This window comes from Ambystoma mexicanum, chromosome 2q (assembly GCF_040938575.1).
Source record: "Ambystoma mexicanum isolate Mex_15411 chromosome 2q, UKY_AmexF1_1, whole genome shotgun sequence".
Classification (NCBI taxonomy): Eukaryota; Metazoa; Chordata; class Amphibia; order Caudata; family Ambystomatidae; genus Ambystoma; species Ambystoma mexicanum.
The window spans coordinates 1,265,862,606-1,266,786,979 of NC_090924.1; the positions used below are offsets into that span (position 1 = coordinate 1,265,862,606).

Sequence of the window (924,374 nt, forward strand, 5' to 3'; positions counted from 1 at the left end):
CAAAGAGGGCGTGTTCAACATACAGTGTGGTAGAGCAACCCATAGTAATAGAGGATTATTTTTCTACTGTGAATGCTGCAGCAGCCAGGTGTTGTTCACATGGGAAGTGTCCCATCATTACTGGGTCTAAGTGCCCGCTGTAAAATGCTAGAGGTTTGTGTCCCATGCTTATTTTTTGTGTTAGTATTGCTTTCATTACTACACCATCACAATCTGAGAAGATATAAATCTCCTTTTCATAGTTGGGAGTACCCAGAACCGGTGCCATTGAAATGACCTCTTTCAGTTAATTAAATCCATCGGTCACCTCCCTTGTCAACCCCAAATTTTTCACCCCTCTTTGTGCTTCCCTGAGAGCCGCCAGTAGGGGTCCTATGTATGTGCTGTAGTCAAAAACCCATGCTCTGTAGCAGTTGCACAGGCCAAGAAATTGTTGCAATTCTCTGATCATTTGTGGCTGAGGTGTATTCTTTATTGCTTGTGCCCTTTGTGGTGCGATGTTCCTCCCTTTCTGTGATATAATCTGTCCTATGTATAGGACCTGCTCCTGGCAGTATTGCAGTTTTACCTTGTCAACCTTATACCCTTTCTCAGCCAGCACTGTGAGCATTTTCACTGAGTCCTTCCTGCATTCTTCCTCGGTGGTGCAGCAGATGAGAATATCATCTACATACTGCAATACCATGCTTTCAAGTTGAACATTCCCCAGGTCCATCTGTATAACCCTGTTAAAGATGGATGGTGACTCGCAGTATCCCTTAGGTAAACTAGCGTGTTTCCATTTCGTATTGCAGTATGTGAAACTTGTCAGGTCTTGTGAGTCAGGGTGCAGAGGTATTGAAAATAACTCATTCTTGAGGTCGATCACGGTGAACCGTGATGCCTCTGCTGGTATTCCACACAATATTGTAGCGGGCTTAGTTGCTATCGGGTACTCTGCCTCTACAATGTGGTTAAGTGGTCTTAAATCTTGTATGAAACGCCAAGATCCTCCCTTAGCCTTGCGCACGGGGTACACCGCAGTGTTGCTTGGTGAATCTGATGGTACCAATATACCTCTATCCACTAGGTCACTTATTGTCTCATAGATCCCTTCATCAGCTTCTTTTGACAATGGGTATTGCTTCACCCTGGGCAGTATCGCTCCCTTTTTTAGTTTTATTTTCACCCCGCCAATACTTTTTATTGCTGACCTATGTGGAAAATGAAAACAATGCATGTCTGTGAGTGTGCACGGTCCTCTAAGCCATAGTACTGAGCGTGTTCTTCATGTGGGTTGGTGCGTGTCTGATCTAGGTGCATGGCAGTATGCGTGCTTCTGTTCGTCGTGGCTATTCTAAACAGTAGAGAACATGCACACCATGTGTTTAAATCTTTTATGGGGTAAAGACAAAGTTTTAACACAAGGAGCTTGTCAGGCTCACTGGTAATAAATGCAAGTAAGGGGTGCGGGGGAGAAAAGAAAGACTGTGGTATCAAAAGTCAGAGAAAGTTAACTGAAAAAGGTGGCAAGCTCATGGAACATGAGTTCTCCCGTCCACTGCACACCTATTGGTACTGGTAATAGTCACCAGTCAAAAAAGTAAAGTATTTCTCTTTAGTAAATCGCAGTCAGTGGTAGCTGATATTGTTAGTTGTCACTTATAAACCTTCATTCATATAATCATTCCAGAGAGCCTATTAGGATAACATTTAAGAAGACATACTCATAACTGTTTTTCATAATAGTTGTATTAGTTTCATACAAATATTTTATGCCTATATGGTAATATCTGGTGCACAATACATTATTCGAAAATTCAGAATTCAAAAGTTCAACAAAACTACACAATTCTAAGTTCAGAAATTAAAAAATTCACAAAGAATCAATGTATGCATTTTTAAAAAGAAGATAAAAGGAGAGCTCAACGCGTTTCGATAGATAAACTATCTTGTTCAGGAGCAAAATAATTTAAGTCTCTTAATCAATTAATCAATATGGAGCTTAAAGTTCGTATGTGGAGTGATCTTCAGGAATTCTCCATTCAGCAACTTAATGCTAGTATTTGACCTCGCAAATCATGTACATTCTCCTTGTGGAATGATAGTTACCCAGATGTCCTAAACAGAATCCTGCAATTAATACAGATAACATAGTGTTGTATGGGTGGTTCTAATGGTAGCAAATCTGGTAATAATATTGTGTGAATGCATCAACTGTGCTTAGGCTGTATACCTGCAGCTTATTAGAGTAGTATCCAGAGTGGATCAGTAGATGCTTCGGAAATTTGCATAGACACGGTCTGTGCAGGTTTTCACCCTTTGACGTCTAAACGGGATCCTGCAATATAGGAAATGGCTTTCAATCTCTAGTGGTGCTGTCGGACCATGAGAGGCGTCACTCTCTAGTGTGTTCTGTGTTATCAAATTCGAGATCAAACTACTGTTTTCAAAATACCATTTTGAAATGGCTCACCTTACGTGCTCATGCTGCTCAATTTCTATGTAGGATGCCGTTTTCATCCGGCTGTATTGAGGTCGTGGAGAGTTGTTGCTTGTGATCTATTGAAAATGAGAATCTCTCAGTAACAAGATACCCTAAGTGTAGTGGGATGATCTAGCAGTTCACGCGGTGTAAGAGATAGTTGGAGGAACTCACCTCCGTATGTGTTCCAAGACACATGATTCCGGCGTTGCCACCGTGGTCGTGTATGTTGAAAAGCAGGTTGCTGTCAAGAACCGAGGTCCACATAGATTAGAATACCTCTGTCCCCAAGTACCAGTCAGAGAGAGTATAAACAACTCGCTAACTGATTATTGGTGCCACAGGTGGCCGGAACAGAGAAACACCAGATCCCCAAGTGGCTGCAAGGAAAAACACAAGGTTAGGTATGCAATAGATACAGGGGTCTCCCAAAGCGTACAGTGATACAGGCACAAGAGCCCCTACCCGTGGGAATGACCAATGATAATTGATGACCTAAGTGTTCCCCCTGAAAGGTGTCGTAGGATGTCAGAAAGGAGACGGGAGGGTATGGGATATGTTCAGAGTCCACCTTTGTTGAATGATTGCGAGATGGCCAGAGTTCAACGAAGTACTTGGATAATCCAAAGTCCTTAAATGCCAGAGCTAAAGGGTAAGAGAAACACCAGTCCAGTTGAGGAGAATCCAAGGTAGTAGCAGTTCCGGTAATCAGTCCAAAGACCACACCAAATCCAAAAAGGGCAAAACCAAGTGTAGTCCAAAAGCCAGAAAACGAGGTCCAAAATCCAAGAAGCAAACAGGAAAGCACGGAGCACTGAGGTAGCCAAACACCATAGAAAAACAGCTGAGAAGCTACGAGTATCCGGAAGCGGCGTCTTTTATTCTAGCGTTTCCTGGTCACGTGACTGCCCTTTGTTGTACAGGCATCACGTGAACGTTGCTGCCATCCAGGCAGAGGATGCGAGTCACGTGAGTGGTAGGGAAACAGGGCGGCGCTCCAGCGCGTTCCTAGCCGCCATGGCAATCTCCATCACAGGCGGGGCCAGCAGCACCAGTGGTGCCTTCGCGCGTGGAGCTCTGCAAGCCTCGGGACAAGACAGAACCAGAGTGCACCCGCAGCCCGCACTGCCGCGGGAACGGACCCCCCACATGCTGCGGTGCAGTTGGCAGGTGAGTAACTTGATGCGTGACAGTTGCTAGGAGATCGCTGCCTAGTGAGCGGCGTGTCGGCTATGGACACGTGTTCACGTTGATAGCAAAGGTTTATGGGAGTTGAAGTGCATATGCGGTGTGACTTACATTCTTATGTATTGTCAATGATCTGAAGTCCACCTAGTATTAAAGACTTTAATGCAGACGTGTCTGCAAATGTGTGTACTGAAAATATAGCAAAAGTGGTCGCTCGTGATAGTCACCAGTTCTGATAACTAACATTGCATACTGCAGTGGTGGCCATGATAATGGAAATCAATGTGACATGTTTGACGTGAAAATAGCTACTATTTGGAATTCTAATTGTGGTGACATAACCATCATTTCACAAGGAGAATATACATGATTTGAGAGGTCAAATACTAGCATTAAGTTGCTGAATGGAGAATTCCTGAAGATCACTCCACATACGAACTTTAAGCTCCTTATTGATTAAGAGGCTAAAGTTATATTGCTCCTGAAGTACATAGTTTATCTATCGAAACGCGTTGAGCTCTCCTTATATCTTCTTTTTTAAAAATGCATATGTTGATTCTTTGTGATTTTTTTAATTTCTGAACTTAGAATTGTGTAGTTTTGTTGAACCTTTGAATTTTGAATTTCGAATTACGTATTGTGCACCAGATTTTACCATATAGGAACAAAATATTTGTATGAAATGAATACAACTATTATTAAAAACTGTTATGAGTATGACTTCTTAAATGTTATCCTAATAGGCTCTCTGGAATGATTATATGAACGAAGGTTTATAAGTGACAACTAATGATATCAGCTACCACTGATTGCAATTTACTAAAGAGAAATACTTTATTTTTTGACTGGTGACCATTACCAGTACCAATAGGTGTGCAGGGGACGGGAGAACTCATGTTCCATGAGTTTTCCACCTTTTTCAGTTAGCTTTCTCTGACTTTTGATACCAGAGTCTTTCTTTTCTCCCCCGCACCCTCTACTTGGATTTACTACCAGTGAGCCTCACAAGCTCCTAGTGTTAAAACTTTGTCTTGACCCCATAAAAGATTTAAGCACATGATGTGCATGTTCTCTACTGTTTAGAATAGTTTGTTTGTCCCATTAGGTTGGTGGGTTATCATCTTGAGACAAGAACCCTACACACACAATGGGGGTCATTACGAGGTTGGAGGTAACCATGGCACTATTAGCGCCATGGCTGCCTCCAAAACCTCACCGACTACGCCCTGGTGAATGGAGATATTACCGCCCCATTCCAAGGTTGGCGGGGGCGGTAATTCCCAGGGCTCAATGGGAATGGGGAAGGCGCTAATAACGGTACCGTTATTCGCACCAAAGTCCCTTTGCGGGTCCCGTCCTTAACGCCTGGTAAAACCAGGTGTTAAGGGAGGACCCGCAAAGGGAACTCATAATAGGGCGGTAAGGGATTACCGGTACCAGTGCCCTTACCGGTAATCCCTTACCGCCCGGGTCGTAATGAGGCCCAATGTCCTTTTCGAAAATTCATGCTCTTACTACTAAACATGCCAAAACACTAGCCTTTACTGAGGAAGAAGCAACCCGCATTCTGGGACTCATAAAGAACACAGGCAAATTTACAACAACCCCAGGTAACCCAGACAGAATCATTAACAACTTAGAAAAACTCATCAGAAAAGAAATTTCCTAGAAATGACATGTGTCAACACTAACGGAGTATTACAAGTCACAAAGGATCCCAAGAGGATTGAGGATCTACTTGAGACCTACATTATGCAGAGAAAACAATGGCTTTGTAGCCAAATGGGAACGCATTCTCAACAAATGTTCATTAGATCTTATCTTCTTAACCATTGAAGAATTGGCATCATCCTTATCTAAACCTGACTCTGAAATCACAGAATTGAAAGAGGAACTAGAACATCTAACATCGGCAGAAGAACTCAAGAAAACACCAGCTTTAACTAACACCAAACTAGACACTTCTTATAAATGTGACATTGAGCAAAGGAAAATTAGGAAATTCCAATGAGATACCCTAGATTATTCCAGAGACATAGTATATTCCTGGCAGGAATTCTATCATCAGAATTAACCACAACCACAATCCGGGAAAGAATACCCGCCAACGAAACCCCCAAGGAGGGATAGCAGAAGCACAGAGCCATCAAGTAACACATCAACTAAAGAGAGGGAACTAGTTTCAGCAGTACCATCAGTTTCAGGTATTATCACAGCAAAATTAAGCTCTCAACAACACCAGTCCCCCCTCCTCCTTTTTTAGACAACACAGGGTCCGAAGAGGGAATAAGAAACCTTTGCAGCAAAAAGAAAACTCAGACCTGATTATCAACATATCTAGCAAGAATTTCTCTAAACACCAACTAGATCTGTTAAGCCTAGTCTTATCCTTTGTACCGACAAATAACATTAATTTATTCAATGAAGAAGTACATTTGGAAAAACTCATCAGGAAAATGAAGAGAGACGTTTTGTTCGACACATTACCTCCGCAACAGGAGAGATCTGCAACATCTGACACACTTGAAATGAAAAATAAAAGCAATTTCAACCCGAGTGTGAAGAACTCAGCTTTAGATCTTTTTGACACCAAAATGCGCAGAGAAATTCACAGGCACATGACATCAAAACCTACGGAAACCTCAGCATAGGCTACTTAAACAACTATCTGAAGATAGATCGATTGCGATCAAACTGGCGGATAAAGGGGGAGCTACAGTGATCATGGATGCAACAAAATACTAGGAGGGTTGCCTAAGACTCCTACAAGATCAGGATACCTAGATAATCCTGCAAGAGGATCCTACAAACACCATACAACTGATTATTGAAGACGTAATCAACAAAACAGAAACAGAAGGTTGGATTACTGAAAAGATGAAAGATTTCCTGATTGCCAAATTTCCAATCACACCAGTATTCTATGGTCTACCCAAAGTACACATAAACCTCAATAATCCACCTTTCAGACCCATTGTCGCAGCCACAGAAAGTCTATTTGACCCACTGTCAATATATTTAGACAAATTACTACAACCCATCCAGAACATATCCACGTATCTCAGAGACACAACTCACTTTCTGAACACTGTAAACAGTCTACAAGAAATAGAACAACATTGGACATTATTCACTTTGGATGTACAATCATTATACACCTCGATACCCCACGAAGAAGGTCTGGAAGCACTGGAATGGCTATTACTCAAGCAAGAATATTTTCCATCAAACAAAGTATTTGCAATAGAATTAGCTAAAATTATATTATACAATAACTTCTTCAGGTTCCAAGGCCAGTACTACTTACAAACCTTGGCCACATCCTTCGGCTCAGCGATGACTCCAGCATATGCCAACACATTCATGTTTTACTTTGAATCAACATATATTTTGCACAACCCCACATGTTCACCCAAATTAGCCATGTGGAAAAGATACGTAGACGATATCTTTGGAATTTGGAAGGAACCACCATCAGAAATAGATGCATTCCTAACATATTTGAACAATTGCAATCCCAAGATTAAATTTACCCTAGAAATAGGCACACCAGATGTGAACTTTCCTCATGTCAAAGTGATCCCAAAGAACAATCGACTAGAGAGCACCATTTTCAGGCAATCCACAGATGTTAATAACAGCTTATTCTACACCGGTCACCACCCTTAACATCTTAAAAACAACCTTCCGCTGAGTCAACTATTGAGGATTAGACGGATTGCGTCTGAAGAAGAATCATATAAAAAAGCAGAGGAGGATCAAATTAAACATTTCCAAGCAAGAGGCTTCCCAGAATAGACCCTACTTCGAGCAGTTACGAAGGTCAGAGCAAAAACAAGAGCAGATCTATTACAACCAGGCAATAAGGCCCAGAAAGATGAATTTCCTCTAATCTACTCAACACAATTCCACGACAAAGCTCTCAAATTAGAAGAATTGTCATGAAAAACTAGAAAATCACTAGATTAGACTCACAACTGTGTAGACTATTCCCTAATCAACCATTGATGGCATACAGTAGAGGCCGCAATTTGAGAGATGTATTAGTGAAAGCCGAAAAAATAGAAAACCAAACGTTTTCTTTCAAAACCCATGAAAGGCACATTCCCATGCCTAAACTGTTGCCATTGCAACAACGCACAGAAGGGGAAACTAATCAGACATCCATACACGGGACAAAAAATTGCATTCCATGACTATGCAACTTGCGACAGCAAATGGGCAATTTATTCACTGATCTACCCATGTGGACTATACTATGTAGGTCAAACCACGAGGAGAGTCAAATACAGGATCTCTGAACATAAATCAAACATCCGAACAAATAACGAAAAATCTCTGGTTTCTAGACATTTTATGACAAAACGTCATACAATCTCACAATTAAGATTCATAATTTTGGAATTGGTATCCAGACCAGCACGAGGTGGCAACTTGCAACAAATCCTATCTCGTAGAGAAATGTTTTGGATTCATAAGCTGGAATCCCTTGAACCATGAGGGATGAATGAGGAATTCTCATTAAATGTGTTCTTGTAAAGGCAACATATCGCCTTATGATTGGACTATTGTGCTCCACACTAAAACCAATTATCACCAATCATGAAAAGATGACCCGTTGGTGGTCACTGGATTATCATTCCCAATACACAATAGGTATCACTCAACTGAAAAGATCTATACTCACCATACCTATACACTGAAACATGATTTTTTCGCATTAACCACAAGTTGATACATAGAGCCTACAATAAGGGAGAGTGTTTTCCAATTGAGGAGACTGGCTCTCCATTCTGCCCAAGCTATCTGCACTTATCTGTTAATACTGTGATGAATTAACCATATGACACAAATGGGTTGCAAATATGGATATGGTTTCACGTTTTGTATGAAAATGACAAAACGACCAGAATCAAAGCTATCTGTACTTTGTTGTTAATACTGTGATGATTTAACCATATGACACAAATTGGTTACAATTATAGATATGATTTTATGTTTCGTATGAAAATGACAAAACTGCCAGAATCAAGATTGTGGAATGATGGTCACCACTATATCACGTAATGTTGACAACGGCTACTATGAGCGATTTCTCTTATCTCCAATGACACATTATTGAAGACCAGTCTGCATGACATTCCTTATCTCGCCACAATGAGGATTCCAAATAGTAGCTATTTTTCACATCACACATGTCACGTTGATTTCCATTTTCATGGCCACCACTGCAGTACGCAATGTTAGTCATCAGAATTGGTTACCATCACGAGTGACCACTTTTACTATATTTTCAGTACACACATTTGCAGACACTTCTGCATTAAAGTCTTTAATACTAGGAGGACTTCAGATCATTGATAATTCATAAGAATGTAAGTCACACCACATATGCGCTTCAACTCCCATAAACCTTTGCTATCAACGTGAACATGTGTCCATAGACGACATGCCGCTCACTAGGTGGCGGTCTCCTAGCAACCTGCTTTTCAACACACGACTGTGGTGGCAACGCCGGAATCGTGTGTCTTGGAACAGGTACAAAGGTGAGTTCCTCCAACTTTCTCTTACACCGCGTGAACTGCTAGATCATCCCGCTATGCTTAGGGTAACTTGTTACTGAGAGATTGTCATTTTCACTAGATCACGAGCGACAACTCTCCACGGCCTCAATAAAGCCGGATGAAAACAGCATCCTACATAGAAATTGAGCAGCATGAGCATGTAAGGTGAGCCATTTCAAAATGGTATTTTGAAAACGGTAGTTTGATCTCGAATTTGATAACACAGAACACACTAGAGAGTGAAGCCTCTCCTGGTCAGACAGTACCTCTAGAGAATGAAAGCCATTTTCTATATTGCAGGATCCCGTCTAGACATCAAAGGGTGAAAAAACGCGCAGACTGCATCTATGCAACTTTCCGAAGCATCTACTGATCCACTCTGGATACTACTCTAATAAGCTGCAGGTATCCAGCCTAAGCACAGTTGACCATTAGAACCACCCATATAACACTACGTTATCTGTATTAATTGCAGGATTCTGTTTAGGACATCTGGGTAACCATCATTCCACAAGGAGAATATACATGATTTGACAGGTCAAATACTAGCATTAAGTTGCTGAATGGAGAAATCCTGAAGATCACTCCACATATGAACTTAAAGCTCCTTATTGATTAAGTGACTTAAGTTACATTGCTCCTGAAGAAGATAGTTTATCTATCAAAACGCGTTGAGCTCTCCTTTTATCTTCTTTTTAAAAAATACTTATGTTGATTCTTTGTAAATTTTTGAATTTCTGAACTTAGAATTGTGTAGTTTTGTTGAACTTTTGACATCGTGGCTATGTCGTCATGTCATCTCTAATGATTGCAGTATAGGTTTGTGACGTTTAGTCAAGCTGGTCCATATGATCGGACTCGGCTCCATCTTGTTTCCCACCTCGTGCTCTGGATGGGATGCGGACCGCTTGTGGAGGTGAGGCGTGGCCATGGTGGATATTGACATCCGGGTGGTGGGTAGAGGTGCGAGCTCATCCCGTTGAGGGTACTTGGGTCGTGACGTCATCGGCCATAGTTTGTATGTGGGTCGGGGGAAGGGACCGTCCCATTTTTCCCCTTCACGTTACTGTGCACTCGAGTGCAACATGACGCTCACCGCTGCCTGGACCTGTTTACATCCCTTTGGAAACCAGGCGTTCTCCTGCATACTCACCTCCAGGAAACCGGTGCTTTATCGCTTCATCTGCAGACTCATCTCCTCACATCCAGTGATCTTGATCCCGACACCGCAGCACCGCATTCATACAAGCGCCCCTGCCAGAAGCAGCAGGACGGAGTGCTCACCAAAACTAATCAACAGGTGAGCTTTCCAGGGACAGTGCATCCCACGGGTCCCACGGTTTGGGAGCAGGGGTCTGGAAGGGGATCAGGTGCACAAGCTGGCATACTCACGGCCCCTATTCTCCACCCAGGAGCAGTCCCGAGCAGCATCACGTATTACCACCAGTCACCACATAAGCGCAGAGGGCGAAGTTGGAACCCAGCAACCTCACCCCTGGGAGGGTTGCAACCGTGCCCCAACGCCTCCGCAGAGACCAGGTGAGCGTAACAGAACGCGAAGCTTCTTCGAATCTCTGCCTGGGCGTTATGGAAACTTCTGAAACGGACCAGATGGACCAATTACTGGGAGAGTTACGGGCTGAAGTTCATGCCTCAAGACAGGAAACCAATGTCCTAAGGAAGGGATCTAATTGTGAACCCGGGAGCGGACAGATGAACTAGCAAGGCAAATGCTCCAGGCACAGGCAGCCCAGATCCCACTGCCGGGGTATGCCCCTCCTGACGCGCCTCCACAGCCCACCCCAGTACAGGTGGTTCTTCCAGGGGGCGTTCCCCTGGCCCCACCAGAACGCTTCACAGATGATCCATTTTTATGAATCTGTCATAATCTCTGCTTCCAAAAGATCAGGACTTGCCCGACTCCCTTGGAAGCAGACCCATAACCCCGGTTCCGAGTGCCAGCCAGTCCCAATTGGGACCTTTTGGACCCTGTCCTGGCGCCAGTGGCACCAGGCTCATAAAGATGCCCAGTCCCAGCGCTGGAAGCGCCGGGCTCATAATGCTTGGGTGGACTTACCTGCAGCAGACCATGCTGCTTACTTACCTGCCAGTTGAACCCCTGATCCTCTTCTGTTTGGGACTACTTTTCCTGTTGGGTGGGGCAGGAGTCACTCCCTAGGTTCAGAACACTGGAACTCTTCTGGAAAGCAGGAACTCTTTTCTTACCTAGGCGTGGCTGTGGAAGGAGACACCTAAGCACTACAGGAGGCTATTTAAACCACACCCGATGGATGAATCTTGCTTTGCGTTATTCTGCATTCTCTGCAGCAGAACACTCATCGTGTCTTCTGCTTCTGATCCTGGGCCTAAGGGAACAAAGGCTTACCATCCTGGAATCCAGTCTTCAGCAGCACCTGTAAAGACAAAGAAAGAACAGGTTAGCACTACGGTCTTCAGTGGCAGCGCATCTCTTACCTGGTCCATCGGCTGTCACCAACGCCTCGCGCTGCATTCCGGCATCTGAAAGACAAAGGCTTACCTACTCTTCGCATGCTCCGGAGGTCTTTGCACTGCATTCCGGCATCTGAAAGACAAAAGCTTACCAGCTCTTCGCACGCTCCGGAGGCCTTCGCGCTGCATCCCGCATCTGAAAGACAAAAGAAGGTGCGTTTAAAGACATTGGGCAACTTTATTACTCACGTGCCATTACTCCTTCCCACGCCGAATCCAGTGGGTATTCCAGCACCCTTCAGCTTCTCTAAAGCTCCGAACTTGTACCTGCAAGATAAAAGGGACAGTTAGTGCGCATCGTGAAGCAGGCTACAAGCGCTTACTTACGTGCTTCCAGGCGCTTCTATTCCTCACGTGGGTTCGATCCTCAACTCTCATCAGCCCGCCATCCGCCATCGCCGGAACCCTGCAAAACAAGAGATATCATTACAAAAGACTTTTAAGACATTTGAAGTGCCCAGAACTTACCGTTCGTGCAGTTAACGACGGACAGCAGTCCTCTGAGGTCAAGAGGCCTGCACCCTTATCCAGTGAAGAAACTGGTTACGGCACCCTGCCCCGAGGCAGATGGAGAGCTCGGCGTTCACTTACCTAAGGTGAGGGCGTTAACCTTTCGGGTTCTACAGGAGAAGAGAAAGGGAAGAGGAGAGAGGCACCCAATAAACCCAGTTCATTAATCCCATATTTTCTATCTGCAGACATCTTACTCTTCGAGTCAGACATACAGTGCACAGAGGTCCAGCCCAAAGAGCCAACCGTGTGTTACACATCACCTTTGAAGATACAGCATTCACCCAGTCAAGACCGGCGCCTCTGCGGGAATCAGGTGAGCGTTACAGAACGCAAAGCCTACCGCAAAACTCCCACCCAGGCGCTATGGAAATCTCGGATACCGACCAGCTAGCCCAGTTACTTGGGGAACTAAGAGCAGAAGTGCATGCAGCCCGTCAGGAAACGAATGCTCTAAGAAGGGAACTGATTATTTCCAAGGAGCGAACAGACGATCTCGCTAGACAATTGCTACAGTCACAAGCCGGACAAACTCCGTTACCCGCATCAGGGGCAAATCTTCCTTCAACATCCTCTACGAACCCAGTGCAGATCAACCTACCTGGTAATGTACCTCTGGCTCCGCCCGAACGATTTTCTGGTGACCCAAAGAGGTTTGCAGTATTTATTAATCAGTGCCGGTTGCACTTCTTATGCCGGCCAGCAGCCTTTCCAACTGATCAAGCTAAGGTAGCTTTCGTGCTTTCGTACCTTAGTGGCAATGCGGCAGACTGGTCGATCCCTCTAGTTAATCAAGATGATCCGGTTCTCCGTGATTTTCAAGCTTTTCAGCTCAGTATGGAAAACCTGTTTGCAAGACATTCACAGTGGCAGGCCTTGGACAATGAGCTCCTTTCATTGCGACAGGGTAATCAAGACCTTTTGGCTTATATTGCGTCTTTCAACAGACTGATAGTGGAAACTCGATGGCCTGAGGACAAAAGGATTACGCTGTTTTATAGAGGTCTACGTGGAGAGCTCAAAGATGTGTTAGCCCAAGTAGTGAATCCCCCGCAAGACTGTTCGGACTATATTGACTTAGTCGTTCAAATTGACCACAGACTGCAGAACAGGAAGGCCGATCGTTCCAAGTTTGATGCTCGAGTATTTTCCAAACCACCAACTCCTACCAAAGGAGTAGACTCCGGGGAACCCATGCAAATATGGGGCCTGAAAGGACCACTAACACAAAAGGAGCGGGAAAGGAGAAAACAGCTGCAATTATGCCTCTATTGCGGAAACTCGGGGCACTTTCTTCGAGACTGTCCGGTGAAACCAGCCAAGAAGGCAGTAGGAGCTGCAGTTACCAGGGTCACAAACTCTGAGCAGGGAAACGACCTCGCCCGACAAGAATAGAGGTCCTCTTGCCGAGCGTTAAAACCAGTTCCGTGACCTCGCAATTCGTGATACCTATGGTCCTCATTAGCCCTGAACATCCGGATCGATTACATGCGATTGAAGCTTACGTCGACAGCGGTGCCATCGGCAATTATGTGGATCATGAAATGGTTTTGAGGATGAATCTGACTCTTTGTCCAAAGGCTGTAAAGGACGTCATTACTACGGTGGATGGTACGGAGATAGCCTCCGGACCAGTAACGCATACCACCCAAGAAGTGACGCTAGTAAGTCAAGATGGACACCATGAGAAGATCGTGTTCGATGTGATCAAGGCCCCTCAGTTCCAGATTATTCTAGGAATTCCTTGTTTAGAGAAGCACAATCCTCAGATCGATTGGTGAGCAAGAACGGTTCAGTTTCCAGAATGTGTCTCTACTTGTCACCCTCGACCTGGTGTTGCACTGGCAGCAATTTCCTCGGATGCTCCCCAGTTACCTCCTGAATACCTAGAATTCCAAGATGTTTTCCGGAAGGATCAGGCTAACTCTCTACCTCCTCATAGGTCTTATGACTGCCAGATAGACCTGATACCTGGATCTACTCCTCCTTGTAGTAGAATTTATGCCCTCACCGAGCCTGAGAATCTTCACCTCCGACAATACCTGGATCAATACCTAGCAAATGGGTTTATTCGTCCTTCCAAGTCCCCTGCTTCCTCAGCTTTGTTCTTCGTTCCAAAAAAAGAAGGGGACCTTAGAACCTGTATAGATTATCGCGCCCTGAACCAGATCACCGTTAAGAATAGATATCCGTTACCTTTGATCCCTGAACTCCTGGACCAAGTCAGAAAAGCATGCATATATACAAAGCTGGATCTTAGAGGAGCCTACCACTTGGTACGAGTAAAAGAGGGCGATGAATGGAAGACGGCCTTCCGCACCAAGTATGGGCTATTTGAATATCAGGTCATGCCCTTCGGACTTTGCAATGCCCCGGCCGCCTTTCAATATTTTATGAACGATGTCCTCAGAGAGCTCATAGATGTGTGTGTTGTTGTTTACATTGACGACATCCTCGTTTATTCTTCATCGGAAACTGAACATCGGAAACATGTGAAAATGGTCCTCGAGAGATTGCGTCAACACAAACTTTTCGCTAAGTTGGAAAAATGCGTTTTCAACGTGACTGAAGTTGAATTCTTGGGATTCATATTATCACCTAGCGGAGTGCGTATGGATTCAAAGAAGGTCGATGCAATTCTCAAATGGCCATCGCCATCCTCCGTAAAAGGTGTTCAAAGCATGTTAGGCTTCGCTAACTTTTACCGCAGGTTTATCCCCGAATTCTCTCGAATAGTCCAGCCCATCACCACCTTGTTAAAGAAAAACAAACGTTTTGAATGGTCTACCGAGGCGGAACAAGCTTTCCAGAATTTGAAGACTAGATTTATCTCTGCACCGATCTTAAAACATCCTCGCCCAGAACTCCCCTACATCGTTGAAACTGATGCTTCGAGCCTTGCCATGGGGGCAGTTCTATCACAAAAGGACCCAGTAACCAATCAGTTGCATCCCGTGGCATTTTGGTCCCGCAAATTCTCGCCTCCTGAAATCAATTACACTATTACTGATAAGGAACTTCTAGCTATCAAGTCCGCCTTTAAGGCTTGGCGGCATTATCTTCTGGGCGCCCGACACACCGTTACTGTGATTACAGATCACCGAAACCTGCAATATTTGAAAACCGCAAAAGCTCAATCCTCTAGGCAACTCCGTTGGGCACTATTCTTTGCCGAGTTTGACTTCATAATTACCTATCGACCTGGTACAAAAAACGGTAAAGCTGATGCCCTTTCTCGGATGGGAGTGGAAGAACATTTAATCAATCCTAAACCTGTACCTATCATTCCAGAACAAAGAATTCTAGGTGTAATTGCCACACAATCCATAGAGGAAGTTAAGGATAAAGCCAGGCTACTGGTAACTCCAGCAGACATACAGAATTGGCATCTGCAGGGAAAGGACTTTACGGTGAAGGACAACCTATTATATTTCCAAGAACGGTTATACCTGCCCAGCACAGATTTACAGAAAAAGGTAATCTCTTGTTATCACGATTCTTTAATGGAAGGACATCCCGGTATGACCAATACCTCGGAAAAGATCAAGCGCTACTTCTGGTGGCCGTCTTGGAAAAAAGATATCGGAGACTTTATAATGTCCTGTGGAGTATGCGCCCAAAACAAGAGTCAAAAGGAAAAACCAGCCGGCCTCTTACGCCCTATTGACATCCCGCCTCGCCCTTGGCATACGCTTTCTATGGACTTCATCACCGATCTACCTCCATGCTCCGGATACAATACGATCCTAGTAATCGTGGACCTATTCTCCAAGATGGCGCATTTCATTCCACTCAAAGGCTTACCAACAGCAGCAACTCTGGCCCGAGAATTTCTCGAAAACATCGTCCGACTGCACGGTTTTCCTTCAGTTCTGATTTCGGATCGAGGTAGTCAATTTATTTCTCATTTTTGGCGAAGTTGCTGTCGGTCGGCTCAAATTGATGTGAGACTTTCGACCAGCCACCACCCTCAAACCGACGGACAAACCGAGAGGACCAATCAAACTCTGGAACAGTATTTGCGCTGCATGCTACAACAAACTGAAAAAACTTGGAAAGATATCCTTTGGATAGCCGAATATGCCTACAATAACTCTGTCCACTCGGGAACTGGGAAGACCCCGTTTTTTCTTTTATACGGTAGTCACCCTCGAACCTCGGAGTTGGATCCACTCCAAGATCTTGGAACACCAGCAGTAGACCACCTGCATTCTACAATCACCCAAGCCTTTAAGGAAGCCGTTTCTCACCTTCAAAGGGCTAAAGAACAATACAAGAAAGGAGCAGACCAACATCGGAAGGAAGCCCCCCAATATCAAGTAGGAGATCAAGTCTGGTTATCCACCAAATATCTACCTCTAAAAGGACCACGCACATTCAACCCAAGATACCTTGGTCCCTATTCCATCACTACCATTGTAAATCCAGTAGCGGTCAAGTTGGACTTGCCCCCTCACATGAAGATACATCCGGTCTTCCACGTCTCTCTATTAAAACCCGTGCAACCTCAAACCCGACTAACTACATCTCCAAAACCTATTCTAGTTGATGGAGAACTCGAGTTTGAAGTCAAAAGCATCCTAGATTCCAAGATCTCCAAATCTAAACTATTTTACCTGATTGACTGGAAAGGCTACGGTCCCCAAGAAAGATCCTGGGAACCTGCAGAATATGTCCACGCGCCTCGTCTAATCAAAAGATTTCATCGAACATTTCCTAACAAGCCCAAACCCCCGGAGAAGCCCGGTTTGGGAGGGGCCTTGAGGGGGGGTGCTGTCATGATCTCTGCTTCCAAAAGATCAGGAATTGCCCGACTCCCTTGGAAGCAGACCCATAACCCCGGTTCCGAGTGCCAGCCAGTCCCAATTGGGACCTTTTGGACCCTGTCCTGACGCCAGTGGCACCAGGCTCATAAAGATGCCCAGTCCCAGCGCTGGAAGCGCCGGGCTCATAATGCTTGGGTGGACTTACCTGCAGCAGACCATGCTGCTTACTTACCTGCCAGTTGAACCCCTGATCCTCTTCTGTTTGGGACTACTTTTCCTGTTGGGTGGGGCAGGAGCCACTCCCTAGGTTCAGAACACTGGAACTCTTCTGGAAAGCAGGAACTCCTTTCTTACCTAGGCGTGGCTGTGGAAGGAGAGACCTAAGCACTACAGGAGGCTATTTAAACCACACCCGATGGATGAATCTTGCTTTGTGTTATTCTGCATTCTCTGCAGCAGAACGCTCATCGTGTCTTCTGCTTCTGATTCTGGGCCTAAGGGAACAAAGGCTTACCATCCTGGAATCCAGTCTTCAGCAGCACCTGTAAAGACAAAGAAAGAACAGGTTAGCACTACGGTCTTCAGTGGCAGCGCATCTCTTACCTGGTCCATCGGCTGTCACCAACGCCTCGCGCTGCATTCCGGCATCTGAAAGACAAAGGCTTACCTACTCTTCGCATGCTCCGGAGGTCTTCGCACGCATTCCGGCATCTGAAAGACAAAAGCTTACCAGCTCTTCGCACGCTCCGGAGGCCTTCGGCGCTGCATCCCGCATCTGAAAGACAAAAGAAGGTGCGTTTAAAGACATTGGGCAACTTTATTACTCACGTGCCAGTACTCCTTCCCACGCCGAATCCAGTGGGTATTCCAGCACCCTTCAGCTTCTCTAAAGCTCCGAACTTGTACCTGCAAGATAAAAGGGACAGTTAGTGCGCATCGTGAAGCAGGCTACAAGCGCTTACTTACGTGCTTCCAGGCGCTTCTATTCCTCACGCGGGTTCGATCCTCAACTCTCATCAGCCCGCCATCGCCGGAACCCTGCAAAACAAGAGATATCATTACAAAAGACTTTTAAGACATTTGAAGTGCCCAGAACTTACCGTTCGTGCAGTTAACGACGGACAGCAGTCCTCTGAGGTCAAGAGGCCTGCACCCTTATCCAGTGAAGAAACTGGTTACGGCACCCTGCCCCGAGGCAGATGGAGACCTCGGCATTCACTTACCTAAGGTGAGGGCGTTAACCTTTGGGGTTCTACAGGAGAAGAGAAAGGGAAGAGGAGAGAGGCACCCAATAAACCCATTTCATTAATCCCATATTTTCTATCTGCAGACATCTTACTCTTCGAGTCAGACATACAGTGCACAGAGGTCCAGCCCAAAGAGCCAACCATGTGTTACACATCACCTTTGAAGATACGGCATTCACCCAGTCAAGACCGGCGCCTCTGCGGGAATCAGGTGAGCGTTACAGAATCAATGTTGCCTACATTTCTTGTGCAGACCTGGGGCATTCCCCAATGATCTAGCGAGAGTGGCATTTGTACTCTCATATTTGGGAGGTAGTGCAGCGGACTTGTCAATAACCTTGGTAAACCAGGATGATCCTTTGCTTCGATATTTCTGAGGTTTCCAGTGTGAAATGGAGAAACTATTTGCACGGCATACTCAAGGGCGGGCTCTGGACAATGAACTGTTATCACTACGACAGGGTAATCAAGACCTACTAACATATATCGCTTCCGTCCATCGTCTAATAGCAAAAACTAACTGGCCGCAGGAGAAAAGAACTACACTCTTTTACCGAGGCTTGCAAGGGGAACTTTAGGACGTATTAGCCCAAGTAGTAAATCCCCCAGAGAGATGTGCTGAATACATCAACCTGACAGTGCAGCTCGATCACAGATTGCAGGATCGGAAGATGGATCGGGCTAAGGCCGAGAGGTGGTCGGTCTACGTGCGACCCCATGAGAATCAAACCAAATCACACGATCAGTCCGAGCCAATGCAAATTGGAGGCCTGCGGAGCCCACTCACCAAGTCAGAAAGTTTGTTTGTACTGTGGTAAGGCAGGTCACTATCTCCGAGAATGCCCGGTGAAACCACCCAGGAAAGCAGTTGGAGCAACTGACAAAGGTGAAGACGAAGAACAGGACTCTGGAAACTCCAACGCCCGGCAAGCGTAGGTGTCCACTTGTCGAGCGGTGAAAAGGAACCTATACAGACCTCAAATTTATTCATCCCTGTGCTCCTGACAAACCACAAGCAACTGACGAAAATACATGCCTTGGAGGCATACATTAAAAGTGGGGCTGTGGGAAATTACATCGACCAAGATCTGGCTACCCGGATAGGACTTCCTCTCTGACAGAAGCAGGTTTCAGAAAACATCACAGGAGTTGATGGATCTCAGCTATCATCTGGCCCAGTGACGCATTACACCGAGAAGGTCACGCTTCTGTGTCAGAACGGTCACCAAGAGGATATCACCTTCGATCTCATTGGCGCTCCTCGGTTCCAGGTGATATCGGGAGTGCCCTGGCTGGAAACCCACAATCCCAGGATTGACTTGCGTAAACGAGTTCTGACCTTTCCCCAAGACTGCACCAACACATGTTATAGCAAGGGATTCTCATTAAAAGGTTTTACCAACCCAGGTTCGTCGAAGAAAGAGACCATACTGGGCCTCACCAGTTCACCACCACCTGAATACCTGGATTACCAAGATGTCTTTCAAAAAGAGCAAGCTAACACCCTACATCCACACAGACCGCATGACTGCCAAATTGATCTGGTACTTGGAGCTCAAGTTGCCTGCAGCCTGATTTACGCCCTAACAGAACAGGAAAACTAGCATCTAAAAACCTACCTCGATTAGTATCTGGCAAATGGCTTTATTCGTCCGTCCAAGTCCCCTGCATCCTCGCCCCTCTTTTTTGCGCCTAAAAAGGAGGGAGACCGGAGAACTTGCATTGACTACAGAGCACTTAACCAGATCACAGTAAAAAAATTGTACCCGTTACCGCTTATCCCCGAGCTCTTGGATCAAGTCAAAAATGCTCAGATATATACAAAACTAGATTCACGAGAGGCCTACCATCTAGTAAGAGTCAAAAAAGGAGACGAGTGGAAGACGGCCTTTCGCACAAAATATGGCCTTTATGAATATCAGGTTATGCCCTTTGGACTATGTAAAGCCCTGGCAGCGTTCCAATTTTTCATGAATGATGTGCTCCGTGAACTGTTGGACGTCTGTGCTCGTGTCTATATTGATGACATTCTTATCTATCCAACCACCAAGAAGGACCACGTTAACCATGTCCGGGCAGTTTTGGAGAAACTGCGGCAAAACCGGCTATATGCCAAATTGGAGAAATGCTTCTTTCATGTGACAGAGGTAGAATTCCTCAGCTTTATTCTCACATCACAGGACATATGCATGGAAACGCGCAAGGTAGACACTATCCTTAACTGGCCCTCACCGACATCCATAAAGGGAGTACAGAGTGCGCTCAGGTTCGCCAACTTTTATCGCCGGTTCATTCCCGGGTTCTACCAGATTTTCCACCCAATCACCTCTTTACTACGGAAAAATAAACAATTTAATTGGTCCGGAGAGGCAGAGAAAGCCTTCCAGAAGCTAAAACAAGCATTTACCACAGCACCATTTCTACGGCATCCTCGACCAGAACTACCATACGTTTTCGAAACTGATGCTTCCAACATAGCAATGGGAGCAGCCCTGTCGCAACGAGACCCCGAAACAGGTCAGTTGCATCCCGTGGCATTCTGGTCTCGCAGGTTTTCAGTCCCTGAATTAAATTATGCAATCACTGATAAAGAACTGCTAGCAATTAAGGCAGCATTCAAAGCCTGGAGACATAATCTTCTTGGAGCTAGACATACAGTCACCATCTACAATATCTGAAGACCGCTAAAGCGCAATCATCATGCCAACTCCGCTGGGCTCTCTTCTTTGTGCAATACGACTTTGTCATCACCTATAGACCCAGAGTACGCAATGGAAAAGTGGACACCCTGTCTCCTATGAGTGAGGGAGAAGAGGCATTCACTACACCAGACCCTGTAGCCATCATCCCTGAAGGATGAATCCAAGGCATGATTGCCACAGCAACCACTATAGTCAACTATAGTCAACTTAAAATCTGACCTGCAACACTTGATGACTCCACCAGCGCAACAGGAATGGGTAGGGAAGGGAGACTGGTATACGATCATGGACAACCTACCATACTACCAAGGACGATTGTACATCCCAGATAAGAAATTACTGAATCAAATCATCACAAACTCCCATGATTCTTTAGTAGAAGGGCATCCGGGAATAGCCAAAACCCAAGCTAAAATAAAGAAAAATTACTGGTGGCCAACTTTGCGAAAGGACATTGTCCAGTTCATCGCAACCTGTGGCACCTGTGCACAACACAAGTGCCAAAAACAAAGTCCTGCAGGTCTGCTATGTCCTTTAGAAGTACCTCCAGCACCTTGGCATACGCTATCAATGGATTTTATTACAGACCTTCCCTCCTGTAATGGATACAATACCATCTTAGTCGTCGTAGATCTGTTTTCCAAAATGGCCCACTTTATTCCCCTGAAAGGTCTCCCAACTGCTTCTACTCTGGCTACCGTGTTTTTGGAACAGATTGTCCGGCTACACGGGTTCCCATCAATATTGATATCAGACCGAGGAACTCAGTTTGTCTCTGCATTCTGGAAAAGGTGTTGTAAAATTGCCAAAATCGACCTCCGGTTTTCTACAAGCCATCACCCCCGAACTGACGGCAAGACCGAATGGACTAACCAGACCCTCGAGCAATACATAAGGTGTATGCTGGTATGCTGCAACAAACCGAGGATACATAGAAGGACATACTTTGGTTAGCAGAATGCGTATATACCAACTACATTCACACCAGTACAGGACAAAGCCCATTCTACATAGTGTACAGTCGACATCCACGGATATCCCTTTTCGCCCATTCGAATCATTAGAAATGCCCGCTGTAACGACCTTACACAAAATCATCACCCAGGTTTTTAAGGAAGCAGCAGACCATCTTGCCAGAGACAAAGAGAAACAGAAGAAGTTTGTGGATCGACACCGAAGGGAAGCTCCCAACTACCAAGTCGGAGCCAAGGTTTGGTTAGCATCCAAAAACATCCCCTGAAAGGACCACGGGTGTTCCATCTCAGATATCTGGGACGCTACACTATCAAGGCTGTGATCAACCATGCGGCCATGAAATTAGAATTCCCAGCCCACATGCGGATCCACCCGGTGTTTCATGTCTCCCTCCTAAAACCATTGAGACCAGGTATGTGGATCGATACACCACCGGATCCCGAAATAGTTGAAGGAGAACCAGAATACGAAGTTTAAAGGATCCTAGACTCTAAAATGGTTCGGTCCAGGTTATACTACCTTATAGACTGGAAAGGTTATGGACCCCAAGATCGGACCTGGGAACCCAGTGAGCATGTCCACGCTCCACGATTAATCAGGCAGTTCCACCGCAATAACCCCACTAAACCAGGGCCAGGGGGAACCACCCATGAGAGGGGCCTTGATGGGGAGTGCTGTCATAGCCACAGGCCCCAGAACACAAAAACCACACCATCTAGTGATGGGGGCAATGGGTCACTTGACTCACTTATGTCCCTTTGGGACCTATAAACGCAGCGGCCCTGGCTGGACTCAGAGATGTGAGAAGGAACACTTTATTTCAGTGCAGGAGTGCTTTTACTATATTTCAGTGCAGGAGTGCTTTTATTTTACAAGCACTTTCCAGGAGCTAAAAGCCTTTATTCCAGAGACTAACTCATCGGGTGTGGCTCCCTAGGCCTGGTCTTCATGTGCTGACTCATCGGGTGTGGCAGGGTGTGGCAAGCAGGCTGATCCTGGTGGGTGTGGCTTCAGAAGCTCAGCTATATGAGCTGCTCCATCCTTAAGGCCGGTGCTTCCCGTTACTGTGCACTCGCGTGCAACATGACGCTCACCACTGCTTGGACCAGTTTACTTACCTTTGGAAACCAGGCGTTCTCCTGCATACTCACCTCCAGTAAATCGGTGCTTCTTCGCTTCATCTTCAGACTCATCTCCTGACATCCAGTGATCTTGATCCTGATGCCGCAGCACCGCACTCCGCATCCACAAACTCGGACCCTGTGAAGAAGAAGAAAGACAAGGTTAGAACATCTGTCCTAGGGCCGCGCCGCATTTGAACCATGCGTGCCCCCTAGTTAACAATTTACCAGCTACTGTTTCGCTGTAGCTTTGTTCCTCATTCTCTCCATCTGGCGCCTCGAGCTCCGCAGCGTCTGCTGGGCCGGCAACATCACCTGCAAGGGAAGAAAGCAAAAGGTCAAACATCAAAAGTGGAACAGACAGCAATACCAGACAGCAAACTTTACAATACAACAAAAACAGACAAGGAAAGACAAAGGCAAACAGGAACACTTACCTGAAGTATAGTGTCCTGGGAGGATAGCTTAACGGCAACGTGCACGCCTTGGAAACAAGACGACACGAAGCAACACAGGTTCGATCCCCGGGTCCGCACTTAAACAACGTTTAAGTGCGTTATAAATATTTATTTATTTATTTAAATTTATAAAGCGCACAAACAGCCCAAGGGCATTGAGGCGCTGTTACTTGTTAGAGCTTAGTTACAGAAATACAGGAGTGGTGGCAGACGTTGGTACATTATAAATACTACAGACATAGGGCCTCATTACACGGATGGCGGTGGACCAAGGTGCTGTTAGCACCTTGGTCCATGCCGGTAAAATACCGGCACCGCCTTGGTGGAAAGGGGAATTACCGCCCTATTCCAAGGTTGGTGGGGCGGTAATTCCCCCTTCCCCCATTGCCCTTCCCCATTCCCATTTTTGCCCCATAGGGCATAATGGGAATGGGGAACGTGCTAATTACGGCACCGCAAATTGCGGTACCTTAATTAGCTCCCTGGTCCCTTTGCGGGTTGGTTTTTAACGCCTGCAAAAAGCAGGCGTTAAATTCCTCAACCCGCAAAGGGACCTCGTAGTAAGGCGGTAAGGGTTTACTGGTACCGGTAAAATACCGGTACCAGTAAACCCTTACCGCCTACCGGGTAATGAGGCCCATAGTTCAATACTTACGCAACTAAGACAAAAAAAAACCAATTACGCAACTGAAAAAACAAACAATTCCTGTAACAGTGCCTCGATGCCCGCGGGCTGTGTAAGCGCTTTAAAATTGCAAAATGTTTTTTAAAAAAGAAATAGTGGCTTAGTCGCAGCAGGACTGGACTACCACATGCAAGGGACCAGTGAAGGAACTCGGTCCAGATCATACAAGCGCCCCTGCCAAGAGCAGCAGGACAGAGTGCTCGCCAAAACTAATCAACAGGTGAGCTTTCATTGGACAGCGCAACACACGGGTAACACAGTTTGGGGGGAGGGGTCTGGGAGGGGATCAGGCGCACAAGCTGGCATACTCACGCCCCCTATTCTCCACGCAGGAGCAGTCTCGAGCAGCATCACCTATTATCACCAGTCACCACATAAGCGCAGAGGGCGAAGTCGGACTCGAGCGACCTCACCCCCGGGAGGGCTGCAACCGTGCCCCAATGCCTCCGCAGAGACCAGGTGAGCGTAACAACCGGGGAGAGCTGTTATGCCTGCTCTTTAATCCCATACGCCATGAGTACCTCTAGAACATTCATAGCAACTGAAATACCAGCAGCAAGAGCACAGTGCCTGATGTATCTCGAGATGGTGCAAACGCAAGAAGATTCCAAGGGAAGACTGCAACATTGAGATAGATGTCCAAGGGAACATTCCCATATGAAGATAATTACATAAAGACATTAGACATGATGAAAAATTACTGGCAGCTAGTTGAGGGATTGCAGTACATAAATGACAGACCTGAGAAAGGAGAAACAAAGACTATCACACTGAAGGAGTTACCCTGTCCCTGGACAAGAGTGAAGGGGATAGATGTTACGCTCACCTGGTATCCACAGGGGCGCCACACGATACTGGATGGAGGTTTAAGCGCTATCCCGGACCCCTCTCTGCTTGGTTATGTGGCAGACGTTGGGTAGCGCCTGTACCAGGAGAATGGAGGATTAAGATACTTGTTATGTGATGGGTGGACTCCCCCCCACCTCTGGTCAAAATCCCCTCCCTTGGGGTTATTGCTCACCTTAGGTTTTTGTGCGTTAAACTCTCTGTCCTGCGTCTCTGTGCAGGGGCGCGTGGTCGGTGTGGGCCTTCCCTGGTCTTAGTGGCTTCACTTGTCCGTGTGCCCTTATGTCGGGTCCAGACCGGCTGTGGCTCCGACTCCGCTTGCTGTCTTCCAGGTGAGTTATTATGTCTTTTCTGTCTTTATTCTGTCTCTTTCTTTCCCTCCGTTTTCTCTGTCTTCTCGGCGTCTTGCTCCACTACGCTGTTCCCTAACAATGTCTCTTTTTGTTTTCACAGGGATGGTTGCGATCTCGGAGTTGCTGCGCTGATGGCGAAGACCACGGTGAGTTATTGATGCGCGGAGCGCTGCGCTGTTTATTGGTGTTAATTGCTAACCTGTGTTCTCTTCCCTTATTTGTACAGGTTGCGGTGATGTTCCAGAGTGATGAGCGATCGATGCCCTGCTTGCCCAGGTAAGTGCTTTGTTAATGCTGACCTTGTTCCTTCTCCCTAGCAGCTTGCGGTGAAACCCAGAGATGGGCGAGGTAAGAGAAGTGCAGGGTGCTGCCAGGACTCGCTGTTTGCCCAGGTAAGAATTGTTATTAATGCTGTCCTTGTTTCTTTACCTTTGCAGGTTACAGCAAACTCTGGAGATGGGCGAGGTAAGATAAGCGCCGGACGGATTCAAGACCGGTTACTTCACAGGTAAGTGTTCTTGCTCGCTAATGCTGTTCTTGTTCTTCCAGGTTATTAATGGAATCCAGATCTAGGGCTTCAGGATCGCGCCTCCGGGGAAGCAGATGAGCAAGAGCTGGACACGGTGAGCGTTACGCTGCAGGAGTGCAGAATAACACAAAGCATGTTCTGCTATTTGGGTGTGGTTCAAATAGCCCAGGTAAAGTAGTTCCAGGCCAAGTAGTTCCAGGCCCAGCCACACCCAAAACACTAGACCGCATGGCTTGGTTCTAAAGAACTGAGCTGTGTAATAGGCCTCCATGTTGGATTAAGGTCCAAAACTGGTATTGCTTTATTCCTGATAATGAGCCTGGCGCCGAAGCTGCCAGGACTGACTCCATGTATGTTTCTGATTGAGTTTTAATGCCCTTGGGGACAGTGTGAAGGGCTTTAGCCCCACTACTGCCAGGGGGCTGTTATACCTGAGGGGGTCAGGGGCATGGATTGTGACAATAAATTGGATGCTGGGAAAGAACACAGATATCAGCGTATGGACGAGTGTACACTAATGATGGGTGGCAAGATGGAGTTGTGGGAAGTAAGGCACTGACACTAGCACAGTCGGCAGTGATCAAAGTGCAGGAAGAAAATGACAAGTGCCAAAAGGTATGGGATGCAAGAGGAAAGTTGCTGACATGGGTAGAGAAGGCAGCTGGACCGATGCCAATAATTCCCCTGAAGATTCCAGCTCTGTGCTATCAGAACAATGGCGATGTTGAAGATGGCAAGACCGTCGGCTGCAAGACAATTGAACAACTCGAAGCAATGAGAGCAGGAACGGCAGTGCTGATGGATCACTACTGGGTGTGTGGATCAAAGGCATATGAGAACCTGCCACCTGAGTGGGGAGGAGTATGCTCGTTGATACGCACCAACTTGCCCAAGAAAGATGTGAAGCTTGATGAGTTCCCAAAGATGGACAACAAAAAAAGAAGGAAGAGATCGGTCAAGGTGGCACCAACAGCTCAGATAGAGAAGGTAGAGAAGCAGGACAGTTTGAGCAGAGTGAAAAGAGGAGGGAATTACTTGTCACAGGCATCATTTGGCACAGATGCATGTGAAAATGGAAGATGAAGCACGAGGAACAGGGAAGGACAAGAGCTGGCTAGCGTATCAATGGTTATGGATGCCATTACAAGTCTACCCCACAATGGAAGAGGAGCCCCAGCCTGCAAATAAAGAGACCTCAATTGACAGTATCGATTAAAGCACCAAGAAGCCAAGACACAGACGTTGTTAGAGACACCACGACTCTTTTGTTAGACATGAAGCACACGTGCCATCCGCACATCGGGACACAAACACACACTCAAATACACGAAGAACATGAGCGTACAGTTCTATAGATAGAGGATAGATACATATACATATTGTCATTGCTTTATTATTTTGTCATTAGCTAAATGCAGCAACGCAGAAACCGCAAGAAGCAAGAGATCCTGATTAAAGCTTGCAGATGCTTATATGCAAAAACCTTATGGTACTGCAGGAGTACCTATGGAACCTGACAGAACCAAGTGTGACTAACATATGGAGAATATAGAATAGCATGGACACTGTAGGCACTGCATAATGGTTTAGGAAAATTAAAACAGGCCACAAGCCTTGCAGCAAGATCTGAGCTGAGTTGAATTCAGGCTGGACAAGAGCTAACGTGTGAGACATGACTCGCTGCCAAGGCCACCAGATACGAATGACATTCCATTCCCTGAATGGAGGTTGAGGCTCTGTCCGGAGCAAGTCTTCCATTTCCATACCAGCCATGAGTGGAGGATGGGGCGACTGTGAGGAATTCTACCATCCATACAGGGAGTGTGCGCTGGCCTGGGCTTTTTAAAAATGTTGTAATGAAAATGCATGATGGAAGATCAAACTCAGAAAATGTGTGGAGCTAATCCCCACACATTTTCCTATGCTCACCGCACGACAAGCCCACAGATCTGTGTACTCTGGGGGGGACACAGCCTACAGGTGCAGTGCTCCCTGTCACATTTAGTTGGAATGTGACAGCCAGGAGTACATGGAAGCATCCCGAGGTGGAGGGCAACAACTTCCTCCTGCCATTGCCAGTCTAATTAAATATCAACGGCTCCATGGATATACCCTATCCTTGGTCTGCCTGCTGGTGGCAGCGCATACTGATGAGAGTTAATTGAAGACGGACTGAGGGAGGCCTGGTCGCAGGACTCACAACGGGGACAGGAAACCCAATACCCTTTTGATAAGCATCTGTGTCAATTTGAAGTCAGCTCCCCCCTTAGTTTGAAGGGCAGTGAATGTCATGTCTGGGACAACTGTTTACAGTGGTCATCCCCGCAGGGGGACCCCATTAAGGAAGGTACAAGTCTGTGATTTGATGGAGACAGAATGTCTGTTTTTGCCATAACTTCAAGGGAGACCTGCGCATTGATCAGAAGCCACAGAGAACTCACTTAAGCAGAGAGACACTTTGATCCACAACAGACAGGAAGATGGGTGGTACTTAGTAGTACATGTTGTCACCCCTTTACCTTTCCTGTTGCAAAGCACTCTGTTTATGACCTCACGCATAACAGAAGATTGTTGTTGGGGGCCCAGGATTGGTTCAGTAAGGTAGGCTTAGCCTGCACCAATCACTGGGGCTCATTTGGCTTTAAAATAGGGTTGAGCTCTTCTTTTGGAATATCATCTGACAACTTTGAAAGGAGTAAGAAGAAGGACTCATTTGGACCCTGGCTGAAGGTACAGTCTGACTGAAGGTCCAGGGAAGCAACATCCCTCCCCTAAACATCTCCCAGAGTACAGACAGGGATACCGAACTCAGAGGACCCGTCCAGTAGCTCCAGAACCGGTACACAGCCAGCTCACAGCGTGTCCTGCTAGGATCTGCCAGCAAGCTTCCTAGGTGGGAAGTGCCAGAGAGTCTCTGACCAAAGGATAAGGCTGTTGCCTGCAAACACTCTCCTCAGCTTTGGGCGGTCCACCTTAAAGGAAGACACAATCCCTGCGAAGAAGCTAGGATGAGCGTCATGACAAGCATCAACCAGCCTCCATCTTTTAAGGACTTTTTCGAGGCAGTCGAGCCCCTTGAGTTGCAACCAGCTGCACCGCTGACTATTGTCACACCTGTAAAGACTGGATAGGGGTATCTGTACTCCTGCCCTCTATATGGCAGAGTAGAAGCACAGAGCACCCCAGCCAAGATTCCCTATATTGTAGAATAGATGAGCAACCAAGGCTTAAGCTCTCAGGAGGTGATGCGGGCTGGTTTTTAAGTACAGTGTAGTCCCCAAGCCCCCACAAAGGAATGTCCACACACTATTTTATGTACTAAGACAGTTCTTTATATAAAAATAAGGTTCAAGATATATACATCAATTAATAACACACTTTGTACTGGCAAGTCTAACATGGCAAATATATACAATGTCTATGTGGTACCACACTTAGCTAGTGATTCCTTTCAAATGCATCTACTGCTGACAGTTATAATGGCATACAAATCATGCAGCAATGTGTAACAGCATAGATTTATTTATTTATTTTATTTATTGTATATGCATATAAAGCACCGAAAGGCGGCAGGCATCAGGGCGCATACACGTAAAACATGCAACTAGGACAGGACTGGAAAAACTGAGTTATTGTCACGACCCACACTCTGAAGACCCCCTGTCCAACCTATGGGCCAGGGAGAGTCTTGATTCCTGCCCCCACTAAACCCAAGAAATTGCAGCATAGGCCTTCTTGGGGCTAGTCCTGGCGCCAGGCTCATGTTTGAATATGGACTTGTGGTTGGGAACTACTTTTCATTAATGCCAGTCATGTGGAGGCATCCTCATAACCTGGCTCCTTGAAACCAGGCTTGCAGTGTAGTGTTTTGGGTGTGGTACCATGGGGACTATTTTACCTGGACTTCTTTCTTGAAGCTATTTAAACCACACCCGAAAAGTCTGACACGCTTTGCGTTCGTTTGCATTACTGCAACGTAACGCTCAACATGTTCAGCTTCAGCCACGAACCTCGTAAGGACAGCACCTGCAAAGGAAAGGAGAAGACATTGTGAGAAAAAGGCAGCAGCTTACCTGAACTTCATTGCCAGCGGTCCGCAGCTCTTCCGACCATCATCCTGGAATCAGCGCTCCCCCAGATCGACGGACCTGTAAAAGAGAAGAAACAAGGCATTAGACATTGTACAATTAACGAACTGTGCCGAAAGGCTTACCTCGCCGGCCACTCCTCAATCAGCATCACGACGGAAATCCTATACTCCGGCCGAGTACCGCGACCTGTGGAGAGGAAAAGATAACAGGTTAGCAAAGGCAAGGCATCTTAAGCGCAGCACATAGCGTCTACTAACCGCATCAAGGCGCTCCAAAAACGCCCATACTTACCGGCGAAACACAGATTCCGCCTTGCGACATATTGGACTTCCGCATACCTAGGAAGAAAAAGACATTGTTTAAAAGGCATGCAAGAACAGCAATATTCACAGCAATAAGACCTACCTGAAAGACTCAACACGGGCTGGCATCAGTGAAGCAACTCGATCGCCATTCCCTACCAAGCTCAATGCGCCCCTGCCAAGACAGCAGGGCGGGGAACCCGCCAACATCTAAAACAAGGCAAAACTCTTCCGCTGGTCGCATCTGGGCATCGCAAGGGGCGACATCTGAACCTCAACTGCTGGGTGGTGCCCCAGTGGAACCAGGTGAGTGTAACAGAATGCAAAGCCTCCAAAACTAAATCCACTTGGGCGCCATGGAAACCTCAGAATTAGACCAATTGGCCGAACTAATAGGAGAACTGCGCGCCGAGGTTCATTCTGCCCGTCAGGAGACTAATGCTCTCAGAAGAGATTTAATAGCGACTAAGGAGCGCACTGAAGACATTAGCAGACAATACTTGCAATCACAAGCGGGCCAGACCCCCCCTACCGGGAAACAACCCAATGATGCAGAATCCTACCCCGCCATCCACTTCTTCTACTCCGGTGCAAGTCGTTCTACCAGGAACAGTTCCTTTGGCCCCACTGGAGCGATTTACGGGTGATCCACGGGAATACACCACATTCATGAATCAATGACGCCTTCACTTTCTTTGCAGGCATGGAGCATTTCCAAACGACCAGGCTCGGGTGGCCTTTGTCTTGTCATACCTGAGCGGTAGCGCAGCAGACTGGTCAGTTCCATTGGTGACACATGATGATCCTCTGCTACATGACTTTGGGGGATTTCAGAGGGAAATGGAGAAACATTTTGCTGGTCATACCCAAGAGCAAGTAGTGGACAATGAACTCCTTTCCCTCCGACAGGGAAATCAGGACCTGTTAACGTACATTGCTACTTTCAACAGATTGGTCGCTGAAGCTAGGTGGCCTGAAATCAAAAGAACCAGGTTGTTTCTTCAGGGTTTACGAGGCGAATTAAAAGATGTTCTAACTCAAGTAGTGGACCCTCCTCGAGACTGTTCGGAGTTCATAAATTTGGTTGTACAATTAGACCACCGGCTGCAAGACCGAAAAGCAGATTGCTCCAAAATGGATCCACGGGCGGTGTATGTTCAGTCTAGAGACAATGTAACTCATGCACAAGAAAACCCTGCTGAGCTCATGCAGCTTGGAGGAGTGCGACCCCCATTAACAAAACAAGGGCGAGATAAAAGAAGGCAACAACAACTGTGTCTGTATTGTGGAAAATCTGGGCACTTCTTGAAGGACTGCCCGGTGAAACCCCCTAGGAAGGTCGTTGGGGCCACGGAAAAAGACCAAGAGAAAGAACATCAATCGGAAAACTACCCAGCTCGGCAAACGTAGAGGTCAGTTTGTCGAGTGAGGGAAAGGAGCCACCGACCTCACACTTTGCAATACCAGTGATCTTGATCAATAACCAACGGTCGTCCAGAATGCATGCCATAGAAGCTTACATTGACAGTGGGGCAGTCTGGAATTATATTGATCAAGATCTGGCTGCAGAGATAGGACTTATGTTCCAAGCCGATTACAGATAAGGTGACTACAGTGGATGGGACTGAAATCGCTTCCGGACCCTTAACCCAATGCACAGCTGAGATAACAATGCTGTGCCAGGACGGGCTTTGGGAACTCATTTCATTCAACCTCACAAGGCACCTCAATTTCAGCTTACACTAGGGATTCCATGGTTAGTCGCTCATAATCCTTCGATTAACTGGCGAGTCAGGAAATTAACCTTCCCCAGTGACTGCTCTCCAGCCTGTTACTATCAAGAACAGAAGACTGCTTTCAGTAATTCTACGACTCCCGGAACCACGACATCTATCTTAGGTGTAACCAGTACCTTACCTGAGGAATACTACGATTTCCAGGATGTATTCCAGAAGGACCAAGCCAATACCCTGCCGTCCCACAGGCCCTACGACTGTCAAATCGACCTTGTTCCTGGTGCCCAAGTTCCCTGTGGGAGGATCTATGCTCTGACTGAACCTGAAAATCTTCACCTGAAGTCCTATCTAGACCAGTACCTCGCAAATGGATTTATCCGTCCATCCAAGTCCCCAGCAGCCAGTCCTTTGTTCTTCGTGCCGAAAAAAGAAGGGGACTTAAGGACCTGTATTGATTACCGCGCATTAAACCAGATCATGGTGAAGAACTGTTACCCTTTGCCACTGATTCTGGAAATGCTGGACCAGGTCAAGGATGCTCAAATTTACACCAAATTGGATCTTCGGGGAGCGTATCACCTGGTTCGGGTCAGAAGCGGCGACAAATGGAAAACCGCTTTCCGTACTAAATATGGGTTATTCGAATATCAAGTCATGCCCTTTGGGTTATGCAACGCACCGGCAGCATTCCAATACTTCATGAATGACGTCTTGAGAGAGTTAATTGATGTCTGAGCTCTAGTGTACAAAGATGATATCCTGGTGTACTCAACTTCTAAACAAGGCCATATCAAGCACGTCCGTTCAGCCCTCGCCAAGCTTCGCATCGTTTATTTGCCACGCTGGAAAAGTGCTTTTTTCATATAACCGAAGTGGAGTTCCTAGGCTTCATCCTTACTCCCGGAGGCATCAGGATGGACCTGCACAAGGTCGATGCCGTTCTGAAATGGCATCACTGACGTCAATAAAGGGAGTACAAAGTATGTTAGGCTTTGCGAAATGTTATCGTCGGTTCATACCAGACTTCTCCCAAATCCTACACCCAACCACCATGTTGTTACAAAAAAATAACAAGAAAATCACCTGGACCGAAGACGCAGAAAAAGCCTTTCAGGAACTAAAGAAAAGATTCACCTCAGCACCGATCTTACGACATCCACGTCCTGACTTCCCATATATCGTAGAGACGGACGCTTCCAGTATAGCAATGGGAGCTGTCCTCTCACAAAGAGATCCCGAAACTGGCCAGCTACATCCAATGGCCTTCTGGTCAAAGAAGTTTTCACCTCCATAAATTAACTACGCCATCACGACAAAGAACTCTTGGCAATCAAATCCTCCTTCAAAGCCTGGCGACACTACCTTCTGGGAGCCAGACACACCATTACAGTTATTACTGACCACCGATACCGCAGTATCTTAAAACAGCAAAGGCCCAATCTTCACACCAGCTGCGATGGGCTCTCTTCTTAGCTGAATACGATTTTGTCATAACTTTTCGACCAGGCGTCAAGAATGGAAAGGCTGACGCACTTTCTCATACTGGAACTGATGACTTGGTTTTTACAGCCCCATATCCAGTCCCCATCATACCTGAAGACAAACTTTTAGGCCTGACCACAGCCTTAACACACATGGAGCTGAAAAAGGAAATTCAACAAATCATGAATCCGGATGCCCTCCTTGCATGGCAAGCGCAAGGAGAACAATATTCCATTCAAGACCGCTTACCCCTTTTTAAGGGCCGCCCATGCATACCCACCAAGGACCTACAACAGCAAGTCATTCAGGTTACCACGATTCCCTAATCGAAGGGCACCCTGGAATCACCAAGACCTTAGCCAAGGTAAAACAGAACTTTTGGTGGCCTACCTGGCGGAGAGATATAATCCAATACATACAATCTTGTGGAGTCTGCGCACAAAACAAATCGCAAAAACATAAACCATCTGGTCTTTTGAGACCTTTGGACATTCCTCCAGCGCCATCGCACACCCTTTCCCTCGACTTCATCACGGATCTGCCTACCAGTCAAGGGTTTAACACCATTCTTGTAGTCGTAGACCTATTCTCGAAGATGGCCCACTTTGTTCCATTCAAAGGCCTTCCAGATGCATCCACTCTAGCCAAGGTATTTCTGGACAATATTGTTAAATTACACGGATTCCCATCAGTCCTGATCTCTGATCGAGGTAGTCAGTTCATTTCCAACTTTTGGAGAAAGTGTTGTGCAATGGTGCAAATTGACGTCCGGTTATCCACTAGCCACCACCCCCAAACAGACGGTCAGACCGAAAGGGCCAACCAGACCCTTGAGCAATACTTACGGTGTATGTTGCATCACGAGCTGAGAGACTGGAAGGACTTACTATGGATAGCTGAGTACGCATATAACAACTCCTTACATTCCAGTACTGGGCAAACACCTTTTTATACCTTATATGGTAGACACCCGCGTACCTCAGAATTGGATCTCCCAGCCAAATTGGTAATGCCTGCAGTTAAAACCCTTCACACCAGCATCACTCAGGCTTTCAAAAAGGCCAGAGAACATCTGATTCACGCCAAAGCCAAGCAAAAACAATTTGCCGACCAACACAGGATGAAGGCCCCCGATTATCAAGTAGGAGACAAGGTTTGGCTAGCCACCAAGTTTATACTTATCAAAGGAACCCGGACCTTTCAACCCAGGTATTTGGGACCCTACACCATCAAGACGATTATCAGTCCAGCGGCCGTCAAGTTAGATTTCCCATCCAATCTACACATCCATCCGGTATTTCATGTGTCTCTTTTAAAACCAATGCAACCTGGTACACGGATTGAAGCAGCACCGAAACCCATTCTTGTCGACGGAGAACTTGAATTCGAAGTTAAAGGCATACTGGATTCTAAGTACTCAAGGAGGAGACTATACTATCTAATAGATTGGAAAGGTTTTGGACCCCAAGACAGATCCTGGGAAAACTGTGAAAATGTTCACGCACCGCGTCTGATCAAAAGCTACCATCGAAACTTCCCAACTAAGCCTGGGCCCGGACAGAAGGAACACCTTGAGAGGGGCTTTGGGGGGGAGTGCTGTCACGACCCACACTCTGAAGACCCCCTGGCCAACCTATGGGCCAGGGAGAGTCTTGATTCCTGCCCCCACTAAACCCAAGACATTGCAGCATGGGCCTTCTTGGCGCCAGTCTCATGTTTGAATATGGACTTGTGCTTGGGAACTACTTTTCATTAATGCCAGTCATGTGGAGGCAGCCTCATAACTTGGCTCCTTGAACCAGGCTTGCAGTGTAGTGTTTGTGGGTGTGGTACCATGGGGACTATTTTACCTGGACTTCTTTCTTGAAGCTATTTAAACCACACCCGAATAGACTGACACGCTTCGCGTTAGTTTACATTACTGCAACGTAACGCTCACCGTGTTCAGCTTAAGCCACGAACCTCGTAAGGACAGCACCTGCAAAGGAAAGGAGAAGACATCATAAGAAAAAGGCAGCAGCTTACCTGAACTTCATTTCCAGCAGTCCGCAGCTCTTCCGACCATCATCCTGGAACCAGCGCTCCCCGGATCGACTGACCTGTAAAAGAGAAGAAACAAGGCATTAGACATTGTACAATTAACAAACTGTGCCGAAAGGCTTACCTCGACGGCCGTTCCTCAATCAGCATCACGACGGAAATCCCATACTCCGCCCGAGTACCGCGACCTGTGGAGAGGAAAAGATAACAGGTTAGCAAAGGCAAGGCATCTTAAGCGCAGCACATAGCACCTACTCATTGCATCAAGGCGCTCCAAAAACACCCATACTTACCGGCAAAACACAGATTCCGCCTTGCCACATATTGGACTTCTGCGTACCTAGGAAGAAAAAGACATTGTTTAAAAGGCATACAAGAACAGCAATATCCACAGCAATAAGACCTACCTGAAAGACTCAACACGGGCTGGCATCAGTGAAGCAACTCAATCGCCATTGCCTACCAAGCTCAATGCGCCCCTGCCAAGACAGGAGGACGGAGAACCCGCCAACATCTAAAACAAGGCAAAACTCTTCCGCTGGTCGCATCTGGGCATCGCAAGGAGGGACATCTGAACCCCAACTGCTGGGTGGCACCCCTGTGGAACCAGGTGAGCGTAACAGTTATCAGAGTCTCCAACATTCAGAGAAATGTTTATTTGAACAGATGGGTTTTGAGGTGCTCCCTAAAGGTTCTATAATTTGATTCAAGGCGGAGAGAAGAAGGTAGCTTGTTCTAGTGCTGGGCTGCCCGCACTGGAAAGGCTCTACCAGCGCCCATCGCTCGACTGAACGAGGGCACCTGTATCGTGCCATGAGCTTCGGACCTCAGTGACCATGTTGGTGTGTATCTTACAATCCCTTTCTTGAGGTAAACTGGTGCCAGGTCATGCAAGCACCTATGCACTAGCATCAGGGTTTGAAGAGAATCCTGTCTTCTATCCTGAGCCAATGCAGTGCTCTCCTTCCTTCAGATCCGTGAACTCTTTTATTCATCCCTTTAATGACGGGTACCACGTTGTTAGCCATAATCTGACATCTCTCTAAGCCTTTTTTAGAAGCCCCAAGCAACAGTGAGTTGCCGTAGTCCAAACGGGACAAGATGATAGCCCTAGCAATGGTGGCAGCTTTCTTCTCGCTTAGGAGGGAACAGATGGCTCTCAGAAGACGTAGGTAGTATGAGTTGTTTTTCTGTACATAGTTCACCTGGGCCTCTTCCCCCAAGGACGCCTCCATCATCATCCCAAGGGATTTAACCTGAGCAGCCACTTTGATGCATGCGTCGTTGATGAGGAAGGACTCGTATTCTACTCCTAACTTGGCTCTTGCTTGACGAGTGCCAAAAATCATCAGCTTAGTCTTATTACTATTTAGGCACATCCAGTTGCCCGTAATCCACTTTTCTATAATGCCATATATTGCCGAGATCTTGGCATTGTCTAGTAGGTAATCTCCCTCCAGCGCTAGCTAGATCATAGGAAGGAAGACAGGTTGGGTGAAACAATGGCAGAATGGTTCTCTAAGACACAGTTCTGAGTGAGGATCCCCCACCTGGGCAACTTGTAATAAAGAATATTAACAAGCCCAGTCCATAAATGTCTAATCAGTCTTGTTTCCTGGTCATGAAGTTCAACCACCCCAATGTAACTGGGATAGAAGAGTTTCTTCGATGATTCATCGACGATAGCCTCAAGAGTGACCTCCCTTTAAAGCAGGAGCCACTGGGCTTCGAGATTACTCGAACAAAAGTGAACACTTGTGTCAAGACTGCAGCTTCAACCTTTGCTCTGCTTTGTGATGATCGATCGTGGAAGACCTGTGAAAAGGAGTCGTGCAGTCCACCTCGGTACAAAGAGTTTGGTGCTGCAGCGGTTACGGAAATCCTCTGAACCCCGGTCAATGCCAATGGACTTTGATGGCCACGATGTCCTGTTGCTTCACTTCAGGATTCTCGGTGCCAGTCGACAGCCATTCGGGACTGGCTTCCAGGGTACCTCGATGAAGATCAGCTTTTGCACGATGGTCCCTCATAGCTCGGGAAGGGGTTTCCTAACCAGGTCCTCTCTCGGATCAGTCCTCGAAAAACTCAACAGCCTTTAGATTTCGTCGAAGGAAAGCAGCAGCAATTCTTCTTCTTCCAGCTGGGTTCCAAGGATAAGCAGCTTCAAGTTTCAACTTCGGCTTCAGAACAAATTGGGAAGTGAGAGGTCCCTAGATATACACATCTGTCCCTCATTCATTGTGACTTAGCCAGGCTCAGTCAGCCAATCACAGAGAAGGGCATTCATGCAGGCAGGCGGCCAATCAGACTCACAGGCATTCAGTCTATTCACTTTCACTTAGACACCCATAACAAGGAATGTGGATTGGGGCAAGCACTCAGCCTTTCAGCACACTGCATTCATGTCAGTTTCAGGCAGGGCTGTCTCATGTATTGTGTCACACACAAAGAAACTAGACACCCATAACGTAGAATGCATATTGGTCACACACTCTATTCACCTATTTACCAAGGGTGTACCCATAACATACAGTCACTGAAAAGACTCCAGCCAGTCTGGCCTGGGCTTCCCCACAATACCATATATGGTTCTTCCACCCATCAGGCAGTCGGGGGATGGGACAGAGTCAGGGCTTCTTGGGATTTTGGGAAAACAAGGTAACAGGCAATAGAAAGCAAGAGGCCCCAGGGGCCATCTTGTCTCCTATCAGGAATCGACTGATTCCTATTGCAGGACCTGGGTCTCCCAAAATGGAGGACACTCAGAGCACCTGTCAAATTCCACATGGAGCTTCCACCAGCCCATATCCTTCTCTGTGGGCCACACAGGGGTGCCCAGAAACATACACTAGGGGTACAGGGTTGTAGCCCCACCCATTGGTGACATAAGGGTATCCCAAGGGTCTCTGTACACCACAACCAAGAAGAGGAAGAGCTGCACTGCCAGGAGTCCCAATTGGACACCTGTGCAGAAAGGAACACAGAACACACATGATACAGGAGTACAGGACAAGAACATGGAGGTCCTGATGTTAGGGTAGTTTCTGGGGCCAGCAGAGCCGTACCAAGGGTCTGGGGACTCCGAGCTCATGGAAGGCCCTAACTCCTTCCCTTGTCTCAAAAAGGTTGAGGTCCACACAAGGAGCAAAGAGTTACTGTGGTTTATTATGTAAAACACACAGGGGTCATATGCACGGATGACATCCAGGCACATCTCGCTGCATTCTGGATCGCAGGCCATTTTTGTAGAACTGTCATGTTTTTCTCTGCGTCACTAGGTGGGCTCCTTCCCCCAAACCTAATGCCACTCCGGATTGGCCCCTGAGTGGTAGTTTCAGTATAGTAACCTATAGTGGGAAAATATTAGTGGACACGGCTGTGTCAGGTGGTGTTCTTGGATCGTCCCTGAAAATTGCTACTCTAAAAATGTTACATTGAGAGAGCTCCGTGATTGGTCAGTAGCCCCCGCCATCTGCCCCGAAACCCCAGTTTCCTGATTGGTCAAGCTGTGGGTCCCCAAGCCTGGGACAGACTCTGTTCTCAGCCCGCAAGACACCTGTTCTCACTACATGTATACTATGTGTCAGTAAGGTGCAACTATGTGTCTGTGTATTACAATAGTGTTTAGAAGACAAATGCCATGAAAGTGTTCCATTTCCATTGTACAAGGTGTCTGCAGAGTAGCGAATATGCTGCGAACCGCTGTCTGGCCGTGGGACTGCTGCTCGTTCCCATCCTCCGAGTCTCGTCATAGTGTCAGTACCGCCAGGTCACGTACTGGGGGACCATGTTTGAGGGCTTGATTGTTTTGAAGTTAGCTTGTAGTTTGCAGTGAATATTCTTTGCTGTAGCCAGAGTCACCTTGGCTCTGTGTGTGGAATGTCATTCGTAACATGGTGGCCTTGGCAGTCGTTGCTCCTGCCAGGGCTTGTTCTCCTTACCTAGCATCTTGCGGCTTGAGATTTCTCTGAGACAACCACGGCCTACTGTATTTTCCTAAGGCCTGTTCTGGCTTCTATAATGGAGTTCCCTTAGCCCCCTTGGTTAGTATGAGTTTTATGGCTGGTCAGGTCCCTCGAGTGCTCCTGTCCTTCCATCGGGTTCATTGCATGTAAGCATTTGGAAGCATATACACAATTTCTTCTTTGATTCTTGCATTTCTGCGTTGCTATTGTGAGCCTACTGACAAAATAATAAACGTGCTGAGTGTGTATATGTCACCGTCCTCTATCTTATAGAGCTGTACACATGTTCTTCATGTAGATTGGTGTGTGAGTGTCCCAATTTTGCGGATTGCTTGTGTGCTTCCTGTCTAACACAGCTATGTCATTGTGATGTTGCTAACGACTTGCGGCATGGCGTTTTTAGTGCTTTAGTCAAGTCTGTCCATGTGGTTGTTTCCAGCCCTGTCCTATGTCTCTTCGTCCACTCTAGGCAGAGTTTGTGTTACGGCAGGATTCTATGGTCGGCTGATGGGGTACCTTTCGCAATAGTTGTCCATGGCGGGAGTGGTAGGGATTGGTACGAGTTCATAGGATCGGCGACCATATTGTTGTTGGTGCTTCTTCTGGTTTTGGGGTCGCCTGGGCCTGAAGGTCTGTTTGGATTTTCCCTCTTCAGTCCCCTTTCTGGTCGACTTGTCGACCACAACATCATGATTTCTCCTGTCGTCCATCAAACGCCATACTTTAGTTATTCCAGCCAAGTGTCCGTAGTGGTTGACATGATCTTCAAACGACCAATACATATAGACACAACCACCTCCAGGTTTGCAGTAAATCCACTTCCCTACGTACTTAATTGGATTGCGCTGGTTCTCTAATTTCATTGTAGGTGGATACATATCTGATTCCGTTATCTGTTGTCTTAGCCTTTCTCTTATCACTTCGTCATGTGTGGGTCATTGTCCATGGCCATTAGTAACTTAATTCCCACTACCTCTTCGGTAGTCGATTTACATTTTGCCAGGCATAGCTTTATGCTAAATAGAGATGCAACACCCATAATTAGTCCTCCAGCTAATACCTTTAAGCCATCAGATAGCCAGGACGGCATCCAGGACCAGATGTACGAAAACCAGCTCCCGTCTTTCTTCGTACCCTTTGATTCTTCCATTTTAACGTGCATTTGTGCCAACTGTGCCACTGCTTCAGAAAAAGTCCCATTGTCCTCATCGTTTGCTGGTATAAACGTGCAGCCGGAACTCCCTATTTGGGTGCCACTCCTCCTTCATAGCCGTGAGGAGATCCAGGATGTACCTATTCTGTAGTGCCGCCAGTCGTATCGCTCTGAGCTCTTCTTTTAATGCATTAAATCCATTCACAGTTGAATTTATGGTCACCATCAGCTCCCAGCGTGTTATTTGAAGCCACATTTTGTTGGCATAAGTTTGAAATCCGGGATGTATCAGGTCTGAGAAAAACATAGCAGTCCTGCTAAATGATATGTACGCTAGTTGCACCTCGTCAAGCACCACCTCCGACCGTCCCCAAAGGTAGTTTCCTCATTTTACTCTCCTGGGTGTCTTCTTTCTGTTTGTGGCATTATATTTGGGGTCTTGTTTTGATAGCAGCAACCTTTTTGTTCCTACTGTTGCCTTCGTCCATTTTGGGGAAGTTTTCCATGTTCACATGCTTCTTGGGTACCACCAACGAGGGTATGTTGACATGTGTCAAGGAGCATATTCCTCCCCAGTTTGGTGGGAGTTTGCCATATGCTTTAGAACCACAGGCCCAATAGCGATCTATCAGCACTGCCGTTCCTGTCCCCATTTGCGGAATCTTCTCTATTCTTTTGCACCCTTCATTTTGTCCCACTTCATCATTGCCATCATGTTGATAGCATAAGGCAGGTGTTGTTAGCGGAATTATTGAGAGTGGCCCATCTTCTTTGCCCACCCAAGTTAGCGAGCTCACACTTTTGGTCCATTTAGGCACTGGTCATTTTCTTTGTGGACCTTGTTTACAGCAGCTTTTGTTAATGTCAATGCTTTACTCCCTACCACTCCATCCTCCCATCCATCCTTGGTGTATACCTTTCTATACACCAACACCTGCGGTCGTTCCCAGCAGCCGGGTTTTCGGCCTATATCCTTCTCTCCCCATTTGCATGGTAAGTACTCCAATGTGACCTGCTTTGTTGCTCCTTGCTCTGTACCGTCAGTGACGTAGCATAGAGCTTCTGCATGTTGCCAATAATTGTCCATCACTGGTAAGGTCTTAATGAAATTATGTTCAGAGGGAAAGGTTGCCTTGGACCTCCATCTTAGTGTTGCAGTCTTTCCTTGGAATCTTCCCCGTGTTTGGAACATTGCGAGGTACAGGCAACATTGCGCTGTTGCAACTGGTACTTCTGTTGTCACGAATGTCCTGGAGGCACTCATGGCATATGGGATTAATGAGCAGACATAGCAGCTATCCCCTGTGGTATCCTTACCAATGTTTGACATGTGCTTATACCACATGTTTTTTGTTATGTGTGCGGTACCAGTGAGGTAAGTGTCTACTCTATTTACATCTGTGCCCACGCTGGGCTTACCTCTCCGTACCTTATCAGCACCATTATCTGTACCACCTGACACAGTTGTCCTTGCTGTTTGGGTTGGGGAGATGTTAGTATTGGGTGCAGCGGAGACATGCAAAGCCAATTACAACTGCCAGAGGGCAGTAGCTAAGAGACCCGTCGATAATAATAACCACTCAGCTGGTATAACAATTTTTATTAATCTAACCATTTTTCACCCCTAACTTATGCCGCTGTTGCGGCTGATGAGTGATAAAGTTGCCCGCCAGAAAAACGTAACAAAAAGCGTTATTATGTTTGTATGTAAGTAGTTTTAAGCTCTCTGCACTAAATAGTCATTCAATGCCCATGCACAATTTCTTCCCAATTTTTCCATATGGATCGATGTCTAAGTGTGGGTTGGATAGGGTGAAGTTGCGGGTATGTTTGTGCTAGGTACTCAAGGAATGCGTAATAGTAAATTCGAGGTGGCCTTGGTCTAGTATCTTTGACCCTTTGTATAGTGTGGATATTTTGATGAGACAATGTTTCAGGGTGGTCGGTAGATGGCGCACCTATAGTATTCTTTAATCACTATACCCTACACTACCTATGCATCAACAATTACAGTTGCAACAGCCTGCATGTGCACATAAAAAGAATGTTAAGACAGTGTTAACACAGTGCATTCGCTAGTGAGATTGTGCGTGCGGTATGGTCAGATCTAGTTTAGCATTTGGATAACTTTCACTAGAGTTAATGGGGCAATGGAGAGATGTTGTACAAATGCAATACTCGTTGTTTCTTGATAGTGAGGACAATTTTCGTCTTATTGATCAATTTGTAGCAGAATTGCAGTGGGGATGTCAGGGGCTTGTGAGCGTCTTACAATTGGGTGGCCAGCGCGTTCTTGTTCACTTGTGTTTAAGCAATCATCAGGGTCTGCGGTGTTTGGAATTGGGCACTGCAACTGTCTGGGGCGTTGTTTCTTTCTGTAGGGCTTGGTATCATGGGCCTGGTACCACACTGACCGACCTTCGAGCTTGATGGCCCTTTTTGTGATGGCCTGCACCATGTGGGGAGTGGTAAATCAGGGTGCATTCCAGTGCCTTGAAAAATGTTTAAGGAGCACCTGGTCTCCTACTTTAATGGGTAGTTCCTTTGTTGGTTCTTGGATGCTGTCGCTCTCTTATGCGTTGTCCTCCGACCTCCCTTGTGTCCGTTGAATCTGTCGAGAAATAAAAGAGGCACTAGAAACAAGTGAATTCACGTATTCAAACATTTCAGTACCAAAAGTCTCTGAAGCCGCCTCGCAATACTTTACGGCCCTTGTGGGCGAGGCTAGTGGGAGGCACATGCGGCGTCCTGTCACCACCTTATGGGGTGTGAGATGGTGATCGGAGCTGGGTTTATTTCATAATTCAAATAAGGCCAGGGTAGGCAGTGTAGCGAGTTACTTTTAGTATTTTGTTGGGTTTTGGCTATGCTTTCCTTCAATAGTCTATTGAGACGTTCGCTCACACCATTTGCTTGTGGATGGTATGCACACTCAAAGTTGTGTTTAATCCCTAACAGGACAGTTATGTACTGGAACATTTCATTGGCGAAGTGGGGGCTGTTGTCAGACTGTAGGACCTCACAGACGCCCCATCTTGGGAATACTTCTCAGACCAGGAATTTAGCTGCTCTAAGTGCATCGGCATGAGAACATCGTCCCGCTTCTATCCACCTTGAGAAAGGGCAGACCACCACTATCATATATCGGTAGCCTTGACATACATTGATCATATCCAGATAGTCAATGTGGAGGTGCAGAAATGGACCTTCAGGATGGGGTATTGCTCCTGTGATTACTCTTAGGGTGTGTCCAGCAATGAATTGTTGGCATGTCAAGCAATTACTGATAAAATTGGAAACATGTGCATTTAAGTCTGGGCAGAACCATGATTCTCCAATGCATGTTGCAATGACCTCTTGAACACCCTCTTTTTACCCAGAGTAATTTTTCACCCATATGTGCTGCGGCCTGTAATTCCATAATTTGAGTTTCTGGTAGGTGGTTGTACCCTTCTTTCATTACCATTAGTCTCACCCCTCCCCTCTCTTTTTGTTTTTCTGGCAGGTCCCACATTTCTCCAAAGTATGATGCATACATTGCGTGATAGTCTGCTGCCTCATTCCCTTTTGATATTGGGTCATCTCCATTAGGGTGAGCTAAGCACTTTACTAATGCTAGTTCCGCTGGGTATATGACGGTCTTAATTCTCCCAAAAGGAGAGCATGTTGCACAGGGGTCCCATCCGCCCTCCTGAGCCCCCTTCTCAACCATCTTGCTAGCCCAGAGTGTATTGTTGAAGTGACGTAGGCGCTGTCGGAGTAGATAGTAACCCTTTTCCCTTCACATTCTCTGAGCACTAGTATCAGGGCCACTAATTCTGCTGCCTGTGCTGAGTATTGTGGGGGTAGTCGAACACTCCTAACTACCTTGCTTGTCCAGTCCTCCCTCCCTCAGCATGACCACTGCTGCACCTGTTCTCCTGATACCCTTGCCTTGATCAATTGTTGAAGACCCATCAATGTACATTACCTCTCCCCCTTCAAGAGCGGCTTCCTCTACTTTGCGTGTTTCCATGTAGATCTCAACAGCATGTGTGCATTCATGCCCATATTCTCCCTCCTTGTACTCTTCTGCCAGAAATTGTGCTGGGTTCACGTTCTTGCACCTTACTATTTTCAATTCAGGCTGAGATAATATGATCTGGTACCCTGTTGCTCTTTGTGTTGTCAGTGTGCTTTTTGGCTTGTGCAGGATCGTAAAGAGGGCATGTTCCACATAAAGTGTTGTGGAGCACCCCACAGTTATTGTTGACGCCTTTTCTACAGCGAACGCTGCAGCAGCCAAATGCTGTTCACATGGAACATGCCCTAGCATTACTGGATCCAACTGTCCGCTGTAATACGCAATTGGCTTGTGGCCCATGCTTGTTTTTTGTGTAAGTACTGCTTTCATGACCACCCCATCAGAGTGTGAAAACAGGAAGAATTATTTTTTGTATTCTGGTGTTCCTAGAATGGGAGCTGTGGAAATTGCTTTGTTGAGCTTGCTAAATGCCTCAGGCATTTCCCTTGTCCAACACAACTGTTTGCTGTTCCTCTGTGCTTCTTTTAACGCTGTGAGGAGAAGACAAGTATAGGTGCTATAATCGAAGACCCATGCCCTGCAAAAGCAGCATAATCCAAGGAATCATTGCAGTTCCTTTACTGTTTTCGGCTGGGGTGTTTGAAGTATTGTTTGTGCCCTGTTAGGCGCTATGTGTCTGCTATTTTGAGAAATCAGCTGGCCAATGTACAGTACTTCCTTTTGGCAGTACTGTAGCTTAGCTTTGTTTACTTTGGATCCATTTTCCACCAGTACAATCAGCATGTGTACTGAGTCTTTCCTGCATTCTTCCACAGTGGTACTGAAGATAAGGACATCACTTACATACTGTAATACTGTACTTTCTGTTTGTACATTGCCCAAGTCCATCTGTATTATTCTGTTGAAAATGGAGGGTGATTCACGGTAACCTTGTGGTAGTCTAGTGCGTTTCCATTTCCTGTTGCGGTACATGACGCTTGTCAAGTATTGTGAGTCTGGGTGCAAGGGTATTGAGAAAAACACATTTTTACAGTTCAATAAATGTGAACCATGTAGCCTCGGCTGGAATGCCACATAGGATTGTGGCAGGGTTAGCTGCCAGTGGGTGTTCTGCTTCTACAATATGGTTAAGAGGGTGTATGTCTTATATAAAATGCCATGACCCCCATTTGCCTTGCGAACGGGGTACACTGCAGTGTTGCATGGAGACTCTGATGGTACCAAGATACCCCTGTCGATAAGGTCACTGATTGTCTCATAGATGCCTTCATCTGCTTCTTTGGTCAGGGGGTATTGTCGAACCCTCAGTAGGATAGCTCCTGGTTTCAGTTTTATCTGCACTCCTCCTATGCTTTTTATGCAACCTACGTCATATGGACTGGTGGTCCATAGCGTGTCAGGTACCTTTGCTAGAACCTCTTCGAAAAAGGGAGGTGGAGCTTCCAAGACCAGTGCCATTTTCTGCACACCTCTGTATGTTATACGTAGCCAGAAATACACATTCATTCCCAACATCATCTCACTCTCTCCTTTTGCTTATGAGAACAGTTCTTCATCGGACACTTGTGTTAGCTGGCATCATTCTGATAGTGCTATTATGGCCCTCCATGCCTTTCCGTTGTCATCCAGTGTGTGTACAGCAACCCAATGTTCTCTTGCTACAATCCCCTCTAAGTCAATTGATACAAATGCTCCCTCCTTTTCATCAGCTGGTGTCTCTGGCCTGAAGAGGTACTCCCTGGTCTTCTCCATACCTTCCCTACAATTCTGGACAGCCATGCAAGAGCCATGTCTGTCCCGTACTGGAAAATCTCTGGGTCAACAGGCTCTCCCCTCTGCACACTTTACCCACAGTATGCCTGAAGCATTTGCCCAGCTGTGAGCATGTGAATGCCTGGTGTGGAGCAAACTATGCCTTTGTCTGTAAATGAGATGGTCATGTTGAGCCTACTCATTATGTCACATCCCAATATGTTTAAAGGTGCCTGCTTAGAGTAAAGTAGAGATAGAGACAAGTCGTGATCTCCTATAGACAAGGAGATGTTGTCAGTAAAAGGAACCACTTCTCGAGCCCCAGTGAATCCTTGAGTGTTCATGGCGTGGCCTAATAATGTGTATTTCCCCTCCCGTATACATGTCCTAGTCGCCCTAGTGTCAACCAGAAAGGAAAAGGTTTTGTCACCTATAGTCACCCATATGCAAGGTTTCTCCGCAGGATTAGGTGTGACTGACAGGATGGGACACAGCAAGTTTGTCTGTGGGCTGTCCTATTGTGGGTACAATGATTGTCCAGTTCTAGTGTAAGGGTTAGATCCTACTAGGGTTACCCCACCCATCCTTGGTACTGATGCCATTACGTTCATGGGTTGTGGGGAGTCATCCTGTAATTGCGTCAACTGTTGTACTGGTTGTACGTGTTGGGACCATGGTGCTGCCATTTGTTGTGTTTGTTGAGGGTGCGCTTGTGGTGCTTGTATTTGTTGTGTTACTGTCATGATGCCTACCCCCAGGCATCCGGACCAAGCCCATCAGCCCCGGGAGCAGGCATCTAGACATTTAGTAAAACCTCAGCAGCCCTGGCTAGGGGCTATCTGGGTTCAGTCCTGGCACCTTAGGTGCCAGGCTCATAGTAGAAATCAGTCCTGGCGCCTAAAGCGCCAGGCTCATAGTCATTACTTACCTCAGGCAGACCATGCTGCAAATGACTCCAATCCAACATGAAGCCTGAAAGGGACTATTTTTCTACAGGGACTATTTTTTACTCAGGTGTGGTTCTAGGGACTTCTTACTTGGGACTACTTTTGAGGCTATTTAAACCATGCCCGACCAGCAACACACGCTTCGCGTTATTCTGCATCCAGCAGCGTAACGCTCACCGTGCCTGCAGCCTGCATCCAGTCTTCTGCCACGCCCGCCTCGAATCCGGAGCTCCTAAAACAAAGAGGAAAGAAAGGGACAAGGTTAGAAAACGAACTTATTTCTATTCCACACCTGATTCTGGATCCATCTCGTCTCCGGACCTGTAAAGAACATCATTTCTGCATGCGCCGCACCTCCAGCTGCAGCGCCGCGCCATACTCACCAGTCTTCACAGCATCCTTCGGGTCGGCGCTGCCTCCATCATTTCTTCGCCGAACTTCGGCACCTAGGAGACAAAAGAAAACCACAAGGTAAGCCGAGGGAACCAACAAATATCATTCTTACCACCATAGACTTACCTGATTTACCACCGGAGGCATCCTTTTGTGACTCTCCATATTTTCACGTGCCGCATCTGTAAAGAGAGACAAAACAACACGTTTTCCACGTGCAACATTTACCGGACAGCGCTGGGTAATACAGACTCTTACCTGAGCACCACCAGCTGCCACAAGAGCATCTTTTCACAAGCCAGCTGCAAGACAAGAAAGGAAGGGGGGAACAAGAGTGAACATCGGACATATTGAATTCTATGAACTTAATACTTACTGGTCCTCACCAGGAACCTCAGAGTCAATACTCTCCGGAACTCTCCCGAGCCTTCAAACCAGTGAAGTAACTGGAATCGACGCGCCCATGCAAATCCACGCAGGATGGAGAGCTCATCTTTCAAGAATATAAGGTGAGATTGCTGTGAGGGCATTTCGGAGGTGATTAGTTGGGGAGGACTGTGGGGGTGCCATCACTTGAATCCACAAGTGGCTAAATCCATCTCTCCACTTGCAGGAGAATATTTCTACGGGTTAAGCAGACAAGATTAGGAGGGCAGATCCAGTCAGTCATCGCTACACTACGCATCACGTGGGTGGAGACCGCAGCTGTCCGGGTCCGACCGACGCCCCTGTGGGAGCCAGGTGAGCTTAACAGTTACTGGAATTGTCTATTGTTGCATCTGGGGTTGGTGTATATTTTGTTGTGGCACATTTTGTGGCTATCCTGTCTATTGGATGTCTTGCATGTAATATCCGTTCTGCCCACCCTGGGAGCTGTGTTGCCCTTGTTCACCCCACCCTGGTTACATCCCTCTACTTCTGCATGTGCGGGAAATATGCCCTAGTTTCCCGCAGGACCAGCATTGCGATGGCTCTCGTGCTTGCCATGGGAATCCTACTTCTCCCTCCCCCTGTCCCTGTGGGTATCCTCTGAATCCCCCCTCCCTGGATGGTGTGATTGTGGTCCAAAACTCCACCCTCTCTGGAACCCCGACCTTCCTCTATAATTATTTTGGTAACCGCCCATTCCCAAGTACCCTCCTCCCAGTTGTGGTGTGAATTGCTGCATAGTATTGTGCTGCAGCTGCAGTTGGAATTGGGGTTGGGTTTGTGGTACTTCTGTCTGTGTTTGCGGGGCTGGGTTAGTTATAAGCACGCTTTCTAGGGCATATTTAGACAGTTTCTTTTTAACTAGTTTTGCTTCATCTGCTTTTCTATCTTCTGCCTTTTGCTTCATCTGTTCTTGCCATAGTCTGCAATAGGAGACTATTTTGAGTTGACACTGACAAGTGGGACATGTCCGGCAGTGGGACTCCACTTCTACTCCCATCCAGAGACAGTAGAAATGTGCAGACAACCTTTGATTAGTCTTCTTGGTACCAAGATGACCAGCTAAGGGCACTTCATGCGCCAACTGCAATAGGAAGGGTCTGTAAACCTTGGGTACCTCCAACCTCTTGAGGGCACCAGGTCCAGGCTTAGTGGGTTAATTACACGGAGCTCACCCTCCCAATAAATCTTGAACGACCTAGCACTTCACTTTGTGCCTTTGCCTGAGCCTGTTTTCTTAGACCCTCGAGAGAGTGGCACTCTCTCTCACCCTTACAGAAAGTCGCCCCTAGAGGGTCCCCCTTCAGCCAGCAGGCATTGAAGGTCAGGGTGATCCTCTGGGTTGAGCACCTCTCCCGCAGGAGGGTCTTCTGGCTCTTCTCCCTCAGCAGCTGAGTCTCTGGTTACCACTGGACTGAGCCTGTCCGGAGCCTGGATCCCATTGGTTGCTGCTGAAACAGCAGAAAGAGAAGAAGTCCCCCCTCACATAGGTCGTCCTCGTGCTCTTCCTTCTCATCTTGGGTTTCCCCCTTGGTGTGGGGAACTGACTAGTAGTCAACCCTCGATTGACCTGAGACCTAATGACTGCAGCAGCAGTCAGAGTTAGTCCATCTAAGATCAACCCCACCTCTACTAGATCCTTCCCCAACAGGATGTGGGCAGGTACATTGTCCTGAACCAGGATAGGAATCTTTGCTGTCTTGCCCGCAATCGTGATGGTGACTAGGGCGACAGAAGATAATTTGGGAGGACCACCAGCTAACCTAGTAGTTCTCAGAGGAACACCTACATAGTCCTCTGGCATGAGCAGGGTCCTGTCCACCACTGTCTTACTTACCCCAGTGTCTCACAAACCAGTAGAAGGCTGGCCATTCAGGCGGACACTTCTAAAATATCTGTGTGTTTTCTGTGGGATATTAACCAGTTCTTCTGCGTACTGGTTCCAGGCCCCAAGGGACACTAGTGATATCTCTGCAGGAGCACCAAATGTGATTCCTGTAGAGGAGGGCAGGACAGTGGCCTCCACCTCAGGCATGAAGCAAGGGTAGGTCAGGCTGACAGCCTGGCCTCCAAGTGCCTTACCTTTACACTTGCGGTCACCCTTCTTGTGGTTCAGAGCCCCACAGTCCCAACAAGTGCCAGGAATGTGAGGTACCACACTGGGTCCACTGGGAGCCTCCTTTACAGCAGGAGAACTGCTACACTTGCTCCCACCCCCATGAGATTAATCCCCACTAGATGTTTGGGTTTTAGGAGAGGGAGGTTTAGGTTTACTCAAATGTGATTGCTTATCGGACTCCTCAGACTTCTGAGAGGTCCCTTTATCTTTTTCCTTGTCCTTCCCACTGGGCTCTGTAGGGGATACCTGGTCAGCTTAAAGGTATCCAAACTGTTCTGGTCAGCAATTTACCAATACAGCTCTGGTGAACAGGCTTCAGAAAAATGGTCAAAAAACAAAGGGTGGGCCAATTCAACAAAGGTTTTCACCTAGTATCCATTAATCCACCCCATCATGTTCATGTATGCAGGACTCACCCAGTCAACCCAAGACACATTCTCTCTCTTTTTATATTCCCTGAACCTTTTAAGGTGTTGGGTAGGTGTCTTGACAAGCTTGGTAATCAAAACAGTTTTCATGCACTCATACTACCCCTTTCTTCCACACTCGGTTTTCGAATACAGTCATAACCAGTGTGAGGGACTAGGCTTAACAAACACTTAGCCCAATCCTGTCGGTCCACATCATTGATTTCACAAGCCATCTCAAATGCTTCCAACCATTGGAGAATATCTGAACTCTCCACATACACATTCACCAAATCTTTCATAAATTTGGTGGCATGAGACCTGACACCCCCAACTGGTCTAGCTGAAGTCTCCACCTTAGCTTTCTCTAGCTGGAGTCTTTGATGTTCAGTGTCTCTATCCTCGAGTGCTAAATTTTGTGCCAGCTCCTCTTTCTTCAACTCTGCTTCCGTTTCCAACTTTTTGTATTGAAAGGCTAACTGTTCCCTTTGTAGCTCCAATAAAGGTTCAATCTTCAGGGCCTCCCCCTGAAGAGCAGTGCAGGGTTTAGAAACAGAGGCGGTCGGAGAGGTGCCAATCCCAGAAACAGATTCAGTAATAACCCCAGGGGTAGGGTCCTCAGTGGTTCCATCCTCCCCTTGCTCAAGAGCATCACAATCAGTCTGGTAGTCCACCTGGACTAACTCTCTGGCTTCACAAGCACTCTGGAGAGCCTCGAAGCTCATCCAGATCAATTTGCCATTTGCAATAAATGTCCTTGCTTGTAATGTAGTTATCCTAGTATACACAACAAAAACCTCAAATTAACAAAGTGTGGTTATTTTGTAGGTGGCAAGGTTACATGCTGATTCTTAAAACCATTAGCAGCCCATCGCTGCCACCAGTGTAAAGACTGGAGGGGGGTATCTGTACTCTTGCCCTTTATATGGCAGAGTAGAAGCACAGAGCACCCCAGCAAGAATCTATGTATGGTAGAATGGATGAGCAAGCAAGGCTTAAGCTCTCAGGAGGTGATATGGGCTGCTTCTTAAGTACAGTAAAGTCCCCAAGCCCCCACAAAGGAATATCAACACATTGTGTTCAAACGGCAAGGAGCCAGCTGCAGACAAAAACAGAATAAATCCTTATAATTGCAGACCGGAGAGGTCGATTTTGTGGTCCACAACCATGTGATGCTGTCGAGCTAGACAATGGGTATCCACCCGTGGTGGGAAGATGAACAGTTCTCAGCAACCCAGGCGAGAAGAGAACCAAGATTACATTAACAATGTTGCAACGTGGAGCACACTCATACATTGGGACACATAGTCATTTCTCATCACCTTGAACAGGTGTGCAGAGGGCTGAGAACCGAACTGGGTCCCAGGCCGGGGGAGACCAGTTCTATCCAATCAGGGGACAGAAACCCAGGGGTGGATGGCAGAGGGCAAGGGCCAATGGTAAGTCTGCAACCCTGCAACAATGTAATAGGTAGTTCCTTGGGGACCTGGCAGGTCAGCCACCTGACATGGAAGGTCCAGTAGAGTTAGACGTATACGGACCCTCTATAGGGTCTACCATTACGAGCACCCAATAGAAGTGAGTGATAGGTTTTTGGGGAGTGCCCAGGTGATGACGCAATCTTGTATCAAAACGGGGAGATGCATCTTGGGGAATTGGAGCTTCTGAAGAACTGTGATTGTCCTGTATGATCCCTGCCGGTTTGTGTAATAAACAGCAGTACTTACTTTCCCTTGGCTGAGTCCTCTGTTCATTCTGGGGAAAGGGTTGTTGGGCCCTTGGGAGCTGAACGGGTAAGCTTGTAGCAATCCCTGAGCCGCTGGCATACTGTGTCGCCTCCAACAGTGCTAGAACTGTCTGTTGTAATCATAATAAAGTCGATATTTTCATACAACCTTGACTGGACAGTCCCTTTTATCATTGGGTAATAATTGTATTTTCGCTGTGTTGCAACTAACCAACGAGCCACAACCTTACGGAGATAGCCTGCCGTTCTGTCCACGTTACCAAGATTGGACAAGGAGGTTTATAATTTACTTGTGTTTCCAATCTGTTTGGATCCCTTCTGATGTACTAGAGTAGTGGGGCGGAATGATGGTTTAGAAACAGATATTCATCCCTGGACCACTGGTGCCCCGGAAGTTGATTTGTCACAGCGACGCAGCATAGCATGTGGTGAGTGGGGGCGGGCAGGGTACAGAAAGGGAGCTGGCAGACAAGGAGAGCAGGGAGCTGGAGAGAGATGGCTGGGGAATGTCTCCACTGTTTGGGTTGCTCAGAACCTAGGCTTGGGTTGTAAGTTTCATATCGGTTTGGAGCAGTCTGATTGGTGGACACACTCATCTAGGATGCTAATTTGGTTTTAAACCTGAAGATGGAAGAGTCTACTGTAATGTTTAAATTGTAGAACTAGGAAGCCATGCTTAGCATCCCACATTATGTGACCCGAAGTGAATCACTTTATCTGACTTGATCCCTTTTCCTCATATCTACCAAAACTGGGATCACCAAGCAGTGAATCAATTCATTATGTTCTACGAGAAAGTCTCACTTATATATTGTATGACCATAGTAGTACTCCACTTATAACTTTAGCCATATATATAGTGCACACTGTTAGATGAACTGCCTTTGCTCACTCAAGGCAGCATCTCTTTGAGTCATGTTTCGCTCACAAACAAATGTAAACAAATGATATATTAGAATGGCTAGTGACAAATATGTTCTAAATGGTTCAGGAGTAAGAACCGCCAGGGTCTGTAAAGGGGATGCCTGTCACGACGCGTACTAGCATACACAGTCAAGAAAATTAAACTTAGAATTACCTTATTTTTTGGAAGATTTGGAGCCATAACTTGAATTTCCTTCTTCGATTTCACTTTATCATGTTCTAAATGTATGTATATTTACAAATGGACAGGTAGGCTACTCTTTGGTATCAGATGGCAATGTTTTTATACAGGCATCCCTAAGCTGCCCATACAGGGAGGGCCATTTGTTTTTACTCTGCTCAGAAATGTCACTCCAGCACTTGGTATCTGAAGTATTGAAATAGGTCAGGCCATTAGATTTCTCATCCTTCATTAACACATGTACTCATGTTAGGGTGGTGAAAAATGAAAATTTCAAAATGCAGTACGAGGGGATTGGGAGTGCATGTAAAGAACAGCATGCACTCTGTACTGTGCCTCTCAGTTTCAGGGACTGGGCCATCATGCATCATTGTTAAATGGGCACCGTTTCACATGCAGCCCCCAGGGGCCACCGTCATCCTTCAGTCAGCAGGGGCCACAGCCATCGAAATGCAACGCTAACAATCTGCTGCAGTGCTGCTCTGCATCCGGGTATATGCGGAAAGGCTGGCAATGACCTTCTGGGCAACAATGTTTGCATAGTCATGTGCTGCCCACCAAGAGAGAGTTTTTTTTTTTTTGTACTGTCTGTTAGAGTTGTATATGCCCCGTGGACCTCCTAGTAACAGGGCCCCCGTAAATGAAGAGAAGACACGTCTTACTGTTACGGGCTCCCGGCAACTGAAGCGCACGGACTCCTCTTTATTATCTGCGCATGCGCGACCCTCGTGGCTTGCTCATGGGGTATACACAACTCCGTAACATTGTCGTGAGTAAACATTTTAAAAACAAAATAATCAGCAAGAAACATGATTTGTATGAAATAGTCTTTTCAGAAAGCCCAATATTTGCATCAACTGCCCGTAAATATCATATCGCAAGCACTTCCATGAATCGGGCCCCAAGTGTACAAACACACAAAGTTGTGCCTTTGCTATTGCACACTGTTTGGGACCCTTCTGCTTTTTCCTGTGAGCCTCCACTGAATACGATCCCGGGACACGCCACTGCGTGGCAGCTGTGGGGGTGTACTGTGCTCGGTACCTGTACCTGCTGCTGTCTGTGTGCCAGCCTGTGCGAGCCGTGCCTTTGTTCGATGGGAATGCCTCAGGGCGTCTATGTGTGTATGCTCTCTCCTGACTTTGGCATGTGACTGCCCACGCGCCTACGGTTCGGTGCGTTGTTATGCAGTGTGTGTGTGTGTGTGAGGGAGAGAGAGAGAGTGGCGTAGTACATTAACCTGATAAAAAGTATCCCTTGAGCGCACACGTGATGGTTTGCACACAAACCGTGTGGGCCAATGCACGCATCTCCCCCCAAACTCCTTCCTTGCAGAAAACTTTCCTTTCCCTTCCAGGATTCCCTAGAATGAAACAAAGTGACAATTGATCCCGCAGGCCCCGCCCCCTGGAGACCCGAACTTCTCATTGGCTAGCCGCCTCTCCGTTGGCCCGCCCACGAACCATTTCCTTGTCAGTTAAACTTTTCGTGTTACTCTGTGTCTTTTGACTCATTTCATCTGCCGGAGCTCGGCGAGGATTTTTCCCACCCCGCCCCCTCGTCACATGAAATTGGATCTATGGTGGAGGCTGCGGGATGAGGACCCCAGTGCCCCGGTGACTTGCTGCCAGCCATGGAGCCTCCCCAGGGGGGAGCTGACGCTGCCAGCTTGGACGCCCGCCCCCAGGAGGCTGCCAGCGGGGACCCCCACCCTCAGGGGGCCACGGATCCGGAGAGGGGGGAGAACAGGCCGGTGTCCTTCCAGTGCATCCATGTGCAGCTGCAGGGAGGGGCGCCCTGGGGGTTCACCCTGAAGGGCGGACTGGAGCACGGGGAGCCCCTGATCGTGTCCAAGGTAAGATGCGAGCGCCGAACACCAGTGCCCTTTCCCTCGGGGTGAACGGGTGCAATAGTTACCCTTTTGCAGTCAAAAGCGGGATCAACATGTGTGTATTTTTGAATAAGACTGCTAATTAGTGTCTGGTGACTGAAGCGCTTTCACTGGGGAAAGAGTTTCAAAAAACGCAAATAAAACACTTCTCCCTGTATCGGCACACTGGTTTGCACAGAGCCCAAGACCCGCCTCTGTGGGTTTACCGGGGTACTGTGCGCTGCGCTGCCATTCACAGAACATTGCAATTTGCTCTGCTAATGTTGCTGTCCGCGGATTCCACCCCCTGCAGTGAGCAGGGGGGGGGTGCAGGGCTGCTGAGCTGACCGCTCCTGGTTTCCACTGTGGAAACCCTGCAGAGCTGCCGTGGTTTGCGTGGGGGGCTTCTATCCCTGCTCTCTTCAGAAATGCACGGAGCAAGACTTGACTCAGCCGGGGTCTTTCCCAGCCCGTGTCATGGGCTCCAGAGTGAAAAGACCCGGGTTCAGTAGCATGGGACGGCCCGCACATCTGGGGGCGGGGGTTTGGGGGGAGAAAGCCAGCTTGCTGCAGGCTTTGTCTGGTCCTGGACCCTGGGGGGGGGTGGGGGGTGAACTGCATTTCTAGGTTCAGGGAAGGAAGGAGAAACACATGATCCTTCCTTCGTCCGGGCGGGGGCTGGGTGGGTGTGTTGTTTCTAAAGTGCAGGCTGCCCGGCGACGTCACGGGTACATGTGGAGCTGCCTATTGTGCGATGCGGGCAAATCCATTTTGGAATGCAAGCGGGGTGTTTTTGTTGTTCACAACTTCAGCAAGTTTCCCCAAACCCTCCAATCCCGAGTGGGGAGGGGAGGGGTGCTATGCCAGCAGCTTGATGTTGTTTTGGAGGTGGGTCCTCGAGGTAACGTTGAGCCGCGAGTGTAAACCAGTTTCACCATTAACCCAGTGCTAATCTACTCGCACACCTTCCAAGTGTCCTTCTTAGTGAAAAGGGGCTCGTTTTGGGAAGTTGCATTGTGCCACCCGTCCCACATGGTACGTGACGCCGGCAAGCAGGTATGGATGTTGTGCACACAGCACTATGCATTCTGGGACACGCCGTGTCGCTTTTCCCCAAGGGCACTGTCATCCCACCAGTCCCAGCGTGCGGATGGGCTGCTGTTGGTTAACATGTCTGGCTGACTGTAGTGTTGTAGGGCCCAGCAGAGCTGCCAACTGAACACATGCCGGGCCCCGGGAGTGCCCTCTTCACCGAGTCCTGGCGCTGGAGCTAATGGTACTCTGCATCGTATATAAAAGTAAAACTACATGTCCCAGCAAGCAAAGTCATGTTGGCCATAATCTCGAGTGTAGTTGGTGATCCCGGCACGAGGCCTGATGGCAGCAGTGAAACAAAAATAACATGTCACCTGCATGAATTGACATGCGTTTTTGAAGCCCCACTATGTTTACATAATGCATTTGCAGAGTTTACACATTTCCGGTGACCATGCGCGAGAAGGCCATTGGGACATCTTTTTGCGTGGAAAACTGGGACTTCTGATTTTTTCCTAAATTTCAAATGTTGACGGGAAACCTCCAAGCTCCACAATCCACAGGGGGTAAACATGACTGCCGGCCACAGCAAGCGAAGAGCTCTGCTTTTGCAGCTCCCTGAATGTGTCCAATGGCGCTAGTGATTACCTCACATAGTCCTGTGTGATTTTTTTTTTTTTTTTCCCTTTTACTTTGCATGTTGGTAGTGGAAGTCTTGGTTCTGTAATCTACACCAGGAATGGGTCGTCTTGACACACCTACTCTTTCACCATGGAATAGTGAGTCTTGTTCTCACTTCCAAATCTCCTCCCAATGTCAAGTTGTCTTGCCACCCACTTCCTCCAACTCAACCAATTGAAAACGGAATACCTTCTCATCTGCACCAACTCAAACTCACCCACCGACAATCCACACATCCCTCTCAACACCTATCCTTTAAACACCACATGTCGGCCATCACCAAAACATGCAACCTACAACTACACCTCCTGTGCAAGATGAGACCCACCCTTGCCCATGACCACTTCTACACCGCAGTGCAGGCACCCGGCCTCTCAAAGCTGGACAGCAGCAATGCTATCCTGATGGGATGCCCCAGGAGCACTAACTAGCAGACGAGACTCATCCTGCGCCTACCCAAGCACTCTAACACCACCCCCAGCTCTCTCCCAACTCCACCTGCTCACCAGATCCCAGAAAATAGATTTAAAAATACTGGACCATGTATAGAGCCACGCACCTCAAAACCCCATCCTTCCTTCACTGAACTGAAACTCATCACCCCCAGAAACACCAGACAATCCAACCAAAATCCCTGATGCATTTCACTCTGCTAACTAACCTGCATTCACCCAGTGGTCGCCTGCCGGAGCCTGGTATGTCCTACCATTCCTCATCTGCAATGCACCCTCCATCATCCCCTTCTGAAAAAGCCTAAAAAATGCCTATTGTCTCCATGGCTAATCCAGCTAGACCACCTCCCCAACCATCCTCTGTACAGGGGGCCAGGAGGGCGGAATGTAAAGTTGCAAGTTACTAGCAAGCCATAAAAAGTCACTTGCTAGCCCAATTCTATAGACGGACAAAGCACACCATTCCTTAATCACCAAGCGTCCATTATCACTAGCCAATGGCTAGTAGCAAGTGCAGATTTTGAGCCTTGCTCTGCCTATCTTGATCTTCCTGTCATGAAAATTATTGTACCTTCTTTTTCACCTCCTCCACCCAAGACCCTCTCAGTAGGGCCAGTGCTGGACAAAAAAATTAGATAAATTAAAATGGTCTGAATTAGCTACTTAGACCTGGCATGAGAACCAGTGCTATGTCTGGTATTTATAAAGTGTGAACCTAGCTAGGAAGCTCCAGAGCCCTTGCTAGGGGGGGGTGCTATGGGGGCTATACCCCCTGGTCTTTTGGTTTTAGCCCCGGATAGAATCTCAGGAGCTACAACCAAAAGGCTAGCTAGCCCTCAGTCCCGACAGTTCTGACATTAGCTTAGTCCCGGGTCTTTTCCGGACCTAGCAACACCCCTGCCCTGTACATAGTATGCACTGATTATTTATATAGGAAGCTGGGTAGGGCTGCGAGGCAGGCTGGGGGAGGAGGGGGCTAGATGTGAAAGGGACCTTGCAGGCTGGATGTACCCAGATCAGGACAGAAGCACAGGGGTGCTACCGAAACCCATCTGGGGAGATTACAGAAGCCCACCGCCTCAAGTCAGGATGGAGAAGCCACTAACAATTTCCCCCTCTGCATACATCTCTCAAACTCCAAACCAAACAGAACCACAAACCTACAGCACAACAAACTGCACAAACTTCACAGCACTGCGACAACAAAACAAAACACACTTAGACTTGCACAACAGTACACGACTACCGGCCGCAAACACCCCAGGCCCAGCCAACGGACCCACCGGGCTGGAGCCACCAACAGCACATCACTACTCTCTTGCACTTTTCCAGCTCCTTCCCACTAACCCCCCCTCCCTTCCTCTTTCAGAGCCGCCAGAGCACCAGGGGACCACTTTGGTGGTGATACTGCGTGGTACAAATGCCCTTTAACATTAACAGATAAACAGGCCTTAAAATGTCTTGTCCTGGTGGAATTGTGGGTACAGGGGAGGCTAGGCTGAAAGGTGGGTCATCGGGGCACCTTCTGAGCTGACCTGGGACTGCTCAGCGCTTGGGTCAGAGGATGCCCAGTTCCGTGCGTTTTCTCATGGTACATCTGACTGTCGCGATTTTCTGCTTTGAGACATTATAGCTTTTAAATGCCAATTACAAAGCAGGATCTCAATTTGCTGTCGCATAATATCGGAGCGTTTTGATTTTTCTTAGTGGCTGTGTTTTGAGTCTCGGAAATTGATTTAGTAAGATAAGATTTTATCCCTGCACCATTCCATTCTTGAGAGGTGTCTTCTCGTCCATCTTAGGTAATGGTTCAATCCGTGACCGAGTCCCAGAATGCAATGTAGAAACCAGGCCTGGACTAGCTTTGCCAGAATGGAATGTTTGAAATGATTTTGTTTGTAGCAGTTTATGAAGCATGTTGCAAAATATACTTACTGCATAGGGGTGCCACCCCTCTTTGCCCCCCACCCCTTTCGGGGTCTAAGACATCATGCAATGGTTACACATACCCTAAGGACAACTGGTGTATATTTGGAAACACAAGATCACATTTCTTAGTCATACAACAATTAAAGTCATATCTTCTTAGACTTCTAAGGTCGCCCATTGGTTTGTTGGGCTTGTCGTGATCTTCTAGTTCCGGGGGACACTTGTCACTTCCGGTTTGTAGAGTAGCGGAGGTCCGCTTCTGATTATAAACTGTCAAGCAGTAATTCTTCCGGACTACTGAATCTCGTTGACGGGGTGTCTGAACTGTCTGTAAAGGGCTCGGTGCCCGTCGTCCGAATTTGGCACTAGAGTGGCTGCAAGGAGAGAATGAGCCAACCAGCCCCTTTGCCTTATAACTACTCCCCGGAGCCCAGCCGGATGTGGCTGGGACCAGGGACGTCCCTTCCTTTCCAAGTTAGGATGCAAGGTGTGGGTACCCTCTGGGCGGGGGGTGGCCAGAAAGGCGGCTCGCTATGCAGGCTGTCCGTCTAGCGCTCCCGTGAGGGGCCTGGGCAGCCCCTGAACTTTCAACTGGACACTTGTATGGTCGGTGTAGCCCAACCAGTCCTGTTTGTATTCTTTGCATTCTGCTAGTTGTAGTTTTGCTTTGACCACTTACAAATGCAGGACTGCAATGCAAAGAGACAACAAGGCCTGGATGGCTCATCCACCCCTGATGTAGGCCTAGTTGAGTATTTAAGGGCTCTGCTGTTTAATTCAAGGAGAAACATTGATTGAAATGAAATCATTCCTTAAGTGCTGTCTAGTGGAATGTGTGATGCTTGAATGAAAAATCGATGCAGGCCCGTTGCATCCTTGAAGTTGCCCGTGTTCTATTCAATGGATTGCACCACCTGGCCTTCAGAAATCCCCAGAAGACCTATATTTTTAAGGCTGTGCTGCTCCTATATCGTTTGTTTTTGGCTGTAATGATCCACCTGAGGCATGAATGCTGCCTTCCTCCTTTACCGCCCGGATTGGTCTGGGACAAAAAGGAAGACCTGGGCAAGGTGTCCTTATTCGCGTTTCCTGGTTGCACATAGAGGTGTATTGCAGAGAAAGTGTGTAGCAAATATGCACGTTAAAGCGGGGAGTGAAATACCTGGGAGCGAGTGGCTCCTGCGTGCCGCTTGGAGAGCCTACCACCCAGAGCTACTTGTGGCTCCATGACTGCGGTGCCTTGGAAATCTGCACATGTGACCTTTGTTCAGTGTTTGCCTTCAGAACTTGCATACCTCTCCATTTCGATCACCTTGCCAATTTTGATTTCTTTTGTGAGTGGTGCGTAACTAAGCGAACAGTGTGTGTATTTTTTGGGGACTAACTTGAAGTCTGGCGCTGATCCTAGGCAGACCACATTACCTTTGCCCATTATTTTACTTTGTTTTCGCCTGCATAATTATAAGAACTCACATGAGTGTGCCGTGTTGTACTCGCGCTTCCCAAGATGCAGAAAGACAGAGCAGTTGCTGCCACGTGGGTGTAGACATTCTGACGCCACACTCAAAGCCAGCTTGGCTCTGTAAATTCACCCATGCACACATTACGTGATAAGCTACGCAAGAGAGGCACGCGTGGTCACTCCCCCTGCACAGATCAGCCCACGCCGAGTGCTCTTTCCCAGCAGCGCAGAAATAGACCCATGCGTGGCCTCGTGACTTTCTGGTGTGATTGATCAGTTTGCTGCGTGCATGAGGATCAATTTGCAGGGATCCGATGTGTTCCTTGGCGCGCTGGCTCTGCCCCGAACCGCTGTGCGCAAGTTGTGCCAATTGCAGACTTTTTGTGTAGAATAACATTTTTCTATTCGTCAACTTGAGGTCCTATATCATTTATTCAAAAAATGTGTTCCCTTGTGACTTTGCTGTACTTGAGGGGAAAAGGTGACTGTTACACGGTGTGCGTGTCTTTACAGTGGAATAAGCCAAGCCATGCCAGCTGATCAGCCACACACCCACACCACTGGGCTGCCCAGTGGCCTTCTCTGGTAGTTCACTTCACAGTTCAGAGCCACTGAGCCATGGTTTGTGCATGCACCTTTTCTCCAGAAAATGATTTGTTTCACAGGGCAACGCTAGTTTATTAATGTCTTTATTAACCCAATACCTACAACTTTCAAGGGCTCAGCCAACCACGTGTGTGCTTCACCCTCATTGGTGAAAATCTGTGTGATCTGGGCTGATATCCATGCGATTGGCTCCATCTGCATATTTACAAAACGCCATCAGTGTCATGGTGGGTTTAAAAATGCATGATAAAACCCTTCCATCTGACATGTGACGGAAGGGTAGTAGGCCATTTCAGCTAACATACGCAGACATGCCTCAGCGCCCTCCGGAGTGGGCCATGGAAGTTCGCCTCCACTACAGTCCCCTTTTAGCTCCTGCTCATTAACTCTTTCTTTTCTATTCAAGCACTTTGGACTAGTAACACACATCTATAAACCATCCAATTGGCCTGCAAACTTCGCCGGCCACGCAGAGTTTGGCTACCTTTCCGGGCACTGTATTAATGCCTCGTAGGCCACTTTGAGTCCTCCAGTACCCCTTTCAGGAATCTTCGCACCTCCAGATAAAACCATGGGCAACATGTCTCCAACGTCGTAGGGTTGGCAGAAATTGAATGTCATTATCCTAGAGACTACTGAAAGTCTATCACTGCGCTTGGAACTAGTATTCTTGGTAAATGGACATATATTCAGATAATGTTATTTTTGCATGTATGCATGAGTTTTGTCTGGCTCATGTTATTTGGTAAAATAATCTTAATTACAAAAAAACATGCATCTCATGGTCCGAATTCAAGCCGGACTCTGTTGTTCTATTTTGCGCAATTTGAGTTGTAAGTTTTAACCCCCCACCCCTCTTTCCTTTCTTACCTTTCATTAGACCCAAGAAACGTATATCTTGAATGTTGTCCATTTGGTGTGTTTTGCCAATGAATGGCCAGTGGTGTTTTGGGTTCAGTATTCCTCAGACTCAGATGCTCTCGAATACGTATACGCAGCTGCCTGATGGTGCTGCCAACATATTGTTTACCACAAACACGTTTGATAATGTAGACAACGTAATATGTTTTACAATTGATATGATCCTCAATGATGATTTCATTGCCCAACCGATCTTTAAAGATTTGACATTTGTCTAAAGCGTAATTGCATTGATTGCAGTGTCCACATTTGTAAAAGCCACCGCCCCTTGGGAGCCAATTCTGTGTTTCTGTTAATGATAAATTCAGAAATGAAGGACACAGTTTGTTTCTGTGTGTAGGCGCTTTGGTGAAAGTACGTTTAGGCTTGTCCATGAGAAAAGGTGTAAAGTCCTTATCTAAGTGGACAATGTTCCAATGTTTGGCTGCCATTTGGTATAACACAGCACTATCTCTGGATTATTGAGTTATAATGGCAATAGGTTGCATTTGTGCCCTGCATATACAATTAAGAAAGCATTGAATTTAGTGAATTCATAGTAGATCCGTTGCATTCCATGCTGATTAACCTATAGCCATGTTCTTCGAATACACATTAGCCTTTTGCATTTCTTTTTATAATATATTTAATATATATTAGCAGACTCTCACGTTGCAGCAGCATTACATAAGTGCGAGCACGACAATTACTGACGTGTCATGTTTACTTTGTGACGTCACGCGCTACCGTGCGTGTGACGTCATTGCGTGACACGTCACTGCTTAGCGCGGCCTGGCCGCATTTCACTTGCTTTACGGCGACGCGGCCTTTGCAAGTAATACTATTGATGAAAAGGGACATCCAGGGATTTTTCCCAATCACAGGTAAGCGCGAACTTTGCAGACAATCTATTTTTACTAACCTAGCAATGGTCATTAAAAAGTACGTTTATCTGCATTCAACGGCGCAGGGATTTGACCCACTGATTACTTTCCAAACAAAGAAGATACCCAATTTGATGACAGTTGAAAGGCTATGCACTGTGCATCACTACACTACCTATTATATTTTGTTTATAATTGTCAAGATAAATCTCACATTTACAATTACATCCACAGGCCTTAAAAAGAACAAGTGCACTTAGATGGTAAGCACTTGTATTCATTCTAAATTACCATTTTCACATCACCACCTGGTGAATCACGTGCATGGTCAATGCTTGCTGTGCACTATATATCTCTTGACACATGGACTAATAAAATACGGACTCCAAATGGGTGGTCATCGGTGCTGGACCCATGCTATCCTCAATTGCACACTAATGTACCCTGACTTCAGTCTAGGCAAGCTTGCCCATGTAAGAAAATGTTATACCAGTAATTTATGTCATCTTTGACAGTGAATATGAACTGAAATTGTTTTCTTCTAATTCCTTCCATGAACACTTGCTTAACCAAAACTCCCATTTACCGGTCTGGTATGGTATTTATTATTTCATTTTACAGTTCATCATTGGTTGTATTTTCTTTTGGTACCAACTAACTCTACAATATGATGATAATATTGTCAAATGTGTTTATTTTGTGACTTATTGAACAATTTTCGTTGATTTAATAGCCTTGAGAACGACCACCTTGGTCGAAACATGTCGGCTATTGTTATAATACAAAGAAGAGATTTTCTTGATCTAATGCGTGGACTACATTCTTATCAGCATTAAGCTTACAATTGCAAAAATAACATTATCTGAATATATGTCCATTTACCAAGAATACTAGTTTCAAGAGCAGTGATAGTCTTTCTGTAGTTCTCAAGAAAATTTCATTGCACTGTGAACCCTTGGGTGGAGGGTTCTCCTTTTGAAGAACTCCTGCTGCTGGTTGTGTATTTTTCACTCGCACACTTTGTGCGCTGTTCACCAACCTATAAGTTAGTTTACAATCTCAATTCCACTCGAACGGAAATTGAATGTCATGGGGAAAGGTGTTTTGTTCGCTTGACACCAGCCACTCGCAGAAGCTGCTTTTGATTCCCCAGACCATCTACCACAGAAACCTTTAACTCTTGGTTTAGCAATGTACATTGAGGAGCATTGCGGCACCGCTAGAAGAAAGTTGTGGATCATATATATATATATGCTGGATAACATGTTCTGTTGCTTCTCATGTGGCGGTAAGGTTTGCAGCGCAATATGAGTTGGCTCCTTGCTCCGCAGGTATAGCTTTCCCCTTACTTGGAGATGCCTGACACCTAGGAGCCTTCAGCTCCTGGCCATCATCGTCGGCATCGGTTGCTGAGCCACAAGATGCCTGGCCGCCAGTGCCTTCCTAATTTCTGTGGAAGGGGTGTTGGATGTAACTTTGCATCCTGGCTGATCGCGATCCGGGAGACCATTCATTCAAAAACGGAGGTTCTGATTATCACAAGGGGACTCCCGTGAGTTGCCAATTTCGACCAACCCAATCCCCAAAATGACGTGCATAGGTTATGGCGCTTGCTTCCATGCCCAACTGGGAGTCACCAGATGAGTTTGACATGGCTATCTCCCATCTCTCCAGGTTTTGATAAACTAGGCTTGGGGCAGGTCCAATCGGAAGTGGGAAGAGCGGTGGGACAGCCTACTTTGATGTCACTCCCATGTCTACAGAAGAGTCATGAAAACCATTTGTAGATTGTTCAAGTGCTGACTCCTACACAGCCCATACCATGTGTGAGCAGGCTATGTGGACCCCTTTTTTATTTTTCTTTTGAAAATTGTGGGACCTCCTTCGAATTTAAAATGGGGTTGGGTCAGGGAAACGTACAAGTTCCAGAATAAAATCAGGACTGACATCTACTCTGCGTTAAACGGGAACACTTGCACGCTCTTCCACACCGCTGTATAATCCAGCCTGGGACTTTGTAAATACTGTGACTTGTATGCAGTAACAGTGCCCTCCATTTGCACATTTAGGCCAGGATGTTCTGCTTTCCTGGATTGGCGCGCTCCGTGTCATATTTTACACATTCCATGTTGCCTGACCTCAACCATACTTGGTAGCACGAAGACTAAAACATGACAATGGGGAGAGGAGACTGGCTTCTCCCGGCCGCCCTGCCATAAACCCCAAAAGGTGATGGCGTGAAAGCTTTGAATCCATCATCATTGCTGAGAATTCCTCTGCTTAGCTATCCCTCGTATTGTGTTAAGCCAGCCTGGGGCACCCTTTTGTAATGGCACACTCGTATGCTAATCACACTTTGCTTTGCCACATCATCACACTTACATTAATTCAAGTTGCATTCAACAAGTTTCATGCTACGGGAAGCACAGAATACTAAAGTGCACCGGGTGCCACCGTCTTATCCCCTTTCCTGGGACATCCGGCCAATGTGATGATCCAATAGTACTAATTGTTCGCACTTCAATGAATGGATGCATTATTGAACTATTTTGTTTGATTATAAAAACATTTTATAATCATTGAAATTCATGATAATGAACTGAACCCAAGGAGTTCCAAAGTCACAAATGAAGATATCGCCACTTCAATCGCCTTTGATTGCTTCTGTGGGAAGCCCTGAATTCTGAGGGTGGATTCTGAGCACACCCGGGGTCTCATTAGGCAACCTTGATACCCATGTCCCATCGGGGGTGGCTTGTGGCCCGCTGCAGAGGGAATGCTACAGAGGGGTTTCGGTGGGATAGATATAGATCCTTTTTGGGACTGGTTTGTGGGATTGACTTGGTAGGTTAGAAGCAGGGAGCTGTGACCTCCCCTGTGGGATTGGGTGGGTATGAAGGAAGCATGGAGCTGTGACACCCCCCCCCCCGGTGGGATTGGGTAGGTAGGTAGCTAGGTGGGTGGGTAGGATGGAAACATGGAGCTGTGACCCCTCCCCCCCCCAGTGGGATTAGGTGGTTAGGATGGAAACATGGAGGTGTGACCCCAGCGGGATTAGGTGGGTAGGATGGAAGCATGGAGGTGGGATTGGTTGGGTAGGATGGAAGCATGGAGCTGTGACCCCCCCCCTCCCCCAGTGGGTTTGGGTAGGTAGGTAGGTGGGTGGGTGGGTGGGTGGGTAGGATGGAATCATGGAGCTGTGATCTCAGTGGGATTAGGTGGGTAGGATGGAAACATGGAGGTGTGACCCCAGTGGGATTAGGTGGGTAGGATGGAATCCTGGAGCTGTGACCCCAGTGGGATTGGGTGGGTAGGATGATAGCATTGTGTTGTGACCCCCCCCCCCCCCTGTGGGATTGGGTGGGTAGGATGGTAGAATGGAACAACTCCTTACGGAGTTCGGGGTGGAGGGGTGTGGGGGCAGAGCGCCAAGGGGGGTTCGGATGGACAAAAGACTATGACCCTCCAAGATTTGTTTTTCTTGTGTTTTTGTGTTCAGTTTTTTTTTTTTCTTGCACTCCATTGTATTGCTCAGAAGAAACCCAAAGTAAGTGTTAAGCTTCAACAAAAGGTGAAGTAAACTGAAATCTGTTCAGTGACACAAGTTCTGGAACTGTTAAAATGTTTTTTTTTTAAGTAGAGTAACTATTCACTGTAAACAATAGCGTCCTTATCTACCGCTCTTTTCTCTATGATAAAGCACTTATTTGGAGATGTGACAGGGTCTGCAGATCCCTTTCCTTGCCTTGGGCCAGTCTGCCAAACAGGCTCGGTCTGCATGCCCACACCCGGCCATGCATTATAGGAAGCCGAGAGGTTTCACACAGGGGACCCCTGAAACCCGACCGCTCTTCCTGGCGTGTGCCCTTCTATCGCTCCCCACGGACCGCTGAGAGTGGCAGCGCTCAACCAGTTGCAATCCTTTCACTACGCGGGCGTGTGCGTGTGCGTGTCCCCGTCCCCTCTACTGAGTAAAGGCTTGGCCAACTGTGTGGGTAGTGAGTGGGATATTCGGGGCCGGCCTTTGCTCAGACAGCGCACCGGGCAAAATAATGTTTGCCCCCTTCACCCCGCGACCTCCACGGAAAAAAAAGTATCTTCGCACCTGTTATCTCTCTAAGCAACACTTATTAGCAACATGTCAAGCCACGGGCTGCCTGCCTTTTCCTCCCTGTGCTGCATTCATGAAAAAAAATGCTCAAGTCAGAAACAAATCTGCAAACATGTTCACAAAGTATGAGCAAGTGAAATATTTGGGTGAAATGTAATGTATTTTATAAAATGATTCTTTGCAGGGGCATGGAGAGAACTTGGTATATAATATAACTGCGAAGCTTTGTCTAGTGGAGAGGCGTGTTCAAGGATAAAACCAGATGTGTCTAATGAACGCAGTGTGCATTGTGTATTGCACACCATTCTTTTGTGCATTAAGAGGGTGCCCATTTGAATAGGTTACCCGATTGCCAGGCATGTGCACGTGGGTAGCACATGCCCCCCATTCCTCTGATGCCGCTTTGCTGGCTCATGCTGGTCCTCTGGCACCGCGCTTGTATACTTTTAAGTTGATCGTTTTCAATTCGCTTCTTTCTACTGTGTTCAGTTGCTGGCAGATGGTTGTCTGTACAGCTCTCGAATATGGGTGAATTCGATTATTAAAACCTACGCTCCCACCCTCTGGAACATGCTCCCACCCAACATCAAAGAGGATCCCTCCAACCAGGCCTCTCGCAAAAACATCAAAACATTACTGTTCAACGAATATGCCTAAAAACCGGCTCGCCTGTTTGTCTAAGAATAACTGTTATCCGCGACCATCTTCTGGGCACCACGTGCCTCATATGCACTGATTGTAACATAACTACTAGCGCTGTGATATCTCCGGGGTCCTGGGCGCTATTGAAATAAATAAATAAATATGTCACAACTTTATCCGGTGGAAAGCATTTCTTGTGTGTCAGTAAGAAATGTCACTAGCATGAGCTACTCGGAGCTGACGTGGAGATACTTGCAATATTCCATGCTGACCAGACGCTGGTGCCATGTTTATTTTACTTCAAGTCTAGGTGTCCCGTTGGAAATTCTACTTTGCTGATTCCAATTAATTTCCAATTGATCAATTTGCTGGCATGGAGTTTTGTACATTTCCTGAACTGATATGAACGAATTTTCAGTGGCGGTTTTTGTCCCACCCTATGCGCTACACCGCACGTCATCTGCAGTCGAAGGCATGCAAGCTCCACACCACTACTCCTTGCCAGGTTCCCTCTCGCACTTCTTTTCACCCCCTCTCTCCATCACTCCTCAGAGCCCCCTATTTATGCATTCTTCAGGACTCTTTGTAATGGCTGTACCAAAGATTTGCCAATCATTGTTTAGTTTTTATGTAGTACTTTTTAATCTTAAGGTGCTCCTGTGTTATACACTCCCAATGTCTACACTTAAGCGGACTGAGAAATAGAGAGAGACCGTGAGTGATATGCCATTTACAACATGACACAAAGATGAACTGTGAACAAAACCAAAAAAGCCACATAGGAATGGTCCTGTCACTCAAACCTACCTAGCCTCCCGCCCAGATAAGTATTGTGCATTGGGTAGAAGTCTTTTGAACCTGGCGTCAGGATACAACCTATTCTGATTGATTTGTTTGGCTTTTGGCATCCAATCCCAAGGAAATTGCCCCACTTATCAAACATGGTTGTCTATCATGTGTAACTTTTCTGTAAAAACTGTGGCTCTCAAGTGTACCCGACATGAAGTATGGCTCACTTTTTTAAAGCTCTCCAGTGAACCCAACATGCAGCAAGATGTAGAAGCATGGCTCACTTAGCTCTCAAGTGAACCCAACATGCAGCAAGATCTAGAAGCATGGCTCACTTTCAGAGCTCTCAAGTGAACCCAACATGCAGCAAGATCTAGAAGCATGGCTCACTTTCAGAGTTCTCAAGTGAACCCAACATGCAGCAAGATGTAGAAGCACGGCTCACTTTCAGAGCTCTCCAGTGAACCCAACATGCAGCAAGATGTAGAAGCATGGCTCACTTAGCTCTCAAGTGAACCCAACATGCAGCAAGATCTAGAAGCATGGCTCACTTTCAGAGCTCTCAAGTGAACCCAACATGCAGCAAGATCTAGAAGCATGGCTCACTTTCAGAGTTCTCAAGTGAACCCAACATGCAGCAAGATGTAGAAGCACGGCTCACTTTCAGAGCTCTCCAGTGAACCCAACATGCAGCAAGATGTAGAAGCATGGCTCACTTAGCTCTCAAGTGAACCCAACATGCAGCAAGATGTAGAAGCATGGCTCACTTTCAGAGCTCTCCAGTGAACCCAACATGCAGCAAGATGTAGAAGCATGGCTCACTTTCAGAGCTCTCAAGTGAACCCAACATGCAGCAAGATGTAGAAGCATGGCTCACTTTCAGAGCTCTCCAGTGAACCCAACATGCAGCAAGATGTAGAAGCATGGCTCACTTAGCTCTCAAGTGAACCCAACATGCAGCAAGATCTAGAAGCATGGCTCACTTTCAGAGCTCTCCAGTGAACCCAACATGCAGCAAGATGTAGAAGCATGGCTCACTTTCAGAGCTCTCCAGTGAACCCAACATGCAGCAAGATGTAGAAGCATGGCTCACTTTCAGAGCTCTCCAGTGAACCCAACATGCAGCAAGATGTAGAAGCATGGCTCACTTTCAGAGCTCTCCAGTGAACCCAACATGCAGCAAGATGTAGAAGCATGGCTCACTTTCAGAGCTCTCCAGTGAACCCAACATGCAGCAAGATGTAGAAGCATGGCTCACTTTCAGAGCTCTCCAGTGAACCCAACATGCAGCAAGATCAGATCTAGAAGTATGGGTCACTTTTAGAGGAGAATTTGCCACAAAAGAAGATGCAGATCTTCAAAAGGCAATGCAGTAAAACAGGTTGGCTAGAACATTAGATATGCATCTAATTGTAAGCATGGAAAAAGCTGTCCATTATGATTTCATGAGTCAAAGTTGATTAAACAATGCATACTTCCAGATATCAATAAGGATGATGATGATGGACTACTTGCATTTGAAAAAGGGACCTCTCCTGCAATGACCTACTCACAGGTTAGCTCCACACCACTTTAGCATCACTCCATCCATTGAATCTCGCTCACAAGGTGAGAAATGCTGAGCCAAAGTGCCCAGAAGCACTAAAAACGTCAACGCATGCGGGGAGTAGGTGGCACCATTGGACTTGGTGCACTGCCTGTTGCTGCTGCTGCAGAGGCTGGACTGAAGTGACCGCTTGCGCTTTCCATGGCAAGCACAGAATGTGCTGTGAACAGGTACGACTTCACTTGTACCCCCTTGGTGTGGGTGTCTGGGCGGCTGCTCAGATCGACCATGCATTAAGCTGCCACTGGGGGGATAGTCAGTGACTACCTAATTCATGTAGGTGCATGAACCAGCTGAGCCACAGATGAATATTTCAAGTTGCAAACTACTAGCCTGGCATACAAAGTCGCTCCACCACTCAATTCTCTACATGCAGACTTCACCCATTTCTTACACGCCAAGAGTCCGTTCTTGCTACCTAATGGCGGAGGGCACATTTGAAGCCTGCGCCGGAGCCATCGGGCACACGGACCACTGGTCAGCCAGTGGTGACTGTATGTACAGACATCCAGCACTTAATCAGGAACACACACCTAGGGACCCGCCACATTTGTGCCCACCAGAAAGCCCCTGTGCATTGTTGGGGGTATTGCCATTTCACTTGTGAAAGCATTTACCTGGTAGGGTACTGATTTACTAACCATGGAAGGAGGCCGCTGCTAGCTCACAAGTGGAAACTGAGGGTGCACTTGTCCCGATGCAGAGGGCGAAGCGAGCGGGAACTAATGGTCACAGAGTTCCCATACTTCTTGTATGGTTGATACTGCCACTCCCCTTTACACCTATTGTGGCAGTACGGTTTGCCATTAATGCATCCCTCTTTGACTGGTTAGATTGGTTCCAAGCTATGCGTTTCACGCGAGCGCATGCTGAGCAGTAAAACGATATGCAAGGATAAGTGGAGTCCTGGTTCCCAGTTCCTGTTTTGGTGGGGAGATGTAGGAAGAGATTTGCATTTTGGGGCGGCCCATTGTTTTTGCAAATTTCACCCACCAAGCCATTTACCTGATCTGACTCCCATCCCCCAAAATACGTAGTCAAGTGTCTTGATGCGCGCTCCACAATACTTTAGCAAGAGTTGGTCTCTTGCCCCACTCCCCCATCACCTGCACACATGCTGAGGTCATGGTTTAACCGCTTGCAGTTTCATTGAATGGGGCTTCTGGGAAATGTTCAGAGGGTAGAATGTGCTCAGGGACACCACGGATCTCTGCACGAGATGCTGACATGAAACCTCAATGCAATGTTGCCATAAAAGGACAGGCTCCAATCTGATTAGTAGGCGTCTTACTTCTATACGTCGCTTCCTCACCATGATTTCCCCATTGTGCCCAAGGTCCTATTGGACTCGACATCCGCTTCGAAAAGTTATACATTTGACCACAGCAAATGTTTCTGCTTTCATGCACTTTGAATACATGCACTTCTGCAAAAAAGATAGTGCTCAGACGACAACAATATGGGGACCGATCTCTGCTTTCACTTAGCGTTCCACAAATCAACATGGCGTCATGAAGCTCCATCAAACCTGGCCTAAGCTAGAGTGTAAGGCGACTGAAATGCTTCAAAGTTGCTATTGATCAAATGAGGACTTTAGTTGAAAATCCTGGTGGTGTCAAGAGAGCTGTATGTGCTGGGACTGGATTGCGACAATAGACACAATGCAGGGACATAAAGTTCACAGCTCTTTCTCAGTCCTAGATAAACCTGTGGGGGTGTTGCCTTCAGGACGATAATTCAGGGGCAACGCGCTTGCCTTGGAAACAAGACGACGCGCAGCAACGCAGGTTTGTTCCCCAGGTTTGCACTTAGAAACCTCTGGGTATCAAGCGTGTTATAAATAACCAATTATAATTACATATTTGAAAACATTCCCAGACCCATGGAGAAGGAATGTTTTTTAGAGATTTCATCTAAATGTAATACCCACATGTGAAATTTTGGCAAATAGATTTAAAGGCCACAGACCAAAAGAAGAATGGTCTCTCTGTAAGGAAGAGCTTGTTCAAACATTACGACGCATATTGATGCAGTGACATACGAATTGAGAGTTCAGCACCTTGATCGATTTGTACATAAGCGTGAATGTTGAATAAGATTTTTGGCCGAGATTGTCCTTGGGTCATGAAATTTTTAAGTGTGGAAGTTTTGAAATTACTAAATGTTTTAGTTTTGTTTATCTGAAAACCTGACTTGATTGTGCATTGTGATCCGTGAGCCCAGCCTCAGTTTATACCGTGCACATAGCTGTGTAGTGCCTAGTGGGCATGCTTTGCTATACCACAGAGCAGGAGAAATCCCCAGTGTTGTGCTTTCCTTGTTGGTATGGTGTGGACTGACATGAACCCAGATTGGTCTGTAGTCGTAGCAGTCAGCGGCCAAATCACTTTGCTCAGCTTTTTGCTGAAACACCATGCATGCCGGTATTGAATTTGGACTAATGACTTCGAAGGAGGCATCAAAGTGCTTACTTACCAGAAAAGAACACAAACTATCAGAGCTGAAGCAGAACAGCAAGGTCTTCAGCTTATGTCAAAGTTCCATATCACCCCAAATAGCTTGGAGTGGAGGGGGAGGGAGGGCGGGAGCTTATTCCATAATTTAGGAGCAAGAAAACTAAAAGATGTTCTGCCTACTACAAGCAAATTGGCCGAAGATGATCTTTACTGCCTGCCTGGGATATAATGAGTCAGACGGTCGTGGATAAAAGCTGGTCCATTGTGATGAAGAGACTCAAGAAATATGGGCCTGTCTATGCAGATGGAACAGAAGACGGCCCGCCACATTCTGAATAAGCTGAAGTTTGAAGATCTTTTTCTTAGGCAGCTCTAGGTATACAGTGTTAGTAGTAATCTAGGCAGCTTCAGGTGAAGGCATCCATCAGTTGAATCCACGCCAAGAAGCTGAAATAACTGAGGAACTGTCTCAAAGATTTGAGCTGGAAAAAGCAGCCAGTGATCACTTTATTACTCTGGGTTGAAGAAGTAAGCACAATCGTATCAGCCCCAAGTGTGGAACAGAAGAAACGCAAGCAGGGCAGCCACCCAATGAGGAGGGCTACAAGCGAAGCCGACGATCTGTTTCTCCAGAATTGTGTGAGTAAGTAACCCCAAAACATGAGACTGTTGATTACAGAACATGACTTAATTTTGTGTTTGAGTTCAGTAACCGTTGTTTAACAACATCCAAGACCCCGCTTGTTTAATGCAGGACTTTCTTTCATCGGGTCTGGTTCAATAACGTCCAAATGAAGAACAAGTTGGGTGTCATCAGCATACATATAAAAACACACCCCGGCCGCAGAAATGAGATCCGCCAAAGGTTTCATCTATACATTTTTAAAAGAAGCAGACTCTATGATCACCAGTGATTTAATATTAAATAAATAAACCAGCGGTGTCTTTAACATTGCACCAAAAAGTGGTGCGTTTAAAATGAATGGGGAAAATCCCATAGAGAATATTCTGGTGAAATATTTTGCGTGGTAACCACTGCCACCAGCCAGAAACTCGTCGAGGGGGGACAAGACAGTGCCCCCTCAAAAAGACCCAGGAGCAATCGAATTACCCCTTACCAGTACTTCCACAATATGATGGTTTGTACTGGTTCTGTTCACAATTTTGGGCTAGTGACTTTACATGCCCTGGGAGACAGTAGTCAGTCCCAGGGTATGGAGTCTGTTTGGGGGTCACTGTGACACCCCTGTGGTACTGCACCGAGGGTGCTGTGTACCACACATACAGAAAAACAGATGATACCCTATGGAGTAAAAAAAAACCTATAGCCCATAAGCACATAACAAGTCAAAGACATACCTCAAATCATGCCTAAGAGTGGGAGTAAAAGAGTCTCACTCTTAGCAGGAGAAAAAAACAAACCCCAAAAATCCAGCAAAGCTGCTGGGGGACTCACTAGGTTTGGGAAATTAGCCTTATAAGAGAATTCTCCCTAACACCCCCCTTGGTAAAACTGGATATATGGCTCTTGCTTGCATCTCCATGGTTCCGACGGTCACTGTCTCCTGCTTGGTAAGACTAGATATATTGCTCTTGCTTGCATCTCCATGGTTTCCCCAGTCAATGTCTCCTGCTTGGTAAGACTGGGTATATTGCTCTTGCTTGCATCTCCATGGTTCTGACAGTCACTGTCTCCTGCTTTGTAAGACTAGATATATTGCTCTTGCTTGCCTCTCCATGGTTTCGCAGGCACTGTCCCCCCCCACCCCCCCCCTTATAATAAAAGAATCACCCAAGCCCGCTCTAACACTAAGGAACTGTTTAAGATACTTAAGGAACTGGAGTCCCCTATCGCTCCTCTCAATAAGTGTACCCCTGACACTGATTGGTGTACAAACATCCAAAATGCTTTACTAGACAAAATCACCACTCTCCAAACTAAAATCAAAGCAAAAAAAAACTACCTCTCAAGTTCAACGAGCACCACCCTGAATTATAAAATACAAGCACTCAAACACAACTTCAAACCATTCAGCTTCTCTCCCCTCTCCATCAAGGAAGTAGAAATCATTATATCTAAACTAAAACCTTCCAATTGCCAAGGTGATGCATGCCCCGCTGTCATCATTAAGGAAGCCGCACCCAAGCTCGCCCCATTTATTACCTCCTTCATAAATGCCTCCTTTGAATCAAGCACCGTACCTGACAACCTTAAGGATGCCTGGGTCATACCATTAATTAAAAAAGCCCATCTTGACCCCAGCAACCCTTCAAACTACAGGCCCATCACCACTGTGCCTTTCCTGCTTAAAATCCTTGACCGCGCAGCCTATCTCCAAATCCAGGAGTATCTCGAACGCAACAATCTACTAGGGCTGAGACAATCTGGTTTCCGTCCCAGGCATGGCACTGAGACAGCTTTACTGGACCTGAAAACCCAAATCGAGGACCTGAAAGACAAGGGCAAATTGGCACTCCTGCTCCTCCTTGATCTCTCAGCTGCCTTCGACCTGGTTGACCACCAAATTCTCTGTCATCATCTCAAAATCGCCGCCCACTTCTCGGAAGCAGCCACTTCTTGGATCAGTTCATTCCTTGCCAACAGAACCATGAGGGTCTTCTCTCCACTAGCAGCGGCTGACCCCTCCCACGTCCCCTGTGGAGTCCCACAAGGATCCTGTGTATCTCCCACCCTTTACAATGTGTTTACTAAACCACTCTTTGATATCCTTGATTATCTGGGTGTCTCCTACACTAATTATGCGGATGACACCCAGATACTCATCCCTATCACTGGTGATTTTGTAACCGATTCAAAATCTCTTAATACGGTCTACTCCGTCATCCAGGCCTGGATGGCCAATCATGGGCTCTGCCTTAACGACGAAAAAACAGAGTTAATCATCCTGGGCTCCCAAACTAATCTCGCGAAACTTGACGCCAACTACAATTCCTTCACTATTGACGGGATTGACATCAAAGTGGCCAATGTCACCAAAACTCTAGGAATCTACCTTGATTCTACCCTGTCCCTCACACGACAAACCAATGCAGTTGTCTCTGCATCGTCCTACACCTGCAAATTGATTACAGCCTGTAGGCCATTCCTGACTCCAGACAATTGTCTGACCCTCGCGAGAACCCTCATCTTATCCAAAATAGACTATTGCAATGCCCTATACCTTGGGACGAGCCAAAGAAATCTGGACAAACTACAGGTCACACAAAACAACGCCATTAGGGCAGCATTCAACATACCTAGACGGAATCATATAGCCACTATCAGACGCAACATCCAGTGGTCACCTATCTTGCACCGCATATCACTCAAATCACTTGTGCTCACACACAAGGCACAGAACAATGCAGCTCCAGCCTACTTAATATCACGTTTCTCGCATCACACAGCCACCAGACCCTTGAGAGCTGCCCAGGCGCACACTTTGGACATCCCCAGCTTCAAATTACGCTCGGCAGGAGGGTCAAGTTTTCCGGTCCTTGCTGCCAAGCTCTGGAACTCACTCCCCAATGCACTAAGGAACATTCCGCTTTGCCACTTATTCAAAACCAAAGCTAAACTTTGGTTACGGGAACAAGACATCCTGTAAATTTGTAACTGCTCACAGCGCGTACCCTTCTACTGTAACCTTGGGTACTGCTACTTTGTTGTTATTATCTATGTCATTTTCACCCGTTATGTTATACTGTATCATTGTCATTTTCACCGTTCATGTTATACTGTATCACTACCTATGTAACTGTTAACCTCTTCTCCTGGAACCTGTAACTTCTCCTCTGCAACTTGTAACTGCCTACTAAACATGCGCCCGCAAGCCTCCGGGCAAGGTGCGCAATACAAATAAATAAATATAAATACAAATACATGGTAAAACTGGATATATGGCTCTTGCTTGCATCTCCATGGTTTCCCAGGCACTGTCTCCCACCTTGGTAAGACTGGATATATTGCTCTTGCTTGCCTCTCCATGGTTTCCCAGGCACTGTCTCCCCCCCGCCCCTTGGTAAGACTGGATATATTGCTCTTGCTTGCATCTCCATGGTTCTGACAGTCACGGTCTCCTGCTTGGTAAGACTAGATATATTGCTCTTGCTTGCCTCTCCATGGTTTCCCCACTCACTGTCTCCTGCTTGGTAAGACTGGATATATTGCTCTTGCTTGCCTCCCCATGGTTTCCCAGGCACTGTCTCCCCCCTTGGTAAGACTGGCTATATTGCTCTTGCTTGCCTCTTGTATGGCTTCCCCAGTCACTGTCTCTCCCAATCACCTGTGGGCTTCTCTCTCTCTTGTCTATAGGCTGTACTGGTCTTCTCTGGTGTAGTCGAGGAGGCAATATGTATGGGTGATCCTGCCTGGATGCCACCTTATTCCCCCTGAAGGAACCGGAGCACAAGGGGGCTCTCAGAGCAGCGTCCTCAAGAAGAGGAAAAAGCCATGGACTCAAAAAAACCTTCTGATGTTTTCGCATGGAGATGGCTGACTCTGCAAGTCCTTCCAAAATATCAGTGCAGATCTTCTCAGTGAGCAGGGGAGACGGGATCCAGAGGACCGGAGCAGCGAGAAAGTACTGTGTTGGGCAGCAAAGCAGAAAAGACTTTGTAGCATAGTCGTCGGGTGTTGCAAAGGGTTTCCACTATCTTGGAAGACTAGACCATTCACAGTCCTTTCAGCGTGGCATAACGGCACAGAAAGCAGTCCACATGCTTGTCTCCAACGCTGCCATACCGACCACCGGGGCACATTCGTGACACCGCTTTGGTGTATGACTGGGTATGTTGCTCTTGCTTGCCTCTTGTCTGTCTTCGTGTGGTCACTGTTATAGGGCACAACGAAGTCCTTTTTTTTTGGTATGATGGTGGTAGAAATGTTAGGCTGGAAGCTGCTAGCCAGGCATAAAGTCCCTCTCACTGTGGCATGAATGCCAGTTCTCCAAATGCACACAATTTCTTAATCGCCAACAGGGTCGGACTGGGGCATCAAATTGGCTTGGGCAGCAATGAAAGTGTCCCACAGTTGCAAATGGTAATTCTTTCCTTTGTGACAGACAGTTTGAATAGTACGCAAGGGAGAGTGTTTAGATAAAATGTGATTCAAATTCTGCATTTTAAAGCATATCTATTATTCAGCAACACTGGTCAAAACTAGCTGCATAGTGAAGTAACTCATCAAACTGGCCCACACTGGGCAAAACAAAGTGGCCCCCCTTTGGACCGCGCCTGAGTGCAATCTGTACCATTTCCCTGATCTATTGGCTTCAGTTTCCATTGCTCTGTCTTTGAGCAGCGCCTTGTGCTGTCCTTTTGACCGGTATCCTCCCTAATTACCGACTATAATACTGTGCATATATGCTTACTGCAAAAAACTGCAGTTACGAAAATACTGTATACCCAATACTGTGCCAAGCAAGTCTGGGGGTTGCCTGGGTGTCCCCTGCTTCCCTATGCCGGCAACAAACCGCGATGGGGCTCTGGTGTGCCACTTCCGTACAACAGTTTATAGAAATCTTCTTTTTCCGTATTTTTTTTTTTTTTTTAAAGTGCCGGGAGAATAGCTCAGCGGCAACGTGCTCGCTTTGGAAGCAAGACACGAAGCAATATAGGTTCGATCCCCAGGTCTGCGCTTTTAGAAACCCCTGGGTATTAAGTGCATTATAAATAACCTATCAAATCAAAGTGTCCAAAAAATAGAGACCCTCGCGAGAGTTCATATCCAGCGGAGAGATGAGGAACATCGTCCACAGATGGACATGCACGTGGAAGAAGGCATGCAGGCCGACCCATACCTTTAGAGGTACGGGGGGCAAAAGTCTGAGGGGGGTCATCCGATGTCACAAATACATTGCCAATGGTGTTAGATCCAACTCTGCGATTGCTGCTCGCTACAGTTTTTGATACTCAGGGTGTTCTCATTCAGTATTTTCGGCAGTGCAGTGATCACATAGATCCCTTTACTTGAAATTGATTCCGTATCCAGAAGCCCCCACCCTTTTAATAGAGCTAACCCCTTCCTATACCACAGGTACCGATTTGAAGCCAAGGGACCCGACACATGTTTGAGCGGACATACCACGTCGTGGTTCGACTATCTGTCTTAATGGAGCTTCATAAAGAGGCCACGCGCTTCCTCTGAGCCTGTAACGATATACTGGATACCCCGAAGGTTAGCCTCGTAGCATCATTGCCAGGAGTGGCGGTTGGCAGACTTGTCACCCTTAGTAGGAAAATATTGTGTGGAACCTACAGGCCGCTACTAGCTTATACCCCAAATTTCGCTGCCATACAGTATTGAGGCCTGGGTTTTGCTCTCGAGCACTTTAGAGCACATATCACGCCGCCAGCCCCCAAACTGTTGGGAGAATCGGCCCCCAAACTGTTGGGAGAATCGTGCGAGCCCTGCTCAGCGCACTTAGCCACATTCATTCTATGTGGGAGCCACCTACCGTTGCTTGAGAAAACCATGTCCCGGTAGTTAAATTGGTGAACTGACTCCCAAGTTTTTTTTTTAATTCCCATACACCTAGCTATATATTGACTTTTACCGAACACCGCGATCTTCGACTTGTGCGTCTTCCGTTTCAGCAGGTGCTTGGTCAAAAATTGCTCGGTAAACCCCAACTTTTTTGTAACTCGCCTGGAGTCGGCGCCATATGGACCATGTCAGCCGCATAAAGAAGAATCTTTAAATTCACCATGTGCGGGAGGAGTCCGAACTAAAAAGCGTGAATAGTAAAGGGGCCGGCTCGGGCCCTGTTTGCAACCTCTGTTTGCAACCTCTGTTTGCAAAGTCGTTAGTATATGCCTTGTGGTTAGTACAACGAGACCGCTCCCCCCCCCCACCCCAGCACCACCACCACCATATCTGCATAGAAGAGCTGGATTAAAAGTAAGCGATTCAACAGTACCTTTTTAACCTGTCTAAGCTTGTGCCATAAGGTTCCACAATTGACTGAATCATACACCTTGGGATGGTGCAGGAAGGCGGCGTGCGCCATGGCATGGTGCAGGAAGGCGGCGTGCGCCATGGCATGGTGTAGGAAGGCGGCGTGCGCCATGGCATGGTGTAGGAAGGCGGCGTGCGCCTTGGGATGGTGCAGGAAGGCGGCGTGCGCCATGGCATGGTGCAGGAAGGCGGCGTGCGCCATGGCATGGTGCAGGAAGGCGGCGTGCGCCATGGCATGGTGCAGGAAGGCGGCGTGCACCTTGGAAAGTACCAGGAAGGCGGCGTGCGCCAATGGATGGTGCAGGAAGGCGGCGTGCGCCATGGCATGGTGCAGGAAGGCCGCGTGCGCCTTGGGATGGTGCAGGAAGGCCGCGTGCGCCTTGGGATGGTGCAGGAAGGCGGCGTGCACCTTGGCATGGTGCAGGAAGGCGGCGTGCGCCATGGCATGGTGCAGGAAGGCGGCGTGCACCTTGGAAAGTACCAGGAAGGCCATCTGACAAGCCCTCGCCCTCGTATGTTTTTCTACTATAGTATTAAACAGAACGCCCTGGTCTATTGTGGAAACCTGTCTGAAGCCAGCCTGGGTGGGCAAGTACAGCGATGGCTTAACTGCGTGTACGCATGTTTCATCCTATTAGCAAACCTTGCTGCTGTGGACGGAAAGCCAACGGCGAAAATGCCAATTCTCTCTTTGCACGTGCAAGGGGATCTGCAATGGAAGTTCCCATAGGGCGCACCTCTTTCAGGCCCATCGGAGTGGCGATTTGGGGCGATGTCCAGTCATGTCGGGAAGAAATCCCGTATCCATAAACCTCACCTGAAACTCAGCAGTTGGACTAGTTAAATCCTTGATCGAACCCCGTCCCCCACAGAGTTTGGCTCCCGGGCCATCGCCCTTTGCCCCCATGTTCTCAAGACGCGTGCGTGCCCCTGGGGGTTTGTTTTTCTGGAGAATGCCAGATGCTTGCGGGGCTGGCCAGTCAGCTCGCTGACCTCTTGCCCGTGTGTCGCGTTGCAGTGTGTTGCATTTAAATGCTCTGTATCTGATTCGCCCCACACCTGAGCAATTCCTTGCGAGTCGCGCATGCGTGACTGCTAGCAGGGGTGGGGCCTACTTTCCCAGGTGGAAACGGTGTATTTTTAGATCACATTTTACAGAAGGAATTCTACAATAAAAACCTAAAGAATGTGTATGTTGACTTGGATATGGCAGGAACGGGCCCCTCTCCTTCTATGCCACCTTTGTTTTCTGGGGACTGTCCCTCAGAGGTAAACGGAACACAGCACTGCAGGCGGAACCCGGAAACTGTTACACATCCCGTGCATTTAACTTGCAGGTCTTGCACATGGCTGAAGCAGGGTTTCATCTCCGGCCGCCTTGGCAATCCGTGCAGCCTCAGCTGTAAGGTGAGCAGTGCAGTCATCTGTGGGGGCAACATGTAGTGCCGCCCCCGTTGTTACACAAGTAAGGGGAACGGTTCCCCCTGCACTAGGCGCCTATGCCCGCAGTAGCTCCTGAAGACTGGGGTTTTAGGTAGCACAAGCCTTCGCTGGGAGTGAGGTGGTGTGGGGCCGGCCTGCTGTCGTCCCTCGGTTCGATATAATCGCACAACTGCCCCACAGACACATCAATGCCCCATGGCTATCTTCCAGCCCAAGCCTGGCAGGAGCTCGGCCTGAAGCTGCGGAATGCATGCTATCGCGTTCGGCTACTTAATAAGACGAGTGTGGCTGTACAGCGGTGTCAATAGGGCGTAAACGGACCCCTTACATGTAGGTCCCGAAAATGTATCGCGGCCAGTGTTGGCTCTGAGCTCTCTAGTAACCTATGTGGAAGCGCCGTGCCCTTTGACCTTACAGAAGTGCATGCCTCGTCTTGCACAATTCTGTGGTCGTTTATTCCGCCCGCCCCTCCCTCCGCTTATCTTCGAAGGCCGAGGGAGTCTCTGCCGGAAAAGAGAAGGTCGCGACCTCTTAGTTTAGGATGAAGATGCGGTATGGCTTATGTACAAATGAGTCTTGGACAAGCCAGGAAGTGATGGCGGTGTAGGATGTGACGCATCTGCTACTTCCATGTCAGAATCCGGGAAAATAACAGAAACCGTTAGAGACCACATGTTTGTATAGTGTTTTGTTTTTTTTTTTTTTTTTTTTTTTTTTTATATAAAGGTGATTAGGGAGTTCATATCTTAAATGTCACCCTTTCGTATGTGGGGTAACACACCGTGCATACATTGAACTACATCAGTGATTGTGTATGTATCTGGGCACATGCATGGTCACAGGGATGTGGCAGTTTTAGCTGTTTTCAATATCCAAAACCCTACTGCTTAGTGCACGCAAAGCACACTAGCATGCAGGCAACAGTGCACGCAAAGCACACTAGCATGCAGGCAACAGTGCACGCAGGGCACACTAGCATGCAGGCAACAGTGCACGCAGGGCACACTAGCATGCAGGCAACAGTGCACGCAGGTAACGGGGCACACTAGCATGCCAGCAACAGTGCACGCAGGGCACACTAGCATGCAGGCAACAGTGCACGCAGGGCACACTAGCATGCAGGCAACAGTGCACGCAGGGCACACTAGCATGCAGGCAACAGTGCACGCAGGGCACACTAGCATGCAGGCAACAGTGCACGCAAAGCACACTAGCATGCAGGCAACAGTGCACGCAGGTAACAGGGCACACTAGCATGCCAGCAACAGTGCACGCAGGGCACACTAGCATGCAGGCAACAGTGCACGCAGGGCACACTAGCATGCAGGCAACAGTGCACGCAGGGCACACTAGCATGCAGGCAACAGTGCACGCAAAGCACACTAGCATGCAGGCAACAGTGCACGCAGGTAACAGGGCACACTAGCATGTAGGCAACAGTGCACGCAGGGCACACTAGCATGCAGGCAACAGTGCACGCAAAGCACACTAGCATGCAGGCAACAGTGCACGCAGGTAACAGGGCACACTAGCATGCCAGCAACAGTGCACGCAGGGCACACTAGCATGCAGGCAACAGTGCACGCAAAGCACACTAGCATGCAGGCAACAGTGCACGCAGGTAACAGGGCACACTAGCATGCAGGCAACAGTGCACGCAGGGCACACTAGCATGCAGGCAACAGTGCACGCAGGGCACACTAGCATGCAGGCAACAGTGCACGCAGGGCACACTAGCATGCAGGCAACAGTGCACGCAGGTAACAGGGCACACTAGCATGCCAGCAACAGTGCACGCAGGGCACACTAGCATGCAGGCAACAGTGCACGCAAAGCACACTAGCATGCAGGCAACAGTGCACGCAGGTAACAGGGCACACTAGCATGCAGGCAACAGTGCACGCAGGGCACACTAGCATGCAGGCAACAGTGCACGCAGGTAACAGGGCACACTAGCATGCCAGCAACAGTGCACGCAGGGCACACTAGCATGCAGGCAACAGTGCACGCAAAGCACACTAGCATGCAGGCAACAGTGCACGCAGGTAACAGGGCACACTAGCATGCAGGCAACAGTGCACGCAGGGCACACTAGCATGCAGGCAACAGTGCACGCAGGGCACACTAGCATGCAGGCAACAGTGCACGCAAAGCACACTAGCATGCAGGCAACAGTGCACGCAGGTAACAGGGCACACTAGCATGTAGGCAACAGTGCACGCAGGGCACACTAGCATGCAGGCAACAGTGCACGCAGGGCACACTAGCATGCAGGCAACAGTGCACGCAAAGCACACTAGCATGCAGGCAACAGTGCACGCAAAGCACACTAGCATGCAGGCAACAGTGCACGCAGGTAACAGGGCACACTAGCATGCCAGCAACAGTGCACGCAGGGCACACTAGCATGCCGGCAACAGTGCACGCAGGGCACACTAGCATGCAGGCAACAGTGCACGCAGGGCACACTAGCATGCAGGCAACAGTGCACGCAAAGCACACTAGCATGCAGGCAACAGGGCACGCAGGCAACAGGGCACACTAGCATGCCGGCAACAGTGCACGCAGGGCACACTAGCATACCGGCAACAGTGCACGCAAAGCACACTAGCATGCAGGCAATAGCAGGTAACATTGCGCACATTAACATGCAAGCAACAGTTTACGCAAAGCACTCTAACATGCAGGCCACATTATTATTATCTGGCACAGCTGATCTCATAGCAACCTCTGCACCGCTCCTCTTAACCCACACACAACCCTAGCAGTTTCCCAGCCGCCACGCAGACCTGGGCGGTGCCAATGCCTGGCTTAAGGCCTCCCACTTTCAGGCAGACGGCAGCACTCCGCTGGGACCCCACCGTCCTCCCCGACAAGGGCCTGCAACACTGCTCAGGTTGGAAGCTGGAGCATGTCCATTTGCAGTCCTTCACGTGGCGGCAGCGAAGAGGGCACGAGGACGCACGCCTGCCCGTTGGCCCTATGATGACACCAAAGGCTTCCCTGCTGAGCTTGGCTTTTCGCAGGTCCATTGATCTAGCGCTGCTTTGTGACAGAAATCCCCTCTGAACTGGGGTGAAAGACGCATCTATGGGCCAAAGGGAAGGTGCACTAGCTATTCAGCTTCCGGGGGGGGGGGGGGGCTGGGGGGTTGGGGGGGTGCAAGGGGGGAATTGGAGGAAGGAGGTAGGGGGTGAAGGGCGACAGCCACATGTGTTAATGGCCTTGCTCACGACTAGCTTTCAGAATGGTCATCCAGGCCCCCCCTCTCCCAATAAGGCAGGCTCAGCCCCTGCCTGAAGAAGGCAAAAACCATGGGATAAAGACCCACCCGATGCAAAGCCTTGAAGTGATTAACACACACAAATTCAAGTGCACGGCCCTTCTGCAGCCTTATGTCCTGGGAGATCTCCCAAGAATCAATGGACCCAAAGAGGCTGCAGGTGTGCAAAGTCTCACAGGAGGAATGATATGATATGGTATGGTATGGCATGGTAATGTTTATTTATAACGCGCCTATACACAGGCAGTGTTTCAAAGCGCTCTAAGAGGGTGGGAACACTGGGGAAAAACAAGAGGCGCTCGGAGCCCATGAAATCCTGAGGCGATAACGGTATGCACAGGCAGAGTAAGTCTATATGATACATTTAACAGTTGCGATACAGAAAATAGGCCTGACGGCGATTCTGTCGTTTTACCAAGTGCACATTAAGGGGTGAAGATGGGGGACAACAGACAGACAGAGATGCGTTCAGATCGTGTAAGACGGACGGACGGGGGGGGGGGGTGCAAGGGCCCCCAGTCGGTAGAGACTGGGATAAGTGCAGAGACAGAAGCTCTCTTGGATTTATTCACACGTGCAGTGAGAGGGGTGGGGTGCAGGGCCCTGAGTAAGTGCAGAGAGTACTGGTGGGGGTGCCAAGGACTTATGAGGCTCTGAGGTACACCAAGCGGCCAGTCCGTAAACTGTATGCAAGAGGAGGGAGAGATGGAAAGAGCAGAGCCCTAGGTTAGCAGGGTAGGGGGAGAGAGAGAAGGGAGGCGTACTTGAGCAAATCCAATCAAAAGTGCACGCTCCTTGATGAAGCTGCATCGTGCCTATGCCTTTACAGTGTAACCTCAGACGCAGACTTTCAGCCGTCATTCTCACCATGAAAACGGTCTACTACAAGACCATGATAGCAGAAGGCTCCATTAGCAGAAGCACAGTCTTTAAAACTGCTGCCAAGTACTGCTTCTGCTCACTTGCAGAACCAACAATACAGCACTCTGTCTATAAATGCAACACTTAGTCAGCGCTTAAGCAACAACTTATATGGCTAAGGCTCCATATTGTCAGCGCCAAACCGATCACACCTCCTAGAAGATTCGCTTGCTTGCTGCCCTGAGAAACGAGCTCCTTGCCCTTAAGTTCTCCTCTGATGAAGGAAGGCACCGTGGCCTTCTAGCCCTTGCTTTAAGACTTCTTCGAACAAGCAGCGGCGCTCGTTGTACGTATTTTAATGAGGCCCCTTTCCTTGTTTGCATGTTTAAATGTTTGAGAGGGAGGTCCCCCATCCCTACCCCCAAACACAAACCCTGTATATATATATTTAGAAACAAATCGTCCATTAATGCCATAGAGAAACATGTGCAATTAATATGCAAACTAGGAAAGTTAACTTGTTAAAAACACGTTTTAGTACTAGTTGATGTTTAATTTGCTCAAGGCCTCTTTCCAGTCCAACAGTGGGGAAATCGGTCCTCTTGAGTAAGCCAGTGAAGAAGCCTCGGGCGAGCGAAACATTGACTAGGCCTACTAGTCTCCTGCCCTGTCCTGGACAGATAACTGAGAACACAGTCACCACCCAACTCGTTGGAAGAAACCCAACCTCCTCCTACACATCTGCGATGGAGCAAGCTGCAGCATCGAGACAGGTGAAATCTCTCTAGTTGATAATGCCATCCACTTCTGGATAATGGTGACCTGTCTCCTTTTCACGCTGTCGCTTTGACAGTCGACCATCAAGCCTTGTTTCACATCCTGTCGGCTCACATGAGATTGGACAACAGTCCCCCATACTCCTCACCAACTGACACTCTCATCCCAATAGACACGTGCAGATGTCAGAAACATGGAGTGACGTGCGGAGTACTACACAGATCGATTGTCTCAACTCTCCTCTTCCAGATGTACATTGAGCAAAGGTTGAATGACACCTATATATATATATATATATATATATATATATATATATATATCGTCTCGGCAAACAATGTCCACCAATTCAAAACAAGGCCCTCCTTTTATTTAAGCCTGGTTGTCAAGAGACTATCTAAACCTGAACCCCACCTAAAAGACCAACTTCACCTGTCTTTATCACCAATATGATAACATATATGATATAGCATTTATAACGCGCCTGCACACAAGTGTTTCTAGGCGCGATAAAGGCAAGGAGGGGGAAGCAAAAATGAGGACAAAACAACGACCTTACTAGACCGCTTGTCATTCAGATCGCGCAAGAGTAGGGATAGGGAAGTAATTGTAATGGCTTATTTATAACGCGCTTAATAACCAGAGGTTTCTAAGCGCGGACCTGGGGACCGAACCTTTGTTGCTCTGCGTTGTCTTGCTTCCAAGAGTAGTGTGTTGTGCCTGGGCTATCCTCCCATAGGGAAGTGGGAGGGGAGAAGTGCCAATGATGGGAAGAGGATAATGAATTGCAGGAACAATAGCTCAAGACCAATCCAGAACTGGATCTCTGATATGAAGTTTGGATTTGCATCCCAGTTCTTAAAACGCAAAATCAGTTGGCTTTTCCCTAAAGAACCACGTTCGAGAATGGACCTAGAAAGCCTGGTAGATACATCGCCTACCGCTTAGACTTTGGCTTCCGAAGATTGTCCAAGCAATAGTCCTGTCACTCTTCTTTCTGGAGTCCCTGATACTGCCATGAGCCTCTAAAGGGCACTGTGCATACTGCTGCCAGACTTGTCATGGGACAGAAAGTACAACCAGCAAGATGAGGCCCCTGCACTGGTTGCTTCTCCAATCCCGCAGGATAAATCCCCCACCTCCCATCCACCACTCGCAATTAGATAATGCACCCTCAAACTGTCGTATGGGGGTTCCAGATTTTAGGTCCCGTTATGAACGTGGTCGCTCTTGATTATTGAAAATGACAGAGATGTAGTGACAAAGTTGATAGAGGTGTTGGTAGAAGCTTTACAGTTATTGAATATACCAGTAGTGTCCAAGGATCAAGCAGAACACCTACCTATGCATCTGGGAGAGATTTTTTATATAAGGTTTGGATTATGACTTAAAGTTGCAAGCCCTGCCCAAAAATGTTGCTGATTCTAAATTGATCACACTGTGTAACATGTACAAAGTTTGACACCGTAAGTCTTTTCATTTCTTTCAAAAGTTGATCAGTCGTTGGAAAGAAATTAAAAGACATACTCTTGCATATTAGAACCTGGGGGCAATAATATTGTGAAGGCCAGTTAATGTGGGTGGGGGGGGGTTGATGTGTTCTGTGATGGGCTGAATCTGGATAGGAACTTTTTCGTAATTTATGGGAAACTCTCAGCCAGAGGAACTGGCCTAGGCTTCTGAAGAGCCCCACTGCGTGCATTGATGACCCCCATTCTTGCGCCAGATGAAGATGGTTAACGTATCGTGCAACTGTATGAAGCTTGTACCTCTAAAGGCGTCACAAATATGCATGCAGTACTCAGTACTTGGGAGGAAGACTTGCCCAGTCCATTGGATGACCCTGAATTGCGAAAGGGAATGTGTGGATGTCAAACAAGTGTCCCGTTTAAAGTTATACATTATGAATGTTTGCAACTGGCATATATTTCACCGGCTCTATTACAGTAATGCACGGGTTGATGCTAGTTGCCCAAGATGTAAAGATCACAGTGCTACTTTGGGAATGTCCTCGGGCCCAATTGTTTTTGGAGGGGAGTGATTGGGGCACTGAGGAAATGATCTGGCTGGACATTGAATGCGACCAGAAATTGATTTATGCTGGGCCTTCTACCAATTACAAAGAAAACCCATCTAATTAGAAAAGGCCTGCTTTTGGGCCTCACCCTGGCTAAGAGACAGATTGCAATGAAAAGGAAACTGGGATAGGCCCGTTTGGTCTATAGACCTGGTTAAATGGACAACCTCTGCTACATCCGGGGTTCTGGTCTCTTCAGAGTCTGATCAGGTCTATTCTATATGGGGGGCACATATTTAGATGTTGTTGACATCGCCTGAGTGGATGGGTCCCTGAAGTGGATTAGTTGTATTGTATTGTTTATTTGATAATGCGCACAAAACCCAGGGGTAGCCGGGCGCAGCAGTCATAAGAATACTTGAGCTTAGGTTGCATACATGGAGTACATGCAGGGAATGCAGTACATGAAGAAATTACAGAGCCGGTATACAGAATGCATTAGGTACAGGATAAGTGAAGTACAGGTTACTAGTTTAGTATAGTCTAATGTCAGGTAACAGAGGTAGCAGGCGGTTAAAAATTCTAATAGGTCCTGGCCTAGCGCAATTGTAGGTCGTCATTGGTCCAAAGCCAACTTTTCACTTTGCATCTAAATCTGGTGTAGGGTAGGTTGGCTCTCAGTGCGGTGGGCAGTGCATTCCAGGCGTGAGCAGCTCTAACCGGGAAGCTTGCCCCACCAGCTTTGGATAGTCTGAATCTGGGTGTTTCAAGCAGAAAGTGGTTAGAAACTCTAGTGTGTTGAGTGGAGGATTTTCTTGTCAGTCTGGCCGAGATATATGGGGGCGCATTGTTATTCAGTCCTTTGTGGGTGAGGGATAGTGTCTTAAGAAGAACTCTATCACTGATTTTTAACCAATGCTGGCCTTTTCTGATGTTAGAGATGTGGGCTCTATGGGGTATGTCCAGAGCTGCTCTAAGAGCGTTGTTCTGAAGTATTTGCATTTTGTTTATGACAGTTTTGCTAGCACCTGCATAGAGGGCGTTACAATAGTCCAGTTTCGACATTACTAAGGCATTGGCTAGGGTGATGGAATTAGATTTGGAAAGGTAGGGTCACACTGGGGTCACAATCGTTGGTCACACTGCATTTTACATAATAAAATGATGCAGATTTTGTGGAAGATGTTTGCTGGGCAACTGAAGGTTTCCATGACTGTGCCCTCTCACCTCTACATTTCAGGAAGGGGCTCAAACCCCTGCTCTTCAGAGAATGGTTCCTCCATAATGCCTAGTACGCACACACACCCTCCACCCGACCTGAGACTGGGTGATTTCCCCCCCCCTCTCCTAGTTACTTGTAGATCCTTTGCTGTCTCATTGCCTGCCCACCCACTCCCCCACTGATAGCTTCCCGCTCCCTTGTATCCCTGCTTCTCTCACCATGTCCTTCCACGACTTGTCAAGCGCACTGTTGCTTCGCGATGCTAGGACCTACCTCACTGAAATATTCTATAATAATACATTCATATTTATATTGTAAATATTGGTACAAAAAGACATCAAGGGCATTGGAACGTATTATGGGACAATGCTTAGTGTTTCAATTCCAGCTATACTGTTTTTTTTTTTTTTTTTATATATACTTGAGTGATATGAGTATGTTAAGTAATTATCTGATGATGGGTGTTGATATCTGATTGCGCTGCTAATACTGACATTGCAAAAGAAAAGCTAGCAGGATGGTCCAGATTCACTGTGTAACCTACAATACCACCCTGATCAACACCTCCTGACCTGCGTGGGCGAAACCCTATTAATATTTGGGGCTCGCTCAAGAAGTTCTAACATCGCCGGACCTGGAACCAAAAAGTGATATTAAAACCAGTAACCAGTCATCTCAAGCTATTCAACTAGAATGTGGAGGAACATCCTAACTGAGTACTGGATGGTCCCACCAGCCCTACAGATGAGGGGTGTATCTGCCAGTATTACTCCCTAAAAAGAAGCAAATGCTCCCAACAAAAAAAAAGGAAACCGACAAATAAGGTCCCACTCCACCTGTTTTCACTCACACATCTCCATGGATATTTTGTGGAACAGCGGTACACATCGTACCCCAGAAAGTCTACCGCTGCCTGATCTTTAGAGGTCAAATAGATCTTTTGCTATGCAAGGATATTGCAGTTATTACAAAAACATATCTGTATTACAGTTGGAACATTTTTATTCACTTCTAAAATACTCCCATTAGGGGTGGGTTTACTTTTTTACTCCCTAAAAATCATGTTACTCCCAACTGAAAAAAACAAAATGGGGAGCAAAATACCCCTGCTTCAAAATCTTATCTGGAGCACTGAGTCCCACGTCTGCGGCAGGCAGTTCTCCACAAGGACACCTGACTGGTCCTCTTAGGAGCCAACCAGCTGCGGTGTGCATGTACTCTCACTGCACAATCTTGAATGTTCCCCCTTCCCTCGCCATCCGTGTGCAAGAACTTGAATAGTCATCCCTTCCTTCTTTTACAGTGCTCCCCTGTTCTTTAGTCAGGTTCACGCTCGATAATGACCACATGCTGACATCCCAAAAAAGTGCTAAACAATCACAGACCTGTTTTGTATTTTATGCTCCTCAATATGATGTCTTGGAGTAGCCTCTCCTAGAGCTCATCTCCTCAAGGTAGGGACCCCACAACCTCAATCATGTTTATGTATTCTGCTAAAGTCTGAACGCGTCAAAAGCGTATGCAGCATGCACCGCAACACGCACCGTTTTTTGGAGTGTGATGCCATTGAGACAAAACTACTGGAGGGTTCAAAATTGCAGGGAGCTATTTAACTCCTGCTTGTATCCCAGAAGAGCCGGGTTAACTTGACACAAACAACTACCAGGAGCTACCTTTTGGCTCCCCAGGCCAACTGATGCCAAAAAGCACACCTATGTGAATTGAATACTGTGCGTTTGGGACAATCTATGGATATGCATTAGGACACATATATACAGCATTTAAAGAAGACGAAGTCATAAATAATGCACAACATTATTTTTCCATTTTATGTGGAAGTTAGATTTGCAGAGCGCTGTGAACTAGCTGCTCATTCCCCGCTGGTAGCCCCTGGTCACAGGTTGATGCTGGATACTAAGGAGCTGCTTTTAGCTCCTGCTTATCCAATCTTAATTTCAACAGCCGTACTCCATGAACCAATATCCACGTTCAGTGAAAACCCGGAGATGGAAAGCCTTGATAAAGGGTGCAGACTGTGCTCACCTAGTCCCTGCTTCTCTCTGCGATCGCCGACACTTCAGATCCCTCTTGACATCCGAACGTTTGTGTGAATCCAACGGAAGAAATGGTCTGATCTATACAGTGAAGTAATTGTCCGTTATTTCTGAGACCTGCACCACCTCCCTAAATCCATTGGTTTGAATGGCCATTGAACAAGAACTCTATGCTGAAAAGTTCACTGGCGGCTATTGGCATGGAGTATTCATTGATACATTTACGTAATCTGTTCACGCCGGTTCCACCACTGCTCCGAACCCATTGTAAATTGCCTGCTTGTTCCTTGACTTCTTGTTCATTGCTCTCGAGTGAAGTTTGCACTATAAAAAAAACCACACAAACAAATGCCTGGATGCATCGGGGTGGGTAATCTAACCAGTAGCAGGGAACAACATTTTGAAGAGCAGGAGTTAAAAGCAGCTCCGAGAGGAATTCCATAGCATGCCGCAAAGACAACTACCATATAAGATGCATTGTGCTTCATGTGAACCATTATGCTATAGAGTTCTTCTATAGGTGCCCAAATGCTCATTTGTATGCATTCCCAAACAGAGGTAATGTCATGTAGGTATGTTTGTATGACACCAGATGGCCTGGGGAGCCCAATGTATCTCCTGGTACCTGTTGGTGTCACGCCAACTAGGCTCTTCTTGGCTATAACCAGGACCTAAAGACCTCCCAGCAATTTTGAACCCTGGAGTTGAAACCAATCCCTTTGTCTGCTTGTAACTCTTCTTGACCACTTCCATAATATTGGTTAGTACTCGCAATTTGCACCCATTTTTGAGGATGACTGGGCACGGCTGCCTTTGTGGTGGCCCGCCGATCGTGGAGATTAACTGGAGTCCAGGGCGATGCTGCGGGTGGGTCCACAGATCCATTTCATTTTGAAGGTGTCTGCTAACTGAAATCTTTGGTTGTGACCTGCATCGATGAGGACTTGGTGGAGACCCATGGGCATTTTGGCCGCCACTGACCGACACAGCAATTGGTCACCAATTCCAAAGGCTACCAATAAGGTTGGGATTCGAGCGGCAGATTTAGAGACGACGCACTCCGTAGCCCTGTGCCGAACCACAGATGTGTCCATTCGTCCCCTCTCTGAGCAGATCTGGAATCCCCACGTTGCCTCTTGGTAGGAGCATTCGTACACTCTAAACCCGTCTACCTTCTATACGTGTATCTGGGATCTTAGCCCTGCCGCGCTGGCCTGGATCCGTTCCCAGGCCAGGTTGCTGGAGAAGATCCGGAGTACAATTCCCAGGAATTGCGCTCTTTGACCCTAGGTTTCAGCTGCCTTCTGTGGGAAGGCCCACCTTCAGCACATTATGGCTTCTGTTATGTAATCTGCTACTTCAGGACCCCAGTTTAGCGTAGCACCATTGGCATCTTGGAGAACCATTCAACACACATCCGTTTAGGTCTGCCAGCCAACGAAATTGTTTCCTGCCCCCCTTTAGACTGGCTCATCCTCTCCTGAACAGCACCTGCACAGTGCACTATATGCCTGTTCTTCATTCCTGCAGGCATGTATGCATGCAGTCTGCTTTCCTATCGCTCAAGCCATGTACACATGCATTAACTGACCCTTCAGCCCACACGTGTAGCAATGCCTTGACTGGGATGAGCTCTGCTCAAGGAGTTTACACAGCTCAAGGTAAGCAACGACGGCGACTTCAGGCTCTTCTCGGAGAGGGGTGAGCTGCGTCATTGTGCCACTGTTTACCCAGCTAATCCGCAACTATACAATGGTTTCTGGCTTCCTGCCCCAGGGAGAACGTAGGCTGCTGCGCTCCTGGTGCCAGTGTGCGGACCCTTGGACCCTGGAGGTGGCTGTGGTTCCACACGATACGGGACGATCTATGACTGTAAAATATGAAAGGCCGCGCACCTGGTCTATGCAGTTACTGCACGCCTCAAGGTGGTTCCCCCAAATGTGTGCTTTAAAAAAAAATAAGAAACAAATGTAGCTGTTTGACATACACCTCCCTGTTTCTAAGCACTGAGCTGTTACTATTAGCCGTGTCAATGGTAAACAATGTCTCCCTTTGACGGATGAAGGGGTAAATAGGCCCTTGTCGGATGGGGTTTGAACTTACTCCAAGCATGCCTCCCCAAGTCAGCAGGTTTATATATTTATTTATTTTAAATATGAGGATTTTGTAGAAAAAATGACAAAACAGCAAAGATTATATTTATTTGGATTTGTAAAGCACACTAACTGCCCAAGGGCATCGAGGCGCTGTTCCAAGAAATCTTCTTAGTTACATTCAGGTCAGTTGCTCGTGGTTACAGAGGGCTTACAGGAAAAAGAATCCTGGGTAGAAAAAGTTGATGGTTCAATGAGCGCACCCATAATAACATGCTCTCGGGAAGGATCATTCGGTCTACCCAGAGTGATGGTGCCTGTGAGCTTGTTAGATGTACAGCATCTTTTTTAGTGCTTTCCTGATGGCTAGATGCGACTCATTACTCCTCATTACTCCTCATGTGCGGCGGCAGTGAGTTCCAGTGCGTCGCTGCCAGGACTGGGAAACTGGAACCTGCGGCCCGCTTTCTTTGAGTTTTAGGAATGGAGATACTGTTAGTGTAGGCAGATCTTGTGGGTCTGGCTGAAGTGGGCTTGACAATTCTTTGTGCAAGGTATAGCAGTGCCAGTTTGTGGATGCATTTGTGTGCCAATGCAAGGGTTTTAAAGACAATCCTTACTTTAATGGGGAGCCAGTGCACCTTCTTCCTGGTTTCAGAGATATGTTCTCTCTTGAAAATACCAGTGGCAGCCTTCAAGGCATTATTCTGGACCGTTTAAAGTTTAGTAATTTTTTTGAGGATGTCCCTATAAAGAGGGCATTGCAGTAGTCCTGCCGAGATCCGATAATTGCTCTTGCAATCGTGAGACAGTTCTGTACCGACAGGAAGGGTCTGGCTGCATTGAGCAGCTTGGAATGGTAGGCTGAGGTCGACGCAATGGCTTTGACAAGCCTGTTCATAGAGAGGTCAGAGTCAAGGTAGACCCCTAGGGTCTTAACAACGTGCGAGACAGCTATAGGTATCTTGTCAATGGTGAAGGAGCTGCATTGTTGGTATAGTTTCCTAAGGGTTGAGGGAGAGCCAACTAGCAGAAATTCAGTTTTAATTTTTTTACCATTCAGGCATAACCAGTTTTCTGCCATCCAAGTTTGGATAGTGGAGTAAATGGATTTAAGGGTAACTGTCGGTCTCATTGTCGCCTGTCAGGGGGATAATGACCTGTGTATCATCAGAATAATTGGTGTATGTGATGCCCAGGGCGTCCAAAATGGGGAATAATGGCCTTATAAACAGGATATAGGGGGTAGGCGAAATGCATGACACCTGAGGGACTCAACATTTAATGTTGCTTGGATGTGCACAGGCTTAGCCTGAAAAGACCTTCATAACCCTTCTTTGGAGGAATGAGGCGATCCAAGCAATGGCCTTGGGGGAGAAGTTGGCAGCGGAGGAAAGATGGTGGCAAAGGGTATTATGATCCACCAGGTCAAATGCTGCAGATAAATCAAGGAGCAGGAGGAGAGCGGGTTTGCCCACATCTCTAAAATGATCCATTAGATTTTTTTTAATCTAGGAGTGCTGTTTCGGTACAGTGTCCAGGACGGAATCCCGACTGTCGGAGGCCGAGCAGGTTATTTGCCTCAAGGAATTTCGGGACCTGCAGATAGGCTGCTTTGTCAAGAACTTTGAGTAGGAACGGGACCGCGGCGGTGGGTCTATAGTTCCCTGGGACTGTGGGGTCAAGAGATGGTTTCTTGAGGAGGGGCAAACCCAAGCTTACTTGAGGCCAGTAGGGACATGGCCTGACTGGAAGGGGGCATTAATGAATGCTGTGAGAAACAGGGTCAGGGCACAGTCTTTAGTAAGAGGCGGGCAGACCTCCCCCTTGCAGAAGGAGGGTTTGATGGACTTGAGGAGTGTGCCGGCTTCCAGTTCATTCATTTCTCTGAAAGCGACGGTAGGAGAGTCACCAGCCGTCCTACTTTGCGATTCAGAGATTTGGTGACTGAGTGCACGTTGATTTGCTAGGATTTTGTCTTGCAGGGTGTTGCGTTTATCTAGCATGGCAGATTACAGGGAAAAGATCTTATTGCACCATTCTTCATTTTTTGGAAGGGTAGGTGGGGTCGGGGGAGTGGGTGTTTCTAACTCCTGGGAAATTGCAAATATTTCTCTAGTCCCCGATTTGATATTTGCTATCCTTGTATTAAACGAGGAGGCTTTTGATTTGACAATGGCTTATATATTATTTAGAAATTGTTAGAAAGGCTAGTTTGGAGGAGTCATTGGGGTCTGCTTTCCATCAAGAAAGTGCTGTCCTCTTTCTGGTGCGGAGGTCAAGAAGCTCTTTGGAAAACCAAGCACTGGAGTGCTTGGAGCGCTTAGACTTCGGTTGGGTGAGTGGGGCGATGGCATCAACTGCTAGAGTGATAGTTTTGAAAGCATTTGTGAGGATTTCTGGGTCACTCGAGAAGGGGGCCAGGAGGGCCGGCACTTGGAGGAAGGGGGTGAGCTTCCCTTTAGTGAGCAGACGAGTGGTTCTCGTGAGTGCTGGAGGGGAGAGGAGTCTATGTCTGGCCTGGTCCCTTTATGGTGAGAAGATCCAATTATATAGCTTAATGGTCAGACCAGGGAATAGGGGAGATCTCTTTCACCCTAAGGGAATGATTATGATGGGCTACCCAGTCAAGGGTATGGCCTTTGGCATGAGGGGGTTCTGTGATGGCCTGTATGAACCCCAAGGTGGACAAGGCTTTATTCATGGAGGCTGCCTGCGAGTTATTGGGGTAATTAAGACCCAGGTTGAGATCCTGCAGGAGAATGGTTTGGGAGGATTGCTTCAGGTTGTGTGACAGGAAGTGGATGAGGGCCTCTTGGAACTCAGACATTGGGCCTTGTGGTCGATATACAATATGGAGGGCAAAGATATGATACGTTATTTATAACGCGCTTAATACCCAGATGTTTCTAAGCACGGACCCGGGGATATAACCTGTGGTGCTCTGTGTCGTCTTGCTTCCAAGGCAAGCACGTTGCCCCTGAGCTATCCTCCCGAGACAAATGAAGATGAATTCCGCAAGGTGAAGTTAGTATTTGAGTAGAAAAGTGCAGTAGGCAGCGTATGAAACTGCTTGTTCCCCCTCCTCTGCCAGGGATCCACCAGTACCCTGCTATGCTGAGTGTGTAGGGAGAAGAGCAAAGGCCCGTCTCCTGAGCAGGGATGTCCAGAAAACCAAGCCTAGAGAGGTCCTATTTCCACATATCTAACAACTGTTTCTACTTTTTGGACCATTATCTTTTTTTAAAATGTTTATTAAGAAACCCACATCCACCTATTAGGTCTTTGCTAACCCCCCCTCCCCCCAACCAACAAAACAAAAAATCCCACACCAGCCTTCTATTTGGTACTGCATTGTCCTGAAAGCTAAGAAAATTAACTTTGACTTATGATGGAAACCATTTGGTTAACATTTGCTTACTGTCGCTTGATCTTATTTTAAACAAAACCATACACCTCATCCGGCTCGCACACCACTCCCCAATGCTTCTTAAAAGGGTACTGGCAATGCAAACAGTTTTGGCTTTTTACAGGGAAACCGGTGTGTGTTCGCGTGTGTTTATTATTGTATTTATTGAGCGGGGACCTAGATTCGAGAATGACAGTGGATTGAGCTAGTACTTCATCATGCATCTACAATATGTTTATGGCCCCGTTCTTTGCGCACCTGGAACAGGAAGGGGTTCTATTCTCCAACTACGCCGATGACATCGAGTGATATTGCTCTCACAGGCTCCCATGCTCAAGACGAATCTTAATTGAACAGAATATTCACCATCATAGAGCACTGGATGAACCAGAATGATTTAACATTAAATAGATGAAAAACAGAGCTCATGATTGTGGGCTCAGAAGCCACACGGGCTAAGTTGGATCCTGCATACAAGTATTTTCATCTCCTGGACGTGACTATAACACCCCTACCTAAAGTCAAAATCCTTGGTGTCACGCTTGACCAGTTGCTTAACGTGAAATTTCACGCGAGGAGCACGGTCTCAGCAGCGATCTATTCTAGCTCACCTCAGACCATACATCTCGCAAGCAAATGCTGAATCCATTGCACGTGCAATAATGGTCTTCTTGCAGGAGTCAGTAAGGCAGTCGTTAACCGACTACAAGTGGCCCAAAATGGCGCAGTCAGAGTTGTCATTGGACTTACCCACTGTGCCCATGTTACAGAGACTAGACGTTCTCTACACTGGCTCCCAGTGGAAGCAAGTATTACTCTTTGGCTTTTAGTCATCACGTTCAAACGTAGACTGAGGACTATGTCTTCCTACCGGCAAGATCACATTAGGGAGAAATCGAATTGTAGAAATCTGAGGTCGAGCAACCGGAGTTGCCTCTTCTTGCCGAGATGTAAAACTAGGAAGGGTGCCTTTTTTAGTGTTGCTCCACTGACATGGAACTCTCTGCCATCGACAATGCGAGGTTACTCCTCTTTCCCCCTGTTTAAGAAAGAGCTTAAAACCTTGTTGTTCCACTTAGGAGGCCTTTTTGGTCTCCTGCTGTATCGCCTATTGCTCACTGTACCCCCTTTACAGCCCGGTCCTGTTATTTGTTTGTTGGTTTCTTGTCTGCGCCCGCACGCCTACGGGTTTATGGATGCGCACTACAAATAAACTAAAGTAAAGTGTGTGAGTGTGCAAGCATCAGTCCGATGTCTGCCAATTGAGCCGGCATTATTAAATTGAAACGAAAGTAGTACTTTGCCACATTCTTTGAGTTTGTTCGGTTATTTGATCTGAGATCTTTATTGGTAATCCCATCTAGCACAAGATACGCCTCAAGGTGCTACAGCACTATTCTATTATAATCTTCGCGTTTAGCCTTCTTTTGATGCAGCGCCTTCTCTCTGGCAGATGGAATGGCATATTCCATCCAGCCAGCCAGTCTTCACATGCCGCCTTCCTTACACTTTTACAACACTTCAGCATCTGTGTTGATTTTTTATTTTTTTTGTTTTTTTATACAATAAAAGCTCTAAATGACCACATTGCTTTGACCAGTTTCAGATGGCTTTGTTGGAAGATCAATCCACACACGTGAAGAGCGATCTTGGAAATGGCGGATCCAATGCCATATCAACTCTTTGTAGATGCTCGTCCCAGAATGGTTTAACCTTCTTACAATTCCACAACGGGTGGAAAAAAAGACCCTGTTTCTACCTTGCAGTACCAACATTCCGCAGATAAGTTTAGTAGCCTAGATCCTATTCCGAAACAAATGCAGCCAATCTGCTTCTCTCTGTATAAAGCGGGGTTATACATGCCATTATAACTAATGAAAAAATAACTGATAAAAAAGAATGAATTCCAAAATAACGAATTTCTTTTTCATTGTTTTTTGGGGGAAGCCCCCCTATTTTATTTTTTTAAAGAACACTTTTCCCTCACCCCCAAAACCACTATTCCCTCTCACAACCCCATTTTTAGTTTTTTCCAGAATTAGTTATTTTAGTATGTCTTTTTTTTTTTATTTTTTCCATTCGTTGTTTTGTATTTGATAGAATCGCTGCATACCATAAAGCAGAGGTTCTAAGGGTAAGAAGTAAGGCATATCCTATCCCAGTCCCGTTGTATGAATTTCCTTATAAAGCACCATTTCCCATTCATCGTGACCCTGCATTACAGTCTTACTATTTATCGAGGGCGCCCGCAACCTATATTTGATACAGATGCTGGCTCCTTGGTCCCAAGAGGAAGCTCCTGTTTACGGGATGAGGTAGAATACCCTGCAGCTGCTGTTAAGTTGCCTTCCTAAGCAAATCCAGCATGCTTTGCTTTCCAAACCCATAGCGTTAAGAGACCATGCAAATAGCAGTGTTGCACGGTATAAAACCCAACAAAAAACATGACTGATGTAGCCATACACAGGAGCCTCTGTTCTGCTTCAAGATGCGTGTGCCATTGTGCGCACACTACAAACTGAAGCATTGCACCTTGACGGTAGAGGGTATGTGCATGAGGAGAAATTCCAGGGGGGACTGTGAGAGAGAAGGAGGGGTTGTGTCCCAGAAGCCAGCTTTAAATGGGATGAGTAATTAAAGAGGGAGGGAGTTGAGAGGTAGCAGGGATTTTTGTGAAGAATGAAAAGGCAAAGGTGGGCGCATTGCATTGCTAGCATTCATTTGCGGGACCCTCCTCTACATTTGTTTATTATTCTGCGGCACAAACCCTGCAGGTAGTCTGTTCACCTATCATTGTAAATGTGGGCTGCCTGCATGGATCAGCATTGCAGATTAAGAAACAAAAGGAGCGATGAATGTAGTAAAATGAATGCTACCAATGTGCCTTACTTTCCTACTGACCTCTACAAAAAGAAACCAACACCTCGTGTCCCTCCATTGTACAAAGTCACTGGGAGAGGCGGGCCCATTGCTACCATTTATCTTTCTGCACCCGCATCATTGTCTTAATTTTCAGTGCTAACCCTACAGGCAGCCCTTTCACTGCACACACAGTTAAAGGGCTGCTTTCAGTGGTCGACACCAGTGTGGCAAGCCCCGCCTCTGGGGTAATTTGTGGACACTGCTGGGGCTTTGTCCTGGCTAGCCCTGGCCCACTTAATGTCCTGCAAGAATCCCTTGGTAAAGGTCTAGCGGGGAATGCGGATACTGTGGTTGATATTGAGGCAAACGCTTGCTTCCATTTTTATTCATCGAATTTGCAGACAACAAAAGTTATAAATAATGCCAGCGGTTAAGTCTTAAAAATTTAGGTGGGGGGGGGGGTGGGACTCGTCAACAAACGCAATGGGATGTGAAGGTGCCCGAAATTAGCATATCAAGGTTAAATATGCAAATTTCATTACATTGGCTTTCTTTGCATGAGCACCCACATTGCACAGGACGAATGGCATTCGCCTTCCATTAAATCAACACACACACAACCAAGAGAGGATATTTTCTTCTAATAGTGTTTTTGAAAATGTTTTGAGCTGCTAAAGAACCAATACAAATGTTTTTTCCCTGGAACATGCAGTACCGAAATGGGACATTTCACCTTTAGTTCATAGTTCATGGGGCCATATAGTGCAGTGGGGAAGTGTCCAGGACCTCCGAGGTCCGCTTTAATTAACAAATTCAAAGAGGACATCAAATGTTTATTATTTTAGCTGGGGGGGGGCTATGTCCACCCTCTGACGAAAGTGGGCTGTTTCCGTCCACCCGCGTGTACCCTCGACTGGAGCTCTCAACACTCTATGCAAACGAGTTGAACAATACGCAGCAGAAGGATGGCATGAACGAGTGCAGCTTCAACTTAAAATCAATGGTTTGGGTCCTTTTTTTTCATTTGTTAACCTACCTACTGTTGATGTTTGGAAAGCGCGATCGTGGGCCTTGGGTGAACCTTGCTGCTCCTTCACCCGCCATCTTGGCCCCCCTGTTTCTAAAGGCCCCCCTGCAGCCGAGCGACGTAGCCCCTTCCCGCCAGAGCGCATCGGGACAACTTAACAGCGCGCTGGGGCCCTGTCCTCCATTTAACAGTTGGGTAAACTTCCACTGCAGGATCACGCTTATTAAAAGGGAAAGGAAAGAGTACAAATTGCCCCGGGCCGGCGGTTCGCCGTGAAGCCAGATGTGAACTCCTGTGTGAGAGGATGACCCCACGGAGGGGACGGCCCGGGGCGCGCCTTTGATGGCGGAGATCAAGGATCGGAGCGAGCAGTCGAGCATTCCGCAAAGCGGGGCTGCGCCTGCCTGCGATGCCACAGGAGTAAAGGGCGGCGTAGCGCCATCGCTGCGAAGTGGGGGAAATGGGTGCTAGACATTCAGAGCCCAAATGCTCGACCGAATGCCTCTATCGCAATATTGAAGGGCCACGCTAGCTGGGAAGCAAAAGGGCTCTGTGCATACGGGGGGCGAGGGCGGGACACGCTGGGGGATGGATGCAGCGACTGCCCTACGTTATATGTCCGCCCACAGCATGGGCTTGAACAGTTCCAAAACATAACTCTTGCTCTTTGGCTCAGCACAAAGGGCCCTGTGGGCCTGGCGCGCTACAAATAAATAAAATGCAAATACACAAGCCAGAGCTAAGCTTGATCCTAAATATTGTGACTTTAGTATTGAGGGCAGTAGCCTTCCAGTTCTGGACAAAGTGAAGACCCTTATGCCCTGATTCACAGAAGCATTTTATAATGGCACAGTCCCATCAGAAAACACTCTGCGAGTCGGGCGCTACGCGTCTTTTTTGAGTCTTCTCTGGCAGACGCTTCTGATGCACATGCTGATGGTATTGTCCAAAACTAGCCTCAGGCTCTTCAGACAAATTAAACCTTTTCGTCTCTAAAAATGGTGAAACCCTGGCCAGAGCTATAATGGAATCGACTACCCTCCTGAGCGGTGCCAGTGAAGACTGCATTCATTCAGGTGGTGCCGAATGAAGCCGTCCGGAGCGTAAGCAACGTTCCTAGTGGAGATCATATCTGTAACTTCAGGAAAGAGATGCGCTACCAGTGATTTCTAGAATACAATTCAAGATAAATACTCTCACTCATAAGTGCCTCCATGGGGCAGCTCCTTCCTACCTTAAACAAAGAAGAGTCTTGCGCTCTAGTAATACGGATTGGTATGATTTGACTGTGGCGTAATTGTTTGCGGTAGATTTGACCATAGTCAATTTCACTGTCAACCCAATTTTGCCACAGGCAAAATCATACCAACAAATCGCCACCTCCCCCCAATACATCCCTACTTACCTTTCACTGTCTGCTTTACATCTGACCCAACGGCGTCTGTTCTGACCCTGCAACGCGTGTTGGAACTGACGCTGCAGGGTCCCTTGCTCTGTTTTCTTTTTTTAAAGTCCCCTGCTTCCAATGTCCAAGAAGCAGGGGAAACCCCCGCAACCTCTGTTGCACTTGTTTGCTATAATGTAACCGTATGGCCATTTCACCAAATTTTTGGTTGTACGATCATTTCGTACAGCCTAATCTTGGTCAAATGGGCCATATGGTCCAAAGAATTCAGTCAAATTGGCCAATACCAATAATACCAGGCACTTGGTATGCCTTAGAGATAAGCAAGCGAGGGGGTAATAGTCGATCTCTCCTGGAATACCATACCCACTGACATGCAGCAAGAAAGGGACCTGTTCTCCTTTCGGAAACGTTCAAAAATTCGTTTCTTTGAATATGTCTGGAGTCACTGTTCTGTTCTTAATGTGTCCTTCCGCGTTTCTATGCGACCTGATGCCGGCTGGCTTTGCCGCGTGATAAATATAGCTTAGTTACCAATGTCCAAATGACAATCTACCATATTTAACGTTGTAGGTTTACATTTTCTTCTACCTTCTTATGCTATTTACCCTGCCCGCACCCCGTCCATGGTACTACTTAACTGGGTAGAGCTGCTTGTTCCCCCATATCTAATACCACCGTACTTTTAAGGGGCGTTAACTAAATCGACCCTTCCCCTCCCAAAAAGGCTGCTGTTGATGCACCCATCCCAAGGACCCCGCCTGCCCATCATGATTTTCTATTTATTAAGAATCCTTGCTTATTTGACATTGACTTGGTAATAAAAGCAGCATATTTTGTGTACGTTTTTATTGGTCGCAGACTGTTTCCGTGCATGCTTTGCCTGGCCCACTGTATAGGATCGCTTGTGGTTCCGTTGAACAAATGTATTGAATTTTTTTTATAGCTCGGACTGAAAGCGCTTTCAGAACACTGATGCTCTTTGAAAAAGTTCCAGCAAAGCTGCTGCCTGCACTGCTCCCGCTGCTCTAGTGCGTTTCTGCCCCGGCTCCCCAGCGTGTTCTCCCTTACTGCAGGAATCGCGCTTCACCACAAACATTTAAACAAATTCTTGAGCTGGGATCCGGTTGCCGAGGTTTGCTCCCCATAAGTAACAGATCGGTCTTTGCTTTCCTGCACCCGCTTCCATTTGTGCCCCCAACACATTGCGACCTTTGTCCCCATCGCGTCCACCCCCGCCCCACGTATCCTCGCCATTTTCGTGGTATAGCAAGCAGGGTGTACAAGGGTCCTTTGTGATGTTGCGCGAGAGTAGACGGGCTGAATAGAGCACGTTTGGAAGGAGTATATGTATGCGCGGGGTGTTCAAATCGACACCTTTAATACAAGTAAAGTTGCATTGTCCTTTAAATCTCGTTCGCTGATACTGGGTTAATATTAAGGCCCTTTCCTTAATGGAGGACTTTGTTCGATTTCCTTTTTGTGCTGTACTCCCACATACTGAGAAAAGGGGGTTTGGGGGGGTTCTCATCGTCTCATTTCTCTGTCCTTGACACATGTAGTTCGGCTCTACTTCTTTTATCCGTTTCTCTAGCCCAGGCGGCAACCGTTGCTTTTCCAGATATTTTGGACTACAACTTCCATCAACCCTAGCCAGGATAGTGGATAGACAATGGTGAGGGATCATGGGAGGTGTGGTTTCTAACCATGCCCTCCCCTTCTAATTTCACCTATGCTTGTCTTGCTAGTCTCTGCTGTATGGATTCTAGAAGTGAACCGGTTCCCTATGTTGCATCTGTTAGGAAGTGGCTCTGTCCGAGTTGCAGTGTTCGAGTTGCAGTACCATCCCCAGTAGGCTTCGGAGATGGGCAGTCGTTCTCTGAGACTGGCATCAATCGGTCAACTGTCATTGGCAGAGAACCATTTAGGCTAGGGTTGTCCATCTCGAGGCCTGGAAACCTGACGGGTTTTCAGGATGTCCCTCATTAATATTCACAAGCAAACGTTTGCATGCATTTAGAATCATTCTATGCAAATTCATCTCATGAATATTAATGAGGCGTATGCTTCAACTCTAACATGGATCCGGCCCTCGAGGCTTGGATTTGGACAACCCTGATTTAGGCAATCCAGCACCCCATATCCCTATATGCAAGCATACTCTACTTCGAGACTGCCACCTTTCTGATGGCAGCCTTCCACAGAGGGTGCAACACATGCTGGAGAAGTCCAGGCACTGCGCTAGGTCCGGCCTGCGCAAACTCTTGGCTTTTGCCCTTGAAGTGCTGTGGAGCAACCCTATTTCCTACATTTCAACAGCTCTTTTTAGTTTTGCCTGATTTGTTAACGCCACCACCAGTTGTCAACAGTTGACTTGACGAAGTACCACATTCAAATAATTCCTTGCTGTGTATATCCTTCAGTATGCAAAGCACTGCGTAGTGAAAAGCTACTTACAGCACAGACCGTTTGTGCATGTTCAGCATGCCCTTAGTGTCAATTGGATGCGCGGGAGAGGGGTGCACTGCCTACAAGAAGGCATTTATTCCCTTCTGATTCCTGTTTCCAAAACCAGCTCTTCGCATGACCTTTCAGTGGATGCCCAGAACACGCCTGCCAGTGGCTGGTTCATTGAACGCCCAGAACACGCCTGCCAGTGGCTGCTTCATTGAACGCCCAGAACACGCCTGCCAGTGGCTGGTTGAATTGGTCACCTAGAATTCCCACCAGTGTGCTTGGAGATCTTGAGGATGGGGTCCTCGTTCTCCAGTTTGACGTAATCCTGGGACAGAACAATCGAACTCCTGCATTTGGGTTCTCACTTGCTATCCTTATGCTGTTGATTAAGCCCTGCTCCCTGTTTTCGGGTGCTGCTGCGAGATTGGTGGTTGATCATCCAAATCTCACCGGACTGGTGTTGACTTCATTTAAAGATTCCACCTCTGGCAATCTTGGCAAAGATGCTCCAGGTTGCTCGACCCTGGAATGCCCATTTCCTTCCAGGAGAGTAGGGTTAACTTCTAATGGTTGGCAGTATTTGGATGCTTCCAGTACTGTAAAGGCTCCAGATCTGCTTTAGCCCCTCTAGGTGAAGCGGGCAGCGCTACACATGGCGTGCATCTTCGATGAGGAGCTGTTGCTCGGCACGAGTTCGATACAACTCTGGCTGACTCGTGCCTTCATGTTTCTGACTTCATAAATTGAGTACCACAAATGTGTGTAATGAGGATGGTAATTGGTAACACCGTTTAACAAGCGCTCTGAAGCTGGAGTTTGGAGTATGCAGCACTATAAAATAAAGGACAGTAATATTTTCACCCATAGCGCAACACCTGGTATGACTCCGACATAGCCTCTCTGAAATGCAAATGCAGAGTTGCTGATCAGAAGTGGTGGGCATCAGGAACATGCTCTGACAGACGGGCCTGCCGCCTGCTCCAAAGGAATACAGAATCTCAATCCGCTCAGAGGAGAGGGCCCAGATCCAAGCCTGCATCTCTGTGGCCACTAACAACACAGACAAACTGTTTAAAATTTGCAAGGAACTCACCAATCCTACTTAGCTTCTCCCATGCCATCCCTGACCCTCTGTACCTCACTGGCTTCCCACTTAACCAAAACTTATGACATCCTGTTCTCACTCTTCTCTGCTTGCCCCCCACCATCCCTCTGCCAGCTGTCAGGCCTACCTTTGCCCCCCTCTCAGCTTCCCTTCCACTCTACTCTTTCTCGCAAATAGCACTGGATGAGGTCTCTAGACAAGTTCTCGCTATGAAAGTCTCCTCCAAACAGGTGCTCTTCTGCTCCTCCAGAACTATCGAGGACAACATTGCCTCCCTTGTACCAGCCTTGGGCAATTTCTGTAATCACTCCTTTGCCACTGGACCCTTCCCGCTATCCCTCAACGACTCCCTTGTGCATCCTCTCCTCAAAAAGCCCTCTGCCGAGTCCTCCTGCCCAGCTACTACCGCCCTATCTCCATATCCCCCTTCCTGAGCAAACTCCCGGAGAAGTTGGTCCTCTCCCAACTGATCCAACATACTGAGTCCGTTGGTTGTCTCCACGACCACCCGTCTGGCTTCAGAGCAGCCAGAGGCATGGAAACTGCTCTACTGAACACCCTTGAAGACTTGCTCTCAAATCTCGATTCAACTCTCCATCTGTTCTTATCCTTCTGGATCATTCCTCTGCATTTGACATGGTCGATCATGCCACCCTGACAAATCGGCTACTTGACACCCATGGCATCACGGGCCTGGCACTGGACTGGCTGACCTCATTCCTCTCCGACCTTCCCAGGTTCAACTGGGACCTTTTCTCTACCTATCACACTCTCCACCTGCAGTGTCCCTCAAGGCTCCATCTTCTTGCCTCTACCTTGCCCTCTGGCCCACCTGATCTCCTCCTTCTCTCCTCACTTGCAGTGTTATGCAGATGACACACAGCTCTCCTTCAAGCTTCCCGCTACTGCCTCCTCTTCCTCCTCTCTCAACATTGACTGTCTGACTGCTATTCAGGCATGGTATGCTGCCAATTATCTCTGCCTTAATGCATGTAAGACTGAGATCCTTTGGATTGGGACCCCAGCTCCCTCCTACCCTCTGGCCGCCCTCTATGGGTCCTCTCCCCCACCCTTTTGTGAGGCAAACAGTCTTGGTGTCATCTTTGACTCCTCTACTTCTCTTCTCACATCACTGACCTTGCCAAGAAGTCCCACTATCGGCTGCACCTCCTCAGAGGCGTTCTCTTTCCTCACCTTCCCCAGAAACTCAATGTCTTCAATCTTCCTTTATCCTCCCTTCGACCCCTTCAACTAATCCAGAATAGGACTTCAAAATGTATCCTTGGCCTCAAGCCCAGGGACTGCATCTCGCCAGCCCTAAAATTTCTCCACTGGCTCCCGGTTTCTGCTAGGGTCAAGTTCAAAACCCTCTGCATCATCCACAAGGCTTTCTGGGACCTGGGACCCCGCTACATCCAACTCTTTCTCTCCCTTAGTACCTCGCTGCCAGAGCCCTTCAGTCTGCTAACTCCAACTCTCTGCAGATCAGAGACTTCTATAAGCAGAGAGTACGGGGTAGATCTCTTCCGCAGGAGCCTCTCTCTGGAATGGTCTCCCTGCCCCTCTCAGGCTTGAGCCAGATCACCGTAAGTTCCGGAAGCTGCTCAAGACCCTCCTTTTCGTATTCCTTCCCTCTCCCCCTTGCTCTAACACCCTCGTCTGCCGTAGTTACTGGCTGCTTGGTTCCCTCTGAGTTGTACAGGGCACCAGGCCACCCTCCTCACACCCAGCATGTGGACACCCCCGCCCCCCTCCCTGCAATCCCTGGCACTTGCCCTCCTGGCCTGGCCTCCCCTCAGCACTTGCCTAGCCCCTTTGGCCCTCTCTGCCCCCCACCCTTGCCACCTTTTCACCCTACGTGTACGTGCCTCCCTCCCTTGTACTTTTTGTTACTGCACTTGCATGACAAGGCTTATAGTAGGACCATTGTTATCTTTCTCCATTGTGTACCCCACCCTTTTTTGTCTTGTGGCGCCTTGAAACACTATTTGTTGTATAGGAGCCTCACAAATATAGAAAAAATAAAATGGTATGAATTTGCTGATTGCCATCCTTATGATGGCCTGTACATGGAACGTTGTTTTTTTACTTCTACAATGTATCATTTGTGCGTCACAATCTGCTCCAGTTAGCCATTTCAGATTGCATTCGCAAATCACAATGCTCTGTTTTTTAAAAAGCCTGAATTAAGCATCTACAGTTCATTTACATCAAATTATCAACCAGTTCAACGGAGCAGCGTTGACCAATCCAGGGTGGTTCTAATTAATGTCCACGTCATTAGCAGTTTAGAGCCGAGTCCTAGCATAGAATTGCTTGCACACGCTTGTACCCTAGCCCTGTGAAGGATGCTGCGGGTCACTGTTAGTCTGGGCTGCACATAAGAATTTTCTTTCTTTTAGAAAAATATTTCTGTACGTTATTTTCTTAGAAAAAGAAATCCCTGTGTTTAATCATCTATTTTCTTGTGCCAAAACGAACAGCTTGTTTTCAGGACTTTGTGGCAGTCGTCCCAGGCCCGCGAGGTATGTGCATGTTGTGGGCTCGTGTCTTGGACCTTGCAGTGTCCTTCCGGTAATGAACATCTCATATAAAAATATGGCCAGAGGGCTGCACATGTCTGCTTCGCATTGAAAGTGCATCTCCGTTTCTATAGAGCCTTGACTGCACTCGCAGAGTGCCTGCGATGCAAGTGGAGCATGTTTGTAAATCTCGCCTGCGGTGCTCTTGCCTCTAATAGAAGCCTCAAGGGTCTGCAGCGTGTTGTATGAACGTGTCATGTGACCTATTTACGCTCCTTCCACCGCATTCGCTCTCCCCAGTGAGTCGATCCTCGGTGTTACTGCCAAAAGCAGAAATGGCTGACAACTTGTTTTGGACTGAAAGGCACCCTCCTTCCACCCCCAACATTGAGTGTCCCATCCCTGGGCTGTGCTCCAGATAAGTTCAACCCCCTGTTTGGCCATGCTAGGGCCAATATCCAAAGACCGTGTCCTGGCCACTGTGCCTCTTGCTCTCTGGTTACCGTAAGCATCGACCCTGCATGAGTTTGCTTACCGCAATGTGCACTAGCTGGCTATTGTCCTCCCTTCATGCTTGTGCAAATCCTCATCCTTGTAGCCATCCTCTACATACCCTTCGAAAGCGGCTGCATGTAATCCAAACCCCCACACCCCGCCCTGCTCCTCTCCACCTCCCCTCTCCATGGCATTCTAGTTCAGGGGTCTACAACCAGTGGCTCTCCAAATCTTTTGGACTACGGCTACCATGATCGCTTACTATTGACTGTGCTGGTTCGGGTGGGATGGAGTTGTAGTCCAAAATATCTGTAGAGTCAAAGGTTGCAAACCCCTGCAACTAGTCGCTCGACCTACAGTTGCTCCACTCCCATCTTACTCGCATGCTCCCCTCAATGCTCACCCCCCCCCCTACTTCCTCCACCTCCTCATATTCTCTGTGCTTAATTCTGGGGCTGTAATAACCAATCTCTCCAACAAATCTTCCTTTCTCGCTGACCACTTTGCCTCTTACCAAGATTGCTTTCCACGACACTGACACTCCTGCCACCTTGCACACTGACTACATTTTTTCACTCCTCTCCGCTTTCTAAAAATGGCTGCAGGATTGACTGCCATGATCTGCCATCTTGCCTCCCTCTGACTTTTTGTTCAGACAAATTGCTGTTCAAATGTGCACATCAACCCGTCTTGTTTCCATCCTCCAACATTTGCAGGGCACCCTGAGCCTCGTCCTGGTGATCTTCACCTCCTGCAATCTCTACCCATGAAGTTCCAGTTCAATCTGTGGGGGTTCGTCAACCCCTCCTTACCCCTCCCGTGACACTGGGCAACAAATTCCTCCCTCTCTGCTTTCTCTCTGATTCTGCTCTGGTTACCCTGCACAATGGGCTGACCCTCAATCGTGGAATCTTGCCCAATCCTCTAAGCACTCAATGATTCTGCCCCCCACCCCCTCCCACTTTGTCTCATCACTATTGGACAACTCTTCTACATTTCAAGGTCTCTATTCTTCCGCCACTCCTCTTCCTTCCTTCCTAGCATCGGACAACAATTCAAACCGGACTCAATCTATCTGACTTGTGCCCCTCCCACGCCCCAATCTAGATTCTGTCAAGTATTCCCTTCACAATCTCTTTCCAACGCCATAGAAATGGGATTTCTGGAGTTCAATTTGACGCTGCTATCTCACATTGACTGTCAATATACCAATTTCTTCTTTAAACCCTCTCCTCCATGCCTTCAAACATGGATAACCCCAGGCATCCAGCAGGGCAAGATAACTGTGTCCTATCATTGCTAAATCAAATGACCTCTCTCAAAACCAGTTTATAATATGGATGTATGTAGGTTTCAGTATTATTCCTTGTGAGGCACTCTTCGCTTTCAAAGGGGTCTTAAAGCTGTGAGTTTTTGTATGTGTAATGGTTGTATTTATTTTTGCTGTAAAACATATAATTGATGTTTACTATGATCTATTGCGATGTATGACCAAAAGTGGCATATATTGAGAATTGAAAACTGCAAAACACTTGTAAGGTAAAAAAGCAGATGCGTGTTTCGCACTAACATTTCTTCAAGGCCATCGGGTGTTTGTCCCTTACAAAGTTTTTTTCGTGCATACAACAAACTTGATGCATGCATTCAGCTGCAATTGTTCCACAACTTTTTGTCTATTCTGTATAGAATCTATTTGCGCCTTGAAACACTTGTGTATAGGCGCGTTATAAATGCCATATCATATCATCGGTGGGAAGCTCATGCGTTAACCAGTAGAGTTTCTTGTGGTTGGAAGTTTTATTCAATTTGTCTATAATAATAGCCAATACTTGGAGAGGCGATACACATTTCTGCAGGCAGCTGGGCAGCAATTTGTAATGTATTGGCCTTGAAGAAGTGTGCCAGCATGAAATGCGGGTCAGCTTTGTACCTTTCGTTTGTACTGCAATGTTATCTGGAATTCTCAATGTATGTGAATTTGGATCGTGCATCCGTATGTATCATGGAGAACATTTTAAGAAAGCTTTGTATCAAACATAACTACTAATAGAAGATCAAGTTCGAAATTGCCGGGAGCTCGGAGCTATTTAGCTCCTGGTTATATCCAACGGTATCCTGGGTAGCTAGAAACCAATAGCAACCAGGAGCTACTTTTGAGTCCCCAGGAAAGTGGTGTTATATAAACCTAACAATGTGATGATATTAACTGTGTGGGTTTAAGAATCTGTATATAAGAGAAGTAAGGACAGACCCAAGGGACATTTAAAGCTTATTGGATAATGTGTTTATAGACGCAAAATTGGAGTTTGCACCGTGGGTAACATACTAGCTCCTGGTTCCCCAGAGGTAGCTATTGCCTAACCAGTGATGACTGATACCCAGGAGCTGCTTTTTGCTCCTGGTAATTCAATCCTAATTTCGATCTTTGATGGATGCTCAAACATCCTAGCACTAAATTATCTTTCAAAGCCAAGTGTCTGATAAGAAGGAATAGTAAAACAAAAATAAATCATTTTTGTGTAGTGGTGGCGCAATGGAATTACATGTTGGCTATGATTTTTCTCTTGGGGAAGGCAGTGCCAAATTTTAATATCCATTGGATATAAAGTTGTGGAGAGATGCGTGTAGAGGGGATATTGCCTCTGTCCTAGGGTTGTTTCTTTATACAACCGTGTGGCTTAGCCTGTGCTGCCTTTGTAAATGTCACTCTGCTTCCCCCATTTCCCTCCATTCTCCCACTATTGCTCCAGACTCTGCCAAGTCAAAGCCCAACTATTACAGCGCTCTCGCCGCCTCTCGCTCTCAACCTGCTTTCTCTTCCATTTCTTTCCCCTTCCCTTATCTAGCTTGCTACCCACTACCCCGGATGAGCTGCCACTAATCCGGCTCGGGAGGATATATCTCGGGGCCAACGTGGTCGCCTTGGAAGCAAGACGACACGGAACAACACGGGTTCGATCCCCGGGTCCGCGCTTAGAAACCTCTGGGTATTAAGCGCGTTATAAATAACCTCTCAAATCATATCCTTGCATCTCTCCAACCTTCCTATGCGCCTGCTGACCCTATTGTGCCACAAATGGTCAAAAGGGCTGACACTACCTTCTCAGCCTGTTTCAAGATGGCTACCAGCTTGTTAATTTAAAGAAACACTGCAGCAATGACAATCCACATAACTGGCTACCTACTGATAACTCTCCTTCCTCATTATTCCAGAGGTTGCAGACAGGCCATTTTCAGCAGCATCGCTGATTACCCGAAGGCCGTTCCACTCAGTGGGCCCTGACCCCCCCCCCCCCCAGTCCCCCAATACCGCCACCCCAATCTGGCTCCATGTAGACTTGCTCGGCCCCATCGAACTCCCTCGCAATGCCTCTTTACTGCCATCTGACACCTATCCTCTCCCTCCTTGATCTCTCTAGCACCTCCATCACAGTTGATTATCTCTCCTTTTATACTCGCATCTTGGATTTTGGAGCTCCCTCCTCGCATGTTTGCGCACCTACCTTGATGATCACTCTGCGAGGGTCTGTCTTGTTGTCCCCTACTCATCATGTTCTACGTTTCCTCTTGGCAGACTGATGGACTTCCCATATCAATCTGGTGATGACTCTCCCATCTGCTCCTTCTTAGCGCCTGAGCTGTCAAGCTGCCAAGAACTGCTTATCTGCTCTTCATTTCCTAATACGGAAGCCATCTTTCGCCCGGTTTCCCATGACACACCATTTCTCCTTTCCTACATCCCATGTAATGCACCCAGCAATGCCGCCAGCCATCCGTTGGTCAGTCAAAATATCGAAAAAAAATCTCGAATAACAATAAGGTCGAAGAAAAAAAGACCGAAAAAAAAGTGAATTTCTCTGTTTTTAATTATATATTTATTTTGGGGTCCGGGATTAAAAAAAAATGGTAAAAAAACAAAATAAATTAGCAGAGCAGAGATAGCAGTAGGATATAGGCTGTAGGGTACGTTATACTTACTCAGCCCTTTATAATTCTTAGGACACATTAAAAATAAGTACAAAAAATAATTTGCAATACCAACATTCAAGCTCCTTAGACGGGAAGCATTTGTTAATATTGTAATTGATGGAACCGTTCATGCAGGGTTGACTGGGAACCAAAAGTGGCCCTGGAAATCATTTTCAAAGGGGGCTCCATGTTAGACATTTTCAGAAAGTCCAACCCTTTCCCTGTAGGAAAATTTGGAAATAAAATAAGTTGCCATTCAAAAGCGGCCCCGGATGCAGAGGCCCACCGGGAAATCTACAGAGTACCCTGTCGGCCAGCCGACCCCTGCGTGCATGTGGGGGGTGGGAAGGGGTTCAACACAACATGAAATTTGAAATTCTTTAATGTGATATAGTATGAAAATAAATTCAAACTTTACACATATATTAATATACATAAGAAAAAAATCATACATATATATGAAATCATTCACATAATATCAACACATCAAAGATCACTATACATAACCTCTAAATCAAAATGCAAGTCAAGTAGAATAAGGAAAAATAAGGAAAAATAATAATAGTCTAAATAAAAAGAAATAAATGTGGTCACTAATGACCTTCATATTATTAATTTCATATTTTTTTTTTTTTTAAAACGACTTTGGCGGGTTTGAAAATATCCTCAAGTCACTACGTAAAAATCAATGTTAAAGTTCATTCAAGTTTCCACTTCATGTTCTATCTGTTGCCAGACATTATACAGGGCTATGAATAAATGCATGTTCGATGTGTTGGTACAGTACTGCCAAAACCTAAATTTGGGTATATAAAGCAGATCATGCACAAATTCACCCAAAAATTGGACAATAATCTTCTTGAGTGCACTACATTGCGTTAGTACATGTCTAGCGGTCTCTAGACACACAGGAGATTTGCATATTCGGCACGTTCGCTCAGCTGAAGGTATATTTTCTCTTGCTCCTATTTTAGATAAGGTAGGCAGTTGTTCCAGTCTGAATAGAATAATGAAACGGCGGTGTTTTCTAGTTGGACAAAGGAAAAGATAGTCCTGTGGTTTCATGAACTTATATACTCTATAGTTCACAAAATGGTAAGATTTAAGGGAGTCTAGATGGGCAAAGTTCTCTAGCCAATCCCAAAGGTCCACCTTTTTCCCCAGTGCATTTAGCATTTCTTTAGTCACATTTCTCCCTCTGTGCGTCCAGCCAATTTCATTTAGAAATTTTCCCATATCTTATACAGAGATGAGGTAGTGAGTTTTTTACTTAGTTCCTGGTGTAGAGCCTTTAGTAGGGGATTTGGGAAGCCACTTGTCATTTTAAGGTAGAACCCAGTTCTTTTTTTCAACACCATAGCCTTGAGTGATGGAAGGCCCAACTCTAGTCTTATCAGGGCCATTGGCACCCCCGGGGGAAGCCCCAGCATACGCCGCCAGAACTTTCCTTCTAGTACTTGTAACCACGCCAAATTTACTGTCAGCAATGATTCCAGGCCATAAATGACCATGGGGGCAATAACTTGCAAATAGAGGTGACGTGTTCCCCATAGAGTGAAGCCCCCTTGTTTGTTGGTGAAAGATGCAATAAGTGCAATCACTTGGAGGGCCCTGATGTTCCGGCCCTGTTTACAGAGCGCATAGTCTCCTAGGGGCTCTATTTCTACTCCCAGATAGCGGTAGGAAGGGGCATACAGAATTGTCTGTTCATGTATTCTTAGATTCACACGGGTAACTCTTTTCTTAGTGAATCTTAATACATTGGTCTTCTGCAGATTGATGGTCAGGCCATTGCTCTTAGCATATTCCCAAAGGACATGTGCAGAACGCCTGAGCCCACCAATGGTGTTATCAAGGACCACCAGATCGTCTGCATACGCCAGGACTACACACGTCACCTCACCTAGTTTTGGTGGACAATTATTAACCTGTGCAAGTGTCCCCGGGATGTCGTGTACATACAAATTATAGATGAGAGGGGCTGTGACACAACCCTGCTTCACCCCTCTATTTTGGGTCACATTTTGGGCCGCCTGCCCCTCCTGATTAAGTCGGATGCTTACCGATGTGTCTCGATGGAATAGTCTGAGATAATATAACAGACCTGTGGGGCAGCCCAGTGCTTCCAATTTGTTCCAAAGCCTAGCTCTAGGGATTGAGTCAAATGCGGCCTTAAAATCTATGAACAATGCGTACATTGGGGGCTGATTCTTACTAAGTGCTCTCGTACGCAGAACGTCCATTACAAAAAGGTTATGAGAGGTCGAGAAATCTCTCCTGAAACCGCATTGGAATCTGCTGAGTATTTGCTTGTCTTCCACCCACTTTTGCATTTCGCTTAGTAGAAGGGAGGCAAACAATTTCCCAGACACATCCAGCATGGATAGCAATCTATAGTTACTTGGATCTGTACGGTTGCCTTTTTTATATACCGGGATCAAAATAGCCTTTTGCCAAGATCGAGGGATTTCCCCCAATGCAAATACCTTGTTGAAGAGTACAGAGAATAACTCTGCCCAGAAGAACGGGTTACTTTTTACCACCACATTCGCTAGCCCGTTAGGTCCGGGGGCTCTGGAAGATTTGAGAGTAGCAATTTTGTTGAGTATTGCCCCAGGTGAGACATCAAAGGGTTGAATGATTGGAGGTTTCCCCATAGGCCGACTTACCGACCCCTCTTCTTCCATATTGCGATTAAGGAGAAATTGCTCCCATGCTTTCTTACTTATTGGATTGGCAACTGAGCCCTTGTCCTTAGTTCTATTTTCATTTAAAAGTGCCCAGATGCTTCGGGAGTTTCTAGAGCAAATTGTTTCAATGAGTCGCCGATAGCATCCATTCCTCTCTGTTGACTTGATGCTTTTCACCTCAGACCTGTATCGATTTTTGATTGATCTTAATTTATGTTGGTATAAGATTTCAGAGAGATTCTGACTTTTTAGGCTACGTATCAATCTTCTCAGTCTTCTCTTGGCATCTCTAATTTTCCCGTTATATGGGGGAGGCTCATTTCCTTCTTTCATAACATATCCCTTTTTGGTTGCTGCGTGATGGCCTGAGAAACCAGATATCCACTCTTCTATTTCATTAGCAGACATATCCAGAAAATCCCATCCACTCTCTTCTGTATCCCACTTTAACGCTTCTGATGCCGCTTTGACATTCTTCTCAGACCAAATAATTCTATTTCCTGCACCGTTGGTTGCAGTACTTCCGATATTTAGCTTGGGAGTGTCAGGAATCGGAGTCCTAAATAAACATAATACTGCCGCATGATCACTCCAGCTGTTGGGCTTTACCCACATATCAGCCACTCTAGTCTGCATCAGGGGGCACATAAATATATAGTCCAAAGTACTCCGAGATGATCCTTTGGACCACGTGTGCTTACCCGGTCTGTCACCCGTGGTGCGGCCGTTAATCATAGCAAGGTCCCAGGCATCAAATAATTGCAACCACCCTAGGCCTTCCTTTTCTCTCTTTCCCTGGGTCATCCTGCATCTAGCGCTGAGGTCTGGATTAGTGGAAATAGTAGTTTCATCTTCCATATGACAATTGAAATCCCCCACTATTACCACTGCAGCATTATTTGGTCCCATTGTCCAGGAGGTCAGTAGGTCCACTATGGCCTCTTGCAGTTCGTCTCTTACACCTGCGCCGGGGGGGATTATATAGGTTGATAAGCAAGAGCTTACCACTTCTCTAATCTTGAGGGTACGCTACCTCTACGGCCAACAATTGGTCCTCCGCTCGGCATTGAATTTTGCGTGACAGCATGTAGTTTGCAATCCCCGTAAGTAGGCCGCCAAACGGGCGTCCTTTGCTTCCCCGATGTGCCGGTGATTGGTATATAACATAACCATCCAAAAACAGGGGTTCCCGGGCCCAGGTCTCTTGTAGGCATATAAAGCTATGCTGGAATAAAAGATCTGCCGAGCCCTCTGCCCTGAGTAGATGGGAGAAGCCTCTACAATTCCAGGATATTAAAGATGGGCTTCAATGCTTGTGCACCAACTGCGAAAGTGTCTCCAGTAGAGACTTGATTGCTTGTTGTACCTCAGCCAAAAGTGGGTTTTCCCCTACCACCCGGCTGGGGTCATTTTCCAGATTCGGAATTATATCTGTAACTTCAGGAATTGCTGTAGGATCTTTCTCCTGCAGATCCACATCAATAGCGATGTCCACTGCTTTCAGCTCTTCCTCATGTTCTCTAAGTAGTTGGGCGGTATTCAGAAACACGCAGTGTAGAGCAGAGACATTAGGATTAGGGCCCGATAGTGGCTCAACGAATAGAAAATCCTCTGATTTTAGTACTCGGAGTTGGGGGATATGATATAGCCTAGTCAGTAGCTCCGATCGTGCCAGCCAGGAGTGGTTATCCCTTGGGTATAGGTTCTTTATAAGGCAGATGCGATTCGTGTGGTTAGTCTGGATATCCTTCGTTTTCTCTGACAATATAGGTTCCATTGTTTCTCTTGATGACCGTCTCTCGTATGAGGTATCGTGCTGGGTGATTATGCTTGCTTCACACTCTATTTCAGAGATCTCCCCAGTGGTGATATCGAGGTTCTCCTCATTTTGCTTCTCTTTGGGATTCAGCCAATCTACCAGAGGGCCTTTTTTCTCTGCCATCCGGATCGCCGCCCTCCTCATCCTTTTCCGGGCTTTTTTTGGATCGAGTTTCCATCGCCTGGCCACTTCTCCCTGAAAGAGGCAGAGAGCTTGTTGTAGGGGATTTATTTTTGAGAGCCTTTTTTGCCAGTCTCCGTTGTTTCCGTGTGAGGGGGCCCCGTGGGCTAAAATTCTGCTCCCGATCTATTTCCTCGATGGGAACCTCTTCGATCGAGATATTAGTCTCCCGTTCCTCCTGTGCCACTCTTTCCTCACTCTCATCTGCCATATCTTCCATCTCCTTGGCAATTTGAAGGGCTTCTGCTAACTTTTCTTCTGCATCCTCTTTTGGTAAATTCTTCAATTCCAATGCTAGCGAAATGGCATTGGAATTCATCTGGATGCGACCCGTCATCATTAGCAGTATTTTTAGAGCAAATTGGAGGGCACCCATGGACGTTTGCAGCTCAGCTAGTTGAGTAGAACCATATACAGATCCCCTATCCCCCATTGTCTCATTGTCTGGCTCATCCTCCATTGAGGCCATTGCAAGATTCGGGGAAATTGATAGTCGCTCGCGGAGTCCTATCGCGTTATCCTCCCCCTACTATAGGATTCCCACTGTTATCTTTCAGGTTCGGTGAGCCACTAGGGATAGTCTGTGGGGTATAGGGTTGCATTTCTCTTTGTATTGTCAAGCACAGGTCCAAAAGGGAGTTATTATCAATGTCGTCATAATAAGAAGAATTGATAGAATGACTAACCCTAGGCACTTGCGCCCGCCCCTCATTCTGCACAAGCTCTTCATCAATATTAGTGGAGTTTATCTCAGGCGGCGGGTTCACCGGAAAAAATTCAGTGATGGCACCTTGTGCTACCGGGAGTTCATGTTTGGCGTTCTTCCTTCGTTTGACCCCTTTTTTATTGTGCTCCTTGGGCTCTTTCTGAGCTTGTGTCTTATTATTTCTTAGATTATATATAGAGTGTGGAGCTCTCTTCCCCCGCTGCATCACTATTATTCTGGCACCTTAATGTGATTGGGGAATTCGTGGGGTCTGCCAGTTACAAAGCACTGCACAGCTTGTTACAAATAAACAGCTCACTCGTGACCTTCCCTTTGTCAAATCGAGACTCACATCTGTGCACCAGGAAGCCACAGAACTTTAATGTGGTCTCCACAGTCTTAAAACTGCTCCGCTTTAATCACACAGACTGCTCGCTCAATTGGCTCCCCTTGCAAAGACACACAAAGGCACACAAGTCTATACCCAGCAAGCCCTGTTCAGAGACCACGTCTTCTACCAGACCCAGTGACCCCTTCACTTACTTGCACCCCCGTAGGCCGCTGGGCTTGATGTTGCCCAAGGCAGCCCCTCTGTTGCACTGTCTCCGGAGCTGTGGGCTGCCTCCTCACACTCGGGTCTCCACTCCCAGTGCGGTGTGCTGTGTGCCGTGCGCTCGCGTCCCCTCTCCGCGTCCTCCCCGCGGGCCCCTTGTCCCGACACAGCCGGCACCGCAGGGAAGAGTCCAGGGGAGGGAAGAGTCCGCACAGTTACAAAAAATAGTCCGCCGTATTCACGGACCGCTCTCGTCTCTCTCGTCGTGCTCGCCTCGCCTCGTTTACTTGAGGAAAGGACCTGCACGTTTAGCTCACGGCTCACGCTCGTGTCAAGCCGCACCTCGTCTCTCGTCTCGTCACTGAGGCCGCTTCCGACACATGAGCACAAGCAATTAAGAATGTTAACCTTTTAGAACTACCCTTCAGAGTCCAACTAAAATCCAACGCATCCGTGCCTTTTCAACCATTGTAGATCTGAGCCAACATTATATGTGTTGGTTTTATATACAGTGCATGATGTTAAGTGGAGCAATGCTTTGTATGCAAGTAGTTGCATTTATGTATATGAACTTTTTGCACTTTATTAATGGAATAAAAAACGAATCAATTCTGATCACTTTGGTTTTCTGTTGAAAGTATACGCAAGAAAACACTGGCCGAGCCACTGGACCTCTCTGGCACGCACCCATGGCCTCTATTAGAGGAGGGATAAGACATGATTTAAAGATATAAGGCTTAGCCATACACTGAATTAGTGTGGGGTTCATTTGATATCCCTGCCAGTGTATGGAATTGCAGGAGCCCTCTTACCAGGGTGGTGACTTGGGTACCTGCTTTCTCTGCCCGATCATTGGCGATGCCAAATCCTCATTCTGGAGCAGAGTTGATTTAGCATTTTTTTTGCTTTTTGGCGATTCCTAGTCCTGGAAGAATCGCTGAGCAAATGATTCATGTAACCGTTACAAACTGAAGGGTCGCGCCAGAGGGACCAGTTTACGTAAAACTAAATTTGCCTCACTTTCACATGTCCATGTTACGATGCAAATGGCAATGAATTTTTAAAAGGGGCATGCCCGATTCGACCTTTTTCATTGACTAATGTCTTAGACAAATGTGCGGTTTTGGGGAGTCACGCTCCCCTTCTGAAAAGACTTTGCCTCTTGGCACCTGATTAGCTGTCAGTCATTTGTATTTCTATCATTTTCTCACTCCCGCCATGACCTCTGCTTCTTGGATGGAGAGCTGGTGGAGTGGTATTGGGCTGGTGTGGCGTGGTGCTGGGCCAGGATCTAGCAGATGGCACGTACACTAGCACGCTGGATAACCCAGTGTGGTTCTGTGGAAATGATATGGACTCAAAACCTCTCTCATTCCTTTACTCTAGCACTAGTTACACCCCTTACCCGGTTTTAAATGCACAACATTTCTAGCCACGACACACCTCTACTATATCGCTCAATTTTCTGCTCGCTACTTTCCAGCAGACTATGCAAGCAATATTTATGATATGACCAGTAACTTGCATGTTGTTTTAACCACCCCAACAAAGTAGGGTAGGAAGAAATATGGGACGGAAACTTCTCTTTTGGAGCTGAAATCTAAATTAATGGGGGGGGAATGGATAGAAGTGGTCTGTCCTCGATTGATCTCTTTAGATCAATCAGCGGCATTTGATTTAGTTGAGCACTCAATCCTTATTCCAAGACTACAGGAGGTGGCTAACCTCTCTGAATGAGCAGCTATGTGGATTGCCTCTTTCCTAGAGCACAGAACAAGTAGAGTTTGCTCAGCTACTGCTGAAGCTAGCCCACTTTCTGTTCTTTATGGGGTCCCTCAAGGGGCAAGCTTGTCCCCATGTCTGTACAATTTGTTCATGGCCCCATTCTTCTTTATGCTATAGGAAGAGGGGGTCGTGTTCTCCAATTATGCAGACGACACCCAATGTGTCATTAACTTAATGGGACACCACAAAAGGTATGAGGCGGAGGTTTAATAGAGTATTCGCCCTAATTGAAAAATGGATGCTGGATAATTTCCGAGCTCTAAATCGCAGTAAAACAGAGCTGCTGATAGTCGGCAGTTCCAGGGCAATTAACAATTTAATTCAAGCCTACAGCACATTCAAACTGGGTGATGCCATCATCACACCCTTACCGAAAACTAAAATATTAGGAGTAATACTGGACTCGACATTAAGCATGAAAGCTCATTTTTCATCAGTGGTGGCGGGGGTAGTCTATTGAATTAGATTATTGGCTCATCTGAGGCCTATGATCTAGCAGGAAAGCGCTGAGACAGTAGCTAGAGCAGTAATAGGTGCTAAGTTGGACTATTGTTGCAGCCTCCTGCTGGGCATTAACCAATGAGAACTGCACAGACTGCAGGTTGCTCAGAATTGGGTGGTCAGAGTAGTACTCAGACTTCCTAGGCACAGTCACGTAACTGTGGCCAGACGCTCATTACCCTGGCTCCCTATCGAAGCCAGGATTAACTTTAGAGTGCTGGTTATAGTCTTTAAATGCCGGGTCCAAATAATGCCTGTGTACTTACAACAGCATATAACTCCAAAGAGTAATCCAAGATCTTTGAGATCTGATTCCTTAAACCAGATCACACAGCCAAGATGGAAGACATCAAAGGCGGAAAAGGGAGCATTTAAAGTGAAGGTCCCCTCCCTGGGGAACAATCTTCCCATAAATTTGAGGAGCCACTCCTCCCTTCTATCTTTTAAGGAGGAACTGAAGACCTTTCTGTTTGCCTGACTCACTAAAAAATATGGACTGTTCCAATAGCGCTGTTTCATACTACTGGGGATCGCGAAAAAACTTCCGTAAAGCCTTAGGATCTCTCTTTCTTCAAGGATGTCTCCTTTGTGTTTGTTTGTTTCTGTTGTCTGCGCCTTTATGCCCAAGGGTCAATAGTGCGCATAACAAATGTAATGTAATGTATGACCTTTCCCCTGTGGTTGAAGATCTTTGGCCAATCGGGCCTGCATCCTTGCAGTGACCAGTGGATCAGGTTGCTCTGTATGGGTCGCTGCATGAGCCGGGGAGGTCCAGTTACCAGAAATGGCTTGTGAAAGAGCCACGCCCCTTATCCTGGGTTGTGATGAAGGATGGTCCCCATCTAGGGATAAGCAGGGGCTTACCGCTTGACTCGCCCTTCGACTCAGCATGAGCACCCAGCCACCATTCATTGCCGCCTCTTCCCCCAACTCCCCACCCCAAAGAGGAGTTGACACCATATAAACCAGTGGGGTTGCCTGCAAACTGACTTTTTCCTTGTCGTTTGATTAAAAAAAAAAAAAAAAACACAAAGGTGTGTTCTCTGAGTTGGATCAGGTGCATTGGATACGAGTATGGTTTGGATCCGACTCGTGTCCTGGTTCAGACTTTGTATACAATTAAACTAGTTCTGTTTATTGTACATTCCTGAACAGAGTCTGCAGAGTTGCACCTGTGCCAGAATAAGTTCATTTTTTCCAGTTCCATGCAAACTTCCAAAGTCTCTGCTTTCACGGAGAAATACATATGTCACAAATCGTGCTGATGTGAAACTTTGTTGGCCTCCAGATGTTTTTGACCTTGCCTTGTAGCGCTTGTTGGACTGACCCATCTGCATTAGAATTTGTTGACTTCTTGCATTCCCATCCAAGGGAGGAAGCCAAATTGGGCAGACTGGGAGTTCGGCCTCTTGTGCGGGAGTGAGCACATGTGGATATGCAGGGGCTGGACCGTAAGGAGTGTTCCTCTTGGATTTAGCTCCATTGCCTTTTGTTCCTGGTCCAGTTCCAAGTAATCACGTTGGATCATGAATTCTGCACGACTAATGGACATCTGGTCCCAACGCTGTGAGAAAATGTCCGTCTGGCCTCTTAACATCTAAGTCCCACTGAACCCTGAACCTTCCAGACCGGAAACGAGGTTTCTGGCTTTCTAAATGTTCAAATGGATCTCTCCAATGGTTGTAGTGGTGGGTTCGTATTGAGGCTATAATGTAATCCTCCCTTCCCTTTATGTGATTTGATTATTGGATTACTTATTTTTCATTTTTAGATTGGTATATCCAAAATGTTATTTATATTTCATTAACGGTGTTTTCCACATGATTGGAATTCAATGGAAATATTATGATTTAATATCTGTCAATCAATTTGGTATGATGCATTGGTTTGATCCGACGTTCATGTTTTGTATTGTCTTGAAAAAGACCTCAATGTTCGAAACACGTGTTGGCAAAATAGAAGCACTATTGTTTCCACTGAGTGACTCCAATGCAAAATTAAATTGCACAATTGTTACCTTAAGCCCATTGATTTTGGCACACCCATGGATTTCTGTAATTACACGCCATGCAGGGGTTAGCCTAGCTGTGCCATTCTCTGCGGCTGTCAAGCACGACTTAAGGAGAGTTTCTTTCTAAATTCTTCAGCCAGAGCGCCCTCCTGACCTAGTTACCCTCACACTCGCCTCCGTTATATAATGTAATCCAGGCCGTGGTCTAATGGCCTCCTGAACATCCCTCTCGGTTTCTAGTTACATTTCCAAATCTGATCTTCAGCTTGCGCATCACACATCACGTGACCCAAACCAGAGCATTTCTCCCGCAGCATTCTTTCTCGGCCAGGTCTCGCGTCTTGTCGCCGTGTACTGATGGTGGGCTAAGGCGTGGGCCTTTATGCTACAGCCTGGGGTAGTGGGCTAAGCGCAGATCCGTTGAGGGGCTGGCAGTGGTCTAGTTGCAGATGTGTTCATAGCCAATGGTCTCCGAAGTGGTGCTCCCTGTGTGCTCAACCATGGACTGGTGGTGGTGGGCCGCTAGCCCCTCTCGTTCTTCTTCTCTGCATCGTATACTTTGCGCAAGGATGATAAAAACAACCAATTACATTTTGCAATTAAAAGGACATTGATGCATAGTTTCCCGTTTCATTTTCCTCTTAGCTGCTTATTGCTGAATTTGTGTCGCTGAATATTGTGTCCCTTTGTCTTAGCTTGGGAGAGAAAAGGATATATTTGGGGGTGGGGGGCATTAGGCAGTGTAAAGGACATGTTTGGGGTGGGGTGCGGGTAGATGTTATGTCGGTATTAGATATGAGTGTCGGGGGGAGGTTGTGACATATGTGGTCAGTGGTCTGCCCTGTTTAACAAAAGAGAACCGACATTCCAGCCGTAAACAAAAAAACACAATATTTGGCGTTGCACTAAAGTGCCCTGGAACCCGTGGCTGGTTGAGGAGCGATGATTCCGATTTTCTGGCTTTCTACTCTCATCTACAGTTTAATGGGTCTACACTCCTTTAGGAGCGCCTCTTCAGGGCTCGGCGTGTGGTATGACTAACCGATTGCATTGATTGGGTATGGCACACCTCCCTGTGCGTCAAAACTGCTTTTGGACCATATCAATTTTTATATCCATAGTCTGTGTATCATTTATGATATTCAGTTTCGCTTCCTGTGGTGTTATTTTTTGTTTTCTTTCCAATTTGTTTGACTGTGCGAGTCCGCACCACTGCTTGTGCATGCCATTGTGTTTTTTGTGTACTTCTGCATGCTCTGCAACTCTGTGTTGCTACTGTGTCACAAAGCTTTGCCATGTTTGTTAAGTGAAGGAAAAGAATTGGAATGCTTTGTAAACCTTCTAAGACATGCTTACGGCAAGAAAGCTAATTCCCTTTGAGAGGCTTACTTCGAGTAACTTGCACCAGGCTTCCCGGAAGCAATCTGGTAAACCTCCATATCGGCAACGTCACTTCCTGCTATACTCTATTGCCTTGCTTTTACGCAGTTATCGTGTTGGTTCGCCTGAAATCGGTGCTTACATATTCTAGGCACTCTTCTATGGACCTTGATTTCCAGTGTGCGTTGAGACACAGCCGTTCTTTTGTGATCCTGGATTCCTATCGTGTGTATTTTTTTGTCTTTTTAAAAGAAAAATGTTTTAAACAAAGCATTCCTTATGCATGTCTGCTAGGCTATTTGTATGAAGTCCGGGCTTAAGTCGAGAGAACACATGGGTGGACGCCGTCCTACCTGTTTTATTTTAAATGAGTTAAAACAATTTTGATAAAGAGCCGTGTCCGGGATCCGAACCCAGGCTGTGGTTCAGAAACAAGAAACGTAAGCCTTGAGACCACAATAATCTCTTCGCTGATGATCATATAGCACCCCTATTCACTCTCTGCTCTACAGGATACTTTTTATTTTTTCTTTTTTTTTATTATTTTGTTTACAACTCGAGCCCCGAATAACGTTGCAGAGTTCAAATTATGTTATTCAAACTATTAACTACAAAAGGCAATCTTTTGTTTTTTCTTCTCATAAAATAATTATTATATTAAGGCAAACTACCATTCTAAACAAAAAAACTCAATTCATAGCATAGTGGGGGGAGGGGGGGAAGGCTACAAAACTATCAAACTGCTGCATTGCCACATGTAGGCAGTGATCACGTCTTCCCTTCTCAGGTACAAGACGTTGAGATATCCAAACTTCTCGTCTGCTGGTGTAGCACCATTTCCAACTCTTCCGTGTTGCTAAGCCCTGTAGTGACCATCTTATGTGAGTGTTGGGAAGAATTAGGAGCTGGGGGGGTGGGGGGTCTTAAACGCAAGAGGATACAAAGCAAGTCACCCAGTGTGGGCACTACAGGCTGAGGAGGATGGCGGCCATGGCAGCCCCAACTTCACAGGAAAGAGCGAAGGTTGAGTGATCCCTCTTGTGATGAAAGGTCCTGGTGAGCGAGTCTTGAGGACGATGTGGTTGTCCGTAGGTTAGAACGAGGAGAAAGCCCCATCTCGCTTTTGAAACCACCAATCTAATTGAACAGCGCCGTTCCCTTTCCATGGCCTGAGTGGAGACCGGCTTGGGCAGCAGCATGCACCTACAAGTGGCATTCGGCTTGGTGAATGGGTGTTTCCCACAGAATCGTTGCTGTTCACAAAAGATTGGATTTTAAGTAACAGCTGTCTGTTTTTGCAATATCGCTTAACGTGAGGCCCTGTTTTATCCTGCCTGCCATCTCATTACTGAGGGCAGAGTTGGAGAGTGCTGCAATTGGAAAGCGGAGCTGGGCAGTGACTTGAGATTCCTCAGAGGTAAGAAATTCATGTCCTCCAGAAATGGATTGGGGTGTTTCCTTTGGGTACTCCACACCCAACAAGGTATTGTTATGCTATAGGTATTGTTATGCTATGCAGGATACGATCAAGGACCGCTTGTTTTTCTATGTTTTTGGTTATTTTATTAACAGCAAGACTGACACTTGAGTAATATGTTGGAAGCAGGTGGTCGTTTAAAAGCTCTTGCCAACCTGGAGGATTCAGACTTTAGTATTAGTTTGGAGAGAAGTGGAGCCTGTCTGTGCTTTTTGACATATATGGCATCCCAGCATGATTCATGAGCCTGCGTAACTCTGTCGGACATGGTATATGAACACTACAGGGGACAGGGGTAATGCTGCAGATTGCAACTTTTCTCATTTCTCCTTTAAAGAAAATGTGGGGCTCTCTGAAAGAAGTGGTGGAAGGAAATAAGTACTTTGATACTGTGAGTTTAACTTTTGGGCTAGTCCCGCTTGTTGGAATAGGACTTCTTTTATTTTTTTATGGGATTTTGCCTCTCGATTGATTGACGGGATGAGTTTGCCTTAAGGACAGTCCATATATTATATCCAGCAACTAATATCAGTGTGTGTGGGGGGGGGGGGTTGCAACCTAATTAGCAAAGGCACCAACAGCGGATTTGCTGGGTCTCTGAACTCTGCAATGTGATTAGACATGGATCCTGGATCAAAGAGGAAGGGGCAGCCCAGGATAGCTGTAATGTGGAGCAATCTGATCTCTGTGGCCAGTGTCCTAGCTAGAGTGTGTTTTTAATATATTTTGGACTTTTCCAGGATATGAAAGCTTTAACCTTACCAGAATTGTAGACTTTAGTATTTTTCTTTCTCTTTCCTTTCGTGCCTGTCACTACGTAACTACGTACTGCCAGTAAGGTGAGCCAATTCCCTGCAACTACCCCAGGCATATGTTATTCCCCGCTCCCTTTTTTAAAAAAATCTCAAGAATGCATATGATGGCTTTATTTGTATTTATTGCGTGTTATAGTTAAAATGTATCTCACCCTTCACACTATACATTTAGTTTTTAAATATGAAGGATACAGTGGAGAAATACAGTGTGAATTCCATACACGGTGCTCAATAAAGCATGATAAAACATGAATTTAAGGTAAGGCAAACCGAAAGAAGGATTGACCAGTTTCAAGACTATTGTAATAAAATTGTTTGCTGCAATAACCAGAGATGTCCAGAAATTCTTAGTGTATGAAAACGAAAGGACGGCGGCCAAGTGCTCAAAAGCTTGACTCTTAGTTCATGCAAATGTACACATATTCAATGAACCAGTGTTTCAAATGTTCCATGGTGTGAGGACAGGGACATAGTCTGCACATTTGCAGTTCGTTCTGGTACCAATTATTTTATATGTCTTGTGCATATTCAATCTTTTGTCTACACATCTAGATCGCCATCTACTTGGGTATGGAGTAACAGAATTCCTCTTCTCCATTAGGGCCATATGGGAAAATGACCTAGTAGTGCACACAGAATCCGCTGTAGGGCACCGTCTGCGTCCCACGGGAGCATACTTATCCTCAGTGGATTCCCAATGAACTCCTCCCTAGTCATGCCCAACTCAAATAAGATGATTTCTTTATAGACCTCAGGTTCCGTAACTTCCGGTTGTCGGGGGGAAATTCTGCCGGGGTCGGCCGGGCCGTCCGCGGACCTCCAGGCAGGGAGGCCCCAACTCCTCCCGTGTATATCCCAGATGAGATGAGATAGAGTATGAGACGCACACAAGGAGCAAGGTGACTCTGCTGTTTATTAGACAAAACGGCAGGGATGGGTCAAGGAGCGTACGCGTTCGTCCTGACACACACAATCGTGGGGCTCGCAGGCCCTTTTTACTGTATTATGACGCGCTACTTGCGTCACTTCAGAAAGTTAACAAAAAACCTATCGCCACTCTTAATTGGGTGTTCGAGTGGTAGGGTTAGTATAGCACACATATAGAGAATGATATTAGTGGACAAGGTGTAGTCAGGTGGTATATCTGGGTTGTCCCTACAATTGGATACATGAGAATTGTTACATGAAGACTCCTGAGGATTGGCTAAATTTGCTGGCGTCAGTGATAAGAGCCCCATGTTCTGATTGGTGCGCCCGTGAGCTTCCCAGCCTGGGACCACCGTCGTTCCCAGCTCTCGGTGTACCTGTAAGTTGCAACAATGTTTCACTATGGGTACATGCAGACAATGTAAGGACTTATTCATAGCTGGACGGGGGACCGCTCCCACTGTTGCAGACGTCCATTGAGCCTTTCAAGTGTATCTGCCAGTGTCTCGTAGCGAGGGATCCAGACGCCTCTGTTCTCCTGGGTTTGGCATCTCGTCAGGTTCGGCTTGGTCATGTGGGGAGGGACCGTGAAAGAGGCAGAATTCTGCACAATTAATATTGTTTTTCTACTGCGCGTCTGGTTTACTTTGTCGGTGTGACTTTAACGTTGGTGCGCGGAGTACGAGGTTGCAACATCGTGCCTTTGATGATTTGCTCTTGGAATGTGGGTTTGCAACATTGCGACCTTGGCTGGTTGCTTCGCCGAGCTCATTCTGCAGGATCAGCAACTGACTCTTGCCTTGTTAATGTCCACGGGAGCTCTTGTTTGAGGCCTACTTGGGCCTGGTGCATAAGTTGTCCGTTTGGTGCACAGGTGCTTTAGGTTATAGGAGCATATCATTTCATGACCAGTATTGTGTCTTCATTATACTTCTCATGGCGGTAACTGGTTTCAAGAGAAGCGTGAGCAAGCTAGTAGAAGAGTTCATGACGCGTCTTGCGTTTCTGCATTCTGAAAGCCTATGTAAAAATAATAAAGATGCACGTCCGTGAATATGCCTGTCGCCTACGTCATAGCACGGAGTATATTCTTCGTGTAGGTTGGTGTGGGAATGTCCAGTGTGTACATTTGTACAGATGTGCTTCCCGTTGTCTAGGTCGTCATGGCATCTCTAACGACGTGTAGATTTTAGTCTAGTTGATCCGTGCCGCAGGTGTCGGCATGGCCAGTGCAGGCTGCTGGGCAGGCAGATGGACACATCCGTATGTTCCTGTACCAGGGTATCTGGTCGTCTGGTAAATGGACAAACTCTTCTCGTGGCGGGTGTCTGGGTCGTGACCCTCTAGGCCAAGTGCGAGAGGCGAAGGACGGGAGCCTGGTCTTCCATTCTCCCACTTCAGTCCCCCCTCTGGTCGACTTGTCGACCACAAACATATCCTTCTCGTTATCTCCTCTTACTCGCCATATCTTAGTTATTCCTCCGAGATGTCCATAATGGTTTACATGATCTTCAAAGGACCAATACATATATTCACAGGTACCTCCAGGAGTACAGTATACCCATCTTCCTATGTAGCTCCTGGGGTTTCTTGGGTTCTCGATCTTCACTGATGGTGGGTCTAGATGGTTGGTGATTATTTGGGTGGCAGCTTCTCCCTCTCCTGTATTATTACACCTGTATGCTGGCCGTCGTCTGCTGGCATCAAGGGGTGCATTCCCACCATTTCCAGCAACTCGTCAGTAGTGCGTGCCTTCCGTGCCTTCCAAAATCTAATTATGATCAGGGTAGCTCCAGCCAATATAGTACAGCCCACTATTATTTTCAGTCCATCTGACAGCCAGGATGGCATCCATGACCATAATAGTGAAAACCAGCTCTTATCCTTGTTCACACCGTTGCTTTCATCCATCATTTTGGAGTGCATCTGGGCCAATTGCGAAACTGCTTCTGTCAGTGTACCATTGTCAGCATCATTGGCAGGTATGAACGTGCAGCATGACTGTCCTATCTTTGCACAAACTCCTCCTTCCATTGCTGTGAGAAGGTCCAATACATATCTGTTCTGGAGTGCTACCATCCTTACAGCTCGCAGCTCCTCTTTTATTGCGTTGAACCCATTTACTGTAGAATTGATGGTCATCATTAGTTCCCATCTAGTTATTTGGAGCCATTTTGCGTTTGCGTAATCCTGTAGTCCCGGGTGTATTATTGAGGAGAAGAACATTGCTGCTCTGCTAAATAGTCTGTGTTCTGGCGGTATGTGCCGTTTCCGACCTTCCCCACAGGTAATTTCCTGTCGGCGGCTCTCCTTGTCTTTTTCTTCTATTTAGGACTGTGTCATTGCTGTTGGTCCTGTTCCCTTGCTCCTCCTGAAGTGGTGCAGATCTCTTTCTTCTCTTATCCCCTTCATCCATTCTAGGAAATTTCGCCACATTGACGTGCTTCTTAGGTACCCCTAGTGATGGTACATTGACGTGTACCATTGTGCACACACCATTCCACAGGGGAGGCAGTGTATGGTATGCCTTTTCTCCACAGGCCCAATAATGGTCCATTATTACTGCTGTTCCCGCTCCCCCCTCAGGTAACTCCGTCACACTTGCACAATTGGTGTTATATCCTACGTCCACCTCTCCTTTATGCTGGTAGCATACCTCGGGCGCAGTCAACGGTAGTATCGTTATTGGGTCTTCATCTTCTTCTACCCACGTGAGCATTGGTACATACTTGATCCACGTCGTCCAACATCGGTGATTGTGTGTCTCGATGGTTGAGATAGTTTCTTTTGTTACCATGTTGCTGCCAATCACTCCTATCTCCCAGCTGTTGTCCAGATACACCTTTCCTGTTATCGTCAGTAGCGGCCTCTCCCAGCATCCTTGTTTACCCGGAACTTCAGTGGCGTACCAATCACATGGTAGATACTGCAGTGTTACTTTCTGTGTTTCTCCTTTTGCAGGGCCACTTGTTATATATTTGAATGCTTCAGCATGTAAACTGGTCTTGTGATAACTCAAGTAGGTCTTGAGGAAGTTGTTTTCATATGGGTATGAGTCTCGTGTTTTCCATGTCATGTGCACTACAGTTCCTTGGAATCTTCCTTTCGTCTGGAACAGTGCCAAGTATATTATGCACTGCGCTATCTTCTCATTTATTTCTGTGGCAACAAATGTTCGTGAAGCACTCATGGCGTATGGTATTAATGAGCAGACGTAGCAGCTATCCTCAGTTGTCTGCTTACCAATGCGGGTCATGTGTTGGTACCATATGTTGTTTGTGACGTGTGCTGAATCTTGTACATAATTATCAATACCTTTATTGTCTGAGTATGTGCTGCGTTTAACTCTATTTTGCTTGGGTGCAATGTTACTACTACCACCTGACGTAACACCTGTTGCAGCAAGGAACGGGGGTATATTAGGTTTGGGTGCAGCAATAAAATTGATAGCACAGCTGTACTGCCAGACAGAGGCAGCCAAAAATCCGGTGATCATCAAAATCCCTATTATTTTTATTACAACTGCTAATCTCACCGGCATTTTTGCTCTTACCTTGCTGCAGTCCTGGCAGCGTATTCTTGCGACGTTAAAGTTGCCCGCCTAAAAATTCTCAGAAATGCTCGTTTTTAGATGTTAGTTTTGTTTTATTTAAGCTCTCCCTATCAAATAGTCATTCAGTGCCCAGGCGAAGAGCTGCTCCCACGCTACTCTAAGTGATCGGTCTCTTAGGACCGGCAAGTATGGGCGGAGGTGGGGCATGTAATATTCTATGGCCAGGAGGAAGGCTGTGTAGTAGACACGTACCCTTCTTCTTTTTAGGTATGTTGGCCTTTTTATTTCGTATACAAATTGGTGTGACAATTCTTCTGGGTAATTATCGTCTGGGAGTACCATCTACGCCTGGACAGTGGACTTGTTAATTAGCTCTCTACTTAACAATACAATAATACGCAGTTCCTGTATGTGCGAGAGAAAAAAGAGAACATTCACGTGTTTACATGTGTATTTGTGCGGCCAGTGGCTTTCAGTTTAAGTTACAACTGTCCTTGGGAGTCAATGGGCGGGGGGGGGGGTTTTGCGCTCAGATGGCGGAAGTATTTTTACTCTTTGAACGTGTGACCATGGGGTGGGCAGTGTAGGGATCACCCCTTTCTTCGTCAGTTGTCTCTGGGGTAGCTGGGTAGTGACACGGTAAGGGAACAATTGGGTCGTTGTCTGTGGTAGAACTTCCTTCCGCTGTCGGGGATGTTGTTGCTGTTCTTCCAATGGACCTGTCGTTGGCGCTGGGGCGGGTCTGCAGTTTGTATATCTTTACATCATGTAGGTGGTTCCAGGCACGCTTGTCCTTTAGTTTTACTGCTCTTGGTGATACGTCTTCTACCAGATGTGGGCCGGTGAACCTTTTGTCGTTCCACTTCCTATTGAAATTGCAAAGTAGCACGTGGTCACCTTTGGCAAGTTTGCACAAGTTCTCTTTTTCTAATTCTGTACTGGCGCCTTCTTCTTTATTTCTGGTGGACCCGCCCCGCGCGCCCCTTTCGTGGTCAGTGAATGCCCTTGACGTTGGCGTTAGGGGAAGGCGCATTTGACGTCCAGTAACCACCTCGTGTGGGGTGAGGTGGTGGTCGGACCCTGGCCTGTTCCTTAGTTCGAATAGGGCTAACGGAAGGCAATACAACCAACTTTTCTTTGTTGTTTGTTGTATCTTTGCAATTGCCTCCTTCAATAAGCCATTCAGGCGTTCACATACACCGTTAGCCTGTGGGTGATATGCACATGCAAATTTGTGCTTTATGCTCAGCAGGGCTGTGATATGTTGGAACATTTCGTTTGCGAAATGCGGGCCATTGTCTGATCTTAACACCTCGCACACTCCCCACCTGGGGAAGACCTCCCTTACTAGGAATTTGGCTGCTCTAAATGCATCTGGGTGTGAACAGGGCCCTGCTTCAATCCACCTAGAAAATGGGCATACTACTACAATCATATACCTATTACCTTGACATATGTTGATCATATCAACATAGTCAATGTGAAGGTGCCGAAAAGGTCCTTCTGGCCGGGGTATGGTACCTCTTATCACTTTTAGGGTATGACCGGCCGTAAACTGTTGGCATGTGAGACAATTGCTGATAAAATTTGACACATGAGAATTTAACTCGGGACAGAACCAATCTTCTCTAATTCGTGCTGCAATTATTTCCTTGCCTGTATGGGCTGGGTGATGTAATTGGCTCAGGGCGGTATTTAAAAGTGCCAACGGTATTACAACTTTCCCAGTACCACCCTGGCGCCATAGTGCGTCGGTTGGTGACATTGTACATCCTCTTTTTACCCATATTTCCTTTTCGGCCATTGGTGCAGCCGCTTGTAATTCCATAATCTGTGTGGCTGGGAGATGGGTGTACCCTTCTCTTATTAACATCTCCCTAGCCATTCCCCTCCCTCTCCCTCTCTTTGACTCTGTGGGGTTCCATATCTCACCAAAGTATGCAGCATATTTCGCATGTGCGTCTGCTGCTGCATTCCCTTTTGAGACGTGGTCTTCACCATTGGTGTGTGCGGTGCATTTTACTAGGGCTAGCTCTTGGGGGTCGTTTATTACTTCAATTAATTCAGCCAACAAGAGGGCATGTTGCACTGAGTGCCATCAGCTCTCCTAAACCCTCTTCTTCTCCATTTTGATAGCCCTGAGTGGACAGTGGATGTAACATATGCACTGTCGGAATATATTGTTACACGTTTGTTAAAACTTTCCTTTAATGCCAATATTAGTGCAACTAGTTCTGCGGCTTGAGCAGAGTAATGCTGTGGTAACTGTACACACTTCATAGCCACACACACACACCGGCGCCTCCATCATTTTTACCACTGCTGCCCCAGTCCTCCGTATCCCATCTCCTTGATCAATAGTTGATGACCCATCAATAAACAAAAGCTCACCTCCCTCTAGTGCATTTTCTTCAACTTTTCTAGTGCATGAATATATTTCATTTAGTTGGGTGCAGTCGTGGGCGTAATCTCCCTCCTCAATTATTTCTGCTAGGAATCTTGCAGGGTTAACAGTGCTACATCTAACAATCGCTAGTTCAGCCCTAGACAAAAGGATCTCATAACCTGATGCCCTTTGTGTCGTTAGTGTGGACTTGGGTTTATTCAATATTGCAAATAGTGCATGTTCCACAAACAGTGTAGTTGGACACCCCATGGTTATTGCTGATGCTTTTTCTACTGCAAAAGCAGCTGCAGCGAGACCTTGTTCGCAAGGGAAGTGGCCTAACATCACGGGGTCTAAGTGACCGCTGTAAAATGCTACTGGTTTATAGCCCATGCTTGTTTTTTGGGCCAATACTGCTTTCATTACTGCTGAGTCGCAATGTGAAAATATAAAAAAGCGTTGCTCATAGTCTGGGGATGCCAGTACTGGAGCTGTTGATATCGCGTCCTTCAATTCGTCAAATGCCTCCCTCATTTCCATAGTCCACCCCAACTTTTTCTCCCCTTTATTTGCTTCCTTCAAACCCTCAAGCAGGGGTCCTATGTATGAACTGTAATCAAATACCCATGCTCTACAGTAGTTGCACAGCCCCAGAAATTGCTGCAGTTCTCTCACAGTCTGTGGCATGGGAGTGCTTGGGATGGCCTGTGCTCTTTGTGGTGCAATCTTTCTTCCATGTTGGGATATCAGTTGGCCAATGTAAAGTACCTGTTCCTGACAGTATTGTATTTTTTCCATGTCTACCTTGTACCCCTTTTCAGCCAATATAGTCAACATTTTTAAGGAGTCCTCTCTGCATTTACTTTCGTTTATACTGCAAATTATTATGTCATCCACATACTGTAACACTGTGCTTTCCACCTCAACGTTACCCAAATCCATCTGTATTACTCTATTGAAAATTGAGGGTGATTCACAATACCCCTGTGGTAACCTGGTATGTTTCCATTTTGTATTTCGGTAAGTGAAACTTGTCAAATCTTGTGAGTCGGGGTGTAATGGTATTGAGAAAAATGCATTTTTAAGGTCTATTACTGTAAATCGTGATGCTTCTGCTGGAATGCCACACAATATTGTGGCCGGGTTTGCTGTTACTGGATATTCTGCTTCTACTATGTTGTTCAAGGGCCTGAGGTCCTGTATGAAGCGCCAAGACCCCCCTTTAGCCTTGCGCACTGGGTACACAGCCGTGTTACATGGTGATTCTGAGGGGACCAATATGCCATTGTTTATAAGGGCCGTTATAGTTTCATATATGCCCTCATCTGCCTCTTTTGACAGTGGGTACTGCTTTACTCTTGGTAGTATGCACCTTTTTTCAATTTTATCCGTACACCCCCTATGCTTTTTATGCATCCTACGTCATAAGGGCTAATGGTCCATAATGATTTGGGCACCTTTGACATATCCTCCTTAAAGAAAGGGACTGGGGTGCATGCAGGTGCCTCAAGTGCCATCGCAATTTTCTGCGCTATTTGTTTGTGAGCCACTCTTAGCCATATTTCTACACTCATCATGAACACCATTTCCCCCTCCTCCTTTTCTTCTGAGAACAGCTCCTCATCTGACACCTGGGTCAACCTACATCCTTCTGCTAGTGCTATCACTGCCCTCCATGCTCTTCCTTCTTTGTCTTGGGCGTGCACAGCAATATAATCAGCTGTTGCAATAATGCTCTCAATGTCCATTACAAACACCTTTCCTTCTTGTTCATTAACAGGTGTTTCTGGTCGGAACAGATAAGCTGCTGGCCTCCTCCATATTTTCCCTTCTATCCCTGGCATCCATGCAAATGCCATGTCTGTTCCATACTGGAATAGCTCGCCATCTACTGGTTCCGCCCTAATCGCTGTCTGTCCGCAGTATGCTTGCATAATCTGTCGTGCTGCTAGCATGTTAATCCCTGGAGTAGAGCAAATTATACCATCCTCTGTAAAGGAGATCGTCATATTTAACCTATTCGTTATGTCCCTCCCCAGTATATTTACTGGTGAGGCACTATAATACAAAAGTGGAACTGACAGATCATAATCTCCGATAGATAAGGGAACGTTATCAGTAAAAGGAACCAACCCTTTAGCCCCAGAAAATCCTTGGGTGTTCATGGCTTCGCCTGACATCTTAAATTTACCTTCCCTTATGCAAGACCGGGTTGCCCCGGTGTCAACAAGGAATGATAATTTTTTGTCACCTATCGTTACTTCTATGCGTGGCTCCTCCGCACTATTAGGTGTTACTGACAGGATGGGACACACCAAGGCCATCTGTGGGCTGCCCTATTGGGGGTACAATGATTGGCCATTCCCTGTGTAAGGGTTGTGTCCCAAGACCGTCACCCTACCCAATTGCGTTTGTTCAGTTTGGGGTTGTTGTGTTAGCGCTACTTGTTGTTGTGGCAGTGGCTGATGTTGTGTTATTTGTTGTTGTGGCAGTGAATATGTTTGTGGCTGTTGTTGCGTTATTTGTTGTTGTTGTATGCCCTGCTGTTCTTGTGATGGCCTAGGTTGTGCCTGTTCATTCCATGCTGGTGTTCCTGGCCTGACCCTACACGTACGTGACGTGTCCTAGTAATCCACAACTCCAACACACGGGTGGTTCCCTGCTCTGCCATGGGAAGCTCCCTGTGTTGTCCTGGTATACCGGTTGCCCTGTGGGGTAGGAATTTCCAAGTCCCCCCACCTGTTGTTGGGTATTATATCCGTATCCTCTCCCTCTCATAAATCCTCCTCTCCCCCTGTTATAACTATAATACCCAGCTCCTTGCATTGGGTACCCTCCTCCCATGTTTGGTGCGTGTAATTGCAGTGGCGGCACTTGCTGTATTATACTTTGTGGAGGTGCTATTTGAGCTGGATCTTGTGCAGCCACTACTTGTGTGGGGCTTTGGGCCATTGGTGTGGGCGTAGTTATTAGTGCCCCTTCCATTGTGTATTTAGTAAGTTTTTTCTGTACTAGTTTGGCCTCTTCTATTTTCCTGTCCTCTTCCTTTTGTTTCATTTTTCCTTGCCATATCCTGCAGTGATGTACTATAGTCAGCTGTATTTCTGGCCATGGTTTTGCTTCCATTCCCACTACTTTCTTTAGTTGTTTCTGAACTCCTTCTGGGAGCCCTTGTACTAGTATATGATAAAATATGGCTGGTGTTTTATCCCATTGTTCTCTAGTTTCCATGCGCCACTTCTCTTGAATATCCTGGATATAATCAACAGGATCCTCATTCTCACGCATCTTACGTGAAGTAATTGCTCCTATGTCTGATGTGTCTGGGTACTGTACTCTCAGTGCCTGCCATAGCGCATGTCTGCAGTTTGCAAATGGCGCCCCATCATGGCGATGTGTTCGTTATTGTTACCCCATGGAATCCCGCTCTCTTCCAAATGTCGTCCGCTCTATCCCCTAATATTGATATTAACAGGCCCTTCACATCTCCTACTGCTAGTTTCTGTCCTGCGGTGTGTTTTTCCATTTCATATATCCATTTACCCGCACCTCCACTTAGTGATGGGAGCCTACATTTTATATTTTCTTTATCCGTGTGCTTCCAAGGTACATACTGCGGTCTAACCCCTCCTCTCTCCAACAGTGGCATTAAGTTGTGTCTTGTGTCACCCTTTACGTTCCATAATATTGAGTCCTCACACCCCTCCTCTTCCCCCGTTTCCTTTACCACTTCAAATTCGTCCTTACTACCCCTGCTCCTACCTCCCTCTCCGTCCTTTCCCCTTTTTTCGTCATTTCCTGTGTTTAATATGGGTATGTTTATTTGTCTGTCTTGCCTGCGGCTAGGGAGGTCTCTAAGCTGACATGCATAGGGAGTCAATTCGTCCATGAAGGGCGCAAGCTTTATTGTGCGCAGCGAGCGTGTGGCGGTTGAGCATGTAGGGTGCGATGGGGGAGGGCGTGATGGAGATGGCGATGGTGTGGCTTCATGGGTTTGTTTTTCCACTAGTTGTTGCACCCTCTCCTCACTTCGTTCCAGCTCCTCCCTTCTCTTACTGATCCATGGCGAGTCTGTTTGTTCTAGTGAGGTACAGCTTATCTAAGCTTTCCCTTTCACTCTTTCTTCCTCCCCTCTCTACTCCTTCTTCCTCCTCACTGCAAAAATCAGTCATAAATGGTATCCCCCACTCTGCCTTTTTCCCTTTTACTGTTACTGTTTCTAAGTCTATTCGCTCCATTTCTCCTCTTCCTTTGTTACCAACTGCTCCCCCTGGTGTCGATGTTGTTGCTACTTCTCTACTTCTATATACATCCCCCCATTTTTCACTCTCCCTATTTCTCCCTTCTCTTTCCCCTTCACTCCTCTCCTCCATCTCCCTACTATTTTCCTCCCTTTTCCTTTTTAGTTCCTCCATCACTTCGTTGCTCATCTGTTCCAATATTCTTTCATCCTCTTTCTCCCTTTCCCATTTCACCCTTTCTCTTTCTATTGCTTTCCCCTCTTCATATTTCTTAGCTGCCTCTGATAGTACCCTCCTCCTCCATATTTCCATTTCCCTTTCTTTATCTTCTTCTTCCTTCTTTTTTTCTCTCAACACTACTCTTGACACCCTGTCTGCTGCTGCTTTTACCCTTTCAGCTTCTATCCTTTGCTCCTCATTTCGTTCCCTTAATTTGTCCAATTCGTCTTTACCCTCTTTCCTTTTCCTCACTCTCTTTTTCCTCCTTCTCAAGCTGTTTTATTAATTCATTCTGCTCATCCCTTAGCTTTGCCAATTTTTCCTCCAAAATCTCTTCTCTTTGTCGTAATAGCTCCTCCCCCTTCATCTCACTCTCCCTTGTACTATCCTCGTCTGTTCTCTTTACTGCCTCCCTCTCTTCTCCCGTTAGTGAACCCCGTAATTTTAATAATATCTGTGCAGCTACCCACTCATCATGTCCTATCTCTACAATCTGCTCTTCTCCAATCCTCCCCTCCCCCACTGGCATCTTCCTATGAGCCACATATGGTGGAGGGCTGTATGCCGGGTTCGAGTATCCTTCAGCCGCCCTTAACTGTCCTTCTACTTCTCTTAAAGGGTACAACCCTTCTCCCTCTGTTTTCACTCCCGGTGTTATGGGTATCTCGTTGCTCGGTTCCTTTTTTATGTTGTCTAATTTATCAATCTTTTCTCCTCCCTCTCCTTCATTCCCCGTATTCTTTGTCCTTTCACACCCCTTTTCCCCATCCGTTCCTTCTTTCTTAATCTCCTTTTCTTCCGGTGTTTCCCCCATAGTGAACATTCCATTTGGTCCTGGTCGGGACCCCTGGAACATCCTCCATAAGTTAAACACCTCCACATGGCTCGCCAACTTCTTCCCCTTGTATGTATTGTGCAGATGGTTTAGCAGTGAATGTTGGGCATATGGATCGAAACTACCATTAGGCGGCCATGGTGTTAACATTTTGTTATCCGTCCCCTGGGTCCACTCTATGCTGTACTTAATTAATTTCTCCCTATGGGGTGGCAGTGTGGTGCATATGTGTTGTAGTGGGGTAGTGAGGGTGTTCCCCCACCCTCCCGACCCTGTCCCGTATGACATAGTGGTGCCCCACTTGTTACTCTTCCCTTCACTATCAATTTACAATTTACAACCTTATATTGTTTACCTGGCCCCGTAAGTGTGGGGACTTACGACAATCCTTTGACAAATTATGCAATAATAATAATAAAAAAATAATAAAAAAAATAAATAAATAATAAAACACAAATATATATGTATGTATGATTTTATATTGTATATTCCTTCCCCTACGGCCCCCTGCGGCCGAGGCGCACGCAGCCCCCTGTGGCTGCGTACCCCTTACTACGATCTTATACAGTCGTCCTGATTCCTCGTTCTCCTCCCCTTTTGACACTTGCCGTGGCCGGCGTTCTCCGTGCGCAGCCACGCCCCTCTCCCCTTCTCCTCTTCCGATCCACTCGTTTATCGTTTATCTCCGTATCCGCTCCCTTATCATGTTTCTCTTCCCCACCACTCTCAAACCCAAGGTTCCTTGTGCTCGCGATATCCTATTAAATCCCTACTGGTGACGTCACCGATGTCTTGACGCTACTGGTACATTCTCATTATCAGTTTCAAAATACACTTGCAATCTATCCCCGCTAACCCTACAGCTGTCTTCCTGTCTCTCCTGGAACAAGGTAATCACATCAATAATATAATCGGACTGCGCACGCTACGTCGCCTCGCGTGTGATACGCCCCTCAACAGGAGGGCTTAACCAGCCAATTATCTTCCGTATTGGGCAACTATGCAACTAGCTACCGCCTACAGGGAAACGTCATCTACCTATCGAGTTTCTTGCTCGAACAATAGGGAACCTCGTCATCTACCTATCGAGTTTCTTGCTCGAACAATAGGGAACCTCATCTACTCATTGATCAATAAATGTCAAATCGTAGGAAACCACACACACCCACCCCTACACGTTAGTCGCGATTTAGGCCAATCAGTGTCTACGAGCGGCCACACGTGATGTTTTCGTGCTCCGCCCCCCTCTTTCGCGTGACGTAGCCGACTGCTCTCGCACTCGTCTCGTCACCATTCATTCCATTAGCAACACTCAGTTGTTAAACCTTCGCCGCGCATCTGTACAATACCTCCCTCCTCCCTTATTTACTTCCTCCCCCTCCCTCACAATTTCGCATTGCTCGTTGTGCGTGTCATGCTCACCAAGTTCTCTCGATGCAGGGCCGCTCGACTGCGTGCACCCCTCCAAGCGGCTCGCCACCTCCCCTCGTCTGGACCACGTCTGGACACTCGCCAACCGCGGGCGGGATACTTCTCAACCGGCTCCCGAGGGCCAATATCCGGATTGCGCTGTCCGGTCTTCTCGCAGCTCCGCGATGGTCCTGTAGTCCTCAGAAGGGGGCAACGGCAGAGGGGGCCGCGCCGCCGGGCCTCCTCGCAACGGGAGTGCCTGGAAAAAGTAAAAATAAAAAGTCGATCTTAAACAGATCTCAGCAGTGCCTCCAACTTGTCGGGGGGAAATTCTGCCGGGGTCGGCCGGGCCGTCCGCGGACCTCCAGGCAGGGAGGCCCCAACTCCTCCCGTGTATATCCCAGATGAGATGAGATAGAGTATGAGACGCACACAAGGAGCAAGGTGACTCTGCTGTTTATTAGACAAAACGGCAGGGATGGGTCAAGGAGCGTACGCGTTCGTCCTGACACACACACAATCGTGGGGCTCGCAGGCCCTTTTTACTGTATTATGACGCGCTACTTGCGTCACTTCAGAAAGTTAACAAAAAACCTATCGCCACTCTTAATTGGGTGTTCGAGTGGTAGGGTTAGTATAGCACACATATAGAGAATGATATTAGTGGACAAGGTGTAGTCAGGTGGTATATCTGGGTTGTCCCTACAATTAGATACATGAGAATTGTTACATGAAGACTCCTGAGGATTGGCTAAATTTGCTGGCGTCAGTGATAAGAGCCCCATGTTCTGATTGGTGCGCCCGTGAGCTTCCCAGCCTGGGACCACCGTCGTTCCCAGCTCTCGGTGTACCTGTAAGTTGCAACAATGTTTCACTATGGGTACATGCAGACAATGTGAGGACTTATTCATAGCTGGACGGGGGACCGCTCCCACTGTTGCAGACGTCCATTGAGCCTTTCAAGTGTATCTTCCAGTGTCTCGTAGCGAGGGATCCAGACGCCTCTGTTCTCCTGGGTTTGGCATCTCGTCAGGTTCGGCTTGGTCACGTGGGGAGGGACCGTGAAAGAGGCAGAATTCTGCACAATTAATATTGTTTTTCTACTGCGCGTCTGGTTTACTTTGTCGGTGTGACTTTAACGTTGGTGCGCGGAGTACGAGGTTGCAACATCGTGCCTTTGATGATTTGCTCTTGGAATGTGGGTTTGCAACATTGCGACCTTGGCTGGTTGCTTCGCCGAGCTCATTCTGCAGGATCAGCAACTGACTCTTGCCTTGTTAATGTCCACGGGAGCTCTTGTTTGAGGCCTACTTGGGCCTGGTGCATAAGTTGTCCGTTTGGTGCACAGGTGCTTTAGGTTATAGGAGCATATAATTTCATGACCAGTATTGTGTCTTCATTATACTTCTCATGGCGGTAACTGGTTTCAAGAGAAGCGTGAGCAAGCTAGTAGAAGAGTTCATGACGCGTCTTGCGTTTCTGCATTCTGAAAGCCTATGTAAAAATAATAAAGATGCACGTCCGTGAATATGCCTGTCGCCTACGTCATAGCACTGAGTATATTCTTCGTGTAGGTTGGTGTGGGAATGTCCAGTGTGTACATTTGTACAGATGTGCTTCCCGTTGTCTAGGTCGTCATGGCATCTCTAACGACGTGTAGATTTTAGTCTAGTTGATCCGTGCCGCAGGTGTCGGCATGGCCAGTGCGGGCTGCTGGGCAGGCAGATGGACACATCCGTATGTTCCTGTACCAGGGTATCTGGTCGTCTGGTAAATGGACAAACTCTTCTCGTGGCGGGTGTCTGGGTCGTGACCCTCTAGGCCAAGCGCGAGAGGCGAAGGACGGGAGCCTGGTCTTCCATTCTCCCACTTCACGGTACAACCCTCTGGCTAGTTCTCAAAAGCTTTATTCTGGCATTGGGGTGTTGGTGGGCTTTTGTTAATAATGGAGCAAGAGAGCTCCTTAAGCATTGCTATAAAGCTTGATTTTTCTTTACAGCATTCTGCCTAAGTGCTCAGTGCCCCCCACCCCCCGGCCAACATTGCGCCAGGACAATGCCCACTGCAAGGTTCCAAGCACCTTCCTCAAGCTTACACTAATGTTTCTAAAGTATTTTTGTAATTTTGCCATATTTTAACAGCATTAAACCCCTGGGCGGAAGCTGTTGTAACGGCTGTTACCAGCCTGTCCCTTCATTGCGCAGCCTCTAGTTTACCTCTGGCCCATAACTTGGGTGGGGGCGATAGCACCCGTTACAGCCCTCCTGCCTTTCACTATAATGCCTCAGAAGTCATATTGTGACTGATGATTCTCTGGCCTTGAAAAATCTCCAGTGCCCTATGCTGAAAAGATTGCTGCTTGGGAACCTGGGTTGGTGGGGGGGGGCGTGCAGGAGGGAAGACAGTGCACAATTTAGGCATAGAGATTTGTTTGCACCTGATCACTGTTTCGACAGATTGGCGCCAGTTCTTGCTTCCTTCGCATGCATATCTTGAGTAGTCTCCCTTTTAGAAATAGGAAATGCCTCGGATCTTGGCTGTCTTGCCTTTTCTTATCAAGTGCATTCAGATTTTTACCAGCCTTTCGTTACCTTTGCTCTGTTGACCCTTAGTTCTGTAATCCAACCATTTCAAAGGAATAGTGGCACTGTCTTCTGTCCTTGACCACCCCCGCCCCCCCACCCATTCCACAACATGGAATTCAGTTCCCCTAAGTATCAGACCAATAATTAAACATCTGACCTTGAAGGTTGTATAGAATTGGATCTTTCTAGTTTCATTGTTGACCCCTCCAGGACTGGTTGTGCGAGTGATTTTATAAACCTCCCGAAATGTAAACATGTGGTCCATGTGGGTAGAGTAGATGTTCTATTGGTGGTATATTCTGTCCAGTGTTGGGGTTTAGCTTGTTTCTCTATGCACACGTTGACCCTAGTTTTCCTCTGTCGCTAGAAGGACTCCCGCCCTCCCACTAACCAGTGCGCGTTACTGAATCTTGTTTACGTGCAAGATCTTGCACCCTAGCTCTGAGCGTGGCAGCGGACGAGTATATTTTTCTTATTCACCACAGTAATTAACTCCACTCGGTGTTCCTCCATTCGCTTGTTTTTCATACCCGTGTGGGGCACACTTGTGCAGAAGTTGACCTTGTGCCGGCATGCTTACATTTAGAAGCGACCAATGAATGCAAACATGTGTTGGCCATCACCGGCCACGAGGACGGTTCTTGTGCAATTATTGGGGGCTGGCGGGGCAGGGGATTTCACATTCTCAAATGCATATCTATGGGCCAATCTTGGAGCAATTATTTCCAGGAATTCCAATTACTGTTTCTACAGATATTAGGCTGATCCGGCAATAATTGTCTACTCCCAACCAACGCACACCTTGGGTCCCTCACAATGCCTCTCCTTTTCCATAAAGTAAGCTTTCTTTGGTCACCTTGGGATCTCTGAACTTGGGCAAGAGAAAATCGATGTGTTTGGCTAAAATGGCAGCACAGACAGCATGTGTAGAGTGCCTCATGGCGTCCATCTTCGTCTGGTCAGTATCACTTAGTGGTGGCGGTATTGTTATTTCTGGTTGTGGGAGAGTAAGGTTCCTAGACGCTTATTGCAGACATGCCAGGCTCACCTTGTACACCGACCTATTACTAGAAGTAGTTTACCAATATGAACTGCAGGGACCTTTTTGACCAGCATATGTATTCATTCTAAAGCTCCATGCAGCCAGTGAGCTCTTGGACTAAGATACTTTCCTAGGATTGGGGCAGCTACTGTGACCTTGCTGCAGAGTCCGGCATCCCACCACCGCTAGGACAACGTGAAGGGAGACCTTGCAGTCCTCAGGAGTACTCTGTGGCGCTGACCGGGGGCAGTGGTATTCGAGTCTGGAGGGGTGCGGCCAGTTAAGCCTCATCGTTTGTATCAGTGACGTACGCTTTACCGACATTTGACGGATTTGAGGCGGAGCTGGCCAGGCCTGTTGGGGGTCACTCACTTACAGGCTTTGGGGAAGAGTGAAGGAGTGGGACACGTGTGCAGAAGGAGAATGCGTTAACTCGTTTGACCAGATATAACTGCATGTCTGAATATTTCCTTCTGCGTATATGTGTGCAAATGCCGCTAAAACAAAGAGGGCGACATTAAATGTTTTTCAGGAAGTGGCGTTTAATAATCAATCACATTTTCAAATCTGCTGAAAAAAATAGGCCTGAAAAATACTATATCAGACTTGGGGGAAAATGTTCCTGTGGAGGGATGTGTGCAAGTGAGGACAGGACACTGCTTACGTTACTCCTTCGGGCCTTGTTCCCTCCTCCCCCAGGCCCCACCTACGGCTGGTTTGCTGCCTCACCCAAGCTAGGGCACCACCTTTCCCTTACCTCCCTCGTTCTTGCCTTTCCCTGCATTGGGTGACCACTCTCATTCCGTTTTCCTCTTTCTCTGCTGGATTGACGGCCAGTGCGGTTTCCACCACCATGCGCATCGCAGAAATCGCTCACATTTTTAACCTATTTGGACCAGTGCCCTTAATCTGCCTTAAAAAAAATTGGCTGCATTGATCGAAGTTTGTTATGGAATTGTTAAAAGCTTTGGTAGCAATTACTAAATTGTAACTTTTTCTCCCAGGTGGGATTACATGAATTCACTGAAAAGGCTATTACGTTTTACAATTGTTTTGCTAAATTTAATAGTTTAAAAAAAACACATCTGCGCTTGTAAATGTGGTATAAAATATTAACCCCTCAAGTGCAAAGGACGAGTATGCTCGTCCTATTTGCACAGACTTGCAGAGAGTTCAGTTTACTGAATTTATCATTGAATGGGATCTTGAATTATCTAATTATATATTTTATTTTTACTCCATTAAAACATTAAGGGGGTAATTCATGGATTATTTGCGCCAAAAAAAATCGGGATTTGTGCGCCATTCTGCCCGCAAATCCCCATTTGTTAAACAGGGATTTGCGGGCAGAATGGCGCATAACTCCCGTTTTTTTTTCGGCGCAAATAATCAATCAATTACCCCCTTAATTTTCACTTTGTAATATTTTTGTTAGACACATTTAAATGTTATGAGTATTTTGGGATATTCTCATAATAGCCCCTAGCTATACGTGTGGTGAAATGCCCACTGCTCTGCAGGAATACAGGGATGAGTAGTGACTAAAGCACCTACCCAGCCCCACACTACCACTAAACCACCAGTTCCCCAATCGTAAAGGTGAAACGGGCATAGTACAATGGGTAGAACTCCTTTGCCTCTTTTGGTAACATGGGCCGAGGGCAAGGAGGGGTGTGAGCTGGTACAGAAGCAGCACAAAATAAAACAATGTCCACCCAAGGTTCTATTAAAAATAGTATCTAAACTAACAGAAATGCACACAACTAATAAACACTACTGGCCCAACCATGTATGGGAAAACTCAGGGAAAGCAGACTTCAAAAGCAATTGGCAGTCTGGGTTTGCAGACCCGGGTGCTCGGGCAAAGATTTCAGAAAAATGTCTGTTTTGGATGTCTTTCAAAAGGTAAAGGAGGTGGGGCTTACAACAAGGTCTTTTTTCGGGCAGTCCAGGGGGGATAGTGCCTCTTCAAATACTTTCTATGTTCCTGTCTTTGGAGCTCAGCAGTGTCGAGCCAGGCTTCTAGGCACTGTACTGCATTAGAGCCAGCATTGAGACGTTCAAGTCCTGCTTTCCCAATAGTGAGTCCGCGTGGAGCTGGTTCAAGGAGAGCATTTCTGGTAGATGGAGTTGTCATTCCAGATGTGGAAAGTCAGTTCCTTCGGAGGAGTCGAGCCAGTGATCCGGTTGAGGTTCTCGGTTTCAGTGGGTTGAGTCGTGTGTGGTTACGGCGATGGGATGTTATGTAAATGTATGTGAAAAACCTATCGCAACAATTCAGATTTTTTTTTTATACTCATACTGCAGAATACACTTGAGACTTCTGCTCTAATGCTATCTGCTTATTTACAAATATATCAGGACACCTCACTTTGTTTTCTTGCTGTCCTGTTAGGAGAAGCTTTATGGAATAAATTAGCATCAAAAAAAGTATTTTCTCTTGACAATATTCTGTACACATGTACAAAGTAATATATTTGTCATTCTCACCCCATAGGGTTCTTTAGACTACATCACTAGTATGAACCAACCACCAGTGATTGTTTTTTTTTTTTTGTTGTAATTTTATTTTTATAACGCCACAAATATTTAGCTGTAAACAGTAACATACAAAATCAATAGTATGTTCCAACTTTGACTGGCGGCTACCCCTTTTGTGATATACCATTATTCCTACAAAGCCATTTATTTTCGGGGTGGAAACAAATGGGGAACGGTCCCTAGTTGACTAAGCAATCAAACTGCAGAATCGATTTAAGCATTTACTAAGCCTTACCGAGGTATATATTGTGTACAAAAAATTATATTAGATGATGTTTGAATTTGAAAAACTTTTTAGAAACTGTTTAATAAATGTGAATGACCAATGAGTGAACTTTATAAGCAGCTTATAGAATATATGAGCTGCTTGTAGGAGAGAAATGCTTCTCGCTGCTGGGGAACCTTTATTTGGACATTCTTACTGCCCGGTAAGGCCTTAGAAAATGTAAATGGTTTATGTCTGGGTGTTCTCCTTACCTTTTTCGGGAGGGCACCATGGAGGAATTCATTTGATGTAGAGGCATAGTTGTGTGGAAGAACTGCTCCCGGGTCCCAAATGCAGCGTTTTCTGCTGTCCATGCGCGGTGCAGAGATCTGGTGCAACCTCCTCTCATGGCCTTTAGTGGGCCAAAGATGGCGATTCCTACATGTGCCATGATATGCTGTGGAAGCAGGAATAGACACAGGGCCTTGGAGAGATGTCATGCTCGGCTTGTTATTGTGGAAAGAGTGGGCTGTGGAAACTACAGGCAAAGGGCATTGGAGAGATGTCATGCTCAGCTTGTTAGTGTGAAAAGAGTGGGCTTTGGAAACTTACTTTTTCTTTTCAAGACTTCTGCTGCAGATCCTCTTTTGTTGAGTATGGCTGCAGCTGGTGTGGATTGAGATTGTGTATGTATGTCACAGTTTTAGAGGTGGAAGTGCCTTTCCATGAGGCCAGGGAGGCAAGGCCGCCTCACAATGATTCTCCTAGGGGTGGTACTCAGTGGGAGGATCTCCTGGGGAGGTAGGACCCAGTTGAGACTAGTGACCATTTCGGGAGACCACGGTACCCCTTTGACCCTCCCACATTACCTCAAACCCCCTCCAATTTCACTCTTACCTCATGCACCCAGGTGCTTTTGAAGTATATGTCAAGTAAGGACTACTGGGACAAGAAAGAGGCAGGAGTAATGAAACGAGTAATGAAACTCACTGACACGAATGAAGGCACACGCTCTAGTCATTTGAATGATCCAGTTGGTTAGCTGTCGTTCAAAAGCAGAGAGAGAAGCACATGATGGTGTCTTTGTTTTTTGGCTCCGCATGGACCAAGAGCCCGTCAAGGGACACGCAGATCAGCAGAGCGGAGAAGTGCATCCACAGAAGGTCTGTGACACAGTAGGCAGACCTGAGTAGAGAGAAGATGCTTGCTGATGGCCGAGGGTGCTGGAATGCAAAAGAACCACCCCTGAACTGCAGAGGAGACGCACAGAAGACTGTGAATGGTCTCAGTGAGCCAGAAAGGCTGCCAAAGCACAACCAGAGGGTGATGGCCAAGACTCTGCAGGTACTAACAACCAGAGGGTGATGGCCAAGACTCTGCAGGTACTAGGGTGGCCAGTCCCAGGGTTGGGAGACCTAGAGAGCGCATGAGACCAAAAGCAAAGCACAGAAGGGATCTTCAGCATTGCAGAGTGAGCAGGTGAAAGGGTCTGGGGCCCAGATTAGGAAAGCATATCCCAAACAGCAACTGGGACACATACAAACTTTGCATATACAAGTGCTACTTACAGACCTTGGGCGGAGAGTAAACCAAGGCTGCCTGTTGAAGAGAAATCGGATAAAGAGAACTATACGAATAACCAAGTGATTGGGGGAGGGGGAATCTGGGGACCCAGGTTGGGGAAATACAGCCTGAACAGTAGTAAAGTGGAATAGGAAGCTTGCATGTACAAGGGATACTCTGAGACTTTGGCAGGAGAGTAAATCAAGGCTGTGGGTAGAAGTGAACTGCGAAAACAAGAATGTTGAGTACCCTTCTTGGCAGAGAGTGGAACAAGAAGCGGGGTAATGAGAACAGGGTCTGGGATTTATGGAAATTGAAAGAAAGACCCTCCGCACAGCTTTGGAGAGAACCAGGCTATTCTTCATCATCCTTGTACCTGGGAGCCAGGCCTGCTCCCAAAGATCCTGAGACCCTCAAGACGGCTTGGAAAAGATGCCCAGGCCACCCTTCCTTGTTGCACTCCCTGGAAGTCGGGCTTTCTAAATAAAGATAAGGACTTAGTTTGACCATTAAAGATACAGAACCAAATTTGGATAAAGCAGAAAGACTGTGGGGGAAGGGAATTGGCCCTTGTGTCTTGTGGAACTTTTACTTGATTTTCAAGACCTTTTTGGATCTTTCTGTTTTGAACTGCAAAGCTGGGTACAGGGTAAGAGACCTTTCCCTTTTCACCTTATATGCAGTTTAGCGTGTGAGGGTAGGTTAGGATTTGGACCCAGGATGGTAAACTTTAATTTGGACATTCTGACAGTTTGATTAGCTCGTTTTGAGGTAGGGAATCCCCTCCTATTAAGTTGGGATTTCCTCCACTCCCCGACCCTACCCCTGTTTTTTTATATTAATAAGTCTTTGCCAATCAACATGCCAACTTTGTGTCCGACACTTACTCCTACACCATCACAATATACGTATTTATTGTTTGCTTGTTATATACACACAGAACATGTACACATAGTTGCACTCTAGAAAAAGACCTAGGCACAAAGCCTTTGAGTATTTCACACGCTATGCCACTGGTTACTCACATTTTTGAAAAGTAATATTCAAAATAAGTATTTGGTACTGCTGTGTACATCAAAACTCTTTCACAAACACCCACAATTTGTTGATTTTAAAGGTTGTGGCACTGCCTTTCTGCACCTTCATGCATTAGGTTTACTCTAGGCATTGGTTCGCCTTATCTACACTGTACAACCAGGGATTATGGAGGGCAAATTAGTAAAATCAGTATATCACAAACTTATAGATGTTAGTAACCTGTTGCATTATGTGAGTTTCCATCCAAGAGCTACGAACCAGAGTTTGCCATATAGTCCACTTCTGACACTTAAGAGAATTATTACACATCCAGAGGTCTTCAGTGCGGAATGCATTGAGCTTCAGAGTAGATTTGCTAGAAGGCGTTCTGCATGAAGCCGTATGAAGAGCAGATCTGGTCAAGAGTGAGGACTTAAGACCTAGTCATAAGGACACACACATCCATATTCTAAACCGAGTTTTCAAACTGCCTGCATTCTTAAGAAGAATTGTAAAATCTTGCACCATGACCCTCACCTGCTACAAATATTTCCAAAGCCACCTATGATGGCGTACAAACGTGGGAGTAGTTTGGTACGGAACGAGCTGAAAAGCCTCAGAGATAGGCAGATGGTTCTTGGTACACGCAAAAAAGGGGACTTTTCCTTGCCTTGCTTGTGGTAATTGTAACAATGTCATAAAATGCCACACTGGCCAAATAATTGCTCTACGTGACTATACCACATGCACAACATCAAGAGTCATCTATAGCATTAAATGTCCATGTGATCTATTGTACGTCGGCCAGACATCCAGGCCAGCTCAAGAGAGGTGGATCGAGCACAAATCAAACATCCAGACCGATAATATCAGATCTCTGGTTGCGTGACATTTCTCTGAAACACAACATACTGTTTCGCAAGTCAAGTTCATGATTCTGGAGGTTGTCAAACCATTGAGTAGAGGAGGAGATTTTACCCACACGCCTTATACAACGTGAAATTGGGTACACCTGTTCGACACGTTACATCCGAAAGGTATGAATGAAGAGTTCAGCCTACAATGTTTCATTTGAAAATGATAAGCACCATGAGAGGGGTACAGTTACAAAATTATTTGTACGTTTGGGCTAACGGTTCTGATGGATATTAAATACGTTTCAGGGAATTGGGGCTATTTGTGAACTATATGTGGATTGTATGACCTGTTGCAACCAGACAGCTTACTCAGTAAAATGGGTAGTTATTACCATGGGAATGGCTACGTCATGATTCGGATGATAACGTGGTCACATTGGATGTTGTGAACCATCTGTGGTGTCAAAACTCTTTCTATCCCTTACTCATGCATTTGGAATGAATTACGCTTTAGATAGAATTTGTGTAAATATTGTGAGGAATCGGTGATGATTCCAACCAGAAACCTGCCCTGGGACCCTCCTCATGTGGCTAGGGGAAAGGCAGATGCTTCCTGATCATGACCATGGGGGTGGTGTACTGTGAGAGTATCACATGGAGGGGAAACGGACTAGGAAGACTGTTTAACGTTCCCTGTAATCCCACACTTCTGATGATGGCTTGCCAAACTGCAGAAGTTGAAAGAAATGACTTTACTAATGAGGACTACAAGTCCCATAATCCCAGAAGTACTGGGACAAGGAAGACGGTTGAACAGGCATGCTGTAGCTGTAGTTCGGTAATGAAGCCTAACCGCCCACACTTGAAGGAACCTGGGAGGCATAAAAGGCCCCCTCAGGTGCAGGAAATTGAAAGGAGTGGAAGGCACTGGAACTGTGACTATAATGCGAGCTTTAGCAGTAGTACCGGAAGGAAGAAGGCACGAAACTAGCAAACCAAGCAAAAGTGGGAGAACAAGAGGGCTGCTAGAATGTGGAGACAGCGGATTTCACCTGCTTGTTCAGAGAGCAGCTTGTTCCCCCAAACTCTGAAGTGCAGAGGCTGCGCAGCGGAAGGTGTGCAGGAGAGCTGTCTTTTACCATGTGGGCCTGATTGCTGAGCTGCGAATGTGGCGACTGAAGCAAGAAGCAATTGTCAAGCTGTGGGTCTCTGGAGTAAGAGGAGCTCCCAAAACGTGTGGCCAGACCGGAGACACCTTTTCAGGAGAAGGGTGTGGGTCCCCAGCAAGCCAGAAGCAGTAGAAGTTGTGACAGAAGTCGGGAACGCAGTACAACACGCAGAGCAAGTATCTAAGAAGCAGTTCAGTGAAGCACAGCATTCTAACACATTGTGCAAGCATTGCCAGCAACAGTATCCAGGGCCCTGTTAACTTGCGTAAGACTTTAAGCAAGTAGAATTTGTTGTGTCTAAAATACCCTGCACAATGGAAACTTGGCACTTGCGTATAACGTGAAAGGTCTTTTTTTTTGCGTGAGGAGCTCATGTTACTAAAATCCATTCTTGTATTATTCAAAGACTGTTACTGCTTGAAGGAGTGATTGTGTGTCCCTAATTTGAGAGGGAACGCTGCTAAAACAATTACTGAATACCTACCCTTGACAATACAAGAGTTACTATCTTTAACTTGTGACAACTACATCAGAGAATGGTCGTGTGTGCTTAGTTGTGATTCCCAAAGGAGGCCTGAACTCTCCTTTACTTTCACATGGGAATACAATTTGTATACCAATCTTTAAACCTTGATAACTATATCAAGAAGTGTTCACGTTTGCCCAATTCTGATTTTTCAAAGAAAGACTGAATTCTATTCTTTAACCTAACACGGCATACGTTTCATTTAAAGAAGTTAGTGTATAACAGTTGAAGTAAACGAGCCTTACCCAAGCCAAGAGTCTCCGCATGTTCACACTGAAACCAACCTTTCGCAGAGTAAAGAAACAATCTAACTGTACTGTGAAGTTGATAACCGTTTATTGGTCTAAGATACAAGTATTGCCTGACGCTAAGAGAGTGGCACCAAAGCTTCTGGGTAATTCTTTCGGGTGATAATTGGAAGAAAGGTGAAGGTAAAGTTGAGAAAGGGCAAACTCTTTGTAAAGACTATTTAGAAGTTGACACAACCTGTAGTGTGAGAGACTGTGGAAGACGGAGAGAACACGGACGTTGTTTAGGGGTCACCTAGAGTTTATTTTTAAATTGAGGCTCCTGGGCTGTGGCCAGCAGTATGTGGCTATTTGTTTCTGGAGTGTATGGTTTTCTGATATAACTGGTAAGATTGCTCAGTGGGTTGAGTGCTCGCTGCTGCAATGTGTGTGGGATCTGCAGGTTGCAGCTTCGATTCTCGACAAGGTCAACTCAGCCCTTCATCCTGCTGAGGTTGATAAATGAGTACCGACACAGGTTGGGTGATAATGTGTGTATATTTGTTCTTATATTTTTTATTTTATTGAAACTTCAGTCTGGCAATCTCAACTAGACATAAAGCCCAACTTTTGTTACAAAAAAAGACTTCACATCTAGAGAACATCAACGGAATTGATATATCAATTATCACATACGACATAAATATCCACATTGCTCTCAAAGGAAAATAGAAACAAAACCAGAAGAAGCCAAAGAAACGAAAGAAATAGATCAGACAAAAAGGGCCATTAGGCTGACTTCACTGTCTTTGGTTGCTAATGACCACTTTCTTCAAAATGGAGTCTAAAATGTTTACCAGCGCACAGGTTAGATTTATGTTGTGCCCTGCGATCACACGTCCCCTCCACTTTGCCATATCACTATCCTGGGGAGTGTACGACCAAAGATGACTTGATCGCTGGGTACTCAACCCCGGGCACACTGTGACCAGATGATGTAGCGACTCAATGTCGCTCGAATAGTGTTGGCAGATGTTGTCCGATATGTCTTTGTACTTGCGTTGCCACATCATTTCTTTAGAGTGCATTGCATTTAGACGAAACCTCAAGAATTGCTCACGATAGTAGCATGAGGGACACTTTAACAAGTATCTACATGGTTTATTCAATCTGTGGAAACACGTTTCAGCTTTCAGTGTCAATTTCAATTTGTCACGTTGTTCAGAGTTGCTAATCCAGGACCAGGCTTTGAATTTCTTTTTGACCAGCTGGGGGCAGTTGATCAAGTCTTCGAACTTTATATCGGCCTGTAGCAAGTGAATTGCCAGGGTTGACTTCCACTGAGCTAGCAGATTATTGCAACTTTCTTCGGGTTTAGTGGCAAAGATTTTATATGCTGGGATTGCAGGTGATACGCACATTTTACACCAGGCAATTAGAGATTTCCAAATTACAACTGAATGTGAAGAGTTCAGTGATAGTTCATAGCGAATCGCTGTTACCGAGACGTAGGTTGGTAGTCTCAGAACGCGCCTCCAAAATTTTGCTTTGAGTTTATGCCACAATTGTGCATCCAAGTTCCATCCAGCTTCGGCTCTGAAAGTAATCGCTGGTACTACTTTTTGCAAGTAGAATATGATGACTGGTGATAAGCTGAATTTCCTGTACTCGATGTTAATCTTTGCGCCTTGAATTCCAAACTGTCATGCGGGCGGCTAAGTCCAACCTCCAATGATGCTTGTTTAGGGAATTATTGAACATGACTCCAAGATAACGAATGGAGTTTACTGGAGTCAAAGTTTCATTGTCGATTCTCCAATTAAAGGCTTTGTCTTTCTGGGTTCCTAGGGGTCAGATTGTCATTATTTTTTTTTTTTCGACATTCAATTCCAGATCATTGGATTTTAGATATTCATGAAGTTTCCCCAGTAGCCGTTGTAGGCCAATTGGTGTACGATCAATCAAAACAAGATCGTCCGCATATATTATGCACTTGATTTGAGTGGTGTTGAATTTGGGGGAAAAACAATGAACCTTGTCCAAATGCTCCGGCACATCTGAAATAAAGAGCTTAAATAGCTCCGCCGCCATAGGGCATCCTTGTTTAAAGCCTAATGGGTTAGAATCTTGTTCGTCAAATTATCCTGGTTATTTATACAAGCCTGAATCGATGTGCCGGTATGGAGTGCTGGCACCGGTTCCAATATAGATAGCGGGCAGTTCCAGTTCATCAGTTTCTGCCAAAGCAAGCCACTGTTAATTTTGTCAAAGGGTATATTTGTTCTAAATAGCGCTTGAGCGTAAGTGCTATATAATACATAATTATCTACTTGCATTCACAGTAATTTGGTAATATGGGCCTATGTGCGCTGATATTTACAATACATATGGTGATCCATTCTTGTTTGAAATGTAAATCACTTTACAGTGATATCGTGACCATATTTTTTGCAGTGTACATGGGAACAACGCTATGTGATGCCACTTCATGTTTTGTCAAGGTTGTGTTCCATCGCTTCCCGTGGGGTCACTTTGGGGTGGGGTCAAATGATATCACTTCCGGGGATGTCACCAGAGGTCAAGGGTCATTTGAGGTCAAATCCGCTACCCCAGGCATTTTTGTGAAATGACATCCCAGAGAGAGAAGTGAGTCTCGAAGGCAAACCCAGGTTGTCATGTTGTCATGTTGTTGTGGCAGACAAGAAAAGCAAAGAGGCTGCCCCTTTGGAAGAGGGTAATTCAAAGGAAGAGTGCCCGGTCGACTTATTGAAGTATATCTTGTCGAAGCCGGTCTAAAAATTCAAATCACTGAATCTGTGATGGTATAACTGGTTGTCAGTGGATGCAATATTGTATTAGTCCAACAAATAAAGATGAGTACTGTGAGACAAGGGTGACTATTCTCACAGTGGTTGAAGTAGAAATGAAGTTGTTGAAGAATCAGCGCTAAGATGTCATCCTGACAAATACACCATTGTGAAGCCCAAAACTGTAACCAAGAGAATACTAACTGTTGACCAAGAACTGTGGCAAGTCTTCTTGAGGCAGGTGACAAGCATCGTGGCTGGGGTTGCCATTGGTGCTATTTGGAGAAAGTGGATATTTCATCAAGAAGAGGAGATTTGCTAGTGGAACTTTGGTTAACAAACCTTTACATTGACTTTGAAAGAACTGATTTGAGACATTTCTGTCTTTGGTTGAACACTAACAGTATTGACCTTGAATCCTGGGAAGGGAAATCACCCAGGACAGTGGGAGTTTATTCAGAGACTGTGAATCTTGTTAATGTGATGTTACATTGCCATATATCTTCTTTGTGTGTTTGTTGCTTAGTGCGAGGGCAGTTATCCTGTGTTAGTGTTTCCCCTTAGCTTTGGTTAGGCAGGGAAATCCTCAGCAGAGTAGGGACAGTCAGGCATTTTTCATAATTTCTTTAAGAACAAAATGGCATATGATAACCAATCATCAAACAGTTGTCCGCCTTGCATTAGTGACCCCTCACAATATGCTCATTGGAACATGGTTGAAATATTGTAACATGACTCTTTTGAAAAACCGCTGCTCCTTTCCCTTAGGCGATAAACCAACTGTTCAGATTGTACCTCAGGAACAAGATTATGCATGGATGATGCGATTTATAATATATATATGAATGGGTACATGATCATTGCGGAAAAATATGATTGAACAGAACTTCTATAGATATGTACCTGCGAAGGAGCATATTCAACGTTAAATGAGATCTTTTTATGCACATTATATGTTTTTGAAATTATTACTTTGTGATTTTTGGTCCTTTTTAATTTTTAATTATCTTGTACACTTTGTAAAGTAATGTGTTTCGGCTTTTCGGAAATACTTTAATGGATTACGACGCACGCTGTCAGTTGGTGTGTTTAATTTTCGGGGGATTGGTTATAATAAAGTTTTGTAGCTTACAGCAAATGTGGATGATGTAACGTAAGGTTGTTTGAATTGGTTGTATAATTTCTGATTAGGAACGTTCAGGTGTTGCAGTACTCTAAAAATGGGCGCTTTGGATGGATACAAACATCTCGGGTTTGATTACTGGAGTGCAGAGGGACAGCTGACCATATGCGTGGCGTGTCACATGATTAATGATGATACTACACATAGAACTTTGTGAAAGAGGCTTGGTAGTCAAACGGGCATAGGAGGACTCCACTGAATAGTCGCGGTGAGCATTTTTTCTAGCGGAACGAGATTGAAACGCTCAAGTTATACATGCAAGCATTGAAGCAGTAACGCCGGAAGGATTATTATGATCTATATATATTTGGCTTCTCAGATTGGGTGTGCAAACTTGGATTGGTCCTGATTGGCGCCTTTGCATTGTTAACACGAGTGATAAACACAGCCAGGCGGACGTGATGTCCTATCTAAACCTGTATAAGTCGGTAGATACTGCAAAGATGGCTGGCTTAATGGAAGTGCTTGCATGTACTTCTGGGGAGGCCTTGAAGATATGTTTAACGTCACATGCTCATGAATATTCCCCGTCGTCGGGCTGGGAATCCTCAGTAAAGAAAAAATCAGTTTCAGTTTCGTTTCTGATCTCTTTCTACTAGTAACCGATCACTGGTTTCTGGGTCATACTGCCCCAACCAATGACTGCCCTCTGCCTAAGCCCCTCCTCTGGCAGCCATCTTCAGATTTTTACCACACATTCAAGTGTTGGGAGTCCTCGTGCTGTAGCTCTCGAGCTTTTATTGCATTTTTCAAAGAGTTTACTCTTATTTTTTCAGTCAATTCGAGCGTCCAGCTCCTCCGATTCTTCTTCTGATCAACCGGGACCCGTTTCGGAAATTTCTATGCCCCTCAAGGGCGGATTATCATCGAATATACCTCTTGGAGGATTACGGAAGACCTTTGAGGCCTACCCCGAATCGGACATGGCCCAGGACAAAGGGGATTCGACGCCTACTGGATCCAAACTGTTTAGGAACTGCCCAGGATGTGGACTGCAGAACGTCTTTAAGGAGGACGAGCACTCCCGGTGCCTCTACTGCCTACACACACGTGGAGTGGGACTGTGCGTTCTGCAAAAACATGTCTGGCCGGACCAAGAAGGACCGTTGTAAATGACTCACTGACTGGCTGGAGGCGAAGAGCCCAGCAGCAGGTGAGAAGAAGGCTGAACGGTCTTCTAAGACCTTTTGAGGGCGCTCCGGTGACGGGGGCCCAACAAAAGGCAAAGCACTGCAAGTCCGTGGGCACCGGGAACACCGTTGTTTCGGGCTCCTCGGCGCCATTATCCACAAGCCAAAGCTGGGGGGGGGGTCGGAGAACCCGGGTAAGCTTTGGGAGAAGTCCTGGTCGATCCCGACAGAGAAAGCCAAGGGGGGGGCAAGGCAGTGACCCTCCCCCTAAGGTGAAGGCCTCAGACGCGCCCAAGGTCGTGAAGGCCATTGATTCACCCGGCGAAGGCCTCGATTGAAGGAGTCGTGGTGGCCCTGGCGGAGGCTACCCCAGTGGGGATGACTTCCGGGCCTAGAGTTTCCCTGAAGGAAACCTCTTTTCAGCCTATCGAGGACCCCCGTGAAACCCCTGGATGAGAAAGAGGAGGGGGGCACGGTAGCCCTAACGGACACAGATACCACCCCTGAGGATGAGCTGGCTGGCGTCAAAGCTATCCTGGACAAGAAGTCCGAGGAGGTCAGGACCTATGGGAAGGATCCCGACGAGGCGGACATAAAGAGCAACGGTGGAGCCGATGAGGAGCCAACGCCCCAGCCATTGCAACCGAGGCCTACGCCACAGGACAACTCGGGAGCAATCTTGATGGCTTTGCAGACCCTGTGTACGGCGATAAGGACGAGGTTGCCCTCCCGCCCTCCCCCCTCCCCAGCAGACGATCCAGCGGCGCCTGGACCGTTGGGGATCCCACCGAGCAAGCGGAGGCGAGTCCATCCTCCCCCTCCCCTCCTCCTTTCCATCCTTCACTCCCATACCCTCCTCCGAGGGGCAAGACGGAGACTGGAACAGAGACGACGACGGGGACTGACGACAGTGGTGACGGTGGTGACGATGGACTGGGTCTCCCGCCTGGACGACCACCCCAACAGCCCCCGGTTGAAATTGACTCCTTTCACGCCATGATCGCCAGGGCTTCTGAGCTTTTCCAGATGTGCCCCGACGAACAAAAGAAAGAGGGATTTCTTTACCAACGACGGGAAGCAAAGAGGAAAACCATACTCTGTGCCGCTGTTGGACGACATATGGGACTTTCCCTTCTGAAGAACCCTTCAACGGCCCCTGCGAAGAGGGACCGGTACGAGAAGAAGTACCGGGTCCCGGATTCCGCTCCTATGTGCCTCAGGGCGCAACCAACCCCGGATTCCGTAGTCTCTGCGGCAGCCAAGAAGAAAGAGGCAGGGGCGACAGCGTCAGCCTCCACTTCACTGCCGGACAGCGAGGGGAAAGAAGCTAGACGCCATGGGACGTCGAGTCATCTCGTCGGCAGCGACTAGCATTAAGGCGGCCTACGCCCTCGCGATCAAGGCCCGCTATGATAGGGAGCTGTGGTTCAAGATCGCCCCTATCCTGGACTTCCTCCCGGACAACAAGAGGGCATAGGCCTTGGAAATCCTGCAAGAAGACAAGGTGGCGTGATCCGACGTCCCATCACTGTAGCTACGGACATCGGCGATACTGGTTTTCGTCAGATGGGCAACAGCGTCTGCCTGCGCCGGCGTGGTTGGCTCAGGGCCACCGATTTACATCAGGATGTGCAGACCAGGGTACTGGACATGCCCTTTGGCGGAAACAACCTGTTCGGTAAGGCGGTGGATGAGTCACTACAGGCCATCAAACGGACACCGAGACGGCCCGTGCCCTAGGCACTCTTCATCAACGACGGCCGTCCTTTCGGACCTCCAGAGGCAAATCTCAAGGTTTGGCGGCAGTTCATCGTCGTACCGCCAAGCTGCCCGTTCCTCGTTGCAGGAATCTTACAGAGGCCGCAGCAAGGCCGGTGGATACCGTCGTCGCCAAGGAGCCCAGGGTGGCAAGGCCTCATCGAAACAGGACTGAACAGGCCGTGACGTCGGGCCCCCACCTAAGCACCCCAGTGGGAGTCCATCTCCACCGACTGTTGGGTGCTGGATGCCCAGGCCCACGGGCACACTCTGGAGTTCCAAAGAAGGTGCCCCCATTTCCCACCTGTGGCCAGGAAAGAAAACCATGTTCCACAGCTGCTTCTGGAGGTACGAGCCATGATGAGAAAGGGCGCGATAGAACTCGCCCCAAAGAGGCTACGGGGCTCTGGTATACTCGCGGTACTTCCTCGTCCGAAAGAAGACTGGCGGCCCATCCTGGACCTTCGGGCCTCAACAAATACATCAAGGCTCAGAAGTTCGGGATGGTTACCCTTCAGCACGTGCTGGGACAGCTGGAGGAAGGTGACTTCCTATGGTTGCTGGACTTGGGAGGATGCTTACTTTCACATCCACATAATAAAGGACATCGAAAGTTCCTACGTTTCGTGTTCCAAGGGCGGCACTACCAGTTCAATGCCCTGCCCTTCGGGTTGAAGTCGGCGCCAAGGGTCTTTACCAAGTCCCTGGCACTGGTGGCGGCACGGCTGCTCCTGCGTGGGGATCCACCGATGCCATTATCTGGACGATTGGCTCATCCGAGCAAAGTCAAGAGAACTTGCCGTCGTCCACACAGCGAAGACCGTCCGCCTGCTCACGCAACTAGGATTCTTGATCAACTTTGCGAAGTCCCACTTGGTACCGTCGCAGAACACCCATTCCTGGGAGCCAGACTCGACACAGTGGCGCGGTTGGACTCAGCGTCGGAGGAAAGGACAAGGGTCTTCCTGGGCAAGGTACAACAGCTGTTGACCATGGAAGTGGCCAGGAAAAGGGCCATCAAGTCCCTGCCCAGCATGATGTCATCATGCATCTACCTCGTGCGTGTGTGCAGGTTGCGGATGCGGCCACTGGGAGTTCCTCGACGCCCATTGGATGCAAGCGGCGGGAAGCTTCGAAGACCAGATCCAACTCAACGAGACTTTCCGTGATGCGATCCGGTGGTGGGGCACCCGCGCGCATCTCGTGGCGGGCATAGACTTCAGACCCCAGCGCATCAGGAAACTGTGACGACGGACGCCACCCTGGAGGGATGGGGAGCGCACACCAGAGATCTCCACGCAAGAGGCCTTTGGCTCCCAGAGCAGAGGAGACGTCCCTGCACATCAACGTCCTGGAGCTCGGGGCCATGTTCCTTCCATCCCTCAAGGGCCAAGTGGTGTGGATCTTCACCAACAACACTACCACCATGTTCTAGATCTGAAAGCAGGGGGGCACCAGATCCCCATCCCCATCCAAGGAAGCACGCCAGAGGTTCGCCAGCAGGTTTCCCCAGCCAGGGAGCATGGGCGATTAATTCTCCTTCCCCTGGGATGGCCTGTTCCTGTATACATTCCCACCGTTGTCGTTGCTTCTGCGACTCATCAGTCAACTCAAGACGGTCCTGGTACAGGATGATCCTCGTTGCACCGGCGTGGCGAGGCAGTTCCCGGACCTTCTGGACTTGTCAGCGTCCCCCCCCCAGTCAAACGGCCAATGGACGCGGATCTTCTCGCCTGGGAAGGAGGCGCCACCCTACATCACGACCTAGGATCGCTGAACGGCCCTGCAGCACTAGAGTTCAGAGGCTACGATATCCTGGCGGACTGCAAGGAGGTCCTTGCAAAGGCCAGGGCGTCCTCGACTCTTAAGTGCTATGGACATAAATGGAAGAGATTCTCTGTCTGGTGTCGTGCACAGATGAACCCCCTACGGCTGTCGCTGGCCATGGCGGGGCTGGCACATGCCTCCATCAAGATCCATCTGGCGGCTATCTCCCGCTACACCAGAACTCCAGGGCGGTCGTCGCTGTGGTCTCACCGCCTGGTGAAGGAGTTCATGAAACGACTGTTCTGCTCGTTCCCGCCGGTGAAGGCTCCGGCCCCGCCATGGGAGCTTAATGTGGTGCTGACCAGGCTCATGGGTCCCCCATTCGAGCCCTTGCATTCGGCACCGCTGAAGTTCCTATTGTGGAAGACCGCGTTTCTTGTGGCCATCACCTTCGCACGACGAGTGGGAGAGATCCAGGCTCTCTCCTGTAAACCTCCAGACCTGACATTCCACAAGACGACGGTAGTGCTGAGGACACACCCCTCCTTCATGCCCAAGATGCCGTCGGACTTCCATCTCAATGAGCCCTTGGTGTTACTTATTTTTTTCCCATCGCCTTTGTCGCCGGCTGAGAGGACTTTGAACTCACTGGATGTAGCTAGAGCGCTGAAGTTCTACGTGGACCGCACAAAGAGTTTCTAGAAGACATCACAGCTGTTTGTGAACTTTGGCCCCATGAACCAAGGGAAGGCCCTCTCGAAGGCTTCCATTTCCAGATGGCTCTCCGGCTGCATCATGCACTGTCACCGGTTGGCAAACTGGCCGTCCGAGAGCCCATTCAAGCAGAGCGATCGCTGCTACTACAGCGTTCCTGTCTGGTGTACCCCTGCTGGACATCTGCAGGGCTACTACGTGGAGGTTGACTCACACCTTCACAAGATTCTACTGTGTCGACCGGGATTCCAGGGCAGAGTCCAGAGTCGGCCAGGCAGTGCTGCGCAGCCTGTTCGCTTGAAGGTGAGCATGGTGAGGAGGTAAGAGATGCTTAATGTTGAGCCTTGCCACCTCCCGTGGTTGTGCATGTGTGTACTGCTATGTATTCTTGTATTCATGAGCATGTGAATCCATGCCAGACCCCAAGCTGGAGAAGGAGCAAGTTACTTAGCTGTAACTGTTGTTCTCCAGCATGGGTCTGGCATGGGTTCACATACGAACCCTCCCTCCAACCCCTCTGCGGCTCTTCTCTTGGTCCTAATGCCACTTTACGTGCTACCAAATCTGAAGATGGCTGCCAGAGGAGGGCCTTGGGTAGAGGGCAGTCATTGGCTGGGGGCAGTGTGACCCAGAGACCGTGATTGGTTACTAGTAGAAAGACAAAATCAGTTTCGTTTCTGAACTTTCTTTACCGAGGATTCCCAGCCTGACGACAGGGAATATTCATGAGCATGTGAATCCATGCCAGACCCATGCTGGAGAACAACAGTTACAGGTAAGTAAATTGTTCCTTGTCTCCACATAACGGGGTCAGGTATGTTTGGTTGCTTTTACTATTTTTGTTATTCACTGGTTTGTGGTTATTTTTGGCAACACAGAGTGAGACCAATGAGTTGATTTTGTGAGGACATTGTGTCCGGCTCTACTATAACTGGATATGCTAGGTTGTTTGTGGTACATTAAAACACTGTTGGTGGTGGAGGTTTTTCTATATATATTTTTGTGCACTTGTGGTTGGGACCATTGTCACTAAGTGGCAGGCTATTTTTGGCCATTATTTGGTTGTAGGGGGATCATTTTTTTTTCTTTTTTTAATTTTCGTTTAAGCAGTATATTCAGGGCTGATCTTTGAGCCGGCTCTCGCCAGACATGAGATCCGGCACCAGATGTGTAGCCGGATCTTGGATCTGGCCAGAGTCAGCCGCCCGAACCCCTGCTCTGCGCTGGAAGAAAAATAAATAAATAAAAAGCGGAAATAAAGCGCCCGCGAGCAAAATGTAACTTCCTCTGGTGACCCCAATGCAAGAAGTCTCAAGAGGAAGTTAGTCCTCAGCCACGACCCGGTCCTCAGCCACGACCTGGTTTATTTATGCAATGTTTGTCGGATACCTGGCTGTATCCGACAAATATTGTATAATTGAATACCTCTATTAACATCACACATGATGCAGCCACCCAACTGCTTTCAGAGGGGAGCTGCAGGAGCTGTGCCGTGTGTGATTTAAGTAAAAGAAAACGTTGCTTATGGCGAACAGAAATCACCCTGTTTGAATAGTACCAAAGGGGGAGTTTTTCTGTATAAAATGGGAGGCAAATTGTGCATTTTAAAGAATATTTACTCAGCAACAATGGTCAAAACTATTATCCGCATAGTGCAGTAACTCATCACCAGTGCCATGGAAGTGGTTTAAAGTGGAATTAATTTATAGTTTGAAAAAGAAGCAGCATGAAAGAAATTGCGTGGTTTAAAGCTATTATTTTGGACATTTCCTTTGATCGGAGGTCAGCTGCCAGCTCCGCCCCCCCTTAACCCTGCCTCCTGGGGCACTGCCCCCGATCCCAACTCCGTCCCTTGTGGGAACCCCCACCAATTTTTTTTCCATTTTCACCACTGAATATATTGAATAGTATGCAGAACGTTGCTATTGTTCGTTTTAATTGACTTATTTGTTCATGCTTAAAGCTGTGCTCCTGAAGAAGGGGAGAGTGTCACTGAAACATGTTGAGCGACTGGACTGCCTTTTTGAATAATAAAGAAGATTCATCAAGGCCAAAGGAACTGTATTTTTGTTCCGGAATAGGATTGCCAATATATGCATAAGTGCTTTTTAGAGAACTGTTGGCTGGTGTCCAGTTAAAGTACCGAATACAAAAGGAGTGAATGCCGAAGGGTCGACTCAATTTGACCTAAAACAAAAGGGTCGACATTTTTATTTTATTTTTTTCCTTTTTTTGGGGGTTCCGTTTTGGGAAAAAAGTGGTTTTTACCACAAAAAATGGGGGTTGGGGGTGACCCCCCCCTCCCCCCCAAAAAAAGGAAAAAAAACATTCGACTCTTCGTTTTCGGTCCTTTTGATTCGACCCTTTTGTCATTCGATCCTATGCATTCTAAACTTTGACCTAGAGCCCTGTTAGCTGTATTATCAGAATTAAGGTGGGCAGGGGATGGGAGTGTCCATAGATTACACACCATTTGTTGCACCTTCCCTGGTTAAGACCAGGGCTAAGACATGAAGGGTATGAAAGGTGAGTGTTGTGCTTCTCCATTAGAATGTCAACTGAACGTCCATCTGGAGCCTTCCTTTTTTAGTTATGGCTATTAGGTGTTGCTTGCGAAAACTATAAGCCACAACTATTGCATTTGAGTACAAATAGAGATGGAGGGACAAACAGCTTGTAGGTGTTTGGTTATTTGCCCACCCAGATTGCCCATGCCCATTGCCATGCTAATCCCTACGCCCATTCCAACCCAGTTCCTGCCCTACCCCGCCTAGAACACCTCTTCATGAGAACTCTTTGAGCTTGATTTAATTAAGCCTTGCCATCAAACTTTGCACTATAAGTGCATGCCAGTGTTTTTTCAAAGCAGTCTTCTGAGAGTTAATGACTTCATTTGAGTTGTGTACCCACTGCTGGTGTAATAAATGTCTTGCCATGTTTGCCTTCACCCACTCTGCGTGTCCTTCACTGAAGTGCTGTTAAAAACGAGCATTGGTAACGCCAACATTTTTTAGCTTGTTTGCTTGTGCACATGTATTAGGCATGTCAGGCCCTGCTATTAGATGCCCAGGTACTGCTACCATCAATGGCCAGTTAATACCACTATGGCTGTGCCTGGCAAGTGCCTTTCCCATATCTACACAAAAACCTAAACTGTTTGCATTGCCAATGCTCGTTTAAGAGTAAAACTCCAATCGTCCTGTGTGGCTCCAACAGCCTCCTGCCATCAGTGTAGCATTTATCCAGGCCTGGCTTTTTAGCCAACTGCACTTGCATGCTGGGACTTTTTTTTTTCTTCTTCAATAAATGTATGAGCCTCCTCTATATTGCCTCATTCAAATGATGGTGGCTGTAAAGTCGGAACTGGCTGAGGAAGAATCCGATGTCATGGGTTAGAGTTTTCTACGAGGAGATTGGTTTTCTTACAAACAAGGTGCATGCAGCGACTACTGGCCCAACTGGAGCAGAAATGCATCTCATTGGCTTGACGTCGCACCACTTGGAGCACAGCCTGGAAAGGCCAGAGACCAAATCTTCTTCTTTTTTTACAAAACCAGTGTTTGCTCTAGAAGCAGAATTGGGAATGCTTGGCCGCCCACTAGCAAGTGGCATGCGTGAGGCTTGCCAAGGTCTGCCGGCCGTCTGGGGGACCCCCACATGAAAGGAGTGTCACTAGACAAGGCCTAGTTTGTACTGGATCTCAAAAATAACTGAAAGTACACATTACAAATGGGATTGCTGGACGCAGCAACCAAGGAACACCTCCCTGTCGTTTTGAAAATGTTATTTATTTATTTCCAATACTTATGGTTTTGGATATTGGATGGTGCTGTGAGCATTGTATATAAGCGGAAACTATTTGAATGCAAAGTGAAGATGGAAGAGGGGTGTGAAGAGGGGCACCAATGAGGCCGTTCATGACCATGGTAACTCCTGTAGCAATTACCACTCACTGCTTGTCCCTCCATAAGAAACACACACACGCACACGCACACGCACACACCCCCCCCCCCCGTACTCTGAGCAGTTTCTAGCCAACTTGGTGCGCAGGGAATAATTCTAGAATGCAGCAACCTCACTGGCACAAGTTACTCCCACACCACAACGCTGTGTCATGTGGCAAAAACGTTCCTCATTATCAATAAATCAGTGCTAAACAAATGTAGCTGGTTTAACTACATTGTAATTTACAGAAGAACTCTAACGTGAAAACACAGCTGTTGCTGCGCAAGCAAATGGTTCTTCTGCCACCTGCTCTTAAGGAAGGCCTTGCCTGAATGCAGTTTCAAACGGTCCGTACTGGCAGACAGTGGTGTGACTAGCCTGCCAGGGTATGAGGCCCACTAAACACTGGCCCCGTTTTGCAGGCGTTCTGTTCGAACCACCTCACTTGTATTTCGCAGGGGGGAACGCTAGACTAACCATATTAATTATTTTCTGATAGGTTATCATTCCAAGGCGGACAGTCTGGTACACTCCTATTGTACTCTTTCAGAATACTCTAATGAGAGAGGGAAAGGGGACAAATGGCACCAAGAGTGTTCCTGTCTGCTTTGCATTAAATCGGAGGATTTCAGGAATATAAAAATGACCAGAGAGCTCTATATTTGTGAAAGATTCTCCAACACGTTGATTGTAGTTGTAATATATTCAGATCTATTCATGCCCCACCGGTCTGCTACACTTCCTCTTTCCAACTGTTCATAACATAACTCTCAACCTTCCAGAGTCCACATTCTCCCTACACATTCTGTATTCCATACCTCACCCTCTGCAATGCTTGCATATAAGATGCTACAATGTTATAAACGAGTCTGTAATGAAAGGGTTGTATGTGTGAGTCAGTAAATACATCACTGACACATGGCTTGGTGCTCACATCACTGTTCACAACGCTCACATTGAAATGTTTGTAAGCATGAACCATATATACTAATTTGGACATTTTACATTTTTGGATGTGAGGATAAAAATAGCTGCAACATCATCCGCTCCAATGGGATATGAGGGCTAGTTTGCATCTTGTTTCTGGAGAATTTTAAATGAGGATAGACTGGGTCTCAGTCTGAGTATGCCTGGTCCCCGATTCAGAAACATATTCAGGGAATTATATCTTTAGACTGGAACGGAGACCCTGCAAGAGACACCCAAGAAAGAGGGGGAAAAATGTGCAGAAAGGATTGTATTTCTTGCAAACGTCAACCTGACCAATACAAATCTGATGAAGCATTTTAAACAAAACCGGCTTCTGATACGTGGTATAATATCCACAGTTCCTCAGCCACTACAACCTCACCATTGCACAGGCCACTGGGGTTATTTCTAAAAAAAGAGCAGCCCCATGCTTTATCTAACAGAGCTGTCATTAGCATCTCGTATTGGTGCAGGTCTCCAGCTAGTGAAAATAATGGCGTGCCAATGTAGAAAGGATGTTTGGCCTAGTGGATGTATAATTTGAGGCAACTTTTTTGATTGCTTTATGTGTTTAAGTGTGGGAATAGTGTGGCACACTCGTTAGAGCTACATACACCAACAATTCCAGTGTGCTATTGTATGGACGTGGGACACATCGGACAAAAACAGTCATATGTGCTGTTACGTAGAGAAACCTTAACAAAGGTTGTATACTAATTTACCTTTGCACAATTGACCTCGGGAGAATTGACCCAATTTAAACGGTCAATTAGGACACATACGTGGGTGGGAACCCTGAAACCCCTCCCCCATCCAAAACCCTCCCACCCAATCCCCTTCTATTATTTATAATCCAAATTCAACCCAATACATATATAAAATAGGTCAATTGTGCAAAAGGTCAATTGTAAAAGGTCAATTTGGGTAATACTGTAACAAACTGGGTGGTGACTTGGGCAGTGCACAAATCAATACTGCACACATAATCACTGCATTGATTTGCCACGGATTACTTACTACTTGTGCAAGAAAATGACTGTTAACCTTCGCAGGCACCATATGTAACTGAAAAGTATACACAACATTCTGCTGTGTCAAGTAAAGACATGAAAATAAAGAACATAGTTTGAAACTTTTTCTGTACGGCACATTAATTCTCTTGAAATAATGTGTAGATTTGGTTACAGAAGAGTGTAAAAACTTGGAGTCTATAGGATAAACCCAGAGACTAGGCAGGTCTGTGAAATGGTGCAATGCAACACCTTACAGTACCATGCACCTCCATCTAAAGGTGCACTTGTGGTGCAATTCCCTACCAATGCACAAAACCAGCAATAAGCTTCACCATCGGCCCGGGGCGTTGCTAAGGGGGCTATAGCCCCTGATCTTTTGGTTGTAGCCACGGATAGAATCTCAGGAGCTACAGCCAAAAGACTAGCTAGCCCCGAGTCCCAACAGTTCCGACATCAGCGTAGCCCCGGGTCTTTTCCAGACCAAGCAACTCCCCTGCGGCCTCGGCCAAACGGACATAAGCCATCCTTCGAGGTTTGGGAAACTGACCACTCTTTGGGACTTACTGTACGGTGTATCGTAGCTATTTCATCGCTGCTTGTGTATTGTATGAGCTTTGCAGGACGTGTTAGAGTGGCTGAAAATGCACGCCGAAGAGTGTTGCTTCTAATTCATCAGGTGACCACACCTGCCTACATTCCCAAAAGCAAAACCCGGGGAATGACGTCACTGATGCCCCGCCCACTTCCCCAATACCCTGCCCACCTGAATTGACCACTTTAAAAAACAAAACACGGCTGAGAGACACTCGGACGCGCAGACAAAATAAAAAGAGCAGTCTTTCTTTTATGTTTATTTTTTCGTGTGCTCGGGTGTCACTCTTCACATCTTTGCAGGAGATGCTGCTAACTGGGCAGACGCTTAGTTTCCGCCACACCTCGATTTGATTGGCCACAAACGGTGTGTTTGTAGTCCATCCCATTTAGGCGTGGGTGGATTTCCTTGGATTGCGCCCCGAGACTCCATGCTCTTCCCCAAGACCCAGAGATGAGCGTAAAAACCCAGAGTCTCTTGGCTAAACCCGGAGACTAGGTAGGTATGCAGGTGACCTCTTTCCCAGTCGTGGGAAAGAGGTCACCCTATACAAATAATTCATATAAAATGTGCTCCGTCCAAATTCTACGTGAGAAGGGAACGTGCACTACAGTACCCGGAATCCAGTATTTTGTGGATGGCATGCGAGAACAGTATAGCAGTGTGCCGGTGAGGCGAGTCCCAAATGTACTCCAATGCTGAATGTTCTCCGGGTGACCTTTTTGTGGCAGTATAGCCAGAGGACTAGCCTTTATTGGCCACTCTGTGGACTATACACATTATAAATAATACACGTGGCAAAATTACAACTATTTGGAATGTTGGCCACTATAACTTGAGTTGGCAAAAGCGTGCACGATTAAAAAATGCAGCCTAGGAATGTATCCTCTGGGACTGGTCATGTCAAAGCATCTGAAACACACCGGACCTCTCTTCACCCTCCCCCAGCCCCACTATGCTACGCCACTTTTCACCACCTTGTACACATCTGACACCCAATGTTGCCGCATAAGGACCTCCGTGATAGGCCGCACTTCACCTGACCCATCATTTCAACAGTTCTACTTTAGAATATATCCGCTCACAGTAAAATCATTAATGGCAGGTAAACCACGAGCACACCTAGCGTGGCAGAAGCACAGGCCCCCTGGGGGACAGAGGGACCCGGTTACGGCCTCGGAGACCTCTTCTTCAAAGACCAGAATTTCTAAAACTGTGACGCACATTTTCCAAGAGCATCCGGCGGCGGGGCGCAAAAGGCTGCAGAGTACAGAAAGTACAAGACCCCCCAAAAGAGCACGGGTTTACTGGGCGGCCTACCACGACTCGGGGCCTAATCTCCCGAGACTGTAAACGGACCTCATGCGAGAAAACCGGGAGCTCCCCGTACTCGATTTAAAAGGATCTTTCAGAAACATAGGAAGGGGGTGGGGGAGGGGCTGGAGGGCTCCATGTACCACCCAGCTTTGGCAATCATTGGCTATTCAAAGGTGCCAATAAAGCATGGCTTTGTGTTGCTGGATTACGGCCAGTTAACCCTTTCAGTGTGTTTAGGCTTTAAACCATATGCGGCCAAAATGAGAGGTTGTGTGCCCCTAAACCCCAACGAAATGCGGGCGAATTTTCAAAAACCGACTAAAGCCTTTTGAGTGCCTCAAGTCCTTAATTCCTGCACCCCTCCAACGCTCACACCCCCCACCGAGCATTCAGTCTGTCTGTGCGTAGTGCACTGGGTAAAGGAGCAGGGGGTCCCAAAATATGGTGCATCGGCGAAACCTCTGCCTCGCCAGGCCCCCGGGAAACCAAATACTTAACAAATCGGCTGAAAAACAACAACCGGGGAAGTTTATCATCTGGAACCGCTCTCCTGAACCCAATAGCCCGCGCGCTCGCCTTTAGCCCTGCAGGGGGCCACGCTGCACAAAGGACAGTTAATGATTGACCGGGGCAGCCACCATGACTCGAGGCCCCGCCTACACACTCCAAGACCAGCAGAGCCCTGTACTCACCTAGGAATGTTAGCCACTGTCCAATCAGATCGCACAGCCTTGAAACACCTTCCTCACAATGGTGCGTTAGTGAGCTCGAGGTGAAGGAGTATTTGTTTATTTAAGTGCAGGGCACCATTTAAAACAGAAAGGCCTTGAAGGTAGGCAGTAACTGAGAGCGCACGCTGTCCTAGGGTGAAGGTACCTTGTTATGTAGGAGCGTTGTTTGATTGAGTTGGGAGTACCAGTGATGCTGGAAATGCATCGGGGGGGACAGGGCCTCCGTATCCTTGTCCTTTACTGCTTTTTATCGTGTGTTCTGTCATGTTTTCCGCACAGGAGTTCATGTGTGACTCCTGGCGGTGCAGTTCTCTTTCTTTTGGTTTGGTGAACGGCCCGTGGGATACCCTTATGGCACCCATGGGTGGGGGTACAACCATGTGCACCTAGTGTATGTTTTTGGGCACCTGTGGGTGGCCCGCAGAGCAGGGTATGGGCTGGTGGCAGCTCCATGCTTAATGTGAAAGGTGCGCGGCGTATCCTCCATTTTGGGATACACCGGCCCTGCCATTGGGATCCGTTGATTCCTGATGGAAAAAAAGATGGCCCTTGTGGCCTCTTGCTTTCTATTCCCCAATACCTTGTTTTCCCAAAGTCCTGGGAAGCCCTGACTCTGTCCATTCCCCCTGACTGGCTGTTGGGTGGAAACGCTGTATATGGTGTTGTTGTGAAGGCCAGGCCCGGCCAGACTAGCTGGAGCCTTCCCGGTGATGTATGTTGTGGGTACCTCCTGTGGGTGGGACCTGGGTGAATAGAGTGTGTGACGAATATGCATTCTGTGTTGTGGGTGTCTAGTATCTGGTGGTTGACACAATGACTGAGACAACCCTGCCCGAAACCGGTATGAATGCAGCTTGGAGTGTTGAATGGCTCGGTACTTGTCCCAATACACATAACTTGTTGTGAGTGTCTGGAGAGAAGTGAATGGCCTGAATACCTCATGTGCCTGATTGGCTGCCTGCCTGCATGAATGCCCGTAGTCGTGATTGGATGCTTGAGTGTGACCCAGCGGAATGAATGGGAGATCAATAGTATATCTGGGGACCTCTCAATGCTAGGAATCGTGTTCAGAAGCTGAAGTCCACTACGACGAGTAACTGGAGTAACTGACGCTTGACCTTGAAACCCCCGCTGGACGAGAAGGAGTGCTGTGGCTCTCCCTCGCAATCTGAAGGCTGCTGTGTTTCCAAGGACTGACCCAGAGAGGACCTGGTAAGGCGCCCTCTTCCCGAGCTACGAGGGACTATCGTGCACAGCTGATCTTTGCCAACGCTCCCTGGTAGACAGACCTTCGACAGGCTGCCGACCCGATACGGGGACTGCTGCGGACCTCCAAGGAGAAGCACCCGGACTGTTGTCCGCCACTGTCGCCGACCGCCGTCGCCGACCGGAGCCGCCGTGCTCCCGTTTGCCTAAGAACTTTAATTGATCATCGGACGCTCTCGTCTGCATCGTCATCCGCTTGTCTCCCGCTGGAGAAGGCCCGACCGTCGACGCGCCGAGGAGCATCCACCGGTGGGTTGCCCGCCACCTAAAGACCGCAGAGACACCGACGACTCGACACTCTTGCTGGGCCACTGTTCTTCATCAATCTCTTTGCGGTCCAGAACTATCGTCACCAAGGTGCCCCGCACGCCTCTTCCTTGCAGGACGCCAACGCTCTGTCGTCGATGATCACCGCTAGGAACGAAGCTGCCACTTCCCTGCCGTAGTTCACCCTGTTCACTGTCGGACGTTCGACGACCCGTGACTCCTGCCTTAAAGGGAGGGCAAGCAAGAAGGGCCATCGATTCCCCGACGCCGAACGCCAAGTTCCCCGACACCTCTCGACGATCCGTGGCTCCCGCCTGAAAGGGAGGCACTCAAGAAGGATCGGTCGACGCATCGTTGGAGAACTCTACTCCACCAGGTACATTGGGGGGGTAAAACCTTAATAGGAAGAAGTGAGACTATTGAACATATGGACTGGGCTTGTGCGATATATCTTTCTTTACAGGTTGCCCTGGTGGGGTGGATCTCCACACAGAACTGTGTCTAGGGTACGGGGCCAGTGTTCTGCCTACTGTTTCAACCATCTTACGTTCCTGCCTATCTCTCTGTTGGTTTCCTCGTTATTAATCTGTGTGACATTTTAACCGTACAGTTGATGCACTTTAATGAGATTTGATAACATTGGTGGTACCACTTTTAGAATTGTATATATTTATCATTATTGACTTCCGAGTACAAAGTGCGTTATTGTGATCGTGTACATACCTTTGAATATTAATTATATAAAGCCTGGTTTCAGTAATACAGTGTGTTGACATTCCTTTGTAGGGGTTCGGGGACTACACTGTACTTAAGAACCAGCCCGCATCACCTCCTGAGAAGCTAGGCCTTGATTGCTCGTCCATTGCTACCATATAGAGAATCTTGGCTGGGGTCTGCTGTGCCTCTCCTCTACCATATAGAGAGCGGAAGTACAGACGCCCCCTACCAGTCTTTACAGTACCGCTTGGTGAAAGGGTAGGATCGAGAACATGCACCAGGGAATGGTAGGCATAAGAATGTTTATGAGGCCAGTATTTACACGTTTACAGATGATGGTGTATCCTCTCATCCCCAGCTCAGGCCCTCAACTGACACTCACAGAACATTCACTCACAATCCACACAACATTCTCCTGATCCGCATTCATGCATCAACATTCTGACAGTAAGCACTCCAGGCCAGTGACATCACAGGACAAGACTACATTACAACAGGTCCCACGGGCGAAACGCACTAGAGGTTGGTACAGCTTAATTTGGATGGGTTCAGCACACCCCCACCAGAGGCACTCATTCCAGCTGCCTGCAAAGGTCAGGGGAACTACAAGCACCATCCAGAGTTGATCTGCAGGCTGATCATGTGACGCCTGACCCCAAATCAGTCATCTTTGAATGGTCTTTCCAGACTCAGAAGGGGCTTGAACTGGGAAGTACTTCTGGGTTAGTCTGGGGAATTTAAGCGATCTCTTTAGGACGTCTGCTCGTCTGGGCATCCAGAGTAAAGGGTTGACAGAACTAATGGTTTTTGATATCATTTTTCTTTTTTTTAATTCTTTGTTGCCTGTTTGCCCATGATCACCACATAAAATGCCTCTTACACAGCACACAAACAAGATTCTAATTAAACCACAAAACACCACAAAAGCAACTAAATGCATACACCTGCATTCTTCTCAAATGCCTCTTCACCTGCTAACATTCATGAAATCACAAGCACCCCCCTAGATATACTCTACCTTATAAACAGAAAACATGGCTCAAACCCTACCACGCACCTATTATCCCAGACATGCTTCCCCTGAACTATTGCATCCACCACAGACTGCCCACAAAACAAGGCGGTGGCATCGCCATGATATATTGTCACTCACACTTAGCAGCCCCACACACTCCCTATATACTTTTGAGAACTTTGAAACACTCCATCACTCGCTCCCCTCCATCACATCCATACACCACCTTTCTCCACCTCATTTACCACCCCAACGCACAATCCCAACTTTCACACCGACCTGGACTGACTTCACAACTAACAACCACAGTTCCCCCATCTTCAATATCTTCCTTGGCAACTTCAACCCTGGTAGTCCGATCCAGACGGCAACCCCTTCCATACCATATATCTGGGTGTCATCGTCGGACCACTTTGCTATCACCTTCACATTCATTCTACCGGACAAGACCTACCAAACATCCTCCTAGACACCGCCTTAGCACAACTCGTACCAGCCCCCCACCTCCACGCACATCCCTCTGCTCTTTTAATTACACCGCTATCAACACATAGGCACTCCACAAAATAGCTCCCCCTTCGAATCACAAAAACCTTTCAGCCACCACCATATAAACCATGATTTAACAGCTCTCTCTCGATCAAGCAGGAAACCAGATACCTAGAAAGAGCTTGGCAATAGAATCCATGCCCCTGCACCAGAACACCACTCAAACTCTGCCACAACAAACACAACACAGCCATATGTAATGCCAAAATCAACCATTACCGCCAAGAACTCCAATATATCACCAATCATACACATAAACTATTTAATATTATTAAATGCCTCTCCAAACCATCTTCCACGCCCCCATCCCCTGCAATATGCAACTCCCTCATGATCTACTTCAAAATACATATCAGGCAAACCCTCCCCTCTGCTCTCCCGCACTTCTCTCCCCTTCCCCACCCCCCACTCCCAAATATTCCAACATTTGGGAAAGCTTCTACCCCGTCAACGGACACCCTCCTCACCCTTGATTCCGAAACAAAAACCTGCACACTTCCTGGATGAAGCACGCCCACCTCAAGCTGCATCCATTTGCATCACCACCCTCGCTCCGCACTGGCTTAATATCGCTCAGGTCTCTCACATGGTACTTTACTATCTCAAAACTGTACAAATCTCATCCCACCTCAAATGTCTTGACCGCAAACACCCCGAAAATTCCTGCCTGTGATGCTGGAAAGGCTTTGGAGGGACAGGGCCTCGATTTATATTATTTAATTGAGGAGAAACCTTTAAATTAGAATCCATCTAATTATCCCATTTGCCTGCAAATATATGCAGGGGGAGGCCGCCCACAGCCTCACCCTCCTACTCCCCCCGCCACCACTTTAATTATTAACCATACGAACTCCCCCCACATATATTTGCCGCCACATTTTTGTAATAAATTTGATGCATTCAACGAATTCTCCTGCAGAAAAACTTACCTATCGCCAGGGCCTCCACATCCGTGTCTCTACTTCCCTGTATGTGTTTTTCTGTGTGTTTTTTCTGCCACTGCTGTCCAGACTGGACCTCTGGCAGTGCAGCTCTTAATTTCTATTATTGGTGTGCAAGACCCATGGGTTACTCCTGTAGCACCCATGGGTAGGGTTACTCCTTGGGACTCCTAGTGTGTGTTTTTGGGCACCCTTGTGTTGCCCACCTTGGAGGGTATGGGGCTGGTGGCCGCTACATGCTAACTTTGCAGTGGCTTTGGGTCTTCCCCATTTTGGATACCCAGGCCCTGCTATAATAGTCAATGGATTCCTGAACAAAGGCAAGATGGCCACTGAAAGCCATAGGGCTGTCTGTCTTTCCCTCTTGTTTCTCAAAGTCATGAAAAAACTTGGCTCTGCATTGGATGTTGGGTGGGAGGGAAATGTAGGGCTCCGGGGTTGCCCCTGCTAGACTAGTAAAAATCTTCCCAGGCACTTCTTGTTTTTGGTACACACCAGGGGTGGAACCTGAATGAATGAAAAGGGGAGTCAATTCACATTCTGTGTTTGGGTGTCTGGTTTTGGTTGTGTCACAATGCCTTTGGTCTGCCTGATCCAACTCTGTCTGAAACTGGAGTGAATGCAGTGTGTGCTCTGAAACGCGGGGGAGTTGCCCCTAATACACATCCACTGTTTTGAGTATCTGGATTTGGGTGAATGGCCTGAATGCCTGTGACCCTGATTAGTTGCTGCATGATGAATGCCCTAGTGTGTGATTGACTGAGTCTAGCTCAGCCCGAGTGAATGGGGGGATTTGTGTAGAACGGAAGACCCCTCACTTACCTCTGTGCCAGAAGCCCAAGTCAGAAGCCAGAAGTCAGACGTTTTTCTGGAGGCGGATCCTGAATACAGCTGGAGGAAGAAGGCTGCTGCTGCAACTCTTCACCAAATCCAAAGGCTGCTGTGCTGATTCAAAGACTGATCAAGAGAGGACCTGGACAGGGGACCTCTTTCTGTAGCTATGAGGGGACATCGTGTAACTGCTGTTCTTCATCCGAAGTGTCATTTTCCTATACTCAACCCACGACATGCTCATAGACCTGTGTACTCTGGGTGAACACAGCCTACAGGCGCAGTCCCCCGTCATATTTAGTTGGGATCAGACCGGTGGAGTTCACGATGCATCTCATAAGGGGGAGGGTCAAACTTTCCTCCTGCCATGGCCAGCCTAATTAACAAATGCGTGTGTTACAGTAGTCATCCCCACAGGGGGACCCCTTTTAGAAGGTACAAGTATGTGGATTGACGGTGCCAGAATGTCTGGTCCCGCCACAGCTTCAAGGCAGACCTGCCCCAGTAATGCAGAACCACAGAGGGCTCCATTGACCAGAGAGACCCTTTGATCCACAACAGACCGAACGAAGGGTGCGACTTAGTATTACATGTTTCCACACCTTTACCTTTTGTGTTGCAAAGCACTCTCATTATGAGCTCATGCATTCAGGAGATTGTTGGTGGGGACCGACGATTGGTTCATTAAAGTAGGCTTAGCCTACACCCATCACTGTGGCCCATTTGGATTTAAAAGGGGGCAGAGCCCCATTTTTGGCTGATCATCTGAAGACTTTGAAAGGAGTAAGGAGAAGAACTCGGCATTGGACCTTTGCTTAATATTACCTAAGGAGCACCACACACTGTGGGTAATAATAAGCAGCGCTCAGATACCTGAGGGTTCGTAGCACTATATAAATGCCAAATTATTATTAAATTATTATAAGGTACACTTTGCCTTACATCTTCTTCCAGTAAAGGTAGACCAGGACCTCCATAGGGAACTAAGATCCCTCCCCTAAACATCTCACAGGGACCAGAGGCAGATACTGAATCCAGGGAACTCCATCAGCTCCAGAACCGGTACCCAGCCAGAACACAGCATGCCCTTCTAGGCTCTCTAGCAGGCTTACTAGGTGGGACGTGCCAGAGAGTCTCTGAACCAGACCAAGGACAAGGCAGCTGCCTTCAACACTCCTTAGCGTTGAGCCATTCGCCTTTAAGGACGACACAAGCTCAGTGAAGAAGCTAGGAGAAGTGCATCAACTAGCATCTACTCGCGTCCACCTTAAAGGCCATTTTTGAGCCAGTCAAGCCCCTCGAGCTGCAACCGACTGCGCCGCGGTCTGTTACACCACAGTCGCTAAAGCCGCCCAAGACACTTCGACCAGTGCCTCAGAAATGGCAACCAGCACAAGACAATGATTCCTGACCCGGGCCGCCTTGTAGACCAGCCATAAGGGGTCCGTCCAGCCACCTGATACCCGCAGCTGTCTCCCATCTTGAACTCTGTCACAGAGCTGCAAAGCGCCCTGAAACCAACTCGACCCTGTAGAGCACCAAGATCTCATACAGCACAAGGTACAATGTGGTTCTGTCCCCCTGGGTCTTCTTCAACGGCCCCTAGTGGCATTTTACAACCCATTGCTCCCTTTGTGTTGAAACCAAGTATCCTTGAACTATCACAATTATTTACTATACCGACTACCCTCCTGTCAGTACCCAGAGTACCTCAATTTTCCTTCTTTGAAACTGTCTGTCTCTGCATTCCTTTACAGGGTGGGTTGTATTTTGTAGTGCGCCAGAACTGTCTGTTGTGATAATAATAAAATAGATCTTTTTATACAACCTTGACTGGACAGTCCCTTTTATCATTTGGTAATAATTGTATTTTCGCTGTGTTGCAACTTACTAACGATCCACAACCATGCGTAGATAAACCTGCCGTTTGTCCGCGTTACCAAAATTACTCATAAGAGCCCTTTAAGATGAGGTAGCAATACTCGGAGGCGGATGGGGATGGAGAAGTTACTCAAACATCAATAATCAAAACGACTCAGGAAGTTTGGCAAAGTGCATTTCTGTTTTAATATCCATTGTCTAAAACCGGCACTACAACAGGCATCTTCCGACAACGCACAGCTCGAAACATTTAATAAAAAACAGTTCTTTTATAACACAAATTTGTCACTGCTGATGTCATACTACGTGGCAAACGACAAAACTTATGAGTACCTTTGGTTGGCTCTCAGTGAACATCTACGTATACGTTCTATATAGCCACTGGTTATGATTGGGTACCAGTCAGGTGGGCATCAAATCCCACCACCAATAACTCATCATTGTCGTCACTAAATACACAACGATTAATTGGTTCTGCAAACTTTAGGGCTCTTCATTACAAGGCCCACTATGATTGGTTTGGCACCCTTGTACCCCTCCTAAACTATTCCACATGCTAGCAGCATGCTGGCTACCATCCCAGGTGCATGGACGCTTGGCGTGATCATGCTTCCCCTCCAGTTAACCCACTATCCATCAAAATTCACTATCCAACAACACTCCTTCAGTTTGTCAGACAATTAGGCTTTTGAACTTGGACTTGTAACTGACTTTGTTTGGGAAATAAAGTGAGTATGGCTTCACTCTGTCTTCTGGTTCCGGTACAGCTTGACCCAAGCTATTTCGATCTCACTAGTGTGACTACAAGACCACTCTTTTGCAGCATTTAATCCTATTAAATGATGAACTGTAGAAACCTTTTAGTGTTTTTTTTCATGCTGCTTCAGACAGAAGCGTGTTCGCTTCTCGCATTCATTCTATCCTTCTTGACAGGCATCAGTTTCACTGTGGCCTTATTTCTTTGGTTCTGGGCCAGCCCCATATTCTCTGAAACTTGCTTTGCCATCTGTAATTTCCAACTGCGCCACTCATTTGAAAGTATTTTTCTTGTTCATGAAGTTTCAGGCCTGCTAAAGTGTGTTGTGGAACATCCAGGTTATATGCATTCCTATGTATATACATTGGCGCATCACCGCAATCTAATTCACTACGTAGCCAGCCTCATGAACACTTTTCCCTACTTGTGTTTCAGCAACTTTACATGTGGAAACTGATTTACATATTTTTTCGGAATTTCTGTAGCATGAGTATCTTCATCTAGAGCCCAAATGTTGCTCATCTGTACCATCTGTTCTTCAATTCTTAGAGAATACTGTTACGTTCCTTCTCACCATCCAGCCTCTAGATACGCCAACTCCTATTTCATGTGACGTCATCGGGCTCCTTCCTTTGATCAAATGCACATTTCTTCCGGTACTTCATCCAACAGAATACTATGCCTCTGTGCTTTTAGGTAGGGTTTTCTCAAAGGATATCTTGTCTCGAAGGTTCTCTGTGGTATTGGTATACTGACTGGGACTGCACATGTCGTCATCTCTGGTTCCCAACACATAGGCAGCATAGGGGCGGAGCTTGGAGTGAGGACGTCTGACTTTACCTCTACACTTCGGTGAGACACGGCATCCCTCATTTCCCTTTCACCATGAGTCCACAGTCCCCCAATTCTTTATAGGCTATTGTCAATCCCTTCCCTATTATTCCACTAATCCATTCCCCAATAGACCCCATTAGCTTCTGGGACAAGTAAGCGGCCAACTAGAGAAATAAATCGTCTCTTTATTGACATACACACATACAAACACCAGTTATGTACTGGGATGAGAAGGAGGCAAGCAAGAGCAATGCAGAATTTCCAAGTCAGCAATGAGTGGTCTAGTCCTTTTCAGACCAATCAACCTGACGGGAAGTTTGAAAGCAGCAAGAACTGTGAAAATGGAGTTCGCTGTGGAAGCAGATCTACGGACTGCTGGAGGAGCGCAGACCTCTCCTGGAAGGTGGCGTGGCAGACTGAGTGCTTGTGAGCGCCAGTACGATGCAGAGTGAATGCAGTGGGAAGAAAGACTGAAAGAAGCTGGGGTCCTGCAGCGAACTACGGGATGGGAACCGGCGTGACCAGGTGACGCTTCGGAGTGAGCCCCGAGCTGTGAGAGACACATCGGTGGCAGGAGCAAACCCACAGAGAAGCGCTGTGGAGACAGTGAGCGGCCACACTCGTGGTGGCTGTAAGCCTTGCTGGAATGTTGTAAGCACTGACCGGTGAGTGAACCTAGAAAGGTGGACACCGGGGCAGCTGGCGACCCTGTAACTTGTGAGCACCTTTGAATACCGATCTGTATGAAAAGCATGTATTATTGAATACTGAACTGAATGAAAGCAGTTTTGAGGGAATCCTACGCTGTAAAGGAACTGTGTATCTTGAGAGAACAATTATTGGCAAGAGCCATAGGAATATATGAAAGTGCAACAAGTGAATGGGGGCATAGCAAGCAATGATAGAACATCATGAGGGGGGCTAGCTCTGGGGGCAACGCGTTTGTCTTGGAAGCAAGACAACGCAGTGCATAACAGGTTTGAATACCGATCCCACGCTTAGAAACCAATCTCTGGTATTAAGCATGTTATAAAAGAACAATTCTAATTTTAATGAGGATGTGAAATGAGAATAAGCCAAACACCATATAGAGCTGAAACAGTGGCAAGGTGCATACGAGGAAGAGGTATACCGGGTGTGACAGTTGCGTGACAACTGTGTCTAGACCAAGGACACCTACCTATGAAAAAGCCTCTTGGAATACCCTCAAAGAAGCTTGTAATTGAATGCAAAGAAAATGTTATGTGAACTTAAATTAAGGAACTGTACTTTGTGAACATGGTAAAAGATGACCAAACCAGAAGAGCTGGAAAGTATTAAAGATTTGTGGTCTGGAAAAGTTGAAAGACTTGAAAGCTTGGGGAAGGGAACCCCTTTACCAACCAAGAGCTGGAAGAAGCTCTTAACTTTTATTTGTATAATTCTCATTTGGACGCTGACATCCCTACACATTGTATGCAAAAAGATGTTAGGGCAAGCATAGGTTTTGGACACACAGACTTTTACTTTGGACTTCCTTATGCAGACTATGCTTGGTTTATTTAGGTAGGGAAATCCCACCTTAGGGTAGGGCAATCTAAGCCTTTTGCAACCTTTTATCTGTTTAATAAAATGTTCTAGCCCAAAAAAAAAACTAACCTATTTAAACCCAACATAACTTTGTTGTTCTTTTTGAAAACCTGGCCAAATGCTCCAACCACTAGGTTGCCAGGACTATACTGCACTGATGATATTCAAGAAGGGTCAAACCAGGTAAGTAGGTGTCCTAACAGCCTTGCAAAATGTCTGTCTTGGGTTGATTTAGCGTTGTATAAAATAGCACTGCCCTCTTAAACTAAGACAATTTCCTGGAGAAAAGATTTGCATGTGGGCTAACTTGCATACCCGAAATGCCTTGCTGTTGTGGCTCAGAACTGGAGGTGAACTTCCAGTGATGGCAGATGAGATCACAAATGTCATTGATGACATCACTGATGACTTCACATATTAAAATTATTTTGATGAACAGTCCCTACGAGGGGTAGTGTTTATAATGTTGGTAACAAGATGTCAGGGGTAATTGGGAGATCTATCATAAACTACTTAATGTATTAAAAAATGTTCTCATCTAAAGAAAACATTATTTTGAATGGATTGTGTCCTCCAACGTATTCCACATCTTTGACATGTAATGTCCACAAAATATTGTACTACTTTGGTACATGCTGCAGCCATTGCCTAGGTGTATGTATGAATTGGTTCCTGTATTAACAACACCACTCGAATGAACAAGTTACTTACCAACTGGTAACGTTCTTTCGACTGTATGTTCCTCCAACGTATTCCACATCTTTGACATGTAATGTCCACAGCTGTGCACTTTGGACAGATTTTCAGCAGAGGGCGTCCTGTGTCGATGATGTCGGGTCACTGTCCCTCGAAGGCCTCCGTCGAGGGCAACGTCACCGGATGTTATAAATGGGACACACGGCGCCCATAGCCTCAGTCTGTTTTGTCCGCGAACGTGTTGCTTCAGGAAACTCAGCGCTCCTTGTGTGTTCATCGTACAATGTCTTTCTCTTCGACTCCGCGGTCTGGCTTCAAGACCTGCCGAGACTGCAAGTCGAAAATGTGGATCACTGCCCCGCATTGCATTTGTTTTTGGTGCTTGGGTGAGTCTCACGACACCGACGACTGCTCGAAATTCCAGTCGCTGACTGCCAAGGCCTTGCGAGAGCAGAAGGGTAAGCTCCAGGTAGGTAGGGGCTCTAAGCCTGCTAAGTCCCGTAAATCATCCAAGGGGGTGTCCAACGATGACTCGAGGGGTGACTCTCCGCGTCGGGATGAGGCTCGGGATCTCGGTCCCGGAGTGGTTCCCACCATTCGTCTTCCTCGTCCTGGCACTCTATGAAGCACCGTCACCGGTCGCCTTCCCTGTCCTCTTCGGAAGATGGTGCCTCGAGGAAAGTGGCATGCCCAACGAAGTCCTCGACTCCGGAGGAATGGGCTGCTTTTAAGGAGCAGATGTTGGAGATATTTCAATCGCAGGGCACGGTTCCGGTCGCGCCTTATAACGAAGCGGCACGGAACGGTCTCGTGCCGCAGCTCGCACGCCTTCAGGCTCGGGTCCGTGACGCGACTCGCATCGGGAGCCTTTAGGTCCCGTTTGGACAAGGTTTCGGAAGGTTGCAAGAGACATGCCTCTAGGTCTTGGTCCTCGTCCCCAGCGACACCGCAGCAACCTACTAAGGGCTCGATGTCGACTCAGTCGGCACCGTGTCCGTCCGACTCGGACGTCGGCGCTTTACCATCGTATCGGCCCACAGCGCCGTCGGCACCAGTGTCGATGTCGGCGTTGAAGCCTTCGGCCTTTCAACTCCTTTGGGTGTTTTTGCCCGTAATTTGCCTTTGGAGTACCCAGATATCGTGATCCTCTAAGGAAGGCTGATGGGAAGTCTGTGGCCTGTGTTGGACTCCAGGCCCTCTTCTGTCCCCAGGCCAGTGTTTCAGCCCCCTCTGGACGACATTTATGAAGAGGATGAAAGGTCTGATTTTGAGGACCCTGGTGCTCTTGATGTGGCTCCAGTTTTTTCTGGTGACAGTCAATTGGAGGAGTTGAGGCAAACCCTCCATGATGCCAGTGGGTTGGACACTTCTCCAGAAGTGGAATTTGGTAGGCCTGAGCCGGGGGATCATGCTGAGTCTTCATACAGGCGGCTCATGGTTAGGGTCTCGGAGTATCTGGACTGATCCAGTCCTCCTGAAGACTTTGTACAGGATGATCTAACGGACATCTTAGATCAAGGTCCGTCCTCTGACCCGGTGTTACCAATTCATCTCACCTTACAGAAAAGGGTGGCAGCTGCTTGGCAGTCCCCGGACTCTCGTCCGTCTGTGACTAAATCTTTGATTAAAAAAATAACACCCTTTCATTAGCGACCCCAGCTATTTATCTACTTACCCCAGAGAGTTTGGGGGTTCAGGTGGCTACGGCCACCTCGAGGCAGGCGGCGTACTCTACCATCCCTCCAGATAGGGACGACAAGCGCTTCCACGGTTGGGCCCACGGCTACTGTCTTCCCTTCATTCAGCAGCCTCACGACAATTCACCGGGGAAACTCTCTTTGAAGCTTCTGGATCGGCTCCTTGCGCAGGAAATCTTGACCCTGCTGGAGAAAGGCGCTATAGAACTGGTGCATGTAGCGGAGAGGAACAAGGGATGGTATTCCCCTTATTTTTTGATCCCAAAGAAAGACTGGGGATGAGACCCATCATGGTCTTGTGTTGGTTGAACAAACTTCTCAGGAAGGACAAGGTCAAGATGGTTACTCTTTCTCAAGTCCTCCAGGTCCTTCAACTTCAGGATTGGTTGGTGTCTCTAGACCTACAGGATGCTTGTTTTCATGTGCCGATACATCCCACGCACAGAAAGTACCTAAGGTTTGCTGCTGGTGACTCTCACTTTGTTTCGGGTCCTGCCATTTGGATTGACCTCCGCCCGAGGGTCTTGACCAAGCTAATGGTGGTGGTGGCAACGTACCTCAGGCGTGGGGGGGGGGGGGGAAATTCACCTCTGCCCCTACCTGGACGACTGGCTGATCCAGGCACGCTCTTCCGAGCAAGCATTGGATCACCTCGGTCTCACCTGCTGCACCCTCCACAGGTTGGGCTTCTCCCTGAATTACAAGAAGTCGCATCTTCCCTTCCCAACAGCTCCAGTACATCGGGGCTGTGTTAGACACATCCTTGGGGAAGTGTTTGCCTCCCAATGTAAGGGGTCATCACATTGTGCAGATGGTGGAAAAGTTTCAACATGCCAAGAGTCTCCCGGCTTTCGTATTCTTAAGGTTGCTCGGCCTCATGGCATCCTGCATTTTTCTGGTACCAGAGGCCAGGCTGTGGATGAGATCCCTGCAGTGGGTCCTCAAGATGCAGTGGTCACAGTTATTAGGGAAGATGTCGGATCCACTCTGTCTCCCAGGATCTTCTGTGGTGGGCCAACAAAGGGAACCTGATGAAGGGAGAGCCGTTTTGGCAACCATGGCCAGAGGTGACTGTAGTGATGGATGCTTCCCTCACAGGAAGGGGTGCTCATGCCAACGACTTGACCGCCAGCGGTCATTGGTCTCCGTCGGAGTCCAAACTCCACATCAATCTGTTAGAGCTTAGGGCCATCAGGCTAGCCCTGAAGGCCTTCCTGCGTCTGTGCGGCAGAGAAGTGTCCTGATCATGACAGACAACACAGTGGCCATGCATTACCTCAACAGAAAAGGGGGGTAGGGTCAATCCCGTTGTGCAGAGAGGCAATGCAGCTCTGGTTCTGGGCCATCCAGCAGGGAATTTCAATCCTGGCAGTTCATCTGGCCGGAGACGAAAATGCAGCGGCGGACGCTCTGAGGAGGCAGAGCATGACCTCTCACCACTGGGAGTTGGCTCAGGAAGTCCTTCTGGAGATCTTCGCCCCTTTGGGGAAACCAGCAAGTGGATCTCTTTGCCACCAGTGTCAACAGGAAGTGCGAGAGGTTCTGCTCACGGGAATTTCCTACGAGAGGAGCCTTGGGAGACACGTTCGTGGTGGATTGGTCATCCCACTGCTGTACGCATTTCCTTCAGTCCCTGTCATTCCTCAAGTGTTGTGGAGGTTATGGAGGTTTGGTTCCCACATGATCCTCATTGCTTCGGATTGGGCCAGGAGAGCGTGGTACCCAGACCTTCTAGAAATGTCCATCTGCCCTCCATGCCTTCTTCCCTACTTACGAGGGGGGTGGACAATCGGGTTCTCCACCCAATGGTCAAGACTCTCAACCTTCACGCTTGGTATCTGAAAGGTTGAGGTATAAGGATTGGGACCTCCCGGATGACATGATGGAGGTGTTGCTTTTGGCCAGGTGGCCTACAACAAAATCCCTGTACCGCTGCCATTGGCGTAAGTTCTACGACTAGTGCAGAGGTCACAATGTTGATCCTTTCAGTGCTCCATTCCTATGGTTTTGTCTTTCTTACTTTCTTTGGCCCACAGGGGCCTTCAAGTGGGTACCATTAAGGGTTACCTGGCGGCGCTGTCTATCTTTAAGCGCTCGTCTGAAGAATATTCTTTAAGATTCCTTTGATTTCTCAATTCCTTAAAGGACTGACTGTGTTCCCGCCGTCTCCTTTCCAGGTGCTGGTTTGGGATTTACATTTGGTTTTGAATGCACTCCTGTCCTTTGAGGTTGTTGTCCTTCAAGACTGTGTTCTTGGTTGCGGTTTCTTCCGCTCGCAGAGTGAGTGAATTGCAGGCACTTTCATCTAAGCCACCCTTTACTGCATTTCACAAGGACCGGGTTGTACTGCGGGTACGTCCTTCCTTTCTACCTAAGGTAGCATCTGAATTTCATTTGAGTCAGAAGGTGGTTCTTCCATCTTTCTACCCTCCTCCTCCTCATCCTGGTAAGGAAGAGGAGCGACTCATCAGTTGGATCCTAGGAGAGCACTGAGCTTTTACATTTCTAGGATGTCCAGGGTCAGAGTGGACGATCAACTCTTTGTAGGATATGCTGGACACCGATTGGGTCAGGATGTTACCAAACAGACCTTGTCTAGGTAGATTTTCCTCACCATTATGGAGTGTTACCGATTGGCGGGTAAGGACCCTCCTCCTCCTGAAGGGCTGCGAGCTCATTCCACTTGTGGTGTGGCTACTTCCACCGCTCTACAGCGGGGTGTTCCTATTGGGAATAATTGTGATGCTGCTACATGGGCTCCGCTCCACACCTTTGTTAAACATTACTCCCTGGATACGATGCATGGTCGGGATATGGCCTTTGGGAAGCCGGTTCTTTATTCTGCAATCTGATTGGGTACTCTAAATTCTTTCCCTCCTCCATTTACTGGTACTGCTTTGGGAGTCTGTCAAAGATGTGGAATACGTTGGAGGACACAATCCATTCGAAGAACAAGTTACTTACCAACTGGTAACATTCTTTCGACTGGATGTTCCTCCAACGTATTCCACATCGCCCTCCCAGCCTGCCCCTCAGGAGAATTTCCTATACGATTTGCAGCTTCTGTTTCCTCAAGGCTATGTGCAGTCAAACAGGCATGAGACTGGTGCCACATGTTCTGAGGGAAAAAACTTAAACTGAGGCTACGGGCGCTGTGTGCCCTATTTATAACATCCGGTGACGTCGCCCCTCGACGGAGGCCTTCGAGGAACATAGACCCGACGTCATCAACGCAGGACGCCCTCTGCTGAAAAAGTTTCCGAAGTGCACAGCTGTGGACATTACATGTCAAAGATGTGGAATACGTTGGAGGAACAGCCAGTCGTAAGAAAGTTACCAGTTGATAAGTAACTTGTTCATTCGAGTGGTGTTGTTAATACAGGAACCAATTCATACATACACCTAGGCAATGGCTGCAGCATGTACCAAAGAAGTACAATATTTTTTATCTGGTAATTTCCGATAGTAAAATAATAAATGCTACCTTATCAAAGTTTTGCGTAATGTTAAACATGCACTAAATAGCGAACAATTTCAAACTTATGACACGGTTGTGTTAGTACAGAAAATACATATAAAAACCCAGCATGCATACAAATTGAAGCCACATACAGGGAAACTGAAGTAAGAGAGAAAGAAACCACACCACTAAAAAAATTACCATAACATTAGACTTGATTATCAAGTGCACAAATTGTGTGTTTGAGGCCTGCTTATTACCCCATGCGTGTGCACTCTGGGGTCAAATAAAACTATATGGAAAGTACTCCAAGAAGATATAAGAAGATGAATGTGTGTGTGTGTATACATAATATATATCCTTTTACATTTTTTTTAAATTCTCATTTTCAGTAAATGGAAAAACTAGCCTAGATATGTTGTTGAACAAAAACAAGTGGCCCAGATATGTGATGTCATCAATGACATTTGATATGTCATCTTTCATGTACTGGGTGTTTGTCTTAGCAGTCCACGGTGGTGGCGCGAGTTATGGTTGCTTGGTTTACCATAACTCGAGAATTTCTGGGGGTTTTCGGTTTTACTTGTAATCATAATGTCCCTTTTAACAAAGTTTGTACTTGAATTTGATAAGTTTTTATTAGTGCAACTTAACCAGAATGTTCCTTTTTAACAATGTTTTTTCAGTGAATTTCATGGGTGTTTACCAGTGCACCCTAATTTTCTGCAACTTACTAATATCATACTTACCCCAATATAGCAACATTTCTGTCCAATTTAGAAAGTTTCACCTTTAAACTTTGCCATTCCCTACGTTCCAGCATAATTTTTAATACTGCTATACACTTTCACCAACTTTTTCCATTGTTTTTGTGTTTGCAGCCATTCACGAACATCTGACATCACTGCAGACTTTCCGGACAGTGACACGTGACTACACGCACCCCCTTCATTAGCTCTCCCCCGGTCCCCCCTGCTGGGTTCCCGTCCAACCACTGACTGTTACTTTCCCGGGGAGACATTTCAATCAAGGAAATATCTAAAAGGGGTCGTAAGCCTCTCGCTCCTTTATCATACCTAGGTCCACTGGTTTCCGCCAATGGCGCCTTTCAATATTCCATTTCATGTGAGGGCTTTCCAGTTGGTTAACTATGCTGGCGTGGTGAGGGTGCTGCCCTGCGACCCCCATGCAGCTGTGTATAATGTTATTGAGCATGTGCACTCCAATGGGTGCTCTGCACATCGAATCGTGCTGGTGTTGTAATACTCTGGTTTGCTGTTTCTGAGCTGGTGGATCCAGGGCAAGCGACCCATCCTCTTATTCGCTCTTCTGTTCGTTGTTTACACTGATGCGGGTTGCGTAGCATCTTGTTTCTGTCAGGATGCTGTGCGGTCTGTTCTGTATCTCAGCTTTGTCTCTTTGGTTGCCCACTGGCTGTCTTGTTAAGGCTGCAGATATTGAAGATTCTTTGAGATGGAGAGCCACTGGCTACAATGGTGCTGTGCATGCCTAGGATGATAAGGGTACCTTTTTTTTTTAAGCATGAAGTCGCTGGGACTGTGGCTCTCCCAACTTGCACACCCTGCCTCTCTGGTAGGCCTGCTCTGGTAGGCCCTGAATCCCGATTGAGAGGGTCCCTGTCTTTTCCTGACTGGGACAGATCTCTGGAAGTTGTTGGTCAAAACATCTGAATGGTGACAAGTCTGCACTAGATAAACCGGATATTATAGGTTATTTATAACATGCTTAATACCCAGAGGTTTCTAAGCGCGGACCCGGGAATCGAACCTTTAGTGCTCCATGTCGTCTCGCTTGCAAGGTGAGTACACTGCCCCTGAGCTATCCTCCTGAGACCCTATATGACATACAAGAAGCACAGCACCACCAGAAATGTCAAGTGTGAGGGACCGTACTCAGCTGATGCAATTGATCAGTGTTGCAGTGTTGGATTGCCCTCTGCTGTCCAAATGGTAATGTGTGCCCTTCCAATTCAACAACAGCTATCATTTTAACAAACAGAATGAGCATGGTTCTACGTGGTCACCTTCACCCTTCTACTATTGGAATCATTTCAAGTTACTTCTTTCCACCCCCACTTCTCTTCACACAGGGCATGGAGGTTCCAGTGTGAATGAACAGTTATTTACTGGCTTAATGTTTCAGTCTCTAAACACTGAAATGCTGTATGACGAATGCCTCCACAAGATCTAAAACTGAAAGTATGTGCTGTAATTCTGCTTCTGAGCAATCTTATGCCATCACGGGGACTCTGCAATGGGACAAGATTGACCATTAAGCATCTACAAAAATACATTATAGAGGCCTGTGTAATCGATGGAACTTAGATACTGTTCTTATAACGCACATACCTCTCATTCCATCTGATACAAATATGCCTTTCAAATTCATAATCAGACAGTTATCTATACGTTTAGCCTTTTCAGTTACCATTAATAACTCACAGGAACCTACGCCCCCTTCCTGGAAGCAATCGGTGGTAATTCCTATATTTAAGAAGGGGGACAGAAGTGACCCTATGAATTAGACTGATATTGACCTTTACGATATGCTAGAACGGCGTATGTTATGCCTGGTACGGTTAGTGACTACATATTCAACTATGGGCAAAGTGTCTGACCTTGAAACATGGAATGCTGGGTTTGGATCCCGTCTATGGAGAAGTGACCAAAAAATGTTGATTCTTGGCTAAACATTTATCTCCCTGGGCCTCAAATTGTAAAAAAAAAAGAAATTCCCACATACGCAGTACTGTTCTGTGTACAGCACTTGGGGCCTCATTACAGATAGGGCAGTAAATACCCTTCCTGCCTCTCAGTCCTGTGGCATTACCATGGGATTACAAGTGGTGGGTGGCATGGCGATGTAATTCCCTGTTTTTGTAGTCCATAGGACTCCTTGGGGATTTTTAGTGGGTGTTCAGGTGGATTTCTGAACGCGGACCTGGAGGGGTAGAGGTTCAGAAGGCCAGCCTAGTTTCTTGGAACAGGGTAACCTCTGGACAAGCCAGATCAATCAGGGTAGCGATGGCGGCGGTCAAGACTAAGTCTCAAGAGGGGTGAGGGTGACTGAAAGACCTCAATGAGCACACAAAGCAAGGACAATTACAAATTACTCCAGACAGGTGTTCTATGAAAAATCTAGACACATTTGTAACATCGACCATAGCAAAGAATCACAATAATACTAACGTAAACCAACACATCACAATCAATACAATATATATACAAGGGCCTAAGGAGTTAGGAGCATGTAATATGTAGACCACCTAGATGGGGAGGAAAACAGGCAGTGCAAATAATTAGTCCCAGTTCGACATCAGAATTTCACCTAACTAGGAGGAAGTCCGAGCCCTACGAAGAGAGGAGCCTTATGCTCAAGAGTACATGCACGCGCTTGTGCCAATGGACAAAAATAGGGTCTCTTCAAGGGTTTCTGACTGTTCAGGAAGGTGGATGAAGCAATGAAGAACAGGTCCCCCACTACTCGAGCAAGACCTCCACTTGCGGGCGGAGGCAGGGTGAGAGTGCGAGACAGATCTGCTATTTCGCAACAGCGGTGGAAGAGAAGTGGGTTCCTGCGCTAGGGGCCACCGGTTGGGGTATGGACTACTCACCGGTCCCCGACGCAGGCAGACCCAGACTTCGCCAGTTCAGTTCACGTTGCTGGCAGGTTCAGATGCGATGATCAGGACGTCTCGACACCGTGTAGTTTCCGAGGTAGCAGGATGCAGGGGCGAGGGTGTCCCAGATGCAGTGAACATGCACAGGTTGTTACCACAGCGGGGCAACACGGCAACCGTGTTTACTCTTGTCCGGGTGCACTCATCTCACTTCAGACCTAGGAATGCCAAGTGTACGATATTCGGTGCGAGAGTGCCGTGGACACAGAGCTAGCAGTAGGCCAAGTTTCGAGGGCTTGCCCGAAACGGCAGCAGTGACATAGCAAACGTCCTGTGTAAGCTGGTCAGCCCACTGGTTGGCCCAGGGACACTTCCGAAGAGGCTTATTTGCAGGGTTTGATGAAGGTGCCGGGAATAGTTGATCCCACTATTCCAATGGGTCGAAGCGCCTTTGCAGACCTTCTAGGACGATCAGTTGCAGAGGGGTCTCACAGGACGACAGCGGTTCAGGTTGCCAAACCTTCAGCGGGTCACCAGCGGTTCCTTGACTCGGCTTCTTGTTGCAGGATACTTGGCTCCTTATCCCTCATTCGGTGTGAACTCAGGAGATCGACATGGTAGTGGGGTTTTCAGCCTCCTCTTATCCAAAGTTTCCTTCACGCCAAAACAGAGAGGACCCAATGGGAGATCTGCTCACAAACACTCACACCATACGTGGACCTATCACGGACCACGGTGGGCCCAGACATTCAGGACACTTCAGACTCTCTGGCACCCAGGATGTGTATTGGGAACAGACATCCCAGCCCACATCCTGGAGGCATACACACAAGGCATGCAGAAGCCTGTGAAAGCTTTGGGTTTCGCGGGAAAGTGCATGACCAAATAAGGACTGACCCGGGTCGGCTGGGGAAGGTGAAGGGGCAAGATGGACAAAGGAAAAGGACAAAGAACCTCGTGGAATGGCCATTTTGGAGCCAGGCCACTTATTTGTGCCAAACGCGGGAAGCGCGGATAACATGGCGAAAAAGGGTTCAACACACAAAAGAAACGATAGTTGCCACCAGTCCTGTCCGTGGCACACTTGCATAGTTCATAATAAGTCCATGGAGAGTTTCTAGGGCCTTTGAAATGACGAGAGACCCAGGAGCGCGGTAAAGTAAGTTACAGTACACAAAGCTGCAACATGAGGAAAGGACTAAGTGAAACGAAGTCTCCAGTTTCCCCGTAGAAATTGAGCGAAAGCCCGGAGGAGTGCGGTGGAAGGCTGCGCTTCTCTGGCAAAGTCTAGATCAGGGTGTAAAACAGCAGCAAAAAGTTTGGGGGTTGACACATGGAGGGAAAATTACATACAATCATGAAATCTTTCCTAACAGTGGGTTTACCACGAGTGGTAATACCAGGCAGCCGATCCACAGAGTACTGGAGGCACAGTGGAGGACCTGCCACTAGCTGTTTGCTGGAGATAAATTCTCTACTTTACCTCCCCATCGGAATTTGGGTGATGCAGTAATGTTTCAGTAACGGAATGAGAGTCACTTTCCGGTCGTTTCTACCAGGCAGCCACACTAATGAGTGCAAGATGCCCCGGGTATAATTAATGGTCTCTGCAAAAGCGCTTGATTGCTCTTTGGCGCTATGGTGTTGCTATTTCAAGTGGCAATTAAAAAATAGACCAAAACACAAACCATGTTGGACACCTAGCCCCGCCCTCTTAGAGTACCCGAAGCACTAAAGAGACCTGCCAAGAGCACAATATGGCTAAGCCGAAAGCCAGCAACGTAGCCCATGAGCAACTGAAGCCAGGTCTCTGCAGAGGAGTGATGGAAGTGCCACGCGAATTTATTCTTCTTTTTTAATGAGTTCTTTATTGATTTGCTGCTTCCATTAAACCCGGGGGTTGGGGGTGGGGGTGTGAGAGTCTGTCTGAGGGCGAGCGGTAAGTGCTTGTCTGGACGCTGGTCGGCACACTCACGGGCTGGCAGTTAATGGAGTTAGTCATTATACCCGGGGCTCGGGCCTTGCATGCCAGATCCCTGGGTCACGCTCTCCTTGTCAGAGTCTAAGAATGCGGCCGGTGGGGGCTCGGGGCAGGGGCTAATTGAGAACAGCGTGCTATCGGAGATACCGGCCCAAGGACGGCGGCGGGGGCTACTGGCTTGCTTAGAGTTGAGTTTCGGAAACCTCCGACCCACAACCCCACCACTACCGATACCGATCCCTCTCTAAGAAGGCCCGGGAAGCTGGCAATCTGATTGGTGGTCGCTCCCGCGCTCGTTGGCTGTTCCTTTCAGGGGGTCCTGGTGATGAGTGACCTATTTATAATAAATAGTCCAGGAGTCTGAAATCGTGGGCCTTCCAGATGTCTGGACTAAAACTCCCGCCAGTCCTAACCAGCATACTTTGCGGTGAGGGATCGTGGGAGCTATAGTCACACACATTGAGGAGGCTTCAAGTAGCAGTCATCTGTTAAGCTCCATTGAAAGGTAAATGCTTAGTCCTTTATAGAGCGTGTTGGACTCTCAGGACTGAGTCGCACAGTCTTTCACTGTGGCCTATGCTGGCCAGGGCTGATGAGTTGGAGTCTGAAACCTCTGGAAAGCCAAAGTTTGCAGACCATTGGGAGATGTGGTTGAATTTCTACCTTGCGACTGTTTCTAAATGGTGGTTCGGGACTTGACGAAATGTGTGATTATCTGCAAATCCCTTTGCGCCCCTCTCCCCCAGTGCCTTACTTACATTGTAAAAAGCAACTAAGAAAACAAATGTACTTCATACTCCTTATGTAAGAAAAGCAGCCAGATGCCCTTGGGTTGGGCGCTTTTTGGGTTACAAATGGGAAAATAAATCAATGATTACATGTTATGTGCAAAGAAGCTGTTCACTTTGCTCACTGGTCGTGTTCCGATTGCACTTCTTTCTCCCACAGCTCGGTGCACCCCACTTTCTGTATTTTATGCTCCTCTGTGCCCCTGATGGTCGAGGATATCTCTGCTGCAATGCACGTTCTTCAGAAAGGGAGTTTGGGTCACGCTTTATCAAGCGCATAAGAAAAGCCTCATTTTCGAGTGCCTGCAGGCGCTCCCAAATGTGCTGCTTGACTGGTGTGCCAGTGGAGCGCCTGGCTACCTTCACCTTGCTTAAGGTTGGGGGCAGAATATGGGGTAGAAAAGAAGGGGGAGTGGTGCACGAGGTCTCGCCCTCGCCCTGTGTTGACGAAGAGAATGCTAAGATAAGTGAGAGACTGTAGAGTCTAAGGTATTGAGAAGTGCAAGGGTCAAAGTGAATGTATAGTGGAGTGAATGCAGGCAAAGTAAAGTCCTACATCCAAGCGCGTGCCACAGAAAAAATGTTCTGCATGCAGTATACACATTAGTCCCGGGAGGACAGCTCAGCGGCAACGGGCTCGCCTTGGAAATAAGACGGCACTAAGCAACACAGGTTCGATCCCGGGTCTGCGCTTGGAAACCTCTGGGTATTTAAGCGCGTTATAAATACGCAACTAAGAAAAAAACAAACAATTACGCAACTAAAAACCAAACACAATCCTGTAACAGGGCCTCGGTGCCCGTGGCCTGTGTGAGTGCTTTAAAATGCGAAAAAAAAACATTCCTGACATGACTGACTGTTATTCTTATTTGGCCGTTTTTTAATCAAAAACCATTAAATTGGGTAATATCAGCACCTACTGTGGCAAGAAGCGAGCCAGCGTTGGTATTCCCCAAAGTCCAGGAACAGCACAGGCTTCTCGAATGAAACCGTGCCTGCCATCGAATGCCTCATTTTCATCTACAAGGGTGTTCTTTATTTTTTAATGTATTTCGGACTGCACCCATCAGCACAGCAGCAAAGCTAATTCTCATTTACCCTGTCTCCCCCCCCCAACCCCCCCTCGCGGATCGAACCCCCCACTCGCCTTGCCCCCCTTTTCAGATCTGCCAGAGCGTCTGGAGACCACGCAAACAGCAGCAGCTCGCGGCATAAATACTCCTTGCATAGCCGCGCTGTCCTTTCTCGCAGACCAACCCTGCCCACTTTGCTGTTGACTTCGGATCTGTAAAGGTCTTTAAAACCATCCATTTGCTTAAAGCTCCCCAGGCTTACGCTTTTCCCCATTTGCCGCAGATGAGACCCAGAAGGCCGAGCCACAGAACATCACCCGCTTCAACACATGTTTCCAATTATTGGTGCTAATAGAATGCAGTCAGTGACACCCCATCCGTGCTTTATCCTGTGGAGCGGTAGGTGGTTCAATCGCTTACTGCCCCCTTAAACAGTACAAGGAATACTCTTGAGGATATGCTGGACGACCAAATGGCGGCATCCGCTGTCGAAGCAATAATCCCTGCCGATATTCCATTTAGTGCAGGAAATGGGCCGGAACAAGACGGAGCGCCGAAACGGCAAAACCCATCTTGCCGAGCATCGCTCTGTTCCCCGAGACCCAAGGGCTAGCACATAGCTACCACCCGGATCTGTTCTAAAGCTGCATTATCACACACATTGCACGCACGAGTAACCCATTCTTCAACAGTCTTTTAGAAGACATGCACTTGATCCCGCATACAGAAACTGCCAGAGCCTCACTTACAGCGTATATGCTGTCCACGCTGGTATATGTCCTGCAATTTACAGACCTCTCTGGGAACTGTGACCAATCAAAACAGGAGAGTCCAACTTCCATTATTCACTGAAGGGGTTTCTTACTGAATCACCATAAGGCGTTTAACGTACACAATTATGGGCATTCTGAAGTTCCCATAATGCTCTTTGCTGTCATGCAAATCGCCAGGATCGGGTTCTATGAAGAGCTACTGTTTTGCACAACCTGACCGGCCCTCCTTCACACTGCCCCGCCCCGCCAAAGAGGCGACAGCCCCCCGCCCCCAGTATATTTTTCCCATTTCCAGCACAGACTCCCACCATAGCCTCTGCCTACATGGTGGCGGCGGGGTTTGACTGAGGGTGCCAGCGTGTTCATGCAAGTGGCCAGGACATGAGGTGGGGACCTATCGTAGTGTGAGCGGTCTGATTTTCTTACGCCACGTGGAACTCGGTCATAGTTTTGCTTTTGATGTATTCAAGACTACATGTCTCAGAAGGTAAAGAAAAACACCAGGACTGCATGATTTCATGCGCATGTATTTCTCGGTAATGCGCACTGTGCAGCAACAATTGTGTTTCAAGGCGCATCAAGACAGGGCTGCGATAAGGATGAGGAAAAAGGTATAAACCAAAACCTTCTTGAAAGGCATTGAAGCATTGGGAACGTGCAAGTGCTATAGGATGAGAGCGGGGGAGGAGGGGGAAGTGCAGGAAGGGAGTAGGGGGGAGAGTAAAATGTTCTGACTAGGTCGGGAGACGATTTGGAATGGGCAAGTGCTGATGATGAAAAAAGGGGGGAAAAGGGAAGTGCAGGAGGGGAGAGGGTAACAAGTTAAAAAGTGCAAGGACAAGTAGGTAAATTGCATTTAGGAAAACCAGACATGCGATGATGGCAATTGGGTATGAATGCTTGCTGCCTGGAAAAGCCACGCCTCCTGAAATGAGGGGCTACATCGGGCATGCAGACATGCCGTGGTGAAAAAAAAAACAGGCAAGAATGACTGCAGCCTGGAAAAGCCTTGCCCCGTGTAATGAGGGTATGCAGGTGAGTAAGTAAAGCAATAATGGAAAGCCTAACCCTGTGATGCCGAGGGCTACGTCGCATATCACTTCAAGTCCAACAAAGCAAACCGAGCGTACAAATTAGATGCAAGTATGTAAAAAGCAATGCACATGGCATGGGCCAAAGAGACCTCATTTAAATGGCTATGGGCAGCCACTTTGCATTTCCTACCACAAATATACACTAATTAGGATCCTTTGGGGGCAAAGAACACTGTGTGTGGAGAATAGCTGTTGCTCCCATCTGTAAGTCTCCCACTTGCCAATGCCTTTGTCAAAGATTGACACCCCATTTCCCCTCTCTCTTTGCTTCTTATGTCCTTTCCTGGATGTCTGGGGTGTTTTTGGGTAGTATCCAGTGCTTTAAGTGGACCAGGGCCAGCACGGGACATTATCCTGCCACGGCTGCAACCGCAACAGGACATTAGCCCGCCGCCATGATAAAGACAGGCAGCTGTGACTAACTGAAGGGCCAGCCACAGCATTGTGTGTCCTGCATCATGCACAACGCTGTAGCTGGCATTTCTGTCAGTCACAGCTGCAGGAAACGTGCCAGTCGCAGTGTCCACAAGCAAACTGTTACTTCCCCTCGTGAACCCTAATGAGGGCTCACGAGAGGAAGTTAGTGCCAGGCAGCCAATCTGGTCTGCAGTGCACAGATCACCGATCCGAGGCAGCTTTGTCCGTCAGCGAGGCTCAGTGATCTAATCTGATCTGCTCTGTGCACTGCAGAGCAGATCAGATCTGGCATTTGTAGTCTCTAAAGGTGGGGAGTCACAATTGTACAGACCTGGTTTATTTATATATACATTGTTTGTCGGATACATCGTGTATGTTGCAACCTTGTTGGTATATTGGCGTGGCTTTTCAAGGCAGCAAGCATTCATACACAATTGTCGTCATCGCATGTCTGGTTTTCCTAAATGCAGTTTACCTACTTGTCCTTGCACTTTTTAACTCTTCCCCTCCTGCACTCCCCCCCCCCCCACCCTTTTTTCATCATCAGCACTTGCCCGTTCCAAATCGTCTCACGACCTAGTCAGAACGTTTTACTCTTCCCCCCCCCCCCTTCCTGCACACTAAGTGAGCCCCACTTCCAAGGTTCTACATGGTTGCTCTCGCTGGACCACCTGAACACCTACGATAGAGCATTTTTGGAGTTTTTTGCAGGTGTATCTGACAAACAGTGCATAAATAAATGGGTTGTGCGCTTAACGGGAACAGTTCTTGGGTCACAAGGCCTCGTCTGCATACACGACCCGGTGTATTTGTTTATGCATTGTCTATACACAGACCAATTTATTTATGCATTGTGTGCCGGGTACACAGGCCGATGGATCTATTTAGTTTGTACCAAGCAGACTATGTTGCGATATGCACTTACTTATGTAGGCCAGACCATTTTTACATGTTCGTCTTTAGGCCACGCCCATCTGGTTTTAGGCCACGTCCATCGCGTCTTAGGCCACGTCCATCATGCAAGCCATGCCCTTAAATAAGCCACCCCCTCAATTTCTTACCCCACTTAAAGCACTGTCCATATCTCTTTGCATGCTGGGAATTGTGGATCTGTGCTTTTAACACTGAAAATGTAGCCTCGTGATAATGTCATGAGCTGGAGTGGGGTGGGGTAAATGGGGGGCATGGCAGCTTGCTGGGCAGATCGCTTCCACGAGGTCCTGTCGCTTGCACTGCCAGTACCGAGACTCTAAGTGGGTGCCTCTACACACTGGAACTGTTCCCCTTGAAGCTACATCTGGAGTCGGGTTGCTCTCCGCGAATCGGCTTTCTAATCAGCCCCTTATTAACTTCGGCGCTGGCCCTGATGAGCTGCCCCCACTCCTCCTCTCCTCCCCTCCTCCTCTCCTCCCTCCGGCTACGCACATTCGCGGCTGCTCGGGGCACTCACTGGAATGCGAGTTTTTTTTTTATTTTTTATTTTTATTTCTCTGGAACCGATAACATTACTTGGTGGTTGAAAGGGCCAGTGAATACTGTTTATTTATTTTGATTTATAAAAAGAACTTTACAATGTGCTATGTCTCGTAGGATTGACTTTTCGTGTTTCAAAACAATTATTTATTCTCCTTTCCGTGTTTGAATTTGTGGAGACATTTTTTATGAAGTATTTTGCGTGTCTGTGGGATTCGCGGGAAGTCTGGGTATTGAGTTCAGAGTGTCCATTCACATTGTTTATAGTTAGTTCTGTGGGTTGAGTTGTTGCAGAGAACAGCTGTGTTACTTCAAGTCATGATGTATAATCACTACTGGGCGCTGCTCAGCCTTTCATCACCCAAGGTCAATACATGAGAACCATTGAGATGGATTATGTTTGAATGCATGGAGTCATTTAACTGCACACCCCAAGGGGAACATTAGCCAAGATAAAGCATATTGGGGCAAAAGGATCTACACCAGGCAATTTGGACTCTGATTGTCCTAAATCATCTATTGTAAAGTAGGCCGGTTAATTCAGACGCACTCTCTGGTTATCGCGCAGAAATAAGACCAGCTCCATAACAATAGTGCACATGAACTCGAAAAGGTTAAACCTGTTCAGCTGCGGCTACATTGTATGGAGTAATGCGGAATGCACACCTTTTTTAAATCACAGCAAGCAATATAATTCAGCAGATTAGTGCACTTTTACCAAATTCGCATTGTCATTCCATATACAGATTGCAAAATGGATAAAATTTGTGCTAGGCGCAATTCACAACTTTAGTTAGGCATGGGTGCAAGTTGAGCTGCACTTTCCCTGATTGTCGGATGTCATCTAAATTGGCAAAGCAAGAGGGGATGGCCTGCAGATAGCTGGCACACCCCTTCTCTAAAGAAGGACCCGCCGTCCCAGCCTTCCCCTGTGCATGGCGTGATCCGGCGAAAGAGGGAGCACTTGAGAGGGCCTCCGGGGACTAGCGCCAGGGATAATCACATTTTACTTCATTCATTTGGTCTATCCCACTCCCCGGCCTTTGTTACCAGCAACATTCACTTTCTCACACGTCCTAATCTTGGACTAGGCCACCTTCCGGAATGGGCTTGGAAGCCTTTTCAGAAACTTGCCTGCGGTTCCACAAATGGACACGGCAGGAATTTTAAGCCTATGTAAGTGTCTGGATTACTCCAGCACTCAGACGCCCCTCAAACACCTAACATTAGTTGATGTCTAACCTATTGTTCTTCCCCAACTGGCTTGAAATCCAACACATCCCTGTGTTTTATCGCTGCAGAAGATAGGCTACTATTGATGGACTAACACACAGCCACCCTAATACATAGCACCCCTGTGACAAAGCAACTTCCGGGGCACCAGTGGTCCATGGATGAATATCCATTTCTAAACCATCAATCAGCCCCACACCGCTAGTACACCAGAAAGGATCCGAACAGATTGGAAACGCACGCAAATCATAAACCTCTGTGTCCAGTTTTGGTAACGTGTACCTGTGCCTGTCCTATCCCAACTAAATCTGAACAGGGGGCGGGGAGGACGGTGCCTGTAGGCTGTGTCCACCCAGAGTTCACAGCTCTTAAGCGTATGTCATGCGGTGAGCATAGGAAAATGTGTGCGGATTAGCCCCACACATTTTTCGGAGGTTGATCTACCATCATTCATCTTGATATAAAACGTTTCTAAAAAAAAACAGGCGAGTGCACACTCACCGTGCAGATGGTCAAATTCCTCAAAACCCCTGTGCCTGACTTTCCCAACCCTTTCCTCTGCATATGCAAACTCCCACACTGCTTCCCCTTCCTCCTTATATCGATTTTAATCTCCTTTCCAGCAGATTGCCTGGCTTCCCCAAGCGTTGGCACGAAAAGCCATGGACGTAGACGCTTTGCTGATTCACCACCGTAGTAGTATCGCAGTACATAAGCCTGGTGACATACCCTAACATAACTATCCAGTAGTGTGACCGCTGCACCCAAGTGGAGCCACAGAAGAGGAGTCCTCAATCCACCTGTCCGGTAGGATCCAGTACATACCAAAGCATCTCGCATGCACCAGATATGCAGAAGTCCTTCTGAGCTGATGTTCTATCTATATGCATTTTTCTATAGCGCCACTAACCCCTGGGCCTCACGGCGCGTTGTTAGGTTGATTTATACCGCGTACTGCCATCACCCCAGGGCAGTCTCTAGGCGCTCACGTGGCTCTGCAAGAGAAGAGGGCCGGGCGTGTAAGTGAGGATAGGATAGGTGCAGAACCAGGAGAAACTGGCGTCAGTTGTGCTCACAGGCAGGTCCTCCCACAGTATGGACCACCTCATCTGTGAGTCGGGGGAACTGTGTTCGACGTGCTGGTTGCATGCTGCAGTACTCCTTACATACATTAGTCTGCAAATACCCGAATTACAAAACGGCCCTTTTGTCTACTCATTCACAGGCAAACCTGGGAGTTAACTAAATTATCTTGGTGCCAGAGTTCATTGAAAGGGGGAGGGACTGACTTCGCCCTGCAGCCCGCGCACATCGTGACACCTAAAATTAAAAAGAAGGGAACATTTAAGACTACATTGGACAGCCTCTTTATACAATCCAAATGTATTGGCGGTTTAACAATTGTTACCAACGTTTTGAAATGCCCCCGTGGCACGCCATTTTACTGAGTCTTCGTGCAGGCTCCATGGCAGCCTTCAGCTGAACAACTTAGGATGGCGTCTCGCAGATAGCTGCTGTAAGGAAGCCATGCAGGAAAACGTTTGTGCCAAACGGCTCTCCTCCTTCCCTTTATTTGCCCTCTCTAGCCCAACTGTTTCCCATCTCATTACACAGCACACCCTAGCCACATAGTGGTCCTACGTCAAGCGCAGTACCCAATGTTCATTCCCAGCTACATGCGTGCATTTCAGAGACTAGTTATGTTTTGCAGAAATAGCCACCCACTATGAAGCATTTCCCCTGTGCCCACGGCACACTCGCCCCCTTCCCCCCCCAGCGCTTGTTCTTCTTCTTGCTGATAGATTTTTATCCATCAGCTGTGAGTTTTGGATATCGAGGCTTGAGCCTCATTACTCCATCTTCTCGGATTGGGTATGTAGTCGTGGGTTTGTGTTCTTCTTGGTCTGTGTGGTCTTGTCACAGTAGGGCTGGTTTCACAGGGTCTTCGCAGTGATGGGCCGCGGGTAGCACACACCCTTTCACTCGAATGCTTAATCTACGCCCCTGCTCTTGCACCAGTTCCGTCTGGAAACCCCGTTATGGCACCATCTCGTGCCTCAGCGTGCCACCTCTGACCTATCTTAACTTTGCTATTTTGTCCAGGGAGCTTTCCGGAGGTGTGGGGGCGCTTGTAGTGTGTGTTTGGGGGAGGGGTTCGTAGGGGGTAGGGTCGAGGTGAATTGAAGGTTTCTATGACGAAGCGGAGTCCACTCTAGTGGCTCCGAGGGACACCTGGGCCCATTGAGCTATTTGAACTTGTAATTTGAAGCCTCCATTGTTCACCTGTTGCCACCAGAGTTTCGATTTACACTCCCTTTATAAATGTATTACAGAAGTACAAACTGTCTTTTTAAGAAGGGTGTTAGTGCAAAGTCCCCGGCTCAGACCAAAGGTTCGCAACTGCTCTGAGAAGCTTCACATTTGTGTGTGTGAATGCCAAGCTTGCTGCAGCGTAATAATTTGATTAACAAGCACACCTGAATCTTCCAAGATGGCCTTGCTACCACATCATGTGCTGACAAGAAGCGAACCTGACGCTTTCTAGATGTGCAAGGCACTTTGGTTCTTACAGGTGTTATTGGGCAGGGCTGGTTACTGGTGAGGCCTGCCCTCGCTGCATAGAACAAAACAGACAGTATTGCTCGTCACAGAGGTCCCCGTGCTCACTGCCCACGTGACACGGGCGGCCTCCTTTTTATTTCCTTTGCCTCGTGACCTAACACGTCACGAGGCGCTTAAAGGGGCACACACCACACTCATCCTTTTTCATAACGAAACAACACAAACAACATCTAGGTTTCAATCTACAACAGGTGGAACTAGTCTGTAACGCTGAACATCTTTGGTAAAATGGTAAAACATTAATACGCAACAGGGGACGCGTCCGTCTCCAGGGACGTTCACCTCAAAGTTTTTCAGGTGGTCATGCATCCTGCGGCATTCTCTCACAGGGTAGTGTCTTCCGCCCTCTAGACTGGCTCTGCTCAAAAGCAGTGCCTCCTCCTTGATCTGTGAGGCCGTCTTCATCATCGCTGGACAGTGGTTCCCCTATCTTGGATTCCTTGCTCTCGAGACCTGGCCATCGTTGGGAGTCTGTTCTCCTTGGACTCGTTGTGTCATCACTCCACTCTCCAGTCGTCCTAACCATCCATCTGATGAAACTGGAGTTTCTTGTTAGTCCTGGCTCTGCCATCTGATTCTGTGACAATTGTCCCTTTTTGTCTTCACTACCTCCAGCAGGGTAGGCTCGGTTGTCTGGAGTGTACCAGTACTTTGTCCCCTACTTCCAGAGGTTGATCCCGTAATCCCCTTCTGATGTTTTTTCTCCCTATTGCTCTCCTCCTTCCTTCGAGCACAACTTTACGACTATGGAATAAGTGATCCGGCAACAGCCCCCTTGGGCATCGCTGGAAGAGTACTTCTGCAGGCAGTACACCTGTCGAGCAGTGTAGAGTGGTGCGATTCTGTGGTACAAGGCTAGCTGTTCGCGCTCATCCTGTCCGTGTGCAGTGCAGAACACATTATTGAGGGTCCTCCTCATCCTCTCTGCTTCACCATTTGCTCTGGGCCATACTGGGGTTACTTTCCGGTGTTTCACACTAAGGCTCTGGAGATAATCAGAGAATTCCCCCGCTTTGGAATGGTGGGCCATTATCCGTGCGAACCCACGGGTGGCGTTCGCCTGCTCTAAAACGGGTACTACCTCTTCAAGCGAGGTGGACTCTGACCTCCACATCAGGGTACCTTGACCATTGGTCTACAAGGACTATGAAGTGGGTGTCCTGGCAGGTAGACGCAAAGTCCATGTGTAATGTCCCCCAGGGGATGTTGCTCCGGTCTGTTGAGGCAGACTGCCTGACACCGCACACAGGCGCGGACAAACTCCTCCACCTTGTCCTCGAGACCTAGAAACCAGACTTTCATCCGGAGGCTAGCCTTGGTTTTGGCCACTCCTTGATGTCGTTTGTGTGTCCGCTCCAACTCGCGTGGCACTAGACTGGTGGGGACGACCATTTTCGACCCCCCTGAGGATCAGGCTGTTGTTCACAAATGTCAGTTCTGATCGCACACACCACCTTTTGCTTAAGCTCCCTCCTTGCAGCCCATGTGCGTCTTTTTAACTTCTCCAGAACTCATTTCCATTCCCCTCGGGTCCCTGCTGATTGCAACAGCCATAAGAATTTGTCATTTGCTGATGCTTCCTGTACCTCTTCAAGGGACATCGAGGCGTCGCCGCCGATATCAAGACATGCCAAAATTCCTTTGTCTCCTTTCCTGTGTTGTCTGCTTCCGGTTCCCTCACCTCTATGCGGTGCCGAGAAAGGTAGTCAGTAGTGTTTGCATTGCCTGGGCTGTACACCAGCTCAAGTTCATATTCTAGCAAGGCAAGTAGCCACCGCTCAATCCAACCAGGAGCCCTGGAGGACGAACCAACCATGATTGGGAGAAGAGGTTTGTGGTCTGTCATCACTGTCACTGTTTTGCTGTATACATAAAGGTGGAAGTGCCTGCAGCCCCAGAGTACGGCTAAGGCCTTGTGCTCTATCTGCGGGTATCTCTGTACCATAGCAGAGAGAGCCCTGCTCGCAAACGCAACAGGGAGTTTACGTATGAATCTCCCGCAGTACGTGATCATACCAAGAAAACTACGAATCTCTGAAGCATTGGAGGGTGGTCCTGCCTCCTGTATGTTCTTCACTTTTGCGGGACCCAGAGAGATTCTGCTTTCCTGAAACACAAATCCTAAGAATTCAGTTCTCTTTTTTAGGTATGCACGTTCGTCTTCATGTAGCGCGAGTCCCAATTGCTGGATGTGATGTAGGACGTTCCCTAGCCTCTCTAAATGTTCCTGCTCCGTGCTGGAATAGACCATGATGTCATCACTTGCATTTCTTGCTACCTTTAGCCCTGCCAATAGACTGCGGATAATGTTCTGAAACACCTCTGCAGCTGAAAAGATGCCAACGTTGAGGCACTTTATCTATGCAGTCCACGGTGTGTGATGAAAATGGTAATGTATCGGGAGTCTGTTTCAGTTTGCTGGGAATTGCGATCAGTGAAAACCATTGGATCAGTCCTTCTACCTCCTCTATGATGTCCATGTTGACTAAGTTCTCAAGATCGTTCTCGACTAATGACCTTAGATGGAACGGGACTCGCCAGTGATTCAACGCTGTCGGTTGTACCTTTGAGTGAATGTGAAGGCGGACTGGATCTCCTGTGAACTTTGCAATGCCATTGAACACCTTTGCATGTCGAGTCAGTAGTGATCGAATGTCCTGTACGTACACTCCAAAGGCAAAGTTCACAATGTGCAAAGCCTCTGCATCCTAGCAGTGTGACCTTGCCAACCTTGGTGACAAAAAAACCTTGCTTTAATGGTGGTGTCCTCATGTCGAACAGGTGCTAAAAAGACACCCTTCAGGGGCAGTGGCATCTTCTATTTATAATAACGAACTGTTTGATCCCTCAACCTTCGACCCTGCTGACTTTGACATTGATCCCAACTGGGACATACGTACCAAACTGAAAAACAAATCCAGGTTCAATCCTCAATTTTCTGTGGGGGGCTGCATCGAGGCATTCCATTACCTTTGTGTCAGTAATCTTCGTAAACTACGTAAGAAACCCTTTAACCATAAACAGAATTTGACCAACTCCCAACATTCGACCCTAAGCGAACTACAGAATCTGTCCAACATTGTGATAAAACCGTCCGACAAAGGCTCTAATATTGTCATCCAGGACATGGAATGCTATGTAGCTGAAGCCAATCGTCAGCTGCGAGACCGGTGCTGCTATGCCAGGCTACAGAAAAATCCTTTTGGAAAAATACTGTCAGAGCTCGCTTTATGCACCAAGTGGGCCGATAAAGGCCTCATTGAGGATGAGGTGGCTAAGTTTCTTGTCCCTGCCAGCCATGCCATCCCTACAATATACTTCCTGCCTAAGACACAAGTCTCTGACTCACCCGCCAGGCAGGCCCATTGTCACTTTGTGTGGTTCCCTTTTAGAACATATGGCCCAGCTCATTGATGAGACTCTGTTCCCTTTGGTTTCGGTTTTACCTTCATATCTACGGGATACCAAGGACTTTCTAAGTCATATTACTGACAAACCTTGGGAGGAGGGACTAATGTTGGCAACCCTCGATGTTGTTTCTCTCTATACTTCTATTGATCACACAATTGGGTTGACAGCTTACAAATATTTTTTGGACACTCGATCTCTGAATTTTCTAGGGCACAGTGGTATGATTTTGGATATGCTTTTGTTATGTTAAACCAACAATGTTTTTCTGTTTGAGGGCTCCTTTTATCATCAGGTCAGAGGTACTGCTATGGGCAGAACCTTTGCTCCGTCATATGCCAATTTGACCATGGGGTGGTTGGAGGCTACTTTTCTGTCTGATTTACTTTCATCTAGTTTTCCTACAACATTTATTGGTGGCGTTACATTGACAATGTTTTTATAATTTGGAAAGGAAATGAAAGTGAGTGGTGATCTTTTGTGGACAGTATTAACAACAATGCTGTGAATCTGAGATTTACTGAATGTCACAGCTCCACTGAGATTGTATATTTGGATGTCAATGTGAAGCTTGACAACATAGGCATTCATACATCCCTTTACAAAAAACCCACTAATATAGGTCTCCCCCTGCATGCCACTAGCTGTCATTTGCCATCCTGTAAGAACAGCATCCCTTATGGTGACTTTATTTGCTTTCGGCGCAACTGTACTGACATTCTGGAATTTGACCGATGTTGCAGTTTGGCTGCCGCTGGCTTTTTACAACGGGGCTATCGGAAAAAAGATCATAGAAATGGCTTTTGTTAAAGCAAGTGCACTTTTGGGGGAAAAACTATTGCATGGTCCTACCAGCAAGAAAAATAAGGACCATGATGATCCCCCGCCTTATTGTCGCATTCAATAATGCATCACACGATGTTCGGAAGATTATCATGAGACACTGGCGCATTCTCATGCTTGACAAAGATCTTGGGCCAATACTGCCTAATTGCCCTATATTGACCTACAAACAAGCTCCTTCGCTAAAGGACAGACTGGTTTCAAGCTATCGATCTCCTGCTCAAAAATACTCTACCATGGCCAACTGGCTACCAGGTTTACCAAAAGGCTTCACTAAGTGCCAAAAATGCAAGGCCTGTCCACATGCTATGGCTTGTAAATCATTTTTCTCCAGCATGGGGTCTGGCATGGATTCACATGCTCATGAATATTCCCCGTCGTCAGGCTGGGATTCCTCGGTAAAGAAAAAATCAGTATCAGTTTCGTTTCTGATGTGTCTCTCCTAGTAGTAACCAATCACTGATCTCTGCGTCATACTGACCACAGCCAATGACTGCCCTCTACCTAAGCCCCGCCTCTGGCAGCCATCTTCAGATTTTTACCGCACGTTCAAGTGTTGGGAGTCCTCGTGCTTAGCTCTTGAGCTTTTACTGCGTGTTTTGCGCTTTTTCAGGTGAATTTTCACATTTTTTCGGTTAATCGAGCTTCAAGCTCCACCGTTTCTACTCCCGTTAACGGCTACCCGTTGCAGGATTTTCCTACGCCCCTCAAGGGTTAAGATTTCGTCGAATCAACTTCTTGGAGGATTCCAGAAGATTCGCGGCCTACTTGGAGATGGCCCAGGATGCGAGTTCGTCGCCTGGACCCAAGCTGTTTCGCAGCTGCCCTGGATGCGGGCTGCAGAATGTGTTTAAGGAAGACGAACATTCGCGATGCCTCTACTGTCTTCATGGGGACAAGACGCATGTAGAGAAGGACTGCCAGTTCTGCAAGAACTTGTCGGAGCGGACCATGAGGGACCGTCGATCCCGTCTCGCAAGCTGGTTGGAGAAGGGCTCGACGGGTGAGAAGAAAGGGTCCGAGCGGGCTTCGAAGTCCTGTGCGGGTGCCCCGGCGACGGGGGCCCAACACCAGGCCAAGCGCTGCGAGTCCGCTGGCTCCGGGAGCGCCGAAAGGTCGGGCTCTTCGGTCGCCAGGCAGGGCGCACCTTCCCCGGCACCGTCAACCACGAGCCAACGCTCCGGTTCGGGGAAGAGAAAGTCCGAGACCCCGGGTAAGCTTCGGGAGAAGCCCCGTCCGATCTCGGGAGAGGGGGAGCGAGTCGTCGCCCCTCCCCCGAAGGAGAAGGCCCGGGACGCACCTAAGGTGGTGAAGGCCCCTACCCAGCAGGCGAAGGCCTCTATTGAGGCTATCGCGGCGACTCTTGCCAAGCCGGCAGAGACACCGCCAGCAGAGGCTGCCTCCGGGACTAGAGTTTCCCTGCCGCCAAGGAGGGAATCCTCTTTTCAGCCCATCGTCATGGCTGCCATGATGGAAGAAGCGAGGGGGGGCACGGTGCCCTCCTCGAGCTCGGAGTCAGCCTCGGAGGAGGAACTGACCGAGGCCGTGAGGAACCTCGAAGTCCAATTCGAGAAGGTTCGATCCCGTCGGGAAGATCCTCGGGAGATAACCGAGGAAGACGATGATGGTGAGGAAGAGCGGCCTTCCCTTCCGGCGCAGCCGGATCCTTGGCCTCAGGATGGCTCGGCGGCCATTTTGTCTGCCATCCAGTCCTTATGCTCTTATATAAGGACGAGATTCCCACGGCCCAGGCCGGAGGACCCGCAACCTGGCCCGTCGGGAAGTCCTCAGAGCAAACGACGGAGGACCCAACCCTCTCCTCCGCTCGCTCCCGTAAGGCCTACAGTTCCCTCCTCATCCTCCCACGAGTCGGGAGATGACGGTGCGTTGGGCTCGACGACGGGTTCTGAGGGCGACGAAGGAACGGATCTTCCGTCTCCCGTCGCATGGGCCTCGCCGCCCGACGAGATTGGCTCATTCCACGCCATGATCGCCAGGGTGTCCGAATTGTTCCAGCTCTGCCCTGAGGAGCAGAAAAAGGAAGGTTTCCTCTATCAGCGCCGGGAGGCCAAGAGGAAGACTGTCATCGTGGTGCCCCTAATCGATGACATCTGGGAGGAGGGCCTGTCGGTTCTCAAAAACCCCTCCACAGCACCAGCCAAATGGGACCGGTACGAGAAGAAGTACCGGGTCCCCGAAACCGCTCCCCTGTGCCTCAGGGCCCAGCCAACGCCAGACTTGGTCGTCTCGGCGGCGGCAAAGAAGAAATCGGCGGGTTCAGGAGCCTCGACGTCGAATTCCCCGCCAGACGGCGAGGGAAAGAAGTTGGACGCTATGGGGCGGCGGGTCATTTCGTCGGCGGCGACGATGAACAAAGCGGCCAACGCCCTGACGATCGTGGCCCGTTACGACAGGGAGCTCTGGTTTAAGCTGGCCCCCATATTGCACTTCCTGCCGGACGACAAGAGGTCCTAGGCCCTGGAAATATTACAAGAGGGCGAGGTGGTGTCGGACCACGCCATAACAGTGGCAACCGATATTGCCGATACCGGGTTCCGCCAGCTGGGCAACAGTGTTTGCTTACGACGACGGGGTTGGCTCCGGGCGACCCACTTCCGTCAGGACGTCCAGATCAGGGTGTTGGACATGCCGTTCGACGGCAGACACCTGTTCGGGAAGGCGGTGGATGAGTCCCTCCAAGCCATAAAAACGGACACGGAGACGGCCCGCGCCCTAGGAGCCCTTCAGCAACGACGGCCCTTTCGGAGCTCCGGAGGCAGACAGGGTGCCTCCAAGGGATCCAGCGGTGGCTCGCCGTTCTACCGCCAGGCGGCACGCTACTCGTCTCAGGAGGCCTACAGGGGTCGCGGCAAGCAGGGAGCGCCTCGCCGCCGTCGGCAAGGTGGCCAGGGCGGCAAGGCCACCACCTCCAAGCAGGACTGAACCGGCTGTGGTCTCGGGCCCCCACCGAAGCACCCCGGTGGGAGGCCGGATGACGAATTTCGTCGGCGTGTGGAAGTCTATCTCCACCGACCGTTGGGTGCTGGATACCCTGGCAAGAGGACACTCTATCGAATTCCTGAAGAAGTGCCCTCACGTTCCACCTGTGGCCAGGAAGGAAAATCACGTCCCGCAACTGCTGTTGGAAGTGCGGGCGATGCTCAGGAAAGGCGCCATCGAGCTTGTCCCGAAGAGGCTCCGGGGTGTACTCAAGGTATTTCCTCGTCAGGAAGAAGACGGGCGGCTGGCGCCCCATCCTGGACCTTCGTCGTTTGAACAAATACATCAGATCACAAAAGTTCAGGATGGTCACCCTCCAACACGTACTGGGACAGCTGGAGGAAGGCGACTTTCTATCGTTGTTGGACCTGGAGGATGCATACTTCCACGTTCCCATCCTCAAAAGTCACCGAAAGTTCCTCAGGTTCGTCGTCCAGGGACGCCACTACCAATTCAGAGCACTGCCGTTCGGATTGAAGTCGGCCCCCAGGGTCTTTACCAAGTGCCTAGCACCAGTGGCGGCGCGGCTGCGCCTACAGGGGATTCACGTCTACCCCTAACTGGACGACTGGCTTGTCCGTGCAAGGATGAGGGAACTCTCCGTCGAACACACTGCAAGGACCGTCCAGCTACTCACAAACCTGGGATTCGCCATAAACTACCCGAAGTCCCACCTGGTGCCGTCGCATGTGGCCCTGTTTCTTGGAGCGAAGCTCTATATAGTGAGGCGCCTGGCGGCCCCGTCGGAAGAACGGACAAAGACCATTCTAGGCAAAGTGCAGCACCTGCTAGCCACGGACGTGGCCAGGGTGAGGTCCATCAAGTCCCTCTTGGGGATGATGTCCTCTTGCATCTACCTGGTGCGCCTCTGCAGACTACGGATGTGCCCTCTTCAAGAATTTCTCGACGCCCGTTGGATACAGAGACGACGGGCACCTTCGAAGACGGGGTCCCCCTCAACGAGGTGTTCCGGCGGGCGATTCAGTGGTGGGGCGTTCGAGCGCACCTCACGGCGGGCAAGGACTTTCAGACGCCGGCGTACCAGGAGACGGTGACGACGGACACCTCCCTGGAAGGTTGGGGCGCCCACACCAGAGATCTCCACGCAAGAGGCCTCTGGCTCCCGGAGGAAAGGCTCCTGCACATCAACGTCCTGGAACTCCGAGCCGTGTTCTGGGCTCTCAAATCGTTCCTCCCGTCGCTCAAGGGCAGGGTGGTGCGGATCTTCACGGACAACACCACGACAATGTTTTACATACCGAAGCAGGGAGGCACCAGATCCCCAGCCCTATCCAAGGAGGCACAGGATCTGTGGCACTGGGCGGTCGCCCAGGGGATGTTCCTGGTTCCCTCCACCTGGCAGGAGAAAGCAACACCATCGCCGACTCGCTCAGCAGGGAGCTGCGCGCGTGTCACGAGTGGGAACTGCGCCAGGATAAGGTGGATCAACTCTTCTGACGATGGGGCACACCCCAAATCGACCTGTTCGCAACAGCGACGAACTCGAAGTGCAAGAGGTTCGCCAGCAGGTTTCCCCAGCCGAGAAGCATGGGCAATGCGTTCTCGTTCCCCTGGGACTGCCTATACCTGTATGCGTTCCCTCCGTTGCCGTTTCTGCTTCGACTCATCAGCCAGCTCAAGAGGTCCCAGTGCAGGATGATCCTCGTCGCACCGGCGTGGCCGAGGCAGATCTGGTTCCCGGACCTTCTGGACTTGTCAACGTCCCCTCCCATCAAGCTGTCGGCGGACGCGGACCTTCTCTCCAGAGAAGGGGGCGCCAACTTCCACCACGACCCGGCGTCGCTGAACCTGCAGGCTTGGCTCCTGCAGCGCTAGAGTTTGGAGGCTACGATATACCGGCCGATTGCAGAGAGGTTCTTGCAAAGGCCAGGGTGTCCTCGACTCTCAAATGCTACGGTCATAAGTGGAAGAGGTTCTCTATCTGGTGCCGAGCACAGAATATCAACCCCCTACGGATTACGGCCCCTCAAGTGCTGCCGTACATGCTATCGCTGGCAAAGGCTGGGCTAGCCCATGCCTCCATTAAGATTAATCTGGCGGCGATCTCCAGATATACCAGAACCACAGGACGGACGTCCCTGTGGTCCCATCGACTGGTAAAAGAGTTTATGAAAGGACTGTGCCGGTCGTTCCCGCTGGTGAAGGCCCCGGCCCCGGCGTGGGAACTTAACGTGGTGCTGACCAGGCTCCTGGGGCCCCCATTTGAGCCGATGCACTCCGCACCTATGAGGTTTGTGTCGTGGAAGACTGTGTTCCTGGTGGCCATTACCTCCGCACAACGAATGGGAAAGATCCAGGCCCTATCCTGCATAGCACCGTACTTGACTTTCCATGCCTCTAGGGTGGTGCTTAGGATGCACCCCTCCTTTATGCCCAAGGTGCCGTCGGACTTCCATCTTAACGAGCCCTTGGTGTTACCTGTTTTCTTCCCGTCTCCTTCGTCGCCGACCGAGAGGACTTTGCACTCGCTAGATGTGGCTAGAGCGCTGACGTTCTACGTGGACCGCACGAAGAGTTTCCGGAGGACATCACAGCTGTTTGTGAACTTTGGACCTGTGAATCAAGGGAAGGCTCTCTCGAAGTCTTCTATTTCCAGATGGCTCTCCGGCTGCATCATGCACTGTAACCGGTTGGCTAACCGACCGCTGCCAGGCCGTCCGAGAACCTAATCGACCAGAGCGATCGCTGCTACTACGGCGTTCTTATCTGGTGTGCCCCTGCTGGACATCTGCAGGGCTGCTACGTGTAGGTCGACGCACACCTTCACGAGATTCTATTGCGTCGATCGGGATTCCAGGGAGGAGTCCAGGGTCAGCCAAGCAGTGCTGCGCAACCTGTTCGCTTAAGATCAGTGATTGGTTACTACTAGGAAAGACAGATCAGAAACGAAACTGTTACTGATTTTTTCTTTACCGAGGATTCCCAGCCTGACGACGGGGAATATTCATGAGCATGTGAATCCATGCCAGACCCATGCTGGAGAACAACAGTTACAGGTAAGTAACTTGTTCCATACATGCTATTACAAGCACTGAATTTAGGATAAAACATTTTATCAACTGCGAGACACCCCTTTTGTAGTGTATGTCCTTGCATGTCCCTGCCGGAAACGGTATGTAGGGTCCACCACATGTATATTGAAGCTCAGAATTCTGCAGCATCTTAGAGTTATTAAGAACTTTGACCCTACGTACACAATGGCTAAACATTTCAGGCAGGAGCATGACAGTAATGTTCACCTTCTTACGTTTTTTGCTGTGGTCCATGTCCCGACTCACTTGAGAGGAGGTGACCGAACTTTGAAATTGAGACAACTGGAAACCGGGTTCATTTTAGATTTTGATACAAAAACCCCAATGGTCACAACGTAGATGAGGAGCTGCATACATTTATGGGAATCTGATAACTGTTTCTCTTGCCTCATTTATTCTTCTTCTTGTATGTTTGATCCTTGATTCTGGCTACCCGTAGTAATGTTTTTAATACTGCTTCTCTCAGGTACCAATAAGATACGCTGCCCTGGCCTGGTAATGCCCTATCTATTTTAATTTTATCTGTGTTACTCCACCAGATTTATTTTTCTGATGTATTAGGGGAACGCAACTTTATGACTATGAGATGATGTTTATTTTAAATCCATCTTTTCTATATTCTTTCTATAGATATTGCCTTCTTCTCTCTATTCATTGCCCTCTCTCCTTATCTGTCATTTTTTAAGACTCGGTACTGTCTGGATTTCCTGTTTTCATATATTTGCTTTTGAATGTGCGGGCACGCTAACAAAAAAACAAATGATTTATTTTTATTTTTTATTAGACCTTAGGATGTATAGTGCTTTTACTTGCACCCTAGCCTGTAGCAAAAAGTACTTTAATATGGAATTTTATGATAGGAAGACATCGGAATATACATGCACTTGCACTTTATGGCCACTGATCTCTTTGACTATTGCTGCTATGTCGATATGTTTACACAAAAATGCTCTTGCACTTTGATAAGTGGGGCAACCCATAGCTACAACAGATTGTCCATTATTGCATTCTGACTTTATGGTTCTTCTCTGAAACATGCTTTAAATTGATGGTTGCATTTTCTGACAATGATGCATTTACCTCTAATAATCAATAGAGGCTCTATATTTCTAGTGCCACTCTATATATGAATCTTCTTGATTGCACACTGCTGCTATGTATTGTTTACATAGAAATGCACGTGCACTTTATCCTGTAGCTTCTGGCTGTGCTTAGTTTGAAAATTATGCATTCGTTTTTTAAATAGATAGATATTTCTATGTCAGGATTTGCATTCGTAATCCTCAATTTCTTTTTATCATGGGATTTCTATTTTTTCTATTATGTTTACCTTTTATGTGGTGACATTTTAACCATGTTTCATGAATTGTTGTACTGTATAATTTATTATACTGCCGAACCTAATTTACTCTATTATTGGCATATATGCAACTTTACTCCAGTACAATATGGCCGCCCTGGTTTCACGGCATAGCGGCTGATTCATGCAGATAGGCAAAAATGGAAGAGGGACAACACTGCAATATGTATTGTGATTTATTTTTTTTTGTTTTGTTTTTTTTTCTCCGGTCCCCTAACGTGACCAAGCACTCAGGGATGCGCGACACACGTCGTCCAAGACCCTTCCTTGGCGTCCTGCTTTGTTTGCTGTGTGTGTTTTTGCCTTATTTTTACCTTTTATTAAACTCGTTTCTTCACTTTGATTCGAGTTTGTTTTTCTTTTGGGATTGCCAGCACCTCATGTTTGGAGTGCGTTTTTCTTCCTCTGCTGTGTTCCAATGTGCTGTAATGTTCGTCCGCCATGACGCTTTCGGACGCTCTAGTGTCAACCAACAGGGATCTGGAAGTTGCAGATGTGGACTATAGATTTTGGTTGCGTCACTTTGAGGCCTTCAACTCGGACATGCTGGAGATGAAGAACACAGCTTGGTCTGTCTCCTCATCTACAAACTGTACTTCGTCCAAAGGTGGCTGCTCAATTGATGCAAGCTTCCGCGTTTGTTTCGGATACGGCTGTCTTGAGTCCTGCTTGTCCTCGCAAGTGGGTCATTGGTTCAGGTGTACACAGCAGACTCTGGCAAAGTGGTTTGATATCCTGCATCTACCATAGGTGTGACCTTTTGTTTGGCATTCGTTGGAGTGAGGCAGGTCATAGCCACAGTTGGGACACAGGGTTATCTAATTTCCTCGCCCTTCTCTCTTGTTCCCTGGGAGACGTTTGATCTGCAGAACTGCTGTCGACCTATGCACAGGCTTCTTCCAGCTTGAGCGATTTCATGGCGGCACATATCTTATCCGCCTTGACATCTGCTAATTCGTGGGAGCACCCAAGTTCTAGAATGCGGACTAGGTTTATACCTGGTTCACTCAGTATTTGTCATCTTAATTTGACAGATACGCCAAAAGATATTTCAAGGATGCTTATCATCTGTTCCTCATCTGGCCATGCCCATGTCTTAGCCACCCGCTGCAGTGATGAGCATCAGGGGATGCCCCTTTTTATTCTGCAGGTCATTCCTCGTTTGGGATCTTACGTAGTCCAGATTAGCCATGGGTGCAAAGTACTCTTGGAATGCCGCCCTGGCTGCATTGAACGTCCTGTCTGCAGGCCATAGAGTCTCGAAAATATTGCAAACGGCAGGACCTACCGACTAGAGCATGACTGACTTTTTCGTGTCATCGTTGTCTTCCTCTGACGCTGCCCGGAACATCTTTTGACGTTTCACCCAGGCGGTCCATCTGGGGCCGAGAGGGCTCCAGATATATCGAACTCTTGCAAGGTCCATGTATGGGCATTGCGCCCAGGCACCCACAGGGGCATGTCCGGCATCATCTCCTATTTGAATGGCCAATCGGGGCTTCATTATGAACAGAAGACCCAGTGGCTAACACGGATGTGGCTTCTGCTAGATTTTGGCTGGTTACTGGAGCCAGTCACTTCAGACACAAACGGGCCTTGGGAACAAGGCACACAAGCACTCCCATCAGGAGCTGACAACCCATGTATGGACACCATGTTGTGGGGTGTCCCCACTCGGTGGTATTGCGTGGACTCTTGTGTAGAGCTGATCATGTCCATAATTGAAGAAGGGGCGCAGAGGCACTCTGTGGGGGAGCTGCAACCCTATCTTACTCAGGGAACTGTGGTTGTCACCTTCTTTGAGTCTGCATGTTTTTCTTTTTTTTCTTCTCCTCCCACACGCACCGAGTCTAGCGACCCGTGTGGGAGAACAAGGTGTGTGTGGACTAGTCGTTGCACCGCAGGTGTCCCTGAGCAGTGGGCGTCAGGAGCCTGGTAGGGCTGAGCCTGAGTGTTCTGTTGCTGCGCAGCCAATGCTGAGCTCTAATTGAGGAGCTCCAATGACGTACGGCGCACACATAGGACGAGAACGACACTGAGTATTGCTCGTCAGAGGTCCCTGTGCTCACTGCCCATGTAACACGTGCACCCTCCCTTTTATTTCATTTGCCTCGTGACCTAACACGTCACGAGGCACTTAAAGGGGCGCACACCACAACTGGTTTTTATTTTTTCCCATTACTGTTGTCTTGGAACGTCTTCTATTCCCAACTCTTGGAATCCCATGTTGCCTTGCGCTAGGACTGAAAACTACGTTCTGACTTTGCAAATGTCGTGTGAGTCGAGGAAAGCCTCGGCCCGCTTGTCCCCCATTGACCTCTTGGACACCTCACCTAGAGCACCTTTTGTTTCTGCAGAGCATTATCACACTATCTTTACAAGGGTGGTTGAATCTGTTGGGCTGTACAACAGACCATCCCTCGCATCTCTCCTTTTCCTGCTATCTGTGATCTGTAAATAACGAGCACTGGTTGTGAAACTGTACCTGGCGTATAATGGGTTTACCCGGGCATGGGTAAATGTCAGTTTGCTTTGGTAAGTGATGGGCCATGCATGGGCAGATGAGGACCTAAACCATGGCTCATGCCAGCGATCCAACAGCTGAAGACCGCCGTGCACCTTCATAAAAGGGTGCCACGTGTTAAAAATTGCAGCAAAAAGGCTGTGGTTTTTCCCCCGCCATCCATGTAAAGAATGCTGGGACACCCCCTGCAGCCCCCTCTCCCCTTAAAAGGTATAATGGGGTACACATTTACCAGGTCAAACCACTGCATTTTTGCCATTGTTTTATTACTGCATACCCATACAAGGACACTCTGCTGGCTCTCACCACTGGTTGTGCCACTGCAAAATCTTCCTACTCTGTTGATCTAGTACCCCACCTCTGCACACACCCTTACAAGTTGTTCATACCCCTTCAGGTCGTGCTTGTCCACCCACCCCACACTTTGCTCTAGTTCCTCCTCCCTCTCTGCTGATAACTTTGCCTCCTAGTTCTCTTGTAGATGAGGGGGGGGGGTGCATCTGCGGTCTGAATTCTATGCATACTCTGTCCTGCAGCCTATGGGGCTGGTAAGCGGGGGTTTCTATTGTGTTCTTTGTTTTTCTAGCTGAAAGAATTGCACTGTGGCTTACTTTTTCTGTGTGCTGATTTTGTTGTGTGGCCACCACCTGATGAAGTCTATGGGACTACAACCTACCACATCAGCATAATATTTTTGGTTAGTCTGATAGAAAATATCAAAACTATAATTGCCATAATACTAGACAACCTGACCACCATTCTATCCATCCCAACCCTCCCTCCTTCTCCTTAATCCCCACTCTCTTCTTTGTCCCCATCTTCTCCCACTTACCATGTTGAACTGATCCCCCAGCTCAGCTCGTCTATATCCGTGCCCTCTGAACCCTCAGGGCTTGCTGCCATTGTCTGCTTTTACAACTTTTCAAGCTCCCTGTGTCAGGTGGCTCCTTCCCATCCTTCAGCTTCTCGTAAAACGTCCTTGGCAGTGACACCTAGACCTTCTGCCCCCACCACACCCTCTTCCCTCCTAACATGTTGGAATGCATCGCTAGCTGCCCCTGCCATTGGTCACTGGATGACACTATAATGCAAAACTCCTCCAAGATGCAAGTCCTCTATCTCCTGGTCTCCAAAGCCAAACCCACTGTCCCTAACCCTTTTGCCTTTTTTCCATACTTCTTCACTCCATCCCCCAGGGCTCACAAACCTCCTTTTTGACTGTGAATTTTCAACTACAATAAGGATGTGTCTTCTAAACATCGGTAGGACTTGCCAAAACCTCACCCACACTTTTGCCAATACTCTACTCGGTTACATGCAATTATATTTTAATTCGTTATTATTTCATTAGTTAGAACGCATCAAAAACGACAAATTCCAAAATAACGAACTTCTTTTTAGTTGTTTTTGGGCAAGTTCCCTGCCCAAATCCCCCCTTTTTAGATAATACTTTCCCCCCAACCCCAAAACCACTATTCCCTCTAGCAACCTCATTTTTAGTTTTTCCAGAATTCGTTATTTTGATATTAGTTGTTCTTTCATTCGTTATTTCATCATTCATTTTTTAGTATTCGATATATCATTGTATATCACTCTACTCTCCATCCTCCATCCTGGTAAACCTGACTGCTACTCCAGCAGTGGGTAGTGGCAAGTGGGAAAGCCGGTGTGTTGCCAATGGTTGGGGTCTCCACCCCCCTCCCCCTACATTTCACGTGCCTTAATGAGGAAAACCACTATGCCACATGCACCGTCTACAACCTACTTGGATCCTCTCACAGCTTCATCACCACGCTGAGTGGCTCCCGATGCACAAACGCTCCCTTTTCATGTTTCTGGTCTTTAAATGAACTCATGGCTTAACCCCACACGACCTAGCAGTTTGCATCGCCCTCTACCTTCCCACTCAGACCATCTGCTTTTTTTCCTCGTCCAGCCTTGTGCTGCCCCCTGCTTCTGCTCCTCCCTCCTAGCACCTCTCCCCTGTAATGATCTGCCCCTGGCGTCAACGTCATTAAATGAGTGCACAATTTAAGACCAGGCTGAAGTGCCATCTGCTAGCCAATGAAATGGCATCCTGTACCTCTGTTACTCCCCCACCACCCTGCCTGCTCTACCCTAAATGTTAGCCTGTTGTATACATGTACATTTTACTTAAGTAAATGTGGACTCCGGGCCAAAAATATATTGTCTATTACATGTTTCTTACAGTGACCAAGTTTCCCTTTTCCTTACATAACACATTGCCCCTCTATTACTTGAACCAACTTCCAATATAATAAAAGATTTCCAGTTTTATGGTGTTTATTTCAGCCTGTATTTATCTATACCTTTTTTTCGTCATTCCATCTGTTTTTATCCTCCAATCCTGTGTAATAAATATGACAGTTAATATTTTTCTATGTACACTGAATCGAAAAATGTAGTGCCTGGATACTGCAAGGGTGTCGAAGAAAGAAGCGGACACAAAGGTGGCATGGTGGTTGGCAAAGACTTTTATTTTTATCAGAAGAAACCGTCATGCATATCTTCTAAGAGGGGTTTACCTGCCTCAAGCTAATACTAAAAATGGGCTGTCAAAATGTCAGTCGAAATCAAGCTCCAGCGTCCTGTGTCAAAACCTATCCCTTACATTGCAACTAAAGAATAAGTCAACAGAAAAGTTCCTTTTCCAGGAGAATGACTCCCTTCTCCTGGTAGTTGCGTAAATGTTCTTTGGTAAGAAGCAGGCCAGGGGGAATAACTCCCTTCCGCTGGCTTGTGGTTCCAACAAACCTTTATATTCGTCAACTTTTGGAACCAGTAGATGGACTCCCTTCTCCGGGGAGTGGTTCACTCCCTCCAATATAGTTCAGACCAATGCCGGGGGGGGGATTTCCCTTCCACTGGTGTCTTGATCAAAAGTCTTTCAGTTTCCCTCAACTTTCAGAACCGGGAGAATGACTGCCTTCTCTTGGTGTTGGCAAAGTCCCATGTTCTTCTCTGGGTTCAGTTCACTGTTCCCTGCCACTGCCACAAGGATGTGTTTCTCAGATGCTCAGTATACTTGGCTTAGGTTCCCAGACCTTTCTCTGGTGGTCAGTAGACTTGCTGCTGCCACTGCAATGAGGAATTACTCCTCCATTGCTCAATATACTTGTGTTGAAGCACCTGACCCTTCTCTGGTGGTCAGTGGGCTTCTTTCAACGACTGCAATGAGGAACTTCTCATCTGTTGCTCAATAGACCTGTTTTCCGGGTCCCACACCCTTCTCACGTAGTCAGTGGGCTTGTTGCGACTATGGCGACGGAAGTTCTCCTCTGACGCGTCCTTCCCAGTAGTTTAACTGTTACTACGGAGAGCCTCTCAAGCCTGCCTCTCTTCCACCTCCTTGTCCTCTCTGGGTCTCTCATACCACCCGTTAGCTTTGTTGGGACTTTGGTCCTCCACCAGGGCTTCCTGGGACTGGGGCGCATCACTTTGGCTATTCTGGCTGCTTTTCTCTGCCTCCGCAACAGCACAGCAGCTCCGCACTAGCCTGGACTGCTCGGCTTCTTCTTCCGGAATCATGTTTGGGTCTGCTCCAGCTGGACCCACGGAGAACTCCGTCAGCTGGTGCCCTCTTCTCTCCTGCTTCTCCGGTTAGCCAACAGGGTTTGAAACTCCCACCCACACCTGCTGACAATTCCATTTGGGCGTCACAATCTTCAGTCCTAATTCTCTTCTTATACAATGTTGCCAATCATACCCTGGTGGATTGTCAAAGTCCTTTGTTGTTGATGGACTGGTTATATGTGTTAATATCCCCGCAAAAATATTGTGATACAAAAATATCGCCATATTTTTGTGGCTATATTGACCCCTGGACCTTGCGGGGGACACCCCCCGCATTATTTTAAAATGTGTGTGGAACACCCCCGCAATATCCCCCCAAAAATATCGCCTATGGCGAGACAAAAGGCAATATGTACGCCAATATTTTTGGTGGGGATATTTTGTGTGGATACCGATGGATTGATATTCATGTATCCTCTGGACCACCTCTTACAAGTACTAGCACAGTGAGTAATCTTCATGTCTTCTGTGCTTTTCTTTGTCCTGGTGCATTCTGTCGTGATGGTTTCTCCTACACTACAGAAATAAATGGACCTACTTTCAAGAAAGTTGTTTGGCATGAGGGTGGGGGTTAGGTGTGGTTGGGGTGTGACATTGGCCAATGGGCCATACCATAGGTGATCATCATAATCCGCAGAGGGCGAGCCCCGGCCCTCCCTCATTATACCACCCCTAGGGGAACTATTGGGTAGAGGCCACACCTCCCTAGACTCATGGAAAAGGGCTCCCCCATGGGGAGAAGTGACGATACCTGAAATGGGACAGTCAGGGGAATTGGTCGCTACATGTCAAGCCGCAATTCATTTTCATCTTCAAACAAATGGTCTGCTATTGCTGCTGATTTGAGCAATATCTAAGCAGCCGTTTAAACAACTTTCGAGGGAAATGTCTTTTATTGGTTTGTATCTCTGTTGGGTTGCCATGAACGGCCAGTGGTCTGAAAGGCATGACTGTCAACTTGGAGAGGTAAGCGAGATCTGCATTGCCAATATGCATTTTATTTCTATTTTCAACCAACAAATCCATGAAGTGAAACCGTGATTTCCATCTATCGTTATCTGTAAACATCAATAAAAAATAGATAACAAGGGGCTTGGTCAACTACTTCTTTCTTTCCCCTTGCTCTGTACAAGTGTCTGGACAACCAAGCATATCTATACAAATGAAAATAATTGAACTTTTATAGCACAATAATATCTTAAAAGGCATGAAATAGTACTTGTCGTTGAAGGGCCTTCTCTCAATTGGATTACATTTGTGCATGGCCTCTACCCAGTTTAAACTTTCTATTTGCCGTACGTACACTCTGATGTGGTGTTCCCCCGGGGGTCAGCCCTCATTTTACTAACTTTTACATTACCCAGTGGTCGATTTATTGTTTAATAAAGTTGTTCCAGCTCTCTGCTACCCTGCTGTTAAGAATACCTAAACTACAAAAATATTTCCCCCAAGTACCTAAACTGAAATAACCTTTCCCCAATCCGCTGCTCTAGGCTGGAAACCCATCCCTGCGAGGCAAGGATAGTGCATATCCAAAGGGAGACCTGACCAAAATGATATTCCAGCTTTCACCACTCGCACTCTACCTTTCAAAGCACTAACCGACCCACGCCGTTGACCGATCTAACTTAATGCTTCGCACTGGCTCAAAGCACCTCCTCCAATTCTCCCAAAAAGCTGCTCCCTTTCATGAGCTATACATTGAACGGGTTCAAGCGCTGGGCCTTCTCCAGACTCCTTCGCTGCAATGGCAACCTGCTGAGGTATTCCCAAGAATATGTCTGGCAAGTGCAGTTTGTCCAGAATAGAGCATCACAAAGGCTACTCCACCTCAAATGCCAGGACCTCACCACTCCAGAATTAAGAACGCTCCAGTGCTTACCCCTTGACGAAACAATGAAACTGTCAAACCTCTGCCTCACGAAAAAGGCATTCTGGAAAAGTGCCCCATCCACCCACCACGCCTGGAATTCTGCGATTCCTACTGGCCAGAAACCTACAACCTAAACTGCTGACCAAATCCGGGCCGCTCCTCTGCTACAATGTATCCCGTAAGGGGGAGTACTAGCTGTGAGGCAGTGTTGCTATTTTGCCGCAATGTTCGGGTATTGCTACGTGATATCCGTCAAGTTTGACTCCCACCAGTCTACAGCCTGGCATGGTGGGCGATAATATTGGCGCTCTTTGCCAGTTTCCCAATTCTTGCACATTGGCTGGTTTGTATGTTTAATTTTCAAATTTGAGCTTTTGTATTAGAAAATGTGTGCCAACACTGGTTTTACTATGTGTTTCTTTATGGTATTTATTGATGCTGTTTTGCTCCAGTACGCTTGTGTGGTGGCGACGATGTACACGTGTGGTGTGTGTTTTTCATTTGGCTCTTCTATCCAATTGTCTAAGGCTTCTGTTACGTGTACATGTGTCTGCTGCTTTTGTGGCTACAATGGGAAAGCGCACCATTGTTAAGCTACCCATTATTCCAGCAAATTGTTTAAATGAACAATAAGCCCCGAGCTGGGTGCGAGGGTGGGGGCATTACTGTCTCAGGTAAATACCCTGGGGCCCATAGTTACAGGCACGAGTGAAGTGAGGGCCTTAATAAAGGCCCTGGGGCATTACCTGACGCGGTAATGTCCCCGCAGCGAGGGGCTTATTGCTATTAGTACTGCGGCCCATTGGACTGGGGTACTAATAGTGTCTTTATTCAGTTGAGAGACACTCCGGTGTTCAGCAACCAAAAAATTGAAGAAAAAAAATGGCTGCCATGGAACGAGATACAAGTCCGTTCTCTCTTCCCATGCTGGCCATTGAAAAGAATAAAACGAGTAAACCAAGAAAATGGTTGCCATGGAAATGGAGAAGGGACTACAAGTAGTTCCTTTTCCATGGCGGCCACTCGCAGAAGGAACACAGAGGGATGTGGCGGCAACCGAAGCATTATCGGGCTGGTAAGGACTCGGCGAGAGACAATCTGATTGTCCCTCGCCGGATACTAATATGACTTACACAACCAAGAGGACCCTACCCGTTTCAGAGACCAGTTAAACATGATCCACTGAAATGCTTTAACACAATCTGACCGCCCCTTACCCAGCTCGCCATACCCCCAACTACTAAACTCTGAGCACTCTATACCATTACCGCATATCTAAATTTAGATTCTCCTTCCGACCCCCCACAGCACGTGTCACATAATCTGGCACTAAGACTCTGGGATATGACTTGTGTCTTTCTGTGAATGGGCCCCATGCCCTTCCGCCCTGCACTTCGCACGCTCCTTTCCTTCTTTGTATCGCTTCCATCCACTTCCTAAGAGGGACCTGAAACCTTGCTGGTACTGTACACATTAAATCTGAACAGACCTGAATATGTGGCTCACCTAAAATGTGAGACCAATGTATTCATGAGTGCTGTAAAGGGACAAAGTTGGCATGTGGCCATATGAAGCCACTCTGAATGTAAAATGGCATTTCTTACTTTTACAAATGTGTAACTGGGCATTGTGACAGATGGCCTTAAGAGCACCAACTCCCAGTTATGGTTCACAGGTTTTTATGGAATTGTTAGGCAGGACACTAGGCCCCTCCCATCTCTTGTCTAGACAAAGTGTTTTCCTTCCTTGCACATGTGTCCTTATTGTGAGGAACTCCTGGTGACAACAAGTAAGACGGACACAATTGATCACAGTGCAAGGGTGTTTATTGAACAGTGAATGCTGTATGCAGGTTGGAAATACGCCTAATATAAACCTAAATCTAAGATGGGAGCAAGCGTCAACCATCAAATGAAAAATAAGGCAGTCCTAGTGACGTTGTGTCAAAATAAAAGGGCCTATGCTAAGAAACCTATTGCAAAACCTCACAACTAATACAAATAAAGGGGTGTGGGATAGTTTTCAAGAAAAGAAACAAGTGTTCTCAAATATGTCGGGATGCAGTAGACTTGGATTCGCTTCACCACGTTTTGGACACTGGGTACGATGGGAGCTTGGAGCACAGCACAGTCTCTGGCTTCTCCAGCACGACACAATGGTTCTAATGGCCGCTCTTAGGACACACTCACGCTTTTCTGCTGTCAGGGCCGTCGATGGCCAAGTGTCATTTCACTTTAAAGTCTCTTGCCTTCGAGGACCTGATGTGTTTAAATAACAAAACAAAAGTTCCTTTAACAAATGAAAAGTTTGTTTCCAATGTTCGTTGGGTGATGGATCATCCCTGGGTCCGCCTCTTCTGGGCACTGACCCTTCTTGTATCGTATTCCACAAATCATAATGTCTTTTTAAACCGTTCCAAACACACTTTCTTGGGACTATAGACGTTGCCCCTCTTGGGGTTTGCTTCCCTAGTTTCTTCTCGCTACAGGCTTCACTTCCCTTTCTTTCACTTAGTTTGTAGATCAGTCTTTTGGTTGTACAGGGATTTTGCTTGACCCTCAGTATGACCACTTTGTCCTATTCCGCTGGCTCTCGCACGGCCTGCTGGTAGCTGTAGTTTCTCACATATGGGGCTTGACCAAAGTCTCCTGACTTGGCACTCACGTGGTGCCGGTTTCCCCCCTTTTTACCCATGTTACAATTCTTTCACCATTCATAGAACTTGGTTCAAACGTGCAACTCTGCAATTCTCACTCACCACAGCCCGGTTCTTATCGGTTTCACTTTCGACTCACCGGCTGTGATGAACTGCTTGGCTTTTCGTCATTGGAGTCCGGGCCGGTACCACGGTCGCAGGAGCTTCCCTCGCTCCTGCTTATCGGCATATGATTGCCCCGTGTGCCCCGTGTACCGTTGACATCTGCTGCAAGACACTGACGCTATTTGCGGTTTTAGGCTCTCTTCCACAAAGGGTCCGTGGGCCTGGGACGAAAAGGGCATGGTCACTCTTGCTTCCCTCTCGATTCCTGCCGCCTTTCTCCTTCGTTTTAACTGCCGCGCCTCGATAGCTGTGCCATTGTGCTGCCTGCCGTGCTCGTGCTGTGCTCTCTGGCTCCACCTTTTATCCCTGTGAGGAAGGGAAAGGGCTGTCTGGTGTGTGCGATTCTCATCAGTTGCCTGACCCTTGTTTTGGGACATGTCAGGTAAACGGTTCGTGTGTTAATCCGTTGTCCTTTGTGTTGTGTGAAAGTGTTCGTGTTGAAAAAGGGGGTGAGGGTTGTGGTTTAGAATGTCCTATGTGATGGGAGGGGAAAATGTGTCAAAGGGGATACCGTGTCTCACCTGTCGGTGTTCCACTCCCTGAGGAATCCCATGCAGGTGATCTTCCATCACTAGTCCACCCCCAGGAACTGGATCCAATAGTTATGGCTGTGTCCTGGCCGCCTGTGTGATTTCCCCAGGGACTAGCGGGTGAGACGCCTTCAGATTTCTCATTGTTCTCTAGCTTAATATCTAGAGATTTTTTTACCCCTCACCCCCCCACTATGCATTTTCTGGTTGGCTATCATTGAAGGCCTAAAGGCAACAGCCTTATATATCAAAGCACCCTATGGGATTTTCTAAGCTGTGCCTGCATGTATCTGTATGTAGTGGGTATTTATAATGCGCCTATACAGCAAAAGGTGTTTCAAGGCGTTAAGAAGGTTGCTACTTCTAAAGGTATTTTTGGAGCGTGCCTTTATAAATCTCACCCCCCCCCCACTTTGTCTTCTTCCTCTCACGCCCTCCTGTTCCTTCCTCTCTCTTACAGATCTTCTTCTTTCCTCCCTTCTCTCGAAGACCTCTCACACTCTTCTTTCCTCGTGCTTCTTCCTCAGATGTCTCTCTCCTATCGCTTTCGCCTCTCACTCTCCGCTCTGTCCCTTGCCAACTCTCTCCTATCACTCTCCACTGTACACTACTAGTACTACGACTCTCCCCAATCTTCTACTCCGTCACCCACCTTTTCACTCTCACATTCCCACCAGCCAATACCTCATAATTTCCCTAAATCGCCTCCACATTCTAGTCCACTGTCCACTCTCCTGCTGGTCTCTTGGTATGACGCCTCCTCCTCGGACCTCACTTGAACAACCCACAACTCCCTGTTTCATTCCACTCCTCATATCCCCCCCCTCTTTCTTCCATTGGCCTTCTAGACTTTTTCCCGCCTGGGAGGTGTTAAACAATCAATACATGTTTATGAATGGGGTTGGAGGAGCTAAGCCCTGCCCCTTTTCCATGCAGGACCGCCATGTTGCAACAATGGCAGCTCGCATTGTGGAGTTGTCCCAGACTGTGTTAGGTTGGCAGGGTTGCAATGAAATCCATAGTAGGTTAGTAATGGATGTGTGAAAGCCGCTTAGCAGCATGTCCATGTTGCGTTGTCTGAGTCAAGTCTGGCACAGCTGTTAACGTACCGTGTGTTTCGTTGCTGGGAAGCAGTTGGCAGCGACTCTAGCGGGTGCACAGGCTCTCCGTCCCTTAAAATGCGAATTCTCGCTTACTGTCTGTCCCAGCCATGCGATGACTAGAAGCATCGAACATAAGGTTCTGGTGGATTGTTGTCCTGCGAACCGTTTGTCCGGACTTCAACTGCCTTATTAATTGAAAAAGAGAGACACTGGCCAGCATAGGTATGAAGATGTATAGGGTGATCAAAAGTGGTACTGTCAAACACACAGGCACTTGGTGAGGGGATAAGAACTGCTGCCCTCCAAACTGTCCCCTTTCCTCTCTGGGTTGGGAATGGCTCTAGGTGCCACCCTGCATGGCCTTCAGCCTGGACTGATTGTGGACCTTGTCACAGTCTGATGTGTTGTAGCTATATCTGAGCGAAGATATATATAGGATAGGATGAGTGTTTCTTGGTGTATTTGGCTATAATGGCTGTATCCAGGTATAGGAGACTGTTAATAGGGTATGAGCTGTTTACCTTGAAAAATGCGGATGTGCTTGGCCTATAATGGCTGCACCCACGGATAGGCTGCCTGTAATTGCATATGCTTGGCTGCACCAGGCATTCCATATCCGTAAACCATGCATGAAGGGGGGCCATTTGTAATATTCCTGAGCTCCAGAAGGAGAGCAAGGTCACTGGGTTTCCAAAAAAGAACAAGTGCCCTCTAGGCCTTTGTATGCACAGCCAGAGTACCATGGGTGCTGCGTTGCTTATTAATGCTCTGCTCATACTAATCCATACATATAAAGGCCTGGTTCCACATACCCGTCTGTTTCAATAACACAAATAATAATAATAATAAGGAATGGGTTTCCTGCTAGTGCTTGGGCCTAGTTTCTTCAAGGCTCCTTCGGTGGTTAATGACTATCTCATTACCCAGCTAGAGGCGTTAGCTGCTGGGCTGGGCACTCGGCGCCCCTTAAAGTCCAGAAGCTTAACCTTGTTCAGCAACCAAAAGTTGAATAAAATGGCGCCCTCTTCATGGGCCCTGAACCATAAAGGGGGCAGACAAGCCTGTCAAAACGGTATCCGTTCAGCGCCAATCTAAAAGCACTGCTTGTTTTTTGTGAGTTTTTTTTTATTTTATTTTTTTAAAAGAGGGAACAGAGCCTATCGGGACAGGGCAGGCTGGGCTAAAAGGGGGTATCTCGATCCAAGGATAGAAATGCATACAATATGGATGTGACTGTCACTGCCATAATGTTATCATCTGGCCATATGGTGGTAACAGCTATAAAGTGGTGCGAGTGCCTATGCGTCTGATAATGTTGCCTGGCAACGCCCTGTCTGATCCTTCTACATAAGGACAGTTTACATTGTAGATGTCTGTTTTAGACAGCACTTTAGTGCAAGAAACTGATGCAAGAAAGCACCTATTGATTACAAATAAAGTATTTTAAGAGCTTTTTTACACCGGAAACTCATTTACTCTAGCCATTATCTCACACGGATGCCTAGTAAAATAACACTGGCAGTCCCTACGCAGTGCAACGTTTGTTTATCTTGTGATGGATGTAGGCCAAATAGTCACCCTGACTGGCCATGGGGATCGAAATGCATGGGTGGCTAATTGAACAACCAATAAACCCATAGTCTGTATGTCCTGTCTCACATCCTGCATCTATTACAATACAAAACAATATTTCTGGCTTACACATAACAGCAAGAACTAACGGAAGGATGTAAGACTGATTCAATAATAAACTTGGGCATTTCACAGGCCACCCTTCCATACCACTGTGTTTAAATCCACCTTTGTTCTGCCACTAATGTGAGCCCCGCCGAAAATGCAAGATCACAAGGCTCAGCATTATGGTGGCCCTTCTTCCAGTGCAGAGAAGACGGTCAAGCAGTTAACCTACAATGTTGCCATTTGGTGGCCCAAATCCCTAATTTGCCAATTGATGGTGCCCTTCTGTAATGGCACAGCCGTGCTAGTGAATAATGCCATTGAAGGCTGCACAGGGCATTGGCGATGGCAAGATAAATGACCAGTCTTGCATCCATGTAAAGGTGTTTGACCAGGGTCTGTGGTATTCATCCCCAAAGCAACATTCACACCAAGAACAATTGAAAGATGAAGCTCGTGCTTTTTGTAACTCCCTCCCAAAAGTTGTATTTTGCGATCCATTAGACCTATTTCTAGTCATGGGATGACAATCCTGATGGCGGTTCTACTGCAACCAGAAAAGATAATTCGGTCACAGTGGATTATTATAGAATGCATGTGTAAACCATAGTAGTCGCTCTTGTATTGATCAAAGCACTGTTGATTAGAGAAGATTTTAATTACAAAGCATCCTGGCTGTTTTGTAAAAAATCGTGCACAGCTGGCAGTGTTTATGAATCTGCCTGGTGAAGCGCCACTCCACGTGGTCGAGTACATACTTACTGTTTCACATTTTCACCGACAAATACTGGGCACCCTTAAAATCCCATGAATTCAGTATTACTTGTTGTAAGGGCAAGTGACGACAGACTCTGATTCCCAATAAGCTGTCTATTGTTCAACCATTATCTCCTCACCATAATATTTTTAAGTAGTGACCGGTAAAAATGAATAATCTTGTAATTTAATTTTCAAATGTACATTAAAAGTCTATGATCTGTCAACAGAGCACACAATTCTTGGTTATAGCCACGTGGCAGGGTTTATTCTACACATTTCACTGGAATGGCAAAGCAGTTTTTAAATTGGACTTTGTACTAGAGTCAATAAATAACAAAGCCCACCCCACTTTTTTTTTATTTAAGTCTGCTGGTTAGTTTTGTGATGGTGGCAGATGTATTTGGGTATTGATTCTGCTTGCGGAAGAAAACCAGTTCTGAGGCTGTGTGACTCCTTCAACACCTTCAAAGTGAGAACTTTAACAAACACAAATTCTATAGTCAAGCCAGTCTTTTCTGTTTTTGTCAAGGCCAATTTGTAGCGCGATTAGCCTGCACCATCAGCAGTTCAAACCTGTTGCTGCCAGCCCAGGTTTTCATTGTGAGCAAACCGTGCATGTGCCTCCATGCCATTGATGCTGAAAGGACCATGCTTTGGAAAACCTCCAAATCCCCGTGAGTGCTTTGTTGTGCACTGTCTTCACAATGGCCGCACGAGGTGGTAATCCGTGATCCAGCGACTTTTTCATTCTCATCTCTTCCTCGCTCAGCGTAGGATGTCCACATACATGATAGTGTATGTTCTCCACTATCCATCAAACAAACATTCGCGTGGGCAAAGTGATTGCCCGTTTGTCAACTGAACTTTCCCAGTTTCTAGAACTCCGCCCGAGATGTTGACTTATGGACTGTGAGTGTTTCGGTATTTCTTCGCAGCCCTTTTCTTTCCCCCTGCATCATTTACTTTCTTGGCAACATACTTTGGCACATGTCAAAAGTCAAATGAATGGCTGATACTGTGGGAACTTCTCTCGCATGACTTTGGCAGCGTCCACACGTCTGCCTGTGGTTATTACACGAACCATGCTTCTCCATGGCAACAGAGGATGTACGTTCAGTCACCTGATCGCTACAGAGCCAACAATGTTTTTAGTTTCCAGGTTCTAGAGGTGATATGAGCAATACTTCGTGCTAAATCCCAGACTATGCCTTCCATCACGTGCAAGCGAAATCATTTTGCCAATATAAGCATAGTCCAGGGATACCTGCTCTTGATTGCACGCAGCACGCAGTGCAGAGAATAAGCAAGTAATGTCACCGGTATTTATAGTAGGAGGTCCTAAAAAGGAAACGCAGTCCAAGAAATGTAGAAGCTGGAGATTTTTGTGAATGTGGAAGCACTGTGTGAAAGTGTGCAAAAACGAAGTACATTTCCTGCTGGATCTTTCGCAAGCTTTGGTGGAGCGGCCTATGAAAGGCTGCACTGTTACTCCCCACAGTTTCCTTGAATGGCCACCTTTATCCCGACTACTTGTCTTTTAAAAGGTATTACAGGTTCGCCACAACTATTAGTAGAGGCCAATGCGTTGCATTTCAGCATCTTTATAATGTCAAGCAAACCGCAGTCAAATGCAATGCATTTTAGTTCCCTCAAAAGCCCCTCCTTTGCCAATTCACTTTTGTTGTTTTTAAACGTGTTATTTATTTCTTCCTCACTTTAAATGCTGTAGTTCAGGTCTTTGTCCATGTCATCAGCTCTGTCTAAAGTTGCTTCAGTGGCTTCTGAACGAGGATAGATCGGGGGGGGGGGGCTGTGATTCCAGCAGTACTCGGCCTCTCCCCTCATCCAGCTGTACAAGACATGAACTGCAACCATAACAGATGGCACAAAATAAAGAAAAGGCACGACGACCAACAAGGAGGTACAATTCTAGCTTCGTATAAATGATCACCGTAATAACACTATCATGACACCTGGTATACCTGCTCTCCTTTGGTTGTGTCGGATGGTGGTGGCATAAGAGTCAACATTACGTCCGCCTCCATCAGGACAAGAAAAGTGAAAAAAGGGCACACTATTGACTCGGGGGGGAAAAGGCATGTTGCTATACATTCAAATAGTCGGAGCATCAATGGACACTGCTGACAAGCTCTCTTCCACCAAGTATCCCAACACCTTTGCATGTAAATGCACAGAGCAAAGACTCCCCACAAACCAGTTATCTTTGGGTGTAGTTGTACGTTCCAGACAGAAGTCTCCTTCATGGAAACCTTCTTTAGTACTAGAAATGAACGGATAAGTGAACGCAAGTAAACGAATAAAAAACAGTATATTCGTTTGGTGTTCTACATTCCACTAGATGCACAGAGAGAGGGCATAGGCTAGTGACGGGATTACTTCCACTTCTCGCCTTGGGATACCCATCCCCGTTAAAACAATGACTGTAGAAAAATGTATATACCTGCGCCTCCTTGTCGTGTCATTTGTCCCTGTTACAAAGGCTAGTATGACGATTTCCGCCTACTGGATACAAATTGAACAGAGAAGTTGCAAACAACAAACATTTCCATAAGGAAAGGACATGGAGGTGTACATGGATGGATGTTGAGATACTCCACGGACATACATTGTTGTCATGCATGATGGTGCCAGTAAATCCCAAAGGTAAAGCCCACACAAAGCAAAATGCATACCTAGTTGACATACCTACGCACCGCGGACCGTGTCTGAGGAACCAGATAATCCAGCAGACGTCATGGTATCATTCTTACTACCAAACAAGAACGCCGATACCTTATAATTTGGCAACACACTATCATGACGCAAGAACTTCTAGCCTGTGGTGCACTTTGCCACACAACACCATTTGCTTATCACTAGAGCAACAGTCATTGTGATACAAATGTCTAGCGACAGGTGTTGTAGATTAACAAAAATCCAGTAACAGAACGGACACTCAAGGAAATGAGAAACGTGTGAAAGGATGTTATAGAAGTCGATCAAAGGAGATGTTCAAATTCAATGAACATGGTCCCAAAAAGTTGAAGACTGATATTGACGACATTGTTACTCCCAGTTCTATCCATGCACAGCACACACAAAGATGCACGGTGCCATACCTGCGTGTCAAGCATTGTTTGCGAGGATGCTGTGACGGATAGACTTCCTACTCATCCCCTCTTTCGACAAAGTACACGTTTTTCAACTGACCCATTTTGAGGGTGGGGAAGAATTTCAACGCTGCACACAATCACAGTGCAGTTGTATCCAATTGACACCACTCAATTTCAAAGCAATGCAAAAAGTAATCGAGTACCAGTCAGGCATACCTGTGTATGGAGAAAATAATCAATGGATGGCAAGACACTGATGATTGTTGTCTTGGATTATAAATGGAGACCAGGAAGATCAGCCATGCATGCAAGAAAATGTTGCCATAAGACCAAATATTGCAGTCTCCATGTTGTATGCAATGTGTGTTCCTATTCTGATGGGCAATCGAAGACTAGGATTGATCAAGTGTCAGCATGCTGACTGATGTGTAATTGTGAGATGGCATACCTGACCACCAAGTGACGAGTTGGTCGGCTCTGTGAAAGTACTAGATGGTGCAGTTTGCCCCTGTGGACAATATATACAATGGGTCGAGGCGGAGTGAATGGTAGGACACCAGCAACAGCATAGCAAACCCACAGACAATTAACAATGATGTGTGCTGTTATTTGAATAACCTTGCATTCAGCGACACAAAACACAATGCAAGAAACACAGTACAATACCTGGAGGATCAAGTGAAGTGTCTGTCGTTTTGGAACTGGAGGAAGCATAATGGATTGACGACATTGATCTACTTTACACTCCCTTCACCATGTGCACCCTGATGAATGGTGTCGGACTCAGTCCGGGATGGCCCTTTGTAAATGGAGAAGACTGGTATCTATCACTGCAGCAAAATGCTTGCTGCACACATGGTAATGATTGCCCCTCACATCTGTCAAGACATCATGGCTATCAACGTTGCCCTGTGGGAGGAAATACGCTCGGATGAAGGGACCCGGGGGGTGGCTATACGATGAGAACCTACCCTGTGGGGGTGGACCGGAAGCTGATGCAGGTTATAGGGAGGACAGGGGATACAGAGTCTCCACGAGAAGGGCTGTGGGGCTGTGGGGTGGTGGGGGACCTGTTTGAGGGAGGGAAGCTGTTGACGTTCTCAGACTAGTGTGTGAAGTTTGAACTACCGAAGGGACTATTCTTGGCATATGGGGCAGTAGTTGGGAGATTAGCGGAATTATGGGATGGGATGGGATGCCAGTGGAACCAGAAACAAGCCAGCTACTACAGGTACGGCTAGAGCAAACTGGGTGGGGTGGGGGGAGGCAAGCGTTTCACGCATTTACAAGGTCCTACAGGAGGGGGAAGCATCGACAAGGGCCGTCAATAACATCATGGCAGGGGGATGCCTGTAGATGAGCAATTGCCGAACTGGAGATATTGCGGGTGGCAAAGGCTGACGCGGAGGAAGACGGGGTAACGGCAGACTGGGGACAGCTGCTAAACGATTTGGTTATACCCAACGACCTGAAACCACCATGAGGTATGGGGAAAGGGGAGGCAATACGAGAGGGGTGAGGGGTGAGGGGCGAGGAGGGGCTTGGAGGGGACCTTCAGGGGGATATTGGTATACAGTGACCCCTAATTACAGGGAATGGGGGAGGCTGACGAGAGGAAGAGGGGGAGGTGAAGGTTGAGAGGTTTTACGAGACTCGGTCGAGAAATGGGGAATTGGGGAGGTGGGGAGGAGACTGTGTTGGGATTGTTATCCGCGTCTCATTTTTACCAAATACAAATAAGGAGTGTTTAAAAAAATAATAATAACTTTGCCCTGTGGAAATCCAGTTGAGCAACCATTGCCGTAGCACAATGTGGAACACCGGACCGGGTATCTTCACATGAGTAAATGTTGGGACATCCTGTCTAAATGCAACAAAGCATCTTTTCTGAGAAATGAAGTACTGAAATAAAAAAGTGTGTTTAAAGTACACAATGTCTTAGCATAAAAGTTAATTACATAACAAAGTTCGAGCATTACGAAGAATATTGAAAAAGAAAATTGAGAAATAAAATCGTCATTATTTTTGAGGAATGATCAAAAAGAATTGTTTGGATACATTTTAGCTAAAAAGGATGAAGAGGAGGAAAGTTGGCAGCATGACTATCAACCGAACAAGATAAAAGGCCTGAAATACCTGTATTGCAACAATGCTAGGAGAGCTATCACAAAGTAGTAGATGTTGATTTTTTTATTCTTTAATTCTAAAGTGGAGAAATAGTACGTTTTAAAATCCCAGTCAACTATATACGTGAGGATCTGAGGGTGTGTATTTGAATTGTTGGCGAGTACAGGATGGGCTGTCTGTCCTTTGAATATTTTTAATGTGAATACTATGCATTTTACATAACGGACAATGTTTTTGATAAGAAAAAGATGGCTGTCAAATGTGAACATTGTGGTATGCCCGTTTGAAGAGGTTGAAAGACAGTCCATGTTCTTCAATTCATTCAAACAGTCACAGGACATATGCAACGACGGGATCAGGTGATGTGGGTAGATGGCAACTCCTACATGGCGAGGGCTGGAAAGAGAGGGGCATCCCATGGAAAGGATTTGGCACAACCCCAGGATTGAATGGTAGGCTGACCAATTCTTGCTACAGGAATGACTAGAGCCCAAATCACATACTGCCTGAAATACCACTCCACACCAGGTCTGCTAGGACAACCTCACAAAGCTCAGCAGGGGAAACCTGTTTGGGTCCATGATTGTTTCATTGCGAACAATTGATGCCATAGTTGGTAATACATAAATAATACTGCCAAAGGTACTGCCCAGATACAACTGGCATGGGACAGTATCCCCTAAGGCAGTGGAGAAATTGAGGCAAAAGATAAACCAAGTGATGGAAAGATCACGCACGCTTCTCCCCACAGAGGCATGGGTAAATCCATTTGGAAATGCTGGGGGTACACTTCTCAGAGGTCTGTTTAGAACTATTCTAGGTGAACATGTTTTGGGTCTTGGAACTACACAACTGGACATGGAGCTGAATGGATGCGAGCCAGTGGGGGCATAAACCCCCATTTGTGGCAGGGCAGTTTCACGAGTGACTAGCCTGACCAGAAAATAAATATTAGCCAATTACAGGAGTCAAAATTAGGATTGGATGAACAGAGGCTAAAAGCAGCTCCTGGGTATGCAGCATTAACTGGTGACCAGGAGCTGCCACATGGGGGGACCGAGGAGCCAGTACATGGCATAACGCAAATCTAAATTCCACATAAGATGCAAACAAATCCTTGTCCATTATTCATGACTCTTTAATCTTTAAATGTCATATAGATGCGCCCTAATGTTTATTGATATATTTTGCCAAATGCACAGAGGTAAATTCACATAGGTGTGTCCGGCATCAGTTGGTCTGAGTGTGGGGTGCATTTAAAGGCCCCAAATCGAAGTTGCTTTCACATGAATAGCAGCCATTTAAATACTGCAACCAAAAACGACCTGGCTTTTTCTTTTGTTGTTCATGTAAAGTAAAAGAACCATGGAGAAAGGGGCTGAACTAGCATCATCAATGGACAAGCAGCATTTTAATTCACAAAAGAAAGAGGAATCAAAGAATATTGTGACATGGAAAACAGGATTTTTAAACATTGGAAGAAAAAACGGCCTGCACATGTGTTTGCAAATAAAAACGGCTTTGAAAAGTCAGTATGGAAAAAGATATTGCTGCTTTCAGAAAAATGTCAGGAAAGCAGAAGGGGATGTGTGGGTTGACCAAGCAATGTATATTATGGTTCCCCCACAGAACTCCAATGACAGTTGAGGAGACACTTCAGGAAAAACCTGTTCTGGTTGGGTTCAGAAACTTCACAAAGAAAAGCCCCACTCCAGCTGGATGTCGCAACTCCCATTTAATAACAATGCAATACAATTTGAGGCTGTTAAAGTTGTCAAAATTCACTATTCTGAAGACCTGCGGGCAGGAAAGCAGGGTCTTCAAGAGAATGCCACACTTGGCTGAAGCATGACTAAAAGGTGTGAATCCTTGTTGCACCCACTTCAAAGATCCTACACTAACTTCCAAGAGACTCCTACAAATCTCTGGTCACAGGCTGACCCTGGGGAACGGCTGGAGGGGGATGAAACAGCCACCCCATTTGCTGACAGAAATACTCATAATTAATTTAAGACGATTTCATTTTAGGCATTTTGCGCAGCAACCATACTGAGGATTACGTTTTTATGCCATTCTTCATGTAATTTCCAGATGGTTTTGGGAGCATCTACCTGTGATTCTGGGAACTGTAATGGCCAGTTAGACTAGGTTTCTGGCTGATATGAACATATAAAAAATGTGAGTGAGTGAAAAGGTGGAGCATGACATTGGGAATATGCTTGATAACTTATATATTCATAACTGTTGTACATTTTATGAAAACGACAAAAATGTGACACATGACCATGCTACATCGTACATATTTGGTGGTCGGCTTATCTAATTCCCCATGATCCGCTAAAACAGAATATATGGTTTGTATGACAGTTGCTAGTACAATTATGAAGCTGTGATACATAGCTAATTTTACCAAAAAGCTGCAAAGAGAACAAAGGATGATGACAAATAGAAAAAAAAACAGATTGTGCTCCCAACCCCTAAACCAATCCTGACTGGGGGCGGATAGAGAGAGGGTAACTATCAAATCCTAGTGGCAGGGATTATTGCAGGGTACCTCCTATAGATTGTAAAATTAGTGATGTCATTTCTGCTATGTAACGGGGACTGTACTAGGACTTGGGACACACAAAAACCGGGGAGACAGGAAAAGGAGGACAGAGAGAAGGCTGCTGAAACTTGCCATCTTTGAGAGTGCAGTGGCCAGACTCCCTGCCCTATCCTTTCAGAGTGTCCTGAGATGTAGCTGGCTTTCCTGAAACTTAAACAAAGGCTTGCTATGGAAGTAGCAGTAACTCCAGCCCTAGATTGCCTAATCCCTTCATTTTTGTAGCAGTGCATCCAATATTTCCCTATTGAAAACCCCAATTGCCAGTGTAGTTCAGCCATCTCCCCATAGAAGAATCTCTTGTTTGTCTGTGTATGTTAGCATATCCCCATTGAAAAACCACTCATTTGTGTGTGTAAATCCTTAGTATTTTTGTAAGTAAATCAGTTAATTTCCCCCATTAAATTTCACAGGATTGGGATTGGTGGAGTTCGAAACCAACAATCTTTTCCCCAGTGTTTTTGTTAATTGTTATAGTCATTAAAGTGTTGGCCAAACGAATCAATCCCCTTGTGAGATGAAAAATGAATTTGTTCCTGTGTTTAAATTATGCCCCGCCAAGTGAATTTTCATTTGCCGGTGTCATTACTCGTTGCATCCATCAGCCTGAACCAAAACTGATTTTTAGTTTTGTGAGCTAAACCCCTTTCCCAGAGCCCATCTGTCAGTATAAGCCTCAGTGTAAATTAATTTCCATTTGCCACTGTATTTTCCCTTTGAATTTGCTTTCTCCCAAAAAATGATTTTCCTGCTTCATTTCTATTTTCCCTGGTGTGCTGATTAGTATACTCTAAAAGGTTGCCTGTCTCCTAAGTGTAAGCAGTATGAATTGTATTCTCTTCTGTCACCTAGCAGTTGTGAGAAATAATAAAAGCCCCATTCTTCCGTTTTGCTCCAAAATTAGATTTTCCCTTGCTTTGCTGGTTTTCCACATTACGGTGGTGGGCTTCACCCCAAAACCGATACCCCACCCCACCCCCTCCTTATTTTCCTACTCCTTGCCACTGCCTGCCATTCAAAGGAACCAAGTCCAATTGATGTTTGGGCGTGAGAGTTGCAGGGGTGTGTGCGCGCTTAACTGTAGGTGCTATCACTTTGTGTGTAATTGTTATTTTCCTGTTTGGTCATTAAAACAAAAGCGAGAGAAACTGTCTATTCCTGGTCGCTCTATATAGGATACTGCATCTGTTTTGCCACAATTTTGGTGGCTGTTGTATTTCGATGATCCTCCTTTACATTGAATAATACATTAATAAAATATCTTATTAATACACACCGACCTGGTTCCTAGTCCATTGTGACATGGGTGCTGGTGGAGGTTGGGTGCGAGACGGGTTGGAGGCCTACGCAAAAGGAATCCATAGTATACTAAAAATTAAAGTGGTTTTATTGTGCGCCACATTCATTGTAGGGGAAGGAGTTCCCTGGCTGGTGTGTGCTGTGTAATAAACCGTGACCGAGGAGCCAAATGTTGCTCCTGGTAGCTGGTGGTGGCAAGCTAACCAGGCTCTTATAGGCTACAAGCAGCTCAATAGCTCCCAGCTCCCCTCCAATTTCAAACCCTGCAATTATGAAAGTGGGGTACACCCCATCCTTTTACGAGAACTCTCGGTATGCCGTGCTAAAGACCACCACTCCTTCGGGAGAGCCATGCATACCGGCACGTTTTTAATCCCAGGCCATGAGTTATCCGTGCGCAGCCATTCCGGCAGGCAATTGGAGTTGTAGTCTGGGCAAAAAGCAATGAATATGAAGGGGTTGAGGGAGACGAGCCTGCACTGAAACGTAATTTCCTTTTCTTATTACATTTCTGTACACGTAATAAACCTTCAGCTTTTTAAGTTCCAAACAAACTACATTGTGGACGGTCTCGTTATTCACGCAAGCATCGCTGCATATGGATACATGTAACGCGCTAATGTGGCCCAGGGCCACGGTAGTTTTTCATAACGGGACTGATTAGGGCCCGTTCCTTGTACGCCCTCTGTTTGGAGAGGCGTCGTTTCTGGTGCTACCCTCAAGTGGCCGAAGCAGGCGAGACTTCTCAAGAAAAGCCTGCTTTGTCCAGTGAATCAAGGATTCCTACGGGAAGGATTTATTGGCATTTTGGCTCCAGGAATTACCCGCGGGCTTGGTTTATTTTTAATTGGCCATAAATTTTTTTTTAAAAAAAGGTGGGGCCTTGTAGCACCGTTGCACAGCACCAGCATGGTGTGAAGTGTTTAGTGGCCATTTAATGACATTTTCTTTGTAAAGCTCAGGACAGTGTTAGAACATCAACTACAGGACGCTGGCGCATGCGCGCGCATGCGTGCACTGATTCAGACTTGCCCCGTTTCCTCAACGTTTCCTCAGAGCTCTCAAGTTCTCATGCCAGCTGTGCGGAACTAATTTAGGCCTGGATGTATTTTTTATTCTCTTGTCTTGTTGGCATTTAATGTCACGTCTATGTGCCTATGCTTGATGCAGTTCCACCCTATTGATATTTGGCACGTGTATATATAACTAGAGCTGGGGGAGCCAGGGATTTCATGGATAGGGCCGAGCCTGGAGTCAGGCCTTGCTCTAGGAGCACACCACGATCCGAGGCCATGAAATCCCTGGCTCCCTCAGAAAAAGGGGTGCTTATTTTTTTCCCTATATGTGCGCAGAAAAATTGGAAAGAAATGGTCAACAATGAAAAATATAAATGCGCCCCTGGTGCCCTCTCTGCACCCGAGCCGCCATTAGGGTCTTATTTTTTTTTTTTTTATATATGGGCATTTTTTACCATTTTTGCCTGCGTGGCACAGGCAAAATGGAAAGAAATGCCCATTTCTTTTTTTTGCACTGGGCAGCCATGGTGGAGCCTGTGGCAGGCCCGTGGCTTCCGGGGGTACTAGCTGAAAGGATGGTCGGGCTGGAGCCCGTGCCGGCCCTCACACCACCCACCCCTATATATAACCATCCGGCCCAGCTGAAGATATGTGGTGATCCAGTTCAACATGATGGTTAGTGGGCCCTTTGTTTAGAGCGGAAACGTCTGAGGCACCTGTTGGCTACAGACCTTATAAGTGAGTCGAAGAAATGCAGCCGGGGAACGATAACTGCTGATTATCAAGGTACGGCTAGCCAGCAGAGAGCTGAAACACTAAATGCACCTATAAAAGCTATACATCCTCCTTCGTCAGCCAGTGGATGATGTGGAGGAACCCGTTTTTAAAAGCAACGATAACCCAAGGGAAGTGATGGCCAGAAGGGATCCAGAAATCGGAGCTTGTAAGATGAACACTGCTAGTGTTGGCACATTTTAAGCCCTAGAACGAAAGTAACAAAGAAGGGAATATATTGCTGTGTTATTAGTCAGCTGACTGGCAACATGTGGGAAGTTGTGGCCTCCTTCACTCCCACCCGAGGGCCCTTCTAGCTGAGAAGGTTGAAAGGCCATGATGCCGTCCCTGATAACCATTCACTTTATTTGACATGAAGGACTCCTTAGGTGCTAGTACTACCTGATCTAGGGAAATCCATCTTAATGACTTTGAAAGAATGGAAGACTGTGTCGAAACGCACATCACTCGCAGGTTGTGCACAAATGAATCCAGTAGTCTCTCGACCCATTCCTTGGAGAGACCTACCCCCTTTGAACCGTTTTTCTGTCCTTTGCGGTGAGGGGACATTTTTGCCCTGCAGAAATGAGACCAAAAGCCCTGCCTCCACATAGCATAGGCAGATTACTGGCCACTTGAGCGTGTTGTAATCTCAATCGAGGACTCGGCTAAAATTTTGAAGAGGAATTATTTGACTATTTTTCGAAGTTGGGAGTAAAATTATGTCTTATGCTTGAAAAAAGTATTTCCCTTTCTCAACGGGTTATTTAGGCAAATAAAAAAATGTGAATGTTCAAAGAGGGCCACCCTTTTTGTAATTCATTCTACTTTGTACCTAGTAATTCATTCAAATTAAAACATTCATTTATACCAGCAAATTCAATTTGAGATTAATCCATAATAATATTTGAGCTCCTTCCCATGGCGCTGCTCTGCCGATGCCAGTGATCTGTTCTTTTTCTTGGTAATATTTGTGCTCCCTGTTTTATTTTGTTGGGAGTAATCGTGGCTGGTACGCCGCTTATCTGTACGACTCTGTATATTGATTTCATACCAAGTAGTTCTGAGTACCTGCATCCCCAGCAAGCATGGAGTAAACCACGCCCTCAAGCGATGCACAACCTGTCATGTGGAAAACTAACATTGGCAAACCCGGAAGCTTTTGGCTTTATGCCAAGTGCAGCCTCAAAGGCCCAAGAAATGTGTTAAGCCAGACCGCAATAAAGCTCTGTTACAATTGGCAACAATCATTCTCTATTTTCTTTCCATTTGTGTTTATAGAGCACTGTCTGCCACCTTATGGCACCCCGATGCTAAACTAAAGTGAGGCGATGCTTGTATTGGGAACTAAGGAAAGTGCATTAAGTCATATAGCCTAACCGAGAAAGAGCCATGTTTAAAATTTTCCGGACCTACAGTAATAATGGTTTTTTATAAGCTGGTCCGATAGCACAGTGAGTAGAGCGCTCGCTTTGACATATGTGCAGAGCCTGCTAATGCAGGCTTGAAACCCGGCAGGGCAAACTCAGCCTTTCATCCTTCTGAGGTTGATCAATGAGCACCACACACCGTGGGTAATAAGATGCCTGAGGGTTCGTAGCGCTATATAAATGCTAAATTATTATTATTATTATATCACACGCTTAATACCGGAGACCAGTTTCTAAGTGCAAGACCGGGATTCGAACCTGTGTTGCTATGCGTTGTCTTGCTTCCAATACAAACGCGGTGTCCCCCTGATCCATGCCTGTCCTCCGTAAGTGAGCAGTTTGCCAGATGTTTGCCACCTGGCAAACATTTGCATAACCGTTTACCATTTTAACACTAATCTGATAGGGAACATACCAAGTTAGGCATTCATGTAAAATAGGTTTGGGTTCCACAGTCGTCTTGATGGACTAAGCATAATGCTCCATTATGCTGAAACCTCCTTGCACAAGCTGCAAATGAAGCCGTGGAAAGACAGGGATAGATGGACATGTGGTCCCAGCTTGCAGAGCAGCCTGGCTGCCAGATTATTCATGCTCTGGACTCTATGCATAGTCTCGGGAGGTTTCATTGCCGTAACCCCACCGTGATTACAGAAGACGGTTTGCAATCATCATTTGGGCACTATCTGCAAGTATTTTGTTACTCTCTGAACAAGTTTTAGTTGGAAGAACCTAGGTTGGACAATTTCTGATGAGTTGTTAATGCGTTTTGAACCATTTTGACAGAGTACATGTGTGGGTATCGTCATAGGAACATGCAAAAACTGAACTTGTGGTTCTCCACTTTTTGGCGAGACCATAGAAGGGCCTCCACCCTCTTGCTGTTAATCATGTGACGTTAGGTTGCCTAAATAAATATCTGCTAAATTCTCGCCTCGTTCTCTAGCCTTAACATGATTTGAGTACCCAACTGCATGAAAGATGGGTAAACCAAAGCATTCCACCAGTTTTCCAAGCGGGAAGACCTACCTACAAGTTGAATAATCGTGGTCTCTCGCAGATCAGCTGCGGCTGCTGTGATGCTGAGCAGCCCAGTGCCATGGGTAGTGAGCATCCTGTAATGTGGGTTAACGCCCAGTCCAACACTGCTCTGGTACCCTGTGTCCTAGTCGGCTGAGGGGCAGGGGGTGGCCCACCATATCAAATATGGCCGACGGATCCAGCAGCACCAAAGCCCCTGTGCCACTGTTGGCTAATCTCCGTAGCTCATCAAGAACCCCAACTCGGGGTGATGGAAGCCTACTTGCTGCTCAAGCAAGAGGTGGTGTTCTTCTGCAACGCCTTGCTTCTGGGATACAACTCTGCACAATAGTTCAGAAATTGTGTGGCGGTTTCACAGTTTTTTTACTTCTAAAAAAAAAAAAATGAAGAAAGGAATAACAACGGCTTTATTAAATTCAGCTGGGATATGCCCTGTGCTAGTGTTGCATTTGGAACGCCGGAAGTGTCCGAGATCAGGACTGAGCAGAGGGCTCCCTAATACCAGCAAAGCGTCTGGCTCACGAGGACCCATATCCTCATGTGACCTAGACGAGTGTCCGGAGTTTGCATTCTGCCAACAGAAGGAGCAGTTGTGAAACCACACTTCGAGAGATGTTTTGGGGAAAATAATGTGTAGTGAATTGGACTGATCCTGGAATAAGGTTCCCGTTTACCCTCAGTTATGCAGCTCATCACTATATAGAAAGTATCTTTCATTGGTTTTACCGCTTGATTTTTCTCTATGCATATAAAAATGTTTTTTTAATTATTTTTTTTATATGCCATTTTTTTCCAATTTAGTGATGCATACTTGCCATACTTTATATTGGCCATGTCCTTCAACTGTTGAGTTTTAGCATTTTTTTGTCTTTAATCTCCTTTTTAAAAAGATTTTTGTGGTCTATTTTTTTTTTTCTTCTCATGGGGGCGGTGGGAATCTTATCACTGTACCTGTTGGAAGGCATTCATTAATTCTAGTTCATGCCACATGAACTTCTACCATTTTAAAGTAATAGCGCCTAAGAAAAAGGGCCAGCTATTGCTGTCACAGGTACTAATCTCCAGAGACGGCTACCATGTTCCCACTGTCCCCAGAGGTGGCCAGCTTGCCTGTATAGATCTACGATGTTCCCACTGTCCCCAGAGGTGGCCAGATTGCCTGTATAGATCTACGATGTTTCCAGTGTCCCCAGAGGTGGCCAGCTCGCCTGTATAGATCTACGATGTTCCCACTGTCCCCAGAGGTGGCCAGCTCGCCTGTATAGATCTACGATGTTCCCACTGTCCCCAGAGGTGGCCAGCACGCCTGTATAGATCTACGATGTTCCCACTGTCCCCAGAGGTGGCCAGCTCGCCTGTATAGATCTCTATTGAACGTTTTGCTGCTTAGTTGACTGACCACCCTTCTATGCAAGGTTTAGAAAGTTCACCTTGGGTTTGGTTAAATATCTTGGGGAGGAGGCGGAAGGGGAGAGGTGTGTGTGCGTGTGCGTGCGTGTGTGTGTGTGCGCTCGTTCGCTCTCGGTGGCCTGAGAAGCAGGGCTTGAAGGTTTTCTAGGGAATTTCTGGTGGCCAGAGGCTTAGGGCTATCAAACCATGTCTTAACGTCTCTAAATATTTGGATTTGGTCATTATATTAACTTTTATCAGTGATCATTAATATGTATTAACTATACTTTAAGCAATCCGGAAGCGGGTGTGTACGTGCCAGTAGTGTGTGGTCTGCTGGGTGACCTTCCCACTAAAGAAAAATGCAGAACAATAAAAGCTTTCAAATGGAAGGCTCTGGGGAGAAGCATCCCAAGCCCTTCTAAGTGTTATTCTGCAAACTCTCGCGCTGCTAATTATTGTTTATTTGAGAAGAAAGAGTCCTCATCACCTGAGCGGATTTGTATTGTGATCCGACATTTTAATGTCACCCTGCGAAGAACAAAAATCATCTTCTCAATTGTTTATAATCTTTCCTTATTGTTGGACCGCATCAGCGATCTTGTCCCATATCGGTTATGAACCTATGGTTGGTCTTGTATTTCTAATGTGGTGGGTGGGGCATGATCCAAATATCGGCCTCGGATCAACTACCCCTCTGCCCCCTTTATGGACCAATGTAAGCTCATCCTCTGAACTCAAGATGGAGACCACCCGGGTCACAGCACTGGCCCACGCTGCAATGCGGTGCAGAGGCTGAGCCAAGGCCAGACACTGCCCAGGCCAGGGAATAAATCTGGCCATTGACCTTTTTTGATATTTCACTCATTGCATCCTGATGGGAAGTTGTGTTGGCATCGGGATTGGGCAAACCTGGAAACCGTGCTTTGATGGTGAACCTGCAACACCCCACCCTTATGGGCCAGCCAGACCCACAACCTCCTTGGGACCTGGTACTTTTACAGGAGTTATTTTCGTGTCTTGGCTTTGCAGTTAGTTCTGGCGCCTTGAATCCCTTTTGCTCCAGCGTTCCTGTTACATCATATGGAAAACTGTATATATTTTCCAAGCGGCTGTCTGTGTTTTGGTCATATTGTTGCTACCGGCTGATGGCAACACTTTAAACCAAGCCTGGTTGTGGGCCAGCTTCTTACTCCGCAGTGGCATTGCCGCCCTGGATCTGCTGTCAACACATCCTTCCAGAAACCTATTCGATTTGCAGTATATTTAAGCTCATGAATTTCTATGAAGCGCTATTTGATGGCCCATTTTAATTGCGTGATTGCCTTGCACAGACTGATAATGCCTTGTCTCTTTCTCCATATTTCATATCACAGCTTCAAATGTACCTTTTTGTATGGCAACTATTCAAAGTATTCATTCCTCTCCTTTCGCACTTTGTTCAAAGGTTGAAACGTTTACTTTTGGTGCCCGGTTGGCAATAGTTTTAAAGTTCTCTTGGTGTCTGCTGACTATGAAGGATCATCGGTTTACCAGCGTCCACTGATCCGGTCTCCCCCTTCGTGATTATTGATCAGGCTGGGTGTGACGAATCAACTTCCTGGACACCAGAGGTCCAGGGATGATATCGGTTTCCAAACCATCAACCGGCCCCACACCTCTAGTAAACCAGAAGGGATCCAAAAGGTTTGTGAACACAAGCAAAGGATAAACCTCAATGTCCAATGTTGGTAACGTGGACAGAACGGCAGGCTTATTTCCTCATGGTCGTGGATCGTTGGTTAGTTGCAAGACAGCGAAAATACAATTATTATCCAATGATAAAAGGGACTGTCCAGTCAAGGTTGTCTAAATATCTAGTTTATTATTATCACAACAGACAGTTCTAGCACACTACGAAATAAACCCCACCCTGTAAGGGAATGCACGGAACGGAGATTTTAAAAGAAGGAAAAGGGATTCACTCTGGAAACTGAGGTAGTCGATATAGTAAATAATCACAACAGTTCAGGGATACTTGGTTTCAACACAAAAGGAGCAATGGGTTGTAAAATGTCACTACGGGGCTTCAGAGAAGGACCAGAAGTACCAAACCGCAATGTTTCACTCACTGGTCGGTCTTACGGCTCCCTGCGAGAATCTTGGGCGCCACAGGTTTCCTTCTCTGAGGGTGGTCCCTTGTGTGTCTCCCAGTGGTTTTCTGTGGCTTGCGCACACCCAGCAGTGCTTCCTCAGTGAAGCCGGACTCGCATGACCGTTTCACTCGGTTCCACCACCTCCTTCTTACGACTTGCCACCGGCCTCCAATGTCCTGTACCTTCGCTTCCCGCTGCATACGCCTTGCACTTTTCCGGCACCCAGCAGCTGACTTCATGACTTTTGGGCCTGCAGCTTTTAAAGCACCCACCTCCATTCTTGTACCAAAAAGGACTAGACTGCTATTAAAGTAGTAGTCCTGTTTTACTCTTGTCCTCCTCCTCGTCCCAGTACTTGACTGTGGTTGATTAATGTTCGCTTTCACAAAATAAGGATGTTCTGTTCTGGGTCTTCTCTTCTTCGTCCCAGTAGCATACTGGTGGGTTTTGGGGAATGGTTTCAGGTAAACACAGGGAAAGGACTGGCAGAAGCCTATAAAGGCTTGGGGAGATGTAGGGTTTATTGTGGAAGGGAAATGGGAGGGGGATACCATGTCTCACCTTAGGACGTCCACTCCCCAAGTCTCCTCCACCCAGGTTATCCTCCCTCGCATATCCCCCCGCAGGGTCCCAATCCAAAAGCGATGGTCTTTCTCTGGTTACCTGAGATGAGGGTACTGGGGGGGGGGGAAAGAATGGAGGACGAACACAGGTTCCGCATAAGTCTTTGGTGAGTTAATTGCGCTGGCCATGGCAGGTGGAAGGTTTGGCCTTCCCATTTCTGGGGATGCATCATGCACTCCACTGTCAGATCCCAACTAAATATGACAGGGGGGGACTGCGCTTGAAGGCTGTATCCACCCGGAGTACACAGGTCTAAGCGTATGCCGTGCGGTGAGTATAGGAAAATGTGTGCGGACTAGCCCCTCACATTTTTCCCGAGGTTGATCTAACATCAGTCAATTTCATTTAAAATTTCAAAAAAGCCCAGGTGAGTGCACACCCACCGTGCAGATGGCCGAATTCCTCATACTTGGAAACTGAGGGTCTTCCTTGCGGCAGTAACCAGCAGCTTTGTCTGAGGTCAGTCAGTGTTACCTCTCTCCTATAGACTTTGACCTAGCTGTTTTACAGTAACTTATGTTTTGTGTGCCTAGAAGTTGCAGAGGTCACTTCAGAGCGCACAGATCACAGGGCATCTTTCGAAACTTCGGAGTCTACTCCTATCCCAACATAGGCACTGCTGCTATGCAGTACTCGTATAAGTCATGGACCAAGACCAAAACCATGTCACACGTTACCCACCTCTTCCATCTGAAACAGGAGTCTGTGACCTTTCACCAGCAACGACATTGGAACCTATCAATCTTAGCTGAAAGGGACCTCAAGCCTTAGGGGAGGGGGTTCCAGCAACTGCCCCCCAATTTGCCAGTCAGCAGTCTTACACAGAAATATATTCCTTTCTATATTACATTAATTCTGGGGATATAAATGTGCGCTTTGCAGCACTCTCCTTACCAGCTGTGTTTCTTGAGCCCTTCTAGCCGTCCCTTCCCTCTGGATATACAGAAGTGTTATCACCTCGTTGCCTTTTAACACCGATCCCTGAACATAAGCCACTTTCTGACAAAGAAAGATGTATAGCTTTTTAGTGGGCATCCCTGATGACTGGACGTTTCCTGACGTGGCTGTTAACCCTGGCTGTATTTCTTTGTTATAATATATTATTTACTCCATGGATGCCTCTGATTGTTTTCCGCTCCAAGCAAGAGCCCCCACCCTTCCCCCCACAACAGTCATGTTGAAATGGACCCACACATCTTCAGCCAGGCCTGCTTCATTAACTTTCCACATTTGTTCAACTACAACTTCCATCAGCCCTAGGTGGCATCGTCAATAGTGTGGGTTTATAGAATTCGTAGTCCAAAAGGTTGCAGACCTCTCGTTCTCAGGACGCTAGGGTGTAGTTCCCCCTGCATGGGTGTATGTGCTGTGTGCAGACGGCCCTTCTGAGGGCTGATTGCCCTCAAGTAAGCCGGAAATGCTAGACCCGTGATTGGCAGTGCAGCTGTGGTTTGAGAGATGACTGAAAAAGAGCTCTTGTGCCAGGACGTGTTGCGGTCACTATGCGCACTTTTCGCGCGCACCAATGTTCTGGACATGTCTACTAAGGCCGACAGCTCCATCTTAATATTCCGACGCTTGGCTCGTATTATTTGAGACCCGATTTCTCTCGCCCCCTCTCAGCCTGGAATCTGCGTCCATGCTGCCCAGCTATTTCTGTCGGCTTTGTTCTGGTGTTTTCCGCAGTTGCTCCGACGTGCCGCGCTGCTGGCATGCTTCCTGGGCCCAGGGGCTGCCAGCCGCACAGAGGCTGCCTTGTGTGGCTTCTTACACACGCGCTGGCCCCGGGCCTGCGTCTGGCAATTTGGGGATCTCCGCAACAGGCCGGCCCTTTAAGTCCAACCCGCGGAGGATAATCGCGCACTGTCTGAGGAGGCCGGCGCTGCTGCGCGCAGTCTCTCTCCGGGCGGGCTGGGGCGCAGAGGGCCCGCGAGGACGCATGGCGAAGCGCGGGGCCTCCGCCGCCGGGGCTCCTGTCCCGCGGAAGGACTTTCCAGCTCTGTCCCTGGGAGGGACCCCGCACGCCCTTCCTGCGCCGTGGAAGAGCTTGAAGTCGCTGCTGAAAAGGGGGCATCTTTGAGGGACTGGGAAAGAGGAAGGGGTAAGGAATTTAGTAGAACGATTTCATTACAGAGGACGCGCTCCCGAATTGTATTGCTTGTGGTACGGGTTGCTCGGCTGGCTAATGCGCACGCTGCAAAGATCCGATTGTGACTGCGAGGGTTGAACTCTGCAGCAACGATGGAATGCGTGACATTGAACTAGGCCACATGGAGTAATAACTGGTGCACGTCAGAATAACGTGCATCAGTGATGGCCAGTTTGACACTAATTATATCCATGGCCGAGTGGTGATCAATCGGCCACCTTTGCCCTTTGCCAATCCATGCGTGGGTTATTGCGAAACAGAAACTTTCGTGCACTTACAATATTGCCCAACACTGGTGTCTTGTGGTGGCGATTCCAGGGTGGCCGGCTTTACCTTACAGTCTTGGCTCACATTGCCCTCACTAGGTACCGAGATGGATGACTTGTATACCTTTTATTCAAAAGGTTCGTTTATTCCCTGGAGTGCTAAAATCCGCTCTTGCACCCCCCCCCCCACCCTCCCAGCCCTTTCCCAGACGCTCTCAGGCGGTGCACTGCTAAACCAGCCCCTATTTCGGCCGCATTTGGCCCATCATTCGAAGGCACTTTCTTCTGATCGCGCAAGTCGGTCACCCTGTGGTCTGCATTGGTTTCACTAGAAGGTTTGTGATTGGAGACCTTTCCCCATCCTTGTAATCACACTTCATAGTATAGCGCCTTGTGCTCGATTGTTCCCACTTTTCTATCTAAAACCTTCAATAATAGCCGTTTTATAGCCCAACGAATGGGGAGGGCATTGGCAAGTAATTTCCCGAGCAGGGCTATATTTTCAGCACCCTTGCCCCTCTGCTCGCTCTTTTTTGTTGTTGTTGTTTTATTTGCCCTTCTGCTCCCATTCCATGCCCCCCTTTCCGTGTACTCCAGTTACCCAGCTAACTACAGCCCTTGACTTGTGCTGCCCCACAGAGCTTGCTTTAAAAATTTGCTAGTGCACATCGATGCCACCATCATTAAAGCGACTCTCGTGAAGTTCTGCAGTAATTCAAGTTTAGTTTGTAGGGTAATGGACTTGGTTTGTATTCGGCCTCAGGCATCTGCAACATTTGGCTCGCCATAGTGCGGGGTCATTGGGATCGTAGTCCAAGTCCACCACATCTGGACACGTAGAGTGCATGCAGGCTCGTGTATTGGAGCAATGCTTTACCTGGACTGCAGTTATACCTTCCCGTTGCCATTCTCCACATTGTGTAGACGTCACCTCTTTATAGGTTGTGTGTGTGTTTCTAAGAGATTTTATTTTGTGAATGTTTAAATGATGGCAAGTGAGCTATCGCTGTGTATCTACCTTGGCACCATGTTCCGGACCCACTAAACCAGACTTTGATTTTACTGTTGAGATGATGTAGTGGAGGTTGGATAAGGGGACCTGCCTCGAGAGGGGGCGGGGAGGGGTGGGGGAAGAGAGAGAGAGATGCCGTGGCTGGTGTTATAAAGTGGAGAAGGTGGCACGTATAGTCTAGGCCTGTGGTGGATATCAGATGAAGGCAGGTTTTGGGGGTTCAGAGGCAAATCATCTGCTGCTTTAGTGGTGGCCGGCCTTGTCTGAGGGTTGCATAGCGAGACTTGATATCCTCTGCCAATGAGTAAATGGATGAAAGCTCTACACCCACCCACCCACACCCCATCTCCCAACCCCTTGAACCGATGGGGAGGGTAGTGGTCTGAGTGATGTGGGTGGAGCTCAGAAGAAGAGCCCCAGCTCTGGTCAAGCATCTGTGATGAATCCTGCAGAGGCCTCACAAAGACCCTACACCCAACAGTCCTCCTGTTCCCCTGGGGCCCTTCTCCTCTCAGGTGATCCTACCAGCTAAAACAACCCCCAGGGTCAGGAACTGTCTGCCTTTCCCTGGTTACCTGGGAGAAGACTGGGACTGGCACTCGTCCTAAGGGAACATGCATTTCTCTGGACTCGGCCAGCAGGTTGCAGTCTGCCTCACTACGGCTCTCTGGAGACACGCCACCCCTCAAACACAGCATCTCGGCCCGCCTCTCTCTTCCAGACTCTCCAGACTTCTCATAGTGCAGCTCCCTGGCCCTCCTGGTCCCGTCAGCAACTCTAGCTCTCTCATACTCTTAGGCAGAACCACACCTTTCTATACTGGTGTAGAGTCCAGTGGAGTCAGAGGTGATTAGTCAGAATAAAGTGCCTGACCTTGCCTGACTCTATTAGTGGAATAATTCAAAGGTGTTGCATGGTAGACCTCACTTTTTATTCATATGTTGTTTCTATGGGTAATCCTTATTGCTCCCAATCGCCTCTTCGTCGTCCCAGTACTTATTGGAAATGGGATGGGGGATACAGGGTGTGTTTGAAAATACCCCATTAAGGCTGCGGGAGAGTGGGTTGGTGTATAATTGGAAACGGGGGAATGCCATGTCTTGCCCTTGGGTCCTCTCCTCACAATCCCCCTGTGACCCTCCACTCAGGTGATCATCCCTCGCTTGTCCACCCCCAGGCATCCAAAAGCGATAGAATGGAAGATCCTGGGGGAGTAGGTGGGAGAATACAGTTAGGTTTCTCACACATTCTATTAAAAATACTCAGGGATTTGCAGTATCGTTGTGGTAATTGTGTGCTCAAACCGCATTCCACCATGCATAAACGCAGTGTGATATTAAGAGTCTGGGTGTAGAGGTATGGAGAAGAAGGCATTCTTCAAATCCACTACAGTGAAATGCACTGCTAGTTTTGAGATACTGCACAATATGGTCACGGGGTTAGGAACTGCAGGAAATTCTGCCTGTACAATGTCATTCAAGCGGCAGAGATCCTGGATCATTCTCCAACTTGCCCCTTTTGCCTTCTTTATCGGGTATATGGCTGTTTTGCATGGGGAGTTGGTGGACCCAGTAATCCCTTGATTTTGGAGTGCCGAGATGTCTCTTATTCCTTCCTCTGCTTCAATCCTGAACTATTCCTGCTCCCCCTCTCAGCCCCACCCCTCCAAATCCACCCCTGCCCCCACTACCTCCTTGAAACCCCCCCTCTTACACTTTGCTGACCTCCTTCATTCCACTTTAAATGCTGCAGCTGAGGTCCAGCGCTCCATTGCCATTGTCCTCTGCCTAGCTAGAATGCCGCTATTCTTGCGTCTGTTCGCGCCGCTGCCGGCACTTTGTTACCCGTTTGTGTTCTGGCTATTACCGCCCCTTCAACTGCTATGTTTGCTAAAACAAATGTGTACCAGTTTCGCTTTCTCAGCCTGCAGCTTTTGTGCTGTTTCCTTTCTCGCTTTTATTAGTTTAAAGTGATGTATAATTAGTCTGAATTTCGTCCCATCCTTTTGCTTCTATGCCTACGATCTTATCAAGAGCTTTCTGTACTTCCATGGGTATTCCTCTTTTTTTTTTTATTTATTTATTTTTATTTATTTTATGTATTCCTCTTTTGATAACAAAATAGAAAAGCAGAACTGAGAGTTCCCACTGGTGCCGTGTTGCCGCTCTCCACATCTCCTGTACCTTCAAAATGTACTGTGTGGGGTCTTCATCATCCCCCATTGTTTATTGCATTAGGGACTGCAAGACCGGCGTGCCAGGGTACGCCCGCCACAGTGCGTCCCAAACCATCATGTACTTACATCTGCGCTCTGATATTATTAAAAGGTGCCCCATCTGCATGTTCACCTGAGCTCCTCCATCACTGGGTCCCAATAATGGCCTGCACCATCTTGGGAGCTGTGCCCCGCTCCAAAGATCAGACAGGAATTCTGTGAAAACTGCTCCTGTACACCACTATGCTTGGGACTGTTCACAGCAGGTAGACAGGGACTCTCCAGATGTGTGGCCTGGAAGCCTCCGTCTTTGTGGAAATCTGGGATCACGTCGGGGTCACCAAAAAATGTGGAGAAGTCCCTCAACACTCACACCAGAAAAAATACAATCCACTAGGGAAAAAAGGCCCAGCACACCTCTTGCAAGTAGAACAAGGTTTATTCTCATAAAAAACAAGTATGCGATGGCAAAGAACTTTGCTGCCACGGAGCGCTCGGACAGAATCAGCATGAGCAATCATTTTTAAACGTGAAAAGAGTCACAACTGATGTACATTGTTTACAAATCCAAGTAGCTGGTTGGTGCGACCCTATGCATAGGCAGCCTGCTCCATAGGGGATGCCAGGCCATTGATCCCAGCTTCATCTGTTCGTCTTCCATGTGGAATTCTTCATACGTCATCAAGTGTGAAGCTTCTAATTGGTCAGTATTAATACAACAGTACATCCGCACATGCCCGATCTGTGGCCCAATGCGCACCTGGGACTGCAGACATGGGTGCAGAGGCTGCTTACGAGGTCACGATAACTTTAACCCTTGCTCGATCCCAGATGCATCAACGTTTTCCAGTTCTTCCCATCCTGGGCTTAAATTTGTTACTTTCCTTCCTTGGCACCTCGCAACACAAATCGCACAGACTCCAGGTGGGGTAACCTCTCCTTTCTGCTGTGATACCTCTGCTGGATTAACACACTGACAGTTTTATGGTCGGTGGTCTGGGGTTGACCAGTATACTGGAATTCTGAGGTGTTGGGGCAAGGGTATCTGACCAATATAACTTAGAATTTGGACTGGGGAAGGTCGGAGGCCCTCTTCCTCCTTCCCGTGGGATAACATTTTGAGGCACATTCCTTCTGGGATACGTGTACTACTAGTGTGAAACAGTGAGAGGTTTATGAATCGCCAAGGAGTTGGCCTTCTACGTGACTGCTTATGTTACAACTGTAGAGAAGCTCTTCAACGCTCACACCAGAAAAAATACAACCCATTAGGGAAAAAAGCCGATTACACCTCTTGCAAGGAGAACAAAGTTTTATTCCTACAAAAATAGAAATGCGCCAGCAAAGAGGTCTGCTGCCACCGAACGTTCTGTAAGTGATTTTAATCCGGCACACACCCAAGTCAAAGCTCAGCATGTAGTGCACAACTGAAATCCTTATTTATTTTTGTCTAAAAGTTCAATATTCTGAACGATATACCACTCCTATCACACCCTTCTCCTGGAACCCCCCTGGTCACACTGAACCAGGAATCAGGCTGGTTTGCAAAGGTAAATATTTATTTATATATTTAAAATGTAATCTTATGTTTTAATAGATGAACAACAATCACCAAAGGGGTGACAGAACACTGAATAATATCTTTAATCCACTAGGAATAGATAATGAGCAAAACAATTTCAGCACAGAAATTAATACTTTTGTGTTGGTTCAGATCAGATAGCACTGTGGTTAGCAGATCCCCCTGCAACACCCCTCAACCCCCAATAGGCAATGTAAAGAGATAGGAGGAGAGAGCAGGAATTCAGGAATGCCACAAATCAGAATATCAGTCCCACTTTCCCCCAGCAAACACAAGAGAAAAACGAAATTGAATTTCAGCTGTCAGACTAGCTTTCAAGATTGTCTTTAGAATGGACTGGGCAAAAAAAACAAATATGGTAAAAAATACTGGAATAGTTATAAAAGTCCTATGGGAGCCGCTTTGGATAGTTGCACACAGCAATGATTTGGTCAGCAGAAAACAATGGAAATCTTAAGGTCCAAGTCGGAAGCTGTTTAGAGCTATTTTACAGGTGTAAAACTTTCAGATTTTTAAAATTGCGGCAAACTTTTCTGTGTGCGATAACAGGAGAATCACACTGATTTGTGGGTTCTATGGATAGCTATGGATGTTGGCAACAAGTAGGAGTTGAAATTTCGTTTCTATCACAAAAACTGAAGGAGTTATGGAGGTTTTAGTAAAGGTTGTTTTTGTAAAATAGGCGCGAGAATTAAAAACAGAAATGCACTTTTGAAAATGACAAATGGGTTTGCTTACACTAGGGGATCATTATGAAGAAGCGAATACCACACAGGGATTACAGTCACTGGATCAGGGTGACCACCTGATTAGGAAACCCGATTTCTTCAGATGAGAAAAGGGGCAGCGCAAAGATAGTACTAACAATATTGGTTCTGAGGGAAAGATAGGATGGGTTGGATGGGGATGGGGATAGGGATAAGACAAGGCAAAGATACTCCTAACAATACTGGTTCTGAATGAAAGATAGGATGGGTTGGATAGGGATAAGACTATGCAAAGTACATATGCTATGGGACACTGTTCTTCCTATTTATACTCGCTGGATACGTTTTTAAATGGGACTGTCGGCTCTCGTCAGGACTGGGCCTGGTCTAAGAAAAACAGCACTTAAGGCATGGGACTGGATCATCTAGGCTAGTCGCCGGATTGGTACAGGATCTTCTCTCCTGGTCTGTGGGTATTTGGATCCGCTGGATGGCGAGTTCCTCAGGCAAGCCTAGTGGTGGCAAGCCACAGAATTTCTGGATACTGGTTCAAAAGCCCTTCTCACACCAGACAGCGCTTTACTGAGTGGGGAGAATACATTTGAGGATTTGTGGCCTTTCTGGAAATCAATAGTCTCTATTGCTGGCAAGAGATTTGGCATCTGGATCTGGAAGAATATTTAAAGCTGGGTGTAGAAAGCTGGATCAGAGTGCTTCGCTGGAATAAGGAAAGTGGCTGGATCGGTCAGTCCCTATGTGCTCTCAGCTGTCTCTATTTATGCCTTAAAAATGACCTCCCAAAGGGGTGTATGGGCCGGCTTAGCTAGGCTTGCCCCTGTGAAAGGTGATTGGGTCTACTCTCTGCCTTGATAGGAGGAGAGAAACAGAGTGTCATATTTATGGTATAATTTTATGATGCTGAGAATCCACCCCTAGCCACTGGAACACAGTCTAATTTTGGCAAAAAAATATTTACACATGTGCAACCGCTATAAAAATCACATACACAGATTGCATATTTTACATAGCCGCTTTTCCTCAAAACCCCATTGCTGTGGGATACTGTCTCCCCTTTCTACAGACTTTTGCCCTTTTGGCTATGAACACACTTTTCAATTTTTATGCAAGTTTCCACAAATGTGCGTGTTTAACATGGGAATGAGTGTATAACGTTTCACAATTCTAGCAGAAGTCCAGACCCCATAAACCCACATTTATTGCCATTCCTGTTCAGAATAAGCTACACGGTTGTACTAAGTTTTCAATGGTAGTGCTAAAAATTAGCTTAATTAATCTGCCATTTTCAGTTTTTGCACCCCTTTTGATCATAAGTTATACACCTCTCAAAAATGTCCATTACATATCCTGGTAACACCAAATGGTCCGTATTTGTCACTCCTTGAAGCATGTGGTGGCCTCCTCCTTTGGAATTTGCTTCTGTCAGCCAGGAGTTTCCTGTGCTGCAGCAGTTTTACGGCCTTTCACACCTTCAATGTCCTGGGTTGGAGGATGGTCATTGTTCCTTTGCTCTCTGTAGACCGGATTCTGTTCAAACCCCGCAATTAACACCTCCCCGTGAGTTTCTGCTGAGAGGCAGGACCCTCCATCTGGTAGAAAAACCTGCCTTTCAATTTCTTGCAGCTCAGCCAAGCTAATCAACTTTTTTTTAATCCAGCAAAACCCACATTTGTTGCATCACATACAAATACATTTCTTTCTTGGCCTTAAAATCTGTGGAATCAAAAACGCAACCAAGATCTGTTCTTTTTTGGCAACAATCCTTTTTCTGTTTGTTAATCCAGCAGGCTTTTGAGTTTTAGCTCACTTTTTTTAAAGTTTCATCAGAAACTTCTCTGACAGCTGTCATTCAGGTCGCCCCAGGTACTGCACCCAGATTGTGGCATAGAGGCCGTCAGTTTTCAGACCATCCAGTTTGTCTGAAGAATGTTTTGCTCTTCACATGAGGACTTTGTATGTTCACAATGTTTCATTAGATCCATGACTTTTAGCACCAGGCAAGATTTTAAATGTTGAAAAGTTTTGTGGTGTAGGCATTTATGAGTTTTTAGCAACAAAGCACATATCATTTGTAGGCACATTTTTGGGATTCACCTGCAAAGTCCTGCTTTTCTCTCTGCACTCTGTTTTCTGGTCATGGAGCCCACTGGCACCTTTTCTGCAGGTTGTGCTCTATTTCCCCGCACATGCACCATGGGTGGCAGGTTGTGCATCCCTCTTTTTGTGTGCTGAAGCACACAGTTTTTGTAGGTTTTTGGCGCGCACAAGGGTTTTGCCGCCATTGTTGCTGTTTCTTTCCCCATAACTGGCAGAATGATGCCGCGTAGCATAGCATAGCATAGCGGGTCAATACATCCCACAGTTCTGCCAAAATTAGTACGAGCAACATTTTATAAAGACGCACAGCGTCATCAGTGATGTAATTTACTTAGGGTGCAAATCCAAATTGCTAGTTGGTGCGACCCTATACATCGGCTACCTGCTCCATATAGAATGCCAGGCCATTGGTTCCAGCCCCACCTGTCCATCCTCTTCCGCGTGGGCTCCTCCTCACATGTCAGCAGGCATAAAGTTACAATTGCTTGTTAGGCAAATAAACAACAAAACATTCTCTCATCATATTAAGTTTATTCGGAAGCAAATTATCCATAAACCATTCACAAAATAGAACTGCATAGTAATACAAAATCCAATTCAACATTTTTTTTTTAAAGTCCACGGCATTAACTTGCAAACCATACATATGTATAAAAAAAGATTCAAATGTGTGTAAATCAAGATAAAATCCACATGAAGCGTCCAAACGATTCAATAAAATGTTCAGGGTTTGATCATATTTTGGACAGTGAATTTAGTTCTCCGATACCAGGCCCTTCTCAAGTAGTCCACCATACCCCAGGCCACTGGCATCCTAGCGGCTGAAAGCAGATAACGTAAATCAGGTCTAGCCTGAGACAAGCCAGCGGACCTAAGTAGTGGCAGAAGTGTTTTTCGTCTTAGGTCTGTGTAACGTGGGCAAAACAACACAGTGTAGAAGGTCCTCCACTGGCCACTGACCGCAGGTGCAAGCTGTAGGTTGCACATTATGAGTCCAGCTTTTTGTTCGTGCCCCTAGCCATAAGCAATCAAACCGGGCTCGGGTCAAGGCCCAGCGATCTGCAGGGTTATCGCTGTGGAGCAAGTACGGCTGAATAGCGTCTGCAGATGTTAACACAAAATGCCTTCTGTTTGCAAGAATACCCAAGGCAGCGGACTCCCTATTTTCCACCAAGATGGAATTAAACATTTGTTTGTATGCCCTGACCGCACAGGAGGTCAAGAAGATTGAGGGGCAGACAAGATTAGCACAATTTAACTGTCTAATGCATTTCTGGATGTACATAAACCAGGGGATTTTCTTTACAGCTGAGCTACTCACCAGGGCTCTTATGATGTTATGTGAAAGAGTGGCTTTCTGGTTAGCCCATAGTGCCAGCCAATGTGAGACTTGAGCCAATAGCCACTCATTGGCAATGTGTGGATATCCCAGTTCTAAATATGTCCCATAGTTTGGAGCAGACTATGGTAGCCCAAGCAGTTTTTTAAGAAAGGAGTTCTCCACATTTTCGATTTTTGGAATACTTTCCATACCCCACAGTGCTGCCCCATAATTCGTGGCAGTTTTTGTTTGAGCCCTGTATACTTCAAGAATTAATTTGATTGGGTGCCCCACGCAGTTATGTTGAAAGCGGGACAAACCCCCAAGCGCCTGTCTCATCCTCATACATTGCTTATCGACATGGCCAAACCCCCGCCAATTCTCTGTAAAACAAATTCCCAGATAATCAAAGCTGTTGACCCTTGGGATAGGCTTGCCTCCACTCCATATCGTGCGCATCTTGAGATGTCTAACACCCGAACTCTTACATGCAATAACTGCTGATTTGTGTGAATACATAGTCAGTTTATGGGAAGCCATAAATTGGGTGTAGACATCCACCAGGCATTGTAAAGCTCTGGGGGTACGGGCAATTAAAACCATTCTCTATCTCTGACCTGACGTGCACCTGGTACTGCAGACATGGGCTAAGAGACTTTTAAGCGATTGCTTCTAACGAACTACAACTCGATTCCAGACACGTTGGCGCCCTCCCAAAGCTTCTCACCCTTGTTTTAGCTATGTTGTTTTATACCTCGTAGCACAAGTCCCATGCCTTATGGGGAAGGCAACTGGTCCCTGCTTTCTGATCTTTTGTGATCGATCGTGGGTTTAATAGTTTTATGGTTGATGGTCTGGGACTGGCTGGTACTTTGGAATGGTAGGGGTCTTGAGATGGGGGCATTTCAATGCTATTACTTGGAGTTGAAACTGGGAAGGTCAGAGGCTTTTGCCCTCCTTCTCGTGTGATAGATTTTTACAGAGAGCTCTCAACTCCCCCACCCCCCTGTGGCCTTGCAGGGCACATTCTTTCTAGGATACGAACACTGACAACATGAGACAATGGAAGGTCTATGAATCTCTGCAGCTCTGGCCTTTCTCACTGGTGCCCATACTACGACCTATTCTCGCACGCAATCACCTAATTCCCCATGTGTGGCCTTGTGGCCTGCGGTCCTAACTACAGTACAACGCTAGGGCTCGATTTGAATATGGATGCTGTTATCCAAGATGGTGTTTAGTTCTCCATGTACACCAGAGTATAAAATACACAACCCTCCCCGCATAGCGGTCCCTAGCGACACCACCTACCCTCTGTGCCCTCCCCAAACCCCTGCTGCTTAGACTCAGGCCTCCGCCTCATCCAAAAGTGCTGGGGAGTCTGGGGCGAGCGTCTGTCCTTCCCTACACAACACAGCCCTGCATGCATGCACTCATTTCTATATTTTTGGCTTGATCCTAATGTCCTTGTTGCAGCGCAACGTTGGGCCTCAATTTCAAAATGGCTGCTTTTTTAATAAAATGGTGTTTCACTACCACCGTGATCTGTACCTAAACATATCTACCGCTAGTTCAGCTACATCGGCAATCCTCCCTGCACCCTACAACCTCTGTGAGCCCTTACAAGGTGCTCTTATGCCTTCACCTTATGCAAAACCTCTTGGGGGGCTGGGACGATCATGCCCGCTCCCCAACAGTCTCCCTATCAAAAAAGTTTGCTATTTTTCTCACTGCGTTGGGTGAGTAGTATTAATCCTGAAGAGTGGAGTCTGGGGGTGTGATCTAGTGAGTTAGTTTAACAATTTGCCTTTCGGGACTAAAAGGACCCCAATTCCATGCGCGTAAGCAGACAGTTTCCTGAAGCTGCCTACGGAGTGGAGAGCACACTTTTCAGTCCCCCACACACCTGGAATTGGGACGTACATATGTAGTCTAAGGGGATTGAAGGGGTTAATCCCAGAATGACCCGCTTTATTATTTTTGTCGGACCCGATTTGATGTCGAACACATGAATTGTAGAAACACATGTTCGAGTTATTTGTGCTGGCGTCCGTTTGTTTTGGTCTTCTAGTAAAATGAAATGTGTTGGGATAATTTTGGAAACTATTTTGTGGTCCTTGTTCTATATCTGAAAGCTTGGTGCGGCTTTAGAAACGTCTTAAAGTATTACTGCAAAAAAGTTTACAGAAGTACAAGGAGAGGGTCCAACATGTTGTGTAATCCTCCGGCATGCCGGGAATTGGAGTTTTTGAACAAAAGGCTCTTTCTAGCTTTTATTTACATTGCTAATGCCTCAGAAAGCAGTGGAGTGTGTGCAAATTGCTTTCCTGAACAAGTAAGTATGCAGCATGCAGAAACCTGTTGAGAGGAAAGTGTAGGGCTAAGGGGGGGGGGGGGGGGGGCAGTGGTCCTTCCACCTGCTCACATTTCCATCAAATAGATATTGAGGACGGCTTTCTGCTGCCCTTAACCCCCCAGCATCTGCAACCTTTGGCTTTCCAGATGTTTGCGACCGCTATTCCCATGATATCTGGTTATTGACTATGCTAGTTAGGGATGATGAGAGTTTTGCCCAAAACATCTGGAGAGCCAAAGGTTGCAGACCCCTGCTCTATACTATCCATAGTGTTTGGCCGGGAGGCCTTTCATTCAATAGATCTCTATGTGATTTTCAAATTGTGACCCATATGGTGCAGTCGGCAGTGCTTTCATCCCCCCTAGGCCAAGGGTCTGCAACCTGTGGACTATTGCTCCAATGATACCTCACCATTGACCATGCTGGCTAGGACTGATGGGAGTTGTAGTCTAACACATCTGGAGAGCGAAAGGAGGCAAAAAGCTGCCCTAGGCCTACCTGTTCTGAATATTTTTTTGATTCTTGCATATCTAATATATGCCATAGCCCGTCTATCCGGCTGCAGATTTTACCCGCGTGACTATGCTGCCGACCAAGGATGAATTTGGCTACTGTAGGTCCTAGCTGCATTAGAACACTGCGCCTGTCTTGGCATAGCGTACTCTGTTCACTGAGATTCTGTGCTATTGGTTAGTGGGTTATAAAACAGTTTAGAAACTCACAAATTCGGCACCCGGGGCAAGAGTAGAATAAGGGACTGCTTTTTTTTCACGCACATAAGTGGCACCCTAGCAACAGATATTCAGTGCTGTGCCCATATTAGCCGGAGAATACAAGCATTGATGCAGTGAAACAATGGTGAGTGATATTATGTTGATCCATTCAGAACACCCTCCCAGTGCACTATTCCGATTACACAATTGGAATAAAGTGCCAAGAAGCCATGCATATGTTTAAGACCGAACGGTTGCAGCCAACAAAGCTCTCCCTTGGCGCCAACTCCTGTTAGTTTTAATCGAGTCAAGACTAGATTGGGCAAATGGGAAAAAAAATGTTCATGGAAAAAAAAATATGCTATGCTCATTTAGGCAAACGTGGTTGTCCGCATGAGTGTTTCCCAAAGAATTGTGTGGCTGCTACACAAACAAAATGCAGAAATATATAGAGATGAGAAAAAATACTCAAATGTGCCAACCCAATTTAAGAAATATTCATTGCTGAGTCACATGATCATCCAGTAAACAGTGTAAGCTTTAGTCCGTATTCATAAAAAAAAAGAAAACTTGATTTCATATGAATGATGCTCTCGAAGGCTTTGTTTATTATTATTTGAAAAAAATGAATTGTCTATTTCGGTGTTGCCATCACACCTAATAGTTTCCAAATTGATTGTCACTCTCTCAAAGCTTGAAATAAACATTTGTTTTCTTATAATCTTATTAAACACATCCCAATGAGTAGAGTGTTAAATGCTCTCGTAACATAGATTCCACTATATTATATTCTCCTTAGTTGTATTCTCGACACGCGTTTCCCCATTGATGATATCAATGGTTCATCAAGAGAAGGCAATGTTTCCTGATATGATTGTTTCAGGTAATATGCTTTAGATTGTGTCCAATATTTTTCATTATAAAATTGAATTTTTTCCAATGTTTACTTCCCTTTTTGGTCCAAAACAATGGCAACTAATAAGTCCAAAAGGCGGTGCGGAGCCGTCAAATCCTGAATAGAAGTGAATCCAATCGTTCTCGCCGTGATGAGCAATGGAGCAGCTAGCCGGGCTACGCTTAAGACCAATAACGTCTTCGATTTGCAACGATTGTAGAAAGACGGATGTAGAAACGGTACATGGAAATAAAAGGCAACACCACTTAACCGGAATATTCATCAAACGCATCAGGAAGTGGATCTGAAGTCGAACGAAGGATGAAATAGTTTACTTTTGTGATTCATACAACTACTCAACCGAGCAATGTCAACAGCAGGCGAAATCAAAGTCTGCATTGTGCCCGTGTTTCTCTTAAACTTTCCCTCTGCTCCACCGATGGAAGAGGGGCCAGGGAAGGGGGAGGCCGGGTGGTTTAGGTAGGTATTTACCCAGGCCTGGACTGGCCCATAGCGCAATAGGGCATTGCCCAAACCAAACGCGCAAAATGCTGGTGTGGGCCACTTTTTTGGCCCACGTGGTTCAGTTTGATAAGTTACTTCACCATGCGGCTAGTGCTTTTGACCAGTGTTACTGAATACATTTTCTTTAAAATGCACAATTTGCATCAAGTTTGATCATAAACCTCCCCCTTGGGTACTACTCAAACAGTCTTAAGTTAATGGAATTAATTGCCATTTCCAAGCGTGAGCCACGTTTTCGTTGGCGCCCGAGACAATGTGGCCCAGTCGCACCCTGTGTGTAGCAATGTGCAGAAGATCGTGTTTCTGGGGGTCATTTCCGGGTGTGTCCTGGCACCTTTGCACGCATTTCTAAGCCCCGTGTTTAGGGCCCGCTTTGCGCATCTGGCTATGGGACTGCTGGAAAATACTGCCCAGGATCTGTCTGTCTGCCTGGATTCGAAGGCTGCGTATAGCAGGTTCGCAACGTGCAAAGACTAGGCGCTAGCTTCACAAGGCTATTTCCACTGCCGAAGAACGCCCTCCCCTACAATTTCTGCTAATAGGAAGCGAATAATGTGACGCTATAAACCTCGGGGCCGGGTGCAGTGGAAATGCGCTTAGGTAGATTTTCCGAACTTGTGAATCCATGGGCAGACCCCTAACACCAAATAAACCACTTATTTTTAGAACAATTCTTTTTGTTTTTGGTGCCAGATGCAAGAAGGGCTGTAGGAAACTTTGAGGTCTGGAGCGTGTGGAGTAAATGGAAAAGGTGACTGGGACTGACGCGTAATTGGTCTAACACGTCCCAGCAATGGTGAAAGGCGTGATCGGAGGGGTGAAAAATGGAGCATGGGGGTGGGGGTTCCATCATAATAACGTCACCGCAGGTGCCCTTTGATCTAGCCGAGCGCAGTCATTTTACAGCTAGCCAGACCGATGCTACTGATGATGTCACAAAAGAAGGAACTGGGTGGCGACTTCTAGGTAGGCCTGGAAGGGCCTGTCATCGATATTAAGTGGATTCTACGAAGGTCGGATCCTTTGAGGGCGTCAGCGCAAGAACTGAGAATGCAAGTTATCGGCTGTGCCGGAGCCAAAACCCCAACCTTAAAATGGCCCCTGTCTTGGCGTGAATTTGGTGCCAAGTTTTTAGAACGTAATTCATTTTTTAACTGACCTCGGATGGAGAAACTGCAGAATAATTAAAATGATGCCATCAAGCTAACCCAGTGACTGAAGTGCTCTCCTTTAAACCTTTGTTGCGATAGGTTTGTCTACCAGCAGGGCTTACTCAGCCCTGCATCCTGGACTATACATTGAGCTCCATTAAATTGGGTGATAACAAAGCCTATGTGCACATGGAAAGGAATATTGACCTCCTCTCAGCCAATCAGAAAGCAGTCAATAACTAATAGTATTCTGACTTCAAAAGCAGGCGAGAACAATGCAATTTCCAGGCAAGATGTCTTTAAACGAGACACATTCTATCTAAGAGAGAATAATTATATATGTTTCTTTTTTTTTTTTTACTGAATGTGCTCACCTCTGAGAAAACTGAAACATGGGGAAAATGCGTTCTTTTTAAAAACATTTTTTTCATAGAGAAACCGTTTACGTTTCCACAACCTCTACTGCACACAAATGTGCCCACACGCCTCCACCCTACAACCGTTAAAATGTTTGTCTATATGGGACATCACAGGTGTGGGAAAATGCCTGTGTCGTGGCCATACTCAACAACATAGAATTATAAATGGGTAGCGGCCAAATGCGCATTGTATTCATGTGACAAATCAACATCCAGGGCACTAGTGGTCCAGGGATGAATATCGGATTCTAATTAAACTAGAAGACCTCCTTGTCCAATTTTGGGAACGTGGACGGAACGGCAGACTCCTCTCTGCAAGGTCGTGGATCGTTGGTTAGTTACAACACAGTGAAAATACAATTATTACCCAATGATCAAAGGGATTGTCCAGTTAAGGTTGTATACAAATATCTACTTTATTATTATCACAACAGACAGTTCTAGCACACTGTGAAATACAATCCACCCTGTAAATGAATGCAGAGGACAGTTTTTCAAAGCAGGATAAGGGATGCACTGTCCATACTGACGGGAGGATAGTCGATATAGTAATTAATCACAATAGTTCTAGGATACTTGGTTTCACCAGAAAGGGAGCAATGGGTTGCAATATGTCACTAGGGACCTTCGGAGAAGGACCCGTGGGACAGAACCACAATGTACCTTGTACTGTAAAAGTTCTTGGTGCTCGACCGGGTCTAGTCGGTATCGGGGGGAGCTTTGCAGCTTCTGTGACAGAGTTCAAGACTGGAGACGGCTGCAGCTATCAGACAGCAGGCAGTTGGGTGAGCAAGGCTGGACGTAGGGCTGCAGGCTGGCCTATGTGGTGGCTCAGGAATTGCCTCAGTGCTGGAAGCTTACTACAGAGCATAGCGGGGCATGCTGTGTGCTGGCTGGGTACCGGTTCTAGGGCTGCTGAAGGGTACTCTGGATTCAGTATCTCCCTCTGTTCCCGGAGAGATGTTTAGGGGAGGGATCTTGCATCCCTCTTGTAAATCCTGCCCTTCCTTCACCTGCAGAAGATGTAAGGCAGACTGTACCATCAGCCAGGGTCCAATGCAGAGTTCTTCTTGTTACTCCTTGCAAAGTCTTCAGATCGCCTAAAAGAGGCACTCAACCCTCCTTTAAAGTCAAACAGGCCACAGTGATGGGTGTAAGCTAAGCCTACCTTAATGATCCAATCCTGGGTCCCCACCAACAATCTCCTTTATGCATGAGGTTATAACCAGAGTGCTGTGCAACAGAAAAGGTAAAGGGGTGAAAACATGGAATGCTAAATTCCCACCCATCTTCCTGGCTGTGGATCAAAGGGTCTCTGTTCAATGGAACTCTCTGGTTATTGATTAAAGCAGCAGGTCTCCCTTGAAGCTGTGCAGGGCCAGACTTTCTGTTGCTGTCAATCCACATACTCCTACCTTCTGAATGGGGTTGCTCTGCAAGGATGACTGCTGTAATACCTGCAGTCCCAGACATGACATTTCCCTGTCAATCGATACTGAAGGCGGGAGCTGGCATCAGGTTGACACAGTGCATATAAAAGGGGAGATTCCTGTTGCCTTTGTTCGTCTCTACAGCCAGGCCCCATGTGGGCCTGTTTGAATTAAACTGATTGGTATTCACAGCTTCCACCAGCAACAGTGCTGCACAAAAGGACAGGGTGGATTCATGGAGCATTTGATAGTTAATTAGTCTGGCCATGGCAGGGCAAGGTTTTCGCCCTCCCCATTCTGAGATGACATGGTGCAATCCTGGCTGTCATATCCCAACTAAATATGACAGTGGGGATGGCAGCGCCTGTAGGCTGTGTCCACCCAGAGTGCATAGGTCTATGTCATGCAGTGAGCATAGGAAATTGTGTGGGGATCAATCCCACACATTTAACGAAGGTTCATCTACTATCATTCTGTTTATTTTAAAAAAAAAAAAACAGGCGAGCGCACACCCACCGTGCGGATGGTCGAGTTCCTCACAATTCTACCTCTGTGTTCCCAAGTGAAATCCTAGACAACTTGAGCTTCGCTGTTGTTGCATATCAGTGTTTACTTCTGTACATTTTTTATTGTGTACTTGGTTAGTTACAAACCTTGGACACAAAAGAATATACAAAAAGCCATGCATGCATTCGTTAAATTAAAAAAAGAGGTTAAAGTACATATCTTAAATGACTTTAAAATATCTATCGCACCTATTACATACATTCTATTAACAAAAACTGATAACTGCAATTTTTATTAGAATAGTTAAAATCTGGGTATTAATACAATGTCCATCATTTAATAAGTATTTCAACATCCATGGGATGTTCACCTCATTGTCTCGTGCTAAAAATCATCTTACCCAATATAATCCTGGATTTGTTTCATAGTGGAAGTAAGGGGTGTTGGCACAATGTTAACAAATACAAGTAGCCCCTCCCCCACCCTAAATGAATTCTGAACATTTGGGTGGATGTTATAGTGGGGTATGTGGTTCGAAGGAGTCGCCCATTTCTTAAGCCTTTCTTGGGTTAGTTTCCAGGGTGATCTAGAACGAAAATCCTGGTACAGGTTTTACATGTGCTCGAAAGGCAAGGCTGATCGTTCGCACACTTACCAGGGCCATCTTAAGCACTTTTGGGGCCCTGGGAAGGGACATCATGGGGGCCCCCCTCCACCAAACCAAAAGAATTAAGTGATCAAGACCCCCTGCCAATCACACTTTTCCGCCATCACGATCACAACTTATAGGTTGATATGCTGCCTCGCAGTATTCAAAACAAGCATGTTTATTCCCATAAATCCCCTTACCCTCTTCATTCTTGCTCTAATCAGAATGATAAACAAGCGCATTTGAAGGTCACATTAGCAGTCTACCAAGAGGTTACGTCTGTTCTATTATAGATCCAGGGGATGTTTCATCAATATCATCCAGGAAGGTTTTAATGCACGACCATATGTAAAAGGTACATGTATCCCAGAATAGACAGAGAACTCGCATTAGCTGCCTCAAAGAATGCGCGGACGTGCCCCAGCATGGACAGAGGAGACCAATTGGAAGGAAGGAGAAAGCTACACATACCATAGCATGGATAGTGGATGCAGATTAGAAGCTACCAAGAAGTTGTCTGTGTATCCAGACAGACTGACATTAGAAGTGGGCCATGATTTACTAAAAGCAACAGGTGCCTGTGGTGTGAAATAGACCAATGCTCACTATTCTAGTTGAAGCAATACTATAGCCAGTGAAACCATGAGTGGAGCTTCTTTGAAATTGATACCTTGAGAAGGTAATCACTCTGAAGGGCTCACACTTTTCAAAGGTTTAGGGCCTAGCAATTTTGTGAGGTTAGGCAATACAAAATTAAATGATATTCCCAGGATCACACATTTGGTTGAGGGGTGAAGCAGAATTTGTGCCAACTCTGCAATTTCTTCAGTTGAACATTTTTCTTTTCCAGTTCTTACCATGAACTAAAACAATTATTTTATAAAAACCGACTTAGAAAGTACACAAATCACATTACCAAACATGACCATTTTTAAAAACAAAATATTATAGAAGGGTGTTACACAAAATGGGAATGATTCGATCTTCATTCTCTCCATTATCAAGGGAAGTATACATGTACCAGCATACCAATCAGTGTTATTTAACTTATTTAATCTGGGTTTGTCGTTTTTATTTTAAATACTTCCAAAGCTCTGGCTGTGAAAGTCATTTATAAATGCTCAGAAAAACATTTGAGTTTTACAAAAAAGCAAACTTTTTTTTGTCAAATGAACAGATGTTAAAATATGCTTGCTCAAGGCCTGCTACATCGGGTCCGCTCTTCTTCGGTCTACCACCCGTTGTACTCGTGCTTGCTCAAGGCCTGCTACATCGGGTCCGCTCTTCTTCGGTCTACCACCCGTTGTACTCGTGCTTGCTCAAGGCCTGCTACATCGGGTCCGCTCTTCTTCGGTCTACCACCCGTTGTACTCATGCTTGCTCAAGGCCTGCTACATCGGGTCCGCTCTTCTTCGGTCTACCACCCGTTGTACTCATGCTTGCTCAAGGCCTGCTACATCGGGTCCGCTCTTCTTCGGTCTACCACTCGTTGTACTCATGCTTGCTCAAGGCCTGCTACATCGGGTCCGCTCTTCTTCGGTCTACCACCCGTTGTACTCATGCTTGCTCAAGGCCTGCTACATCGGGTCCGCTCTTCTTCGGTCTACCACCCGTTGTACTCATGCTTGCTCAAGGCCTGCTACATCGGGTCCGCTCTTCTTCGGTCTACCACCCGTTGTACTCATGCTTGCTCAAGGCCTGCTACATCGGGTCCGCTCTTCTTCGGTCTACCACCCGTTGTACTCATGCTTGCTCAAGGCCTGCTACATCGGGTCCGCTCTTCTTCGGTCTACCACCTGTTGTACTCATGCTTGCTCAAGGCCTGCTACATCGGGTCCGCTCTTCTTCGGTCTACCACCCATTGTACTCAAATGGCCTACAGAAGAAGAAAGATCAAGTAATGGGCTAAACGATGCCACCAGCATGCGAGAAGGCAAACATCACAAAGACAGCACAGTAATGTAAGAGATATTGGATGACTTACCAGGATCACTGTATCGGCTGCTGGCATAGCCTGGATACAAGTATGAACACTTTGGTTCCACACTCATGAACGTGGATACGTTTTCACCTCTTGGATTAACACTTTATGCTCATTGTTGGAGGTGATTGCCTAGGTTTTACAACACCCCATCTGAACAAACCAATTTCTAGACCTCACCATACGGATGACATGTTAGTTGTTATAGCAACCCGTGTCTGGTGCAGGTGCATTGCTGATAATAGCACCTGTTGTGCTGCAAAACCAAGTACATATGCAGGCAGGTTTATAAACTTCAGACACTGGAAAGGCTCAGCTAGCCTTGCTGGAATGTGCTATTCTAATCTTGCATCTCTGCAAGGAGTACTTAACACACTGAGCTAACATATGAACCATTGTGGCACTCATTTATCAATATGCATTTTGACTTTGGCTATTGCACATGATCAACATAATTCCCACAGGAAGGAAAGAATGCGACAGGTGTTGTGCTGCAAAAAACACACAAACTATGTATACCACAGTGAACACAGAAAGCATTGCATGATGAACTGATCAAGGCCGAATGTACTTGTCAAAACAGACGGGCAATAGGTTCAGAGCCTCAGCAGTATGCCATGGAAGATCCTGACAAGTGCTATTTGGAGACCCTTTAAGGTGGTGGCCTGGGGGCAAGGGCCCCTTTTGCTCTCCCATAAAAGCGTCTCTGATCCTCACTGGAGGGCTCTGTTCTGAAGCTCTGGGGCGCTTGAAAATTTAAGCTATCCCCATCAAAACTGTTGTATATCAAAGCTACGCATTCAACGACTGGTGCCAGTCGCCAACCGACAGAGGCATTGAAGACACAGCTGGGGGCATAGCGACCAACCCATAAAATACCACTTGCAGGAAAAAATGCGTCAACAGAAGGGCGAGAACAAGTGACTGCGTGTGCCATGATATAGAGATGGCATTTGGGAGAGTCTGGGCAGTCGTGCCAGCTTCCTGCCCTGGCAACCCCACCAAGGAAGTATTGAGAGCAAGGCTGCGTGGGACAATGCGCCATCAATGCACTGGCAGCGGAGCGAAACGAGACTTTGAATTATGCCAAACGACTTGCATATTTTTATATTCCTCTTCAAAAATTAGCTCCTTTTCCAATTTTTTTGTTTGTTCTTTCTCAAAAAATACCATATCCGCTAGAAAGTGACACATTAATCGTACAAACACACATGTAAAGGAATTTTGGATTTCTTTTTCTTATGTTACAATGCCATATGGAAAACATGTACAAAGAGCAAGTGGAATGGCCCAATCGAGCCTTAGTTGCAGAAAATGACATATACATCCATGATCTAGTTCTGCTATGATGCGATATGACCACTGATGTCATGGATCAATATAACATTGCACGCTTATATAGCTCGCCCCACAGGTTGATGTGCTCTTTGGAGCTTATAAATGATGTGTTATTACTACACAACACAGCGCTACTTTCATGAAACCATGAGGCTGCCACTTGCCCACTTGACCTACAGGCCACACACAGAAATCTGCAACGATTACTTAACCGAGCAAGCTGTCTTACCCAGTGCTCACGAAAGGATTTTGACATGTGAGCATTTTACTCCCTATTTTCTTAAAGTTGGGAGTGGTAGTATTTTACTCCCCTATTTTTTTAAGTTGGGAGTAAAATTATTTTTTTGGGGGGTGGGGAGGTTAGTAAATGTAGTCCCATTCTCAATGGGAGTATTTCATGAGCGGCTAAAAATGTGTAAAACAGAAATAAGTTCGTAGTAAACATGTCTTTGCATCTAGTTATTCATGCCCACCTCTTCAATTATTACTGGCCCATCTGAATCGTCTTCCTGGGCCACCAAGTGATGCGAACAGGGCGGGAAAGCAGCGGGACAAGCTCCTCTGTGCCGGTCTCCAATTTTTTTCCTGGGTGTAATTTTACTCCCTATTCTTTTTTTGGGATTATTAGCCGATTTTGTCTGGCGTTACCGTGGCAGATAGACCCCTTATCTGTAGGGCTGGTCTTACCGACTTGGATGAGGGGTTACTGCAAGCACTTGCGGCATCCCACTCCACATCCAGGTGCTTTGCTAGAGGGGTAACTAGAGTTGGTGTGTTTTGACCTACTGGGTGCAGTATCCGTTGTGTAGCTCTTGTCATCTAGTTTTTGGACAAGTACGGAGGGTGCGCGGCCTGTGCTCCTCGCTGTGCTCTGCAAACACCGGGCAAGGGAGTTCCACCCACGAAGTGATACATTGTCAGTGGAAGCCAATTGAATCCTCTCAAGTCTGTCTGGTCGCCCTGTTGATAGCCTCGCTGGGTGTCTGTAGAGCAGTCGGGGCCTCTTAATGCTCTTCCTCTGTAAACCCCCACCAGGCATTTATTGGACTGGCCGACGGGCGCTATGTGTGGCCAGTTATGGATTCCATGAGATGTCCTCTTGTTGCGAGTTATTTCTATGTAATATATAACCAGTAGCTGCCAAGTGCCTTGTGTCATTCAGCTGGTCCGAACATTTGAGCCAACCGTACTTCTTGCATTCTAAGTCTAGCCCATCAAGTCCCATAGCTACTGGACTGCTCCTTGCGTATATAGATTTTTGACTAAAAGCTAAGGTTTAAAGACAAGTGCAACATGCAACGTTTTCAACATAATTCAGAAAAAGCTGCAACCGTGCTGAAAATAGGGTTTTTTCACAAAACGAATACAGGCTTTTGTGTCTTCTGTTTATGAAAGAGTGAGGAATAGAGTTCTGAGCCATTTAAAAAGGCAATTCTCCAACAAGTGAAGAGGAAACATTAAGACCGGTCCAACCACGCCGTCTTGCACTTACACACCAGTCTGAGATGCCACCTGGCCCCATGCCATCTGGATCACATTTTTTATGTTTTTTCTTTAGTAGTGTGCGGCAACAAGCTGGGCAGGTGCAAAGACCTATGCATAAGGCAAAGTGACACTTTTGCGCTAACCTTTCTTTGCATGGGGAGCAAGTTTATGATTTTAAGAACACTATGGCTCCCTGATTTGACCGCTTGCTGGTTACTTGTTTGTCGAGTCCAAGTTGGGGTGGGTTGAAGTATAAGGTTTGGAGGTGAGGCATAATGTTTAGTTACTCCTCGCTACAGAGAAGACCTCCTGTTTCTTGCACTGAGGCACACGCACTTGTGATCTAGACTAAAAGAAACCAGCGCATGCCACGCGTCGCCTCCATTCCTAACCGTCTCGGTGTCCTAGCCCCCCAACAAACTGGACGAAAACCATGCCCCACTCGGTCCCCCAACGCCGGATCCTTGCATTGCAAAACATATGCCTTTTGCAGCAGTGATTGCACAGGAACTGTAGTGTGGGATGAAGCCCAAATAACTCTGGCATATTGGGGGGAGGGGGCTGGTCTGGCGTTTCCATGAACCATGCTGTCTTATTGTGGTGCTGTGAAAGTTGATTCTTGTAAACGTGTGCTCATTCATATTAGGATCCCCCCTTTGTCGGATATGTAGTAGTGTATAGGGCTCTATGTATCACCGCAGTGGTCTACCACCACCAAGGCATTTCCAGGCAATGTATTGTCCCCATTCCTGGAGTAACTGGATCTGGTAGTGATGATGTACACATGGACACGCAGAGAGGTGAGATGAAGAGAGGTTTATAGAAGAAGCAGATGGTCTACAGCAGGGGTACCAAATGTCAAGTTGCAAGCTTGTAACCATGCAAGATGTCCCCACATGCACACAGCCCACCGCACACCATTTCTTACTCGCCAAGAGTCCAGTATTCTACAGCAATGACTAGCGGTGGGTGGACATTGTGTGGCCCAGTGTAGAGGGAGTGGCATTTAGGTGGATCAGGAAGATGGTGGGGGAAGAGGTGGATAGTTTTTGCTTGGATGTGCAGGATCTCGCAGTGGGTGGATTGGGCATGGACGCGGCCGAGGAGAATAGTCCCCCATTGTTAAGCTATTAGGCTGGCCTAAAACACGGTCTAGACTAACTATGTACTTTATGAAGGGACAGGAGAATAGTGAGTGGTTGGGTGATGAGTTTCAGATGTGCTCAAGTGACCACTTGGCTTTTGGTAGCTGTTTAAGACGTCGGATTGGATGTCGTATACAGCAAACAGCTGTGATTGACAGCATGGTCCACGGCAGTCCAAAGCTTTAATAGCCCGAGTCCGTGTGTGCAGGTGAATAGAGGGCTGTGAATAGGAGACCACGAGAATAAGTGAGCAGGCGATGGAATGGCCCTGTCCCTAGGAATTAAACCAGCCTGGCGTCCTTTGGGCTGTGACCTGTGGAGTGAAAGCTAGAAAATGTTTTTTGGACAGGGGGGCACAGGGGTCCGTCCACTCATGAGTCGTAAATTCGTTTACTGAATGACCGGATAGTGCTCTAATGAAGTGTCTGCAAATGGCTAGCTTTGGTTGAAAGGTTTAGCTGAGGAGGTTCTATAGACTGTGTTCTTTAAACATAAATGTCAAGGGTCGAAGCGAACTTGGACACTTGGAATCCAAGCTCATTATTCGTTGTAAGACTTTGAAACCTCAATGGAGAGGAAGAACTTTGTCTTAATGCATTAACCATCAGTATATTTATGCATTTCAGTCTCTCCATCAAATTGGTTTGATAATTTGAAAAATGCAGATTGTTAATTTACCCGATTCTGTTTTATATTTCTGCACTGTAATATGATTGAGAATGTTGAACTTTTGGGGAGGCTAAATAGTGTATTGCATTTTGCACAAGAAATTAGAGGGAACAATTCTTGCGCGATTCTTACCTTCTGAGTTAAGTACTGGTTATAGCATTGTTTGCACAATTTAGCATTATTTGCACTTGCGATGTGTTGCACTTGCCGTCTCTGCACATAAACGAATTTCAACTGAGTTTTATTTATCTGTGCTTTAGTGTCCCTGTTCCTTCTTGCTACATTTCAGTGCCTTTGACACCTGATCTGTGCACTGGCATATTTTGAAATGGTTGTTTTAGATATTCACAGTGGTGCATATATATTACATTTGCCTTATATCAATTCAGATCTAGAAATGAGGGCTTATGTAATTGCCAGATATTACCACCAAATAGTAATCTTTATGGCGTCTTTCGATGGAACCTATTTGTTACAGCCACCCAATATACAGTGCAGTATTTGTGGGTCGGTTGAGCCTTCATTAGTCTTATTGTTACTCTCTAAGATTCTATTAGAGGTGTACTGTAGTGTGTGTAATGTGACTCACTGATGTTTTCTGCACTTGTACATGTATCTCGTTGAACATCATACTCTGTTGCACTGAGCTATTGAGCAATAGGTATGTCGATGAATAGACATGGTTTTCGCAGTATTATACTGCCTTTTCCTCCTACTAAATACTCGCCTGAATAGATTTGACTGCTGGGGTCTGGAACTGACAGATGTTGATCCAGTTTCCCGGTGGTTGTGAAAGTATTTATGCACTTGCACTTTCTTGCTTCGAAATATAGTTATTTTGCTAGATTCACTGTATGTTCATTTTTTGTCATGATATTATTAGAAAATGCACATGGGTGTTTTATTATTTGAGATTTGTCAGGTAGCCATGTTAACTATATCTATAGACACTAGTCCAAGATGGCAGTCTTACAACACATCTCAAGCAATACTTGTCACGTATCAGATGACCGCATTTTGAACAGAAAGTGACAATCGCTGCAACTTTATTAAGCAAAGCATTTTATGTTTGACCGTTTACTTGCCTGAAGAATTGCGAATCGCGGATGGAACGTGTGGTGATTTTATCGTCTGGGTATATATCATGTAATCCACCATGAGTCTAAACTGTAGACTTGACTTAAGACTGTCTTTGGTCTGTTTTGATTTGGACAGAAACTGACGCGTGAACACAAAATTACGAGAGCACTCTGTCTACATGGCGTGCAAAATAACTTTAATCTTTACTTTTCATAAAAACTGCATATACAATACTTTATTTTAAAAGAACCAACATGGTCTTGCTGACCAGCTTGTTGTTGTCCTGCGTGTTGAATTGCGCCACACGTTCCATCCCTCTTTCAGGGACTTCCTCAGACGACATTACAAATCGTTGTATTGGGCTGTTTTTTTATTGCTACATTTTGCCAAGACACATGATCTTCAAAGTCATGTGATTTCTATGTAAACTGGTTCTAAAAGATACATATACCTGGTGGCCATTTTGTAATATACTTGTAAAGCAATGAATATTGCTTATTTTATGCTTTTCTGACAACTTGCTTAAAATAAGCATGCACCAATATATATCACTTTGTGTCTTGGCAAATTGTTTCCAGCAATGTATTCCTTTTTTATATTTACAACCTTTTAGCCCAGTGGCTCAGAAATTAATAAACACCATTACAGTTAGATTCTGCATGGCACGTACAGGAAGATAAATTGGCATGAGACCTTGGGGACACAGCAGCTTAAGTGCTTATAGTCCACGTATTTCAATTAAGCCCTAGTGGGCTACTTCCCATAAGTGCATTGTGCTTTCAACATTTCATCTTTATCCTGCTGAAGTGGGCTAAAGTGCAACAGTATCAAAAGTGCATTGTGCTAGATATACCCTCAGTCTAATTTCCCCTGTGGTCCTAAGTGCAGAAATGTCTATAAAATAGGCTCAAAATCTCTCTAATCTACACTCATAAACATACCACATTTTCTTTTGTTTACATTTCACATCTAGATCTCCTGTGGTGAAACAATCAAGCATTACACAGTATATAGGAAAAGAAGGGAAACATGTAAAACCAATCCACCATTACAGTTAGATTAAGGAAGTTAAACTACTGCTTCCATGGGGCATTAATGTCCTACCTATCTAATCTTCAAGAAGGTGAATAGCCAGCTCTTCATCGGAGTTATGTCCAAACAGTGTTTTTGTATTGAATTCTATATTTAGTTTGTATTCTCACTTCTGTTACCAGGTATCCAGATAAAATATTGAAGTGGGAGTATTTAATTGAAATTGAAGTTTGGGGTAAAATATGTATTTTTTTTACAGTAGTGCTCATTTCAAATGGGGGTCTTTTTCAGCTGATTAAAACTCTATTTTAACCCCTAAAATGGGTATGCTTTTGTAATGCATATTTCTTTGCAGCAAGGTGTTCTTGTAAATTAAAAGATGCATGTTACCTTCAAGTTGAACTGAAGATCAGGCAATAATAATAGGAATTGCTGCCGCTGCCCCATCCCCGTGGAGATGTGCTAGGGGAGGCTGGGGGCAGCATGCCCTATAATAGTGCGTAACCATGGATCTGTGCTGGAGGCAGCATGCCCTATAATATTGCATACCCATGGAGCTGTGCTGGGGGCAGCATGCCCTATAATAGTGCATACCAAAGGAGCTGTGCTGGAGGCAGCATGCCCTATAATATTGCATACCCATGGAGCTGTGCTGGGGGCAGCATGCCCTATAATAGTGCATACCAAAGGAGCTGTGCTGGAGGCAGCATGCCCTATAATAGTGCACACCCATGGAGCTGTGCTGGGGGCAGCATGCCCTGTAATGGTGCATACCCATGGAGCTGTGCTGGGGGCAGCATGCCCTGTAATGGTGCATACCCATGGAGCTGTGATGGAGGCAGCATGCCCTATAATAGTGCATTCCCATGGATCTGTGCTGGGGGCAGCATGCCCTATAATAGTGCATACCCATGGAGCTGTGCTGGGTGCAGCATGCCCTGTAATAGTGCATACCCATGGAGCTGTTCTGCGTAGGCTTGGGGCAGCATGTCCTATAATAGTGGTAACCATGGATCTGTGCTGGAGGCAGCATGCCCTATAATATTGCATACCCAAGGAGCTGTGCTGGAGGCAGCATGCCCTATAATAGTGCATACCCATGGAGCTGTGCTGGGGGCAGCATATCCTGTAATGGTGCATACCCATGGAGCTGTGATGGAGGCAGCATGCCCTATAATAGTGCATTCCCATGGATCTGTGCTGGTGGCAGCATGCTCTATAATGTCGCATACCCATGGAGCTGTGCTGGGTGCAGCATGCCCTGTAATAGTGCATACCCATGGAGCTGTTCTGCGTAGGCTTGGTGCAGCATGTCCTATAATAGTGCATACCCATGGAGCTGTGCTGGGGGCAGCATGTCCTATAATAGTGCATACCCATGGAGCTGTGCTGGGGGCAGCATGTCCTATAATAGTGGATATTCATGGAGCTGTGCTGGGGAGGCTGGGGGCAGCATGCCATATAATAGTGCATACCCATGGAGCTGTGCTGGGGGCATCATGACGTATAATAATGCATACCCATGGAGCTGTGCTGGGGAAGCTGGGGGCAGCATGCCCTATACTAGTGGTTTCCTATTTTTTGTTGGGAGTATTATTACTGCCTGCTTTCTTTTTGTTGAGAGTATTTTCCTGTTTTTAGGGAGTACGCCTCTTATCTGTAGAGCACCTAAACATTCTAAGTTATTAACTAAACAGAAAACCCCCCTGCACCTAAATATATGCTTTGGCATTTGATTTAGATTAAAAAACGAGGGCCATGAAAGCAGGACTCCACTAAAAGTAGCCACGGGTGGCTAGAAATGGGTACTGTCCACGAGGCTCTGAGCTCTGCATAGGAAAATGACGCACCAGAGCCTTCCTAGACAAGTGCTGTCATGGAAGGCGCAGCGATGATTCAACATCCCGCACGTTCCTTACACAGTACATTGCGTGCAGGGCTGCATAATTTTGCCAATCGGTTGCTGTGTGGTCCCATGCTGGGCTGTACAAAAAAAGTTAAAAGAAACCGGTTCAAGGATGCGATCTATGGGGCATGTCTTGCTCCATACATGTTGGCCTTCTAGCTGGATGGATCCCAGCAGGCATGTTGCTGCCAGCACTGGGCCAAGTGCCTGGGACATTCCTCGTTCTCCTAAACCAACCCGTTCCTACAGCAACCCTGATCCGATCTTCTGTGCAGGGGGGATGGGGGTGAGGGCTGGGGGGGGGGGGAGTAATTCTTGGATAGCCCAGCCGCGCTACAGTAGTTTCTAGCGATGATGGACAGCTAAAGAGTCATTCTTGCTGGGGTTGAAATCCTCTTTGCTATTGATGACGCCGTCCTCCAAGCATTCATAAAACAAAGCAACCGCCCCCACCCCCATCGAGTCAGGAGAGGTAATGTTCTGTAGAGCTTACCGGTAAACCTTTTTCAACTTTCTGTAGGTCTTGTTGATAGTGATATGCATTTTTAAATGTGTTTATTTTGTAGTTGTATTTTTGGTTATTTATTGCACAGACATTGTACTTCAACTGGAAACTCGTCCAAAAGAGAACTAGAGATGTGTGCAGTCTGCAGATGGGAACCATATGCTAGATTGTGAGCGATATGACAGGGTGCAGCAGCAAATGAGGGCGATACAAACGAGTCAAAGAATGCACAGTGGGTGCTCCCATCTAGGCCGATCATATATCTCAACCAGCAAAATTATGGTGGCTTTTAGATAAGCCATGGCAAAAAAATAAAAACATTCAACCTAAATGTGAAAGGGGAACATTGAGGCAAGTCACACATGCCACAGCGCCATCTAGTAACCATTGTTGGAAGTTAACCTCCAGTTCAGAGCCACATCAGCAAGGCATTGTGGGTATGCAAATTAGCCACATACCATTTTCTGAGTAAAAGGCTTGCATTTGGGCTAATTTATATACCCACAATGCCTTGCTGATATGGCTCTGAACTGTAGCTGAACTTCCAGCAATGGCTGCTTGGTTGCGTTGTGTCATGTGTAACTTGGCACAAGTGGATTTTTCTACTTTATGCACATATATGTAGCACTTCAGGCATGGAGGCGATGCTGGTTCATTGGGGGGATAACATGTGATGTGATAGTGTGCAGCATCCCCTTCCAGGGAGAGGAGCTGGTGCTTGAGGGTGGACATGAATGGAAGAATGTTGATCATATTTTTCATTTCCTGCTGTAGGTTGTACTTGAAGGGGAGTGAGAATAAGTGAAAAGGAGAGTAAGAGGAGATGGGAGACGCTAGATAACTGGGGGATGGTGGGAGGAGGTGCTAGCCCATGAACTGACTTGAAGACCAGTGTAAGAAATTTTAAAAGGAACCAGTGTTGCATAGTCTGTACATATGGGGGCTGCTGGGAGAAAATCAGGCGTATATTAAAATGTTCATTTCGTCAAGGAATATAATTGGTGCAATGGAAAACCAAAACCACTGAACTTCTCCATTTAAGGTTACCAGTGCAATCCTGACCTGCCGCACCGTGCACTGCTACTGGGCTGATAACATCACAAATGATAGGGAAAAGGGTTTCTAAGAACCAGATACACTCAGGCACTGGATATTGAGAAAATGTTTTGGAATTGTCCAATTAGGTTGGTAGGAGGAGTTAGAGCACAACATAAGAAGTCTTGTCACTTTGGTTTAAGTGATCTTTTATTAGCATACAGGGCGCTGACACGTGTTTCGACCAAACAGGGGTCTTTATCAAGGCTGTAGTGATTTGGAAGGAGTGCAGTATGCCTTGTTGCATAGTGCGAGAGATGGCATGTTTTTTTTATTTTGGTGAGTCATAACAAAGATGTCATTGTGATGGAGACACATGTATAACGTGACATGGGCGCAGTGGTATTGAAGATGACATGGTGACATTATGTGGTACACATGCTGAAGCCTGCTTTGGTACAGAATAAGCATGGTGTTCAAGGTGACAATATTAGGTCGGGTATACATACCCTTTAATGGTATGCATATGCTTTTACACATTGCGTTTGTCACAATCACATTGGATATAGCATTTACAGTTATTGTGAATTAGACAGTTGTCACATCAAACATGGTGGAGTCGAAAAACGCACCAAGGCGGGGAGAGAAAGCAGAGAATGGTCAATTAATATCTTGCACACGGATGGGATGTAGGGCTGGTGAAGGCCCATCCGGAGGGGGGCAGAGGGTTATATCTTACCGGGTTTGGATATTGATCTAAGCAATTACAGTGGAGCTCCAATGTTGGTGAATTTGCTGTTTAGCAAGCTGTTAGAGAAGAAAGGATGGGAAATATATATGTTTAAGAGGTTCCTAGAAGGTTGAGTAATCAGATGTGAAGAAGAGAATTATTAGGGGGTAGTGCCCAGCAGAATTGAGATTCAGCGTTGGCGTCCTATTGGCAAGCTGCCCAGGAGTCTGGGGTGGGAGCAGGGCCGATGCTGCACATAGCGTGTAGCAGTGTGGTTGGGCACCAGTTCCGAGCTAGGTGGGGGGGATGGGGGTGTGTGTGTGTGTCTGTGTGTCTAGCATTGGATCTTTCATGGATTCACATGCTTAGAATATTCCCCGTCGTCAGACTGGGACCCCTCGGTACACATATATAGCCTTTTCCAAAGGAAAGCTTTCGACACTTTTGTGTCCTATCTACGTCCTTCTAGGACCCTGCTCCGCAGGCCGTGCTAGTATAAGAGGCCCGCCCCCGCGGCTCCCCTTCAGATTTCAACCGTCTCCAAAGTAGTGGGATCTCCTCGTGTTGTCCTACTGTTTTGTACTAGGTTGCGTTGTTGGTTTTAGAGTACAGTATAATGTCCTCTGTGTCAGGAAAAGCGCTGTTCCGTCCATGCGCAACATGCGGCTTAAAAAAGGTTTACGAGGGGGACGGACATATGGACTGCATATATTGCCTCCACCCTCACCATTCTGCGGATACCTGCGACATTTGCAAGGGTTTTTCTCAAAAAACCCTCAAAGACCGGAACCGACGCCTGGTGGCATGGCTGAATGATGGAGCGGGGGCATACCCCCCTCGGAGGTGGGCTCCACACAGTCGGCGAAAACATCACGCCGCGCGGCCTCGTCGGAACCACCGGCAAAGAAATCCAGACCGTCGGAAAAAGAGTCGTCTGGAAGTCACTCCACTAGAGACTCCTCGGCAAAGAAATCATCCTCATCAAAAAAGCATGAGAACGAAAGGAAATCCTCCTCTGGCGATCATCACAGATCGACCACGAGTCGAGAATCGAGTAAAAGCGGGCACAGTGTGGAGAAGGCGGGACCGCCAAAACCATCTGCGAAGTCTACGTCGTCGACGGCGGTCCAGTCATCGGCCGCCGCCCTGCCACTCGCACAGGGGGCATCCACCATCCCGTCGACAATGGCGTCGACGAGGGCCTCGTCGACGAGGGCCTCGTCGACGGGGGCCCTACAGGAGGCCTGGAGGCCTGAAGTCTTTGACCCGACCCCCCCTGAGGCTTTGCTACAAGAACAAGCTATGTTGCTGTCCTCGGAGGACGAGAACGAGAGAGTTGCTGGCCCAACAGACCTAGGGCTACGAGTGGCTGACAAGTCGTCGATGAGGGCATCCGTTACACCGGTATCTGCCCCTCTCCTCAATCGGTTTTGTCGTTGGATATTCTGTCCACGCTTCAGTCCTTGTTGCGGTCGTTGGACCAGCGACTACCCCAGGCAAGCCTGCCACAGTCACCCGTCGACGAGCCGGTCCCGTCCCGTCAACCGACGCACCCACGCACGCCAATCTCAACACTGGCACAGGAGGAAGGTGAGCTGCCAGATTCGGAGTCTGACAGGGGAGCCATGTCGGATATCTCATTATCCCCCTCCAGGGATCCCACCTGGGAGTCAGAGGCGGAGTTGGAAAACCCCAGAAGCCCAGCTCACCCGTACCCTCCGGACGACATTGCGTCATTCCATTCTATGATGGAGAAGGCATGCAAAGAATTTGGTCTGTCCCAGGAAGAACAGAAAAAGGACTGTTTTTTGTTCGACCACATGGGCAAGAGAAGGAGGTCGGTGTTCTCGATACCCCTCTTTCCATACATGGTGTAGTATTGGTATCAGACAATGAGACACCCATTCTCAGAACCAGCAGTGAAAGGACGCCTAGAAAAAAAGTTTAAGGCTCCAGAGTCTACCCCCAAGTGTTTATCCTCCCAACCAACACCGGACTCGGTGGTGTCGGAGGCAGCAGCGATTAAGGCAAAGGCACAGCACAAGTGCACGACTCCTCCTGAGAACGAAGCGAGACGCCAAGATGCCTTTGGCAAGAAAGTGCTCTCCGTGGGAGCGACCACAGTAAAGGCCGCAAACTCTCTGGCAATTGTGGCCAGATACGATAGGGAGATGTGGCACAGATTAGCTCCGCTGCTTGATCATCTTCCAGAAGAACAGAGGAAGGTGGCGATGCTACTGGTCCGAGAGGGTGAGGAAGCCTCAAATCACGCAATAAACATCGCGGTGGATCTCGCTGAGTCAGGCTTCAAGAAAGTCAACAATGGGGTGGTATTGCGTCGACAGTCATGGCTTAAGTGTACCTACTTCAGGCCAGAAGTGCAATAAAAGGTCTTAGATATGCCCTTTGAGGGAGACCTTCTTTTCGGTGAGAAGGTGGACCAGGCCCTAAAAGGAATGAAAGAAGATTCGGACACGGCACGTTCATTGGGTGCCCTCCAGAGTGGCAGAAGTTACAAGTCTTTTCATCCCTTTAGAGGGGCTTCAGGTAATTCAAGATTCTCTTCTGGAGACAGATCCTTTGCCAGATCGGCTTACCCCTCCCAGGGATACCGACGTGCCTCACAATCGGCTAACCGTCGACGAAACTTCCAGTCTTCCAGAAAACGACCATCATACCCATCGTCGTCGAGAGACAAGCAAAATAAAGATCAGCAGTGACATACCACAAACCGTTCTGGGGGGAAGAGTTTCAGAATATGTCGACGAATGGGAAAGGATAACGACGGACCAATGGGTGTGAGACACTATAAGAAACGGACACTCTCTGCAATTCAAACACAACCCTCCGCAAATCCCACCTACGTTCACCGCTCAGTCCCATATGAAGGTACTGCAACAAGAGGTTACACTCATGTTAGCGAAGGGCGTGATAGAATTAGTTCCAACATCACAGAGAGGTCAAGGAGTCTACTCAAGATACTTCGTCGTAAAAAAGCCGAACGGCAAATGGCGTCCCATTCTAGACTTACGCGATCTCAACAAGTCCTTAAAGAGCCTGAAATTCAAGATGCTCACTCGGCAGGAAGTGATCCGCGCAGTTCAAAAGGGAGATTTCCTGGCGTCCCTGGATTTACAGGACGCCTATTTCCATATTCCAATGTGTCGGAAACACAGGAAATTCCTACGTTTTGTAATAGGGCGAACTCACTACCAATTCACGGTTCTTCCTTTCGGCCTCAAGACCTCCCCCAGAACGTTCACAAAATGCCTGGCTCCAGTGGCTGCCTGGCTAAGGAAGCAAAGCCACCATGTATACCCATACCTCGACGACTGGCTGGTAAGGGGATCCTCCCCAGCGTCGACCAACACAAGTCTGCAAGCCACCATGCAGCTTCTACAACGGCTAGGATTCGCCATAAACTTCGAGAAATCCTCTCTGCGGCCATCGAGAATGCTGGTATTCTTGGCACATTTCGAGACTCAGTTAGGGCTGGTGAAACCTTCTCTCGACAGGACCTCAAGACTCATTCAACAAGCGGCCCGGCTACGGCGAAACACCAGGATCTCCGTGAGAAAGTATGTTTCGGTCCTAGGGGCCATGGCATCCTGCATCCATCTGGTGAGAAACTGTCGACTATTCATGAGGCCAGTCCAAGAATTCCTCGCGGACCGATGGACACAGGCTCAGGGATCGTGGTTGGACAGGATAACCATCGACGACAAGCTACGTCGGACCCTTCAGTGGTGGCAGAGATCCCACAATCTGAACAACGGTGTGCCCCTACAGGAGCCGGAGTTTCAGAGCACCATAGTGACGGATGCGTCCCTAACCGGATGGGGAGCGCACATGGGTGCTCTCCAAACGCAAGGTCGCTGGTCTCCAATGGAGTCACTCCTACACATAAACGTACTGGAACTCAGAGCGGTACGATGGGCTTTGAAGGCGTTCCTACCACACATCAAGAGTTCGCGAGTGCGAATACTGACCGACAATACAACAGCCATGTTTTATCTGAGGAAACAAGGAGGGACACGATCAAGGACTCTTTCCATAGAAGCCCAGAAAACATGGCATTGGGCATCGAAGCACGAAATTTCCCTCGTGGCTCATCACCTTCAAGGAGTGAGGAACGGCCAAGCCGACTCCCTCAGCAGAAGCATGGCCCAGATACACGAGTGGGAAATGGACACGGGTCACTTGAGGAAAGTGTTCGAGAAATGGGGTCACCCCCCTCTGGACGCCTTCGCGACCAAAGACAACAAGAAATGCGAGCAATTTGCAAGCAGATGGCCCCAAGAGGGTTCGGTGGGGGAGGCGTTCTCCTTCCCATGGACGGACATGTTCCTCTATGCTTTTCCCCCGTTTCCCCTCATACGGAAAACAATACGGTGGATATGCAGATACAATTGCCGGGTGATTCTAGTGACACCATACTGGCCGAGGCAACCGTGGTTCTCAGACCTCCTCCATCTATCGCTGGAACATCCCATAGTGTTTCCGAAGGTCCCGTACCTTCTATCCCGGGACAGAGGCACGGTGTGGCATCACGACCCGGACAGTCTCAACCTTACAGCCTGGCTCCTGACTTTTCGGAGTTCGGCGCTTTAGACATTTCAGAGGATTGCCAAAAAATTCTACAGGCGGCTAGAGCCCCTTCTACTAACAAATCTTACTCCTATAAGTGGCGGAGATTCTGTGAATGGTGCAGAGGACAACGGGGCCTACAACCATTGTTGGTGACGCCGGAACAAGTTCTACCTTACCTGCTCCTCTTGGCAGAAAAGGGATTGTCCCCCTCATCGAAAAAGGTACACCTGGCAGCCATCTCGAGGTTCACAAGGAAGAGGCAGTCGTCTCCTCTATTCAGTGACAGACTGGTAAAACACTTCATGCGGGGTTTATTTCGAGCTTTTCCCCCGGTGAAACGTTTTCCCCCGATGTGGAGCCTCAACACAGTGTTGGCAGGCTTGATGAAACCGCTTTCGAGCCTATGGCCACGTCCGACATAAAATTCATTTCGTGGAAGTTGGCATTCTTGATAGCTATCACATCAGCCAGACGTATCTCGGAACTACAAGCGCTGGTCGTGGACCCGCCCTACCTAAGATTCTTTAAGGACAAGGTAGTCCTGGCAACTAACCCTATGTTCGTCCCGAAGGTTCCGACGGTATATCACAAACACTCATCCGTGGTTCTGCCTACTTTCTTCGCCACTCCTTCATCGGCAGCAGAAAAAACTCTTCATACCCTGGACGTTAAGAGGGCTCTGAAATTCTACTTACATCGTACACAAGACATCAGGGCTACTCGGCAACTGTTTGTCGCATATGGTCCGTCGACGAGAGGAAAAGCAATCTCTAAACAGGGATTGGCTAGATGGGTCTCGTCGACGATTGCTTTTTGTCACTCTAAGGCCGGAAGGCCACTGCAAGGACATCCTAGAGCTCATTCTACAAGGTTGATGTCCTCCTCAACCGCGTTATGGGCTGGAATTCCGCTGACGGACATATGCCAAGCTGCGGCATGGTCAGTGCCCCACACGTTTACCCGCCACTACTGCCTTGCCAGGCAGCATGCAGAGGAGGTGCAGATGGGAAGAGCTGTCCTGCGCCATCTGTTTCAGTAAGGTAAGCTCCTCCCTGTGGAGATTCTGTTGTCTACCCTCTTAAGGGCGATATACTTTATGTGGGCAACGTTATATGACTTAACTTATCCCTACGGTAGATATGCATTGTGTAGTAGGGTGAGGATATATATTGTTACATTACATTCTCACCGCCGTCTCAAGTGTTACTGCTATACAATCTATTCTAAGCATGTGACTCCATGAAAGATCCAATGCTGGAGAAGGGAATAGTTTCTTACCTGTAACTCCATTTCTCCAGCATTGGTATCTTTCATGGATTCACATGCGCCCGCCAACCTCCCCGTATGTAATGTATGTGATAAATTTAACCCTTCCTACTTTGGAGGGGCCGAAATCTGAAGGGGAGCCACGGGGGCGGGCCTCTTATATTAGCACGGCCTGCGGAGCATGCGTAGGCGGGTCCTAGAAGGACGTAGATAGGACACAAAAGTGTCGAAAGCTTTCCTTTGGAAAAGGCTATATATGTGTACCGAGGGGTCCCAGTCTGACGACGGGGAATATTCTAAGCATGTGAATCCATGAAAGATACCAATGCTGGAGAAATGGAGTTGCAGGTAAGAAACTATTCCCTTGTGTGTGAGAACAGGTTCATTAGATGGACATTGTTGTTTATAATGATGGTGCGCCAGGAGTCCTGTTTTAGGAAGATCCTGTGTGTTGGGGATGGGCACAGATTCGTGTTGGAATTTTAATTTGCCCTGAAAGTGCACTGTTTGCCCCGTGCTGGTGAAACCCTGTGGGTGGAGTGGGCACGTTATGTTGGCTAAAGGTTGTTGTGCTGCCTGTGTAATAATTGCAACCCAAACAGCCGATTGGGAGGTAGCTGTCTGCCAAAGATGGGGCATCCGCGGTGTGACGGAGGCCAGGTGTGGCAGGGAGGCCTTCAAAGCGACGCGTTGTGTGAGGGGAAGAAGGCGGGGCAGGGTTGCAAGAAAGCATGGGCCAGCAGAGGCGGCGCCTGGAGATGCCCGTGGTATGGGCATGATAAAAGGGGATGGGGTTTCAGAAGGAGGGTGGATGGATTGCGAGGGAGAGACGAGTGCTTCTAGAGTGTGCATGAATTAAACCCGCTAGGGCGCACACTTACCGATGGGGCTAGCAAGGCTTCTGCAATCGAGATGGGTGGTCGCTGTGATCTTTTGATCCTGACCGCCATCTTGAGTTGCTGATTTTGTAGTGTGAGAGGAATTATGCGATTTGGTATGTGCACCGTGATTGATGGGAAAGGTGCGAGCCCCTGGATGCGAGTTGCAAGTGTGACAGTGTGATGTTACACAAACCCGAGGACACCATGAAACTAAACCGAACAGAAGACCCACCAACCTCAACTCAGATGAACTACAAGCCCGCAACAAATTCATGAACACAGAAATAATCATCAAAGAAGTGGGCAAGGGCGGAAACCTAGTCATCCTAGACAGGCCGGGCTCCATCAAAATGGCCACAACACACCTGGAAACCCTGAATCGCTATGAGATCCTGGCTTCAAACCCTACCGCCACAATTGTTAGTTCATTATCGGTTAGGAGCCCACGTTTGTGCCACTTGGTGATCAGTTCCTTAGATTGCCTAACATTTCTCAAAACTAATCACCCACGAATGACCACGATTTACTTCCTGCCCAAGGTGCACAAGACCTTCACCCAGAAGGAAGACCTATTCTGAGTGGCTTTAGATGGGTAACAGAACAGTTTGCAAAATATATCAACAATGTAATTGACAGAGAAGTTCTTGAAATCCCGACTTATCTTCGAGACACAATGCATACCCTCCAAATCCTGGAAGATGTGATTTGGAACCCAGGATACCTTCTTGCGACCCTAGATGTCAAGGCTCTGTACACCTCAATAGACGCTGCGTTGGCTCTCAAAGCCATTGACCACACATACGCTAAGGTCTCAGCTTCTTTATACTCACATTTGTTAATGACCAATGAATTTCTTGAACTCTCACTACCCAACAATGTGTTCCTTTTTAAATGGGACGTACAACAGACAATACTACCGACAAACCAAAGGCATTGCCATGGGAGCAACATCTGCCCTGGCAATCGCCAATCTGTTCGTAAATCACTACGAAGAGGTACATGCTTTTACAAACCAAGATTTCAACAGCCTTATATACAATTGGCACAGGTACATTGACGATGTGATCGGGCACATTGAAACAACTCCACGACTACTAGGAATATCTCAACAAAAATACCTTTGGTATTGAACTAAGGGGAAACCAGAGCTACAACACCATTGATTTTCTGGACATCAAAATCATTGTTGATAACTTGGGCCTCCACAACACAATGTTTAGGACACCAGCTGAGGTCAACTCTGTTCTATTTGCCATTAAAACGTATGTATACCGAACCAAGATTACTGTCACCTTCAACACCATGCTTGTTCTGTACCAATGCTAGCTTCACTATGTGTACCACATAACGTCACCATGCTATCTTCAATACCACTGCACCCATGTCACGGTACACATGTCTCCATCACAATGACACCTTTGTCATTACTCGCCAAAAAAAACATGCCATCTCACGCACCATGCAACAATGCACACTGCACTACTTCCAAATCACCAATGCCTTGATAAAGACCCTGTTGGGTTGAAACACGTGTCGGCACCCTGCATGCTGATAAAATATCACTTAAACTGAACCAAAGTGACAAGACTTCTTATTTTGTGATCTACCATCCTAATTGGACAACAACCCGAACCAAAATTCTTCAATATCCAGCGTCTGAGTGTATGTGGTTCTTAAAAACCCTTTTCCTATACCTACCTGGGACAGAGGAGCGCTGTCCCTTAAGAACCCACCAACCGGCACCAGGATTCACTATTCAGACTACCATGACCAGCGCAGTGATCCATCTTTCCTAAGTGCTCTGCCTCCTACCTCTTATACGACATCACAAATGACCTCACTAACGTGTTTGCTATGATCATGCCCGAAGGGAAAGGCTACTGGTGTGGTTTTAAGGTATGCAGTATCTACGGCCGTGCACAGTTGGTATGAGCTGTGCCTTGTACAAAGACACTATTTGTCGTGCCCACTGGGCTGGGCCGGGGGCATAGCCATTGCCCATACTGACAGGGCACTGTGTCTGTACCTGCCATGTGCACTTGGCATGACCTTTGTCACTATGCCTGTGACATTTCAATGTGTCCCGGACACGGAACCATACTGCCATGGTTCACTATATAATGGGGTCCTCCCAGCCGTCATATTTCAAGCCCCCGTGGAGTGAACTCCATGAAACCTTTCCAAATAATTCAAAGTGGCCTATTTTTTTGTTTTGAAAGTTGCAAACAATCCGGTCCTTGTCCCCACCCACCAATCACAAGTTATCTGCCAGAACTTTTTTTCCGTTTTTGTTTTTCTTCAGACAATCCAATTCTTGATTCAGCTTTCAAATGGGATCCTCTGATCCAACGGATAAAATAATTTGTTTTTGGTTCGGCGTTTTTCCTTTTTTAATCATTCAATAGAATTTCCACTAAATTAAGTGAAGATGTCAAATTGATTCAGATGACAAATTATAATCCATGTCTGCTATATTTCAGTCTAGCATGTTTTGTTCATTGCCAGAGCCAATGGGATGTACAGCTTTTGAACTGGAGTGTCGACCTAAAAACTCAAATGGAAGAAAGGCCTTTGAGGTAATAAGTCACTTGGGGGTCATGCCCCTCCAGCCCCTCCAGCTGTGGCCAAGACTGGGTCTGTGTTGTAGGTGTGGGACCCGCTGAGCTGACTGAAGGCGAGTTCGATGCTTGCTACTGGAAAGTTCCCCTATCGATTACAACACTTCCAATTTCATTTAACAAGTTAGATACGTCTGAAGTGAAATAAAAGGGAAAAGGAAGGACGGACTTCAGTCTCACAATACATCTAAAAGCGGATCCACACATTCTCAATTATTTGAATAAACTCCTTCCAAACATGGGAAGCAGCTACACTGATAACCAGAGACTCGGCTCCAGCCAGGGCGCTCCGGAACTGGTCAGATTAATGTTCTAGGCTGTTGCTAACACATCTTCCATAGCGCTCAAGTGTTGAAGACATCCAACCTAGTTTCATGAGTAAAAACCGTTTAAATCTTCATTTTGCATGGCACGTGGCTTGTCGGTCAACCACGCAAGTCTAATTTAATCGGTACCACAAAGTGTACTGTTCATCCTAAGAGCTCAGAGACCCTCCTCTCTAAAACTCCCAAGTCTGCTTGACGGTATATGGGCTAGCGATAACCATACCTGCAGAATTATTTTGTTTTTTACATTTCAACAAGAAAAAATGGCATAAGACACATTGGGCCTCATTACGAGTAGGGCGGTAAGGGATACCGGGCACCGTTAAGGAGACCGGTGCCGGTAATCCCTTACCACCCTACTACGAGTTCCCTTAGCGGGTCCCTCCAACGCCTGGTTTTACCAGGCGTTATGGACGGGACCCGCTAAGGGACTTCAGAGCTAATAACGGTACCGCAAACTGCTACTTCCCCATTCCCATTGAGCCCTATGGGGGATCAAATGGGAATGGGGAATGTTTTTTTCAATGGGAACTTAGCAGTCCCCCAAAGGTCGGACTACACCGGTAAGTCCCCATTGAACGAGACCGGGGCCGGTACCGTTATTGGAGGCAGTCATGGCGCAAATTGCGCCATGACTACCTCCAATCTAGGAATGAGGCCCCATGTTTCATTTGAAGCGTCTCGGAAATGTAGCTTAGAACTCTAGACTGTAATTTTAATTTGTGCTGAGCCCAGACCGTTCTAACCACCACCCCAACGTGTGACGTCCGGCCTGTATTTGTGTGGGCTGCCTGTGTGATATGGGCCTCGGTGCCTTCGCCTTTCTCCCTGTCATCGTCTCCTCACTCGGCACCACCGCGGCCTGTCAGCTCTGGCTCTCTGTCGGCACATGCTCGAAGCCCAGTGTCTGTGGACACATCGGTATTCACGCACGGCCGTGTCTATGCAGCCCCAGTTTGTGTGGAGCTGTCGTCGCTTTCTTCACTGTCTGCGTGGGAGGCCACACATTATAGGACGACCCATAAACAGCCTTTTTGGTCAATTTGCTTCGTTATCTTGCAGTTTTATTGGTTTTCTCTTCTCGCGACATACAGGACACGTTTGCATCCTCTCTGAAAAAAAATTGGAACCTGGGGAGAGGGGCATATTTTTGTCGGATATTTTCTCAAAGCCGCCCCGGGCTTCTGGCTTCGTTCGTGCTTGCTAGGCCCCAAAGGCAAATGTTCAGAACGCGAGCACAGGCTGGCAGTTAACTAATCGGGCCTCGGTCTGGGATCCGGCACGTTTGAAATGGCTTGCTTTGTGGCCAAGTCTGCCCTGCTGCTCGTGTTGTCTCAGGTGGGCTGTACAGTGAATTTTCAGGGCCTGTTAATAGCGTGTTGCTAGCGGACACCAGCATGACCTGGGATTCTAGCAAAGGTTTGGGAATTTGATTATATAGTGGAGGTAATGGTTTTTTACATTTTTTTTATTTTTTTGTCCATTTTCTTGTAATGTGGCTCCAGATTTGAGAGCTGTGTTTCTGGACATTGAAGCCCCTTAGGATTGTACCCATTTCTCTGCAGTACCCATGGTGGGGTCAGTGTCAGGACGAGGTCTTCCAGCGCCCTGTGCGAGATCTTTGGGTGCCCCCGAACCCCTAACCCCACGGCCATGCTGACTGCCCTGATGGGAACAGGTACCAGCAACTAAGACGTGGCAGCTGCATGGACACCTGGATGACGGTACTCTACAATCACTTACACAGCTCGGGCTACAATTAATAAAGATTGCTTTGGTGGAAAAATTGCAGCAAATGTTACTTGCCTCTGTCCCGCTGATTAGCTAATATAACAAGCGTCCAATCCATATTGCATTAAGATTTCTGCACTAGACCAAAAAATGTCAAGGCTATTCCAGTATGTCCCACTTACTGAACGAACCACTACCAGGGACACGTAAGTCAACCAGGAAGTCAACCGACCCAGTGGCAGTGCATTGTGTATACAGATGGACTGGGTCCCCCATCTAGCAATAACAAGCAGGCAGCGCTGAAAAGTGAAAACACCATGAAGGCACCAATGTCTTTGTAGAAACTAGGAACAGATTTGTTTCAGGTAGAGGGGTAAACTCATTGCTAGCAGGATAAATTAGACACATTGGACTAGCTAGGCACACCCACTGGCATGGAACCCAGGCCTGAGGATGCATGGGGTGGGAGAAGGGACACCGAGGGAGAAAGGGAAGGGTTGGAGAAGGAGTTGGAGAGGGGGCTGGTAGAGATGGTGAGGGGAGGAGCGAGAGAGAGAGGCAGGCGCAAAGAGGCAGAGAGAGAGAGACACACACAGGGCAAGGGAGAGACGGGGGCACAGGGAGACAGACCGTGACACAGGGAGAGGGGTGAAAGGCACAGATACACAGGGAGAGGCCGGGGGAGGCAGAGGCTCAGCGGCCAGTGGAGAGAAGCAAGAGGAGGTAGAGAGGCCAGGACACCCACTGGTGGAAAAGTAGTGCAGATTGGGGTGGAAGGGAACCCAGGGAAAAGTAGAAGGCCAGACAGGGGAACCTGCTAGAAGGGCAAGGGCATATGAAAGGGTGTTGGGGTTTCCTGTCTCCTTTGTTAGCCTCTGCAGCCAGGCCCCATGTGGGCCTGTTTGAATTTAACTCTGATTAGCATGTGAATGCTGCCACCAGCTACATGGCTCAACAAAAGGAACTGCCAATCCATGGAGCCATTGTTAATTAGGCTGGCCACAGTAGGGGGAAGGTTTGGCAATCCCCTTTCTGGTGAAGCACTATGTACTCCACCTGTCAGATCCCAACTAAATATGACGGGGGTGGACTGCACCTGTAGGCTTTGTCCACCCAGCGTACACAGGTCTATGCGTATGTGATGTAGTGATCATAGTAAAATGTGTGCAGATTAGACCCAAACATTTTCTGGCGGTAGATTGATCTACCATAATTAAATTTCATTTAAAATATCAAAGCCCAGGCGAGCGCACACCCGCAGTGCGGATAGTCTAATTCCTCAGAGTAAATATATTATATACTGGCTTAACTAACCACCTTCGCCCTGGATTTCAATTCTCAGATTTTTAAATCTCTGATCGTTAAGTTTCACTTCAGTTTCTTCATCAGTCTTATTCCGTCTTTGTTCAGGAGCACTAATTCTCTTAACAGCAAGTCATGTTTCAGTTTCTTCAGCAGTTTTGTTGCTTTGTTTTTTAGCAGAACAAATTTGCTGATTAGTAAGCCTTGCTTCAGCTTCTTGCGCACTTTCATTGTTCTGTCTGAAAGCATGTTGAATTCCATCAGCATCATGGTCTTGAGATCTTCCTTCTTCAGAATGTTCAGCCTGCTATCACTCGGGGGAACAGTGAAATCTAGCATGCTCATGCTTTATCGCAAATCCAGAATTTCGCCTGATCCATCAATTTACAATCTAATCAAGAAAGAATGTGAAAACGGCCAAAGCAACATGCTAAACCGTTGGACAAAAACAAACCAGGCTCTGTTGGCTACTACAGAGTGTGACGAAGAGACACTCGTCAGAAACCCCACAAAAATTAAAAAAAACGGAAAGAAATCGACTGGATCCAAACCAGCGAGACAGCTCTAAAGAATAAACTGACACAGCACCTCCCGCCAAACATCAGAAGATTCAACGACTTACAACCGTACATCAAAAAGTTCCCTTCTAGACACGCTCGCGATTTAATGAGAGCGCGACTAAATCTCCTGTTAACCAACGAAATCTTAGCAATCAGAGGGCTTTCTCCATCGAACGAGTGCCGATTCTGCAAAACGCCGGGAGTAACAATCGATTAGGCATTTGCTCTTAGCATGTCCTCGCACAGCCAGGATCCGAACAGTCTACCTGACGAAGATCTTTTCGGAGCACATTTTAAGTGGCCAGGACGTTTGTTGGTCCAGATTGATGGCCGGAGACAGACCTTCGTGGCTGCTGGCCACCTACAAAATGTTGGTCTATGTAAACACTGAACTTCTCAGCCGACCGTACTCAGGTTGATCGGTCCTCCCAATGACCTTCGATGAGTCCTGGCCTCAATACTTTTCCCGATCTTATCATCACTGATGCTACTACAGCTTTGCACTGAAAATGATATGTTTTCTATTCTTCTTTTGTAAAAATCTTATTGATTAAAACAAATAAAAAAATTTTTTTTAAAAAAGAATGTTGATCATGAAGTACTTGTCCTTTACAACAGCATTTTGTGATAGAAATTAATCGGGTGTTGATCATGTTTCAGGTTTGATTCGTGATGAGCACCTTCTGCGAATGACCTGTAGATGGCGGTGTAACACCACAAAACTTAAAGCCGAAAAACAAGCCAAAAAAACAAAAAGATTAATTATCTAGGGAACGGAATGACCTATCGAGCCAGAAAGAGTTGCATTAATTAAGCAATGAAATAAAGAATATGCCATGCACAATTCATGACACCAGACCTCACCGTTCATGAGGAGTTGGGTCCCCAAGAATGCCACATACAAACCCACAAACAAACACGAATTTGATACACACACACAGACACACACGGTTGTGACTTGTATGTTATGTTTTGAAAATATACTAATGTGTATGTCCTATCAATTTTCTAATATTGTGTCTGTGTATAGGAATATTACAGGTCCTTATTGTATAGTTTGGTATGTTTGTGTACAGTAACTGTGTGTGCATAAGCATATGGTTTATGTGATGTTTAATACGTGTACCCAATGTATATGTCCCCTCATATACATACAAAAAGTGTAATCGAGTTAGTGCTCATTTTTATATATGTATGGGAGACCTAACAATTTGGAGGTATGTTAATTTACATTGTATACACATGCCTATAGAATTCATAGTTTTGTACCTGTCATATCAAAAGTGTGATCAAAGTTAGTCCTCACTTTCACGTATGTATAGGAAACATCTAAGATTTGACATTTTATTCATGTACGGTCTGCACACATGTGTAGACAGCGTAAAGAAAATGCACATTCATTGTGCATATTATTATTTTTATATTTATTGAGGGTGGACCTAACTTTGAGAAGGAATGGGGTGCTTTACAGTGGTGTACAACATTAGATGCATAACAGCGCTTATAAGAGGTAATAGAACAGATATACAGCGGGGGTAGGATGCAGATGGGTACAGATGTACTGGGTGGCGAGGAGCACAGGGACGGGCGGTGTCTAGCGAGTCAGGTGGCTCGAGGGGCAACGTGATGGCCTAAGTGTTAGAGGAGAGACTCCTTGAAGACATGGGTCTTGAGTTCTTTTCTGAATTGTAGGAGCGTGGGGGTGAGTCTGATGCCGACAGGGAGGAGGTTACATAGTCTTGGGGCATGGGCAGAGAAGGCTTGTTTTCTGGTACTTTCCTTTTTGCAGCAGCAGATTTCAAGTCTGCACATGTCCTGGCTTTTGGTGGTGCACTGTCCACCAGAGATGCAGAGTTTCTATGCACGCAGGTTTCTGGGTGACTTTAGAGCGACTGCCTTATAGATGATGCAGCAAGACTTGAAGGTGATTCCTGCATGCAGTGGAGCCAGTTAAGGTCGATTGGGGGAGGGGGAAGTGATGTGGTGTATCTGCCTAGGCTCTTGATGAGGTGTGCAACCACGTGTAGGTCACTTCTCAGGGGCACAAGGGAGGACAACGGGAGGCCTTTCAGGAGTGCATTGGCTCCATCCAGGTGGGATAGGACCAGTGCTTGAACAGTGGATCTAAAGATGTCTGGAATGAGGAAGGGCTTGACTTTTCGCAGGAAGGAGAGAGAATACCAAGCTGTCTGAGTTTTCTTAGCTAGCTATGTGTGTCTTGAAGGAGAGGTGTTTGTCGATGTGGAACCCGACAGACTTGGTGCACAAGGTGAGCTTGGGTGAAACCCTTTGGGTTCATTGTTGATGGTCAGGTCTGTATGTCTGGGTGTTCAATGTTGTTGGTGAGGAGTAGGAATTTGGTCTTCGAGGGGTTTCACTTCAGGTATGCACTAGACATCCAAGACTGGATCCGCAAGAGGCAGATTTTGAGTCTATGGACGTCCTTGATTGAGTTGATCTTTAGTTGTAGCTGTGTGTCGTCGCGTATTGGTGGATGTGGATGATGTGTGTGGCTAAGAGGTCTCCCAGCAGCTCCAGGTATAGATTGAAGATCACTAGGGAGAGGATGGAACCCTGTGGGACTCCACAGGTGACGGGTAGCATTGGCGATCTAGAGGAGTGCATCTCATCAAACTGCTTGCGGTTGGTGAGGTAGGACTTAAACCAGCCTAGGACTAGGTTGCTAATCCCCATGCGCCGATGTAGGGTGTCCGTAAGGGCCTGGTGGTCTACTGTGTCAAAAGCGGCCGAGAGGTAGAGTAGAACCAGGGGGCACGAGTGGCCGTTGTCAAGGATGTTGAGGGTGTTGTCAACCACCTGTATGGTTGCTGGCTCTGTGCTGCATCTCCAGATTGGTAGGTTTGGAGGAGATTGTTGGTGTCGATATATTGCTTACGTTGTGCGGCTACCACTTTTTCAATGATCTTACCTAGGAAGGGAAGATGGTTAGGTTGTCGGGATCCAGAGTGGGTTTCTTTAGTAGAGGGAGCATTTGCCCTCTTTTGAGGGTAGATGGGAATGCTGTTGCTGATCTACAGGTAGGGAAGGAGAGCTTCTGCAGGGAGTGTCTTGAGGATGGATTCTGGGAGGATGTCATCTGTATACAATGTGGCTTCGAGGGCGGCCAGGGTTTCTAGTAGGTCCTCTGTCGAGAGTGTCTTGAATGTTGTCCAGGGTGTGTAGATTTTGCGAGAAGGGACGTGAGATGGGTCTGTGAATTTAGAGCTGGCGTATATGTGCTGGAGACCTTGCTGATTTTGTCGATGAAGGTGTTGATGGCAGTGGATATTTCGATGGAGTGTGGTATGACAGGGTTGGGGTAGGGAGTTCACGCAGTGCTTGACCGCTTTGGAGAGGGCTATGCTTTTGTTGTCGGCTTCTGCTATGGCATTCCGATAGTAGGAGGCCTTGGCTTTGTTCATTAGTTGTCGGTGGGTTGCTCAGCGTTCCTCGAGGAGCGTCTGGTTGGATGCGGTCCTGGAGAAGCGCCAGGTTTTCTCTTGTTTAATGATGATTCTTTTTTTTTGAGGTTGAGTTCTTGCGTGTACCAAGGTGCTGACGGTTTCGATTTGCAGGTCCGTTGTTTCAGAGGCGCATGAATGATCTGCATCTTTAATAATGAATGTCTCCAAAATGGCCAGCTCAATTCTTTTTCACATTTATCAACTCATCATGAGATCTGGGTGCATGGAAAACATCTTGAAATTCAAAGCAGCCAATTTTAAGATATTTGTATTGAATGCCCCTCTGAGAACCCCATGTTTAAAGCGGTTCAAAACATGATCAAAACTTTTTATTTTTAAAAAGCCTTCCATGAACATTTCAGAACTGTTGCATGTAGAAATGTTACTGTGGAATTAAGATTTTGTTCATGTTAAAATGTTTAAACAACTCTGTTTCTGAACTTTAAGATTTACAAGCCGCTCCAAAAGTATGACAAACAATACCTCAAATTTGTTCCTAAAGTTGACATGAAATAACTGTACTGCAGAGTGTGAATTTGCATGATATCGGTGTAGTGCTGGTGTTGCCATTACACCAACAAGGGGTCTCGTTTTAGGATTTAACGCAATGGGCCTCATTACGACCCTGGCGGAATGGGTTTAACAGCGCTGGTGCTGTTAAACCCACTCCACCCTCTTACGAGGTTACCTCGTGGGACCCGCTCTAGACGTCCAGTCAGGCCAGACGTCCTTTGCGGGTCCCGCTAGGGAACTAGCATGCTAACAACGGGCCTGTCATTAACGGTCCCGTTGTTAGCATGCTACCCATTCCCATTGAGCCCTATGGGGACTCAAATGGGAATGGGGAACATCCGGGTCCAGGTTCCATGAATGGGGAAATACCGGGCCCACCAAAGTCGGAATGGCCTGGTAATTCCCCATTCAGGGACCACGGACCCGAGTTTGGAGGCAGCCGTGCCCTTACTAAGGGCACGGCTGCCTCCAAACTCGTAATAAGGCCCAATGTCTTCCGTTGGAGAGGTCAATAGCTGCAGTTATAACGAGCTCTCGAGTTTCCCCAGGTCATCCCTAAACTCTCCCAGCCCTGGATTTTTCTCCTTTGGAATTCTGTGAATTGTTATTTTTTCTGATTTTAAATTTAGAACTACAAGTCCCAGAATTCCAATAAGAAAACCAAAATTAATGAATTCCTCACGTATGGCATGGAGAAACCTGAGAGCTCAGAGTATGTTAAACCCCAAATGTGTGGTACTAGTGACACAGACATGGAAACCTGTGCAGTCTAGGGCCAGCAAATTTACGTATTTTTTAGTAAGCTGTAAAGTGGCTGGAAGAGTCCTCAAGGCTGTTTTCGTGGGAGGGAATTAGACGAGGAACCATGAGGGAGGGAAGGAACGTTCTGGAAGGGAAAAAGCGGTTTATTTAGCAGTGGTGTGGACCAGCTATGCAGCGGCTCGTGTAAGTGTTCAATTTGTCAACATAGCGTTCCTAGGTCTGATTCTCCATTCAGTTTTTTTTTTCTTCAGGCCAGATGTTTGCTGATGTTTGAAATAGCATTGTGGGGGAGGCGTGCGCGGCCAAGAGGGTATTGAATGCCAGCAGAACTAGCCATAATAAACCAAGAGACCCCCGTGGGGGCCAGCTCTGGAGCATGGATACAAAATATCCAATCTTTTATCTGCTGTCTGGACTCCTCTCGGAAGCGCCCCCTCCCCAGGGCCACGGTTGGTGGCCTCCCCCCACAGATTGACCCACGGCCCCTGACCAAAGTTGGGCTCCAGCTTTCTGAAGGCGTTCTGCTACCAGAGGGGAAGGAAAGCAAACGGATGCTGCAGATGACGCAGTTCAGAGTCTGCGCAGGAAGCCATCGGTCGTATTTGGGGGCAGGCGGTATTTGCGTGGTTTTAGGGCAACGTTTATTTGTGGCAGCGTTTGATTTTTGCGATCATTATTTTTTTAAAAGCTGTATAGGTTAGGTTGTTTTTCCAGACCTCTTGGTATGGGTGCCTTTTTCATGAATTCAGGGGTGTTTTGGATTAAATGTTACTAACTAGGATGTTCTGATTGCTGCCCCTGGCAGCTCCTTTTAAGTCCGGTTGTAGTGTTCTCTCTCTCTTTTCTTTTTCTTGCTCCTCTTCCTGCTAGTGAGCTTCACAGCTGCCAACTGTCCCCATATCATAAAGTTCCCCATTACTTAGTCCTGGCTTTTTAGCCAACCACGCTTTAGATTTTTGGATTTCTAGGCCCATGTTTATATTGAGTGAGAAAAATAAGCTACATGCCCCCTAATTTGCAAAGTGCAGTTGGCTATAAAATCCGGACTGGATCAAGGTGATACTCCACACATTGGATCATTTGGCATCTGTGGGTCTGGCTTCAGTAGGCAATTGTTTAGCACCAATTGTTCGTTCATCATCACCTAGTGGCAGGGGTGCACCTAGGCTAACATTTCGGAGGGTGGAGGAGGGGGCTAACCCTTCAAATGTTGGGAGAGGCGCTAACTTCATAGATCGTGGGGGAGGGGCATCCAACTGCGTTACGCATTCTAATGAGACTATTCTGATGAACCCTCAGTGTTACAAGCAGTTAACTCCCTCCTTCATTTCTGAAACTTCACACTTAAGGACTGCTGTGAGGATGAGCTGTCTCCTGTCCCCACTACCCTGCTAATCCCTCCCCTGGCATGCAAGCGCTAACCCCACATCATGATTTCAATTGCCTAAAAATGGATGCATATGAATGCCGGTGCTAACCGTGAAATGCTTTCTGTTAGTAATTGCAGGGCCATTGTTAACAGCGATTCCACAGGTGCTGTTTAACGTTTGTCCTGTTTTGTCCAATCACGGCTCTGTAGGTCAGCCCGGTCGAGTCAACATAGCCCAAAATTTGAGGGGGTGGTGGGCTGGAGCCTGATTTGCTCAATGGCGTTTTGCCACAGTGGCACCTCTTTTGATCCATTATTGCATTGAAGCCACAAACCTATTAAGCCATGACACACGTATTCTCTTGTTCTGCTTTTGCTATTTTTCTAGCCAACCTCACCTGCATTTAGCCATCAGACTGCCCGGAAGCCATGCGGTTGTGGCACTGCCAAATGTGTTGCCCGTCGCCACATGCTGCAGGCGTTTGATTCCCTTGATTTTCCTCGCTCTCTCTCCGAAGTCATGGGGGGCCAGATACGATTTTCACTTTGTGGTTAACAGTTTGGGAAAACCAGGCTTCTACGTCTGAGGGAATTAAAGTGCCTGCGCTTCATTGACCTGATGATATATCGTTTTTACCATCCTGCAGTAGTCTCACCATAGTGCCTGAAAGAAATGTATGTTAACCACACATCACTAGTCCCAAAACCAGATGTGAAATAGCGTGCACGTGCTTACATCCTGTGGACCTGGTGAGTGAGTCATCCAATGAGTTTTAGCACAGATCCATTCACAGGATTCCAGGGTTTCACTTTAGGAATGATTGTGCATCTTTCCTTCACCCTAATGATGCCCCAATAAGTAGGGCTGATCAGTGCCCTGTGGAAGTGGGGGGCAGGCCAAAATGGAGGAGGCTATAAGGGAGATCCCAGATGGGGCTGCAGCTTTGGACCAGGCAGTCCACACACCCTTTGGGGGTGTGTTGTGTACGCAGACGGACTGGGTCCCCCCCTGGCAATAACGGGCAGGCTGCACAGAAAAGTGAGAACACAATGAATCCACCAAAGTCTTTGGAGAAACCAGGAACAGATTTATTACAGGAAGAGGAGTAAACTCATTGCCAGCAGGACAAATCAAACACAGGTGATGGACTATGCTAGGATGTGGGTACAATGCGGGGCATTGATGACTGGCACACTAGCTAGGCACACCCACTGGCATGGAACTTGTCGGCCCCGGGAGTATCCTTGGATTCACAGGGGAGCAGGGACCTGAAGATAAGGGTTGGAGAGGAAGTGGGAGAAGGTGGTTGGTATGGAGGGCTGAGAGAGGGAGGACAAAAGAGAAAGGAAGTGAGAGAGAGAAGGGCATACAATGGGGAAGTTGGCTCCCAGTGAGAGAGCGCACACAGGAGCACACACACGATGCAGAAAGAGAGGAGTAAGAGAAAAGGGGACACACACGCACAGAGACACAAACACACACACACGCGTGTCAAGGATACCTGTGGAAGGGGCCTTCCCCCACCTCAGCACACCATCTCCAGAACCTACGAGAGAAGGGTGGGTCCCCAGTCCTTTCTCCACAGGCTTATAAAAGGCTGTTGCTCCACCAACTACAGAGCCAGCCTCTCACCCAGACAAATGTTTGTTTGGGCATTGCCAGGATACATTCTGTCGCTCTGCCCTCTCCAGGCCAGCCTTCCTCACCCAGGCAAGTGTTTTTTTGGGAGAAGTGTTGCCAGGGGAGACGGGACGCAGAGTGGGACACACACTTTTAGGTGTTTTGTGTGATTCCCAGATCAGGGGAGTTGGCAGTTTGAGCCCAGAGGGGGATGTTAATTGTAGGGTACGGGGAGATGAAATTATGCAGTACAGTGCAGGGCAGTTGGGGCCAAAGGGCAGACTAGTTGTTGGGTGGGGAATGTAGGTTCCCAGCAGGAGCTAGCTTGGCGACTTGCAGAGGGCAGGCCAACTGTCACTGGGTAGTGGGTGAGGGTCTCATGGAAGGGGAGTAAAGATTCAGTGCTAGGCAGCAGATTACACTGCGTTTGGTTTCTGGCTCAAGGAGGCTGCTGAACAGGTTTTCCGACAGGGGAGCTGCCCAGGCCTTTGGGAGAAATGTGATCCCTTTGCTACTGGCTGTAGGCTGGCTGCCTGGAAGTGGGGTCCCCAAGTGAACAATGTCCAGTGTGACAGGAACTAGCAACTAAGGGATTATGAAGGTACACAATATAGTGATCAGGCAATGTTGGAGAACATGCAGGCACTTGACATAAACAGCTAGCATAAACAGTGCAGTGAATATACAGTCCTATGCAGTGCAAAGTGGAAAATACACTTGGGAAACAAGGATGTCACGCAATGCATTGATAAAATGAACACCCACAGTAAACAAGTGAACATTTCCACAGCCCTCATTACCTCCTGATTGGACTATGTCAACAGTGCCTTTCTAGCGCTTCCATCTGCTCTCATTCGTGAACTCCACCAATTTGAACATGGCATCTCAAATCTTACTACACCTGAAACTACCCATCTCGCATGCACTCTTCTCCCTTCATCGATTACCTGCCATGGCAAGCCCTATGCATCACTCTTAATCCATTCCACTAGGTCTGACCTCAATTCCTTATCTCAAAATGTCAAGCATGCATCCTTGTGTCCTCTCTCCCACCACCCTCCCCCTTCAGAAACCTACTTTCCACGCCCTCTCTTCAAATCCTGCTGAGGTGGAGGTGCCATTGTTCTTGCATTAGACCTTAGAAATGTGTGGTCGTCAAGATCTAGAATGCCCCAGACTTTGAGGATCCCTGAAACCATGGATCTTCAACCAATCTTCTGTTGGTGTTCAGCACAGTCTAGGGCATAGTGCCAAGAGAGCACCTTGGTGGCGAACGCCCTCCAGTTTAAACATGCTTATATCCGTGAAAGGAGCATTGCGTCTAACCCCGTTAGCTATTTATAAATCCATCTCCTGTGATGGGGCGATGTGGTGACCGTCCCTGACAGGTGTCATTTTCTTTATTTCAGCATTGAAGTTGTTGGTTTATTATTAATTTTTTTTTCACCTAACCACCACTTCAGTGTGCATTCGTGGTGGGGGAGAAGGCTACATCTACAACGGTCAGACACTGGTCCAATGTTGGACTTGTGTTGTGGGACATTGTTCCAAGAACCTGTTACTCAGAATCAACGTTGGGGGATGGCCGACTCGGACGATCGCTCCGGTGCCCAGTCTGGGCAGTGCTGATAACTGGAGTAACATTTGTTGGAAGGGTCAGGAAACCTGGATCCAGAGGTGTTGCTTTGGGTACATAAAAAAATGTAGTATTCCACACCCTTCTGCCTTCCATAGGAATACGTTGTCAGTACTTTTGTTGGGGAAACACAAAGATGACAAAACTGCATGAGAATGTAACAAATACGGAATACTCCCTTCACCCACCCCCTGCACTTTTGACTCCTGAATGTATTTGCAGCCTTACGTTTGTATCCAGTAAGGGTAGAAAGTGGATAAAATGCCTGCTAGTTCATATTGTGCTTGAGGGCTCGAGATAATCCAGTCAGTTCTCGCCCCCCTCGCACGCCCCCAAATCTGAGCAGCCTTCCCCTTTGTGACTTCCAAGAAAGCTGTAATGTTTGTATCCAAACCAGAATTCTCACTGAACTAACCTCTGGGGGCAATGCCCGGCTGAACCCTAAGATGGCGGATTGCCCATGTTACCTGGTAGACTTTCTTCAGTGTCCTCTTCGTGTCCACTGTGGTCTTACCCCTGCCCCCCAACCCCACAGGGGCGGCTGCTATGGCGGAAGCAGGGGTGTAGGGTAGAGGCAGAAGGAGCCATGTGGCGCAAGGAGAAGTGACTGAAATAAACGAGAACTCAACATGGCATGTTATGTGGCACAAGAGGCAGGATCGTCTTATAGCAGAACAGGGGTGGGAGGAAAAGCAAGAGGCGGAAAAGCTGAGCAACCAGTGGTCGAATTGATCAGGAACGGTCGGGAGCAGTGTTCCACTACTTGCTGCAGTCATTTTCACCATTCCGCAGCTGTTCTTTTAGAAGTTAAAGCACACTTGTCCACTTTGCCGCCAGATATTAGTTACAACTAATGTGACATTTGTTTCACCTCAGTTGGCTGTCAAGCAGCCTTGCTGCAACCCTTGAAACTGTGTTGCACGTTGCTCCCTTCCTTCCTACTCTGTGCCTCTGTGCCTGCCGGAGTCACAGTTCCACTACTTTTTTGGTGCACTTCCATCAATGAGAGCAACGGGTGTTTCATTTGTTTGGGGTTGGGCAATTGAAGGGCTCCCTTTTGTTCTCTTCCACCAGAACGGATGTCCGTTTAGATGTGAGGAGTGGGAAGACTTTTGTAGGATTGTCTCCTGCACATTTTAGAAAGTGCGATGGATGGGGGACATTTAGAGATTTCTTTCATCGCCAACTCCAACATCACCTTTTATATTTTTAAACAACCGTTTCAGACTCGTTCAGTCTGTAATTGGTAAAGTGACCTTATTTGTTCGAAAAAGCTACGTTCAAAGGGAGGCAAGGTGTGATAGTGTGAAGGTTTCTTAGGAAACCGTACACACTTGATATATTTTATTTGTATCGCGCTAGTACAGTAGTGTTTCAGAGCGCGATTAGGTAAGGGAGGGGAGCAGGGGGGAACACAAAAACTAGGCCCAGTGACATTGAGAACGCGCAAGTGCATGGGAAAGGGAAAAGTGCTTGGAGGGGAAGAGTGGAAGTGCAGAGAAGATAAATAAGAACTAAAAATAAATAGAAAATGGAGGCAATAAACAGTGGTAGTGCAGCCAGCAAGTGGCATGTGCTGTGTTTATGGCAGCAGACTGGGTGAGTCAGACAAGTGCAGAAAAAGAGAAAAGGGGGTTGAGCTGTATGGGTACAGATGCAGTCCACCAGTGCAAGGGGTGGCCAGGAGGCCGTGCAGGAGGGCGGCAGGGTGAGCAGGTACCTGAGCCCAGGGGAAAGTGGGTGGCCAAGTGCATAGTGCCAGGAGAGAGCCGGTCAGCAAGGGAGAGGGGGTGCGAAGGCAGAAGCAAAGAGGAAGGTCTTGAGGTGCTTCCGGAACCGGAGATGGTTCTCCTCAAGTTTTAGAGTGTCGGGGAGGCTGTTCCAGAGGGAAAAGAAAAAAAGAAATTAAAAAAAGTGAGGCAAGAAAGTCCCAGCTGTAAATCTAGTAAAATGTCACCTCTGCCCCTCTACCTCTCTGCAGGCTCTGTGAGATGCTGACCCTGGCCCCACAGTGGTTCAGGAGTAGGTGCCCATGTAAATACACACTTTTCAGTGGGTAGAAACTAGATGATTAATACCAAATGCATATTGAGTTTGTCATGACCAACAAGGGTCTGTTGGGGCTTTTAAAAAGAACAATATAGAAGGATGCTATGATGAACATGTGCTCCTCTAGTTGGACTACATTCTTCCCAAAATGTTCCTCCTCGAGGGAGGTCTCCCTGAAGTCCTCTCCACCCAGACATGGCACCCCGCCAGGGCTTGTTCATTGTTTCGGTGCTCTCCAGCTCAGCAGGAGCTCAAGTCATTCCCTTTGGGCCTTTGGAGTAAAATGCTTTTACTCCAAAAGGTTTAGTTCAGGATCTTGTCACTCGGTTTTAACTACTAGCGACGTCCGAACGCAGGTTTTTCAAGATGTAACCTATCCAGGAAGGGAATTGGTTAATCAGAGAAAAACGACATGTGCAATCTATAGGAGTTAGTCTGGCAATGGATCGCCATATCTGATGGCTCCTCCTAGGAACACAAAGTGTAAAAAAAAAAAATACAAAGTTACAGGTTAGCATGAAAATAATTGGCCAGTGCAACATAGAACATAGTGTGCCTGACGTGAAAGATAGTTGGGGATTGGGCAGGACAAGTCTTCCCAGCCTTGGGGCCTTGGACATCCACCAGGCCAAGTGAAACTCTAGAAGGTTGGGAAGGATCCCGAAAAGTGCTGCATGGTCCTACCAAGTTACCGTCTCCGATTGCCAAATCCCTCAGACAGAACATTCAGCTTTGAACCTCTATAATAGTTGAATCTTTCCACCTTTGGTTCGATGGGAACAGCTTTCACCCATCCACCTCGAATGAATAGGCTCTGTCCTGCGCCTTCAAGTCACGTGTAGGGACCACGAAATGGAGCTCTTGTGCTTCTAATTATGAGGATTTTATGCTGTATCCCTTTCTGGTGCCTTATCGCCTTGGCTAACTGGAAACCTTCTGTCCCTACTCATCCTTGCGAAGGCTGTGCAGTGTATGCGCTGGAAGCCCGTCTGTGTGCGTCAACTGGATCAATCTGTCAGCGTTTCCGCATTCACTTCAATGCACTTGTGGCTTCCATCTTTGTTCCTATGGCCGTCCATAATAGTCGCAGTTGAGCATGAGCAAGCTAGGTATACGTAGTCTTAGGTGTCTTGCTGTTTCCGCTTAACAAAGGATATAGTTGCATGTATCAGTCCTCGAAACTATATGATCATAAGAGGTTTCTTTTGTGTCTATCTGCAATAAACTATCGTGTTTGTGTAACTTTGTGCACGGATGCCTACATGCTTCATGTCGAACACATCTATGTCATGATATCTGTGATGACGGCATCAGCTTCTTTGAGGTTGTAATCGGTCAACTTGTTCGATAGAAGATGACTGCATTACCTCCACATTGTCAGTCGGTTATGGTCTGAATGGCTGTCTGAGTGAATAGCGATTCTCAAATGAGGTACATCAACGATGGCGAGGAAGGGCCCAGGAGTGATGTGCATGTCTCGTTTCTTTGTCTTCGACTGAGAGTTGGTTGGGGGTCACGAGGGTCACACTTGGATTCCGCTTTTCAGAACTATCAACAGTCAAAATAGAAGTAGTTCGTCTTTGTACCTCTGCGTTTCTGTCGCTCACTTGAGCCAGCCGATATGCAGAGGCGTAGACCGGATTGTCCAACAAGTGGGGCCAGAAGATTATTTAGTTGTGCCCACCACAGGGAAATTACCATCTGTAAATGCCCACACAGCGCTGCTCAGTGGGCATTTATAGATTTTGGGTGGGCTTTACCAGCTTAGGCCCTACCCTGTCTACGCCTCTGCCGAGCTGGTTCTTTCCGCTGGTTAAAAGTGTGATGCATGTTGAGTTTGATTTTGCATTTTCCGTCACCATTAAACGCAGAGAAACATTTTCTTTCTCGCCCGGTCACCCAATGCTGATCACTCCGTAATAAAAATCCAGTGCATTTGCAATGCTTCCCTTGAACACTCCAATCTCTTGACCATCGTGAAAGGGTGTTTTCTGAGTTTGTCTGTTTGCCTGTCCAGTCCCACAATGATCCTTTTGCAGGGGGGCTTGCTGTGCAGTCTGGACTCGCTCTGTGCATTTGCCACTAGCCATTATCTAGTGATCGACTCTTGGCGAGTAAGAAATGGTGTGCTTGAGTGACTTTTTATGCCTGGCTAGTAGCTTGCAACAGCTACCCCTGTTAATGGATAGTGTCTAGTGAACAGAATATGGTGCAGGAGGAAGATTCTCCTAGGTAGCAGTCGTCGGGCAGGATTTAATGAGAATGATGCGTGCGTTACTTAAATAACGCTTACACCTAGGCATTTTACATAGAACATATATACATACAATATCACCCAAACCGAAGTTGGTTCTCCTTTTAACAACCTTGGAAGGATGAAAGGCTGGGTTGGCCTTGCCGGGATTTGAACCTGCGACCTGCAGTTCACACACTGATCTCAGCAGCAACCCGCTGAGCTATCTTGCCGCCTATTTACCTTGTAAGTCTCCTTCCCATCCCTTATTAGAAAAGGTCCATCTGGTGAAAAGAAGTGAACCCACATCTCCTTCCCCGCCGAGGATTTCCAAGCATCTCTTTTGGTTAAAATGTCTGATTGGGTTTTGAGACCTGCTGGTATGTTTTGGTGGAGGACGACCTCCTACCCTCCACTGACATCACGCCCTCAACCCTCTTGCGAGAATTTCCTCCTCAATGCCCCGGCAAGCCCATGCCTGTCCTTCTGGATGTCCGATACCTGTACAGTTCTAATCCCTGCTGACTGAAGGCGTGTGTGTGTGTGTTTAAAAAGCTCATCTGCTGGTCATTATGGTGACCGTGCTGTTATGTTGATTTTATACCGCCCACCGCTACCACTCAGGGGCAGTCTCCAGGCGCTCTGTGCTACGGTACCCAGGATACTTAAGCTGTCTTTATAGGTACTCCCTCCCCCGACCAACCCAAAAAACCCGAATCAGAAAACGAGGCTGAAAAGATTACATTTTTTTAGATTTGGGGGAGGGGGAGAGGGGCAGTTAGGTAAGGGTGTAAGTAAAGGGGGCATAAGGCGGTCTCCTCACCACATTATCAAATAATTAAAAGAACCCCAATGCCGATCCACAGAGTCTGGTCATTCGTACCCAATCTTGGGCTTCCCTAGAGTGGCAGAGGGTTTGCCAACAGTAGTGAGATCCCACTTTGCACTCGCTGCCCATGCAAGTGCTCGCAGCTCAGGCCCACCTGGCACCCGCAGAACACTCGTTCCATCCATGCACTCGGCCTTCTCCAAACACACTCAGATGGCTGGCAGGCAGGACCAAGACACTGCATCTCCCTTTCATACCCCGACGCTAGACCTCCCTGCCGACGCGACACAAGGCATTCAGGTATTCCTGCAAGACCCCACAACTGGCTCCGTCCCGGGGCAAACTCCACCAACGGGATGCACCCACACTTCCTAGCCTGGGCCTGGACCAGCAGCACGCCGTATAGCAGATAGATTTGCCAGGAAGACATCTAGGCGGGTTGATGCTTTCCATTGAAAGCAAAAGAGCAAAGATCGTGCAATACACTTAGCTGGATGGAATTTGGTGGACAAGTTCTTATCGCATTTCCACGCTTTCGCTCCCTCAGGAGTCTATGAATACCCCGAAACTCTTTATTAACGAGCAAAAAAGTTGAGAGAAACCCCTTCCATGTCTCTGTCCTGGTGCGCATTGTGCCGCAGTGGCTCGATGTGGTGTTGGTGTGCCCTGCCTTGAAGCTCACACTCGGATGGGCGTTACCCCCGAAGGAAACATCCATATCCACACCCCATGTGTGTCCCTTTGCTGCGAGTGAATTGTGCACGTTGTGCCAGTGGGCTAGACTCTAAGGCAAAGAACAGGTGCGGTCTGTTAGACAGTGGGCCACGGGAGTCGCAGGCACACTGACGTTTACAGTGGCCCCCACCTGTTAACTTGAAAGGACTTCAGATGAAGCCTTGGTGTGAAGAGCATCAATGGGAGGGAGGGGCCATGACCATCCGCACCTGTGCTTCCTGAAAGTGGTGTGCTGAAACTGTACAGTGTCTTGCAGTTCCCACCCTCCCCCCACCCTGTCGGCAAGGTGCCCTCCGTGCGGCCACTCTCCGTTTGGGTCTTGGTGCTCTTCTTGTCTGGCGTGAAGTGCTGTATTTGGGGTCAGGTCCCAGCTCTGACGAGAAAGGGGGCTTAGAGCACCGTAGATGGAGGACTTCCTCGGCGGCCAGTCGCTGGTGACCTGCCCTGCATTGCTTCTATACTACAAACCTCGGCGCTGATTATTCTGGCCCATGGCACGGCAGCCGTGGGTGCGCACCGAGGCCCTTGCGATCCGTGTTGGGCAGGGAGCAAAGAGTTGGGGTTTCTGATTTTTCTAACTAGGATGCCTGCTTGCTCGAGGGCCCAATCCCGTTGATCGTGGTGTGGTTTGGGGGGGGGGGCAGGGACTGTGGACGTGCCCTCCCCCGAGTGTGAATGTGCGTCCAGATGCTACCACTCGCGCGACACTGATGCGCAGTATCGTGTGCATGCCCTTGTCTGTCCATGCAGCTCGACAGAGGCTTTCCCAGCATTGTCGCGGGCCTTCGTCTAATGTTCGAGGCGATACTCTTCCATCATGGTGGATGGGGCACGCGGAACTCCGACTCTGCATAAGTAAGCACTTCCCCGCCATTCCGACTTCCATGCTGCGGTGTTCAGGTCCAAACACACTAGATCCTCTGCTACCAAACGTTCAGCTGCCCCTTGTATGGCCCTTGGTGGATCGAGTCCTTCGCGGAAACATTAGTCATCTCAGTCGACATGGCTCATGTTCTCTTGCAGGACAGGTAGCTCACTGCGCTGGGTGTGTGTAGCTCCGATTCATGCTTGCGCTGCAGGTGAAGTGTTTCAGCTCAGGAAGGAGCACATGTGAAGTTGAGAAAACGTGTAACATTAAAATGGCTGATGGTAACAAAAGTACTATTCTTTGAATCCAACCGCAGAAGGCACTGGTCCAAGAATGTTTAGCGAGACCATCAATCCATGTACTGCTGGCAATGCCAGGCTGCCAATGGGCGCAGAGGTCTTTGTTGTGTTAGTGACTGCGAGTTCAGAATCATTTCACAATGTTGCACGCGGAGAGGGATAGTGGAACATTTCTGAAATCTGGCTGGGGTTCCTTATAGCCGGCCCGGGCTCTTGGTGGCCCCCCCACTTTGCCTCTGGTGTAACCCCAGCTTTGCTCTACGCTGATCTGATCGTAAAGCCGCTACGGTCGCCATCTCACCAGGAAACCCCACTTCCAGTCATGGGCTTTGTTTTTACGTGAGGGTCGCTTTCGCCCATTTTATTCAGTTGGTGAACCAAGACTCCAACTCCCATAATACAATGGATAGGGACATGCAAGCCCGCCCATTCCTGCCCCGGCTGCTGGTGATGGAGCTCGGGTAGGGAGGGAGGGCAGACGCATGGCATGGGCGAGTTCCCAGAGCAGTGCGGAGTCCAGGCAGGACTTGCAGCCGAGCAATGCAACGCACACGGGGATAGCGCCGTGAGTGAGGCCCGGTGCGCCGCAGACGCTGGAGACACCGGAGACACCCGGGGCAGGCGTGATGAGCCTGGCGGTGCTTATCGGACATGACATCCATTTGTAGGTTTTCTTCGCTGATCGTAAGCAGGCGTCCGCGATCCATCTCGGCGGGCCGCGCCGTGCGGATGGAGGACGAGCCCGGCACGCGGCGTCCCATCTGTCTTCATTTGCCTTGATGCATGTTTGGTTAATGTTCAGGAACATATATGGAACAGATGTAGCGTTTGAGTTGCAGGGGTGATCCAGCGGAGAGGGCTCTGATGGCCGCCCGTTATTGCCTGCAGACGCGGCTTTGTAGGCTCCGACATGCGGGACGTTCCCTTTGGCGAGGCTTTCATGCCTGAGCGGTATAGAGGGGTGGGGCCAGGATGCTGGTACCAGCTCCCCCTGAATAAGCTGCAGTGACGTACACTGGGAAGCCTTGGGGGCTCTTTGAGTAGGTCATTCGGTCTTGGTGTTATCCTGTGCATTCTGATGTTTGGAGTTTTAGCTGCTAAGATGGCCCAGTGGGTTAAACGCAGGTTGCTGTTTGACCTGCAGGTCGCAGGTTCAAATCCTGGGAAGGCCAACTCAGACTTTCACCCCTCTGAGGTCGATAAATGATTACCAATTTCGATTGGGTAATAATATTAATGTGTGTAAATATGTCCTATTTAAAGCGCTTTAGATTAAAGCGCTATATAAAAAATGATTAGTACTTATGCATTAAGAACTAAACGTCCCAGAATGCCCAAAAATCATTATATTACCTATTCACGCATTGGGGATACTTGGAGCTGTGCAGTGAATCATTTGTGAACTTGTATAGCGCTTCATCCGGGTTTACTCCCACTTCTAAGCGCTGTCATAAAAGGTGTTAATACACCAAGACCCATAAAACGGGGTAGTGCCCACTGAAGGGTGAAAGACTAAATCTGCCCGACTGTTGGATTAGAATTTGTCAAGTGCAGGCCTGTTCTCATGTCAAAGAAAAGCGCTTTACTCTTGCCCCAGTGAATAGCTCACAAGTAGTTTTTTTTTTCGATCCTTGTGTACTGTGCTGTGTAGCAAATGTATTGTAAAGTCACCAGCAGTCTGCATTGTTGTTAACTCTGTGCCTTTGGAGCCATTACAAACCAAGGAAGATTGGGGAAGGGCAGGCAAGTTGCGCAATATTTAGGGGACACTACTTTCCCAGTTTATCATCGGTTGCTCAGTATGGCTTGGGTGGTCTTGTTTATATCCAGCTGATTGTTATAAATGCATTTGTGTCTCTAAAAACAACCCTTTAGTTTACACCATTAATCTGATGAGGTAAATCGCCCCTATTCTGTGAATAAATCACCTATGAGAAAGGGGAGTATGACAAATGGTACTAATGTGTGCTCCTGGCTGTTTTGCTTAAAATCAAAGGCCATTTTGGAAACCGAAGAATGGACGCACGTTTTCATGTGTAACAAAAAAATGTAATGATGATTAAAGCATGAAACCCTCCTGAGCACGTAACGCGCACTCCTATAATCAAAGAAAGTCCCCTCTCCCTAACAGTAACAGGTCTGCAAACAAACTATGAACCAAAAATACCGGGTTGGGCAGTCTCAGCTGTTGGCTGTGGTACTTTGGCAGTCCTGTTTGAGCAAAGGATGACTTCTTATTTCGCGGCCTGGGAGCAGTTTTTGGGGTGCTGAAATCCATGCTAATGACGGGTATCGTGCTGAAGACTCGGGTCCTCAACTGAAATTAGCAAAAGCTATAATACGCAGACTGCATTCATTCTAAGAACACCCAGACTGGGGAGGTGGTGTCCTCCTGCTGACCTTGAATCATCTAGGCTCCATCTAGTGGTTAAGTTGCTGACTGTGGGTCCAGGAAATCTGGATTGTCCACGCGATCGGGCGTTCTTGGCCGCATGTCACGTGACGCCTGGAGCTAGTCCTAGCTTTGAACATTGCATGCATGCGCGTGTCTGACTATATTCTCAATGGGGATATGAAACTGTAGGTCCTGGCATGCAGTGTGCAATAATACCAGGCAGAAGCGTTGCTGGGGGGTAGGGGGAGGGGGTGCTAAGGGGGCTATAGCCCTGGGTCTTTTGGTTGTAGCCCCAGATAGAAGCTAAGGAGCTACAACTAAAATGCTAGCTAGCCCCGAGTCCCGCCAGTCCCGACATTTACTTAGCCCCTGATCTTTTCCAGACCTGGCAACACTCCTGATACCAGGACTAGCCTAAGGTGCCAGTTGCGACATGGGGCAATTTGGGAGGGCAAATCGAGTATTGACGTTTATGGGGTTTTCGTCCGAGTCTAGCTCCCCAATGACTAACCCTACTTTCTACCGATGCACAGCGCTGATTTAAGCACCGCAATGAGCAATGGCAGAGCTGGTTAATCACCTGGGAATGAGTCACTTTATTTTATTTATTTATTTATTTGCATTGGTTACCACCGTTGTCTACCTAGTTGTGAAATTTTTGGTAACATGATGGCACTCTGGTTTATTGGCCTCAAGAGGATGAAAGGCTGAGCTGGCATGCTGCACATGCATCTTCGTAGCCAGAGCTTATCTCGCGGAACTATCTCCCTCGCTGGCTGTCCATGAGGGACTTGGTAGTGCGCTCGCCAGCACTAACAATAGTGGGTGGGGGGCAACCAAAACCCCAGTTGTCAACGAACGTTCCGCTGATTAGGCTTGACATGTCAGTGGAGGTGGCAGTAGCAGGACTGGGGCATGGTTCAGGAACGTTGGGTTGCATACCTGCGCTGTTTCACTCTGTACTTTTCTGCTATGGTACTGGTAGCGAAACGGCCATGGGTTTGTGCTGCCTTTAATTGCTTTTGCCCTGTATTACTCGGGAGGATAGCTCAGGGGCAACGTGCTCGCCTTGGAAGCAAGACGACACGGAGCAACCCAGGTTCGGTCCGTGCTTAGAAACCTCTGGGTATTAGGCGCGTTATAAATCTCGTGCCAATCCCTTTTCCTCCGATTCCCTCAGATGGCCGTTATTCGAATGGCACAATTGTCGCCTTTTGGCTACTTATAAACATATATGCGCACAAAGCATGCAATATAATCATGGCTAGAAAGACATTCAAAGCAAAAGGATTGTTTGACTTTCCCTACCCTTATTTCAGGGCTTTAAGTGGGCCAGGGCTATCTGGGGGAGGAGACCTAGCAATCTCCAACAAGTGCTCCCATGCTGAACCCCTCTCCCCTACTAGCCTAGAGTTAGCACCCCCTCATGCAACCCTTTCACTCCAGTGCCACATGGTTAAAGGGCTGCTTTTGCGGGATCAGTGTTTCTGATTGGGGAAAAAGGTGAGGCAGGGGCACCAAAAAGTATGATGGCAGTGCCCTCCTCTCCATTTGTTTCTTGATCTGAGGTGCTGAGCCTGCACACTGCCTTTTAACCACGCAGCTAACTTGAGATAAATGTCTATTTGAGGGGATTGGAGCCACTCTGCAGTGTGCCACCTCCTATTTTGTTTCTTCATATCACTCCTTTTGATGCGCAACACTGCTACTTTTTGTTTCTTAATCACAGGCTCGGACTCCAATTGCCAGACCCCCCAAACCCTCCCCCGCCCCACGCACACAACCGTCACCAGTACGTTGGACACCCCCTCTAACTGAGCCCCTTTGGATTATTTTCTTCCACTTAAAGCACTGCCCCCCGCCCCGCCCTGAGCCTCTCTCCTGTTGCATTGTCCATAGCGCACCCACTAGGTGTGCTGAATTGCCAATGTAGAGCCTCCAATTTGCAGAGATGTTGGAACAAAGCTCCATGTTCTGGCTATGGTCATGGCACAAGGTCTATGCCAGGGTGTGACTAGGCTCCTCTCTGGATTGGGAGTGGGTTCCCTGCAGGCCGCAACTCTAGGGAATGCCGATCGCCCATTGCAAGCGTGGGGTCTTTTCTGGCTGTCATAAGCGGGTACCCTGTGTGGGCACCTAATGTCTCCTTGTGCGCCCGATTCGTCTGCCTGGTTGTGCTTGGTAGGGCGAATTGCATCGCACTGCAGGAGCCTTCTTAAGGGACTGGCCTCTGCAGTCTTAAGGGACTGGCCTCTGCGGTCTTTATTATGGGGGAAATGTAGTCTCGCTATCTAGGTGGATGGATGCTGGTGCTTCAGGTTGCAAACATCATCTCTGTTGGCATTCCCAAGTATTCCCCTGGAAGGCGATAGTACCACCCGCAGAAAAATAGCTCGGGGGATGTTGGCAGTTGCTTCAGAGAGCTGTGGGGCTCCCTGCAGTGACTTGTTCAAATCCCTGCCCTTCAGCGTTCTGGGTTTGGTAAATTGTGTACTATTCAATTGGGCAATAATAATAATAGCCTTATAGACCAAGGGGAGGGGTGATTATGGCAAGATTAATGATCTGCTTCAGTCCGTACATTGGGGAAGGGTCATTATCCCAAGTGAAAATGAACCCCCTCCCCCACGACGTCTATAGTGCATGGTGAGAATGGTAAAGCATTTGAAGTTGTGGTGAAGTCAAACCCTTGGCTTTAATAGTGAGTAAAGCACACACAATGGGTTATTACATTAAATGCTGTTTTATTTTGTAATATTTAATTACTTCAATAGTCTTTTATACGGTAAGCATTTTAATTGCAAACTTGGTAATAGTGGAGCTGTTTCAGAAGGAGCTTGCATTCGGTGCAATGCTCAAGTGAATAGATTTTCTTTAACAAAGAAAGTGAAAGAATTGTTCGATATTTTAGCTTTGACTTTGGTGTGTTAGGTTGGAATGGGAAACACCCAAAAAGACTTGGGGCAAAAAGACCGAACCCCAAAAGCCCGGCCCCATTTGTCTGCATATATATATATATATATGTGGGGATGATAACATTGATAAAAGATGTATAGGGGTAAGGTGGGGGGGATGCGCAGGGTCACCCTCTGGATTTATATATGTGGACAAATGGTGAAAAAAGAAGACAAAATAAATCGGGCTTTTGGGACTCGGGCTTTCTTCTTCAGTATTTTCACACAGATCCATTGGAAGGTCCCATTTCTTGTACATGGCATTACTCTCTTTTCTTGGTGCAGACGCATGCTTTTTCATAGCTGCTTCTGAAATCAGAATGCAGTCAATACCAGTAGTTGACTGCATTGCATGCATTCTGATTAGTTTAGAGCAGGTCAATAACGATTTCCATGTGCTAATATAGCCTCGTAGACTTGGGGAGTGGCCATTATCGTGGGATAATGACCCACCACCGAGTTATGGCCCTTTGGGAAGCCAAGTTGAATTCTTTGAGGAAGGGACACTATCCCAAGTGATAATGACCCCCTAATGACCCCTTCCAAGATTTATTAGGCTATTAGCACATCGTGGTAATAGCAATGCATGTTTTGGGGAGATAAATGTTTTTTTTGGTAGTATTTACAGTGGTCGAAGTGGGTGGCAGTGGTTGGGAGTTATGCTCCTCTACTGTTGTACTGTTCGTATACTTATATTTTAAAAAAGAAAGCAAACAGTAAAATAAAAGTGTAGGAAGAAGTTGAAACTTGCGCTGCACTGAACATTCCCTTTAACAGTAGGCGTGTTTGGTTGTTTGGATTGCACGTGGGAGGGGGCGTGGCAATAGGGTTGGTGGGGAGAGGGTTGCAGGCCAGCAGTGAACATGGTTTCACTACTTCTTTTTGTACACTTCGACAGAGTATTTAGATAAGGTTGTGTTCATATGTTAAGCTGGGACGTCCCTGGGGGTCGCCAGGGGTTGCAACTGCGACCCCTGAGGTCTCCCTTGATACACCAAAAAAAATATAAATGTAAGAACCTGGGCGGTGCCCAGTGCCATATGGCACTTTGGTTCTGGAGTGGCCAGCTTTCTTGCTCAGGCCTCTAAAAAAAAAAAAAAAAAAAAAAATGGGGTCCCACAAGTGTAACACTTTGAGCAGTGACCCTAAATAAGAAAGAATAGGAATAACAAATAATTTGTCTTTCTGGAATTCTATACAATAATTGGAAGACTCAATAAAGGTTTATTTCAGGCAGACTTCAGGGGGTGTGTCACTGATTGAATCTGTTCTTAAACACCTAAACTCATCCTTTCATTCTTCTGAGGTCGATAAATGAGTACCAACGTAGTTTGGATGATATTGTATGCATGTATATATGTTCTATATAAAGTGCTTAAGCGTAAGTGCTATATAATAACACATTATCAGTTGGCCTTGGACGTCTGCTTGCATTCACAGGAATTTGCTAATATGGGCCTATGCACACTAATATTAACAGTACCTATGGTGATCTGTTATTGTATGAAATGTAGATCACATTATAGTGATATCGTAACCATATTTTCTGTATAAGAAAGTGAAAAATGTTCTCATGATTTGGCTTTCTATAATGTGGTTTAAATGGGATGCTGCAGCAATGCTTAAGCTCCTCCCAGAGTGGAATGGGATTGCTGAAAATAATCTTGCCTGGAAATTACACTGTTTCCCGGTTTGCTTTTGAGATAGAAAGTTCAGAATGCAGTAAGTACCGGTAGTTATTGACTGCACTCTGAACATTCTGATTGGCTGAGAGGTTAATTACGTTCCACATGGGCTAATACATGTTGGAGTGAAGGAAGGCAGGGGCGTTGAGACTACTAAGCTGGTGATTTGGCACAAAAGCACATTAACATGAAGTGCTTTGTAAATTGCGATACTTTGCTGTTACAATAAATAGTACACCCTGTTTTTCTCTGGGACAGTCTAAGGGGCAGAGTAAGCATTGCCAGAGCCTACATGTGCAGCTGTGGGTGTCCTCCTTTTCCCTCCTTTCTGGGTTACTTCTTCAAAGGAGCCTCTGCAAATGCACTTTAATGAGGTTTTCCTCTTGTCCCTGAACATTTTCCAGGTCAAATCTGTATTTTAATCTTATTCGAGGATATTCTGTCATTAGTGGATTATTCTTCCCTAATTCGGTTGATCCTTTAATTTAGTGGTTGTCATTATAGAGTTTTCTTGGGATGGTTTACCGCGAAAAGTATTGGCTGTGTTCCCACTGATTCCTCGTCGGGTGTGGGGGTGGAGGGGTTGATCGGCGAGACTCTGTGCTTGACCCAATCCTGCTACATACTTGAGGACCACCCTCTACTCTGATCGGGATTGGGGATGTATTGTAAATTTTAACACAAAAGGAATTGTCCCAAGAGGAAACTTATTTGAATCTGCAACTAAATGACTTCTATTTCAAGGGTGTGGTAGCTGGTGGCGTACACTGAATTGGACGCCTATCTGACAAGAAATGACAGTCCTAAACAGATATATAGAAGCATTTTTCATTTGTCACAATACATCAAATTGTATTAAACATTTGGTTAGGCACACATTTTTAATATTAATCCAAATGCTGAAGATCAATTTTAGCAAAAAAACAAGAAAAGTCCAAAAAACACAAATTGATGTACAACATTTACAGTGTAAATGTCTCACTCACAGACTTGTGCACTGGATCAGTTGAGTGAAAGCCGCTCTGGAGGCGTGGGAACCAGCCTTGGTACAGCCAACAGTGTGAGCTTTCATTTAAAGAGGGTCTAGACATTTTGTAGCCACTGCCATAATGGCTCTACCTGGCCATAAAATGGCAGCCGCTGGCAAGTGGCGCTAGTACCTGGGCATATTATGGCAGTGCCTGTCAAATACTTATATGATGTCCATGCAAGGGACAATGCTTGTTTTTAACATCAATTCATTGCAGCAACAATTTAAGGACACACATATGGCTTAGAAGTCAAGCGGCTAAAGGCACACTTGACCAAGACCTTTTCTTGGAAGAGTAGCTGGTTTACAGCTGCCGTCAAGTCATTACCTTGCAGAGGAGACTGTTTAGAAAGAAGGCTGGCCTCTCCTTAAAAGCACAGGAGCAGCTCAAAGAAACCCCCAGGGTGTGTGTTTTAGGCAGATCGGGGGGTCAGGTAATGGGTGAGAATCGCCTTGGGTGTGAAAAACCCAAACGCCACAAACGGTTTCCTCATCTCCCATCACATCTATCTCCTCCTATGCCAATAGTTGTGACTTGTAGGTGGTGCTGTCAGCAAATGTTGTGCAGGTGGTGCTTTCAGCAACTGTTGTGCATTGTCTTACTTTTTTCTTTTGTGGTCAGGACTGGAGTAATACAGGATAACTTTAAAATGTTACAGGGTGACACTAGACTTTACAGGAAGACTGCAAGAAGCTGAAACCCACAATGTCTTCCTTGTTGAATCGTAGGGAAGGTATGGAGTATGTACAATAGAGTCTAGGAACTTGAGAAGTCATGTACTAACCTAGAAGGCAACAACTGAAGAGGAATTAATCATTTTTTGGGTATTCCAGAGAAGCTTGAATGTTCTGATCCTGTGAATTTCCTGATGACCATTGGGCATGTGCTTACTGCCAATAATCCTTGGAAAGGGCAAAGCGGTCATCCCCACAAAACTAGCTGGCCCACTAGAGCTTCCTCCAGTTGCTTGCTGAAGTTGACGGGAGCACTCTGGTTGTTCTGGTATTGCCCTCTGTCTCCCTGTAATGGGCGCAGGGCACAGCCCCGTCACCCATTATGGAAAGCCTTCTCGACTTGCATGCATGTTGGGGCTTCCACTATGACTGTTTGGTGTGCGGCATTTCAGTCCTGGTGTAGACCCCGTTTTTCCTAATGGCAGCTTTTAAGACCAGGCACTTGCATATTTTGAAGCAGCCATTGACAAGTATCACCTCATGTGACCTAAAGAACTTTAGAAAATTAGGATTTTTAAAAAGCGAACGGAATTTGTTTTTGGTTTTTCTTCTTTGGTATGGTAATGTTTATTTGTAAAGCGCCTACACACAAGGCAAGTGCTTCAAAGCGCTCAAAGAGGCAGGGAACAAGGAAAAAACAGTCATTCAGAGCCCTTGAATGTCTGCATACAAGGCAGAGTAAGTGCATATAGTACAGTTAACAATCAAGAAACCTAAAACAGGGCTGCACTGTGTCCTATTGCGCCGGGGAGCATATGTTACGTGCCAGCTGCGTGGTGAGTAGTATGTGGTTAACCCTGACGCCACTACATATACTGGTTCAAGATGAGAAACCACTCGCGCCCCGTGCTTGGCCAATACAATGAGCCGCTGTTCTTGATTACCTAATACCAGATAATAAACTGGAATACAAATCAATTGAAGACTTTGGGATACTTTCAGTCTGGACAATTACTGCTAATTGTATTGGCCAGGCGCAGAGTGCGAGTGGTTTCTCATTTTAGAGCAGTAGAGTTAACAATGTACATGACAGCAAATGGGTCTGACGACGATTCTTCTGTTGTTCCAAGTGTGTTAGGTGCCACCATGCAAGGAGGGGAGACTGGGAAGATAGATGGACGATCTTCAGGGCATGGAGCTTTCAGATCGTGCAAGTGCACAGATGGTACAATACAGGAGAGGGATGGGGAGGAGGGGTGAACAAGTGCGGGGGTGGGGGGGTCAAAGTGCACCCATTCAGTAAGAAACTGGGGTAAGTGCTGAGAGATGCCACTCTCATGGGTAATTGACCAAGTGCATTAGTGATGAGGCAAGTGCAGGCCCAGAGGCAAGTGTGAGAGGACTGGCGAGTGTGCCAGGGACCTGTGAGACTCTGAGGTACACCCGGCAGCCAGTCAGCAAGCTGAGTGGGAAAAGGAGGGGGAGAGGGATGGAGCAGAGAAAGAGGTTAGCAGGATAGAGGAGAAAAGGAATGTCTTAAGGAGTTTCCAGAACTGAAGGAGATCCGGCTCAAGATGGAGGGCGCCAGGGAGGCTGTTCCAAAGGAAGGCTCCTGATGAGGATAAATGTCTCCCTCCAAATCTCTTCTTGGAGTACCGGCTCACTCGCAGAAGGTTGAAGCTAGATGAGTGGAGGGCTCGAGAAGGAAAGTATTTAGATAGGCATCATTGCAGATAGATAGGTCCCAGTCACCAGAAAGCCTTGTGGACAATGCAAAGGATCTTGAACTTGATCCTTGCAGCCACGGGGAGCCAGGGGAGGGATTGCAGTGCCGGAGAGATGCGGTCCCTGGGCTTGAGGCCAAGGATAAGTCTTGCAGTTCTGTTCTGGATGAGTTGCAAAGGGCGCAAAGCCGAGGCAGGGAGATTGAGAAAGAGGATGTTGCAGTAGTCCAGCCTAGAGAGAACCACGGCTCTGTAGACTGAGCCACGGGGGGGGGGGAGATGAGAAAGGGAAGAGTACGCCTGTGGAGGTGCAGCTGGTAGTTGGACTTTTTGGAAACGTCCGAAATGCGAGCAGAGAAGGAGAGAATGGAGTCGAAGATGAACCCAAGGTTTTTTACCTCGCAGTTGGGTACGGGCGCCAGGCCAGGGGAGTCTGGCAAGAGAGAGTGGGAAAGCGGGAGCAGGAGTCTAAATGTGAATGATCTCAGTCTTACTTGCATTGAGGCAGAGGTCGTTTGCAGCACACCATGACTGAATTGCGATTGCGGACAGTCAGTCAGATATAAGCGAGGCAGAGAGGGTGGCTCTAGGTAGCCTGAAGGGGAGTTACCTGTTATCTCCATAACACTGGAATTTAGAGGAGAAAGTGGCTATCGCACGTGCCAGGGCAGCCATGTCAACATTGAAGAATCAGGGGGATAGGTTAGAACCCTGGGGGACGTCACATGTTGAAAGAGTGATAGTAGAGAGGAAGGACGCAAGTTGCATCTGGGATGGGTGTGCGGAAAGGAAGGCGGTTAACCATGCCAGAGCCCGACCTGCGATTCCCAGGGTGTGACGGAGACATGCGATTGGGATGTTGTGGATTACCATGTCAAAGGCAGAGGGGAGGTCAAGAAGAATGAGGACATAGGGGGGTGTTAATGTCAAGATTTGAGAGCAGGTCTTCAAAGGTGTTCAAAAGAGCAGTTTCTTTGTCCCTGGATGCTAGAAGCCAGACTGATGGTTGTGGAGGTAACCAGCAGATTCAGTTTGGAGGGTGAGCTGGGAGATAGCTAAATTTAAGCTCCTGGAGAAGCTGGCTATGTATTACATTTTATTACGAATATACAAATGAACAGTAAAGTGCAAAAAAAGGCACGGTTTGTGTTGCTCATTTCAAGGGATTAACCAGGCCGGAGCTGTTGGAGGCCTAAAATACGGAAACTCGGTGTATAATTTTTTTATGTTTTACATCGGATTAGAAATCCATAGATCTGTGCTTTTTGGAATATTTGAAGTTGCTGCATTGTTTTGTAGTGTAGGGCTCACACGTAGACCAGCCATGGAGCCTTTGCTGTAGTTCCAGGTTTTCTTTATTGTTCATATGTACAGTTCCAGTTACTCTGTTATATCACAGATAGCAGACACACAGTACACCCACCGGCCATCCTCGCATCACCTCCCCAGCCCCCCCCACAACACTCACCCAACATTCCCCTGAGCTGGCTATCATAACATTCACCAACATTCTACCAGCATGCATCCATGCACAGCGGGACATACCAGAACCAGCCTTCTTTCTAATAACGATATAAAAATCTTTTTAGGAATCTTTACCCTGAGCTTTGCTGGGCATCAACCTACAACATTTTTGTTTGCCCAAGTTGTAAACAAATTGGCTCTTTTTGTGGGCAATTCTTTTTATATGCTCACTGGACTGTATCGGGGAGCACCAAGTTGTTTAAGGCTTGGGAGCCCCGACCACATCATGTTTTCAGACTAACCCTTGACTGTTGCCTGTGGTTCACCATGTTTTCGACCACAACTCCCCTGATCTCTCACTATTGAATATCATGGGTAGGGCCGTTGGGAGCTATAGTCCAAAATAGTAGTCGAAGGTTGCCAACCTCCATACTTTGTCATCCTTAAAACATGAAGTGCATTTGGTTCTTGAGGACTAGAAAACTCCTAGTCTAAGATGCTCAAACAGGATTCCATGTTTACTGCCATGAGCTCAATTTTTCTAAAACTGAAATTTGAACTAACAATCGACCCCTTGGTTGGTCAGAACTCATCACAGTTGGGATGTTGGGGTATTCCGTACAAAAGAGTAAAAGTCAAAATCAACAAATGCTTGGATAATCTGAACTATGCAGGACCTGAAGGTGGGGGAAATTGCATCTTCATTAAATTGGTGGAATAGGTCTGCCACAATTGCAGATTTTGTTTTGGGACTTGCCGATTTACGGTTTAAAATAGTTTACAGAATAAACTGCAAATAGAAATGACATTCTGTATCTGGCAAACCAAGCCCTTTCCCTTCCCAGACCCACATTCTCTGGTGTAAATGATCTTGTCCCAAGATCAAAGGGGCCAAACACTTTCCAAATAACTTTGAATCAGCAGCCATTTTGGTCATGAACTTCAATTAAATTGGCTGCTTTTAAACCTAAAAAAGGAAATGCAATTCCTTGAAAATGTACCACATCCCATCAGGGATTATGAAAATAAACCTTCTTAATTCACTGACGTTCACAATGAATCAGGAAAATGTGGCACACATTCATGATTTGTCTGTGTGCTCCATTATCCAATGATTAATGCACCACTTTCAAGAACTTGAACCTACTGCAGCCAGACTGTATCAACTTTCTTCATTAAATGGGCCATCTTCTGGGCGGTCTACTAAAGAAGACCCGATTTCCCTCTCCAGGGAGCATTCATGGTTTCCAATAGTTACCAACGCTCACATCTCCAATTTGCATTAAAATATTGTTGCAGAAAGCTCAACAAATGACGACACTCAAATTTAACAAATTCGAAGCTCACATTACATGCATCTGTTTCTAATTGGGAAGCAAATCTGAATTTAATTTAATGAAGCTCTTTTGTTAGCTTCCTTTAAACAAGGACATTCTTGGGCTTTTCTGTAGGAGTATGCTGATGTGAAAGCTGCTCAGAAGAGGCTAGAAGCACTGGAGTGCTTTTGGTTCAGGTTGGATCATTTACTGGCACAGTTCCAAAATGTGCATTGCTGGAGTGAGCTTGCCGAAGAAGCCTGGAAGAAAAAAAGCTACTGATCCAACCAAGGCAATGGTCTGATTCTAACATTTGGCCCGTAATGCCCCAGGTAGTAGAAAGTGGAATTATTTCAGTTTCTGTTCCATTTCACTTGAGTGTCATTCCAGGATGGAAAGGTCCTATATTTGAAAATTGGTGCTGTGAACTTTGCTCATTGCTTTTCAGAGACAGCACTCTTGCAAAGATGAATAATTGAATATTTTGTGTACTATTTTTAAATGTAGAGGAGGGATGGTAAACTAGCTATGCATTGGTAGATTTCTGTTCTTTGGTACTGGAATGCAATAATTGGATTTTCTGGGGGATTTTGTGTTTTTGCAATTGGATAATTTGCTTTTTTTCTATTTTTGCATTTCTATGAGTTTGGCCTTCCCCTTCCTGAAGGGAAAAAAAAGCTTTTCAGTGTATAATGCAGGAGACTGCATCCTTTGGCTCGGCACATCATTTGGACCCCTCCCATTAAACCTAGCCAGCATAGTTAACGTGGTGTGGGATTATTGGAGTTGTAGGCCAAAACACCTGGAGAGTTTGCAGGTATCTGGTGTACTGTATGTACACCTGGTCCTTGTTTCAAGGACACAGAAATCACCAATGCAACATTCAAATTCTGCTCTGGGCTATGTCTTGTGTCTTTCTCTTTGCCAGGCCACTACCTGGGCATTCATGTTGCAGCATGGGTCGCCTGATGGTTTGGCCAGTGCTGTGCGGTGGCCTAGGTTGTGCCCCGACCTGAGTTGTGATGGATTTCTTAAATTGACCTATATATCTGGTTTGAGTAGATCCAGGCCTGGTTTTTGTTCCAGTGCTGGGGTATTCTAGCTTTTAGAACAACAATCCCGACAAAGATAAAGGAAAACTGGGGCTGACTGCTCTACTCTTTCCCCGGCGTGATACTACTTGAGATGTCCCATGCGGGATATCCCAAGTTGAGTCTGACGAACGTGTAGTAGAGGAGGCTGATGACCCTGCCTCTTGCTTAGTGTTTTATTTAGAGAGAGTTGCCTGTCTTCCTGCAGACTGAGCAGATCCGTCAGACCCGCCCGTCATCCTGTCGGATCCGTCAGGCCCGCCCGGCATCCTGTCGGATCCGTCAGGCCCGCCCGGCATCCTGTCAGATCCGTCAGGCCCCCCTGGCATCCTGTTTACTTTCAGACACTGCAGTGGTCAGTGGGGACGGAAACCTGCCGGCGGTCCAGTTTGGGATCTGGTTGGAGAAGCCTGTCCCTCTCTTTTCTCCCTTACTGCACACAGTGACTTGGCGTGACGCTCGCTGCAGTATTGCAGCTGGTCTTAGTCACGCCTCCTGATGCTACGAGAGAGCAATGCCGGCTGCACATTCACATGCAAGAAAATGTCACCAGGAGCGGAAGGCTCATCCACGTGGCCTCTGCTCCCTTGTCCTGGTTGACATGACTACTTTGCGTTCCTGAACGGATTAATGCATTTTTTTACTCAGAATTTGCTTGCCAAATTCTGAATTGGAGGTGCAGTGGGAGAGGGAGGGGAACACACCCCAATTATCACAACACTAATCATTCACCATTATGTAACCCAGTCACCCGGTTTGTCCAACACCAAAGGGCGTTATAAGTGCGTCAAATTGAGTAAATTAAAAAGTGAGTTCCTGATCATTTGTTTTGACTTTCGTACAACGCGCCATGGCATGGATTTGCGTTTTTGTATCCCTCTGAAAGGCGTTGCACTCGTTTTGGCGATCACCAAACTTCGAAAAGCTTTAGTGGTCCTGCCGATATCAAGACTAGGCAGTTTGATTAATTTACGGAGCTTTTGTTTTTTTTCTTGTTTTTTTTCTGCTTCAATTAAATAACTTTTCAATTTTTCTCTAGGCTATGACATGTAAAGGCCCCCGGAGGCTCTCTTGATTTCTAATCCCTGCACATCATCATTTCAAAGAAGTTTTAAAAAAAAAAAATCAAAAAAATTGGCTTCAGCCAGAAAGCAGCTTATTCATGTTATGATTGGCCTAAATAAAGTATTGGCAAGACTTTGCGATTCTCGCTTTGCTCTTCATTTGGCTCCTTGAGTTTGTCTTGGGGCCCCCTGTCCTAGGAGCCAAGTCTGGGAGTTATTTTCTGCTGCTAGGACACAACTGCACCCCCCTTTTCCGTCCCTGCTGTAAGCAAAGCATCAATCAAAGCCAGACTCCTTCCAGGCTTCTCCGGTCACATGTTCTTGGGTGTGGTCAGAGCATCGAGCAAATGACAGGGCTACGCTGCACATCTGGCTTCCATTGGACGCGTGCCCTGGGCTGGCACAGAACTGCTATTGGGAGGGGAGGAGCATCCTACTATACACGTTGTTCACTGTGTATGTCCCTGTAGGCCATTCTCATTCAGGGCAACGTTTTCTCGAAGTGTAAACCGACTGTGTACGTGGTCCCTCTCTGATGATGATGATGCAGATGTGGTTTTTTTATTTGGGCTGCAGTGGCACGCCCGCGCCACTAGAGACAATCTTTTGTATTTATGGCGCTGAAGCACGTTGGATGCTACTCGCTCACTTAAGTGCCTCCCTCTGCCCACCAATTGCAGAGTGCAGGAACGCATCAAAGAGTGCGCGAGCATGGCTGACACATTGAGCCTGTTTACGTCTGAACACTGAACGGTTGTGTGCTTGTGCTACAAGCGTTTCCTGAGTTTGGGATCCAGGCTAGAGATGAGGGCTATGTTCGCCTGCCTTCAGCGAGCGCATGTGCTATTAGAAAGATGCAGTGCAGACATTGGGATTTCTCGGATCCAGTAGCCAATGTCTCACCTTGTGAGGAATTCGATCATTCACATGGTCGGTGTGCGCTCACCTGGGCTTTTTACATTTTTTACCTCAATGGAATGATGGTAGACCAACCTCACGAAAATGTTTTGGACTAATCCACACAGCTTTTCCTATACTCGCATCCCGACCAACGCATAGACCAGTGTACTCTGGGTGGACACAGCCTACTGGCAAGGTCTCCTCTGTCATATTTAGTTGGAATGTGACATCCAGGGGTGCACCATGTCATCGCTAGAAAGAGTGGGGCGGGGCAACCTTCCCACTGGCGTGGCCAGCCTGATTAACCAACAAAGACTTCATGGATCCGCCCTGATCTTTTTTTGGCACCTGCAGCTGATGGCAGCGATTAGCATACCAGTTAGAAGGTACTTCAAACAGGCCCACATGAGTTCTGGCTGTAGAGGTTAACAAGCAGACCGGAAACCCCAACAACCTTTCCTATGTAACTGTGTCAACCTGAAGCCAGCTCTTGCCCTCAATGACAGTGAGCAGTCCTGTCTGGAACTGCGTGTTTACCATAAGCCACCTGGCTGGGGGAACCCCCTTTCATAAGGTAAGAAATTGTGGTTTTCAGGAGCTAGAGTCTGGTCTTGCCACAGCTTCAAGGGAGACCTGCCGCTTTAATCAGGAACCGCAGAGCTCCATTAACTAGAGAGACTCTTTGATCCACAACAGACAGGAGGATGGGTGAGACTTAGTATCACAAGTTTTCACCCCTTTACCTTCCTGTTGCAAAGCACTCTGGTTATGACCTCATGCATACAAGAGATTGTTGATAGGGACCCCAGAATTGGTTAATTGAGGTAGGCTTAGCCTACACCAATCAGTGTGGCCCACTTGGCTTTAAAAGAGGGTTGAGCCACTCTTTTGGCGGATCATCCGACGACTTCACCAAAAGTATCAAAGAAAAACACAACCATGGACCCTGGCTGAAGGTACAGTCTGCCTTACATCTTCCACCAGTGAAGGAAGGCCAGGATTTCCTAAGAGGTAAGCAAGATCCCTCCCCTAAACATCTCCCAGGTAACTGAGGGAGATAAAGACCTCAGAGCATAAAGAACTGGTAACCAGACAGCCAGAGGACCCTCTAGCTGCTCCGGAACTGGTAGCCAGCCAGCACAATGCATGCCCGCTTGGCCCTGCAGCAAGCATCCTGGATAGGAAGTGCCAGAAGGTCTCTGAACCTACAACCAAGGACAAGGCAGCTGCCTGCAACACACTCCTCAGCTTCTCAACCATGGACGACACAAGCCCATTGAAGAAGCTGGGAGAACTGCCCCGACGAGCATCTACCGACGACTGCCTTAAAGGACATTTTCGAGCCAGTACAGTTCCTCGAGCTGCAATGCTGACCTACAGTCGCTTAAAGCATCAGAGACGTACCACCAGTGCTTCAGAACCACCAATCAGCACTCAGACGATTCCCAATTCGAGCCACTGTGTAGGACTGCCTGCAGTTGTTCGTCCATCTTCGCTCGACGAACTGTCTTGTCACATGGTACCTGCATCTAACTCCCGTCTTGAACTCTGTCCCAGAAGCCTGCAAAGCACCCAGAAGCAGACCCTGTCGAGCACCAATAATACCCACGGCAAAAGGTACCTTGTGGTCTGTCTCCCTGGTCCTTCCCAGAAGGCCCCTAGAGACATTTTAGGACCCATTGCTCCTTGGGTGCTGAAAACAAGTAACCTTAAACTGTTGTGATTATTAAACATATCAATTAGCCTCCTGTCGGTATCCAGAGTGCATCCCATTTTCCTTCTTTTGAACGGTATGTCCTCTGCGTTCCTTTACAGGTTGGGTTGTATTTCATGGCATTGCTAGAACTGTCGGTTGTGATATAAATAAATTATATATTTTTGTTACAACCTTTACTGGGCAGTCCCTTTTATCTTAGGGTAATAATTGTGTTTTCGCTGTGTTGCAACTAACCAACGATCCACAGCCTTTTGGAGATAAGCCTGCGCTTCCGTCCACGTTACCAAAATTGGACAATGAGGTTTATAATTTGCTCGTTGGTCCAATCTGTTTGGATCCCTTTTGTATTAGAGATGTGGGGCTGATGGATGGTTTAGAAACCAATATTTGCTCTGGAAGTTGATTCGTCACGCACCTGATTTCGGATCCAGGTAGTTCATTTGCACCCATCATTTATTGTAGTGCTGTTGGGCTGCTTTAAAAGGTGTTGTGCCTGGGATTGGAACCGAGATTGTTAGGGTCAGTGACAAAAAAAATCCAGACGACCACAAGAGCTGCTGATCTGGATCTCTGTGAAATCATTTGTTAAGATTGTAGTCTGCAGGAAATCAGGCCTATTTTAATTACAGCTTTTTAGATTTAAAAAGTGTGCACCTTTTTATACTTTCCTTGTAACATTATAGGAAACACACTCCTCCCTTAGTTTAGGTTATTTTCCAGGTGTCCATGAATAGCCTTCTGAGAGGCCAATGTTTGTGGGTCAGGGGTCAGGGAGTGAGAAAAATGTCCCCCTCACCTTCCATCCCCTGTCACTGTTGGGACCCCACAGTAACACATGTCAATTTCCGGCACTAGTACTCTAGAGAATTTTACACATTTTGCACATTTGTCTGTATGAAGGAGAGTGAGTCTGACTCAAAGGGGTGGTGTGAGATATATTTATGGGATCAGTGGTAATCAGTGGAGTATTCCCTCCTCGCCACCCCTCCCCACTCAAATCAACAGCACCACACAAATAGACCTTGATATTCTATTTAGCCCTGTCTCAGCCCATCTAGAAGCAATGAATGTCGCTGGTGTACAGAAAGACCATATTTGTATTTATTATTATGGAAAGATCAATAATCAAACTACCTGACACGACACGCCCCATTTTCCATGGCAACAAAATGGATTCAATACCAATACATGTGCATTTTTTACTTTGAAATACTGTTGAATTAACATTTCAATACTTTTATCACACACACAATACCTGAATGCCAAAAGGATGCAGCACCGTAAAACACGACTTTATATTTTATCTCCCTGCGCGCTTGACAATTCTAGCAATGTTGGAACACACTATCTTTTCAAAGAAAACACTTTTCCTTTATTTTGGAGATCCTTTTCATCACCACTCTGCAATGCAAAAATCTCCCTTCTCTCAGAGAACGCGTGCCCATGTTCTGCAGATATGTATTTTTAAATCAGTGACTTCCTTCTGTTTAATTTTGGGAAGACCCTGTTCTGCCCCAACACAAACCCATTTACTCAGTTGTTCATTCGAGACCTCTCTACCTTTAAGCAGGGCCTGTGGAATAAGGAGCAGTAGGGAATTTCGTGTTTATGCACCCTTTCTTTTAGGGAAATTTGGGTTTGGCAAAAAGAATAGGAAACCCAATTACTTTATAGGCTACATTCCTTTTATTCACACTGGAAGCAAGGTTGTTGATTTTCAAACTTCAACAAGATTACTCCCTGTAATTTGGCTATATGAGAATTAATTGAATTTTTGTTTAATAAAATTGCTACGGGTCTACTGCCCCCACCCACTAATTGAGGTGAAGGTATGAACTCAAGCAGGTTCACATGAGACTTAGCTTGGATGGACAAACTAACTTACAGAATGATCTCTGGGTCTGCGCATAGGAGAGTGCAGCCAGGTCATCACGGCTCTCCAAATCTTCTCATGGCCACAGGGACTTACTTAGAGAGCTTCTCCTGGTCAAAGGTCCAGCCTCTACTTACTCCTGGTTTACTCCATTTATTGCATCAGCAGTTCCAACCCAGATGATATCAAGCAGCGTCCTCATTCCTTCATTTCCAAGGCAGGTCCCCCTTTTCCATTGTGACACCTTTATAAACCCATAATCACACCTACAGACATTTTTAAATTAGCATATGCCAGCTTATTAGCTATATATTTTCATTGGTCAACTATTCTGCATCCACTTATCTGGGCGCTGGCTTCTTTTGTCTGATTGGTCCCTTCAGTTTATGAAGGCAAAATATAGGAGGGGGGGGGGGGGATCAGTCCACCCAGATACCCAGATGTATTTACTTTTTACAAATTAAAATTTTTGCACTTTCAAACTCCCTACATGGCAGCTATTGCAAATTTACAGTTAAACCTAATATTTACATGACAAAAATTGTCTGCCCATGCAGGTTCTGATGAAATGTGTTCCATCTCCGCAAAATGTTACATGTGTGGATTTATTTTTGTGCGTTTTACTCAAAACCTATATCATTTCTCAACGTATATGTTTCTATTCTGACATCTAGTTAAGCTATCACCTCTCTAAATCACTGCTTTTGACATATTCTTAGGTGCTACCATCCCATTGTACCTTATAACTCAATTGTTAGGGGAGTGGTTTCACTAGAAAGGTCTGTTCATGAGCTTTCCCATGATATCTAGGTTATCTTTCCACAACTGACAGTTGACGAGAAAACCAACAAAATGATACTTAATACAACTCTATGGCAAAATAATCACTTTCATATTTCAATCTTCACATTACATCTCTTCAAGCCTAAATTAGTGGTCTGGCCACTGGTTTCCTTTGTTATTGTCCCTGCTATAAAGTGCATTAGCATTCTTGTAAGGTCAAAGATCAGTCCATGGTTCTTCTCATCTTGAAGAGCATAGCATATGGCTCCACCTTCATGCTCTGAAGAAATCCCCCCAGGAACAAGCCTGTGATCAGTATCTCTGAGTTTACGACAAATCGAATTTAAATGCATATAATAAATTTTAACCCATTTAATGGCAGTTTTTCTGTTGGCCCAGTACAGCAATAAATTGCTGTCATGCATGAATATTGCTCTTCTCTCTGGCCCGATATGTCAAAAAAATTGTTTCTCAGATGGGGAGCCTGAGCAGAGCATGTGATGGGGGGGGGGGGAAAGGGCACTGTTTTAACTTTAAAGGGAAGATTCTTTGCACTCACTCAAGCTTTCTGTGCTCTGAATAACAGAAATAGTTGCTTTCCAATCTGCCGCATTTACTCTTCATGTGAGGCCTTTCAATATATTGCATCATGTCGCCTTTGTTCATATTTATATTAATTATTTAGTTATATATTGGACTGTGGCCATGGAGATTTGTTTGCCATGTGTATATGCAAGCCTTTCCATGTGGTTAATGTTAAAGGATATTTATACTGCGCATTATCACCATCGGCGTGGTCCCCTGGCGCTGTGGCGGATCTGAAAGGGAAAGAGGGTGTAATGGTTGGGTAGGACTGAGCGGGAGAAGAGCTGTGATGTGCTGTTGGCAGCATCCGTTTGGTTGGCTCTGTTCACGGAGCTTAAAGGTGCTTTTCGTTTGGTTGCCGTCATGTGCTGTTGTGCGAGACTGTGTAGTTTGTTTTGTTGTTGCAGTATAGTGATGTGTGTGTGGTTTGTTGTGCTTGGAGGTATGGTTGTGTTGTGTTGTGTTTGAGACATATTCAGAGGGGTGAGATTTTTAGTACGGTTGGTTAATGGCATCGCTATCTAGATGTGGTGTATGCTAATCTGCACCATTATATCTAGAAGTGACGCAAGGTTATCTCCACAATTCTATCTAGATGCATTGCATGCTAATCCATTCACAATACTATCCCATCGCTACATGCTCGAATGCAAACTGTGGGTACCTAACACCATTTGGCTTGATGCAAAGTGAGGTTAACTTACACAATGAGGCTGGTTGCAGGATGGCTACCTTGTACACACAATGAGGCTGTTAGTCATAGGGAGGCAGAGTGCCTGGGAGAGGAGAAGTGGTGATGCTTCAGGTGGGTAGTTTGAGGGTTATTTAGAATGGCTAGCTAACTGGCTTTAGTGCAGGATATGATCACAAACCCAGTGCAGGCCCTGAGCATCATACTAAAGTTGTTAAGCACCAAGAGTGGCGTGGCAGCCCAAAAGGGGGCAGTAATGTTTGTTCTACCTGCCTGGACCAGATGCAAGATATTGCTAACTGGCACAGTTAGGACACAGTTCACCTAGATGAGAGAGGTGGCTAAGCTACACAGTCTGCCTAGTTGTGGTGAGCTAACCCAGTGTGTCTGTATGCAAGCTTTAGGGTAAAGTAGGAGTAATAAGAGGGTTTGAGCAGTTTTGTGGGTGCAGTGATTGCCGTGCCCCCTATCCGCACCACACTAACCTTGTCAGTCACTGCTGGTTGACGGCTGCTGGCTTCTTGCTTCCCCCGGCTGGCACCGGCGGGCACGGAGCTGCTCCTGTAGGAGCTGCCCTTTGCCTTGGCAGCTGCAACGGGCAGGGGGCTGCCGTGGGTAGTGGGATAATAAAGGACTATGGACCAGTCGGGGGTGGAGGAAGGGCTGGGAGGTGGCCAGGTGCAGGGAACACAAATCGGGAGAAGATGCTGCAGGAAGAACCTGGGCTTTTCTGCTATTTCAAAGCGAATTTCATGCAAAACTGATTTTAAAGGCCAGATATAGGTGGATGCAGTCTGGGACCCCGCAGCAGGGAAAGCGCGCACCACTGGGTCACAGGTGGAACAGGACCAAGGATGTGAGAGAGCGTCCTGGCCTTGCTCGGGAGAGGTGCTTTGGCTTCTCCGACCGAGGCAGCCAATCGTGGGCGGGGGAGGATGGTGGAGGGTGGAGGGAGGGAGTGAGGGAGGGAGTGAGGGAGGGAGGGAGGGAGGGAGGAGGGAGGGAGGAGGGTAGGGGAGGTGTCCCAATCTGGGAAAAAGAAAGCAGGGGCGGGTAAAGAGTACAAGAGAGCCAGAAAGGTGCATGGGAAAAGGGAAGAAAAAAGGCAAAAACAGGTCCATAAAGCAGGAGACAGGCCTCCGTGGAAGGGGGGGGCACAAAGGGCGAGAGAGGGGTATCGGGTAATATTATCCCCACCAAAAATATCGCCGTACATATGGTTGTCGGGAACGGCCATAGGCAATATTTTTTGTGGGGATAATTTATGGGGTAAATGGATGGGGGGGTTGCGGGGGTGTCCCCCGCTCCCTTTTAAAATATATGGGGTTTGCGGGGGTGTCCCCCGCAGGTTCCATGGGGTAATATCACTGCAAAAATATGGCGACATTTTGTTATGGCGATATTATCACATGGAACCGAGAGAGGGGGGAAAACGACACGAGAGAGCAAGTAAAGTGTATTAAAAATGCATGGTAAAGTTGAGGAAAATGACAAGAAAGCAGGCCTCGGTGGCGGAGGGGACACAGAGAGCGAGAAAAGTCTGCCAGGTTACACTTCAGCACCAGTCACTTTTTGAAAAGTAGGCCTGTGGTTTTAACTTGCATGGAAGGCCCATGTTGTATTCTTGATTTACTATGTTTACAGCCATTTGATGTGTGTGTGTTTCACTAGAGGATGAAATGCTCCCCTTTTAATTTGGCTCTCACATCTGTGTGTATGCACTGTGTTTAGGCCCATATTTCCATGGCCTGCTTGAGCACAGCGCTTTCATGTTTTTGTAGTTGAGAATAAACTGCTGGCCCTTTTTTTTGTTGGTGAATCACTTTTTTCCATGTATCTTTTCTGCACACTTTAGGCCTGTCGTGGCCATTCAGTTAATTTGATCCTGCAGCTGCCATTAAACCCCACAGTGAGTGGGAGGTCCTAGTTTGATGGTTTGCCTCTGGCCTAGCCATACCATCTCTTTACTTGGAAAATGCTTCTTATGTGAGCGAGCACATCTGGCACCATGGTCCTTCGACCGCACATCGGACGCATTCTCTTATCCCACTTATCCCTTCGTACCACAGCCGACTATATATTCATGCAATGCCACAGCATCCCGCGACATGCCTGATAAATTGATCATCAACTTTCCTTGCATTTGTATATCCAAACTTCGCTTTGCCAATTGTGCAAGCATTCCAAACGGACCGTTTTTCACATTTCATGTTTGCCAAATATGCATATAACGTTCTTGTATTGCAGAGCCCTCAACTGCAGTCTCTTGCTTTGGGGATAGATGTTCGCACACGGACATTGCTCGCTCCACTTTTTGGTGCAGGGTTCCTGTATTTCCTGGATGAACGCCGCCATATTCCCACCCTCTCTCTACGTATTCCTAATTGGGGGGGGTTAACGCCCTCGAATCACCATTTTCACACCCACCACCCCCTTCCCAGCACAACTCTCTCTCTCTCTCTCTCTCTCTCTCTCTCTCTCTCTCTCTCTCTCTCTCTCTCTCTCTCTCTCTCTCTCTCTCACACAACATACACTTGCCATGGTTTATAGTGACATTTTCGAATGCCTTTTTCTCGAATGAAAAATGGCGAAAAAAAAAATGTAATTTTATTTATTTTTCTTTTTTGGGGGGTCCCCAACCCCCTGTTTGTGTTTTTTTTTTTTTTTTTTTTTTTTTTTTTAACTAACTAAAATAAAAAAAATATTCGGACATTTTCTTTTTCTACATAAAGGCATTCGAAAATGTGCATTCGAAATTTTTACTGGATACCACTCGCCATACACTCCCGCAATGACTCTTCCAGGTCTCGCTGTGCCTGTCAGCCCCTGCACGGACTCGTGTGCATTGCAGGGGCTGACGGTTCGATTTAGAAAGACCGCTCGATTTTGTATTGTATTGTTTAAATTCTGACCTAATACCTTTTTTAATCAACACTGATGACAAGATCACTTTACAGCCTAGACAAATATCTCCCACAAGCCCCTCATTGGTCTTAGACTCCATCTGGAGTTCCTGCCACCAGGACTCTGCAGTTCACATTAATCTCCTATATCCCAAGATTTGTCATGGGTGTGGGCCATAATCAGGTACCAGCTCTGTAAATTGTCATACTGATCCATTCCTAAACATATCTTCCCCATATGGCTACCCAGGTAACCTCCCAACACCCACTTAAATATACGAAAGTCTCCAGTGTCCTGGCCTAACCTGGGTGTAAGCAGAACATTTTGTAAGTATGGAGCTTTCCGGTCTAGGGTAGGGGCAACAAGGGAACCGTCTTCAACACAAGCAAAATCGTATTATAGGTTGCAGCAGTTCTGTGTCTAAAGTAACCTCATCTGAAAGCCACCAAGAGACGAACTGCAGTTTGCTCGCCAGATAATACATCTCAAACTGTAAGAGCTGTACTCCAGCATCTGAGTAGCTCAGGCAAAGAGTGCCTAGTGCATTTGTGTGCCTTCCAGTGCCCCACAACAATTCCCTGACTGGCGTTCAGCCTCTTACATCAATATTCCATTCCTATGTGTTTTGACGCCAAAGATGGCCCTGTATGGTGATGGGACATTTCTGGACACTGTTGATGAGGTGGTGGCCTCCCATTATTCAACTGAAGGATTTCGCCGCTGACTGGGACACAGCATCTAGCCCAGGGGTCTGCAACCTTTGGCTCTCCAGATGTTTTGGAGTACAATTCCCATGATATGTGGCTATTGACTATGCTGTTGAGGGATGATGGGAGTTGTAGTCCAAAACATCTGCAAAGCCATTTCTTGCAGACCCCTAATCTAGCTTTACATCAGTTTCTCCCTCCATGTGAACTTTCAGACGTTTCCCAAATGAAAGGTGATTGTACTGTGGAGTCTTGTGCACTATCAACACAGCTGACCTCTTCTGGTTAAACAACCAGGATAAAGAGTGTCCCTGGAGTGCCCCTCCTCACCCCCATCAACATGACGGCCTGCAGAGTCAAGAACGTACAAAGCAACTCACTGTTTCGACAGCCCCCAGGAGGGCCAGTGACATCCACATATGCAAACAGATATTCTTAGACAGCCATTCAGACCCTATGCAGTCAATGTCTTTATGGTTACAGGTGCCACTACCCTGATCGTGGATCCAAATGCCTCGATGGATCAAACTGACTAACAACGGAAAACCATTATACTGACGTCATTAGCGGCACCACAACATAGCTACCTTAGTTATGAAGCAAACTTGCATCCATGCACGAAGTTGTACGAAGAACATGCTTACACACTTCTGTAGATAGAGGACAGATACATTTACATACTGTGAGATGCCAACTAACCAATTCCACTAACAATTTCCTCCTCTGCTTACACCTCTCAAACTCCAAACCAAACACAACCACAAACCTACAGCACAACAAACCGCGTAAACTTCACTACACCGCAACAACAAAACAAAAAACACATAGACTCGCACAACGGCACACGACGAATGCTGGCCGCAAACACCCCAGGCCCACTCAACGGACCCACCGGGCTGAGGCCGCCAACAGTACATCACTGCACTCTCGCACTTTTCCAACCTCTTCCCACCAACTCACCCTCCCTCCCTCTTTCAGAGGCGCCAGGGGACCACTCCGGTGGTGATAGTGCGCAGTACAAGTGTCCTTTAACATTAACACGAAGTTACACAATGAACATGCTTACAAAGTTCTGTAAATATAGGACAAATAAATATACATACTGTTGAAAACTTTTATTATTGTTCTCATTAGTCAATTGCAGAAATGCTGAACCGAAGGCAAAAGGAAAGATGCAGAGCAAGCTTGCAAACGCTTATCGCAAATTACCCTATGGAACTACAGTAACGCATAAGAAGCCTGGAAGAACTGAATACTACTAACCTATAAGAAACATAGCACGGTATAAATATATAGAAATCACAGTATAACTATAATTGGGTTATATGAGGCCACAGGACGAGAGGCGAAGAAAATCAGATTTAGGCTGCACAGAACAGAAGGCCAGGGCTTGCAGCCAAGTTCCGAGACAAACAGCACATTCCGAAGCTAAGAGACAAGGAGCCATCTGCAGAAAAGCAGAATAAATCCTCTATAAATTGCAGACCATAGCGCATGATTTTGCAGTCCTCAACCACGTGATGCAGCAGAGCCAGACAATTGTCATTCACCCGCGGTGGAAAGACAAACGGTTCTCAGCAACACAGACATGAAATGAAACCTGGATTCTTTAACAACGTTGCAACACCGAGGGCACCCACAAGCAAAAGTGGTAGCACCAATGGTTACATTAGGAACACAGTCTTTATCATCACCATGAGAAGGTGCATCGAGCACTGAGAACAGAGATGGGTCCAAGGCCTGGGGAGATCGGCTCCAGCCAATCGGGGAACAGAAATCCAGCGGTGGATGGCAGAGGGCAAGGGCCAATGGTAATCCTCCTACCGTGCAACAATGTAATAGATTGTTTTTGGGGAAGGGGCAGGCAAGCCACCTGACATGTGAGACCAATAGAGTAACATCTATAGGTGCTGGGTGTATAGGCGCAACCACCCAACTACCCAATCCTTTTTCCTTGTATGTTTTTGGTGAAGAGCTGAAGAGCCCTATGTTGTGATGTAATAAACAACAGTTTTAACTTGCCCTTAGCCGAGTCCTCGGTCAGTGCACTGGGGGAGGGTTTGTTTGGCCCTGGGAGCTGGAACAGTGAGCTTGTAGTGTAATCTCCAGTCTTTCTGGTATACCTAAGCCACCAAGTAGATGGATAATAGATGGTTTGTTTGGGTTCCATCTATTTTTCATAATCTCATATCACCTTCCAGGACTCCAGATACTTTTTGTAAGTGGAAGTCTTGTACTCCCCATTTTTTTTTTTTTTACAAGTCAAAATATATTTAAATGCTGTAACCATAATGCCATCATTTCGGCACCTACTAATTTATGCAAATTAAAGTACTAAAGTCCTAGAATTCTTTAGAAATCCACTAGTACTACTAGAACTCTTTCTTGTGCAGTGCTCTGATCCCAACGTACCCGTGGAGCGGTTTGGGTGAAAACAGGGTTCAGGTTTGTGTTCAAGGTTTCTTTTTTTTGGTGGGGGAGTATTTGCCTGTTTTTAGGGAATAAAAGATGCTGCTATGCTAATCATCTGTAGGGCCCATCACCACCTAGTAGAGAAAAGCTTGAACGAAGATCGATTTTAAGACGGTCTCCATCATGTGAAGAGCAATCATTTGCTGAACACCACTTTTTAGACGTATATCCCGTATTTGATGGCTTTTAAAAGTGTACCTTTTTCCCACCATGTAGAACTTCAAGCTCTGGCGTGTTCTAGCATAGTTCTCAACCATTTGTGTTGCAAGGGCGGGTGAAATCACCTGATTTTGTTTTTGGCGGGTGAGACGCCCATTGGAATGAATGGGCGTGCAGGTGGCTTGGCGGGTCAGTCAGCCCTTTACGAGGCGGGTGACACCCGCCGAAAGCGTGAGAGTTGAGAGCATGCCGCAATGAAGAGAATCTAAAAGCTGTCGCCTTTAAGATGGCCGAACTCTGCGCGCTGTTGATCAGGTACCTTCTTTTATTTTTACTAGGCTTATTTACACATTTTCCTTAATTCGAAAGCCCTCTTCACACAGGTGGTAACTCGCTGCGGGGCAGCCATACAGGCATAGCCTCTTGTTTTTGTTGGCACGCTGTCTGGTTGGCATTCTCTAACGTGCATTGGCAGCTGCAGCCAGGTGTCCAACCTATGCCTTTCGCCCAAGTTGTGACGCAAGACTGGCCTTTGGAGAGCGGTAGCCTGCACGCATGGACGCCCTGGAAAAAAGTGACTCTACTTTTCCAGCAGCCGCTCTGTTTCTCCATGAGATTCATTCCAGCCCCACCCTCCCTCCCTCCACACTACCACACGTGTGAAGCCCATTACACGCTTCAAACCCGAACGTTCCATTGGAGGCCTATCCTAAACGATGGGGCTTTTGGAAGAGAATTTTTAAAATGCGACTTGACTGGACAATTTGTTGAACCATCCCTAGACTAGACTTCCGGCGGGATTTCCTGGTTCGCTCATCCAGTGGGTGAGGCAGAACAATCATTTTTATCAAGTTTTACATTTGGTAATTTATGCTTCAGTATTGGGGGCACATTTCTAAAAGTGTCCTGTGTTGCGCGGGAGTAGCTCAGCCAGTGATGGTTCATTCTTCGATTTGGTGGATTGGCTTTTCCTGTTTCCCATTTAAGGATGTGAACCAGAAAACAGTGAAACAGGACTGGAGCAACTCTTGCACTTAAATTAGAGCAGTGCGTTAAACGTCTCCCAGCTTCGTGTGTGTATAGTTTCACCTTCACAGCACCCATCACCACCCACCTTGGAGAGTCCCAAGGAAAGACCTGGTGGCTTACTAGAACCGCAACAGGTGAGTGGGGCCCGGGTGCCAGATTGCCACTACACCCAGCCAATCCACAGCTCTCCATTTTTTTTGTTCTTCTTGGATTTCTGGGATTTATTTTTTTCTTTCCAGGAAAATGAAAAGTCCCAGAATTCAAATTGGGGTGGGGGGAGCGGGAAGGAGGAGAAACTACTGAGTGACCTTCTCACGCATGGCATAGGGAAACCTGGGGCTCTGCCATTAGCTCCTCATTGAGAGGGCAAGGTTGCCAAAATGGCATTTCGTGTAAGGCAGCCTGAATCCTTCCTGCATGCCAGAAGCCCCTAAAATCGAGCACTGCGCTTGGAGTGGCGGCGGTCCTGGAGTCTTTAATACCTGTTCCTTTGTGTCACACTTTGCCTTGGCACCCATTGGTCGTATTGTGCTCAATGCAAGTGAACTTGATATAAAGGTATTCAAACCCTTGTGGACCGTTCTCTCTACTGCCCTCCTCCACTCCCAATATCACGGCTCCCTGCAGCCCCTGTATCCTATGATGGCGCCGTAGAACTGTCGGCAGAATTGAGCTCCTTCGCGCCCATATCCTCTCCGTCAAAGCTTATTCTCCACCTTTGGATTATTTCGAGGCTTCCACACGTGCCAGGCAAATAACCCACGGAGTTGGGGGCACTTGCTTCACACTTGGTAGAAGAAACAGCCCAGGGAATGAAAGGACCGTTTTTATCTGAAATGGAATATCTGCTCCAAAATACAGATACCTTCTGACTAACACTCGCTCCAAAAAAAGCCGAAGCGAATGTTTGGAAGAGTAAATGGACTTATTTTGCAAATGCAGACGCACTACACCGCTCTGCAACCTATTGTTCTTTCTCATGAAATGTATTTCCCTCTGGGCATGCGAGTGCATTAGGCGTGTGTCTGCAAACTTTCACTGAGGACAATCCAAACTTGGCTTTGTGTGCCTTTTTTAAAGTGGCTTTGTTGTGGTCTGCTACCCGCATAGGCCTCCCTTTCTGCTCTCCAGGATGACGTTGCCCAACCGCCACAGCAGCCTCAGGCGGGAAGAGATGGGTCTGTTGTAACTAGGTATGTCTGCCACTCTATGCCTGATTCTGGGTGCCCTCCTAGTCAGGGTGTGCTGGTCATGCCTGCTAATATGTGCCTGATGCTGGGTGCCCTCCTTGGAAGGGTGAGATGGGCATACTTGCTAGCCTGTGCCTGATGCTGGGTGCCCTCCTAGTGAGGGTGTGCTGAGCATGCCTGCTAATCTATGCCTGATGCTGGGGTCCCTCCTTGGGAGGGTGAGCTGAGCATGCTTGCTAATGTGTGCCGCTGATCGAGAAGTGCCTGCTTCATGGTCTTGGGAACAGTGTTTCCGGGAGGTTGAAGTCCTTGGAAGAGGTTGCTGGAATGTGTGAGGGACATGGTGATGGTGGCCAGGTGGATTAGGTCACTGGTGATAGATGTGTTGACCTTCAGTGGTGTGAGGTTGAAGGTGACTTAAACGACCAAGAAGGCTGAGTCCTTGGTTTAACTTTTGCTTCTTGATGCAATGAATAAGAAATTGATCATGATGAATATGATCACAAAGGAAGAAGGCGATGGGTATTGTCTATGTGGCTTATTTGAGAGATGCAATGCAATTTTTACAAATTTTAGAGAACTTTGAATGGATGGATGACTGTATTTTGGTAACGCTAGATGTAAAGTCATTGAATACATCTACTGAGCATGATCTGGCCATTAAGACCATGAATGAATATGTCCACGTAATAGATCAGCCTTGTATTTTTGACATACCATGATGTTGAAAGAATGGTTAGCTTTCACCTTATTCAGTAATATATTTCCGTTCAACAACTATCCGTACAAGCAAATTAGGGGAGTGGCGATGGGGGCGAACCACGCTACATCCCTGGCTAATTTGTTTATGGGTTACTTTGAAGATTTGTATATGTATTAGATGGAATTTAGATTCCGGATTAAATTGTGGGTTTGATTTATTGATGTCTTCATGGTATGGCAGGGTAACTCGAGCAGGCTCAGTGAGTTTGTCGATTACCTAAATGATAATACGTTTGGAATTGAGTTTGTAATTCACTCTCATGTACGAGAGATTTATTTTTTGGATGTACACTGTTATGTTAAAGGTAATTAGAATCCTAACAAGAACATTTTGTAAACCAACAGAGGCAAATTCAGTACTTTTTGGCTTCAAGTTCACATAAGTCCAGTGTTATTACCAGTGGGTGAGTTTGTCCGGGCATGGCGCAATTGTAAAGAGATGTCAGAGTTTGCAAAGGAATCTGAAATATTAAACATGAGATGTCGAGAGAGGGTCTATTCTAGTGCTGGTCTGGCACAAGCAAAGAAACAGTTTGCAGATGTACAGAAAGGATTTGCTGAAACCGAAGGGGGTTGGGACTACAGATCTTAGTCCAGTGAGGATGGTAACCCAGTATTCATGTGAACATTTTAAACTGTTTAAAATTCTGCAGAAGCATTGGGGAATATTAATGTTGGATACCGAGTTGCAAGCATATAGATCTAAGAAACCAAATGTGGTCTTTACGAGAGCACCAACTCTGAAAATGGAACTATGCCCCTTGTTGCTTAAATCTGTTGAGAAACCTGCAACGTGGCTCAACCCTAAACCAAAAGTTTTTTTAAGTGTGGCACGTGTAGGGTGTGCAAATAAACACACGAATGTAAGGAGCTAATGATTAATATCGAGCAATCCTTGGTGATTCAGGATTTCATTAATTGTAAAAGTAGATTGCGTACACCACAAATCATATGTCTATATGGTCTCTATTACATTGTGAGCACAATCCGAGAATTTAGGGTCTGGATTGGTGAACATTTGTTAGAATTGAATAAAGAAGATCCAAGAATCCCATTATCGGCCCAGAAAAGGAGGATGATCTTAGATTTATTGGACTTTTAACGATCTCAAGTCATCCAAGAGGGGGTGACAGGGACAGGGAGAGGGAATTGAGGAAAGCAGAAGCGTGGTTGATCTGTAAGCATAGAACGGGTATGCATGGGCTCACCACAGCGCATGAGATGGGGCATTTTTTTAGAGCAGCGTTAACCTGCTAGAACTATGGGGATCTTCAGGCTTAGGAGTTGATACACTGAAATAGTCGCGTAGAGGACGCTTGAAATTATTGTATGTCTGATCATCACAAGGGGCCCAGTATATGCGAGCATGTAGGTGTTTCATTTTCCCACAGGGGGTACGGAGTTGGATTCAAGCTGAGGTAGGTGGTTAGAGTGTGTGCATGAATGTTCCCCCTAAGGGCTAAGTGGGGGTGGTGAATCTAGTATCGGTGGAGAACGATAGGATTTTGCAAAAGTGCTACGTAATGACAGGTCACTCTAGTTACATCCTGAAGAGTGGTCATATTAAATTGGTTGGGCAGGTAATGATTGTATCACTATGCGAGGTAGTGACTTATGGCTGACTTTCATTTTATGAATAGCGTGAGAGGGAATAGAATTTGATAGGTTGCTAGGCCCGTAGTGCAGGGACGTCATGGCGCAGGCGTCCTGGTCGTTGGGGGAAACGAGGGATTAGTGTATGTGATTGGCTTCAGATAGCGTAGCATGAGGACGCCATGACGCGAGTGTCATGGTTGTCATGGCAATGCAGCATTTTAAGAAGGTTCATGGAAATGAACGCAGTGCTTCCCAATTGGGTTCGTTTTGGTTTTGCAAGAGCATTGCAACAGTGGCCAAAGGGCCATCGTGATCGCAACCGCGCACAAGTAAAGGTTAGAGCATGGGTTTTGATGGTCAATTTTGAATATCAAGAAAGATTGGTAAAACTAAAACGTTTGATCGTACAATTTGCTTTGAAGATTTGGTAGCACGTATTAAGAAGTAAAAGGATCTTAACCTGGCAAACATGTTGAGCGATATTAGGCAACTTGCGATTTCTGTAAGGCAAACTGGCTTGAGTAAAGGTGGTGGTATGGTCTGGTGAGGATGCATGATGGCAACTGGCTATTTTGGTATTTTATAAACGTGGCATGTATGCCGTTTTTCTGTTTGTTTTTTCTAGAATGAGATGTTAACGTGATGGCTCCAGCACTAGTTCTGTATTGATGCAGCAACGGTAGTGACCTGTGCTAAGTGTATTCCTTTGTTTTGTTGTAGGACACGGTGATGGGTTGCTAGCCTGGAGGCACAGGGGTATGGGAAGTAAAAGTAAGCGCGTTTAACTTTTGGGTCTCTTGAGGTTATCAGAAGTGCAATTTGTTGGTTTAATGGAGTTGGTAGTTTTTAAGGTGATAAAAAACACAGGGAATGGCGCAGCAGTAGGGTAGGCCATCTGGCCAGAGTCCACCATATAGGGATGTACATCAATATATAAGTTTGTAAATACTAAGTCTCCCCCTTTTTTGTTTTTGTTTTTCTGCTCCACAACTCATGAATATGATGAGGCGCGCATGTGCCCGTGGAACTTGTTTTCAAATGTTGGTAATGTATCAATTTGAATGGGGCGATTGTTGGCAGAATGTGTACAATTATGGGTATCGAAATGCATATTATTTGCAGTGGTTGAAAATAAATTGTTATGAATATGTACAGTTTGCAATTATGGCTATCAAAATGGATCATTTTTGCAATTGATGCAATGGTAATAACACCGTTTGGTCTTGGTAGCCCTGAAGGGGGCCCAGTGTTGGCACATGACTATTGGATGACAAATATCATAGGATTACGAATTGACCACTCATGGACTTTTGGCTTACTATGTCTATTGAGCTATAAGGACATTTTAACCTTGGACATAATATGGGGGCTTATGCGCAGGCGGTAAAAGGACACCAATGTGCTTTTTAAGTGTAAATGTTAGATGACCCAAATGGTAAATTATTTGATGTAAGGACTCTTCTCCCCCCCCCCCCCCCCCCAACCGTCTAATGATGTACAGCAGTCAATTGCTCCCTGAAGCTAAGTATTTGCTTATTATATACCTAAATAAATAAAACCATGTATTTAACAAATGCTTAATTTAGTATGTGTGCTTTGATTCCGCACCCCTGAATTGTAAGACTTTCTGGAATACAGGCTCGGACTGGCCTATAGGGCGATAGGCCCACGGCCGAACCAAGAAACAAAATGCTGGTCTGGGCCCGTATTTTTGGCCAAAGTGGGCCACTTATATGGCCAATTTGTGCCAGTTTGATGAGTTCATTCACTCATTTGACCAGTGTTGCTGAATAAATATTCTTTAAAATGCACAATTTGCATCACACTTTATTTAACCCCCCCCCCCCCCCTCCTTACCTGGTTACTATTCAAACAGTGTCGCAAAAGGAATGAATTGCCAGTTTTTCATTGGTGCCAGAGACCATTTTGTGGCCCACTCTGACCCTGCTGGAATGTATATGCCTGGCTCCTCCTTACTTTCACCCCTCTACTGGAAGGACTCCTCCTTTTCTCCTGCTTGCTGTCACTATACCTGTCTCGCACGAATAACCAAATGAGGGTTACTGCAATGATGGGCACACATGTTGCTGATCTTTGAAAATAGGGAACTTAGTTAAGTGGGAAGTTTGGATGAGAAGAGGCGGTGTGATTCCCGGGAAATCACTTATCATCCTGTACCCCATTTTCAATATGTATTTTTAACAATTGGAGTGTATGTGCACAGGCTAAACTTCAGTATTCAGCTCTATGAGACACTTCTGTATTAGAGCGATACAAATAAAATGTCATATTATATAAACCTAAATGTTGCCAGCATTGGTAAAACCAATCGTTTTAGCTCTTGCAGTTCATTACTAACATTGGCAAAAACGTAATGGAGAAAAAACAGACAACATGGTCACAGGCTCGGTCCCAGTGCAGGCTACCTGGACCAAGTATTTCTGGGCCAAATCCCTCTAACCGTGCCGCAAACCTAGCAAATTAGTAAAAAGTTTGGGTGTTAAAATCTTACCTTCTGGCTCCTGGGAGATTCAAATCTCATCGTTATGTAACTCAGATTTTGTAGAGTTCAAACTCTTGAAGAAAACACTAGCGTTCTTTCCGTCAGTATCTCGAGCTAAAGTTGTGGCACCTTCCATATTGGGGTCTATGGATTACTGCAATGGCATCTATCTGGGTCAACCAGCCTTTATAATTCAGAGGTTTCAGCTACTTCACAGTGCTGAAGCTAGGCTGGGTTTGGGAGCTTACTGTTTGGCTCACTGCCAGGACCACCTTCGTCCGCTGCACTGGCTTCCGGTGAGCAGTCGCATTAAATTTAAGATTTTCTGCATTGATCACCATGCATTCAATCAAGCTGGTGCGGAGTATCTCCAGGTTAAATGGACCACTTATGCCCCCTCAAAGGCTCTTGGGTAAGCTGCTGTAACGGGTTATCGAGAGGCCACCTTCAACACAGGAAGTGCCTTCCCTCCTCAAGCCAGGTGTCACACAATATTCTGTTTAATGTCAGTTCTTTATTCAGCCTAATTTCCAGTTCATCTCATACCCCTTGGATATCTCCCCCTAAGCTACCAATGAGCTAAGAATCAGGCAGGTGTGCAGGAAATATATTTGTATTTATTTGAATGATGGATAATGGAGATCATACTAAAACGACACATACCACCTTCTTTGTAGCTCACAATTAAACTTTGTTACACAAATCACACATGTTGGTTGGGAACAACACAAATCACAATACTTTACTTTATACCTATTTCACTTTCAGAAATAATCAACACTGGTCAATGAACAAAATCAATGTACATATGTAGTGCTGTGTAATTTTGATTTACCTGTGCGATTTAAAGGCTAGCAGTTTGGTTTACAGATTGGTACAAATGCATATGGCAATTATGATTTCACCCACACTTTCGCTTTAACATAAACAGTGATTTAGCAATTTTTTTATCAGACCCCGCCACCCCCTACTTTGGATTGGATTGGGGACATCGAACAGAAAAATTTAGATGCTTTGCGAATTTTGGATTTCAGACCCTCTTCCACTTAAAGGCTTGTGTTGGGGAAGCTGGACAGAAGGATTACCCAATTAAATTACAGTCTATAGTTTCCAGCATACTGTCAATGTAAGCAAAGGGATAAGGGTCTCGACCCCCTCTCCCGAACCACAGAAGCCGAATAGATCGACCCTCCCACCTTGGTTAGCACGGGCGCCTGAACTGAGTAACACAGGAAATCACGTGGCAGCCAATAGGGGTGAAGACGAGTTAGGGAAAGGGGTGGAATGACAAAGGAAAGGAGGGGAAAACATAACATGCAAGTATAATCAAAACCTAACTACAAACATACACTTGTATCTAGAATTTAATTCCTAAACCTGACCTGCCCCGACCTGACTTCCAAAATGATATATGAACCTATGGAGAACCATTCAAACGCATATTCATACTCTTAGCATTTCTTGTAGTGAAGGCACTCATAACATGACGTTAACGTATTACACATAGTGTTAGAAACGTATACATCGTGGACAAAAACATATGCAAGGTAATAATGAGCAACAAACATTTGCACACAAAGCATGATGTCACAAAAAGGGATGAAGCACATTAAACTCATGGCCCAATGGGCACAGTGAAGCAACGAACAAACTGCAGCACATGGAATATAGGCCACATGTATTTCACACAAAAAAACACAGTGCAATTACTCTCCTACGGTTTTGCACTGGACCATAGCTCCTAGCTCTCAATGAACACTGCGGGCATGCCTGAAGAGTGAATCAGACTGAAGAGTGAACGCGTGTTCCCTCACACGCGCCTCCAATACCAGTTCAATATAATTTAGACAATTGTGGCCATACAGAACAAAGGAAAAGAGCACTTAGCTGATGGCCCGGGCGCCTCACGAGGACACCCGGACCCTGAAGAGTAGAGCTTTCAGCGAGTGCCCGAGCCGCTCATAAATCACTGCCACGGCCCGGAGACTTTCATGCTTATCTGCTTCAGGAATCCGTGGTAACGCTCATCAGTCCTTCGGCATTCGACAAGGTGGCAGGACTCCTCACGTTCTCCAAATGACCGCCCGTGCACATAATCGTTCATTATCTGCAAAGAAGCACGGGCGGTTGGAGACTTTAACTAGTCCCTGATTAACAGCTGTGAATGCGTGCTTAACTGAAGAACTACAGAATCCCCCTAAGCATGCTGGGAAATGTAGTCTTTTCCCGAAAACAGCTTATTTCTTGATGGAAATGTGCCGTCCTTTGCCCCAACCTGTGTTCCTGACACATACACTGGGAATTAACTTTGTTAATTTCGAATTTTAACAAAAATCCCCCTGTGGTGTTCCGCCAAGGGGAATTATTTTAAATTAATGTTTAGCTAAAGGCTAAGCATCTACAGTTTTGCCCCCTGCCCACTATAAAGGAACATGATTTAAGGAAATCAGACTCTCCTGCGCACCCCCTACCTTTTTGGTTTCAAATGTCTCAATTCTATTTACATTTAAAACCTCTGTTTAAAGTTCAGGAAAGCCAGCTGTATTTCAGCACCCTCTTGGAGGACAGGGGAGGGGTCTGGTCACTCCACTCTCAAGAATGCCCCCCAGCTTTTCACGATTCGGCCCGGTCAGGTTTAGGCCTCCCTAGCAATAGACAGCTCCACCCAGATGCAATTTCAGCAAGCTCGTTTGGTGGTTCCTTACTGCTGTCAGATGGTTAATTTTTAGCAGCTCTCCCCTTCCCTCATAGTGCATCCACTTTAGATACCAGTGATGACACTATCAAGATTTCAGTGTTGGCCAGTGCCCTGCAAGAATTGCTGCAACCAGTATAGGACAGTTACCCTTTCACTCTCTTTCTCCCCAGTCCAGCCTCTCTCTCAGGATTGGTTTAGGAGTCTAAAGCAGAAATATGGCAACTCCCATTTGAAATCCCCTTTTGTTTTCATGTCAACTTGTGACAAAAATCTAGTTATGTGTCAAAATTGTCATAATGTACTACTACCTGCTATAAAGTATATATTTTCTGATTTAGCTAATCGTGGGAAATTAAATAAAATAACAGCTGAGTCTGCACCATGTTGCACAGCATTTGGCCGTTTTCCGCCTTTCTTTTTGCAAAAAGCTTAATAGTTATGCACATGCAACATACTCTCCACATACCTCATTTTACTCTTCACCAGCACAAAAATTCTTAAATTCAAGACATGTTCGCAGCAGCCTAACACATTTTAGCTTGCCTTTACATTTCTCTAAGTCACAGGTGGACAAATTTTATTTGAACAAATAGCCTTGAGATTATCTAAAAAATGAAAGATACATGTATGCAGTGCGACTTTTGGTTGCTGAGAAATGCAACAATTGTAATAGTTCATTTAAACTAATGGAGAATCTTCATATGTCTGCAAATATGAGCCCCCCCCCTCCTCCAGGCCATTAGCCATTCCTGGCCAGCATGTGGCCAGAGCTTCCTGTACTGTGTTTCTGTTAGCCTCTTTGTTTGAAGTTAGCAGGCTGCCAGTGGTAAATGCTTGTGAGGCTTCAGCTACACAGAGATCCCCTGATTCAGATAATGAGCTTGGCCCGGCCCTGCAATGTCACGAGGCCCTGCTGACATCCGGCATCCTGTCCTGTGCTCTGTGGAGGACCACCATTGAAATCTGAAAAGCTTTTCAACAGACTTCAGCAAAAACAAAGAGGTGATGGCTGGAAGGTTTAGACTGAATCTTAACCACTGGCATTGCTCAAAGCAACCCTCGGGACCATCGTTCTTCACCTGCCAAGCCATTTTGGAAGGGGAAAGACCATATGCAAATCAGGCTTGGCCCCACCCCAAAAGGGGAAGACCAGCCCGAACTGCTAGGTCACATCCCTTCTGCACGAGACCACAAGCATCCCCAAACATGTTTCACCCTTGTTGAGGCTCATCAGTGAGGAGTAGCTTGGGTCTCGAGGCCCAGCAGGCACAGGACCCACGTCTGGGCATACCCGTCCCACTCGGGGTGACAAAGCAAACAGACTTCAGCCAGGCAACATTTTATTGCAGTTATAAATATTTGGGATGCAAAAACCAGGCTTGCCGTGGGGGTGGTGGAGGGAGTCCTTTGCGAATTCTGCCCGGAGACACGCCAATTGTCCTTGGCTGAAAGGAACTCAGATTGCATTTTCTAACGCCAGTCTTTATTCTTTGACATACTGTGTCTTTTACTGATCGGGGGTTCACTTTGCTTTTGCACTGAAAGTATAGGGCGGTTTCTTTCAGTCATTAATAAAATACACTTTTAATTATCTGCTATTCGTTTTCATGATAAAAGTGGGTTTCAATTGTCAGTCACCACCTTTTGGTGCGTGGCATTTTCAGTGAAAATGCTGCATTTCTCAGCCAGCAAATTCTGTTACATTACATTGCATTTTACATTTATACTCCTGTATTTGTCTTGACTCCACAAATGACTGTCCCAGCTGAAGAAACATGCACGCTAAAGGGCTGGTTGTCACATGGCAACCATGTGAGCCCTTCTTCTCTACTGCACAGTTAGCTCACTTAAATACTTCTAAATATTACAACAGCATCTGCGGCATGTCACACACAGCCTTCTAGGGATGACCTTAACATGTTTTCATCTCTGTACCATTTGATATGGCATTACCAATGTTAAAATAGTCCAAGCCCTAATTAAAGGGTTGGAAACTATACCCGACAGAGCAGTCTAATCCTTATCAAACCGTTTACTACAGGACCAAAAAGTAGGAATGAGCCACGCTGAAATAGAGTACCTACATACATGATACATGTCTCTATGTAGGAGAGCATGTTCTACTTCATGACTGCCATTTGAAGCACTCTTCGCGTATTGCATAAATATCACAACCAGAGCCATACGCAGGCTTAGGGACTGATTGTTTCAGCATAACCAAGTGAAATATTCGTACATTACATCACATTTGTTTTGTTCAGCACACCCATCTCTTATAAACTCTCTATGCAGCGTTGCATTCCCGCCTCGCCTTCTCTAGCACTACTTGCACTACAGAGAGGGAACCACACTTCACAGTGAGAGGGAGCAAAAAAAGACGAGCACAGAAGGAAAAGACCAAAAGCGAGGGATATGTGGATGGGGGGGAATAACCATGAACGCGGAGGAGTAGTAGTAGAGAGAGGGAAACTATCCTTTTTCGTCAGTCTATCAGAGTGACCAAGAATTTAGGACTAGGAAGACAGGTGAGGATGAGCAAAGTGACATGGGTAAGTAGGAGACTAGGATGAGGACAAGAGACAGTGGGGGGGGGGATTTTGAAGAGGAAGATGGCTAAAATGTGGAAAGGGTTAGAAGGAAGAGAAATGAGGTAGAGGAAGAGATGAGGGACTGGGATGAACGAGATCAGGAAGAGGGTGTACTGTGAGGATGAGCGACTAGCACGAGGGATTAGGTAAGGAACATTTGTGACTCACTCCATGATTTACAGGGCTCTCCAGTTTTCTTTTCCTTGTGTGCCTGTACTGAGACTTTCCACTCACTATGCTTTCTTCAGCCAGCAGAGTACAAAAATAGCTGTTTTCAGATTAAACCACATCACGAAAGTAGAAGTAAGAGTGACAGGCCAAAACCCGATGTGTGCGCTACACACATCAACTTAGAATTGTTAAGATTCGAGCTGCGTTGTCAGGTCAATGTCTGGGCAAGCCTGCTCACACCCAGAATATAGTAAAGTCAAAAAAGTGTGAATGACCTGCAAGCAAGCGCGCTCTCCCTTAAATTAACACATCTGGACTTTATTCTAAAAAACACATCAAACCAGTAGACTGAAAGCATATTGTAAGTATCCAAAGTCCTTAGATGAAGGAAATTGCAATATGACGGTCAGAACTATTTTCCTTGGGTAAAGGTGTTTATTATATGAAGATCTCAACCGACACGTGTTTAGACAATCATGTCGTTATCAAGGCTCACATCCTATTTGCAAGTTAGTATATGCATTCAATTGCTGTTGGGTTACTATTGTAGTATGGAACAATAGATTTTGTCATCCGTGAAAAACATCCATCCAATTGTTATGAAGCGCACTATCTCACTTATTTAATGTTGGCTTGGGAATTTTTAGAGGTATGCGCCGTTAGCTTGATATTTGTATTGGGAGCAATCTGTATATCTGGGATAAATCCCGAATCAGGTAAGTCTCGCGAGCCAACATTAAATATGTGAGATAGTGCGCTTCATAAAAATTGGATGTATGTTTTTCGCTAATGTCAAAATCTATTGTTCCATACTACAATAGTAACCCAACAGCAATTGAATGCATATACTAACTCGCAAATAGGATGTGAGCCTTGATAACGACATGATTGTCTAAACACGTGTCCGCTGAGATCTTCATATAATAAACACCTTTACCCAAGGAAAATAGTTCTGACCGTCATATTGCAATTTCCTTTATCTAAGGACTTTGGATACTTACAATATGCTTTTAGTCTACTAGTTCGATGTGTTTTTTTAAAATCTAGTCCAGATGTGTTAATTTAAGGGAGAGCGCGCTTGCTTACAGGTCTTTCACACTTTTTTGACACCACAAAGTAGCATTGCAAGTTTCCATGGCAATTAAATATTTTTCTTCACACCCTTTCCCTTCTGACTTCTCATTGGAACATGTTTTGGCCGAACGTGTTGCAACTGAAAAGGTAGCCCTTTCTGTTAGGGTGGAAGTGCTTACATTTGTAAGTTCACTCATGTATGTTGTGTGTACCTCCATAACTACTATCCGTATTCAGTGGTGCCCCATCCGCCTCAATTTAATTGTCCACCTTAATTTTATTTTTTTTGCTGGCCAAAATCTGATACCTTTTTCTAAAATGGACTTCTGTCTGGGAGCGGGATACGAGTTCTGGTATGAATGTGGAGTCTGCTCGATTCTCTGGAACAAAATGAAAAGCCCTCTTTATGTTTATATTTTCTCTATTTTCTTTAATGTGCGGTTGCAATGCTGAAACAAAGCTGCTTATGTGACTAATCCGGCCAGCGTAAACGATTGGCTGATGAATGAAGCAGTCCTGGCCAATCGTAGTGGGTGGAATGTTCAGACAAAGTTAAGTGGGCTCCATTTGACTTGCATTCAGACCATCAAAGATACTGAAAAATGCAAGATGTGCATTCCAGTACACTTCCTTGATAGGGCACTGCTATTCTGTACTGGGTGAACTATCAGAGGTGGCTAAATGCACCCCGTTCCTAAACTCCTCCTGGTAGTGTACTATGTGTTCTGCCCATCTCCTTTTCCCTTCCTATCCCAAGATGTATTTAAGTAATTTAAATACAGACCTACATCAGTGTTCTTTTTTAAATTTCTTCACAAAAGTACTATTTACAAATGTGTGCCTTTTCCCAATACACCAATATACAACATTACAATTCAACACATGAACTTACTTCACAGATATGTCAATAATATAACTTACTCCTGATTTGAACAACATGCCGAATTTATTTTACTCCTGATTTTGTGCAATTCCTCCGTTACTGCACTCCTGTTTTTGGTAAGAAATGAAGGGGCAGAGTATTATGGGGTACAGGTACTGCTAAATCAAAGCCAGACCAGGAGGAAGATTACATTTAGGCTCTAAAGCATATTAATCCGCCGTGCGAAACTCTGTGGAACTAAATTGATCCACTTTGATTTGTAAAGGGGGCAAGACTACTGTTACCTGAGGCCAGTCACATGTATGTCTCAAACATGATGCACACAGATCAGAATTTAAGACACTTTTTGGTCAAAAGCCAGTGGTGACTCACGGTTTTATCAAGTTCTGTCTTCCTGGGTACTTGATTTTACATTCTCTGGTGTTACGCACCTCCTTTTTAGAGTAGATCATACTGTAGCCATCCTTATGGGGTAGCCCTAAGTCTTTGTTGCGTTCAGCCTTGTTGATTGGCTTGCAGAAAGGTTGGGTGGTGTTCTTCCTCAAAAGCACTAGGTGGAAATACGTTGTGACAAATCAACTTCCGGGGCACCAGTGGTCCAGGGATGAATATCTGTTTCTAAACCATCAATTAGCCCCACACCTCTAGTACACCAGAATGGATCCAAAAAGATTGCAAACACAAATAAATTATAAACCTCCTTGTTCAATTTTGGTAACGTGGACAGAACGGCAGGCTTATCACTGCCAAGTCGTGGATCGTTGGTTAGTTGCAACACAGCGACAATACTATTATTACGCAATGATAAAAGGGATTGTCTAGTCAAGGTTGTATACAAATATCTACTTTATTATTACAACAGACAGTTATAGCACACTACAAATAGATCCCAACCTGTAAAGGAACACAGATGACAGACCGTTTCATGTAGGAAAGGGATGCACTCTGGATACTGACCGGAGGGATGTCGGTAAAGCCATCAGTCTCAACTGTTCAAGGTTATTTGGTTTCAGCACCAAGGGAGGAAGAGGTCATAAATGTCACTAGGGACTTACGGAGAAGGACCAGGGGGACCGAACCACAATGAACCTGGCGCTTGAGATGATATTGATGCTCGACGGTGTCGAGTCGGTTCCAGGATGCTTTCCAGCTCCTGCGACAGAGTTCAAGATGGGAGACAGCAGAGGGTATCAGGCGGCAGGATGTTTGGCAAGCGGGGCTGGACAGATGGCTGTAGACTGGCCTACATGGCAGCTCAGGGTCAGGAATCGTTGTCTCTGTGCTAGTTGGTGGATCTGGAACGCTGGTCGAGGTGACTCGGACGGCTTCACTGACTGTAGCGTGACAACAGTCAGTGGTGCAGCCGGTCGCGGTTCGAACGCTTGACTGGCTTGAAAATGTGCTTAAAAGATGGACGCTTGTTGATGCTTGTTGTGGCACTACTCCTAGCTTCTTCGCAGAGCTTGTGTCGTCCTTTAAGGTGGATGGCCCAAAGTGTTTGCAGGCAATGGCCTTGTCCTTTGGTCAGAGACTCTCTGGCACGTTCCACCTAGGAAGCTTGCTGGCAGAATCTAGCGGGGCACGCTGTGTGCTGGATGGGTACCGGTTCTGGAGCGGCAGGATGGGTCCTATGAGGTTGGCATCTCCCTCTGTTCCCTGGGAGATGTTTAGGGGAGGGATCTTGCTTCCCTCTTGGAAATCCTGGCCTTATTTCACTGGCGAAAGCTGTAAGGCAGACTGTACCTTCAGCCAGGTTCCAAACAAGTCCTTACTCCTTTCGAAGTCTATGGATGATCTAAGTGAGGGGCTCAGCCCTTGTTTAAAGCCAAATGGGCCCCAGTGATTGGTGCAGATTAAGCTTTCCTTAATGAACCAATCCTGGGTCCCCACCAACAATCTTCTGTTATCCGTGAGGTCATAACCAGAGTGCTTTGCAACAGGAAAGGTAAGGGCTGACAACATGTACTACTACTAAGTCCCACCCATTTTCCTGTCTGTTGTGGATCACAGTGTCTCTCTGGTTAAGTGTCTTCTACCCGCCTTCTACCCCCACATCCCCTACCCTCTTTTCTGGTATGGTGTAGGGTGAGAGCTCTTTTACCCCTCTTTGGGATTGGATTAGATGTTTAGTTGGCTTGATTTTCGTTATAATTGGAACCATATTTTATGGAGTTATGGAACTTTTGAAGCTTAAGGCCAATGTCTCTTGTGCAATTTTTAGAAAGTTTTTATTTGAATTATTGTGGTTATATTTTAAAAGGAAATGTTTAAAATATTGTATTTTAAATGTGTATTTTGATACAGTACACTATGTAAATGTATGTTGAAAGCTGTATTTAGAATGTTTTATCTTGCTCGGTTTTATTGTGATATATGTATTTGTAAAAGTTTAAATACTGTATACAAATAACTGTAAACAGTTGTCCCAGACAAAACATTCACTGCCATTCATACAGAGTGGTGAGAGCTAGCTTTAAGCTGACGCATCGCATATCAAAAAGGTGTTGGGGTTTCCTGCCCTTTGTTAGTTCTGTGAACTGGCCTCTTCGCAGGCTTGTTTCAATTAACTCATCAGTATGCGCTGTCACCACACAGAACTTAACAATAGGCAGGGCAGATCCATGGACCCTTTGATATTTTAATTAGGATGACTATGGCCGGAGGAAGGTGTTTCCTTCCACCTTCTGGAGATGCTTTGATGTACCTATGGCTGTCACATTTGTCATGGCCACAGGCCCCAGAACACAAAAGCCACACCATCTAGTGATGGGGGCAATGGATCACTTGACTCACTTAGGTCCCTTTGGGACCCATAAACACAGAGGCCCTGGCTGGACACAGTCCGGGCGCCTTTGGCGCCAGGCTCATATAGAGATGTGAGCGGGAACACTTGATTTCAGTGCAGGAGTGCTTTTATTTTACAAGAACTTTCCCGGAGCTGAAAGCCTTTATTCCAGAGAATATCCACATGTGCTGACTCATCGGGTGTGGCTCCCTAGGCCTGGTCTTCATGTGCTGACTTATCTGGTGTGGCAGGCAGGCTGAACCTGGTGGGCGTGGCTTCAGAAGCTCAGCTATATAAGCTGCTCCATCCTTAAGGCCTGTGCTTCGCGTTATTGTGCACTTGCGTGCAACGTGACACTCCGCACCGCATGGACCAGTTTACTTACCTTTGAAACCAGAAGTTCTCCTGCATACTCACCTCCAGGAAACCAGTGCTTCATCTGCAGACTCGTCTCCTGACATCCGGTGATCTTGATCCCGACACCGCAGCACCGCACTCACGAACTCGGACCCTGTGAAGAAGAAGGAAGACGAGGTTAGAACATCCGTCCTAGTGCCGCGCTGCATTTGAACCCTGCACGCCCCCTAGTTAACAATTTACCAGCTACTGTACCGCTGCAGCTTCGTTCCTCATTCCCTCCAGCTGCCGCCTTGAGCTCTGCAGCTTCTGCTGGGCCGGCAACATCACCTGCAAGGGAAGAAAGCAAAAGAGCAAACATCAAAAGACGACAAACTTTACAATACAACAAAAACAGAAGAGGAAAGACAAAGGCAAACAGGAACACTTACCTGAAGTATAGTGGCTTAGTCGCAGCAGGACTGGACTACCACGTGCAAGGGACCAGTGAAGGAACTCGGTCCAGATCATACAAGCACCCCTGTCAGAAGCAGCAGGACGAAGTGCTCGCCAAAACAAATCAACAGGTGAGCTTTCCAGGGACAGCGCATCCCACGGGTACCACAGTTTGGGAGAAGGGGTCTGAAAGGGGATCAGGCGCACAGGCTGGCATACTCACGCCCCCTATTCTCCAAGCAGGAGCAGTCCTGAGCAGCATCACCTATTACCACCAGTCGCCACATAAGCGCAGAGGGAGAAGTCGGACCTGAGCGACCTCTCGCCCGGGAGGGCTGCATCCGCGCCCCAACGCCTCCGCAGAGACCAGGTGAGCCTAACACATTCCAGCTGAACATGACTGAGGGAGGACTGCTCCGGTAGGCTCTGTCCCCCAGAGTACACTTGACTTTGTGTTTGTTGTGCAGTGAGCACTGGGAAATGTGTGTGCATTAGCCCCACACATTTCCCCGAAGTTTATCTACCAACATGGCATTTCTTTAAAAAGAAATATCAAACAGCGGATGGTCGAATGCCTCGCATGGGTGCTGTTTAATGCAGTATTTATCACCTGGTGTGCTGAAGAGACCTGCAGTCTTAATACAAAAAACGGACCGCCAGTGGAAATGCACACCTGCATCAGTTTGGCACTATGACACACTTTGCCCTGGCCCAAAAAACATTAAAAGAATGGCAAGTGTAAATACTGTGCAGAATGGCCCTTGCCTTGAGCAAAGTTTATGTAATGCGGCCCCTGCACCAAATTAAATGTCCAGGGTCTTTGCTTACTGGGCTAGGCAGAGAATTTCCTCTAGGAAGTGAAACCCATGAATAGGTTGATGGTCTTCGTGCTTAGTGCTGCATGGCTTTTCCCTCTTTTCCCTCATCCAAAAACACATGAGTTTCCGGCATCCTGCATTGTTGCCGCCATCCACTAGACCCTCGTATTGCCTGGCGTGGATTGGGGTGTGTTTGGCATGCATTTGCAATTGAACTTGCCAGTGGAATTTAACCACTCATACTCCTAGGTTCATTTAATTCTGGGGGTTTATGTTGCACTGCTATCACTTTGAATATAGTCTTCCCAAAAGTTTGGTGTATATATAATATATATAGATAATGACCCCACCCAAAGTCATTACGACTATGTGCACGTGCTGGTAATGGCCCTGCATGTTTTGGAGGCGTAGTAAAAACAAATGCTTCTTTAAGTGTGAGTAAAGTAAATGGACAAACTGAGTACCTTTTTTAAATGTGTTTTTATTTTGTACTACTTAACATGGTTGTTTTCATAAGTTAATTGAAGATCTAAGTTGTTCCTGACTGCGGTATAGAACCCATGACTCGCAACAATGCACTGTTTCCAAGTCGAGCAGGTTGTGCTAGAGCAATCCTTCCAGCTACTCCTAGTTCTACTCCTCCTTCTCATATCTCTCGCTGGCCATGACGTTTAGGATCACATTATACATTGTAAGTTATGGGGTCAAGAAAGAAGCGTGTAGTAGACTAATGCTTAGGTTATTTAACAGTTGTCTCCATTACTCCTAGTCTGACTCTTAGCACTGCTTACATTAAAATAGTTAATCATGTAGCTTACGTGCTGACTGGGATGCGTTGGGGTATGGTATCTGGGTTGGGTTAGGTGCAATGCGCATCACCGGTGAGTAATCGGTTGTGCCAGGTTTTACAATCCGTAGTGTTTTTACGGCTCCCACTGCAAGGGGTCACTGGGACGAGGAAGAGTGAAGGAGTGAGGCCTATCTCTGGGCTGTGAATTGAGTTGTACTTGCAGAATGTTGGCGCAGATTTCTTTACACAGGTGCTGAGGTCTCCACGGTGCATGGTGGAAGCAAGCAACCACACTTTATCTGGGTGTGCTGATGGTGCTTTGCAGGAGTGGGATCCTCTGGGAGGAAGAGCTCTTAATAGATGGAGAGGCCCGGCCAACAATTTAAAGCTGCACCAGCAAAAATCCAGATCATTTCCAGAATGTTTTTATAAAATGAAATATTGAAGAGGCCAACTTTGCATTTGTGTTCTTTAAAATGTTTTGATGGTGTTGCACTTGTAGCCCGCTCACTCTTTCCTCCCACACAAATCTATAAAGTGTACCTTTTGCTTAACAGAGGGGTTAACGCAGGTGTGTGTTACATACTCTCCATGTACTAGCATGATATCCTGTGTCGCGTTATATTGAGACCACCCCTAACCTGGGAAGTTCCTACCCACCCACCCGCCAGTCAAGGAGCCCTGCAATACTTGCTTACGTTTTTAGCGCTGGCCTTACTAAACACTCCTATAGAGTCACACCAATCTCCCCCCCTCCCCTTCTGTACCCACAGTGAGACAAGAACCAGGCCTGCTACAGGAAATATATGTGTATTTATTCTAATTATAGGTAATAGAAATCCCACTAAACTACACACACCACCTTCTTTGTGGCTCACAGTTAACTTCTTGTTACACACATAGTGAATGACGCCAATGGGTTTGAAAAAAGACAAATTACAGTACTCTTCTGTCTACAAATTCACTTCAAGAAATAAATAAAATGATCAATAAAGAAAATAATTACATAGGGTGCAATTTAGATTTTCCTGCGTGCTTAAAAGGATAGCAGTTTAGTTTTACAAATGTGTGCAAATGCATATGGCAATTATTTCTCCCCCACTTTCACTTTAAAAGAAACCCAGGGTGATGTAGCAGTTTCTTTTTCAGACCCCCCCCCCCACTCAAATGCCTGTGTTGGGGAACCTGTCAGTTTAGGGATTTTTTTAGTTTAGGGACAAAGACACCCCTCTTCCTAAAGAAGTCAGGGTCAACAGAACAAATGGGATCAGCCAATTAAACTACAGTGTATAGTTTTCAGGGCACACTGGGAATGAGCTTTGTTAATTTCGAATTTTAACAAAAAATCACCCTGTAGTGTTTTTTGAGATGACTAGGACGGACAGTCATTAATAAAATTGAAGATACTAGTCCAGTCATACTATTTTTCTAGTACTGTTTTTTTTTACTCGTTTACCTTTTTACTGTGATCGCATTTGAGATACACACAAGGCATTTTACAAAAGTATCTAGATGGGGTAAGCCTTCTCCCTCTATCCCTCACCTAGGTAGGCGGCCCACCAATGATGGCTAGGGTGAGACACCCACACTAAGGAGCCCCACCCCACGTAAAACACATCCTCTTGGGATCACTTAGAGTGTAACTCTAATAAGGAAATGGCGTAAAGGTTTGGCTGAACATTATTAGAAGTCATTTGCTGGTAGTTAATGGCATCTAAATGCATAGGGGTGCAAAAAGATGTCTCAACCAAGTGTGCCTTCAGCCACTTGATTTAGATCTGTTCATTGCACTGACGTCCTCTTACAAACCAGCATTAACCAAACCAACATTGTTGGCGTATGCATAGGTAATGGAGTTTTTCCACGCATGTCTACCATATGCAATCACTGGGGTTTTTTTCTTAGTTTGTTTTCTTTCTTATGGCCTGGTAGTACCATTATGGCAGTGCCTGGAGAAATGTCTATGCAAAAGTCAAAACTTGTATTTGCGGATGCTTGTTTATCTCCTACATACTCGTCAGATGGGGGGTGGGGGCGGAAGAGCTGTTCTCACTTTTTAGAGAATTCGAAATGCAACAGTGGGTTGAGAGGTGACGTTATCTGTTCAGTTTTGGAAGCCAGCAGCATTGGAGCCATGGGAAACGTCAATAGCCTTCCTCATCACCCAGAGTGGACCACCTTTGACCCATATGGACCCCTTGTAGACCAGTCCCTGAGGCCACCCAAACCCTTCCTTCTCCTCATGACTAACTCCCATCACAGTTAGATTGTTTTACTTTTCCTACTGGAACACACTTACTTGTTTGATTACGTGTCCCTCTTCCCAGTCCCAGTTAGAGTAGGGAGTTACCCTCCAGTGTTCTAACTCTAACTACTTGTAACTTCCAACTCCAAGCTGTCCTTCGCCTGTCCTCCCTGCCTGTCCGCGCCGTCCATTGGATGGGCGCACCATTACTGTACTTGTCCATCTTTTTTCCTGTATTACTGTCTTCCGTTAGACTTACTTGGCCTCCGTCGCCTAAACTGGTGAGTGACTGGTTGGTTGCCCTTGTACCCTTTCCTTTTCTGCTGCGGAGCCCTCAGTTGGCAGTTTACAAATCACCAATAAATAAAAGTATTCTTTTATATGAAATGTGAGCCTGGGCTTATTTTGACATATTGTGACTCGTTGAGCAGATCACTCTAGTATTTGTACATGGTAAGAGTACTAGAGTATATTATCCTACTGCCGGGAAGTGTGGATCCAATACCTAGTTAAATAGGGGGCGAGGAGGAGGGGGAGGGGGGTCAGTCTGATGCTTTTTATATGGTGGCCCGATCTCTCAATATGCTGGCATTGTATATTTCGAGTACCTGCATAACATGGACAAGGCCTTCCTGCACTGCGACAGAACACCCCCTTTATACAGCTCCCCAAACATACATGCCTGCAATCGTGCAGCTACACATAAAGAAATCGTACTCCCAAAAACTAAAGCAACATGCATGCCAACAGACCCCATTCCATTTCAGAGATGATAATCCAGTCCTAGTTTTAGCTTTATGTTCCTAGGACTTGTAGTCGCGTGGTTATAATGGAGACACCTAGAACTACAAGTACCAGAATCCAAAGTTAAATCCATGAATGGCCTGACGTCTCCCAAATGCAATGGGACATGGCATGTATGAAACGATGATTAATGCACATCCCAAAATAAAGAGCTGTCCTCCGGTAACCCTCAATCCCTCCAGCAAGGCCGCACTATTGGCTTGTTTCCCAGAAACGTTTACCCTCCACATGTGTGCGGTGTTTCAGAGATCAAGGCCTGTTCTCTGCAGAACTGCCCGACCGCGTCCCTATTGGTCTGCCCCAAGGTCACGATCACTGGGACTGGTCATAATTGGCGTCATTGATCCGCCCACCCATGCGGCACGAAAGTGTCAAGTCGGAATGCACTGGTCTGGAACTGCCAGCCAGGGATGTTCCACTTGGCGGGGGTGGGCGGCTCTGTGCTTCCTACGATCGGCTAATATTTCTCTCAACAACCTCTCACGCTGGACAGCCGGGGGTCAGAGGCCACGGCTCCCCGGGCACTGGAACTACTGCCCTATGACTCTGGTAACTTGGTAGGTGAGAGGGCACCACAGAGGCCATGTGGGCTGAATCAAAGAACTCGAGCGCCCTTTGATTTCCAGTGGCCACTTGAAGGCACAAAGGGAAGTCCAAACCATCAGAAAGGTTATTGATTAGGAATAGATGACCCTCAGGACGTAGGCCGGAGAGGACACAATGGCAAGCATTTTGCCAATTTGCGGGAGAATTGGAACCGTCTTCACTTTTATTGGTTTTAAATTAGTGATCTGTCAGGGCACCTGCATTTTTAAGGAACTTGAAGGTATCTTGCCCACCCCGCCTTTAAACGTGTTGGGACTTTCAAGATACAGACTACGGGTTAAGAGTGTTTGAACAAGGTTAAGCTTCCGGACTTTAAGGGGCGCCTAGTGTCCAGCCCACCAGCTAACGCCACTATCCTGGGTAATGAGATAGTCATTAACCACCGAAGGAGCTTTGAAGGACCTAGGCCCAAGCACTAGCAGGAAACCCATTCATTGTGTTGTTGAAACAAACGGGTATGTGGAACCAGGCCTTTATATGTATGGATTAGTATGAACAGAGCAGTAATAAGCAACAAAGCACCCATGATACTCTGGCTGTGCATACAAAGGCCTAGAGGGCACGTGTTCTTTTTTTGGAAACCCAGAGACCTTGCTCTCCTTCTGGAGCTCAGGAATATTACGAATTGCCCCCTACATGCATGGTTTACAGATATGGAATGCCCAGTGGTGCCAAGCATATGCAATTACAGGCAGCCTAGCCATGAGTGCAGCCATTATAGGCCAAGCACATCCTCATTCTTCAAGGTAAACCGCTCATCTCCTATGAACAGTCTCCTATACCTGGATACAGCCATTCTAGCCAAATACACCAAGAAACACTCAATATATCCTATGCATCCAGTTACAGGCAGCCTATCCATATGTGCAGCTTTATAGGTCAAGCACATCCTCATTCTTCAAGGTAAACCGCTCATATCCTATGAACAGTCTCCTATACCTGGGTATAGCCATTATAGCCAAATACACCAAGAAACGCTCATTATATCCTATGCATCCAAACCTATCCAGTTACAGGCAGCCTATCCATGTGTGCAGCCATTATAGGTCAAGCACATCCTCATTCTTCAAGGTAAACCGCTCATCTCCTATGAACAGTCTCCTATACCTGGATACAGCCTTATAGCCAAATATACCAAAAAACGCTCATTATATCCAATGCATCCAAGCATAACCAGTTACAGGCAGCCTATCCATATGTGCAGCCATTATAGGCCAAGCACATCCTCATTCTTCAAGGGTGTCCATTTTGTGCAAAAAACGCTTTCCCACCCCCCCCCCAAAAAGTGGGACTCGGCACACTGTACTATTTTTCAGTGCTGTGCCATTACCTGCTCCCACAATTGAGTGCTGCCTTATCACGCATGTATGTATGTATGCAGATTTGTTGCACATTGTTTAACACTGATGCCAGCCCCTTGAAGGCGCTATGTTGGAAGAGGAGATAAAAGGCAAGGGAACGGGGGAGACGAATAGAGGGTGGCGTTGGAAGAGAAACCAAGAGGATACAGTGAAACGAAACCGGGCCTGAGGGTGACCGGGAGCGTGGCGAAATGGGGTTTAGGACAGAGCATGATACAAAACTCGGATTCGAAAGACCAACAAAATTGCTGAGAGCAACAACCCCTCAGTCGGATCCCTGGTGTGGACGGTGATGTGTTTAGACTTCTGTGAATCTAACTCCACAAGAAGCTTGCCGGCCATATACAGAAAAACTCAGCCAGGGAAATAGCTTGTAGGTACGTAAGGGAGCCAGGTTTGCACACCAGCCAGGAATTCACTGGCTGCTCCTAACACAAGACCTCCTGGCTCTCCATTCCATTTCAGTGATTTCACGTCCCCTCCTGGGCCGTACCAGTACATTTGTGAAGTTCTCGCCCATGTGCACGACCCTCCGCGCCTAGTGGATTAGTGTATCTGCCACAGAAAAGTGGCTCTCCGAGGTCGATAAATGAGAGCCACCAGTTACGTCCCAGTAATATCTGTTTTTGGAGAGCTGGGAAGCCACAACACCTATAAAACACAGCTCTGCCTAAAACTGATGCATTGTGTGCTATACTCGCAAATTTCAGCCCAGACAGATGCCTACATGGGCAGGCCTCTTACCATTTGTGCAAATGCTGCCACCAATTAGTTGTTTATGGATAGCCACTTTTGTTTGACAAAGTTTCTGTCCTGAATTTGTTTTCCTTTTGTTACATTGACATTTCAACTTGATTATTAGAATGTACTCATTCTTCCCGCTGGGTGTCCCTGAAAACTGCTTATGAATGTGGTGACTCTAGCTAGGTGCACGCTTAGGAGAGTGCAGGAGGCTGTGAGAGGAGTGAACTATTTCTACCCTATAAATACAATGACAATAAGACCGTCAAGAGGACCAGGAACTATTATAATTGGACCAGCAGAAGAGGCAGCGATCCATCCCTCCTACCTTAATTCACACGTGAACCCTCCCCATTTGGCAAAGATCTTGAGTTATCCCATGCTCTGGTGTGAGAGGCTCACCAAGGCTTTGTTTTAACTTGGGATTCTGGTACCTGCGGCCTCTGAATTGGAACAGGGCGTACAAAACTACAAGTAACAGGATGCCAAGAAGAAAATGGCATGGAACGACTTGATGTTTGTCTTATCCGCAGCTGCCCATGGCCATAGGTTTCCCATCCTTTTTGGCCCTAAAGTTGGCTGGTGAATGGTCTCTAGATGCGGGGTGGTGCTTTTGGAATTTCGGGGTGTAACCAGTTAACTTAATGCGACTGAGAAACTTCACTTGAAATAAGTTGGATCCAGTCAGCTGATGCCAATGATCTGTGTACAGCTTACTGTCCATTTGAATGCTTATGCCTAACTCCACTCACAGCAAACCGGCTTCAGACAGGGTTTTGGCACTGAAGTCGAGAATGGCGGATCTGGAACTGAAGTCGAGAATGGCGGATCTGGAACTGAAGTCGAGAATGGCGGATCTGGAACTGAAGTCGAGAATGGCGGATCGTATGGACAGAGGCTTGCCATCCCTTCTAATGTTACTACATCAATCTGCTGCCTTCGACCTGGTGGATCGCATCATCCTGATCCCCAGGTTGAAGGAGGTAGCACATTTCTCCAGCGGGTCATCAACGTGGCTCTCTTCTTTCCCCAGTGATCGGGAATGTAGGGTTTTTTCGGATGAAGCAGAAACCCCCTCCCACCCCCGATAGTTTTAAAATTCGGGGTACCCCAAGGTGCCTGTTTATCACCTTGTGCATATATAATATCTTCACTGTTCCCTTCTTTCAATACCTTGATTCCAATAACATAGAATGTACTAATTATGCGGACGATCCTCAGTGCCTGATACCTCTTACTGGTAACTCTGAGCATGATGAACATCATCTCAATAAGGTATTTGCCATAGTGGAACAGTGGATGATTCAGAACAACCTTGCTCTTAACAAAGACAAGACAGAGCTCATAGTTGTGGGCTCCCAACACCTAATAAAAAAAAAATTGGGTGTAGACTAAGAGTTTTAGTCTCAACAGCACTAATATTCTCACCCAAACAAAGGTCAAAACCCTGGGAGTAGTGTTGGATCAGCACCTCACTATGAAATAGCATATGAGCACCATCGTATTATCTTCTGCATATTACATAAAACTCCTGGCACATCTGCACCCGTTCATTAGTCAATAGAACGCGGAAACTATTGTTAGAGCAATAATGGACGCCTAAATAGATTATTGCAACAGCCTCTTGATGGCATCAACAAAGGAGATTGTAAAAGATTACAGGTGGTGCAGAATAGCGCAGTGAGAATGCAAATGACCTCACCAAAGCTCGCCGTAACCTACACTGGCTCCCTGGGGAGTCCAGACTTGTTTATCGCTTTGCCCTTACGTTTTTTAAATGTCGCTAGGCTAGGATGCCGGAGTATCTTCAAGCTTTAATAAGCAATAAGGTGCCAACCAGGTGTCACTAGGCTAGGATGCCGGAGTATCTTCAAGCTTTAATAAGTGATAAGGTGCAAACCAGGTGTCACTAGGCTAGGATGCCGGAGTATCTTCAAGCTTTAATAAGCAATAAGGTGCCAACCAGGTGTCACTAGGCTAGGATGCCGGAGTATCTTCAAGCTTTAATAAGTGATAAGGTGCAAACCAGGTGTCACTAGGCTAGGATGCCGGAGTATCTTCAAGCTTTAATAAGCAATAAGGTGCCAACCAGGTGTCACTAGGCTAGGATGCCGGAGTATCTTCAAGCTTTAATAAGTGATAAGGTGCAAACCAGGTGTCACTAGGCTAGGATGCCGGAGTATTTTCAAGCTTTAATAAGCAATAAGGTGCCAACCAGGTGTCACTAGGCTAGGATGCCGGAGTATCTTCAAGCTTTAATAAGTGATAAGGTGCAAACCAGGTGTCGCGAGGCTAGGATGCCGGAGTATCTTCAAGCCTTAATAAGTGATAAGGTGCAAACCAGGTGTTTAAGATCTAATAACACCAACCTGCTACACATTCCGAAATCCAATACTGTCATGGCCAGCAAACCAGCTTTTATGCATGCTGCACCAAGAATCTGGAATGATCTTCCATCCGTTCTTGGAGAATTCAACTCCATTGATGTTTTTAAAAGCGAGCTTAAAACGTGGCTTTGTAAATAATTCTATTGTTATGGTTTTTAACAGCGCTTCAATCTTTTATTCCTCATTCTTTTAATATTTTTTGTTGTTTGACTAATTTGGCGCCCTCAAGCCTACACGATATAAATTACTAAATGTAGATGTAAATGTGACCTGAAATATCAGGGCTGGGAGTTGCCCTCGGGACATGGACTTGGACTTGTACAATTGTGATATGTTGTGTTAGCAGGTTCTACGGGGATAAAAAGACCTTCACTAGATCGTGGTTGTTTTGGTTAACTTTTTGATAGAATCTCACTACGCCCCCTTTTTGTTATGGGAGAGAACCCCCTCGCACCCTTCCCTAAACCAGGCATCGCCCACCCCCGCACGGCCACACTCCGACCTCTATGTATATAATATATGTGCATATACGTGTGTGTATTTGGTGGATGCCCTCAAAATGAGCTCCAAGTATGTTCACTGTGAAAGCATTCCATCTTTATAAGATCATAAAATGAAAAACAAACCAATACCGCTGGGTGCCATTAGAACAGAATTGGATCTTAAAATGAAAGAAGAACTTTGAGAGTATTGCGCAAATGACAGAGCAAAACAGATACTCTATTTTCAGACCTGTTCAATTGAGAGTACTGTCTAAAAGGGGAACTACAACCCACATGTTATATTTGGGCTGAAGTTGCTCAACGCTTTAGACCGCCCTTTCCTTTCGGCTCCGGGGAAGACCACGGTGGCCTTTCCATTGCAGAGAGGCTCGGCATCTCCTCAAAAGGGGGCTTAGGGCAGGGATGCGTGGAACGAGGCCCACTCTCTTGCACCTGGTCCGATGATTAACGGTGAGTACGCCCACGCCCAGTTAAATGGTTGGTGCGATGTGGGCTCAGAGAACGGAACCTACGAATGTGTTGGACACTTACTGTGTACGTGGCCAATAGGCCTACAGAATTAAGAGCTGTAATGGCTGTAAATACTGTTCTTTGCTCGCCTCTACCAGGTCTGACAACATAGACTTCGCAACTTCATAGGGACATTTCATAAGACCTTCATTGGTGTAACCCCCAGACCAAATGGTAACCGGTCGGTTGGGGGGAGTAACATGGGAAGGGAAGAAAGGAAAGTGCACAAACCCCCTCCTCCCCCCAAACCGGTTTTATGAATAGGTTAGTATAATGTTGAAGTCCTATTAATGCCTTACTGATACCTAACTTTTTTGTGTTTTTATAGTTATATTTGTTTTATTCTGCAGTGGTCTTTTGTCTGTTTTATAGATCACTGTCTCCTGCATTTGCAGCTTTGTCTTGGGCAGTTCTATTTAGGAAGAGCATTGCCAATGTGGATGTTTTTGTCAGGTGATTGCTTGGCTGGAGTCGAGAGGAGCATCATGAAGTAACATTTACCTTTATTCGGGTGTTGGGGTGGTGGATGGCTGTTAAAGGTTGTGGTTGGGTTACGTTAACTGTACCTCGGTAGAATTCATAGAGCAGCCCTCACTCCCATCCTCCATACCAATGCTTTAGTACGCCAGTCCTCATGAATACAAGAACTTTCCAACCCAGACGTGGCCCGTTTTCAGAATGCCGGATGGGCCGGGTCCGCCCAAAGCCGGTTGGAGCAATGTACGAGCCTTCACTCAAACTCTGGCTCAGCGTCACACACAGCGCTGCAGAGATCAATAACGTTGGGCCCACCATGGGAGACCTGCAGTCATAACTAGAGGATGTTGGCGAGTTTGACCATACTGGACATGAGCGCCAGTCCAAAACTGGCAACCGTAGGTGCTGGAAAGAGGATGCATCTTCAATTGACTGCGTGATATGAAACCTGTGCATCACAATCTACCCGATGAAGGCGCAACCATCCCCTCACACACCAGCTGTCGATGCACTGCTATTCAGTGCTGGATTATCCATTAGGCCAAGTAGGCACCGGCCTATGGGGCCCAGTCCTTTTAGTGGCCCTGTGACAATGGATCAAAATCAAGCAGTGCAGAAAATTAAAATCCCATTGAGAGATAATCTGTGAGGGGGGGCACAACAGTTCGACTGCCTAGTAGTCTTCACAGGGTTTAATGTGGCACTTTGTTGTCAATGGCCGCTGGTACAGTCGGCTACTCACAGCTGGACTGGCCTGGCTACTGCAGTTCACTCAAGTATTCTCTCGGAGAAGAGACCAACATATTTCCAGCAATGTTCTTTTACTCTTCTCACGTGCGAATTTAAAACCTATTTAAAATTTGACTGCAATAAAAGCTCCCCTTCCCGGGTACACTAGTGGGAGAACACTGATGGCATGTTAAATGTTTTGAACATTTGAATGGTAACCATTTTGCTAGACCGTCTCTCTAAGTCTAATGTATTGCCTTGTGTACTGTCTTTAGCATGGTTGTGTAATGATGGGCTCCAATACCCGGTTTACACGTGCGCACTACTTTAAATGGAATCTGATCATTTAATGCGCTTTCTAATTTATCTGGTCCCGAGGGTGCTGATGCCAACCCCAGCAATCCAAGATGATCCATTTCCAGGTTTGCACCGATTGGCATTTTGTATGTGGCTCACCTCTATGGCTTAACTTTCTGTGCTGGCTCGATCAGCAGAATGCAACCACGACTTCACATTGAAGAACCAGTGCAGTTTCGACCCCGGTGTTTACTATAGTTGCTGCCCGGTGTTACTGCTGGGTTACAACCGACACTACCTACAGATCATTCATTGCATGCTGATTGGATGCAGAGGTGCTGTGCTCCCTTAACCTGTTGGGAGTGCAGCCCGGTTCAGGAATTGAAGAAGCCCTGGTAATCCTGCAGGGTGCCGTATTGGGAGGTGTGAGAAACCTGAATTTGTCGACCTGACCAGTCCTCGGGGGCATGTCATCTAGGTGGCCAGGACACAGCCATCGCTATTGGATCCCGTTCCTGGGGGTGGACCTCATGGAGTGGAAGTAGGACACTGACGAGTGAGACATGATATCCCCCTTCTTGTAACAACTTTTTGCCAAACTACCACGTAGGACACTCAAACACTCTACCCTCGACCCCCACTTTTCTGACACAAACACTTTAACACACCACGAAAGACAACGGAAAAACACCAAAGCCGTTTACCTGACATGTCCCAACACAAAGGTCCAGCAAAGTCAGGCAATTGACTAAGATTACACTCATCTGACAGCCCTTTCCCTACCCCACAGGGATAGAAAGTGGAGCATGAGCGCACAATACGAGCAAAGCAGACTGCACAACGAGACAGCTATCCAGGCACGGCAGTTCAAGAGGAGGAGAAAGGCGTCTAGAACCGAAAGGCTGACCAGGAGAGAAGTGACCTTGCCCTTTCCGACCCAGACCCGCGAGTCCGCTGTGGAAGGAATCGTAAGAACTTGAACGATGGCTCAAGTGCGTTTCAGCCGATGTCAACGGTACACTGAGTGTGCCTATGCCGATAAGGACCGAGGGAGACACCTGATGCTGTGGTACCGGCCTTGACTCCAGATACAAGGAAAGCCAAGCGGTACATCACAGCCGGTGAGTCAAGGGGAGAACCGATAAGAAACCAGACTGTGGTGAATGAAAGTCACAAAGTGGCACATTTAGGAAAGTTCAAAGAACTGTAAATCGTTACAACTTTCAAATTGTTAAGGGAAGACAAGCTACAGAGTGGATCGGCACCAATTGGGTGCTCACTCCGACACTCTGGTTGATCCCTTGTTGACTGAAACTACTGATACCAGAAGGCTGTAGGAGAGCCGCCAAGAAAGGTCAAAGTGGTCATACAGGGGTCTAGGAAAATCCCTCTACAGTCAAATCTTTGAGAACACAAGGGAACTGAATCCTGCATCAAGAGAAAGCAAAAGCAAATTTAAAGTGGCAAGAGTAAACCCGACGGAGGGATGCCAATAAAGAGGGGTGCATTCTAAAATCTCAAGAAACAGTGTGTTGACAAAAGTGAACCTGGCAGAGGGAGGTCCGTGGGGAACTGTTTAAAAAGACATTAAGATTTGTTAATGCCAAGAAGGAAATATCTTTGCAAAAGTCAGAGTGAGCCCGACGGAGGTAGGCAATCATTCAAAAAGGATGTGCGCCCAGAAGAGGGAGATCCTGAGGTGAGAAGCCATCACCCCAACGACACGTGAATGCAACCGAGAAGTCATTTTGAATATAAGCTGGAGTGAAACAGACGGGAGGGAGGCTGATATTCGACACAGGTCTTCACCCAGAAGAGGGAGACCCAAGGGTGAAGAATCATCATTTCAAGTGTAAACGAGAAAGGAACATTTGGTTATAATTGAACCTATAAGGCCCTCGGAAGCAAGAAAGTCAACCACCAAAGGTCCTGATAGTGATAAAAACTGTGTGGGTCTAGGCCGAAAGAGGGGGATCTAAGAGTGAAAGCCATCACCCAACATACTTTTGAAAGGAACTGTTTCTTATTTTTGGAGGCTATCGGCTCCTCATAAGGCAAGAGAACACTTAACCACCAAAGGTCCTGATAACCAAAGCTGGAACTGTTGTCTCGTGCTGAGAAAGCTTGAGCGTGTGCTGTACTCAGAAGGCCCACCTTGCCCCGTGCTCCAAACGTGGTGAAGGGAGACTCCCCGGCTACCTCGTCTAGACTTATCATTTGTGAACACTTCTTTGTTGTGAATCCTATCCCACACTCTTTTTGGTATTTAGTTGTGAGGATTGGCAGTAGTGTTTTTTTTTTTTTTTTTTTTTTTTTTGTTTTTTTTTTTTTTTTGTATAGGTCCTTTTATTTTGACAAGACGCCACTAGGACTAACTTATTTTGATTTGATGGTCATAGCTTGCGCCCATCTTAGATTTAGGCGTTTTTCCACCCTACCTCTGCAGTTTAATAAACACCTTTGAACTGGGATCACTTTTGTCTGTCTGTTCTTGATAGGCCCCAGAAGAGGGGCTAGACCACTGCAGCACCGATCGGCGCAGGACATCAATGGCAGGCACTGCAAGTGGTAGACCAGGGTCCCGGGCGGGTATAAGTGGGTGGGGGGGCACAATGTGCCTGGCCTCTCTTTTGCACCACCCGGGACAGTTAAGCTTCATGGGCAGCATTTGTTTGTTTTACCACCCACCCGCCCTTTTAGATCAGGGGTTTTGTTGGTGTGTTGTGGTAGGTTGGGGCACATTGCATTGAATTAAGCTAGGGGCTCAACCATTTGGGTCCCTGGAAGGGAGATTTATTGCAGATTTAGGTAATGTGACTAGTACGCACAGCGCGGAGCGGTGTGGTGTCGTGCCAGGAGCTCATAGAGCGGTCCTCACTGGTCGGGGGGAGCGGGTCTGGTCGGTTTAGGGGGGGTCACATATTTCCCTCAGGCAATTCCCGGAGCATGGGGGTGAGGGGACTGGCACTTCTATTGCCCCACGCTATAGAACATCAATGACATTATTGATGATGTAATTGATGATATACCTGTGATTTAACCATCATTGGTGATGAGATTCATGTACGGCTTTGTCGCATTTGTTGATAATGTACGAAAGATAATAAATCTGGCAGTTTTGCCTTCCAGAGAACATTTGGCTCTGGTTGTTTCTTGGGTCCCTCACAGGCCTTGCTGCATACACTGCCCCATAGAACCGGCAAGTAGGGAATGCGCAGTGAGGCCCACTTCACTGCTCAGGCAGGCGGAGTCCACCAGGCAGGAAACACAGTGCAGTCTGCCCAAGTGGACTGTCGGTATCCTTAATTTGACCTAATGATGGTTTAAGCCTGCCTCTGTCTCCCAGATTAGTCAGTTGGGCAGTCTGAATCTCCTAGGCGATTTAGGGCCCGATTCACAGAAGTGTTTTATAATGGTGCAATCCCATAGGAAAATGCTCTGTGAATCAAGCCTTCATGTGGGCGTCCATGCACAGCTGTGGCTTGTCCTGCCTTGGCTCTCTGATCTTGCACCCACAGGGACACACCCACACCATGTTCTGCCGAAGGAGAGCCAGCATATAGTGGCCATGTCGGCTTCCATTGTGGTCTAGAGGAGTCCTGAAAACCACGCTGGAAATGTAATGTACCGGCAGAAATGGGAATTACGACCGAACACGCTCGCCCTTAAGTGTTTAAAAAGTTATATTTTTTTATTGTAAAATGCTGGGAACTACGCAAAATGTTTGGGTGATAAAAATCTGGTTCCCACTGGAATCCCAGAAATAGTACACAGGTGTCTGAAACTCTAGTCAACCGGTGGCTGCTGTTCCAAATCGCCAGCCCAGTGACTTTAGCACAGAAGAATGCGAACCGCGCTGTAATAACAGTGAAGCGTACCTGGCTGCTGGCAGAATGCTGACATGAGATGATGTAACCTGCACTCCTTTAGGTATGCCACTGCACACCAGAGGCATAGCCAGGATTGCCTATCATAGGGGACCTGAAGCTAATGTAGTTGGGCCCACTGCAGTGACATTAACATCTGTAAGTGCTCACACAGCACTGATGAGTGGGCATTTACAGATTTTGGGTGGGCCTTACCTGCTCCTGCCCTACCCTGCCTATGCCTCTGCTACACACGCCTGTAATCTGTAATTATGACAAGCGAGGCCATTTGCATGCAGTGGTCTGGTTGCGCTGGGCTATGAGATCACCACTGATGGGGCCGGCCTTGGTGGCTACAGCACCCTGGGCGAATTGGTGCCCACCCTACGCTCCCCTGATCAACAGTGGGCGGGACAGGATGCGCCACATTTTTGTTAAATACATCATCGTGGTGGAAGGTGGCGTGGCAGGTGCCCTTTTGTTATTGAATGCGCCCGCACCAGCGGCCCGCGACCATGGGGCACATTTAAAAATAGGGTGCTTGGCACCCTATTCACATGATTACCTCCTCCTCGCTCCGGCGCCTCGCAGGGGGTTAATCACTGGAACAGGACGCTCATGCTGATGCATGAACACCCTATTCCAATGAAAACCACCTCGCTCCCCCGTTGGAGCGAGAAGGTAATCATGTGAAAAGGGTGCTCAGCACCCTATTTTTAAATGTGCCCCATGGTCGCGGGCGCATTTAATAACAAAAGGGTGCCTGCCACGCCTTCTCCCACTGCGCCAGCTCGGGGGAGCTCTTGAAAGACTCCCCCGAGCTGGCGCGGTCAGGGGCTAATGGCGCCCTGGAGAGGCATGGCGCCCTGGGCGGTCACCCGGCCCGCCCTACCCCAAGGCCAGCCCTGACCACTGACTTCCGATTTAGTCCCGTCCTATAGCTGTAGGTGCAGAGTTGTTCTGGTGCAAGCTTAAGGTAAGGTGACTGGATCTAAACTCCATGCCACTTGGATGCAACCTTTTCAGCCCAAGGATAACTTTGTGCACAGCATTTGCATCAAGTGTTCATAGCTTCATTGCTCACTGGAAGTCATGCATTAGTTTCTTAATCAAAGATTGAGACTGGAAAAATAGCCTCTTGGTGGCAAAGTAATCTGGTTACCCTACCTTGCGGCCAGTGGTGGGGACTGGAGGGTGTCAGCCTGCCCAGTGTACCCCCTAACCCCATCACCCTCCCACCAGCCTGGCACTCTGAATTAGCACTAGCCCTGATTTTTAACAAACCAAAAAAACATCCTCTGAGTGGCACACATGTTTTTCTCACCATATATTTAATATCCGCACTGGCTGGCTAGTGAGTGCCAGCCAGCACTGATATTTAAAAAACTCTTGAGAGGCGTGACATCCTGTGCAGTGCAGCGTGCACGTTGGTGGTGTTGTGGTGGTGGCCCACCCCAGGGATTCAAGTCTTCTGGGGCACACCATCGCCACGCTCGCCTACAACAGCATGCAGCTTGTCAGGTCCCTGCCTGCCCGAGCAAAGGTTGCCCGGGGCGCTTTCATTCTTGCTTCACAGTGCCCACCTGCAGAGCCGGCCTTATGGTGGGGTGAGCCGGGCGACCGCCCGGGGCGCCACGCCCCCCAGGGCGCCATTAACCCCCACCAGGCCAGCTCGGGGGAGTCTTTCAAGGGCTTCCCCCGAGCTGGTGTTGTGGGAGACTGCGCGGCAGGCAGCCTTTTGCTGTTAAATGCACCCGCCGCCACGGGCACCTTTAATGACAAATGGCGCCATTAGCCCCCCACCATGCTAGCTCGGGGGAGTCTTTCAAGGGCTCCCCCGAGCTGGATTAGTGGCAGAAGGCTTGGCAGGCGCCTCATTGTCATTAAATGCACCCTCTGCGGTGGGCTAATTTAATGACAATAGGGTGCTGACGCGCCCTATTCATATCATTACTTCCTTGCCGGGGTGAGGAGGCTGGTGAGGAGGCTAAATAAAAAGAAAAAAAAATAGTGGCCCATCCTGGCCCTGCCCCCCCTTCTGCCCCGCCCCCTGTAGCATAGGGGGTGGCGGTGGGCAATGGTGGGTGCCAATTCGCCCAGGGTGCTGCTGCCCTTAAGGCCGGCCCTGTCCACCTGTGAGCAGTTACTTTGCGCTCTTCCTTGTGGTGGTTTTGGAAAGGACACCTATTAACACCCGGGATAGCATGATGGAATCCTGACCGTGCATCAAGATCAGGGACCTCTAAACAATATTCCCCAGGGTGGCCTTGGATGCTGATGTCGATGCCTGTAAGGATTCAAACATTTTAGCCGGCACTTTGCACTCCCTGTTGGCCCGCCTCCTCTTCCACCCTTTTTTGGCGGTGCCACCGATGACCACCCTCTGACTTCTCCTTTCTTGACTGGCAGTCCTGGGACACCCTCATTTTGTTTTTTGCTCCTTTGTGGCTCTGCTTCTATGCCAGTCGTCTTCAAACTGTGGGACTGACAGGGAGGGGTGGGGGGGCAAGTCTCTTTAAAAGGGGATTACGGTAACTGCTTCAATATTAAATATAAGCATTTAATAGAAATTATAAGCAATTCTAGCTTGCGAAGGGGTCCCGAAACAATATTTTTACTCAAAGGAGGGAGACGGACCCTCGGTATTAAAATGTTTTTATACCACGCCTCTGTACCGGTGACGAGAAGAAAGGCCCTGACTTCCTGCGCAGCCCCTTCATTTCCTCCACATGGAGGGGGGCGAAGGGGAAAGGTGGATGCCCGTGGCTTCCTCACATTTGCAACACCCCTGGCTCTGGGCGCTGGTGTTATTGCTACCTGCACCAGGATGAGGGCAGTATGGAATCTTACGTGATCCTCGGCCCTCCTGATAGGCCCTTGTTTAGCTCAGGACTGCAGGCTTGTAAATCGTTTAGATGTTTGCAGCAAGGTATTCAGAGCATAGGGAAACTCACACGCCACAGTTTAGAGAAAGAAACTCGTGTGTTGTGTGAAATAAGCAGGAAAAGCAAAGGTTTTTAACTTAACGGTTGGGGGGGTCGAGGGGCTGAGAGATACTTCGTGACCATGGCACCCCCAGATCAGTGACGCCATTAAAATTCCTTCTGCGGCCCCCGGGAGGGGGGGGGGGGGGGTGGAAGCACTGTTGCTATTTATTGTCTGCTGGTCTTGTCTGCTGGTCTCCTGCTGCTAAGCACGCCAGGGTGCATTTTCTGACAGCTCATTAGTCATTAGTAAAATCGCCAGCCCGTCCCATTGACGCTAATTGGAGGCAGTGAACGGTTTTACTAGCCCTGGGGTTAGTGGTGGGGGTGGAATTTTCCAAGGATTCCCTAGTGCATGAAATACCCCCCACCAACTGCATGTTCCCCTCGTCCCGGATCCCCCTTTGGCCCAATGGCTTCCAAGCATCCCACGGAAGCCCGCAATTCCACCATCTGAATCGATTCCAGCGACGACCCCGCTTGCAATTATGTCCTTGTGCGATCATTTTGAGGCCAAATTACCCAAGACTCACGATTTCGACGCCAGTTAAGGTCACTGTGACTCAAGTACCAAATCTTGTCATTTCGTTTTCAAATCCTCGTTATAGGCTGCGTTTTAGTACTATGTATTAGCTGCCGTTAACCAAGACCACACCTCCATGAAGCATTAGATGGACACGTAAGCTCACAGGAATGAAACATTGAGTCCCGCTGCCACTGAGTCCACCTGGTCCGAACGGTGGCTGTTTAAGACCAGTTTTCTACGCTGGCATCTCATGATTTTATTCTCCTATGCAAGTCTAGCTGATTATTCGATACTCTATTCAGGTCTAGACCTGCCCACCAGTAGGAACAGATGCACATTGCAAGATGCAGAAATGCCCCCCTGCATCCGTGTCTACCAAAGGAGACTGGCTCCTATTTCCAACATTAGATTACATCTTTTTAATAAGATTCAACAGAACATATCACACAACCAAGGAGGACAGAGTGATTACCGAACTGTCTTATGCTTCCTTAAAATACCTGTCCAACACACCCGCCTCCCCCTCCAAGAAGTGCTAGGTAAGCATACATCAAAAGGTGGGCCAAAACATGATCAGCTCATACCATTGGCACGTTTCGTTAGGCACAGTGCAGGATTATGTTGAAAATACGACAGACCCCGCCACCAAAGCGGTCGTTTATAGATTCAGGCCATTGCTCCGTGTCCACAGAAAATGCAGGCATAGGCAGAGGGCAAACAGAATACACATAGTGGGATTCAGCTGTCCCTCGCTGCCTCCCTGCTCCAGCCACCTCTTCCCCCAGCCTTGTCCCGCCTCCCTCGCCTCCCCCATGCTCCTATTGGTTAAATCCACACCGATGCAGGCGTGGGCCTAGCCCACTGCACCATCGCTTCCTGAGCCTTTTCCATCCAGGCCTCAGGTAAGCATGGGCCTCTGGGGTGCTCCTGACCCCCTTTTACCATCATATGGTCCTGCACCCCCAGCGTGTCCCTCGCGGCCTCCCTGCTCCAGCTGCCGCTTCCCCCAGCCTTGTCCCACCTCCCTCACCCTCCCCCAGGCTCCTATTGGCCCACCCCTCCCTAGCTTGGATCTCTCCTGGGCTGCCATCTGCCTGGCAGCCCACGCGGCTGGGGACCCCAAGGGAAAGGGCGGCTCCTGCATTGGCGGCTCCAGGATGTCTCTGTAGGTGTGCGCTGTGTAAGCAAAGGAAGCCAGACACCAACAAAACCGTGATTGTGGCATGGGTGGGGTGTAGAGTAATCACTATACTCCAGAAAGCCCTCACCACTCTACTTTACCTTCCATAGCGTAAACTGCAATAGAATTGCACCTGCATACCTAGAGAGACTCCTGGACCACCAGCCTGAATCCTTTCTTGGCTAAACTGTAAATGCTGCATTCCACTACACACTAGCGTGCTAACCAATGTTACCTATCGACACATATATAGAGAACGGTCTAGATTACCCTGCGTCACCTTTAGACAGGTGTAACAATGCTAGCATGTGCCACACTTAGATGGAATTCTCAACTTTAGCTGGCGTTGCATCTAGATAGAAACATGAATGTTAGTATGTACCACACTTGCATGGAATTCTTAACTCAAGCTTCCGTCGCATCTAGATAGAAATGTGAATGTTGGCATGTGCCACACTTGGATAGAATCGTGATCACTGGCCTGCCTCACATCTAGACAGAATATTGAAGAATAGCAATGGCACACTCAGATGGAATAGTGAATGATAGCAAGCATCACATATACAAAACTGCAAGGACAGCATTACCAACTAACCAATCGACTAACAATTTCATCCCTCAGCATACACCTCTCAAACTCTAACCAAACACAACCACAAACCTAAAACGCAGCAATCCGTATAAACTTCACTACACTGCAACAACAAAACAAACCACACATAGACTTGCACAACAGCACACGACGACTACCGACCGTAAAAAGCCCCAAGCCCAGCCAACGGACCCACAGGGCTGAGGCTGCCAACAGCACATCACTACTCTCTTGCACTTTTCCAGCTTATCCCCAGTAACTCACCCCCCACCACTCCCTTTTTTCAGAGCGCCAGTGGACCACTCCGGTGGCGATAGTGCACAGTACAAATATCCTTTAACATTAACATACATTCATTGACCCGCCATGTCCATACCTCATCCACAGGGCCCGATGCACAGTATGGTATAGCTACATCGCAACATTTATATTCCAAGGGTCTGCTTTAACACAAAAGCTTGATGGATACAGGGACCAGGTCCGTGGCAATGCCCTATTTCGTTGTTAAATATAAGGTTCCACTAGTTCCCTAAATTAGTCAGCATGTATAGTATGAGAGATCCTTTTGTAGCTACTTCTCTCTAGAATGCAAAGCTTGGAAAGCAAAGATGTCTATATAGACTCGGTGGGTGGAGCTTCCACTTTCCAATTAAGAACAATGGACTTACGGACAGAGAATAGCATGATATGTAGAGGTTTACAATTCAATGGGTCCTGATGCCAATCCTCTTCCCCCCCCCCCCTCCCCAAACAGCCTAGAGTCCTGAGTCAATGCTAGCTCAGAGACATGAACATGGGTAATTCGAAGAATTGTTACCCAAAATGGAACGAGAGGATGTGTCCCATGATCACTCTCCTCGGGGAGTTCATTTCCCCCCAAAGCAAGGTGGCGCACACCCAAATCACTTCTACAGATTCAACTTTAGTGAGGCCTCCTACTTATTTCGTACCACCACAACAAATAACCTCTACCACCAATGAGCTAGGAACCAGGCCGGTGTATAGCGAGAATATATATTTATTTAAGGTTTGACAAAGAATACTAGCAACCAAAACATAAACCACCAATGCTGTGGCACTACACAATCACAAATTCAAATTTCTTGCACAAATTGACCGACTTATATTTCTAATAAACTTACAGATACTACAACACACAGGTAAAATTTAGAGATGGACAGTTATCACTTTACATCAGATTTCTTGCAAATTAACCAATGGAAAACATACAAAACACACAGTGGTTGCTTAGTTTGGCACAATACTCCTTTCTCCCAGCAACCCCCACCCTCCAGCCATCAATTAGATATGACTCCCCTGATCTGAAGGCAAGGTACAGGGAGTGGGACTACAGTAGCAACATTGTTTCATTTTTTTTTTTATTTGAAAGGCAAAGTCAAAAAAGGAACTCAATGGGAAATCATTTTGGGATTTTTATTTACATGAAATAAATGGGACATTTTGTTTTGCACCCTCTACATTCACTTGCATAGCAGTATTTTAGGGTTACTTATTTTGGGATCATGGACACCCCCCTTACAGAAGACAGGGGTTTCAGAAAGCTAGTCACCCAAGTACTTTACTGTCTACACCGGCTCCAACACACGGGGCATGAACTTTTTAGTTTCAAACACTCATCCCGCGATTTTCTATATGGAATTAATTAATTTAACTTCAATTCAACGCACTAAGGATCTACACATCATCTCACCTCCCCACAATTTAATGGAAAGGATTAAGGCAAGCAGTTCCCAACACAATTCAATTTAAATGGATCAGTGATTTTCTTTAGTGGAATTATTTGAATTGGATTAAATAAATTGTGCCACAAGTCTCCCCAGTACCACCCCTCTACCCTATATGCGAGATGGAGATTAAGGCTGGCAGATCCCCCCCTCCACACTTTTGATAGCTTTTGGATGTATCTACTTACATGGGAGGCCTTAGTTAAGGGACATCCAGGGAAACAGCAGGGCTCCTCTGAGGACAGCAGATATGGTCAAAGTCTACAGTCAAGGGTAGTCCCCAGCACCCGTCTTCCTCAATCCTCAAATGGCAGGACCAGCTAGCTTCTAGATTTTCCAGTCTGTCTCCCACGCAATGTTTAAGGCCCAACAATAGAGTGGGAAAGTCAAGGGAAAAATCAGATGTCCAAAAAAAGTCCCAACAGTCAAAGTCGAAGAAAGATCAGCAAGTCAGTCCCCCTCAGATAGAAACCTGATCTCTTATAGGGCTGGTGACACTCCATTATTATCATATTTCCCACGCTACTGATTGGCCAGCTCTCTTCCTCCCCCCAATACGCCCACTGCCTGCTAATGGGACAAGGAGGGTTCCTAGTGAATGCATCGACAGCCAAAGCATCGACAAACCATAGCATTGACAACAAAGCATCTAAAAAAAAACATTGAATGCATTTTTTTACAGGGGTTTCCCTTCATCCCCCCCATTTTCAATGGTTTAAAACACATTTTTACTAAACCCTTTATCATTGAAAAAAATGCATTCAATGTTTTTTTTCTCAATGGTATGGTTTGTCGATGCTTTGTTTTAGATGCAATGACCGGATACCACAAGGAGTTAGGCGGTGTGAATGATGGAGACTGAGGGAGGAGAAAGATGCATCATCCCAAAATGGCAAGTGGGTTTAACTTCTTCAGTGTCCTAAAATCTAACATGGCAGCTACCCCAATTTTTCAGATAATTGCCGGCACATATATATGTTTGAGTTCTATATTTTATTGTGCGTCCGAAAATACTCATTTTATTTTGGCATGCCCTTCCTGGGCAGAGCTACCATTTTTGCGATTTGCTCCTGAGCCGTAATAGTCACAAATCTGCCGCTTCCTGATTCCTACCTTACTTCCATAACCTCTCATCACAACAACTTTCTATTACCTCGGAATTATGAGAAAGCGAAATCACAATTGTCCTCATAACTGAAGTTGTATCCACTACACAACATTCGTATTTACATGGTCCCAACAGGATTCTGATCCTCTTTAATATGAACCCGGGATGAGTTCACTAGGACGTATGATGCAGTTTCTAATCAAGAAAATGTATTCAATGTTCGTCAATGGCAATGCACCACAAGTCCCTCGGTTTCACATAGCCCCCACCAACTCTTGGGTTGCATTTTTCTTCTATGACCGGAACAGGACATCTGGCTGGTCTATTTGACCATGCCCTCCCTTCCTGGGCTTCAAAGATTTTTGTTCGAAGCTAATGCACAGTTAATGGGGAGACCTGACCTTAAAGGTAATTTCTGCTGGCTGTGTTATCTGCAAATCCCATCATTTCTATCTACTTCTCTGTATATTTTAGCATTTAAACTGAAAACCAGACCTTCTCCTAGAGATCCTCAGCGAATGGTCTTAGGTTCACATTTTCAAAGGCACAGACCATTCAGTTCAGAGGCGAAAACACCAGCTGCATCTATACTTCAGAAAATAAAGCTTTTAAATCAACAAGATGTGCCTACATGTAACATTTTAGCATTATATCTAGGCGTTCTGTTCATAAATACAATCTTTCTTTTCTACTATATTACAACAGAGGTAGATTCATCACTAATCTGATGGTCACAGTTAACATAGGAAACGAGTGTTCACTTTTACAAAAACGAAATGGGCCTTTCTCTTTACAGGTTGTCATTTCATTTGATGGAAATTAAGTCTCTTTATTCCTGATTAACTATTAACTCAATCTGTCACTTGACTTTATTTCTTAAATGTCAGGCATCATTCCTCCTTTTGATCTTCCAAATGCAGTGTTTCAAAGGGGTCTTTTCTTTCGGCATGCACTGCTGCAGTTTTACATAATTTCTTTCCATTTCACTAGGCCTCATGTCGAAATCTTGTACTGGCTTTTATATTTCAATGGAACTCCACATTAGCCAGCTTCACTCTCACAATAGGGGCCTAGCATGGCCTCTCCATCACGGTCGCTCTGCGGCTGTCCTTTACCCCACACCATGCCGCTGCACCTTCTCCAGTATGCTGCAGATGGAACCAGACCCATATTAAATAATCTACTGGGAGCATAATAGGGCTGCTCGATAATCTTATATTGTATCTCCCTGTTTTGATATTAAGCGAGACCACAGCAAAATATTCATAAACACTTCCTGGGTCTATAGTGAGTCCGAGGTCACTGGACCACATCGTGGCCAGCACGCTATTTCTTATCAGATTATTCGGGATGGACATGTTGTAAAATGTGTGGAGCCAAGAGCTCATTGCAAATTTAGTCTTGCATCTCAAGGGGTCCCTGGTCTGAGATTCGGCAGAAATGAGTGCCTGAGTAGCTGATTGCTCTGTACTCCTGTAGTGAAGCCATTCTGCGTCTGGAAGGCAGCAAATCTTCATATAAATCCATTACCCTAATCCTATTTCCTAACGTTAAAACCCAGGGTTTATTTGGTGTTTCGTCCCATGGCCGCTTTCCCAGCATATCTATACATTCCAGAGAAGCTGCTTTGCATAGTAGAATTTGAAGTCCAGCATTTCCCATTATAAATCTGGATCTTCCAAGACCCAGAATGCAAAGAATACAACAGGACTGAACCACCTGCCCCTTAATGGAATGAGGCATGTTGGCATGCTTGCAACTGATCTTCATGTTACGTTAGCTGTATTTGTAACGCACACTTTGTGTGGCTTCTTGGCTCTGAAGGGCTATGAGCGTTGTCACAAGCAGACTAGTCGAACACAACAAATGCAAACCAGTGCCTTCTAGATAGCTCCAGGTGGAAAAGGGAAGAGAACAATTTTCCTGAAAAGAAGAGGAATCTGGTACCCTTCAGTTCCCGTCCTCTCAGACCTCTGCCTTTGTGATGGTCTGCGTGCTAGGTTACTAGGATGTATTTATTGGGGTATTTTGCTGAGTGCTGTGTGTTGCCTTCCAGCTGCTTCAAAGTGCGTGTTGGGCTTGTGGAAAGTTTCAAGGTAGACTGTTCGTGACTTGTATTGCTAAATCGCCCCATCACAACCCTTAATGTCTGGGGATACGCTATAATCCCTGATCTATCTCCCTTCACAAAAGGGGGCTCAGAAATAATGGATTGCAAATGTGTTGTAATTGCTGCACCCATGTAAGGTGGGATGTTGTCTGTGGTCAACAGTGCCAAAACTAGTGACAAATGTACAATAACTGATATTAGACATAAGTGCAATATTTTGTATTAGAGCTAAACTATTATTGCAATTTTAGTGATGTTTTTATTGAAAGTAAATACATTGAATTGATATTTTTGATTTAAAAAAAATGTTTGGAAAGAGTATGTTGTAATCTAATGAGTTAACCAGCATGCATGACTGAATCAGAATAAGGTACTGGAGAAGCAAGGGACCATTTAAGCATTAGTGTGGTATGTTTAGTTTAGTCTTTTGATGCTTTGAGGGTTGTCTTAAAGAGGTCCAGATAAATATTCCCTCTAGTCTCTCAAAGTTTTGTATAGGGATGTTGTGTTAGATTGGAATGTGCCTAATGGAATCTATATTTCGTAAAAACCTTATCTTTTACACTTCCGCACCCCTGCCCCCACGAAACACCTGATCATGTTACCACCTCTTTGTTTTTATAAGGGGTGAGGGGGATGACATGCATACCAGCATGTGCTATTCTATTTGGTAGATGTTAGTCCATTTCTGTTTTGTTCTTTCTTTTACATTCTGGGGCCTATTGTCTTGGATTTATAATTTTGTCTGCAGAACTACACGTCCCAGAATGCTAACGTAAAAAATGGGCCCGAATAATCCCCTTCCAATTGGAAACGGGAATGCGGGCGTTTAATCATTTGATCTTGCCGTGAAATGCTGTCCTTCTAATTCCTTCCTTCTTTTGCCCACAGATTGAAGATGGCGGCAAGGCTGCCCTGTGCCGCATGATGCAGATTGGTGACGAGCTGGTGAACATCAATGGCACTCCACTCTACGGCTCCCGGCAGGAGGCGCTGATCCTCATCAAGGGCTCCTACCGGACCCTGAAGATGATAGTCAGGAGGTAAGCAAGACAGACTAGGATGGGGGAGGGGCAGGCACGACCGTAGTGCGCACACTCTGGGGATGGCGACCGCGAGGTGTTTGTGTCTAGAAGCCACTGGCTGGAAGACATGTACATGGGAGAGTGTGCACCCTGGATGTCTTCTACAGACGGCAGTTTGGTCCACTCTGCAGGGACCCGGTTACCCCCGCACACCAGTAGGCTTTCTGGAATCCTGTTTCAGGTAGTCCAAGCCGAATCTAATACTACAGGAGGCAAGCGTGTGAGTAACGGGTCACTAGCCAGGCATAAGTCACTAGCCACTTCCATTCTATTCATACACACAGCCCACCATTCCTTACTTGCCAAGAGTCAAACATCAACAGCCAATGGCTATTGGGGAGTGCAAATGTTGCACCCTCTAATGGGGATTTCCGAGCTACGCAAATAAATCTTCCATTGAATAGAGTGTAACATTTGCCCAAAAGAGTCCTGTTTCAAGGTAGTTCTTATTGAAATCCGGAATCGGGTCATTTGCACACATGCTGTTTCTCATGATGCGGATTTAAAAAAAACGTGCGTTAAACCTCCCACTGTCTTCTCATCACGCTGAATGCACTCATACTGTTCCTCCGCAGGTCAGGAGTACCTCTTTGTTTAGTAAACAGCAGAACTAACTTTATTTTGGAGTTTGTCTGCAATTGCCGTTTTTCTGGCTGGTGGTGTGAGATTCTCAACAGTAAACCGCCGTGTCAGTCTTCCATTCCCCAACTTTAGATCTTCTTATTGTTTACATATATTAAACATTTTGACAAATACCTGTAGTATTTTTTTTTTGTTTTTTTGTTACTTGAAAGTAACGTTTCTAAACCTCTACGCACCACTGTGAAATATTGTTGAAACGGGTCTAAGTCCTCTTTCGCGTTCTGTCAGTAAATGGACATGTTCTGTGTCGTAGCTTAGTAGGTGTGTGTGTGCGCTTGTGTACGCGATCCTGTATTATGTGCTGGGTGTTAAGAGCCATACGTGCTATAGAATGTTGCTTGATATAGTTCTGACCGGTTACAGTTTGCCTTTAAATACATCATAGGGTGCTACAGCACAACTTACCTCTGCGTGGGCCTCCTTCTTCCTGGACGAACACCACACATTTCTGGCAACAAGCTCATCGGTGGTGGCGGACCCAGCAGCGTGTCTCAAGGGGGGGGGGCACACTCTGCGCTGGCAGGCCAGTGGCATTTGCATCTAGGGTCTTGCATGACCCAGAGACTGGGTACTCTGTGATTGAGAAAGAGACCCTGGCAGTGTCCTGGGCATTAAAACACTTTTGAACACTTCTTTGGGGTTTGCCTTATGTGGTGCGGACAGACCACAAACCGCTAGTGCATATACTTACCACCAAGGGGGTAGTGTCGGTTTCGCACAGACTTGCTCATTGGGTGGCGGAGTTGCAGGACTATAACTTTGTAGTTCAGTATGTTCTGTGCCAGAAGAATGCATTTGCAGATTGTCTGTCTCGGTTGCCGGTGCGCGGTGAAGGAGAGGAGTGTTTGAAAAGTGTGTAGTGTGTGCAGGTTGCGTGCGTCATGCCAGGGATGCAGAAGGAGTGGAGGAAGGAGAGTGCAGCTGATCCTGAATTGGAAGAGTTAGGAGGGTTCTGAGAGAAGGGTGGGCTGCGGGAATTCATAGGAAGTATGCAGTGGTTGCAGATGAGCTTGCGTGGAGTGCCTGGGGAGTGACGAGGGATGACCAGTTGGTGCCCAAGGTATATGGTAGGTTAGTAGCCTTAGCCCATGAGGGCCATCTGGGTGCTCCTTGCCTAAGAGGAGGTTGGGGGAGTGTTAATGGTGGCCGGCCATGGACAGTTGTTTCAGTTATCAGATACTAAAAGGGGCGTTGCAAATTCCTGCACTTACAGTTCAAGCATGCATACTATGGAAGTTGGCCAACGCTGTACAAATGTATTTTAGTTTCCTGAGCAAAAGGGCATATGTTCTGCTCTTGATGAGGTGCCTATTTATGGAAGCTGGTTTCTTCTTTCATTATCCAACTCGTACCTTAGGCCTCCATCTTGCATGAAACCCATGTCTGATTCCTCGACTTCCATGGTGTGATTTTGATTAGCAGAGGAAGTGTCTGTCCGATGAAACATGGTGAAGGCAAAAGATGTGTTGGGGTTCCAAACTAGATCTTTCATATAGGTTCCTATAATAAGTTTCTGAAAACCTGCAGACCATCTGCCACAACCCTTCGACAGCACAAAAAGCTGTGTAAGTGCAAGACTTGGTACACTAAACAGCCTGTCTGAGACCCCCCTGTCCTCTGGCACATAAGGGCATAGTCTCTGCACAGTTGAGGTTGTTTAGAAACTTTCAGTATCAGTCTTTCTAGTTGTAACCACCAGAGCCACTTCCGTGCATGTTTTCCCACCTCTTGCTATTCAGGACAAGCCCTCAGTTTGGGGTGACTTCTCAAAGTATGAAGTGCGTTCGCACCACAACTTTACTGTTGACAAATATGTACTGTAGAGCAGAAAGTTGGGGAAAATGAATGCCCCTCCAGAGAGACCTGCTTTGCATGCTAGGGATGTTGGAATTGTTGACTGGTTATAATTATAATTGTCCTTTTTATAACGCTCTTACTACCCGAGATTGGTTTCTACGTGCTGCGAGATCGGGATTCAAAGTTGTCTTGCTTCCAAGACCAATGCGTTGCTCCTGAGCTATCCCCCCTCCCTCACCAAGTTCAAGTTGTTGTGTGACATGTTCAGGCTCATTTTTGTGATGTTGTTGATGGATTTTTCGACTGGTGTCAGTGTTGTTGGCAAGGGTGAGGACTGTTGAAGCTGCTGCCACAAACAAGCGATACAAGAATTGTGGGCATGCATAAGTGATATGCAAGTTGTTGGAGCCATTCACATGCACCATTGACATAGATGTTTTGACACATGCCCGCTGTGAATTAACTGTTGTCATGCACCGGTGCTGTGTTTATACTGTAAGGAAGGCATGGTATCAACCAGTAAGGCAGACACAAGTGATCACAGTTCAAGGGTGTTTGTTGCACTTCAATTGGGTTTGAAAAACGCCTATCTAATCCTAAATCTAAAGATGGGAGCAACCAAGACCATCAAATAATAATAATACAGTCCTAGTTGATTCTGTCAAAAAGGGCCTATACTAATAAACCTATTGCCAATCCTTACTTCTAATCTAAATACAAATAGTGTGGGAAACAATGTTATTCTAACGAAAAGTGTTCAGGAAATGATATGTCAGGATATTCAAGGCGTTGGCTTCGCTTCCCCACGTTTTCAACATGGGACAAGGCAGCACACTCTAGCTTAGAACACTCCCTTGATTTTCTGTTCATCCCGGTACCGCTGTGCCGGGCTCAGACCCACTTTAACACAAAACCTTCAATTGGTCTCCCTGCGCTGGGCTCGGACCAAATGTACCTACTTTTCCAAACTTTCTTTATTTAAACAAAATCGAAGACTTTTGACTGTTCGCAGGATTTTGATTGACCCTTCGCAGGACCAATTCAATTCACAATTACTTGTTCTCTTCTTAATATCATATTTTCTCACTTGTACTTTTGCCATGTCTCAGCTGGATACCAAACAGAGACCTTCGACTGAGCACCCCTGTGGTGCTGGAACACTCTGTCAAAGGTATTATATCTTGCTTTGAAAGGTCAATCACTAATCAGAAGTTCAACTTTCCTTGCATCTCTTATCACACTTGTTTTAACAATGTTCGTTCCAGAATTCGCCATACAATGTTGCTGCTTGCAGCCGTGGTTTAATACATAAGTCGTGTATCGTTCTCCCCAACTCACCGGCTGTGTTTTCATTGACACTGCTTTGATCTTGGAGCCAAGGACGGTACCACTGTGGCTGGCGATTCTCTCCGCCTTTATTGACGCAGGAGGGCCTTCGACACACAATGCAGGATTCTTCAGCCTGGTTTCCTGGTTTTATGCTTTCTATTCTTGTGGCTTCTGGAAAGTAACATTTCCTTGTTGAAAAGGTCCGGGGAGCTTCCCTTCTTGCGATTCCCTTCTGTTTTGCCGTTTTTCTTCTCTCATTAAACTGCTGTTTCAAAACTGTGGTTTCCTCGTGTGCTTTGCCTAGCTCAGAGTGTGCTCTCGTGCTCCACCTTTTATCTGTGTGAGGAAGCTTAATGGAAGTTAGGTGTATGTGATGATCAGTATTTGCCTGACTTCGCCTGACCATGGTATTGGGACATGTCAGGTATACTGCTCGGGTGTTAGTCTGTTTTCTGTCATTGCGGGCTGTCCGTGTGAAAGTGCTTGTGTTGTAAAAGGGGACCAAGGGGGTTAGAGTTCCTAAATATCCTGTCTGTGGGATGGGGTATAGGTGTTGTAGGGAATGGGATACCGTGTCTCGCCATCCGGTGTCCCACTCCCTGAAGGCCCCTCAGCCAGGTGAATCTCTGGCTCTGGTCCACCCCCAGGAACTGGATCTAAAAGTGATGGCTGTGTCCTGGCCACCTGGATGACAGATCCCCGGAGACTAGTGTGTGAGACACTTTCTGGTTTCTCGCAATACCTCACCAGTTGGGTGGGTATCCAGTATGGAAGACTCGGTGTCTTGATTTACAATGTCTGTTCTTGATTGTATAAATCAGAAGTGGTTCCAGACAACTGCTCCATCTCCTCTGCCCCCCTGGGGAAAGACCGCACAGTCCTGTTCCCTCCCATGCTCCAGCTGATCAGCAGGGGAGTAAAAGTGCCACAAAGTGGTAATTGGCAAGGCACGTTTCCTTTTGGGACTGGTTTCCCTTTCCCCCCCCCAAGCATCCGCCATTTTTAACCTGCACACGGTATAATGTACCATAAAGCCCCTCTCTGCCATTTTGGCTGCTTAGTTGCACTGCGCACTGCAAGAAAAGAGGGGAGGTGGTTGTTAGTGGAGAGATGGAGGGGAAATCAGTTGAGAATGCTGAGGTTTTGATGAGTACCAGACGGTACTATCAGAGTCTGTAATTTGGCTTGCTTGTATGTGGTTAGTGGTAGAGACACTAGGGTTTGTCTCATTTTAATGGAGAGAATCAAAGATCAAATATGTTAAATGCCGGGGTTGCAAGACCAGGTTAAGCTGCTATATGACTAGAGATGCGAACAGTGGCATTGCTCAGTTGACACCACAGTGCACAACCGCGACTGTACCAGAAACCAGCATCGGCAATGGCAACACATTTTTGGCCTTTGTGTAGGCATGAGGTGGGCATTTAATGGACACTCTCGCAATGATGCTAACTGACCATTAATTGTAGAAGCTGTAAAATGGTGCGAGTATTCGTACCAGGCCACATAATAGCAGTGCCGGGCAAACGCCCATCTAGTACCTATGCACAAGGCAAACCTGTTGGCTTTGCCAATGTATGTTTTTAACAGGACTTAATAGGCACGCATGCAGTTTATAAATAAAGATTCTGAAGGCACGCTGCGTGAAGACATTTTTATAAAACCAGTAGAGTGTCAAGAGCTCAAATTAAGCCTTTAATTTGCAGAAGAAGGCTTTGAAATAACACTGGCAGACACTTTGAGCTCAGAGTTTGATGTTAAAGCTTGATAAAGCTAGCTGCAAGAGATCCCAAGAGGATGTGTTTTTGGAGGGAAGTGACAGGAAAGGGATAGGAATGACCAGGGGTTAACATGTCCATGGGTAGGCGACAGGTGGCTAAATAACCCAACACCTACAGGTTGTGTGTCTCTCAGATTGCAGTCGTGTATAACCGAGTCTACAACTGCAGTTATTGTTCTACAGCGTCGGGCTACCATGGAGTCAGTGTGGTGAGATTCAGGTAGGGTACGATGAGGAACATCTGTGCAATGCCATGGGCTCACTGATGCCCAGGTGTAATGCTGGCGCAGTGAGGAAAAAAGTCCAGTGAATGATGAACAGGCCCTTAGACGAGGGCAAACATTTCTAATATGCCTTTGTGAATGCCCACGTTTATGCTCTGATCACCTCTTTCATAAACTCATCTAATGTGGGCGCTGCATGCTTTCTTCCATACATAGAACCCACACGAAACGTCATGGTGGGCATGAAATAACATCCATCACAATGCGTGCTCCTGCATCCTGCCGTGCAAGGATCACTGCAGTTTCACTTTCTAGGGGCTCTGTGTCCATTTACCCTTTTCTCTGTGCATGATTAGCAGTAAATAATCACTTGCTTTCACTACTTTTGATGGGGATTATACGGTTCTTCTTCTTTGTTCTATAGCAATTGTTACTATTTTGACTAGGATGAATATACACGTTATGTTTGCCTGGAGTTAATGTACCTTACTTTGGGCATTGGCTGGCTAAGTGAAATCCTGATTTTGGGTACATTTGTGCACAAGTCTATGTGTTGGTTAGGTGAATAAACACTTCACTTGATTTTTTTGGCTGGTGTAAGCATACCATTTTGCTAAAAGCCTGAGTGAATTTACAATTGTGTTTGCTGGTCATTGGCTCAAATTCACATAATTTTCCTTTACGTAGGGTTTTGCTTTTGGCTGTGGTGATTGCAGCCATTTGCTTGGGAATGGGTTGATGAATATCCTCTGCTTTGGGTTTGGTGACTATATACATTTTGTTTGGCCTTTGACTGAAAACGTGCACGTTTGTTTTTTTGGGATAGCTAAATTCCTTTTGGGTTTTGATGACCGCATAATGTTTGCTTCTGCTAGTCTGAACATACCCATTTTGATTTACTAAGAGTCCACATGGAAATCTGTTTACCTATAGTTGATGTTAATAATTCTTGCATCGCACACGGTTGCCACTTGCGTGGTCTCTTGGCCCGCTGGTGAATCTGCAATGGAAGGGGAATTGACAAGGGGGGGGGGGGTTGTAAGTCAGATTGAGAGAGAAAGAGCAAGAGAGCTTGGATGTGATGTTGGCAGCTTCAGTTCGGAGAAACTGGTCACTGAGCGTAGGTGCGTATTTGGTTTGTAGTTGCCATTTGGTGTTGATTTATGATTGTGTGTGGTTTGGTTTCCTGTTGGGTGTTGTGAAGTGCGTGTGGCTTGTGGTGTGGTTGAGGTATGGTTGTGTTTAGTTCAGAGTTTGAGGCTGAGAATGCAGAATGGTGAGTTTTTAGTACAGTTAGGAGCAACACATATACCTCCTTCAGCATCCAAGTGCGACACACTGCCTACCCCTAACATCTAGATAGGTGCAGCACATTTCCCGCCCTCAACAATTCATCCAAGTGTGACAGATTAAACCATCTAAGTGCAATACATGTCCTTCCCCCCTACAACCGCTTGGAGCGGGGATGGCCCCGCTTCGAGCCTCCTCATTGGCTGAGGGGCTGCCACGCCCCCTGCCGGGGACAAAGGCCGTGGAATCCCGACGGCGGGATTCCAGGCCGGGTAGGGACCTGGCGAGAGCCAGTCAGAATGCTTCTTGTATTCTGCTTCGCTCTTGCCGGGTTACTAATAGGCCTTGTGACATTTGGAGTGTGCAAGTGCAGGAACAAGTGCTGGAGGGTTGGAGGAGTGGTGATGTGGGTGGTGGGAGTAGATTGGCCCAACCCAAGGGCCATGCAAATGCTATGGGGGGATGGCTCATACCAGGGTTCAGATAAGTACTCGGGGAGGCGGGAGGGGAGTGGGGGAGTGCCACCGTCTAAGTGCGACCAAGGAGGGAAGTGCTGATTTGGGGGTGCTGGTGGAGACTGGTATGGCAGGGCCTGGTACACTGTGTGACCCTTAAATGCACCAGGCCAACGGTCACAGCGGCAGGAGGGGGGGGATTTAGCAAGGGAGGTGGATGCTTTGAAACGCTATGTTTTTATTGCATAAGCACCTAACAAATGCCCAATAAATAAATAAAATAAATAAGGTAGCGAGAGGGGGAAGGCGGTAGAGAGCAGAGTCTTGAGAAGCTTTTGGAAGTTAATGAGGTCCAGCTCAAGTGTAAGAGAGGCATGGAGGCCATTCCAGAGGGAAGCACCTGCCGTAGAGGGCGATCTACCCCCCCAATCTCTGCTTGGAGAAACGTCTGATCTGCAGAGAGTTGGAGCTAGAAGACCAAAGGACTCTAGCAGGGAGGTATTTAGGGAGAGAGAGTTGGATGTAGCGGGGTCCCAGGCCCCAGAAGGCCTTGTGGATGACGTAGAGGGTCTTGAATTTGATCCTTGCTGCCACCGGGAACCAGTGGAGAGATTTAAGTGCTGGGGAGATGCAGTCCCTGGGCTTGGGGCCAAGGATAGGTCTCGCAGTCCTATTATGGATAAGTTGAAGGGGGCGAAGAGTGGAAAGGGGTAGATTGAGGAAGTGGCTGCTGCAGTAGTCCAGCCTAGAGAGAACCAGAGCTCTGGAGACATTGCTTCTGGGGGAATGTCAGAAAGGGAGAATACCTCTGAGGAGGTGAAACTGAAAGTGGGCCTTCTTAGCAAGTTCTGTAATGTGAGGGGAGAAGGAGAGCAGAGTCAAAGATGGCAGTAAGGTTTTTTGTCTCAATAGATGGGGAGGGATCCCAAGGAGGGTAGCCAGAGAAAGGGGGGGGGGAAGTAGGGAGCAGGGGACCCTGTTCCAATTAGAAGGATCTCGGTCTTACTGGCATTAAGACAGAGATCATTAGCCGAGCACCATACCTGAATAGCAGTCAGACAGTCAGGAATGAGAGAGGAGGATGATGAGGTGGGGCAGGGTGTGGGCTTGAAGGAGAGCCGAGTGTCATCAGCATAACACTGGATATGAGGAGACAAGGAGGAAATCAAGTGGGCCAAAGGGGCAAGGTAGATGTTGAAGAGTCACAGAGACAGGATTGAGCACTGAGGGATGCTGCCTGTAGAGTGAGAGGTGGAGGAGAGAAATGGATCCAGATGTACCTGTGAAGGTCGATTGGAAAGGAGCGAGGTCAACCAATCCAGTGCAAGGTCTATGATACCAAGGGTCTTCTCCTGCCCAGGTGTTGGCTTTTCCGCCCCGTACATATCCCATCCACTGTCCCTACGGCTTCCCCCTTTCCTCCTTGCAGGTCTCCCCACATCTCCCCTGTTGTGTATCACCATGGCGCCTAGAACATTCCTGGTCCTAGAACTACCAGTGACTGGTGGGAGAACTGGGAGTGGTGGGAGATGGTTGATGAGTCCTGGGGTTGTTCTGCCATGTTTGCTTCCAGACTCTCTGATCTTGTTAATGGCAGATTGCAATCCACCATATAGACCTATAAGTGACGTTGAGTGATTTGTGGAAGGCTGCCCCAGTATGCCAATTCGGGGTTCGAAATTGAGGGGAGCCGGGGGCTGCACGTATAGGTTTTTAACATGGTGCGCAGGGACTGTGTTTTACAGTGAGGCCCCATTTTGCAAGCGCCTGTATCTTTGTTGTGTGCGTCGTAATAATGGCCTGTTTTTACGTGCTGGTTAAACCTCTTCTGTTCATCTCAGAATATCAACTGCGGCTTCCCAGTTCCTTATCCTGTTGTCACCATTTTTTTAGAGAATAACTTCTGTCAACCATGGTGTCTCCCTCCTGTTTGATAGTGTTACAAACCAAACCATCTGTTTTATTCCCTGCAAAAAATAGTAAAGGCGCTGCATGCGTTATTTGTGCGCAATCTATTTTTACTACTGTTCGCTTCACAGTCCAAAATATATAACAGTTTGTTTAGTTCCCTAGATCCATGTTGGTCACCACGCTGCAAGCTGTATGATATGTATGGTCCTTGTCATGCAGGGTCTTGCTGGGGATTCCTCAACTTCCTGCCCCCTTCCCACTTCCTGCAGACAGAGCACTCTGGGTATGACCTCATGAATCAAAGGTCACTTGTTACAGCAGCCTGGATAGGGTCCCTGAAAAACGGCTTGCTTTACACCAGTCCACTGTAGCATTTTGCCTTTGGAAGGGCCTAGACCATCTGTTTAGTTAAATCCTCTACAGACTCTAACAAGGAGGATTCTCTGGACCGCTGTTGGGAATACATCTATTCCAAAGCTGTCTGCTATAGAGAGTGGAGACAGAAGGCATCCAAGGCAGAAGAAAGGTCTGCTCCCTAACCATCCCCCTGGGAACGGTGTGGGGGATACTACTGTGGTCTAAGGCCTCTCTGCTGCCTGCTACACGACCCACAGGGCTGCATTTGGCACTATAGGCATCTTCAAACTGTTTGCTTTTCTAAACTTGCTCGTCCCATTGAAGCGGGTTAGCTCCTCTCAACCCAATCGCCGGCTCAACTCTGTGGAAGCAACTGATTGAAACTCACTCGACCTGCGAGAAGCAAAATACTCGGCGTTCTCAAATGCCGACTAGACCCAATAAGCATTGTTTTGCCTCCTTGAACCACTGGAAGTCATAGATTCCACTGTCCCAAACACCAACTCGACAGAATGGGAACCTGCACATCAACCTAACTTGACGCCAACTTGCCAGTGGCACTGCGTAACTCTAACTTCTCCAGCATGGGGTCTGGCATGGATTCATAAATTCATGAATATTCCCCGCCGTCAGGCTGGGAATACTCGGTGAAAGAAAAAACTGTTTTGTTTTCACTTTAAACTGTATTTCTCCTCTAAACCAATCACTGTCCTCTTGGTCATTCTGCCCTGATCCAATGATTCCTCTCCCTAAGATCCACCCCTGGTGGCCATCTTCCGGTTTTTAATGCACGCTTCAGTGTTGGGAGTCCTCGCGTTGCTCCCGGAGCTATTTTTGTGCGTTTTGGGGTTTTTTCCATAGAAAATTGATAAAATTTGACCAATTTTGACTTGGTGTTTTCAACCAGAGGACAGCTATCGGCGGTGGGGATCCACTGCCGGCCAAGATCTTCATCCACTATGGATCATTCATCGAAGTTTCGAGAAGGCCCGGCCTTTGGCCTACTTCACGCCTTTCGACCATGTCCAAGGAGAAGGAGGGCAGGAGCCTCTTCAAACTCTGTGCTAAGTATGGATTAAGGAACATATTTGTAGATGGTCGGCATAATAAATGCTTATATTGCCTTCATCCGGATTACGATGAAGAGGGATGTGAGGTATGCTGTGGTTTCTCAAAGAAAACCAAGAAAGATTGCTACAGCAGGCTGGCAGTGTGGCTCAAATCAAGCAAGGCCCCCGACTTGGCCTCTGGCAGGGTCCTGCCTCGCCCAGGACCGGCTGATCCGAGGAGCAAACACCCTCCGGGAGGAGGTCGAGATCCTTTGAGGAAGCCCCGCCAGAGGGTGTCCAAGAGAAGGCCAAGCTCTGTGAAGCTGGTTCCGCCGGGTTTGTCGCTGATGCAGGTCCCAAGTCGGGCAGAATGCAATCGCAATCGGCATCAGTCTCCACAGTGAGCCTGCTGACGAAGGGGACCTCTTCTACAAGAAAGTCCCTAACCCTGTCCAAACTCAGTTTATCAGCAGACAAACCGACGAGGGAGAAGTCTGGGGCGGACCCTTCAAAACGAAGACCTCTCAAACTTCCAAGTCAACTGATTCGACGACGAACCCGTCGACGAGGGCTCCGACAACCACATCGTCGACGATGTCTACTATGACAGCATTAAAGGAGAGCGGCCCCTTGAAGGTGGTGCTTATGACGGGCACCCCACGTGTGTCCTTACCCCAAGACGTGATATAGCTGCAAAGGCAGGAACAAAAGCAGAAGGCACCCCGGGTATGGGAAAAGGCCCTGTGACCGCATAGGCCCAGAAGAAGCCTCCAGAGAAGGAAAGGGGAGGACCAGGCCCTCCCGATGGAACCTCTGCATGATGTGGAGCCACGTACTACTCCGGAAAAACCAGTGCAGATTTATCCAAGCTCAGACAACAGCAAAAATGAATTGCCTGATGACTAATATACAGACCACGAAGGAGGAGAATCTTAGAGTGGTGAGACTATGTCCCCTGTGCGCAAAAGGATGTGCATCAGTCTGGACTTTTCACCACTGGCTCCTTTCACCCCTCAACCAAGGGACACGTTGCTGGGCATTCTGACGACTCCACACCCACTGGTCACGGTGATCCAGCAGAGGATGAACCCACACCGGGTTCTGTGCCACCACAGGACCCTTGGGAGCCTCCGAGGCTGAGCCCGCCTCACTGGAAGAGAAAGTCTAAGGAGGGAGCTGGTCCTCGGCGTCACCCGACCCCTCTGCCACCTCCACCAAAACCACTGTGTTGCGACCTGACTCACGCGGGAGCTCCGGTTACAGGCACCGACGAGGAAGATGACTTTATGCCAGCTGAATCGGATGAAGTTGGATCATTTCATTTCATGATGTCCAGGGCCTCTAAACTGTTTCAGTTAGTACCTGAGGGAACTAAGAAAGAAGGGTTTCTGTTCCAGCAGCGTGAGTCCAGAAGAAAGACCATCATGTCCGTTCCTTTCCTGGATGTTATCTTGGAGGAGGGCCTGGTGCTAACGAAGAACCAGAGTACGGCCCACCCCAAGCCGGACATACTGGAGAAAAAGTACAGGGTACCAGATTCAGCCCCCAGGTGCATAAGATCTCAACTTTCGCCAGGAAGCACTTGGCGAAACCATCGTTGGCAACCATGGTGTCTCCGGACCAGGAGAGGAAGAAGCTGGACGCAGTTGGCAAGAGAATAATCTATACAGCAGCCTCCACCATAAAGGCAGCTAATGCCCTAGCCATTTTGTCCTGATATGGCCAGGAAATATGGTACAAGCTGGGACCTATTCCAGATTTGCTGCCCGAGGAAAAGGTTGAGGCACTGGAACTGTTTCAGGAGGGGGATGTGGCCTCAGACCACGCCATTGCAGTGGCCGTGGGCATCACGTACATAGGATTTGGCCAGTTGAGGAACGGCATGTCACTTCGTCGACAAGGGTGGTTGAAGGCCACAAACTTCTGCCACAAAGTTCAGGCGAAGGTTCTGGTATGCTGTTGGACGGTGAAAACCTCTTCGGCAATGCCGTCGACAAGTCTTTGCAAGCTATAAAGACCGACACACAGACAGTGTGCTCCCTGGAAACCCTGCAACGACGTCGACTCTCGTCCCTTCGTTCATCCAGAGGAAAGCCCAGCAGCTCCTCCAAGGGATATACTACCCTGTACCGACAGCCTTCCTGCTCCTCCACTCAAGAAGCATACAGGGGTTGCTCTCCGTCTTACGGCAGCGGAGGACAGCGTCTGCGTCGCTCACAGGGCAGGGTCCACACACCCAAGCCGGCCTGAATCGGCCATAGCCTAAGGCTCCCACTTATGTACCCCGGTGGGAGGCACGCTGGCGAAGTTAGTCAGCTTGTGGGAGAAGACCACCGACAGATGGGTGCTGGACGCTCTCGAACAGGGGCATACCTTGGAGTTCCAATGCGGGGGCCCTCGTATCTGTAAGGAAGGCATGGTATCAAAGTAAGACAGGCACAAGTAATCACACTTCAAGGGTGTTTATTGAACTTTATCAGGGGTGTGAAAAATGCTTATCTAAATCTAAGGTGGGAGCAAGCTACGGCCATCAAATAAAACTACTATAGTCCTTGTGGAGTCTAGTCTAATATAAGGGCCTATACTAATAAAAACTATTGCCAATCCTTACTGCTATGCTACAAAAGAGTGTGGGATAATGTACAAAAAAAGAAAGAAGTGTTCACAAAATGATAAGTCAGGATGATTAGACTGTTGCTCTCCCATTCCCACGTTTTTAGCACGGGACAAGGGGGGTCACTCCAGCACACTCCTGGGCTTCTCTGGCACAAGGTCACAGTTCCTTTCACCAATATATGGGCTTTCGGTGCCAAATCTTTTATGCAAAGTCTCTTGCCCCAGAGGACCTGATATACCATAAACAACAAAGAAAGTTAATTTCACAATATTCACATTGGGCGATTTACTCTTCACCCTGGATCCCCCTCAGCGCGGTCCGATCCTTCTGTCACTGTTGGCCTCCATCAGTTGGGTTCAGACTACCTTCAATTTTTATGAATCCCTCAGTTGGGTTCACATTTGCCACAACCATCTTCTCGGCTGTGTTACTGTTCACCCTAATTCGCAGGCATCCCTCAGTTGGGTTCACATTTGTCAAAACAATCTTCTCAGGTGTGTTACTGTTCACCCCTGGATCTCCCTCTTACAGCTCAGACCCTTTTTCTACAATTGGTCCCCCCTCAGCCGGGCTCAGAACAATTTCAGTTTATAGACAATCGAAGACTTTCGAATGTGCACAGGATTCATTCTTAACCCACGGTAGAAACACTTCAATTTCACAGTTCCTTAATTCTTCCCTGCTCGGGGTGTGGGGGTACCAAACAGAGACCTTCGAGTGAGCAGCCACGTGGCGTCAGACCACTCTGTTTCTGGTACCTCATTCTGTCGTACAAAGTTCAATTGTATACAAATTCTCTTCTCTTCATACAATGTTGCCGCTTACAACCTTGAGCACACCACAGTCCGGTCTGCTATCAGTTTCTCCAACTCACTGGCTGTGATGAACTCATTGGCGTTACTTTGCTGTCGGAGTCAAGGGCAGTACCATAGTGGCAATCGCTTCTCCCCGCCTTGGCTATCAATCCGGGAGGGCCACGTATACCTTCGACACACGGTACACCGCTCGCCAGATGCAATACCTGGTCTTATGCTTCTTTTCCTTGAGGTTTCTTGAAGGGCGCGGGTCTGTGTTGAAAAGGGCATGGGTATTTTCCTTCTTGTTGTCCTCTCCGATCTCACCATCTTTCTCCTTGGTTTAAACTGAGATTCTCAAATTGCTGCTTCCTTGTGCATTTTGTCTTCCTCAGAGTGTGCTTTCTTGCTCCGCTTTTTATCCATGTGGGGAAATGTGATGGAAGTCAGATGTGTGTGTGTGTAATTGTCAATAATAGCCTGACTCTACCTGACCCTTCTGTTGGGACATGTCAGGTATACGGCTCTGGTGTTAGACCATTGTCGCTCGCGATGAATTGCCTGTGAGATAGTGTTTGTTTCGGAAAAGGTGGGTGGGGGGGTTGAGTTTCTAGGTATCCTACCTGGTAGGATGGTGAAAAGGTGTTATGAGGAAGGGAATACTGCATCTCACCCTTCAGTGTCCCACTCCCCGATGATGACCCCCCATTCAGGTGATCCTCCAGCATTGGTACACTTCCAGGAACTGGATCCAATAGCGATGGCCATGTTCTGGCCACCAGGATGACAGATCACCAGGCACATATTCCACCGGTGCCTCAACCGGAACAACACTGGCCACAGCTCCTGCAAGAGGTGTGTGCTATGTTACAGGAGGGGGTGATATAGCCCGGTTGCAAGCACCTCAGGAGTATATTCCAGATACGTTCTGGTTCGAAGGGTTGGAGGCCAATCCTGAATCTGCTTCATCTCAACAACTACTTAAAGCCCTAAAAGTTCCAGATGGTCACGTTACAACACATGCTCTGCCAGCTGTAGGAAGGTGATTTTTTTTTTGATGGCATTAGATCTGGAGGGCACCTACTTCCACATCCCCATTCCTACGATTCATGGTTCAGAGACGGCATTACCAGTTCAAGGTTCTTCCCTTCAGCATAAAATCGACTCTGAGGGCCTTTACAAAGTCCTTGGCCCAAGCGACAGCGCACCTTCGCCTGCAAGGCATCACGTATACCCTTACCTGGACGATTGGCTTGTTGGATACCGCTCCAACGCTCTAGCGAGCAAGCACACATCACATACCGTACGTCTGTTGACGGAGCTGGGTTTCTCCATAAACTATGCAAAGTCCTGCTTGACGCCATCTCAGAACACAATGTTTGTAGGTGCATGGCTCAAGACAGTAATGCGTTTGGTGCCCCCGTCAGAAGAGAGGTTGGTAGCCACACAGGGAAAGTACAGCGCTTGTCAGCGACGCAGACGGCCAAGGTGCAGGCCATCAAGTCGCTGCTGGTCATGTCCTCCTGCATCAGCCTCGTCCACTTCTGCAGACTAAAAATGAGGCCTCTCCAGGAGTTCCTGGATGTGAGGTAGATTCAAGTATCGGGGATCTTTGTGACAAGATCACTCAATGAGGCGTTCCGTCAGGGGATACGGTGGTGGGGTGTACGGCTGCATCTTGGCCAGGGGACTTTGTTTCAAGTTCCACCTTACCAGGAGACCTTCACCACAGACGCCTCTCTAGAACGGTGGGGATTGCACACCAGGCAATTGCACACCAGAGGCCTCTGGCAACCAGAAGGAAAGGGCCTCCACATCAACAACCTGGAACTTCGGGCCGTATTCTGGTCTCTCAAGTCTTTTCTGCCATTGTTGAGGGGCAAGGTTGTGAGGATCTTCAGACAACACCACCACCATGTTCTACATCCGGAAGCAAGGAATGACCCACTCACCGGCCCTCTCCAAGGAGGCCCAGAATTTGTGGTGCTGGGCCATTCGGCAGGACATGTTCCTCGTCCCCTTTCACCTGGCAGGCGTCAAGAGCATCTTTGCGGACTAGCTCAGCAGGGAGCTGTGTTGTTGCCATGAGTGTGAGCTTCACCAGGACCAGGTGGACTTTCTGTTCAGCAAATGGGGTCAACCCCAGATCTATCTCTTTGTGAGGGCGGCAAACTGCAAGTGCCAGCGGTCCGCCAGCAAGTTCCCTCAGCTGACGGGCATGGGGGATGCGTTCCCCTTTCCGTGGGCAGGACTTTTCCTGTGCGCCTTTCCTCCATTTCCACTCCTGCTACATGTGATCAACACACATTGCAGGATGCTACTCGTCACCCTGGCGTGGCTGTGACAAATCTGGCACGTGGACCTGCTGCGTCTCTCCGTGGCACATCCACCAGGCTGCTGCTGCTCCAGAACCACCTCACCAGAGCAGGAGGGGCGATTCTGCACCACAACCCAAAGTTGCTGAACCTAAAGGCTTGGCTCCTGCAGATGTAGAGATTGGAAGTTATGCTTTATCTGTAAAATGTAAAGACATTCTGGGCATGGTCAGAGCCTTGTCATGGTTGAAGTGCTACGTCCCTGAAACATAAGTGCAGGGTGGCTGAAAGGAAGTGGAGGGCATCCGGTGCACCCTCTGACAGCCTGGCCTGCTCCAAAGGCAATAGAGACTCTGTCCTTGCCAAGAAGAGAGCCCACATCTAAGCCTGTGTCTTTGAGGGATCTAACAACTCAGCCAAACTCTTCAAAATCTGCAAGGAGCTGGCCAATCCTGCTGCAGTCTTTAACTCTCCTGTTCCCTCCCAGGCCCTCTGTACGGCCTTGGCTTCTCATTTAACACTATAACTCAGGTCATTCTATCCACCCACTCTTCCTCTTCCTCCACCTCCTCTCCTGACCCACCTGTGGCTGTCTGTCCTCCTCCCTTCTCTTTCTTTCCCTTGTTCACCCCAGACGATGGTTCTAGTCCGATCTATGAAAGTCTTGTCAAAACAGGTTCTCCCCTGTTCAACCAGAACCATCAAGGACCACATTGACACCCTTGCTGCAGCCTTGGCCGATTTCTGCAATGACTCCTTTGCACTGGAGCATACCCCTCCCCCTTAAACACTCCCTTGTGCAGCCCCTGCTAAAGAAGCCCTCTGCCGATACTTCCTCTCCAGCTATCGCCCGATCTCTATCACTCCATTCCTGAGGAAACTCTTGGAAAAGCTGGCCACCTCCCAGCTTAATCTGCACACTGAATCTGTTGGTTGTCTCCACGACCACCAGTCTGGCTTCAGAGCTGCCAGAAGAATTCAAACTGCTCTCTTGAACACCCGTGAAAACCTGTTCTCTAACCTTGATTCTAACCTTCCTTCGGTCCTCGTTCTCCCCGATCTTTTTTCTGCCTTTGATATGGTCAACCATGCCATCTTGCTCAATCACCTCCATGATAACCTGGGTATCACTGGTCAGGCCCTAGCCTGGCTGACCTCCTTTCTCACTGTACGATCCTCTCGGGTCCAACTGGGGTCTTTCCTCTCCTCTATCTCTCGCTCTCTCTACTTGTGGTGTTCTCCAGGGGTCTAACATTTCTCCCTGGCTTTTCAACCACTAGCTGGCACCTCTTGCCCACCGCATTGCTACATTCTGCTCTAACTTTCAGTGTTATGCAGATGACACCCAGCTCTCTTTCATGCTCCCCTCAGCCGCCTCTTCCCCTGCTCTCATTCCAGATTGTCTGACCGCAATTCAGGAATGGTGTGCCACCCTTTCCTCTTTCTCTTTCTGGCTGCCCACTCTGGGCCATCTTATCCAGAACAGGTCTGCAAGACTTATTCTTGGCCCGAGCCCAGGGATTGAATCTCTCCAGCTCTAAAATCTTTTCATTGGCTCCCAGTGGTGGCCGGTATCAAGTTCATGGCACTCTGCATCGTCCACAAGGCTTTCTGGGGCCTGGGACTGCACTACCTCCAACTCTCTCTTCCTAAACATCTCTCTCCTCGAGCTCTCCGCTCATCCACTTATAACTCTCTGAGGGTCAGTCGCTTTTTCAAGCAGAGAGTTGGGGCCAGGTCTCTATCTTCGGCTGGGCCTCCCTCTGGAACAGCCTTCCCACCTCTCTCAAACTTGTGCAAAACCACTTCCGTTTCGGAAGCAACTCAAGACCTTTCTCTTTGCTTCTGCTTTCTCTCTTCCTCTCCCCTGCTGATATCCTGACTGCTCGACGCCCAGGTCACCTGGCTACGCTCTGTATGTGGGCCCTGGCTCGTGCATATCCAGTTGCACTTCACACTGCCTCCTGGTTCCCCTAGCCCTTGTGGTCTCTATCTGAAACCCTACAGTCCCTTCTCTCTGCTCTTATGAGCCACCCTTTGGCTGCACTTTTGAATTACCTGCCACCAGCACTTCTCGCCTTTCACTTCCCTGCATTTGCACGATCTGAATGACACAGGGCCTAGTAAGTGCATTGTTTTGTTCTCCCTATGTTTCCACCTCCTTGTCTTGTCACGCCTAGGAACACTTTTGTACAGGCTTGTTAGAAATGCCATATCATATCATATCATATAAGTGGAAGCGCTTTGCTGTATAGTGCCAGGCTCAGAAGATTACTCCTCTGCATGTCACAGCCCTGCAGCTTCTACCATACTTGCTTTGCTTGGCCAAGGCTGAACTGGCTGACACCTCTATCAAGGTGCATCTCACTGCATATCCCGTTACACCAGGTCTCTGGATCAGCCTTCTATGTGGTCGCACAGACTCGTGGAGTTCCTCAAGGGGCTCTTCTGGACTTTTCCTCAGATGAAGGCTCCTGCCCTGGCTTGGGAGCTCAATGTAGTCCTGACTATGCTCATGGGAGCAGCCTTTGAGCCTACTACGCATAAAGCCCCGTTCAGGTTTCTCTGGTGTCAGATGGCTTTCCTCGTTGCTATAATCCTCGTCCAGGCAGGTCCGAGAGATCCAGGCCCCGTCTTGCAAGCAGCGTTACTTGTCTTTTCACGCTTCAAAGGTGGTACTGCATACACACCCCACCTTTATGCCGAGCCTTTAGTGTTACCTGTCTGCTTGCCAAATCTGTCGCCTCCAGCAGAGAGGGCCTTGCAGTCGCTGGACATTGCTCATTGCTTAACGTTCTACGTGGAACGTACGAAGAATCTTCAGATGCCTTCTTAGTTATTTATCAATTTTGGACCTGTAAATCACGGAAAGGCTGTGTCGACGGCTTCCATCTCGAAATGGCTCTCTGGATGCATCATGCACTGTCATCGACTCGCTAACAGGCCCGGGCATGTCGGCCGAGAGCCCACTCCACTAGAGCCATCGCAGCAACAACAGCGTTTCTCTCTGGTATGCCCCTGGTCGACATTTGCAGGGCTGCTACATGAAGGTCCATGCACACCTTCACAAGGTTCTACTGCATCTACAGGGATTCTCAAGTTGGCAAAGCCGTGCTATGTAACCTGTTTGTTTGAGGTGAGTCTGTTCCAGAGGTGAGTGTTTATTGCTTCTGTTGAGCCTTGCCACCTCCCGTGGTTGTGTATATGTACAGCTGTCTATTCATGAGCATGTGAATCTATGCCAGACATCCATGCTAGAGAACAATAGTTACAGGTAAGTAACTTAAACCATCCTGACACCGCCCCAATCGCAATAAAAGCCCCTAAGAGCTTGGCACGATGTTGAGTCCCAAAAACAAGACTTGAAGGTACTGTTACTGGGTCTGTCCCCCTGGCCCAACTTGGTGAGCCCTAGTGACTCCTAAGAACTATGTTCTACCTTTTGGGGGAGACGGCTTCTTTTTAATGACTGTGGTGATGATGACCTCTGGGTCAGGGAAGGCAGCATGCCCCTGTTTTCAAAGTCTGCGTTCTATGTGTTCCCTTACAGGGGTGGGTGTTTAGTGTTTTTGACTTGTAAGGATTTTTAGTTTGACACGTTCTTATTTCTATAGAGCTTTGATTGGACAGATCCTTTTGTACTAATGCTGTTTTGGTTGCTGTGGTTACCAGCTCACACCCCCTTCTAAGATTATAGCCTGGCCTTCACAGCGTTTTGCCTTGTTTACCTTCACATTTGTAATCTTTTATAACGCTCTTTGTTAGCAGAGAACAGTCTCTAAGCCCAAGGCTGGGATTCGAACCTGTGTTGCTCTGCAGGCCTTGCTTCAAAGACTAATGCATTGCCCCAGTGCTCTTCCCCCAGCCCTTTATGATCGGAGTCCCTGTTGGTTTGCTATTAGTGTGGGGTGGAGTAGGCAATTGAGTCGCCACTCATCCCTGTACTAATGTAGAGCAGCAGTAATTTCGTACCACAGTGTTTCCTTTGACTCGAACGAGCAGCCTGTGAAACTCAGCAGCACCCTTAACCGCGCCGGTTTTTAACACGCTTGAAGCTTGCTTAAATAGGATGGCACCATCAATACGCACTTTGACGTTGGTTGACAACAAGAAGCCAAATGCCTTAGGACTCCCACTAAATGAGATCACCCTCCAGGCACAGCTGCACCAGCCTCAGCAAAATGGAACACCTGCATTGGCTTCAATGATAACCCTCAAAATGCTCAGACTCCATTGACTTAATTGGGAACACCAGTCTCTCAGACCTGCACGATTCTCCCCAAAATGGTTCCTCTCGATTGTCTTCAGTGGGAGCCTCCTCCCAAAGCATCTCACAGCTTATTAACAGAGGCCTAAATCTTTGACGCTATGTCTTTATAGTAAAACTAGATCTGTAGGCAAAATCTGCACGCTTGCTGTGGGGGTAGGGAGGAGAGCGTAAGGGGAAGGAGAGTGGTTTAATAATAATAATTTGGCATTTATATAGCGCTATGAACCCTCGGGTATCTGCGCGCTGCTTATATTACCCACGGTTTGTGGTACTCATTTATCGACCTCAGAGGGATGAAAGGCTGAGTTTGGCCCTGCCGAGATTCGAACCTGCGTCAGCAGGCTCTGCACGGATACCAAAACAGGCGCTCTACTCGCTGTGTTATTTGACCGGCTATAACTAGCCTTTAAGGGGGCAAGGGAGCCAGTGCACCGTTTAACTCGTTTCCCTCGCTGGTCCTGGCAGAGACTTTTGAAGGATTTAAGTGGGGGTCCGGGACCAAAGCATTCTAATAGTCCCACTTTTATCTCAACAATCGAATACTATGGCAAGCGGCGGTCTAGTTTCCCCCCAATGGGATTGTCGCTTGTTCTCCGCGGCACCCTCGGCTGCTCCGGCGCCTGTGTGTGCGCTGCGTGTGATTGTGGCATAATGGGCCCGGTGACAGACGGGGCTGTGAAAGTTTCTTTAACAAGGCAATTGGCCTATGCTATTAGTACCCGTCACTCAAATGTAAGGTGATCCAGGCTGGCTGCGCAGTGCGCTCTGCATACTGTACAGGGGGGCGGGGGGAGGGTAAACGAGCTCCCCGGCGGCCTCCAGCAGAGCTGCTTGTGGTGTGTGAAGGTCGACGCCGTATGTTGTTGATGCGGCTGCAGCCCTTATACAAATTCGTATGGGTTTGCAAGTATTGGTGTAATTGTATTAAAAAAAGTACTTCTCCAACATGACTTCATAATTGATGCTTTGAAAGTATGTATTTATTGTATGACAGTGTACACACACACAAGTTAACGTGCACACTTGAACACCACAGAAAGAATACTCTGCCTGGAGTGCGTGCACGCGTCTGTGAGGGACTCGTTGTGCCTACGGTGGGACTGACACACACCGTTGGACCTACATTTTATAGCCGTCGCATTATCGAACTGTCTCAAATAATGGGGTTCTCAACCTGTACTCTAGTACGCTCTCACGATTCGACATGCTTCCACACATACAAATACAGGAATACGATAAACACATGGGGAAACATTGGGCTACGCTGGCCGACGGCTGCCTTCCAGAGCAGGGGCAGGATAGAGCAGGAAACGGACCTTAAACGGCGCCTGTGGCTTCACTGTCCACACGGGCCCTGCAGTAACTAACGCCAAGCATTGCACTGTTGGCACCTGCATGCATACATGTTTAGGCAATTGAAATCGTGACGTGGAGTTAGTACTTGCATGCCAGGGGAAGGATTTGAAGGGTAGGGGGACAGGAGACAGCCCATTCTCACAGCAGCCCTTAAGTGAGTGTTTTCAGACGTTAATGAGTTAACTGTTTGAAGCTGCCCCAGAATAATCTCATTAGAATGTGTAAAGGAGTTGGATGCCCTTACAGGAGTCAATTTGCCCCTCCCCCACAGTCTCTGAAGTTAGTGCCTCTCCAAACATTTGGAGGGTTATACCCCACCCCCCCCCTTGAAATATTAGCCTGGGTCTACCCCTGTTAGAAATGTGTGATACTTTCACTTGTCCGCGGCGTGAGCTCGAGCGCTAGCCGAGAGTGAACCCAGTCTTTCTTTTTGTTCACTAATTTCAACTAGATTCATATATTATGTATTTTTCATGACCAGCAGGTAATGTTGTGTGCTTTCTATGACTTTGTGGTAGTTTACCCTGGCGTAGGTGCAGTAAGGGACATTATTCAAATCAAAACAGTGGCATCACTGGGGGGGCGCCTGTGTTGGGCCGTGCCCTTCCTTCTGAACTCCCTGCCCCCCCCTTCTCCCCCCTAACTAAGGCGAGCAGTGAGCATGCTCTCTGTTCCTGGTGTTATTTGTGACACTCACTAAGGCAAATGTCTGAATATCACACGGCAAATATTCTCCCTTTGTCTCAAAGCTAGCAGTGATCTTGGTATGCATTCTGGCATCGGTAGGAGCATGAGCACGAGCCACTTCTAAGGTGTTCCTGCCCGGCTTCTGCACAACCACCTCCACAGTGTGCAGAGCATTTTACAGACTCTCCCATCAGAATGTAGTACACGAAACTGCTAATGATGGGCCATTAGTCACTGAATGGTTTCATGCCTGCATTCTGATGGGAGGGGAGGTGCAGTGGGGTGCGGGTAGTTGGTGTGCACAAAACCCTCTTTGCAGGATTGCTTGTGACTTCGAACATTACCTTTCATAGGCAGACCCCCCCACTTTTGTCTGTGCCCTCCCTATTTTTGTTTTTGACCCCCTCTCTGCCCCTCCTAAATTTGATTCCTGGCACTGCCACAGGAGCCAAAAGGTGTATCAAGGCCCGATATTTCCTTGTGCCAATTTGCACCCTATTTTCTTACTTGCTAATTGACCCACTAATGGTTCGTTGCCATCCCTTGCATCAGGCACAATAGTACCACTTACTCTAATTAATCTATGCCAGTGGTCGAAGTGTATGAAAAGAAGTAGTGGAGCTATGTTCCCGGCTGACCACAAACCCCATCGCCACACCCCCTCCCACACACAATACAAAGCCCCAAACACATGTGCCTGATGTTTAAGGGAACATTTGATCCAGTGCTCTGCAGTACAAGTTTCAGCTGCTTCCCACACTTTTTTATTTTAAAACCAAACCATTCTGGAACATTCTTTTTAAAGTAAAAGTATAGGAACTTTAAAACTTAATTTAAAAAAAGTAAAGGAGCACCACTCCTGCTCACTTCGACCACTGATCTATGCCCATCATTGCATTTGCCCCATCACCACCCGGACACCAGTCGATTGGACCAAGCGCGCAAACCCAAATGAGCTAAATGGGCTTCACCCTCCTCCCCGCGCCCTTTTTCTGAAGTGACCCCTCCCATCACCCGTTAGCCACCCAGGAAATGTTGGTTTTGTTGTGTCCATGGCTTGCGATACTGGCCAACAGTGTGCAGATAATTCTTAGCAAACCCCCAGTGGTGAACCTTTTATCTTTTTATACATTTTTGTGTGCATAACCCCTAAGGCCGAATGCCTAATGAAAATGGAATGGAAACAAAGTATCTTTGAGCAACACCAGGAGGGTGTAGGGATTTGTGCTTCTTCAGGCATCGTGTCATTTCACTTCCTTGCAGCCCGCTCTGCTTCTTGCACTGCAAACCCGGCTCCGTCCTGCTGGTGGCGCCCAAGGCGCCCTCCTTGTATTGCCCCCCCGTAGAACCAGCTCTCGCTGGATCTCTAAGCACATTTTGACGACTTTTAAAAAAAAAAACGCACACACCCTGATCATACTGGCTGTCCTTAACACACACTCAGCCGGATTGCCACTCACTTTCCCACGCATGGACTTTCTTCAGATCCCCTCGGACCAAAATTCCTCTTCCTTTTGTGAGGTCTGGAAACAATATCTCGAAACTGCCTCCCCTCTAGATGTGGACGCCAAACACAACACAGTTCATGCAAAACTATTTCAAAATAAGCCGAAGAAATGCAAACGTGGATCTGTTTGTCCCTGCTTCTTATTAAAAGCTGCTTTGCTAAGCGTTCTGCCCTGCACTGCAGCGAGTAAGGGAGCCCGCTTCTTCACTGCCCGCTATCCCGTTTTCTCTTCACTTTTTTTTTTCTCTCTTCGGTTTGGCTACATTTTCTACCCCCTTCTTTGATTTCAACAATCCGTCTGCCTTTTCCTTTTCTCACAGGAAACCCAAAACCCACCAGCTCCGCGGGGCGAGGCCCTGGAATGTGGGAGCATCGGCCTCTCGGGATGGCAGGCATCCTATTGCGGGCCAGGGATTACAAAAGAAATAAAAAACAATTGGAAAAACACATCCCAATGACATTTCTGGGCCAGATGCACGTGTGTGTGTGTGTGTGTGTGTGGCATGAAGCAATGTAACCTTTTATTGTGTGGTGTCGAATGAGGGCAGTCTTCCTTTCTTATTGAACATTGGGCTTGTTCACAAAGAAGTTTCCGGGAGTGAGTCTGATGTACAGCTAGTAAACCAGGAGTAAGTCCACGTTTTTAAGTTACACTCATAGCGTCAGCCCTTGCCTCTCACTCCCTTACCCGCCTGGTTCATCTCACCAGTAAAATTGATTGCTGGGGTTACTTGCATCAAGAGGAAAAAGTGGTCACCGAAAAAATCCCTCGTCTGCGACAGGTGGTCAATCAGTGGCGGAACGGTGCTGCCACACACCAATGTTCTTCAAAAGAGACACCCTAACTGTGCATTACATACTCGTACATCAGAAAAAATTAAGTTGTTACATTTTTGGAGGAAACCTTTGAAATCTCCTCATGTTTTTGGGAGAATTCTGGACACAGAGTTTAGGTAGAGGGCGGCTGTAAGGTACGCTGCCCCTATTTTGGGCACTGGAATACCTGTGCGTGGCCAAAGTTGTTTCTTCCCATCCATCCAGACCAGTGCATTAGGGACTTCTCTACCCTTGGGGCGGGCTTGAGGGGTGCACCGGATCACAGGCTATCGTCTGTCCGATCTCCGTTACATTTGACTTTGTTGAAGACGATATGGGTTGTGCCGGCTTGTAAGTACTGTTTTAATTTTATTTTTTCCACCTGGTTGATATTGATGCAATATTGGTTAAACACCTTCAGTTCCCGAGCCCGGGATATGTAGGGCAATGGGTGTTCATGGGATGAAGCGTGTAAGCAAAAAAAGCCAGCCATTGAAATGTATCAAAATGTAGGCCTCGCCCTCTTTCTGCCGATGAAGGACAGCGCATCGGGAGGGGATAGCAATGATGCGCTGAAGACGTAGGTGATCTTACAGTGGATACGTTGTTAAAACAATATGGGTTTTTTAAATGTATCCTGAGGATTACTGCACAAATGGCGAGCCGTATTCCGGAACCTTGCCTATGTTTGGTTCTCTACCTGTAGGTCATATGAGCAAAGTCTAAGGGCTGTTTGAAAAGGACAGGAAAATCACATTTGTTCAGGAAATGGAAGGCCCGGCTTTCTGCAGAATAGGCCGCTGCTTAACCTGCAGATATGCATAACCACAGTCGCGCGCTGAATTTAGAGCACGACCAATGCCAAGCCTGTGCGGGGATTCGCACATGTATTGCGGTGTTCCTTAAAACGTACCCGCAAATCCTGTTTAGACTTTGGGGGCAATCCCTTGATATAGGGCTAATGAGGGCCTATAAGGTAGGGTGTATATGGTCACAAAAGTCCTAGTTTTCATTAGGATGGAAGCTTTATTCCGATTGGCCGTTCTTGCCCTCAGTGCTTCAGTTCATTTTTATTGTGCCCAAGTTACTGAAAAAAGCCAAATCCCTGTCTCATATTTTATAAATTCTAAGACTTGTATAGATTTGCGGTCTATTTAAAATATGGCTTCCAGCTGAGCATTCTGAAGTGCTCCTAACTAGGCTGAGGGCCCATTTATTTCTTTAACCCTAGCCTGTGAGGAATTTGTCAAAATGGCAGAAATGACGGAACTGACTGCATGTGTCCGTTTGACCTTGATGACCTTACAGGAGGTGAGGTCGTGACCTTTGATACTCCATGTATGAGACTACTTGAGAAGCGTGTACACACTTGTGGGTTGTATCATCAGGAAATGACACCTGTTTCTTTCAATGTTTGAAAAGGACATGCAGACTGTTGTGCATTGGGAGTAAAATGCATTGTCTGGCAAAAAAAAGTAATCGCAAGCAAACTGCTTTGTACAATATTTAAAGTACTTTACATTTTCTTCCACCTATTAACCAATTAACGGCCGTGGTGATGTTACTTATTACAGCTGCTATGCATGTCTTGGAACTATTTTGTAGGAAATTCACTGCAAGGGATGATGAATGATTTAATGTGGGTAATATTGTTATGGCTATCGGCTTTGGGTAGCCAGACTTAGCCGGATGTATTAACTTCATTTTATTGTGAATTTTGACTCTGTATTTTGTGTGTTGCATATTTTTGTATGTATTGTTTGTGTTGGTGCGAAAAGGTTGCAACGCAGCCAAATGCACTTCAAATTGAACATATGGACCATCACCGTGTTACCCGAACATGAGCGCTTTTCAGTTCAAACGGCCACTGAAATTCACAGTACTTCACAACCAATTGACCATTTATTTTTTGACGTCATAACACTTAAGCCAAAGCGCCGTACAAAAGGACGGAACAATAAATTACGTAAGTATAGAGCGGGGGTTGTGGGAGGCATTTTAGCGCTTTATCATTAGATGTAGTATTAAGAAAAGCTGAGAAGAATGAAAACAAAGGCACATGGGCCTGTGTAAGGCCAAGAATTCCAGAGCCTCAGCGGCAAGAGGAGAAAAGAAGAAAAACTGCACTGGGACACAGAACAGTAAGTGTGAAGAGGGCAGCCAGCCAATCAGGCCTGGGTGGGGAATACATGGAAATCCCAGAAGAGATGAGCAGGGGCTACACCGAGAATATTTGAAAACAATGCAAAAAGCACTGGCAAAGCCAACGGTTTTGGCTTTTTGTGTAGGCATTTGCCAGGCTGTGCCATAATTGCACTACCTGGCACTAAGATGGCAACAGCTGGAGAATGGTGTCGATCCAGTACCTATACACAGGCCAAAACTGTTTGCTCTGTGAATGCTTTACAAGGAAAAGGTGTAAATCAAGTGGCTGAAGGCACACTTGGTTAAGTTTATTTTATTACACCGGTAGTGCGTTTACAGCTGCAGTTGCGCCATTAACTCAGCAGACTGCTTAGAAATGACAGACAGGCCAACGTTTAATGGTGCTGCTTGATACAGCTAGTTCTGACATTCCAGGAGGATGAGTTATGGGTGGTGAGGTGATAGGCCAGTGGGCAGGAATGGCCTCCGGCATTAGCATGGCCATGGGCAGTTAGTGGATGGGGTACATATCCACACAACGCCCACAAGCTGTGTGCTTCCTGACATGTCATCTCCCTCCTAGCTCTATTCCAATGTTATAGTTTTGACTTAAAGGTGGAGTAAGCACTACCTAATAGCCAATACTAAAAGTGAAACTGAAGAGGAGCAGGAAAAGGAAGCCAGCCAATCCAGGCAAGGGAGGGGGACACTAGGGGAACGGGAATGGAGACAAAATAAAAATGCCAAAATTATAAATGGAATTCAATGGGGAAAGAGCATGGCCCAGAAGGCCAATGGGGATATTATTCTTATTAGAAAAGATAAGAAAAGGATGAATCTTGCAGATGTTGTAAAGTTGGAAGCAGCTGGAGTGAGCAAGAGGGTCGGTGCAAGATAAGGAAAGTGAAAGGGCAAAGACGACCGCAAGATTTTGAGCAGAAGATGGAGAATCGAGAGCACAGGGAATGCAAGAAGGGTGGCCTATGCTGCCTGCCAAGCAGCTCCAAACTACGAAAGAACTGAAAGGACTGGGTATTGTTTACGCCCATCAGTTTGAGTATGGAATGATTTCCTTAAGCAATAGAACCGGAGGAGGTTGGTGGGGGAGGGGCATTACCGGTATGAAAATGCCCTGAGGAGTTCACTCGGGCCTTAACGATAGCCCCATGCTTTTAACAGACAAGTAATGCGCCTCCAGTGGTTCTATTGCTATTAATACCCCAGCACGTTGTAACAAGGTACTAATAGTTTATTTTTCTCGAGCTGAGAAGCAGCATGTCAAATGCTTCCTAATTTGAGAAAAAACAAAAAAAAAAGATGGTCCCCGTGGATCTGGGAGAAGGGAACTGAAGGCAGTTCCTTGTCCCTTTTCATGGGGGTCATTCCCACGCTGGGGACACTAGTGTTCCTGGCGCCGAAGACGGATGAGGCAGGAAAAGGTAAGTGGGGCACGGTTGAAGATGTGGAAAAGGGGGTGGGGTTAGGAGGAAAGTGCAGGAGACACGAGGGGAAGCACACTTACCTGCTACCCGACGAGGGAAGATGGCGGCCTTGCGCCCTGAGGAGGCTCAGAGCAGGGTCTTTCCCGGTGTGGAAAAGACACCATTGTGAACCTCCTCATTGGCTGGGAGGCAACCACATCCCCCTTGCCGGGTACTAATTACCTGAGAATGCAGACATCTTTACGTTGTCTTGAACACGTTTTTATAACTTGTATGAAAGGTTAGTTGAAAGTCGCCCCGCTCGAGATTGTTTGGTATTTCTGATCTCTGGATCTTGGTTACTTTTATTAAAGCATGGCTGCTGCGTTGCATTGATGCCCGAAACGGGGTCAAATGCCAAAGTGAGTATTGCATGTCTTTGAGAGGTAGTGGTCTCTCAGGGACACAGTCTCATGTAAAGGTGCATAACCTAGTTTAGATCATGAAGTTATTCAAGGCTTTTTCCTGGAAACCTGAATACAAATGAGTGGATGTACTCAGTGAAAATATGCACCTCCACGGCTTCTGCGTGTGCCATGAGACTCTGGGTAGGATTCGTTAAAGCACTCTTTAATGTGCTGTAACGGTTTTATAACACGGCACACTCCATCCAGGGACTCTTTCCCCTGACAATGAATGTGGCGTACAATAAAAACGCTTTCTATCTTTAATCAACCACAGGTTCTTTTATTTGAGTAGGCCCCCAACCTTCACAAACACCCTGTGTCACAGTGGACGAGGAACCAGGCCGGTGTGTATCAATATATTTATTAATTTTATGGTTTAATGAAAATAAAAGCAAAATAAAACAATTGGGCAGCAGCCACCTATGTTGTGGCAATACAAATGCAAAGATTCCTACAACACGGTCATTTCAAAATCCCCCACAATTCACATGATTCCTTAGTGGCAAAACAGGAAAAATGATTTTGAAGCATGTAATGGTACTAAGGTTAAGCACTCCCCCTGCAACACTCATCCCCCAAACATCTGCTAACTTAATTATTTTTGGATGGAAGGCAGTGGCAAGTTGTCGGGATAAAGAGGGAAACATTGGATTTAGAATTCAGCCCATCACCCCAAGATGGGAGGCCAGAAAAGAACATGAAAACCCAATTTATGAGCAAAACACACAATCTGATTTTACTTGTCACTCGCACAGCAGATTACAACCGCGGTAGGACAGCTAGAAAAGAAATTCACTCGAGAGAAGGGGAAGCTTACAGGCTACTAAGCAGAGCACTAAGGCAAGGTTAACACAAGGTAAGAAAAACATGGCAAAAGAGATACACGTAGCAGAATGGAAATTCATTTTTACACGGGACTTATGATGGCAGGCAGCCATTGAGAGGGCTCTGCTGTCAAAATCGGAAATTGGTTTCAAGAAGGACAAAGGCACATAACAGATAGGTTACAGAAAGGGATGGTTCTCAATGGGACTACGGTTTGGATTTTTCTATGGGACAGCTGCAAAATCGGAATTCATGGGAATACGCACAGTACACGGGCAAATTCGGTTTTTGTTACTCGGAGACTAATTCTTTTGAGGCTATATTTTAGGAACTATAGTTATTAAAGAAAGGCAATTGGCATGAGGTGGTTAATTTCGAATTTCAACCAACTCACACTGTGAATCTCTTTATAGGGGAATTAATTTACTTGAAAATAATGCGAAGGATTTATACAGACAACTGAAAGATTAAAAGGAATACACTAACACACACAGGCTGATACAGATACGTCTATGAAAAGGTGAATGGATTCTACTGGCAATTTGCGACTCTGAATGGAATTTTCTATGGTATGCAAGATTCAAAAGAGAGGTATGCAATTTGAGACTGGGGTTATTTGCTAATTACAATGTAAGTTTGAGTTTGGGATTCTGGAAAGCCAGCGAGGTCTCTGGTCACTCCTAGCCACAGCTAGGCAAGGGATATGATCTCTGCACTCTCTTGGATGGGATCAGCTGCCTCCTCTCCTTACTCCCTGGATTTGGGAGGGGAGTGGGGGTGTGTGTGTGTGTGTGTGTAATCTGAATATCTTGCTGTAGATGAGATGGATCAGTCCTTTGTGTCTGTGTCCCCCTTATATAGCTCACATGGCATCCATTTTACAATCCTGGGGGGTGGGGGGTACTCTGGAATTACTCCTATACTGGGATAGGACAGCCTACCAGTCCTCTCTCCTCCCCCTGGGCCGATTGGTTCAGGGCAAAGGGCATCATTTGTGCATTTGTTTTTATGACATTTCTTTGTTCTCCGATACACTTTTTAGCAAAAATGAGTGATGGATCAAAATTTCAAACCTATACTAGCCACTGCCATAATAAGTAGATATGCAAATTCAATGTGTCACAGGGAATTGGACAAACCTATTGCCGGCTCTGTGCGAGGTTGCATCGCCCTTTGGCACATTTTGGCTCTTTTCATGAAATACATAATAGCTAAAATTCTGCCAATACTTACACATGTTCATAATTACATTTTGCATCTTTGCCCCAGGTTTACTATTTGTCCCATTTATAATAAAGCCAGAAATGTGTCTTTCTTGGCCACTTCAGTTCACTAAGTGCTAGAAGCATGCACTTTGTCTCTTTACGTTCGTCTAAAAATCGCATGGAAAACTAGCATAATACAAAATGATTACTTATTCAGGGTGCTGGGAAAAATGTCTTAAAATTGAGAAGTCCTTTATTGTCAATGGGGAGGATTTCTCACATATGGGGGCGGTGCTGCAGAGCCCCACAGCAAACTGTCTCCTCCTGGCTCGGCTTGCAACAAAGGACTTTTATGATGCCCTTTGAAGTTTGACAGTTCCTCTTTCAGAGTGGGTGCTGGACGAAATTGCACTTCTTGGACACACACTAGCCACACTGGCTTCCTTTGTCCCCTCTTCCAGGAATGCCTGCTAGTCTGGTAGAACAGAGAATCCTCACACATTCGGCCACCTCACATGCCATTGTGGACTGTTTCACTTATTTGTGCGAATTTTCAGTGGGAGGCAAGGCCTGCAAATTAATTCTGTACCTGAGCCAAAAACCAGTTTTACTGGTTTCTGACCCTTCTCCAATGTAACTAAATCTTGTGGGGATCAAATATGATGTACATTGTGTAGCCAAACCCCCACCCACACGTATTCAGACATTTCTGTGCAAGCAAAGGCTGTCATTCAACTTTGACTTTTAAACAACATTTTTCCTTATTCTCCAAAGAGCAGCCTCACACGTGTGCAGGCCTTGCATTTAAAGTTTCAAAATGTGGTCTGCCTGTCATGGAATGGTCTTTCAATTAGTCCTTTGGAGGGGTTTTACGTGTACTGGGTTCATGAACACAGAGGAATATACTGCACAGGATGTCTTTGATTTGGACACAGAAACGAGAAAAAGCCACACTATTTCATTCATTTGCAGTAATTTGAGCGCGATGGTTCACATCAAAGGGAAACAAAAGCTGTGTCGGGTTGTAAAGTAGAAACCCTTGCCTCTCATGTGATGCATCACTAAAACAAAGCTGTTTTGGATGCTGTGCTTATTTTCTGCTCTCCAGGTGTAAGAAAAACAAACCCAGTGCTGTTCTGAAGGCAGGGCATAACCTCTAGTTATGCAGACGAAAATAAGCAAACGCAGGGCCAATTTGCAAAGCAATGTTCAAAGGCTTGCCACACATGTGGTAGAAAGACAAAAGTGCAGCCGTTTTGGTGGCACTGTTTAAATGGTGTTATAGGTGAAGGGGATTTCTGCTTATGGTCTTAAATGCATCCCACAGTGTGTTCAGGTTTTCAAGGGACACAGTGGATGGTGTTTGCAATGTGCTTTAGTCTTGGAGTCGCCTGTCTTCCAGGCAGTGGTGGAAATCGAAAAAATGTGAAGGGGGATTCCTCAAGAGCCAGAGTTTAGAGGGGTAGAAGCTGGCAGCTGAACTCCTATCAAAGGATGTTTGAAATAGTTTTAAAATGGCATAATTTCTTTCATGGCGTGAAAAAGTACACAAACAATAGTAAGATAGGCATGTGCGTACATTACTATGGTTTGTGTACTTTTCAAGCCGTCTTCTCAGGGCTACAAATACCAAAATCTATTTGGGAAAGGCAATGATCACTGCAGGCTCGATAATGTAACCTAAACTGTGTGAAGAGTGTGCTCTCACAGAGCAGATTACATTACCAAGCATGCGAAATCTGGGGGATCGGTGACCATTGCGTTTTCCATATGGATTCTGCTCTGTGTGCAAAGCACGCTTTGTGCTCCGTCACACAGTCTTTGACCCCGGTTGAACCTGGGGGTTGTCCTCCGCAGGCCTCAGCAGGTATCCAGCATTGCAAGAGTGGTGGGCGAGCTATGAAAAAAGTCCTGCTACTTTTCTCCCAAATGCAGTGCATGCAATTCCATACAGTCTCATTCGCGCCCCCAAACCTGCCACAATCTACTTTTTTGGTAACATTAGTGGTAGATGGCCTTTTAACAAGTAACAAAAATAAATAAAACTGCAGAATCATTACAGATGCAGGACACTAATCTATAGAGGCCTCAGTCCAGGCACTCTGGGCAAAATAAATGCAAACCTCTAATTTGCATATGGATTGCACCAATAGAAGTGACTTCACAAAAAAGGACATTGCAAGGAGCATCATCAGTCTTTGATGTTTGGAGGCACCATGGAAGTGACTTTAGAATACGTTGCCATAAGTAGGACAAGTGGCAGATAACTTTGTGGTCAAATATCTAAATTGCACTATTATATATGGAGCAACTCTATAGTCCTTAGGCTTTTTTTAATAATAGCATTAACTATTAATATAAGCTATAGCTATGAAATGAACCAGAATCACTTACAGAGCTGCAGATAAGACACAGTGCAATTAAATGGTTTTCCCAGGATCACACACTTTGGTGAAACCGGAATGTGGACATCCTCCCAGGTTTAGTTGATATAGATATTTATTAAGGTTTTGTTTTGTATTTCTTGCGCTTAAATAAAGTTATTAATAGCAATGCCTTAGAAGCAAACCACATTACATAATAAACTAGCCTTTGATAGTAAACGAACTCTACACTATATACATTGTCATAGAAATAAGGTGAGCAACAGGAGTATGGCTTTAGTTTTATTCTCCCCCCTCCTGCATTCAAAGTGTGCCTAGCAAATGCCCCATGGGTTTTAAAGCCATTGTCTTTTTTTCATAAAGCATGCAAAAGTATGCACACTTATCACTCCCTCCCATTCACATTTCTAAAGATAAATCCCTGCTAATAGTCCTTCCTCCCTCCTATCAGTGCCTATTGGCTCACATTCTAATGTTCTGTTTAAACAGAGCAACATGGCAGCCCCTCTGCTGTCTGGAGCTCCTTGTAACATTGTCTTGGCAGCGGGGCAGATCTCACGCTCGCAAAGGGTAAGGTGTCCTGCTGCCAGGACAATGAGCGCGCTGAGCAGGAATTGACAAATGTCCCATAGCTGCTCCCCCCTCAGTATGCTACTGGCCCACGGGGATGTAATGTGCTATGTGCGAGCGACGTGTGCACACCGGCTCTGTATGTTTGCATAGAGCAGATTAGATTACATGCGAGAGAACACTGTGCACGGCCGTTTGTCAGGGCTGGGGCAGAGACAAGCTGGAACCCGAGATCCGACTAGAGATTGGATGCCCGATCTCAGATCCGGCGAGAGCCGGCCCATTAGCCAACACTGCTTCCAGGGCAAAGTAAAGCCCTACAAAATCTCGGGTTGTGCGGTTCTCCCTTGTTTCATCATGACGCTGCTGATTAAAACGCCCCTGGATTGGACCTAATGGCTCCGGATCGATGCCCTTTATCTGCCTGACCTAAGATACAAGCTCTGCCAATAGTCCTAAACTGTTCAATAAACCAATTAAAGACCGCATGTTTAGACATGTTCAGTATGAGAAGAAAAGCTAAGAAATGTAAGATTAAAATGAAAAACTACAATGCCTTACGGGCTGGGAATTAGCAGTAGTTTCATTATAATTTTGGCTGCACTCTGTGTGTTTTTTATTTTCAGGTTGAACACAATCTTCTTATATTTAGTTTCGGCTGTTAGTGGCTCTTGCATTAGAGCACAGATAGTGAGAAATGGCATACGAGGAGGTACACAAAGCTTGTAGGTGTTTAGTTTTTTGCCCACCCATTGACTGCCCATGGCTGTGCTAATCCCTATGGCCGTTCCCACCCAAAACACTGCCTCATGGGAACTCTTTGTGCTCCCTTTACTCAAGCCTTACCATCAAACTTTGCACTCAAAGTGCCTGTCAGTGTTTTTTCAAAGCAGTCTTCTGAGAGTTAATGATTTAATTGGAGTTTTAAACTGGCACTAGTGTAATAAAAATGTCTTAACCCTGTCTGCCTTCAGCCACTCGATTTACAAGCACTATGCCTGTCGTTCACTGAAGTCCTGTTAAAAACAAGCATTGGCAAAGCCAACAGTTTTGGCGTGTATATAAATGTTAGACATTTGCCAGCAACTGCTATAAAATGCCATGGCACTTGCACCATTTTGCACCTGCTTCTGTGAATGGCCAGTTAATACCACTACGTGCGTGCCTGGCAAGTGTCTTTCCCATGCCTACACAAAAGCCCAAACTTTTGGCACTGCCAATCCTTGTTCCACTTTAGTAGGTCAGACCCTAGTTGAACACACTGACATGTCGGACTCTGGTAATCTAACCGTCTGTACTCTTCGCCAATCCTTGGAACGCCCAAATTAATCACTTCTGTGATTCTACATTGCACACAACGTGGCGGGTCTCCTGTGACCGTCAACGGTGCAAAGACACTGCTCTGAGCAGCAAAGTAGAACGTGCAGTTTTATTTTCCCATCAACCCTCTGACCTGACCGCTACCCATGGCCCATTGCGGCAAAGATCCTGTGAAAAAAGCCTTCCCGTGACAAGTCCACACAGATCATGACCACACACTCAAGAAATAATGAGGCTCAAGCCTCGGTATCCAAAAATCACAGCTGTTGGATAAAATCTATCAGCAAGAAGAAGACGGATAGCCCATCAACCCTCTGCACAGCTCCTTCATAACCCGTTTTTAACGTTTGTGTTTCTGCCTCTTTCTACACCAGTTGTGTATGTCCACTAGCTCACACTCGGTTTGCTCCTCTTCCAGTGTAGAAACCTGGCGTGTACAGATCGACTCAGTCTCACACTGCAGATGGTGGCGGAGGATGGGTGGGCAGAGAGAGAGGCAGGCAGAGAGTAGCTTGTGCGCACACGGTGTGGTTAAGTGGACGAATGCGGGTCTGGTGGTTCAGTGGACTAATGCATCCACTACAGGGGCCTGCGTTTGACCTCGTGGTCACAGGTTTGAATCCCGGGGGGTCCACTCAGCCCTTCATCCTTCTGAGGTCGATAAAATGAGTACCATTGAGTTGGCTAACGTCTGTTATCTGTCAATAGCGCCAAGATACCCCTCTTGGGGTGAACGTGCCCTCTACAAATACTCCCGTTATGCAAGTGGTAAGCACTTGCATTTATTTTTTTGGCCTCGAGTACATAAGAGATCATTGTTGGCTCCGCCCACTCATGCGTGTGTGGGGGTATCTGGTCTTTCCATCTAATGCCATTGCATCTAATGCCATGGCATCGAATTTTTTCCATCTACAAAATGTGCTTCTAATACATATTTTTGGGGGTTAAAGGGTTCATTTTTTTTAGGTGCATCTTAAAGGGTAAAAAACGGGGGTAGTGGCCCCCCAAACCAAAAAAAATGAATGCATTAAATGCAAATTTTGTAGATGGAAATAATTGGATGCAATGGCATTAGATGGAAAGACCATAAACCGTGTCTGGGGATTTGTCGAGTGTGACCTAATGAAAGTGTATACAGTGCGGTTATGGTTCTTGTTATGGGTGGCGGTTTGCAAGGCATGCCGAGGGTGTTCAGACCGACTGCAGTTATGCTCATTCCACGCGTGGGCCAAACTGGGCACCTTTTTCAGTAGAAGCACATTGCCGACTCTTTCATATTGACGCTGGCTCCTCAGGATTTCAGACCATGGGACCTAGTGGTTGCCTAGCAGCAACATCTTCATTACTACCTCCGGCTCCAAAATAGTGTTGCACTATAGAACTAGCGTGTTTTACAGAGTTTGGGGGAGGGGGGGTCTGAAGCTGCGGCTCCACAAAAAGCAAGCTGTGCAGAAACTGCATTACAGGTGAACATCCAGTTATGGTTCCAGACCCCTCTCCACTAAACCCATAAATCACAGTAACAACCCATAAATCAAATTAAGTGCTGCCAGCAGGTTTCTGGTTCGTTGCATATTACCCAGTGATATCCTTCTCTAGAGAAAATCCAATAATAACATGTTAAGGAATATGTAATAAGGGGTTACCTGTCCCTGCAGTGCAGGACTGGGTGATTCAGTGTCAGGGAATAATGATTCAGTGACCATGATGCTGATAAAATCCAGAAATCTTAAACAGGTGGTGAAAATTAGGTGGCATTGAATCAAAGGGTATTAAGGATCTGAGTTTGTGCCATTGCTGATTAAAAAAGGGTGTGGAGGCTTCAGCCGTGCCTTGTTAAGTGCTGGATGGTTCCGAAGTCTGAACAGAGGCAGAAGTGCTAAAACTGCAGACGGTGGTACAGGGAGTAGCGGTGCAAGCTGATCAAGTCTTGCATAAACACGGCTAGATGGCAGGGTTATGCACAGCATGTGCATCTATGCCTAATACCAAGCTGCAAAAATATTGCTACATTGGTTCCTATGGGCAATCTTCATAGCTCTGTTCCTCTTCTTCGTCCCAGTGTTTGTGAGGGGGAAAAAAGCAATGGGGAGGAAGTATGGGGGTTGTAGTTTTCCCTAATGATAGAGGTAAACTTCTGTAAGTGTTTGTCAGGGTGAAGGGGGCAGATGTATGGTTGTAGGTGAATGGGTTGTAGGCGATAATGCCCCATAGTGACTGATTGGATGTTGGACATTTCTTCTCCTGCACCTCCCTTTAATGTTGGTACATGTTGGAATTGGGGAGGGGGCAAACAGGACAGGATTCATAACAATTTATAAAGGTGGAGGAAGTGTCGGACAGAGGGGAATACCGCGTCTCTACCCAGGATGTTTCCTTATCATTCCCTAAGGTTCTGGGCAGTGAAATACCCTTGGGTTTTTCACAGTGGGGTACAGAAATAGATAATGTAGGAAAGCCCCTGGACGCTCACACCAGAAAACATACAACCCACTAGGGAAAAAGGCCCAATACACCTCTTGCAAGGATAACAAGGTTTATTTCCATACAGAAGGAAAAAGCGCCAACAGAGAACTCTGCTGCCGCAGAACGTTCTGGCAAAATCTGCATGAGCAGTACATTATAAAGATACATAGCATCATCAGTGTCATCATTACATACAGCAGAAACCCACCCTGTGGTTGGTGAGACCCTACGCATAGGTCACCTGCTCCTTAGGGGAAGCCAGGCCATTGGTCCCAGCCCGTCCCTCCATCTCCTTCCATGTGGGTGATATTGCAGTCATCATTGGTCACAAGCTGTGCAATTAGCAATTTATTCACAAACTAAACAACACATCTCTATCTATGTAGCAGTGCACCTGGTACGAATAGACAGGACCCGGGGGGAGGGGGGGGGAGCCGAGGTCATCCTAACTCACTTCACTCTTCCAGATAGGCCTGCAGCCCTCCAAGGTCTTCCACCCTTGTTCTGGGCTATACTGACATCCCTCCCTGCACCTCAAATCATGTGACCTAGAATTGAAGGCAGGACTGCCTTGCTTTCTGATCTTTTTGATTGATTGGGGGTCTACCAGGTTTATGATCAGTGGTCTGGGGCTGGCTGGCACCTTGGCATTCAGAGGTTCAAAAACGAGGGCATTTGGTTGTCATAATTTAGAATTGGGACTGGTGGGTTTGGAGGCCCGTGCCCTCCTTCTCATGGGATTGTTTTGTTCACAGGCACTCAGCCCTGCTGCCATGGCCTTGCATGGCACATTCTCCCCATGGCGGGAAGGATGGCAACATTTTAGGACCATGAAGGGTTTATGGATCTATGTAGCTCTGCCCTTTCCCCATCTGTGCCCGGGATACAGCCCATTCCTTTGCTCATGTTCGCGGCCTAAGCCTGGGAAGCTGACTGCAGTTCTATGTTTTTAAGGTTTGTGCCACAGTATGTCTGCTAATATCTAAGATGGCTGCTATTGCCGCATGTGCACTGCATCTATGAAGCATGTAATGATGTATAATGTAATCGTGCAGAAGCCTTTACGGGCACCCTCCTCCCGCTTGGTCTCTTACAGTACCTGTGCCGGCCTTTGCCTTATTCTGAAGCGCTTGGCGGTACGGGAAGATCATATCCCCTTCCCAACAATCCCTAGCATTTTCTTACCAAGTAATAATGTAATTAATTCTCCAACTGACGGGGTGATTTTGTTGACATCTGAAATCCACAACATTGCTTCCAGTGTGGATTCAAATATATAGTTTAAGCAATTGGGAATGCCAATTTTGTTTGTTTTTTTTTGCCATCCCCATAATTCCCTAATGGCAGGGGTGCATGAAAATGAAATTACCAATTCCTCCCCATTCCCCAGACCCTGTCTAAATCAGAGGGGTGTTAAATGTAATCTGAATATCGGGGTAATGCGGGGGGCAGAAAAATGTCTTGACAAATTAAAAGTGAAGTCTATGATTTCAAGGCATACCCTCTACAGGGCGTAAGAAAGCAACCCCTGGTAGAGGGATTCTTCTTTGCATGGTGGTAGAGGAGGAAGGGTTGTATATAATGTTTGATTCTTAAATTTGTTGTGCTCCAACACTACTAGCATTGCCAAGTGCGCAGGGAAATTAAAAATAGAGCGCTGCATCAGTGAAATTGCTTTTGCCAATAGAAATGTGTTGCATGTTATTTAAATTAAACTTCACGTAAAGTATATTGGCAAGCGTTTCATCCGGTCATGTTTCGAGCTGCTACATCTTATTTAAAGTAAACCACATGCAAAGTTAATTATGAAGTTAAATTGTTCTGTCATGTCCAGGGTGCTGCACAATTCTGTACATAGATTACAGAGAGTGTATCTGAAGTATTTTATAGACCTGTAGTGTTTCCATGTAACCAGGGTGGAAATAACCAATGAAGGAAAGCTGTGCATGTTGTGGGGTTAAAGAGTCTGCAGTCAGTGTTATCCTAAATCAACTGGTGATTTCAATTCGTGTGAAAAGTGAATTGTCGGGAAAGTTAAGTATTTTGGTCATGGAGTGAGGTGGTGTCTTGCGATTTGTGGAAATATTAATGTTCATATTTCTTAATAATATATTTGTTCTTTCTACACACCAGCCTGGTTTTTGGCTTATCTATTGCTAAAAGGGGCGGGATCTGCGTGGTATGATGGGGTTCATAGACAGGGCTTGATTGAAATATATCAACAGGCATATTGGAGTGCTGTTTTTCATTGGGTCAGGGAGGTTGAACTCCCTGCATTAATTGCTGCCAGAGCCGGCCTTAGAGGTGGGCCACCTAGGCGACCGCCCAGGGCGCCATGCCTTTAGCCTCCCACCCTGCCAGCTCTGGGGAGTCTTTCATGGCCTCCCCCGACCTGGCATGGTGGGAGAAGGCGTGGCAAGCACCCTATTGAAATTAAATGCGCTCTGCTCTCTGGAGTGGAGCGCATTTAATAACAATAGGGAGCTGGTCAGCACCTATTGAAAACGTTTGCGCCTCCCCCAATTCTCCCCGCATCACCAGAGATGGGGGTGTGCCACATTATTGTTTTGCCGCCCAGGGCGCTGCGGCCACTACGGCTGACCCTAATTACTGCCCTATAAATAAACCCCAGCCATCACCAGAATAGCATGCAGCATATTGGCATGTACTTGACTTTCACTCTAGCCCTTTGTGAGGGGTTCATGATGGTACATTCAAGAGAGCAGCCTTGCAGGTCTCCAGCCTCTCTGGCCTTTATCTGAACAGGACTAGCTGTTAGGCTCCGGGTTCAGATCCATTAAACTTTCTGTTTAGAGTAGACTTGAGCGTTTGGGAAGCTGGGTTCATGACCAGGAAACGCATCCACAAGAGCCATAGCTTGATCACCATCTTTATGGCTGTTGAAGTGGTCTTGCGTGCCCCTTCGCTCCCAGGGTTGTCATGTGAAGTGACTCCCGATGGCCACTGGCTACAGTGCCCAGGCTTAGAGGCTTGTTCGTAAACTAAGTGATAAGAGGCTCAATGGACCACATACTAAAGCAGGATGAGGGTACACTCACTGTAAAATGATTGGAACTAGCCCTGGTTCAGAAGGGTGTCAGAGGTCCACCGGGGTGGACGAAAATGTTCTATTCTGTTCTGCTGGAAAATTGGTGGATTCTAGGCAAAATTCACCCAGTCTGCAAGATGTTGTGTGACCCTCCCAAGTGTATTGCCCTGTTAAGATGAGCCATGACTGCGTCGTGGCCCGACCTGATAAAAGGAGCTCCTGCGTACACGTGCCTCAGAAGGGCTGCAGACGCCAACACTGGAACTGCTGATTCCTTCTCTCATTTCGGGCCCGCAGGCCCATACTGTGATATCACGGTCCTGTGGCCCTGGCCTGCATGCCCACACTGTGTGTCCACGGTCCTGCAGGTCCCTCCTGGGCTCCCCGGACCAGCCTGGTGCTCTGGCTCCGACCAGGCCAACCTCCATCTCGGAGGTTCCGCGCATCCATGGTGCCCCCAGCACCCAGGCCCGTGTCCTCAAGGCCATAAGGGTCCCGCCTGGAACAACCATAAGTTCGGGTGATTGCTGGGCCCCCCCCAGCACCTGTGAGTCTGGCCGTGCGTCCACCACAATGCAAGTGTTGGGGCTTTTTTCCAAGCCAAAATTTCGTTTTTAACTAAATTTACTTTATAGGTGGTTTGGTAGCAAAATGAGTGTTACTCTCTGGATTTTGTTTCCTTTTCCCTCTGAAATTTCGTTTTTTTGGATGCGTTTCAGACCACACACAAAAATTCCAGGAAAAATGACAGTTCCGTGATGGGGGGAAAAAAAAACTGACAGAAAAGGTGGTAAACACTGGCATTGTAAGCAGAATGATGGGATTTGTTAAAGCTGGCTTCCCAGTTCCCTTTATTGTCAGGTTATTATGTAAGTCTATGCAAAAAGGACGAGCATACTCGTCCTTGGCACTTAAGGGGTTAAATGACCTGCCTGCACTGCACTTGGGTGCTGGCCCTCCAGCCAAGACCAAATGCATATCCTCCCTGCGACGCATGAGGATCCCGCGTAGACCGATCTTATCTTGATAATACGGTGGAAATGGGGTCCTTTTAATCAGTTCAGCCTTTGACCCCTGGTGAGGGCAGAGTGCATCCTGTCATGGAGTGGGGTCAGGCGCTCAATGCTATTAAGCTAATCGGACGTCACCCCCTCACCCCCCCCCCCCACGAAATGTGGGCTGAGGGGAGGGGCTGAAGTCTGATTAGCTCAATGGTGTTTAGCAAAATAGTTTTTAGTTCACGGGGAGAGAAGCCTTTTCTGAAACAGGCTTTAAAGTGTTACTGTGTTTGTGCAGATAAACGCACAATAAAGCTAAACTAAAAGCTGGCTAGTTCCAAGAAATGCTTCCCTCACCTCTGGCTAGCAAAATCAAATGGGCACATCAGCCCCCTCCCCACGTGCGAGGGAACATATAACAACGTTATTTGTTCCTTCACATCTGAGGGGTTAGGCCAAGACGTGAGGGGAAGTCTTTTCTGAAAGTAGCGTTGTTAATGGGTGCTGTGTTTTATCTCCTAATGCATGCATGTGTGCAAGGAATGTGTATGTATGTGTGAATGAGCCCCTGTAAATGAGTGAGTATATGCTGTATGCAATGTTCAAGTGAATGAATGTGTCATGTTGGGCTGCTACCGCTTGAGACTTGGGCCCCAGGGCAGACACCCCCCGGGGTTGAACAGACGGGCGGAGCCTCCAAGTTTTCCACACCCAGTTTAGATAGTGTCCCCTTCCATCACCCGTTAGCCCCACCCCCTAAATGTAGGTTTGGTTGCCGCCCTAAGTGGTAGAGCCGGCCTTGGGGCAGGGCGGACCGGGTGACCATTAGCCCCCATGGCGCCAGCTCGGCAGAGCCTTTCAAGGGCTACCACTAGCTGGCGTGGTGGGAGAAGTGTCATTTGAAATTAAATGCGCTCGCGGGAGCGGGCGCTTTTAACAATGGGGTGCTGGCTACCTACTAAGATACTTACCACCCTGTGCATCCTATTGAGAACATGACCACACTGCTCCGGTGCAGGAGTGGGGTGATAATCCTCTTAATAGGGTCCCGCAGCACCCTACTGTTAAATGCGCTGGCTCCCGCGAGCGCATGTCATTTTAAAATGACATTTCTCCCACCACAAAAAGACATTTAGCGCCTACACCATCCCAGTCCCCATCCCCCCCCCAAATTGACCAGAGGCTCAGCGGGAGGAGGGGGTCACCAAATTGTTCTTTTTCTGCGCGGGGCACTGCTGCCACTAAGGCCGGCACTGCTAGTGGGGTACACTTGAGGGAAGAAGTCGCCATCAAAGCTCGATAGAGTCCATGTTCATTTAGCAGAGGGTGGGCGGGCGAGTGAGATGGAGTGAGGCGCCGACCAGTACAAGCAGAGACACGTGCAGGATCCACTCCTCATCCTGGCTGGGCACTGACATCAGGGGCGCCGAGTACGGGGGGGGGGGTGTCCGGGGCCCGAGCCCTCCCCCGGCAAAATCAAGTCGGGGCTGAGACCCCCCCCCCGGGCCGGAGAGAAGTGATGCAGCATCGATGGCCCTTTCCATCGATACTGCATCACTTCTCTCCGGCCGGGTATAATCGCGAAAATGTGCGTTTAAGCACTCCCCTCTAGGACTCATTGGTGTATGGTCCTGGAGGGGAGGGTTTAGGCGCAGCGGTATTCAAACTGTGGGGCGCGCCCCTCTGGTGGGCCGTAGCCTCATGCCCAGCTTCTTGGTGGAGGATTTTCCTCCACCTTTGCCCTCAAACTCATAGTTGGCCGGTGCGATAATGTGGCTCTAAACGGTATTACCAGTGTTGCCAGTCAGAACTCATTTACCTCAGCAATGTATTCAGTTCTCAGTTTTTTGTCCTGACGCTTAAAATGTGCGATTTGCATTACAAGCTGTGTAAGCCGGTAGACTGCTTCCACTCTAAGCGGGGGAGAAGTTAGGACTGTGGGGACTGAGACGACAGGACTTTTCAACCTTTTGACACGAGGGGCCTTCACCGAGTCTTGGGGGGGGGGGGGGGGGGGGGAGGGCGCATCACCTCCCACGGGGTATGGTACAGTATAGTTACCTCAATGCTTTCTAACACTGGTTCGTCTACATCAGCCACTTGCTGACATACAAGGGTTTATAGCTGTTCAGTGGGCATTCAGTGGTTAAGATCTATGCTGGCCTGCCATCTTGTGATAAATGGCAGCGATTAACCTTAAATTTGTCACCATTGCAAGTCTCACTTCTCCCACAGCAACAGCAGAGCCCGCTTGCCAGTGCCTGATAATCCCAAAATTCTCTGTAATTTTATGCAAAGCTGCATTTTATTTTTATAAGGTTATTTTACTCACTGAATGCTGATCAAGTGTTTCAAGTCTGGACTTTATTAACTGGGTGCTTGTAATTGCAGCACAAGCACTCTTTACAATCTAAACTAACGGTGTGTTTACAATGTTGATTGTTCCATACTACATCTCCTAGTGTGCTGCTTTGGGTCAGGGGGCCCCCTTTAAGCTGTACACAATGATGCATTGTCTGGTTGACATACTATGTGATTTGTGTATTTTATAAAGGAAACTAAGACCACTAGAACTCACCACCCCAGAAACTCCCAATCCCACCTTTGGGGGCATTCCTGTGGACATGGGAACACAGAGGCAAGAATGAATAAAAAAGTATTTGCCTTCAAGAGGAAGCTAGACTTTTGCAAAAGAACAGTTGGAGCTGGGCAGGCCACCTAGCAACATTAAGGTCCAGCTTTGATGAATACTTCCCTGAAGTAAATGCTGGCATTAATGACTGGGTGATGCAGACTTTTCTGGCAGAGGAGGTGGTGCATCATCCATTTGATGCCCAGGAAGAGCTGATTGAGGTTCAGTCGGACACTACTCTGCAATCTGAATTTAGGAACATTGCAGTGGGTGAATTTTGACTGAAGGTAATCCTGGAGTATCCTACATTTGCATGGTCTGCTATACAGTTGCTCTTACCCATTCAGTCTTACTACTTTTGCGAAATAGGCTTTTCAGCATTGGCTTTTTTACTGACTCCTTCTTTTTTTGAATAAGCGGTGTTTCAAATGAATGTTGAAAACCCGGAAAGTAGGAGTTTTTAAAACATGGAGACAACCATGGCTACAACATTTAGACGCGAGTGCTTCCATCAGTCCCAAACATCACCTGGGTGCAGGGTGAGCCTGGGTAACTGCTTTTTAACATTGTACACTACTTTACCAGAATTTCTGGTAAACTACAATGTTAAAAGCAGTTGACACTCTTCCCCCCCCCCAGGTCTGAAACCACACTTGATTGCGTTATACTTCAGCCAGGATTGCATTATACTTCAGCCAGGATTGCATTATACTTCAGCAGCACATCTGATCTGTCCACTGAAAGGTTTAAGATTAAGCCACATCCCTAATTCTATCTGGTTATCCAGAGGTAACATCTTAGCAAATGTCACTTGTGGCTGGCCAATCTACAGCAGCACTATTGTAAGTTTGAATTGTTGATGTTTTACTGAACTATTGCACCACACACTTGGTAGTTTTTAATCGGAAAACGTCTTTACTTCTCGTTTCCCTTGAATTGGGAACTTTTTTTTTGGTGGTGATGGAGGTACTCCACCTTGCAGCTGTACCTTCTGTTTAGCAAGCATTTCATTCTCCCATCCTAGTTGTGTTGCTGGACGATTATAGAACGGTGGAGTAGGGGCAGTGATGTCTTACTGGAATGCAACTCGAAGGCTTAAATCTCCTTCTTTCTTGACTTTAGTATATGCAGTGCATGCTAGCCGATGTTTCCACTGTTCTGCGCTGCACGCGCCAACACCCACCCCCCGCGCGCCGTTGCACCAAGTTGACGACTACATGCAAATTTGCTGTCATATAACTGCCAGTGATGTCACTTCCTGTATTTGGGCCCCCAACCTCCACCCCCTGCCGGAAATTAATAAGTCGGCTCCCCTGACTGACATGCGCAATAGTTGAGCTCGAAGAGTCCTGAACCAGGCAGATATTCCAGACTAGTGCCAGACCCGGCCATATGCCTCTGGAGATTGCGTTGCAATTGGACCGATTCGCTTTGATCCGTGCACGAAGGTCGCTCTATGGCCAAGTTATGAAGACGGTCATAACGGTTACTGTAACGGGACGGGTGACTGTTAAATGGGAATGTGAAGAAACAGGAATAGATGTGCTTATGGCGCCCTCCAGCGGCTGGCGTATGGCCTCACAACACGCTCTGTGGACAAAACCAAAATACAGAGATTATTTTGGCAGGGTTTCTGACAACGTATACCTCTGTCTCATCCATTACTGTATCCGATTTTCGTCGAAAACTACCCCCACGCTGCGGTTTGGAAAGTCGCTTTCGGCGGATTGGTAGCAGGGTTTTAGTATTTCCAGCACAGAACAGGCTATTATTAACCAAGACCTTCAGAATTTAGCGCGGACCCCCTACTGCCTCACGCCACCAAACGGAGACCCTTCTGCCCACTGGACAGGCCGACTTCCGTGTGGAAAATCCTGGACGAGGATGGATATTTCGTAATCTGATATTTGTTTGCTTGTCCGGTAACTACATTAATGCCACTGGGAGTGAACATGTACTGAGGGCCGTACACACATACTCGCTCCATGCACATAATGTAGAGGAAGACCTGGGATACCTAGAGCACTAACCGCTCATTCCCATGCGTGCGCACAAGTGTCACAGTGGCAGATACTTCTGGCTCTTATTATTGTTTGTAAATCCAGCTCAGAGCTGATCTTAGAATTTCAGACATTTGGAAATGGGGCGTGCCAGCGGCAAAGGCATTCCTTTTTGCGGTAACGCACCTGCTGGTATTTTGCTTGTGGTAATAATTGAGAGTTATAACCATGGCATTGACCCCGCCCCTTCTGTAATGCCAGCCCCCGTTTGCTTTCCAGACCCGCGATAACAGCGGTTCAGTACTCGCGCATCTGCAGTCTCTCAATGGTACCTTTCGCCATCCTAGTCAAATTCACAAGCGAGCAAAAATCTTGTTCTAGTGTCCAAGACCTAACAATACATAGATTTTTATTCTCCCCCTTGCCTTTAGTTAACCCCTTGAGGTCTGTTAACCTCTCTTGCAGGCCAGCCGGAACAGCGTTGCTCGGAGCAAGCCCTCCTAGATTTCCCCTTTTTGTTTGAATAGCGTGCAATGGTTTGGTTTGGCAAATAAAGCTGTGGCTTTCGCGAAAATCCCTGCTGTCAGGGAGACTCAGTTAAAGAAAATATTAAAATGTCGCCTCCCAGAATGCAACCACCCGCTCGATTAGACCGTCCGCTACATGGATTACCCGATGGGTTCAAGTCAGACACCCCGGCCCCCACCCCGGACTGACCCAAGAGGCTTATTCTGGGCACTTGCACCCCTTTATCACCATCAAGTGGCATCTAGCTGCATTCCCTTTTTCATCCCAATACTCCACGCCATTTCGCAACTTCCCATTCTTTGAGGCGGCCAGTCACTCTCTATACTGGCCTCCTTCCTCTGGAAGGCTCTTCCTTCCTTCACCCTCTGGGTTCTAATCCTCTTGAGTTTTGCCGAGCATCATTATTTCAATCCGGCAAAAGCATGTCTTTTTGCCACTGTACTTGCATGATGCATATCTTTTCAAGGGCTTTTGCATCAGTTTTACTTAAAAAAAAAAAAAAAAAAAAAAAAAAAAATTCCTCACCCTCGGGAAGTAAAGTGTAAAAGGCATAAACCATAAAAAGGGGGGCTGGGGTGGCACATGTAAGAATGGCCAGACATGTAAATCTAAGTGCAATAGTTTGAAGGCCTGCAATCCTTCGCTGGGTTATGGCGCCACGTTCCCTCCGCTTCTATAATCTGCTTAGTGCCAAGAAGCCTCTGGTGGGCACTTTTCAGATTCCATAACGATGGCCGTAACTGCTATGTAAAATGTCCCTGTAAATGCAAGGTACAGTGGTTGATGGACTGCGTTTGGCGGCCCCACCCACCAATGTATCTCTGAAAAAAGAGTGAATCCTCACATTTCGTTTGGAGAACAGCTCATCTCGGGGAAGGCCCACAACCTAGGCCTTACTGTGAAATTTCCAGTGCATCTTGCAGACCTAAAACAAGACGACAATACGAGGTATTTACTGTCCAGGCTTGCTCTATTGGCTTACAAAGGACATTTGGTGGCTTGCTAAACTGACCTGTTCGGTCTAATGTCCCTGTAAATGCTCCTGCCTCTTCCCTTGCAAGTCTGTTTTCTTCGTTTCTTCTTGGTCCTCTGTTCGCCGGTCCACACTGGGCTCATGACTGATTATTCATTTACTGCCATTGTAAGGCAGCCCCTTGCAAGCTAGCCCTGGCTTCAGTATCCAAGCCAAGTTTCTTATTGTAATACAATGTACAAGACCAAATACGAACCAGAAAATGCAATTATAAACGTTCTTTTTTTTAATCGGATCGTGCAGTCGATGAAAACGCAACTGGTTTCCGTTCCATACCCATGAACGCACTCCCGCGCGGTGCACCAGAAAATGCTAACTTCAGAATTAATTTACTCAATTGCTCACTTATTTTTCAATGTAGCGATTGTCTATAATTCCAGGTAAATCCACACAAGCAGAGGTCCAGCCCGCATTTAGCTTCCCTCTGTGCACAGCCTTCAATTTACTTGGTAGGGAAATTGCTGCCTAGGCTTCCTAATGTGCCCAACCTTCCGGTGGGTTCGGGAATTTTTTCGTGCCTTTTCTCAGTTGTGGTCCAGGAACGTCCGCCCTGCCAAATTGCAGCCTCTTCCTCCTTTCCGCGGGATGCAGGATTTCCTGGCTTCTCACCCGTCGCGCAGAAGCAATGGGGGCTTGGGGTCTGTGCAAGGTACTTTTAGTAAAGTAGTAACTCTATGACACCTCTGAGCTAGTACCTGAACCATTTCTACCTGTTAAGTGATAAACTGATATCAAAGCGCTGTGGAAGGAAGGAGCTAGAGGGCATTGGAAATCTCGCCCTGCTTTGGCAACATCCTCTTTCCGTCCATTCTCTCTTCTTAGCCCTACGTACGCCGCTATGGAACACTCTCCCATAATCTTATCCTCGGTTTGTACCCTTGCTTCTTTCTGAAAATCTCCTAAACTCCCTCGGTAAGAAAATAACACCATGTTTTATCCTGTCTGTGCTCCTGTGTCTGTTATTTATTGGCATGTGTGTGTACAGCGCTTGGGTGCAAATGAATTCTACATTAATCAATGAGGCCTAGGAACAGACGCATGCACAGGTAAGTACACAATCTCTGGCTCTGCTGAGGGACCTGCTACCCTAGGCCAGGTAAGCATATTCTGTGCCCTCTTGGAGGGACGCTCTACCCCGGACATGGCATCAGACAATTCAAAGCTTGCATGCTTCTGTGGCGCCAGGTCGGGACTGTACCCCAGATGCATGCACAGTTTACGTGCATCAAGGCTAGCCTCTTGGATGGACCACTCACCCCCGACGTAGCATCATGCAAACCACTTACATGCGTGATCTCTGGGTCCTTCGTGGGGCCCACCCCCCAAACCCAGACATAATACATGCGATGGCTTTGTTTGTTTGGCGTAAGGGCCCAGACTTGCTGAGAATCGGATAATTGGCTTGTCTGGGCAGCACGCATGCTCGCTCTGTATCCCTTCTCTAAATATTTTGGTTTTGGCTTCCGATTTGCACAGACTGTAATCGCGGCTCGCCCCGTCTTCTGCTTGAGCTGGGCTTCCTGCAGTTGATCACGCTTCTTGCGTCATGCTCCTAGCTTCACGCAGCGGGTTCTTTGTCTCTTGGCTCGAGTAACGCACAGCCTGAAGACCTAGATAAGATGCAGACTTCCAAGTTACACCGTGTTTAAATGAAAGTCTAATAACTTGTCTAAGGTCTGAAGGAAGGGAAGTACTGGCACGGCTGGTACTGAACCACAATCGGTGAATGTGGCGTTAACGATGCATTTGGGTTCGTCATCGTGCCGCATCGCAAGGCGGGGTTGCAGCTGAGGACTTTATCAATAAAGTAAAAGCTTCACAGTTCTGATCATGAAGCCATCAGCAGATCTACATCACAAGGAAATAACTATGAATCGGCATATATTGGTACCCATCTAGAATTACTTTTACTGGATCCTAAATCAGATCTAGGCCCATATCACAGAAACTTTGCACCAGTGCGTGTGTAATCTTGCACGGGATTAGCACAAGGGTGCACCAGGCCCTATTGCAAATGATCAATTCTTTAGTGCATTATTTTACCAAGGCAAGGTTTTCCCCAGTGCCAATACCTTTTCCTATTCGCAATTGCGCCATCAATTGGCTTTGTTGCAAAAATGCATTGAAAGAATACATGTTTTTCCCTTATGCTAATACTGTGCAGAGTTTCTGTAATAGACTGCCAACAAGCATGCCTCTATCTTTGCAATGCATACAGATCGTCTGGCATGTTTAAAACCTATCCCGTCATGTGACCTTTTAACAGTGTGTGTGTGTGTGTATATATACAGAATTACAGATAGGTGATGGCACAGAAAAGACTCGGTCACAAAAACGGGTCAATGGTTTTTATTAACTTGTTTGTGGGGCCACAAACAACCTCCCTAACCAACCGTCCATAACCCATGGTTATTTCTACCAATTGTTAAGGACTTCGAAGGACTTCTGAACTCTGACCTGGAGGGGCAGAGGTTCAGGCCAACCTAGTTTCTTGGAACAGGGTAACCTCTGGACAAGCCAGACCAATCAGGGTAGCTATGGCAGGCGGTCAAGACTAAGTCTCAAGAGGGGTGAGGGTGACTGAAAGACCTCAATGAGCACACAAAGAAAGGACACTTACAAATTACTCCAGACAGGTGTTATATAAAAAATATAGATACATTTATTACGAGGCCTTTGTAACATAGACCATAGCAAAAGAATCACAGTAACACTAAGTAAACCAATACATCACACTCAATACTATATATAAACAAGACCAAGGGGGTTTAAAGGGTTAAATGCACGAAATATGTCGACAACCTAGATGGAAAGGAAACTGGCAGTGCAGTTAATCTTTAGGCCCAGTTTGACATCAATAATTCACCTAACTAAGAGGCAGTCCAAGCCCTATGTAGAGAGGAGCCTTGTGCTCAATAGTACATGCACGTGATTGCGCCAATGGGCGCAATAGGGTCTCTTCAAGGGTCTCTAGCAGCTCAGGAAGGTGGATGAGGTGATGCAGAACAGGTTCCCACTATTCAAGAAGGAGCAGAGACAGTTCAAGAGTATGGGATGGAGTCGTTATTTTGCAATAGCGGTGGAAAGGAGAGGGGCCCCTCATGCATAAAAATGGGCTCTTGCACTAGGGGCCACCAGTTGGGGTAAGGAGTACTCATCGGTCCCAGACGCAAGCAGACCCAAACCTTGCCAGTTCAGTCCACTTCGCTGGCAGGTTCGAATGCGGAAAAAAGGACGTCTCTGCACCTTTCAGTTCCTAAGATGCACCGATGATTCCCAAATGGGACAGTGGCGATTTCTCCGCTCCAGGTGGAGGAATCGGCCCAGTTTCACTGCTGCAGGCTTCAGGGGCAAGAGGGTCCCAAATGCAGCAAACTTGCACACGTCGTTGCCGCGACAGGGCAACACGGTAACCGCGTTTACTCTGGTACTGGCGCACTCGTCTCACTTCAGACCTGGGAATGGCAAGTGTACGAAATTAGGTGTGAGGGTGCCGGGGACACAGAGCTAGCAGTATACCAAGTTTCGAGGGCCTCCTTAAAATGGCAGCAGTGACAAAGCAAAGCAACTGGGTAAGCTGGTCAGGCCACTGGTTTGCCCAGAGACACTTCAGAGAAAGCTTACTCGCAGGGTTTGATGAATGTGCCCAGAATAGTTGGTCCCACTATTCCAATGGGTCAAAGCGTCTTTGCAGACCTTCTAGGACGACCAGATGCAGAGGGGTCCCACGGGACAACAGCGGGCTCAGGATGCCAAAACTTCCAGCGGGTCACCAGTGGTTCCGCGACACAGCTTCGTAGTTGCAGGATACTTGGATCCTATCCTTTGTTCAGTGAGAGCTCAGGAGATCGACATGGTAGTGGTGTTTTCAGCCTCCGCTTATCCAAGTTCCTTTCGCGCCAAAACGGAGAGGACCCAATGGTAGATCTGCTGACACACACACACACACACACACACACACACACACACACACACACACACACACACACACACACACACACTCCATACGTGGACCAATCACGGACCACAGTGGTCCCAGGCATTCATGGTACTCCAGACTCTCTGGCACCTAGGATGTGTAATGGAATCAGACATTCCAGCCCACATCTTGGAGGCACACACACAAGGCATGCAGAAGCCCACGAAAACATTGGGATTCACGGGAAAGTGCATGACCAAATAAGGACTGGCCTGGGTCGACTCGACCTGGGGAAGGTGAAGGGGCAAGATGGCAAAAGGACAGGACAAAGAACCTTGTGGCATGGCCATTTTGGAGCCAGGCCACCTATTCGTGCCAAATGCGGTTAACATGGCAGGAAAGGGTTAAAACAAATGCGAAAAAAGATAGCTGCCACCAGTCCCGTCCATGACACATCTGCACAGTTCATAAAAGTCCAGCGAGAGTTTCTTGGGCCTTTGGAAATGAGCAGAGACCCAAGTGTGCTGTATAGTAAGATACATTGCACACTTGTTACATGTTGCACAAAAGTTGCAACATGAGGAAAGGACTAAGGGAAGCAGTCTCCCAGTACTGACTGTCTTAAGGGCATGTCCGTTTCCCCATAAAAAGTGAGCGAAAGCCCATAGGAATGCAGCTGAAGGCTGTGCTTCTCTGGCAAAGTCAGTCAATGGTGTCTAAACGGCAGCAAAAAGATTGGGTGTTGACACATGGAGGGAAAATTACATACAATTATGAAATCTTTCCTAACAATTGTTGACCCCTACTGTCTAATAGCTGCCTTGTGCTAATGGTGGTCGTCCTAAAAGCAGGCTCACTAACTCACTCAGGGACTTCTTAACTTTCCTGCTCTGACTGCAGTTTAGTGTTCTAAGGGGAGGGTAGGATTATGTGGGTTCACTCACACTTGTAAAGGAGGCATGGTATCACAAGTATGACACTGACACCAAGGGTAACTTTTGGAAAAACTTTATTTGAAGTTTCATTGGGGTTGTAAAAACTCCTACTTTGTTCTATAGCTAAAATGGGAGTAGTCTTGACCATCAAATAATAAATAAAACGATCCTAGTTGAGTCTGTCAAATCAAAAAGTACTAACAAAACCTAATGCCTGCCCTATATCTTGTACAAAAAGTGTGACAAAAGGAGTATGTATGTAAAGGAGAGACAGTGTTCAAATATAAATATGGCTGAGTCGGCTCTCCTCCCCACGTTAGACAGCACAGAGTAAGGCGATCCCTGTAGGCACAATGGCATACTCTGACAGTTCAAAACCTAGAGCGAAGCCTGCCTGACCTTCCACATTAAAGTCTTACTTTACAATTTCAAAACACAGTTCACCATAAAGTTCACGTCGGTCCTCTTCGGTCAGGCTCAGACCTCTTAAAGAAACAGTTCATGTCGGTCTCCCTCAGGCAGGTTTGGACGTTTCACAGCAACACAAAAACACAAACAGGGGTACCCTTCCCCAAGATTAATTAACCTTTTTTAGGGGTTCCCTTCCCCCTAACTTATTACACTTCCGTTCTCCCTCAGTCGGGCTCAGACCATTTCCTGATATCGAACACTTTCAACTGTGCATGGCTTTTTCTATAGACCTCCGCAGGGTCACTTCGACTTTCCAGCTTTCCACTCACACTCTTATATTATTTGCCCCAGTGCTTTGTGGGGTAAAATATACCCCCTGAATGCCAGAAATAAAGAGGCCAGAGTGATTTGTAAAGTCCCATGGAAGTCTAAAGCCAGCACAGAAATGGTGATGCCAGACATGAGGCCCATTGAACCAAGCACGGGCTTAAATCTCAAGTGCGAAGATATGCACAATGCATTTCAGCAAGGAAAAGAAAGACGTGTGGCTGACAATGCTGTTTTACTAAATCCATGGAAAGCTACACTTTCTACTCCGGGGAAGATAGCAGAGTGTACAATACCTCTATGCAACATGACTGTGATCCCGAAATCTCAAGTGAAACCAAGCTTCTTGCATTTATAAGAAATTAAATAACTTTAATTTTGTTTTTTCTCATCCTAAATGACAGTATGCAGAGAGAAGTGCCTGCTGGGTTTCAAGGTGTACATGGTTTTCTCATATAACTGCCTATACATATGGACAGTCCGGAAGTGATACTCGTGTCTTTTGCAATGGTGAGATTAAAGAAGTACATTACACATGGATATAAGGCCCAGGTGCCTTTATAAAATATCATGTAAAATGCATTGTGAGTGACTTAAAAACAATTTTTTGCAGAATTCTACATGCAGCCGGTTATTTCTCCTGAAATGAAACTTTAACCTCAAAGACCTTTCCTCTGCTAGTCCTGGAGAGTGAGGTCTGGTTGTCAACAATCCGTCAGGTCCATTGCTTAAAAATATAAAGACATACACTGCCCTTGATGGAGACCACAGTGGAAATAAATAAAGCCCTGCCTGTCTTTTCAGCAGAAGTGAACTTGATGTCACAACTCCCAGAAATTGTGCATTAAAACGGCAGCCAGGGCCCTTACAAGGCCAAGAAGGGGTAGGCTAAGATAATGCTTAAGGGGAAATGCAATTTAAGAGAACAAAGGCGGGGGCCAGAGTGAGCGAGGCATGTGAGGCTGGAGTTTAGTTAATAAACACATACATTTTATTGCATAAAAAGGGCAGTGCATATGCTACAACGCTCATTCCAGACCTATATTAAAGGTGCCGTAATCCCCTTTGAACCGTGCCAAAACAATTTTGGTGTGATAAACGTAACAGAAGTTGAGGCTTTCCCATGATTCCGAGAGTTTTGAAAGTTGGTGTGAGGGTGAAGGGCAAAAGTAACATGGGAACTACGTAGTGGCATATTTTTCACTGATACAGCTCCTGAGTAAACAAACAAAACCTGTATCTCTGCATAGGAAGGTTGTGCCGACTTCAGATTAGCATAATCTGATTGGCTTTAAAATGTAGTTCTTAAAAATATATCCATGCATGTAAAGATTTGAAAAATTAGGCTACTTGCCATGTTGATAGATTTTAGAGAGTTTGAATGTGCCAAACCCACATGTCAGTTTGGGATGACAAAGCTTTCTCCTCCCACAGCTTTCCTAACTCACACCCCTCATCACCCTGTCCTATTAGGACACAGGTGGGAGGTGGGAGGTGGGTAGAGAAAACCAACCAATCCCTTCTGCCGGAATCATGACATGTTTGTGATGTCATTTGCCCTACAAGGAAACCAGTTTGTATCAGAACTGTGCTTTTTCACTCCATTCTTGCATTGGAGACGGGGACCAGGTGACCTAGAAGCTGACTGGGTGTTATGTCACCCTTTCGGTGGCACTCGTCTGGCATAGATGGTGTTTGATTCATCACGTTACACCATCCTCGCACAAAAGGAACCTGTGTTGCTTCAGCTGTTGTCCCGCCTATGTGCCCTGTTATCGGCCTCTCTCCATCAGCATTGCTTCTGCGTGATCAGAAGCTATGTAAAGGCGGTTGCCATGGACGACGTTGCGTTGCTTCATTTCTAGCAAGATGCGCATAGGTTCGCTTGCCTCCTCTTTTACTGAAGTTCTACCCCTGCCTTTCCCTCCTTGTCTTGCATGCTCTCTTACTCTTGTACTTGTTTTTTCACTTACTTGCTAACAGATCCTCTTCCATCCGATCAAGAAACAGGACGCTGAATGGTGTCCGATCCCAGTCTCACATTGACAGTCGGTGACTGCGCTCCTTGCGGGTAGGATTCCATCTCTTCAACTTCAGACCCCTTCAGTCTTCTTTCTTTCTCACAATCTCACTCTCTTCCTTATCCCTGGCTACAGCAATCGGGCGCAAGGTTCCCTCCTGCTCATACACTTCAATAGCTGGAAAGCAGAGTAAGTTTATGGGCTTCTCCTCGGAACCAGGCAGAGTACTTCTACGCAGACCAGAATGGCAGGGTTTTTCTCCCCAGAGGGGAATTCTCATTCTCAGGGGGAGTAGGAGGTTTGGGGCGATTTCTTGCTATCGGCTCTCCATTGCTGCATCTGACAGGTCACTCGTATCATACACGTCTTGGAATAACACTGGGACACCTTGAGGAGCCAGAGGGGACTATCCTTGCTGTCCCAGAGGTGCCCTGCTGTTTCCTGATGCCCATTACAAGGCCTCTCTTGTAAGTAAAACTATCCCAAAGCCATAGATTTTGTAGGCCCTGCATTTTCAAATATGGTTTTACTTATTTCCCCATAGCAAAATACCCTGTTTGTCTGTGTAGATCCTTAGCATGTTAAAGTAAATCAATGAATTCCCTTATAGAGATCACGGGCTGTGTTTTTGTTAGCATTCGAAACTAGCAAGCTCCTTCCAGTGTGTTTTGAGCCAGAATAGACATAAAGTTTTGATTGTGAGTGTGTAGGGTGCAAAACGAAATTCCCCATTGATCCCATGCATTGTAGATCAGAAGTGTGAATCCTTGTATTTCCTATGCATGGGTGGTGGGAAAAACGAAATTGCCCCTTTGTTCTCATTGTGCTCTGACCCAAATAACAAAGCCCTGCCTGTTTTTAGGTGTGGCAAAGCGAATTTGCCATTGCTTTTCCTTCCCTCATATTGCATCTGTGGTAATAAGTGAAAAATTATTTTTCCCCTTGAATTCCTTTTCAAAAGAGTGCATTTCTATCAGAACCCAAAACTATGTTCCCCATTGTGTTCCCACTCTCTGCCACTGGCCTTCAATTCAGAGGGGTCAAGTCTGATGTTTGGAGGGTGTGGGTTGCTGGGAGAAAAAAGTATTATAACCAAATCAGCAATCACTGTGTATCTTGAATTGTTCTTTTTCTCTATTGGTTGATGATTTGAAGAAAGCTGTGGGAAATTGATACTGCATATCTCAGTATTATCTCTGTGTTGGTGCCAATACGGTAGTCATGTTTGTTCTTGTGTTGCCACAGCATTGGTAGCTGATGTCAGTCTGTTTGTCAAATTTGGTTTAAATAAATTAATAAATCTATATACACACCGGCCTGGTTCCTATTCCATTGTCACACCGGGTATTTGCTGGTGTTGGTTGCAAGACGGGTTGGAGACCTTATCAAATTGAACCTGAATCAAAATCGTATTGTTGTGCACCTCCTTAATTGGGGGGAAAAGAACTCCCTGAGTGTGTGACTGTGCAATAAACCGCAGCAGCTTTCTGGTCTGGGTAGTTCACTGTCTTGTGCATCAAAGTTCAACATTCATCTTTTTTACTCTCCCCTTCTCTCTGGGTTAATTTTCATCATCTCGCTTTTCCAGTTCTTTCGCTTTATCGCTACTAGCTTTTCACCTTTCACAGAGACTTTCGAGTGGGCTACTTCCTTTCGCCGACCACTCTGTTACTCCGTATCGATGACTTTACTGCTATTGTTACTTCAAGGTTAATTCGCAAGTCTGCCTTTCTTTGCGTCTCACCCACAAGTGTGCAGCCTTCAATTGTGCGATATAATGTTGCCACTTCAATTTTTCTTTAGCACATACACCGGTCCCTCATGTCGCTTGCCAAATTACCGGCTGTGTGCATTTCTTTCTTGTCTTAACTGTCTTCCAGTTTGCGAGTCAAAGCTAGTACCACAGGCTTGGCCTCACCTCCCCAACTCTGCCGTTCACCAGGGAGGGTCGCTAGTGTCCTTGAAACACAATGCAGCCTTCTTGGTTGGGCTTTGGCCCTCTCCACGTGTCCTGTTGCTGCCTTTTGGAGGCAACAGCCTCCTGCAGGGAACTCCTGGGTTCTCCACCCGTGGCTCTCTTCCCTAGGTCTGTTACTCTGTCCAGTAAGTTCACCTTCGCCCAGGAAGCTCTGCTCGTACTCGTGTTCCACCTTGCTCAGAGACCGTCTCTATGTGCTGCCTTTTATCTGTGTGAGGAGCGCTAATTGGTATCAGATGTATGCACTTGGGGGGCTGCAGGGGGGGGGTAGAGGGTCACCAGAAAGAGGATTAGGGTAACGTGAATGGATCGGTCTGGGGGTTTTAAGAGAAATGTCATGCAAACCGTCACACATCTAAAACACCCGCTTGAATGAGTGTCTGCACTGTCCTGCCTACTCGTTACTTCCAATACCAAAACTCCTGCCTGCTACCTATTTAGTGATCTATATCAGAACCATGTACATACACACAAATGCAACATAATAAAAAAAGATGAGTGAAGAACACTGGATGGAATGAATTAAACATAAACGGGATGGTACACATAAACAATTGTGAAACAGTTTGCCTACGGCCACGTGAATATGGCACCATGATTTCTTTTGCAATAGTTTCTCTCCTCATCCCTTCTCATAACTCAGAAAGACAGTATTTGCTTCCACCACCTGTGCTCCAGAGTATGGATTGCAGAAGGGGGACCTTTCATGGATCACCACCCTGTTTCCTCACGGGCCATGCATGCACACAAAATGAACTACAGCAACTCATTTCATGCAAAGTGTTTTTCAACCCCTGACTTTGGTGCCATTTTACCCAAGCACACTCGCGTTCCAACGTATGCGCGCCTCAACCCCCTATGACTTGCTTCTGTATATCAGGGTACTTATTCTAGGCTCAGGGAGCCTCACATTGCGTCCCCAAGCATGTAGCTGAAGGTGTAGTACATGTGACTGCTATTTGCACTTCTGGGCACAGCCAGCGGGAATGTACAGTTGCCGCTTCCCATTCCGAACTCTGATTGACTACCCAAGTTTTACCGCCGCTCCTATAGGTTCACCACCTGCCTTCTGCTCAGCTGCTGTGTCTCAGTGTCCTGCTCTGCATCATGCCCATGCCTCCTAAGGTCACAACAATCAGCAAGGAGCACAGGCAAGTGCAGAGCTTATCCGGACCCGTCGGCATGTGTGCGAGCCATGTTGCCACCAGGAATCATGGTGCTTGTAGTCTCCAGCAATCCGCGGGCCCAAGGATTCACAGCGCATGGGCTTGTTAGCCTTTATATAATGGCTAAAGCCACACACAGCCTCACAAACTCGCACACAACCAGGCACACTCTCCCTACAGAACCACTATTACTCCTAAGCCAATGCCTCCACTGTCCGCTGTTCCCTCCTTCCTCCTGCTGATCTTTTTGGTAACTGTCCATCCCCTCCTCTGACATCACCTGATACATCCACTTATCCCCTTTCCTGCCCCTTTCTTATATATCCCTCCCTTCATGAGGGTTGGTCAGCTGGCCCTAACCATTCTTCTTGCTTCCTGCCTCTCCCCGGATGTGTATGTGCAAAGGAATGCGTAAAAGCAGGTCTTGGCGCTGCATACTGTCTCTGTGCAGGCTTGCCGCCTGGGAGATCTGGCACTGACGGGAAACCAATGTCCAAGTTCATTCTTGGCGTCGCGTTGGAAGGGAACCCTTATGGTAAGTCCGGGAATCCTCCCCCTTCAAAAGTCCATGGTGGTATAGTGGATGGTTTTCCTTTGCAGGACTACCGGTGGGTTTGGCCGGGCCCATTCATTGCATGGCTGCTCTGTCCTGCAGCATGGCTGGTGTTGTAGTCTCTATAGCACCAGAACCTTTGTTGCAGTGATCGGGTCCCTGTGGCGCTGCAGCTACATGCGGGCAGGTGACTGCTTTTTATTTCTCCTGACTTGTGTTTCGCTCATGTGCCAGCACCTGTAATGGCAAAAGAGCACTGGTGAGCATAGGCACTACAAGGCAAAGCTGCAGACCCGGTTCTGCATAGTTACATACTGGCACAGAAAGGATGAGAGTTGAGAATTGCCACCACCTGTGCTCTTCCCCATGGTTGAGGCAGTCTGTCTTCCCCCTTTCAGCCCCCGCCAAACCTCCCAGGGAGAGGGGTGTATCCCTCTTCTTAACAAGTTCCGGTCCTTGGCCTTGTCATAGTAACCATACAAATCTTCCACCAAGTAGTTTCGAGGGATATCTCATTGATCGGAGAGCAGAGCCCCAGTTGTCTGTGATGCCACTTGGAACCCTGAGGCAAAATGTACCCATTGTTGATGGGTGCCTTCTACAGTTTTGTATTAAGTATGCTGTACCCTCCGGCCAGCAGTACATAGGGTTGGCAATGGAGGCATGGGCAACTTGACCTAAAAAAGAAAACTCCTGGTTTGCTGCCATTTTCCCTCCCACCCCTCCCGCTAGTTTCAGTTGCCCGCTCAGTCCACACCCTCAGAGACCTAGGGTTGAAGAGAACATGCAATATATTCATACTTGTCATGTTGACACTTGTTCCAGGATTAGGGAGGCGGGATGCTGGGAGGGGAAGTGACACGGGAGGGCGGGGTTTAGACAGGATAACGTTTGGTACAATAAAGGGAAGACGTGTGTATGCAACGCTCTGTGTCCCGTGTGTTCTTTGCTACGTAGCGCAGTGCTGGCCAGGCCTTAGCCCCGTCCATCACACTGGTGACGAGCCGGTGCTGTGACTGCTCTAACCCTTGACACGGTTAGCCGCGCTACAAGCGGATGCCTGGAGGCATCGCGCACGCATGAGGCAGACACTGCGAGGCTGTATGAAACAAAGCAGGCACGCAGGGCCCGGAGCCCCTCATCTAATTGCTCGTGTGAGCAGCTGTTCGTTCCGGGACGTGGCAGGGATTGGAAATGTTTGGGGAACATTCGAAGAAGTGATTTATGATCCCGGACAGCGGCAGTGATAGAACGCTGAAAACAAAGCATTACAGGCCCAAGCCCAGGAAGGAAGGACATGGTCACAGGAGGTGAGAAGGGACTAAACAGGCAGTGATGGTGCTCGTGCCTGGGGAGGCGGCCATCATTGCAGCCGATAAGGGGGTGTGAGGACATACACTTACCCTGACATGTTGCTCGTGCCACACAGGTAGCCGTGGGGCTACTCTGACATAGAAGGAACAAAGTCCACATAATTAAGGAAAGATGTCTGCCCAGGACGGGGGACAGGGCGCACAGGCCCAAGTTCAAGGGCCGCCAGCGCAAGACCAAGCTCCTTATAGACTGCCTGATGCCCTGGCAGCCAAGATGCCAGTTGCTTTCGACTTGGCCGACACAAGTAACATGGGTCCGGTGGATAAGGGATTTTGAATTATATATGGGGGCCACAGGGCCCATAGAAGACGACCGACGAGAATGCCTCCTCAAGCTGGCTGTGGGGGCCAGCCACACGTGAAATCATTGATGAGATGCCTGCTGATAGCATTGATTCCGTACAAGACCTGAAGGGCACTTTATCTGCATATTTCACCCCGCATCCGAATGTAGACTATGAGCGTCACTTGTTCCACAGCACCAAGCAGGCCAAAGGTGAGACAATGGATGCATATGTCATGAGACTGAGAATAAAAATGAAGCACTGTGATTTTGCCAACTATTCAAACACAGAGGCCCTGAGATCTCAAATCATCGATGGGTGCGAATCACAGGTGTTTTAGGTGAAAACTACTGCAAAATTTCCGCACCCTAGATGAGATATTAATGCTGGCTCAAGCCGAAAGGGCTGGCGACTCGCAGGTGGAAAGCTTCAATACCTCCACGCCGGCAGAGGCGGTACATCAGCTCCAACAGGAAAGAAGATTTGAAGGAACCGTTTTGCTACAAATATGGGTTTGAATACCCACATGAAGGTACGTGCCCGCCATTGGCCAACGATGTGTCACATGCAGAGAGTCGGTGTGCATGTTCTGCAGAGAAAAAGGGAGGGAGGGAACTAGGGAAACACCTCAGAGGTTCAATACAAGGGCCGTGCCTCCAGCACCACAATCTCCTGGCATGACGTTGCACCGCCCACAGAAACGCACTGATCCTGAACCCAGAGAGCGAGATTCCGGTCAGGAAAGCCAGAGATGAGACAGAAGGGAACGGAAAAGGTTTCTCCCGCATGAGACCCGAACGCAGGTCCAGGCGCCACGTGTGCTACCTAGTAGAACAATCCCCAGAGTCAGAAGTTAGCTCTTCAGGGAGGGACCAAAGGAAGAAAGTGTATGTGAATGCGCTGAGCAATCCCATAGCTACAAAGCACAGCCCGACACTGATCATCAAGCTAAATGAACAACCAACAGAATTCCTCATCGACACAGGGGCCACAGTGAACGTGGTCAGCGAGAAGATCTTCAAAGAACTGCCTCAGAGCCCAATACTCGCTCCAGCCACCATGGACATCTAAGCATATGGAGCCAAGACACCGCTCAAATGCAAAGGACAATTTGAGGGCTCGTGCTGTTACAAAGGACAAGAAAAAAAGGTGCCCATACATGTCCTAGCGACAGAAAATGAAAGTGGATGCATTCACAGTTGAAAGGCGGCCGTCTACATGGGACTCATACATGGCCTATATAACATCATGGTCCACAAGTACATTGACCCAGTCGAAATGATCATGAACCTCTACCCCAAGAGTATTGGAAGACTGAGAAACAGACAAGAGAAATTACACATAGATAACTCAGTACGCACAATAGCGCAACATTACAGGGGCAGTCCGGTCAACATTCAGTAAAAGGTGGAAGATGAACTACAAAAACTGCTGGAGCAGGACAAAGTAGAGCCAGCCACGGGTCCCACTAGGTGGGTGTTGCCTATTGTGCCAGTGCCCAAGTAAGAATCCAGAGCAATCCGTCTGTGTGTCAACATGAGGCGACCCAATCCAGCCATACGAAGTGAGAGGCACATGACTCCGTACATCACCAACATGATTCACCTTTTGAACGGAGCCAGGGTTTTCTCCAAGTTGGACTTGAAGAAAGGGTACCATCAGCTTGTGCTGAGCCCGGAAAGCAGAAACATCACCACGTTCATCACCCACCTGGGGTTATTTCGATATAAGAGGCTGAGTTTCGGAGTATCCTCAGCGGCAGGAATCTTTTTGGCTGAGGTGCATAATGTTGTTATAAAGCATATCCTGAACTGCATAGATTATAGCAACGACATCCTAGTCTTTGGGACAGATGCCAACAAGCACAATGAAACCCTGATGAAGGTATGCAAGGCACTTGAAGCTGCAAATCTTCACCTTCAACTGAGGCAAGTTTGCTTGTTGACATCTGTCCCAAAGACTAGAATGTCATTGTTATAATTTATGCAGTTGCGGTTCTTTGGCCACATCTTTTCGGACAATGGCATGATGCCGGATCCGGAAAAGGTTGCAGCACTGAATGAAACAGTACCTCCCATCAATGTATTGGAGCTGAGGTCCTTCCTAGGCCTCGCCAGTTATTTCCCACGTTACATCAAGGACTTTGCCACCGTACGTGAACCACTGAGAGCGTTGACCAAGCAAGATGCCGTGTTCGCCTGGTCGTACAAATGTCAGAGGGCCTTTGAAATCATCCGAGAGAGAGTTGCTAGGGCAGAAAACATGTACTTTTATGACCCTGGTCGGAAGACAGAGCTGACAGTGGACACAAGTCCCGTGGGTCTTGGGGCCATTCTGGCTCAAGTGGACCCGAAGGATCCCTTTGACTCACATTGTTGGCTACGCTAGTAGAAACCTTTCCGTTACCGAGCAAGTCTGTTCCCAGACTGAAAAGAAAGGCCTAGCAGTGGTCTGGGTGTGCAAACACTCATCTTTTTCTATACGGCAAACCGTTTTGAGTGATGACGGTCCATCAGGCGCTTTTGTTCCTGTACAGCAACCCCCAAGACAAAATGCCACCCGCATCGCGAGATGGAGGTTGAGGCTACAGGACTACACGTTCGAGATTGTGCACCGACCTGGGAAGTGTGAAAATCCTGCCGACTTTCTCTCCAGACGCCCCAGGACTGTTGCGTCACTGAACCGTCAATGGCGGACCGGTATCTCTGGTACCTCATTCAGCAAGCCATGCAGGAAGGAATCGATACAGGTCAGCTAGCCCGAGAGGTGGCCTGTCGGATCATCTGCGAAGGACTTCGCTCAGGTCTCTGGAGGAGAGCCAAGGAAAGAGGGCAGGCAGCAAGTGACGATGTGCAAGTAGAAGTAGAGTGACCGCTGCAAGTGAAAAGAGGAGCTGGCGCTCTGGGATGACCATCTGCTGTTGAAAGACTGCAAGGTGGTAATTCCAACATCCCTGCAGAGAAAAACTGTTGAACTTGCGCACGAGGGCCATCGGGGTGGGGAGGATTTCCACCAAGCGCATGTTGCACCAGAAAGTCTGGTTTCCACATCTTGGCACCATGGTGGAAGATTTGTTAAAAGCATGCCCCACTGGCTGCCTCATCACGCCGGACAGATACCCGGAGCCATTGAAGATGTCTGCACTCCCTGACGGAATACGGGAAGATGTGGCTGCCGACTTCTTTGGCCCTATCGAGGGAGGGAGGGTATATATGCTAGCAATCATGGACGAATACTTCAGGTACCCCGAGGCTCAGCTTATATCGTAAACGGCGGCCCATCATGTGGTACCAGTGCTAGACCATATCTTCACCACTATGGTGTCCCTAAGGTACTGAAGACCGACAATGGGCCCCCGTTCAGCGGGCACAGCTTTGCAAAGTTTGCGGAGTTCATGGGGTTTCACCATCAGACGATCACTCCCTTGTGGCCCCAAGCGAATGGCATGATCAAGAGATGTATGGCAAACCTAAAGAGAGCATTGCAGGTCGCCAAACTCACTGGACAACCCTATGAGCAGATACTGCATCGATTGTTACGTGACTACCAGAGCACACCACACAGAACCCGGCAGAAATAATGTTTGGAAGGGATGTCCAGACGAGATTACCACAAGCCAAGCTGTCCGATGATGGACCAAGTGTGGACGGAGAAGTAAGGGAGCAAGACGGAGCCGCGAAAGAGCGCATGAAGGCATATGCAGATGAGCGCCGGAGAGCACGAGAGCCACAGCTGGAAGTGGGAGACATTGTTGCTGTGAGACAGCCACAGACACACGAACACACCTTGCTTTCATGAGGAACCCCTGCTTGTCACGGAAAAGAAGGGGTCCATGGTCACGGCACAAGGGACTGGTGAGTCCACCACCTGCAACTCCTCTCATTTGAAGAAAGTCCCACTATCAGACTCCTGACGACTAAGTGGGAGAGTGGAAATTCCCATTGACTACGCATCTGAGGCCTATCAAGGTGATCGGGAGGACACAGGAGCCTCAGACCAAGCGGATCAGTTTGAGGTTGTGCACATCAGCGGATCTCCCTGAACGGTTTAGCTCTCAACCACAGCGAGCCAGAAACAAGCCTTGCCGCCTCATTGAAGAGATGGCATAGTGAATCATGTTCATACCAGAGCCTGTTGCTTAAGTTGAGTTACTGTTTAAAATGGGGGGAGATGTCATGTTGACAGTTGTTCTGGGATTAGGGAGGCGGGATGCTGGGAGGGGAGGTGACGGGGAAGGGCGGGTTTAGACAGGATAACGTTTGGTACAATAAAGGGAAGACGTGTGTTCTTTGCTACAGAGCGTGGCACTTGCCAGGCCTTAGCCCCGACCATCACAATGCTTTGAGTCATGGACTCGCATTTTCTGCATAGGGTCTTCATTTACAGTGAGAAACCGCCTAAGGTACTCAAGAGAGGGACCAGCGATCACACCCGTTGCAGGGATGACTGGAATGGCTCTGCATCGAACGCTCGCTCTACCTTCATTGATATGTGGTTGCCAGGTGACGGTTCCCCGACAAAGAATAGAAATGGAAGAAAGAATAACCAGTGACACGTACAGTACCTGGATCAGCGTCTCAAATCAAATTCTACATACCTTGGGCATGCTTGGTAAATGGTATGAGAAACCAAAGCTTTTTTAGAATTTCAGATCGTTTCCTGACGATTTTAAAATCTGCATTCTGGACGAAAAAGTATTTGGAAACAAAAGTTAGCCATTTCAATAAAAGTGTAGAGACACAGAAGAAATCTCCGCAGACTTACCACTGTTTAAAAAAAAAAAGCTCAGGTAGCATAGCCTCTTTATTGCCTCCACTTTTTATTTTATTTCTCCATCAGTAACCGTTTTATGTCTCCAGAAGATGTTTCCTATTTGCCAGGTTTTATGGGCACGCAACCAGGTCCCTTTCCATTCTAATCCCAGCTTCGACACCACCAGATTGTGTGTTCTCGGGCGATCCACTCTGCCTCCTTGTGCCACGCGTCCAGTATTTACTGCATGTGCTAAAGGCCACCCGGTGGGTCGCTTGCACTCCACTGGCATGTGGATTCAGTCGCAGGTGTCATTTTAAACTGATCGCGTGACAACCCTTAATTTTCAGTGGAGTTTCAAATATCTTACTGTGCTGATAAAAGAAATGGTACTATACATCAAAAACGGTGATTGAGGTGTAAATTGATGCCTTAAAGGAATGTTCAAGGGTTCTGCCCTTAGAGTAAAGCAGGTCAACACTTAAGGTGTTTAACCACATTAATTTTACATGTTCTTCTGCTCAGATCTATCCCCCCACTCCCTCCCCACCCCGCTTCTACGGTGCGATCACTTCTGCTGTACTCTGAGGAATGACTATTCTCTCGTAGAGGGGTGGCTCGGGGTCTTGTTACCAGTATATTGTGTTACTGTAAAATTTACAATAAACAGAATAGTGGATGGACACTGGGCTACTAAATATACATTAGGAGATTATCCGGTATTTATAATAACGTATTATGTTACCGTGGTAAGGAAATGACTATTTATTTTGCAAAGTGTAACCTCGGGGGCCCCTGTCCCTTCTCTTTCTCCACATCTGAGCCCCCCTCTCCCCCCTTATTACTTCATGTGTATGTATGCCGCATGATTAGTTATGAGCCGCTTCCGCTCAGGCCTTCACCGAGGTATTCGAGTACTTTGAGCTTTAATTCCAACCCTAACTGGGGTCGCGGCCCTGTGCCACTTCCAAACGAAGTCTTTACTCCTGCCGGCCTCAAGCGTGGCGCAGAGTGTAACCTTTTCAAGATGTCTCCTGCCAATACAGTAACTTCTACAATGGCTTTTCCTTCCGGGAGCATTCATCTTCCACTTCCTCGCGGCGGCGGCGGCGGCGATGTGTATCTTATTGCAGAGACGGTGATTGCAGCGAGGGAAGCCTGCCTTGAATTACTGCCTCTTGCACTCAGCCTGGGGCGGGAGGGGTATTCCTCCCTTGCACTCAGCCTGGGGGTGGGAGGGGAGGAAGGGGGCTCCTCTCTTGCATTCAGCCTGTGGGGAGGGGGGGTGAGGAAGGGTGTGCCTCTCTTGCACTCAGCCTGGGGGTGGGGGAGGAAGGGGATCCTCTCTTGCACTCAGCCTGGGGGTGGGGGGACGGGGGAGTTCCTCTCTGGCACTCAGCCTGGGGGCCAGAGGAGGAAGAGGCGCCTCTCTTGCACTCAGCCTGGGGGTCTGGGGAGGAAGGGGCGCCAAGCTTGCACTCAGCCTGGGGGTGGGGGGCGGGGGGAGTGCCTCTCTTGCACTCAGCCTGGGGGTGGGAGGGGAGGAAGAGGGCACCTCTCTTGCACTCAGCCTGGGGGGTAGGAGGGGAGGAAGGGGGTTCCTCTCTTGCATTCAACCTGGGGGTGGGGGGGTGAGGAAGCGGGTGCCTCTCTTGCACTCAGCCCGGTGGGGTCCTCGTTTATAGTGAGCCCTGTCCTCTCGGCCACGGTGCAGGTCCTTCAGGGGATCGACCTGAATTATTGATGCTCTTAGGCAAGCTCAGTGTAAGCGATTGAACACATTCACACCTTTAAATGTGGGTAATCGAAATCATTTATTTGGTAGGTGTTCGCCCTTGCCCCCCCCCCCCCACACCCTGCCACCGCCCAAACAAATACTGCCAGAGTCCTACACATGTTCAAATGAGCACACACACACAGAGAAAGGCTGTGGGTTGGTTCTTAGACTGAGGATTCCAAGACCAAGAGCACGTCGAGAAGGTGAACCTACAGGAAACCCTCCATAGTGGACCTGCGCATCCTGAGAACGGGACATTCAAGGAATGCTGGGAGTAGGAGCCAGAACTCCTAAAGCATTGCGAGAAAGCGACCTCGAAAGAGTGCAGTGCTGGCTTGAATTGGTATTCCAAGAAAGGGAAATTAAAGGGAGCGCATTGCATGCTGGAACTTTGCAGTCTGAACTCCTGAGCACCCCATGTCTAGTGACGTAGTCCCCGATCAGACCCATCCATCATTAAAGACCTTGTCAAAGTACATTGTTATTTGACATGTTTCCTTTGCGTCAATCTTAATAAACCAGTCACATAAATGCCTAACATGCCTTGACAAACCCCATCCTTTTTCTGTAGTAATCCATGGGACGAAAGATGGCCATTGAACTAGTATGTTTCCGTTTGCACTAGCCCTCCTCATAAGTGGACCGAATGACAGGTATGATCACAAGTGAAACTCAAAAGGGCTTTTAATGATTGTTTAATTACAGCGGTGAAGAGCTTCCACCTAGAGTTTCACATGCAAATGAAGAGGGACTTGAGCTGTTCTATGCAGTTCCCATCAACTTGCCATATCAACTTTTATATAGAGATTGCCATTTTCTATACGTACATTAATATATGGATTACTTACATGAAGGTTGAGATTTCCAGCATCCACATCTCGATCTTGAGTTGCCTCACATGCTACTGTTATGGGAATCATGAATGTATAGAACAAGAGTGCCTTTTTTCTCCCAAAATATGGTACGAATATCGGGGGGAGGGAGGAATCTAGCTCGCCCCCTCATTGGAATTCCACGAGCCAGCTCGAGATGGAACTAGAAGTACAAGGACTGTGCCGAGTACTTGAATTGGGCGAGGTGCTGTATGTTGAGAAATGTAGTCCAAGTCCCAGAGTGTGCCAGAAACGACAGAGAAAAGAGAAGTTTGGACATTGAATTTTGAGAATTGTAGTCCAAGTACTGTTCAATTTGACAAGTACGATTCAATGTGTAAGCTTTTCTTTCACAATCTTTAGTAAGTGTTTGCACTTTCAAAGTTCACAACCTGAACTTTTAAAATTGTAATTCAAGTACCAAAGTGAAGAGGGGGTCCCAGGAATGCCCCTCCTCGCCCCCAGTAACATGACTGGTTGAAGAGCCAGGACCGCTCCAAGTCACTCATCCTATTTCGGATGAACCCCAAGTGCACCAATGGCTGACTTGTACACAGAAAGGTATCCCCTCAGCCATTCAGAACTAATCCAGTGAATATCCTTTCAGGAACAGGGGACACAACAGATTGTGGATGGGAATACCCTAATGGGCGGCCTTGATTAAGCACTAAGCAACCATTGTGCTGACGTCATTAGTGACGCCACGACATGGCCACATTGGGCATGAGGCACACTCGCAGCCCTGCACCGCATTAAACGAACACACATTTGTATACACGAAGAACATGCTTACACAGTTCTATAGATAGAGGTCGGACACATATACATACTGTCAAAGCTTTTATTATTTTTCTCATTAGCCAAATGCAGCAATGCAGAAACACAAGGCAACAAGATATCCTGACCAAGCTTGCAGATGCTTATAGCAGTTAACCCCATGTAACTACAGGAGTATATATGGAGCCTGGTAGGACCACGTGTGACTGATCTATAGGAAACCTTGTATAACACTAACATGTAGAAATCACATTATAAGCCTGAGGATAATTACAGAAGGCCTCAAGCCACAGAACGAGGACAGAAGGAGCAGGCTCAGGCTACATGAAGCGCAGACCGAGCTAACAGGAACAGGAGACCACACTGCTGAAACCTGTCACTGGGCTGCCCACAGAGTGAAAATGGAAACTACATGAAAGGCAGTGCTTTATTGCAAGGAAACCCAGAAGTGCTCTGAAATCCTTTTTATTTCTTGGTTGCTGAAATTACAAAATAATGGTTCAAAACATCAGAAAATATCCAACATCCTTGCTGGGTGTTGCCTGTCACTTTATTTAAGGAATCAACAGGAGCACACAATGCCAGGAAAAGGAGAAGCCATCATCAGAATATCCCCATTAAAAAAAGTGTGCTTGTCTGTAAAAAATCTGTCAAAGTATGGGCGCAGTACCACCGGCCGCCTGTATGACAGCTGTCCTTTAATTGCATTAGAGGTTTAAACTTGTGCAGTTAAAATCAAATGGTTGGATAGGTTGCAACTATTTAATCTCTGTTTTAAAAGACTGGAATTAGAGTTCTGTTTGCCTATTTTGAAAATGTAAGTTTATTTTAATCAAAGAAACATTTTAACAAAGTGATTTTTAAAGTGACCTGATGCAAGCTAAAGAACTAAAAAGCAAATCCCAAAGCTTGGCCCAACGAAAGGCACCTCCCTTCTGCTCTCTGGCCCAGTAACTCACATTCAGGTGTTAATGAAGAAGGGAGGGGATTTGGGCTGCTGCTCCTGGGAGAGACAAAGGACTTCCTTAATTGAAAAGATATACAGATGCAAGTGTCAACAGAAGCCCCTGCCAGATGAAAGAGGCGGCGATTGATCTTGAGCCACCAGGAACTTTGGGGGCGGGAATAGACATTTGTGTTGATTCTCAAAGCACAGAAAAGTATATTTTTGAAAAGGACTGACAAAGGACTGTGCGAATTTGTAAAAATTGTAAAATTACAGTATTGTTAATGTGACATTTTTGGTCACGTTTTAAAAGTACTCAGAACTCTGTGCGATGTTCGGGGACATGACTGCAGAAATTGTGGTTTTGTAGCAAATGTATTGATGCCAGAAACATGAAACTTCATATGATTATGCCCAGATATCGTGCGCACATATATGTAAAATTGTGTATAAATCTGTCATTGGGTACCAGACCAAAAATCTAGACCCAAGCTCTCACCGCGATGGGGTTTGGATGAATACTTGCTCCACAAAATCTGTGATATAAATATGCTATTGCTATCAAGTTTGCAAAATTGTAAATATGCATTATGGGAAAAAGTGTCTTTGCACATGAAATCTAAAGGGAAGGTTTTCCCTGGATTATAAAACACATTGTCATGATGACACTCTGTTTTCTTCTCAAATCAAGGGAGAGGAAAGACCCTAGCCAATAGAATACCAGGGGGTGTGTTTAGGATAATTCAGCATGCCCACCCCTTTAGGAAATACATAAATAGAGACCGCTTAGGACCTAGAAACAGACACACAGATTCACCCACCAACCAATTGCTGCCGGAGAACTTTGCAAGAGAAATCCATACTCCATACTCCAGAACTTTGAAAGCAGAAAGGCCCATTTCCAAAGCTGAGCCCTTCTCAGCTTGGCCTTTAAAAATCCAGAAACCAGATTTTACCTCAGACCTCTAGGGGAACAAAAGAACCGCCTGGCTGTGCTGTACTGCTTTCTTGCTAAGAATTCTTGCCAGAATCCAAAGATCCAACCCAGTAGAGCCGAGCTGTGACCATATAGCTGCCAACCAGAACCCGTCAGATCCAGTCCAGTCCCACCGTGTGGTGTCCAGAGTGCCTTGCTGATTGCAGAACCAGAGCGCCTTGAGTCCAGTCCAGTGTGCTAGCAGAATTCCTGTCCAGAAAGTATCCCTGACTGGTCCATTCCAAACATTGGTAGTGAGTATCCATAGCATAGGATTGTGACTAGCCTATGTACCATCTATAGTCATCCCTATCCAAACCCATGGTCTTATATCCAGAACTGTAGTGCTAGAAATCCTTTTGTCTTGCCTGAACTCTTTCTCTTATCCCATAGTCCTTTGTAATAGTAGTGTTAAAACCATCTTTGCGCTGATCTATTTTCTGAAGAAAGGCGAGCGTCTCGGCAGGACAAACCAACCAGTGATATCCTGGGCTGGTGGCTGCGCTGTCATGTAGTTTGCATCTTCATAGTCTCCCCTAGTTTAAGGAAACCTTGTTTGTTAATTTTAAAAAGCGCATTCTTGTTTTGCTATTTTGACTCTCTCTCTGAAAAAATGACCTCCACAAAAATCCTCATAACTTCTTCCCCGTTTATGAAATGAAATTTAAGTGTCTACTGGAAGCTAACATCCTCAGCTTTCCAACGTACCGAAAATCGCATCCCAACTCCTTATAGTTTTTCCGCAATCGTGGAAAAGTTTGCAGCAAATTTTTCATTTGGCTCAAATCTATCTATCACATGTGAAATAGCTGTTCATTGCATCCGACCTCAGAATTAAGTTTTCAGCTTGCATATTATTCAATAATCATTGCTAGTGTTTGTCGGAAACTATATAAAGCAGCATCTACTAGTATTGAAACAATTTTAGTGAATTAAATCAATTTTCAGTGTTTTTACCGTTCCATTCAAAGCCACAATCAAAACCATTTTGACAAGTTTGCAATCATTCCTGTTTCTCTCTGTGTTTGCTGGGGGGAAATTGGGATTGATACTCCTTTGTTGAATTCTGTATTCCTGAAACCTGTTTTCTCCCCTTCCATCTCTTTATTGCATATTCGGGGGAATGAGTAGTGTGCAGGGGGAAAGAGTAAACACATTGCATTTTGATTGAACCCACCACAAAGTATTATTCTATGCTGCATTATTTTTCCTATCATTACTCCGTGTGATTAAAGATTTATTGCGACATCACCCCATTGGTGATCATTGTATAACCATTAAAATAGTGTGATATATATATTGTGAAATGCATAAGTTAAATATTTTTAACTTTGCAAAACAGCCTGCTTCCTGGTTCAGTGTGACCGGGAGGGATTCAAAGAGGGGTGTGATATAAGGGTATATCATTCAGAAATAAAAGAACTTGTAGACATAAATAAATAATTAAGGGTTTCAATTGTGCATCCCACGCTAGACATTGACTTGGGTGAAGTGCCGGGTTGAAATCACTTGCACAACATGGAAACGCACTCTCATAGGCAAAGGTGGTATACTACCAAATACAATTCAGACACATAGTCGTTTCACATCACCTTTAAGAGGTGCACAGAGAACTGAGTCGGGTCCCAGGTCTGGGGAGACCAACTCCAGCCAATCACGAGACAGAAACCCAGGGGTGGATGGAAAGGAGCAAGAGCCAATGGTAAACCCACTACTCTGCAACAATATAATAGATGTTTTCTTCGTGACGGGGCAGTTCCGCCACCTGACATGGGAGGGCCAGTCGAATAACCTCTATAGGGGATTACTATAGGGGTTACCACTCTCAGTACTCAATCAGCAGGGGAGATAGGATTTCGGGGAGGGCCCAGGTGATGACGCCATATCACAACAGAACTGGAGAGCATACATTGTAAAGTTGAGATGTACTGGAAAATCCTGATTCTTGTATGATCCCTATTGTTTTTTTGTTATAAACCACAGTCCTAACTTGCCGTTGACTGAGTCCTCTGTTTATTCTGGGGAAGGGTGTTGGGCCCTTGGGAGTCGGATGGACCCAAAATCACTCTGGCGCTACATTGTGGGGAAATGCAGTTATAGCATTAAAGCATGCCATAAAGATTGTGAGGCAATGAAAATTTTGATACGACATTCTGGGAAAATAAGTACTAATGAGTTTACAAATGACTTTGTGAAAGAGACAAATGTGAACGCTTGCAATTGGCATTTGGGAAATTAAAGACATTTTCCAGAGAGATAATGAGGCTTCAATTATCGGCAATGCATCCTGGCAAGGTTAATAAAACCTTTTTCTATTGAAAAATTAAATAAAATCTGTCTTGTGAAATTATAGGTTTATGTGCACCTCTTAAACAACCACTGTTCCATCTGTAAAGAACTTACTCACTTGAAAGGGTTTGTGATGCAGCAATTGTTGGATTTAGCATTGAAGGTTTTGTCCGGCAATACCCTCAAGTACCAGAGAGGATAGAAGGAACGAGAGAAAGAAAGGGTTTCCAAAAAGAGAAACATAATCGATGAGAAAGTAATGAACGGAGAAGGCAAAGTAAGGAAGGAGGAGACAAGATGATGAAGAGCAGGAATGCGACTGGCAAGAAAGGGAATAAGAATGGAAGAGGTGAAAAAAAAAGTGGCCAGGGGATGTTAAATTCCTGATCAGAAGAAAGACTGATGGTGGTAATGTCCGAACAAAACCAACTCCAGTTGTAAGTGATCAGGGTTGGCTTTTTGGGTACGTTGAGGGAGCTGGACTCCTGATCCAGCAGGAAGTGATTTATCGACAAATTGTCTTCCCCCAGTTTGTGCTGAGTCTGCGCTCATGCTCCCAAAAGGCAACTGGAGTTCAGTAATGGTCTTTCCCAGCTCAGGCTGGATACCTTGATGCAGTGGTCCAGCCCCACAGCAAGAAGTCCATACAGGCTTTGTAAATGCTTTGCTTTGTTAATGTGGGGGATTTAGACGCACTATCCGATAGGGCCATGGTTTACCAGCCTGCATTTCCTTCCGTTCGATCTGAGAACAGCGTCTCGGTGTCCCAGCAGGCTGCAGTTTCCTTTTCTGTTCATCCTTAAGTTCTCTTTAGCAAGTTGGACTCTATGTCCCTGCAGGAAGGGTGCTCTGAAGTCTCGCTCGTTTCCAGCGTGTCCTACTCACTGCAGGTCAGAGTACTGTGCTTAAACACGCTGGCTCTGGATTCTCCTTGCCACACAGTAATGTTCGCTTTTTGGCATGGATCACCCCCATTGGGTAAATGTCGGTCACCTGGTGCCACTGGTGGTCTCAGCCTCGTCCCCTTGGTCTTCTCCAACTCTGGAGGGAGGACGGCTTCAGTTATCCCTTCTCCCCAACACTTCTCGTAGGCCTCGAACCCAGCCACTCTCCTGCTGGTTAATGGGGTCTCTGCCTCTTCCTTCTGGTGGGCTTTTTCAGGCAAACACAGTGCCACGTGACCACTGACAGAAAGCGGACTTCTAAGAGCATCTCTCTCAGCCAGATATACTGGGTGACTTATCTTAATGCTCATCTTGATTTTGAAGTCTACTAACACCCTATTCAACAGAAGAACAATGTTAAGGGATAACGTTAAAGTAACCATACATTTAAAAGTATATACGGTATTGTATTCTGATGTCTTCAATATAGACAAGCATTATCTATATGCATTGTTCAACTCTGGGCCTCGAGGGCCAGAATCCTGACGGGCTTTCAGGATACCCCTCATTAATATTCATGAGAATGAATATGCATACATTTAGAATCATTGTATGCACATTTCTCTCATGAATATTGAGGGGTATCCTGAAACCCCAGCATGGATCCAGCTTTCGAGGCCTGGAGTTGGAAGGATTGTGTTAGAAACATTTCCATTTAGAATGTACTCTGCATCCAATTATAGGGTTTTGTTACACCTGCTTAATACATTTTCGAGATCACAGGAAAGTCACGTACAGTATTTTTTTTAAATCTAGAAAATCCAGCAGTTCTCAGGTGGTCTCTCCACCCCCCTTCTATTGCACTGCTCATGGTGATTCACTTGTAATGGGGGCCCTCTGATATTTTCTGCGCACCTGTTACGAAGCAGAATCGCACATCTTCACTGGCTGCCAATTCACAGTTTTGTCCATTTTAGGTCCACCTTAAATGTAGGCCCGCTGAGCGTTTCATAATACTGGTCCTCCTTTTCGCATGTCTAGACTTTGCCATATTGGCCTTGTAGGGCCCCCAGAGCTAGTTCTCCGCTTCTCATGACCGGAGGACACCCCGGCTGTGGGATGCTTCCTCTTTCTCCCTTACCTGTTCTCCTTTTTCGACGTGCCATTTTGCTCTTCGGTAGTTTGTCCCTTCTTCCTCCATCTCCTCTTCAATGTAATTCAGTGTCAAGAACCCCAGATGCATTTGTGATTTATTAATCGAAATAATTAATATAAATGCATATTGATGTTAAAAACGAAGCTGTGCTGTTCAGCCACAACGTGATTATTGTGCTTGAATGAGAGGGTGCAATAGGAGCGTTACCAGACTGCATCTTGGCAAGGACGAGAGAGTGCTATAGGAGCGTTACCAGACTGCATCTTGGCAAGGATGAGAGAGTGCTATAGGAGCGTTACCAGACTGCGTCCTTGCAAGGATGAGAGAGTGCAATAGGAGCGTTACCAGACTGCATCTTGGCATGGATGAGAGGGTGCAATAGGAGCGTTACCAGACTGCATCTTGGCATGGATGAGAGAGTGCAATAGGAGCGTTTCCAGACTGCATCTTGGCAAGGACGAGAGAGTGCAATAGGAGCGTTTCCAGACTGCGCCCTGGCAAGGATGAGAGTGTGCAATAGGAGCGTTACCAGACTGCGTCCTGGCAAGGATGAGAGGGTGCAATAGGAGCGTTACCAGACTGCATCTTGGCATGGATGAGAGAGTGCAATAGGAGCGTTTCCAGACTGCATCTTGGCAAGGACGAGAGCGTGCAATATGAGCGTAACCAGACTGCGTCCTGGCAAGGATGAGAGAGTGCTATAGGAGCGTTACCAGACTGCGTCCTTGCAAGGATGAGAGAGTGCAATAGGAGCATTACCAGACTGCATCTTGGCATGGATGAGAGAGTGCAATAGGAGCATTACCAGACTGCATCTTGGCATGGATGAGAGAGTGCAATAGGAGCGTTACCAGACTGCGTCCTGGCAAGGATGAGAGGGTGCAATAGGAGCGTTACCAGACTGCATCTTGGCATGGATGAGAGAGTTCAATAGGAGCGTTTTCAGACTGCATCTTGGCAAGGACGAGAGAGTGCAATAGGAGCATTACCAGACTGCTTCTTGGCAAGGACGAGAGTGCTATAGGAGCGTTACCAGACTGCATCTTGGCAAGGACGAGAGAGTGCAATAGGAGCGTTACTAGACTGCATCTTGGCAATGACGAGAGAGTGCTATAGGAGCGTTACTAGACTGCATCTTGGCATGATAACCTATCAGTAAATCATTTATATGGATTGTCTAAATTCTGAGACTGCTCTGCTCAGTAAGACAAGTGTAATGTTCTTATTATGGCAAATATATACTGGAAGTCAAAATTGGAAATAAAAATTGTAACATTTTAAAAAGAGTGACTTTACAATGTTGGTAGAATTGAATAGTTCCTCCACTTAATTTTATTTTTTAATAGCTGCTTTTGCAAGAAACTCCCCCCGCGCCCAATGGAACGGCTGCAGTGGCTCCAGCAAGCATGTAACTGACAATGCGACTCTCAACTGCGCTGAAAGAGACGGACCTAGAATAAGAGCGTGCGACCGAAAGGCTGTCGGCTAGATTGGCATTGCAGGGCACAGGTAGTACTCCTCTTTAAAGGACTACTATTTTGAAAGGGCTGTCTTTCCCATTTCCTGCGGCACTGTACCTACTTGGGCATATTCAGCTGGTATGAAAAACAAGGCAAAGATGAGGGGGTTGTTTTAAATGGGCCACCTGGTGACGGATGTCACATAAGGTTTCAATACATGCCTGCATATTAATCCAAGGTGCATTGTTGATGCAGGAATGGGTAAATAGAAATGGTATTGCATTTTCACCAGATTATGTTTAAAAGACGTGCGGTGGGGGGGTCTGCATAGATATTTGAGGCATGTTATGAATTTTGTTTACAATTTTATGCAATCTGAGTGGTTCAACCTTTCTATACAGGTGTTTGTGAAAGAAAAGTCATGGGGCCCTGGTATGTTAGGGGCATTGCCAGCATGGGGAGGCAGGGAGTGCGAGATGAAGGCAGGGACATTTTAAGGCCAGAAGAGGGTTACGAGCTGCAGATGGAAAGGTTGGGTGTAGGACAATCATTTTACCGAAATAACAGGGAAGTGGCATCACATCTGATGACATCGCAGGAAGTGGCATTACATGTCCTTTGACACTTACATTCCTGGGCACTCTTTGCCCTCAAGAGGGCAGTCTTCTTTCTGTACCTCGATTTCGTTTAGCTAGGACTGGGGGGCGCTCTTTCTCTGTTGCTCCAACCACACTGTGGAATTCTTTGCCACCCTCTCCTAGGGGTATTGAGAATCTCTTCCAGTGCAGGCGTTTTCTGGAAAATACTGTTATTTGGGGGGTTTAAAGGTGTATCTCTGGTTGCATCTGCCGTGTTTAAGCGCCAAGATGCCCTTGGGTGTATGTGCGCTATATTAATGTATGCAACATAACATGAGAAAGGGCATGCTAGACCTAGCAAGACCCAAAAGAAGGCGTAATGGGGGGTGGGTGGGAATTGCCTGGTCTCCTCCTCGCACTCCTACCTCCTGGCCTCTGCAAACTGTGCCCGTTTCACGTTCTCTTACTCTCTCATTGTAAAACCATGTCTTTATTTCTCTCGCACTCTTTCTCGCTCACGCTGTCGCTTGGTCTCTTTGTCTCTCTTGGATGCATTGTCTCCTGCGTGCAGCAAGGATCTGGGAGGTGGCAGATGCGGGTGTAGTATAATAAATTTCAGGAGGCAGGAGGCTGTGTGTTGTCCAGAAGGGCTTTATTGTACAAACATAAATTGTCCTTATAAATGATGCCAGCGGTGCTGCACTGTTGGATGCCAACAACATAAGGGGCTGTAAACGTAGGGTAGGGTCGCTGGCAAGTCCTGCCGATTTCCCGTGCTCGGAGGAGCCGGGGAGACGCTCCGATCGCATCCTCCGCTAATCCCCGTAATGCGCGCGTAGCGCGCGGGGGCGGGGCTTCGTCGGGCGCGAGATCTCGCGAGAGCGGGCGCTCTCGCGATATCTCTACACACCTCCCTTTATCAAAAGGGAAGTAGGGTCACTGTAACACAAAGTCATTGAATCTTACCGGTCTTTTGTGCTCCCTTCTGGGCCTCTCACTGGTTCCCGGGCAAGGTCCCTGCGGAACCGGTTCAGGGCTTACATAGGGTTCTTCCGGTTCACTCTCTGGTTCTTCTCTCTCTCCATCGCTTCTCCCTGGTTCTGGTTCTTCATTCCCCACATCCTCCTTTTCTGCTTCTGTGCGTGGGGTTTCTGGAGTCCTAAGTCTTTCTTGTCTGCGTTGATACAAAGCTACTCTTTCGAAGTTCCACGCGCGCCCGTCTTCTGTGCGGACATGATTTGTCCCTTTATGGGTAACTTGTATGGGTTGACTATACCGGGAACCTGTGTCTTGATCTTTCCTTGGTAGTTTGATTTTGACCCAGTCCCCCCTTTCAATGCTGGGCGCTTGCTTCGTTCTCCTTCTTCTGTCGCTCCACAGTTTCATGCGTGACTTGTTTCTTGTGACACGCCATACAACTTCTGACATGTCTACCTCTTCATCTATTCTTATTTTTGACAGCCAAGGCGGGATGAGCGTTGATGCCGCACTCCTCCCTCTCAACATTTTGAACGGGGATACATGGGTAATGCCATTCGGAGTGAGTCTATGTGCTGCTATGGCTTCCTTTGTAGTCTTGAGGGGGTCCATGCCCGAGGCCATTGCAAGTTGGATAGCCCCTTTTATGAACCTGTTCGCCCTTTCCACGAGTCCATTTGCTTGAGGGTGATACAGGGCCGCCTTCTTTTGCTTGATGTGGTTCTTTTTGAGAAACTCCTCCATGTCTTTAGAAACTAGTTGCACTCCATTGTCTGTGACTACTTCATTGGGGAGCCCTTCCCTTTGAAAAATTTCGGTGAGCACCTCTATAACCGTCTCTGTAGTTATGTTTGGAACAAACTCTGCTTCCACCCACTTGGATAGGTAGTCGACTAGTACAATTCCGTATTTGTGTTCTGCTGACATCGCTTCCAGGGGTCCGATAAAGTCTATGCCCACTTTGGACCATACTGTTTCTGGTATCTCGGTGGGTATGAGAGGTGCTTGGCGAATCTTCAATCTTTTGTCGCTGTTTAAACACTCGTGGCATCGCTCTATCATGGAGCGGATTTCTTGGTCCATGGATGGCCACCAATATGCTTCTCTGACTCTGCGGCGAGTCATCGTGTTTCCCAAGTGCCCCGCATGGGCCCTGCAGAGAATTGTGCGTCTCATTCCTGTGGGGGGTACGATTTGATCCGACTTCATGATTATCCCTTGTGTTTCGGACAACTCCTCTTGTACCTTCCAATATGGCCTCATGCCCTCAGGTAGCACCCTTTCATCTGGCCAGCCTTCTTTGATCCATTTTCGAATGGCGGACATGGTTGGGTCTTTTCCTTCTTCTTCTTGCCAGTGCTTTTCTCTGAGTTCAAGATATTCTGGCGTACTTATGTCCGAGATGGAAGCAACAATGCACTCCCCTTGTAGAAATGGGGTAGCCCTTTCTTTGTTTTCCGGTAATCTCGACATGCAGTCAGCCTGCGAGTTTTTCCAGCCAGATATGTGGTGGATTTCAAATGTATACTCTTGTAATTTCGCGGCAATGCGAGCTAGTCTGGGAGTGGAGGCTTTGGTGCCTCCGGGACTGAGCATATGGATGAGTGGTTTGTGATCTGTCACCAGCTTGAACTTGGTGCCCCACACATAAGTCCTGAAGTGCTCCACTGCCCATGCGCATGCTAGCATCTCTTTTTCGATGGTGGAGTAGTTCTGTTCTGCTTCAGATAGCGCCTTCGATGCAAAGGCCACCACATGTTCGGTGTCACCCCTCCTCTGCGTAAGTACTGCTCCCAGTCCATATGCACTGGCATCAGTGGTGATGACTGTTTCCCACTTGGGATTGAACGGTTGAAGGCACGGGGCTTCCATAATATGTTGTTTTATGGTGTCTATCGCCGCCTTTTGGGGTTCTTGCCACAGGAATTCGGACCCCTTCTTGAGAAGATCACGTAGAGGTGACGTGGTTTCAGAAAATTTGGGTATGAATTTTGCGTAATATTCTGCTAAACCTAAAAATGATCTCACCTCTTCCTTGTTGGTGGGATTGGGTGCTTTGATGATGGCTTGCATCAGGTTCTGTTTGGGGCTGATGCCCTTTTCTGAAATTTTGTATCCCAGGTACTCGACTTCTTTTACTCCAAACGAACATTTTTCGTATCGTAGGCGGACTCCCGCGTCTTGTAACTTGTTGAGCACTAGTTTGAGAGTGGCATCATGTGTCGGTTTATCACCTGCATAAACTAATATGTCATCCTGGAAGTAAACTACATTTTTGACCTTTCGAAGGAGGGCATCCATCATGCGCTGAAACGCTGAGGCAGCTGATGATAATCCGAAGGGCATTTTGGTAAATTGGAATGTGCCAAACGGGGTGATGAATGCCGTGAGAGTTTTTGATTCTTCATGGAGCTGGATTTGGTGATATGCATTTCGCATATCTAGTTTTGAGAAGATTTTGGCCTCTTTCATTAAAAGTATGAGTTCATTTATGCTTGGAAGCGGATAATTGTCTGTGACGACTTCCAGGTTTAAGCTACGCAGGTCTATACATACTCTTAATTCTTGCGAATGGGGTTTCTTTATGAGAACGACTGGGCTCAGCCATTCGGACGCTTCAATCTCTTCTATCACCCCTTCATTCTTCATTTTGTCCAATTGTTGTTTGAGGGTGTCCCTCGCTGTGGCTGGTACTGGTCTCACTCGGTGCTTGACAGGAATGGCATTCCTTTTGAGGACAATTTTGTGTAGAAAACCTTTGATGTGACCGGCTCCTCCGAGAAAAGTGCTGGGTAATCGCTCTTGACTACGGTTTCACTCCTCGCACCTATGGATAGGACTTGCTCTTCCGTGCTGGGGTCAAGTCTGATCTTTAATTTGTCTTGGTCATCCCAACCTAGCACTGGAGGCCCTTCGTGGCTGAAGTATATTCTGGTGTAAGTTTCCCTCCCTTTAAATTCGACTTTTCCGTTGATGTACCCTAGTAGTTCAACCGATGCTCCACCGAAAACCGTCGGCTTGTGTTTCGTGGTGAGTACTTTTACTTTTTCTTTCCCGAGCATATCTTTGTATGTTTGTAGGGGTAAGATGGTAAGGTCAGAGCCGGAGTCTGCCATGACCCTTGTCTCTCTGCCGTCGATCTTGATCATGCAGTGTGGCTTTTCTCTCCTGGCTCGTGTACTGTTCACCATGATTACGGTGGGCCTTCCTTCTTCCTCCGACGAGGAATCCCTTTCTGCCACGCGTTCTGAGGTCAGACTTGTGACTTTCTTGTTTCGCCATCTGCACACTATTGAGAAATGCCCTATGCGTTTGCATACTGTGCATTCTTTGTCTCTGGCTGGGCACTCTCTGTCGAACGCTAGGTGCTTTGTGCTGGTGCACCTATGGCACTTGAGGGGTTCTTTCTTGTTGGCTCTCCCTTCTCTTGAATCTGGAATGAACTTTTCTTTTCTGGGACGGAACCCTACTGCTTGTACCTCAGGGGAACTTTGGGTACCTGCAAACTCTTTTCTTCTTCCTGCCGTTTCTTCCACAGCTCTAGCTATTTCCACTGCCTTCTCCAACTGTACTTCTTTTTCCATGATATATTTGTCTTGGACCTTCCGGCTGTTGGTGTGGACTATTAACATGTCGCATATCCGGTTCTCTGCATTGGTGCCGAAGTTGCACAAAGCTGCCAGTTCTCTCAATTTCGTGATATAGTCGTCGACAGGTTCTGACGGTTCTTGTTTCCGCGTGTAAAACCGAATCCTGTGGAGCACTGTGTTTTCCTTACTGGCAAACCTCTTTTCTATTCTTCTGACTGCCTCCTTGAACACGTCATCATCGGCGTCTTCTACCGCAATCAAAGCCAGGCCCTCGAATATTCTTTGTCCTTCCACCCCTAGGGCGTTTAATAGCATGGCTCTGCGTCTTGCCGCCGTGAATCCTGCTCCCCCCATTGCCTCCACATACGTTGTAAACAGGGGCTGCCATTGTGGCCACGGTATAGCAGGCCTACCTGGCGTCTGTAAAAAGGGTGGGGGCGGTGTTGCTCCCTGCATGCTTCTGCGCGGTTCCTGGAGGTGGTCCTCGTCGCCAATTTATGTAGTATAATAAATTTCAGGAGGCAGGAGGCTGTGTGTTGTCCAGAAGGGCTTTATTGTACAAACATAAATTGTCCTTATAAATGATGCCAGCGGTGCTGCACTGTTGGATGCCAACAACATAAGGGGCTGTAAACGTAGGGTAGGGTCGCTGGCAAGTCCTGCCGATTTCCCGTGCTCGGAGGAGCCGGGGAGACGCTCCGATCGCATCCTCCGCTAATCCCCGTAATGCGCGCGTAGCGCGCGGGGGCGGGGCTTCGTCGGGCGCGAGATCTCGCGAGAGCGGGCGCTCTCGCGATATCTCTACAGCGGGGCACAGGACCGGCTGGAGACTCCACTCCTTATCCTAGGCTATATGCTAAGGATTGTGTGTCTGGCCGTTGTTCCATTTTCGAAGCCAGGGTTTTAATCTGTGTCAATGCTAGCATCCAATAGGGAGAATCCAACCAGTCACTGTAGGAGTGCCTCTGGCCTTAGTTTGGAGAAGTACAATATCCTGCTGGTCGTTGAGGGGAGGAGGGGCAGTAAATGCAGTATATGAAAACTCCTCTTGGTGTGTTCAGTTAAAACCATAAGCAACCCTGCTGCGATGAGGACACGTACAATGGCAGGAGTTGCTTAAACGGAAATGAATCGCCCGGGTGCAGTGCCACGAAATCTCGCGATGGGAAAGAACTGGAATATTTAATAGTGTTGCGCAGTTCTGCTAATCGCCGGCAGATGGTGCCAGAGGCTGTCTGCATCTTCGATTTCACCGTCCATGTAAAGGGAAACATCGGGACAAAAGGGCCACCAGATATTGTATGTATGGATGTATTTTGGCTTGTGTGAAGTGCAAGCCTGGCAAGGTAGCAATGGGGTGCTGTTAAAAGGGGCAGCGGTGCAACGAGGAGTGCAGCTTGGTAGAGAGTCATGTGACAGGTTGGGGTGTCGGTAGGGATGTCACGAGTGTGGGGGAGGAGGGCAGTTGTCCTGCTTCTCGTCCTTTGAAGAGCTCCTTGCAAGCAATGCGGAGATGGAATGTGTTTTGCTTTTGTTTTGGAGCTGCTGTGCATTTGATTTCGTTTAGTGCTTGCCGACCCATAAGCCAGGCCTTCATTCTCGCCTGATATGATATGATGTGGCATTTATAACGCGCCTGTACACAAGTGTTTCTAGGCGCTATCATAAACATCACAAGGTGGAGGTTGTCCAAGTGCCCGGTCTGTGCCATGTAACCTGGATGCAGGCTTTTGCTTGAGCGCTCTCCTTTAAAAAAGAAAAAAAATGAAGCATTTTCATTGTATCTTGTAATCCGGAAGTATGTGTGTTAAGGTTGTCATCTTCTGACATCTTAATTCACAGCATGTGTCCTTCCTTGTTTTTGACGTTCCTCTGTTTAGAATAACACAGATGCATACACTTTTGAAGCTATTCATTTCCTGTTGTGGCAGTTTCCTCTCTAAAAGTGGACCATGCTGGTTTTGCCTTGCATGTTTTTATAACCTTGCATGTTGTCTGGTTCACTTATGAGCCCCGGCAACTTGAAATAAAGCCCCGGCAAGAGTGAAATAAATGACAGGCTAGAAAGTTTGGTGAGTCTGGAGCTTCCCTGAGAGGTGTTGAGTGTGGCGCTTCCCTGAGGGGTTGTGAGTGCGGCGCATCCCTGAGGGGTGGTGAGTGCGGCGCTTCCCTGAGAGGTGTTGAGTGCGGCGCATCCCTGAGGGGTGGTGAGTGCGGCGCTTCCCTGAGAGGTGGTGAGTGCGGCGCTTCCCTGAGGGGTGGGGAGTGCGGCGCTTCCCTGAGGGGTTGTGAGTGCGGCGCTTCCCTGAGGGGTTGTGAGTGCGGCGCATCCCTGAGGGGTGGTGAGTGCGGCACTTCCCTGAGAGGTGGTGAGTGCGGCGCTTCCCTGAGGGGTGGTGAGTGCGGCGCATCCCTGAGGGGTGGTGAGTGCGGCGCTTCCCTGAGGGGTGGGGCCTTCTGAAGACCATACATCGGTGAATTGGGCTGCATCCTCTCCACAGGTTAAACATACTTTTGCCAATGATTTCTGCCCAGTGCACAATAAATGTGTGGGACGCTTGGAAACGTTGCTTTATACAACTTATTTGTATTGGATATTGGTGTGAAACTGTTGAAGGCGCTGACCAAGGGTAGCGCCAGTCCTGGCATGTTTGGGATTAAGTCCTCAGCCCTTTGAGGAGGTTGTGCACAGAAGACGGCACTCTTCCAAGATGCTCACCCTGTGGCTCCAATGGGAAAAGGGTGCTACCACAAGAGTCAGATTTCCCCCATGGGAGAGCAAGGTGTTTAGATTTGAACTACCATTGACGTGGCAGCAGCAAACGTACAGCTGCAGAGGACAAAAGCCTGCCCAAGTTACATCACTATCCTCCCCACGATGACCCCAAAACAAACACTAAATGGTTTCCGAGTTGGGGTGAAAGATGCACCTAGAGACCAAAGGGAGGCGTATTGGCTATCTAGCCCCCCCCCCCTCCTGGGTTCAGAGGAGGGGAGGGGTCGACAGGGCAATGGGTTATGGGGCCCACTCGTGACCCGCTTCCAAAACTGACATCCAGCTCCCCGCAAAATGGTAAGGTTGGCTGCGGCCCTGGTGCTGATGTATAAGAGAACTGGATTTCCCACTATACCAAAATGTTGTGATCCTCAGCCAATCACCTTTGCTCTCTGTGCCCTAAGGGTCAGAATTAATAGTGCATGAAACGGTGACCACCTTAAGAAATCCTACAAATAGACTCAACAAGCATTGGCTAAGCCACTAGTTTTGGCTTTGACATAGACCCAACTCTCTGAGCCACCTTTTAGTGTCCTTTCTTTAGACTTCTCCTGTAAACCACTGCATGGCGGGCATGCCCAGGAGATTACATACCATGACGTTGGCAATGCTTTTTCTCCCCATAGTCTCGCACCCAATTTTTCTTTTTTTTTTTTTTTACAAATATGACCCACCAAGCCAAAGGTGAGGATTCCAACCCTGTCTGCTACTCCGGCAGGATAAGGATGTAACCTGCCGTAATTTGCCAATAACATTAGGTGAACAAGCCTTGCATATGCTGCAAACGTGTCCTGTCCGTGATCAGCAGCTTATTCGTAAAAAAAACAGGTTACACTGTGCCAAAAAAAATCTAAAAGACCACAGCTTGAAGGAGCTTTAGCTTCCAAAAGGTGGATTTTTGGAGTTTGCATTGGAAATAGTTGGGTCCAAATGAGGTCTGTTGCTCTAAGGCAAGCATTTGGGGGGAATCAAGGGGGTGGGTGGGTGATCAGGGCCGGGATGTACAAAGTGAAGGATGATGATTCAGAAGTGGACACTTATGTGGCAAAGGCTCGTCAGTCGGCTCTGAGCAAGGGTGCGTTAAGTCCTTGGGAAGGGTGCATGGCTTTGCTGATAGTCAGGGAGACAGTGAAGTGCCTGGCACCTCAGGGTGGCATACTCACAGCTGTAATGTAATGTAACAGCATTTATAGAGCGCTACTAGGGTCATAGGCCTCTCTAGATTGCTCTAGACTGAATCTCTACCTCCGAGGCTGTCCCTCATTTTACCTTTGTGAAAATTCCTTCCAAACAGTTATAAGTGACTTTTACTGGATCCATTTGGTGAACTGTTGATTTTTAGCATCTTCTACACTACCAGGGAGAGTAAGTTGACGCCAGTTCCACCTAGGGACTGCTAACATAGCTCAGCGGGTTGAGCGCTCGCTGCTGCGATCTGAGCCTGATCTGCAGGTCGCAAGTTTAAATCCCGGCATGGCCAACTCAGCCTTTTATCCTTCCAGGGTCAATAAACGAGTACCAATTTCTGTTGGGTGATCTTGTATGTAAATATGTGCTATGTAAAGCGCTTTGGATAAAGGCGCTATATAAATAACTCATTATCATTTATTGACATTTCTAGGACACTAGCAGCCTCTCCCTTCTTTATCGGCTTGAACATGGTTTTGTGTTTTTTATTTGTATTCATAATAACAAACCAAATTCTGGTTCCTCCATCCATAAATTCATAGTTCTCGCGACGCCTGTTGGTGTGATGCGCCACTGCTGGGCCAGTGCAAAGAAATAGTAAGGGGTTCTCATAAAATGTTTGGCCCCGCACCTCAACAGTCTCCATGACAGTCCTGGTTGTCAGGGGGAAACTCTGATGAAGAATGGACTTTTGTGTGAAGAACTGTTTCTTCAACAGTTTGAAGGTATGTGGGGGTAAAGGGGTTCTTCAAAAGAGAATGTGTGGGAGACAAGGGGTGCAATCGATCTGAAGTTGCAAACAAACATAAAATGAGTTACCTGAATTCTGTCCAACGTTCAGACAGCAGCGACCTGGATTTGGGTTCAAGATGTCTTTGCTGATCTCTGCCTTTTGCTCAAAGCTGTGGGTTGGCCTTTAACTGGGTCCGGGGCCCTGCCTCATCCACTGTTGTTTGCTCTAACTCTCATAGTCAATAGTGTAAAACACCGCTGAGGGGTACCCCACCCCCTCCGAGCATGGTCCCCCTTGGCACCTTGCCGCACACATGTATCAGTTTGTATCAGGCATACAGGGTCCATTGGAAGAGCCTGGGGGGATCAACGTGATTTATCCGCGGCTGATTTTCCCGCGACGGAAATGTTCACATGCGAAATGAACGTATTACAAAATGTTCATACATTTCCCATGCGAACCTTTCCATTACAAATCACGCAGATTTTCTCACTCACTCACACCCCACCACACCCCCACACCCTACTTACCTTTCCTTTAGATGTACTGTGTCCCTGCAGCGCCGGTTCCCTTTCACTTACGTGATCGGGAACCGGTGCAGCAGTGTCCCGTTTTTGGTTTTGTTTTACTTTTGCTCGAGTGAGCTGCGGGGTGTTACGGGGGGACACCCCCACAGCCACCGGCTTTTAAAAAAAATATATATATATATTTTTGTGGCTAGAGTGAGCTGCGGGGCCGTCCCCTGCAACCCCGGCTCACTGTAGTGAGCAGAGTGTTGTGGGGGACACCCCCCCCAGCCCCATACCGACCCCACTGAAACACCTAAACACATACCACAAAAAGTTCGAACTTTTGGTAGTTAGAACTTTTCGTGGTATGTATTTTAGGTCTTTTGGTGGGGTCGGTAATTTTAACTCGGACATTTTGTCCTATTCCAAGCCTGGGTTGCCATTTGAGAGCATCCCTTTGTAGACTTCGGGAGGAAGGGGGACTGCATTCACCTGGTTTATTTTGGTCTCCTTTACAAAAGATTTTCCAGGTGAGGTTTGGCCACAGCAGGAGTGCTGAGGGAGTCATGCCCTGGAGAGTAGGGGTGGCTGTGGCGAAACCCCCCCTTACATTTAGCTTCGCCCATGCTGTGAAAAATAGAAAGGGCTATTCATTGTCCCAAATCTCTGGCAAATGAATTAATCACAGTGACCTCATACTTTCCTCTGAGCGCTGCTAAAAATAGCCTTCCTGCATCTTCATGCAGTGCTGCTTATGGTCGGTCTACTTACTAACAGAGCATGAAAATAGTAAAGCTTCCAGAACCGGCATTGGCAAAGCCAGCAGTTTAGGATTTTGTATACATATGGGATAGGCATTTTCCAGGCATTGCCATAATGGTACTACCCGTCTATAAAATGACAACAAGAAAACGGTCCGAGTACCTGCACGTGTGATATGAGTGCCTAGTAAATGTGCAATAGGACTGCAGAGCAAGGAACAGATGCAGGGACACATGTGGCGGTGAAGGCACACTTGGTTAAGATATTTTATTACCCCGGGGAACTCCTTTTTACAGCTGCAATTAAGCCACTAACTCGGAAGTCTGCTTAGAAATAACATGGGCAGGCCCTATACAGCAGTATTTGATATTATTGTGTGATCGAGCTAGATCAGAAAAATCCCAGGAGTGTGTTTTGGGCATGAAGTGACAGTTAGTGGTCGTGTGGTAGGTATGACCCTGAATGAGGCACGTGTTCTCGGAACACAGAAAGCTGTGCCAAGCAGGGGGTGGAGAAGACATCCTCTACACTGACTTACCTGTCCTGCATTCTGCGAGAGGTGCTCGGTACGGAGATGGGAAGAGTGCAAGCCTGTGGACGCGGTTCTCTTTACTGAGGGTGAATTCGATATCATAGGTTATTTATTATGCGCTTAACACCCAGAGGTTTCTAAGCACGGACTTGGAGATCGAACCGGTGTTGCTCCGTGTCGTCTTGCTTCCAAGGCGAGCACGTTGCCTCTGAGCTATCATCCCGAGACATGCAGTTCATGGGGTCATCACCCCCGAGTGGGGTAGAGTTCTTTTGTGCACATAACCTCAAGTCTGGCAGTGATCGCTCTACTTCTGATTTAGACTTCGTACATGTATCGGTGGTAGAATTGTACCGAAAGAAGTAGTGGAAAAGCAGTCTCGGCAGGGGAGTGGCTATGCAGAAGCATGGTGTGACATACAAGTCGCAAGGAGTTGCGGCCAGGGCATCGCAATAGTCTAAGTGACTAGTAACTAAGACTCATATTAAAACTTTCAAACTTTACACTTGCACAAAGATATGAATGGGCAACTCCTCTCTATAGCATGGTGAATATGGTCATTAAAAGTAGAGGGAATGGTAAATGGAAACAAATAAAAGTAGTGGAACACCACCCCCGACCGTTCCCGCTCACTTCGATCACTGACATTTATCAACGACGTATATTGTGAAAGCATCCGCACTGGATGTGGCATTGCATTGTGGTACATGTAGTCCTTAGTAAGTTTCTGGCAGGAGGGGGACCTTTTTTGGGGACAACTGGTCTTTTGGAAGCATTTCTATTGAGTGAGACCCAACACCTTATGTAACACAGAGGTCGGCATGGTTAACTGCACCGAGTGAGGCCGTTTGCCATCTGTGCCCTGTTGTCTTCTGAGTATCGTCGGTGGGCGAGGCAGACTGCATTTTGGGTTATGTGCTCCTGGGCGGTGAAGGAACTGGGCCACAACAAGGTGTAGCTTGGTTCTGACAAAGTTAGTCTTACTGGAGAGCCAGTGCCTTAAGTGGCCAAGAAAACGAGCCAGGGGTAGTCAAGGGTGCGTGACCTGGAGGGTGTCTCTTGCCCCGATTAGGTCACGCCCCCTCAACGGGCCCAGCGTAACCAGCCCCCTCCCATCCGCCAGGCAGATCTCTGCATCTATTAACAAAAGGGATGCCTAGCAAGGGACAGCGCCTCACCTTTTCAACCTTAAAGGTGGCGCTGCCCCCACCATCAAAGCTGAAAAGGGGAGGCCGCTGGAAACCGAGGCCTTTTTTTCCTAAAGCCTGAAGCTCCCGCGAATGAACAGGAGCGTCAAGCTTTAGTCAACAAGGCCTCTGTTTCCAGCTGCCTCACCTTTTCTTCCCAGTGGTGGCGCCAGCACACGGGCATCTCTGGTGCCGTCGCCTCCATTATGGAAAAAGGTTTTTTTTTTTTTCAAAAGCCTGAAGCACTCACACTTGAGAGAGATATTACGGCTTTAGAAACAAAGCCTTGGGCTCTAGTGTACGTGGCTGCCAGGGGACCAGAGGCAACCTCCACAGGGCTACGTCTCTGAACCATATTGCTGAGCCTGGTGCTGCTCCATCCCGGCTAGCCCATGCCCACTTAAAGCAATGTCCATTCCGAAGATGAGCGGCACACTCGCCATAGGCAGCCGAAGCGCCTTATCCTGTTGGTGAAGGAGGCGCTATGCTAAGCTCCAAACTCTGTCATGAAGTGATTGACCCATGTCTAAAGAAGGCACACCTCAAGTGACACCCTGTAAGCGCAGAGGATCATTTAGGGAAATGAAACCTCTTCCAGCCGGAAAAGCAAACATCACATCAATACACAAGCAGTGTCCGCGTGAGTATATAGGCCGTGTGGTTTATAGACGCTTTACTGTTAGGGTGAATGAATGGCACATGAACGCAGAGCGCAATTTACATTCCATACTAAGGAGGCTTTCGTGCTTGAATCTCTAGCACAACTTTTGAATTTGAAATTCTGCACTTTCTTATGGCCCCAAAATGCTCTTTGCTTTTTATGCAAATCGCAAGACTCCCCCCTGCATGTTTCCCACAGCCGTACTTGATTTGGTTCCATGAGGAGATGGGGCACTGATCGGCCAGGGCTGCTGCCTGCGGCTCAGCCCCACTCCTCGCATCACGTCCCCCCACGAAGTGGAGGGGGCCCTACCCGAGTACATGGCGTCCTTCTGCAGCGCGGCTCCGGGGAATAGCCGGCCGCTGTGGTGCAGTGCGTTTGGTGCATTGTCTCTGCATCCGCACTGGATGGTAACGAATCATTGCTGAGGTGTGCCGTGCTCTAGGACCCCTCGTAATAGAGCGCATTGCGGGACATGGTTTTCTGTGCCGAGTAAAGCTGGACATTCTGGGATGTGCTGTCCTGCGTGTGCATACGCTCTGGAATGGGGCATTGGGCGCTGGGAAAGGCGGCTGTGGAGTCTCTGTGCGGAAGGACGGAGCATGCATTCCGGCCTGTGCTGAGAGGGCTTAGCGCCATGTGCATATAGCATATGGTTTCATGGGCATATAATGCAGTGGATGGCCACGCGGACTGCTCCAGGCACACAATGTCAGTGAGGTGGACCAGGAAGAGAATATTGCCTGGGGCAATCTGTCCAAGATCACACAGCGAGTGCGGGCTCACTGAAAACAATGAATGACTAATCCCTAAATGGTGCAAGATCTGACTCTCCCACAAATACATGAAAGGGAGTGGAGAGAGCAAGAGAATCCTTGTGGTCACATTGAAGCTTAGGAAGTTCCTCAGCAACGGGTACAGAATGCGCAAAGTCCGCGTACAGTGCCGGGCTATGCGCTGTGGTAGGAGTTGGTGGAGTTTGTAAGTTACCTTTTTAGAACTGTGCTTAAAAGAACAAAACACATCAGCTGGTCTCACAGAATCTATGACCACACAGTAACGCTAAAAGATGCTACAGCAAAGGGTGGCGTGTTTTATACAGGACCATGATGGTGACGTGGCCAAGTAAGAGAAGGGCCCATCAATAGTATGGAAAACCTAGGTAATCATTCCTGTGTGTATTACCCGAAGGAACACCCCACGTGTACAGCAGGGAACCAGGGAACCAAGGAAGCCGGGGCAGAGAATAATCCAGAAACACACACTACCTCCCAAAATCTCAACCCCTCCCCGAAGGAGAAAAGTGAAGAAAGAGATGGAGAAGAATGATCAGGGTTTTAAGTGGGCCAGGGCTCTGTCTTGTTCCGACCCATTTCCTGCACTGGATACTGTCAATCAGCAGAAGCTCTGAAAATAAGGATACACTGGCAAACGGTGCTGACCCAGGAGGCAAAGTTGTGCTGCTAAAGCCTCTAGCCTCAAGAATATATGAAACCCCGCAGAGCATAGCAGGCTCTGAAGTCGGGCGTTACTTGGAACAAAGGGTCTTTAAGAAATCCTTGCTTTAATGACCATTGCTGAACTGCAACTGGTGTGATCATTCTAGGGTTACACTTGCCCGTCATAGGTGCCCACGTTCCGCGAACCATCTTTGGTCAAGGAGGGTGGAGACAGAGCTTCTCCTGGGCAGGGGCTTCTAGGAGTTACCATTGGGACCCCCCTTGGTCCTGAAATGGATCAGCTTCGAATGGGTCATCTCAAACGCCAGTCCCTGTGCTTGCAGATCACGGTCACTATAAACCACACGGTTCCGCCACAGGTAGAATGGGTATGGAGGGTCTGCTGGGCGACTCAATTGTTAGCAATTGTCTTTGCCACCAAGGCAAGTGGATCTTGGGATATGTAGTCATGAGCTGCTAGTCCCAGGTACAAAACGCATGCTCATTTTATTTATTTATTTATACATTTGTATTGCGCACCTAACTTTCAGGCACCTGGGCGCATTTCTTAAGTTTCTTAAGTTAAGGATACAACAGCAAGGGTTTAACAAAGACAGTTAGGAAAGAGACAGGTTCGGCCAAAAACCTAATAAAAATACAGTACAAGTTGGGTAAACAGAACAAAATACTTAGATCAGGTGCTTATCCGTAGGGCGGAAGTTTCTCAAGTGAGCTAGCAAATACATTACTGTGCAAATAGCTAGGTTTTCAGATGAAGGTAGAAATGTGATTTATTTGGATTTCTTATGGCTTTGACTTACTTTTTCCCATGTCTGATGTAGGGTGGTGAGAGAAGGAACCCCCGATTTCCCAGAGCCAGGGTGGAGCAACCTGGCAAGTGCAGGGCGCAAACCGTGGCAATGTAGGCATTAAGTCGCCTGAAATGCTTTTAATAAAAGCTCTCTTCCGGCTGCAGGCGCGAGCCTCCCATGGAACCGGCGGGCCTTCCTTCCGTGAAGCGGGTCTGCCACAGCCATTAGTGGCTCACGTCTCCCTTTTTAGTTTATATCCCTGAACATGCTATATTCCCTCCTCCCGCCTCCCCTCCCCTCCCCACGGCTTCCCCCAAAGCCCAGATCCGTCGGCACGCGGATCCCATGGGTCATACCAAGCGTTCCTCTTAGTAGGTCGGGACTTCTCTGGGCCCAGTAAGACGAAGACTCACCACACCCCTGCCTGCCCCCCCCCCTCCGTCCCTGGGCTACCGCCAGAGGAGCAAGGCCCGACCGTAGCAGGCCATGCAGAACACAGAGCTGCCTGGAGACCTCAGCGAGATCGTGCAGTACCTGGTGAGTAACCCTTTATGTTCGGGTATTGTTCTGGTTATGTTGAATACGTGATTTTTCAGTTCTGGAGTCTCCAGCTTCCTTCAACATGTAGGTGGATTTTGCTTTCCCCTCGAATGTCCTCTTGAATGTCCTGCAACCCCTGAAGTCAGATTGGGACTTTAACAAATCCAGCTTCTTTCGCCAAGATGTTTTCAGACTTGAAGAGGATCTACAGGGGGAATGAGGAACAGTTTGCAGAGGTTGCTAGTTTGAGGGGTGCAGGGTAGGAAAGAGGAAGATGGCAGAAGCTAAGGGGGGGGGGGGGGGGGGGTGAGAGAGGGCTGATCCCGTGAACAGATTTCAAAGAGGAGCAGTTTTAGTGTCACAGGCTTCGAATGGACAGCCGGCTGGCATGAAGGTGATTGGGAAAGGAGCGGGGGAGATTGTATAGGGTGTGGGTGGCAATGTTGAGGGTTTTGTCACCGTGAGAAAAGGAGTAATGTGGGAGGCCTAGCAGGGGTCTCCAGCTGAAGTCAAGGCAGCTGAGGATGACGGTGATTTGGAAGAATGGCAGGTGAGGAGGATGGATGTTGGGGAGAATGATCCTAGGGGAAGTGGTTGTACAGGTGACCATGGGTTAATGCCTTAAATAGCTCTTGAAGAGGAGAACCCTGGAGTGGCGTGCTAAGAAGCAGGGGAGCGGGAAGGAGGAGTGTATTAAAGGCTGGGAAACAGAGGAATTTGTTGCCTAATGCTCATGGCCGCTTAAACCAAAGTGCCACCCCGTGACAGAGAGGCATCTGGGGAACATCTGGGAGGGGTCAGAAGTGAAGGAGGGGGCAGGTGATGATGGTTTGGACACCATCTATAAAGAAGGCTTCTCCTACTTACCCTCGCAAGAGCTTCTTCTGAAGTGTTCCTGGGCCATCCAGTGAACTGACCCGCTCGAACCCAGGGTATCACACAGGAACACCACCGTCCTGAGTTGAGACAAGACTCTAAATTGTTAGCTTGTGGTCCTGGGTCCTCTCCCACCAAAACTAGTTGTCCTAGCTCTTCCGGGTCGCGATTTATGAGTGTGCCACGCCGCAAGCATTTGTGGTCCTTGCGTCGCCCCGCTGTGGTGACCATCGCTGAAAGTGCCTGCAGTTCTTGCCTACCGTGTCCTGGGACGAGCCGCACCGGAACAAACCTTCTTTCTTCAAGGGCTGAGAAAAAGCAAACATCTCATCATGGGCAATCCCCCAGTACTGCAGCCGCTGGGAGCTGAAGTGCTCTGAAACTGCAGGGTTAACACCAACAGGCGAAGTGGGCTAGACTTTTTGGTCTGGACTGTGTTGAGGGTCAGTGAGTACTTTCCTAATTTACCGCTGCCACCCTGGCACGTCCATTCAATTTTATGCACAAGTGTCCCTCCAAAGATAGTCACCTTCGCTGGGATAGCCTGCATTCCCCAGCTATTCCAGAACTCCAAACTGTGCTCTATCTGCAAGGGTAGACCCTCTTCTAGGAATAGGAACATGTTCTTCATCGCCTCAAGCCCCTTCCTGAGCAGAATCCGTTTTTCGTTTAAGCATGACCGCACGTTCACGCACAACTATACTTTGAGCGTTAGGCTCCTCTCTTCATAGGGCCGGACTACATACGTTGGGGATTGTTGATGAAGGACTGCCTAAACTGATATCTGTGTTGATTTAGCCCCTTTCTGTTACAGGTCATGGTTATTTTCTCCACCCATCATCGGACTTGGGCTAATCGCATTATTGTGTATATGTCAGATAGTGTATGAGCCTGCGTGGTATTGTTTCTTCAAAGTGTGGCTTAATTGTGTTTTGATTATGAAGCCTATAATAAATGTATTTTTGATAAACCCGTCTGAGTGATCTGTGGAGTTTTACTGTGTGCTCACTGCAGGCTTCCGATCACTCTCACCCCTCCTTAGACTTAGTCTTGACCGCTTGCCAAGCTACCATATATTGGTCTGGCTTGTCCAGAAGGTTCCCCTGTTGCACTGAACTAGGGTGGCATCATAAACTTCTGCCCACCAGGTCAGAGTTTAGGAATCCATTTTAACAAAGACCTGTGAACCAAAATGGACACATCAATGTGACCTGTAACCCATATCACGCCCAATGGTTCATAACCCTCGACCGGGGGGGGGGCACCTTTAAAGGCAGCAGGCATGTTTGGGTCCCCATTCTATTAAAATTCCAGAAAATTAAATGCTCGTCCCCTTTTTAATATAGATTGCTAAACTGCAACACCACGTGAGTGTGGGAAGGGTAATTTCTTCCAACAGTAACTTAAACCATGATTCTTGTCACCTTCTGTCCTCTGCACATGATACGGTCCATAAAATAATCAGTCATGGCAGTGGAGGCACACATGCCGGCGGAGCATAGCACATATGGACATATGCAACACTTTAGATTGCAGGCTGCCGTCCCTACAGCATTACTGAGTCTGACTTCCTGTGCCCTGTGTTTGGGGTGTTTTCTCACTTTTCTGGACTTACAAAACACCCAAAAAAGGCTTGGCTGAAGCCCTGGGGAATCCTTACACGGAGTGGAGATGCTATGACTGAGGGGGCATGGGGCAGTGTGGGTGCATAGTGAGTGATTGGGACCCCCCCACCCATATCTTGCCATCGCACAGCAGAATTGCGGGTGGGTAACTTTGTGGTATCTCCTTGTAAGGCATTTCTTTCTTTGGACCACTGGATGCATTGGGTTTGACACGCTAACCAACATCAAGGACCCCACTTGTGCTGGCTGCCGGGACCAACTTGGGAGAAATATCTAAGCCTTGAAACATCATGCTGCCTAGAAACAATAAATGCCCAGAGTGTCCATGGCATGTATGTACCCAAAGATTGCATTGCTTCATTTACGTTTTCCATAAACTTTTCTCACTTGGCAGTTTATTTTTTATGTAAACTAGCTTGAGTGGATTCTGTTATTTTATATGTGGTTATTTCTGTCAATACTCCTTTAGGATGCTAATTTCCAATAAAAGGAGTGTCATTGATGGCTTTAGGGTGAGGAAAGGCCTACCTCAGGATGACAGAACTTTAACCCTCAACTCTCTCTATCTCACCACATTTCTCTCACTGCCAAATCCTGTCGCTTTCACCTCTACAACATTTGTAAAATTCGACCCCTCCTTACCTTTCACGCTACTAAACTTTGAATTACCTCTCTAGACTCTTTTACTGTCCTCCCTTCTCTTTGGACTCCCCTCCCCTCCTCTCATCTCTCCCCTCTTAAATCCATCTACCACTCTGCCATCAGCTCCCTATGCCTTCTCTCACCTCTTGATTCCATCTCCTCTTCTCTCACCTCTAGGTTGGCTCTCATTTCACTCCCAGCTCAAATTCAAGTTCCTCTGTCTTGTCTTCAAATCCCTCTATTGTCTTGCCCCCCTACCTCGCCTCCCTTCTTACTTTCTATACACCTTCTCGTTCTCTCCGCTCTGCTAATCTTTTCCTACTCTCTCCTCCTCCACCACCCTGCGCCACCTCCTGCTCCTTCCAACTCCTTGCTCCCTTCCACTGGAACCGCCTCCCCCTTCACATCCGCTCTTCTCCCTCCTACCATTCCTTTCGCTCTTCTCTAAAATCTTTTCTTTCACTCACCTCCCTAAAACCCCATGTTTCCTCTCCTCCCCTCTCATCTCTTACTCCTGCTCTTCCTTACCCTCTCCATACCAGTTGCCTCCTTCCTCCATTCCCCCTGCTCTCATCTAATCTTACTTTTTCCTCTCCTTCCTCTCACATTCTTGCATTCCCTCTTTCTCCCGCTCTTACCTCCTCTAACATCTACTACTCCCTTGCACACCTCTGCCCCTCCCTACTCCCTCCTCACCTCTGCAATATTGTAAATTGTTCTGTATACTGTTTTCGAGTTGTGATTCAATTGTCATATTATGCTTGCTGTATGTTACTTGTTCTCATGTAAAGCACTTTGGAGTAAAGGGCTATATAAATTCAATAAAATACAAATACAAAATACATATATATTCAAGCAAAAGACCTACCACCTTGCTTTGCCAACACCCCATCTTAGTTCGTAAAGCAGCAGAGTCTAGCGTAGAAGACAATGCCTTCTTCCTCCACTCTTAACGTTCTAACCTCATCCATTTAGGATGGTGTCCAAGTCAACACCTCCTCAAGGTGTCCCACAGCAAACTGTTTAATGGATTGTTTGTTCATCCCTATTTCAGATCATGCCACTTGGATCCCTCCCCCTGTGCTACTTACATTAGGACATTTCTGGGCTGGGCACTCGGGGACTGAGCAGAGCTTTGATTGTAGGGAAAACGGGATTCTAGGCAGCACTTCCGTCAACTGGATCCCATAGAATTTCTCTAGTGAAAAATCTCAGCCCCTGCTTTCTATTCTCAAGAGCAATAGAAATCTCCAGAACTCTTCCAATATTTCCCCCCAAATGAAATTTTAGTCGATATCCTTTGGTGATTTTTGGCAGCTGTCTCCTCTCTTACTGTATCCACTTTATATACCGCTCATCACACCAACAAACCTAATAATCTCAAGCGTGTCCCACTTATTATCTTGCAACCATGATTGGACAGTTACACTTCTCTCTGCACCCCCTCAGTGCCAATAGATTCTGGGGTGGTGACATTTGAATTATGGAACTAAGAAAGGGAGGAGACAAATCCACGGTCTAGGCTGACATTTTATTTTTATATATTACTTTGCAAGTTTTCTTTAAAAAGGTCCCTACATGGTAACTATCTTTATTTTATGAATAATCATAATGTAAATATTTTTGTGCCCCTCTCATCATGACAAATCTATGTAGACATCTCACGTTTGCAACGCGTTTCCTTCGTAATTGGTGTTTTTTTTCTCTTTTAAAGAAAAACGATAGCAGTGGTTCTGATCAAACTTTACCAACAGTTATGTGATGCATTTAGCCACTATTGTCGCAGGTTTAAGCTTCTTCCAAATTTCTGGGAAGCAGTGATTACTTTTTGGATAGCTACCAGAGTTTTGAAATTCTGACCTTTATGCAAATTACTCCAACAGAACTACCTTGAAATTAGCTTTCGCATCACCTCAATGGCTTTCTTGCCCATGAATTGATGGAGAAAGTCACAAAAGTCTGGTCCTATGGGAAATTCAATGGCAAAAATACATGATGCATCTTCTCATTATTAATTACACTGCTAATTTCAATTTAGCTATGAGTTACCATGCCCTGAAATCATGTGACTCAGTCTATTGGGCTGCAATGTTGACATTGTCTGCAATAAATCCATTAATCTTTCCTTGTGAAGACCCAGGCTGGGCTGAGATTAGCTGAAAAGATTGTATCTCTCCATCCAGATGGTCTCTATACCATTAAGGGCAGGCCACCCCCCATTAACCAAGACTCAGTCAATTTTTCAGAGTGCAGTTTACCTTGATTGCAGCCCCTGTTTACACAGCCCCTCCATACACTCCAGTCACACACTGGCTAGGCCATTTGCCCTGCAGAAAAAATATCCTTCAGAGACAACATATCTGGCAAAGGGGGAAGTTTATTTTGAACACCCATGTAGAAGTCACTCCTACTGACCAGAATGCTGTACTATCCTTATCACAACATCTTCCTTTAAGCATGAAGCCTTCCTTATAATATGTTCATTTCGCAGCTGAATGCTTTTCTCTGCATGTTAATTTACAGTTACAAAATATTCTTCAGACTTCAGAACATTTGAGTTTCAGTCCCTTGATTTGCACACAGCAATGTTTATTAATGTTGCAAACTTTAATGAGGGGCTTCTGTATTGGAAGGTGGGCCCTATGTCTCTTTAAATGAAAAGGTAACTTGGCTTTAACTGCCACATACGAGGCCAAGTTTCACTTATTTTCCAGTTTACACAGCATTTCAATGTGTGGCAGTTTCAGTGAAAATGCTGCATTTATCTCTCAGCCAGCAATGTGATATGCCTTTCCAACCTGCACTCAGATTATATTTTATTCTAGCTTTCTCTGGATTCCTACTGCAAAAAGACACGTACCTTCTTTAATCCACTCTTCCTTGTGTCATCTTCAGCAAGACACATAGGTTCATTCACCAGGCTCTTTCACTGTATTAGGCTTTTGTTGTTTAGGCCTGTCAGTTTATTTGGGGTGCCTTGCCATTAGATGCAGTGTCTCTCACAGCAGAGCCGTACTTGGCCTTTCAGTTCATGTTATGTGAGGCTGTCATTTAACCCCACCGCTACCACTTCCATGGGACACAGACACCAAGGTGGACTTTTTAGGGATCCCAATGGGGACTCCCCTTTATTTATAAAAACCCATAAACATACTCTTCTGATACTAATCCCCTTCTAGGGATCTGCCCAGTCAGCCCACCCTTCCTTTGCTGTGTCAGAGGGTTATGGAACAGACCCCTGCCCTACACCTGGCACCACCCACTGCAGATAGGGGCAAGTAGACGGCCCCAGTGGGTTGCCTAACCCACTAGGGGGCCTCTTACAGGACAACACTTCCCTGGCTCATGCCAAGGTACCCACACCCCCCCTCTTAACTTTCTTACATACAAGACACTATCCAATACTCCATATCCCCCTACTTAACTATTTACCTAACCTATTCCTACTATTATAAATATCTATGACCTATACATTAATATCAAACAACATAGAAAACATAATATATTATATAGGGGTGACTTCTGCAGTCATCCACCACTTTTCAGTACCAGATGTTGTTCTTGGCTGGCCCCACCCACCATTTGTGGCCACCCGGACTCATTGTGCGTCCCCACACATGGAAACTGTCCTCAAGCAGCGAACATGCCCGGTTGGAGGCACCCTGCACTCTTGCCACCCGTTTTAATCTTTGTGGTTTTCCCATGATCACCACCGTAGCCTGGGGCCCAGTTTCACTTCTTAGCGTGGTCCCAATCACCAGGGCTGCCCGCAATCAATGCTGCACCCCAGCGCCTTTAGTTCTTCAGGCATGCTCACCATTGCTATCTGGACTCCTCTGTCATCCGGCACTGGTTCCGGCCTCGCAGTGGAGTGACTCAAAAGGTGGCCCGCATACTCATCAGGGCTCTGACAGGCGTGCTGGAGCCTGCATATTCACCCAGGCTGCTAGGATGTAGGCAGCCCTGGCGTGTGTTCACCCGGACAGCAATGACCGAGCGGCCCACAACTTCTCTTCACCTGTGCCATACTGGCAGTCCAGGGCTTCCCTTCACCACCCGGCCCGAATAGGTGGGCAGGCTTCTGTGTCCCCCTACATCTTCACCTCCCAGGCCAGGAAAAGCTCATCTTCAGGTTCTTCACCACCTGGCCACAGGACAGACCATCTAGGGGCACGAATGGATCACCCACTTTGTGCACCCCTATGCTCACCGCCTGGACTCGGTAGCTCTTTTCTTCTCCTGGACCGTCCCATAGATGCGGTCCAGGCCTTTCACGATGGGCCTGTCCTGTCAAGCCTCCAAGCAGGCCAATAGCCCTCATGGTCCAGCCCGGGCGCGCAGCCCGTAAAAGTGGTATTGATGCTAGGCAACAACCACACATGTAGCGGCCAACTCTATGGACCCCGAGAAAGCACCTATTGCTTCTGCCTCTTGCCTTCTTCTCTCCAACCGTCTCTATGGTCTTCTTAGGCACCCTCAATATGCCATGCGCAGTCCTCTCCTCTACAGGGGAGCTCTGTTTGTTTTGTTTTTTTCTTCTGCTCTTTCTTCATTCAATTTTCCATACAGCCCTATTATAGTGGGATGGATAGATCAGTCTAGATGAGTCTTCCATGTACCACATACTTTGTGTTTGCGTAGTGTGTTTATTGTGTTTTTTTATTTTTATAATGATTTAGTTTATTAAAACCTTTCACAAAGTTTCACATACAAAATTATTTATTACATAAAATACAATGAATCTTACATATTTTTCAAATCGGAACCATTAAAACAGTAATCTCTTTCGCAAATTAATATTTGTTTATTTCACAAATGCTAACACAGCTAGTGATAAGGATAACTGCTGGGTGCCCAGAATTCTACACCAAAATTGGTTGGACTGCAATATACACAAATCTGCATAACAAAAGCTAAACAGTTGATAGGCCATCACACTCTGCAACCATATGTTTAAATGACTCCATAGTTTCTTTAGTCTGTTCTCACGCGCTACCCTTTCCCTAGCACTCAACACTTCGTTAGTAAGGAACAAATTCAGCTTCAGCTTCCTAAAATGATTTCTAAATTAATAAGAAGGATATCGATGCAGATAATGTGACATGCCATTAAAAGGTTTATTTTCCATTTGTGCATGATAAAACAATAAATGCTTCATAAGGCACTCTATTTTAAAATCCAATTATGACGAGCACCTTTTATGTTGCTTCTATATGGAGTCTGGACCAGCTCTTCTACCGTGGACTCGGCAGACTAAAGGATATTGCCGCAACAGGCTGTCCATTTATTAAAAGCCTTACAAGACATACTTAGCCATACATGATTCAAGTCTTCAAACAGCCAATTTGCAGGTGGGTTCAGAACTTTGCAAAATAACAGGACCCTTTCCCTATCAATCAGACATTGTAATGATATCAGATTTGTGTATACACCTTGGTGTCTGCGTTGTTACTTCTAATTTTCCCTTGGGAGACAATATGTGCCCTGCCTAGTCTGACCCAACTTGAGCCACAGGCTACATTAGTACCCCGGGAAAGCCCTGACCCAATAGAAATGCGCAGAATGTGGTTGTGAACTGCCAGTAATGGCCCCAGTCATCCTCTGCTATCCCCCCACCCACCCCTCTGACTGCCTGTTTCTAAAAGAATTGTTTTGTTTTGGTACCAGCGGCTCTGGGCTCTTTGCCACGCCCCCACCCGCCCACCCCCCCATCTCCGATCTGCTCCCTCCCATCCCTGCACCGCCACGTAACTCACTCCAAAGTTTTCCAACTTCAGTGTCACTCACCCACTAGATACAAAAGGGACAATGGCTATTTTAAGTTGTTTTTTTAAAAAAAAATTTTGTTTATTTAATGAAATCGGGCACGTGCAAAATGCACATCCCATTTTCCCTTAAAATGTGTTGGTCTCCTGGGGCAAACTGTATTAATAGTGATAACTACCTGTTTGGGGCCTGCCTTGTCAGCCCCAAAGAAGGTAGTGATTGCCAGCCCCGTTTCTTGGCCCGAGCGAAACGGGCCGGTGAGCAGAAGTAAACGGCTGCACAAAAGATTAAGCAGTCTGCTGTGCCGTGGGTGCTCCTCTGCAAGGTGCGAATGGCTGCTTTCCTCGTTCTGCTGACTTGTGGATGACTGTGATGCATTGGAATATGCAAACAAAGGAATGCATATTCCAAACACAGCGTGTGAGATGCTCTGGAGTCGCACAGCCTGTGCCTCTCATTCTTTGTGTTGACAGCCTTTCAAGTGGGGAAATGGATAAGTGATGGCACATGCTAGTGTTTTTACACAGTATCTGCTTAACATTTCAGTGTTAAGAACTGAACATGGGGCATTTTTATTCATCAGGCCAGCACAAGTATCAGTTAGCTGACCAAACCTATGCATTCTTCAAAGAGAATTAAAATGCCACACAAAAAGTTTTAAACTATTTTCTTTATTTTCATGTCTCTTTATTCGAAACACCAAAAGTTCTTTTTTTGTAGATTACTTTTTAGTTACATATGGCGCATCCCTGGGAATGTTAACTGTCATTTTCTTGCTTAAGTATTCTAGTGCCTGCTTTGGGACATGGGCTAAATGCATGCCCTTAGCATCAAAGGTCTTTTACTTTTCTAAACAAGCCAACCACTGCCTAGCATGCAAACCAGATGGAAACTCAATGTCACTTGGCACCTTGATTAGGAAAGCAGGGTTCATTGTGTCGCCATGCAGACAGTCCATGGCAAATCAATGCAGTGATGTGTGCGTGCAGCAATGTTTTGTGTGCTGCACAAGCCACCACCCTGTTGGTTAATGGCATCTATGTGGCGCTCCCGTATGTAACGGCACATATGCCCGTTTTTGGCTGATGTGTCCAAAGTCCATACAATAGCATGCTGAAGTGTTTTGTGTATGTGGCTCTGGTGAGCATGCCATACTGTGCCCACACTTAAACACATGAAGCAAAGAAGTTGCCTCAAATTGTACATCCACTAGGCCAAACAGCCTTTCAACACTGCCACACTTTGATTTTCCCTAGCTGCAGGCCAGCACTAATAAGAGATGCTAATGCCAGCTCTGTTAGATAAAGCATGGGCCTGCTCGTTTTTGCAGAAAGAACGCTTGAGGCCTGTGTAATAGTGAGGAGATAGTGGCTGAGGAACTGTAGACCCTTTTCCATGCATTACAAGCCGGTTTTGTTTAAAACTCTTCATCAGCTTATTACTGGTCAGGCTAAAGTTTATCACAGGTATAATCCTTTCTGTGTAGCCTTTCTGTGCATTGTTTATTGGGTCTCTCTTCTATGGTCTCTCTCTCTCACTCTCTCACTCTATCTATATATAGTTTTCCCAAAAGATGGTTCTATATTGGGGTTGGGCATGCTCACACTGAAACCCAGCCCTTCCTCATCTGAAATTCTTCAGAAACAAGAAGCAAAAAAGCCCTTTACCCCATTTGAGTGTCTGTGATGTTGCAGCCATTTTATACTCTCGTCCAAACAAGTATGCATGGCTTATGGTTCCAAACATTTTAATGTTGGGGTGATTGTTGTGAACAGTGATGTACGCACCAAGCCATGCGTCCATTATGAATTTAGAGATTCAAACATACAATCATTTTATCGCAAACCTATTTATCCAATATAGATCTATGATCACTGTTGGTCTCAAAAGGCTCTGTGATTTAATGCAAAGTATACAGGAACCCTCACTGGTGCTATTTCTCCTCTTTCCCACTCTCCTAGAGGTATTTTGAAAGAGTAGAATAAGTCCATCTGGGACTGATAACATATCGGAAAATAATTCATATGGTTGGTCTTGTGTTGCCCCTTGTTAAATATAAGTGAGGTGGTACGAACAGAGCACCTGCAGCACGGACCCAGTGGTCAGTGGGTCCTCAGACCGCGGTAGGCTGGCCACACCGCTGCGTGCCAGTACGGACAGTTTGAAATTGCATTCAGGCAAGGCCTTCCCTAAGAGCATGTGACAGAAAAACCATTTACTTGGGCAGCAACATCTGTGTTTTTACATTAGAATTCTTCTGTAAAGTACTTGCATTAAAAAGTAATGAAACCAGCTTCATTTATATAGCAATTATTTATTCATATTGAAGAGTTTTTTTTGTCACACAACACGTAGGTGTAGTTTGGGAGTGACGTGTGCCAGTCGGGGTGGGTTTGGGGCGCATTCTGGTGTTTCGCCCTGGGCACCAAGTTGGTAAGAAACTGCCCTGGTCATAGCTATATTCTTATAGCAGACTTCACTCAAGCTCTACTCTTTCCCCTTCCACTACACGTGCCAATGCACTCCTACCTACTACTCTGGCCAGGGCCAACCTTCGGGGCAGCAATTGGCGCCCCCCCCCTGAACACCCCGGGGGGCGGGGCAGGATGGGCCACTTTTTTTTTAACTAGGAGTCAATGATATGAATAGGGTGCATCAGCACCCTATTATTAAATGCGCTCCGCGGGCGCATTTAATAACAAAGGGGCGCCCGCCGCGCCTTCTCCCACAACGCTAGCTCGGGGGAGCCCTTGAAAGACTCCCCCGAGCTGACGTGGCGGGGGCTAAAGGGGCCCTGCCCCCGCACCCCCAAGGCCGGTTCTGACTCTGGCCGAGGTGGTGCTCCCAGTTCACATGACCAGGCAGCAGGTCCTGCTACCCTGTGCACTTGTCTACCTCCACATAAATCTTTTTGAAAAGTGAACAGAGTCTCGTTTCTTTTCCTTCTTTGCGCCCACGCCTGTCTTCATCGGAGACCGAGCCAGAGCGGTCTTGGGTATAGGCTTCTGGCATGGTCCTTGCAGATGCTGGCCGCCATCTTGACATCGTTGAGGTGAGCCTCCACCGTTCTCTGTTGTGGAGTTCCTCGCATAAACAGGGCATTGTTTCATGGGCCGGTGCTCGCTGGAGGGGGGCTCTTCCTGCGGAGACTGGCTAATTGCAAAGTACGTTCCTTCACGTGTGTCCAGTGGAATGCGCTCTTCTGGGAAATCCAGCGCGAGCGTGTTGGATGCAAAGGGGGTTTGAAGGAAAGAGGGCTAAGGAACATAAACACGGCTAATCATGCGCATTCCTCTGTGTTTTTCCTGTATCAAAATAGAAGTGGCGGGCTGGGGCGCTCTGATGTCGTGTGTCCATCAGGCCGGTTCCATTGTTCTCGGGTTTTCCCTCCGGGATGAACGCTACTGATGGAATTTCGGTCTGCGCCAGAGGAATCCGTAGGGTACTGTGTAGTGCGAGAAGGTCAGATCCTAAACGAATAACGGCGTGTTCATGGCCGTGAAATGGCTCCTCCGTTCAGAACCCTGCACTGTAGGTTTACCAAAGAAATGGGCCATGAAGAAAAGTCGCCTGCGTTTTCCGGACTATTCACGTATAGAGCACGTGCAGTGCCTCGAGAGTCGGCGTGAGTTGAAGATTCCGTCTTCGTTGCTGCTACCATCTGGTCATGAGATGGTGTTGGATGCTCAGTCATAGCCATTACTTATGCTCTAGATTTTGGGGTCGCAAAAGATTATGAGAACAGTTTACCCAGGACTGGGACATCTCTTGGGCTCTTATCAAATCTGCCGGGGCTAACTAACCTGTGTTCTATTTGACAGCCATGTTCCCCACTTCTCCTCCCTTCCATGCCCCCCACACCTGTTTCCCTTACGACCTCCTCCTTGCTGGACTCCCAATCCTGCGCGTGTCTCGGGAAATAGCTCAGGGGAAACGTGCTCGCCTTGGAAACAAGATGGCACAGAACATCACAGGTTCGATCCGCGGGTCTGCGCTTAGAAACTTCTGGGTATTAAGCGCGTTACAAATAACCTATCCTATCACATGCCCTGCTACTTTCCTCCAGTCGGGGGTGACGATTCTTGCCTCAACTGCTGCTGTTGCTGGCCATGCTGTCACATACTCCCTACAGCACTACATATCCTGCCAAAACCTGTCAAATGATGGCAACTTGGACATGCATTTGTAACAGTATGTGCATGTGATTTAAATACCCACAGTAGCAAGAAAGAAAGGCTTTTTACTAAATACCTCAAAACTGTTGGCATTATTTATTTATTGTAGCTACCGTAACTATGTTCTACCTTTTCTGAGGGTGTAGGAGTAAGACTCAGACACAAGAGTGGCATGTTCATTGGCGAAGACTTTTATTAATAACACAAATTGGGTTTCTGGAGGAAACCCTAACTAGCCGCATCTCTAAGAGAGGTTTCCCAGCCTCAACAAAAGTAACAAATTCATCGGTTTGTGTCAGAATGTCCAAAGTAAGTTCAACATCCTGTGTCCAAATCCGAGCCTGCCCCTCACAAACTAAACGTAATGCTCTGTAATTCTCCATCAAAGTTTAAATGAAAAAAAGGTGCCCAAGTTCCCCAAAGTTCGAAAGGGTTGTTTCCCTCCACTTTTTGTCTCTTCAGGGTTCACAAAAATCTTCTCCTCTTGGCTGAAAAGCAATGGGTCAAAGACCTTGTTGAGCCAACCTAACTCTCGGTGCAGTGGCAAATAGAAACAGCCTGGATGCTCTCTTCCAAGCTGTGTTGAACGTCCCAGACCCTTATGATCCGACGACGAACTGCGACAAATTACAGCAGCCTGTATGTCTTAACCAAGCTGTGTTGTGGGTCCCAGTCCCTTATGAGCAGACTCGACATCCAGGTACTGCAACGAAGAGGAACACCCTGTATGTCTTAACCAAGCTGTGTTGTGGGTCCCAGTCCCTTATGAGCAGACTTGACTTCCAGATACTGCAACAAAGAGGAACACCCTGGATGCCTTTCCCAGGCTGTGTTGAGGAGCCCAGACCCTTGTTGGCAGACCCGGCTTCCAGGTACTGCAACAAAGGGGAACAGCCTCAATGCCTTAACCAAGCTGTGTTGAGGAGCCCAGACCCTTATGAGCAGACTCGACATCCAGGTACTGCAACGAAGAGGAACAGCCTGGATGCCTTTCCCAAGCTGTTGAGGAGCCCAGACCCATATGAGCAGACTGGCTTGCAGGCAATGCGATGAAGAACCATCTAGGTTTACTCTTCTGCCAAGGTCTTGATGTACCACTGGTACATACAAAGTTTGCATTCCCCTTTACTGCTGTTCAGGATGTACTTCCCCAGTATGGGTCCCAGATCTCCTTCACCTTGTTGATCTGTCTTGGTGAAGAGTCTCTCACTACTTTTATTCAGGCCTCCTGCACCCTCTGGGTCTCCCCAACCCTGGGTTTAGCCACCCTACTACCTTCAGGGTCTTGGCTGTCCCCCTCCAGTTGTTGGCGGGTCTCTCAGGATCTTCTAAGGCAGGGGTGCACAACTGATTTTGACAGAGGGCCGAAAGTACCTTACATGAGGGCTATAGTGGGCCGAAAAGTAAATGTGGGCGGGGCGGTAGGCGGGGCGTGGCAGGAGGCTTTTTAAACCCCCAATTTGTACTAAACACATGGAAAAAGAATGTTTTTGTGGGGTAACGATTTTTATTTGCATTTCAAACTTACATTTTGTACTACACATTTTCCATTGTTATAATTTATTTCTATTTAGTTATTGTATCTCGCCTGTTTAATTAACTTATATATATTTTATTGACCATAGATACACTATGCCCCATGGCCCCCTCACCCCAACCAAACACTATGCCCCATGGCCCCCTCACCCCCAACCAAACACTATGCCCCATGGCCCCCTCACCCCCAACCAAACACTATGCCCCATGGCCCCCTCAACCCCAACCAAACACTATGCCCCATGTCCCTCACCCCCAACCAAACACTATGCCCCATGTCCCTCACCCCCAACCAAACACTATGCCCCATGGCCCCCTCACCCCAACCAAACACTATGCCCAATGTCCCTCACCCCCAACCAAACACTATGCCCCATGTCCCTCACCCCCAACCAAACACTATGCCCCATGTCCCTCACCCCCAACCAAACACTGTGCCCCATGGCCCCCTCACCCCCAACCAAACACTATGCCCCATGGCCTCCTCACCCCCAACCAAACACTATGCCCCATGGCCCCCTCACCCCCAACCGAACCCCCCAACTCAGCACACACACAAACATGCACCCATACAGACCCGAACCCCCCACCCCAGCACACAAACATGCACCCATACAGACCCGAACCCCCCACCCCCCAACTCAGCACACACACAAACATGCACCCATACAGACCCGAACCCCCCACCCCCAACTCAGCACACACACACTCAAGCATGCACCCATACAGACCCGAACCCCCCACCCACCCAACTCAGCACACACACAAACAAGCACCCATACAGACCCGAACCCCCACTATCCAACTCGGCACACAACAAACATTCAAATCAAAACATTCATACACATCCGGCACACATCCGACACCCCCCCACCCCCGCATCTCAACATACACACAAAATACATTCAAATACAAACATTCACACACCCCCCCCACATCTCAACATACACACAAAATACATTCAAATACATTCATACACATCCGACACACACCCCCACCCCCGCATCTCAACATACACACAAAATACATTCAAAAGCAAACATTCATACACATCCGACACACCCCCCCACCCACGCATCTCAACATACACACAAAATACATTCAAACACAAACATTCATACACATCCGACACACCCCCCACCCCCGCATCTCAACATACACACAAAATACATTCAAACACAAACATTCATACACATCCGACACCCCCCCACCCCCGCATCTCAACATACACACAAAATACATTGAAATACAAACATTCATACACATCCGACACACACCCCGCCCCAACATACACACACAAACATAAAGCAAAACAAACCGGACACACACACACAAACAGAGCACTTACCGGAGACGTGCTGGAAGGCAGGCAGGTAAGCGGCAGGTAAGCTGGAACGCTGGAATCGTACTACGGCTGGCGTGGTCCAAGGCTGAAATGCCTTCCGGCATCAAGCCTTATGGACCACGCCAGCCGTAGTGCTGGCCCTCCATTGGTGCAGCACACACGCATTACGTGGCTCGTAGGAGCGACGTGATGCGTGTGTGTGCTGAGCCAATGAGGGCCAGTGTTTTCACCGGCGCGGAAGACAACTAAGACTTTCCTAATGGAGGGCGGCCGCGGGCCGCCCTCCATTAGGAAAGTCTTTGTGCCTCGCGGGCCGGTCAAAAGGGCATGGCGGGCCGCAACTGTGCACCCATGTTCTAAGGCTTCTTTATGCTCACCGGGTCCTTCCCAAGTCTTCTGCGGGTCTCTTTAGCAGCTTAGTGTTGGTTTCTCTGCAGTGGCCCAGCACCCTCGGTCACCGGTGAGTGTAGCTCCTCCTCTCTGGTATGCTTCCTGCTTCACAGGGGCGCTTTTCTTCTAGACACCAGCTGCTTCCCTGCTTTGCCCTTCTGTGCAGAGCTCAGTTTGTGTCGAGATGAAGACCACGTTGTTCTCTTGCCGCTCTTGTTTTGAATGACAGCCGGCCAATTGGATCATTCCGGATACTAGAGCGGGTGTGTTGGTTCACCTCATGACCTGCATTGCTCTAGACCTCTTGCTCATCCCACTGGAACCTGCTTGGAATCGACAGCAAAGGTACGTGCATGGGGGCATTAGGTAGTGTGGTAAGCGAAGGTTGATAGGGGAGGAGTAGGGTGTTAAAGAGGTACTACTTTCGCCCAGGATCATCAGTGCTCTCAATGGTGTGTTCTCTCCATCAAAAACAGCTGCGATCTCTCGATTTGTCCCACTTTCCACATACATGTTTTTCCCAGTAAAAGCACAAACACAGAATCAAATAAAGAAGGTAATCCCCTGCACAATCCCCACAGCTTTCAAACATCCATGCTTCCAACTCCTGGCCCCTTTCCTAAACATTGAAGGGCAGCAACAAACCTAACTGGTAACAGTAATGCGTTTTCCTTGCATATACAAATCTTTTCTGGCTCTCAGTAAAGCGCACAGTTTGGAAAGGTGACTGTTACCTGAGCACGTGTTTACAGTCCAGACGTTTTATGTACAAGACATAGCATTCTGGGAGTTGTAGTCTTCTGGCTGAACTGGATTAACATCAGAAAACAATGATTTTCACAAGAAGCCACAGTGGTGTTAAGATGACATGGAGTCCCTAATTTGATTGCCCTAAAATATCCTTTAACTAAACAATTATCCCAGTCACCTGCTAAGAAGACTGTAAATGAATGTCAATTCCTTCCCCACGCATTATGGCTTCCTTTTAGTGATCTAATTTGATCTCCCACTCCTGCTCCCACACACACACTTACTCCTACAGGCTCTCTGGCCTTTTTGATTAATCCAGCAAAAAACAAGCCTGCACCATAAACACCCAACTTTGTTTAGTTTTACAAAGAGATGTTAATTTGTGAGATGGGAGCTTTATTAAAAAATCTCTGATCAGCTTATTTAACCATTGTCTGCATCAGATGAGGTAGATGGATCAGGGCAGGGCAGGCTTTGGTCCCCTCCCTTTGTCTGTGTATTGCTCCATGGTGACGGCTCCCTGCTCTGCCAGCGCAGAGACTAACAGGCTGAATGCTAAATGCTGTTTTGCTTGCCCCCAACTGTGTGCCCCGGGCCATCACCCAGTTTGCCAGGCTCTAAAACTGGCCTACGCCCCTTTGTCAATGTGTGCCATTGGGTCGTCCAGCAAAATCCTTTGTTTTATAGTATTTCTAAGCAAAGGGCATTCTCTATTAAGCAAAACATTGTCTATAAAATGATGTTATTGTTTAAAGAGACTCCAAATTCGATCTGAGGGTCTACCCCCACCTACTCTGGCCCTTGGAGGATCTTGCTTGCTCCCTGCTGGAACTGCCGCATGCAATTGTTCTGCTCCCTGCGCAGGCGCAGAAAGCATGATCCAGTCGTTTAACTATTTCCTAAGGGGGTTGAGACTACGGTGGAGTGGGAATGAGGAGATGTTGAGTAAGTGTCTGTTTTCCAGGAGATTCTGTTGTGCAGGAGGTATTCAGGAAAGCCACTGTGATTTAGTTACTTGTGTACTAGCTCTCTTTGTTGATATTTACTGCTTTCACTTTTGCTGGTGAGGATCAGTGCTTTGTCTGATTCCCCCCCCCTTTTGGGAGGGGGGGGGGATTAGACGAAGCATGTTATGCCATTCACATATGCTCGAGGCACGCTGCATGTAGAACCGAAGAACAAGAAGTTTTATACATTTTTGATTCGTATCAAGGGGTGTCATTTTGCCCCACCCTGGGCTTTGCACAGAGGTGACTGCATATGAGTGCACTTGGTCCACGCCATGCATTTTTTGTCAGTGGTCATAAACATAGCGCGGGAATCTGGGTGATCCAGGGTTTCCATTTACATTCATCTCATGTACAGGACTGATTTTAAATGCCCCCTACCATATGCATGCATGGGGGAGTCGTGTACATGGATTCCTATTGAAGCCGCCTGCTTTGAGCAGGTTCAGAAGGCATCCAGATTCTATAGCAATCCGCAGCACCTCCACCAGCATTAACATGTCAATTGGGACGGAGGTGCTCTCATATGCGCCCCACTGATGGGAGTGGTGAGATGGTAACTTTCTGTCTCTGCATGTGCTCAGTGTCACAAATACACCAAAGTTGACCTGTGAGTAAAATAAACCTGACTGAGAGGCCCTGGTGAGGGGGACGGACCCGCTGCCTCTTTGTGGTGTGCCTGCACAGTCTGGATCTCGGGGGCAGGTAAACTCGGCCACTCAGCTGGGCCTCTGGAACTTAGAAAAAGCGTGCACTGAAGGGCCTGAACTGAAACACCCTGGAGTAATGCCAGTGAGAAACTGGGGATGCAGGGAGCACTTGGGGTGCACATTGTAAAGTAGTCCAGAGGATCAGGGGTTCACACCATAAATCGCTGCTTAGTAGGGTACCCAGGTTCCATCGAACCCTACCCTGGAAATGACAGAGAACTCCGCCATGGAGAAAAGCAGAACTGTCTTTTATTTTCCAAACGGACAGGGATCATACAGGAAATGGGACCCTGCTCTTTTCACAGCTGTGAGAAACCAGAAGGTGTCTCACCCACTAGTCCCTGGGGATCTATTCATCCAGGTGGCCAGGAAGCGGCCATCGCTTTTGGATCCAGTTCCTGGGGGTGCACCAGTGCGGGAGGATCACCTGGATGAGGAGTCTTTGTGGGGTGAGAGTGGTACGCCGGATGGCGAAACACGGCCTCCTTTTCCCTGTAACACCTTTATCCCATCCTATCAGATAGGATACGTAGGAACTCTATCCCCAATTCCCCCATTTCCTACATGAACACTTTCACACGGACAGCCCGCTCTGAGAAAAATCAGACTAAACACCCAAGCAGTATACATGACGTATCCCAATACAATGGTCAGGTGAGGTCAGGCAATTACTGACCATCGCTCACACCAGACTTCCATTAAGCTTTCCCACACGGATAAAAAGCAGAGCATGAAGGCACACCATGAGCGAGGCAAAGCACACAAGGAAAGCACACAAGCAGTTCCGAGATGGCAGCTGAACGAGAGAAGTAAGATGGCAAAACAGGAGGGGATCGCAAGAAGGGGAAATTCCCTTGACCTATCCAACAAGAGACTGTTAATTTCACGAGCCCTTGAGACTAGAAAGTGTACGACCAAAAAACCAGGCTGAAGAATCCTGGATTGTTTGTTGGAGATACCCAGGGCCCTCCCGTTTCGCCAATCAAGGTGGGGAGAAGTAGCAGCTGCCGTGGTACCATCCTTGGCTCCAAGAACAAAGCAGTATCCGTGAAATCAACAAAGCTGGTGAGTTGGGGAGACTGATACAAGACTGGTGTGTGTTGAAGCCAAGTTTGCAAGTGGTCATTTTGTATGGTGAGCGCTGGAATGTTGATTGTTAAAGCGCGTGTGAGAAAAGACGCAATTAAAAGTTAAACTGCTGATGAGTGTTTGAACTTTGAATAGACTTTTATGCAATATCTTTTACAGAGTGGTCCGGCACTGTGTGGCTGCTCAATCAAAGGTCTGTGTAAGGTATTTAGCTGAGAAGTGGCAAAAGTGAAAGTTAAATGGTTACATTAAGAAGAGAACAAAGAATTGTGAATCGAAGTGGTCCTGCAACGGGTCAAGCAAAATCCAACACACAGTCGAAAGTTTTCAATTTTGATATAGTAAAGAAAGTTTGGAAAATGAGATTTGGTACGAGCCCAGCAGAGGGGGACCAATTGAAGGTTTTGTGTCAAAGTGTGCCTCAGCCCGACAGAGGGGGGCCTGGGGTGAACAGTGAATCACCAGAGAAGTTGTGCATATGAGAATCCTGAGGAGAAAGGAACTTTGAATGTCTGTTTGTCGCATCAGGCCCTCCGAAATAAGACTTTGGCACAGAAGGTCCTGATACTGAGATTTTCAACTGCATCCTTGTGCTTGAAAAGCCAGAGTGCGTGCTAAGCTCGAGTGTGCCACCTTATCCCGTGCTGAAAACTTGGGGAAGGGTAGCTAAAGGCTTAACTATCATGACCTATAATTTCTTGAACACTTTTCTTTTGTATAGCATTGTTTCCCACTCCCTTTGTATTTAGAAGTACGGAATGGCAATAGGTTTATTAGTATAGGCCCTTTGATTTTGACCAGACTCTAGTAGGACAGCGTTATTTTTTGATGGTCGTAACTTGCTCCCATCCTTAGATTTAGGATTAGATGGGGTGTTTTTCAAACCTAATTGAAGTACAATAAACACCTGTGATCACTTGTGTCTGTCTTCACTGTTTGATACCATACCTTCCTTAAACAGCGCTCAGTGTACCTTTTCACAGTAATGGGAAATACTGTGTCCCCCTTTTGTTGCCACTGGTATAGCCACCTAGCCTGGGAGAGTGCCTGCAGGTTGCAATGTTCATTGCGAAACACATGTAACAATTCTGTCCGTCTTCGCTGGGAACCTCTTCTCTTCTCACCACGGTAAATGGCTATTGTTTGGCTTGGCTGCGTCACGTGGACGAAGACTGCAAAATGGCGCTTTTTGGTCTGCAATCACTGAGGATTTATTCTGCTATTTTGCAGGTGGCTCCTTGCCCTGGGAGACAGGAATGTTCCTCCCGCCCTTGGCTGCGAGCACCAGCCCTGTGCTTCATGCTGCAGAATCTGCATCTCTTCGTTCCTCATTCTGAGGCCTGTGGCTTCATGTGAATTCACTACAGTCATGCTATAGTTTTCCTACATAGGGGTTTGTAGTATTTGGCTCTTCCAGGTTCCTTATAGGTTCCTGAAGTTACATATTGTTAGTTGCAGTGAAGCGGTTGCAAGTGTGCTCTGCGTGACTTTTTGTTTTCTTGATTTTCTGTGTTTGGCTAGTGAAAGTAAAAAAGCTTCTGACAGTATGTGAGTGCATCTGTCCTCGATCTACGGAACTGTGTATGCATGTTCTTAGTCTGTGCATGTGCGTGTCTGTGTAACTTCATGCAGGGATGCGGGTTTACTTTGTGACTAACGTTACTATGTCGTGGTGTCACTAATGTCAGCAGGGCTGGATATTTATCATTAGTCAACCTAGTCCTGTGATGGGGCATCTGTACCTGTGAAGACATCAGCTGGATAGGGCTTGAACGGTTGCATAAGAGTGTATCTGTTCACATACGTGGAATGCAGCGGTCCACCTAGGAGTTTGCCAAACAGTGACTGACATCTGTCATTTCTCATCCTTCGGGCAGTCATCTGAATAGGTGACATGAGGGCCATTCTGGGGACCCTCTCCAACATTGTGATGATCTGCACCCATGCTCGTCTTTTCCAAGTTGGCAATCTGATCTCACTGCAGCGTTTCTGCTGGGTGTTGCAGTCTGTCTGGCAGGCTGCTGGCAATAGCGAGCTGGCCCTAATGGTTGAGTGATCCGGTCTTTGCACACACCTTTGGATAGACTTGGGAGGCTCTGCTACCTTAAACTTCTAATATGGGGTGTCTTTCCTTGCATCAAGCTACCCTCTCTGTTTTGGCGACCTGTGACATCCCATGATGTCTGCAAATGTCTTGATGAGTTTGTTGTGCATTGCACTCTCCTCCCTGGGGGCTATAAGATAACCGGTCTGGAGGCAGAATGGTCTTGATCTTCCCTGAATGGGTCCCTGCTACTATCAACCCCACTCAGTCCTACTCTCCCTTCAAATGCCTCGTCTGCATACTTGGTGTCTCTCCAACCCTCTTTGACTCTCGCCACCATCTAAAGGACCCCTTGTTCGGTCTCCCTTTTTGATATGAGATGGTCTCACCTCTCCTCTTCGCTGCTTGCCTCCACCTCCAAGCTTTTCCTTCTTGGGGACTTACAATATGCACCTTTACTTCCCTGATGTGTCCCCCAGTCTTTTCCACAGCCTCTGTGACTTTCTTTCCCTCACCATTCATCTGTCTGGGCTGACACTCTGCGAGACATACCTTGGATGCTGTCATTTCTGCAGACACCCCCCTCTCCAACCCTCCCACTATACCTCTCTCCTGGCAGACACTGCTCTCCTTTCCTCTCACCTGGTTCTCCTAGGTCCCCCTGCTAAGCCCCTGCCTGCTCTGCCTCTGCCTCTGTCATTCGACCGATGAAGCAAGTGTCAGTTGCTGCTTTTGCCAACATTTTCAATCCCACTCCTGCCTCTGACTCCCACACTGACTCTGCCCTTGCCAATCTTTATCTCTCTATCACCAACACTCTGGACATTCTTGCCTGTGCCATGACGATCTGCATGAAGCCTGTCTCCAAGCGCAACACCTGGTATGATTCCAACCTAGCCTCTTTGAAACGCAAGTGCAAAGTGGCTGAGCGGAAGTGGCAGGCATCGGGCTCATCCTCTGACTGGCCTGCCAAAGGCCAACATCAATACAGACTCTCCATAGCTCGAAGAAGAGGGCCCATTTCCAAGCCTGCATCTCTGGGGCCACTAACCACTCTGGCAAACTGTTTAAAATCTACAAGGAACTCGCCAATCCTGGTGCAGTCTCCACATTCTCCCCTCCCATTCACTAGCCCTCTGTACTTCACTGGCTTCTCAGGAAACCCAGGACAGCCTGTCTTCACTCCCCTTTTCTACCATCCCTTCTCCCTACCCAGATCTCAACCCTTCCTTGTCCCCCTCAGCCCGTTTTACTCTCCTCTTTCTTACCCATAGCACAGGATGAGGTCTATAGACCAGTTCTCTCTATGAAGGTCTCCTCCAAACAGGTGCTCCCCTGCTCCTCCAGAACTATCGAGGACAACATTGCCAGCCTTGGCTTATTTCTGGAATCGCTCCTTTGCTGCTGGCTCCTTCCTACTACTCCTCAAGCACTCCGTTGTGCATCCTCCTCAAAAGCCATGTGCTGACCCCTGCTGCCCTGCTAACTACCATCTTATCTCCATTAACCCCTTCCTGGGCAAACTCCTGGAGAAGCTGGCTATCTTCCTACTAATCCAACACACTGAATCTGTTGGTTGTCTCCACGACCACCAGTCTGGCTTCAGAGCAGCCAGAGGCACATAAACTGCTCTTCTGAACACCCATGAAAACTTGCTCTGAAATCTCGACTCCAACTCTCCACCTGTTCTTATTCCTCTGCCTTTGACATGGTAAATTATGCCACTGTGACTAATTGGCTCCGTGACACACTTGGCATCACGGGACTGGCACTGGACTAGTTGACCTCGCCTTTTCTGACCCCTATCACACTCTCCACATGTGGTGTCCCTCAAGGCTCTATCCCTTGCTGTAGCTCTTCAACACCTACCTTGCCCCTCAGGTCCATCTCATCTCGTCCTTCTCTCCTCACTTCCAGTGTTATGCAGACGACACGTAGGTCTCCTACAAACTCCCCCCCTACTTCCTCCTCTTCTTGCACACTCATCCCTGACTGTCTGACTTTGCTAAGCAGAGAGTGGGGGTAGATCTCTGTCCTCCATAGGAGCCTCCCTCTGCAATGGTCTCCCTGCCCTCTGCACTTGCCTAGCCATTGTGGCTTCCCCCCTCCCCACCCCTCCTCCACGACCCCCCCTTTCTTTTCTCTTGCACATTTTAACCTGCACTGCCCCTCCCCGCCCTCCCCCCTTCCCTCGCACTTCTTGTTCTGCACTTCCACGACAGAATGTCACATGGCCTAGTAGGACCGTTTTTGTTATGTTCCCCCACCCTTTATGTGCCTTGTGGCGCCTTGAAACACCATTTGTTGGCTAGGCATCTTACAAATACACAATAAAAACCGGTTTGAAAACTGCAAAAAAGATCCTCTCCACCCCACCACCTGTGTTTCCTCTCCCCTGACATGACGCCGAGGTACATCTGTTCTGCTGCATACTTGGGGGGGTTTTCTGCGATATTTGAACATGCCCTCCACTGATTGGCCAATCTGAATACGTTTTTAATGGGGCTTAAAGGCTGACACACAGGCGGAAGTGCTAGGTTTTGATTTGTTGACGCCGTTTTGCAGAATATTTCTGCTTGCTGTGTCATAAAAGACTGACATTGAATCAATTCATACTGCCTGCACCTAATACTCTCACCGGAGTAAAGTACTCATTCCACAATATTTTCACCCAGTGAGCTCCACTTGGGACATGCCTCCTATTCTCTGTGGGGGGGAGATAGAGGGGGGGGGAGAGAGAGGGGGGGGGAGAGAGAGGGGGGGGGAGAGAGAGAGAGAGAGAGAGACAGAGACAGACAGACTTAGCCGAGCAATGGCTATTGGGCATGGGCGTCCCGTCCATGAGCACTTGAAGTCCTGGGTCTGTTAAGTGCTTGCGGGTCGAGAGGTTTTGAGCAGCAGGCATCTGATCTGCTGGTGTGTGTCAGAATTTCCCTTGGTGTGACAAAGGGGCCCCACTTACTGAAAAGCGAGCCGCTTTATTGCAGAAGCCAAAATACATATGCACCGAGTACAGCCTCCAAAGAGACATCCCTGGTGGAAGAGACTTGGAGAAGCCAAGATGGTTGAATCCCATTTTAGCTTTGCCTGTAACGTGAATGATGTCCAAATGCAAAGCTCCTTAACCAATTGAACTACATTCTGAAAACTGAAAAGCAGAGTATATCAGTTCCACTGGGGAGCAGCACAAATACTGGTTTCATGTTCGTGGAAAGGTGTATAACGGTGCTCTTACGTTGGCCTTGCTAAACTACTTTCAGCTCTAATTTTAGTGTCTTTGATGTAGTGTTGAAAATTACCTGCAGAGGGTTTGACTAAAAATAAATGTGGCTTAAATGTACTTTACTTGCCCATAATTAACGTGCTTCACCCCTTCAAGTGGGATTGCTTGAGGCGTGCCATGGGATTCCTTAACAATGCTAGCTCCGTGGCAAGACCTGCCCAGTGCTAGAGGTCCCTGACTCACATTAACCAGGGAATCCATCTTCCTTTGCACTTCTCACAGCTTCCTGCTTACCTGGAGCACTTTACGGCACTCCCTCACCGCCCACCGCTCACCGCCCCCCAAGTGACTGACCTCCGTAGGCTCAACTCCTGCTTCTTTAGCTGCTAGTAGTTTCATCTAATAGGAGGGGGGCTTCGTCTATAATTGTAATTAGTTATTTATAACCCGCTCAATAGCCAGAGGTTTCTATGCGCGGACGGGGATCGAACCTGTGTTGCTCCGCGTCATCTTGCTTCCATGAGAGCGCTTTGCCCCCGAGTTATCCTCCCGAGATACTGAGAATTCCTACACCCAAACTTCATTGCCTAGACTTCCATTATTCATTTTATTTAAGGTGATTAGGCATTTCTGCTCACTAAATCTGACAGGGAGGAATTTACTGTGTATTTAATTTGGTCTGTTTTTCATCACGTCTTTACAAGTGTAGCGACATAAAGAGTGAATTGTTGCAACAAGGGTGTTCGCCGCTACTGGTACTTGGGGTCCTGTTTTTGTGAATTCTCTATCCGCCTGGAAGCTGAATTGGTGCTATTTGCCAAGCGCATCCTCGCTGAGTTGCTTTCCAAAATGTGCTTTCTGAGGTAAACGTAGGCTACCTTTAAGACCGATGGTCAGATGGCCGAATTCAAGGGTAGGCATCACTCGAACACGATCGTTTTCTTTCATTGGTGTGTTGAAAAGAAATCTGAGAAGTTTGTGCCAGCTACACAGATCTGTGTGGAGCGAGATTCCAACCCTGACAGTTACATTTTTTAAATCATAGAATTCACTTCCATTAGAGTGTGTGCATGTATAGAGTATGTATTAGGGTGGGGGAAACCATGGATTGCCTGGAGGTAAATTGGTAACACTCCACCTTAGCGTGTGCCCATCTGGTGGGCCCACACTTGTGCCCGGGTTAATGAATACATTTTTCCAAAGAAGACTTGCGTATTTGAGAAGGTTTTTTGGAAGCACCGAGTGGTATAGTTTATTTTTCATAGATTAGGTAACTGCTCCTGGGAAAACGCTCCTTTACTCTCTCTCTCCTGACCGCTATTTGAAATTCGAGTTGGCAACACCACAGTGATGTTTGACACATAGAAGATATATTGTTAAATCCCAGGCGAGTGCGATTGAAGAACAGGAGCCAATTGGCTTTCAGAGTTCTCGCCCATTAATGACCATCAGTAACGGTCCAATATCGTGCAGTCATGGCGGCTGGCACTATCGCTAATTGCCAAATGCATCCTAAACGCACCCTCCGAAAAGGTCGCGAACAAGTAAGGTCTTTGGGTACATCGCCACAGAGTGCAGACTGTCCCTTGAGATGAGGGTGGAGTGGGGGGGAGGCGGGGGCACAGCCGCGCGGCACCAAGTTCACTACTTAATCTTGCTCCGCTGGGAGCTATGACAGGCAACAATGCAAAGTTTGACGACTCCCAGTTTCTTGCGCGTTCTAGCAGCGGCGTGGCGGGCGCTGAGCTTACGCAGGAGACTAATGTCACTCTTGCTTCAATCTCCATGTAACGAGGTCCACCTCCATTTGCAATGGGATTCCCCAATACCCATGGCCTGCAAGATACAAATCGCTGCGCAGGAAGGTCCTAACTTCAAGAAAAGAAAATGCCATCAAATGGCAGCCCTCCTTTTTAAAAGACCCGGCTGCATTCGAGTCATTGCAGGACATTAGAAGCTAGCGCTTTATCTCCGCCCAACATCACTTCCTCGCTCTTTCCTGAGTGAGAATAGCAGCGGCCGCGCAGCAGCCCATTGGCTCCACAGAAGTCTTGGGGAGGAGGGCTAGCCGTGGAGCAGTGTGTACCCCCCCCCCCCGTCTCGCGCGTTACAGACCACAAAGAGCCCAGCCCCTCTGCAGCTGGCGATGGACGATGCCTCACCCCACATCTCGGCCGCTATACTGCTTCTAGGCGCTTTGAAGAACTACACGAGGGTATTTTCCCGGGCCTAGAGCATGGATTTTCCCCCGGCCGTGAGATTAAACGTAGGTCTTTCTTTATAGAAGGTGCTTGCCATTGTGTTTTGATTTTTTTTTTTTTAAATCGTGTCATTTGGAAATTGCCTATCAAGTCCTCCTGTGCATTTTAATTTTCTCTTAAACCAGCCGTTGCATATTTGTGTCGGAACCCCCCTTACTGAGCAAGGCCACGGTGGGTTACACGTAGGGTAGCTGGAGTTTCCCCCTGGCAGATTGAGCATGGCCAGAGTTTGGGAATTGTCGCTTGAGTTTGCTGGAGAGTACGAGCGACATTTTTGTGGAGTACACCTGGGCCTTCTCCGTTCCTTTTACCCGGTTCCCTGCAGAGTGAGTATGCACGCGCTCTCTGGATGAATATTTTGGTCGCTCGGTGGTCTTTCTGCGAGGCAGTCATCTGACACTTTAAACACGTTTGCCTGATTTTGTTCTGTGGTTCTAGGTGAGACGTGACCAAAACATATTGACTTTTATAGACTATCACAAAAACAGACTTAAAAAAATACCTACTGCCAGGATTTTTCTTTTAATTAAAAACACATTTTAGCAGTTATTTTAAATTTGTTTTGCCCTCGATATTTAAATGCAACTTTTAGTACTTTGTCACCCATGCAATCTCACCTACACCAATTCTCTGCAAGCACTTGGCTGGCCATGCGCCCTCTCTGCCTCCCACGGTGGAGGACGGCTCGTACCCACAGACTGCCACTTTCCATAGGGGATGGGGGGTGCTTCCTTTACTTGTCCCCATTCTCCCAACCAACGTACATCCCTCCCCCCAAACTTCAGCCTATATTTATTTTCAAGCTATATTTTTGTTAGTCAACATGTCTCTTTTTTTGTTTTTAAAAGCTGCGTTTATTCAGTGGCCCTTTCCTGTGGATGGCGCTGTCGCTACAGTGCCCTATTGTCATAGGCTGTGCCTTCGGTATCCCTGGCCGGGTATTGGCCTCCATCCTCTGAATGAAAGACGCATTGCACCTGCTTACCTTTCCTTTAACATGCCGTTAAACCTGCTTTGGTTCCCTGGGGGTAAATCCGAGGGGCACATTCTCCCAAGGTATGGGGCCGAGCAGCAATGCATGGGCTCCAAACCGTTCAGGGTGTCTATATCTCACTGCGAGACGGAGATGCGAGCGAGCAGGGCTAGGTGAGCAGAGATCTGCTGAGGCGCTAAAACAGGAGGTAGGTGTACTTCTTTAAATCCGTAGACTCTGTAGCGCTTAACAGCTACGCTGTAATAAGTCTCGGGCGGATAGCTCAGGGGCAACGTGCTCGCCTTGGAAGCAAGAAGACACGGAGCACCACAGGTTCGATTCCCGGGTCCGTGCTTAGAAACCGCTGGGTACAAAGCGCGTTATAAACAACCCATCATATCATAAATACGGAGAAAAACCTGCAGCATACTGCCACTGCCGTATCCAAGGTCTCTCAAATACAAATGCACGTAGTTTAAAATCTATATGCGCATATATTTTATTATTATTATTATTATTATTGTGATGGTATTTATTGAGCACAAACCTATCTTCCCGAAGCAACAGAGCACTTTACGGAGGTATCCAACAGTACAGATGCATAAGCTAGCGCTTTACGGGGGTATCCAACAGTACAGATGCACAAGCTAGCGCTTTACGGAGGTATCCAACAGTACAGATGCATAAGCTAGCGCTTTACGGGGGTATCCAACAGTACAGATATACCGCGGTGGGTAGGATACAGATATTGCATGTCGTCTTGAGTAGCTTGCACCCTTCTACTTTCTCTTGTCACCCTGATACTTTGTGTCCCAGAGTTAGAATAAAAGCAGCAGGATTCCGAGTATAGAACAGAATCGTTGAGCTGCTGACTCGTGAGGGCACATTTTCAGCACTTTGTATATAAAGCACGTGGGGTATTCAGGGAGATATGTTCTGCGACAGGGTTTGCGTCTGTTGAACCAACTCGTCTAAACCCGTTCCTACAGGGATCGCGGCCACGAGGGGAACTGAACTCTGTGATTATGTGTAATGAGGGATTAACCTGAAACAACTGAGAGTTGACCATTGAATTTTCTTCATTGCAAGAGACGTTTTTGATGGTGCATTCTGTATGACTAACCAGTATATGTCCTGTTTTGAAAAAGGCCCGAAGGCCGAAACACGCGTTAACCATTGGGCATAAAGTCACAGCAATACATACTTAGTGCATTTTACTGAGTGTCTTTTTGATCTATACACATTTTCAGCACACCTCTGTGGCTCCTGTTTTGTTGCCCGCTTATCTTATTTTTAAGGTGGGTTTTAGGCTCTAGGAATGGAACCTGCCAGTGCTAAGCTCCAATTATATTGTTGTTGCAAGTTTAGGCAAGATCACAGGAGCGGTCTTGGGGTTTAGCCTAAGCCCCAGTTTGGTAAGTTGAAAGAGAAGGGTTTGTTGCTCCCGGCTATCTTGCTAAAAATAAATATTTTCAACGCTTTGGTTGGTACGAAGTTAATTCGTTTATTGTTCGGTGTTTTCCGGTGATTGTTTCTAAATACATGTGTTTATGAGAAACACTATTAAGAACTTTGTTAAGCAAGTTGAGGTCAGCCGACACGTGTTTCGACCTTACGGTCGTTCTCAAGGCTGAACAATATTCAATTAGTGATCAGGTAGTGAAATATTACAATTTTTCAGTCGTGGTGTTTTTAGGTGATGTGCAAACATAGTGATAGGTAACAACATGACATCAAAACACATTGATGTGTTGATATATAGACATTTTGAAAAGGGAAGAAAAACATTGGAAGAAAAGGAGGGAGGAAAAGACGAGAGAGGTAAGTAGCTGGTTAGAATTGGGCTTGTGGTGAAATAGATTGAGGTAATTGCCTCTTACCCAGTTGCGGTTTGCTGTGTGCCCTCCGTGGGGTTCTGTATTGTAAACTGTCCTTTACGGCAGTCCTGGCTCCTGTTGGGCCCTGAGAGAGAAGGAATTACAAGGGGTTGAAGGGATAGGTGGGATCTTGAAAAGGGGAAGGATCCCCTCATGGTGCGTCACTGTTCCCATTCGTTTATTTTAAGTTTAAGTTGGCTGTGATCATTGCACAGGAAACCGGTGGAAAACATCAAGGGCTTTTCCTGAATAGCCCTTGTGTAGTTTCACCTGTTGTGCGCGTTGGCAGTATTAATAGTAGTAATATCTAATTGGATGGTCCTAGATGTACATCAGGGGCCCTTTGGACGAGTGCTCCTGTGTGTACCCAGCCATAGATAGATCGCAGTTATCTTCCTGTTGTTGAGAAGTGAGAAATAGTGAATTTTTTTAAAAATAAAAACCTGCGCTAATGCTAAACATTGTCCTTGGGTGAGCAAGGATGCGTGCTGTCCCCAGATTGGGAGGCTCACCTGTATGCTTTGTCTGGCGTCCCCGGCGGTGCTCTGCTGCTTCTGCACACCGCGCCGGGCGGCGCCATAAGAACTGTTTGTTGACTCACGTTGGTCTCTGGTCGCGCATGCGCGAGGGGTAGTGTCTTGGCGCTGGTCCCGGCGCATGCGCGTGGTAGTAAGCAGATTGCGCATGCGCCGCGGATCAGCGAAAGACCTCGCGAGTGCTTGTGAGTTGGGATTGGGGATCGGGGGTGGGTTGGTCCTAGCCAATGGCTATGTAGCAGAAGGGATCTGGGTGGAATGGCTTGATTGATGGTGTATTGAGAGTCTCTGGGGGTCGAAAAGTGGAACCTGAGTGGGTAATACCTTGGAAGAATCAATATCGATTATGTCCATTGGTGAAGTGCATAATTGTGAATAAGCGCGTATTGTGGCATCAGTTACTATTTGCCCAATTGTGGGGTCAATTTGGATTATGGTGTGTGTGGCATGGTCGCTTATTGGGCCGTGTTGTGCCCATGACTAGGATCAATGGTCCCTGTGGGGGTTGGAGATTAGAAGTCAGAAGTCAGAAAGGATGTAGGAAAGGAGGAGCATGAAGTTTACAGGAAGACATTTAAATCATGGTCTTTGTTGAGGCTTATTTTTAACCCTTCACCTGCCTCGAGTTACTGTTGGGCAGAATTGGTAACGCGCCCATGGGAGAAGGCCAAGGTTTGAGGTCTGTTGAATCGCCACAGCCGCTTCTAATTCAGTGGTGCCAGTGTACCTTGACGTGGTAGCAAGATTTTTCCTTCACATTCCCTGCTGTTTTCCCCACTACACAATATTTATTATTAAACGCTGTTAAAATAAAATAACAAATGAGAACTTGCCGCTGTGTCACTTCAGTTTATCTGTCAAACATTCACACAGGTGATTGTTAACACACGGTGCAGGTTTGTAGACAGGAATAAATATCTTAAGAAAATTGTTGATTATTCCCAGCCTAGCGCCTTCACCTGCGCGTATCCTTGTGCAAGACGTCGACATTTTAAATGTCAACCCGAAGGGATGGCTGTGAACTATTGAGACCAGTTGCGATGACAGGGCCGCTTGTGGGCACCTGGATACCGCCTCTCGGTCCACATGAGACGTGGTTGTCCCCCATGAGGCTGCTGGTGGAGGCCAGACGTCACGTGTGACGTGTTAGCCTTACACGTTAGGTTCATGAACGTAGGAGGACGGCAAGGTCTCTGGGCCCCCGCCAGGTGCCACTGTTTGCTATTGGCGGGAATTCCATATGGCCTACGTGCCAAAACGAACACGTGTATTTATGTTTGAAAATGGGAAGTGCTTTGACAAGCGGCACTGTAAGAAGGACGGTACTGGTGCCTGGAGCACTCCCATTGGTGGGTGCTTTATAACCCTCTCCAAATTCGCGCTATACATGTTCCATCAGAACCAGCAGGAACCAGAAAATGAGGACAGCACAGGGTAGACGCTAAATGCCTCCCAACTCATCTGCAAAGAGGACCAGCAGACAACTCTTCTCCCGTCATGCACCCACCTTCTGGCACTCAAACCCGGTGTCGGCTCGGAATGCCCCCACAATTCTCCAGTTTCACAAATCTCTTAAAACATGGCTTTCAGCAACACCTGACCAAGCACTAATTCCAATGGGCACAAATACCGACGCACAGACGTCAACTCACAGTACTGTGCTACTGTTAAAAGATGCCACCCGCACTCTATGCAGCGCTCCACTGCGCTCGACTGGGTCCATGCTTTAAACAATAAAATACAAATATAAAATATAATTGCCTTGTTTACAGGCCTGGTGAAGTGGTCCGGGGTTGCTGGATCATTAGGCAGAACAGTTTCAGACTGCCCAGGGGGAGGATGTTGAGTGGCGGGAGGGTGCAAGAGCCGTTACTTTAGAGACACACCAGGTGTTTCATTAAAGCTGAACCATCCCTGGGTGGGGGGGGAGCTGTGCCAGAGATCCGCAAATGCCTTGAAGAGGTTATCTAAGCTCAGCACATCCCCAATCTCTCCCGGGCCCCCGCACCTCCAGAGCCCATAAGTCCGGTTCTGTAGGCAAGGTTTCTGGATGAGGCTAATGACACTCCGATAATGGTAGTCCTCCAGGCCCATTCTGGCTCCACCTCTAGGGTCCTCCTAGAAGCCTTGCGGCCATGGCTGAGGCACTGTAGACACTCGAGGCTCGTGCTGGCTTCTCCCTCGACTCTCCTGCATCACTCAAGCCTTTGCACACTCCCTTCTTGTATTGAGGTTGGTCTTGTCCTAACACATGTGAGCAGCGCAACCTCCGACAGGAATCCACTCCTTGGCAGAGACGTGAAGGATCCGTCTGAGTGATTTTAATACACAGGTCGAGGTGGTAGGGCCGAAAAAGGGGGCTAGGAATTGAGAACTGTACCCAAGTCTGGAATGCAGTGAGTCGGCGGTTGTTGAAAACTTATTACGTTATACTGGGGTAAACTGGACATTTTAAGGGGTTCAAATCCCATTGTGTGGGATCAAATTTAAATAACAAGCATCTGCTGAGCCAACAGTTTTTGCGTTTGTGTAGGTATTCGAATAGGCAATTGCTACCATGGTACTACATGGGCATATGATGGCAGCACCTGGCAAATGCCTATCTAATATCGATACACTAGCCAAAGCGGTTGACTTTTTAAAGTGATTATTAACAGGACTTCATTGCAAGGACCCGATCTAAATCGATGTGAAAGGCATACTTGTTTAAGACCTTTTTAGTACCGCAGTAGAACATTTACATCTGCAATTAACACATTAAACACTCGGCAGACTGCTTAGAAATATCACTGGCAGGCCAGCGTGTGATGTTGCTGCTTGACAAAGCCTGACCAAAGCGACCCCAGGAGGAGGTGTTTTTAAGAGGGGACGAGAGGGAGTTGGGGGGTTGGCTAGTGGGTTGGGAATGACAATAGTGATTAGCATGGCCTTAGCCAGTCAATGGGTGGGGTAAATAACCCAAAATCCACGCACTGTGTCCCTCCTCACGGGTCTTTTCCTTCCCAGTTGTACTCCAATGCAATAGCCGAAACTAATAAGACACACTGATGCATTGCACATTCAATTGAAGACCAACATCACAGTAGTGCCCAAGTGGAGGACAGTAAAAGCACAGCGATGTCTCACCCTGCCCTCTTTCACATCCCAGCATCGTGACACAGACACATGATCTGATCAGAATTCTCCGCCTGTGCTGGCTGGGAGATTACACCAGTAGACCCCCAGAATGGACGAAGTGACCCCCGTTTGTCTGCCAAGTGTCCCCATGGCATGCATCTAAACATGACCCAGTTCTGACATTTCGCTTGGCATGCTGGGGCTTCTAAGGGAAACCCAAAACCCCGAGTGCCAGCATGCAAAGTGGAATGCTAGAACCGGAACAAGGTGTTCTGCATGACATGGGCTCAGCAATGTCCCTGTGGGATCCTAGGAGGTGAAAGTCTCACACCCCTGCCCCCCTCCTTCTAGCAGGTGGTGCAGATTTTCCACCTACGTCTTTTGAAAAAGTGCATTCAAAGGGGACCTCCTATCCAGCGTATAGTAATTTTGCGCTTGCAACAAAGGGCAACATGTGTCACTTTTAAATACGCCACAAGTATTCTGAAGTGCAGCTAACATCCTGCAAAATGCATTTTACCCATCAGCCTCTAATTCTAATTAGACTGGTCGGTTCAAAAAACCATGTTATTTTCTGATATCCAGTGCCTCAAGCCCCAGTCATCACTTCTATGACGGAACTCACTTGGTAAAGTATATTTTCCAGTCTGGAGGCACAATAAGGACATTACAAATGGAATTTTGTAAGTTTAGGAACTGCCTATAACTATTTTGATTAAGTAGTGTGACGATTCACCTACTTTTGTCACTTCTGCCCAGAGGGGAACCCCTTTCTGTGAGGCTAGGGAGGTGCAGCCGCTACCCAACAGTCCCCCTTATGAGTGGTTGAATGCGGGAGGACCTCACTGGGAAGGACTCGGGCTCTGGGGATAAGGACGATCACCTGGGGTACAGCAAGTTAAATATAGTTACTCCCCGACACATAGGAGAAGGAGCCAAAACTACTGGGATGAAGTAGAGCCCATTAGACTTGAAGATCATTGATTATGTGAACACTGGTATGTGGTGGCCCAGAGGAAAGATGAGGAATAAGTTGTTAACCGAGATGAAGGACTTTTGCAATTTGCATGGGAGGAACTGGATACAATATATAAAAAGGAACAAAGGACTATCAGATTTGTCAAGCCTGGCTGCGGAGTTGAACACGGCCGTCGGAGTAAACACGACTAGCAGCAGATTGACTTATGAAAATCGCTACTATTAGCTGCTTGCCAGAGCTTGCACCTTTCAATTTCATGTTTTCACCCTCCAAACAAACCAAATGCCACCCATATACTTGAATGAGATCCTCCTCCCCAAAACCCTCTAAACCGGCTCCATTACCTTGAATGGGATGGCCCTAGAAAAAAGTCTCAACCTCGCCCCTCCATCCTCCCAGGCACAGTTTGAGATGTGTGCCCATTCTCCATCTGTGCAGCCATTCATGGCTCTGCTATCACCCGGGAAGAGCCAATCCGGAACTCTGCAGGCTCCTGGGAGATATGGCAGCGGGATGCATTGTACACAGCACAATGAGCAGTTCTGCTTGCTTTTTAAAACTCTGGAGTGTACATGGGTGCCACCTTTTGATTTTTGACACCAGTGCAGAACCACATTTTGATTTCATGCAATGGGCAGAAATTCGGGGAGACCTATACAGTCTTGGCACATTTGGCAGCATGAATTGGAAAAAACGACATGGGTCCTCATTAGAGTTTGGCAGTGCGGTAAATAAGTATTGATAATTCTGTTACCGCCACTTTTTTCTCGGTATCTGAGTTGGAATTTTTTTACCACACTGCTGAATTCGAGTTTGACCATGAAGTGGAGGATTTACCTCCAGCCTCAGGCTTCCGTGTCCTCCCCCGAAACCCCAACCCCTGCCAATCGAGGCAGAGGTGATGATCGGGAGGCCCTCCCACTTTGAAGACGGCAGCATTTGCTCAGACTTCTGGAAGCCTGTGCCCAGCGGGAGAGGAGCCTGAAGCCGTGCAGTGTCGAGTTATTTATAAAAGCCTGGCACTCAATCTAGTGTTTTTTTTAAATTATTTTTTTATAAAACCTGTTTGGTTGAAGAATCTTTACAGAGGCAATATGACACTCCTGTCCCCGTTGTTCAAGGAGAACAGGGGCAACTGCCCCTCCCCCATCCCATGTACTCTACCCCAATGCCTGGATATGTGGACAGGTCCAGGGATTATGCGCTGTATTTATGTGGAAAAAAATATATTTATAAAATAGTTTTTTGTAATGTGTGGAGTTTTTTAACACATGATTCATCGGCTCCACCTAATAAGGTTTTGCAGTAATCCAGCCGTTGCATAATTAGGGCTCTGACCAAGGTAGCGCCATTTTTGTCTGAAATGAAAGGCTTAACCAGGCGTAGGAACCTTAGATAGTACTGTACATTTTTTTATAACATTTGCGACTTGAGCATCCGCGTTGAGATGCCTCAATTGTGACACCAAGTGTTTTTACCATGATTACTTTTTTTTTTTTTTACAAGATGTTGATCAATGCAAAAGTTAGCATAGGCAGTTCCTAATTTTTCTCTTGCTTGGGACGATCGAAGCTAAGGAGTTCAATCTTCTCAATATTGAGAGACAGACCGTTTTCTGCCATCCATATTCGTATTTTTTAGGGGGCACTTATGATATGGCAGGATGGATAATGATTTTGCAGGGGATTAAAAACATAGTGACCCCCGATCTGTAAATGTTTCGGTGCTTGTGCTCCATTATAGAAGCATACGCAGTAGCTATTATGCCCCTAAAAGCCACGCCCGGAATCTCCTCTCTGCTCTTGGTATCTATAAGAACTTCTTATGGGATTGATTGCTTTATCCAACCCCAGGCCTCGAGGGCGGATGCATGTCTGATTTTTTCAGGCTACCCCTCATTAATATTAATGAGAAATTTGCAAACAATGAGTCTAAATGTATGCACGTTTCTCATGAATATTCAGGGGGGAAATCCTGAAAACCCATCAGGTTTCCGGCCCTCGAGACCTGGAGTTGGACAACCCTGTCGGGACCTATGTAGTGGTCGTCAAATACACATAATTTGCATTGGATTGTACTTCAGCCAAATAAATGAATGCTGGATGCATGGCAATACGACTCTGTATTACATGGACTGTAGTTTAAATCCTCATTCCTGACCTAAAGCCCCTAACCGTTGTTTGAAGCATTTTCAGGTGTACATGCCGACCAGATCACAAGTCTTCTTGTCTGCACGTCCCTTTTGGGGCATATTCACATCTATTTCATGCCTGTTCTCTCTGCTTTCGTTGAGGGGTCCCTCAATGCTGATCTTTGGGCGTACTGCTGTTGAGGGGTGTTGGTTTGGGATCTTATTGCTCCCCTCCCGGCTCCTCAGTCCTGTGAGGTAGCTTCACCAGGGCATAAGGCGCTGTGTAGAGTGTGGCGTAGCGTCCTGGTAACGGTCAATGCATAGTAATATAACATGAGAGAGAAGAAAGGTACCAGTCTGTCACGGCATACTTCTGGTTCTTCGCTCCCCCTGTACCCTGTTTCGTAACTCATTGTCTAATGAACACATCCTGCTAGGGAGCTGGGGCATGTTATCTCCAGAGGCAGGTGCTGGGGAGAGGGGAGGGCTGCGGGGGCTATAAAGCCCCCAGTCTTTTGGTTTTAGCCCCGGATAGAAGCACAGGGACTACAACCAAAAGGCTATAGCTATCCCTGAATCCCGCCAGTCCCGACATTAGCGTAGCCCCAGATCTTTTCCAGACCTAGCAACACCCCTGTTTCTCACTATAGAAGGCTAAGCATTAATAAACGTTGGCCTCCTACCAAGTAAGGCACCACCCTGTCTCGCCCCTGGAAATAGTATAGTACAACGCGACGTGGAACAGACTTTTAATAATGACCTTTTTGACATCAAGGTGCCAATCCTTTTTCATTTTACTGTACAAGTCTGATCACTCAATTGCCTTACTTTCTATTGCCAACAACATTTACTGTTATTCACAGTCTAGCCTTGACTATGCCACTCTTGGCTTCCGGTTAGCAATCACAGAATTAACATTCTGGAGTACAATGTAGGGACATTAGTCAAAAAAGCCACCAAACTTTCCTGATTGCTCGGGTACACTTTTACGAGTCCCTCCATCCAACATGACATGGTGCACTAACTTGCAATTCTCCAAATCTGCTTTGGAAACCCAACCTAATTATCACATACTTTAGTGCATAGCCATCTCCTCCTTTTGTCAGAACCGCAGTCCACTTAACTGGAATGACCTGAACCCATGCTAGCACAAAACCTACTTCCTCCCGCTGCATCCCTCCCTCTGTTCGTAGCATCTATTTCCCATTTTGCCATCCTATCTTCCCCTGGCTCTTCCCATCTTCCAGCAGACTGTCTGTATACACCTGGCGGGACCACAGTATGCCACTCCATGGGCAAGACCGGCCACTCTGATACTATTACGGTGATGGTTTGGCACAGTAGAAAAGCATATTTAGATAACATAATTAAACAAAACTACAGTTCCAGAACACATTGGTATGGGTCCGATAACCATTAAGCAATGATTCGTAAAAGAAAGCTCAGACCAGGAAATATGGTGCCCCATTGACAAGGCAGCATTTCATCAGCCTAAACAAAGCAGCATTGAACCTTTTTATCCGCCTTTTAGAAAAATTGTAGAGCATTGATAAATCACATTGTGCGCTTTTAAATTTTTTTGCCAGCGCATGATTGCTATACTATAGCAAAACAAGAGGTGATGGCTGGAAGATTTAGAATTAATCTTAACCTCTGGCATCGCTCTGGGCAACCCTCCAGGCCATCGTTCTCTGCCTGTCAAGCCATTACAGAAGGGGAAACACATATGCAAATCGGGCTTGCTCCCACCTCAAAAGAGGCAGTCCAGCCCTAACGGCTTGGTCACACCCCTTCTCCACAAGCATCCCCAGACATGTTTCAGTCATGTTGGGCCTCGTCAGTGAGTAGCAGCTTGGACCTGTAGGCCCAGCAGACATGGGACCCACGTCTGGGCATAACCGTCACACTCAGGGTGACTATAGCAAAACAGAAGAGCTGATGGTTTGAAGGTTTAGAACTAATCTTAACCTCTGGCATTGCTCCGGGCAACGCTCGAGACCATTGTTCTTCGCCTGCCAAGCCATTAGAAAAGGGGGTGTGACCAAGCCTGATTTGCATATGGTCTTTTCCTTTTGTAAAGGCTTGGCAGGTGAAGAACGATGGTCTGTAGGATTGCCCAGAGCAATGCCAGAGGGTAAGATTAATTCTAAACCTTCCAGCCATCACCTCTTTTGTTTTTCTGTGATTCCTATACCCTAGCAGGTCTGATTTAGAAACGGACGGCCTTCTTGCCGCCTAGGGAAGGCCATGCATAGTCCGTCTGTTAGGTGGGTCTTGGGGAGATGGAAAGCAGATCAGAGGACCAGGAAAAGCCAGAAATGCTGGTTATGCTTCTAGGGCCATGATGCACAGCTGCCTGGCATTTAAAAGATTTTACTTTTTGTTACTGCATCTGGGATGGCTGTTTTTCTAGTACTGTGCAGGTGAGGGGGCAAGTAGGGGTGCCGGCCGCGCAAGGGTTCCAGGGCCCTGGCACCTCCTCTGCCAACCTATAAAAGCCAATCTCTAGCAATGTTAATACCCTTTCAATGCCACTGCCCTAAAATCTGGGAAGCAGCACCTCCTGGAAATTCATAGGTTCACTGCCCTGCTCAGTGATGTATTTAACCATTTACGTGTGAGTTTAGTTATACAATTTACAAAGGCAAATAACCCACACTGGAATTTCCAATTGACCACTTGCAAATGGGTTCTACTGGATAGTTATTGACGTACAGGTTTTTTCGATCTCTGTGAAACTGCAATGGGAAATATTTTAGTTAGTTCCCCAAATGGGTTGTGTCCATTTGCTTTACTTGCTTATTTTATTGAACCACTAGAATTCCCCATGGAATAGAGCATTTCTAATAAGTCTTCTAGAGCTCCCACTAGGGGCGGGGGGGGGGGGGCGCGCAGCTGATGATTGTGGGAATCTGTTCACTTAGTTGTACGTTTTCTGTTTAATGGAATTTTAGGGGAGCCACTGTAATGCATACCTCTGCCGTTTACATGGAGGGGGTGTCACTAGTGGGAGAAGCGGATGCGAAACCTGCAGTGTTGTTCAGTGCCGGGCGGAAGTACCTGGTTCCTGTGTGGCAATCTACTTTGTGGGATTGGCAGAGAAACCTAGTTTTCTGTGGGGAAGAGCCCGAGAACTGATGGACTACAGCTTTATGAGCCTGGTTTGCCACTGATGTGGGAGTGTGTGATGCGGATAAGGAGGCGAGCTTAGCCATGATTTAGTTAGTGTCAAGGTGTGGGTGTGTGTGTGTGTGTGTGTGTGTGTGTGTGTTGGGACTTAGAGGAGTCAATTAGTCAGGTGAATGGGGGGGGGGAAATCAACCTAAACTCTGCACCCCACCAATGGCCTCTTGCAGATGGGTCCCTAGCTTTGTCTCCTTCCCTCTCCATTTTTTCTTTCACTTTCGTTTGCTTTTTCACTCAGTTTTCTCTTGCCCCTTTTTCTCTTTCTCGCTATGTTTTCTCTTTTTTTTCTTTTTTTGGCTTTCTTTCCATCCCATTGTGCAGTAAGGACCACAGCCGGCCCATAGCACTGGGGGTTACCCAAACAGCACTTTTAAGATGAGTAGCAGCACCCTTGAGATGGATGGGGATGCAGATTAATACTCTTGCATCAAATCAATAATGACAACTCAATAGTTTGGCAAAGGGAGTCTGTTTAATGACGATTACAAAAAACGGGGAGTTCATGAATATCAGCAATCGCTCGATCTTCCTTCTCGCTTCAACTCCAAATATTTCAGAAAAAACATAACATTCATACCAAAAACTCGTCATCACTGACCTGTAACTCTTAAAACTTTAGCATGCAACTTGATTGGTTCTAGGAAGGTCACTTTTAATATAGGTACTACATCTGTGTATGGTAACAATTGGATAAACAATGTCAGGTGGGGCAACTAAGCCCTTCCTTCAAAATGGCTATTGTAAACGTCACTAAAAGTACAATGGGCCTCATTACGACCCAGGCGGATTTCGCGGTGCTAAATGCACCGCGAAGCATGGCGGAAAGCCGCCGATAGCGCCATGGGGGTTGGCGGATTTACCGCCCCATTCCGACCTCGGCGGAGCGGTAAATCCCCAATCCCCATTCTGCCCTTCCCCCATTCCCATTTTTGCCCCATAGGGTATAATGGGAGTGGGGAAGGAGTTAATTACGCCACCGTAAAATACGGTGGCGTAATTAACAACGAGGTCCCGTAGCGCCATGGTTTTCTCCGGCTGGTAAAACCAGGCGGAGAAAACCTCCATGGCGCTACGGGAACTCGTAGTATGGCGGAGAGGTACGCCATGCACTACGCTGGCGTAATACCCTCTCCGCCAGGGTCCTAATGAGGCCCAATGTCTCATTGGTTCTACTAACTATAGGACCCTAGATTACATGGTCCACTATGATTGGGTTGGCATCAACCCCACTCATACTTTTCCACTTGCTCTTAGCAGCATGCAGAAAAGCCAGCCAGGTGCAGGGAGTTTGTCTGCCCCCCCCCCCCCAGCTTCCCTCCAATTATTGTTACAATCAATCATCACCTCAGTGGTCATGTGTCAATTATTTCTTTGTGGTTGGCCTTGAGTCTGCTTCTTGGTCTGGGAAAGTTAAGGCGTCTGGGCATGGCAAAGGTTGATGCGTAGGTGTGAAAGTTTCATCCCTGCCTGCTGGTCTGGTCACGTGATTTTGACACTGTGAATCGGTCTTTCCTTCATGCAATTTCGTGTATTTGATTTCATTCTGCCAGTCGTCTGCCATCTGTGGCTTCTCTTGACCCACTCTGAACAGGATACTCCGTCTTTCTTCTTTTTAATTGTATCCACTGTTGGCCTATTTCAGACGATACGACCTTGGCTTCTTGGCATGGTTACCCTCGTCTGAGTTTCTCTTAAATTCTTGGATTTGTTTGCTACAAAGCTCTCCTCTTGAGACCTTTAGTAACCTTGGTTGATTCTGCTTCTTATGTTTAGTGGAAGTATACTTATATAAAGTGCTCTTTTGAGGTAGATATGTACAGGTGGTGCTTGTCGCAATCTATCTTACTACTAAGCATAAGCAAGCCTCACCTTGTTTTGTGCTTCTTGCGGGTACTTTGCATATGTACATGTTTAAACTGAGTATCTTCATCATGCTTATGGCACAAGTTTCTAACATTTTGACATCAATTGTTTCACTTTAGGCTTCAGGATGTCACTTGTCCATGGTGTTTCGTCTCGTTTGTCATCATTCTTGGGTATTTATACTTTCTACATGTGAGTCAGTCCAGATTCTTATGAAGTCATCATTCATCTTCCTTCAGTATCTTCTTAGCTTCTTCGGGTATTACATTCTGACGATCGTCATGCTGTCTCACTTGTCGATATGGTTTTCTCAATGGCTACCTTACTGTCCAGGTTTTCTTAGGTGTTGGTACTTCAACAGGTGCTGTTATTCTGATCGGTACTGGACAGACCCCCACTGTGTCTCCTATTTGCTCATCATACGTCACATATTTAGGCGTGAATGTTCATTGTACTTCAAAATGGGCGGTATGAGTGCGAATCGTGCTTGGTACCTCCTCTTCACCATGTTCAACAGAACAAGCATCTGCGAGCTGGCCGATGCGCGAATGGGCAGTCTGGAAACTCAGTCAATCACCATAAGCTACTTCCTAAGAATTATTGGAGGAAAGAACGTTTGGTTCAGAGAAAGGGCTACTTGAAATGTGTGGGTCACTGTCACCCATTTCACTTTCCTTTTGTATGCTGGTTGGCAGAGGCCGCATACCTCACTCTAACATGCTCCGGTACTGCGCTCCGTGGCCTGCTGTGAATTCTGAACATGGTGGCGCAGGAATCAGAATCCCTGCTCGTTCCACCTAGGGGTCTACCCTTCTGTCCTCCCGTAAGCATCCAAACTCTACTCACACTGGCCAAAATGACAGCGCCCGCCCCCACCTCCCACCAACTCACCAGGGTTCAAAGCAGCACCAAGACTTTAGGATCAGTGACGCTTCTACCCTGCAGGGCTCTTCATGATGAAACAAGGAGCAGAAAAGATAGACAGTGGCGTGTGAAGTCCTCGAAAGTGCAGCTCCTTGACCTGCAGGCGGTGAGGCTGCAGGAGGATGAACCGCAGCATGCTGGCAGTGACTGGTGGGGGTGGAGGGTGGGTAGGATGGGCATTCTATTCACATAACTGCAACCTCGAGTTTGCACAGTCTGGCACTTTACCAGGCAAGGGTCTCTGGTCGATGCCACACCTAAAGGATGGAACATGGGCAAAAACAGCCATGCTTTATTCATCCAGCTTTTAAGGGCTGGGCTTCCAGGATATGGAGGGGTTGGCAGGGATTGCCATCTGCACAAGGTGTGAGTTCTTCCCCACTGGGGGTCCCCTGCAGCCAGGAAGGTACTGCCTCACCCCTTAACTGCTATTTACACTACAAAAGAGTGGAAGGTAGCAGAGAGACCACATTACTGTAGAAAGTGGGGGGGCTGACTGACCTGTGCTCTTGTATTTGCAGATTGTGCACAAGTTGCTATGATGTCCGAGGAAGAATGAATTGTGTTTGCTTAGTTTGGAACCAGCTCCAAAAGCTATGAAAAAGACACCTATGTTTTGGCTCCCTTTCATTTGCTGGTCATTTTCTACTTTTCTTGGGGCACCTGGTCTCTTCATTTAGGGAGATAGCTTTGCTGTCTAAAGCTGGAGCATGTAAGACATAGACAACAGAACTATCTCCGTAAATTTCATATACAAAGGTCAGACCATGCAGGGTGCAGGATGTGATTTTTTTTTTTTGCGGGGGGTAACACTGCTGTCTAATGCTGTCTAAATCTTGCGCGTGTGCACTTTGTGCGATTTATGGCGGATGGCTTTAGTGTATAGAGCCTAACCATGTAGGGTGCAGGAGATCTGAATTAGGGGCACAGCTCTGCTGTCTAAAGCTCGAGCATGAAAAATTACAGTATATGCAATTTGGGGGATAGTTCTGATGTTTAAGAGCGGACCATTGACTATGCATGGCATGCAATCTAGGGGGTATCCCTGCTGCCTACACCCTGGCCACGTATGGTGCAGGGCAGGTGATTTAGGGGGAACGTTTCCCTATTAGTAATCTGTTGCATTGCATTGCCCGCTTCCTCATTGTAGTACCATATTTATAATCCATGCATTACACCCACACCCCCTTTCTCGCCCAGTACACATTAGCCAGCCTTGCATTTCCTTGTCACAGTATCCCATTAGTAATCCATTCCACTTCCCCTTCCCCTTCCTCTGCCCAGTACCCCATTACCCCCACCTCACTGTTTGCACTACCCCACTATCTCTCAATCACATTCCCTGCCTCACATTTCCTGTCTCCTTATCCCATTACCCTGCTTGACTTTTACTTGTCCCAGTATCTCATTAATAATGAATTGCACTACCCCGCATCACTCTTTCTCATTCCAGGAACCCATTAGTAATCCATTGCATGACCCGCACCTCCCTCCCACGTGTTGGCATGACCACGATCAAGCCGTGGTTGACGAGCGAGCCCCTAAACTACGTTGACACCCCTTCAATTAATGAAGAGCGAAGCGGACAGAAAGAAGGAAGAATGGTGAACCCATACGGGAAACCGCTCAAGAGCCAACCTGACAAGTGACCGAGAGGGTCCCAGGCTGTTGTGCAGCCCGGTGACGTTATCCCTAACCAAATCAGGTAACGGGGAAAGCAGGAGACCCTGGAGGGGGACCGAAGATGACAAATGTTCATACTCGTCTCAGTCAAGATAAAGTGTTAGGCACAGATATGATATGGCATTTATAACGCGCCTAAGTGTTTCAAGGCGCGACGAGGCAAGGGAGGGGGAACAGAGGGAAGACAGTGATCTTACTAGGCCAGGTGACATTGATATTGCTCATGACAAGCGTGAGAAGCATTACTGGAATGTTCGTACTCCTCCCAGTCAAGATAAGGAGTGGACATTGAGAAAAGGGAAACCTTTAAAGCTGAATGAAAAGAAAAGAACAAGAACAAGGATAAATGGGATTAGAGAAGACAAGTGTAAAAGGGAGAGGAGGAGTAATCGAGGGCAAAGGGCACTTGAATTACCAGCAACTACTTATATGCGCCATTGAACTAAACCCGGTGAAGAACCAGCTCACAGGAGAAGGGAGCCATTCTCCTGTGCTTCTGTTGTGTTTGGACAGTGCACGGATCTTTATTTTGACACTCACTGATGACTGATGAGCTCCTTAGTTTGGCTAGGTATGGAACACCCTTTGCATAGGGAGAGTTAGGGGTTTTCACTATTTAATAAACGTCCGTAGTGAGATGTAAGATCAGAGTCCGTGTTCTTCTTCTGACCCGCCACGTGGGACAGTGTGCCTCTTCTGACATGTAGACCTGTTGAGGCATCTTTACTGAGGGAGGCTCACTGGTGTATGGAACACAGTCTCGTGAAGGCATTGTATTGAGCTGCATTGCATTCTGAGAGAAGTGGGCAGATCTTGTTATCTGAGGTATGAAAAGTGAAGTTCATTTAAGGAACTGCAGCAACAACGGTCATGAGGTAAAGTGCATTCAGGGACCTATAGTCCACTTGTGGTTATCTAGACTGAGCAAGAGATTGTGCATCCAGTGGTGAAATCTGCACAGGGTGAGGCATTGTCGTGTGCATGCACCACTACAGAGTGAGGCACAGTGAATGCCTTTGGTGCTATTAGTAATGAGCGAGATATACCTTCATGTAGTCCTGCCCTAATATCACTAAAGAGTGATGGAGGTCAAGCTTGTTCTGCTATACTGAGTGAGCAGTGGGCATTCTGGGAAATGTGGTCCTGTGGTGCCTGTGTACTTTGTAACCGTACATGCAATCAGGCATGTGCTTGGGGTACCTAGACATTTGATGGCAAATCTCGGCATGTGGTGGGGAGTATTTGAGCTGCTAAAGTACCCCTAAAAGCTCTCATTTCATGATGCACTGGCTGAGGAGGCAGGCAGTTCTCAATTACGGCCCGTCTTCTATGGTACTAACTGCCCAGGTGCATTCACCATAAATAAAAAGATGGCGTATGGGTTTCTGTACCTAACACAAAAGGCTGTAATTGGCATGAGTCACACCTAGGCATATAGCTATACCTGGCACATAAGGCTAGACCTGGACCTCTGCTGCCCGCGTGTGGGTGTATTCGGCATATGAGCCGCACCTAGGCATATGGCTAGACCTGGCACATGAGGCTAGACCTGGACCTCTGCTGCCCGCGTGTGGGTGTATTCGGCATATGAGCCGCACCTAGGCATATGGCTAGACCTTCACCTCTGCTGCCCGCATGTGGGTGTATTTGACATGTGAGCCGCACCTAGGCATATGGCTAGACCTTCACCTCTGCTGCCCGCATGTGGGTGTATTTGACATGTGAGCCGCACCTAGGCATATGGCTAGACCTTCACCTCTGCTGCTCGCACGTGGGTATATTCGGCATATGAGCCGCACCTAGGCATATGGCTAGACCTACCTACACATGCGGCTAGACCTGGACCTCTGCTGCCCGCACGTGGGTGTATTCGGCATATGAGCCGCACCTAGGCATATGGCTAGACCTGGCACATGAGGCTAGACCTGGACCTCTGCTGCCCGCGTGTGGGTGTATTCGGCATATGAGCCGCACCTAGGCATATGGCTAGACCTTCACCTCTGCTGCCCGCACGTGGGTGTATTTGACATATGAGCCGCACCTAGGCATATGGCTAGACCTTCACCTCTGCTGCTCGCACGTGGGTATATTCGGCATATGAGCCGCACCTAGGCATATGGCTAGACCTACCTACACATGCGGCTAGACCTGGACCTCTACTGCCCGCATGTGGGTTTATTTGACTGCACCGGGGAAATCAAGGCAGCACCCGGCCTCTTATGGCAGCACCTCGTCATTCGTGGCTCCGGCTGGCATTTGATGAAGGCACTTGGGCATATGAGGATGCCCCTGGGCCAGAGATGGCACTGGATGGGCATGTGAGACTGCACGTGGCATAAAGTAAAGCCAGCCCCGTTGCTTAGTCAATGCTTATTTTAAATGTGTTCCATACTTTGGTTATAACTGTACATGCTGTGCAACAGGCATTGATAAATGCTTTATCGAGTGTAGTATCATTTTAGGTGCCGCCCACAGACAAAGCTGCCTCTGTGAGCCGCTGCCCTCTGCACTGGAAAGATCCCATCGCGACTGGCCTGCCACACCCATGTTCATGGCAACCGGCTTTATTTGGACGTCTTACAGCTGCAGGCCAGCCACAAGCTTCCGGGCTTCAGTTTGGAGGCTATTATTAAACATTACTGCATGCATGTCTGTCACACCCACGGCCTTATGCTGCCATGACGCAACCGTAAATCCTGCTCCACGGGCGGATGCGGCCGGGCTGTGGGAACTGTGCAAACCGCATCCTTGGGGGAGAGGCACATGAGAAACTCTGGGGGCGAGGCAGCGCAACGAGGTACCATGGGATGAAGGAAGTCCGAATCCTGGGGCCAGCTCGAGTCGGCACAATACCAGTTTACTAGTTACACGTGTTATCTCCTGGACCCAGATACTGTTGTATACTTGCCGGTAAGATAGCTCAGTGGGTTGAGCGCTCGCTGCTGCGATCTGAGCATGATCTGCAGGTCACAGGTTAGAATCCCGGCAAGGCCAACTCAGCCTTTCATCCTTCCGAGGTCGATAAATGAGTACCAATTTCGGTTGGGTGATATTGTATGTAAATATGTGCTCTGTAAAGCGCTTTGGATAAAGGCGCTATATAAATAACACATCATTATCATTATATAGGTTTTGGGCTTCTAGTGAACTGCGATGGAGGATTCCAGTTCACTGTATTCGGAATCACTTCTTAGTCGCTAGTGAGGTCTGTTAGTTAGTTTGCATTTTTCATTTCTCCAGTAGAATTTGCAGTGTTTCTGCTGGGCATATGCGAGTCACTGCTAAATAAATAATATTCATTTACTGGATCCAGTAGAAACTATTTGGAACTGGTCATCTAGATATGTTCCCCAAAGGCCAGTACCTACTTTAGTGTCTGGCTCACAAAAGCGCCCATCAAGTCGGTGGCAAGTTAAGGCGACCGGGTGAAAGAAGCCCTAAATTCAAGGTGTTTTGCTGAATAATGGGCTACAAAAATTGGCCTCACAACTCTGGTGGACATTCCAGGTGACCAGTGACGAAGGGTTTTACTGGAGTCAGTTGATGAAATACCCGTTTTTGGACATCTCGTGAACTGCAGTGAAGAATATTCCAAGTGGACCTTGGTGGTTAATTGCCCTTATTAGAACAGCGCAGGTATATAGGTATAAGAAAGCTACCGACGTGAAACAATGGACCACTGCATGGCTACAACATGTTTTAAAGTCTAATACCAGCAAAAATCTCCCACTGTCTCTCGCTCCTTTATATCCTTCTCGTCATTCAAGGAAGACCAGGCTTGGTTATATCCCTCCAACATAGGGAATCCCTCTCATTTTCTAACATTAATATCAGATCGAAGACCCAAAAGGTAGTCCCGCGGAGTCTGTGGTCTACGGTGGGAGATACTTTTGCTTTCAAGTCGCAGCCAAGTCTTTCTGCAGTGTTTATTCAGAGGAGGTGTGGTGTTCAACTCGCAGGCTCCTCGCTGAACTGGCTATTTTGTAATAGTCCATATTACAAAAGAGCCAGTTCAGTGTGCTGTGTGGGAGTCTCGCAGAGTCCGTGGTCCGCGGTGGGTGGTGTGATATGTCAAGTGGTTTGCCTAATTTGTTGCTCCTGTGGCAATGAAGAAACAAAATGCCTGTAATTGTGACTTGCGTAGTACTAATGCACGATCTGGAAAAAATGTGAAAGGCCTGACAACACAAAACCTGAGCCCAAATGAAGCTACTGACCCTAAGATAGACACAGGCATCGGAATTCCCAATGAGTGTCCAAAAATGTTGGTTTATTTTGGGGCGGTCGCTCCCGAAACGGAACTTGTTGGAAGGACCCCCCCTGTTCAATAAACCACTCGATTAAGTTGGGGGAGAGGTAGTGAGTAAAAACTCATCCCCCACAATGAATAATAATTCCTTATTAAATCTATGTCACGGACTGCAAAAAGACACACATGGAGCGATATTTGTACAAACGAACTCGCCGCCACCCTATAATAACGTAATTGGCGCACAACTTTCGGCTACATCGGATGTCACCTTAATGCGCCCAGATGCCCACGGGCCCGAACGCGCTTTACAAATTAGAACGGCTGCCATCTACTTTGTCCCGCACACATTTTTGTGCAAGAGATCCTTCAGTTTATATTAGACACAGCGACTCTGAGGCACCGGAACGGCACAAAGAGTCCCAGGTGGCAATTGATCAAGCTGGTCCTGCAGCATCATTGAGTGCAGTTGCTGCTCCGGTGGATGCTCCACGAATATGGCAAAAGAACAAGAAGGTATGAAATTATTTTAGCGCGTGTGGTTGACCTCTTTCTTGAAAGCAGTGGCTTAATGAACAGCGAGGGTGCCTGCCGGTTGTTGCAGGGTGATTTGCAGCAGACAAGGGATAATATGGCTTTGCAGTAATCTCCTTGTTCTTCTGTGGAAATGCTTATGACCGAAATTCCACAGACATCCTGCACTCAATTTGAATCAAGTTGCATGGCCGACATAGAAGAGGAACTAGCAACATCGAACAATGGGGGACATGTTTCAACTACGCCTTCACTAACTTCTTCCTTTGCAATTATGGAGAAACGAGTCACCCATAAGAAAGGCGTCGCACGGAAAAAGGACAAAAGGTGAATTCTCAGTACAAGGAGACTTGTCCATTGCTGCCTCCCACCATCATTGAGATTGACTCTCAACATCTTCTGGCTGACTTAACTTGTGTGTCCAAAGTCGTTGATGCAGGTTGCACAAGTCGTTTAGTGCATCACGGGGTTCGCTGGACAAGTGGGTACGGGCTGAACCACAGCCAAAAAGGAAATATTCATTGACCGTGGCACAGAATGTGGTGAGCACTGAGTCAGCTGAGCAAGCTGGCTCAAATGCTCTTCCAGAGGCAGCGGCCATCGTAACCATGGTCCCTAATAATGGTAACAAAAATCGGATGTCTGGGCCGCCTGTTCAAGAAAATAGAGAGCAGCTCACGAAATTCACTGCTACTTCGAACACTAATAGACCTCCAACCTGACAGTATACTCATAATAATGGGACGGAAGTGATCCATCGTCCACCCCTGCGAGATGAAGCAAGGCCATTTGGGAAATGGGCAAGATTGGAAGAGTTGTATCCATCAAATGAAAGCCCTTCCATGAACCGAAGGTTCCTATTAGATCTATGGCACAATTTATAATCTCATAAGAACATTTACAAAGTGGAGATCTTCCGGGTGGAATTGCCAGATGTGGACGGTAATTCCGACGGGGCTCTTATTGAATTTACCTCGTCTACAGCAGCGTCACTATTGAGTACTTACACATGGCCTTATATAATATGAGAAAGAAGGGGGTGGGGGTATGGGAATCTCTCTACCAGCACAAACGCAGCCCACTGACCTGTTCTTGGGTGAGTAACCCCTGGGAGAGACTCTACCAAGTCTTTAGCTCACTGTCCCTTTCACAGAGAAGAAATTTCCCTGCATATCAGTCTTTGTCCTGCCCAGGGGCAGTCCAGCACCGAAATACTAGGCAATTCTCCTCTGAACAAGAGTACCAACAGCAACCCCATACACGTGTTTCAGCCTTGTTGGGCATCATCAGTGAGGTGAAGCTGCGCCTCTCTAAGAACAGGGAGCAAGGGGTCCACGTCTGGATTGCCCTGTTAACTTAGGCTGAGACCCAAAGTTAATTTATGCAAAAGAAGGGGGGGGTCCTGGGAATCTCCCTTTGTTTTGCATAACTTTCACCCTAAGTTAACAGGGCGATCCAGACGTGGACCCCTTGCTCACTGTTCTTAGAGTTGCAACAGTTTCACCTCACTGATGATGCCCAACAAGACTGAAACACGTGTATGGGGTTACTGATGGTACTCTTGTTCAGAGGAGAATTGCCTTGCATTTCGGCGCTGGACTTCCCCTGGGCAAGACAAAGGCTGATATGCGGGGACATTTCTTCTCAGTGAAAGGGACAGTGAGCTAAAGACTTGGTAGAGTCTCTCCCAGGGGTTATTCACCCAAGAACAGGTCATTGGGCTGTGTTTGTGCTGGTAGATAGATTCCCAGACCCCCTTTTGTTTTATATAATATGAGCTTTCAATTTCCGATTTGCCAAAAATACACTACAAATGTTCCAATGAATAAAGATCAATTATTAGTGCAAGCTACTACTAAACGTCTGGCAACGTCGGCTCCTGATGTATCTGAATGAAACGGCTTGATGGTGGTAAACGTCATTCCCCAATGTAACAAACCTGAAACAAAGGAACAAGTGAGTTGGGTCTCTTATACTTTTAGTTCCAACCATCTTTGAAGGCAAGATAAGTTAGCAGCTTGTAAATGGCTTATTTGGAACACGCCGGCCCATAATTAATTTTTTTTAACTCCCATGTGTGTGACCACTATTCTTGCAAATGATTTCTTCCTACTTCAGGAGACATGGTTGATAGGGTAACTTTAGTATAGATGGTTATAATGTGCTCCGTCGCCATGGAAGCCCTAATGCAAGAGGTCGGCTTTCAGTAGGTTTGGCCGTAGGTGTAAAAGAACATATTAAGTTGACTCTTTTTTTGGGGTTGGCTTTGTCTCAGTTTATTCTGCCTGCATCTGTGGTGGGTGATACATTAGTAAACCAGGGTTTACTGATTGTAAATGTGTATGATTCCCCCCACCCCCTAGGAGGCGTAAAAGGTAAAACCATACAGGCTAACATTGAAGTTCTATTGACTGAGTGGTATAATAAATTCCCTATGGGAAATGTGTTAATTGCGGGCGTTTTATAGTGCCCACATCTCATTACACACCTTGATGCGTTCCAGAAAAGGTGACATGGAGGATGATTTTGCTGAACTGGTCCTCATTGAGAATAAGGTTCACCAGGGGTGGGGGATATTTTTTAATGCATTGGATCTAGTTTATTTAGACAGAAAATCCTTAAAAGGAAAGCTGATGGTACTTACCTGGTTCAATGGTAGCTATTCTTCCACCATTGATGATGTGTTTCTGGACCATTATATATGCACGTGTTGCAGTCCCTTGGCGGTAAACAACTTGGAGGTCCGTGACCATCTACCTATTACATGGTCGCAATCCTTTCTCAAGACTCGCACCAGTGGGCAAGTCGATCCATGTAGTCGGATTAACCTCCAAGGGACTCATTTATTATGGTCTGCATATAATCTTGGGAGCGTAAATGCATTGATTTGCTTGGATCCTTTGTTTGCCGATTGGTTAAAATAAATAAATTGGGATATGAGTAATTTCCTGACGGTGTTGGAAGGTCGACTCCATTTGAATTATTCTGAGGGCAATGCCAAACACAACAAAGCAGCTATGTTTGATATAGCTATACAACAGAGGAGGAGGAGGCAATATTGAAAAAAATAAGTAATAACTAAGAAAAACTTCAGCCTCCCTCAAAAAGAAAAAGCTAAATTAATAACAGCCGAGTCTACAAATTACAAAAATTGGTTAAGATCACATCTCCATTCAAAGAACAGCAGTAACTGGAAGTTCCTATTTAGGTTTTGAAAGCAAATGACAATAGGAAATTCTGGGCATATTACTGTCGCTACATGGTGAATGATAATACCTGAAGCCCAATGGCAAGTACATCTGTCCCACTTGAATCTAGACAAGAACTTGCAGTACGCCAAACCTCCACCACTGAGCCATGGATTGAGATCCAACTTTAATTGGGATATAGATGACATCTTACTAGAGATACAGAAGTCAGTCATCAAGAGCGCCAGATTTCTGGGCCCCAATACTGCAGATTTTTCAGCGAGTAGCAAAATTCCAGCTAGCTGGAGGGATTCCATCCTGGTACCTGTGTTTACAAAGGGGGACAGGATGGATCGCTCCAACTATAGATTACTCGCAATGTTGGACTCTACTTACTTATTGTTAAAGAAGTTGACAGTGCTGGGTAAAAGAAAATGACTTGCTTATGTTCCAAACAGGCGTCAGGAAAATGCACAAGACCACTTGTAAAATTGTTGCATTGCATTATTTGATGGCAGAGACTTTCAAAAGTTCGGCCAGGAAATTGTCTGTGTTTTATTGAATTTGGAAAAGCTTTTGCTTGAGACTCTCGACCCCAAGACTATGGCATAAGGGGTCTCAACCCCTTTCTATTGTACTTTATCCAGTTGGTATGTAGTCACACTATGGTAGTCATACAATTAAATCAGGATGGAGAATCTTTCGAATAGATTGCCTACAAATCAAGGTTTCAAACGGGTGCACCCCTGTTATTTAATTTGTGCATATCTGCTATGGATGAGTCAATGAGCACAGTGCATCTTTTCCCACCTTGTCTCGGCAGCGACACCATAACATGGAGGTCATATGCTGCTAACGGTGCTCATTGGCCGTACTTCAATCTGTTTGCAGTGACCAATCCGTGCACTCCATGCTTATGCCAAGGCTAACCATTTAGTCCTTAATGAAGCCAAATCCAATATCCTAATAATAGGGAGTAGGAAAATAAGTGAAAGTAAATTTGCAAAGAACACACTTGAAGTGGTGGATATATACATATGCATTTGGTATTATCTATCAAATCTTTTCTGGCATTATCCGTTTATGAAGATTATATTTCTTATGAAAATTTGGAAAAAATGGATGGTGCTTAAAAAGTTTATAGCCCTTAAATGTGGTAGCAGTGTGACAGGACAGTAAACCATATATTGCACCAGTGTTCTTCCTGGCCTTCTTTACAGGGATGGTAACTTTAGCGGATTCATATCTGACCTGGCGTGATTGCCTTAAGGGGAAGATCTTGCGGTCCATACTTGGAGTACCCAAATCTGTGCCAGTTGAGGCATTGAGGTGCGAGCTAGGCACGCAATTGATGAGATCAAATTGGTAAATCCAACGTTGTAAACTCCCTGCACAATTGTCAGCAACCAATATTTGGTAAACACTCTGTTGGGAACAATAGATATTAATTTGGCGCGCCAAAATAAGAATGATTTTCTGTATGAGTTAGTAAAATGCAGTTCTCTACATTCGAGCAATATTTCTTTATGCATAGAACAAATGTTGTCCTTGCCAAATTCTAATGATGTTTCTAAAAAGCAAACTCATGATTGGGAAAGAGTTGAGAATGTTTCAAAACTTGAAGGGTAAACACGTTATGGAGATTATAGCCGGTTGAGCTTTCAAGGTGGAGTTCCTTGATCCGATTAAACAAAATTGTGTGAATCGAGCTTAAGAAGATTTATTACCTACTTGCGTTTCAACATTCTCCCCACATGGAAGTTCACTGCAAGTTGGGTGAACATACCTCTTGAGGCACAACTCTGCAGACTGCGTCACAATGCATTTGAAACATCGCGCCATGTGTTAAGATCATGTCACTGAGTGAGTGTTTTTTGGATATTGTGAATTTACTGAGCATATTGATTTACTCATATCAGATCAATTTTGGAACACTTTGTACTCGGCGGAGTCTCTGCTTATTACGGCTGCAGCGTTTTATATTTGGTGTGAATACTGAACTGCTAGTAAGTTCATTGGTTGACTATTTGAAGATGTGAGCATTATGGCACAATTTTATCTGTGTTTTATCTGTATTTGACCTTTTTGTATTGAAATTGGGTTGTGATGTGATGATGTATGAAATTGTAATTTTCAATTGTCCTTTTGTATGTGCTAAAGGTTCTGATTAACTGAGGCGCAATAAATAACAAAATGTAAAAAGACCCAAACGGCTCCCCTTGGCCTTTGCTTTGTCGTTGAGTAGGGGTCTGCAAGCTTTGGCTCTCCAGATGTTTTGGACGACAACTCCCATAATCCCTAGCCATTCTATTCAATGACCAGGGTTTATGGGAATTGTAGTCCAATGGGCATTGGAGAGCCAAAGGTTGCAGACCCTTGTCCTAGAGTCAGTTTTCCTTTCACAGTCCCCATACCAAATCTTGGCCTTTTCTCCTTCCCTGGTACTCTGGGATCTACAGCCTTGGTTCATCTCAATTAAATAAAATTGACTCAATTAAAAGCAAAGCCTAGCACTGGAGTGTCCTCCCCAATATCATGAGTCGACTGGCAAACCTACCTTTTCAGCAGCAGTTGTAGAGCAACATATACACCCACTTTCACAGGCAGAAGTGTCGCTACAGCTGCTTGGTTTATCAAAAAAGCTACCAGTGGAGGTCTGCTTGCCCTCAACCAGACACCGGTCGAAAGCCTTGTTCCAAGACGCCACCACTGAGTGACGGCTCCTGAATGAAAGTGCACAGTAGCCAGGACTCTGGGGTACAAGTGGTACAAGTCTGCAAAGTGTGATCTTCACCGTCCCCTAATGCCCCTCCCGACGTCCTGGGTGTCCAGTGTTTTTAGAGCAGGTTCCTTCTGAAAAAAATAGTTCAAATAAAGAAGATCCATTTTACTAGTAGAGCTCAGTGTGCTTGTTTTCCCCCACAGTGCGTCATTGCTAATTCCTGTGTGTATTCAGCCACAATAGATGGGCCAGGTGTGCCAATTCCTCCAACACTGTTGCGTCCAGGTCTACACCTGCTACTGTGGTTGACAGTGACTGCAACACAGGTCTCTGGGTGTGGTATATCTCAAAGATTCCCTCACCCCACTCTCTCACCAATGCTTGTTTTTAACAGGACTTCAGAGAAGGACACCCATAGTGCTTATAAATCAAGTGGCTGAAGGCAGACCTAGTTAAGACATTTATATTACAATAGTAGAGCATTTACAGAACCAATTAAACCATGAACACTCAGAAGACTGCGTTGATAAAATCCTTGCGAGTGCTACATTTGATTTTAAGATTTAATAATGTGAGCTCCAAGAGATCCCAGGAAGGTGTGTTTAGGGCAGGGAGGGGCAGGAATTGGATGGGGAGAGCCACAGGGATTAGCATAGTTATGGGCAGTCAATGGGTGTGTAAATATCCCAAACAGCTTCAAGCATTGTGTCCCTCCTCGTATGCCATCTCTCCCTAGATGTGCTCCAATGCATTTGTTTTCCTTTTTGCCAAAATTGGGAATGCAGCTCTTGCAGTGTTTTGTTATCCAGAATTGCTGGGGGACCCCGATTGAAGCATCCCCATGCAACAAAAATACACCCAGCTGAGGGTCCTTTAAAAACACTCTTCAAAACCCTCTGTGTTTATGGGGTTCAATCGTAAAAACAGCATGTGATTTGAATGGCTTAACAATTGACCGTAATTACCCCCCCCCCCCCAAGCCAACTGCTCCACAGCCACCCCTATCCTGCACCATCGTGCCTCCGCACTGCTACTCGGGCAATCCCATGAAGCCTGTACAGTAAGCTTTCATGGTGGGCTTTTGTGAAGGCATCATGGAGGAGAACACAGACAACAGATTCCAGCTACAAAGTAATCAACTTTATTAACTTAAATGTCAGGATGGAGAAAGGTCTAACTTGCCCTATGCTAAGGTGAGATTGCCCTATCTAAATAAAACTAAGGAAAGTCTGAGTCAAAGAGTTTAATTTAGGAATCTGTGTCCAAAACCTATGCTTTACCTCACAACTATAACCATACACATAATTGTTCTTTTAGGTGAGGTGGGATAGCTCAGGGGCAATGTGTTTGTCTTGGAAGCAAGACGCTGCAGCACAACACAGGTTTGACTCTCATTCCTGTGCTTAGAAACCAATCTTTGGTAGTAAGCGTGTTACAAACGAACAGTTATAAAGCAATTAGTCTTTTCTGATCTCAGGGTCTTCTCTCCAAGTTAGGATTCGGTGGCCCTTCCCCAAGTTCCAAGTCATAAAACTCAAACAGCCTTGAAGTGAAATGTTCCTTGTCAGAACTCCGGGTTCCCTTCCGCAAGCTGTATGATGGTTAATCTGGATTTAAACTACCTTAACTCTTATTGGCTTTCATCTGGTTAGTAGTAAAGTTTTAATTCAATTCAGTATTCAATAATTAATTATTTAGCTTGGACTTTTTTTTTTCTCTTCATTTTGTGATTTAATAATTGTTTCACTTTAAGTAGATAATTAAATGTTTGGACACCTTTTGAAAATGTGTTTCTTGCCACACGCGATCACTGATGTACAATGTTTCTGTTTGTTTAATAGTTCACAAATATAAGTGTTCATTTCACTTTAATGGATTTGTTCAGCTTTCTGAGATTTTCAAAAACATGTTCTTTGCCACATGCGACTACTCCGGTACAAAGTATTTCAAGAAATGTTCAAGTTCACACACATGCACAATGTTTCTCCATTTCCAGAAACTCACTGGTCCCTTGGAAACTTGATACTGCAGTGCGGATCACCCCATCTTCCCTCTTCAGTGTTGGGGCTCCAGATCCAGCCCCTCAGACACTCCTGCGGTGGTCCTCCACCACAGGGGAACGAGCAGGTTGATTTGAAAGGAAAGGGGCAGCCTTTCGGCATGGCTTCCCTCACCTTTCCTGCTCTGCTCCAGGGAATCCCTACTCACACACCAGGTTGGAGGCTCCTGTGCTTCCTGCTCCGGCCTCCCCTTTCCCCAATGGATTGGACTCCATTTATACACCTGCCGTCCTTTAACATGCTCCAAGGTGGAGGATTGTTCCACTTTGCCTGACACAATCACAGTGTCATGCCTGACCTTCACTACTCTTAGCAAGCAGGCATCTTCTTTTTCCCAGTATTAGAGGGGTAAAAGAGCATAGTCATCATTGCTCTTAGTTGCCTTTTCTTCATCCCAGTACTGTCAAGTGTCCATGGTGGAGAAATAAGGGGAGCAAACTTATAATAGCCCATAAAGGTTTGGGCATGGTTGGGTTTGGTTGGTTCTCACTAGGAAAATGGGATGCCATGCCTCACCCAAGGGTACCCCACTCTTAGTCCTCGAGGATCCTCCACCCAGTTGATCCTCCTTCACTTCTCCGCCCCAAGGGTCAGGAACCAACAGCGCTGGCCTTTCCCTGGCCACCTGCATCGCGGATCCAAGGGGTCGACGAGTGAGAATGCCCTCATGTTTCCCACACTTTCCAAATCCCATATCCTGCGTATTATTCGTTTCTTATAACCATTTTCAAAATCCCATCTCCCCACAAATTCCCCTTGTACTTTGTCGCGGGGCATGCATCCTAAGATGCAATGGGATCCAGCATAGTGTAGAGGAGGAGCCAAATACCCCCGCTCCACCTGCCCCGCCTACCTTACCCGAAAAGTATGAACCAAAGTATGTGACGTATACTACACCAATCGGAAAGCAAGAAGAAGTGCAACGTCTCTGTGCAGTACCCATAAGAATACCTATACCTAGGAGAATATGGGATGTGAAGTACCCATTAAAGAAACCATGCCTACATTCGAGACAATATGATGGCCATTTGAATGCGATTCCTGATGAAACAAAGAAACAATCACCAGAATGAATGGTGACGTCATACGAAACTGAATCGACCCCATGTAGAAGATAACCAGACTAGAGAGGCAGACGATTTATGAAGAACATCGAAGTACCAAGGATAAGTGACATCTTGGGGTCAAGATGAAGAAGCTTATGCCATGAACATGATGAAGATGTGTAGTTCGTTTAAACGTGTACAGATGCAATGAAACGCACGCAGCAAAGCAATCGTAAAGCTAGCCAAATGCTTGTAGTGAATAGATCGCAGCAGCCGCCAACATATACATATATATACCTCATAGATACATATGGATTGAATAAAGAATGAAGGTTCCACTACGTATATAGCAGTCTTGAGCAATGAGGAAGGCCTCAATTCAGTGTTGCAGTTACAAAAGCAATTGAATGAAAACAGAATATATTTCAGCTAAGGAGTTGGATGAGCCAAAGAGCCCAAGGTCTTTTCAGAACTAGAATTGACTGACATTAGATACAATTAACGTGAAAGAACAGAAGCTCCTGTTCAAGAAGGTTAAGTGAAAACAAAAGATATCAGAGGATTATTGGGAATAAAATCAAATGCAAGAAAAGGCTCAATTCATGGTGTTAATTCACGAAATGGAAGAAAGTTGGACGCATGAGGAGATCACACCTACGCACGGAAGCCTGAAAGTACCCATAGTCCTTAAAAAATCTCAGAGAATAGTACAGACTCCAGGCCAACGTCAAACACTAATTGACACTGAAACATTGAGGTGATGATGGAGTGTACTTTTAATTGGTCGGAAGCTGGTATCAAGACAAGCTCACCCACATCTGGCTGTTCAGTCTGCGTACTGCTCACGTAGGTGGAAAGTTATTGACTGGGGTTAGTAGCAAACCAATTGTAGAGGACCACGTTGTTGGGAGTCCTATAGTTTGTGTAGCCAATGGGACGTCGTACATTTAGTGATGTTCATAGTGGCCATTTTGAAGGGAGGGCTTAGTTGCCCCACCTGATGTGAAATGTCCAATTATTTCTCTTAGTTACTCTATACAGATATAACACCTATGCTTAGTTCCTCACTTAGACCCAATCCTGATTCCCGATAGGTTTTATAAGTTTGCCATGTTGGATGACGTTTGTAATGACGCAGGTCAGCACGTCAGCTATGACCAATTTAGGGTTTAAGAACCCAGCTTTTTTATGAAATGATTGAGAGTTGAGTATCAAGCGATTGCTGATGTTCGTTGTACTCCCTGTTTTAGGTACTTGCATTAAAACAAACCTTTGCCAAGCTATTTGTGTCGTCTGAATTATTGATGTTTGATTAAAATATGCATCTCCATCCATCTCCAGGGTATTGCTACTCGTCTTAAAGGGCTGGAAGTCTCCAGTTCAGTAGCATATTTGTAAATAGTCAGCAGGACATCACACCAGGCAATCAAAACCAGACTCTCCAGTAAATATTATTGAGGTCATTTTAAGCTTGAATTACATAGGAAAATAATTTTTAAAAGTAACTCCTGTATCGTGCAAACATAAGGTGAGGTTTTTGCATTAGGAAAAAATGCCTTAACCCGCAAGTGTTCTGTAAAGTTCCCATTTCACTTCAGTTTCATTTCAGTTCCCTTGGTGTGCCATACAGTATCATTGAGAATAAGCATCTTCATAAAGAAATCTTGGTGGTCTCTCTAGTTGATTCTTGGGAGTAAACAGTCCTGCAAGCACTCCTGCCAATAAGCTCAGTATTGAAATATGCCTTCCCCTGCTTGCAAACTAAATATCGGACTTTTGAATACATATAGGCCGATTTTTTTGTTTTGGCTAATTGTTGGGGCAGCCGTCAATTGCTAAGTGTTGTCTTTTTATATGGTACACTGCTGAGCAGATCGACTGGACTAAGAACGGTTTCAAACACCCCATATAGTGTAGGCTTTCATATGCAAAGCAGAATTTTGCTAAGAGGTACAAATGGCATGCAGCTCTGTCCAAAGGTTCTCCTCAAGGCAGGGACCCGTGAAAGTATTTTTCCCCTGCCTCGCGTGCTTCAGAATAATCGTCGAATGATGTGAGTACCTGGGCATTTGATGGCAATCTCTGGCAAAGGAGGGAGTGTCTGAGCATTTGGTGTCAATAGCTGGCATGAATACTAGGTCGGTACCGAGGCAAATGATGGTAGTGCCTAGATATGTGATGTGATGCGAGCAGCCACCAAAAGTTGAATGCCTGGCAAATAACTCTGCAGGGGCTATGCTGAAGCCGAAACAGTTGTCGGTCACTGTGTGGTTCTAGATCAGTAATACTAGTGATCCGGGTCCTCCGCGGCTCAAGCTGCTGAGTCCCAGTGAGATGATTAGGGCCTTAGTTCTTGGGAAAGGCTGGACTAGACAGCCTTCTAGTGGGGCACCAGTTCTGGCCAAGAGTTCCCCTTAGGTAGCAGATGTTACTCTTTGCTATGCATGTGGCTTGTGTGGCGCAATTGCCCTTTTATTAGGATGGCAAATATTCTTGCACCAACCCTTTCCAGGATATCATTATGTTCTCTGGTGTGGGCGCCTCGGTTAGAGCTCTAGTCGTTCCGTGTTTGAAAGCCTAGTCTGTAGAGCATTATATCTAATTTAGGCCACATTTTCCATATTGTTTTCAAGTTTCTACTTGCCCCCCCGGCACACACTTCCCTCTTCCTCAGTGTGCCGACCACAGCCTCACGCCCCCTGCCGCCTCTATACACTGTACCACGTCCCCTTGACCACGCAGCACTGCACACCTGTCCCCCCTCTGCCTTTTTTAAAAATGTATTATTTATTTAAAATCAAATACTAGGCTCGTATCCTGCCCCCACAAATGAGTGCTAAATACCATAGTCCCTCCCAGGAGGTGGAGGGGATTGTCATTCCCATGCATTAGGTACCCGATAGCTTGACTTAACATTCCGAGTGAAGCTTAATTGATTTTTCTCCCAACATTCTGGCTCATTTTGTGTTTAGTGCTTCTCAGCCAACCATTCACTCCATCCCTTTCAGATTTCTCCTGCACTCTCGCTCTCTTGCACTCTCTCTTCCTCATTGTCCCTCACAAGTCTTCTTACTTCACTGACTATCACCCTCAACGTTCACTTCCACTATCACAGAAACCTGGATCTCCCCTCATGACTCTGCTATGCTAGAAGTGCTCAACACGGACTCTGCTAGCTTCTCCAACTCCCCTGACCTGTTGGGAAAGCCAGTGGTGTGGGGCTCCTAATTCATGCCGTGTTGGGGGCACTATGCTCTTCCTCTTTTGAATATGCCACTATTCAACTCCTCCCTCCTATTCTCTGTTCTGGCTCTTTCAACCCCCAGGTTCTCCATCTGAACCTTCTCCTTGAGTCTCTTGATACGAACAACACCATTGTCATACTGGTGGACTTTAACCTCCCCAAGCACTCTGCAGCCCCATGCCTTGAACCTAACTCCCTCCTATCTGACCACTTTCTCTACAGACAGACTACCTTTCAGGTGGGAGCTCTCTTGACCTGGTCTTTCCCTCGAACTCACTCTCCTCCTCTGACCACTCCATTGTTCATTTTAACACGTAGGTCCCTCCACCTTCTACTTTACATCTCCCCTCCTCAATGGCTTGGAGGAAATTCGGGCAGGACTCTCTTGCTCTTTACCTTGATGATGTAAGGAAATGTCTCCCTTCTTTTGCCTATTCTTGCCTCTTCTATAGATCGTGCTTTCACTATGAACTTATGACTCCATTTGACCAAAACTATCCTGATTGCATATTCACACCTTCACGTCCCCGTCCTCCGCATTGGATCCTGTGGGATGTATTTACCCATGCATCCGAGCCCTACCTCAAAACTGTGCAGTACTGACATGGAAAACATCATGATGGCCAGAGTTTCCCAGAAAATGTACAGGGAAATGCAGGAAGAATAGGCTGCCACTCATTTTTGCCGATGTTATGGGCACAGAAGGACACTGCCTAAAAACCACCATTGGACTACCCACACAGTAGTCTGAAACCATTGGGAATGGCAATGCTGATTGCCAAAAGCAAACCCATAACTATTGGGAATTCATTTTCTTAAATCCCAAAAAGGGGTGCAGTACCAGTACTCACCACTATCCAAAAGCCGGCGTTTTAAAACCACCAGATTTTACTTTTTTGTAGAAAACTGAATAAATGAACCCAAAACATGCCAAAGAAAGACTTACTGAGAGGTGGATCCAATGTAAAGTTATATTCTGAAGTGACTTGAAGGTTTATAACAAGACTGGCTGAGCTGTGGATTTCAGCAGTTTAAGTAAATGTGGACTGAAAGACACTAAAAATCTCAATGTTCAAAAGAAATGAGTGACCTACTTTTGAGTGTCACATAGGTTGCAATTGTTTAAATGTCATAGTTTTAAACTTAGAATCAGCATTATAGCTGCATATGTAAAAATGTTTAGTTTATTTGAATGCAGAAACTGGGGAACAGAAGTGACATTTTATCTAAAAAAAAAAAAAAAACTGGCTTAAGGAACTGAACTTTGCCTGGCAACTACCCCCATCAGGAGTGAAACTTGAGTCACAACTGTGTTCCCAGGCCTATCTGCCTTTTGCTGGCCACACTAAGGATATGCCATCTCTCTGATAATTGAATTAGGGGGAGCCCCACAGAACACAGGAGCTCTGAACAATGCAACCCCCTTCACCCAGGCAGATGGTTTATTACAGAGGTCGTAAAACAGCTTCCTCTTGGCAGAAGCTGGGAGGGGCACTGCCTGTGAGAGCAAGCTGGCTTGGCAGAACTGGAAAAACCAGAAATTCAACCTTGTGCTGGGGGAAACCACACCCCTTTGGGGGCCAGAACATAACTTTAAAAAGATGAATCATTCATAGAGCGGACATGTGAAAATTTTTATAAATGATACCATAATTCTTGTGATTTTTCTGCCCACATTTTAAGACGTGCTAGGACCCGGTGGTATGTTCAGGGGGGTTTTGGCGGAAAAGAGGATATTACTCAAAATGTGTGCATGTGAAAAATCTGACACTTCATCAACTAATGTCCAGACTCCTTGCGCACATGTGTGTAAATTTGGGGTAATGTCCGGTATTGCAAATCAGTTAAAAAGTGCAAAATATTGCCATTTCTGAATGCAAGCTCCCAGGAAGAGCAGAGTTTGAACAGGAGATACCTCCTGTGATATGTGAGGGGTGCAGATGATTTTAAAACAACATGTACCTCTGCAAATATGTATTTGGTTCAAATCTAGATTTGTGTGCAAGTTGACAGGAGGAGTGGACTCTCTGCAGGCTGTAAAATGACATCACTCTGACACAACTTAGCTCCCCCAATCAGGGGAGAAATGAAAGCTTGGCCAATGACAAGTGGAGAGGGGCTGGCTAGTGATGCTGCTCACACACACCCATTTTCAAAACACATAAAAGCAGAGAGACAGGACAGATGGGGACCTTCAAATCCATTTGCAGCTGGAAGCTCTGCCGGGAAAATCCATACTTTACCTCCATCAATCTCCAGAGAAAGCTGTGCAGAAAGATCCAGACTTTAAATCCCTCAATCTTCAGAATCCAGAGAGAGAGCAGAGCTGACCCAGGCCAATGTTAGCAAAACCAGAGAGAGCTGAACCGGAGTCCAGTCCAAAACCTGACCAGATCCGTGGCAAGGCATATTTCTAAATATATTGTGAGTACATAGCAGAACTGTGCAGAACCAATCTCCTAGTTAAAATAATATAATTCAATCTATTTTAATCTAAGTAGAACTGCCTCCTAACTGTCACCTGTCATTTGTAAAGCTGTCACCTGTCATTTTCTAGTTGCAAGCTGCACTTGTCTTTTGAACTTTAAAATTTCAAATCTGAAAAACGACCTTTATTTAATCGCTCATATCTCCGTTTGTGCTAGAGACTTGCAGTAACTTTCATCTGGAAGCTGAGATCCTGGGCTTTCATAGGACCCCAAAACGATATTGATAGCCCTTGTAGTTCTTCTGTAATAGCGCCCGGCGCATTCGCGAATTTGGCTGCGATTTGAAAATTTCTCCACTTGCAAAAAGATAGCTGCTTTTGCTTTCCTCTAAAAAAAAATCGTTAGCCTCATAAAAACTATCCCTGCATCACTGCTAGAGTGAGCCTGAGCTAATATTAACTAGATACCACTCACCCTGAACCTCTAGAGGGAATTAAAAGCATTTGAGCATATTTCTTTTTCTTCATTGCCAGCACATTTAAAAGCATTTGGGCCTGTGTTTTCAACTTCTGTAGTCTACGTTGCTGGGTGAACTGAATTACATTTGAATTGCATTTCTGAGAATTGTGTGCCTTCCTTCCATTTCCCTGCATTGCATAAAAGGGGGGGGTGAATTGTCCAAGAAAGTGATTACATTGTTTTGTTGAAATCATATTGAGTATTTTCTGTACTGCATTTCATTCCACATTGCATCCATTTGAAACCATAAAAGTATTGTAGCTATCTTATCCATTTCATGTCAACTCCTTAGTGATTATCAAGAAGTGTGCTAGTGCCAGATTCTCCGTTGTTAATCTTGATCATCTCAGATTAAGTGTGATAGTCAATTATTAATTTATTATAAAGTGTGATATATATACCTATTGTTTAAACTATCAATTAAACCTTTTAACTTGCAAAACAGAACTACTTCTTGGCTCAGTGGGGTCAGGAGGATTCCAAGAGAGGGGTGTTATTTAGGGGTAGTCATCCAGAACGCATGAACTGGACATAAAGTTATATCAATAAGGGTTTTCATTCAGTATTATAGACTAGGCGTTGACTTAGCTGTAGTGTTGAATTGAATCCTCTTACAATCCCCTCTGAAATTCAGACCCTCAAAACAAATGTGCTGTGACCTGCAACACTGGTGCAAATTACAGACACCTAACCTCTTCGAACATATAAATATTCCCTTACTGCCCTGACCGCTGCACTAGACACCACCAAACCGCCCGATTCACAAACCTAATCTACATTTACGATCACCCCTGCCAACTGCCACCTACCCTCCAATCATTGCTCCTATTGCTCAAGCCAATATCCATTGCCTCTTCCCTTTCTGCTAATTACTTTGCTCACTACTTGTCCTATAAAATCTCTAAAATTCCGGACACTCACAGCCCTCCCCAACCCTCTTATATCCACCACTTCGCCCCAATCCCTCTTCAACTTCTCACCTACCTCTTTTATTGAATTAGGGATATATGTGTTTTTTTCAAACATATTTGACCTAATGGAGAAGTGACCGAATTTATTTAACCTAAAAACGAAAATCACTTTTTACCTTTTCTACTTTTTTAAATATAATGCGGGGGGAGACCCCTCTTACCCCTCCCTACCCTAACATATACCCTTACCCCACACCACACCCCACCTATTATGCTCTAAACATATACCACATTACCTACCATTTTCGGTCAAATAAATTTGGTCACTTCTCCTTAGGTGAAATTGTATTCAGGGAAATCTATGGCAACGTTGAATTAGCATGCATCCTTCGCAGTGCAACCCATCTTGAGCTCTTATCGACCCTTTTGCTCCCCAAATGGTCAAAGATTAGTTTCAATCACTTGCCCATGTCTCTGTGAGTTATTTAACTCCTCTCTGCTCGATTCTTCACTTCCTACTTCAAATCTGAAACTGGGTCAACAGAGGGTTTCTTCAATAAGGCAAATGTCCCAGGAAGCTAATACTCCGTTTCTCTCCTTCCCCAAGACCATCACAGGTGTTCCTGACCGCTATTCTACAGGCACCTGTTAATCTGTTTTATGGTAGCTGCGTTCCTGAGCTCTTAATGATCACACCAGCAACAAAACACTGGGGCCTATGCTCTTATCTGGTTGCACCCTCCACCCCACTCCATACCCTGTGGCATGATTGCACCCTCAACCCCACTCCCATACCCGTGGCAGGAGACTACTGTACCTGTTTATTTTTAATGGGTGTATGCAGTGGGTAAATATATGTGACTGGCTGGACTGTGGAGATGGGCAGAGCCTCTACATTGGCCCACAGATCTCTATCCAGATAGAGTACCAATTCTGCCCTAGATTTGTGTGTGTGCGCGCGTATGTATTTATTCTGTATATTATTTTCAGTCTATATGTCTCACTTTTTTACACCACGAAAAGAATGGTGTTCCCATTAACAATGGGAACTCCCGTCCCCTGCACACCTCTGGGTATTGGATAACAGGATCCAAACGAAATATACTTTTTAGTTCACTTCTTGTTGATTTTTCGTATTGCCAAGTAACAATTAAACCACTCTTTTGTATCAATATTACATATGAAAACATGGAATGATTTGTTTCAATATACATAAAAGTTTCAAAAAGTCTTTATGAAGGCATGATAGTGTTTTAGTACCATATACATGATGATAAAGAATGTTCGAATTCAATTCACTTAAAAAGAATATACAATAATTCAAAAAAATTCAAGAAAAAAATTCAAGAGGAAAGCCTTCCTAATTCAAAGCTCTACGCATTTCGAGAGTATACCTCTCTTCTTCAGGAGCAATAACTTTTCAATATGGACACAATATTTTCATATCCTGTTATTAATTCACAGTCAACAAATAAATTCAAAGTATGTCAGTTTCAATTTTCTTTCATTTTTCTCTGTCTTTAGAACTTCAAGCATCCCTTCTTGTTGTGGAATGGTGAAAACGTCATCTAGTGAAGTAGCAATATGATGTGCTGTAAATAACAATAATATGTGTATTAGCTAATGATTTAAATGGGGAATTAAATAAATATAAACCCATGTGGGAAACGGTAATCCTACCTGTATTTCTTGTTCATATCCTGTATGTTTCTCAATTCAAAGATGACCACTGTTAATGACTGGCATCTGTGGCTTCTAATCAGCCTTCGTTCTGTCACAAATAATAATTTGATAATTTCTATCAGAATGAAGTTTGCACATTATGCTTTCATCTGATTCCTTAACTTAAGTTCAAGAAAAATTCAAGAAATTTTACGTCAATGCCCTGCTGGTAGTGTTTGTTGTAGTGCTGAGCCCCTTGTGGTCCCGTCCCCAGCTTTTCAAAGATAATCTACGCGAAAAACATGGTGTCAATGTATGTAACTTTTCTCATGTTACTAATAGATATTATAACCTCTCTCATTTCTTTAATACCTGATTAGTGATGTTCCTTCACTCCAACACAAGATCTGCAATCTCTGCCCGAGTCGCGCGTGTTTTCGATCCTCTCTCCCTATTTATTGTCATGTGACTTAAGGTCGTATGTCTGTGTAGATCATGTGATCGGATTAGCATTCTGGGAGTCGTAGTATTAATTACAAAATAATACGTAAATGCATGCTGGCCGTGTATATTTAGTTTTAATAGTCATTGTCCTGTGAAATCTATTGCTTATCTATGTGTGTCGTTTTACTCTGATTACAAGACTGAAATAAGGTGTTTCCTTATTGTCAACGGGCTAAATCTAGCCCCAGTGTTTTCTGGGAGTTGTAGTGTCAATTTACACAAGATATATTTATTGTTTAAATGGGTTCTGCAGTTCATGTATCAAGTAGGTTTTATGCCAATGGTAATGTCAAATATAAATGCCTATACGTGCCATACAATATTAATTACTTGGCTCAGCTAGATCCATGTTTAAAGTCTAGGACATTATCTGTAGATTGTCTTTTCCTCATTCCACATTAGTAAGTGGGGGACAGGTATACATTATAATAACAACTCCAGAAATTTCTCAAATGTGTATCAATATACGAGTGTGACAGTAGTAGATCAACGAAATTATAAAGGCAGTTGACAATTTATACAAAGAACATTAACATCATTATTATTGCTTTTTTCTTTTCTTTTCACAAGAATACATTCAGGCAATACTCCTCGTTCATACCTCTAGGCTCAAGAGAGTCCAATTTGTGTACCCAAAACATCTCTCTGCGAGATAGAATTTGCTGTAAATTGCCCCCTCTGGCTGGGCGTGTGATTGTTTCCAAAACTACAAATCTAAGTTGTGAGATTGTGTGGTTATGCTCCTTAAAGTGTCTTGTGACTGGTGACTTTAGGTTTTCTGTTCTTATATTAGACTTGTGTTCTGAGATACGATCCTTTACACGTCTCAATGTTTGACCCACATAATATTTACCACATGGACATATAAGTCCATAAATTACACATTTATTGTCACAAGTGGCAAAATTTTGCAAATTAATTTTCTGGCCTGTGTATGGATGTCTGATTGTTGGTCCTTTCTGAACATTATTACATTGGCTACAATTCAAGCAGGGAAATGTACCTTTCTTTGTTTTAGACAAGAATTGTTGTTGTACCGTGTTTACCCTTTCTGCCTTGACCAGTGAATCCCGTAGGTTTCTCCCTCTAGTATAGGCCATTAATGGCGGTTTTGGGAATAAACTACTGAGTTTTGTGTCCAACCTAGTAATTTTCCAATTTTTATGTAAAATCCTTTTGATTTGTGTGCTTTTGGTAGAATACTGTGATAAATAGATCAGTGGAGGATTGTCCTTATCCTTTATGGTCTTGTGCATTAACAAGTCTGATCTTGTCTTTTGATGGCATTTTTCTTTTGCTTCTGTGAGAATGTTTTGAGGGAATCCTCTCTCCTCAAATCGTGACATAAGATCTTTTTCTGCTTCCAAGAAAGTGTCCTCTTTTGAGACTATCCGTTTATTTCTTTGTAATTGGCTCAAAGGCAAGTTATTTTTCAAGTGTTGAGGGTGGTGACTCGTAAAAAATAAGCTATTATTCACATCTGTGGGCTTCCTATAAACTGTTGTGTGTAGTCTTCCATTTTCAGAATATATTTTTGTATCTAAAAAGTGTACTGCTGGTGTTCCAATTTCTAATGTGAATTTGATCCGGTCATTGCATGAGTTTAGATATACATAAAAGTTTTCCAGTTCTTCTTTTGTGCCACACCATATGCCAAGCACGTCATCAATGTAACGTTTCCACATCTTAAGACGGAAGAAGAAGCTGTACGAATATTAGGTTTAATTAAGAGTACAGGTAAATTATCTACAAATCAAGATAAACGGGATAGAATTATTAACAATCTAGAAAAACTTATCAGACGAGAAATCGCACAGAAATTGCATGCCACAACCTTAACTGAATATTACAAGTCACAAAAAATACCTAGAGGACTTCGAATTTATTTAAAACCTACACTCTGTAAAGACAATATTGAATTTGTGGCTAGGTGGGAACGAATTCTAAACAAATGTTCATTAGATCTCATTTTGTTGACGATTGAAGAATTAGCTGCATCATTATCTAAATTGGACACAGAAATAACAGAATTAAAAGAACAACTTGTCTCGCTAACCTCAGCAGATGAATTAAAAAACATCTTGGCCTTCACAAATGAGAAACTTGATTCATACAAAAAGGACATAGAGCAGAGAAAGATCCGAAAATACCGTCGTGATTCATTGGACTACCCAAGAGACATAGTCTATACGTGGCAAGAGTATTACCAACAGCAAAATCAACAATTCCAGAATTCAAAACAAAGAACACCACAACAGAAAATACTGAGAAGAGGAAGCAAAGGTACAGAGCCATCAAGTGACGCGTCGAGTGAGGGGAGAGACCCAGCTCTAACGCAACAACCATCAACATCAGGGACTGTACCCACAGGATTAATCCCAAGTGCTCAGAACGAAGAAGGTTTACTAGACGCACCTGATTTTTTAGAAGACGGCGGGCGCGAAGAGGGAGGAAGAAACCTAAGGAGCAAGAAGAAAACTCAAATTTGATCATCAACATTTCGAGCAAAATCCTTAATAAACAACAATTGGACCTACTGAGTCTAGGCCTTTCTTTTGTACCAACAAACCAAACAAATCTATTTGCAGAAGAAGTGACCTTATTCAAATTGGTAAGGAAAATGAAATCAAAATTATTCTTTGATTCCATACCTGCAATACAAGAAAGATCAACAACATTTGAATCACTTGAAATGAAGTCAAAAAGTATGTTTACTCCTAATGTTAAGAACTCAACATTAGATTTGTTTGAAATGAAAATGAAGAAAGATCTACGCTCAATAAAATTTGCAGACATGAGACAACAAAATCTCCGGAAACACCAACATAAAATACTCAAAGAGTTAGCAAATTATAGAACAATCGAGATTAAACCAGCGGACAAAGGGGGTGCTATTGTAATTATGGATGCAAATTTGTACAAACAAGGATGTATGTCTTTACTCAAAGACACTAACACATACATGACTCTACAACATGATCCGACAAGAGAGACCCAACAGATGATTGAGGAAGTGGTGAACAAAGCAGCAGAAGAAGGCTGGATAACAGAGAAAACTAAGGAAAAATCCAATTCTCCCAGTATTCTATGGACTACCGAAAGTACACAAACATTTAAGAAATCCCCCTTTCAGACCAATAGTTGCAGCAACTGAAAGTGTCTTTGACCCGTTGTCCAAATATTTAGACAAACTTCTTCAGCCTATTATCCAATCTACACCAACGTATTTAAGAGACACGACCCACTTACTTAATATACTGAACACGTTTCGTGAAATAGAAGATAATTGGATATTATTTACACTTGACGTACAATCCTTGTATACCTCAATTCCCCATGAGGAAGGACTGGAGGCCTTAGAATGGCTATTACTCCAACAAGAATTCTTCCCATCTAACAAAATGTTTGTCATCCAACTTGCTAAAATGATCCTTTACAATAATTATTTTAGATTTCAAGGTCAATATTATTTACAGATTGCAGGAACTTCAATGGGGGCAGCTATGGCCCCAGTGTATGCCAATACATTTATGTTTTATTTTGAAACTCAGTATATCCTAGATAACCCAAGATGGTCAGAGAAGTTAAAGATGTGGAAACGTTACATTGATGACGTGCTTGGCATATGGTGTGGCACAAAAGAAGAACTGGAAAACTTTTATGTATATCTAAACTCATGCAATGACCGGATCAAATTCACATTAGAAATTGGAACACCAGCAGTACACTTTTTAGATACAAAAATATATTCTGAAAATGGAAGACTACACACAACAGTTTATAGGAAGCCCACAGATGTGAATAATAGCTTATTTTGTACGAGTCACCACCCTCAACACTTGAAAAATAACTTGCCTTTGAGCCAATTACAAAGAATTAAACGGATAGTCTCAAAAGAGGACACTTTCTTGGAAGCAGAAAAAGATCTTATGTCACGATTTGAGGAGAGAGGATTCCCTCAAAACATTCTCACAGAAGCAAAAGAAAAATGCCATCAAAAGACAAGATCAGACTTGTTAATGCACAAGACCATAAAGGATAAGGACAATCCTCCACTGATCTATTTATCACAGTATTCTACCAAAAGCACACAAATCAAAAGGATTTTACATAAAAAATGGAAAATTACTAGGTTGGACACAAAACTCAGTAGTTTATTCCCAAAACCGCCATTAATGGCCTATACTAGAGGGAGAAACCTACGGGATTCACTGGTCAAGGCAGAAAGGGTAAACACGGTACAACAACAATTCTTGTCTAAAACAAAGAAAGGTACATTTCCCTGCTTGAATTGTAGCCAATGGTATAATGTTCAGAAAGGACCAACAATCAGACATCCATACACAGGCCAGAAAATTAATTTGCAAAATTTTGCCATTTGTGACAATAAATGTGTAATTTATGGACTTATATGTCCATGTGGTAAATATTATGTGGGTCAAACATTGAGACGTGTAAAGGATCGTATCTCAGAACACAAGTCTAATATAAGAACAGAAAACCTAAAGTCACCAGTCACAAGACACTTTAAGGAGCATAACCACACAATCTCACAACTTAGATTTGTAGTTTTGGAAACAATCACACGCCCAGCCAGAGGGGGCAATTTACAGCAAATTCTATCTCGCAGAGAGATGTTTTGGGTACACAAATTGGACTCACTTGAGCCTAGAGGTATGAACGAGGAGTATTGCCTGAATGTATTCTTGTGAAAAGAAAAGAAAAAAGCAATAATAATGATGTTAATGTTCTTTGTATAAATTGTCAACTGCCTTTATAATTTCGTTGATCTACTACTGTCACACTCGTATATTGATACACATTTGAGAAATTTCTGGAGTTGTTATTATAATGTATACCTGTCCCCCACTTACTAATGTGGAATGAGGAAAAGACAATCTACAGATAATGTCCTAGACTTTAAACATGGATCTAGCTGAGCCAAGTAATTAATATTGTATGGCACGTATAGGCATTTATATTTGACATTACCATTGGCATAAAACCTACTTGATACATGAACTGCAGAACCCATTTAAACAATAAATATATCTTGTGTAAATTGACACTACAACTCCTAGAAAACACTGGGGCTAGATTTAGCCCGTTGACAATAAGGAAACACCTTATTTCAGTCTTGTAATCAGAGTAAAACGACACACATAGATAAGCAATAGATTTCACAGGACAATGACTATTAAAACTAAATATACACGGCCAGCATGCATTTACGTATTATTTTGTAATTAATACTACGACTCCCAGAATGCTAATCCGATCACATGATCTACACAGACATACGACCTTAAGTCACATGACAATAAATAGGGAGAGAGGATCGAAAACACGCGCGACTCGGGCAGAGATTGCAGATCTTGTGTTGGAGTGAAGGAACATCACTAATCAGGTATTAAAGAAATGAGAGAGGTTATAATATCTATTAGTGACATGAGAAAAGTTACATACATTGACACAATGTTTTTCGCGTAGATTATCTTTGAAAAGCTGGGGACGGGACCACAAGGGGCTCAGCACTACAACAAACACTACCAGCAGGGCATTGAGGTAAAATTTCTTGAATTTTTCTTGAATTTAAGTTAAGGAATCAGATGAAAGCATAATGTGCAAACTTCATTCTGATAGAAATTATCAAATTATTATTTGTGACAGAACGAAGGCTGATTAGAAGCCACAGATGCCAGCCATTAACAGTGGTCATCTTTGAATTGAGAAACATACAGGATATGAACAAGAAATACAGGTAGGATTACCGTTTCCCACATGGGTTTATATTTATTTAATTCCCCATTTAAATCATTAGCTAATACACATATTATTGTTATTTACAGCACATCATATTGCTACTTCACTAGATGACGTTTTCACCATTCCACAACAAGAAGGGATGCTTGAAGTTCTAAAGACATAGAGAAAAATGAAAGAAAATTGAAACGGACATACTTTGAATTTATTTGTTGACTGTGAATTAATAACAGGATATGAAAATATTGTGTCCATATTGAAAAGTTATTGCTCCTGAAGAAGAGAGGTATACTCTCGAAACGCGTAGAGCTTTGAATTAGGAAGGCTTTCCTCTTGAATTTTTTTCTTGAATTTTTTTGAATTATTGTAAATTCTTTTTAAGTGAATTGAATTCGAACATTCTTTATTATCATGTATATGGTACTAAAACACTATCATGCCTTCATAAAGACTTTTTGAAACTTTTATGTATATTGAAACAAATCATTGCATGTTTTCATATGTAATATTGATACAAAAGAGTGGTTTAATTGTTACTTTGCAATACGAAAAATCAACAAGAAGTGAACTAAAAAGTATATTTCGTTTGGATCCTGTTATCCATTACCCAGAGGTGTGCAGGGGACGGGAGTTCCCATTGTTAATGGGAACACCATTCTTTTCATAGTTTCACTGACCTATGATACCAGGGTCTACTGTTTTTCTCCCCAGCACCCCAAAAGATTATCCAACACAGTGACAAGCCATTGGAGCTTCCAATTGCTATATGAAATTAGATTTCTCGTTCAAAGTATAGGGTGTGCAATTTCCTTTTTCTCTCACTTTTTTACACCCTCATAAACTCGCTCACCACTAGAACATCTTTGTGTTGTTGTATAGCCACAACATTGACATCCTTGTCCTTCAAATAACTGCAGATCAAAAATCCAAATAGTGTTCCCCGTGCCTAACCATCCACAAGGGTGTTGCCCATTGCTAGGTTCCTGGCATTTTTCCAACTGTTTTCTTTCACTTTCAACCTGTTTTTACTCTGGGTTTGTGAGTTAGTTCTAGTAGAGTGGCATGACCGCTCTGGGGGAAAAGGCTGCAGCAGATATTATCGTCCCGTACCTCATAACTCGAGTTTTGCCTCAACACCCAGCCAGGGCTGGAATGATTCATTCTTGTGGTTCTTTGTCGAAATCTATGAATGGTGCTTTTCTCATAGTCCTCCTACGTCCCGTCTCCTTTCCTCCATACTGCATGGGCGTCCCTCACTAGGTACAGGAAACGGAACCTTTTTCACCATAAAAAATGGTCTCCCCCTTTTACATTTAGATGCGTGCGGTAGCGCAGCCCTGGGAGCATACGCTCCCCTGACTCTGCCGCCACCCCTCAGTCCTCTTTTCTGCGTCAACTCTGGAACAGACCGCTTTAACCAGTGCTGCTGGGTTAGGCCTCTGGCCTTTTCATTCCACACTTCAAAGGATGTCCCGCTTTCCTCCCAGGGAATTCCATTTAATAGCGGACTGCTTCTCCCTTAACTAAGTTCCTTAACTAGGTCCTTTGCCTAACCAGTGAACCACCCTAGAATCCTCACAGAGCCTGTGACCATAGAACTCTATGCCACTGGGAGGTCACTTTGCATTGTTGAACTTTGCATTGTACCTAGTAATGAATTCTGGGCTGTGTTGGCTTTTATTTCAAGAAATTGGATCTAAGCAACAAGTGATTTGTAAAAGGTAAACACAGACGTAGGAAAGTTGTGCCCCAGGGAAATTGTCATCCTACACCCTGATCCAGTTATAGACCATCCCAAATCATTATTCAATTAATCATCACAGAGTGATGGAAAATGTTGAAATGTCCATGTGGCTGCAGGGTTGCCTAAAATGCACAATAAGGCATCCTATTATGTTTTCCTAAACTCTACTCTTACTGATTTTTCCACAGTACCATAGGGCCAACATATTGTGTGAGGGGGCAGAAATGTAAGCGTGTGCTTCTAGCCAGTTATGAAAGACACTTGCCACTGCAATTATATACATAGAAACAGCACACCATTTCTTACTCGCCAAGAGTCCAGTATTACTAGCCAATGGCTAGTGCACATTTTGACCCTGTTGTATGTGTCATAGTTGTACAGTCCTGTCTTCATAGCGTCATACTTGTAATTTCAAAAGGGAAACGTCAAGTCCCGGAATGCCATTTAACCTTTAAAGTGGATTGCTTTTGAATATGGGACTGTGTTTTTTTTCAAATGATTTCGACTCCTACGCCAGTAATCGGGCCTCATACATTTCCTTTTTCTGTGGTTCATATGGGCAGTTACAGGAAGTCCAATGAGTCAAAACGGGAAGTGAGCTCGCACTGAATTCTGGGAAGGGAGGCTGCTTGAAAACAATGCATCAGGAAATGTCTTTTCGCCCAGGTCCTGGATCCCAGAGGTTTGAACTTTAACAGTACATTTCCAAGTTCAGGATTAAATGCACGTTTTGTCTTTACCGTTAGTGGCTTGGCTTCATGTTGGCAGAGCCTTATCGGTTCTATCAAGGAGTTTGCAGTGAGCGTTAGGCCCAGAGCAATGGGTGTATTGCAAGGTCCATCAGCGGTCGATACTCACGTGAACCCTCCTTACTCCTATTTACAGAAAAAACGAGCCGTTTCCACCTTGCTCTCTGAAACTCCCCGTCCCCGTGTGAACAGCCACCTGCTTTCAGGATTGTCCTAAATATTTGAGAGATGCGTGGTTCGGCAGGGGGGTGGGGGGGATTGGACCGGAAGAAGACTGGGCTGAACGCAGGCATAAATGATTTTACCCGAGCATCTTTCCCTCGAGGAATGGAAGACCAAACCCTCTGCCCCCATATTGGAGAGCTGCACTTCATCCTGTTATTTTTCTCCACTGGTTTAACACGCATTCTTAGAGACACGTGGTATGCAAATTCACAAGGGGGGGTCCTGGGAGTCTCTCCGCCAGACATTAGTCCTGGTTACGAGAGACTTGCCCAGAGTCTTTAGCTCACTATCTTTCACAGAGGAGAAATATCCCAAACATATCGGTCTTTATCCTGCCCTGGTATGCGCAAAATAAAATCGGCACAAGCTTCACTCGGCAGGGCAGCCAAAGTTCGAATGGTAAATGGCCCAAAATTAGCATAAAGGCTCATACTTTCGATATTTTACTGTTGGGGTGAATATTGTTACAGGTGAATGGAGCACCACCACTCCCACTGTGCATGTTATGTGTCGATTGCATGCTAGAATTACTATCGGACATTATGCTACGCCTAGCTCTGCTGCGCCCACATCAGTGACAATCCTGTGCCCCTGTGCCGCCCTTTCCAGCACTGGTATCACGTGGGTGGAATAGAAGAGTAAACCGCAGTGTGTGCCGTCCAAGGGGGACTTGTACTTCTCACTTTCCTGAGGGTGGGGGTTATGACTAAGTCAGACCACCACCTTGGTCACTAAACCTTAGCCTGGGCTGCAGAGACTGCGCTAACAGTCTTCCTGTGGCAGAGGCGTTACTAGGGGGTGGCTTAGGGGGCTATAGCCCTGGGTCTTTTGGTTGTAGCCCCAGATAGAATCTCGGGATCTACAACCAAAAGGCTAGCTAGCCCTGAGTCCCGACATTAGTGTAGCCCCGGATATTTTCCAGACCTAGCAACACCCCTGCCTGTGAGTCATCTATTTGGGATGCAACAGACCCCCTCCATCACTGGATCAATGTCTCGACCGAATATCCATTCCTGAGGAACCAGCTATCTATATTATCTGGACCCTGTTAGTGCTGGTATGCAGGGGTACGGGGGGGACATAAAATGAGAACTGCAGAATTTCACTATCTAAACAATCCCTCTGCATCCTGAGTAGAGTTCATACCCCTCCAACATTTGCTAAAGAAAAACCCGGAAGATGTCGCCATCAGATGCCCCACCCCCTGTTTCCCAAAACTTTGCCCAGCCACGCACCGACATTTAATTTTTTTTTTTTAATAAACGTCAAATGATGGCAATCCGAGCGAGATTTACGGTCATCTGCCCATACCTCTATGTGATTGACTACTATCGATATGTTTGCAGCCAATCACATCGAAGTGTGGGCAGAGTTACTGGAAGGCCTGGAAATCCCAGAGACTCTGCGCTCTTCCTCGTGAAGAGTGTAAAAGCCCAGAGCCTCTGGGATAAACCCAGAGACTAGGCATGTATGGTAGAGTTACGACTAGAACCCTGAGGCTTTGAGAGCCTCATGTAATCTCCCTGAGGAGATCAGGTCCGTATGAAAGGGGGTGAGTGGAATGAAAGCCATTATGTGATAGCGCCGTGAGCAGCATCCCACAATTCTCAAGTAGTGAGCACCCTACTCCTGGGCTTAACAGCAACCAGAGGCCGGAGCAAGAGCAGCTCACTCGAGTAACGCGTGTGCCTGGGAGGAACAGAGGATTACAGCCAGTCACAGGGAAAGAGTTGCTGAGACTTGGAGGAACAGAAGAATACCAAGAAGTTGTGATTTTTGCCTGGAGTCAAAATGGCCAACAGGCATTTTCTTAACTGAGCAACCCTATCCAGTAAGAGCAAGAACCATTTTATCACAACAGCTAATACAGACACTCCTTAGAAAGCTATACCACTCTTGGTCAATCATCACGCCTAGGGACCACTCGGGTGGTGACGGTGCGCGGTACAGATACTTTAAACATTAACATTACATGAGAGAGGGGCCACCGAGAACCTGGCCGACCTACTTAAGAAGTCAGGGTCTCTGAAAAGCACACCCAGCACCATAACAAGGAGGCACATATTACAGCAGAAAAGCCAGTAGAGCACAGACCTAAAGGGAACCGGGATTATTGAGTCTTTCCACCTTGCTAAGTATATACACAGCAATTTCTGGCCATATGGTGGTGGGCAGGTCAATTTGCTAATATGTATAGCTCCAAATGTGCCCCGCTCATAAACCCTTTCCTGGTACCTTCCCACGGTGTGGGGTAAAAAGACAGCTTCCGAGTGACAGAGATGGAGACCATGCTAGGCACCATTGTGAGAGTGAAGCTGGCTCTGTGGAGTTCCATGGAAATATAAAAGCCAGTACAAAACAGTGATTTCAACATGAGGCCTAGTGAATGAGCGAAAATGGGATTCCCTCCATTTTGTTACAATGCACAGGCATTCAGCCAGAAAAGAGTGAGGCTTAGAACTGCAATATTGTTAACTGTGGCCGTTGGATTCCAAGTACATGGGGCATTGCAGTTGCTGACTTCGTGTAAATGCCCACTTTGTCAGATTCAAAACTGTAACCGTGCAAATGGAAAGAATAAAGCCATTTGAAATACTGTCCATTTGGAAGCTAAAAAGAAAATGATGCCTTACATTTGAAAAGTAAAGTCGAATGGCAAACTGCCTTCATGAGGAATATAGAGACTTAATTTCAGCACCCGAGATGACAACATTTATAAGGAAAAGCCTATTTCATTTTTGCATAAATGAACACTGGTTTCATATGTACCTGTGGCATATTTTGTCAAGAATACTAAGAGTGAACTTATTTCTGTTTTTACAGTATATAAAGAAAGATTATATTGTGAACAGGCCCTGGTGCAGAATTGAAAGTTACATGTACAAAGTGCTCTTCTGTGCTTTTTAGCACTTGGTTAAGATTCCGACCCAAGGAAGCGGACAGCATCAAAATACGCCGAGCCGTGGGAAACCCCATTAGGGAATGATTTATACAATCTCAACCCAGGAATCTTAACTAAGTGCTAAAAAGCACAGAAGATGGACTGCACAATGATGAAGTATTGTCATAAGTAACAGGACCCCAGGATAGTGGAAGACACTCACTGGAGTAAGGGCTATGGAAATATGTTCATTCATGAAATGGAACCAAAGAACAACCAAAAACACTGTTAATGGATCAATAATGGAAAATAACTTCTTGTATTGTACTAAAATGAATGGAATGTATGTTTTGAGCCACACTGGATGCGCTAAAACAATTTGTTAGTGCCTTGACAAAGCCCCGGAACGGGCTAAACAGATGCACGTGCCTCCTAGCAGAGTGATGTTGGCACAAAGTTAATATAATTCTCACTGATGTGAAACACTGTATATAACTGGCACAAAGTTAATAAAAACTCTCACTAATGTGAAACAACTGTAAACAATTGAATTAAAACCAATTATTTGTTACTCACTAAACAGTCTGCAGTAGCGGATTAATGTAAAATTAGATTATATGATTAACGTATAAATAAATGCGCAGAGGTCTACATACAAAAACACTAATTTTATATCAAATAACCAACCAACAGGTGAATGTTGGGCCTTATGTAGACCTGCAGCAACTGACCACCACATAGTGTGGGCAAGTCATAAAGCGAAGAAAATACCACAAAGGACAAAAACTCAAAACAAGGGGCTAGGCAGAGTGCACAGACTAGTGTTATTCACCCAGCCCAGAACTAAAGTAAACCTACTGGGCTGACTTGCTTTTAGAATGTCTAACTTTTAGAGTACAAGCATAGCTCAGCAGCGGGCAATTAACAGCCCGAGCTATCTTTCATGGATTGGAATCTGCATGATTTCGTTTTTTTTATATTTTTTTATATTCATAGATCATTGATTCAAGTCCTGGTTGAAACAGAATTCCTTCCTTTCTTGCCAGATATATATTGTGATGGGTGGGAACTGCACGCTTCTGTTAGACCACTCATTTAGTTACACAAGCCTTATCATTTTATGTCTCATAGTTGCCTATGCTTCTTAGGCCAATGCCACCAAATGGATATTGTGTGATATGTTAGGACCCCCTCTTGACGTTTCGTTTAACATTAAGCACTGCCAACAACCCTGGATACATGTTGTACAGGCGTATAGTGGACTTGCAAGTGCCTACCTCTTGCTATCACCATTGCCATCTGTAAGGGCGTAGGTTCTTACCATGGCTGACAACTGCCAGAAAGAACCGTTTTTCCACTGGGCATTCAAATGTTTTTCCCAGCGAGGACATTATTTCTAGGAATGTAATGTTAATAGGCTCTTATACTGTGCCCGTTCACCACACAGTGGTCTTCAGGCACCATATCTTTTCTGAATGTCCCTCCATAGACCAATGTCTGGAATCCCAAGTGTAGCACAATATTCAGAGAACGTGGGATACTGGGAAGAGTTTGAGAAAGCAGAAGTAGTAAGAAGAAGAGCACACGAAAGGCAATGACGTGTGGTGAAGTGCGTTTAAGACGTGGTGCCTGTAAACTAGATGGAAGTTCTGGTCCTTACAGGTGGGTATGCCCAGGAGCGTAGTATGCTGTGTGATGAGATCAATTAGTCCAATGTAGTTTGGATCCCCATTGGATTAGGCATGCATAGGCTTCTCCAATACTCTCACCACTGATGGATCGTGCGATTTGTGAAGTCCTATGTGGGCTCTGCATCTTAGAAGGTCAGGTTGCTCTTGGCGAAGACCGTAACTGCCAGAAGTCTTGGCATGCTGTGCTCCTCCGTGTGTGTGTGTGTGTGTGTGTGTGTGTGTGTGTGTGTGTGTGTGTGTGTGTGTGTGTGTGTGTGTGTGTGTGTGTGTGTGTGTGTGTGTGTGTGTGTGTGTGTGTGTGTGTGTGTGTGTGTGTGTGTGTGTGTGTGTGTGTGTGTGTGTGTGTGTGTGTGTGTGTGTGTGTGTGTGTGTGTGTGTGTGTGTGTGTGTGTGTGTGTGTGTGTGTGTGTGTGTGTGTGTGTGTGTGTGTGTGTATACACACGTATACGTACGTACTTCAGTACCTCATGCTACTCATGCATAGGTCCTTGCCCCACTTGGGCCATCCCAGTCAACGGTCTGAACATGCCACTGGGTGTGGAACCTATGAAGGACATTTATTTAAGACAAATGGAATCCATGCTTCATGAACATGAGTAAACATACAACAAAGGTCTGGTGTTCTGATGATTTAAAACCTTGTAAGAGAAATGTTGCAATGTCTCTTAACTGAATCCCCTGCCTGTATGTTTGAAATGTGGCAATCAATAGTTTATGTCGAATGCTTCTTTCCATAACAGTAACAGATTTACCAGATGCACTGTCATTTCCTGATATAAATGTCGCCTTGTACAAGTTATTTGTAAATAATAATCAAATTAAACTGTGTGCACTTGCACACGTAAATTGAAGTGCATTGTGAGTGCAGAAAATCTATATTTTAAATACACTTACATTACAATTTGGATTGGATGGAAAGTATTACCGTTAGAAATTGTATCTCAAAAATATGGCAAAGGAATACAGCTCTATTCTCTGAATAAATGTTTTCAATGCTTAGAATATGCCTGCCTTTGGAAGTTATGGGTCTACTATCTGTCAAAGCCCTCTTATCCTTCATCAGATCAACCCATTAAGCTGTGTTGAATCATCAGTTGCATGTTCAACTGGGAAAATGCAGAATAATTAGAAGTAAATACACTTTGGAAATTACATTTCTATGGGCTCCAGTTCATATTTATGGCTCCCGGACAGACGCTTGACTGTACTCTGCTGGCCAAAATAAAAACTATACACCTGTTAAAGGCTAATGGATGATTTCACAACCCAGAGGTCCAGCCATCTCTATTTTAAGTGAAACCTTAAGTTGAAATGAGAACCCCCCATGTGCGTAATCAATCAATCAAGCAAAAACCATGTCCATGTTTAAATGCAATAGAGTATGCAAATCACATTATTCTCTATAACAACAATTTTGTCTACTGAAAATGAGGAGAAAGTTTTAGAATTGGGAGCATAAGTCTCACAACATGCAACTAAACATGACATTAATAAAAAGATATAATTTTCATAACTTTGTCATCATACATGCTACAGAATCATGTAACACGTCTACATGCTACAGAAGCATGTAACCTGTCTCAAGATGTGGACATGCTCTGCAATTTTAAAAATGTCTGCTTTAATGATTGGAAAACTCAGAACAAAGGTTATGGAGGAAATATTACTGTGGGTCCAGAATTTAACAGAACCACTCCTTGTCACATGTCTAAATGTATTGAACTCCTCCAGAGGTTTTTATTTTTCTCTGGGAGTCGCAGCTTCTTAATGGAACCAATGGGAAAACTCAGTCATTCACACACTGTGATGTCAGATGACTGTGGGAAAATGTAGATTCTATATAAACTGCGAGCTGTGGGATTCTGGAAAGTCTGCCGACAGAGGAACCCTGCCCAAGTGGATGAGTGCTGAAGTGAGATACCACCTTGAGATGATGCGAGTACTCCTTATGGCCTGTCCAGAGGAAGTCTGAAGCAGTACTTTCCCTAAATTAGACCAGATTCCAGGAGAAGTAAGACAGAGGCTGAAGGGCTTTGCTGACCTGGAAAATCTGCCTTGAGCTGTGTGATGCCATGCTGGTAATACATACTAAGACCACCCCCAGCCGAGGGGCAAGCATAAAACCCCAGTGCAATTTGATGCAAGTCCTGGAGTCCTTTCGGGAATGGACAGAAAGTTGATAGCCGCCTTTTGTAACATAAAATGGTGCTTCATTTTTATCAGAAAATTCACCATGCTCTCTGATAACTAATTTAAATTTGAATGTTGGCATTTCCTGTGTGAAATTCTCATTGTCTGATGACAGTAGCCAAGTAAAATGAACCCTCTGTTTTCACTAGTGTATTCTGTGACTGCAGCTGTTGTCCCTTGTACAACACTTGACTGCTTTCAGTGGGTTAAAAAATGTAGACCCGTGGAAGCCATAGTTATTTAAAAATAGAAATTATGAGAAAATTCATATTATTCCGGTGAGAGGGAGATTAGCTTGTCTACTTCCCTAGAAAATTATTTAAAAACAACTCCGCTGATCGGTCACAGAAATGAAAGGACCCTACCTTTAATGTGACGATCAATGTGAAGTGGAATTGTGGGTTTGGGGGGATGACAGTGAGGTTGGGGGAAGGTCCTGTCTTGTCAGAAAATCATGATTTAATGTTGCTATGTTGTGCGATGAAATCAATATTTTGTGCTCTCCAAAATGAAAGTACTGCTTCCTTAATACCAAACCTATAGGTCCTTAATACAACCCACCATACTTTGTATTTTAACAATCATGTGCACATCAGAAGCCAGCAGCGCCATGTACATATGGGATACTGCTTAAATCAGGACGTTCTGGAGATGTTTTTTTGCATATTTTCTCTAATGCCAATGCGTGTCGATTACTTTATTGAAACTCAAGTGAAATACATATGTTGAAATATTCTCTCTAATACCAACACTTGTCATTGATGGTGGAGAAAATAAATTGTCTATCGTAGATTGGTATAAGAAATTATGTGCAATGGGTAAGAAATCGAGTGGGTGGGGAGGCCCTCATTTGGGGGTTTGGCTTGTAGGATGGGCGTGGCCTAAAAAAGTACACAAACCGTAAGGTATGCACACAAATATATATAAATGTTATATATTTCTGTGCGTACCTTACTATGGTTTGTGTAATTTTCAAGCCATCTTGAAGTACACCAACCATGGTAAGGCATGCAAACAAATATATAAATGTAAGTATTTGTCCCGACAGACAAAGCCTGAGGCGTCTTTGTCCGTCGGCAACGCTTTATAAAAGATGGCTTGAATTGTGTACTTTTCAAGCCATCTTTTGTAAACTTTGAAATATGTCAAAGAACCCCCCCAGGTTCGCCCAGGGTTAAAGACACCTTGGCAACATTGGGAAAGAAGGGGAAAGTAACTTGCACTGGTGACCCCTTACGCGAGGGATCACCAGAGGAAGTTACAGTGACTGACAGAAGTGCCAGCCTGCTACAGAAACGCTGCGGCTGGCTGGCACTTCTGTCAGCTTGCCTGACTTAATGGTGGGCGCATCTCTCGTTGCGGCCGCAGCAGGATAAAGTGTCCCGCCAACGTTGTGGTGGGATCGGTGGGCCCCGGCTCAGCCTCACTTTTTGGAGACTGCCGGGGCCTGGCCCACTTAAAGCACTGCATATTGCATGGGACATGTAGTTGACCAGTGACTCAGCTTACACTTGAAAGGTCAATGCCAGTCCACATGTTGTATTGAATCATGCAGTGAATGCTGTGTGCAGTGAGAGTTCCAGATGCTGGAAATGTAGACGCAGCAGAGTAGTGTCACTCGCTACCAGCTTGTGATGGACTTTGGGCATCGCTACGAGTTTAGTAAAAAACGGTTAGTCTGAATTGTTCTTTTTAATGCAACGGAGGTCTTGTCATGTTTACACAACCTGCGAATTCCGAGTTTTACCTTGAAGTGTAGGGTTTAATTCGGCATCATGCAGGAGGTAAATCCTCCAATTTAGGGCCAAAAAGCAAAATACTGCTTGAAGCAATTAGGGAAAAATCCACCAATGGAGTGCCAAAATAAGGAGATGCACCACCTTTCCACTACCCCAAAACACGAGGTAAAACCACAGGACTGAGTGGCAGTAACAGTAACCGATGTTGGCAGCAATTCGGGAGATTTACCGTAACGAGGCCCTTTTGTGGCATCTGCTGGGTGGCAGTTGAAATCCATACTTGACAAGGCTGTGATCTTGGGCAAATCATGATCTGTGTGCCAAAATGAGAAATGTAGGCAGTCTGAACGCCATTATTCTGCGCTGTATAAACAACTTACTTCCTCCAGCATAGCACACTGGACGAGCCCAGTTCCTGGAGCGCGCGGTCGGACAGGATATTTTTTCAGCTGCTGCCTGTTGAGTCTGTGCAGCAGGTTCAAAGGCTGCTGGCAGTGGACAGGTGGTGGGTTCTGCCCGAGCGGCTTAGGGCGATGACACGGGTATTGATGGGCGGCAGAAGACAGAGGAGAAAGTGACCCAGGCTCGCCAGCCACTTTCCCCTCAGAAGGGTCTCGGCGAGCATGACCAACGCGGATGCTGCGAGCTGCGCGGGCAGATGGGAGAGCCCTGCCGGTGACCGAGCCGTCGAGCAACGCAGCTAAACCCTGGCACCGACCACGGACACGGCATTTCGGCGGGCTGTGCCAGGGTGCTGAGATGCCAGCTGGGTAGGCAGCGCGAGAAACGCGGAAGAACCCTGCAACGAGAATGGGGTGAGTTGGTCTTCCGTTTCCCACACATTTAATTCTCCAGGAGCCTTGATCAATGGGCCCCTCTCAGCCCCACTTGACTGTGCTCGTTTGCCCTCGGAAGGACGGCAAGGTTGGCAGCCGATCCTACCCTGATTGCAACCTGTGGCCGGCAGGCAGGACAGCATCCCGCGCATTACCCACCGAGCTATACTATCGCATATCCTCACTTGGCGGACAGTGGAGGCTTATCCGAAATGCATGGAGCACTGGCAAGTACAGGCACGAAAACTCAAAGGCGGGCGTGTGTGCATGAGAGGTCGGTGGCATGCTGGGTGAGAGGTGCGCGTCATGCTGGGCTACCCGTGGGCGGAATGCTATGGCCTCGTGTTCTGACTGTACACCTCTACCTGGGTGTGTGACCCTTGGCAGTTTACACCCTCCGCTATCGTCTTTTCCGCGTCCGTAGGCAGGCCTTCTCCCCCTGAGTGATCTGCCTTCCCCGGCAGTTCTAGATGCGTGATGCTCCATGGCAGTTTTAAAAACGTCGCGTGCCAAAGTTGTTTTGGCCATGTTGGTAGCACTGCATATCTGCAACCGGTGCCGATTCGCTACAAGCATTTGCTTTCAACAAACGGCAAAGTAACACTGTTATTACATGTGTAATGAGGTTGTGTCATTTCGACTCAAAATGAGACAAACGTGTGTCGGCCATAAGCAGCACCGCAACCTGTGTGGAAATAGGTCAGTGTGTCTAGCAAACAGGAAGTCTTCGTGCCCACGGTGGCCACTTAGACCAGTATTGGCAAAGCCGGTGGTTGTGGCGTCTGTGTGAGAATGCGGCATTTCCAGACACTTCCCTAATGATGGTACCTGGTCATGAGATAGCACGTGCTGTTTGGCATTTGCCAGGGACTACCATAATACAGGAAATCCGTGCAAGAAACACGCAAGGACACAATGCGTGTTGATCAAACGGCGTAAAACACACGTCGTTAAAGTCGTGTAATTACGCTGGGAGTTGCTTTACACCTGCAGTTCATCCATTATCTTTCAGAAGACTTCTTATACAACAAGACACGCCCCCGCAGCAGCAGAGTGAGCTCAAAGACACCCCAGAGGTCTGTTTTTGGGCAGGGAGGGGGGACACAATGACCATAGAGGCTAGTATGGCTATGGGCCGTCGCTGTGTGGCGAAAAATCCAAACGATGGTGTGTGCCTCCTCAAATCCCAGCTCTCCCTCCCTCGCTTCCCATGACAGTAATGACTGCTTGTATGCAGCGCTTACAGCGCCACCTAATGGCTATAACTAAAAAGGGCACATGGTTTCTGATACCTTCTTTCAATAAAGCAACCCCCACAGCAGGGTTTCTGTGTAATTCATGCAAGGTGCAGTTTTCTTAATACTAATGATTAGTACGTGGAGGTCATTATTGACCTCTAACCCCCACCGGAATTCTCCGAATACAGTCAATAACTGCAGGTATTGACTGGATTTCGAAGATTCTGATTTCAGAAGCAGACCTGCTTTTGAACGTGGCACGCACGCTGCCCAAGCCTCAAAGTTAAAACCTGACAAAATGCTTTCATTGCTATATAGAGAAACCGCTCACTATCACATACGCCTAATCATAGTGACATTGTGGCAGTTTAAATACGTTTATACATAACTTTATTTAAATGCTACAAATAAAAACGCATTTCATTGACTAACTTGGATGATCCATTTACTTGATTGACTGGTAAACGCGCAGTTCTTTATTTCACCACCGCAACTCCTAAACCTATATCTCTATAACCATTATGTGCCAACAGCCTTATAGACCTTGGGTGGGGGGGAGGAGCCAGTGACCTAGCCATCCCTTGCCCAAATTACGGCCCGAGGCAAATAGTGTCGTTATCCCACGATAATGCACTCTTATTGTGGCACGTGCACTCAGTGAGTAATTCTCTGGAAGTCACGTGGTGCTGCCCCCACCCTACCACCCATGGCTGCAGGGCAGGAGAATGGAAAGGAGCCGAATGCTGGTAAGAGCAGTGGGTGGCCCCGTTGCGGGCCGCAATGCATTGGATAACACGTTGGCCCGAGACGCTATTGCGGGACGGCAATTCCCTAGCTTGTAATCTTAATTATACTTTCGTTTCTCTGTCTCTGGGGCCTCTAGGGTCTCGGGGGAGGGGAGGGAAGCGGTGGGTGGGGGGCGGAGGAGGGGGGGGGTCCGTTTGTGTGTGTAACAAAGCATCGCCTTGGGCCCGCTAATGACCAGCAGTCCAAGTCAAAATGCCCAACTGTTTGGCAACCTGCTTTTCTAAGCCTCTGAACTGTGCTCCAGACTCGTAGACGCCCAGAAGTTTCAGACCAGAGCAGCTGCAGAAGGCTCATAAAATGTGAACTGCCGATTACACAGCAAAGCTGGTAGTCGGCCCCACGGCGGGTGTGACACCAGGTCACGTGACACCTGCTGCCAGCACTTCCTTTTCAGCAAGCCGCACGCCGCATGATACTATGTGTCGTCCCACAGTAACATAAGTAACAATAAAACCAGTGCTTGAATGGACCGGAACGTGCCAATCCTGACCGGCCAGTGTATTTGAAAAACCTAGTACAGGCACTTCTCAACAGGGATAGTGGGTACCTGCACTTATGCGTTTCCATTTAAATCACTGAACAAAACTACACGTTCCAGAATGCAAATGCGGTTAGTGGAAAAGCCAGGATTGGCAGCAGGCCTCACAAACGGGGAAGGAATTGGGCCAGAGCAAGACTGATCTGTGCGCCGGCAAAGATCGTCTTGACAGAGCGCTGTTCTGTGTAGACTCAGGGCCCAAGTTGTAAATAGGTCTCCTGCTTCGCACGCATTTTACTGCCATGATGACTATTCTGACGTATGAAATGAGCACCATACTCGGTGTGCGTTGCATGCTCAAAAGGAACGGCATTGGAGCCTTTCAACCTTTTCAAATGGAAGGGGCGTCAAGCCTCTTTAGGGGGCAGCAACTGCCCCCATATTGCCTGTTGGATGTCTAATAAAACAACAATATATTACTTTCTAGGGCTTGTAGTGTGCGCATTGTAGTGCTTGCATTACAAGCTGCGTTTGCTGGAGCCCATCCGGACGTCGTTTCCATTGGGGAAAACAGAACTGTTATCACTTTGTTGCCTTTCAACACTGGTTCTGCCATGTCAGCCACTTGCTTACAAGGAAAGATTCATTGCTATTCAGTGGGCAATCGGTGTTTCAGCTCCCTGCTGGCTTGCCGTCTAGGGATAATTGGTGGCTATTAACCTCCTTTGTGTCCACTATAATGTATGCCCACCCCCCATGCCTCAGACTGCTTTCCTCTGTAAGCAAGGGGGGGGGGGGCACAACCATCATTTTGAAATGGGGCCCTCACACATCTTCAGTCGTGGCTGTTAGACATGTTTGATAAATTGGTGGTCATTCTTATGTTCCCAAAATGCACTCTGTTTTTATGCAAAGCAGCTAGAATCCCCTACTCAGGGCACCCACATTATTCAACACCTAGCCCCCCCACCCCTCTGTCCCACCCAAACACCACTGACAGCCCACCTCCCTCACCTACTACCCCCTACCCCGCATGCAAAAGGTAGTGGGGAGGGGGCAGGCGGCGTCCCCCAGCGAATTATGTCCATTTCCAGCACTGCTCACAAATGGCGTGGAGCCAGATGGCCACTGCGTTGATTAAGCCCACGCCCGTCGGACATTATGGCAAGTCTCGTTGTGTTTACATGATGTTCATTTCCATGAAGTGTTGTGGGAGCATCTTCTGACCCCGTGGCCACGGTGGTGAAGCGAGCAGAACTCCGGCTGCATACTGGGGTGACATTGTTCATCATAGACAATGTAGATTTGCCAGTGGACAATGTCGACTCTTACCCTCCACCCCCCAAGCCGCCACAGTTAGCTCGTAGCATCCTTGCAGCCACATGTCACGTGGAAAAGGCCGTCCGTTGCATGTTTTGTTATTTGAAAATACACCACTAAACGTACCAGGGTGAAATCATAAATGAATGACTGCAAATCCCAGAATGCAAAGGAAAAAGTACCGGATGAGCTTCCTACGCATCACATGGGACAACTTGACCACTCGTGCATCATTGCTGTCATTTGCCCTACCTTAAAATTAATTTTTCCAAAAATACAGAAACTACAAACGGCAGAAACCTTACGTGGAACAAATTGGTCTCCGTTTTTGCACTTGGTTGATGACGTCTACAGTGACACCGGCTTAGAATAATGAATGCCATCACTTAAAGACGTTGTTTCACATCCTTGAAGCTTAGAGGCCTGTTTAGAAGTTTGCACTCCCCTTCTGCTTTTTATTCTTCGTGTAGGTACCTCGCCACAGGCATTTCTCTGCTAGATGGTACTGGTGGTTATTCTAATGCGAGCTCCAGCGGATGGTGGATCTCATGTAGGTTTTGACATATGTTGTTTTTTGTGAAACCTAGTGGAGAACAAGCTATTGATATAGATACTGGTAGATGGTAAATGCACACACATATTCCAGCTTCCTGGTGATTTCATTATTCACATGTTTTTGCTTGTTTCTGGCATGTGATTTACTGAAACGCGGTGCATTCCTTGTGTGTCTTAGTTGCACAAGGTTGCCTTTTCTGACAGTGTAATGGAAAGAGTCCCAGATGTCCAGGACTGGACACAGCAGTGAGTGTTTTGCTATATGTTTAAGCCATTTTAAGGCTGTGCTCAGCAGGAGTTAAAACCCATCATCTTAGTCAATCCTTTATTTAGGTGCGTTCACTGTGATATTGTTTTGTAAGAGAACATGGTATGCCAATGCATTGTTTTACAATTCACAATTTTTTTAAATGTAATTCTTTTTTTTGGCATCAGCATCTTAATGTTATTGAAATGTGGCTACCAGCTGGACGCAGAGCATAAGCCTCATCCCCTGCCAGGCCTGGCTTTTTAGCCTAGAACACGGAATTCTGGTAAATGTAGTTTTGCTCTTTCCTTTAGAAGTGTAGGTCTACATGTCCTAACATAATGAGAGTTGCTGGCTAAAAGCAGGACGGTCCAAGGTTGCCATTTGTGCGTGGTTGGGACAGTCGCCGCATCCGTGAAAGCAGCCAGACTTGAGGATGGGTCAGCAGGATTGCTCGGATGTTCAAATCTGCGCTGCACTTCTCCCCAGTCCCCTTTTGGTCAACCCCCCTTTTCTAATGGGTCTGGTTTGCTTCTTCTACTTAATATTTTGTATTCGTTGTCTGCCCTTTGAAGCCAACTCTAGGCTTGTGGAGAACCCACATACTTTTGGAGACCTTAAAGTATGGGGGCAGGTGACCAGTCCAATACCATGGTAACTAAAGGCCTAGACATTTTTTCAGACCTGAACCTGACTCGCATGGTTTCTGGTTCCTCTAATTCCAAAGGAAGTCTGTGGGATTCATTTCCGGTCTCGGAACACTCTCTTGCAGCAGCTGCGCTCTTTAGCAGTGCCTGGCCATTTTGTCATTCATTCCATTTAAATGCATTTTCTCAGCAACTGGGAAGCAATCCCCTGCGGGTCGGACTTCCTCTCTTTGAAGAACTAGCTGACCTCGCGTCCCATCTTGATTACGTTTTGCCCCAAAAGTAGCAGCAGCACGTTCTTTCCCCGGCTGCGTGCCCCCGAGTCTCGAGCGTGGCGTTAGCGTGTTCCTTGAACGCAATTGGCCAGCGAGTACCACATCTTGCTATTTCCGGTCTAGTGCTTGCCCTTGGTCCTCCCCTCAGCTAAGAACTGAGAAGGCGTGTTATACAAGGACTTTGGCGCGTAGATGAGCGACCACTGTGACTTCACCTCTACAAATACGAAACGCGAATCGACAGTGCAAAGAAACAGCACTACACTACGTGTTTACACTACGGTGAGACTATTCAAAGAGCTCTATAGAATTGCGACAGGCTTCAGGAATTCCCCAGCCATCAACTTCCTGGCAAAATATTTTATTTTTAAATGGAGACTTTGCAGTAAACTCTTTCTCCTGTAACCCAGCTGTTTCCTCTTTCCTAGTGTCTACCAATACTGAAGCAATTTCTTTAACCTAGCCTCTATTTCCCCAAATTAGATGGCATTCAGTGCCAACATGAAGTGGCCAAGAGGAAGTGCCTTGGCTTTCCCTGAGATCCACTGCTCGCCAAACTTTGAACCATCTTTTGTTGTGTCCTTCTGTTGTAAATCTCTCAATAATCTGGATTAACAGCCCCTTGGACAAATTATGTACCCCAGAAGTCTTGGACTGCTGTGCTTGCAGTCCTAATAAAAAACACTGCTGTGCTTGCAGTCCTAATAAAAAACAATCAACCATGGCCTCACAAAATGATTTCCCATCGAAACGGCTGTAGCGTTCGGTTCTAAATCGGTTGCAGCCCTTTACTGAGGAGTCTGAGCAAATGGACGCCCTCCAAGCCGGCTTCAGGCCATGAAGGCCTGAACCCGCTTTGGTTGCTGCCTACAATTGAGTGTTTCAGTTGATTGGTATGGTGTCAGAGCCTCCACCCTTCTGGACTATAAGCAAGTCAAGCATAAGAAGATTGGAACAGGTAGGTATTAGTCTAACTGTGCTAAAATGGTCTACCTCTTTTTTGAGAGGGCATTTCCAATTCACATTCATGGCAGAGCAATATACAATTCATTGTGAAGTGCCCCAGCGCTCCACCACATCACCTATTCTATTTACCATCTACCTGAAACCAACCCTTGACAGGCTTAATGGGGTCATTTGGCCTGTCTGGTGTTTAAAAAAAAAAAATATTTTAACATTTTTATTTTCATTTTTTACTACACCAACACGCACACACCTTTTGTGCAGGTCTCAACCGCAGCTAATCAGATTACCCATAAGTGGATGTCAGAAAAAAAAATGGATAGATGTCTAACATGTGTCATCTACAACGAGAAAAGCGACCAGATTCCTTTTTGTTCTGGAACTCATGGATTCTGGGGAGGCGAGAGACTTTCCGGAAGAATTTTAAGGGGGAGGTGAGGATGTGCTGGACCTGACGGATGAAATGCAAAGAGCCAGAGGCATAGACACTTCCACTGAGCTAGACGTCTTACCAGCTGCCACCCCAGGTAAGCCTCAGGCCGCCTCCCAGTGCCTGATGGCGAAGGTGGCTGATATTCTGGGTCTCTCTGCTCCATCCAGGTCATGAGTTCAATACCAACACTGGGACATTCTGGACAATATCTCAAAGAAGGAAATGCTCCTGCCTTTTACTGTGGCTGTGGAGGCCGCCTGTATTTGAAGTGTGGGAAAAACCTGCATGTGTTTTCGTTAGTGGACAGGGACCTGGCGTGGAAGCACCATTCCACTCAGTCGGAACCAGCTTTCTTTTCCGCCCACAATTCATCTGAAAGCCTGGTGGTTCAGGGTACAGCTGCAAGCCTGAAGACCTCTCCCTTTCTGTCCCTTCCACCGGACACAGAAGAGTAAGAGGTTTGACACATGGGGCAAGAAGGTGCTTGTCAGGCAGTCTAGCACTGCGGGCCTGCAGTGAACCCCTATTGTGCCATGGCAAAATTCTCCTTCGGCCTATGGTCGTCAGTAGCCAATGCAGCGGAGTACGTCCCAGAGGGAGAGACGAGGAATGGGTTTCTCACCTTGGGCTCAGAAGGTAAGGAGGCGGTATAACAGACGCTGCAATCTGGATTGGCCACTAGCACGGTGGTCCGGCATGACTTTTGCCTACGAAAGTCAGGTTTTGCAGCTGATGTTCAGAAAAGACTGCTGGACATGCATGTCGAAGGGCAGAACCTTTCTGGTGCCAAGGCTGACAACTCCCTCCAGAAGGTCCAGTCATCTAAGGTGACTAAGTCTTTAGGGCTTGCAGTCCAGTAGCGTTTCACACAGTTCTCTTCTCGGGGATGAGGTTTTTGCCTCTTTTCTGCTTTTGCCAAAAAGGTGCCTTGGGCAACCTGTGAAGAGGCCATTGCAAGAGCTTCCTGAGAGGTAGAGGAAGGGGGTCCCCAGCAGGGAGGTGTTGCAGAAACCGCTTTTCCCACCGCTCCGCAGGGAGTCGAACCTCAGTGATGGGCTTCATCACTCATCACTTGGTGGGATGGAAACTTTCCTTGTTCAGCACAGAATGGCCGGAGACCACATCCAACGCTTGGGCCTTGCAGGTAATCAGTCAGGGTTATTGCCTGCCGTTTTTCCAGCGCCTACCAGACTACAGTGCCCTTGCCACCCTGTTTCATCTGGATCCCATCCTCCTAGAGGAAGTCCGTCGGCTTCAGACGGAAAGCGCGATCGTACTGGTTCCACGCTCAGAACGAGGTAGGGGGTGGTACCCCACATATTTTCTAGTGCCGAAAAGGCCGGAGGCTTGCGTCCTATTCTGGTTCTGCGGCTGCTGAACTTGTTCTTACACAAGACAAGTTCAAGATGGTTACTTTGGCCAAGATACTACAAGCCATCGAACTGTAGGACTGGTTGGTTTCCTAGGATCTTCAGGACTCCTACTTCCATGTGCTGAGTCATCTAAAGCACAGGAGTACCTAAGGTTCGTGGTGGGTCAACAGCTTTACCAGTACAAGGTCCTGCCATTCATCTTTTGTCGGCACCCATGGTTTCCGCACATGCACTCTTTTGCACAGTTTGTGCTTTTCTCTGAACTTCAGAAAGTCTCAGGTTCTGCCATCCCAGTCTATGATTTATTGGGGCACTCTTGGATACTGGCCTTTGCAGGGTTTTCCTTCCTGAGGATCGAGTAACGGACATCTTTCGGATGGTCAATGTCCTTCAACCACAGGAACAAGTCTGTGCCTGGCTTTCCTGTGCCTTCTGAGCCTAATGGCTTCCTACATCCTAGTGGTTGCAGAGGCAAGGCTGCAAAAGAGATTGCTTCAGTGGCTTCTAAATTGCCAATGGCCGCAGTTCTAAGGCCACGTGTCAGACTTTCTACAGGTATCGAGCCAAGTGGCCCAGGATCTCGCGTGGTGGGCCGTGTGGGACAACTTGCAGAGAGGCGCGTTGGTTCGTCAACCTTGGCCCCAGGTGATGGTGGTCAGACATTTCTGACTGGCTGGGGTGTTCATCTGTCAGACTTGACAGTGAGCGGACTGTGGTCCAGAGGCATAGAGAGGGTAGTGGCTGAGCGGGCAAGACACACCCAAAATCTGTAAATGCCGACTGTGAAAGCATCACCAAGCAGACAGACAACAGATTAAAGTTCGATCTATAAACCTTTACTCACTTGTAGCAGAATTAAAAATCAGAGGGTGGCTCGAGGGAAATCCCCTGTGCCAAAGAAACGGAGGAAGCCAGAAATGTGACAAATTACTGCTTTTATTAATTCAAAAGCCGGTATAGGCCCACATATTTCTACAGCGTCCCAATGCACTGTCAGTTAATTACAGGCCACTAGCAAGGTTTTATTCCACAGTTACATCACAATCATTAGGGGTGGTGTTGAGGCCCCCCTCAGCAAAATAAAAAGGCAGGATGGAAAAAGTTGTAACTTGCTCTACGATAAGGTGGGATTTCTCTACTTAAAGAAAACAAGGATAGTCTGTGTCAGTAAGTCCAAAATCAATGTCTCTGTGTCCAAAACCTATACTTGCCCTCACATTTAAATGTATACATTGTGTAGGGATGTCGGCATCAACATAAGAAGTGTTCAAATGAAAATTCAGAGCTTCTTCCAGCTCTTGGTTGTAAACCGATTTCCCTTCCCCAAGTTTAAGGTAGTTAACAAGGCACAGAGGCTCCCTTCCCCAAGAGTTCAAGTGTTTCAGTTTTCCCAAAACAATTCCTTGGGACACTTCCCAGGAGTTCTGATCTGGTCACCTTTCACCAGTTCATATACACAGTTCGTCCTTGACTTCAGATCACACAAGAGTTCCTTGCTATTCAAACACTAGCTTCTTTGTGGGTGCTTTCAGTGGCTTTCTCATAGACGGGTGCACTCAGTCTAGGCGCAGTTTTCGGAACTCACAGTCCACCCATTACAGGTCATGCAACCGATACACCATGGCTGTTCCCTTTGCACCAACACCTTGCCACTGCTTCAGCTTGACAGTGGTGCTTGATTCATTTACATATTGCATCCTTTTGATGTTGTATCATGGCTTGGTTTACCATCATGCACTTGTTGTACTTTTTTTTATAATCTCCTGGCTCTTGCCAATGCTTGTTTTCTCATATCATACAGTTCCTTGTTTCAGGAAGTTTCACAAACTTGCTTTCACCCAGATCGCTATTCAAAAGTGCTTTGTTTCGTTTTCATTTGAATCGGTATTAAAAATAAAATTTGCTTTCATTTAATCAGTGTTCATTGTTAGCTTTGCGTGCTCGCTTGCCATCGAGGTGTCCCCCCGGCTTGTTTGACACACCGGTCGGAGTTTACGGCCTTCCAGCATGGCATCCTACCGCCACAAGCTCTTTCTCTCTCTCTCTTGTGCTGCGCCTTGCTCAATCTCCCAGCGGCTCTCTGTGGCTTCTCCCACCCAGCAATGCTTCTCCGGCAGCTCGGGCCTCATAGGACCGCTTGTGTTGGTCACGCCGGTTCCCCTTTTGCAGTCCGCCACCGGACTTGCGTCCTTCAGTTTCGCTTCCTGCAGCATTCACACTGCATCCTCCAAAGGGTCTCGGGCGCTTCGCTTGAAATTCCCCCTTCCCAGAGAGGTCTGCTTTTGCCAAGCAGTCCATAGCCCTGCTTCCACAGCTCACTTGATTTTCACAATACTTCCTTCTTTTAACGTTTGTGCCAGGTTGATTGGTCCAAAAAGGACTAGACCGTCACTATTGAAACAGGAGTCTTGCATAAGTCTTGCCGGCATCCTCCTCACCCCAGTACCAAACTGGTGTTTCTTGGGGAATGTTTTAGGTGAAAAATAGGGAAAGGATTGAGGGAGTAAACGGGAAATGGGGGATACTATGTCTCACCTAAGGGTGTCTCATACTCACTCCCCAAGTCTCCTCCATCCATGTGATCCTCCCTCGCATCTCCACCCCAGAGTCAGGATCCAATAGTGATGGTTCCTCACGCCCCTCAGCAGAGCTGTGTGGGCATTCACAAATGTTAATGTCACTTTGGATGGCCCAACTACATTGGCTTCAGGCCCCACTTGTTTGACAATTCTGGCGTCGTCTCTGTTGTGGTCTCCCACATAGTCTTGGGAACACATCAATTTGCTGGAGCTGAGGGCGATCATGCTGGCTCTGCTTCCTCCCCCACCCCTCTGTGACGGACAACAGAGTGGCCATGCACTTCCTCAATAAGCAAGTGGTATGGGATTGTTGCCTCTGTGCAGAGAAGCAATGCGGCTGTGGTTCTGGGCTCTGAAGAGCAGTGTCTCTCTGACATTGGCTCATCTGGCCGGACGAGAGACTGTCGCAGCGAATCCCTTGAGACTTCAGCCTCCCATGAGTATAAAGAAGTTGTATAGGAGATCTTCTCTTTTTGGGGAATTCCTCAAGTTGACATCTTCACTTCCAGTGCCAACAGGCAGTGTGAGTTTTTCTGTTCCAGGGATTTCCTCATCAGGGAGCTTTGGGGGGACACTGACGGTCGATTGGAATTTCAACCTCCTTTATGCATTCCTGCCGATCCCTTCCCTTCCGCTGGTTCTCAGGAGATTTTGCCTGTTCGGAACCACAATGTTCCTGATCGCCCCAGACAGACCCTGGCGGACATTGTATCTGGAATTGCTGGACATTTCCATCTGCCCTCCCTGGCACCTTCTGAGGAGTGTGGACTTGCTCTGTCAATCGGAGGGGCAGGTCCTCCATCTGAACCTCAGCAGACTGAACCTCCATGCTCAGCTACTGAGAGGCTGAGATGCAAGGAATTGGACTCGATGTGGTCCTTTCAGCTCAGAGGCCCACTACAAAATCCATTAATGCCTGAAGGTGGTGTACCTTTTTGATTTGGTGCCGGGAGAGGGACCTGGATACTTTATCCTAGCCTCTGTCCCCTGTTTTGGATTTTGTACTTTCCTTGGCCCGAGCGATTTTGCAGATTGGCGCTGTGAAAGATAACCTTGCAGCTATTTATTTGTGTTCAAGAGGCCCCAGAACAGGGCTAGTTTTTCACATTCCTCACTGTTATGCAGTTCCTAAGGGGTTTGTGTAACCCATTTCCTTCCCGTCAGGGTTGCGATTCCGGCATGGGATTTTAATTTAGTTTAAACATTTCTTATGGGCGCTCTGTTTGAGCCCCTTTTAATCCTGTTCCATTAGATTGCTCACCCTTAAGGGGATTTTCCTGGCTGCCATTACCTCTGCAAGACCTCTGAGTGAGCTCCAGGCGTTGTCTGTTTTACCTCCCCATTATTATTTTTACCAGAGAGAGGGTGATATTGAGAGTGAGACCTTCCTTTTCTGCTGAAGGTGTTTTTGGATTTCGATATCCCCTTGAAGACCCATCTTTCTGTGTTTTTTCCTTCGTCTCATCCGTCCAAGCAGAGGAACGATTCCATCGGCTGGACCCGGTATGGGCCCTTAAGGTCTACGTCTCTAGTACTAGAGAGGCTGGTGCTCGTGCTGCCAGGGCTGTGACCAAACGGCCCCTGTCTCGGTGGATCCCTCTATGCTTCTCAGAATGCTATGATCTGTCTGGGAAGGATGTGCATGAGGGGGCTTGGAGCTCATTCTACCAGAGAAGTGGCTGCCACCTCTGCCCTGGACCTTTGCCAGGCAACTACGTGGGCATCACTGCAGACGTTCGCTAAGCATTGCTACTTTGATTCCCTTGATGGCCAGGATGCCCGTTTTGGTAGGTCGGTCCTTCAGAGTTTGCGGGTTCAGGTGGTGTCTTGTTGCCTCCTTCCTGCAGATTTACATACTGCTTTGGGGGTCTATCATAGATGAGGACTCCGTGGCATGAAAGAATCCATTAGAAGAAAAAATACTTACCTCTAGGTAATGTTCTTTCTGATGGATGTTCCTACCACGGGTGCCTCATCGCACTCCCGACCTGCGCTTCTTGCGGGAAGGTAGTACACCATTGGTTCTACAAGTCCCTCTGCTTCAGAATGTTAGGGGAAAAGGGTGGTACTGAGGTCATGTGGCGCTCTGCCGCTATATACATCATATCGGGCACGTGCGTGGAGAGGCGTCGGATGGAGCCGACATGGTCCCGCGCGGCGCCCCCTGGCTGCAGAAAAGTTTCCAGAGAACAAAGCTGTGCTGGGCTAGTATATCGTAAATGAGGAATATGTGGCAGGTACATCCTTCAGAAAGAACATTACGGAGAAGTAATTTATTCTTTTTACTAAGATAATTTTCTCTCATGTGAATAATGCACATCAGATCCAGGTGGTTATTTCCCTGATTATCTGGCACCCGGCCTATGCTAATGGCATGTTTCTAGGCACTATTAAATGCATAATCCAGAAGCATCAGAAAATACAACTGATACTAACATATCTTGCCTCTGGTGAAACTTCTTCCATTGGAAAAGCATGTCCCCTGCATAATGCTCAAAGGGTCTTTGCATTCGTGAAACCAACCTTAATCACCCTCAGAGACCCCTTGGACTTTGCAAACAAAACCTGCCAGTTGCCCCCAATGCAGCCTTTTTCAGAATAGGTGAAAGTTGTTCTTACGGCACTTTTAATTTTTAAGAGATATTGACTGGTTTTACGTTCAGAAAAACTCTGAAAACTTGGCTGTTCGCATGTTACCATGAAAATATTTGAGGGTACAGAAGTTTGAGAAGCATTTGTTTGGACCCAACCTCTGTTTGGTGTCCCCTTTCAGTGCCACGAGGCTGTGCTGCTCCTGACTCTAAGCTACATAACACGAGTGGGAAAAGTAATGCTGTGTTAAAACCATGTTCACTCCCACCACCCGGGCTACGTCTTTCCTACTGCATGTGGTGGAACGCCAGCCACGCCACGCCACATTCTCTCTCATACATGCACATGCAGCATTCCAGCTTCACCTCTGATCTCAAGTACTCCAGGCTACCTTGCATCCATCCATAACATGAAGCACACCTCCCTTCCTTACGGAACACACCTCACCACACAATTCTTCAGAACCTGAGTGCTCCTGGCTTTGCTGCCTCTAAATCACTTGACTGAAATAATGACATTTGTCTTATTTAGGTTTCACTGCTCAGTGTTTTAGTTTTTTTGTGGCCAGCAGTTAGCTGCTTATACATACATACATGCATGGGTGGGGTGGGGTAAAACCCACCTACCTGAAATGGGGATGGAGGGGGGCACTGGATGGTAAGCAGATATGGTACTACACCTGGGACACTACACGACTTTACAACTGGCTGCGGCGTCACAACAAACCTGGATGTGCCAAACACAAAGCTATTTACTCTACCCTGGCCCCATAGATGGGTGTACTAAGCAACCGTGTCCAGAAAGCCTTGTGACACATCCAACTCAAATTAATGATATCAGGGTGGTGTTTGATCAGATGTTCTAACAGCAGATAATCAGTCCCCACGGTAGTGTCTACCCATCAAAAGGATAAAGGAAGTGGTTATGAGGTTACCCATTGTTTTTATACCCCTGTTTTTTTCAATCTCAAAATGTTTTATTTTTTAATGGTCACCCTTTTAGAATTCAGAGCTGAAGCAAAATGCCAAACTTTCTCTAAAGGCCTTTTATTCAATGTTGTATTGTTTATTAATTTATTTGTGAAGAATATTGTGCACTGAAAAATGTGTGTGGTAAATATTCTGCAAAGAAATCACTGGGGTTATAACCCATTTCATAGACGAGCTAAATAGGCAGGACTTGTTACCTGTCCTGGTGATGTGTCCCAGTTTGCCATTTGCTGCTGTAAGAACACTCCTGCTCTGGCTGTGACCAGTACTTCTTCTAGTTATTTGATTTACTATTTGCCGGCTCTTTCAACCACTTTCTGGTATATGATATATAACGAGCCTATACCCAAATGTTTCACGGTGCGAAGAATTTAGTTTTAGGGCCTCAGACGTTATAGGTCTCTAAAAATTCAGTTTATAGCCTGTTATTACAGCCACCCGAAGTGCTGTGCACCACCGGCTCAAGAAAATACTGGTTGCTTTGCCTGTGACGAATATAGAGCGTTGTAGAATTAGGCTACATGAAACCATAGAATAGTGAAGAACCCCACCACCAGAGTATTTACATCTGGTGGGGTAGGCAATCCACCATCCCATGTAAACCTTTCCTACGGGTCCTGATGAAGGATAATGTTGAGGTAGCCGAAACATGCACGACGACTGACCTCAAATCCATTGCAGAAGTACAAAATGCGACTCCGCAAGCATGAAACATGTTGCTTAACTTATACATATGTATATGAATGTACAATTGATTTATGTATTAAAGTATTATTTCATAATGATTTATACTTTTCTTGAATATAAAGTGTGTACATGGATGTGTATTGTTGTGTAAATTATGGTGAAACATGAAATTTCAGGTTTGAGCGACTACAAATCACCCCAATAAAAGCCCCGACCAGCTACATGCAAAAAAGATCTCCCGAGTCCTGTATCATTTCATTTGAACAATTGATGTCGCAACTAATATGCATTTGAGATGAACTTAAAAATAATGTTTATTTTGTAATAAAATACGCCCCTCATGTGTCCCGCCTGCACGCCTGACCCGCCCATGCCGGGCGCGACGCGGCACCACAGCGAGGCTGAGCCTCGATCCGGCCCTTAATTTGCTTCCTGCATCCGCCGGCAGGCGGATGCGCCGGCCTTGTACGAAGGCCGTACAAAGGCCCTGTTGGAGCCCAGGACCCCCTTCTTGATCGACCTCCGACGAGGGAAGAGGGCAGGAGCCCCCCTCCTCTCCTGCAGCCACAAGCAGGATCAGCAGGCAGCACTCGGAGCAAGTGCAGCCCTTCCGCACTACACGGCCTGCCTGACCGTGTCCCGCCTGCACGCCTGACCCGCCCATGCCGGGCGCGACGCGGCACCACAGCGAGGCTGAGCCTCGATCCGGCCCTTAATTTGCTTCCTGCATCCGCCGGCAGGCGGATGCGCCGGCCTTGTACGAAGGCCGTACAAAGGCCCTGTTTTGCCCCTGTTTAGCGCATGTGAGCGCAACACCTAATCCACATTCCCACCAAAGACTCTGCTGCACTGGGGAACCCAGTATAGAGCCTATACTGCTCTTAGATAGAAGGCCTCCTGACAGACCCACTGAAAGGGCCTATTCCAACCGTGGGACAGCCTCTGCGATACCAAGGAGAAAACAGTACTTTCTACTTGCACTTTCTGGACTCAACCCAATGTGAGTAAAGCATAACACCCTTAGTTGCTTAGTCTACCTCACGTTCCGCATGTGAATGTCTACTGCCTACTGCTAGTATATACACACAACTTGGAGATTTTACTCTTGCTAACCATTTGTTACTCATGTGCATCAGCCTATTGCTACTGTTCTCGTGCAACATATCGCGCCCTGCCTACTAGTGCCGCTGTAATCATGTTGTATCCTTTGGCGCTCATTGACTACAGTAATTGTGTTGTGCCCTTTGGTCGCTCATTGACTACAGTAATTGTGTTGTGCCCTTTGGTCGCTCACTGACCACAGTAATTGTGTTGTGCCCTTTGGTCGCTCACTGACCACAGTAATTGTGTTGTGCCCTTTGGTCGCTCATTGACTACAGTAATTGTGTTGTGCCCTTTGGTCGCTCACTGACCACAGTAATTGTGTTGTGCCCCTGATCGCTCATTGTCCACAGTAATTGTGTTGCCAACGGTCATATATTCACCACACTGCCATCTGTACGAGCCCTATGATTACTGTAACTTAACACTATGTGCCTGACCCCATTCTCTAGATAACAGCATAGCAGACTTAGCAGTTACTCTGCCTGCACTACACCAACTAAACTCTAGCCATCTACCCAGATACGGGACGCTCACACACTACACAATGCTCCTTATACTAACCTACCTAGTATACCTGGCCGCCTCACTCGCCCCATGGGAACATCTCACCATGTCGCCTCTTATAGCAACTACAATACAACATTCCACTACACAATATAACATAGCTGACAGAAACCTAAGATTACGAGCAAGACTACCCAGAATCTTTGATCCGCTCATCAAATACGAAACTAACACTACTCGAACCAAAAAGGTTCCCACTCACAAACCATTCACCCATAACCACGTTAAGCTTAACAACTACCAAACCAATAAAGAAACAACTGCCACTCCCAATGCTGCAGAAAATACTGCTACACATCGTAACCGCACACCTAAACTCAAAGGAGCCTTAATAAACGCTAGATCCTTAGTCGCCCACGCCATAGAAATATCGGAAGTTATCCTGACAGAAGACTACGACTTCCTAGCAATCACAGAAACTTGGCTGCATGAGGCATCAGGCCCAGCACTATCCCTAGCTGTGCCCAATAATTACACTATCCTCAGATCGGATAGGTGCGGAGCTCGAGGTGGAGGACTAGCCATCATCGTCAAAACTAAACTCCAGATGAGACTCACCCCCTCACCAATCATTGAATCCTGTGAGATAATGTCCACCAAGACACCTACAGCTAACTCACAAACCCTTAACATTCACTTGATATACAGACCTCCAGGTCCAATCAAGAACTTCATAGAAGACTTAACTACCATCCTATCAGAAAACCTTAAAGATACTACTCAATCAATATTATTAGGCGACCTTAATATTGGCTTTAATGATATCAACGACTTACAAGCCACAGCAGCCTCCAACACACTAACAGAACTGGGCTACACACAAAGAGTGCTTGAGCCCACCCATACCAAAGGGAGAACCCTTGATTGGATTGCTGACCACAACTGCAATATAGACACTCTCACCATCTCACCCCAAATCTGGTCAGACCACCATCTAATCTCATTCTCCTTGGACACTGCCACCCCTAAACTGCAACAACCATGTGCACCTCCTGCACTTACCAGAAACAAAAAAAACATGACATTAGACAAACTACTCCCCGGCATCATGCCCACTTTGGACGCTCTACCTGACAGCCTCAACCCTAATAGCCTAGTGGAAGAATTTAACAATATCATGAACATAACTCTTGACAACATCGCACCACTCAAGCTCAGAAATAGCAAGCCAAAGAACCACTTGAACAACTGGTTCACCCCTCTCTTAAAAAATCTGAGATTAGAAAAAAGGAAATGGGAAAATACATGGAAAATTAACCCCAGCCCAGAAAATAAACTGAAATTAGCTAAAATCTCTTCTCATTACAAAAAAGAAATCATCTTAGCTAAACAAGAGACCTACAATAACAGAATCACACAAGCCAAATCAAGTACTAAAGAACTGTTCGCCATACTCAGAGAACTGGAAAACCCAATAACACCTCAAGACAACTGTCTTAAAGATAAAAAGTGGTGCTCCGAAATCCAGCAAGCCCTCTCTAACAAAGTCCGAAACCTCCAAAAGAAAATAGAACTAAAACGTGAGACCCTAGCACCCAATAGATTACCGCCTATCAAGACACTTCCTAACTCCAAACCCACTACGCAATTCCACTTCTCCAAAGTCTCCATACTAGAAGTAGAGAAAGTAATACTCGGTCTAAAACCGTCCAACTGCAAAGGAGACTCATGTCCAGCACAACTCATCAAAGATGCCGCACGAGATCTAGCACCATTTATCACCAAGTTAATTAATGCCTCCTTTACCACAGGCATTATCCCCAGTAACTTAAAAGAGTCCTGGGTGCTCCCACTCTTAAAAAAGGCTACTCTAGACCCCACCATACCCACTAATTATAGACCTATTACTACGGTACCATTCCTTCTGAAGATACTGGATAAGGTGGCATATATACAAATCCAGAGTTTCCTGGAACAAAATCAACTACTAGGCTCCCGACAATCTGGCTTCCGCCCTCTTCACGGCACAGAAACTGCATTGATTGACCTGAAAGCCCAAATAGACAAAGTAAGAGATTCTGGTAAACCAGCACTCCTCCTACTACTAGACCTATCGGCCGCTTTTGATTTAGTGGACCATAAAATCCTATGTAACCACCTAGATTCAGCAGCACACTTCTCCACTGAGGCTATAGCATGGATACAATCCTTCCTCAGTGATCGCACCATGAGGGTTTTCTCACCTATAGCAGCTGCAGACCCCATCCCTATTACCTGCGGTGTGCCACAGGGATCATGCGTTTCACCAACGCTATATAACATATTCACTAAGCCCCTGTTTGATGATTTGGACCTTCTGGGTATCACGTATACCAACTACGCTGACGATACCCAGATCCTCCTCCCACTCACAGGGGTTTACGAAAAAGATCTAGCAATGGTGAACAAAATATACAGCATCGTTCAGGCATGGATGGCAACCCATGGCCTATGCCTGAACGATGATAAAACTGAGCTTCTTATCCTAGGCACCGCACCCCTCATCAAAAAACTAAGCACAAACTACTCTTCCTTTATCATAGATGGGAACTGCATACAAGTTGCCAAAGAAGTTAAAACATTAGGGATATACCTTGATTCTACCCTATCATTTTCCAAACAGGTAAACTCCCTAGCTTCCTCGACAGCCTACACATGTAAGCTCATTAGAGCAGGAAAACAATTCCTTTCCCAGCACAGCTGTCTAACATTAGCCAGAGCCCTCATCATTTCTAAACTTGATTATTGTAACGCACTGTACATAGGAGCCAATAAATCTATCATAAACAAAATACAGATACAGCAAAACAAGGCCCTCCGAGCGGCATTGAACGTCCCCAGGAGAGAACACATTACAGCAATAAGAAGGAAACACAAATGGCTCTCCACCCTCGAGAAAATCAGACTCAAAACTGCATCTCTCACATACAAATCCCTACACAACAAAGCCCCACAATACCTTAAGGACAGATTCACCAGAACACACCCCACAAGACAAACCAGACTTGCTTACACCAATCGCCTACAAGTACCACGCTTTAAACTGACCACCATAGGCGGAGCTAGCTTCCCAGTCAAAGCTGCTCAACTGTGGAACGAATTACCCACTACTGCGAGGCTAGAACACTCCTTCTCCAAATTCAGGCAAATTGTAATTAACTGGCTAACGACAGCAACTGCCAATTGAAAAACTTGCACCTGTAACTGGTAATTTCTGTAACCGCTAATGTCTGTAACTTGTAACTGTAACCTGTAACTTATGCTCTAAGCTGTATATATTCTTACTTTTGCGCCCTTATACTCCAGGGTCTGGTGCGCACAATAAATTCCAAACAAACAAACAAACAAACAAACATCCATGTGTGTATGGAAGCCACCACCTCTCCACAGCGCGGGGTAAGATGTGGCATCATTGCCTTGGCAAATGAGGGTTTGAGTGGGGCTTGGCTACTGCCAAAGAACCGGAAGAGGGCACTCTCTTGGGAAAATCTCTGTGCAGTCAGCTGAAAAATATCTCAGTGGGAAATTAAAACCAGCAAGAGGGGTTACCACACCTGTCTCTGTTGGTTGTAAATAGAGGTGTGGAATTGGGGAAAGAGTGAGGTGGGGGAGTTGCTTATTTCTCATGTGGCGGTGATTATGCCTGTTACTGCATTGCCGGGGCCCAGCTCTACTGGGCGTGTCCCTATTGCACCACCCCAGTGATGTCATGGTTAAAAACATGGGTGTCTGGAGCTCGCCGCGTCCACTGATTAAAGAATGCTTTTTCCCCCCCGTCCAGTGTTGACAAAGGGAAGCCCTGGGGGAAGTGATGTTGGAGCCAGTCCCTTGCGCTGACTTCCGTTTCCATTCTTCTCTTTGGCAGGAGGAATGTCCCCGTCATAAGGCCTCACTCATGGCACCTGGCCAAGCTGTCGGAGGTCCGCCCTGAAGCGGGCAACATGCACTTTCCCCCAGACACCTTCAGCTTGTCGTGGCACTCGGGGTGCGAAACCAGGTGAGTACTCCTCCTTTCTGGGCATGGAGGGAGCCCCGCCGTCTGGCTTGAATAGCAGATGGGGGTGGGGGGTATGGTTTGAAACAATGTTACTGCTACGTTTTCCCCTCCATGTCTGTTCTGGTCAGGCTGCATAACAATTCACGGTAACCACCAGTGGACACAATGGCTAGCCTCAAAGAAGCAAGCAAGGGAGGGAGGTTTCCTGCTACGTTAAGTTGAGCAAGAAATCCATTGTTTATATCATTACCAAGTCACCCTGTCGCAGACCTGGGCTTCAACCTGGAGAAATAAGACGGCGTACAGTAGGACAGCATCGTACGTAGATAATCATAAGCATTGAGTCTTGGGCCATTGTCTACACCAGGGGTGTTGCTAGGTCTGGAAAAGATCCGGGGCTATGCACGTTTTGGGACTGTCAGGACTGGGGGCTAGCTAGTCTTTTTGGTTTTAACCCCTGAGCTTCTATCTGGGGCTACAACCAAAAGAGCTGGGGCTAGAGCCCCCTCAGCCCCTCCCCTAGCAATGCCTCTGGTCTACACCCAAGACCTCGAAGCTTGACTGGAGTTCCCCATCCTGGCTTCTGACCACCCTGGAAGTCTTGGTTTTCATTAGGCCCAGAAAGATGATCTTTCTGCTCTGCAAAGCCCTGTAATCAAGTGATTGGCTGCTTTCAGCTTGTAGGTGGGACTTCCTGCATGAAGGGTATGAGCAAAGCCCCAAAAGAGGCTGCGCCCACTCACATCAGCAGCCACGCACCGTACGCTTGGCCCACAGTAGAGACTGGACTAACTATTGGTGGGTTGTAGGCAGCCCCTTTCGGCATGTTTCTTTTGAAAATCTCTATGCAGGAAATTTAAGATGGCAGCCATTTGTAACGAACAATGTTTACATAAACCGGAATTGGAACAGACATTTGTCTGGTCTCAATCGGATCCAGATTCAGGGACTACAGTGGCACCAATGGTTTCCACGCTCTTTTCACGTGCAGGGTAGTTCAGTGAGTCGCGCACTCGCCACCGACATCTATGTTCAACCTGAAAGACACAAGTTTGAATCCCAGCAAGGCCAATTCAGCCCCTTGACTCTCCGAGTACTATAAATTGAGTGAGACTTTTTGGTTAACTTATGCACTACACAGCACGTGTTAGTGTAGTGCTGCAGTTAGAAGTGTGAGGAAACGCTATTCGTGTGCACCGCCAGTGCTTGAGGAAATCTTCTCTAAACCAACGTCCGTTACAAATGAGCCTATGCATTTATTTCAGATAATTGTTAGTGCAAAGTCCCGAAGTATTTGTACAGTGCTTTTGAGATCAATAATCTTTCATTTTGAATAGGACACACATAGTTAATATTGATGAATGGGCGAGTCCCATTGCTGGGGGGGCTCTACATACCCCTTGCAAAGTAAGTAATGCCTTTAAGCAGATGGTCGTGGAGAAGCCGCTTGCAACAGTGAATGGGAACAGCACAAGATTTGTATTAAATTAATTACATTTAATTCATGAACATATTTACAGCTGTGCAATCTAGTGGTGGCGGTGGGTGGAGTTTGGGAGATGGCTCTGTGAGGTTCCGGGGCATCCTCCTCGGAGCGAAGGTGGTTCTTCTGGGAAATCCTGTATCCGGGCACTTTTGGAGTGTCCTTCATGTCTGGGGTAGCGCACTCCAGCACTGAGGAGCTTTAGTGAAGGTGCAAAAGTGGCAGGGGGGGGGCAGTAGAAAATGCGGTTGGCGTAGAGGGCTTGGGAGCACAGAATGCAAGTTGGTGACTAGCATGCAATTTATCCTTTGCTGTGCCACGCGGACTGGCTGAGCCCATGGGTGTATGCCACCCGAGTGCACAGGGCTTCTCATGCCAAGATTTGCAGACCAAAACGCCCATTTTGGGAGGAAGATTACTTGGTTGAGGCAGTGGCAAAACATCCAAATAGTAAAAACGTCTTGCTGGCAAAGATGGGGGTAGCAGTGGTGCAAGATACTGAAGAAGGTCACAACACCAGTGAACAAGTATTAAATAGCTTTGAAAGCCCATACATAATCTCGTGTTACAGGAGGGTTAGCTCAGCGAGGTCAGCCCTTGCGTCAAACATCCGTGTGAAACTCGTGCTCAGAGGTTCATATCCCATCAGCAGTGTACAGCCCCCTCTCCTTTCAGGGTTTATACATGGAGTGCCATTGGAATGATTGATAATAGCTCCTATGATTACAGCCTTTGCAGGAGTGAGGGGAAGAAATGCGCCATGAAGCACAATATGAAGATGTTCTAGTCAGGGCTCTAGATCAGATTTGTTAGTGGGAATATATCACTCCTTATTTTTTTCTAGTTGGCAGCAAAAAAATGTTTTGACTAGTAACAAAGTTATTCCCAATACTAATGGAGATATTTTACAAGTGAGTAAACCTATTTAACTGTAAACTGGTCTTGTTTTGTACTCCAGACTTCTGTTCTTCAGAGAGCTGTTGGTCTGTGCTTTCTGATTAAATACTTCTAAGATTGTACCTTGGCAGCCGAGGCACAATGCCTGCTGCAGAGGCACATGAAATAGGTTGTATCTCTGTACCATCCGTCATGGCATCACCGATAACGTCAAAGCACAGCAAGTCCCAGTTACCCAGGGCTGACCACAATGTTCAACAGAAAGGTGTCATCCCAATCAGTCTGTTTATTAGAGGGCCCGAACATCGGACTGTACCACTCTGAAATAGAACACCAACATACATGATATGAGATCATGTGCGTCAAGCCATGAACTGCTTAATAACTACGGGTTGGAGCAAGATGAGAATATTGTGCAGTACGGTGGTCAGTCAAAATGTCGAAATAAAAGTCGAATGACAAAAATGTCGAAAAATAATATCGGAAAAAAAAGTCGAATGTATTTTTTTATGTTTTATTTGGGTTTGGTAAGTTAAAAAAAAAAGGGGTAAAATAAAATAAAAAATAGAAAAAAAGGAGGGTTGGTGGGGGAACCCACCCATTTTAAAAAAAACGTATTGAAAAAGAAATTCGACTTTTTTTTTCTACATTTTTTTTTCAACATTTTGACTTTTTTTTGTACCAAAACCCATCACCAGTTTACCAGCTGTGCCCATGCCAGGCGGGCATCCGCATTCCTGTAGACATGGCAAGTTATAACTGATCTAAAGAAGATCCAACAGCGTGATGGCCATAGGCCCATTTTTGGCTTCGAAACATTTGAGATGCATTCATGCCTTACAATGTTTGCAAGTTCCATTCACTGGGGACTGGGGTTTTCTGTGTCACGATGTGAACATTTCTGGGGAAGTGTGGAAAAGAAACCCACCTGCTGTGCCCCCCCTTAGACACTCTGACTTGGGTGACCCGGCAGAAGGCATGCGAAGAGCTGCGCAGTCCATTGAGATGTTCTATTAAAGATCTTTGGCACTTCCCCTCTCCCTTTCCCCCTTGCACTTCCCCCCTTTCCCCTCTACCCTTGCACTTGCGTGATCTGAATGACACCTGGCCTAGTAGGATCGTGGTCTGTCTCCCTTTGTTTCCCCTCCCTTGCCTCGTCGCGCCTTGAAACACTTGTGTATAGGCGCGTTACAAATGCCATATCATATCTCATATCTGCGGAGCCGGTGGTTTCGTTTGAGCACCATCGAGATGGAGCGACTGTCCACAGGCAACACTTAACAAAAGGGTGGAACTTTAATAAAGTGCTACTAGTACTCCACCGAAGTGGGCAGCAAAACACTGTCCAGACCAAATAAAAACAGAAGTAGCGTCCGTATCAAGGTGTTACCTTTAGTGTTTTGCTCATTTGGCAGTGGCATCGGCTTTAATAGTTTTTGCCTTAGATGCTATTAAAGTAAAAGAAATAATACATAACTACAGATGCTAATCCGGTGGTGGAACCTTGGGCTCGAAATGGTGGGACACCGCAGTCCAAGAAGCCCTCAATGGAGTTCCACACGCAGAAGATGTATGTGGGTTTCTAAGGAAGTTTTCTCTCTTGACTTCACAATGCGCATCCCTTCATTTTCATATGGAACTACGGCTCTTGAGAGGACAAAGACTAAGATTTCTGCTGTTGCCAATGTTCTGAGATATGTTCTTGTGAGTGACTTCAAATCCAGCATGATCCCAAAAGGTGGACTAAGGGGACAGGACTTCTTCACAGTACCTTTTTAAGCCTTGTGTTTATTGCTCAACCATGCCAAGCCAGGATGCTAGTCATTTGGTCTGCAGTTGAGCCAATGCCGAGACGTTTAAGTCCATGTGATCCTACTAGCAGTTGCCGTTGAGTTGCTTCAAAGGTGCAGGCTCCTGAAGGGTCGAGTTGGCATGTATTGGAGACAAGACACTGGCTTCCAACGGTTCAAGGCAGTGGTTGCAGTGAGAATATGTTGCTGGGTTGATGTGCAAGATTGGTGAGGTTGATGGTTTCCAGCAGTCAAGTTGACAGTCTAGATAGTTGCTCCAATGAATTTGAGCCTGTTAACGGCTTGAGACGAGCTAGAGCGCTTTAATTTGTCAAGCTGACCACTGAATGCCTCGAAGTGCAGAAAGTAGTTGAACGTTGCATAAAACCGCAAAAGCAACACTGGACATCCTATGGTAGCTTTAATGGCATCAAGCATGGTCAATCCGGCGTGAAGACCTCTCAATTCAACAGAACGAGGTTCTGGTTGCAGTGCCAGCTCCAATTAGCAGGGAGCTCTTGGTCCACAGTAGGTCACCCCACTGTTCCCTGGTGATGGCTAGGGGGACACAGCCCACCACTGCTATGGGTGGATTCTGTCTTCACCACCCTGACAGAGGATCTCGGGATGGAGTGTATCCCCAAAAGAGGTCCAGTAAAACCTTCTTGTTCTTCTGAGAATCCAGAGATGAATTAAAGAAGCAGATTCTCCTTACTAAGGCAAAATGTCAGTGGATTGGGCCAAAGCAAGACCTCTGTAAGGGTTCCAATCTGTTCTGTTTTAGCGAGTGCCCTTTGCATTCTGACATCATACCCAGAGTGCATTGGCCCGCAGAATATGGTAGGGACTGGAAGTACCAGAGAGCCCTAACAAAAACCAAGATGGTGAAACCCCTCTCTCTGGTCACCCCTCCCTACTGGCTACCCTAACTCTGCTCCTTCCCATCCTTGCTGACCTAAAAGGGACTCCAGTGGTCAGCACCCTGGTGCCAGTGTTGCCATTTGTCAGGGTTACCTTTTGGAAGTGTTGATTCCCAGTAGATGTCCTGGTGAGGGTTCCTGTGCTCTGAGAGGGATGGTGTTGCCTTTCCTGAGAGCAGATCAAAAGGCAGCAGACTGGTCTATCTGTTTCCATAGCTGATATCTGGGGCAGTAGCCAGGCACACATACACATCAATCTTGTTCTAGCTGGACCCTGCTCATAGAGCAGACCTTATTGTGATATCACTTGCATGATCCGAATGTCACAAGGCCTAGCAGGACCATTATTGTTATCTTTCTTCCTTGTCCCCCCATCTTTTCTGTTTGTTTGTGGTGCCTTGAAACACCATTTGGTGTATAGGAGCCTTACAAATAACCAATACATAAATAAATAAAATATCAAGTTTCTGTGGCTGTATTGTATGCTCCGAGTACTCAACATGTCCTATCCATGCATGGCCTCTGTTAACAGGTTTACAAGCCTCCAGACTGACTAAGGCATACAATTAAGTTTGGAAATGGAGGTGCAGACGATCACAAAGCCGTCTATGCCTGCCGTCTCTTTTTTTCCAGTAGCTGTCAGGAATGTACATGTGACCTTTGAACATGCCCTGTGCCACTACAGGGCTGGTGCCAAGGGTCTGTCTCAGGAAAAGGCATATGGGGGCAATATCATTTTTGCATGGAGCATTTATGAAAGTGTGAGGGGTCTGATTAACAGACCTCCCTTTGAGAGAAACCGAATTACCAGCATCATTATATTTTAATAAAACTAAAAAAAAACCTCTGGCTTTTCCACCCTCACCAGATGGCCTTTTCAAAACAGGCAACCCTCCAGGGACGCCATAGTCTACCAAGAAATGTACAGATTAAGTGGCCAGCAGAAAAGTCTTAATTCTAAACCCAATGAGATGTTAGCCTCTGGCTACCATGTGCTAATTATGGATAACCTATGCTAATAACACACATTTCCCCAAAATTAAACCTACCCTTCCAAGTCCATCCCTATGTTAATGCAAAACAGACACACTGGTTTCTTAGGATTTCAGAATTCCTGGCAGGCCCCTCCTGGACCTTGGGTTCAGGCTCCACACTAAGGGTCCCCCTCAACTTTCCATCCTCTCTCACCTTGAATTAGAGTTCTTTCTTCCTTGGTCTTCTTTGAATGAGTCACATTAGGATTCCAAGGCATTACCTCTGTTTTCAAAATACATAATCGCCTCTCTGCTAGGCCTTGGGTTACGTAACTTGCATTACCTGTTTGAAAGGGGTTATTTATCCCAGTCTCCTGTGTATCAAGGGCTCAGGATTCCCAGTAGCCCCCCCCCTATCATGGGCCCTTGGGTATGGATTCCCAACAGGCCTCTCTTTTAGGCTGTAGGCTTTAGGACTCGGGATGATCCCCTCTCCTAGGCCTTTGGGTAAACATTAATCGCAGGCCTCTTTTCTAGGCTTGGCGCCCTCCTGCCAGGGCCTGGAACCTCTTATTATCCTGTGGGTGCGATTTCTCGCCGTCACCATAACCAGTACAATGAGGGACCCTGCAATAACTCAGACAGAAAAGAGCCAAGTAAACATTACTTTATTAATGCACAAGCATTCGTGAATGGGCCGCAAGTTCAAACGTCTCGCTAAGCAAGTCGTCGAAGTGCTGCGCCTTCCTCTACACATCGTGCTCTTTTATACTTTTCTGTTTACATTGCCTTGCACATAGCACACGTCCACCCCAGGGCGGATCTCCAGTTGGAGTTTATCTGAAGTATCCAGTTGGAGTTTAACGAACAACCATTGCACATTTGCTATCGTGGTCTATCGTGGTTTCCTGTTATCCCGGTCTTCACATTCTTTCGTGCCACTTTGTGCCCGTATCTCTGTGCTCGAGGCCATGCTTACTCATTCCTTCCCCCCCACCCGTATTCTGCAGATAGTTTTAGCAGGCTCAGCATGCTTCGACATACAGTGACCAAACACAATTCTTCTGTTAAAAACAAGTTCTTGCCGGGTCAGCAGGTCTTAAACGCCGCCGTATAAAAGAGAAGGCCTCTTCTTTTAGCAAAAAGTACATTCATTTAACGCATATGGTGATTAGTACAAACTCCAAGTGTGAGCACAACGTTACATATGCATGCGTACCTTCAATCCACCCTTTGCTCACACTTGAGCATCAATCTAAGCAGTCCTAGCATAAGCAGATGGCAGGAAAGAAACATCATTACATAATGTATGTACCATAATCTTCTCCAGGCCTCCCATGTCAAAAAATTCCTGTTGTACATGGCTTTTATCCATTGGATTTAGGCGCGTTATGCTGGAAGAACACATGGAAACACAGCACGACACACATACCGGGAAGCATTGGATGCAGAGACAAATTCCTACAACTATTGCCGCTAGAACCAGTATGGGCGTAAGGAGCTGCCACCCGATTTCTTTTAGGAGCTTCACCCACCAGCTATCTCCTGACCCTTCCTCCTGGTGGATACTATCCGCTATTTTATGTAGTTTGTTTATTCCATCTAAGATTCCTGTACTTTCTTCTGGTATGTAAACACAACATTGGGACCCCACCATGAAACAGACCCCGCCCCTTTCTGCAGTGAGTATGTCTAAGACATACCTATTCTGGAGAGCCACTAGCCAAATTGCTTTCATTTCATAAGTGATGTTTTCCATTAGGTCTGCGGATTCTTCGATTACGAACTCAAGGGCCCTGCTTAGCTTTTGGATTTCTTGACTGTTCATAAAGATGCCCGCTAGAGGAACCAGGGCCCCCATCAGATCTATTAACGTTTCCCATCCTGTAGGTTGATACGTAGGAATTTTTGGGTTTACTGCTCGTTTATTTCTGCTGTGTATTTCTTTATGCAGAGTAGACGGGGCATATACCATCACAGCCGGCATTATTCTGGCTATGTAACATACCCCAACAAAATCTTTCGCTAACCACAAATAAGCCCTCTCGTTACAGACGTAGGCATGTCCTTCTATCTGTAACAATCCCTTCGTGTAGTTATTTAGATTCACCATTTGACTACACCCCGAGATCATTCTTTGATTACCTCTTGCGCTTCTCTTAAAACATATATTCTTTGGCCTAAACTCTTGTGTGATGGTGATAGGGGGAGGAGGTTCTCTTACTATCTGTACCATAGCAGATGCAAGCCCGATTCCCTCAGTTTTGATTTTATAGCGTATCTTTTCTATTAGAAGGGTTTTGTTCTCTCCTCTAACATAACAAGCGGTATTCGGTATCATGTATTGCTGTGCTGACACTATTCTCATGTAAATTAATGTACACCCGGCATCCTCAGTAACTGGCGACGCGTACACTGGGATGCCTTCACTGCTATGTCGGGGCATGTGGGTGCAGATCCAGCAATCAGTTTTATTCACTACCCCATATGTTGTGTTTATTATCTTCACGTATTCATTTTTAGCATAGTCTTCCGGGTCGTGTTGGTCATAGGCATCTCGATTCCTGCTCTTGACCCGATCTATTCTCCCTGTTCCGTTTGACACGGGTAACAAGTTCTTTGATTCATATCTAGATGGATGTTCCAAATACCAGAATAATATGGCGAACGCTATGAATACTACTATCGAGCATACAAAAAATAAGATTTGGTTCCTTGTGGTGCAAAGTGGTGTTTTTCTCTTACCTTCTGTGTTTGGGGAGCATACATTTATCTGCTCAGGGATTAAACCAGCATATACGGGTGCAGACATAATTCAGTATGTGGCTCAATTATAGGTACGTATGCGTATCAGATGCAACCTAGCGATATAGCTGTATTCCCTATTTAAAGCACCAGTGTCCTTATTACTCTAATAGTGGTAGGTCTCACTGAAAACCTTCATCCGATCTGTCCCACGCCTCATAGTGCCTGTCCCATGAGGGGAACGCCGGAGGCCCTTCAGGCTACAAGCCCGTTGTCTTCAGTAAGGCACAATCCTGCTAAAACCAACAAGAGAGTCCAAATGTTCATCTCCCTAATGATCAAAGTTCAAAACAGTGTCCTTACACGTTGCTTGGCACATACATGTCACGGGATCGGAGACGATGGGCACACCTACTAATGGCGTCTGGCAGTACTGTTGCAACCTGGGGTTGGTTGGTTCCCTTTTCTGGAGGAATCAGTAGTGGAAGCGTCTTCTTGACGTGATTCACGTGGTACCAGTGCGATTTGCCATCAACCTTTACCGCAGTTTGTGTCGCGAGGAGCACTTGAAACGGGCCCTTCCATCTGGGTTGCAGTCCGCTGGTGGGATCGAAGGCTTTTATAACAACCCAGTCACCGGGCTGCACGTCGTGACCTTCTCCTATCAGAGGAGATGGAGCTACTGCGTTCACCTGTGCATTAATAGAAATCAGTCTATTAGTTAACCCAATACAGTACTGTTGTAATGCAGGCCATGCTTGCTCAGACAATCTCTTAGGTGATATGTGGGTCCCAATACTTGGTGGACGCCCCATAACAATTTCGAAAGGAGATAAACCATGTGTACGCTTAGGCATAGTACCCATACTCAATAATGCAATAGGCAATGCATCCGGCCATTTCAGTCCCGTTTCAGCACAAGCCTTTGCCAGTTTGTTCTTCAGTACCTTATTTGTGCCCTCTATAATCCCAGCTGATTGAGGATGAAAAACTGCATGGAAGCGTTGATCAATACCAAGGGCCTTGCAAACTTTGCGTACTACTTCACCAGTAAAATGAGTCCCATTGTCAGACCATAGATATCTGGGGACCGTATACAAGGGCACCCAGTGTTTCAATATGCATTGTGCTGTGGAGGTGGCACTATTGTCCCGCAGGGGATATGCTTCCACCCATCCTGAGAACCCACATCTCATCACCAAACAGTAGGAATGTTTATTTACAGGCTCCAGCTGTATAAAGTCCATATACACCACCTCAAAAGGGCAGGTGGGTAACTTACTGTGGCCCGCCGGGGCTGGTACACCTTTCCCCACATTGTATAGAACACATATTTCACATTGTTTTGCCCATTGACGACAATACATTCCCAATCTTTTGTTGTACCACACAGCACTCAAAACATCTTCCATAGTCCTTGCGTTAACGTGAGTTAGACCATGAGCCACACTCACTATCACAGGTAAGTATGCATCAGGTAGTACCCAAGTATTCGTATTGGTATGTGCCCATAGCCCATCTACCGTCTCCTTGTATTGATCATCCTTGTGCCAAGATAGTCTTTCTTCAATGGTTGCATCTGCTTGGATTTTCTTTACGCGCTCCTTCGTCCCTTCCATAGTCACATCCCTCCCCACTATGAGTTGTCGGGCCTCCCACCGTGTATCCCTTGTGGCAGCTAGTTTAGCCATCTGGTCGGCTAAGGAGTTTCCTTGCGTGACATAATCTAGAGTCCTTTTATGCGCTGGGCATTTCACTATGGCCACCATCTTGGGCAACGTAAGGGCTTGTAATAATTCAGCAATCAATTGGGCATGTTTAATATTATCACCTTGGGAGGTTAAAAACCCACGCTCTCCCCAGAGTTTACCAAAACTGGAAACCACCCCATGAGCGTAGGCTGAATCAGTATAAATTGTCACTTTCATACTGCTGCTTAACACTAATGCTCTCGTTAGCGCAATCAATTCTGCTGCCTGGGCCGATTTTTCACAAACTTTCCCACTCTCAATCAACCGCTCCCCTGTGGTTACAGCATACCCTGCTGTTGTCTCCCCATTTGGCAGTTTGAAACAGGAACCATCACAGAATAATATACCCTCATTATCAACCAGCGGGGTGTCTTGCAGGTCTGCTCTACCCTTAGTGTGTTCTTCCATTTGGATCACACAATCATGCCTAATGTCATTAGGTGAGACGGGCAAAGGAAGCAGTGTCGCTGGATTCAAAGTGTTACATCGTTCGATTTTTACATTACTGGCAAACAGAATCATCTCATACTGTGTGAGTCTAGCTGTGGTCAAATGCTGTGTATGCACTCTATTCAGGAGAACGTCCACCGCATGTGGGACTTTTACTGTCACTTCGCTCCCTAGGATGATACCTGCACTTTGTTTTAGGGCTGCCGCTGCTGCGGCCACTGCTCTCATGCATGGGGGTAGGCCTCGAGCTACTGAGTCCAGAGCACTGGAGAAATATGCACATGGTCTCTGTTTACCCCCTTGTTCCTGCGTTAAGACTGACACAGCGCAACCTTCCTGTTCATCAACGAAAAGGCAAAATCTCTTGGTATAATCAGGTGTGCCTAAGGCCGGTGCATGGCATAGAACATCTTTCATAGCTGTCAGGGCTTTTTCCATCTCAGGTGTCCATTCTAATGGTCCGTTTTCTTGTACTTCTTTTAAGGCTTTTAGCATGGGCTGGATCAATACAGAGAATTCAGGAATCCAGTGCCTACAATAGGATAAAACACCAATTATCCTTCGGAGACCTTTTGCCGTGTCGGGGCCTTTTATGGACTGTATCAAAGCAATGCGATCAGTAGACAGAGTTCGCCCCTCTTCGGACAACTCAAAGCCTAAAAAATGGACCTTTTGTTTTACATACTGCATTTTTGCTAGGGCTACCTTGTGCTTATTCTCTGCTAAGTGCATTAGCACCAATCTAGTCACATAATGGCATTCCTCTTCGGTGGCTGCACATAATAGCAAATCATCAACATATTGTATCAGAGCAGTGTTAGAGGGTAGGGCTAGGTTATCCATCTGTGTTTTTAGTGCTTGGCTGAATATGGCGGGACTTTCTGTATATCCCTGCGAGGCTCTAGTAAATTGGTACTGTCTATCTCGAAGAGTGAAACTAAACAGGTACCTGCTTTCTTCGGCAATAGGAATGCTGAAGAAGGCATTTTTCAAATCAATTACCGTAAACCATTTCGCTGTTTTGGGAATTAAAGTGAGTACACTTGCAATATTAGGGACAACTGGATATCTGGGTTCTACTATTTTGTTTATCTCCCTCAAATCAATAATGAAACGGTAGGGTACCGCTTCATCACCTTTCTTGTGTACTGGAAGGATCGGAGAGTTACAAGGGCTATCATTTGTTGGCTCTACCACCCCTAACCGTATCATATCCTGTACTATTTGATATAGTGCCTGCTCTCCCTCGTGTGATATGCAATATTGTTTTATCCTGGGCAACCTGGCACCGGGCTTTAGTTTGATTACTACTGGGGAAACATCCAACACCCCTACATCATTCCCATGAGTGGCCCATAGTTCATTCGGGATGTCTTGGAGTTCCGGGGGCAGGGTTTGCGTTACTCCTATCATACCCATAGGTTTGCTTATAGTCATTCTCACCCCCTGAGGGGAGCAATATATTGTGGCCCCTAGTGTCTTTAATGCATCAATACCTAACAAGTTTTCTGGGCAGTGATTGGTCAATAGCCACCCATTCTCCCATTTTACCCCATGAAGTTCCGCTTCTACTATTTCACTTACAAGAGTCTTTATTGGATTTCCCCCAAATCCAACTGATACCTTGCTTTTATCCGATAATGGGACAGCGGGGAGGGCTCTGATATTCACGGAACTGTTTCCAGCTCCCGTGTCTACCAGACATCTCAAGTTTCGGTGGGGGCTGATCCTAATGGAGGCATAAGGCCCCCTCTGATCTATAGGTACTTGTACCACTCCCGCTGTCTCATTTTGGCCTCCTCAGGACATATCACTTGTGTTATCCTGGAAGTCGTCATTATAGTATACCCCTTCCCCACATCTTTCGCCCTGGCATACACCTTGTACTTGTGTTGTTTGTCGTGGTTGATACAGTAGATTGGGGGGAGGCGGGGCCGGCCAGGGAACATCCCCTCTTGCTTGTCCGTCAAAGGCATTGGGTTGAGGGGGTTTAAACCTTCTATTGTCTTGGTTGCCGTACCCACCAGTCCTATTTCCTGGGGCAAATGTTGTCTGTGAAGGGGGCCGTACGCCTCTTCCTCTCCCACCACTCTGGGGACACTGGGATTTTCAGTGTCCGGGTCTCTTGCAGAAGGCACATACATCTTGGGGTAGCCCATCCCTCCTCCCATATAGCGCACCTCCTTGCACTGTACCTCTACCTGTCCCTTGGCCCCCTATCATGTTGCTACTATAGCCCTGTGACGGGCCATTATTATTGTAGTTATACGTGCCTTGGGGCCCTTGATGCAACTGTTGCATCAACACTTTGGTTTTTAGATCCTTCTCTTGTCGTGCCTTTTGTTGTCCCTTTACTCTTTCCCCTCTTTCATAATACCTGGCCATTTCGAGGAGATCCCGGGGGTTTCTAGTCATCCACGTACTTTCTGCCTTCCTAATGTTCTCCTGGATTGGCCCGTGGAGCCCTTCTATAAAGTTTGTGGCAAAGTACCGTTGGCCCGTCTCAGACCCTATCTCTAGCCCACTGTGTGCTTTAAATGCTGCTTCGTAACGCAGGAAGTACTGTGCTACTTCCTCACTTGCGCCCTGTATCACAGCAGACAGTTTCTCCACATTCACATCAAATGGGGGTAATACCTTTTCTAGAGCCCTCAGGACTGCCATGCCATGCCCCCTTAGGGGTTCGGGATATTCCTCATGCAGTTTCCTATTTTTACTCGCCTCCATTACATCTTTCCATTTTATTGTATCATTGTCTTTTGCACGAACGGGGGTCCATATTTCCTCTGGGACAATAGCTAACTATGTTATCTACATCCTCTACAGTAAATAACCCGGGTCTGAATAGCTTTCCTACTTCTTTGTAGAATCCTGCCGGGTCTATACGGGGGTCGGGGATGGACTTGGTGATATTCATCAATTCTATTCGAGATAAGGGGACATACACATAGATGCACATCATGTTACCAGTAACTGCATCTATGGTGGGTTGACACTCTCTCATTGGCATTGATAGTAACTTTTCCGTGTTTGTTTGTTCACTTACAAGGGCCTGCACTGGTGATGAAGCAGAGGACTGGTGACTAAGGTTTTTCTCTTTTATTTTTTTATAATCTTTTAACAGTTTCTCCACCTTAGCCATTCTCCATTCTTCCGCCCCAGAATCATCCACTCTAATATTAGGTAGCAGTTTCTTATCCAATTCCGTCTTAATCCTATTCCACTGGGACACATATCTAGGCTCCTTTTCCTCTTCTATATCATCCACCCTAATAAGAAGATATTTAATTACGTTTACTTGTATAGGCCAGCCAAGGCCCTCCATCAGACTCACCAGGGTGGACATGGACTGCGAGTGTATGGATGCTATCATACGATTAGCTACGTTTTGGCCCGCCTGGTCTGCATCTTTGAGTTTAGCCTCTCTTTCCCTCAACTCTCTTTCCCATGCCCTCTTTTCCTTCTCCCATTCAACACCGCCCCTTATGACTTCCGCTATTATGTCGGACATACATCCCCATAACTGAACACTGGACGCAGTCACTGGTAGTAACGCGACAGCGTCCTGATATGCTGAGGGCAGATCCGCAGTACTCTGTCCTCTCAACTTACAGTTACCCTCATGAAAGGTATATAGTTTAGTGGCCACTGTCCTAAATTCCAAAGGTGTCAAACGCCCCAATTGGTCCCGTAGGCTGTCATTGAGGGGTGTGCCATACAGCCCGGTCATAAGGATTTGCAAGTCTCCATCTCTATCCTTTTCTACAGTAGTCGTTCTCCTATGGTCTATCAACCTATCTGGGTCTCCATACTTCATTGGGAATTCCGCCCTCTCACCCTCACCTTCTCTCGGAGGAGCCGTAGCCCCTGGAAATAACAATTCAGTCGTTGTTTGTTCTGCTTCTAGTCCTATCACATCTTCATACCGAGGCGCCGGTAAGGCAGGATACATACCCCCGCTATTCTTAATCATCATACGTCTATCCAACTGGTCTAGTTTCTCATCCTTCTCTTTTATCTCTAGGTCACGTAATTTTTGATTTACTGTTCTCTTCTGCCCCTTTGCCTTTTGTTTGTTCTGAGCATTGCGCCTGCGCATTGCTTCTACCCTCCATAGTCGTATAGCCTCAAACTGTGCGGGTCTGACCCGTCTTTTTACTAATTCTATTTCTACTTTGGATATGCGGTCCACATCAAAGGACCCGGTGTCTGGCCATTTATGCTCAATCGAATCTTTTGTATATTCAGACCACTCCCTTAAGAACAATGTTGAATTCAACCCATGTTTAATCAACATATCAAATGCAGGGGTTCCTTCAAGAGGGGCATAGTGTCTCTTGCCTATACCACTCTTGCTGGAAGCCGCTTGACCCATTTTGTTGGTATACCGCAATTGCCTAAAAACACTGACCTTTCCCAAATGTGCATTAATAGGCTAACATTAACAGTACATCCTCCTGACATATATCGCCATACCAATATCAATACATCACCGTTTCATCATTATTATTACATAGACAGACATACCACCGTCCTCTTCATAAACCCTAAATCGTTATTTCCTTATTCCATCATGCATCCATCCATACCACTTACCTTAAGGGTCCCGCCAGAGTGTTCCGGACCCGAAGGGCGACAGCCTGCTGTTCCACCGCCGACGGAGCCGGAAAAACAAGGATGACGCGTTGGTTGCAATCAAAGGTGCGGATTCAGTTGTTGGGGCCCCGTGATCAATTCCTTCTCCGGTTCCGCCGCGGCGTTCCTCACCCAGTGACGGACTGTCGCTCCTTCGCATCCCACTTCTGACACCAAAATTGTGGGTGCGATTTCTCGCCGTCACCATAACCAGTACAATGAGGGACCCTGCAATAACTCAGACAGAAAAGAGCCAAGTAAACATTATTTTATTAATGCACAAGCATTCGCGAATGGGCCGCAAGTTCAAACGTCTCGCTAAGCAAGTCGTCGAAGTGCCGCGCCTTCCTCTACACATCGTGCTCTTTTTTATACTTTTCTGTTTACATTGCCTTGCACATAGCACACGTCCACCCCAGGGCGGATCTCCAGTTGGAGTTTATCTGAAGTATCCAGTTGGAGTTTAACGAACAACCATTGCACATTTGCTATCGTGGTCTATCGTGGTTTCCTGTTATCCCGGTCTTCACATTCTTTCGTGCCACTTTGTGCCCGTATCTCTGTGCTCGAGGCCATGCTTACTCATTCCTTCCCCCCACCCGTATTCTGCAGATAGTTTTAGCAGGCTCATCATGCTTCGACATACAGTGACCAAACACAATTCTTCTGTTAAAAACAAGTTCTTGCCGGGTCAGCAGGTCTTAAACGCCGCCGTATAAAAGAGAAGGCCTCTTCTTTTAGCAAAAAGTACATTCATTTAACGCATATGGTGATTAGTACAAACTCCAAGTGTGAGCGCAACGTTACATATGCATGCGTACCTTCAATCCTCCCCAGCTCTCGCAGGTGGAAAGCTCCAGGCATTGACTTTCTAGTTCCCTCAAGGGATGGGGCGGTGCCCTTCAGCTCAGCCTTCCTCTTCCAGGGCTTCCAAAGCTTAATCCCCTGCCCGCCCCCCTTTCCAGCCTCTCCTGGCTAACACTGCCTACTCCTGGCAGCAGTTCTTCCAGGTGTCCTCCCTTGATACAAACTCCCCCTTCTATCAAGGGCGCCTCATCGGCTGCGTATGCTTCCTTCCAAGACACAGACTGAAGTCTCCCAACCACCATTTGGTCTCTGGTGCAATGAGCTCCGATTGGTTCTCTCCTAGGTCTTCCTCCATGGGATGTGTTCAACTCAGTGATGACCTCTTTTCCACAGAGCATCTCGTTACTGATTTGAATCCCCCCCCCCCCCTCACCCGTGCAGCCCACAACTGAGAGGTCTCTGTGGCACCATTTGGGAATTTCCTTGTTGCTTCTCAGCGGCTATGCAGTGTTCCACATTAATATGTGCTAGGGTTTGCTGTAGCCTGCCAGCTGGTGTAGTGTTTCCTGTGGTATGGATGCTGGAGTATATGGTCGGGGAGTGCCACGTGACTGGCTTCTATATTCTAGTCCTTGGGATTGTCTGCTCCCTCCTGGTGCATTCTGGCGAGTGGAGAGTGCACGACTACCCAGGGCTGTTCTTGAGGCCATGCTATTGTCTCTGCAGGGATAGCGAGCAGGCTGTATCTCTCCTTGCCCACCTTCTGGCTCAACTATCTGGCATCGGCCGGGTCACCGCTATCCCCTGCGGCTCTTTACCTCATACCGCAGTGATGGGGAGTTTCTCCAGCCCACCACAGTTATCCCTTAAACCAGTGCCGCACTCTTTAATGAGCACCAATGTGACACCTACATGATGCAACCGTTTTGAGTGCACATGTGGGTAATTCTAATGAAAGCATATAGTGCCTACATGCTAAATACCACTGTGGGAGCACACGTGGGGCACTCTGTCATCAGCACTACAATGTAAACAAGCATGCTAAATGTCAGGGCATCATATGCAGTCACTAGACCTGCACCCCAAGGAAACAACCCTTTCAAGCTTCTTTCCCTTTATAGCATGGGGGCTTCTAAGCCATTGCCCTTACCTTATACAATCGACCCCTACTGTAATCTTTCAGTCAGTTTGTCAGTCCTCACCTACAGGTCATTTTTGTCAAAACTTCACCAGAGATCTTGGGCTAATACCCATGCATTGGCCGTCATAAAAGGCAACCAAGCAAACAGTCGTGCAAGTCAAGTTACTTACTGTATTGTATATTAAGGGCTTCCCTAGGGAGAGCGAGCCCCAGGAATCTTTCTTAGTCCTGGAACATATTCAATTTACCCCATACCAGAAACCTTCTATTGCCTTCAGGTTGCATCCATTATCTCGCCTTCTCTTTGCCCCAACTATCAAACTGTATCAATTTCAGGCCTGTAATTGGGTCGTTACCTTGTCATTCACTCTGGCTCCTCACCTGTTCTACAGTTTCCTTTGCTGTCCGGGCTGCACTAACGCGAGAGTCCCTCTGGCAGCACTGGCTCGCTAACAGCATTCACCGCTCGAACAAAGATGATTGACGCTAGTCAACCTGCGAGTCCTAAAAGCTGTGCCTGGGGAACTAAATCTCTGCATCGCAAAGTGCAGGTTAGCCTGTGCAGACTGTCTTGTTCCGCCTTCGTTGCCCCTAATACTTTTTGTGACTACTCGGGTTCTTTCTGGTCCCTGTTTTCTTGGATTTGGACTTACAGTTCTATCTTCTTTCTGCCTTCTTGGTCCCCCTGGATTCTGTTTCACGCCAGCAGTCCTCCTAAGCCCTGGTCGTCCCCTGAGATTTTTCACCGTTTGTAGACGTCTCCCACCACAAGGGTTTTCATCCTCCTGAGTGTTTCCCTTAGGTGGTCTCCTTTGGGAACACAGCCTCACCCGTTCCCCCACAGGCTTGTCTGTAATTTCCATTAAGAGGCCCCAAGATCATCCTTCATGAAACCCAAAGACTCCAGGACATTCCGCAGGTTAGTGACACTTGCGCTACACTGCCCTCTGCGGTGAAGGCTGTTGGACGCAGGCAGGATGACCAATGAAACCTCACTGATACCAGAGCCAAGGTCCAGGAATTAAGATGAATTCACCCTATGTTTAGCAACTCACATCTGCCCAAGTAAAATATGAAGTGTTACATGTTAAAACCGATTGACTGCATTGAAAACAGTGAAGGCTGCATGGTACACCGCCACTTAAAGGGTCTTCATCTTTGAAGAGCCAGGGCTTGTTAAGGGCTCTAGGCTGAGAACATGAGCTTGTGCTGCGCTCACTCCTGGAGCATCTGAGCCTGCACCAGCCTCTTGCTTGAAAGCCATCACCTTTGGCCGCAGGGGAAAAAGACTGCTTCAGACTGAACATCATCCCAGGGCTAGGGGTAAGAAAAACCTGACCTCTTCAAGCCCAAGACACACGGGTCGCTTGGCCTAGTAGGAATTTGCTTCGCAGACGCACAGGAGAGCCATTCGGCACTATGAGGGCCAAAGAAGCGTTCTGGGGGCACAAAAAAGCCATGTGACTGTGCAAGAAAACCCGCAGGATGATGGAGCCCCAGAATATACTCTAATAGCCTAGCAGCACCTGGACTCTGGACGATGGCTCCTACCTAGAAGCCTCTCACGGGTTTTGGTTTCTCAAAGCCCCTCGCACTTGTATATCTATGTCTTGCTTCTGTTATAGCCCCAATAGTCCTTCTCCCAGCCTTGACCTATACTCAAAGAAAAGGGTACATTTCCATGAATCCATCATTCCTGTGACATAACTAACCCTTGTGTTTCCCAGGATACAATTCTTTGGGGACAGTTGTGTGAGGTGAGTCGGAATCAAGGACCAGGCTGGTCTCTTGCCCCGTCATTGCCAAGTGCAGACCTTGGCCCTTTCTTCTTATCTTGAACAGGAAACACAGCGGGCCTCAATACGAGTGTGGCGGTCTGGAAACAAGGCTTACCGGCACCATTGTTTCCGGGCCGCCTCACTACAGGTCTGACCCTGCCGGGCGCAGCGCCCCCTGCAGGCAGAGTTGTCACGGAAGCACCAGCACCTGTGGGACTCCATGGGAATGGGGGCATACCAAATCCGACACCTGACTAACAGCGCCGCCAGAAATGTCCCGGTGGCACTGGGAAGTCAGGCGCCGGAAACAGTGTTTAGGGGTCGGTGGCATCCCGCCGTTGGCACCAGCGGGTTACCGCTGACCTTGTAATGAGGCCCAGTGTTTTGGTTGCAAGCAAATCTGTTTGCTGCTTCTGACTCACTCTTTCCACAGTAATCGAACACATAAAAAAACATGTTTTGGCTGATATATACAACCTTACAATTGTGTTGCAAAATACATTCATAACATATTCCTTAAAACCATACTCCTATAAAAACAAATACAAAATGATTGGAACATATTTGTGGCACTCGGATCGCAAGGCTGGGCATTTTTTGGGGCTGTCGCTTCGCCTCACTCATCCCCTGGGGGTCTCCTTCACTCACTTTGCTCCTTTGCCAGGTGGATGTGGATGGGTTTTACAGCCCGTTTCCTGCAACACTTGATATATTGCTTCCATCCTTTCTGGTTACAGGAAGTATTTTAGATCTGCACCTAGATGCGGCTTGCCGCTTGGTTCCCCCACGGGATGCGCGTTATACAAATTGTAAATCAAATCAGTAAACCTTCCACACCCAATTTAGTCTCACAAGAATTAGCTATCTTGACCCATATGTAGGATAACTGGACTCTGCAGTGTTTATGGCCTGCTGCAATGTGTCGTCCCTTTGCCTGTGGCATACCTCTGCATCATAAAGCGGTCCCGCAAAAACTCCTCTTGAACCCCAGTAATCCAGCATATTGCAAATAGGCCTCATGAAGCAGCAATGATTCTCCACTCTCCCTTGAGTAGTCACATAGAGATGAATTGGAATTTTTATTCCTCCTAATCCCAAACTGTGCTTGTAATCCCTTAAAACGTTCTCATAACATGTACTCCCAGAACCCTCCTTGCCTTATCCACTGTCTGTGCTAATGTTTGGTGCGTCCATTTAAGGACGGACGGTTACGTTTTTAATTGGATGGACATGAACATTTCCCACGAATATATCCGTGAGCGAGCGACCGAGCGTAGCAAGGGATACCGAATCAATACAGAGGGTTCAAGGGCGATTGGGCTGTTCTCCCCCAAGAACAAAAATAATTGGTTAAAATGGTGCATTTACAGCACACTTTGTATGAACAAATGAGTAAAAGGCCACACGGTTTACTATGCGTTTTGTACAGTAAAATCGGGGGGAATTCCTGAGATGACAAGTCCCCAATAGTACACAGAAGTATTTTCCATCACATTTTCATGTTGCCTTTGCTCACTATATGCTAGTGTAAAAAGACGTTCGTGCTGACTGGCTGCACCAATATATGCCAGTATTTCTGCATAATATACACATAATGCCAGGTTGGATACGGTACGAAACCGTGTCCACACTGGCTCTGCCAAAATATGCCATATCCTCACATTAGAAAATACTTCTGTTGAATTAACCCTCAACGGCAGTGAAAAATGCCATGCTATTGTAGGAAATACTGCCCAATCTGGTTGCCATTCATACACTCATGGTATCGGAAGCATTCATTCACACGTTAAGCAATTCTCATTCAAACCCATTACACCCTCACTCACAATCACTCACATACATACTTTTTTCTATTCTTTTAAATAAAATAAAATGCTCACCTGTTTGTCGGCTCGGCTTCAGGCTTCTGCTCACTTGCCGGCTCGGCTCCAGGCTCTTGCTTACTCCACAGCTGCTCAGGAAGGCCCACCCTTCGCACTCTACAGGCAGGTGGTGCCTGGAGAGCGGAGTGTAACAGCAGGGACAGGCCGTCCCAGGCCCTCCTAATTTGCATAGAGATGCACAAGTGTCCCCTTGGCGTTTTGAGGGTGCAGTGCCAAAGCCAGCATTGTCAGAAGGCCATGCAAGGCTGGAGAAGAAAAACGCCATGACCTTGCATGGCTCATTACCCACAGGCAGCTGGGTTACTGCACCCAAGGAGAAACCTTGTTTCCCCATGACAGTCAACCCAGAACCGCTCCCTCAGCTGCAGGCTGATGCTGAGGGAGTGCTCTGGTTTCAACTGAGCCCTGGCTTTGGCTCCTCGATAGCAGGTGCAGGTTGGCACTTTGTCGCCCATCCTGAAAGAGCTGCCCGTGGATTGGTCCACGCTTTTGCCCAGGCCTTTACTTGCATAACAATAGAAATAGAACTGCTTCTTTTTGGGCCATCACCAAATCTGTTACTTCCTGCAGCTCTTCTGTTGACTTGAAATGAATCTAGCCAATATTCCCAGCGAATTGGTGGTTCCCAAGGAACTGCAAAAATGGGAGGGTGAGGCTGCCATATCTTGCAGGTTAGAATACTAATGTTGCAGGTGGAACACTAAAGAAAACATGATAAAACTGCTGCTATAAATAAACCACTTTTCTTACCATTGCACCATGCCAGCATGCACACAATGTCCGCATCCATGCTTTACCTCCTATGTCGGTCCGATGCACCAAACTTGTACCATATTGCAGCAGAGTGTGCTGAATCGGTTAGCTGGTGCATGACTCAATGCACCACCTTTACTTAGAATAGCTGGCTGGGGAGCCAGGCAGTTGCACCCAGGTCCTTTTTAATTATGAAGGCAGCCCTTTACTATATTCTTCCCTTAAAGCTCCTCTTTATAGACCGAGTACTAAACACCTCGGCCATTGCTCACCGCAAGAGCCAGGTGCTGCTGTGAGCAGCCTGACCTTTGTATTTTATTTGTGTTTTATAAAGCGCCTTAATCCAAAGCGCTGGACAACTTAAAACAGAGTACGCTACAATAAAAAATGAGTAAACAATCAAATCCAGATAGGATTCATTCAGGGGTGTGGAAGAAGGTGAGTTTTCAAGGAGGCACGAAAGAGAGAGAGTAGACAGTAATAGATCGAAGTGAGAGTGGAAGAGAAGTGAGAGTGGAAGAGTAATCCAGTTGAGGGGGAGCAAGAAGCGGAAAGGATCGGAAGCAAGACTGGGCATAAGTCTAAAGAGATAGAAGAAGACAGAAGAGAACGAATCGGGGTATAGAAAGATAAAAGCACAGCGAGGTAATTAGACGCAAGTCCATAGAGGGATTTAAAGACGAGGCAAAGAAAGTGAAATTTTACTTGAGGATTGAAGAGAAGCCAACCAAGTGTAGCAAGAGAAGAGGAAATGGAGTCTCGATAGGGAAGAAGACAAAGTAAATGAATGGAAGAGTTAAAGACTGACTTTAGGGGGGTGAGATGAGAGCTTGGAAGATTAAAGAGAATAGTAGAACAGTGGAAGAGTCGAGAAAAGATCAGGAAGGAAAATAGAAGTTTCGATGCCTGGAAGATGAGAAAGGGGCGAGCTTTTACGCATGTTATGAAGGTGGAAACGACAGGAACGGGAGGTGAGAGAAATGTGATGAGATGAAATGTTTGGAATCAAAGTGAAGACGAAGAAGAAATTGAGGACCTAAGTGCTTTCCTCTAGTGAAAACTGAAATTGCCCACACAAAACCGGAATTCCAGCTCAGGCTCTGCCCAAGGCAATCCTGATGCAATCTCGTGTAACACCTTGACATCCAGGGAGCCGCTGTGCTCCTGAATCTGCCACAGGCTCTGACTGGCCTACAGGGCAATAGGAAAATGGCTGAAGTGCCAGCCCATGATTCTAGTATCGGTCTGTTTTTTTTGGCCCATACTTTTCTGGCTACTTCTTTGGCCAGAGTGGGCAGGTTCTTAAGTTACTACACTTGTTTTTACCAATGTTACTAAGCAAATATGCTTTCAGATAGATTATTTACAGCATATTTTAGCAAGAACACCCTCTTGGATAGTACTCAGTCTGTTCTGAGAAGTAATACATTGGAATCTGATTGAAGGCCACTTCTTCATTGGTGACCGGTTTTATGTCCCATTCCGACCCTGACCTTCCAGCAAAAGCCCAATAGCTTTCACAAGTTCACCGGCAGCCAGTGGGAGAAAGCTGTCCACAGAAGTCTCAAAGTTGGCCTCGGAGTACTCCTCATGCCTGCAAGCAATATCACAGTTCTAACTGAGCTCCATGGGAGTACCGAACCCTTGCATGCCATATCTATGCCCTCCGACCTTTCACCAGGCTGGAAATATACAGGAGCCTGGGCGTCGTGCGCAAGAAAACTCATTGAAGTTTTGTAACCTAGATGAAGATATAGAAAGCTTTAGTTTGTTTCATGCAAAGAAGACGTCCCACCTTCCTGGACCAAGGGCAGGGTTCAACTGGTCCTGGAACACAAGAGCACGAAAAAGGAACTTTCAGAAGATGCGGGTAGGAAATGAGAACATTACAACAGGTGGCTTATTTTGGCTCGGAAGATGCAGCGGCATGGCTGCAAGCGTACGTTCTCATGGCTTTCACGGAGTCGCATGCGCCTGTTGGACCCCTACACATCCTTTAATGTAACATGTGTGTGGCACTTGTAACAGCAGTGGTGTTCACATGTCAATAGCGCAATTGTACAAGATGGCTGACTTCTAGCCGTGTACTCATAAACTGGTATTCCATTCTTTTTGAGTATTGAGCGGTTTTAGGTTTTATGGGGGTATTGAGTTTATCGGTTCACTTTAGATATTAGAAAAACGTATAAACAGAACCTCTTTGACGCGTGATGGTTGGAAGCTCAGATGTATGGGCCATCAAGGACATCTTTGATCAAGTAAGACGTCTGTGAGAAGAACTTTGCGACATGAGGATCCTTCAACTTCAAGCAGCCCTGCCTCCGAACTAAAAGTTCTTGCCTCCCATAACTCTTCGAAGGTAGCTCATGGTAATGGCTGGAGTTTCCAGTATGCCCATTTCATTTAATCTGCCAGCTCAGATGAGAGAGAGACTCGCTCCCCATAAGATCTCCTGCCACCTTACAGTATGCACACAAATTCCTCTCCCCCGGTGCCCGCAGACAGCCACTACAGACCTATCCATTCGCACATCATGAACAGTAACCCGACCACAACTACATTCTCCTCTTTAACCCTACCGCACTCTACCACATCAATGGATAACTAGACCCAAACACTGTAGTCCATCAAATTGCGGGCTCTTCCCTATGGATAACCTACTCCCAAGCTTCTCCACCAAACGCCTGGGGAGGAGGGAAAAACATTTCCGGGACAAGGTGGCATCTTCAGGTCTATCTTTAGCCAGAAAGATACGCAGCCTGTAGTTGGAGAAGACGTGTTTGCATAGGGAATAAGAGCATATTATTAGCCCTGGCTTGCAGGGGGTTACTAGCAACAGATTATTATGGAACAGACCGGCAGCAAGCAAGCGGAACCTGTAAATAAGCACGTTATTAAGCACATCGGGCAGGGGTCATTTATTTACAGAATGCAGGCGACTGTCAGTGATTGAATTGCTTCTATCCTAATGGAGACATTCATTAAGGAACTTAACTAGATGGAGCTTTATTTACAGTGTTCAGACAAGCCCACCTGAGACAGTGCTAACCGACTCAAAATGCATGTTTGCAGGGCCTCGTGCAGGGGTGTTGCTAGGTTTGGAAAAGGTCCAGGGCTACGGTAATGTCGGGCCTGTCGGGACTTGGTGCTAGATAGCCATTTAGCTTCTATCCGGGGCTACGGCCAAAAGACCCTGAGCTATAGACCCCCCCCCCCAACCCCCTCATCCCTAGCAGTGCCTCTGGCCTCAGGATGTATTTTTTGTTTTGAGCAGGTGGCCCTTGCATAAGCCACCTGCCCTTCCTTTAAGCCATGCTCGGCACAATCTGGCCACACATTTACTAGAGCCACCCCATCATTTGGAATCCCCCCCCTTAAAACAGACTCCATGACCGCAGCTTGCTTTGTGGACACCCAGAGCACCACTGGGTGACATCCACCTTAGGTCGAGAGCGCGATTCTGTAGAGTGTCTAATCTTGCACATTTGATCTTGGGACGTCCATGATAAAGGAACATTTGGTGCAAAAGTGATCTTTTCAGGGTTAGGGATTCTATCAAAGCTTGGGCTGTTCTATAGGGCAATGCCCTAGTGCAGGCCCAATATGCAAGTGTGGGTCCGTTTTCTTTTTTGTGATCAAAATGGGCCAGTTTCAGGAGTTAATTCACTGTGAAGCTGGTAGTTTTGACCAGAGTTAGTGAACAAATATTCCTTAAACGCACTATTTGAAATCTCTTTTGGGGTACCATACAAATAGCCCGTCACACAAGGAATGAATTGCTATTTGCAACTGTGGGCCACTTGCGCATTGGGGCCACACCCCAGTGCTATCCATTGCTAGAGCTGCGTCTGACATATTCTTTCCAATAAGGGGGTCCCCTATCCTAGTGGCCTGCATGCAATGTACCTCCGTCATTCTGCCTCCACTCTTTGTTTGAATGAATTGTGTTAAGAATAGTGGATGATGGCCATGTAACAATTATGTATGAGAAAAATATTAAGCAGAACATCCCACTATCAAAGGATTACAAGAAGAAACAAGGTACAGGTGCATACTATTGTAGGTGTACCGAATTTTAAATGGGGGCCAAAACCTAAAGACAAACAAGACAGATGCAAAAACCAAAAAAGGGGGACAGAGTACAGGATAACCTGATACAATGACATTAATATTTAAGAAAAAGAGGCATCAGTAGAAAGGAAGTCCAGAAAAACGTTCCACTTTAATTCATGTTTACGCAGTAGACACGGAGAAGAGGCAATACATCTTTCTAATCTGTGAATGGTACATATGGAGTTCCACCAAATTTTAGGGTTAATATGGTCACGGTTTTTCCAATTGACAGTAATAGTTTGTATAGCCACTAAGATAAAAGGGTCAAACAAATGATAAGTATTGATCTCCAATATGTGTTGCAAGAGTGCACTGCCAAATAGAAGAACTTTACAATTAAAATCATCTTGTATTTTGAAAATGCGTTTCATACTGTCCCAAGCATTTTCCCAGAACGTTTTAACACACTTACACTCCATGAACATATGCTTGAATGAGCCTTCAGCCACAGCTCAACTCCAGCACTTTGCTATCCCTCCTCGTTGTTTGACGGTGCCTAAAGGGACACAATCCAGGGCCCTCCCTATTTTGTGTTTCACCCTCCAATTATGTTGGGTCCTTTTTTTCTGGACTAATTGACTCAAAATTCTCTTTTGTCTATACTGAGGGTCACAGCACCCACTTGGGTGTTTGCGAAAGGGCTAAAAACTGCTCTCTTTTCATAGCTCATCATCTCCTATTGCATTATGACCTTGATCTCCTTTTTTTTGGCCGGGCCATCGGTCAGTTCTGTTTTGTGTCAGTTTTGTTAGAGTTTTGTTGTTTAAGCGCCCTTAAGCCTTAGGGTACCTGGTGCGATATATAAATGTCAAACATAAACATAAAAGGTAAGATTCATAGCAAAGCAGTAAGACTTGGTTGTTAGTTGCCCGCCTCCTTCTCTGACAGACCCCAGCACAAAAGTCAATGCTTTCTCCAAACATTGAGTTATTAATAGCTTCTGCCGTCACATGTTGCTCTCATCTGGGCTCCTTGCATTGTTCTGGCAGGAAGGGTGGTAAAGTGGGCAGTCTGGTCTCTTGCCAGCTCGCACAGTATATGCTGTCCTGAGGTAGGCTAACCGGGTGGGAGGCGTGGCACACATGCCTGGCTTGCACCAGCCTAATGGGAGACGGCAGGATGTAGTGTGGCATGATGTTCTCCGCTCGTTACCTGCCACTTGCTCTGCCAAGTTCACACACTTTTCCTTGTGCCGGACCTGACTGATCCTAAAGGAGCTGGAAACGGGGCCGCATCTGCGAGGAAAGGCATTTCCAGTGGTAAGGCTGATGCTGTTCTTTGGCAAAATGAATAGTATATTCAAAGCCGTAGAACAAAAAGGCTTTTTATGTGGTTGTCCTTTATTGTTGGGTTATCGAATAGAAATAAAATAAGCAATAGTGTGTAAATGTGGCTAAAAATCCAGATTACGTATTTTAAAAAGTCCCATAGTCTGTATGTGCCTGAACGCGGTCCATGTCCAACGGTCAACTTACATGTGTGTCTGCCTATTGTAAGACGACTGACAGCTGATCTACCCAAAGTCTCATTTCTGGTTCTTTTAATGTTGTAATGCCTTAGTGGTTTCCTGAAGGGCAACCAGTCCTGAAATCAACTTTGTGTTTTTTTAAATGAAGTTTTTATGATGATGGGGGGGGGGTGATGATGATGGGGTTCCAACTTACCCCATTTTCCTCTGCACGCCCCTTATCCTCTGTTTCCTCTTCTCCCCCATGCACTGATCGTACGCTCCAACCTCACCCTCTAATGCTAACCTCCATCCCTAATCCTGATTCCTATACGTGCCCTGCATTTTCTTACTGATAACCTCTTTAACCTGAAAACCTCTTTACAAAAATATAGGGCAGAAATGGTACTTGATCTGGATAAAGTTCACTGTGGGCCAATTTAGAGGCTCTGCCACATTTCTACGGCCCAACTATTTGCATATGGTCATGTCCTACATACCCCCATTTAAAACAAACGGGGAGATTAATGAATGCATTCTGAGGAATTCGACCATCTGCACGGGGAGGGTGCACTCACCTGGGATTTTGGATTTTTAAAAATATTTAAAATGAATGATGGGAGACCAACCTCCGAGAAATGTGTATGGTCATTCCGCACCCATTTACTCTGCTTCCCGCACGAAATACATAGTCACGTGTACTCCAGGAAGACAGCCTTACAGGTGCAGTCTTCCCCTGTCATATTCAGCAAGAATGTGACAGCCACAGGTACATCAAAGCATCCCAAGAAGGGGGAAGGCACACCTTCCTCCTGCCATGAGCAGCTTAATTTAAATGTCAGTCTCCATGGATCTGTTTTTCCTTTGTCTAATCCGGCTGATGGCAGTACATACTAATGAGGAAATTGAAGCAAGCGTAGAGGAGAGGCTTGGTTGCCAGACAGACAACAGAAAGGCGGGGTTAACAACCCTTTGGTATGCAATGTGTCAACTTGAAGTTAGTTTCCACTTCTGTTTGAAAGGCAGTGAATGGCATGTCTGGGTCCAGCAGTTACCGCAGGTGTCCTTGCAGAGCAGAACCCTTTCAGAGAGACGAAGGATGTGATTCAGGGGAGACGGGAAGTCTGCTCCCATCACAAACCTCAAGGAAGACCAGCGCTTTAATCGAGAGTCACAGAGGGCTCAGTTAACCAGAGAGACACTTGGATCTACAACAGACAGGAAGATGGGTGGGTCTTTGGTATGTGTTGTCACCCCTTGTCTGTCCCGTTGCAGAGCACTCTGGTCCTGACCTCATGCATAACAGAAGAGTGTTGGTGGGGACCGATTTGGTTTTAAGAGGGCTGAACCCCTCACTTGACAGATCATCCAACGACTTCGAAAAGAGTAAGAAGAAGGACTCATTTCATAAAGGGCTGTGACGCGCCCTGGAACCACCTCGATGCTGTCGAGCACCAAGAACTTCTTCAGCACTAGGTACATTGTGGTTCTTCCCCCCTGGCCTTTCTCCAAATCCCCACTAGACAGTTACGACCCTTAGCCCCTTTGGTGCTGGAACCCAATAACTTTGAACAGTAACCAACTACCCTCCTGTCAGTATCCAGAGTGCATCCCTTTCCTTCTTGAAACTGTCTGTCCTCTGTGTTCATTTACAGGGTGGGTTGTATTTTGTAGTGCTAGAAGTGTCTGTTGTAGTACTAATAAAGTAGATATTTGTAGACAACCATGACTGGACAGTCCCTTTTATCATTGGGTAATAATTGTATTTTTGCTGTGTTGCAACTAACCAACGATCCACAACCTTGCAGAGATAAGCCTGCCGTTCGGTCCACGTTACCAACAATTGGACAAGGAGGTCTTATAATTCACTTGTATTCCAATCTGTTTGGATCCCTTCTGATGTACTAGAGGGGTGGGGCTGATTGATGGTTTAGAAACCGATCTTCATCTCTGGACCACTGGTGCCCCGGAACTTGATTCGTCACATGCATGTAGGAGTTTGGCATTGCACAGCTGTTTTTATTCAGTAATTACATTTTGGTAATTACATTTTGGTAGATTGACCTTTGGGATGGTTGACCTATCGCAGTGTCACATTAGGCAGTCTCATTTGGGGGTAAGTCCGTGAATAGAGCGCTTACCACGGAGCGCATTGCAGATGTTCATTAATTTACGAAGGAGGGCATTCCAGCAGCTGAGCTGGTGAACAAGCACAGAGTAAGGGAACTCTTAAATGAGAAAGTGGGCCTTTCAGTGAGGTCTGTGTGTCATTCGAAGCATCTTAAAATTGGTGTCTGGCAACTGGAAACCAGTGCGGGTTCTCAACTGCTGGCAACATATGGTCCCCTTTTATGCAGTTTCAAAAGCAGGTAATCCCCCGTTTTCCGCAGCCATTGGATGGGCAGGATGGAAATAAAGGTTTGAATAGGCGCTAAAAGCAGTTCCTTTGCATCGGGCACCACCCAGTAAGCAGGCGCTATCTTGGGGGCTCGAGGAGCTAGTTCCTAGCAGGTTTGTTTCTTTTAGTGTAGATGGGAAGTCTCGGAGGTGTGAGCAGGTTAGTGGGGTGAATGGCGAGTGGCTGGGTTGGCCAAAATGAACCTGCTGGAAATGTTGAGTTGTCTGCAGTTGAAGAGTCTGATCTCTCAAATCCCTTGGCTGAAACATGGTTCGGATCCATAGCTTGTTGCCGAGAGTAAGCAGTGCAGATTCTGTCCAGATGATCTCTTCGGAATTGAGAGTCCTGTTTGTGTTGGTCCATGGTGCATCGATTGCTCGGATGCATATCATGGTGGTGAGAGTAAGCAGTGCAGGCTCTGTCTGGATGATCTCTTCAGAAGCGAGAGGTCTGTTTGTGTTGGTCCATGGTGCATCGGTTTGAGCAGATCTGTAAGGCTGCTATTCTAGTGTCCTTTGCATAGCCACGTTTTTCAGTGGGTTTCCTGAATATGAAGCCACCTGGAGTTGTAGAGCTTAGTTGAGAGAAGAGAAGGCTGGTCTTCTGGGGCGTTTCCGGTTGAAGCTCAACACTGTTACTGGGTTTCTGGACCCATAGCCTTCTGGTTGGATTGCGGTGGATGCATTTCCTGGTGTGGCTTCTGGGTCCTTATCGTGTACGTGCGATGAGTGATGCATAGGGTTTTGAATTCAACCCTCTGATCGGGAGCCGGTGGAGTGTCATAGGCCTGGGGTGTGAGGTGCTTGTGTCTTTGAGGTCTGTCGTCTTCGTTTTGGACCATTTGCTGTTTGCTCAACAAATGGGGGATCCCAAAGGATAGGCCATTGGCACGTCTTGTCGCGTGACTGCTAGAGCAATGGCTACTGTGGTTCTATGCAAGAAGGTGAAATAATGATGCATCAAGTAGTATCGAGTTATAAGATGCAACTTCCTTTGATGGCTTTAACCTACAGTGGAGTGTGAGACGCCCCTCATTGAAGAGTCTGAGGTTTTTGGCTATTGCCTTTGCCTGTGGACACGTTGCCGTTTCTTCTTGCAAATGTATTGGTGAAGGATTGTATATAGTGGTGCTGCAAATCGTCGGTTCTGGTTGGGTTGAGTTTGCCTTTTTGTGTCATCCAAGCATTGATATGCACTAGACATGTACTAAGGTTCAGTTTGTTTAATGAGAAATGAGATTTTAAAGGGCATCTTTGGTTCTTTCAGTGAATTGTGGGATCCAGGGAAGGCCTTGATCAAACGGCGCCCCAATGTTTCTTTTGAGGAAATTGACTGAGAAGGGCAAAGTGCCACGGCATCGGTCAACATGGTAGTCACAAGATGCCAGATGTGAAAATGGCTTGAGTCCTTTTGACTTTGATTTTAGGCTGGCTCTGCTAATATCACGTGATCCATATATCAGTTATGCATGCATTGCTATCCCCTTTCGGGGAAGTAGAAAGATAAGCTGTTTATCATTGTAATAAGATTGTGGCCAAACGTTGCAGCTGTTAAATGAAACAATAGTGAGGAAAACATTGAGTCCTAGTGAACTATGTCTGCAGATGGACAGTTGCAGGCCTGGTCCAGAGGGATTGTGGTGGTTGGAGGGGCAGGGGGAATGGTGCGGAAGAAAATCTTTAGACTACTCTAGGGCCTGATATTTAATTCCAATTTGAGAAAGATGTCTGATCGAGAAGCTGTGGAATCTGCAGAGGTTAAGCAGGGCTTTGATCCAGATGTCTGATCGAGAAGCTGTGGAATCTGCAGAGGTTAAGCAGGGCTTTGATCCAGATGTCTGATCGAGAAGCTGTGGAATCTGCAGAGGTTAAGCAGGGCTTTGATCCAGATGTCTGATCGAGAAGCTGTGGAATCTGCAGAGGTTAGGCAGGGCTTTGAAAGGTCATTCAGGTCTATCATTAATACTGACTCTATACATTTGCGTGGCCAAATGTAGTCCGAACGGGTCTTGTATGTCATTAACCCCAATGAAAGTCTACAGTTGCTACACAATTACCCTCACTCAAAGCTTTGATAGGTTGAGCAAATTAGAAACGGCCTATAATTGCCTTCTCTCCTGTGTCTATGGAGTACCTCTTCGGGAATGGGTGCGATCAACACTTTCTTGCATGAGATAAGTACCTAACCGGACTGGGGTGTTATGACCTTCAATAGATAGCAAGCGCATAGCTAAGTGGCTTGCTAGGACTTCAAAAGTTCATGGGGCAATTTACAATGGGATGCCTACCATCCACTCCTCTACATTTCTTAAAGGAGACCCGAGTAGCCCATTCAAGAAAAAGACCCTCACAAGTATATTCCACTGGGACTCCAGGCTGAAGTATCTGCCAAGACTGAGGGTTCTCGTGCATGAGGAGTGTCATTTGTACAGAAGAAGGAAGGTTTATCACAGAGTTCCCCCGGTCGAGCGATCCAGTACCACCACGATTGAGTGTGAAAATCCTCAAGGATTCCCTGGGAACTCGATGTGCAGAAGATGGGCTGAAATTGGTCCTGGGCTGTGGAGCATGCTCCAACTGTGCTCTTAGAAGTTTGGCTTCAGATGACGGGGAGAAAACCAGTTTTAATTTCCTCCTAATGGAGGGTGTGATTAATTTGGCATGAGCATGAATAGTGAAAGCGGCCGAGAGCCAGGAATGGAAGCGATCTAGATCATGTGGGTGTTCTGATAACCAAGCGGCAGATGTAGGCTGGTTTGACCAACTGGTGCCAATGGCTGGGCACCAACTCGGGACAAAGAGCATGATGTAGCTCCGATCCAATGGCCAGGGTCATTTCTTGAGGTGGGCCGTGCTGGCAGCTGCCTTGGGCGCATGTGGTCTGCATGTTCAGCCATTCTGAGCCATTTCTATCATTGCTTTGTGGGGGTATTTTTTTTTAAAGGAGATGGTAGCTGCCACAGATGGCTTTGGACACAGGAATGGGTTATTGGGAGTGACTGTTGGTGGGATGGAAATTGCAAATGCCGGGTGATTAGAAATGGGAGGGGTGTATAACAAACTCCATGGTATTTGAAACAATAACTTCAAGATGGTCACCTTGTATGTTCTATGTTAACACATACCTGTACCAACTAGAGCTGGAAAGGAATGAGGTAACGTGCCAAAAACATGTGGCCAGCCGTGTATCAAATCCCGGCTTCAGCACTTGATCAGTGTCTGACCCTGGGAAAATCATTTAATCTCACTGTGCCTGATTTGCCAAATGTAGGGGTACCTGCAAGTGATAGTTTGCAGTAAGCACCATTTAATAAATAAATAAATAATAAAGCCTTAAAAATAGTTTGCTATAGTGTAACATTGACAAAGACAACAATGATTGCTTAAGGGTACTGGAAAGGTTTGTACGTTGCAACATATTTGCCAAACAGAGAAATATTTGGTGTTTTCAAATATGTGGCTCGCCCAGAGGATGTTGCGCACAGTTACTGCTAAGAGAAGTTTCAGTAAATTAAAACTGATTAAAAAAACAAAGCTACGGTCTTTAGTGGCTAATTAGTGCCGATTGGCTCAAGTAATACTTTGAAATGAGAATCAAAAATGTAGATTATGCAGCAGCAAAAAATGTTTTTGTGGCAGCAAAATTTAGGGGAAGGCAGTTAGGCAACGAACATATGCACGAGAAAGTGGATTGTTTTGCAATTTTATTGTCTAGTTTCCCTCGTTTTATTCAGTTTTCCTTATGCAAGTTAATGGACTCGTCTTTTATGTTGCAACAGTTTTTAGGGTGTTGGGGCGGGGCTGCAGTGTGGATGTTTGCGGCATGGGGGTCTTAGGAGCTAGTGGCTAGAACCTGCCCTGCCAGTGGCCAAGGTCTAGCCATAATGCAGCAGGGAGGATGAAAGGCACCAGTAGTTGGACGTCTCTGCTAAATAGCTGGCAGGTGGCATGGCCTCTGCTATGGTCCGCCCCTAGTTACCCGCATATTATGTATCGGGTTCTCGAGTGATGATGCATCGAAATGCCCTGCTTGCCAAATCTAGGTGAGGTCAGAAAAGGAGGCTGCAATGCATGTCCAGGCTCCAGTGGGCGATAACGAGGAAGGGGGCAGGTGGTAAAGCGGGGGTCTACAACCTTTCATCTCCAGATTTTTTTGGAGTGCGACTCATATGATCACGCATAATGAACTATGATGGCTGGGACTGATGGGAGTTGTAGTGCAAAACATATGGAGTACCAAAGGTTGCAGACCCTTGAAACGCGGTACAGATTCACACCCAGGAATCTTTGTTTAACACCTGGTTTTCTCCTGTCCATGCTGGTACATGTATGACATGAGACTCAAAACTACAAGTCCCAAAATGCAAAGTGAAAAGCATACACTGCCTCAATGTGGTTGGCCTGGGACCATTTGGTAGGTATAACACACAGTATCTCTGAAGGAAAACTGTATCTTTGCTTCAGAACTTTGTGTTTATGAAGCAACCATGTATTTAATGCACATTCAATTAGCAGCTCTGATTATTCCTGCGCCTTATTGTAACCATGCCAGGGCAGTGGTCCACAATGAAGAGCTGTTCCTTGTAGGATTTAGAAGTAATGTTTTGGACAATTACAGATGTAACCACTAGATGGCGGAATGCTGCGAAGAATGCAAACCAATCCAGAGTAATGCGAGTTTCGGCACAGTATTGGGACGCTTATTATCTCTATTATATGTGCAAAGAGAACATGGGATTGCGATGCGAGCGCGCAGTTTAAGAAATACTCCTATCCCTCCCTGCCCAGGCAGGCAGTGTGGCCAACATTCATTTTCCATATTTGCGACACTGAAGTTTTAATCATTTGCCCTTCAGAGCTACTCAATCCACAGCCTAAACAAACAAAAGCACCAGTGGGCTGTGTCCTGTATTACTGATGAAAAAGAAAAATAGCTTAACTTCATGAAGATTCATGCCTAGGCACTCCCCCAGAGGCAAGGCAGCACTCGCTCCCTGGGGATTCATTCCCACTCCCCCAGAGGCAAGACAGCACTCACTCCACGGTGATCCATTCCCACTACCCCAGAGGCAAGGCAGCACTCACTCCCCGGTGAGTCATTCCCACTACCCCAGAGGCAAGGTATCATTCATTCCCTGGGCATTCATTCCCATTCCCCCAGAGGCAAGGCAGCACTCACTCCCTGGTGAGTCATTTTCACTACGTCCGAGCAGAGGCAAGGTATCATTCATTCCCTGGGCATTCATTCCCATTCCCCCAGAGGCAAGACAGCACTGACTCCCTGTGGATTCGTCCCCACTCCCCCAGAGGCAAGGCAGCACACACTCCCCAGTGATTCATTCCCACTACCCCAGAGGCAAGGTATCATTCATTCCCCGGGGATTCATTCCCACTCCCCTAGAGGCAAGGCAGCACTCACTCGATGGATATTCATTCCCACTTCCCCAGAGGCAAGACAGCACTCGCTTCCTGGGGATTCATGCCCACTCCCCCAGAGGCAAAGCAGCACTTGCTTCCTGGGGATTTATTCCCACTCACCCAGAGGCAAGGTATCATTAATTCACTGGACATTCATGCCCACTCCCCCAGAGGCAAGGCAGCACTCACTCCCTGAGGATTCATGCCTGCTCCCCCAGAGGCAAGTCAGCAGTCATCCGTGGGGATTCATTCCCACTTCCCCAGAGGCAAGACAGCATTCACTCACTGGGGATTCATGCCCGCTCCCCCAGAGGCAAGGCAGCAGTCATCCATGGGGATTCATTCCCACTCCCCCAGAGGCAAGGTATCATTAATTCCCTGGACATTCATGCCCACTCCCCCAGAGGCAAGGCAGCATTCACTCCCTGGGGATTCATGCCTAGGCACTCCCCCAGAGGCAAGGTATCATTTGCCCTCTGTGGATTTATGCCCCTCCCCCAGAGGCAAGGCATCACTCACTCCCTGGAGATTTATGCCCACTTGCCCTGAGGCACGGTAGCTTCCACTCTGGGGATTCATGGCCACTCCCCCAGAGGCAACTGGTGTAATTCACTCCCTGGGGATTCATGTCCACTCACCCGGAGGCAAGGTAGCGTTCACTCTGGGGATTCATGCCCTCTCCCCCAGAGGCGACTGGTGTCATGCACGCCCAGGGGATTCATGCCACTCGCTCTGAGGCACATAGTGTCATTCAGTCCCTGGGGATTCATGCCCACTCGCCCTGAGGCAAGGTAGTGTTCACCCTGGGGTTTCATGCCCTCTCCCCCAGAGGTGCATAGTGTCATTCACTCCCTGGGAATTCATGCCCTGAGGCAAGGTAGCATTCACTCTGGGGATTCATGCCCACTCCCCCAGAGGCACATGGTGTCATTCGCACCCTGGGGATTCATGCCCACTCGCCCGGAGGCAAGGTAGCATTCACTCCCTGGGGATTCATGCCCTCTCCCTCCGAGGCGCATGGTGTAATTCACTCCCTGGGGATTGATGCCCACTCGCCCTGAGGCAAGGTAGCGTTTGCTCTGGGGATTCATGCCCACTCCTCAGAGGCGCATGGTGTCATTCACTCCCTGGGGATTCATGCCCACTCTCCCAGATGTGCATGGTGCCATTCACTCCCTGGGGATTCATGCCCACTCGCCCTGAGGCAAGGTAGCGTTTGCTCTGGTGATTCATGCCCACTCCTCAGAGGCGCATGGTGTCATTCACTCCCTGGGGATTCATGCCCACTCTCCCAGATGTGCATGGTGCCATTCACTCCCTGTGGATTCATGCCCACTCGCCCTGAGGCAAGGTAGCGTTCACTCTAGGGATTCATGCCCACTCGCCCGGAGGCAAGGTAGCGTTCACTCTGGGGATACGTGGCCACTCCACAGAGGCGCATGGTGTCATGCACTCCTTGGGGATTTATGCCCACTCGCCCTGAGGCAAGGTAGCGTTCGCTCTGGGGATTCATGCCCACTCCTCAGAGGCGCATGGTGTCATGCACTCCTTGGGGATTTATGCCCACTCCCCCTGAGGCAAGGTAGCGTTCACTCTGGGGATACGAGGCCACTCCACAGAGGCGCATGGTGTCATGCACTCCAGGGGGTTTAATGCCCACTGGCCATGAGGCAAGGTAGCGTTCGCTCTGGGGATTCATGCCCACTCCTCAGAGGCGCATAGTGTCATTCACTCCCTGGGGATTGATGCCTACTCGCCCGGACGCAAGGTAGCGTTCACTCTGGGGATTCTTGCCCACTCCCCCTGAGGCAAGGTAGCGTTCACTTCCAAGCGATACATGATCATTCGACCACTTCCAATGCTATGTTCGCTTCCTGTGGGTTCATGCCCACTCCCCCCGAGCAATATATCCTTCAGGGATTACCAGAAATATGCCCATATTTGGGGCGTGCCATGTGTCCACATGGGCCATGACTGTCCCTCTTCTCCAATTCACAGATCCTTGCTGGCTAGATGGTGCATCGGAAGCTGTCTGTCTGGGTTAGTGTAAGTAGGGCGGGTAGGAGACTTGGCTCTTCTGACATCACGTCCCCATATAGCTCCTAGTTTAGTTTTCCAATGCTACTTGTACCCAATTTTTCTATTCCCCAGCTAAGGGACTCCCTCCTACCACCTTACACAATACACCTAAATCCCCGACACTCTGCGTTAGCAGGCCTAGCCTTTACAACATGAAAACAAATCGCGCTATATCCAAGCACTCCTCTTTAGCATTCTAACGCTCGCCCACATCAGAGGCTAATCAGACCCAAAGTATTGTACTCAACCAGGTATCGTGCTCTCTCGATCGGATAACATACTCCCCAATGTGTCTGTCAAACCCATAGAATGCACACAGAGCCCGGGTGTACCCAACCCGCACCATTCAACCCTGAAGATTTCGCATCTGCCTTTCCTTCTATCTCACCAGCAACCTCGTGCCCCCACCCTTTTCTGTTTGAGACACGCACACCAAGGCCATCATGGCAGGAGGACACTATACAAGTTCACTTCTCATTACGTTAGCTTTTTGCAGAATGCAGGTCAAGCATTGTGTGACAGCAAGCGCTCCTTTTCTTTGCCATGTAGTCCTGGGTTTACTCTGTTCTCTTGATTCTGAGATTGGCCTACGCAGTCCTGTCTTTTTTTCCCAGAATCCTCTGCTTGGATATCTGTCCTGAATGGACAGCAGCATGCATAAGGCCCAGTAAAATGTACTTCCCAGAAATAACTGTTACTCCAGAGAACGGGAGTCTGCTCTACTCCACAATCACATCAGTTATTAAGTCTATCCTTGGGAGATAAAATTACATATCATTATTTTAACGGGGAATCTTTTACATTGTCGGTGCTAGTTGTAAACATATAGTTGGATGAGCTGAACCTAAATTAAGATTTGATAAGCAGGCGCTAAATGCAGTTTCTGGGTACCAGGCATCGCATAGACACTCATACACTCTTCACTGGTCTTTCCCGATTGGGTAGCTTCCTTTCCAGCGCCATGATGCCCTTGGGCGAACGTGCGCTTTACAAATGTCAATAACATAACATAACATACAAATCGCACCACAAATGTACCAACCACAGAGATGCATTTTATAGATTTTTGCCAATTCTCTAAGGCCCATTATGCTTTAAATGTCTCTTAGCTGTATCCAAATGCTCGTTTATACACTATATGGGTGTGTGCGGAGGAGACCGGCACACAGGTGGCATGCTTTTGGACAAACACGTGTATTTATACCAAAAGAAAGAAGGAAACCTAACTATCCCTGACTCCAAGAGGGGTTTCCCAGCCTCAACAAAAACTAAAGAGCTCTCAGAATTTCCATAAATAAAAGTTCCACCGTCCTGTTCCAAATCCTACGTCCATCCCTTATACTTACAAATGAAATAAACTGGATCAGACTCTTCTGAGTCTAGAAGAATGGCTCCCTTCTTCTGGATGAACACAGTTCACAAGTAAGGGAACTGTCTCCCTTCCCCTGACCTTTTCCAGGTTTATGTTTACTTTGCGCAAAGTAGGATGAATGGCTTCCGTCCCCTGGCCTTCCTCGGGCTTTTATTTGCACAGTTCCACAAAGTAGGGGGAATGTCTCCCTTCCCCTGGCCTTTTTCAGGCTTTTTCGGGCTTATGTTTACAGTTCGACGAAGTAGGGTGAATGGTTTACGTCGCCTGGCCTTCCTCAGGCTTGTATTTACACAGTTCCACAAAGTAGGGGAAATGTCTCCCTTACCCTAGCCTTTCTTACGCACCTGGTGAGCCCCTCCAGTGACTCACTCGGACAGACCTGGTATTCGTCCTTACCAGGTACTGCGATGAAGAGGTCTTGTTGGAAGACCGTGTCCTCATACACGGTTGAATCATTGACCCCTGGTTATGCTTGACTGATTCGTCCCAATGTCCCTGGTGCACTCACCTGCCAGGAATACTGTCTCTCCTCCAGAGGGACCTTGATCCTATTACACTTTCTTGTCCTTGGGTCCCAGTGCCCTTCACATTGGTTTCTCTTTCTAGGATCCTCGACCCCTTCACACTGAGTTTTCGGGTACCAGGCCCCGGTTTCTCTTTCACTAGTCCCAGGCTCTTTCATACTGGTTTCTGTAGTGCCCTTCAGGTCCCTGGGCCGCCCCTGTACCTTCTGTATGGGCTCCCGGCCTCTCACCTTGGTCTCTGGCCTCCTCGGATCTTCTGATGGTTTTTCTACACGGTTTCCTGCTCGTGCATTGCCTTTTGTGGCTCCCCAGCACTTCCTGGGAGCCCGGCTGCGCGTACCTGCTGAACTGTCTCCCTCTTCGATCTTCCACGTCGGGAGCCTCAGCCTCTTCTGGCCAGCGGTCCTTGGTCCTCTTCCAAGCAGATAGAGACGCTGTATCTCCTTTCACAATGTCCTGGTCAGTAGCTGCAAGATCAACTCTTCCGTATGCACGGTGCTTGCCTTGCTCGCAGGGACTGACTATGTTGTTAGTCCTTCTTCCCTTTTTAATTTCCATGGACCACAAAAGCTAGACTGCTCAATGCAATGGTCTTGTGAGTTCTTTCTAGTGCAGAGCTTCTTCCTCCTCTCAGTATATTGAGATGACATTTCAATGGAGTCTGTTCTGATCTTCCTCGTCCCAGTACTAGTGGTACTATAGCTATAGCAAAAATACATGGGGGAGCTAGTGTGACTAGAGGAAGGAAAAGGCGAGGGAAGAAAGGTGGATCAGGGTTCACTATACCGCATTAACCCATTATGGCCTCCCTGTATCCCTTAGGTGGAATCCCTCCCCATGAGATCCTCCCACTGAGTACCACCCCCAGGGGACTATCGGGTAGTGGCCTCACCTCCCTGAACTCATGGAAAGGGTTTCCCCCTCTGGGATAAGGGATGACATCACAGGATTCGTCACAACACATTAGCAAATACTTATTTAATGTCACATAGGCATTTTTGTACAGCATCTGTTAGCCTGAGGAGTCATAAGCCACTTCTGTAGTCCAGCTAACCAGGCTTTTCTAGGGTACTCTGAGGGGTCAGAAATGTGAAGCAGGTGACTTTGTGAAGGGTTTTCAAAAAATGCCATTTTATTAAGCTCAAAGGGTTTGATGAACGCCTCACTATCCCTACCCTAACAAGGATTTCCCTACCTATAAAATAAGCTAAAGAAAACACTCTGACAAAAGAATTCTGTACCTCACACTTGTACATATCAACTCAACAAGGTAATGCATAGCAGCTTAAACATAACAACATGAACAGTTGCTGGTATTTTTTTCTTCCTAGTAATCTGGATGAATTTTCCTTCCCCAGATTCAATCAGGATTTCAATCACAGTTCAAAAGAATTAGGAAATCCGGTATTATAAGAAAGTTCAAATAAAGTCCTCTTCCACCAGTAGGTCTCAGATTTGGGATTAACCAACAGTTCAACATGTTCAGTCAGTCTTTTGCCTCTCCACTGGTGGTAGAGAATTCCACACAACCACTTCTTAGCAACAAAAAGGTGTACTTCCACAATGCATCAATATCAACAAAAATACTTCTGTCAGGTTGATTCTGCAATAGCTCAAAATATAATCCCATCCACAATTACTTCTTTGAAACAAAAAGGCTGTTCTTCCACAGTGCATTTATGTCAACAATTATTTTTTGTCAGGATGTGATTCTGCAACCGTTCATAATGCACTGTCATCAACAATATTGATTAGTCAAGATAATTCCACAACAATTGTGAGCTTTGATTGTCTTGTCAAATCTTCTTCAACACTTTTAATATTACCACTGTACTTCAAAGAGTTCCGCCTGGCCCACTCACCTGCCAGGCCAATACTAAATAAAATCCCTTGCCCTTGTGTACTCTCCTGCCAGCACAATATGAAATGGCTACTACCACTACGAGTACTTCTGTAGCACAGTTCTGCTTTGTACAATTTATAAAGTCTTTGACTTTCTACAACCTCAGTGTTGACTACTTGTTCTGGGAAAACTTGAGAACCATTGGTGCGGTTTGTTTGCTGATACTGGGTTTCTCCCATTCCTGCTCTTATTTGGCTTCGGCAATGCTTATTCAGGTCTGTTATTTCTATTGTCTCTTTTACAATAGGGTCCATAACTGGTTGCGTAACTACCCCTTTTGACTTTGGCAATATTGGTTCTCTTCAACTAGATTCGTTATTGACCTATTTTGGCATTGGCAATAATTGTTTGCTTTGGGTTTTAGAAATATTGCCCTTCAGTGGTGTTGGCAATTATTCTGACCTTTCAATTCACAGCGGTTCTGCCACTTTCTACCCTTAACAGCGTGACATTCAGAATAAATATTTCTCAGCTTCACACCAGTTCGATATATGCAGTATTTACTTTTCTGCCGCTTTGGTTCTTTCTCATTAGTTTGGTATTCAAAATGTCTGAGTTCGGCTAGCGGGCGGTCACGGAGCGCTCTGGGAATCACAGTATTCATGTGAACTCACCGGGTTTGGCTTGTGCATCTGCTCGCTCTGCTGCCGCAGGGTTCTCTGCTTCTTCTGCTGCGGGCGGTCTGGAAAACTGCTACGCTCGTTTTTCTCCTTTCTATGTTTTTCAAAATTGGAGCGTTTCCTGCTCCACAGGCTTTCAGGTGCTCGTCTGCCACCCGAGCTTGTCTTGCCTTGGGGAAAGCGTTCCAACTTCACGCTTCCCACTGCGCGTCCTCTTCAAACGGAGTCCCTGAAGGAAGAGACCCTCGCAGAACCTGCATTCCTACAGCAAAAGACTGCAGTTTCTGTCGTATCTGCTTTCCTTCAGCTGCAATCTTGATGTGGAGTCACGGCAAGCACTACACCTTCCACTACTACTGCTGCTACTCTCTATGGCCTGCACCTGAGAGGGCCTTTTATGCCTTTTTCGGTCTCCTTCAGGTGTGGGTCATTAAACTTAATGGTCTGCAACGTGCAATTCAGAGCCTCTGCATCCCTCTTATTCATCCCAGTACTTTTGGCATTGTGGGACTTGAAGTCCTCAATGTTCAATTCATTCCATCTAAGGAAATAATTGTTGCAAACTTTGTTTCCATCCATAAGCCCCGTTTTAAAAGGAGTATTATAAGGTTCTACTGAATGGTTTTGTTCTTTAGGGAAATTATGACTTTCAGGGCTTCATTACGAGTTTGGAGGTAACCATGCCCTTAATAAGGGCATGGCTGCCTCAAAACTCTGGTCCGGGTTCCCTGAATGGGGAAATACCGGGCAATTCTGACCTTGGAGGGCCCGGTATTTCCCCATGCAGGGAACCCGGACCCGGTACATCCCCATTCCCATTGAGCCTGTATAGGGCTCAATGGGAATGGGGAACATGCTAACAACGGGCCTGTTAATGATGGGCCTGTTAGCATGCTGGGCCGCTCGCAGGACCCGCTAAGGACGTCTAGTAAAACCAGGCGTCCTGAGCGGGGTCCCGCAAGCAGACCTCATATGGGGTTAACGGCGCCGGCACCTCTACCGGCACCGTTAAACCCATACCGCCAGTGAGGCCCTCAGACTCTAATATGGTAATATTTAAAGATTCAACTTTCATATTCCCCTGTTGAAAATGGGAATTCTCATCTCCACAACTATGCTAAGCCCTGGGGAAATGATCCCTACTTCCAATATGGGATTGCTTTGAACAGTTTTAACACCATATGGATAATTGGCTTTGGAAAAGAAAAACTCCTTCTCCAGCATTGGTAGGTTTCATGGATTTGCCTGCTGTGAATATTTCCCAGCCTGACGACAGGGAAAAATTCACAGCATGTGAATCCATGAAACATACCAATGCTGGAGAAATGGAGTTACAGGTAAGAAACTACACCCTTTTAGCAACAAGTCATTACAGACTCCAGTAATACTGACTCTTCCTCCCCAGTGGAAGAAATATGCTGCGTCTCACCCACCAGAGTCCTCCCGTTCCCTTTGGGACCATCTCCTCCCAGGTGATCCTCCTGGCTAATACCATCGCCAGGGTCTGGATCAGGGAGCAGCTGCCTTCCCCTGGCCACCTGGTAGGAGACTTTAGGTAGGGGTTTTAGTAAGGAATCTGCAGGATTCCTCACAGTACCAGCAGAAGATAAATAGCTCCCATCAATTTCAATCTTTGTGCTCTTTCCGGAATCTCTTCCCACCCTCCACTCCATGGTCTGCTATTCCAATGGTTGCTTTTGCAAAGGGCGTTCTATATTAGCAACCAGGAAGAGGAGTGAAGAGAAGGACTGTAGAACACATATCTTTGCACATGCAAAAGAGACACTGTGCGCCCCTGGGCATAGCTGTTTAAATGGTCAAGAGTCTGTTTCTGGACTGGCCACGTGTTTTTTCTTGAGTCTCTTGAGGGAAATGCCCACCCTTGATGGAGTGCTTGGTGAATTGGAAAAGAAAGTATCTTTGACAAGAGAGTTATTTGATGGGGCCGTTCTTGGGCATTCTCCATATCTGGTTTGTGGGTCCGTGAAGCACGCACTATTGCATGCGGCAGACTTTTCAACAAAGGTAGATCGGAGGTAGGGGACCAATCTCTAAGCATTAAAACATTAACTGAGGTCAAGTGACTCCACACCGTGGAATGCGTAAGTCAATTATAAAGATCCAAGCAGAAATGGTCCTCTTTGATATCCCAAGGAAGAGGGCCTTTGGTTTGAGGGTCATGGGCAAAACCCCTCACCACATCATGCCAGCTTGTGGCCGGGTTGCGTGGTTTCTGCGCAGGTCTGACGTCTGACAAATCTTTATAGCATCAGAATGGAGCAGTGATCCAGTTAAGGTGACCAGCCTGGCTTGCATGGCCCAAACTGTGGTCTGTTTATGTCTGTCTGGTAGGTCATGTCTTGTTTGTGATCACTGGTCATGCTGGTGATCGCCTCGGAGATGTCATGCATAATGTGGTGTGTGACGACCTGTCAAATCATCAATTATGTCCTTACTGACCTCATAAAGAGCGCCTTGTGTGTTCCCACCTGTGATATCACAGGTACTGTGGCCATTGTTGCATAGCGCAGAGGAGTTGTGGTTGTCGTCCTCATTGCCTTACTTTTTACGCTTTAAAGTGGAAATATTAAAGCGGGGTGGTAAAGATGGTGCTGTTAAGATTTTTATGAAACTGGTGTAAACATTTCTGAAGTTAGTCCCTGTTTGTGGTCGTTCCCAGGTGGGGCTTATGGGGGGGGCATGATTGTACAGTAATGTCCACCATTGATTTGCAAAACGCCTTGACATTGGGGCAGCACGTGATGTGTTACCATGGATCCCAGTATCTTTAACCCTTAAGTGCCAGGCTATTATGTAAGTCTATGCAAAAAGGACGAGCATACTCATCCTTGGCACTTAAGAGGTTAAACTTTGCCCAGGTCATTTTACATCATCCCTTCATTGGCCTCGACCGGCCAACCAGCATTTAGCAGCCTCAGTGAAAGGTTCCTGACCTACGCATCTTCCTCTTTTCATGGGTATCTGGTCTGGTTCAGGATGTAAGCCAGTCATGCTTTCTAGAATGGGGCCATGTTGGCCACTGGATGTGCAGATAATCCAGCAAGCCGTCTAGCCCATGTGTGTCCTTTCCGGTGCTTGTGTATGACTGTGTTATGGGAAAGCGGGAAGATCCTGGAATTGCTCTGTTGCCATGACATCGTTTGGATCTGTTCATCTGGGACTCTGCAGCTAGCCATGTGTAAACGTAAAGGAGTCAAGGTCCTGCAATGGCAAAATAAAACTTCAGTCTAATACCACCCTGTCCACCAACTTGGTTGGCCAACCCACCACTTCTTGTTTAATGTATTGAGTCTCCTGAAATGGATAGAACTTCCTTGAATGTTGGTGGTTGTGTTGTATAATGTGTTTAGCACCTGGTGATCATCATTCTGCTTCTTCAGGGACTGCTTTTGGCAGCCTGTCTAGAATATCTTAGAGCAGCAACCGTGCCATCCTTGAGCACTATAAGGGCAGAGTGCCACTGCCACACGCTGCTATGCATGTGCCACCAGGAAGGAATGGCTGAGGGGGTGGTACGGGGGTTCCAACAGTGCATCCTCAGCAACTTTCAACTTCATTCTCTGATCCCTGTAACCTCAAAATATTAAAATAAGGTCATAGGTCAGTGTATGATTCGGTGGCAAGGGGTGTGGATTAGAGGTGCTATGTCAAGCTATTAAAATCTTAAAATCTGACTTTGGGTATGTACAGTATCATTTTCACAGCACAATCAGCAGATTTTCAGCAACTCATGTACAAAGGTTCCTTGATGCTAAGCATTATTCCAGTGCAACATGAAGAAAAGTAATTCTTACTTGACCACAGGCCCAGATCACTGGTCGCAGCGCTTGGGTCTGGAGTCTAAGCTTGACACTGGATTGAGCCTAGATCGGCAGATATGGCGGCCGTTACCCTGTTAGGCAAGAGGAGGCATCGGCCTTGTAGCTTGTATTTGATCCTCGTACCAGCACTGATGGATACGGTCTCTGGAAAATTGACTACTGGCGGCTCATCTTGCCTGATTGTTTTTAGTCTGTTTATTAATGAAGAATGTGCTGTTGACTACTTCTTAGTAACAATGTCTCCTTTTTTTTGTTCCAGTGATCTCTCGATGCAGTGGAACCAACTGTCCCGCCATTGCAGTACTGACAAAAGCAGCTCCATCGGGAGTATGGAAAGTCTCGACCAACCCAGTCAAACTTATTATGAGGGTAATCTCTCACCAATTGACCAGAACATGTATCACAACAAGCGAGATTCTGCCTACAGTTCTTTCTCTGCCAGCTCCAATGCTTCCGACTACACTGTGTCACTCAAGGCTGAAGAGTCTGCCTCCATGGACTGCATCATTCAAGGCTTGGGGCCTTGCAAACATAACGACGGGCGATATCTACAAACTGGAAATGGCATCGGAGAAACCACCGAAGATGATGCCAGCATGCACAGGCCGTGTGGACACTCCGAACCAAACTCCAGGCCACCCTCTTGTACTTATGAACAAACCTCCTCGGTTTCTTGCAAAGCCCCTCCCCAGCCTCCAGTGAGGCGAGATAGCCTGCGTGCCCCAAAAAACCACCCCAACCAAGAGAAACGTAGAGCGTCCGCCCCTGTGGACTCCTTGCACGTCACTGGGCGGTGGACATCTGATGGCTCCCTTTCTTGCCGAGACAAAGTAGGGGACGGGCGCAGTTGTGGACAGATGTTCTCATTGTGTTCCGAGCATATGAAGGATTGCCTACCATCTGACCAGTACTACATGCTAAGCTCGCACCCGGACAAATGCCGGAAATGCACAGAGCCTCTGTTAGGCAAATATGCAGATCAATACACCGAGTGTTCCATTGAGAAGAATGCAATGACCAACCATGTAGCCTGTGACAATAGAAAGGATTCCCAGGGATCTTCAAGTAGTCAGGACGCGGCAACTACAGGGATTGATTGCACTACCTCTTGCGCCAAAGAACATTTGACTGGACAGTTGGCACATTGGCACAGTGCCTCTGAAAAGTCCCAGCCGTCTTGTGTAGAGCAACCAAGTGACTCGACAAACTGTAGTTATGGATCTGGACCTAAGCTAATGCAGGAGCGGCATCAATGGACCTTGTCGCCACTGCACAGTTCACAGCGGCATCGGGACTGTCCAACCTTAAATGAAAATACCAAAGAGCAGCCATGTGAAGACACAGCTGCCCGGGATGGGTGGAAAGAAACTTCCAGAGAGGATGTCTGTAAATCGAAAGGGAAGACTCAAGAGTGTGGCAGTCGGCATCCCACCGGCAGCAGAAGTCCTCCCACCTCAAGATCCTGCTCCAGTCTGGAAAGATCCTTGCCAAATGGGCAAGCAGACCCACCCCAGGATCTGCAGCCCTCTTCTGAACTCCACTCTGCAAATGCAGTCGGTTTAAGGCCTGCTCACAGCACTGAGACGTTGGTCGAGGAACCCAACAATCAAGAAGAAGCGAGACTGCATGTTAAGAAACCTGGCTCCTCGCGGTTTCGTTCCGCGCAGATAAGGAGGAGGAGCGAGCGCTTTGCCACAAACCTGAGGAACGAAATCCAAAGGAGGAAAGCTCAGCTTCATAAGAGTAATGGCAGTATGAACTTGCTCTGCGGGGAAGAGCCAGTTGAGGAGATGGAAGAACCTTCCGAATGCCCTTCCCCTCCACGGTTACCACTGCCACCGCCACCTCCTCCAAAGCCCAGGTCCCCAAGGCCAGAACTTGAGAAAGTTAAAGATTTAAGGAAACCTGACTCTTCGGAACACCTTCTGGAAATGCCAAAGAAACACGACATGAAGGTGTCTGGAATTCAGAGAGTAACGAACAATGTGGTGGATGACCAAAGCGTATTGGATGATACGAGGACAACATCCAATCCAAAGAACAGCCCACCTACTCTGGAAAGCAAGCCATGCAGTGATGTGTGGCATGCAATGTCTTCTGAGTGCCCAAGTCAAGAGCCAAAGAGCCAAGATCCAATTTTGTATCAAACATTAAGACCAACTGGCCAGGAACCTGATCGGCCGTGTGCTGTGACAGCCATGAAATGGAACACGATGTGTCCATCACCCGACATGGAACAACAAAGAGCGCTGCATGCGTCCTATGGAGAGGGAGGGCGGTGGACATGGTCTCCAGAGGAAAAGCTACCACCGAAGGCTAGGCAAGCCAAAGAGAGCCAACCTGAGAGGATGGCCAACGAATGGCCACCACGGACCTATGAGCTAGAACCAGGTAACCCAACAGCCCCCAACCGGAACACCCAAGAGACTGTGCTCTTGCCCTTTGCTGACAGGAGAAAGTTTTTTGAGGAAACTTTCAGGGGCGTCCCTGTTTCACATCTCCCAAATTTAGTTCTCAAGACGAGGACACCGAACATAAGGCCAAAGCACGCCGAGCCGAGTGTTTTTCAACCAGTGATTCCGGACTGTAGAAATGTACGAAGGCACTCTGTCGACCACAGCTACTCCCCAGCATCACCAGTAGGACACAATGCAGCTGCAGCTCCTTATACTGACTGTGTTATTAATGACATTGTGGAGCAACCGGTGTGCTACACTCAGGGGAAACACTCCGGCGAACAGGATTATGTCCGAGCCTTGTCTCATGCCTGTAGTGCCCACGGAGCAGTGCTCCACGACTCCTGCATGTACTGTTCTGGTGAGCTATGCCCTGCTTTCATTAAGATGAACCTGCAGCCGAGCCATCACAGCTTCTGCTGCCATCACCACCAGTGGGCAAGGTGTGGAGAGTGCTTCTGCCCATCTCAGCACAAGGTCCTGGAAGAGAGCGTCTTCAGACACAACGACCCCTGGCCTTCGAGGAAGCCGTGCTTCCAGGTAAGCTTGGCATGCACTTATCACTCTTCTCGCTTAGATTGGTGGGGAGGTATCCCTCATCTTCATTAGCTGGAACGCCCAGCTAATGAAGATGAGGGATTCATGACGCTTCTTCCATTGGCTTGATGTACAGTCATCCTTGCACTGCAGGCAGCAGGGAAGTATCCTCCAAAGTGAGCATGTTCAATGTAATAGCCCAGCCTTTAGTGTTAAGTAATGGGACGCCTAAAAGGGGCGCTCTAGCTAATCAATGCAGACAGTCCATTCTCCTAGCCGAGCTCCACAATGGGGCCTTTAAAAACAAAAGGAAACATGTGAAGTCTGATAGGTAGGGCATATCTTCGATGTTTCTGATGCGCATTGGCTGCAAGTCTCCATACTGTGCCTCTCAGGCCTAGTCTCGCCTGTATACGAGGTTGTCTCGCAGCACAACCCTCTTATCCTGTCTGTCATCGGAATGGATTTCAGGGTTGATCAGTCAGTGTCACGAGATGTCCCTTTAAGCTGACAGAAGCGGATCCCAGAGCTGCAACATAGCATCATTCGGCTGGTTCTTTGTTTGCAACCTTTCCTCATGTATGTAAGGCTTTTGGAATTATTATACTTTTATTTTGACACAAGATACCCTTAACCATTGTTGCATTCTCATACATTTCTAAAATAATGTTCCCAACTAAAGGGATACAATCATTTCTGCATCTTATGTTACATCAGAATGCGGGTAACCAGCCTACTGGGAAGAGGTAGGCAATGAATATGTCCCCGGTCCCTTTTTAATATGTAACCTCCAATAAAAGCATGGGGTGGGAACTCTTTTGTGTGTACGTTTAACCCTTAGGAAAACTCCAGGCCACTAGTTGTTTTATTGTAATTTATGTGCAGTCCTGGTTTAAGAGACTATTCCAGTTCCCGGGGCAGCGGACATGCACCCCAGTTTTAAAATTGGGTCTGCCTATTATATAATTGGAAAACATTTTAGAACAGTTTCTCCAATCCGATGTCTGGGACCTACACACTTGAAAAACAACCCCCACTCCCCCTCCCCCCGCCTCCCTGCAAAAAAAATAATATATAGGTAAGTTTAGGATGAATGGTCTATGGAATTTCAGAAAATAACTTTTCTCAATAACTATTGACAAGACTTGCACACAACTCATACACTTTACACTCTTAAAACACACCCTCTTTCGGCACAGACACTTATGACACACACTTATCCCGCTCAGTCATCCATGAATGGAACGGCTGGAAGACATGCGCTGAATGAATGGGCATGTTCCATACAAGCTCGGCATGTACATTAAGTGCATGTACACAACGAACTTTGGTGATCAGTTTCATCTGTATAAAACCCCATGTACAAGATGTGCATTGCGTACATGTATGAAATGTAAACCATATGGCTTATTCGGCAAATACTCACTGTGATACTCGTACGGCAAATACTCATGCTACATAAATGTTTACTTCAAAGACAACACTCAGTCCTTTAACAAAGAATTCTATGTAAAAATGCCCTGGTGTGGGGTGTGCAAATTGTTAATTATGCAGAAACCAGATCATGAAGCACGTGTATTGGCACGACGCAGAATGAAGACGTCATACAAAAAACCGATGACTGCCCTCCGAAAGTTGAAGAACCCTCAATGCCTAAAACTGGCATTGGACACGTGATAATTTAAAGGCTTCAGCTGTGCATGCATATATAGTGCACCCTAAATAACCTGACTGGTCTCCACGTGGTGGGCGCCACTGTGATTTGACAGCTAAAAAGTTGCAGACACAGGTTTTGACTTTGTCTGGAGTGAGTGGACCCCAAATGGTAATTTAGATGGGTATTAACACGCAATGCTATTGTACAGGGGTGTCAAGGGGGTCACACCTCCGACATCCTCACCAGGGCTTGGATTCAAATATGTGGGTGTACATGTTGTGGAACACGGCGAACCAACACTGGGCCCGTCTTCTGGTTTTAAAGACCCTGTAGAGCCATGTCCGTGTTCCAGTTATTGCTCTAAGATTTCGAACAGAGGGGCTCCGCGTCAGCGTCCAAAAATGCATGGGATGCATCAAATGTTTAGTGAAAAAGTGTAGTATATAAAGTGCCATGTCCTAGTTAAAACTCCACGGTCTGTGCTCAAACTAAGTGATCAACCTCCTAGGTGAACGCGTCAGTCGCAAAAGTCATTTTTAATCTGTTATTTATAAGACGCTTAATACCCAGAGGTTTCTAAACGCACACCCAGGGATCGACCCTGTGTTGCTCCACGTCGTCTTGCTTCCAAGGCAAGTGTGTTGCCCCTGAGCTATCCCCCCCAAGCGTGTTGCCCCTGAGCGATCCTCCCGGGACAAAGTGGGGGCCGCTCGAGTGAGCAGTGGTGTTGGATTCCTCCATTGTACACCGCTAGAAACAGCTCAGCTTCCCATGGAACAGTGTTGGTCGGTGTGAAGGCCAACAACTGTCCCTGAGCATCTCTGAATGAAGGCACAGGTACAAAAGGGAAGATATAAAGCACCCTAGTATTGGAACCCAGTTAGCGTACACAAAGGTTTAAAAAATGACTTACTTAAGCAATATAACCCAAGCGTCGGGGGCATTACCGACTCAGGTAAGCCCCGAGTGAAGCGAGGGCCTTACCAAAGGCCCCAGGGCATTACCTGAGTCGGTAATGCTCCCGACGCTCGGGTTATATTGCTATTAGTACCCCGGCTCGCAAAAATTGTGTGACCGGGGCACTAAAAGCTTTTTTTTAAAGGGAAAACGGAGTCCATTTTCCCTTTCCATGGCAGCCATCGGGAGCGGACGCGCTGGGAACACAAGTGTTCCCAGCGCGTCCGTTCCCGAAAAAGGATCAAAAAGAAGGTAAGTGGGGCTGGGTGGAGGGGGGGAACGTGCCTGCGTCCCCGGCAAAGGACAGGGAAGCCTACAGCCATGTGGAGCGGGGGTGGCCCCGCTCTGAGTCTCCACACGGCTGGAGGCTTCCCTCATCCCCCGCCGGGGACGCAGGAACAAGAAGGTAAATTGGGGGGGCGGTGGGAGGGAAGGGAATTAATAAAAATAAAAAAACTTACCCGAGTCCCCGGCGGGGGGCAAAGGGAGCCTCTCAGCCGTGGGGAAGCTTGGAGCGGGGATGGCCTCGCTTAGAGCCTCCTCATTGGCTGAGGGGCTGCCACGCCCCCCCGCCGGGGACAAAGGCTGTGGAATCCCGACGGAGGGATTACCGGCCGGGTGAGGACCCGGCGAGAGCCAATCAGAATGCGTGTTGCATTCTGCTTTGCTCTCGCCGGGTACTAATATATAATACATCACAGTGAAAAAGGCTTCTCAGAAATCCTTCTATGGATCTGGCGGCAGGAAAGACGAGGATTTCAAGCGTGGCATAAAGGAACACGCTGGAGAAAGGTATCCCGGCTCTGTCATCTACGAAGGCTTACCTTAAGTGCACTAATCGTTATGGATGCTGTAAAGATGTGCATCTAGATGTACACTTGCATGTGTACAGCATACGCGAAAAACCACTTGAATTCAATAGAACACCCTTTATTACATTAAGAGTTAAAGTTAACCCAAAAAAGGAAGTCTGTAAAGAGGGGGAATAACATAGTTAAAAGTATAAACTCTCACTGTATATATACCACTACACATTCTCCATAACGCTCTGAAGTACAAACACTCACTCCTACCACTACAAAACCACCCTGAACGCTCACTTCAAGTATTGGGCAGCTTAGAGCAATACCATATTTGAAGCTGTTATATATATGTAATTATTTCTTCATGTATATGTTGTGGCCACTCTCTTCCCCTTTTTAATCGAGAGGTTGAAATAACTCTGCTCTACACCTCCGTGCTAGGTATCAGCTGACGCTAAACTCCCTGTGCACTTTAAAATGGTATTTTTTTGTTGCATATCGTTGTGGCGTCAGGCATAATTTTAATAGGATTGCCCTCCCATTAGTAATAAAGTATCCGGGGGTCTCCCCCACACCGAACAAGGAAGGGTGGCGAGCGGCTCCAGGCTTCTCTACTTTGATGTGCTATGGACAGAGTATCTTGAGCATGCATTTTCGGTTTGAAAAGATGCTTTTGCAGGTCCTTGTCTGTTGCATTCATTTCTGTCTTGCAATTTTTCACGATTTGTGATATATTTGCATGTTTGATCAACTCAAGAGCTTAAAATTGGGGGCACGTAGGAACCTAGTCCCTTTCAGACCGAGTGCTTCACATGCAAATACCTTTTCAGTGTCGCAGGATAGTTTGCAGGATCTGGTAAGGGAGATGGATTTGCAGAATGTATGTAGATTTATGCTCATGAAAGCACACGCGGCACGAGCTTGCTTCCTTCTTTGTGTGCTTGTTTCTGGGTGTTTGCCTATTTGTTGTCTTTATTTGATGTGCTTGCAGATAAGCAAGTAGTGCATTAATAACTAGGGAACCGGGTTTAGAATTCCTCTTTTTATGCGCTATGGAGAGTATGGCACTTGATTTCCTTTTAAAGCTTTCGTTGCGTATGTTCCCGTGTTCTTGGTATCAAATCGTTACTGAATGTTTGCTTTGTGTTGCTTCAGAAAATCAGTATAAAAACCTAGAAATTAGGGCAAATGCATGAATGTGTTTGTGAATGTCGATGTCACCTGATCAGCAAGAAGCTACGCTTTTCAGGGACAACAGCTCTAAGTACATGCATGTTAAGACGGATTTCTGAACTCTGTCCTGGTGGCGCAGAAGTTCAGAAGGCCAACCTAATTACTTGGAACAGGGTAACCTCTGGACAAGCCAGACCAATCAAGGTAGCGATCGCGGCGGTCAAGACTAGGTCTCAAGAGGGGTGAGGGTGACTGAAAGCCCGCAATGAGCACACAAAGCAAGAGCGCTTACAAACTACTCCAAACAGTTGTTATATCAAAAATATAAACACATTTATTTTAAGGCCTTTAAAACAACGACCGTAGCGAGAAAATCACAATAACACAGTATTAAGCCAACACATACCAAATCAACACAATATATATACAAATACACAGTCGCAAGCGTTTAAAGCACGAAATATGTAGTCCACCTGAAAGGAAAGGAAAACAGGCAGTGCGATAACGCTTTTGACTCAGTTCGCCTTTAGAGGCACCTAACTAGATGGAAGTCCGAGCCCTGCGAAGAGTGGAGCCTTGTGCTCAAAGTACCTGCCACGCCGGTGCCAACGGGCAAAAGGAGAAGCTCTTCGGAGGAAGTCAGGCAGTTCGGGTTAGTGCACAGCAGAAGGAGAACAGTTTCCGCAACTCAAGCGCAGCCTCCACAGCGAGCAGAAGCAGAGCGCGAGTACGGCAAAAGGGTGCTGTTTTTACACAGCAGGGAAAAGCAATGGGATACTGCAGGAGGGCGACCAGATCCTAGCTAAACTACTCACCGGTCCCCGAAGCAAGCAGACCCAGGCTTCTCCACGTTAGTTTCAGCAGCTGGCAGGTTCAGAAGAGCAGGGAACGCCTCGTAGTCGTGTAGAGCAAAAAGACGTCCCAATCGACGAAACCAGCACAGTTTTGTTGCCGCAGCAGGACAACGGAGCGGCTGTGTGTATTCAAGCCAAATGTACACTCCTCCCTTCAGACCTGGGGACGCCAAGCGTACGAAGCGTGGGAGAGTGACAAGGACTCGAAATACAGCACAACCTGGCGGCAGTTACAGAGCAGGACTCCCTTGTAAGCTGGTCAGTCAACTGGATGGCCCAGAGACACTTCCGAAGGCTTACTTGGCAGGAGATGATGAAGTCGCCGGGAATAGCTGTTCCTGCTATTCCAAAGGTCGAAGCACCAGTACAGGCCTTCTGGTTCGATCCAAGGAGGAAAGGGTTTCACAGGACGACAGCAGTGCAAAGGAGGATTCCTTCAGCGGGTCACCAGCGATTCCTCGGTCCAGCCTCTTGGTTGCAGGATACTTGGCTCCTGTATTCCTTCGTTCGTGAGAACTCAGGAGATCGACATGGTAGTGGTGTTTCCAGCCCCCTCTTATCCACGGTTCCCTTCGCGCCAAAACGGAGGGGAGCCAATGGGAGATCCGCTCATCAAAACACATACCATACGTGGACCAATCACGGACCACGGTGGTCCCAGGCATTCACACCACCCTAGACTCTCTGGCACCCAGGATGTGTATTGGGACCAGACATCCCAGCCCACACCCTGGAGGCACACAAACGACATGTAGAAGCCCGCGAAAGCAACCACGTTTCGCGGGAAAGTACATGCCCAAATAAGGAAGGCCCCGGGTCGCCGGACCTGGGGAAGGTGAAGGGAGCAAGACGGACAGTGGACAGGACAAAGGAGCCTCGCGGCCTGGCCATTTTGGGAGCCAGGCCACCATTTTGGGTTCAGTGCAAAAACGTGCTCAGAACGCCAAAAGGAGCTCAAAATAAACAAAACGATCGCTGCCACCATTCCAGTCCCTGAATGACTTGCACCGATCAAATACCATCCTAAAAGAGTATCTAGGGCCTGTAGAAGGCTAGAGACCCAAGAGAGCTGTAACTTAGCTTACAGTGCCCTCTTGTGTCATGTTGCACTAAAGCCGCAACACGATAAAAGAAACTACGGGAAACAGCGTTCCCCGGTACTGACTGTCTTAAGGGCATGTCAGTTTCCCCGTAAGAAAGGAGCGAAAGCCCAGAGGAGTGCCCAGAGGAGTGCGGCAGAAGGCTGTACTTCTCTGGCAAAGTCAAGAACAAGGTTAAAAACAATAGCAAAAAGTTTAGGGGTTGCCACATGGAAGGAAAATTCCCTACAATTACGAAATCTTTCCTAACAATGCACTGTTGCATTTAAGTGCACCCAGCCCTGCCTTTAAGCACACGTCTTCCCGAAAGTGGACCTACGCCAAATGAAAAGCGAACCAGCCTGCTGAAAAGGGCAGGGGCTCTCTTTGGAAAAAAGCAAACCGGCCTGCTGAAAAGTGCAGGGGCTCTCTTTGGAAAAAAGCAAACCGGCCTGCTGAAAAGTGCAGGGGCTCTCCATGAAAAGCAAACCGGCCTGCTGAAAAGCTGAGAGGCTATCTGGAAAGTAAGCCAGCCTTCCTAAAGGTTGGTGTGCTGTCAAGCAGTGCTAGCTCTGGCCACTAAAGGGACCGAATGCTGGCCAGGAAGTGGGCCCCCCATTAAAAGTGAAGTAGAGTTTCTCTGGAAAAGTGCTTGCACTGATGTGTTAAACTCTGCCTAACTGCGCATTTCACCCAAGCAACCTTTCTGCTGCCTGGCACCATGCACTGAAGACCTCTTAGCCAGCGTGCCATCCTACAGGGTATATGTTCAGGGTGCCGTGCCTACATGTAGAATACTTCAAATGGAGGCGCAAATTATTTCTGTTAACAATAAAAGCTAATACATAATAAGTAAACTATGATTTCATCTAACTAAAAAATCATAACATTAATTAAAGGAAAATGAAAAACCAGCATTGACGTAGCAAATAGTTTGGACTGCTGTATGATGAAAACACGTTCTGGGTTAATGCACACACATTCTTACACAGACTGGGTGGGCATAGGTCTTGTGGACAGCTCGCCGAGTTGCCAGAGGGCGCAGGAGGGTCGGGTGAATGGGCGCGAAGGTGAGGATTGATGGCTGAGAGCAAGGGGAGATGTGTAAATAAATAAATAAATGAACGGGGATGGGTGAATGGGTGCAGTGCTGGCGGGATGAATGAAGGAATCTGATGATGGATGGATGGATGGATGGATGGATGAATTAATGTTCACGGGCATGTTATACTTCGAAGGTGCATGCGGGGGCGCATGCTTAAGTGTGGTATGGAAGAACGGGCTATTGAAGACGCATGTAGCGATGTAAACCTGGGTGTGGGGGTGGAGGCGTGACTGTGAGGGCAGCAGAGTGAAGCCCACAGCAAGGCCACGTCACCTGATCCCACTGCCTCCCAATGCAGAGGCCAGAAATGTGAGCAGGCGTGACAGAGTGCAGGGGCACACGAGGAGCGACCGAGGGGCCAACTGAGCAAATGCCCAGAGCGTGACTGCACGTGTGACCATCTCTCATCCCACTTTCCGTAGAAGACGGGTGATTGGTGGGCTTCAGCTGCTGCTTTTGTCAGGAGCCCTGCCCTGGCATGTGCTGTGCACGGACGCGCTGGGAGGGTCTATGGCTCCTGGGGGGTGGGGGGAGGACGCCAGCTTTTTAAATGGTTCATAGCCCATGGTGCCTGTGGCAGTGAATAGATCAAGGGTCCGAGAGTAGTGCTCGACCCGTAAATAATGTGGGCAGGTTTAGGGTAATCACCCTGCGCGATTCTTTCATTTGATGAGTTGATATGGTGGTAAAAAGCCGTGAAATTTCCATTCTGTTCTCCAAGGTCGCACATGAAAAAAAACAATAGTTGGCAGGTCACCGACTGCACACACGAGCATTTTACAACCGCTTCCTGCTGCCTGTGTCTCGATGTATTCCTGCAAAGCCACTGTTAATCACCTTCATGATTTGGTACAGACAACATATGCAGGCATGGCCGCGTCAGCATGTATGGTAGCATTACCGCTGTAGATCTCACGATGCTATATGCTGGCGTTGCCACTGTATGCCAATTACATGATGCTGGTGTGGCTGCTTCAATCCGCTAACCCCCCCCCACCCCCTTGAACCCCCATGACTTGTAAAACACTCATTTACTTCTAAAAGTTACGTCTGCGCTCAATAATTACCCCAATAATAAAACGGGCATTGCATAACATTGGAAACAGGCACTCCTATAAACACTTTCATCTCCGGTCCGGCAGGGCATGTGGTCGGTTCATGTGGCAGCAGGCCGGGGGGGGGGGACCGAGGAAGGAAGATGGGAGGGTGGGTGGGAGGCATGGTTATCTGCTTGCAGGTGGAGGCACGGCTGACTGGCAGGTCCTTAATGAAAGGACACTCCCAGAAGGCTGGAAGAGCATTGCCAAGGCTCCAGGAAAAAGGGTGAGGGAATGCAGAGGGGCAATGGGCAGGCAGCTGGCGAACACTGGCAGACCCATCCGATGGGCAGGGGCAGGGGTGGGCCATCAGACCCGTGTTGCTTAATAATGGCAACCCACTGGTGCAGCCAGCAGCACCTTGCCATGTTTGGCGGGAAAGGCGCCTTCATCCAGCCACGGTGTGCCTGCCTCAGTCTTGCAAATGACAGGCACAGACCTGATTCGATAACACTCCACAGGGAGGAAGCACAACACAGTCACACTGTTGCCTATCCTTGCATACGCATGAAAAGCCACATACATGGGCATACTCGTGCAAAGCGTTCAGTCAACACTAAAACCACTCCTGACCCGGGCTCTTCACATTTAGAGACGGTGAATCAGGATGTTCGGGTGCCTGGTAATGGGGTGAGACACCCCTAGCTTAAAACTATATCCCTGCAAATGGAAATGGGGAGGTGCAAATTAAGAGAACTTGAGGACAGCTGGGTAGAAAAGGACAGGGCCCTCCTACTATCAAATCAATATAAAGCCAAAAATGCATGTATGGGGTGCAGTGGTGAACCCAGCGGGGTGAAGGGGGGGCAGACCGGGACATTTGGCAGTGGGACACGTCTCCCGTTGGGAAAGATGTCCCGCTGGCAGGACATTGAGGGTGCCGAGCATGGTGTTCCTGCTCAGCACCCTCATTGTCCTGATGTTAGGCAGAAACCTGTGCAGTTCCCTTAGGGACCACTGCAAAAAGTTTAAGACTACAGGAGTAAGCAGTAAACCCAATTGGCAGCAGTCTGCACCACCCAGATTTACCTACAATAGGGCTAAAATTACAGTAGCTCAAGCAAACACTGACCAGAGCTTTGGTATAAAAGTATATAATTATTTATTTAAAAACACAGTTGCAAAAATACACTGGCACTAATATGTCAAGCAAGTTCAAGCACAGTCACTATAAGTATATAGACCTCCCTAGTTAATTATTCGACAAGTCTAGGTTAAGACACCACATATTTAGCAAAACAGAGGTGAGTGCATAACCGTAGATGGCACTCCAATAATTGGTTTAAAAAGGGAGAGAAAAGGCAGAATAGGAAAATCACACAGTACCAACACTTTTTTAAGAAACCACAGCAAGTCAAGAAAGGCAGTGTCTACTGTAGAGCAAAAAGTTCATAGGCCAGGCCCACTCTTGGAGAGAGCAAGGCGGAATGTGCCCAAGATCACACAGTGGAAATGCACTCGGTCTTTGCAGAAAAGTCAAGAGGTTGGATCAAGTCAGAAAGGTAATGTTAGTAGGTCTGAGGTCACCCCAGGATAGAGAGTCAAGGATTTACGGGACACCCTGGACAGTCTGTTGCAAGGGAGACCAGGCGGGACACCGTACCTGAAATCGTGAGAAAGCTCCAGCGGGGGCAGTTGTTCCTGGCAGCGGGTGCAAGTCAGAGCTTCGTCCAGGGGAAGAGATGATCGCGACGTGGAGGAAAGCTGGAGGTCGATGCACTGCCAGGGAAGAAACCAGCCGCGGAGTTTCCCGGTTAAAAGGTATGACCCTTTTATTTGCGGTAGTGTTGAAGCGTGGCTATCCGGCCGCCGGGGTGCTTGGCACGGGCGATTTGACCACGAGACGATCCAGGAAGGCGAAAAAGGCAAACTGGTTGGTTCCACCAGCTCAAAGGGAAGAATACTCTCCTGGAAGAAGACCTCTGTTGTCGGGAACTCGTGAGTTCATACAGCAGGGCTCCACCGGTGGTGTTGTCATTGTAGATGGGTCAGCTTCTCCCCTCTTCGGATTCTTTAGATCCTGTGGCGACTTCTGAAGTTCCAGTCCCCAAAGCCCTGCTTTTATGCAGCAAAACCCCCATTCATCAGCTTAGCTGTCACTCAAACATGCTAAGTGGTGAGCCGGGCGGCTCACCACTGGGCCAATCGCACAAGAGTGCGACTTGAGTTGCCAAGGCAACTCAGTCCAGGGTGCCTAATCCCCCTCCCACACATCCTGTTGACCCCAGACAGAGTGGCACTATTTGGAGGGCTTCTGTGCAGAAGCCCGCCAAAAAAGTGGAACAAAGGGCTCGACTTGGGTTAGAGTTTCAGAAGCGAACACAAACAACATTTTAAAACCGAGTCCTGGCAAAAAGACCCAACCGGGGAATAAATATTAAATAAATAACCTGGCGGTATCTTTAACATTGCACCAAAAAGTGGTGGGTTAAAATGAATGGGAAAATCCCATAGGAAATATTCTGGTGGAATATTTCGCGTGGTATCCACTGCCACCAGCCAGAAACTCGACAAGGGGGGACTGGGCAGTGCCCCCTTGGAAAACAGACCCAGGGGCAATCGAATTACCCCTACCAGTACTTCCACAATGATGGTTTGTACTGGTTCTGTTCACAATTTAAGACTAGTAAAGTCAACAGGGGTGGACTGGCCTATAGGGAACTCTGGAGATTTCCCGGTGGGCCTCTGCCCCCTGGGCCTCTTTTGTGTGGCATTTCCAAATGTTTTCATAGGAAAAGCATTGGGCTTGCTGCAAATGTGTCATATGGGGCCACTTTGAACATTATTTCCAGGGCCTCTTTTGGTCCTCAGTAATTATTTCCAGGGCCTCTTTTAGTTCCCAGTCCACCCCTGAAAGTCAATTGTGACTTTGCATGCCGTGGGAAACGGTAGTCAGTCCCAGGGTATGGAGTCTATATTTGGGGGTCACTATGACACCCCTGTGTTACTGCACTGAGGGTGCTGTGTAAACACATACCAAAACACATGAAGCCCTATGGAGTAAAAGACCCCATAGCCCATAAAACGCATTCAAAGTCAAAGGACATTCTCAAATCATGCCTAAGAGTGGGAGGAAAAGAGTCTCACTCTTAGCAGGAGAAAAAAATAACCCCAACAATCCAGAAAAGCTGCTGGGGGACTCACTAGGTTTGGGAAATTAGCCTTCACGGAGAATTCTCCCTAACACATGACACAGAGCATTACAATGGGAGCCATTAGACATTGATGTGAGGCAGGGGGGACTATTAGCAGGGACGTTTGTCTTGTCGCTTAAGCATCTCTTCGAGCAACCATGCAGACCCCTGGCATTTCTCATTGGGTTTAACACGACCTAAAAACACTGAAGGGGGATCTGCTAGGGGGTGGGGGGTGCTGAAGGGGCTGTAACCGCGGGTCTTTTGGTTGTAGCCCTGGATCAAAGCTTAGGGGCTACAATCAAACGGCTAATAACTAGCCCCGAGTCGCGACAGTCTCGACATTAGCTTAGCCCCTGATTACCTTGCCACAGCCCTGCTTAAGGGTCCTAGCTAAAGGGACTGTTGGGTCCTCCCTCTGACATGACTGTGTGCAAGGGGTTTGTGGGGAGTGTCCAGCTCCCTTCCCCCAGACGCCGTTCTGTGGGGTCTTCCACCTTTCCAAAGACTTGTGCTGTGTACAGTTTTCCGCTCCCCTCAAGCTTCCAGTGCTCTCGCCGATTAAGCAAGGGTGCTTCCAGTGTGCTCACACGCAGGCGCGGCTGAGGTTGTGTACAGGGCGTGGCTGTCGGTGTGCAGGGCCGGGCTGACGTTTTTGGTAGGCAAGTGCTCGCTGGCCATGTTTAGGAGGGTGCCATTTGGCAACAATGGGGGCATGCAGAACGAGTGTGCAAAGCTAGCCTGTGGGTGTGCAGTGTGTGACTGAGGGATTGGCTCACTGCTGATCGTGACCAGTGAGTGGCTGGGGAGGGGGGGGCTGGGGGGATCGGGAGTCCGGGCTAGCAAGAATCTTGGTGTTCTAGCGGCGAAAAAACCTCATGTTTAACACTACATTTAATGAACACGCTCGCACACCTCTGCAGCATCGCCGATTTTCTCTGCGAACTATATCACGATAAACGTGAAAATGATGGTGTGGGTGGGGGGTTGAAGGGGGTGCATGACAGGTGCAGGAGATGTTCAGGGGCCAGGTTACAGAAACATTACACTGGTGCAAGTGCAAAGTTGCACAGTATGTGTGCACTAGGGGAAAGTTTGCCCTAGTGCAAAAAAAATGGAGGCCATGTCTAAAAAAAAAAAATGCATTGTGAAAATTGCCATTTTTCATGCTATAAGCACTAGGGCAAAAATGTCCCAAAAGCAAAAAAACATGCGCTTTAAATGCACGTTTGCACCAGGGTAAAGTTTGCCCAAGTACTAATACGGAATGATATTAGCACTATGGCAAACTTTGCCCTGGGGCAAAAATGCATTTAAAGTGCATGTTTTTCACTAGCGCAGTTTTTGCCCTAGTGCGTATACCATTTTTTAAAAAAAATGCACTTGTCACGGTGCAAATGTTTTCGAATATGGGCCCAATGTTTTTTTTTCTTTTTTTTTTTTACGCCATGGCAAACTTTGCCCTAGTGCAAATATGGTGCAATTTTGCACGTGCACCGGTGCAAGCGGGTTTCATCCATTTTCACAGAAACCCATTTATGTATGCATGATTAATTTGTATGCACGTGACATAAGCATTCAAATCTCCCATACAACTCCAGTGCATTGTTAATGCACACTCAGGTCTTCCTTGTGAATTTCCACATCTGCAGTTGAGTTGTATTTGGGTATGTGTCACCCCTGCGTCATTACCCAGGTGTGACTCTGTTTTGATAAATATTATGGTTCCCTGATCTGCAACCACGTACAGAGAAAATGGCAAATGGGTAAGCGGGGGAGAAAAAACAGCTCCAGCAGTTTTGCCAAAGTAGTGCTTGCGCCATCGCAAACAAGCCAGACAGGTTTGCCTCTTGAGCAAGGAGAGCTAAGACAACACCGCTGCAGCTCCTGCTTTTATCAGGAGCCACCGGTCGATGGGAGACGGTCACGGGGAACCTGGGCTCCTGCGGGGGGAGGGCAGGCGGGCGGCGCGCTCCAAGGCCGACCGAGGTCCCAGGAGCCGAGCGACCTTCGATAGAGGGGATTACAGGCGCAGCCTGCGCGCCGCGATAAGCCCTGCGCACCCCGGGGATAAGAGGAATGCGGGCCAGTAGGAAACGGTGAACAGCGATCAGCCATGGGGGAAGCGGCGCGCTCTGACCCCCCCCCCCTGACCCTCTTTTCACATGTCTGTAATGTCTTTTGCAGGAGCTTCCCCTGGACGAGCGGGAGAAGGCGGCGCCAATCAGCAGGCAAGCCAGCAAGTCCGTGAGGTGAGTCGCTTCCTGTGCTCGCCCTACCCCCTGGGTGCCGGCTTCAGTGGGGGTCTTCTTGATTACATCTGTGGATGATAGAATCCCGAGCTCTCTGCATATTCTGCACTGAACGAACGAATGAATGCATGGTGTGTGTATACATACAGCGTGGTTCGGTTTGCACTTGCTTGGGGGTTAACTAATCCATGCCATGTTTTCAGGATATCCATGGTACATGTATCTGAATACTGGGACTCCACATCAGGATTATCTGCACAGTCGGTGGCTATCTTGAAAACCCTTTGGACCTGATTTGAAGATCCCTCTGTTTACTAACTTCAGGACCCATTGAATTCCCCCTGATAGTGAGTGTCTTTGGGCTCTGGTCTGGGTAGGGCACCACCCCTTCACTTTCCTGCAGCTGCAAGTCCATTCATGGGTAGTCCACGCGTCTATTATAGCCCAAAGACAGCACGTGCACCCTTCCTGCCTCCGTACACAAATGAAAATGGCTAGAGGCTGAGAGGATGTTTCCCATCTTCAGTTGAGTTGTCTTTTATAAAGCGCCTAACGTCATCCTCGTGGTCTTCAAGCGCATCTGCCTAGGTGCTCTTGTCTACAGCCTTCATCTCACTCAGAGCCGGCCCTGGGGAGGGGCGAGCCGGGCGACCGCCCAGGGTGCCACGCCCCCCCAGGGCGCCATTAGCCCCCGCCATGCCAGCTCGGGGGAGTCTTTCAAGGGCTCCCCCGAGCTGGCGTTGTGGGAGAAGGCGCAGCAGGCGGCCTTTTACTGTAAAATATGCCCGCAGCAGCGGGTGTATTTAAATGCGCTCCTCCGCCGCGGGCACTTTTCATAAGAAAAGGCACCATTAGCCCCACACCACGCCAGCTCGGGGGAGACTTTCAAGGGCTCCCCCGAGCTGGCGTAGTGGCAGAAGGCATGGCAGGTGCCTCATTGTCATTGAACCCGTGGCGGCAGGCTCATTCAATGACAATGGGGTACTAACGCGCCCTATTTAACCTCCTCGCTGGAGCGAGGTGGTAAACATTTTTTTATAACTTTAAAAAAAAAAAGTGGCCCATCCTGGCCCTGCCCCCTTCCGCCCCGACCCCTGTTAACCAGGGGCGCATGGTGGGCGAGGGGGGGGGGGGCAATTCGCCCAGGGAGCTGTTGCCCTTAAGGCCGGCCCTGATGATCTCACTCTCTCTATTGCATGACCCACACGCCTGAGCAGGTGCTCTTCTGCTGTGTATGATTAGGGTGACCACATTTAAAAAGTAAAAAACCGGGACAGGGCAACTAACATAAAAGTAGGACTAACTCTTGAAAGTGGCTGTCAAGGCACTACACTTCAGTAGCAGTTGGAGGAGAAGGGGTTTTAACTGTTACTGTTCAAATAACCACATATTATAATAAATGTATCACAAACTAACACCATCTAAAGTTGTAAAATGCAGCATTTCTTCTGTGTCAGATTGTGCATTCATGCCTGTCAGCTATAAAGACTGGATACCAAAAACCAGGACTACTGCATTTTCCAATGGAAACATAATCTTGAGAAAGGGGGACAGAGCACTAAAAACCGGGACAGTCCTGGAAAAACTGGGACGTCTGGTCACCCTATGTATGATGGCATGGAATTCGGCTCGATCCATTTACTTTTTTAAAACGTGACTACTTTTTTAAATGCAGGACTTGCTTTATGCTACATAAATTAAAGCAAACTACCCACAGAAAACAGTCGTATGTGATTTAGAAGAGGTTTCAAACATGCACCATCATTCAGCAAGAAGGAGCAAAGATATGGGGGTCCTGCCACTACTTTCTGGGTCCACTACCTGGGGCATTGGTGTGGGCACTGTTGATTGGGTGTTGCAATGGGGCTTCGACAGGTAGAAAAGTTATAAAAGGTATATATGCAAATGCTGGACTAGGGATACCCAAGTCCGTTCTTCAACTCTCCCGCCCGCCCCATGTTTTCAGGATAACCATTGGCTATAAATATTTCCCATTTAGAGTTACTTTGTTTAAATGTATTTGGTATGCAAATCCAGAAAACATGGAGTGGCTTTGGATTTTAGGACCGACTTGGAGACCCCTTTGGCTGGACTCTAAAGCAATATGAGAGTGATATATGGCCTGAACAGGCCGCTGTGCCGCGCGATCAGATGTCTGCTGGGTGCCTTTACAGGTCGGGGCTTTGTCATGCTTTGGCTCTGTGTGGACGGCTACACCAAAAACTGCACTGGTGGAACTTTGGGTGGGACTTTTCTGCAACTCCCCATAATATTGGAAACTTTTGTTTCTAGGTCACTGAATACATATGTATGTCCAGGCTTTGTAAAGGAGATTCGGGGGCTTTATAACAGTCACCCCAATTAGCAGCAGAGAGGCACTCTGGGCCCATCAAAAACTCCCCGCTGCAAGAATGTAAGACTCCGCCATCGGGCAAAGTTTACGGTCTTTATTATCTAACAAAATGACAAGGATCACACTAGAAAAGCATACATTCTCGAGAGCTCTCTTCCTCTGAGCGTGTCTCTCCCAGTTTTATCCAGGCGTGATGTCACAAAACCAAGTTTCATCCCTGAAACCTATCGGCTGCGCAGGTTGGTCAGTTTAGGCGAACCATATACACATTCTCTAAGGGTTGGTTCTGCTACTGGGTAGCCATATCTGGTGGTTCATCCTGCGACCGCCTCTACATGTAATGAATACACTGTTGCAGTCGTGGGGAGACCATTGGCTCCTGCAACATATTATGTCTTCACGTGAAAGGTGTCTCTTGATTGGGTAGGATGTGTCCTTCCAGCCCTGGGACCCTGGACTGTTAGCAGGCTGAGTATACCTTTTCAAGGTGATGAGAAGGAATATGGAGGTGCTGTGTGTTCTCTAATGTTGCCATCTCTGATCACCTAAGCCTGGGAGAGTGCATTCAGTTAGTAGTTTGTGAGCAACATTTGTATCTTTCCACCTCTGGTTCGATGGGAACAGCTTCTCTCTGTCTGCCTTGAATGAATGGGCATTGTCTTGCTCTGCTAGGTCACGTGTGTTGAGACCACAAAATGGATGTCTCCTGCTTGTAATTATGAGGGGGTTTAGCCTGAATTTCTTGCAGGTGGCTTATCCTGGTAACCAGGCATCGTGCATCGTTTCTGCTTGCCTTTGGCTGCAGAGATCTTGTCAGCCCTTCCATGTATTCGAAGTCTGTCTCCTTCCTCATTCACATCTATACACCTATAGCTTCCATATTCGCCCTTATGGCTTTCCATGCTGGTGGCAATCAAGCACGTGCAAGCTAGGTATGTGTATACTTGCCGTCTTGCGGTTCAGCTTTGGCCAAGGATATGAATACATATAGATATTTATGTGTGTCCATCAACCTGCGTGAGTCAGAAGCATGTTTCTCGTGTCTATATGCAGAAAGCTAATACATGTTTGTGTAACTTCATGAATGGATGGCTATGTACTTCATGTCTAACTGCGTCTACGTTGTGATGTCAGTGATGTCATTGATTTCTCACTCTGCGATCAGTCAACTTTTTCGATTGATGACATTTCCTCCATATCATTGATTGGGTATGGTTTGAAAGGCTGTCTGAGAGAATAAAGTTTCTCCCATCTGCGATACATTGATGATGGCGTTGAAGGGCCTAAGAGTGAGGTGCATCTGTTGTTTCTCTGTCTTGGGGCTGAGAGTCGTGTGGGGGGACAGGAGGGCCATATTTGGACCTCCGTCTTCAGCTTTACATACTGTTTAATGCTGGTCAATTGCCATTACTGGTTGGTTTGGGATTTTGCTGCATGAGGAATCCAGGACTAGTGTCCTTGTTCAGACAACAACTTAGCCTCTAGACCACTCACATCTCTCCCATTGTGAAATTGGGCTGAAATGGACTATCTGACCTGTTTCTTCCCTTAAGCTATTGTAATTATGCCCCTTGCTTTTCTAACTTGTTCCTGGGTAAGTCTCATTTTTTCCATTCGTATACAAGCATTTTCTTCCTTTCTTGCAGCTTTTCGGTTTCAAAGGTAAACCCTTGACTATCCCAAAGAGTGACATCTCTGTAGCACTTTTCTGCAAATGTGTTATATCTGATCCCCTTGTGTAGGCAATGGTCTTAAGGTGGGTCTGAGAGGAGAAATGCCACTGACCCTTAATAGTTACTGGAACCAGCGGGATAGGGCTTGGCTTAAGTAAGTGATAACCTATTTGCTTTCTCGCCATATAAAAAACGATTTCAGTACTAGCCATCTGAGTTGTACTCCTTTCATCATTTTCAAAAGCATGAAAGGAGAGCCGGCCCCGTTGGGGCCCGGACCTGAGATCGACATGTTGAACAGAGGTACAGTCATCAATTAATGTGCATGTTTCTTACTGCAGAGAACCAATTGTTATGCACACTCTGTGCCACACACAAGGGAAACAAGTGTTTGTGAACACTACTAAATTGCTAGAACGGTTATTTCAACATGTATATCTGGATCCAGGCGATAAAGGGGGAACTCTTAAGAAACACACTCAGATGGGTGTGAAGACCGGAGTGGGGGGGGGAGTCTGTACTTCCGCTCTCTATTTGGTAGAGAGACACAGAGACCCCTGCCAAGATTCTCTATTGTGGTAGCAATGGACAAGCAATCGAGGCCTAGCTTCTCAGGAGGTGATGCAAGCTGGTTCTTAAGTACAGTGTAGTCCCCAAGCACCCACAAAGGAATGTCCACACACTGTATCGGTTAAAACAGTCTTTATATAATTAATATTCAAGGTCATATACACGATCACGATAACTCACTTTGTACTCCGAAAATCAACAATGGCAAATGTGTACAATTCTAAAGTGGTACCACTAACGTTATCAGATCTCATTAAAGTGCATACGGTCACAATGACACACAGATCAAAATAAAGAGGAAACCAGCAATAGAGAGAGGAAGGAAAGCAAGATGGTTGAGCAATTGGCAGAAACTGGCCCCGTACCACTAGACACAGTTCTGTGTGGAGACCCCCCCCCACCGGGGCAACCTGTAGAAGAAAGATACAAGTCCAGTCAATATGTTGTTCATACTAGACTTTCCAATAGTTCTGCAACCCCAAAGTACCTTGGCGTTGTAGCGTTCCGCGTCGGGGGAATCAACAGCCCTTCTTGAGTGTTGTCCCTTTCAGGCAGGAGTCGCGGGTCGTCGAACGTCCGACGGAGAACAGGTCGAGCTATGACGGTGAAGTGGCCGCATCGTTCCTAGCAGTGCTTGTTGACGGGGAAGCGTAAACGTCCTGCAGGGAAGAGGCGTGTGGGGCACCTCAGTGTCGGTAGCTCTGGACCGCAAAGAGTTTAAGAACTGTGCCCCAGCAAGGGCGTTGAGTCGTCAGCGTCTCTGTGGTCTTTGGGTGGCGGGAAACCCACCGGTGGATGCTCCTCAGCGCGTCGACTGTCTGGCCTTCTCCAGCAGGATACAGCGGCGATGATGCGGACGAGAGCGTCCTTGGATCAATGAAGTTCTTAGGCAACGGGAGCACGGCGGCTCCAGTCGGCGACACGGTCGTCGATAGCGGCGGACAACAGTCAGGGCGCTTCTCCTTGGAGTTCCGCAGCGATCCCCGTATCGGGTCGGCAGCCTGTCAAAGGTCTGTCTACCAGGGATCTTAGGCAAAGATCAACTGTGCACAATGGTCTCTCGTAGCTCGGGAAGAGGGCGCCTTACCAGGTGCTCTCTGGGTCAGTCCTTGGAGGCCCAACAGCTTTCAGATTGTGAAGGAGAGCAACAGCAATTCTTCTCGTCCAGCAGGGCTCAAGGTTAAGCTTCAGTTACTCCAGTTACTCGTCGTAGTGGACTTAAGCTATCAAACAGGATTCCTAGCAGTAAGAGGTCCACAGATATACTGTTAATCTCCCATTCATTCCGCTGGGTCCCACACAAGCATCCAATCACGACTAAGGGCATTCATGCAGGCAGGCAGCCAATCAGGCACACAGTGAATTCAGGCCTTTCACTTCTCTCCAGACACTGGCAACAAGTTATGCGTATTGGGACAAGTACAGAGCCATTCAACACTCCATACTGCATTCGTACCGGTTTCGGGCAGGGCAGTCTCAACCATTGTGTCAAACACCAGATACTAGACAGCCACAACATAGAATGCATATTCGTCACACACTCCATTCACCCAGGTCCCACCCACAGGCGTACCCACAACATACCGTCGTTGAGAAGGCTCCAGCTAGTCTGGTCGGCACTTCCCCACACTACCATATACGGAACTTCCACCCAACAGCCAGTCCGGGGGAAGGGACAGATGCAGGGCTTCGGGAAGATCAAGGTAACAGGTGATGAAAGGCAAGAGGCCATGGGGGCCATTTTGACTCCATCAGGAATCTACCAATTCCAATGACCGGGCCTGGGCATCCCAAAATGGAGGACGCTCGGGGCACCAGTCATTTCAGCACAGAGCTGCCACCAGCCCGTACCCTGCTCTGTGGGTCACACCCAGGTGCCCAAAAACATACACTAGGGACACAGGTTTGTACCCCCACCCAGGGGTGCCATAAGGGTATCCCATGGGTCTGTTCACCAAACCAAAAGAGAGGGCTGCACCGACAGGAGTCCCACATGAACTCCTGTGTGGAAAACACGACAGAACACATGATAAAAAGCAGTAAAGGACAAGGATACGGAGGCCCTGTCCCTCCGATGCATTTCCAGCATCACAATGGGTTTTTACGGTTATGCAAAAGAGGTTATTTGAGCAAAATAAGAAAGAAAAGAGTTCTTGTTTAGGTTCAAAATCATTCCAGATTTAACATCTCGTACTATCAAGTGATCTAGCTAACATTATTGCATTGATTTAGTTTTTTTTTTTGGTTTGTTTTAGGGGGAAAAAGATGAAGTAGATGAAACTAATGGCTGGAAGACGAATAGCTGGAAGTATCTGAAAGGGAAATATTTTATGGTAAAACTTGTTTAGGGCGGTTTAAGAGTTGCCTAGTTAAGCAGTGACCGAATGTGGCATGGCTGTTCACAATGTTGACTTTTAGTGCAGTCCAATAGCAATCCCTATTACTTGCACAGCTGTGAATGGTGTAGGAGGATCCCCAGGGGTGGGATGGCCATGGAAGGAGTGTAGTCCCTGAAATCTGTGTAGTTCCCGCCTGGAAGTTAAAGTTTAGCATTTTGCCCCACAGTGTGATCTTGGACCTATAATGCGCCGTGAGGAGGTGACGCATGGTGAACAACATGAATGAACCGTGGCGCACCACGGACGAACACAGAGGGTGGATAGCTCCCAAGTTAAGTGCTTACCTCGGTCATGGGGCCAGCCTGCACTTAACAAGTTCGAATCTCGGGCCAGGGTCAACTCCGACCATCATCCTTCAGAGGTCGATGGTGAATAGCATTAGATTGGATATTAAACACGCCTCGAGTCCGGAGGTGAATGGGCGCCATCAACAAATACTCATAAGAACGGAAAGGAACTGGAAGGGCATAAGGCACATCTAATAAAAAGCACAAGAGCAGATAAAATAATAAAATACAGAGTTAGTCGGCGGATAAAATCAAGCACAAGGATTAAGTCGGAGAACGTACATTTTATTTAAAAACACAGTGCATTCAATAAATAACGAGATAAACAAAAGGAAAAAATACGAACGATTAGGTGCAACATACTTAACTGTTTTTACAAAGAAAATACAAAAAAGAAACAAAAATAAAAAGCAGCAAGGCAGGACATCCAGGGCAAACAATCCATTCCCACCCACAGAACCTAAACCAAGTCAATTATCAGATTCAGTTTGGTAGGACCATGAGCAATATCAGGACCCCTGCTCAGGAAACACGGGGGATTACTGCCACCGCACCCCACGAGCACACACGATCTTTCCAAGAGTACCACCCGGCGATATTAATTTGATGGATAACCCTAAGATCGGACTTTTTAATATTTCCCGGCCCGGTTCTCTGGCATACCGATGCCAGGATTGTGTTCCTCCGGGCTTCTTCAATATCCGCAGTAACAACAGCACTTAGAAGGGGTAGAAATCCGGCTAAAATGGGTGCACAAGAACCCCCATATTATTATAACTGGGATTTGTCTGTGGTCAGAAAAACATGCATCGACACCCTTGTGACCAGATGTGTACTGAGAGGGTTTAGAAATACCGCCATACGCCAAATGTAGCCCTTGGTAACAACCTGTAGTATTGTTAGTACTACTTGCTTTTAAATTACAGATTGGGATTCGTTGGGATATGTAGTGCACGGGGCGCTTTGAAGGGGCTCCGTGGGGGGGAAATAACCCATACTTTACCCATGTAGTAGTTACTGTGCAGCCCATGCAGTAAATATGCCTCGAAATCCCAACTCATAAGTAGGTGGTACATAAAACCCCACACTTTTTCTTTTGCCACACTGACAATTTTGCCATAAATCAGAGCCGGATGCTGTGTAAATGTGGCCTCTCGCTGCACCCTTTGGATCACGCCCAGATGGTAAACTAAGTCATTTCAGTTCTGCTGTTCTGAGCAGGGATACAATGTCAAGCTCTGTTTATCTAAATCCCGTGGTGTGTTTGGCTCAGGTGAGTGTGTCTCTTGCAGCAAGGTTGCTTTCACCGCGGAGGCATGTCGTGATGCAGCCTGGGAGCTCCACACCTGCAGCAGTCCAGGGGGATCTCCAATGGGGACCCGTTTCTCCTCCGCCACGCGGGCTGTTTAGCTCCGGGAACTGGAGAACCTCTGTGTGTGCAAGGTGGAGGCTAGACGCAATCCATGTGTCGCTGGTAGAAGTGGACTTCAGCTACATGCCCAAGCCAAAGTGGCAGATCATTTTTTTATTTTTGAAAATTCGAATCAAATCAAGCAGAACACCAAGGGCATTGGGGGTGGGGTAGGAAGCAAGGCACACCATCTTTGCAGAATCAAGTGAAAATAAAATAAGAATACATTGGTTGAGCCCAGCCATATATATCAGGAAAGGATACATTTGGCAGATAACCTAGTCAAAAAGAGAAAAACATAAAGGCAAAAACATGAGAACATGGCATTAATCTCCAAAGAGAAACAACGCACACAGATCTTGTCTAGGGAAGTGAAGTTACAAACTTGATATGAATGATACCCATTATTATGACCCCTTGTGTTACATGAGAGCCAAGTTCACCATAACACGTGCGTTTTTCATGCAGTGTATGTCTGTTGCCTTTTTAAGTTGCACGACACGTGACCAGAATTCCTTCAAATGTTGGCCGCCTACATGTGAATTTTTCTTGTATTAAGAACCCACTTTTGGGAGGTGCGAGCTAAAGATGGAAATTGAAATAAAAGCAAACGACGGGACTAGCTGAAACATGGCCGAATGGGCTTCTCTGAGATAAACTGTTGAGAGAACTCTAGAGCACTTTCCCTTACCTGCTGCCTACACCCAGTACCGCAAAGCCACCGTCTCAAGACTTTTGATTTTGACAGTGAATTCGGATTGACTGGAAGTCAGTGTAGTGCCTTCCTGATGTCTGGAATCCCTGCACCTCTATTTCAAGCCCCAAATGTGACGCACACAGGACTTCTGAGCTGGGGGCTTGACTGGCAGACTAGCACAGAGGGCTTTAGTCGACTTATGAGTGAACCCTTGTGCCTGCTGTAATGCCTCAGTGAGACGCTGTGTGGGCAGAACGAAATGGTGTCTGACATGTGTAGAGCTGGGACCTGGCAGGGTCTCTCCTCACTAGGCGAGCAGCAAGCCATGTTAGTCCCTTTCTGTCATCACTTTGGATGCTTCTCTGGGAATATGTTAGGCCACGGTGCACCGTTAATGCATAGTTAGGGTGATCAGATGATCACATGTCACTGGGTCACCTCGTTTCTAGCTCTGGTTTTTGATTCGGAAACGAATGGATCTTGGGAGTTGCAGTCCAGGTCAACAAGTTAGACCCTAAGCACTTGATGCTGATCATTTAATAAAAGGAACGTCCAGAGCAGGAAAATGGACCCAGGGGCTACATGGAGTCATCTGAAAACACGATGCACCATGTGCCCTCCATTTGCTGTTACTTCCTGTATTTCCTAAATGCTGCCGTTGCTTTGTAGTTTGTTGGCCGTGTTTCTGATTTTACATGGACGCAGCCTTTCATGCTGGCGCCCTGTGAAGGGCTCGGCATAGACCTATAAACACGGTTCACACCCACAGCAGTCCTGTTGGTATCCAAAACACAGCCCAAAGCATCTCGCACAGACGTCTGCCCCTACCATAGACACGTGCCAACGGCTGCTGAAATTTAACGAAATGTTGCTGCCTCACCTGCCCCTCTTCTTTTACAAAGTGAAGACCACCTGAAGAGTAGGAAGGGACCTGTCGATTGAATCACTCAAGACAACAGAGCCAAAATGAACCCCCCAAATGCGCACTTCTGCATGATAATCAATTATTGTATTCCGTATAGCGGGCCAGTCTGTGTTGAGACCGACCCTAGATGGTATTATTTGGTCACCAGAGTGGGGTTGGGAGGCCAGAGCGATCGGTTTCACAACAGAAAGCGGGTGTGGAATCCTGCATTGCAGCGTGTGAGCAGCCAAGGTACTGTAAGAAACGCCAAGCAAAGCAACATCTGCGACCTCTCTCGCAAGATATCTGCTGCCATTTTGTTGGACGGGGTTCCCTGGCAACTCTAAACTGCCGGCAAGTGCACTTATCGGTTGTTCTCAGACCCCGGTTTCCTGCTCTGCACCGCTCATTCTCTTTGTAGATTTAGGCTAGTTGGAAGTAGTGGCTGCTCCTCTCTTTAGCTGTCTTTCTGGTGTGCCAGGGTCCTACAAAGGAGCGATCTGCACATGGAGCAACAGTGGGAAACAGAACAATAGCGGGAGGGGCAAAGGTGGGTATCATTCTGCAAATGGCAGATACGTCATGGATTCGCCTACCCCTGATGGGCCATGGTCCCTGGATAGAAAGATTAATACTTTGAAGAAGCCCGTTAGCAGAGACTTCGAGTCCCTCAGAACCCAAATGGAGAACTCCATGGTGATTCTGGTTGCCCGTTCTCAGACCTTACCTGCAAATACATTCACATCGGACCCTTCCTCTCCCCTTGTTAATGCCCGTTCAGCCCCAGGAACTGTAAATCCTCCCACCCAGGAAAAGGCCATTGGAGAGTGGAGACACCCAAGAGGGTAGCAAGGTAACGAGCGGTAGCAAGTTGAGGCTGCTAGATCCCCATACAGCTGCCCAGATCGATGGCCTCCTTGGACTGAAAATGAGGCCGTCTCAGAAAACTCGCTGTACGGAAGCTCTAACAATTTCTTGCGTCATTGAGCCTCCTGGGAGTCTGCTACGTTCTTGTGGGTGTTTCGTGCGTGTGTGTGTCTGTTGAACTTATGTTGCTCCTTAGATTTAGGTTCAGATCAGGACTAGGACTCGCCCCAAACCCTGCCCCCTGCACTTGCCCCACTTCTGGCACCCCCTAAACTAAGACCATGAAGCCTTTGAATCACTTTGGGGACTCCATGTTTAATTTGGTTATGGTTCGGCATTTCCTGTACCCAGAATGGTTGCCACCTCCTCATGTGGAGCAATGGGTGGACTTGAGCCATGCGTTGAACACTTTCTAAGTGAGTGATGACCCACCTGAAATTGGAATATCCTAGGCCTTTTTTAAAGATCTTCCTAAACCTGAAGCTGACCCCAATGATCCCAATGATCTTTCTTTAATTGATAAGCCAGGAAGAAGCCCTCTTCAGGGAGCGGAGGAAGATCTGAAGCTCTCGTACAATCCCCTCCTGAATGGAGCAGGTCCCCCTATATAGCCCTTTGATCTGACGGAGTTGGCCTATTTCATGGACTCACCCCTGCAATGCACTATTATGAGAGTCTTGCCTTCTTGTTCATGGAAGTGAGCATGTACGTGGAGTGTCGAAGGGGCAGCCACCTTGAGACTGAGCCAACTTGCCCTCAGAACCTGGGAGGCCTTTTGCAAATTATGTAGCAGCTCTACATGAAATCCAGGGGGACTTCACTGATCAGATGTCAAGTTACGGATGTGCCAAAAATGGCAAGGGCTGCTTTCCCGGCCCCGTTCAGGGAAGCCAGATTCACCTTCGGTATGCACATAAAACCATCTGGAAGTACTCCCAGTGGAGATTCCTACACCGACAAGTCTGGGCACAACTTCTGCCTTTGTGTTTACATGAGGCAGGCGGGCTTGTGTCCATCAGTCTTGGGCACTGGCTATGTGTAACCTTTGTGTGGCTTTGGCAGAACAAAGTTAGGAAACGGTTTTGGGATCTTGTCCCCTGGCACAGAAAGTGCCATCCTTTCCACCATGCATAACACCTAGGAGTAGCAGCCCATCTTTGGCAGCCTCCTGGTTTAGGTAATTTGCCCCATTGCTCCCTATTGCCCGATAGCTGACACCGCAGGATGCTGTGTTGATCAAAACGAACTTGAAAAGTGGATAAGTCCTAATCCTGTTGAAGTTGGGTTACTAACAGCATTTAAAGTTGGTGTTAATGAAAGTTTTGAGGATCCCTGGACTCTCAGTAGAACAAATGACACTATAAGAGTGAAATCCAGTATCACATCTAGGGTTTTGTAATGCAGAATGAGGCGGCGTGGTGCAAGCTGGACCTCTGCTCCTATGTTGCTTTGCTTATGTAGAAGTCCATCTTCGGTCAGATAGCACAGTGAGCTAAGCACTTGCCCCTGATATCTGTGCACAGCCTGCTGTGGCAGGTTCGAATCCCGGCAGGGTGAACACAGCCTTTCATCCTTCTGAGGTCGATAAATGGAGTACCACTCTGTGGATACTAATGTTCGCTGTTATTTCAGCGCTCTGAGGTCTATGGGTTTGTAGCGCTATATAAGAAATACATTATTATTTGTTCTCATTATCTGGGGGTCATGCGCATACGTAGTACTGAGAGCAGTTACGGGGTCCCTTGAAGAGTGAGTGAATGAATGAAAATCGGACACTCCGGGGTGATAGGAGGCCGGTGGGATGTTTGGGTGTAAGCGGGTTCAGCAGGGGGTGACATGGATTGACGAGGGTGGTGCTGCAGACAAGAGTTCATAAGAAAGCCTCCCCTAAAAAGCATTCGTTTTCATTTTAGAGGAAATTTCGGAAGCTTTAGAATTTGTTTTACACAAGGGTGAAATTCGGGTTTGGGCTGGGGCACAAAAGTGGCCCACAATCACGAATCCCATGTCCTGACTTGCCCTAACAAATGGTTTGAGCAGGTTCTGTAGGCACGTTTCCTTGGAAACATTCTGCTAAATTGTGTGTGTGAAAGCATCCTTGGATCTGTGTGATAGACTTGATAACATGATGACTTCCTCAACGGTCTGTATTGAAACAAAACGCTGTTTTCGGCCTGAATTTCAAAGATTGTCAGGTGGTCTGGCTGGCACGGGTTCCGGGTCGAGGTGTGACCTGAGTTCTCCACCCTATCTTGCCGGACTGGTCAATATGCTCTTCCAGGACCAGATCATTGTTGCACATTTGCTTGGATTGCTGACTATGAGCTTAAGCAGTTTGACTCCTCGTTTCCGGCTTTAATGTCCTACTTTCACTGTAGGCTTTAGGAGTTCTGTCTCCAAGTCCCAGCATGGGAGGGGACTTTTGAGCCATTTTCTCAGTAGGATGTTCTGTCAGGCTTTGACCCAGAGTGTTTCTCCTCTCAAGCTCCTCACCCGTCATCTTTCTCCTATTTCTGGCGTCTGTTACCTGATCTCTTTCTTGTCCATGTTCTGGGCAGAACCTTCTTCCTGTCTCCCACTTTCTCCCGGCCGGGTATCTCTGTGCTCGCCACATCGGCCAACATCTGGCCTCCAGCTGGCCTCAGCCATCCCTAGTCTGGCAGGGGTTCGTGACCCATCTTCTCTTCCGCTTAGCCGATCTGTCTGACGTCCAGCGTCCCTCCCGCCCCCGCAGCTTGGCCTCCTTCCACGGATTCTCTGCAGCGGTTCTGCTCGCACCTGTAGGACGGCGTTCCTCAGACTCCCCCGCCGTTCACCATCTCTACTGCTGCTGCTGATGTTTCTCTCTCGGTCCCATGAGCCCTTTCTTCTGGCTGGTATTGCTGTCGACTTGGGTAGCCTTACCACAGACGGATGAAGCAGACTCCCCCAGTGGTATTCCAAGGTGTGTTATGGAGGCCACTTCATCGCAGCTGGTCACATTGTTTAGAATGACCCGCTGCTCAGTGCAGAGCCATTAAAGTGCCCCACATGAGTCCAGAACACTGGCCTGTTGTACTGCCCTTTCCCCAGTTGCCACATTGCAGAGTATAAGCGTGGCCAGGTTTTTATTGTCTAAGTGTATAATTTGTCTTATGGGCCTGTACCTTCGGGTATCCAGGCACTTGCTTGGTTTGGTGTGTAGGCTTTAGTCTGTGCCGGTTCTTGCAGGGTTTTGTGATGCCACAAAAACAGTATTTTCTGGAATTAAGTGGCGTTTGGTTCCATCCGGACGATGAATGGGCGAGCTTTGCTGACTTACTTTTGAAAACCGTGGGCCTCCCTTGGTTTTTCTTGCATGGGGAGCCTGGGGAGGTAAGGGCTTGCAGTCCTATTTGGCAGGTAACCTAAGATGCTGTGTAGTGGGGCGTCCCTTTTGAGTTTGGCCCTGGGCTATAGTTTCATGCGGCTTGGTCCCCATTTTCTGGGTGGCCTGGGCAAAGGCCCATTTAGTGCTGGTCCTACTCTAGCCACATAGTCTTGCATTTCCTAGCCCCTGGCGAATACGCTTTTCTGCACATTTGGGGTAAAGGGTGTTGAAACAAATTAAAAATTGCTGCTCTGATGGGCCTCGCGGGAATTGTCCGCTTCTTATAATTTCTTTTTAAATTAAAACGATACTTTTCTGTTTAGACTAGACACTGCCTGTTCCAGATTGCATTGATAGGTTTGGTGTTTCACCCTGTTGCATTGTGGTACTTGTAAGCCCAAACATTAGGGCAGCAGCTGCTGAAGGACGTTCACGAACTACAAATCGTCCATTGTTTCTGTAGGCCACCTTGGCCGATACCCGCCCCCCACTCACCCCTACTGTGCCCACTCTACCCCTTTGAATTAAACCTGTTTTGGAGACCTGGCCACGTTTTTTTTCCATATCCCTACTTATTCAACTCTGCTCCCCTTAGCGACTTGGGGGTGACGCCTCCCGTGGCGGGAGAGCTCCCGGTGCTCACGAGGTGAATCGGTAGATCAGGGCCCACTGGATCCGACCGGTTGCAAATCCCACGTTGCGAGCCAAATCTGATAGGGCAAACACATGTCTTGCCATGCAAGCACGCTATGAAATGGCCCCTGGAACAGACTGCTCTGCCATCGTTTCATCTTACAGCCATTTAGAGAAGGCAGCAAACACCAGGGACACATCGGCCGTAATAACTGGGAAGCCAGCCCGGTGCATTAACGGTGCATTAGCGCCGGGCCATTGTTCTCCGCTCTTTCGCACTGATTTCCTTGAGTTTGGGTGGGGATCATTTTGATGTCCTGTTTGGTTGTGACCTTTATTTCCGCTTTGCCCCTCGGTCTTCTTGATTGGGCATTGTTTCAGATTGGCGGTCCATTGCCATTTGTGAAATCCCCCGGCCGTGTCGCCCATGCTCTGTACTCAGCTGTGACGAAGTGTGGGCCAGGATCCTGGCGGGGGATTCAGAGTGGTGTCGGTGTGGTCTGCTAAAATGCTGCCAAGCGCCTGCAGAAATATGCATCCATTTCAGGTTTCCTATGGAGAGGGCTGAAGCTCTAGGCGGGGGGCGGGGAGGGTGGCTTTGGGGAGGATATTGTTGGGAAGTTGCTTTCCACCCTCCCCACACTAAGACACAGAGGGCCATCACCCCAGGTAAGCTGTTAATTTTCCAGCAGCCATTTAGCCATCTCTTGGAATGAGAAACTCGTTCCAAGCCTTCATATCAATTGAAATCATTTTCATCTGTTAAAGTATTTCAGCGTTTTCGAAAAAAACATTTTGGTGACTTATAATTCTAAATAAAATTCAATATTTTTAAAACACGTTTGTGCGAGGCATACTGTCCAACATCATTTCTACGTTGTTGTTTCCTGGCTCTCACTGCTCGTCGCGCCCACCTCTGGGCCTTACTGAAGCGTGTAAGGCACTACTGCTTCCGCTGTGGACCCCCCCTTTCAGCGCGCAGACCCGTAGATCTCCATACAATGCACCACACCTGGAGCTAGGCAGGATTCCTCTAGCCCCTTGGGTCCCTGAGCTGTCACCTTGATCTCTTCCACATCATTTCCAAAGTAGTTTTCCCACAACAACTTCTACTGCTCACTGTACCATATCGGGGATATTGTTATAGACTCTGTAACTTAAGGGACGAACAGAAATTGCACTCAGAAAGCAGCGATGATTTATGTAGAAGAAAGAATAGAGCTACTCTTTTATCGTGTGACCTTATTTGCGAACCCCAAGTTCCATACAGGGGTAGGAGCTCATCCCTTTTCCCAAATCGGTTTAACACTTTTGGACCCCATTTTCCTGGTCTCCACAAATCTGACTTATTAACCCATCCTCTGATACCAGTGGCTTGGTGGCTCTTGGGAACTCTTCTTCCCCTGAAAGCCCCCCCCATAGGTTAACAGTCCTTTATGGAACCACAGGAATCTTCTGTCGCATTACATTGAGACGACCCTTGACCTGGGGAGTTCCTTTCCACCCCCAATCAAGGAGCCCTGTAATACTTGCTTAAGTTTTTTAGCACTGGCCTTACTGAAGACTCATATAGAGTCACGCAAATCTCTCACGCCCCACTACCCCCCCCCCACTCCTGTACCCACAGTGAAACGAGAACTAGGCTGGGTATAGGAAATCCATTTGGATTTATTTTAATGATGGGAAATAGAAATGACACTAAACTACACACGCCACATCACAATTAACTTCTGTTACACAAGTGAATCACACCAATGGGTTAGGAAAAGCACAAATTACAATACTTTTCTATGTACAAATTTCACTTCAAGAAATAATTAAGCTGATCAATAAACAAAAAGAAAACAATTACGTATGTGATGCTGAGCAATTTCTATTTTCCTGTGTGCTTAAAAGGCTAGCAGTTTTGTTTTTTGCAAATTTGTGCAAATGCATATGGCAATTATTATTTCACCAACACTTTCGCTTTAAAATAAACCAAGGGTGATTTTAGCAGTGGGTTTTTCAGTTCCCCCTCCCCTTACTTTGGACTTTGTAGGTTAAGTTGGACAGAAAAATTGGCATGATTTGAAGAATTTTGGATTTCAAGCCCCCCTCCACTTAAAGGCCTGTGTTGGGGAAGCAGGCAGTTTAGGGATTTTCTTCGTTTAGAGACAAGGACACCCCTCTTCCTAAAGAAGTCGGGGTTAACAGGACAAATAGTATCACCCAATTAAATTACAGTCTATTGTTTTCAGCGCATACCGGGAATGAGCTTTGTTAATTTTGAGTTTTAACAGAAATCCCCCTGTGGTGTTCCGCCAAGAGGAATTAATTAAATTAATAATTTTAGTTAATTAGGCTAAGGATTTATTCAGTTTTGCCACACTCGCCCATTATAAAGGCAAAGGATTTAAGACAAGCAGACTGCCCCACCTTAGTTCAGGAAAGCCAGCTGGGGTCTGGTCACTCCAATCTGAAGAATGACTCCAGTGCTCCACCATAGAACCGAGTCAGCTTTTAGGCCTTCCCAGAAATAGACTGATCCACCCAGAGGCAATCTCTGCAAAATCTCCTTTTGGTGTTTCCTTGCGGCTGTCAGATGGTAAATTTAAGCAGCTTGCTCTTGCTCATAGTGCATCCACTTAATATAGCAGCATCGACAGTCAAGTTTACAATCTTGGGGCGTACCCTGCAAGAGTTCAAGCAAATAGGATTGGACAGTTACCCTTCTCTCACCTCCCAAATTCACTCCCTCTCGAACATTCAAGCCTGTAGCAAGTATATGGCAGTCTTCATTTGCAATCCCCATTTGTTTTCATCTCAAATGTTTGGCAAAAACTAGTAATGTCGCAAAACGTCATACTTTTACTAATAAGCCATAATACACATTTTCTGATTCATCTAATCATGGGGAATTAAATAAGACTACAGTCAGGTTCGCACCTTTTCGCACAGCAGTGTGGCAATTTTCTGCTGATTTTACAGAAAGCATCGGAACATGAAATTTATTTTCCATATTCATAATTCCACCCTCCGCCCTTTCTGCAACTCTCAACTTTGTAACATTTTTAGATCAGCCAGAAACCCATTTTAGATGGCCATTACAGGTCCCTGAGTGGATGCATTTTATATCACCAAAATCGCCTGGAAATTACCTAACAAATGACACTTCAATCAAGAAAGTGTGACTTATGGTTGCTGAGAAAAAGGCCCAAGTTACAATAGTCCTTTAAAATTAATAGTGAATCTTCATGTTTGACAAATGGTAGCTCTCCTGCCTCCAAGCCATTTGTCTCTCTGGGCCAGCCTGCAATCAGTGTTTTTATTAGTCTCTTTGTGTTTGAATTTTTCTGTTTGAACTTGGTGGCTATAAATCGTAAATGGAGGATGCATTTGCTGTACACAGATCCGCCACTGTAGAAAATGAGCCAGAACGGCCCTGTGATGTCAAAAGGTCTATCGTATCTGATGCAGGTTACTATTTCGATCTGAAAGGCATCCATTTCTTGTATTTCTTTCATAGTTCAGCTTCTCCTAATTGTAACCCCTTTTTTCACACCTCCCCTCTACATTCCAGGCATGCACCAGCCAAAAGGAAATAGTCCTGCAGAGACAGCAAGTCTAAAGAAAGTTTGTTTTCCAACACCCCGCAGGCAGGACCCATTGTATTTCAGTTGTTGCAGTTGTAAACAGTTGGGATGCACAAACCGGGCTGGCTATGGGGAAGCCTTTGTGAATTTTGCCCAGAGCCCCACCCTTTCTCCCGGGCTGAAAGGCACTCCCATATTGCATTTCCTAACATCAGCCTTGATTCCTTGGTATACGGTGTGTTTTCAGGATCCGCTTTGATTTTGCGCTGAAAAGGAAGGCCTGTTTCTTTCAGTCATTAATAAAATGCACTTTCTATAATCTGCTGCTTGTTTTTCTGCTGAAAAGTGGGTCTGAATTGTCAGTGCCCCACCTTTTGATGGGTGGCAGTTTCAGTGAAAATGCTGCTTTTTATTTCTCAGTCCGCAATGTGATGTGATTTTGCAATCTGCACTTGGATTACATTTTTGTTTTAGCCTTCTCTGGATTTCCCTTGCAGAAAGACTCCCACATAGTCTGCCTAAATAGGCCTACAGGATCTTTTCATGGCAACCAAGCATGCTTTTCTTTTCAAATGTTTTGCCGCATTTTTCATGTGAAGCATACAGTACATGTTGGCAGGGGGACATATTTCTCGCAGCTTGCTTTAACTTGCAAACACGCATGCAAACCCGTTTTTGTGTCCGTGTTTAAAAATCCTGTTTTTCATGTGAAAGGGACCTTTGAATTTCTTCTTCCTTTGTGAATTAAAATTCTGCTTTTCCTTTGGTAATGTGAGGTAGGCCGTTGATTGTGGGCCTTGGATTACACCCCACATGCAGGAGAAAGCCTGTGAACCAATGTACTATTCAGCTTTGGGGATGTATTGCCAGTAAATTTGATGTTCTGTGCCTGGCCATGGTAGGCAGCGCCAGCCCAGGGCAGTGGGACTCTCATAGAATCCAGAGAACACTGCATCCGACAGTTGCAGCAAACGATCAATACAATAGTGTTTTGCCTCACAAGGATTGGAGTGGACGATCATCTACTCCACTACATGAAATTGCAAGCTAAGAGGGAGAGCCTTTGTAGGCCTCTTCAAAGTTTGGTTCGTGTTACGGTGCATGGAGCAATGGGAGCCAGCAGGTTAGTCACTTGACAAATTTCCCGGCTCTGCGGCAAGCACCATGCACTTGAGTTTGAGCAAGGATTAAACACGCTTGATATTTCAAGCTGGGTAAGTGAGTTCAGAAGAAAGAGGAGGTGGTGTACAGAATGGCATGCAGAGCAGAGGAGAAACTGGCAGAAAGTGAGCCGGATGGGACGCGACAAGCAAGTTTTAGAGATAAGAAGAGGTGAGACAGGGCAAGGAGAAAGAGGAGGAAAAGTGAGAGACGGAAGGAGAAAGTGGAAAGACCTGAAAGGGTTAGAGCTGGAGAGTGGAGTAGCAACAGAAAGACAGGGCAGTGAATATAAGTGTGGAAGAGGGTGGGGAAGGAAAGAAAGGAGCAGGAGGGGAAAGACACTCAGACTCTGCACTAGTAATGCATAGAGGTAGTGGAGAGCAGTAGGATAAGAGCGCCAAAGAAGGGGAAGACGAGTAGAAAGGTGTAAAGATGACAGAGTGGGTAAAGGCATAAAAGTAGAAAGATATGAGAAGGAGGTTAGCGAGTAGCATTGAGCAAAAAGAGAGGGAGAAAACGGGCACATCAGGAGTGGTGGAAGATCGGGAAAATTAAAGGCTTGGAGTGAAATAGAAGAGAATAGAGGTTGTCATCACGCGGTTAAGAGGCACAAGTGTGCCACCCATTGGAATGGCCACACAATTCTGAAGGATATTCCTAGTACTTCCTAGGCATTCCAGTGACTACCCTTTTAAGTTTATGCAACTCAATTAACCATACTTGTATTTTGTAATTAGGAGTTTCCTTCTTAGCAGGCAGGGTGGTGGCCTGCCCGGGTCACCGGCCCGTGCTTCTTGCTCTTAACACCTGCCCCATAAGCCGCCTTTTTGCTTTGCTTCTTGTAGAACCACAGGATTTACGCACTAGTGAATTACTCCTCCTGTTCCTTTTATCCACAGTTGGATGTGAGAACTATGTCTCCATGTCTGAAAGTATAGGATTTTATGTAGCCCAAATCCAGCGATCAAGGAATGGAACGCTGGCCTAGAGAGGTCGGCGCAACCCCAGATCCAAGAAGCTGCCATAAGCCATATCTACTCCCTGAAATAGGCAAGCACTCCCAGCAAAACCTAAAATAATAAACAGACACGTAGGACAATGTCCCCAGCCTCCAAACAAACCTTCCACAGATATGTTTGCATCAGTGGAACCAGCAGGGCAATGCCTGATAAGGAAACACTAATCCTATGTCGGCTAAATCTGAAGAGGACCTTTAAGGGTAGAAATGCACAATCCCTCGTCAGAGGGAAGTCTGAGCACTTTGGATTTCTGCAATTTCCTGAATCCAGGGAGGTGGTGGGGGCTTCCGTCTGTCGCAGGAAACAGATTGTCTAAATTGTACTTCTCCTGAAGCAAATAGCCCAGTGAATTGGCACAGAGGATTGGAAATTGAGCTTTTGCCCTGCGCTGCCAAGTAGAGCCGATGCCAGAGCCGCCGCAGCTGCTGCTGGATTTCAGTTATTGGGCGGCGCTGCAGTCTTCTGTTCATCACTGGATGGCGGTCAATGTAGGCGACTGCCAAGTAGTCACCGTAGGTTTCATGGGCTCTGTGACTAATCGTAGCGTAAAATCGAACACTGACTAGCACTCCTATAAAGGTCTAACCACCAAGCAGCTTGCTTTCTGAACTGGTGGAAATCGAATGGTCTCGATCAATATTCCATCATCCGGATGGTCCTCCTCAAAGTAGCCCACAAAAGCCAATGTTTTTTGGCAGCCTTCCTGGTCATCTTGAGAGAGTCCTTGGTGTGAAGTTGTTTGGAATCCAAGCTTCACACCCAACGTGCAAAGTGGTGCTTAAGCTAGGTTTATCTGTGTCCCCTCCTTTACTCTGGGTCACCCCTGCTGTTCTTTATAGTGTGTTTAAATATTGTTCTGTATTTGTGGAAGGCAAGGCTTACATCACAGCAGTGATATCAAATCCAGCTCTATGCTATTGCCAACAGGGACCTGGAAAAACACAATGCTATTACCTTGTGTACCGGCAGCTTTACCGGAAGTGCCAATGATGGCTCCTCTATTTTCACTGATACGCGAGTCCTGGATGGACCCTGCTTTTGAAGGGCCCGAAAAACATTGTTGAATTTCATTTCTGTTCCTCCCACCCCCTGGCTTACTGTCCTGCTTAGTATGCATTTGACTGTTGTCCATAGTGGACCTGCTTGCCTTACGAACAGCCATCCTTCGGCATCTGTATTCCCACACCCCTGTGATGCTGCTTTGAATAGATGCTCGATACAGATAGAATGGCACCAAGCGTGGTGCTATGTTGCTGCTCGTGGACGCTCTCCAATCTGATTGCTTGGACTGTGTGCTGCATTTGCCAATTAAAAAGCACCAGTTCCAAGCAGTTGCCGACTTACTCCTTCACATCACACTGACCACTCTGCCACTTTAAAAAAAAAATATTTTAGAAAAGGTATGCGTGGAATATTTTTTTTCTTGGTGTCCCTGGCTGCCCATGGCACATCCTCTCCCCCAAACTCCTACAGTTTATGGGTTATCAGAGCAATAGTTAGCAGTCCTTTTTTTTTTTTTAATGCTTTGGCCTCCTCAAAACCCCTTGATATTCTCTTAACTCCTCTTTTCTTTCTCCTCCCACTCCTTTGTGTTCTCCTTTTTTATTTCCTCCTCCCACCTTAGTCACCCTCTCCTGTCTTGCAACCTCTCCACTCTTTGCCAACCTTTGTAAGGGTCTTTGTCTTGCACCGAACACCTGATATTCGCCAATTGCCTGATGTTCTCCCGCCTAATCCTTCTCATAGACTGTAACCTTCCCTCGATTACCACCCTACTAGGTATTGTCATCAACCTCCTCCATGCCATCACCACTCTTCTCCATTGCTGCACTACTTTGCAAGTTGCTCTTCATGCTCCCACCTTCTTTATCCTCTGGGTACTTCGCTCTTCTTAGCACTACTTTCTGTTCCACTCTCAGCCTTAATAACCTCTGCCTCTTTCACGTTCTTCACCACATTCGGCCCCTTCTCCGCTCCTCTCTCCTTCTTACTACTTTCCCTATACTCCTTTAACCATTTCAGGCAGCTATCTTAGTATTGGAGGAATCGCCATTGGCTCCCAGTTCAGCAGAGAATTCTGTTTAAATTTCTTTTGTTGGTTTGCAAATGCATTCATGGGCTGGCACCAGCCTACTTGATTGCAAGAATCCAGGAGTACTGTCCTCCACGATACCTTCGATCTAAGGACCAATACCTTCTGCAAGCCCTACTGACCAGAACAACCACTTAGGGTGACAGGCGGTTCCCCTGGTTGGGCACCCGGTCCTGGAATTCCTTCCTATTGGTTTTCAGGAAACCGTTAAAAACCCATCTCTTCCTATCAAAATGTCTTAAATGACCCGACAGGCCTACGAGATAGTGTGGTGTGGTGCGGTATCCACTGAATCTTTATTTCTTTTTTACTTCAGCTCCTAGATGCATTCAATACCTGCTCCTCTCGGGGTATGGGCCATACAAATGCTGAAATAAAATCAATCTCTGCCTTTGCCAACTTAGACACTCAATCCACTTCAGATAAGAGATCAGAATCTTATGATCCGAGTTAAACACCCCATAGACCTCCATAATCATCAAAAGTGAGAGGCCGCCTTGTATGCAGGATATCCTCCCAGACCGCAGTCTGTTCTACGGCAAGGACGAATACCAGGCTGAAGGTCATCTAACATTTTCTGAGTGGACATGTAACTGGTGTGTTAGAATTTGTCTTTACCAAAACCTTAGCGAAGCACAGCACGCCAGAAATATATATTTCTTTTAATATATTTATAACGCGCCGCAGCTCGCAAGCATCAGGGCGCGACAGAAACACGAAGGAGAAGAGATCACGGGACTACATAAAACAGAGAAGAGATGGACTCAATATGAGTCCAGAGCTGAGTATGTAACAACTTACCGAAAAAGTAAAGTTTTCAGCTGCTTTCTAAATGAAAAGTTACTTACCAATCTGAGGTTGCCTGGAATCTCGTTCCAGAGAGCAATTTCCTTGGTAGGAAAAGCCCTCCCGAGTCCAGTGGCTTTTACTCTGGTTTGGGCAGCTTTAAGTAGCCCTTGTTTAGCTGATCTTAGACATCGGCTTGGTTCGTACCAATTGAATTCTTTTTTGAGATATGATGGGGCCGAGCCGTATAGGCAGCGGTGAACCAGCGTCAAGGATTTGAATTTGATGCGCTCCTCTATGGCGAGCCAATGAAGGCCGATTCTGTCTTGGGTGATTTGGTCACCCTTGGGTTTCCCGGTGGTGGACCTGACAGCGTTGTTTTGAATTATTTGGCATTGTTTGATGCAGTTGTTACTAGACCCAAGCATCAATGCATTCCCATAATCGAGTCAGGACAGGATAGTGGCTCTAGCGATGGTGGCGCTATTTTTGGCGTTAAGGTAGGGCCTAATGCGGCGTAAAAATCTCTGGTAATACTGGCGATTTCTTTTGAGGTATGAGACTTGTGCCTCAGCTTCTAATGAGGATTCCATGTATATGCCGAGTGTTTTAACTTTGTTTGTGACTGTGATGTTGGAGTCTTTAATGTTGAATGTAGAATAGGCTGGGCCTAGATTGGATAGGGCTTTTTTAGATCCAAATGTCATAAGTTCTGTTTTCGAACCATTCAAGCACATCCAGTGAGCCTTCATCCAACTCTCTATGGTGTTATAGATGGCTGACAGTCTGTTATTATCTGTGACATGGTCTCCACAGAGTTCTATGATCAACTGTGTCGTCTGCAAAGTTAGTGAAATAAATCCCTAACTGTGAGAGGAGGGCGCAGAGGTAGCGAATGTATAGATTAAAGAGGAGTGGGGAGAAGCTGTCTCCCTGTGGGACGCCTCAGTCCACAGGGCTCGAACTGGTGGAATGTCCGCCCCAAGTGATATTAGAATTTCTGTCCTGCAGAAAGGAGGATATCCATTCAATGGCATCATCAGCGCAGTTACCTGCTTTTCCCAGGGTCTCTCAGAGCTTCCCATGATCTAATAAATCGAATGCTGCCGAGAGGTCCAATAGAATGAGCAGGCCGGCCTTTCTTTATCCAGAATTTTCAGCATTTTGGATTGAAGATCGAGTAGTGCTGATTCTGTACTATGTGCACTTCTAAATCCAAATTGCTGGGAGTGTAATAAATCGTGCTTATCTACGTACCCTTGGAGTTGGTGCGTAGCTATTTTGTCTAGGATCTTCAACAAAAAATTGCAATTTGTGATTTTGTGATGGGTCGAAGATTGGCTGGATTTTGCTGGTCTAGACCAGGCTTTTTCACCAATGGTGTGACTGTTACTGTTTTTGTACCGGTCTCTAAATGACGAGTTTGCCATGCGACATAGAAAGGGAGAGACATTGGCAAATCAGTCTGATGGATTAAAGGAACGAGATAATGGTTTTTCAGCAAGGCGGTTCTTCTAGCATTTTACAATGCCAGAGGCACAATCACCTGCTGAAGTGAGGAATTAACAAAGTTCACAATAAATGGGGCTAAACACCAGTTTGAGGGGAAACAATTAATCAGGCGAGGGTCTTCTGGCACACAGGTAGGCTTTAAAGTAGCAAATAGGTGGGTCACTTCGGCTTGAAATTAAAACTGGAGTTGATTGAAGGGAATGGGGTTTCTGTATGGCTGCTAACCCTTCTTCAACCGCTGTTCAGCAAACAGTGGCTCTGGATGTCGACATATAGATTAAACTGCAGGTTGTGCAAAGGGGTTAGGTACGTATGAGCCTGAGTTGGCTACATTAGGGTATTTAAATGGGTAAAGTGCACCTGCACCACTCAAGTATCTTTCTGCCGCTCTCCTGATACACTGCTCACCAAAATATGTAAGTATGGGAAAAGGTACATCTTTAGCAGCTTCCTGAACTGGAAGTGATCCTCAGTGCTCTAGTTTGGAAGCGCTAACATTCCAGAGCGTGGCTGCGCTACAACTGAAAGTAAAGCTGCCTAAACATGCCCTCATAACCTGTGAAATGGTAAGCACTAGTGTGGGCTCAAATCTCAAGGAACATGTGGAGCATATTTCCTAAATTTGTGACAGATTAAGAACAGACCAGGGCCATAGAATACTGCAGAGTCGTGCAGCGAGCCTTGAAGTTGGCTCTAGGGCCAACCTGCAGCCATTGCAATTGGGCCAAGACTAGGGCAATGTGCACTGTGAAGGCATCACAAAGTAAGACACCGACAACAGATTCAAAGTTCAAAATAAAAGGATTTATTAACTATAATGACAAGATGGTTGAGGGCCTAACTTGCCCTTTGCTAAGGTGGGATTTCCCTACCTGAACGAAACTAAGGAAAGTCTGAATCTGAGAGTTCAACTTAAGTCTGTCTGTGTCCAAAATCTATGCTTGTCTTCACAATTAAAGCTAAACAGTGTTTAGGGATGTCCATAACAAAAGTAATGGTGATAAAACAGCTTCTGGAATCCAATGCGACTCTTCCAATGTGAAGAGTAGCCCTACAGAAGCTAATAAATCCAACATCATTCTAGCCACACTAAATTATAAGGAAGCTATACTCCAGGCCAAAAAATACACCTACAATGAATGCATTGAGCAAGCTAAATCCAACACCAAAGAACTCTTCAGAATCTTGAAAGAACTGGAAACCCCTGTCACGGTACCCGACACTTCCATCAAAGATAGCACCTGGTGCACCAATATCCAAAACACCCCCCTTGGCAAGATAGCCACTCTCTAAGGCAAAATCAACGATAAACAGACTAGCCTTCTATCCAACTTGCAACCTAACTCCTCCCTAACTCTCCCAACTATAAACAACTCTAATCCTGACTCATTGACTCCGTTCAGCTTTTCACCCTTATCTATCACTGAAGTGGAAAATATTATCAATAGCCTCAAACCTTCTAACTGCCAAGGGGACCTCTGCCCAGCGCCCATAATCAAGGAAGCTGCCCATGAGCTAGCTCCTTTTATCACTTCTCTCATCAACTCCTCCTTCAGCACAGGGACTGTACCGGACAATTTGAAGGCTGCTTGGGTTATCCCGCTCCTAAAACAACCTTGGATGCTAATATACCAACAAATTACAGGCCCATCTCCACGGTGCCGTTTCTACTAAAAATCCTCGACCGAGCTGCATACTTACAGATCCAAGTCTATCTTGAATCTAATAAACTCCTGGGTCTAAGGCAATCTGGGTCCCGGCCCCGTCTCAGAACTGAAACTGCCCTTATCGTCCTCAAAACGCAGATCGAATATTTAAGAGACAAGGGCAAAATTGCTCTACTACTTCTGCTCGATCTTTGTGGCTTTCGATCTCATCAATCATCAAATTCTGTGTCGGCACCTTAAACTAGCCGCACATTTTGTCTGATAAAGCCACAGCCTGGATTAGCTCATTCTTGGACAATCAATGCATGTTTTCTCTCCACTTGCAGCAGCATCGCCAGCACCCGTCACCTGCGGGGTACCACAAGGTTCTTGTATTTCCCCCACGTTGCATAACGTGTTCACAAAACTTCGATTTGATATATTGGACTATCTGGGTGTCACATATACCAACTATGCTGACGACACACAGATGCTCTTCCCAATCTCAGGTAACTACGTCACCGACCTCCTCTCTGTGTACGCCATCTGCCTAGTCATCCAAGCCTGGATGGCGCAACATGGACTTTGTCTAAATGACGAGAAGAAAGAGCTCCTCATTCTTGGCTCTCCTCAAAAACTTTCCAAACTGGCCCACGAGTTCCATTCTTTCATCATTGATGCTAACAATATCTAAGCCCCTAAGGACACTTAAACGTTAGGGATCTACCTTGACTCTACGCTATCCTTGACCAGACAAAAAAAATGCAGTTTCCTCTGCAGCAGCATACACCTGCAAGCTTATCACAGCTAGCCACCCTTTCCTTTCACCAGCCAACTGTGTCACACTTGCCAGGACTCTTGTGTTGTCAAAAATTGACTATTGTAATGCCCTCTACCTGGCCACTAACAAATGTAACTTAAACAAGTTACAAATCATCCAAAATAATGCCATTAGAGCTGCTCTCAACATCCCTAGGAACCAACAGATCTCGGACACCAGACGCCACCTAGACTGGCTCTCCGTCCCTCAATGAATTGCACTGAAAACACTTGCCCTCACTCATAAGTGCTTATCCAACCAAGCACCTTCCTACTTAGCCAACAGATTTGTCCTCCACAACACTAACAGACCTCGTAGAACTGCTCAAACCAACTGCCTCTCTATAGCACGCGTTAACCTTCAAAGATCTGGCGGAGCCAGCTTCCCAGTAATGGCAGCGAAACTCTGGAACTCACTTCCCAACATGCTCAGATCTGAACCCTCCTTCCACAGCTTCAAAAACATGGCTAAAGCCTGGCTTGCCGCCCAAGACCCATCACCTTTGTGCCAACCAACTCCCATGCACTAGCTACCTGCCATCTTCTCTTGTACATTGACTATCGCTCCCCCGTAACGGCATCTTGTACATATGTTTATAAATGTTACTGTAATTTAAACTGTAAACTAAACGGTCAATTTTTTCTTCATCATGATTTTAACATGTTGTAACTAAATACGTGCCCGTATGCCCTCGGGGCCTGGTGCTCTATATAAATAAAATAAATACAAATACAAATTCTGTCAAGTTTTAGCTTCCTTTTCAGCTTCCCTTCCCCAAGTTCAAGATAGTTACACACAAGTCTCTGGATTACCGTCTAAAGTTCGAAACAGTTCCACAACACCTTGGGGTTCCCTTCTCCAAGTTCAAAGCAACAAAGTTTCACAAAAAAAGGGGTCTTGAGCATTCCATCCTCAAGACAACATCAAAGTTCAGCAAGTTGCAGGATTCCCTTCCTCAAGACTTCAGCTTACAAGCCTCCACTTGGCTTCTGTCTCTGTGTTCTAAACAAAGTTGTCTTTCCTTCTGGATCAGCTTGATAACTCTTTCAACTTATTCTTTCCTGGTTTGCTTAAACAGGATCTTTGGCTTCCATAGCTGAGGGTTCCCTGGTTGAGGCGCAGTTGTCAGACCGAATGGTCCACTCATTAGAGGTCGCGCAACCAGGAACCTTGGGCCTTTTTTCCCCACACATGTTCTTCAACTTTTATTCCTATGTGGATGCTCCCATCCACTTCACCGTTCCTTGTCAGCCTCTTGGCTTTGCCATGCAGTGGTACACAACTTGGATCAATCCTTAGCCCTGCCACACTGTATCACAAAATTTGGCCCAATCCTTGGTCTTGCCTCACTGTGTTCAATTGCAAGAGTTATAATTATAATTGGGTATTTATAACGCACTTAATCCCCTGAGGTTTCTAAGCAGGGATCAAACCTGTGTTGCTCTCAAGACAAGTGTGTTGCCCCTCAGCTATCCTCCTGTTAGTTCACTTAGTGGTTATTTCACTCCATTACCACCTTGCCCTGATGCTCTCTCACAATCTTCACTTTCTTGCTGCTTACTTGGCTTTCATAAAACAATAGCTGTAGTTCATATGCATTTCTCATTTGTTATAACGTTGCTCATAAAAGTTTCATTAAGTGCAGCATTCAATAATTGTTCTGTTTACTTTGCTGTTTCTATTTCAACCAACCCGCAGCCTCGGGTGCGTTTAATCAATTTGATTTGATTTCACTTGTTCAGGTCTTGCCTCTCATTCCCCACAGCCGCCGGGAGTTGCCCCTGTCTGAGTGACTTGCTTTCTTCACTCACCGTTCCTGTGCGGTCCTTCCGGAAGCCTGTGCTGCCAGTATTCAGCCTCACTCGCTGTCGGCTCCGCTCTGCTTCCGTGGATGCTGGCAGCTTCCTTTTTTCCTCTTCTCTGCTCGCAGCTTCGGTGGTATGGCTTTGACCACAAAGGCTCCCAAACTTGCGGTTCCGTCACAACCCAGCTGCTCATGCGCTCCACAAGTACTTTGAGTCTTCTAGCGGCATCCTTGCTGTGCTGCAGGACCCACCATGGCTGCCTCCTTCCAAACTGGACTCCCTGCTGGACTGTCCCACACGGGCCACCCTGTTGGTCTGTTTGTTGATGTTTTTTTTACACCTGCAAACACTTGACAGGTTGCAGGTGTGAGTCCTAAATTAGAATTGACTGACTCCAATTAGAACAACATGCCTGACCTTCACAAAACTGTGAAGGCATCTTCTTCTCCAGCATGGGGTCTGGCATGGATTCACATGCTCATGAATATTCCCCGTCGTCAGACTGGGAATCCTCGGTAAAGAAAAAACCAGTATCAGTTTCGTTTCTGATCTGTCTTTCGTAGTAATAACCAATCACTGGTCTCTGCGTCATACTGACCACAGCCAATGACTGCCCTCTACCTAAGCACCGCCTCCGGCAGCCATCTTCAGATTTTTACCGCACGTTCATGTGTTGGGATCCTCGTGCTATTGCTCTCGAGCGTTAGTGCTATTTTTCGCGCTTTTTCACAAAAAAACTTCGATTCTTTCGGTCAAAAGAGCCTCAAGCTCCACCGATCCTATATCCGATCTACGGGGACCCGTGTCGGATTCATCTGTGCCCCTCAAGGGTGAAGATTTCGTCGAGCTACACTTCGGAGGACTCCAGAAGCTTCTCAGGCCCGATCTCGGAGATGGCCCAGGAGAAGGGAAGCTCGACGCCCGGAAAGCTGTTCAGGGTCTGCCCTGGATGCCAGCTGCAGAACGTCTTCAAGGAGGACGAACACTCTTTCTGCCTTTACTGCCTTCATGAGGACAGGACGCACGTGGAGAAGGACTGTGCGTTTTGCGGCAACATGTCGGAACGGACCATGAAGGACCGCCATCAACGTCTCGCCAACTGGCTGGAGGGTAAGAGCCCGTCTGGCGAGAAGAAGAAGAAATCCGAGCGGTCTTCTAAGACCTTTGAGGGCGCCCCGGCGACGGGGGCCCAACATAAGGCCAAGCACCGCGAGTCCGCTGGCACCGGGAGCGCCGAACGGTCGGGCTCTACGGGCGCCAGGCAGGGCGCACCCTCCCCGGCACCATCAACCACGAGCCAACGCTCTGGGTCGGGTAAGAGGAAGGCCGAGCACCCGGCGAAGCTCCTGGAGAGGCCCCGGTCGAGCTCTAAGGCAGAGGAGGAGCGTGGCAGTGCCCCCTCCCTCAAGGATAAGGCGGTGAGCGCACCTAAGGTGGTGAAGGCCTTGATCCATCCGACCAAGCCCTCTATCGAAACGGTCGCGGCGGCCCTGGCTCAGCCTGTGGTGGCTGCACCAGTGGTGGCGACCTCAGGGCCCAGAATCTCCCTGCCTCCTCGGAGGGAGTCTTCCTTTGTGCCCATCGATAGGACCCCCGTGAAACCCTCCGTGGGGAAGAAGAAGGGGGGGCAGGGCGTCGTCGTAGAGTCGGCCTCAACCTCAGAAGAGGAACTGATCGAGGTCTTAAGCCACGGCCTAGGCGTGGAAGAAGGCCAGCCCGTCGGAATGGACCCCGACGCAGGTGACGACGACGACATCGTCGAGGATACCGACGGGGCCCCTGCTCGCCCGTCGGATTCCCCTCTGCCAGCGCCGCAAGACAACTCGGCGGCCATTTTGTTGGCCATACAGTCCTTATGCTCCGAGATAAGGACGAGGCTACCGTTACCGACGGAGGAACCTCTCCCGTCGGGGGATCCAGAACCGGGACCTTCTGGTGTTCCCCCCACCAAGAAAAGAAGGATCCATCCACCACCTCCTTTTCAACCGTCGCGCCCCGTCCAGCCCTCCTCCCCGTCCACCCGAGGGGATGATACGGGGACTGACACGGCAGCGACGGGTACGGACGACGAGGCATACGACGAGGATTTTCCGTCGTCGCCTCCCACCAGGGCTTCTCCGCCCGACGAGATCGGATCTTTCCACTCCATGATCTCCAGGGCTTCCGAGCTTTTCCAACTCTGCCCTGAGGAGAAGAAAAAGGAAGGCTTCCTTTATCAGCGGCGCGAGGCCAAGAGGAAGACGGTCCTCGCAGTGCCTCTGTTGGACGACATTTGGGATGAGGGCCTTTCCCTCCTCAAGAACCCTTCCACGACGCCAGCGAGAAGAGACCGGTACGAGAAAAAGTACCGGGTCCCGGACACGGCCCCCCTATGCCTCCGGGCGCAGCCTACCCCGGACTCCGTCGTCTCCGCGGCAGCCAGGAAGAAAGCGGGGGGGGTGCGGCCTCCACGTCGACTTCCCCGCCGGACGGCGAGGGAAAGAAATTGGATGCTATGGGACGTAGAGTCATCTCGTCGGCAGCGACGACGATTAAAGCGGCCAACGCCTTGGCTATCGTGGCCCGCTACGACAGGGAGCTCTGGTACAAGATGGCTCCCCTGCTGGATTTTCTGCCGGACGACAAGAGGGCGGAGGCCCTTGAGATCCTGCAGGAAGGTGAGGTGGCTTCTGACCACGCCATCACCGTGGCGACGGACATCGCCGACACTGGGTTCCGCCAGCTGGGCAACGTCGTTTGCCTTCGACGTCGCGGATGGCTCAAAGCTACGGACTTTCGGCAGGACGTCCAGACCAGAGTCCTGGACATGCCTTTCGACGGGAACAACCTGTTTGGGAAGACAGTGGACGATTCCCTTCAGGCCATCAAGGCGGACACTGAGACGGCCGGGCCCTTGGAGTCCTGCAGCAACGACGGACGCCCTTTCGGAGCGGCGGAGGCAAGGGCGCCTCCAAAGGTTCCGGCGGCGGTTTCGCTTCCTACCGTCAAGCGGCCCGCTCGTCGTCGCAAGAGGCCTACAGAGGACGAGGCAAGTCTAGCGGACCCCGCCGTCGTCGCCAAGGAGGTCAAGGCGGCAAGGCCGCGTCCAAGCAGGATTGAACCGGCCGTGGGGTCGGGCCCCCACCGAAGCACCCCGGTGGGAGGCCGGCTGGCGGGCTTCGTCAGCGTGTGGGAGTCCATCTCCACCGACCGTTGGGTGCTGGACGCCCTGGCCCGGGGCCACGCGCTCGAATTTCAAAGAAGGTGCCCGCGCGTCCCCCCCGTGGCCAGGAAAGAACTTCACGTCCCTCAACTTCTCCGGGAGGTAAAGGCGATGCTCAGAAAGGGCGCCATCGAACTCGTCCCAAAGAGGCTTCGGGGCTCCGGAGTCTAATCGCGATACTTCCTCGTGAAGAAGAAGACGGGAGGATGGCGCCCCATCCTGGACCTGCGACGTCTGAACAAGTTCATCAAGGCGCAGAAGTTCCGGATGGTCACCCTCCAGCACGTCCTGGGTCAGCTGGAGGAAGGAGACTTCCTATCGTCGTTGGATTTGGAGGACGCCTACTTCCACATTCCCATCCTAAAGGGGCACCGAAAATTCCTCAGATTCGTGGTCCAAGGGCGTCATTACCAGTTCAAAGCCCTTCCCTTCGGACTACGGTCGGCACCCAGGGTTTTCACCAAGTGCCTCGCACCGGTGGCGGCGCAGCTGCGCCGCGAGGGGATTCACGTCTACCCCTACCTGGACGACTGGCTCATCCGCGCCAAGACGAGGGAGCTCGCCGTGGTCCACACGGCAAGGACCGTCCAACTCCTCACGGACCTGGGATTCTCCGTGAACTACGGCCAAAGTGAGGTCCATCAAGTCCCTCCTCGGGATGATGTCTTCCTGCATCTACCTCATTCCCATGTGCAGGCTCCGGATGCGCCCGTTGCAAGAATTCCTGGATGCGCGCTGGATCCAGACGATGGGCAGCTTCGAGGAAAGGATCAAGCTCGACGAGAGTTTCCGACGAGCGATACGGTGGTGGGGCACCCGCGCGCATCTGACGGCGGGCATGGACTTCCAGACCCCAGCCCACCAGGTGACTGTGACCACGGATGCCTCCCTAGAAGGGTGGGGAGCGCACACCGAAAATCTGCACGCAAGGGGACTCTGGCTCCAGACGGAGAAGTCCCTGCATATCAACGTCCTGGAGCTCCGTGCAGTGTTTTGGGCCCTCAGGTCCTTCCTTCCGTCCCTCAAGGGCAAGGTGGTGAGGATCTTCACCGACAACACCACCACCATGTTTTACATCAGGAAACAGGGCGGAACCAGGTCCCCAGCGCTGTCCAAGGAGGCGCAGGACCTGTGGCATTGGGCCGTCGCCCAAGGGATTCTTCTGGTGCCGTTTCATCTGGCAGGGATAAAAAACACCATCGCCGACTCACTCAGCAGGGAGCTGCGCTCGTGCCACGAGTGGGAACTACGGCAGGATCTGGTGGATCGCCTCTTCCGACGGTGGGGCACACCCCAGATCGACCTGTTCGCGACGGCGACGAACACCAAGTGCCGGAGGTTCGCCAGCAGGTTTCCCCAGACGAGGAGCATGGGCGATGCTTTCTCGTTCCCCTGGGAGGGCCTGTTCCTCTACGCGTTCCCTCCCTTGCCTCTACTAATCCGGCTCGTCAACCAGCTCAAGAGGTCACGGTGCAGGATGATCCTCGTCGCACCTGCGTGGCCGAGGCAGATATGGTTCCCGGACCTTCTGGATTTGTCAGCGTCCCCGCCGATCAAGCTGCCGGCGGACGCGGATCTACTCTCCAGGGAAGGAGGCGCCATCCTCCACCACGACCCGAAGTCGCTGAACTTGCAGGCCTGGCTCCTGCAGCGCTAGAGTTTGGAGGATACGACATACCGGCCGATTGCAGAGAGGTTCTTGCAAAGGCCAGGGCGTCCTCGACTCTTAAATGCTACGGACACAAATGGAAGAGGTTCTCTGTCTGGTGCCACGCACAGAAGATTAACCCTCTACGGATTACGGCTCCCCAAGTACTGCCGTACCTGCTGACGCTGGCCAAAGCTGGTCTGGCACACGCGTCCATCAAGATTCATCTTGCTGCGATCTCCAGATACACCAGAACCACGGGCCGGACGTCCTTGTGGTCTCATCGTCTGGTGAAAGAGTTCATGAAGGGACTGTTCAGATCGTTCCCGCCGGTGAAGGCTCCGGCCCCGGCGTGGGAGCTCAACGTGGTGCTGACCAAGCTCATGGGACCTCCGTTCGAGCCTCTGCACTCGGCCCCGTTGAAGTTTCTATCGTGGAAAACAGCTTTTCTCGTGGCCATCACCTCCGCACGACGAGTGGGAGAGATCCAGGCCCTTTCCTGCAAGGCCCCGTACTTGACTTTCCACGACACGAGGGTAGTGCTCAGGACGCACCCCTCCTTCATGCCCAAGGTACCGTCGGACTTCCATCTCAACGAACCCTTGGTGTTACCTGTGTTCTTCCCGTCGCCTTCGTCGCCGGCTGAGAGGACTTTGCACTCGCTGGATGTAGCTAGAGCGCTGAAGTTCTACGTGGACCGCACGAAGGGTTTTCGGAAGACGTCACAACTCTTTGTGAACTTTGGACCTGTCAATCAGGGGAAGGCTCTCTCGAAGGCTTCCATCTCCAGATGGCTCTCCGGCTGTATCATGTACTGTCACCGGTTGGCAAACCGACCGCTGCCTGGCCGTCCGAGAGCCCATTCCACCAGAGCGATCGCAGCTACCACGGCGTTCCTATCTGGTGTGCCCCTGCTGGACATATGCAGGGCTGCTACGTGGAGGTCGACGCACACCTTCACGAAATTCTACTGCGTCGACCGGGATTCCAGGGAGGAGTCCAGGGTCGGCCAAGCAGTGCTGCGCAACCTGTTCGCCTGAGGTGAGCCTGGTGAGGAGGTAAGATGCTTAATGTTGAGTTAATGTGATGCTTAATGTTGAGCCTTTGCCACCTCCCGTGGTTGTGCATGTGTGTACTGCTATGTATTCTTTATTCATGAGCATGTGAATCCATGCCAGACCCCATGCTGGAGAAGGAACAAGTTACTTACCTGTAACTGTTGTTCTCCAGCATGGGTCTGGCATGGATTCACATGCGAACCCTCCCGCCTACCCCTCTGCGGCTCTTCACTTGGTCATACTGCCACTTCACGTGCTTCCAAATCTGAAGATGGCTGCCGGAGGCGGTGCTTAGGTAGAGGGCAGTCATTGGCTGTGGTCAGTATGACGCAGAGACCAGTGATTGGTTATTACTACGAAAGACAGATCAGAAACGAAACTGATACTGGTTTTTTCTTTACCGAGGATTCCCAGCCTGACGACGGGGAATATTCATGAGCATGTGAATCCATGCCAGACCCATGCTGGAGAACAACAGTTACAGGTAAGTAACTTGTTCCTTCATCCCAGTGCTAGTAGGTGAAGGTTACTAGTGTTCACTACTCCTAGTTGCCTCTTTCTTGTCCCAGTACTGTAGTAGGTTGAACGAGGGAAAGTGAGGGTAACTGTGGCATCACAGCCCATAAAGGCCAGGGGAGGGTTAGATAGGCATTTACAGGGAAAAGGGGATACCATATCTCACCTGGGCGATCCTCGGGATCCAGGAGCCATGGCCTTTCCCAGGCAACCTGAGCAGAGGATTCAGGGGGAGTAGGAGTGAGAATAGCCTCCGGTTTCTAACAGCACCAACACTTTTATCTTGAAAAGAAAACTGGCCACCACATCCGGCACTCCGCAAGTAGGAGAAGATATCGGGGATCCCCTCACATGGGGCGTTGGCATCATCCACTTGAGGCAGGAGTAAAGCCAGGCTGACCTGTACTCTTAACAGGGAAGGTCAAGTAGGGAAGGATTTGTTTCAACATTTTCAGGGTGAAAAAACACTTCTTTATTATGGAGGCCACATGAGGTTCCATCGACATGTCCTGATCAATACAGATGCTGAGGTTCTTTACCACTGCACCTGCCGGGGGGCATGTCTCCAAGCTCATGATGCCGAGGAGCCTCGAGCATAGAGGATTGCAACTCACCGCAATCTCTTTCATTGTAATTTAAATGTTCATGGTGTATATAGTGCTTAGTACAGCGCTTCATCCCATTTGAAAGTAAAAAGATAGATTGTGTAAATCTTGAATAAGTAAAGTCTCTCTAATTCTAGAATTGCTATCTTTTACATTATAATTTCATTGCAATTCAAAGTTGGTCATATCATTTTGCTTTTTGAACACATATTGGTTCACCTACCACCATACCTGAACTCTTAAGGCATGCTTAACACTAGCCTTTCTGAACCTTTATAAACCACAACCTTCTTAAAGCCGGCAGGGATAGGGTTAACCACTGGTGCCCTCACTTCACGCTTATCTATCATTACAGCACCTGGGTGCCTCAGCACTCTTCCTCGTTCATCCAGCCTCTTGATTTATTTGAATTAAAGCACCTTTTTATTAAGTCTTCATTTTCAAATTTGCAATTGTGTGTTTCCTATATTTTTCATTCTATGTCTTCAGTAGTTGAGGGTGGTGTGGGTGTGGGTAGTAGTCTCATGGAAATCGCATCATGACTTTCTCTTCTGATATTGGTTTTCTTTTCTATGTGCCCAGAACAGCCACACACGCTGTGTCATAAAGCACTAAACTGATGCAAACAACTTGTGGTTTGTGCCAGTCCCGACTTTGGCACCACACAACATCAGCAATGCAGGGCACATCGTCGCCACAAAGCTGCAAGCAACACCAAAAGGTTGCACGCAGGGAAGCAGATGGAATTGTCACTTGGTACTACCCGCAAGGGCACTCAGCCGTTAAAAAAAAAAAGCTAAGACGGAAATAGATGGACCAAATCAAGTATTTGACTGCCAATAATTAAAAAAGCTGTCAAAAAGAAGAATCAGAATGGTCGAGATTTTCCATTTTAGCTGCCAGTCAAACGAGTAATTGCTGGGCACATTTGTGCGTCTCTACTCCCAGCGTTCGTGCCTATAATTAAATGTTTACTGTAGGGTAATCTCACCTGGCTCAAAGTTCAGGCCAGGTGCAGGGGTGTGTACCTGGATCTCCTGAGATGAGCAGTGCACCTTGGGTGAGGTTCACAAGTTGCTAGTGGTGTTGGGGAAAGCATTCACAGGTGGGGTTTATCAGAATAGCCAGTACAGTCTTGCTTCTTGTTTTTACGTTTCGTTTCTTGATTGCTGCTGAACTTGGGGTCTTGCCTCTTTGGCAATGCATATTAAGCAGCGTGGCGGGCCAGCGGAGCGCGTGACTCGGGAATAAAGTTCAAGGGTTTATTTGGTTTGCCAAGAAGGGAAGGGTGTGAAATAGCATTGGTACCGGAGGCTCATTTAAAACTGAAAAGGATGTTCCTGCCTCTGAGCATTTGAAGTGAAAGGTGTAGGAGTGGGGGGGCAGGGGGAGGCAAACTATAGTGAGTCAGGATCTGAGGTGCATTAGCGATCTGTTATGCGAGTATGATTTTCATACTCCAAAAATTCCCAGCTGTATTCGTATCGCAGCACCTAAACTGGTCTGAGGAGTGGTGTAGTGTGCCACCGCCAGGGGTATCCAGACCTCAATCTGCTGGAGGACAAAAAAGTGAAGGGAACATAAGAGGATGGGAAGCAGGAAATAGATGCTGCAAACAAATGAAGGCAACCAGGGATACCAGTTGAGCGTATGTTCTGATGGCATGAGTGCAGGTGAGTCCTGGTGGGTGAACCATAATGAAAAGTTATTCGCACCCGGGGAAGGGCGCTTAGCCAATCGGGTGGCTGGAACAGCGGGTGAGAATACAGTGTTCCGCCTGCTGTGCCAGCCACCCAAGGCCATTCCCCGGGTGGTGCCATCTATTGTATTTGTTTATTTTTAATGTTGGGGGGGCGGGGCAACAGTGCTTCTCCCTGTTGCCTCAGCCACCCACCCCCTTCCCACTTACCTGCTGAACCGGAGGTTTGTGCTCCAGTCCCGACGCACCTCCCGCTTCCGTCCAGCATAGAAATAGAACCGAAGGTGGCAGCCATCTTTTTTGGGGATAGGGGAAGAGATTGGCGTTGCAGTAATAAGCGCAACCAATCTCCTGAGGGGTGGGGGAGTGGAACATTTGCACCCTGGTGAAACTCCGGGGTGTGAAAAGCAATCCCGCCCGAGGAGGGGGTTTGTATAGGCCGGTAACGGCCTGCAGCCATCACAAGGCTTGGGCTGGCGGGCCATTATCTGCCATGCACGCCCCCCTGTTGGGGCGTGATTGCTAGATTAGGAGTTTGATTGTAGACTTTGTTCACAGTGAGACAGGGATGCGTCTTATTTGGCAGGCTACGGAAGGATAGGATTACTTAACCATCCATAGTGAGAACATGTAGCGGGACCTCCCTATGCAGGCTGTGTTCCTTACTCTGTTTGAAAAGGCAGAGGTGGATGTGCGACAAATGGAGTAGGTAAGGAGACATGGGCCGGATGTTTGCCTTTCCCTAGGCAGTGACAGTCTGGCACCCTTCTTTTATGTCAACAGTCAATACATAGTAACAAAACATAAGGTATGACCGGCATTGTTTCTGTTACAGCACTTTATACTACAGTAAGGCCGCCTCATAGGTATGGGGGGCAGGCAGGGAAGATTTCAGGTTACAAGCCAACAACATGAACAGTGCAACCAAAGACCAGCACATGGGTGTCCATCAGCCAGCCATCAAAAGTGGAGAGAAGGGGCATTACATATAAGTGAATGTCCTCCAAAACAGACTCGCTGCCACAGGTAATAGATGTCCAGGCTTGAGGTGATGTGATCCAATCAATAGCAGTGCAGATTCAGTTCCTCTTGTAGGTCTAAATCATCCTTGAGTGTGGTCCAGGATTTAGGATCCTGGTACCTTTCACAAAGGAGGAATATCTATTTGCATATCAGTCTTTGTCCCTCCGACTTGAGCAGTCCAACACCGAAATGCTGGGCTATCCTCCTCTGAACAAGAGTGCCACCAGCAACCCCAGAGCCTTATGCTGGACTGCTAAAGTGGGCGGGACAAAGACTGATCTGCAGATGGATGTTCCTCTATTGTGAAAGGTACAGTGGCCTAAAACATGTGGCTGTGGACTCTGAGTGGTGCATTCCCACAGAACAGGTTATCATGTCATGTTCTTTCTTGCAAGGGAGCACCTTGACCTCTTTTTGAATACATGTTAATTGCAGTGCAATGGCGTACGTGGTGACAATAATAAGTAAACCATGTACATCTGTTAGGGTGGGGTGAGTAAAATTCAGACATGTGAGAATCATTACAGGATATTGGTTGGTGACATGGTTTGTTGCATAGAAAAAGCAATGAGAGCAAGTCATGTCATTTGAAAGTGTCGGACCAAGGAAAAGGAAAGAAAGGTGAAGAAGAAGAGTCATGTTAGATGTTGAGGGTAGTGGATACAGGGCCAATTGTGGCCAGTGGAGTCAAGTTTAGTTCGAGGTGTGGTTCCTTACTGTGTGTTAAAATTCGAGAGAACTGTGTGTTGGTAGTGAGCTCTGGCGTGGATTCTCTTGTTGAATAACAACCTGGGAGGTAAAACATACATGAAGGTAAGTTATGTACCAGTGTAGCCCAGTTAGGACTGGAATGGAAATCATTTAAAAATGAATGCTCCTAATGGTGTGGTTGGGTGGTTGGTGGACCTAGTTGTCTCAGGCTAGAGCATGGTGTGCCTGGTGTGGTGAGCCAGGTTGGTCCATGGCTTGCGGATTGGTTTCTCTCAGGGTTCGTGATCACACGATAACATTGTGCGCTGTCTGGGCTTGTCTGGGGTCATGGGTCTGAGTGGGATGAGGTCGAATGTGGCGGGATGAAATTAAAGAACAAGCGTCCTTGAACCGGGATTGGTGGCTGATGGGGCCAGGTGGGAGGGCCAACCGGTGAATAAAGATGCAGATGGGAAGGGGGATCCACGGGTAGTTTCAAGGGGCAGCATGCGGTTGGTTCTTAGCGAACGCTGCAAAGCAGGAACACAACTTGCCCAGGTGAACCTCACGTGGAACGTTATCGGATGGGCCCTACTTGTGATGCAACCGGAGTGGGTTGGAATCGGGCTCTGTTGCACGTTTACTAGACGCAGGGCAGCCCGATGCCTGTGCTTATGTTCTTTGCCATATGGTCAAAGTGTGTGGTGAGATGGCCCGTGTTGCTCTGTTCTACAGTTAAATACAATTAAAATTGAAGGTGGGGGAAAGATTGGCAGCTGTGCAGCACGAGGTAGTGGGCACTTACCTGATGGGTTAGTGAGGCCACTGCATCGAGATGGGCGATACATCCATCTTTCGATGCCGGCCGCCATCTTTGATTGCATTATAAATAGACTGTGTGGTCTCTCGTGATGGGTCAGAACGTGGCTCACTTCCGATTGGTTAAAAATGTATCGTGTATGGCGGTTCAGCTGGCTGCAGCATTCTAGTCGGTGACGAGAAAGTGCTGCGGGCATTGCAGGGTGGCAAAGACCTTCATGTTAGTTGAAGTGGGAAGATTGCGCATATAGAGCGAAAAAGGTGGTGTGTGAAATGGGCGGCAGCCCCAGCTAAAGCGGGAGCGATGGGTGCCGAGAGAAATGCATGGGGCCATGGCGGGTGGCGTTAGGCAGGCATTGTGTGCCTCTATCCATTAATGATTTCACTTGGTCAAAGTGCTAAAAGGGCACTGTTTTTATTATTGCATGGTAGTGGGGGGGGGGGGGGCGCGCGTGGCAATCATCACGAGAATGCGTGGGCCTAGAGCTAATGGCTAGTCGAGGAGCCCTGAACCGGTAGTACGAGACCTGAATTGATGGCGAGTTGCCATGAGGGCCTAAAGGTGGGCCAGAAGGCATGTGTGCCAATGTGCCCGTCGGAAGTGGGAGGTCCCGTGCGTGGTGGGTTATGAGTACTCCCTGTGTGCGTACACATAAAGCCAAGCGTTGGCATATGGATGGTAATCAGTGTGCTACTGGGCCAGGTGGGGAAGAATAATTCTCCAATGTCTATTCTTATTATTGTCACCAAGTACACAATTGCAATGCAATTAACAGGTGTGCTATGCTTTATAATGGAAGCTTCCAGTTTTCAATTTTTACGCATAAATACGGACCGGAATCATTCTGCTTTCTATCTGTATTTATTTATAAAAATAAACCGGTCTTTCTGTCTGGTTCTCTATGATGCCACCACACATCGCAGGCCAGTCGCATTGCAGATTGGCAGCATGGAGAGTTAAAAGTTGTATAAAAATAGCATTAAAGTTCTTCAAATTGCTGACCGCATATATCTTAAGGCGGCAGCAGTCACAGGAGCAACCATTTGTTATGGAAAAAATGTAGCTTGCATTTCTTTCCTGTATGGCTGCATGCGTGCTTTAATAAATGCATTTTTTGTTAGAATAAATGCAGGAAAATACTGGTTGTGGATTATCTTTATATGGCAAAAAATAAATGTGAATAAATAAAGAAAAAAGCCCCAAAAATAAATATGGATAAATACAGACGGAAATGGCAGAAAAATAAATACCATAAAACCGGAAGACTTATTTATAATATAACTGCTTCAACATCACTTCGGTGTACCAATAACCCAAAGGTCACACAACCACGGTACCTCACAATTTGCACTCTGTTCGCAACTCACCTGGGTGCCCACTACACGGGTATATTGCTTACAAACAGCAATGTATACCACATCCTGGATATACTCCACAGCCTTGAAAAAGACCCATGTTGGGTAAAAACACGTGCCTGCTTATGTGTAATGAAATCAGGGTGATTTAAAAGTGACAAGACTTCTCATTTATTGCTTGAGTGCATTATTACTATACAGACAATAACAACTTCTCTGACCCAGCAGCTGGTTGATTCCGGTTCTTACCCAATATCCACTCTCACATCGCCCAGACGGAAGAGCCCCGTCTCCTCTGAACCACTAACCAGCAGCAGGATCTACTATTTTCTGACATGATCACGGCAGTGGTCGCATATTCTAATGCTCTACAGAACTCGTGAAGGGGCATTGACTCTGAGGGGGGCCCTGCGGATCCACCCACCGCCACCTCTAGGTAGCTCTCCCTGACACGGTCTTTTCAGGTTTGTAGAGGCCCACTCATGCCGTGGGAGGTTGGCGGGGTCAGGACTCTGACTTGGTCAGAGCAAGTATCTATATTCACCCCACAGGTCTCTGATTGAAAGCTTGGTCAGTTGACGCAGCCTTTCATCCATCTCAGGTTGGTGGCATCAGGCATTATATATATAATTATCCTCTTTGGTGTATAGTGTACAGTACTGCATTTGTTATCTCCAGAGTGTCATGCAATTCCTTGCATGATCTATGCAAGGAATGGAGCCTGTCATTCCCAGCTCCCAAGACAGTGCAGTTACTTCAGCCTAACCTATGACACTGTGTGACCTTGTCTGGATAGTAAAGAGCAATGATAATATCATCTTCGTTCCTTTGTTGGACAGGTTATACATCTATTCTAGTTGTTATGCTAACTAATTGATGCCGCGCATAATTCCCTGTGGTATGAGAAACAAGTCTTGCACTGTATGGGATCACAAAGCAACATGGTTTGGCTGGGTTTGCTTGGCCTGCTGCCCAGCCTGAGCGGAGACATCTTTCGCACCACCTACTGTAAACTTGGCTTTCATCCTCCCCAACATTGGCCACTCTGTTCCGGGTTGGCACTAATCGAGGTTGTTGAGCTCCCACACTTCTTTTGGTAAGTAAATACTTCTCTATACCCTCCTCGCTTGGCAGACTTTGCACTGTCATCCTGGCCCCGTAGCAAATCATAGGAAAACCGCACCACTGATAGGCCTTGGTCCATCGAAACAAAAACAGTGTTTGTGGCCGCTCTAATTGCGTCAGAGGCCCCTTCGCCTGTGACGCTGGGAGTGGGGGCGACAACGCCTAGAGATGTGTTTTTGCAAAGCAGATAGCTTATTTGATCATCTTTGCCAACAACATCTGTGTGCTTGCCTGTTGGGATTCCTGGTGCTCTCAAAGCCAACCTATCCTGCAGGTAGCTGCTTTGGTTCGGAAACCCGAGATTGGGCTTTTTGCCAGGTCTGTTTTCTCAGAGTTCAGCTTTGCTTCACCATTACTCCAATAATCTCAGGCTAGCATGTCGGAAGAACCAGTAGAACCTGGCACAGTTTTGGCTCCATCACTCAGTCACATGAACGGCACATTGTATTCTGTACAAGTCATTAATATAACATAACACTGCTGTGCCCTCAGTAGAAAAGGTGCAGGCTGCCGGTCTCTTTGAGACTGTAGAAGGTCCTCCACCCCGTACTGGAAAGTGAGTCTGGCTCGTTGACCGGTTTCATTCTGGTCTCTCTCCACTGGCTCCATGGGCTGGTTCAACCTCGTCAGAGTATAGCTGGAGAGCGATGATCAGTAGGTCGTCGGAGTATAGCTGGAGAGCGATGATCAGTAGGACGTCGGAGTATAGCTGGAGAGCGATGATCAGTAGGACGTCGGAGTATAGCTGGAGAGCGATGATCAGTAGGACGTCGGAGTATAGCTGGAGAGCGATGATCAGTAGGACGTCGGAGTATAGCTGGAGAGCGATGATCAGTAGGATGGACCTGCAACAATAGCTCCTCCTGATTAACGCCAACCATCCCGCCATCCACACTTGACTTATTTGTTATCACTATTGCAGAGAAGAAATAAGTTGATTAACAGTGAGTTGGGAGGGAACATTGAATAAAAACATAATTAGGAAAGCATTTTGTAGGAAGGTTGAACGATTGAATGCGTTTTCTCATGAAACTTGCAGAATAAAGCCACGTTATGTTTTTTGGGCTCGGGTCTTGCAAATAAAAAGGAAGGTTATGGGTGGATTAATGGGAACAAGTCCGAGGTTGCCATTAGCAGCTGTGCTAGGCTGGCAATGTTGATTTGTTGCCTGTGTGTCCCAACGCGGGCATCCCACGTCCTCGGTTGGCACAAAGGATATCTTATAGCCATACAAGATAGTAGGAAGCGTCTAGAAAACCAAGTCCAGGCTAGTTGAGAACTGTTCTCCAAAACCTGGACCACTTCATTTTAAAAGTTTTCATTTTGATTGTGCACTTTTGTTCGGCGAGAATTCAACACTGTTTGTATCATAGGGTGGGGGGCTCCTCTAAGCCCCCTCCATGCCCCCACCTACCCAGCCGATCCCCCCCCATACCTCCACTTTCCTTCCTATGTATATACCTATACAAAATGCTAGAATTCTGGTCAAACCAAAGTGCACAACCAAAATTAAAACCTTTTTTTCGTTGAAAGCACAGGGCGAGTTCAAAACTATACACGCTATCACTTCAAAAGGTGCATCACATGAGGACCCATGGGCTCCAGAAATGGTCATCGCAAACAGGTACATATATGTTAATGTTAAATATTACTTGTACAAGGAACTATCACCACCGGAGTGGTCCCCTGGCGCTCTGGCGGATCTGAAAAAGGATGGTGTGAAACAGAGAGGCTGTGGGAGGGAAAATGATCACAAAATAATGGCACCGTCCATGAGCAACATTCAATGTCATTCTTATCAGCCGAATTGGCCAACTCGCAGACATACCGCCACTATGCGGGGCCTAAAATGTATAGTTTCGTAGCAGGGTGGTTCCTTGTCAATCGAGGTGGGCTGCAGCACCCACACCTCCACGGGCAAAGCCCTCCTAGTCACATGCTCACAGGGAGGCACAGGCGAGTGACATAAATATCCTTCCAAGCACCTGGGGCATTCATTCAGGTGCCCATCATTCTGTTACATCCGTGGACATGGCTTCCTGATTGCTGTGCCTGCAATGGATTGGCAATAAGGGCTGGAGCCTTGGTACCCATTTGTTTGAGGGGTTCACGTGTTCAGATCCTTTCCCCCGGTCTTATTCGGTCTCATACAGTGGACACTACCCAGCATGCTGTGGTTTTTATTTATTTATTTATTGGGTTTTTATACTGCACCTACACACAGTGTTATTACTGTTTGTATAAAATATCTGTTTCTGGTCAGTCTACTAGGCCTACATGTACAAAGTCACGTCAAACAATATTTCACTGTGTATTTTCATTTAAATCAATATTGTAACATAAAATATATGGTATCCGGTAATATCCCCATACATATGATCGCCATACATAATGTCCCTGGGAAATGGTTGTGGCAACTTTATATATGGTGACCATATATATGGGGTCAAATATTGTGAATATAGACATAATAACAAAGAAATTAATTTTATTTTATGTTGGTAAAATATTAGGTCTGTGACTACAGACAAACACCAGACAATAAATAAAGGTCTTTCTGCAATAAAATGTCAGTTCGAGATGTCTCCTGCATTTGACATCCAGTCGCGGATTTAGTAATTGTAACCATGCTAATGCAGTAATGGTGGGCTGGTCCTGTTTCTACTCGCTTAAGCAGACCTTCATCAGGGCTGGTATCATCGGCAATACGTCATAGTGCAGAGTATACAGGGCATCTACAAGGGACATATCAGTAACCCCAAAGAAGAGGTTTTGCGGTGTTTAAGGGGCCACACATGGATTGGCATTGTGTATTCAGTTATTCATTTGCAGGTGCTAACGTTTACCACAGGTAAGTGCTCTGAATGTGCCATGAAGAATGGACCTCACTGGGCAACCTGCCAAAGAATATTGTGAAATTACAGCTATGAGACTTAAAAATGAGCAGCGCAGTTCAGTATATGCATAACCGTCCCTGAGGACGCTGCACACAGAGGGACTGGGGCCAGCAGGCACTTAAGATACTGACCCATATGACAAACCTATTTGAGGCGTATAAGAAGAGACTGGTCCCGCTTGAATTTAAGAATAATCCTGAAAATTAGCCCCACAAATTCCAAAATCAAGCACTCAGGGCTTCATTTTGAGTTTGATAGCATCAAACTCGATTATTATTCCTGGATGTGGGTAAGCGTATGAAATCAGGAAGGGTCCGCAAGATCCAGGTTCATCGGCACCCCTCGGCTATTCCCTGTTTGGGTATCGGTAATTAGTGCATATGGGCATGGTTTTGTGTGGAGGACATTTTCTTCTTCACAAAATCAGGTGGAATTTGAGTGTCAATTTGAACCTCTAAATTTGGCGCTGTAAAAGTAGTGGTAATCCCGTGACAACCACTTTTTAACTACACAACCAAACTCTAAAGGAGGCTCTAAGAATTCAGTGTGAAACCTTTAAAAACCCGGTTTACCATCAGAGCATTGAATGTTCATTTTCTGCAAATAGGATTGGGTGTGGTGCAGGTGATGTTTAGACGGATCCATGTGTTAAAATCGCGGCAAAAAGGCAGTGGTTTTGCCGCCGCAATACATGTAAATGAGGCGGGGGAAGCCCCCCGCATCACCCAGACCCATTATACCATTTAAGGGGAGTGGGGGGACACCACTGCAACCTCCGCTCCCCTTAAATGGTATAATGGGGTACACCTTTACAAGGTCAAACCACAGCATTTTTGCCGCGATTTTCCATAAAGGCGATATTTTGGCCGCAATTGTATTACTGCATACCGTTTAGACAGGTGTATAATGTTAAAATGCATAATAATATCATGTAAACAAACGTAACCAGTGTGGTATAAACATCTGTGTTCTCAATTGTGACTGCTTATTTTGAATACATTTCAACGACTTCAGTTTTGTGGCCTAATTCTTACTTTCTTTTTTACATATATTTTTTTTTCCAGTGAATTGTCTCACTGTAAGGTTGGCTTTCAAAGGACTAGTCCCCTGAGGCCGCGTTGTGACCGGGATCACGAGTGGTCCATGTGCTACAGAAGCGTTTCATCCCAAGACCTTTCATGTGACTGTGACCGACCAAACAGGGCGGTGGACATTTCACCTTACGAAGACAGTCTGGTTGACCCACCTCCACTCTCACTCCGTGGGAGGGCCTTTTCAGAAAGTCACATCAATTTTGAACCTCTGACTTCCAGAGTCAGAGAAAGGAGAGAACCTGTGCTGTCCAAGTTGGAGGAAAACCCCCCTGGATCGCAGAGAGCGGCCAAGAAGAAGGCTCCTCCTCGGCCCCCTCCACCAAAGTGGGGCAGATTAGGCACACGGCGCGCTTCTCACCAACATTTGTACAATAGTTCCGACACTCCCAGCACTGGCCCTGCTCACCAGACAGTGCCCCCAGAGGCACTATTGCAGCAGCAACAACAGCAGAGGAGGAGTGAGATGGAGGCGGCAAGGCAGCGCTCGCAGAGCCTTCCCCTGGAGAAGGTTCATGGGGGCTTTCTCAAGCCAGTCGCCATTCAACCTCCACAAGTGAACTGCCACGACCCACGAGAATATAGCCACTCTACGAACACTGAGCACCCATCGAAGTGGGACCTTGACAACATGTACTACAATATGCCCGAAAGAACAGCAGACCCGCTGGTGGCCAACAGTGGTCACCATGATACGCCGAGGTGAGTGATTGCAAAACTGTATGGTTCCAGTCACAGCAGGTTGTTGCTGGTGTTTACAGGGAGGTAAAAAAAAAATTGGCACGGCTAGTTACGCGGGTAATCAGAAGTAGGGGTTCTTGAAGAGGTGCTCCTCCCCATTAAGACAAGGCAAGATGCTGTTCATAGCCTATTAATTTCCTTTTTTTGTTCATGAAACATGTATTTATTATTAGTCGCAAGGATACAGGCAGTGTTCCAGATAAGATTTTGAAGGGAAGTATTTTTCTCCCTATTTTTTTTTAAAGTTGGGAGTAAAATTATTTTGTAAGGATTAAAAAAAGTAAGTTACATTTCCAATGGGAATATTTTATAAGGGAGTAAAAATGTAACTGTAAAACAGAAATATTTTTGTGATCAAAATACCTTTGCACCTAGTTATTCATGCACATTAAAAGATGCACTTTCATCACTATAGATCATGCAGTGATAATAGTTTCTTCCTTTGGCACTATGTGCCCCACTGGTCCGAACTTAGCCATGGAGCATTGTGCGTGAAGGCAGGGGTGACCGGCTCTGAGTGTTTCCTATTTTATGTTGGTAGTATTTCTACTCACTGTTTTTATTTTTTGGGAGTACTTGCCTATTCTTAGGGAGTAAAAGTTGTGGATACATCCCTTATCGGTAGGGCTGGATTCCTGGGGGGGGTGGGGGGTGGTGGGGGTGGGGGTGGGGGGGGGGTGGTGGGGGGGGGGGGTGTGTGTGTGTGCACTGTGTGTGCACTGTGCACTGTGCACTGTGCAATCTGTCATTAATGCGCATCTCCAAATACCATGCTCCGGGTTCCAGTGCGTGCCTTGGATAGAAGCATGTAAAAAGATACATTGGTCATTACCGGTAAGTATTCACAACATCCCTGAGGGCCCCAAGATCACCCTGCTTCCCTCTTTCAGCAGCAGAAGCTACAGAAATTGCAGTCCACATGGGGCGGGTGAAAAGGTTAAGCTTATTCACAACACTCCCAGAAGAGCCGGCGCTCAGGAAGGATCCAGCTTCCCACAATGCCATAGTCCTCCCCATAAGGTATTGAGCTGCTCTGGAACGCCCAAGTCCAGGCAATTGTTCAAAGGGATGGCACACATAAAAGCACACCATCATTGAAGTATGCTCTTGGATCCACGCATCTTTCCAGTGCATAGGGCCTAGCTGTGTGTGGCTGTTAGGGGGCTAGAGTGGGTAGGAAGGTATTGGCTATATTTTGGGGTTCTGGCAGAGAACTCTGTGTCGTGGGTTGAAATGTAATCTCAGCTGATTTGGTGTGGCTGGTGTGTGCGTGTGCTCGGTCATTCTTGAGATAGTTGGCACCACAAGCTGGTGATGGTGTTGTATAGGAAAGAAGTGACCCCTGCCCTCTTGATGTGGATTCCCTTCCTTTGCTTCCTGCCAGTGACACCCCCCTTGCCATCTCTTCTCCATTGCTGGCGTTTCTCCTGTTATTGCCCTTTCCCCCTTCGCGCCGCCACTTCTCCTAGATAAGAGAAGTGCGCCTTTTGTCGAAAGCCCTGATAAACGGCCGTGTTGTGCTTGGAATGCAACAGCCAATGAGAATGGAAGCTTATCTCTGTTCCCACGACGGTGTTGGGTTCTTGGGAGTTGGGGCGTGGGTGTGTTATTGCAGTTGCGTTATCACGTACGTTTTTTAAACAAAAAACAGCACGCAGAATTATTTCCGTGCCGTCATTCAACAATGTTTGTGCGCACATTTATTTCGAGTTCTCGGTTTCAGGTCGAAATTCCACTGGCCCGTGTTTTATGTCGCGTCAATCTCGGGGGGGTCAGAAAGAGGAGGGTGCGGGGAAGGGGGGAGGGGGCAACATGTGTTCAATCCCACTGATCTACTTTTAGTAAAGTTCTGCTAGAACATGGTGACATCCTCAACTTCATCTCACAAGGACTGCAGGATCATGAGGCAACTTGCTGCCATCCCCTGATTTGTTAGGTCGCAATTGCTCCCCACGTGGTTTCTCTTGAACTCCTAATGCCCCCTAGTCCCACAACTTTAACAGAAGGCACCATCTGAGTCTTTAGCATCAACAGGAGATGCGATGCCAGCTCTGATCTGTACCACCACAGCCTCTAGGAACTATCAAGGAGCTGGTGGGCAGACTGGCGACACCGCAGCGGATTGTCGGTGTGCACAATGGGTCACCAGGTGCTGTCTTTAAATTGACTTCTATGGAGCAGGTGAAATAATGTAGTCATTTTGTTGTATGGCGTTGGCTTATCAATTTCCTTTGATTAATTAGGTTTAAAACCTGTCCAATGTCCCGTCCTGTGAACTTATAACGGTCAAATGTTATGTGATGTCACTAGCAGTGTGCTGGAGTATTTGATCCCATCCCCGCTGCCTCGGAGGCTTTAGTGAAAATGCCACTGTGTCCTTTAACGCCAGGCCCCACTGCCACATTGTGTGTTAATGGAATTGGATTGAGTGCATGCTCTGTGTAATGGCTTGGACCACATTTACCAATTCATTTACATTACCCAAGCGGGTCAGCCCTCCAATCAGCTCTTCGTCCTTGCCTTTAAAAGAGCCAAAGCTGGAGGCGCGAGCTTTCCTTTCCTAGCACCCAATCTGGAACGCGCTACCCCTCTCTCTTAGGAAAGAGACCTCCCTCGCAGTGTTCCTTAGAGGCTTGAAAACCAAGCTCTTCAACTGGTCCGGCCCTCCTTTAACATAAGATCTGACAGTTCCCATGTAACCATGGAACTTGTTTATCTTATAAGGGGCATATCTTGTAAATGTCATCACAACTGTTGTACTGTATCTTTTTCACTGTACCATTGTATCTAAGCAAGTCCTTCTGTAACAGCGCCACAATGCCCCAGGGCCGATTTATTCATTCAAATAAATAAAATTACAGAATGCGGCCAAAGGTGAACTGGGCAACTGCAGGCAGACCCCTTGCGACAGAAGCCGTTCACACTGCACCAAGCTAACGGGAGCCTGCTGGGTTAGCATTCCTAGTTCCTAAGCAATCCTAGAGGTGATGAGAGATGATGTTGAAAAGTGTCATTTTGGTCTGCGGCTACAAAACCGCTGCGTTTTCACGGCTTGCTGAAACTGGGAGCAATTGTCCAGCTCGTGTGGGGCTACTGGGTGGAGTTTCGGCACGCATCTGATTATCGAAGGCTCTTTTTCCATGGTTGATCCTCCTGGAGCAAAGCACCACAAGTTACGGCCATATAATGATCACGTGGATGTTGCAGGAAGATGGAGGTAGAACTTGGATTCCAAAGAAGCAGGGCCCATACAATACATATAAGCATTGTCAATGCCACGAAATATTGGAATTAACTTATTTAAGTGAAATTCAGAGGGCAAGTATATCCGTTTATGATTGGGAAACCATGGGAGCTTTGTAAATCATGCCCACAAAAACATGGCTGTGTAATTTGACAACTTCTATAAGTCGCATTAGTTTGTATTTCGGCACCTTCTTCTGATTTCCATTAATAGGTGTGTGCAATAGCCCGTTCAATTTGCAACCATGTGGGCAGGATCTTCACCCCAATTCTAATCGGCCACAGCATACTCCACACATCAGTGAATGCCTGAATGCATGCATGCATCCATCCATGCATGCATGCATGCTGCTCTTGGCTCAATAACCCAGGATCTTCCCGTGCCCCCACAAACGCACAACTTGAACGGCACACACAGGCAGAAGACTTTCCGTGCATGGCGAGATTAGAATTCACTCCCTCCATCACAAAATGGATGCCACAATTGGAGTGACCAGATAAAAAAACAAACAAGAAAAACAGGACAGGGCATAGACATAGAAGTAGGACTATTGTAAACACAAATAGGACTCTGATTAAACTGTAGTAATACTTCTATGTTGCTGGCCTATTGCGGGTGTGGGGTGTGTGCTCACAGGCACACTCCTCGTATTGGAGGAGAGCGGCCTGAAAGTGGGAGGAAATGGGCGCGTGAATGAACATTCACGCCCCCATTCACACGCATGAAGAGTTGCGCCGGGCCCGATTTCGGGATTTGGAATCGGTTCCCGGCTTAAACCGGGACCGTACCCACCGATCCAATCCCAGGAAGTGGTTTATAAAATAAAAAAAATCCTGTGACGCCGGGACAGAGGGCGATTTTCCCGGGACTGTCCCAGGAAAACCCGGACGTCTGATCATCCTAGCCACCATGCACGGATGTTTGCAAGCAAGCGAAAAACCAACCACAATCTATCCAAATGATCCAATGCGTCTCTCTCGATTTAAATGGATGTCCCACCCTCTGCAGATTTCCAAAACCTGTTTGTGAACCCTGCACCTGTGTGGACATTTGCCTTGCTGACACTGATTAGAATGCATTGATGCAGAGCAACTCCAGCGATACTCACAAGCAAGAGTCTGTGTCTTTCTAATCACTGTACCCAGACATCTTTGTTCCTGGCTTTCTCACGATGGGGCTGTATAAGTATTTTGGAGGTACATCATGTTATCAAATACCACTTTCCTATAGCACACAGTCTTTGATATTCATCAGCTAATGCATACATGTAAACCTAGATCTTTCCAATGAATTTATTTCAGGGGCAGTAATGGCAAAAAGCCATCCAGGCCGGAGCTCCCACCTCTCAATAGCACAGTAACCCACAATTAATGGGCCACCCGGTTTCTGTTGACTCAGAAGCGTGGGATCAACCCCAAAATGTAGCAGCCTGATTACCTTTGTGGTCTATGTGTACATTTGTGCCTCGTGTGTTTCGGTGTGGCATTTGCGGGCGCGTGTTTCTGAATACCTAGGTGGATCCCTCCCAAGAATGCTTGTGGTCATGGTTTCAAAACAGATATTTACCTTTGACAAACAAAATAAAATGGAGTGAATGCATTTTAGAAATATTTCAACACTCCTGGAGGAAGGAAGTGCCTCTCCTGGAGTCACACTCGCTGATAAAGACAGGCAGCCGGCATGAAGAGGTTAGCCAAATGTGTGTAATGTCGTTCGAGTCTTCAATTATTTACACAATTGGTTTTGAGTTTGCTTTTCTGAAATTCTTATTACATCAAGATTATCAGTTGCGCTTTTTCATTTATTCTGTCTCTGGTGCACAATTTGCATTTTTAGTCTGTCCCACAGTTGATGGCTCGTAGTTCGACACCAGTTCTAGTATTTTTTGAACCTCAGGGTTTCAGGTTCCAGACATGTCTTGGTCAGCACAGCACTGCATACTACTTAGCTGTCTAACAGGATTACCTACTTTTATGGGGCTCTCCTACAGTGTTTCCATAGCTCTGTATGCCAGTAACTGGCATTACTAATACCTAACTCCATGCCTGTGGAGGGATAAAAGGCTGAGCGCCTAGTAGGATTTGGATCGACCACGCGGTTGTTGCACACAGGTTGCATCAAATGTCCTTTTTTATGTGGAGTAGCTTGGAGACAGAGGCCTTACTAGGAAGGGATCAAGGGGCTATAGCCCCAGGTATTTTGGTTGTAGTGTAGAGGAGGCATGGTATCACAAGTATGACACTGACACGCAGGGTACCATTTGAAAAACGTTTATTAAAGTTTCAATGGGGTGGGAGAAACTCCATAGAATGCCCTATAGCTAGGATGGGAGTAGTTACAACGATCAAATAATGAATAAAACAGTCCTAGTTGCATCCGTCAAATCAAAATGGCCTATGCTAACAAAATCTAATGCCTGCCCTATCTCTTGTACAAAAATAGTGTATAAAGGAGATGTGTATGTAAAGAAGAATCTGTGTTCGAATGTAAAGCATAAATGTGGCTGAATCGTGTTAGACAGCATAAGGTGGTACTCTTAGGCAGAATGAAACACCCTGGCTCGGGTTTTCAACACTAAAATATTTCTAAACGTGGACCGAGGCCCGCCTGACCTTCCACGTTAAAGTCTCTCTTTCCAGTCTTCCAAACAATGTTCAAAAGAAAGTTCAAGCCGGTCCCCCTCTTTCGGGCACAGACCTCTTCAAAACAAAAGTTCATGTTGGTCCCCCTCTGTCCGGCTCAGACCTTTCACAACAAAAAGTTCAACGATACTTGTAGGGTGCTCCATTCCCCAAACTTATTACACTTCGGGTCTCCCGCAGTCGGGCTCAGACCGTTTCCGGATGTCGAAGACTTTCGAATGTGCCTGGCTTTCTCTACAGACCTCGGCAGGACCACTTCGACTCAAAGTTCAACGTTCAGCTTTTTTACTCTCCCCTTCTCTCTGGGTTAATTTTGATCACTTTGCTTTTACAGTTCATTCACTTTATCGCTACAAACAATTCACCTTTCACAAAGACTTTCGAGTGGGCTACTTCCTTTGCTGTACCACTCTGTTAAGCAGTATCGCTGGTTTCACAGCTGTCCTTACTTCAAAGTTTATTCACACGTCTGCCTTTCTTCGCGTCCCATCCATACGCGTGCAACCTTCACTTGCGATATAATGTTGCAACTTCAATCTTTCTTTAGCACACACTGGTCTCAGGTCGATTGTCAACTCGCCGGCTTTGTGTGTTCATTCCTGTCTCTACAGTTTTCCCATTCACGTGTCAAGGTTAGTACCACAGGCTTGGCCTCGCCTCCACAACTCTGCCTTTCACCCGGGAGGTACGCTGACATCCCCGAACCACAAAGCAGCCTTCTGCTTTGGGATTTGGCATTCTCTGTGTGTCTTGCGTGGACTGTTGTAGGCAACGGCCTCCGGTAGGGAACTCCTGGGGTTCTCGACCTGCTACTCTCATCCCTACACCACTCTGCTTCAATAGGTTCGCCTACGCCCAAGAATTTCTACTCTTACTCATGTTCTACCTTGCTCAGTGTGTGTCTCTACGTTCCGACTTTTATCCGTGTGAGGATAGCTAATTGGTATCAGATGTATGCACTTAGTCAAGTGCCTGACTTTGCCTGACCCGATTAACGGGACATGTCCAGTGTGATGTATAAGAGTTGGTCTCGTCACTCTCGATCGCCCTCTTCCTCGGCCCAGTGTTCATGTGGAAAGGGGGGTTGGGACATCAGCGAATCCTAACCAATCGGATGGGTTAGGTGTACAAAAAAGGGGGGAATACCGCGTCGTGCCATTGGCTGCCTCACCCCCACTCACCGAAGACCCCTCAAACAGGTGATCCTCCAGCACTGGTCCACACCCTGGGTCTGGATCCAATGACGATGGGTGTGCCCTGGCCACCTGAGAAAGTGAAATCCCTGAGGCCTAGCAGGTGAGACACCCTTTGGTTTCTCAAAGTAGCCCCAGATGGAGGCACAGCGGCTACAATCAAAAGGCTGGCTAGCCCCGAGTTCTGAAATTCCTGATATTAGCATAGCGCCAGACCTATTCCAGACCTAGCAACACCCCTGATGAACATTCTATAATTGTGTAAACGTTATTTTCATTTTGCAAAATGAACTGGCTTCAAAACTGAGAGGAAAAAAACAGTGGCAAGTATTGCCAACTTGGCCAAAACAGACTCATTCTCAACTGTTTTTGATTATCAAGACCCCATTAAGTTTCAAACGACATTACATACATTTGGCTAACCTCTGCATGGCGGCTGTCTGCCTTTATCAGCGAGTGTCACTCTAGGAGAGGCACTTCCTTCCTTCAGGAGTGTTGAAACATTTCTAAAATGGAGTCACTCCATTTGGTTTTGTTTGGCAAAGGTAATTATCTGTTTTGAAACCATAACCACAAGCATTCGTAGGAGGGATCCACCTCTGCATTTAGAAACACACGACCGCAACCGCCACACCCAAACACACGAGGCACAAATGTAAATGTAGCCCGCAAAGGGAATCACATGACCACATTTTGGTGTTTATCCCAAGCTTATGAGTCCACAGAAACAAACAGGGAGCACCATTAATTGTGGGTTACTGTGCTTCTCGGGTATTGAGAAGTGGCCGCTCCGGCCTAGAGTTGTTCAAACATTCAACGAGTGGAAAGATTCACTCCTGGATGCTCTTTGCTGTTACTGCCCCTGAAATTCATTTATTTGCAAAGATCTAGGTTTTACATAGCTGCATTAGCTGATGAATTTCACAGATTGTGTGTGCTATTGGAACTTGGTACTTTGATACCATGATGTAGATCATGTTATTGTACATAATGCTATTGTGAGATCTCAAGACCCTGCTGCTCCCTGCACTATTCATCACCAACATCATCATACTTCCTGCATGCTCTTATGATGTGAAGTCTGATGGTAGTGATTAAAAGTTCTCGCCAGCAGGCCTTTTGTGTTATCACAGTGTGTGGCACTGAAGGGTTTCAGATATTAACCCTAAACTATTATTTCAGAATCAGAAAGGAAACCTGAATGATCACTGCCAGACCTTTGTAACTTTTGTTGATCAAGAGACAGACGCTACCACTAGCACGCATTGACAAAGTCATGGGCCTGGCTTTTATACACTGAATAATGTGACTACTGGACATAAGATTTGTCTGCGTTCTGTAGATTTGTAGCATTGTGCATGGAAAAATAGGCAAGTGCCTACTTGTTACAAGAGTGACATGTGTTCAAGTGGTTGTGCACCAAGTTTATCTCTGATTTCAATTTAACCATAATTTATCTGATTTCTGAGAACTACAAACTTGGTGATTTGCCCGCTGCGAAAATACAGTAAGTAAGAAAGGTGGAAAATTGTTTATTGACCAAATTACACAATTTGGCCAAGTGATGAAGCTGGCACTATCCTTACTATACCCCACCTGGGAGTGGGGTGGGCAGTGGACATCGTCCTCCCGAAGTAAAGGTCAACATAATGGGGCAGTGGTCGGTTTTTTGATCATGCCCATTACCTGTTTTTCAGGGGGCCTGCAGTTTTGGGAGATAAGGTAACCTATGTATTGGGAGAATAATATGCCCTGTTTTACGCTATTTGGTCACGTGGAGTAGCTGGCAAACAATGATTTGGCAAAGAACGCCGACTTTAGTTTAGTTTAGTTGTTTGTACCGTGCACCGGACCCTCGAGTAACTTTGGGATGATATTTCAACTTTGAGTCCTCCTTGGTGGAATAACGACCTGTGACTAGTAGTTTAGAGTTCTTTGCCTCTGGCATATTACACTATACTGGAGCCTGTGAACCACAGTTGCTTCCAGAGTTCTTGAAATGTGCCTTCAATGGCTGTTCTATCTTGCATGTTAAGGCATTCCGGGGTAAACATTTCAATGTGTAAGCCAATATCCAGTTAAAAAGTCACTCTCCCTTAAATTCTCCACAAGCATCCATACCACTATTTCATACTCGCCAGGAGTCCATTGTGACTCCCCAATCGCTTGTGGCAAGTGCAAATTGTGAGGCCTACTAAACACTACAGCGTAATAGATGAACATCTTTGAGTTGGTCATAACTCATCTGGCCATCTTTCCATTTCATTTAACGTTTCGCCATTGGACCATGGGGTGAACCAAAAGCAAATCAATCTTGTCCCTGCCCCCCCAAAAGAAGTAGTCTAGTAAAAAAGTGCCATGCCCCGGTTTCCTCTGCACAGAAGGCGACACAACCTTAAAGCGGGGTCTATTGAGCCAGCAACTCCAGAGCTAGTTGGCAAGGGTATACCCGGATGTGGGTCCCTTTCTCGTCATGCCTATGAAATCGGGTAGTAACTTACTGATCTAGCCCAACAAGCCAAAAACATGTCTGAGGTTACTTGTGCTCCCATTCAGAGGGGACATGGTCTTCTCAGACTCCTGGGAGAGGATGCACGCAGGTAGAGTGGGGGAATCTATACACGAGGAGCCTCCTGGACTCCGTGATGCCAACCTCTGCTACCTCTTGGGCCGCCCAGTTAAATGTGTGATTGCTGGCATGTCAGGTTTCCAGCATCCAGCCATTTGCACGTCACAAGACCGATTTAAGAAGGAAAAAAGCAATTTCCTGATGTGCTTTTAGTCTCCCTCACTGAAAGCACTGCGTGTGCTCGAGGGTGTCCACGTGCCAATCAAGGAGCACCGCGGTGCATTGGACCTATCTGATGGAACGTGTGCTATGTCCTTCTAATGACCAATACCAGAGTCCATGTGAAACTGCTATCCATTAGGTGTCCAAGAAAGCAAGGTCCAAGCAGACATCTAACCTGCTTCTTTGATGCCAGCAAAAGCTGAGCATGAATTTGAAATGGAAGGGAGCGCTGTTGCAGCCCTGACACGTGCCTCTTCTTGAAAAATCCTTGAGGAACAAGCTGAACGTTGCCTGGAGGCTTGCAGCTTTATTTGCTGCTACTTTGTGTTTGGTCAGTGGTGTCAGAGGTTAAGCAGCTTTTATATATTTATTTATTTATTACTGCACTTCTCAAGTTTAACAGTACAGCGTGTAGTAATACAAAAGTCATGAACGAAATTAGCAATTATACATTTTTGACTCGCAAGTGTGGAGCCAGTGTGGGAGAGGACCCGAGGAGTACAGTCTAGTGGTGCTAGCTTGGCGTGGTGATGGTGGGGCGATTCTGATCAGAGGAAATGGCCTCCAAAAACCAAGGTCAGATTTCTGCAGCAACCCAAGTGGCACGCACCACAGTGCTGCATAGGCAAGTCCTTGGACCTTTCCATTTTTCTAGCTAGCATAAGAAGATTTGCAACATGCACACAGCTTGCTTTGCCAGCCCTATATTCTGGCGCCTTGAAATTGGCTCGCCTGTTTGTGTGAATGCGGAACCTATTTAGTGTTCTAGGATCACATCCGGTCTTCGGGGATCTGGGTAGTTATCATTCAATGCCACTAGACCTGGACTTGAAGAGTGCTCTAGAATTGGGAGTACACCGCCATAACATCACTCCACTGATGGACTTGCTCCCCTGATATCAGCATTTTGCATCCATTTTGCAAACTAAACTCTTGTTCCCCCGTCTAACTCCTCGGGACTGAGGGCTGCCATGCAAGGTGTTGGCTTGTCTCAAAAGGGAGGTTATTGGTGTTGTGAAAGATGCATGTGGATCTATGTGTGAAGCCAGATCCTTTGTAGACACTTGAGTGAGTGTGACAGTGTTGTTAGTGCCAGAAAGAAGAGGGGCTAATAAAGATCACTGGAGACTGAGTCCTATGGGGGTAGTGCAGACTCCCCGCGCTACCCATTCATGTTCCCCCACCCTGGTCCCCACGCCCGTGCTCATCTGCCATTGATTTGGCCACTCCGTGCTGCAGGGTGTCGGAGTGCGTGCATTGTTGCACAGTTCTGGGTTTCAGGTGGGCTGCAGTGCAACAATGCATAACATATGACCGTGCATTACATACACTGGAGAATGGTTGGCAATCCACCCCTTAACAGACATCTCACAACATTGAGTAGCAAAATGTAAAGTGGTGTAGCATGGCAAGACATGTAAAACAACATTGCATACAATGGCGCAGCAAAACAAGGCTACCATAATATCGCACACTCGCGTAGCGCAGCATAAGAAGAGCAGGCAACATGGTTAATACTATTGCCTAACAGAAAAGCGAAGCTTTGCATGGAAGTGTGGCATGATCACTTAACATCTCTTAAAATGAAGGCAACCTATACAAGAGAGGTTCACCGAAGCAACACCGCACCGGGATGTATGGAAGAGGTGCACTTGTGCAGGGGTTTGTGCTTGTTAAACAAGTGTCATTGCATAGGTCTGTGTGCAGGTTACCGCACTGGGAATTGTTTCGTTGAAGTACTTCATGCAAGTGTGTGTGTAGCGTAAGAGTTAAAATGCCTGGCCTACATATGTTTGTAGTGTTGTAACTGCACAGCTATCTGCTTTAATGGGGATAGTGTGGTAGTGATGCTAACAATGGTATTTTCCCACATGCCTCCAGCCAGATTGTACACAAGCCACTGGTTACACTGCCAAAGAATCTTGAGGATTTACCAATCTAGGTCAGATTTGAGTCCTCTATACAAGGGGCTTCCAGATGTGCCCTAGAGCCGGCGGAACCAGTTTCCCAGTCCTAGCCGCCCAATTATGGAACACACTTCCACAGGAGATCAAATCTATTCAAACCTTTGAAACTTTCAGAAGCCACGTCATCACATGGTTATTAACAAAAAGTAACATTACTCTCCTTCCATTTGACATCTTTCTGCACTCCCATTCCCTTATGTATATATCTGCCCCCCTGCTTTGTATCTCGTACCATTTTATGCTCCCCACTCACCCCTGCCGATCCTGTTATTTGAATGAATCTTCTTGAATCGCTGTTATTAGAATGTATCATCTTCAATCTATCTGTATAAATTGTATACTGTAACCATGATCTTCACCTTAAGCACCCAGCTTCCCCTGGATCAGGCACGCTATATAAATAAAATAAACAAGCAAACTTACCCAGGGCCCAATGCACATGCACAGAGACCTACACTCTTTTCAATCTCTTGTTACCCATGGTTAGGAGGGCCTCTGTGGCACTGCTTTTGCTACATTCATTTGTGCCTTCTTTCTGATCTACAGTTCATCACCGTACAGGCTGGACGCACGGCATTTTGAGGAAAATGGTGATCTGGAAAGATCCACGGGCAGCGATGCTGGGGACCGATCATCCTTAAGCAGCTGGACCGACGAATGGCACAAGTCGCAGCCAGTTTCCCCTACGCCTGGTGAGTTTTCCATACCTGCTTGCCGGCAGCGGGCATGAGCGTCTGAGGACGGATTAGCACCTTATTGCCTCTCCTGTCTCACAGCCCAAGGGCACATGCAGGGCGGTGCGGAGGACGAGGAAACCTGCCATGCTGAGATCCTGCGAAGACCTCCAGTTCGAATGACATCTGAGGAGCTTATGCGAGACGTGGCCGGCAGAGACCGATCGTTGGCGATGGTGTTGAGCCAGGCTTCTGGCATGGTGACCACCGCCGAGGTGATGGGTGAGCTTTTCTGCAAGGGTGATCGCCAGTCCTGGACGGAGCACTTTGAGAAGGACTGGAGTGCGGAGCAGCCCTATGAGAATTCAGGCCAGGAGAGGTATGCAGGGTCCTCTTTCTTTCCCTCCCTTCTCTTATAGCCTTTATCACTTTAATCTCTCCCCCACTTACTGCCCCTTTCTTGTCTCCTTTATAGTATAGTCTGTGTACTTGCCATGTCATTGTGTAGTGTTTGCGCTGGGTTAGTTACAATGCACAACAAAGCAAGAGTTCTATGAAATCTCAATTAAGAAAGACGTGAAAGTGTTTTAATTATTTTGGCTGAAGTTGGTCCACTCCCAAAGTAACATGGCGGATATCTACTTTTTCCCCTCCTCTGTATTGGGATCAGGCAGAGGCAGCAGCACAGCCTCTTTTTCTAAGGATTTAGTGTAGGATGTTCTTTTTTTTTTAATTTTTAATTATGAGTATTGGTTTATCACAAACGTTTTAGCTATACAAAACAACTGTTAAAATAAGTAAAACGCCTTCTTCAATTAGACATTTAATAATACACAATTTCATTAAGTTTCTTGTACCCGAGTGATTCGTCTTAAAATATCGTCTTCAAAATGTTTATCATATCTAAAACGAGATGAAAATTTTCACCACCCATTAGCACCAACCAACTTTGATCTTATAATCGGGTACTGTTCTGTGTGAAGAATTTCCCCATGTGCACAGATCACATGTGTGTCAATCCCCTGCAAGACAGAATAATCAGACCCTCCAGTTTATAGCGATTTTGCGATCCCGCAAAATGCTGCGAAAACGGCCGTTTTGTGCAAAATGCCGCAAAAACGGCCGTTTTGTGCAAAAATTGCATCTTAAAAAAAAAATAAAACATTTTAACTTTTTTTTTTTTTTTGAAGTAATCTGCAAAAATTACTGTTTTAAAAAAAATAATACTCAGGGTGACAGGTTCTCAACTTTTTTTTACACAAGTAATGAAATGCGCTAACACATCTCATCACTTGCGCACCAAAAAAGTGCAGCCCAATTCACAAGGGACACATGAATGGGCACATTCTATATGCGCGCCCATTCAGATGGCCTTTTTCACCTCCTTGATCAAATAAAGTGGCGTTTTTGTAAATTTAAAAGCGCATCCCTCATTTCCAAGCAAGATGCACTTTTAAATGTGCAGAAATTGTAGGCAACCCTACGCGCACAGGATGTGGGGCTGCCACTGCATGGCAGGGTCTTTCCTGACCCTGTCATGCATTTCTTTTAAGGTATGAACCGCTGCTGTGCCGCTTGCATTTCTGTTCCTCAAACAGGATAAAAATGCATTTTTTGGGTCGCATTTTACAGCGGCAGGCACCTGGAGGGCCTGTCCCTGTGAAAGGCGCTAGGAGCTTGCAGAACACTGTCGGGAGAGCGATTCTATTCAAAGTACTGCCCATTTTGATGACAAAAATCTATCGAATGTTACAATTTGACCTATTTCGTCCAGTACTATTCGATCAATTTTTATAAATACTGAACATGTGTTGCGTGGGTGTCACCCGCTCCCCATGTTCCGCATTTTTGGTCTAGGGTGGTTGCATAAGTGTTTTCCCCTTTTTCCTCAAAATTGGAGCCGGGGACAAAAAAAAAAGGAAATAACAAAAAATAAAAAAGGGACCCTGCGGAGTCAGATCCGACCCACGTTAGAGGGACGGATCTGGCACCGCAGGGTTGCAGGGGAAGTGGCAGCGACCAAGCAGTTAAGTAGGGGAGGGGATGGGGTGGTGGTGAAAGGTACATTTTGGGTTGTTTGGCTAAAGTGCAAATCAATTCGCAGCGAAATTGACTACGGTCAATTCTGCCGCAAATAATTACACTTCGGTCAAACAACCCAGAACACCATTCAAGGCAGCTGGCCAGCGCACAATTTGCGCTACAGCTCAAGCCTGTGGAAATGCGCCGGTCACCTTTGAGAATAAGGTGACCTGCTCATTTCCAAAAATGGGTTGTCTAAGAATAGTATATCCTCCGTTCTTTTTTTAAATGCCCCACTATTTGAGGAACTGGGTCAAAATCTACATTTTAAAAAAAATAAAAAAATGGTTACACTATGAAAGAGGGAGAGTGATGGGTGAGATGTGAAGTGATAGGCAAGAAAGCAAAGGGAGAGCAGTGGGTCAGAGGAGGAAGCGCAGCACAAGAGAGCAGAGGAAGCAGTGATTCGGTGGGCCAGAAATCTAAGAGCGAGCAGAGGTACAGAAAGTAGGGGGAGCGTGTGGTCAGTGAGCCAGAAAGCGGAGAGGAAGCGGTTGGCCAGAAAGAGGCAGTGAGCTGCAGATTGGGAAAAAGTATGAGGGAAGAGTGTGATAGAATGGGAGAAAGGATGTAAGATGCAGAAGCAGCACAAAAGAATGAAACTGTATATTGCGGGAGGAATTGTAGAGTGTAAGGTGAGTTGGGAGTATGATTTGGAGTGTGGCAGGGGCTGGGCAGTGCAAATTGTGACTTGACAGTGTGACATAGCACGTGAGTATTTGTATGACAGAGTGAGAGGTTAAGGAATGTAAGTTGGGATGGAGAGTTGGTGAGATGTGTGTTGGTGAGAGAGGTGTGTGGGTGTTTGGGGGATTGGAGAACATAGAAGGGGAATATTTTCAGCATTAGAATTTATAATCAATTTAGTTAATATTATTAATAGTTCAAAGAAGGTAGCAGGCGCTCCTCTCCAGAAAGAACATGGCATGATAACACGTGTATGGGGTTGCTTTTGGTACTCTTGTTCAGAGAGGAATTGCCATAGCGTTTCGGTGCTGGACTGCCCATGTGGGCGGGACAAAGACTGATATGCAAATGGACATTTCCCATCTGTGAAAGGTACAGTGAGCAAAAAGCATGTGCTGCAAACTCTCATTTCAGAACAGGTAATCATGCCATGTTCTTTCTGGAGAGGAGTGCCTGCTACCTTTTTTGAAATACTATTAAATAGGCTTGAACATTAAACCAGAAATGTAGCCAAATCAAACACTGTTCTGCCAAGCCAGAGACATCTGGAACTCTTCCTATTAAATTAATACAAAAGATACATAATAATGATACCCTGGCTCTCTTGTAGCCTTGCACTCTGCCTATTTCCTGCAATGTGGCAATCTTACACCCTCCAGTTAATACAAAATGTCCCGCAAAAATGCCGCAATAAATAAAGGTTTGTGCCGCAAAATTTGCCATTTCATGCCGCAAAATCCTGGAAGGTCTGAGTAATAGATGTTTTAGAGTTTCCAGGTTCTATGGCCCTTTACAGTATCGGCAGTCAGTATCCAGTACCTCCAGTCTCATACGCGAGCTAAATATCTCCCTAGTTGGCAACAGATTCAGCCTCGCCCTAAGAAATTGGTTCCTGCAGTAGCTATTGGGGAATTTCGACAACTATGCCAGCACCTCGTGGACACAGTGGTAAACCAGTTTGTAGCTCTTTCCTTTGTGCGTATCCAATCTGATCTCCAGGCTTCAGCCCTTACTTTATCAGGGAAACGCGTACATTCATCTCTCGTGGAGTCTAGTTCCGTCAACAGAAAATTGTAGCAATTTTTCCACTCAACCAGTATCTCGTCTCTATGAGATGTTATTGCTGTTTTTAACAAGTGATATAACCGGCCTTAGGTGTCTTCCATACACTTATGGTAGAGGGAAATACTTTTCCAATGGATCATTCCATGTAAAGACTCCAGGTACAGTTGAATCACTTCTGTTGGAGTATCTTTTGGTAGCCCCTGGACTGTTTTCCAGAAAGCTCCCTCTAAATTCGACCAAATCTTGCAAGGTAAGAACACAGCTGTCTCGGCCCCATACATAAAGGCTGCCACCATTTTCACCTTGTAGAATTAAATCACTGGTAGGAGTGAGAAGCGACCAAATTGCGTATGTAACTTCCTACCTTATAAGGCTCTTTGTTATCTTTGATTTTAGTTTTTTTTTGTTTTGGTCCGAGTCTCAACCCTACTAGAGTTGACTCTGGTCCCTAAGTAATGAAACAGTTCCACTTGTTCTGACGACTCACCTTCCAAGTGCCATATGTGGGTCTTGCCCTTTCTTCCTTGTATTAGTTCCAAGGTCAATACCTTGGCTTTAGGGACGTTGATCACCAGCCAATTCTCTTTGACATAATCCATACATTTATTAATTTGCCATTCTAGACCAATAGGTGTTTGGTCCATGAGGACCAAGTCATCCGAATACAAAAGCCTATAACGGAGTCCCGCTGATCATCGGTGGAAAGAATCTGGCTTTTGCCAGAGTGTCCCCCAGGTCCGACATAAACCAATCAATCTAACTTTTAATGATGAAATGGCGTATAGAGCTTGTATGGCCTCTGTGAGACAGGCATGGTATCAAGAGAGACACAAACTCAAAGATATTCGTTATCGAATCCTTTATTTGCTAAGGTTCCTGGGTTGGTGTAATGCCTGACTGGCCCTAACACCAAAGAGATGGTTTCCTTAACTGATGTTTCTAAGGGCCTATGAAGTCTGGAAGTCCAAAATAAAAATCTGTCTGTCTAAACCTATGCCTGCCCTCACTCTTCTGACAAAAATGTGTTAGAAAGTCTTTCAAGGGCAAAAAAGTGGTGGTTCAAAAAAATAGGAAACCAGGATTGGTTTCAGGTGGTCTTCTCACCAGATGTAGGTTGGTCAGCTTAAAAAGAATGAGTTCAATCAAAAGGGACTGTTCATAGGACCTTCTCCCTAGTACAAACAATGTCAACGTCTTTAATGCCTTGAGGTTCCCTTCCCAAGCTTTAGTCCTTCCAAGTTCAAAACATAACCAAAAAAACACAGCTGCTGTCTGCTGTCTCAGGGTTCCCTTCCTCAAGTTTCAATTCCTTCAGTAACACAAAATCATCAAGATTCCACTTTGATAGGCCTCTTAGGGTTCCCTTCCCCAAGCTCCGGCCCCTCTTGAGTTTCAAAATAAAAGTTCAATTTGTCATGATATACGTTTGTTTCATATACAGTTCTTTCAAGGGGTAGCATCAGAGACTTTAAAAAAACTCCAGGATCTTTGCTCCTCCTAAGCGCGACCACTCCAAGCTTTAACCCCTCTTTTATTTCCTGCTCTTCCTTCTCTTAAGCTTATGCCTCAGTAGCCTTCTGCACCCCTTTCTTGTTCCCCCCTGTTTTCTTGACTTCTTTCTCGTACCCACTGGCACCTTTCTTTCCTTCTCGTGCGCACGTTCAGCTTCCTCTCCTTGGGCCACCTGGCACCTTCTTTAACTTCTTCCGTGCACACTTGCCCCTCCTTTGTCCTTCTTGTGCCCATGGCACGTTTTCCAGCTTTACCGTGCACACTTGCACTCTTTACTTTTCAGTACCCACTGGCACCATTTCCAACTTTCCCATGCAGACTTGCCCACTTTCCATTCTGCCAGGTCGCTTGCACCCTTCTTTCTTGTTTTGGGTCACTTGCGCCGTCTTTATTACAGTTCTTTCACTTTGCGCCCCTGTGGCTCTGATTTTCTTGCTTTGTTACTTTCTCTTGATCTTGTCATTCTTCTTTCATTCTATATTGCTTCACCGATTCCTTTCATTTCTTTCCTCTTTTCCATTCCGTGCCAATTTATGCATTCCTTTCGCCTGCTCTGCTTCAGTCAGCCGCATGCTCCTCAGTCTCTCTCTCACTTGCTCTCTTACTTTTAAGAGACTCATCCGAGCAGCAGCGCGTTGACAAGCGGATCCTTCTGGTTGTGCAGGTCTGAGGTCAGGGTCTCACCACCTGCCCTTCAGACACCCTTTGGGCCGGCACAGGTCCCAAGGGAGCGAGCAATGTTCCAACCGCCAATAGCAGCCTGCATTGTGCTTCGCTCCAGCTCCCTGGAGCACGGCTCCCTAGCCACACTGCAGCCCCTCACAAACACCGGCAGAGCATCTCGGCACGCCATTCTCCTCGGGGCCATAGATCCTGCTGCTCTTTACTCCTTGGCTTCTCTGGTCCAGACAACGTCCCCAGCTCGCTTTTTCCTCTTGAAAAATACCACACCTTCTATAGTTGGAGTCAGGTGTGATTGATAATTAGTAAATGCCTGTCTCTGGCTGACTCTGTCAGTGGGACAGTTTGTTCTTTGTACAGCCGGTTTCCCTTACACTCCCCATGTTCCTATGGGAAATCTTCCTTACTCCCGGTTGCCTCTTCCTTGTCCCAGTATTTGTTGGAAATGGGCAGGGGGAGATGGAAAGCGTTTTGAAATACCCCATGAAAGCTGAGGAAAAGGATTTTGAGGTAGACTTGGAGAAGGGGGGATACCATGTTTTGCCCTCAGATGTTATCCTCCACCCAGGTGATCCTCCCTTGCTTGTCCACCCCCAGGGTCGGGATCCAAAAGCAGTGGCCCTTCCCTGGCCACCTGACTGGAGGATCTCAGGGGAGTAGGGGGAGAACACTGTCAGGTTTCTCACACCTCTAAAATATCTCCAGGACACACTGATCTCTCCAGTTAAGACCACAAGAAGTTCTGGTTGATGCTGTCGAAATCCTGGGCGAAATCTATGAACCACAAGTAGATGTTTCTTTTTCGACCGTTCCGTGCCCTTTAGAATGTTGGAGGAGATTGATATTTGTTCCCATCCCCTTCGTGAATCCTGTCTGGACCATGTCAGATTTTCCCATCGCCTTGGTCCACTCGGACCGGGATTGAAGTACTATAGACGCGAAGATCTTTCCGATCACGTCGAGAAGGGCAATAGGATGATAGTTCTTTTGGGTCGACCCTATTGCCCTTCTTAAATATAGGAATTGTTATTGACAGCGTTGAGGACGGGGGCACCATCCTTGTCTTTAGGATATGGGTAAAGAGTAGAGAATGAAGATGCCCACTTATCTGGGTCTTTTTCAATGTAGCATTTGTGAGCCCATCTGGGCCTGGGGCTCTGGAAAAGCTGGCCTTCCCAATGCGCTCCATGATGTCTTCTCTTTCCACTTGAATATTCCATGGGTTTATAGCCAGAGGGCCTTGGACTTTGTCGAGAAGAGGTTGGTAAAGTGTTTGATCCATACTTCTTCCTCCACGACCATTAGTGAAGACTGGGCCTGTGTTGCTTCCATGTTAATCGGCCCCAGGTTCTCTCTTGTCCGCGACTTGCAAACGAGCTTCAGCATTGTTTCTGTATCATGTGGGCTTTGTATGGAATTATTTTCTTGAACAAGATGACTGCAAGTAGATAGATATGACTGGAACAACCTCTATATAGGGAATAGGAGGACGGAGCAGACCTTACAAAGGGTGCTTTACGTAAGGCATAGGAAAACTAAAATTAATTTGTGGTCCAGTGACAAAGGGAAGAACTAATGGCACCACAGAATTGGGAGCAAAGAACAGATACGTAATAGAAACTATAATTACAGGCATTAAGACATGTGCATGTAGTTTGGTGCACCATATTATAGTATGTACAATTAAAGGCATTCCTGTTTAAGGTCTTAAAAAGGCAAAATAACTAGGTGGTAGGTAAAAACACCTACCCTAAATGGTACCTACTGAGGTGCACAACCTCCCATGCCTTAAAATATTTAACAACCATTAGAATTAGACTCGTCTCTAGTCTCATAGCCCCCCGTGCTATTTCACTCTTTCTGCTTAGTCAGGGGTGGACTGGCCTATAGGGAACTCTGGAGATTTGCCGGTAGGTCTATGGACGCTGGGTCTCTTTTGTGTTGTAACTTATTTTATTTCCAAATGTTCTCATAGGGAAAGGTTTGGGCTTGCTGAAAAGGTGTAAAATGGGGCCACTGTTACAATTATTTCCTCTTTTTTGGTTCCCAGTCCACCCCTGCCTGCCGTAAATGCATGACTTTGCACTTGTCTTTATAATTTGCTACCTCGCTGTACACTCTTCAACTTGAAGGCCCCAGGACAACTGTTAGGACAGGGTTTCTCCCATCAGGGAGCAGGCAAAACCAGCAGAGGTTTTCGAGCACAGACTACACCTGGGTGTAATCAAACCTATCCGGGTGCTAAGTTCACCCCAGGGACATGGCCACCAACCAAACCTATTTACCACCTAGACCAATCCCATTATGGCCATTAGAGACACCAAAAAACAGGGTCCTTCAAGTAGTGCGCCCACTAGCGGCGGCTCTGCACTGAAACAATGACTACCCATAGAATATTTTCTCCCACGCAGCTCTAGTAGAAGCAGATTGAACCACTTTGAAATGATGGCTACAGGAGAAGGTTACTGTATGAGAATCAACACCTGCTCATACAACATACCACCAAGGAAGACACTGCCTGAGCCACGGCACCACCTACCACCAGAAGCCGAAGGATTGGCTCTGCTACAAAAGCAGGGGCATAGAAAATGTAACCCCAGTAGAGAGGGATACAGGAATGTTCTCTACTTATTTTCTCATCCCTAACAAATCCTAATGGTCCAGTCAGTCATCAGTCAACGGTGCAGAGGTCAGAATGAATAAGTTGCAAAGAATAACCAAGTTACTCAACAAAAGGTGTTATATGACAACTAGACATTAAAAGACTAGTAAGATAGCTCGGAGGGGTAAAGCGCTCGCTGCTGCAATGAGTGCTTGATCTGAAGGTCGCAGGCTCGAATCCCAGCAAGGCCAACTGAGCCTTTCATTCTTCAGAGGTCGATAAATGAGTACCAACTTCGGTTGGGTGATAATTGTATCTAAATATGTTCTCTATGTATAGCACTTTGGCGAAAGCGCTATATAAATAACTCATCATTAAAGATGCGTAGTTTCCCTGGCCCAAAACACACAGTATCTCAGGCTCAAGGTGGGCGGCTCTTGCTACCAATATAAAGTTTTGGGGTAACATTGGCACCACGTGTGTTCACAGAAGTACTAGCCATAGTGGCTTCCCAGTTATGCAGAGAAGGGATACACAACTATCGCTACTTACACAACTAGCTCATAGCTGGGCACAGCGCCAAGCAGTGCTGCGAGCCCACCCAAAAGATGATCTCACTTTTTCACCAATTGTCCTTGTCAATGAATGTCCCAAAATCAAAGTTGGTTTCCGCTCAGGTTTCTGGTAGTGGCTATAAACACAGGAAGCATTTGCTTTCGCATCGCATGCAAGAGTGCATGCTTTCCAGGCAAGTGTTCCTTCTTATCGGCCATTAATGTCAGCAACAGTGTGGCAGACCATGAAGCTACTGGGTATGATGGCCTCTTGTATTTTCATTATAGCCCAGGCAAGACTGCACAGGAGACCACTGGGGACAATGGCTCAGCACACAGTGATCGCAGGCAATGGAGAGGCTTGGAAGATCTAGTGGTGGGATCAAAGATGATCATGGAAGCTTTGCATTGATGGAATCCGTTAAATGCTAGAAGGATGACCATTTACAAGCCGTTCGGTACAAGTGACAGTAGACGGAGCACACTCCTACACACTCCCAGCCCAAGTCAAGTGGAATGCTCATTAATCTGTTGCACATCCATATTTTACCGCTCGAAGCCATTCAGACAAACAAACTGGGGGCGGGCATAAATTCCCTATCCCCATCCCAACCTGGCCAGAAAATGTAGCACTGGTCCAATAAGAAGGGGGTTTGGCTTCAAAGGCAACACGTGCCCAGGATGCAAAACTGCCTTGCAGACACGCACGGCAGAAAAGTACAGCAGAGACACGAGTGGGAGCTAAGCTCGTCAGCACTTAAACGTAATTGTCAGAGATGCAGAACTCTAAATCTGGATCTATTGCAGCAAATCTAAGTGCCCGAATTCTGCATCTGGTTACGCAGAAGGATTAATGGCAACGCACTATGGAGGACCTGTCATGATAAAACAATTTGAGCAGGTTGGTAAGATTTCACTCGGCTACCTTTCTTACAAGGTGGTGGTCTTTATTGCAATTGCTTCAAAGAAGGCCGAGTGAGCTGCAGGTTCAGTTGGCAGATAACTGTCCATAGCCATACACAAGGGCAATGTGGACTTTTGGACACATCCTAGGCTTGCAGCAAAATTCATAGCGAAGTTCCTTGCGACAGTCTATGGAGCTACCAGCTTTTATCCAGACACCTCAGTCAAGGGCCGAAACCTTTAGACACACTAAATGTACACAGGGAAGTCCTGGTCTACATAGACCTCACCAAAAACATGATAAAAGCAAGCCCATTCTTGGTTTCGTTTGCACCAGGACAGCAGGGGTTCCCTGTCACTGAATCTGCCATTGCTAGAATCTACCATTGCTAGAAGGATTGTATTCTGCATACAGGAGTACTACACATTAGTGCAAGAGTAACCATTGCTTCTTAAACCAGGCACAACACTCGATACAGAGCATATTGCATTCATGGCCAATCTTTATCTTGACCTCATTTGTGAAGCCGAAACATGAAACTCTGTTCATAGATTCACCAAATACTACTGTTTGGATACACAAACAAAGGGAGATTTGCAGGCGGGCCAGGCAGTACTGCACAATTTGTTAACAGCTGTGCCAACTACACACCTGCTACCAACATCATTCCCTGCCCACTAGTCCAGATTCATATGCAATGGATACATGGATTCACAAGTCCCAGAAGACAAACGTTACTTACCCAGTGATTGTCTTTCTTGAGCTTGTATCTGTTTAAAATCACATGTGCCCACTCAACTTCCCTGAGTTGGGACACAAGGTTAAAGTAGGCACTACAATAAAAACAAATGCCTGAAATAGGGGATCACACCTGCTCCCAAAAAGATATGCACATGGAAAACTATTAATCTGTGGGCGTAAGCCCTGATGGTCATTGTGGGTCCAGGCACACAGTGTAGGTATAGCGTGACAGGCACACCTCTGTCGATGTTTACTTTTACTTTGGGAAAAACAACTTTGAGTACTCAAGGCCAACTACTAGATGATGGAAAATGAATAGCATGTGATTCTAAACCGATACAAGCTCCAAAAAGAATATTACTGAACAGGTAACTTGTCACACACCCTAAAAATGTGTCTCATTTTACCAAATGGCTTATATATAAATGTCATAAATATGTGGGTGGAGGGCAGTAAGTCCTACACCTTCACCCCACAAGTCCTGGGGCTGTCCGATCAAATCGTTTTTTTTTTGTCATGGCAGTTTAGATCCCTGGTAAATGTAGCCATTAATGATGTTGTGCCACCTTTGTTGCCCATCTTTCACAATTACCACCTAAGTGAGTTTCTCTGTAGACTTTACAACTGACTGGCCTAAAAACTGTTGACCATAGTAAAACCTGCAAGTCAATGGCAAGCCTAGGGATAGGCATTCCTCCAACATCTTGTCTAACCCCCACAGAGCAGAATAGCCTACTCCAAATATAGTAATCCAGCCACAGACCCTCCATAGTTTTGAGACAAATTGTGGGTGATCTGCTCACCCTTATTGACCGAGAAAGGTCCAACCGCTCATTCTTCTACACTTTCCTTATGTTTTTGACATGGACAGGAGTGTGTTTTTTTTTTTTTTAATAGACCTTTTAACATGGATGTGCTAGTATTGCACTACCTTAAAGTTACTACTCAATTGGTTTATGGTGTCATTTCTTTGCCAGGGGGATATTTGATGACAAGTCCTAACTTCCCCAACACAGATTGCTGAATTGTAAGGAAACACTTCGAAATCCCTGCTGGGGAAGGGGGAAATGAAACAAGCGCTCGTTGACGCCAGAACCAAAAGGAAATCAATCGAGATGGGAGCCATGTGAGATCTAGGAATCGTAGATCTCATAAAATGGTGGAGAACGGTGGAGGGGCCTGGGAGGGAGGCTGGAAAATAGGCCCAATAGCCAAATATGGGAAGAGGGAAGGCAACACAAATCCAGGAATAAATGGGGAAAAACTGCCCCCAAACTGAACCAGGAGGCCCAAAACAGATTTACTTCTCAGCCTGAAAGGGGGACAAAATAGTTCAAAAGTAAATCCAACCAGAAAATGATCCCAAAGAGACTCCGAGCCTTGACATGAGGAAGCAAACCATTGTCTAAAAACGCAGAGAAAATCCAGCATGGTTGCCAAAGGAACCCAACACTTTGATCTGGAATCAGTACCTCTACCAAGTGCCATTCTCTTGAAGTGTCTTCTGTGGAGGCCATCTTGACACCGAGACATTTCAATATGTAGTCTCCAACCATTTCCACCTTTTCCGAAGTCACCACATGTTCCTTCTCTTAATCCTAACACTCAAATCCTGGCAGAATTGGTCACAATTTTCCAAACTCATCTCTTCCTCCCGGGTTAACACTAACTCATCAAAAGTCGAGTTCTTGGTTCCCCATGGTTCTCTTCATCTGTGCACCTTCTTGAATCCACTGAAAACCCCTTTCCCTTTATTCTACCAGTGCACTGACTGAAATTCTACTAAAAGCAAATCACTTCTTCCCTTCAACACGTCATGATGCTGTACAATCTACATTCCTGTTAGGCTAAAATGCTAATTTGCCCACAAATCCATGCCAAAGAGGAACATCTCTAGAGCGACACCCAGGGTATCCAACAACAGCTGTCGCTCAGACGAAGGAGAGCTTTGTTTCAGTCAGAAAATTCTTACAACCAACCAATACTAATATTTATTCACTATCCTTACCAGAATATCTACGTTTCAGAAATGTCCTTCCGACTTGTAAATGGTCTTATCAGTTGATCCGCCACACGTTTTGCATTTTTTATGGAAAGGGAGGTCTTTTTAGTCGAACCTGAATTCCTCTGTATACCCCCTGCATATCCGCTATGCGATGTGTACACATGCGGGTTATGTTGGTAATGCTACTTACACCGTGCACTGCTGCTAGATGGGGCATTGGGAGAGAGTAGGACTATTAATAATTGGTACAACCTATTAATGATGATTTCTTGACTGTAGGACTTAACCTGCTGTAAATGATTGTGTCCCTTTGACAAGATTCTAGCTCTTGGTTGCACAATTTTGGGCACTGTGCTTGTTTGTGCACGCGGCTCTCTGCAATGGAATGTTTTCTCAGGGTTATCACATAGCATGGAAAGAGGATCCCCTCGTATCCTTCCTTGCTTCAGGGGGGGATTGCGTGGGTTATTAGCAGATTCCCACAGTCTGTGCCCCTCTCCCCACTGCATGGTCACGTGCAGTATCAGGCCTCCACGTGACATCTGTGTAGCAAAACTCACATTGACCCTGTTCAATATTGGGAGCTTCAACTCTAGGGTTAATGAGGCTGTTTTGCGAAAGGAGGGACTATTAATACTAATTATGAGTATTTTGAATTCTGCGATTAAACGGGGAGGGACAATAGAGTTATGAAATCTGCTGGTATTATCTAACTATTTGTAATGTATGTTGCACTTTTTTATTCTTTGAATGTTCTGTAGAAATGTTTAATGGCATATTGTATTTTAAGGTTTATATTTGTATGGTAAAATGTGAATCTGACAAAATATTAAACATTTGACACAGGGCTGTCCTGCTTACACCTGAAGTTCCATTCCAATATCTGTTAGAGATCAGAGAAAACCTGTGTTCATACAGTATACATGCAACAAGTACCACCACAGAAACACCATGACATCGGTTCCAAAATGTCCTCTGTGTTCTAGCCAGGACAGGTTTATAGTCTCTTTTAGCAAGATGTGCCTAAGGTCTCTTCCACCACCTCAGAGTTCTCTCACAGGTGGCGCTCTCGATGTTCCAATTGGAGCTATACTCATTCACTAAAGCTTATTTTCTGGAAATGCCCCCCTTAACCTAGTCTCCTAGTAGGGCTCGTGGAATCCACTAGACTGCTAGCATTGGCAAATGGTCAGCAGTGCACTTCGAAGAATCCTCTGTCAAACATGGTGATCACTCACATTATGTGTTTGGGAAGGTGCGACAATAAAAAAGGACTTGTACATGGTCAAAACCACCCGCTGTGCCGCAGTAATTCCTCAGGTGTAGGGAATTCAGAGAAGAGTGCAAAAGTGTGGTGCATCCGTTTGGATCCAGAAATCCTGCTTTGACAAATTTCCTTTCAGTTGGCCTCTGGTATAATCTTCACATGTTCATTTTAACCCTGTCCGCGCAACGTAAGGGGACTCGCAGTAGCTCGCTAGTCCCGTGCTCCATCCTACCCGGGAGAAGATGGATCGTCAACGTGTCTCATGTTTGTTCTTGCAGGTATGAGTTTCAGCCGATCTCGCCGCCGCCACCTCCGGGCGGGTCGGTCAGCCCGACCTCATACTCTGCCTACTACAACACCTCGGCTGGGAAAGCAGAGCTGCTGAACAAGATGAAGGAGCTGCCAGAAGTGTCCGAGGAGGACTCGGAGGGGGAAGAAATGGATGCAGAGTTGGCTGAAAAGAAGGTATGCCTCAGTTTTGCACCCTTTGCCCACACCTGCTACTTAACATTGAGGTCAAGAAGCAGCCTGCTTGATAGAGTGTAGATTGAAATAAGCATGTAGCACTTTGTTAATTCATCCTTTCCAAAAAAAGCATGAGCTACCTTGATCAAATTATTTTTGCGAATTTTTTCCAAAAGTTGCCCAATCATCTGTTTAAAGCTGCATTTTTTCCATTTCTAAACTGTCTTGTATGCTCTTTTCTTCTAATTGAAGACCATAATTGTTTTGTTTTTCCTCCCTTTTCTTTGTTTTTTTCAATTCTGTCATTTCTCATTGCTGTTCGCATTTCTATTGCTTTTCTTTTATTTTTAGTCACTTTTTTCTTGTTTTTCTTATTTTATACAATTCATTCTGGATTTCACTGTTCTCCAACATTCCATAGCTGCAACTTATCGAGAGCATCAGCAAAAAGTTGTCTGTGCTGCAAGAAGCCCAGCGTGGTCTCTTGGAAGACATTGGTGCCAACACGTCCTTGGGGGAAGAGGTGGAGACACTGGTGCGGACAGTGTGCAAGCCGAACGAGCTGGACAAGTATCGGATGTTCATTGGCGACCTGGACAAAGTGGTCAACTTGCTTCTCTCTCTCTCCGGGCGCCTGGCCAGGGTGGAGAATGCCCTCAACAGCCTGGATCCAGAGACCTCCCCAGAGGAGAAGGTATTGAACCACTTGGGGGGGAGGGAAAAGCAAACCGTGTGGGTCTATTGGCATTAAAGTGCTGTATCGTTACCACTGTAGGGGGCATTTCCACACTCCACAAAGCAGCCATACAACTCTTTAATAGGAAAGAAATAGTCGAAGAAAGTCAACAGTTACGCGCACACTGTGTAGGATGCATCCAAGAGTGCTGTATGATAATATAATTTAGGCAAGAGCCTTATGGCACTAAGCGGGATGCTGTGGGTCAGAATGAAGGAGAACGTAAGGTGTCCATGGACATTCAGACATTAGTCTATATGACTTCCATATCCTTAACAGCTGGCCAATAGTGGAATGGCTTTGCTGCCAGATGGTATATCCTTCAGAAGCAACAATGATTGGTCTAAAATGGAAGACGGGTCCTTCAGCATAGAAAGAGTAGTTACCCAATCCTTTGGGTGGGAGTGGGAGTGTCCTGGGCCCTCAGCAAGCCTCTTTCCTCATCAGGGTTTCCTGCTGGCCAGTTGTGATTTACCATGTGGTGGAGGGCCAATATGCAGAGTAATGCCTGGCACTCGGTAGACTGTGTCTTGTGGCAGCTCTGCGTCTCAGCAGGTGAATGCCATCTCCAGCAAGGAAGACACGGGTGTAAGAGTACAGTGCCTTCTTCGGGAGCCTGCCAAAGGATGCATGAAACTTGGGAATCATTGAGATTCCCAAAGGTGACACTTGGGCTCCTCTGGGGGTTACCGGTCTTGTACCGCTGGCTTGAAACAAGCACTTCTTTGTGGGTCTTGATCCCCCACCAACACGCCATTTATTTCTGCCTGGGCCTTTTCTCACGGCACTATGCTAGAGACCACGTAGGTGGCGCCTATAACAAGATCCAACTCCATGGGTCGTAAGGACAGTTTGTTATTTGCATTTTTGTTTAGCTTGCACTCTTTGAATAGGTAGTGTCATTTTTATTTAAAACAGTGAAGTAATCGAGGGTGGTACTTTTGAAAAAATAGCATTCGACCCCATGTAAATATCTCTGTCACCCCCCAAAACAAAGCTCTAAATTTTAGAACGAATCTATGCCTCTCTGTCAATAATAGATTGGTAATTAAAAGGCTCGCGTTGTTCAGTTGAGACCAGTTCTGACCGTAAAGTAATTACAGGCCCACGTTATGTCCCTGAAATTGTCCCTTTTTTCTCCATCTGAAGCTCTTTGCGATAGGGATTCACCTTAATAGGGATTCCATTTCCAATTCCATTGCTTACTCTGTAGTGCAGTGATGCAACCTGGCCCTGGATATGCTTTCAGCCAGGAAGTAACCCCCGCTGAACAGTGTCAGGGCTTGCAGCATAATCTCGCTTTGTGAAGGTTGCAGAAGATGGAAAAAGAGCCGTTCTAAAATGGCTTCCCTCAGAGTTCTTTTTGGGAGCTAATTGAAATATTTGCAGGTGGCCTAATGCTCGTTTTAAAAGATGACACGTATAATTACTTAAATGTTTTAAATGAAATATTATGTACAATGCCACCTCTTTAAGCATTCCGCAAAATGCGACCCACCGATCACAATTGCTCAAATGCACTGTCTAATTGATCAAATCAAGGTCTTTTAACAGGTCATGGGGTTTCTGGTCCCCCTCTCGGGTTTAGGTTTGGCAATTTTCAGTCTCCGCTTTGCTCAGGGAGTTGCCTATCTGCTGAGCAGTCTCTGCTCTATTTCCTCGGTCTCCCCAGGGAACTCTCTCTCTGGGCCTGCCTATGGTACACCCCCTGCACCCTAGTGAGCTTGCTTTGACGTATACCTCCTTCCACACACTTGAGAGTCTATCCTGGAACTACCTGTTCTGCTGGAACCTCCAGACCCTCCTTTCCAGGGACATCTGTTTCCCACCTTCTTCTTCGTCATTTGTTTCCCTTGTTCTGCCCGCTCCCTTTGTAGATGTTCTCAATTCGATTTTACCCTTCACACGCCGTTTGTGTCCTGACAACAACTCATTTCCCCTTATGTATATTTGTTCTCAAACTCCTTTGCTCACTTGCCCCAAGCACCTCCCAACTATCCATTTCACTGATTGCCTGCCTCCTTCACTCCAACAAACCTCTGTCCCCCCCCTCCCCCAACAATGTTTTCTTCAAGGCAGAGCCCCTGCTCCATATGCCAGACATTTGAGTCTAACTAGGGAGCTTGTATGGTTCTCCCAGTGTGTTCCCCTGTTGGGAAGGGAGTTTCTTCAAGGGTTTGGTTTATGCCCTTATTATGGTGGTGGCACCTGAGGATCTTCCTATTATGGACCTGGTTATCAGCATGATAAATGGGATTAGGTGTGTCCCAGTAATTACCCCTGTGAAGAACCAATGAAAGGCTAATGAGGTTTGAGGCAGGAGGCCCCCTTGTGGCTACCCCCCTTGGTGCAGCTACCCATGGTAGAAGGTTTGTGGTTTGGCATGTCCCTGTCCTCTTTGGGACCTAGCTTCTCTAGTAGGTCGATGGGCTTGGTGAATATGATTGCGCCCTGCCTTCGTGCAGGGACCCAGTTGTGGTGTAAGGATTCCTCTTAGACCGTCTCTGGATCTAGTTTAGGGCTTCCCGCAACCCCTTTGCCCACCCCGTTATTGACACCAAGATTAGGCAGGGAACTCCTTCAAAGCTGTTGTATTGATTTGGATGGTCTGTCTCCTTTTTTTATTATATACATGTAAATTGAAGACTTGTAATCGCACTGTTACCTGAAGCACTATGATATCAACTGTTTCCATTCATGTCCCTGCAGCTCGTGTTAATAGAGAAGAAGAGGCAGCTGGCGGAGCAGCTGGAAGAGGCCAAGGAACTGAAGGAGCACGTGGACCGCCGCGAGAAAGTGGTGCATGACACAGTCTCCAGATATCTGACTGCCGACCAGCTCCTGGACTACCACCATTTTGTAAAGATGAAGTCTGCTCTCATTATAGAACAGAGGGAACTGGAGGAAAAGATCAAGCTTGGGGAAGAGCAGCTCAGATGTCTCCGGGAGAGCCTGCCCAACCCCAGAGATTACTGAATTTGTAGCTAAAAAATGATGGTTTTGATAATACCCGGCCTTGTTGGCTTGGGCGATGTGACGGCATGATAGTACCCGGCCTTGTTGGCTTGGACGATGTGACGGCATGATAGTACCCGGCCTTGTTGGCTTGGACGTTGTGACTGCAGGATCTATAACCTTATTCAGCACAACATAAGGATTTCCCTTTGTGACTGCGTGTTGGTTTCAGATCTAGCTCATAGTGGACAGCCAAAGTTACCAGGAGATGCAATCGTAGTCTTACTGTGGTCCCGCCGAGTTCTCCGTTACCTGAAGCAGCGCTGCATTGTTATCCCACTATCTGCTTCATTTCAGAGCACCACAGCTAATGTGGAGATGAACACCATCAGGTTAAGCTGCCTTTTAAACTCCTTTAAGCTTTCTTTTTTTAAATGTATTCTCTGTTTTTTAAGCCAACCATGTGCCTTTTTCTGATGGACAACCAAAGGAACAAGTAATGCGCGAATTTGTAAGCACAAGGATTTTCAAAAGAAGTCCATGTACAAAGCAAACCTACCCTCTTTCGTGGCATTTCCATTGTAGCGAGGACGAGCGATGGACCACCTTTGCATCGGCTTCATGGATATCGCTCTCTTTAGCCTTGGATTGTCATTGGGAACAGCAGAAGAACCGTGGGTGAAAGAGTCCAGTGGAAGGAATCCATGAAGATCTTGCTGCCCCCAGGCTCGGGTCTCTTGAAGGATCTACCGATCAGTAATTTGAGAATGAAGAATACGGTTTCTCCTGTGTCCCAGCAAGGGTGACGTGTAGCAGTGGGATGGCCATCACTCGGATTTTCATACTGGGAGACCAGTAGCAAGTGTTACATGTTACTCCTGCCTGGTGGGTGGACCCCGTCGCAGGAGGAAAGAACATTCCTATAGTATTTGGGTTTTGAAAGACCGAAATATGTTTTGCTTTTTATCAGGACAGTGGCCTAGGACAATCCATACCGTGGGGGCGGGTGTTTGGGGGGGGGGTTGGGGTGGGTGAGAAAAGACTTTTGTAAAAAAGAAACATGAACTCTGCGTGTAGTAATTGAGTGCCCAGGCGTCAGACTGTATTTGCCAAGTTGCAAGTTTTATTTTGTAATTATATGTCGTTATGTTGAATTATTCTGCCTCCTGCTCAGGTATCACCAGGGATATGGTGTGCAGACAACTGGAACAAAGCAAAGTGACCCCCTTTTTATAATGTTATGTGACATTTGTGTAGTGCCTAACTGCCACTGGCATGGTCTTAAAGCACTTTGAGTTGAGTGGCAGGGGGCGTCCTTTTCGATACTTTCCACTTCCCCCTGCCAAGAGCGCTCCCTTACCTTGACACCAGAATGGGGGAGGGGGCTCCCTGCCCCTCTTTGCTCATTGCAATTCTTGACAGACAGTGAAGGGAGCAATAGCGATGGGCTTGTTCTTGGAAGCACCCGGATCAGGACTGTATTCTCATAAGGAGACGATGCAGCTAGAGCAGAAAGGGGAGTCCATGTACCCGGACAGCCCACACCTCTTATTATACTGCCATGTCTTTAAAGGTGAGGCTGTACCTTTGTGCCAATATGTTTGCGTGCCAAGTTTTACCTTCGAACTCTGTCTCGGGTACGCAGAATATAAAACTGGAAGGTGGGTCCATTCCAATTGTATCGCAACTTGATCACAAAGGCTGCTTGTTACCCCCATGAAGTCCCCATACACTAAAACATATTTTGTTAAGTTGTACATTACTTTTTCCATTTCCAGTTTATTTATTTGTATATTTTTCAAAGGACCATTTTAGGGACTGGGTTTTAGAGGAAGTGTTTTGCTGTACAGATATACAGCAACCTTTAGACTGAGGCCTGGCCCTGCAACAATGAGGACCATTTTCTCTTTTGTTGCAGCCGCTGTAAATCATCTTTTGTTTTTAAAAAAAGTGTTTTTCACCCAGAACTTCTGCAGGGAGACATTTGAGTGCCAACATTCATTCTACAACCTCCAACCCTCAAGAGGAGTCCATCAGTAACGACTGCAAACACGTACCCCGCCATGGCGGCCATTTTGATTTTATGGTCCTACTGTTGTATTTTTTCATTATACCAAATACGCAACACTATCATTATTATTACGTTTAAATACGTTATAGCTGAATTGTATATGACTGTACATATGATATATGCATGTTTATGTTAGAGGAAGCTTTAATTTCACATTTGCCAGCAGTGTTAAGGATGTGACTAGTGTTAATGAGCTCTCTCAGGACTTGAGGTAAGGCCGGCCACCTCTTTCCTTACACTGCACTCAGTGTTGGAAAGGGCGAGATCCGATCCCTGCCTTACTTCACTGCACCTAAACTGGAACATGATTTCCCTACATTGTTTGTGCAGGTGCTGATCACGAAACTCCATTTCTCTTATACCCCCCCCCCCCTCCTAGTTGCCGGGTCCCCATCTCACACCTGCTGTATTATTGGCCCCTGCAGATGAGTGTGTAGGGCCCTCTGTTCACAAGAACGGAAAAAGAGGGGGTGCCTGCTGGTCTCATGAAGGACTCCTGGACTGACTTCTTAGTACTCACTCACTGGGCGTTTTCTAAACTCGATGGACGTGCTGTTTCATCTATGATTTTGCAGCCCTTTCTCCGCAGTGCTCATTTCTCATACAAATATGCTTTGTATTCCAAAATCCCGAAGCCTTACCATGTTGGGCATTGAAGACGTTGAGCTGTGTGCTTTGCAGTGCTTTCTCTATTAAAGTGCATGCCTAGCACGCAGAGCCGGCCTTAAGGCAGGGCAGGCCGGGCAGCCTCCCGGGGCGCCCTGCCATTAGGCCCACGCCAGCTTGGGGGAGTGTTCAAGGTCTCCCCTGATCTGGTGTGGTGGGAGAACGCGCGGCAGGCGGCCAATTGAAGTTACATGTGCTCCGGAGCAGACCGCATTTAATAACAATTGGGCGCCTGCCGTGCCTATTGAAAAATGTGCCCCCCCCCCACCCCCCTTGGCGCATGACTAGGGGCGCACGTGGCATCAAATGTTGTATTTGCTGCCTGGGGGCCTGCGGCTTCCACAGCTGCCCCTGCTTGGATGCCTCCCGAATCACTCACTTAGCTCCGGGGTATGCATGTCAGTCCGTGTTCTCTGACATTACACCAGTCTGCCCTTTACTACACTGACCCAACAGCGGCCTCCTCGTTATCTGTGACCCCTTCAGCCTGTCCAGACCTTTCAGCCAAAAGCACTTTACATTCTGTGTTCCTCTCCCCCCACCCCCCGCCCCCATTGTATAAGTATGCACCCCAGCATGCGAAGTGCCAGTGAAACGTGTCGCCAAAGACGGTCATTTGCATTCGTTTCCATTTGGTGTGATTTGAAACCGCAGCCTGTTTCCCTGAGACTGGAATTCGGTGAAACCTGTTTTGAAAGCTGGTTGAAGTCCAGGGAATCCACACCAGTGAGATAGCTCAGGGAGTTAAGCGCTTGCATCTGAGTGCTTTGTGCAACCTACATTTACCGGGTTAAACCCCCAGCAGGGCTGACTCAACCCTACATTTTTATGGGTCTCAAATTGAGTTGGGTAATAACCCCTATTACAGTGCTAACAAGCGTGAAAAACCCAGCATTGTCCTCACTACTGTTGAATTGCTCCCCTTCATAAGTAATTTTGCTCAGATGTTTTGTAAAACAAATCGTAGACCACATATGTTTCACATCTTAACAAAAAGATGTGCCTCCACAATTGGCCAATGCAATCCTATTTGTGATTAGATGGGAAGGGTAAAAGGTACAGCACTCCAGGCCTCCTATGGTCAGTCAGGGCTGTGTGGTTGGATTGCCATACTGTCGGTGGGATCTGCTGCTACCATTCCGAGACTTGTGGCTGCAAGGCAGAGGATCTAGGGCAGAGGATATAGTCAGGATGACATCCAGATTACCCACCACACTCCTGGAGACGTGTGGCTGCAAGGCAGAGGATCTAGTCAGGATGACATCCAGATTACCCATCACCACTCCCGGAGACGTGTGGCTGCAAGGCAGAGGATCTAGTCAGGATGACATCCAGATTACCCATCACCACACTCCCGAAGACGTGTGGCTGCAAGGCAGAGGATCTAGTCAGGATGACATCCAGATTACCCATCACCACTCCCGGAGACGTGTGGCTGCAAGGCAGAGGATCTAGTCAGGATGACATCCAGATTATCCATTAACCACTCCTCGAGACTTGTGGCTGCAAGGCAGAGGATCATTACCCACAATGCACCCGGTGCCGAGGATAGCTGGCCTCTTCCAACTCTAGGAATCTCTTCCAGTAAAAGAGAAACCCAGGTATGTGCTATTGGAAAATACACATCTGCACGCATTACTGGTGCCCTGTGTGCTTTCTGCCAGCCTCCGAACTAGCAAGTAAAGGAATGTTTAGAGCCACCATCCATCGAAGAGTGTTTTTTGATCTTTAGGCTAAATTGCCGGCTCAGGCCGTTTTTCTTTGTACATTCCTCTCTACAAAAACACCTTATGACCTTTTTTTAAAAAGTTATTAGTTCAGTACAATTTCTGCGTTACACCTTGGTTGTGAGCCCAGAGGGTCTGGTGCAGGGACAGGACTTTCAGTGATGGGGTAACATGAAAACTTTCATCTTGACCCCAGACCTAGAAAAGTGTGCATTGAGATTATCTATTAGAGCAGGCCAACACCGGAAGTGGGCCCTAAGCACAAGGATGTCCCTGCCTAGAAAACGTGCCAGCTCCCAGCATCCTTCAAGCAAATGCCTCCTTCCAAGCAGAGGCGTTGCTAGCGGGTGGGGGGCGCTTAGCGGGCTATAGCCCCTGGTCTTTTAGCGGTAGCACCGGATAGAATCTCAGGGGCTACAACCAAAAGGCTAGCTAGCCCCGAGTCTCGACACTCCCAACATTAGCGTAGCCCCAGATCTTTTCCAGACCTAGCAATACCCCTGCTTCAAAGGACCGCAGGAGAATGGACCAAAGGTGACCGGGTGGCCACGGGAGCTCTGGGTAAGAAGTAAGGTTGGGCTTATCCTTGCAATGCGTTCTGCTTGCTTAACTGGAGCTTGTGCCATATGGTCGGCTTTTATGATTGAAATGATGTTAACATTTCAATGTTGTCAATTATGCCCAACTGGGTGACTATCGTACAGAACGTTTGGAATGCTCAACTTGTTCATGTTCAAATCTTTCCTCATTCAACTTCATATTTTATGCAGCAGGTGTGCATACAGTCGATGCAGTGTGGAGATGTACACATTTGTGTTCATTTAAGTTGCAAAGCATCCTGGGATGCTGTGAAATGGAGCGCCATCGAGGTGGACTCTCTAAGCACCATTAACACTTCACAGAAGAGCCTGTGGTTTGTGGTCTGTGCTGCAAGTTACCACTCGGGCACTGCCTGCCTTTGGTACACTGCCAGTACAGTGATTGTAAGGCAGCCCACTATATCCCATGGGTGCAGTCAATGAAGGGTTAAACGGTTTTAAATCCAATTGAATGGAAGAGGCGAAGGTCTTCCAAAATTGAGAGGCCAATCTGGTAGTATGTGCCACCTGTACCTAAATACAAAATGTACGCAAAGGGCTTGTTTACTGCAACCAAAAGAAACGTCCTTGCGGCATAATAGAGGAGGATGTGTAGCCAACATTCAACTTCTTCTAATAAAGCTTTTTTTTTTTACTTGCTTTCCCAACGCCATCTCCCTTTGCCAAGTTTAGAGGTCGGCGCTGCAGCGGCACCAGGATAGGGTGTGGTAGCGCAGCTGTCTCTGTGCCAGGCCCCAAGGGAAGGTGGGCGTGGCGGAGTGGGGTGGGGAGTGACATGAACAGTACAGGAACTGGTTTGCATGCTGGGACTGGAGCCTGTCGCCTCCCAAGGCTGCTTCGGAGCAGAGGCTCAATGTGCCGAGTGATTTGTGATGGCATGGCGAGAGGACAGCTCTTAAGAAACGGTCAGATTTACAAATGGCTCATGTTTAGGTCAACCTCTTCAGACAACAACCAAAAATTCTGGCGTAGCTGAGCCAGGCGTTCATGAAAGAATGTCCGCCTTTTGTTCCACATTTCTTTTAGAGATGCCCTGCTCTGTGGGGCAGTGTTACTTTTATTTTTACGCAAGCTTCCAACATCAGCAGGACCGTTTCTTTTAGTATGTGTGCAATGTCCTGACTTTTGTTAATAAGAGAAAGGAACTCTGGGAAACAGCAGAGAATACGTTTTTCCCCACTAAGAGACTGGTTAGCTCACGAGACTTTCACACCAGTAACTATAGCCCCGGCTTTGATTTTAGGGTTTGTCAGCCCGCTGTCATGTGCACTGCTTTGAACCCCTAACTGTAGTGCTTAGGCGGAAAGTTACATTTATCTTTTCAAAGCTCCAATGTTGATTATGCCATATGCCCCTGTGAGAAATATTCTTACGTCTTGTGAAAATCTTTGACAACTAGTGGCTGTATATATCCGATAAAATATCGACCCATACAATATCGTTACAACAAATACCACAGTTCCATTCATCCATTCCGTTTTCCAGGTTGCAATGTCCAGGGTGGAGGACCCCTAAGTTTATTTCCTTGAACCTTGCAATGGGGAATCTCAATGAAATTTGATTCACTGTCCTTATTTAAATCTAAATCCGCCAAATGTGTACCATCCCAGAGAAAAGGCTCTTCTGTGGACTGTGAGGCTGACTCCACCATGCTGAGTCCCACTCCGCCGCTGTGCTGCGTGCTTAGTGTCGTTGCACTCTACTGCGTGGTGCGTCTCTCACCTCCGCTGTGCTTTGTGGTGTCTCTTGCTCCTCCTCCGCTTGATTGTATTCGTATTTTATTGAACAAGGTGAGCGCGTCGACCATAAACGCTGTAGAGGAGGACGGCAGTCAAGAGCGGAGCAATCCCTTTGCAGGGGGCTTTCCAGTAGGTCGTGTTCCAATTGAGCTGATGGTGGTTTGGAGTAAGAACACTGACTCTGGAAACCATAGGCTGACTTCATTGGATGCGTGCTCTAGGGACAGATATTAATAAAATAATCTCCAATTGAAAATACAGAATGTACAGCCAAGGAAGAGAAGAAAATCAAGGGGGGTGGAGGGAAATATGTTGGGTTAAGGCCAGGTCCCCTTTTAGGGAGAGCAGGTGGAGTTTAAGGGCAGATTTAAAAGCAGGGATAGTACTGATATTTTTAATATCAGTGTGTCTGGAGTTTCAGTTAAGAAGGGCAAGAAGAGAAAAGGAATGGAAGGGGGGGAACAGAGAATGGTAAGCGTGCTGGAGCAATGGGTACAAGGAGAGGAGTAGCAAATCAATGGCAGATTTGGAGGATCGGGTGACTAGGTCATGTCGTCTTGGGTTTTTGTAGTTTCCTGCCCTAATGCTACTCTTTACACTGACACGGAGGGCTCATGTTTTAAGCTCTGGAGGTGCACCTGTTGCAGTTTACAGTGCGGCAACACCAGGACTCTCCCCTCTGACTCCCCCATTGATAGCAGACATGGATGGTGGCTTTTCGCCAGCTATGCTTCCGCAGAGAATCTGTTGGGAACGATTCTGCTTTAGTCAACCTTGCACCAACAATTACGGGTGGTTCGTAGGATGACTCTTTGTCATCCTTTCTTGACTGAAGTCCAGCCTAGTTTTTGTTGCTTCCCTAAAGAAGCACACCTTGGGATATGGAGAGCATCACAGTGTCTGTGTAAGGACAACAGAGGAGATGTTTTATGAGGCTTAACTACTGGTTTTGCAAGCTGGAGACCAGAGATCTAATCCTCACTTGACCAGAATTGTGTGAACCTGGGCAAAATCACTTTCTTTTCCTCTGCCTCTGATCTGCAATAATTGTGATTGCTAAGGCACAAGTTATACACCAATATTAACCACTACATGAAACTGGAGCATTATTTGTATTTCAGATATCTAAAGCTCATATAGTTGCTTATGCGTATTTAGTGCACCGATTTGTATCGGTAGTCTGTGTCCCTCCCTCCCCCACCCTCAATCCTCAAAAATGTTGTCAGAGGTACCCTGGGAAGATCCGTAGGTGGGAAGTGGAAGATCGCGGAGACTGTTATTTCTCTACAATACGCTGTATTCATGCGTTAATGAATGAAACAAAAGTGTCATTGTATGTTTTGAGGGTGATGGACTTGGCTGAAGTTGGTCAGGCCGATTAAGAAGATGTCCTGCTCCCATGTTGACCGCCTGGGTCTCTATACACAAAAGGCAGGGCTGTTTACTTCCATGGCTGTGCCTGTGGAGTATGGGCCATACATTTGTTTCCGGATTGCCACTAATCGTCAATGAAACACAAGACAATGCTGCTGTTCCTGTTCATTCACTACAGGCCCTTTAACACTGAGAGGTTTTTGTGGACATGTATTACAGAGATGTGCCACCGGAAGACATTTTGTGCTCGGTTGAATGTGGTTTGGCTGGCTCAGGGACTGGCTAGTGACCACTCCAGGGGATGGTCTTGTGAGTTTGTCGTTCGGCCTACTCGTAGGTTCTTGCTGGTGAGGCCTGCTTGCTAGCTGAAGAGCTTTTCTTTCTTCTTTGAGAATCCCCATTGGTTCCCGTGGATGCCGCGTATATTATAGAGATTCCTCTTTGAATCCTCAGGATGCATCATCTTAACCAGTGATTTTCCGGGTATGGAAATGCATCTGCGGCATTGGCTTTTCAAGATTCCTCTCTGATTAATATAGTCTCCTACTTGGGTGCCTGTTTAGTTCATTCACCAGTGGCATCCTGTGTTCATGAAGTACCTTCTCAGAACGGTAAATTCTTCGGATGACGACACCCGATATAATATGATGGTTTATTTATATAGTTGCAGGAAAATACTTCTTTGTATCTTGCAACAGCTCCTCAGCTGCATAACAGTTTGTCAACACATTTGGTCTTGGTAGGATAGCTCAGGGGCAAGGCGCTCGTCTTGGAAGCAAGACGATGCAGAGCAACACAGGTTTGATCCCCGGTAAATGCGTTCCAAATAACCAATTATAATTATACACATTACCTCCTTAAGTGCCGAAGCCATGTACCCTTTTCAGGTTTTGTGGCTAGTCTATGCCCCTCTTTTTCTGATCACTGGCGATCTCCGTGTTGGGTCTCTGATGAGGCGGGTTTCGTATTGGCCACGATTCTGCTCAGTGTATGTAGTTGCTAGTTCATCCCACGTCGTGTTACCTTAATGAGCTTTTGTACTCCACAACACTACCTTAGTAGTCGCAGAACATTTAGGCTCCTCCGGAAAGTGGTATAGTGTGCCCTTGCTAAAGATCAGACTGCAGTCTGTGGGTGAAGAGTAGAAGGGAAAGGGAAAACAGGCTAAAAAAAAGGCTAACCGGGATAGAAGATACAGTAATGGAATGAAGTCACTGATTGCACTGGTAAGTGGAAAAGCGGATTGAAGACATTTTATTTGAAAGGGATTAAGGAACACTTAAAATCAATTTGGTTTCACGTTGCAGTTCCTTCAAAGTTTGTCCCACAAACATCTGTGCACCAGTAACATTCCATTTAGATATTATATCAAACAGATGTGCATAAAATCAAGTTTTTCAAAAAGCAAGCCAGTATTGCAGCATTTGACAATCATCATTGTGCCTCGATTCTATTTACTAAAGTTACCCTGGTTCAGAGCTTCCAAAGGAAACCTGTCTAAATCCAAGTGCACGTAAAGCATGAAACATGTGGCCTTGAAATGCAAAGAATGTTGCTGGTTGGCTGCTCTTTTTGCAGTGGGCGTTTTTCAGTGGCTTAAACCCGCAGCGTCAAACCAGGGGTTTCCAATGTGCATGGAAATTGCACAACTAAACTAGAGAGAAACTATGTTCAAAAATATTTTTATAAAATGTTTTGGGGGTGGAGGGAAATAAGGGAAAATGCAATGTTCTCAGGTTTTGTAGAAATCGTCTGAAAGGTGCTAAGCGCGGTGGCCAACTTTAAAAAAGTCTCTAAGTATCTTTGATGGAAACCACTGTCATGCGTCCAAGATCAGTATATAATGACCTTATAAGCCAGAGTTGCATTTCTAGTTGCATGCAGTATGCGTATACCCCACCAAAAACAATGACCCGTATGCCTAATGTGCCAATTGTAATGTGTGTGTCCTCTTATGTGTCATTTGAGCTTTGTGCTATCTTGTTATTATGCTCCAAGCCCAATTATGCAACTGGGCGGGATATGTTTTGCTAATATTAATGTTATTTTGAAAAGATGGCTCGGTTTGTACATTTTTTAATGTGGCTTGTGTATCGTTATTGATTTTTGTATATATCAACATGGGGAGAAGGAGTGGGAGGGCGAGTGGAAACGGGTAAAAAAGGAGCTCCTGCACTACAATACAGAAAATGGTGCTATTGACAAATGTTGTGTTCCTGTGTGTCATTTTCTTGGGCGGGAACATTGCCCTTTTCTGGAAAGGTGGAAGGTTTGCAAGTACAGTCTATTAAAAAAAAAGAAAGAGATATATATATCCGCATTCCATGCTCAGGTTCTGCTACTCCGCTGTGCCTTTATAACCACCACATACCAGACTGCTCAACAACCTCTTCATGGTCCTTGGTTCACGAGGGTCTACAGGTGGTATTGGGGAACACTTAAAGCGTTGCCAGTCAACAGTAGATAAACTGGTCAGTTGTGGCTGAGGTTTTTGCGGGTGGAAAATACACGTGATTGGTCTGCTGTTGGCCGGGAGAGCCATATATGGAAGTTTGTATCTTCTGGAGACGCTCATTGTGACACCGTGAGAATGGAACATTTGGCTGGCCAGGCAGTGAGGACTAGCCTACTCCCACCAGCCCTAGCCAAGCTTGTCAATTTGTGAGGGATCATGGGAGTAGTGCAAAACATAAGGAAAGCCGCAGGTTGCAGGCCCCTGCCATTAAGTGCCTTTTTACCAACGCTTCCTCAAGTCAAGGTGCCAAGTGAGTTACACAGGTAAGCAATTGGTTCTCTCATGCTTCCGTGTTGGGCACCATGGCTGTTTAAACAGTGCTTAACGTAACCTCTGATACACTGTGTGTCCTTTTTAGAAATCTGATCTTATGAATAATTGACATTGTACTTGGTGTGTCTGCTGGTAACACCCCCACTAACTCAAGCTGACTTAAAACTTGGAAGAAAATACTAGCGCAGACACCTTTACTTCCATGGTCGAATCCCAGGACTCAGACTTCCAAGGAAGATTCAGACTGGCCAATTGGCATTACTACAAAAATTAAAACCATGCTACCCGAAACCACTCGTGATTTGCAAACCACTTGTGGTATGAAATGTAAAAAAAAAAAAGGAAATGGCGATGGTTACATGACAGTAGGGTCAAATGTATCTTAAATGTAGGAAAACCCCATTTGCTAGTAGTTTCTTTTCTCACTGGTTTGATCTTCTTCACGGTCACAAACTAAGATGCCCTGGCAGAGAATGGGGGTGGAGGAAGGGGGAGAAAAAACAAACAGGGTTATCCTGGCATCTCGACACCTGATATAAGCCATGCACAGTTATGCAGAAAGCCCAGGTACCAAGAGCATTAGTGGACACCTTCAAGCAATATGTGGTCACCACTCTCATGGCGGCCATGCTCCACACCACTTCACTGTGGCATGGCCTTTGGCCATATCCTGTCCACTCCCAAAATCCCTGTTGATGCCACAGGGTAGGTGGTCCAGTGGTCACTTTAACCAGGAAAGAGCCTTTGGCCATGCCCTAGGAAATGCCACTCCACTAGTTATGGCCTCTGACCATGCCCATTAGCGCCCTTGCTAGAAGATGGCCCTTGGCCAATGCGCTGGCACTACAAAGCCACATAAAGTAGCCTATGGTGGCCATTATGCACTGGACAGGTCAAAGCAACCTGTTATGCCGTCAATTGGAAAAGTTTGTTCCTTGGGTTTGAGCTGGATTTGACCGACTCCGAGGTGTGGGGATGTGGCGAACAGAATGGCCTCAGACTTCGGGCCCTTTCTCATTTCCTACTTGGTGGTCCTTTTCTCTGCGATTTTCTCTTTCCTTTTACTTTGCCCCTCTCCTCTTAAGGGGATCTTTGCTTTTGCCCCTAGTGTCTCTATAGGGTTCTTGGTTTGACCCTCTTCTCTTCGGGGATCTTGCTTCTGTCCTGGTCACTCTACCAGGGTATTGTCCAGGTTTTGTCTTAGCCTCTTCCCAGGTAGGTCAGCTCTTCCACCTTTTTGGCTTGGGTTGTGCTCTTGGGGTACCCTCCTTCTCCCTGGACCATTCAGTTTCTTCCAGGCAGACAGTGCTCCAGGATAGTCCAGGCTCCTTCACCCAGGTTACAACTTCTCCTCCTTCAGGATGCAGCTCCTCTTCATGCACCAGCTTCTGGAGAAAAGTAAAGGGAAGCTGTCCCCGACTGTGACATGTTCAGAGTGAGCTGCCTCCACTTTTATAGCCAGACTCCTCCTTATGTTAGTCGCTGATTTGTGGAACTATCCTGCTTGCTGGATTGGATGCAGGGGGTCTTCACTTGGGTCCTCCTGTGTTAGGTTCTCTTTCTAGTGGCTAGTTTGAATCTCCGTTGGATCAATTAAGGTTTCACTTTTCCTAATCTCTTTTGATTTATTCTTGTTTAAACCTGGCATTAAAAAAAATGCACTTTTCCTGTCCTTTGGGCTCAAGATTTGTATGGATGGGCCTGTAATAACTTTAACCCAAAGCAGGCCCACCACTTAAGGAACGAGGGCATGTATGTACATAAAGCAAGTTTATTGTACAATCGTCGAGGCAGGGGGCTAGATGACTCTGTATAGTCAAACTAATCCAAGTCTCACCGAACCACATAAATTGACAGAGTATATATATTTTTTACAACAGTTAAAACACTCCTATATATTTTATTACAATCCACCCCCCACATGGGATTGGACAAAACTGATACAAAGAAATCCCATCTTTCTCGAATTCATCCATACTCATTATTTATTTATTTATTAAATTTATATAGCGCGCAGGCAGCCCAGGGGCATTGTGGCACTGTTACTTGCAAGGAAGACTTAGTTACAATGTGAGCAGGTTGTGCCTTGGGTTACAGTAAGGCAGTGACCTGTGATCAGATATACCACATAATACATCATACAATACAATTATGAGGGCTAGGCCATGTAATTGTTAGATGAACAGGGTCGTTTTCAGGGTTTTCTGAAAGGCGGTCAGTGAGGGTTCAGAGCGCAGGGAGCTAGGGAGGGTGTTCCAGTGTACGGCAGCGAGGTACGGGAAACTGGAGCCCCCTGCTCTGGTCCTTTTTACCCTGGGTACTGAGAGCATGCTGGCATAGGGTGATCTAGTGGGTCTTGTGGAGGAGACCAGGTGGATCCTCTGGGAAAGGTACATTGGGGCGGCAAGATGGACACATTTGTGGGTGATGCTTAGAGCCTTGAATAGGATCCTCTCCTTTATGGGGAGCCAGTGGGAAGCTTTTCTGGCAGCAGTGATGTGCTCTCTCTTGGCAATGCCTTGTGCGGCGCATAGGGCACTGTTCTGTATTACTTGGAGCTTCTCAAGATTTTTGTTGGAGGTCCCAAGGAAAAGAATATTGCAGTAATCAAGTCGCGAGCCGGTTATGGCCCTGGCTATGTTAGTGCAAGTGTCTTTTGACAGATAAGGTCTGATTGCGTTAAGGAGTTTTGCATGGTAAGCGGCCGAGGAGGCAATGGCGTTTACTTGTCTGGTCATGGATAGATTGGAGTCTAAGTAGACGCCTAGTGTTTTTACCGTGTCAAGTACTGGGATCGTGATTGAGTCAATGGTGAAATGGCTGAACTGAGCGTCAAGTTTCTTGATGGTGTCAGGGGAGCCTACGAGTAGGAGCTCAGTTTTGTCGGAGTTAAGGCAGAGGCCGTTGATAGCCATCCACATTTGAATTGTGTTGTAGATGTTGTTAAGGGTAGCAGAGTCCGTGTCATAGTCGCCTGTCGGAGTGAGAAGGATCTGTGTGTCGTCGGCGTAGTTGGTGTAAGAGATGCCCATGGCGTCAAGGATGAGGAAGAGGGGGCGGGTGAAGATGTTGTAGAGGGTGGGGGAGAGGCAGGAGCCTTGGGGCACCCCACATAGCATGATAGAGGGTGATGCAGTGGCTAGGTCAGAGAAGACCTGCATGGTCCTGCCTTGGAGGAAGGAGGTGATCCATGTAATGGCTTCTTGAGAGAAGTTGGCTGTGGAGGAGAGGTGGTGGCAGAGGATGTCGTGGTCTACAAGATCAAAAGCTGCCGACAGATCCAGGAGAAGGAGCAAGACAGGTTTGCCTTGGTCCCTTGCGTCATCCATTTGTTTTTTTAGGTCGAGTAGGGCGGTCTCTGTCCCATGCCTAGGGCGAAAGCCGGATTGTCTCAGTCCAAGGAGGTTCTGTTCTTCGAGGAAGTGCTGGACCTGCAGGTAGGCTGCTTTGTCTAGAATCTTGAGGAGGAAAGGGACAGTGGTGATGGGGCGGTAGTTATTAGCGGAGGTGGGGTCAAGTGTGGGTTTCTTTATGAGGGGTCGGACCCATGCTTCCTTTAGGCAGGCGGGGACTCTCCCTGTGGTGAAGGAGGTGTTGACGAAGGCTGTTAGAAAGGGGGCCAAGGTGTCTGCGCAGTCTTTGATGATGGAGGCAGGACAGGGGTCGCCTTTGCAATTGGAGGGTTTTATGTTTTTCATAATGTTGATCATGTCGTTTTCTTGGACGGTTTTAAACGAGAAGGTGGGTGGGGCCTCAGTGGGTGATGGGGGCAGTGGTGGTGGGGAGGGTGTAGTGTGGGTGGAGAGTGTTAGTTTGGTGTTCAAGATTTTGGCTTGGAGAGAGCTGATCTTATTGCGCATGGCTGTTTGGATGTTGTCACACCATTCTTTGTCCTTAGTGAAGTTTTGGGGGGTGGGTGTGGGGTTCTCAAGTTCCCTGAAAATGGCGAACATTTCCTTGGTGTTCGAGTTGGCCTTAGTAATTCTCTCTTCGAAGGATTTAGCTTTGGCTTTAATGATGGCTTTCTTGTAATTAATGGCAAGGGATTTGAAGTTGAGTTTGTCTTTCTCATCCCGTGATGTTTGCCAAAGAGCTAATGCTGCCCGTTTGTCGGAGCGTAGTTTTAGAAGGTCTTGGGTGAACCACGCATTAGCGTGTCTAGTGGGTTTGGTTTTCCGAAGTTTAAGTGGGGCGATGGTATTGATTGCTGCTGTGATGGCCGTATCATAATTTTTTGCCAGAGTTTCCGGGTCGTTGGAGAATGGGGCTGTGAAGGCAGGTCCCTGTAAGAAGGGTAGGAGTCTTTCTTTGGTCAGTTGACGGGCACTCCTTGTAAGGGCAGGAGGCAAGGGAGGAGGGGGGTGGGATGTGGTTGTAGTGGTGGGGATGTTAAAGGTGATGGTGTGGTGGTCGGACCATGGGGTGGGGGTGTTGCCCGTGACTGTGATGGGGCAATTGTGGTGGGCGATCCAGTCTAGTGATCTGCCTAGGGCGTGTGTGGGGTTGTTGATGGTGTTGACGAATCCTAGGGTGGCTAGAGCTGTGTCAAGTGCTTTGGCTGTAGGGTCTTTGGCGTCATTCAGGCCAAGGTTGATGTCTCCAAGGAGAATGGCTTTGGATGACTTTTTGAGGTTGTCCGCCAGGAGGTGGGTGATGGAGGCCTGGAAGTCTCCTAGGGGGCCTGGTGGTCGATAGATGAGGTGTAGGGTGATGGTGCATTGGTGCGAGATGGTGAGTTTTAATTGAAGGTAGTCGCTGTTATTGTTGATAGTTTTGTCAGCCTTTCTGATGGTGATTGAGTCTTTGGCTATGAGTGCGACACCGCCTCCAGTGGTCATGCGATCTTGTCTCGTGATGGCATAGCCAGGTGGGAGAGCGAGGGATAGGGCGGGGCCTGAGGCTTCATGTAGCCAAGTTTCGGTGACCATTAGAAGATCTAGATCTAGGGTGGTAATAAGGTCGTGGATGTCTAGTGCATGCGCATTGATGGAGCGGGCGTTGATGAGGCCACATTTGAGGTGCGGTTCAGGGGTGACATTGATGGTCGGGGGTGGCCTATCCGAACCGGTGGGAGGCATGTTTTCTGGGGTCATAGACACAGATAAAGTGGCATTTGCATCATTAGGTAGCAAGGCAGTGGTAGAAGAATTGCAAATAGCGGTAATTTCATTCAAACCGGTGGGGGGCATGTTTTCTGGGGTCATAGACACAGATAAAGTGGCATTTGCATCATTAGGTAGCAAGGCAGTGGTAGAAGAATTGCAAATAGCGGTAATTTCATTCATACGTGTGAGTGACACATTAACAAGAGTCTTAGACATTATATCCAATGCAAATGGCTCACGGTGGTGCTTGATAAGTGGGGTCAGCTTCGTTGTGTGGATTAGTTTGTGGTATAGATGCAGTACTGGGGAGGTGGCCTTTCGGCTAGTTGTAGGTAAGGTTCTCGACTGTAGTCGTGCATTGCGTGCATTTGTGGGGATGGGCAGAGTGACCAATACGCTAGGTAGAGTACGTGTGCGTAGACGGTCTCGCCTTTTTGCGAGTGTGTGGGGTAGTTCCGGAGTGCGGGACTCCTTACCTTGTGATTCCAGCAAGAGTCTGTGGTAAACGGCAGACTTCGAGCAGCGAAGAGCTGCAAAGAGGAGTGCAGGCCTTGTCCTCTGGCCTTCTCCTCGCGGCTTCGCCTGGCGGTGAGCCCCGTCTCTCTTTATGGTGGGGGGGGGTGGAGCCGGCAGGGCGGGAAGTACGTATCGTATCAGGCTGCGGGCTGCGGGCGGGAAGCAGTGTCGTTTCGGCGCCAAATTCAAAAGATGCTTTGTCGGTGCCCATGCCTTCCAAGGCGGGGGCCTTCGCAATGTGCGCGAGATCAGCTGGAGCTCCGAAAAGCAGATGGAATTCTGCTGCCAGCTAATCGAGCACAGCTGATGGAGGCACTCGCAGCGGAGCTGCAAAGAGGAGTGCAGGCCTTGTCCTCTGGCCTTCTCCTCGCGGCTTCGCCTGGCGGTGAGCCCCGTCTCTCTTTATGGTGGGGGGGGTGGAGCCGGCAGGGCGGGAAGTACGTATCGTATCAGGCTGCGGGCTGCGGGCGGGAAGCGGTGTCGTTTCGGCGCCAAATTCAAAAGATGCTTTGTCGGTGCCCATGCCTTCCAAGGCGGGGGCCTTCGCAATGTGCGCGAGATCAGCTGGAGCTCCGAAAAGCAGATGGAATTCTGCTGCCAGCTGATCGAGCACAGCTGATGGAGGCACTCGCAGCGGAGCTGCAAAGAGGAGTGCAGGCCTTGTCCTCTGGCCTTCTCCTCGCGGCTTCAATTATCGGTCATCAATTATCTTAACTAACATCTTCAGATTGTATTCATCGCACACCCCTTCTTGGGATTCGTCCGTGGTAGGTCATGACATCAGCACATGGTTACACATTCATATACAAACATATCTGATTACAGGTCACAACTGACCTGAAACCTCTTAACCCTAAATGTAATTTTACATGGTTTGCATGGATACTTCAAGTAAAATGAGGAAAGCTGAATAAACAGTTTCTCTTTGAGCTGGAGATTATCTCATGCATCCAAACTTTACTGGCATCCCAGAACATTCTAATCTAAACGGTCACCCTTTCGGCACGCACAGCACATCTAAAAATACAATTGAAACCCCTGGGTATCGGTCACTTTGGCCTCGAGCATCACTTCACCCCATATTTATTGTTGATCAAAACAAATGGCTGAAACCCTCCTGCACGCTCCCATGTACTTAAAAGATATTGCATCTGTTTTCTTGACACTGCCAGGAAAGACCTCGGCTGGTTTGTTTAGCTGATCTGACCATCTGCAAAGGCCGTAGGTACTTATTTACCCTTCCTCTGCACTCTGCAAAACCAGTTTCTCCAACTCACTTTAAATTCATCTTGCGAAAAACCCTGACTGCCGAGTTAAATCCATTTATAATAAATCCCACTACATGTAGATTTTATAGTCCCATGTGCTTGAATATCCGTGTGTGCGTGCATGTTTAATAACTGTCATGTTCTCGTCACAGTGGATTCCTTGTGACCAGTCCCCTTGCCTTGCATGCCCATTATTAAAACTCCTTGCTGCCCCGCCTTAAGGCGCTTCATAGCACGCCATATCTGTCTTATATTTCATTTGGCGGTTTTGGCATTTGTCTTTCTACGCACTTGTAAATCTAATATGTATCAATTTGTAACACAAAGTAACATATCCCATTCATATTTAACTACACTGGATACAAATGAAATTGCAACATCGCGCACAGTTTGCCGCACCCCCAGTCCCAAATGTCACTCTCAATATTAACCCCTCTTCATCATGGAGCACTTTCCTGACCACCCCTACATTCACCTCTTCAGTAAATACTTTAACTAACAAATCATATTCCTGTTCTTTAAAAGCATCTTCAGGAAAGAAAAACTACCATCATCTCTTACATTGGTCGCACAATGGGTATACTCCTGCACTGAACAAACCAAGCTCGTCCACACACCATTTCCGCAATCTACCCACTGCTCCACACAATCAATACAACTTGGAGGACACAAGACAGCTTCAGCCTGAGTACCCATGTGAGATGAAATGGCAGTGATTCTAGCTTTGGACAGGGTCACAGACATCATGACAGCTGCTTGCGATACCTGGGCAGAACCGCATTATAAAAGTATTTGACAGGAACAAAAGATAATAAGAAAAAAGACAAAAATAGGTAGTCAAATGTTCATGGCTATGCTCATCCAAGAGGGCACCCAGGAGAAAAGTCTAGCCATGGGTCATTGTAATTCCTGCCTCATGTGCCATAATCACTTTGAGCTTATGCAAGGCAGCAACAGTGTGTCAAGGACCCATTCTCTGAATCACTGGTAGACACACACATGCAACAAGTGCTCCCTATTTTCGGTCAGACCCTTCCCTCCATAGCTTATAGGAGGTCGAGTATGTACCTATTTTGTAAGGTTATAAGTCTCAGGGCCCAGAGTTCTTCTTTGATGGCACTGGACGCTGATTTGGAGGAGTTGACAAAAATAGGAGTTCGTTCCTGCGTCACATGGAGCAATTTGTCATTTGCTGTAGCTTGGACTCCAGGAGGGACATAAAGAAGGTGTCAGTGTGTCTAAACAGCCAGTATTCTCCTGAATGTCCATTAAAGCATTTGATGATGGCGCTGAAATGTAATTCAACCGATTGGTCCGTTGCGATAGTCCTTTTTTTTCAGTGGATAAATTAGTCATTGATCTCTCCATATGTTTTGAGGAAGGGAACTCAAGGGGCACAGGGGACAAAGTGGCCACAGATGTGACTTTGGGCATTGGGCGGGCCAGGACCAAATGTTCTTCAGGAATAACAAGAATTGACACATTGAGTGTGGTGAAAAATGCACACCCCTCGCTAGGCTGGATCCACATGTCCAAAAAACACCCAAAACGGCAGCCGTACCTCCAGCCAGGTCGCCAATGTGAAGTATGCAAATGTAGTTCCCATTTGTGCCAACAGGCACCATGCCATCGCCATTCAAACACAGAGAAAAATGGTTAAGTATTTGAATCTTAACAGGTTTTTCTGGCTCCTTGAACCACATCAGATGCTGCAGATAACCTTGCCACACATTTCCACAATCTTGATTTGTACGTGCCATCCCTTATTCGCAGAATCCCCTCATCCCTCCAGCTCTGCAACTATTCACCCCTTGCTCCCAGCGGTTATTGATGATAATAGCCCCTTTTAGACTCAATTGGACTCTTTGTGTACACTGAACATTCTTCTGCTCTTTATGATCTTTAGACGAACAATCTACATCAATAAGTAGAATGGATGCTGTTATTAATTGCCCTTTAAATTGCCCTCCGGCCCTGCACAATGCTAGGTGCACTAGACACAGTGTGTCTGCTACCTCTGCTTCACTCAGGTTAAACACCCTAGGGACAACCGAAGCACGGGGGATGAGAGAGAAAATGTATAGCTTTTCTCTCTCCCAACTTTCCTCATGTGGCTGTACCAAACATCTGTTGTGAAACCATGTGCATCTACTGTTGGGTCTATTTCATCATACTCGTTGTTCAAGAAATCAACATCAGTATTGTTGATATTAGCAATATGTATGCTCACATTCTGTAAAACTAGATACATTTAAACCTTTTACATTTTATACTTGTTGCCATCTTTGTACATGACAGAAGAAACAGTAAAAACATATAAACAATCATCCAAAAATACAGTATAAATTTGAATATTTTCTTCCTTTTTTAAAATAAAGCGATTCAATCCCTGGATTTCTGTTCACACACCCCTTTTCCATTGGAATGAACTGTGAATCCTTAAGGCATACTTAACTTTGAGCCTGCTCCTTGCTGGTGGAGGGGTATGGGTATCCCTTTGTGTATCACTGACCAGGATTCTGCTCCTGTTGACCTCCGGCTTCACAACAGTCATAGTCCCATAAATTGCCTGATGCAGCCCATGGAAACGCAGCTATTTCCAGCAGCATCCGAAGGTCCTGATGTTAATTTGGTCTCCCGGGAGCAGTTGTTGCTTGTGTTGATCGTCGGTTTCCTTTTGACTTTCTCCTGTAGACTGTTGGTGAGAAGACACAACCTGTGAAGAAATAATCTTGACACTTGTGGTTAAAGCCCTAATGTAATCCCTAAACTCCTCTCCTAGGACCTCTGTGGTCTTATGATTATCTGATGCATTGCGTGCAGGTGAGAGAGGTGTGTGTAATCTACGCCCTGTCATGATCTTGTGGGGGCTGAGTTGGTGCTATTTTCCTGGCTGATTTCTCAATTAAAACAGTGCTAAAGGCAGGCAGTACAGCTATGCTTTTTTGAGATTGTTGCACATTTTCACCAGCCATGTCTTAAGGACCCCATTTAAACTTTCCACAATTCTATTGGCCTGCGGGTGGTATACCAAGCACAACCTGTGCTTGATTACCAAAAGCGAGGTAATTTCTGCGAACAAGGCATTAAAAAAGTGGGTTCCATTGTCGGATTTCAAGACCTCACAAATTCCCCACTGTGGAAGTACCTCTCACCAGAAATGTTACTGCAGATCTGGATGGACTAACCTCAAGCCACTGCGAGAATGGACAAACAATCACAATAAGATGGCAGTAATTATTACATCTCGTGAGCATAGCTACGAAGCCGATATGAAGTTCCTTAAATTGCCCAGAAGGCCTCCTTACTGCCCTCATGGTGTTTCCAGGATTGAATTCTTTACAAACGACTCAGTTTCCTACAAATCTACTTACCTATTCCTGGGGGTTCAGTATAAACCATTCTTCCTGGAGCTCTGCTTTAATTTGTCATTAAGAAGTGTACAATGGGAAATGTTGTTCTAGAGCCACAACGAGCAGTTCTACGTGCATTACTACCTTCTCCATAAGCTCCTGTCTCCGCAGCGAATCTGTGGGTAAGAGATCACATCCTCTTTTTCCAGCGCTCCTATTATTCTATAGGGAATTCTGCCTGCATTTCTGTGATTTGAAGCAGCAGGACTGTGGTATATAGGGCTGACAACTGTACCTGATGGGACACGGCTTTCATTTTCTGAGAATCTGGAAATGGCCAATATGCGGCCTCCTTCGCTGCCCTGTCTGCGGCCTAATTTTGGAGTGCTATTCGTTTAGTATGATTTAGTGTGCACAGCGCATTTGATTATGCCTACGTCTGTGGACAGGTTTAATGCTTCAATTAGTCAGGACAGCAGCACAGCATGCTGGTCAAGGGGTCCGTCAGATCTCCTAACCCCTTCTCTTCCACCTTGATAATCCTAAATGCACATTGGAGGTCACATACGCAATGAAGAGAGGGTCCCTGTAATGCCCCTCTTCACCCCCATAAGCATGACAGCCTGAATAGTCAGAGATGCAAGATGCCAGTCCCTGTTTGGACGTCCCCCAGGAGGGCCAGGGACAAATACATATGCAAACAGATATTCTCTCAGACAGCCATTGAAACCTTATCCTGCTAACGTCATCGAGGATACAGGTGCCCCAACACTGATTATGGATCCAGTTGTCTCAATGGACATGATTGACTAATGACAAATATCCTGCAGTGCTGACATCATTAGAGACATCACAACATAGTAATGTTAGCCATGAAGCACACTCGCATCCGCGCATGAAGTTGCATGCACACACACGAAGAACATGCTTACACAGTTCTGTAGAGGACAGATGCATATACACACTGTCGAAATCTTTTATTATTTTTTCTCATTGGCCAAACGCAGAAACGCAAGGAAACGAGATACAGAACAAGCTTGCAGATGCTTATTGCAACTAACCATATGGAACTACAGGATATCATATAAAGGACCTGGAGGAGGCACAATACTACTAACCTATTTGAGAAACCTGAAGGTGTCTCACCTGCTAGTCCCCGGGATCTGTCACCCAGGTGACCAGGACACAGCCATCGCTTTTGGATCCAGTTCCTGGGGTTTGACTAGTGCGGGAAGATCACCTGGATGAGGGGTCCTCGGGGAGCGGAAGTGGGACACCGGAGCGTGAGACGCAGTATCCCCTTCTGTGAGAAACCTGAGGGTATTCTCCCAAGGAGACCTCAGGAATCCGTTATTCAGGTGGCCAGGGACGATCTGGCGCTTTCAGATCCCAACCCTGTGGGTGGATGAGCGAAGGAGGATCACCTGGGTAGGGGAGCCCAGGGTTATGCTTGGGGGGGGGGGGGAATATTCAAGGGGAGGCACAGTATTCTGCCAAAGAAAGGAACGAGGGAGACGTGCTTCTTGAAGCCTTTACAGGCTGCACCAACTCAACCTCCTCTCCAACTGAACAATCTCCCTCGCCCAAATCTAATGAACCATCCATCTGTATCAAATCCCCTAATGTCTCAAAGCCTGTTGTATTCAGAAACCATCTCTCCCAGAATCCCTGTTATCCTGGTTCTTAGCCGAATAATCTCAATCATTCTTCTACATGGCCCTCTGATAATTCCCGAACACCCAGTCTACCTTGACAAGACACTACCGTTCCCACAATTCCCTCTGCTCATTTCACAAACCCTGCAACCCCCACCCCTCTTTCAACATGAACATTTTCCCATACCGTGAAAGACAACAGACTAACCACTAAGCCGTTTACCTGACATGTCCCGACACAAGGCAACTGACAGGAATCGCGCAACCTGACGGCCCTTTCCCTTCCCCACAGTGATGTTAATGTTAAAGGATATTTGTACCGTGCACTATCACCAATGGAGTGGTCACCTGGCGCTCTGACAGCTCTGAAAAAGGGAGGGGTGGGGGTGAGTTAGTGGGAATGAGCAGGAAAAGTGCAAGAGAGCGGTGATGTGCTTTTGGCAGGATAAAAGGTGGAGCACAAGATCAGCAAGGCAGCCCGAAAGATGAGTCGGCTATCCAGGCACAGCAGTTCAAGAGGAGGAGAAAGATGGCCCGAACCGAGAGGGTGACAAGGAGAGAAGCAACCTTGCCCTTTCTAACCAAGGCCGATCTCTGCGGAAGGAATTGTAAGACCGCGAACAATAACCCAAATGTGTTGCAGCAGATGTCAAAAGTACACAAAGCGTGCCTACGCTGATAAGCAGGACAGAGGGAGACGCCTGCTACCATGGTACTGGCCTTGACTCCTGAGGAAGAAAGCCAAGCTATTCATGACAACCGGTGAGTCGAGGGGAGGACCGATGAAGAAACTGAACTGTATTGAACAAAAGTAGTAAATGGCTGATTGCTGAATGTACAAAGCACTGTTGATGTAAAAGGGGAAAGCCAGCTGCAGATGAGGCAGGCACCACGTGGGTGCTCACTCAAGAAACTCTGGGCGATTGCCAGATCGTTGAAACTACTATTACCAGAAGGACTTGGGAAAGGCGAGAAGAGGGTTCAAAGTGGTCATAGAGCGGTCTAATAAATCCTCTTTACAGTTGAGTCTTTGACCGGCAGATGATCGTGAATCCAACATCCAACAAATAAAGGACAGTTCTAACTTGCCCATGGCCGAGTCCTCCATTTGTATGCCAGTGGAGGGTTCTTGAGCCCGGGATGCTCTGGACAGTGAATTCGTAGTGTGAACCCCTGGTCCTCTCTGGCATACCTATACAAAGTGCTAGAGAGGGATGATCTGGTATTTATAACGCGCCTATACACAAGTGTTTCAAGCCACGATAAAGCAAGAGAGGGGGAACAAAGAGAGGACAGACAACAATCCTACTAGGCCAGGTATCATTCAGATGGTGCAAGGGAAGGGGGGAACGGACAATGCAATACATGGGAATAGATACATGGGAATAGATAGTAACAATAAGTACAATAAGTAACAGTAACAGCCAGCAGGTGGCAAGTGCAAGGGTAAGTACTGACATCAGGTGTCAAGTGCTGGTAGGGGGACAGAAGGCACACAGAGACAGTCCCCAGCGCAAGTGTTTGTGACTGGCGGGGGGGACCTGGGCCCAAGTTCAGAGGGTGTCCAGGTAAACAGCGCAGTTATGGTTACAGCCAGATGGTCAGCAGGGGAGAGGAGGAGAAAAAGCAGAAGCAAAGAGAACGGTTTTGAAGAGCTTCCGGAACCGGAGATGGTTCTCCTCAAGTTTACGGGAGGCAGGGAGGCTGTTCCAGAGGGAGGCACCAGCTGAAGAGAGAGATCTACCACCAACCTGTTGCTTGGAGAAGCGACTGACCCTGAGGGAGTTGGAGGCGGATGAGCCAAGGGCTCGAGAAGGAAGATATTTAGGAAATGAGAGTTGAAGGTATTGAGGCCCTGTGCCCCAGAAGGCCTTGTGGACAATGCATAGGGTTTTGAACTTAATCCTTGCAGCCACTGGGAGCCAGTGCAGAGGTTTCAGTCCTACAGAGATGCACTATCTGGGCTTGAGGTCAAGGACAAGTCTCACAGTTCTGTTCTGGATGAGTTGCAGAGGGCGGAGAGTAGAGGCAGGAAGATTTAGAAAGATGCTTTTGCAGTAATCCAGCCTAGAGAAAACCAGGGCTCTGGAGACAGTGAGCTTCTGGGGGAAGGAGAGGAAAGGAAGAATACATCTGAGAAGGTGCAGCTGGTAGTGTGACTTTTTAGAGACGTCAGAGATTTGAGGAGAGAAGGAGAGTGTGGAGTCGAAGATGACCCCAAGGTTTTTAGCCTTGCAGGTGGGAGTAGGAAGAAGGCCAAGAGAGGCCGGCCAGAGAGCAGCAGGGAAGGAGAGAGTAGGTGTGCCAATGAGGACAATCTCAGTCTTACTGGGTTAAGGCAGAGGTCATTGGAGGCACACCACTCCTGGATAGCAGACAGTCAGAGATGCGGGACGGAGAGGAGGAGGCCGAAGGTAGCCCGAAAATGAGCTGAGTGTCATCAGCATAGCACTGAAAGTTGGGGCAGAGAATGGCAATGCGGTGGGCAAGGAATGCCAGGTAGTCGTTGAACAGCCAGGTAGAGATGTTGGACACCACAGGTAGAGTAAAAATAGCAGAGAGGAAGGACCCAAGTTGGACCTGGGAGGGTCGGTCAGTGAGGAAAGAAGTAAGCCATGCCAGGGCCTGACCGCTGATACCCAGGTTGACACGTAGACAATTGAGCAGGATGGCATGGTTGACCGTGTCAAAGGCAGAAGAGAGATCAAGCAAGATGAGGACGCAGGGGGTGTTAGTCAAGGTTGGAGAGCAGGTCTTCACGGATGTTCAGAAGAGCAGTTTCCGTGCTTCTTGCCTCTCTGAAACCAGCCTGATGGCCATGAAGACAACCAACAGATTCAGAGTGGCGATTAAGCCAGTTGGAAATGGCCAGTTTCTCCAGGAGCTTGCCCCGGAAGGGAGTGATGGAGATTGGGTAATAGCCTGGCAGGAGGGATCGGCAGAGGGTTTCTCAAGAAGAAGGTGCACAAGGGAGTGCTTCAGGGGGGATGGGAAGACTCCAGTGGCGAAGGAGTGGTTGCAGAAGTCCACTAAGGCAGGAGCCAGGGAGTCCATGTGGTCCTTGATGGTTTTGGAGGAACAGGGGTGAACCTATTTTGACAAGACTTTCATCGATCAGACTTGTCTAGAAACCTCATCTGCAGAGAACAGGGGAAAGGCAGAGAAGGAGGGAGGAGCGGTGGCTCCAGAAGGGCCAGTGGAGGAGCAGGGAGTAGAGGGAGGGCAGGGAGAGGAAGAGAGTGAGGACAGGATGCCCTGAGTTTTAGAGATGAAGTGAGAAGCCAGTGCCGTGCAGAGGGCCTGGGAAGGGACAGAAGAGGTAGAGACTGCGGCAGGATTGGCCAGTTCCTTGCAGATTTTAAAGAGTTCAGCCGAATTATCTGATGCCGCAGAGACACAGGCTTTGATATGTGCTCTCTTCTTGGTGAGGACAGAGAGACGATATTGCCTCTGGAGCAGGCGGCAGGCCAGTTTGTCGGAGAATGTACATGAAGCACGCCATTTCCTCTCAGCCCCCGTGCACCTGCGTTTAAGGGTGACGAGGTCTGAGTCATACCAGGAGTTGCACTTGGCTTTGGGCATTAGGCGGATTCTCATGACAGGGGCAAGGATATCAAGGGTATCGGATATAGCAGAGTGGAGCATGGAGAGGGCTGTGTCAGGGTGGGAGTCGGCCAAAGTGGGAAGAGGGGGTGAGAAAGTGGTGGCGAAAGCCTCAACTGATACGCGCTTCATGGGTCGGATGACTGAGAAGGTGGGGGGCAGTGATGGTAGTGGCTTGGCCTGTGGGGTAGAGAGGGTAAGATGGGGGGGAAAGGCGAAAGTGATCACTCCAGGAGAGAGGAGTGATGAGGGAGACAGAAAGGGGCAGGTGTGAGGAGATCAGAACATCCAGAGTGCGCCCTGCAGAGAGAGTAGGACCAGAGGGGAGAATGGTGAGTGAGAGAGTCGCAGAGGTTGCGAAAGAGTCCAGAGAGAGGACAGGAGGCATCCAGGTGGATGTTGAAGTCTCCAAGAAGGAGGAGTTGAGTGGTCGAGGCCAGGAGTGAAGAGGAGAGGTCCGCCCACTCAGAGAGGAAGGAGGAAATCTGACCAGGTGGCCGATAGATAGTAGCCACAATAAGTCAATGGCTAGAGGAGAGAGAGAGCCTGCAGACGAGGCATTCAAAAGAGGAGTAGGCCTGTGTAGGAATGACAGAAATAGGAGTCCACTCGGGGAAGATCAGGGCTACACCCCCTCTGGGGCGGTTGGACCTGGGCGTAGAGAGGATCTTGTAGCCGTCAGGGAGGAGTGTGTCCAAGTTTGTGACGGAGCTCACCATGAACCATGTCTCAGTGAGACCGAGGACATCGAGGTCAAGTTAGATGCCGGAGCAGTGTTTGACAGCTGACCAAGAGTTAAGAGTGGCAATGTGGAGAAGGTTGCCGTCCTTGAAGGACTTCCGGGGAAGGGGGAGGGGTACAGGTCACAGGTACGCCCTGCAGAGGTGTAGAAGGAGCCAGAGGGGGGGCAGAGAGGGAAAGAGAGGGCAAATTAGCTGAGGAGGAGGCAGCTGGGGGAGGCGAGGAAGCCGTGGAGGGGAGAGAGGGGACAGCAGGAGAAGAAAGGAAATTGATGAGGCGCAGGAAGCGTCTATCAAAGAGGTGAAGGTTGGCCTGAGGGCCTTTGACCAGGACAGTCCCAATTCGAATAAACATTTATGATGACCTTAGAGGAGTGGAAGGAGGCAAGGTGGGAATCCCACCGGGTGCCACCGTTAATGGGCGAAGAAGAGAAAGGAGAGAGCACATAGACCATATGTAGGGTCCATAGGTCTGGCGAGGGAACGACAGAGAAGATGTCGGTGAGAGGATCCTTAGAGGAAGCACTGATATAGGTGTCAGTGATGGGGAGCCCTTAGTTGGAGACCAGGATGTCCTTTTTAAACTTCTTCCTACCAGATTTAGTGAGGAGAGCATGATAGAGAAGGTGGGGAGAGGAGAGAGGTGGAAGGGAGAGGGAGGGAGATGCAAGGGAAGGACCCAGAGAACGGTACAGGCAGACGAGACAGCAGGAGGCAAGATGGTTGAGCAGTAGGACAGGGAGATGGCACTCAGGATAAGTACAATAAAAAAAAAAAGCAAGTTACTTGGCAGGGGAAAAAAAAGCAACACACCTAAATTTGAGATTCCTGAATGGAGGGTGAAAGGCCAAGATTTCACAATGCAATTTTGCTCTTTTATATACTGAGGCAGTGCAAATTATAAACAGGGGGGAAAAATACAACACACCTAAGTGTGAGGCTTAGCAGGTGGAAAGTGGGGGTATGCAGGGAAGTCTGAGGGACGAATCTGGATAGTGCCTGACAACTGGCGTCCTCTGCAGACACCTGCAGACACAACCAGGAGCCACCTAAATGAGAGCCGCCCTTTGCCGAGGGGCCCTTAGCGGAAGGGGGCTGCCGGGTAGGGGACTGCCCAGGGAGGGCTCTAAAGCGGGCCCAACAGGCCAACAGGAGGTGCTGGGCAGGAGGGGAGGCGGGTGGAGAGGAGACTGGGCAATGGGATAGGAGGGAACCTGAGAGGGGGGAAAAGGGCGAGGGAAATCCAGAAACGAAACAACAAGGAAGGAAGGGAGGAAACGAGCATAAGGAGGAGGCACCTACCGCACGGCCACGGGCCTAGATGAGCAAGGCAGGTAGTCGGGCCTCATGGACAGTGCTGTGGTGCTGCAGTGCCACGTGAGATGGTTCACTACGCCCATTCAGCATAGAGCTGCATCTTCCATCGCAGTGCACAGAGAGACTGTGAGGCACCTTGCGGAGAGCAAGTGCATACAGGAAGTGCACTCCATACAGAGGCCGTCAGGGGCCATCTTGGAAAATCCTGCCTGCTGTCCGTGAGGAGCCCAGCAAACCAGAAGGGTGTTGTGGCAACTTTGGGGAGAGCCGGTGGCCGAGCAGCATCAGTGGATCAGAGTCTAAGTATTGACTCACCACACGGCAACTGAGGGGGGTGGTAAAGAAGTGTTTGGTGTGGGTTGGTGAGGAGTATTGTTGTGTATCGGTGTAGTATTGATGAAGTTGCGCTTCAGCTCCCAGCATGTAATCTGCAACCACTTTGTGTTTGTGTATGTCTGCACAGAGGGTATTATTGATGCGAAAAACATTTGCGTACTGCTGAACAACACTGTGTTCTCTTGGAATTTCATCTGGAGCTGTTTCTGATGCTCCTCATAAGTAATTACCTTCTCTCCTCAACCTTCTCAATCCTTCTGGCTTCTCTGCCTTTTCTTCCTTGGCAGTTTGTGCCAATTCAATTGATCTTTCTTCTTGTTATTGTCCATTTTCGGGAACTCATTGATCTTCACGTCCTTCCTTGGCATGACCAACTGAGGCATGTTGATGTGTACCAACGAGCAAACTCCTCCCCAGTCAGGCGGCAGCTTCTCGTATGCATTCGATCTGTAAACCCAGTAATGATCCTTCAGTACTGCTGTTCCTGCTTTTATAGCTGCATGTCGTTCAATGCAGAATCCCATCAGCCCATTTTGAAGTAATATACACAACATAATTATGTTCTTTATTGTTTCCCTCATTTTCACTTACGCTGCTTAATCCTTGCAGTTTGAAGATATAGTAATGCGCAAAGAAATGTATTATTTTGTTTGTGTTGTAAATGCTTTTAAGCCCAGCAAACTAAATAATCACTGATGGCAAAGGCAAACTCCTTTTCCCACACTTTCTTTGCTGATGGGTCACTGAATGTGGCAAGGACTTGGGTATTAACGTGCTCAAGCTGTGGGTAGGTTTGGGCCAAATACTCTATAAAGGCAACATAGTATACTCAGGGGGGTCGGGCTCAGAATCTGCTGGGTCTCCTTACAGTATGGACAAATTGGTTTGAGAAGGTATCTGGGTGATGGGCAGAGGGCAATATGGATATGAACAACCAGTACAGTTACATCGGCTTTCACGTAGTCTCGGTGTGTGTGGAAAAGGAAAAATAACAGACAGTGTACCCTAATCTATGTCTACAAGTACTCCAGTCTCTGCTGCTTGAGTGCGCATGACCACCGGATGTCCTCCTCTCTGTCGTAAAAGTACAGAACGCACTTGTAGGTGCTGAACGTTGACCCTGTCACTCAAGGTGACTTTGTTGCCAGGTGAGGTCACTGCTTTGTTGGGCTTGATGTCCGTCAAGTGATTCCAGACTGTCTTACCCTCCAGTTTGACAGTCCGGTCGGCCACTTTCTCCACCACATGGGGTCCGATAAACCTTGGGCGCATTCCAGCACCTCACAAAATTGCGTAGGACTATGTCCCCCACACTCAGAGTTTTTGAGTCCAGAGAATGGTGGTGCACTGTCGCATTTGCTCTCTTCGCTGTCTTCAGGGCCACCCCCGTGTCATCGTATCTGGTGAGAGATAAAAGAAGCGCTAGCCACCAAAGAAGTAACAGTCATTCATCTCTTGTCCTAACACTTCTGCACTACTCTCACAATCTTTCAGTGCTCTTGTGGGAGGAGCCAGGGGAAGATGCATGCACCATCCTGTCACCTCCTCATGGGGCGTTAAATGGTGGTTGGATCCAGGCCTATTCCGCAATGCAAACAGTGCAAGTGGTAGGCAGTGCAGCTAATTCTTTTTGGTACTCAGCTGCGTCTTGGCTATGCACTCCTTCAGGAGTCCATTCAGGCATACACCCACTCCATTAGCTTGAGGGTGGTACGCACAGGCAAATTTGTGTTGAATGCCCAACAATGCTGTGATATGCTGAAACACTTCATTGGTGAAGTGAGGCCCATTGTCATACCACAGGACCTTACACATGCCTCATCTTGGGAACACCTCTCTGACTGGGAACCTGGCCACTCTAAGGGTGTAAGCATGTGAACAGGGCCCATCCTCAATCCACCTGAAGACTGGGCTTACAACAACTATCATGTAGCGGTACCCTTGACAGACCTGGATCATGTTGACATAATCCATGTGTAAATGCTGGAATGGACCTACTGGTCTTGGTATTGCTCCTCTCACCACTCTCAGTGTATGCCCTGCTGTAAACTGCTGGCAGGTCAACCAGTTGCTCACAAATTCAGCCATGTGTTCCACCAAATTAGGACAGAACCTTGTTTCTCCAATGTGTGTAGCAATGACTGCCTTCCCTGTGTGTGTTGGATAGTGCTATTGTTAGTGCAGTGTTCAATAATGCTTGTGGCATCACTACTTTCCCTGTGTTATCCTATCTCCATAGGGCATCTGACGGGGACATTCAGTATCCCCTCCTTACCCACAACCCCTTCTCTTCCTTGGGTGCAGCTCCCTGAAACTCCATAATCTGTGCTTCTGGCAGTACATTGTACCCTTCCTTAAGTACCATATTCCTTGTGCTCTCTCTTGCATGTGGTGCTCCTCCTAGTTCCCATTGCTCCCAAATATGCTGCTCATTTTGCCCCAAAGTCTGCTGCTTGGTTTCCCCTTGACATGGGAATTTCCCCCTTCATGTGTGCTTAGCGCTTCACTATTGCTACCTGTGTTGGGTAAGCAATCACTTCAATCATTCTGCCCAGTAAAAGTGCATGTTTTACTGGGGTCCCCTCTGACCTTCTGGTGGCAGTCCAGAGTGTACTGTTGACGCCACATAAGCAGAGTTGGAGAAAATTGTCACCTCATTCTCGATTCTGTTTTTCAGTGCTAGTATGAGGGCCACTAGTTCTGCTGCTTGTGCTTAGTAATGGGATGGTAGTTGCACACTTGGTACTACCTCACTTGTCCCGTCTTCCTTCAGTTTTACTACTGCAGTCCCAGTATGCCTGACCCCATCCGTCTGGTCAATTGTTGATGACCCGTCAATGTAGAGCACATCTCCCCCCTCAAGTGCATCCTCCTCTATCTTGCGAGTGCCACTGCACATCTCTGTTTGCTGTACAGTTGTGTGCATAGTCTCCTACCTGTAGAACATCTGCCAAGAATGTTGCTGGGTTGACAATCATGCACATCACCACCTTCAGGCCTACATCCGACAGTATCACCTCATGTCCTGATGCTCTTTGTGTAGTCAGGGTGCTCTTTATCTTCTGCAGTATTGCAAAGAGGGCGTGCCCCATGTAAAGAGTGGTGGTGCACCCCATGGTTACTGCTGCTGATTTCTCTACTGCAAATGCGACAGCTGCCAAATCTTGTTTGCACAGATAGTGTCCTCTCATTACTGGGTCAAGTGTCCAACTGTAGTAAGCTATATGCTTGTGGCCCATGCTTGTCTTTTGTGTCAGTACTGCCTATCACTACACCGTCTGTGTGAGAGAATAGGTAAAATTCCTTTTTGTAGTCTGGGATCCCTAACACGGGTGCTGTGCTTAGTTCATCAAATGGCTCAGTCATCTCAGAGGTCCATGTGAGTGTCTTGTTTCCTTTCTGTGCTTCCTTCAGTGTGCCCAGTAGTGGCCTGGTGTATGTGCTGTAGTCAAAATTCCATGCTCTTCATTAGTTACATAACTCTAAGGACTGTTGCATTTCCCTCACTTTCATGGGCTTAGGTGTCCTGCATATTGCTTCTGCTCTCTATGGGGTGATCTGTCGGCCATTTTGGGATATTGTGTCTCCAATGTATAGCACCTCCTTCTGACAGTACTGTAACTTGGCCTTATCCACTTTGTATCCTTTGTGTAAATAAGATTGTCTTGTTCAGTCTGCTCATAATGTCTCATCCCAGTATGTTTACAGGTGTCTGTCAAGAGTAAAGTAAGGGCAGTGATAGTTTGTGATCACCTATGAAAAGTGAGATGTTGTCTGTGAAAGGAACCATTTCTCGAGCCCCAGAGAACCCTTGAGTGTTCATGGCATCGCCTAGCAATGTAAATGCTCCTTCACTAATGCAGGACCTACTCGCCCCTGTGTCAACAATAAAGGAAAAAGATGTGTCGCCTACTGCCACCCCTATTTGCGGTTCCTCCGCAGGGTTGGGTGTGATCGACAGGATGGGACACACAAAGTTAGTCTGTGGGCTATCCTATTGAGGCTACAGGGAAATCCCATTCCATGTGAAGGGGTTGTTCTCTACCATGGTAACTCCCCCCAGTTGCCTGACGGAAACTATCGCCACTGTGTCCATGTGTGCTGGTGCGTCATTGATCTGTATCTGTGCTAACTGCTGTGTGTTCCATCAAATCTGTGCTGCTTGCAAATACTGTGGTACTGGTGCTGGCATCTGTGGTACCTGCATTTGTGTTTGTGGGGCTTGTGCTTCTGGCATCTATTGGTATGGGCCCTGCATCTGTCCTTGCAGTTATCCGGTACATAATAGTGGTCCTGGTCCACCTGATAGGGCTGCTGGCCCTGCCCTCCCCAATTCTGCTGCATCACCCTGTACCTACACATTCTTGAAATGTGTCCTGCCCACAGGTCCAACAATGTAGTGGCTCCCTCCCTTGCCCTTGAAAACCCCCAAAAAACCCCTGGGTCTGCTGCACCTGCTGCCCATATCGTCGAAACCCCCCTGTAAACCTCCTTGGTTGTGATGCATCTGTGGTCCGAAGCCACGCCCTCTCTGTTAGGTCCCCCCTTCCTTGGAATCCTTGCTGTGGTCCACCCCTCCTTGGGCAGTTCAAACTGTTGTGGCTGCGGTGCCTGTGGGGTGGGGCTTGTTATGACTGCCCCTTCCATCGCATACTTCGATATTGTTTTCTGCACTCATTTCGCTTTGTCCATCTTCCTGTCTTCCTCCTTTTTCTTGATCTTATCCTTCCATAGCCTACAATGATGAACTATCGTGAGCTGTATTTCTGGCCACTCCCTCGCTTCCATCCCCACCAATTTCCTTAAATGCTTCTGAAGAGGCACTGGTAGCCCCTGTACTAGTATGCTACTTCTTTGTCCCAAGGCACTGTTTCAAGGCGCCAAAGCTCCTGAATCTCCTGAATGTACTGCACAGGATCTTTGTCTTCCCTCATTTTCCATGATGTAATCGCCCCAATGTCTGACGTGTCTGTGTAGTGTATCCTCAGTGCTTGCCATACTGCTGCCCTGCAGTTTGCAAATGGTGAACCGTTGTGTGCTGTGTTTTGTGTTGTCACCCCAGGAACCCCGCCCTTTTCCATACATCATAAACTGCATCTCCTAAGACCTATACTAAAAGCCCCTTTGTTTCCCACAGCTAGCCTTTGAACATGTGTCCTTTTCTCCATCTCTTAGATACATTTCCTAGTCCCTGCACTCAATGATGGTAGTCGACACGTCGCATTCTGTTTCTGTGTGCTTCCATGGTACATACTCAGGTCGTACCCTTCCTCTCTAATAAGGGCATGTATGTGAACACTACCTCATCCTCGTGCGTCCTTCTAGTCAGTCTTACTTGGTGATCCCCTCGCTTGCTCTCGATGCCTGCGCATACATCTATTGGTTATAGTTTGGGTACTCTCTTGCTGTCGTTGTACCTCCTTGTCAACCGTCCCTGTGAACAAGCCATTGCTGTCTCCCCTTTCCTTCATCCTGGGAGGTTTCTAAGCCTATCGATATACATAGTGGTGTCATGTTTGGTATGCAAGTCATTTGTCCGCCGTGGCTGCTCGTCTGAGCTGCCCCTCCTTCCCCCCCTGTGTGCGTCCTAAACTCCCATGACACCTGCTTGTCTGTCCCTGCTACGTTGACTGGGATTGGGACTGCTCCCCCCTCTAATCCCCACTGTACCTGTACTCATTGTCAGACCCTGTGTCCATGTTACTACAAAAATCGTCTGTGAAATAAACTGTCTCCTCGATGTCAAGTGTGTGTTAGGTTTCATACTGAGATCCGTGTCCCTCAAGTCATATCTGCTTCCTCCACCCCAGATCCCTAGGCCTGCTCCTTCCCTGTCTCTCATGCTCCAGCCTCGTGAGCTTGTGCTGTCTGGTTCTGTTCATCTGTCCTCCTCGAGTCTGTCACTTCCCCTGTCTGGGGCTACTTGTGTCTTTACCGCCCTTATTACACAATCATCTTCTTCCCTGCAAGCTTGTTCCCTTGCCAATCTATCTAACTGCAACATCCTCTTTTCCCACTCAGGTAACTTGTGTTATTCGTGCTCTGCTACCTCTCTTTGTCTTCCAATGTCTTCCAGCTCCCATTCCCTTTTCTCCCGCATCTCCCTTTTGGCTCTCTTCCTATTCTTAAGATCTCTCTCGATCCGTCCTTCCCATTCCCTCACCATGTCCTCCTTCTCCTCCTTCCTTTTCTCCCTGTCCTCCCTTTCCAAATTCTCTTCTCCTGTCTCTGTCATCTTGTTCCAATCTCTCCTCCCAATCCTTTTCCCTCCTATCTTCCTCCTCCTTTATCTCTGCCCAGTATGCTGCCTTGCTGCTCCTCCACATGCCCTCCATTGCCCTAGCCGACCCTTCTGCCTCTCCATCTGTCTTCCCTTGCTTGCAGCTTCAAGAGTATCTGTCCTCCTATCCACTAGTTCATGGCTATGCCCCCAAACCCCTCCTTCGCGCAATGCTGCCCCCCACTGCTCGCCTCTTGATCCATAGCTCACTGCCCTGCGCCTTTCAGCCTCTCCTCCTTAGTATATGGTGGTGGCTTATGTCGGGTTTGAGTACCCAGCCCACAGGAATACCTTTATTTACATATCTTCTGTCATCCGTTCCCTCGAGTCAATGGTCTAGGTTATTCAGTAGAACCTTGCATCGGATACAAACACTGAATGTGCCCTAAACATAGAAAAGGGACTTCTACCTCTGCTCCTGTCCCTACTAACTTTGACAATGCTAGACAATACTCAACACTATTAAACAATACTCCACAATATTCTGCCCTCCCACACCCACAGTTGCTGTTAGACTGGATCAATACTTACACTCCATGGTCTGTTGGCGCTGTTTGGACGGCGACTCTTCCTCAAGGCGCTCACCTCACCGTCCTTGTCTGCCTGGACTACTCGCTGACTTTGGGCAGGATGATTTCCAAGCGGTTCCTGATGGCCTTTAAATGGGCATGCATTTTCCCGTCTTCTCGAAATATGCGAGGGTCCTGCAGCCTCTCAGGTTCAGCGGTGAAGGAGACGACCTGGTGCCAGGCTAGCACAGCCAACCATCACCTCTGCTACCAACTTGTTGGGAGAGACTCGCAGGTATGCCAGAGGGACACTGGAAGTCAGTAGACTTGAAGGGCCCAACACCCTCCCCAGGATACACGGACGACTCAGTTAACGGCAAGTTCAAACTGTGGTTTATTACAAACAAAACCAAAAGGGATAAGCACAGGAACAGAACAAATCCATGCACATCACGCTCTTCCTCGGCTCTTCCAGGCTGGTTTTACTACCTCATGACATCAGCATGACGTCACAACCTCGGCCTTTCTCCAGAAAACCTATCAGGCCACATGACTGGGTATTGAGTATTCTACCACCTATAGTGGCCATTATAGATGTTATTCTACTGGCCCTTGAATGTCAGGTGGCTAGCCTGGTCCATCCCCCAAGTATCTAACTATAACATTGTTGCAGTGTGGCGGACTTACCATTGGTTCTTGCCCATTGCTACCCACCCCAAGGATATTAAACTTTGATTGGCTAGAGCGGACATCCCAAGGTCTGGGATCCACAAAGTTTCTCACCTCTCTATGTACCTCTTCAAGGTAATCGGAACGACTATGTGTCTGCATTGTAACTTGTGTGCACCACCTTGGCTTATGAGAGTGATGATCTGATCGGCGCAACACTTGATGCATATTGTTGCATACTTGTCGCTGTCTGTGGCTGCCGGCCTGGGACCAGCTCTCCTTTCCCACCGCTGATTGCTGTCCATTGTCTGCTTCAACCGCTTCACATGTTCAGAGACCACAAATATGAGCTGTGCAGCTCTGAATTATGAGGATTTATTAGCCTTTTTTGCAGCTGGCTCCTTTGTCGTCTGTGGATTGGAATGTCATCTGTGTCTCTTGGCGTTGGCTAAGAGTCCTATCTCGCACACCTTGCGCTCTGGCCAGCCTGAATCAGCTCAGCTCATCGCTTGCTCTGAGGCCTGGAGCCTGCTGTAATTTTCCTAAACCTAATAATGCGTTTCTTACAGTCCCCATACTAGTCTACATTTCCATGGGTTACTCACAATTGGTTCTGTCAGGTCCCATAGGTGCTCCTGCAGTATCATAGGGTTATTTGCGTGTAAGCATCTGCAAGCTCTGCTCAGGATCTCTTGTGCCTTGCGTTTTCTGAGTTGCTGCATTTGGCTAATGGCAAAAATAATTAAATGGATGAAAGTATGTGTATGTATATGTCTTTTAACTATAGAACTGCATGCTCGTGTTCTTCATGTAACAGGGGCTGTGTTCGTATCGCTAAGTGCAGATGGCACGTGTGCTTCATCTCTAATGCTGCTATGTCGTGGTGTCTCTAATGATGCCAGCAACATGGCTTCTTGGTGCTTAGTCCATGCTGTCAAAAGAGGGGTCTCTAATCATGGCCTGTGGCTCTTCATCCACACAGGGATAGGTCTGCACTATACCTGGTCTGTATGGCTGGCTGAGTGGATACCTCTCGACATACTTGTCAATCATGGGTCCATTGGGAATTCTTCCGAAATGGAAAGGGTGATTGCGTTGTCTTCTGGCCTTCTTCCTTGTCATGAATTTAGTAGGAGGGGGAGTGGGTCGAAGGCTTCCCCATACCTCTTCAATTCAAACCTCCACCATATACCAAGGAGGGGGTGCAGAAAGGGACCACACACACAGGAGGTGGAAAAGGAAACAAGAGGGGCGAGTAAGGAAGTAACAGGGTGTAAAGAGGTCAGAGAAGCATGAGAGTGGGCAGAGATAATGGAAGAGGTGGAGAGAAAAGGAAGAGGAACAAGAACGCAAAAAAAGTGCTAAGGTAGAAGCTAAAGGTAGAAGAGAAATAGCGGGAGCAGAGAGATGAGAAGGAGAGATCTCAAAGACATCAGGAGGAGAAGGGAGGAACACAAGATGGAAAGACAAGTTTTAATAAAGAGGGAGTGGAGGAAGTGGCAAATAGAGAAGCTCGCAAGAGAGCACAAACGCAAGGAGGAGGAGTGCGCAGTGAGAGGCATAAGACTAAGGTTGGGATTGACCACTTTTGATGACAACAATGGAAGGGATAGGCAAGCGGAGCAAGAGCGCAGCAAGAAATGTGACAGGGCAATCACACTGCCAGACAAAACCAACACAGGGTCCTCCATGAGGGGGACTGCAGGAACTTGATTGACCTAGAAGGGGAACCACAGGGAGCAAAGGTACTGAGGAGACTAATTTACCATTACGATTACGGCAGTGACTTGGGAGACACCGAGTCAGATGACTTGGTAGGGAATGAGGGTGAGGGAGTAGGGCAATTAGATCGTCAATCGGCAGAGAAAAGGACTGATCAGAGCTCTACATGGGGAGCAGACAAAGACACGGGGGGATTACAGGGGGATAAGGACGAGTGACTACGACAGTCCAGGGCTACATTGCACAGCCTGGAGGACTGAACCCCATATGTGCAGAAGCTTGGAGTCCTTCCAGCACGAAGGAGGGGAGAACTGGCAAGGGCATTTACATCCACTAAGGACACCAGGAGACTAGATGGGGGGGGGCAGGGCTGTCACAGTTCCCCTTACTGGAAAAGGGAGCAGGGTGACCTCAGTACATAACCTGGAAGCATTGACAAGGAGAATATGAAGTCTAGGCTACCTTTGTGGACAGCGGGTGCAGGGAAATGGATATACGAAATGGAAATAATGGCAGCAGGACAAAAATGCGCAGTAGGGGATGTGAAAGGTTTACTTCTGGCGGTTCTCGGAGAGGTTGCTGATGTATGGAAAAGGGCGGGTTACCCAGGAGTAACCACACAGAACACGGCGTACGATGGTGCGCCATTTGCTTACTGTTGAGCGGCCATGTGCAAGTTCTATGGCCACAATAACCAGATACGTCCGATATTAGTGCGATTATGGCATGCAGAACGGGAGAAGACGAAGACCCCTTACAATATATTTAGGCTATTCAAGAGTTATGGTGCCTTGATTATTCTATCATATACTATACCAAGGGTTACCAGAACAGGTGCAAAGGCAACTAAAGAAGTTGGTGGGGACCATGTTCAGAAATACAACTCACAATAGTACATTATTATAGGCTAAAGCAGGAAAGCGCGAGGAAAAATCATGAGGAAAGAAAGCAGGATGAGGCGAAGTTAATGCAGAAGAAACTGTCTAAATATGCCTGTAGTGGGTTAAACCCATTCTTAGGAAACAGAATGTCATTATACCCTCAATAGGACAGGCCATAGATGGACCTGATCTGTTCTATCAATCACACCCAACCCTGCGAAGGAAGCACACATAGGGGTGATAGGTGACAAACCCTTTTCCTTTCTTGTAGACACAGGGGTGACTAGATCCTGCATCCGGGAGGAAAAGTATAGTATGTCAGGCGATGCCATGAATGCTCAAGTATTGTCTGGGGCAATGGAATTGGTTCTATTTACAGACAGAAATGCACTATCTACCGGAGAGCACAACCAAGCTCTACCCTTACTATATTCCCGACAGACACCAGAAACATAATGGGGTGATGCATCATGAGCAAACTTGATATGACCATCTCATTCACTGACAAGGGGATAGTGTGCCCACACCAGGGACTAAAGGATGGTGAGTGTGAATAGCCTATATGTATATTCCCTTTCAATAAAGTTTTTAAATTCAATTTTTTTTAACTACTCCGTGGGGTGTAAATCCCCTAAAAAGGTGCCTACTTGAAAAGCACTCACAGTTCAAACAAAGAAAGACCTTGGCTACAAAGCCAACAGTGTGGGCTGCACTCCCAAATACCACATAGTAGTGTGTAATATTCTTGATAATTTGAAGAAACGTATCAAAATCTTCAATATTCTTTTATTTTCTAAATATTTATCTTAAAAAGTGGTTGACTGTTCATCAAGGGGTAGAAGATGCATGTTAGAACCAATGCATTTTGGACAATCATGGCCTTCGTCAGGGCCAGTGCTATATTCTAACTAGACTAGATAATTACAATTCATTGTCCATAGCCAGTCGATATTCATTTACATGGTCCACGTAGGTATAGAAAAATGTTTTCAAAAGCCGGTTTGAATTTAGTTCATAGCACATATCAGTATCAATTGCATGAGAAATATATCATATGAAGTACCAACACAAATTTGTTTGAGGTAAGGCAAGAGAAACAAACATGCATGACATTATTATATAATGATACGTACGTAATGTGGCATTGCATTGATAGGAGAAAAGAAGAAACAAAGCAATTGTATTAGCTAGTCAAAAATTGTATGGTCATATTCTATACAAAGGCGAACTGGCTGGTACACTGACCTGTTGATGCTTGCAACAGCGGATATATCTGCAAAATTATAATAAGCATAGTATCACTTGAGGTGTATTTTAAACCTATCAAAAGATAGGTGTTCAACCTATGTTAATATATTAGTGTCTTAGTATCTTATCTAACTCATAATTCTGCGCTCTACCCAAAATGGGAATATTTGCAGTAGAGAATCTGCGTTCCTCATGTTTAGATGCATTTTCCCTGTGGCAATGTCACTGTGTAAAAATACAGTTCCAATTATCAAAGATCGCTCAGCTATATAATTCAAATCATCAGCGGTCTTGTACTGTGTTGCTATCATGATGAGCTCTTCGGTCATAGTTCTTACCAAGATTAACGTACTGTGTGTCCTGTAGTGACGCTGCGAGGATACGTTGTGTCTAGCGGTTGTTAGACGCAACTTCAAAATGTTGTCATGGAAACCGGAGTGGTTTTTAATGTTGCATGTGGTCAGCCATCTTGGAATGGCTCGAAAGCACTACTACTCAAAGGGGAAGAGCGCTCAAAAATGTTATTGTCCCGATCGTTCGAGCATGTATTTTTAAGCATACTCTAAGCGATCTTAAACATTTTTCCTATGCATCTTACCTTAGTTTTCCTCACTTTTGCACATGCAAAAACAACAGTTTGGGCGTGGCCATCTTGTGCTAATCTTATCCGTTGAGCCCTCGCATTAACTTCAAAGGCACTCGCGGCAAGAATACAGATGGCCCACCCCTGAAGCTGACATCACTATACACATACAGCCCTTTTCACAACACCAATGCACGTCTCATGTCAACGTTCTCTTTGCGCAAGCTATCGACATGCCTCCATGGAAATGGCCAGATGCCTCTTTCCTCAATAAGTATAAACAGACCCCTTCTCTTCAGACAACATCAGAGTTGCTTTTTCAATTGTTTCACTGTATTTCTTTTGAATCGCCTGGGACTCGTTTCTGCTCTGTTCAGCTATCTTCGTAGTATGAAGCCCCTGCGAACAGATACTTACACTAGCATAACATTTCAATCGTTACTTGCATTTTATTTAAACATTTGTCATATAAAGGCAACAATACAGCCCTACGAGTACGAGCCTGAGTATTCCGAGGAGGAAGTAATTGAAAGAGAAAGATAAGGAAACGATGGGGAATCGAACAATAGTTGGGAAGATGAATCACCGGATCATGAGCCTGAGCCTAGTCGCATAGAAGACGTTTCCACCTGGTGTACCTGCAGTCATTGCGAGGTCATGCCAACCAAGGTGGAAAACTGCTGCCGCCAAGAAAACTCTGGATGCGTTACCGAGCTGCATGACTTCAAGGCAGCCTGCCTCACAAGGTCCGTGTTGAGGATTATGATGGTGCTTATGCACGAGCTTCGCGCAACAGTTCACCCTCGCAGTCCAAGTAACGATTACGTGTACTCTATATGTGATGTCATTTTGACCACTGAGATGACTAACATTTCATGTTTGTCTCCTACATTGTCGTAACCTAGCTGACCAATGTAGTCTGCAAATTGAATATAATATATTTCTCTCGCTTTTTAGAAATCTGAGTGTTCATCGCTTACGTGTCTTTCACTTTCAACTAAGAAACAATATTTCTCTGTGGCCCAAACCGTTATGGATTGAATGGGTGTTCACTTTTGTAATGTGTCGTGACTTTAAAGCCCAAGTTTATTTATCCATGAAGTAACTTTTGCCATAGAATTCAGGATGCATTTTCAAGTAAGGGTGGTACTTATCAGGTTCATTCAATTACAGTATTTGTTTCTCTTCCACAGGTGGCACAGGCTGATAGCCTACCATTCGTTTATACAGTGGCTTTATGGGAGGCTTGGATTCTGCGTTCGACGAGTAATACCCGCTTGTGTCGTTAGAGCCATTCCCACCAAATTCCTCAGTGACAGCGGACAGTACAGGGGATTTTCACACACTGTGCTGCAACCTCAAGTATACAATTTGTAGTTTGTTTGTGCCATCAATATCACCAAACTAAATAAAATACAAATTGGCGTATACGAATAGTTGTTTCAATTTTTAAGTGAATCAAGAACACACTCGCTCGTTTATGAGGGACATGAAAGAATGGTTGGTGGCCTTTTACAATCACCTTGTCCGCAACAATCCATCCCCCCTCCATTATACCCCACTGCGGTACTGGGTGGGTGGGAATGGCCAAGGTGGCAAACACCAAGTACACTTCAAAAGGGATCTTCTGCACGGTGACCATTGTTTTCATGGCCTCCCCAAACCCAGTGTCTCCAGACGCCCCCGTTAAAGACCCTGGCTACTTGCTCCCCTGCTTGCTGAATCGGATCGTTTGTTCATCCAATTAAGGGTAGGTCACCTATTTATTTCTCTATATTCATCGATCGCTGATCCCAAAGTTTCTATCTATTTCCACCTAATGGACCCGGTATTGTAATGTTCATTTATCTCAAAGACTTCACCATTGTCTAATGTTTCAAGTATTTTGATCTCGATAAATTAGCACATTGCATCACTGTGCATTGCAATAGAATGAAATCTTTTGTGGTCCATGTTTGCAAGAATGTTTCCTGTTTATGCTTGAAAGTTCTTTCAACAGACGAGTAACACGTTACGATTTGCGGTATATCAATCAATTCAGTAAGACAGTTATCACTGTGTTCATTCGACTAGGTTACACAGGTTTTCGCTCTTTGAGTAAAACAAATATTGCAGACAAAGCTGTGTTTATAATTCCGTACAGTACACAGTAATACAGTATGCATACAGTATTATTTTTTTAAATTATTTATATTTTCTTATACAGATCTTACAGACTTTTCAAGAATGCCTGCATGTATCGTTTTCGGTTGCCCTTCTGTGAGCCATGCCAAAAATCAGGGCAAAGTCCTGCATACATTCCCGAAGGATATTGATTTAATAAGAAGATGGATTATAAATTGCGGTTTTCCAGTGGACGAGATTGAAAGTAGAGCACAGGATGTCTTAGACAACGTGAGGGCCAATCGATTCTTTATCTGCAACCTGCACTTTGCCGACAATATGTACAAACAATCGAAGTACACAAAGCGTTGACCCAGAATTCTTTGTAAATTGCTTCCAAATGCAATTCTAATTCAATTATTGCACACACTCTCTCAGGTGAGACCTGGATGATGAATTAGTTCTGTTTTTTGGTATGTAGGATGATGGTCTTCATAAATAAGTATTCTAAATTATCTCTCGATTTAATTAAGGTAGTGTATTGAAAAGGTAACTTCATGAACAGATTAGAGCTTTCGGGGTATATTTACTTAGAATTTGTCTTTCTAAAGTTCCCATAGGTACCAGATTCTATTGAATTTTAAAATGTTTTACTTTACAATACTACATCTGTCCTCGCTTTCTGGAGTCTCTAATAAATCAGTGAATTGTGACCATTAGTAAACAATACCATAGTTCCCTTTAAAAGTCACATATGGTTTCGTAATCTGTTGCTTGACATATCCCTTTTTTTCATAGAGCACACTGATGGAAGCACAGACCCTCACAAGTGACGAAACCACCAACATGTCCAGTATCCCAATTGTGAGCCCTACCGACATGCACAAAGTAATATTTTCGAGCGTTGGATCTGCCCACATATCTAATACAACTTTAACTTTTCCCTTGTACTACTTTATGGCAATGTACTGAAAATGAAGGAGCAAGATTCTGCATCAATTAAGTTTCTGACGTCAACATCAAGCTCACTCACTTATCAAGTAATTTTATTGTACTAGTCCTTTACGAGAATGTGTTATGCTTGGAATTTTAAACAAATTTACATTTTTATGTCTTGTATTGGTTATTTACACTAAGTGGCATGTATGGGTGTCTCTCTATATGTATCATCGTCTGCATCTCATTGTCTCAGTTCCATTTAGCTGTTTTCATCTGTACTAAAACAAGTACTTTGTTATAGGGTGATGCTGGAACTTCGACTACAATCACTTCATCCTATGCATCAGGTCCAGAGTATGAGGTATGCATACTTACAGTTCCCTTGCAAGAATGAATGTAAATCCTACAAAGGATATTATTTGAGAATGAAATGCATGTAACCTTGCACTGTTTCAAACTTTTCTGATTTTGCTTCTAACGTTACACTTCCTCTCTAATGCAGAATAGATGAAAAATCTTTTGAGTGTAACATTACAATCAGTATGTTTTGCACAGTGATCTGAGATCAAGTACATGCGTCATCTCGGAAGCTTATCAGGTGAAATCTGAAAGGTATATTATGACTAAATCACATCCACTATTTTCAAGGGTATGTTCATATGAATGTTCCAATAGTGTTGCAACAACAAACCTTATAGTGTACGGTTCTTAATCATTTCATACTTTGTGTGTAAGTGTTCTGTCGATGAAAGATTTGAACTTCCAGGACGATTGACATTTTTATTTTTTTTAATGAATATTCTATTCAAGGAATGTGCCCAAGTGTGGAATTAGAAGAAGAGACACATGAACCTGAGGTGAACATAACCTAATATTGAATACAATTGGTCATCACATTGCATTTGGAATACATTTTGATGTTGTAATGTTTTCAAGTCACTCATATTGGTTCTGTTTGTAGATATGTACATATGTATGTTTGCATGGAAATGAAATTTGCTTGCTTTAAACCATATAAAACAATTTTTTCAGCTTGATGGTGCGGTGGGCAAAGAGAAGCCCATGGTTCCGAAGCAAATTAAGAAAACAAGGGTAAAGAATGAACAAGTTTGTTTTGGAGAAGTTTTTAGGCAGATGTTTTATTCATATTAGATTTCTAGTTTTGAAATGGTATCTGTTGTATGTGTGCTATACATTGAGCATGTTTATCTACACATCTTTTAGAGGCGCAGAAGGAAGAGAAGCATAAAGACTCAGACAACAAATGAAACCAAAGTTGTTGCTTGCCAAACAGATTTCATAATGGAGAAACTACTATTTGTATAACAATTATCACTTTTGTTAATATTTCGAGCATACCATATACAAGGTACTCACCAATAGCGGGGCAGTCAGAGCAGATCTGGTTCAAGGAAGGGACTGAAGCATAAGGATGAGTTTGAGAACCCGCCTGAATCCCCTCGTCCCCTTCAACGACTGAGTAGTCAAAAAGGGGAGAGTAGAATCAGGGAAACCCTCTGGGGAATAAAACCCTGTGGTGATGTGTCCGGAGTGGCGTCTACTTCAGAAGTGGTTACTGGAACTTCCTTCAAGAGTCGTCAAAAGAGGTTCTGGCACAGCAATAATGAAAAGAGGAATATGAGTTATTTACAGGGAGAAGGCATGCAGTAACAAAAGAAATCAGAAATTTCAGGCTCATACCATTAGAAGAGGAATGGACTCTAGCAACGATGTCGATCCTCGGGAGAAGGCTAAATTGCGCAATCACGCTACAAGTAGAACAAGAAGAATTGTAAGTACGGGAGGTTGAGAGGAAAAGACAGGAAAGTTTCGGGTAAGTACCTTGAAAAATGGACGGTGAGCGTTTCTCTGAGTGATGAGCATGGAAGCAGAGGGTGCCTGAGGGTAATTGTTTGCTGTATCTCGAGCAGTCTGTGAGTCCGAAACAATTTGCAATTGAGAGTTATACCAGAAGGAGGACGAGGGGGTTGTGTAGCGATATGCGGTCCTACCCACCCGATTAATTGCCGGCTTTCGCAGAGGACATTCTATTTGTGAGCGTGACTCGCGGGTCTGTGTCTGCCGTCCGAAGGAATCGGATTCCGACGGGAAGTGTAACTGTTCGTGCAAGATTATTCCGGGGTTTGGAAGGATCTGAAATGGCTATTAAAGGAGCAAAAATAAGTTGTATTTGACAGCTGCCTGCTAGAGATTGTACAGATGCTGAAATGTGTTCATACATTGAGGGGGAACATATCCGGGGAACCATTGGTGAATGTGTCTCGTGTATTACAAGGCACTAACCTGAAAATCCATGCCTGCTGTGTCCACCGCCATAATACATTTTCATGGTCCGCTCAACCGATGCTGGGCAAAGTGCCTGCTGGAAATCTACTATGTTCAGCAGCTTCACTTTTCAGCGGGTCGACCTTCAGTAAGATTTCCAGTTTCTATCAATTTGTGGGAGTTGAGTTCCTTGCTAAACCCCAGTACTACAAATATGAAAGGGAATTCTTATTTTATGCTATTAGTCAAGCCTGGAAAATTGAGCAGATGTCATGGAAAGTACATTCTCTGGCAAACGTTTCAGGCTAACTGGCGACGGACAGTGTGACAGTCCCGGATTTTCAGCAAAGTACTGCACATACCGCTTTCAAGAGATGGAAAGTAAAGAAAAATGTGAGTTTGATGATCGTGCTTGTGTCCGAATGTACATCTTCTATGGACATGGAGAAACATGGTTTCATCAAATCCGTCGTACATCTTGAATCCAGGGGAATCCAAATAGACCTGCTAGCCACTGACAGGAACGTTTCAATAGCCAAGGCCATGCAAGAGCAGTTTCCACACATTTGGCATCAATTTGATGTATGGCACGTTGCCAAAACAGTCAATAACAAAATTACAACTGTTGGTTAAAAAAAAGGGTTCTGAAAATATTTTAATGTGGTGTCAGTCTATCAGCGACCATCTTTGGTGGAGCTCCAAAACTTGTGATGGATCTGTAGAAATTCTACTTGAAAAATGACGTTCATTGATGCACCATTGTTCCAACATACACTTATGGACATAAAACCAACATTTCCACGAATGTGCACATGGACCTTTATCGATGGCACAGGAACACAAGAAGTGGTGGTGCCATGTTCCCCGCCACACAAAGCACTTGAGAAGATTGTGTTCGATAAAGCGCTTTCAAGATACCTGAAGGGACTCGCAGAATTCTGTCATACCAGAGATTTGGGTGTGTTCCATAATATGTGCCAAAAGTACACCCCCAAAAGGTTGCATTTCAGCATAGACGGTATGGGGGCCAGAACAAGACTAGCTGTACTTGCGCACAATGAGAATGTTGGGAGGGAAGAAGTGAAAACTGCAGGAACCCTCTGGATGCTTCATTACCTCATGGCCTTTACAAAACGAGGCAAACAATGGGTGGCCAAACCAATAGATTAGGAACTAGAATTAGAATTTGTGAAAGATCTGACATTGAATGTGTTGGCCATGCATACTCATGGAATCGATCCAGAATGTGTTCCTAGGACACATACTATGCCACAAAACATTGCAAACGAGCCCTGCCCACCTAAAGCGGAACTTGTTGAAAGGTTGACGTCCAGATTTAAATGATTTTTAGCCATCTTCATAATCTGCTCACAATAACATTTTTTATATGTTCCCCAATGTTTGGACATTGTACAGAAATAATCGAATGCTATTTCAGTCGCAACTTCAATGCTATAAAAAGTATTAAAGTATTTAATTATGCAGATTTAATCGGGTGTATGATTCATTAATGTATATCTTTTACCTTCGCTTCATTTATATTCCTGATCTTCTATCGAGAAGACACATATCTGTGGTTGCTATTGGTACTATATTTCAGAAAAGAATTGCCCTAGCACATCGGTGCTGCACTGCCCATTTCGGTGGCAGAAATACTGATATGCAAATTGATAGTTGCCATCAGTCAAAGGTACACTGAGGCTTGGTGTCTGTCAAACCCTCTACTAGACTCAAACCACATCCACACATGCACTACATGGCACTGGTGTTAATGGGCAATGGAAGGTAAGACTTTCATAGTAATGATAAATCGCCTGACCTGTGTCAATCTCATAACTTCCAAACCTTTTTGCTTCACTGGTGTATTATTTTTTCCTACACCTCTGTGAGTGGGCACCTTTTTACACACTCAGAGTATTTTAGTCTTTTGATGGGTGTGATTTTTTTTTTTGGGCTCTCCATTGCATTCATATTGTCTTTTCAAATGCATCCTCTTTGGCAACTTTTTGGCAATAACAGCCTGTTGTTGCTAGGTTGCCCTAAGTGCACCACTTTTAACTTTCGATGGCTAACCTAACTACAGTCGGCAAAGGGTAGAAAGTATATTTTGCTACTTTTTGGTGATAGTATCTCCTTTCTCATTTTAAATAAATGTAACATTTAAGTTACACAGCCAAACTTACCATTAATGGCAGGTTGGAGTAATTTGTTGAACAATTCAAATGATGTGAAAGGCCCATTAAGACTTCACTAGAGGATTCAAACTGTCCTCGCATCTCAAGAAATCATGCTCCCACCTTTATGCTAAGTATATTTAAGTTTAGTTACCTTTGAAATGTTATGCTATTCTCGAAAGTATATATAAGGTTATTTTGCTCGCCTGTGAATTGGTTGTGCCTCTTCCACAAAAGAGTTTTATTATTCCTGTAAGGATAATTGTATAACTGGGTTTTGCTTCCCGTGACATGCTGTTAGCCTGTGCAGGTAAAGTCTGCCTTAGGTTTTCCCGACATAACTTTGGGTCATTCATACAGTGTTACACTGGGTTTGGCTTTGTATAGTCTATTTTAGACGGACACAAAAAGAGTCTTGAGTTACACCAGCCTTTCAATTGCTTATAGTTTCAGTTTTACTTACCTTGAGTGTAACTGTGTTATCCTACATACTAAGTTGGAGTAATAACCTCCCCTAGTCTGTGAACTCAAAAGCAACTGTAATTGAATATTACACTGCAAGGTCTAACTCCCCTAGAATGACTGTTATCCAGCTTAAAAGTTATAGGTTTATACTGTGCCTAGCATATGAGTATCACTAGATCAGAAAAATGTATTTTCCAATTCATTACACTATGTGATTTCTTGCTGAGCGTCACGGTACAATGGATAGGGTCTACTATCCATGGTATTACTGAAATGATATAATATAGGCAGGGAGGCTGTTCCAGAGGGAGGGCCCAGCCGAAGAAAGATCAACCACCAACTCGTTGCTTGGAGAAGGGACTGACCCTGAGGGAGCTGTGGGTGGAGGAGCTAAGACTCGAGTAAGATGATTAAAAAAACGCAATAAGTCATTACAATAAGGTATCTGTTTTATATATGTACGAGGTGGTGGTGCGTCACGTCGACAATAAGTGTGATGAAAGGTTAATTGAGAGTGGTAAAAAGCATGTCCTTGCAGACCTAAAATCTATCCCATGACTCCATTTGGCTACATGGATCAGGACCTTGCATCACTTGATGGTTTCGGACCGGCACAACCTATGCCTTTGTTGCACGGATATCCCATAAAGGAATTCGATGTTGGCTGGGTTAGCCTGCACTCCCCAGCTATTCTCACCTTTTGAAAACTGATCTTCTGCCAAGGACACATCCTACTTGAATAGTGGGAACCAATTCGGCGCCTCAGGCCCCTTCCTGACTTGCTATAGCCTTCTCAAGAAGAACCGCTTTTTGCTACACTGGCGCGATTGTGCGGTTTCACGCACTACTGCAATGTTGAGCCCAAGGCTACCCAATTCTCAGAGCCGCACTAGAAAGTTAGGGAGTGACTCCAAAAAATTGTCTAATGCTCATCCTTGCTTACCCTATGCATTCACACGCCTGATTGGCAGAGGCCTAGTCGGAGCATGAATGCAACTTACTTGGTATGGGCACGTAATGTCACCTGTCTCACATGAATGTAGACATGTCTGCCTCAGGTGCGATAGTCTGACTGGACATGCACAAGTTATAGTAGGTGGCATGCAATTGAGGTTTGTCCCCCTGTTGCGGTCACAAAAGAATGAATGAAACCCTCTCGGGAAAGAAGCCAAGAGATATCTTGCATTCGGTACAAGGTTTAATTATACCGAATTCAAAGGTGTCTGCTGTTCGAGAACGTTGAGACTCCAGAATTAATGTTTTTGCCTTTATGAGAGGCTGTCAAGCAGAGAAGTGCGTGAGAACTGTGTACCTGTTTTCTTGACAGTGGATCTAGTTGGGACCGCCAGGCTGCTTCCAGTGAAATGACGAGCATGTGACTCGGGGAACCAGCCTCTCCACCACCCTAATGACACAGGGTGGTGAATGGACCAACTCCCAGCGTCACGGAAGGCACTCTCCTGATTAACGTGACGAAGGGACTGTGCAAGCACAGGCAGGAGAGGCCACTGTCTGATGGAAAGTTACTGGATACGGGTGAAGTCCAAAAGAGTCTATTCCAAAGGTACGTGATCCGGTGATGAAGCAAGATGGTCCAGGAGCCTCTCAGATGAATACCAGGTAAGGCCCCCAGTCCTCAGGGAGACCAGTTCAAGCAGCTTCGCGTAACTGGTCTGGGATGACTGATCTGCTCGAGGTACAGTAGGTCCAAAGGATGAGGCACCAGGCAGGTCCAGACAGGAAGAGGGAACCAGATCGGGAGGGGACTCCACAAAGAGTTGGGACCCCTAAGGTAAATCCAAGGACAGTGAACGAGGGCCCCAGGAATGCTGGAGGAGAGGCTAAGCCCAGAAAGACCCAGGGAGAACCCAGGACAAGGAGCAGGCATCCCCAGGGAAAAGAAGGGGACAGGGAACTGGACCCCAGGGAGGCTCATAGAACAGACAGGGGCCAGTGAGAACCCAAGCAGGTAACTGGAGATTGGGAACCAGGCAGGCTGGGGACCAGCAAGGCAGGGAAACAAAAAAGAAGGCTGGAGCTGAAGCAAGACCAGGGACAGGGAACATGAACCACAAGAAGCAGGAGCGAGCAACACGACCGTAGCAACCGCGTTGAGACGCGAATTGCTACTGCTCGCGGTTCCTCTTATGGGCCGCCGGCACTCGCGAGGCCTGAAACGCAAGCCGTTTCGTCTCCGAGCGCCGGCGGACCCAGAACGAGGCTTGGAAGGCAAGCCCTTCCCAGAGCAGAGGCCCAATCTACGGCGCATGCGCGGAACCGAGACAGTGGTTTCCCGCGCATGCGCCGCAGCCCTCTAGCACCGGCCCCAGCACCTCTCCCCCCGGCGAACGCCCAAGCGCGAAAGCGCGGGTAGATCCGCCAGGAGGTGGGAGAGGGAGCGGGTGCAACGGACCACGGTCTCCCCAAAGGTGGCGTGACAGAGGCCACAGTCACAGTAATGACATCACATATAGGGTCATAACCTGCACTAGTGATTGGTAAGACAGTATTCATGATTGTGCTGCATTGGTGGATGCCAGCCTACAATTCATATATTTTTCAGGCATATTTCGAATTCCACGTGGGTCAGCTGGGCTCACCTCTCCATGGAGTGAAGCTCAGGTCTTAGGCTGATGCTTGTGGGAATGGAAGAAATGAATCAAGTCACAATGACTCGTCTTGTACGGTCTGTTTTATTATTGTGGCATTCTTTCACAAATTCAAAACCTACCCGTCTGTGGCTTCCATCACTGGAAACAAGCTTCTATTGTTATTTGACCTTGAGCGAAAGTCAGCAACCGCTAGGCTAGAAGGACATAAGGTGTCGAATGCCTGCAAAAATGGTAACATTTACTATATTGAAAGTGGACATTGGAACATTTAGTTTCAATTTCTGCAATCTGTTGTTTGGAGCGGAAACTCTGCGTTACACCGAGAGAATGGAAGTACCTAACATTATGTAAGTTCAACTGTACATATTATTGTTGCGATTAAAAATGGCATTTGTGCTCTATGCATATTGAATAATTCAGCGAAGTTTGAATGTGCGATTTCACGATAATAATGGACACAATACGTTATGTTGAATTATATTTATACCGTGCCATATTTAAAACAACAAGTGCGTAACTCGTGGTTTGTTTATAAGTCTACTAATAATTGTTATTTGTATATAATTTAAAGAGGAGTGAATAGAGGTTTGATATTTTTTTTTTTTGGCCGTTATTGCTTACTGACATTGTTATGGGTTGTTAGCTAGAGCATATTGTGATGATTATTCATCGACGACCCACAACCTGAATGCAGGCTAGTGATATCTAAACCACTTTGTCCCATGGAATATCCGGGTGTGCTATCAGCGTTGCCTTATTGGGCACCATAAAGTAGGTGTGGGGTGGATATGTCTGGGGCTGAACATTTTCCGAGGGAACTTGGTTCATTTTTCTATCAATAATATTCCCAGTTCCGTTATGCCATCAGTCTGTGGTTCCCAAAATCCGTCAGGTTCTCCATCTCATTGGGAACTATACCTACTTCATAGTGCTAACCTTTCATGCATATCGTGGTCTAAAATATTCCCCCATGTTGTCATGTGTGTCTTCATTATGTGTGGTTTGTGTTCATGATTAGGTTTCATCCGGTGCAGAATTACAGGGTAAATGTATACATTTTAATAAAAAATGGTTACTAAGATATATTTTTATTCTGTGATCTACACAGAATAAATATTGTACCGTTCTGTGAATGCCATAGTTTCTAGCTACCGTCGGAGGGATTCTTCAATCAACAATGGCAGATACGCCTAAACCGAGCTTTTTGCATTACCGTCATATGGGACGACAGACAGGGACCAATCTGCCCTTTGGCGGTACCAGCGACAAGGAGCAACCTATCATCGTTTCCGGTATAACAACATGCTGAAGCGAAAGCATTGCGAATGAAAGTGCAAAGAATACATATCTGCTCACAAAAGGAACACCATGCGCATCATTAGAATGTTTTGCTGGTTTAAGGACACACAACAATTGGTCGTTGATCGCACTCAGAAAAATCGAAGCATGCGATGTTAGCTAAATATAACTTTTATTGCAAAAACGTATAGTTCATTTCATAGACTTAATGTGGTTTTGGAAGCGTTCCATGATAAATAAAAGCACTTGCTACATTGCAGACTAATGATGTTTTCTTAATTGTATTGTTTTCCTATCCGATTTGGGATGCGTTGTGAGAGGATGTGTGTGTTTATCTTCCTGGTTCTGCGTTAACTGCTGTTCGGGCGTGGGTGATGACGGAGTGCGTTTGGCTACGCTGGCCACGAACGTCATGAAAATAGGTGCAGCATATCATTTGGAATAGTGATGTCAGCTTAAGGGGCGGCTGATCTGTATTCTTGCCACGAGTGCCCTTGATGTTAATGCGATGGCTCAACAGATAAGATTAGCACAAGATGGCCACGCCCAACCCATAGTTTCGCATGTGTAAAAGTGAAGAAAACTAAGGTAAAATGCATAGGAATTATTTTTAAGATTGATTACAGTGTGCTTAAAAATACATGCCCGAACGATCGTGACAAAAAAATGTTTGAGCGCACTTCCCCTTTAATGTAAAGTTTTGCAAAAATAGGGAAATATGTCTGATATTTCTACCACCATCTCTAATCCTTCATTATAAATTTGGAATTGAGTTATCATTTCACCTCTGAATGTGTTTATCCATTATTATGTATTGTTGATAGTCTCCGGTTTAGACAGATAAATACCATGCTTGTGATATCATAACTCTATCTTTACCCATGATGTTTAAGAGCTATCTATTTGCACAAACAAGACTCTGTTGATTCTGTTATTCAAGTGTGCTTCTGCAAATAAGCATCTGTAATACAACCAGATCTTCTGAACTTTTATCAGCACCAAGATATTTTGCTGGTGACACCATGTTGATAAACAACGTCACGAGGAAGTGGCACAAGCCAAGGTTTGATGGTCCATATGTAGTAGAGAACATTACTCCCTCAGCAGTAAAGGGTCAAGGCAGATGAGCTTGGATCCACCTGAACAACATCAAGCTCTACACCGGCGAGGCCGCAGCCCCCCCAGCCATAGATCCAGAAGCAAGACAAGAAGGTCAACATGTGCAGAGTCGATCGAAGACAAAGAAGGACGATAAGGTTACAGATGGACTAATACATGCAGATTTGCATTTTATTTTTATTGATTTAGCTGATATTATATCAACATTTCAATTTTGACAAAAAGATGATAATCATTTTTAAAACATCAAAATAATTAACATAAAAGGGGACATAGAAGATATATCACATGTGTGTATATGTATGCACATCTTACAAATCCAACTTAAGAGCTTTTATAAAATTAACAGTGGCTAAATAAATTGACAATTGACCAGCACATATAATATATTGCCACCAGTGGCCCATCTCCAAAGCACCCAAATAAGCACAATGATCTCTGAAGTAAATCTGCCGAAGAACCATAAATTTGGGACAAACTATGATTATATGCTGAGGTGACTCAGGGGTATCTCGATTTAAACAGAATCGACAAAAATTAATTTCTTTTGAAATTAATTTGCACCTAGCTTGGAGGTCCCGGGTGGGCCAGAGATTGAAACACAATAGCATTTCTCTTAGCAGGAGAAGAAGATTTCACTAAATAAGATTCCATGATTTTGACATGGTTAGGATGAAATAGGAGTTCACAATGATTCTTGTAATTCAGACATTTGTCCCACGTCAGAATCCAGTCACATTTGTATAATATTCGTTTTGCTTTATCTGGATTTGAGATCAATGTCTCTATCGAGATGTCAGCTCTACTTAATGTCACATATATTTCTTTTATCCATTTTTGAACAAATACATGGGTAGTTGAAAACAAGTATGTTGATAGCATTTGGATTTGCATTTGGACTGTGGCTTGGACACTCTTATAGATATTATAGCAGGCGTGCAATTCTTTTTTTTTGTTGTTTGAGCCACAGGGATCTTTGAAAATGAACTTTAGAGAAATGCCGATATATCTTGATTATGCCTAAATGACAACACTTGGTTAAAAATTGGAAAGATGAACAATAGCCCGATTTGTTTCTTACTGAATATTTGTTTGGCTGATTTTATGGTTCTCCCATAAAGTGATGGGCATCGTATCGTTCTTGCTATTTTTGTGTTCATTCTTCAAGCTTATCCGACCCTTGTTAGAAGAGATGTGGACATCCACACTTTACCTGATCCTAAGAATGGCCATGTAATCGGAAGGCTGGTTGTAGCAATAGTAGAGGAGTTATTGCAATTGGCAAATCTATTAGCTACCTAAGTAAAGTGTTTTTTCTTCCTTAAATTTGCATTAAAAATGAGAAATGTTGAAGATGACACAATTTCAGAGAATGAGCAAGCTCAAGAAGTTCCAGAGTGGATTAAGTGGTGGGGATTATTATGTTGGTTTGCGATATACATATGTGCAGTTATGCTTTGTCTTTTTGTTTCTTATGATTCAGGTTTTTTAAAAATGTTTTAACTTGTGTATTTATCATTCAACACACAGGATAACAGAGCATTAACGATGCTTACATCTCACAGGGCATATCAGACCACACTGTCCCGTCCCCCACCCCCAAATTCCCGGAAAGCAGTGATACGTGTCTCATTCGGCCTGGGCAGGCGGCAAGTCCTCCCCTAATGTGTGGAGGGCTCTCGCGATCAAGCGTGGTTTGAAGGTCAGAGCAGGGTAGTTCTGATCATAGTCCAGGACCGGGGCCCAATGTCGGTAAATCGGTAGAGCAGACCCGCTTTGGCTGCCGTGACCTTTTCTGCTATCAATATGTCCCATAATTTATGCCACCATAGGGTCATCAGTGGTCCGTCCGTGGACTTCCAGGTGTGGGCCACTGTGATTTTGGCGACCAACAGAAGTTGGGATATCAGCGCCGCCCTCCTCCCCGTTCTCGGGTATACCCCCGGGAGTGGGATTCCCAGGAGGACCTGCTCGGGCATCAAGGGGATTATGACCTGGGTGATGTCCTAACTGGTGGTCAGACACTGGGTCCAAAATTCCTTCACTCTAGGGCAAGACCACCACATGTGGAAGAAGGAGCCTGGGTTGCCGCAGAGGCACCAGCAGTGGGGGTCCAAGGTACTCTGAAAGTGGTGGAGGCGAAGGGGAGGGTAATACCAACGCAACAGGAGTTTGTGGGCGCATTCCCGGTTGGTGACGCAGCCCAGTGGCCCATATAGGAGGGCCCGACACGGAGGGGGTCTTCCAGCAATAGTTTGTAGAGGGCCGAGATCTTTCCCTGGGCTGGCAGGTCCTTCATTGTGAACTCCAGCGGGGCCAGGGGCCTTGTTGCGGCTGTCTGGGTCTGGGGGTGGGAGCACCAGTGCCTCAGTTGAGCATAGGTAAATCTGTCTGCCTCCGTTATCTGGAAGGTTGATTTACAGTGTTTGAAGGTGAGGGGGGCACCCCCTTCAAAGAGTTGCCCCAGAGTTTCAAGGCCTCACGCCACCCAGTTCCTAAAATTCCATGGGCGGGCCCCCAGGACGAAGGCGGGGTTGAGGAAAATCGGGGAGGATGCGCTGAAGCCTCCTGGGATGGCTCCCCGTTTGCGGGCCCACTCCCATGTCTTTATGAATTGCTTCGTGGCGGTCAGCACATCTGGCCAGGTGCGGCATAGCGTGGTAGGAATGAACGGGAGGAAGCCGAGCAGGAGAGGGAGGCGAGATTGTTCAAACTCTACCCATTTCGGGCATCCAGAGGCGAGGTCCCATGCTTGGAAGTGGGCCAGTTGCACTTTGATATAGTATTTTCGAAGGTCTGGCACCCCGAGGCCCCCCCAATCTCGTGCTGGCCATCAACGTTCTCCGAGGGAGCCGTCGTTTCTTGCCCTTCCAGATGAAGCCACTGATTTTCCTTTGAAGTCGTTGCAAAGGGGGAGGGGAATTGCGGTTGGGAGGGCAGCGCACATATAGAGAAAGCGAGGAAGGAGATTCATTTTACTTGTCGTTATGGCCCCAGCAGTGAGATCTCTTGAGTTTGCCAGCGGGCTAGGTCCTTTTCCAATTCCTCGAAAAGTGGGGGAAGTTGACCTGGTAGACCTTCGTAGGGTCGGCGGGAATCCGGACCCCTAGATATGGGATCGCTTGGGTGCTCCATTGGAATGGGCTGTGGTTCTCTAGGGCTTCTCTTTCGCCTGGGGGCAGGTCCACTCCGAGTGCAATCGATTTGTGGAAATTGATAGCGAAACCTGAGACTCTCCCGAAGGCCCGGAATTCAGCCAGGGCCGCCCTCATGGAGTTTCTGATGTTTGTGATGGTCGGCAAAACATCGTCCGCATAGAGAGCAATTTTGTGGTGGGTCGTGCTGATCCTCAGGCCAGAGATCAGGGGATCCCGGCGAACTCGCTGGGCCAGTGGCTCCATGGCCAAGGTGAAAAGCAGGGGGGATAGCGGACACCCCTGTCGTGTTCCACATGTGAGAGGGATTGGGTCCGACAGGCGGCCATTGACTCTTACTCGGGTCCGCGGAGCCTGGTAGTTCGCCAGAGCCATCCTCATAAAAGCAGGTCCAAAGCCGAAGGCCGCTAGGGCGAGAGACAGATAGGGCCAGTCCACCTTATCGAAGGCCTTAGTGGCGTCTAGCGCGATCAGGGCTAGCTGCTGGGAGTCCTTACTGGCGATTTCAATCAAGTCTAGTGCCCTGCGAATGTTATCCTTCGTTGATCTGTGGAAGATAAACCCTGTCTGATCCGGGTCTATTATGCTTGGGAGAACAGGAGCAAGGCGGTTGGCCAGGACCTTGGAGTAGTTAGCATCCAAGTTCAACAGGGAGATGGGCCTGTACGAGCTATTCTCTTGGGGGTCCTTTCCAGGCTTGAGAACCAACACCGTGATAGACTCCTGCATTGATGGGGTGACTGTGCCAGAGACCACAAACGAGTTGAATAGGTGGGTCAGAGGAGCCACCAGTTGAGGGCGGAAGAGTTTATAAAAGCGTGTGGAGAATCCATCCGGGCCAGGGGCCCTCGGCTTTAGACTCTTAATGGCCTCCTCCACTTCCTCATTGGTGATAGGTATCTCTAGTTCCTCTCTCGCCTCTGGTTTCAAAAGCGGTAGCGAAGCCTCCTGAATGTAGGAGTGCTGCTCATCTGGGTCCCTCGGGGCAGCCATCATTATTTCTGATTGGTGGGCGATCGCGATCCGTAGTTTTTCGCCCTCCGTGTGGTGGATCTTCCCTTGTGCGTCGCGGAGACCCAGGATGAAGTTACTGCTCTTTTCCTTGGCCAGCTTGCTGACCAGTAGTTTATTAGCTTTGTTGTTATGAGCGTAATACTACTCTTTGGTTCTGGTCAGCAGATTAGCTGTAGCATCGACGTAATGCGCCTCAAGTCTTTTCCTTGCCATTTGTAGGACCCTATATGGACTTCGGGGACCAGCCCCTATGTTTATGGGTGGCTTCGGCCTCATGAACCTCAGCTTCCAAAGTGGCGCGTGTCGCCCTCATTTGTTTGTGGTACGCGGCTCCTTGGGCGATCAGCTCTCCTCTAAGCACCGCCTTCATGGCGTCCCAGGTATTAGCTGGGGAGGTGTCTTCGTCTGGGTTTTCCGCAAAGAAGTTTCTGATTGTTCTGGCGATCGTGTCTCTCGTTGCCATGTTCCCCAAGATAGGGTCGTACAAGGCCCATTGGCGGCGGGGAGTGGGATCCGGGTCGTGCGCCCGCAGGGTTAGCAAGATCGGAGCGTGGTCCGAGAGGATCTGGGAGCCAATTGTGACATCGTCCGTAAAGGTCAGGATCTGAGGGGAAACCAGTAATAAGTCGATTCTGGAGAAGGTACGGTGGACGTACAAATAGAAGGTAAAGTCTTTCTCCTCCGGTGATAGCACTCTCCAGGAGTCAACGACGTTCAGGGCGCGGAATAAGCGGAGCAGGGCTGTTGCCAAGTCCAGGTCCCTGGCCGTTGGGGGGTGAGATCTATCCCTGAGGGGGTCCAGGACCCCGTTGAAGTCACCGCCGACCACCACTTGCCCTTCGATAAATGGAAGAGGGGAGTCCACCAAATCCTGATAGAATCCCACCTTGTGCTCATTCGGGGCATAGGCGGAGACGAGGGTGTAAAGTTGGCTGAAGACAGAGCACTTGACTGCCATAAAGCGGCCCTCGGGGCAACTCAGCGAGTCCAGGATCTGGGGCCGTAAGTCCTTAGAGAAAAGAATAGCGGTGCCTCCCTTCTTGGTTCCGTTGGAGGCTAGGAATTGGAGGGGATAGAGTCTACTTTGTAAGCGAGAGAAGTCTGCTGGGGGTAGGTGCGTTTCTTGTAAGAAAGCAATTGAGGTCCCCTCATTGTGCAGTCTTTGGAGGATGGATTTCCTCTTTTGGGGGGAATTCAAGCCTCTGACGTTTAAGGTGGTGAACTTTAATTTTAGATGTGGGGGCTGGTGCCCCAAGTCCAATTTCTGCGGGGGGAATGGGAACGGATTAGGTCGGCCATAGCTGTGAGGAATACGCTGCATTGGGGTCTCCTGTGGCTGAGGGTTTTTTTTAGAAATGGTCTCCAACGGGAGATAAGTACTTCCAATGGCGGCCTCCAAAGGGAGGGCCTAACTGTGACCGGGGGGGGCGATTTTGATCAGTCGGTGGCTCCCCGGCCACTCCGGATGTCACAAAGTGACATCTCCAACATAGTTGAGAGTCTCTCCAGGGGTAAAAAAGGTGACATCCACCCTGGAGGAAGGTATGGACCGTATTGGGTCCGCGGCGAGCTTGCGGGTATTCTGGTGGTTCCTGCGCTATGTGTGCTTCGGAGCTACCAGCTCCTGTTATCTAGGTTTACAGTTTCTCTGCACCCTTGACCACGGGGTCCGCCTTGGCTTGGGCGAGGCGGCGTCTTGTCCAGAACTTGTCTGGCTTGAAGAGTGCGGTTCTGTAGTCCCAGGGGAGTCCGGGCAGAAGATGGATGCTGCGTCGTCCAGGTGACTAATGGTGCGAGGAGTGCCCTTATACGAAAACTGTAGTGCCGTGGGGAACAACCAGCGATAGCAGATCTGTTGGCTTCGCAGGAAGAGCGAGAGAGGGTGCAGCAGCCTGGGCTTCTGAAGGTTTAAGGGGGAGAGATCCTGGAAATTCTGTAATGGGGAGCCCTGGAAGGAGAGTTCATCCTTTGAGCAGCCTATCGCTGAGATGGCCTCCTTCGTAGTGTAGAAGTGCACTCTTGTGGTGATGTCTGGAAGGGGATCTGTATCCGATCCTCGGCAGGGGCGCAACCGATGAGTGTGGTCAAGCAGGAGCTGCGTCTCACCCAGGTCTGGCAGCAGGGATTGAAAAAATAGGCTTATGTATCCGGGAAGCTCCTTATCAGTGATCGCGGAGGGGACCCCGCGAATGCGGAGGTTATTGCGCCGGGAGCGATTCTCCAAATCCTCCTGTTTAAACTCGAGGATTTCGGTTCTGTCCATTAGTGCCTGGATGGAGCGCTGGACCTCCATCAATGCATTAGAGTGATCCGTAGCCAGCTCCTCGGACTCCCCCAACCTATGTTCGATGTGGCTGACTCGTTGTTCTGTTTGCTCCAGTTTGGTCGTTAGTTCGGCCATGCAGGGCCTGAATTCCGACTTGATGTCGGTCAAGAAAGCCTGGAGGTCTTCTTTAGTTACGAGCGACCCTTTATCTTCGGTGGATTTCTGGGGGGTGAGTTTTGGGGGGGGGTCGGTCTTCTTCCCCCCCCTATCCGGGGCCAGCAGCATGGTGGAGATGTCACCAGATTTAGTGGTTTTTAAAGCTTTAGACATGACTCCAAGGTGAAGGACCGCTTCAGGGGGCTCGGCAACTGGGCACCGGGACTCCAGGCGCCGGCCGGAGGGTCCGGGGATAGCAAGGGCTAGAAAGGTGGAGTGGGCCGGGGCGCCCCAGGAGGCTGTGTAGATAGTCAATGGTGAAATCCCCTCAATAGTGATCAAATACCTTGGTGGCGCCGCTCCCAGAGGCCGGGAGGTTGCAGGTCCGCAGGTCACCTTCCGTGGATTAGGTCGGGCTGCAGGGGTCGTAGGTCCGCTCCCTTCGGCTGTAGGAACGGGGGTGCGCAGGTGGGCAGGGGCGCCCCGGGACGTCAGTGGCGTAGCTTAGGCTGCAGGAGAAGGGGAGCAGCTCCTCTGGGCCACAGAGAAGCAAATGCCAAGCCGCATCGCTGGAGGGAGGCAGCGGGCGAGGGCCGGAAGATGGAGCCGGTGGCTCAGGCCCAGCAGGCAGGATTGTGCGCGTGGAGGACTGCCGCGCCACCCATGGGCTAAAAGTCCTGGGCCAGCCGAAGTTGAAGGGAGAGGCTGCTCAGCTAGGCAGCGCCCGCATCCGCGTACCTCCGGTTGAAGCTGGAGGGGGTCCGGTCTCCGAAGCCGGGCCCCGGCGGGCTAGATGCGGCCAACGAGCTGTGGGGGGAGGGGCACACAGGAGCAGTCGCCATCTTGGGGGATCATGCCGGCGCCGGAGAGCCGCCCTCGCCGCGTTTCAGCAAGCCCGGGCCCGTTAAGCGCCCAGAGTGCGGACAGCAATGCAGGTTAGGCTTCCGCAGCACATCTCAGGTCGTGCAGGTGAGTGGCATGGCAGGAACCGGAGGAATTGTGTTAATGGCCGCGGACCCATGCGGAGGCCATCAATGGAGCTGCCACATCGCTGGCGCTCCAGGCCACGCCCCGCATGATTCAGCTTTTTTATACTTTTGATCTTTTTTTTATGCATTTGTATAGCGCACCAGATGAAATTAATCTTAATTAGGCGCAGATGTAATCTTTAAAATTAGAAACGTGAAGTCCGCTTGATTCTGCCCACCCCAGGAACTCTTGTAGATTTGCCTGTTACCAATGAGCCACGGTCTTGTGTGTTTTCTCCCAGCATAGAGCTGCTTTAGAGCTGTTTCTATGGGCTGCAAACATTTTGTTACAGAGACACAGGAGAAATACAGAGGAAGACAGTGGGATAAACGCATATCTAGACAGTACAGCACACTTAGGTAATAACATGTGGTATCAGCACATGAAAAAGGGGTGTGTGCGCTCTTACCTTATGCCATGGGAACCGCTAAGTTATTCATAGCTACAGAAGTACCAGTGCAAATAGCTCATTGCCTGACACAGACGCATCTAGCACTCAAGAGGACAGTTCGAAGGCAGAACAGCATCCCTGATATGGGTAACTAGAAAGACATCTCAAAGAGAAGATGACTTGTGCAAGATTTGAAGACCAAAGGGAAGCCAGAAACAAGGAAATTAGTGATCAGATATGAACAGCCTGTAATTAGTGGAGCAGGAATTTGGATGGAACATAACAAGATGGTAAATTGTCAAGGCAAGAACAAAGAAGAAACGCACAGATGCTGGGAAAGAGGTCAGTTGCAAATCAAAGGAACAGTGCTGACTCCAGAAGAATGGGCTGATGGCCTGATTGTGTTCAAAGCAGCAGCATTAACTGGGTATTATGAACCAGTTATAGATACTGCAGTGAACAAATGCAAGAATCATTGCTCAAAGATTGTGAAGTTGTTGACACAGGTCGACAAAAAAGGAGGACCATTGCAGATAATACCTCTAGCAAGTGCGTCCTTGTGTTTCAGAAATAATGGCCAGAGGAAAGTTGGAGAAAATCACCAGTGTGACTGCATTATTGATGTACCAGGCATGAAGGGTGGAACAGTTGTTCTGATGGACCACTATTGGGCTTGTGGGTCCAGAGCCTACATGAAGTTGCCCAAAGACTGGGGAGGGATGTGCTCTATGGTACGTATTCATGTTCCAACGTTAGTGAGTCCTCAAAGCAACCTGAACATTGGAGAGTTTCCAAAAGAAGATGCCCATTTGAAGAGAAGTTTGCTTGAATTCCTCAACCGAACAAGGAGGGAGAATTATTTCTCTGCTGAATCGATATAAGCCATTGATGCTATTCCTTATGAGCATAGGCTATTCAGTAAAACTGCTTCAATTTTTACGACTATCTTTATGCCAGGGATCCAAACAATGGAAAATGCAAAGTGATTACAGATCACTCACTGGGAGCTCCTGCAGATAATCAACACCACCATAAAGGGATTCAATGCTATCAGGGAAGAACTGAGGGCCATAAAATTGATGACCCTCCAGAACAGATATGTCCTTGATATGATCACAGCAATGGATGGAGGAGTTTGCGCCAAAATCGGAGAATCATGTTGCATGTTCATACCTTCTCATGATGACAAGAATGGGACCTTGACAGAGGCCATACCGTTGCTGACAAATCTACGAAACAAGATGGAAGATGAGACAGAAGATAATGCAGATGACAGCTGGTTTCGCGTCTATTTTCTCATGGGTTCCACAATGGATGGCAAATATCTTCAAGCTCCTGGGGCAGTATTGGTGATAATTTTTGGATTTTTTGTGATCAGGATAATTATTGAGCAGTGCAAGAAGACAGCCAGGAAAGCAGTAGGAATGAAGATCATGATCATTGTCGAGTCAGAATTTGGGCCCAAGGAATTGACATATGAAGAGATAAAAAAATATGTAGAGGTGAGCATCTTGGCACCTGAGGGAACGAAGTTCCTGCATCCAAGGAATCGCAAGCAGTATGTGGGACGATGGATCTACTGTAATCCAAATTGACAGTGCAGCTATATGACATGGAGCATTGATGAACATTTAAAATCAGCAGGATCCCTGTAGGGAGAAGTGAAAATCTGGACTCCAAAGAAGCACTTTTTCAAGAGAGGATACCAAGATGAGAAGACTGATGGAGTTGTCAATGAATCAACCAGATGGGGGAGTGTAGAGGAGCAGATGAATGCCTCTGCAGGAAGTCCCGGCCCCATCTTGCCTATATGTTGGAAACTAGAAATCGTGACATTCACGACACCAGTGATTGTGCTTATTCCACAGATAGTCTTCTAGAAAAGGTATCCATTGAAAAGACCCTATATGATGTACCCCCGCAGAGATGACAATCTCTTGAAGGAAATCCCACAAGGAATATGAAGATTGGAGAAGAGGCTGGTGACGTCACAAGAAATGAGCGCTTAAAACACTGAGAAGAATGGTCGAAGAAGAAGATGCAAATACTTTATAGAATCTGATGATGAAGTAAACAATTGAGTAAACTTCTATATGTAGAATGAAGATTGCACGTGTGAAGAGCACTGCAGAAAATGCAAGCCATTTTATAACTGTACAGATGCAGCAATGCAAGTAGACTAAGTGATCTTAAAGGCTAGCTATATGTAGTGAATAGACTGCAGGTGGTGCTGCCATTATATAGAATTCTGGACATCAGCATCACACATTTAGTAAGCTCAGACCTGTGAAGAAAGAAGGATCGGAGGGCTGTCGCAGCAAGAAAACAGCTGAAAATCAAGGAAAGGCCTGGAATAGCTGTCTGGCCTGGTGTCAAAGGATGGAGGGGCCAAGAAACGGTTATCTATCCTTGAAGAAGAGTGAACATGAGAAGCTGAATCAGCCCTTGTTAAGGTGCAAGAGAGAACATCATGAGTGGCATGTTTATTAATTCAAGACAATTAAATGCTGCAAAGCAGGCCGAAATATAGTCTCCTGTCACATGAGTCAAGGATGGAACTAGGAGTTGGGCGTACTGGCCTGGGCTGAGATAAGAGGGTGCCTATTCTCCCTTTTATTCTCAGGAGCAGTGATACTTAACAAGGACAAGTTCACTGACAATCTGAATAGCAGAAGGCATGAGCAATGAGAGATGTTGGGCTAATTGGGTGGGGAGACACAGTCAAGTCCACCCCCTGGCAACTGGGGTACCAGTTTACGTGCTGCTAGTGAGCCGATTGTTCCAGAAGGGTACAAGTGTGCCAACCAATTGTAGAAGGCCAAGTAATGAAGGGCCTTATAGTTTGATAGGCAAGGGTGTATTGCATATCTAGTAACTGACGAAGATGACTTGCACTAGGGGTGGGCATAAGTTGTCCACCTGTCTGTAGAGACCCTATCGCAACCTGATCCCTTAAAGAAAGTATACTTATATGTTCCCCTTAACCCCTTATGATCTTTGTCTGAATGCCAGCAAGACGGAGATCCTCTTCATCGGCACACCTTCACCATCCTTTCCCCTCACTCTCTGGACAGCCTCCCTTGGCCCTCCTCCTACCACCACCTGCGAGGCTAGGAACCTCGGGGTCATCTTTGACTCCACCCTTTCCTTCTCCGCCCACATCTCTCAGGTCTCTAAAAAGTCAAATTTCCGACTGCACCTCCTCAGAGGTACTCTGCCTTTCCTCACTCTCCTTCCCCCAGAAGCTCATGGTATCTCAAGCTCTGGTTCTCTCTAGCTTGGACTATTGTAACAGCCTCTTTCTAAATCTACCTGCCTCTACTCTCCGCCCTCTGCAACTAATCCAGAACAGGACTGCGAGACTTGTCCTTGGCCTCAAGCCCTGGGATCGTATCTCTCAAGCTCTGAAATCTCTCCACTGGCTCCCAGTGGATGCAAGGATTACATTCAAAACCCTCTGCATTGTCCACAAGGCTTTCTGGGGTTTGGGTCCAAAATACCTTCAGCTATCCCTCCGTAAATACCTCCCCTCTCGAGCTCTTCACTCCTCTACCTCCATCTCACTCAGGGTCAGTCGTTTTTCTAAGAAATGAGATGGGGGTAGATCTCTGTCTTCGGCTGGGGCCTCCCTCTGGAACAGCCTCCCTGCCACTGTAAAACTTGAGGAGAACCATCTCCAGTTCGGGAAGCACCTCAAGGCCTTCCTCTTTTCTTCTGCCTCCGCTCCCCCTCTCCCCTGCTGATCTGTTCTCTCTTGGCACCGTGCACCTGGCCACCCTCTGTCTTTTGGGCCCAGGTACCTGCTCATCCTGCCACCCTCCCCCACTGCCTCCGGGCCACCCCTTGCACTGGGGTCTGTATCTGTACCCATACAGCCCCCCCCATTTTTCTTCCTGCACTTATCAGACCTGCCCTGTCGGCTGCCTTAAACCTAGCACTTGCAAATTGCTGGCTGCATTACCACTGTGTGTTGCCTTTATTATTTATTTATTGTTATTTATCTGTTTCTCCTCTGCTTTGCACTTTCCACCTCTCCCCCCTTCCATGCACTTTTCCCCTCCCCCTCTCCCATGCACTTGCGCGTTCTCAATGTCACTGGGCCTAGTAAGATCACTGTTTTGTTCTCCCCTGTTCCCCTCCCTTGTCGCGCTCCGATACACTTGTGTATGAGCGCGATAGAAATAAAATATCAATCAAGCCAATCACAAATCCCCGCAGGTTTTTCATAGTTTGCCACGGTTTATAGTGACCTTTTCGAACGTCACTTTTTCGAAATGCCTTTTTTTCGACACCAAAATGCCAGGGCAAAAACATTTTGAATGGTTTATTTTTTAAATAGGGGGGGTTTGCCCCAGACCCCCATTTTTTTTTTCTTTTTTTAACACTTTTTTTTACAAACGAAACCAAAATAAAACATAAAATAAAATAAAACATTCAGATTTTTTTTCGCCATTTTTTTTCGACAAAATGGTATTTCGAAAATGTGTTTTCGAAAATTTGACTGGATACCGTTTGCCACGTAGTATGACATCATGTATGATTAATTGCTGCTATATAAGGCTGTTTTTTATGCAGAATGATTGAGAGCACGATCGAACGCCCGTTGAGGTCTGTTGTAACTCCCTGTTTTAGACAATTGAAAATAAAAACAGTCAGAGGTGACCTTTTGCCAACTTCCTGAGTCGGTCTTATTATTTGGTGTAAGAGTTATTCTGCATCCCCATCGTTGTATGACGTGTTACTGATTTAAAGGGCCCACAGTGGGTTCACTTAGGGATGTAGAAGAGTCCTATCCTAGAGGATGACAACGCATTGAGCAGGTCAGTATATTGATGTGTTCGAATTAGTTGCATTTAAATCCAACTAAACCAGAAGTAGCCCTGTTAGGACCGAAACATCTTTTGGATCCGGACAGAGGTCCCCATCCTCTGATTGTTCTGGGTTCCATGTTGGAATTTACCTCTGAGATAAAAAATCTTGGCTGCATTTGGCAGTATAATTTAGGTTGCGAAAAACAAGTGGGGGAAAAAAAGTCCTGTCATTTTTTTTATATGGTACACTTACTGCGACATGCTCTCCCTTTTGTTCCTGTTGAAGACCATGCTGCGGTTGTGGGTGCTATGGTTAATTCCCAGACAGACTACTTCAAAAGTCTATTAGCAGGTATGCCTCATAAATATCCATAGCGGCTACCGAGCGCTCAAAACGCTAAAAATCACACCCAATCTCAGTTTTATGATGCACGCTACATTGGCTGCCAGTAGGGACCAGAATTGACTTTCTGGTCCTGTGTCTAATTTAGAAGTGTTTAAATAACCTGCCACTGTCCTATCTTGCGTGCAAAGTAATTAGGTATACCCCTCCCTCCCATCCGCCCAGGGATCTGTGTTTGGGAGATAACCGGTGTTTGTTGATTTCTCCCTCGTCTTGCGTCTCCAGAGGTGATAGGAGATTTGCTTTGTACGGGCCAAAGTTATGGACTGTCTACCTTGGGTAATCAGGAAAAAATGATCATTATTACAATTTCTTAAGCCTATATTTTTACTTAAATTGCAAGGCTACTTTTTAATCTGTATGCTCCTGACTCAAATTATGAAATGATTCAATTGTGGTGAACATATGCACCTAAATGCGGTTAAATCTGGTCAGTGTGCTATATAAATTCCTATTACCAATAGGGACTGAGGCCTCCTCCTCGCCAGCAACATTCCCTGCACGACCTTAATTACAAGTGGCTAGCTCACTTTCCCTTTACCTTGGACTTCAGGTGCTGGTTGCGCTGCCATTATTGACCATGTGCCTAGAGAGATTTGTTTTTATCCTGCTACCTGGCACTACTTCGGAGGGAATCTGTTCGGCACTGTGTCCCAACGCCAGAGACATGCAGGAACCTGCTCCTGTCATCGAGGGGTCAGTTACAGGCCAGATGGGAGCTGGTAATCCTGGCTAGGAAAGTCACAGCAGCAGGCACCAGGCATTCTTTTATCGTGATAGGTGTGGGCATCTGGTGTGGCATAAGGCTGACTGGCTACTTGGCAAATGAGGATGGGGCTTCAAGATAATAAAAGAAGGAATTGACTGTCTGACTAGATTATTGCAATAGGTGTCATGATCTGCAGAACACGCCCCTTTTGGACCTCATGGTCCTTGTCACAATGGGGCTTGCACTCCTCGATACTCCCAACATGGCCGTCTAATGTGCAACATCTTCTTTGTCCTTATGTCAGACGTAGCGTGTTTACAAATAGGCTGCGCCCCGCGGGCCTGCGCGTCTCAATGCTACTGCAAGCAGCGACTAGACGTGTGCTCCGTAGTTTGCTACACTGTTGTCCTTGTTGCTGGACCTCCTAATTCCATTCCCATTACCCTCTTCCTTCCTCCTTGTTTCCCGGACTTGTGTGCTTACACTCTTGGTTCCTGGATCCCGGAGTGTCTGAATCCTGGAGCTCTGAACGCACGCTGGAGCCAGGAGAGGCTTGCGCGGGCTTATACAAGACCAGATCCGCGCGTAAGAAGACACCGCCCAAGAAATCCTACAAGGATCACTCCCAGGTGAGAAAGGGGGAATTCCGTGACAGTTTGAGACGCCAAACGACCGAAGTCGAAGCTGACATGGAAGCGGCTGTTCAGGATCTCATGCGTGGCATGCAAGAACTAACGACCGAGGTACAAAATTTAAAGGCGGAAAACGCCACTCTCAAAACAATTAGTTCTATCCAGTGATTCTGCCACAAAGGAAAGCGTATTGCTGGGCGGCATTGTTGACAAATACGATGGGTCGGCAAAAACCTTTCATGGATTCCTTGATTCTTGTTTGGTTCACTTTGCTTTTAAGCCCTACTACTTTTCAACCCCTAGGGCTAAGGTTGGCTTCATAATTTCACACCTTTCCGGAAATGCTCTAACTTGGGCTACGCCCTTAGTAAATTCTGGTGATGCCCTCCTGGATGACTACGACGGTTTCATACAAGCCCTTAAAAACATGTTTGACCGCCCTGAGCAGGTCTATAGTGCCCAGGAGCGCCTGCTAGACTTTCATCAAGGATCCCAGGATATGCTTCCGTATGTAATCCGATTCAAGCAATTGACCAAGGAAGCTGACTGGTCTCCTGAAGCAAGTTTTACACGTTTCAGAAGGAGTCTGAATGAGGAGATCAAAGATGAATTGGCCAGAGTGGCTCGCCCAAGCTTGTTACAGGCCCTTTTGGACCTTGCCATGCAAATAGATTTTCGTATCCAGGAAAGAAAGGCAGAAAAAAGGAAATCCAAAGTAACCCCCCTGAAGGCATCCTTCAAGATTACCTCCAAGACTGACCCAAATCCAGGGTCAGCTACTGAACCAGAACCTATGCAGATAGGAGCCTTCCGTGGACCCATATCCCCGCAAGAAAGGATGAGAAGGATTCATACGGGGCTATGCATGTACTGTGCCTCGGATAAACACTTGGTTAGAGAATGCCCTCTAGCCCCTCCTCGGCGTTCGGGAAATGCCAGCTCCCGATCCTAGATGGAGCAAGGCTTCGGGAGAGAGATGTTTGCTCCACGTCTATTCCATCCTTGAACTCTCCTGGACAAAACAGCCTTGTGATTGTACAGGCCCTTCTATCGCCATCCAAGAATAAGACCGACTCCATTTTGGCCTTGGTTGACTGCAGAGCTGTGGGAGTATTCATTGATCAAGATTGGGTTACGTGTCACCACATTCCATATGAGACACGAAGTAACATGCAACCGGTGGAAGCGATCGATGGAAGACCCCTCACTTCAGGGCCTATAAGCCTGCAGACTAAAGAGATCCAACTTTCAATAAACCATCACCAAGAGCCGATCAGATTTAACATCATGAAGTCTGCTCATTATCCCATGGTCCTGGGTATGCCCTGGTTACAGAAGCATAATCCTTATATCAACTGGGCAGCAGGATCCTTATTTCTTGGATCTGAGTTTTGTATGTCTCACTGTCTATTCCTGGAATCATCAGTGACATCTTCCAAAGAACCATCAATAGATCAGCAAGTTCCACTCATGGTTTCCAATATCGTATCAGTTTCAAAGGCCTATCAGAGTTATGCTGATGTGTTCTCAACTGCCATATTCCAGACTCTACCCCCTCACAGACCTGAAGACTGCGCCATAGACACAGATGGCGCAGCAGTGATTCCCTTTGGGAGGATGTTCATCCTATCCGAACCTGAAAAGAGAGCCCTACGAGAATACTTGGATACCAACCTTGAAAATAGCACCATAAGACCATTGAAATCCCCAGCTGTAGCCTCACTGTTTTTTGTTCCCAAGAAGGACACCAAGGAACTTAGACCTTTCCTCGATTATCGTGGATTAAATCAATGCACCCTCAAGGACCGCTACCCTTTACCCTTGATCTCGGATATCCTGGAAGCGGTGAGAGGAGCTGTAATCTTCACGAAACTGGATCTCAGGGGTGCCTATCACCTGATCCATGTCAGGGAAGGAGACGAATGGAAAACCGCCTTTCGAACACCCTTTGGACACTTCGAATATCTGGTAATGCCCTTTGGACTTGCTAATGCCCCGCCGTCTTTCAACGTTTCATGGATAGGGTGTTCTCCGATATGCTGTTCATCTTCATCATTGTCTACCTGGACGATATCCTGATCTATTCCAAGGACCTTCTAAGGCATGAATAACATGTTAAGGCTGTCTTACAACGACTACGTGAACATAGACTCCTAGCCAAACCCGAGAAATGCCTGTTTAATGTGACCTCTGTTCATTACCTAGGATTTGTCCTTAGTACAGAAGGAATTAGTATGGATCAGTCAAAGGTAAAAGCCATATTATCCTGGCCGAATCCTGGAGCTCTGAACGCACGCTGGAGCCAGGAGAGGCTTGCGCGGGCTTATACAAGACCAGATCCGCGCGTAAGAAGACACCGCCCAAGAAATCCTACAAGGATCACTCCCAGGTGAGAAAGGGGGAATTCCGTGACAGTTTGAGACGCCAAACGACCGAAGTCGAAGCTGACATGGAAGCGGCTGTTCAGGATCTCATGCATGGCATGCAAGAACTAACGACCGAGGTACAAAATGTAAAGGCGGAAAACGCCACTCTCAAAACAATTAGTTCTATCCAGTGATTCTGCCACAAAGGAAAGCGTATTGCTGGGCGGCATTGTTGACAAATACGATGGGTCGGCAAAAACCTTTCATGGATTCCTTGATTCTTGTTTGGTTCACTTTGCTTTTAAGCCCTACTACTTTTCAACCCCTAGGGCTAAGGTTGGCTTCATAATTTCACACCTTTCCGGAAATGCTCTAACTTGGGCTACGCCCTTAGTAAATTCTGGTGATGCCCTCCTGGATGACTACGACGGTTTCATACAAGCCCTTAAAAACATGTTTGACCGCCCTGAGCAGGTCTATAGTGCCCAGGAGCGCCTGCTAGACTTTCATCAAGGATCCCAGGATATGCTTCCGTATGTAACCCGATTCAAGCAATTGACCAAGGAAGCTGACTGGTCTCCTGAAGCAAGTTTTACACGTTTCAGAAGGAGTCTGAATGAGGAGATCAAAGATGAATTGGCCAGAGTGGCTCGCCCAAGCTTGTTACAGGCCCTTTTGGACCTTGCCATGCAAATAGATTTTCGTATCCAGGAAAGAAAGGCAGAAAAAAGGAAATCCAAAGTAACCCCCCTGAAGGCATCCTTCAAGATTACCTCCAAGACTGACCCAAATCCAGGGTCAGCTACTGAACCAGAACCTATGCAGATAGGAGCCTTCCGTGGACCCATATCCCCGCAAGAAAGGATGAGAAGGATTCATACGGGGCTATGCATGTACTGTGCCTCGGATAAACACTTGGTTAGAGAATGCCCTCTAGCCCCTCCTCGGCGTTTGGGAAATGCCAGCTCCCGATCCTAGATGGAGCAAGGCTTCGGGAGAGAGATGTTTGCTCCACGTCTATTCCATCCTTGAACTCTCCTGGACAAAACAGCCTTGTGATTGTACAGGCCCTTCTATCGCCATCCAAGAATAAGACCGACTCCATTTTGGCCTTGGTTGACTGCGGAGCTGTGGGAGTATTCATTGATCAAGATTGGGTTACGTGTCACCACATTCCATATGAGACACGAAGTAACATGCAACCGGTGGAAGCGATCGATGGAAGACCCCTCACTTCAGGGCCTATAAGCCTGCAGACTAAAGAGATCCAACTTTCAATAAACCATCACCAAGAGCCGATCAGATTTAACATCATGAAGTCTGCTCATTATCCCATGGTCCTGGGTATGCCCTGGTTACAGAAGCATAATCCTTATATCAACTGGGCAGCAGGATCCTTATTTCTTGGATCTGAGTTTTGTATGTCTCACTGTCTATTCCTGGAATCATCAGTGACATCTTCCAAAGAACCATCAATAGATCAGCAAGTTCCACTCATGGTTTCCAATATCGTATCAGTTTCAAAGGCCTATCAGAGTTATGCTGATGTGTTCTCAACTGCCATATTCCAGACTCTACCCCCTCACAGACCTGAAGACTGCGCCATAGACACAGAACCCTCAGCAGTGATTCCCTTTGGGAGGATGTTCATCCTATCCGAACCTGAAAAGAGAGCCCTACGAGAATACTTGGATACCAACCTTGAAAATAGCACCATAAGACCATTGAAATCCCCAGCTGTAGCCTCACTGTTTTTTGTTCCCAAGAAGGACACCAAGGAACTTAGACCTTTCCTCGATTATCGTGGATTAAATCAATGCACCCTCAAGGACCGCTACCCTTTACCCTTGATCTCGGATATCCTGGAAGCGGTGAGAGGAGCTGTAATCTTCACGAAACTGGATCTCAGGGGTGCCTATCACCTGATCCATGTCAGGGAAGGAGACGAATGGAAAACCGCCTTTCGAACACCCTTTGGACACTTCGAATATCTGGTAATGCCCTTTGGACTTGCTAATGCCCCGCCGTCTTTCAACGTTTCATGGATAGGGTGTTCTCCGATATGCTGTTCAAGATTGGGTTACGTGTCACCACATTCCATATGAGACACGAAGTAACATGCAACCGGTGGAAGCGATCGATGGAAGACCCCTCACTTCAGGGCCTATAAGCCTGCAGACTAAAGAGATCCAACTTTCAATAAACCATCACCAAGAGCCGATCAGATTTAACATCATGAAGTCTGCTCATTCTGTGAAACAAGTTCAATCCTTCCTGGGGCTAGCCAATTTCTACCGGAAGTTCATACCCACCTTTTCGAGATTGTTCAGTCGGTCATTGCACTCTTGAAGAAAGACACTCCCTTTCTCTGGTCTACACCTCAAGACAAGGCATTCCAACGTTTAAAGATAGTTTACTCAAGCCCCCATCCTAGCACAACCCGACATAAATCGACCATTCATAGTGGAGACGGATGCTTCTAACTATGCCATAGGAGCAGTGTTGAAGCAAGAGTTCGAGGACAAGGTGGAACACCCCATTGCTTATCTTTCAAGAACTCTGACTCCTAGTGAGACACATTACTCTGTCCTGGAAAAGGAACTGTTAGCCATCTGTCAAGACTTCACTGAATGGTGACACCTACTCCTGGGAGCGAAACATCCAGTCCAGGTCCGCACGGACCATCGGAATCTTCAAGTTCTACAATCCTTGGAGTGTAGGAACAGTCGTCAGGCCCGTTGGGCCTTCTTCTTTGCCCAGTACCAGTTCCACATCCACCATGTCCCCGGATCACAGAACATAATTGTTGATGCCTTATCCCGACGTCCTGACTACGAAACAATTGAAGACCGGACCTATCCCAAGATGTTTCCCCACACGATTTTTGTAGCCCAAGCAGTCAGTCTCCTCGAAGAAATTCAGATACAAACCCAATGCTCTGAACTCTGGAAGGATATTTCAAGGAAGAATCAATGGAATCTAAGAATCAAGGAAGGATACTTGTTCAAGGATAATGCTCTAGTCATCCCCACACAGAAATTACAACAAAGGATAATCAACCTCTGCCACGATACCCTTCATTCTGGACATCGTGGCATCACCAACACCCTCCGTCTTATACAAAGACAATTTTGGTGGCCTAGAATGAAAACAGACGTGCAACTGTACATCCAAGCCTGTTCTATTTGTAGTCAGAACAAACACGATAACAAGAGGCCAGCAAGTCTCCTACTACAACCTACTCTACCAACAAGACCATGGGAATTCATCGCTACAGACTTCATTGTGGAATTGCCACCTTCCAGGGGATACAAGACTATCATGGTTACCATTGACTTGTTCACTCACATGGCTCACTTTACACCCCTGCATAAACTACCGTCCTCATCAGAGCTAGCTGGAATCTTCCTGGAACACATTTTCCGCCTACATGGACTTCCTTCCAAGATCATATCAGACCGAGGACCTCAATATGTCTCACAATTCTGGAAACATCTGTCGCATTCCGGGAATCCAACGCGCTCTCTCATCAGGTTATCCTCCACAAACCAATGGAGCTACGGAACGTGTAAACCAGACCCTGGAACAATACCTTCGCTGTTTCGCCACTAAGGTTCAGGACGACTGGTCACTCCTAATACCTGTGGCTAAGTTTGCGTAGAACAATTCCGATCATTCGGCAATCAACACCAGCCCCTTTTATTGCAGTCAAGGATTCCATCCATCAGTGTTGCCCTCTGTTCTTCCACATCCCACACCTGTTCCTACCGTTGACTCCTGGATGAAAACACTCATCAATGTACACAAGGAAGCCAAGGAACACTTGGAGAAGGCCAGAATACGAACTAAACAAAATGCTGATTGTAAAAGACCAGGGCCTTCATATGCAGTTGGTGATCAAGTCTGGTTGTCCTTGAAGCTACTACCCCGACACTTAAGGCCAATCAAACTGGCCCCCCGGTACTATGGTCCATTTCCCATCAAGGAAATCATAAATCCTGTCTCATACTGACTCAAGCTAGCCGACTCCTGGAAGAAGATTCACCCAGTTTTTCACACTTCTTTATTAAAACCCTACATCCGATCTTCCCGCAAATCTTGCAGACCCCCTCCGGTGGTGGTGAACGAATCAAGTGGAATATGAAGTGTCCTGAATATGTGATTCCAGGTATAAACGGGGTCAGCTTCAATACCTGGTTGAATGGAAAGGATGTACACCAAGTGAAAGAAGCTGGGAACCAGCTTCTAACCTGAATACCCTTCGATTGCTCAGAAGATACCATCTCATACACCCGGGCAAACCCGGTGGAATGAGTCTTCGGAGGGGGCATGCTGTCATGATCCGCAGAACACGCCCTTTTTGGACCTCATGGTCCTTGTCACAACGGGGCTTGCACTCCTTGATACTCCCAACATGGCCGTCTAATGTGCAACATCTTCCTTGTCCTTACATCGGACGTAGCGTGTTTACAAATAGGCCACACCCCGCGGGCCCGCGCGTCTCAATGCTACTGCAAGCAGCAACTAGACGTGTGCTCTGTAGTTCGCTACACTGTTGTCCTTGTTCCTGGACCTCCTAATTCCATTCCCATTACCCTCTTCCTTCCTCCTTGTTTCCCAGAGTTGTGTGCTGTGTGTTTACTCTCTTGGTTCCTGGATCCCGGAGTGTCTCAATCCTGGATCTCTGAACGCACGCTGGAGCCAGAAGAGGCTCGCACAGGCTTATACAAGACCAGGTCCGTGCGTAAGAAGACACCGCCCAATAAATCCTACAAGGATCGCTCCCAGGTGAGAAAGGGGGAATTCCGTGACAATAGGCGCATGATGAATGCTATTTGATGTATCCTGAGCCAAGTAATAAGACCAGGAGCAGGAACCAGACTGACCCAGGAATGTTGCAAACAGAAACAGGATGCTTTATTCTTCAAGTTACAACTTAGCAGTACAGAGGTGAGAGAGAAGGTAGCATACATCCACTCTGGTCCCTGTCTTATCTCCAAGTCCTTAACTGACATTCACGGAACCTCCAAGTGTCCAAGGTTCCACAGACCTCGCAGATTTCTGGCAGGCCTTTCACTGCAAACACTCAAGACTCGTACACTCTAGTCATAACACTATGCCCCACACAGCATTTGGATATTATTGCAATAGCTCCAATCAGATCTGTGGCTTCAAGGGCACACCCCTCAACATGTGAGTTCTTGATTTTGGAGTAGCATAGATGTGAATGCTCTATGGGTGTCTGAACCCTCTGCAGTAATAAATGATGGTTTGAAAGTGCAGATCTGAGGGAAGATCTGAAGGAACCCAGGCTATCAACCTTCCCAGAAAATGGCATACAAGTGAGCTCTCTGGATACAGCACGATATCTGACAAGTTCAGTCTACGCGCACTCAAGACTCAGCTGTGCACTTATTGATAGGCTTACCCATATTGTCATGTCATTATGAAAAAACGTTAGGCACCATAGAGAAAACGTCTTCCAAGACCAATAAAAAGTTGTATAGGCTGCATGAGGGTGTCTTTAAAGCAGTGAGTAAGATGGCCAAAGTGGAGCATACCCCTGCAAGTTCGCAGTTATGATCCCTAAAACAGTCACAGAAGGTAAAGGAGCTGATTTGAAAACTGCCAATGCGCCACGCCGATAAGGTGGGTCAGGGCTACAGTTCGGGCACAGGGGTCAGAGCTTACAATTATGTTTTGTGTAACCTGGATAAGGCAAGAGCGCTGCCGGGCTCATTGGAGGCCAATGTTCATGAGCCCAGGGAGTAACCTGCCAAGGTGACAGCACCTGAAGAGTTTGATATTCGCAGAGACTGATGTAATGAAACTAAGAATTCCAAGAACAGGAAATCGGAGAAGGGCCTATACTTTTGCCTGTTTTGGGATAGCCATTCCAGACCTCTCACAAAGTTTGCCTTGGTTTCAGTGCACATGCTTGCTCTTACTCCAGGTGGTAATGCCTATTGCCAGTGCAAGTAGCTTTTAATTTTGGGAAGGGTATTGTGCAATGGGTGTATGTTGCAAAGACGATACCCCTAGATGTGTATGTTAGGCAGAAGAACGTCCACGGTTTTCATGATGAGCAGGTGTGTATTAGACAGGAAATTGACCAATGTGTGCATGATTCTCCCACACGATACCAATGGTCTTTCATCTGTATAGAATGAATAGAGCCAGCATGTTACCTAGAATGATGACCATAGAATATGCATTATTCAGCAATGTGCTTTGGGGGTGCGGGTGGGACAGCGCAAAATAGCAGAGCAACAGAAGACTGTGTGGCGAGGGCTCTAAAATACAAATTAGAACTTTCAAATCTTTCACTGATAATCATCAGTAGGCTTGTAATCTCTAGCTGGAATAGGAAACATAGAACAAAAGTTGGATTGCCTTAAAAACGTATAACAAAAACCATGAATGGAAAATACGTAGATCACTATTGTAGAGTAGGGAATGCATGCCATTTTCGCATCAAGGATCCTAATAGGAACAAAGACTCAGGTTAAGTGTTGAATGGGTGAGCGACAGGACTATATGAGAGGGGCTATGAGAGGACCGTGAGTCCAAAGCCCTGATTCGCTAGATTATATCTCAAACTACTGCGCGTTCCATCCAATCACACAGTCTTAAAAAAGTTTTTGCAGCGCCCCAGCACACTTCCTTACCTGTGTCTTGTCCTAGCCTGGTTTTGTCTTTGTGTGGCTTTAGTCCTTTTGAGATTTGCGGGAATTGGTTATGGTCTTGGGCGTATCACGTGTTTAATGCCACAGGATACCTTTGAGTTGTCCCCTTCTCTTAATTAGGTTCAGACTGCACTGTGGTTACCCATGGTGGGACCATCGTCCACTGCCTGTGAGCCTGTTAATCCCTGGCTTAACCCAGGATTCTCAACAGTCCCCCCACTCCTTCACCATGGTATAGCATTGGGCTTTCCTTCCCTATTTCACCCTTTTGATCTGGCTAATACAGTTCTACTCATCTGGAATAGATTCCACAGCAAAATAGCACCCTCTTACACTCCCCTTCTCAAGCAGTATTCTTGCTCTGGTTCCCCTGCTAGGGTCTGGAATGAATTGCAGGGAAACTGAAAAATGTCCCTCTGCACCCTGCTTCTCCAAAGGTGTTCTTGCTCTGGCCCTCTGTCATTGCATGGGATTCATCCACTTTAAAGCTGCTCAGTACGGCTGTTGCGCGTGACGAAAATGGCTGCCTGAGGGAGAGCTCCGGCTCTAACAAAAATCCTTTCAGCGCCATTCCAAATGCTTGGAAAAGATATAATCTGCTCTGGGAGAAGGCACCCGAAAATTCGAGCTGATAGGTGACTGGGGACCCCTCATAATCAATAAGAAGAGTTCCGGCGGTCAGGAGGAGCTGGCGCGGCCGACCGCCGGCTCCACAGTATATTCACTGTGTGCCGGTGGCGCGCCGAGTGGAGCAGGCCGCTGTGGGGGCAGGGGGCGGCGGTAGCCTTCCGGGACCTAGCTGGAGAAGATCCAGGTCCCGCAGCAGGCACGCACAAATACTAAAGCACCTAAGAGGTAAAGGTGTGCAGAAGGCCAATTGTACCCACACCACCCACCTTATTGAGATCCTTGAACTTTTTTACAATAGCATGTAATACGAGGGAGGACACAGTCCACTCTAAGGCTGCGCATCACGCCACATGGGACGCACAGAGAGGAAAGGCACAGGGAGGAGAAAGACCGGCCCAATGGACTCCTTCGCCAGCTCCCAGCCACAAAGGGCGGCAGACGAGGCTCCATAAGACCACCACAAGCAAGGGGAAGATCCTTTAGATCGTCTGGCGACACTGGTCCAAAATGGATTCATGGCAGTAAATGTAAAACTCGACGACATAGTCGCAACAATTGGGTCCCTGAAGACCCGAGTGGAAAAAGAGAGCACGCGAATTACAGAAGTGCAGAACAGGATGAGCACGAGCGAGGACACCATCCTACAACACAGCCGAGACATAGCCCACCTTCAGACAGAGCTACGCAAAACACAACATAAATGCGAAGATTTGGAATCAAGAGGAACAACATCCGGATTGTTGGAATCGCGGAAACGTTTGGCAAAAGCGACATGGAATGGCAAGTGGAAAACCTGTTGCGGAACATCCTAGGAACAGACTCTTTCTCCGAACATTTCCTGGTGGAGAGGGCCCATCGTACGCTGGCACCAGCACCGAAACCGGGGGCACCTCCCCGCACAATAATAGCTCACCTTCTCAACTACAGAGACAGAGACCTAATACTCAGACTGTCCAGAGAGAAAGGCACTCTACATTTTGAGCACAACAGGATCCATATATATCCGGATTTCTCCACCGGTATACAGGCGCAGAGATGATCCTATGAACCAGTTAAAAAACAGCTGCGAATACACAATGTGCCGTATGCCCTCATCTTCCCAGCGAAAATGAGAATACAGCATGGAGGGCGAGCTAATTTTTTCGAAAACCCCACGGAAGTCATGCAATACATAGAAGCCTCCATTCCACTACCTCCCAGAGACCGGATGATTGACCAGAACGCCAGACCACCACCCGGAGAGGAAATGCCGGATGCGGTTGAATGACCAGGGTAAACCGTCTGCTCTAAACACTAATCAGCAGGGGGAAATTTGTTCTCTTTTCTTCTTAGAGGGGAGGCCGGCTTCTCACCACCCAGAGCAGGGAAATTCTACATCATGGATGGACTGAATGAAGGCTTAGGATTATTGAGCCGAGAGCCTCCATCGGGGTAAGCCAGGTGCAAGCAACGGGCGACCCTCAGGAAGGTTCCACCAGTTTAAGGGGATGAGCAATATTGGGCAGCATTGTCAAGTTGGGGGAGATGATGTGGGTGGGGGGCTGAAGGATCACAGGATGTTTAGCTCCGTTGAGCAATTCGGGGAGGGGTGGGGGTATGTGGGTTTGGGACTCAGTTGGAAAAGTCCTACAAGTTAAAAACTGTGGTGACATTGCGGCGCATGGGACTCTCCTGAGTAACCGCAAATTTAGAGACACAACAAGGTTATACGGACATGGTTAATCCTGCTATGAAGGCCCAAGGGCTTAAACTTAAACTGCTTACATGGAATGTCCGGGGACTGAATAACCGAGCCAACCTGAACAAGGTGGGAGCCTATGTCACTCGGCACCATCCCCAGATACTCATGTTACAAGAAACTCATGCGCTCCAGAAGGTCAACACCGAATTCTTGAAAGGGTGGGTGTAAGCATAGATATTATACTGAATACTCTTCGCAAGCCAGAGGAGTACTTGTCCACATCCACCCCCCTGTTGGGTTCCAATTGGGGAAAAGTAAAATTGACCCTTTGGGTTGATACGTAATAGTGTGGGGCAACATCGCTGGGGAAGAATTGATATTAATAAACACTTATGGTCCGAATGTAGACGACCCAGACTTTTACACAAATTTAATGCAAGAGGTTGGCTTCTCTGGAAGCGAGCAAATATTGCGGGGGGGTCTTCAATACCATATTGGACACTACCCTGGATCGCTCCACATCTACACATTATAATCCTACAAAAACCGCAGTTATGCTACAACAAATAATGTCACAATCAACACTGGTGGACGCCTGGAGAGCATTGCACCCCCATCGAAGATAGTATTCCTTTTATTCCTTGGTGCATGATACCGAATCCCGTATAGATTACTGGCTGGTCTCTGCGTCCCTCGCAAACCATATTGATAATAGCGAAATACTCCCCCCGCACCTTGTCAGATCACTCTCCCATCCTGTTAGACATGACACTAGGAAATCTGAAACTCCCAATCAGGAGGTGGAGAATGCCCCCTGGCATCCTCAAAGACCCTGCAGTGGCAGAGGAATTACATACAGAGGTAGAACTCTTCTTTGAAATCAATAGGGACTCTGTTGACAGCGCTGCAACATTGTGGGAGACATTTAAGGCATGGGTAAGGGGGATACTGATTTCCAAATCCACGGGGCTGATGAAGACGGTAGAGGGGAATTGGCTGAAGTAGAGAAAAGGTTGGGGGTGTTGGAATAGCGATACACAGCCAAGCAGGAGGATAGTACCCTTGCGGATATAAATGGTAACCTACAAGAATTTAATAGACTGGCTGCCAGGGAGCTTCTGTATATGGCTACTCCAGTTAGAGCACGCCGGTATGGCGAAGGAAACAGGACGGGTTGCACCCTAGCCAACCTATTGAAGGCCAAAAGACACCACACTATGATTCCCAGTATAGTAGCAAGGGACGGCACAGTAACCACTAGCGAGGAGGGCATAAATAGAGAATTCACTCGATTTTACACAGAACTATATGCCAACCACGATCTGAAAACTCCCGATGACATCAAGGAGTACCTGGATAGCATCACACTCCGATACTGTCATCAGAAAATAGACTGCTATTAGACCAGGCCGTAACGGTAGATGAAATAAAGGAAGCAATTAATGGCTAATGGGAAGGCTCCCGGCTCAGATGGACTGGGAGCTGAGCTGTATAAGATGCTCCTTGAAGAGCTGGCCCCGATGCTATTGTCGGTGTGGGAGGAGGCCATGGAGACCGGGACACTCCCAACGTCCATGAGAGAGGCCATAATAACAGTACTCCTCAAACCCAGGCGCCCTCCGAGCGAGATGTCCTCATACCTACCCCTTTCCCCTATAAATTGCGACGCCAAGATATTTGCTAAAATCCTGGCCACTAGGCTCCTGCCCACCATGCCCGTGCTGGTATACCCGGACCAGTGCGGATTTATCCCCACCAGATCAACAGCACTAAATCTGCGTAGATTGTTTGGGGTCATGGCCCAGATCAGGCCAGAAGCTCAGGCGGTTGCAGTATCCCTGGACGCTGAAAAAGCGTTTGATTCGGTGTCATGGACATACCTGTTCATGGTGCTTGAGAAATTTGGAATAGGCCCATACTTCCTAAAATGTTTCAAGATACTATACCATAACCCGGGAGCCAGGGTGCTGACCAACCGCACCATGTCAGAGTGGTTTGGGCTGGGCAGGGGTACAAGGCAGGGCTGCCCATTCTCTCCCATTCTATTCGCCCTTACTATGGAACCGGTTGCAGCAGCAATTAGGGAACACCAAGAGCAGAGGGGTATATGGATGGCGGGCCTGACCCAGTCAATATCACTATATGCAGATGACACCCTGCTATACATCCGGGAACCGGGCATACACCTGGGGCCTGCAATGGAGACCATGCATACATTCTCAGAATATTCAGGATACAAAACCAACCATTCCAAATCCGAGATTTTTCCCTTGGCGCCTGCCACTACCTGTCCAAGCAACACGCACGGCCTACAATGGTCCACTGATAAGATAAGGTATCTGGGTGTAATTGTGTCGGGAGACAAGGCATCCCTGTTCTCCAACAACCATGATGCCTTGTTGACCACGATTGCTGCTAAACTCCGCTTCTGGGCCAAACTTCCCATTTCACTCATAGGCCGGGTAGCTATATTGAAAATGGTCATTCTCCCCAAACTCCTATACATTTTTACTAATATTCCGATATGGCCTGGTAGGCGATTCTTCGATAATCTTAGGTCCCTGGCGGTTGAGTTTGTCTGGTGTGGAGGGACGCCCAGAATGAAGTGGAAGAAAATGGTGGAACCCCACAATAAGGGGGGTATAGCGGCCCCTGATTTTCAATTATACTATTTAACAGCACAAGCTCAGTTCGTCAAACATTGGTATGATGAGCAGGATACTTCACCCCACATCTGCTTAGAAACGCATGCCGCACGCCCAACCGACTTAAGGTCAGTCATTTTTAAGGGAAAACACAGAGATGAATGTCCATTCGACCCAGTCAGAACAACTGTGTATGCATGGTCCAGAATTTACCGCAGGCTCGAACTGGAAACACCCTACTATGCTGAGGCCCCGTTCTGGAACTTCCCCGGTATACCACCCACATATGATCCAGATGTGCGGAAGACATGGGATCCAGAGGGAGAGTTTAAAATCAAAGACATATTTCCTAATGGTAGATTTATAACGCTGGAGGAGTTCAAAACAGGGATGGGAAGGGGCCAATTAATGATCCTAAAATACCATAGAATGAAGATGGCTTTTAAGGCTAGACGGCCAATGTTCCCAGACGAACCCCCACCGCACCCATGTCTGATAGCTTTGTCATCCCGGGCGGGAACTAGCGTCTCGGGCTATACATGGCCATACAGGCCAACACCCCATCGGCAAACATGGTGAAAACTTCCTGGGAAAAGGACCTGGGTCTTGTCATACCCGAAAAAAAGCCTGGGAAAGGTACTGTGAACTGACCAAGAAGGTATCCATGAACGCGGGGGTGTCCGGCTGATCCAATTTAAAGTGTTAAACAAGTTACCCTATACACCCCGAAAGATTGTGAAATCCACAAATAATAGTGCAAGTAGTTGTCAGAAGTGTGGTGCAGACCGGGCGGACTCAATGCATATGTACTAGAGCTGCCCTCGCATTTGTGTATTCTGGGGGGAGGTGGCGAAAATCCTAGAGGAAGTGACTCAGATACCGGCGGACCTCACGCCGCCAAAATACTTATTCGGGGATATAGGTAAACAGTCAGAAAAAACAGAAGACTCTTTAATATTGCATGTGCGGTGGCCCAAAAATGCATTTTGCAAAAATGGAAGAGCACGCAGGCTCCACAGGCGAGCCACTTTATTAAAGAACTGATGTACGTGAATGAATGTGAGGAACACTATGTAATGTCACTCCCGAATTCATGTAAACCTATGGACATCTGGGCCCCGTTCAGAGTATATCTATGCGAAGAAGATTCAGATAGCAGTAGCCTGATAGGGTCTAGTAATATGGTTGCCCTGTAGTACTGCACCTTATGCTGTATATCTGTACTAAATGATTCTGATTAAGCATGTATATGGAGTGTCATGTTGTTGCAATGTCGTATACCACAATCAATAAATAAAGTTAAAAAAAACAAAAATCTGCTCAGTACCCTCCTCTACTCTCACTCTAAAAGAGAGGCCTTGCTGTATCTAAGATAGCTTCCAGCTAACATAATCCGCTTCACTTCCTGTGGGCTCTGACCTCCTTTTCCTGGCCAGGGAGCCTCTTAATGATTGTTCTGCCTATTAAGCAAGGGTTTTATAGTTTCCTAAAAGGGACTGATTCTTCAATTAAGTGTCTCGTTGATTCTCTCCTACAATATGTATAATGACAGCATTCACATTACAGAACAGTGTACATCCTCGATAGCCCCCTGCCTTCAACTCATTCGGGACAGTTCTTTCGTGTTACCTTTGCTTTGGTATCCCATGACAGCGACTGTTAACATTACTTACCCCTGCTCGCAAAGACATCATGGTTGCCTAGCAAATTGCTGAGGCACATTTGGTGCCTGCCCCCAGCCAGCATTTCTGGATGCGGAGGTTGTGGGGTTAGAGTTTCAGGTGGCAGTTGGCCAAAGCAATAGGTTGCTTCATTTTTTTTAGCAGTTTAGCAGGTGTCCCTACAGTACTTTATTTTCATGTACGTGTAATACAATATTAAAAGATGATGAGCAAATAACACTGTCCTGGTTAGCACCAAAACACAATTAACAACTGACTTTATAGACCTCTACTTCAAGCCCAGAGCAAGGTAGACTACACCTATGCTGACTTCCCTCTCATGGTCTTGCAACAGGATCTCCTTTATCTGTGCAAATGTCTTGTTGCAGTAGCTCCTATGTCATCTTGCACAGATGCCTAAAATAAAAGCACAAAAGGGAATGTTACCATAACCTATCGAACACAAGGGAAAATGGCAACATAAAAAATAACAAATAATGTCTCTTCCCTCCTAAATGCATTTGTTACCATGTATGGACACTCCCTCTTCCTACAATACATATACTGTACTGCACAACCAGTACTTCAGTTACGCTTTCTTTGATACTTTAAGTCTAGAATAAGGGCTAAAACTCCAAAAAACCTTAGTACAACCCCCACCTGGTACAGTATAAAATACTGTGCAACACTTACCCATCCAGGTGCTTCATTATTATTTTCGGGGGAGTGCATTCCCTCTGATGTGGTAGTAGATGGAAAACAGGGTGGGGGTAAATCCTGAAAGTAACCAGCCATTGCTGGATTTCTCTAATAATATCAGGATTCGCTCACTTTATTCTTGTTCCTGCCAGTTTGGGACATGGTTTGGGGTCAATTTCCTTTTGTACTTTGCATCCTAACCTTCCAGCACAGTACTATGGTGATTTGTGGTCTCTAAACCCATATTTATCATTTCACTTCTCTTCTGTATCCATTTCAAATTTTTGGCAGCCAATATGCTTCTTCATTCAAATGACCATTGTCACAGAAGGCACAAGAATCACTACAACTCTCTGAGACGGTTGCCTTTTTCTGATAGATTATTTAATGGGCCTTACGGCCGCCCCTCCGCCCCCCACTCTTTCTTATCTCATTATGACCCTCCTCACTAACCCAGGCATCCTTTAAACCCGGGTTAGTTCTGTGAGTCTGTGAGACAGACATGGTATCAACAGCTGGACAAAGGCGCAAGAGATCCAGTTGGAAAACCTTTATTTAAAACTTCCTGATGGGAGTAATGCCTAATTTGCCCTAACTCTAAGAGGGGACTTCCCTCAACGGATGAATCTAAGGCCAGTCTCTGTCTTAAATTCCAAAGTAGCATGCTGTCTGTGTCAAACCTTGTCCTTGCCCTTACTTTGAATACTAACAATGTCTTGGAATGTTCAAACTAAATAAGTGTTCCAAAATCATATGGCGGTGTCTTTCAGGAGCAAGGAGTTTCTCACACAGCTCCCTTACCCAAGTTCCAGAAATTCCGGGAATTAAGTTTGACAAGGTTTCAGGATTCACCTCAAGTAAATGTCACAGCACCTCTTCCCTAAGTTCAGGACACTCAGGAAGTAAAGGTCCATAAGCTTTCAGGATTTAGTTCCAAGTAAATGTCACAGTTGTTAACAGGTGGTTAGGTTTCCAATCTGCCTGCAGGCCTTCTCTAATAGTTCCTTTCAGGAGCTTTCTACCCGGCTCCCTTCCCCTATGTTTGTGACACTCAGGGATTTAAAGCTCCACAGGTCTAACAGGCTGTACCTCCAACAAAAACTATCAAAGTAACCTAGTAATTCAAAGTTCTTGTTATACTGCATTTTAAGCCACAGTACCTTATTAGCTCCTAGTTCTTGGTTCCACCTGGTACCGGTCTTGTTATGCTCTGCTTCACAATCTTCCTGTTTGGTTTCTCAGATACACAAACAATAAATGTCCAGCTAGTTTCTTGGGCTTTGCTTGCCTGAACTCAGAATGCATCACTTTCTCTTTTCCCTTAACCCCTTAACTGCCAAGGCTCACCCCCACCCCCAGTGCCAAGGCCCTTGGTGTGGATTTTGGTATGTCACCATTCAATCCCTTGTAACTTTTATGTTACATGAGATATCTCAGACAAATATGGCTCCTTTTCTTCCCACATGTAGGCGGTTCTAACGCCACCAAGGCATCCTAGTTTGCTGTATGGGGGTGAGAGGAAATAACCAAAAAGGGAGAAAACTGTGTCATTTTTCAGAAAATGCCAATAAAATTATGTACAAAGAAGCCTATGGTTTTTTCCTTGTAAAAGCTAGAAACAAATGGTTTGCTGTGCTGTATTCGCCATTTTCCAGGCTTTCAAGAACAGGTTGAGTGGAAACCAGAAAAACATATTTTTATATGGTTACCATTAATTTTGTGAGAGGTAGGCGATTTTGCCCTTTTTTTCCAATAGGACATGTGTGGACGGAGTGGAAGAGAAGGGTAGGAAAGCTGAATGGGAAGAAAGAAAGGCATACATTTCTGAAAAGTAGACAAAATTCCAAGTTTAGGAAAGGGGCGATTTGTGCAGATCAGGCAACAATTATATAGGGAAAACTTCCATAGTTTGAGGAAAAATGACAGAAAAATAAAGTTTATGGTGGAAATAGTTGGCCCGGTACGGCAATGGCTTCTGTGAATTTTAAAAAATGCAATGCTCCCGTACACTCCCCCGACTCTTCGAGTTAGGAAATCACAAATTTTTCATAATGTTTCAAAACAAGCAATGCCACAAGCCAAAAACAGTGCCATGGTACACAGGATTTTTATGCTTACGGTCTAAACAGACGTACTTAGCATGTGTAAATAAGGAAAACCAATGTGATGAGGAAGGGCAAGCATACATTTATTGAAAGAGCACAGGCAGACATTTTGAAGGGTAGGTGACTTGTGCAGGTTACAAAAGCATATAGTGCCTAAAGCAGCGACTAAATGTAGGTCACATTTGGGAAATGAAATGGTTATGTGACAAAGTGCAGCAGCAAATGTATGAAAACGTTATGAAAACCAAGCGTACACAACAAATGTCCTACCTTCCTGCGTTGCCACAGGTGTCCCAACGACAACGGTACCTCACATGTGCGGGTGCACCTACCAGGGCACAAAGGAAAAAGGCTAAACCACTGGTTACCCTAAGTCTTTCAGAGCAGATTTTTCCGGAATTTGCTCTTGTGAACAACGTACAGATTTGGGCCGGGGAATCACAGCCACCAAAGAAAACAGGGAGCCCAATGCATTTCCGAAAAGAAGACATCAGTGGGAATCCACAGAGGTCTGACTTGCGTGAATTGCCCCAGAATCTATTGCCCACAATCCCAGGCAAAGTCTGGAATTTGGCAAAGAAAAAAACACAATTTTCAGACATTTCCCCCTGCCAACCCACCGAAACACGCAGCCAACAACACATGTCCTACCTTCTCGCGTTCCCATAGGTGTCCCAACAAAAACGGTACCTCACATGTTGTTACGCTCACCTGGCTCCCACAGGGGCGTTGGTCGGACCCGGACTGCTGCGGCCTCCACCCACGTGATGCGTAGTGCAGCGATGACTGACTGGATCTGCCCTCCTAATCTTGTCTGCTTGACCCGTAGAAATATTTTCCTACAAGTGGAGAGATGGATTTAGCTACTTGTGGATTCAAGTGATAGCACCCCCACTGTCCTCCCCACTAATCACCTCTGAAGTGCCCTCTCAGCAATCTCACCTTATATTCTTGAAGGATGAGCCCTCCATCCTACGAAGTACGCAGGGGCGCGTTGATGACCAGTTACTTCACTGGCCTGAAGATATTGGAAGAGTTGTAGACGAATCCTAACTCCAAAAGGTCCTGGCGAAGAACCGAAAGTATATGGTTCGTAAGAATTGAAAATGTCTGGAATTCACTCCTGTCCAATTCCTCTTTTTATCTTGCAGCTTTGACACAATAAGAAGATTGACAGCTGAAAGCGCTCCGGTAAAAGTCTGTGTTACCCAACACTGTCCGGTAAATAATGCCAAGAGTTATACTTGCTGCTTTCTGCTTTTCTTACAGGTGCGGCATAATGTGGCGTGCTGAGGAATAATACCTCTGGCGGTAAAATCAGGTAAGCATATGGCGGCTAAAGAGATTGTCTCTGTCTGTTCTCTCTGCTCACCTTGTTGTTTCTTGTCCCCCTTAGGTGCTGGAATTCGGCGATGTAAAGATTGAGACAGCGCCGGGACGAAGAGATGCTGCATGGAACGATGAGTATGGCGCGCCGCTGATGCTGGCGATGCGATGCGTTTAAAGTCTTTCCTCTGGTTTGGAGATGTGATGAATCCGGGATCAGGTAAGAAATCAGGTAAATCAAGCAAAGGTAAGAACAAGGTGACTCTTGTTCTAACCTTTGCTTCTTTCCTTCTTTCTAGGTGCTCCAGGTTCGAGGCGGGCATGGCAGAAGGCTGGATGCTGCTGCTGGCACGGTGAATGTTACGCTGCTGGATGCAGAATAACGCGAAGCGTGGGTTGCTCTTCGGGCGTGGTTTAAATAGTCTCCAAAGTAGTCCCAGGTAGGTATTCCTCCCCGACCACACCCGAGTGACAAAATAGTCCCTAAGGTAAAGTAGTCCCTTCCAGGCCTCACATGGACTTGGATCTTCTTGCAGCATGGTCTGCATCAGGTAAGTGTGCACCTATGACCCTGGCACCTATGGCGCCAGGACTGATGTCCCATATGAGCCTGGCGCCATAGGCGCCAGGACTGAACCCAGACAGCCCCTAGAAGGGGTTTCTGGGTTTTCTCAAGGCAACATGATGCCTTCTCCCGGGGCTGATGGACGTGGTCTGGATGCCCGGGGGTATGCATCATGACACATGTGTGGGTGCACCTACCTGAGCGCAAAGGGAAATCGCTAAACCACTGGTAACCCCAGGTCTTTCGGCAGAGCAGATTTTGCGGGATTTTGCTCTTGTGGACAACCTACAGATTTAGGCCTAGGGTGCCGAAGCCACGAAGGAAAACGGCGGGAAACCCCGTGCATGTCTGAAAAGAAGACAGCCGTGGGAATCCACAGAGGCCTGACTTGCGCAAATTGCTGCAGAATTTATTACCCACAAGCCCCGGCAAAGTCACACATTTTTAGACTTTTCCTACCGGGAAACTGCTGAAACACGCCGCCAACAACACATTCCCACAGGTGTCCAATGAAAACAGTACATCACATTGTGGATGCACCTATCTGGGTGGAAAAGAAAAAGTGTTGACCGTCCACAAGTCCAACGTCAGTCCCAAGGAGTCCCGGCAGGGTCCCTGTCCGTTCCCCAAGGGGAAATTCTGTAACGCAGCCCAGCCAGTGCTCCAGGATGGTCGGGGGTGATGTCCCTGGCCTTGGGCGGCTGTCTCATGTGATTTGACCATCCCCAAGCCCAATAGCAGTTCCATGGAGCCCTGGCAGGGTTCCCCTCCCATAGGTAAATTCTGTAATGCATCCCAGCCAGACCTCCAGAATGGTCTTGGGTGATGTGCCTGGCCTTAGCACCCATCTCCCATGAGGGTTGACCATCCCCAAGCCCAGCCTGGAGCTCTGGCTGGGCTGCGTTACAGCCTTTCCTTCTGTGAAAGAATGGGGACCCTGCTGGAACTGCCACTGGACTTGGGAACGGTCGACCCACATGGGAGACGGCCACCCAAGGCCAGGGACATCGCCTCCAACAAATCCTGGAGCTCTGGCTTGGCTGCGTTGCAGAATGTCCCTCAGGGAAGGGATAGGGACCCTGCCTGGGCTCCCTGGGACAGCTGCTGCACTTCTCTCTGGATAAGAACGGGGACCCTGCTGAAACTGCTACTGGACTTGGGGATGGTCACCCCATATGGGACACAGCTGCCCAAGGCCAGGGACATTACCCCCGACTTTCCTGAAGCTCTAGCTGGCCTGCGTTACAGCTTCTCCCTACCAGGAAAGGTCGGCTCCCTGTTCCCACTGCTGGGCTTGGGGATGGTCAAACCATATGGGAGACAGCTGCCCAAGGCCAAAGACATCACCCTAGCCCAACCTGGAGCGCTGGCTGGGCTGCGTTACAAAATTTCCACCTCGGGAGGGAAGGGCACTCTGCCAGGTGCTTCCTGGCGCTGCGGCTGTGCTTGGGATCAGTAGACCCACATGGGAAACGGATGCCCATGGCCGGGGACATCACCTCCAACCATCCTTGAGTTCTTGCTGGTCTCTGTTACAGCTATACCCCACCAGGGAATCCCGGCAGTGTGTAAATACCTCCCCGAAGGGAAAAGCTGTAACGCAGCCTAGCCTTAACTCCAGGACGCTTGAAGGTGATGTCACAGGCCTTGGAAATTCATTTACCATATGGGTGTACTGTCCCCAAGCACAGCGGCAGCTCCAGGGAGCCCCGGCAGGGTCCCCTTCTCTGCCCCAAGGAAAATTCTGTAACGCAGCCCAGCCAGCGCTCCAGGATGGTCGGAGGTGATGCCCCTGGCCTTGGGCGGCTGTCTCACATGTAATCTCCCCTTTCCAATGACACCTCCCTCGATCTGAACGGCACAATAATGCCGCAGATCGAGGGAGTGAAAGGTGGACACTCATCTTCGCTTTTCACCGCGGCAGCCATAAATAGCTGCCGCAGTGAAAATTACTTTGTTTCAATTCAGCCTGCATTACGCGTGCTGACATGAAACTGAAGGAAATCCAACCTCTCGGCCATGAAAAGTGAAGTGCAAAAAAGGACGAGGTATCTGTCCTTGGCACTGAAAAGGTAATGTCAAGGACGAGATACCTTGTCCTTGGCACTTAAGGGGTTAATGTCCATAGTACCTTTTAGACTCAGGGTTCCTATCCCTAAGTCTCAGCTCTTTGGTGCAGCTGTTGTAGTTATTCACAAACACTTCTGGGGTTCCCTTCCCCACCTCTGTGTTCCACTTTCAGGCTCCACCTGGTCTGAGCGTAGTTGTCAGACTGCACGGTCCACCCATTACAGGTTGCGCAACGTGGGACCAGGGGCTTCTAGCTCTGCCCCTTCCTTGTCAGTTCACTTAGTTTACTAGGCTTGGCTGGGTTTTATTTGATCTGGCCCTTTTAAAAGTGTTCCTTTCTCGTCTACAGCCTTCTGCCAGCTCTCACTGTGTTTCTAGATTGCCAGTGCCAATTTGCTCGCACTTCGTACCTCACACAGCTCCCCTTGGGATGTCAGTTTCCTTCTTTCAATCCACTGAGGCTTTCGACAAGATAATCTTCCTTAGGCGACTACCTTGTAGCTTTGTATCACACAAGATTCTATTTGTTGTCTTGCCACTCTGAAGGCCTTGACAATGGGTTTTCCCTCTCTGTGCTTCATTCAGATACTCTGTTTCTTCTTTCCTTGTCGAATGTATCCGATTGTCTCATAATCATGGAGGACTGCAATAATGGATTTCTTTTCATTCCGCTTACACTCGCTACATAGTATTTAGCTGTGCCTAACATATTGTGAGTCTCCCTGTACTTCATACTCGCCAGCAGTGATTTTGGTTGCGTTTCCAGGCTATCTGCTTCAAGTACACTGCTGAGGGCAGGGTCTCACCACCTGCCCCTCACTACTGGCAACGAGCACACCCAGATTACATAAGGTAAGGTTAACCCTATCCATGGCCTTCCATTTGTAACCACATCGGCTCCCTCGCCTCTTCACCCCAGAGCCTCTGCCCTGCCACGGAGTAGGGTGCCGGCTCGTCAGTCTCCTCCAGCTGTTTTTCTCTCTGCCTCCTTGCTGCTCACCTCTAGAATGCCAGTTCCTTTCAAGTCAGGGATCCCCTGCTGGACTCGGCCACACAGCCTCTCTGTATATGTGTCTCCAACTTCTGCTCCTGGCACTGCTGAATGCCACGCTTTTTATACACCATCAGCAGCTTAAAAGGCTGCAGGTGTGTGGTCAGTGTAGAGACTACCTGGCCTTCCATTGCCTAATTATCTGGACATTCCTGTCCTTTAGCTCTGTGAGTTGGATCTTAAAGGGGCATTGTGTCTTTTCTTTTAATTATCTGCACAGGAAGTGTAGGTTTTTGCATGGGGCTAGGGAAGTGGTCTTCAAACTTTTTTGGCCGGGGCCCCCGTGAGCAAAATTTGGGCAGGTCCGGACCCCCCCCAGAAATGCCAAATGGACAGTATGTATTGCGTGCCATCACTTGCTCCCATCACAGTCGCTGGGCTCCCTCATCCCACTCCTACCCAATCCCTGGTCTCTCCCCACCCCATCACACACCCTGGGCTCTCCCCACTCTGCTCCCACCACTATCCCATGGATCCTGCCCATTGGGCTCCCACCATAGTCCCTGAGTTCCCCCCCCATCCCGTTCCCAACACAGTCTGAGAGCCAGTGGCGGCTGGTGATTTTTTTAAGTGGAGGGGCATAACTATTTCCCTCAAAAATGCCATAGCGACCGAGCATAGTGAGGGAGCCAGAACCAATACAGGGAGGATTCGGGCAATTCCCCTGTGAATTTTTTAAAATAATGGGTTAAAATGTTGCATTGTAGAGCATTCTTTTAACAAAAGAATGGGTAAATAGCCAAACAGTTTGCAATTGGTGCTGGGGGGGACAGGGGGGCAGGCATGCCATTTTTTACTGGACATCTATGATAGATGTCCAGTTAAAAGATACCTTCCCTGTCACCTGGGTCCCACTGGGCCTAACACAATCAACATGATTATATGTGTATGCAAGGCACTGCACATTCAACCAGCAATCACTCTATCATTCACACGAGCATCCATCACCATACACTCACTCATAACATAAGCATACACGCATCCATGCACATGTTTAAATAAAAACAATGAACATAAACGTACCTTCTGCATTGGCCTGCGTGTGGGTGCTGAAACGCCCTGCTCCAGGCTGCTCTGTCCGTATGTGCGAGGAGAAGCAGGAGCTCCCCCTCGGACATACAGACATGCAGTGCCCCAGCCAGCATTTCCAATGAGCTATGCAATGCTGGCGAAGCAAAACGCCCCCAGCACTTGCATGGCTCAGTGAGCATGTGTGGCTGGGGAACTAAACTGAACTGTCAAAGGGAAACAGTGTTTCCCTTTGACAGTTCAGCCAGCCCAGGGGCACTCCATCAGCTGGAAAAAGCAGCTGAGGGAGTGCTCACTGTTTCACTGGGCTGGCTCCTTAGCTCCTCCATAATGGGTGAGGGGCCACTGGGTGGGTCCCCCCTCGCCATTATGGATGAGCCGCCAGGCTCGAACTGGCCTATAGGGCAATGTCTGTACCAAAAATGTAAAATGCTAGTGTGGGCCAGGCAAAATGGGCCACCATTTTGGCCAATGTGTACCAGTTTGATGAGTTGCTTAACTATACAGTTAGTATTTTTGACCATTGTTGCTGAATAGATCACAATTTACTTACATTTTAACACAAAGCACCCCCTTGGGTACTATTGAAATAGTGGGCCTCATTACAACACTGGCGGTAGCTGTGCCGGTAAAACCGCCACGGCTGCCGCCAGAGTTGCATCAGGGACCGGCACCCGCGAATGGGCAATTACCGGGTCATGCCAAGTTAGGCGGACCTGTCAGGCACCCGCGAGCACAACTTGTACTATGGCGTATGGTAGCAACGGTGCCGATAGCTTACTGGCACCGTTCTTACTGTACCGCCATAGTTGTAATGAGGCCCAGTCTGTGACTAAAGGAATGAATATCCATTTAGAACTGCGGGCCACTTTCATTGTTGCCTGAGACAGTTTGATTTCTTACAATCTAAAAAAAAAGTTTTTTTTAAAATTTTTATATTTCATGCTGAGCTCTCAGGGCCCCCCAGGGATGCACCCGCGGATCCCTGGGGGGTCGCGACCCACAGTTTGAATAATACTGGGCTAGGGTCACAATAGCCCCTGAAGATAGAGGGTGTGATGGGGAGGTTGATGTCACAGAAAGGGGGATACCATGATGTGCTTTTAGAACTTTGGCTTCCGGAATTTGGAGAAAAGGGAACAGGTTTCGGTTTGGGAAAGACCGTAGGTGTTTCCCCCAGTTGTTCATTTTCCTTTCCCTTATTCCTACATTGGTGGTTATAATGGGAAGGGAGGTTTATCTTATCTCTAATATCTCAGAATCCCATATCTGCTTTGACTAAGGAGGGGCTGCCGGCACAGGGTTGACCGTATCCCATAAAGGAAGAGGGACAAGGAGAAATATGACTTTTCCAATAGGGAAAATACTGCGTCTCGCCTGACTACATCCTCTTCCCACTCCCCAAGGATCCCCTACCCGGGTGATCCTCCCTTGCTTGTCCACCGCCAGGGTCGGGTTCCAAGCATGATGGCTCTTCCCTGGCAACCTAAGGAAAGGATCCGGGGGGAGTAAATGTGATGACACCCTCAGGGTTCTCACAGTGGGTGTGTTTGTGTGTAATTGCATTTGTGTGTCCAGTTGAAGTACATTTTAAAGAGAGTCTGAGAATATACTCACTCTGCTCAGGCCATGAGTGTTCACCTACAAGGCTTTGACAACCTTCAAATTTCACCAGATAAACAGGCGAAGCTCCTTGGATAACTCATACTGTGGGTGTAGTCGGAGGAAACAAACTAGGTATAGAATGCCAGTACCATTTAGTTCCCCATTGCTAAATCATATGATTCTACAACCTGACATATGGTTAGACTACCAGGGCACATGATGACAACACATGGCATGTTATTGGAGTACCTTGGCATTTGATGGCAATCCTTGCCATATTAGGATGATAACTATATGATGGCAATGCCTGTTGCATGAGAGATCTTGCTAGCAATATGACAGCACTACCTGGGCATATGATGGCATTTCATGCCATATGAAGGGACTGTCTGAGTATATGATGGCAATACATGGCATGTGGTGAAAGTACCCGGCCATCTTGAACCTTCAGTCCTCATCTCACCACTTTTAGTGTGCTCTACTGGTCACCTTTGGCACCCCAAATCTTATATAAAGCTCTGTCCCAAAGAGGAACAGCCCAACATCAGCGAAATGGGAAACAAATGCTAAAGAGTGTGACCAACAAGTCGGGGGCCAACTACTGGAAGTTGGAAAACTTTGAAGTTGAGGAACAGCTGAATGCAATTCAGGCAGCGTCCTGGGAGAATCACTTCCAGAACGTAGATCACTGTATTCCGAGTGAGACTCTGGTAGCTTGCCCCAAAGCACCCTGGGAGATTTCTTTTGACCAGGTTGATATGTAGATGATCATAATGAAAAGTAATAACTCCTTGGCACCGAGGCTGGGCTTGTTCTGCAATAGAACTTTTAAAACAACCCCTGAGCAATGGGCAACCTCTATAAGAACATCTTAAAAGAGCAAAGGTTTCCACATACATGGCATCAGGGCATGTAATCACCATCTTTAAGAAGGGGCGTCGTTTGGACCCTCTGAATTACGGACCCATAACGCTGTTAGATGCTGACCAAAAATGTTTCGCTGCATTGATATTAAGGGACTAAGAGCAATTCCATCTTGAAAGTCTAGCAGGATAGGTTTGAGAGATTTCCTACAGAAGACCTCACTAATTCCTCCACGGGTTTTCGGACATAACATCTCCCTGATCCTTTACGCAGACGACATGATCTTGATGGCCCTCTCTAGAGTCGGTATTCAGAGATTAACCAATGCTTTTGTAGACTTTGCAGTACAGAACCACCTAATTATTAATGAAAGGAAGACGAAAGTAGTATCTTTTTGGGGGGAAAACAAAAGGAAGCCCATGGTGTGGCAACTAGGTGCGAGAAAACTAGAAAATGTAGAAAGTTTGACATACCTGGGATTCAAAGCACTGTCTGAGTAGGTTTGGGAAATGTATGGTTATCTCAGTAAGAATTTTTTTTTTGGCTCGGGTAGTACCAGCGCTCATCTACGGAGTGGAAACGTACCAGTCCCTGAGTCAATTGGATTTCACAATGTTTGAAGGACTGGTATGGAAGACCGCTTTATCACTCCCAATGAGCGTCCCCATGGTAGCACTCCATCTTGATTCGGGCTTAGCCTCTTTAGACATGTATATTCTCTGGAAAGGCTTGCTACTATGTGAGAAGTGTATTCATCCTTCACCCCAATACTTGGGGACCAGAGCAGGGGGAGAGGAGAATCCATTGGTGCGATACGATCAGTGCAATGGTCGGGTATAAACGTTTAGAAAGTTTGGCAAGAATATATAAAAGACTTGGGGAGCCCAGCCCGCCCAATACTTGTAACTTTTTCCCTCTTTTACGGCACAAAAGACCATCATGCGCTTCTGTTTGAATCTGTTGAGACAACTGCCTGATCAGGAAAAAAAGACCTTAGTGTCCCGTTTGGCTTCAGATTCTGCATGAAGGAACTCGAGTCATTAAAACATGTGATTATGGACTGTATACTTTTAGACGAGAAAATCATTTTATATTTTGATCGCTTTGTTGGTAACATTAGATGTGTTTTAAATGATGTATTGTGGGATGTTTTTTTTTGTGCTTCATCAGTGGCTATGATTATCGCACTGTTGCACTTTATGAAAGATATAGGTGTATTAGAACGAATCGGAAAGGAACCGTTGAATATGTATGGTACTTTTAAAACTTCATCAGCAATTTTGATTATAACACTTTAAGAAAGTTATTGTGGTGCTAATCCCCCGTTCGAAGGGCTGGAACGGGGAGGTAACGCCCGACAGTTAAAATGATCAGCCCGAGCGATGCCAGGGCAGAGAACAGGGGCTCTGTACCATTACCCCCGGATTAAGTCGATTTGGACCCTGGGTTGCCATCAGGGTCGGACTGGGACAAGAAATAGGCCCGGACACCAAAAAAAAAGTGGCCCACCCCTCGCCTCAGAAAAGTGGCCCACCACTCACCTCAAAAAAAGTGGCCCTCAAACCATAATTCGTGATTTTGTGCACACTATAGGCACAGTATGCCAGCAGTGGGCTGTGAAGATACTGTGTGCACTATAGACACAGTATGCCAGCAGTGGGCTGTGAAGGTATTGTGTGCACTATAGACACAGTATGCCAGCAGTGGGTTGTGGCGGCAGTTTGTTTGTGCTTTTTTTTAATATAGCACTACAAACCCTCTCAGGTATCTGAGCACTGCTTATTTCCCACGGTGTGTGGTGCTCATTTATCGACCTCAGAAGGATGAAAGGCTGAGTTTGGCCCCACCGGAATCGAACCTGCATCAGCAGGCTTTGCACAGATGTCAAAGCGAGTGCTCTACTCGTTGTGCTAATTTGCTATCACTCTATGAGACCAGCTGTGTGTGCACTATGGGCACAGTATGCCAGCAGTGGGCTGTGAGGGTAGTGTGTGCACTATAGGCACAGTATGCCACTGGGCTGTGAAGGTATTGTGTGCACTATTGGCAAAGCATGCCAGCAGTGGGCTTTGAGCGTAGTGTTTGCACTATAGGCACAGTATGCCAGCAGTGGCCTTTGAGCGTAGTGTGTGCACTATAGGCACAGTATGCCAGCAGTGGGCTTTGAGGGTAGTGTGTGCACTATAGGCACAGTATGCCAGCAGTGGGCTGTGAGGGTAGTGTGTGCACTATAGGCACAGTATGCCACTGGGCTGTGAAGGTATTGTGTGCACTATTGGCAAAGCATGCCAGCAGTGGGCTTTGAGCGTAGTGTTTGCACTATAGGCACAGTATGCCAGCAGTGGCCTTTGAGCGTAGTGTGTGCACTATAGGCACAGTATGCCAGCAGTGGGCTTTGAGGGTAGTGTGTGCACTATAGGCACAGTATGCCAGCAGTGGGCTGTGAGGGTAGTGTGTGCACTATAGGCACAGTATGCCACTGGGCTGTGAAGGTATTGTGTGCACTATTGGCAAAGCATGCCAGCAGTGGGCTTTGAGCGTAGTGTTTGCACTATAGGCACAGTATGCCAGCAGTGGCCTTTGATCGTAGTGTGTGCACTGTAGGCACAGTATGCCAGCAGTGGGCTTTGAGGGTAGTGTGTGCACTATAGGCACAGTATGCCAGCAGTGGGCTGTGAGGGTATTGTGTGCACTATAGGCACAGTATGCCACTGGGCTGTGAAGGTATTGTGTGCACTATTGGCAAAGCATGCCAGCAGTGGGCTTTGAGCGTAGTGTTTGCACTATAGGCACAGTATGCCAGCAGTGGCCTTTGAGCGTAGTGTGTGCACTATAGGCACAGTATGCCAGCAGTGGGCTTTGAGGGTAGTGTGTGCACTATAGGCACAGTATGCCAGCAGTGGGCTGTGAGAGTATTGTGTGCATCATAGCATGCTTAGCTTTGATTTGGTATACTTTAAGGAATGCGGCAAGCAGTCTGTGTTATGTAGGCCACAACATTTTTAGATGTTTGTCTTTAGGACATGCCCATCAAGTCTTAGACCACGCCCATCATGCAAGCCATGCCGCAAAATGTTCTTACCCCACGTAAAGCACAGCAAAGGGAGCACACACCTGCCAAAAAGCAGAAATCGATGCATACTATGTACAAAGGCTTCTTGGAATGCAGCCTGCATGAAAGAAAAGGATGTGTGTAGAGGACGTGCACACTTAATTTCACAGTTTCAACTACTGGGCAAACATTGCCCTGATGCAGAAATGCGGTGAAAGAATATTTTTTTTTGCGCGGGGGCAATTTTGGCCCTAGTGCGAATGGCACTGGTGAAATGTTTCTGTAATACCACCCATGCTTCTTTTTCTCTGCATGGATGCTATTGGTGTGACCTGCATCGTGTGCACATCCGCAAGGGCACGCGTTTGCTTTAGGTCCGCTCTGTCGCTTGACCTTCTGGGATTTGGCCAAAGTCACCCCCCCGTGGGCACCCTTATTCTAACGCAGGGTAGAACATGGGTACCATTGAGTAGGGTGAAAACGTCACCACTTGTGTGTCCGGCGCCAGTCTGCAGCAAAAGAAGGCGCTATTTAAGAAACAAAGCATTATTAAGAGCAGTTATTTCGTGCTCCAGCAAGCTGAAAGAGGTTGGCAGCGAGCAAGGACCATACCTAAAAAACAGTGCTTATATTGGTATACAAGCTTACAAATATTGGCATCTACGGGAGATGTGTAAATCTCTCTGGAGAGGGCAACCAATCGTGCCTGAGCACCAGCAACCAGATTAAACATGGCACATGCCACTCAAACAACAATGGGAGTATGATGTCACCAGGCCTTGCCGTGGCAAGCTGGCAGTTACCAACTGACGGATCTGAACGGGCGATGCATTCATTTTGGGACCAAACAAATGCATGTCCAGATCAGTCGTCACCACAGTTCTGAAACACACAAAGGCCACAATCAGTCCAAGACAGCAGACCACGTATTAGTGGGCTCCCGTGGTGTTGGCAGAAAGTTTGGCTTAGTCTGATACTGCCTGCGCAATCATTGCGCACATGGCGCACGGGCATGGCTTTGGTTACCATGCGAGGAGCGCAGGTTACATGGTAAGTGCGCACGGGTAGTCGGTCACAGGAACGATGGAGATGTGTTTGCACAGTTTGGGTTTCATCATGTTTTGAATCAGCGAAGACTGGAGGTCGGACCCTCGTTAATGGGCTGTGAGGGTTTAAGGGGCCAACCACCGTTCAACACAAGGCGGTGCATTGGTTGCTATGTCCAGGCTGGGCTCACGCTGGACAAGTTAGTGCCTTTCCTGCACAGCTGTGCCAGGGTTGGAGGTACAGCTGTGTTATCTCACGCAAAGTGCATGATTCCGGAAGACGGGGCATCGGTAAAGAATTTGAAAGGGTACAAAAAACACAAGTTCAACATGCTCTTACTGTAAGTTACTGACGGTCTATTCTAGGACTTAACTGGATGGACAAAGGGGCGTATCCACTTCTGCAGTGCGTGACACGACCCTTTGCAAACGCTGCACTTGTGATGGCTTATCGTGATGTCACCTGGCTGGCTGTACCCAGTTACTCATATTGCTGGCATCAAATCCGGCTTCAGGCCAGTCCAACCAGCTGGAGTGTCTTCGTCGAGTCCACTCGTCGTCGTCAGTCTCTTGGCAATGGGGATTATGAGGGCACTGGGCTGACTGACTCTCTGTGGGCTGCCTCGTTGACTCGTGGCTAAAAAATAATGCCAGGGTCAGGAGGAGGCCCACTATATCACAGAGAGTGAGTCACCCACGTGTCCACCGATTGTGGCGGCACAGAGTCTGTCTAAGACTGTCGCCGCCCCAGCCCCCCACAGGCACAAGTTGCTTTCAACTTTCAGGAAGTGACAACAACGAATTGACCTGCAAATTGCAGGGCAATTCGTTGTTGTCACTTCCTGAAAGTTGAAAGCAACTTGTTGTGTGTGAACCTGATGGGGGCTGGGCAGCCCCGCCCCCAGCCCACCAGCGGCCTTGGGCAGAGGAGCCGGAGCCCAGAGGGAGCGCAGCCCAGCCAGCAACCTCCTGCTGTGCAGTACTGTCTGAGTGCAGACAGTGTTTGTTTGTGTTTCGTACACTGACTGTACGTTCTCACGGGGGGCGGGCGGGGCAGCCCACCGGCCCCCCTGCTGCACCGTGGCTGGCTGGCCAGCCCTCTAACATATCATATGCACATAATTCTGATGCATATCGCATGCATGATGCATCATGATTATGCATGCATGCATTGCAATTTGCAAATCATCAAAGCAAGGTAACAACGCGTGTGTGTTGTTTACCTTGCTTTGATGAATATGCTCCTCCAGGTCAGGAGGACCGGGGCTGCCGCCAGCAGCTCCAGGCTGAGGCTCTCCTGGGCCCTGCCCCTGGCTGGGTGTGCCGCGACAGTGGCCTCCCAGAGAGAGAGAGAGAGAGAGAGGAGAGCGTGCGTTGTGTCAGTTTCCTTTTCGGAATTCAGGCCCGGCACCCCAAGCGAGCTGAGCACTGTGCGCACTGCGCGGGCGGCACACAAATCTTAAGTTACAGTTACAGCTAGCTACAACAAAAAAAGGCCCAGCTTGGGCCGTGCATCCCGCAGCGTGGAGGCTCGCAGCAGCAGAGCAGCAGACACATGTGTCTGCAATGCAAATTGTAAACACTTCACTTACAAAAATAAACGGCCCAGGGGTGGCCTCAAACTGGCCCCCGGTCCCAAAGGTCATCGGCCAGTGGCCGATCGACCGATGCGGCCAGTCCGAGGCTGGTTGCCATAGCGGTAACCCAGGGTGCTGAATACAAAAAAGTATTTTCCTTCATTCTACAGGACCCCGCGTGCGTCCTGTCGAACAAAGGAAAATACTTTTCCAAGATGGCCACCATTGAAAGGGAAGGCGGGGCCCCATACCGCATAAGAATACATTCAAAAATAAGGTTATAGAACAATTAATTCACAAAAAGAAAGGAAAGATAAAATCATAGTGACAATCATCAGATCCTTTCCTTTTTTTTTTTTTTTGCGAATTAATTGTTCTATAACCTTATTTTTAAATGTGTTCTTTTTCACTGGTTCAATTCATTTCTATTTCCCTATTTAGAATTGGTCCAATATATATATATATATATATATATATATATATATATATATATATATATATATATATTTCAATATATATGTTTACCCAAAAAACATTTCTTTTGTGTTTCAAACCAGATCGACTTTGATGTATGAATTTGGTTTCCTGGTCTTCTATTCATTGATTGCATTAATAATACATGTTGATCTAATTGTGGTTAACCCTCACTGTGTTGTTCCTACAGTGACTCTTTGAGCACAGAACAAGTTTCTTCCCTAAATATATTGAAAAACAATAATCAAACTAAGATTGTTTTATATGTGGATCTCACTCTTGTAAGTTAACCAGTGGCGGGGGAGTCGGCCTTCAGGCGGCGTGGAACTCGTGCTTTCTCCGGCGGTTCAAGCCACCTGAATGGCTGGCTCTCCCCACCAGGGTGCTAATAGGAGTTATTGAACGGAAAGGAAAGGCATGATTGAACATGAAAGTGTGGTGTCTTTTTATTGATGTTTTAAAATAGGAAAAATGTGGCTTTTATATTGTGTAAGGTTTGTTTAAAGCCAGCTTTGTTTTTTTTCTACAAATTGCACAATAACATCTTTTTTAAAAAGCTCTGTACACTGCACACCAAACATTGCGGAGAGCAAAAGGTAAGCTACCTCTCGACCAAAAGGCTAAAAAAAATGAACCTTTACTTGAAATCAGAACTTCTTGTTGTCACAATTCCCTGTTTCTTCAAATCTCCTCCTTTACTGCGCAAACCTCCACAATCTTAAATTCACTTTGGAATTAAATTAAAAATCTGGACCAATTCCTGAACTAGTCTAGAATTTAGCATCGGCTGCAACGCAGGGACGTTATTTCACCAAAATGCTAGGGGTAGCAGAAGTGACATCACACGACCCATGACCTCTGATACCATCACAGGAAGTGATGTCCTTTGACACCACCCTGATGTGACATCACGGGAAGCGATGGAACACGACATCTCACCCCTTAAAACAGGAAGTGGCATCATATAACATTGTTTCTGAGTACACTATGAAAAATATGGTTAGATATCACTGTAAAGTGATATACATTTCAAACAAGAATGGATCACCATATGTATGGTTAATATCAGTGTGTATAGGCCCATATTACCAAATCACTGTGAATGCAAGAAGACGTCCAAGGCCAAACGATAATGATGTGTTATTACATAGCACTTACGCTTAAGCGCTTCATATAGAACAAATATACATACAATATCACCCAACCTGTGTTGTTATTCATTTATCAACCTCAGCAGGATGAAAGGCTGAATTGACCTTGCTGGGAGTCGAACCTGCAGATCACACACACATTGCAGCAGCCAGCGCTCAACCCACTGAGCTGTCTTACCGGCTATAGCTATCAGAAAACCAGCCACTCCAGGAAAAAAAGCCACATGCTGCGTGCCATAGCCCATGTGCTTCAATATAAAAAAATATAAGTTTTTCTTTTTGATTTTTTTAGGGATAGCAAGGGAGACCTCAGGGGTCGCAGTTGTGACCCCTGGCGACCCCTAAATGACGACCATGCTGCAACGGCCGTTCAAATAAAAACCGAGTTGCCACACTCAAGAATCGGTAAGCAAAGATCCGAGATAAGCACTTCCCACGCGTATCACGTGACTTCACCTCTTTCTCTCCAGACAGGCAGGTATATGATGCAGCATCAAGTATGCAGCACCATAAAGGGAGCACATCTCTGGCCCTCACGTGCGACATCTCTGACACACTCCACAATGCACTCTTCCACCTATACACTAGAGGGCACTATAATGACACGCCAGTGGTGGATACAGGTTATACAAATAGTAAATATCGTAGCATACGTTTGCAATACTGGTGAGAACTGGTAAGCCTTGTATCTTCTTATTGCGGCGCCCTTCTACCTACGGGTCTGGTGGGCAAAAAAAGTGAATAAACAAATAAACAAGCCAGGGCATGTGATTGTAATGCCTCGTATGTGGTGGGAGTACTTGGGCACATGGCAGCAATGCCTGAAGCTCGTGGGGATATGATAGCAATGCATGGCATATAATGTAAACACCTTGAAAGGCATTTGTCTGTGATTTGTATCAGGAGGGACACTGCCCGGGCCTTTCAACCTTTTCAGTACGAATGGCCCTTGAGCCTCAGGAGGCCCTGTGCTGTCATCCCCACATTGCGGTATTATTGTAAAGTAAATACTTCTTTAACTCAGTACATTAAATGTGTGATTTGCAGTGTGCGCTTTACAGGCTGCTTTTGCTGGTGCCATTGACCACCCACTCCTTCCGGCATGGCAGTATCCAGCAGTGTGCTATTTCTTATCACCTCATTGCCACTCCACGTTTCGAGTATATTAGCACCTTGCTCCAAAAGAGAGCTTAGCAGATTTTTAAGTGATCATTTAGGATTTCATTTTCCCACTGGCTCCTTTCTTTGTTCTGGCATGCAGAGGTCGGTAAACCTGTTCTGTGATGATCTGCGACTGCTCACACCCTCCCTCCATAGCTCTAAGATTTTGTTGCAGAATGGAGCTGCAAGGTGGAGCTGCTGGTAGGCGCATACACCCTGGGGAAGCATGAGTCTTCACAAACTAAGGGCTGTGTTACTTTAAATGTGTATTTTCTTAATAAAGTCTGATAGTTATAAAACGTGTCAACTTATCACACACATGTTTTTAACTCTACTTCCATCTCTTGGGTATAGGGTGGTGAATAGGCTTGGAGATTAATGAAATTGAAGCTGGGGCTCATGTTATGCTGCCTTAAGTGATGACACCAGGAAAATCACCAATTGGAGTTTGCATTAGGAAACATCCTCATTATAATCTATGCACCACACAACTGCCTCAGGTGGGGTTTTCCCAGTTGTAGGCCAGGCGCCCCCCAAACATCATTTGGAAATCGGCCCTCAAACATTTTCAGCCGGCCCATTGAGTGTGTGTGTATATGTTCCTGTATTATGCCCAAATGTATGCTTTCCGTATTTGTATGTAGGTGTTTCCTGTGCGTGCATGTGTGGATGTATGCATGGTATCAGCCTGTATGTCCGCATAGTTGTCAAGGGTGCATGTGTGCGTGCAGTCTTGTTTGTATGTGCATGCATAAAAAGTCTTCCTTTGCCAATGTTTTTTTTAATCTGAATTTTCCGTGCATGAAATTCTCCAATCACCCTGGAAAACGGAGAATAAAGCACACATCTCAAATCATATCACTAGATGGCAGTAGAAGAAAAGGAAAGGAAAGAAAAGGGCCAATGAAAACAACAAGCTATACTAGGAGCCTGATTCACAGAGGTGGTGGTTGAATCTGATGGTAGTGTTTATGTTTATTAGGTTTATATAGTGCTTTAATCCAAAGCGCTTTACAATATAACAACAAGGTACCTCATGCACACTCTGTGCAGACTTCTTTCCGTGTAGCAGGTTTTGTCATCCACCGGAGTCGGACAGTGCGCAACAATTTTATGTCGCCACTGAGTGGTCGGAATGGATTTGCGCTGATGAGGAATAACTGCCCTTTTCTCCACCACTTTTCGTTTCCCTCATGTTTTCTGAAGTAGTCAGCAGTGGCAGCTGTCACATTTATTTAACTGGAGGGGCGTAAATATTTCTCCCAGATATGCCATAGCAGCGGAGGGTAGCGAGGAAGCCCAAACCAATCGAGTGGGATTCAGGGGGGTACGGGGGACGGGGTTAAAATAGTGTATTATAGAGCACTCTTTTTGTTTTAGAAAAATCGTGTAATATGCCAAACAATTTGCAAATGGTTTAGTAGGGTAACTCATTAAAAAATCCAATAGATGCAAGTCAGTGCACAGGAGCATTTCTCCAAAATATTTTAATGATGTCTTTGCCCACAATATGTGGCAGTGTAAAACGTGTTCACACTTGTGCGCTATGCAAGCAAATAAACTGGCTGTGCCCATACATTTCCATGCTGACTGCACCATTATACCCTAGTATTCCCATATAAGAACATACTCATGTTTGCTTTGCGCATAATGCCAGTAATGATACCATAACAAAACATGCCCATGTTTTTTCAGCGAATATATGGCACTATCCCCACGTAAGATGATACTCCTGTTGGCTTTACCATTAAAAATGCATGCCTCCGTATGAAAACATGTTCAACCTGGCTGCACTAAAATGCCAGTCGAGCTACATAATAACACTTATCATGCTTGCTTTATTTGTATTTATTTGTATTCATTACATTTTATATAGCGCTTTCACCCAAAGCATTTTACAAGAAACAACAGAAGAAACATTACATTACGAGCAAGTTGAATTAACTCATGAATCAAGTAACTGATAACAATATACAGAACAATTTACAGTGAGACCGTCAGAATAAGCTTGTGTTGGGTAGGACAGTTGGCAGAAGATCAAAGAGAACTGTCAGGAAGGAGAATGGAGTAGGTGGGATTTTAGAGAAGAGTGGAAGGGGGAGTATGAGCTGATGGAGCGGATAGAAAGAGGGAGGGAGTTCCAGAGGAGTGGAGCAAGAAGCTGGAAGGAACGGAAACGGGATGGTGCACAAGGAGCGGGTGGAACAGTGAGTAGGAAGTGGTGAGCAGAACAGAGCGGGCGAGAGGGAGAGTAGAATGAGAGGAGGGAGGAGAGTTAGGGTGGGGCAAGACCATAGAGAGATTTGAAAACAAAGCAGAGGAAGTTGAATTTGAGATGAAAATGGAAGGAGAGCCAGCCTAGAGAGGAGAGTAAAGAAGAGATAGAATTGTGAAGAGAGAGAAGACAGAGAGAATGGATGGCAGAATGGTGGATGGATTTGATAGGGGCTAGATGTGAGGAAGGAAGGCCAAAGAGGAGGGCAGAGCAGTAGAAAAGTTGAGAGAAGATTAGAGAAGATATTAGAAGTTTAGTGGCGTGAAAGGTAAGGAAGGGTCGGATTTTGCGAATGTTATAGAGGTGAAAGCGACAGGCACGGGAGGTGAGAGAGATGTGGTGAGTAAAGGAGAGGTTAGAGTCGAAATGGAGACCAAGGTTGCAGGCGAAGGGGGAGATGGGGAGTTGGGAGGGAGGAAAGGTGATAGAGGGAGGAGGGCATGGATGAGGGAGGGTATTGGCAGGAAGAATAGGACTTCGGTTTTGTCAGTGTTCAGTGTGAGGAAGTGGGAGGACATCCAGGATTTGATGGCAGAGAGGCAGGATGAGAGTTTATGATGTATGTCGGGGGTAAAAGATGAGAAGGAGAGGAAGAGCTGGGTGTCGTCAGCATAAAAGTGGTGTGATACCCCAAAGGAGGAGATAACAGGAGCTAGGAAGGAGGTATACAGTGAGAAGAGAAAAGGGCCGAGCACGGATCAGAAATTCCCAATACAGTGTCATACCACAATAAGAAATGACTAGACTGGTTGCATAAAAATGCCAGTCTTGCTTTGTAATAACACTTATCATGCTTGCCCAATACAAAATGTCAAACCACAATAACAAATGGCTAGACTGGCTGCATTGAAATGCCACTCTATCTACATATTAACACGTATCATTCTTGCTTTATCAAAGATGCCAATACAAAATGTCCTGCCAAAGAAAGAATAATACCACTGATCCTGCTTGCTTTATCAAAGATGCCCAATACAAAATATAATGCCAAAGTAAGAAATGGCTAGACTGGCTCCATTACAATGCCAGTTTAGCTACATAATACAACTTATCATGCTTGCTTTATCAACCATGCCCAGTAAAAAAATGCCATACCTGCCCGGTGGTGCGCAAGTGCCTTGCACTCAGACATAATCACATTCATATGTATGGGGTGTGAAGCACTGGGGAGCACAGTGGGCAGATGGGTGTGAGGCGCTTGGGTCCCAGGTTGCAGCCACGTCATTGAATGTGAGGCGTTAGGAATCCCAAAGGACTGGGCTGGCATTCTCTACTAGGCATACCCATTAAAAAATGCCTTGCCTGTCCACTGGCCCCAGTGCCTCACATGCACACAGGTGGCTTGTTGGTAGGAAAGGGGGAAACCATGTCTCTCCCAAGGACACCGCACCCACCTCCTAGTCCACAAAGCCCCTCCACCTAGGTGACCCTCCCTCGCTTGTCCACCCCCAGGGTCAGGATCCAAGAGCGTTGGCCTTTCCCTGGCAACCTGCGCAGAGCATCCATGGGGAATAGGAGCGAGAGTATCCTCAGTTTTCTCACATTGCTTCCTCTTTCATAAAAGTTTTTTTTTTCCCCTTTTCCACAAGCATTCCCTTTACTTTACTTTGCTTTTGCCCTTGTGATACGGGTTTAACAACCCATTTGTAGTTTGCTTTACAAATACGTTACCTTCTTCATTAGCCTCCCTTTGTGTCTCTCGCCTTATTCTTATGAAGCAGGACACTCTGCCAGGCAATCCGGTAACCCGTTTGTCTTCCCTGGGCTTACTGGTTGTTCTATGTGATCCTCACTTCGGTCCCCTTCCTTCTGTGTTATTCTTATGGAGCGGCATACACTTGCAGACAACCCCGTAATCCGCCTGTCTTCTCTGGGCATACCGGTTGCTTCTTACATTCCTTTGATCTGGATCTTCTCAACTTGATGGCTCGGCATACGTCCCCACAGCCACAGCTGTGTTCCTTTCTACAGTGTGTGGTTCCCGCTGCCTTCTGTTCTCGGGCTGCGAACCTTCTACACTTGGGTTTTTCTCTCCCACGTTTGGGCTCGCTTGCACACCGTCACCTATGGCATGGTTCCCTTCGAAGTGGTTCTTGTCACTCACCACAAGTCGGGGTGCAGCCCAGCATCTGCGGTTCTCTCCTCTCTGTCAGCTGTAGTGGACGCTACTTTAAACTTCCCGGTATGATTGCATAGTCTCCAAAGACTAGACTGATGCATTGGCTTACATGTCTTAGTTATCTTTACTGTTCCACTGCTCCTTATCTTCTCCCTTGTTACGAGACTGTTTCTTGAATAACGTTGAGGAAGCTGATACTGGTCCTCATTGGGAGAAATCATTACTACTACCTGTCTCTTCCTCGTCCCAGTTATTGGCACGTCGTTCGTTGTGGGATGTTGGGGAATATTAACAGTAGATCCAGTAAGAGGTTGTGAGAGAGTGCTATAATATGCTATTAGAGCATGTGGAATAGAGGAAACATCCCTAGAAGGGAATGGAGGGCATGTGATTTCCTCCAACGATATCATGTCATTTCCCAGAGGGTCACCTCCGCCCAGGTGGCCCTCCCTCATGTAGCCACCCCCAGGGTCAGGATCAGGTAGCGGCTGCCATCCCCAGGCCACATAGGGGGATGCTATCTCCAGTAAAGAAGTAATTACATCATCGGATTCATCACAGGGGTACGAATCTTCCCTTTTTGGATCCACAACTTCAGGTTTACTTGTCTTCTCACTCCTGGTTTACTTCCCTATCAGGATACAACTTAACTTCTCTTATGACTTCTGGTTTACTCCCTTTCCAGGATATAACTTCACTTCTCACTCCCGGTTTACTTCCTTGCCCAGATATGGCTTCACTTCTTACTCCTCGTTTACTCTCTTACCAAGCTATCACTTCACTTCTTACTCCTGGTTTACTCTCCCGCCAGGATATCACTTTACTGCTTATCTTTCTCTCTTGGGTGTGTGTCTCAAACTCCCTGTGGTACACTATCCTGCCAGGGCTTTCTCTGTCTCCATTCACTCTCTTTCATCCACGTCACAATAGCTTTACAAAGTTTGGTCACTGGCCCCTTTTTGATAAAGTTTGTATTTACTTTGTCTTCCCTTTTCAGTTTTTGGGTCTCTGACCTCTTTTCAACATTGCCTGCATGTATGTCGGTTTCTCTTTCAATATTGTTCATGTGTATCAATTCCTTTTTTCACGTTTTCTGCTTCTGTTCCACTTTTAACACTTCACATATATATTATTCCCTCCTTTGGAACACTAGGTCACTTACCCTTCTTTAACAATAATCTCATTTGTGTCAGTTCCTTTAATGACTTAAGTTGCTTTCTCTCGTACTATCAATGCTTCACGGCATTTGCTTTGAGGTGCCCCAAAACAAAATTCTGGCGGTCCTCACGTCTCTTCTTTGGCTTCTTGCTGGGTCTGCTGACTAGGCATGCGTCCTGACAGCCGGTCCGACTTTGCTTTGGTTTCTTTAGCTCCGGATGGGTCTGCTGCTCCAGGTCAACAGGTTGCTTTCAGTTTAGTCTCTCCTCACACCATCCGTCTGAGCCTCTGTGCTGCTAATCACAATCTGCTGGTGTCTGGCGTCCTGGTCGGCATTGGCATAGGTTGTCGGCAGTCTCTGACTCTGCCACTCTCTCGTACTGCTATCAACTGTGGCAGTTTTAAACTTCCCGGCATAAGTCAAATGGTTCCCAAGACTGGAATGCAGCGTTGGCTTACTGCTTCTAGTCATCTTCACTGCTCCATCTCTCTTCCTCATCTCAGTACTACAATGGGTGGGGTGAATAGGGCAATTGGTTGGGAAAACCTGGGATTTATTTCTCCGCATTACAATAAATCATACATCTATGTTGTACAGGTGTATGGGTGTCATGGCGATCTATGGCTGCCAGGTTATTTTGCTCTGTGGTTTTCCTTCCTCTCTGGAGTTGGTCTTCCCCTATTTGGTCCTCCCACAGATACCCACCCCAAGGGTCAGAGTCAGGTCGCTTCTGCCTTTCCTTGGCCACATAAGAGAAGCTTCCCTCAAGAGAACAAGTGACAATGTTTCTAGATTTGTCGCATACTCTTACCCTTAAAAAGATAGTTTATCCCCAGGGGAGTGGAACAGAGTTCTCTGGTAGTACAGCTCCAATCCCAGGCATCTATGCAATATGCAAACTCTGCATCTTCCCATGAGTCTAGGGGGGAATATCCAGTTGGTGCTTTATTTATGTCTTCAATAAAGTTTTTGAAGTTTGGGAAGTCTGTGCCTATGATGGTTTCCTCAGGTAGATCAAGGATAGTGGTGGAATTTATTTTGGTCGTCTGGCCCCTGGGTTGTACGACCACAGTAGTTTTATGATTTATTTCTTGGTCGCCGTGAACACAGGTGGCTTTCACTGGGTACCTCGTCTTTAATTCATTGGTGTGTAGTATGTCCAAGGTCGCAGCTGTTTGTTTACTACTGTAGTGCACCATTGCCAACACAGATCTTCCGTTGATAATGGCAGGTTTGCGGGTCTTAAATGGGGTGCTATCACAATATAAACTATTTATATTTTCTACCTGTTCTTCAGTGTTGTTCCACTCTTCCCATATTTCCCCTACCATCCATCTAATCTCCATGCATTCTTCCTTTTTATTGAGGGGCATTGTCTGGCTATATGTCCTTTCTGGCCGCAAGAGATACACACCCCCATCTGGGTTCTTATACCTTTCCCATCCTCTGTTCTGGGGGTTACGCTTTCTTTGGGAGGGGAATATTTTTCTCCTTGTCTTGTTTCTTTTCCAATTCCCTGGTTCCTGTCTTAAAGCCTCCTTAAATTGTTGTACCTTCCCTCTCTCCCAGATGATAGAATGTATGGGGTAAGACTCTTGGGTCCTTTCTTGGCTCCACAATTTTGTGCATTATTCTTACATGTTTATTTGTTTCTGCAAATTTCTGGGCGGTCTTTATGGCAGTAGTCATTTTAGGTCCATTTAATTGCGTGACCGCTTTTTGCAAAAAAAGGGGTAAGTGATTGATGAATTGTTCCAGGGCCAATGCTTCATGGATTTCTGGGAGGGTTTTCCCCAACCAGAGGCCTTGTGTGTTTTGCACTCTTGTTACAAGCTCAATTGGTGTCTCCCCTGAGTTTAGACTTATCTTCCTAAACTTTTGCCTGCAAAATTCTTCGGTCTGTCCTACTTTTTGTAACAACCCCTTCTTTATCTTGTCAAATGAGTTTGTTCCGAGGGGATTCAGTACTTGGTATAATGTTTGCAATTTCCCTTTTAATAGGGGACCCTGATGGCAGGTCTTCTTGTCATCACCCCCAATGAAACTGTTGGTCTACCCTTTCGAAGTTAAGAAAAACCTTTCATAAATCGTCTCCCTCCTTATAGGCTTGTTTTTTCAGTTTTCTTTTATTTAAGACTTTAAGTTTATTGCAAACTTTTAGTCAATAGAGAAACACAATTAAAACAATCAAGGCTTGTAAGACCCCACGAGGGAGTACTGGTCATTTCTGGGCTGTGATAAGTTACTCTAAGTCCATGTGCCACCGATTTTCAGTCTGTATTTGGTGGGCGGTTTGGCGCTCATGTATGGTTTCCAGTATTACCATGTTTGCCCCCTGATCCTCACTTATTTGTTCATCTGGGTCTCCCTATCTGTATTATGGGGGAAATAAATCTTTCTTGATTCTCCCACTCGGTGTCTGGTGTCTGATGGAACTCTATCTGGGTCATTTCTTTTATTTTGGGACCACCAAACACTGAGGGCTTGATAATGGTAGAGAGATACCCTGTTGAACGGGGCTTTATCCCCAAGGAACCAATGCAGGCGATATGTTGAACCACTACTAGGCAAGATGGAATAATCGGATAGACAAGTCCCATCAATCAAAGGTCACCCTTTGAAAAGAAGACATTGTTTATAAATTGGGGTATCTAGGTGTTTTAGAATATCTTGTTTAATGGCTTGAATGGGTTCGTCCGGGGAAACTTCTAGTCTAATTGCGTTTTCCTGTGGCTCTTTTATTCTAAGAATCATGTAGAGGGGACTTCTTTGGGGTTATCAATAGATTGACATTTTGTTGGTTAGTTTTCACAATTTCGTGAGGCCGTTTGTGTCAGCTGAGCCGGATCCCACTCTAACACGATATATAAGGGGTCAAGAGTAAGACTAAGTAGTCCATTTCAATGTAAATTTTAATATTTTATTGATAAGAAAATGAAAAGAAAGGTAGGGGAAAATCCTATCTGTCCCTAAATCTAGGAGGGGTTTCCCTGCCTCCACAAAACTAAGGAACGTCTGTGTTAGGATGTCAAACAAAATAGAATCCTCCATCCTATGTCTAAAAACCCTACACTGACCCTCACACTCTAAACTTAATATCAGGTGTAAAAGGGAATTTATGTAAGCTATGCACTTGTAGCTTTCTTCCAAAGTTCTCAACATGACGTTTTATGGTGTAGAACAGAAAAAGATATACAAGTTTCTGAAAGAGAAAGGGATCTTCCCTTCCCCTATGTTTTCTCTGGTAGTTTACAAATATATCCAGCACCTCCGGATAAAGGTAGTGTTCCACAAAAACACAGGCAGTGGGGATCCTCCCCTGCGTGTTGCTCTTCTCACAATAGCTCACTTCCCAATTCAAGGGGAGACAACTTCTCCTCTGAAGTTGTTCCTTTTTACAGTTCCACAGTTTCAGAGAAAATATTGCTTTTCATTTGTTTAGTTTACTTCCAGCATTTAACACTTTAACACTGTTCCACTTTGCACCAGGGGGAAACAATCTTCTCTTCCAGTTTTGTTATTATATTTTACCCCAATTACACTTTATTCCAGGGATATGGATCTTCCCTCAAATTTCTCTGATGCACACAGTTCTTGTGTTTGTTCAATTTCTGACACTGTCCTTTTTCTACCTCTGGTATACTCTCCTGCCAGGGTATTTGTGACTTTCTCTTTGGTTCTTAAAAGGAGTATGCATCGTCTGTTTTTGGATCCACGACTTCAGGTTTACTTGTCCTCAAACTCCTGGTTTACTCCTTTGCCAGGATATCCCTTAACTTCCCTTCTCACACCTGGTTTACTTCCTTGCCAGGATGCTACTTCCCGTCTCACTCCTAATTTTTTCTCCTGCCAGGATATCACTTCACCTCTTACTCCTGGTTTACTCTCTTGCCAGGATATCACTTTATCTCTCACTCCTGGTTTACACCCTTGCCAGGATATCACTTTACTTCTTATCTTCCCCTCTTGGGTGTGAGTCTCAGACTCCATGTTTGCCTGGTGACCTATCATTCCATGGCTTTCTCTTTCTCCATTCACGCTTTCTTTCATCCACATCACAAAAGCTTTCCAAAGTTGGGTCACTGACCCCTTTTTGGTAAAGTTCGTATTTACTTTGTCGTCCCTTTTCAAACGTTGGTTCTCAACTCCTTTTCATCATTGTCCACATGTATGTCAATTTCTCTTCTCATGTTTTCAGTTTCCGTTCCACTTTTGACACTGTTCACATATATATGATTCCCTCCTTTAAAACACTGGTCACTTACCCTTCTTCAACAATATTCTATTCTTATTTGTATCAGTTCCTTTAATGACTTCAATTGGTTTCTCTTGTGTTAATAACGCGACACAGCATTTGCTTTCAGGCACCCCTTTAACCCATTCCGTCTCCCTGGGCTTACCGGGTGTCTCTGGAGGTCCTTGTGCTCTTTTCGGCTTCTGGCTCAGTCTGCTGACTAGGTGTGCGTCCTGTCAGCCAGTCTGTCTTTGCTTTGGTTTCTTTTGCTCCGGGCAGCTTCTGCTGCTTGCGGTCACCCGGTCTGCAGGCTACTTTTGGTTTGGTCTCTCCTCACACCATCCGCCTGAGCCTCCACGCTGCTGCTCTCAATCAGCTGGTGTCTGCCATCCCGATCAGTGGCGCCACAGGTTGTCGACAGTCTCATTCTCTACCACTCTCTCGTAATGCTCCCGCAGATAGCCACCCCCAGGGTCAGAGTCCGGTAGTTCCTGCCTTTCCGTGGACACATAAGAGAAGATTCCCTCCAGAGAACCAGTGACGATGTTCCTAGATTCGTCACAGTTGTCAATGTCCTCCATAATTCCAGGCATTAGTATGTTCCTTTGTGTTGTGATATTGTGCAAAATACAACACACAAGGACAATGTGGCAAACTTTTTCTGGTGTATATATTAGATTACAACCAGTATCATCAAGGCAACAGGAACAACTTGTCAGCAGCCCAAATATCTGCTCAAATCTATTACGTGTTTGATTGTGTGCTGCACTGTACTGCATCTCAGCACCAGTTCTTAGGCAGAAAGTGGGTGCCATCAGCTAGTTGTTCGACAGGTATACAATATAATAGAAAAACATTACTTCTGCTGTCCTTTTTGCCAAACAACCATGGACCATAAGTCAAACATGACTCTTCACAAGCACAGAAACCAAATTCTTGTAGGCTACACATTGTTCATTGTTATTAGAATGCTGCTGCATAACATAAACGCTTAGTTTGCTCAGCCCAGAAAATTAGCATTACAATGCATTATCATAAAATCAACTGTTTAAGTAATTTGCACATTGATAGAATCAAGCAACATTCAATTAGGGAATCTTTGTTCCCTTGCATTCGGTGGACCAAGCTGCATATGGGTGCAGTCAATGGCTCCCACCAGATTCCGGATACCATTATTTGCATAAAAGCCACCCTTTTCACTACTTGACATTAACATTTGTAATATCGGCTGACGGTCGATGCACCCATTGCCGCAATACAAGACACGTGTCGGTGAACAGTCTTTTCAAAATGTATTTCTGTTTCCCCATTGCCAGTATGCATATAAAGAAAGCACCAGCATCTCTTCACTCAACAAGGTGTGGAGCTAGACGCAAACTGCAATGCCCATGTGTAAGATTTTGTCTGGCCAAGCTCATGGTATGATATGATATGGCATTTATAACGCACCTATACACAAGTGTTTCAAGGTGCGACGAGGCAAGGGAGGGGGAACAGAGGGAAGACAGAGACACCGATCTTCTTAGGCCAGGTGACTTTGAGATCGTGCAAGTGCAGGCAAGGGGGACAGGGGAAAGTGCGTGGGTATGGTGAGGGGGCAGTACATAGGATGACAGTAAAAATAAATTACAAAAACAATAAATACAATAAATAAGAAGTGCAGCCAAGTGGTGGCAAGTGCAGGGGGCAGTGCAGACATCAGGTGTCAAGTGCTGGTAGGGGGCTGTAGGTATACAGAAACAGCCCTTGAGTGCAGGGGGATTACAGGGGGGGGGGCAGTGCAGGTGTGCATCTGGTGGGGAGGGGACCTGGGCCCGAGAACAGAGGGTAGCCAGGTGACCAGTGCAATTTCAGTTTCAGCCAGGAGTCCAGCAGGGTAGAAGAGGAGAGAAAGCAGAAGCAAAGAGGAAGGCCTTGAGGTGCTTCCGGAACCGGAGATGGTTCTCCTCAAGTTTCAGAGAGGTAGGGAGGCTGTTCCAGAGGGAGAAAGAGATCTACCACCAAATCGTTGCTTTAGGAAGCGACTGACCCTGAGGGAGTTCGAGACGGATGAGCGAAGGGCTTGAGAAGGAAGATATTTGGGAAGAGAGAGTTGAAGGTATTGAGTCCCCAGGCCCCAGGCCCCAGAAGGCCTTGTGGACAATGCAGAGGATTTTGAATTTAATCCTCGTAGCCACTGGGAGCCACTGCAGAGATTTCAGTTCTGGAGAGATACGATCCCTGGGCTTGAGGCCAAGGACAAGTCTTGCAGTCCTGTTTTGGATGAGTTGCAGAGGGCAGAGAGTAGAGGCAGGCAGATTTAGAAAGAGGCTGTTGCAGTCATCCAGCCTATAGAGAAACCTCTGAGGAGGTGCATCTGGTAGTGTAACTTCTTAGAGACGTCAGAGATGTGAGGAGAGAATGAGAGTGTGGAGTTGAAGAAGACCCCGAGGTATTTAGCCTCACAGGTGGGAGCAGGAAGAGGGCCAGACAGTGACAGGAAAGGAGAGTGCAGGTGTGCCAATGAGGAGAATCTCACTCTTACTGGCATTAAGGCAGAGATCATTGGCGGCACACCACTCCTGGATAGCAGACAGACAGTCAGAGATGAGAGAATGAGAAGAGGTGGCTGAAGGGAGCCTGAAAATGAGCTAAGAGTCATCCACGTAGCACTGAAGGTTGGGGCAGAGAGCGGCAATGCCGTAGGCAAGAAGTGCCAGGTATTGGTTGAACAGCCAGGGAGAGAGGTTAAACCCCTGGAGAACATCACAGGTACAGATAAAGATAGATGAGAGGAAGGACCCAAGTTGGACATGGGAGGGTCGATTGTAGAGGAAAGAAGTCAGCCAAACCAGGTCCTGATCGGTGATACCCAGGTTTTCACAGAGATGGTTGAGCAGGATGGCATGGTTGACCATGTCAAAGGCAGAAGAGAGATCAAGTAAGATGAGAACACAGGGGGTGTTGGAATCGAGGTTGGAGAGAAGGTCTTCACGATGTTCAGGAGAGCAGTTTCCATGCTCTGGCAGCTCTGAAGCCAGACTGATGATCATGGAGACAACAACAGATTCAGTGTGTAGATTAAGCTGGGAGATGGCCAGCTTTTTCAGGAGTTTGCCCAGGAAAAGAGTGATGGAGATTGGGCGCTAGATAGCTGGGCAGGACGGGTCAGCAGAGGGTGCACAAGGGAGTGCTTAAAGGGGGAAGGGAAGACTCCAGTGGTGAAGGAGTGGTTTCAGAAGTCGGCCAAAGCAGGAGCCAGGGTGTCAATGTGGTCCTTGATGGTTTTAGAGGAACAGGGGAAAACCTGTTTTGACTAGACTTTCATAGATCAGACTTGTCTAGAAACCTCGTCTGGGAGAACAGGGGAAAGGCAGAGAAGGAGGGAGGAGGAGTGGCCACAGGAGGGCCAAAGGGGGAGTGGGGAGTAGAGGGAGGAGGAGAGGAAGAGAGAGAGGACAGGATGTCCTGAGTTTTCGAGATGAAATGAGAAGCCAGGGCTGTACAGAGGGCCTGGGAGGGGACAGGAGAGGTAGAGACTGCAGCAGGATTGGCCAGCTCCTTGCAGATTTTAAAGAGTTTGGCCGAGTTGATGGATGCCGCAGAGACGCAGGCTTGCATGAGGGCTCTCTTCTTGGTGCGGACAGAGAGCATGTATGACATACGATAAAACAATGTGCTTACACTTATTTATGCTTGTGCAAACTTCATGGTTACAGTATGTGTACTATAGCTAAGGCAACTGAGCACTCGACTCCAAACAGAGAACAGCATGGGAGTCGAGTTTGAATCTCACCTACAATGTGTTTTTAATGGTCTAAAATCGCTTAAAACTAAAACACTGTTTATCAATAGGGTTGTGTTTAAATAAAATGCTAATAATTAACTGTGCTGCATGTTTTATGTATTTATGGAAACTATTAACCACATGGCTAGTATGGTGTTAGGGTGGCGAGCTGCAAGAAGGATGGTCCAGCCTCTACTCCATGTTCCTCCCTCCCAGAGGGTAGGTTTAGAGGTTTACCACAGGCTCATCACCCTCACAGAGACACATTATTGCCTTGACCCAGTCAAGCAGGTCAACAACAGCAATGGTAAACAGTAACTAAAAGTTCTGCCGGGTATCAGAAAAACCTACTGTTAATACTTTTAGAGTAAGCGAGTGTAAAGGTTTACACCCTGTGAAGGCATCATGAGTAAGACACAGACAACAGGTTCAAGTTCATTAAATCTTTTATTAACTTTAAAAGGCAGGGTGGAATAATGTCTAACTTGCCCTATCCTAAGGTGGGCTTTCCTTACCTAAAGAAAACTAAGGACATACTGTGTCAGGAAGTACAAATAAAATATTTGTCTGTGTCCAAAACCTATACTTGCACATCACAACTAATTGTATACAATGTGTAAAGATGTCAGCATCAAAATGAATAGTGTTCAAAATAAAATGCAGAGTTTCTTCCAGCTCTTTGCTTGTAATCAGCTTCACCTTTCCCAAGTTCAAAGTAGTTCATACAACGCAGGGGTTCCCTTCACCAAGAGTTCAAAATCTTCCAGCTTTTCAAAGCAGCACAATTCCTTGGGACCCTTCCCAGCTCTTTTTACATCAGTACTTTTCACTGGTAGTTTTATTTCCAAATCAGATAAGCAGCTTTTGCAAAACAAAAGCTTCTTTTTGGATACACCATACAGGTGGGCACTCGGTACAGGCGCAGTTGTTGGACCTCACGGTCCACCAATCACAGGTCACGCACCCAATACACCTTATTGACTGCTTTCCATCAACAATTGGCCACTGCCTTCTTTTGACAGTGAAGCTCGGTTCTTTCATCAGTGTCACACTCTTCTAACACTGTTCTGTGGCTTGCTGAGCCACTGTGCGCTTTGCTACCCTTTTTCTGTATTCTGCTGGCTCTTGCCAAGAAAGGTTTCCTGTTAACCTGCAGGTCCTTGAAATCTTTTAGCTTTGGCCAATCCTTGGTTTCTCATCTCATATCCTTCTTGTTATTCTCTTGACCTTTGGCCCTGCTTTAATCTCAAACAATACATTCTGTGGTATATGCCACATGTACCACCTTTCTTTCATTCCACTCACAAGTGCTCACAACTTGCTTTTGCTCTGAACGGCATTCAAAAGTGCTTTTAATGTCTTTCAGTTTGTTCGGTATTCAAAAGCACTTGCTTCGGCATTCATAATTGCCTGCAATAACTTTCAGTTTGTTCAGTATTAAAAAGTACTTGTTTCCGCATTCACAATTGCCTTTCTTACGTTTCACGCTCAAAACCGCCCTCTTGTTGTGTCCCGTACCCCTTTCCCAGCCGGACTCACCGAATGTCTTTCACAGCACTTCTGTGAGGTCCCAGGCAGCCACAGTCTTGCTTTCCCTCTGGGATTCTCGCTGTAGCAATGCAGCAGCGTTCCGTGGCTTCACTCCCACAGTCAGCGTGCTGTCAGCTGGTTCGGCTTCCTGGAGTGAGTCCTCCAGCTAGTGACTGTTTCTTCCTCGCAGTTCACCCCGGACCTCTGCCTTTCAACAACCTTGCTTTCCGCTGTTTTCACTTTCCACCCAGCCTTGTTTCTCCAGCAATTCTCATGCCACAGCACTCTCCCACTGCTCCGGTCAAGGAAGTTGCTTTGCCTTCACCGCTTTCCTCTCCTGATACCCAGCTGATCTCCATTAATCTCTTTAAATATCCCATGCTGAGGCTTCGGATCATTAGAGCTAGTCCGCTCACCTTGAAACGGGTCACATGTAGTCTGCATTGACTTCCGACTCCTCTTCTTTGTCCCAATATGAAAATGGTGTTTGAGAAGTTTGCCTTAATAAAGGAAGTGTGCATAACTGGGTTGTCTCCTCCTCATCCCAGTGTTGAGGTGTTCTTTCTCGGGGACATTTTGGGGGGTAAGAAAAGGAAAGGGCTGACAGTAGCCCAAAAAGGCATGAGAGATCATTACAAAAAGGGAATGGGAATACAATGTCTCACCTAAGAACCTCCTCTTCCCGCTACCCAAGTTACCTCCACCCAGGTGATCCTCCCTCGCATATAAAACTCCAAGTTCAGAATCCAAAAGCGATGGGCTTTCACTGGCCCCTGAGAGGAGGATCCTGGGGGAAAAGAAATGAGGATGCCTTCAGGTTCCTCTCAACCCTTGTGATATTTCACAGGTTACTAACACCCAAAGAACACCCACTCTCATGACACACAGGACGAACAGAAACTCTCTTGAGACTTAATAATCGGAGTACTTACCCAGCAGGAGTCCTCAGTCCATCACATGTAGACCACGTATGAAACATGAGAATACATGATTGAGGCCTCACCTTTCACAGAGAGAGCATACCGCTCACAGTCAAGAACAGCAGAAAGCTCTGGTGACTGCTCATCCGCAAAGCAACATGCATCACTGTAGAGCCATGTCTGAGCCTGAATGAATTCCAAGATGTCACTGCCACCCCAGAACACCCTTACCCATAAAGGCTCTAGAAGGAACTGCTAGGTCTGCAGTTCAGCTATTAATAGCTGGCCAATCCAGGAAAGGAAGTTGTTATAATTAAAAGCCTTAACCAGAAAACAAAAAACAATTAGAATTGTGAGGAGTCATGAATGAAACTCGGAAACACGTGAGTCATGTTTTTGGTCAAAGACTTTTATTAAAATAAAAGGGGTTGGAAAAATGCCTCTCTGACACTGCTCTAAGAGGAGTTTCCCTACCTAAACAAAAAACTAACATTCTGTCCATGTCAGAATGTCCAACTGTCACGTGTCCAAAGTTCTATTGTAACCCTCACACTCTAATAAACACTCTAATTAACTAAATTCTACAGTGCAATGGTAATGTCTTTGGCCTTGGGTGGTTTAGAAACGGGTTAAAAAAGGAGGAATGTAACTCCAACACAAAAGTGGCTCCCTTCTGCTAGATTTCCTATTTACTTTATGATATTTTACTGTCTGGTTTTCTACTTTTGTATTGTCAGGACACCTGGCATACCTTCCTGCCAGGTTTTTGCTCCTTCTCTCCTGGTTAACGAAATCCTTTATCTAGTCCTGATATAGCCTTCTGAGGACCTATTTAGCGTCTGTACTTTCTGTACACTATTCAGTTTGTCCTTGCCTGGTGAAATGTTCTCCCAGGTCTTTCATATAAATTTGCGACTTCCTGGTATATATTTCCTGCCAGGACTTCTATGACATCACACACTTGTAACTGCCTGGTATATTCCTCTGCCAGGGCTTCTTATAATCACACACTTGTAGCTGCCTGGTAGACTCTCCTGCCAGGGCTTCTTGTAATCACACACTTGTAGCTGTCTGGTATACTCTCCTGCCAGGGCTTCTTGTAATCCCACACTTGTATCTGTCTGGTTTACTCTCCTTCCAGGACTTCTTCCCATTCAGGCTTTGTGCCCTCTTCCAGACTTGAAAGTTCACTTTATTTGACAATGTGCCTGCCTGATATATGATCCTGTCTGAGTTTCTCACATACCTGTACCGCATACACTAACAAACTTGAAAGGTTTTCACTTGTGAATCATTTCCCTTTTTGTCAAAAAGCTTTCTTACTTTTTCTCTCTCAGCTACTTTAATCCCAATGACTTGCATTCAGTGTGACTGCCGATACGCCCCAGTGGCCCTGCTGTCTCTGGGTGACTCACCGGTTCTTATTGGCATTCCTGGTGTCTCCTACGGCCAGCCTGTAATGGTCTTTCATTACTTACTTTATCATGACCGCTTTCTCTCAGCTTTCCTGTCTCTCAGGGCTTCATCTGGGCTTGTCTGCTTAGTTCCAGGCTCCAGTGAGTTAGATGCAGTCTTCCAACACGTGCGAACGCCCATGAGTCTATTGTCAGCTCCTGGCGTTCCTGCAGAGTTTCCTTTTCTTGTGCCAGCTCCTTTCTTCTTGGCTCTCGAGCAAGTCAGCTCAACCGCACTAGTTGCAGCTCTTCAGTCTCTGTACGTACTGGGAGGCGCAGCTCTCGCCCACCAGCAACGCACCCCCAGTCTACGCTTCTGCTCCTTAAATTTCCCGGCCACAGGTGTGTGCACACAACAACTAGAGCTCTCCTTGTGCTTGTGGCCTCAATTGCTCTGCATTCCTCACTTCCTCTTCCTCATCCCTGTATTTTGGTGGTTATGGGAAAGGCAGTCCGTTCTTGACAATTTGCACGATAAACCGGAGTAAATAATCTTAATGGTTTCCAAAGGCAAGGCAGTCCTGGATGATTTGTATGTGAAATCTGAGAAGGTGTTTTCATAAATAAGATAAGAGTTTGAAGGTTGGGAAAAGGTTTTTAATATCCTTCATAGGTGTAAGAGGAGACGTATGACAATATGTCATGAGGGTATCTGGTATGGGAGGGTTGTCCACAAGGGAAAATGGAGGATACCATGTCTCATCTGATGAAGTCATGATATCTGCGCAGAGGTTGTCTCCCCCCATGTGATCCTCCCTCATATAGCTGCCCCGAGAGTCAGGATCAGGTAGCGGCTGCCGTCCCCTGGCCACATGGGAGGAGGTCACCGCCGGAAAAACAGTGATGACTCCATCAGATTCATCACAGAAGACAGGAAGCTTACAAACCAATGCAAGTCTGGCTCATTGAAGAAGCAGGTGTGCTTCTGAGTGATCCCTAGATACACTGGGAAAGTACTACCTGTGCTAATATAGTGAAGATTCTGGAGACTGCAAAAAAGGAACCTTTGGTTATGGAACCCAGAGTACTGGAAAACACTGGACAAAGTGGTACTTCCTAGAGAGCGGAGGCCAGTCCTAAATGAAGGCCTCAGGGGAAGGCCCTTTCATGAAAAGCCAAAGAAGAGTACCCTTGGCAAGGTAGTAAGATAATATTGTCTGCCTGAAAAGGGCACTGAATTGGTGGGGGGAGAAGGGTTGTCATTCTCTCTGAGGTAAACGTCTGTGAAAGACCTGTTATGAGTGTTAAGAAGCCCAAGGTTTAGGAGTGGCCCGCTGTGCATCCTGAGAACACTCAAGGTCTGGGAAAGACCTGATGTGAATGCTGAGAAATCCCAATAGCTGGGAGATGCCTATAAGTGAATGTTGCAAGGCTGAGGAAAATACAGCAAAGAGAAAGCTTTACATCTTAAAACCTGAGAGAGGACTTGAGAATTGAGGTGAAAGCAGAGAGGTCTGAAGGAGAGACCAGACTGTGAATGGCTATAGAAAGAGACTTCCCAGAGGAGTTCTTTTATTTTGTTATTTTGAAAAAGCGTGAGACATTAGACATTTATATTTTAGTTTATGCTAGCCAGGAGGCACATTAAGAATATGATTTGAGAACTTTTTGGTTGGCCACTGCATTGAACATAATTCTGTAGCTCATGTTGTACCTGAAAGGACATGGACTCGCAAGAATAGGTTGCTACTACTTTATTTCTATCTTCCACTTTGCAAAAAATCCAATTTGTGCGATATTTCTGACTATGTTTTCTGTTTCAGTATTACTTCTAGTTGCTCCCCAGTTCTTATAGGGGTTTAGACCAACCCCTTCCTCAAAACTCAACAAACATACTCCGAGTGTCACGTGTCATTCTGCGGCTGTACTGCAGCTGTACTGCACCTGGTAGCTGAGGGGATCTATCTGTAAGCCTGAGTGCTTCAGATGTTCTGCTTTATTGAAATGTGTGCTACTGTTTGCACAGTTTAAACAAAAAAATCATACATTTCAGTTATTTAGGCCCACACACCCCACAATGCATTGGCAGAGGGGAAAAGTATTACACTGTTTGTGCGTCATACAATTGTCACTTGATAGCAGGATTTGTTGTGCTGGGGTTTGAATGAAGAACTTGACAAAGGGAGCAGCCTTTGGAGTTGTATGTGTTTTTCTGTTTTCCCCATTGGCCCCAAATGCTTTTGTAACATTGACTGGGATGAACACCTGATGTGTAATTATATGTCATCCTCCTGCAGAGTGCCCGGTACTGTGACTGGGCTCTTGCAAGTTGTTCATGCCTTTTCAGATGTGCGGTTTTGGTCTACCCGGGGTGGAAATCAAGGCGTCCAGAGTTGATTGATGTGTTCAATATGCTAGTCTATAAAGGTATACACTCCAGTGTTACGTGTACCTTTTGAGCCATTAGTCCTCCTTGACCTACCCCTTTACAGGACCTGGCTATGGATACTACCTGTCAAAGTTTGGACATTTGGGAACAAGAAATACGCCAAGACCAGGTGCTTAAAGTTCAAGATTTTTATTTGGGACTGTATACATGGGTGGGTCAACTAAAAAATAAATAGAATCTTCTCCAAAAAACAACAAAAATAGGATGGCCTTCTTCCACAAATGTCTCTTGCAATGGCTTTCCCAGTCTCAGGGTGAGTGGTCAGGCTTTCCAGTCCCAGCTGTCACTGTTCCAAAGTACCAGAGGATTTGCCTCACTCCTCCCCAATGATACAGGCTTCCGGATGAAGAAAGTCCTTCTTCTGTTCCTTTGAGTCTAGGCACACAAACAATAAGTGTGTTCCCATTCAGATGTATTAAAGTTGAGTGAATCACCAGTGTTTAATCATCCTGGTTATGCTGCACTGTGAATAAATCACATTATTTAAAGTGTTCAAGCAATGCTAGGCAAATTAATACTTAATACAGAGAGAACTAAAAGTGAATGATGTATTTTATATACTAAACAAGCAAAGAACATACAAAGCACAAGTGAAACACAATATTTACACGAAAACAACATCAAAGACATTAGTTATCTTTAAGCACAAATGTATGTTAGTTGCCCAGATTCCATTCCAATCTGCCTATGACTAAAAGAGTTCATGAAGGAAAACCGTCAAACTTAATATGACGAGGGCACCTACAGAAATAGGTTCTAAAGAGCAAAAAAGTCAATGTGACAACAACATACATGGACTGCAGGCAGAAATTAAGTAAACAATGGCTAGGTTCTACGCCAATACGCCAAGGGCTAAAGTGACGTGAAATCTTGAACCATTTGTAGGTGGAGATGGCGTTTCCGTGGGCTTGAGTACTTGAAATCGCCTTCTTCAGGACCAAGAAGCCAGTATTGGACCCTGTGAAAGAAGGACAAAATGGGGTCTCAGTCTAAAGTACAGACATACTATACATCTGATATGTAAAATTTAGGATTAACAAGGTATATATACCAGGTATTGCCAGAAACTGGAGAAGGAAAGGGTGAAATATCACCAGAGAACTAGGAGACATTCCGGGTGCCACCACCTCCACCAGAGCACCATGCATGAAAGTATATGAAAGTCCTCCTGACAGAAGAGCCGCCTGGTACGTGTGATACCCAAGCACCAAAGATGCATCAAGATGATTGAGCCTCGGTGCAGTATTATCAGGGTCTCATACCACAAGACTAAGCCAGTCTTTGATGGTCTGCAACCCTGTGGGTTCTCTTACAGATGGTGTTGGGGGAGAGAGGCAGAAGGGCCAATCATTACTGGCCTTCCTTCTTGACTCCCCACCTCCTCTCTAAACTATCACTAGCTCCATGACATCTGCTGGAACCTACTTCCACCTTTTTTCGACTTTTAGACCTGCCTAGGCCTGACCTAGCCCTCTGAAACCTCCTACCTGTAGCGGACTAACCTGTGCGGTGTTCCAGAAATAGAACCCAGGCCACTGGACTCATTCAAACAGAAGATGTGTATTAACTTAAATGAAAGCCTGCCTTATCTGGCCCTTTTGCAACCGTGCGGATCCCTATGGACGGAGGATAGCATAAGGGCAATGTGCTGGTCTTGGAAGCAAGACCACGCAGAGAGGTGTGAAACCCGGATCCGTGCTTAGAAACTGAACTCTGGTACGGTATTAGGCGTGTTGTAAAAAACAATTAAATACATTAAATAAAAATAAATATCTACAACTGAAAAAGCCTATGGTGCTTGTCAGGATGTCTTATCAACAATAAAGCTCTGTCTTCAGTCCGAAACCTAATCCAACTAACTGGCTCTATCACTGAACACAAATTCTAACAACTCAAGTAAATGCCTGCTACGCTTACAATCTTGTAGCTGGCCCCTGCCCCCCTCCACTCAGCAGTTCATCACATTTCTCTGTGTTTGGCTTCTGCGAACAGTCTCTTATACAAAAGTCACTCCGTTTGTTGACAGCTCTTGAAAATGCAATTCACTCCTCAAATCTTTTACCATGAACTGGTTTTACTTTCAATTGTCCATAACGTAAGAGGTTTCACTAAAGTAGAAAGAAGGTTACTTTTCTCATTCTTTTGGAAATATTTGACAGTCCTCTTTCCATGGCAATTACGCCTCCTCTCAGGGTTTTAGTCACTATTTTTAATATGTTCAACTGTCTCTCTTGGACCGCCTGGTTCATCTTGTTACCTGCGAGACCTTTATGGGGCCATCTAGCCCCTGTGTTTATACCTTGTGTTATCCCCACATGGATCTTGGGAAGGAATGGACACAGAGATGTGTTCTCAATTTTACTTTCACTTTATTACTGAACTCTCTCGACTTCCTCCCTCACTGGCTCCTCCTCTTCCTCCTCAACCAGGGTGCTCTTAAAGGGCATGTAACAGATACCATGAACACCTCCACCACACATATCTCCTTACGTCCATCTCATATGTCTTCAATGACTCAGCTGGGACTCTTGATGGTTTGTCTCGGTCAGTCGCCTCTTTCACCCTGAGTTTCCAGAGATACGGTGTCCTACATCCTGGCCTTTTCCTGGTCCGATGCTGTCCCTCCACCGGGTACAAGGTGCTTGAAGAACGGTGTATTCCAGGTTACTTCCTTCTTTCAGTTGGTGGAAGTGACTATTGTCCCCTTCATTTCTGTCACCCGCAATGGTGTGCTCTTGTACCTTCAGTTAGTCTTTCTTTGTATCCTCTGTTTCACCAGGACTTCATCTCCTTCACCAAACATTTTCATTTTTGCTTCTCTCTTCCATTTGGTTCATTCCTTGGCTAGTTTCTTCCCTCTGGCGTCTCTCGCTCGTACATCTGCTTCCATAACTTCCACCTCTCCAGCCCATGCCTCATTCTCTTTGTCAGCCTGGGGTTGCCTCGTCTTTGCATTGTAGGCTCTCATCAGGTCACCGGGCAGTACTCCTGTCACAGTGTGAGGCGAGTTCCTGTAGTGTCGCAGCATTCGGCACATGGTCTGTTTTACCGGCATCCCCTCAATCACGGCCTTCTGTATCCTCCCCTTTATGGATGACATGAACCACTCTGCCATGCTGTTGACTTGAGGCAATAACAGGGTTATCTTCTGGTATTTGAAGCCTAGGTGTTTTGCAAATTTATGGAACTTATGATCGTTGAATGGTGGTCTGTTGTCCGTTTTCATGATGTGGGGAATTCCCTATTCACTGAAGACCTCATCAATTACACCAACTACCTGGGTGAATGCTGTGGGGGCGGCTTCTTTACAAATGGAAATCTCGATAACTTATGCATGATGACTAGTAAATAGTCTCCTCTCTCCAGCAGTCCATAAAAGTCCATTGTGACCCTGGACCACACCCTCTGAGGATTCTCAGTCACCTGTAATGGCAGTGGCGGGTCACTCTTTACCAACATTGACACGGGAAGCACTTCCTGACCGCCTCCTCCACCATGTTATCCATGAATGGGAACCATACAGTCTGCCTGAGCACCTTCTTGGTCGCTTCCACCGCCTGGTGTGCCTCGTGTGCCAACAACACCAGCTGTCTTCGAAGGGAAGATGGTATGACTAGGCGGCATCCTCTCAGTAGTATCCCCTGTTTGTCCAAATCCGTGCAAACATTTGCCATCCATTCCATCTCCTGTCTTGCTTGTTGGCACCCTTATGATGCGGTAGCTGCCACTTATAGTCCTTCCACTTACTGGTGCTTGTTAGTTCCATGGACATGACAATGGACGTGTTGTCATGTGATGCCTGTGCCAGTTCTTCAGTCATCAGTGCCGGTGGCATGGCTTGCTCAGTGACATTGCAGAGATACTCTGCATCTCCTTCTCTCAGTGGCTGTTGCCTCAAACTTGGGTGCCATGATATGTAATCAGCTAGTTTGTTGCCCCCCCCCTAGCCTGTGGATGATGTTATAATCGTTTTCTTGGCGGCGGATGCCCCAACGCTCTTTCCTGGGCGGCATCTTCATCCTCGGGTTGCCGAACAGCAACAGGAGGGCTTAGTGGTCAGTTGCGTGTGTGTAGCTCTGCCCTATCACAAAGTGGTAAAAATACTCACATGCCCAAACTGCTGCCAAACTTTCTTCCTCTGCCTGCGAGAACGCACTCTCTGACTGGGACAGTGCACGGCTGGCAAAGGCCAGTACAAAACTGGTGGGTGCCTCGGGTTGTTCACATTGGGCTAGGATCCCCCCAGTCCCATGGGGCTGGCATCAACCACAATCTCTGTGTGCCAGGCCGGTTTGAAATAAGCCAAATGTGTTGCACTTACTAGCTCCATGTTGATGGTTTCAAATGCCCTCTGGCATTCCTCCAACGAGCAGAATGGATTTTATTTCTGCAATAGTCTCTTCAGTGGTTCAGTGGTAATATCGTATTGTGAGAGGTGCCTGGCTCAGTACCCTGCCATTCCTAAAAATGACCTGACATCAGCCACTTGTGTTGGTGCCAGGAGTTTGCTGATGGTGCGCACTTTCTCTGGGTCTGGTTGTATTCCCTGGTTAGAGAATATGTGGCTGTAAAATTGTAGTTTATCCTTGTTGATATTGCATTTCTCATAGTATAGTGTAAGACCAGCTCTACTCATGATGTCACACACAGCCATGAGGGCTTGATTGTGTTCTTCCTGGGAAGTCCCATGGATCAGAATGTCATCAGAGTAATTAAATGCTGACCTTACAGGAATTGGCAGCTGCCTGATGGCCTCCTGAAAATTGTGGCAATGATATCCCGAAGTTGAGGGGTTTGTAGCGCAACAGTCCTTCGTGGGTGGAAAAAGACATGATCACCCTCAACTTGGGGTGTTACTCAACTGGTGATACACCTGGTTGAGGTCCAGTTTGGAGAGCTTGGTGGCACGATTTAGGTGGACCAAAATGTGTTCTTTCTTGGGCCCTGGGTGTTTCTCCCTCTCTATGATGGTGTTGGCCACCCTCATGTTGATACAAAGTCTTATTTCATTCCCTTCCTTTGGCACTACGACCAGGGGTGAGATCCATGGTGTGGCACCTGTTGCCTCTCGAATAAATCATTGTCTATCAACAGTTGTAGTTCCTGGGATATTGCCTCCTGCAGGTGAAATCCTATCTTCCTGGGGTGCTGCGGGACAGGCCTGATGTTTTACTACAGTGTTCTTCAGCTTTCCCAGTCCTTGAACTAGATCAGGAAATGCATGTTCAAGCATCTCTTTCCCCATAATTGCTCCAGTCATGTGAGCAATTCTTTGGTTTCCGACTGGGTCTGCACTACACCAAACCACTTCATTTTCCTGATAGTGGACGTCAACCCAAGCACCTTTGCTGTGTGGTGGCTGAGTAGACAGTTCCCACTAAGGGGCTCCTGGGTACGTGGATGGTGGTGTCGGTCATCTTCCCATTGTGCAATAGCATTCTCCGAAACTGCCCAAGTGATGGCAGCGGCATGTTGGCTCCACACCGGAAGATGCGCGCCTTGGACTGGGTCAAATCTCTCCTCCCCAGTTTGTAAGAATTCCTGCTCTCCCATTTTGTAGACAGTGGTGCCTGTGTCTATCAGGAAACAGAGTATCGCCTCGCCCATCGTAGCCATTATTGTAGGGGAGTCAGCTCCTTTTTGCTCATCATGCATTACATTGACTAACTCGTCAGTATATTCAGGGTGTGGCTCCAGTGAGTATTCATCGTATTCATGCTATGTGTCCCTGGGATATTCATACAGGTCTGGGCCATACCCTGCTATGGCGGCTGTTCTTCACCTGAGGGCCCTCCATAGCCCTTGCCCATGGCCCTTATCCTCCTTCTCGACAGCTGTGGATAGGCTGGTGGTGATCTCCACTGCTGTTGTGGGCTAGGTCTGGCGGGTGGGCGCCAGCCCATGGGCATCACTTGTGGTTGTTGTCCGGCCGGAAATGGTCTCCCTTCTCGATAGACAGTGTGGAAGTGGCCTTCCCTGCCACATTTTGAACATCTTTGGCTAACAGTTGGGCTCATTCCAGAATGTGGAAATGCCGGGCCACAGCAATAACATAGTCTATGTGGGCGGGGACCATCCGTGCCTGCATATACCTGTCTCTGCGGACCTCTTGGCGTGATCGGGTTGTGACCAGATCCTCCATCCAGCTCCCTGGTTGCTGAGAATGATGCAATGATCTCCTTCTTTTCACCTTTCTTCTTGGGTGTCTCCATGCCGGTCGCCTGAATTTCAACTCTTTTGTGGACTCTCGCCACCTCTATGACCTTGTCAATTGTTAGTTTCTTCTTCAGAAGCTGCTTCCGTAGTGCAGACGACACACAGTCCTCTATGACGCAAAGTCAAACCGCCTCATTATCGGAAAAGTGTGAGAACAGGCAGTGGACCAACTTCTGCTGCAGTCGAGTGATGAATTCTTCCACAGTCTCATGCAGAGATGGTTGACATTGATTGAATACATATCACTCATTGTCTCTATTAGGTTGTATCACTAGCTTCTTGTTCATTGCCACCACAAGCTCATCAGAGATGGTCCTCTGCCCTGCCGGGATCATCTTGATGATTCCTTTTATCTCCTTTCCAGCAAGGTTCATGGAGATATCCTTCAGGACCTGCGATTTCTCTTCCCCAACAGCCCTAATTAAATTATCAAAGTATTCGACCCATTCATCCCACTGTGGTCCCTTGTCATGTTGAGTTTGCAGGGTAAACGGGTACGGCTTCCTTTAAAATGCCACTTTTGTGTTGCTCTGCTGTGACACCCCTTGATCTTCAGCCTGATCCACCATGGTGGCCTCTTACAAATCACCCAGCCCACCTGGTGTTCACTCTCCTCACTGCAGTGTGTCTGCCGACAACTACTCCTGTCAGCGTCTCTGTGTTGATGTTGATAAGTACCTTGTTGGGTGTAGAGACCTGGGCAGTGGTGGGCAACTGCTTTGGGGCCTTAGCAGTGTCTTCCAGTGTATTAGTATAGTTTATTTTCTTTGTTTAGCACGTGAAATTGAGTGTAACGCAGGCTTGGAGGACTGTGCTGCTCTGCGCGGTGCTCTTTTTTCCATCATCGTGATCAGGGCAAAAATAAAATGCAGGCCTCTTGAAGTGCGCCTCTGGTCACACGCTTTCAGTTGTTGGCGCAGCCTTGGTGAGAGAGGTGTGCGTCCGGCCGCTCTACTGTGTTGCTCTCACAGTGTAGGCTGCATAAGACTGGATCCCGATGCAGACTCCAGCTGCAGGTAGGACCACTCAGGGGCAGCGCTGCAGATGCAGAGGAGGTCCAGGCTGCATTGCAGATGCAGGATGCTGGAACAACTCCAGCCGGGCACGCCGACGGACGCGGAATCTAAATAGCTACCCACGTAGCTTACAGGATGCTAATTTCCACTCATTGACAGTTGTTACCCCCACACGGATCTGGGAAGGAACGGACACAGAGACGTGTTCTCACTTTTACTTTATTACAAAACTCTCTCAACTCCTCCCTCACCGGCTCCTCCTCCTCCTTCCTCCTCAGCTGGGTGCTCATAAACTGCACGTAACAGATACCACAATCCCCTCACAACATCTTGCTTGGGTATTTCCTCAGGTTTGCTCTGTCTCATATATATGTTCACCTTGGTTTCTATAGGATCAGTGACTAGCACCCTCACTAACTTCGCCTTCCTTGCATATCCCGGGTCTTGTATTTCCCCTGGTTCAGTGCAGAGCTTGGCCGCCTAAACCCCTTTCTCATGCCCAAACCATGTACCTGATAATCTTTTCTCCAGGGAGGGTCAGTGGATCTGCCAGGCCGCTTTCTGTGTGTTCAGCCTTCTCACTAGTTTCTCTGTACCTCATTCTTTGGCTTCCTCTAGTGGTGGCCTTATCCGTCTTCGGCCTTCTTGTGGGCTCGCCGGTGCTCTTTCTGGGTTTCTCTGGTATCGGCCTCCTCATGGGCCTGCTGGTGTCTTTCTCTTCCTATGTTGGCTTCTCACTGCGAGCGGAAAACTTAGTTTGGTCGTCATTCCTGGGCTCAGCAAAGTTATGCAGAATGTTTTTCCACCACATACACTCTCGACCTCCACTCTGCATGTTTCCCCCCTCTCTCCGTCCTCCAGGTTAGGCTTGAAAGGTCTTAATATGAGTCTCTATGATAAGAGACGAAGTTCTGTTGATTACAGGATTGCAGAGTTGAGTAGGGGGTCAGCATTAACGTTATACAAAAAAAGGCATCACGTTGACAGCCACTTCAGCTCCATTTAGTTAGAGAACATGAAATGTGGATGACATCTTGAGAAACACTGGGAGTTCTTGTTCCATAAGGGGGAGTCACTTCCACTGAGATCCCTCCCTCTTTCCCAAACACCTAGAGAGGGGAGGGTCTTGCTTAGCAGGCTCACCACACTAGTTGTTACGGGACAGGTCCAGCTGTGCATGTCCATGAGGCAACTCCCCCGTCTCCCCAGACAGGAACCCAATGTATCCCTAAGTGGGCAGGAGGGACTCCCACCTGTGGAGCTGACAGACATAAGGGACACAGAAGAATCTGGTGGAAGAAACAAACATAATTACTTGGTGATTGGCAACCACCCCTAGTCACACCAACATGGGATTTACCTCAAAAGATGTAATTGAAGGTCCAAAGGAAGTAACACAGAATAAGACCAGAAAACCGACACACCGGCACCAGGATGCAAAAAATGAAACAAAACTTAAGGAACTCCCAGGGTGGTACGAGGGGGCAGCTAAGGGCTCACAGAAAGGGAGAGTCCGGGAACAGGATAATAAGGGGGAAAAAGGATTGATGCACAACAGATACAGCAGTAGAAGGACAAGCAAGTCAATGAAGGAGACAGAGCAAGCTTTGGTACACATCGGCTCAAAGCAGCAGAAGGACATGCAAGGCAATCCAGAAAATGGAGCAAGCAGTACTCAGCGGGTTAACAGAGACAAGGCACGGGTAGCCAAGCATCCATGAAGGACTCACCAAGATTGGTTGAGCTCAGCGCTTTCTTCTGTGGCTCCCTTCTAACTACTGTCTGCCTGATGTTACACCCTCCATGATTGAAACTAAGTTGCATCTGGGGTGGTGCTTGAGGCACGCAATGCAGAGAAGTGTGGTTCAAGCATGCAAGTGCAAGGGGAGGCACTATTGATGCCAGACCCTTTTCCCTGGATTGAAAATGCAGACCGGAATCCCGACACAAGTCTCAATGGAGGTGGCTCCACCTTGGACGGAAGGGACCCTGGATTGGTCACACCTCTTTCCGGCTCTTACCTTCTCTTTTCAATACCTTAATAAAGTCCTGATCCCTTTTCTCTGGTGCTTTCTTTTTTTCTTGATCCCTCATCAACACTGTCTAATCTGATTCACACTGCTTGTCTGAAGTTGTATCGTTCTCAGTCACCTCTCTCCACCTGCTGATCTTGCACTGTCTCCTTACTACCACCTTGGTCTGTTGTCCCCACCTTCACTCCACTCCGGTTCTTACTTTCTCTCCCAACCTTCCAATATTACTACTTCCTTGAACTCCACTCCAGGTTTTAGTTACTCCCTCTTTCCTTCTGCTCTTGTCTCCTCCTGCCACTCCACTCCTGGTTATACTTCCATACTCTTTCCACCCCTTGTCACCCCTTTAACATTTACCACTTGTTTGTCTTCTGTAGAAATCACCTCCTCCTCTCCCCTACTGCCACTTCTCCAGCTCCCCTCTGCAGTATACGCTGAAGGGCCAGGGCTAAACCTATGAGAGCCCCCGTGGCCATTTGTAAACTCTGTGGGTATTGAGAGGTGGAACAAGCTGCTTGTGTGGAGGATACCCTGCTGCACTGCAGTTGCGAATATTGAAGAACTTAATAAGAAGAAGTGAAGAAACCAGTTATGCCAAGTGATGTTATTTATGTACTAACATCACTAGTGTTGAATTCCCTGATGAACCAAGAGGCTTGAAACAGATTCTGGCATCTGTATATCACTAGAACAATTTAAAAGAAGTTGGACTTCAACTTAGATGTATATATAAATAAGGGTTACTTAAATAAGGTTTAATGTAAGGTTCAGGATGGGGCTCAGTTCTAACCTATCCAAGTAAATATTTTAGAAATATAAATCATGTTGCCCATGACCTAAGGTGTGATCCAAAAAAAGAAAATTGATAATAGGGTCAACCGTGGTAAGGGATACTGAAGCAGCATGTCACGGCTTCTCCATTCTGGCACCTGTGGGGGAGAGGGACAGTTCGCCATTAATGTGCCGTCACGCCCTACCCGGAATGGGTTGCACACTCTAGTTTATTTCCAACATGGCTGCCGCCAGTAGGATAAGTTTACATCGGACCTCACCGCGGTGCGTGCAACCCGTATTCCTCCCTTACTCTCGGGTAAGACGCTAGTTCTGTTTTTCTGTACTCATCGCTCTTGGAGCGGTTCTCCTCTTTTTGTCTTATTTCCTGTGGCGGATGCGCTACCCTTTTTGTTGCATCCTTCCTTTTACCTAACTACTTGTTGCTTCTATTCCTGCCTGCTGCTTTATCCTGTGATTGCCTTCGGGTAATTTCCTTCTATTCAGTGTACCTGGTTGCTGATTTCTGTCCTCTTGTGTGGAGACTCGAATTTCTGAATTCTTATCAACCATGTGACCTTCATCTCTACTGAACCTGCATTGACTGGACTACCCTCTGTTATTTTTCTGCCTTGTGGCTTTTTCCCTTCTGTTGGGTGTTCCAGGGAGTGAGTCTCTAGCTTAGGCTGAATTCTTCAGACAGGCATAGTGGCTACAACCCGTGGCAGACCATACCTCTACCAGGAACGGAAGACCTCCAGGAAAAAGAAGTACAAGGTGAAGACCCCAATGGAGCAATCCCCTCACACCTCCTCAGAAGATTTGATTTTATTGTTTGCTTGTTAGGCGCTTATACAATAAGAACACACTGTTTCAAAGCGCCCGCAGGGCAGTGAGGGGGCAAGGGTGGAAAATACATTACAACACAATATTTAAGAGCAGTGGGGGGAAGAGGGAAAGGGACCTACTATGCCTTGCGAGTATTCAGAACGTGCAAGTGCAGTAAGGAAGGGGGATGACAGGGTCCTTGCTGGGGAGTCTGAGCTCATGGGCGAGCCACAGATGAAGTGCTAGGAATGTTGAGTGCTACACGGACTGGGGCCGCGGGAGGTGTAAGTGCGAACCTCCAGAGCGGAGGGTGTGCAGATGCAAGTGCTGTGGATAGACAGGAGCTGGGCAGCATTGTTGTGGTAGATCAGGGCCCCAAGGATGCATAGGGGCCCAGGACACCAATTCAGCAACTGTGGGATTAGCAGAGGACAGAGGAGGGGAAGGAGGAGGAAAAGAGGAAGGTCATAAAGAGCTTCCAGAATTTGAGAATATCCTGCTCAAGGCACAGGGGAGGAGGGCCATTGCAAAGTAGGGAGCTCGCTGAAGAGAGTGAACAACCCCATGCCCTCTGTTTAGCAAAACTTTTTACACACAAAGAGTTGGTGCCAGAGGAACATAGTGGTCTAGAGGGAGAGTATTTAATGAGATAAAGTGTATGATAGTGTGGTCCGTGGGTCCAGACAGCTGTCAGGAAATCACTGTGATCCTCATCCAACATGTACAACAGCCTTCCCCGTGTCTCACAGCTCAGGTACAAGGAAAGGGTCCTGTGTAAAACATAATCCTGGCAAAACCCAACGCTTCCGCGCTCATCAGGTTTTTTCGGGAGTGTTGGGGGTTGCCGTGGAAATGGTGGTTTTCCTGCACACCGGTTTTCATTTACTCGCCTGTGGCAGCGCCGTGTACAGCGGGTCAGCTGATTCCGGACATAAGCTGCGCCCACACTAACGAACGGTGCTTCTGAATTTGTATCGGCAGCATTTCTGTACTTCGTTATATTCGACTTGTGTTTTTTTTAACTCTGTTTGGTTACCGGTTTGCTATTGTCTTGCCCCTTTGTCTAATACTCGCCAGGAAATCACGACCTGGACCTCTCTCTACGGATTGCCTCTGCTTATGATTTTGCTACGGTTAACTCCAGGAACGTTAACAGACCCAGAAACGGACAACGGACTCCTCGTGGATTTGTTTACTTTTGCTTCGATTCGTTGGAACTTTGGAACATTTCGTTTTGGTTTGCTCTAAGACCCTGATACTGTACGTGCTTGAACCAGAGACGTCTTATTTGCACGGGTCTTGGAACTCAGGCGTCCTTGTGCCGTCGGTGTTAGGAGACCCCTGGAATTCGGACATTGCTTCAGGCGTCCTCGTGCCAGCGGGATAAGGGGATTCATCTTGACACTTCCAGTCCTTGATTCATCGCGGAATTCGTCTCCACTTCAGTGCATTCTGTTGGTAAGACTTTTTGACTGTTCCCTTGTTTAAAGGAACGTTATCGTTACCACATTAGGTACGTTTAGACTCTTATGATTGCATTTAACTCTATCTACAGGGTTACGCCTCTCTAGAAGGAAACAGGAAGAATTCCATACTGTTTGATCCGTTAAGGAGACTTCTGTGTTGACCCACAAGTGAGCGTAGTGACTTATATAATTGGAATTGTCTTTACTATTGTTTGGGTTTCTGATTTTGGATTAATTCTTGCAGCCAGCTGTGTTCTGTGGTGTTTCCTCCATCTTCCGGTCAATAGATCTTTCAGTCTGTCCTATTGGAACAGTTGTGAGTTATATTGGCAGAAAGAATTCCTCGTCTACAGGTCGAGTTCAACTGCCAATAGGCACACACCTCTGATGCAAAGGAGGTTGAATTTAATCCGTGTAGCAACCAGGAGCAATTGAACACTTTTAGGGTCCCTGAGCTTAAGCCCAAGAACAAATCTTGCTGCCCTATTCTGGATTACCTGCAGGGGTCGCAGAGTGGAAGAAGGTAGATTCAGGAGGAGGCTATTGCAATAATCAAACCTAGAGAGAACCAGGGCTCGGGTAACATTGAGCCTCTGGAGGAAAGTGAGAAAAGGGAGAATTCCTTTGAGAAGAAAGAGCTGAAAGTGGGACCTCTTGGCAATGTCCTCAGTGTGAGGGAGGAAGGAGAGAGAGAGAGGAGTCGAATATGACTCCAAAGTTTCTGGCTTCAGTAGAAGGTGCAGGGGGGAAGCCAAAGAGGAAAGCCAGAGTGAGGGGAAGAAGGAGGGTGCATAGGGTCCCAATGAGAATGATCTCAGTTTCACAGGCGTTTGTGGCAGAGATCATTGGAGGCTGGAGGACTGGATGGCAAAGAGGCAATCGGGGATGATGGAGGGTGCAAGAGGGTCAGCAGGGAACTTGAAAAAGAGCTGTGTGTCATCTACATAACACTGGAAGTTGGAGGAGAAAGAGGGGATGAGGCATGCAAGGAGAGCAAGGTAGATGTTAAAGAGCCAAGGGGAGAGTATAGAGCCCTAAGAGACACCACAGGTGGAGAGGGAAGTAGGAGAGGAGAAGGGGCCCAGGATGACTTGGGAAGAGCGGTTAGTGAGGAAAGAGGTCAGCCAGTCCAATGCCCTTTCCGAGATACCAAGTGTATCATGGAGCCTTTATATGAGGATGGAATGGGTGACTGTGTCAAAGGAAGAGGAGAGATCGAGTAGGACAAGGAGAGCTGGGGTGTTGGAGTCCAGAGATCCAAGCAGTTCTTCATGGGTGTTCAGAAGAGTAGTTTCCATGCCTCTGGATGCTCGGAATCCAGATTGATGGTCGAGGAGAACACCAACAAGTTCAGTGTGTGAGTTGAGTTGGGGCCAGGCCTGCTTCTCAAGCATCTTCCCCAGGAAGGGGGTGCTGGAAATAGGGCGGTAGCTGGCAGGGAAAATAGGGACAGAGGATGTTTTTTTCAAGAGTGGGCGCACAGGGAAGTGCTTAAAGAGGGAGGGGAAAGATCCAGTGACGAAAGAGTGATTGCAGAAATCAGCGAGAGCAGGGGCAAGAGAGCCGATGTTATTTTTGATGGTCCTGGATGAGCAAGGGGAGGCCTGTTTAGAAGAAACCTACATGGAGTGGACAACTCATCAGGTGTGACAAAGGATACTGAGAAGAAGGAGGAGGGATGCTGTAGGAAGGGTGTGAGGGGGTGTGGGATGGGTTTCAGGGGAGTGTAGAAAAGGTAGTCAGGATGTCCTGGGTTTTGGTGGCAAAATGTGAGGCCAGTGCATTACAGAGGGCCTGGGAAGGAGACTGGGAGGAGGAGACTGCAGAGGGGTTGGCTAGATTCAGGTGAGGATTCGAAGGGGGATCTTGACAGTTTGCAACACCATGAAACAATGGCTACTGAAGAGCAGGTGCAAGAACTACTAGCCACTACTAGGCATAATCTTAGAAGTTAAGAACATTAAGATGGAAAAAAACTGTTGTGAGGCAATTAGTCACTGCAAGAGAACACCATCCTACAGACCTCCCCACCATGGGCAAGGAGTTTATAGATGCTTTCGTAGAGCACTTTAAATTCCATGCCAGCATTTATGCCTCTGACCACTCCAGGATCGGATTTATGATATCAAACATGGTTGGTAACGCCCTTACATGGGCCACTCGATTGGTAACATCTGCCAATCCGTTATTACAAGACTATGGGGACTTTCTAGCCTTACTGAGGTGAACTTTCGAATGACCTGAAGTGGTGTTTTCCGCTTGCGAATCTCTCTTGGACATACGACAAGGGTCAGCGGATAAAATGTCTTATGTGACCTTGTTGCAGCGTACTGCCTCTGAAGCTGGTTGGCCAAAAGAAGCCCAATGCACCATCTTCAGACGAGGCTTGAATGAGGAAATCAAGGATGAACTTTCCCGCACCAACCGTCCTGATACCTTGGCAGCCATGACATCTTTGATTCTACAAATAGAGTATAGCTTAACGGAAAGAAGATCTGAGAGAGGAAGGAACAGGGGACCCAATTGACGTTCCCAGCAGCTTCACTCCCTATTCCGGCTTCCCCCGATACGTCTGCTAGAGGGCCGCTTTCCCCTACAGAAAGGCAGAGGAGAAAGTATAAGGGAGTATGCATGTATTGTGGATCCGCAGATCATCTCCTCTGCAGCTGCCTAGAATTGCTATCCCGGTGTGCAGGAAACGACAAATTCTGGTACTAGGAGGGGCCAGTTACCGGGGTCAGAATGCCAGTGTCAGAACGCCCTCTGCAACGCCAAGTCTGACTAGATCCTGAAATCTTGAACTAGTCGTGTAGAGGAAGAATTCTTCCTAGTAATGTACCACTCTACTGAATACAAAAGTACAGCAGAGCAGTCAATTAATGGAAAGTCGTGGAGGGACACAACTGGAACACCGCTGACTGCAAAAAAGGCCACAGATTAGTACTTCAAACAATACCAAAAACTGGCTAATATGTAAGTCGGGTTATGAGAGCTCACCCCAGTAACAAGGTCAGCAGGGACAACAATATGGAAGTGAGGCGGTCAGCAGTTCCCCTTAAAACAAAAACCCTAAGAGTGAGTGACTGCTTGATAACAAACACTAAAGCCCAAATGAAAGTAAGAGAGTTCCTTACCCACGTGTACTTCCGTTGAAGTCCAATGGAGTTCACCAAGTCAAAACACAAATTCAAAAGATACCCTAATCCCGCCGGTACGCGTACGTCTATTTCAGAATGAGGATGAAGTCACCAAGTCCAAACACAATGCAAAGGATGCCTTTTCCCGCCGGCATGCGTACACCTAATTCCGTGGGCGAGTCTCAAGTTCAATCAAGCGAGTGTGGAAAAGGTGGACAGTTCCAATGGGCGATGGTAAGTGCAGGACAATAAGAAACCAGTATCTATCTGTAGGTTGTGGCAGTTGTGGACGTGTGGATGAAGTACTGATGAGAGACTGCAGTCAAGGGAGGTTTGTGAAGCGCGGCAAAATGAGCACTTGGGAGTAGCGCTAGTAACAGTAACAATAGATGAAGCCAGTCCGTAGAACTAATAAGAGTTGATACCTAGTGAGCAGCGCCAAAGACGAAAACAGAGTGCAGGAGCAGTCCGTGGAACGTAGCCGAGGTTGGTATCGAGGGGGCAACGCCAAGGACAAATGGTAGGCAAAATCAGTCCATAGAACGTAGCCGAGGTCGATACTGTGGGGGCAAAATCCAAAATACGATAAGTAGAGGCAGTCCAAGGTAACGAAGCAGTAATTCAGGCTTGGGTAATAATATACACATAAGGGTTTGGACAAAGGGAGGTCAAGAGGCAAAGCGTGACGTCAATATTCCAAGAAGACAAAGAACCAGACGAAACGCACAATACTTAAGAAAGTATTCAGAAGCAAGTGCAAAATGCCAGGAGCAACTTTTAAGGAATCAGCACGACGTAACGCTGCAAAAAACGCTTCCAGGATTACCAGCTTCGGCAGTCTGCGTTCCTGCATTTCCCTGACAAGCCCCAGCTGGAACGCAGTGCAAATCTACGAGCTAGAGCTCTCGTAGGGAACCAGGAAGCCGTCCACAATGGAGGAGGAGCTCTCACTCTGCATGGATGTCTGGGAGATGTAGGAAGAGACTGTTGAGACCAAATAGCAGGTGTAAACATGAAGAAGCCCTTGAAACAGATAATGGCTTGGATGTTAATAAGGAGGGCTTGCGTATCCTTACATCCAGTCCCTCAACCACTCTTACTACCGGTCCAGCGCAGACTGATACCAGGCTTGTGGTAGTACCTATGCGGGTGACCATCGATCAAAGGATCATAGACACACTAGCCCTCATAGAGAGCGGGCCAGCAGGACATTTTATTGATACAGTCTAGGCTGAGATGGAAGGGAATTCCATACAGGTAAGGAAGGAAAACTAGACTGTGAAAGGAGGAGACGGAACACCCTTAAGTTCAGGACCCATCACACATACAACAGAATTTATGGTAATGAAGATTTTCAATCATTATGAAACATTGCATTTTGATATCATCCATGCCGCACACTTTGCAGTGATTCTGGGCATGTCCTGGCTAAGAGAACATAGGCCCAGTATCAACTGGACCAAGACCATCTTATTGTTTGAGTCTGAATATTGTTCTAACCAATGTCTGGGAGAGATCCAGGAAAATACTGTGTTGGCTAGATCTGCCCGACCCACCTCGGTCATCGGAGTAAATTGCCTTCCTCACGAACTCTGCGAAGTTGATGATGTATTCCAAGATAGGATGCCTAAAGAACTGCCACTGCATTGCCCAGAAGACTGTTCCATGGATCTGGTTCCAGAAGCACTAGCACCTTTTGGCCGCATGTACCCATTGTCTGTCACGGAAAAGACAGCCCTTTGGGAATATTTAGATTCCAATCTGCAGAACGGCCTTATCCGTCCCTCTCGCTCACCAGCCGGGGAATCTCTTTTTTTCATTCCTAATAAAGACACCAATGAGCTGAGACCATGTATAGCCTATTGGGGTCTAAACAAGGTTACTTCTAGGGATAGATATCCGATGCCCCTAATAAAGGATATTTTAGAAGCTATGCAGGGATCTGTGATATGTTCCAAACTGGATCTACGAGAGGCCTACCATCTTCTACTCATTAAGTCTGGAGGAGCGTGGAAGACTGCCCTCCGAATGCCTTTTGGGCACTTTGAGCATCAGGTCGTGCCCTTTAGACTTGTAATCGCTCTCTCTGTGTTTCAACATTTCATGGATAGACTATTCTCTGACATGCTGTTTTACTCTGTAATCATCTACCTTGATGATATCTTAATCTTTTCCTCTTCATGTCAACAACAACATAAACAGCTTTCTGAGGTCCTATACAGGCTGTGTGATCATCATCTTTTGGTTGAACCAGAGAAATGTCGGTTTGGAGTGTCGTCTGTACCCCCATCTGGGCTTCATACTTACTGATCAAGGTATTGAAATGGACCAAAGGAAGATTTCAGCTATCCTTAAATGACCGGCAACCACGTCTGTTAAAGAGATACAATGGTTTTGTGGTCTTGCAAATTTCTACCTCAAGTTTATTTGAGGATTTTCAGAGCTGGTGCTTCCTATCACAGCACTTCTCAAGATGAATGTTTCTTTTTGGTGGAGTTCTTCCATGGAAAAAGGCTTTCAACATCTCAAGATGTTATCCTGTACCGCTCCTCTTTTGCTATAAAATAACCAGAATGTACCTTTCATCATTGAAGCTGACAACTCGGCTGGGGCAGTAGGGGCCATACTCCAACAAGATCTGAAGGGGCAGGAACACCCCATAGCCTAGTTATCCAAGACCCTGTCTCCTAGTGAGTGCAATTACTCGGTTAGCGAAAAGGAACTGTTAGCTATCAAATGGGCTTGTTAAATATGATGACATCTGTTGCATGGTGCCAGTCCTTATGTGGTATCATGACAGTAAGAGGGTTTATGACGACCCTGAACCTTGTACGGAGACAATTATGGTGGCCTAATGTCCTTGGAGACGTCAAACCCTTTATATCTTTTTTTTCTTTTTTTTTCTTGTGTTTCACAAAACAGAACAATACAAAGAAATCATAATAGACACAAATTCTTAAAATGTCAGAAAACTCCAATCACAATTTACATCTCTCTAAGTGTCATGCACCAGCCCTGGAAGATTTGGCGTAGCTGGAGGTACTACTAACATAGATCTGGAAGTTCCACCTTAACGGTCTAGCCTTTTTCAAGATGGCCGTCGGAATCTATAAACAACTCTTCAGACTGGCGCTTGGTGCGTTGTATCGTATTGGTTATGTGCACTGCTAGTCCCTTTTGTCCAAAGGCAACTCGCTCTTCAGTATTTTTCTCATCTTCACAACTTTCTCTTTGTCTGTTTGATTCTCTTTCTGTATTTCCTGCACACGAGGAGTATTGAAGTCTTAAGGTAAACTTTTACGGTATTTTACTGACTATTCTGTCGTGCACTGTTGCCTATCCTATCTCCGCAGGTAACGTTACCTCTGTTTATTTGGTTCTTATTTCAGGCTGTAATTAGCTTTTCTCCAATTCTATCTGGTACTGTTAGATCGGTATCTGGTGTCCATCTCTATTCTACCATTCTTTCGTCTCTCAGTTTTCTCTGTGTTTATTTCTTTCTATGCTTTTTCTACATATTTCTTACCTACTTTCTCTGTTTCTGGATCGGGCCTACCTGTACCAGTTCCATTCCATTGCCGAACCGCCTTCAGCACCCTTCCGGATTTCTGAATCGGAACCTGCTATTTCAATTGTATCCTGAATCCTGTCTTCATAGATCAAAGAACCCTTTCCTGTTTTGTGCAGTTACCTCCACTGAACCAAGGACTTTCCCCCTTACTATCACTGACTGTTTTGGATAGCTGTTAGCAGTATTACCGATGTCTTCAAGTCTTTCCTGGTCTTAAAGTGAAAGTGTCCTTTTTCCGATTCGGACCACTGCAGACCTACTCGGAAGTATACAGGAATCTCCTAACAGGGTTTTTTCAGTCTTTGGCTTTTTCCCTGTCTGAAAGGCGTGCTCCTCGGGGGTCCCCGAAATCTGTATCCAATTCGGATCACGGTGTCCATTGAAGGAGCGCATCCCTACTTACACCAAAAGAAGGGGAAGAAGATAACAGAATCCAAGAAGCCCAGGAAAAAGACGGAAGAAGAGAGATTGGAAGAGTCAATAGACACAGGTGAGGAGGAGTGTGGGGAAAGGGAATCAGGTTGTGACACTAAGGCATGCCAAGAGGATTCACAATTTTAGCAGTATTTCAACGGGATAACGCATGTCTGTTGTAACACTCTAATGACGTTTATCGTTAAGACTATTTCATGGCTAGTGATCAATCTCTCCCAGAACATCTCAGAAGATAACTGATCGATAGAAATGCTAAAACGCTCTAGAGATATTGCTCTCTGGCATCCCAAGTCCCCTGGAAATATCCAAATAAATGCTCTATTGTCTGATTTTTAGCATCGTTACATTCTGGGCATACAATTTTTATTTTCTCCTCACACCCCCATCGAACGAGCACTGATCCCGTTTGGACCAAGTTGAGTTGAACTCAGAGAAAGTTCTATCTCACCTGCAGATCTGGGAATTTCAGTGGAAAGTTTGGTATATAGACAAGTTTCCTATCTATAGGGAAGAAGGAAGCTGCAACCGAGGAAGACCTCATTTGATCGATTGTCGTAATCCAATCTATTGTAATTAGAGACTTCTTTGTTTTCATGGGGTTTGAAAGTTATGTTTCTTCATCACTGCCACAACTTACTAGGATCGCCTGGCTCAACCTCCTCAGGTTTCTCAATACCTCAGAGTTATCCAATTTAAGGAAAACCATGACATCCTTGTATAATGAATTTCCCTGGGGATCAATTATTAGTCTGTAGAGAGAGAGCAATTGCCAGTCTACTTGGGATTTAAGAGATCTTAAACCCAGCTGGAATCTCAAACATACAATCGGAAGCAATTTGGCAAGTTCAGGACTTTCTTCCAGATCTTGGCTTCTACTTTCTGCCAATCAAGAGTCCAAGCCAAAGGCTTGGCCTGTGGGCCATATAAGAGCACTGGAATGATCTTTGCCATATAAAACTTCACCGCTGGGAGGAGAGAGCATTTACAAAATTGCCCAACCATCCTATGTAGTTGTGACGTTAACTGGGTAGCCTTTGATGAGAGCTCTGCCAAAATTTGACTTACCCTGGGTGTGGCATATAGAGTCTAACCCAGTAGACAATTTCCTCTACCACCGGAATGCGATGTAGCCCCACAATCCATGGAAGCTTTCCTTCACCAACCCCTTTGTCACCAAAGATCACTATTCATGACTTTTCTGGGTTCACCGTTAAGTCATTTTTCTTCATATATGAGTTAAGCGCATTTAGTAACCTTTGGAGGCCCACTGGTGTTTTGTACAAGAGGACAATATCATCTGCATACATGAGCCATTTAATTGCCCTTAAGCTAATTTTAGCGCTTCCTTATGCTGTTGGATCGACCTCCTGGCCAAAGTCAGGTAGGTAAAAGTTAAAAAGGAAAGGGCAACCATACACCCCTGTCACACACCTCTGCCCACTTGGATATGTTCTGAAAGATAACCTTCGAATTTAATCTCACCCTCACTGTATTGCTCTCATGAAGAGAGGCTAAGATGTTAATAAGTGGTTTCGGGGGTTCCCCTGGTGACAAACTTTGACCATGGTCGTTCTCTATTGACCTGGTCAAAAGCACTTGATAACTCAATAAACAGGCACCATACAGTCTTGACACTTTCCTACCCTCTTTGTTGTTACATAAAGTGGCCGGTACTATGCCATTAAGAGACGTGGAGTGTCTATTACGGAACCCAGTCTGTTGTTTAGATAGTATGTTATTTGTTCTGGCCCATCTCTCCAACTCTCTCAATAGTAGACTAGCAAATAGTTTACTTTCCCCATCCAACAAAGTGATAGGCCTATAGTTTATTGTATCCGTACAATCACCCAATTTAAAGATGGGTATGATTATAGCAGACTTCCAAGATGGAGGGATAGCTCCTTTTTCTATTATTCCCCTGAAGAGTGTGTATAAGATTTGAGCCCATATGTCTACATTTCCCTTTAATACTTAGTACGTTAGACCAGTAGGGCCTGCAGCTCTTGAGGATGAGTTTTTTTTCATCAACTCAAGGATATCCTCTTCGGTAAATTCTAGGGACCAAGATGTATTTGGGATACTGAAAACAGTTTGCCATTGATGTTTAAGTTATTTTCTGTAAGGTAGGTAACCCAGACCAATTCGGGAACACAATTAGACAGGATGGTGTTTTGCTTTTTGTTCAGGGGATTAATTAGTGTGCAAAGGTTTAGTAAAGTATAGACTCTCCATCATTCTGCAACCAACTCATTTGACGTTGTGTAGACCAATTTTTGAAGTTTTGTTTAATGGTCCTAAGTTTAATCATGGGTTTTGGCCTGTCGGAGGTTTCCCTTTTTGTTGCACTCACCAGCCTAAGCATCTCCCTTTTCTTGGCCCATGTGATCTCATCTCATCAAATGAATGTTTATGTGCAGTGGTCCTGTGGGTTGGCATGGTCTTTATATCATCCTATTTGTAGTAGATTTGCACCCTCTCAAGGAAATACCGAGATCATGGTCGCCATTGACTCTTTCTCCAAACTGGCCCATTTTGTGCCCTTACCTGCAATACCCACTGCAGCGGAAATGACTAGAATCTTTCTTTGGGGCATGTACAGATTACATGGGTTACCCGAAAGCATCATTTCTGATCGTGTATCACAGTACACATCAGCTTTCTGGGGTAGCCTCTGCAGACTCATGTGTATAAGGAGGGTTTTATCCTCAGGATGTCACCCTCAAACAAATGGGCAGACCGAGAGACTGAATGCCAACATGGAGCAGTACCTTTGTTGCTTCACCAATGCTCATCAGGATGACTGGGTGGATCTGTTTCCCAAAGCTGGATTTTCCTATAATAATGTGGTTCATTCTTCCACACAAATTGGCCCAACAAAGTCTGGAAGACAGCAGGAGGAGAATGAAGCTACAGGCAGATGAACACAGAAGCAGAACTCCAGATCAGGAGGTTGGATCCAAGGTCTGGTTATCCACTAAGTATCTACCAAGATGGGTTAACACTTTGAAGCTAACTCCACGATACACCAGGCCTTATTTTGACTTCAATTACCTAAGTCCCTCAGTAGGTTACAACCATTGTTTCATGCCTCTCTTTTACGTACTTGGGTTCCTGACCCCTTCTCCTGACAGAAGAAATACGGCACCAACATTGTCCCTGATACTGATGAATACTAGATTTCCCACATCTGCGATTCATGGTATCGCAGAGGAACTCTGCAATATCTGTTGGAAAGGGTACCCACAGTCCGAAAATTCCTGGGAGCCAAGCTTGTATGTGAATGCACCCAGACTCCTCCAGCAATTCCACTGGCTTCATCCTGGTAACCCTGGCACCTCCAGGTATCGGAGGGGGTATTCTGTCACAGCGTCTCCCTTCTGGCACCTTTGGAGGAGAGGGACAGTTCACCATTAGTGTGCCATCACGCCCCCCCAGAACTCTATTCTATTTCGATAAGTTTACATCAAACTTCAACAGCGGTGCGTTGCAACCCATATTCCTCCCTTACTCTCGGGTAAGGCGCTAGTTCTGTTTTTCTGTACTCCTCGCTCTCAGAGCAGTTCTCCTCTTTTTGATTTACCTCCTCTGCCGGATCTGCTACCCTTTTTGGTGCATCCTTCCTTTCACCCAACTACTTGTTGCTTCTATTCCTGCCTGCTGCTTTGTCCTGTGACTGCTTTCGAGTAGTTTACTTCTGTTCTGTGTACTTGCTTGCTGATTTCCACCCTCTTGGGTGGAGACTCGAATTTCTGGATTCTTATCAACTGTGTGACCTTCATCTCTACTGAACCTGTATTGACTGGACTACCATCTGGGGTTTTGTTCTGCCTTGTGGCTTTTTCCACTCTGTTTGGTGTTCCGGGGAGTGAGTCCCTAGCCTAGACTGAATTCTTTTGACAGGCATAGTGGCTTCTTCTCGTGGCAGACCATACATCTACCAGGAACGGAAGTCCTCCAGGATAAAGAAGAGCATTCTGCCTATCCTCAAGCCTACCAGTGAAGTGGGAATGAATGAAGGACATTGGGCCTCATTAGGAGTTTGCCGGTAACAAAAGTAAATTACCGGCATGCCGGTGCTACCGTGTCCATGTAGCACTGCTGGCAGAATCTACAGTAGATTCTGAGCCAGCGTGCACACACATTCGGGCATGCCGGAAACGGTAGCACCGGCATGCAGGTAATGGCCCGCAAACCCATGATACTGGCATCCACGATGCCGCAGGCACCGACTTCGGCATTGACAATGCCATAATTACCAGTACCCCAATGCCAGCAATGCTGGCGCCAGAAACAACGTCATCGCGCTGGAACGGGAAATGCACCGGCGGCCATCTTCAAAAATGCAATCCATTGCAATCCTCAGTCTAAAGCAGTCCAACAGAAAGGTATCGGCAGTGGGGACATCACCCCGGACCGTGCGCGATTGCTGTAAGCATTGGGACAATCTACGTCTCTGGGTCTGCAACCCCCTTGCTGCTGAGCGCAGCCAGGTGCTGGCCACAGGAGGCAGAATGCCATCCCCTATCAAACTCACGTCCTTGGAGGAGACCGGCAGCACCATCCTCCATATGGAGAGTATTGAGGGTGTAGGAAATGCAGAGATGGGAGCAGCTGCATCGGATAATGATGGTCAGTGTCCCTTACTGTAATCCCAAAGTCACACCGCACACCTACATCCCCGATGCCAATGGTGAAGTTCAAATGACAAGTAGGTGGCACGAGATTCCTGCTGCTTTTGCACCCACCAAAAGCCACCGCCCACACAACACAACTACAATGTACCTTCCACGAACACAATCAACAGAGCCCACTGACACACCCCACATGTCCTCTTGTATTGCAGACACAAGTACCATCTTCATGCGCACACACGCACACATCACTGTACAACTGCAGCCGTCACCCCGTGTCACTTTATGGCAAGATGCACAAGTCACCAGAACCAGTTACACACCTGTCACACCCACCATGTCCATACATGCAGAGTAAACATCAATGCATCAACGTACAGAATGGGAGCACATCAGTTCCACAATGAAGCACCACATGGCACACAGCCCCTGTGGCATGGCCACAACACCCAAACCACTAGACACCTGTACCCCACCCAACAGACACTGTACACAACATGGCCACAACAGAAGGAAGAACCAACACTGCCTCCTGCCCCCCACATTCTTGTGTGCACCAAGCCAGGCCCTCCAACATGTCCATGACAATGCACATGACTCAGAATGTACTAGCATCGATGTATGTCAGATGGATGCGCACCCGTAACTAATGCCCTGCCTCACTGTCCCCCAAAGGTACATGATCTGACAGCGAGGGTGAAAATGCCAAAACACCCCATACAGCCGCTGCACGTCAGCGCCACAGCGAAGACACTGCCTTCAGCCATGAGCCGTCCACCTCCACGGCAAGACACAAGTGTGCCACACCATCCATGGCACAGCCCCCCCCCTGCCACCAGGAGAGACAGGCTGGCCAGCAGCCGGAGCACCCACCATCAACTTCCAGCAAGGCGCCCGGCATGCATCAACTTCTGTCAGCAAGGCCCCCCCGGCAAGCATCAACTTATGGCAGCAAGGCCCCCCGGCACTCATCAACATCTGGGCACTGGAAGAGCCGGAATCTCCAGTGGCCAGTGAGCAGGAGGAGGCACTATCTGCAGTGCACAGTGAGCAGGGTGAGCTGGCACAATCCACAGAGCACAGTGAGGCGGAGGAGGCAGACTCCCCAGGCCACAGCCAGTAGGCGGAGGCACAATCAATGCTACACAGGCAGGCAAGCACACATGGTACACCTGTAGATGGCGCAGGTGCACACTGTGCAGTGGATGCTAGTGGCCCTGACACCCATAGTGTCAACACTGTGTTCAGTCCCGCAAGCCCTCGGAGCCCACCTCCCCTGCCATTACCAGGTCTCTACCACATCAGGGACATCGAGGGGCGACTCTCTCGCAAGGAAGAGAGGCAGCAAGCAATGCAGGCCCTGGTCACACAGTACGTGACAGAGGCACAACAAACACGGCAGACCATACAGGATGCCATGCAAGACACTGCAAGAATGGTGAGCAGAGCTGTGTACCGCGTGGCCAGGCGTGTGTGTGAAGGAAATGCTGTGATGTCTGCCCTGGCCCAGTCCATCACCCGTTGGCAACCGCTATGGCAGAATAACAGAACGTTACCACAACCCCCCAACCCGGCCCATCCTCCAGCATGACACCGGCCAGCTCTACACAAACAAGCCCTGTGATCACTCACAGCGACTGGTTTGCCGCCAAGAGGCTCACTCACCTCCTCCAAAATCTTACAAGTGCATGTGGGGAGGGAGTCGTTGGGAAGGTGTTGTGGGTGTAATGGGGGAGGGGTTGTTGGGGTATTGGGTGTGTGGGTAATGGGGACGGGGGTGTTGGGGTATCGGGTGTGGGCGGAATGGGGGCAGGGGTGTTGGGGTATTGGGTGTGGGGGTAATGGGGACAGGGTTGTTGTGGTATTGGGTGTGCGGTAATGGGGTGGGGGTGTTGGGGTATTGGGTGTGAGGGTAATGGGGGCACGGGTGTTGCGGTATTGTGTGTGGGGGTAATGGGGGCAGGGGTTTTGGAGTATTGCGTGTAGGTGTAGCGGGGAGGGGGCGTGGGGTCACTTTAACGGGACAGTAGTGGTAGTTAAATAATGCTAATCTGTACACAGTTATACATTATCAATACAGCTGGTGTGTAAAATAAAAACATATGACTGGGCATTGCTTCTTGAGTGTGTGTCTAAGGTACTTTGGATGAGTCCTGCTCCTCTCAATCATATCTTGGTGGTAGTCAATGATTGCTGATTTTAATCATTTTCATACTTGACCCATTGTACTTGGAGGTGTCCCTTAAGGTGACATGACAGGCATACTGATCTGCGGTGTACCTGTGGACTGAGTGCAGTGACTGATATTTTTCAGTGTGGCAGGTGGGTTTCTCTCAGACAAGGCAGCATGACTCGTGATTTCCTTGGCTGAGATCATGTATTTAATGAACTGCCACTACAGGGTAGGGCATTGTGGTACATGAGGTTCATGTTTTCTGATGTTGCTGGTACACGTGCTGGTGTGTGCACTGTGCCTGTTGCTTGCATGTACACACAGTTTTGTAGGCCTTCCACATCTGCAAACATTGGCTGTGTTGCACATTCTGTTTAATTTACTAAGGTCACAGTTGAAGGCGCCCAGGACGCTTTGTGTGGTCTTGTTCCATTCTATGTGTGTGGTTTAACATTGTGTATATTGGGAATGTAGAGGTTGCTAGGTCTGATTCCTCATCCGACTTTGCCTTCTATTGCCCAACCCACTCACTCTGCACTTCATTGCATACCTGGTAATGTTTACGGCTATTTGCAGGAGTGATGATGGATTTATGCACAGTGTGCACTTGTGCTCCTCATGCATGCAATCCTATGCTATGTTCCGACACCCGTCAGGGCCCAGCCGGCAGACACGTTGCCTATGCTTGTGATTCCCCCCCCCCCAATCAACAACTCTCATGGCCCAGCCAGCAGACACGTTGCCTATGCTTGTGATTCCCCCCACCAATCAACACCCCTCATGACCCAGCCAGCAGACACTTTGCCTATTCTTGTGATTTCCCCCCCCCAATCAACACCCCTCATGGCCCTGTGGTTAGACTCACCCAGCAGCCAGGTACGTTGTGCAGCATTTCATGCCATGTAGCAGGGAAGCGTGGAGTTGCACAGCACCATGGCTTCATCTGTTGAGCCAGGGAATCTTGCACAGCAATGTGTGATGATTTTGCGTGCATCGCACACCATCTGTACATTCAGGGAATGGTACAGCTTCCTGTTGCGGTACACTACCTCCACAGCATGCCGGACAACCAGCTCCACATGTGTACAGTTGAGGGCACTGATTACATTTGGCATGCCTGCCAGTGCATAGAATGCTATTTTGGTTGCATTTACCTCCTCCATAGTCTGTGGTAACTTAATGCGGTTGCTTGCGTGTTTCAGGAGTGCAACTAGCACCTGGTTGAGCACACGGGAGAAACATGGTTGTGAGATTCCATGCAGCTACCCCACTGTGTTCTGATAAGTGCCTGTGGCAAGGAAGTGTAGCACAGACACTACCTTCAGCAAGGGTGGGATGGCTGTCCGGATATTGATCAGGCTGACCAGGTCATCATGAATGAGGTCCACTATTGTGGTGATGATGTCCATGTCCATCCAGGGTGTAGATCTGAGCAGGCGTTAGGTTGAAGGGGCTGGCCCTTGGGCGGGGGATTGGTGGTTGCCTGTGGGGTACAACTGCCTGCACAATGGGTATGTGCTGGGCCAATCTCACCTTCCTTCTCCTCCTGTGCCTCAGCTGCATTCTCTGGCTCACTGCCTCCTCAAAGAGTAGCAGTGCAGGCATGTCCTCCAGCTCCAGTACTTCAAGTGCTAATGGTAGCATTGTGGATTTGGGAGGGGTGTGGTGTGTGGGAGTGCTCCTTTTGTGCTGTGCCAGACCGCATTGCCTCCACCTGTGCTGATTGTGTGCACCCCTGGCAGGTTTCTACACACCAGATCCCTATTAACGCCTGCACCGTGATGCCGGTGTTAATGGCATCATTGTATCCGTTATTACCGGCATGTCCATGCCAGTAATTGCATGTCCGTGCACCTCTTAATGTGCACTTAACTGCGGCATGCTGGTGTCACTGGCACGGCTGCTGCGTATCGACACTCATACAGGCAAGAGTGAGGCCGGTCACAGTGGGTCCCTGCCAATGCCGGTGACACCGTCATCGCGGCTCCTAAGACTCTGGTCCAGTAAGCGATGCCAGTATGGTAATACCGGCATCAATTTTACAGGACCAGCATCCTTGTAATGAGGCTTATTGAATGGTTATGTTTTTAAAAGGACTTTTCTGTTTCATCCTCAGCAGTCCAGTACATGAAGCAGGCAATTGGGTCCTATAGGTAAAAAAAACACAAGTGCTTCAGTGGTTCAGCTGTTCTACTGCAAACTGAATGCACCCACTAGAGTAGAGACCCTTTTTTATATCCTGGTAGGTGGCAGGAGTGGAGTGTACCATAAAATAAGCCTGTGCGACATGACTTAATGCAGACCGGGTTGATAAATTGACCCAACAAAAAAAACAGGGCCCAGATAATAACAACATAAGCGCTCAGTAGTGCCTACTGCATACTGGGAACATTAACATTGGGGTGAGGATTGAATTCTGGTTCGCAGTTGATATAGGGGTTCATCCAGAGGAGTGTGGGGGGTTCAGCAGGATAGAAATCTGGTTCCCACTTGATGGAGAGGCTCAGAAGGCAATCGCTCTGGGCTTGAGATCCACCAACACTACTGGGCATGATGCATGACGGAATTCCTTGTGCTTGAAAACAGTACACATGTATGTATTGAGTCCAGGCCATGCAGAGGCAGGTGGTTCGACACCTAAAAGAAAGACACTGCCTTGCCCGGCCGTGTGGACCAGGTATCGGACCTAAATCGGGGCCATAATAGCCACAATATGTGATGATGACATGGACGTTATGGCCGACACAAACAATTGATATGTACAAATGTTGTTCTGAAGTACAATATGTTTGCCACTTTCAGGGAGATGTTACTGAGAATAGGTTGTGACATTAGAACACTGACTGCAGCAGTTCCCTTATATGAACTATTAATACAGGAATGTAATACAGCTAGGAGCACAGCCGTTGAAAGGATTCTGTTGGGCGCCAAGCCTTTCACAGTAACTGCCAGAACATGAACCATCGTATCGTGGGCCCAGTCCATATGCCTTTAGTACTTGCTCATCACACATGACCAGCATGTTGACGCCGACTGTGTAAATCCGCCCCTTGTATTACAAGGGGCGGCATGACATGAAATAACGCTGCTCTCATCAGAACCTGATCCCTCTCCTTGCACAACACTCGTTACCTTCCCCCTCTGGAGTAGGACTGGCTCTGGTTTCCACCATGGTAGTAGGCCTTCCACCGCAGGATGAGAGGGACCCTGTCCCTGTCTTGACAAAGTTAGCTTACTGTCTACATATTAGATTGTGTGGCAAGGTCAGTCAAATGATCTAGCCATGGCATGGGGGCCCTCTCAGCCTATGGTGGGAGGCCTACCATGGTTGGAAACCAGAGCCAGTCCTACCCCAGATGGAAAGGTGGCAGTTGGACGGGCCCCAAACGTTGCCACTTCTCATAGTGTCAGCCTGATTTTCTACAGTGATACTGTCAATCACCCCACACCTTTATCGCATGATGATGACCAGTCTTTGTTTCAGAAAAACTACAGAATCCAGCACTCCCTGTGAGAAGCACCTTGATAGGCAGAACAGAAATGTCCTAGGGTGACCTAGAGCCCGACTATCATTACCAACAGTATGGGAACAGGAAATGCCTGGCGGGCCAGGAATTGGCAGTCTTCAGCATGAGTGGCAGAGGCCTACACAGGAAGTAACAAAGGGGGAGATGGGAGACAGGAAGTTGTGGACCAAGAGACTAGGTGGAGGAAGGATAGTGTATAGGAGCGTGGAGGAGGATATTAGAGGCAGTGTGAAAGGTTAGGTATTGTTAGTAAGAGGATGTGGTACTGGATGGGAATGTGTACGTGTATGAATGGCGTGGTAGGGAACAGTAGGCAGTGCACGAGAAGGTGTGTGTGGGAAAGTGAAAGGAGGGTGGTTGCGGGAAGGAAAGTGAGAGGAGAGTAGTGGTGTGGAGACAGTAAAGTAGTATTGGAGCGAGAGATGAGTGGCAGCATGGAGAGGAGGGAGTAGTAGTGTGGAAAGGGACACGTGGTAAGAGGCAGTAAGGTTGGCGGGTGGAAGGAGACCATAGTGTGAGGAACATCAGAGAGGCAGAAGAGAGAAAGAGAGGGTGGAGCAGGATCATTGGAAGGACAGAAGGAGCGTGAGGGAAAGTGAGGTGAGATGGTGGGTGGAGTAGGAGGAAGAAAAGTAGAAACACAAGAGGGCGAGTAGTAGAGAGAATCAGAGAAAGGAACAACAGGCGTTGAAGGAAAATCGAGGGTGAAGCCCAGGGTGTCTGCCACTCGCAAATCATTCCTGGGGGAGAGCCTTGATTAGGAACCCATATATTGTTCCCTAGGAAGTTCAGATAGAAAAGGCGTTTGCCTTTAGGCCATCACCAACAGGAAGATATCTCTTTAGACAGACAGGGTTGCCAATCTCTTGCACCAGCCTGGGGTTGAGGGATGTCTGGGTTAGAGTGGGATCGACCCTTCCTAGATTAGAGAGAAGAACCCTTGAACTGTCTCTGTGAGTTGCTGCTTCATTTAGGCCACCTGTGAAAAGTGATAAATTATGTTCCTCTACATATGATGTATATGCCTTGTTCTTTAGATAATGTTTGCTCCTGAAGATGGTAATTCCAACCAAAATGTGTCAAGTTACACTTCTTGCCTACCTTCTGATATTTTCGCACCAGAAAATGCAGTTCCCCTCTACTGATGATTAATAACTCTGTTGATTTATTCTACATTTATTCTACTGTTCCTCAGAGCTTGAGGACATTTTGTATGTCCTTTACTGTGTAGCCGTGTTGCCTTATAGCAGGGATCTGCAACCTTTGGCTCTCCAGATGTTTTGGACTACAACTCCCATCATCCCCAACCAGCATAGTCAATAGCTAGAAATCATAGGAATTGTAGTTAAAAACATCTGCAGACCCAACCGTGGCAGACCCGTGCCTTGTAGAGAGCATCCGTGCCTTGTAGAGAGCATTATCAGATAGTATTCATAGATACTGCAATGTTGTTCTGCAGTTGCATATGTAGCTATTCCTCGTCAAATATACTTCACTCCTGCGACAAATCTCACATCTTTCTGTTCCTTTGCAGAACAACACAAAAGAGCTGAAGAGGTATTTCTAGTCCAGTTTTAACAATAGAAAACTGGTATTAAACAATATCAAATTAGACTTCTTGAACGAAGCATCATGAAGCTTTACTAATATAGCGGTCGCCAAGGACTCTAAACCCTGTATCCATGCAAACTGAAGTGCAATCAGCAACACAACCTTAAACTCCGCAAATGTAGCCAAGTTTTACTTCACGTTCTCCATTAGGGAAACTACCATGCAATGCAGAAAACTGTCCGTAAAACCCATTAAGACCGGTTTTTAATTTGACACCACTTTCAAACCCCAAATAACATCAGGTCCGCGACACATGAAAAAAAGGATGGATGTTTTTCAGATGTCTGAATATGGTAAACGCCCTGTTCACCAAATTCACAAAGTTGACTTTCACAATATTTGGGGACGAGCACTAGTGGAAATCATGTGCAGTCCAGTCCCTGTGAGTAGGTTATATACCATGGGTGTTCTGGGAGTTCATTGCACTCTAACTGACCTTACATGGCCTCCCCTGGTAAAGTGTAGGAAATAGAAACATGATTTTCTACTTACATACAACAACGCTTCAAACTGCTACTGTCCTGGTAGAAATAGAATGTACATCAGGGTCTACCATGAGGCGGTAATTAAGTGAAGAAACCATGAAAAGCTCCTGCATTAATCTGCTTGTCAGCTGAATTCTACCTGCTAGGTTGTAAAGTGCTGTATGAGTGCTGCAGAGTATCAATAGGGGAACCCATCAACAATGAGGCACACCCATCAATAGCGGATAGTTCAAAACCGGGTCCTACCCAGGGCATTCGGGTTCAGTCTGTTTTTCTTGTGAACCCCTCAACCAACGTGAGATAAAAGTGTACTCCTGCTTGCCAAATTGTGATTCTAGAAAGTCTCACCTTATGATTCAGAATCTCAAGGGTATGAAGAGCAGGAGGGGACTGTTGCAATTTTGAAACTAAGCAACTGTTGGTACATTTTTGTGAGTGTTCCTGAGAAGCGGTTTGCAGATCCCTCAGAATTATTTTGGGGAGACGTTATCACCTGTGTCAGGTTTGCGGTCTCTGTCCCTGAGCTGCTAGTTCTAGAGACAGCGAATGCATGAAGGACCAACCCATGATTATTGTTTACCAGAGCTGGTTTCCGTCATTTATTGGGGTACCTGCATATGATGATATACACCAAGGTCGTGGGGCACTGCAGATGGGCGCAAAACAGCACCATGTTGAGGAGCTGCCAGTACATTTCTGCCTGACTTCAAAATGGCAGATAGACTATGTAAGCCCTCAGCTGCTGCAGCTATGTCAAAAATTATTATATTTCACCGCTAACCATTATTTATGCATGATACCAAAAAGATCTGCCTATACTTCTTTAATTTCTAATGTTAAATAGGACCTGACAAAATGAGCACTAGAATTCATGCATTCAGTATGGATATACATTTTATAAGTTACATGAATAGTTTTAATTATAGCAAAATTGTAACAAAATAACAACACATAGATTCGATGAATAGAGAAAAGACCATAATCAAATAAACAGCATCAAACATATATCACTGCACTTCATATCCGCTGTGTACCAACACGGATTTCGGCATATGGGAGGTGTATATACGTTATTAGGCCACCATTCAAATCTGTGCCCACCTCCGTTCCAAAAGAATCAATCTTACTACATTGTTACACTCGCTCGTGCTTTTCAGGGTCTCGGTTATAGTCTATTGAACTTCCTTAATTATTTTCATCACCCAAAACAACCAGTCACAAACTCAGTGGGTAATGGTCTACCAATCATAGTCCTGTTCCAATCATAAACACTTGTGATCCAGTTCCAATTCCTCTGAAATTAATGTTCAATTTAATGAAATAAGGCTCCACATCAAATAAATTGCTTGTGTTCTTAAGTATATTCACCCAAGGAATTCAATAGCACCTCATAATTGACTTGCCCAAACTATTGTGCAGCACCATGAATAATTGAACACATTTAACAACAGGGAAAGAATCACACGCTGTTAAACATTAGTAAAAAATGGAAACCATATGGGGGGAAAACGAGCAAAGAATAGCAATAACCATTCATATCCCTGGTATATAGAAAGATCTGGGAATAACTAATAATAATCTTTATCACATAATCAATCAGTCAGGAGTGCTTAGAAGAGCCCCAAACGCTACAATAATGGGGATACACTGGAGCACAGATGAGGAATCAGACCCCAGAGAGGAGGAGCACACACTGAATGGCTTGAACCTGGAAGACTGGAAACAGAGAGTTGGTGCTGTGAGATATCAGGACAACCCCTTGAGCCATTTAGTCCAGTGGCTGTAGAAGTCTCAGGGACAGGCCTTACCTTTGGCATCTCTCCGTGTTTTGAGGTGTAGATGTTAGGTCTATCTCCCAAAGAAGCCACCTCACCACCTGTAAATGTAAACCGGGGCTTGTAGGCAGCCTCAGGAGAACAAGTCCAATGTTGGAGGAAACCCAAGATCTGGGGGAAAAAACCCTCCAATGACGAGCATCCGGTTGGAGTGAAGCAAAAGCCAGCCAAGGCAAAGGACTTGGAGATAGGAGCTGAAGAAAGGCCAACCACTGGGACCACAAGAACACATGCCTCAACAAAGGAGGAGGCACGAAGAGTAGTAGAATTGGAGCGTGGAGCCGGGATAGCTAGCAAAAGCACAAGCAGAGCAGAGAATGAGTAACCGGAAGTAGAATAGGGAGAAACGGGATTACAAGGAGAGCCAGTGTAGAACAAGGACTAGGGCACAGAGGGAAGACAGGGAAAGCAGGAACGAGTGTTGGTGCATCCGGAGAGAGAAGATTGAATTGCATCTCTTACCTGCTCTGGCCATCTTTTGTAGCTGCAGTGTATTCGGGCTCGCAGCAGTAAATGCCAACTGGATGCCATGATTCATGGCAGTGTTCCGTGTTGAACGTTACTGCCATGTTGGAATGGGCTGTATGCCTTTCCATCACTGCCACAATGATGCACATGTGGCGGGTTGCCAAGCCTGGCCGCAGCGGTGAGTAATCCTGACAAGAAGGGTCTGAACAAGATCTGGAAATGTACCTAGGAGATGCTTTATGGCTGGCCCAAAAGGCTGGCCTTGCTGGGGCATCAAGTTGTGACTAGGACTTTGGGGATTATTCTCCCATCCTTCTCTCACCATATTTATGGTGCCTCCTCGCCAACCTTTACAGTAAGCTGTCTGTTAGGCAATGACCTTCCTGATCCAGAGATGGTTGCAGTGGTCACTAGAGCAAAGGCTCTGCAAACAGCCAGAGCAGAGGTGCTTGAGGCCCGAGGCTCTTCCTGCGGGAGAGTGCATTGTGACCCACTAGAAGTTCAAGGGGACTGTACCCTATTTTATTCTGTTGCACCTCTCTGTATTCGAACAGTAGGAAGGACAGGAGAATATCCAATGCTTTCCAGGACACTTATCATCACTTTCAGGGTCTTGTTGAATCTCTCCACAAGCCCACTGGTTTGGGGAAGGAAATCTGTAGAGAACATATAGGTCAGTCCACACTCCTCCACATTACGTAAGTATGAAGTTGGTTCCCCTCTCAGAAATGACTTACTTGGGGACACCCACATGAGAGATTATTTCACTCAGACTCTTCTCAACCACAGGTGCTTAAATACTCCTCTAGGGGACTACTTTAGGGTACTGCACAGCATGGTAACAACCACTAAAATGTATCAGTTACCTGAGGCGGTTTGGGGATCCAAAGAACCCACACTATCAATCCATATCCTCGCAAAAGGCCATCCAACCAGTGGTAGTGGAATTCAGGGAATCCGTAGAAAAATTTGAAAACAAAAAAACGAATGGTAGATTTGATCAAATTGCGGCTGTACGAAAATTTCAAACAGCCGAAAATGTTGATCAAACTATCATTCGATGCGAATTTAGTGAACAAGGGGAGCGGGAGTTGTGGGGGTGTCCCCTGCACCCTTTTCCACTACAACCGCATTGGGGGTTACAAGGGTGTTCTCTGAGACCTAAATAATAAAGTTGCAACAAAAAAACGACCCTGCGGCACCGGTTCCCATGCACGTAAGTTAAGGGAACCAGCATTACAGAGGGATGGCAGAATTGGGGGCACACAGCGAAGTGTGCTGCCCAAAGGTAAGTAAGTGGGTGGGGGAGAGTACGTTGCAAGAAATGTCAGTGGGAGACAAAACCGAAAGTTATTTTCAGTAACATAACTTTAGATTTTTTCTCCCGCTGACATTTCAAATTCGAACTATTCATGGTAAATCGAATTAAGGGAGCCTTGGTTGCCCTGCCTGACTTACCAGAAATTTGGAAAGTTGGGCAGGAGGACACACATTATTTTATCTGTACACCCATCTGGGGCTAGTAAAGATGAGCTGACTACATGTCAGATGTCTTGGTCACTCCTGGGTGATCAACCAAAGGAATGTCTTGAGCCAAGCCCAGTAGCAACCTCCTGTGGCACTGAGAAACAACCAATCTCTGATTGCCCCCTGCCACAGAATTCATGTGCGCACTGTACAGGAGACCATTCTCCTGCTTTAAAATCTCTGCCTCCTTGTCTACTGAGGCACAAGTCATTTCCATCTTCCAGACCTGCCATTTCCTGCTAAAAGTTCTCTGAAAGGTTCTCCCTTTTTTCCCTCTCATCTCTGTTTCAGTCATTGCTTCTCTTGTCTTATGTCATATCGACTAGTGCAACTCTCATTTTCTTGCTCAGCCTCTCTACCTCACCCATCGTCTTCAGCTTCTTCAAAGTATGGCAGCACGCACGGCGACTGGTATTCCCTATGGCTCCCATATCTTCCCTATGCTACGTTCTCTGCCCTGGCTGTCTCTAAACGTGTTCTGTTTAAGTCACTTTGCATAGTACATCAGGTATTCTAAGGTCAGAGTGCAGAATATTTGCAGGATAAGTTTTGTCCCTATCTCCCAGTGTGCTCACTGTGCTCCCAGGGTGCGAGTTTGATTTCGGTCACTCGGTTTCGGTTCATTAGGAGTGGTGGTCGCTCCTTCTCTATTGTAGGGGCCAAACTGTGGAATACTCGGCAATTGTATCTTAGGGCCACTGAAAACCATTTACAGTTCCGACGTCTGATGAAGACCCATCTTTTCTTTTTCTTTTCCTGCTGTATCTCTAGCGCCAAGATGCCTCTGGTGTACATGTGCTAGATAAGTACGCTTAACATAACATTGGCCCTGTACACTTTGAACAAGCTTGCTCCTTTCCCCGCTTTCACACACCCCTGGAGTAGGACAGTCTCTCTGTGCTTGGGAAAAGACAATCTGAATTTGACCTCTGGCTGAAGAAAACTTGCTCAGATCTGGCATAACTCTAGGCAATGTTAATGTGTGTGTGAACATACAGACACACTGGGTTGTGTGCTTGATTGCGACGAGGGCATTGGCTGAGACCATATGCACAGAGCCACAGTCAATTTGCCGTTTAGTAATTTGTTGTACATATATGCACGTGTCCCTATGCGTTCCAAATTACTTGGTACTAAATTAAAACATGGCGATGTGCCAGTGTTATCGTTCTTTTTACCAGATTGAGGTTTTACGGTATTATTAAAAACTTTCTAAACCCATGCCAACACGTGATTCGTCCCTTGTAATCTTTTTCCAGGTTATAGAGCATGTTGTATTTAGAGTACCATGGATGTCCCAATTATTTCTTTTAAGTTGCAGCAGTTGTCTGCAAATGAACCCATTGTTGGGTTTTGGATGAATATTTTCTTATAATTAATAGATTCTTCAGAAATTATTCATGATTTCTGGTTTAAAGTTCCGTTCATTAACAATATGATTGATTGCTGATAGTGGGGTTCTGCGTGCATAGGCAACCCTGAGATCACTGAATCCTTTTCTACTACAGAAAGTACTTCAGTGACTGCTCGTCCCCGTCATGTTGCAGCAGGTGACCCAGTGGGCTTGGGATCTGGACTTGGAGCTACTGAAGTGTGTAGCCTCCCACGCTCTCCAGAAGCCATCAGCACCTCTTCTATGACTGCTTGCACAGCCTCTGCTTTAGTGACGTTTATGACTATCTCTGGATCAGGATGGTCATTGCCTAACAGACACCCTGCTAGAGAGGAATCTTTTACTTCAGCTAAACGCTACCATTGTTAAAGGTCATTGGCTGAGACCATCAAACCCTCTGACACCGCAATTTGGGCCTTTGACATACTATCCTTCTTCCAGCCAATTACGCCTAACAGCTTTGACATTAGCAGCTCTGTACCAGAATGTGGGTATCTCGTTCCCATTTATGAAGACATGCTCCAGAAATATCTGGGAATTCGTGGGATCTGGTGTCGACTATGAGGCCCACACTAACTATGGACTCTTTATGGACCCCAGCACTGTATAAGGCCTGGTTTTGTCCTTTCAGGCCAGATTTCCCTTTCTATGGGCCAGGTCCCGACACAGAAACATCATCTGGGTGTTGAGGATATTGGTGCTCCAATGGTAGAGGTACCAGCCCTCTTGTTTTCCGTGAAAAAAGCGAGTCATGTCACAGAGAATTCCCTTCAGATCTTTGAGGACTTTTCTTCAAAGAGGAGTTTAAACATTTGTTCTTACCCTGTTTTACTTTTCGCAGAGGCCTTCTCTTCTGATCTGGGCATGCTCGCCTGAACATTTTCCTGGATGCGAGTACTCACATACTAGTCAGCAGCTTTGGCAAGCTCCCTAGGGTCTGTGATATTCTTGTGTACTGGATGCTGGTGTAACTGCGCTTTCTGGTTTTTGATATGATATGATAGTTTATTTATATAGCGCCTATACACAACGTGTTTCAAAGCGCTTCAAGGAGGGAGGGGAGCAAAGGAAAATACAGTTACATTCAGCAAAGTCCTTGAAGCAGTACAGAAAAAATAACTATCATAATAGGCCTGTCGACATTTCTGATAGTGCAAGTGCATAGAACAAGTAAGGCAAGAGGTAATGGATAGGAGGAGAACAAAGCAAGCAGTAACATTACTATGTCTGACGACAATTTACGCAGTGCAGGTGGTAACAAGAGGAGGGGTGGGAGGGGGGGCAAGGGTACGGAGGGGAAAGGAGAACAAGGCACGATACTGAACAAAAATGTCGGTGACAAATTTGAAAGTAGGGGAGGGGGGGAGGAAGAGAACAAGGGGGGAGGAGGGGGGACAGACAAGCTGCTATCGAGAGTCACGGAACAAAAGATAGGAGTAAGTGCTAGGAGGGGGAAGTCTGAGAGGAGGGAGGAAGGTTTGTGGGATGCATCCCTGATGAATTTTCAGAATATGCTTGCATGCAACCAAATTGTGCATTCCTACAAATGTTTTAACTTTGTCGGCAGTCACCCACCCACTCAGATACTTCGGACACAAATGTGAAATGCCTCAAATGTTTGATTACCTGCTCCTGGATGTTCTCTAAAACTCCTCATTTAGGACGTGGGCCTCTCCTTTGGAGCCAAATGAATAATAACATCAGGGCCCTGGGTCGATAAGCGATTCATCAGGGATGCATCCCACAAACCATCATCCATCTCCGGTAGTTGGAAGGATAACTCTGGTGCCTCAGCAAATCCAACTTAAATATGGAGGAAGCCCGGTATACAGTTGACTGACATAAGTTAGCAACGTATACTCTGTCTGTGTCCGGGGGGACAAAGATCTGTAGTTATGGTGAAGACAGAGCTAAAGTGTAGATGCCACACATTTACAGGACTCCCAGAATCGGGAGACCACACAAGGACCAGTCGTTATTAAAAAGAGATAAACATCAAATTTAATAGGTTCAGAGTCTAAAAAGTGATTAAATAATGTGGTCCACAACACATACAATTCATAAACAGAGTAACAGAAAAACAAACAGGCGTTACGTGACAGGCTAAAATTTAGCTGATTTACAATGTATCATACTGTAGACACATTCAATGTCTGTAGGTACATTTTAACAAATAGTGTACCATCAGCAAATCCAACATATCTTTCCCCACCTTAAAGCATTGGGGTCTGGTTCCTGAGCTTGCCCCAGGTTGTGGGATGTTTTACCCATGCATCCGAGCCCTACCTCAAAAACTGTACAGTACTGACATGGAAAACATCATGATGGCCAGAGATTCCCAGAAAATGCACAGGGAAATGCATGAAGAATGGCTGCCACTCATTTTTGCCGATGTTATGGGCACAGAAGGGCACTGCCTAAAACCACCATTGGACTACCCACACAGTAGCCTGAAACCATTGGGAATGGCAATGCTGATTGCCAAAAGCAACCTAGAATTGTGGGGAATTCATTTTCTTAAATCCCAAAAATGGGTGCATTACCAGTACTCACCACTATCAGAAAGCCGGCGTTTTAAAACAACACCAGATTTTTTTTTTTGTGTAAAACTGAATAAATGAACCCAAATCAGGCCAAAGAAAGACTTACTGAGAGGTGGATACAATGTAAAGTTATATTCTGAAGTGACTTGAAGGTTTATAACAAGACTGGCTGAGCTGTGGATTTCAGCAGTTTAAGTAAATTTGGACTGAAAGACACTAAAAAATCTAAATGTTTAAAAGAAATGAGTGACCTACTTGTGAGTGTCACATAGGTTGCAATTGTTTTAATGTCATAGTTTTAAACTTAGAATCAGCATTCTAGCTGCATATGTAAAAATGGTTAATTTTATTTGAATGCAGAAAACTGGGTAACTAAAAGTGACATTAGCTGGGGCCTGGGTTAAGGAACTGAATTCTGCCCACCAGCTACCCCCGACAGGAGATGAGACTTGCACAACAGCTGTGTTCCCAGGCCTATCTGCCTTTTGCTGCTCCCACCAAAAGGGATATGACACTTCCCTGATTGAATTACCTGGGCTCTGCAGGAACTTGAACAAAGCCCTGTCCTGACTCAGGCAAATGTTTTATTATGGGGGCTGTAAAAGTGGCTTCCTCCTGGAAGGAAAGGGGAGGAGCACTGCCTGTGAGAGCAAGCTGGCTTGGCAGAACTGGAAAAACCAGAAATTCAACCTTGTGCTGGGGGGAAACCACACCCCTGTAGCCAGAATATGGTTTTAGAAAAAGATGAATAACTCATAGTACGGACTTGTCATAATTAGTTAAATGATACCATAATTCTTGTGATTTTTCTGCCCACATTTTAAGAGGTTTTTAGAACCGGTGGCATGATCTGGGGGCAAGCTAGCAGTTAGGAAGGTATTACTTAAAATGTATGCATGTTAAAAATCTGACACTTCATCAAGTAATGTCCATACTCCTTGCGCACATGTGTATAAATTTGGGGTAATGTCCGATATTACGAAACCAGTTAAAAAGTGCAAATGTTGCCATTTCTGAATGCAAGCTCCCAGGAAGAGCAGATTTGGACAGGGTATACCTCCTGTGATATGTGATGGGTGCATGTAATTTTAAACAAATGTGTACCTGTGCAAATATGTCTTTTGATCAAATATAGATTGTGTGTAAAGTTGACAGGGGTGGGTTCTCTGTATCATAAATAGACCTCATCATGATGACACTTCATTTCATTCCCCCAATCAAGGGGAAGAGGAGCAAGTGGCCAATGACAAGTGGTGAGGGGTAGGGCCTAGGAAGCTGGCCTCTCCACCCATTTTCAAAACACATAAAACCAGAGCAGTATCCAAAACCAGAGGCAGAGCAGAGCTGACCCAGACCGCTGTATCCGGACCCAAAGACCTGATCACATCCAGAGATCCAGACTTCAAATCCATCAATCTCCAGAGAAAGCTGTGCAGAAAGATCCAGAAGCAGTGCTGTACCCAGAGAGAGTAGAGCTGACCCAGACCACTGTTAGCAGAACCAGAGAGCTGACCCAGATCACTGTGAAGTGCCGAGACCAATCCAGAGTCAAGTCTAAAACCTGACCAGATCCGTGGCGAGGCCCATTCTATTTCTAAATATATTGTGAGTACCTAGCAGAACTGTGCAGAACCAATCTCTTAGTAAAAATAATATAATTCAATCTATTTTAATCTAAGTAGAACTGCCTCCTAACTGTCACCTGTCATTTGCAAAGCTGTCACCTGTCATTTCTAGTTGCTAGCTGTCACTTGTCACTTTGAACTTTAAAATTTCAAATCTGAAAAACGACCTTTACCATATCGCTCATATCTCCGTGACCGTTTGTCTTAGAGACTTGCAGTAACTTTCCCCTGAAAGCTGGGAATCTTGGCTTTTCAACGAACCTACCCCCTATACTTTTGCCGCAATCGCGAAAAACGCACTCGCGAATTTGCCGCGATTTGCAAATTTCTCCACGTGTGAAAACAGCAGTTCTTGCTTTCCTTGCTAAAATTTCGTTTGCCGCTTAAGAACCAACCCTGAATCATTGCTAGAGTGAGCCTGGACTAATATTAACTTGATACCACTCACCCTGAACCTCAAGAGGGAATTAAAAGCATTTTAGCATATTTTTCACTTCATTGCCAGCACATATAAAAGCATGTACGGCCTGTGTTTCAAACTTTTTCTTCTAAGCTTGCTGGGGTGAACTGAATTACATTTGATTACATTTCTGAGAACTGTGTGCTTTCCTTCCATTTCCTTGCATTGCATAAAGGGGGGGAGTGGATTGCCAGAGAAAAGTGATTACATTGTTTTGTTGAAATCATATTGAGTATTTTCTGTACTGCCTTTCATTCAACATTACATCCATCTGAACTTATATAAAGCATTCTCTACCACCTTATTCTTCTGTTCCTATTCACAAGTGTGGTAGTGCCAGACTATCCATTATTGATTACTGCTCAGATTCAGTGTGATATTCAATTATTAAATTATTATAAAGTGTGATATATATATCTATTGTTTAAATTATCAAATAAACCTTTTTAACTTGCAAAACAGAACTACTTCTTGGCTCAGTGGGGCCAGGGGGATTCCAAGAGAGGGGTGTTATATAGGGGTAGTCATCCAGAACGCATGAACTGGACATAAAGATATATCAATAAGGGTTTCCATTCAGTATCCCAGACTAGGCATTGACTTAGCTGTAGTGTTGAATTGAATCCTCTTACAAATTGGGGGCTCGTGCCGGACGTTTGGATTAGATCTATCACTTGTGCAGATTAATACAGCGTGCCAGCTGACCAGATACACATATCCGGTCGGAGCACACGCTGTGTTACGCTATAAAGCACTCCTCAAAGGAACGCTCTAAGGAAAAGGTCTGTTTTGCAAAAATATAATATAAACGTCTGTAAGTCAGGAAGGAACTCAAATTCCAGAATGACGACCTTGGTAGATATGAAAATAGCCAGAGAGCACTTCTTACATAAGCTATTTGTGAGAGGTGAGTGGACTCATCAGGACCAGATGGTCTGGTTGCAAGCAATCGCACCCCAGATCACGGAAACAGGGTCAGATATATGGGGAGATCAGGGTCCCCTACATGTGGCCCTGAGTGAACTATATTTGGCCCCGAAGGCCAAGGATGAGCACCACAAGATTGCCAGGGTAGCGGCATATTTATATTTACATATGGGAGCCATGCAGGACAAATGTCCTGAAGGCCAAGATCTGGCGAGTAGGCAACTGCTGGCATTACAGAAGGCCCAATCTGATCTGGACTCTTCTGAGCAGAGGCTGCAGAGGAGCCAGGAGTCAGAAAATGATAGTAGGCAGTATATCATTAAAATAAAAGAGGACATGGATATACTGCAACAGGAAAAGGCTGACCAGGATACCAGATTTCTGGCCTTGCAGAAGGAGTACCAAGAAGGTTTGGACTCCCTACTGCAGAGCCAGAAAAAGCTGGAGCAACAGTTAGACTTCAATAGGGCATGTGCTGAGCAGGTAGTCACCCTGCAAAGCCACCTAGATAGGGAGAAGGCAGAGAGCAATAAACTGTTTCTGAAAGACCTGGATACCCAGGCAGAGTTTGACCAGGAGCGCCAGAAAGCTGGTGCCTTCCAAAGGCAAAGGGACGACCTGGCGGCACAGATGCAGGCTCTTAGTCAGGAAAGGGATACCTTAGGCCAGGAAGTCTGCCACTTAAAAAGAAAAATGGAAGAAAATCACCTGGCCCACCAGGGACTGGGTGACCTCCAAAAAGAACACCAGAACTTGTTAGAGCACACCAGGAAGGTGGAGGATGCTCTAGCAAGTAAGGAGCAGGCCAATTGGGACACAGCTCAGGAGGTAACCCTCCTGCAGCAAAGACTGGCCCAGTGCTCCAGGACCAATCAGGAGGCACAGAGAGAGAACAGGTAGCGATGCAGGAGAGACTGATAGAGTCTAGTAAGGCCTTAACTGAGGAACTGAAGGCGCAGGCTCTTGCATTGCAACAGAGAGCAGGGGCGGATAGAGATGAGGTTCGCTGGGAAAGAGAAACTCCTGAGCATAACCACAGGAGCCCTAGTACCAGAGGCCTTTATTTCTCTCAGTCCCTGGACTCTGCCACCCCCATGTCCCCTGGCGCACATGAGCACAGGGCCACAGGGATGGCAGATTACTATCCAGCCAGAAGAATGGGGCTCATAGGCCAGTACCACCCAGGAATGGAGGGGCGGGCATCCGGTTATGGGCACCCAAGCACAGTGCAATTTGATAGGGAACCCCAGGTGAGTAGGCCCATTAAGGGCATCCTGAAAACCTCTGCCCAGTTAGGTCAGTGGGGGGGGTACCCATCAAATCCTGGCAGCAAGGAGGGATCTGAAGACTCCTCTGAGCGGTACAGGACACAGGAGACCAGGTCCCCACATTCTGCCAGCCATTCCCAGGCTCGCAGAATCCGGGAAAACCTGGAAGATCAGACAGGAACCTCGGGGAGCAGTGCCTCTGAGTCAGAGGACGAATGGACAAGGGTTACCCGAACCAAAAAGGCCAATAAGACAAAAAGGGCCTTGCTTAAGGACCCCTTAAAGCAGATTAAGGCAATCAGGAGCGTCATCACGCCTTATCATAAGAATGCCAAGTATTCTGTTTGGGAGAACTTAGAGTTGTTTGAGCAAATGATGGAGACTTTCCATTTGAAGGACAGCCAAAGCTGTATTCAATATGTAAAGTGGACCTTCTCCCCGGAATACTCCACTTTCTTTGCGGGGCTGGAGGACCAAAATCATTTAAGATGGTCCACCTATAAGGCGGCCATCTTGAAACATTTTTCTACTCATAGAAATCCTCAAGAGGCTCGCAAGGCAGCCTACAATTTACAATGTGGGGAGGATCAGGCCCCACAAGAGTTTGTGCAGGAGTTAAAGCGTGCTTTTGCACAGACCACAAGAAGGGTGCGCACGGATAGCAGAGAATGTATTAATACGTTTTTCCATGCCTTGCCCAAATACATAATGACCCAGCTCGTGAGGGATTTTCACGAGAAAAGATCTTTAGACTGGGTCATTGAACAGGCGACCCGGATCTATGAGGTGCAGAAGCCAATAGAAAATAAAAATAATGCGCCCAAAAACCCCAAAGCCAACAACACCCCTGCTGCTGCCAAGGTGGCAGAGGTAAAGGTCACCCCCGTTTTAGAGTTGGAGATGGGGGGGCCTAAAAACCTACCTGCACCTAATTATGCTAGGCCCAGAAGGTCCTCGGGCCAGTCACAGACAGGGAGCCAGGGAGGCAGCCCCACAAATGGGGTCCCTCGCTCTCCTGATTACGTAAGCCCCCGTTACAAGGGAAACAGACCCATCCTGGGTTATGTGTGGACTCCTACAGCCCCAGGGGGGGGATCCAGCCAAGCACCTAACCCAGAGAACTTCCCTCCCAACTTCTCACAGGAAGGCAGAAACTCACCAAACCCTGGGCAGAACTTCTTCCCCAGGTATCCACCCAACTTCCAGCCCCAAAATCCTCCACCCTTCTTTCCCCAATTCCCTGAGCGCAGACAACCGAATCCGGGAGAGGGGAGGCCAAGGGTGGAGGGGTATCCAAATCTTCCTAACCAGGGGTACTACCAAAGAAGGGATAGCTACCCTTCCCGGGATCAGCCCAGGGGAGAAAACAGGGCCCCGTATCAGCCTGAGCGGGTTTCCCAGTTAGAGCGCCAGGTTCAAAACATGGCGCGGGATCTGGGTCACATACTGAGGGCTCAGCAGAACCCTCAGATCGGCATGCCGGCGCAGAACGCACCCAACTCTGGACCTGGTGCTCCAGAACAATGACGGGGGCAGCACCCCGATAACTCACCGGTTCCCAGGGAGGAGGCACAAGGGGAAGGGGGGTGTAAAGCCTTGGAGGAAGCTTCCTTCCTCACTTGTAAACAGCCCCTGGAAACCCAGGAACCAGAAACAAAATCTCTTGCCCCTGAAAGTCTGCCTCCTAAGGAGCAGAGGGGGGTAGGAGAAACAAAAGACCCAAACAGACTCAGTTTGAGGAGGAGGTACAGATCTTCCAATTTGAAGGAGAGGGATCCTCAGAAGATCCTGGGAAAAGGATCTTCTCCTTCAGAGATGGGGGAACTCCTCCCAAGGAAAAATGGGCCCCAAGGGATTCCAATCCAGACTGGGGAGATATGGAGACTGAGCTACCGCCGCCCATCATCTCATCCCAGAACCCACAATACCAAAATCCCCTGGTTCAAACCCATCCTGATGACTGCCTCCAAAAAGGGGGGGGGGCGGCCCAGAACCGGAGCCAGGGGAACCCACAATGGCTCTGATCTCCAGTTGCCAACTTTTTCTTTCAGATTCCCAAGGCTCTTCACAGAATTCTGCCCAAACTTCTTCTCTTGCAATGTCCAAAACCAGAAAGTTAGCCCACCAGTTGTCCAAAAAATGTGCATTATCTGTGCCCCCTTGAGGAGAAGGAGGGAAGATATTATGCCCCGGTACAAGTACAGGGGCAGGGTACGATTTCAGCGCTGGTGGACACGGGATCTCAAGCTACCCTTCTGTCCAGAAGGGCCTTTGATGAACTGAATGCAGGAAGGGGAGGGAATTACCAAATTCCTCTCACCTCACTTCCTGGACAACTCCAGAACTTTGACGGGAAGGAAATTCCCGTCGAGGGGACGGCAGACTTGGACATTAAAATTGGGCGACACAAGTTGAAACACCCGGTCATAGTTGTGACTCCAGAGGGCACCCCTTGTTTACTAGGAAATGAACTCCTGAGAAGGTTGTCACCCCTAATAGATTGCGTAAACAAGGTCCTCTGGACCCAGACTAGCCGACCAATAAAATTAAAACAGAGTGTCAACCATGTTAGTTTAAATGGCACCTGCCACATGGTTGAACAAAAATCTGACCAAGTAGAATTTCACTTCCAGAACAACCAAATTCCAGACATGACAGTAATAGCAGTAGGACAACAGACTGGTGATGGGGGGTCCTCTCTATTTCTGAAAATCAACCTTCCTTCCAGTTTAAGGTGGTATTCCACACTGGAAGGAAACACCCTGAAATTCTTTACCAATCCACAATCAGAAACTCCCACTCCTATAGTCCAGAAAGATGTGAAATCAGCTCAGAGCCTGGCTGATATTCAGCAAATTGGAGAGCAGTTGTTCATCCCTGTTCAGTTAAATGATGGGAAGGACTCTGTTCTCGCTTGAGTGTGCGTGAACAATGGTAAGAGCTTCATCAGCGAAGCCATGTTTCGCCAACTCCCAAAAGATCCAGCCATTCCCACATTCAAACTGATAGACAAATGGGAAATGGACCTGGAAGCACCTAATTCCAAACAGCTCCTGCCAAGCAGGTGTATGCTCAAAATCTCCATTGGCAACAAGAGCATAGTCCATAATTGTTGGGTCGTGCGAGACGTCACTGCCGCCTTTTACTTAGGCAGTGACATTCTCAATCGCTTTGCCATTAGTTTGGACCTACTAAACTTCAAAGCTTGGTCCCGATTAGCGGATAATCCCATGGGCTTTGATGATCCAGAAAAAGCATTTAGGTCAGCTCAATTGCTACCTTATGCAGTTGAAATTCAGATCAAAGAGGAAGTCACCATCCCAGAAAGGACCCGACAATTCTCCCTGGAAGTGAAAGTTAAAAGAGGACAATATCTGCAAAACCCTGATGCTTACATACATCTAAACGCTTCTCTCCAACAGCAAGGGTTGGGGGTAAACCCAACTCCATTAGTCAACATAGAACATGACACCATTCTAATAGAGGTGGATAACAGCGACTTAAAGAGTATTACTCTAGCCGCAGGCACCATTATTGGAATGGCGGTTGATGACCGTCATTTTTCCATCGATTTATGTAATGAACTGTTAGGGCCAATCCCCAAGGACTGCTTTGACAGTGACAGTGATGACAATACGACACCAGACAGGATTTTTACCCGGCATGGGGGGAACTTCCTGGTGTACACTTCCTGCCCCTATGGTAAGGAAGATGTGACTTGTGACTTCAGGAGGGATGAGGTGATTTTCCAGGTCCATGAGGGCTACCTTTCCCACCTGAAGCCTCCAGTCCAAATCAGCACTCTGACCAGGGACTTCTCCACCCAGCTGGAGGAGGCCGCTGAGATAGCCAAACCAGAAGTCTTTCCAGGCTTCAGGCAGATAGTGGAAGAGAGAGTCGACCTAGCTGATGCCTGTGTGACTCTGGAACAAAAGCAAAAGTTGAAACAAGTTTTCTTGGATTTCCAAGATCTCTTTGCGGTAGACTCTTTATGACTGTGGTCGCACTGACATCCACACAACAACAATCCCCACGGACCCTGGCATGACTCCTGTGTTTGTGAAGCAATATCGCTTGCCTCTCACATCAATGGAGTCCCTTACTGAAATAATTAAGAACCTTGAGTCCCGGGGAATAATCTGTCCAGTCCACAGCACCTTCAATAATCCGGTGCTGGGAATATTGAAGCCAAACGGCCAGTGGAGACTCTGCGCCGACCTCAGGGAGCTCAACAAACGGGTCCATACTTCCCGATGGCCTCTGCCCTACATTGACCAAGGGCTGGCCCAAATCCAGGGGTCACAGGTATTCACTGCAATAGACCTGACCAATGGATACTGGACTGTGCCTGTCAGTAGGGAGGACCAATACAAGCTGGCTTTTACCTTTGGGGGCCAGCAGTACACATGGATCCGGACTCCCTTCGGATACCTTAACTCCGGTAATGAGTTTAACATTTTCCTACATAAGGCCATGCCCGACCTGGGTGCGAGGGGTAACCTGGCTTATGTAGATGATGTCCTCATCAAAAGTTCATCTGTGGAGGAACACATAGCAGAGATCCGTTCTGTTCTGACCCAGCTGAGGGCCGCCGGAGCAAAACTTTCCTTTCAGAAAGCACAGTGGTGTAGAACCCGTGCTAATTTCTTGTGGCATGAGAATACTCCTCAGGGTCTCTGTCCCCAGGAAAAGAAAGTGGAAGCACTTCAGAAACTGAAAGACCCCAAAACTCTGCGGGAACTAAGGAGCCTCCTTGGACTGACTAATTACAGCAGAAAGTTCATTGAGGGCTACGCAGAGATCACCAGACCCCTGATTCATCTCCTGAAGGGGGGGGTCCAGAACAAGCTGAGGCAGTAAAACAACTCAAAAGAAGCCTCTCACAAGCGCTCTGCCTAGCTTACCCTGTCAGAAACAAGCAGTTCTTCCTGGAGACGGGGTTCTCTAATACGTGCTTGATGGCAGTATTATACCAAAAGCATGACAAGGTCAATAAAGTAATCTCCTATGTGAGCAAAACTTTATCCTCTGTGGAGGAAAAATTCAACGATTGTGAGAAGGCACTCCTGGCAAGGGTGTGGGCATTGAAGAATTACCGCCCGTTTATCCAGGGGGAACACATCATAGTGGAGACTCCACACCAGCCTCTGCAATATCTCCAAAGTGATAGAATCCGGGCCGGAAATGTGAGCAATTCCCAAATTACTTCCTGGATTCTGTCAATGCAAGGCTTTCCTGTGGAGGTCAGATATGGCCAAAACAAGAAGAGTCCCCTCGCGCAAGGTCTGGCTGACTTCCATGATTGTGCCAGAGAAAATTGTCTCGAGGACGAAAGGACAACACGGAGGCATACCTTAATTCTCCATACAAAGTCTTTGAAGAGGACAAGTGTGAGGGAATGCCCACTGTCTATGTGGATGGATGCTCTTACCATGTTGAAAACGACGGGGAGAAAGAAATGGTGGCCGGCGTAGGGAATGCATGGGTGAATGAGTCCCCAGAACCCTCCGCTGGATACAAAATTGGTCCCCGAAGTAGTCAGGTGGCAGAATTGATGGCTGTGCATCAGGCCATCCTCACTAAGGAGCCTCCTTGGACTGACTAATTACAGCAGAAAGTTCATTGAGGGCTACGCAGAGATCACCAGACCCCTGATTCATCTCCTGAAGGGGGGGGTCAAGTGGGAATGGGGTCCAGAACAAGCCGAGGCAGTAAGACAACTCAAAAGTAGCCTCTCACAAGCGCCCTCCCTAGCTTACCCTGTCAGAAACAAGGAGTTCTTCCTGGAGACGGGGTTCTCTAATACGTGCTTGACGGCAGTATTATACCAAAAGCATGACAAGGTCAATAAAGTAATCTCCTATGCGAGCAAAACTTTATCCTCTGTGGAGGAAAAATTCAACGATTGTGAGAAGGCACTCCTGGCAACGGTGTGGGCATTGAAGAATTACCGCCCGTTTATCCAGGGGGAACACATCATAGTGGAGACTCCACACCAGCCTCTGCAATATCTCCAAAGTGATAGAATCTGGGCCGGAAATGTGAGTAATTCCCGAATTACTTCCTGGGTTCTGTCAATGCAAGGCTTTCCTGTGGAGGTCAGATATGGCCAAAACAAGAAGAGTCCCCTCGCGCAAGGTCTGGCTGACTTGCATGATTGTGCCAGAGAAAACTGTCTCGAGGACGAAAGTCTAAAAATAAAGGACAACACGGAGGCATACCTTAATTCCCCACACAAAGTCTTTGAAGAGGACAAGTGTGAGGGAATGCCCACTGTCTATGTGGATGGATGCTCTTACCATGTTGACAACAACGGGGAGAAAGAACTGGTGGCTGGCGTAGGGAATGCATGGGTGAATGAGTCCCCAGAACCCTCCGCTGGATACAAAATTGGTCCCCGAAGTAGTCAGGTGGCAGAATTGATGGCTGTGCATCAGGCCATCCTCACTGCTGTCCAGCATCAACTCCACGAACTGGTCATAATCACAGATTCGGATTTTGTACGGAACGGGTTCGTGGAGCACCTGGTTAATTGGAAAACCAGAGGCATGTTATGTGCTAACAACAAACCCTTGAAACATGGGAAGTTGATCCAAAACATTGATGATCTGGTCACATCGAATGGGATGACCATCTACTGGAAAAAAATCAAGGGTCATTCCAAAGTAGAGGGACCAGACAAAACTGGAAATGACTTAGCTGATCAGCTGGCCAAAACCGGGGCCATCCAAGGGGATCTAATTGAGATTGAGTGCCTGTTGGGGGAAATCCAGGTCACTGCTATCACTAGGTCCCAGACAAATGCTCACAATGACCTTTCAATTGCACAATGGAGTAAGGAGACCCCTGATGCTGATTTGATTACAGCTCAGAAGGGGGATCCAATTATTGGTAAGTTTTACCAACACCTTGAGGACCCTGAGAACTTTCCCCTGACGGATACCGATTACACTGGGAAAGAGGACCTAAGAGTGTTGATGAAATGTCCAAAAATGTTCCGAATCCAAGACGGTTTGCTGGTAAGGAAATCCAAAGCTGGCCACGATCAGTGGGTGGTTCCTACCTCATTCCGAAGCCTGATGTTAAGTCATGCCCATGATGCGGCCACCGCCGGTCATAGGGGGTTTCACACAACACTGGAAATCTTAAGAGAGGTTGCATACTGGCCACACATGGGGCAGGACCTCGACCAATACTTGAAGGGGTGTCTTGTGTGTGCACAATTTCAGCCATCATCCCTCACGCACCGTGCGCCTCTCCAAAAGAGGGGGATGACACTGCCATGGTCAGATTTACAAATCGACTTTGTAGGCCCCGTGATTCGCTCTGCTAGGGGGAATAAGTACATGTTGACTGTGACATGCTTGTTTACCAAGTGGGTGGAATGTCTCCCAGCCCCAAATTGCAAGGCAGAAACTGCAGCTGCCCTGATGATTAACCACATCTTTTCCCGTTTCGGTCTACCTCAAAGGATTGAGTCAGACAGGGGTAGCCACTTCACCAGTGAAGTAATGACAAAGATGTGGGAGATACTGGGGGTCAAAAGGAAGTTGCATATTGCTTACCGGCCAGCTTCTTCTGGGGCAGTAGAGAGATATAACCGAACCATTGTGAGCATATTAAAGAAGTTTGTGGCAGATTCTGGGCCAAGTTGGGATATCCGATTACCTCTGGTCCTAATGGCCATCAGATCTACCCCTTCATCTGCAACCAAAATGTCACCATTTGAGTTGATGACTGGGCGCAAGATGGTGCTTCCTCAGCATTTGCTCTACAGGACCCAAGAGCAGACACTGATAAATGCCTCCACAATTCATGAGTATGTGGAGAATTTAAGGAAACACCTTCAACATGCTTTTGCTTATGCTCAGCGGAATCTAGAAAGATCAGCTGATAGCATGAAGACCCACTATGACCTGAAGACTTCCAGGAAGGAATATCAGGTGGGGGACCGGGTCTATCTATAAAATTTCCAAAGGAACCAGGCCAAACAGCGAAAATTTTTGCCTACATGGAAGGGACCCTTTAAGATTATAGACAAAATCTCCCCTGTGGCCTACAAGATCCGCATCCCCAAAGGCGGTTTGGCAGAGGGGGAAGACAGTGGGTCCACATTAACCAGTTGAAGTGTTGCCATCCCAGGCACACTCTGCAACAACTGGAGGAATCCTCTGGAATCCTAGAGGGTACTGTCTCAGATTAATTCAGTTCTAACTTAAAATATCCTACATATCGCCTATCAAATTCTGAGTTTCTCAATGTGGGTGTTTTCGTTTTTGAATGCAAAAAGAAATGTGCATGTTCATATGTTTTGACTACAAATTTATATGCAACCCCACTATATCAATGGTGGGGGAAAAATGTCCATGAATAGGTATTGCCGCTCTTCCTTTGTCGTCCTAGGAGAAAGAAAACCTGGAGACGGGCCAAGGAGGACGATCCGGAGACCGGGAGCAGAGACGCAAGGGGCCCAGTGTACCGCCCAATATTCCCATCAGGACCGGCGAGGAGAACCGATCAATCAGTACCGGATGGAGGAAAAGATGCTGAACTGTTCCATCTATTGGAAGAAGATGAGGAAACATCCCAGGTCTTGCGAGTCCCATCAGTGAAACAGAATGGCCATCGCAAGAGGGGGGCTTGTGGGATGTTTTACCCATGCATCCGAGCCCTACCTCAAAAACTGTACAGTACTGACATGGAAAACATCATGATGGCCAGAGATTCCCAGAAAATGCACAGGGAAATGCATGAAGAATAGGTTGCCACTCATTTTTGCCGATGTTATGGGCACAGAAGGGCACTGCCTAAAACCACCATTGGACTACCCACACAGTAGCCTGAAACCATTGGGAATGGCAATGCTGATTGCCAAAAGCAACCTAGAATTGTGGGGAATTCATTTTCTTAAATCCCAAAAATGGGTGCATTACCAGTACTCACCACTATCAGAAAGCCGGCGTTTTAAAACAACACCAGATTTTTTTTTTTGTGTAAAACTGAATAAATGAACCCAAAGCATGCCAAAGAAAGACTTACTGAGAGGTGGATACAATGTAAAGTTATATTCTGAAGTGACTTGAAGGTTTATAACAAGACTGGCTGAGCTGTGGATTTCAGCAGTTTAAGTAAATTTGGACTGAAAGACACTAAAAAATCTAAATGTTTAAAAGAAATGAGTGACCTACTTGTGAGTGTCACATAGGTTGCAATTGTTTTAATGTCATAGTTTTAAACTTAGAATCAGCATTCTAGCTGCATATGTAAAAATGGTTAATTTTATTTGAATGCAGAAAACTGGGTAACTAAAAGTGACATTAGCTGGGGCCTGGGTTAAGGAACTGAATTCTGCCCACCAGGTGCTGGACCCGACAGGAGATGAGACTTGCACAACAGCTGTGTTCCCAGGCCTATCTGCCTTTTGCTGCTCCCACCAAAAGGGATATGACACTTCCCTGATTGAATTACCTGGACTCTGCAGGAACTTGAACAAAGCCCTGTCCTGACTCAGGCAAATGTTTTATTATGGGGGCTGTAAAAGTGGCTTCCTCCTGGAAGGAAAGGGGAGGAGCACTGCCTGTGAGAGCAAGCTGGCTTGGCAGAACTGGAAAAACCAGAAATTCAACCTTGTGCTGGGGGGAAACCACACCCCTGTAGCCAGAATATGGTTTTAGAAAAAGATGAATAACTCATAGTACGGACTTGTCATAATTAGTTACATGATACCATAATTCTTGTGATTTTTCTGCCCACATTTTAAGAGGTTTTTAGAACCGGTGGCATGATCTGGGGGCAAGCTAGCAGTTATGAAGGTATTACTTAAAATGTATGCATGTTAAAAATCTGACACTTCATCAAGTAATGTCCATACTCCTTGCGCACATGTGTATAAATTTGGGGTAATGTCCGATATTACGAAACCAGTTAAAAAGTGCAAATGTTGCCATTTCTGAATGCAAGCTCCCAGGAAGAGCAGATTTGGACAGGGTATACCTCCTGTGATATGTGATGGGTGCATGTAATTTTAAACAAATGTGTACCTGTGCAAATATGTCTTTTGATCAAATATAGATTGTGTGTAAAGTTGACAGGGGTGGGTTCTCTGTATCATAAATAGACCTCATCATGATGACACTTCATTTCATTCCCCCAATCAAGGGGAAGAGGAGCAAGTGGCCAATGACAAGTGGTGAGGGGTAGGGCCTAGGAAGCTGGCCTCTCCACCCATTTTCAAAACACATAAAAGCAGAGCAGTATCCAAAACCAGAGGCAGAGCAGAGCTGACCCAGACCGCTGTATCCGGACCCAAAGACCTGATCACATCCAGAGATCCAGACTTCAAATCCATCAATCTCCAGAGAAAGCTGTGCAGAAAGATCCAGAAGCAGTGCTGTACCCAGAGAGAGTAGAGCTGACCCAGACCACTGTTAGCAGAACCAGAGAGCTGACCCAGATCACTGTGAAGTGCCGAGACCAATCCAGAGTCAAGTCTAAAACCTGACCAGATCCGTGGCGAGGCCCATTCTATTTCTAAATATATTGTGAGTACCTAGCAGAACTGTGCAGAACCAATCTCTTAGTAAAAATAATATAATTCAATCTATTTTAATCTAAGTAGAACTGCCTCCTAACTGTCACCTGTCATTTGCAAAGCTGTCACCTGTCATTTCTAGTTGCTAGCTGTCACTTGTCACTTTGAACTTTAAAATTTCAAATCTGAAAAACGACCTTTACCATATCGCTCATATCTCCGTGACCGTTTGTCTTAGAGACTTGCAGTAACTTTCCCCTGAAAGCTGGGAATCTTGGCTTTTCAACGAACCTACCCCCTATACTTTTGCTTTCCTTGCTAAAATTTCGTTTGTCGCTTAAGAACCAACCCTGAATCATTGCTAGAGTGAGCCTGGACTAATATTAACTTGATACCACTCACCCTGAACCTCAAGAGGGAATTAAAAGCATTTTAGCATATTTTTCACTTCATTGCCAGCACATATAAAAGCATGTAGGGCCTGTGTTTCAAACTTTTTCTTCTAAGCTTGCTGGGGTGAACTGAATTACATTTGATTACATTTCTGAGAACTGTGTGCTTTCCTTCCATTTCCTTGCATTGCATAAAGGGGGGGAGTGGATTGCCAGAGAAAAGTGATTACATTGTTTTGTTGAAATCATATTGAGTATTTTCTGTACTGCCTTTCATTCAACATTACATCCATCTGAACTTATATAAAGCATTCTCTACCACCTTATTCTTCTGTTCCTATTCACAAGTGTGCTAGTGCCAGACTATCCATTATTGATTACTGCTCAGATTCAGTGTGATATTCAATTATTAAATTATTATAAAGTGTGATATATATATCTATTGTTTAAATTATCAAATAAACCTTTTTAACTTGCAAAACAGAACTACTTCTTGGCTCAGTGGGGCCAGGGGGATTCCAAGAGAGGGGTGTTATATAGGGGTAGTCATCCAGAACGCATGAACTGGACATAAAGATATATCAATAAGGGTTTCCATTCAGTATCCCAGACTAGGCATTGACTTAGCTGTAGTGTTGAATTGAATCCTCTTACAAATTGGGGGCTCGTGCCGGACGTTTGGATTAGATCTATCACTTGTGCAGATTAATACAGCGTGCCAGCTGACCAGATACACATATCCGGTCGGAGCACACGCTGTGTTACGCTATAAAGCACTCCTCAAAGGAACGCTCTAAGGAAAAGGTCTGTTTTGCAAAAATATAATATAAACTTCTGTAAGTCAGGAAGGAACTCAAATTCCAGAATGACGACCTTGGTAGATATGAAAATAGCCAGAGAGCACTTCTTACATAAGCTATTTGTGAGAGGTGAGTGGACTCATCAGGACCAGACGGTCTGGTTGCAAGCAATCGCACCCCAGATCACGGAAACAGGGTCAGATATATGGGGAGATCAGGGTCCCCTACATGTGGCCCTGAGTGAACTATATTTGGCCCCGAAGGCCAAGGATGAGCACCACAAGATTGCCAGGGTAGCGGCATATTTATATTTACATATGGGAGCCATGCAGGACAAATGTCCTGAAGGCCAAGATCTGGCGAGTAGGCAACTGCTGGCATTACAGAAGGCCCAATCTGATCTGGACTCTTCTGAGCAGAGGCTGCAGAGGAGCCAGGAGTCAGAAAATGATAGTAGGCAGTATATCATTAAAATAAAAGAGGACATGGATATACTGCAACAGGAAAAGGCTGACCAGGATACCAGATTTCTGGCCTTGCAGAAGGAGTACCAAGAAGGTTTGGACTCCCTACTGCAGAGCCAGAAAAAGCTGGAGCAACAGTTAGACTTCAATAGGGCATGTGCTGAGCAGGTAGTCACCCTGCAAAGCCACCTAGATAGGGAGAGGGCAGAGAGCAATAAACTGTTTCTGAAAGACCTGGATACCCAGGCAGAGTTTGACCAGGAGCGCCAGAAAGCTGGTGCCTTCCAAAGGCAAAGGGACGACCTGGCGGCACAGATGCAGGCTCTTAGTCAGGAAAGGGATACCTTAGGCCAGGAAGTCTGCCACTTAAAAAGAAAAATGGAAGAAAATCACCTGGCCCACCAGGGACTGGGTGACCTCCAAAAAGAACACCAGAACTTGTTAGAGCACACCAGGAAGGTGGAGGATGCTCTAGCAAGTAAGGAGCAGGCCAATTGGGACACAGCTCAGGAGGTAACCCTCCTGCAGCAAAGACTGGCCCAGTGCTCCAGGACCAATCAGGAGGCACAGAGAGAGAACAGGTAGCGATGCAGGAGAGACTGATAGAGTCTAGTAAGGCCTTAACTGAGGAACTGAAGGCGCAGGCTCTTGCATTGCAACAGAGAGCAGGGGCGGATAGAGATGAGGTTCGCTGGGAAAGAGAAACTCCTGAGCATACCCCAGGAGCCCTAGTACCAGAGGCCTTTATTTCTCTCAGTCCCTGGACTCTGCCACCCCCATGTCCCCTGGCGCACATGAGCACAGGGCCACAGGGATGGCAGATTACTATCCAGCCAGAAGAATGGGGCTCATAGGCCAGTACCACCCAGGAATGGAGGGGCGGGCATCCGGTTATGGGCACCCAAGCACAGTGCAATTTGATGGGGAACCCCAGGTGAGTAGGCCCATTAAGGGCATCCTGAAAACCTCTGCCCAGTTAGGTCAGTGGGGGGGGGGTACCCATCAAATCCTGGCAGCAAGGAGGGATCTGAAGACTCCTCTGAGCGGTACAGGACACAGGAGACCAGGTCCCCACATTCTGCCAGCCATTCCCAGGCTCGCAGAATCCGGGAAAACCTGGAAGATCAGACAGGAACCTCGGGGAGCAGTGCCTCTGAGTCAGAGGACGAATGGACAAGGGTTACCCGAACCAAAAAGGCCAATAAGACAAAAAGGGCCTTGCTTAAGGACCCCTTAAAGCAGATTAAGGCAATCAGGAGCGTCATCACGCCTTATCATAAGAATGCCAAGTATTCTGTTTGGGAGCACTTAGAGTTGTTTGAGCAAATGATGGAGACTTTCCATTTGAAGGACAGCCAAAGCTGTATTCAATATGTAAAGTGGACCTTCTCCCCGGAATACTCCACTTTCTTTGCGGGGCTGGAGGACCAAAATCATTTAAGATGGTCCACCTATAAGGCGGCCATCTTGAAACATTTTTCTACTCATAGAAATCCTCAAGAGGCTCGCAAGGCAGCCTACAATTTACAATGTGGGGAGGATCAGGCCCCACAAGAGTTTGTGCAGGAGTTAAAGCGTGCTTTTGCACAGACCACAAGAAGGGTGCGCACGGATAGCAGAGAATGTATTAATACGTTTTTCCATGCCTTGCCCAAATACATAATGACCCAGCTCGTGAGGGATTTTCACGAGAAAAGATCTTTAGACTGGGTCATTGAACAGGCGACCCGGATCTATGAGGTGCAGAAGCCAATAGAAAATAAAAATAATGCGCCCAAAAACCCCAAAGCCAACAACACCCCTGCTGCTGCCAAGGTGGCAGAGGTAAAGGTCACCCCCGTTTTAGAGTTGGAGATGGGGGGGCCTAAAAACCTACCTGCACCTAATTATGCTAGGCCCAGAAGGTCCTCGGGCCAGTCACAGACAGGGAGCCAGGGAGGCAGCCCCACAAATGGGGTCCCTCGCTCTCCTGATTACGTAAGCCCCCGTTACAAGGGAAACAGACCCATCCTGGGTTATGTGTGGACTCCTCCAGCCCAAGGGGGGGGATCCAGCCAAGCACCTAACCCAGAGAACTTCCCTCCCAACTTCTCACAGGAGGGCAGAAACTCACCAAACCCTGGGCAGAAGTTCTTCCCCAGGTATCCACCCAACTTCCAGCCCCAAAATCCTCCACCCTTCTTTCCCCAATTCCCTGAGCGCAGACAACCGAATCCGGGAGAGGGGAGGCCAAGGGTGGAGGGGTATCCAAATCTTCCTAACCAGGGGTACTACCAAAGAAGGGATAGCTACCCTTCCCGGGATCAGCCCAGGGGAGAAAACAGGGCCCCGTATCAGCCTGAGCGGGTTTCCCAGTTAGAGCGCCAGGTTCAAAACATGGCGCGGGATCTGGGTCACATACTGAGGGCTCAGCAGAACCCTCAGATCGGCATGCCGGCGCAGAACGCACCCAACTCTGGACCTGGTGCTCCAGAACAATGACGGGGGCAGCACCCCGATAACTCACCGGTTCCCAGGGAGGAGGCACAAGGGGAAGGGGGGTGTAAAGCCTTGGAGGAAGCTTCCTTCCTCACTTGTAAACAGCCCCTGGAAACCCAGGAACCAGAAACAAAATCTCTTGCCCCTGAAAGTCTGCCTCCTAAGGAGCAGAGGGGGGTAGGAGAAACAAAAGACCCAAACAGACTCAGTTTGAGGAGGAGGTACAGATCTTCCAATTTGAAGGAGAGGGATCCTCAGAAGATCCTGGGAAAAGGATCTTCTCCTTCAGAGATGGGGGAACTCCTCCCAAGGAAAAATGGGCCCCAAGGGATTCCAATCCAGACTGGGGAGATATGGAGACTGAGCTACCGCCGCCCATCATCTCATCCCAGAACCCACAATACCAAAATCCCCTGGTTCAAACCCATCCTGATGACTGCCTCCAAAAAGGGGGGGGCGGCCCAGAACCGGAGCCAGGGGAACCCACAATGGCTCTGATCTCCAGTTGCCAACTTTTTCTTTCAGATTCCCAAGGCTCTTCACAGAATTCTGCCCAAACTTCTTCTCTTGCAATGTCCAAAACCAGAAAGTTAGCCCACCAGTTGTCCAAAAATGTGCATTATCTGTGCCCCCTTGAGGAGAAGGAGGGAAGATATTATGCCCCGGTACAAGTACAGGGGCAGGGTACGATTTCAGCGCTGGTGGACACGGGATCTCAAGCTACCCTTCTGTCCAGAAGGGCCTTTGATGAACTGAATGCAGGAAGGGGAGGGAATTACCAAATTCCTCTCACCTCACTTCCTGGACAACTCCAGAACTTTGACGGGAAGGAAATTCCCGTCGAGGGGACGGCAGACTTGGACATTAAAATTGGGCGACACAAGTTGAAACACCCGGTCATAGTTGTGACTCCAGAGGGCACCCCTTGTTTACTAGGAAATGAACTCCTGAGAAGGTTGTCACCCCTAATAGATTGCGTAAACAAGGTCCTCTGGACCCAGACTAGCCGACCAATAAAATTAAAACAGAGTGTCAACCATGTTAGTTTAAATGGCACCTGCCACATGGTTGAACAAAAATCTGACCAAGTAGAATTTCACTTCCAGAACAACCAAATTCCAGACATGACAGTAATAGCAGTAGGACAACAGACTGGTGATGGGGGGTCCTCTCTATTTCTGAAAATCAACCTTCCTTCCAGTTTAAGGTGGTATTCCACACTGGAAGGAAACACCCTGAAATTCTTTACCAATCCACAATCAGAAACTCCCACTCCTATAGTCCAGAAAGATGTGAAATCAGCTCAGAGCCTGGCTGATATTCAGCAAATTGGAGAGCAGTTGTTCATCCCTGTTCAGTTAAATGATGGGAAGGACTCTGTTCTCGCTTGAGTGTGCGTGAACAATGGTAAGAGCTTCATCAGCGAAGCCATGTTTCGCCAACTCCCAAAAGATCCAGCCATTCCCACATTCAAACTGATAGACAAATGGGAAATGGACCTGGAAGCACCTAATTCCAAACAGCTCCTGCCAAGCAGGTGTATGCTCAAAATCTCCATTGGCAACAAGAGCATAGTCCATAATTGTTGGGTCGTGCGAGACGTCACTGCCGCCTTTTACTTAGGCAGTGACATTCTCAATCGCTTTGCCATTAGTTTGGACCTACTAAACTTCAAAGCTTGGTCCCGATTAGCGGATAATCCCATGGGCTTTGATGATCCAGAAAAAGCATTTAGGTCAGCTCAATTGCTACCTTATGCAGTTGAAATTCAGATCAAAGAGGAAGTCACCATCCCAGAAAGGACCCGACAATTCTCCCTGGAAGTGAAAGTTAAAAGAGGACAATATCTGCAAAACCCTGATGCTTACATACATCTAAACGCTTCTCTCCAACAGCAAGGGTTGGGGGTAAACCCAACGTCATTAGTCAACATAGAACATGACACCATTCTAATAGAGGTGGATAACAGCGACTTAAAGAGTATTACTCTAGCCGCAGGCACCATTATTGGAATGGCGGTTGATGACCGTCATTTTTCCATCGATTTAGGTAATGAACTGTTAGGGCCAATCCCCAAGGACTGCTTTGACAGTGACAGTGATGACAATACGACACCAGACAGGATTTTTACCCGGCATGGGGGGAACTTCCTGGTGTACACTTCCTGCTCCTATGGTAAGGAAGATGTGACTTGTGACTTCAGGAGGGATGAGGTGATTTTCCAGGTCCATGAGGGCTACCTTTCCCACCTGAAGCCTCCAGTCCAAATCAGCACTCTGACCAGGGACTTCTCCACCCAGCTGGAGGAGGCCGCTGAGATAGCCAAACCAGAAGTCTTTCCAGGCTTCAGGCAGATAGTGGAAGAGAGAGTCGACCTAGCTGATGCCTGTGTGACTCTGGAACAAAAGCAAAAGTTGAAACAAGTTTTCTTGGATTTCCAAGATCTCTTTGCGGTAGACTCTTTATGACTGTGGTCGCACTGACATCCACACAACAACAATCCCCACGGACCCTGGCATGACTCCTGTGTTTGTGAAGCAATATCGCTTGCCTCTCACATCAATGGAGTCCCTTACTGAAATAATTAAGAACCTTGAGTCCCGGGGAATAATCCGTCCAGTCCACAGCACCTTCAATAATCCGGTGCTGGGAATATTGAAGCCAAACGGCCAGTGGAGACTCTGCGCCGACCTCAGGGAGCTCAACAAACGGGTCCATACTTCCCGATGGCCTCTGCCCTACATTGACCAAGGGCTGGCCCAAATCCAGGGGTCACAGGTATTCACTGCAATAGACCTGACCAATGGATACTGGACTGTGCCTGTCAGTAGGGAGGACCAATACAAGCTGGCTTTTACCTTTGGGGGCCAGCAGTACACATGGATCCGGACTCCCTTCGGATACCTTAACTCCGGTAATGAGTTTAACATTTTCCTACATAAGGCCATGCCCGACCTGGGTGCGAGGGGTAACCTGGCTTATGTAGATGATGTCCTCATCAAAAGTTCATCTGTGGAGGAACACATAGCAGAGATCCGTTCTGTTCTGACCCAGTTGAGGGCCGCCGGAGCAAAGCTTTCCTTTCAGAAAGCACAGTGGTGTAGAACCCGTGCTAATTTCTTGTGGCATGAGATTACTCCTCAGGGTCTCTGTCCCCAGGAAAAGAAAGTGGAAGCACTTCAGAAACTGAAAGACCCCAAAACTCTGCGGGAACTAAGGAGCCTCCTTGGACTGACTAATTACAGCAGAAAGTTCATTGAGGGCTACGCAGAGATCACCAGACCCCTGATTCATCTCCTGAAGGGGGGGGGTCCAGAACAAGCTGAGGCAGTAAAACAACTCAAAAGAAGCCTCTCACAAGCGCTCTGCCTAGCTTACCCTGTCAGAAACAAGGAGTTCTTCCTGGAGACGGGGTTCTCTAATACGTGCTTGATGGCAGTATTATACCAAAAGCATGACAAGGTCAATAAAGTAATCTCCTATGTGAGCAAACCTTTATCCTCTGTGGAGGAAAAATTCAACGATTGTGAGAAGGCACTCCTGGAAAGGGTGTGGGCATTGAAGAATTACCGCCCGTTTATCCAGGGGGAACACATCATAGTGGAGACTCCACACCAGCCTCTGCAATATCTCCAAAGTGATAGAATCCGGGCCGGAAATGTGAGCAATTCCCAAATTACTTCCTGGATTCTGTCAATGCAAGGCTTTCCTGTGGAGGTCAGATATGGCCAAAACAAGAAGAGTCCCCTCGCGCAAGGTCTGGCTGACTTCCATGATTGTGCCAGAGAAAATTGTCTCGAGGACGAAAGGACAACACGGAGGCATACCTTAATTCTCCACACAAAGTCTTTGAAGAGGACAAGTGTGAGGGAATGCCCACTGTCTATGTGGATGGATGCTCTTACCATGTTGAAAACGACGGGGAGAAAGAAATGGTGGCCGGCGTAGGGAATGCATGGGTGAATGAGTCCCCAGAACCCTCCGCTGGATACAAAATTGGTCCCCGAAGTAGTCAGGTGGCAGAATTGATGGCTGTGCATCAGGCCATCCTCACTAAGGAGCCTCCTTGGACTGACTAATTACAGCAGAAAGTTCATTGAGGGCTACGCAGAGATCACCAGACCCCTGATTCATCTCCTGAAGGGGGGGGTCAAGTGGGAATGGGGTCCAGAACAAGCCGAGGCAGTAAGACAACTCAAAAGAAGCCTCTCACAAGCGCCCTGCCTAGCTTACCCTGTCAGAAACAAGGAGTTCTTCCTGGAGACGGGGTTCTCTAATACGTGCTTGACGGCAGTATTATACCAAAAGCATGACAAGGTCAATAAAGTAATCTCCTATGCGAGCAAAACTTTATCCTCTGTGGAGGAAAAATTCAACGATTGTGAGAAGGCACTCCTGGCAACGGTGTGGGCATTGAAGAATTACCGCCCGTTTATCCAGGGGGAACACATCATAGTGGAGACTCCACACCAGCCTCTGCAATATCTCCAAAGTGATAGAATCTGGGCCGGAAATGTGAGTAATTCCCGAATTACTTCCTGGATTCTGTCAATGCAAGGCTTTCCTGTGGAGGTCAGATATGGCCAAAACAAGAAGAGTCCCCTCGCGCAAGGTCTGGCTGACTTGCATGATTGTGCCAGAGAAAACTGTCTCGAGGACGAAAGTCTAAAAATAAAGGACAACACGGAGGCATACCTTAATTCCCCACACAAAGTCTTTGAAGAGGACAAGTGTGAGGGAATGCCCACTGTCTATGTGGATGGATGCTCTTACCATGTTGACAACAACGGGGAGAAAGAACTGGTGGCTGGCGTAGGGAATGCATGGGTGAATGAGTCCCCAGAACCCTCCGCTGGATACAAAATTGGTCCCCGAAGTAGTCAGGTGGCAGAATTGATGGCTGTGCATCAGGCCATCCTCACTGCTGTCCAGCATCAACTCCACGAACTGGTCATAATCACAGATTCGGATTATGTACGGAACGGGTTCGTGGAGCACCTGGTTAATTGGAAAACCAGAGGCATGTTATGTGCTAACAACAAACCCTTGAAACATGGGAAGTTGATCCAAAACATTGATGACTGGTCACATCGAATGGGATGACCATCTACTGGAAAAAAAATCAAGGGTCATTCCAAAGTAGAGGGACCAGACAAAACTGGAAATGACTTAGCTGATCAGCTGGCCAAAACCGGGGCCATCCAAGGGGATCTAATTGAGATTGAGTGCCTGTTGGGGGAAATCCAGGTCACTGCTATCACTAGGTCCCAGACAAATGCTCACAACGACCTTTCAATTGCACAATGGAGTAAGGAGACCCCTGATGCTGATTTGATTACAGCTCAGAAGGGGGATCCAATTATTGGTAAGTTTTACCAACACCTTGAGGACCCTGAGAACTTTCCCCTGACGGATACCGATTACACTGGGAAAGAGGACCTAAGAGTGTTGATGAAATGTCCAAAAATGTTCCGAATCCAAGACGGTTTGCTGGTAAGGAAATCCAAAGCTGGCCACGATCAGTGGGTGGTTCCTACCTCATTCCGAAGCCTGATGTTAAGTCATGCCCATGATGCGGCCACCGCCGGTCATAGGGGGTTTCACACAACACTGGAAATCTTAAGAGAGGTTGCATACTGGCCACACATGGGGCAGGACCTCGACCAATACTTGAAGGGGTGTCTTGTGTGTGCACAATTTCAGCCATCATCCCTCACGCACCGTGCGCCTCTCCAAAAGAGGGGGATGACACTGCCATGGTCAGATTTACAAATCGACTTTGCAGGCCCCGTGATTCGCTCTGCTAGGGGGAATAAGTACATGTTGACTGTGACATGCTTGTTTACCAAGTGGGTGGAATGTCTCCCAGCCCCAAATTGCAAGGCAGAAACTGCAGCTGCCCTGATGATTAACCACATCTTTTCCCGTTTCGGTCTACCTCAAAGGATTGAGTCAGACAGGGGTAGCCACTTCACCAGTGAAGTAATGACAAAGATGTGGGAGATACTGGGGGTCAAAAGGAAGTTGCATATTGCTTACCGGCCAGCTTCTTCTGGGGCAGTAGAGAGATATAACCGAACCATTGTGAGCATATTAAAGAAGTTTGTGGCAGATTCTGGGCCAAGTTGGGATATCCGATTACCTCTGGTCCTAATGGCCATCAGATCTACCCCTTCATCTGCAACCAAAATGTCACCATTTGAGTTGATGACTGGGCGCAAGATGGTGCTTCCTCAGCATTTGCTCTACAGGACCCAAGAGCAGACACTGATAAATGCCTCCACAACTCATGAGTATGTGGAGAATTTAAGGAAACACCTTCAACATGCTTTTGCTTATGCTCAGCGGAATCTAGAAAGATCAGCTGATAGCATGAAGACCCACTATGACCTGAAGACTTCCAGGAAGGAATATCAGGTGGGGGACCGGGTCTATCTATACAATTTCCAAAGGAACCAGGCCAAACAGCGAAAATTTTTGCCTACATGGAAGGGACCCTTTAAGATTATAGACAAAATCTCCCCTGTGGCCTACAAGATCCGCATCCCCAAAGGCGGTTTGGCAGAGGGGGAAGACAGTGGGTCCACATTAACCAGTTGAAGTGTTGCCATCCCAGGCACACTCTGCAACAACTGGAGGAATCCTCTGGAATCCTAGAGGGTACTGTCTCAGATTAATTCAGTTCTAACTTAAAATATCCTACATATCGCCTATCAAATTCTGAGTTTCTCAATGTGGGTGTTTTCGTTTTTGAATGCAAAAAGAAATGTGCATGTTCATATGTTTTGACTACAAATTTATATGCAACCCCACTATATCAATGGTGGGGGAAAAATGTCCATGAATAGGTATTGCCGCTCTTCCTTTGTCGTCCTAGGAGAAAGAAAACCTGGAGACGGGCCAAGGAGGACGATCCGGAGACCGGGAGCAGAGACGCAAGGGGCCCAGTGTACCGCCCAATATTCCCATCAGGACCGGCGAGGAGAACCGATCAATCAGTACCGGATGGAGGAAAAGATGCTGAACTGTTCCATCTATTGGAAGAAGATGAGGAAACCTCCCAGGTCTTGCGAGTCCCATCAGTGAAACAGAATGGCCATCGCAAGAGGGGGGCTTGTGGGATGTTTTACCCATGCATCCGAGCCCTACCTCAAAAACTGTACAGTACTGACATGGAAAACATCATGATGGCCAGAGATTCCCAGAAAATGCACAGGGAAATGCATGAAGAATAGGTTGCCACTCATTTTTGCCGATGTTATGGGCACAGAAGGGCACTGCCTAAAACCACCATTGGACTACCCACACAGTAGCCTGAAACCATTGGGAATGGCAATGCTGATTGCCAAAAGCAACCTAGAATTGTGGGGAATTCATTTTCTTAAATCCCAAAAATGGGTGCATTACCAGTACTCACCACTATCAGAAAGCCGGCGTTTTAAAACAACACCAGATTTTTTTTTGTGTAAAACTGAATAAATGAACCCAAAGCATGCCAAAGAAAGACTTACTGAGAGGTGGATACAATGTAAAGTTATATTCTGAAGTGACTTGAAGGTTTATAACAAGACTGGCTGAGCTGTGGATTTCAGCAGTTTAAGTAAATTTGGACTAAAAGACACTAAAAAATCTAAATGTTTAAAAGAAATGAGTGACCTACTTTTGAGTGTCACATAGGTTGCAATTGTTTTAATGTCATAGTTTTAAACTTAGAATCAGCATTCTAGCTGCATATGTAAAAATGGTTAATTTTATCTGAATGCAGAAAACTGGGTAACTAAAAGTGACATTAGCTGGGGCCTGGCTTAAGGAACTGAATTCTGCCCATCAGCTACCCCCGACAGGAGATGAGACTTGCACAACAGCTGTGTTCCCAGGCCTATCTGCCTTTTGCTGCTCCCACCAAAAGGGATATGACACTTCCCTGATTGAATTACCTGGGCTCTGCAGGAAATTGAACAAAGCCCTGTCCTGACTCAGGCAAATGTTTTATTATGGGGGCCGTAAAAGTGGCTTCCTCCTGGAAGGAAAGGGGAGGAGCACTGCCTGTGAGAGCAAGCTGGCTTGGCAGAACTGGAAAAACCAGAAATTCAACCTTGTGCTGGGGGGAAACCACACCCCTGTAGCCAGAATATGGTTTTAGAAAAAGATGAATAACTCATAGTACGGACTTGTCATAATTATTTAAATGATACCATAATTCTTGTGATTTTTCTGCCCACATTTTAAGAGGTTTTTAGAACCGGTGGCATGATCTAGGGGAAAGCTAGCAGTTAAGAGGGTATTACTTAAAATGTATGCATGTTAAAATCTGACACTTCATCAAGTAATGACCATACTCCTTGCGCACATGTGTATAAATTTGGGGTAATATCCGATATTACGAAACCAGTTAAAAAGTGCAAATGTTGCCATTTCTGAATGCAAGCTCCAAGGAAGAGCAGATTTGGACAGGGTATACCTCCTGTGATATGTGATGGGTGCATGTAATTTTAAACAAATGTGTACCTGTGCAAATATGTCTTTTGATCAAATATAGATTGTGTGTAAAGTTGACAGGGGTGGGTTCTCTGTATCATAAATAGACCTCATCATGATGACACTTCATTTCATTCCCCCAATCAAGGGGAAGAGGAGCAAGTGGCCAATGACAAGTGGTGAGGGGTAGGGCCTAGGAAGCTGGCCTCTCCACCCATTTTCAAAACACATAAAAGCAGAGCAGTATCCAAAACCAGAGGCAGAGCAGAGCTGACCCAGACCGCTGTATGCGGACCCACAGACCTGATCACATCCAGAGATCCAGACTTCAAATCCATCAATCTCCAGAGAAAGCTGTGCAGAAAGATCCAGAAGCAGTGCTGTACCCAGAGAGAGCAGAGCTGACCCATACCACTGTTAGCAGAACCAGAGAGCTGACCCAGATCACTGTGAAGTGCCGGGACCAGACCAGAGTCCAGTCTAAAACCTGACCAGATCCGTGGCGAGGCCCATTCTATTTCTAAATATATTGTGAGTACCTAGCAGAACTGTGCAGAACCAATCTCTTAGTTAAAATAATATAATTCAATCTATTTTAATCTAAGTAGAACTGCCTCCTAACTGTCACCTGTCATTTGCAAAGCTGTCACCTGTCATTTCTAGTTGCTAGCTGTCACTTGTCACTTTGAACTTTAAAATTTCAAATCTGAAAAACGACCTTTATCATATCGCTCATATCTCCGTGACCGTTTGTCTTAGAGACTTGCAGTAACTTTCCTCTGAAAGCTGGGAATTTTGGCTTTTCAACGAACCTAGACCCGCATTCCTATTCCATACACTTTTGCCGCAATCGCGAAAAACGCACTCGCGAATTTGCCGCGATTTGCAAATTTCTCCACGTGTGAAAACAGCAGTTCTTGCTTTCCTTGCTAAAATTTCATTTGCCTCTTAAGAACCATCCCTGAATCATTGCTAGAGTGAGCCCGGACTAATATTAACTTGATACCACTCACCCTGAACCTCAAGAGGGAATTAAAAGCATTTTAGCATATTTTTCACTTCATTGCCAGCACACATAAAAGCATTTTGGGCCTGTGTTTCAAACTTCTGTAGTCTAAGCTTGCTGGGGTGAACTGAATTACATTTGATTACATTTCTGAGAACTGTGTGCTTTCCTTCCATTTCCTTGCATTGCATAAAGGGGGGGAGTGGATTGCCAGAGAAAAGTGATTACATTGTTTTGTTGAAATCATATTGAGTATTTTCTGTACTGCCGTTCATTCAACATTACATCCATCTGAACTTATATAAAGCATTCTCTACCACCTTATTCTTCTGTTCCTATTCACAAGTGTGCTAGTGCCAGACTATCCATTATTGATTACTGCTCAGATTCAGTGTGATATTCAATGATTAAATTATTATAAAGTGTGATATATATATCTATTGTTTAAATTATCAAATAAACCTTTTTAACTTGCAAAACAGAACTACTTCTTGGCTCAGTGGGGTCAGGGGGATTCCAAGAGAGGGGTGTTATATAGGGGTAGTCATCCAGAACGCATGAACTGGACATAAAGATATATCAATAAGGGTTTCCATTCAGTATCCCAGACTAGGCATTGACTTAGCTGTAGTGTTGAATTGAATCCTCTTACAAGGTGCTTTGGCTAGAAGTACTCCTCCCCACATTAGTGGTGTGCCTGCAGGCCCCCCCTGATCCTCAAACTCTAACCTTCACAAGTCAAGCTTTACCAGCTCTCTCTTTTTCTGTGCCTCTAGGATCACCAGATCTCTGTTTCTGCTCTGCTAGTTCTACCCTCCTCTCTTTCAGGAGGGGGTTTCTACTAGCTAGCTCAGTTACAGTGAGACTTTCCTGGGACCTGGCTGAGACTTGGGATACTCAGGAAACCACACTAAACAATTCTGCCCCCTTCCTCTGCTATGCATCCCATTATATTGGCTACCTTGCTTTGTTGCTCAGAGTGACTATCTGTTCTCATCGCTTTCCTCTGCTATGCCCCCCCCTGCACCTCCCACTGTAGTGGGTACCTTGCTTTGGGGCTCAGAGTTAATAACCATCCTCAGGGTTTCACCAGCCATTCTTCCTTCTTGGAAAGCGTGGATGACCACCCAAGGGGCAGTCAAGGGTTCTACCTCATGAACATTTTTTCAAATAATGGGGTAACGTTTAGCATTTTACAGCACACATTCTGTGAAAAATGGAGGAAAAACCTAGAAACCGTACAATCGGTTTTGTAAAGTAAGACATGAAAACTCCATTAGATGCCAAGTCACCAAGAGTGCAAAGAAGCATTTTCCACACCATTTTCATGATGCCTTTCTTTGACCATGATATGCCAATATTCGTCCAATGCTAGATGTATTTTCATGCTGACTGTGCTTTGGTTATAATGCCAGCAATTATACTATCAGAAAACATGCCCATGCTGGTGCTGCCATATATATGCCAGCATCCCTAGGTAAGGACACACTCCTGTTGACTGGTTGCACCGGTGTGGGCCTATATGGCCACTTAAGAACACTTATCATGTTGGCTTTGCCCTTAATGCCAAAAATAATGTCAAGCTACAATAAAACAACATGCCCTTCCCCTCAAACCAAATGTGAGAAAACTCATCATGTTGGCTTTGCCTAAAACACAATTATAAAACGCCATGCCTCAGTAAGAAAACATACATTTGCTGGCTGCATACATCATACATGCCAACATTAGCCATTCCATTCAGGAGACACCAGTCTAGTCCTGTTTTTAACTTTTCATTTGTTCATGTGATCGATAATGTTGTCATGTATGACAAATCGGCTCTCCCCAAACATAAGAGAAGTCATCGTTATGGATTTACCCATAAAACCACCAGTGAGCCATGCCACAAAAAGAAACATGAAAATGTCTTTCCTGGCTGCAGAAATGCTTCCCTCTCCCCCACGTAAGAACACAATCATGCTGGCTTTTTCCTAAAATGAAAATGACATTCCATAGTAAGAAAACATGTTCAGGCTGCTTGCTGGCTGCATGCACCAATGCCCCTCTGGTCCTCAGCTTTCCGCACGCACACACATTCATACACATTCACACGCGCAGGCATGCACCATTCAGCTTCTCTCAACCAACGATTCACATGTGCAGAGCATTCACACTGAGTTCTTATTCACAAGAGCACCCACAACATTCAAGCTGCCTTCACATTCAGACGACGCACACAAACACGTGTCCACATATCCTTTTCAAATAAACTCTCTCTCTCTCATACACTCACACACACATACATACCTACACAACATATCCTTTTGTATTTTAAACATGTACCTAGCCACAGCAGTGATGATCTTCATTTCAGGATGGGCTTCTGCCGGGCATCGTCACGTGTGGGGAAGAGGCCAAGAGACATCCTTCAATGAGAGTAGGGCCAGCATTCTGATCCCGGCCTGAGACAGGTAGGCAGAGGTGGGAGGTGAACGCCTTCACTATCCTTTATTTGGCGGATTTTCCAGCCCCTCGTTAATATTCTGAGGCTGTGAGGTCACTGAAGGTATCCCTAATGCTTTGACAGTGCTATTCATGAGTAAGGGCATGGGCGCTTCATCCTTCATCCGCCAGCCCTTACCCATTTAAAGTGCTGTGCATGGCATAAGGGACACCCCCAGTCTTTCTTTTACATTTGCAAAGAATTTAAATACTTTTAGATTATTTGCAAATGGACACACTCAATTAGCATTAGTATGGAGAAAGTTAAAATCACTCACTCCATAATGCAAATACATTTTATTTTTGTTATGTTACTTTTGGGACGTAGACGGTCCAGAACATGAAGTGGGGGCTGGCGCCTCCTATGTGCGAGCCACTCCTGTGTCCCAGTTTTTCAGACTTACTAACTTTACTGCCTCAGGTGAGTCCCCTTTCCTCCTACAGATCCCAAAGCGTGCTGCTTTTCAAGTCCATGTTCTCTTCCATTCTATAAAATTACTTGACAGTTTTTCTCAGTTCTTTTATTTTGGTGTACTATGCTGTAGATGCAGTCTGTGCTGGATCCCAACCTCTTGCCACCAGTGTGACGAAATGACTGCTGCCCTGCAGGAGTACAGGAATGAGAAATAGTTTCTAAACTCCTATTCAGCCGCCACCATTACTAGAACATCAGCGATCCCAATGATGAAGGTGAATGAGGCAGAACATGAATGGTCTACCCCCTTTGCCTCTTTAAGACAGCATGGGCCGAGGGCAGGCTATATTCTTCAGGAGGGTGGGAGTCAACATAGAAGCACCCAAAACAATAATTGTATGGTAAGTACCAAAATAAAACACATTTCTAATCAAGGTTCTTTAAATAAGACTTTAAACGAAAAGTACAGGCTAAATATTAAAAATACTAGCAACCCACCCTTTTACAGAGATACCCAGGGAATGCAGACTTTCGGACAAAATGGCACTCTGTGCATTGCCTATAGGGGCCTGTTAGCAAAGGGTCTGGCAGGAAAGTTCAAGAATATGCTTTTAAGGGATCAAATGGCATCTTCAATACCACTACATCCTCCAGCAAAAGGCTAGCGGGACAGAACCATTGATTTACACCTGTGTATCCTCTTTCAGGATCTTGACAGTGTTGAGTTGGGTTTCTGGGTGCTTTCCAGTGCATAGTCGGGTTTGAGTTGACGAGCTGGGTCGGCAGGATTCAATAAAGCAATGCGGATCAACAAACAGCAACCGCTCGATGAAGCTTGGAACATACATTTGATGTCGAGTTGGCGTAGCTGAAAGGCTCAACAGGATCTCACTGTAAGGAAAGAGGAGTTTCGAATTCAGCAGTGTGCTTGCTTAACTAGATTCAATAAATTGGTGCAGTTTGACAAGTGGCAACTGTCATGGCTTGAAGATGATTGGGTTTAGGCAGGCGATATTCAGGTTGACGTAGTTCAAAGGGGCACTAAGTTTAGAGAGTGCTAAAGGCAGTTCTGTTCGGCCATTGCAGCAGCTCAAAGAAGTTCAGAGAGCTCAAAGTGGTTCGAAGTTGCAGAAAGATCTAAGGCAGCTTCTTTTGGTCATTAGGGTGTTGTAGTTCCCTTCACTGTGTTCGTGTGGAAAGCTGAATCCATCTTCTGCCCTTCCCAGACAGGAAGGTTGCCAGGAACAGTTTCAGGGCTTGCCACTTCATCGGGCGGAGTCCTGGGTACAAGTGACCAACAGCAGTCAGGCTTTTCCTCCAGCACGTCACTTCAAATGGCCTCCTGAAGAAGTTAGGGAAAGTGTCTGCAGTCTCCTTGGAGGTCCATGTCTTCACCCATCGTATGTTGTATGGGTGGGCGTATGAAAGTGCTAGTGTATATGTTGTTTGGGTGCACGTGTGAATGAGATAGTGTGCCTGTTGTATGAGCGTGCATGTGAATAAGATTAGGTGTACGCTGTATGGTTACGTGTTTGAATGCGCGTGTGTGCTGGCCCAGACCAATACTTTAATCAAGAAGTCTACATTGGTGCATTATGGCAAAAGACAACATGACAAGTGTTCTTACATGGTTGTGTTAGTGCTGGAGGGGGTGGCTACAATGGTGCATCTAGCATGACATTTCTTCTTACAGTAGGCATAGCATTTTTACTGGCATTGATGATTATGGGCAAAGCCAAAAGATGGGTCTTCTTACTATGGGAAGGAGGGGAGCTCATTGGTGAAGGCATCACATATATGTTTCCTTTTTGGGCATTGCATTTTTGAATGATGAGTGTTCTTACGTGGCCTGGCTGGCCTATGTTGGTGCAGCTAGTATGGACATCTTTTCTTACAGTGGTATGGCATCTTTACAAGCATTATGGGCAAAGCCAGCAAGGAGAGTGCTTTTCTTTTTTATTTATTGGGTTTTGATAATGTGCCTATACACAATGTATTTCAAGGCGCGACAAGTGGAGGAGGGAACAGGGATTACAGAACAGAAACGGCCCTACTCGGTCTTGTGACATTTGGATTGTGCAAGTGCAGTACTAGAATTGCAGGGGAGAGGGGACGGGGAAGTGCTGGAGGGTTATGCAAGTGTCCGGGGAGGCCAGGTGGACAGAGCCCAGGAAGAAGAGAGTGCAGGGGCAGAAGGTTCACGTGCTAAATGTGAGGCATGGGCTGAGAGGGCACAGGGGTGCAGGCCCAGCCAGGTTAGTGCAGGGGGAGGGAGCCCAGAAGGGCAAGTGCAGGTTGGTGGGGGGGAGGGTGTGTCCGAGGAGATCAAGTGCAGGGGTGGACTAGTAGGGAAGGGCCTGGTGCCCTGAAATAATCTGAAGGAACCAGATAGCCAGTCAAGAGGGGAGAATTAGCAGGGGGTGGGGAAGGAGGAATAGAAAAGGATAGTCTTGAGAAGCTTCCGGAACTTAAGGAGAACTGGCTCAAGTCTCAGAGGGGCAGGGAGGCCATTCCAGAGGAAGGCACCTGAGGAGGAGAGAGATCTACCCCCCACACTCTACTTGGAGAAGCGTCTGATCTGCAGAGAGTTGGAGCTAGAAGGCCAAAGGGCTCTAGCAGGGAGGTATTTAGGGAGAGAGAGTTGGATGTAACTGGGTGCCAAGCCCCAGAAACCTTTGTGGATAATGCAGGGGGTTTTGAACTTGATCCTCGCAGCAACCGGGAGACAGTGGAGAGATTTTAGGGCTGGAGAGATGTGGTCCCTGGGCTTGAGGTCAATGATAAGTCTCACAGTCCTGTTCTTGATTAGTTGAAGGGGGCGAAAGGAGGAGTTAGGTAATCTGAGGAAGAGGCTGTTACAGTAGTCCAGCCTGGAGAGGACCAGAGCTCTGGAGACATTTAGTTTCTGTGGGAAGGTGAGGAAAGGAAGAATGCCTCTGGGCAGGTGAAGCTGAAAGTGAGCCTTCTTGGCAAGGTCCGTGATGTGAGGAGAGAATGAGAGAGAGGAGTCAAAGATGACACCCAGGTTTATTGCCTCACAGGAGGGTGACAAGAGGGGGTCCATGGAGGGCAGCCAGAGTGTAGGGGGAAAGGAGGCAGCAGGAGTCCCAATGAGAAGGATCTTGGCATTAAGGCAGAGATTGTTAGCAGTGCACCATGCTTGAATAGCAGACAGACAGTCAGTTATGAGAGAGTAAGACGATGAGGCAGAGGAGGGAAGCTTGAAGGAGAGTTGTGTGTCGTCTGCATAACACTGGAAGTTACGAGAGAAGGCAGAGATCAGATGGGCTAGGGGGGCAAGGTAAATGTTGAAAAGCCAAGATGAGAGAATAGAGCCCTGAGGGACACCACAGGTGGAGAGTGAGATGGAGGAGAGAAAAGGGCCCAGTTGAACCTGGGAAGGTCGGTCAGAGAGGACAGGGGTCAGCCAGTCCAGAGCCAGGTACATGATGCCAAGGGTATCACAGAGCAGATTTATAAGGGTGGCATGATTGACCACATTAAAGGCAGAGGAGAGGTCAAGAAGGATGAGAATCGAAGGAGAGTTGGAGTCGAGATTAGAGAGGAAGTCTTCACTGGTGTTCAGGAGTGCAGACAGATTCATTGTGGTGAATGAGCTGGTAGATAGCATGCTTCTCCAAGGGTTTGCCCAGGAAGGGGGTAATGGTCGGCAGAAGGATTTTTGGGGACAGGGTGCACAAGGGAGTGCTTGAGGAGTGACGGGAAAGATCCAGTGGCAAAGGAGTGATTGCAGAAATCAGCAAGGGCTGGAGCAAGGGAGACAATGTTGTCCTTGATAATTCTGGAGGAACAGGGAAGCACCTGTTTGGATGAGACTTTCATAGAGCAGACTTGCCTAGAAACCTCATCAGGTGATATGGGAGAGTAGGCGGGAGGGCTGAGGGGGGCCAAGGGAGGCCTGAGAGTGGGTGAGGGAGAAGGGTCTGATGTAGAGGAGAGAGAGGACAGGATGTCCTGAGTTTTAATAATGAAGTGAGAGGCCAGAGAAGTGAAGAGGGATAGGGAAGGGAGAGGAGAAATAGAGGCTGCAGTAGGATTGGTGAGTTCCTTGCAGATTTTGAAATGTTCAGCCATGTTGTTAATGGCCCCTTAGATGCGGGATTGGATATAGGCCCTCTTCTTCTTCGAGCAGATGGAAAGCCTCTATTGCCTGTGGAGCAAGCCAGTTTGTCAGATGATGTACCTGAAGCCCGCCACTTCCACTCAGGTGCTCTGCACTAGCATTTCAGAGATGCAAGGTCAGCGTCATACCAGGAGTTGTACTTGGAGGCAGGTTTCATGCAGATCCTCATGACAGGGGCAATGATGCCCAGAGTGTTGGAGATGGAGAGTTAAAGGTTAGTAAGGGCTTTGTCAGAGTGAGAGTCAATGGCAGGAATAGGAGGGTGAGTGAAGGTGGCTGCAAAAGCAGCCACTGACACTTACTTCATGGGTCGAATGATAGAGAAGGAGACTGGTAGTGTGGGCAGGGTCTTAGCCGGGGAACCCAGGAGGCCCAGGTGAGAGGAAATTAGAGAATTATCAGACCAGGAAAGAGGAGTAATGAGAGTGTTGGAGATGGGGATGTCTGCAAAGATAAGTACATCCAAGGTGTGTCCGGCTGAGTGCATCGGACCGGAGGCAAGAATGGAGAGGGAAAGAGAGTCACAGAATTTGCAGAAAAGTCCAGAAGCTGCAACAGGGGAGTCGAGGTGAATATTTAAGTCTCTGAGGAGGAGAAGCTTGGGGGTAGAGGTCAGGACAGAAGAAGTGAGGTCAGCCCACTCAGAGAGGAAGAGGGAGACCTGGCAAAGGGGCCTGTAGATGGTGGCCAGAGTCAGAGAGAGGACATGAAAGACGCCAAGCCTGCAGACAAGACATTTGAAAGAGGAGTAGGCCTGAATGGGTATAATACTAGCAGGGATCCACTCAGGGAAGATCAGGGCCACTCCTCCCCTGGATCGGTTAGGCCTGGGCTTAGAGAGGATCTTGTAGCCCTCGGGGAGGAGGGTGTCAAAACTTGTGACAGAGCTGGCAGTGAATCATGTCTTGGTGAGAGCGAGGACATCAAGGTCTTTAAGGAGGTGACAGGTGTCAGAGGAGTGTTTGACGGCAGAGCGAGAGTTGAGGGTAGCTAAGTGGAGCAGATTGCCACTTTTGAAGGTCTTCCGGAGAGGGGTACACGAGTGTAGTACACCCATCGGAGGTGGAAGCTGGCTGTAGGGGTGGCAGAAGGAGGAGTGGCAGGAGATAGGAAGAAGTTGATGAGAGCCTATCAAGAGGGAGGAGGTTGGGCAGAGAGCCCTGAACCATGACAGTGCCATTTAGGCAAACATTCATGATGGCCCTAGAGGACAGGAAGGAAGCTAAGAGTACTTCCCAGCGGGTGCCACCATTAATGGGAGAGGAAGAAGAAGGGGAGAGCACTGCGAACATACGGGGAATGTAAAGGTCAGGAGAGGGGACGACAAAGAGGATACTGTCATGATCGCCTGTGGTTAAGCTTGGCCCCTGGCCCTTACCTTGACCTCAGTTGAGGTTGTGGAAAGTGGACACGGAGCCAGTAGTCATGTTTATGATAATGCACACCCCAGGCAGTGACCTAGCGCTTTGGGACAGCCTGCCTGGGTGTTTGTGCCCATCAGCATAATTTAACCAATACAGCCAGGAAATATGTGAAGTTCTTTAGAATCAAAGAGACACCATTCTAACGCATTACTCAGAATTATGCACTTGACAGTGGCAGTAGTAGGTTCATATATTTTTAATATCACACCTATCTTCTACAAGCTCTAATATGCATTGCACATGCCATAATAGAAGCGAATATAAAATTATATATCATCACACATATGAAAAGAACTGCTATATGAGCTAAAAGCATGGTTCCATTAATGGAGAACAGACTAAGTGATCATTTTAGTTTAGCAGCATGAGTGACCTAGGAATTATGCTATGTTGTGCTATGCTATGGTGTAAGATATTATACACCTTAGTCTCAAAATGCACTCAGCAAGGCCCCAAATTTAACTCACGCTTTAGAGCAGAATGTGCTGCATCTGGACCAACGCCTTCCAAGGTTCTGTGGCTTCCTGATCAGCTGGGCCCGGTTATCTCTCTCTTATCTTTGCTCTGGGATCTTCGGCAGACCTCCTCTCCAGCCCCCACGACTTGTGTGAATCTGCTGCTTGATCGGTGAACCTCTTCCCTTATTCAGCTTGCGCTTTTTATGTAAACAGGGGATCTTGTTTGCGCA

The 924,374-nt window shown here is 46.9% G+C and overlaps 1 protein-coding gene across 5 annotated transcripts; it reads left to right on the forward strand.

Moving 5' to 3' along the window:
* Nucleotides 1–55,121: 55,121 nt before the first annotated feature.
* Nucleotides 55,122–733,904, forward strand: SHROOM4 (shroom family member 4). 5 transcript variants are annotated; one of them, XM_069648654.1, is made up of 11 exons: nt 55,123–55,466; nt 381,909–382,060; nt 581,772–581,903; nt 627,885–630,621; nt 644,665–644,729; nt 691,988–692,716; nt 705,139–705,284; nt 705,369–705,645; nt 719,645–719,831; nt 720,253–720,525; nt 723,277–733,904. In XM_069648654.1, exons 1-11 carry the CDS (start codon nt 55,245–55,247, stop codon nt 723,541–723,543), a joined length of 5,187 nt encoding a protein of 1,728 aa, XP_069504755.1. In that variant the 5' UTR covers nt 55,123–55,244; the 3' UTR covers nt 723,544–733,904. The 5 variants fall into 5 exon arrangements, with proteins under 5 accessions (XP_069504758.1, XP_069504755.1, XP_069504756.1 ...); XM_069648655.1 differs by lacking the exon at nt 55,123–55,466 and adding an exon at nt 247,740–247,909; XM_069648658.1 differs by lacking the exons at nt 55,123–55,466; nt 381,909–382,060 and adding an exon at nt 502,787–502,926.
* Nucleotides 733,905–924,374: the final 190,470 nt, after the last annotated feature.

Bases quoted from the DNA above. Each gene is read 5' to 3' on its own strand.
- SHROOM4 (XM_069648654.1), top strand. From the start codon at position 55,245: ATGGAGCCTCCCCAGGGGGGAGCTGACGCTGCCAGCTTGGACGCCCGC. The intron at 55,467-381,908 runs GTAAGATGCGAG...TTTTGCCCACAG, and splicing joins AGCCCCTGATCGTGTCCAAG to ATTGAAGATGGCGGCAAGGC. The intron at 719,832-720,252 runs GTATGCCTCAGT...AACATTCCATAG, and splicing joins CAGAGTTGGCTGAAAAGAAG to CTGCAACTTATCGAGAGCAT.